Consider the following 961,079-nt stretch of genomic DNA (forward strand, 5'->3'; position numbering starts at 1 on the left):
TGTACGGTCATAAGAAATTTCTGGAATAAGGTGATTCATTATTTAGAGACATTGGGAGGAACGGTAATCCGGATGTCACCGGGGGGCATTCTTTTAGATAGATATGAGGACTTTGGGGTGCGAGATAGGCATTTTAAGCTACTGATCCGTAAAGCAGGAATGTTGGGCAAACGTACTATCTTGGGAGTATGGGTCAGCGATCAAGCACCCTCTTATTGGCAATGGAGGAGTAAATTACATAATCTGATGTTAATGGAGCAGCAATATGCACACTCCTCGTACAAACGAAAGCAAATGTTCTTGGCCACTTGGGATAAATATCTCCAATCTTTGCCCCATAGAGCCTGCAGTCTAGTCTTGAACTCCTTTTAACTGATAGAGGGACTATATATATGGAGGGGTAAAGAAGATGGGGAGGTCTAGGGGTTAGGGAGGAGGACCGGATCGTATGGAACCTATGAAGACAGGTTGTGATTGGGACGCTTTAAAACTGGGTTTTTCATTTTTTTTTCTTTCTTTCTGTTCTCTCTTCATCATGGGAGGGGCACAGAGTCGAGAAGGTGGGAGGGTTGGGTGGGAGACGAAGGGGTGCACGATGGGAAGGGAGGTGGATGATTCTTTATCCTACCATCTGTCCTTGACAAGTAACCGGTAATGTCATCAGAGTTAAGACATCCCTTAGAAGATATGTCAAGGTATGTATTGCCGGGGATAGATGGAAATGTCTTCTAGTTGGGCACATCAAAGAAGGCAACTTGGAGCTATATGGGTCTCAGTAATATAAGGAGGGGGATAGATTGGGATGGGATTTTGGGTTTTTTGGACAATAAATAGGATAGAAGAGGATGTTTTGGTTAAAGTTTTATTAGAGTGATAGTTTTTCTCTGTGTACAATGAAGAAGGGGAGGGATTACATGAGAGGAGGAAATAAAAAAGACACTATTGACGCATACAAATGTCAGTTGAATGTTCTGACATCATGGTTTATTTTATGTACATATCGATAATGGTTGTGTTGATATTATCGTCAGTAAAACAGATTTAAACACAAAAATGGAATAAAAGTTTTAAAAAATGAGAAAACAGATGGCAAAAATAAAGAATGGAAAAACATTAGGAGGAGAGGTCCCTATAGAACTGTGGTTTGTGGCTTCTGGCCGAGGACTGCAGCTGATATATTCAGGCTGAATGAGGAAGGTGATATGAAAATAGGAGTGAGGAAGGAGGATATAAAAATAGTTGGAAAAAATTGCCTGGGTAGTTGCAAATGGAATGGTCATAGTGACATAGGCCAGTAAGGGCCTAGTTCCAATTGAGCTGGAAGCCCAAAGGAACAAGAGAAAATTGTTGGCAAAGAAAGAGGAAATAATGAAAAAAAAAGTCTGACACACAAGACAAATCTAAATTTATTTTGTTTTGGTAAGTAAAGTTATAAAAATAGGATTATCAGCAAAAGTGCAATAAATATATTAATACACATCTATGTAAGTGTGCAGTTATATTGCTGCAGTGTTTTCCAACTCTAGGGATCTTAAGGTATATGCATAAGTGTATACTTTCCAAAGGAGGAGAAAACTTGTAAATTAACTTGTGTGATTCAGGAAGTGGAGGCGTAGTCTAATGGTTAGAACAGTGGTCTGAGAAATAGAGAAGCCAGCTTTTATATCCTCCTTATTGTACATATGTTCCTTGTGAAATTGGTAAGTCACTCCATTGTCTCAGGTACAGGCTAAGAGCTAGCTTTACTAACCTGTGTTATTGTGTTAATCCATGTTTCTGCTATTTTACTTGTGTTACTGGTAAATAGGTCCCGTCGACAATAAATAATGTGTTATTGTATTAACACTGGTCAGTAAAGCTAGTGGTCAGTATTTCTTTGATCTTGGATCCATTGTTGTGGTCTATAATTTAGGAAAAGTTTTTTTTTCTACTTTTTCAGAGTTCTAATATTGAAAAATTATCCTTTTCCGTATTTCCAATTTTATGTATATGCATAAATGATAATGAAAAATTGATAAATAAAAAATAATTAAAAAAAAAAGCTAGTGGTCAGTAAACCTAGTGCTCAAATTGTAAGCCCATTTAAAATAATCTTTTGTACTTTAATGCAGTTTGCCTTGAGCAAAGGTTTGAAAAAGCAAGCAGGTAATGTCTGTATTGTCTCTCCTGCCCTCTAGGGTAGACATATTTAGGATTTAGTCTTTTCTCATACATCTTCTGGTGCAATCCCTATACCATTTTTGTCGCCCTAAATGAGGCTTCACTATCAGCTTGTACGGGGCATTATCACCGCCTCCCATCAGCTAGTTATGCCTCCCTATATGCTGTCTTGCATCCTTCTGGCTTTCGCCACCACTTTGTCACATTTTTGCCACCTTGAAATCTTCAGACAGTTATCATTGTCACACTGAGATACCTCTCCTAGAGTGGAGGAGTAGCCTAATGGATAGTGAGTGCTGTTGGCTGAAAGCCTGGGGAACTGGGATCAATTCCCAATGTACCTGTACTTTATCTTTTTCACCTGTCATCCCCTTCCTCAAGTTTAACTCCTGTCCACGTAGTTTAGTTTGGTATACCAAATAGAAATAAACCAGCTTTTGTGGCGCAAATATCTAAGTGGTTTACAATAAAATAATTAAAATTGTAATTGGAAAAGAACTACAATATCAAGTAGGAAAAGGTGTCCATTCATACAAACAAGAGGCATAATAGGAAGAACAAAGAGGGACAGAAAAGGTATGAAACAAGCAGGCATCCAACCATCCTATGGCTCTAGTAAAAACAAAAACCCCTCACCTTTTAAAAGGCCAAGTGAAACAGTTGTATCTTAAGAAATTTCTTGAAGTTCTTGATAGACATCTCTGCCCTAAGATGGGAAGGAAGATTCTTGCAATTCATTTAAACCAAAAAGAAAAATGTGCTATGCCTTGTAGATTCCAAATAGACATTGGCAGGTGAGGGCAGAACTACATGGTGATTATTAAAAGATCTTAAACAGGAAGGAGCATAAGCAATAACAGCTGATGTTCTTATGTTCTTGATGCCCAATAAGTGGGAGAACCATCACAAAGAGCCCTAAAAGCTACTAGAATAATCTTAAACTGAACATGAAATGCAACAGTAAGTCAATGAAGTCAAAATTGTAAAGGAGTGACTCGATCAAACCTATAAGCATGGCATAGAAAATGGGCTGCTGTCTGAAAATGCAGTAGTCTAACTGAGAAAAAAGGAATGAGTGTAAAAATGTGCAAGGAGTATTATTGGAAAAATAGCTATGAACTGTGCTGATACAAAATAGGGAATCACAAAAACGTGCAGACAAAAACTGAAATGGAGACCCCCCATGAAAACCAGACTTTTTAATAATACAAAAATAGAAAAGATGTACATTTCCCAAAGCAGAAATATCACAGTCCTTTAAAAGTATTACATAAAATATTTTTTTTTCTTTTCTATCTTTGTCTGGGCATTTTATTTTTCTAATCGGGCTGGGCCCAGTTTCTCTTCCACTCGTATCAGTCTTCTCCCAGAATTTTTTTTCCAAATTGGCTTTTCCATTTTGTCTCGCTTCTCATGTCATGGGAGACTGGGCGTTTAAATGGCAGATGACGTTTAATGTGAGCAAATGCAAAGTGATGCATGTGGGAAAGAGGAACCCAAACTATAGCTATGTCATGCAAGGTTCCACGTTAGGGGTCACGTACCAAGAAAGGGATCTAGGTGTCGTCGTTGATGATACAATGAAACCTTCTGCTCAGTGTGCTGCTGCGGCTAAGGAAGCAAATAGAATGTTAGGTATTATTAGGAAAGGAATGGAAAACAAAAATGAGGATGTTATAATGCCATTGTATCACTCCATGGTGCAACTGCACCACGAATATTGTGTTCAATTCTGGTTGCCGCATCTCAAAAAAGATATAGTGGAATTAGAAAAGGTGCAGAGAAGGGCGACGAAAATGATTAAGAGGATGGGACGACTTCCCTATGAGGAAAGGCTAAAGCAGCTAGGGCTCTTCAGCTTAGAGAAAAGGCAGCTGAGGGGAGATATGATAGAGGTCTATAAAATAATGAGTGGAGTTGAACGGGTAGATGTGAAGCTTCTGTTCACGCTTTCCAAAAATACTAGGACTAAGGGGCATGCGAAGAAGCTACAATGTAGTAAATTTAAAACGAATCGGAGAAAATGTTTCTTCACTCAACGTGTAATTAAACTCTGGAATTCGTTGCCAGAGAATGTGGTAAAGGCGGTTAACTTAGCAGAGTTTTAAAAAGGTTTGAACGGCTTCCTAAAGAAAAGTCCATAGACCGTTATTAAATGGACTTGGGGAAAATCCACTATTTCTGGGATAAGCAGTATAAAATGTTTTGTACAGTTTTGGGATCTTGCCGGGTATCTGTGACCTGAATTGGCGGCCACTGTTGGAAACAGGATGCTGGGGTTTGATGGACCTTTGGTCTTTCCCAGTATGACAATACTTATGTCTCTTTCCTTTCCATCTCTACGTCTGTCTGACACTAATCTCTCAGTGGAGGGGTGGCCTAGTGGTTAGGGTGGTGGACTTTGGTCCTGGGGAACTGAGGAACTGAGTTCGATTCCCGGCACAGGCAGCTCCTTGTGACTCTGGGCAAGTCACTTAACCCTCCATTGCCCGCCACATTAAGCCTGCCATGAGTTGGAAAGCGCGGGGTACAAATGTAACAAAAATAAAATAAAAAATTTTATGTTTTTTTTCATGTACTTTTTTTCTTCTCTACATTTGTATCCGCCTATTTGATTGTACACTCATTTTCTCTCACCCTTAAGTCCAGGGCTCGACAAACCCCAGACGCCATGGTGACTAAAACTTTTTTCTTCTCTACATTTATATCCGCCTATTTGTACACTCATTTTCTCTCATCCTCAAGTCCAGGGCTTGAAAAACCCCAGGCACCAGGTTGCCAAGGTGACTAAAAAATGGGAACTGGTTCTACAGCCCTGCGCAAATGGGCACTTTGCTGGGGCTGGGAGATGGAAAGAAAGCAGTTCCAGTACCTCTAAATCTGCATGTCGACGCAGGTACGCACACATGCAGCCCCACTCCCCACCCCTCTGTGGCACTGATAGGAAATAAAGGAATGAGCAGCTCATGTCAGGTCACAGCTTCCTCCTCTGCCACTTCGGCACTAAATGTAAAATTTAGTTCAAAAGCGGCAGAGGAGGCGGCTGTTACCTGACAATCGTTCTTTCCTTCTGTTTTCAATCAGAGCTGGGGAAGGGCAATTAGCGAGGGATCAAGATGTGAGTGTGCCATGGAGGGAATGTCTGTGCCATGAGATGAATGTCTGTTTGCCGGGGTGGGTGGGGGGGGGGGGGCAGAGGAAAGCAAAAGGTAGGTGTGTGTTTGGGGTGAGGGAGAAGGAGGGAGCACTGGGTGTCTGTTTTTGGGGGAGGGAAGGAGGGAGAGAGTGCTGGCTGTCTGTGCTTTGGGGGAAGGGAGAGAGAGAACGCTGATTGTCTGTGCTCTTTGTGGGGAAGGGGCCCTGAGTGTGTGTGCTTTGGGGTGGGAAGGAGAACTGAATGTCTGTGTGCTTTTGGGGAGGGACAGAAGGTGTATGTGTTGCAGGAGCTGGGGAAGGATGTGCAGAATAGAGAAGAGAAAAATCTGGAGAGAGGTATGGAGAAATTTATTTATAGGGGTGATCATTAGGAGACAGCTATGGGGGTTTGTGGAAGGCAGAGCGAGATACAGAGTGCTACAGGGGAGAGAGAGAGTGCTGTGGGTGTGGCAGAGAGAAGGGAGGGATATCCACCCTGGAAAAGCAGCCTACATGGGCCCTGATGGTCAAAACTCTAGCACTGTATGGAACAGCGCTGGAAAATTACCACCAGAATATCGTGGCAAAAGTACTTCCTATTGCTCAATACTAATTATATGCAAATGTAGGCACATTGTTAGTGTTGAGTATTAGGGAGTTCAGAGGGAGGATTGTGCGTCAAGCACAGCTCTTGTGCACATACCCCATGGGGACTGCTCCCAGGAAGGGGAGATCAGCAGAAAGGAGAGGAAAAGCCACTACCCCTCTATGTACAAGTTTGTGCAGTTACTCTCTATTATGTTTCACATGTAGGTGCTCTGTGCAAGCACTGTGGATTGTTTCAACAAGTTGTAAAATTCCATTCTTCTCCTCATGAATCCAACTTTAACATTAGCTCTGAGCTGGTTTTCAGCTTTAAGGGTGCCCTTGCTGACTGTGCTGTTGTCTGAGCATCGGGGGGGGGGGGGGGGGGGGGGGGTTAGGAAATGGCTGCATTTGCATGGTGTTTGCATTGTTGTCAGGCGAGCTTTCTGTTTTCCACGGTATGGCCTTTTGAGCATTGTGCGCCAGTAAACATGGGATCTAGAATGACGCTAATGGCATCTAGTACCCACATTTACTTTTGAGCATTGGGGTCATGGAGCCTTTTTAATCAGGAGGATATTTGAAGACCTAGCAACTACAGAAGTGGCCCATAAGGGGCGTTGTTACTAAGGAGAAGATACTCCAGCAGCCTTGATGGTATAATCAACTTAAATTTTTAAAGAATTCGTTTTTCTTTTTTAGGGGGGTGGGGAGGGGAAGAGGGATTCAGAGGCTCCTGCTGGGGATACGGATGTGACAAGGCTGCTGCTGGGGTGGCTGGATAAGTGATGGAGAGAGGTTTTAGGTTGTGGTTGCTGGGAGTGGGTGGACTAGGGTTTAAAACTGCAGCTACTTGGGGGCAGGTGGGCAATGGAGAAAGGATAGGGCTGCAGCTTCTGGCAGTAGGTGGGTGGGTGCACAATCACACCCACCTACCCATTAGTAGTTTTAGCTTCTCCCCTATTGCCCCACCAACCACAACGTACAGCATCTCTCTGTTGCCAGATATGCTCTTTTCCTGCTAGTTGTACTCCTGGGGAATTTTGTGCAAAAAGTTTGAAAATTCTGCACACAGTATTTCAAAATTCTACATTAATAGTAGTGTTTTTGCACAGAGTTTCCCTATCCTAAGGCCTGAAATCCCCTCTTGCCTTTTCCCTCCTCAGTCTCTAACCTCCATAGTTCCATTTCTCACTCCAACTCCAGTTCTCTTTTTCTCTAACTCCCTAATGCCCAGCAAAACCCCTAATTCTGTCTGCCCCCAAAGTCTTCTGCATTTAATACCCCAACCTATCGTTCTCACTCTGCCCCTCCCCCAGCATACACCAATGTTTTTAATTAAAATAAGGCTGCTTGTATCACCTCCCAAATTAGTACTCACCAACCACCCGCAATTTAGAGAGAGAGAGAAAAGAGTATGAGGGCCAGCATATGAGAAAGGCAATTATTCTGCTTACCAATTACAAATACATTTCTCAGGAGAGAATCTACAGTAACATAACTGGATGTTATTCTGTTCTCATCTCCCAAAATATTCTAATGCTAAAACAAAGGTAAAAACAAGAGTCCAATCACAGTGAGTTTAATATTGTGTGGTTCCAGACACTGCTGGATCAGTGATATGGCGTTCTAAGTCTGCAGCCGTGGGTCTGTTGGAAGCATCAGGACATTGATAGATGCAAATGTCTTTCAAATGGACCCAGGAAGTATGGTCCTGTAATTTTGCTGCTGTGGCTGACAAGTCCTCCAAGTTTTGTGGGTGTAGTGTTTGCGGTGTACTAGATCTCCTATTTTCAAGGCCTTGGGATTTACTATACCATCCCCCCTTTTGTCTGGCGTTTCCTCTGAAAAGCAAGACAAAATGTGATTAGAAAGTTATAGTGCAGTGCAGAGATTTTGCCATGGGGAGGCTCACACAGGCAGGCATCATGGTGCATCTAGAAGACTTCCATTTAGAGGGCCGCATGGTGTCCAAGAAGGGAAAGTGTCCTTAAGGATGTGCTCAGATTTCATTCTTTACACAGGTCAAGGTATATGTAAAATATAATAAAAATCGTATTATGTAAACAGAAGCATTATCAAACATGAAACAAATCAATTGGTTTAATAATATTAAAACGAATTGTGTTAACATATGAGTTTACACCTAGTAGGCAGAAAGGATTTAGAGTCAAAAGAAGAGAACCAAAGAAAGAAATAATTATAACTCAAAATGTAAGTTAAGTAATGAAAGATTATGCAAAAAGTGTAATATTCCATCAAGTCAAACCAAAAGTTTAAATGCTACATTTTAACAGTTCACCCAATAAATAGAGTATGTCTTTAAAGCACATAAATGAGTCCAACTAAAAGTGCTCTTCCAACAATGCAGCTGTAGGGGTCACTATTTGGATACTATACAATCCTTATACAATTCTGATGATAGGGAATTTAGAATAAAATCAATTTACTTGTCTGGTCTTAACTAAAAGAATATATCATAATTCATATACATACCCCTGTTCAAAAACTTCCGTACATCTTCACTTACACAAACCTTCTGACCATCTTAGTGTACCATCTATATGTACTCCTGCCATGTGACTATTCACAATACATACTGGTAAACAGTTCACACAACTTGCCTATTTTCAGCTCATTACAAATAGACCTTCTCATTTGTCCCAACATTTCTGTAACTTTCTACATAAAATTATTCCAAAACTGATTGAGAAATTGCTTCCAACTTCTGCACAAGGTTTCTCCATTCAATGCAAAATATAATTTTAAATCTTTACCATTGTGGTGTGCTGGGTAATCAGGTCTGCTTACTGACAAACCTGTACTTTAAAATCATTAGACAGACACGTCATTAATAAAAAAAAAAAAAATTAGGGAAAAAGAGGAAAATAGTTTAAAAAGTTGTATGGAAAGGGAAATGGGACTTGATATACCGCCTTTCTGAGTTTTTTGCAACTACATTCAAAGCAGTTTACATATATTCAGGTACTTATTTTGTACCAGGGGCAATGGAGGGTTAAGTGACTTGCTGTCTTTTTGGATTCAGGATTGGACTTAATCTGCAAATAAACACAATGTTATACAAAGTAAAAATTATGTATGGTATCCATGTGGATTACCAGCAGTGTCTTTGAGCTAGAAGTAGTTCATATGTGCACAAATGAAGAACACAGCATAGCCATTCCAGAAGTAGAAAAGCCACAAGCATTACTTTTTAAATGCTCCTTAGAGAGTCTTTTATCTCTGCAGCTGGTAAAAGAGGTTCTTTGGAGCGCATTCAAATAAAATTAAAAGACAGAAAAATTGTTTTATATTAAAATTACCTGGATGGCATGTATGAATGAAACCCTGATTTCATAAAAATCCTAAATTTGTAATTTGAAGTCTGAAAGAGAAAAAAGACACTCAGAAATTAATTCACAAGGTCACATATCTCCACTGTTCTGGTTATTTTATTCTCAAGACACTCATTCACAGATTCCTTCATATTTTCTCTGAGCAAGCAGGGAAAACCACCATTTCTTCCAAAATTGGTATATGAAAAGCAGTATGCAAAATCCCTGTGAACCAGAAATAAAAACAAGCCGCACAAGTCTGGTGACTGAGCAACAAATCATGTAATTGGTTCCCCTTAGTTTTCCCTAAAGTACCTCTATCTGCAGGCAGAAAGTTTTTATCATAGAATACCAGATGGCTCTGAACAAGCAGAGGAAGGTAAACCACAAATAATAAATTGTAACAAGGTAAAGTTACCAGTAAAAGGTACAAACTAGCCTGACAAAGAGGCAACAATAAATACAAAATGAACTGAAAGGCAGCATGAACTTTTCTGGGTCCTAGTTCTGTGGGCATTAATACTTTGTTTTAACATATAAGTGTCAAGGCTTCTTGCTGCTACCCTGTTTCCCCGAAAATAAGACATGGGGAACGGAGCTACCGTAAAAAATTTTTTTAAATGTTTGTAATACGGTAGGGATGATCCTGCGCCCTAAGACCTCTCACAACCTCCTGAGACCCCCCAGCCAGAGCAGCCCGGCCCCACATTCCATTACCTTCCCTAGTTCATACCCCTCCTCCATTCCCAGCCAGGCCAGGGTGGCTCTGTTCTGCTCGAGTCCTGCGGTCACTGTGGGCAGATAGGCGAGCCACAGCCTACTCCTGCAGGATACCGCCCCCCCCCCCCCACTTCAATACTGTTCCCCCTACTACTCCCGAATAAGACATCCCCCGAAAATAAGACCTAGCGCATCTTTGGGAGCAAAAATTAATATAAGACACTGTCTTATTTTCGGGGAAATACGGTATTGGTAGAAATCTACAGAACTCAATTTGTTTTTAGGAAAGCACTGAGTGTCAATTAATTCTTTTATCCTGTTAGTCTAATTTTAAAACTAAAAGCGCCCTATAAAAGGGATGGTGGGGAACTACATATTTTGCTATCAATCTTGTAAAAACAAACTTAATCATGCTGGAATGTGGACCAATTAATTTCTTAATAGCTTAAACACATTCTGAAAGTAACACTTAAGAATTTTTAGCAAGCTTATCATGAAACAAAATTTTATCTAGAAACCGTATACACAAAGGACAAAGTGTCAAGGAAGTGTATCAAATAAAAGCGTAGATAAAAAACAACAAAGCAGTGGAATCAAATGCATTTATTGGAACAATAAATGCATTTGATTCCACTGCTTTGTTGTTTTTTATCTACTGTTTTGTAAGCAGTTGTGTGCCTTTTTGTTTTTTTTGTTCAAATAAAAGCGTTACAACTGGGAATACAAGGGCAAACTGTTGAACTTTTCGGGGGGGGGGGGGGGGGGCAGAGCAAACCCTGGCCCTGTCAGTAATAAAAGAAACTGTTGTATAGGTTTCATTAGCAGTGGCAGTTCAGCTCACTGGCATTCATTAAATTATGTCAGTGTAGAAGAAAAGATAATTTAATCTTATATCAGTATGGCTGAAAGAGGAGCAGAAAATTCACAGACACAGGAAATACAGTGGAAAAGGCAGGGAGAGAAGGCAAGTCAACATTTCCTTTTTGTAAGAGGGACCTGCCTCCGAGACCAGCTCTAGAGGAGTTTGCATGGTTAGAAGTAAACAGAAAAAACACTGGAACATAAGTGGATACAAAAGAAGAAGTTGAAATAAAATGGCAGCCAGTAAAATTAAAACTGAAAAGATTAGGGTAAACTTAGCAAACTGGTTGTCCTGAAAGTAAAACTGTAGAATTCTTTGCAAGCCTACAAAACTGGTCTGTGACTGGGTGTGGGTTTTTTTTTTGTGATGAGGCAAAAATAGTGCCAGACCAGCAATTTTAACTGCTTCAGGCTAAGAACAAAAGGCAAGCCAAGCCTTATCAGCAAGGCAGGATCTCCAGACTGTGAAAGGCTAGTAAACATAACAGAGGCACTTTCTAGCATTGAGTTAAAAACAAAGGGAAAAAAAAGGTGTTTTAGTTACAGGGCTTTTGGAACCATAAAACCAAACAGGAAGGTATCCCATGCCTCATGGTGGATGAGCGGCTACGGGAATGTGGATACCGAGGAATCATGAGAGCATACATGACCGGGCAACAACTAGCACATTTGGACACTAGACATACCGGTAGATGTGTTAAATGCAAATATGCACCCCATACTTTATACCATGCGTTTTGGGGGTGTGCTAAGGTTAAAGGCTTCTGGGGCCGAATACGGAGATATATGTATATAGGGGGTGCAACAGGGGGCACTTGGGATCACTATATCTTAGACACGCAAACCGCTTTTCGAAAACAAGAGAAAGGAACCAGGGTCTGGTGTCGCAAACTTTGCTTAGTGGCTAGGAAAACTATATTACAAACCTGGGTCTCCCTGGACCCGCCAGCCTACTGGCACTGGAGGAACCAAGTGCACTTACTGGCATCTTGGGAGGCCAGGGATACGCGGGGATCCCTAAAGAGGAAAAATAATTTTTTACAAACTTGGAATAAATACATATACAGTCTTAGCCCAAGGGGCCGCAGCTTGCTCCTGAACCTACTATGGCAGGATAGGGGATGACGCGGGAGCTCCGGTAACCTTCCTGAGTAAAGTACTACTGAAACTCCATGAGAGGCAAAAAAAGGGGAGGGGGGGAATGGTTGATGGAAGTTACTTATCCTTCTATTGTTAGGCGGCCTGGTATATCTTTCCATTAGTAAATGTGTGATGTCAAATATATATGCCTGCACCGGTTACCAATCAATAGGAACAATAGAGCATATGTGGGGGTGGGGGTGGGGGGGAGAAAATGATTAAAATAAGTTGATGACGGACGCTATCAGTTAAATATGTTATGAATGTTATGCTGTTGGCATTCTGTTCCTGCCAGATGCTGTATGTTTTTCAGATGCTTTGTCATCAATAAAAATGTTGAAACATAAAACCAAACAGAAAAAAAACAAGAATATAGAAGAGCTTCCTGTGGCCACAGAAAAAGAAAGAAAGAAGAAAAAGAAACATGATTAAGAATAAAGAAAATGCAAAGAATAAAATTTGAACAGAAGTCAAGCTACATAAAAATATATTGAGCAAGAATAATTACAGTAAATATCAGAGTTAGTCGATGTTGGCTCAGGGATATCAAAATTAATTTAAAAGTTAAATTGTGTCAAGTCTCTGCCTAGAAGGTTTACAGGGCACAGTAGGGCAGACAATAAAAAGAACTTATGACTTCTTATCTAGAGAAATGAATTTTAACAAACCCCTTTTGGTAAGATGCTCATGGGATAACTTTAATTATTTTTAGTAATTTCATAGGGGCATTGGCCAAAACTAAACTGTACGAGGCTGAGAATAATTATTATGGGAACTCCCTCGTGTCTGGGGGCCGCTCCTACACTCAGAAGCATAATGACCAACAGTATTACAATTCCAACATTGAATATTGGGTCAGCGGGATGAACTAGGTCATCCAGCTCTGCCACGGCCAGAGAGACCAAAGCCTCTCTGTCTCACACGAAAATTATTTTTAGGTGCTGGCGAAGCTGTAGCTTCAGATGGAGGAGGTGAGAATTTACCGACCAAAACCCATGTATCTCTGCATTCAGAGGCAAAATGTCCAAAGTTGCCACAGTGGTAACACTGAATATTATGGTGACGGGATGGACTGGGTCCATCTGTGCCATACATATAAAAAACAAAATTGTGATCTTTTTCGCCCTCTCCCTTCTTATGTTTTTCATTATAATCAATTAATGCTTTTAAAGATTAAAAGATCCGTGCACTGGCCCACAAAAATCAGTTTGTTTTTGATTCCATTTATGCAATTTAGTACAGGTCTTAGGAAAATCTGTTTTTGCTAGTGGAAAGCATTTAATTAATTTCTCAGAAGACATGGCTGTCTTACACTCAATACTTGTAAAACACTTTTTCTAACACGTAAACCTTCACATAAGGAGTGCAATGGGGCAGTAACCCCCCCCTTCACTCTCAAATTTGAAAGTCTACTTACCACTCTCTGTGTGACACGCACCTGGACGTCCTGTCCACTGCTGGCACTAGTGGTGTAACCGGTCCTCTGTATTGGCATGCTAATGTGGAAGCGCGTTACCACTCCTGTGGAAACGATCGCTGGCCGGTGTAGCCGGTCCTCTGTATTGGCGAGCTAATGTGGAAGCGCGTTACTACTCCTGTGGAAACGATTGCTGGCCGGCCCATCTAATACTCCCTGGATTCAGTCCTTTTCATCTTCCTGAGTCGGCTCAGGCGTCCCTGAATTGATGACTCCTTCTGGAGTGCTCCCAGTATTTCACTTATATATTTCTCCCCTCCTAGGATTATCACTGTCTTTCCACTCTCACTCCAGTGTCCCAAATATCCACTACTCAGTATTGTGGAGTGTTGAAAGACTAGTGGTATTTAGTATTTTTAACACCTCTCTAAACTATAACATATAATCTAACAGCTTTAGAGAGATAAAATACAAGGCTACACTTATGAGAAAGTAATGTTAAAAGATTTATGACTTACCACTGAGAAATCCTGACCTCTCCTTCACAGTCGGAGCGCACCAAATGTTTTTAATTAAAATAAGGCTGCTTGTATCACCTCCCAAATTAGTACTCACCAACCACCTGCAATTTAGAGAGAGATAAAAGACTATGAGGGCCAGCATATGAGAAAGGCAATTCTTTATTATTCTGCTTACCAATTATAAATACATTTCTCAGGAGAGAATCATACAGTAACATAACTGGATGTTATTCTGTTCTCATCTCCCAAAATATTCTTCTGAGAGGATAGTTTAAATACTTGTTTCAGACAATAGTTTCTTCTCTGCAAGACTGTCTTTCTCAGGGCTTATCTGATTTCCAAGGTCTGGCAACATCTTATTGTTTACACTAGTCTCTTCCCAGGCCTGTTTGTAGGAGTACCATAAATTGTAGGGATCTCTGACAGACTCCAGAGTTTACAGACTTTATCAATCTCTAACCTTTTAACCCATTCCACAATGCATAACTTGTGCTCATAATTTCTTCAACCTCTTCTCCTTTCTCCAGCTATCAGTGTATCTCTCTCCCCCCACACCAGTGGCATACTGATTTTTCTCTGCTGCCTCTCCAATCCCCATGGTACACCCTTAGCTTTCTCTGCCCCCTCCCCAAAATCCCAATGGCATACACTTACCTTGCTCTGTTGCTCTTCTCGCACACCCCTCTCCATGGAACACTCACGTTGTTCTGCCACCCCTCCCACCCTCCCCATTGCAAACTGTGACCTTCTGCTTCTTTCCCTGTACAACGCACAGTTGCCTTGCTCTACATCTTCCCGCTCCCCATGGCACATCCCCCTTGGTCTGCCCATCTTCCACCCTATGGCACATTCTCCCTTCTTCTGCCTACTGTCCATCCCCCTTGGTCTGCCCACCTTCCACCCTATGGCACATTCTCCCTTCTTCTGCCTACTGTCCATCCCGTGGTGCACTGTGAGCAGATGATGCTGGTTCTCCCTCTCCCCCACAGAGATCTCATGACAAAAGAGGAAGAGGATGTGAACCGCTATACCTCATGTCACTTCCTTTTCCTCTTCCTCCTGTCATGCGATCTCTGTGGAGTGGGGGGGGGGGGGGGGGAGACCAAATGGTGGCTGCTTTGCAGAATTCTGCACAAATTCTGTGCAGCGTAGTTGCACAAAATTCTCCCAGGAGTATACTTTAATAAATAACTTGCTGTGCATCGCTTGAGTACATTATGAATGTGCAATTTATAAATTTGCATAAATGAAAATTAGTCATTCCAAATCTGGCTTCTAGATCCTAAGAAACTTTGTCAAGTCCTGCTCTAGTCCTTACTCTCCTTTTCACTTCTTATCTACTTACTGACTTTTCCCATGTCCTCCTTATCCCGTTCCAGTACTCCCATTGCCCCCTTAGCCTCTCTTTTTTCCCAGTATCCTATACCCCCTCCCATTTTCACCCACATCCTAGTATCCCATTTCCATCCTCTGTACTCACCCTCATAGCCCTCATCTACCCTCCACTACATCTCATCCCCCTATCACCTGAAATCCATCCCTGTCTCTTGTTCCTTCCCTTGACTCCAGGACATCCTTCTATCTGTTATCCTATACTCATACTCTATTACCTTTCTTTCACCATTTTTAAACCCCATTTCCACCCTCACTCAACCCCTTGAGAGATACATACCATTCCTCTCATATTCCTTTCTAGTACCCCCATCCTTTTTCAATGCCTCTCATCCTCTCCATTCTTCCAGTTCATTTACATTGTCTCAACCTTTCACCACACTTCATCCTCATTCTCTTATCCCTCTTTTCACACCCTCACTCATTTTCCCAAACTATCAGTGTACCCCTAAACATACCCACCAATTGCCAAGTACTCGCTATTCCCTTGAAATTTCTTCTTCATCTCTCCCATTCATAATTCCTTGCTCTACTCCTCAACACACTCCCATTCAGTCACCAAGTCCCAGTCATCTGCTTTGTTCCCCTTCTCTCCCACCTACTGCTAGTCCCATCCATCTATTCTGTTCACCTTCTCCCCTCCCTAGTCACATCCATCTTCTACTTTAATCCTCTTCTCCCCCACCCTCAATGTCCCATCCATCTTCTGCTCTTTCCAGGGCCTCCTGTCTATTTGACAGAATATTTCTCTACTAAGTTTAAACATTCAGATCTAGTTATGGTTATCATGGTTTGGAAAAATGTCTCAAGTTAAAATGCTGATGAGCTCTCATTATTTTGTTGAGAATAGACTGAGGTGTCTGTCAGTTTAGAGACTAGGTGGAAAAGAACTTCACTATTGGAAACCTCTGTTCTAACTTGATTTAAACACCATAGTTTTCTCTTCTTACTAATCTGATTTTTATATTCATTGATAGCCTGTCTCCATTCGTTTCTCAACTTGGGGGCAATTTCATTCAGAGTTTGGCCACTGTAATCAGACCATTCAGTTCCACAATTCTCCCAATGTTCAGCCAGATGCAAATGTTTGAACTGATCCCAGAGTTGATCAGAATCAATTTTGCCCCTCGTCTCCACTTGTACCACAGGCCTAGTGGCATTTTTCGTCTCTCATCTCATCTTAATATGAAATTAAACATATAGTGATCTGACCATATGATTGGATCCTTCCCAAGATAATGAAACAATGTTAAACCTGTATAGCCAGGTTTCCGTGAGAAAGCCACAACCTGGTTGAGATTCAGTTAAGCAATCATATAAGAGGTGAGCCTTGTTGCATACCGAGCGGGCATTGACAAAGAAACATGGGATAGGGAAAGTGTCTCTGTTAATCTGGGTCGGTTTAATCTTCAGCAAGTTCAGTGTCTTCTTAATCTTTAATTTGTTATTTGTTCTCCCTTGTTTTCTGAATTCTGAAACAATTTCTATCTGTTCTATCTGTCTCAGTGATAAATTTGCACTTTTAATAATATTGATGAGACTGACCTCTCTCCCATTGTGGTAGTTTGACAAAGCTTGTATGGGCCCTAACTCTAGACTCTCACATACTTGAGGCTGAAACCAAACTGACCAGCATAAATGGAATAAACACGAGTACAGAGCAATTTTAGTCCCAGCCATTGTGACACAGAACAAAGGTGTGTGCATTGCGTTAAGTGATTTTTCTGAATGGACTAGACCAAGTAGGCCAGAATACTGTGCCAGAGTGCACTAGATGCGCACAATGGAGCTGCGTGAAGCCTCAGGAGTTGGCGTTAATTTAAAGGGCTCTCATGTGATATTAGGTGGTGGCTGCTGCTGCATGCCCTCTCTCCATGCACAGCTGACCTGATGGAAGGTGCAGGCAGTCCATTGGGACACACCTCAAGATGGAGAAGTCTGGCACAAATCTCCCTTCCCCAAATCCAGCATTGCTTGCTACCTTCCTTCCCGCAGGTCCAAGATTGCTGTGTGGGGAATGGATGTGTAGGGTCGCATGTATCCAGAAGCAATGGATGCACGTGCTCAAATCCATCATGCTTAAAGAAGATTCGATGAACAATAGCAGCCATGATAAAAATGAAGGCATTGAGCATATTTGTAGGTATCAATTAGTCGGAGACAATGTTGATAGAAGTAATTTTTCAGATTGCATTATCAGAGATTGAGGGAAGGAACTTTTGTAAGTCTTCAGGGTTGGCGTAATGTTTGGTGGTGGTCTGGTATGTGACACGCATAATGGTAGGGTATAGTAGCCTGTGCTGTGCCCCGATGGGTTGCATGTCTAAAAATAACTTTCTCTTTTGTGCAGTCAGTTTCGAAAAGTCTGGAGCCACATACAGTTTTGAACCAGCATGCAGTAAAGGTGACGTAGTGCGAGCGGCATATAGGATTAACATGGCTTGAGTGTGTGTTAAAAATTTCACAATTATAGGGCGTGGGTAGGATTTCCTTGTCGCTGATCGGGCTGATCCTGTGGGCACGCTCTATGTCAGGAGTTGTATCTGCCAGGAGAGCCAGTAAATTTAAGATGTGGAGGGGCATAATCGAAAGGGATGTCCTCGCTTCAATTTGGACATCCTCACAAAATGTCCCCATCCAGAGGCGGGGAAACTCGTATTTTCGAGACAAGATGGACGTCCATCTTTCATTTCGATAATACGGTCAGGGATGTCCAAATCCTGAAATTTGGTCGTCCTTAAAGATTGTCGTCCCTAGACTTGGTCATTTCTGATTTTAGGCGATAATGGAAACCAAGGACATCCATCTCAGAAACGACCAAATGCAAGCCATTTGGTCGTGAGAGAAGCCAGCATTTGTAGTGCACTGGTCCCCCTGACATGTCAGAACACCAACCAGGCACCCTAGGGGGCACTGCAGTGGACTTCATAAATTGCTCCCAGGTACATAGCTCCTGTACCTTGTGTGCTGAGCCCCCCCCCCCCCCCAAACCTACTACCCACAACTGTACACCATTACAATAGCCCTTATGGATGAAGGGGGGCACCTAGATGTGGGTTTGTGGTGGGTTTTGGAGGGCTCGCTATTTCCTTCACAAACGTAACAGGTAGGGGGGGATGGGCCTGGGTCCACCTGCCTGAAGTGCACTGCACTCACTAAAGCTGCTCCGGGTACCTGCATACTGCTGTAATGGACCTCAGTATGACATCTGAGGCTGGCAATCAATATTTTTAAAGATGTTTTTTGAGAGTGGGAGGGGGTTAGTGACCATTGGGGGAGTAAGGGGAGGTCATCCCCGATTCTCTCCGGTGGTCATCTGGTCATTTCGGTCACCTTTTTTGTGTCTTGGTAGTAAGAAAAACCACGAACAGGTAAATTCATCCAAGTGTTTGTCAGGGACGTCCTTGTTTCTTTTGATTATGGGTGTAGGACATCCTAGTATTAGTCATGCCCAAGTCCCGCCTTCGCTACACCTCCGATACGCCCCCTTGAACTTTGGCCGTCCCTGCGACGAAAAGCAGTAGAGGATGTCCAAATTCGGCTTTCGATTATACCGATTTGGACGACCCTGTGAGAAGGACGTCCATGTTCCGATTTATGTCGAAAGATGGACGTCCTTCTCTTTTGAAAATGAGCCCAATTACGTCTCAAGAAGCTTGCCATGTCTTTGCCTTCAGGTTGTTCAGGGACCCCATTATTCATACATTGTTGTGTCTCATTCTGTTAGAAAGGTCTTCGATTTCATACTGAAGTGCTGAGGTACTGCTCATCATATACAAATATCTGCTCTTCTGATAGCTCTAGTCTTGCACTGAATTGAGTTATTTGTGTCGACATTGATGTCAGATTGTTTTTAATTTCCGAAGTAGTTTGTAAATTGCATTGTATAAGATCATTAAACTACTTAATGCCTTCAACAATTGAATTGAAAGAATCATGCCTTTCTGGTGGTGGCGCCTGGAGGTCTTTTTCCAGTGTGTGAAGTTAATGTTTACTTCACTTGGAAGTGGATTGTATTGAGTAGGAGTCATCATTTTTATTAGATTTGTGAGCCATGGATGTTAGTAGGCAGTATTGTAAAAAAATGAAGAAAAATGTACATGGAAAGGTTCTATATTAATGATTTAGAGAAGTGCTGGTGGGAGATCGAGTCTTACGTATCCATGCTGGATAAGGTCACATGATTTCTCCCTCTCTGATTGATTTTAATTGGGGTTCGAGTGCAAGGAAGCATTTCCTTTGGTGTGTAGTAGTCTTCACCAAATCAGGTACTATTAGCAATTTTTTGCCATTGATGCTCACTCGAAAAGCTGTCAATATCTGTATAGTTCGGAGGGTGAGCAGTAAGCTCTATCGATCTCTAGAGGATGGTCAAATTTAAGCTGTAACAGCTCCGGTAAGAGAGTAGTAAGGTCATTTACCATGATCAATATTTATCCGTTGGATAAATCTATATTTTCTTGAAGTGCTACTGAGATTGAATTTGTATTTGAGAGACTGAGGGCCAGATGCACAAAGCTTAACGAGCCATTAACGAGCAAGTAGTAAACCCTGGCATGCACTAAAGACTTTTTTCCAACGACCATAGCAGCTAACGAAAACGGAATGCAGATGAGCAAATTGTGTAGAAACCCTATTGTAATGAGATGCACTAACCTTTTCCGATTGCCTTAACGCTAGAAAATCTAATGAGAGGTCTGTACCTCTCGTTGGGGCTGCGCGGGATTGAAAAACTGCAACAAAAGTAACAAAAAAAAAAATAGTGCTTCGCTTTAAAAAAAAAGTCAATTTTGGCCGTCATTCCCCCTTGCAATAATAAAAACGTCTTTTTTGGCAGTGCTTCACTCAGCTGAGAGACCAGGAAGTCTCTGCGCCAATCACAGCACGCTTAGCTCGGCTAAATGCGCTGTGATTGGCTCAGGGACTTCCTGGTCTCTCAGCTGAGTGAAGCACTGCCAAAAAAGACGTTTTTATTATTGCAGAGGGGAGTGACGTCCAAACTGGATGTTTTTTTTGGATGGGCGTCCATTTTGGCCGTCATTCCCCCTTGCAATAATAAAAACGTCTTTTTTGGCAGTGCTTCACTCAGCTGAGAGACCAGGAAGTCTCTGCGCCAATCACAGCGCGCTTAGCTCGGCTAAATGCGCTGTGATTGGCTCAGGGACTTCCTGGTCTCTCAGCTGAGTGAAGCACTGCCAAAAAAAGACGTTTTTATTATTGCAGAGGGGAGTGACGTCCAAACTGGATGTTTTTTTTGGATGGGCGTCCATTTTGGCCGTCATTCCCCCCTGCAATAATAAAAACGTCTTTTTTGGCAGTGCTTCACTCAGCTGAGAGACCAGGAAGTCTCTGAGCCAATCACAGCGCATTTAGCTCAGTTGAACACGTTGTGATTGGCTCAGGGACTTCCTGGTCTCTCAGCTGAGTGAAGCACTGCCAAAAAAGACGTTTTTATTATTGCAGGGGGGAATGACGGCCAAAATGGACGTTTTTTTTTGGATGGGCGTCCTCAACTGCACTGTCCTCTGGATCGAGCCGCATCGGAGGGGGTGAGCAGTGCGGCGTCTTCGGGCGGCACAGGGAGGGTATTTAGCATGCGCAGAGCAGCCAGCATAACGCTTGGCTGCTCTGCGCATGCTCGACCGGCCGATTGGCCGACTGTTTAACGATGGAATAGAGAATGCAAGTGAGCTATAACGAGCAGCTCATTTGCATTCCCTTTCCTTAATGCATGCCCATTCCTTACCGATTCGCTAAGGGAATCGGTAATGGAAGGGCTCTAAGGATTGTTTATTGCATCTGCCCCTGAAAAAGAAAGATTTTCCGATTTGGGATTCTAGTGTTTCAAGCCTTGACTGAAATGCTGAAAATGAGGTGTGCAGCACAGCTAGTTAAGCGTTTAGCACACATGTTGTTTCAAAGTGTGTTAGCTGAGCGTTCTGAGGGACTGTAGTTCTTTAGTCATAGCATTGGATATGGACAGAGGGCCTTGTCTTACGGACATCATTTTTTCTAGTGTCAGGGGATTGTATTTTTTCCCTTCTCCCCCTCCCTTCGTAGATATTGTCAAATTTGAATCAGTTTTTGCCATTTTGCTTGATGACATGTTCTCAAAGGAAGTAAATAAGACGAAAATAATTGGAGAAATAAATCAAATAGATGGTATAAAACAGGATTTTCTAAAATACAGGAGAGAGTGAAAGCTCTATGTAGCCATCTTCCTCAGCAGCTCTCTTATCATCCTCAAACTTTTTTTTTAAGCTGCTACATTAACCGTTCCTGCTAGTGTATTTGTTTACCTGAAAAAACTTGCTTTAAATAAACAGTTGGTTCAGTACAATAACCTTGAAATTGCTTGACTTACTGATGGAATGGGAATTAAGGAGAAAGAATAAACCTGCTTATGGCCTCCCGGGAGATTCTGGTTCCAGTCCCTATCTCAACTTAAATATTGTTTAGGTACAGAGATTACTCTGATCCCAGGTACATACTAGGCAGCTGCCTATCAAATCAAACAACCCCCCCTCCCCCCCCCCCCCCGGAATGTAAAAGCGTTTGCTGTGTTTCAGCAGTGCATAGTTTTAGGCATGTATACCCACAAACAATTTTATAAATACCTAATTTTGTGCTTATAACGATATTCTAAAAAAAAAAAAAAAAATAGCTCATAAAATTATCCTCTCGTGTGTTGATAAAAGTACAATATGCATATTTTTACCTGATTTCATCAGAAGGGTTACTAAGGAATTATAACAGCACAGATATTTTTGTATCTTCAAAAGTACACAACATTGTTTTTGTTCAAAAAAGTCTCTGCAGGAAAATAAAAAAGGTGCAAGAGTGCAAATATTCCCCCCCCCCTCACCCCCCCGGTGGCAATTTGTTGCAAAGCCTGTGGGTAAAAACATATTCATGGACTTCATAACTGTGTAGGCAGTACAAAAATTGCACCTTACATATATATTTGAAAAGGTTCTCTGAAAAATAGGCAGTACCTGTTGCTAGGGAAGTTTAACTGTATGGTTGATTTATTAATTGACATGGAATTTATTCTCTGCCGACCCTATGATCTAGCTCTGTTTATTCTATTCAGCTTAGTAACCTTTTCTCAATGAATGGTACAGAATTTGGTTGCTAGATTCAAACACTGAACTACTACATAGTATGACTCAATCTTGGGGTCTGTCCAAGCTTTTGTATTTTTGGTGCCCAAACATGGCCGTGTATATGTCATTAGTCTAATGAATTAATGTTATTAGTTTGAGCAGTTCCCAGTTTTAAGCCATTATTCCCCCCTTTATGAGTTTTGGGAGCAAGTAGTTTTGACATTGAGAAATCATGCCTGGAATGAGGCGTTATTTTGGCTGTGTTTCTGGGAAACATTTTTGCATTCCCAAGAGAAGCTTTTATAAAACAGGCATTGTTCCAGATGTGTCAGTGGGAAGTTAAGATGGTTGGCAGAGAATCCCACATTGGTTCTCAGCTTGATGTACCTACTGTGTGAGACTATAAGCTGCTTCTTAATTTATTGCACTGATGCTATATTTCTTTGGGTTAAGATTTTAACAGCAAATGGAGAAAATAAAAAATCTTCCAGTTATTACCTTGAATTCAAAAAGTTTCTGGAGTTGTGAAGTAAGCAGAAAAGACATATGATACCCTTAGGGGAGTTTTGAACTACTACAGATTGCAGAATTGTACAATTGTTTCCCTGCAAAATTTCGAATTTTTATACAGAATTTGACTGGCTACCATGCCATTGGTGGGTCCTAGTCTAGTACCCTGACAGGAGAGACAGCAAGGGTAGAGGGACAGTGACCACAACATGGACTCATGGGGCTAGAAGTAGACTGTAACATTATTGGCTTATCTAATTTAATGGAGATGGTAGTGAATATGGTTGTAACCCTTGGCAAATAGGGGGAGGGCAGCAAGGACGTTGTCTTACAACAGCAGCATCCTGATGAGGGCCAGGATACCCACCATTTATATAACAGTGGCAACTGTGACTGGAATGATGCAGTTCTTATGATTTGGAGGGAGAAAGGAAAGAGAGGCTAGGGAAGGGGGCAGTGGGAGAAAGCACTGGGGCTGAGAGAAGACGACTGGGGAGAGAATGGGGATGGGGGAGTTGAGAGCAAGTGGCTGTAGGGGAGTAGCACAAAGAGGGTTGGATGGTGGAAGGGAGTTGATGGAGAGACTGCCAAGGAGATTGGAGTAAGAAGCTGAGAATACAAAAAGTTTCTTGGAAGGGGAGAGGTGGAGAGAGAACCTGTGAGGATAGAGGAATAAAATTAGATGGGGACTTATTTGAAGCAAGAATGGTGAGACTATAATAGTACTCTTGGAGGAATTTTTACTAAAAAAGAATCCTGCCACCTTGATTAATGATGGTCTTCTGAATTAGAACGTAAGAACATAAAAATTGCAATACTGGGTCAGACCAAAGGTCCATCAAGCCAGGTATCCTGATCCAAGTATAGCCAATCCAATAGCAGAAAACATATACAGTTAAAATAATTCTTATGTGTTTTCTGTTATAAGATTGAACAATTTTGGAAAACGTTTTTGCAGTAATGGTTTGCGCCTCCCTGAAGAAGCTTGTAAGTGAATCATGGCCCATGTCGGGGGCGCTGATCAATGGGGATTGAGAAGTGAAAATAAATATATTTTTTTCTTTTTTGATATAAGTACTTTTCTATTTTTTTTTATTTAATTATGCTTTTATATAATTACACAAGTAATAAACTTGTTTCATGTGACACAGGAAGCAAAGAAAAAAAGAAACAATAATAATATTATCACTTATGGTTAATTAAGCAAACATCTTTCCCTTTGCCCTCTTCCTTAGACCACAATTAAAGGGGGGAAGGGGTAAAAAATTGGGAAATCACCATAGGAAAAAAAAAGGAATTAACAAAAAGGCATCGCCCTATCCCACATATTCTTAAATCTTGCCGAACTTTTCCCTTACACATTCTACAGATCTATAAATGATCTCAATTGCTCTGGGGTATAAAAAACATTTAACTCCTAAGAATTTCACTATACATTTGCAGGGATATGCTAATAAAAAACTTGCTCCCATTTTCTTCGTTTCATCTTTCATATTCAAGAATTTTTTCCTCCTTTCCTGAGTGATTTTAGTTACATCAGGAAATATCCATAATTTTTGACCACAAAAGTTTTGATATGCATTCTTAAAGTATAGTTTTAATATAGCATTAAAGTCTTGTTCAAATACGAATGAGATCAAAAGTGTGGCCCTATTTTTGACTTCATATAAGGAGTTCTCCAAAATCAAGGAAATGCCTCTTAGGTCATCATCTTGTTTCTCATCATTTTGAATTTGTTCCATCTCGTCAGAAATTCTCGCCTGATCCTTTTTCATAGGAAGAAAATATATCTTGTTTATTGGAGGAATATTATGAGTTGGTATCTTTACGATTTCAACCAGGTATTTCTTAAATAGCTCCAAGGGAAGAATCCCAACTAGCTTTGGAAAATTCAATATTCTCATATTCAAGCGTCTGTTGTAGTTTTCAATTTGTTCTATTTTTCATCGTATATTTGTATTATCTTTCATGACCATCGTGACATTTTCTTTAATATTTAAAATATTATTTTGAAAAGTTTGTACCTTATCTTTCAAGTCATTCTTTAGTCTGTCCATTGATTTAGAGAGCAAGTCCACTGTTGAAACCAAATTAATGATTTCAGATGTTGATTTTTTTTTATAGAGGCATTGATGTTCTCTATAGCCTGCCAGAGGGTGTTGAGCGTTACCACCATGGGGGGATTCAAAGATCCCTTCTTCTCCAAGTTTATATCAATTGCCATTGACTGCTTTGGGGGAGAACCATCTCGATAGGCCCCAACATGCACGACTTCCGTGTTTTCTGAGCCCATTTTCTCCTCCCGAGTCATGGCGGGACATGGTGGAATTTTGGCTTCCGGGGGAGAAAGGGTGGTATCCTGCTCCAAGAGCGTCGGATTCCCTTCTCCAGCGTTCATAGCAGAGCCTCCCCTGGTCTCATCCCGTGGATGTCGGAGAGCGAAGCCGTCTAAGGTCTGCTGTTTTGGGGAAGAAGTCAAGGCTGGAGATGGTACAGTCCTTATTACCCCTTTCCTTTTCGTATGGGGCATAATGTCACTGTAGAAAACTTATATTATAAAGAAAGAAAAGACTCCAGCAAGCTTCCGACGGGTCTCACTCCTTACGGCGTGTCAGCGCCATCTTGGCCACTTCCCCCATGATTCATCATCTGCGCCAATGTATGTTTCTGATCGATATAAGTACTTTTCAAAGGGTGTGATGATCAGATACTAGACAAAGATTTGTCTATATTTATGAAGTATGAGACAAGTCAATTATGGGCTCAATATTTTTAATAAAAATACTTTGATAAGAGTGAAAACATTGATTTTGTTGTGTATTTTATGGTAGAAGGATCTATATATTGTTGATGCACTAATTTTCCTTTGGTGGGAATTTTTTTTTTTTTGTGTACCCCATTTTTTGTGGTGGTTTCATACTTAGGGCCATGTCTCTGGAACTTCCTTGCACTTCACATGCACCTTGAACCTTCTCTTCCCAAATTTAAACAAGCTGTGAAGTTATAGCTTTCCAATCTGGACTACAGGTGAAGTTGCCCTGGTGCAACTTCTAGACCTTCTCTACTCTTCCCTGCCTTTCTTCTTCCCTTCTTCCTCTATCTGCTCTTTTCCCTCTCTCTGCCCTTTCTTAACCCTCTGTCCTTCTCCCATTCCTTTCTCTCTTCTTCATCCTCCAATTTCTCGTATTAAATTTTCTTTTAATTATTGTAAACCAGTATGCTGTGCCATAGTGTTAATGGAAGTATATCAAGTATTTGTAATGTAAATTAAGGGGATGGGATAGAGAGAGATGGAATGATGTGAAATGTAATGGTTGAGATAGGATGAGTGTAAAGGGAAATGGTTGGGGGAAAGGAGGGAGTCAATGTGGGCATGATGGAAAGTACTAAGAAGGACAGACAGGATTACTGTTGGAAGAAGGAGGCCAAGTAATTGATCCAATGCAGAGGAGATGGAGGGGAGGTGAAATGCTTGCACATGGAGAGCTGGAGGTTGAGAAGAAAGAAAGAGGAGGGGAGGAAAAGAAATAAGATTCAGGTATAGAGGGAGGAAAAGAAATAAGATTCAGGTATAGGGGGAATCCAAGATGGCTGCATGCATCTAGGCGTGCTGCGGATCCTTGTTTACTTGTGAGCATAATGCAGAAAAGAAGAGGCAAGGCAGCGGTTTGGGCTCTCCCAACTCCTGCCCCTTTTCCTGCAGGTCCTATGGATCGATATACGAGGACGCCAGGGCAGGGCAGAGTAGTTGGGAGCGGATCCCTAGGAGACGCCGGTACAGTGGAAGATCTCTCGGCGTCTCCGGGAGTGGATACAACGCTGAGCCCCGATGTTAGAGTCCCTCCCCCACAGCCTATGCGAGCAAGCTCTCCCACTGAGGGAACAAGTGCACAGATGCCGGAAGGCGGAACAGGAGCAATCTCGAGAGAAGCCCAGGGAGAACAGACTCAGAGGGAGCTAAGGGGATATTCTTTATCCCCAGAAGATAGCAGCCCGTTGATAGAAGGTGTGGGTCAAGAAACCACAGGTAAAGAAATGAAAACAGAACAATTGAATATATCTTTGATACTGCAGAAACCATCAGAAGTAACCCTGGACTCTTTGTGGGGCCTGGTAGCTCAAATGGTTCAATATCAAATGAAGCAAACTAACGAATTATCTCAAAAAGTTAACAAGATTGAAAAAGCTATTGATAAAAATGAATCTGAAATAAAACTTTGTTCTGAAAAGATTGATACGATAAAAGAAAATGTTTTGAATATGGGAAAAGTTCAAACTGTTATTATGAATGATATCTCTAACTTAAGGAACAAAATGGAAATCTATGATAATTATATGAGAAGATACAATTTAAGATTCATAAATTTTCCTAAAGTTAAAATGATAAGTCCGTTGGTAATGATAAAAAGATATTTTAAAGAAATTCTGGAGATTCCTGAAGAAAGTTTACCACCTTTTATCTCAGGTTTATTGTGTACCCCAAAAAATACAAGAACCAGTATTGTAACAACAAACTTCTTTGGGCATTACAAATCTTCTAGAGACATCAGATACTGAACAAGCCACCTTGGCAACGTTAGTAGCCACAGTGGCTTTATTCCCAGACAAGCAATGGCTGTTTAAAATGTTTTTTAAACATAAGGACAAATTATTTTTGGGCCTAAAGATACTTCTGTTTCCAGACGTTTCAAAGGAAACACACAAGAAACGCAAACAATTTTTGATATTGAAACCTGAAGTATTGCAACTAGGTGCATCATTTTACCTTCGGTTTCCTTGCAAATGCAAAATATTTTATAAAGACAATAGATATGTTTTCATGAATCCATCCCATTTAACAGCATTTGTGGCTTCTAAGAAAGTTGAAAGAACGAAATAATAATAAACCTTGCTAAATTTCTCCTAGATGTTAAATATCCTTAAAATTAATTTTCCTCTAAATCCTCTTGTTTAATGGATATCTCTGCAATGATGATGTGGACTTGAGTGTTTTGATATATCTTGTATGTGTTTTTTAAAAATTTTATTTTAATAATCCTTAAAGTAACACTTTCCGAATCAAGTGTAACTCCTTGAAATAATTGTATATGTAAAAATGTAAATAAATTTAAAAAAAAGATTCAGGTATAAAGGGATGTTTTGAACAAATGGTGAGGGAGAGAAAAATGGAGCAAAATAAGGTTAAACATTTATGCCAGATGTAGACAAGCAATCAATAGAGAGAAGCAATGGAAAATGGAAAAGAAACCTTGGAAAAAGAAAAGACAGTAGGAAAAAATAAAATAGATTGGGTTGATGCAGTTCGAGGGGGGGGGGGGGGGGAGAATACCCAGAGAATAAACTTGCATTTTGAAGTAACTTTTTATGACGTTCCCATAGGCCTTGTGGGTCTGCAGACTGATTTTTCAAAGGGAAGCTCCTCATGCCACATACAAGATTATTTGAGGAGCAGATGCAAAGTAAGTGCATGCCATAAAATAAACATAAATTTACAAATATAATCTAATATGAGTATTTCTATTTCACTTAACCAAAATTAAACTGAAGGTGGATTATGATACAAAGAAAACTGGGCTATAATCCCATAGGACACTGAAAAAAAATATTGAAAATACAGTAAGGTCCATTACATCAGTTTCTAAAAGCATAGTAACAGTCAATTCCTCAGAGTACACGGTAACCTGTTCCATAACTCAGGGCCTCTACCTACGATTGATCGTAGTCTCGTAGTAGTTTTACGACATAAAGAATTTGATGGATTAGTTAAGCGGATTTTCTGACATGAATGTAAAGATTTGAGGAATACAGTCATGCACAAAGATATTCTGGAGCTAGGCCATGTCAGATTTAAAAAACAAATGATAGACTCTTCAGTTTAGTGACCATAGGTAGGGGATATTATTAATAAGGGTAACAATTTTGCAGCATTTAGGGGTCCTTTTACTAAGGTGCGCTGAAAAATGGCCTGTGGTAGTGTAGGCGCGTGTTTTGGGTGCGCGCAGATCCATTTTTCAGCGCGCCAGCAAAAAATGCCTTTTTAAAAATTTTTGCCAAAAATAGACTTGTGGCAAAATCAAAATTGGTGCGCATTCATTTTGGATCTGAGACCTTACCTTCAGCCATTGACCTAGCGGTAAAGTCTCATGTGGTAACCAGGCAGTAATGACCTACGTCCGTCAAATGCCACTTGGCACACATCCAAAAATAAAAATTGTTTTTTGGACGCGTGTATCGTACGTGCACCAAAAATGAAATTACCGCAAGAGCCATGTGGTAGCCAGACAGTAACTCCATTTTAGCACAAGTTGAGCGCACGTAGACACGTGGTTTAGTAAAAGGGCCCCTTAAGTAGTTAAAGATGTATTTTGGGTCTGAGACCTTACCTCCAGCCATTGACCTAGTGGTAAATTCTCACGCGGTAACCGGGCAGTAATGACCTACGTCCATCAAATGCCAGTTGGCTCGCATCTGAAAATAAAAATTATATTTTTGACGCACGCCAAAAATGAAATCGCAAGGGCCACATCGTAGCCGGACGGTATCTCTATTTTTGCGCACGTTGGGCGCGCATAGACACGCAGCTTAGTAAAAGGGCCCCTTAAGTAGTTAACCATGTATTTTGGATTAAGCACCATGTGCTTCCAATGATGTAGGCTTGTTTTTGGTCTATATTTTCTTTCATAGATTTTGCTCTGTGATATGTGATTTCATTGTTTCAGTTTTTTTATTTTTTTGAAGTTCAATAAAAAAGTTTTTTTTTTTTAAACCCAACAAAAACAACAAAAGATAGGAGATCAAACTCAGTTCTTGCTTTTATAGGTAGCCAATGCAGCTTTAAAAGGAATAGGGTAGCATGATCAGTTGATTTAACCTCCACCCCCCCTCCAAACCCCCCCCCAAAAAAACAATTTAGCCACAGCATTCTGCACCATATGAAGTCTGCATAACGGGAGACCTAATAGGACTATGTTACAATAATCCAATTGCATCAGGATATTGGCCTGCAATACTAATTGCAGATAAAATGGATCAAAAACTGGTTTTATCTGATACAATAATTTTAGATTAACAAATGTCTTCATAATAATTCCATGATCGATATTCAGCCTGTGGTGGTCACTGTTTTTTTTTTTTTTTAACTTACTGCCACAAGTAGAATTAGACCCAGATATTCAATGTCTGGCCATGTTCGGCTACCGGCATTGAATATCTGAGCCTAATTCCTGAGATGCTAGCCACCAGAGCTTATGTGGTCCCAACAGGCCGGGACCTGTATAAGAGCATCTGCCCCCATGAGATGTCCTTACCCCCCTCCAGCCTCCAGGAATGGGGATTTGCTGTTCCAGGGAGTGGGAGAGGTAGGTGGAGGAGGGGAATCCGCTGAAGGTCTTGCCTTGGTTCCAGGATGGGTGGGAAGGGGGAGTAGACATGATTGGTGGCCTTTACCATCATTCGGGGGTTGGTGGGAGGGAGGTGTGCCTTACTGTGCTTCTGGGAGTGGGGGTGTGGGGGGTGAAAACAGAATGGCTGCCAGTAATGTCATGTCCTGAAAGCTAACCGGGCACCAGCTGATATTCAGACTGGTGCCTGGTTGACTTTACCACATAAAGCTAGGATTGTGAAATACGAGGGACTGAGACATAGGAATTCTTGTTAAAACTGGTGGGCAGAGTATAAGCTACTTTGGAGAGCTGAGTAGACCGCAGCAGGGGCATGAGGGGGAGTTGGAGAACAGAAAATATTAGGATTGTTGCAGGGAGTTGGGTTCACATCAGAAAATCAAGGTCCAAAGTCTTAATTGGACCTGATTTGGCTCAAGTAACACAAACACAAACTAGAATGATGAATGATTAAGCTCTGGCAAAGGAGACGGATTAGATCTTAGAGAGTGTGTGTGTAATATATAATATAAAATAAAACATCAGAACTGGGTGTGATGTCAAGCAAATGGTTACTAAATAGAAGTGGAAATCATAGAACAGGTAGGAGTGACCAAACCTGCTGCTGGGAGGGCAAAAGTTCAGTTCATCATAAAGTCCTCAACAGTGAACACACTGGGAAGGGGAGGGCGAGGAACTGGAAGAGAGAGTACATCTGCAGGGGTGATGGTGAATTTGTAAAGAGGAACCCTTGAGGATGATGTTGAGACTGAGATACCTTGGCTATCTACATAACAGGGTTGTGGATCTCTATATATCTTTGATAAATAAAAAGCCAGTTAAATGGAGTTTCTGCTTGAAAAGATTGCAGACCCCTGGGCTAGATTGACTTCTACTCATTTATTCAGAAATCAGTCCTGTGTGATGCAAACCTGATGCTATTTAGAGTTATGCTGAAGAGGGTTTCCTGAGCTCAATGTATAGTGAACAGAAAAATAAAGGCCTTACTTGATCTGAACTGTCTTATACTACACTTTGCACAATGGACTTTGCAGAACAAAAACAAGACACTTTGGTTTTGGACAAATTTGATAGAAAGCTTATCAAAGATGGCCAAAGTTTCCATTTCACTAGAAATCATCCCAACTGTCAGCATACTATGTATCAAAAAATGCAGAAAATTATTGAAGAAATATCCACAGGCATTTTATTGTCTGTCACCAGCTTAGAGGAGATGAGAACTATTATGTTTGAGATTCTTGAAATACTGCCTTTCTGTGGTACAGCCAAAGTGGTTTACATATTACATACAGATATGGTAGGTATTACCATCTAGACTGTTCCCTGATGGGTTCACTGCTAGCAAGTCTCATTCAGAACAATATGAACCTTTGTAACACAAACAGATAAACAAGCTCTTACGGACAGGAGTAGTCCATCGCGGTAGGTTATCAGCTGGCAGTAAACACCTCCAGCGTCGCCTGCCGGTTGCCAGACTGCGACCACCCCCTGCATCGCCGGCCACCAACCGCCGGCGGCCTCTGCCTGCGCCGCCGACCACCCCTCCACCAGAGCCCAGCTCCTGCATTGCTGGCCACCTGTTGAGCCCAACCCCAGCATCGCCGACCAGGCAAAGTGCATGGGGTGCTGGCCGACAGGGGAGGGAGCGGAGCGCCGCGCGATTGGTGCTGCGGGTTGGAGAGAGGCGGACGCGAGGAGCGGGTGTTGGAGACGGTCAGTGAGGCGTGAGGTGAGTGATGCGAGGCTTGGAGCGACTCGTAGTCGGACGGCATTGCCCCATGCGACATGTGGACGATGGCAGACGGGAACAGCTCGGCACTCATCCTATCTCAGCATCCTACCTCCAACCACTGCAGCAGCAGCAGATAATATGGCGATTGTGGCTGTGGAACCCCCGAGCGACTTCAGCCTGCCCAACTGCCTAATTACATCTGCAGCACAGTTGTCTCTCCTCAGCTTCCTACCTACAACCACTAATATAGCTCTCAGAACTATGGAGCCTCTGTTCCCTGCAAACTCCAACACAACACTCAGATCTATGGGAAACACATCTGAACAACCAACTGTGAGTAAACTACCTATATTGAATCCATAAATCCACCTCTCCTGTGCATCAACATTACGAAGGACCCAGAGCCACTACTGATCTCAACTGCCCAAAGCCAAGACGAAAATACACAAAACACACAAGACACAAGAACATGGCCTACTAGCAGCACTAAGCGAATTGATACCATAACAAACACCGGCAAACTGCTTCTAACAATCTACTCCTTATCCCTGATCCACCTAACACTAACCACCCCACTCGCTGAAAGCAACATCATACCCGTACTACATAACCATCAAAGTCTGACCAGATACACCACACCTCACCAAACTGACAACAACCAAAGCAAAGGAAGAACACCAACTTGCGGAGAACCTCAATATAAGGGAAAGAAAGGTCATAACAAACCCACACCAACAAAGAAATGACAACTGACAAAAATCCACATAACACCGAACATAGATGACCCTTACCAAAATATTCAAGTGGGTTACATCAATGCCAGATACATAGTAAATGAAGCAGCAATAATAACAGACTGGATCATGTCAGAAAACCTCGACCTGCTTTTCATCAATGAAACCCGGATCCACAATCAAAAAGACCATATAATCCTAAACCTATGCCCCCTGGGATACAAAATCACTCACTGGACCAGAAAGGAAAAGAGAGGCGAGGCATAGCACTAATCCATCGAGCCCACTTCACCACCATAACCACTGCCGAGTCCATAACATCCCAACTTGAATTCGCCTCAATTAGAATCCACCACACTACCCTGCTTGACCACCTAAACTGTGTCTTGTTTTATAGACCACCAGGTAATTGGAACAAATGCCAATCACACTTCATGGACTTTATATCAAACACCTGTGTAACCAACCCCCCAATATACTAGTATTGGGAGACATCAACCTTCACCTAGAAGACCCAAACTCTGCAAATGCACGTGAATGCAAGGCATTCCTCCATTTATGGGACCTTAAATGGCCACACATTCAAACAACCCATATCAAAGGGCACACACTCGACCTTATCTCACACAAACTGTCCACAGACCAGAACCTTAATAATATCAGATATTAAATGGACAAACACACCATGGTCAGACCACTACAAACTAAACTTATCCCTACTCTGGCAGAAAAAGGGTTCACACCATATACAAGAATACACAACCTACACCACAAGAGGCCAAATAGACTCGGAACATTCTGGCAACAGATGTACAATAATGAATGGTCAGCACAAATGGACACTACATACTATCTTTTAGATTGGGATAAAAGATGCAAAAACATATTAGACGAAATAGCACCCTTACAAACAAGTACCTCATGTAGGCATAACTCGATACCATGGTTCAACGAAGAACTGAAAAAAATTAAAAACACAATCCAGGAAACTCGAACGAGCATGGAAAAAAATAAAAGATGCACAAACACTCAACGCATGGAAACAAACTCAAGGAAAATACAAATACGCAATACGACAAGCCAAAAAGCTATACTACAAAACCAAAATAGGGCCTGAATACAAAGACACGAAAAAATTATACCAACTCGTGAACAAACTACTAGACATCAACTTGGTCACCACAACCAACACAGACATCCCATCAGCAGACAAACCTGCCAAATACTTCAACGAAAAATTTGTAAACCTACGCAACACACTACCTTAGAACATCACCGACATCGAAAACTTCATTGAGTGTATGGACCCAATCCTTGGTGAATACCCAACAGACAGATTCTGGACAAGATTCGCTCTCCTCACCACTGAAACAGTCAGCCAAGCGACTAACAGGTTCTCCAAGACTCACTGTAAACTGGATACCTGCCCCAGTTACCTAATAAAATCCGCCCTCCCATCGCTTCATAGCAGACCTCACATCCCACATAAACTACATGCTTCAACATAGTCTCTTCCCTAAGGACAACGGCAACATCCTCACCCCGATACCAAAAGACACCAAGAAAAAAACAAACGATATCACTAACTACCGCCCAGTAGCATTTATCCCACTGGTAGTCAAACTGATGGAAAGCATGGTAACCACACAACTTACTGACTACATAAACAAATTCTCAATACTACACGAATCACAGTCAGGATTTCGCTCCAACCACAGCACCGAAACAGTACTAATTTCTCTCTTAGCCAAATTCAAATAAGAAATTGCAATAGGCAAAAGCGTACTTCTCCTACAATTAGTCATGTCTAGTGCTTTCAACATGGTAAACCACAATATACTACTAAGCATCCTAGAATACTTCGGGATTGGCAGAAGTGTACTTAGTTGGATCAAGGGTTTCATAACTACTAGAACATATCAAGTGACATCAAATTCAAACATATCATCACCATGGAAAGCAGACTGTGGAGTACCCCAAGGATCACCACTATCACTACTCCTTTTCAACCTAATGATGACCCCACTAGCCAAGTCCTTATCCAATCAGCCTTAACCCTTTCATTTACGCAGACAGTGTCATAATATACATCCCTTACAAACATGATCTAGCAGAAATCAATGAAATCAAACTCAGCCTAAACATCATGAACTCATGGGTGAATGCATTTCAACTAAAACTTAACACAGAAAAAACACACTGTCTCATCCTCTCTTCCCAATACAACACGAACAAACCCACCAACATAACCACCCCAGATTACAACCTCCCTATCTCAGACAGCCTGAAAATTCTCAGAGTTACAATTGACCGAAATCTCAAGCTAGAGAGCCAAGTGAAAGCTATTAACAAAGAAAATGTTCCACTCAATGTGGAAGCTCAAACGAGTGAAATCTTTTTTCCCCGAGGGAAATATTTCGCAACTTGGTACAATCCATGGTACTAAGCCATCTAGACTACTGCAGTGGAATCTACGTGGGATGCAAAGATCAAATCATAAAGAAACTCCAAACTGCTCAAAACACAGCAGCCAGGCTTATATTTGGAAAAACGAGATTCGAAAGCGCCAAACCCCTACAAGAAAAACTGCACTGGCTGCCAATCAAAGAACGCATTGCATTCAAAATCTGCACCCTGGTTCATAAAATCATCTACGGAGATGCCCCGGGATACATGACAGACCTCATAGGCCTACCAACCAGAAACACATCAAGATCAACAGGAACATATCTAAATCTCCACCACCCAAGCTGCAAAGGTCTCAAATACAAATCAACCTATTTATTTATTTAACACATTTATACCCCACATTTTGCCCACTAGTTGCAGGCTCAATGTGGCTTACACAATAACAAGGGTATACTACAATAAACAATGTCATAGTAAACAATGTCGTAGTAAAAATTGTGATTGTCAACGTATCGTCTAAAACAACAAGATAATAAAATATAAAAGAAAATTATTAAGGTCCATATATTTGCTGTAACAGATATTAAGTAAACTAAGTAACGTCTAAGTACACAACTATGGAACACATTACCAAGCACCGTGAAAACAACAAACAACCACCTAGAATTCCAGAAATTACTAAAAACTAACCTGTTCAAAAAGGCATACCCTAACGATCCAACTTAAATGCCTTAACCCTGCAACACAACAAAACCAAAGCTCGTACTGGACATAACTCCTTACGATTCCCTAAGGTGTCTGTCAGACATGAACTGTACTCTACCACAACTTCACTCTGTATTTGTTAATACCAGTATTGGCGATCGCCTTTACGGTACTATGAGGCTTATTTTCAAAGCACTTAGCCTCCCAAAGTTCCATAGAAACATATGGAACTTAGCCTCCCAAAGTGCTTTGAAAATATGCCTCTATGTAAGCCACATTGAGCCTGCAAATAGGTGGGAAAATGTGGGATACAAATGTAACAAATAAATAAAAGATTCCCATTATATTCTGTGGGCCAGCTGATTTCTACTGTGAGCTAAAAATGCTATTGCGGCTTAGTAAAAGACCCCCTTAAATTGTTATCCAATTTGAAACCTGATCTAGGGATAAAGTGGGTGATAAATACTTGACGTAACATCAGATTATACCAGGAAAAAGAATTGTACTTTTATCAATTGCACAAACCTCTTGAATGTTTTTGAAGGTTTATAATATTATCAGTGTAATGTTTGAAATTTATCGTACATTTTAAAATGTTTTTTTTTTTTTTATTATTTTTGATCTGGTAGCTTAAGTTTTTATGAATATGAAATTCAGTTACAGCCAGTATTATATAATATGACCTTTTTATAAAATATATTATAAATAATTAAAACAAGCGTTTTTAACATATAATATTAATATATGGAAAAACTTTTTTTGTCCAAAAGTAAGGAATAATATATTGTAGAGGAATATTTTTGAGTTATTCCCCGAGTTTTCCACATCATCACTGTGGTGAGTTACCATTTTTGTTTTGACTAATTATCCATTTATTTTTCAATTGCTATATAATAATATATGAGAATGTTCAAAATATTAAATGCTTTATGTGTTTATATAGGCTTATATATGTATGCTTGATGAGTCTAAATATTAATCTTTGGTTTTATTCATTATATGTTAAAAAATTGTTCTTAAAAATATATTATTTCTGTGTTTTGTATTCTATGTAGACCCCTGAAGCAGGTGCTAGTCACCGAAACATGGCCCGTGTCGGGTCTTTTGTCAAGGCTTATTCATTAAAGAACTGTGTTCCATTTTTAAAGGCCCGTGGTGCTGTTTTTTTGTTTGGACTTTAGTTTGTACTTCGTTCCCTCTCTTTTGCTATATCCACACCAAAACAGAAACCATAACAAAAAATGTCAACAGTTGGTGAGATGATTGCAGTGGTGCCCATAAGCGATCAAATTGCTGTTCCCTTTTATGTTTGATTGCTGTTGATCTTTCTATCAATAACAAGTATCGCAAGTGAGACCTCCATTCTACCAGAGTGGGAGAGTGAGGTGATTTCCACACCTGAGCAATGACACACCTAGCAGCTGATAGTAAAAGAGGACTCTTTTTGATAATTTGTCTAGAGAAGCAGAAGCACAGTTAGAGATACACCTCATGAAGGAACATATTCAGAGGTCTCACCTGTAAATACTGTTGGAATATAAATAAGGGAATAATACACAGAGTAAAACACGAGACATAATTATTGGAGTATAATATAAAAGTTTATTGGTTATAGTTATGCAATTGACTTGTAATTGTACAGGAACACATTCATGAATATTTAAGAAGAAAAGAAGGAAGGAAAAGGGGTGAAAAGATTGGGGGGGGGGAAATTGGATGATAGAAGTTTCAGGTTCATTAATATATGACAGAATTATTTGTTATCTGATTTATATTGATATGGAATTGTCTACCATGTGATCTCATCAATAACAATCGTTGAAACATTAAAAGTTAAACATAGAACACGGTAAAGGGGGGGGGGGGGGATAAAAGTTATAAAAATTTGATGGCTGTACGTAATGCTGTATTTTTGAAGTGTTGCTCCACTGAGCTCTGTAAAATTGCATTGACGCCGCTATGTTAAGGTGGATTTGTATTTTTTGACATCATCAATAAAAACCGTTGAAACATAAAGAGATACACCTCAGGGGTAAAAGATCAGGAGGAAATATGAAAGTTAGAGAGAATCTCCTCTCAAACCGAGGACCAAAATGGGCATTTGGCAATGCACTCCCACCAGACGTGTAGATAAATTCCAGTTACACTGCAATGTCTCCAACACATATTGGGCAAATTACTATTCAAAAGATGCAGGCGGGTAGGAGTGAGAACAGCACATCAGCACTTTATAATTATTTTCTTTAAGCTGTACTGAGATAGACATCTTATAATTATTTTGCAAGGTACTCTCCCACTCTGATAATGTCCAAGTGAAGCTGGCATCATGCTCCCAAGATTCCATATAGCAGAGTTTCCTAAATGTTGAAGGTTGCAGTATATTATACAACTTTGACAATGAACCCTTTGGAAGAATGTGTGCCAAGTTGTTCAATTGGACGCCAGTCTGTAGTAATAGTACGCTTCTAGGCAGGCACCGAAAGACCGTACCTAACCTTTAGGTATAGACTTCAACTTATATTATAGTTGGTTAAAGACCTTCAAGGTCCACCTACCAAACAGTTGAAAAACATTAACCAGATCTTTATGATCCCAACCTTTGAAGCCTACCTGATGCTGCCCTGTCGCACCTCCAAAAATTAAGCTGATAAGTGATAACCAAGAAGTCCAGTTTGGACCCCATAATCAAGATAAATATTTTAGAAACCTACTTTAATATTACAGTCATTATTTTAACTGGTTTAAAGTTAAAGCAGGAAACCACAACACACAATATGTCAAATGCAATTATTGTAATCAACTAAATCATACAACATCAGTGTGGAGTGGCCTAGTGGTTAGGGTGGTGGACTTTGGTCCTGGGGAACTGAGTTCGATTCCCACTTCAGGCACAGGCAGCTCCTTGTGACTCTGGGCAAGTCACTTAACCCTCCAGTGCCCCATGTAAGCCGCATTGAGCCTGCCATGAGTGGGAAAGCGCGGGGTACAAATGTAACAAAAAAAACAACAGCTGACTCAGACACCCTACTCAAAAACAAAACATAACCCTTTCTTAACAAGAAAATATCTCATAAATGTTAAATGCAACACTCATAATTCACTCATTTACACCAGTCCCAATTGGATATGTTAATGCCAGATCTATAATAAACAAAACACAGATAATCATAGAATGGCTAGAAGAAGAACAATTAGACCTCCTATTGATTACTGAAACCTGGTTACATGCGCAAGGCGATCCAAAATTAAATGACCTATGTCCCCCAAGTTACATAATTCTTCACCAAGCTAGAAAAGGGAAAGGAGGCATTGCCATAATATATAAATCCTTTTTGAAAGTAGAACTGATATCTTGTATTAACTCCCCTACTCTAGAAACAATTGCTTGCAAAATCAACAATGACACTTTATGTGATCCTATCTGCATCATCCTTTTTTACCGCCCACCAGGGAGGTGGCAATCAACAGAAAACATCTTCACTGAATTTGTATCTAACGTGCACTAAATTTGATAATGTCCCACTAATAGGGGACATCAATTTACACCTAGATAATCAGAATGACAGTAATACAAAAACTTTACTTGACTTTTTAAACTACTGGCAACTCGCACAACCAATCAGCCATACCTCTCACAATAAAGGTCACTTACTTGACCTATTAGCCTATAAATTTGCAAACAACAAGTTTCATCTAAGTAACCATAATTGGACTCAAGTTTACTGTGATCTCACCAGGGAGTTCGAGTTTTCCCTCTATTGGAGAGAAAATACAAAATCAGTGAAAAATAAAAGTACTATGATTCCTCACAAAACTAGAGGAAAAATAAATACAACGTTCTGGTCTAACATCTTGAATAATCCTGCTCTTCCTCCAGCAGATGACCTATGTGAAAATGTCTTAAATAACATAGCTCCCTTCAAATCTACATCCAAACCAACCCAGAAAATTTCACCTTGGTTTAATCAATAATCTATCCTTCTTTTGAAAGAAAATGTAGAAAACTGGAAAGAAAATGGGGTAAAGACAAATCAAACGAAAACAAATTAACTTGGAAAATTGTCATCAAAACCTATAAAAATTAGATCAAAATTGCAAAAGCTCAATACTATAACAAAATAATTGGTGGTAATTTCCTTAGTACCAGTAAACTTTTCAATCTGATAAAAAGCCTATTATCCACAAAAGAAATAACCACAACCACAGAGTCTCCACCAGCAACAGAGCAACTGGCTACTTTTTTCAAACAAAATAATAGTTAAAATCAGAGAAGGAGTCCTCAAATTAAAAGTCAACCATCTAGATATTTACGAAAAACAGTCAGACACACATATAGGAATAGCCACCAACAGAATCTGGTCTTCCTTCCAACTACCAACCCAAGACACAGTAAAACATTACCTCCTAAAATATTAAAACTCACAATGCATACTAGATCCTTGTCCTAGTTACATTATGAAAGAAGCTCCTAATATATTCATCAATCTATTTCAGCAGCATATCTCCTTCCTACTATTCCACGGCACTTTCCCTGATAATAAAGGTTCTATTATCCTAACACCAATACCAAAAAAACAATTCAATCACCATAACTGATGTAACAAACTACAGACCAGTAGCCTCCATTCCTTTGATTAAAAAGGTGATGGAAGGAATAGTAGCAGCACAAACTATGGACTATCTTTCACATTTCTCCCTACTACACAAATCACAATCAGGTTTCAGACCATGCTATAGCACCGAGACTGTCTTTACTACCCTAGTATCAAATCTCAGAAAAGAAATTAGCATAGGGTCTAAGATCTTTAATAATGCAGTTTGATATGTCTAGCGCATTCGATGTAGTAGATCATAATATCCTATTAAACATACCAGACAACTTTGGTATATGTGGCATAGTCCACAAATGGTTTCAAGGATTTCTGAGATCAAGATCTTACATAGTGAAATGAATGGAACCTTATTCTCTCCTTGGTCACCGGACTGTGGCGTCCCTCAGGGTTCTCCATTACCACCCATTCTGTTTAATGTAATGATGCCACCACTAGGCAACAGACTAGAAAAGCAGGATTCAAAACATTCATCTATGCTAACGATGTTACCATATACATAACCTTCAAAAAGAACATTAAAGACATCTTGCAAAAGGCAAAACTTGGCTTAAATTTGATGGAAACCTGGGCCTCAGAATGCAAGCGAAAGCTAAATAAAGAAAAAAAACTAAATCCATGGTCATTACCAGCCTATTTGACCAAAACAACTACAACAGTTTCACAATTGACAACACTTCATTCCCCATTGACAATAATCTGACAATTCTAAGTATAATTATAGACAAACATTTGATACTCAAGTGTCCAAAGTAATCACAAAATCTTTCATGTCTCTTTGGAAACTAAAAAGGATCAGACCCTATTTCTCATCAGAAATATTCAGACTATTGGTACAATCATTAACATTATCCCAGTTTGATTATTGTAATGCTGGCTGTATGGGGAGTGCCTGTTGAAAAAACTCCAAACAGCTCAAAACACTGCAGCCAGGTTCATATTTAAAATCTCTCGTTTTGAAAGTGCCTCCCCTTTATTAATCAAATTACACTGGCTTCCCATCAAAGCGAGAATCACCTTCAAATGATGTACTTTTATCTTTCAAATACTAAATGGCACAGCTCTAGACTATATGGTACCATTAATAAACTTACCTCAAAGAAACACTAAATATGAGGCAAGAAACTGTCTCAGACTACACGTCCCAAATTGCAAAAAAGTGATCTACAGAACTGTCCATTCTGCAGACTTCACTTACCTAGGAACTCCTTACCACCCAAAATAAGAAATATACAGGAATATACTAGGTTCCGCAAAATCCTCAAATCATTCCTATTCAAACAAACCCTCACAAAGAACGACCATATCTCAAACAATTATTACCTGAATTGGTTATTACTCTATTTACCATTAACTTTCTCTTTGCTTCATGTACAATTTCTCATTCATAATCGATTTTCTAAATGTTAAACTTCCATAGTTATCCCAGTATGTTTATGATATTGTAAAATCGGATTCTTACAACAAATTACTTTATGCATTATTCTTTATGTATACTATACTGTTTATTGTAAGCCAAATTGAACTCAAACTTGTTTGGGATAATGTGGGATATAAATGCCACAAATAAATAAATAAATACCACATGTGCAGGGTGTTCTTAAAATATGGGTTAGCCACCAGTGCTTCAAAGTTAATGACATCCAAGGGAGATGATGTAATGGGATATCAGGAGAAAAGGACTGCTCAATTTGCACATATAGGTTTGGCTGTGTAGACGGCCTTCAGTCCCACAAGTGTTTGAGTTGAGCAGCTACATAGTAATTATATTTATTAGGGACTCCGAGATCGCCCAACTCCCATCTGAGAAGCAGAGTTGAATGTAGTACAGCTGTCTACAGTTCCCCCATATAAAATTAAACAACATTCTTTGCCAACCTCATTAGGGTGATTGAAAGAGATATAAGAATTTGTGTAGCACATTCATTTTGATAATGGCTATTCGGCCCAGCCATGAAAACGTTCCTCGAGACCACTTCTGAAGATTAGATTTAATTTTATTCACCAAGGGAACATAATTCACCTCATATAGGTTTTGAGTGTCCTGAGGAAAGTAATATACACATTTAAAAGAGAATTTTTCTTTTATTCTCTGCCATTCTGTCCTCTGTATTGATATTCATAGCTTCTGTTTTGTCAAGGTTAGCCTTAAATCCAGAAACTTGACCATAAAGGGACATCTCCCTTAGATTAATTGGCAAATAAATATGGTGTTGAATTACAGATAAATAACATCATCCACAAACATGGATATTTTATAGCGGATCCCATTGACCATAATGCCTGCTATATCTGCCACATCTCGTATTCTTTGTGCAAAGGGCTCCATGACCAGGGCAAACAACAATGGGGACATAGGGCACCAATGTTTGGTGCCTCTACCTAACGGAAATGGTGCCGTAAATTCCCCTAGGGTCGGTGCCGTATATTCCCCTAGGGTCGATGTACAGCAATTCCAATTTTTGAAACCTTGGACCTATCCCAATCTTCCTCAACACTACAAACATGCATTGCCAGTGAACACGGTCGAAGGCCTTCTCGGCATCCACTGCTGAAAGCAGAGCCAGTTGAGCCTCCAACCACGCCAACCAAGTGAGATGAAGAACCTGTTTAATATTGCCCATAGTTTGTCTCCCAGGGATAAATCCAGCCTGGTCTGGATGTATAAGATGTGGCAAGATAGGGCTCAAGCGATCAGCTAATATTTTAGATAACATTTTTTAATCAATGTTAATAATATAGGTCAATAAGGAACCATAGGAAGTGGGATCGTGTCCTGGTTTGCACAAAATCGTAATGCCTGCTGTATTCATCCCCAGTGGTGATGATCCACACTCTTTCACAAAATTAAACACCCAAGTCAAAATGAGAGCTAAATATCCCCTAAAGGTTTTGTAAAAAGTATTAATATAGCCATCCAATCTTGGAGCTTTACCTGTTGGAAGATTCTTTATAGTGGATAATAACTCGTCCACTGTAATTTTCTGGTCTAATGCTGACACCCACTCCTCCCACAAAAATGGCAACTGTACCTTAGAAAGATATTGAGAAATGCGGGTGGAGTCGATAGACTCATCTTTAGCATACAATTGCTGGTAAAAATCCAGAAAACACTGTTGTATCAAATGTTTCTGAAATACTAGTTCCCCCTTAGCAGTAAGAATTTTTACAATATGATTATGGGATTGCAGCTTTTTAAATTTAGAGGCTATGAATCTTCCTGCCTTATTTGCCCATTCTTAATGATGCCATTTTCACCTGGTGAGCTATATCTGCCAACCAAATTTCCTGTAAAGTTGTCCTATCTGCTTCTCTCTTATAGGCCCTAGCCTTAGTAGAACTGTACATGTCATCCTTTATATAACGCAGAAGTTTGCTCTTCAGCCATTTTCTCTTTTTTTGGTTCAGGTTCCTCACTTAATATCCCTCTAAGTACAGATTTCAGCCTCTTCCATAGTGTAAGGTTACTAACCTCACCTGTATCATTAAATTCTATATATTCCTTTATATTCTGCTCTATATCTTGTTGCACAAATTATTCATCAACAGAGATTCATTCAGCCTCCAAAACCTCTTGGATGGGCTAGCCCCCTGTGCCAAGAGACCCACCCAAATGGGAGTGTGGTCCGACACGTAATAGGCTCAGTTGAGCTTAGAGGTCAGTTTAGGAAGCCAATATGGATCACCAAAGAACATATCTATTAGCAAGCGAAGGTCATGTACATCAGAGTAAAATGAATAATCCCTGGCACTGGGATATAGCACATGCCACTAATCTGTTAAATTATATTCCTTCAGTAAACTGCCCCACACTTTATAATACTTTTTGTATGAGAGGGCCTAGAGAGGTGATGGCGAACCTATGGCACGCGTGCCAGAGAGGGCATGCAGAGCCCTCTCCCTTGGCACACGCGCCAGTCGCTGGTCCGCTCCGCCCACTCTCCCTCCGAGTACCAGGCCGGCCTCCCTCCCTCCCACCAAGCACCACGCCGCTTGCCCTCGCTTCCTCCCTCTTCCAAACAAGCATCAGCCCGCCCGTCCTCCCTCTCTCCCAGCACCACCCCCCCCTCCTCTTCCTCCTCCTCTGCAATTGAAAAAACGTACCGGGTTAAGGCAGCGTTGGCAGCGACAACAAAAAGCGTAGTCTTCACTCGGCGCGCTTCCCTTCTGTCTCGCTGTCAAGCTCTGGTCCTGCCCTCGGGACCAGAGCTTGAGAGCGAGACAGAAGGGAAGCGCGCCGAGTGAAGACTACGCTTTTCATTGATGCTGCCTTAACCCAATACATTTTTTCAATTGCGGAGGGGGAGGGGGGCCGTGGTGCTGGGAGGGAGGAAGGACGAGCAGGCTGATGCTTGTTTGGAAGAGGGAGGGAGCGAGGGCAAGCGGCGTGATGCTTGGTGGGAAGGAGAGAGGTCGGCCTGGTGCTGGGTGGGAGGGAGGTAGGCCTGACGCTGGGTGCTGCTGGGTGGGTGGGAGGCCTAATGCTTAGTGGAGGGAGGGAGGGAGGGGGGGCCTGGTGGTGAGTGCCGCTGGGTGCTGGGTGGGAGGGAGGGAGGCTTGATGCTGGGTGGTGCTGGGTGGGTGGGTGGTTGGGAGGGAGGCCTGATGCTGGGTGGGTGGGTGGTTGGGAGGGAGGGAGGCCTGATGCTGGGTGCTGCTGAGTGGGTGGGTGGGAGGGAGGCCTGGTGCTGGGTGGGAGGCCTGATGCTGGGTGGGAGGGCTGGCGGCCTGATGCTGGGTACTGGGTGGGAGGGCGGGCAGGGGGGAGAGGAGGGTGGCTGGACATTTGTGGCTGGAGGGGAGAGGAGGGTTGCTGGACATGGATGGAGGGCAAGAAATGAAAAAAGGAGGAAAGTAAATAAATAAATGGAGGCAAGAAATGAAGAAGAAGAAAGGAGGAAAGTAAAGAAATAAATGGAAAGGAAGCCCTGGAAACGGAGTTAAGAAAACAGATAGAGAGCAGCGGAATCAGCGACTAGGACCAATATGGATAGAAAAACAAAATCACCAGACAACAAAGGTAGAAAATATCATTTTATTTTCATCTTAGTGTTTGGAATATGTCCAATTTGAGAATTTACATCTGCTGTCTTATTTTGCACTGGGTATACTGGAGCTGTAACAACTTACAGAAATGATTTATAATGAAAGAAAATCATGTTGTTTTTTTCTCCTATACTAGTATAATATTTTCAATGATGTCTGTTTATATGCGCCATGGCTGGTGTGTGTAGCTATCATAGGGTGGAGTCATATGTGGTGACCCCACCCATAATGAGTACCGGCACTTCGCAATAAATAATTAGATTTTGGGTTGCTGTTTGGGCACTCGGTCTCTGAAAGGTTCGCCATCACTGGCCTAGAGGGTGAGGCATCTATCAGGGGTTACACACTAGATTAAAGTCTCCCCCCCCCCCCCCCCCCCAATAGCAGATGGGCCCTAGCCACGATCCTGAATAAATTGCAATAGTTGTCCTAAAAAAAAACCACCAAATTTTTGTTCGGGGCATAGATTTTTTATTTTTATTTATTTATTGCATTTGTATCCCACATTTTCCCACCTCTTTGCAGGCTCAATGTGGCTTACAATAAATTGTGAATAATGGAAATATTTTAGAAAATAGACATTTAGTGTACAGATGATCTTGGGCAGCATGATAATGATGAGACATAGTAGTAGAATAAACAGCAGATATTGTAAGACATCCTATATAATAATTCTCACCTCCAATGTTCTGTGCCTTGGACCGTAGCTCCCTAGGCTGGAAGTGGTCTAGGCAGACACGCACTGACGTCATGACAGCTGATTCCAAGGCAAGGGGAGGAGTAGGGAAACGCGCAGCGTGTTTCCCTACTCCTCCCCCTGCCTCGGAATCATCTGTCACCCCCCGCACTAGGGCCCCCTCAATCCCCCCCTCCGCGAACCTGTCGCCCCCCCGAACCGCTGAAAACCGCCCCCCGCCGCCGTTATGTACTACCTGTGCTGATGGGGGACCCAAACCCCCGACAGCCGGTGTTGTTGTGCCCTTCGCGTTCCTTCCTCATCTTCTCTGGAAGTTCCTCTCCTTGCGTCTGACGTCAGACGCACGACGCACGCAGAGGAACTTCCAGAGAAGATGAGGAAGGAACGCGAAGGGCATGACAACACTTAGGCTGACGGGGGTTTGGGTCCCCCGTCAGCATAGGTAGTACACAATGGTGGTGGGGGGGCGGTTTTTGGCGTTACGAGGGGGCGACAGTTTCGCCGATGGGGGGGCGAGGGGGCCATGGGGGGGGGGGAGGAATTGCCTGCCTAGGGCCCGTTTCCTTGGCTTCAGAAATGGGCCTTTTTTACTAGTTTTCAATAAAGTGATCTGCACTCCATTGAAGCTCTCCATTAACCAGAAGACATCTACCCCTCCTCATCTTTAGCGCTATTCAAGAATTGCCATGGTAAACTGCTGTGAATTAGAATTGCTACCCCCCCCTTTTCTTTTGGCCCCCCTTGGCAGAACTGAAATACTGAAAACAATAAGGACAGTTCAATAGAGATTCTGACCTAACAGTCAGATGGGATTCCTGTATAAAAGCTATATCCAGGTGTAATCTTTGGAGGTCCCTGTAAAGCAACGTCGTGTAATCTTTGGAGGTCCCTGTAAAGCAACGTCATTTAGTAGGTGAGTTAAAACCCTTTACATTGAGAGAACCCACCCTGGCCCTAGGACCAGGTTTCACAGGCACAATATTGTGACGAACTAGAAACCACCACCACCACTCCCCAAAATCTTTCACATTCTATTAACAGCTTTAATAAAATAATTAAAGAACCCCTCCAGTATAATAAATCCAAACCCCTCAAACCAGACACCTCCCTCTACTACCCTACCCCTCCCTCTCCTTTCCCCCAGAACGGATGCACACAACCCAAAATGTGTGCTGGAGAAAGGACCAATAGGCTTGCTATTGGGACAGGGTCCCTAAAGTAGCTTTAATGAATTTCCCCAGCGATGACTATCGATACAATTCTATGATGTATTAAAGAGTTGAGATAAGGCTCTTCACTTGATATTGTTTTTCATTATATATATTTTTTGATTATATTGTGTGTTGTTATATTCTAGCATGTATTAGCCATTCCCAATCCTATAATTCTAATTTAAACTTTTTCACCTTTATTATTATAGAAAATAGATGTGCAGCAAGTTTGCAAATATTACTAAATTCCTGAAGAAGGCCTAAATGCTCTGTAAATATTGATAAGAGACACATCATATATAAGGGCAGATGACCAAAATAAGCATTACTCTACTATTCTAACATATAAATCCAGCTTGTAGAAGCAGAGTAACATAGTAAATGACGGCAGATAAAGACCTGTATGGTCCATCCAGTCTGCCCAACAAGATAAACTTAATTACATGGTATGTGATACTTTATATGTATACCCGAGTTTGATTTGTCCTTGCCTTTCTCAGGGCAGAGACAGTAGAAGTCTACCCAGCACTGTTCTTGTACAGAGTTCTGGAGCTAACGTCAGAGCCCCTTAAAATTTACACTCCAGCCCATCCTCAGACACCAACACCCCAAGGTCTCTCTCCTGAGTCGAGCTTACTAATCTCTCCCCTCCTATTCGGTATCTCTCTTTTGGGTTTCTGCACCCCAACTGTATCACTCTAAACTTCTTGGCATTAAGTTTTAACTAATAATTCACTCAAGCTAAAGTAATAATTGAAAATGCATTTATTGCATTTGTATCCCACATTTTCCCACCTATTTGCAGGCTCAATGTGGCTTACATTATTCAGTCCTGGCGATCGCCATTTCCGGAGTGAGAGATACACATGGTATTACATTAGAACATGATTGGCATAGTAGATTAAACAGTCAGTTATAAAGAGTTCATTATCGGAATTAGAGATAAGGTGGTATTGCGTTAAAGTTCATTTGTGGTAGAATAGTCTATAGTAGTCCAGTATAGTGAGTTGGGTTTTATCTAGTTCAGGCTTGAGTTTCGTTGACTGGTAGTTAGGCTGTATCATTGTGGTATGCCTTTTTGAACAGGTTGGTCTTCAGTAGTCTCCGAAAGTTAGTTAGGTCATGGATTTTTCTCACGGCTAGTGGTAAGGCATTCCATAGCTGCGTGCTTATGTAGGGGAAGCTGGATGTATGTGCTAATTTATATTTTAGACCTTTGCAGTTAGGATAGTGGAGATTCAGGAATGTGCATGCTGATCTATTAGTGTTCCTGGATGGTAAGTCTATGAGGTCTGACGTGTAGACTGGAGCCTCTCTGTAAATGATTTTATGAACCAGGGTGCAGATTTTGAACATAATACGTTCTTTTATTGGGAGCCAGTGTAATTTTTCTCTTAGGGGTTTGACACTTCCGTATTTTGTTTTTCCAAATATGAGTATGGCTGCTGTGTTTTGGGCTGTTTGGAGCTTCTTGATGATTTGTTCTTTACATCCAGCATATAGTGAATTGCAGTAATCAAGATGATTTAGCACCATTGATTGTACCAGGTTGCGAAATATTTCCCTTGGGAAGAAAGGTTTTAGATAGAGCAGCTTTTAAACTAGAAATGGGGGGAAGGCCGACAGTCGCTCAAAAGCGCATGGTTCGGGATAAGGTTTCTTGCAAAGATACCTCACAAACAGGGAAGATAGGGTTTCTGGATAGTGAGATTGCACAACAGACCGTGGTAGGCCAGGTGCCCTTAAATACAACTAAAGATCAGACAAAAGATGGCAAATCGGTAGTGTCCAGTACTAAGCATCATGCAAATAGGAACAACAAACATACTCTGAAATGTCTATATGTAAATGCTAGGAGACTAAGAAATAAGATGGGAGAGTTGCAATATATTGGACTAAATGAAAAACTGGATATAATAGGCATTACTGAGACCTGGTGGAAGGAGGATAACCAGTGGGACACTGTCATACCGGGGTACAAAGTATATCGTAGTGATAGGGTGGACCGGACTGGTGGAGGGGTAGCATTGTATATTAACGAGAGCCTTGACTCAGATAGATTACAAATTCAGCAGGACACAAATCACACCCTTGAATCATCGTGGGTTGAAATTCCATGTATAAAAGGGAAAAGGACGGTGATAGGAGTGTACTACCGTCCACCTCACCAGGATGAGCAGGTAGACGCAGAAGTGATAAAAGTAATCAGAGACGCAAACAAAATGGGCAATGTGATAATAATGGGTGACTTCAATTATCCAAATATAGACTGGGTAAATGTAACATCGGGACACGGTAGAGAGGTACAATTCCTTGATGAAATCAAGGACAGCTTTATGGAGCAGCTGGTGCAGGAGCCGACGAGAGAAGGAAAAATTCTAGACTTGGTCCTTGGTGGAGCACATGATCTGGTGAGGGACGTTATGGTACTGGGGCCGCTTGATAACAGTGATCATAATATGATCAGTTTTAATATCAACCTTGAAGTAACTATACACAGGAAGTCAAATACAAGTTTAACTTTAAAAAAGGAGACTATGATAAAATGAGAAGAACGGTGGAAAAAAAACTTAGGGGGACAACTGAGAGGGTAAAAACTGTACAACAGGCATGGACGCTGTTCAAAAATACCATCCTGGAGGCCCAGGCCAAACATATTCCTCTAATTAGAAAAGAAAGACGGAACTCCAAAAGACAGCCGGCCTGGTTGAAAAGTGAGGTGAAGGAAGCTATTAGGGCTAAAAGAAATGCCTTCAGAAAATGGAAGAAGGAACCGTCTGAAAATAACAAGAAGGAGTGTCCAAGCAAATGCAAGGCGTAGATAAAGAAGGCCAAGAGGGATTACGAAAAAAAGATAGCATTAGAGGCAAAAAAAACATAGTAAAATTTTTTTCGGTATATTAAAAGTAGCAAGACGGCAAAAGAATCGGTTGGGCCGCTGGATGACCGAGGGGTAAAAGGGGCGATCAAGGAAGACAAAGACGTAGCGAAGAGATTGAATGAATTCTTTGCTTCGGTCTTCACTGAGGAAGATTTGGGTGGGATACCGGTGTCGGAAATGATATTTCAAGCGGACGAGTCAGAGAAACTTACTGACTTCACGGTAAACCTGGAGGACTTAATGGGGCAGTTCAGTAAACTGAAGAGTAGCAAATCTCCTGGACCGGATGGTATTCATCCTAGAGTACTGATAGAACTGAAAAATGAGCTTGCGGAGCTACTGCTAGTGATATGCAATTTATCCTTAAAATCGAGCGTGGTACCGGAAGATTGGAGGGTGGCCAATGTAACGCCCATTTTTTAAAAAAGGTTCCAGGGGAGATCCGGGAAATTATAGACCAGTGAGTCTGACATCGGTGCCGGGGAAAATGGTAGAGGCTATTATTAAAAACAAAATTACAGAGCACATCCAAGGACATGGATTACTGAAACCGAATCAGCACGGCTTTTGTGTGGGGAAATCTTGCCTGACCAATTTACTTCAATTCTTTGAAGGAGTAAACAAACATGTGGACAAAGGGGAGCCGGTTGATATTGTGTATCTGGATTTTCAAAAGGCGTTTGACAAGGTACCTCATGAAAGGCTACAGAGGAAATTGGAGGGTCATGGGATAGGAGGAAAAATCCTATTGTGGATTAAAAACTGGTTGAAGGATAGGAAACAGAGAGTGGGGTTAAATGGGCAGTATTCACAATGGAGAAGGGTAGTTAGTGGGATTCCTCAGGGGTCTGTGGTAGGACCGCTACTTTTTTTGAGAAAAATTACAGAAGGATCTTATGAGACTGGGAGACTGGGCAGCTAGATGGCAGATGACGTTTAATGTGAGCAAGTGCAAGGTGATGCATGTGGGAAAAAAGAACCCGAATTATAGCTATGTCATGCAAGGTTCCACGTTAGGAGTTACAGACCAAGAAAGGGATCTGGGTGTCGTCGTCGTCGATAATACTCTGAAACCTTCTCAGTGTGCTGCTGTGGCTCGGAAAGCAAATAGAATGTTGGGTATTATTAGGAAAGGTATGGAAAACAGGTGTGAGGATGTTATAATGCCGTTATATCGCTCCATGGTGCGACCGCACCTTGAGTATTGTGTTCAGTTCTGGTCGCCGCATCTCAAGAAAGATATAGTGGAATTGGAAAAGGTGCAGCGAAGGGTGACTAAAATTATAGCGGGGATGGGACGACTTCCCTATGAAGAAAGACTAAGGAGGCTAGGGCTTTTCAGCTTAGAGAAGAGACGGCTGAGGGGAGACATGATAGAGGTATATAAAATAATGAGTGGAGTGGAACAGGTGGATGTGAAGTGTCTGTTCACGCTTTCCAAAAATACTAGGACTAGGGTGCATGCGATGAAACTACAGTGTAGTAAATTTAAAACTAATCGGAGAAATGTTTCTTCACCCAACGCGTAATTAAACTCTGGAATTCGTTGCCGGAGAATGTGGTGGAGGCAGTTAGCTTGGCAGAGTTTAAAAAGGGCTTAGATGGTTTCCTAAAGGACAAGTCCATAAACCGCTACTAAATGGACTTGGGAAAAGTCTACAATTTCAGGAATAACATGTATAGAATGTTTGTACGTTTGGGAAGCTTGCCAGGTGCCCTTGGCCTGAATTGGCCGCTGTCGTGGACAGGATGCTGGGCTTGATGGACCCTTGGTCTTTTCTCAGTGTGGCATTATTTATGTACTTATGTACATAGCCGGTGTGAGGTTGTGTTGTGATTTTCTGATATTACCAAGTGATAATGCCTATTCCTATTCCTTGCCTATTCTTGTCTCTCACCATTTTCTCTTATTGGATTGTCATTTTTAATTCTCCTAATAATACCCAACATTCTATTCGCTTTCCGAGCCACAGCAACACAATGAGCAGAAGGTTTCAGAGTATTATCGACGACGACACCCAGATCCCTTTCTTGGTCCATAACTCCTAACGTGGAACCTTGCATGACATAGCTATAATTCGGGTCCTTTTTTCCCACATGCATCACCTTGCACTTGCTCACATTAAACGTCATCTGCCATCTAGCTGCCCAGTCTCCTAGTCTCATAAGGTCCTTCTGTAATTTTTCACATCCACCTATAGAAATACTAGTTAGTCTAATGAGTTTTAATTAGATGGAGAAAAAAGCTTCAGTGTCGCTACCCAGCCAGCCCAACATAGGCTATAAGGCGTAGGCTCGGCGTGCCATCATATAGCTTCAAAAAAAACTCCATCGATTACTATTAATTCAATCCACTCAGAAGATTTATTTTAGCTCTTCTTGCTAACTAGCAATTGTGTGTGCCTACACAATTCTGTAGATCAGTTATTTATATACTGTTGATACACTTATAAAGTTCTATTGAATGAGATCAAACAAGGAACACCGCTAGAAATCACTTAGCTTCATCAGACCGCTGTAGTGTTCTGCTCATTTCGGTGCTTTCCGTTCCTCAACCCAACAGGGAGCCCCCGTTTCGCTAGTGCTGCGTCAGGGGTTTTACTTCTATCTCTTGTTGTATTAACTGCCAGACCCTCAACCATTCTTCTAAGGTTCAGAGATCCCTTCTCATCATTTCTACTCCCTCCAGGGCATCCACTCTATTGGCTATTTTCGTGTCATCCGCAAAAAGGCATACCTTTCCTTCCAACCCTTCAGCAATATCTCCCACAAATATATTAAACAAAATAGGCCCCAGCACCGACCCCTGAGGAATTCCACTGCTTACCTTTCTTTCCTCCGAGCGGATTCCATTTACCACCACCCTCTGCCACCTGTCAGTCAACCAGTTTCTTATCCAGTTCACCACTTTTGGTCCTAAGTTCAACCCTTTCAGCTTATTCACGAATCTTCTGTGGGGGACCGTATCAAAGGCTTTGATGAAGTCCAAGTAGATTACATCTAGCGCACGGAAAAAACTCAAAAAACACTAAGATGGAGTCAGCAGTCCAGCAGCGAGAGGGGTGCTATCCAGTCTTTTGCATTGAGTGTCACATGTATGATTATCTCCCAATTGGTGAGGTGTCATATGTGTGTGCCCGATGCAAAGAGCTCCTAGCTCTCAGAGAACGTGTACGTTCTCTTGAGGCTAGAGTAGCAGACTTGATGGAGCTGAGAGAGACAGAGAGGTACATAGAGGAGACCTACAGGGATGTTGTAGAGAAGTCCCACCTCCAGTCAGGTAGCCCCTGTGCTACCTTGGAGGAGGGAGGTCTCCTAGAAGGAGAGCATCACCCTGGTGAAGTAGGAAGTACTCCTGTAGCCAGGACCTGCCCACCAGGGGATGTATTATCCTTTCGCACCGAGGATATATCTCCAAATGTTGCCCGGGAGGGAAAGGTTAGGACAGCTGTTGTACTGGGTGATTCGATCATTAGGCATATAGATAGCTGGGTGGCTGGTGGACGTGAGGATCGCCTGGTGACTTGCCTGCCTGGTGCGAAGGTGGCGGACCTCACGCGTCACCTAGATAGGATTTTATATAGTGCTGGGGAGGAGACGGCTGTCTTGGTACATGTGGGTACTAATGACATAGGAAAATGTGGGAGAGAGGTTCTGGAAGCAAAATTTAGGCTCTTAGGTAGAAAGCTGAAATCCAGATCCTCCAGGGTAGCATTTTCTGAAATGCTACCTGTGCCACGCGCAGGGCCCAAGAGACAGGCAGAGCTCCAGAGTCTCAATGCATGGATGAGACGATGGTGCAGGGAGGAGGGCTTTAGATTTGTTAGGAACTGGGCAACATTCTGGGGAAGGGGGAGCCTATTCCGAAAGGATGGGCTCCATCTTAACCAGAGTGGGACCAGGCTGCTGGCATCGGCGTTTAAGAAGGAGATAGAGCAGCTTTTAAACTAGAAATGGGGGGAAGGCCGACAGTCGCTCAAAAGAGCATGGTTCGGGATAAGGTATCTTTCAAAGATATCATCATAACAGGGAAGATAGAGTATCCTGATAGTGAGGTTGCAAAAGAGATTGTAATAGATCGGGTATCTTTAAATAACAATAAAAATCAGACAAAAGATTGCCAATTAATACTGTCAAGTACTAAGCATGATGTACTTAGGAACAACAAACATAGTTTGAAATGTCTATATGCGAATGCCAGGAGCCTAAGAAATAAGATGGGGGAGTTGGAATATATTGCACTAAATGAAAAATTAGATATAATAGGCATCTCTGAGACCTGGTGGAAGGAGGATAACCAGTGGGACACTGTCATACCGGGGTACAAATTATATCGTAGTGATAGGGTGAATCGGATTGGTGGAGGGGTAGCATTGTATATTAACGAGAGCCTTGAACCAAATAGATTGAAAATTCTGCAGGAAACAAAACACTCCTTGGAATCACTGTGGATTGAAATTCCATGTGCAAAGGGGAAAAGGATAGTGATAGGAGTGTACTACCGTCCGCCTGGCCAGGACGAACAGACGGATGCGGAAATGTTAAAGGAAATCAGGGACGCAAACAAACTGGGCAACACAATAATAATGGGGGATTTCAATTACCCGCATATAGACTGGGTTAATGTAACATCTGTACACGCAAGGGACATAAGATTTCTTGATGAAATCAAGGACAGCTTCATGGAACAGCTAGTTCAGGAGCCGACAAGAGAAGGAAAAATACTAGACTTAGTCCTTAGTGGTGCTCATGATCTAGTGCAGGGGGTAACGATACGAGGGCCGCTTGATAACAGTGATCATAATATGATCGGTTTTGATATTGGCATTGAAGGAAGTGAAACTAGGAAATCAAGTACGCTAGCGTTTAACTATAGAAAAGGTGATTACGACAAAATGAGAAAAATGGTGAAAAAAAGACTGAAAGGAGCAGCTCGCAGAGTAAAAAACTTGCATCAGGCGTGGATGCTGTTTAAAAACACCATCCTGGAGGTTCAGGACAAATATATTCCACATATTAGAAAAAGGGAAAAAAGACTAAACGTCAGCCGGCGTGGCTAAACAGTAAGATAAAGGAAATCATTAGAGCCAAAAAACAATCCGTCAGAAAGTGGAGAAGAGAACCAACTGAAAGTAACAGGATAGATCATAAGGAATGCCAAGCCAAATGCAAAGCGGAGATAAGGAGGGCAAAAAAGGACTTTGAGAAGAAATTAGCGTTGCAAGCAAAAATACATAGTAAAATTTTTTTAGATACATTAAAAGCAGGAAACCGGCCAAAGAGTCGGTTGGGCCGCTGGACGAAAATGGTGTTAAAGGGGCGATCAAGGAGGACAAAGCCGTAGCGGAGAAATTAAATGAATTCTTTGCTTCGGTCTTCACCGAGGAGGATTTGGGGGGGACACCGGTGCCGGAAAGAATATTTGAAGCGGGGGAGTCGGAGAAACTAAACAAATTCTCTGTAACCTTGGAGGATGTAATGGGTCAGTTCAGCAAGCTGAAGAGTAGTAAATCACCGGGACCTGATGGTATTCATCCCAGAGTATTAATAGAACTAAAAATGAACTTGCGGAGCTACTGTTAGAAATATGCAATCTGTCCCTAAAATCGAGTGTAGTACCGGAAGACTGGAGGGTAGCCAATGTTACTCCGATTTTTAAGAAGGGTTCCAGAGGAGATCCGGGAAATTATAGACCGGTGAGTCTGACGTCGGTGCCGGGCAAGATGGTGGAGGCTATTATTAAGAATAAAATTGCAGAGCATATACAAAAACATGGACTGATGAGACAAAGTCAGCACGGATTTAGTGAAGGGAAGTCTTGCCTCACCAATCTAATGCATTTTTTTGAGGGGGTAAGCAAACATGTGGACAATGGGGAGCCGGTTGATATTGTATATCTGGATTTTCAGAAGGCGTTTGACAAAGTGCCGCACGAAAGACTCCTGAAGAAATTGCAGAGTCATGGAATCGGAGGTAGGGTATTATTATGGATTAAGAACTGGTTGAAAGATAGGAAGCAGAGAGTAGGATTGCGTGGCCAGTATTCTCAGTGGAGGAGGGTAGTTAGTGGGGTCCCGCAGGGGTCTGTGCTGGGTCCGTTGCTTTTTAATGTATTTATAAATGACCTAGAGATGGGAATAACTAGTGAGGTAATTAAATTCGCCGATGACACAAATTATTCAGGGTCGTCAAGTCGCAGGAGGAATGTGAACGATTACAGGAGGACCTTGCGAGACTGGGAGAATGGGCGTGCAAGTGGCAGATGAAGTTCAATGTTGACAAGTGCAAAGTGATGCATGTGGGTAAGAGGAACCCGAATTATAGCTACGTCTTGCAAGGTTCCGCGTTAGGAGTTACGGATCAAGAAAGGGATCTGGGTGTCGTCGTCGATGATACGCTGAAACCTTCTGCTCAGTGTGCTGCTGCGGCTAGGAAAGCGAATAGAATGTTGGGTGTTATAGGAAGGGTATGGAGTCCAGGTGTGCGGATGTTATAATGCCGTTGTATCGCTCCATGGTGCGACCGCACCTGGAGTATTGTGCTCAGTACTGGTCTCCGTATCTCAAAAAAGATATAGTAGAATTGGAAAAGGTACAGCGAAGGGCGACGAAATGATAGTGGGGATGGGACGACTTTCCTATGAAGAGAGGCTGAGAAGGCTAGGGCTTTTCAGCTTGGAGAAGAGACGGCTGAGGGGAGATATGATAGAAGTGTATAAATAATGAGTGGAATGGATCGGGTGGATGTGAAGCGACTGTTCACGCTATCCAAAAATACTAGGACTAGAGGGCATGAGTTGAAGCTACAGTGGGGTAAATTTAAAACGAATCGGAGAAAATTTTTCTTCACCCAACGTGTAATTAGACTCTGGAATTCGTTGCCGGAGAACGTGGTACGGGCGGTTAGCTTGACGGAGTTTAAAAAGGGGTTAGATAGATTCCTAAAGGACAAGTCCATAGACCGCTATTAAATGGACTTGGAAAAATTCCGCATTTTTAGGTATAACTTGTCTGGAATGTTTTTACGTTTGGGGAGCGTGCCAGGTGCCCTTGACCTGGATTGGCCACTGTCGGTGACAGGATGCTGGGCTAGATGGACCTTTGGTCTTTCCCAGTATGGCACTACTTATGTACTTATGTCCTTCATCCAGTTCTTTGGTCACCCAGTCAAAGAAGTCAATAAGATTCATTTGGCAGGATTTTCCTTTGGTAAAGCCATGTTGCCTCGAGTCCTGTAACCCCTAGGCTTCTAGAAAGCTAACTATCCTTTCATTCAGCAGCGACTTCATTGTTTTCCTACCACTGACGTGAGACTTACTGGTCTGTAGTTTCCAGTGCGTTTTTTCTAGCAAAAAAGGTGCCAGTACTCAAATGCAAGGCCACTGTTCAGGGGTGGGTTGGTCACTGAGAGGGACTCATCCCACAATAGCCAGGTCCCCTGCGACCAGTCACAGAATCTATGACAAGGCAGAATTGGTGTGTAGAGCATAAGCTCTTTCATTAAAACTTGGAGTCCAAGGGTCAATTTTAGCAGACAATGGAAAAGGTGCCAGTACTCAGTACCCCCAAGTACCCCCTCAAAAAAAGCACTGGTAGTTTCCCACTTTTTCCCCTGTCTCCACTTTTGTAAAGAGGGACCACACCCGCCCATCTCCAATCTCGCAGAACCTCTCCCGTCTCTAAAGATCTGTTAAATCTTTAAGAGGTCCCCCGCCAGGACCTTCCTGAGCTCCTTCAGTATCCTGGGATGTATCCCATCCGGCCCCATAGCTTTGTCCACCTTCAGATTCTCAAGCTGTTTATAAACTCTTTCTTCCGTAAACAGCGCAGTATCCACTCCATTCCCAGACGTTCCCTCGGAAGCCGTCCGCGGTCCTCCAGGATTTTCCTCCATGAACACTGAAGAGAAATAATTGTTTAGCATGTTCGCTTTATCTTCTTCACTCTCCACATAGCCATTTTCATTATCTTTCAGTCTTACAATTCCATTCCTATCTCTTCTCCCTTCTCCAATATATCTGAAAAAAGTCTTGTCACCTCTCTTTACATCTTTAGCCGTTTTTTTCTTCCACTCGCGCTTTCGCTAGCCGTATTTTCCTCTTCACTTCTTTGAGTTTAATCCAATAATCTTTTCCGTGATCCTCTCGTTGCGTTCTTTCGTGTTTCTTGAACAAAGCCTCTTTTGCTCTTATTTTTTCAGCTAGTTGTTTGGAGAACCATATAACCTTCCTACCTTGTTTTTGTTTACTTTCCTCATAAAAAGATCAGTTGTCATATTTAGAGCAGCCTTTAGCTTGGACTACTGTTTTTCCACATCTTCTGTGCCTTCCCACACCAACAGCTCCTCTTACAGGTATTCCCCCATTTTATCAAAATTAGTATGTTTGAAATCCAGTACTTTGAGTTTTGTGCGTCCGCACTCCGCCTTTGCCCTTATTTCAAACTATACAGTGTGCTGATCACTATTACATAGGTGGGCACCCACCTGGATATTGGAAACACTACCCCCATTCGTGAGCACTAGATCCAGCGTCGACCCTTCCCTCGTGGGTTCCATCACCATTTGTCTGAGCAAGGCACTTTGACAGGCATCCTCAATCTCCCTACTTCTTTCCGATTCCACAGACAGGACGTTCCAATCTATGTTAGACAAATTGAAATCTTCCAACAGTAGCACCGCCCCTTTCATACCAATCTTTTGAATATCTTCTATCAGATCCTTGTCTAACTTCTCCGTTTGCATAGGAGGTCTGTAGAAAACCCCCCTGTGGATACAGGTTCCATTTTCTCTTTCCAGGACGATCCATAAAGCTTCTTCCTTTCCCCAGGTTCCCCGCATTTGAGCCGCTCTGATATAGTCTCTCGCACTAGCCACTCACAATAGCCACTCCTCCATCTCTTCGGCCCTCTCTATCCTTCCTAAAAGGATTATAGCCCGGTATGGTCACATCCCATTCATGGGAATCGTTGAACCATGTCTCCGTAATAGCAACAATATCCAAGTTTTCTTCAAACATCAGGGCTTGCAAGTCTTGAACCTTTTTACTTACACTACGAGTATTTGTGCACATAGCTTTCCATGTGCTTAGTGAGTTTAGGTGGTTTACTATATTTACATGACCTCTCCCTCTGCCATCAAGTTTATTCTGGGGGTGGCTTTCCGAAATCCCTCGTTTCCTTTTGCCACCCCCACCCTGTAGTTTAAATGTCTAGAAACTTATTGTCTGAATTTCTCCCCAATGATCCTTTTTCCCATCACAGAAAGATGTAACCCATCATTACAGTACAGCTTGTTATTTTTCCACTTATTACCCCATCCTTCTTTGTATCTAAAACCTTCTTTTTTACACCAAGACTTAAGCCACTTATTGAATTCCTCTGTTTTGAGTAGTCTTTCCTCTCCCCTCCCCCATGTGGGAATCAAACATATAAATGGCGAGTGACCGAACTCACTTGCAAATGCGCAGTAGAGACTTCCCTCTCTGTCCCGCCCCTGCGTCACTACGTGATGACGGGGGCGGGACAGAGAGGGAAACTGCGCTCCCCCCGAGATCGCCGCTACCCGTACCCCCCCCCCCCCCGAGTCGCCACCGCCACCCCTCTACCCGGCCCGGGCCCTCTGATCGCAATTATTTCCACTTACATCACCGCAGATCAGCTGAGCTCCGGTCGGCCTTCCTTCCCTGCCTGTGTCCTGCCCTTGCCGACGGTACGTCACATGAGGGCGGGACAAAGGCAGAGAAGGAAGGCCAGGCCGACGGGAGCTCAGCTGATCTGCATGCTGTGGCGATGTAAGTTGAATTAATAGCGAACAGAGGGGCCGGGTGGAGGGGTGGCAGCGGCGGCGGCGACTCCGGGGGGGGGGGGGGTACCGGTAGCGGTGACCTCAGGTGGGAGGAGGGGGCAACGGAGACCTCGGGGGGGGGGGGGGCCTTGGAAAACCCCCATTCCAATAGTAGCCCGTTTTAACGGGCTCAATGACTAGTTATTTCAGAAAAGCCACAGTCCGAACCAAAGATTTCAGTCCAACCCCAAGCTTCTGGAATGCTCTCTGTGCTGTAATAGAAAAGAGCAGTAGTGAAACAGTATCCAATACATATGTTGCTCATCTCGCTTCTGCAATGGTGTCCAGCATTTAATGAAGCCCTGCGGTGGTCAGAAAATCGATCTAGTCGGGTTGCACTCCCCTTTCCATGCCAGTCTAAGGAGGATGTAGGTGGTGATAGTTTCCTCTGCAGCTGAGTAACCTTTTCCGGAAGAATCGGCACTTCAGCAGATGATCGTGCTCACCGGGTGTTCCCATTTATCTCAAATACCAATGCGAGAGGATAGGCCCATTTATACTTGATGTTTTCCGTCCTCAGGAATGCAGTGACCACACTTAGTTCTCTGCGCTTCTAGAGAGTCAGAGCAGAGATAGCCTGATAAATTTCCACTGTAAGGTCTTTCCACATAATGAGACTTTGCTTCCGGACTGCAGCCAGGATCTGCTGTTTCATATTAAAGTCTGTAAGGCAAAAGATAGTGTCCCTGGTCAAATTATCCCTACGTGGGCCAGCCTTCTATGAACCCTATCTATTTTTAAGTACACGTGTGGTCAGGAAAATCAGGAGTGGATTGAAGTAGCTGTTAAGCAATTTGCATTACTATGCAGCACAGTCGGAGTGGAGGAGTAGCCTAGTGGTTAGAGCAGTGGACTTTGATCCTGGGGAACTGGGTTCGGTTCCCATTGCAGCTCCTTGTGACTCTGGGCAAGTCACATAACCCTCCATTGCCCCAAGTACAAATAAAGTACCTGTATATACTATGTAAACCACTTTGAATGTAGTTGCAAAAACCACAGAAAGGTGGCATAACAAGTCCCATTCCCTTTCTCTTTCATATGGAGATGCTTCAGGCACTCCTCGTACCTTCAAATTATGGCAATGTGGTCTGTTTTCTAGGTCTTCTGCTTTATCCCAGAGAGCTTGTGAGTCAGTATTATGAGAATTCAGCGAGGAGTGTATATCTATGATGTCACCTTTGCATTGAGCAACCCGAGCTTCACATACTGTTTGGCAGTCTCCCTATGCTTTAATCTCTGTCTTTAAATCTTCCACTGCTCCTCTAATATCCTGGTGAATCAGACATAATTCACTTTTAATATCAGCCAACCAATATAAGGCCTTCACTGAGCAGCCCTCTCGCACTTCCTACTTGGAGCTGAGTTCAATCTTCGAATCCTGCAGCGCCATTTTCTCAGACTGCACGTCAGCACTCAGTTTTTGTGAACTTGATTGGTCTTCGATGGACTCGGACTTCTTAGGCATTCGGTAGTCTAACGATTGATATGACTGAAGAAACAAATAATGCTCTGCAAACTGGGGAATTAGATTATAGTATAAAGCTTTAGTCAGAGGCCTAGCCTGATGCCGCCATCTCTGTTGATGACATCACTTCCTCCTCCCACCTCTTTTTTTTTTTCCCCCTGCTAGCTATTCCTTTTCCTATGCAGAAAACCTTCTCTTGGCTTTTGCTCTACCTTCCTAGATGTTTGGCAACCCTAAGATCATCGGATATTGTCACACACATATCTCCCTCTTTTGTGCTTAAAAAAAAAGTACTTAACTCCCTATACAGAAACTGCCCCTTTGGGGTTTTGCCACCGAAAGGTATGATTTTTGTATTTTTTAAAATTAAATCTGAGCTTCCAAATTGTAGACCATTCTGCAAGCTTCACTAGATCCTTTTTCATGATATTCATACTTTGCATGGTGTCTACCCTGTTATCTTCTTCACAGCCTTTCCAGAACATCATTTACAAAATTGTTGTAAAGAATGGGGCCAAGGACACATCCCACTCATTCAGTCACTATAGAATCCATATCAAAGGCACTGTGTACATCTATAAGTGAGCCTTGGAAAACCTTGCTGAAATCTGAGTACACAATATGTAGCTTCTCCCCTTATCCAGTTGTCACCTATTGAAAGAAATTTATCAGATTTGTCTGATGAGATCTACCTCTAGTAAAATCATGCTGCCTCAGATCCTGTAATCTCTTAGATCCAAAAACCTGCAGTTCTCTGTTTTAGCAGAGTTTTTTTTAATTTACCACAGAAGTCAGACTAACCAGCCTGTGGTGCCTAGCTGCCTTTTTGCTTCTGCTTTTGTGAAGAGGAACTACATGTCGCCAGTGTCCAGTTCTCCAAAACTAGTCTGTGCTCTGATGAGGTGTTGCAAATGTCAGGTAGCAGAACATCCAGAACTTTCCTAAGTTCCTTCAGTACCCTTGGGATATGTCCCATCCAGATCCATTGCTTGGTTTTAATTTAACTAGTTTCTTAAACTGTCTTCTAAAAATGATTTGATATCTATCTCATTTCCATTCCTGTTAATTTTCTCTGGTCCTATTCCCAGTCCTTCATCTGTGAACATAGAATAGAAATATTTGTTGAATAGTTCTGCTTCATTCTTATCAGCCTCTATAAATTTTTTCCTTTCACTTTTGAGTTTGATAATGTTTCCACATTTTGCCGCATTGGCTATATTTTCTTCAATTTGCATTCTTGTTTTCGTGACTACTGTTCCAGCTTCTCTTAGTTTTCCTAGATAATGTTTGTCTTCCTCTTTCTAGACTCTTTTTATAGTTTGTGAATATTAACTTCTTTTTTCCCTTAATTTTTCAGCTACTACTTTCCAATACCATAACTTTATTTCCTTTTTTGTTTTTAATAATTTTACTAATAAGCTTCATAATCCATTAAAATATCTGCTTTTATTTTTGCCCACTAGTTTTCTACTTCCCCTAGATGCCCCCATTAAGCTAATGAAGCCTTGAGATATTCTGCTATATTGACAAAGTTAGTTTTCCTGAAGTCTAGGACCCTTGTTTTTGAATGAACTATCCATACGTGTGGCTTAATAAAAAATACTAAGACTAGGGGTCATGCAATGAAGCTACAAAGTAGTAAATTTAACACAAATCAGAGAAAATGTGTTTTCACTCAACGTGTAATTAAACTCTGGAATTTGTTGCTAGAGAATGTGGTAAAGGCGGTTAGCTTAGCAGAGTTTAAAAAAGGTTTGGATGGCTTCCTAAAGGAAAAGTCCATAGGCCATTATTAAATTGGACTTGGGGAAAATCCACTATTCTTCGAGGACAAGCAGGCTGGACATCATCACGCATGGGTTGTTGTCCGCGACAGCCTAGGAGCTCCGGATTTAAAAATCAAAATTTTAAAACTTCTAGAAGCGACGAGAGCGGGCGCGGGGACAACACACCATGCATGCGCGAGTGACTTCCCTCCCGTGACGCCTGCGCGCTTCCCTCAGTTTTTTTTTCCGCTTCGCGAGTGAGTGTTTTTGTTTTGGCGCTTCTCGTGATTTCGGCCCAGGGGACTTTTTGTTGCGTTTACGCTCTCCGTTTTTTTTTTAAGGTTTCCTTTCTTTTTCGTTGCGGCCGCCTTTAGGCTGCTCGGTCACGTTCCTTTTTTCCCTTTTTGTGCCTTTCTCATTGGCACCATCGAGTCGTTTGACTTTTCGATCGCTATTTTTCCTCCCATGTCCATCGAGGACTCCCAGCGGCTTCAAGCGCTGTTCCCACTGCAACCGGACCATCTCGTCTACCGACCCTCACACTTGGTGTCTCAGTGCCTGGGGCCCAACCATCTGCCAGCTTCCTGTAAGCTGTGTAAATTAATGAAAAAGAGGACCAAGGTGGCTCGAGAGGCTCAGCGTGAGAAACTTTTTTCAGATCGGTCCAGTCCTTCGACGTCAGCATCGACATCGGTACCGAGGTCGGCGGCATCGACATCGAGGGAAGCAGTATCGAGAGGTCAGGTAATGGCTGCCGAGAGACCATTCAGAGCTGGGAGCAGCGAGGCATCGAGTGGGTCTCCACCCGTCTGGACACCTACTGCTATGCAGGCCCCCCGGGACTGCCCTGAGTTGGACCCGGCCCGAGGAGGCGTGAGGATTCCACGTCCTCATCGGTACCGAGGAGTTGTCGATGTCGGGCGAAGGCTAAGAGCTCTGGGGAGCCGAACGGTGTTGGCCCCCGAGAAGCGTCGGCGCTGGAGGACTTCTCACCCTCCATTCAGGAAGTGCCGATGCGTCAGTCGTCTGGCAGCCAGGTACCGGCTCTCGAACCTCCTCAGATTCTGGCACTGACTCCTGCACCGGCCCCACAGCTTTGTTCCGATGGCAGCACTCAATGAGTGTCTCTGGGCCATGCTTCCAGGCCTTCTGGAAGGAATGATGAGTCCATCTGCCTCGGTACCGGAGGTGCTTGCGCCTCGGGTACCCACTGCTGAGACAGCGTCTGGCCTATCTCCTGCGCGGAGGTCTCCTCCCTCGGTGCCGCTTGCGGTGCCTGAGCCGGTTGCCACCCAGATCGACTCTTCCTCGACGTCAGTGGAGGAAGCTTCGCCGGAGTCCAGGCAAGGGTCCCACTTCTCGACGCCCCTCACGAGGACATCGATCCTCGAGGTTGAGGCAGGTTCGGGCTGCTCTTCAGGAGCTCCTGTCCGATACCGAAGAGGAGCACTCATGGGGAGAGGAGGAAGACCCCAGATATTTTTTGGAGGAAGATTCTCAGGGGCTTCCATCTGATCCTACTCCACCTATGAGGTTAGACAATCTTCACCTGAGTGTCTTTCCTTTTCATCTTTTGTGCGGGAAATGTCTAGGGACATTCTATTTCCTATGGAGGTTGTGGATGTAGCCCAGGGCCGAGATGATCGAGGTCCTGGATTATCCTTCTCCACCAAAAGAGGTTGCAACGGCCCCCTTGCACAATACACTCGGGAAGTGATGTTGCGAAATTGATCTTGCCCTCTATCTAATTCAGTTGTGAACAAGAAGTCTGAGTCCCAGTACAGAGTCCACGGTGAGCCTGTGATGGTGAAGGCCCAACTTCCTCACGATTCCATGGTGGTGGACTCTGCACTCAGAAGATCCAAGAGTATAGGGACTATGCGTCGGAGCCCCCGGGCAGAGAGTCTAGGTCTTTGGATTCTTTTGGGATGCGTATCAGGCTGGAATGCTCAGGGGCCAAGATTCAAACATACCAGTGTACACCAGCATTCACTTACGGAACTCGATAAAGCAACTGTTCCAGTTTAGTTGAAGCTCTCCCTCCGGAGATTGCTGAACCTTTTCACCAGGTGGTCAGGCAGCAGAAGGCATGTCGTAAATTCCTGGCCAGAGGAGCTTTGATACTTTTGATGCTGCATTCCAGGTGGCTGCTCAGGGTATCGTGATGCGCAGACTCTCCTGGCTGCGTGTCTCGGACCTGGATCAGAAGACCCAGCACCGAATGGCGGATGTTCCTTGCTGGGGGGATAATCTTTTTGGAGAGAAGGTTGAGGATATGGTTGATTCCCTCAAGAAGCATCATGATGCTATGGATTCTCTCGGCCCGCCGGACGCTTCTGCTACTACCTCCCTCTTCTAGGAGGTTTTTTGGAAGGGAGGAGGAGTGCTCCCTATTCCTCTGGCAGGCGTAGGTACACTCCTGCTTCCCGACAGCCTGTTCGAGCTCTCTCCCAGCAGCTTCGCTCTCGTCAGCGGCGTGCACCACAGGTCCCTCCGGCTCCACAGCAAAAGCAAGGGACGGGCTTTTGACTGGCTCCAGAGCAGCATAGCCGACATCAAAGTGTCTGTACTGGACGATCTACCTGTTGGAGGGAGGCTGATATTTTTCACCAATGGTGGCCTCTTATAACCTCCGACAGGTGGGTTCTTCAAATAGTCCGGTTTGGATACGCTCTCAATCTGGAATCAATACCTCCAAATTGCCCACTGGGAGCTCAATCCTTCAGTTCCCAGCACAAGCAGGTACTTGCAGAGGAACTCTCCGCCCTTCTCACCGCCAATGCGGTTGAGCCCGTTCCACCAGGGCAAGAAGGGCTGGGATTCTATTCCAGGTACTTCCTTGTGCAAAAGAAAACAGGGGGGATGCGTCCCATCCTAGACCTCAGGGGCCTGAACAAATTCCTGGTCCGAGAAAAGTTCAGGATGCTTTCCCTGGGCACCCTTCTTCCCATGATTCAGGAAAACGATTGGCTATGCTTTCTGGACTTATACTCACATCTCAGTGCTTCTAGATCACAGGCAGTACCTTCGATTTCGCCTGGGAACTCAGCATTTTCAGTACTGCGTGTGCTGCCCTTTGGTCTCGCATCTGTGCCCAGAGTGTTCACAAAGTGCTTGGCAGTTGTCGCATCATCGCTACGAAGACTAGGAGTGCATGTGTTCCCTTATCTCGATGATTGGCTGGTGAAGAACACCTCGGAGGCAGGAGTTCTACGATCCATGCAGATTACTATTCAACTGCTCGAGCTACTGGGGTTTGTCATCAATTATCCCATCTGATTCCCGTACAGAAATTGGAATTCATAGGAGCTCTGTTGAACACACGGACATCTCGAGCTTATCTTCCCCAGGCAAGGGCAGACAACCTTCTGGCCCTAGTGTCCTCAGCTCAAGCATCCCAACAGTTCACAGCTCGGCAGATGTTGAGGACTTCTGGGCCACATGGCCTCTACAGTTCATGTGACTCCCATGGCACGTCTACACATGAGATCAGATCAGTGGACTCTAGCTTCCCAGTGGTGTCAGGCTATGGGGATCTAGAGGATGTAATCCATCTCTCCACCGATTTTTACAATTCCCTTCAATGGTGGACCATTTCGTTCCAATCTGACCTTGGGACGACCATTCCAAATTCCTCAGCCGCAAAAAGTGCTGACGACGGATGCATTCCTTCTGGGGTGGGGAGCTCATGTAGATGGGTTCTCTACACTCAAGGAGTTTGGTCCTTCCAGGAAACGCATCTGCAGATCAACCTCTTGGAATTGCGAGCGATTGGAATGCGCTGAAGGCTTTCAGAGATCGGCTGTCCAATCAAATTATCCTAATTTAGACAGACAATCAGGTTGCGATGTATTATACAAACAAGCAGGGGGAACCGGATCTCGCCCTCTGTGTCAGGAAACCATCAGAATGTGGCTTTGGCGCGGCCAGCACGGCATGCTTCGCCAGGCTACATATCGGCAGGCGTAAACAACAGTCTGGCCGACAGGTTGAGCAGGATAATGCAACCTCACGAGTGTGGTCTCTGAACATGGACGTTGTCCGCAAGATCTTCTAGCGTGGGGCACCCCCTCGGATCTTTTTGCCACTCAGCACAATCACAAGGTACCCTCAATTCTGTATATTCTCCGAGATGATGACCAGGTTTGGAAATGAGATGAAGGAGATAGATGAGACCACGTTTTAAAAGCTATTTTGAATTCATTTAGATATATTAAAAATAGAGAAAGAATAAAAGTGGACAAAGGACATATGTTTAAGAATTGAAGAATTTATATTAAAGAGTGTTGTGATAGTAAAATGGATCAAATGAGGAATATCTGCCCACCATAAAAGTGCCTGGCTCACGTTATTAAGCCTGTGTGGTGGTGACAGAGACATCTGAGGGATTTTATACAATATATGAATATCCTTTACTATTGGTGAAAATGTGTTGAATAGTTGTGAGAGCTGGGTATTATATGAGATATATACTTGGAACCCCCTCTATTGAAGAAGTGATATTATATTTATTGGACTGAAGTAAAAAAATTTTCAGTAGAACAGGTCCAATGTATGAATAATATAATAACTCCTGACGAAATTCGATTGGGTATAAAATCTTTAAAGTTGACAAAGGCACCGGGCCCTGATGGGTATGGCCCAGAGTACTATAAAATATTGGTGGAGGAGGTAGCACAACCATTGGCAGATATTGTACAATAGCCTGGCTGGGGAGGGGGGGGGGGCAACTTTACCAAACCTTGCACATATAATCCTCTTGCCCAAACCGTGGAGAGATCCAGAGCAGGTGGGAGTCATACAGAACCAATTTCCCTGCTAAATCAGGACACTTAAGATACTGGCTGCCATTTGGCTAGGCGGATGACTAATTTCTTGCCAGATGTAATACACGAAGACCAGGTAGGATTGGTCCCTGGTAGGTATGCATCTATGAACATAATTAGAGCCCTTGGCCAGCTATACATACGTATAGGGGACAAGGGAGGACTGAAGCCATAATCGGACTAGATATGGAGAAGGCGTTTGATAGTATCTCATGGCAGTACCCTCTTTTGGGTTCTGGAACAATTTGGGGTTCAGGGCAGATTTCTTGAATGGATCGGGGCTCTTTATACGGGACCACAAGCCAGGTTAATAATTAATAATAATCTCACGGGGAGGTTTTCCTTGCAAAGAGGAACAAGGCAAGAATGTCCCATGTCTCCCCTGTTATTTTGCTAGCAATAGAACCACTTGCACTAAAAATAAGACAGGCGCATGGGTTGCGGGGCCTTCAAGGTGGGTGGCAGGGAAATTTGCCTAAATTTATTCGCAGACAGATATATTGCTGTATCTAGCTGATGCGCCAAACATTTGGACAAAGTTTTGTTTTTGGTTCGAGAGTTTGGGGACTGTCCGGGTTCCAAGTTTACTGCAACAAATCGGAGCTTCTCCTTTTATCGGGAGGTACTGCAGGATATGAGAGGCTGGCGATACCACCGGTTCAGAGCCACATGAGATATTTGGGTATTTATCTCAGTACGAATCCGGAAGAGGTATATAGGCGAAATATTCTGGCACAAATCGATAAAATCAAACAGGGTGTGTTCACGGTGGATGATCTCCCACTCTCCCTGTTTGGTCGGGTGGTGTTGACAAAAATGTCTTAGTCCCTAAACTATTATATCAGTTGCAGGTCATGCGTATCTGGATTAAAAGGAAAGAGGAAAGAATGTTCCGGTCGATAATACGAGCTTTTATATGGCGGAAGAAGGGATCAGGACTAGGTCATCCGGTACTTATTCTGCAGAAGGAGCAGGGGGGGTTAAATTTACCTGATATACGCCTATATAATGTGGCGGCATTATTGCGACTGGTATATGAAGGGATTAGTGGGAGGGCTCAGTTTACTACTCTGACTTGGTGGGAGGGTTGGTGTTCCCCTTACAAGTTTATTAATTTAGTCCATACTCCGCCCGGACTGGGAACAAGGTTTAAGAGACCAGCTTTCTTCAACCTTTGAGATTAGCTTGGAAGTGGTGGCGTAGGCATCAGGCTCGCAGCCCTGAGGTGTCTCCCTTCTTGAGACTTGTGGGTAACTCGGCTTTCCCGGCAGGTATGGGGAGATCGTGGTTTCATCAATGGGAACGGGATGGCTCTCTTACAGTGGGTCACCTGCTTAATTTGACTGATGGGGGTTTTATGAACTTGAACAGGTAAAGGAGTGCTGGAGGGGTGCCGAATGTGCAACACTTGCAGTACATGCAGGCAAGACATTATTGGCAACAAATAGGGGCGAAACACGGAGAGCAAGCGACATTTGGCCACCTAGATAAGAAGGTCTTGACTATGCCAGTTGGGGGCAATAGACTGTCGACCTGGTACAGGTTGGTGAAAAGGACTAATAAGGAAAATGGGGTGGAGAGGATAATCTCTCAGTGGAACGAGGATCTAGGTATACAATATGACAGTCTTACCTTCCAGAAATTGTTTAAGACACTGTATGAGTTGGTTAAAGCTACAGATTGGCAAGAAACCCAATTTAAAATTTTACACAGGGGATATATAACAAGGGAGAAGGGGATGTATATGAAGTTATGGGACACAGCCTTTGTCGAAAATGTCAGATGGGAAGCGATAAGTTTTTGCATGCCTTTCTGGAATGCCTCAAATTATCCATATGGAATAAGCCTTCCTGGTGATTAATAGGGTATTGCAGTCAACGGTTCGTAGAACGGACATATCTGGCGCTTTTGCTGGGGTATCAGGTGGATTTAGTTCTACAGGGACTCTCACTGCCCCAGTGGAGATTCTTATATATGTCAACCTTGGCAGTGAAGAAAACCATTCTTCAATTTTGGATGAGTGAAGAAGTGCCAATCTCAGGGTGGTTGTCGAAGATGCAGGAATTAGCTAAATATGGAAGTATGTGTATAAGAGGTCTCTTAAGCTGGATTGTAAACAATATGCGGATATCTGGATACGGTTCCTAGTTGAAAGCCAATCTCATGATGTATAAGGTCCAACAAAATGGGGGGGAGGGGGAGGGAGGTGGAGCTGTTTATGGTTGATTTTGGAGGCAAATGGTGTTTGTAAGGGTATGAATGGTGGTGTGTGAGTGGGGGGGGGGGGGTGTATGGGGGGTAAAACTAAAAAACATGTCAGCTTCTTTCGTCTTGAGTGTCATGGTTCCAAGAGGGGTGACGATATAGTCAGAATGTATAATTGAGGCATTGTAGGTTATAATGGGCTCCTTGTTCACTCATGATGGAGTATGTATTTGTTGAAGTGTTGCTGATGCTAATAAACAGAAAAAAAAATTCAACTCCACCCTCCTAGGCCCATTTCTCTTCTGTTCTGTTCCAGGCTGCACTCTCACTTAGTTGTGTTTGTTTTGAGGTCAATCTCAGTTATGTCCTCACCGTTGCGAGGCCCAATTGACCATGTTTTGAGTGAGCCTGGGTGCTATGGATACCCCATGAGTGATGATGTCCAGCCTGCTTGTCCTCAGAGAAAATGAAAAATACTTACCTGTAGCAGGTATTTTCCGAGGACAGCAGGCTGGACATCATCACAACCCTCCCTCCTCCCCTTTGGATGTTGTTCTTCTCGTTTGCTTTTATATAACTGAGGGAAGTGCGCGGGTGGGAAGTCACTCGCGCATGCGCGGTGCGTTGTCCCCGCGCCCGCTTTCGTCGCTTCTAGAAATTTAAAATTTTGATTTTTAAATCCGGAGCTCCTGGGCCGTCGCGGACGACAACCATGCGTGATGATGTCCAGCCTGCTGTCCTCGGAAGAATACCTGCTACAGGTAAGTATCTTCATTTTTTTTTGGGATAAGCAGCATAAAATGTTTGTACATTTTTGGGATCTTGCCAGGTATTTGTGACCTGGATTGGCCACTGTTGGAAACAGGATGCTGGGCTTGATGGACCTTTGGTCTTTCCCAGTATGGCAATACTTATGTACTTAATGTTAATATTGAAACATATCAAACCAGTAATCGCTGAATGTCGCATGATCACACACTACAACTAAAGCAATGGACAAGAAAGTGAGGACTGTGCAAAGAGGATCTCAGGAAGTCTTTAATATCAACAGCTAAAACATTTTTTAGCTATTGATATTAAAGACTTCCTGAGATCGTCTTTGCGCAAGTCCTCACTTTCTTGTCTATGCTTTTGTTGCACATGAGGGTTTTCCTCCTTTTGTTTTCCACACACTACAACTTCCAGAAAACAAGTCTCCCCATTATAAGCACCAGATCAAGTAATCACCCCCCCCCCCCCCCCTTTCCATTTTGTGTGTGTTTTCGTACCAGTTGTGGAAATAGTTCTCTTTGCAGAAAATCCAGGATCTCTCTACTTCTAGATAATTACCACGAGTGGAAGTTCCTAATCCACATCAGCAAATTGAAATTATCTCTCCAATAGGACTTCCCTTTTGTAGCAATATGTGAATGACTTAATTGAATCTGTTTCTTCTATGATGGAGTTCCTGTATATCACACCAATGTTCTATTTGGAAGAATACTTCAATGGAGTTAGTTGGATGGGAACATCTAAGGAAGTAGAAAAACACTGGGCCAAAACTGAAAGGGGCTTATTTTAGGACAACAATACATATTTGTTAGGATAGTAAATAAAAGTAAGTGGAAATGATGTTTTGGTTCTGAAAAGAATAGCTGAAAAGGTAAGGAAAACAAGGTTATCCGTCATAAACTATAGGTGATTGTAGAAAGAGGAAAGAGCAGTAAACACATCGGGCACAGCTAAGAGAAGCAAGTAAAACAGGAAAGCAAAGATACAGATGATAGAAGAAAAATCAGCGACCATAGTAAAATTGTGGAATAAGACTTTCTTTTTTTTTAAAGATATGTTAGTGATAGGAGAGAGTAACAAAATGGCTTTGTGAGACTTGAGGATTGAAGAGAAGGAATATATAGACGCTGGTAAGGAATTGCTTAACAAATGTTTCTGTTCTGTGTTCACAGATGAAGGATAGGGAGTAGCACTGCAGCAGGACCACCACCAATAGAAATGGAACTGTGTAGACTTTAAAACAATTTTCAGAGGACTGTGTTTGAGGAGCTAGCTAAACTAAAGGTAGACAAAAAGATAGGGCCAGATGGGATACTTCCAAGGTACTGAAAGAACTTAGGGAAGTTCTGGCTGCTCTAATTGTCTGACATTTTCAGTGCTTCTTTAGAGTTGGAAGTGATCCTGGAGGACTGGAAAAGGGCGTATGTGGACCCGTTGCACAAAAATGGAAGTAAGGAGATTGGGAACTATAGTTCGGTTAGTCTGACAGCTGTGGTTGAGTAAATTAATGGAAACACTTCTAAGACAGTGAGATTTCTGGAATCCAATGGATTGCAGAACTTGAGGCAATATGCTTTTAACCTAGAGGTAGATAGTAGCAAGCCAAATCTGATTATTTTGTTTGAGCTGGGCAATTTTGTTCAGATTTTATCTGTTTGCCACGAGTCAGGTGTTAAACGAAGTTTCCCAAAATTTGAGGTCTCTAACTGCAATAGTTGCAGATCTAGACCCCCTTTTCTGAAAGGTCAGTCCATGAGGCGCGCGATATTTACCAAAATGCCATTTTTGGGGTCTAATAAAATCCAAACACATTTATAAGAATGGCTAAAAAATTCAAATCCTGTACAGTTTTTGATGCTAATTTCCGATAAAATACATTTTAACGTTATGGATGCAAAATCCAGTCAAACAAGTTGATTCAAAGTGTGCATTAAAAATTGGTCGTGACTCATCGGAACATATTTGGACCAATATTCAGACCACAACAACTTTCATGCAAACAAAGATACGGACTTGAAATTTTGAACAAGCATTATGCTTGTGCTGGACATAATACTACCAGAGTTGCAACTAACCGCATCTATAACAGCCCTGCAGGATCTCTTCAAAGTTGGCACTGTCAGCGCAAATGGTAAAATGTACCAAAGTTCAAGCCAATTATTAAAAAAAGAGTCTGCCTGAATCAGCTTGTGAACAGTATCATCTGAAAGAGAAAATTGTGCACTACAATACTGATATGTTTTTGTTTTGCAATGCCAACATTAAGTAGCCATTTTCTCAGGTCAAAGTATGTTATATTTAGTACGCTTTGAAGGTCTAATTTTTCTTCATTTCTAGGAACTTGAGTCTTAATAGTCGCTTAAAAGTATTGATATAATTATTTATTCATTCATATTTTATTCGTTGATTGTCCAATCGTTATTGTGCGCTATTATCAGTTTGGTCGTGCCATCTCAGGTGAATATTCCAGCTATTAATAAATTAGTGATGCTGAACAAATAGATAAAGTCACAAATCTTCAGCCTGGGCAGTATATTGCTTGCATTTATGGTGGATTGGAAACGTTTGTGAAACATTCAGTTGAACAGAAAGATGCTTTCATAAGCTTTATGCATCCTCATGGTCCCGCTACTTCATTTTATTGGCGGTAAGACGCGATACTTGCGGATCCCAGAACAACTTATTATTGCTGTTATTCCAGCTCCATCAGTGACATCATCTGGTCGGCAATATAGTGTCCTGAAACCGTTCTCTTGCAGATCATTGATGCTTTCAGAATGATTGAAGTAACTGAAGAAGGCAGGCTTGGGAACCTGCAATGAAGTAACTGAAGAAGGCAGGCTTGGGAACCTGCAGTAAAGAAACACACAATCAGGCTTGGGATCCTGCAGTAAGATACCCACCCGTAGCTGTTACTGCATGGCTATCGGGCGTGGCCCCTATGGCAATGGGGGACTACTGGTTTCAATGTGTAACCAGTAATGGCTCAGCCATCATGGACCACACCATACCGCGCAATGAGAGACAAGGGCATATTCTAACAAGGTCATCTCCACTCTCTTGCAGGCCCGCAAGCATTCCACTTCCATTGCCTATGCTTGGATCTGGCGCCAGTTTGAGGCTTGGTGTTTTTCTAAAGCGATCACACCCATGCGGGTTTCTGTCTCGCGTTACTAGACTTTTTGCAGGATGGTATACAAAAAGGCTTGGCCTATAATTCCATGCGTGTTCAAGTGGCAGCCTTGGCATGTTTTCGGGGGGAAGGTCGCTGGCCTCTCTCTGGCTGCGCACCCGGACATTTGCACGGTTTCTTAGAGGGGTGCTCGGCCTCCGCTCCTCCGTGCGGGCCCCTTCTCGAGCTTCGGAACTGGGGCTAGTATTAAAGGCTCTTTCAAGTGTTCGCCCTTCGAGGCGCTGAGGCGAGGCTTCGGAGAAGGATAGACTATAAAGACAGTCTTTTTGGTGGCCATTACATCGGCGAGACAGGTGTCTGAGCTCCAGGCGCTGTCCTGTCGAGACCGATTTCTGCAATTTTCAGAGTCCGGAGTTACGGTACATACTGTGCTTTCCTTCCTGCCTAAGGTGGTTTCAGTGTTTCACCTAAACCAGCCTATTTTTCTGCCCCCTTTACTAGGGAGTAGTTTCCGGAATCTTTTGGGCAGTTGCACCTTCTGGATATGCACAGGGCTCTGTTGCAGTATCTGCAGATGTCAAATGCTTTCAGGACCTCTGATCACCTTTTTGTATTGTTGTCAGGTCCTCGCAGAGGGTCTCCAGCATCTAAAGTCACTATAGCCCGTTGGCTTAAGGAAGCCATTTTTTTCTGCATATTTGCTATCTGGCCGGCCTCCGCCTGATGCCTTTAAGGCACATTCCACAAGAGCGATTTCCTCCTCTTGGGCTGAGACGGGAGCACTCTCTCTTCAAGAGATATGTAGTGCAGCTACTTGGGCTTATAAGCTCCCTTTTTGCCCATCATACAGGCTGGATGTGACTGCCAGGAGGGACGCGCTTTTTGGAGCCCAAGTGCTTGCGCCGTGGTGTGGCTTGTTCCCGCCCTATCTAAGGATTGCTTTGATACATCCCATTCGTAATGGATCATCTGCTGCTGATGACAAGGAAGGGAAAATTAGGTTCTTACCTTGGTATTTTCTTTCCTTTAGTCAACAGCAGATGAACCATGATCCCTCCCTGATTGACTCTGTTTTTTGTTCAGTTTTCCTGCAGAAATTTTCCTCATGGGAGAATTTGGAAAACAGTCTTAAGGATTTCTGTTCTACTACAGGAGTTGAGTTCGTCCCTCCTTGTGTTATTGCTCCTGTTCTGGGGCGTTCGTTTCACTGTGAGGAAAGTTCATGTTATGCTACTCTTGCGGTTTAACACTGCTTGGGAAGCTTCATAATACTGAGAGGCAGATGGAGCTAGCCGTCCTAGAGGCACTATAGTTTTCAGTGTTCTCTATTTCCCCCTGCTGGTAGGTGGACACAACCCATTCGTAATGGATTCATCTGCTGTGACTAAAGGAAAGAAAATTACCAAGGTAAGAACCTAATTTTTCCCCTTTCCTGGCATGTCCAAAAGCAGCAGCCATTTTAGTAAGAAATACACTGGGATAGTGGCTATGCAAGCTGCCTAAAATGATATCCAATATATCCTTGTGGCCAATATGGTTTGAATAAGGAACGCCCTCCTATCACATAAGCACATAAGCACCGCCGCCGCTGGGAAAAGACCAAAGGTCCATCAAGCCAGCATCTCTGTCCTCCGACAGCGGCCAATCCAGGCCCCAAGAACCTGGCAAAAACCCAAAATTTAATAATGATCAATGGACTTTTTCCTTCAGGAATCCTATCCAGACCCCCTTTAAACTCAGCAAGGCCAGCTGCTTCGTCACTACCCTTCTCCGGCAATGAGTTCCAGAGTCTAACTATGCGCTGAGTAAAGAAAACTTTCTCCGATTTGTTTTAAACCTACCACATTTAATTTCATCTTGTGTCCCCTGGTTCTATTATTGTTAGAAAGTGTAACAAGCGTTTCACATCAGTCCACTCTACCCCACTCATTATTTTGTACACCTCTATCATATCACCCCTCAGCCGCCTTTTCTCTAGGCTAAAGAGTCCTAGCCGTCTAACCTCTCCTCATAGGGGTAGTCATCCCATCCCTTTTATATCATTTTTGTTGCCCTTCTCTGCACCGTCCTCCAATTCCTTTATATCTTTTTTGAGATGAGGCGACCAGAACTGAACACAATACTCCAGGTGCGGTCGCACCATGGAGCGATATAACGGCATTATAACCTCTCATGTTTGTTTTCCATCCCTTTTCTAATAATACTCAACATTCTGTTCGCCTTCTTAGCCGCCGCAGCACATTGAGCTGAAGATTTCAAGTCCTATCCACAATGATTCCCAGATCCCTTTCTTGGTCCGTAACTCCTAAAGGGGAACCTTGCATATCATAGCTGTAATTCGGGTTCCTCCTTCCCACATGCATTCTTTTTATATGGTCTGTATAGCTTTATGGGAATTCATATGCTACCGTGGTACTGTGGGCAAATGTTCAAGCCTAGGGCTTGTACAGAAGCAACCAAACCACAGCTCAAAAGCATCAAAAAGTATTTTAGTATGGTTTGGGTTCAAACACAAAATAAGCCTGTTTTCCTTCTCAGGTTGCCAGTTCAGGTTCAAAATAAAGATTATTCAGTGCAAACACAAAAGAAACCTGCTTCTCTACCAAGTCTACCAGTTCAGTCTCAAAAAGGTTTTGTTTTTAAAACAATTCCTGGCATCATACAAAAGAAGCATGTTCTACCTTGCAGGCTGTAATGTTCAAACTTCCTGGAAGTCCCTGGTTCTGTTCTGGAGTCTCCTTCTGCGTGGACCCCTTGACTTTCCTTAAACATTGGATGATCAGAAAATATGAAACAATTTTGGCCCATAGGCGTCGAAACATTAGGTCTGTTTTGAGGACCTGGGCTCATTTAGATCTTTTTTGTCAGGAGCCACACAGCACTCCTTGACCTTGTGTAACCCTGCAATTTGTCTCCAGGTATTGCCATGGAACTTTGACTTTGATTATGCTTATGATTTTTTTTTTGGGGGGGGGGGAGGGGGGTTAATTTCCGGGGGGGTTTTGTTAGATTTTGTGTTTACTTTTGTATTCTCTGTATGACAAAACCTTTAATAAAAATATAATAAAAAAAAAGCATTGGGTTTTATACTTACTGGTTTAGGACCCTGTCCTGCTGGTTAGGTTTCCCTGTTCTGGCCTGGCGAGGAATGTATTTAACAAATAGGGTTAACTTATACACTCCCTCACAGCCCAGTAGCAGAGCCAAAAGGACAATTTTGGATGGGCCAATGGGTTGTGTGGGTGCGTATGCATTTCCTGTCTCCCCCCCACTTCCCTACCAAATTAAAAAAATTAATGGTTGTTTTGTGTGTTTGCATGTTGAGTGGCGCTTAGATGGTGACTCTGGCTCTGAAGAAATCAAGCTTGTATGGTCTGGGTCCTGTATATGGCAAACCGGTTTAGGGTGGGCTGGAGGGGGCTTCGACAGAAAACTCCAGTAATTAATTTGGACCACAAGGACAGGGCTGGACAGAATTTTATGATCTGTGTCCTGCAAATGGATGGATTTGTATAGGCTGTAGTGGGCTTCGACAGCAACTCAGTAGTTGGACCCTAAGGACAGGGCAGGTTGGACTTCTACGGTCTATGTCCCAGAAATGCCAACAGAGACAATCAAGTAACTTTAGTATTTCATATCATCTTCAATGTTGGCATAACCATGACTTGATAATGAGTGTGGCTGCTGGTCCAACTGAATGGACCGTGGTCTTTATTTGCCATCAATTACTACTAAATACCCTAGCTGATGAGAATCCCAAGCTGTTCCAGCTGAAGACATCTGCAGCTCACAAACTCCTATCAGGAAATTGCAACAGTCAGCAGCAGTGGTCTGAGCCACTGATGCTGACACCCTGGGCATGTTTGGTTCTTGTTGGTGTTGATGGCTTGGAGCACTGCCTCAGTTTTCTGATGGGGTTCAGTGGACTGCAGATGTCTTAGCTGGTGAGGATTAGGGATCCTGCCAGCTACTTGAATGGTGCGCTGCTGCTGGGTGAGCCTGAGACGAAAATGGATGGGCCAAGGTTTTCCCATGCCCACCTGTGTCTACATCCCTGTTATGATCGCATGCAGTTGTTGGTTTTTTTTAAAATAGTTTTTAATTGAATGCTTTTGATTCACGTGGCCCTCTTTTTATTTAAACTCCAATATTATTTGACTGCATCCTTTTTTGACTCCCCTTGCTCTTTTGTATATTTAATTTTAGTTATTAATTTTTATATCCCACATTATCCCAAAGCATGTTTGGTTCAATGTGGCTTACATAGAACACGAATGAATAGTGGCTTTTGTCGAACAGAGTAAATAGTAATAGCATATATAACTTACATTATGACAGTAGGCTAATAGTTAACTAAACAATAACTAGTAACCGTGGATATTACCAACAAAACGTTTTGAGTAGCAATAAAGATTTTGAGTAGCCAAGAACACCATCAGCGGGCAATGTTATTATGAAAAGAGCAGTTGAAACAGGTGAACAAGTTAGTGTCATTCTGAGTGACTAGATTGTCATTTAGTAAGTGTGATCCTGGTAATATGGATTGGTGAGTGATAGGAGTAGCCTGACCCAGTAAAAAGTTGGTGTTATAGATCATGCTCTTGGAATGTGGTGAGGATTCTGTGGATTTGAAGATTTTCTGCCTTCGTGGTGGAGATGTGAGTTGTTTTAAACTGGGTCAGGCCAGAGGTCCATCTAACCCAGTACTAAACAATGGCCGTCCTTAGTTACATTGTACATTGTAGAGTTCCAAAATTACAAGATTCCGGGCTACTTAACTCCAGGGAGAAAGCTATGAAGTTTCCCCTCTTACCTAGCTACAATGGTTTGTGGACATTTTTTCCTTTTCCCCAGGAATTTGTCCAAACCCTTTTTAAACCCAGCTACATAAACTGTTTTTACCAACCACTTGCTCTGGCAGTAAGTTCCAGAGATTATCTATACTTTGAGTGAAAAAATGTTGTCTCATGTTTTGTTTTAAATATGTTACTGTGTAATTTAATGGATTATCCCCTGTCTTTTACTTTCTAAAAGAGTAAACAATTGATTTTATAGACCTCTATCATATCTCCTCTCAGCTGCCTCGTCTCCAAGCTAAAGAGGTCTAACATATTTAGCCTTTCCTCATAGGGGAGTCATTTTATCCCTTAATCATTTTAGTTGCCCTTCTCTGTACCTTTTCTAGCTCCACTAAATAGTAACATAACATAGTAGATGACGGCAGAAAAAGACCTGCACAGTCCATCCAGTCTGCCCAACAAGACAAACATATGTGTAAACCTTACCTTGATTTGTACCTGCCTTATTCAGGGCACAGACCGTACAAGTCTGCGCAGCAGTACTTCCCGCCTCCCAACCACCAGTCCCACCTCCCATTACCGGCTCTGGCACAGACCGTATAAGTCTGCCCTCCACTATCCTCGCCTCCCAACCACCAACCCCTCTTCCCCCTACCTGCTCCGCCACCCAATTTCAGCTAAGCTTCTGAGGATCCATTCCTTCTGCACAGGATTCCTTTATGCATATCCCACGCATGTTTGAATTCCGTTACTGTTTTCATCTCCACCACCTCCCGCGGGAGGGCATTCCAAGTCAGTGTGTAGCTAGACACTGAAGGAGAAGAACATACTACAGGAGGCTCTGTGGTTGGAGGAAGGGAGGGGAGCAAGGCCTAGCTCCCTTCCCAGCCATGAGGCAGGGCTCTGGGGAGCACTCCTCAGGGCAGGGCCCGGCTCGGGAAACGGCCGGGCCCAGCTACCAGGAGAGACGGAGAAGCAGCTCTCAGCCGAGCCTGGCCCCTGGGAGAAGAGAGCGGAGTCCCCTGGACCATGGAGCCTCGAGGTCCAGGGGGGACAGTAGACCCAGCACCCCTCCCATGACCCAGCGGTTACCGGGTAAGGAGCACGAAGAGCATGGGAGGGGGAGGCAGAGGGTGAGGGTCCCGCAGGCCCAGAAAGTGGCAGAACAGAGGATGGAAGAGGGTCAGGAGCTTCAGCCGGTGCTGGACCCGTTGTACAGTGAGGATGAGTGGTCTGAGGAAGAGGAGGAGGAGGGGGTAGGGCAGCTGGGAAGCAGCAGCCCAGATTCTTCAGCCAGAGGTATCGTGGACAGGGTGAGGAGGATTGAAGCCCTGGGGAAGGAGGTGGAAGTGCTGGGGAAAAAACTAAACAGGGCTAGAACCCTGCAGAAGTTGGCCCCAGCAGCACAGAAGAGTCTGTATGGAAAGGAAGAAGCTCGTTTGAGAAAGCAGCTTTGCCTGAAAAGAAAGGTGTTGGACTCCCTGAAGAAGGGCTCTGATAACCCTTTAAGGGAACTCTATATTACCAGGGAAAGATTTCAACCCAGGACAGTGCCAAACCAGAATCAGCCAGAGGAAAACAGGAGAGTTGGTATCTGAGGAGATTGTGTTAACAAAACACCAGGGTGCAGTAGATAATGTGGTGGGGACAAGCAGTCAAGACACGTTAACAATTTATGAAGAATCTAGCAACTCAGAACCCTGTAAACCTTACCTTAGAGGCAGATGCCAGGGAAGAGAGGGAAGGAGTTGAAGAGACCTCAGTGGTGTGCTGCAGAGACTATGGCTGAAAACACAATGGAGTTGGAACGCAGTCAGCCTACACATTCTGCTGTATTGTTGAAACTGAGGACGGTGACTTGGGATTTTGTGTTATTTCACAAAATGTGACTGCACTACCCAACACTGATGCGGCAAACAGTTGACAGGGAAGTGAACACTGGAAGCATACTGACATTGGGAGTGTGGAGACTATGAACAGCAGAGGTCTTAGGGCTGCAGACACAGTGAGCTTAGTTAGCTCCCTGATTGAGGCACCAGGGTTTTCAGCCACAAGTGGTGGATTCAGCAGCACAGCCAGGCTCAGGGAATCCCCGGCACAGAAGGGAAGATGAGATAAACTCTGGCTCTGTAAAAACTGTAAGCAGCCTCACGCAGGACCTGCTAGTGCAGGGAGAACAGAGCTCTCCTCAGAGTGTATCAGCAGTCTCTCTGACAGAAGATATTGCTGGGGGATCGGCAGCCCAGGCAGAGGGAGCTCACTCCCAGGGAAGCATTGTGAAAGTGAAGGACTGTTCAGAACTGGTTATAGATTCCAGGGGGCTCAGTTCTCTGGGCACTGACTGTGGGCAGGGGGGAGGGGGAGGGGGAGGGGATGATGATGATGTTCAGGATATGTTGATTTGTGATGTGAGGGAGGGGGGGAAGGGGCAGAGGGTTTGGGGAACTGTTCTGTTGGTTAAAAGGTTGGTGAACGGGTTGCTGTTCCAGTTTGTGGAAGGGGGGAGGGGGTTGATGGGGAGATGGTAAGGGAAGGTAAAGGGGGTGGGCAGGAAGCAGCAGGGGGGAAGGGATAGGACAGCAAGGAGGGATCTATCAGCAAGTGAAGGGATAGCCTCAGTGAGGAGGGGAAGTAGTGGAGGCAGGGTCACAAGCAGGTGCAGATAGTGGTTAATAGGGAAGGATGAAGAGGGAAGGGGCAAGTTTTCCTTAGTAAGGACACAGATGCGGGGTTCCGGGGGGAGGTAGGGGTTATGGGCAACCGGCCCAAGAGAAGGAATGTGGTCCAAATCAAGGCGGGTGGGGAGGGGGGAATGCCTTCACGTGATACAGTGTTGAAAAACTAGTTTGTGGGGTTAGGGGTTGTCCAGAAGACCTCTAGGACTGTATGCATCCAGTTAATCTCCCAGAATACGATGTCAGTGTTCGGAAACCCAGGAGAGGTAGGAGGTCTTCTGGGAAAGTATGAGGGGGTGAAGGAGGAAGGGTGGGATGGGGAAAGGTGAGAGGGTAGTTCCCATCAGTCGGCCAGATCTGGTGCAGTGACTCTGCTAGTCCGGTAACGAGTCCCTCTCAGGGGCAGACTTTGGCCTTTTGGCTGCACAGGTATGCCGAGTGAGGACTCCATGACCAAGCTCCCGGATCCAAGTAGAAGTCTGGGCGGGCGGGGGGGGGGGGGGGCGGTTGGTTAAACTTCAACAGGTAGGGCAGGTAGTACAACACATTCCTTCAGCGCTTTTATTGGAAGGGACAGAATCCTGTGTTTTTACAAGGGACAGCCAAGACAATGTTTTCGGTGTGGGTCTTTCCGCCCATTTAGCATGTCCTGCCCAGTACAGCAATGTGCTAAGTGCGGATCGAAAGATCATCCCACCGAAGAGTGTTCTTCGATCAGGTGCAATCTTTGTGGTGGTCTGGGGCATGCCTTCCGGGACTGCCCTAGGGCGTCGCATAATGGGGGGAGGGAAGGAGGTGCAGGAGGAGGGGGTGGGGGGGAGGGGGGCTCAGGGTCGGGATCAGGGGGCAAGGGGGGCACAGAGGGAGGTTGTGGAGTTGGGGGTTCCAGAGGCAGCAGCACAGGTGGGGAAACAGGGGCAAGGGCTGGAAGGGGTAGATGAGTGGGCCCAGGTCCCCAAGAAGCAGAGGGGGGTGAAGGGGAAGGGTAGAGGGATTTCAGGGGGGTCAGGAGAGGGGGCTCGGCAAGAGAGGGAGACAGGAAACCGGTTTCAGGTTTTGGCAGAGGAAGAGGAGGTGGTGGAAGAAGAAGGGGTCGGTGGGGTTGTGGGGGGAGGGGAGGAAGGAAAGAGGAAATTAGAGGGGGTGGAGGGAGAGGGGGTAAGCGTAAGAAGAAGGGGGGGAAGGTTAGGAGGATGGAGATTAACGTGGAGGCTGGGGGCGGGTTGGACGGGGAGGGGGGAAGGGGGGGCAGGAGAAGGGGAGAAGCTTAGGAGGCAATCGGATAGAATTCGAGCTCTACAGGGGAAGGATCATGGGAGTGAGAGGGGGAAGGTTCAGGGGGTGAGAGGGGATCAGAGGGGGGAGGGGGAGCAAATAGAGGAAGAAGGGGGGGTTTTGTCTTTGAAGAGGAGGGGGGGGTTGGATGAGTCTAAGAAGAAGAAGGGAGGGGGGAGGGGGTGGGGAAGGAGGGAGGTTTTGAAGCTGGGGTTAGGGATTGGACGGAGGAAGAAGTGGTTGAAGAAGAGGTCTTGGCTCTAGGTAGGGGTGATGTGAAGGAAGCAGTTCGGCAGGAAGAGGTTGGGAGACAGTCATCTTTCCCTACATAATGGCAGGTATTATATTATTATTTGCCACTTTGAATGTGGCGAGTGTGGCCTCCCAGAGGGCGCAATGTTTGGCCTTTGAGGGCCTCTCCATGATCCAGGCAGGACTGGTTTCCTAATCCAGGAGACACGCTTGCAAACTATGGAGGCGATCAGGCGTGCGAGGAGGCCTGGAGATGGGGCCTTCGGTTTGGGGCTTGGCAGGGGACAGGTATGGGGGGGTAGGGATATTATTTAAAACACATAAGGTACAGATTCAAGGGTGATGGAATTAGGAGAGGGAGGTGTTTGGTGGTGGATGTTTTGTGGGACGGGGTGGCTTCCCGGATTATTAATGTTTATGGGCCACAAAGTAAGAGGAAACGTTCACGGTTATTTGGTAAAATTAAACCCTATTTATACATGGCACGTCAGGTGGTTTGGGGGGGGGGGGGGATTTTAACACCATTTTGAGGAAACAGGATAGTGGAGGAAGGGCAGCGCAGGTGAGGTATGATGGGATACGGCTAGCTGGGATAATGAAAGGGGCAGGTTGGTAGATGTGCACCTTGAATTTTCACCAGAGTGGAGGGTTTCACATTTGCACGGGGTACAGTGTAGGAGCAGGATAGACAGATCTTTGGTCTGGAAGGGGCATGCGTTCGGGGGCCCAGGTTGGTGGACGTGGACTTCTCGGACCATAAACTGGTGTTGGTGGAGGTGGGGGGGTTGGGCGGGACATAGGCAGGGGAGGGGGTTATGGCGGCTTAACCTTAAATGGGTTACCGATGAGAAGGTCAAGGAGGAATATCGGGCCTTTTTGGGTGACCAGCTTTCGATCCAGGGTATTTTTCCCTCCATTGGAGAATGGTGGGAGTTAGTGAAGAGGCGGACGAGGTTTTTTTTCACCCGTCAAGCTCGGAGAGAAGGAAGGGAGAGAACTTTGATTCTTTTGAGTAAGGGAAAAGATCCAGAGTCTTTGGCCAACTGGCATCCGATTGCCCTGCTCAATGGTGATCGGAAGATATTCACGCATATGCTTCTGAATAGGATGAAGGAGGTGTTGGTGGGGGGGGGGGGGTGTTGGCAAGTTCACAGGCCTGTGGGATTAAGGGGAGGGGGTTCTGGAGGCAGCGGCTTGGGTAAGGAAAGGTGTGGAACATAGTCGGGGGAAAGGAAGACTAATGGTGGCATTAGATCAGGATAAGGCTTTTGACAGGGTACAGTGGACGTTTCTTTGGCAGGTTTTAGAGCACTATGGGTTTCCTAGGGATTGGGTTGCTCAATTACGTTTATTGTACACGAGGGCACGGTGTTTTCCCCTGGTGAATGGTTGGAAAGGGAATAGATTCGGGGTGCGGCAGGGATGTACTTTAAGCCCGGTTCTTTATGCTTTTGCAATTGATCCCTTTGTTAGGAGGTTAGAGCAGGGAGGGAAGGAGGGGCTTCGGGGGGTGGAGGTGTGTACAGGGTCTCAATTAAGGGTGGTGGCTTACGCTGATGATGTCACGGTGTGGGTGGCGGACACAACAGAGGGGCAGAAATTGAAAGGGGTCATTTCTGGTACTCACAGGCTACAGGGGCTTTGATAAACTTCCAGAAAAGTCAGAGTCTGTGGGTGGGTCCTCCAGGGGGCTCTTTTGATTTGGGAGGGGAGTTTCCGGAGGCCATTAGCAGACTGCGGGTATTAGGGGTATATTTTGAAACAGGGGGATATGCAACCTTTAATTGGCAGCGGTGCATACAGGGAGCTAAGGAAAAGGTTGACAGATGGAAAGGGTGGAGGATGTCCATGACTGACGGGTTCAGTGATAAATCTCACTGGTGCCTATGTTTTTGTTTGTCAGTCTATTTGTTTGTTGCCAGTGCATGTTATACCACCCTATATAGTGTTTTTTTTTTTTCAGATGTTGTGGGGGAATCGGCTGAACCCGGTAAGAGTAACATCAATACTTGGACCGGGAAGAGGGGGGGGGGGGGGGGGGGGTAGGGATGGTAAACCCTGTATTTTCTTTAGCTCCCTGTTATTCAGTTTAACCTGGGACGGGCACTGGACAGAGATCCGCCAGGATGGGCAGGTAGCGTTCTGTCTTGGGGGAGAGATTCTGGCTCCCGTTGGAAGTTGGGAAGGAGGGTGGGGGTGGTAAGGAAGGGGGCTCCGGATCAGGTTGGGTACTATAGGCCCTTAGTTCGGCTGGTACGAGTTTGGGAATTTTGGCAGAGGAAATAAAGACAGGGAGGAGGGAGGTATGGGTGGAACGGGGTGAGGTCCCAAACATTCTCATCGCCCCTGGTACTGAAGGATGCACCTGGTCCAGTGCTGAGGCAGGGCTTGCGGTTGGTGGTCTCACGGAGGATCCCACCGAAATATAGAGACATTGCTTGGCTGTCTTTTCACGGGAAATTGTATGTCAGAGGGAATATTAACTACAGGAATGTGCAGGAACGGGATTGCCCAAGGGGGGAGTGCGTGGGGAGGGAGGAAACGATGGAACATTTTTACGGGAATGCCCTTTTACACGAAATGGTATGTGGCAGGGTAGCAGCATTATTACACATCCCGAGTTTTAATTCATATTCATATGCAGATTGGGTTTACGGGCGGCAGGGGGGAGGTGGGTGGTTAGATCCGGTGACGGAGTTCTTCATCTCGGTGATACTCCGGTTTAGCCTCTGGATGGCTCGGTGTGGGGTCTCCTTGCACCAGGACTACCGATCAGCCGACAGCGTTAGTTGGGAGGTGGTTCGGGCGGTCCAGGGGGTAGCCCAGTGGGAACGGGTGGCGGAGGGGATAGCAAGAACCAATGTTTGTTGGAGGCATGTGCACTTGAAACCTCCATAGAGGGGTTGGACAGTTTATTTTGAATTGGCTTCGAGTTTTATTTGAATTTTATGTTTATTTAATTTAATTTCATTTTAGGATGGGTGGGGGTTGACAGTGTATATAGGTAGATAGGTGGATTTAAGGTGGGGGACTTGTTTGTATATATTTGGTTTGGGGTTATATGTTTCTGTATGGCTTTGCGTTTCTTTTTTAATAAAAGAGTTCTCCAAGCATCCACCACCCTCTCTGTGAAAAAATTACTTCCTGACATCTTTCCTGAGGCTGCCCCCCTTCAACCTCATTTCATGTCCTCTCGTTCTACCGCCTTCCCATCTCTGGAAAAGAGTCGTTTGCGGATTAATACCTTTCAAATATTTGAACGTCTGTATCATATCACCCCTGTTCCTCCTTTCCTCCAGGGTATACATGTTCAGGTCAGCAAGTCTCTCTTCATACGTCTTGGAACGCAAATGCCATACCATTCTCGTAGCTTTTCTTTGCACCGCTTCCATTTTTTTAACATCCTTCGCAAGGTACGGCCTCCAAAACTGAACACAATACTCCAGGTGGGGCATCAACACTTCCTTCTTCTGCTGATCACACCTCTCTCTATACAGCCTAACAACCTTCTCGCTACAGCCACCGCCTTGTCACACTTTTTCGTCGCCTTCAGATCCTCGGATACTATCACACCAAGATCCCTCTCCCCCTCAGTACCTATCAGACTCTCACCGCCTAACACATAAGTCTCTCTTGGGTTTCTACTCCCTAAGTGCATCACTTTGCATTTCTTCGCATTGAATTTTAATTGCCAAACCTTAGACCATTCTTCCAGCTTCCTCAGATCCTTTTTCATGCTTTCCACTCCCTCCGGGTGTCCACTCTGTTGCAAATCTTAGTATCATCCGCAAATAGGCAAACTTTACCTTCTAACCCTACGGCAATGTCACTCACAATATATTGAACAGAATCGGCCCCAGCACCGATCCCTGAGGCACTCCACTACTCACCTTCCCTCCTCCGAGCGAACTCCATTTACCACCACCCTCTGTCGTCTGTCCATCAACCAGTTCCTAATCTAGTTCACCACTTCAGGACCTATCTTCAGCCATCGAGTTTATTTAAGAGCCTCCTGTGGGGAACCGTGTCAAAAGCTTTGCTAAAATCTAAGTAGATTACATCTATAGCATGTCGATGATTTAATTCTCCAGTTACCAATCAAAGAATTCAAGAGATTCGTTTGGCACGATTTCCCTCTGGTAAAACCATGTTGTCTCAGATCTTGCAACTTATTGGCTTCCAGGAAATTCACTACCTTTCCTTCAGCATGACTTCCATTACTTTTCCAATAACTGAAGGAGGCTTACCGGCCTGTAGTTTCCAGCTTCTTCCCTATCACCACTTTTGTGAAGAGGGACCACATCCGCTGTTCTCCAATCCCTCGGAACCTCTCTGTCTCCAAGGATTTATTAAACAAATCTTTAAGAGGACCCGCCAGAACCTCTCTGAGCTCCCTCAATATTCTGGGGTGGATCCCGTCCGGTCCCATGGCTTTAGCTTTCCAAGTTGTTGATACACACTCTCTTCCCGTGAACGGTGCTCTATCCACTCCATTCTCAGGTGTACTTTTGCCAGTCCCTCTCGGTCCTTCTCCAGGATTTTCTTCAGTGAAAACAGAACAAAAGTATCTATTTAGCAAATTGGCTTTTTCGTCATCATTATCTACATAGCGTTTCGCTGTATCTTTTAGTCTCACAATTCCCTTTTTAGTCATTCTCCTTTCACTAATATACCTGAAGAAATTTTTGTCTCCCCTCCTTACATTTCTAGCCATTTGTTCTTCTGCTTGCGCCTTCGCCAGACGTATCTCTCTCTTGGCTTCTTTCAGTTTCACCCTTTGAGATCTTTGAGATGCAGTGACCAGAATTGAACACAGTTCTCAAGGTGCAGTCTCACCATGGAGTGATACAGAGGCACAGTGATTATCTTTGTTTTAGTCTTTCTTTCCTAATTCCTAACATTTATTTGTTTTTTTTGGCCACCGCCACACACTGAGCAGAAAGTGTGAGACAGTGGTGAATTGAAAATTTAGTTTAGTTTATTAGATCTTGATATTTCAGAAAGCAGACAGAGTGGTGTATAATAAAAACATCATAAAATGAAAGGAATGCCATAAAATTTTAAAAGGATAGAACAGAACAAATATCAGTTAGAATTAGAGTGCACCAGCAGGCAGCGCGGCTGGATCCGTTAAGGGTGGGGAAAGGAAAGGGAAAGACTAAATAAACAGTTTTTAAGAAGGGATCAGAAGGGAAGGTAAGACTGTTCGGAGTGAAGATAGACTGGGAGGGAATTCCATAGAGTAGGAGCAGCATAGAAGAAGGCTGAATGATGAGTTGATTCTAATCGAGAACGATGAGGTAGGGGAGGATTCAACCAGGCTGAATGAAGAACCCTGGAATGGGTACAGGGATAAATAAGGGCAGAAAGGTAAGAGGGTTACTAGAGTGTAAAACTTTGTGGGTTAAAGTAAGGCACTTAAATTGTATATGATATGGGAGCCATTGATGATGAGCAAATAAAGGGGTAATGTGATCGGATCTATGGGCATGTGAAAGCAGTCAAATGGTGATATTCTGTATCGTTTGAAGACATTTAAGAGGGATCTTCAGAAGACCAGAGTAGATTTCATCTTGCTCATAGGCAGGAGTGTGCTGGTAAATGTTTAACAACGGGCTCTCTCGCCAGGCATAGCTGGCCTTGAAAATTTTTATTTATTTTTTTTTTTTGGGGGGGGGGGGGGAATACATGCCTCTCTCTCCCCTCCCTTGTGCGGGCACGCTAGGCATACCTTTGCCGAGTCCCACCAGCCAATAAATGGACTGCCACCATTCTCTACTGCTTGTTTTTGGCTCTGAGCAGCATGATGGAACCTTCTTGCGCTTGCATGAAAAGTCCCAGCCTGATGTTCAGAGTCAGAAACAAGGAGCAGGGAGCAGCAGCAGTCTATTTACTTGGCTAGTGGGGCCAACATCACTGCCAGCAAAGTAAAAGAGAATTCAGGAGGTAGCCCAAGCCCACGTTTTGGGAGTCAGTTGTTAAAGTAGCCATGAGGAGGCCTACTTTAACAACCGGTTCCCAAAATTCTTAAAAACTTAACAAGCGGCTCTCGCGAGCCTGTGAGAGCCCGCTCCAGCACACCACTGCTCATAGGTCTTTGCGTTTGGGTTCTCTTTCCTGTCTTGCTTTTGTTACAATCCCCTATAGTCCTGCGTGTATGCTATGGTCTTTAGATTCCCATCATCTGGTCCTTCCATCATCCAAACTTGCCCACTATGAGTCCACTCATCACTCAGCCTATTTCTTCCTTGCACCCTCCCTCATAGGCGTAGACTGAGGGGGGGGGGGGCGAGGGGGGCATTGCCCCCCCCCCCAAACTAGTTCTTACCAGAAGTCACGCCAGTAGTAAAAGCACCAAACAGGCAGCTCGACTCCATCCTTCGCTTCCCTGCCCTCTCAGCGTCCCGCCTTCCTCTGATGTCATTTCCTTTCGGGCGGCAGAACACTAAGGGCAGGGAAGCGAAGGACAGAGTTGATGCTTCCTGTTTGGTGCTTTTACTAAGTACCGCCAGTTAGGAGTTCGCCGCTCTGCTCTTCGCGCCGGTACTAGACGGAAGTTAGTGAGCCAGCCAGTCCACACAAGGAAGGAAGAAGGGAAGGCGCTGCGAAGCCATTTGGTAAATTAAAATCTCTGTTTCCTTTCCACTCCCCCACGCAGCCAGCCGTCGCCATTCACTCAACAGTACTCTGGAATGTGCTATTCAGGCTATAATCTAAAATTGCAATATAAAGCATTCTACCAAATTTGCTAGTTATGTGATTGACAGATGGTTGTGATATTCTTCTTCAAACTCCATGCCTACCAGGGACCCCTAGTAACAACAAGAGGTGGAGTCAAAGGTGTGTGTGGGGGGGGGGGGGGGGGGGGAGTCCTTTTCAAGAGGAGAGAATCAGATGAGGCAATGGAGAGGAGGGGGAATCGGGTGAGTATGGCTGTTGGGAGAGATTCAGATGAGGGTTTGAGGTGTGTTGGGAGGAGATTTGGGGGAGGAATAGGATGTGATTTTAATATGTGGGGGATCAGATGTGGGTTTGATGTGTGTGGAGGGGACGGAAAATGTGGTGGTGCTGTCAAGGTAGGTGTTGGGGAGTGAGCAGTGAGGGCATGGCTGGTGTCAAGAGCAGTGATTTTTTTTTAAACTGCTCCTACATCTAAGTGGGTTAGTGCTATACGTTTTTTCTCACACGTGGCTTTTTTTATTTAACCACTGCTCCAGTGGGACGTTTTTTTTCTCCCTACATGTGGCTTTTTGTTTTTACACTACTCCAGCGGGACATGGAGAGGCATGAATGTGACTCCTGCACTTCCTTGCATATATTCTGCATTTAAAAGAGTTTTTGCAGAAACAGTGGGAATTTGCTAAATACTGATCTGAGCATCTTAATTCCCCTCTCCACATGTCATATTTTGAGGTGCAGTCATCTCATTTTCTAAAGTAGGAATAATCATTGAAAGCCTGTTAGTGATTCCATTTTCTTATTTTGGAAGTTTCCAGAAGTATAGTTCCTTCTATTTGTACAAACATGGAGCTCTGTTTTTTTTTTTGTTTTTTTGTTTTTTTTTTTGAGGGGGGGGGGGCTGTGTAAGTAGGACATGTTCTTTAAATTCAAATTATTGAAGCAATCTGCCAGGACACCCTTTCTGAAGTGCTCTCTTTGGTGTTTAGCTGAGAGACAGCAAGAAAAATATCTCAGACTGCTTCCAGAAAAGAAATTTCTGAAGAAAAAGCTGTTCTCCTCTGCCAATAACTTTTTCAAAGATTAAAAAAAAAGTGTTCCCTTCCTTCCTTCCTTCCTTCCTCCATATTAGCATATTCATTTGCACATGTTTGTTCACCCCTTCAAAGGATGGGGCGGAGCCTATTAGCATATATCATTTGCATATATATATGCAAATGAATATGCTAATATGCTCCGCCCCATCCTTTGCACCCCCCCCCCCCAAATGAAACAGTCTAACTACGCCTATGCCCTCCCTTTGGCATAACTTGCCCCCTTATCTGCAAGCAGAGTTGTCGTTTCCTAGATTTAAGTCTCTTCTTAAAGCACATTTCTTTGAATTGGCTTTTGGTATTCAATTAAATTTGGTTGCAAATGGATGTCATGGTTCTGCAGCATTCTCATAATCAGAAGTGCTGTACTCCTTGGTTTTAATTCTGTTTGAATGCTTTTCTCTCTCCTATAATTTTCTATTGATTTGGATTTTATTAGTTTGTAAACTGCTAAGACCTGTAACAGAATTGGGTTATAAAGTATTAAATAAACATAAACATGATATTGTAGTAATCCAAGCAAGAGGATACTAGTGAACAGAGTAGAATAGCACAGGGAGAATCATCAAGGTAAATGTGGAAAGAATGAATGAATCAAGGGACTAAACAATTTTTTAACTGTGGATGATGATATATGAGAACTTCCAGTGCCAGAATGGTATTCAAAGCTGACGAGTTAGAAGAACTGAATGAAATCTCTATAAACCCTGGAAGATATAATGGTAGAATTTGAAAAATTAAAGAGTAGCAAATCACCTGGACCAGATTGTATTAAGCCAGAGTACAGTTAGAATTGAAAATGAACTTGCAGAACTATTTTTAGTAATATGTAATTTATCTTTAAAATCAAGCATGGTACTGGAAGATTGGAGGGTGGCCAATATAACGCCCAATTAAAAAAAAAAGTTCCAATCCTGGAAATTATAGACCGGTTGAGCCAGGCAAAATGATAGAGAGTATTATAAAAAATAAAAAACAAACTACAGCGCATATTCAAAAGCATGGATTAATGAGACAAACCCAACATGGGTTTAGTGAATGGAAATCTTGCCTCACGAATCTATTACATTTCTTTGAAGGGTGAACAAATGTGGATAGTGAGACGGTCAATATTGTATATCTGGAATTTCAAAAGACATTTGACAAAATACCTCATGAAAGACTCCAGTGGAAATTGGAGAGTCATGGGATAGGAGATGGTGTTCTATTGTGGATTAAAAACTGGTTACAAGATAGAAAACAGAAAGTAGGGTTAAATTGTCAGTATTCTCAATGGGGAAGGGTAGATAGTGGGGTTCTCCAGGGGTCTGTGCTGGGACCGCTGCTTTTTAACATATTTATCAAGAGATGGGAGTAACTAGTGAGGTAATTAAATTTGCTGACAACACAAATTTATTCAAAGTGGTTAAATCTCGAGAGGATTGTGAAAAATTACAAGAGGACCTTACGAGACTGGAAGACTAGGCATCCAAATGGCAGATAACATTTAATGTAAGCAAGTGCAAAGTGATGCATGTGGGAAAGAGGAACCGAAGCTATGTCTTCGTAATGCAAGGTTCCATATTAGGAGTCACTGACCAGGAAAGGGATCTAAGTGTCATCGTTGATACATTGAAATCTTCTTCTCAGTGTACAGCGGCGGCTAATAAAGCAAATAGAATGCTAGGTATTATTAGGAAAGGAATGGAAAACAAAAGTGAGGATGTTATAATGCTTTGTATCGCTCCACGGTGTGACAGCACCTCAAATATTGTGTTCAATTCTGGCCACCGCATCTCAAAAAAGATATAGTGAAATTAGAAAAGGTACAGAGAAGGGTGACGAAAATGATAAAGGGGATGGGACGACTTCCCTATGAGGAAAGGCTGAAGAGTCTAGAGCTCTTCAGCTTGGAGAAAAGACTACTGAGGGGACATATGACAGAGGTCTATAAAATGAGTGGAGTGGAACAGGTCGATGTGAATCGCTTGTTTACTCTTTCCAAAAATAAGTACATAAATTCATAAGTATTGCCACACTGGGACAGACCAAAGGTCCATCAAGCTCAGCATCCTGTTTCCAACAGTGGTCAATCCAGGTCACAAATACCTGGCAAGATCCCCAAAAGCTCAATACATTTTATGCTTCTAATCCCAGAAATAAGCAGTGGATTTTCTCCAAGTCAACTTAATAATGTTTGATGGACTTTTCCTTTAGGAAGCCTTCCAGACCCTTTTAGCTAACAGCCTTTACCAAATTCTCTGGCAATGAATTCCAGAGTTAAATTACACGTTGAGTGAAGAAACATTTTCTCCGATTCGCATTAAATTTACTACTTTGTAGCTTCATCACATGCCCCCTAGTCCTAGTATTTTTGGAAAGAGTAAACAAATGATTCACGTCTACCCGTTCCATTCTACTCATTATTTTATAGACCTCTATCATATCTCAATCAGCTGTCTCTTCTCCAAGCTGAAGAGCCCTAGACGCTTCAGCCTTTCCTCATAGGGAAGTCATCCAATCCCCTTTATCATTTTTGTCGCCCTTCTCTGTACCTTTTCTAATTCCAATATATCTTTTTTGAGACACGGCGACTAGAATTGAACACAATATTCGAGGTGCGGTCACACTATGGACCGATGCAAGGGCATTATAAGTTCCTCACTTTTGTTTTCCATTCTTTTCCTAATAATACCTAACATTCTATTTGCTTTCTTAGCTGCCGCAGCACACTGAGCAAAGGATTTCAACATGTCATCAACAATGACGCCAAGATCCCTTTCTTGGTTGGTGACTCCTAACATGGAACCTTGCATTACGTAGCTATAGTTCAGGTTCATGTTTCCCACATGGTTCACTTTGCACAATCCTCTTGCGATTTCTTTGAATACCTTGTGTCGTCAGCAAATTTAATTTCCTCACTAGTTACTTCCATCTCTAGATCATTTATGTTAAAAAGCAGCAGTCCTAGCACAGACCTATGAGGAACCCCACTATCTACCCTTCTCCATTGAGAATACTGACCATTTAACCCTACTCTCTGTTTTCTATCCTTTAACCAGTTTTTAATCCACTCTACCTCCTATCCCATGACTCTCCAATTTTTTCTGGAGTCTTTCATGAGGTACTTTGTCAAATGTTTTTTGAAAATCCAGATATACAATATTGACCTGCTCGCTTTTATCCACATGTTTGTTCACCCCTTCAAAGAAATGTAATAGATTGGTGAGGCAAGATTTCCCTTCATTAAATCCATGTTGGCTTTCTCTCATAAATCCATACTTTTGAATATGCTGTGTAATTTTGTTATTTATAATAGTCTCTACCATTTTCCCCGGCGCCGACGTCAGGCTCACTGGTCTTTAATTTCCCAGATCCCCTCTGGAACCTTTTTGAAATATCGCGTTACATGGGCTAATCACCAATCTTCCGGTATCATGCTCGATTTTAAAGATAAATTACATATTACTACCAATAGTTCTGCCAGTTCATTTTTCAATTCTATCAGTACTCTAGCTTGAATACCATCTGGTCCAAGAGACTTGCTACTCTTCAATTTATCAAATTGCCCTATTACATCCTCTAGGTTTATAGAGATTTCATTCAGTTTCCTTGACTCGTCATCTTTGAATACCATTTCTGGCACCTCTCCCAAATTTTCCTCGGTGAAGACCAAAGCAAAGAATTAATTTAATCTCTGCTGTGGCTTTGTCTTCCCTGATCACCCCTTCTCCTTCTCTGTCATCTAGCGGTCCAACAGATTCTTTTGCTGGCTTCTTGCTTTTAATATACCTAAAAAAAAAAAAAAATTACTATGTGGTTTTACCTCCAATGCAACCTTTTTTTCAAAGTTCCTCTTTGCCTTCCTTATTAGCACTTTGTATTTGACTTGACATTCCTTATGCTGTTTCTTATTATTTTCAGTCAGTTTCTTCTTCCATTTTCTGAAGGATTTTCTTTTAGCTCTAATAGCTTCCTTCACCTTACTTTTTAACCATGCTGGCTGTCGTTTGGTCTTCTTCCCTCTGTTTTTAATACATGGAATATATTTGGTCTGGGCTTCCAGGATAGTATTTTTGAACAGCATCCATGCCTGATGTAAATTTTTGACCCTCGCAGCTGCTCCTCTAAGTTGTTTTTCATCATTCTTCTCATTTTATCATAGTCTCCTTTTTGAAAGTTAAACACTAATATATTGGATTTCCTGATTATACTTATTCCAAAGCTAATATCAAATCTGATCATATTATGATCACTGTTATCAAGCGACCCCATCACCATTACTTCCCGCACCAGATCATGAGCGCCATTAAGGACTAGGTGTAGAATTTTTCCTTCTCTTGTCAGCTTCTGTACCAGCTGCTCCATAAAGCAATCCCTGATGTTACATTTACCCAGTCAATATCGAGGTAATTGAAATCACTCATTATTATCGTGTTGCCCAGTTTGTTATCCTCCCTAATTTCTGATTTCTACATCCATTTGTTCTTCCTGGCCAGGTGGACAGTAATACAATCTATTTGATTCAAGGCCCTCCTTAACATACAGTGCTACTCCTCCACCAATTCGATCCACCCTGTCACTACGATATAATTTGTACCCCGGTATGACAGTATCCCACTGGTTATCCTCCTTCCACCAGGTCTCAGAGATGCCTGTTATATCTAATTTTTCATTTAGTGCAGTATATTCTAACTCTTCCATCTTATTTCTTAGACTTCTGGCATTCGCATGTAGACATTTCAAACTATGTTTGTTTTTCCTATTTACATCATGATCAGTACTTGATAGTATTAATTTGCAATCTTTTATCTGAATTTTATTTTTATTTAAGGACACCTGATCTACTGCAGTCTCTTTTGCAACCTCACTATCAGGATACCCTATCTTTCCTGTTTTGGTGATATCTTTGAAAGATACCTTATCCTGAACCATGTGCTTTTGTACGACTGTCAGCCTTCCCCCATTCTCTAGTTTAAAAGCTGCTCTATCTCCTTTTTAAATGCCAATGTCTGCAGCCTGGTCCCACCCTTGTTAAAGTGGAGCCCATCCTTTCGGAATAGGCTCCCCCTTCCCCAGAATGTTGCCCAATTCCTAACTAATCTAAAACCCTCCTCCCTGAAATATTGTCTTATCCACGCATTGAGACTATGGAGCTCTGCCTGTCTCTTGGGCCCTTCGCATGGAATGGGTAGCACTATAGAAAACACTACCCTAGAGGTTCTGGATTTCAGCTTTCTACCTAAGAGCCTAAATTTGACTTCCAGAACCTCTCAACCACATTTTCCTATGTCATTGGTACCCACATGTAGCAAGACAGCCAACTACTCCTCAGCACTATCTAAAATCTTATATAGGTGAAGAGTGTGGTTTGCCACCTTTGCACCAGGCAGGCAAGTCACCAGGCGATCCTCACGTCCACCAGCCACACAGCTATCTACATGCCTAATAATCGAATCACCCACTACAACAGCCGTCCTAACCCTTTCCACCTGGGCACTAGCTCCTGGCGATACATCTTCGGTGCAAGAGGATATTTCATGACCAGCACACCAGGGACTGTCTACAGGATTACTTCCAGCCTTACCAGGGTGATGCTCTCCTTTCAGGAGGGCTTCCTCCTCCAAGGCAGCACACGGCTGCCAGATTGGAGGTGGGATTTCTCTACAACGTCCCTGTAGGCCTTCTGTATGTACCTCTCTGTCTCCCTCAGCTCCTCCAAGTCTGCTACTCTGGCCTCAAGAGAACGGATTCATTCCCTGAGAGATAGGAGCTCTTTGCATCGAGCACACACATATGACATCTCACCAAATGGGAGGTAAACATACATCTGACACTAAATGCAAAAGACTGGATAGCACCCCTCTCGCTGCTGGACTACTGTCTGCATTTTAATATCATAGAGTTGTTTAATTCAAGCTTCTTAAGGCACTAGGGATATCAGATGAATATAATGATCTTTTGGACTAGGGGGCACGCAATGAAACTACAAAGTAGTAAATTTAAAACAAATCAGAGAAAATATTTCTTCAGTCAACGTGTAATTAAACTCTAGAATTGTTTGCCAGAGAACGTGGTAAAAGCAGTTAGCTTAGCTTGGTTTAAAAAAGGTTTGGATTGCTTCCTAAAAGAAAAGGCCATAAGCCATTATTAAAGTGGACTTTGGGAAAATCCACTGCTTATTTCTAGGATAAGCAGCATAAAATGTATTGTATTGTTTTGTAATCTTGCCAGGTACTTGTAACATGGATTGGCCACTGTTGGAAACAGGATGCTGGGCTTGATGGACCTTTGGTCTGTCCTAGTATGGCAGTACTTATTTTCTTAACTAAATAACAGTAGGGAGTCTAGTGTGACTCCAAGATATTTAAAAGACTGTGCTAGAATAAGTGGGGTATTCTGCAAAGACGTTGTGATGAAAGGGGAGAAAGTGGCCAGTAATTGAGGTCAATTGATTTAAGAAGGGTTTAAAACCAAATGGTTGATAGAAAGCCAGGAGTCGGTTTTCTTAAGATAGGATTAGAGAGGGGAAAGATCAAAGTTAGCTAGATTTTGGGGGAAGACCAGTACAATATTGTAAAACTTGATAGTAGTCGATTAAACTACACTGGAGAAAGAAGAGAGCCGTGAGGGACTCCACAGCAGAGGGGTGACTGAGACAAATGAGACTGGGGAAGCATTACTGAGAATGTACAATCAGTGAGAAATGAGAACTGGTTAAGAAGAGAGCCAGAGAGTCCCAGGGAGGCTAGCCTTTCCAAAAGAAGAGAATGGCTACCAAGTGAAATGCTACACTTAAGGCTAGAGACACCAGAAGAGTGAAATTTCCACAATCCAGGGAAGCATGCATATCATTAAGAAGAGCAGTCATAATGATACCAGTAGAGTGACCTAATCAGAAGCCTGACTGAGAAGGATGCAGAAAATTATGGGATTCAACATGCTGAGACAATTGTTCTAGGACAACACGTTCTTTTAACTTAGTAAGAAATGGCAAGTTAGAAATCGGTCTGTAGTTAGAGATGAAGACAGTCCAGAGAGGATTTTTTAAGGACAGGCTTGACCATAGCAGTCTTCCAAGAGAAGGAGACTTCGACTGAAGATAAGCTATTAGAGATCATAGATAAGTGGCAGGAGACCATGAGAGTTGATGTTTAACCAAGAGGATGGGATAGGATCTAAAAGATAAGTGGTTTTTCTGCACTGAGGCAAAGAATTTTTCGAAAACAGTAAGAGAAGGAAGATTGAACTGGGACCAGGTGGGAGGGAAGGAGAAGAAGAATCAATAGAAGGTGTAGGAGGGTTAGGTAAGGGAGGAAAAAGGGGAAAAGTACAGTGCAGAATTCTGATCAATTTTGTCAGAGAAGAATTGGGCAAAATCAGATGCTGAAAAGAAGTTAGGCTATTATGGGCATAATCGAAAGAGAAGGGCGCCCATCTATCGACACAAATCGGGAGATGGGCGTCCTTCTCGCAGGGACGCCCAAATCGGCATAATCGAAAGCCGATTTTGGGCGTCCTCAACTGTTTTCTGTCGCAGGGACGACCAAAGTTCATAGGGGCATGTCGGCAGCGTAGCGAAGGCAGGATGGGGGTGTGGTTAAGAGATGGGCATCCTCAACCGATAATGGAAAAAAGAAGGGCGTCCCTGATGAGCATTTGGCCGACTTTACTTGGTCCCTTTTTTTTCACGAGCAAGCCTTGAAAAGGTGCCCGAACTGACCGGATGACCTCCCCTTACTCCCCCAGTGGTCACCAAACCCCTCCCACCCCCCCCACCCCCCAAAATTACAAAACATTTTTTGACAGTCTCTATGCCAGCCTCAAATGTCATACCCAGCTCCATCACAGCAGTATGCAGGTCCCTGGAGCAGTTTTTAGTGGGTGCAGTGCACTTCAGGCAGGCAGACCCAGGCCAACCCTGGATTTTCAGAAGGCGTTTGACAAAGTACCTCATGAAAGACTCCAGAGGAAATTGGAGAGTCATGGGATAGAAGGTAGTGTTCTATTGTGGATTAAAAACTGGTTAAAAGATAGAAAATGTATTTGAGCCATCTATATATTGTATTGTTTCCTCTTGAATTCCTGTAAGCCACATTGTACCTGCTATTGTGGGAAAATGTGGGGTACAAATGCACCAAAATAAAATAAAACAGAGAGTAGGGTTAAATAGTCAGTATTCTTAATGGAGAAGGGTAGTTAGTGGGATTCCCCAGGGGTCTGTGCTGGGACCGCTGCTTTTTAACGTATTTATAAATGACCTAGAGATGGGAGTAACTAGTGAGGTAATTAAATTTGCTGATGACACAAAGTTATTCAAAGTCGTTAAATCGCGGGAGGATTGTGAAAAACTAAAGAGGACCTTACGAGACTGGAAGACTGGGCGTCTAAATGGCAGATGACATTTAATGTGTGCAAGTGCAAAGTGATACATGTGGGAAAGAGGAACCCGAATTATAGCTATGTCATGCAAGGTTCCACGTTAGGAGTCACTGACCAAGAAAGGGATCTAGGTGTCGTCGTTGATGATACGTTGAAACCTTCTGCTCAGTGTGCTGCTGTGGCTAATAAAGCAAATAGAATGTTAGGTGGTATTAGGAAAAGAATGGAAAACAAAAATGAGGATGTTATAATGCCTTTGTATCGCTCCATGGTGTGACCACACCTCGAATATTGTATTCAATTCTGGTCGCCACATCTCAAAAAAGATCTAGAGGGGCATAATTGAATGAAAACGTCTATCTCCATGGGCGTTTATCTCCGAGAACGGGTCCGTGAAGGGACGGACCGAACCGTATTTTCGAAAAAAATAGAAGTCCATGTTTTATTCGCCAATTTGTGAGCTGGGCGTTTTTGTTTTTCAGCGATAATGGAAAATGAAAGTGCCCAGCTCAAAAACGAATAAATCCAAGGCATTTGTTCGTGGGAGGGGCCAGGATTCGTAGTGCACTGTCCCCCCTCACATGCCAGGACATCAACCGGGCACCCTAGGGGGCACTTTTACAAAAACAAAAAAAAAGGTAAAAGAGCTCCCAGGCGCATAGCACCCTTCCTTTGTGTGTTGAGCCCCCCCAAATCCCCCTCAAAACCCACTGCCCACAAGTCTACAACATTACTATAACCCTAAGGGGTGAAGGGGGGCACCTACGTGTGGGTACAGTGGGTTTGGGGGGTTGGACGACTAATAAGCATTAAGCAGCACAATCGTAACAGGTAGGGGAGGGATGGGCCTGGGTCCACCTGCCTGAAGTCCACTGCACCCCCTAATAACTGCTCCAGTGACCTGCATACTGCTGCCAGGGAGGTGGGTATGACATATGAGGGTGAAAATAAACAGTTGTGAAACGGCATATTTTGTGGTGGGAGGGGGTTTGTGACCACTGGGGGAGTCAGGGAAGGTCATCCCCGATTCCCTCCAGTGGTTATCTGGTCATTTAGGGCACTTTTTGGGGCCTTATTCGTGGAAAAACAGGGTCCAGGAAAAGTGCCCTAAATTCTCGCTAAAAACACATATTTTTTTTCCATTATCGGCGAAAGGCGCCCATCTCTGATCGGCTGATAACCACGCCCCAGTTCCGCCTTCACCACGCCTTCGACACGCCCCCGTCAACTTTGTACACTTCCGCGATGGAGTGCAGTTGAAAACGTCCAAGTTCGGCTTTCGATTATACCGTGTTATTCGTTTTTGGGAGATAAACGCCTATCTCCCGATTTAGGTCGCAATATAGGCGTTTTTGTCTTTCGATTATAAGCTGGATAGTGGAATTAGAAAAGGTGCAGAGAAGGGCGATGAAAATGATAAAGGGGATGGGACGACTTCCCTATGAGGAAAAGCTATAGCAGCTAGGGCTCTTCAGCTTGGAGAAAAGGCGGCTGAAGGGAGATATGATAGAGGTCTATAAAATAATGAGTGGAGTTGAATGGGTGGATGTGAAGCGTCTGTTCACGCTTTCCAAAAATCCTAGGACTAGGGGGCATGCGATGAAGCTACAATGTAGTAAATGTAAAACAAATCGGAGAAAATGTTTCTTCACTCAACGTGTAATTAAACTCTGGAATTAATTGCCAGAGAATGTGGTAAAGGCGGTTAGCTTAGCGGAGTTTTAAAAAGGTTTGGACGGCTTCCTGAAGGAAAAGTCCATAGACTGTTATTAAATGGACTAGGTGCCCAGTTGGTGTCCTGTTATGTGAGGGGGACCAGTGTACTACGAATGCTGGCTCCTCCCACGACCAAATGCCTTGGATTTGGTCGTTTTTGAGATGGGCATCCTTGGTTTCCATTATCGGCGAAAACCGAGGTTGCCCATCTCTAAGGTCGACCTAAACGTTGAGATTTGGGCATACGCGACCGTATTATCGAAACAAAAGATGGACGCCGATCTTGTTTCGATAATACGGGATGCCCCGCCAATTCGCAGGGACGACCTCAGAGATGGTCGTCCCTAGAGATGGTCGTCCCCATTCGATTATGCCCCTCTACGTGAATTGTGGGGGTCACTGTTGCCAAATGAGAAACAATATGGAAAAGTTGCTTCAGTCGCTTAGCTACCTCAGAAATAAGAGAAGGTACTGCTGTCAGGAAGCATGAAGTTGAGAACAATAGTAAGTGTGGCCGAGTACTATAGGCGATCGAAAAGGAATGAGTACATGAATACCAGGTATGAATTGAGACATGAGAAGAAACCATAGTGTGTAGAGAAGAATTCCATAGAAGGAACTTGTAATATTTTATTCTGTGCATCTTTTACTGTTTTTCACCCTGTCCAGTTCTTTCATGAATTTTCTGTAAAGGTTTATGGGTCAGAACAAACATCTGGACTAGGCTGCGCATTTTTTTTTTAGAGTGAGAGAAGCAAGCGATCCTAAGCCCAAGGCCTCCTAGCAATTGCTGGTCCTATCCTAAGCCCTGCTGCTTGGTGAGTGTTTAGTGAGCTGTATTCCCTGAAGTGTGTCTCTTTCCAAGGTAGGGGCCCCAGAAGTGGTTGTAGAGACTGTGGAGCTTACACTTAGATAGGAGATGTAGCAAAAAAAAAGGCAAAACATGTAATGGTTTCAGATTGCGGATTTCCTTTGTTAAATAGACTTGCTTGGTTATAAGCTCCATGTTTCTTCTTTCTAGTTTATGTACACGCTGAAAGATGCTATTGCTTTGTCTTCAGGCATATGTTGTCAGTATTTGTGTTTAGAATTGGGTAGAGATGCTGCATGCCATAGTCCTGAGCATGGTAATTTGCTAATTAATGTACATGGGATGGAATGCCTGATATCCTGACAAAGAGCTAATAATCAACTGATCACCATCTCATCTGTTGGTGACTCCATGAGAACCAGTTACCAGCTGTTCATTCTTACTTTTAGTTTAACAGAGCATAATGCTTCAAGGAGGTGAAGCAGCTGAATTCTGAGTGCCAGTAGAGTTATCAGTGCCAAACATTTGCTGGCATTTGTGTTATGGAGAGAATGACTCGGCGTATTGAAAGTTCATTTGTAAAGAGTAAAACTGTCCTTTTGTGCTCAGTGAGAATGAATATATCCTTTATACATGCCTTCTCTTTCATTATTCACTGTTTATCCCAGTCAAATCTCTTATAAAGGCCTTATGTAGCCTGGTGATGGCAGAGGAAAATCTCATTACCTGGTTTCAAAGTAAAGGTGGAGAGGCTACAGAGCCCTGTGAATGTCCGAGCATGTGCATTAGGGGTCTTGTCCAGGAGGGGTGGGTAACTTTGGAAGTCCTCCTTAACCCATAGCTGTGCTGATTCACAATGCATTTGCAAGCATAATCAGCAACCTAGCATCCACAAAGCTGTTTTTCTTGAATTCCAACTGTTTATTCCAAAATAAGTATGAACAGTTTACTTGCAGTTTGCAGACCCTGAAACTGGAAGTCTTTCTGCCCCTTTTCTACTGGATACAGGGGTGTAGCCACGGGCAGGCTCGAGTGGGCCTAGGCCCGCCCAGCAGCAGTGTACCTGGACCCGACTGACAGCGATTCCAGTTGCAGGCTCCGCTCGTAGTCGCAGCGATTCCCACACACTGCTTGCCGGCTGCCGCTCAACACTCTCCCTGCGCTACTAAAGCGCTAACCCGGAAGCATGGGGGAGGGACGACGGGGGACAGCAGCTGCACAGGAGAAAGGGAAGATGGAAAGAAAGATGCTGCACAGGGGGGAGGGAAGATGGAAAGATGAGGCATGGTAGGTGGGTGGGGGGGAGGGAGGGGGAGATGCACGGGGAAGAAGGGAGAGATGCAGCAAAGGGGTGGAGGGGTGAGGAAGGGAGACGTTTTGGCTGTGTATGAGGTGGAGGGGAGGGAGACATGCTGCATAGAGAGGGGATAGGTGATGAGGGGGAGAAATGGTGAGCATAGGGGTGGAGAGGAGGGAGAAATGGTGGGCATAGGGGTGGAGGGAAGGGAGAAATGTTAGACATGATGGTAGAGGGGAGGAAGGGAGAGATGCATTGGAAGGGGAGAGAGATGTTGGATCAGAACACAAGGGAGAGGGAGAGAGAGATGGTGGACAGTGGGAATGAGAGGGGGAGATAGACATGGGGGTGGATGAGAGGGAGGGAGAGGTACATAGTAGGTGGTGAGGGGGGAAAATGGGCCATGGGGGAGAGGACAGGAATGAAGAGGCAGGAAAATATAAGGCTACCAGGGTGGGGTGGGGAGGCGATCAGATGCTGGTTAGAAGGGTGGAGGGAGGAAGACGATGGGAATGGTGGAACCCTGTGGGAGAGGCCAAGAGGGGGAGGAGGGGGTGGGAAGGACATGAATGAGAGATAGTGATTACAGAGAGTAGATATATGGTAATGGGGAGTAGATTATAGATAAAAGAGAAAGTAGGAATGGGGAGGAGTAAGATGGGGAATGGGAGAGCTAGTGGGTAAAAGAAGAAGATGGAAATTTGATAGGTCGTTGAAAAGTAAAAAGGAGACGAAGAAGGGTGAGAGAGAGGCAGAAAAGAGCTAAAAAGGAATGATCAATATGTCAGAGGCAGGAATAGTAAGGGAACAGACAGGAGAGAGGAGAAAAAACAAATGGACTGCAGCCGCTTGAAGAAGAATTAGCAGATGACAGAGAGGAAAGCAGAAAACAGAAATTGGAACCAGCAAGATGGAAAAATAAAACGTCCAGACAACAAAGGTAGAAACAAAACATTTTATTTTGAATGTTTTAAATGGAATATGTTAGCTTTTGGAAATGTGCATAGCAAATGTCTTTGTATTGTGTTCTGTAGAAAAGGAAATGCATCTCTGTTTTATGTCTCCAGTGTTGCAGTAATGCTATGTTTAACTTCTTAGGGTTCCCTTTCAATTTTTGTCTAAATATTTTTATTTCTAATTTGTGATCCCTTGTTCTGTATTTGGTGAGGGTCTGTTGGTGTGATAGTAATGGCAGGTGGGAGATTGGAGGGGAGGCAAAGAGGGGAGGGAATTGGGGAGGGGAGCCCTCCTTTATTTTCTGACCTGGGCCAAGTAGGTCTAACAACAGTCCTAACCTTTGCTGTATAGCTGGTGAGGATTCCCAGGCATCCCCAGCTAAGGACCTCCTCCAAAGGCGGCCAGAACTCCCTTCTACCAAGCTCTGGCAACAGCATCCTTGAGCCATCAACAGCTAAGCATGTGTGGGGTGCTGGCATCAGTGGCTTAGGGTCATTGCTGCTGCCTGCCAAGCTTGGTAAAAGAGAGTTCTGGCCACCTTCAGAGAAAGTCTTCAGCTGACTGAGCTTGAGGATCCTCATTAGCTAAAGTATTTATATTTTGAGGTGGAGGTAGGGCGGAGCAGAGAAAATTTTGTGCCCACCCACTTTGGGCTCAGACCCACCCAAAACTGGCTGTCTGGCTACGCTACTGACTGGATAACCACAATTGCTGACAGGCTGATAGTATTGCAGAGAAGTGGATAGGGAGTGTCTGAAGAATGAGTTGATTTATTGCAGAGATAAAGCCATGTGAGAAATAAACTGAGGAAGTTGAGAAGTTAGGTGTTGAAGGAGTTGGGTGAAACATGTTTGTTGAGCTAAAAAAGGTTTTGGTGAAGAGAATTTGCTTTCTTGGATAGAGGAGCTGAGTAGTGCTGCATGCTTTGAGCCAAGATGGAGAATCTGCCTTGAAGGGAGGATGTGGGTCCTTCTACCAAAGATAGGTGCACTGTGATGCATGTTAAGAATTTAGAAACATAGAAACATGAAGGCAAATAAAGGCCAAATGGCCCTTCAATCTGCCCATCCTCTGTAACCACTAACTCTTCCTTTTCCTAAGGGATCCCACATTCTTGTCCCACGCTTTCTTAAATTCTGACATAGTCTTCGTCTCCACGACCTCCACTGGAAGCTTATTCCATGCTTCCACCACCCTTTCCGTGAATGAATACTTGCTTATATTCCTCCTAAGCCTATTTCCTCTTAACTTCATCATATGCCCCCTCATTCCAGAGTTTTCCTTCATTTGAAAAAGGCTCACTTTCTGTACATTAATCCACCTGAGATTCTTAAACATCTCTATCATATCTCCTCTCTCCCTCATCTCTTCCAGCGTATAAATGTTGAGATTCATATGTCCCTATATATTTTGTGTCCAAGATCGATAATCAATTTTGTAGTGCAGTCTCCAGAATTGCACACAGTACTCTGTGCAATTCATATATTAAGATGGCCGCATTGTAGAGGTCACAAGCAGCTAGCTCCGGTGACCCAGGCTCCATAATCAGCCAAAACCGGGGGTCGATTGGCCCCCGCACTCAGCAGACTCACCTCAAGGGCGAAGTGGGACGCATAGGCGGGCTAGAGCCTCCCGTGGGGGCTTTCCTGAGGTGTGACCACCTTTGAAAGCTGACCGCAACCCCCACCATGCCTAGGGTCGTGGCCACCGCTGATTGATTGGCTGCCGCTGTCCTGAGAGCCGACCAAGGCTTCCCACCGTGCCCGGAGTCACGGCGCCGCCCACGACATCACCCAGCTGGCCGAAGCCGCAAGCTGATCGGCTGCCCGCCCAAGGTGGAGGGTCGAGGAGAAAACCAGGGAGCAGCGCTGCAGACCCAGAGCCAGTGAGGCGGGCAAGGGGAGCCGAAGTCGGAGAGGCCGGTGACTGTGAGGCCAATCTGTGCGGTGCCACACCGCCAACATCGCCGACACGAGGGCTCACCTGTCCATGTAACAGCTTAGACTCGCTGCAGGCGGAACAACGGGAGCAAATGAAATCGGGCACCAAGCAACTTACCGGTTTGTTTTTTTAGATTTGAGTGTTCGGAAATGACGGCAGCGCGGGGGAGTGGAAACAGAGACTAACCAAAGACTAACTGGACTAGGCAAGACTCTCAGTCTTACAGGACTAGACAGGCTCACTTCCACTCCAGTTCACTAAACCACTTGACAGTGATTTGAGTGAATGGCAATGACGACCGCGTGAGGGCATGGAAACAGAGACTGACCAATAATCCACCAGATAGGCTCACTTCCACTCTAATCCACTTCCACTCCAATCCACCTTTTTCCCGTACTTAATCTTTGTACATTACCAATTGTATCTGACATCCTGTAATGACTATGTCATAACAAAACTCTGTTAGCCACATTGAGCCTGCAAATAGGTGGGAAAATGTGGGATACAAATGCAATAAATAAATAAATAAATAAATCTCCCTATAGTGAGGTGAGTGTATGGCAATGACGGCTGCGCGGGGGACTGGAAACAGAGACTAATCAAAAGTACCACAGTGGTAACATAGTAACATAGTAGATGATGGCAGAAAAAGACATGCACGGTCCATACAGTCTGCCCAACAAGATAACTCATATGTGCTACTTTTTGTGTATACCTTACCTTGATTTGTATCTGTCTTTTTCAGGGCACAGACCATAGAAGCCTGCCCAGCACTAGCCCCGCCTCCCAACCACTAGCCCTGCCTCCCACCCAATCTCGGCTAAGCTCCTGAGGATCCATTCCTTCTGAACAGGATTCCTTTATGTTTATCCCACGCATGTTTGAATTCTGTTACCGTGTTCATCTCCACCACCTCCCGCGGGAGGGCATTCCAAGCATCCACCACTCTCTCCGTGAAAAAATACTTCCTGACATTTTTCTTGAGTCTGCCCCCCTTCAATCTCATTTCATGTCCTCTCATTTTACCGCCTTCCCATCTCCCGACAGCCTACCTCTCACCCGCCCCTCTTCCCACCCAGCACAACGGGAGGCGACCGAGCCCCCACAACTGGGACCACACGATCGTGTGTGACCTCGGCCATACGCCTGGACCTGCCAACTAGTAACTCGTCCACCGTTTCGAGAGGGCAGCGGGAGCGTGGCGTTGGACCCAGCACGGCCGCACCGAGAAGCAGAAACAGGAAGGACGCGTGGGTGCTCCTGGGGAGACAGACCTGCCAAGAGCCTACAGATTGCGGCTTACTAGGAGCCAAAACTGATCTATCACCAAAATGAATACCTTCAAATTACTCCTAGTAATTTACTCCTTATCACGGATTCACCTTACACTCACACTAACTATCCCACTTGCAGAAAACAACATCATCCCCATACTACATTATCCCCAAAGACCGACCAGACACACTCTGCCTCATCAAATGGATAACAACCAAAACAAAGGAAGAGCATCAATATGCGGACAACCCCAACAGAAGGGAAAGAACCCCCACAATAAACCCACATTAAAAAACAAACGACAACTAACAAAAATCCACATAACACCAAACATAGCTGACCCATACCAAATGATTCAAATAGGCAACATCAACACCAGATCCGTAGTAAGCAAAACGACACTTGTAACAGACTGGATCACGTCAGAAAACCTTGATCTACTCTTCATCAATGAAACCTGGATCCATGACCAAAAGGACCCCATAATCCTAGATCTCTGCCCCCCAGGATATAAAATTGTTCATTGGACCAGAAAGGAAAAGAGAAACGGAGGCATAGCATTAATCTACCGATCCCAATTTACCATCGAAACCACTGCCAAGTCCATAACCCCCCAACTTGAAATTGCCTCAATCAGAATCCACAGCAAAACCCTGCTTGATCACCTGAACTTTGTCCTATTTTATAGGCCACCAGGAAATTGGAATGAAAGCCAGACTATCTTCACTGACTTCATGTCAAACACATGTGCGACCAACTCCAACATACTAATACTAGGAGACATCAACCTTCACCTAGAAGACCCAATCTCCACCAACGCACGAGAATGTAAGGAATTTCTCCATTCATGGGACCTTATACGGCCACAAATGAAACCAACCCATGTCAAAGGGCATACACTCGACCTCATCTCATAAAACTCCCAACAGATCAGAACATAATAATAACAAATTTCAAATGGACAGAAACACCATGGACTGATCATTATAAACTAAATCTATCACTAAAATGGCAAAAGAAGGGATTACACCGCACACAAGAACACACAACCTACAGCACTAGAGGCCAAATAGACCCGGAAACATTCTGGCTACAGATATACAATAACGAATGGACAGCACAAACGGATTCCACACACTATCTCTCAGAATGGGACAAGAGATGTAGAAGCATACTAGACGAAATAGCGCCCTTACGAACAAGAACCTCATGCAGGCATAACTCCATACATGGAGTGGAGGAGTGGCCTAGTGGTTAGGGTGGTGGACTTTGGTCCTGGGGAACTGAGGAGCTGAGTTCGATTCCCAGCACAGGCAGCTCCTTGTGACTCTGGGCAAGTCACTTAACCCTCCATTGCCCCATGTAAGCCGCATTGAGCCTGCCATGAGTGGGAAAGCGCGGGGTACAAATGTAACAAAACAAAAAAAATACCATGGTTCAACGATGAACTGAAAAAACTAAAAACACAAACCAGGAAACTCGAACGAGTATGGAAAAAAATAAAAGATGAACAATCATTCATTGCATGGAAACAGATACACAGAAAATACAAATACGCAAAAAAACAAACCAAAAGGACATACTATATAACTAAAATAGGGCCTGACCTCAAAGACACGAAGGAACTATACCAACTTGTTAACAATTTACTAGACACTACAGCGGTTACTGCAACCAATACAGACATTCCATCTGCAGACAAACTCGCTAAATACTTCAATGAAAAACACACAAAACACTACCTCAGGACAATACTGATACAGAAAACTTCATTGACAGTATGGATCCAAACCCTGGAGAATACCCAGCTGACCGAACTTGGTCAAACTTCACGCCCCTCACTGCCGAAACAGTTGCCCAGGCGATCAAAAGGTTCTCCAGAACCCACTGCAAACTGGATACCTGCCCTAGCTACTTTCTAAAATTTTCCCCTGACCGCTTCATAATAGACCTCACATCACACCTAAACTACATGCTCCAACAAGGTCTTTTCCCTGAGCAATATGGCAACATCCTACTCACCCCAATCCCAAAAGATACAAAGAAAAAAACAACCGAACTCGCCAACTACCGCCCAGTTGCATCTATCCCACTAACAGTCAAACTGATGGAAAGCATGGTGACCAAACAGATTACTGATTACATGGAAAAGTTCTCATTACTTCATGAATCACAATCAGGATTCCGCCCTCTCCATAGTACCGAAACTGTGCTAATCACTCTCCTGGCCAAATTCAAGCAGGAAATAGCTATAGGCAAGAACATACTTCTTCTCCAATTTGATATGTCGAGCGCCTTCGATATGGTAAACCACAACATACTACTAAGACTCTTAGACTACTTCGGGATTGGTGGAAATATACTTAGCTGGATCAAGGGTTTTCTAACCACCAGAAGTGAAATCAAACTTAAACATATCTCCCCCTTGGAAAGCAGACTGTGGAGTACCTCAAGGATCACCACTATCACCAACACTTACATAATGATGATCCCATTGGCCAAGTCCTTATCAAAGCAAGGCCTCAACCCATTCATCTACGCAGACGATGTCACAATATACATTCCCTTCCGACATGATCTAACAGAAATAACAATGAAATCAAACTCGGTCTGAACACCATGGACTCATGGGCAAATTCTTTTCAACTGAAACTGAACACTGAAAAAATACACTGCCTCATCCTCTCATCTCAACACAACATGTACAAACCCACAACCTTACTCACCCCAGACCACACCCTCCATATCTCAGACAATCTGAAAATACTCGGCGTTACAATCGATCACAATCTCACATTCGAGAGCCAAGTGAACTCCACAACAAAGAAAATGTTCCACTCAATGTGGAATTTAAACGCGTAAAACCTTTCTTCCCGAGGGAAATATATTGCAACCTTGTACAATCAATGGTACTAAGCCATACAGACTATTGCAACGGAATTTGTGCGGGATGCAAAGAACAACTGACAAACTTCAGACCGCTCAAAACACAGCAGCCAGGATGATATTTGGTAAATCACGATTCGAAAGTGCCAAACCCCTCCGGGCAAAACTGCACTGGATTCCAATCAAAGAACGTTTCACCTTCAAAATTTACACCCTGGTCCACAAAATGTTTCTACGGCCAAGTCCCAGGATATATGACAAACCTCATTGACCTACCAATCAGAAACATATCTAGTTGATCTCGAACATACCTAAACCTCCACTAACCAAACTGGAAAGGTCTCAAATACAAAGCAACCTATGCATCCAGTTTCTCCTATATAAGCACACAATGATGGAACGCAGTGCCAAATGCTGTGAAAACAACCTATGACCACCTAAACTTCAGGAAATCACTGAAAACCTACCTATTCAAAAAAGCATACCCCACCGACCCAACATACAGTGGTGGAAATAAGTATTTGATCCCTTGCTGATTTTGTAAGTTTGCCCACTGACAAAGACATGAGCAGCCCATAATTGAAGGGTAGGTTATTGGTAACAGTGAGAGATAGCACATCACAAATTAAATCCGGAAAATCACATTGTGGAAAGTATATGAATTTATTTGCATTCTGCAGAGGGAAATAAGTATTTGATCCCCCACCAACCAGTAAGAGATCTGGCCCCTACAGACCAGGTAGATGCTCCAAATCAACTCGTTACCTGCATGACAGACAGCTGTCGGCAATGGTCACCTGTATGAAAGACACCTGTCCACAGACTCAGTGAATCAGTCAGACTCTAACCTCTACAAAATGGCCAAGAGCAAGGAGCTGTCTAAGGATGTCAGGGACAAGATCATACACCTGCACAAGGCTGGAATGGGCTACAAAACCATCAGTAAGACGCTGGGCGAGAAGGAGACAACTGTTGGTGCCATAGTAAGAAAATGGAAGAAGTACAAAATGACTGTCAATCGACAAAGATCTGGGGCTCCACGCAAAATCTCACCTCGTGGGGTATCCTTGATCATGAGGAAGGTTAGAAATCAGCCTACAACTACAAGGGGGGAACTTGTCAATGATCTCAAGGCAGCTGGGACCACTGTCACCACGAAAACCATTGGTAACACATTACGACATAACGGATTGCAATCCTGCAGTGCCCGCAAGGTCCCCCTGCTCCGGAAGGCACATGTGACGGCCCGTCTGAAGTTTGCCAGTGAACACCTGGATGATGCCGAGAGTGATTGGGAGAAGGTGCTGTGGTCAGATGAGACAAAAATTGAGCTCTTTGGCATGAACTCAACTCGCCGTGTTTGGAGGAAGAGAAATGCTGCCTATGACCCAAAGAACACCGTCCCCACTGTCAAGCATGGAGGTGGAAATGTTATGTTTTGGGGGTGTTTCTCTGCTAAGGGCACAGGACTACTTCACCGCATCAATGGGAGAATGGATGGGGCCATGTACCGTACAATTCTGAGTGACAACCTCCTTCCCTCCGCCAGGGCCTTAAAAATGGGTCGTGGCTGGGTCTTCCAGCACGACAATGACCCAAAACATACAGCCAAGGCAACAAAGGAGTGGCTCAGGAAGAAGCACATTAGGGTCATGGAGTGGCCTAGCCAGTCACCAGACCTTAATCCCATTGAAAACTTATGGAGGGAGCTGAAGCTGCGAGTTGCCAAGCGACAGCCCAGAACTCTTAATGATTTAGAGATGATCTGCAAAGAGGAGTGGACCAAAATTCCTCCTGACATGTGTGCAAACCTCATCATCAACTACAGAAGACGTCTGACCGCTGTGCTTGCCAACAAGGGTTTTGCCACCAAGTATTAGGTCTTGTTTGCCAGAGGGATTAAATACTTATTTCCCTCTGCAGAATGCAAATAAATTCATATACTTTCCACAATGTGATTTTCCGGATTTAATTTGTGATGTGCTATCTCTCACTGTTACCAATAACCTACCCTTCAATTATGGGCTGCTCATGTCTTTGTCAGTGGGCAAACTTACAAAATCAGCAAGGGATCAAATACTTATTTCCACCACTGTAGACACCTACAGTCGGCAACACAGCAAGACCAAAGCTTGTAATGGACACAATATAACCTTTCCTCTCCTCAACCCCCATTATACCTGATACACATGCACCTTTATTCGACCACAATATTACCTTGTATTTGTCTCTTTACCGGACTTGGCGAACGCCATTATTCAACCACACTATCACCTTGTATTTGTTTCTCTACCGGACTAAGCGAAAGCCTTTACGGTACTATGTAAGCTACATCGAGCCTGCAAATAGTTGGGAAAATGTGGGATACAAATGCAAAAAAAAAAAATATATATATATAAGTAAAATGGTGTGGTAGTCGTGTTAGTCCACTTTTAAAGGTAATAAATAGAAATAAATGAAAGCAGAGAAAAGAAAATAAGATACTTTTTTTATTGGATTAACTGAATACATCTTTTGATTAGCTTTCAAAGGTAACCCTTCAGATCAGAAATAAGCAAATGTTGACAAATATCAGAATATATAAGTCAAACACAAAAGCATTGCAATGACAGTCTCACAGGAAGAAGGAGGGGTAGGTTAGGTGAGAAACAGGGTGATCTGGGTGGATAAGAGTCAGGGAGAGATGGATGGTAGATGAGAGGGTGACAAAGCAGCAGAGGCTAGGAAACGCAGATCTTTGTTGAGTCCCAGTTTGGTGGGTGTCAAAATAGTTCATCATTTTGACTTCAAAGGTCTTACATTCCTGGATTGTCTTAAAAATTCCTTTTCGTATTCTTACCATAAGATCATTGATGCAGTGTTCTGGGGATGGGGCAAGAAGAAGGCCCACAAGGCTAGAGGACTTTGCTTCGGTCTTCACCGAGGAAGATTTGGGTGGGATACAGGTGCCAGAAATGGTATTCTAATCCACTATTTCTGGGATAAGCAGTATAAAATATTTTGTACTTTTGGGGGATCTTGCCAGCTATTTGTGACCTGGATTGGCCACTGTTGGAAACAGCATACTGGGATACTTATGTACTTATGACTATAAGAGACCAATAAGGTCAGGGCCTGAGACTAGAGTGCAGTGCATGTCACTTAACAGGCACTGAAGGCAGAATTTGCCAGTATTTGTTATTGGAGGGAGAGGGTCATATGCATCTGCCACTGCTTTAGTGTCTGGAGGGAGAGAGGACAGCTCTGAATGTGGCCATCAGGAGCACAGATTGTAAAGGCAATCAGGAAGTGACAGCAGCATTGAACACACATTAGAAATACAATATGAAAAACAAATGCAGAACATACACACATGACTGTGGGGGCAGAGTAAAAGCAATGCAAAGCAGTTAATGGAACTTCTGTATGTGTTAATTTCCTGTAAAAGCCAGTCTGGGGCATTCAAATACATTAAGTATTAGAACTGATAATTTTGTTCTAGTTTGGTAAATTCTTAATATGTTTTTTTCCTTGTTAAATGTTAATGTGAGAAATGGTTTAAAGCTCATTATATGCTTGTACAACTCATTGAACCCAGTGCCTATTTATACACAGATATCGTATGATAGAATTGCATTTAGGTCATGGAAGGAGTTAATCACCTCTCTCAAAAGAATTGCACTCCCCAGAGCTGTAAGACCTACATTTCTCTATTATATTTGTTTACATAAGTACATAAGTATTGCCATACTGGGACAGACCAAAGGTCCATCAAACCCAGCATCCTGTTTCCAACAGTGGCCAATCCAGGTCACAAATACCTGGCAAGATCCCCCAAAAGTACAAAACTTTCTATACTGCTTATCCCAGAAATAGTGGATTTTCCCCAAGTCCATTTAATAATGGTCTATGGACTTTTTCTTTAGGAAGCCGTCCAAAACTTTTTAAACTCCGCTAAGCTAACCGCCTTTACCACATTCTCTGGCAACGAATTCCAGAGTTTAATTACATGTTGAGTGAAGAAAAAGTTTCTCCGATTCGTTTTAAATGTACTACTTTGTGGCTTCATCGCATGCCCCCTAGTCCTAGTATTTTTGGAAAGCGTAAACAGATGCTGCATGTCTACCCTTTCCACTCCACTCATTATTTTATAGACCTCTATGATATCTCCCCTCAGCCGTCTTTTCTCCAAGCTGAAGAGCCCTAGCCGCTTTAGCCTTTCCTCATAGGGAAGTCATCCCATCCCCTTTATCATTTTTGTCGCCCTTCTCTGCACCTTTTCTAATTCCACTATATCTTTTTTGAGATGCGGCGACCAGAATCGAACACAATATTCGAGGTACGGTCGCACCATGGTGCAATACAAAGGCATTCTAACATCCTCATTTTTTATTTCCATTCCTTTCCTAATAATACCTAACATTCTATTTGCTTTCTTAGCCGCAGCAGCACACTGAGCAGAAGGCTTCAACGTATCATCAACGACGACACCTAGATCCCTTTCTTGGTCCATGACTCCTAACGTGGAGCCTTGCATGACGTAGCTATAATTCGGGTTCCTTTTTCCCACATGCATCACTTTGCACTTGCTCACATTAAACGTCATCTGCCATTTAGACGCCCAGACTGTAAGGTCCTCTTGTAATTTTTCACAATCCTCCCGCGATTGAACGATTTTGAATAACTTTGTGTCATCAGCAAATTTAATTACCTCACTAGTTACTCCCATCTCTAGGTCATTTATAAATATGGTAAAAAGCAGCGGACCCAGTACAGACCCCTGGGGAATCTCACTAACTACCCTTCTCCATTGAGAATACTGACCATTTAACTCTACTGTCTGTTTTCTATCTTTTAACCAGTTTTTAATCCACAGTAGAACACTGTCTCCTATCCCATGACTCTCCAATTTCCTCTGGAGCCTTTCAACCGGATCACCTTTATCCACATGTTTGTTCACCCCTTCAAAGAAATGTAGTAGATTGGTGAGGCAAGATTTTCTTTCACTAAATCTATGTTGACTTTGTCTCATTAATCCATACTTTTGAATATGCTGTGTAATTTTGTTCTTAATAATAGTCTCTACCATTTTGCCCGGCACCGATGTCAGACTCTCACCAGTCTATAATGTCCTGGATCTCCTCTGGAACCTTTTTTAAAAATCGGTGTTACATTGGCCACCTTCCAATCTTCTGGTACCACGCTCGATTTTATGGATAAATTACATATTACTAACAATAACTCCGCAAGTTCATTTTTCAGTTCCATCAGTACTCTGGGATGAATACCATTCGGTCCAGTAGATTTGCTACTCTTCAGTTTGTAGAACTACCCCATTACATCCTCCAGGTTTACAGAGAATTCATTAAGTTTCTCTGACTCGTCAGCTTCGAATACCATTTGTGGCACTGGTATCCCACCCAAATCTTTCTCGGTGAAGACCGAAGCAAAGAATTCATTTAATCTCTCCACTACGGCTTTGTCTTCCCTGATCGCCCCTTTTACTCCTCGGTCATCTAGCGGTCCAACCGATTCTTTTGCCAGCTTCCATGGGCGTAGACTGGGGGGGGGGCGAGGGGGGCAATGCCCCCCCAAACGACGACGAGGCGCCACCGCGCCAGTAGTTAAGAAAAAAAATCAAGGAGGCACGCGCTCCTCTCCATCCGCTTGGCTTCCCTGCCCTCTCTGTCTGCGTCCCGCCTTCCTCTGACATCATTTCCTTTCGGGCAGAACGCAGACAGAGAGGACAGGGAAGCCAAGCGGAGAGGAGCATGTCCGTCTACCCCTCTCTCTTCCTCCCTCCCTCCGGCACAGGCAGCAGTCTTTTTCAGCGTTCCTGGCAGCAGTAGCGATGTACACGCTGCCTTTGGCTCTGCCCCGAAGCCTTCTCTTCAAGTTCCTGTTCCTGCATAGGTGGGAACAGGAAGAGAAGGCTTCCGGGGCAGACCGAAGGCAGCGTGTATATCGCTACTGCTGCCAGGAACGCTGAAAAAGACTGCTGCGTGCGCCGGAGGGAGGGTGGAAGAGAGGGGGGTAGACGGAGTCACGATCTTGGACCTCGCCGGGGGGGGGGGGGCAGCAGAAGGAAGATGGATGGAACTGGGAGGGGTGGGGAGCAGATGGAAGATGGGTGGGGAGCAGAGGGAAGGAGGAAGAGATGGTTGGGACTGGGAGGGGTGGGGAGCAGAGGGAAGGAGCAAGAGATGGATGGGACTGGGAGCGTTGGGAGAAGAGGAAAGGACCAGGAGATGGATGGGACTGGGAGCATTGGGAGCAGAGGGAAGGACCAGGATATGGATTGGACTGGGAGGGGTGGGGAGCAGAGGAAAGGAGCAAGAGATGGATGGGACTGGGAGGGGTGGGGAGCAGAGGGATGGAGCAGGAGATGGATTGGATTGGGAGAGGTCAGGCACAGCAGAGGGAAGGAGCAGAAGATGGATGGGACGGAGGGATGGTGAGCAGAGGGAAGGAACAGAAGATGGATGGGACTGGGAGGGGTGGGGAGCAGAGGGAAGGAGCAAGAGATGGATGGGACTGGGAGGGTGGGGAGCAGAGGGAAGCCTACTGGAAAGAAGACACTGCATAAAACAGAAGACACTGGGACCAAAGCGAATAGAAAAACTAAATGATCAAACAACAAAGGTAGATAAAAGTATTTGCTCCGCCCATCCTTTGCCCCCCCTCCTCAAATGAAACAGTCAAACTACGCCTATGCCAACTTCCTGTTTTTAATATACCTAAAAAAAATTTTACTATTTGTTTTTGCCTCCAACGCAATCTTTTTTTTTTTTTTTTTAAAGTCCCTCTTACCCTTCCTTATCAGCACTTTACATTTGACTTGACATTCCATGCTGTTTCTTATTATTTTCAGTCGGTTCCGTCTTCCATTTTCTGAAGGATTTTCTTTTAGCTCTAATTGCTTCCTTCACCTCACTTTTTAACCATTCCGGCTGTCGTTTGGTCTTTTTTCCTCCTTTTTTAATACGTGGAATATATTTGGCCTGGGCTTCCAGGATGGTGCTTTTGAACAGCATTCACGCCTGATGTTTCTTAATGTTCCACATAAAGCAAAGTTTACAAAACAAAAATAAAGAAATAAAAGCAAGAACTCCATAATTTGGAGTGGAAGAGTGGCCTAGTGGTTCGGGTGGTGGACTTTGGTCCTGGGGAACTGAGGAACTGAGTTCGATTCCCACTTCAGGCACAGGCAGCTCCTTGTGACTCTGGGCAAGTCACTTAACCCTCCATTGCCCCATGTAAGCCGCATTGAGCCTGCCATGACTGGGAAAGCGCGTGGTACAAATGTAACAAAAAAAAAAAAAAAGAGGACAGAATACACAATCGCACAAGAAACAGAAACTTCATATAACTTCTTACACACAAAGTATAGACAACTAATGTGCACAGGAAACCTAACATTTAAACAGTGATTCATTTCCAATATTAAAATGCAAACTGTCAGTTGTACACATCATCCCTTTGGTCAATTGCTCACAGGAAAAATGATACTAGAGAGCTGTTTTTAAAGCAAAGACTGTCACGGTTGGTCACTTGAATATCGGGCACAGACTCTGGAAGTGAGTCCTTATTCTGATCCCAGGGCAGAGAACCAGGCCCGGAGGCGAGCGGTCGATCCTAGAACAGGAAATCAGATAGGCCCAAGGTTTCACCTGCGGTTACTGCCGTTCCCCAGGGGTTGAGCCCTTAGGTTCGGGCTGCTGGCAGGACTTTGATGGAAACTGGGCTGGAAGAGACTACCTGAAAGTACCAGTCTTTGCTATGGGGAGTCATCGGGAATCCTGGCCAACAAGTAGGGGGTGCAGGTCAGGAGCAAGGAGGCAGGCCACAGCCCAGGCAAGGTCAGGTTCAGGCTGAGGTCCCGGTAGGTGGAAATCCAAAGGCAAGGTCAGGTTCAGGCAGAGGTCAAGGCAGGGTCAGTCAGCGAGAAGAAATGCACCAGCACAATCCAACAAGGTTGTAGCCGAGGCAGAGAAACAGTGGAAGAATCCTGGTTTAAAAGCTGAAGGCATCTGACGTTAGAGGAGCTCTGCCCCCACAGAGGCGCACCAGAATGACACGCGCAGGCTGTAGATGCACCAGAATGTACGTGTCCAGTCTGTAGGCACGCCAAAATTGCGTGTCCAGGAGGGAAGAGATCTACACATGTAGCATCTAGGTCAAGAATGTCGTGGGTGCGTACGTCTGACTTCGTACGTTACACTCTGGGTTTGTGACACTTAAGGTTTTTAGGCCAGGGCTACTCAAATGGTGGACCGTAGTCTGCAATCCAGTCTGCTGAGCCTTCCTGTGTAGAGTGCCAGGATGCCACAGTGATTTAAAGAGGTGGCTTCTGGCTGGATCTAGGACCTTCCCTCAGCCGCATCCTGCCTTCTCTGAAACTTCCTGTTTCCGTGCAGGTGGAAATGCGACCAAGGGAAGGCCCAGGATCCAGCCAGAAGTCGCCTGCTTGAATAGCAGCGGCTGCCAACTCCAGCAGACATAGATCCAGGTCCCATCACAGGCGTTACAGATCCCCATCCTGCTGCAGGCACCAACTACATCGCGGACATCATCGATTGCATGACCATCACAGATCCCCGTTCTTTCCTGGGCAGGTCCGGTCCAGGTCTCGGAGTGTATGCAGTGAGCGACGGGGATCCACAGCGTCACCTCGGCGCAGACCCTCAATCACAGCTACTCGACCGGGGGGCCACAACCCCCCATGTGCATTGAGCTGCACGACACCTCAAGATGCTGCAGAGACAGTTCATAGGCGTCACAATGCTCCGGCGGGGACATCCCAGCATCACAGCATCTCCACGCGAGACAGAAGTCTTCACGCTCAAATTCCCGTGGCACCCCAACCCCAAATGAAGAAACATCAGACGGTTAAATGGGGGGAAAAAAGGTAAGAAACATAAGCATCCTGGACGCTGCAGTTCCACATCCTCCTCCGACTCTTCCTTGTCCTCCTTCTCTTCTTCCTCACCCTCTCCTACCAGGGCTCCCAATACACCGCCCTTGGCACTCGCGCCTCCTTTCACCTATGGTGTTCCCCCAGAGCGCCTATGGCAGAGGGTTCCCAGGACCCTGCGGAAAAAGGTACAGCGACAACAGTACTTTGATATATTCAATCTGGCCGAAGGCAGACGCAGACGACATGCTAAGAAACGTGCTAAAAAGGGCGACCTGTTACTGGATTACAGCAGAGTGCTCCCACAGAACCTTGCGTGTTGGGTGATATCCTATGCATGCATGATGAGTATTGTATGCAGGAAGCAACGCAACCAACTCGATCCCATGCTCTGTTACCTTGAAACGGTCATTAGCATCTATCGGGAGCACGAGGGGCACGCCTGGCTGGCTTACAATGAACATTTTAGGGACACAATGGAAGCAAACACTAATATGGCATGGGATATGGATGACAGGAGCTTATGGTTGCAGAATGTCCTCACACGACCCAACATTGCATCAAGACGTTCCTAGCAGCACAGAGCTTCCCCTCCGGGAAAAAGGCAAAGGAGGCCTGCCACGCTTTCCCGGTAAGTATGCTGGAAGCACAATAAAGGCAACTGCACCATCCATGACTGCAAATTCAAGCACCTGTGCACCACATGTGGTGTCCCGCATCCCCTTGCCTTGTGTCCTAGAAAAGCAATGCCAAGACAGGGAGGAACGCCAAAACCTTAACCCATTTACTAGGGCATCCATTCCCATCTGCTTGAACGCTATGAGGCACCCCATCCAGATGTCCTACTCGTTCACTTGGAGGGCAACGCCATTGGGCACACACTTCGTGCTGCCGCCTGATCGCCATGGCAAAGCAGGATCTCCTGGAACTGTCTGCGCTTATGACAGGGACCACTATCCTCTGGTCGGACATCATCCCGCGATGGCACGAATCCGCTGCCAGGTTGTGGTCCAGAGGTGTAACCAAGGTCAATCGCCAGATTGGCCGGTGGGTGGAGCAACTTGGCGAAGCAAAGATCTGGCACCATTGGGCTTCCCCTCTCATTCATGGGTACTTTCTCCCTGATGCTATCCATCTCTCGGAAGTAGCAGATTACCTCCTTCTTAATGACTTTCAGGAGGCGCTTGAGAGACTTTACTGAAAGGACTGGGGAAAGGGGGGGCACAGAGGACCTTGATGTTCAGGACCCCCGGGTTGTGGCAGAAGCACCCGAGCCTGGGAATTCTGGGATGTGCTGGAACAACAGGTGAAAGGAAGATCGGCCGTTTCTGGCAAGGGACAGGGACACTCCCTGGTGGCAGACCAGTCACCTCACTGGCTATACATGGCAGGTGGAGCACTGGTTGGGGAGTGCAGTCCCAAGCAGACGGACGCTCGGCCATGCTGGGGGCGGAGTCATGGCTGGCAAACGCGTGGGGGCGGTGATGCAGGCTCTCTAGCTTGAAAGGCATGGCAGAGGGCAGAAGCATCTGCAACGTCAAGCACAAGGCTCGGGTGCTTCCTAGGGATTGTTTAATGTGTTTTCAATAAAGCTGTGGCCTTTTATTCCCAGAAAGAAAATCTGTCTCTTGCTTGATCTGTGAGTGCAGGGGAAGAGCGAGGGGGAGGGGGCGAGAGGGTGTGCAGCCTGCCTATGTTACTATATGACACCAATGGACAGTGTGATCCTCTGTCCTCTGGGACAGACTTAGACTCCACTGGTTCCCGCTGTTGTACAACATTTTGGCAAGGAGGTAGCCCGTTGAGGGAGCTTTTCCCGTAACCCTGGTAGCACCGATAGAAGCACAACTCTGGAATATGTTGAAGTCATTCTTGGTTCTTTAACCAGAGATACTGGTAAATTTGGATATGATTTGTTATTTTAGACCTAGCAAAAATTATTCTCGCAGTTGTTCAGAATTTAGTAGAGCAAGCAAATTCTTTTGAAAAAAAATTGGGGTAGTGTGAAAATGATTTGGTAGAAATAAAACCTGATTTTGAAAAACTATCTAACAGAACAAGCTTGATCCCAAGTTCAGTCTATTCAGGCAACTGATTGTGTTGATTTGGGGGTGATTGTGTCTGATGATCTTAAGGTGGCCAAACAGAAAAGGCGACGGTCAAAGCCAGAAGAATGCTTGAGTGCATAAGGAGAGGGATGACAAGTAGGGAAAAAAAGTTGATAGTGCCCTTGTATAAGTCTCTGGTGAGGCCCCATTTAGAGTACTGTGTGCAATTCTGGAGACCACACCTACAGAAAGAAATAAACAGGATGGAGTCGTCCAGAGGGCGGCTACAAAGTTGGTAAGTGGTCTCTGTTATAAAACATGTAGGGACAGGCTTATGAACCTCAACATGTATACACTGGAAGAGAGGCGGGAGAGAGGGGTTTAATAACCTCAGTGGCATTAATGTACAGGAGGTGAGCCTTTTTCAAATAAAGGAAAACTCTGGAATGAGAGGGCATAGGATGAAGTTAAGAGGAAATAGGCTTTGGAGGAATCTAAGAAAATACTCTTTCAGGGAAAGGATGGTGGATGCGTGGAATGGTGTTCCCGTGGAGGTCGCGGCAAGGATTGTGTAAGAATTTAAGAAAGTGTGGGACAGGCATGTGGGATCTCTTAGGAAACGGAGGACTTAGTGGTTACGGTGTATGGGCAGACTGGATGGGCCATTTGGCCCTCATCTGCCATCATGTTTCTATGTTTCTAACTCTTTTATAAGAGCTATGACTTGGCTATGTATAAAACTGTAAAATTTGAGACTTTTGCAAAAAGTGTGAATTTGACATTTGTGAAATTTTTTTTCCTGGCTAAAGATTGGATACTACTGTTTCTCAAAGCATACTATCTCCCCTCAAAATTAAAGAGGGAGGTCAGGTAGAGATATTACTACTTACTTTTTCAGAATTAGCTCAGGAAGTGGGAGTTAAGGGGGACATTAGTTTTGACTTTGGGTAACAGTACTGATAGAGATTGGATACTTAAACATTATTTTAAATTCAGAACAACAAACATTTGAGGGATTTAAAGTATTTTTCTCCTGATTTGTATCAAGAGACCCAGAAGTGGCGGAAGAAATTGCTTTTGCTCCGCACTGGGGTATCTCAAAATGGAACTTTATTTCATCTTAAATTCCCTTGTAAATGTATAATCTGCCAATGTGTTAATTTTTTTTGTTGGGGGGGGGGGGGGGGCCCTATGTATTTGTCATCCTTTTTGTCTATCAAAAGGACTGTTCAGTTTACCAAGGGGCATTGAGGAGTCTAACAATGGCTGTCTTACTTCTAGTATAACAGTATGCTTTTCCTTTTTCTGATAATTATAATGTTATTTCCTTAGTTTCTTCTGAATGTTTTTGAATTCATCATCTTATGAACTTGAGCTGGATATAGAATTATAATGATGTAATATAATGAATAAAATTTGTTATAACTTGATTATTTTTTTCCTGTTTTCCAGCTTTTCTGTACGAGTTTATATATTTGCTTGCTTTTTTCTGACAGAATCTTTGAAATCTCCGGTGTTGTGTGCTCTTTTTTAAGAAAGAGAGTCTGGGTTTAAAAAAAGGTTTGGACAAATTCCTGGAGGAAAAGTCTATAGTCTGCTATTGAGGCAGACATGTGAAGCAACTGCTTGCCCTGGGATTTGTAGTATGGAATGTTGCCACAATTTGGGTTTGTGTCAGGTACTTGTGACCTGGCTTGGCCACTGTTTGGAAAACAGGATACTGGGCTAGATGGACCATTGGTCTGAACCAGTATGGCTACTGTGTTCTAAAGGCAAGGCACTAATCTGCCAGCTACACTTCTTCATTGCTGATCTTGTGCATTGTAGGATTAGCAGTCATGACAAAAACCTGATGATCTGTGTGTTTAAAAAGGCTGGTGGTGGCACCTGTACTGTACTGATGGTGGACCTATCCAACTAGCAGCCAAAGAGAACAGGAGGCTGCTGTGCATCTGGTGCTTTCCATCTCACCTAGTGGCCTAAAACATGAGGAATTTTAGATCTGCTACAGTTTGGAGGGGAGAACAATGAATGTGGAATGGATGTGGGGGCGGGGCCAGGTAGAAAGAGAGAGAGGGTATAGAGCTGGTTAGGGAGTGCTGCATAAGGGGGGTGCTAAGGAGAGTGGAGGATTAAGAGAATGTACGTGCTGAGCAGGTGGAAAGAGGGGAGATAGAGAATGTAGTGAATTAGTTGGGGTGGAAAGAATCAAAGTATTGGTTGGTCAAGATGGGGTAGGATGAAAGGATGCTGGACACTGCAAAAAGAAGGCAATGAGTGAAATGTTATTGGCATGCTGGGCAGAGAGTGAAGGGGAGAGAGGAATTTGCTAAGAATGAGGGGATACAGGGCACTGTGGGAAGGGTAGAAAAGAAAGGCGATGTTATGCAGAAGGTAAGGGAAGAGAGTATGGAAGAGGTTACAAATACAAATGCAAATATCAATTTCTATTCTGCAAATTACTAGTATGGTCTGATGCAGATCCCCAAAGAACACTTCTAGAATAGCAACAAATAAACAGCTAAGCTAGGCTAACAAATTTCTTAAATAAAAATGTTTTAAGTTCCTTTGGAACGGTGGTGTAGCCATGGGGGCCTGCACCATCTAACCAGGCCCGCTCTGCTTTCATGGCTAGCGGGGATGCCAAGCCCCACCAGCTAAAGATGTCTCCTGCCCAAGTCACGTCTGTGCTGAACAAGCAGTATTTAATTTAACGGGTATGCTTTGGTCGCTAATGCTGGCTCTCCTGATCATGCGTGGGAGAGCCGGCATTAGCAGCCGAAGCACACCTGCTGAATTAAGTGCTGCTCATTCACTAGAGGCACAACTCAGGCAGGAGATGATTTCAGCTGGCGGGGATTGGCATCTCTGCCAGCAAAGGTAATATTTTATTGCTGCTGCGGGGGTGGTTGGGGGGAAATGGTCATCTCTGGACGTATCTCTGCATCAGAGTAAGGATTTATGAGTTCAAAGGAATTCTCTGTCATTGGAGATGTGTGGTCAGGTTTTAAGAGAAAGTGTGGTCCTGACAACCATGTTGTTTCCACTAGATGAGATACTGGCACAGCTCTGGTGGCACTGTTCCTGTGTTGACTTTCATATACAATCAACTCTGTTACTAATGAACACGTAAAATCTCCTGGTTTGATTGTAGATGTAGCCCAGGACAACTTATTGTCAGTGTAAAAATTGACTGTCTGTTTTAATGTCCATTTTATTTAGTATAACTTCTGCTATCTCTGTTTCTAGCACTGCTCCTCACAATTCTAAGCATGGAAAAGTATGATTGGGTTGTAGTACTAACTTGGCTTTGCCAAAGATGAATTCCACATGAGATAGCCCATCTGTGTTTGTAGTTTTCAAGTAGGCCACTGCAACTATGGCCTTCACAGAAGCATCTGAGAAAATGCAGATTTCTTTGTGAGAGTCAGTACTGAGTGCTGCAGGGATGTAAGTGCATGGGATGTGCAGTTTTAGAGTCTTTAGTGAATCTTTCCATTTCTCCCATTCTTGTCGCATTTCTGGTGGTAGTGGAACATCCCACTCATCAGTACTTTGGTAAAGTTCTCTCAGTAGGGATCTTCCTTGAACGGTGACTGGAGCCACAAACCCTAGTGGGTCATATAAACTATTGACTGTGGACAAGACACCTCTGCATGTATATGGTTTCTCATGGGTGGAGACTTGAAAGATAAAAATGTCTCTCTTCAGATCCAGTGTAATCCAAGGTTTCTCTGAAGTGGAGGGGTGTCTACTCTTAAATCTAGAGCTTTTAAATCTTTGGCATGATCCTCTGCAGGAAATGTTCTCATTACTTCTGAACTGTTACATAGTAACATAGTAACACAGTAAATGACGGCAGAAAAAGACCTGCATGGTCCATCCAGTCTGCCCTACAAGGTAAACTCATATGTGCTACATTTTGTGTATACCTTACCTTGATTTGTACCTGTCCTTTTCAGGGCACAGACCGTGTAAGTCTGCCCAGCACTATCCCCGCCTCCTGCCACCGGCTCTGCCACCCAATCTCGGCTAAGCTCCTTAGGATCCATTCCTTCTGAACAGGATTCCTTTATGTTTATCCCACGCGTGTTTGAATTCTGTTACCTTTTTCATTTCCACCACCTCCCGCGGGAGGGCATTCCAAGCATCCACTACTCTCTCCGTGAAAAAATACTTCCTGACATTTATTTCATGAGTCTGCTCCCCTTCAATCTCATTTCATATCCTCTCGTTCTACCGCCTTCGCACCTCCGGAAAAGGTTCGTTTGCGGATTAATACTTTTCAAATATTTGAACGTCTGTATCATATCACCCCTATTTCTCCTTTCTTCCAGAGTATACATGTTCAGGTCATCAAGTCTCTGCTCATACGTCTTGTAACGCAAATCCCTTACCATTCTCGTAGCTTTTCTTTGCACCACTTCAATTCTTTTTACATCCTTCGCAAGGTACGGCCTCCAAAACTGAACACAATACTCTAGGTGGGGCCTCACCAACGACTTATACAGGGGCATCAACACCTCCTATCTTCTGCTGGTCACACCTCTCTCTATACAGCCTAGCAACCTTCTAGCTATGGCCACTGCCTTGTCACACTGTTTTGTCGCCTTCAGATCTTCAGATACTATCACCCCAAGATCCCTCTCCCCGTCCGTACCTATCAGATTCTCCCCGCCTAACACATACGTCTCCCGAGGATTTCTATTCCCTAAGTGCATCACTTTGCATTTCTTCACATTGAATTTTAATTGCCAAACCTTAGACCATTCTTCTAGCTTCCTCAGATCCTTTTTCATGTTTTCCACTCCCTCCCGGGTGTCCACTCTGTTACAGATCTTAGTATCATCCGCAAATAGGCAAACTTTACCTTCTAACCCTTCGGCAATGTCACTCACAAATATTAGATCCAAAAAACAATCCTTCAGAAAATGGAGAAGGGAACCGACGGAAGACAATAAGATAAAGCATAAGGAATGTCAAGCCAAATGCAAAAAGGAGATAAGGAGGGCTAAGGAGGACTTTGAAAAAAAGTTAGTGATAGAAGCGAAAACACATAGCAAAACTTTTTTTAGGTATATTAAAAGCAGAAAGCCGGCTAAAGAATCGGTAGGGCCGCTGGACAACGGTGGTGTTAAAGGGGCGATCAGGGAAGACAAAGCTGTAGCGGAGAAATTAAATGAATTTTTTGCTTCAGTCTTCAACGAGGAGGATTTGGGAGGGATACTGGTACCGGAAAAGGTATTTGAAGCGGACGAGTCAGAAAGACTAAATGATTTCTCTGTAAACTTGGAGGATGTAATGGGGCAGTTCTGCAAACTAAAAAGTAGTAAATCGCTGGGTCCGGATGGTATTCATCCCAGAGTATTAATAGAGCTGAAAAATGAACTTGTGGAGCTGCTGTTAGTAATATGCAATTTATCCCTAAAATCAGGTGTGGTACCGGAAGATTGGAGGGTGGCCAATGTAACGCCGATTTTTAAAAAGGGTTTCAGAGGAGATCTGGGAAATTATAGACCGGTGAGTCTGACGTCGGTGCCGGGAAAATTGGTGGAGGCTATTATTAAGATTAAAATTACGGAGCACGTACAAAAGCATGGGCTGCTGAGACAAAGTCAGCACGGATTTAGTGAAGGGAAGTCTTGTCTCACAAATCTACTGCATTTTTTCGAGGGGGTGAACAAGCATGTGGACAAAGGGGAGCTGGTGGATATTGTATATCTAGATTTTCAGAAGGCGTTTGACAAAGTGCCTCATGAAAGACTCCAAAGGAAACTGGAGAGTCATGGGATCGGAGGCAGTGTATTATTATGGATTAAGAGCTGGTTAAAAGACAGGAAGCAGAGAGTAGGGTTAAATGGTCAGTATTCTCGATGGAGAAGGGTAGTTAGTGGGGTCCCTCAGGGGTCTGTGCTGGGACCGCTGCTTTTTAACATATTTATAAATGACCTTGAGATGGGAGTAACTAGTGAGGTAATTAAATTCGCAGATGACACACAGTTATCCAGGGTCGTCTTGTCGCGGGAGGAGTGTGAAAGATTACAAGAGGACCTCGTGACACTGGGGGATTGGGTGTCCAAGTGGCAGATGAAGTTCAACGTTGACAAGTGCAAAGTGATGCACGTGGGAAGGAGGAACCCGAATTACGGCTATGTCATGCAAGGTTCCGCTTTAGGAGTTACGGACCGAGAAAGGGATCTGGGAGTCATTGTGGATAGGACGTGCTGCAGCGGCTAAGAAGGCGAACAGAATGTTGAGTATTATTAGAAAAGGGATGGAAAACAAGCATGAGGATGTTATAATGCTGTTATATCGCTCCATGGTGCGACCGCACCTGGAGTATTGTGTTCAGTTCTGGTCGCCTCATCTCAAAAAAGATATAAAGGAATTGGAGAAGGTGCAGAGAAGGGCGACGAAAATGATAAAAGGGATGGGACGACTACCTTATGAGGAGAGGTTAAGACTGCTAGGATTCTTTAGCCTGGAGAAAAGGCGGCTGAGGGGTGATATGATAGAGGTCTACAAAATAACGAGTGGGGTAGAGCGGACAGATGTGAAGCGTTTGTTTACGCTTTCTAACAATAATAGAACTAGGGGACACAAGATGAAATTAGAATGTGGTAGGTTTAAAACAAATTGGAGAAAGTTTTTCTTTACTCAGCGTGTGGTTAGACTCTGGAACTCATTGCCAGAGAAGGTAGTGACGGCAGCTGGCCTTGCTGAGTTTAAAGGGGGTCTGGACAGATTCCTGAAGGAAAAGTCCATTGATCGTTATTAAATTTTGGGTTTTTGCCAGGTTCTTGGGGCCTGGATTGGCCGCTGTCGGAGACAGAGTGCTGGGCTTGATTGACCTTTGATCTTTTCCCAGAGTGGCAGTGCTTATGTACTTATGTACTTATATTGAACAGAATCGGTCCCAGCACTGATCCTTGAGGCACACCACTACTCACCTTTTCCTCCGAGCGAATTCCATTCACCACCACCCTCTGGCTTCTGTCCGTCAACCAGTTCCTAATCCAGTTCACCACTTCGGGTCCTATCTTCAGCCCATCCAGTTTATTTAAGAGCCTCCTGTGGGGAACCATGTCAAAAGCTTTGCTGAAATCTAAGTAGATTACGTCCATAGCTCGTCCCTGATTCAATTCTCCTGCCACCCAATCAAAGAACTCAATGAGATTCGTTTGGCACGATTTCCCTTTGGTAAAACCATGTTGTCTCGGATCTTGCAACTTATTGGCTTCCAGGAAATTCACTATCCTTTCCTTCAGCATTGCTTCCATTACTTTTCCAATAATCGAAGTGAGGCTTACCGGCCTGTAGTTTCCAGCTTCTTCCCTATCACCACTCTTGTGAAGAGGGACCACCTCTGCCGTTCTCCAATCCCTCGGAACCTCTCCCGTCTGCAAGGATATATTAAACAAATCTTTAAGAGGACCCGCCAGAACCTCTCTGAGCTCCCTCAATATCCTGGGGTGGATCCCATCCGGTCCCATGGCTTTGTCCACCTTTAGCTTTTCAAGCTGTTCATACAACACTCTCTTCCGTGAACGGTGCTCTATCCACTTCAATCTCATTTGTACTTTTTGCAGTCCATCGCGGTCCTTCTCCAGGATTTTCTTCTGTGAAAACAGAACAAAAGTATCTATTTAGCAAATTTGCTTTTTCTTCATCATTATCCACATAGCGGTTCACAGTATCTTTTAGTCTCACAATTCCCTTTTTAGCCATTCTCCTTTCACTTATATACCTGAAGAAATTTTTGTCACCCCTCCTTACATTTCTAGCCATTTGTTCTTCCGCTTGCGCTTTCGCCAGACGTATCTCTCTCTTGGCTTCTTTCAGTTTCATCCTGTATTCTTCCTCATGTTCCTTTTCTTGAGTTTTTGTGTATTTCTGGAATGCCAACTCTTTAGCCTTTATTTTCTCAGCCACTTACTTGGAGAACCATATCGGTTTCCTTTTTCTCTTGCTTTTATTTACTTTCCTTACATAAAGGTTCGTGGCCCTATTTGTAGCTTCTATCAGCCTGGACCACTGTCCTTCCACTTCTCGTATTTCCTCCCAGCCCATCATCTCCTTCCTCAGGTATTCCCCCATTTTACTAAAGTCAGCACGCTTGAAATCCAGAACTTTGAGTTTTGAGTGGCCGCTCTCCACTTTAGCTGTAATATTAAACCAAACCGTTTGATGGTCACTGCTGCCCAGATGGGCACCCACTCGGATAGTTGACACGCTATCCCCATTTGTGAGCACCAGATCCAGCGTCGCTCCCTCCCTCGTGGGTTCCATCACCATTTGTCTGAGCAAACCGCTTTGTAAAGCATCCATGATCTCTACTTCTTTCCGATTCCGCAGACGGAACCTTCCAATCTACATCCGGCAGATTGAAATCTCCCAGCAACAGCACCTCTCTCTTGTTTCCCAACTTTTGAATATCTGCGATCAGGTCTTTATCTAATTCCTCCAATTGTTTCGGAGGTCTGTAGACAACACCCACGTGTATAGAGGTTCTATCCTCTTGTTTTAAGGTGATCCATATCGCTTCTTCCTTTCCCCAGGTCCCTGTCATTTCGGTCGCTGTGATATCATTTCTCACATATAGAGCTACTCCTCAACCCTTACGACCCTCTCTATCCTTCCTAAATAGATTATAGCCTGGTATGTTAGCATCCCATACATGGGAACCATTTAGCCACGTCTCCGTGATTGCATCAATGTCTAAGTCTGCCTCCAACATCAGGGCTGTTGGAGGCTATTTTATGAAGTCTCAGATTGGCCTCTTCCAGCATTACTTGTGCTCTCTCTTTAGTAAGTCAATGTCCTGTCCTGCAGTAGGTAAGGATTTCAAACCACCATCAACGTAAAAGTCTGGCATCTGTGTATTTGTTTACACCGGAGTCTGCAATCGCATCTCTGGCACTATGTAAGCCACATTGAGCCTGCAAATAGGTGGGAAAATGTGGAATACAAATGCAATAAATAAATAAATATTCTCTTTCACCTTCTTGGGCTGTCCTTTTAAATGTGTAGGTTGCTACTGCAAGGGGTGGACTGTTACCAAAGACAATTTCCTGGTTGAAGTCATTGTCATGGTACCACAGGAATCTCAAGTAGTTTCTGAAGTTTGGGTGTATGATGAAGCAATTGAACATCTGCTGGATATCTGCTGTTTTGGTGATAGGGTCTTTTCTGAAGTGAATCAAGACTCCTATTATGCTGTCATGCCCAGAAACCAGCATTTTGTTGAGTGAGATTCCTTGAAATTGAGCACTGGAATTTAACACAATCCTGATCTGGCCTGGTTTTTGTGGATGATACACCCCAAAGGTAGGCATGTAACAATATTCTTCATTGTCTTTTAACGGTGGAGCTGGCTTTTCATGTCCATTATCCATCATGTTCTGCATGAATATTGTAAAGTGCTGTTTTCTCTCTGGTTTCCTTCTCAGAGTCTGTTGCAATGAAGTGAGACGAGAGAGAGAGCTTGTTCTCTGTTAGGTATTCGTATTCAGGGTGTCCGGAATGGTAGTGGAGTCACCCAGCTATTGAACTCATCCTTGCAGAATTCCTTATCCATAATTCTCAAGAACTCTGTCATCTGCTGAAAGAGTTGGTTTGTGTTCCAAGTCACCAATGATGATGACAGAGTACCCCAGATATGTTCTCCTAAATCTGGTTGAAAAGTGTCCTGACGAATGGTTGAGCTGGGGTCTGTTTCTACACAACTGTAAACCTCCTTCACGTGCAGATGGTTATGACAAGGCTTGAACAAGTCGGTGCACCCATTTTCCAAGATGCACATTTTGTGAACATCTACACTTGGTCTTCTCAGTCTGTTAAGGCAGACGTCACCTACTATCACCCATCCCAGGGCAAGTCGGTAGGCGAATGGGGCATTGGGTGGACCTGCACATGACCCACAAACTCTGATCTATGTTTGTGCATCTATTCCCAACAATAGCAAAATTTTGGCCTTTGGGTCCAAAGGCTTCAGATACTCCACTATAGGTTGGAGATGACAATGGTGTTGCACAACCTCTGATGTAGGAATTTCTTTTTAGTTATCAGGTATCTGATTACATTCAGTAAGAGTTGGTAGATGGGTGTTGTTGCTACCATCCATTGCTTCTATCACTTATCCATTTGCTCTTCTCCCTGTCTTCTTTCTCATCCCTGAACAGGTCTTGAGGTTGTAGGGATAGTGAGCTCCTTAGATGTCAAATAGGTTAAAGAACTCGGTCCTTGCAGAGACTGGTTACTCTGCTCATCTAAGATGACAAACATCTTTACTACCTTTTCTGGTTGCTCTTTTGGATATACTTTAGCTACTCATATCTTGGTGCATGACTGCCTACTGGAGCCTCTTCTTCATATTTGTTTGCAGTTTGGAGTATCGTTTGGTGGTGACTCTTGCTCTACCTCCTTCTACCTACCATGGATTGACTCTGGGGCTGGGGTTCCTGTAGAAGTAGACTTAACTGTTGTCAGGATGTATGGTGCAGCAGACATGCTGGTCACTTCTTCACTCTACACACTTGATGGCTGATTTACAATCTTTGGCTACGTGTTTATATGAAGAGCAACATTTATAGCATAGTCTGTACTTTTTAACAGATCTTTACGATCTCTTCGGGGTTTCTCCCTAAACTCTCTACAGTTTTTGAGAGAATGAGGTTTCTTGTGTGTAGGACACTGTCGGGATCATCTACTTTCTCCGAGGACAAGCAGGCTGATATTCTCACATGTGGGTGACATCACGTCGGCCCTGGAGGATTTTCTAGCAAAATTGGCAAAAGTCTCTTCCAGAGCGTTCCGTTGCACGAGAGGATCACACCGCGCATGCGTGCGCACTATTTCCCGCTCGCCACGCGGACACGCTCCTCAGTTGTTTCCTTTCCGCGTCTGAGGAGACACGGAGTTTCGCTTCGCGTTTCTTCGAGTCCCGGAGTGAAAGTTTCTTCGACGAGTGAATTTCGCTTGTATTTAAAAAAAAACAAAACAATTTCCCTTATTTTCTTTATTTTTCTTAGTTAAAGTTTCCTTTCTTTTTCGTTGCGACCGTTCTTAGGTTGCTTGGTTGGGTTTTTTTCCCCCTTTTTGTGTCCTTCTTTTCTGACACCATTGCGTCCTTTGATTTTGCGGAGGCCATTTTTCCCACGATGTCATCAAAGACACCCAGCGGCTTCAAGCCTTGCGCCCGCTGCAACCGGACCATCTCTGGCACTGATCCGCACTCCTGGTGCCTTCAGTGCCTTGGGCCCGACCATCTGCAGGAAAGCTTTAAGTTGTGCCTAAAAATGAAAAAGCGCACTCAGCTTTCTAGAGAGGCCCAAAGAGAAAAGCTTTTTGGGTCTGGCACGTCGGCGTCGACGGTACTCGGCGTCAACATCGGTGACGTCGAGGGCAGCGTTGGCATCGGGAGACCAGGCACAGGCTGCCAAGAGACCGATGCACGCTGGGAGCAGTGATGCATCGAGCGGGTCTCCACCTGCCTCGGCGCCTCCTGCTTTGCAGGCCCCCCGGGCCTGACCTCTATCGGACCCAGCCCCGAGGAAGCGTGTGGATTCCACGTCTTCCTCATCGGTACTGAGGAGTCTCGATGACGGGTGTCAGGTGAAGGCCAAGAAGCACTGTCATCGTTCTCCTTCTCGACACGGTACCGCGAGCTCCGGGTCATCGAGGCATTCGGTACCCGAGAAGTGTCGATGCCGAGAGGATCGCTCTCCCTCTTTTATGGAGGTATCGACGCGCAGGTCGTCTGGCAGCCCGGTACCGGCTCCCCAGCCTCTGCAGGTTCTACCTCTGATGCCCACACCGGCACCGCAGCCTTCCCCGACAGCTTCTGTGCATGAGTGCATCAAGGCTATTTTTCCAGATTTCATGGAAGCGGTGCTGCATCATTTGCACCTGGCACCGGAGGTACCGGTACCGACGGTGCCGGATGCTCCTGCGGCACCGTGCCTTTTGCCGGTGGTGAGGTCTCCTTCTCCGGTACCGCTTCCGGTATCGGGTTGGTTGCCTGCTGGGTCAACTCTCCATTGCCTTCAGTGGAGGAAGCTTCACCGGACTCTCCTGGGGAGTCGACTTCTCGACATCGTCATCAAGGTCACCGCACCTCTATGTCGAGACGGGTTCGGATCCGGGCTGCTCTTTCTGAGTTGTTAGCCCCATCCGATGATGGCTCATCTGATGAAGATGGGGGTCATTGAGTTTTCTCTGCCGAGGATTCTCTAGGTCTTCCCTCTGATTCGACCCCCTCACCTCAGAGACAGCTCTCCCCTCCGGAGAGTTTGTCTTTTTTATCTTTTGTGCGAGAAATGTCAGAGGCCATTCCCTTCCCTGTGGAGACTGTGGATGAGCCCAGGGCCAAGATACTCGAGGTCCTGGATTATCCATCTCCACCTAAGTCTTCTACCACAGCTCCTTTTCATGATACACTCAGGGAAGTGCTGATGAGGAACTGGGAGCAGCCTCTTTCTTGTCCAACTATTCCCAAAAAGGCTGAATCCCAGTATCGGATCCACGGGGAACCCAGTTTCGTCCAGCCTCAGTTGCCTTATGACTCTGCGGTGGTGGATTCCGCTCTCAGAAGAGCTAAGAGTTCTAGGAACTTTGCCTCGTCACCCCCGGGGTGAGAGCATAGAACCTTAGATTCTTTTGGGAGGAAGGCGTATCAGGCTGGCATGCTCGCTTCCAAAATTCAGTCGTACCAGCTCTTCATGAGCATTCATTTGCGAATCTCAGTGCGGCAGCTTGAGAGCTTGGTTGATGCACTCCAACTGGAGCAGGCCGAGCCTTTTCGCCAAGTGGTGAGGCAGCAGAAGGCGTGTCGAAGGTTCCTGTCCTGGGGCATTTACGATACTTGCGATGTGACATCCAGGTTTTCTGCTATGGGTATAGTGATGCGCAGACTCTCATGGCTGCGTGCCTCTAACCTGGAGGAACGGACTCAGCAGAAAATTGCGGATATCCCTTGCCGGGGGGATCATCTTTTCGGTGAGAAGGTCGAAGAGTTGATTGATCATCTCTATCAGCGTGATAACGCTATGGACTCTCTCTCCCGCCAGGCGCCTTCTGCATCCGCTTCCTCATCCAGGAAGTTATTTAAAGGGAAGAGAAGTGCGTGTTACGCCTCTAGGGGCCGTAAGTACACTCCTACTTCTTGACAGCCGGTTCAGGCTCTGCCATAGCATGCTCGTTCTCAACAGCGTGCGCCCAAGCAGGCCCCTGCAGGTCCCCAGCAAAAACCAGGGACGGATTTTTGACTGGCTCCGGTTGAGCATAGCCACCATAAATGTGTCCGTGCCGGACGATCTGCCGGTCAGGGGGAGGTTAAACTTTTTTCACCAAAGGTGGCCTCTGATAACCTCCGACTGGTGGGTTCTTCAAATAGTCCGGTTAGGATACACCTTCAATCTGGAAACCAAACCTCCAAATTGCCCACCGGGAGCTCAGTCCTTCAGCTCCCAGCACAAGCAGGTACTCGCAGAGGAACTCTCCGCCCTTCTCAGTGCCAATGCGGTCGAGCCCGTTCCACCAGGGCAAGAAGGGCTGGGATTCTATTCCAGGTACTTCCTTGTGGAAAAGAAGACGGGGGATGCGTCCCATCCTAGACCTAAGGGGCCTGAACAAATATCTGGTTCGAGAAAAGTCCAGGATGCTTTCCCCGGGCACCCTTCTTCCCATGATTCAGGAAAACGATTGGCTATGCTCTCTGGACTTAAAGGATGCTTATACCCACATCTCGATACTTCCAGCTCATAGGAAGTATCTGTGGTTTCGGCTGGGAACGCAGCATTTTCAGTACTGTGTGCTGCCTTTTGGCTTGGCGTCTGTGCCCAGAGTCTTTACCAAGTGCCCTACAGTTGTTGCAGCGTCTCTACGCAGACTGGGAGTGCATGTGTTCCCTTATCTGGACGATTGGCTGGTGAAGAGCACCTCCCACGACAGGGCTTTACAGTCCATGCGAATGACTATTCAAGTGCTGGAGCTACTAGGTTTTGTCATCAATTACCCAAAGTCCCATCTCAACCCAGTTCAAAAATTGGAATTCATTGGGGCCCTGTTGTGCACGAAGACAGCTTTTGCCTATCTTCCCGAGCCAAGAGCGGACAACCTTCTGTCTCTTGTCTCCAAGGTTCAAGCGTCTCAAGAGATCACAGCTCGGCAGATGTTGAGACTTCTAGGCCACATGGCTTCCACAGTTCATGTAACTCCCATGGCACGTCTTCACATGAGATCCGCTCAGTGGAACCTAGCTTCCCAGTGGTTTCAAGCTACAGGGAATCTAGAGGATGTGATCCAGCTGTCCATCGATTTTCGGAATTCACTTCAGTGGTGGACAATTCAATCCAATCTGGTTTTGGGGCACCCATTCCAAATTCACAAAAAGTGCTGACGACGGATGCATCCCTCCTAGGCTGGGGAGCGCATGTAGGTGGGCTTCACACTCAAGGAGCTTGGTCCTTTCAGGAAAAGCGTCTTCAGATCAACCTCCTGGAGTTGTGAGCGATCTGGAACGCTCTAAAGGCTTTCAGACATCGGCTATTCAACCAAATTATTCTGATTCAAACAGACAATCAGGTTGCGATGTACTACACAAACAAGCAAGGGGGCACCGGATGTTGCCCTCTTTGTCAGGAAGCTGTGCAGATGTGACTTTGGGCTCGCCAACACGGCATGTTTCAACAAGCCATTTATCTGGCTGGCGTAAACAACAGTCTGGCCGACAGGTTGAGCAGGATAATGCAACCTCACGAGTGGTCACTGAGCATGGCTGTCGCCAGAAAGATCTTCCGAGCGTGGGGCACCCCCTCGGTGGATCTTTTTGCCACTCAATTCAATCACAAGGTCCCTCAGTTCTGTTCCAGACTACAGGCCCATGGCAGGCTAGCGTCGGATGCCTTTCTCCTTCATTGGGGAACAGGCCTTCTGTACGCGTATCCTCCCATACATCTGGTTGGGAAGACTTTGCTGAAACTCAAGGAAGACCGCAAAACCATGATTCTGATTGCACCTTTCTGGCCACGTCAGTCTGGTTCCCTCTTCTTCTGGACTTGTCCTCCGAAGAACCGTGGAGATTGGAGTGTTTTCCAACTCTCATTACTCAGAACGAGGGGGCGCTTCTACATCCCAACCTCCAGTCTCTGGCTTTCACGGCCTGGAGGTTGAGAGCATAGACTTTGCCTCTTTGGGTCTTTCTGAGGGTGTCTCCCGAGTCTTGCTTGCTTCCAGGAAAGATTCCACTAAAAGATGTTACTCTTTTAAATGGGTTTGCCGTCTGGTGTGACAGCAGGGCCCTAGATCTCTTTTCTTGTCCTACACAGACCTTGCTTGAGTACCTTCTGCATTTATCAGAGTCTGGTCTCAAGACCAACTCCGTAAGAGTTCATCTTAGTGCAATTAGTGCTTACCATCAATGTGTAGAAGGTCAGCCTACCTCTGGACAGCCTTTAGTTGTTCGCTTCATGAGAGGTTTGCTTTTGTCAAAGCCCCCTGTCAAACCTCCTCCTGTGTCATGGGATCTCAATGTCGTTCTCACCCAGCTGATGAAACCCCCTTTCGAGCCACTGAATTCCTGCCATCTGAAGTACTTGACTTGGAAGGTCATTTTCTTGGTGACGGTTACTTCAGCTCGTAGGGTCATTGAGCTTCAGGCTCTAGTAGTTCATGCTCCTTACCTTAAATTTCATCATAACAGAGTAGTCCTCCGCACGCACCCTAAGTTCCTGCCAAAGGTGGTGTCGGAGTTCCATCTGAACCAGTCAATTGTCTTGCCAACATTTTTCCCCGTCCTCATACCCGTCCTTGCGAAAGCAAGCTGCACACTCTGGACTGCAAAAGAGCATTGGCCTTTTACGTGGAGCAGACAAGCCCCCACAGACAGTCCACCCAGTTGTTTATTTCTTTTAATCCCAACAAGAGGGGAGTTGCCGTCGGGAAATCGCACCATATCTAATTGGCTAGCAGATTGCATTTCCTTCACTTACGCCCAAGCTGGGCTGACTTTAGAGGGCCATGTCACGGCTCATAATGTTAGAGCCATGGCTGTGTCAGTGGCTCATTTGAGGTCAGCCACTATTGAAGAGATCTGCAAGGCTGCGACGTGGTCATCAGTCCACACATTCACATCTCACTACTGCCTTCAGCAGAATAGCCGACGCGACAGTCGGTGCTGCAGAATCTGTTTGGGGTTTAGAATCCAACTCCAACCCTCCTAGGCCCACTTTTATTCTGTTCCAGGCTGCACTCTCAGTTAGATGTTTCTTGTTTCAGGTCAATTTTTGTTATGTCCTCGCCGTTGCGAGGCCCAATTGACCACTGTTTGTTGTGTTGAGTGAGCCTGGGGGCTAGGGATACCCCACATGTGAGAATATCAGCCTGCTTGTCCTCGGAGAAAGCGAAGTTTCTTACCTGAAGCAGGTATTCTCAGAGGACAGCAGGCTGCATATTCTCACAAACCCTCCCACCTCCCCTTTGGAGTTGCTTTTCTTTCATCTTTTGGATTCAACTGAGGAGCGTATCCGCAGGGCGAGCGGGAAATCGTGCACACGCATGCGCGATGTGATCCTCTCGCACGATGGAACGCTCTGGAAGAGACTTTTGCCAATTTTGCTAGAAAATCCTCCGGGCCCGACGTGACGTCACCCACATGTGAGAATATGCAGCCTGCTGTCCTCGGAGAATACCTGCTTCAGGTAAGACACTTCGCTTTCTCTGTAGTAGGAGGATGATAAGGCAGTGGGGTTGCTGTGGGTGACACATCTGTCATGTGAAATTAAACATGACCAAAACCGAGCTTCTCATTTTTCCCAAACCCACCTCCCCACTCCCCCCGTTTTCTATTTCTGTTGATGGCTCTCTCATTCTCCCTGTCTCCTCAGATCAAAACCTTGGGGTCATCTTTGACTCTTCTCTCTCCTTCTCTGCTCATATCCAGCAGATCGCCAAGACCTGTCGTTTCTTTCTTTACAACATTCGTAAAATCCGCCCCTTTCTTTCCGAGCACTGTACCAAAACCCGCATCTACACCCTTGTCACCTCTCGTTTAGACTACTGCAATCTGCTTCTTGCTGGTCTCCCACTTAGTCACCTCTCCCCTCTCCAATCGGTTCAAAACTCTGCTGCCCGTCTCGTCTTCCGCCAGGGTCGCTTTACTCATACTACCCCTCTCCTCAAGACCCTTCACTGGCTCCCTATCCGTTTTCGCATCCTGTTCAAACTTCTTCTACTAACCTATAAATGTACTCACTCTGCTGCTCCCCAGTATCTCTCCACACTCGTCCTTCCCTACACCCCTTCCCGTGCACTCCGCTCCATGGATAAATCCTTCTTATCTGTTCCCTTCTCCACTACTGCCAACTCTAGACTTCGCGCCTTCTGTCTCGCTGCACCCTACGCCTGGAATAAACTTCCTGAGCCCCTACGTCTTGCCCCATCCTTGGCCACCTTTAAATCTAGACTGAAAGCCCACCTCTTTAACATTGCTTTTGACTCGTAACCACTTGTAACCACTTGCCTCCACCTACCCTCCTCTCCTCCTTCCTGTACACATTAATTGATTTGATTTGCTTACTTTTTTTTGTCTATTAGATTGTAAGCTCTTTGAGCAGGGACTGTCTTTTTTCTATGTTTGTGCAGCGCTGCGTACGCCTTGTAGCGGTATAGAAATTCTAAATAGTAGTAGTAGTAGTGTGTACAGCTACAGGTTTGCTGGTATTGCAGTATTAGCCTGGCCTTTCACTCGGGAAGTAGCCTGCCTTGACTGCTTCAGGACATCAAACATGAAGCTGGGATCATTTCTCCTTTTTGCCAGATCCCGGATGAACTTTACAAAGACAGTGAAGGGAGGAAACCTCTCTTGGTGGTTGTCCTTATACTTGGCACTCACTGCAGCTGGGATATTAATATCATTTATGCCCCAAGCTGTGTCCAAGTAGTACAGGCCAGGAAGGTTCAATTCAGCTTTGAGTTCTTCTAATCCCTGTAATTTGTTATTATCTTTATTGGTGATCTTTGGGACACTCCTTGTTTTTTTTCATCAGTGCCTGTTGAGTAGCTTCCGGGCTGCCATAGCACTGGTCAGATCTCTGCCACATTTCTTTCAGTCCTCTGGAAGGGTCGTGCAGATATGCATCTTGTATTCCTTGCACACACTCAACTGACTCTGTTCCCAGCCATTTTATTATCAGGTTCATTTCTTGGTTCGAGGTATGCTTCTTGAATGTCATGGCCTCCTTAAAGTTAGATTTCCATCTTCTATACTTTTCAGGGCAGTCATTAAACTGAATGAGGTCCATGTTTACCACCTTTTTGCGATCCATGTATGTTGCTAGATCCTCTCTCTTTGAATTTTCTGTCATGCTGGCAGTAGATGCCGGTGGCTGGTTGTCTGCTGTGTTTGGTTTGAAGTCAGGCATGAAGTGTGGCTGGTCAGGTGGCTCTTGCTTAATCATAGAGAGTCTTGCTCGGTGTAACTGCCCAACTTTTATCTGAGCCCAGTTCCTGGGTAGTTCCAGAATCTGTTGTTGGAATTAAGTGTGTCCTTTGGTTTGCTTTCCTGAGTGAGAGCTGACGCTAGTGCATCTGTTTGTGTACAGGCGAGTGGATCACTGTGATGGTGGCTCGCCTCCATGGTATGCTTTACTTTAGGCTTGCTTCTGCCCGTCAACCAGTTCCTAATCCAGTTCACCACTTCGGGTCCTATCTTCAGCCCATCTAGTTTATTTAAGAGCCTCCTGTGGGGAACCGTGTCGAAAGCTTTGCTGAAATCTAAATAGATTACGTCCATAGCACGTCCTTGATTTAATTCTCCCGTCACCCAGTCAAAGAATTCAATGAGATTCGTTTGGCACGATTTCCCTTTGGTGAAACCATGTTGTCTCAGATCTTGCAACTTATTTGCTTCCAGGAAATTCACTTTCCTTTTCTTCAGCATCGCTTCCATTCCTTTTCCAATAACCGAAGTGAGGCTTACCGGCCTGTAGTTTCCAGCTTCTTCCCTATCACCACTTTTGTGAAGAGGGACTACGTCCATCGTTCTCCAATCCCATGGAACCTCTCCCATCTCCAAGGATTTATTAAACAAATCTTTAAGAGGACCCGCCAGAACCTCTAGTGGTTAGAAGGAGCATTGATACATAAACTGCAGGGTGGGGTTGGACACATGTGTGAGGATTTTGCCTAGAGCGCTAAACATGACATAATTGTGAGTACACTGAAAAACATGTATGCATATATTGGACCCATGGTGATAGACACAAAAAGGGGTAAATTATCAGAACTTTTAAATTTTTGAGCAGCAGCACCAATCGTCAGTTTAAGTTCACCCAATTTTAGGTTGCAAAGAAGAATGTACTACTATTCAGAACTGGATCAGGGCTACTGATGAGGTAAGGTACATGCAAATGTGCATTCACGAAGATTTTAATGCCTTCCATGCTCTAACCCTGGAGTGCATTAAAGGGATAATGTTATAGAGTAATTTTCTCTTGTTTGTTGCCTCTTATATGACACTTGCCAGCATAAAAGTAGGTGTGATACATGGTGATGTGTACTTTGCAGGTAGGCATGTACAAGGGTGGAGCATGGGTGGAATTCTCAAGTACCTGCATAAATTATTAAATGCACTAATCTACATGTGCAATTTAATAATCTAGGGAAGGACACTTTATACCAGCTGAAGAGCAGGCCTGCAAGGTAGGTGTGATTTCTGCCACTTGTGTTAGTAAGACAAATAGGTTTCTGTGCCTAAATAGGCACCTAACAGTCTTGTTAAACCAGACATCCTGTTACAAAATTACCCTCCAGAGGGCCGGTTTTCAGACAGCACCTGAGCTCCTAAAATGGCTTGCTAAAATATGCCGCCTGATAGATTAAGGCTGAAAATGAAGCTAGACCGAAGCAGATTAGATATAGGGTGTTGTCATTGTAGCTGGTTCAATCCTCCTAATCTAAGCAATGCCTCTTGAACTAGGCCCTTTTACATCTGCTAGATTTTGCCACTATGCCACTGCATCTAACTGGCTCCTAAGTCTCCCCAGGGTTTTATCCACTAATCTGTTCTATAAGGAAAGGAAAATACTGAGGACCATAGAACCACAAGGAGGCTGGAGTGAACACCAAGGGAAGCAGAGCACAGAAGAACTGTTGCCACATTACAGAGAGGGAAAGGTTAAATAACTATGCTTAACCCTTGCCTAAAGGATTGCACCAACTGTTAAGGAAGCAGTACCAGATTTAGGCATTAGTTAAACAAGCTACGGCTTGGGGCCTCACGATCCGCAGGGCCTCACAAAATTTTCGGGGGCTTTTTTTTGGGGGGGGGGGGGCCTTTTAGAATTTTATGTGGCTTCTTATGTGTACTGTAGTTTTTAAAATCTCGTGTAGCAGGACTTCCGGTGACGTCATGACCGCGAGGGGTTGAAGAAAAAAGATCTCTCCGGCTTCAATCCCCCCTCCGCACGATCAGCTCACAAACCGCGACTTAAAATAGAATTTCGCCGCAGCCTGAAACGCTGGAGCGGCCGGCAGGGAACATTTTAAAAGTACTGGCGGCGCGATGGCGGCTAAAAATCAGCATAAAGATAAGCTCCGTGGTAGAGGAGCAGAAGACAAGATGGCGCCGCCCGCAAGCCCGCCGGGCCCGACAGTATCATCGGCCTGGATCGCCGAAATAACGTCAGAAATGTCCTCAGTGTTAGAGGATATGTTGGATCGCCGGCTCTCCCCCATAAATACTAACCTGGAAAAGGTAAAAGAACAGCTCACGGATCTCTCTCGAGACTGTGCAGGCTTTCAAGCACGTGTGAGTGAAATTGAGGACAGAGTAACGGAGGTGGAGACAGTACAGGAGATAACTCAAAAAAAGCTGCAGGCGATGGAGGAAAAGATTGAAGACCTGGAAAACAGGTCCAGGAGAAATAATATCCGTGTGGTGGGCCTGCCAGAAACGATACCTGAACGGGGCTTGGAGGTTTTTTTGGCACGCTGGTTTACTAATGAACTACAATTCCCAGAAGCCTCGGGGCCAATACAGATAAAACGGGCTCACCGCATAGGGATGAAAATGACTGGTACTAATAAACCAAGAGTGGTAATTCTGCGATTTTTGAACTATGCGCAAAAACAAGAGGTGATGCAGCTGCTTAGAACCGGAAAAGCATTGGAATATGATGGAGTCCCAGTAAGATGCTTCCAAGATTATTCAGCAGGGGTAGCAGCACGAAGGCGACAGTTTTCGGAGGTTTGCTCAACGCTATTCCAAAAGAAAATAAGATTTGCACTACAATATCCTGCCAAACTGCGGATTACGCATAATGGCATCACCAAGACATATGAGACGGCAGGGGCGGCTAAAGAATTTTTACAGCAGATGGGAACAACATCTTCAGATGCAAGCTGAATAGAATAAAGAAGCGAACACTCTGAGAGCAGTGAGTACTGTTATAAGGAGGGGTCAGAGGAAACCTGACTGGTCAATATATGACAATACAGCAAACTCCCAGCCAAGTACAAAGATGGACCAATTACCGTTGCAGAAAGGCTTGGCAAGATGGCTGCAGTTGGAAGGTTAAGGTTTTATGGTTTGTGAGTTAGACTTTCCCTTTGAATTTTCTTGCTGTTGAATAAGACACTGTATAGAAGACATGGCCAATGGGTGAAACGGTTCGAACCCCTGGTAAGAGGGGTGAGACCCTGTAAGTGTCTGACCAGTTTGACAATGAATGTTATGTTTAATGTAACACGGTTTAATGCGGAGGGGGGAGGGAGAGACGTAAGGAAGTCATGGTCCTAATTGGTGGACCTGAGAATAAGGGGAACAGGATTTGGGGGGCGGGGGAGGGGCGGGAGGAGGGGGTGGGGGGAGGGAGGAGGGATGCAAGCAGGGTACAAGCACTAAATAGAAAACGGGCTCTGATGGAAGCGTGGGCAGAACATAATAGTGATGCTGATAAAGGGGAGATGCAAGTTATGGGGGGGGGGCAGAGGCTGGGATGTCCCCCTCGATTACAAAAGTGGACATCTACAGATATAGTCATACACTTCCAAATCCAAGAATAGTAAGAATAATAACATGGAATGTAGGCGGAGTTAATTCGCCAATAAAACGCTCTAAGATTTTACAACAATTAAACAGGCAAAAAGCAGACATAGCACTTTTACAGGAGACGCATCTGAACCAGAGTGAACATGCCAAGCTCAGCACCTGGTGGGTTGGGGATTGTATAGCAGCAAATGCACAAGGCAAAAAGGGAGGAGTAGCGATACTAATTAGAAAAGGCATAGCCTCTATAATTAATCCACTTCTGATTGATACTGAAGGTCGCTATGTTATATTGGAAGTGGTAGTTGGGCGACAGAGGCTGCTAATCTGTAATGTTTATGCTCCAAATAGATATGATCGGAAGTTTTACCAAACTTTGATTAATTTTCTGCTCAGGCAACCACATGCAGCTATAGTGATGGGGGGCGATTTTAATGCAGCTTGGGACCCCTCTCTGGACAGATCAGCTCCGGAGACGACCTCTTCATGTTATAATAATAGAGGCCTCTTGCAATTGAGCCAGATGTTGGGCCTGGTTGATGTGTGGCGGGTGCTGCACCCAGGTGAGAAAGACTACACACATCTGTCACGGGCCCACTCAACTCAGTCGAGAATTGACTATATTCTGACATCGCGCCAGATGTTTGGGGAAGTGACAATAGCGGAGATAGGACCGTATATGGTGTCGGACCATGCCTGGGTTAAGATAGAATGGATACCAAGCGGTACGACCCAACAGGAACATAAATGGCAATTTCCCCTGGAGTTTAGCTCAGATCCAGTGCTTAAAGGCCGATTACAAGCTAGCTGGGCGGAGTACAGCACTCATAATCAAGTGCATATAGAGGATCCAGTTTTGTTTTGGGAAGCGGCTAAGGCGGTTCTTAGAGGCGAAGTTATAAGTCACACACACTTTGTGAGGAAGGCGCGAGACAGAAAGATCTTGCGTTTAAGTAACCAACTTTGTAAGGCACGGAAGAGATATGGGGAGACACATGCGATAGGTGATAAACAACAAGTGTTAGAGCTTCAAACCGCCTTAAATGAACTTTTGCAAGAGAGGGCACATAAGTCACAGCTTTACTATCGATATATGCTTTATAAACATGGTAATAAAACAGGCAAATTGATGTCAAAAATAATTACCCCCCGGGGAGGGACTAAGAACATTCTGGCACTGAGGCAAAGGGGGGGAGGGCTCCACACATCAGACAAAGCAATCTGTGAGACTTTTCGGACCTTTTATCAAGGGCTGTACGCTTCCCCAGAGGAAGATGGCCTATTAAATCAGATGTACTTAGAAAATTTAGTTTTACCAAAGCTTACAATACAAGAGTTGGACAGTCTTAACCAATTAATCACTGAGGACGAAGTTAGTATGGTTATAGCCCGCAGCCCACGATTGAAAGCCCCGGGACCTGATGGTTTAAGAGGAGAATTTTATAAATTGATGGAAGGAGGAGTTATACCCGCAATTACTAGATTCTTGAACCAGCTGATAGAGAGACAGAGGTTACCCCCTGATTTGAATAGGGCTCAAATAATAGTCTTGTTGAAGCCGGGGAGGGACCCTCTGGAGCCGACATCGTACCGGCCTATTTCCCTATTAAATTATGATACCAAGCTGTTGGCAAAAATCTTGGCTAATAGATTGGCGAGGTTGCTCCCTCGGTTGATTCACGAAAGTCAGGTGGGCTTTGTGGGAGGTAGAGCAGTGAGTAAAAACTTGAGAGCAATATTGACATCACTAGAGCACAGCTCGCAGGCGAAGGTAGCATCGTTGTTGATCAGCTTCGATGCGGAAAAGGCCTTTGATAAGGTTCACTGGAAGTTCCTTTTTGATACGCTGGAACATTATGGATTTTCAGGGAGATTTGTTGAGGCAATTCACGCTTTATATGCCAACCCATGTGCCACCTTGAGAGTGAACGGGATAGAATCGGAAAGCTTCTGTATCAGAAGAGGCACAAGGCAGGGGTGCCCCTTGTCCCCTCTCCTCTTTGTTTTAGTTTTAGATCCCCTTATCAGAGATATCATGGCAAACCCTTTGATCCGGGGTGTCGGTTTAGGGACCCACATGTTTAAGATCGCAGCATTTGCGGATGACATTTTAGTACATCTCACAAACCCAAGGGAATCCTTAGACATGTTATTGGAAACCTTTCGTGAATATGGAGACTACTCAGGTTTTCGAATCAATCTAGATAAGTCAGAAGCTCTGGCTTCGCCAGAGGTGAACCAGAGGGACTGGGATCCTGAATTTCCATTGAGATGGGCTAGAGAGTCTTTTAAATATCTAGGAATCCGACTCACAATGAATACTTCAGACTTATATCAGTTGAATGTTAAAATCTTACTGGAACATACTAAAGCTAAATTGGACTCTTGGATGAGTCTTCCACTGTCACTAATGGGACGGATACATTTAGTCCAAATGGTGCTGTTTCCGCGCTGGTTGTATGTCCTTCAAACCTTACCCATACGCCTAACACGGACTGATTTGAAATGGATGATGCGTCTTTTTAGTCGATTTTGCTGGGCAGGCAAAAAGCCCAAAGTTAGCCAAAATATGTTAATAGGGAGCTGGAGACAGGGCGGAATGGGTGTCCCGGATGTGTTCCTATATAATCAGGCGTGTTTGTTGCGTCACCTAGGAGATCTGGTGAACACCACGCAGTATTATACACCTATGGACTTGGAGGAAGCCTTTTTTGCTCCATATGATATATTAGCATTGCTCCATTTACCTCGCAGTCGGCTCCCTTCTAAATTAAAAAAAAGTATAATACTACAGCCCCTTCGGGAGGCGTGGCAGTGGTGGATGCGGCAAATGGGGGGCCAACCACAAGTTCCAGATCAAATCCCAATCGTAGGTAACCCTGTTTTTGAAGCAGGGATAGACAACCCGACATTTGGCAGATGGCAAGGGCTGGGCATCACAAGATTGGAACACCTGTTATTGGAAAATGGGGAAATGATAACATTTGACGCGCTTCAAGACAAAGTGGGTTCGGCTTGGGGCAATAGATTTGCTTATGCACAGGTCCGACACTATATGAAATCTTTGAGCCAGGTACCCCTGAGGGGGCGGATGGGGGAACTGCTAAGGGTCTTCTTTGAGGAGTTGCAGATGGAGAAGCAATCTGTATCAGCATTGTATGGGGCACTGGTTAGGCGTAGGTCCCAGAGGCAATATGTAGATCTTAAGCGTAAATGGGAACAAGATCTTGGGACCTCACTGGCAACATGGGATGTGTCAGCTACCTTGAAAGGCATCCGGGCATTGGTGACAGATGAGAGGCTGAGGAAGTGTGGTTATAGAGTGGTCCTTCGGGGGTATATGTCTAAAGCACAACTGGCTCATATGTTGGGGCCGGACAACTCGGGGTGCTCTAAATGTGGAGGGGGTCCCAGCTCATTATATCATGCATTATGGCAATGCCCCAAGGTGCGTATGTTCTGGCAGAGGGTAAGAGGGTTTTTGATTCGATTAGGGAATAGAATTCAAGGAACGGAGAGGCAGCTTCTGTTGGACCAACCAAGAGCGTTTGCTCCATTAGGTGCCCCAGCTATAATGTTATGTAGGAAGCTGAGCTTGGTAGCTCGGAAATGCATTATGCAGTACTGGGTCTCATCGGAAGGGCCAGTTTATTGGCATTGGCGCAATCAGGTGCATCTCCTGGCCTCTTGGGAGGCTAGGGACTCAAAACAATCGCCTAAGCGCAGAGTACGCTTTCTACAGATCTGGACACCATACCTGCAAATTCTCAGTCCAAGGGGACGTAGTCTGCTTGTTAATGTCTGATAAATAGTGGAATAATGGAGAGTATGGGTAGCCTGGAGTGGTAAATTTAGTTCAGAGGGGAATCCTGCTTGCAAGGGGGGGAGGTATTGGGTGGGGGGTTGAAGGGGTTGAGTGAGATGTATACGGCTAAAGCTTGGCAGTGCTCTAGAGCTTGGATGTTTAGTTTTCTGATATTTTGTGATAAGCACTATTGCACCTAACGAGGTACTTAAAGTGTATGATATTGGGAATAGAAGCCATTTAACATCTAATATTAGCACTTGACAAGTAATTGTTCAGAGGGGAGGGGGGAGAAAAATGGGGAAGAAAAGTGTTTGGCGATGTTGAATAAGCTGTAAGAATGCTGTTTTGTATATCAAGCAATGTTATATGAATGTTCTAAGTTAATCTGTATTGTGATAATCGTCAATAAAACAGTTTAAACATAAAATCTCGTGTAGCAAATTTTTATGTGTAGTTTTAAAATGGCTTAATATGTAATTAATTTAATAATATTTTAAGCCCAAATTCGTGTCAACCCAAGGACCTGTTTTGGTACACACCTTTGTGAGACCTGATGTAACTTTTTAACAAGGGGCCACCAAGTTTTATACAGTTTAAGGCCTCACTAATGGGTATGTTTACTAAGGCGCGTTAGCGTTTTTGACGCACCTGTAAATTTAAGGCTCGTTAAACACTAACGTGCCTATACATTTCTATGGCTGCATTAGCGTTTAACACGCGTAAACCATTTACGCGCATTAAAAATGCTAACGTGCCCATATCGCCGCTTAGTAAACATAGGCGTAAGTCTAAATCTAGCTCTGTAACAGAGATAGAGAGCTGCTAATTAACATCAAGGAGGAAAAAGGTATCACGCAAAGAGTGAGAATATCAAAAAATATGCAGCAGGTGAATGAGTATAAAAGATGCAACATGCTTTTCAGAGGGGAGACAGAATTTCCAATCCAGCTGTTTGATTCCTTTTGTAACTATTTAACTTTATGTTTATAGACTAGAGTAGAGGAGTAGCCTAGTGGTTAGTGCAGCGGGACTTTGATCCTGGGGAACTGGGTTCAATTCCCACTGCAGCTCCTTGTGACTCTGGGCAAGTCACTTAACCCTCCATTGTCCCAGGTACAAATAAGTACCTGTATATAATGTAAACCGCTTTGAATGTAGTTGGAAAAACCACAGAAAGGCGGTATATTAAGTCCCATTCCCTTTCCCTTATTTCTTGATTTGTTTATATCTCTTCTTTTGTATATATTTGTGCATTGAGAGACCATTAAAAGGGAATTTTATTATAAGTTAAAGGTCTCCCAGTTACTTTTTTTTTTTAAATCTACTGTACATAATTATTAACAGCTAGCCTTGTCAGCTGTCAGGATACCCTTAGAGGTTTGTAGGTCTGGGGCAGAAGTTTGAGTAGAGTCGTATAATTTTGGCAGAGACTGTACAACTGATGTTAATCATCACCTCTGAGAGATCTCTTAGCCCTACCAGTCTGAGAGGTTTCCTACACTTGTTTTATTGAAGTAATAATTTTACCAATGTTTATCACATTTATTTAGTTACATCTGAAGCCTGCAGTTAAAAGTCAAAAGTGGAAGCGAGCTGAAAATAACAATTCCTTGATAAATCAAACAAAACAGCAAGACCTGGAACAGGATTTTGCTGCTGCAAACCTCATCACATTTACAACAGTGGATCATCTCATCTAAATTTTGCAGCAGAGTTGCCTGTATTTTGCTGGAGACCAGTAACTAGTTCAACAAAACAGAACAGTGATGAGTCACTTTGAAGCAGATATGAAGTTAAGCTGCTGGTTACAATTTTTGGTGAACAGATATATGTCTCATCTACAACAGACTGCTTTTCATCCCATAGATAATTGTAAATTGGGGTGGGTGTTCAATGGATTGATAGTTTTAGAGAGGAAGTCTCCTTGTCTGATTGAAGGGTTTGCACACATTGATGTTTTTGCATCGGTTCTCAAAGACATTCATATGGAATTTACCATCTGATGAAAAATGTAGTACAATAAACAATGATTTCAACTTTGTGAAAGCCTTCTCTGTAATTGGAAATGATGATGATGATGCCAGTGGCGTAGCCAGACCTGACATTTTGGGTGGGCCCAGAGCTAATATGGGTGGGCACTATATATATAGGTATGAGTAGTATTTCTTGGGATAATACTAAATAATAACCTCCCTCTAGCCCAGCATCAGCCCTGCCCTTCCCTCCACCCTCCATCTCTCCCTCTAGTCTGGCATCAGCCCTTCCTTACCTCCACATCCTTCCCTCTAGCCCGGGATCAGCTCTGCCCAATCCTAACCCCCACATCCCTCCTTTTAGCATGGCATCAGCCTTGCCCTTCACAATCCCCCATCCCCACCCAGGTGCCCAACAAAAGGGTTTTTTTTTGCCTGAGCACTGCAGAGCCCACCCCCACCCAGAAGCCCACTACCATTTTATAATATATATAATTTTACCTGGGCACTGCAGAGAAAGTTTCCTGCCCCTGAAGGCATCCAGTCCAGGATGGCATAGAAGGTTTTGTTGAGAGGATTTCCTGTCACTTTTAAATTCAACTGCCGGTTTTGTCATGTTTTGTAAGTAAGAGGAAACCCTTCCAGGTTTAATCATGCTGTCGGCGCTGCTGTTACACCTCACAATCTCCCGCCCCCGCGGCGGCGCTTACACTTCACTATGGCGCTGCCTGACAGCAACTCTACAGATGCGGCACTGACAGACGTCTTGCTCCAGGGCCTTCCGCGTCCCGCCTCCGTAAACAGGAAGTTACATCATCGCGGCAGAGGGAAGGCCCCGGAGCAGGACGTCCGTCAGTGCCACATCTGTAGAGTTGCTGTCAGGCAGCGCCATAGTGAAGTGTAAGCGCCGCCGCGGGGGTGGGAGATTGTGAGGTGCAACAGCAGCGCCGACAGCATTAAATGAAGCGCTGCGGGCTGCGGCAGTGGTGGGAGAGGGTAGACACGGACTCTGCCTCTGGGTGGGCGGGCCTGAAGCTAAACTGGGTGGGCCTGGGCCCATCCAGGCCCACCCGTAGCTACGCCCCTGGATGATGCAAGTGGTGAATTAGACAATACTAATTCTAATGGATTTGATATGATAAATCATTCTTTGCTATAAGGAATTCACATGTTTCAGAGAGATTCCCTTGATCAATACCTTCAGACAGTAGTAGTATTGCAGCATAGTCTAATTTGAAGGAACTCTTTATCAGGCTGAATACGCCGCTTCTGCCAGTACAGTCATTGACCAAGGCAGAATAGTTCTACTGGATATGTGTCTCTCTGCAGCCTAGCATCCTTCTGGTTATAGCCACCGCCTTGTCACATTGTTTTGCTGCCTTAAGATCCTTCGACACTATCACCCCAAGGTCCCTCTCCCGGCCTGTGCTTATCAGCCTCTTTCCTCCTAGTTTCTACACCCCATGTGGATCACTCTACACTTCTTCGCAGTAAATTTTAACTGCAAATCCTTTCCTTCAGCAACCCTTCCATAATTTTTCCTATTACCAAAGTGAGTCATACTGTCCTCTTGCTTCTAATATACCTTAAAAAAGGTTTTGTTATGTGTGTGTTGCCTCCAATGCAATCTTCTTTTCAAAGTCTCTTTGCCTTCCTTATCAGCGCTGTGCATTTGACTTCCCATTCTTTATGCTGTTTCCTATTATTTTTCAGTCTGATGCTTCTTCCATTTTCTGAAGGATTTTCTTTTAGCTCTAATAGCTTCTTTCACTACATTTTTTTAAACCATGCTTACTGTTTGGTCTTCTTCCTCCTTTTTTAATACATGAAATATATCTGGTCTGGGCTTCCAGGAGAGACATTTTTGAATAGCATCAACACCTGATGTAAATTTTTGACCTTTGCAGCTGCTTCTCTAAGCTTTTGTTTTCTTTTTGACCATTCTCATTTTATCATAGTTTCTTCTTAGAAAGTTAAATGTTAACATATTGTATTTCCTCTGTGTACTTACTCCAAAGATTATATCAAATCTGATCATGTGGAGTGGAGGAGTGGCCTTGTGGTTAGAGCACTGGTCTTGACATCCAGAGGTGGCTGGTTCAAAGCCCACTGCTGCTCCTTGTGATCTTGGGCAAGTCACTTAACCCTCCATTACCTCAGGTACAAACTTAAGATTGTGAGCCCTCCTCACAATACCCAGAGAAATACCCAGTGTACCTGAATGTAACTCATCTTGAGCTACTACTGAAAAAGATGTGAGCTAAATCTAAATAAATAAATGTTATGGTCACTGTTATCAAGTGGCCCCAGCACCATTACCTCCTGCACTAGGTCATGTGCTCCACTAAGGACTAGGTCTAGAATTGTTCCCCCTCTTGTTGCTTCCTGAACCAGCTGCTCCATAAAGCAGTTTTTGATTTCATCAAGGAATTTTACCTCCATAGCATGCCCTGATACATTTACCCAGTCAATATCAAGGTAATTGAATTCACCCATTATTATTGTGTTCCCCAGTTTGTTAGCCTCCTAAATTTCTGATAACATTTTTGAATCTGTCAGTTCATTCTGGCCTAGTGGATAGTAGTATACGCCTATCTTTTACCCCTTTACACATGGAATTTCTATTCATAGGGATTCCAAGATGTGATTTTTGCCCTTCAAATTTTAGTCTACTCAATTCAAGGCCCTCCTTAGTGTATAATGCTATCCCCTTCACCAATTCGGTCCACCCTATCACTGTGATATAATTTGTACCCTGGTATGACAATGTCCCATTGGTTATCTTCCTTCCACTGGGTCTCAGAGATGCTAATTGTATTTTTTCTTTTAGTGCAATATATTCTAACTCTCCCATCTTATATAGACATTTCAAACAATGTTTGATGTTCCTACCTGCTCAGCAGTTGACTACTACTACTATTTAGCATTTCTATAGCGCTACAAGGCGTACGCAGCGCTGCACAAACATAGAAGAAAGACAGTTGACAGTGATAATTTGCAATCTGTAAGATCTGTCTGCTCTGTATTTGATGACACATGGTCTAATGTGGTCTCTACTGCAACCTCGCTATTGGGATGTCCTATCTTCCCTGTTTTGGTGATATCTTTTAAAGATACCTTGTTCCGAACTAAGAGCCTACATTTAGCTTCCATAACCTCCTTCCCACATTTTCCTATGTCATTGTTACCCACATGTACTAAGACAAGAGACGCCTCCCCAGAAATGTCTAAAACCTTATCTAGGTGCCGTGTGAGGTCCACCACCTTGCACAGGCGGACAAGTCCACCAACCATCCAGCTAGCTACATGCTTAATAATTAAATCTCCAGCTATAATAAAATGTGATTTTTTTCCTCTTACAGTATGTCAAATGTTCTGTTCTGTAGTTTTGGCACTTCCCTTTCTTTGATATTTGCTTCTTGTGCTGTAGTCCTTTTATCTCCTTTTTTTTTTTTCTTGTCTCTCCTTGTGCTATCCTATCGCCCTTTCATTTATTATGTTATGTAAAGTCTTTACATCTCATGTTAAGGTACTGTAGAGAGGAATTTAATTCTTAATCTCCTAGTTTATATGATTTCAGAGATGCAATTAAATCTGAATTCAGGCAGTAAAGCATTAAGTGTGCATGAGAGGGCTCGAATGAAATAAAACTAGCAGACTACTGATACAGGTTTTTGGCAGCATTCCCTTGCTTGCTCTGAAGTTGTAAAGGTTTAGCTTTGAAGTTTGGAAAGATACAAAAACTTCCAGGTATGTGATAGTGTCTCACATTTATAGTCTTGTCTATAGTTGAGAACATAAGCAGCGAAGACTTTACTCCCTCAACTTTCTGTGTGCAGCATGACTGAGGGGCTGGGAGCTGCAAAGGAGGTTAGGTTTTGGGTTGATCTAGCCACACCTCCCTGAGTTTTTCAGTAATCAGCGTAGAGCAGGGCTTGCAAACCACAGAGGACAAATGAATGTTAACTATCGGAGATATTCTTCAACCACACTCTGATCCTATAGCAGCTTCTGATGGCTGCAGCTGGGAGATTTGTGACCCTGCTGCTACTCTTTGTCTGCATTGATTCTTCACATCCACAGTTTTTTGACTGGTTTTGGGGTGGAAAGCAGCCAGCAATACCTTCCCATTCCACAGTGAGCACGACATGGAGGACTACAGACCAGTCTTCAGCTGCTGAGACAAATAAAATACTGGATACTACAGAACAGTCTTCAATTTCGGTGTCAAATATCACAGTATCGGGGACCACAGAGCAAACTTCCAGCCCTTTACAAAGTACAAGCAGAACTGCTCAAAGTACAATAGAGCAGCATGAAAGGATATGGGATATTTTTCAGCTGAGAAGGCCAGAATTAGATGCAGTCCTTACCACAGCACCAGCTACAAATTTACATCCTCAGTCAAAAGAAAACAAAGAGAATATTGCTGGAGTAGGTGCTGAGATTTTAAATGTTGCTGATGGAATCAGGAGCATGGTTCAGTGGTGGGATAACAGAACTAAGAAAAGTTCAACAGTGGGACCCACAGCTGCTACTCATATTGTTATACCGCCTGCTACTCCTGAGTCAAACAGCATTAGTGATCCTCTTAGTGACTCTAATGGATCGGGTGACTCTGAAGAATCAGCAAATAGATTGGTGAAATCAGACAATGATAAAGAACTTCACATTAATTCTACAGATTTTTGGAAGGGTTTATATCCAGAATCTGTTCTTCCTTTCATTCAGAATCATACTTCAAGTCTCTTAGAACCATATGAGACTCATCGGCCAGGTAGTACTTCCTTACCTGCTTCCTTGGGTGGTGTCATTGAGTCTGGTGATAACACAGGGTCAGTTTATCAGTTTCCTCCAGGATGGAGCCAGGAAAGAGTCAGTAGTCTGGGAAAAGTAAAAGAATTTGGTGATTTCCAAAGAAAAAGCTTGGAAAGTGAAGGTATTTTCCAGAAACCAAGAATTCTGGACTTGCAGGACCCACAGAATAATCACCCCCAAAACACATTTGATGGTAGTCCCTCCCATGTGGTCCCTGCTTTTAAAAATAGCCTTTACAATTATGTCAAAGGTTTGAACCAGTCATCTTATGATAGCAGTGCTTATCACCTTAATAACAGCAATCGGTTTCCTCAGAGCACTGATCTCGCTAAGCACTCTGGGATATTGCTGAGCAGGACCAGTAATAATTCCATTTCTAATAGTGATGCAACTAATTTAGTTGGATTGCTTTCTACTGATCAGTCTGAATCTCTTGATTTTGGTTTAGTAACCAACATTAAAAAATCCAATCCAAATGTTAGAGAGAGTGCCACAAGAAGTGTTTTCTTTTTGCCTGGATTGATTCCAGCAGCTACTCGCTGCTTCTCAACACCAACCAATTTGCCATTTTGCCACAGCTTGGGAATAAAGAGCTTCATGCTGCCTAATTATTTGAATCATAGCACTGTAGCAGAGGTCCGAGCTGCTTTTCATGATTGGGAGGGGCTTCTGAAATCTCAGTGCCACCGTTACTTGGAATGGTTTTTTTGCTTGCTGCTAATGCCATGGTGTAACTCATCCATATTGGTAACACAACCCCCATGTCGAAGGTTCTGTGAAACCTTAAAAGATGATTGTTGGAATCATTTGGAAGGGGACCAACCCCTGGTACCTTGTGAATCTCTTCCTGAGGAGGAAGCAGAGTATTCTTGTATGTTTGTTAATGGCTCTGCAGGTAATGAGAACGATGAATAATGGAATATAAATGTTCTTTTCTTACTGTTAAAGGTAAGCAGAACATATTAGGGAAGTTGGGGGTAGTTTTATAAAGCTTTTTCCATGTGTTGAACCTATTTTACACACAGAAAATGGCTTTTATAAAATTGCACAGCCACATAAGTGTGTATAAAAGCACATATCAAGAATTTGGGCAGAAAAGAGGCAGTGATATTGATGTATGTATTAAACCACTCTCCAAAGGCAACAGGTAAATGCCCTGTTTCTCTTCCAGTAGGTGGCTGTAAACAATCCCCCTGGTGCTGAAAAATGTGTGCTGAAATTTGTGCATGGATTGAAGATGCACGGGGAAATTAATTAGCTAATGAGCCATAAATTGGTTTGTTTATTTAGATTTTGCTTACACCTTTTTCAGTAGTAGCTCAAGGTGAGTTACATTCAGGTACACTGGATATTTGTCTGTCCCAGAAGGGCTCACAATCTAAGTTTGTACCTGAGGCAATGGAGGGTTAAGTGACTTGCCCAAGATCACAAGGAGCAGCAGTAGTATTTGAAATTTGTTAATTATTGCAGGTAGTTGTCAGTAATTGGAATTTGCGTATGCATCTTCCTGCACACTATTCTATAACACTGGGCACTCTAATTCACTAGTGTGCAACTCAGATGAGGGCGTGGGCAGGGGTGTTCCAGAAAATTGCATACATTGTTATAGAATAGCACCATTTCTGCGCTCAAATGCCAAGAGTTAGGCACCAGCATTTACACCAGGTTTCAAATGGTTTAAATACCGATGCCCATCTTTAGGTGTGGGAATCGGGTCTTAGTGCTATTCTATAAATGATGTTGAACTTGAAACTCTGTTTATAGAATAGTACTCAGTAACGGGGGTTTTTTTTTCTGGCGCTGATTTTTTAGCTCCGTTTATAGAATTTACCATATAGCAACCAGCAACATGGTTCAGTCACTAGATAGCAAACATTAAGAAACATGGTTTATCACTAGATTTATCAGTTGAATTAACAACAAAGAAAATGAAATACATATCTGAATCACCAGGGGTCAGCCTAGCAGAGATATTAGGGTGGCGGCAGAAAGATGAGATGCATTATTGCCAACCTCTCAGTATGTGTCTATGGGTGTATTTGTGTCTGTGTGCTTGTTTATGAGATATGTTTGTATCTGTATCACGCTCTGTGACTGTAAGAAGAGGAGAGTTTTGAAAGGTAACTGCAGTGATGTTTCCGTGCTGTAGTTGCTCTCATACAAATGTATTGGGGCAGTTTTCGGGGGACTTTGTGTCTGGAATCTCTGGCCCGCTTTAAACTCGGGTGTGTCTTTATCAGTTTTTTCCTCCATGCCAAATTTGGTTCCATTCTGATACATTTTCAGAGTTGATTTGCTCCCAGGCAGATAGACTGATGGACTCAGAGATTCTTAACTCCTTATCTATCATTTCTTTCCAACATTTCATTGTGGTAGGAAGAATTAAAAGGATTTGGCCTCTTGAGGAGGGGAAGGAAGTGAGGGGGGAGTCATTGCTTTAGAGTGACATCTAGGGACCCACTTTGTGGCCTATTATTCCAGGGTTCTGGTAGAAGCCCCTCTTTGCATATGTTCCCTGGTCTAGGGCTATCACTATAGTGACCAGAATAGGTCTATTGGTTGGAGGGGTGATTCTATAATATAAAGACAAATATTCTATGATAGTTCTGAATGAAGGCTTGTGGGATGGGTCTCATCCCTGGATATATTTGAGCTCAAAGTACAGCAGAATGAGAAGAATTTGCTGGGCCACCTTCCTTCTCTCAAACCTCACCACAAAACAAAGAGAAATTGTTCTGTGCTGTCTCAGTAGCATTATTTTCCTTAATTCAGGAATTATTTTGGGAGGAAAGGGGATGGGGCAGAGGATCTCCAGGTTATACAAGTTAAAGTATCTCAATAACTTTCTTACATGTCTCCTCCATGGTGAATATAGTGTAGACCAGTATTATAAACTGTGTCCTTTTGACTTTGTTTTCCTATTTCAATATGTTTGTAGATCATTAATGAAAAAGTCCTTGTGTAGTGAGAGATGTTTTGTTGTTTCCCCTACATACTGACATAAATGCCTATTAAAAGACCCTTTACCCTGGAGCCAGCCTAGTAGAAATTACCACTAAACTGCTATGTGAAAGACCTTGGTTCAGTTACTGGGCAAGTTATCTGCTCTCTGGGCCGAATGGAAATACTGCAGAGGGACTCCAGTCTTTGCTATACCATTTTTAGTGTTCAGACTTAAGGTCCGCAATTGCAGGGTTCTAGAAGGAGCCCTGGTTTGTGATCCTGTATACAGTTTGTTACTGCAGTGGTTGAGCTAAGTGAATTAAGAGGGCACAAACACCACAGAGGAGGGAAAAAACTATCTGATTGAGGGCACATAGCCTGGCTGACTGGTTTTGAGTGAGCTCAAAGTAATTATTGGGCTGAAAGAAAAACAACCATGATAGTTATAGCATACATATTTATCTTAGGCATTTATATGTTATAAGCTGTTCATTAAGAATGTATTCTAAAGACCACCACATAGTGAGCATGCATTAAACACCCCCCCCCCCCCCATTTTACTCTTAATGCAGTGAACTAATAGTATGCAGAATGGATTATAGGAGTGTTAAAAAGTGCATGAGTTACAGTAATGTGTGTGTGTGTGCAGTCTTGTGCATCAGGCTCTATGTGCACAAATCAGAACTTTTGCATGACAAAAATAATTATTCCAGGAAATGTTTTGTGAGTGTAAAATTTGTGATTTGTATGCAAAATTATTATTTTATGCACTTAAACATGTGCTGCAATAGCCATTATTTTCTGCTTGCAGAATTTTAGGTTCGTATGCATATACATAACTTTACATTATGTGTGCTTAACATGCTTTATTACATTACAAAAAAGTTTTAAAGGCACTGAATCATGTTGTGTGATCTCTGGAGCCAAGGGTGCCCAATTTTTCTCTCTCCTCCTCCATTCTATTTCATAGTCTTTCTTTCATCAAATTCCAGCCCTTGCCTAGGGATAAGAATAATCATGCTGGCACTAACACTAAATGCCAATCCACCTCAGACCAAGAGTTAAATTCCAAATGTTCAAAGAAAAATAAAAAGTATGCACTGAGCCTGTTGGGCTGTATTGAGGAATAATAGCCTATGACTTCATTAGTATAGAGTGTAAATGGCAGTGCACTAATGTGTGTGAACATTTTTGCATAAAAAAGTCCTGCAGCTGGCCCTGCACTTTGCACGCAAAAATGTGTGCACAACAATGCTGTTATGTTGTGAGCAAAATGCTTATTACACTGGCTCCTTACAGAACAAGTATTCACTAACATTCTCCCTTTTGCTGCAAGACCCTTGCTCTGCTAACCAGTGATTCTGCATTCTCAGATCATTCAGATAGTGAGTGTGTATAGTTGAGGAGGATTGAAGTGGAAGCTCAGATAAGTGTAAGAACTGCATTTGAGGGAGGGAAAGATGGAGCTCAGTAGCACAAGAGGGCTGATGCAGACAAAAAATTCTTGCACGTAAAATTTTTACAAGGCTAATATTTATGCACCGAAGAACATTCTGGTTCGTGCACAGATTTGTACTGGCACTTTTTATTTTAATGTGTGTACAATGCTATTAACTCCTTTTCTGTCTTTTAAAGTTGCAGGCAAAAAAATGAAGAATGAGGCATTTAAATGTTGTCAGCCAAACCACATACACTGTCCTGGACCTGGCAGAAGTTTTCTCACATATAAAAAATCTCCGTTTACCTATGTGTATTGCAGAGGAATACCTTATGTCCTCATTGCAATTCATTAAAAAAAACTTTTTATAGCAAATATTGAATACTAGTAAAAGAGGCCCGTTTCAGAGCAAATGAAACGGGCGCTAGCAAGGTTTTCGTTGCCAACACCCCCCCTCCCTCCCTGGCCAACCCCTTCGTTGTTCTGCCATTGCTCCGCCCCCAACATCATGACGTTTGACGCAAGGGCGGGGCCCCTGATATGCCTCCTTCAAAAAAAAAAACAAACAAACCCTGTGTTAGTCAGTTTTTCCTGTGTTGTGTTCATTAGTGCTAAACATAGCCTAGTAATAAACACGTTTATTCAAAAGGAAATAATAAAGTAAAGCAAAATAAGCTCAACTCCACACTATTGAGGACAGAGTGTTTGAAAAAATGAAGAAAATGTGCTTGATAAAGAAAATAAACAGCACAATGTTGAAAAAGAATCTTAGGGGCCCTTTTACTAACTGTGCTAAAAGGGGCCATGTGCTGTGATTAGCATGTGGGCTTCCCCATGCACTGAGGCCACTTTTAGTGCGACTGTTAAATTTTTCTTTTTTTCTATTAATGGCCAGGTGCTAATTTCCCACTTAGTGTGTGGCCATTAGCCAGTGGCGTTCCTAGGGGGGCTGACACCCGGGGTGGAACGCCGATGCGCCCTGCCTCCCGGGTGCAGCGCCCCCTCCGGATGCATCGTGACCCTCCCCCAGCGAAAGGACCCCCCTGTGAAAGACCCCCCCCCCCCCCGGGTGCACGCCGCTGGGGGGGGGGGTGCCGCACGCGCCTGTCCTTCGCTCGTTCCATGCTCCCTCTGTCCCGGAACAGGAAGTAACCTGTTCTGGGGCAGAGGGAACATGGAATGAACGAAGGACAGGCGCGCGCGGCACCCCCCCCCCCCCCCAGCGGCGTGCACCTGGGGCAGACCACACCCACCGCCCCCCCCCCCCAGGAACGCCACTGCCATTAGCATATATACATAAGTATTGCCATTCTGAGACAGACCAAAGATCCATCAAGCCCAGCATCCTATTTCCAATAGTGGCCAATCCAGGTCACAAATACCTGTCAAGATCCCAAAAAAGTACAAAGCATTTTATGTTGCTTATCTCAGAAATGAGCAGTGGATTTTCCCCAAGTCCATTTTAATAATATCTCTATGGTATTGTGTAAACCACATTGAGCCTGCAACTAAGTGGGGAAATGTGGGGTATAATTGTGTTAAATAAATAAATAATGGTCTATGGACTTTTCCTTTAGGAAGCCATCAAAACCTTTTTTTAAACCTCGCTAAGCTAACCACCTTTACCACATTCTCTGGCAACGAATTCCAGAGTTTAATTACACGTGGAAAGGGTAAACAGACGTTTCACGTCTACCCGTTTCGCTCCACTCAGTATTTTATAGACCTCTATCATATCTCCCCTCAGCAATCTTTTCTCCAAGCTGAAGAGCCCTAGCCGCTTTAGCCTTTCCTCATAGGGATGTTTTCCCATCCCCTTTATAATTTTCGTCACCCTTCCCTACACCTTTTCTAATTCCACTATATCTTTTTTGAGAAGCGGTGACCAGAGTTGAACACAATATTCAAGGTGCGGTCGCACCATGGAGCGATACAAAGGCATTATAACGTCCTCAGTTTTGTTTTCCATTCCTTTCCTAATAATATCTAACATTCTATTTGCTTTCTTAGCCGCCACAGCACACTGAGCAGAAGGTTTCAACGTATCATCAACGACGACACCTAGATCCCTTTCTTGGTCAGTGACTCCTAACGTGGAACCTTGCATTACATAGCTATAATTCGGGTTCCTCTTTCTCACATGCATCAATTTGCACTTGCTCACATTAAACGTCATCTGCCATTTAGAAGCCCAGTCTCGTAAGTTCCTCTTGTAATTTTTCACAATCCTCTTGTGATTTAACAACTTTGAATAACTTTGTGTCGTCAGCAAATTTAATTACCTCAGTACTTACTCTCATCTCTAGGCCATTTATAAATATGTTAAAAAGCAGCAGTTCCTGCACAGACCGCTGGGGAACCCCACTAACTACCCTTCTCCATTGAGAATACTGACCATTTAACCCCACTCTCTGTTTTCTATCTTTTAACCAGTTTTTAATCCACAGTAGGACACTACCTCCTATCCCATGTCTCTCCAATTTTCTCTGGAGTCTTTCATGAGGTACTTTGTCAAATGCCTTTTGAAAATCCTGATACACAATATCAACCGGCTCCCCTTTATCTACATGTTTGTTCACCCCTTCAAAGAACTGTAATAGATTGGTGAGGCAAGATTTTCCTTTAATTAATCCATATTGGCTTTTTCTCATTAATCCTTGGTTTTGAATATTCTCTGTAATTTTGTTCTTTTTAATAGTCTCTACCATTTTGCTCAGCACCGACGTCAGGCTCACTGGTTTATAATTTCCTGGATCATCTCTGGGACTTTTGTAAAAAATCGGCATTACATTGGCCACCTTCCAATCTTCCGGTACCATGCTCGATTTTAAAGATAAATTGCAGAACTATTGTTAGTAATATGTAAGTTAAATTTCAATTATATCAGTATTCTGGCCCAGAAAATTTGCTACTCTTCAATTTGTCAAATTGCCACATTACAGACTCCAGGTTTATATAGATTTCATTCAGTTTCTACAACAAGTTTTGAATACCATTTCTGGCACTGGTATCTCTCCCAAATCTTCCTCGGTGAAGACCGAAGCAAAGAATTCATTTAATCTCTCTGCTATGGCTTTGTTTTCCCTGATTGTCCATTTAGCCCCTCGATCATCTAGCTGTCCAACCGATTCTTTTGCCGGCTTCCTGCTTTTAATATACCTAAAAAAAAATTTTACTATGTGTTTTTGCCTCCAACGCAATTTTTTTTTTTCAAAGTCCCTCTTTGCCTTCCTTATCAGCATTTTGCATTTGAGTTGACATTCTTATGCTGTTTCTTATTATTTTTAGTCGGTTCCTTCTTCCATTTTTTGGAGGATTTTCTTTTAGCTCTAAGAGATTCCTATTGCTAGCCTACAATTCCTCCTTTAAACCCCAATCTTTAAGTTCCCAAAGCACAAAGTGCGTGAGTCCATACAGACGCATATCTAGTATGCCCAAAGGGCTCACGCGCTAACTGGTTTGTATGCGGCAGTGCTGCTGCGCTAACCGATTAGCACTGGGTACACCTACTCTCTGCCTCCCCAAATGCCCCCGGTGCTAAAAAAAAAAAAAAAAAACCTAAACTAAAAATAAAGTATTTTTTAGTGCTAGGAAAATGTGCGCAGATGCCTACCGCCACTTAGTAAAAGGACTCCTTAATATTTTAATTGAGATTAATCACCCACATCAGTGCCAGTTATAGGAGATGGGGGCTGACACTAGAGATCTCTTGGAGGCTAAGAAGCTGGTCATATGAGTTAGGCCAAAAAATATATAATGCACAGATTGATATGTAATTACACATTTCAAAGAAAATCTTAAAGAAAAATAATGCATCCAATTGTCTTAACCCTGGTCTCAACAAGAGAAATTGTTTCCTTCTTGTTTGAGTATCTTTAGAAATATCCTAGAAAATATTGATCTTTAAATTAAGAGGCAAATTATTCTGATGTCTTAAAAAACATCCAGTGTCCAATCCTTATCAGACATCAAGGCAAATATAAGCAGCATAGTTGAAGAGATTACTGTATCAGAAACAGAATGTTCCAGAATATCTGAAACATCCAGTGGATCCATCTCAACTGGAAAATCCCCTTAGACTTGCAGACTGTATATCACATCTGAAGAAACTTCCAGAACTTCAGTCAAATATCTTTTCAACATTTCACATGGAGACATGGCAGCTTAAGCTCAAGAATCTATGATTAGCTGCTCTAGAAGGATTCTCAAAGTTCTCCACCTTCATCCTCATATTAGTATTACTTCTAATCAAAGTTTCCTTAACTTTCTGTGTATTACAAGAAACAGCAAGGCAAATGATCCACAAGATCCAAGATGGCAGCAACAATAAGCAGATCAGAAAGAAAATAGTCATCAAGAAACAGCAGTGTACATCACCAGACGTTTATTCAGCACATTAGTATCAACATACTAAACAGCCTGATATGTCCATGTTTTGCTGTCCTTAGGGCTGTGTCAGGAGCAAATAACGAATGTTAATAAATACATAAAACATAGTGTTAATAAAATCATAGTAGAAAAATCAAAATAACAATTAAAATGACAGTGACAACACAATAAATAATTAAAGTCCATAGTCTGCTGTTGAGACAGACATGGGGAAGCCACTACTGTTCTGAGATTGGTAGTATGGTATGTTGTATTATTTGGATTTCTGCCAGGTACTTGTGACCTGGATTGGCTACTGTTGGAAACAGGATACTGGGCTAGATGGACCATTGGTCTGACCCAATGTGGGTATTTTTGTGTTCTTAAATTGTACCAAAGAATCCGCAGCCAAGCGGAGAACTCGAACTCCCCACGGGAAAACACAAGTGTAAGTGAGAGTGGGATGTTTGACCACGGAAATTCAAATCCTGGAGAAGAAGAATCTTAAAAAGCTTTTTAAGATTCTTCTTCTCCAGGATTTGAATTTCCGTGGTCAAACATCCCATTCTCACTTACACTTAAATTGTACCCACATGCCACTCGCATGCAAATCTTTCATAACATACTTAACTAAAATCATATTGATCCTGTCACATAATACATATGTAAAATTGTAATAACATGCATGATTAAAATAATATTGACTTAAAACATACATATGCAATCGTAAAATGAGGTGGAATAGAAAGCCAACATACCCAAGATGTGTTTCTCAAAGGTGTGACCTACTTAGTCAAAAAACTTAAAAAAAAAAAAAAGCAATAAATAAAGTGAACCACTCAAAAAAAATGCTCAGGCAATGCAAGAGCCAGTAAAATGTTCTTACACCAGATAACAAAAAAATTAAAATCAAAGTAAAAACAGAATAAAAGTTAATTACCTGCTCTCAATACATGTAGCACACGACTTGCAGTTGTGGTGAATCTGCACATGCTCAATTGCACATAAAAATAGTACTTAGCATGTGTAGGTTTGCCACAACTGCATGCTGTGTGCTGTATTGAGAGCTGGTAAGTAACGTTTATCCTGTTTTCACTTTGTTTTTAATTTTTTTTGTAACCTTTTAATGGCTCTTGTATCGCCCGAGTATTTTTATGAATAGCTCACATGCCTTACTTATTTTTTTAAGCTTTTTTTTGTGCATATTATTACAATTGTAAATATGCATGACATGACAGGATCAATATGCTTGTAGTTAAGTATGTTATGAGAGATTTACATATGAGTTGTATTTTAACTGTTGTTTTGACTTTTCTTCTATGATTTTACTAACATGTTTTATGTATTAACAGTCACTATTTGCTCCTGACACAGCATACATGGCTGTGTTGGGGTTTTTAGTGTGGTGAATAAACTTCTGGTAATGAGCATTCTTCATTGTTCTGCTGTTTCTTGGTGACGGAATTCCCTTACTGATCTGCTTTTTGTTGCTGCCTTCTGAATATTTTTCAGCTCTCAGAGATTCCCCCCTCTGGAAGTTACTTGAGACAATTCCTGAACAGTCTTGTCTACCTCTGTCCTCCACCCACTGAATTTCTTGAGTTAATCATTTATCTGTGAACTTAGTCTTTTACCATTCATTTTAATATAGTGTGCTCCCATGTCTGCCACGTGAGTTAGCCACCATTTTGAACCTCTTTCTGCATCATGCGGCCAGTAATGTACATGCCAAGAGTGTAGCCAGACCTCGGATTTTTGGGAGGGGGACCAGAGCCCAAAGTGGGAGGTCTAAACCTTTGTCCCACCCCCTGCAACTCTCTTCCCCACTCACTGTGACCCCACATACCTGAGCTGGCGGGGGTCCTTAAGCCCTTTGAGCAGAAGCCTTCCTCCGTCTGAAGCCTGGCTGTTAGTGTTGCTTTTCCTGGGCTGCTGATACGCCGGCAGCTCCCCCTGCACATGCTCAGTTTCACAAAAGCCAAGCATACAAAGGGGTGGGAGGCACACAGTACAATAGTCCTGAGATAAAAAACATTCTCCGAGGACAAGCAGGCTGCTTGTTCTCATATGTGGGTCGACGTCCACGGCGGCCCAGGAATCAGCAAAAAATTTTGCAAGCAAAATAAAAACAAAGTCTTTCCAGAGAGTTCCGTCGCGCGGGCAGTGCGAACGACTTCCCGCCTGCCCGCCGTGCGAGCGTGCCTCTTTAGTTCTTTTTTTTCTCCACTGTTAGGTGCGGCAGTGTTTTCTCTGTGCTCCATCAGGCCCAGGAAGAGAACTACTCTTCGCGACTGACTTTCGCTTTATTTTCGTTTTTATTTTCTTTTTTAAAAGAATACAAAAAAAAAGAAGTTTTCCTGTAGTTTTCTTATTTTTTGTTCACCTTTAACGTTTCCTTTATTTTTCAACATGACCGGCCTTTGGGCCGCGCGGTCGGGTTTTTCCATTTTTTGTGCTTTTTCTTGGCACAATCACGTCCTTTGATTTCGCCGAAGCTGTTTTTTCTTCCATGTCATCGAAGACACCCAGCGGCTTCAAACGTTGTACTCGATGCAACCGGACCATCTCAGGTACAGATACCCACGCCTGGTGTATCCAGTGCCTTGGGCCCGACCTTAGCCCAACCGCTTGTAGTCTGTGTATTCGTATGAAGAAATGGACCCAAGCATCTTGAGAGGCCCAACGAGAGAAACTTTTTGAGGCTCAGTCCGGTCCTTCGACGTCGACTTCGGTACTGAGGTCGGCAGCGTCCACATCGACAGGAGCATCGACGTCGAGGAGAGAGGTAATGGCTGCTGAGAGACCAACTCACGCTGGGAGCAGTGAGGCGTCGAGTGGGTCTCCACCTGCCTCGAGGCCTCCTGTTATGCAGGCCCCTGGACCCGGGCCTGAGGAGATGTGAGGATTCCATGTCCTCCTCATTGGTACCGAGGAGTCTCGATGACGGGCATCAAGCGAAGGCTAAGAAGCACCGTCATCGTTCTCCTTCGATGCACGGTACCGGGAGCTCTGGGGCGTTGAGAGACAGCACTCGAGAAGCGTTGGCGCCGAGAGGACCGCTCCCCCTCGGTACAGGAGGTGCTAATGCGTTGGTCTCTTGGCAGCCCAGTACCTGCTCCCGAGCCTCCACGGATTCTGCTACCGCCTGTTCCACTGGCCCCATAGCCTTCTCCGATGGTGGCTCTCGACGAGCGTATCCGGGTCTTGTTTCCAGAACAGAGAGTAGGATTAAAAGGTCAATATTCTGGGGTCCCTCAGGGATCTGTGCTGGGACCTCTGCTTTTTAACATATTCATAAATGATCTTGAGATGGGGGTAACTAGTGAGGTAATCAAATTTGCCGATGACACAAAGTTATTCAAAGTCGTCAAATCTCAGGAAGATTGTGAAAAACTACAAGAGGACCTTACGAGACTGGCAGACTGGGCGTCTAAATGGCAGATGACGTTTAATGTGAACAAGTGCAAAGTGATGCATGTGGGAAAGAGGAACCCAAACTATAACTATGTTATGCAAGGTTCAGCATTGGGAGTCATGGACCAAGAAAGGGATCTAGGTGTCATCATTGATGATACGTTGAAAACTTCTGCTCAATGTGCTGCTGCGGCTAGGAAAGCAAATAGAATGTTGGGTATCATTAGGAAAGGGATTGAAAACAAAAATAAGGATATTATTCTGCCATTGTATCACTCCATGGTGCCACCGCATCTCGAGTATTGTGTTCAGTTCTGGTCGCCGCACCTCAAAAAAGATATAGTGGAATTGGAAAAGGTGCAGAGAAGGGTGACAAAGATGATACAGGGGATGGGACGGCTTCCCTATGAGGAAAGGCTGAAGAGGCTGGGGCTCTTCAGCTTGGAGAAGAGGCGGCTGAGGGGAGATATGATAGAGGTCTATAAGATAATGAGTGGAATGGAACGGGTCGATGTGGAGCATCTGTTTACGCTTTCCAAAAATACTAGGACAAGGGAGCACACAATGAAGCTGCAGTGTGGTAAATTTAAAACAAATCGGAGGAAATTTTTCTTCACTCAACGCGTAGTTAAACTCTGGAATTTGCTGCCAGAAAAAGTGGTTAAGGCGGTTGGCTTAGCGGACTTCAAAAAAAGGTTGGACGGCTTCCTGGGGGAAAAGGCCATAGAATGTTATTGAATGGACGAGGGAATAATACACTATTTCTAGGAGGGGTGGGACAAATAGCTTGTTCTTTTGGCCGCTTTCGGTGACAGGGTGCTGGGCTTGATGACCCTTGGTCTGGTCCAGCATGGCGATGCTTATGTACTTTAGGCTTACTGCGAGAACCAGCTTTGGTGTCAGGGGTTCTTGCGCCTTCCATGCCATCTGCTGCAGTGGTGCCTGGCCCTTCTCCTGTGGTGAGGTCTCACTGCAGTGCCGCCGTCAGATCGGGTGTCGACTTCTCGACATCGCCACAGAGGACATTGTTCCTCGGCGTCGAGGCAAGTCCAGTGTCAGAGTACCTTGACACAGGTTGTATCCGACACTGAGCAGGAGTGCTTGTGGGAATCAGAGGAAGATCCCAGGTACTTCTGATGAGTCCTTTGGGATTCCTTCTGACCCTTCCCCTCCACTGGAAAGAAGACTATCTCTACCCGAGAGTCTGTCTTTTTCCTCCTTTGTCTGGGAAATGGCTACATCTATTCCCTTCCCTGTGGAGGTTGAGGATGAGCCCAGGACTGAGATGCTCGAGGTCCTGGATTATTCTTCTCCACCTAAAGAGGCTGTGACAGTCCCTCTGCCTAAGGTACTGAAGGAAGTCCTTATGCGAAACTGGTCCACCCCTCTGTCTGGCCCTGTGGTTCCCCAAAAAGCTGAGTCCCAATACCAAATCCACGGTGAGCTGGATTGATGAGGTCCCAATTACCCCACAATTCCATGGTGGTGGATTCCGCTCTCAAGAGAGCTAGGAGTACTAGAGACTATACTTCGGCGCCTCCAGGCAGAGAAACTAGGACTCTTGACTCTTTTGGGAGGAAGACGTATCAGGCCGCTATGCTTGCTGCCTAGATCCAGTCATACCAGCTCTTCATGAGCGTACACTTGCGGGACTTGATACGTCAACTGTCCAGCTTGGTTGAGACACTCCCTACGAAGCTGGCCGAGCCTTTTCGCCAGATGGTCAGGCAGCAGAAGGCATGTCACAAGTTCCTGGCCAGGGGTACTTTTGACATGACATCCAGAATCACTGTTCATGGTATAGTGATGCGCAGACTCTCATGGCTGCGTGTCTCTGACCTGGATCATTCTGTCCAGCAGCGGATGGCGGATGTTCCTTGCCGGGGGGACAATCTTTTTGGAGAAAAAGTAGAGGATCTAGTTGATCAAATCAAGAAGCATAATGATGCTATGGATTCTCTTTCCCACCGGGCACCTTCTGCTACAGCCTCCTCATCTAGGAGGTTTTTTGGAGGGAAGAGGTATGCCCCCTAAACCTACTCTAGGTTTAGGTACACTCCTGCTTCTCGGCAGCCTGCCCAGGCTCAACCCCAGTGTGCTCGTTCTCGTCAACAGCGTGCGACTAAGGCCCATTCTGCTCCCCAGCAAAAGTAAGGGACGGACTTTTGACTGGCTCCAGTTCAGCATAGCCTCTCTAAAAGTGTCTGTACCAGATGACTTGCTGGTAAGGGGGGGAGGGTTGATGTTTTTTCACCAAAGGTGGCCTCTCATAACCTCCGACCGGTGGGTTCTTCAAATAGTCTGGTTAGGATACACCCTCTATCTGGAATCCAAACCTCCAAATTGCCCACCAGGAGCTCATTCTTACAGCTCCCAGCACAGACAGGTACTTGCAGAGGAACTCTCCACCCTTCTAAAGGCCAGTGCGGTTGAACCCGTTCCACCAGGGGAAGAAGGGCTAGGATTCTATTCCAGGTACTTCCTTGTGCAAAAGAAAATGGGGAATGCGTCCCATCCTAGACTTAAGGGGCCTGAACAAATATCTGGTTCGAGATAAGTTCAGGATGGTTTCCCTGGGCATCCTTCTTCCCATGATTCAAGAGAACGATTGGCTATGCTCTCTGGACTTAAAGGATGCCTACACACACATTTCGATACTCCCAGCTCACAGGAAGTATCTTTGATTTCGGCTGGGAACTCATCACTTTCAGTACTGTGTACTGCCCTTTGGTCTGGCATCTGCGCCCAGAGTGTTCACAAAGTGCCTAGCGGTAGTCGCAGCGTCACTGCGCAGACTGGGAGTGTATGTGTTCCCTTATCTCGACGATTGGCTGGTGAAGAGCACCTCGGAGGCAGGCGCTATACAGTCCATGCAAATGACTATTCAGGTGCTAGAACTACTGGGGTTCGTGATCAATTACTCCCAAGTCCCATCTCACCCCAGTTCAAAAATTGGAATTCATTGGAGCACTGTTGAACACAAAGACATCTCGAGCTTATCTTCCTGAGGCAAGGGCAGACAACCTCCTGTCCTTAGTGTCCATGGTTCGAGCGTCTCCACAGATCACAGCTCGGCAGATGTTGAGTCTTCTGTGGCACATGGTCTCCACGGTTCATGTGACTCCCATGACATGCCTACACATGAGATCAGTTCAATGGACACTAGCTTCCCAGTGGTATCAAACTGCAGGAAGTCTAGAGGATGTGAGCCAACTGTCCACCGATTTTCGGAATTCCTTGCAGTGGTGGACAATTTGACCTTGGGACGTCCATTCCAAATTCCTCAGCCAGAAAAAAAGTGCTGATAACGGATGCATCCCTCCTGGGGTGGGGAGCTCATGTAGACGGACTTCACACTCAAGGAGCTTGGTCCTTTCAGGAAAAAGGTCTTCAGATCAATCTCCTGGAATTGTGAGCGATCTGGAACGCTCTAAAGGCTTTCAGAGACCGGCTGTCCAACCAAGTCATATTGATTCAGACAGAAAATCAGGTTGCCATGTATTATACCAACAAGCAGGGGGCACCAGATTTCGCCCTCTGTGTCAGGAAGCTGTCCAGATGTGGCTTTGGGCACGCCGTCACGGCATGTTTCTCCAAGCCACTTATCTGGCAGGTGTAAACAACAGTTTGGCCATCAGACTGAGCAGGGTAATGCAACCTCACGAGTGGTCACTGAACATGGGTGTAGTCTGCAAGATCTTCTGAGCGTGGGGCACCCCCTCGGTGGATCTTTTTCCACTCAGATCAATCACAAGGTCCCTCAGTTCTGTTCCAGGCTTCAGGCCCACAACAGACTAGTTTCAGATGCCTTTCTCCTGCATTGGGGAACAGGCCTTCTGTATGCGTATCCTCCCATAACTTTAATAGGGAAGACTTTGCTGAAACTCAAACAAGACTGCGGAACCATGATTCTGATAGCTCCTTTCTGGCCTTGTCAGATTTGGTTCCCTCTTGGTGGAATCTTTTCTGGAAGCAAGCAAGACTCGAGAGACACCCTCTGAAAGACCCAAGGAGGTGAATTCTAAGCTCTCAACATCCAGGCCGTGAGAGCCAGAGACTGGAGGTTGGGATGTAGAAGCAACCCCTCGTTCTGGGTGATGAGGGTTGGAAAACATTCCAATCTCCATGGCTCCTCAGAGGACATCTCCAGAAGAAGAGGGGAGTTGTCCTCTGAGGGGCCATGGAGATTGGAATGTTTTCCAACCCTCATCACCCAGAACGAGGGGTTGCTTCTACATCCCAACCTCCAGTCTCTGGCTCTCATGGCCTGGATGTTGAGAGCTTAGAATTCGCCTCCTTGGGTCTTTCAGAGGGTGTCTCTCGAGTCTTGCTTGCTTCCAGAAAAGATTCCACCAAGAATTGTTACTCTTTCAAATGGAGGAGGTTTGCCATCTGGTGTGACAGCAGGGCCCTAGATCCTCTTTCTTTTCCTACACAGACTCTGCTTGAATACCGTCTACACTTGTCAGAGTCTGGTCTCTAGACCAACTCCGTAAGAGTTCACCTTAGTGCAATTAGTGCTTATCATCGCCATGTAGAGGGTAAGCCTATCTCTGGTCAGCCTTTAGTTTGCTTCATGATGGGTTTGCTTTTGTCAAAGCCCCCAGTTAAACCTCCACCAGTGTCATGGGATCTCAATGTCGTACTCACCCAGCTGATGAAAGCTCCTTTTGAGCCACTGAATTTGTGCCATCTGAAGTACTTGACCTGGAAGGTCATTTTCTTGGTGGCTGTTACTTCAGCTCGTAAGGTCAGTGAGCTTCAGGCCTTGATGGTCCATGCACCTTATATCAAGTTCCATCATAATAGAGTAGTCCTCCGCACACACCCTAAGTTTCTGCCTAAGGTGGTGTCGGAGTTCCATCTGAACCAGTCAATTGTCTTGCCAACATTTTTTTCCCTGTCCTCATACCTGCCCTGGCGAAAGCAGTTTGCATACCTTGGACTGCAAGAGAGCATTGGCTTTTTACATGGAGCGGACACAGCCCTTCAGACAGTCTGCCCAGTTGTTTGTTTCTTTCGATCCCAACAGGAGGGGAGTTGCCATTGCAAAACGCACAATCTCCAGTTGGCTAGCAAATTGTATTTCCTTCACTTATGCCCAAGCTGGGCTGACTCTACAGGGTCATGTCACAGCTCATAATGTTAGAGCCATGGCTGCGTCAGTGGGCCACTTAAAGTTGGCCTCCATTGAAGAGATTTGCAAAGCTGGAACGTGGTTATCAGTCCATACATTTATATCTCACTACTGCCTTCAGTAGCATACCCGATGCAACATTCGGTTTGAGCAGGCAGTGCTGCAGAATCTGTTCTGGGTTTAGAATCCAATTTCACCCCCCTAGACCCATTTTGATTCTGTTCAAGGCTGCACTCTCAGTTAGTTGATTTTGGTTTCAGGTCAATCTATGTTATGTCCTCGCCGTTACGAGGCCCAATTGACCAATGTTCATTGTTTTGAGTTAGCCTGGTTGCTAGGGATACCCCACATGTGAGAACAAGTAGCCTGCCTGTCCTCGGAGAAAGCAAAGATACATACCTGTAGCAGGTATTGTCCGAGGACAGCAGGCTGATTGTTCTTACAAACCTGCCCTCCTCCCCTTTGGAATTGTTGTTTATTTGTTTTTTTTTTTTTGCTTTTTGATTAAATTAAAGAGGCACGCTCGCGTGGCCCGCGGGAAGTCATTCGCGCATGCGCGGTTTGCGCTGCCCACGCGACGGAACTCTTTGGAAAGACTCTGTTTATTTTGATTGCAAAATTTTTTGACGATTCCTGGGCCGCTGCGAACACGTGAGAACAATCAGCTTGCTGTCCTCAGAGAATACCTGCTACAGGTATGTATCTTCGCTTTTCAGAGATAAGGTTTATGGTTTGGTTTATTAAAATTTGCTATGCTGCTTGAGTTATACAGATCACAGTGGTTCACGATAAAAAACAGCTATAAATACACAGCAACAGGACAGGAAAGATCCTGTTATTCAAGCGACATATATATAGCAATCCATAACTTAAAAAGTGACATTCCACAGGTATGTATTTACTGGTGCATGGAAAGATGTCAACCTGCTGAGAAAAGTGATGCAGCTTTACTTTGCAAGTGTGATTTTCATTGAATGTGCAATCTTGTTCCATGTACTGGATTCTATGAGCCAAAATAGTTAGAAAAAATTTAGTGTTGCTATTTCTTAAGCAATCTGTGTGAGAATAACCTCCCTGAATCAATTTATGTCCTGTAGGAATTTCTCTCTCATTGAGATTCTTAATATGTTCCACTACCATGGCTAGTTAACATCCAGATGTTTAAATCACACAAGAAAATGCTTTCTTTGCTTGCTGGAAGAATGCAGCTATTTTATGCATCTCTTGGGATCTTTTATGCACAGATGATGGCACAACAGATTGCTGTTTAATTCATTTCACTGCACTGTGACTTGGGCTGTTTGGCATTCACACTGCATCTTTTTTTTACTGTCAGCTGCCAGAGGCCACACAATACAGTACTGTAGTCTACAAACCAACCCATTTCTGGGCTGAGGCTGGAAGGCAGACCCACCCTTGTGAGAGAAAATCTGATGATGATGATCTGTCTCACTTTGAATTAGAAAAAGATTTTAATGGGCCTATTAAATTTAATGGTACCTTTTCATGCTTGTTTCTTCCTGCTACTTTGGATTCCAGCAAAATTGTAACTGGCATTCATTAATTCATGGTGCCATGAACCTTCATTCACAACTTCCTGGGAATTCAGTGTCATAAATTGAGTAATTTTTTAAAAAATAAATAGTACTTTAAATTACTTATTTCTAAGAAAATTGTGCTACTTTGACAAAAATGTAGAATTTTCAAATATCTTATTTATTACTTTTATTTATTACATTTCTACCCCACATTATCCCACCTATTTGCAGGCTCAATGTGGCTTACAGAGTGTTATTATGACATATTCATGAGGGAATAATAGATATAGTCGGTGGTAGGACGAAGATATTTAAAGAAAGAGAAGAGGGTGTTAAGTAGGGTGATGTGGGAGGTGTAGTTGGTTGTGCGGGTGATTTGTGTCTTTAGAGGTTCTTTTTATAGGCTCTGTTGAAGAGGTGTGTCTTCAAGGATTTGCGAAAGTTGCTTAGATTATCCATGGTTTTTAAGGTTGGGGGTAGCGCATTCCATAGCTGTGTGCTTCTATATGAGAAGGTGGTGGCGTTTGCTTGCTTGTATTTAAGCCCTTTACAGCTGGGGAAGTTCAAGTTGAGGAATTTGCGGGCTGATCTCTTGGTGTTTCTGGGCGGTAGGTCCACTAGGTTGGACATGTAAAGAGGGGCATCTGCGTGAATGATCTTGTATACGATCGTGCATATCTTGAATTCGATGCGTTCTTTGAGTGGTAGCCAGTGAAGGTTCTCTCTTAAGGGTGTCGCACTTTCGTATTTGGTTTTACCAAATATGAGTCTGGCTGCGGTATTTTAGGCAGTCTGGAGTTTCTTAATAGTCTGTTCTTTGCAGCCGGCGTACAGAGCGTTGCAGTAGTCCAAGTGACTTAGTACCTTAGACTGTACCAGGGTACGGAAAATGCTTCTCGGGAAGTAAGGCTTGACTCTTTTGAGTTTCCACATCAAATAGAACATCTTTTTTGTCGTGTTCTTCACGTGGGTATCGAGAGTGAGGTTTCAGTCTATGGTAACTCCGAGAATCTTCAGGTTTTCTGAGATAGGAAGGGTGCAGTATGGTGTGGTAATAGTGGAGTAGTTGTTTGTGTTATATTGAGAAGTGAGTACTAGGCATTGAGTTTTTTCAGCGTTGAGTTTTAGACGGAATGAGTCTGCCCAGGTGTGCATAATTCTGAGGCCTTGGTTGATCTCGTTGGTGATTTCAGTTATATTGTGTTTGAACGGGATGTTGATTGTGGCATCATCTGCATATATGAAAGGGTTAAGGTTGTGATTGGCTAATAGTTTGGCTAGTGGTATCATCATTAAGTTGAAGATGGTAGGTGATAAGGGGGATCCTTGAGGAACTCCACATTCCGGTGTCCATGGAGGTGATCTTTCGGCATCTGTTATTACTTGGTAGGATCTGGTGGTGAGGAATCCTTCAAACCACTTGAGGACCGGGCCTCCAACTCCGAAGTATTCTAGAATATGAAGTAGTATTCCATGATCAACCATGTCGAAGGCGCTTGACATGTCAAATTGCAGTACTAGTATGTTCTTGCCAGTTGCAATTGTTTTTTTGAACGAGTTCATTGCCGCCACTAGTAAAGTTTCAGTGCTGTGATTTGATCGAAATCCTGATTGTGACTCATGTAGAATTGAGTGTTTATTTAGGTATTCAGTGAGTTGTTTCGTAACTATACCCTCCATTATTTTAGTAATGAGCGGTATAGACGCAACTGGTCGATAGTTAGTTAAGTCCATTGTGCTTTTTTTAGCGTCTTTTGGCAGAGGTGTGAGTAGGATGTTTCCTTTATTCGTGGGGAATAGGCCGTTTTGGAGTCTGTGGTTGATTTGGTCCGTAAGGTCTTTCTTGAATTGTTTTGGAGCGGCTCTTATTAGGCTAACAGGGCAAATGTCTAATTTGCATTGAGACTTGCTATATTTTTTAAGCCATTGTGAGAGTTCATCTGCTGAGATTTCGTTGAAGTTGGTCCACGAACGATCAGCTGGGTATTCCCCAGGTTTTGGATCTAAGCAATCAAGGATTTTTGTGTAGTCGGTGGTGTTGTTTGGTATCATGCGCTGGAGTTTTATGATTTTTTCGTTAAAATAATTTGCTATGTTGGTAGCGGATGGGGTGTCTGTGTTGTTAGAAGTAACCGGTGTAGTGTTTAGGAGTTTGTTCACAAGTGAGAAGAGCTTATGTGCATCTTTGTAGCTTGGTCCTAGTATGGTTTTGTAGTACATTCTTTTAGTTTGTTTGATTTTGTATTTGTATTTTCTTTGCAGCTGTTTCCAGTCATTAAGATTGATTTCGTCTTTTCTTTTGCTCCATATTCTTTCCAGTCTTCTGACCTGTGTTTTTAAGTCTTTCAATTCTTCATTGAATCATGGTATGAGTTTTTTCTTTTTGAAGATCTAGTTTGGAGTGGTGCTATGCTGTCTAGTATTGCTGTACATTTGTTGTCCCATTCTTGTAGAAATTGGGGTGAGTCTGTGGGAGTTGCCCATTCGTCAGTGTAAAGTTCTTGCCAGAATGTTAGTGGGTCTATTTTGCCTCTTGTGGTATAGGTTCTTTTTTCCTGTTTTCGTTGTGACCCTTTTGTTTTCCATGAGAGGGAGGTATTAGCTTTGTAGTGATCTGACCATGGTGCAGCTGTCCATTTTGTATCTGTGATAGTGAAGATGGGCTCTGATGAGAGTTTGTGAGTTATTATGTCTAGTGTGTGTCCTTTTTTGTGGGTGGGTTGCATATTAGGCCAGTGGAACTCCCATAGTTGGATGAATTCCTTGCATTCGTTTACGTTATTTATGTTTGTGTCTTCAAGGTGTAGGTTGATGTCCCCTGCTATGAGGATGTTCTGGGAGGACACGCAAGTGTTTGATATGAAGTCCATAAAATGTGTTTGTGAATCTTTCCAGTTGCCCGGGGGCCTGTAGAGAATGATTAGGTTTAATTGATCAAGTAACTCGGGGTGGTTAATTCTGACTGAGGCTATTTCAAGTTGGGGTAGGATGGATTCTGCTGTTGTAGTAACTGTGAATTGTGATTTATAGATTATTGCTATGCCTCCTCCTCTTTTTCCTTCTCTTGTCCAATGGGTAATTTTGTATCCTGGTGGACATATTTCTAGGATTATAGGGTCTTTGGAGTCATGGATCCAAGTTTCGCTGATGAGTAGGAAATCAAGGTGGTCTTCCATAACAGTCGGTCAATGTTGTGGTTTTTTGGATTACTGATCTGGCATTAGTGTAACCTATTTGTACTCGTTGGTATTCTTCTTTTGGTTTCGGGTTCGTGGTAATATTTATTAGGTGTCTTTCTCCTTGATGTGATGGATTAGAGCGTTATTTCTTTCCTGTTCTATGATAGGGTTCGTGGATGGTAGGTTTTACATGTTCTACTTTGTCTTTTTGGGTGTGCATGTTGTGTTCGAGAATTGTTTGTGGATTGTGAAGTATGAGGCTGTTATTGTCTGAGTCTGGGGTAGTAGGTGTGTGTAGTAGTAGGGTGAGGCAGTAAATGGTTAGAAGTACTTTACTGGTGTTCATGTCAGTGTTAGTGTGCACGTTAGTTTGTGTGTTTAGAGTGTTAGGGTTTTGGCAGTCATGTGGGCAGGATCTAGATCAGTGTTATCATTATGTTCAGGACAGAGCGAGCAAAGTTTAGATCATTGCAGACAGTGGCATTTGGGTTAAAGTAGGCAAAAGCATTAGAGGTCTTACAGTCTTTTACATCGCATGTAGAGCGTTTAAACTGGTAAGGTGCCTAGCATGAAAACGGTGATTGATTGTCTAGGCAGCCTGGCGTCTAAACAGTGTTTACAGCATTTAAAGGGAGTTTTAGAGCATTTGGAGAGAATTTTTTTTCTCCCAATCTGCTACAATGTTATAAGTGGGTATAGCATTTAAATCAAACTGTTACAATATTATTAAGCAAGCGCAACATTTAAATCAGATTGCTACAGTATTGTTAAGCATGCATTTAAATCAGATTGCTACAGTATTTTAAGCTAACACAGCATTTAGATTATTTTCAGGAGCGTTCAATGTGCTATAGTATTAGTAGGCTACACAGTTTTAAAATCTATTACAGGAGCAATTAAAGTAGGCATTTACATTATTACTGAGCGAGTGCAGCATTCAGATCTTGTAGCAGCGTTAAGGAGGACTTTATCAGTGTTGCTGAGCAGGTAAGGCAGCCTTTGAATTGTTTAGGAGCGCTTGGGGAAGTCTATCGTTGTGTACAGTTTTATGAATCATGTGCAAGAAGTCATTGCATACTGTGGTGTTGATAGGTAGTGCTTTTATTCATTCAAAGGCAATATTTACCGGAGACAGCACAGATGTATTTTCGCCTGTTGAAGCGTTATCGATTAAGTGGGGTGTTTCTTTCTTTCCGAGGGAGCGTCTATCGGTAGGCCTTGGATGTAGCCAGCAGCTCTGGTTTTGCTGTCGGGTTTGGTACCAGGACTCTTGTCGGTGGGACATGTTGCTGGGGTTGAGCGTCTGTGAGGCAGCTAGGTTGTTTAACTGCAGTTGCGTGTTCCGTTCGACTGCGGCGGCTGCTTTATCGGATGTTAGCGGGGGGCCCGGTCGGTCGCCCGATTCGGTCCTACCTCGCAACCAGTCCGACGGGTTCGGCGAATTCCTCGCCTGTAGCCGCACTGTCTTGACCTTCTCGATTTATAGTGGTGATGCAGGGCTAGTACCACATGCTTCTCTGTTGTAGCTGTGTGGTCCTTCTCCGTCTGCCAAGCGACCGCGTGGTTGGATTCACCGCTGTCTCGTGACTTGGTCAGGCGGGTCGTTCTCGCCACTGATGTGGTTGCTCGGGGCTGCGGATTGCAATTTAAACTATGCACTACTATCTTTGCGCCGTGAGTTGTTCGGAGCGGTCCTCAGGACGCAGTCCGTGGAACTGGCTTGTTTCTCAGTGACCTGTTGGCCGGGTCCCCAGCGGTCTGTAAGTCCACGTGGGTTGCAGTTTTCGCTGTCCGATATCTCCCCTTAGAGTTTGGATCTCTGGGGATGCTTCAGATCAGCTTCAATCCGTTCCGGTTTGTCTCCGGTCCGTTCCAGACCGTTTTGTTCCATTCGAGGATGATCCAGGTAGGTCTAATTGTTTGGGACCTCTGGAGCTCATTAACAGCTCCTTACCTGTCTGCCATCTTAAATGAGAGGATGAGGCATAGAACAGATTTTTAGGTGCAGAATTCCCTCAGAAGTAGATTGTATGATCTCTCAGCAACCAATATTATAAATTAATTATTTTGCTCACAATCATAATTTATAAGCAAATTATTTGATCCAGTCATAGCACAGTTTCATTTTTCAGGGATTGATTTTCAGTGGAGAGACCTTATTTTGGAGACATAATAGGCAATGCTAGATAACGGTGTTGTAGGATAGGATTAAGTCTCCTCTTGGGGGTAATTTTCAAGGAATGCTAGATGGATATGAAGTTGGCATCCTTTTACATCTGTATTGGCATGCAGTAAGGTTGATTCGTATTGGTGAATTTCTGATCTTTTTTGTGGATGTTTTTTTTCTTTAATATTATTTTCTAAAATTTTCAGATTTTTTTATGTATGTGTATCTATATAGATAATTTATGTATTTATTTATTTCAGAGTACATATTCAAATTAACCAGACAGGAGAGGCTCCTGCCTAGTTAAATTACACTCAGTGGGCCAGCCACTGATTTTCCGAGGCACTTAACCGGACAGTGACACTGAATATTGGCTTTGATCATCTTGGTGCTGTCTGGTGCAGAATTGAGGCAGTCCTGGAAGTTATGCAGGCACCAGTGACATTCAGTGCCAGTGCCCATGTAGCTAACCAGGCAGGTAGAGCCATGCAAATAGCAGCCCTTAACTTGCCTGGTTAGCTACATAGATATAGCACTGAATATCTGGTGCATCCACATATCTTCCGGGTATTGCTACTTACCCAAGTATTAAGTGCCAATGCTAGGACACAGCCCAGCATTGAATATCTGGATCTAAAATGGCAGGTGGTAGTGAGCCTTTTATAAAACATTCTCTGTCACTAGCTGAATATTGACCAGTTCATTTATAACATATTAGAATAACTGTTTTTACTGATGGTGTGTGCATATGATGTTTCAAACCTTCCATCAATTTGTTGTCATGTTGTACATCTGCACAGTTTTTGTTTTTGCAACTTTGACTCTCTGCTTGGTTGCAGCACCCTGACTTATGAATATTTCTGCAAGGGTGGCTGCTGTCTTCCAATAAAAGTCCTTATATCAGTGATTCCCAAACCTGTCCTGGGGGAATCCTAGCCAGTCAGGATAGCCACCATGGATATGCATGAGTTTGATTTGCATATACTACATTCTCTGTGTGCAAATCATTCTTTTGAATATTCATTGTGGATATCCTGAAAAGCTGACTGGCAGGGGTTCCCCCAGGACAGGTATGGGAATCACTGCCTTATATGGAGTTATCTTAATAATACAATGTCTTTGTAAAAGAGTTCTGTAATGCAGCAAGTCCTAGAATATATTTTTGAGGTTTTAATAGGTCACTATGGTTCACCAAGAAGTTAGAGAAAAAGCTGCAAAAAAACCTTCAGAAAATTAGGACAGATCATACTACAAGGTGAATCAAGCTGTGGGAGGGCAGTTAAATTGGCAAAGGCTTAAATGGAGGTGCATATAAAATATTCAAATTAAATAATCAGAGAAAGCATGTGGAGTATAACTTCATAGAATTCTGTCCAACCTCTGTGTGCATGTAGGAGAGAGGGGCCGTAACAGCTGGAATGGTGTGTAACCCAAACGTTGGTTTACAAATAATAATGTAATTAAAGTGTCAAAATTGACAATACAAATCACAAAAAAACAGAGAGGATATGATAGAAGTTTATAAAATCATGAATGGGAATAGTTGTTTAAAGGGTGCCCTATGAAGCTCATGACCAGAAAATTAAAAACAAATCATTGAAAGTTATTTTTTTTCATGCAGTGTGTAATTAAGCTGTGGAATTTGTTGCTGGTGGATGTGGTCATGGCAACCACTGTAGCAAGATCCAAAAGAAGTTTGGACGAGTTCATGGAAGAAAATTCTATAAAAAATATCATTAGCCAGGTAGACTTGTGAGAGCTATTGCTTATTCCTTGAAATGCACTGTGAGAAATAGATCTACATTTCAGGATTTACCAGGTCTTTGTGACCCAAACTGGCCAATGTCCAGTGACAGGATGCTAGACTTGAAAAATCTTGTCTTTTCTTATATTGTAATGTAATGTAATATTTATACCCCGCGCTTTCCCACTTATTCTGTGTTCCAAACATTTTTAGTATAAAACAAATCAAGGGATCAATTGTAAAAAGTTCGTATAGAAGAGAAAAACGCAAATAGCATTCCTTAACTTGCCTGGTTAGCTACTTAGATATAGCACTGAATATCTGGTGCATCCACATATCTTCCGGGTATTGCTGCTTACCCAAGTATCAAGTGCCAATGCTAGGACATAGCCCAGCATTGAATATTTGGATCTAATATGGCAGGTGGTAGTGAGCCTTTTATAAAACATTTTCTGTCACTAGCTGAATATTGACCAGTTCATTTATAACATATTAGAATAATGCTGTCCTTCGCAGTAGCAGAAAGCTTCAGAAGAACAGTGAATTTTACACTGATACATAAGCATGTGTTTTAAAGTCACAGACCTCTGATATAGGCAACATATGCCAAAGCATGGCCATGTCAGGTCAGTGTGATTTTTATTTCAATAAATTGTGATGACATTGAGTTGAACTCCATGGTCACTTCGCCTTTTCCATTTGCTGGTCATCGCTGTCCTTCTGCTGTTGGTGCCTTTAGCAGAGACCTTTTTCTTGTTGGTTCTTTAAAATAATTCCATATACTTTTGGGTCCTTATATTGAACTGCAATAAAAAGTACCCTTAGTACACCCCTATGCATTTTGTTTCCTGTGCTAAGGCCATTTTTACCACAGCTGCAACGTCCTCTGTTTTTGTCCCCCTTCCACCTCCCCCATTTCCTTTATTTATTTATAAACTTTGAAACAAGATACACAAGCAAAGCACTTGTTTAAAGGCAACGCAAAACATATAAAATGATATAGGAGAAAAAGACCATTTGCTTTATTTATTTATTTATAAGCTTTGAAACAAGATACATGAGCAAAGCACTTGTTCAAGGCAACCCAGAACATATAAACTGATAGAAGAAAAAGAAGTGAAACAATCCTGAGCAGCTTTCACTTCATCTTTAGTTTCTTGTTTCTGTACAGTAAAATCCATCTGAACCGCCTCCACATTGTTTGATAAAGCATCACTCTTAAGTGATGATAATTCAGCTGTAGTCTTAGTACGTAAGTATTGCCATACTGGGACAGACCAAAGTGATGCATGTGGGAAAGAGGAACCCGAATTATAGCTACGTAATGCAAGGTTCCACGTTGGTAGTCACCGAACAAGAAAGGGATCTAGGTGTCATTGTTGATGATACGTTTGAAACCGTCTGCTCAGTTTACTTCGCTGGCTAAGAAAGCAAATAGGTACTATTAGGAAAGGAGTGGAAAACAAAAATGAGGACATTATAATACCTTTGTATCACTCCATGGTGCGACTGCACCAGTGGCGTAGCCAGACTGCCAATTTTGGATGGGCCTGAACCTAAAGTGGGTGGGCACAAAATTTTCTCTCTACCCCCCTTCCCCAGCAAAATTTAGTCACAGTTATCAGACGCATTTGTCACACAGGGGTAAAGTGCTGCTTTTCAGTGCATCAGGTTTCAGAAAATAATTTATTTCATAGCCTAACACCCTTTTCAATGAGCTTTCAGAGACCAAAACCTCCTGCCTCGGGTCAGTATAATGCTGTTATGGTATTCTCTCCTGACCTAAGGAAGGAAGTATTGGTCTCTGAACCTTTATTAACACAGGTACCATATTACTTTATCCTAAATTAAAAATAAAATTATTTTCTTTACCTTTGTTGTATGGCCATTTACTTTTCTCATTGTGTTGCTCCCAGTCTCTAGATTCTGCTTTCCTTCGTCTTTCTCTTGCCAGGGTTTCCTGTCCGTTCATCACCTATGGCTTTTCATCTTTTCCTCACCCTTGTTCTCCACATGCCCCTTCCTCTTATTCTCCAGTCTTTCCCTACTCTGTCCTTCCCCTCTTTCCATCCAGCAGCTCCCCTCTTTCTCTCCCCATCCTTCTAGTGTCTCCCCTCTTTCTTTTGCATCCAGCGTCTCCTTTTTCTCCCTACCCTTCCATCCAGTGTCTTCCCTCTTTCTCTCCTGATCCTTCCATCCATCTACCCTCTCTCCTGATCCTTCCATCTAGTGTCTCTATCTCCCCTCTCCTTCTATCCAGTGTCTCTCTATCTCTCTACCCTTTTCTGTTCAGTCTCCCCTCTCTCTCCACATCCTTCCAGTCTCTCCCCTTTCTCTCTGCATCCTTTCATCCATCTCCCCTCTTTTTCTCCCTATCCTCCCATGTCCAGCAGCTCTCTCCCCTCCAGTCCCTTCTTCCTTTCTCCCTTGTCCAGCAGCTCTCTCCTTTCCATCCAATCCCGTCCTCCTCTCCATCCCATGTCCAGCAGCTCTCTCCCTTCCCTCTAGTCCCTTCTTCCTCTTCCTCCCGTCCAGCAGCTCTCCAGCCCCTTCCTCCTCTCCCTCCCATGTCCAGTAGCTCTCTCCCTTCCCTCCAGTCCCTTCTTCCTCTCCCTCCCATGTCCCAGCAGCTTCTCCCTTCCCTCCAGCCCCTTCCTCCTCTCCCTCCCATGTCCAGTAGCTCTCTCCCTTCCCTCCAGTCCCTTCTTCCCCTCCCTCCCATGTCCCAGCAGCTTCTCCCTTCCCTCCAGTCCCTTCTTCCTCTCCCTCCCATGTCCCAGTAGCTCTCTCCCTTCCCTCCAGTAACTTCTTCGTCTCCCTCCCATGTCCCAGTAGCTCTCTCCCTTCCCTCCAGTCCCTTCTTCCTCTCCCTCCCATGTCCCAGTAGCTTTCTCCCTTCCCTCCAGTCCCTTCTTCCTCTCCCTCCCATGTCCCAGCAGCTCTCTCCCTTCCCTCCAGTCCCTTCTTCCTCTCCTTCCCATGTCCCAGCAGCTTCTCCCTTCCCTCCAGTCCCTTCTTCCTCTCCCTCCCATGTCCCAGTAGCTCTCTCTTCCTTCCCTCAAGTCCCTTCCTCCTCTCCCTCCTATGTCCCAGCAGCTCAGCCACTTTCCCCCCAGGCCCGCGAATCCATATCCTTCCCGCGCTGTCGCAACCCTTTTGTCCCGCGGAGGCAGCTTTCAGCGTTTCCTTCCTGCTGCCCTGTCTTCTCCCCAGGCTCCGCTGCATCGTCCCTGTAAGTGGAATCGTTTTCCTTTTCGGCTGTCGCGCTGCGCTGCCATACACATAGGCAGCTTCGCTCCTCCCCCACCACGTTCATCCGGCCCTAACAGGAAGTGCATCAGAGAGGGCCAGAGTGGACGCGGCGGGGGAAGAGCGAAGCTGCCTGTGTGTATGGCAGCGCAGCGCGACTGACGAAAAGGAAAATGATTCCACTTGCAGGGATGATGCAGCGGAGCCTGGGGAGAAGACAGGGCAGGAAGGAAACGCTGAACGCAGCTCCGCGAGACAAAAGGGCAGCGACAGCGCACGAAGGTTGTGGATGGGCGGGCCTGGAGGGAAAATGGGTGGGCCTGGGCCCGTCCAGGCCCACCCGTGGCTACGCCCCTGGACTGCACCTCAAATATTCTGCTCACCGCCCAGCATTCTGTTTCCAACAGTGGCCAATCCAGGTCACAAATACCTGGTAAAATCCCAAAAAAGTACAAAACATTTTATGCCGCTTATCCCAGAAATAACCAGTGGGTTTTCCCCAAGTCCTTTTTAATAATGGTCTATGGACTTTTCCTTTAGGTAGCCATCCAAACCTTTTTTTTTAACTCCATTAAGCTAACCACTTTTACCACGTTCTCTGGCATCGAATTCCAGAGTTTAATTACACGTTGAGTGAAGAAAATTTTCTCCGATTCATTTTAAATTTACTACTTTGTAGCTTCATTGAATGCCCCCTATTCCTAGTATTTTTGGAAAGAGTAAACAGACGCTTCATGTCTACCCTTTCCACTCCACTCATTATTTTATAGACCTCTATCATATCTCTCCTCAGCTGTCTTTTCTCCAAGCTGAAGAGCCCTAGCCACTTTAGCCTTTCCTCATAGGGAAGTCGTCCCATCCCCTATATCATTTTCGTTGCCCTTCTTCACCCTTTCTAATTCCACTATATCTTTTTTGAGATGCGGTGATCAGAAGGTGCGGTCTCACCATGGAGTGATACAAAGGCATTATGACGTCCTCATTTTTGTTTTCCATTCCTTTCCTAATAGTATTTAGCATTTTATTTGCTTTCTTAGCCGCAGCAGCACACTGAGCAGAAGGTTTCAATGTATCATCAACGATGACAGCTAGATCCCTTTCTTGGTTGGTGACTCCTAACGTGGAACCTTGCATTACATAGCTATAATCCGGGTTCCTCTTTCCCACATGCATCACTTTGCACTTGCTCACATTAAATGTTGTCTGCCATTTGGAAGCCCAGTCTCCCAGTCTCATAAGGTCCTCTTGTAATTTTTCACAATCCTCTTGTGATTTAACAACTTTGAATAACTTTGTCATCAGCAAATTTAATTACCTCACTAGTTACTACCATCTCTAGGTCATTTATAAATATGTTAAAAAGCTGCATCTGCCATACGCGCTCAAGCGTCACTTCACTCAGTTCTGTAGGTGTCTCAGTGCCTCCAACAAGTGGGCCTTCAGCAGTGTTGACAGTCCAAAGAGGGGCTCCTTCTGATGTCAACTTGACAACGCCACCTGTAGTTGACACCACCATAGCCTTTCCTTTCACTTTTGCCAGTCGGGGTGGTTTGCAGACTGGAGGAGACAAAGGTATGCCCATGCCTAGGTATCGTATGGTCTGTTCAATAAAACATACAGGTGAAGGAGCTAAAGATATCCTCCTTAAACATTCATCTATCTAGGTACCATAAGATGGAAACTTCTATAGTGTTAGTCCACTTTTAAAGGTTATCAATAGAAATCAAACAAAACATGGAAAAGAAAATAAGATGATACCTTTTTTATTGGACATAACTTAATACATTTCTTGATTAGCTTTCGAAGGTTGCCCTTCTTCGTCAGATCGGAAATAAGCAAATGTGGTAGCAGACAGTATATATAAGTGAAACATCCAAGCATTACTTTGACAGTCTGACAGGGTGGGAGGGTGGGAGTGGGTAGGAGGTATGCATGGGGACATCAAAGCATTTCATTGATAGTCTAACAGGATGGGTGTGGACAGGTGTGAGGAGGGTGATAAACAGAGAAATACAACTTTATGGCTTATAATGGGTTAGAAAACCCAGGTCCTTGTTAAGTCCTGTCTGTTGGGTGTCAAAATATTCAATCATTCTGACTTCAAAGGTCTTACGTTCCTGTATTGTTTTAAAGTTACCTTTCAGGATTCTTACTATGAAATCACTGGTACAGTTTACTTCTGATTAGCTTGTGTTTTAAGTTGGGTGGTTGTCGGAAGGCCAGCACTGGTGGGGATGGGAATATCTCTTTCAGTAATTCATCCTTTTGGAGTAGCGGCTGTAGATCTCTTATGATTTTCCTCAGTTTTTCCAGCTCTGGATTGTATGTCACTACAAGGGGGATTCTGTCTGTGGCTTTTTTTTCTTTGTACTGTAGCAGATTTTCCCTGGATGTTTTGAGGGAGGAGGCAATATTCTTGGAGATTATTTTGGGGTTGTAGCCTTTCTGTTTGAAGGATGCAGTCAGGATTTCAAGGTGTCTGTCTCTATCCCCTGGGTCCGAGCAGATACGGTGGTATCTTGTGGCTTGGCTGTAAATAATGGATCTTTTTGTATGTATGTAAACTCCCAACACAGACTGAAAAAGAAGAGAAGGGCACATTTCCCTGTAATATATCCAGCTGCAAGTTATGCCAAAACATTTCACAGGACCCCACAGTCATTCACGAAGGAAAAATATTCAACATAAAGGAATCTTTCACATGCTCATCTTCCAATGTGGTATATATCATTCAGTGTAAAAAATGTAATGAAGGATGCTCTATTGGAGAAACAGGCCAGATGCTTAAGACAAGATTTAATCTACATAGACATCACATGAAGAAAGCCGGTGCCAGTCAGGTTCCCACCACTGTACCAGTGATTTCATAGTAAGAATCCTGAAAGGTAACTTTAAAACAATACAGGAACGTAAGACCTTTGAAGTCAGAATGATTGAATATTTTGACACCCAACAGACAGGACTTAACAAGGACCTGGGTTTTCTAGCCCATTATAAGCCATAAAGTTGTATTTCTCTGTTTATCACCCTCCTCACACCTGCCCACACCCATCCTGTTAGACTATCAATGAAATGCTTTGATGTCCCCATGCATACCTCCTACCCACCCCTACCCTCCCACCCTGTCAGACTGTCAAAGTAATGCTTGGATGTTTCACTTATATATACTGTCTGCTACCACATTTGCTTATTTCCGATCTGACGAAGAAGGGCAACCTTCGAAAGCTAATCAAGAAATGTATTAAGTTATGTCCAATAAAAAAGGTATCATCTTATTTTCTTTTCCATGTTTTATTTTGTTTGATTTCTATTGATAATCTATAGAATAAAAAAAACCTCAAGCATGAGGGGTCATCATATGAAGCTGAAGTGGAGATAGTATTTTCTCACATTCCTTATAAATATATTTCCCTGAGAAAATGGTGACCACCTGGATCAGACGTCCAGCAAACATGGAAGAGGCAAATATTGACAACATTCAAGCATGTATGGAACAGACGTTCAGGGATTTTAGAGAGATGTGGGGAAGGAGGCAGCACAGTTGGCAGGCATAAATGGACATATTGTCTGCATCAAGTGGCATTGATCAGCTGCTATATTCTATGATTTTCTCATGACCTTATTTCTAGGGAGGTTAAAGGGTCAAAGATTTGATATACCACCTTTCTGTGGTACTAACAAAGTGGTTTGTATTTATTATGTACAGGTACTTTGTCTGTAGTGGACTCACCATCTAAATTTTGTACCTGGGGCAACAGAAAGTGAAGGGAGGAATTCATCAAGCAGCATTAATGAATGTACGTGTGCATTAGGGCCTTAATGCATGTTAAGGGAGTTAATATGCGTTAAATGCCAAGAAGCCCATTTTATACCTCTGGGCTTCTTAGCATTTAGCGCATATTAATTTCCTTAAAATTCATGAAGCTCCCTAAAGCTGCTTGATTAATTTCTCCCTTAATGACTAGCCCAGAGTCATAAAGACCTGCAGTGGGAATTGAGCCTGGTTTCCCAACTTCTCAGCACTAGCCATTAGGCTACTCCTCCACACCTTGTTTTTTAAAGCACTTCTAAATGACATGTAGTTAAGTACTTGCATATTCTCTCTTTGCTGATGTTTTAAAGTGGATAGTTTATGGTTCAACAATTTTTATTGATGATTCAACATGTTGATACATTCATCATATTTAAACTTAACGTTTGGATACCGAACATATGGAGACAAATGCAGCATGACTATTATCATCAATGTTTTACATTTTCTCCCGCCCTCTCCCTCCCATTCCCTCAGACCAAAAACAGAATCATTTTTGTTAAGGACCAACTAGTGTCAACATATACGATGCTGCTGTCACCAATTCAGTAAATGAAACATAGCAAGTTATTAGCACACCACAAAGTCTGGCATCTGTCTTAATGTATATTCTCTGTATTGAAATCCGTGAAATTAAATGATGCACAGTAAACAAATTTCTTCCCTGTACAGTTTAACCTTTCATGCTATCGGTGCGCATTCTAAATTCGATTCTGTTACCACGTGTCAATTCTCTGATATGTGCACAGTCTACCCTCCACAATCTCCCCCCCCTACCCACCCTTACCCTCCTCCTTGTAATTCCTTCTCCAGTGTCTCTCAGGAGTTCGTGTGTAGCCTCTAGTCTCATTTAATCCTCCACACCAATGCCTTCTTACATGTCCTGTATGCCACGATCCCTCATCATTGATTTATCTCTTGTTTAAGTATCACTGCCTCACTGTAGTCTGCACTCCAGATAATGGGCCACGTCCATTCCCACTAGAAGTTCAGTAGGAGGCTTCTCCCTCCAGGGGGCAGAGTATCCCACAAGGGTTCCCATTGAGCCTGGAACTTCCGACCTGGCAGACTCTCAAAATCACCAATCCTGCATCTATCTACCCTCATTTGTTTTATTAACTGTGATCTCCATACTTGTAGTGGTGGTTCTACTTCCGTTCTCCAATATTGTAAAATAGTGGTAATCCCAAAATAGATTGCAAGTCTAGTGAAAGCTTTAAATCCTTCTGGAGGGTCTATTAAAGAGCATCAGAGGATTTCAGGTGATAGTACAATGCCACATCCCCTCCATCCCTCCTATTACCCTGCGCCAGAACCTCTCTATAAACCTACAGTGCCAGAACATATGCCCCAGGTTAGCTGAGTCTTGTTTGCATTTCAGGCATTCTCCACACTCTGCAAACCCTGACCTTTGCGCTCTGTGTGGGGGTATATGCGTCCGTAGTATCCATCTATACAATCTCTCTCTCTGTGGAATGGAGAGTCTCCATCTATACAATGACTTCATAAACTCATTACAGATGTCAGCGGCAACCTCACATCTAAGATCCTCAGACCAATTTAGCCACATCAATCTCCACTGTCATATCTTTTAGCTGTCGATGGTGGAATTTGAGTGGCACTGGTGATTGAGCCCCTAGGGTATAGTCCTCTGAGAGGACGTCCACCACATCTTCTGTTAAATCTGTCCATTCTAATGAAGCTACATAATGCTTTAATTGATAATACGTGAAATAGTGGTCTGGCGGAATCCTATATTTCATTTGTAGCTCCGGGTATGAATACATCTTGCCCTCTTCATTCACTACATGTGCTAGGTATACTATTCCCTTCTTTGCCCACTGAGTGAATACACTCTTGTCTTGACCTGGTGGGAATGCTGGATTATTACATATTGACATCCATGGGGACACCCTTGCTGAAAAGTGATGTTTCCTACACAGCCAACGCCAAGTCTCCCTGAGTGCCTGCAATAATGGGTGTAACTTGAAGGCATCCCTCGGCAGGGCCCCTCCAGTGTGCAATAAATGGCTACAATGTATTTCAGGAAACCTGGAGACCTCTATCTCTGTTAAGGAGAACTCAGAGGACCCCCTATACCAGTCATTAATGTGCCTCATGGAACAGGCGACCGCCAGTTGTTTAACGTTTAGTAGGCCCATGCCTCCTCCCTCCCTGGGGGATGCCACTAGTCTATACGGGATCCTGGGCTTCTTACCTTGCCATAGAAATGTTTGTATTAGTCTTTGCAGCCTATTCTCATCTTTACGTTTTAGAAATAGCGGTAATTGTTGAAATACATAAAGCCATCTCGGCGCTATCACCATATTAAATAGTGCTATTCTACACCACACCGTGAGAGGAAGTTCCCTCCACATCGTTAATTTACTACTGGTCACATCCAGCAATGGGTCAATATTGTCCCGGTACAGGGACATCCCAGTTTTAGACAGGTATACCCCCAAATATTTCATTTTGGAATCTATCCATTGAATGGGAAAATCCCCTTTCCAATGTGCTTGGGTGCCATCATCTATTGGTAGCGCCCCTAACGTGCTGTAATTAAGGGTAAACCCCGATAGCTGGCCGTAATCTTTAATGATCTTCAGGGCCGCCGGGAGTGACCTTTGTGGTGTTGTAAGAAGCAAGAGAATGTCATCTGCGTATGCTAAGGCTCGTATCTCCTGGTCACCAATCAATATCCCACTAATCTCCAATGTTAAATTCAGTAACCTCACCAGCGGCTCCAACGTCAGGTCAAACAGCAGGGGAGATAGGGGGCAACCCTGCCTTGTACCTCGACCTATTTGGAAGCTCTGAGATATTCCACCATTGACCGCTATGTGTGCAAACATGTTAGTGTAAAGGGCTTCTAAAGCCTGACTGATCCCACTAGGGATTCCCACCCAATTTATGACTTCAAATAGGAAGTCCCAACCTACCCTGTCAAAAGCCTTAGCGGCATCTAAACTTACTACTACCCCAGGGATTCGCTTATATCGGCAATGGGCCATCGCCAGCAAAGCCCTCCGCACATGTAGTACCGAGTGTCATTTTGGGATAAAGCCTACCTGTGCCGGGCTAATCACGGTCGGCAGGCTCTTCGCTAAGCGTATTGCTAATATTTTTGCTAGCAGTTTAATATCTACATTGATAAGGGATATGGGTCTATATGACTCTGGTTCCACCGCTGCCTTCCCTGGTTTTAACAACAGTGAGATACTTGCAGTATGTTCATGATATGAGATTTGTCCCTCTTGGATAATAGCTTGATGATAGGCAAACAACGGGCCCAATAAGGCTGTTTGCATAAGCTTATAGAATTCTCCTGTATAACCATCTATTCCCGGTGCTGAGAAGGACTTAAGATTTTTTATCGCTTCTTGCAGTTCTCGGGGTTGTATGGGGGTCTCAAGAGAAGAAATCTCTGCTGCTCCCAGCTTGGGCATGCCTGCCTGGTGCAGGAATTCCCGAATTTCTACCCTTTCCCTAGGTGGGTCTGCGGTATAAAGATCTTTAAATTGGTCTTGGAGTAACTGCATTATCTTATCCGGAGCATTTGTAACTGTTCCCTGCTTGTCTTTTAATGCTGGGATCGTCCTATTTCCCCCTTTTCTCAGAATTAATCGTGATAGCAGCTCCCCTGCCCTTTTCCCAAATCTATGAAACCGATACTTTTGATATATCTGGTTTCTCTGCATTTGCTCATGTAATAGTGAATTAATTGCTGCCTGGATTGCTAAGTACTGTTCTCTGTTAGCCGCTGTCGCCTGCGCCGCGCATCGGCGCTTGGCCTTCTGCAGCTGTTTTTCAAGAACTACAAGGCTCCTAGCGTTTCTCTTCCGCCTAGCTGATACGTAGGCTATCAGATCACCCCTTAGTACTGCTTTTCCCGCGCACCAGAATAACTGGGGGTCATCCACATGTTCTTGATTATTTGATACATAACCTTCCCATTTTGCAATTAAGAACTTTTGAAAAGATTTTTCTTTCGCTAAGTACCTAGGGAATCTCCATCGCTTAGTCCCTTGATAGCCCCCCGGAGGTCCTAAATCCACCCACACCGGGGCATGGTCTGAGATCTCTATTTCCGCAATTTGTGTCTTTTGATCATTGGTGAAGAGGTCTTTTGTCAAGAAGACATAGTCTAATCTGCTCCATGTGCCATGGGCCCTGGACCTGTGTGTATAATCCCGAGCCTCGAGGTGTAAGACCCTCCAAGTAAAGTGGATAGTTTAAATAGTTGTGTTTTATTAATAGACACAAATCCAAAGCAGTTTTCCTTAGAAAGGTTGTGGCTTGAAGGTGGCAGTTTGAGGAGCTGTGCTTCATAAAGTCTCTGTCTTCCTGGTGTCCTTATGGGCCCTATTTGTTTTATTTTTCTTGAAGCTGGGAGGAGCACTCTCTGGGGAATTGCAGGAGCTGAAGGTTTGCCGCTTTCTCCACTTAGTAGCATGTTATTGAGCCTGATGGCGAAAGTTCTAGCATGCCCTACTGTAGTACACTTGGGCCTTGCAGTGCTGGGGCTAGAACCGGGTGAAGCTGTGAGTGCCATTTCAATCATGGGGTCAGTTATGTGGATTATCTGGCTGCAGTTCCCCTGTGTACGGGTGGAGAAAAATGTCAAAGCAAGATCAGCTTGACCTGGAGTGTTAGTACAAATGAGTGCTGTTGTCTGTGTGCCACTTGGAAAACGTGAGTCATTCCTTCAGGCAAGGGGGTGCCTGGGTGTCACTTCTGTGGGTGCCTGAGCACCCTCAATATTTTTCCCTGTAAGCTCCATGTTGCAGAGCTACAGGAAAACACAGGAAGGAAATGCTTATGTATCCTAGTTACTGCTCCCACTTCCCCCAGCAGCCTGTCCAGTAGACTATTGGGGGGGGGGGGGAGTTGCTGTAAGCTGCCAGTGGGGAAGGGAAATGTGACAGACAGATACTGAGAAAAGGAAGAGACAGATTCAGATAACTTTATTGGCATGTCAATTTTACCTATGCTGCCAAAGTAATACATATAACAGTTAAGGTAGAAAAGATAGAGAAGTACTGGAAAAGGAATGTAAAGGTTTTTTTGTGTTTTTTTTTTTGCTGGGAGAGATGAATGTTGAAAGAGGCAGAAAGGAGCTGTAAAGGGAAGAGAGACTGGCATTCTGGCAACAGATGTACAATAATGATTGGACGGCACAGATTCCAAACATCTATTAAATTGGGACGACAGATGTAAGAACACATTAGACATAATTGCACCACTACAACAAAGAACTACACGTAGACAGAACTCAATACCTTGGTTCAATGAAGAACTGAAATCACTAAAAACACATACTAGGAGACTCGAACGAGCATGGAAAAAAATGAAAGACGAATATACACTTAACGCATGGAAACAAATGCAAAGAAAATACAAATACTCAATAAGACAAACCAAAAGAGCATACTACAAAACCAAAATAGGGCCAGACTACAAAGACACACATAAACTCTACCAACTTGTGAACAAATTAATAGACATCACACCGGTGACCACAACTAGCACAGACATCCCATCAGCAGATAACATTGCCAAATACTTCAATGAGAAAATCATAAAATTACGAACCACGCTACCACTCAATACCTCTGATCACGAAAAATTCATGGAATGCTTGGACCCAACTACCGGTGAATACCCAGCAGATCGAACCTGGACAAACTTCGATCTGTTAACCGAAGAAACCATCACTCAAGCAATTAACAAATTCTCCAAAACCCACTCCAAACTGGATATCTGTCCCAGCAACCTAATAAGGCTTGCCCCCCAACGCTTCATAACAGACCTTACATCACACATGAGTTACATGTTACAACACGGACTATTCCCCAAGGACAAAGGAAATATACTTCTTACCCCTATACCCAAAGACTTAAAGAGAAAACTAAACGACACAACCAACTATCGACCAGTAGCATCAATCCCCCTGGTAGTCAAACTAATGGAAAGTATGGTAACCAAACAACTCACTAACTACCTAAACAAATTCACCATACTACATGAATCACAGTCAGGATTTCGATCCAACCATAGCACTGAAACAGTGCTAACCACTCTCATAACCAAATTTAAACAATTAATTGCAACTGGAAACAATGTGCTCCTCCTACAATTTGACATGTCCAGCGCGTTCGACATGGTCAGCCACCAAATACTCTCAAACATCCTGGACTACTTCGGGATTGGAGGAAACGTACTTAGATGGTTCGAGGGCTTCTTAATGGCAAGAACCTACCAAGTGATATCAAACTCAAAAACGTCAACACCATGGAAACCTGAATGCGGAGTACCACAAGGATCACCGCTGTCGCCGACTCTTTTTAACTTAATGATGACACCATTAGCCAAATCGCTATCCAACCAAGGACTCAACCCGTACATCTATGCAGATGATGTCACGATATACATTCCGTTCAAACAAGATATAACCGAAATCACAAACGAAATCACACACAGCCTCCAAATAATGAACTCATGGGCGGATGCATTCCAACTAAAGCTAAACGCAGTAAAAACACAATGTCTCATCCTATCATCACAATACAATACAAACAAACCCAGTATCATAAATACCCCGGACTACACCCTTCCGATCTCAGCTTGAAAATATTGGGAGTCACAATTGATAGAAATCTCACACTAGAAGATCACGCGAAAAATACAGCAAAGAAAATGTTCTACTCAATGTGGAAACTTAAAAGGATCAAACCTTTCTTCCCAAGGTAAGTATTCCGCAGCCTAGTACAATCAACGGTACTAAGCCATCTAGACTACTGCAATGCCATCTATGCAGGATGCAAAGATCAAATCATTAAGAAACTTCAAACCGCTCAAAATACAGCAGCTAGACTCATATTTGGGAAAGCGAAATACAAAAGTGCCAAACCCCTAAGAGAGAAATTAAACTGGCTCCCACTAAAAGAACGAATTGCGTTCAAAGTTTGCACCCTGGTCCACAAAATCGTTCATGGGGAAGCCCTGGCCTATATGTCAGACCTTATAGACTTGCCTACCAGGAACGCAAAAAGATCAGCACGCACATTCCTCAATCTCCACTACCCTAATTGCAAAGGGCTAAAATATAAATCCACATACGCGACCAATTTCTCATACATTTGCATGCAGCTATGGAACGCACTACCGAAGGCCATAAAAACAACACAAGACCTAACTAACTTCCAAAGGCTACTGAAAACAGATCTGTTCAAGAAGGCATACCATAAACATCCATCTTAAATATTAAATAATAAGACTTTACACGACCTAGACATAACTGAAATCTTTCACTGAACCTACTAACCTCTTTGCCATTAATGAACAAGCACTACCACTTTAATCTTTATGTAGAATAAGATCTCTTCATAGTCGATGACCCAATGTATGTTACAATCTAATCTATTACTCAGGAACCTTCGTGCATTACCATAATATATTCTTCCTTACCATGTATACATGCACATGATATATATCTATACCATGATCTGTTCCATGTATGTTATGTTCCATGCGTGTTACCATGTATGTATGCACCTTAATACAATACTATTTGTAATTCTGTTACCCGGAAATGGCAACTGCCATTACGGCAAATGTAAGCCACATTGAGCCTGCAAATTGGTGGGAAAATGTGGGATACAAATGCTACAAATAAATAAAATAATGGGGAAGGGATGTTCTGCTGCAATCACCACTAATAAAATAATAGTGGAGCTGTGGGAGAGTAGACACAGTCGGTGAGAGGAACTCAGGGAGAGCATGGGCTGTATGGGGTAAGGGAGTTGGGGAAAGGAGACATTATTTGGGAGAGAGGAAGAAGAGCAGGCAGAGGGGACACAAGCTGCAAACAAAAGATTTGCTGAGATGGAGAGTAGCTGTGTGGGACAGGGAAAAGGGTGGCTGAGGGAAAGAAGGGTCATGGTGGAGAGAACAGACATGAAGTTGAGAAGTGAAGGAGGGAGTAAGACTGTAAGAAAGTGAGATGAAAGAAACTGTGGACAGACAAATATACATGGAGGAAAGATAAATTGTGATGCCAGGGGAGGAAGACTGGAAATGAATCATTAAAAAGAACGAACTTGAGGACAGAGAGAAAACCAAGATCAAGTAGAGGCAGAGGTCTGAATTTAAACTGCAGAAACAAAGGTTGGAAAATTAATTTTTTAGTAAAGATTTCTATGCCAGCTGGGCTGGATCAAGCTTGGGCAATAGCTATATTTTGCCCTTCTCCTTCAGCCCTGTAGTCACCAGAATTAATATGTTATTTTACTGGAAGGAAATGGGGGAGCAGAAGGGGATTGTGCCAGTATTTGATGCCATAGTCTGTATCTTTAAAATTGCTTCTATTTGCCAGCCCTGAAATGCAGAGGCCTATGATTGAGCTCAGATTGAAAGGGGAATAGAGAGCAACATATCTCCCTTTTATCACAAAAATAAGTAATTCACTTGTTACGTCTTATGGGAGAGAGTGGTTTTGGACTAAGCGGGCTCATTATGCTGTATCAGCCCAAAGAAATAGAATGGCAGCAGCAGGAGGAAGAAGTTACAGAAGAGATGGGTGGAGTTTGGAAGGGGGTAAAGAGGTTCTTGGTTTGCTTGTCCTCTTGGCTTAGCTACTAAGGGCAAGATGCACTAAAAAATCGTTAAAGCCCTTCCCTTACCGATTCCCTTAGCGAATCGGTAAGGAAGGGCATGCATCAAGGAATAGGGGGAGCGGCGGCGGCGACCTCGGGAGGGGGGCAGCGGCGTCGGAAGGGAAAAAATAAAGCCAAGTGCTCATCAGGGACGTCCTTGAAGGACGTCCATGTTAGGCAAGGACGTCCCTGATGAGCACTTGGGACACGCAGCTTGTTCTTTTTTTTTTTTTTTTACATGGGTGTTAGGCGCTTTTCCCACTGGTCTCCATGGGTCCATTCACAGCAGCCCCAGCCTAACGAGAGGTGCAGACCTCACGTTAGGTTTTCCGTGGTAAGGGGAATCGGTAAACGTTAGTGCATCTCATTATAATAGCCTTGCAACGGTAGTGCAGCTCATTATAATCATCTGCATTCCGTTTTTGTTAGCTGCTACCTTGAAAGGAAAATGGCCTTTAGTACATGCCAGGGTTTACTACTTGCTCGTTAATGGCTCGTTAAGCTTAGTGCATCTGGCCCTAAGTCCTGGCTTTCCATTCTCACTCCCACAATAGCTCTGCTACAGGATAGCTTTTGGGATGTGTGACCTGTATTGCTGTGCAGGCACCATGAATGATGGGGTACTGCTATAGTGGTGTGCCACCCCCATATCCTTCTACATCATGTGAGCCATGGAAAGATAGAAGTTAGGAAATAATTGTGCTGGGAACATAATGGAGAAAGAAGGGAATGTTTGGTAAAATGAGAGAGTAAAAAGGATGTTCTGCTGCAATCACCACTAATAAAGGAGGGGCACTGTGCCAAAGTTATCATCACCAAATGAAGTGCCAATTTCAATTTTTGCAGAAGGCTCTAGTTAGTTCTAACTCATCTTCCCAAACCGCTAGAACTTTAGCAGGCGGGCTGGCACACAGTGAGTTCATTGATTTTCTGCTCAGCATGTGATCTTTAGAGTTTTCAACCAAAGGGCTGGATGCACCATATGCAAATGTGGCCCTGAGGACTGTGGAACAACTGATGGCTGAGCTTCCAAGATTTGTGCATTTCTGGATGTGAAACCACAATTGTATTTCTAGATAAGAGTGGTGTCTGGTACTCGGGGAAAGGGGGGGTAGGAATATCCTTGCCAGGAAGGGTGGGGATAAAAAAATTGAAATGTGCGATGAATCTGCTTAGGAGGTATGAGGGATGGGTGAGTCTAGTCTGTAGGAGAGAGGCATTGATCAAGGTAGAGTGAGAGGGAACCTAATGGGGGTAAAAATTAGTACGGGGCAAGTCAGGTCAAGAGGAAGTAGAGGTCAGAGAAGTATGGGGTTGGGGGTATTAAGCATCTTACCCCAAAACAGTAGTTAAACTGTGTTGGGAGAAAAGTGAGGGGAAAAACAGAATAAAATGATGATAGGAGGAAGAAGACATCAAGGCGGGGAGGGACCATGAAAGAAGAGAAGTGTATGGTGTGCACAGGTTAGGGAAGAGGGACTGGCTGGGAGGGGGAGAATGTGGGTTGTATAGCTGGGCCAGGGTGGACTAGAAGGCATAGTGTTAGTGTGGTGTAGAGGGGCTGGAAATAGGATGGGTAAGCTGTGGCAATGAGTTTTGGTTAAGTACATAAGTAATGCCATATTGGGAAAAGACCAAGGGTCCATCGAGCCCAGCATCTTGTCCATGACAGCGGCCAATCCAGGCCAAGGGCACCTGGCAAGCTTCCCAAACGTACAAACATTCTATACATGTTATTCCTGGGATTTTGGATTTTTCCAAGTCCATTTAGTAGCGGTTTATGGACTTGTCCTTTAGGAAACCGTCCAACCCCTTTTTAAACTCTGCTAAGCTTTTACCACATTTTCCGGCAATGAATTCCAGAGTTTAATTACACGTTGGGTGAAGAAAAATTTTCTCCGATTTGTTTTAAATTTACTACACTGTAGTTTCATCGCATGCCCCCTAGTCCTAGTATTTTTGGAAAGTGTGAACAGACGCTTCACATCCACCTGTTCCACTCCACTCATTATTTTATATACCTCTATCAGAGCCTTTCGGGGAATTGGGTATTGGCGAAGATGGATTGGCCAGGCACTTGGAAGTAAGTCTACATGAACAGGAGGAATATTTCGGACCAACCCTGGGGGATTATCTTCTGCCCATACCCCATTGACCTGGAAACTGTCGGCCAGGGGTAGGTCAACTTGGCCATGCGACTGATGCAGCCGCCATTCTTCTTCTAGGGGGCAGCAGAAACTCAATATGCCCTTAGGGCTGGATGTCGGGGGCCGAAAGGAGACTGAAGTCTGGCCATCTGAGTCAAAGGAAATTTGGGCCCTCAGCTTGGACAGCAGGTCCCGGCCTAACAAAGGGATTGGACAGTCTGGCATATACAGGAATTCATGAGTGACTGTGTGTGAGCCTAATTGGCATCTACGGGTCGTCAGGAAGGGCCTCCGGTTCTGCACCCCCGTGGCTCCCACCACTCGGACAGTTTTTCCAGACACAGGCGCTAATCGCTCCGTCACAACAGAGTGTTCAGCTCCTGTATCAATCATGAATGGAATTGAGCGGCTCCCTATGGTTAGCTTGACCATGGGTTCCTGGGAGCCCAGTTTGTAGGAACCCGGTCTGTCCTATTCATCCCATTCTGCCATCTTGGCTATCCCAATGATGTCAGATTCAGAAGGCTCATACCTTCCCTCTCGAACTCGGCCTCAGCTTCCTCGATCTCCTGGTCCCCTTCTCAGTCCCTGGCGCCTCTGGGGGCATTCATCTTTCCAGTGCCCTCTTTCCTTGCAGTAGGCGCACTGATCCCTCTCCAATCGTGGTCTGGGATTCTCCCCTCGTAGCCGGGATTGATTGAAGGAATCTCGAGGCCTGGCTGGCGGTCCGGGGTCCCACTTTGGCTTCCCATTAGCTAGAGGTCGACCTCGGTTAAGGGTGGAATTAGTAATGGCTGCCGCCAAAAGGTCGGCCTTCTTCTGCATCTTCCGGTCAGCCTCTCGGCACATCTCCTGATTCCTATTAACGAAAACCTTTGTTGCGATCTCAATTAGCTGGGTGGTATTCATCCCTGCGAATCCCTCCTGAGGCTGCAGCTTCTTCCGGATATCTGGCATACTCTGGGCCACCAATGCACTATTCACCATTCTCTGGTTTTCTAGTGCCTCAGGGTCGAATGGGGTGTATGTTCTGTAGGCTTCAATTAGTCGCTCTAAAAAGGCCCCAGGGGATTCAGTTGCCCCTTGGAGAATTTCAGAGACCTTTGCCAGATTAATGGGCCTCTTTATGCCTTTCTTCATACCTTCCAGCAAGTCCCGGCAATAGCCAGACAACAGTTCATAGTGCTGCCCATTATTTGGATCCCAAGCTGGAGCTGTGCGAGGGAACCGAGTTCTAACCCATTCCTCTGGGTCCTGTGTCCCCTCAGGGGCACGTGCTCGTGTGATGGCCTCAGCATTTTGTAAAATCTTCCGCCTTTCCTCAGTTGTGAAGAGGGTCAGGAGAAGTTGTTGACAATCAGTCCAGGTTGGGTTATGAGTGGCCATAATACTAGCCACTAGGTCCACCACTGCCTGAGGCTTTTCAGTATAAGAGGGGTAATGCGTCTTCCAATTCAGGAGATCGGTGGTTGTGAAGGGTACATACTGGTAGGCCTGTGCCTGTATAACCTGACCCTGATTATTAGGATCCGGTCGAGTGGTGGTTACCTGGCGGAGGGGCAGAGCTCTCGAGGAGGTGGGAATGGAACCTGAGGTAGAGCTAGGAGCTACCCCCTTATCATGCTCAAAGGTGATTGCAACGGGTCTAACCCATTCAGGGGAGGCGTGTTGAACCCCTGAGGGATGGGGAGGGGTACTCATAGACTGAGAGGTGGTCACAGGTGATTCAGTCCATTGAAAGGGATGCTGGGCCCCTGATGAGTGGGGAGGGGTACTAGAGGGAGAGGCTGGGCTGTCGGGAGTTGAGGAGTCAGGGAGTGGAGCCCAAAGCGGGTCATGGGAGGTTAGCAGGGAAGGATGTGGCAGAGAAGGGTAGATGCTGGGTGAAAAGTCCAACCTAGGATGTGGCGGGGTTTGCACAGAAGGGGAGGAACTATCCGGAGAAGCCTGTGCTGGAGAGGCTTGGGCTGGACGCCGTGGATCTCTGGGGGTGGATCGGAACCCCAACAATGGACCATAAGGTGGTGGCTCAAGATCTGAGGGGTCATCAGAGAGTATGGGTTTCTCGGACAGGGTAGGGGCGGAAGCCACCGATTGGGTGGTAGGCTTCCTGGGGCTCTTTCCCTCCTCCAGTTTAGATTTTCTAATAATCTTTCTTTGAACGCGGCCCAGCATGAACTTTACTGGGGATCCCATATAAGTTTTCAACATAGAGGGAGGGTCAGTAACAAGGCTGTCCCAGGAATCTATATAGGGGAGTTGTTCAGAATATTCTGGTTCTCCTACAACTATGCTGTAGACCTTCCGGATTACGTCAATATCTAAGCTGCCACTAGGGGGCCACCCCACTCCCATAGATGGCCAATCAACTTCACACAAAGTTCTTAGAGTACTTAAGCTTAAAGTCTGTCCATAATCATTAACTAAAAATCCTTTCTTAAAATTCTTAAGCATACAATCTAGGGGAGTACTAGTTTGTCTAGATGATGTCCCTCCCATAATGCTTACAGTTACAACACACAGAAAGGAAGGGAAATTTTTGGAAGTGTGGTAAGGGGTCCACACTCCCGAGACAAAAGGTAAACAAACAACAATCGCTTCCTTCCGTCGCTGGCCAGTTGAACTCGCGTTAACTGGAACCGCAGCTATAAGAAGTCCACACTCATTTAACATTCATTCATCACACACATACTGTACAAAAAATCCCACCCAACAATTTCAGATTTCTCAGATACAGGTAAGCTCTGGCGGTTTCCCTACTAGTCCCCACTAGACTAGAAGGTACTAAGGCCTTCGCTGAGAGTTGATCAGACTCCCCTTCCCTCAACTTTTGAGGGGCTGGTTTACAGTTTCCTAGCTAGGATTACAATACAGAATACATACCTGGCCAATGTTCCTCAGTCAGTTGGGTGCCAGAAATTGATGCAGGGTCCGGGATCCCACTTCTGACACCAAGAATTGTTGCAGGAATTACCACTATTGTTAGCAGAATCTGTGGTACTTCAGGAGTCAAACACCACACACCAGAATGAGAGAGAAATCTTCTTTATTTGCCAGCAAACAAAGTAGGACATCAGCACTAGGTCTCTTCTTCTCTTTCTCAGCTCTCTGGATCCTGCGTCTCCTGTCTGTCCTCTCTCGTCTCAGCTCCTTCTTCTAATGTAAGCTGCTTCTGCTCCCAGTTATATAGGGTCCTACACCTCTCTAGCCCCCCTTTCTCACCAGATGGTAAAGAATAGATTGATTACCCTGTCTTGAACTAATTATCTCTACACATTTACTCCAAAATATCAGTTACATAGGTTTGAGATATTTCCTAAACTGACCTATGACCTGGGGCCTCTCAAACTAGACAATGTGGCACCTATCTCTTGCATTTTATTATTATTTCTCATATTCTCAGTCATAGCTTAAACTGCTAACTGGACTCTGGCATTCATTAAGGGGTCAAGGGGCCAATCTTGCTTAATGGCACACATACATGATTTGTTATCACTTTCAGAATACCAGTCCTTCATTTAGCTATTCATCAAGGAGAAGACTTTTCCTGACCTCTTTCACCTATTAGTTTCATACACAAAACTAGCTAGGACTGTGGATAATTCAAACCAGATGATGACCTCTTAAACTGCAGACAATCTCACTTGAAAAGTCAGTCAAAGATGTAACACTGAATTGAAAAGATATTCTACATAGAAATAGAACTTATTAATTACACAGAATAAAACATATTCTAAAATAAGCAGAAATCAGAATTCCTTATAAGACAAAATCTAAATCATCTATATCTAAACTATCTTCTTCTAAACAGCATTAGCCTAATCCTTTAATCTGCCTGCGAAACTGTCCAGTATGCCTTGCTTATAATGGCCTCCAGATGTGGTAAATAATACCTAGCCTTAATAATCCATCACTCAAAAAGGGACAAAGAAAGTTTCATTTCTCTCTGACCTTTCTAACCTCTAGTCTAGCAAAAGCTAGACTTCTGAGCAAATTAAACCCAGATGGCATTCCTCCACTTTACAGGACTGAAAAGTTAAAACCCCAAATTAATATGATTTCTTTGCCCAGGCTGCCTCAGCATGACGTAGCTATAATTCGGGTTCTTTTTTCCCACATGCATCACCTTGCACTTGCTCACATTAAACGTCATCTGCCATTTAGCCGCCCAGTCTCCCAGTCTCGTAAGGTCCTCTTGTAATTTTTCACAATCCTGTCGCGAGTTAACGACTTTGAATAACTTTGTGTCATCAGCAAATTTAATTACCTCGCTAGTTACTCCCATCTCTAAATCATTTATAAATATATTAAAAAGCAGCGGTCCTAGCACAGACCCCTGAGGAACCCCACTAACTACCCTTCTCCATTGTGAACACTGACCATTTAACCCCACTCTCTGTTTGGGGAGGAAGAGAGTCCGGTGGGACTTGCATTGGTACCCCTGATATTACTTTTACTCACAGGTTCTCTCTGTGTGTGAACCATCTGCTGTGCTCTTCATTTAAAGACAGCCTGACCAGTTGTGTTCACAACCCACCATGCTTTAATTTCCTTTATATGGATTTGGTAATTTGTGCTGTGTTGAGCACCCCCAATCATTTTTAAAAAATGACTACTATGAGGGGGTGTTCAAAAATGTTTTTACTTTGGAGAAGCCTGCAGTCTTCACCCTTGAGTCTATCTGTGAAGCAATGATGAGCTGGGCACAGCCTTATAGGGCCAAATATATTGGGAACACCTAATTAATTTTATCACCTTTTTGAAAAAATTCATACAAGGCAGTGTATAGCAAGATTTTTAAGTGCTGTTTATTGCAGGTTTTGAAGGTTTATCCACAAGCAGTACCTCCTTTAATAAAGATTTATTGTCTTTTCCCATGTAAAGAACGTGATTCAGCTGAGGCTGATGGACTACCATAGGAAGCTTCTGTGGAATTGGAAGATATCACAAATTTAACAATTTTTCTATAGATTTCTGATTAAAAGCTTGCTGCATCTTCTTCACTGTTGCTATTCTTAGCTCTGGAACCAGACAGAGATTGATTAAAATATTTTTCATACAGTGAGAAAAGAAGTTCTGAGGCTTGCCTGTCTGAATTTTTCCAGATATTTAGAAACACAGAAACATTACAGCAGATAAAGGCCAAATGGCCCGTCCAGTCTGCCCATCCTCAGTAACCACTAACTCTTCCTTTCCTGTCCCATGCTTGCTTAAATTCTGACATGGTCCTAAGCTCCACAGCCTCCACCGGGAGACCATTCCATGCTTCCACCACCCTTTCGGTGAAAGAGTATTTTTTTAGATTCCTCCTCAGTCTATTTTCTCTTAACTTGATCTTATGCCCCCTCATTCCAGAATTTTCCTTCATTTGAAAAAAGCTTGCCTCCTGTATATTGACACCACTGAGGTATTTAAAAGTATGTATCATATCCCCTCTCTCTCGCTTCTCGTCCAGCGTAGATATGTTGAGGTTCCTAAGCCTGTCCCTATTTGTTTGATCTAAAACTCAAATAGAGCAATATGAAGGATAATGTATAGTACTATCGAATCCCACAATCAAGTCCTTCCCACTTTCAATAACGTGTTAAGAGTGTTGAAGTCTTAATTGAAATTGGAGGAAAAGCCTCACGTAGCGTGAAGTAACTCCTTAATTCACAGTATCTACTGTCATATATCAAAGGAGTACTTACTTGCATCATGGCATAAAAACCTCCAATCAATTAGAATGTGCACTTTATTATGTAAATATTCTCAATCCATTTTAAGTCTCGCTTGATTATTCAAACTCTGTGGGATTTAACTTTTGAAGTTCTACAGCCCGATTCCTTTCTACGGCCAACTGTGGCCAGAGTTTTGGGTCCTGCTTCAGGGTCCGTGGTCGCGGCTGTCTACAACAGATATAAAAATCAGAGCTGGATACCTAATCTTCACACTTCTTGCTCACGTTTTCTATATACAGATCTTAGCTAAACCTCACTTCTTAGCGGTAAACTTTCCTGCTTCTAGTCCCGGTGTTACCGGTTAACATGGCACTGCTTCTTATATGGTGATGACAGACGCCTTTTGTCTGCGACCACCAATGAATGGTCTCACTTCAGTCGATGGAGCTCCACCCTACAGGATCTTAATCCCTTTTTTAAAAATTATTAGAAAAAATGGTGCCATACAATTTTTACGTTCAGCCCTCCTGGGTGTACTGTATTTAGTCTGTGGATCCATTTTTGTTCTTGTTGGAGGAGCACAAGTTTTATGTACCCTCCCTTTATATTAAATTTCACTTGTTGTAGAACCACACATTTAAGATCTTCAAAGTCATGATTCTCTTTAATGCAATGTGCTGCCAGTGGTGCGGTGGTCTTTTGAATGTATATATTACTCTTGTGCTCTGTTAAACGGGTAACCAATTTTCTTGACGTTTGTCCTATATAAAGCTTATTACAAGGGCAGATCATACAGTATATCACAAAATCTGAAATACAGGTTGTCCTTGATCTTAGAATAAATTTCTTGCCCGATTGAGGGTCTGTCAACTCCCGTGTATCTAGCATTATGTTGCACTTTCTACAAGAACCGCATTTGCTGTGTCCAATTTCTATACCTTCATAGGCACCTGGTATAAGAGGCTTGGGGAGGCTAAGCCTTCCCAGCCTCAGGATCAGGTCAGCTGTAGTTTCATGCGACGACGCCGACACTGACGCCAGCTATCAGCCCAGTTCCGCCCGCCTGGGGCTCTCCGCTCGGCCCGGATCATGATCATCTGTTTCGGACCGACGCGACCACAACACCCGACAGACACACCATCCCATTCAGCCAGCCCAGTTGAGTTCCAGCCGCCGGGGGCTCGCCGCTCGGGCTCTGCTCTCACACCGGCATGCCGCGCGGTCCTGCTGTGCCTCTCTGCAGTGCTTCTTCTTTCTTCACCGCCCTCGCCCTCAGGCAGCCAGTCAGCCTTCGCTACGAGCGCTTGCTCCCGTCCCGTCATTCATCATGTACTCCTGTTCTCCATAGGCGGGAGGGGTGGGGCCATACGTAGGGAAGGCTGGTTATTGGTTAAGAAGAAAAAAAGAGAGTGTCTCATGTTCCCTTCCACTTCTTTCCAGAAATTGGCACGTAGGGGCAGCGCACGTATGTTGGAGTTCAGGAGACACTGAGGTGTATGTGCTGACTGACTCTGAAGCAGGTTTTAAAACAACAAGTAAACAAGTAAAGTCAAAATAAAAATAAATATTTTGTTTCAGGTAGATCTCTTTTGTTTAAAACATAACTAAATGGGCTATAAGCCAAGCTCCTAATGCTTTTGGTTTTTTCTATATTGTTTGTGATGATGTCGATGATGACTTAGACTGTCATCTATTAGGCTTAGGCAGAAAGGTGCTGACTGACTTTGAAGGTTGTTGCAGCACCCCCCCCCCCCCCCCCCCCCAGGAGCGCGTGTGTTGTCAGACAATTCTGGATGTAAGCCCTGCCCCTAACCCTACCCTGACCCCGCCTCTAACCCCTGACCCCGCCCCTAGCCCCACCCCCTTTAGCCTCCCCAAACAGTTGGGCCACCGACCGCCTATGTATACCTTTCTCTAGCTTTTGAGGTCTTAGAGTTGCTGGGGCCACTTTTAGGTCTCTACCTCTACTGTAAGTTGGTCTCACTCGAATACTTGCAAATGCTGGAAGTGTTTAAATGATGTGCTAATGCCGTTTGATCGCTGCAGCCACTTTTAAGGCCATTGTTGAATATCTTAAGACACAAGTGATTACCTCATCTTCCTCCTTGTCAATTGTTTCCCTTTGTAATAATAGGTAATCTCTGTTATTGTATTTTGCCCTTCTATAGGCTTTCTGGACTATGGATCTGGGATACCCTCTCTGTCTTAATCTGTTGATTAAAATTAGTGATTTTTGTTTGAAATCATCCTCTTCTGAGCAGATCCTTCTCATTTGTAAAAGTTGGGAGAAGGGTAGGCTCGTGCATTTTTGAAAAGTGTTCCTGTCTATTTCCTTCCGGAACACGCTCGTCTCGAGTCTGCCTTCTTTTTTATAACTAGGACATCTAAGAATGAGATCCTATGTTGACTGCACTGCATTGTGAATTTCAGTGTGGGATGAGTTATTCAAATAAGTGATGAATGTCTATATAGTTTTTCTTCTTCAAATCTCTCCACAAATAAGTTGGCTACTGATGGTGCCATGGCAATGCCCATGGCTATACCCGATCTCTGTCTAAAAAGTCTTCCTTCAAATTGAAAGAAATTTTCTTTCATGGCCAACATGGCTAGAGACATGATAAAGGCTGTTGGAACTTGCTGCTCTTCTCTTTTATCTAAGGATGTCTAGAGCTTCTGTTTGAGGTATTATTGTGTATAAACTGACGATATCCATTGTGACGAGCCACCAATCTGAGTTCATTCCTTCTATATTGTTCAGATGGTTTAGGAAATCTGTAGTATCTTTAATATAAGATTTACCCTTCTGTACCCTGGGTTGAAGGAACATGTCAACTTAAATAGAAAGGGGTTCCAGTAAGGACCCCCTGCTTGAAACTATGGGACGTCCAGGGGGGTTAATAAGTAATTTATGTATTTTCAGAAGAGTGTAAAAAATGGGTATGTGGGGTTGTTTTTTGTTCAAAAAATAAACTTCTTTTTGTGTCAAAAGACTTCTAGCGTATTCCTTACCAGTAGTCAAAAAAATTGCTTTCTGTAAATCTTCCGTAGGATCCAGTTGTAATTCTTCATAATCAAGTGGGTTCAACAATTGTCTCCAAATATACCTCTCATAATCGGCTCTTTCCTGTACAACAACTGATCCTCCTTTGTCTGCTCTTCTGATGACGATCTGGTGATTATTCCTTAAGGTTTCAATTTCCTGTTTTTCTGCCCTTGAACAGTTATCAAACTGTCTCTGTTTCATCTACTCAATCTGGGTAAGTTCCTTATTCACAAGTTGTTTAAAGATCATCAGGGCTGGATCGGGGGGGTTGGTGGTATCCATTTAGACTTCAGTTTTACCAGAGAGGTATCTTGCCTTCCTTCTGTGAAATCACTAAAAAATGTTTTAATGTGCAAAATTCTCATGAATTTCTCCAAATCAATCCTACTTTGGAATAAATCAAAATTTACTGTTGGCACAAACGTCAAACCTTTGGCCAATAAATCATGTTCAGTAGGGGATAAGGAACATGTGGATAGGTTTATTACTACTAAATCACTTATTGCTGTGACCATGAATATGGTCGTTCTGTCCTGTCCAGACCATAATTTCGATCTTGTCTTGGTCCTCGTCTCTATTCTTCCTCTCCCTCTGGTTCTGCCTCTTGATCCTCTGCCTCCTTCTAAAAAATTGGAACTTCTGGCTGAACCTGAAGAATCAGTATCACTCGAGCCGCCTCCTTCGAATGCTGGTTTTGCAGTTGTTGTTCCCTATTAAGCCATATATAAATTGATTTGTTTTATGACAGAGACCACTTACAAATTTTGTAGCCACTGTCTTGACTGACTCCATCCTGTTTATATCTTTATTTCCTTATTTCTAAGGCAACACAGAAGAAGAGGGATTTTGATTAGGGTATTGCAACTGATGGTCTCTTTCCTACAGTATAGAGAGAATCCACAAACAGTGGAGAACTCAAAAGATCCCACGAGGCGTGAAGCAAAAAATAAAAAAGGTGGGAGAATAAGCCAGGCTATCCAAAGTTAGGAACCAAATTTTTAGAAAAACAAAGTTTATTAATCTTTAAACAAATAATGATAAAACAATAATACATTAAAATTGACTCGACACAACGTACCGTCTTCGCGCCTTTTTGGCTATTTAAATTGGTATGCAGCCACACACTTTTCTTTATCATTTTCTCTGGAACTACCGCTACAGACGGTACATTTAGCAGAACGGTCTTTTTTAAGACCATTTTTAAGATCTTATTGCAGATCTTCTGTATCTTTTATCTACACCTCGAGATTATTTGGATTTGTCATATTAATCTCAATTTGACAATTAAGACTCCTGATGTAGGCCTTTCGGCCGAAACACAACGTTGTGTCGAGTCAATTTTAATGTATTATTGTTTTATCATTATTTGTTTAAAGATTAATAAACTTTGTTTTTCTAAAAATTTGGTTCCTAACTTTGGATAGCCTGGCTTATTCTCCCACCTTTTTTATTTTTTTCTCTTTCCTACAGTATCCATGCAAATGTTTGGTCATATATAAACTTGTTTCTTATATTTTCTTTGAACCTTCACAGTTGACTTTTGTTTTGTGAAAAATAATCCAGGAGGTTCTCTTTCCCAAACTGACAATGGAAACTCTTTTTGCTTTTTCTTGTTAAGTTTGTGTAGGTAAGTTTTCCTATGGATTTGATATTTCTGTGCACCATTATTGTGGACTTGAATAGATAAAATGATGGAGTGGGTGCCCTTTCTTCAAATATTTATTTCTTTTTTCTTCACTTCTTAGTGAGCAACTTCACCTTCTCGTATGTAATATACATGCATTTTAAAAGTTGGTTTCCTTAAACGTCTTTTGGAAATTGATTAACAACAAAATAAAATGTTTCTGGGTCTCCAGCATACAACTTACAACATAAGAACTTTTGCACTCATTGGCTAATTGGAATGATTTTATTTTGATTTTTTTTGTAATGGTCCTTTGCAATTTAGGTTGAGGGCTGAAATTTCAGAACTTGCTATACCACTTGGACTAACAAGTAGTGCTAAGCGGTTTACAGACTAAAAATTAAATAGAGAAAAGAACTCCATTAATCATAGGATAGGACAGAAAGTTGATCTACATTCTAAAACTAACATGAAATGACATCTAACCCAGGCCTTGACAAATGTTCATTAAATCTAGGAGCCAGCCCAAAATCTTAGGAGCCAGCATCTAACACCTTTCTCACTTCTCCTTTCCCACCCAAAATTGTCCCCAGTGAAATTTGGGGGAAAGGGGGGTTGGAATCCTCTCCCAGATTAACAATAGCTCCTTTAGAACTTGGCATTTCCCCCCCCCCCCCCCCCCCCCCCTATTTTGTGCCTGTGGGCAAAGACACTTTAGTAAATCAGTTCATTAAGGTGCCTCTGCTAATCAACTGCAAAGTGAAGTCTCCCTTCCCAAAGCATGCTGTCAGCTGTCACCCTCTATATAGGTGAAGCAAAGAGGCAATTTCCTCTGTTTCACCTATCACCATAGCCTGGGTCCCCATCAGTTTCTCCCTCATACCCTCTTCACACAGTCTGTCCGCCTCTCTCTCATACCCCTCAACAGCCTTCACCCCGTCTGTCTCATTCCCCTCCCCAATGCACAGCCTTCACCCAGACTGTCTGTCTTTCTCTCTCATAGGGCGCTCTTCCCCCTCCCAGCCTTCACACAGTCTGTGTGTGTCTCTCACTCTCTAATACCTCCCCCCACAGCTTTCACTCAGGTTCTCTCTCTCTCTCTCTCTCTCTCTCTCACTCATACCCCCCCCCCCCCCCCCCATATCTGTCTTTCTCTTGCTCCTCTCCAACCTTGCCCCAGTCTCTTGGACCTGTATATACATGAGCTCTTCAAAGCAGGAAGTTGGGGAAGTCTCGCAGTTGCAAGTGTGGAGGAGTGGCCTAGTGGTTAGAGCACCGGTCTTGACTTCCATAGTTGGCCGGTTCAAATCCCACTGCTGCTTCTTGTGATCTTGGGCAAGTCACTTAACCCTCCATTGCCTCAGGTACAAGTTTAGATTGTGAGCCCTCCTGGGACAGAGAAATATCCAGTGCACCTAAATGTAACTCACATTGAGCTACTACTGAAAAGGTTGTGAGCAAAATCCAAATAAATAAATAAAAATGAAAAAATACAAGCCCTGCAAGACTTCCTGAAACGCCTGCACTGCATGACTCAAGTATATGCAGAGCCTGATCGCAGTGCAGGGCCAAGAGAAGCAGTTTGAGACAGCACTGAGGAAGGAAAAAAAATATCCAAGGTATGAAATCCCGGGCGCGAGGATGAAATTTCTAGGAGATCTAGCAGCTGGGATTTGTCGAGCCCTGATCTAAACTAAGAATAATCACTTTCAGTATCTACTGGTTTATAAAGACTTTGTTCTTTTCCTTGATCTTGAAAATTCATAGAGGAGGGAGGCAATTACTCCAACTTTAAATACAGTTGCTCTTTAATCTTTTTCTGTAATGAAACAGCTAGCTACTTTACTGATATTGTACTGTGTATCAGACCAGTCCTCCCTCCTATAATGCAGCTGAAGTTCAGTGGAGTAGTTTATTACTCAGTTACAGCATGAAAAGTTCTAGGGGTGTGCATTTATTAGCACACTTTCGATTTGTTTGGGCATATAAAATATTTTTGCACGCACAAATTGCTTGTACACCCATGTACCTATGAATTAATATGTATACAGTTGATTTGTTTATTACTTGTTTAAAAACGCTTTAGTTGACCTCAAGCCTGACCAAACCCATCCTGTGCTTGTTCTCTTAGGCTTCTGTGGCTGGCATAATGATGGTTGTCCAGGGCTTTCCATGTCTGAGAGAGTGGAATTGACATTTCAGCCATCATGCTGTGGTTTTCTTCAGGGTGTGCTTTCAGATCTGCAGATTGTCTTTGTATAGTAAGTTCTCAAACCTGATAACTGGGGTTTGAGGTGGATGGTTACATTGTAACAGTTTTATTCCGGAATGCAGGAAAATTCACTGGTACAATTTAAACTGAGGAAGGCAGTTGGTTACAAATTTGATTTTTAAACTGAGGAAGGCATGGTTAGGAGGGGGGAGATTTAGTATGACCAGTGCTTTTTTTGTAGAAAAAAAGGTGCCGGTACTCATTATGGGCGGGGTCACCACATATGGCTCCACCCCTATGATAGCCACACCCACATTAACCACACCCCCTATACCAGCCATGGCGCATATAAACAGACATCATTGAAAATATTATAGTACTATAGGAGAAAAAAATAACGTGATTTTTTTTCATGATAAATAATCTCTGTAAGCTCTTACAGCTCCAGTATACCCAGTGCAAAATAAGACAGCCAATGTAAATTCTCAAATTGGACATATTACAAACACTAAAATGAAGATAAAATGATTTTTTTCTACCTTTGTTGTCTGGTGACTGTTTTTCTTTCCATATTGGTCCCAGTCTGTGATTCTGCTTTCCTTTGTTTTCGCTTAACTCTTCTGTGCCATTTGTCATTTTTGTCTCCTTTTTCTTTGCTTTCTTCAATATTTTTCAGGCTCTCTCTCTGTCCAGATTTAATTCATTCTTACTATCCATTCTTTAATTTCCTTCATCTACCTGTGGCTTTTCATCTTTTCCTCACCCTTGTTCTCCCCATGCCCCTTCCTCTTATTCTCCAGTCTTTCTCTAGTCCCCTTTTCCATCCAGCAGCTCTGCTTTCTCTCCCCATCCTTCCAGTGTCTCCCCTATTTCTTTCTGCATTCTTCCATCCAGCGTCTTCCCTCTTTCTCTCCCCATCCTTCCGTTTTCCCTCTCTCTCTCCCCATCCTTCCATCTGTTTTTCCCCCTCTCTCTCCCCATCCTTCCATCTGTTTTTCCCCCTCTCTCTCCCCATCCTTCCATCTGTTTTCCCTCTCTCTCCCCATCCTTCCATCTGTTTTTCCCCCTCTCTCTCCCCATCCTTCCATCTGTTTTTCCCCCTCTCTCTCCCCATCCTGCCATCTGTTTTCCCTCTCTCTCCCCATCCTTCCATCTGTTTTTCCCTCTCTCCCCAATCCTTCCATCTGTGTTTTCCCTCTCTCTCCCCATCCTTCCATCTGTTTTTCCCTCTCTCTCCCCATCCTTCCATCTGTTTTTCCCCTCTCTCCCCATCCTTCCATCTGTTTTTCCCCTCTCTCCCCATCCTTCCATCTGTTTTTCCCTCTCTCTCCCCATCCTTCCATCTGTTTTTCCCCTCTCTCCCCATCCTTCCATCTGTTTTTCCCCTCTCTCCCCATCCTTCCATCTGTTTTTCCCCTCTCTCCCCAATCCTTCCATCTGTTTTTCCCTCTCTCCCCATCCTTCCGTTGGTTTCCCTCTCTCTCCCCAATCCTTCCCTCTGTGGGTTTCCCTCTCTCCCCAATCCTTCCCTCTGTTGGTTTCCCTCTTTCCCTCTTTCCCTCTCTCCCCAATCCTTCCCTCTGTTGGTTTCCCTCTTTCCCTCTCTCCCCAATCCTTCCCTCTGTTGTTTTCCCTCTTTCTCTCTCTCCCCAATCCTTCCCTCTGTTGGTTTCCCTCTTTCCCTCTCTCCCCAATCCTTCCCTCTGTTGGTTTCCCTCTTTCTCTCTCTCCCCAATCCTTCCCTCTGTTGTTTTCCCTCTTTCTCTCTCTCCCCAATCCTTCCCTCTGTTGGTTTCCCTCTTTCTCTCTCTCCCCAATCTTTCCCTCTGTTGTTTTCCCTCTTTCTCTCTCTCCCCAATCCTTCCCTCTGTTGGTTTCCCTCTTTCTCTCTCTCCCCAATCCTTCCCTCTGTTGGTTTCCCTCTTTCACTCTCTCCCCAATCCTTCCCTCTGTTGTTTTCCCTCTTTCTCTCTCTCCCCAATCCTTCCCTCTGTTGTTTTCCCTCTTTCCCTCTCTCCCCAATCCTTCCCTCTGTTGGTTTCCCTCTTTCTCTCTCTCCCCAATCCTTCCCTCTGTTGTTTTCCCTCTTTCTCTCTCTCCCCAATCCTTCCCTCTGTTGTTTCCCTCTTTCCCTCTCTCCCCAATCCTTCCCTCTGTTGTTTTCCCTCTTTCTCTCTCTCCCCAATCCTTCCCTCTGTTGTTTTCCCTCTCTCCCCAATCCTTCCCTCTGTTGTTTTCCCTCTTTCCCTCTCTCCCCAATCCTTCCCTCTTGTTGGTTTCCCTCTTTCTCTCCCCATTCGTCCCCCCCCCCCCCCCCCCCCGCGACACTCCGGGCGAGTCCTGCACTTAGTTTTTTTTTTTTAAGACTCAGAACGTGCGAATGATGCAGCTGGCAGCGATTGAAAGAGGCTGTCTGGGCTGGCATCTGCGTCGGAGCTTCCCTCACCCTCTGCGAGTCCCGCGAAACAGGAAGTTGTAACAACGAAGGTGAACTTTTCCACCTCAATTTTCTGCCAAATTCTTCTTCCTTCCAGAGTTTAAATTGTACCAATGAATTGTCCTGTCTTCTAGAATAAAAGAAACTGCTCCAGTGTAACCATTCATCTCAAACCCCAGCAATCAGGTTTGAGAATCTACTATATAAAGACAAACTGCAGACCTGACAGCACACCCTGAAGAAAGCCACAGCACAATAGCTAAAGAGTTGGTTCCACTTACTAGGATGCAGTAAGACCCAGGCAGCTCCAACAACCATCCTATGCAGTTTCCAGAATAACATACATATTATTTTGGCCATGCACATCCCTGAAATCGTCAAATAGTCCACTGATGCAGTTTGCTGAATCTGCAGGGTCATTAACATGTCTTTCTCCCCTCTTTTCCAGCTAATTCGAATGCAGATGTTGGCCTCTTACAGCTGATTGGAGATCCACCACCAGACCAAATTACAAAAATCTTTGGTCCTGACAACAGTCCTGGATATGTCTTTGGACCTGATGCTAACACGGGGCAGGTGGCACGATACCATCTACCAAGCCCTTTTTTCAGAGACTTCTCACTGCTCTTCCATGTGCAGCCCACTACCAATAATTCAGGCATGCTCTTTGCTATCACAGATGCATCACAGTCCATTGTGTACATTGGTGTAAAGCTTTCTGAAGCCAAGAGTGGAAAACAGCAGATAATCTTTTACTATACAGAACCAGGCTCTCAAGTCTCTTATGCAGCAGCAACTTTTAATGTGCCGTCACTGGTGAATCGCTGGACGCGCTTTGCAATTGGTGTAGAGGATGAGGAGGTGGTGCTGTACATGGACTGTGAAGAGTTCGATAGGGTGCGCTTTGAACGTTCACCTGATGAGATGGAACTGGAAGATGGTTCTGGGCTTTTTGTTGCCCAGGCTGGAGGTGCTGACCCAGATAAATACCAGGTACATGTTTCACATCTAGAAATACTTTTTACAGTTAGTTAATGTGAAATATATAATTGTATGGTTCTGTGTAATATGCAAAGAAATAATAAGTTAAAACATGTAAATGGCCTTAAAGTGATTAAGTGGGTGCAGTAGGGAAAAAGTATCTTCTTCCACTGAGACTTTCTTTACAGCGCCACCTCTTCCCACTCTTTCTGGATGCTTGCTTTATATTTAATTAGCCATTGAGCCCGTAAAAACGGGCTGGTATTGGGGTTTTCCTTCCCCCCCATCCCTCCTCCCCCCCCCATCCCCGGAGTTGCCGCCATCCCTCCACCCGGCCCGGGCCTTCTCTCCGCTACTAAACTTACACATCCATTCGCCGGAACGCAGCACGCACATCAGCTGAGCTGCCGTCGGCCCTTCCTTCTCTGCCTGTGTCCTGCCCTCCTGTGACGTAACGTCAGCGAGGGCGGGACACAGGCAGGGAAGGAAGGCCGACGGCAGCTCAGCTGATGTGCGTGCTGTGTTCCGGAGAATGGTTGTGTAAGTTTAGTAGCGGAGAGAGGGGGGGGGGGGGAACGGTAGTGGCGACCTCGGGCGGGCGGGGGGGGGGAAGCGGTATCAACCTCGGTGGTGCAGTTTCCCTCTCTGTCCCGCCCTCGTCATCACGTATTGACGCGGGGGCGGGACAGAGAGGGAAGTCTCTACTGCGCATTTGCGAGTGAGTCGGTCACTCGCCATTTATATGTTTGATTCTCTTCACCAGGTTGTGCCCTCTCTCCTTCTTACTCTAAACTGGATTATGCACTCTACAATTTGGGAAATGCTACAGTAATGACAGTATTAGAGAATCAGGGGTGGGTTGTATAGTACAAGCAGAAAGCTGCAGTAATCCTGTGGCTTAGACATTAAAGAAGCTAATGATTGGTGTAAGGAATGAATGGAGAAGGAATGATGGGGACAGTGTTTTATTTTTTAAATTTAACTTGTCAGGTTAAACTCAATATTGATGAGGTTGAGTTTTCCTCATTTTATCTGTAGTCAATTCGGTGTTATGTCTATCCATTAATTCCTTTTATATGTGCAAATTATCAAGATTTCCCTTTGTAGATGTTTACCAGTATTACAGTATAGAAGCAGTTAAATAGAATTCCCATTCTTCCACTTTGAAGTCCGAGGTGGTAATTGCAGACTGAACAATGTCTTTTCCTCTTAAGAAGAATGAACATTATTAATACATATATTATGATGTTTGTCAATACTTTCATATAGTTACCTTGAAATATCAGGACCAAAGTTCATTATAAAGGCACAAAAAAGTTGCCAGATATTTTTTTCCTGCTGTTGCTGTTCCCTTCCCCTTTTCACTGCCTTCATACCATTTTCTCTTTGCATATCAACTTACTCACCCATTTATGACATTAAATTATCTCTCGCACTTTGATCATGCTTCCCTCATCCATAAGTGGACTATATTTTTCTATACAGAAGCTGGTGGAACATTACTCGTTTAGGCCCTTCCCCAGATACTGTTTGTCTCATTTTTTGCTTAAAATGCAGTCATTTTGTTCATTTCTACATATATTATAACCAAAAGTCACAACATTATTTTATTTGCACCTTTGCCATTCCTTGTTAAGAGTAGACTTCCTGGTCATTAATAAGGCACGCCTACTAAATTACCTATGATATCTATTCAGTTTAAACATTTGTTTACTTACAGCATCAAAAATGACTAATATTTCTATATTTAAGAGAGTGGTGTGGTAGCCGTGTTAATCCACTTTTAAAGGTAATAAATAGAAATAAATCAAAATATTAAAAAGAAAATAAGATGATACCTTTATTGGACTAACTTAATACATCTTTTGATTAGCTTTCAAACATAACACTTTTTCAGACTGGAAATAAGTAAATGTTGACAAATATCAGAATATGTAAGTGAAACACAAAAGCATTACTATTACTACTAATCATTTCTATAGCGCTACTAGACATATGCAGCACTGTACATATTATATGCAGGTACTTTCTCTGTCCCTAGAGGGCTCACAATCTACGTTTTTGTACCTGGGGAAATGGAGGGTTAAGTGACTTCCTCAGGGTCACAAGGAGCTGCAGTGGGAATCGAACCCAGGTTGCCAGGATCAAAGCCTACTCCAGGATGATGAATTACAGTGCTGGCCTTCCAACAGCCACTTAATTTGAAACAGAAATTAGTAAAAAGCACTCCCAATACAAGCTCCAAAAGAAGAGAATGGCACATGTCCTTCAATATGCCTAGCTGCAAACTGTGCCAACAAAACTCACAGGAGCCTGCAATCACTCACATGGGAAAAACATCTATATATATAAAAGGCACTTTGAAGCCTCAAGCCGGAAACTTGAGGCGCCCGAGATATCTGGTTTGGCCTGCAGGCTCCAGTCACTGTAGCTCCGCCCTCGCATCAAAACGCGATGACGTTGAGGGCGGGGCGGCCCTCGCAACCACGTCACTGAGGGACGAAGGGACGAAGAGGAGAGGTGTGCAACTCGGAACGGAGGCACGGGGGGGGGGGGTGTCTGCAACTCGGGAGGGAGGGAGGACGGGGGGGGGGGGGGATTACCCTGCTAGCGCCCGTTTCATTTTTGCCAGAAACGGGCATTTCTTACTAGTTAAGCATAAAGGAATCCTTTACATGCTGATCATCAAATGTAGTATATATCATTCAATGCAAAAAGTGTGAAGAAGGGTGCTATATTGGAGAAACAATCCAGATGCTAAAGACGAGGCTCAATTTACATAAATACATTTCAGTGCCAACCAAGATGCCACCTCTGTGGGACAGCACTTCACAAAACCAGAACACTGTATCCATGATATTATGGTAAGAATACTAAAAGGAAATTTTAAGACAATCCAGGAACGTAAGACCTTTGAAGTCAAAATGATGAAATATTTTGACACCCACCAGACAAGACTCAACAGAGATCTGGGTTTCATAGCCCATTATAAACCATAAAATTTGACTGTTTTGTCACCCTCTTATCTGCCATCCATCTCTCCCTGACTCTCATCCACCCAGTTCTACCTGTTTCTCACCTAATCTACCCCTCCCTCTTCCTGTAAGACTGTCATTGGAATGCTTTTTTGTTTCACTTATATATTCTGATATTTGTCAACATTTGCTTATTTCCAATCTGAAGAAGGGTTACCTTTGAAAGCTAATCCAAAGATGTATTAAGTTAGTCCAATAAAAAAGGTATAATCTTATTTTCTTTTCTCTGTTTTGATTTATTTCTATTTATTATATTTAAGATCAATTGGTGATTACATCGAACAAAAGATATGCCACATTGGGTGAGACCAAAGGGTCATTGAGCTCAGCATCCTGCCTTCATGAGTGGTCTGTCCTGGTACAAATAGCTGGCAGGATCGATAATCGGTGTCCTTCCCATCTCTTATAATGAATTATAGGCTTGGTGTCCAAGAACTTCTCTGAATCCTGTTTAAACCTAGTTATGCTAATTGACATAACCACATCCTATGGCAACAAAATTCCACTGCTTAATTGTATATTGAGTGAAAAATGCTTTTGTCTGACTTGTTTTAAATTTGCTACTAGATCTTTTCTTGGGATCCAAAATAACATTTACAAAGGATGAAAGTGGAAGGGTAATGCATTTGATGTAGTAACTTGGATAATAAGACTATCTTAACTAAAGCACACCTACCATAAAATGATAACTATAACAGGTCAAGTAACAGCTGGCAGTCCTGTAATCACCTTATCTATATTAAGTTTAGATATTTCTCTTATGTTTCAGGAGAAAAATAAACCCACTTGTGTGGAAGCCTTCACAAGTCTCTTCTGTTTTAAAATCCAAAAATAATGCTTCTGATTTCTCAAAGTTTATCTTAAGTATGAATATTTTACCAGGTAAACCAATCTGGTGTCTGCCTAGTTTCATTAGACTTTCAGCTGAGCAGCTTGCATTAGTGTTAGTGGTGTTTATGAAGCAATGCAAGAGAAGTTCCATTCTATTCTCTCTGAACCTACTATCCTCTTTGTTGGTCCCATGGATATGTTCATTAGCCATCCACCATTGTCCACTATTACTGTTGTGAATGTAGCATCTCACCCAGATGGTGAAGTAATCTCAGTCTGATGCTGAAGTATCACTTGGAATGAGTTAATTATCCAGGCATTTCCTCACATCAATAATATCAAGCACAGATTCTGTACTACCTCCCATATGTGAATCTAATCTATTAGTCTTCCAATAAAGTGTAGTGAGTTGCAAGTTTCAAAGTTTTTTTTCTACAACTTTGGCGAAAGAATATTGGAAACTGGCTGGCAACTTACTAGAGTGTGGAAAGATTCTTAGACTTTTTGGTGCAGGACTCTGGTGTGGGAGCCTCAGACTTTGACTTCCTTGGTGCAGGTTACAGGAAGCTCTGCTTATAGGAAGCTTATAGGAAGCTCAGGCCTGGGGGCAGTGGTGTGCTGGAGCCGGCTCGCACCGGCTCGCAAGAGCTGGTTGTTAAATTTTTAAAGCTCTTGTGAGCCGGTTGTTCTGGCAGGCGAGCTGGCTCCTAGGGGCGGCGCAACCCGGCGGTAAGTGAGGTAAGCGTGGCAGGAGGGCGCCACAAGCCATGCTTACCTCACCTCCCGCCACTCTGGGAGGTTTAAATCTTTGATATACCTCTGGCACAGCAGCTGCAGTGAAAGCCCATCTCTAGTCTTCCCTTCGTTCCCGTCAGTGTCCCGCCTTCTTCTGATGTCATTTTCTCTTTCTGCGAGGGTGGGACACTGACAGGAAACAAAGGGAAGGCTAGAGACGGGCTTTCACTGTGGCTGCTGCGACAGAGGTAAATCAAAGATTTTAAATCCCCCAGGGCGGCAGGAGCAAAAAGAGGGATGTTGGGTGAGAAGAGGGCGGGCAAGTGGACATGGGAGCGGGAGGGCAGGGGGGAGAGAGGAGCATCGAAGCCATTGATGGATATGGATGGGAAGGCAGGGCCCAGGGAGAGAGGAGAAATTGCTGGACATGCATGGGAGGGCAGGGGAGAGAGGAGAGCTGCTGGATATGGAGGGGGTCAGGGGAGAGAGAATTGCTGGATATGGATGGATAGATGGATGGAGGGCAGGGGAGAGGACAGTTGCTGGACATGGGTGAATGGAAGCGAGGGGAGAGGAGAGTTGCTGGACATGGGTGGATGGAGGGGAGGGCAGGGGAAAGAGCAGAGTTGCTGGACATGGGTGGAGGGAGGGCAGGGGAGAGAGGAGGGTTGCTGGACATGGGTAGATGGAGGGGAGGGCAGGGGAGAGGAGGGTTGCTGGGGATGGATGGAGGGTAGGGGAGAGTTTCAGGACATGAATGGAGGGGAGGGCATGGGAGAGGAAAGTTGCTGGGCATGGGTGAATGGAAGCGAGGGGAGAGGAGAGTTGCTGGACATGGGTGGATGGAGGGGGAGGGCAGGGGAAAGAGCAGAGTTGCTGGACATGGGTGGAGGGAGGGCAGGGGGGAGAGGAGGGTTGCTGGACATGGGTAGATGGAGGGGAGGGCAGGGGAGAGGAGGGTTGCTGGACATGGATGGATGGAGGGCAGGGGAGAGTTTCAGGACATGGATGGAGGGGAGGGCATGGGAGAGGAAAGTTGCTGGGCATGGGTGAATGGAAGCGAGGGGAGAGGAGAGTTGCTGGACATTGGTGGAGGGAGGGCAGGGGAGAGAGGAGGGTTGCTGGACATGGGTAGATGGAGGGGAGGGCAGGGGAGAGGAGGGTTGCTGGACATGGATGGATGGAGGGGAGGGCAGGGGAGAGTTTCAGGACATGGATGGAGGGAAGGGCAGGAGAAATTCTGTACATGGATGGAGGGCAGAGAAGACAGGAAGGAGATGCACATGGATGGAGGGGAAGGGAGAGAGAGAAGAAATGCTGGACATTGATGGAGGGGAGGGAAGAGAGAGGAAGTGAGATGAACATGAATGGAGGGGAGAAAGGAGAAATGCTGGACATGGATGGAGGAGAGGGAAGGGAGAGAAAAGAAATGCTGGACATGGAGGGAAGAGAGAGGAAGGAGAGATGAGATGAGGGAAAAGGAAGAGAGGAGAAAAACTGCACATGGATGGAGAAAATAGGAAGAAGCTGGATCCACTGGACAGTCAAGTCTGCGGAGGACCAGAAATGAAGAAGAAAGGAGGAAAGAAAAGAAATAAATGGAAAGGAAGCCCTGGAAACGGAGTCAAGGGAACAGATAGAGAGCAGCAGAATCAGATACTGGGCCAGCATGATCAGAAAAACAAAGACAACAGACAACAAAGGTAGAAAAAATTATTTTAATTTTAGTGTTTGGAATATGTCCACTTTGTGAATTTACATCTGCTATCATATTTTGCAGTGTATAGCAACTTGTTTCTTTCTGTTTTTCTGGTATTGTGCTTCTTAGAATTTCAGGTTAATTTTTGAAGAATTTGAATAGGGGCTATCTCTGTTCTGCATGTATGACTGCAAGGCCAAGTGTCTGAATAGGGATGTGTTTGTTAGGTTCTGAGATTTTGATAACATTTCAGAGTTGGCAAGACTGTCTGTTCTCCTAATTCCTGGTCAGTATGCTAATTTGGTTTGTGTCATTTTGGGTATACTGCAGAGATTTTTTTTTCCTGGTAAAGGGCTTCTAAAACAGACATCATGTTATGAGAATCAGGTTCTCAACGTTAAAAGTTTATATTTATTTACTTATTTATGGCATTTTATCCCACATTAAACATGAATTAGATTGGAACCTGGGAGCGTTTAATTTTTTTTTCCTGGAGAGAATAATGCATTTCCGCTCTCTCCCCGGCTATAGCCAGCTGTGCAATTTGGGGGGGGGGGGGGGGGGCGCAGAGGTGGACCGGGGAGAGAGCCTGTTGTTAAACATTTACCAGCACACCACTGGCTGGGAGCCTCCACACCAGAGTTCCAGACATAATTAGTTTATTTTATATAGCAAATCATCCAGTTTTGGTATAAATATGTTATAACTATTGGCTTATATTCCTGTTGGGGAATATTGTAAATTGTATGGGCCAAGGGCATTCGATCAATCTCAGGGAATTGAGTTTATTTTAATTTAATTTAAAAGTGTAGAAATAACCTTAAGACCAAATCAAAATGATGTACAGAAATAGAAACATAAAATAACAAACTACAACCAAGTAGACAAAATCGAATAGTAGGCAGACCAAATGACGATTCTGAAAGCGTAAAAATTTTGTAACAATTGGGGAAAGCATGCGGAACCCTCCATGTGTGTGCCTTGGACTTAGAGGGGAGAGGGAGACTTTCTTCTGGGGAGGGTAGAGGTTTGGGAAGGGGGTCTCCATAGAAATGCATTGTTTATGTTTATAAAAACTGGGGCATTTGTGAGAAGGGACCTCATTTCTCTAGAACACTTGCTTCAGTCTGGTTTATTTCAAACCTTGTGTCTCTTCACTGATTTTTTTCCCCATGCCAAGTTTAATCCTATTCTGTTAAATTGTTGAAGAGTTATTTTGCCCATAGACAGACAGGCAGATGTTGTCAACCCCTTTTGTATAATTCTTTCCAACTTCTGTTGGAGTGGAATGAATAAAAAGGCCTGTAAAACTACTTCTGAAATGTATAAAGGTAGTCCAATAAAATAGTGTCACTTTTCTGCATATATAGGTAGATTAATACAGCATCCACACTACTTTTTATTCAAAGTTGATGCTTGCTTGTAACTTGTCATATAAAGCTTTGGTGACCCAGGCCGCATTTTTGCGTGAGGGCTGCTACCTTATTGGCTATGTGTTAGCAGCTTCTTGGAACGCACAGTGTCAATACCCATGGGTGTTTCGCTGTTCTGGCTTCCACTTGTGATGTTCCTGTGCAGGGCATGTGGCCTCTGTACAATAACCATTATGTATGGGTTAGTTTCAGGTGATTGTATGGGCCAAGCTGTCACAATATTTGCTTCTGCTGTGCAGTGGATAGCAGTGATTGTGCAATGTAGGAGTTTTACCTGCAGGTAATGCACTATTCTGGTTGTTACATCTGCTCGACAGTGTCCATGACTTTACATTTTGTGCCTGGGTACCACCCACTGGTGAGACATGGGCATTGGCCAAGGCTTTCCACTCGGTGGTAGGCATGGCACTATAATATCAGCCACATGCCTTGCCAAATTGCGACACCTGCAGGCTTGGCTGTATGGCGTTAGCCTCAGCCAATATGCCGTGCTTGCAACCTCTGGCTTTGCCTGCGTCCTATGGTCGTTATTTCTGCGCAACCGTGTCTTGGCCTAGTGTCCCCATCTTTCCTCTCCACTTTGTTAGCAATCCTTTTGCTGCTCTCTGCTGGATTTGGAGTTATATCCTGGGTCCAACAGCCTTCATACTATGATATAAGTACATAAGTATTGCCATACTGGGACAGACCGAAGGTCCATCAAGCCCAGCATCCTGTTTCCAACAGTGGCCAATCCAGGCCACAAATACCTGGCAAGATCCCCCAAAAATACAAAACATTTTATGCTGCTTATCCCAGAAATAAGCAGTGGATTTCCCCCAGTCCATTTTAATAATAGTCTATAGATTTTTCCTTTAGGAAGCCGTCCAAACATTTTTTTTAAACCCCGCTAAGCTAATTGCCTTTACAGCATTCTCTGGCAACGAATTCCAGAGTTTAATTACACGTTGAGTGAAGAAACTTTTATCTGATTCATTTTAAATTTACTACTTTGTAGCTTCATTGAATGCCCCCTAGTCCTAGTATTTTTGGAAAGTGTAAACAGACGCTTCACCTCTACCCTTTCCACTCAATTCATTATTTTATAGACTTCTATCATATCTCCCCTCAGCCATCTTTTCTCCAAGCTGAAGAGCCCTAGCTGCTTTAGCCTTTCCTCATAGGGAAGTCATCCCATCCCCTTTATCATTTTTATCGCCCTTCTCTGCACCTTTTCTAATTCCACTATATCTTTTTTGAGATGTGGTGACCAGAATTGAACACAATATTTGAGGTGCGGTCGCACCATGGAGCGATACAAAGGCATTATAACATCCTCATTTTTGTTTTCCATTCCTTTCCTAATAATACCTAACATTCTATTTGCTTCTTACCCGCAGCAGCACACTGAGCAGACATTTTCAACTTATCATCAACGACGACACCTAGATCCCTTTCTTTGTCCGTGACTCTTAACGTGGAACCTTGTATGACGTAGCTATAATTTGGGTTCCTCTTTCCCATATGCATCACTTTGCACTTGCTCACATTAAATGTCATCTGCCATTAGACGCCCAGTCTCCCAGTCTCGTAAGGTCCTCTTATCATTTTTCACAATCCTTCCCCGATTTAACTACTTTGAATAACTTTGTGACATCAGCAAATTTAAACACCTCACTAGTTACTCCCATCTCTAGGTCATTTATGAATATGTTAAAAAGCAGCAGTCCCAGCACAGACCCTTGGGGAACCCCCACTAACTACCCTTCTCCATTGAGAATACTGACCATTTAACCCTACTCTCTGTTTTCTATCTTTTAACCAGTTTTTAATCCACAATAGAACTCTACCTCCTATCCCATGACTCTCCAATTTCCTCTGGAGTCTTTCATGAGGTACTTTGTTAAACGCCTTCTGAAAATCCAGATACACAATATCAACCGGCTCACCTTTATCCACATGTTTGTTCACCCCTTCAAAGAAATGTAGTAGATTGGTGAGGCAAGATTTCCCTTCACTAAATCCATGTTGACTTTGTCTCATTAATCCATGCTTTTGAATATGCTCTGACCGATGTCAGACTCACCGGTCTATAAATTACCGGATCTCCTCGGGAACCTTTTTTAAAAATCGGCATTACATTGGCCACCATCCAATCTTCCAGTACCACGCTCGATTTTAAAGATAAATTACATATTACTAACATGATCTTGTTCTGTCCTCAGACAGCCTTGCACTAGTTTATAACGTGATCCTAAAATGTGTGTAATGCTTTTACTGTTATACTCAGTTCTAAGGACTATCATTGCTGCAGTTTCTCACTGCAAAGATACATGAGTAATGCACTGTGAGTAATGTAGTTCACAGGCAGTGCAACCACACTTGCTTGGCTGTGTAAGAACTGTTACCACTGGTTGTGAGGCTGCACAGACCTCCTCTCTCTCTCTCTCTCTCTCTCTCTCTCTCTCTGCCAAGCTTGGCTCTTTCATCTTCCTGCTATCATTTCCTGGTCATTCTCACTATCTCTGTCCTGGGAGGTCAGCCAGGTATGACCTTTCCCTCCAAATCGAGAGCCTCCTCTAGGACCACCCCTTGCTACCCTATGGCAGGCTTTGTCCCCATTGGTCTCTATCTGTTCCTCCCTGAACCCGTGTGAAGTCTCAACACCTCTTTTTCCCTTCAGCCATGAGGCATTCCCACCACCTAGCCAGAGACATGGAGCATGCACCATCTTATTCCAGACAGCTCTGTCCTGCTGAAACTCCCTGTAACGAACCTGTTTTTTTTACCTGGAAAATATCTCCTCCCTAATGAGATAATGCACATTCCAGTCACCCAGCTTTGAATCATTTCTACCTGTTCAACTATTCTTCCCCCCCTGCAATATAGCTACCTCTCCTCAGATCTCCACCCCCAACAGCTCTCAGATTAAGGAGTCTCTGTGTCCTGGAGCAGCACCTCTGAACATCTATCTGTGAGTAAATTATCTGTGATTTATTCAATAAAAGAGACTTCATAAAAATAATAGAGACTTCAAGTGATTGTTGTGCCAAGGTTATACTCCAAGATATTGAGGCTTCTCAAGTTATCAAGCCTCAAGAGTCTTGGCAGATCTTCCGTCTCTCTCCCAGAACCCCCAATTACTTGAATGTGTTCCTGTTCTGATCTGGCAGGACTCAAGGAATAACACTTATGAAATCAAGTAAGGCATAACTGTACTTTCCTCTTCATCCATGCCAGATCAATGAGATGTACAAAAGGCTCTTCATCTGGGCAGGAGTAATCCACTTCGGTCAGCAGGACTGCTGTTCCAAAGATGACTTGCTTTCTGGCCCTCAAGTCTAATAGGAAGTGAGCCTGGGCACTTTCAGCTTTTATCTTACCCTCTGACTCCACCCTGTGATGTGGCAGCACCTGATTGCTTCCTCCTAAGATCCTCTGGACTAAATGGGCCTTGAAGAAGCCTTCCTCTGATTGGCTCTTTACATGTATATACACTCTATAAATCCCAGTAAACTTTGCCCTCCGAGTTGCCTTATCTGCTGATATTTTTGTTGGTAGCACAGGCTTGCTTGTTTGACTGTGAACCTGTTCTCCTTGTCCTGCATTTGCTTGCTATTTGGATTTTTCTCTCTTCTGGTTTATCTCCTGTCTCTTACCCCGCCTCACATTCAGAGTCCACTCCACTCTGCTGGAACACCCATGCTGTTAGTCCTGGCAGCTTCTGAGTTATCACAGGGTTCAACTTAAAGGGAAAGGAAGTTGTTAGAGGTGAAAACACACCCCTTGATGACTGGTGTTCCCCTAGAGTGGGTATAGCCAAGATAGCTTTCAAGTCCTTTGAAGCTTTGATTATGTGTGAGCCATATGTCACTATGATAGTCTCTCTGTCAACCATCTGGCCAAAGTGCTTTCAAAACTGCTTCACCCTTTCTGGAGACTTCATATAAAAATATGTAAAGTCAGACTGAAGACATGACTTTTTAATCAAGCTTTTTCAAGTTTTAAAATAGTGGGTATATGCTTCTTGGATCTAGCATTTTACATCCTGGCTATAAATTCAGCCACTTTTAGTGACCGGGAACATGTGCAAGCTTTCCTCAGTCCTCCTATTTTTAACCTCAGTTTTTTAATTTATGGTAACTCACTTCTATATGCTACTGTTCCTCAGAGTGATTTCAAGCTTTACAATTTTGTTGAAGTTTGTGTTATGTCTTGAATGCCATACATGCACATTATAATTTGGCTTTTATTATCATTTATAGGCCTTTTATTGGAGGAAGGTTGTTTGACTCGGCAGACTCGTGATCTTACTGTACTGCAGAGTTTTAAAAGGGTTTGGACGGTTTCCTAAAGGACAAGTCTATAGAATGCTATTAAATGGACTTGGGAAAAATCCACAATTTCGGGAATAACATGTATAGAATGTTTGTACGTTTGGGAAGCTTGCCAGGTGCCCTTGACCTGGATTGGCCGCTGTTGGAGACAGGATGCTGGGGTTGATGGGCCTTTGGTCTTTTCCCAGTATGGCATTACTTATGTACTTATGTACTCTGATGCAGGTTGAAGCCGAAATGAGGCAATGTCAGGTGTTTGTGTCTTCAATAAATTGGTCTGCATGCCATACTGCTGCCATCTTTTGTCTAATCCAGCTATTATCCTGGTCTCTCCAGATGAGGGCATAAAGCTCCAAGATCCTCTTAGCCAGTGTAGCCAAGATGGACTTTTTGAGATATCATGCACAGATGCTGCTTTGAGGAGCTCATAGGTAGATTCTCCTAGAACGTTGAGGACCAAATTCAAGCCCCATGATAGCACTACCTATCACAAAAGAGGCCATGCTTGGTCCCTCAAAGGAAATATATCAACTACCTATGTGTTAGCAGGGAAACCCTGCTAATCACTCTCAATAGCTGTAATATAGCGTGGTATACTCTAACAGAAGTAAATGTCCTCGCTTGAACTCAGCCTGCAGAAAATCTAAAATGTTTGGGATCTGGACCCTCCATGGGGAAATATGCTTCTTCCTACACTAGGTGTCTAAAAACCTCCAGATTCTGATATATGCCAAGGAAATATACCTTCTTCCTTGTTTTCAGCATGGTCTCAATCACCGGGAATAAAAACCCCAACCTCCTTAGCCTTGCCTTTTAAAGAGCCAAACTGTATGCCTTTCCATGCTGGAGACAGAGCACATGCTTGACAGGCTATCTGCTGCATGAGTATATATAGTGGAAGAAGCAGGAGTTTGCTCCATCTCCTCCTCCTCCTTCTAGAAGAAGGGGTATATTCCCACTAGTCTGGACTGGTCTGACTTTGGCAAAGAGAATTTACTGTTTATAAGCACCCAAGAATACAATCTCTACTTATAAGATGACAACTTTCAGTATAGCATGCTGGCTTAAATAATAAACTATTACATTAGTTTATTAGAGAAAACCTTTCTGTATATTCAATGTTTATGAGCAGAAGGGTTTTTTAATGTATTTTGCTATTTATTGTTCTCCGAGGACAAGCAGGCTGCTTGTTCTCACGACTGGGGTTGACGTCCACGGCAGCCCTCACCAAATGGAACAAAACTTCGCGGGCAGTCCCGCACGCAGGGCATGCCCACCACGCATGTGCGGCCGTCTTCCCGCCCGTGCGTGACCGTTCCCGCTCAGTCTTTTCTTTTCCGCGCTGGAGAGAGCCGCGTTCGTCTCTCTCTCTGTCAGCCCCGGAAACCGGATCGCGCTTTCGCCGCAAACTTTTTTTCTCTTCGTGTTCTCCGTTTTTCTATTTTTCCTTTGAGTAAAAAAAACAAAAACAAAAAAACGCTGAACTTTGTTTTTCCGTCATCTTTTAGCGGGGGCGTCTTGTTGCAGCCTTGTGGCCGCGCGGTCGATTTATTTTCGAGGTGTGATTTTTACCGCCACCATCGACGACTTTGACTTCGCCGACGCGATTTTTCCGTCGATGTCCTAGAAGGTCCCGAGTGGATTTAAGGAGTGTGGTCGGTGCGGCTGGCATATCTCGCAGACCGACACCCACGCTTGGTGCCTCCAGTGCCTCGGGCCGGAGCACGATACCAAGACGTGCACCTTGTGTCTCGGTCTCCGGAAACGGACACAAGTAGCGAGGCAAGTTCTTCGGGACCGTCTTTTGGAACTTGCGCCGGCCCCTCGACGTCGACGGCATCGGTATCGACGGCCGGATCTTCGGTACCGGTATCGATGTCCACGAAATCGGCACCGACAGCATCGACCCCAGGAGCACAGGTCCCGTCGGCCCACCGGCTCTCCGGAGACGGCAGGGGTGAGAGGCCGCGTGGGCAATCGGCCCCGGTCACTCCCTCTACCCAGGGCCCTCGGGACCGAACCCTGTCAGACCCGATTCCTCGAGGCCGAGGGGGATCCACCTCCTCCTCTTCTGTCCCACCGAGCGCCGATGACGGGCACTGTAAAAAGGCGAAGAAACACCGTCATCGGTCACCCACGACGCATCCGGCTCCCAGCGCCAGGGATGAGTCGATGCCGAGGAAGCGGCAGCGTCGAGAGGAGAGGTCCCCCTCTGTCGTAGAGGTATCAGCGCGTCAGGGTGCCAGCACTTCGGTGCAGTCTCCTGGACCCGAGCAGCTTCTGGCACCGACACTTCTACCGGCCCTTTCGTCTTTCCCGACAGCTGGCCTGGACGAGTGCCTCCGAGCCATCCTTCCGGGGATCCTGGAAGGGCTAATGCGCCAGACTGTGCCGGCGCCGGGGGTGCTTGCGCCCTCGTCGCCGTTGATGGAGGCGCCGGCGTGCTCTAGCCCGGTGCCGAGGCCCTTGACGCCGACGCCGCTTGCGGCGCCGGTCTCGACCGCCATGCAGGTGGAGTCCCCATCGACATTGATGGAGGGAGCTTCATCCCCGCCGGCGCGGGAGTCCACCGCTCGACGACGCCACCGAGGTCTCGGTGCCTCGACGTCGAGCCGGGCCTGGTTGAGGACTGAGCTGCAGGAGCTCATGTCCGACACCGAGGAAGAGGCCTCGTGGGGGGAGGAGGAGGACCCCAGATATTTCTCCTCAGAGGAGTCTGTGGGCCTTCCCTCCGACCCCACTCCTTCACCTGAGAGAAAGCTCTCGCCACCTGAGAGCCTCTCCTTTGCCTCCTTCGTCAGGGATATGTCTATATGCATTCCCTTCCCCGTGGTTTCTGTGGATGAGCCGAGGGCTGAGATGCTCGAGGTCCTCGACTATCCATCACCACCTAGAGAGTCCTCCACGGTGCCGTTGCACAATGTCCTCAAGGAGACACTGCTTCGGAACTGGTTGAGACCGCTATCTAATCCCACCATCCCCAAGAAAGCGGTCCCAATACAGGATCCACTCGGACCCAGAGTTAATGCGGCCCCAATTGCCTCATGACTCGGCGGTCGTGGACTCTGCTCTCAAGAGGGCACGGAGTTCGAGGGATACCGCCTCGGCGCCCCCGGGGCGGGAGTCTCGCACTCTGGACTCGTTTGGGAGGAAGGCCTACCAATCTTCCATGCTCGTGACCCGCATCCAGTCTTACCAGCTCTACACGAGCATCCACATGCGGAATAATGTGAAGCAACTGGCGGACCTGGTCGACAAGCTCCCCCCGGAGCAGTCCAGGCCTTTTCAGGAGGTGGTCAGGCAGCTGAAGGCGTGCAGAAAGTTCCTGTCCATGGGTATATATGACACCTGTGACGTGGCATCTCGTGCTGCGGCCCAAGGTATAGTGATGCGCAGGCTCTCATGGCTGCGTGCCTCTGACCTGGACAACCGCACCCAGCAGACTGGCCGACGTCCCTTGCCGGGGGGATAATATTTTCGGTGAGAAGGTCGAGCAGTTGGTGGACCAACTACATCAGCGGGAAACCGCCCTCGACAAGCTCTCCCACCGGGCGCCTTCAGCATCCACCTCAGCAGGTGGACGTTTTTTCCGGGCCAGGCAGGCTGCGCCCTATGCCTACAACAAGCGTAGGTACACCCGGCCGGCCCGAAGGCCTCATCAGGCACAGGGACAGTCCCAGCGCGCTCGTTCCCGTCAACAGCGTGTGCCTAAGCAGCCCCCCGCGCCTCCACAGCAAAAGCCGGGGACGGGTTTTTGACTGGATCCATGGGAACATAGCCGCCATCAAAGTGTCCGTACCGGACGATCTGCCAGTTGGAGGGAGGTTAAAACTTTTTCACTAAAGGTGGCCTCTTATAACCTCCGACCAGTGGGTTCTCCAAATAGTGCGGTGCGGATACGCCCTGAATTTGGCCTCCCCTCCACCAAATTGTCCTCCGGGAGCTCAGTCCTTCAGCTCCCAGCACAAGCGAGTACTTGCAGAGGAACTCTCCGCCCTTCTCAGCGCCAATGTGGTCGAGCCCGTGCCACCCGGGCAGGAAGGGCAGGGATTCTATTCCAGGTACTTCCTTGTGGAAAAGAAAACAGGGGGGATGCGCCCCATCCTAGACCTGAGAGGCCTGAACAAATTCCTGGTCAAAGAAAAGTTCAGGATGCTTTCCTTGGGCACCCTTCTGCCAATGATTCAGAAAAGCGATTGGCTATGTTCCCTGGATTTAAAGGACGCATACACTCACATCCCGATACTGCCAGCTCACAGACAGTATCTCAGATTCCGTCTGGGCACACGGCACTTTCAGTATTGTGTGCTGCCCTTTGGGCTCGCCTCTGCCCCACGGGTGTTCACCAAGTGCCTCGTGGTGGTTGCGGCGTATCTACGCAAGCTGGGAGTGCACGTGTTCCCATATCTTGACGATTGGCTGGTCAAGAACACCTCGGAGGCAGGAGCTTTCCGGTCCATGCAGTGCATTATTCACTTCCTGGAGCTGCTGGGGTTTGTGATAAATTACCCAAAGTCCCATCTCCAGCCAGTCCAGTCTCTGGAATTCATAGGAGCTCTGCTGAATACTCAGACGGCTCAGGCCTTCCTTCCAGAAGCGAGGGCCAACAACCTCCTGTCCCTCGCTTCCCAGACCAGATCGTCTCAGCAGGTCTCAGCTCGGCAGATGTTGAGACTCCTAGGTCATATGGCCTCTACGGTTCATGTGACTCCCATGGCTCGTCATCACATGAGATCTGCTCAATGGGCCCTAGCTTCCCAGTGGTTTCAAGCCACCGGGAATCTAGAAGATGTCATCCGCCTCTCCACCAGTTGCCGCACTTCACTGCGCTGGTGGACCATTCGGACCAATTTGACTCTGGGACGCCCATTCCAAATTCCTCAGCCCACGAAAGTGCTAACGACGGATGCATCTCGCCTGGGGTGGGGAGCTCATGTCGATGGGCTCCACACCCAGGGTCTGTGGTCCCTCCAGGAACAAGATCTTCAGATCAACCTCTTGGAGCTCCGAGCGGTCTGGAACGCACTGAAGGCTTTCAGAGATCGGCTGTCCTGTCAAATTATCCAAATTCGGACAGACAATCAGGTTGCAATGTATTACATCAACAAGCAGGGGAGCACCGGATCTCGCCCCCTGTGTCAGGAAGCCGTCGGGATGTGGCGTTGGGCCTGCCAGTTCGGCATGCTCCTCCAAGCCACATACCTGGCAGGCTTAAACAACAGTCTGGCCGACAGACTGAGCAGAGTCATGCAACTGCACGAGTGGTCGCTCCATTCCAGAGTGGTACGCAAGATCTTCCGAGAGTGGGGCACCCCCTCGGTGGACCCTTTCGCCTCTCAGACCAACCACAAGCTGCCTCTGTTCTGTTCCAGACTACAGGCACACGGCAGGCTAGCGTCGGATGCCTTTCTCCTCCATTGGGGGACCACGGCACCATGATTCTGATGGCGCCCTTTTGGCCCCGTCAGATCTGGTTCCCTCTTCTTCTGGAGTTGTCCTCCGAAGAACCGTGGAGATTGGAGTGTTTTCTGGCTCTCATTTCGCAGAACGACGGAGCGCTTCTGCACCCCAACCTTCAGTCTCTGGCTCTCATGGCCTGGATGTTGAGGGCGTAGACTTCGCTTCGTTGGGTCTGTCTGAGGGTGTCTCCCGTGTCTTGCTTGCCTCTAGGAAGGATTCCACTAAAAAGAGTTACTTTTTCAAGTGGAGGAGGTTTGTCGTTTGGTGTGAGAGCAAGGCCCTAGAACCTCGTTCTTGTCCTGCACAGAACCTGCTTGAATACCTTCTGCACTTATCAGAGTCTGGCCTCAAGACCAACTCAGTAAGGAATCACCTTAGTGCGATTAATGCTTACCATTATCGTGTGGAGGGTAAAGCCATCTCTGGAGAGCCTTTAGTAGTTTGATTCATGAGAGGCTTGCTTTTGTCAAGGCCCCCTGTCAAGCCTCCAGCAGTGTCATGGGATCTCAACGTCGTCCTCACCCAGCTGATGAAACCTCCTTTTGAGCCACTGAATTCCTGCCATCTGAAGTACTTGACCTGGAAGGTCATTTTCTTGGTGGCAGTTACTTCAGCTCGTAGAATCAGTGAGCTGCAAGCCCTGGTAGCTCATGCTCCGTATACTAAATTTCATCATAACAGAGTAGTGCTCCGTACTCACCCTAAGTTCCTGCCAAAGGTGGTGTCGGAGTTCCATCTTAACCAGTCAATTGTCTTGCCAACATTCTTTCCCAGACCGCATACCCGCTCTGCTGAACGTCAGTTGCACACATTGGACTGCAAAAGAGCATTGGCCTTCTACTTGGAGCGGACACAGCCCCACAGACAGTCCGCCCAATTGTTTGTTTCTTTCGACCCCAATAGGAAAGGGGTCGCTGTCGGGGAAACGCACCATCTCCAATTGGCTAGCAGATTGCATTTCCTTCACTTACGCCCAGGCTGGGCTGACTCTTGAGGGTCATGTCACGGCTCATAGTGTCAGAGCCATGGCAGCGTCAGTGGCTCACTTGAAGTCAGGCACTATTGAAGAGATTTGCAAGGCTGCGATGTGGTCATCTGTCCACACATTCACATCACATTACTGCGTCCAGCAGGATACCCGACGCGACAGTCGGTTTGGGCAGTCGGTGCTGCAGAATCTGTTTGGGTTTAAATCCAACTCCACCCTCCAGGACCCGAATTTATTCTGGTCAGGCTGCACTCTCAGTTAGTTGTTCTTCGTAGGTCAATTTCTGTTATGCCCTCGCCGTTGCGAGGTTCCATTGACCTGGGTTCTTGTTTTGAGTGAGCCTGAGAGCTAGGGATACCCAAGTCATGAGAACAAGCAGCCTGCTTGTCCTCGGAGAAAGCGAATGATACATACCTGTAGCAGGTGTTCTCCGAGGACAGCAGGCTGATTGTTCTCACCTACCCTCCCTCCTCCCCTTTGGAGTTGCATTTTTGATCATTTGCTTGTCATTCAACTGAGCGGGAACGGTCGCGCACAGGTGGGAAGACGGCCGTGCATGCGCGGTGGGCATGCCCTGCGTGCGGAACCGCCCGCGAAGTTTTGTTCCGGTTGGTGGGGGCTGCCATGGACGTCAACCCCAGTCGTGAGAACAATCAGCCTGCTGTCCTCGGAGAACACCTGCTACAGGTATGTATCATTCGCTTAGTTCCTGCAGACAAAGTGGTTCACATAATAAAACAAACAGAACACAGCCAATGAAACAAGAAAACAGCCCACTAACAATTAAACAACAACATAATTAATATAAAATCAAGCTATACAACAAATAAATTTCTGTTCTTCTCTGCTCCTTTTCTTTCTTATATTACCTTTGAACTTTTTTTTTTCTGTTTACTCATTCTCAAACTTAATTCTGACACACAGCATGTATACTAAGCTTATTCTAATGGGATAAACACTTGAACTTACCTGAGGTCCGGGTGCTCCGGGGGGACCAGATCCAGTTGAAGGAAAATACCCTTGGGCTGGTTCACCTTTTTCACCTTTCTGTCCAGCTTCCCCTTTCTCTCCCTATAAGAAAATTGTATTTTAGCAAATAAAACAAAACTTCTAACAATATTTAAGAACAGCAAGACAGGAACACAGACATTGTATCAAAGAGAGCTTCTTTCTTTAGTTCATAAGATACAACATGTATAGGCAACTTATCCAGGTGTGCTTGGAGGTTTAAAAAATGTTTTTAATCAAGCCTATGGTATCCAAAAGTATGGGAAATATTTCTATATATCTTTCTGCCATATTTTCTTAGTCTTGGACTGCATTTCTTGGTACTTGAGAATCTTCCGTCTCTTTCTACGCGATTCACTGAGTAATCGCATGAGACCAGCGCCTCTATAATCAATACTGTTATGGTATTACTCTTTTACACCCAGATGTGTGCCTGACTCAGTGCTTTTGCCAACAGATAAAGCATTGATTCTCAACTGTATCATGTTTTCTGTAGGCAGAAGCAGGGATTGATTAGGTACACAATCCCAACCACCTCCCCAAGAGTTGCAGTTATTTTTCTTGAGCTGTGGAACTAACTGGTGCTCAGGAGATGGCTATGTGCAGGAAGGGAGTGCGCATGCTCAGAACTTTACAGAGTTTCTGAGCTCTGGCAGAGCTGTACTGTCCTGTGGAATGATGCAACCCATTTGAATGAGAAACAATGCTTTTTTAGCAGCTGTTTATTTAGGATCCTTCTGTCACTTTCTGTTGACTCAAGATAGATACAGTAGAGTAAAAAAAATATGTTTTGATTATATATAAAATATTGACTTTATTGATGCTAATTATCTTGACAGTTATATTTAATTTTTATTTGTTAGAACATTCTTTGATTAGAAATTAAATACTGACAGTACAAAAAGGTTAGAAAATCTTCCCACTAATACATTTGGTTTGTCTATCACAGAATGTACAATTTCAGACTTGCTAAAGCAGGCCTTTTTTTAAGAGGGTCATATAAAATGCATAACATAAGATGATGAATGCTATATGCTGTTCAAATAGGGGTTTTGCATCACAGAATGTTCTTTCATTGTAGAACAAAAGAGAACAAATGGGGGAATTTTCCAGAGGATATTAGATAACCTCTGTCTCTCTGATCAGGCTGGAATCTATTCATGCATGTAAGCATTGTGAGTAACATGCTTTACTAATTCAGACATAGCAAACACTCAATTACACTTTTGTTTTACTGCTGCCTCCATTCCATCTTTCTAACGTACATTATTGTCTGGTTGCTGGCACTGGGCCCTGGACTCTGGGAAAGAATGGACACAGAGATAGGAGTTCCAAGCTGTAAATACAAATTATATTCTCCTAGAAACAGCTGTGACGTTTTACTTCATCCTTTGTTCCTTAAGACTCGATTAAAGAAAAGGACTTATTGAGCAGGGACTGTCTTTTTGTGTATGGTGTACAGTGCTGCGTAAGCCTTGTAGCGCTATAGAAATGATTAGTAGTAGTAGTAGTATTTTTTATAGTAAACAAATAAAGAAAGATACCAGATACATAACTCTATTATAGGATGACTGTTTGACTGTAGTAATTAATTTTATATATACAAACCAGTCTTTTGTTGTGATACTTTCATATGTATTTATTTGTTACATTTGTATCCCACATTTTCCCACCTATTTGTAGGCTCAATGTGGCTTACATAGTACCGGAGAGTCGTTAGCAGACTCCGGTGTGAACAAATTCAATTTGATGTTGTGGTAGGATAAAGTTCATGTGGCAGAGCCATATAGGAATAGTAGAGCGGAAGAGTTGTGTTATGTTCATTAAGTGCGTTAGTTTTCTTGTGTAGCCGAGATCAGGCATTTAAATTGGGTCGTTAGGATATGCCTTTTTAAACAGGGTGGTTTTCAGTATTTCACAGAAGTTTAGGTGGGCGTACGTCGTTTTCAAGGCTTTTGGTAACGTGTTCCACAGTTGTGTGCTTATGTAGGAAAAGCTGGATGCGTAGATAGATTTGTATTTAAGTCCTTTACAACTTGGGTAGTATAGATTTAGATATGTTCATGTTAATTTGGATGCGTTTCTGGTAGGTAAGTCAATTAAGTCTGACATGTATCCAGGGGCTTCACTGTAGATGATTTTGTGAACCAGGGTGCAGATTTTGAAGGCAATGCGTTATTTGATTGGGAGCCAGTGTAATTTTTCGCGGAGGGGTTTTGCACTTTCAAATCTTGTTTTTCCAAATATAAGCCTAGCTGCCGTGTTTTGAGTGGTCTGAAGTTTCTTTCTTTCTTTCTTGCATTTGTATCCCACATTTTCCCACCTCTTTGCAGGCTCAATGTGGCTTACAATACATCTGAGTATATGTGGAGGAGATGTGTATATTTACATTGGTTGATCTTTGGGGTATGCTTTGTTAAAGAGATGGGTCTTCAGTAGTTTGCGAAAGTTTGCTAATTCGTAGATCCATAACTGTGTGCTCAAGTAGGTAAAGTTTGACTCGTGCATTAGTTTGTATTTTAGTCCTTTGCAGTTAGGGAAGTTCAGATTGAGGAATGTGCGGGATGATCTTTTAGCGTTCCTGGGGGGTAGGTCTATCAGGTCTGACACGTAGGCTGATGCATCTCCGTGAATGATTTTGTGGACTAGGGAGCATATTTTGAACGTGATGCGTTCTTTGAGTGGGAGCCAGTGTAGTTTTTCTCGTAGGGGTTTAGCACTTTCATATTTAGTTTTACCGAATATGAGTCTAGCTGCAGTGTTCTGGGCTGTCTGAAGTTTCTTAATTATTTGTTCTTTACAGCCAGCGTAGAGTGCGTTGCAGTAGGCTAGATGACTGAGTACCATTGATTGTACCAGGTTGCGGAAAACAGTCCTTGGGAAGAAAGGTCTTACTCTTTTTAGTTTCCACATTGAGTGGAACATCTTCTTGGTTTTGTTTTTTGCATGTCTCTCGAGTGTTAGGTGTCGATCTATGGTCACTCCAAGAATTTTTAGGGTGTCCGAAATTGGAAGGTTCAGATTTGGAGTATTAATGGCGGTGAATTTGTTTTTGTTATGTTCAGAGGTGAGTATTAGGCATTGGGTTTTTTCTGCATTAAGTTTCAGCCGAAATGCATCCGCCCATGAATGCATGATCTGGAGACTTTGGTTGATGTCTTTGGAAATTTCATTTAGATCTTGTTTAAATGGGATGTAGATCGTTACATCGTCTGCGTATATGTATGGGTTTGTTTAAAGTTTGTTCTTTGCATCCTGCGTAGATTCCATTGCAGTAATCTAAGTGGCTTATTACCATTGATTGTACCAGGTTACGAAAAGTTTCCCTTGGGAAGAATTGTTTCATGCGTTTAAATTTCCACATTGAGTGGAACATTTTCTTTGTTGTGGATTTCACTTGGCTCTCCAGTGTTAGGTTGCGGTCCATTATAATGCCGAGGATTTTCAGGCTATCTGAGATAGGGAGGGTGTAGTCTGGGGTGTCGATGCTTGTTGGGTTGTCCATGCTGTGTTGGGATGAGAAGATGAGACAGTGTGTTTTTTCTTTATTGAGTTTTAGTTGCAATGCATTTGCCCATGAGTCCATGATGTTTAGGATTAGCTTGATTTCGTTGATGATTTCTGTCAGTTTAGCTTTTAAGAAATGTATATTATGACATCGTCTGCGTAGATGAAGGGGTTAAGGCCTTGGTTGGATAAGGACTTGGCTAGTGGGGTCATCATTAGGTTAAAGAGGGTCGGTGATAACAGTGATTCTTGTGGTACTCCACAGTCTGCTTTCCATGGTAATATGTTTGAGTTTGATTTGACTTGATATGTTCTTGTGGTTAGGAAACCCTTAATCCAACTGAGTATGTTTCCACCGATCCCGAACTTGTCTAGTAGTCTTATTAGTATATTGTGGTTTACCATGTCGAATGCGCTCGACATGTCGAATTGGAGGAGGAGGATGTTTTTGTCTGTTGCTATTTCTTGCTTGAATTTGGCTAGGAGAGTGAGTAGTACTGTTTTGGTGCTGTGGAGGGGGCGAAATCCTGACTGTGATTCACGTAAAATTGAGAATTTGCTTATATAATCTGTTAGTTGTCTGGTTACCATGCTTTCCATCAGTTTGACTACCTGCTACTGGGCGGTAGTTAGTAATTTCATTTGTTATTTTCCTGGTATCTTTGGTATCGGGGTAAGTAGGATATGGCCATTTTCCTTGGGGAAGAGACCTTGTTGGAGCATGTAATTTATGTGGGATGTGAGGTCTGCTGTGAAGCGATCAGGGGCGGATTTCAATAGGTAGCTGGGACAGGTATCTAGTTTACAGTGAGTGTTGGAGAACTTGCTGATCACCTGGGTAACTGTTTTGACGGTCAGGAGGGCAAAGTTTGACCAGGTTCGGTCCGCCAGGTATTCACCATAGGGTGGGTCCAACTCATTAAAGAAGTTCTCAATGTCGATGTTGTCTTGAGGTACTGTGTTGCGTAGGTTTATAATTTTTTCATTGAAATACTTGGCAAGTTTATCTGCAGATGGGATGTCTGTGTTCATTGTGGTGACCAGGTTGGTAACAAGGAGTTTGTTCACGAGTTGGTATAGTTTTTTCGTGTCTGTGTAATCAGTCCCTCTTTTAGTTTTATATTATAATCTTTTGTTCCGTCTTATTGCGTATTTGTAGTTTCTTTGTGTTTGTTTCCAAGCGTTGTGTGTATGATCATCTTTTGTTTTCCTCCATGCTCGTTCGAGTTTCCTGTATTGTGTTTTAATTTTTTTCAGTTACTCGTTGAACCATGGTAAAGAGTTGTGTTTATGCGAGGTTCTTGTTCGTAAGGGAGTTGTTTCATCTAGTATGCTTTTGCATCTTTTATCCCAATCTATGAGGTAATATGTGGAGTCCGTTTTTGCTGTCCATTCGTTTAGTACATCAGTTGCCAAAATGTTTTCGTGTCTACTTCACCTCTTGTGCTGTAGGATGTGTGTTGTTGTTTTCGTTGTAGACCTTTCTTCCACAAGTGTAGGGATAGGTTTAGTTTGTAGTGATTGGACCAGGGTATTTCTGTCTATTTAATATCAGTTACTATTAACTTCTGGTCTGTTGAAAATTTGTGTGAGATGAGATCGAGTGTGTGCCCTTTGATGTTGGTCGTTTGCATTTGTGGCCAGTTGAGATCCCATAAATGGAAGAATTCCTTGCATTCTCGTGGGTTAATAGTTTGTTTCTTCTAAGTGAATGTTGATGTCTCCTAATACTAGTATGTTGGAGTTGGTTACACATGTGTTTGAGATGAAGTCAATGAAGTTTATCTGGCCTTCGCTCCAATTACCTGGAGGTCTGTAAAACAGGACACAGTTCAGATGATTGTGAAGGGTTTTGTTGTGGATTCTGATTGAGGCAATTTCAAGTTGAGGTATTATGGACTCGGCAGTGGTTTCGGTGATGAAGTGGGATTGATAGATTAGCGTTTTGCCACCACCTCTCTTATCCTTTCTGGTCCAGTGTGTGATTTTATATCCTGGTGGGCACAGGTCTAGAATTATAGGGTCCTTTTGGTCATGGATCCAGGTTTCAGTGATGAAGAGTAGATCAAGGTTTTCTGACATGATCCAGTCTGTTAGTATTGCTGTTTTATTTACAGCAGATCTGGCATTGATGTAGCCTACTTGGATTGTTTGGAATGGGTTTTCTGTGTTTGGTGTTGTGTGGACTTTTATTAGTTGTCGTGTCTTTGTAGAGGCGAGGTTGTTGGGACCCTTCTTTCCTTCCTGTTGTGATTGTTCTACCTTTGGTGTTCTACCTTTATTTAAGCTGTTGTCAGTTTGATGATACGCAGTGTATCTAATTCATCTTTGCTGATTGTGAAGTATTGGTATGATGTTGCTTTCTGATAGTGGGGTGGTTAGCGTTAAGTGGGTCAGTGTTAAGGAGTAGACTGTTAGGAGTAACTTTAAGGTATTCATATTGGTTTCTGCTCACTGTGAGCTACTAGTAAGACCGCATTCTGGTGATTGGGTGCGTGATAGATCTTTGTTCTTTGATGTGACATCTGGTCAGCGTAGAATGCTAGCACTTGAACACTGATATTAAATTTCCACAGATCTTTTCACTTTCATGGATCTCTTCTGATATGCCCACTTCAATAGTCCCAAATATTGCTTTCCTTAGGTAGAAGCCCGCTTGGGTACAGATCAGTTGACTTTCAGATAAATTTAATCGAAGTTACATAATTAACTTTACCTTTCTGGTTTGATTAAGTTATACAGGTCTGCTTATCCACAAGCTTAACTGTTTAGGCTTGATCCAGTGTAGTGCTAAGTCTTTTTTACAGGCATGCTTGTCCTGTTAAATGTGTCTATATCTCTTACTGTGAATGTTTAGTATTTACTTTGTTTTTTACTGTTGGGTCTCTTAAGACTTGTTAATTGTAGAGTGTCTTGAGTTATAATAGATGATTAGGTCACAGTTTGGTGTTCAGGAGTGTTTCCCAGGGCACAGGGACTCCGTAATATATGTCAGATAAAGGATATTTTGCGGTCTCCAAGGTACAAAGGAAAACTGGAAGAAAATATGTTACTGGACATTAGCAGTAAAAAAATATTTTGTAACCTATTCGGGACCACTGCTTAATAGTAACATATATACATACATGGTTTCCTGCAGTATATCCTTTTTTAACACTATGCAGAAAAATCTGAAGACAAGAAGTTTAGTAACTAAACATGGCAAGACTTTGCATGTTATGCAGACAACAAGAAATATTCTCTGTATATTTTAACGAATTATAACCGACTATTCTATGTAAGCAACTGAACATACAGAAGTTGAGTATTGTAGCCAACAAAGTTATAAACCAGAAACTGGGGACTTTGCAGTATTTGAACAAAGTTATAAACCAGAAACTGAGGACTTAGCAGTATTTGGTCATGAGCAGCTTGCCATTGGGTTTGGATCAGAGAAGGCAAGCTCATCCATTGAGAGGTAAAACCCTGTGTGGATGAGGTTCTAGTGGCATCAGTAGATATCCGGTGTCTCCTTATTCTCGGACGCTTTATTCACAGGCAGCCACCAGCGACCTACTCCCAGTTCAATGTTCTTTGGGCACCGGTTCTAATCGCCTTACAGTGGTCGTGGTGCTGAACCCAGCTTGGCGGCCGGCGCGTGGGGCCATCGGCTTGCCATGAGGTTTGGATCAGAGAGGGCGAGCTCATCCATCGAGAGGTAAAATCCTGTATGGATGAGGTCCTGGTGGCATCAGCAGATAATCGATATCTCCTTATTCTTGGACGCTTTATTCACTGGGCAGCAGGGCACCGGTTCGAATCACCTTACAGCGGACGTGGTGCTGATCCCAGCTTGGCGGCCGGTGCGTGGGGTGCAGGACAGCGTGGGCTGGCCGCGTGCTATACAGGTCCCATGCGTCTCGCCTCAAGAGACCCTTCCGAGGTTGTTTCAAGGCCGCTCCGCTCCAAGGTTGCTCCACTCTAATGGTATAATGGTATTTCTGATGTTCCTAACATTGTGGTGGTCTGATTTTTTAAGCAACTTGACTAGACAATGTAATTTTACTTGTGGCATTTGTAAAAATGCTGGGTTTTAAGCTTGTAGAAGTAGATACTTCGAAAACATGGAGGGTAGTTTCATGACAGGGCACATATGTTGATCATGCAGTAGCCCAATTTGAAGAAACCAGGAGGAGTACAAAGGTGCCAAGAGAACAAAGGACACTAGTATGGTACACAAACTTTTATTGAGCAGACCTGACGCAACCCTGCTTTAGCAATGTGTGTATCAGGGGTCCAGTGGGCGTTGATGATGGGAAGTGTGTCCCAGACCATGACTGATAGACTTCAATCTATAAATCTAAAAGTGCAAAACAGATCTCTCTGGCTCGTGTAACGCAAGGGCTACAGGTACCCAAGCTGAAAACCCACCCTCTGGTTCCAGTGTTGCCAAAAGTGGCACTGGAAGATGACCCAAACTACTTCCTGACAAACTTTGAGAGAGCTGTGCACCTGGCTGGCTGGAAGAGTCATGCACTACATACTTGGGGTGCCTACTGATTGGCAGTAGCCATGCTAAATTTCAAGATATTAACCCCAACAGCATAGAAACACAGAAAAATATAGGCAGATAAAGACCATATGACCTATCCAGTCTGCCTGTCCATGTCATCTGCTCTCCCTGTCACTCCCTTAAATATCCTATGTGCTTGTCCCAAGCTCTCTTGAATTCTGATATTGTTTTCTTTTCCACCACTTCCTCCAGGAGGCTGTTCCATGAATTCACCACCCTTTTTGTGAAGAAGTATTTCTTCTGGTTACTTCTTTGTCCCCTATCACCTTCATCCTATGCTCCCTCATTCCACAGCTTCCTTTCTACTGAAAGAGACTCGCCTCCTGTGCATTTATGCTGTATAGGTATTTAAATGTCTCTATCATATCTCCCCTCTCCTGCCCTTCTTCCAAAGTATACATATTGAGATCTCTATATCTTTATGATGAAGACCACTGACTTTAGTCTCCATCTCCATCCTGTTTATATCTTTTTGAAGGTGTGGTTTCCAGAATTGTACACATTTTTCTAAATGAGGTCTCACTAGAGTCTTATATAGGAGCATCATCACCTCCTTTTTCCTACAGGCCATTCCTCTCCCTATGCACCTAGGCATCCTTTTAGCTTTTGCTGTCGACTTTTCTACCTGTTTGGCCACCTTAAGTTCATCACATATGATCACACTCAAGTACCACTCCTCTTTCATGCTTAAAAGTTCTTCACCCCCTAAATTCTACTATTCCCCCAGGATTTTGCAGCTCAAATACATGATTCAGCATTTTAAATGGTTTAAAAGCTATACTGCCAAATTCCTCTACCTTCGCTAAGTCTTTTCTCATGTTATCTACATCATCAGGAATGTCTACCTCATTGCAAATTTTGGTATTATCCGAAAAGAGGCAAACCTTACCAGCAGCCCTTAAGCAATATCGCTTATGTTTGTTTATTGGGAGCTTGATATACCACCTTAGCTAAAAGAAGGTCAAAGCGGTATACAATAAAAATATTAAATCATAAAAGTAGGAAAGGAACTACAACAACAGGAAAGGTATATTTAACACACACAGACTAAATGTATATCAAAAGGGCGGGTAAAGGAGTAGGGGATAGTAGAGGGAGCACAGCATTGTCTCTTAGAGGCTATTCATAGGTGCCAGTGACTAGGTAAGAGGAAATCCAAAGGCAGCCTGGTAGAAAAAATACTCTAACACATGAAAGAACACAAAAATACCTCCTTCATAGGATATTTCAATATTTTAAATTTGGAAATCATACTGCGAAACTGCTGGCGCGGATAGTCCGGATGTGGTCAGGGAACTCGTACATCTCTACGCTAAAAGCCCCAGACGGATCTAGGAAGCATAGGCCCCCAGAGTTATTGAACCTATTCAGAGACCACTTTTCTGGGGTGTTCAGGGCGGAGCAGGAGACAGAGGGAACAGCAATAAGGGACTACCTAGAAGATTCAGGTATTCCAAGCTTAATGAACGAAATGAGAGAACAACTTAATGCCCCACTAGATGCGCAGGAAATACAAAGGGTGATTGGGTCGCTTTTGGAGGGCACGAACCCCGGAGTTGATGGATTTTCAGCAGAATATTACAAACTGCTGTCCCACAGAGTGAGTGTACCCCTGGCAAAGTATTTTGAAGAAGTTGTAGAACAGGAACGGTTCCCCAGGGGAGTGAATGAAGCACTTATAACTTTAATACCAAAACCAGGTAAAGATCCAGAAGAACTAGAGGCAAACAGACCAATCTCCCTCCTAAATGTAGACCTTAAAATACTAGCGAGAATACTAGCAGACCGGCTGGCACAACACCTTCATCACGTAGTGGGGGCCCATCAAGTAGGGTTTGTGTGGGGACGACACCCGGGTCTTAATGTGCGGCAGGCCTTATTAGACCTAGCACATAGTCGGGCTGTGGGGGATCCCCTCTTGCTGGTAAGCCCGGACGCTGAGAAAGCATTTGATAAAGTGCGATGGGGATACCTTTTCGAAGTGCTAAAATACGTAGGGCTGGAGGGGGTGGTATCTTCGAGCAGTATCAGCTTTATATGCAGAGCCACAAGCCCACATAATAGTAAATAAAATGGTGTCCCAGGCTTTTCCAGTACAGAGGGGTACGAGGCAGGGGTGCCCACTGTCTCCACTCCTATTTTTATTATACATAGAACCTTTTCTGCGAACAGTGGGGAATAATGTGGAAATAGCGGGAGTGGCAATTCCCAGTTTACCGACTAAGGTATTAGCTTTTGCCGAAGACATTCTCCTTACACATACACAACCGCAAAAAATTGCTACAAAACTTACTGGAGATGGTAGATGAATTTGGATATCATTCGGGGTTCACCTTAAATAGACAAAAATCAGTTGCCCTACCAAGAACATCACAAATAAAATTACAGTGGCACGGGCCTTTCCCATTGCAATGGAGAGAGGATAAAATAAAATAAAATATCTAGGAATATACCTACCAGCCCAACTAGACCAACTGCAAAAAGTCAATTTGAAGCCACTCTGGGACTCAATAAAAGAAACATTGCAGATGTGGCGGAAGCTGACCCTATCATTATGGGGGAGAATAGCAGTGTACAATATGATAATAGTCCCAAAGTGGACGTATGTAATTCAGGTGCTGTCGCTATTTCTAACCCATAGAGAAGTGTGGTAGCCGTGTTAGTCCACTCTTAAGGTTATCAATAGAAATCAAACAAAATAAAACATGGAAAAGAAAATAAGATGATACCTTTTTTATTGGACAGAACTTAATACATTTCTTGATTAGCTTTCGAAGGTCGCCCTTCTTCCTCAGATTGGAAATAAGCAAATGTGCTAGCTGACAGTGTATATAAGTGAAAACATTCAAGCATTACTATGACAGTCTGACAGGGTGGGAGGATGGGGGTGGGTAGTTTGTCAGACTGTCACCGGATCTAACCACCCACCTCCCCCCTGCCGCCCGTAAACCCAATCTGCATATGAATATGAATTAAAACTCGGGATGTGTAATAATGCTGCTACCCTGCCACATACTATTCGTGTAAAAGGGCATTCCCGTAAAAAATGTTCCATCGTTTCCTCCCTCCCCATGCACTCCCCCCTTGGGCAATCCCGTTCTTGCACATTTCTGTAGTTAATATTCCCTCTGACATACAATTTCCCGTGAAAAGACAGCCAAGCAATGTCTCTATATTTCGGCGGGATCCTCCGTGAGGCCACCAACCGCAAGCCCTGCCTCAGCACTGGACCAGGTGCATCCTTCAGTACCAGGGGCGATGAGAATGTTTGGGACCTCACCCATACCTCCCTCCTCCCTGTCTTTATTTCCTCTGCCAAAATTCCCCAAACTCGTACCAGCCGAACTAAGGGCCTATAGTACCCAACCTGATCCGGAACCCCCTTCATTACCACCCCCACCCTCCTTCCCAACTTCCATGGGAGCCAGAATCTCTCCCACCAAGACAGAACGCTACCTGCCCATCCTGGCGGATCTCTGTCCAGTGCCCGTCCCAGGTTAAACTGAATAAACAGGGAGCTAAAGAAAAGTACAGGGTTTACCATCCCTACCCCCCCCCTCTTCCCGGGCCAAGTATGTGATGTTACGCTTGACCGGGTTCAGCCGATTCCCCCACAACATCTGAAAAAAAAACACTATATAGGGTGGTATAACAATGCACTGGCAACAAACAAATATAACTGACAAACAAAAACATAGGCACCAGGTGAGATTTAATCAGCTGAACCCGGTCAGTCATGGACATCCTCCACCCTTTCCATCTGTCAACCTTTTCCTTAGCTCCCTGTATGCACCGCTGCCAATTAAAGGTTACATAATCCCCCTGTTCAAAATATACCCCTAATACCCGCAGTCTGCTAATGGCCTCCGGAAACTCCCCTCCCAAATCAAAAGAGCCCCCTGGAGGACCCACCCACAGACTCTGACTTTTCTGGAAGTTTATCAAAGCCCCTGTAGCCTGTGAGTACCCAGAAATGACCCCTTTCAATTTCTCCCCCTCTGTTGTGTCCGCCACCCACACCGTGACATCATCAGCATAAGCCACCAACCTTAATTGAGACCCTGTACACACCTCCACCCCCCGAAGTCCCTCCTTCCCTCCCTGCTCTAACCGCCTAACAAAGGGATCAATTGCAAAAGCATAAAGTACCGGGCTTAAAGGACATCCCTGCCGCACCCCTGCTGTCACCCCAAACCTATTCCCTTTCCAACCGTTCACCAGGGGAAAACACCGTGCCCTTGTGTACAATAAACGTAATTGAGCCACCCAATCCCTAGGAAACCCATAGTGCTCTAAAACCTGCCAAAGAAACGTCCACTGTACCCTGTCAAAAGCCTTATCCTGATCTAATGCCACCATTAGTCTTCCTTCCCCCCGACTATGTTCCACACCTTCCCTTACCCAAGCCGCTGCCTCCAGAACCCCTCTCCCCTTAATCCCACAGGCCTGTGAACTTGCCAACACCCCCCCCCACCACCACCTCCTTCATCCTATTCAGAAGCATATGCGCGAATATCTTCCGATCACCATTGAGCAGGGCAATCGGATGCCAGTTGGCCAAGGACTCTGGATCTTTTCCCTTACTCAGAAGAATCAGCGCCGCCTCAGTCAGGGATTGGGGTAAAACCCCCTGCTGACGTGCAGCCTCCCAGACTTGTAGCAGGATTGGGGCCAGAAGGTGCTTAAATGCCTGATTGTACTCTGTTGTGAGTCCATCTGGCCCTGGTGCTGTCTTCCTCCTTAAGGCCCCAATGGCCTCTTCTACCTCCCCCAGCGACCAGGGGCACAACAGGGCCTGAAGAGACGGGCCCCCCCTTCCCACCCCCGGTGTCCCCGCAATATAGTGACCCATCACTTCCTTATCCACTTGCTTATCTGAAAAAAATCATGCAAAGTGCTCTTCCACCACCTTTAGAATCCCCTCCTTCGACACCTGAACTACCCCTCCCATGTCCCTTAAACCCCCCACAATCCTATGCTCCCTCCGCTCCTTGCAACACATAAACGGGTCTGGGCTGACCAATTTCCCAAAGTCCCGTTCATAGACCAAGGAGGCATATCGATCATACTGGACCTTTTCAAGTTGCTCCTGCAAATCCAGAATATCCTCCTTTCTCCCTCCATTGGAGAGTAGATAGTCCCTTCGTTTCTTAATGGCAGTCCCCAGCCGAGTTCTCTCCCTTCCTTCTCTCCGAGCTTGACGGGTGAAAAAAAACCTCGTCCGCCTCTTCACTAACTCCCACCACTCTCCAATGGAGGGAAAAATACCCTGGATCGAAAGCTGGTCACCCAAAAAGGCCCGATATTCCTCCTTGACCTTCTCATCGGTAACCCATTAAGGTTAAGCCGCCATAACCCCCCTCCCCGGCCTATGTCCCGCCCATCCCCCCACCTCCACCAACACCAGTTTATGGTCCGAGAAGTCCACGTCCACCAACCTGGGCCCCCGAACGCATGCCCCTTCCCAGACCAAAAATCTGTCTATCCTGCTCCTACACTGTCCCCGTGCAAATGTGAAACCCTCCACCTCTGGTGAAAATTCAAGGTGCACATCTACCAACCCTGCCCCTTTCATTATCCCAGCTAGCCGTATCCCATCATACCTCACCTGCGCAGCCCTTCCTCCACTATCCTGTTTCCTCAAAATGGTGTTAAAATCCCCCCCTCCCAAACCACCTGACGTGCCGTGTATAAATAGGGTTTAATTTTACCAAATAACCGTGAACGTTCCCTCTTACTTTGTGGCCCATAAACATTAATAATCCGGCAAGCCACCCCGTGCCACAAAACATCCACCACCAAACCTCCTCCCTACTCCTAATTCCATCACCCTTTGAATCTGTACCTTATGTGTTTTAAATAATATCCCTACCCCCCCATACCTGTCCCCTGCCAAGCCGCAAACCGAAGGGCCCCATCTCCAGGCCCTCCTCGCACGCCTGATCGCCTCCCATAGTTTGCAAGCGTGTCTCCTGGATTAGGAAACAGTCTGCCTGGATCGTGGAGAGGCCCTCAAAGGCCAAACATTGCGCCCTCTGGGAGGCCACACTCGCCACATTCAGAGTGGCAAATAATAATATAATACCTGCCATTATGTAGGGAAAGATGACTGTCTCCCAACCTCTTCCTGCCGAACTGCTTCCTTCACATCACCCCTACCTAGAGCCCAGACCCCTTCTTCAACCACTTCTTCCTCCGCCCAATCCCTAACCCCGGCTTCAAAACCTCCCTCCTTCCCCACCCCCTCCCCCCCTCCCTTCTTCCTTCCCTTCTTCTTCTTAGACTCATCCAACCCCCCCTCCTCTTCAGACAAAGACAACCCCCCGCCCTCCTTTCTCTATTTGCCCCCCTCCCCCCTCTGATCCCCTCCCACCCCCTGAACCTTCCCCCTCTCACTCCCGTGATCCTTCCCCTGTAGAGCTCGAATTCTATCCGATCGCCTCATAAGCTTCTCCCCCTCCCCCTCCCCATCCAACCTGCCCCCACCCTCCACACTAATCTCCATCCTCCTAACCTTCCCCTCCTTCTTCTTACGCTTACCCCCCTCTCCCTCCACCCCCTCTAATTTCCTCTTTCCTTCCTCCCCTCCCCCCACAACCCCACCGACCCCTTCCCCTTCTTCTTCCACCACCTCCTCTTCCTCTGCCAAAACCTGAAACCGGTTTCCTGTCTCCCTCTCTTGCCGAGCCCCCTCTCCTGACCCCCCCTCAAATCCCTCTACCCTTCCCCTTCACCCCCCTCTGCTTCTTGGGGACCTGGGCCCACTCATCTAGTCTTTCCAACCCTTGCCCCTGTTTCCCCACCTGTGCTGCTGCCTCTGGAACCCCCACCTCCACGACCTCCCTCTGTGCCCCCTTGCCCCCTGATCCCGACCCTGAACCCCCCCCCCTCCCTCCACCCCCTCCTCCTGCACCTCCTCTTCCCTCCCCCCCTCTTCCCTCCCCCCATTATGTGACGCCCTAGGGCAGTCCCGGAAGGCATGCCCCAGACCACCACAAAGATTGCACCTGATCGAAGAACACTCTTCGGTGGGATGATCTTTCGATCCGCACTTAGCACATTGCTGTACTGGGCAGGACATGCTAAAATGGCGGAAAGACCCACACCGAAAACATTGTCTTGGCTGTCCCTTGTAAAAACACAGGATTCTGTCCCTTCCAATAAAAGCCGCTGAAGGAATGTGTTGTACTACCTGCCCTACCTGGTGAAGTTTAACCAAAGCCCCCCCCCCCCCCCCCCCCCCCCTCCCAGACTCTACTTGGATCCGGGAGCTTGGTCAATGGAGTCCTCAACTTGGCATACCTCTGCAGCCAAAAGGCCAAGTCTGCCCCTGAGATGGACTCGTTACGGACTAGCAGAGTCACCTGCACCAGATCTGGCCGACTGATAGGAACTACCCTATAACATTTCCAATCCCCCCCTTCCTCTTACCCCCTCATACTTTTCCCAGAAGACCTCCATGCCTCTCTGGGTCAGAAAACTGACATCGTATTCTGGGAGATTAACTGGATGAATACAGGCATAGAGGTCTTCTGGGACAAACCCTAACCCCAAAACTAGTTTCAACACTGTATCACGTGAAGGCATTCCCCCCTCCCCCACCCACTTGATTTGGACCACATTCCTTCTCTTGGGCGGTTGCCCATAACCCCTACCTCCCCCGAACCCAGCATCAGTGGCATTACTAAAGGAAAACTGCCCCTTTCCTCTTCCTCCTTCCCTATTAACCACATCTGCAAAGGAGGGCTGACCCTGCCTCCACTGACTTCCCCTCCTCCCTGAGCTTATCCCTTCCTTGCCTGAAGATCCCTCCCCCCCCCCCCCCCTGCTGATCCTGCCCACCCCCTTACCTTCCCTTACCATCTCCCCATCAACCCCCTCCCCCTTCCACAAACTGGAACAGCAACCCGTTCACCAACCTTTTCACCAACAGAACAGTTCCCCAAACCCTCTGCCCCTCCCCCCCTCCCTCACATCACAAATCAACATATCCTGAACATCATCCCCTTCCCCTCCCCCCTGCCCACAGTCAGTGCCCAGAGAACTGAGCCCCCTGGAATCTATAACCAGTTCTGAACAGTCCTTAACTTTCACAATGCTTCCTTGGGAGTGAGCTCCCTCTGCCTGGGCTGCCGATCCCCCAGCAATATCTTCTGTCAGAGAGACTGCTGATACACTCTGAGGAGAGCTCTGTTCTTCCTGCACTAGCAGGTCCCGCGTGAGGCTGCTTACAGTTTTTACAGAGCCAGAGTTTATCTCATCTTCCCTTCTGTGCTGGGGATTCCCTGAGCCTGGCTGTGCTGCTGAATCCACCACTTGTGGCTGAAAACCTGGTGCCTCAATCAGGGAGCTAACTAAGCTCACCTGTGTCTGCAGCCCTAAGACCTGCTGTTCATTAGTCTCCACACTCCCAATGTCAGTATGCTTTCCAGTGTTCACCTTCCCTGTCAAACTGTTGCCTGCATCAGTGTTGGGTAGTGCAGGCACTTTTTGTGAAATAACACAAAACCCCAAGTCACCGTCCTCAGTTTCAAAGACAGCAGAGTGTGTAGGCTGACTGAGTTCCAACTCCATTGTGTTTTCAGCCATAGTCTCTGCAGCAGTGGCGTAGCTAGACAGCCAATTTTGGGTGGGCCTCAGCCCAAAGTGGGTGGGCACAAAATTTTCTCTCAGCCCCGCCCCTTCCTCCCCCTATTCTCCACCTCTCCCCCAGCACCTCCCAACTCAAAATAAAAACAGAAACACTTTAGCTCATGAGGAAAGTGACATCCGCTATGCACATTTCTCAAGCTATCATATTTCAGTTAAGATTCAAAATAAAATAAAATGCCTTTTCTACCTTTGTTGTCTGGTCATTTTCTTTTTCCATCATGTTGATCCAGGTTCTCTTTTGAACTTTCCAATCTTTCTGCTATTTCTCCTTCAAGCAGCTGCTGTCCATTTGTCTTTTTCTCCTCTCTTGTTCCATTCCCTCACTTCACTTGCCTCTGACATATTGACCTTTCCATTTTAGCTCTTTCCTCTTTTTTTTCTTTTCTTTTCTCTGTCCACCCAAATTTTATCCTAACCCCTTTTCCTTTGTTTTACTTTTCAGATATCTGTCAGATTTCCATTTCCTTTCCACACACTAGTTCTCCTATTCCCCATCTCTCTACTTCCCCAGCTATCCATTCCCTTCCATCTTCAATCTATTCCCCATTACCATATTTCTTTCCCCTGTAATCACCATCTTCCTTGCGTTTATTTCCTTGCCACCCCCTTGGCCTCTCCCACATGGTTCCACCTTTCCCAGTGTCTCTCTCCCTCCACCCTTCTAGCCCAGCATCTGCTCCCTCTCTTCTCCCCACCTTCACCCCCTCCCAGCATCTGCCTGTCACTTCTCTCTTTTGTCTTGCCCCCCTCTCCTGTGATCCAGTGTGGCCAGGATTTCCCCCACTCCTTCCCTGATGCCCACACACACATCCAGAACCTGTCCCTTCCCTTCAGCCCGCTCCCCTTTGTCTTCCTCACCTCCCCCCCCACACGTCCAGAACCTCTCCTTTCCCCCACACACGTCCAGAACCTCTCCCTTCCCCCACACACATCCAGAACCTGTCCCTTCCCTTCAGCCCGTTCCCCTTTGTCTCTCTCACCCCCCCACACACGTCCAGAACCTCTCCTTGCCCCCACACACGTCCAGAACCTATCCCTTCCCTTCAGCCCCCTCCCCTTGCAGAGCGAGCAGACCACTGTCTTCCTCACCTTCCCACCCCCGCCGCAGCGCTTGTATTTGACGCTATCGGCGCTGCCTCCTCCACCTCACAGTCGCTCTCCCCCCCCCCCCCCCCCCCCCCCCCCCCCCCCCCCCCCCCCCCCCGGTGGCAGCTCTTACAATTTGCTCCGCTGCCTGACATCACAGACGCGGAGCTGACGACCTGCTCCAGACCAGGACCTTCCCTCTGCCGTGTGCGTTCTTCTGCCCTGCGTAAACAGGAAGTTGAATCAGCGCAGCAGAGGGAAGGCCCCGCCCCTGGAGCAGGACGTTGCACCGCATCTGTCAGCTGTCAGGCAGTGCCGGTAGCAAATCGCAAGCTGCCACGAGAGTGGGAGACGGACTCGGAGACTGTGATGTGGAGGAGGCAGCGCCGATAGCGTAGAAGACAAGCGCTACGGCGGGGTGGGAGAGGGTGAGGAGACACGGTGACATCTGGGTGGGCCTGATCAAAAACTGGGCGGGCCTGGGCCCATCCAGGCCCACCCGTAGCTACGCCCCTGCTCTGCAGCACCAACTGAGGTCTCTTCAACTCCTTCCCTCTCTTCCCTGGCATCTGCCTCTAAGGTAAGGTTTACAGGGTTCTGAGTGTAGATTCTTCATAAATTGTAAAGTGTCTTGACTGCTTGTCCCCACCACATTATCTACTGCAACCTGGTGTTTTGTAAAACAATCCTCAGATACCAACTCTCCTGTTTCCTCTGGCTGATTCTGGTTTGGCACTGTCCTGGGTTGAAATCTTTCCCTGGTAATATAGAGTTCCCTTAAAGGGTTATCAGAGCCCTTCTTCAGGGAGTCCAACACCTTTCTTTTCAGGCAAAGCTGCTTTCTCAAACGAGCTTCTTCCTTTCCATACAGACTCTTCTGTGCTGCTGGGGCCAACTTCTGCAGGGTTCTAGCCCTGTTTAGCTTTTTTCCCAGCACTTCCACCTCCTTCCCCAGGGCCTCAATCCTCCTCACCCTGTCCACGATACCTCTGGCTGAAGAATCTGGGCTGCTGCTTCCCAGCTGCCCTACCCCCTCCTCCTCCTCACCCAGCTGCCTCCCCCTCCCATGCTCTTCGTGCTCCTTACCCGGTAACCGCTGGGTCATGGGAGGGGTGCTGGGTCTACTGTCCCCCCTGGACCTCGAGGCTCCACGGTCTAGGGGACTCCGCTCTCTTCTCCCAGGGGCCAGGCTCGGCTGAGAGCTGCTTCTCCGTCTCTCCTGGTAGCTGGGACCGGCCGTTTCCCGAGCTGGGCCCTGCCCTGAGGAGTGCTCCCCAGAGCCTTGCCTCATGGCTGGGAAGGGAGCTTGGCCTTGCTCCCCTCCCTTCCTCCAACCACAGAGCCTCCTGTAGTATGTCCTTCTCCTTCAGTGTCTAGCTACACACTGACTTGGAATGCCCTCCCGTGGGAGGTGGTGGAGATGAAAACGATAACGGAATTCAAGCATGCGTGGGATAAACACAAAGGAATCCTGTGCAGAAGGAATGGATCCTCAGAAGCTTAGCTGAGATTGGGAGGCGGAGCTGGTGTTTGGGTTGTGGGGCTAGTTCCACCAGCCCCGCCTCCCGATCTTGACTAAGCTCCTGAGGTTCCATTTCTTCTGAACAGGATTCCTTTATGTTTATCTCACGCATGTTTGAATTCCGTTACCGTTTTCCTCTCCACCACCTCCTGCGGGAGGGCATTCCAAGCATCCACCACTCTCTCCGTGAAAAAATACTTCCTGACATTTTTTTTGAGTCTGCCCCCCTTCAATCTCATTTCATGCCCTCTAGTTCTGCCGCCTTCCCATTTCCGGAAAAGGTTCGTTTGCGGATTAATACCTTTCAAATATTTGAACGTCTGTATCATATCACCCCTGTTTCTCCTTTCCTCCAGAGTATACATGTTTAGTTCAGCAAGTCTCTCCTCATACGTCTTGTAACGCAAATCCCATACTATTCTCGTAGCTTTTCTTTGCACTGCTTCAATTCTTTTTACATCCTTAACAAGATACGGCCTCCAAAACTGAACACAATACTCCAGGTGGGGCCTCACGAACGAATTATACAGGGGCATCAACACCCACTTATGATGCTTACATTCACAGTCTTATGAGACAGTGCTCCTCTGGTAAATTCACAGTCCATGCGTGCATTTATCTTTGCTGTGAATTTCCACCAGGTCCTCTCCTGCTGCTATCCATGCCCTTGGCTTCAGGCATTTCACCCAAGAGTAGCAGTTATCCATTCCTGTGCTAGTTCTGGCGTCAGAAAATTCTTCCATCCACTACTCGTCTGTATCCGCAGAGTAGCCGGGTATTGCAATAGAAATCTTTGTTTCTTCTCTACCAGATGGGCACAAACTGGTGTGAAAGCCCTTCTTGATGTTAGTGGCGCTGAGTAATCCTAGAATATTCTTATGGGTCATCCTTCGAACTTAGCTTCCTCTTTGTTAGCTTTATATAGTCGGAGGACCGCAGCTTTCTGAAACTTTGCTATAATCACTGTAGGCCAATTTTCTCGGGGTAACTTTTGGCCTATCCTATGTGCCCTGGCCAGGTATAATTCGCCCCCCTCACTGGCCTCCAGAAAGCGCTCTTTCAGCCATGTCTCAAGGGTCGCCTTAATTTTCCCCTCTGCCAGTGTTTCTGGGAAGCCCACAAACCTTAGGTTTTCCCGTCTTGCTCGATTCTCGAGGTCATCCAGCTTCTCTTGATATTCTTTAGTCAAGCGGTCCAGCCTCTCTGTGCTCACCACCTGCTCAGTCTGGATGTCCTCCACTTCTGATACCCGTGCTTCCAGCTCGCCAGCTCGTCGGGTCAGCTCTGCTGTGACCGCCGTAATCCCAGTGATTTGTTCAAATAGCTGGGTAAAACGGGAGTCCAGTGCACGTACTACGGCCTCTGTGAGCTCCAGTACTAGCGAGTCCGTTGGCGCTTGAGGCTGAGATGCCGGCGGTGTGACAGGCGCCGTTTTGTTTTTGGCTCCACGGAGCCTATCGTCCTTTCGCTTTGCTGGTTTTGCTGCTGTTGACATGGTGTACTGGATCAGAAATTTGTCCATACACACCTACCAGGTTAGCGCTTCTTCCCATGGTGTATTTTGATGTTTGGGGTGTTGCAAAAACGCGGGTTTAAAGCGGGCTCCAGAGCAGACGATGTATCACGCGTCCACCGTCACTCACTGCGTCACGTGACCTCCCTACTCAACCAGTTCCTAACCCAGTCTGTCACTTTAGGGTCCATTATGAGGGCACTCAGTTTATTTATTAGTCATCTATGCAGAACCATGTCAAAGGCTTTGCTAAAATCTAAGTACACCACATCTAGCACTCTGTCTCTCAATCCAACTCTCTGGTCACCCAGTCAAAGAAGTTAATCAGATTTGTTTGACAAAACCTGCCTCCAGTGAAATCATTTTGTCTCTGGTCCTGTAATCCATTGGATTCCCAAAATTTTACTATTTTCTGTTTTAAAAACATTTCCATTAATTTACTTACCATAGAAGTCACACTTACTGGCTTGTAGTTCCCAACCTCTTCCTTACATCCGTTTTTGTGAAGAGGGACTACATCAGCTCTTCTCCAGTCCTCTGGGATCACTCCCAACTCTAGAGAAGCATTAAAAATGTCAGTCACCAGAGCCACTAGAATTTTCCTCAGTACCCTCGGATGTATGCCATCCAGCCCTATCGCTTTGTCCACCTTTAGCCAGGTCTTCACAAACCCTGTCCTTTGAAAATTGTTCAGGGATTACCACTGCTCCATCCCTATTTGTGCTTGTCTTCTGCTATCCTGCTTCTGGAACTTCAACTGTGAACACAGAACAGAAATATTTGTTAAGCAATTCCGCCTTATATTTATCAGCTTCTAAATATTCCTCCCCTTCATATTTGAGTCTCACATGCCACTTTTGTACTTCCTCTTATCATTAACATATCTAAAAACCGTCTTGTCTCCCCATTTTACTGTATTGGCTATTTTTTCTTCCATTTGCATCTTTGCTTTCCTAGCTACTCTACCAGCTTCTCTTAGCTTTTCCAGATATTGTTGCATGTGTTCCTTTTTCTGCGATCTCTTATTTTCTTACCTTTTCAGCTGATACTTTTGAGAATGAAAGTGGCCTCCTTTTCCTCTTTTATTTACTTTTCTTACAAAAAAGTTTGTTTGCCCTTACAGTAGCTCCTTTCAGTTTTGTCCACCTATGCAAAATTTAAGGCCACCACTCTGGAGCGAGTGGGATGTACACAAGAAGCCTATTGGCAATGATTCAGAAAGGGGTCTCTATAAGCAAATGAGAGTCCCCAGAGGGGTTTTTTTTTTTTTTACAGGCTTAAGGAAGAAGTCTGGAGGTGGCTATAACTGGAGAGCAAGTCTGGTATAAAGATATTGAAGGGCGTCCTCCTTGAATAGTTCCTTCATGGCCTGTCCCTGCCTATGAAATAATGAGCAAGGCAACACCTGAAATTTACACAGGAGATCACCTTGAAAGGGATGGAGGTCTTCTATCAAATGCAACCAGAAGCTGACCATTCCAAAGACAGAAAGCGAGCTGTGAGTCCCTGAAGGTGAGGGGAGAAGGCAGTGGCCAAGAATTCTAAAGACTGGAGGAGTGTTGGGGTAATGGAGACCCTCTTCACCAAGAACTCAATGCCCTACTGTGACCCAACTTCCCTATTTGCTGCAGATTTGGGGAGAAAAGACATATAGCATAGGACTGCCATGGGTTAAGTGAAAAGGCTATGGATGTGAATTTGTAATTTTGTGGCAGCTTTCCACCCCAAAAGCAGGAACTTTGTGCTGAAAGTCAAGTTGGACGGAAGCCCTTATAATGCATTAATAGACTCCAGCAGTGAACTGTGAGCAGACAGCGACAGTTGTTTGTACAATTGTTTGTTTGTACAATTGTTCAAGTCTCAGTCAAAACCCCGGTGGGGCAAACACAGTTGGAAAGTGGGGGCCTTGCCTTGACTTTCCTAACCAGTTGTCCTGTGCCAGGACTTTCTAAAGTTTATTACCACCTGGGCCTAGCTAACCACTGACTCAGAGAAGGAGGCGTCTTTCCTGAGATTTTCCCCTTAGACGATCTACATTTGTTCATAGAAAATCCAAAATTTCTGATACCTCGCTGACAGCATTGCCTAGAAAAGTTGTGTTGCTCTCTGAATTTAGGGGCTGCAGTTGGTGGGGACCTGGGTACAGGGGAAGATATACAGGACACCACAGACCCCTTAGACAGCTTGCCTGAGTGGAACAGAGAGGGAAATCCAAGGGATTTTAAGAGGGCTCAGGTAGAGGGTGAGACTTTTAGAAAGGCATGAGCCAAGGTACTAGCAGTGGATGGGAAACCAATGGGCAATCAGGACTCCTCTAAGGCAACTCTCCAATATTTTATATTGAAAAATGACTTGCTATATAGGGTGGCCAAAGGGACCCTTGCGTTAGAAGAGATGGAGCAGCTGTTGGTTCCTTACTCTTACTACAGACAGTCATGCATTTAGCACAAAGTCATCTAAGAGAAAACTCAGGAGCGTATACTGGCACAGTTTTTCCCAGGTTTGTATAAACAAATAGTGCTGTACTATAAATCCTGCCTGATCTGCTAGTTAAACAGTTCTGCAAGGGTTCTACCTGCACACCTCTTGTCCATACCCTTCATCGACATCCTATTTGACAGAGTGGACATGGACTTCATGGGCCCACCAAAATGAACCACACAGGGCAACAAATATATCCTGGTCATCTTGGATTATGGAACTTGCTACCCAGAGGCTGTCGCACTGCACAATATCAAGGTCACCACAGTAGCTGATATTCTAAAGGAAGTCTTCTGCATGGGAAGTCTTCTGCATCTAGATTTCAGAAGGCGTTTGACAAAGTGCCTCATGAAAGACTCCAAAGGAAACTGGAGAGTCATGGGATCGGAGGCAGTGTATTATTATGGATTAAGAGCTGGTTAAAAGATAGGAAGCAGAGAGTAGGGTTGAATGGTCAGTATTCTCGATGGAGAAGGGTAGTTAGTGGGGTCCCTCAGGGGTCTGTGCTGGGACCGCTGCTTTTTAACATATTTATAAATGACCTTGAGATGGGAGTAACTAGTGAGGTAATTAAATTCGCAGATGACACAAAGTTATCCAGAGTCGTCTCGTCGCGGGAGGAGTGTGAAAGATTGCAAGAGGACCTCTTGAGACTGGGGGATTGGGCATCCAAATGGCAGATGAAGTTCAACGTTGACAAGTGCAAAGTGATGCACGTGGGAAGGAGGAACCCGAATTACGGCTATGTCATGCAAGGTTCCGCTTTAGGAGTTACGGACCGAGAAAGGGATCTGGGAGTCATCGTGGATAGGACATTGAAATCTTCCGCTCAATGTGCTGCAGCGGCTAAGAATGCGAACAGAATGTTGAGTATTATTAGAAAAGCGATGGAAAACAAAAATGAGGATGTTATAATGCCGTTATATCGCTCCATGGTGCGACCGCACCTGAAGTATTGTGTTCAGCTCTGGTCGCCTCAACTCAAAAAAGATATAAAGGAATTGGAGAAGGTGCAGAGAAGGGCGACGAAAATGATAAAAGGGATGGGACGACTACCTTATGAGGAGAGGTTAAGAAGGTTAGGACTCTTTAGCCTGGAGAAAAGGCGGCTGAGGGGTGATATGACAGAGGTCTACAAAATAATGAGTGGGGTAGAGCGGACAGATGTGAAGCGTTTGTTTACGCTTTCTAACAATAATAGAACCAGGGGACACAAGATGAAATTAGAATGTGGTAGGTTTAAAACAAATTGGAGAAAGTTTTTCTTTACTCAGCGCGTGGTTAGACTCTGGAACTCATTGCCGGAGAAGGTAGTGACAGCAGCTGGCCTTGCTGAGTTTAAAGGGGGTCTGGACAGATTCCTGAAGGAAAAGTCCATTGATCGTTATTAAATTTGGGGGTTTTGCCAGGTTCTTGGGGCCTGGATTGGCCGCTGTCAGAGACGGAGTGCTGGGCTTGATGGACCTTTGGTCTTTTCCCAGCGTGGCAGTGCTTAGGTACTTATGGGAATTCCCACAGAGATCCTTACTGACCAGGGGATGATCTTTGTCTCAAGTGATGAAGCAAGCCGTATGCCTTACTGAAGGTGAAGACCTTGCTGAACATCGTGTACCATCCTCTGACAGATGGTCTGATGGAACATTTTAACAAAACACTCAAACAAACATTGAGAAAATTTGACGAAGATGAGAGAAACTGGGACACCCTGCTCCTGTACATACTGCTGTCTGGGAAGTACTTCAGAGTTTGATGGGATTCTCTCTTTTCAAATTATTGTATGGATGGAGATCTGGAGAAATCCTGGATGTCATCCGAGAAGCCTGGGAAGAGGAATCTAGCCCAAGGGAGAACCCAGTAGATTCTGTGCTCAATACATAAGTACATAAGTAATGCCACACTGGGAAAAGACCAAGGGTCCATCGAGCCCAACATCCTGTCCACGACAGCAGCCAATCCAGGCCAAGGGCACCTGGCAAGCTTCCCAAATGTACAAACATTCTATACATGTTATTCCCGGAATTGTGGATTTTTTCCAAGTCCATTTAGTAGCGGTTTATGGACTTGTCCTTTAGGAAACCGTCTAACCCCCTTTTAAACTCTGCCAAGCTAACCGCCTTCACCACGTTCTCCGGCAACGAATTCCAGAGTTTAATTACGCGTTGGGTGAAGAAAAATTTTCTCCGATTAGTTTTAAATTTACTACACTGTAGTTTCATCGCATGCCCCCTAATTGAGCACAATACTCAAGGTGTGGTAGCACCATGGAGCGATATAACGGCATTATAACATCCTCACTTTCTGAGCCGCAGCAGCACAGTGAGCAGAAGGCTTCAGTGTATTATCGACGACGACACCCAGATCCCTTTCTTGGTCCGTAACTCCTAACGTGGAACCTTGCATGACGTAGCTATAATTCGGGTTCTTTTTTCCCACATGCATCACCTTGCACTTGCTCACATTAAACATCATGTGCCATTTAGCCGCCCAGTCTCCCAGTCTCGTAAGGTCCTTCTGTAATTTTTCACAATCCTGTCGCGAGTTAACGACTTTGAATAACTTTGTGTCATCAGCAAATTTAATTACCTCGCTAGTTACTCCCATCTCTAAATCATTTATAAATATATTAAAAAGCAGCGGTCCTAGCACAGACCCCTGAGGAACCCCACTAACTACCCTTCTCCATTGTGAATACTGCCCATTTAACCCCTCTCTCTGTTTCCTATCCTTCAACCAGTTTTTAATCCACAATCCAGTACAATATACAGGAAAGACTAAAGAATGCAAGGGAGGCTGCAAAACTCTGCTTGGAGAAGGCTCAGGTGGGACAAGCTGGAGCTTAAAATCAGAAAGCTGTCCAGAGATCCTTCCAGCTGGGGGACAGAATTCTAGTACTTCTGTCCTCATCAGAGAGTATACTGCTATGTAAGTGGTAAGGGCCTTATTAAACCCTGTAAAAGATAGGATCTGTCAACTACAACTGGACAAGAGGAACAAAGCAAAGATCTTCCATGTCAATATACTAAAGAAATAGATTCCATTGACTATAGCACTGGTCCAAAAGGATGACTTTGAACTGGAGGTCCTGATGCATCCAGACCCACTTCAAGTCCCATTTGGAGATCAGCTTTCAGCCCACACAGAAAACTGACTTGGAGCAGTTAGTCCACCAGAGTGGGGATATATTTTTTAGTACACTAGGCCGAAGCCATCTCACATCATCACAGATCCAGGAGTGGTGGTCTGACGATGTCCGTACCAAATTTCAGATGCCCCATCAGCAGGCTGTGGCAAAGGAGATCACTGACATGTTGAAATGGAGGTTATTGAGGAATCCACCAGTAACTTGTTGGCCCCTATTGTGCTGTGGTTTTGTGTGTGTGTGTGTGTGTATGTGCAAGTGTGTATTTATGTGGGTGGGTGTGAAATTGTGATTTGGGGTGTTTGTGTGTATTTGTGGTTTGGTGATCTTCATTTGTCTATCTGGTTTGCTGTTGCTATTCTCAGCGCCTCCATGATTCCGCTGCCTAATGAGGGGATACCTCCAGTGTCTGTTCCTCGGTTCTGATCCTCTTCCCCTTCTGTGGTGAGGGTTTGTGAGGTCTGTTGGGTTCGTTCGTTGGTGGTGTCGAGTTGCTCCTCCTTGTGGTGTCCTGCTCTGATGGGGCTTCCCTTTCTCTTCCCTTGGTTTATGGGTCTGTCACCCCAACCTCCCATGCTCAAGCTTCTCCCAGAATTTGCATACTGGCCTTTCTCTAGTCTTGGCATCAGGGGGTAGCAGAACCATCTGTGGTTTTGGTGCCCACTCACAGGTACTGGCCATGTTTTGCTACATTGTCAGCTGTGATGCCGAGGTCCCATCAGGGGATGGCAGCCGCGGGGCACAATGCTCTGTGTTGTCAGCTGCGACAGTGGTGTCCCAGCAGGAGATGGCAGCCGTCAGGTGGGTGAAATCCTCTTGGGAGGTGGACCCTTACAATGCAGATGCTCAACCAGGCAGGGTTAAGCTGAGGAGGGGAAAGTATGTGAGGGAGTGTATAGGTAGCTGCCACTTCCCCTTAATGATACTCCCTCACAGTTGCAGAGCTCCTTAAACTTCAAACTCCTGCCCAGGAAAGATGGAACTGGCAGGGTGTGGCCCAGAAAGTATAAAAGCTCAGGGCACAGCTAGGTTGAGGAGGCCCAGAGGGAAGAATTGGAGCCCTATTTCCTATATCTCCACCACCCACAAGTGACTCCCAGATGCTTACAGATGCTACGTTTAGGTAGGTCACATTCATGTTGGAGACTTGCAGAACTGTGTATGAAAACCTGACCGGCGACCAGTTGGTGATTAATTGTTATCTGGCAGGAGATAGAACTTTATCTCTGGGTCCCAGGCCCGAGACAAGTTGGATATACTGTTTTTGTTGAGAGACAATAGAGCACTCCATGGCCCTGCCAAAGCAGGCCATAGGAGGACGATTCGTAAGACTCTGTTTGTGCCTATTTACGCCTTCCTGTGAATTGAACAGGATTCTCCCCAACCCGAGCACATTAATAAAGTGATTTATGTTCATCTTTAACCCACTGTCTTGCTTTATTTATCAGAGCTCTGGGCCTTCTCTCATGCATACCTTCTCACAGGAGACATGTCTGAGGATGCTATTTTGGAGGTTTAGGTTTCAACTTTCTATGCAAAAGTTTAAATTTGGCTTCCAGAACCTCTCTTGCACATTCCTATGCCATTGGTACCCATATCTACCATGATAGCCCCCTACTCTCCAGCACTGCCTAAAGTCCTATCTATAGTAGGTGATGCTGATGCATGATACATTTGCTCCAGTAAACAAATTACTAAACAATGCTCACATCCACCAGCCACTTGCCTATCTACATTCTTATTGACTGGATCACAAACTACAACGGATGTTGTAACCCTTCCATGGAAGCTATATCATTGGTGTGAGAAGATACTACATTTCCTTGAGGACAGGTTGTGTGGAGTGGAGGAGTGGCCTAGTGGTTAGGGTGGTGGACTTTGGTCCTGGGGAACTGAGTTTGATTCCCACTTCAGGCACAGGCAGCTCCTTGTGACTCTGGGCAAGTCACTTAACCCTCCATTGCTCCATGTAAGCCGCATTGAGCCTGCCATGAGTGGGAAAGCGCAGGGTACAAATGTAACAACAACAACAAAATAAGTGTATTGCCTCATGAAGATGAGGCTCTCTGAATGACCTTTTTCCTTATATAGGTAGTACAGGGACTACCAGGGTGGATATGGAACAGCCCTACAATGTCCATGAGGGATCAGTGATGATCAAACTAATCGCAAATAATTTTAGTATTTTGTTTTATTTTATGTTTGGCTGTCAAAGGATCTGTTGATAAGGATTTGGCTGCCCACTTGCAGATGCTTATATCTTATTTTGAAGTAGTTACCTGTTCTCAAATCTGATGTTGTAAATTTACAGCATGGGGGGGGGGGGGGGGGGTGTCATGCACCTCTAGTCTTCTGCTGTTGGAAACAGGATGCAGCGTCCAGTGCTGTGTGAAGCCTAGACTAGTGGTTCTTAAATCTGTTACCAGTGAGGAACTCCAGTGATACAGCTGAATATCAAGTTGAAATAGTGTATTATAATTAACCCACCCAAATAATCAAGTAAATATCCCACAAAAATCAATATTCCAATTGTTCCAGTATGCACTCAATCAATGCATAAATTATATCTATCTCATCATATATATATATATATATATATATATATATATTTATATATATATATATCTCAATCATCATCTATATAAATAATTCTCACCTTGAACATTCTGAAGCTCATTCTGTGGCAGGGACACACTGAAGCCCTACAGTGTTGGTAGGCTAGGCTGTCAGCACCACTCACCTCATGCACCACTCACTCTCAGTCAGAGACCCACCCACAGCCACGCCCCTTCCGGACATAATTCGCAACCTCAACGTTCTAAATGAAGCTGCAACTTCCTCTTGCATGGTGGTGTAGATCGAAATTTGTATTTTTTACCCAGCACTGTCTGCCCTGCCCTCGCGTCACGACAGAGCAGAGCTATGACAATCGACGAATCGCATCGCACAGCAGCCCCGTCCTCGCATCTAGACATCATGACATCGAAGGCGGGTCATGAAAAAACAAACCACAATATGACTACTGCGCTCTGCAATGCCTGCCCCACGCCGTCCTTCCATGCTCCAGCCTGCCACCCATGGAACGACGACACAGAGACACAATGGAAGCGACGCCCCTTCCAGGCTCTGAAACGCTCTGCACGTGCCCCCCCCCCCCCCCCCACAGCAACATCAACCCCCTCACCACCCTTCCCTCGCTGTCCGGCCACTGCTGCAAAAAAAAAAACCAAAAAACGGACACAACCTAAAGGTGAGAGGGAGGGAGGCAAGCAGGCAGGCAGGCAGGCAGCCTGAATGTCTGAGGGAGGGAGGGAGGGAGGGAGCGAAGCAACCAAACAACCAGCCAGGCTCAATGTGGGTGGAACGGAGGGAGGGAGCCATCTTGATCATGGCAGTGCCAGGGATGAAAACCTTGCTAGCGCCCGTTTCATTACTCTCAGAAACGGGCCTTTCTTACTAGTAATAATAATAATAGGGTGATGTCCAATTTCCACCTTAGTCTTTCAGCATTTTGTCCTAGTTCACATTGCCATAAAGGTGAACAGGCCTTTCACTCACTGAGTTTACTTGGTAGGGCATAAACACAAACACTGTCTTTATGCTGCTGCTGCTACCTTTATAGAGATGTGGTTCAATGGGCCCCATCACTGGGATACAATCATGTCAGGCAGAGATCTGTACAGGAAAGCAGGAAGGATTGCCCATCATCTTTCCCTATTTCCTTCTCCTCCCACCTCATGTTCAACATCTTCTCCTCTCTTCCCTTCCCTCTTCCTTGCCCGACCTCTGATGCAAATTTCCTGGGCCACTGGTGTTGAATGCACATAGGAGCTCAAAGATTTGCTGCCACACTGACAGCGGCATTTAAGTGTATAAGTGCTGCTGTTAGTGCAGGGTGTTTTGGCAGGTGCATACTGCATGAAAAAAGCCCTAATATTTAGGCAACAGCTGAAGTCATAGTTTTTCTGTTATGTCTTTATGGTGACTTTTTGTGTGTTCTCGGCTGTGGAAAATCAGACGTTGCTGTCTTCTTCATCACATGTTAATTTGGTAGGGTAAGCTAGAAGGAAGTGGTATTTAAATTGACTCAGAATTACAATACTGTGCTGTTCCCACAGCAGTAGAGGGCCACTTTCCCCTAGCTTCTATCTAGTTTAATCATTTTGGTAGGTGGTAAGGGGCCCACGACCCTTAGTTCCCGGGGGCCAGATCACTGTCAGTCTGCTCTTGGTGTGGTTGCTCCCTTCCTGTGGATCGCCTTACCTCTATATTGTATCTGGAATCCTCATTTGTGATGCACCTGAAAACCTATTTTTACGATTAAATATACTGTCATCAGATGCAGGATGACCTGGGAGTGATTGGAGTGTGCAGCTGGAATGAACAGCGGGATGCCCTTTTGACCCACCCTTTTTTATTTATTTACATTGTGAACCCTCCTCCCCTTCCTCCCTGTTTTTTTTCCTTTTATTTATTTTTTAATATAATTTGACATTGTAAATTGCTTAGCTGGCCTGACGATAGGTGACATATCAAAAATAAAAGTGAACTTGAAGTTAACTGAGAGTGCATAGCTAACACTTCTTGTCTCTTAATTTTGAAATCATGAGAAAGCAGATGTTGGTCATGTCAAGTCAGATGCAAAGTGCTGATAAGAAAGGCAAAGAGGGATTTTGAAAGAAAGATAGCGTTAGAGGAGAAAACTGATAGTAAAAGTTTTTTTTTGATACATTAAAAGCAGGAAGCCGGCAAAAGAATCGGTTGGCCCGCTGGATGACTGGGGTGTAAAAGGGGCGATCAGGGAAGACAAAGAAATAGCAGAAAAATTAAATGAGTTCTTTGCTTTGGTCTTCACCGAGGAAGATTTGGTTGGGATACCGGTGCCGGACAAGGTATTCGAGGCTGACGAGTCGGAGAAACTTAATGAAATATCTGTAAACCTTGAAGATGTAATGGAGCAGTTCGGCAAACTGAAGAGTAGCAAATCTCCTGGACCGGATGGTATTCATCCAAGGGTACTGATAGAACTAAAAAATGAGCTGGCGGAGCTACTGTTAGAGATATGTAATTTATTTTTAAAATCAAGCATGGTACAGGAAGATTGGAGGGTGGCCAATGTAACGCCGATATTTTAAAAAGGTTCCAAAGAAGATCCAGGAAATTATAGACTGGTGAGTCTGACGTCAGAGCCGGGCAAAATGGTAGAGACTATTATAAAGAACAAAATTACAGAGCACGTTCAAAAGCATGGACTAATGGGACAAAGTCAACATGGATTTAGTGAAGGGAAGTCTTGCCTCACCAATCTACTACATTTCTTTGAAGGGGTGAACAAACGTGGATAAAGGGGAGCCGGTTGATATTGTGTATCTGGATTTTCAGAAGGCGTTTGACAAAGTACCTCATGAAAGACTCCAGAGGAAATTGGAGAGTCATGGGATAGGAGGTAGGGTTCTATTGTGGATTAAAAATTGGTTAAAAGATAGAAAACAGAGAGTAGGGTTAAATGGTCAGTATTCTCAATGGAGAAGGGTAGTTAATGGGGTTCCCCAGGAGTCTGTGCTGGGACTGCTGCTTTTTAACATATTTATAAATGACCTAGAGATGGGAGTAACTAGTGAGGTAATTAAATTTGCTGATGACACAAAGTTATTCAAAGTCGTTAAATCGCGGGAGGATTGTGAAAAATTACAAGAGGACTGGGCGTCTAGATGGCAGATGACGTTTGATGTGAGCAAGTGCAAAGTGATACATGTGGGAAAGAGGAACCGAAACTATAACTACGTCATGCAAGGTGTTCCGCGTTAGGAGTCACAGACCAAGAAAGGGATCTAGGTGTCATCATTGATGTTACGTTGAAATCTTTCGCTTAATGTGCTGCTGCGTCTAGGAAAGCAAATAGAATGTTGGGTATTATTAGGAAAGGGATGGAAAACAAAAATGAGGATATTATTATGCCATTGTATCGCTCCATGGTGCGACCGCACCTCAAGTATTGTGTTCAATTCTGGTCGCCGCACCTCAAAAAAGATATAGTGGAATTGGAAAAGGTGCAGAGAAGGGCGACAAAGATGATTCAGAGGATGGGCCGATTTCCCTATGAGGAAAGGCTGAAGAGGCTGGGCTCTTCAGTTTGGAGAAAAGGCGGCTGAGGGAAGATATGATAGATGTCTATAAGATAATGAGTGGAATGGAATGGGTTGATGTGGAGTGTCTGTTTAAGCTTTCCAAAAATACTAGGATAAGGGGGCATGTGATGAAGCTGCAGTGTAGTAAATTTAAAACGAATTGGAGGAAGTTTTTCTTCACTCAACACGTGATTAGACTCTGTAATTAGTTGCTGGATATGTTGGTTGGGGCGGTTGGCTTAGCGGAGTTTAAAAAAAGGTTAGACGGCTTCCTGGAAGAAAAGGACATAGAATGTTAGTGAATGGACGTAGGAATAATCTACTATTTCTGGGATGGGTGGGATGAAATGCTTGTTCTTTTGGCCGCTGTCGGAGACAGGGTGCTGGGCTCGATGGACCCTTGGTCTGTCCCAGCATGGCGATTCTTATGTCTTATGAGGTTTCAAGGTATTTGCAGAAACTAAGTAGTAGACTGCCATCCAGGCTCTTGCTGGTTCACTTCTACATCTGAGGTATAATATGCCTTTGCTCATTGGCCCAGTTACTGATTGCACCATTAGAGCTACTGCCACTTGCCTCTCAAGTCATGTTGGGTGGGAATTCCAGAGCAGAAGACTTCAGCCCTAATGTGGGAAGTCTGCAGTCACCTTTTCTTTTCTTCCCTTCTTTTCTCCTCCTCTTCCCCAGAATAATCATCTTGCCATCCCTCTCCCCCAAGCCTCATTAAGCATTCATTTTATGTTCCTTCCCACCCCCAGGTTAGTCATCTGTCCCTTCTCACATTCCACCTACCCCAGGGCATAGCTACCATTGAGCGAGCCTGGCAGAGGAAAGGCTCCACTGACCAGAGAGAGGCAGCTTTATACCTCTCTCTCTGCTGTGACCTGCAGCAGTCTTTGGAGGACTGGTGGGCGGGTGAGTGAAGAGCTGCAGAGATGCCCACCCGGGCACAGGGGGAGGGGCAGAGAGAGCTAGATCAAAGGAGAGGTGGAAGAGAAGGGGCATAAGCTGCACTGGGGAGACATACACACACAAAAGAAGGAAGGAGGAGGAGAGAAAGAGAGAGACACCCTGGACCAAGACGGGAGAGAAGATATGCCCGACCATGGTGGAAGAAGGGGGGATCATGGGTTCTGGGGTGCACAAAGAAGGGAAGAGGAAAGAAAATGGACACGGGGAGACACAAAGAGACAGAGAAGAGATGGAGGGAGCATAGAGATAGGCAGTGGTGTAGCTAGGGTAATTGACACCCGGGGCCGGTCATTTTTTAACACCCCCCCCCCCCCCCCCCGAAATCCAGTACTAGGCATACCGAGAATACAAAACACTCAGGACCTATACAGCAATTCTACCATACCATAAGCAGTAATTTGTACGAGTCACACAAGGAAAAGGAAAGCATCTTAAACACTACAGTGAGCACTAGAACATCAATTCACCTATTTTAAAACGAAAACAGACAGATTAGTACAGATCGTCGATCCTGCACAGTCAATGCCAACCGAAAGCCATGTCTTTTTCACAAATACAGATACACCCTAATCCACTATAGAATAAGTAATCATAAACTTTCTATTTAGACAAAAATTAAACTGAACCCCCGATGCCAGACTCTGCATACAATGCAACACCACAGAAACAGAAAATGTCCTCTAGTACTGTGCAAAATATAAAGACAGCAGATGTAAATTTGAAAAAAAAACTAACAAATACCAATCACCACAAATTAACAAATAGAAATAAAACAAATAATATCATTTTATTGGACTAATACATTTAGCTTTCAGAGGCCAAAACCTCCTTCCTCAGGTCAATTCAGTATAGTACTGTTACAGTGTCCTATCCTGACCTGAGGAAGGGGGTTTTGTTCTCCGAAAGTAAAATGTATTAAAATTAGTCCAATAAAAAGATTACCTTATTTACATGTTCTATTATAAACATTTATTAACACAGCTATAATACTACTTTATCCTAAAGCAAAAAAATAAAAATATATATTTACAGTTCGTTGTCTCTGGTTTCTGCTTTCCTCAACTTTTCACTGTCTTCCTTCTATCCAGCATCTGTCTTCGCTCTCTCTCTGCCATCCAGTGTCTGCCCTCTCTCCCTTCCATCCACTTCTGCCCTTTTCATGCACCATCTGCCCCAGTCTGCCATCTCTTTCTCCCCCTTCCATCAACATCTGCCCTCTATCTCTGCCCCTTCCATCCACCATTTGCCCCAGTCTGCCCTCTTTCTCTCTCCCCTTCCACCCACCATCTGCCCTTTCTCTCTGCCCCTTCAATCCATCTGCCCTCCCTCTACCATCCATCCAGGGTCTGCCCTCCCTCACGCTCCCCCCTTCTAGTCCCTCTCTCTCTCTGCCCCTAGTTCCAGCCCCAGCCCACATCTCCCACCTGCCCCCCTTTTCAGCCCCACTATCCCACCAGTCCCCAGCCCTTTTCTCCCATCAGTCCCGAGCTTCAGCCCCAGCCACTTCTCCCTGTCCTCTTTTCAGCCTCTAGTTTCAACCCCAGCCCTTTTCTGTCAACAGTCCCGAGCTTCAGCCCCAGCCAGTTCTCCCTGTCCCCTTTAAAGCCCCTAGTTCCCACAGTTTCAGCCCCCTTCATCCACCCTTGCATCCCCCCTTTTCAGCCCCAGACCCATTCTCCCACCTGCCCCAGGCATGGACCCATTTTCCCTCCTGCCCCCTTGTCAGACCCCAGTTCCAGCTTCAGACCCCTTCTCCCATCTGAGCACTCCCCTCCCCCCTCTCTGAGCACCCATCTGAGCTCTTCCACCCTCCCTAATCCCCTTTAAGCACCCGAGCTCCCCCACCCTTCCCCAATCCCCTTCTCCCCTCTCTGAGCTCCCCCACCCTCCCTAATCCCCTTTAAGCACCCCTCTGAGCTCCCCCACCCCTCCCCAATCCCCATCTCCCCTCCTTGATGCTCTCCCACCCTCCCTAATCCCCTTCAAGCACCTCTCTGAGCTCCCCCACCCCTCCCCAATCCCCTTCTCCCCTCCTTGATGCTCTCCCACCCTCCCTAATCCCCTTTAAGCACCCCTCTGAGCTCCCCCACCCTTCCCCAATCTCTTTCTCCCCTCTCTGAGCTCCCCCACCCTCCCTAATCCCCTTTAAGCACCCCTCTGAGCTCCCCCACCCTTCCCCAATCCCCTTCTCCCCTCTCTGAGCTCCCCCACCCTCCCTAATCTCCTTTAAGCACCCCTCTGAGCTCCCCCACCCCTCCCCAATCCCCTTCTACCCTCTGAGTCCCCCCCCCCCGACCCGACAGCTGAAATCCGTTCTCCTGCTGCTCCTACCCTGTCCTGCCTTAAAAAAAAATTTTTCGACGCGCCGGAGAGTGACAGGCAGCGCGCCTCGCATCTGCCCTGCTAGTAAAGAAGATCTCATCGACGTCATTGTCATTCCCACACTGAGTCCCGCCCGCCCTCACGGTAATAGGAAGTTGCCTCAGAGGGGGGCGGGACTCAATGTGGGGAGGGCGACGACGTCAGCAAGATCTTCTTTACTAGCAGGGCAGACGTGAGGCGCGCTGCCTGCCACTCTCCGGCGCTTCGAAAAAAATGTTTTAAAGGCAGAGCAGCGGGAGCGGAGCACCCCCCCACCCGATGACACCCGGGGCGGACCGCCCCCATCGTCCCGCCCTTGCTACGCCACTGGAGATAGGGGATACAGTGGGAAGGATAGTAACACAGAGGGCTGCTGGACAGGGTAAGATGTGGACATAGAAATACTGAACATTGGGGGGAGAATAAGGACTCAAATACAAATCAACCTATGCATCCAGCTTTTTTTTACATAAGCACACAACTATGGAACACATTACCAAAAGCCGTGAAAACAACTTATGATCGCCTAAACTTCCGGAAATAATTAAAAAACTAGCCTGTTCAAAAAGGCATACCCTACCTACCCAACTTAAATGCCTGTTCCCTGCAACACAACAAAACCAAAGCTCGTAATGGACAAATAATAACTCTTCCTCTTTACGATTCTCTTCCTCTCTACGATTCCCTAATGTGTCTGTACACCCGAACCTTATTCTACCACAACATTACTGTATTTGTTCATACCGGAATTGGCGAACGCCTTTACGTACTATGTAAGCCACATTGAGCCTGCAAATAGGTGGGAAAATGTGGGATACAAATGTAACACATAAAAAAAAATTTTTAAAGCCCAGAGAAAAGTAGGAGACACTGGGGCCAAAGCAATGCTCAGACATCAAAGGGTATATTTTGTTTCTGAATTTATTAATTGTAATATGTCAGCTTTGGAAAATGCTCACCTCTGATACCATAGATTTCAATTTCTATTTCTGTGACAGGGGTTTTTTTTTTTGTTTTTTTTTTAAATATAGGTGTGGAATCTGTTTGCTTTTTGCAGGGTTTGTTTACTGGAGCTCTGAAAAGGTTCTCCCATCCCCCCCTCCCCGCCCCCATTGGGAGAGATAGGGGATAAGGAGGCCCATTCCGTCTTAGCTACATGACTGCCCTACCCCAAGACATTCATCTACTTTTGTGCCTTCCCTCACCACTCTGGCGCAGTTTTATGCCCTTCCTTTGCTGGTGCTTTTTCCTCTGCTTCTCTGTCAGAACTGTACAGGATCCCTAAGCCTTGCATGATGCCAACTGCAAGGGGAAAGCCAGCAGTGGAAGAAGAAATGGCACTAGCAGTTATTTGTAGCTCACCATCTCCCTCTACTGGCTTGAAGAGATCCTGCAGGCTAGGAAGTGTGGAGGGGGAGATGGAGCAAAAACTGATGTTGCTGGTAGTGACCTTGTTTTACCTCAACTCTTCTCCCTACCAGTGACTGTGACTGATGGGTGGAAAACTTTCACAGCTGATCTAAGGTTATAATATGGCTACTCTCTCATGAGCAAGATGTATTTATATAATGATCAACGATCAGAATAAGAATCCTGTGGGCCTCTTTCTGATGTAGATAAAAAGGACATTATTTACTGCTTATCTGAGACTTGTCTCTTTCAAAATATCTTAATTGGTATAAGTTGAAGGAGCTTGTAGCATCACATATCTAAATCTTTCTCTTTACTTTCCATTTTCAGGGTGTGATAGCAGATTTAAAGGTGAAATCAGGTACACGACTGGCAGAACTGCAGTGCGAAGAAGAGGATGATGATGTGGAAGGGGTAACTTTCCAATGCATGTTCCCCTTGCATAACCCTTTAGCACTTGGAGATTGGGGGGGGGGGGGTGAGGACTATGTCCAATTACACCGGGCATCTTGGGGCAGGTGAGGGGTGTCCATCCCATACTTAATGATTGTAACTAGGACCTTAGGTGTTTCTAGCACCTCGAGATAATTCTTCCATCCTTCTTACTCAGAGAGCAGGAGAGCTCTGGAAATAAAAGGTTTGGAGTTGACCATGTGTCATCCTCATGCTTTAGGCTAAGCGAGAGACCTGTATCCCTCTGACTGTGAAATATTTTCTACTTTCTTGTCTTGTAATAGGTATCTGGAGATTTTGGAAGTGGCCAGAAAGTAAAGGAAGAGCATGACAGAAATGTGGTAAGCATAACCTGTGTCTCTTAACCCCATTCTACACAAATTTATTGCATTTATGCTCTTCTGTACACATGCATCCAGCTCTAAAGTTGGACTCTATTCTTCTGTACACATTCACTCTAGTACCTCCTCTCACATCTTGACATACCTTTTCTCTGAATAGAGGTAGAGCAATTGTTTTATGCCCAGGGTCAGAGGTGCAGAGGAGGATGTGTTGAGATACAATAGGTCAGTGATGCCCAAACATGTTGCTATGGCGGAACCCCTAAAATATTTTTTTTTGTACATAAGAAACCCTCAATTTATGTAAATGTATATATGTTCATATGTACTCTCTGAAGAGAGTTTGAAGAACCCAGTTTGGGAATCATTGCAGTAGGTGTTTCTGGAAGCAGAATTTTGAATAAGACAGTGTGCAGAGTTTCGGCGAGGAGTACAGAAGTGTGTATATTATGATGTGAGGGTGGGTGTAGAGGTCGAACTGTGCAGAGACAGGGAGGGGGATGAGGTTATAGCAGTGTTAAGCCACTCCTGAAGTACTCCATTGCTGGTCTTGTTTTCAGGATATCCATAATGAATATGCATAAGGTAATTTACATGCCATAGAGGCAATGCATACAGTTCTTTTCTCATGTATATTAATTATAGAAATCCTGAAACCCTGACTAGCAATGGAGTACTCCAGGAGTGGCTTGAGAAACACTGGATGCAAGCATCAAGCTTTTTTTTTTTTCTAGGAATGTAGGTGCTGGCATGTAAAGACATGAGTGCATGTGGGTGTGTTTGGAAGTATACAAATGTGTGTTGTAGTAGGGATATAAAGCAGGAATGTGTCTGAAATTCTTATTCCATTAATGTGATTGTCATTGTAAAACATTGTAAGCCACATTGAGCCTGCAAATAGGTGGGAAAATGTGGGATACAAATGCAGCAAATAATAATATTAGTGTAGAGCAGGCATGACCAGTTCTAAGGTGTAAGGAGTGTGGGTTAAATGTTTAGGACCTGTAGTCCTTGTCTAGACTGAAAGCAAACTCCTATTAATGCCAATGGGAAAATATAGAGAAAGCCGGAGATTTTCAACAGTTGAGTAGCCAAAAATTTAGCAGTTCACCAACGCTGAGAAAACCCAATGCCTAGTACTCACCTCGCAATACAAAACGAACAAATTCACCACCATTGACACACCAAAACTGAATCTTCCAATCTCGGACACCCTAAAAATTCTCAGAGTTACCATTGACCGACACCTAACACTTGAGGATCACGCGAAAAATACAACCAAGAAGATGTTCCACTCAATGTGGAAATTAAAAAGAGTAAGACCTTTCTTCCCAAGAACCGTCTTCCGCAACCTGGTACAATCAATGGTACTTAGTCATCTAGATTACTGCAACGCACTATACGCCGGCTGCAGAAAACAAATAATCAAAAAACTTCAGACAGCTCAGAATACTGCAGCCAGACTCATATTCGGAAAAACAAAATACGAAAGCGCTATACCCCTACGAGAAAAGCTGCACTGGCTCCCACTCAAAGAACGTATCACGTTCAAAACATGCACCCTAGTTCATAAAATTATTCACGGAGACGCACCAGCCTACATGTCAGACCTAATAGACTTACCACCCAGGAATGCTAAAAAATCATCCTGTACATTCCTCAATCTTCACTTCCCAAATTGTAAAGGTCTCAAATACAAACTAACGCATGCGTCAACCTTTTCCTACCCGAGTACACAATTCTGGAATGCGTTGCTGCGAAACCTAAAAACGACTTATGAACAAGCCAACTTCCGAAGTCTATTGAAGACCCATCTCTTCAACAAGGCATATTTTGTAAATTTAGGGGTTCAAAGACCCCCAAGAAGGCTGAAGTGACCTTAAATCTGACTCCATCTCTAAATAGCACTAGTACTGGGGTAATCAAGGAGTTGTGAAGTTCTAAAAGGAATTGCCACTAAGAGAGACGTTAGGTCTAAGGAAAAGATACCAGCCTTATGACAAACTGGATTTAGATTACAAGTTATACAATGCAGCGAAAGATAGCCTGATACAGCAAAAGCATTTATACTTACAGCCTTTCATCATTAAGTGAAGCCCACAAATCATCATTTGGAATGAGGAGTTTATTTGCCAAGGTACAAGTCAAATCAGTGATTGACAACAGGCACGTACAATCAATTAATTATAGGAATATAATAATCCAGCTGCAAACAGGTGTTAATTAGTTCCTAATCTTTTATAATTTCTTTTACCAATTAAAGGTTTTACAAGGGAAAGCAATTAGGTGATTTGTCAATTCTGCTGGACACATTGGTTTCCCTTGTAGAGAGAGAGTGGCAACCCTTCTCTCTCTCACGTAAACCAGGAAATACCCTGATTTTTATAGGTGCCCTCAGGATATGGATAATATGACAGTAGATATACCTGATTGGATCTATGCTAATGTCATGGTTGTCACTGATTGGCTCATGCTAATGAGTAGCTTCTATCTTGCTAGCATGGTTTTGTCTCTAGCTCGCTTGACCACAAATCTTAAGCAAGACCCTGCATCCAGCTACACCTTTCCTTTCTCACACCATGGCTGACCACAATCCTGCTCACAGGAAAGTCTCATTTCTCAACTTGTTTTTCTAACTTACATTAGAGAAAATTCCACTTTGTAACAGATACGGCTTCCATTTTGTGCTGAAATCCTCCATTTTGTTTCCATATCTATTGACCTAACTTTTCCTAATTTAGCTTATTTAGGCCTCAATCCGGGCTACAAACTAGGCCATACTTTTCCAGTAAGCTCCCAGTTATGTCAGCCATCAGATTTCTGACTCAGCCAAGGTCTGTAATGGCCTGAGCTCTATGACTGGGCCCGCCACCATTCCAGTGGGGGGGTCTCTGGCTGTACCATAATTATACATTCCCCACTTGTCACCCCATCTGGGGAGGGGTGACACAAAGCTCGTCAAGCTTGTCATCATCCATTCCAGAAGGTGGCAAGCTATCAAACGAGAGGGCGAGTTTTGGTCTTACAAATTGCTAGAAGGTATGGTGCAAGATAGGAAACGTCATTCTCAGGTGATATATTATTTGGGGCGTATGGAATTCCCGTTATATTACCCAACCCCTTGGGCCTCAATCATGATGTCACCCCTCTTGAGACTTGCTCATACCTGTAGTGAGAAAGGTTTTATGAATGGGACAAATCCATGAGTTCATCTACAAAATCTCATGAAGTATCGGTATGTGGGTAATAGCAATTTCAGGTGGATCATGCTAATAAACACTTTCAGGTCTTTCTATGGCTTCTATTGTATCTGTAGCATAGTGCATGGGGAGATAATCTAATGTATCTGTCTCAGTGGTCCTCGGAAGGAATAGTGGTTTTGATTAAGCACTGTTTTGGGCTCAACAAATATATGGTTAGTACTCTGATTGCAGGCTGTTTTAGGTTGTAGGTATTCAGAATCCTTAAACAGGTCGGAATTCCTGGACCTTACTATTACTCATCATTGGCATCCAATCATGAGAACTAAAAAGTGGATAGCAAGTATGAGGTTGCCTCATACAGCAAAAATGGTCAATCCTAGGAAAATTTATATTAACAAAGGTCATGCATGGATCTTGACATATGCATAATGACCTGGAAGTATGGGAAGCATTTTATATATTCGTTACCCCACTTGGAGCCTAGTCAAACCTACAGAAAGATATGCAGCTTAAGTAAGCCTACACCAAAGTTAAACAAATGCATAACTGGTTGATACTAACAGGGTTTACACCTACATTATGACATCTTAGCCAGTATTAGGGTTTGATGTTACCCTTGTATCTGAGCAATATCAACTTCAATTTAAATTACATAAACAGAAATAACGGGGAAACTCTTAGAAAAACAATAAGAACAATAAAGGAAATAATAGGAAAATAAAAATAAAACCTTTTCAATATATAGACAGGATTACTGCTAAACTGAAAATAAAACAAAATATGAATCTATAATGTCCATAAACAGCAACAGTAAATCTCAAATTACGTATCAGTTGGTTCTGAATTCTCTTTCCTCGATCATGGTTGAGGTGGTGGAAGCACTGAAGAATCTGGACGGAGATCTGGAAGATCTAACAGGGCTGGATTTTCACAGCGACTTGGGCAAGGAATCAGTAGAAGTGACAGTCTTAATACTAGGAATTGGGATTTGCAGAATGTATCCCCACTTCTGGCTTGCATAATGTGCAAGACAGATTGGTAATTACTAGTAAGAGATGATCAAATAACAATAGTTAAGTATATGGAACAAAAGAAAAGGGTACCAAAAAAACAATAAAAATTAAAATTTTGAGATGATGTTGATTGTTCAAGTTATTGATGTATGGAGGGTCAGGAATATGGTGCACAAAAATAGTCAAAAGGCACGGGCAATGCATTGCAATCTATCGCCAGTAGGTATGGAATCTTCACCTGCGATGATTACCATTCACCAAGGGTTGGGCCCTCAGCTGCAGGAGGCCAGCAGGACTTACGAGTTAGATGATTCAGAAAGAAGGGTAGCTTAGGAAATAGTCATAGTCAAAGCAGAAGACTAATGTGCAGAAATTTAAAACTCATAACTAGTCCAGGTGATGGAAGTATCTTCTGGAATCACGGTCGCTGTCTGTTGTAACAGAGAGCTCATACGTAAAGTGCCATGTAGGTTCTGGAAAAGATGAGCAGCCTGCAAAAATATTTAATACAATAGAATATTTAAGAGTATAACCAAGAAGGTCTAAATTAATGACATCATTTGGACAAAAGAAAATTCTCATTGGAGAAGTTGGCGCTTCTTTTTCTTGCCAGAGGTCAGTTGTAGCTGAAGTACCAAACTGGAATGGAGGCGGTAGATCAGGAATTGGATTAATAGTCTTCAATCAACCTACAGTACTTAATAAATAGAGCTGATATACAAATAATGCCTAGTAGTCAAATCTTAGCACAGGATCAGTAGGAAAAACAGTTATAGAATGCCTTGTTAGTTCCTTGGGGCACCAGTAGGTGGAGCTTAGTCTCAATATATAAAAACACAAGTTACAAGTAGAAAACAATTTTTTTCTCTGTAGATAAGATTTTGCTGGCACAGGAAGTCAGCAGAGTCTGAGAAAACATTGTGGTCAGAGACTGCTCCAGGAAAATACAGCTTTTAATATGATATTTAGAGAGATAGAGAAAAGCCAATATCAGAAAAGAAAGATGTAAAAACTATATATTTCTATGAGGCCTCCTCACGCGACCTTTACAAGGTTTAAATAGGTCAAATGAGAAGGACAATAACCTATAGTCCTCTGTAATAGTTCAGAGCCAATTTGGAAAATGAAAATTATATTAAATTCTAAACTGATCATTTCTATGCTTTCACAATTTGGGCCCTAAATTATGATAGCATATCAAGATTCACATTCAGAGGGATAGCTAAAAATAAGCTTATATATTCCCAGGAATCAATTTACAATTTAGAGTATATTTTAAATTACAGAGGAGGAGCAGCTTTATAAGCAGGAGACAAGTAGAAGAATTTCTTAAAACATTATAGTAAAATTCAAAAATCAAGAATATAATAACAATTTTTATTAATGCAATAAATGCACAAATTGACCAGTAGGATATGTTCATATAGACCAGTATGATAAATGGAACAACTTGTAAGCCTACATTGTAAATTGAATTCTAAACAAAGAGTAGCAAGGATAACACAGAATCATAGAATAACCCATCTAGTTATTAAAAATCTGAAACACGAAATGAATTCCTGTATCATATACTGAGTTCAAAGCTTTTGTAAAAATGAACTTTAGAGAAAATAAGAACTACAAGGGTTAATCTCTGTCATTCGGTCCTAAGGAAATCACGAAATAACCGTGCTTCCTGTGTCTAATTTGAGTTTACTGCTCACTGCAAGCATTGGATATTATGGTGACTGAAAATAGGACTATACATCAAATAAAAACTGTAAGTTTAAGTTTTCGTATTAAAACTTCATGCTGGTGTAATTAGTCTTCAAAGAATTAATACTTCAGGAGAGGAACAGAGGAGAAGGTTATTACTTTATCTGTTTCCCAGAGGTACGGTTCTCAATAAAAAGGAAGTTGGCAATTTTAGCTAGTACTGCGGCTTCTGTAATGCAAAAAAAAGTCTTATCTGAACATTGCTCTGAAATAATAGCAACCTGAATTTCTTTAGCTTTGGTTTACCACTTAGTTATGTTATGCAAGGGTTAATCTCTATTTGCCAGACCGAAGGGTCCTGGTCGCTTTAACCTAACACATTCAAATTCTAAACCCTATTGCAGAGGTAATACGGCAGGCACTGTAGTATCATGGAATCCGGAAATGAAATTTAACTGCGCCATTTGGGGTTTGAGAACAAAAAATGCTGGAACTCTATACATAATATATCTCAAAACTATAAATCTTTGAGAGGTAGGGAAGGAAGTTTGAAAGTAGTAGATAAGACGTGAAAAGGAAAATTAAAACAGTTAATTCATTATTACGGAACACATCCCCAATAGAGAGCCAGGAAGTGAACATCAGCACTAGTTATTTTAAACAACGTCAGAAATAAACAATGTTTTAGATTGCATATAATATAGAACCTTTCATAGTAAATATCCGGAATAATTATGCAATTTTCAAAGAACATATACACGGACGCACACCTATAAAATTAAAACTGTAAGTGGATCTCTTTTACTAAGAAGTCTGTCATATGATACCTGAATAAGAATGACAAGTATGTCCGGTATCTCTGTCTTATCCAGATTTAGAATCCGGATGTGAGTACCGGAGCTAACAAAGATAAATTATCGAAAACCCTTAATCTATTTATAGCTACTAGAACTAAAAAGTGCTTGCATTTCTAGTGAAAGCAATTTACCGGAAGTAAATAACAACAATCTATTTAATATCATGTCACAAATTAAACAAACATTGCTTAAATGAAATAATATACAATCCTGGAAAAAAGACACTCCTTTGAGATTTACTACCACTGCCGTTGATAGGTAATCTCGCAGGGAAACCTTAGAGCACTAATTTAAAACCAAAGAAATGATTCCTTAATAACTAGCTGGTTTAGTTTATGCCATTTACCACAGGACACACATGAACATATAGACATAAAATTAAAACAGTAACCTAACCCTGATAAGTAGAAAACTTAAAGCTCAGAAGAGGAAGCCAGATATTTCTAAATGTAGTTCAAAACCAATCATTGGAATTGTGCACGGTTAAGGAATTGTTTAGGGTTTCAAAACAAAAAACATAAAAATAAATATTCCAGTAGCCAATCACAAGTCACAGCACACAGACAGAAAAGGAAAACCACACTCATACACATACACAGTTATTGTCCCACATACAGAGGTGTCCCTGTGTATTGAGGACAAAATCTTAATCCTAAATTTGGTAAAATAAAACATTTAAATTAGAGCTAATCCAACAGGCCATGAAAGTATACAAAGGCAAGCTTAATAGTAACACATACAATAAATGAAAATATACTCACGATTCGTGCAATGTAATCTCCAGCGCCGAAAGTCAATTGAGAAAGAAAACAGTAGGCCCTTTCGAACTCTCGGTGGCGTAGGGGGATCAACCACAAAATAGAAAGGTCTGTTTCACAAAGTCCTTACCAGAGATCTGAATAGATGTCAGATCACCAGTATCTGGCGTTGGGTGCGGAGAAGAAGATATGATATAATGGGTAGAGAACAACATCACCCAATATGTATAACAACGGGACCTAGTGAGCAAGTGGTCTACAAATAAGCTTCAGACCTGTAATTTGCTATAGAAAAATGAACTAGAGTAATAATATATATATTGACCAGACCTAGAACCTGGTACAAGGTCAGTGGTTCAAAAGGCAGCTTCAGGGATAGCAGGGAGACCTAGAAATGATAATGTGCTAACAGTTTACAAAAACATGCAATGATTATCCTGATAGTAAAACATGCAGAGACATAACACAATCATACTCACGCATCTGCTAATGTACTCCAACATAGGGACCCAAAATAAAAATTACCAATTGGCGGAAAGCTCCACGCTTTGACCGCAAGTGACATTAACAGAGAAACAAAAGGTACGGCACAGAGATTTGTAGTCGAAAAATCAGTGAGAAAATATATTCAGTGTCAGCTAGTATATGTATTCTACTCTATCCAAAATAATTGTCCCCCAGGGTAGGCTTCTAAGGACAGGAGCATACAGCAGCTTCTACAGTCCACCAAGAGCGTTCAGCAGCTTCTATTGGCCACGAGCATTTCAGCACTCAAATGATAGAACCCCTAAAGTGGGGGTTGCTACTACCCCTAAAAGAATACAGGAAACGCGGAAGAAAGTCTCCCATAGTCGGGGGACAACGGTCCAATGGGTCTCCGCTGGTTAGGAGTCTTCAGCATCTACAACTAACCCCCAATTGATCCACCCCTGGTTAGGAGTCTTCAACATCTACAACTAACCTTTCAAAAGTTTAGATAACCTGGTTAGGAGTCTTCAGCGTCTACAACTAACTTTCCTAAAATTTAGAATGCCCTAGTCAACTAGTCCACAATGGCAACTTAAGGATTTAGACGTCTTTGTATTTCCCCAGCGCACATCTGTACTAGGTAACTCTGATGTGGGCAATAATCCAGAATAGTGGAAGCAGGCCATTCCGAAAATGGAATGGAATATCTGCTCAAAATCTAATAATTGAGATACTGTCATCCAACTAAGGGTCACTGACCCTTTGATGGGTGTAAGCCCCAGGCATCGATATCAAAGCCAATGGTTATAGCGTGACACTGGTACAAGAGAAAATAAGAAAGGTATATCATATCCCAGGGAAAAGCCCTGAAACAGACTTCAGAGGTGGTAAAATAAAAGAGGTTAAAAAAAAAGAATTATTTTGAAGCAAAACAAAACACATGTAAGCTCATGGGGGGGAAGGTACAACCATAAGGGAGCCATTAGTCAGAAGAAAAAAATGTGAAAAATTCCACATTCATCATTCACTAGACAATATATTTTCCACTCAACAAACCACGAGAGGGAAACTAAAAAAGCATTAGAACGGAACAACTGACAATAAGGAAGCCTGCAATGCGAGGGCAAGCACTACAAATAAATTCATTCATGCGGTTATACCTATAGTAAAAGAAGAAAACTATTTAGGATAAATAAGGAAAGAAAAAAAGTTTTGCAGCTTGGCAACACATCTAAATACAAAAGTGAGTACTGCTATTCTAGCATTGAAGTCTCAAAGAAAAATGACACACTGTAAAATAGGAAGTGGGCGGGATATAAAAGTAGACAGACAACCATAGTGAACCAATGAGTAAGCAGTTGTATAAGGCTGAGCTAAACTTAACGATGGGTAAAAAGCTGGCAGATAGCTCAGAGAAATGGATTTTAACATACCAATCAATAAGTAGTCCATGAGAGACACAAAAAATTTGAAAGCCCTGTAACAGCATGTTGAGCAAGTCTTATTTAAGCTGAATTAAGGGATAGCAAGGGAAAAAAAAAGTGTAAAACCACTAGAGTGGGAGTTGTGAGACAGAGCAACCATCAAGGAAGGGAGGGGCAGTGCCGGAGGAGAGTAAGTAAGAGAAGAAAGTTTTAATATGAAGGATGGCTTATCAGGACTTATTTGAAGAGTCATTTTAGCTAGAGCCCATAGCGGAAAGAGCTTGAGGTAAATCTTGTGACTGAAACACTATAATATATCCGGGCTAGCCACCTGCTGGGAAAAAGCTGCTAAAACAATCGCCAGCTAAGGGTTAAATGTTAAAAGCAATCAAATTGTTTATGCAATCCCGAACATGCAGAAACCATAAAATACATACAGCAATGGCAGGGGCTCTACCCACTTGAAAAATAGAATGTAAGGGACGTAGGAGAAAGCCCCAGGTTGAAACAAATTAAAATCTCTAATCTTAAGAAACAACTTCAGAAGTTCAGGCTGACAGACTGCCAATAGATTCAGTGAAACAGGAAACAAGTAGCGGAAACTGTTGCCAAGCAATAATGAGCATCTTAGAAACAGTTTCTACAGGAGTGCAACAAAAAAAGTTTAGAAATTAAGTTAGGCAACATAGGGCTGCAAAAAAGACACTAAAAGGAAACCAATTTTAATTACAGGCAATGAACAGTGTAAACCCCCCCCCCCCCCCCCAAAAAAAAGTCACGGAGATGCCTACTAGATATGGGGAGGGAAACGCCCAAGCCAGAAAAGGGGAAGTGAAAAAAAAACATGACGCAGTAAGAAAAACCTTGTAGCAACAGAGAAAGTGTTCTCAGGAAGTATAAAAAAAAAAAAAGGACTACGCAGCAGAAATAGAGATAAGATTTAGTATTGAGAACTCCTCTATTAAGGGAAAAGAACTTTTTTTAAAAACTTTATAACCACATTGTGGAACACGATAAGATCTACCAGGCTGTCTCTTGCAGCATAAGAAAATCTGTCTCTGAGTTTTAACGAGTTTTAACGAAACCGGGCAACAGATTAGATTGCCAAATATAGCATCTTAATTCTGAAAGTCTCAGAAACAGTTTTAGAAAGAGACTAGAAAGCAAAAATAAAACAGCAGTTTATAAATTCAGCCAAAAATTATGCTAGTAAGGGCAACAATCAATTGGAAGATAAAACAACAGAATTTTAGTCAAGAGCTTTAAGTAACCCCCACTTTGACAAAATGTCTGGTGGCGTGTTTAAATCTAACGCGGGGGTCACCAATGTTGTAAATTTAGGGGTTCAGAGACCCCCAAGAAGGCTGAAGTGACCTTAAATCTGACTCCATCTCTAAATAGCACTAGTACTGGGGTAATCAAGGAGTTGTGAAGTTCTAAAAGGAATTGCCACTAAGAGAGACGTTAGGTCTAAGGAAAAGATACCAGCCTTATGACAAATTGGATTTAGATTACAAGTTATACAATGCAGCGAAAGATAGCCTGATACAGCAAAAGCATTTATACTTACAGCCTTTCATCATTAAGTGAAGCCCACAAATCATCATTTGGAATGAGGAGTTTATTTGCCAAGGTACAAGTCAAATCAGTGATTGACAACAGGCACGTACAATCAATTAATTATAGGAATATAATAATCCAGCTGCAAACAGGTGTTAATTAGTTCCTAATCTTTTATAATTTCTTTTACCAATTAAAGGTTTTACAAGGGAAAGCAATTAGGTGATTTGTCAATTCTGCTGGACACATTGGTTTCCCTTGTAGAGAGAGAGTGGCAACCCTTCTCTCTCTCACGTAAACCAGGAAATACCCTGATTTTTATAGGTGCCCTCAGGATATGGATAATATGACAGTAGATATACCTGATTGGATCTATGCTAATGTCATGGTTGTCACTGATTGGCTCATGCTAATGAGTAGCTTCTATCTTGCTAACATGGTTTTGTCTCTAGCTCGCTTGACCACAAATCTTAAGCAAGACCCTGCATCCAGTTACACCTTTCCTTTCTCACACCATGGCTGACCACAATCCTGCTCACAGGAAAGTCTCATTTCTCAACTTGTTTTTCTAACTTACATTAGAGAAAATTCCACTTTGTAACAGATACGGCTTCCATTTTGTGCTGAATTCCTCCATTTTGTTTCCATATCTATTGACCTAACTTTTCCTAATTTAGCTTATTTAGGCCTCAATCTGGGCTACAAACTAGGCCATACTTTTCCAGTAAGCTCCAAGTTATGTCAGCCATCAGATTTCTGACTCAGCCAAGGTCTGTAATGGCCTGAGCTCTATGACTGGGCCCGCCACCATTCCAGTGGGGGGGTCTCTGGCTGTACCATAATTATACACATACAACAAGGATCAACAAATATGAACTCCTGTACACATACCCAGAACTGCCCTTACAATATCTCACTGCCAAACCACTATCATGTTTTTTTCACCAAACCACTATCATGTTTTTTTCACTATTACTAAATGCACATTTTCTATATAATTCTTATACAATTCTTAAATAATTCTTACTATGATTGCTGATGTACTATCATGTTCTACCATTCATGTTACCCAAAATCCTTCTGTTATACTAAATGTATACTTTCTAATGTATTCTCACTATTCATGATGTATTGTAAGCCACATTGAGCCTGCAAAGAGGTGGGATAATGTGGGATACAAATGCAACAAATAAAAAATAATAACAGACTGTAGTACAGGAAGGTAAACAAGGGTTAGAAACTTTATTCTCTTGAAGAAAGCAGGGCAGAGTTAGAAAAAAATATATATATTTTTACTAGATGTCCAGCAAACTTCACAATAACTAAGTAATACAGATAAAATCTAAAAGCAAGAACCACAGCCAAACAGTGAAATAGAGAAAAAAAATAGCCAGAGATTACTTAGCAGTTTTGCAGATCAGGTTTTGCCATGTAGCATATCCTGAAGATATAGGTATTTCAAAATGAAATCCCCACATCTGCTTTCCCTGCAGACTTTCTACAGGGTCTGAAAATATCTCCTTCCTTCTGGCCTGAGCTGGATCAGAGTGCCCCTTCTTCCTCTGGTATGGTTGGCCTCCCTCCTTCTGTTTTGCTTTCTATCAAGGAAGAAACACTAAAAAGGAGTAATAGGAGAAAAGGATATTTAGGAAAGAAGCCAGGTGTTAGAACTGGAAAAAAAAAGGATACCGATAAGGAGGATAATTAAATAAAACACACACACACATACTTTCATTTTTTGTAGTAGTTTAATTGTCGGGTTCTCGAGGAAGAACCAGAATTCATGAGCCCTTGGACCACTGCCGAGGAGCGGCAGAAGCAGGCAAGACCACCCTGGAACTGGATACAAGGAAGAGCAGGACTGGAACTCTGGACTGGAGTAGAACTGAGGCAGGCAACTAGAACAAGCAGAACAGGAACAGCTTCACCTGCGCTTGACCACCGTTCCTCAGAAGTTGAGCTCCCAAGTGCGGGTGGCCGGTAGGACTTGCAAGACAGGGCAGGAACTGAAGACCCAGAGGACCCACCCTGGGTCTAGGATACACGAGGGAAGCTAGGCTAGAAACTAGACTAGGACTGAAAGCTGCTACGCAGCCACTAAGCAAGAAACACAAGACAGACTGAGCAGACGGGATGTGCACAAAGACTAGGCAGGAGCAGGGGCTAGGATATACATACAAGCTTGGCAAAGCAGAGGCTAGGAGGCACATACAGGCCTGGCAGAGGCAGGGGTCAGGAAACACATACAAGCTTGGCAGAAACGGGGTTCAGGATATACTCTAGCTAGGCAGAAGCAGGATACAGGATATACACTCAGGATATACATTAGCTAGGCAGAGGCAGGATACAAGGTATACACATAAGCTGGGCAGAAGCACACAGAGAGTATCAGGGTTCAGACTATAGTCAGAGACAGGCAGCAGGCAGAGAATATCCGGGTTCAGGCTGTAGTCAGAGACGGGCAGCAAGCAGAGAGTATCCGGGTTCAGACAATAGTCAGAAACAGGCAGCAAGCAGAGAATATCCGGGTTCAGGCAATAGTCAAAAACAGGCAGCAAGCAGAGAATATCCGGGTTCAGGCAATAGTCAGAGACAGGCAGCAAGCAGAGAATATCAGGGTTCAGGCAATAGTCAGAGACAGGCAGCAGGCAGAGAATAAACCAGGCACTAGCAGAGGTCAGGGCAATGGCTGAAGCTTCAGTATCTAACAACCACCTACAGAGAACAAACAAAGGCTGGAAGCCAAATAGCTCCAAACACAGACAGGGATCAAACAAAGGCTGAAGCTTCAGCAGCTCCCAACACAGACAGGGAACCCACAAAGGCTGAAGATTCAGTGGCTCCAAACACAGAGTGGAGCACCAGAAGGACTAGCAGTCCACAGACACACCAGCAGAAGGGCAGGAGCCCACACAGAAGGACTAGCAGTCCACAGACACAACATAGTAACATAGTAACATAGTAGATGACAGCAGAAAAAGACCTGCATGGTCCATCCAGTCTGTCCACAAGATAAATTGATATGTATATACCTTACCTTGATTTGTACCTGTCTTTCAGGGCACAGACAGTATAAGTCTGCCCAGCAGGATTCCCCGCCTCCCAACCACCAGTCCCGCCTCCCATCACCGGCTCTGGCACAGACCGTATAAGTCTGCCCTCCACTATCCTCGCCTTCCAACCACCAACACCTCCCCCCCACCTGCTCCGCCACCCAATTTCGGCTAAGCTTCTGAGGATCCATTCCTTCTGCACAGGATTCCTTTATATATATCCCACGCATGTTTGAATTCTGTTACCGTTTTCATCTCCACCACCTCCTGCGGGAGGGCATTCTAAGCATCCACCACCCTCTCTGTGAAAAAATACTTCCTGACATCTTTCCTGAGTCTGCCCCCCTTCAATCTCATTTCATGTCCTCTCGTTCTACCGCCTTCCCATGTCTGGAAAAGATTTGTTTGCGGATTAATACCTTTCAAATATTTGAACGTCTGTATCATATCACCCCTGTTCCTCCTTTCCTCCAGAGTATAAATGTTCAGGTCAGCAAGTCTCTCTTCATACGTCTTGGAACGCAAATGCCATACCATTCTTGTAGCTTTTCTTTGCACCGCTTCCATTTTTTTAACATCCTTTGCAAGGTACGGCCTCCAAAACTGAACAGAATACTCCAGGTGGGGCCTCACCATCGACTTGTACAGGGGCATCAACACTTCCTTTCTTTTGCTGATCACACCTCTCTCTATAACAGCCTAACAACCTTCTCGCTACGGCCATCGCCTTGTCACACTGTTTCATCGCCTTCAGATCCTCGGATACTATCACCCCAAGATCCCTCTCCCCCTCAGTACCTATCAGACTCTCACCGCCTAACACATAAGTCTCTCGTGGATTTATACTCCCTAAGTGCATCACTTTGCATTTTTTCGCATTGAATTTTAATTGCCAAACCTTAGACCATTCTTCTAGCTTCCTCAGATCCTTTTTTATGCTTTCCACTCCCTCCCGGGTGTCCACTCTGTTGCAAATCTTAGTATCATCTGCAAATAGGCAAACTTTACCTTCTAACCCTTCGGCAATGTCACTCACAAATATATTGAACAGAATCGGCCCCAGCACCGATCCCTGAGGCACTCCACTACTCACCTTTCCCTCCTCTGAGCGAACTCCATTTACCACCACCCTCTGTCGTCTGTCCGTCAACCAGTTCCTAATCCAGTTCACCACTTCGGGACCTATCTTCAGCCCATCAAGTTTATTTAAGAGCCTCCTGTGGGGAACCGTGTCAAAAGCTTTGCTAAAATCTAAGTAGATTACGTCTATAGCACGTCGATGATTCAATTCTCCAGTTACCCAATCAAAGAATTCAATGAGATTCGTTTGGCACGATTTCCCTCTGGTAAAACCATGTTGTCTCGGATCTTGCAACTTATTGGCTTCCAGGAAATTCACTATCCTTTCCTTCAGCATCGCTTCCATTACTTTTCCAATAACTGAAGTAAGGCTTACCGGCCTGTAGTTTCCAGCTTCTTCCCTATCCCCACTTTTGTGAAGAGGGACCACCTCCGCCGTTCTCCAATCTCTCAGAACCTCTCCCGTCTCCAAGGATTTATTAAACAAATCTTTAAGAGGACCCGCCAGAACCTCTCTGAGCTCCCTCAATATTCTGGGGTGAATCCCGTCCGGTCCCATGGCTTTGTCCACCTTTACCTTTCCAAGTTGTTGATACACACTCTCTTCCATGAACAGTGCTCTATCCACTCCATTCTCAGGTGTACTTTTGCAGGTCCCTTGTGGTCCTTCTCCAGGATTTTCTTCAGTGAAAACAGAACAAAAGTATCTATTTAGCAAATTGGCTTTTTCTTCATCATTATCTACATAGCGTTTCGCTGTATCTTTTAGTCTCACAATTCCCTTTTTAGTCATTCTCCTTTCACTAATATACCTGAAGAAATTTTTGTCGCCCCTCCTTACATTTCTAGCCATTTGTTCTTCCGCTTGCGCCTTCGCCAGACGTATCTCTCTCTTGGCTTCTTTCAGTTTCATCCGGTATTCCTCTCCGTGTTCCTCTTCTTGAGTTTTTCTATATTTCTGGAACGCCAACTCTTTAGCCTTTATTTTCTCAGCCACTTGCTTGGAGGACCATATCGGTTTCCTTTTTCTCTTGCTTTTATATACTTTCCTTACATAAAGGTCTGTGGCCCTATTTATTACTTTTTTCAGCCTGGACCACTGTCCTTCCACTTCTTGTACGTCCTCCCAGCCCATCATCTCCTTCCTCAGGTATTCCCCCATTTTACTAAAGTCAGCACGCTTGAAATCCAGGACTTTGAGTATAGAGTGGCTGCCCTCCAAACCAAACCATTTGATGGTCGCTGCTTCCCAGGTGTGCACCCACTCGAACATTTGACACGCTATCCCCATTTGTGAGCACCAGATCCAGCGTCGCTCCCTCCCTCGTGGGTTCCGTTACAATTTGTCTGAGCAGAGCACTTTGGAAAGCATCCACGATCTCTCTACTTCTTACCGATTTCACAGATGGAACCTTCCAATCTACATCCGGCAGATTGAAATCTCCCATTAACAGAACCTCTTTTTTCTTTCCTAATTTTTGAATATCTGCGATCAGATCTTTATCTAGTTCCTCTAATTGTGTCGGGGGTCTGTAAACAACACCCACGTGGACAGAGGTTCTATCATCTCTTTTTAAGGTGATCCATATCGCTTCTTCCTTTCCCCAGGTCCCTGTCATTTCAGTCGCCATGATATCATTCCTCACATACAGAGCTACTCCTCCACCTTTATGACCCTCTCTATCCTTCCTAAATAGATTATAGCCTGGAATGTTTGCATCCCATTCATAGGAACCATTGAGCCATGTCTCCGTGATTGCAACAACATCTAAGTCTGCCTCCAACATCAGGGCTTGAAGGTCATGAACTTCATTGCTTAGACTACGAGCATTTGTGGCCATCGCTTTCCATCTATATTTCCTGTTATGTGTTTCAACATTAGTGATTTGGGGGTGTCTATTCACTTCGGGTACCTTCATATCTTTTTGTTCCACAAAGCAGATGGGCAAGAGCCCCAGAGACAGGCCATGTGGCAGCGCAACAGTACACTCACTAACCTGACGTCCTTTTGGCATAACACATGCAAAGGCCTTGAATGCAAGCACAGCACTTTCTTATGAAGGCTCTCACTGATGATGTCACCTACTGCAGGACAGGAGCAGGGAACACACTCAAACCAAAGAGAGGCTTGGAACACATAGGAAGGACAGGCAGGAGCCATCTTGGAAGCTGGAACAGAACAGGCGGAAGCCATCTTAGATGCTGGCTCCCCAGAGAGGCATAGCCCACACAGGTGAGGTCTAGTGAGGTAATCAGCACACAGAGACAGAGACAAAACTAACACAGAAATAGACAGAAGCCATCACAGATGCTGACCCCCAGAAATAAGGTAAGTCTGAGGGTGGTCACGGCCACAGACGTGACATTAACATGTGTTATGGGAGTAAAATGTGCAGCAGCTATTGCTATGCAAAATAATTATTTTGGCAAAGCTATTAGTATAAAACAACTTATGAAATAAAATATTTACTTGCAGTAAAGCAGTAGGAGAGGGTTTACTAGGGATGGTGATATGGGGGTCCTCTGTACTGTGTATCAGGCTTCTTGCAGGTTGTTAGGGGTGCTTAGTACATTTTTTTTCTAGGATAAAGGTACCAGTACTCATACAGGGCAAACTTAGTGGGCGAGGTGAATATCCATAGCTACTCCACTACAGTAGCAATACCACCACAGTAGGCAGCATGTCCTTGTCATCAGGCATTCAACATATCAAAAGATGGCATTGCAAATATACTAGTCCCTAGAATATTAACATATCTCTTATTGGCAGGCATAATTTATTCTGGAATGGGGTGATGGCGTTCCAGCACTTTTTTTGCAGCCTGAAGTACCTGGCAGAATCTCAAATAGCAAGATCCCATGGCAAGCAGTGGCTTCCCCCATGTCTGTCTCAATAGCAGGCTGTAGACTTTTTCTTTAGGAATTTGTCCAAACCTTTTTTTAAACCCAGATGTGCTAACCGCTGTAATCACATCCTCGGCAACGAGTTCCAGAGCTTAACTATTCATTGAGTGAAAAAATATTTCCTTCTATTCGGTATTACCATGTAACATCATTGAGTGTCCCCTAGTCTTTCTACTATTTCAAAGAGTAATAAATCGATTCACTTCTACAGCACTCAGGATTTTGTAGACCTCTGTAATATTCCCCCTCAACCATCTCTCTTCCAAGTTGAAGAGCCCTAACCTCTTTAACCTTTCCTCATATGAGAGGAGTTCCATCCCCTTTATCATTTTGGTTGCACTCTTTTGAACATTTTCTAATTATTCTATATCTTTTTTTGAGATACGGTGGCCAGAAGTGCACGTAATACCTGACATCAAAATCCCTTTTGGGAAGTACAAACTCCCCCTCAAATGACAAGTCAGGAACTTTGAAATACAGTTAGATTCCACACTTACTCTGATTCCCCAAATCCAAGCAACTTTCAAGAGCTGCTTCTACTATTTGCGACAGCTATGCTGCGTCTCTCCTTACATCGATAAGGTAAATCTTATCCCAGTTGTGCACATCAAGACTGGATTAGTTCAATGCACTTTACAATGGTCTGACTACAAAGGGCCTGCTCCAGTTGATTCAGAATACAGCAGCAAGACTCATAGAAGGTTGCAAGCGATGTGACCACATTACACCATTTTTGCAAAACCTTCATTGGCTACCAGTACAATACAGGGCTAAATTTAAAACTCTATGTCTGATCTTCAAGGCCCTCAAAGGAAATGACCCTGATTACCTGAAGATGTTCCTCTATACGCCACCAAGGACACTAAGGTCCTCTTAAGGACTATCACTAACCACACCGTCTCCAAACGACATTACACAATGTGATACCTGCAAACGAGCCTTCTCTGGAGTAGCACCATTGTTGCAGGAATTGATGCATGAATTACCCCTATTGTTAGCAGAACTTGTGGTACTTCAGGAGTCAAACAGCACACACCAGAGTGAGAGAGAAATCTTCTTTATTTGCCAGCAAACAAAGTAGGACATCAGCATTAAGTCTCTTCTTCTCTTTCTCAGCTCTCTGTGTCTTTGTGGCTTCTGTCTCAGCTCCTTCTCTTCTGCTGTCTCTCCCTCTTCTGTCTGTTCCTTCAGCTCTCCTTCTTCTGTCTGCTCCTTCTGACGTAAGCTGCTTCTACTCCCACTTATATACCGTTCTATCTCCCTCCTAGCCCCCCTTACTCTCCAGATGGTAAAGAATAGATTAATTACCTTGTCTCAACCAATCATCTCTATACATATGTTCCAAATATCAGTTACATAGGTTTCAGACATTTCTCAAACTGACCTATGACCTGGGGCCCCTCAAACCAGACAATATGGCACCAGTCTCTTACATTTTCATTATGATTAATTTCTCAGCTATAGCTTAAACTGAGTTCATTTAGGGGCTAAGGGACATTCTCATATTCCTAGTCAACTTCATACTAACTGCTAACTGAACTCTGGCATTCATTAAGGGGTCAAGGGCCAGTCTTACTTAATAGCATACAGCTATAGTTTGTTATTACTTTCAGGACCATTCCTATACTTAGCTAATCAATCAAGGAGAAGAGAGTTGACTTCTCTGACCTCTTAGCTTCATACACTGAACCAGCCAGAACTATACATAAGTCAAACCAGATGCTTGACCTTTTCACTGCAGTCCTACTCAGAACGTAAGGCAAAGAGTTGAACAAACATTAGATTTAAAAAGGTATTCTACATATTAACTACACAGAATAAACATATTCTAAAATAAGCATCCTTATAAGACATATTCTAAAATACACAGAATCAGTATTCCTTATAACAAAATCTACATATCAAGAATATCTAGAATTATTTAACCAGCTTTAAACTACAGTATGTCTGGCTCATGCCTTGTTCATAATAGTATACAGATGTATGTGCTAGCATTAGCAATCCATCACCCACAAGGTGTCAAAGAAAGTTTCTGTCTCTGACCTTTCTAAGTAATTAAATCCAGCTGGCATTCCTTCACTTGCAGAGTGAAAAGTTGAATTCAAACTCCAAACTTTTAAACCCCAGATTTTTAAACAGAATTAACACTTAATATAATTTCTTATATATGTATAATTATGCCCATGCTGTCTCACCATACTCTGAAATGCTAAAAGACTCCACTTCACACAGTCTACTTCAGGAAGCAGGTGAAAGCTTGGCTCTTCAACCATGCCTTTAATGGAAGAAGTAACTAACTTGTTAGTCTCACTGACTAACACAAGAAGTGACTCGGACTGCACATAGTGCAGCAGGACATGTTCATCCACTCCTACCCTAGCTAAGATAATATTTAACTTTCTTTAAATCAGTCACCTTACTTTCTAACTCTTCTTACTCTCTTACCTATCTACATGTTACATCTTTGCTTTACCCTTCACTATCAGTTAAAATGTTCTATTACGTGTTGTGTTGACATTGTAAGTAGTATACTTTGTATTGTTATTTGAATATTTTTACTGCTCTAATTGCCTATTGCTCATGTTTGATCTATTCTTACTGTATACCGCCTTGAGTGAATTCCTTCAAAAAGGCGGTAAATAAATTCTAATAAATAAATAGATACTCAATGTAATGTCGCATCATGCAGTGATACAGAAACATTATAATATTTTTCTTCTTATTTTCCATCCCTTTCCTAATTTCTAGCATCCTGTTAGTTTTTTGGATGCTGTGGCACACTAGGTAGAAGATTTCACTGTATTGTCTACGATGTCGGCGATTCATATATGCTGTTCGTGCTGACCTCTGAGCCTTCTCTCTGATGCACTTCCTGTTTCCACAAAGGCAGGAAGCATCAGATACAAGGCTCTGTGGAATCAATGTACACTGCTGGTGGCCTCTGGCAGTGAAAGCAAGTTCTGAAAGGTACAATTGGGGGGAGGGAAGATGCTGGATTGCCAGCTGGGGAGGGAGGAGAAAGTGAAATTCTGGTCCATGAAGGAGAGGAGGAGAAACTCTGGTCTGAGAAGGGGAGAAATGCTGGCCCATGCAGGGGAAAAGAAAAAGAAGAAAGGTGGAGCAGGTTGGGGGGGGGGGGGGGGGTTGGTGGTGAGGAAGAGAATGGCTTGGCCATAGAAGGGGGCAGGGGGAGGAGAAAGACATCGGGATGCTAGATATGAAGTGGGAAAGAGTGAGGAGTTGCTGAATATGAGGGGGAAGAGAGAGGAAAGATGCCAAACATGATGAAATTATGTATGTTATGTTACCTGCCTTGGATAAGGGCAGGCAATAAATGAAATAAACATGTGTGAGAAGCTGTGGAGGGGGGGCAGAAAATGAGGGAAAGGGATTGGGATTTGATATGCTGCCTTTCTGTGATTATAATCAAAGTGGTTTACATATCATTTACAGGTACAGTGCATGTCGGATAAGCGCATGCTCTGTTTAACTGCATGCCGCACTTCTGTCTCGTTTTTGGCGCCATCAGTTTGTATGGGGACAAACCTGTTTAGCGCACCACTGATGAGTGCAAGATTCACTTATATGCATGGTTTAAGACCGCTCCTCTGCAGGAAAGACTCCGCATAAGCGCGCGCATGGAATATGGAAGCCGATTGGTGCGTGACAAAGGGGCAGTAAATTTGAAATCTCGTTGGTTAACTGCCACAGGCAGAATAAATGAAAAAATGTTGTTAGAGTGTACACTGGAGTCATCGTCGTTGTGCAACTGTAAGACTTTATCACTGGCCGAATGAATAGAAGTTCTTAAAAAATTAGAAAACAAACTAAGTCAAGTATCTATTGCTAAAGAATATGATGTCAATCCCAGTTAAATTTCATGTATTGTGAAGCAGAAAGCCCAGCTTTTGGAAGACTGGCAAAACAATACAAATCCACACCGGAAATGAAAACGGGCGGGAAAAGCTGAGGAGGTAGAAGATGCTCTTCTTCAGTGGTTTTCTCAAGTCAGGAGCAGACAGTTTCCTGTCAGTGGTCCACTGCTTATGGAGAAAGCTAATCAGCTAGCTGAAAGTCTTGAACTAACTGAATTCAAAGCCACTGTTGGATGGTTGGAAAGATGGAAGGAGAGGAACAACATAAAATTCAGGAAACAGCATGGTGAAAAACAAGACGCTGATGACTTTGGTGCTGAAAATTGGGTTGTTTCAGTTCTTCCTACCATCTTGAACGAGTTTGCACCTCGTGACATTTTCAATGCTGATGAAAACGGACTCTACTGGCGAGTAATTCCTTATGGAACAGTTGCATTCAAACAAGCCGAAACTACAGGAAGTAAAACATCAAAGGACCGACAGACGATCCTCCTTTGTTGCAATATGGATGGGAGTGAGAAGTTGGAACCACTCGTCATTGGAAAGAGCAAACAGCCCCGTTGCTTCAAGAATGTTAAGCGACTTCCTGTGTCATACGAGGCTAACGCAAATTCATGGATGACGGGAAATGTGGAAGCAGTGGCTAAAGAAGTTAGACACTAGAATGCGGGCACAAAAGCGTCAGATTTTGTTGCTTTGTGATAATTTTGCTGCACACAGTGATGATGTCAGGCTGTCTAACGTCAAGGTGGTCTTCCTGCCACCAAACACTACCTCTGATCCAACCTATGGATCAGGGCATAATAGCCAATTTCAAACAACATTATCGGGCTCTTGTGCTACATCGTCTGATGAACGTCATGGATGACCAGACTGGCAAGGATAAATGTGCTGTTGAACTGGCTCGTAATCTATCACTGTTGGATTCCCTACATATGCAGAAAGAAGCCTGGAATCATGTTACACAGGCAACCATTGTGAACTTCTACAAACGGGCAAGCTTTGTTAGGGATGTGGAGAGGGACGAAACAGATGCAGCTGTTGCAAACGCGTCAGATGAACAGGCTGTTGACATCCCAGCCGGTGTTACTGAAGAGGAGTTTCATCACTACGTAGCTGTTGATTACGATCTACAAACAGCTGATGACAGCACTGATTTCGAGATATGCGCTTATACGCAGGCAACGGCTGATGTTGAAACAGATGAAGAAATGAGCAGCAAGGCACATGCTGATGAAATTCAACAACCTCCTGTCACTTTTGCAAGAGCGCTGGAGAGTCTCAACACCATGCGGGCCTATCTGGAAGCCACTGGATGTCAGTGCTATGACAGTTTTTACCTGGAACTCACAGACACAAGAGTGTACAGAGGACTATGACTGATTACTTCAAGTAAGCCTAACGTCAGTTAACGGAGACTGTATACTGTACTTATAATAAACAGTACTGTAGATATGTTTATCAGATGTCAAGTTTCTTTTTTGTGTCACAACGGTTAAGTGCATGCTCCAGTTAACTGCGTGTATTTCTTTGGCCCCAGACCCTTGCACTTAAGCGGATTGCACTGTACTTATTTTGTACCTCTGGCAATGGAGAGTGAGAACAGAGGGTAAAAATGTGGTAATGAAGAGTGGATTACAGAAGGGAATAGGAGACTGGGAAAGGAGTGAGAGCTGAAATGGGAGAGTTAGGGACTCTGGGGGAGGAGATGCACAAAGCTTAGCGTTAATGCAATGTTTGCTTTAAATTGGTTGTAGCCATCTAAAGCAAACATTTACCTTCTGATACACAGAGGGGTTTTGCATGGGTTAACCATGCACTGTAGCAGCTACTGATAATCCAATGCAAATGCATTACAATGAGCTCATAATTAAAATGGGCATTCCATGCTATGCACAGAAAGGAGCGCCTACCTTTAAAGTGCAAACTTTTCTGATAGATCAGGATCTGTCAGAGAACAGCCCTCCACTGCTGGGGAACTCAGGGGCTGACTCCATGTCTAGTTCCCTTCTCCCTTCAGCCTCTGTCTCATGATCACCCCCTATCCCCTGGCCTGGTGGAGGGAGCCCCCCTCCTTTCGGCACTCAGTTACCTGCATTGCAGCTATCCCCACATCTCCGGTCACCAGCAAAGTGAAAGAGTGACTATAGAAAGTGGCTCTCCTTCTTTACCATTGCCCTCCAGTCCTCCTCTATCCCCTGGTCTGACCTTTTACAACTTGTGGGTGCCCGTGCAGTAAAGCGCAGCTCTCTACCCCCAGCTCCAAGGAATCAAACCCCCTGTCTCTTACCATCCCATCCCCTCTGTGAATCAAATCCCCTATCTATTACCAGCCTGACCCATACACACCTATTTGTTTTGGAAATAATTTTAAAACAAATAGGAGGAAATATTTTTTCACTAAAAGAATAGTTAAGCTCTGGAACTTGCTGCTGGAGGATGTGGTAACAGCAGTGTATCTAGTTTTAAAAAAGGTTTAGACATGTTTCTGGATAAAATGTCCATAGCCTGTTATCTGCTTGCCCCAGGATTGGTAGCATGGAATGTTGCTACTAATTGTGTTTCTGCCAGGTATTTGTGACCTGGATTGGCCACTGTTGGAAGCAGGATACTGGGCTAGATGTACCGTTGGTCTGACCCAGTATGGCTATTCTTATGTTCTTACAGCAGAGAGACCTTGATCTTGTTCTGTGCATGTGCTAGATGCTTGCCCTTGTGGAATTTCCGTTCATCTCATTTGCATTGCATCCCCTTTGTGTATCTGTCGCTGTCTGCGAATCAGTAAGTTCACCTGCGGCTGCTGTATTTAATGGTGGCCTTTGTGCATTGGCCCCTGAGAAAAGGAAATGGAAAGTTGATTAGTAAATGAAAAGTAAAAAGAAGGAGGTGGAGAAAGAGGATGAAATTTGAGTGGACAAAATCAGAAAAGAAAAGGAGGAAAGAGCTACAAGGGATAGATTTTTTTTTTTATACCACCATTAACTAACTTGCAGATATAGCGGTGTACAGGAAACTTACCAAGAGAAATAGGTAAACAGAAAGAGGAAAAGGAACTACAATTTCAATGATAGAAAAGTGAGCATACATCCAAACTTAAATCATCATGGAAAATAACTGGCATGGAGACAGGGACAAAGTAAATTGAGATATAGGGTCAAGGGTGAAAAGAAAAAACACAAAATCAGAGGGGAGCAATGATATTACCCAAACAGCCACTTTAAGTGGAGTCAGATGCTTGATGAAAAAGCCAAGTTTTCAAGGCAGATTTGAATGATTTAAAAGATAGGTCTGCACAGAGTTTCAGAAGCAGGGGGCAATGAAATAAAAAACAAAATGCCTGGTGGATTCCAGTTGAGCAAATCTAGGGCTGGGAAGACAAAGCTGGTGATCATTGAGGGACCGGAGGAGTCTTGTTAGGGTGTAGGAAATGTTTAGAGTGGATAAGTAGGGTGGAAGGCCCATGCTAAAAACCTTAAATGTAAGGGTAAGAGTTTTAAAAAATTAACCATTTCTCTATTGGTAGCCAGCGGTGCTGATATAGTAGGGAAGGGACATGGTCAAATTTGCATGTGTGACAAAGGAGTTTGATCGGTGTATTTTGAAGGGATTGCAAGTTCTTAAGATTAGACTTGCTACATCCCAGGTAGACTATATTGAGCCTGCAAATAGGTGGGAAAATGTGGGATACAAATGCAATAAATAAATAAATAGTTTAATCTAGTAATGAGAAGTGACAGAATAAGTTCAATCTGATACCTTCATATCTTATTATAATACTAGTAAAAATGGCCCGTTTCTGGCGGCGATGAAACGGGCGCTAGCGGGCAGGGGACTCCCTTCCCCTCCCCTTACGCGTGTCTCCCTGGTGGTCTAGAGGTACCTGTTCGGTGGGGGCAGGAAAGAAAGAGCCCACTCTTTCCTGCCCGTAGCGGTGGTGGTAGCATCCTTGCTATATCGTGTGGGAGTCCGGCTCTCGGCGTTTCAAAATGGCCGCCGAGAGTTGAAGTGTCGCGATGCAGCTTGAACTCTTGGTGGCCATTTTGAAATGCTGAGAGCCGGATTCCCACACGATGTAGCAAGGGTGCTACCACCACCGCTACGGGCAGGAAAGAGGGGGCTTTTTCTTTCCTGCCTCCACCGAACAGGTACCTCTAGACCACCAGGGAGACAGGTGGAAGGGAAGGGGAGGGGAGGTGACAGGGGTGGAGGGACGTTGCTGAGGGTGAGTGTGGTACCGTGGGCGGGGCGGTGCGGTAACTTCTAAGGGGCGGGGCTATGTGGGGAAAGGGGCCGGGTTGATGTGGACGTCCTGAGCGTTGTTTTTGTGTTGCGCCCTCGACGTCATCACGTGTGACACGAGGGCGGGGCATGAAGATGTTGTGTGGCTTCACCACCATGAAACCACGAACCGGTGTGTGAGTGACTTCAGTGACGTCAGTGTCCTCAGACCGTTGAGGCTGCGTTTTATTATTTTAGATGAATCTGTCCTTACCTGAATACCTAATTCATTCTATCGCCTCTATTCTTGACTATGTATTTCTCTTTTCCGGAACTGGTAATCACCATTATGGAATAATGTAAGCCACATTGAACCTGCAAATAGGTGGGAAAATGTGGGATACAAATGCTACAAATAAATAAATAAATGGAAGGTATCGTGATCAAAGTATCTTCTAACTGATCGAAGTTGACGTAGAGTATGGAAACCATTTTTACACATGGAGGAAATTTGGGGGGGAGAAAGAAAAGTTCAGAGTCAAATATGATGCCTAAATAATGGAAAGTGTCAACAGAGGAGATTGAGAGGTTTTGTAGGAATAGCAACATCCCTGAGAAAACCAATGGGCCACAGTTTTTTCCTTTTTTAAAACTAGTTTATGGTCACAGAACCAGTTTGATACTGATGTAAGACATGGTTGTAGAGGGCCAATGGATCAATATGTCAGAGACCGATAATGGGGGAATAGAAGAAGACAGACAGGAAAGCAGAAAAGAGAAATGATGTGGAGCGTCTGTTTACGCTTTCCAAAAATACTAGGACAAGGGGGCATGTGATGAAGCTGCAGTGTGGTAAATTTAAAACGAATCGGAGGAAATGTTTCTTCACTCAATGAGTAATTAAACTCTGGAATTCGCTGCCAGAAAAGGTGGTTAAGGCGGTTAACTTAGCGGACTTCAAAAAAGGGTTGGATGGCTTCCTGGAGGAAAAGGCCATAAAATGTTATTGAATGGACGAGGGAATAATACAGTATTTCTAGGATGGGCGGGACAAATTGCTTGTTCTTTTGGCTCCTGTCGGTGACAGGGTGCTGGGTTCGATGGACCCTTAGGGGCTTATTTTCAAAGCTCTTAGCGAAAATACGCGTATTGGTCTGTCCCAGCATGGCGATGCTTATGTACTTACTAGTAAAAGAGGCCCGTTTCAGAGCAAATGAAACAGACGCTAGCAAGGTTTTCGTCGCCAACACCCCCTCTCCCTCCCTGGCCAACCCCTTCGTTGTTCTGCCATTGCTCTGCCCCCAACGTCATGACGTTTGATGTGAGGGCGGGGCCCGGAGCGATTTCCCCCCCCCCCCCCACACCTCCCTGCCTCCCTCCCTGCCAACCCCTTCGTTGTTCTGCCATTGCCCGGAGCGATTTTGGTGGCTTCACCACCACGAACCTTCAAACCTTTTTAAAGGAAGTCAGGGCTTGGCTTCACTGATGTCAGTGTCCTCAGAACGTTGAGGGTGAGTTTTATTATAGTAGATGTACTAGAACCAAAATGATTGGAAAAATAAAATACTCAAATGACAAAGGTAGAAAAAAAGTGTTTTTATTCTGAATTTATCAACTGGAAAGTTTTGGGAAATGTGCATTGTGGATGTCTTTGTGTTAAATGCAAGAGGAAATGAATTTGTTTTTCTTCATTGTTGTAGTACATTCTGAGTTTGATTTCTTGGCGTTACTAGTTCAGTTTTTGTTTTCATAGTCTATTTCTGAATTGTATTCTGTATTTGGTGAGGGGCTATCTGTGCAGAAGAGCCAGCGTTTCAAAATGATTGGAGGTGCCAGACATAATAAAGATAACCCCTCCCTGGAAATTATATTGAGGGTGCTCATCACCCACTGGATCCACAGAGCTGGCTCCTATCAAACATATAAACGGCGAGTGACCGTACTCACTGCAAATGCGCAGTAGAGACTTCCCTCTCTGTCCCGCCCCCGCGTCAATAAGTGATGATGGGGGGGGGCGGGACAGAGAGGGAAACTGCGCCGCCGACGTTGCTACCGCTCCCCCCCCCACTCGGAGTCGCCGCCGCCACCCCTCCACCCGGCCCGGGCCCTCTCTTCCCTTCTGAACTTACAGATCCATTCGCCGAACGCAGCAACGCACATCAGCTGAGCTGCAGTGAGCCCTTCCTTCTTTGCCTGTGGCCCCGCCCTCCTGTGACGTAACGTCAGCGAGGGCGGGACACACACAGGCAGAGAAGGAAGGGGCAGCTCAGCTGATGTGCGTTGCTGCGTTCGGCGAATGGATCTGTAAGTTCAGAAGTGAAGAGAGGGCCCGGACCAGGTGGAGGGGTGGCGGCGACGACTTCGAGGGGGGGGGGAGCGGTGGCGACTTCGCGGGGGGGAGGGGAGCAGTGGTGACCGCGGGGGGAGGAAAACCTCTATACCAGCCCGTTTCTACGGGCTCAACGGCTAGTGTAGTTATATTTTGGCATTGATCAGTGTGCAGTATTCTGTTCTTATGTAGTTTGTGTAGAAATCTATAGCATTCCCACTTGTTTTCTTTGACCAGTTGAAAGTGTATTGGTGTTGGGTACAGTGTAATACCTGTAGTGTTGGCTATTCATTGGTAGGGTTCCTGCTATTTGAATTATAGTAATTAGTGCTACTATTGTATGACAGGTTTGATATATGTATGTTGAGTTGGGATTTTTATATTTTGTATTTCATGGTGTGCCTGGTAGTGGAGAGATTTATATTGCGATTGCTCAGATGACATGAGAATCAGAATAATTTTTGTATGGTGACTTCCAAGGAGAAATATTTTACCTGTTGTTTGGGGGGGGGGGGGGGGGGATTTTTGTGGATGCAGAGCATACTTACACTTAGTTCATAAGAACTGCTATACTGTGTCAAACCAAAGGTCCTTCAAAAATTTGTTATGCTTACATTATTAATTATCCCCTTTGTGTGTGTGTGTGTGTGTGTGTGTGTGTGTATATATATATATATATATATATATATACACTAGTAAAAAAGCCCCGTTTCTGATGCAAATGAAACGGGGGCTAGCAAGGTTTTGTGCATGTGGGAGTGTGTGTGTCCCTGCCCTCTGCCCTCTCTCCCTTCCCCTCTGCTCTCTGTCCCCTCCCCCCTCGGAGTCGAGTCCTTCAGTGTTGTTTCCTGCTGTGTTTGTGTTACAGAGATAGTGAGGGCTTCTGCCCTCTCTCCCCTCCCCCCTCTGAGTCCTTCACTATTACAGAGAGAGCGATTTGATTTCGTGCTTTCCTTCACTGTTTGTGTTACAGAGAGAGCGAGGGCGGGGCAGACACTCATGGGGAAACCGGATATCTCCCCCTTCACACTTCCGGCTGGAGGCTTCATTTAGAACGTTGGTGGTGCCTTTTATATAGAGAGATATATGTGTGTATATATATATATAATTTTTTTTTCTTTTTAATCACAAGTTGTGCTGTTTAGCAGGGTGCCATTTTATACAATGAACCCTATGCTAAAATTTCACAATTTGTAGTAATAATAACCTATCTTAATGGCAGCCACATTGATAACTTCCCCCCCTTAATCAGCGAGCCTTCTCTGGATTAGCCACCACTCTCTGGAATTCACTCTCTGAAAGGCTTTGCTTAACACAAGACTATCTTTATTTCAGGAAGCAGGTGAAAGCTTCGCTCTTCACCCAGGCCTTTAATTGAACAAGTAATTAACCAGCTAGTCACATACACAAGGTGCAACCCCAGCTGTGCTTACTGAAGCGGGATTTGCTTATCTACTCCTATCCAAGCTGAGATTATATTCATGTACCTTTCTGACTGTGTGCAACTTTCTTTAAATTAGTCCCCTTATTTTCTAACTCCTGTTACTCTATCATCTTTGCTTACACCCTAGGCTGTCTGTTAAAATGTTTTATTGCATAATGTGTCAACATTGTAATGTAGCATATTATGCCATACCTTGTATTGTTTGAATATTTTTGCTGCTGCAGTTGTCTATTGCAGGGGTGCCCAACCTCAGCCCTCAGGTTTTCAGAATTTCCACATTGAATATTCATGAGATCTATTTGCATACAGTGGAGGCAGTGCATACAAATATATCCCATGCATATTCATTGGGGAAATCCTGAAAACCTGATTGGACTGCGGCCCTTGAAGACTGAGGTTGGACACCCCTTGTCTATTGTCTATGTTTTGCTTGTTCTTGCTGTACACCACCTTGAGTGAATGCCTTCAAAAAGGCAGTAAATGCTAATAAATATTAAATTACACAACTTTTGCCCAGTATTATGCATTTACTATAAATATCTACTTGTTTGCAGAGACTGAGCAGTTACATTTATAAACAACAGAAAATGTTATAATACTGTGCAGTATCCCTCCATCCCCATCCAGCTAGTCTTTCATGCCACTAGTCTCCCCAAAATTTCTGGAGTGAACACTGTGGTATCAAATGTGTAAATGTAAAAAAAACCACTAATTAGTCCTAGATTTTATTCATAATGTTGAAATTTTTGCTACTGTTGGTGGTATTCTTTAAAATTATTTTATTAAATATGAATTTTCCAAGTACATGTACATATCAGCTTCCTTTTTATCCATAAATGGAGTATTGTGTGTAAAAGCATAAGTTCACTTCCAACCCTGGCCTCACCGCCAGTTCCACTTCCTTTGTCTACAAAATAAGCCCTGCTTATTGGGAAAACAGAACAAACATGATTTTCTACATGGAAACATATATCAGCAACATTTCTCACCATGGTCACATATACACAGAACATGGATTTTACACTGCCTTAAAACACCAATATACACTGGAAATAAAATCACAAGAAGTGTCACTTGCTGCTACAACCTGGCAAATTGCACAGCTGGGGTAGAATTAATGCTGTATAAAGCAAATCTTCCTGATGGATCCATGTCATTGAGTGGTAGACTGAGCCAGTCCTGGTTTTACCTTTGACACTTGCTGTGAGAATACAACCAGGAACTGGTTCAGATTGCTCCTTATGGTCTGGAGCTGTCTGGTAGCTCATAAGACTTTCATATTCAAACTATAGGAGCAGCTACATTTGAAAACAAGCAAATTAAGGGCAGCAGGGTTGTCTAGTCCAAACATGACTGACCAACATTCCAGTGGCACAGCTTGCATTTATAGCTTATATGTTATGGGAATGGAAGGTGAGCTCTTGGGACTCTCTCGGGTCTCCAACCCTGAGGCCAAGGGCCCCGGCAGACGAGTCACTCTGGAGAAGGGTGGAAGGTTGAGCTGAAGACCAGTACAGGGGAGCAGCAGACTGACTAGGCAGGGACAGGAGTCAGGTACTGGAGACAAGTCAGATTTGGCTGGAACTGGAGCAGGAACTAAAGACAGACACACTTGGCTGGAACTGGAACAGGAATTAAAGACAGGTGGACTTGACTGGAACTGGAGCAGGAGCTAAGGACAAGCAGACTTGACTGAAACTGGAGACAAGACTCAGAGGCCAGGCTAGATGCTGAGGGAGCAGCTGGACCCTCAAAGGCGCATGGAGACTGGCTGCCAAAATGGCTCCTCGCACGTGGGGAGCATGAGTGCACACTGGAGCTGCCATGAGATATGCGGCATGAAGAGCTTGACTGTGTTCTGAAGCAGCCGCATGATCTGCCCATGGTTCCTGTTGTTGGGTAAGTGTTTGTGTGTGTGTGGGAGGTACCTCCCCCTTAAGGCCTCCGTCTGGTGTGGGTTTCCATGGAAAGCTTCAGTGAAATCGGCGGAGAAGAGCCAGGGCTTGGACCTGGTCTGCTGGCTCTCAACAAATTTCCTCCGGTCTGTAGCTTTTTCAGGTGATAAGATATTGCAATCTCCCTCATACCCTCTGGGAATCCAGTATATTCCAGACCTCATATCCTTGATCAGAGTCAGCATCTTCCTCAGAACAAGTGGAAGGTGGGGGGCAGCTTCAGCTGGTATATCACTGGGCCCACCTGATGGATAACAGGATATGGACCGATCAACCGGGGAGCAATCTGGACAGAAGGAATCTTGAGGCATAGATTCTGCGTGGAAAGCTAGACTAGGTCTCCCGCCTGGATGTCTCTGTCAGTCTGCCGCTTGTACCGCTGGGCAGCCTGGGTCAAGACGTTCTGTGTTGTCTCCCAAATCTGGGAGAGAGATTTGATTGTGTCTTCGACAGCAGGAACCTCCAGAGTAAGGGGCATTGGGATAGGCACTCAAGGATGTAGGCCAAACGCTATCCAAAAGGAGTACGCTCCAGTAGACTCGCTTACATGATTATTGTTGCAGAATTCTGCTCAGGGTAGCAGCCAGGCCCAGTCATTGTGTAGAGCGGAGACATAGGTACACAAGAAGGTTTTCAGAATTCTCTCCATCTGCCATTGGCTTGTGGTTGATAACCGGATGAGAAGTCCAACTAAATCTGTAAAGAACTTGTTGAACCTCCACCAAAATCTGGAGGTAAACTGGACTCCTCGATCAGAGACGATGGATTCAGGCAGCTCGTGAAGGAGGAAGATTTTTTTTTAAGGAAATGCAGGGCTGATGGTAATCTGGGCAGAGGTATAAAAGTGAGTCATCATGGCTCTGGTTGCAGTAAATGGAACAAGAGATACAGCAGGTGGAGGAGCTAAGGCTGGTGGTGTGCCAGTGTTCTGGAGGTGGTCCATTCATTGGGTCAAGTCCTGAATGGCCCCAGAAAGTTGTCGGAGCTGAATGGCCAGGTGCTGCAATAATTGCAAGGCTGGTGACGCCATCAAGCTCATGGCTTTCGCAATCTGTTACGGGACTGAAAGGTGAGACAGATGAGCCCCTCGAGAGAAGGGTGGAAGGTTGAGCTGAAGTCCAGTACAGGGGAGCAGGCAGGGACAGGAGTCAGATACTAGAGACAAGGCGAACTTGGCTGGAACTGGAACTGAAGACAAGCAGACTTGGCTGGAACTGGAGACAAGACTGGCGGAGGCCATCAGCACATGGCTAGACCAGGCTGGCAAACCTTGCGAAGGCACCATGAAGACAGGCTGGCCACCTTAAATGGTAGGAGTACTGATGTCATTGATATGCGCTGGGAGCAGCTGGGCCCTAGAAAAAGCACACTGAGACACGTGCATCTAGGGGAACGGCTGCCAAGATGTCTCCTCACTCCATGGGAAGCCCAAGGGCACACTGGAGCTACCATGAGACGTGCAACACAGAGAGCCTGACCACGTTCCAGAGTGGCCGCATGGTCTGCTCGCGGTCCCTGCTGAGGATTAAGTGGGGGGTGGGCCAAGGCACAGCGATGGCCATGACACTATCAAGTGGAACTGGTAAGTGCTACTTAAAAAAAAGAAAAGACCTATACCATTTTAAAGAATTGTAGTTTATCTGGAAGGTTGCTGCCTTTCCACCTGAAGATTATAGTTTCAAGGCTGGTTTATTTGTCTAAAAAATTTGTAGACCATACTATCTTACAATTCTAGGCAGTTTCCAAACTATATACACAAAAATTTAACAAAGAACACAGTTTTCTTCAAACATTTAGACAAAACATAACACTAAATGCTGAAAAATAAAACATGCTTCAGTCTTTAAATAGTAGCAAATGCTTGTGCAAACATCCGAGCCTTTAAACCTTCCTAAATTGTACATCAGAGCAAGTTTTAACACAGGACCTCAGAAAGAGCATTCCAGAGGACTGATCCTTTAACATAAAGTATGGGGGGGGGGGGGGGGGGGGGGAACATCCTGAGAGACTTTGTGAGATATCTGATGGTGAGTAGGATATTTTTTGAAGGCAGGAAAGGTGCCAGTGGCTGAAAGAAAAAGCCCTGGGGTATGCTCTCTGTGTCAACTATATATTTTCATCAGCTTTTTCAATAGGATGCACTTCATTTTTTATCTCTTCCTATTCAGGTGACTTCTGTGGTTTCGAGACTTGCAGAGCAGCCACCTGTTACCAGCCCTCCTACAACTATGAAGCCTGTGATAACTGAGGACAGGCTAAATGTTGGTTTTAGGCCAGGCACAGAGAAAGTGCCATTTCCAAGCTCTCCAGGTAATCATTGTTCTCCGCTTTTACGTTCTCAACTGTGTAGAAGCAGAAAAGTATGCCAGCAAGATCAGCATATTTGATTTTCATTTAAGTGTTAGTATTGGATGACTTTTTCCAAAGCTAGTTTCAGTAGAATTTTACTCTTTTACTAAAGCTTAGCATGCTCTAAATGCTAAGAAGCCCATTTTATACCTATGGGTTACCTAAGTAGTACGTGCTAAGCTTTAGTAAAAGGGCACCTAAATGATTAAGACCCAGATCTTTGACCATATTAAGAAGTGTAATATGTTACTTCTAATGTACTGGTGAATCAGTTTAATTTATCCATGAATTGAATACAAGTATCATTCGTTTACTTTTATTGTTTGTCCTGATGAGCTTCTGCTATACAGAACAATGTAAAGTTGTAATCCACTTTGAGGTTTAAAATGTGTTAAAACAAAATTAAATAAATTTAATCTCTTCCATTGATAAGCAGGACATAATCTGGCACACAAGCAGGTGAATTTATTGCCTGACACTAGGCCAGAAGAATTATGCCAGAGTTCAGAATTAACTGTAAATTTCCAAGCATGCATGACCCTTTTTGTGCACAGCAGTCTCCTTAGCTCCCCAGTTTTGTTTTTTAAAAATAGATGCAAAAATAGCTCTCCCATCAATGAAGAGGTTTCTCCACATATTTGTCTTCCATTTTCTATCATTTCATAGTTTTTCTTTTAATTTGTTTTTATTTTTCCTGTGGAAAATGTCACAGATTATGTTGGGGTTCTAATCCTCCCTTCAGTGTGGTAGAAAGATTCAGAAACTCAAATCACACTCCAAATGCCTTATCTATGTGGGGGCAGATCAAACCAGTCTCAGTGTAACCACTGTGGAAGGATGTTTCCTCAAGTTTAAAAGTATCAACTTTGCAGTCAATACAAGGCAGTAAAAGGCCCCTATTTGCACAGGAGGAGAGAAGCTCACCTGTAGAGAGATCACTTGATTCTGTACAATTTAGTAGTCTCTTTGTGGATGTTCCCTCCGTTTTCATGTGCAGTGGCTTCTTAAGAGTCCAGCCACAAAAAGGAGCAGTACCAGGATCTTCTAAGCAGAATACGTCTCAACTGAGACTTCCAGGCCTAAAGCATAGTCATCTTCAACATACTCACATAAGCATGAATCTAAGGCAACTTCAAAACTACCCTCTAAAGCACTTGAAAAGTACTAGCACTGCAAAACAGATGTTCTTCAGAGTATAGTTTCTAATTACAAGCCAGCACAGTTATTTCTTGTGCTGTCTGCACAATATAAAATGCTTCAACAAGGCCATAATGCTGATCTAGTCTCCTGCCTTCTGCACAGAGACATCAGCTGCCTCCCAGTACTGCTCCTGACAGTTTTTTATGTTCAAATTATTGTTAAGATTTTTCAGGTAAACGGTACAAGAGAAAAAACAGTTGGCAATGATACTATGCAGATAATGAAATATTCTGATCTTGGCTAAGGAGATAAGCAATGAAGATCATTAGAGCCTATGCAAGCAAAATTGATCAATAGGTTTCCAGAAAGAAAATTAGCAATGTTATTCGATTTTTCAGCAATCTTAGCTTCATTTTTATAGATGAAACATACAATATTCCACCAAAAGGAAAAAAAAAAAAACTTTAGAGTTATCCTTCCATTCCGATAAAATTGTTTTAATAGCTATAGCTAACAAAATATCTAACAGTTTATTTTGAGTTGGAGACAAATCTAATTGACAAGCAAGAGGTCTGAATACAATCAATCTAAATTCCAATTTAAACTGAATATGGAGTATTGGGGATATTATGTCCCAAACTTCATTTCAAAATAGTTGTAAGTTTGGACAATAAAATAGCATGTGGTCAAGTGTACCTATTGTAGAATTACAAGACCAACATAAATTGGTATTGCTTAGTACTACTACTACTACTACTTAACATTTCTAGAGCGCTACTAGGGTTACGTAGCGCTATACAAATGAACAAAGAAGGACGGTCCCTGCTCAAAGGAGCTTACAATCTAAAGGACGAAATGTCAAGTTGGGGTAGTCTAGATTTCCTTAGTCTAGTTAAGCGGACTGGAGTCCAGGCAATTCTGTGCATAAAAAAATATAATGATTGCAAAATGGGTGCTGAGGCTAGAGACCTGTTAACCTTTGTCCAAAAATCAGACTATTGTTGATCGGTCAGGGAAATAGAAAGGGTATCAGACCAATATTGTTGTAAAGAGGTGATGTTATGGTCATTTAGAGACAAAAAATAAGAATAATAGTTAGAAGCAGTATTACCTTTAAGTATTCCTTCAGAGAAAATAGTATAAATAACCGGATAGATCATTAGAACACTAAAAGGTACCCAAGGTCGATCTGGGTTGCTAATAGTGATAAAAGCCTGTTTTAAGGATAGAAAATTTGGTATACACTGAATACCAGATGATATCCAGGAGTTCCAAAAAATGGGTGAATTGTCAATTTTAATTTTAGAATTTTTCCAAATAGAAACAGATTTAGACTGAAAAATAGATTGTTTTTGAATAGAATCTAATTTTGTAGTAGTAGTAATAGTGTCGTCAATTAGATTTGTATCAGAGGAGACATATCCAGAGGGAGAAGTACTCCTTCTTTTTTCAAAGGTAATGGAAAGGAAAGCTGTTGTTCAATTGTGAGCCATAGAGGAGAATTGTCATCAGGAGTGTCCACCTTCCACCAAGCAGCTCCTCTTAAAAGAAAGGCTTGGTTATATGCTTCAGTCAGGGAATTTAACGTCCCCTTTAGTCTTATCTTCTTTTAATTTTTTAAGTACTGTTTGGGGAGGCTTGTGTTTCCAAAGAAAAGCAGATAATAATTTCTCAATATGATTTAAAAAAGACTTGGAAAATTGTACTGGAAGCATATTTAGTAAGTGGAAAAGTAAAGGTGAGAGCATCATTTTTATAGTGGCCAGTCTTCCCCACCATGTGAGAAAAAGTGGGGACCATTTATGGAGAGAAGATTTTATTAGATTGCTCACTCTTGCTGTATTTTCAGTTATTGTATCCTAAATAGATGATTTAAAGATTAATCCTAAATATTTTATCTCAATAGAACACCAGCAAATAAGGATAGAAGGGAAATTTATATTTTGACACAATAAATATTTAGAGGAAAAATTTCAGTTGTGGTCCAATTTATTGTGTACCTTGAGAGATAACCCAAAGCTTTTATTTAAATTGAAAACATAGGGATTGAGATATTTGGTGATGTGATATAAAGTAAGACATAATCTGCATAAGCAGAAAGTTTAATTGTTAAGTCCGTAACTGTAATGCCATGTATTGATGCTGAGGCTCAAATGGCCATCAACAATGGTTCGAGAGCTATGATTGAGTATAGGTGATAAGGGACATCCTTGTCGTGTTCCACGTGTAAGAGAAAATTGACTAGTGAGGGACCTGTTGATGAAGAGTCTAGAAGAGGGGTTTAGTGTATAGAATTTTGACCATGTTTATAAAGTTTTCACCTAGGTTGAGCCAATATAATACTGAAAACAGACATTTTCATTCAATATAATTGAAAGCTTTCTCTGCATCTAGAGATATTACACATGCAGGTGTTGACATTTTTTGTGCCACAGACATGACACGTGAGAATTGCCTTGTGTTGTCAGAGGCCAATTTGTTTTTGACAAAACCAGTCTGAGAAGGGTGTATAAGTGTATAAATGACTTTAGATGATCTTTCAGCCAATATTTTAGCATATATTTTACAATTGTAATTTAAAAGTGAGATTGGTCTATAGTTTTTAGCTAACAAAGGATCTTAGCCAGGTTTTTCAAGAATAATTATATTAGCCTCTGTGAAAGATCTTTTGCTCTCTTTCATAATCTGCAATATGAGTATTTTTCCTTTTTTCTTTTAAGTAATGGGCAAGTATTTAACCTGCCTTGTTTGATCTATGGTAATAAGACCCTAGCTGCAAGAAAAGAACAATGCCTGCAGATTGACTCATTTTTTGATTAAAACAGAATTTACGTTTTTGTAATTCAGTTAACAGTGTTGCAGTAGGGCGTTTTATGTATTCATGTTGTAAACTTTTCCTTTTCCAAAGAAACAAGTTCTGCTTTTCTGGTTTTACTAAGATAGGAATTATACTTAATAATTTCACCCCTGAGGTAAGCTTTATATGCATCCCCTTTAAACACATAATCCACATCATCAGTCATATTTGTGGAAAAGTAACTATTAGACCATTTTGTGATATTTTCTCAAAAGACTGTATCTTGTAGTAAAATTGAGTTGAATTTCCAACTGCGTTGTGAAGAGGGGATAGAAGATAAATTCAAGGAGAGTGTACTACAAGCATGATCAGATATGTGGATTGGTTCAATAGTAGTTTTCTGAATGTCATGTACCAGTGATTTAGAGACAAAACAAATAGTCTAATCTAGAATATGAGTCATGAGGCGTGGAGTAAAAGATATAGTCCAGATCTATGGGATGTTGCAGTCTCCAAGAGTCAATGAGATTCCAAGTAGGCAATAGGTTGCATAGAGATTCTGTGGGCTGTGTTTCACTTTGGATTTGCGGGCTAGTAAAGGGTCAAGAGGTAGATTCATGTCACCACCACAGATTATATGATCCACATTTATTAGTGCTAATTGAGAAGATACATTGTCAAAAAAAAGGATTATCCACATTAGGTGTGTTCATGTTCAGGAAAGCAATTTCAAGGTGCGCTATTTGGAGAACAGCTAATATCCACCGGCCTTCTGTATCACATAGATGAGACAATACTGTGTATTGAAAAGATTTTGCGAGAAGTATAGCGACTCCATTCTTCTTGCCTAAAGCAGGTGAAAAGTAACAGGCTTGTTTGAACTTTTTAACCTCAGTAGTAGAGAGGTGAGTTTCCTGTAGGAAAACTACAGCAGGGTGAAGATTTTTAAAGTACAGTAATCATTTTTTACATTTTATTGGGTGTGGCACTCCCTTAACATTCAGTGACGACATTAATATCTATCATCATGTCAAATGAAGTATGATGATGTGACAATATAAATCATATGGTGAAATACGAGAGTACATCCTGTGAAGCCTGTGATGACCGGTAAAATATCAGAAGCGTAAGCAATAGAGACACATATTGGTAGAAGCCACATAAATGCCAAAACAGAACAAAAAATGCAAACATCAGGTTATAAAGGAACTAGCCCCTCAGCTGAAGTAGAAAAAGGGGCCGGGAGCAGAGGTGGAGGGAGGTGCGAGGCCACAGAAGTCTCCATAATTTCCAGTAATGCTGTGATCCAGGTACAAATAACATAACATGAACAAGTTGCAGACATACCCTGAGATTGATGTTCATCCAAAAATCTTTCTAACATAGCTGGATCTGAGAAAGATTTTGTCAAGTTGCAATATGTAATTTTCATGGTAGCTGGTGAAAAAAGTTCATATTTCGTATTTGTTTCAACAATTTTTATTGATGATGCAACAGATTAAACTGCCAATAAATTCAAGTTAAAGGAAATTGAATGCAAAAACATCTGAATAAGAGCAAAGTAATAATCTTATCATCAAAGTTTTAACATTTTTCTCCTTACCCTCCCTAATCCCATAACCCCCCCCCCCCCCCCCCCCACTTCAAGATTTGATGTTCATGTCCAATTACTGGGAACACTTTCCTTGAGCAAACATAAGGTTGGGCGATCCAAGTAACTGATACTATACAAGAAAAAGCATTAGAATCCCATAACATGCCCCCCCCCCCCAATACCAGCAAATAATCTTACTGGTGTAGACCTCCCTCCCCTATATTATGTTTCAACAATTTTTTATTGAAGACAATTAATGCGAGTATACATAGTAGTATTTATATCCAATACGTACCTACAATATAAACCAAATGATCATCAGACAAGGATCATCGTCATAAATTTTTGTTTAACCGTATCTCCAATACCCATTTTTCCTTTTTTTCCCTCCCCCTCCCCTCCTACACTAAATGTATGCTTACCAGAAAATATACCAAACAATCCTATATAAACAAACCTTCTCCCCCAAGCCCTCCCCCCTTCTCTTCCCCCATCCCCTTCCTTGAACCCCTCTCCCCCATCCTTCCTATAACCCCAATCCTATCTACCGCATCCCCTCTACCCTCCCTCTCCCCTCTTCGGCTCTGCAGCATTCACTGATCCCGAGTGTTGTTAAGTTGTTCCAAGTTTTTCACAGATCAGGTCACCCGATCCCTATTGTCTTCCATTACCCTCCTTTACGTGAATACCCCTTTGTTAAAACGAATTTAACACAAGACTACGGGCTCTGTGGGACAAGGATTGGATATATTTATCCCAAATTGATAGACACAATTTCCGCCGTTTAAATGTGAGACGAGCATATTGTTGTTCCAGCAATGTCAAGGCATGTAGTTTATTCTGCCACTGCCAATATGAAGGAGCTTGGTCACTGGTCCACTCTCCCAGCAGAGTTCTTTTACCCAACATACCTCCTGATGAACAACTGAAAGTATTTATCTTGGGGGCCAAAATCTTTATACAGTATTTATCCAGCAAAAATCCTGCCATTGATTTCCTAATTGATCTTCCCCCCAGGCTCTCTAGATAGGATATCATTGATCTCCAGAAAGTCTGAACCCGTACACAGTCCCACATCCCGTGCATAAACGAATTAACCGTTGTCTGACATTTCCTACATATTGGAGAATCTATTCCTCCGGCCTTGAAAAAAACGTTCCTGTGTAAAATAAGCTCTATGTAATACTCGAAAGTTACTTTCGCGGAGCTCAGCACTGATCAACCCCAATTGACTCCGTCTCGCTAGTTGATCTAGATTTTGCAAGGTATCCGAGATACCCAAATCTCTACTCCACCGTTGCTGTATCTCCACCTTTCTTTGCTTTTTCTGTATCATCTCCAACGCTTTCTTGAAGGTAGATACCGATGTCCCCCTGTCTTGAACTGGTTCAAAAAATTCTAGTAATCGCTGTCTAAAGAAGAATCGCTTATCTTGCAGATCGAGACTCTGAATGTAGTGCTATATCTGCCTATATGCAAACATATCCCGTGATTCCATTTTCCCTAAATTTAGCAATTTCTCTCAAGTCATTAGTTGCCCTGCCTCATCCAAAAGATCCTTTATATATTGTAAAGAATATGTGGAGAATAGTAGAGAGCAGGAAGAAAAGGGGGGGGAACGACCCTGCAAACCCCAAAAAGCCCCAGAGGAGTCTCGCCCTTACAGGCAGATTTTCCCCAGGAGAAGACTTCAAATTAGAAACTACAACTCCCAGCATCCACCTTGGGTACAAGGGAGACAAACCAGGGCGTACTCCCATGAGGCGCCAGAAGGGGGCTGCCAGGGAAGGAGAAATACTAATTCTACAACCTGGGGGAGGGGGAGGTGGAACAGGTGGGAAAAGGTTAATGAGGAAAAGGAGGAGCAGCTGGGAGAAAAAGGGTGGGGCGAAGAGAGCATGGACTGGGCTCCTGAGAAGGAGGAGAGGGAAGGGGGGCCTTGGGAGATGGAGGTAACCGCCCAGGAGCAGGCCCTGGAGGAGCCCATGGACATTTCTGCCCTGGCCCAGAGGAGCGCATAGAAGTAAGAAGGGCCCTAGAAAAGAGAGGATCCGGGCCAAAGAAAGAGGGGTCAAAGCGGGAGGAGGTCAGGTGAGAAAGAGAGACTGACCAAGAGGGCGGGACCCCAAGTTTTGAGAGCTTGGCTACATGAACTGTGGATTTAAAAGCCAAGTTATATTGAACTGTTTTGAGAGCTTGGCTACCTGAACTGTGGATTTAAAAGCCAAGTTATATTGAACTGTTTTGAGAGCTTGGCTACATGAACTGTGGATTTAAAAGCCAAGTTATATTGCACTGTTTTGAGAGCTTGGCTACATGAACTGTGGATTTAAAAGCCAAGTTATATTGAACTGTTTTGAGAGCTTGGCTACATGAACTGTGGATTTAAAAGCCAAAGTATATTGAACTGTTTTGAGAGCTTGGTTACAGGAACTGTGGATTTAAAGCCAAGTTATATTGAGCTGTTTTGGGCCAGCCGTACTTGCCGGAACTAGGCTTAGGGGAACCCGGCTGTAGGGGGGGCAGGGTTCTGATAAACCTGACCGGCCCGAAAAGGGTTTCTTGACGGGTCCGCTGCTTCTCCCAAGACTAAGGGGGAAGAGGGGAATCAGCGGCGGAAGCCCGGGCTGTGTTCTACCAAGCTGAAGGATAAAAATAAAAGGAAAAAGTTATTGTTTGATCCTGTGGTTTTCCTGTTTTTTTTGGAGAAGAAGTGTATGATAGAGGAGGCTGAGAAAGGCGAATAGTCCCAGAGGCGGAGAGACGCTCAGCACCTTTACAATATCTAACCCCCTTGTTTTCCCATCGTCGGAAACTGACATTATCATTGCTGGGCGCAAAATCAATGTTCCCCACCAAAGTTAGTTGATCTGACCTCAGCGGATCCCCCCCAGCAATGGTATCAGATATTTCCATGTTTCTCGAATCGATTTTAACAGGAGGCTGTTACATAACTCCTCTGGGATTTTGTGTGTAGGACAGTGAACCAGGGAAAAGATGCTCCAGGGATTATAGGTTGCTTGTTCTAGTTGCCTAGGTGTATATTCCTGACTTTCTAAAACCCAGTCTCCGAAATATCGTAGTAGACAAACCCAATTATAACTCTTCAAATCCGGTATTCCTAAACCCCCCTGTCGTCCCGGTCCTATCAGGTGTCGAAATGGGGTCCTTGGTTTTTTCCCCTGCCAGCAAAAGGTCGAGATCATTCTATACAGAGCATTTATTTCTCTCTTAGTAAGTTTGAGCGGCAATACTTGTAACATGTATAGCCACTTGGGGAAAAGAATCATATGAAACAGTTGAATATGTCCATACAACGATATAGGCAACGCGCTCCACTGCGATAGCATTTGCTTAGTTTGTTCCAATAGCTGAGATACGTTCAGATCTTGTATCATAGATATCCTATACGGGAGTTTAATACCTAAATATTTGAAACATTTAACTGCCCACTTCAAGGGGAAGGGTCCCTCCCATTGATCTTTTACCGAACTCTGAGTTGGCAGGGCTAAGGATTTATCTAAATTTAAATCCTGAAAAATCTCCAAATTCAGCAAAGCTGTCCATCAAAGCTGATAGGGATTTCCGAGGATTAGTTACTACTACTACTACTACTACTATTTAGCATTTCTATAGCGCTACAAGGCATACGCAGCGCTGTACAAACATAGAAGAAAGACAGTCCCTGCTCAAAGAGCTTACAATCTAATAGACAAAAATAGTTAGATGTACTAAAAGGTCATCAGCAAATGCTGATACTTTAAATTCTTGACTTCCCATTGTAACTCATTGAATATCTGGGTTCAACAGTATTTCCCTAATTAGCGGTTCTATACTTAAATTAAACAATAACGGCGACAACGGACATCCTTGCCTTGTCCCGCGCTGTATGTAGATAGACTTTGATGAAATTCCATTCACCCACACTACCGCCCGTGGCACCTTATATAGTGCTTGTACTGCCCTAACCCACCGTTCTTCGAACCCATAGGCCTCCAAGGCCGTAAACAAAAAATTCCAACTCACTCTGTCGAACACCTTCTCCACATCAAAACTGATAAGCAGAGAAGGCGTCTCCTTCCTCTCCACCCATTCCATCAAAGCCAAAACCTTCCGCATATTCTTGGCTATGGTCCGTCCCCTCACAAATCCTACTTGGCTGTCCTCTACCAGAGAAGGTAGTATCACTGCTAACCGATTAGTATTTTAGCGAATATCTTGGCCTCTGCATTTAGCAGGGATATTGGTCTATAAGATGATGGTTGTTCAGGGTCCCGGCCTAGCTTCAATAACACCACCTTCTGAACTTCATTCAACGAATCTGACATACTCCCAGTCTCAATAAAGTTATTGTACATAGCCGTCATGGGCGACACTATTTGATGACCCAATATTTTGTAAAATTCATACCTGAACCCATCAGGGCCTGGTGCTTTAAACAGGGCCCCCTGCCGTATTGCTCTATGCACCTCCTCCTCAGTGATCGGTTAGTTTAATCTAGTTCTCTGCGAGTCCCGTAAGTATGGCAATGCCCTCTCCTCTAAATATATCTTGCTCTCCAGATCAACATCTCTTGGGCACATATACAGCTTTTGGTAGTACTGCCGAAAAATGTCTGCTATTTTTTCATTCGATCTCATCAACTCACCTTTAGTATTATGAATTTGTAGTATTTTTTGGCGTCCTGATTTCCGCCGTATCAGTCCCGCCAGCATTTCCCCCTGCTTATTACCATGAAGATATACTGATACTTATAATATTGCAAAGATTTAACCACCCTTGAATGCAGAAGACTATTGAGGGAAGCCTGCAGAGCCGGATTATGGCTTTATCTCTCATCTTTCTTTTATAACTCACATATGCTATAGTAACCCCTCTAAGGACAGCCTTAGCTGTTTCCCAAAATAATATTGGATCTGCTCGGTGGGCCGTGTTATTTGATTGATAATCCACCCACTGTTTTGCTATATATTCTCGATATTCATTATCATTCATTAAATATGAGGAAAATTGCCAACTAAATTCTTGACCCTTTCCTGTTGATATCCAAAGATCCCACCAGACATAAGCATGGTCTGAAACCCCGTACGGCCCTATTCCCGCCTCTTGTACCATTGAAAACAGAGTCCTAGACACCAGCCAGTAATCAATTCGTGACTGTGTTGAGTGGGCCCTCGACAGGTGCATATAATGTCTGTCAACTGGATGTAAGAGTCGCCAAACATCCACCAAATCGAGGGCCGCACAAAGCAGAGGAATACCTCGTGCGCTTGCCCCCTTTTCCGCCCTTTGGCCCTTCGAGGTGCCCAGAGTGGGATCATGCACTGTATTCATGTCCCCTCTCATAATCACCGGTATATCATCATTTTTGGCTATGGTGTGGATCAGTGACTTTAAAAAACTATGATTATAGACATTAGGTGCATATACATTTGCTAGTAAAAATGCTTGTTTATTAATCAGTACTTTAGCTGTCACATATCTACCATCCTGTCCCCGCCAGCAGCCCTGTGTTTGTACATCCAGCGACTTCCTAAACAGTATCAGCACCCCAGCTTTGCGGTCTTGTGCTGGAGCTTCTAATAGGTGTCCCACCCACCATTTCTTAAATTTGGCGTGTTCCATGGAAGATAGATGTGTCTCCTGTAGGAATGCTATATCTGCCTTCTGCCGATTCAAGATCTGTAAAATTTTTTGACGTTTAATCGGAGAGGCTATACCATTCACATTCCATGATATTAATCTAAGTGGTCTCATCCCAGCTTCTTCGTCTTCCCCCATGGCAAGTATTACATCTCTTCTGTAAAAGAGGGAGTCGGCCCAGCCTCCAACCCCCCCCCCCCTTGTCTACAAACCTCCGAATGACCTGATCTTTCCACCTTGAACATGTCCACCTTCCCTATGCTTTGAAACCTACAGAGCCGAAACCCCCCTTCCCCATACCTAACCTGCCCCCCTTCCCCTAACCCCCCTAAAATCTTCCCTTCCCTCACAGATTCCTCTGTTTTGTCCCTCCCTTTCATCCCTTATGCCCCTACAACAGCTCTCCCAAGGTTTGTTCAGCCACAACATAGTTGCGTTGAACAGAAATCCTATAGGTCACTTCGAGAGTGAGCCCCCCCTCCACCCCTACGAGCAACCGACCCCCCTTTCAACAATTTGTCTCTTGATTCTCTTCTTCCCCAGAACTTGTGAACATGGCAGCCCAACCTCCCGTAATCCATAGGTCATATAAACCATCTTTGCTTCTGCTTTATATGTAGCCCCGTTTCACGGGAGAAAGAGAGAAAAGGAAAAAAAAAAAAAAAACCTCTGAGCTTTCTTGATTTGATTTAATTCATCCAGGTTTGAGCTGATATCACCGTGGGTCTGCATCACTTCAAGCGCACATTTGTCCCATTTATATTTAATAAAGTTCTTTACCGTCCCCCTTCGTATACCTATTCCCAACCAGTCTTATACCTTCCCTTACTTCCCGCTCAAACCTGCGTTAATGTCATTGCTGTATGCATATTTTAAACTATGAGGTTACCCATATTCAAATCTGACAGTTCGTGTATTTCATCCGTTCTGGGGATATATTGTATACTTGCAGAGTATATCAGGGCTTCACCCTGCCTTGTAGTCATATATACTGTCCGGCTCCACATCTCGATAATCCACGCTCAGTTTCACTGATTAACTATGTCCTCTCTTACCGTTTCACATCCGCACCAAGGGTAATCCAACTACTGCTTCTCTCCATCCAACAATGTCTTGCCAAATATTTTTGGAGGCAGTCCGCTCCCTCCTCTCCGAACCAGGCATCCTCCAACGCTGAAGGGGACTCAGATTTTCGGCCGGTTCTGATCCACTCCCCCTTTCTTTGTATTCATTGCGTTGTAGCCCGTGAAGTTGACTCTTGCTGGTTCAGGAACCCATGAGCTGCCTCAGGCGTATCAAAAAAAAGTAGCTTTCCCGTCAGACAATATTTTGAGCCGAGGTGGATATAACAGTGCAAACTGCACTTGCCTCTGATGTAATGCGGAGCAAATTGGTGAGTACGCTCTTCTGAGCTGCGAAACTTTCGCTGAGAAGTCTTGAAAGCAAAGTACCGGTTTATTTTCATATTTCAAGGGACCTTTTGCCCTAATCGCTCTCAAGATCTCCATTTTGTGCACATAGTTTAATAGTTTAAAGATAACTATTCTCGGCCTTGCTTCTCCTTGTCATTTAGGCCCCAATCTATGTGCTCTTTCTATTCTGAGCGGGCCAGCTGTGGATTGTAGTTGAAGTTAGTTAGTAAGCCAGTCCTCCAAAAAAGACCGCAACTCAATGTCCGATACAGTGGGGGAAATAAGTATTTGATCCCTTGCTGATTTTGTAAGTTTGCCCACTGACAAAGACATGAGCAGCCCATAATTGAAGGGTAGGTTATTGGTAACAGTGAGAGATAGCACATCACAAATTAAATCCGGAAAATCACATTGTGGAAAGTATATGAATTTATTTGCATTCTGCAGAGGGAAATAAGTATTTAATCCCTCTGGCAAACAAGACCTAATACTTGGTGGCAAAACCCTTGTTGGCAAGCACAGCGGTCAGACGTCTTCTGTAGTTGATGATGAGGTTTGCACACATGTCAGGAGGAATTTTGGTCCACTCCTCTTTGCAGATCATCTCTAAATCATTAAGAGTTCTGGGCTGTCGCTTGGCAACTCGCAGCTTCAGCTCCCTCCATAAGTTTTCAATGGGATTAAGGTCTGGTGACTGGCTAGGCCACTCCATGACCCTAATGTGCTTCTTCCTGAGCCACTCCTTTGTTGCCTTGGCTGTATGTTTTGGGTCATTGTCGTGCTGGAAGACCCAGCCACGACCCATTTTTAAGGCCCTGGCGGAGGGAAGGAGGTTGTCACTCAGAATTGTACGGTACATGGCCCCATCCATTCTCCCATTGATGCGGTGAAGTAGTCCTGTGCCCTTAGCAGAGAAACACCCCCAAAACATAACATTTCCACCTCCATGCTTGACAGTGGGGACGGTGTTCTTTGGGTCATAGGCAGCATTTCTCTTCCTCCAAACACGGCGAGTTGAGTTCATGCCAAAGAGCTCAATTTTTGTCTCATCTGACCACAGCACCTTCTCCCAATCACTCTCGGCATCATCCAGGTGTTCACTGGCAAACTTCAGACGGGCCGTCACATGTGCCTTCCGGAGCAGGGGGACCTTGCGGGCACTGCAGGATTGCAATCCATTATGTCGTAATGTGTTACCAATGGTTTTCGTGGTGACAGTGGTCCCAGCTGCCTTGAGATCATTGACAAGTTCCCCCCTTGTAGTTGTAGGCTGATTTCTAACCTTCCTCATGATCAAGGATACCCCACGAGGTGAGATTTTGCGTGGAGCCCCAGATCTTTGTCGATTGACAGTCATTTTGTACTTCTTCCATTTTCTTACTATGGCACCAACAGTTGTCTCCTTCTCGCCCAGCGTCTTACTGATGGTTTTGTAGCCCATTCCAGCCTTGTGCAGGTGTATGATCTTGTCCCTGACATCCTTAGACAGCTCTTTGCTCTTGGCCATTTTGTAGAGGTTAGAGTCTGACTGATTCACTGAGTCTGTGGACAGGTGTCTTTCATACAGGTGACCATTGCCGACAGCTGTCTGTCATGCAGGTAACGAGTTGATTTGGAGCATCTACCTGGTCTGTAGGGGCCAGATCTCTTACTGGTTGGTGGGGGATCAAATACTTATTTCCCTCTGCAGAATGCAAATAAATTCATATACTTTCCACAATGTGATTTTCCGGATTTAATTTGTGATGTGCTATCTCTCACTGTTACCAATAACCTACCCTTCAATTATGGGCTGCTCATGTCTTTGTCAGTGGGCAAACTTACAAAATCAGCAAGGGATCAAATACTTATTTCCCCCACTGTATGGCTTCTGGTAGGTCCACCAACTGCAAATTCCCTCTACGGGACCTGTTTTCGATGTCATCAATTTTGTCTTCCAACTCTGTTACCTTCGCTTGTAGTGTTTCTTTTTCCATAGTTATTTGCTGTACCTGGTCTTCCAGGTCGGAGAGTCTCTGACACGAGGCTGTAAATTCGCCTTTTATTTCCTCTATTTTTCCGTCCAGCGTTTCCAGCTTATCTGCGATCTTTTGTAATTTTTGATCCAGAGACAAATTGAATGCCTGGGTTACTTCCATCACTATTTCAGCTACCCACATGGAACTCACTGATAGCGGGCCTCCCCCTTCTGTCTCCGCCATTTTGTAGGGCTCTGAAGTCTTAGCTTTATCTCTTTGTTTCCGCAATGCTTTAGACGCCATCGAGGCCCGAGTCGTTCCCGCCGACAACTTGCCTCCGCCCTGACCAGTCTGCTGTACTCCGAGTCTATTTATTTCCACTGGCGCAACTGGTTAGGGGTCGGTTGCTCGGTCGGGGTCCGGGAGCTCTCTTCTCCCACGTCTGCTATTCAGGGTGTGTTATGATCCTGTTGTGACTTGAGCAGTGAGCTCTTGTGCCCTGACTGAGCACGGTGGGTAGAGTCGCGCCGCGCTCGGTCAGGCAGCCGGACAACCCCTAGCTTCACCTGGGAAGTGACCACCGTTCCCCAGGGGTTGAGCCCCCAGGTGCAGGTGGCCACCAGGACTTCGGGACCCAGATGGGGTTGGGCCGCCCAGACCAGGCGAGAAGCAAGGTGGGCGAACACTCAAAGGGTGAGCTGGTACAGTCCAGGGATCAGGGCAGGCAGCAGAGCAACAAGGATCAGGTGCAATCCGAAGGTCAGGGCAGGCAGCAAAGCAATAAGTATCGGATTCAGTCCAAAGGTCAGGGCAGGCAGCAGAGCAACGAGTATCAGGTCCGGTCCAAGGGTCAGGTAACGGTAGGCAAGTAAAGCAAGGAGCCCGCGGGATGAGCACCAAACCCCTAGTAGCATAGAAGCCGAAGCAAGGTGTGCAAGGAACTGCCGGCCTTAAGTAGTCCTCGCATCAGCAGTAACCGCGGGCAACTGCCGCGAACACTCCAGATTGGTGCCTGCAAGGGAAGAGGTGGAACCGCGAGAAAGGCGCCCAATCCCTTGAACCAGACCATGCGAGCTACCCGCACCGGAAACCGGCGTGGCTTCCGGAACGCCGCCAGATCGCATGGCCGTCCAAACAGTCAGCTGGACCCATGCCTACGGCCGGAGCGACATAGCTGGCCATTGGAGCCGGGCCCCAGAAGACTGCCGCCGACAGCCCGTATGGCCGGCTATCGCCACCGGGACGAGACAGCGGTGAATCGGCCGCGCGGACTGCAAGTCAGGTGAGGGACGTAACAGCATGGCATCACGTGACCTCCCATATTTCGTATTTAAAGATTTGAGTTTTGGACAAAGCGCCAAAAGACACTTACGTTTATCAGCAGTACATTTAGTGAAATCTCCAGTAATTGTGATCTTGTGGCCATTCCATAAAAGTGGTTGTTTGGTCTTAGCAGCAGTAAAAATATCCACCACTTGGGGAAAATTAAGAATTTTGCAAACAATAGGCCTTGGATATTTTTAATTAGGAGTAACCCACAAGGGCACACAGTGAGGTTTTTCGTTTTCAAATGCATGTGTGAAATGCAAAGATAAGAGAGATGGTAGAAATGTTTCCAGCAAACTCACCATGTCCTCATGCTCAGATGTTTGTGGGACTCCAAGTATGCAAATATTATTCCTCCTGTTTTGATTGCTTGCATATTCCATTGCATTTTGTAAGTCCAGAACAGATTTTTGAAGTTTTTTTTTAGTTTTAATGCCGTTGTTTTCAAGTACACTGATCTTGTTTTCAGTTTCCGCGATACGATTCTCCAGCGACGTAAATCTTAGGTTAAACTGGCTCATTTGTTTTTAAGTTCTCTGATTGATGAGGTATTTTCTGAAAGTAAAGTGATGATTTCTTGTAATTTCGAATTACCCCGGTGTCAGAACCGTTGCCATCTTTGTTTTTTCTTTCTTTCTGTGGCGAAGGTCCAAGAAAGCACAAAGGCAGACGGTCTGCAAGCTCCAAGATGGAAAATGCACAAAGCAGATTGTTAAGAACGTAATTTATTAACACAATTCAGATAAAAATTATATATACAGTGGGGGAAATAAGTATTTGATCCCTTGCTGATTTTGTAAGTTTGCCCACTGACAAAGACATGAGCAGCCCATAATTGAAGGGTAGGTTATTGGTAACAGTGAGAGATAGCACATCACAAATTAAATCCGGAAAATCACATTGTGGAAAGTATATGAATTTATTTGCATTCTGCAGAGGGAAATAAGTATTTAATCCCTCTGGCAAACAAGACCTAATACTTGGTGGCAAAACCCTTGTTGGCAAGCACAGCGGTCAGACGTCTTCTGTAGTTGATGATGAGGTTTGCACACATGTCAGGAGGAATTTTGGTCCACTCCTCTTTGCAGATCATCTCTAAATCATTAAGAGTTCTGGGCTGTCGCTTGGCAACTCGCAGCTTCAGCTCCCTCCATAAGTTTTCAATGGGATTAAGGTCTGGTGACTGGCTAGGCCACTCCATGACCCTAATGTGCTTCTTCCTGAGCCACTCCTTTGTTGCCTTGGCTGTATGTTTTGGGTCATTGTCGTGCTGGAAGACCCAGCCACGACCCATTTTTAAGGCCCTGGCGGAGGGAAGGAGGTTGTCACTCAGAATTGTACGGTACATGGCCCCATCCATTCTCCCATTGATGCGGTGAAGTAGTCCTGTGCCCTTAGCAGAGAAACACCCCCAAAACATAACATTTCCACCTCCATGCTTGACAGTGGGGACGGTGTTCTTTGGGTCATAGGCAGCATTTCTCTTCCTCCAAACACGGCGAGTTGAGTTCATGCCAAAGAGCTCAATTTTTGTCTCATCTGACCACAGCACCTTCTCCCAATCACTCTCGGCATCATCCAGGTGTTCACTGGCAAACTTCAGACGGGCCGTCACATGTGCCTTCCGGAGCAGGGGGACCTTGCGGGCACTGCAGGATTGCAATCCGTTATGTCGTAATGTGTTACCAATGGTTTTCGTGGTGACAGTGGTCCCAGCTGCCTTGAGATCATTGACAAGTTCCCCCCTTGTAGTTGTAGGCTGATTTCTAACCTTCCTCATGATCAAGGATACCCCACGAGGTGAGATTTTGCGTGGAGCCCCAGATCTTTGTCGATTGACAGTCATTTTGTACTTCTTCCATTTTCTTACTATGGCACCAACAGTTGTCTCCTTCTCGCCCAGCGTCTTACTGATGGTTTTGTAGCCCATTCCAGCCTTGTGCAGGTGTATGATCTTGTCCCTGACATCCTTAGACAGCTCCTTGCTCTTGGCCATTTTGTAGAGGTTAGAGTCTGACTGATTCACTGAGTCTGTGGACAGGTGTCTTTCATACAGGTGACCATTGCCGACAGCTGTCTGTCATGCAGGTAACGAGTTGATTTGGAGCATCTACCTGGTCTGTAGGGGCCAGATCTCTTACTGGTTGGTGGGGGATCAAATACTTATTTCCCTCTGCAGAATGCAAATAAATTCATATACTTTCCACAATGTGATTTTCCGGATTTAATTTGTGATGTGCTATCTCTCACTGTTACCAATAACCTACCCTTCAATTATGGGCTGCTCATGTCTTTGTCAGTGGGCAAACTTACAAAATCAGCAAGGGATCAAATACTTATTTCCCCCACTGTATATATACACATATAAATAGCCCGACACAGGCCGTGTTTCGCCCAGCAGGGCTGCTTCAGGGGCTACAAGAAATAATAACACAAATATAATTATACATATACTCTTCTAAAATCATATTTAAATTATGTGTATACACAGTTAAAAAAAACACTCATAAAATGAAATACATGCAAAAAAATATATACTTAATTGCGTTGATTGGGAAATAATAAATATATAACACCAATATCCCACACTGAGAAGGACATGCATATAGACATGTGTACAGCCACACGAATAAACATTTGAAAAGCATATTAAAATATATTTGAGAAAATATATGTATATTTAAATAAATAGACAATCAGTAACCCGATGCACATACTTGACATGACCCATATCATACGGAAAAAACATTAACCATAAATATATTCCACCAATATTTACATAAATAACATTTTTAGAACTTATATATGTATATATTTAAATCAGTCCATAAAAATAATAAAAACAATAATAAAAACATAAATATCGACAGGTAAAGTTAAAAACGGTTAATTCAATTTAAATTTAAAAACACCCACCTACACAAAAATCCTCTATTATCACATATGAAAAATTGTATTGGATAATTTCAGAATTATACTGTAAGGAAAAAGAAAAAAGGACAGGACAACATGAGATTCAAAAGATAACAAGAGAATCAAAAAATCAAAAATAAATAATAAATAAAAACCTAAACAGGAACTCACATATGCAAACGATCACCGTTGGAAAAAACAGCTCTCCAAGAGGGGCCAAAAGGACATGACCTAAATATAATCGTATCAATAATTACTCCTAACAATGATATACATACATATATAATGAAATGTATCTGCATAGTGTCTGCTATCTTCTTGTGGCCATAATGCATAAGATAAAAACCTATGAATCTGACGACATCCATCATAAAGAGGCCTAAAAGCTCTTAGCGTCAAACAATATATATGAAAAATAGCATACTATACCATCATTTCTAACCCATAGTTTCAAAAAGTACTAACAGCCTCATGACTTTAAATTACGTGTCTGGTTGCTTAAAACTCCAATGATCATATAAACAGTGGATCGATCCGTACTCACCAAACAATGTGTTATAAAAGTGGTTCTACAGTGTCGCGCCCCTGCTACCGTGAATGAAATACACCCAAAAAGCCATTACTCACATTCCGTCTATCTAGCGTCTCTTGTCTCTGGAAAAGCTGAAAAACGCGCGAAAGTAAGTGCAGGAAGTTAAATACCGGAACTCAAGGTCAAAGTTCAAAGTGCAGTTACTAAAATATCTTCTTAAAATATGCAGGTGGTGAGCTAACAAATAAGGGGAGAAAAAAGTGGGAAAGGAGAAATAGTAATAATCATAAGTCATAAGTAGAAAAACCCATAAGGTGAATCGACTATGTGTATGAATGACGTCACTACAGAACCGAGCGCACCCAAAGGAAAAATTGCTCACGGAGGATCACTAAGTCCCGTTCTTACAAAGCGGCAATAGATTAGATCCATAAAATACAAAAGAATCAAACCAGAAAGAAGAAAAAAAGAAAAAAGGAAGAGGACCATTTAAAAAAATCATACGTTTAAAAGTCTCCTTATATTTAAATAAGTATGTGTTTGTGCATAAAAAATATATATTGGACATATGCATCTTATATCCGAAAACCTTGTATTTAATTCAAAAAATAAAAAGATAGAAGGATAAAAGTAATAGCGAACTAATAAAAAAGGGGGGGTTTGAAGATGAGTAATGAAATAGTAGTAAAAATGTTGATAGAGAATGTGAATAAAAATAAAAATAAAAATACTACTTATAGGATTTCTGTGTGGTGGATGTCAATTGTATCTTAATAGAACAACAGTACTAAATGTCCAAATACAAACATATTATAACGTAGTAATCAAAGGTCATAGAAACACCGAAAGGTCTGTCTCAGAATTCAGACCATGTGGACGGAGAGTGTTTAAATCATATATAAATTCTTGTTCCTTGCGTAGCAAGTGAATATCAATTGGCCCCCCTCTCGATCTGTTCTTATGTACATAAATCACACAAAACTTATACTCTTCAAACCTATGACCTAGATTAATTGAGTGCTGTACTAATGGTTTTTCCAAAGACTTTCTTTTAAGTGCACTTCTATGTTCTATGATCCTAGTGTTCAATTTCCTTTTTGTTTTTCCTATATAAGCAAGATTACATGGGCATATAGCAGTATATATAACTTGACTCGTTTGACAATTTGTGAATTGTTGGAGCTTGATTTCTTTATTTGCTGACTGTATGAAAAGGCTTCTAGTTTTAACATTAACATTACATACTGAGCATTTGCTACATGGGAAGTGGCCACTAGGTCGATTATTTAATGGTGCATCAATGTCAGGTAGTGTGGACGGTACTAAGAGATCTCTGAGATTCCTCTCTCTTTTAAATGCAACAATCAACTTCTTTAGGCCAACTTTGGAGGAAAAAATCTACAACTGGAGCCTCTACCTCAGAATATCCTAGAGGATATTCATCGTATTGAGGAAGGGGTCGTGGCAGAGGAAGAGGTGGTTTCTCTCTAAATAAATATGGACAGGAAAACACAAGCAGGTATTAAGTACAGTATATAATATTTCAGGGAGAAAATTAACCAATATTGAAGAAAGTGTCCTAAGTAAAAAGGATTATCATTTATACCAACACCAAAATACAATGCATTTAAAACTCGAGTAGAATTCTTTAAGTTTATACGGAAATTGAAAATAATGGAATTTTTTTCAAAAAAATCCGTCGGATCATATTGATCATTCAATAGTGAAGAACAATAGTAAATGGCTCCCGCCCGGTAATGTTCATTATTTAATACAAACTTACGAAACTGTAGTACTTAATGAAATAACAGCATTAGAGAAACAAGGTAAGCGAAGGGCCTTTTACAATTTGACCAAAGAAGAGAAGGCTGCAGTTAAGGCTCTACAAAAAGATCGTAACATTATTATAAAACATGCAGATAAAGGTGAAGCCATAGTCGTAATGAACAGGGATGACTACATTTACGACATCCAAAGACAACTGAATTATTCGACCTTTTATAAAATTTTAAAGAAAGATCCGACAAAAGATATTCAGAATGAAATTTCCTCATTAGTGGAATTAGGTATAAAAGCACAGTATTTGACAGAGAAGGAGGCAAACTTCTTAGTTGTTAAACAACCAACTACACCAACTATATATATTCTACCAAAGATACAGAAATCCCTGTCCAGACCCCCAGGCAGACCAATTGTATCTGCTTGTGGTTCATTGTTAGAACCATTATCCATCTTCGTTGATAAATTCTTACGTCCTCTAGTTCATAAAATTCCATCGTATACACGGGACTCAGTTGATATGATTAATACGCTTGATACAATCACTCCAAGTAAAGATATGATTCTAGTCACTCTTGATGTAGAAAGTCTGTACACCAATATCCCACAAGAGGAATCTATAGATATCATACAAGAAGAATTGCTCAAATTCAATACACACCCTAGGATTCCAGTACAATTTGTTATTGAGCTTGCCACTCTAGCATTGACTAAGAATTTCTTTTCATTTGATGGTAAGTTCTACCAACAGATAAAAGGCACAGCTATGGGTGCTACATTCGCACCATCCATTGCCAACCTATATGTAGCACACTTTGAAGAGAAATTTATATCTAGAAATAAATATATAGATAAGATACATCTGTGGAAAAGGTACATAGATGATATCTTTTTGATCTGGAAAGGGAGCTGAAGGATTTTCACAATTGTTTAAATACTATGGATGTCAATTTGAAATTTCAAATGAACTACAGCAACAAGAACATCCCTTTTCTAGATATTAAGATTAGCATCCTACAAAACAAATTTCTTACAGATATTTACCGCAAACCAACAGATGTTAATAAATGTCTACACTATGAGAGTTGCCATAGTAACAGTCTTAAAACAAATTTACCTTATAGTCAATTTTTAAGGTTGAGACGGCTATGTTCAGATACTAGAATGTATACATTAAGATCCAAAGATATGTCTAAACGTTTTGTAGAGAAAGGGTATCCATTAAAATGCATACGAGAAGGCTTACAGAAAGCCTCCAGTATTTCAAGAGAGACGTTATTGAATCCAATCCATAAAGTTGGCAATGATAAGATCGTTTGTACATTACCATTCACAAATATGTCTAAATCTATTGTCAATATTATTAAAAAGCATTGGCATTTGCTTGCCAATCTTGAGGTCTTTGATCAAAAGAAGTTGATTGTTGCATTTAAAAGAGAGAGGAATCTCAGAGATCTCTTAGTACCGTCCACACTACCTGACATTGATGCACCATTAAATAATCGACCTAGTGGCCACTTCCCATGTGGCAAATGCTCAGTATGTAATGTTAATGTTAAAACTAGAAGCCTTTTCATACAGTCAGCAAATAAAGAAATCAAGCTCCAACAATTCACAAATTGTCAAACGAGTCAAGTTATATATACTGCTATATGCCCATGTAATCTTGCTTATATAGGAAAAACAAAAAGGAAATTGAACACTAGGATCATAGAACATAGAAGTGCACTTAAAAGAAAGTCTTTGGAAAAACCATTAGTACAGCACTCAATTAATCTAGGTCATAGGTTTGAAGAGTATAAGTTTTGTGTGATTTATGTACATAAGAACAGATCGAGAGGGGGGCCAATTGATATTCACTTGCTACGCAAGGAACAAGAATTTATATATGATTTAAACACTCTCCGTCCACATGGTCTGAATTCTGAGACAGACCTTTCGGTGTTTCTATGACCTTTGATTACTACGTTATAATATGTTTGTATTTGGACATTTAGTACTGTTGTTCTATTAAGATACAATTGACATCCACCACACAGAAATCCTATAAGTAGTATTTTTATTTTTATTCACATTCTCTATCAACATTTTTACTACTATTTCATTACTCATCTTCAAACCCCCCCTTTTTTATTAGTTCGCTATTACTTTTATCCTTCTATCTTTTTATTTTTTGAATTAAATACAAGGTTTTCGGATATAAGATGCATATGTCCAATATATATTTTTTATGCACAAACACATACTTATTTAAATATAAGGAGACTTTTAAACGTATGATTTTTTAAATGGTCCTCTTCCTTTTTTCTTTTTTTTCTTCTTTCTGGTTTGATTCTTTTGTATTTTATGGATCTAATCTATTGCCGCTTTGTAAGAACGGGACTTAGTGATCCTCCGTGAGCAATTTTTCCTTTGGGTGCGCTCGGTTCTGTAGTGACGTCATTCATACACATAGTCGATTCACCTTATGGGTTTTTCTACTTATGACTTATGATTATTACTATTTCTCCTTTCCCACTTTTTTCTCCCCTTATTTGTTAGCTCACCACCTGCATATTTTAAGAAGATATTTTAGTAACTGCACTTTGAACTTTGACCTTGAGTTCCGGTATTTAACTTCCTGCACTTACTTTCGTGCGTTTTTCAGCTTTTCCAGAGACAAGAGACACTAGATAGACGGAATGTGAGTAATGGCTTTTTGGGTGTATTTCATTCACGGTAGCAGGGGCGCGACACTGTAGAACCACTTTTATAACACATTGTTTGGTGAGTACGGATCGATCCACTGTTTATATGATCATTGGAGTTTTAAGCAACCAGACACGTAATTTAAAGTCATGAGGCTGTTAGTACTTTTTGAAACTATGGGTTAGAAATGATGGTATAGTATGCTATTTTTCATATATATTGTTTGACGCTAAGAGCTTTTAGGCCTCTTTATGATGGATGTCGTCAGATTCATAGGTTTTTATCTTATGCATTATGGCCACAAGAAGATAGCAGACACTATGCAGATACATTTCATTATATATGTATGTATATCATTGTTAGGAGTAATTATTGATACGATTATATTTAGGTCATGTCCTTTTGACCCCTCTTGGAGAGCTGTTTTTTCCAACGGTGATCGTTTGCATATGTGAGTTCCTGTTTAGGTTTTTATTTATTATTTATTTTTGATTTTTTGATTCTCTTGTTATCTTTTGAATCTCATGTTGTCCTGTCCTTTTTTCTTTTTCCTTACAGTATAATTCTGAAATTATCCAATACAATTTTTCATATGTGATAATAGAGGATTTTTGTGTAGGTGGGTGTTTTTAAATTTAAATTGAATTAACCGTTTTTAACTTTACCTGTCGATATTTATGTTTTTATTATTGTTTTTATTATTTTTATGGACTGATTTAAATATATACATATATAAGTTCTAAAAATGTTATTTATGTAAATATTGGTGGAATATATTTATGGTTAATGTTTTTTCCGTATGATATGGGTCATGTCAAGTATGTGCATCGGGTTACTGATTGTCTATTTATTTAAATATACATATATTTTCTCAAATATATTTTAATATGCTTTTCAAATGTTTATTCGTGTGGCTGTACACATGTCTATATGCATGTCCTTCTCAGTGTGGGATATTGGTGTTATATATTTATTATTTCCCAATCAACGCAATTAAGTATATATTTTTTTGCATGTATTTCATTTTATGAGTGTTTTTTTTTAACTTTGTATACACATAATTTAAATATGATTTTAGAAGAGTATATGTATAATTATATTTGTGTTATTATTTCTTGTAGCCCCTGAAGCAGCCCTGCTGGGCGAAACACGGCCTGTGTCGGGCTATTTATATGTTTCTGTGGCGAAGGAAATAGATCTTGTTTCGCTCTTTTTGTAGCGGAACTTACAGCAAAAGCCTGCTTGAGTTTGATCTGCCGATGAGAACCCATAAGGAGTAACTTTATACTTAATCTGGATCTGGAAATGGTAATTGAGAAGGAGAAATCTGCGGAGTTCACAGCTCACACATTCAGCCACATGTAGCGCTCGAGTGCCCCCCTGCTTCTGACTGTTTTAGTACAGCATAAAATTATTGTGTACCAATATGTCTATCATCGAACTAGTGCAGATGTTATATAGTCATAGCATAGACATCCAGACTGTCATTTTCTGGCACTGATCATCAGTCCAGCATGTGCTATCATCCACTCTGGTTCTGGTCACAGTAGCTGATGAGTTTTCTCTGTCAATTTTGTTGTCACTACCAGAGCAGATGCAATATTATTTACAAAGATGCTTAATGATTTTGTCAAGGGGTGCTGTGAACATATTACCTCAGTTCATAATTGGGGAAAAGTCACAGAGCAATCCATGTTCAGAGAGATGCTCATTCATCTCAAGGTACTGTTGAATCTCTGCTGTCTACTTGTGATTCCAAATTGCAAGGAGGGTACTCTTTACCTTGTTCTTCATTACTTTTGAAAATTCTCAGTGTGGACTGGAGTATTACCCAAATCCCTATTTCACTCTATTGGATTTTCTTTAGAGAGAGGTGAAAATTCTACAGGAAATCGCTCCAACCCATCCACTCCTCCTCACAATGAATCTCTCTATAAAGGTATTATATTTTAGGTTGGTCACAAATGTTCAGAGAGGTTCCTTTTCTGTTACAACAGAACTTAAAGTTCATCTGATCTTGGTCTCTTAAAGTTCATAGAGATGCCAAAGGCCACAATGATCATTACAGTAGTAGCTTCTTACATGAACAGCAACTTTTGTTGTAGGAGATGCCACTACCAATTCTTCCTGAATCTGAAGAAATGGACTTGAAAATTAAAGCACAGCTAATATCTTGGTTAAAGATGAGCTTTCTTATTCTTTAATAGTAGATGCATCAGCAGTGGAGGTGAAATGCAGTGAATTTTCTAATGCATCATCTGGTAAACTATTAGGCAATTTTGGCAAAGACATATTTCAGGGCTCAGCATTATCTATACGGATTTCAACCTTTCAATTTTGCATGGTTCAGTACATGCATGACATCTTCCAATGTATCTGATGCTTTTTCTTCCTGCTTATCTTCCCAGTTGCCGTCTGAACTGACAGCAATTCTTGCAGATGTAGATGAGTGTGGGACGTCTTTTACACTCAGCGTATAATAGGTGTTTTCCTTGTCATCAAGCAGATGAAGCCATTACGTATGGGTTGTGTCCATCAACCAGCAGGGGGAGATAGAGAGCACTCAACTTTTCTCAGTGCCTCATGGCCAGCTAGCTCCACTGCCTCTTCAGTATTCTCTATCTCCCCAAGCAGGGTGGCTGCAGCTTCTTCGAGCTCCATCAAAATCTGCCTGGGGGGTGGCTCCTGGCTTGCCAGTTGTTAGCAGGGGTCTTAGAGGCTATAGCAGCTTCACTTTGAAGGCACATAGGTCAGCCCTTTCCCTGCCTTACCCATGCCCCCGTGGATGTGGACATATTAGCTTGCATTTCCCTGTCCTTTCCCACTCAGTGGATGCAGGCACATTGGTTCGCCTTTCCCTGCCTTTCCCACTTATCTGAGCCTCCGGAGTGTTTTTATTTACCTCTTTTGCCTCTGCTTTCCTCACAGCGTTTAAAAAAAAATAATTAAAGTCGTGTCGTGCTTTAGCGCAGTGATCTTGGAAAAGAGGTTTTTTTTTCTTGAGATTCTTCTGCAGGACCGGAGCTGTGATACTTGGTCCAGTGAGGTAAGAGTGTTTTCTGACTCCTCCGGGGTGGGCCCGCAATCGGGACGTTTTTGGCGCGAATGCCATTTTTGAATTTTACCGCCATTTTCGATGATGGCTGCGGAGACTGTAAAGCGCTGCTTTAAATGTGGCAAGCGCAAATCAGCAGCGGGGCTCTGTAATTCGTGCTGTACAGACGGTAGAGCTGGCCCAAGCATGGCGAGCGGCGCTCTGAGCTGGCAGTGGACACCATTTTGGATTTTCCAAATGGCGCGGCCTCCGTTGCGACGGAGAGCCCTGAATCCGGGGGGGGGGGGGGGTCCTTTGAGTGAGGCTAATAATAGAGCTGATAGCCCTGGGCAGGATCCGGGCGGTCAGGGAGCGGTTTTCTCCCCTGATTTTGTTTTAATGCTGCATAGGGCATTCATGCTTAAAAGAGCTCTTCCACAGGGATCTTCGGACCCTCTGCCTGCTCCCCCGGTAGATCCTGGCCTTTTGGAGTTGGCTTTGCCTGTTTCTTATCCTCCTGATAAACGCAGAAGGGCTAATTCCCCTTCTGAGTGTGGCGCACCCCCCTTCCCCCCCCCCCCCCTTGGTCGGGCTATGAGGATTCTGAGGGGTCTGGCAGAACTTCTTGGGCTGAGGAGCCAGAGTCGGGTGCAGAATTGCCACAGGAGCTTGATGATCCATCTGTGGTGAGGATTTTCCACCGCGAGGAGCTGCCAGCGCTTATTTCAGATGCCTTACAAGCCCTCTCGATTGAAGATCCTGGGAGTGGCACAGCCTCCTCGGTTAATCCAAGGATGGCTAGTACCAGAAAGCCTGCTCGAGCCTTTCCTTTGCATGACTCCATCCAAGAGATTATTTTGGCTCAATGGGCTGACCCCGAGGGACCTTTGAAGGTTGCCAGGGCTATGGGGCAATTATACCCTCTGAGTGAGGAACATTTGGCTCACTTTGCAATGCCTAAAGTGGATGCCCTGGTCACGTTTGTGACAAAGAGAACTACCCTCCCTGTTGAAGGAGGTGTTGCCCTGAAGGATATTCAAGACCGCAGGCTGGATTCAGCTCTGAAGCGGTCCTTTGATTTGGCAGGTCTCACTGTTCGGGCGTCTGCATACAGTTGTTATGCTGCTAGAGCCTGCCTGGCTTGGTTACAGCAGGCAGTGGAACAGCCCGGTGATGGAGCGGAGACCTTATCTGAAGTGGCTCCGTGGATGGAGTCGGCCTTGTCCTTTTTGGCTGGCGCCCTTTATGATATCGTCAGAGCTTCGGCTAAGCAAATGGCTGTAGCAGTGGCGGCTCGCCGCACTCTTTGGCTATGACATTGGGCGGCGGACATGGCCTCTAAGCAAAGGTTGGTGAAGTTGCCCTTTCAAGGCCTTCTCCTGTTTGGTGAGGAGCTGGAAAACATTGTTAAAGGCCTGGGGGATTCCAAACCTCAGCGCTTGCCCGAAGATAGGCGGAAGCCTTCCTCTAAGGGTCAGGCAGTCCGCTCCTCTTACAGACCTCACTTCCGTGAAGCTAGAAGGTACCGCCCGGGGCGTGCTGCTGGGTTCACTTTGCATGCCCGCTTTCAGCAGAGAAACTCCTTTCGCTCGGACAGACATTCCGCAGCTGCCGATTCAAGGCCTGGAGTTCAGGGGCGACCCTCTCAATGATGGTGCGCCGGCCCTCTCCTCGTTCCCTGTCATCGGAGGAAGACGTTCCCTCTTTTTCGAGGAGTGGGCCAAAATCTCCGCAGATCAGTGGGTCTTGGACCTGATCAGAGACGGATACCGAATAGAATTCGATGCCCCGGTGAGAGACGTGTTTGTGGAGTCCCGATTCGGTTCTGCCGCCAAACGGGCGGCGGTAGAGGAGACTGTGCACAGTCTGTACCAGATAGGGGCTGTGATCCCGCCGCCTCCCACCGAACAAGGTCTAGGACGCTACTCCATTTACTTTGTGGTGCCACGAAAAGGCGGGTCTTTTCGCCCGATCCTGGACTTAAAAGAGCTAAACAAGTCCTTAAGAGTGCGGCATTTTCACATGGAAACCCTGCGCTCTGACATTGCGGCGGTACAGCCAGGAGAGTTTCTCACATCTCTGGACCTGAAAGAAGCTTACTTGCACATATCAATTTGGCCCCCGCACCAGAAGTTTCTGCGGTTTGCGGTGTTGGGAAAACATTTCCAGTTTCGGGCCTTGCGTTTTGGCCTTGCCACAGCTCTCCGAACCTTCTCCAAGGTAATGGTGGTAGTAGCTGCCTTGCTCAGGCGAGAGGGTATCCGGGTTCACCCGTACCTAGACAACTGGCTCATCAGAGCAGACTCAGAAAAAGAGAGTCATCTAGCTACAGCCAGAGTGGTTTCAGTGGAGTGGAGGAGTGGCCTAGTGGTTAGGGTGGTGGACTTTGGTCCTGGGGAACTGAGGAACTGAGTTCGATTCCCGGCACAGGCAGCTCCTTGTGACTCTGGGCAAGTCACTTAACCCTCTATTGCCCCATGTAAGCCGCATTGAGCCTGCCATGAGTGGGAAAGTGCGGGGTACAAATGTAACAAAAAAAAAAACCAAAAAAAAATCTGTGGGCTGGGTCGTCAATATGGCCAAGAGTTACCTGACCCCCTCGCCAGGTTCGACACAGCCTCGGGCTATGTGTTTCTTCCCGAACAAAGGCGGTGCAAGCTTCAGAATCAGGTCCGTCTGCTCCTGAGGATGCCCCGCCCGTGAGCTTGGGACATTGTCCAGCTGTTGGGATCGATGACGGCCACCTTGGAAGTGGTGCCATGGACGAGAGCGCACCAGAGACCTCTACAGTATTCTCTACTTCAACGATGGTCTCCAGTATCTCAGGATTATCAGTGCAGACTTTCTTGGCTCCCTGCGGCCCGCCTCAGTATGGAGTGGTGGCTCTCAGACAGCATGTTGTGGCGGGGAATGCTGCTGGCGCTCCCCAATTGGTGTCTAGTGGTGACAGATGCCAGCCTGAAAGGCTGGGGCGCACATTGCCAGGGGAAGCTTGCCCAGGGTCTGTGGACGCCCGACGAGTCGGAATGGTCTATCAACCGCCTGGCGTTGAAAGCGGTGTTTCTGGCTCTTCTGGCCTTTCAAGTGACCCTGGAAGGATTGGCTGTCCGAGTGATGTCAGACAACACGACACCAGTGGCCTACATAAATCAACAAGGCGGCACTCAGTGCAGAGCTCTAGCCGCGCAGGCCGAACAAATTTGCCACTGGGCCGAGCTGCATCTACAGTCCCTGTCAGCAGCTCACATTGCATGTCAGAGCAACGTGCAAGCCGACTATCTAAGCAGGCATCAGATCGATCCAGCGGAGTGGGAACTAGCAGACGATGTATTCCTGCAGATATGTACCAAATGGGGCAAGCCAGTGATGGATCTTATGGCGACCAGTTCCAATGCCAAAGTCCCGTGCTTCTTCAGCAGATGGAGGGATCCTCGCGCTGCCGGGTTGGATGCCTTGGCTCAACCCTGGCCCCTGGGCTTGCTGTATGTCTTTCCTCCGTGGCCCTTGATAAGGGCGAGTGCTCCTGCGGATTCGGCTGCATCCAGGAGAAGTGGTGCTCATCACCCCGGATTGGCCCAGGAGGCCTTGGTATGCGGACCTCCGACAGACGCTGTTGGAGGCTCCCGTTCCGTTACCTCTGGTTCCGCACCTGTTGTCACAGGGTCCGGTGGCCATGGAGGACGCCTGCCGCTTTGGCGATTGAGAGGGCGCAATTGAGAGATAAAGGCTACTCAAGGTAATTTCCACTCTCCTGCAGGCCCGTAAGCACTCCACTTTCGTGGCTTATGCCAGGATTTGGCGCCAGTTTGAACTCTGGTGTGTTTCAAGAGCGCTTTCTCCGTTGCGGGCTCCTGTCTCGCCGATTCTGGACTTTTTGCAGGATGGTGTACAAAAAGGCTTGGCCTATAATTCCCTGCGGGTGCAAGTGGCAGCATTGGCCTCCCTGCGTGGCAAGGTTAAAGGCGTGTCCTTAGCTGCTCATCCAGATGTGGCACGGTTTCTTAGAGGGGTGCTTCGGCTCCGTCCTCCCGTGCGGGCACCTTGTCCAGCTTGGAACCTGGCGTTAGTATTGTTTATTTACACCTTATATGTGTGTAAACAAAGAAACTGACACCTATTATAAAGAAGAATAATCAATAATTTTTATTTTTTCAACTGTCCTCCCTTGGACAGAGGCAGTATGAGAACATCATACTGGAAGCAAAGTATACTCACAATATATGATCAGCAGTAATACAGAGATATATGTTTGCTCAGCAGTAATACAGAGATATATGTTTGCTTTGCTTTTCTTTGCTTTGCTTAGGTTACATATATTTTCCTCAGTTTATATACACTTACATTCGTGCTGCACCCAATGCCTGCACGTCAGCAACCCTTTTCTTTGAAGCCTGTTCTTTCTTATCTACAAATGTCAGCAACATTCTTTCTGCCTCCTTGCACAGACTTTCTCTGCTTCACACAAGGCTACCCAGCTCAAGGCTGATTCTATGACTCCCTTATTATTTTCACAGGTTTGTGACTCATATCTCTTTTGCCTTAATACTTGCATTCCACTGACCATAGGAACTTTCTTTTTTCCTCATTATATTTAACAGTATTGAAGGCCCTTCAGGGGGCTCCCTTTGAACCGCTTTGGCGTGCTTCAGAGAGAGATTTTTTTTTTAACTTTAGAATGTTTTATTGCATTTTGTCATATATTTACATTCATAACCATGTACCATTGAATAAACATCAATTGTTATAACTATCTCACAAATGTGCCTCTATATACACACTAGTCAGCTATTTTGGCTTGCTTCTTTTCCCTTCAGTAACATTTGCAATCAACAACCCGTAACATACTCCCCTCTTCATATCTTTGTATCTTAACTTTGTTGCAACAGGCAGACTATCTCTTAGCTACTATATATCACCACATGTTCAACTCTGTAGTCCCCCCCTCCCAGCCCCTTATACCATTCCTCCTCCGTTAATGCCCCCTATGTGTTCCCCCCACTAATTATGCAAATATCCTTTACTAGTATATGGTTTTCCCCCCTCCCCTTCTAAATGTTACCCCCTACTCCCCCCTCCCCCTTCCCTGGAATGCTTGTTCAACCCCTTTAGAGGTGCTCTATCATGTGTTGTACCCTTGCCCATCCCTTCTTGCGTTTGAGTTCACCCTCCCTTCTATAGACCGTCAACCTCTCCATGTACCACAATTGCCTTACTTGGACTTTCCATTCCACTATATCTGGGGGGTCCACTGACTTCCAACAGCGCGCGATGAGACACTTTGCCGCTGCCAGTCCCCAGTGCATCATTTTACTCTCCTCCCACACCTCTCGTTCATTGTGCATTCCCAGTAAGCAAGCCTGCGGATTACACACCAGGGATACCCCCATAATCCGGACCAGCACTTTCATCACTGCTTGCCAGAATGGCACCACCCCCGGGCAAGTCCACCACACATGGAGAAATGTGCCTATCTGTGTCTTGCATCTCCAACACTCATCAGTTGTCCTTGGATACATTTTTTTCACCCTCTCTGGTATGTAGTACCACCGCGTGAAGACTTTATATGCATTCTCTTGTATCAATACACAAACTGAAGCCTTCTGTACTTCCCCACATATGTGTTCCCATTCCCGCTCTGTAAAGTGATAGTGCAGGTCCCTCTCCCACGCTCCCTGAAATGGGTATGCCCGCTCTTCCTCCCCCTGGAGGTAGCGGTACACCACAGAGATGGACTTTGGGACCTTTCTCAACATGTTCCACAGGTTTTCCAACCATTCTCCCTCCCGTGGTATTCCCCCCCTCCATCCCTGCTTCCCCATGAAATGTATTAATTGTGTATGTGCAAATCTGTCTCCCTCAGGAATCCCATACCTATCACTCATCTCCTCAAAGGTCCACATTCCACTCCCATGCATCCCATCTCTAAATTTCTCCATGCCCCTCAGCTCCCATCTAGCAAACGTGGCATTCTTCTTGCCCGCTATGAATTTAGGCTCCCACCTAAGGTGAGCCATTGATGACACCTCTGCTAGGTGCCCCCTTCGTCTCCTCAACACTCCCCACACCTCCAGCAGATGTCTTAGGAATGGATTACACTTCCCTCTATGTCCTCTCCCCAGACTCTCAGAAGTCCACAGCAATGACTTCAACTTTCTCTGTGGCCAATAAGCTTGTTAGACTTGGATGGCAGGCTTCTCCATACCCTCGTTCCCAATCCAAAAGCATCTTCAATTGAGAACCCTAATAATACCACTCCAAGTTGGGGACCGCTCTCCCTCCCCTCTCCTTTCCCCCCCACAATACCCTTTGTGCCAGCCGCGGTCTCTTATTACCCCATATGAATTTCAATGTGGAACTCTGCAACCTCTTAAGAAATGGTTTCGGCACCGCGATTGGCAGTGTCTAGAAGAGGAACAATAAGCGTGGTAGCACGTTCATTTTAATCACAGCCATCCTCCCGCACCATGATAACCATTTGTTTTTCCATCTCAACATGTCATTTTGTATCTGCTCTTGCAAGCGTCCATAGTTAAGTGAGAATAACCTCTCTAGATCCCCTGGCAACTGAATTTCTAGGTACCTAATTCTTTGTCTTGCCCACTTGAACTCAAACCGGTCTCTTACCTCTGCCTCCTCCTCCTCCATTAAGGAAACTCCCAAAATCTCACTTTTGTCCCTATTTATTTTGAGCCCTGCATATTTCTCATACTCCTCAAATATCCCCAAGATAATCGGCAGTGTGTCTCCCGGGACTTTCACATAGAGTAGCATGTCATCGGCAAACAGCGCTATGCGGTGTTCCCGGTCACCAATCCTCATCCCCCTTACCCCCGGGTGGTCTCTGATCGCCACGGCCAATGGTGCCACATAAAGGGCAAAAAGCAGTGGGGACAGCGGACACCCCAGTCTGGTGCCTCTACCAATTGAGAAAAAGGACGAATAACCCCCATTGATATGCAGGCACGCTTTTGGGTTCTTATACAGTGCCTCCACCCAGAGACTAAAATTCCCTCCCAAGCCCATTCTCTGAAGCACTGCCCACAGGAAACCCCAATTCACCCTGTCGAAGGCCTTTTCGGCATCTATTGACAGTATAGCTACCCCAGTTCTTGTGTGCTGGGCCTCCCACATCAGGTGCAATGTTCTTCTGATATTGTCTCCTACTTGCCTCCCCGGTATAAAACCGGCTTGGTCCGAATCTATTAATGTAGGTAACAATCTACCCAGTCTGTTGGCCAACACCTTAGCTATGATTTTAGCATCCATATTTAGCAATGAGATGGGTCTATAGGACCCGCACTCCGTCGGGTCTTTCCCCGGTTTAGGTATGACAGTCACTCCTGCCTCCATCATTGATCTCGGGAGCTCCCCTCCCTCCAGTACCCTGTTACCCACCCTCACCAACAACGGACTTACCAGGCCCTCGAATTGTTTGTAAAATCTTGCTGTAAAGCCATCGAGCCCGGGGGCCTTGCCATTGGGGAGTTTTAGAATGACCCCCCTGATCTCCCCCTGTCTCATTGGTTCCTCCATCTTTTGACGCCCCTCTTCACTCAAGCTCTGCAGATGGAGCGAGTCTAAGTATCCAGCAACAGTCTCAGGCGACTCTCCCTCTGGAGCTCTATTCAAGTCTGTATAATAGCTTAGGAATCCCTTCTCTATATCGGGATCTGTATACAACTACCCTCCTTTACCGTCTTTGATTTTTTGTATCTTAGATTTTACCCGTTTCGCTCTCAGATATCTGGCCAGCATGGCACTAGATTTATTAGCAAACTCGAAGAACTGCTGCCGGAGTCTCGTCCTCATGTATTCCACCTCCACCATCTGCCCTTGTTCTAGCTCCCCCCTAATTTTCCGGAGCTCCTCCCACACCCGGGGGGACGGGTTTCTCTGGTGGGTTCGTTCGAGTTTGCTTAATCTTTGTCGTAACTCCATCATCTTCTGTCCCCGCTCCCTCTTTTTTCTTGCTCCCCATTTAATCAGTATATCCCTCACCACTGCCTTCATTGCGTCCCACAGTATCCCATCCCCCACTTCCCCTGTATCATTTGTTCTCCAGTACTCCTGTATACTAGTCTTCACCTCCTCCCTCACTTGGTCCTCTCCCAGGAGTGACTCATTTAGTTTCCACCTGGTGTTCTTCCTCCTGGAGCCCCATCCCTGTAGTCTAATCCATATCATAGCATGATCAGAGATGTGAATTGGTTCTATTTCTGTCTTCACTATTGTTGGCGCCCAGTTGCGATGTACCCACAACCCGTCTATCCTGGTGTAGGAGTTAGCTGCATAGGAGTAAAACGTGTATCCCCTTTGTGTGCCCCTTACTATCCTCCAGCTGTCCACCAACTCCATGTTAGCCAAGAATTTTCGTAGTGCCTTTCTCCCCGGCCCTGACTGATACCCCCCTCCTCCCGAGTGATCTAATCGCGCGTCCGGAGCAATATTGAAATCTCCTCCCAAAATTACCTGCCCTCCTATAAACCCTTGAATCTCTTCCCATAGTGTGCGAAAAAAGTCCCCTTGCCCTGTATTTGGGGCATATAGATTGACCAGCGTCACTTCCTTCCCCTGTATCAGCCCCCGGATGGCCACACACCTCCCCGTTGTGTCTTTGAATTCCTTCATGTTAGTCATTCCACAGGTCTGTCTAAGCATTATAGCCACGCCCCCTACCTTCCTCCCCCCTGTCCCCTGGTGTACAATCACCTCGTTATACGCTCTAGAACATAACAAATGCCCATATCTGGGTCTCAAATGTGTCTCTTGCAAGAATATCACATCACATCGCACCCTATTGATCTCTTTCATTACCCTCGCTCTCTTCCCGGGGTTATTGAGACCATTCACATTCCAGGAACCTACCTTCAAATCACCCCCCTCCCCCTGATCCCCCTTCCCCCCCCCCCCCCCCCCCCGTCCCTCCCTCCCTCTCCCCCTTCCCTGTATCCCTCCCCTACCCGACATGCCTACTGCTGTCAGGCAAAAAGGAGGTTCCGCGTCCCCCCCCAGGCCCCCAGTTCCCCAGGCCCCTCCTCTCCCCCTCCTCCTCTACCTGTTATTATACCATTTGGGGTCCCCCCCACCGCCCTTACCTCCCTTTATTATCCTTCCATCCCCTTCATCCCTCATACTCTTTGTTGACATCATTAAGCAAATTTGACACTGAACTCCCTCCCTTCGATCTTACTCCTCTTATCTCCCAGCTTCTGATGTCCCACAGCAGCCCACCACCCCCTCCCCAGGCCAGCTTTCCCCTCAGCATGAGAGCAGTCAATTTCCTGAACATGTCCTTCATACTCATCCTGGTACTGTCTCTCTTAGGCTTCAGGAAGTAGTTCTGTCGCCCTTCTTTCCTCGTCTCACTGCCACCTGCCATGCCGAGTCCGGGCGTGGATCCTCTGCCCTTTGTGACTGCTGCTCTTGGACTGGAACTCCCTCGCAGCCCAGTGCTCTAAGCGCTGCCCATGCTTCCTCCGGCGTTTTCACTTTCTTCGACTTTCCCTTCACTGTAAGCCACACTGCAAAAGGGAACAGCCATCTGTACCGGATCCCTTTGTTTCGCATGAACCCTGTCATGTCTCGCATTGTCCTTCTTTTTTGTAGGGTTACGCCAGCCAGGTCTTGATATACTCCTATCTTGTAGGTTTTCTATGTTATCACCTTCTGTTGCCTGGCTTTAGCCAAAATCCGTTCTTTGGTGGGAAAGTCTAAGAAGCAGGCGATAATATCTCTAGGTGCCAAATCTCGCTGTGGCCCCGTGCTTCGGTGCACTCTTTGTAGGCGGATCTCCTGCTGCGCACCCTCCTCTTCTGGATTCAGGATAAACTGACACAGTTCCTTTATCACGGCCTCCGAGTTAGTAAAAATGTCTAGCTCTGGGATTCCTTTGAACCACAGGTTATTGCGGCGGGATCTATTTTCCAGATCTTCCACCTGGTCTTTTAATTGTTGGATCTCCGCTGTGTTGACATACGTCTCCATCTTTTTTTCCTTTGCTTCCACCTGCACACGTTCAAGTTGTTCCTCCACCTCCTCCACTCGTGTTCCCAAGTCTTGGATCTCCGCCCGCATCTCCCTGAGCGTATTTTGGACATCTGTTCGGTATCCCGCCAGCTCCAACTTCAGTTCTTTAAACCAGCCCACCACCTCAGCTTTCAAAATCTCTTCAGTGTTTTCCCCCTCTTCTCTGTGAGTCTCCTCTTCTGAGTCCGATGGGTTATCACTCAGCTTCTCCGCTCCTTGGCTATTACCTGCTGTCTCTGGTTTCCCCTTACCAGCAGGGTCCGCCGTGTATCTAAATTTTTCGAGGCTCTTTCTCGGTGGCATCTTGGAGCGCTGCTCTCTTTGTTCCCCCTCCTCCTCCTCCCGACTTCTTTGGGCTGCAACTGTTTGCTTTGCACTCGTCTCCTTTTTTAGCACTAGTCAGTACTTTCAAGGATATCCCTAATGTAGCTGCTTCACTTGATCTGGTGTCCCGCAGCTACCTCACCGGCAGTGGACTCTGCTCTGTGCCCAATGCTATGACTCCAAGGGCGAGCCACTCCCTACCGCGGGGCCCCTCTGCTGCTATGACTGGTGGACTACTCAAGCTGCTATCTGGCCAGTCTCTCCTGAGGCTACTGCCTCCTTGTCTCAGCTGGTCCCGGGGTTCTCTTCCTCTCACTGGAGCACTCCCCTTCTCCTCTCTACTGTCCTCACCTCCCCCGCTTCTGTTGCTCGTATCTCTCCCTGCATATGCACCACGAGTCGGGGGGGAGGGGAAGAAGGGATGCATCCCAAGCTTCAATTTATTCCGGTCCCGCCAATCTCCACTCTTCGGCACTCTCTCCCACTAGTGCCTCTGCTGCAGGCTACCCGCTGAGGTGGGGAGGGAGAGCGCAATCCGTCTCAACTACAGCGCCGCTCTCCCGCTCCGGCCGCCATCTTGTCCTGTGTCGGCTGAGCTTCAGGAGGGTTCCCCGGGTCTCCCAATGTTGCTCGCCACTGTCGCGCCTCTCCCCCATCGTTCCCCTACTCCGTCCTGAACTGCACTCTTGTTTGGGGGGGGGTCCAGCGACCTCGATCCCGGGGGCCTCGCCAGGGGTCTCGCGGAGCTCACTCCTCGGCGGCCATCTTGGATCACGGCTCCACTGGAAGTCCCTTCAGAGAAAGATTTGACACTGAAGGCCGTCTTTTTAGTGGCCATTACCTCGGCGAGACAGGTGTCAGAGCTCCAGGCAGTGTTCTGTAGAGGCCCTTTTCTGCAATTCTCAGAGTCAGGGGTCACGGTTCGGACCGTGCCTTCCTTCATGCCTAAGGTGGTTTCAGCATTTCACCTAAACCAGCCTGTTTTTCTTCCCTCCTTTGTTGAGGAGCAGTTTCCAGGTTCATTTGGGCAGTTGCACCTTTTGGATGTGCGCAGGACTCTGTTGCAGTATCTGTGAATTACAAATTCTTTCAGGACCTCTGATCATCTTTTTGTGCTGTTTGCAGGTCCTCGCAGAGGGTCTTCAGCGTCTAAAGCCACTATTGCCCATTGGCTCAAAGAAGCTATCTTTTCAGCATATCTGCTGTCTGGCCGGGCTCCGCCTGAAGCCTTTAAGGCACATTCCACAAGAGTGATTTCCTCTTCCTGGGCGGAAACTGGAGCACTATCTCTTCATGAGATTTGCAGTGCTGCAACCTGGCTTCTAAGCTCTCTTTCGCCCGACATTACAGGCTGGATGTGGCTGCCAGGAGGGATGCGCGTTTTGGAGCACAGGTGCTAGCGCGTGGTGTGGCTTGTTCCCACCCTATTTAGGGATTGCTTTGTTACATCCCATACGTAATGGCTTCATCTGCTTGATGACAAGGAAGGGAAAATTAGGTTCTTACCCTGATAATTTTCTTTCCTTTAGTCATAGCAGATGAAGCCATGAGCCCTCCCTGTATGATTGTCTGTATTGCAGTGATTCTGATTTTAGGTGCTGTTCTTGTGTCCTGAAGTTATATTCCTTCCTTGGGGAGTCGGAAAACAGTCTTCAGGATTCTTGTTATAGTTATAGGAGGATGAGTTCATTCCCTCCAGTTCATGTTTTGGGAGGATGAGTTTATTCCCTCTAGGAGGATGCAAGTATTCCCTCCGTTTATACAAAGTGGAGGACGAGTTTATTCCCTCCAGGAGGATGAGTTCATTCCCTCCTTTTTTGAGTTCATGCCCTTGTTAAGGGGCATCGTTCGCTGTGAGGAAAGTTCATGTTATTCCCATTGCGGTTTGCCATACTGCTTTGGAAGCTTCAAATACTGAAGAGGCAGTGGAGCTAGCTGGCCATGAGGCACTGAGAAAAGTTGAGTGCTCTCTATCTCCCCCTGCTGGTTGATGGACACAACCCATACGTAATGGCTTCATCTGCTATGACTAAAGGAAAGAAAATTATCATGGTAAGAACCTAATTTTCCCATAATTAATATTTCTTTGGAATCTCAACTTTTGTCATTTCTGCTTGATGACTTTCATGTCTTTGTGCCTCAAGCTTACCAGAGGATGTTAATTTTAGATTAGCAGATGCACTATGAATTGGTGATTCCATTTTTGGCTATTGTTTGATCACTGTTATGTTTTAGTTTACAGCAGCAGTAGCTCCACTGTATTCCTCATCTTCTGGATGAACAAACACCTGTTATTGCTAAATCTTCTACTGAAAGAGGATTTTTATTCTCTTCTCCAGACAACCACAGTAAGCTCAGTGAGAAAGAGGGCAACTGAAGTAGGTTTCCTCTTTTTTTGAGTGGTGTCTCTCTCTAGCCTTCCCTTTCCTCTCAGTGTCCCGCCCTCGCGGAAAGAGAACATTGCGTCAGAAGAAGGCGGGACATTGAGAAGGAAGGGAAGGCTAGAGATGAGCCTGCTCCTTTCACTGCCATCGGCACCACTGTGACTTGAGGTAAAATAAAAGATTTAAACCTGTCAGGGCGGCAGGAATGAAAGGAGGGCTGTCGGTGAGCTGAGGGCAGGCAGGTGGGTTGCGACAATTGCCTGCAGGTGAGCCGCCCGGGAGGCGGTAAGCATGGCTTGTGGCGCCCTCCAGAGGTTGGCACCCCCCTGCCATGCTTGCCTCGCTTACCAGGTTCCGCTGGCCCTGCTGAAGCCCTGTTCCTGAGTTTTGCTCCTGAAACCTAGTTCCTGTGTTCCTGACTCCTGCTGTAGCCAAACTCTGCTCCTGGCTCCTCCTGTAGCCAAACTCTGCTCCTGGCTCCTCCTGTAGCCAAACCCTGCTCCTGGCTTTTCCTGTAGCCAAACCCTGCTCCTGGCTTTTCCTGTAGCCAAACCCTGCTCCTGGCTCCTCCTGTAGCCAAACCTGACTCCTGCCTTGTCTTTAGTTTTGCTTCTGTTTGTTCCTTTTGCCTAGCTCCAGCCCTGCTTTGTCTGCCGTGTCTTGTGCCTTATCATGTTTTGCTCTTTGCCGTGTCTGGATCCAGTTCTCGCCCTGCCTAGTCTTTCCTTGTCTTAACCCAGTTTTAGCCTTGTTTCCTTGTCTTGCCTTGTTTCTGTCTGGGTTCAGTTCTAGCCCTGTAGCCTTGCTGTCTTTGTCTCATCTGGATCCAGCTCCTGTCTTGCCTGTCTGCTTTGTCTAGTTGTGCCTAGCCTTGCCTTGCCTTGTCCTCTCTGGATCCAGTCCTTGCCTTGCCCTTGTCTTGGCCTGTCTGGACTCAGTTTTAACCAAGTTCCATGTCTTGCCTTATTCTGCCTGGGTTCCAGTTCTAGCCCTTTGCCTTGCATTCCTCGTTTCATCTGAATCCGGACCTTGTCTTGTTTGTTGTACTTTACTTCTGTCTTACCTTGTTTATTCTTGCCTAGTCACGCCTGGTTTATTCTAGCCTTGTCTTGTCTTGCCCAGTCCTGTCTTGGTTCTTGCTCTGACTCGTGCCCAGCCCAGGGAACTTGTCTGCCGCAGCTCCAGCTGTGGTCCAAGGGCTCACCATCCCTGAATCCGTGACACAGATGCTTGAAACTTAATACATTTATGTCCAGATGTTTCAGTGCTCTCCAGCAGTCACATTCAGAAGGTTCGTAAATAATGAAAATCCAATAGGATCATTGCACCAAGCCTCTATCTAACAGTTCATCTGTTGTCTTCACTTTGGACCGTGTTTACAGTGATGGATGTCTGAACTCAATGTAAACATTAAGGAGGGCCGTGAATTGAATAGACTAAATATTTTGCAAGACACAAAATACATCTTGGAATCCTTATAGATAGAAATTTATATGTAAAGGGAAAAGGTTAATAATGTGTACTAATGCCAACCTGACCAGGATGAACAGAAAGGTAAAGAAATGTTGTTATCAGAAATTAGGGAGGCTAACAAACTGGAGAACACAATAATAATGGGTGATTTCAGTTACCTTGTTATTGACTGGGTAAATGTAACATCAGTGCATGCTAGGGAGGTAAAATTCTTTGATGTAATCAAGGACTTCTTTATGGAGCAGCTGGCTCAGGAACCAACAAGGACCTCTTAAAGACTTATTTATTAGATCTATAGAGATGGGAGAGGTTCCGCGGGATTGGAGATGAGAGGATGTGGTCCCTCTTCACAAAAGTGGAGACAGGGAAGAAGTGGGAAACTACAGACCGGTAAGTCTCACATTGGTGGTAGGAAAAATAATGGAGTTGCTGCTGAAAGAAAGGATAGTTAACTTTCTAGAAGCCAGTGGGTTACAGGACCCGAGGCAACATGCTTTTCCAAAGGAAAATCCTGCCTAACGAATCTTATTGACTTTTTGACTGGGTAGCCAAAGAACTGGATGAAGGACGTGCGCTAGATGTAATCTACTTTGATACGGTCCCCCACAGAAGACTCATGAATAAGCTGAAAGTGTTGAAATTAGGACTGGAAGTGGTGAACTGGCTAGGAAACTGGTTGACCGACAGTTAGCAGAGGGTGGTGGTAAATGGAATCCGCTCAGACTCAGTGGAGTTCTTCAGGGGTCGGTGCTGGGGCTTATTCTGTTTAATATATTTGTGGGAGATATTGCTGGAGTGTTGGAACGAAAGTTGTGCCTTTTTGTGGTTGACACGAAAATAGCCAATAGACTGGATACTCTGGAGGGAGTAGAAATGATGAGAAGGGATCTCCGAATCTTAGAAGTATGGTCGAGGGTCTAGAAGTTAAAATTTAATGCGAAGAGGTGTAGAATGATGCACTTGGGGTGCAGAAACCCAAAAGAGAGATACCGGATAGGAGGGGAGAGATTAGTAAGCTCGACTCAGGAGAGAGACCTTGGGGTGTTGGTGTCTGAGGATCTAAAGGTGAAGAAACAATGCGACAAGGCGACGGCCGTGGCCAGAAGGATGCTAGGCTGTATAGAGAGGGGCATAACCAGCAGAAGAGAGGATGTGTTGATGCCCCTCTACAAGTCGTTGGTGAGGCCCCACTTGGAATATTGTGTTCAGTTTTGGAGGCCGTATCTTGCTAAAGATGTAAAAAGACTGGAAGCGGTGCAAAGAAATGCTACAAAAATGGTATGGGATTTGCGTTGCAAACTGTACGAGGAGAGACATGCTGACCTGAACATGTATACCTTGGAGGAAAGGAAAAACAGGTCTGACATGATACAGACATTCAAATATTTGAAAGGTATTAATCTGCAAATGAACCTTTTTTGGAGACTGGAAGGAGGTAGAACTAGAGGACATGAATTGAGGTTGAAGGGGGGCAGACTCAGGACTAATGTCAGGAAGCATTTTTTCACAGAGAGGGTGGTGGATATATGGAATGCCCTCCCGCGGGAAGTGGTGGAAATGAAAACAGTAATGAAATTCAAACATGCGTGGGATAAACAGAAAGGAATCCTGTTTAGAAGGAACGGATCCACGGAATCTTAGCGGAGATTAGGTGGCGACACCGGTAATTGGGAAACAAAACCACTGCTGGGCAGACTTCTACAGTCTATGCCCTGATCATGGCTGAATAGATAGGGATGGGCTGGAGTGTAAATTTTAAGGGGCTTCGACGTTAGCTTCAGAACTTAGTACAAGAAGAGTGCTGGGCAGACTTCTACGGTCTGTGCCCTGTGAATGGCAAGGACAAATCAAACTTGGGTTTACATATAAAGTATCACATACCATGTAAAATGAGTTTATCTTGTTGGGCAGTCTGGATGGACTGTAAAGGTCTTTATCTGCCGTCATTTAGTATGTTGCTTTGTAAGATGGGGGCAATTTTAGATGTAGTCCTTAGTGGAGCACATGATCTGGTGCAGGAGGTGGTGGTACTTGGGGCCATTGAATAAGTGATCATAATATGATCCGATTTGATATAATGTCTACAGTAAGTACTTTTGATTTTGACTGAATAGATTTAACACTTCACAGCAGGATGATCATTTAGAATTCCTTTATTCAGAATAAAATGTATTGCTAGCAATGAAGAAGCCTCATAGAAAAGACTATTGGCAAATTAGTCATCTTTCATGAACTTCTTACTTTCCAGAGGCAATATACAGTTTTTTTATGAGCAATTTTTGTACAAACAACTTAAATCAGAAGGTCTGCTAACAATCAGTCTTAAAAGATTTAAAGGTCAACAAGAATACATACAAATAAAATATAAATTGATAGGTGGGATACAGATGGTCAGTTTCAGAACTATGAAATATAGTGTTTTCTTAACTATAAACAAATCAGTCTGAAAATTGGGACTTAGGAAAAAGAAACATCTCTTATTTAATCTTATCTTCTAGGTATGCAGCTGGTGCCTGGGGTCTTCGAAATCCCAAAGAGCAATCAATCTACATAGATTGGGTCCTTCCTGAGGTCAGGTGAAGTCAGAGAAGAGAAAATTAATCTTAGCATTTTCTACTACCAAATGAGGATTATTTTTCCTTTAATTTTTAGGCTTAAAAATTAACTATTCATTCACCAAATCCACACTACAAACACAGGAAATCCAATATGTTAGCTTATAACTTTAAAAAAGGAGACTATGAGTAGTATAGTAAAAAAAAAAAAAAAAACTTAGAGAAGTAACTGCAAAGGTCAAAAATTTACATCAGATGTGGATTCTATTCAAAAATACCAATTCATAGAAGCCTAGACCAGATATATTCCATGTATTAAAGAAGGAAGGAAGGCAGAAGGCCAAACGATAGCCAGCATGATTAAAAAGTGAGGTGAACGAAGCTATTAGAGCTAAGAGAAAATCCTTTAGAAAATGGAAGAAGGATCCAACTGAAAATAGTAGGAAACAGCATAAGGACTAGCAAGTCAAATGCAAAGTTCTGATAAGGAAGACAAAGATAGACTTTGAAAAGAAGATTGCATTGGAGTAAAAGAACACATAGTGAAAGCTGGTAAAAGAATCAGTTGGACCGCTAGATGACCAAGGGGTAAAAGAGGCACTTGGGGAAGACAAGGCCATAGCAGAGAGATTGCATTGGAGTAAAAGAACTCATAGTGAAAGCTGGTAAAAGAATCAGTTGGACCGCTAGATGACCAAGGGGTAAAAGAGGCACTTGGGGAAGACAAGGCCATAGCAGAGAGATTAAATGAATTTTTTGCCTCATGGCAACTTGTGTCTCTCCTAGATCTTCACCGAGGAAGATGCAGGAGAGATACCAGCACCAGAAATAGTATTCAGTGCTGATGAGTCAGAGAAACTGAAACAACCTGGGAGATGGGCAAATTTACAAATTGAAGATCACCAGGACTGGATGGTATATATCCCATAGTACTGATAGAATTGAAAAATTAACATGCAAGCTATTGTTGGTAATATGTAATTTATCTTTAAAATAACAGTGGTACTGGAAGATTGGAGGGTGGCCAATGTAACTCCAATTTTTTAAAAGGGTTTGTTTGTTTATTAGGTACTTACTATACTGCCTTTCAGTGCAGGAATCAAAGCGGTGTACGATATTAAATAAGAAATTATAGACCGGTAAGCATGACATTGGTGCTAGGGAAAATGGTAGAGTATTATAAAGGTCATTATAGAGGATATACAGAAGCATTGATTTAATGAGACGTGGAGGGGCATAATGGAACGGCGCCGGCCATCTATTTGGCCGGCACCACAAAGAGCAGTCGCGAACCATATTATCGAAAAAGATGGCCGGCCATCTTTCATTTCGATGATAAGGTTCAGGCCGGCCAAATGTCAGAGATGGCTGGGTTTGAGATGGCCGGCATCGTTTTTCGCCGATAATGGAAACCAAGGCCGGCCATCTCAAACCCGGCCAAATCCAAGGCATTTGGTCATGGGAGGGGCCAGCATTTGTAGTGCACTGGTTCCCCTCACATGCCAGGACACCAACCGGGCACCCTAGGGGGCACTGCATTGGCCCAGATGGTCATGGGAGGGGCCAGCATTTGTAGTGCACTGATCCCCCTCACATGCCAGGACACCAACCGGGCACCCTAGGGGCCACTGCATTGCTCCCAGATGCATACCTCCCTTACCTTGGGTGCTGAACCCCCCAAATCCCCCCCCAAAACACTTCCCACAATTGTACACCATTACCATAGCCCATATGGGTGAAGGGGAGCACCTACATATGGGTACAGTGGGTTTTGGGGGGTTTTGGAGGGCTTAACATTTACCACCACAAGTGTAACAGGTAGGGGGGGATGGACCTGGGTCCACCTGCCTGAAGTGCACTGCACCCACTAAATACTGCTCCAGGGACCTGCATACTGCTGTCAGGGAGCTGGGTATGACATTTCAGGCTGGCAAAAAAATATTAAAACATTTTTTTTTTGGGGGGGGGGGGGGGGGTGGGGTTGGTGACCACTGGGGGAGTAAGGGGAAGTGATCAAGGACTAGATTCTATATGGCATGCCAAAAACTTTGGTGCTGAAATGAAATTTGCCTACGGTCAGTCTATAAAGTATGCCTTAACTTAGGCGTATTTTTAAAAATAAGCCTAATTTCCACGTGGTTTATAGAATACGCTGAACGCCTGTCCATGTGACTAAATTTAGTCGCGGGCAGTTCTGCCAAGTAAAACTTGGTGTAAATGCTGATGCCTAAATTAGGCGTGGACTGGGTGTATTCTATAACAGTGCACATAGATTTTAGAAATGCCCATGACTTGCCCGTTCCATGCCCAGGGCTACATCCCTTTTGAACTGTGTGACTTAGAATTTACGCACAGCACATTATATGTCTAGACAGTTCTTTGTGTAAATTCTAATAGTGCCAATTAGTGTCAGTTGCCTGTTAATTGGAAATTATCAACTCTGATTGGCTTGTTAACCAATTAGGTGTCACGTCTGTGGCCGTGATCACCCTCAGCCTTACCTTGTTTCTGAGGGTCAGCCTCTGTGCTGGCTTCTGTCTGTCTCTGTGTTAGTTTTGTCTCTGGCTCTGTGTGCTGATTACCTCACTAGACCTCACCTGTGTGGGCTATGCCTCTCTGGGGAGCCAGCATCTAAGATGGCTGCCGCCTACTCTGTGCCAGCTTCCAAGATGGCTCTTGCTTGTCTTTCCTGTCACTTCCTATGTGTTCCCAGCCTCCCCTTGGGGTGAGTGTGTTTCCTGCTCCTGTCCTGCGCAGGTGACATCATCAGTGAGGACCTTCATAAGGAAGTGCTGTGCTAGCATTCAGGGCCTTTGCATGGTGTTATGCCTTTAGGTCAGGTTAGTTAGTGTTCTGCTGCACTACTGCTTAGCCTTTCTCTGGGTTCTGGCCTAGCTTCTCTTTGTGTCTGTGGACTGCTAGTCCTTCTGTGTGGGCTCTGCCCTTCTGTTTGTGTCTGTGGACTGCTAGTCCTTCCGTGGGGGGCTCTGCTCTGCTACTCTGTGTCTGTGGACTGCTAGTCCTTCCATGGGGGGCTCTGCCCTGCTACTCTGTGTCTGTGGACTGCTTGTCCTTCTACTCCCCTGCTCTGGGTTTGGAGTCTGAAGCCTTCAGCCACTCTCCCTCGGTTGGTGGTGGGAGTCTGTAGCTTCAGCCTGACTCTGCTAGTTCCTGGTGTATTCTATTGTCTGCTGCCTGTCTCTGACTATTGCCTGAACCCCGATACTCTCTGCTTGCTGCCTGTCTCTGACTATTGCCTGAACCCCGATATACTCTTCACCTGCTGCCAGCCCTGTTAGTTCCTGGTTACTCCTTCTGTTTGCCTGACGAGTTTGACTCCTTCTTGTTCCTGACTTTCCTCGCTTGCTGCCAGCCCTGATCTCTGCCGGTTCCTGTCAAACCCTGCTTCTGCCTAGCTTGGGCGTTTACCCTGAGGGTTTATCCTGAACCCTGCCTCTGCTTACCTAGGGCGTTTACCCTGAGTGCGTATCCTGAACCCTGCTTGTATATCCTGAGGGTATATCCTGAACCCTGCTTCTGCCTAGCTAGGGCATTTACCCTGAGGGTTATCCTGAACCCTGCTTGTATATCCTGAGTGTACATCCTGAATCCTGTCTCTGTCTAGCTAGTGTGTATTTCCTGGGTGTTTATCCTGTATCCTGCCTCTGCCTAGCTAGTGAGTTTACCCTGCGGGTATTCCCTGAACCCCGTTCTGCCTAGCTTGCTGTGTGCCCTAGTCCTTCCTCCTGTTATGCTTTGTTCATTTTCTCTCCTTGGTCTGTCTTGTGTTCTTTGCTAGTGGCAGCACAGCAGCCTTCAGTCTGAGTCTAGTAGTTAGTCTAGCTTCCTCGTGTTCCCTGACCCAGGGTGGGTCCTCTGGATCTCCAGTTCCGGCCTCGTCGTGCAAGTCCTGCTGGCTACCCGCACGCTGGAGCTCAACTCCAGGGGAACGGTGGTCAGGTGCAGGTGAAGCTGTTCCTGTGCTGCCGGTTCCAGTTGCCTGCCTCAGTCCCAGTTGCCTGCCTCAGTCCCAACTCCAGTCCAGAGGTCCAGCCCTGTCCTTCCATGTATCCATTTCCAGGGTGGTCTTGCCTGCCGCTGCCGCTCCTCGGCAGTGGTCCAAGGGCTCACGTATTCCGGTTCTGCCTCAAGGACCTGACAGAATGCAAAGGCCCTCGAGAACCCGACATTAGGTTATTCGCATTGTTGTGGAATATGCTTCAATTTCTGTGAGGAAATCTTAGCACTTTATATAAAATCTGGCAGCAAGTGTTTTTCAGTTTGATTTAGCACAGTAGAGCCCTGGATTCGTGTTTGAAAAAATCACTATTCGACTGAATATGAATAATGTATTTGGGGCCAAATTGAATCTAATACGAATATTTGGTACAGTCCCAATGGGTACAATTTCAAAAAGTAGAAAACTCCATGGCAAGGGAAATAATATAAATGATGTATAAGGAAGGACTCCCACCAAAATAGTGAGAAAGAGACCCTTAGATGGGGCCAACAGCCAAATATGTTGGCTTCTTTCATTAGTGTTTCACAATTTGAATTATCAGCCCCCATCAATAAACAAGGGTCATTATCTCATGTGAACAAAAATAATGAACAATATATATGCTTTTCAAGTGTATCATAAGCATACAAGAAAATAAAATTCCAAAATATTTCATGCCGCCACTGCTGCTGCTTACTTAATACCAACATGTAAAAATAAATCTGTCATTTATTGGCTATTCTGCTATGAAAAGCTCTTTCCAATCCTACATGGTATAAGGTTTTATATTCAGCTGCTTCACGGACCAGCATTCAAGCTCAGCTTTCTATCACAGGCATCAGCACAATAACATGGATATACCTTAAATCATACAGCACAGGTTCAATGACGTTAATATGACCCTCTGTGCAGGCTGTATTTAAAGGTACAGCAGGATATAGCAGAAGAACGTAAGAGTAGCCATACTAGGTCAGACCAGTGGTCCATCTAGCCCAGTATCCTGTTTCCAACAGTGGCCAAGCCAGGTCATAAGTACCTGGTAGAAACCCAAATCGTGGCAACATTCCATTTTAAACCCAGGTATGCTAGCTGCTGTTACCACATCCTCTGGCAAAGAGTTCCAGAACTTAACTATTCATTGAGTGAAAAATATTTCCTCCTATTTGTTTTAAAAGCATTTCCATGTAACTTTCTTGAGTGTCCCCTAGTCCTTGTACTTTTGGAATGAGTAAAAGGTTGATTTACTTCTACTCATTCTACACCACTCATCCATCTCTTTTCCAAGCTGAAGAGCCCTAACCTCTTTAGCCTTTCCTCATACGAGAAGAGTTCCATCCCCTTTATCATTTTAGTCGCTCTTCTTTGAACCTTTTCTAATTCCGCTATATCTTTTTTGAGATATGGTAATCAGAACTGAACGCAATTCTCAAGGTGCATCATGGAGTGATACAGAGTCATTACAGTATTTTCGGTCTTATTCACCATCCCTTTCCTAATAATTCCCAGCTTCCTATTTGCTTTTTTTGACCACTGCTGCACACTCAGCAGAAGATTTCAGCATATTATCTACAAAGGCACGTAGATCATTTTCTTGATTGCTGACCCCCAAGGTGTGATTCAGATTATTCTTTTCAATGTGCATCACCTTGTATTTGTCCACATTAAATTTAATCTGCCATTTGGATGCTCAGTCTTCCAATTTCCTAAGATCTTCCTGTGATATTTCATAGTCTGCACGTGTTTTAACAACCTTGAATAGTTTTGTGTCATATGCAAATTTAATCGCCTCACTCTGTCTTTCCGATTTCCATATCGTTTATAAATATGTTCAATAGCACCAGTCTCAGTACTGATCCCTATGGCACTCCACCCTCCTCCATTGAGAAAAACGACCATTTAACCCTACCCTCTGTTTACTGTCCAATAATCCTGTAAGAATAACTCAAGACAAACTTTTAAAATAATTTAAGGTTATTTACAAATTTGCTAGATTGCCATTCACAATAAAGTGGTGTACAGTAGTAAAAAAAAAAAAAAGTTTATTAATTGAACAATAATAAAATTGAAAAAAAAATACACACCAGAACACTGCCTTCTATCCCATGACTCTAATTTTCTCAGGAGTCTCTCATGAGGTACTTGATATCACTTAAGTATTTTCTGCTCTAAGAAAGTTTGCTTCTGCAACAAAATACTTTATTTTCTGCATCATAATAGATACAAATGCCTGTGTCTCAGATTAGGTGAGAAAGCAAACCAGAGAAACAGCTTTTCATTGAAACAAATATTAGATTAGTCAGTATATAACAGCAGAGAAGCCAGTGAATTTGAGAAAAACAGGATTTGTTTTTTTTTTTGGTATTTCAGATGTAAATAATTTTTTGCATTATAAAAATTCCAGGTGTTACTATTAATGTATTATAGTATAGTGTTCAAATATGGCAGCTACAGATGACTGACTAGCCTAGTCTTGTATGTATGTATATATATCATTTGGTTTGGCCAAAGGGATGAGTTCCCCAAGGATCCCCTCTATCACCAACTCTCTTCAACCTAATGATGTTACCTTTAGCCAAACTTCTAGCCAATCAAAACCTTAACCCCCACATATACACAGAGGATGTTACGATTTACATTCCATTCAAACATGATCTAAACGAAATAACCAACGAGATCAACCAAAGCCTCCAAATCATGCACTCCTGGGCGGATGCATTCCAGCTAAAACTCAACGCAGAAAAAACACAATGTCTTGTACTCACCTCACAACATAACAAAAACAACTACTCCATCATAACCACACCATACTGTTCTCTCCCTGTCGCACAAAATCTAAAAATTCTTGGAGTTACCATTGACCGAAATTTCACACCCAATGCTCACGTGAAGAACACAACAAAAAAGATGTTCCACTCCATGTGGAAACTCAGAGCGGCTGCCTCAAAGGACGAGATATATCTTCCGTACCCTGGTACAGTCAATGGTAATAAGTCATCTGGACTACTGTAACGCATTGTATGCTGGCTGCAAAGAACAGACTATCAAAAAACTCCAAACAACCCAGAATACCGCCACCAGACTCATATTTGGAAAAACTAAATATGAAAGTGCTAAACCCCTAAGAGAGAAACTCCACTGGCTCCCACTCAAGGTCTGCATGATTATACACAAACTCATTCACGCAGACGCCCCAATCTACATGCTAAACCTTGTGGACTTGCCTCCCAGAAACGCCAAAAGGTCATCCCGCAAATTTCTCAATCTGCACTTCCCAAGCTGTAAAGGACTGAAATACAAGCTGATACATGCCACCACCTTTTCTTACATGAGCACGCAGTTGTGGAATGCATTACCTATAGCCCTGAAAGCGATAGATGAAATAACTAACTTCCGCAAATCTTTGAAGACACATCTCCAACAAGGCCTACAAAGAGAACCCGTAGCCTTACACAACTACCTCACCAATCCACCCAATCACTAAAGTCCATCTTCTATCCTCCCTAACACCTTCCCTCTCTCTTCCCTTACTCAATCTTTGTACATCACTAATTGTATCTGATATGATGGAATGATTGTCATAACCAAACTCTGTAAGCCGCATTGAACCTGCAAATAGGTGGGAAAATGTGGATACAAATGTAATAAATAAATAAATAAAGCTAATTTTACTCTGATTGTAAAGTTTGTGCATTTTTTGTTTCAATTTTATTATCGTTCACTTACTTAAAGTTGCATTTTTATTTTACTATAGTACACCAATTTATTGTCAATGGTATATCAAATCTGTAAATAAACCTACATTATTTTAAAGTTTGTCTTTATGTATTCTTACATTGAATTTATTTATTGGGATCTATTATCCAGCTTTATGAAAAGATTCACCCAAGGTGATGTACAGCTTGACGTGAAACTTGCAATTCTGTTAACATCATAACAACAGTAAAATGACCAAATATAGGCATAAATACAATTAATGAAGTAAATTAGGAGATAACAAATTGAATCATAGTGATGATATGTTTTTCTGAACAGCAATTTATCCTTTAAATTTTCAGTTTTAGTCAAAGAGAAAGGGGGGCTTGATCCCACTGGTCCTAAAGGAGACAGCGGAGTTGGTGTGAATCCTGGTGCAAGAGGCGATAAAGGTGATAAGGTAAGAAATATATAAAGAGCAAATTCTCTTTACATCTAGATGTGTGAAAGGAAAAATGCTGAGTGTACTGAATCAATTCTTATCTTAGATTCTGACACTTCAAATATATCAAAATATGTCATGTGTACATCATAACTGCTTACTTGCATATCTGACTTTGCCTATGCCACTTCTTCTTGATGGCTGTTAGTCTATAGTTTAATCGATTTTAGAATATGTGTCTTGAACACATAGAGAGCAATTCCGTCAGGAGGGCGCCAACATTTAATTACCAAAATACCAATATATATGCATTTGTGTGTTTACATATTTGCATAACTGCCAATAATCCAGGATCTATTTTCCCTAATGTTTAACCTACTACTACTACTATTTAGCATTTCTATAGCGCTACAAGGCATACGCAGCGCTGCACAAACATAGAAGAAAGACAGTCCCTGCTCAAAGAGCTTACAATCTAATAGACAAAAAATAAATAAAGTAAGCAAATCAAATCAATTAATGTGAATGGGAAGGAAGAGAGGAGGGTAGGTGGAGGCGAGTGGTTACAAGTGGTTACGAGTCAAAAGCAATGTTAAAGAGGTGGGCTTTCAGTCTAGATTTAAAGGTGGCCAAGGATGGGGCAAGACGTAGGGGCTCAGGAAGTTTATTCCAGGCGTAGGGTGCAGCGAGACAGAAGGCGCGAAGTCTGGAGTTGGCAGTAGTGGAGAAGGGAACAGATAAGAAGGATTTATCCATGGAGCGGAGTGCACGGGAAGGGGTGTAGGGAAGGACGAGTGTGGAGAGATACTGGGGAGCAGCAGAGTGAGTACATTCATAGGTTAGTAGAAGAAGTTTGAACAGGATGCGAAAACGGATAGGGAGCCAGTGAAGGGTCTTGAGGAGAGGGGTAGTATGAGTAAAGCGACCCTGGCAGAAGACGAGACGGGCAGCAGAGTTTTGAACCAACTGGAGAGGGGAAAGGTGACTAAGTGGGAGGCCAGCAAGAAGCAGATTGCAGTAGTCTAAACGAGAGGTGACAAGGGTGTGGATGAGGGTTTTGGTAGAGTGTTCGGAAAGAAAGGGGCAGATTTTACGGATGTTGTAAAGAAAGAAACGACAGGTCTTGGCGGTCTGCTGGATATGAGCAGAGAAGGAGAGAGAAGAGTCAAAGATGACCCCAAGGTTTCGAGCTGAGGAGACAGGGAGAATGAGAGAGCCATCAACAGAAATAGAAAACGGGGGGAGCGGGGAGGTGGGTTTGGGGGGAAAATGAGAAGCTCGGTTTTGGTCATATTTAATTTCAGGTGGCGTTGAGACATCCAGGCAGCAATGTCAGACAAGCACGCTGAAACTTTGGTTTGGATGCAAGGTGAGATATCAGGGGTAGAAAGGTAGATTTGGGAGTCATCAGCATAGAGATGGTAGGAAAAGCCATGGGATGAGTTTAATGAACCAAGGGAAGAAGTGTAGATAGAAAAGAGGAGGGGACCAAGAACAGAACCCTGAGGTACGCCGACAGGCAGAGGGATAGAAGTAGAAGAGGATCCACCATCCATTTATCTAGCTATTATAATGATAGTAGTTGGTCAGTGGCCACAGAGAAGAGCACTCTCTAGAATCTGATGTGTGTACATGCTGAATCTGACCAATAGTCACTGTTGTATGATGACTGTCAGGCTTATTTTCAAAAGAGAAGGGCACCCATCTTCTGACACAAATCGGGAGATGGGCATCCTTCTCTCAGGGTCGCCCAAATCGGCATAATCGAAAGCCAATTTTGGGTGGCTTCAACTGCAGTCCGTCATGGGGACAACCAAAGTTCCCTATCATCAAGCCGATCAATCCATAGACTGGTGGGTTGTGTCCATCTACCAGCAGGTGGAGATAGAGAACAATCTTTTGCCTCCCTATATGTGGTCATGTGCTGCCGGAAATTCCCCAGTATGTTCTCTATCTCAGCAGGTGTGTGGTCACACAGCAGCAGCTCTGGCTAGGTCTCCAAGCCTAATTGTTTAGGTTTTGTTGAGTATCTGGGGTTGAGGGCTCTTCGTGAGCAAGTGCAAATCTGGTGGTGCCAGGTCCCTCCTTTTCTCCCCCCTCCCGCTGGCTCCGTTAAACAAAAAAAAAAAAATTTTTTTTAAACGTTCAAAAAGGACGTCCATTTGCAGCTGCTCACTGGAACAAGTCGTCGCTGCTCGGAGCAAGAAGCAGGTAATTTTTACCTTTTACTAGCGGGCAGGGGGTTCCCCGAACGGTCTCCATGTGGCTATGGCCTCGGATGGCAAGGGCGTGAAAAGACGCTCCCCGGAACGCGTTCGCGCGCCTAGCGGGGAAGCGGGGGGATCGAAGGTAGAGTCGCCCTTTCGGAACCGGGAGAGCTCACCGGTTTTTCCTCCGGCGCGGCGGCCTTTCCCGCCTTAGGCGCCCATCCCCCACTGGCCGCCCTCCCGGTCGTGACCGGCCATGCGGCTCGGACGGCTTCTTCTTGGGCCGCCCTCAAGATGGGAGACGTTAACAGCTTGGTCGCCCTTGAATCGGGCGACAGTAAGAAGTTGGCGAAATTAAACGCCCTTCTTCCCGCGCGGCTCCTTCTTGGAGTTTGGCGCCGGACGCCATTTTGGATGCGCAACACTCCTCTCCCCCGCTATTGGGAGCGCAGATGGAGGGCGCCTCTAGGGCCACGGCACAGGCTGCAGAAATGCACAGACTGGGGGGTTTTTCCCCTGAGTTCATTTTGCTGCTGCATCAAGCCTTTCTTATGCAGAACACTGCCCCTGCCCACCTCTCTGATCGGGGTGATGAGACTTCTATGCTTAAGCGCCCTCGGGTGGATCTTCCACCCTCGGGGGACTCGGTCTCCTCTGATGTGGATGACGGCAGCGTGTCTGAGTTCTCCCAGAGATCCTTAGCGGAATCGATGGAAGAGACTGATCCTCGCTCGGATGGAGCGGACGACCCCTCTGCACTGCGGCTTTTTCGCTCAGAGGATTTGCCCAACCTACTTGTGCAGGCCATGAGCATTTTGAAGGTTGCCTCTCCGGAGGAAGGCTCTCTCTCAGCCTCTACTGGCTCCGCCATTATGCTGGGAACGAAGCGCCCGCCTAGAACCTTCCACGTTCATGAAGCCATGCAGACCTTAATTTCAGCGCAGTGGGATGCCCCTGAGGCGAGCCTGAAAGTAGCCAGGGCTATGTCCCGTCTGTACCCCTTTCCTGAGGAGGAACGGGAAGCCTTTGTCTGGCCCACGGTAGATTCCTTAATCATTGCCGTGACTAAGAAAACGGCGCTGCCGGTGGAAGGTGGCACTGCCCTGAAGGACGCCCAAGACAGGAGAATGGAGGCGGCCTTAAAGTCGTCCTTTGAGGTGGCCGCTCTGAGTTTGCAAGCCTCGGTTTGCGGCTCCTACGTGGCTAGGGCGTGCCTGACTGTTTTGCAGCGGGCTTCCCCCTCGGACCCTTCCTGGAGGGCGGAATGGCCGACCCTGGAGTTGGGTTTGGCCTACTTGGCAGACTTGCTGTATGATGTTTTGAGAGCCTCGGCCAAGGGCATGGCTCGGACAGTCTCTGCGCGGCGGTGGCTCTGGCTTAAGCACTGGTCTGCTGACCATGCCTCTAAATCTCGCCTAGCCAAGTTGCCTTTTAAAGGCAAGCTACTCTTTGGGGACGAGCTAGACAAGATCGTGACGGAGCTCGGCACGTCCAAGAGCAAGAGGTTGCCGGAGGTCAGGACTCGGACCGGCAGTGCCCGTCCTGGTTCCTCTAAGGGCCGATTCCAGGAAGCCCGTCGGTATTGCCCGGGCAAGTCGGCCTCCTCTGCCTCCGCTTCCTTCAAACGGAACTTCTCCCCCAAGCAGCATTCCTTTCATAGGGACCGCCGTCCCGGAGGTTCGTCCTCCGGACCGCCCCCAGGGTCGTGTACCCAATGACGGGGACCTGGTCCATGGCCCAGTGCAGATAGGAGGAAGGTTGTCCTCGTTTCTGGGCAAGTGGACCAGGGTAACTTCAGACGCTTGGGTTCTGGAAGTCATCAGAGACGGCTACAAGCTAGAGTTCTGCCGACCCCTAAGAAACGGGTTTGTAAACTCTCCTTGCAAGTCTCAGGTCAAAGCAGCTGCCGTGCAGCAGACTTTGAGCAACCTGATCCGCTTGGGCGCGGTGGTCCCGGTGCCAGTAGATCAGCTTGGCAAGGGGCGCTACAACCATTTACTTTGTGGTGCCAAAGAAAGAAGGATCTGCTTGGCCTATTCTCGACCTCAAGGGAGTCAATCAGGCCTTGGAAGTTCGGCACTTCCGGATGGAGACCCTCCGCTCTGTAATAGCTGCGGTGAAAAAGGGAGAATTCCTGGCCTCCCTGGACATCAAGGAAGCTTACCTACATACATATTCCCATCTGGCCGCCTCATCAGTGCTTTCTGCGCTTTGCAGTGCTTTCTGCGCTTTGCAGTGCTGGGCCGACACTTCCAGTTCAGAGCCGTTCGGGTTGGCTACGGCTCAGCGGACCTTCTCCAAAGTAATGGTGGTCATCGCGGCCTTCCTCCGCAAGGAGGGAGTGCAAGTCCATCCCTATCTGGACGACTGGCTGATCCGAGCCCCTTCCTATGCGGAGTGCGGGAGAGCTACAGACAGGGTCATTGTTCTTCTGAGCTCCCTGGGATGGATCATCAACTGGGAGAAAAGCCAGCTGCGCCCGACTCAGTCCCTGGAGTATCTGGGAGTTCGATTCGACAGCCAAGTGGGCAGAGTGTTCCTGCCGGAGAACCGGAGCGTCAAGCTTCAGACCCAGGTGGGCCAGTTCCTAGCCTCCTCTACTCTTCAGGCTTGGGACTATGTGCAGCTGTTGGGCTCCAGGACGGCCACGATGGAGGTAGTGCCCTGGGCCAGGGCTCATATGAGACCACTACAGCACTCTCTTCTGCGGCAGTGGACTCCAGTCTCGGAGGATTATGCCGTACGCCTTCCTTTGGATCCAGTGGTGCGAAAAGGCGCTGAGCTGGTGGCTGAGGCCAGGCAAGCTGTCCGCAGGAATGCCTCTTACGACCCTGGAGTGGGTTGTCGTCACGACGGATGCCTGCTTGATGGGCTGGGGAGCCCACTGCCTGGGACGGACAGCACAGGGGCTCTGGTCTCCTGCAGAGACGAAATGGTCCATCAACCTCCTGGAGCTCCGAGCCATTCAGTTGGCGTTTCTAGAGTTTCTCCCAGTACTGGTGCTGAGGCCTGTACGGGTCCTGTCGGACGATGCCACGGCTGTGGCCTATGTCAATCGCCAGGGAGGTACCAGGAGCGCCCCTCTAGCCAAGGAGGCCATGAAGCTATGCCTGTGGCGGAAGCGAATCTGGAACAGCTGTCGGCGGCCCACATTGCGGGAGTCATGAATGTCAAGGCGGACTTTCTCAGTCGCCATAACTTGGATCCTGGAGAGTAGCAACTGTCTGCTTGGGCGTTCTTGGACATCACGAAACGCTGGGGCTCTCCGAGCCTGGATCTGATGGCGTCCTCGGCCAATTGCCAAGTTCCATGTTTTTTCAGCAGAGGACGGGACCCTCGATCTCTGGGAGTCGATGCTCTTCTCCAGCAGTGGCCAGCACAGGAGCTTCTCTAGGTGTTCCCGCCCTGGCCCATGATGGGCAGGGTGCTAGGCCGGGTGGCAAAGCATCTGGGCCGGGTGATCCTGGTGGGTCCAGATTGGCCCAGACGTCCCTGGTATGCAGACTTGGTCAGACTCTCGGTGGACGGCCCTCTGCGGGTGCCAGCGGAGCAGGGCCTCTTACATCAGGGTCCCGTGGTGATGGAGGATCCTTCCCCCTTTGGTCTTACGGCCTGGCTATTGAGCGGAAGCGGCTGAGGAAGAAGGGCTTCTCAGACAAGGTCATCGCCACTATGCTGAGAGCAAGGAAGCGCTTCACTTCCACCACTTACGCCAGGGTTTGGTGTACCTTTGCGTCGTGGTGCGAGGCAGGCTCTATATCGCCCTTCACTGCTCCAGTATCTTCAGTGTTGTCGTTCCTGCAAGAGGGGCTGGAGAAAGGCCTGTCGCTCAGTTCGCTGAAAGTCCAGGTGGCGGCTCTAGCTTGCGTCAGGGGTCGTCTGAAGGGGGCTTCCCTGGCTTCACAGCCGGATGTGGTATGCTTTCTCAAAGGAGTTAATCACCTGCGCCCCCCTCTGCACTCGATAGTGCCTACGTGGAATCTCAATCTGGTACTACGGGCCTTGCAGAAGCCACCCTTCGAGCCCTTGCCAAGGGCATCGCTGAAGGACCTGACGCTGAAAGCAGTCTTCCTGGTGGCTATCACATCAGCCAGAAGAGTTTCCGAGCTCCAGGCGCTCTCGTGTAGAGAACCGTTCCTGCGATTCACTGAGGCAGGAGTATCGATTCGCCCAGTGCCTTCCTTCCTGCCCAAGATTGTTTCTCGATTCCATGTGAATCAGCAGCTTTACCTACCTCCTTTCGTAGGGAGGATTACCCAGAGGAGTACCCTGCGCTCAAATACCTGGATTTTAGACGGGTCATCATCAGATACTTGGAAGTGACCTATGATTTCCGGAAGTCGGATCATCTGTTCGTGCTGTTCGCAGGCCCTTGTAAGGGTCTGTAGGCATCTAAGCTTACAGTGGCACGTTGGGTCAAGGAGATGATCGTGTCAGCTTATGTGGCGGCGGGGAAGATTCCGCCTATTCAGCTGAAGGCACACTCTACTAGAGCACAAGCAGCCTCGTTGGCGGAGTCCAGATCTGTCTCCTTGGAAGAGATTTGCAGAGCGGCTACTTGGTCATTGGCTCATACCTTCTCACGACATTACCGCTTGGATGTGGCTGCTCGGGCCGAGGCCCAGTTTGGGGCTTCAGTGTTGCGTTCAGGGATTGCCATGTCCCGCCCTGGGTGAGTACTGCTTCGGTACATCCCACCAGTCTATGGATTGATCAGCTTGATGATAGGGAAGATAAAATTATGTATCATACCTGATAATTTTCTTTCCCTTAATCATAGCCGATCAATCCATAGCCCCTCCCAGATATCTGTATTGTTTGTGTTCTGGTTATATTTCAGGTTCAAGTTCAGTCTTCATTTCCTGTTCACGAGGACTGCGTGTTCAAGTTCTTCCAATTGAAGTCTCTTCGAGTTGAGACGATTTGTGTACAGTGAGCTGCTGCTTCCTCTCCCCCTGTTTCAGCGGTGGCTGGATTGATAACTAAATTATGCCGGCGCTCCCTCCCGCTTCATGCGGCTGTAGGTAGCTTTGTATCCCTCCCGCTTCGGCGGTGTTAGGGTAAGCCAGCTCCTCCCCAGTTGCGGTAGCAGGATAAGCCAGTTCCCCCCGCGTCGGCGGGTGTGGTTTCCCGCCCACCGCCCCGGCAGTGGTGCGCTGGAAATTTCCCCTCCCCCGCTTCGGCGGTGGTGAGCTGGGCAGAGTGTCCTTTGTTGGTGTAATTCTCTAAGTGCTGAGTCCTGCGGATGGAGCTTTGATATCGACCATACTGGGAATTTCCGGCAGCACATGACCACATATAGGGAGGCAAAAGATGCTCTCTATCTCCACCTGCTGGTAGATGGACACAACCACCAGTCTATGGATTGATCGGCTATGATTAAGGGAAAGAAAATTATCAGGTATGATACATAATTTTACCTTCACGGAGGCGTGTCGGGAGGCGTAGTGTAGGCGGGACTGGGGCGTGCTAAGAGATGGGCGTCCTCGGCCGATAATGGAAAAAGAAGGGCGTCCCTGACGGGCATTGGTTCGACTTTACTTTGTCCATTTTTTTTCACGACCAAGCCTAAAAAAGGTGCCCAAATTGACCAGATGACCACCGTAGGGAATCAGGTATGCCCTCCCCTTACTCCCCCAGTGATCACCAACCCCCTCCCACCCTAAAAAAAAAAAGATTAATATATTTTTTTTGCCAGCCTCTATGGCACAGCCTCAAATGTCATACCCAGCTCCATGACAGCAGTGTGCATGTCCCTGGAGCAGTTTTAGTGGGTACTGCAGTGCACTTCAGGCAGGCGGACCCAGGCCCATCCCCCCCCCCCCCACCTGTTACACTTGTGCTGGTAAATGTGAGCCCTTCAAAACCCACCGAAACCCACTGTACCCACATGTAGGTGCCCCCTTCACCCCTTAGGGCTATGGCAGTGGTGCCACAGGTTGTAGGGAGTGGGTTTTTTTGGGGGGTTTGGGGGGCTCAGCACCGAAGGTAAGGGAGCTATGCAACTGGGAGCAATTTGTAAAGTCAACTGCAGTGCCCCCTAGGGTGCCCGGTTGGTGTCCTGGCATGTGAGGGGAACCAGTGTACTACAAATGCTGGCTCCTCCCATGACCAAATGCCTTGGATTTGGTCATTTTTTAGATGTGCGGCCTCGGTTTCCATTATGGCCAAAAACCGGGGACGACCATCTCAACATTTAGGTCGACCATCTCTAAGGTCGACCTAAATGTTGAGGTTTGGGCGTCCCGACCGTATTATCGAAACGAAAGATGGACGCCCATCTTGTTTCGATAATACAGGTTTCCCCACCCCTTCGCCAGGACGTCCTTAGAGATGGGCGCACTTAGAGATGGTCATCCCCGTTCTATTATGCCCCTCTACGTAACCAAATTGATTGAATTAAGTCTCTGGCAATGTAAATTCAACACACAATTCTAAAGAATGCACCTTCAAAACAGACAACAGTGTCACCAGATTCTGTGTAACCAGATTGATTGGATAAGTCACAGGTTTAAAACACTTGGCACAGGTTGAAACACAGTTCCAATGAAAACAGCTTTAAGGCAATTCCAGCATAAAAAGATGAAATCACTAGAACAGATGTTCAAAACACAGTTCTAGAAAATCCCTTTAAGACAATACCAGCATAAAATATAAAATCACAGTGCAATATAGGCAATAGGATGGAGACAGATAAGGAATTTATAGAGATCAGACCCTCTGCAAGAGAAAGGACAGGTTTTTTGTGTGTGTTAATAGGATAGAATAAAAAGGGAGTGAAATAGAATAAAGGAGTCAATAGTTTATCAGGAAGATATTAAGAGATATTAAGGAATATATTAAGAGCAGAACACCGGTAACCTCAGTTATCAATCAAACCAAGTCTGAAAAAAATAATTTTTATATAATTTTTTCCATGTGTTATTTATTGGGATTTATTAATCGCCTCTATGAAGAGATTCACTCAAGGCGGTGTACAGCAGGTTTGGTTTAACATAAAACTTACAATTTTGTTAACAGTATAACAATAGTAAAATGACTAAGGATAAACATAAATACAATAAATTAGGTAAACTTGAAAACAGTAAATTGAAACCTATTAATAGAACTACTGTGAAACAGTATCAATAATAAACACATTTAACAGCACTGGAATTCAAATACCAGAGATACAATACAATGTTAGCATAATACTAATGATACACCTAATAAGCATGCATTAGAACATTCAGCTAACATAGATATGATGCTAATGATTTTCTACAATATGGCTTACCATATAGCTGAGGGACCAAGTGCAGATATATGATGGGAACAAGATGCATGGTACAGAGTTAGTTTGGATAATTAAATGGTTAGCAAAACTCAAGAAAGTTTTTTGTATAGTTAAGCACAAGATAAAGAACTGATCTAAGTTACAGTGTGTGTAGCAAGCTAATCCAGGTGCAGAATGAGTATATAGTCAATCACCCTATGTATTAAAGGCTTGGGAGAAGAGCCAGGCTTTCACCTGCTTCCTGAAGTAGAGGTAGTCTTGATGTATAGCCCCTCTGGGAGTACATTCCAGAGCGTGGGGACTACTCCTTAAAAGGCTTGTTGACGGGTATCACATCGTACAATTTTTTTTGACAAAGGTACAGATAGTAATTATCCTTAGGAGGAGGACCTTAGCGGTCTCAAAGGTATGCAAAGGGCTAACTTATTCATTGAGGAGGTATCTGTAGCAGGTCCCATTTTATTCCTGTGGGCTGTGCTGCAGATAACTCTAGCTAAGCTTTAGTAAAAGACCCCCTAAGTATTCTGGCCTATTTTCTCTGAGTACTTTGAAAATCAAACTTAGAATTTTAATTTAGGCCTATAAGGTAGTGGTAGCCAGTGTAGCTTTTGCAGAAAGAGTATGATGTGGTCACATCATTTGCAGTCTTCTATCCAGTCATACTGCATTAGTACTGTATATTATCGCCATGCCCTCCCCTTCTGAGGGGAAGGTGAGTGGTTAGTCAGCCCTTGGTGGTCCTGAGCTATAACTCCACTCCATCTGCCTTGGTGAACTTCCTTTTATTAACTTGAAATCAGGATCATTAATAAACTCAAATCCCTCACACCTAGTCCCCAGTGCAGTCTTTCCAGGTCCTGAGCATTCAATTGCTACGTTCATATAGGCTCTTGCCTAGGGCAGCTTAGGCAAAAGAGTTCAATTAAGCCTTCTTTGTCTAGTTCGCTCCCCCTTCCAACAAATCAACACAGTCCTTGCAGGTAAATTGTTTGGCATGGAGAGAACGGGCCCATATACCGGCCCCAGGCCCTGATATATTGAAACTAGACCTCCCACACACACACTGGCCCAAGTTCATGCATTCCTTGGATTATAGCTCATACTAGAGACAATTTGTCTCTAGTATGAGACTGCGTAACCCTCTAGTCTCTAGTATGAGCGCTGCGTAACCCTAGTAGCGCTCTAGAAATGTTAAGTAGTAGTAAGTAGTAGTTATATACAACAGTTCCGCTGCTTCCAGCTCAAATCAGAGTTCATTTAGATATATAACAGTTCAGCTCAAATCAGAGTTCATTTAGATATATAACAGTTCCACTGCATCCAGCTCAAATCCTATTATTATTTCACACCCTTACACGAGTAGAGGATGAAGGGACCCTGTCCCTTACTATACCGCACGGGTCAGGTTTAAGGATTTTATTTAGTCCTCCTCCCCTTAAGGGAACAGTTCTTGCCTGGAGCTGACTCCAGCACTACACACTCTAAGGACCTTTGCCTAGGAGTCTTTCCTCCACCCTTTCACGAAGCTTACAGAGTTAGGGATGCTGTATAACCCTTCAGTTTCCCCCCTTATACCTTAGCCAGGGCAGAGATATCCTTGGGCTCTTGCCCAGCAGCTTCCTCTCCTTGGGAAATGCCTTGAACTCCCTCTAATGGCTGCCAGTCCATGGGTTTCTCCCACTGCTCCCCCCCCCCCCCCCCCCCTCCAGATGCTTCCAGTCCCTTTGATTAGCCCTCCTGAAGCAGTCATCATTCTCCCCTCTAGGAGCCTGGGAATCGTAGTACCTACTGTCTTCCTTGGCAGGGTCAGGTGTTCTATCTCGGGGGAGCTGGGAACTGTAGTCTTCCTGGCTCTCAGAGGAAATGGAAGGGCTATTCTCCCAGTGAATGGTGGGTAATCTACCTCGGGGAAGCTGGGGTTTGTAGTCCCTTAAGGGTTCAGGGTAAAACTTGCCCTTCCTGTGTTTCTCCCTAGATACTTTCTTGCCTATTTTCCTGGGCTCTTCACAATATAGTAGCTCCTTTAACTACTGATCAAAATAATTCTTGTGTATAGTTGGGGGTCTGTTCTTACATGGCCCCCTCTGACAACCTAGTATCAGTGAGGGCTGTAATTATGTGGGAATTATTTCTCTTATATATTTCTACTTACCATAGGAAATATATCATTCGGAAATATGGGGCAAATAGGGTTTATACCTCTTACACCCACCCCAAAATACAGTGGACCAGCAATCCCTGAAATATGGGGTGACAGAAAAGACAGAAGCTATTTTCCTTTCAAAGGGATAGTCTTTATTCCAATATCGATAATAACAAAACAATTAGGCAATAAAGCAATTAGGCAAAGTAATCAGACAGGGTAATCAGGCTAAGTAATTGGGCAAAGTAATTGGGTAGAGTAATTAGGTAGATGAGGAATAAGGTAAGGAATTAGGTAAAGTAATTAGGGAATTAGGTAGGGAATTAGGTTAGGTAATTAGGCCATAACAATTAGCAACATTTGTTATGAGAGGAAGAGATATCACTGTGGTAAAGACACACTCACTGTGGATGATCTCTTCCTCTTGTCTAATACAGCACAGCAGTGCCTTTATACAGTGGACTGAGCATCAATCCCCCTCCCATCCAGTCTACAACTTGCAATGTCAGCTACTTTCTGTCTCACCCCATTGGTTACATAGAATGAAACACAGTATCTGAATGTTCTGGAACACAGAACACAATATCTGAATGTTTACAAAACACAGCATCTTAAAATAAGTCCAAAGCTCTTTTACTGATGACTTTTAGTTGCCAATTCGTACAGGAATTTGTCTAGGACCCGGGTCTTATCACTGTGTTATCTAAGTCCTCAACACTTCTTCCCTCCCAAACTGTAAATATATTCTTTAAGTGTCCTTGTCCGAGCCGGCACAAATTCTGCCAGGGGAGGGGGAAGAGCACTCTTTGCTGGTACAGTGTGACCTTGTATGTACAGAAAGACTGTCTGGCTTCCTAAGTTTGAGCCTTTAGACAGAAAGATGCAGCTTTAAGCATAAAGTACAGAAAATGCAGTGCTCAGAAATTTTAAGTCTGAGCTTTTAACTTATGCATTTCATGTCTGTCAGTGGTCAGAAAAAGTGCAAATCAATTCATTCTTTATCTTTTCAGAAATGATTTCAGCTGTTCTGGATCAAAAAATACGAATATAATCACTTGATATTTTATCTTGATGGAAATTAAAGGAAGAGGTTTGCTGTAACGCTGCAGACTTGAGGACATGTAGCTAGATATATTTTACATTTACTCCGAGTCACTTTACATGTATCCTGAAACATCCTACTTTGCTGCTCCTAAAGAGACTATCTTTATTCTGGAAAAGTACTTGTAATATCCAATCCCTATTGGGTTCCAGAATAAAAGTAGAAAAAGTGTTGCATATGTAGTTATTTCCAGGATAGCAGAGCTATTCAGTACATAAGTACATTAAGTAATGCCACACTGGGAAAAGACCAAGGGTCCATCGAGCCCAGCATCCTGTCCACGACAGCGGCCAATCCAGGCCAAGGGCACCTGGCAAGCTTCCCAAACGTACAAACATTCTATACATGTTATTCCTGGAATTGTGGATTTTTTTCCAAGTCCATTTAGTAGCGGTTTATGGACTTGTCCTTTAGGAAACCGTCTAACCCCTTTTTAAACTCTGCCAAGCTAACTGCCTTCACCATGTTCTCTGGCAACGAATTCCAGAGTTTAATTACGCGTTGGGTGAAGAAAACGTTTCTCGGATTTGTTTTAAATTTACTACACTGTAGTTTCATCGCATGCCCCCTAGTCCTAGTATTTTTGGAAAGCGTGAACAGACGTTTCACATCCACCTGTTCCACTCCACTCATTATTTTATATACCTCTATCATGTCTCCCCTCAGCCGTCTCTTCTCCAAGCTGAAAAGCCCTACCCTCCTTAGTCTTTCTTCATAGGGAAGTCGTCCCATCCCCGCTATCATTTTAGTCGCCCTTCGCTGCACCTTTTCCAATTCCGCTATATCTTTCTTGAGATGCGGCAACCAGAATTGAACACAATACTCAAGGTGCGGTCGCACTATGGAGCGATATAACGGCATTATAACACCCTCACATTTGTTTTCCAGACCATCCTGTCCCCTCTCCCTCCACAGTTAACTGTTCAAGGTGGGAGTAAATAAATTCAAGTGATTCTGCTCAGGAGGAAATTTAAGATTTTCCAACATAATTTTTATACATATCCAAAGGTAATTTAGTAGTTGATTTAGGAAAATTCACAAACACACTGCATATTTTTATGCCACTGTTAGTGTATTCCTCGACTTGGAGCCAGTTCAGCACCAAATGCCTGATCATACACTTACTAACAGCTTGCTTGGAGTTCCAGAGATGGACTTTTAAAATACAGGATAATGTTTAAAATATTCTCTTGACTTTTCCTGAATCAGTATGCAACTTCCTTTCTGGGCTTAAATTGGATTACAAATGTTATTTTTTTTTTTCAACCACGGACGTTTTCAGAAAATTTATTACTCCTAAAATTTGCTTTCCTTTTTGCTTTTTCTCCTTTCTTTTTCAATAACTAGATTTCTTTCTGTTCCTGTGGGCTTCCAGCTCAGAGCCAAAGGTGGGGTCTGATGGCAGGAGCCTTCATGTTCAACTTCAAGATTTTTATTCTTATTTTATACTCACTCCCATCATAATTTAATCCACTTATTAGTGGCTGCCTTATCCAGGGCCCATGCACCGTGGCCATTAGGTGGTGTATGTGATCAGCAGACAGAAAATATAGCTCATTAGTTCTGAAAATTCTTCTGGTTGCAGTACAGAAAAGATTTTGGGACAGTGACTTGGCTTGATGTAGCTGAGAACATTACCACTGAGTAATACTCCTTATAAACAAAGGAGGCTGGCTTTAATTGAATGTAAATAAGACTTGTGCCTTTTAAATCACAGGAAGCACTTCACATTTGTTTTAGGTAATCACTAGTTCCAGTACCATTTGTTTCTCTTTCTGGCTGCATGGTATCCCCTATCAGATGGACACTCAGGGTCTGTGGTCACTCTCCCTTTTTACTTTGCCATTTGTAGGAGCAGGGTTATGAAACTAAACAAATCTGGTGATATAGCAGGCCAAAGGGTAGCTATGTTGAGACAGATGGAGTTTTGAATGCAGTTTTGAATGCAGACTGCCCCAATTTGACTGCCCCTATCGGACCGACCATTCACTTGTCTATTAGATTGTAAGCTCTTTGAGCAGGGACTGTCTCTCTTTGTTAAATTGTACAGCGCTGCGTAACCCTAGTAGCGCTCTAGAAATGTTAAGTAGTAGTAGTTTAAAAATTAGAGCAATGACAATTTGCATGAAAAACATATGTTTCCAGTTTGTGGAACAGACTGCAATCCTTCTGATGATACTAACCAATATTTTTCTAAGTTGTTGGAATTATTCATTCTAATGATATTTAGGGGTACTTGAGTGTATAGAAATGTATAGCGTGCCATGTGGGCCAAGAGCTGATCTGAGCTGTGAACCACATGGATAGGACAGGTACCACAGGCAAGAAGAATACATTAGAGAACTCCGGGGCCACTGTGCTGCCAGGTGTGCTCTTCTGCTCTCAAATAGGATTACGAGACTGTTGAGGGGGAGAGTGCAAATGCAAGTGTTGCCTCCTGGGCCCTGGAGATCTTTGGTACAACATTGTTTCCTATAAATACTTTCCATATCCAACACAAGCATGTCCATTACAAGCATTGGCTGCTTCCTTCTCTGCAGATAGGCCATACAGTTTCATATGCCATTTCCAGGGTTATATATGTTTAGATCTATGTCTTTCACTATATTCGTTGATAATGAAGAGCTTACTAGCAAGTCTCTGGACTGGCTCCATCTGGCTTATATCCTTTTGAAGGTGCAATCTCTCCTGAATTGGTCACAGCATTCCAAATGAGGTCTTATCAGAGACTTTTATGTAAGAGGCACTGTGGCCTTCTTTTTCATGCAGGCCGTTCCTCTCCCTATGCGTCAAGCATCCTTCTGATTTTTTATAACAACTTATCTGTTTGCCTGTGTTAAGATAATCAAATGTGATAACCTCCAGATTCATCCTGCTCTTCTTTTTTTGCACAGAGGAACTTCAGCCCCTATACTGTAAATCTTCCTTCGGTTTTTGAGCCCCAAAGCACGACCCAACATTTTTTTTTTAGCATTAAATCTTAGCTATCAGACTCTGGTCTGTTTCTCAAACTTTGCTAGATTCTTTGGCTTGTTTTCTACACTATCTAGGGAGTTAACCCTATTGCAGCTTTTGGTATCATCTGCAAAAAGGCAAACTTCTCTAAACAGTCCCTCTGCAATGCCACTTAAAATATTAAAAAAGAACTGGACTAAGAATTGGTACTCGTTGCACAGTTAAAATGAAAGGAAATTAATTATCATATGGATCTGCATCATACTGTTCTATAACCATGCTTTATGTTCCATTACAATTGTATAATTCTTATACTTACTGTTTATTGAATTTATAATGTATATGACTGTTTCTTTTGTATATAAGCCACATTGAGCCCGAACTTGCTTGGGATAATATGCAGTGCGTGTTTTCTAGCAAAAAAGGTGCCGGTACTCAAATGCCAGGCCACCCTTCGGGGTGGGATGATCACTGAGGGACCAACCCCACAATAGCCAGGCCCCCTGCAACCAGTCACAGAATCTATGAAAAGGCAGAATTGGTTTGTAGAGCCTGAGCTCTTTCATTATAACTTGGGGACCATGGGTCAATTTTAGCAGACAATGGAAAAGGTGCTGGTACTCAGTTCCCCCAAGTATTCCCTCAAAAAAAGCCCTGATGATATGGGATATAAATGTAATAAATAAATAATTTCAAGTCATCGTCCATTCTTCTCTCACCAAGGTACTTATTTATTCCAAGCAAATGCCAAAAACAGTGGGGCCACAGCAAAAACAAAAAAAGTAAATATAATCATCTGCTTGTCAATGGACTCATCTCCCGATAATGTAGCTACAGTACAGTGGTTAACAGGTATGTTGTATAATAAGGCATCCACATTTCATAAAACTCTCATAGCATGTCTACACTTAAAACAACCCAGTGACTCTAAACCATGCATAGACCTCAGGAGAGCATCTGTGTCTTTGAGAGGTCAAAACTACTACTACTACTATTAGCATTTCTATAGCGCTACAAGGCGTACGCAGCACTGCACAAACATAGAAGAAAGACATCCCTGCTCAAAGAGCTTACAATCTAATAGACAAAAAAAATAGTAATCAAATCAATTAATGTGAACGGGAAGGAAGAGAGGAGGGTAGGTGGAGGCGAGTGGTTACAAGTGGTTACGAGTCAAAAGCAATGTTAAAGAGGTGGGCTTTCAGTCTAGATTTAAAGGTGGCCAAGGATGGGGCAAGACGTAGGGGCTCAGGAAGTTTATTCCAGGCGTAGGGTGCAACGAGACAGAAGGCGCGAAGTCTGGAGTTGGCAGTAGTGGAGAAGGGAACAGATAAGAAGGATTTATCCATGGAGCGGAGTGCACGGGAAGGGGTGTAGGGAAGGACGATGTGGAGAGATACTGGGGCAGCAGAGTGAGTACATTCATAGGTTAGTAGAAGAAGTTTGAACAGGATGCGAAAACGGATAGGGAGCCAGTGAAGGGTCTTGAGGAGAGGGTAGTATGAGTAAAGCGACCCTGGCGGAAGACGAGACGGGCAGCAGAGTTTTGAACCGACTGGAGAGGGGAGAGGTGACTAAGTGGGAGGCCAGCAAGAAGCAGATTGCAGTAGTCTAAACGAGAGGTGACAAGGGTGTGGATGAGGGTTTTGGTAGAGTGCTCGGAAAGAAAGGGGTGGATTTTACGGATGTTGTAAAGAAAGAAACGACAGGTCTTGGCAATCTGCTGGATATGAGCAGAGAAGGAGAGAGAAGAGTCAAAGATGACCCCAAGGTTTCGAGCTGAGGAGACAGGGAGAATGAGAGAGCCATCCACAGAAATAGAAAACTGGGGGAGCGGGGAGGTGGGTTTGGGGGGGGGAAAATGAGAAGCTCGGTTTTGGTCATATTTAATTTCAGTTGGCGTTGAGACATCCAGACAGCAATGTCAGACAAGCACGCTGAAACTTTGGTTTGGATGCAAGGTGAGATATCAGGGGTAGAAAGGTAGATTTGGAGTCATCAGTATAGAGATGGTAGGAAAAGCCATGGGATGAGATTAATGAACCAAGGGAAGAAGTGTAGATAGAAAAGAGGAGGGGACCAAGAACAGAACCCTGAGGTACGCCGACAGGCAAGGAGAGAAGTAGAAGAGGATCCACCAGAGTGAACACTGAAGGTGCGGAGGGAGAGGTAGGAAGAGAACCAGGAAAGGACAGAGCCCTGGAATCCTGGAATCCAAGTGAGGACAGGGTATCGAGAAGTATGCTGTGATCGACAGTGTCAAAAGCAGCAGAAAGATCAAGAAGAATGAGGATGGAATATTGACCTCTGGATTTAGCCAGTAATAGGTCATTGGAGACACTACCTGTCTTGATTTTTTTCTTCAGTTCTAATTTGATTTTAGATTTACTCTTTTAAATTTCTCCTACTAAACTGTGCTAAGCACAAATATCTAGTCTTGGGTTGTGGAACTCATCTAGAAAGGCTTCTTATCTGTGTACTCAAGAGGCTTGGTATTTAAGAACTTAAGTATTGCCATATTGGGACAGACTGAAGGTCCATCAAGCTCAGCATCCTGTTTCCAACAGTGTCCAATCCAGGTTACAAGTACCTGGCAAGATCCCAAAACAGCACAATACATTTTATGCTGCTTATCCTAGAAATAAGCAATGGATTTTCCCCAGATCCATTTTAATAATGGCTTATGGACTTTTCTTTTAGGAAGCTATCCAAACCTTTTTTAAACCAAGCTAAGCTAACTGCTTTTACTACATTCTCTGGCATCAAATTCCAGAGTCCTCTCGTGTCAGAATCTCCAGTTTTGGAACTGAACTCTCAATCATAGGATTACCCTAAGATGTGAATATCTGTCATGAAAACATCCTGGCAAACAGACTATTATCTCTTGCTTGGAAGCTAACAACAGAATTTTCTTTAAGTAAGACTTGTGAGGTACATTTGTTCACAACATTCTTGAAGAGAAAAGCACTAATCTTCTGTGTCGGGGTGGGGGGGGGAGTTGTAGATGCCTCTTCTCTTTGTTATGGATTAGTCTTGTTTAGGTGTGTAGTCTCATGTCACTGTTAGTAAAATCCTTAATAAAACTCAGGAGAGATCAGGAAACCATGATCCTCATATATTCCTTTTGACTAAGACATATTTTGATTTTTCATCCTTTGAGAATTGTCTGATGAAATCAGCCAAGTTGGGGAACTTGTCCATCTTTGATAAGGCAGCACTCAAACATGCAGTCTGCGGTTGTCACAGATGTAATGTTAAGGTGGATGTAATGTAATCCTTGGTTTACTGAATGGTTTGTCTTAAATCTTTCTGCTAAAGAAAGGAGTCCATTAGGAGTTCACTTGGATTTTAAATTGAGGAGTTAACCTTAGGTGTGAAGGAAAGATCCTACATCCTTTGTATTGCCCCACACAACATAAGAAATAAAAACCATACTGGGTCAGACCAATGGTCCGTCTAGCCCAGTATCCTGTTTTCAACAGTGGCCAATCGAGGTTACAAGTACCTGGCAGAAAACCAAATAGTAGCAAGATTCCATGCTACCAATCCCAGGGCATGCAGTAGCTTCCCCATGTCTTTCTCAATAGCAGACTATGGACTTTTTTGCCAGGATCTTGTCCAAACCATTTCTAAACCCAGACACGCTAACTTCTGTTTCCACATCCTCTGGCAATGAGTTCCAGAACTTAACTATTAGTTGAGTGAAAAAATATTTCCTCCTATGTGTTTTAAAAGTATTTCCATTTAACTTCATTGAGTGTCCCCCTAGTCTTTGTACCTTTTGAAAGAGTAAAAAGTCGATTTACTTCTACTTGTTCTACACCACTCAGGATTTTGTAGACCTCAATCATATCTCCCCTCAGACTTCTCATTTCCAACTGAAGAGCCCTAACCTCTTTAGCCTTTCGTCATATGAGAGGAGTTCCATCCCTTTTATCATTTTGGTCGCTCTTCTTTGAACCTTTTCTAATTGCGCTATATCTTTTTTGAGATACGGCAACCAGAACTGAACACAATACTCAAGATGAGGTCACACCACAGAGTGATAAAGAGGCATTATATTATTTGGTCTTATTTACCATCCCTTTCCTAATAATTCCTAGCGTCCTGTTCGCGTTTTTGGCAGACACCACACACTAGGCAGAGGGTTTCAGCGTATTGTCTACAACAACAACTAGTTCTTTTTCTTTGGTGCTGATTCCAAAAGTGGACTATGATTTGGGTTATTCTTCCCAAGTGTATCACTTTGCATTTGTCCACATTAAATTTCATCTGCCATTTGAATGCCCAGTCTTCCAATTTCCTAAGGTCTTCCTGCAGTTTTTCACAGTCCGCATGTGTTTTAACAATCTTCAATAGTGTGTGCCATCTGCCAATTTTATCATCTCACTTGTCGATTCAGTTTCTAGGTCATTTATAAATACAGTGAAACCTCGGTTTTCGGCGAAAATTCGTCCGAAAATTATCGACGAAACCGAGGCAACAAGCAATTTTTCTTCTAAATTCTTTTAAATGAATAAAAAGATTAATGTGTAGAATAGATTAATATTTAACATGGCATTTACCTTTCTGAAGACTCTTCTTGATGTATGGAAGATGGAGAAAGAGGAGCAGATACTGTATTATTGTTTGGAAGGGGGATCCCCCTCCATAAGGACACAATCGGGGGGGGGGGGGTCACTACCCTTCTTGTTCTTTTGGCACTAGTACCAGCTTCTGGGGGTCACTTCCCTTCTTGTTCTTTTGGCACTAGGACCAGCTTCTGGGGGGTCACTTCCCTTCTTGTTCTTTTGGCACTAGGACCAGCTACTGGGGGGTCACTTCCATTCGTGTTCTTTTGGCACTAGGACCAGCTTCTGGGGGGGGGGGTCACTTTCCTTCTTGTTCTTTTGGCATTAGGACCAGCTTCTGGGGGGGGGGGTCACTTCCCTTCTTGTTCTTTTGGCACTAGGACCAGCTTCAGAATCTGTGGACCCATGCCGCACAAGAAACCTGTCCAAAGAGGTTTGTTTCTGTCGCCTCTTTAAGAATTGCCTAAAATGGGGCAAGACATTATCATTAAACAAGTTGCAGGCACGGCCTGCAACAGCTTTGTCTGGGTGATGTTTCTCCACAAACACCTGCACTTTACTCCACATGGAGAAGATGTCCTTAATCTCTGAAGAAGGCACATTCTCTCCTGTTTCTTCCTCCTTATCCGAAGCAACTTCTAGTTGAAGGTCTTTCAGCTCTTCAGTGGTGAGTTCTTCACTGTGGTCATCCACCAACTCTTCCACATCTTCACCACTCACCTCCAAACCCATGGATCTACCCAAATGAACAATTGACTGCACAACATGTGTAGGGTCATCAGGTGAAGGATCATTCCTTTCTGAATCTCTCTCATGCACACATCCCGGCCATAATTTCTTCCCCACAGTTTGTCATCCTGGATGTCACTCCCTGCCAAGCCTTATCTATGAGGCTGATGCAGTTGAGAATGCTGAAATGGTTTTTCCAGAACTCTCTTAATGACAATTCTGTATCTGATGTCACCTCAAAGCACCTTTGAAACAATGCTTTTGTGTACAGTTTCTTGAAATTGGAAATGACATTCTGGTCCATGGGCTGGATGAGTGGTGTGGTATTAGGGGCAAGAACTTCACAGTGATAATACTGAACTGCTCCAACAGTGCATCTTCCATACCTGGAGGATGTGCAGGAGCATTGTCCATTAATAGGAGGCACTTAAGGGGCAAATGATTTTCCTGGAGGTATTTTTTCACACTCGGGCCAAACACTTCATTCATCCACTCAATGAAAATTGCCCTCGTGACCCATGCTTTCTTGTTTGCCCTCCACATCACACACAATTTGCTTTTGATCACATTGTTTCTGCTAAACTCTAGGAGTTTCTGAATGGTACACCAGTAACGGCTTCACTTTACAATCACCACTAGCATTGCCACAAACAAAAAGTTAGCCTATCTTTCATACGCTTATGTCCTGGCAGTGCCTTTTCCTCCTGTTTAATGAACATTCTCTTTGGCATTTTCTTCCAAAACAGGCCAGTTTCATCACAATCGAAGACTTGGTGGGGGATGAATCCTTCAGCCTCTACGTAATCTTTGAATTCAGACACAAATTTTTCGGCACCAGACTTGTCCGAACTCGCAGCTTCTCCGTGCCTAGTAACACTGTGTATGCCAGTGCGCCTCTTGAATTTTTTGAACCAGCCTCTGCTGGCCTTAAAATCACTTAGTGCAGTAATACTCGTCCCAGGCATTTTCTTAATGAGATTGGCATACAACAGTCTGGCCTTTTCACATATGATGGCCTCAGAAACAGAATCGTCATCTAACTGTATTTGATTGATCCAAATCAGTAGTAACTGTTCCACATCTTCAATTGTTTGATCTCTGTTTTGTTAGCATTCACACCTTTTGCTACTTTTGCCTCCTTTATCGCTTCCTTTTTCGCCACGATTGAACTTATCGTGGATGGTGACTTCCCGTACATGTGGCCGATTTCAGCAATCTTAATGCCACTCTCGTATTTTTCAATGATTTCCTTCTTTAACTCAATCATGTTCCTGTCCTTCTTCTTTGAAGGACTGCTGGATATAGAAACTTTTTTTGGTCCCATGATGAGAGCAGGCAGTTATGCACGGGCACTTTTTTCATCAAATAGCAGGCAATTTGAGGCAGCAGTGTGATCCCATAACCAGTAGTGTTGGCAAAACAAAGAAATTTTTTGGTCCCATGATGAGAGCAGGCAGTTATGCACAGGCACTTTTTTTCATCAAATAGCAGGCAATTTGAGGCAGCAGTGTGATCCCACAACCAGTGTTGGCAAAACGACATCCTAGAAGAACTCCCCAGAAGAACGACACGTGAGAATGCAAAATTAGCAGTGTCGGCACGCCGACGAATTCCGAGGCAACCAACGAAAACAGAGACAAATTTTTCGCCCTAAAAATTGATGAAAACTGAAACCGACGAATTCCGAAGTCAACGAAAACCGAGGTTTCACTGTATATTAAATAGTACAGGTCCCAGAATAGATCCTACAGCACTCCACTGTTCTCATTCTCCATTGAGAGAAATGGCCATTTGACCCTACCCCCTATTTTCTGTCCAATAACCATTCCTAATTCGCAACAGAACATTGCCTCTTATCCCATGACACTTTAATTTTCTCAGGAGTCTCTCATGAGGATCTTTGTCAAAAGCTTTCTGAAATTCTAGATACACTATCCAGCTTATTTTCGAAAGAGAAAAAAACGCCTATATTTTGACCCAAATCGGTATAATCGAAAGCCAATTTTGGGCGTTTCCAACTGCACTCTGTCGCGGAAATGAATAAAGTTGACGGGGGCGTGTTGGAGATGTGGTGAAGGTGGGACTGGGGCGTGGTTATCAGCCGAGGAGAGATGGGCGTCTTTAGCTGATAATCGAAAAAAAGGCGTTTTTGCCGCGATTTTGGGTCACTTTTTTTGGACCCTTTTTTCACGAACAAGTCCGAAAAAGTGCCCCACTGCCCAGATGACCACTGGAGGGAATCAGGGATGACCTCCCCGGACTCCCCCAGTGGTCAGTAAACCCCTCCCACCAAAAAAAAACCCACTTTAAAAACTTTTTTTCCAGCCTCAATGCCAGCCTCAAATGCCGTACCCACCTCCATGATAGCAGAATGTGTTCTATCCTGTGACAGTCTTTCCCTGGGTCAGATGTGGCTCTCGGCTGCACTACAGGGTCACATCAGCATTGCATTCTGGTGGGTGTAGGGTATTGGGCTCCGTGATTTCATTAGATTGTGTTACAGTCTCACGATGTTGGTAGTTGGTAGGCTCTTCTCCATGGTGCTTTCCCCCCTGCCTACTGGGTCAGAGTGTGTCCAGTTTTGATTCCGGTAGTCCATGAGGTAGTGGCCATTTTTGTAAGCCAGTTTTAGATCCCTTTCATGTGTTAGCCACATTAGAGAACTTAGTTCTTACCTTGAATGTGGCTGAAAGAGGCATTGTACAGCATTTTGCCAGCTCTGACCTAGTGCTAATCATGGCCCCTACCACGACCAAATGGCTCGGATTAGGACGTTTTTGAGCCGGGCGTTTTAGTTTCCATTATCGCTAAAAAAAACAAACGCCCAGCTCAAAACATCCATTTTCTTGAAAATACGCTTTGGCCCTCCCCTTCACAGACTGTTCTCGGAGATAAACGCCCATGGAGATAGGCGTTTCCGTTCGATTATGCCCCTCCAAATCACCCAGCTCACCTTATCCATATGTTTATTCATGCCTTCAAAAATTAAGCAAATTGGTGAGGCCCTTGGCTGAATCCATGCTGACTCTGTTCCATTAAACCATGTTTATCTCTTTGTTCCGTTATTTTATTCTTTATAATAGTTTCCATTTTTTACTTGGCACTGATATCAGGCTTACCGGTCTGTAATTTTCCGAATCACCCCTAGAACCCTTTTAAAAAATTGATGTTACATTGGCCACCCTCCCATCTTCAGGTACTATGGACTATTTGAATGACAGATTACAGATTACTAACAGCAGATTGGCAGTTTCATATTTGAGTTCTTTCAGAACCCTTGGATGCATGCTACCCAGTCCAGGTGATTTGATATTCTTTAATTTGTCAATTTGGCTCAGTATGAGGGGCATAATCGAACGCGAACGCCCATCTCCATGGGCGTCTATGTCCGAGAAAGGGGACGTGAAGGTGTATTTTCGAAAAAAATGGCCTCCCATCTTTTTTTTCCCGATAATACTGTTTTGCCCGGCAAATGCATCGGAGTTGTGCGGATTTGAGCTGGGCAGTTTCGTTTTTCAGCGATAATGGAAACCGAAGGTGCCCAGCTCAAAAACGAACAATCCAAGGCATTTGGTCATGGGAGCCAGGATTCGTAGTGCACTGGTCCCCCTCACATGCCAGGACACCAACCGGCACCCTAGGGGCACTTGTAACAAAAACAAAAAGTCAAATACCTCCCAAGTCCATAGCTCCCTTCCTTTGGGTGCTGAGCCCCTCAAATCCCCCCCCCCCCAAAACCCACTGCCCACAACTCTACACCATTACCATAGCCCTTATGGCTGAAGGGGGGCACCTAGATGTGGGTACAGTGGGTTTTGGGGGCGGTTTGGAGGGCTCCCATTTACCACCACAAGTGTAATAGGTGGGGGGGGGGGGGGGATGAGCCTGGTCCACCTTCCTGAAGGTTACTGCACCCTCTAACAACTGCTCCAGGGACCTGCATACTGCTATGATGGAGCTGGGTATGGCATTTGAGGCTGGCATAGAGGGTGGAAAAAAAAGTTGTTAAAGTTGTTTTTTTTTGTGGGAGGGGTTAGTGACCACTGGGTCAGGGATGGTCATCCCCGATCCCCTCCGGTGGTCATCTTGTCATTTAGGGCACTTTTTTGGGACTTTTTCGTGAAAAAAAGGGTCCAAAAAAAGTGACCTAAAATCGCGCTAAAAACAGGCATTTTTTTTGATTATCGGCCGAAGGCGCCCATCTCTCTCCTGCCGATAAACACGCCCCAGTCCCGCATTCACCACGCCTCCAACACGCCCCTGTCAACTTTGTTCATTTCTGTGATGGAGTGCAGTTGCTGGCGCCTAAAATCGGCTTTCGATTATACTGATTTGGGCGCCTTTTTGAGATGGGCGCCCATCTCCCAATTTGGGTCGAAATCTGGGCCCCACTTTCGAAAATAAGGCTGAATGTCTTCCAGGTTGAACTGCTATGGATTTACAGCCTGCCTCACTGACACAGACTACCCAATAATTACTGTGGATTCTTTTGGATTCGTATCAAGTAAATAAGACCTTTATTAGAGGAGCTAAATTCTACAATGATTAAGAGGAGTGGCCTAGTGGAGGAGTGGCCTAGTGGTTAGGGTGGTGGACTTTGGTCCTGGGGAACTGAGGAACTGAGTTCGATTCCCATTTCAGGCACAGGCAGCTCCTTGTGACACTGGGCAAGTCACTTAACCCTCCATTCTCCATGTAAGCCGCATTGAGCCTGCCATGATGGGAAAGTGCGGGGTACAAATGCAACAAATAAATAAGATATATATACAATGGTTAGCACATATACAATGATTAGCTCTATACACACAATGATTAGCTAAACAATCATTACATCACTGGTCTCTACATCTAAGCAATGCTAAGAGTTCTTAGACCAGGAAAGGAAGCAATAATACAGTATACATACAATCATCACTGGTCCTTACATCCAGACACTTATCATCAGCTGGGGGGGCCTGGTTCACAGCGAGAGGCAAGAGCTTCTTGGACCAGGAGCAGATCCTCTGCACAGATGAGCCCCCCTCTGTGACAAGCCCTCCCTTTTTATTAGGCTCTGATCTCATGTTCAGAGCTAGGGAGAGTTACAGAATGCTTCTAAGGAAAATTACAGAATGCTTCTCTGTTTACGTAAACAAGCCATACTGTGGGAACATGGTCACATGATTTCCAACTCCAGGTGGCCAGGCTGGACCTGGAAACAAGAACCATCCTCTCCTTTGCATACCAAATTAGTTAGAGCTGCGTCTTATCTTCTACATTCCAACTTATTTTTGTATTCACAAGAAAAGTTACTTTCGATCAAAGACAGAGTTGAAAAACAGTCGTTAAATTAATTTCCATTACACAGGTTCACTGAGGTTTCTTTAATTTCCTTCGCATCATCAGCCTTGAAAACCATTTCTGGTACAGGTAGAGATCATCCACCTGATGTAAGAATTCATTCAGTCTCTCTGCTATGAGCTTGCCCTCCCTGAGTGCCCCTTTTGCTCCCTCATGATCTAACGGTCCCAAGGATTCCCTCACAGGCTTTCTGCTGCTGATGTACCTGAAAAAGTTGTTACTGTGAGTTTTTGCCTCTGCGGTAAGTTTCTCTTCATATTCTCTTTTAGCCTTCTTTATCAATGCTTTGCATCTAACTCTCCAGTGCTTATGTTTTCTTATTTTCTTGATTTGGGTCCTTTTTCCATTCTTTAAAGGATGTTCCTTTGGCTTAATAGCAGGGGCGTAGCCACGGGTGGGCCTGGATGGGCCTAGGCCCACCCAGTTTGGGTTCAGGCCCACCCAGCAGCGGAGCGGAGGGAGCAGGCAGCACTGATCCTGCAACTGCCTCCTCTCTGTCGGCAGCGCTTTCCAGACGCTGCCTACCGCCGCCACGATCTACTTCCTCCCTCTGTCTCACTCTCAGTCTCAACAGCAGCGGTAGCATCGCGATTCAAACACGCTGCCTCCTGCTTCAACCCGGAAGTGTCACCTCTGCAGAGGAGACGCTTCCGGGTTAGAAGCAGGAGGCAGCGTGTTTGAATCGCTACCACTGCTGTTGAGAGTGAGACAGAGGGAGGACTCGGAGGTAGATCGTGGCGGCGGTAGGCAGCGTCTGGGAAGCGCTGCCATCAGAGAGGGCGGGCAGATGGAATGGGAGGGAAGGATGCATGGGGGAAGGAGAATCGCTGGACACATGGATGGGAGAGGAGAGTCACGGGATGGAGGTGGGGCTCAGGGGAGAGAGGAGAATTGCTGGGGATGATGGATGGAGGTGGGGGGCAGGGAGAGAGGAGAATTGCTGGGGATGATGGATGAGGTGGGGGGCAAGGGAGAGAGGAGAATTTGAGGATGGATGGATGGATGGAGGTGGGGTCAGGGAGAGAGGAGAATTGCTGGGGATGATGGATGGATGGATGGATGGAGGTGGGGTCAGGGAGAAGGAGAATTGCTGGCGATGGATGGATGGAGGTGGGGGCAGGGAGAGAGGAGAATTGCTGGGATGGATGGATGGAGTGGGGGCAAGGGAAGAGGAGAATTGCTGGGGATGGATAGATGGAGTGGGGGCAGGGGTGAGGAGAATTGCTGGGGATGATGGATGGATGGAGTGGGGGGGGTAGGGAGAGAGGAGAATTGCTGGGGATGGATGGAGGTGGGGGGCAGGGGAGAGAGGAGAATTTCTGGGGATGGATGGATGGATGGAGGTGGGGGGCAGGGGAGAGGAGAATTGCTGGGAATGGATGGAGGGAACAGGGCAAGAACAGAATTGCTGGGATGGATGGATAGGGGCAGGGGAGAGAAGAGAATTGCTGGGGATGGATGGAGGGGATAGGAGAGTTGCTGGACATGGTGGATGGAGGGGGGGAAGAGGAGAGATGAAGGTTGCTGGACATGGGTGGATGGAGGGGAGGGCAGGGGCAGAGGAGGGTTGCTGGACATGGATGGATGGAGGGAAGGGCAGGAGAGAGGAGGCTGCTGGATATATGGAGAGAGGGAAGGGAGAGAGAAGGAATGCTGGACATGGATGGAGGGGAGGGAAGAGTGGAAGGAGATGAGATGAGGGAAAAGGAAGAGAGAAAATTGCACATGGATGAAGAAATAGGCAGAAGCTATCCACTGGACAGTCAAGTCTGCGGAGGACCCAGAGCAAGAAATGAAGAAAAGGCGGAAAGTAAAGAAATAAATGGAAAGGAAGCCCTGGAAACGGAGTAAAGAGGACAGATAGCAGCAGAATCAGATACTGGGCCAGTATGATCAGAAAAACAAAGTCACCAGACAGCAAAGTTAGAAAAAAAATCATTTTATTTTCATTATAATGATCGGAACAGTCCACTTTGAGAATCAGGTGCTCAACATTAAAAGTTTATATTTATTTATTACTTTTTATGGCATTTTATCCCACATTGAACATGAATGAGATTGGAACCTGGGATCATTTAATGTTTTTTTTTCCTGGAGAGAGTAATGCATTGCCTCCCCCACCCCCCAGGCTCTCTCCCCGGCTATAGCCAGCTCTGCAATTTTGAGGGGAGGTGGACGGGGGGGGGGGGGGGGGGGGGGGGGGGGGGGGGGGGGGGGGGGTGGGGGGGGGGGGGGGGGGGGGGCAGAGGTGGACTGGGAGAGAGCCTGTTGTTAAACATTTACCAGCACACCACTGTCTAGTGCCCACCCATCCATTACTCCCTTAAAGTCTCCGAGCAACGGAGAGTTCTTGTGCCTTTTGCACTCAGTTGTTCAATAGAGGAATCAAGTTTGCGTTCCAGTACCCAGCTAATTTGCGGCTGATCCACAATGACCGCACTATGGTTCTCACGTCTGCTGGGTAGCTCCGTGCCTTCATTGAGCAATTGCCACCTTCCTAAATATGTGTTTTTTGTCTAACACACCAGCATGACAACACAGGTGGGTAGCTTTATTACTTGTGCTTCCCTTGGGTTCCTGTTCAAGAAGAAGTTCCGAGGCAAAGCCATGTCAATTTTTGAATGCATATACTGGAACCGCAGTGTTTGGATGTTATGACATATGGTTCATAAGTTCTCTGTTGCAGTCTCACACTGTTTACTGACTTTTAACGTGCTAGATCAAGGGAATCTGCTTCTTAAAGCTGTTAGAAGAGGGGGGGGGGTTCATTGGATATGTGCTTACTTGTTTGTATGGGGAAGATGGGGGAGCTGAGAAGAGCTAAAGAAATACACTGGATGGGAGGGTTTGGGGTACAGTATACGAATGGAGAGTTTAGGAGGGGAGGGGGGGGTTTTTTGTGCTGGGTGGAGTTTTGAATATGGAGGGTGGTTTGGGGGTGTTTGTTGGACTGGAGTTTTTGGGGGCGGTTGTATGGGTTTTGTGTCTGGGAGATGGATGTCTGGGGGGGCTGCTTGGATTTTGTATGTGTCGGGGAAGACAGAGGGGAAGGGTGACAGCTTTTCTGTGCTGGCAAGGGTTTAAGCTGCGGTGTCTTCTGCTGGATGGGATGGATGATTAACCTGGGCTGGGACGGTATGGCTGGGATGCCGTTCTTAGTCCTTAAAAGTTATGAGTTTATTGGTGGATTGAGTCTTTTGCTTCTGTGGTGGATGGGTGATTTACGGGTTGCCATCTTGAATGTAGATAGAGTTCATTCACCTGTGAAGTGCAAAAGGATTTTAAATTATGCCAATGTTTGAGGGTTGATATTTTACTTTTGCAGGAGACTCACCTCACCAACGAGCATGAGAAATTGAGGAAAGATTGGGTTGGAGAACTAGTGTACGCCTCCTATATTGGTAGACAATGGGGAGTGGCAATCCTCATTCAAAAGCAATTAGATTTTTTATGTCATAAAACCATTTCTGACCCAGAGGGGCGGTTTGTAGTGGTTGGGGGAAATTCAAGGGAAGTAGAAAGCTATTAGTTCTGCAGATAGCTATTTTTTTCTGTATACACAGCAAATGTATATTCCCACAAATTCTCTCTAACTTATTAGCCATGCTGGCTTCACTCTCTGAATACTCATTGTTGTTAGGGGGCGACTTCAATATAACAGCAGATCCCTTGTTGGACTGCAACCCTCCAAAAACTAGACATGGACATTTTGAGGCTCGTGGAATTAATTTCCTTCAACGAGAGTTGAACCTTTTGGATATTTGGAATGTACTGAAGAGCGTGATTTCACTTTTTTCTCTCAGGTACATAAAGTTTATGCCCACCTCGACTACATACAGTGGGGGAAATAAGTATTTGATCCCTTGCTGATTTTGTAAGTTTGCCCACTGACAAAGACATGAGCAGCCCATAATTGAAGGGTAGGTTATTGGTAACAGTGAGAGATAGCCATCACAAATTAAATCCGGAAAATCACATTGTGGAAAGTATATGAATTTATTTGCATTCTGCAGAGGGAAATAAGTATTTAATCCCTCTGGCAAACAAGACCTAATACTTGGTGGCAAAACCCTGTTGGCAAGCACAGCGGTCAGACGTCTTCTGTAGTTGATGATGAGGTTTGCACCCATGTCAGGAGGAATTTTGGTCCACTCCTCTTTGCAGATCATCTCTAAATCATTAAGAGTTCTGGGCTGTCGCTTGGCAACTCGCAGCTTCAGCTCCCTCCATAAGTTTTCAATGGGAATTAAGGTCTGGTGACTGGCTAGGCCACTCCATGACCCTAATGTGCTTCTTCCTGAGCCACTCCTTTGTTGCCTTGGCTGTATGTTTTGGGTCATTGTCGTGCTGGAAGACCCAGCCACGACCCATTTTTAAGGCCCTGGCGGAGGGAAGGAGGTTGTCACTCAGAATTGTACGGTACATGGCCCCATCCATTCTCCCATTGATGCGGTGAAGTAGTCCTGTGCCCTTAGCAGAGAAACACCCCCAAAACATAACATTTCCACCTCCATGCTTGACAGTGGGACGGTGTTCTTTGGGTCATAGGCAGCATTTCTCTTGCCTCCAAACACGGCGAGTTGAGTTCATGCCAAGAGCTCAATTTTTGTCTCATCTGACCACAGCACCTTCTCCCAATCACTCTCGGCATCATCCAGGTGTTCACTGGCAAACTTCAGACGGGCCGTCACATGTGCCTTCCGGAGCAGGGGGACCTTGCGGGCACTGCAGGATTGCATCCATTATGTCGTAATGTGTTACCAATGGTTTTCGTGGTGACAGTGGTCCCAGCTGCCTGAGATCATTGACAAGTTCCCCCCCTTGTAGTTGTAGGCTGATTTCTAACCTTCCTCATGATCAAGGATACCCCACGAGGTGAGATTTTGCGTGGAGCCCCAGATCTTTGTCGATTGACAGTCATTTGTACTTCTTCCATTTTCTTACTATGGCACCAACAGTTGTCTCCTTCTCGCCCAGCGTCTTACTGATGGTTTTGTAGCCCATTCCAGCCTTGTGCAGGTGTATGATCTTGTCCGGACATCCTTAGACAGCTCCTTGCTCTTGGCCATTTTGTAGAGGTTAGAGTCTGACTGATTCACTGAGTCTGTGGACAGGTGTCTTTCATACAGGTGACCATTGCCGACAGCTGTCTGTCATGCAGGTAACGAGTTGATTTGGAGCATCTACCTGGTCTGTAGGGGCCAGATCTCTTACTGGTTGGTGGGGGATCAAATACTTATTTCCCTCTGCAGAATGCAAATAAATTCATATACTTTCCACAATGTGATTTTCCGGATTTAATTTGTGATGTGCTATCTCTCACTGTTACCAATAACCTACCCTTCAATTATGGGCTGCTCATGTCTTTGTCAGTGGGCAAACTTACAAAATCAGCAAGGGATCAAATACTTATTTCCCCCACTGTACTATTATCTTCCTCTCTTTGCCAGTAGTTAGGAAGGCTGCTTTGGAAGCTGGAGTGGTATCCGATCATGGTATGGCCTATGTGGAGATGGGTTTTTCCTCTCAGAATCAAAGAAATGGTTGGCGAATGAACCCCTCTCTTTATTTGGATGAGGAATTTAAGCATTTGTTTGATACAGGAGTGGGGACATTTTCTTGGGGACAATGACCCATCAGATGTTGATCCAGTCACCTATTGGGAGGCAGGGAAAGCTACTCTTCGGGGAAAAATAGTGGAGTATAGTGCCCGAAAACGGAAATCACAAGATCAGGAATTGATTACTCTGGCACGCAGACTTCAATCTATCAGAGCACATTTGGTAAGAGGGGGTCAGACAGAGTCCACCAGAATATTTGGACATTAGGCATAGGGTTAATTTTATTCTAACCAATAGAGCCAAACGGGACATCTAGATGTACAAATACAGCTCCATAAATGGGGTAATAAGGCCGGTAAACTTCTAGCTAGCTTGATTCGAAATAGAGCCCCAAAGCAAGTAATTACTAGGATACGGATAGATCTGGGATGTTAATAAGCAAAGAAGAGACCATCCAAAAAGCCTTTGTTGAATTCTATACCACCCTTTACAATAAAGGATGTAGCGATATGGGAAAAGGGATAGTTTTTTTAGTGGGCTGAATCTACCTACCCTGTCTTCGGCTCAATTAGATAACCTCAATGGCCCGATATCAGGTGTAGAGATACAACAAGCGTTGAAGCGTCTCAAATTAGCGAAAGCACTGGGACCAGATGGGCTGGGCCCAGAATTCTATAAATACTAGGTCACCATATTATGGGCCCTTTCCAAGCGTTATGTCAAACTCTATTCCTGCCGGGCAGGGAGTGGGGCAGCTTGCACATGCCACTATTGTAGTTCTCCCCAAGCGTGGCAGAGATAAGGAGCTTCTGGGCTCATACCGCCCTATTTCTCTTTTAAATCGAGACCTTAAGCTTTTTGCCAGTATATTGGCCACTAGGCTGGGGAAGGTGTTGCCCGTACTAGTGCATGCTGATCAAACTGGGTTTGTACCTGGTAGGTATGCATCTACAAACATTCTGAGAGTGTTAAGTGCAATACAGGCAAAGGGGGGGGGGGGCAGTAGATGTTGTTATTGCTAGCTTAGATGCTGAAAAGGCATTTGATAACAATTTTGTGGGATTATTTTTATTTGGGTCTTGCCCCACTTTGGAATTATGGGAGACTTCCTAATTATTATTATTATTTATTGCATTTGTACCCCACATTTTCCCACCTATTTGCAGGCTCAATGTGGCTTACAGAGTATTGTTATGACATAGACATGAGAGGATATTAGATACATTCGGTGGTAAGCCGAAGAAGTACGTGTGTTTCATTCTAGTCCCATGGCGCAAATCTTGGTTAATGGACAGCTTACCCCCTCATTTACATTGGAACAGGGGGTGAGACAGAGATGCCCGTTGTCTCCCATGTTGTTTGCTCTATCCCTTGAACCCCTGGCGTGTAAGATTTGTCAATCCACTGCCCTTCGAGGTATAAAGATAGGGGCTCAGGCATGTAAGATTAATTTGTTCGCAGATGATATGTTGATTTTTGGGGAGCACGCCTCTCAGGATATAGTCGGCCTGGTGGAGCTTATTCAAACGTTTGGTTATTTTTGGGGCTCCGGATTAATTTCGACAAATCGGAGACGATGGCGCTCTCCTCAGATTGTCCCTAGAGAGGCATGTCCAGTTTTCCCCTTGCATGGAATCTGGGCCCACTGAAGTATTTGGGGATGTTCCTTCATTTGGATGCTGGGCTTAAGTACCAAAAGAATGTGTGAGATTGGATAGCTAGTATCTGCTCCTTGTGCAAAATGGAGAGAGTCGCTTTGGTGAGGATGGTAATATTGCCTAAAATACTTTATCTCTTCAGATGATGCCCCTTTGGGTCACTAGGAAAGATGAGGCGATGTATAGGGGAGTAGTGACTTCCTTCATCTCGTCCAATCGCAGGGCATGTATAGGATATTCTAAACTGGTATGCCCTAGAGAGCAGGGAGGCGTAAACTTACCAGATGTGCACCTCTACAATGTAGCAGCTGCGCTTCGCTGGTTGCATGAATTACATACAGAGGAGTCCCGATATGCTCCTGCAGGCCTCTGGGAATATGAGGCTTCCCCCTATACTGTCTTCAACATGCTTCATGCCCAGGGTACGGGGAGCACTTTACCGCCGTTATTAAGGCCACTGTGCAGGGCATGGGACTGGTGGCGTTCGAGGCTAGGGGTGATGTGTGAGCCTTGCCCTTTCTGGAGTTAGTACAGAATCCCGACTTCCCTGCGGGCCATGGTTTTAGTGTCTGGGAATTATGACGACGAGGAGGTTGTAGATATGTGGGGCAGTTCTTGGAATTGGGTGGAATACCATGTTTTGGTGATTGTCAGAAGAAATGGAGGTTACCTGCTCATTTTCTGTTTTCATATCTCCAGCTTCAACATTATGTTTCTACATCTTTGGGGAGGTCGGGAGGCCGTTATCCAGCTTTTACCCAGCTAGACGACATGTTTATGCAGCTTCCTGCCTCTTCAAATAAACTTTTGGTCTGGTATAGATTCGGGAAGGAATGTCGGGGAATTAGCTCTAATGAACAGTTAGCAAGAAAATGGAGTGACAGCTTTGGTTCAGCCTTTCAAGTCACTCCCAATGCGAGGTTGCAGGAGACTCAATTTAAGATTCTGCATGATACTTATATTTCAAAAAACAAGGGATACAGATGTTCGTGATAAATGTGTTGTGGGAAGGGGCACCACGGTGCACCATTTTCTAGAATGCAGTAAATTGCAGCCTTTCTGGACTGATGTTTTGTCTGCAGTAGAAGCGATGGTGGGAATTAAGTGTGAATGGACGTACGCAACCCTTTTATTGGGTCTGGACTCTGTTCTGGATGCTCAGGACTTTTGGAGCATCAACAGCGATTTGTGCTAGTAACATTGTTGCTTGCATGGAAGACAATCCTTCATCATTGGGTAGGAAGGACACCTCGGCCGAGTGGAAAGCCAGTATGATACAGATGGCCTCATGGGAGCTCTTCCGCACACATCATCCTGTAGGTAATATAAATAAGTCGTATAGGAAAACAACTCCTAACAGAATTATTTATGCCAAGGTCCAAGATTACAGAACTTTGCCTAAGCAAATATTCTGGACTCGTGCTAGGGGGAAACAGGACCTTACTCTGGCACCTAACCAAAATTAGCTGAGCTAGAGAGACACAACCAAAACCACAGATAGTATAAATTATTTATTTATAGATAAAGAATTATACAAATATAGAATAGCTCTGCAGCAAGGCTGAGCAAAGTACAAACATATATAACTTGCTGATGATAATAAAACAAATAGATTGCTACCAAATTAAAGATTATACAAAATGATTCTTACTGGAATGCTAGGTAATTACAATCCTGATTATCTGCAATGTGAAACCGATAGTACACTTCTTATGCAAATACAACGGTTAACAGGTTATTCCCTGACCACGAGTTGTGACCTAACCAATCTTTTCTTAGATAAACCCAATCACTAATCCCAGACTAGAAAGTAAATCACTGTTATCACACCACGCTCTCTCTAAGGCAGTCTCACAATGAGGTGGCAGCAGATTTCTTCTTAGACTCTCGCTGTCTCCACAGCGAGTCTCAGTCTCGGATTTAGTGCAAGGTTTCTCTGCAGAAAGCAGGTGTCCGTCACTCAGTGCCATATTCCAGAGCTGATGTAGCTGAACCCGAATGTATTTCCACCAGATATGTAGTTTACAAGGTTAGAACAACACAGTCTCTTGCTCACTCCGAGCCTTCTTAAGTCCTTCTTGTCAGTCCCACTGTCTGATGGTCTCCGAACAACTCCCTTTTCTTTAGTTCCCGCTTTCTTTGTACCTCTCCGTCAGATGATCCTCCGGGACCAATCATAATCCTGTCCGCTAACTCCATGAGCATGAAGAGTTGTTTGTGCCCCTGAAGTGGATACTTTCGGGTCTGCATATCTGTCTCCAACCAGGCTTACTGGAGCCATGGGTCTCACTCCCCTTTCAGCCTCTCAGGGTGATCAGGGTGGTTGTAACACAGAATGTCCTTGGCTGTGGCATGCCTGCCAGTGATTTTCCACAAGCTGAAAAGCTGGATCTTGCTGACACAGATATGTTCAAGTCAGAGAAATCCATCTTGTAACAGCATGTCAGGCTTGTATAAACCAAGACCAGCTCAGGTGAGATCTCAGGTAAATACCTCTACAATCCCATGGGACGTTCACTGTCGCAGTGTATGGACGCTTGGAAATTGGCACAAGATTACTTACAATGGCAAACATCGCCCACCCAAATGAGCACAGAAGCAGGGGGGTGGGGGGTGTGTTCTATAGCAGAAAAGTGAATGGCTCATGTACATGGGCGAGTTTGTTCCTGTTCTTGTATTACTGCTATTTTTGTAGTTTCGCTTGAGCGTCTGTGTGTACTCTGTTATTGGTCACTTGTTATGTGTGCCATTCTCAAATAAAGATATAAAAAAAACAAAAGAAAAGAATGTTAGGTATTATTAGGAAAGGAATGGAAAACAAAAATGAGGACGTTATAATGCCTTTGTATCGCTCCATGGTGCGACTGTAACTCGAATATTGTGTTTAATTCTAGTTGTCGCATCTCAAAAAAGATATAGTGGAATTAGAAAAGGTGCAAAGAAGGGTGATGAAACAAAGAAAGCCGATGAAAATGTTTAAAGGGGATGGGACGACTTCTCTATGAGGAAAGGCTGAAGCGGCTAGGGCTCTTCAGCTTGGAGAAAGGACGGCTGAGGGGGAGATATGATAGAGGTCTACAAAATAATGAGTGGAGTGGAACGGGTAGAGTGAAGCGTCTGTTTACACTTTCCAAAATACTAGGACTAGGTGGCATGCGATGAAACTACAAAGTAGTACATTTAAAACGAATCGGAGAAAATGTTTCTTAACCTCAACGTGTATTAAACTCTGGAATTCGTTGCCAGAGATGGTAAAGGCGGTTAGCTTAGCAGAGTTTTAAAAGGTTTGGACGGCTCTTAAGGAAAAGTCCATAGACCATTATTAAATTGGACTTGGGGAAAATCCACTATTTCTGGGATAAGCCAGCATAAAATGGTTTGTACTTTTTTGGGATCTTGCCAAGTATTTGTGACCTGGATTGGCCACTGTTGGAAACAGGATGCTGGGCTTGATGGACCTTTGGTCTGACCCAGTATGGCAATACTATGTACTTAAAGTACAAATTGGAAAGTAGTTTAAAAAAAACCAAGAATTTTCCATCCCTCTGCTGCTTCCCATCTACAGGCTTTCCAAGTGATGTCAAACACTGCTGTAGCTGATTAGGCCCGAACATTCAGTCCCAAAAACAGCTGAGCTGGGACCAGAAATTCAGACCTAATCAGATACAAGCCAGGTTCTGACATCACCTGGAAATGCTAGACCCCGCCCTTGCACCTGTACAGAGCAGCTGTTGACTGGCTATTATTTTGCTGTTGTCAGGCTTAGCTGCCTCCCCAGCCTGAACCACACCTTCACTGCATGCAGGGCCCACTCTCTCTCCCCTCCCATCCACCATGGCCCTACAGCATAGTCTTGCTCCCCCTTCTCGTTGCACCTCTGCTGGGCTCGCACTAGTAAACTATCATGGGAGACGCACAGGACCTGGCTCTCTGCAGCGCCGCTAGTGCTTCTGGGACTGGTGCAGGAAGTACTAGTGGTGCTGCAGAGAGCTGGTCCCACTGTCTCCTATAGTAGTTATCTGTGTGGGTCTGGCTAAGGTGCATGGAGGGGGAGGAAGAGAGACTCTGCTGCAGGGCCACAGTGGATGGGGATGGGAGAGAGAAATTAGACAACACTGGGTAGGTGGGAGGGAGAGAGAGAGATGGCACTATACTGGATAAAAGGGGGGAGAGACAGAGGCATTTTCAAGAAGCGGTGACAGTGAGGTCAGCGGCAGCAGGCAGGCAAGAATGGGGTTCTTTCCTGCTTGAAGAGGCCACTAGACCACCAGGGCTGCAAGATAGGCCTGGGAGGGGAGGGATAAGCTGCTGATGGATGGGAGGGAAAGAAAGGAGAGGAGAGGGGGAAATGCGCACATGGAGAGAAGGAGATGGAGAGAAGCGGGAGACATGCTGCCCATGAATGGGAGTGAAAGAAAAGGGGAACATGCTCATGGATGTTTTTCTTTTTTTGGAAATGTACATCTTTCTAATTTTGTATTTAGACTATGGAGGAAAATGCATTTCTATTACTTTTACCAGTTTCAGTGCTTATAGAATCTGGCTTCCTTGGGGGATCAAGGTGACTGTGCGGCAGGGGCGGGGTGGCATTTTAATGTTTTTGCGTCCTTTTTTTTTCTCTGCAAATATGGTAACCCTATGTATGGGGGGAATCACTTACACAACAAATGTATTGATTTAGCACTAGAACCGGGACCCACAGATACCGGGAAGTTATAAGCAGGTTCCACAGATGCTGCACTCTCCACACAGTTGTAATCTTCTGTTATTCTTATTCTTATTCTTTTGGTCCGGTTCACTTTCCAGAGGCTATGGGGTTTATGGCAAATAATACTATAAACAAGTGCTCGGGAAAAAGACATTCATATGAAATAAGCATATTACAAATGTTCAGCACTTGGAACAGAAAGTTACTACAAAGCTGCTTCTGTCTGTGTGTCTGCCTGTGCCTGACCTCTGATTTTGTGTGTGTAGACAGTGCTTTTTTGTGCCGGTGCGCGCTGGTACAGCATACCGGCACCTTTTTTTTTAGGTCCGGCAGCTCCCGACATTTCTGCCCTTTAAGTTATTTACCAAAATCGTAGTGTAGTTGAACTGGTGGGCAGCGCTAGTAGAAGCAGGCAGGCTCGACTCCGTCCTTCGTCCCTGCTATCTCTGCATCTCGCCTTCCTCTGATGTCATTTCCTTTCTGTGAGGGCGGGTGGGACGCTGAGAGGGCAGGGAAGTGAAGGACGGAGTTGAGCCTGCCTGCTTTTACTAGCACCGCCGCCAGTTCACTGCTGCGACTTTGGTAGAGAGTGGAGTGGAAGTGGGAGAGGGGAGGGGAGGACGGGGAGAGAGGGGAATCGCTGGACATGGGACATGGGAGAGGGGAGAGGAGGGCAAGGGAGAGAGGAGAATCGCTGGATATAGGAGGGGGAAGGGCAGGGAGGAGAGAGGAGAATCGCTGGATATGGGAGAGGGGAGGGCAGGGGAGAGAGGATAATCGCTGGATATGGGAGAGGGGAGGGCAAGGGAGAGAGGGAAATCGCTGGACATCGATGGGAGGGCAGGGGAGAGGAGAATTGCTGGACATGGATGGGAGGGGTGGGCAGGGAAGAGAGAATTGCTGGACATGGATGGAAGGAGAGGGCAGGGAAGAGAAGAATCGCTGGATGTGGATTGGAGGGGAGGGAAGAGAGAATTGCTAGACATGGAGGGGAGGGCAGGGAGAGAGAGACAATCGCTGGACGGATGGGAGGGGAGGGCAGAGAGAGAGAGAATTGCTGGACATGGTGGGGAGGGGGGAGAGAGAAGAATCGCTGGTCATGGATGGCAGGGGAGGACAGGGGGCAGAGAAGAATCACTGGACATGGATGGCTGGGGAGGACAGGAGGCAGAGAAGAATTGCTGGGCATGGATGGCTGGGGAGGACAGGGGACAGAGAAGAATCACTGGACATGGATGGCAGGGGAGGACAGGGGGCAGAGAAGAATCACTGGACATGGATGGTAGGAGAGGACAGGGAAGAGAGGAGAATCGTTGGACATGGATGAGAGAGACATGGATGAGAGGGGAGGGAAAGGAGAGAGAGGAGACATGCTGGACATGGATGGAGGAGGGGAAGAGAGGAGGAGATGCACATGGATAGGAGGGCAGGGAAGAGGAGAAATGCTGGAAATGGATGGAGAGGAGAGCAGGAGATAGAGGAGAATTGCTGGACATGGATGGATGGAGGGGTTGGCGGAGAGAGAGAGGAGAAATGCCGGACTTGGATGGAGGAGAGGGAGAGAGAATTATTGCTTTATATGGATACAGGGGAGGGAAGAGAGGAGACGTGCTGGACATGGATGGAGGGGAGGAAAGAAAAAGAAGAAGATGCACATGGATGGAGATGAGGGAAAGGGAAGATAGGAGAAAAACTGCACATGGATGGAGAAAATAGGCAAAAGCTAGATCCCACGATAACCTCCTCCAGTCAATTCCATGGGGGAGGACCCAGCTTTTACTTATGGATGTAGGGCAAGAAATGAAGAAGAAAGGAGGAAAGTAAAGAAATAAATGGAAAGGAAGCCCTGGAAACAGAGTTTAGAGAACAGATAGAGAGCAGCAGAATCAGACTGGGACCAATATGGATAGAAAACGTCACCAAACAACAAAGGTAGAAAAAATCATTTTATTTTCATTTTAGTGTTTGAAATATGTCTAATTTGAGAATTTACATCTGCTGTCTTATTTTGCACTGGGTGTACTGGAGCTGTAACAGCTTACAGAATTATTTATAATGAAAAAAAAATCACGTTATTTTTTTTCTCCTATGCTAGTATAATATTTTCAATGATGTCTGTTTATATGCGCCATGGCTGGTATAAGGAGTGTGGCTAATGTGGTGTGGCTATCATAGGGGTGGAGCCATATGGCACCTTTTTTCTACAAAAAAAGCACTGGGTGTAGATATGAATGTCTGGGTATGTGGATGCGAAATATGAGTGTGTGGAGGTATGGAATGTCTGTCTCTGTTTATGTACCTGAATTCTTTTTCCAGCACTTTCCTGTTCCACAATTTGGTCTGTTTTTTTCATCTAATGTCTCCTTGCCAAGGAGGTGCGAATATTTTGAAGGTCCATTTCTCTGGAGACTGCCTGTCTGGTTTGTTGTTGGTTCTGAGCACTGGCCCTGTAAAATGCAAACTAAGCCTAAAAGTAGGGAGACAACCAGTCTACTCACAGGAGGTGGCCCTCTGGGTGCTTGAGTACCTCCAATATTAAGCAAATTCCTTAAGGGTGGAAGTCAGTGGTGTGCTGGTAAATGTTTAACAACAGGCTCTCTCCCCAGTCCACCTCTGTGCCCCCCCCCCCCCGTCCACCTCTGCGTCCCTCCCCCCAAATTGCAGAGCTGACTATAGCCAGAGAGTGAGGTTGGGGGGGGGGGGGCAATGCATTACTCCAGGAAAAAAAATTTAAAATGATCCCAGGTTCCAAACTAATTCATGTTTAAGTGGGATAAAATGCCATAAATAAGTAAATAAATATAAACTTTTAATGTTGAGCACCTGATTCTCAAAGTGGACATATTCCAAACACTGTAATAAAAATAAAATGATTTTTTTCTACATTTGTTGTCTGGTGACTTTGTTTTTCTGATCATGCTGGCCCAGTATCCGATTCTGCTGCTATCTGTCTTTTAACTTCATTTCCAGAGCTTCCTTTCCATTTTTTCTTTACTTTCCGCTTTTCTTCTTTATTTCTTGCCCTACATCCATAAGTAAAAGCTGGGTCCTCCGCAGACTTGACTGTCCAGTGGATCCAGCTTCTGCTATTTTCTTCATCCATGTGCAGTTTTTCTCCTCTCTTCCTTTTCCCTCATCTCATCTTCCTCACTCTTCCCTCTCCTCCATCCATGTCCAGCATTTCTTCTCTCTCCTCTATTCATGTCCAGCAACCCTCCTCTCCCCCCTGCCCTCCCCTCCATCCACCCATGTCCAGCAACCCTCCTCTCCCCCTACCCTCCCCTCCCCTCCATCCACCCATGTCCAGCACCCTCCTCTCCCCTCCCCTCCATCCACCCATGTCCAGCAACCCTCCTCTCGCCTGCCCTCCCTCCATTCACCATGTCCAGCAACCCTCCCCGCCATTCACCTATTCCAGCAACCCTCTTCTCCCCCTGCCCTCCCCTCCATCCACCCATGTTAACCATCTCCTTCCAGCCTCCTCCCCCAGCAGCCCATGTCAACCATCTCCCTTCTAGCCCGTCCCCTACTCAACGCCAGACATTTCCTGCCTTCTTCCAGCCCCCCCCACCCCGCTCCCCAGGTCGTCCATCATCTCCTGTCTGCCCTTAGCTCCCCGATAGCCCTCGTTCGTTCCTGCCACCGCCATGGCCTTTAAATATTGTATTGTTCATCAAGTCACGGCACCGGCATTGAAAGCAGCAGGCTCGGCTCGGCTCCAGCCTTACCCTCGCATGGTTACGCCCTCTTCTGATGTATTTCCTGTTTCCGCAAGGGCGGAACCATGTGAGGGAAGGCTGGAGCCGAGCCTGCTGCTTTCAATGCTGGTGCTGTGACTCGAGGAAAAATACAATATTTAAAGGCAGGGCGGCGGCAGGAAGGAAACGAGGGCTATCGGGGATCTGAGGGCAGACAGGAGATAATGGACGACCTGCGGAGTGGGGGAGCCTGCAGCTCGCGGGGTGGGGGAGGAGAGGCAAGCCGGCTCGCAACAACCGGCACGCAGGATGCCAATAAATTTATCAACCGGCTCTTGCGAGCCGGCTCCAGCACACCACTGGGTGAAGTCCATTGAGCATGGCACCCCCAGTCATTTTGAAAAGTTACTTAAACTGACATCACCAGGAATCAGAACAAGTTCAGAGCTGCCTGCAATCCATTGCCAGGCCAAATCTCTAGGTTATCTGGATGGCATTGTGCAGTGCTGACATCTGTCAGTAAGGAAGACCACTCCAAGACTGATGTTGTGAACCAATGGTTTAGTCTCTTCAGTATATAAATTGGGACAATAACAGTTGCAGAGGCAATAAGTAGGCAGAGGCAGATGTAAGCAGTACTTACAAAGTCTCTTATTGTCCTTCTCAACCTTTCTCCTCACTATAATATGTGCCTGTTCGCTCCTTAGTCTTCTTTAAATAACAATGGGACTGATAATGAAAGGTTTATGCTCTTAACTTTGAGAGTTATCCTCATAAATTGGCATCTTTGAAAATTTACTAGGGCTGAATGCATGAATTTTTAACCCAAAATTTCACTAAACTCTTAAATTTAGGAGCATAAAAAAGTGGGTGGCAACAGGGATGGATTTAGGACAGGGAAAAGAAGTTAGGAGTTTAGCACTGATTTTTCCTAAAGCAAACTCCAGAAATCTATCATCCAATAAAACCTAGTCCAGTGTCATTAAAAAGCCAGCTAGATTGACCTATTAATTTGCCTACCTTCATTATTCTCAATGACACAATGCAGTAACAGAGCTAAAGTGAAAATTAAACACTAAAATGAAAGAAAATAGCCTCGGAGTCCCACCTCCCACAGTAAAAGTTTAGCGAGGCTTTATAGGTATTTACTTCGTAGGCATACCTACCCCCCCTCCCCCGGTTAATGATTCACACTCAGGCACGATGCTTAGAAAACAAATGCAAGTGCTTGGAGGGCTCTAGCATGGGAACAACAAAGCACGCCAAAGGATAGCACAAAAGGCATGCAAATCTAGGCAAATGAAGTAATTTCATATTCCCTCCCAATGCTCAGAAGAACAGCTCACAAACCTAAAGCTGCCTTACTGCCGCAGAACTAACGTCAGCTTGAAGCAAACGTTAGGATGCTTCTGCCAAGCCAGAGCTTGGCGGCGTCAGTCAAGTATCAACTCATTCCTTACTGCTGCTGGCCCCTCTCCCTACAGAAGGGAGGTGGTGATAGAGCCTGAAGATCCATATATACCTGCCGAAGGAAAGATGAAAGTCACTGCCTAGGGCTGGTAGCTGGCAAGAATGTGAGATGGTCACCACTGGATGTATCTCCCCCCCCACCCCCCCCCCATCAAGATCTCAAGACTGCTGGTGAGAGAGAGAGCAGGAGCTTAGTAGAGTTAAGGGCTTCAGAAGCCTGTCTGAGGAATATGGTAGAGGTAAAGCAGCTCTCTTGTGCCGGCACCCCTTCTCCTTCCTCCTCCCCCCTCTGGCATTCTGGTCATCTACTTGTGCGTAACGCACAACTTTTGAGCACATGCGCCAGACTCAACCTCCTGCCGAACTCCCTAATGCTCAGTGCTGTGAGCGTGCCTAAATTTGCATCTCATTAGAGTTCAGTATTAGGGATTTCCTTCTTGGCGCTGATCTGGTGGTATTTTTCCGGTGCTGTTCGAAACAGTTCCAGAATTTGAGCATCTGTGTCTCAGTTCTGTGCAATGAAAAATTTACAGTGAAAAAATCGTTAGAAGCAGCAACATAACTTATCTGCTTTACTGAAAACTCAGTCCCACCAACAGCGGCCAGCATTTTGCTAAATTGCTAATTCAGGGATTATAGGGACCAATTTTAGCTTGCATATTGCAAACGCTTCAAATGGTTCAGCTTAAAGCATCTGTGTTAAGTTTCTTTCTGATGAGGTTCTTTCAATGTAATTTTTGCATGCACAGAGCTGAGTGTGAATCATTCATGGGGGGTTTTATGCATGTGAAGTAATTGTCCATAAAACCTCGCTAAAATTTCTCCGAGGCATATATTCTCACATGTGGGTGACATCATCCATGGAGCCCAGTGTGGATACTGCCATAGTGCACTGTCTAGCATTTTCCATGGAGCAGAGAGGTTAGTTTTCTGATCTCTCAGTGCGTACAACTTGTGCCTTTTAGTGCCTTCACTTTTCTGGGATATTTTTTTCTTCATATTCTTTTTTTTTTTTTTTTTTTACTAATTTTGTTCAATTCATTTTTTCTAAATTTTTTCATTTTCTTCATTTGCGGTCTTTCAGGCATCTGAGTCCTTTTGCCTGGGATACATTGACTATTTTCGGGTACACAAATACTCAAGCTCCCTGGGCCTTTCGATCATCTTGTGTCTGCTGTTTTTCCCTCCATGTCAGGGAGGGTGCCGAGTGGCTTTAAGAAGTGTACTTGATGCAAAAGGACAATCTCAGTCATAGAGCTCTGTAACTGGTGTGTTCAGTGCTTGGGTACAGAGCACCAAAGCATACGGTGTGGCCCCTGTTTGTGCATGCAAGCGAGGACACTTAATGGCCGCAGAGTCCAGCATGAAAACCTTTCTGGTTCTGCTTTGACATCAGCATCCTTATCATGCATGGCAAGAGATTTGGTACTCAACGCAAAACCTGTGCCAGCATCGACACCAGGTGCACTGAAGCAACATTGAGATGGTCTTACCACAACCACGTAAGGACTCTATATCCTTTTTGTCAGTGTTGCATGCATCAAAGGACCTGCAGCATAAAAAAATCCTAAGAATCGTCATCATCATTCTCCTTCCAGGCACTTTGCTAATGCTCTCCTAATTTCTCATCACGGTCTTCCAGATCTCCTACACCTGCTATACTCAGCTGGGTCCACACCACTTTCGCAGCAGTACCAATGCTACTCTACAGGAGGAAATCCAGGCTATGCTCAGAGGTAGGGTTACCATAATTTGTCCCCCCAAAAGGAGGACACATGTCTCGCCTCCTTTCATACCCCACCCCACCCCTTCACGCCCATCGCTCAGCCCCCTGTCACATTTTCCCCTCCCCCGTCACACACCCCGTCACCCCCCCTCCCCGTCACCCCCCTCCCTTACCTTACTACTGCCCTGGTGTTCTAGTGACCTCTTCGGGGCAGGAATGAGCCTCCTCTTTCCTGCCCGGAGCGCTGCCCTGCATGCATCCTTCCTGTTGCTGATCTCAGCACTGATCAAAATGGGCCGCCGAGAGTTGAAGTCTCGCGAGGTCACTATCAACTCTTGAGGCCATTTTGAATCGGCGCCGAGATCAGCAACAGGAAGAATGCATGCAGGGCAGCGCTCGGAAGGAAGGAGGGGGCTCTTTCCTGCCCCAAAGGCGAAGAGGTCACTAGACCACCAGGGCAGTAGTAAGTTAGGGGAGGGGAGGCTAGCAATCTGCCCATTTGTCCGCCCACCAGCCTGCCCGTTGTCCAGAAATCCGGGCAGATTGGCAAAACCCACCCGGTTGCCCGGACATGTCCTCAAAAAGAGGACATGTCCGGTTAAATCCGGATATATGGTAACCCTACTCAGAGGAGCACTCGGAGGACAAGGCCATAGCAGAAAGAGTGAATGATTTATTTGCTTTGGTCTTTTCAGAAGAAGATGTAAGAGATCTATTTGTACCAGAAATGGTTTTTAAGGGTGATGATGTAGAAGAACTGAAAGAAATCTCGTGAACCTGGAAGACAAACTGAGCCAAGCCGACAAGTTTAAAAACCTGGACCAGGTGGTATACACCCCAGGGTACTGAAATGAAATTGCATATTTTCTATTGGTGATCTGTAACCTGTCAAAATCAACCATAGTACCTAAAGATTGGAAGGTGCCAATATAATAATTTTAAAAAGGGTTTCAGGGTGATCTGGGAAATTACAGACCATTAAGCCTTTAACAACGGGCCAAAATAGTGGTAACTATTATAAAGAATAAAATTACAGAACACATGTACAAACATGGTTTAATGGGACAGAATCAGCATGGGTTCAGCCATCATCAGTCTTGCATCACCAATTTGCTTCATTTCTTTGAAGGCGTGATATACACATGTGGATAAAGGTGAACCGGTTGATGTAATGTATCTAGAATTTCAGAAAGCTTTTGACTCCTGAAATTTAAAAGTCAGGGGATAGAAGGAAATGACCTTTTGTGGCTTAGGAATTGGTATTGGACCATTTTTCTCAGTGGAGGGAGGGTTATAGTTTCTAGCTACTTACTATACTGCTTTAGCTGACTAGGCAGAGCAAAGCAGTGTATAAACTAAAAATTGCAGAAAAAGAAAGGAACTCTATTTTTTGATAGGAAAAGTAATGCATTCACACAGAAAGAAAAAAGGCAGAAGAGCTAAAGGAAGGAAGGGGAGAAGACAGGTGAGAGACGTTAAACTGTTCATGAGCCCTTGTGCCCAGGCCGAGGCTTAGGAAGGACCTTGGTCAAGGCCTAGGGTGGACTAAAAAGGCGCTAAGCAATAAAGTTGGAACAAAAGGATATGAAGGTACCCAAAGAGAAAATATATCCCCAAATCACAAATGTTGAAGCACATACCAGGAAATGTAGATGGAAAGCGATGACCACAAATGCTCGCAGTCTAAGCAATAAAGTTCATGACCTTCAAGCCCTGATGTTGGAGGCAGACTTAGACGTTGTTGCAATCACAGAGACGTGGCTCAATGATTCCCATGAATGGGATGCAAACATACCAGGCTATAATCTATTTAGGAAGGATAGGGAGGGTCGTAAGGGTGGAGGAGTAGCTCTATATGTGAGAAATGATATCACAGCGACTGAAATGACAGGGACCTGGGGAAAGGAAGAAGCGATATGGATCACCTTAAAAAGAGATAATAGAACCTCTGTCCATGTGGGTGTTGTCTACAGACCTCTGACACAATTGGAAGAATTAGATAAAGACCTGATCGCAGATATTCAAAAATTGGGAAAGAAGAGAGAGGTGCTGTTGCTGGGAGATTTCAATCTGCCGGATGTAGATTGGAAGGTTCCATCTGCGGAATCGGAAAGAAGTAGAGAGATCGTGGATGCTTTCAAAGTGCTCTGCTCAGACAAATGGTGACGGAACCCACAAGGGAGGGAGCGACGCTGGATCTGGTGCTCACAAATGGGGATAGCGTGTCAAATATCTGAGTGGGTTCCCACCTCGGCAGCAGTGACCATCAAACGGTTTGGTTTGATATGACGGCTGAAGTGGAGGGCGGCCACTCAAAACCCAAAGTCCTGGACTTCAAGCGTGCTGACTTTAGTAAAATGGGGGAATACCTAAGAAAGGAGCTGATGAGCTGGGAGGACATACAAGAAGGACAGTGGTCCAGGCTGAAAGAAGCTATAAATAGGGCCACAAATCGTTATGTAAGGAAAGTAATTAATAGCAAGAGAAAAAAAAAACTCAAGAAGAAGAAGAACACGGGGATGAATACCGGATGAAACTGAAAGAAGCCAAGAGAGAGATACGTCTGGTGAAAGCGCAAGCGGAAGAACAAATGGCTAGAAATGTAAGGAGGGTGACAAAAATTTCTTCAGGTATATTAGTGAAAGGAGAATGACTAAAAAGGGAATTGTGAGACTAAAAGAAACTGCAAACTGCTATGTGGAGAATGATGAAAAAAAAGCAAATTTGCTAAATAGATACTTTTGTTCTGTTTTCACAGAAGAAAATCCTGGAGAAGGACCGCGATTGACTGGCAAAAGTACAATGAGAATGGAGTGGATATAGCATCGTTCACGGAAGAGAGTGTGTATAAACAGCTTCAAAATCTAAAGGTGGACAAAGCCATGGGACCGGACAGGATCCACCCCAGGATATTGAGGGAGCTTAGAGAGGTTCTGGCGGGTCCTCTTAAAGATTGTTTAATAAATCCTTGCAGACGGGAAAGGTTCCGAGGGATTGGAGAACGGCAGATGTGGTCCCTCTTCACAAAAGTGGCGATAGGGAAGAAGCTGGAAACTACAGGCCGGTAAGTCTCACCTCGGTTATTGGAAAAGTAATGGAAGCGATGCTGAAGGAAAGGATAGTGAATTTCCTGGAAACCAATAAGTTGCAAGATCCAAGACAACATGGTTTTACCAAAGGGAAATCGTGCCAACGAATCTCATTGAGTTCTTTGATTGGGTGACCAGAGAACTGAATCAGGGACGAGCTATAGACGTAATCTACTTAGATTTCAGCAAAGCTTTTTTGACACAGTTCCCCACAGGAGGCTCTTAAATAAACTGGACGGGCTGAAGATAGGACCCGAAGTGGTGAACTGGTTGACGGACAGACGCCAGAGGGTGGTGGTTATGGAATTTGCTCGGACGAGGAAGATTTGGGTGGGATACCGGTGTCGGAAATGATATTTCAAGCGGACGAGTCGGAGAAACTTACTGACCACGGTAAACCTGGAGGACGTAATGGGGCAGTTCAGCAAACTGAAGAGTAGCAAATCTCCTGGACCGGATGGTATTCATCCTAGAGTACTGATAGAACTGAAAAATGAGCTTGCGGAGCTACTGCTAGTGATATACAATTTATCCTTAAAATCGAGCGTGGTACCGGAAGATTGGAGGGTGGCCAATGTAACGCCCATTTTAATAAAAGGTTCCAGGGGAGATCCGGGAAATTATAGACCGGTGAATCTGACGTTGGTGCCGTGGAAAATGGTAGAGGCTATTATTAAAAACAAAATTACAGAGCACATCCGAGGACATGGATTACTGAGACCGAGTCAGCACGGCTTTTGTGTGGGGAAATCTTGCCTGACCACTTTACTTCAATTCTTTGAAGGAGTAAACAAACATGTGGACAAAGGGGAGCCAGATGATATTGTGTATCTGGATTTTTAAAAGGCGTTTGACAAGGTACCTCATGAAAGACTACAGAGGAAATTGGAGGGTCATGGGATAGGAGGAAAAGTCCTATTGTGGATTAAAAACTGGTTGAAGGATAGGAAACAGAGAGTGGGGTTAAATGGGCAGTATTCACAATGGAGAAGGGTAGTTAGTGGGGTTCCTCAGGGGTCTGTGCTAGGACCGCTGCGTTTTAATATATTTATAAATGATTTAGAAATGGGAGTAACTAGCAAGGTAATTAAATTTGCTGATGACACAAAGTTATTGAAAGTCATTAACTCGCGACAGGATTGTGAAAAATTACAGAATGACCTTACGAGACTGGGAGACTGGGCGGCTAAATGGCAGATGACGTTTAATGTGAGCAAGTGCAAGGTGATGCATGTGGGAAAAAAGAACCCGAATTATAGCTACGTCATGCAAGGTTCCACGTTAGGAGTTTCGGACCAAGAAAGGGATCTGGGTATCGTCGTCGATAATACACTGAAACCTTCTGCTCAGTGTGCTGCTGCGGCTAGGAAAGCGACTAGGATGTTGGGTATTATTAGGAAAGGTATGGAAAACAGGTGTGAGGATGTTATAATGCCGTTATATCGCTCCATGGTGCGTCCACACTTTAGGTATTGTGTTCAATTCTGGTCGCTGCATCTCAAGAAAGATATAATGAAATTGGAAAAGGTGCAGTGAAGGGCGACTAAAATGTTAGCGGGGATGGGACGACTTCCCTATGAAGAAAGACTAAGGAGTCTAGGGCTTTTCAGCTTGGAGAAGAGATGGCTGAGGGGAGACATGATACAGGTATATAAAATAATGAGTGGAGTGGAACACATGGATGTGAAGCGTCTGTTCACGCTTTCCAAAAATACTAGGACTAGGGGGCATGCGATGAAACTACAGTGTAGTAAATTGAAAACAAATCGGATAAACTTTTTCTTCACCCAACGCATAATTAAACTCTGGAATTCGTTGCCGGAGAACGTGGTGAAGGCGGTTAGCTTGGCAGATTTTAAAAATGGGTTAGACGGTTTCCTAAAGGACAAGTCCATAAACCGCTACTAAATGGACTTGGGAAAAATTCACAATTCCGGGAATAACATGTGTAGAATGTTTGTACGTTTGGGAAGCTTGCCAGTTGCCCTTGGCCTCTATTGGCCACTGTTGTGGACAGGATGCTGGGCTCGATGGACCCTTGGTCTTTTCCCAGTGTGGCATTACTTATGTACTTATGGAAAGGTGAGTAGTGGAATGCCTCAGGGATCGGTGCTGGGGCCGATTCTGTTGAATATATTTGTGAGTGACATTGCTGAAGGGTTAGAAGGTAAAGTTTGCCTATTTGTGGATGATACTAAGATCTGTAACAGAGTGGACACCCAGGAGGGAATGGAAAACATGAAAAAGGATCTCAGGAAGCTAGCAGAGTGGTCTAAGGTTTGGCAATTAAAATTCAATGCGAAGAAATGCAAAGTGATGCACTTCTACTACTACTACTATTTAGCATTTCTATAGCGCTACAAGGTGTACGCAGCGCTGCACAAACATAGAAGAAAGACAGTCCATGCTCAAAGAGCTTACAATTAAAATTCAATGCGAAAAAAATGCAAAGTGATGCACTTAGGGAGTAGAAATCCTCGGGAGACGTATGTGTTAGGCAGTGAGAGTCTCATAGGTACGGACGGGGAGAGGGATCTTGGGGTGATAGTATCTGAGGATCTGAAGGCGACGAAACAGTGTGACAAGGCGGTGGCCGTAACTAGAAGGTTGGTAGGCTGTATAGAGAGAGTGTGACCAGCAGAAAAAAAGAGGTTTTAATGCCCCTGTATAAGTCGTTGGTGAGGCCCCACCTGGAGTATTGTGTTCATTTTTGGAGGCCGTATCTTGCTAAGGATGTTAAAAGAATTGAAGCAGTGCAAAGAAAAGCTACGAGAATGGTATGGGATTTGCGTTACAAGACATATGAGGAGAGACTTGCGACCTGAACATGTATACCCTGGAGGAAAGGAGAAACAGGGGTGATACGATACAGACGTTCAAATATTTGAAAGGTATTAATCCGCAAACTAACCTTTTCCGGAGATGGGAAGGTGGTAGAACTAGAGGACATGAAATGAGATTGAAGGGGGGCAGACTCAAGAAAAATGTCAGGAAGTATTTTTTCACGGAGAGAGTGGTGGATGCTTGGAATGCCCTCCTGCGGGAGGTGGTGGAGATGAAAACGGTAACGGAATTCAAACATGCGTGGGATAAACATAAAGGAATCCTGTTCGGAAGGAAGGGATCCTCAGGAGCTTAGGCGGAGATTGGATGGCAGAGGCGGGGCTGGTGGTTGGGAGGCAGGGTTAGTGCTGGGCAGACTTATACGGTCTGTGCCCTGAAAAAGACTGACCAAAAAAACAAAAAGGCACACAATTGCTTACAAAACAGTAGATAAAAAACAACAAAGCAGTGGAATCAGTTCAGTTGGAAGTAGCAGAAAGTGGAACTAGATTTTGGAATAACTGTTCTCATCTCACTACTAGTGTATATGATATACTTATATACATTTTTGATAGTTTGTACCCCTGACACAGCCTGAGGGCGAAACGTGGCCATGCTGGGTATTATTCCAAATAAATGCATTTCATTCCACTGCTTTGCTGAAAAAGACAGATACAAATCAAGGGGCTGGTGGTTAGGAGGCGGGGCTAGTGATGGGCAGACTTATACGGTCTGTGCCCTGAAAAAGACAAATACAAATCAAAGTAAGGTATACACAAAAAGTAGCACATATGAGTTATCTTGTTGGGCAGACTGGATGGACCGTGCAGGTCTTTTTCTGCCGTCATCTACTATGTTACTAAGCAAAAGCCCGGCAACAAAACCCTGCACACTCAGGACAAACAACTGGCACCACCAGAAAAGTAAGATAGATCACTCAGGCGGGCCTCACGGCCGAACAGGAACCCACTCATACAGAGTCCAAGCGTGTGGGCCTCAAGGCCGATCTGGAACCGAGTTACACACTGGGGAAGGGAAAAAGAACAACGAGGGGTCCCAAAAGGGACTGGAGCACATTTAATGCACAGAGTACTAGCTAGTGACACAAGGGAAGGGTGACAGACAAGAAGCTGGCAGGTACAAGCTATGACCAGGGTAAGAGAAAGTCAAGGACAGAATGGGACACAGACTCTATAAAAGCGAAGCTCTTCAAGAATACTCTAGGGTGTAGCATACAGCACACAAATACACTTGGCTATGCCACACATCACCCAAAGGAAAAGGGAAGTTTCATAAAGGAATACACAAGGCTGTGCTACACAGCACTCAAGGAGAAGGGAGAGATAGTGGAGTGCCACAGGGATCTGTACTGGGACCGGTGCTAGTTAACATATTTATAAACTATCTGTAAATGGAGCAAGTGAGGTGTTTAAATTTGCAGATTACACAAAACTATTCAGAATTGTCAAAACACATGCGGATTGTGAAAATTTGTAGGAAGACCTTAGGAAACTGGAATATTGGGCATCCAAATGGCAGATGAAATTTAATGTGAACAAATGCAAAGTGATGTACATTGGGAAGAATAATGTAAATTATAGTTACCTGATGCTAGGGTCCACCTTAGGAGTCAGCACTCAAGAAAAAGGTCTAAGTATCTTTTTAGATAATACACTGAAATCTTCTGCCCAGTGTGTGGTGGCAGCCAAAAAAGCAAACAGGATGCTTGGAATTATTAAGAAAGGGATGGTAAATAAGACCAAGAATATTATAATGCCTCTTTATTGGTCCATGGGTGACCTCACCTTGAGTATGAACCCTGATGTAGTATTTTCTAGTCTCCTTCTGCCTCCTATTTTCCTCTTTTCTGACTATAGCAACATTTACTATAAGTATAGGTATACCAGTTAAGATATTTTATTGTAAAGCAGTTTGAACAGTTTAAAATAGATTGATTCAGATCCCTCTGTTGTCAGTCATAGAAAAGTTTATAATATCCTTTCAGCTGCTTTAATTTTTTCTAAACAGACTTTGGTGTGCATTATTAAAGGAAGAACCTGTTTTACATATTCATTTTCCTAGTCGTCATTCTATGTAGGAATTTATACTTGTTAGTTGCTCTGATGTGACTGCATATTTAATTTATGTATATATATTTGTTTATTTTACAGGGAGAGAGAGGTGAACCTGGCATCAAGGTGAGTCATGTTAAGTGGTCCAAACTAGTGTTGAAATGTTAGTTTATATGTTTGATATTTGGATGTCTTCCCTTCCCCGTGGTGCTTGGGCATTAGCTGTTCTCTCAGTATTTGTATGCCAACTGATGCCAATTAATTTATTTGATGATTGTGTTTCAGCTGATTTACCCAGTGCTTTTACATAAACTGATACCCTTATAGAAGATTCTTGGCAGTACAGTGTTTGAGAAGAGATTTTGTTCTTCAGGTGTTGCTGACTAGAAACCCTGCAATTATGGGGAGAGGTGTATTTTAGGTTGCTGATTGGGAACTGTACAGTATAGTGAAGCACAATCATTATACGTGATTGTGGCTGTTGATAAATGTTTGGTGAGAGGAACTCATTGTAAGGGTTCCTGGCTCATGACTGTAAAACCCTTTCTCCGAGGACAAGCAGGCTGCTTGTTCTCACATGTGGGTCGACGTCCGCTTCAGCTCAGGATTCGGATGGCATTTTGCAAGCAAAATATTTAAAAAACTTTTGCCAGAGTCTTCTGGCGCGTGAACCGCATGCGCGGATGACTTCCCGCTCGTGATGTGAGCATGCTTCTTCAGTTTTTCTTTCTCCGCGTTGAAGTGCGGCAGCTTTCGTTTCTGCTCCTCTTCAGGCCCAGGAAGAGTCTTCACTGTCTGCGTTTTGTTCGCTAACATTTATTATTTTATTCTTTAAAGATTTTAAAAAAAAAAAAAGAAGTAGGTTCCCGTAGTTTCCTTTTACTTTTTTTCCCCTACTTTTTCTTTCTTTTTCGTCGCGGCCGGCCTTTAGGCCGCGTGGTCGGGTACTCTCATTTTCCTTTTGTGCCTTTTTCTGTATTTTAGGCACAAACGCGTTTTTTGATTTCGCCGATGCCGTTTTTCCTTCCATGTCATCGAAGACACCCAGCGGCTTCAAGTGTTGTACTCGGTGCAACCGGACGATCTGAGGTACCGATACCCACGCTTGGTGTATCCAGTGCCTTGGGCCCGACCATAGCCCAGCCGCTTGTAATCTGTGTCTTCATATGAAGAAACGGACCCAAGTGTCTCGAGAAGCCCAATGAGAAAAACTTTTTGGGGCTCAGTCCGGTCCTTCGGCATCGGTACTAAGGTCGGCGATGTCGATATCGAAGGGACCATCTACATCGGGAACAGAGATAATGGCTACTGTGAGGCCAACTTGCGCTGGAAGCAGTGAGGCGTTGAGTGGGTTTCCACCTGCCTTGAGGCCTCCTGTTATGCTGTCCCGGCCCCGAGGAGATGTGAGGATTCCATGTCCTTTTCATCGGTACCATGGAGTCTTGATGATGGGCGTCGGGCAAAGGCAAAGAAGCACTGTCATCGTTCTCCTTCAACGCACAGTACCGGGAGCTCCAGGGCGTCGAGAGAGTCAACCCGAGAAGCGTCGGCACCGAGAGGATCGCTCACCCTCGATATAGGAGGTGCCGATGCGTCGGTCTCCCAGTAGCCCGATACCTGCTACTTGCGCCTCCATGGATTCTGACACTGCCTGTCCCACCGACTCCGCAGCCTTCTCTGATGGCAGCTCTCGACGAGTGCATCCGGGCCTTGTTTCCAGAACTTCTGGAGGAACTGCTATTTTAAACATTCCTACTTTCCTGGTTAGCTATACAAGCACTGAATATCGCCAGTGCCACAGGACCCCCCCCCCCCCCACCCCTGTGGTTGGTTTATTGAGAATAAGGAGAGAGAAGAAATCCTGGTAAACTGTTCAAAGCCCCCTGTCAAACCTCCACCAGTGTCATGGGATCTCAACGTCATTTTCACCCAGCTGATGAAAGCTCCTTTTGAGCCACTGAATTCCTGCCATCTGAAGTACTTGACCTGGAAGACTGTTTTCTTGGTGGCTGTTACTTCAGCTCGTAGGGTCAATGATCTTCAGGCCCTAGTAGTGGATGCACCTTATACGAAGTTTCATCACAACAGAGTAGTCCTCCGCACGCACCCTAAGTTCCTGCTGAAGGTGTGTTGGAGTTCCATCTGAACCAGTTAATTGTCTTGCCAACATTTTTTTCCCCGTCCCCATGCCCACACTGGCGAATGCAGCTTGCACACCTTGGACTGCAGTAGAGCATTGGCCTTTTCCATGGCACAGACGAAGCCCTTCAGACAATCCGCCCAGTTGTTTGTCTCTTTTGATCCCAACAGGAGGGGAGTCACCATCGGTAAACACACCATTTCCAATTGACTAGCAGATTGCATTTCCTTCACTTATGCCCGAGCTGGGCTGACTCTAGAGGGTCATGTCACCGCTCATAATGTCAGAGCCATGGCTGCGTCGGTGGCTCACTTAAAGCCAGCCTCCATTGAATAGATTTGCAAAGCTGCAACATGGTCTTCAGTCCACACATTCACATCTCACTATTGCCTTGAGCAGGATACCCGATGCGACAGTCAGTTTGGGCAATCGGTGTTCCAGAATCTGTTTTGTTAATCTGGTTGTGAGGGTTTGACAAAGTCCTAGGGTAGACCAAAAAGGCCCTACACACCACCCCAGCCACCAAGCCCCGCAGCCCCGCACACATACAACAACAACCAACTAGCACCACCAGAAAATGGGAGATAGAGCATTCAGGTGGGCCTCATGGCCTATCATGAACCCACTTGCACAGAGTCCAAGTGTGCGGGCCTCACGGCTAACAGGATCTGAGTCATACACTGGGAAGGGGAGAAAGAACAACAAGGAGTCCCCAAAGGGACAGGAGCACCAGCAACGCCACAGTGCTAGCTAAGAACACAAGGGAAAAGGGACTGACAGACGTTCCTATATGAAACACACAGGGCTGTGCCACCAGCAGTCAAGGATAAAGGATGTCACACAAGAGAACACTCTAGGCTGTACCATACAGCACACAAGGGAAAGGGAAAGTCACCTAAAAATACACAATGCTAACCTCACAACATATAGGGATAAAAGGAACTGCTATATAGGAATAAACAAGGCTGTGCCACACAGCACTCAAAGGTAAAGAGAATCCACACACAAGAATGCACAAGGCTGGCCTCACAACACACAGGGATAAAGGGAACAGCTATATAGGAATAAACAAGGCTGTGCCACAGGGCACTCAAAGGTAAGGGAGAGGTAAGCAAACAGAGAACATTGCCTTAACACACACAGATCAGATAAGGAGCAGCGCTCACCAGAAACAGGAGACAGACACAGCAAAGAATGAATAAAAGCAGGCAAAAGGAAAAGACTGCTTCAAAACACAACCTATCAGAAGCAGGGCTTACGCTGTAGAGAAAGGGTTAACAGGGAGGAAAGGGAAACATAAACAAACAAACGGGAACAATACAAGGGACAATCTTACCACAAACAATACAACACCAGCCAAGCAGAGAATAGACCCAGGTGCAGTGTCGTGAGGCAATCAAGCACAAGCTGGGAACACCCATCACTCACACAGAAACTAGGAGCTACCAGGAGAGAAAGCAAATCTCCATGTAAACACAGTGCACAAGCACAAACAGAGAGAGGGAAGTTGGGTTGCAGGGAAAGGTAGGCTTAAGTAGATCAGGCTTCTGATCAGCCTCAGACATCAGCTCAACCCCTGACAAGCCAATCAGGAGTGAGTCCCAAACATTCCCCTGTCTATCTAGCAGAATCATAACACTGTTTGGGGTTTAGAATCCAACTCCACCCTCCTAGGTCCATTTTGTGCTGTTTCAGGCTGCTCTCTGAGCTATTTTGCATATAGTTTCAGGTTAATCTTTGTTACGTCCTCACCGTTGCGAGGCCCAATTGACCAGTTTTTGTTGTTTTGGGTGAGCCTGGATTCTAGGGTTTCCCCACTTGTATGATATATATATATATATATATATATATATATATATATATATATATATATATATATTTGTTTATTTTACAGGGAGAGAGAGGTGAACTTGCTTGTCCTAGGAGAAAGCGAAGATACTTACCTATAGCAAGTATTCTCTGAGGACAGCAGGCTGACCATTCGCACAATCCTGCTCACTTCCCCTTGGAGTTTTTTGGGGTTTTTTTCATTTATGCTTTTGGATTAAACTGAGGAGCGCAGTCACATGGCAGCATAGGCGATCGGTGTCCCAACTGTTTGGGGAGGCTAAAGGGGGCGGGGTTAGGGGTGGTGCCAGGGGAGGGGCTTATATCCATAATTGTCTGACAACACACAGGGAAAAAAAATAGTAACAATTAGTACCTTTTATTAACTTTAGATATTAGATATGTATCATATGTCAAAGAAAAAAGTGGTTGCTCAAAGCATATATTAACCAATGTATACTATTCAAAAATATTATCAATTATTAAACACTGCTATTTCCATCCATGGGAAATTCCAAAATGAAATGGTCACATTAGTGAAGTAAGATCCGGTGACTAGACTTTGCATCATAAGTGAGGTGTCAATGATCTGCTCAGGGTTAATATCTCCAACAAGATCCCTTTCAATGTTCAGTAAACATAAAGCTGTCAGTTTTTCCTGACCTATTGTGGATCTCAGCCAGTTTAGTACAAATTTCATGTCAGAAAATCATCTCTCATAGGTAGCTGTGCCAACAGGAACAGTAAGTGCCAATTTCAAAAGCTTTGTAAAATTTGGATAAAAAGTTGTTGAAGCTGCTGCTTTCAGAGTTTCAAGCACTTACCAACACTAAATCACATACACATCTATGGAACAATTCAACATCAGATCTTCCAAAATATTCTAAAACCATGTCTGATGTTATGAAAAACTAAAATTAATTTAAAGTGTTGATGTCACCTCAATAAGGCCAACACACAATCTCTCCACTGCAAAACACTATACACAAACTTGTGCAAAAACCCAATCCTAACCTTACCAAACCATAACAGCACTAATTCCAAGGACAGGACGAGCTACAACCTTATGCGTGGAAAGGCAGCACTGTAATTACACCGGGCTCTAAAACACCAGTACACTACCTAGTGAAAAAAACAAAAAGGGCTGCAAATACTACACACTAGCAGAATACTGCACCTTGATCACACATGAAAAACACATGACACAACAGATATGACACAAGGAACTAGAAATCAAAAGATATGAAAACAAAATAATGAACTGGAAACCTCAAGAAGTCAGACTTGGCATGCAGCAATACTAGAGAAATTAAAACTTATATGCAAAATATCACAGATGCACATTTCCAAAAGCTGGCATTTTCCAATTAATAAATCCTGAATAAAATACTTTTTTCTACCTTTGTTGTCTGAGTATTTAGTTTTTCTGTTTGCTTTGGTTCCAGTGTCTTCTGTTTTATGCAGTGTCTTCTTTCCATTTGATATTTTTTCTCTCACCATGTCCACCATCCTCCTGTGTCCTTATGCGTCCTGTCTACCATTTGTAGCCCTGTCCCTATTCTACCTCCAGTTTCAGCATCTGCCCTCAAAGTTCTGATCCAGCCCTTAAATTCATCAGTTTCCCCTCCATCCATATTCAGCATTTCTCCTCACTCCCCTCCCCTCTATCCATGTGCATCTTCTTCTTCTGTCTTCCCTTCCCTCCATCCATGTCCAGCATTTCTCCTCTCTCCCTTCCCCTCCATCCGTGTGCATCTCCTTTCTTTGTCTTTCCTTCCCTCCATCCCTGTTCAACATTTCTCCTCTCTTCCCTGCCGTCCACTCCATCGATGTCCAGATTTCTCCTCTCTTCCCTCCCCTCCATCCATGTGCATCTCCTTCCTGTCTTCCCTCCCTCCCCTCCATCCATCCATGTCCAGCAACTCCCCTCTCTCCCCTGTCCTTCCCCATCCATCTATGTCCAACAACTCTCCATCCATATCTAGCAAATCTCCACTCTCCCCTGCCCCCTCCATCCATCCATATCCAGCAATTCTCCTCTCTCCCCTGCCCTCCCATCCATGTCCAGCGATTCTCCTCTGCCCCTCCGTCCAGCGATTCTCTTCTGCCCCTGCCCTCCGTTCCATGTCCAGTGATTTCTCCTCTCTCCCCTGCCCTCCCCTTCCATCCATGTCCAGCAATTCTCCTCTGCCCTCCCATCCCATCCATGTCCAATAATTTTCCTTTGTCCCCTGTCCTCCCCTCCCATCCATGTCGTAACCTGCCCCAGCCCCCTTTTCAAACCCTGAGTTCGAGGTCTAACCCAGCCCCACCTGCCCACCCTAAGCTCCCCGACAGCCTTCCTTTTCCGTTCCTGCCATGGCTGCCCAGCATTTAAATCTTTTTATTTTAAGTTGCAGTGACGGCTCACCTCCGGCCTTTCCCTTCTTGCTCAATGCCCCGCCTTCCTCTGATGAGGTATTTCCTGTTTCCATGAGGGCGGGACACTGAGAGAGAAGGGAAAGGCTGGAGGTGAGCCGTCGCTGCTACTTAAAATAAAAAGGTGCCACACACCCTCCTCCTCCGCTTACACAACAACTCCTTGAGCTCTTACCTGGTCAACGAGCAGCAGGAGCTCCACGCTCAGCAACTGCCAAAGGAAGAAGCCGGTTACGGGACGCGGCAGTCAGTCCACTCTATACTCCTCACAGACATGCACCCAAGGCGCTTCCCCACGTCGCAGGCTGAATAGTCACAGTGCAAAAGTGAGGGAGAAGAGACAGTAAAGTCTCCGTGCTAGCAATAGCGCCTCGTGCGCGCGCGCACACAGAACCCCATAGACGTGCACACGCATACGTCTGAGTGTGTGTTTGTGTATGTAAAGGGCGGAGTAACGAATAGAGACACTGCTCCAGCCTGGCCCCGCCCCACACAGCTCGATTGTAGAATGCCTGCCCGTCTATTGGCTGTCCGTGTAACGTATGCTCATTGGCTCAACTAGGCGAAATTGGGTGTGGAGGAAACTATGTGGGGGAAGATACATAAACGCTGGGCAGCCGTGGCAAGAACGGAAAGGAGGGCTGTTGGGGAGCTGTGGGCGGGCTCAGCAGGGGGTGGGCAGCAGCGGTGGCGGCGGAGATAAATTTTGAGGCAGGCAGGGAAGGTCACAGCTGGGCTGGAGAGGCTTGCCTTCCCAAGCCTCTTATATGGGGCGCCTATGCACGGCAGGCGGGAAGGCACTCTGCACATGCGCAGTGCGGTGCTACACATGCGCCAGAAGGCTCTAGCAAACTTTTTCATTTTGCTATTCAGTATGCTGGTTCCCGGGCCGACACGGATCGTTGACCCACTTGTGAGAATGATCAGCCTGCTGTCCTCAGAGAATACCTGCTACTGGTAATTATCTTCGCTTTTCACATATTGCTAGACCCATTTAGCCCAGTGCCCCAACTTCAATTTGAACACTGCCTTTTTTTCTGGTTAAAAGCTGAGGAGCTTAATTTGGCTTTGATTCTTAAAGTCCAAGAAGGCCCCCAGTGGCTTCAAAAGGTGCACCCAATGTAGTTTGAGTGATTTCTGTGACAAACCTGCACAGCTGGTGCATCGAGTGCCTTGGATTTGGCCATGAGCCTAACTCTTGTTCTCTCTGTTTACAAATGCATAAGTACATAATATTGCCGTACTGGGAAAGACCAAATGTCCATCGAGCCCAGCATCCTGTTTCCAACAGTGGCCAATCCAGGTTACAAATACCTGGCAAGATCCCAAAAATGTACAAAACATTTTATACTGCTTATCCCAGAAATAGTGGATTTTCCCCAAGTTCATTTAATAACGGTCTATGGACTTTTCATTTAGGAAGCCGTCCAAACCTTTTTTTAAACTCCGCTAAGCTAACCACCTTAACCACATTCTCTGGCAACAAATTCCAGAGTTTAATTACATGTTGAGTGAAGAAAAATGTTCTCCTATTCGTTTTAAATTTACTACATTGTAGCTTCATCGCATGCCCCCTAGTCCTAGTATTTTTGGAAAGCGTGAATAGACGCTTCACATCTACCCGTTCAACTCCACTCATTATTTTATAGACCTCTATCATATCTCCTCTCAGCCACCTTTTCTTCAAGCTGAAGAGCCCTAGCCGCTTTAGCCTTTCCTTATAGGGAAGTCGTCATATCCCCTTTATCATTTTTGTCGTCCTTCTCTGCACCTTTTCTAATTCCACTATATCTTTTTTGAGATGCGGCGACCAGAATTGAACACAATATTTGGGGTGCAGTCGCACCATGGAGCGATACAAAGGCATTATAACATCCTCATTTTTGTTTTCCATTCCTTTCCTAATAATACCTAACATTCTATTTGCTTTCTTAGCCGCAGCAGCACACTGAGCAGAAGGTTTCAACGTATCATCAATGATGCAGATGAGAACATAGAGGGTGCGGCAGGTACAACAGCATTTTTGGCTCCTCAAAGGCCGATACATCGACATCAATATAAAATGTATTCTTGTTTACTGCAAAACTCCCCTTTTCAGGGTTTAGTGCGGTTTACAGAAAATTAAGCCAGAAGCTTACAATGACAATTAAAATACATATAGGCATATTTTCAAAGCACTTACACTTACAAATTTCCATAGTAACCTATGGAACTTTATAAGTCTAAATGCTTTGAAAATAAGCCCCATAGTATAACAATACATCACCATAAAACATTAGAAACAAAAATCATCACATATTAAAATCTAACTGTCAAATCCTCAAGAAAGAAATAGGTTTTTAGCTTCTTTCTAAACATAAGATATTTTTCTTCCATTCTAATAAAAGATGGAAAGAATTCCATAACACCACTTTAACTAAAAATATGGCATTACCCATGTTAGAAAATCGCACATCCTTAATAAAAGGAGGACTTAACCCTAACTGATTTTGTAAACTAGATGACAGCCCAAATAAAGATACAGAAACCATGTTAACCAGTAAATCAGATGTGAGATCATACAAAATCTGATAAAAACAGGCCAATTTAAATATTCTTTCATTGATGGGAAGCCAATGCAGTTTATGAATAAATTCAGAAGCACTTCTGTATTTACTGAGTTTAAAAATTACTTTCTCAGCAGTGCTCTGAATGAGTAGTAACTTTTTGGTATATTTAGAACATAGACCCAAAAATAGAATGTTACATTAGTCTGAGGCATAATCAACATTTGAACCTTCATTGCAAAAGCCTGTTGATTAAAAAAAATGTCTAATTAGTCATAACTGCCGTAGTTTAACAAAAGTCTTCTGCCATAATTGATTCAGATAAGGACTGAAAGACAAAGAAGAATCAAGTACATAAGAAATAAAGGTATGTCCAGAATTACAAAAACATAGAATTTAATTTTAATTTATTAACCTATGCCCAGTTCTGAATCTTCTTAATCCCAGCTTCCGCTAGATGAATCAAATCCTGATGTAGGTCTGGGACAGATATTAACAAAAAGATATCATCAGCATATGATGACAACTGCTCTCCCAGACCTATTTCTATTTTACTAACTGTGGACATAAAAAAATTAAAAAGGATCGGGGAAAGTGGGGAGCCCTGAGGCACCCCGCAACCTGGAGACCAAAACATAGGTGATCATTTTGCCGCACTGCATAATTATGATTGGACAAAAATTCTTGAAACTACTCATAAACTGATCTAGATATCTCAATCTCGCTTAAATACTTTAATAATATCAACTGCATCAAGCACAGCCGATATGTTAACCTCGATGGCTGCCAAGACTTCAGGATCCACTGGAAGTGCACCGGCATTGAGGAGGTCTTCATCTCTCTAGTGCTCAAGTCTCCTGTCAGCCAGATCCCCGCTACCGGTCTGACATGGACAACTTGGGTTGTCTCTCTTCTAGCTCCCTTGCCTTTTCTAATGCCTTCCTTTGTTGAGTGATTCTGAGACATGCTCAGGGAGGAGCTGGTGCAGATTCTGTAGTTGCAAACCATTCAGGCATCAAGGGCGATTGCACCAACTGTGGATCAGCTCCAGATTCTTCCTGATGCTCCTTCCATGCCGCTTCAGAGATCCTCAATGCATAAAGTACTGCTCTCAACGTCGGGGGAGGAAGCTTCCCCGGAGTCAGAGTGTAGGGCTGTACCTTAGCGCTCTTCAGGGTGTGTACATGGATCCACTGAGTCAAGGCAGGCATAGACTCCTTCAGTACAACCTGAGAATGGTGTGAAGAGTCTCTAAATGGGACTGCTCATGGGATTCAGAGGAGGACCCACATTACTTCTCAGAGAAGTAGTCTTATGGGATACTTTGTGATCCCTCCCCACGTAAAGAGAGATGTAAATCTCCACCCGAGGGTCTCTGTTTCACTTTTTTTATTAGGGAGATGGCTTCTGCCATCCTTTTAAAGTTAGAAACAGAAGAAGAGCCCAAGGCAGAGATTTTGACTGGCTGAACTACGAGTTTCCTAAGGAAGGAGTCACTGTTGGATCCCCCCCTCCCCCCGCAGTGCAGGTTGCACCTAAGAACGTGGATACGCAGTACTGCATCCAAAAGGCTCCCGGACTTGAGAAAGCTCAACTGCCACACCATTCTCTGGTGATTGAATCCACTCTCAAATGAGCTAGGAGCTCCAGGACTCATTCCTCATCGCCCCCAGGTAGAGAGGCCAGGACATTAGACTTGTTTGGGAAGAAAGCTTTTCAGGCCTCAATGCTTGTTGCCCATATCCAGTCCTACCAGCTGTAGACAAGTCTTTACTTGCAGGCTTTGGTCCGCAGTACACTAAGGGGTCCTTTTACTAAAGTGTACAGAAAAATGGCCTGTGCTGGTGTAGACGTGTGTATTGAAAGTGTGCAGGGCCATTTTCAGCACACCTGCAAAAAAGGCCTCTTTTATTTTTGGGGGGGGGGGGGGGGCAAAAATGGACGTGCAGCAAAATGAAAATTGGCACACGTCCATTTTGGGCCTGAGACCTTACTGCCACCCATTGACTTAGCAGTAAAGTCTCACGCGTTAAGCGGCGGTAATCATCAGTGCGCATACAATGCCGATTACCCCTGGTTAGCGCCTCATGCCAGAAGATTTTTCTGGCGTGCATAGTGGGCCATGTAAAAAATGAAATTATCGCCCGGGTCACGCAGTAGTTCAAAATTGACATACGTACGCACCTACACAGCTTAGTAAAAGGGCCCCTAAGTCTTGCAGATACTCTCCCACAGGAGCAGGCCACAGAGTTTCACCAATTGGCCAGTATGCAGCTGGAGTGTAGGAAATATCTGGCTAGGGGCGCGTATGACTCTTTTCATATAACAGAAGAATCTGCAACCAAGCGGAGAACTCGAACGCCCCACGGGAAAACACAAGTATAAGTGAGAGTGGGATGTTTGATCACGGGAATACAAATCCTGAAGACAAGAATCTTAAAAAGTTTGTTTATTGATGAAAAGACTCGACACAACTGTTGTGTTTCGGCCGTCAGGCCTGCATCAGGAGTCTTGCTCAATAACGTGTCGTTTATTGAGTCTCAGACCCCGGAAGAACAGCTGATATGTGCAGTAGGTAGCACGTGATGTGTTGTACGGGTCTTTAGAAAGACCTTTGGTGATGAGCTTGCTCATAGACAAATCGAGTGTCGTAAAAAGCTTTCATGAATGATCAGCTGTTCAAGTTTCTGTGCATGTGTCTGACATCAGACGCACGCACAGAAACTTCAACAGATGATCATTCAGCAAGCAACATGCCGGCACAGACGAAAACAGAACTTCGGCTGTCGGGGTCCCTGGTCAGCACAGGTACGTGACGGCGGCGGGGGAGTGTTTTCGTCGGGAGGGGGGGGGGGTCGAGGGGGTCACGGCAGGGGGAGTCCAGGGGTCCATAACGCAGAGGGGGGTGTTGAAATCGGAGGGAGGGGGAGTCTGGAACTCGGTGGGAGGGACGTGAGGGGGCCTTGAAATGGGTGGGTGGGAGGCTGGGAGGCCTGTGTGGGTGGGTGGGAGGGAGGGGGGCCTTGAACTGGGAGGGAGGCCTTGAACTGGGGCGGAGGGGGTGTTGAAATTGGAGGGAGGGGGAGTCTGGAACTCGGTGGGAGGGGCGTGAGGGGGCCTTGAAATGGGTGGGTGGGAGACTGGGAGGCCTGTGTGGGTGGGAGGGAGGGGGGGCCTTGAACTGGGAGGGAGGCCTTGAACTGGGGCGGAGGGGGTGTTGAAATTGGAGGGAGGGGGGAGTCTGGAACTCGGTGGGAGGGGCGTGAGGGGGCCTTGAAATGGGTGGGTTGGAGGCTGGGAGGCCTGTGTGGGAGGGAGGGGGGCCTTGGAGGGAGGGAGGCAGGCCAGCCTTGAACTGGGAGGGAGGTCTTGAACTGGGAGGGAGGGAGAAAGGCAGGGAGGGAGGGTGGCCTTGAACTGGGAAGGAGAGTGGCTTTGAACTGGGAGGGAGGGTGGGAGGGGGGTCTGGAACTCGGAGGGGGCAGAGCGAGACAGCGAGGGAGGGTGGGGGATTGCCTTGCTAGCGCCCGTTTCATTTCATAACAAAATGGGCCTTTTTTACTAGTTTTTAAATAAAGGTTCCAGAGGTGATCCGGGAAATTATAGATGGGTGAGCCTGATCGGTGCCAAGCAAAATAGTGAAGATTATTATAAAGAACAAAATTACAGAGTATATTCAAAAGCATGGATTAATGAGACAAAGCCAAGGATTTAGTGAAGGGAAATCTTGCCTCACAATCTATTACATTTCTTTGAAGGGGATGAACAAACATGTGGATAAAGGTGAGCCAGTTGATATTGTGTATCTGGATTTTCAAAAGGCATTTTACAAAGTACCTCATGATAGACTCCAGAGGAAATTGGAAAGTTATGGGATAGAAGGTAGTGTTCTATTGTGGACTAAAAACTGGTTAGAAGATAGAAAACAGAGAGTAGGATTAAATGGTCAGTATTCTCAATGGAGAAGGATAGATAGTGGGGTTCCCCTGGGGTCTGTGCTGGAACCAGTGGCGTTCCTAGGGGGGGCGGTGGGTGCAGTCCGCCCCGGGTGCACGCCGCTGAGGGGGGGGGGGGGGGGGGTGCCGCGCGCGCGCGCCTGTCCTCCGTTGTTCCATACTTTTTCTCTGCCCCGGAACAGGTTACTTCCTGTTCCGGGGCAGAGAAGAAGCATGGAACAACGGAGGACAGGCGCGCGCGGCACCCCCCCCCTACGGCGTGCCCCCGGGGGGGGTTTCCTTCGCGGGGGTGTCCTTTCGCCGGGGGGGGGGGGTCCTCGCTGCATCGGGGGCGGGGCGCATCGGCGATCCACCCCAGGTGCCAGCCCCCCCCCAGGAACGCCACTGGCTGGAACTGCTGCTTTTTAACATATTTATAAATGAGCTAGAAATGGGAGTAACTAGTGAGGTAATTAAATTTGCTGACAACACAAAGTTATTCAAAGTTGTTAAACTGCAAGATGATTGTGAAAAAAATTATAAGAGGACCTTACGAGACCGGGAGACTGGGCATCCAAATGTCAGATGACATATGTGAGCAAGTGCAAAGTGATGCATGTGTGAAACAGGAACCTGAACTATAATTATTTGATGCAAGGTTCCACATTAGGAATCGCTGACCAGGAAAGGGATTTAGGTGTCATCATTGGTGATACATAGAAACCCTTTGCTCAGTGTACGGCGGCAGCGGCTAAGAAAGCAAATAGAATGTTAGGTATTAATAGGAAATGAATGGAAAACAAAAATGAGGACTTTATTATATCTTTGTATTGCTTCATGGTGCGACCGCACCTCGAATACTGTGTGCAATTCTGGTCACCACGTCTCAAAAAAGATATAGTGGAATTAGAAAAGGTACAGAGAAGGGCAACAAAATGATAACAGGGGATGAAACGACTTCCCTATGAGGAAAGGCTAAAGCGGCCAGGGTTCTTCAGCTTGTAGAAAAGTCGGCTGAGGGGAGATATGATAGAGGTCTATAAAATAATGAGTGGAGTGGAACGGGTGGACATGAATCACTTGTTTACTCTTTCCAAAAATACTAGGACTTGGCAGCACGCAATGAAGCTACAAAATAGTAAATTTAAAACAAATCGGAGAAAATACTTCGTCACTGAACATGTAATTAAACTCTGGAATTTATTGCCAGAGAATATAGTAAAAGCAGTTAGCCTAGTGGGGTTTAAGAAAGGTTTGGATAGCTTCCTAAAAAAGAAGTCCATAAGCCAAGATGGACTTGGGGAAAATCCATGGCTTATTTCTAGGATAATCAGCATAAAATGTACTGTTTTGGGATCATGCCCGGTACTTGTAACTTGGATTGACCACTGTTGTAAACAGAATTCTAAGCTTGATGGACCTTTGGTCTGTCCCAGTATGGCAACACTTATGTTCTTATGCTGATATTCAAATGTGGTATATATCATTCAGTGTAAAAAAGTGTGATGAAGGGTGCTATGTCAACATTTGCTAATTTCTGATCTGAAGAAGGCTTACCTTCGAAAGCTAATCAAAAACTGTATTTTAGTCCAATAAAAAAGTATCATCTTATTTTCTATGTTATATTTTATTTCTGTTTGTTACCAAGTGGACTAACACAGCTACCACCTCATGTTACTTTGAGATAGAAGTAAGATTCTTTGTAATTTGAAATTGAGGTGGGGATTGAGGGGATATGGTGTGGATCTTCCAATCACCCTCATGAAATGCTTTGTTCTGGGAGGGAAGGAGGAACTCCTAGGCATTATGGCACCTCCCCTTGCGTGGTTTCCTCTGGTGTAGGAAGGGAGGGAGATCCCAGAGACTGGTGGGCCAGCACTGCATGAGATTAGTTTTTCATTTACAGGGAGGAGAGTGATTTGTAGAATCCTACGAAATGCTGTTAGCCACCCAGATCCTCCATGCCATGGGACTGTTGGTACCCTGTCCAACTGTTTATTTTAGTTGGTATCAAAGGATCTTTAGTAAAGAATTTTGGCATTAGCTGGCAAACTACAGCCAGGTAACCTATCTGAACTGAATTTAGCCAGTCAAAATTTGACCAAGTAGATTTATAAGAACATTCAGCTGGAAACCTAGCCAGTTAGATTCAACTTATTATTTACCTAAAGATAACTTATCAATCTTTCTGTGGCTCCGATCCCATTCATGCAGCCACAGAAAGCACGTAACCTCCCAGAGGTGCAGACCAATGACATCTCATGAAGGGCCCACCAAATTTCACAACCTCAAACATGGGTTTTGGGGTCATGACCCACAGTTTGGGAAGCCCTGTGCTAAAGTTGGCTGGTAAACAAATCTTTGAATATTGATATCTTCGTGTTTATGGGATTGGAGGCTGTTGATTGTACAATATTAAGGAGAAGTGTTCCTGAGGTACTGGGTGCTTATTGTGTAACGTTTATCGGGAGAGCAATATTTTATGGGGCATTAATTGCTACTATAGCTTGTGTTTGTCAGGAATATTCTTCAGTGATTTGATAAGTGTGGGAAGGAATTTTACCTAACAAGAGGTGTTGGCATATGACCTCTTTTGACTACTGTTTTTTTTTTTTTACTGGTTATTCAATTTTTTTCTCTTTTTTTTTTTAAACTTGCACTTTTTTAAAAATTCCATTATCATAACACTGTGAACCAGATTGAGATCTCATTGATTTTTAGGTTTGATGTGGGGTAATGTAAAAAGAAAACATGATCATAGTCAGATTTTTTTTCTTCTAATAGAAGAAAACTACCTGTCTTCATGTCACCACTTTGACGTTCAATAAATGAATTTGTTATGTACATGCTAGCCCACTATCTTTTTTCAAAGCAGGGCTCCTAAAATTGTCCCCTCCACCATTTTCAAATGCAGGCTGTTAATTTGGGGTGGTTTTTTTAGCAGAAATTTTTAGATAGTTTTAAGTTAGGCTGCTAAATTTAGGCCTGCTATAAATTTGTGAGTCTAATTTAGGTGCTTAGTACTGCAGATCAGAGCACCTAAGTTTTTTTTCCCTCTGCCCTAAATTACTCTATTTCCATCCACTTTTAGGATCTAAATTTAGAAGTCCAGGGAAACTTTGAGCATATATATGTCTTCAGCCCTAGTAAATTTTCAAAGGGTCCAATTTAGGAGACTATTTTCAAAGGAGCATAAAACCCTTTGAATGTTGGCATTTTTGTGTTTTTGCATGCCAGGCTTATCAATTTAAGTAATCTTTCATAGTTATTCTATTATATTTAAGTACTTTGCATTTGGAATATTTAGGGAAGTGCAGGATTTGGATATCCAGGACCTAAAGGACAAAAGGGAGAACATGGTGCTCAGGGACCTACAGGTCCTGCTGGTCCCCCAGGATTACCTGCTGCTGTTCTGCACCGTGAAGATGGTTCCTTAGTAAAGGAGATAGCTGGACCACAAGGACCACCAGGCCCTCCTGGTCTTCCTGGAAATCCAGGTGTTCCAGGCAAAGATGGAGAATCGGTGAGTAAAATCTTTATTCCTCAAACTCTAAAATGTTATTTGGGAATTAAAAAGTTTGGCACATGATTTGGGGAAAAGAAGTGAATAGGAATAAAGTAGAATTAAGATGATAGGACTTGAAGGGGGACAGATCAGAGCAGAATAGAAGGGTCAGGATCAATAGGACCTAACACCAAAAGAATTAAACTACTTGATATGGAACTGAAAGAGCATTGGGCATTGGAGGTAAGGCTAGAAGGCATTAGAATGTCAGTTAAGACTGTTAGGTGTTAGAATGTTTGAAGCAGGATAGATCAAATTGGCTGTCCCTGTGTAAGTTCTTCTATCTGCTCCTTGTGATTTAAGAACTGAACTTGTTTGAGATTCACTGTCCAGCTTTAGAAATTGGATAAAGACAAGGAAGGTTTGCGGCTGCCCTGAAACATCTCCTATTTTGACATCTATTCCATAGATACATTTGTTCATTGAGCTGTTCTAATCCAGATAGGCCTCTCCATGCTTCAGCTCAATTATCTGTTGATGCACCTTTCTTGCTTCAACATTCTTTCTTTATAGCTGTCAGTTTTTAAGTGTTTGAGGTATGTTTTTACACACTCAAAACAAGTGCATTTTTTGTAGAAAAAAAGGTGCCAGTACTCATTATGGGCGGGGTCACCATATATGACTCCACCCATATTATAGCCACACCCACATTGGTCACACACCGTATACCAGCCATGGCGCATATAAAGAGACATCATTGAAAATATACTAGAATAAGAAAAAAAATAATGTGATTTTTTTTTCATTATAAATAATTTCTGTAAGCTGTTACAGCTCCAGTATACCCAGTGCAAAATAAGACAACAGATGTAAATTCTCAAATTGGACATATTCTAAACACTAAAATGAAAATAAAATGATTTTTTCTACCTTTGTTGTCTGGTGACTTTGTTTTTCTATCCATTTTGGTCCCAGTCTCTGATTCTGCTGCTCTCTATCTGTTCTCTTAACTCCATTTCCAGAGCTTCCTTTCCATTTATTTCTTTACTTTCCTCCTTTCTTCTTCATTTCTTGCCCTACATCCATAAGTAAAAGCTGGGTCCCCCTCCATGGAATTGACTGGAGATGGTATAACGTGGATCCAACTTTTGCCTATTTTCTCCATCCATGTGCAATTTTTCTGCTCTCTTCTCTTTCCCTCATCTCCATCCATGTGCATCTTCTTCTTTTTTCTTTCCTCCCCTCCATCCATGTCCAGCACTTCTCCTCTCTCCTCCCCTCCATCCATGTCCAGTACTTCTCCTTTTTCTTCCCTCCCCTGTATCCATATAAATCAATAATTCTCTCTCCCCTCTCCTCCATCCAAGTCCAGCATTTCTCCTCTATATTCTGCTCTCCTCTCCATCCATTTCCATCATTTCTCCTCTTTCCCCTGCCCTTCCTTTCCCTCCATGTGCATCCCCTTCCTGTCTTCCCTCCCCTCCATCCATGTCCAGCATGTCTCCTCTCTCCCCTGCTCTCCCGTCCAATGTCTAGCGATTCTCCTCTATCCCCTGTCCTCCCCTGCCATCCATGTCCAGCGATTCTCCTCTCCCCAGCCCTCCCCTCCCATCCATGTCAAGTATGTCTCCTCTCTCCCCTGCCTTCCCCTCTCATCCATGTGCAGCGATTCTCCTCTGCCCCCTGTCTTCCCCTGCCATCCATGTCCAGCGATTCTCCTCTCCCCTGCCCTCCCCTCCCATCCATGTCCAGCGATTCTCCTCTCTCCCCAGCCCTCCCCTCCCATCCATGTCCAGCAATTCTCTCTTCCTTGCCCTCTCCTCCTATCCATGTCCAGCAGTTCTCTCTTCCCTTCCCTCCCCTCCCATCCATGTCCAGCAAACCTCTCTCTCCCTTTCCCTCCCCTCTCATCCATGTCCAGTGATTCTCCTCTGCTTCCTGTCCTCCCCTGCCATCCATGTCCAGCGATTCTCCTCTCCCCTGGCCTTCCCTCCCATCCATGTCCAGCGATTCTCCTCTCTCCCCTGCCCTCCCCTCTCATTCATGTCCAGCGATTCTCCTCTGCCCCTGTCCTCCCCTCCCCTCCTATCCATGTCCAGCAGACCTCTCTCTCCCTTTCCCTCCTCTCTCCTCTCATCCATGTCCAGCGATTCTCCTCTCCCCTGTCCTCCCCTCCCATCCATGTCCAGCGATTCTCCTCTCTCCCCTGCCCTCCCCTCCCATCTATGTCCAGCAATTCTCTCTTCCCTCCCCTGCCATCCATGTCCAGCATGTCTCCTCTCACCCCTGACCTCCCCTCTCATCCATGTGTAGCAATTCTTCTCTGCCTCCTGTCCTCCCCTGCCATCCGTGTCCAGCGATTCTCCTCTCCCCTGCCCTCCCCTCCCATCCATGTCCAGCGATTCTCCTCTCCCCTGCCCTCCCCTCCCATCCATGTCCAGCAATTCTCTCTTCCGTGCCATCCCCTCCCATCCATGTCCAGCAATTCTCTCTTCGCTGCCATCCCCTCCCATCCATGTACAGCATGTCTCCTCTCTCCTCTGCCCTCCCCTCAAATCCATGTCCAGCGATTCTCCTTTCTCCCCTGCCCTCCATGTCCAGGAATTTGTTCAAACCCCAGCCCACCCCCCCCCCCCCCGCCCTCCCTCAGCTCCCCGACTTTCCTTGAAATCTTTAATTTACCCGAAGTCACGGCGAACTGGCTGTAAAAACAGCAGGTAAGCAGGCAGGCTTGCCTCCTCGTTACTTCCCTTCCCTCTCAGCACGTCCCCAGAAAGGAAATTACATCAGAGGAAGGCGGGACGCGCTGAGAGATAAGGGAAGCGACGAGGAGGCAAGCCTGCCTGCCAGCTGTTTTTACTGCTAGTTCGCCGCGACTTTGGGTAAATTAAAGATTTCAAAGGAAAGTCGGGGAGCTGAGGGAGGGATGGTGGGGGGGGGGGAGCACGGGTGCATGAATGAAAGGAGCGGGCAGGTGAGCCGGACCTCACAAAAAAGGTACTGGTACTCCGTACCGGCGCGTACTGGCACAAAAAAGGACTGCTCGAAACTGAAATGGAGTCTTCCTTTCAGACTGCACAAATTGATCTTTAAAAGACTGACTAGCATAGCACAACTGTGCTTAATTACTTCAATTATGGTATCCATTTGTTCTTGCCTATACCTTATTTTATACCTTGTGTACGTATCCTGTTTATTAACAAACGTAGTTTATCACATATATTTAGCATGTTATATCTCATTGAGCTCTTATGTTGGAAAAGCAAATAGTAAATGAAGATATGTAATATTCCTAAATCACGAGATTGACTGGATGGGCCACATTGATCTTTATCTACTACTAGTAAAAAAGCCCCGTTTCTGATGCAAATGAAACGGGGGCTAGCAAGGTTTTCTTCAGAGTGTGCATGTGGGAGTGTCCCTGCCCTCTGCCCTCTCTCCCTCCCCCTCCCCCCTCCCCCCTTGGAGTCCAGTCCTTCAGTTAAGTTTCCTGCTGTACTGTGTTTGTGTTACAGAGAGAGTGAGGGCGTCTCTCTCCCCTCCCCCCTCTGAGTCCTTCACTGTTACAGAGAGAGGGATTTCGTGCTGTGCTGTTTTCCTTCACTCATGGGGAAACCGGATATCTATGGCGCTTCACACTTCCGGCTGGAGGCTTCATAGAACGTTGGGGTTGCCTTTTATATATATAGATAATTTTACTAAATTACTGGATATGTATATAATTATAGCCCAATTACAGGATTTTGCCACCAGAGGACAGCCTTAACCTTTCTATAATGATTTTGCACACCTTGGTTTAAAATTAGTGATCTGTAATAATGCCAGTGCTGTATGATCATACACACCAAAAATTACAGAAAGTTACAGTAGCTATGTTTAAGAATGTTATTTTTTTGTAACAGGTTTTAGATTTGAATACTTCTCATAATTCACCTGCAGTATGGTTTTGGTATATTCAGGTACAGTAGGTGTTTCCATGCCCATGAGGGCTTATAGACTTTTGTAGCTGGAGCAATGTGTGAGTGAGTGAGTGAGGGGAGGGGAAGGAGGGGAGTTTGTGTTGCTTTTTTATTTTTGTTACATTTGTACCCCGCGCTTTCCCACTCATAGCAGGTTCAATGCGGCTTACATATTATATACAGGTACTTATTTGTACCTGGGGCAATGGAGGCTTAAGTGACTCAGAGATATTACCTGTCTATGGAAAGACAAAGCAGGACAGCTTCAATATGTGGCTCAAAATGATGAACATAATGTGGTTTTAGATACATTACTGGTTGGGGCAATTTATGGAAAAACAAGACTATATTGTAATGGTGGCCTATATCTTTCTGTGGCATGAAGAAACATTCTAACTGAGAAGTTCAGGCAGTATGTTGCCAAGTGTTTTAAACTAGACAGTATCACGTGGAAGTCACCCCTAGCAAAAACATGGTGACAATGGTAAAAGTAGCGGACACCCTCTCATTAATCGCTCATCTGCTACAATGTAAAGGAGAAAACCAGGCACAAGGCTAATCAGAATATAAGCAAGATTATTATTATTATTTATAGCATTTATTTTATTTTATTTTTGTTACATTTGTACCCCGCGCTTTCCCACTCATGGCAGGCTCAATGCGGCAGGCAATGGAGGGTTAAGTGACTTGCCCAGAGTCACAAGGAGCTGCCTATGCCGGGAATCGAACTCAGTTCCCCAGGACCAAAGTCCACCACCCTAACCACTAGGCCACTCCTCCACTCTTTCCCGCTCGATAGCAGGTTCAGTGCGGCTTACAAGGTATGGTACAAAGTATCACAGAGATAATACAAAGTATGGTACAAAGTATCAAGAAGATAACCCAGTTATAGAGAGTAGGACAATAGGAAGAGATGTGGGAGAGAGGATTGGAGTATGGATAGTGTTAGTGGTGTGGATTAGGTTCAAGAATTAAGTTGGGTTGTTTGGGTATGCTTGTTTGAAGAGGTAACTTTTCAGCAGGTTTCGAAAGGGTTAGATGTTCATTGGTTGTTCGGATGTGTCGAGGTATTGCGTTCCAGAGTTTGCTGCCTATAACGGAGAAGTTGGATGCGTGGTAGGTTTTGTATTTGAGGCCTTTGCAATTGGGAAGATGGAGATTGAGATATGTTCGAGAAGATTTGGACCCATTCCTGGCTGGTAGATCAATCAAGTCGGTCATGTAGCTTGGAGATTCGCCATGAAGGATCTTGCGGATCATTGTGTTGGCTTATGCATTCCTTGATAGGGAGCCAGTGAAGTTTTTTACGTAGTGGTGTTGCACTTTCGAATCGTGATTTGCCAAAAATGAGTCTGGCTTCTGTGTTTTGGGCGGTTTGGAGATTTTTCATGATTTGGGCTTTGCAACCAATGAAGATGCTGTTGCAGTAGTCGGCATGGGTGAGTACTGTGGATTGTACTAGATAGCTGGAAAGCAATGAATATGACACTTGCAGTCGAAGTAACAAAATTCCCTATCTGTGAGCTCTAATGTTTTGAGGACTTAAATATTATCACCTATTAATAGCGATATGGTTTAATGATTCACATGAATGGGATACGGTCATATCAGGCTATGATTTTCTTCAGAGGAATAGAGATGACCAAAAAGAGGAAGAGAAGCACTTTTGTCGAGAACATCAAAGTGACTGAAATGCAGGGGGTATGGGTTAAGGAGGAAGCACTGTGGACAGTCCTGGAAAGAAATGATGGCATGTAAATTCACACAGTGTTGTCTATAGACCTCCATCTCAAATAAAGAACTAGACAGAAATCTGATCTTAGGTATCCAAAAGCTGAGAAGAAAGGAGAAGTTCTGTTGCTAGCAGATTTCAGCCTTCTGGGTGTGGACTGGAGTACCCCATATGTAGATTCAGAAAGAAGTTGGGAGATCATGTTTCCTTTTAAGGAGCTCTAAACAAGCAAAAAGAAGAGGCAACATTGGATCTAGTTTCAAATTTATTTTAAATTTGCTATACCACCCAGTTAGCAAACTTTCTGAGAGGTTTTACAATGTGCACTAAAATGACATAGAAAATAAAAGAAACTGCAATATCAGCAGCAAGAATGAGGGAGCAAGAAGCAGACAAGAGTTATGTTGCAGAAATTCAGCAACCTTCCTTTTAGTGACTTGAAAGACGGTGGAACAAAGAACTGGGGAGCATGTATAAATTATATTACAAATGCGTCCCGAAACAGAAATGTTTTAAGGTCAGTCTTGAATATCCTCAAGCTGCTTTCTAGTCTTAGACTAGAGGAAAGTGTGTTCCATAGTGTGTAATTCCAGTAACCTTAAAGATATGAGTCTATTGTATCTAAACAGATGTGCCTAAAAGAGGGGATCAACAGACAGTTGTGTTGAGAGGAACATATTGTTTTAAAGTGCGAGTATGGGATAAATGAGATAGGTATAGCAGTTCACCTGAGTGGTGTACCTTATGTGCCAACCAAAGAATTTTAAATGTTATTTATTCTGTGTTGCATGGGTAACCAGTGTTATTCTCGCAACAAAGGAGTGACACAGTCAAATTTCCTTGACCCTGTAAGAAGTCTTATGACCATTTTTTGGACAATCTGTAATTTGTGGATGTCAGAACTTCTGAGGCCATTCAAAAGAGAATTGCAGTAATCCAGTCAGCTTCAGATTCTGACTGAAGAGGCAGTGGGTATGGCATAGCCTAACAATTGAAGAGGAGTAAAAAGTGTTGGGCATCTTTCCAAGAGACAATCATCGTTCTGAATTTCTCTGAGTTTAATTGCAATTTATGACGCTTTAACCAGCTAACAATTTTATCAGATTTGTTATTTGAGTAGTAAACAGAGGGAATTTGGCAGGGGTTAAGATAGTCATGGCTCTCTGAGCTCCACTGTTCCTCCTTGGATTAACTGTCTCCGGCAACCTAAAGAGCCCCATTTCACCTCCTGGAGCAGCTGGCAATAAGTCCCTCATATGTGCCCTACTGAGTCCCAAGCTCACCTCATCCGTGGGATAGTTGGATGCTGCGGACCCAACCTCGTGGCTGGCCAAGCTGAACTGGAAGTGACGGTGAGGCAATGTCTGGGCAGTGGGAGTGAGGATTTCCCTTGAGTGCTGGGATGGAATGGAGCGTGGCAAAATGAGGTGGCAAAACACTGAAGCACTGACGAGGTGAAGCAGCGCACAGCAGAGCCAGCAGCATATACATCTATAATCCTGATGAGTGGCCTTTAGCTCCTGTAGTTTCACCAGGGCTGCATGAGATCAGGACCTAGAGGAAGTGTGGCACCACAGGCCCTTTGAGTGCTGGGATGGAGCGGAGCGTGGCACAGTGAGGTGGCGGAACACGGAGCCACTGATGGGGTGGAGCAGTGCACAGCAGAGCCAGCAGCATATATAGTGCTGATCCAGGTGAGTGACCTTGAGCTCCTGCAGCAGCACTGGGGCTGCATGAGATCGGGACCTGGAGGAAGAGTGGTGCCAAAGCCCATCCCCCCAAGAGCCAAGTGACCCACTGCTAGATCTGATCACACAGTGTGGACAAAGGAATCGAGGCAGCTCCCCTTTCTGATATGAGAAGAACTGGGTAGTAAAAGGTCAGAGTGGCAAATAATTTAAAACAGACATACAAAGGTAGGGGGATACAATCATATACACAACTAAAAAAAAATCATAATACAAAATTAAAAAAATAAATAAATAAAGGAAAAAATAAAAACACAAACACAGGAGGCAAAGTAAGATGCATGGACAATATACCCACACATATACTATACCTTACCACCAAATACTGCCTCCACAAAACGAGCCTAAAAGCAAAAAATACTATCAATTACTATTAAACAAAACACCAGGCAACATAGGACCAAGAAAACCACCAACGTGCACACAAGAGTTCCACATAGGAATCGGATCTCATCGACATCACCACAAAATAAACAAACACATCTATGAGCAAACCAAAAAATGACCAATATGGGATCACAATAGCCAACCAAAAGCACCATGGCCTCAATCAAAATCATAATACTTCTACTCCTCGCAATTAGCACCCACTCATTTCTACACAGGGACGAGAAGACAATCCTTATAATCACACATACCAGAAGGAAACTGGAAAACACATAGAAGATGAGACAGTACACATGAAACATAGCCCATCTAACTTCACCAGAAGAAACAACCCTTCAGAGAATCACTGTAATAGGGGAAACAGGAGATACCGGAACAAACACAAAGACTACACCCAAAGACTACTGACTAAGATAATATTGGAACCCTTACGAGAGGAAAGCTATTTTCCCATCCCCATAGGATACATTAATGCACATTCGGTAATAAACAAGACAGAAATTGTTAAAGACTGGATTGAAGATGAAAAACTAGGACTAATCTTTATTACGGAAGCGTGGCTGTGTTCCAAAGAGGACCCAATACTAAATGAGTTATGTCCCCAGGATACAAAATACTACATCATACCAGAGATAAGAAAAGGGGTGGAGGAATAGCACTAGTATACAAATCTTTTTTCAAAACAGAAATGATTTCAGAACTTATAGCTCCACGCCTAGAAATAACTGCTCTCAAAATAACAAATGAATCACTTACGGGCGATCTCTGCATTATCCTAATCTACATACCACCAGGCAATTGGCAGGAGTCCGAACAGGACTTCATGGACTTTATCTCAAATACATGCATGACATTTTCCAATACAATACTCATAGGGGACATCAACCTATACTTGGACGACAGGGAAGATGAAAACCCCAAAGAATGCAGTGCAATACTAAAAATATGGGATTTCACTCATCAACAGTAACCAAGACTCATGAAAAAGGACATGCACTTGACTTATTAGCCTACAGAGAGGAGACATGCTGGACATGGAGGGGAGGGCAGGGGAGCGAGGAGAATCACTGGACATGGATGGGAGGGGAGGGCAGGGGGCAGAGGTGAATCACTGGACATGGATGAGAGGGGAGGGCAGGTGAGAGAGAGACATGCTGGACATGGATGGGAGGGGAGGGCAGGGAAGAGAGAATTGCTGGACATGGATAGGAGGGGAGGACAGGGGAGAGAGGAGAATCGTTGGACATGGATGAGAGGGGAGGGAAGGGGAGAGAGGAGAATCGCTGGACATGGATGGCAGGGGAGGACAGGATAGAGGTGAATCGCTGGACATGGGAGGGGAGGGCAGGGGAGAGAGGAGACATGCTGGACATGGAGGGAAGGGAAGCCAGGAAGGAGATGTACATGAATGGGAGGGGAGGGCAGGGGAGAGAGGAGAAATGCTGGAAATGGATAGAGAGGAGAGCAGGAGATAGAGGAGAATTGCTGGACATGGACGGATGGAGGAGTTGGCGGGGAGAGAGGAGAAATGCTGGACTTGGATGGAGGAGAGGGGGGAGAGAATCGGATACAGGGGAGGGAAGAGAGAAATGCTGGACATGGATGGAGGGGAGGAGAGAGGAGAAGTGCTGGACATGGATGGAGGGGAGGAAAGGAAAAAGAAGAAGATGCACATGGATGGAGATGAGGGAAAGGGAAGAGAGGAGAAAAACTGCACATGGATGGAGAAAATAGGCAAAAGCTGGAACCACGTTATACCTCCTCCAGTCAATTCCACAGAGGAGGACACAGCTTTTACTTATGGATGTAGGGCAAGAAATGAAGAAGGAAGGAGGAAAGTAAGGAAATAAATGGAAAGGAAGCCCTGGAAACTGAGTTAAGAGAACAGATAGAGAGCAGCAGAATCAGAGACTGGGACCAATATGGATAGAAAAAACAAAGTCACCAGACAACAAAGGTAGAAAAAAATCGTTTTATTTTCATTTTAGTATTTGGAATATGTCCAATTTGAGAATGTACATTTGTTGTCTTATTTTGCACTGGGTATACTGGAGCTGTAACAGCTTACAGAAATTATTTATAATGAAAACAAATCACGTTATTTTTTTCTCCTATACTAGTATAATATTTTCAGTGATGTCTGTTTATACGTGCCAAGGCTGGTATAAGGGGTATGGCTAATGTGGGTGTGCCTATAAAAGGGGTGGAGTCATATATGGTGACCCGCCCATAATGAGTACAGACACCTTTTTTTCTACAGAAAAAGCACTGCTTATAACGCTACTAGCCAACTTTAAAAGAGAGATCAACATATTCAGTAAAATCTTACTGCTACAATTAGACCTATCTAGCACCTTTGACATGGTCGATCACATGATCCTGAGAAGAATTATGGATAAAATTGGTATTGGTAGAGAAGTACTAAAATGATCAAAGGATTCTTGACTTACAGATCCTACCAAGTAAAAATGTGCACCTTACGCACCCTCCCGTGGATGGCAGAGTACGCAGTCCCGCTAGGATCACTGATCTCCCCTATACTCTTCAACATGATCATGACCCCACTAGCCAACACACTAGCAAAGAATGGCTTCAATCCTTTCATCTACACGGATATTGTATCGATCTATATCCCTTTTGACTAGGACACAAATGAAATCAAAACCAAAATAAACCAAGGAGTGAATATTCTAGAATCCTGGGCATCTGCATTCAAATTAAAAATTAAATAGAGAAAAAACTCAATTCCTAATCCTCACATCCACCTACCTCAAGGACACTTTCTCTAGCTTTATTCTAAATGGGTTTACCCACCCAATGTCTGACAGCTTGAAAGTACTGGCCCTTAAAGACTGAGACAACAGGAGTATTTTATTAATAAAGGACCCGACACGGGCCGTGTTTCGGCATTAAGCAACGCCTGCCTCAGGGGTCTGACAATAAAACATATAAAGACATATAAATCATCTGCTAAAATGTATCAAATTGAAAAACATACATTTAATAAAACAATGTGATACTAAAAACATTTATAAAATAGATTATAAAACATAATATAGAATATCATAGGAAGGCATCACTATAGGTTGCATATATATATATATATATATATATATATATATATATATATATATATATATATTATGTCTGTCTATAGAGTGTCATAGTGACTTTATCTAGACAGTCTACAATAGGGAGAACACTTTTGTGTATAAAAATCATATAATGACAAATCATAAAATCTATATGGAAAAGATACATGTATATCAGAACACATTCAATAATAAACATTCATGTGTAAATACAAAAAAATGATAATAAATATGCTTTTTGGATGTGTCCACTTTTGTGTATAAAATTCACATGATAAATCATAAAATCTATATAGAATTACGGATATAAATAATGAAGAAATGGTGAGTAAAACGTTCTTTCTGATGGAAAATTACAAATAATAATAATAACAAAATAAAGAATAATAAATGATTCAGTTTACTGGGAATAAAGTCTCAGTGTGTATGAATACACACTGAGACTTTATTCCCAGTAAACTCAATCATTTATTTATTATTCTTTAATTTGTTATTATTATTATTTATTATTTTTTATTTGTAATTTTCCATCAGTAAGAACCTTTTCAAACTTAATAATTGTCATTCAAACAATCACCTTGGAAACATTAATATTGTATCATATTGTTTTATTAAATGTATGTTTTTCAATTTGATACATTTTTACAGATGATTTATATGTTTTTATATGTTTAATTGTCAGACCCCTGAGGCAGGCGTTGCTTAACGCCGAAACACGGCCCGTGTCGGGTCCTTTATTAATAAAATACTCCTGTTGTCTCAGTCTTGAAGGCCCAGTGTTGCTTTTTTTTGTCTGTGTAATTTTTATGTATGCTGGTTACCCTCTCTGTTTGGCTTGTACCTACCAGTGAAAACACGAATAACTTTCAAGCTTTGTACACTAGCATACAGAATTATTTTTGGTCTAGCCCCTGGTTACATGGCAGATCTTCTAACCCTACCACTACACAACATCAACAAGAATCAAGGAACTACCTAACGCTCCACTTTCCCAATTGCAAATGTCTACGCTACTTATCAGCTCACAAGTCAAGCTTTACATATATATGTATGCAAAACTGGAACACACTCCCAAAGACCTTAAGAAATATAAACAACTACCTGATTTTCCGTAAACAGCTACCGCTTTAAAAAAATTCTTCTATGAAGAATCTGGGGATCATGTGGAGGGGCATAATTGAACGGGGCGCCCAAGTTTTCCTGAGGGTGTCCTCGCAGAATGTCCCTGTGAAGGGGCGGGGAAACCCGTATTATCGAAACAAGATGGGCGGCTATCTTTCGTTTTGATAATACAGTCGGGGACGCCCAAATCTCAACATTTAGGTCGACCTTAGAGATGGTCGACATAAATGTTGAGATGGTCGACCTTAGAGATGGTCATCCCCGGTTTTCGGCGATAATGGAAACCGAGAACGCCCATCTCAAAAACGACCAAATCCAACTCATTTGTTCGTGGGAGGAGCCAGCATTCATAGTGCACTGGTCCCCCTGACATGCCAGGACACCAACCGAGCACCCTAGGGGGCCCTGCAGTTGATTAATTGATGCACTAACTGAACGGAAAAAGCCCTTCCCTTACCGATCCCTTAGCGATTCGGAAAGGAACGGGCATGCATGAAGAAAATCGCATGCAAATGAGCTGCTCGCTGTTAGCTCATTTGCACAGGATTTCCTTCCTAAGGAGGGGAAGCCAGTACAGAGCAGCCAAGCGTTATGCGTGGCAGTTCTGCGCATGCCAAAGGCAGCTTCATACATGCAGACAAGCTGCATGTATAATACCTGTCTACAACCTTAAAAAAAAACACAAGTCCAGGTGAAAACGTCCAAGTTCTCATCAGGGACGTCTTTTTTTTTTTTTTTTTAATATGGGTGAAGGATGTCCAAGTGTTAGGCACCTTCGCTATGCCTCCGACACCCCCTTTATTTATTTATTTGTCTTTTGGATCACAAGTAGCAGCAGTGGGATTTGAACCGGCCACCTCTGGATTGTATGACTAGTGCGCTAACTACTAGGCCACTCCTCCACTCCACTTCTCCCTTGAAATTTGGCCATCCCTGTGGGGGGGGGGCAGTTCAGGACATCCAAAATGTTTGAAAGAAGGACGTCCACGCCTTCAATGTGCCTCCGCTGATACACACACACCTCCCCCCCCCCCCCCCCCCCCAGGGACCTGCATACTGCTGCAATAGACCTGAGTATGATATTTGAGGCTGGCAAAAACAGTTTTTTAAGTTGTTTTTTTCAGGGTGGGAGGGGGTTAGTCACCACTGGGGGACTCAGGCGAGGTCATCTGGTCAGTTTGGGCACCATTTTGAATCTTGGTGATAAGAAAAAATGGACCAAGTAAAGTCGACCAAGTGCTTGTCAGGGACACCCTTCTTTTTTCCATTATCGCTCGAGGACGCCCATCTGTTAGACACACCCCAGTCCCGCCTTCGCTACGCCTCCAACACTCCCCCGGGAACTTTGGTCGTCCCCGCGACAGGAAGCAGTTGGGGACGCCCAAAATCGGCTTTCGATTATGCCGATTTGGGCGACCCTGAGAGAAGGATGCCCATCTCCCGATTTGTGTCAAAAGATGGGCGCCCTTCTCTTTCGAAAATAAGCCTACAAATCAGACACATCAACCAGAATGTAACCTGCTAATCTGACTCTCACTACTAACACAAACTCTCTTTCCCTCTAACAATCTTTATCGTTAATAATCATTTTGCATCTCTACCTCATCAACAGATAATTTCATTGAATGTAACAATTCTGTTTGACTGTAAGCCACATTGAATCAATGTAAATTGGAAAATGTGGGATATGAATGCCAAAATAAAGAATGGATATAGCGCATGAGCTTTCACAGTTAAGGGTGCTGAGTATCTGGATATCATCTGCATAGACAAAAGCAACCAGATTTCGGGTCTGAATGAGTTCTAAAAGTGGTGAAATAAATATGTTGAAAAGAATAGGAGCCAACACAGACGCTTGAGGTGCACCACAATGAGAAGGGTATTTGCCTGAATGATTGTCTTGCCAAAAGATATTATTATTACGGTTTGTTAAAACCTGAGCCATGACTTGAATGCCTATCTCATGAAGTTTAAGAAGGTGTATGTGATCCACAAAGTCTGAGGCTACTGAAATGAGGGCAACAGTGTTGTCATGGTCAAAATTGCAGTAGATATAGTGGTTTGTAGCTAATAGGGCAATCTCTGTGCTATGTGTTTACTAAAAGCTGTCTAATTTGGCTTCAAAGTCTTTATCACACGATCTTCAGATTGATCTAACACAAAGTGCTGTGTGACTTTTGAGACAAAAGGAACACCATTTTGTAATTAGAGAGTCTCCTAATTGAGGAGTCTTCAGTTGTGGGTGAATATAGGGTAACCTCCGTATTGAAGGGACCATCCCCCTTGTGAGAATGTTGGTGATCATAGACTGAAGAAATGTAGCTACAGAGTTTGAAAAACATTTCACAGTGTAAGACGGCAATGGATTTTGAGGTGCCTTAATGGGGATATTAAAAGATGAGTACTACCAAATGTAAAAGAATCTGTTAATGAAGGAATTGTAGAGTCTGTTATTAAGGAAGTAACAAGACAAGGAGACAATACAGTTGATATTGCAGAATCCATAGAATTGCACAGCATCCTAATGCTATCATTGAAGTGCTTAGCGATAGTAAAAGCAGTTCATTTGTAGTAGTTTGAAGTTTTAGGATGAGTAGTAAGTGAACAAAGAATGCCATACAGTTTCGCCAAATGAGGTGCTTTTATAATTTGTCTAAAATAGTATCTACACTTTGCTTCTGTGATGGCTGTTTTATAAGAGTAGGTAAAGCACTTAATTTCATCAAGACTGATTGTGGTACGCAGTTTTCTCCACAACATTTTTATGTTTAATTGGCGTTTTTGTAAGAAAAGAGAATTATCAATCCGAGGATCCTTGTGACGTCTGGATGGTGCTTTAGGCCGATCCATAGGCAGCGCTAGGGAGTTATAAACAGTGGATATGGTCTTATTCCATACTTGAGCCTGATCCTCCATGGAGGACATGGAAAATTAATTCTCAGGCAAGGATAGGTTCTTAGAAAAACTCTCTTCTGCTAGTTTACTGGTCTACCTGCACCTGCCGCTTGTGCTCTACACTAGCATCCACCGACTGTGTCACAACCGCTTCTGGGTGAGTCTCCCATTCTCAAATTATCCCCAGTGATTTCTAGGTTACTGGGGCCACAATCCCAGTGGTCCAACAGTTCTCAGAAAGCACTCACAGACCCAACACACAAACCACTAGGATTCTTTATCAGTCCAGACAGAGAGGCAATAAACTAAATATTGTTTATTGTCTTTTAAAAATTGAACAGTGGAATAAAATAGTTCGAATAGCAAACAGGTGACTGAAATATGGATCAATTATAACATTAACTAGACATCTGTATACTGTATCAGCAGTACCTGAGAAGATCAGGATATATAATGGTTCACAGAGTCTTAGCAAAATAGGAGAAATAACACTTTAGAACATAATCAATGCAGGAAAATATCCAATACATTTTACAGGCTTTAAACACACTGTTTCTTCACATATGAATACTGATAAGGGATTATAATAACTGATAGGAAGACATGTTTAGAGAAGGAGGACAATAAAGCAGAAGGCAATCCAATGGCATTGGAAGCATTAGTCTGAAAGTAAGTGATTCAATTGGTGGTGTCAGCTGTGTGGGTAACATTAGAACATCCAATTCTTGAGTGAAAATAACAGCTAGGCCTCTCCCCCTAGGTTTTCTTTTATAAACTGCTTGTGCACTGCTTGTAGGGGAGGAAGACTGGTGGAGATAAGCTATATCAGAGTCTTGTATCCAAGTCTCTCTAAGGCATAAGATATTGAGCGAGTGTGCATCTTTAATAAAATATTGTTTTGATGGAGCACGCGTTTAAAATGCCTAACCAAATGGTGGTTATCTGTTGTATAGTGGAGACTGGACATGGCGTAGTCAATGTTATGTTATATTTTATGTAATACTCTTACCTGAGAGCTTCTACCATTAAGTAGACGTGGAGGTCTATTTCCCCACAGAACTAGAATTGTAAAAGGACTGTCTGTAATGATATGTAGAATGGAAGGGCACAAATGGAGATGGTAGAGGCAATTCTATAACTGACCGCCACAGTGTAAGTGCCTCAATGCTTTGTACTGAACGCTAATTTTATAACAGTGTCTGGGTGCTAAGATGCTGTTATAGAGTACTAATGTAAGCTGGCATTGGAACACCTACACTTTGGCATGTCCTCTTACACCATATCAATGGCAAGACTAAATGGGCATGTCTAAGTGAGACAAGTTTCGCACATAACTTACAGTGTTCTGTGTTATATGCTTAAGTCAGACACGCCTATGCCCCTCCCGTGCTTTGCCTAATACTAAACATGATTGATAAGAAACAGTATATAGAAGAATATCAGAAAAAAATAAATAATAAAATGCAATGTAAAAAAAGAACATACCAATTTGAGTTGATATTGACCAGCATATGCTCCAAAAATTGTTGACAAAGATACCATCTGTCAGCATTCGTTGTCTAGGGATGGTCCCGGGTCCAGTTCACAGAGGCAGTGGGTTCCCAAAGAATACACAATCCACATGGGTTTGGATATATATAGAAAGTATATTGTATTTACATATATAGGCTCGGTAAATATTACAATGCTGTATCTGTGTGTGTGGGCTTAGATGGGAATCAGTAAAGGAAAGGTAAGAATGGGAGGGGGGGTGCAGAGAAAGAGAGAAGCCTTGAGGTAGGGCTAAAGGTATATATGTGCAGAGAAAGAGAAAGAGCCTAAGAAAGCAGAGCCATGTGCTCTGAGTAGAGTTGAAGGAGAAATGGGGGGGGGGGGGGCAGTGCCTGGGGCTGTGGTGGCAGAAGATGTGTGTGTGTAGAGAAAGAAAGAAGAAGCCGAGCAGAGCCATGTGCTCCTGCTTTTTATACCTCAGGAACAGAAAGGGATCAAATAACCTCTTTCCTTCCCAGCCAAACTCCAGTTTAATTTCCTTGATGCAAGGAAGGTGACCATTTTCACAGGTTCTACTCTTTGAAGTCCCTAGTTTTGGAGCCTATCTGTCTGGCTTTCTTTGTTCTCACAGAGAGCCCTGCTCCCAGATGCCCAGAGAGGACAAAAGGTATGTTAATTGAGAAACAAAAGGGCTAGCAGGCAGCTAGGCAGCATTTGATCCATTTGCCATCCTCGGTGATTCCTGAAGGAGGGGGGAGTTATTAGGAGTTCGTTTCATCAATCCTGACAGCCAGCCATCCTGACACCATCTATTACAGAAAAGTCAAATTATAACCTGGAATATAGCTTTTGGTTATGTAAATTTGCAAATAAATATGAACTGAAACACATAAATGAATGGTTAAAACAATAGTATCCAAATGTGCAAATTGATTAAGATGAAATTAGACATGTGAGTAAATGATAAATTAATGAAGAGCTAAAAAAAATAAAAAAAAATTGAAACATGACCTGTTGTAGAAGACTCAAACTATAACCTTGAATACAGCTTTTGAATGTACAAATTTGCAAGCAAATATGAACTGAAACATATAAATGATTGGTTAAAACAATTGTATCCAAATGTGCAGGTAGATTTATTAAGATGCATTTAGACATAAATAAATGGTTGAATCAATAAATAATCAAATAAATAAAACTACAAACTGAAACACAACTCATGGCATGGAAACCATGGAAATATGAAACAAGCACAATCCATGCAAAAGTACAACAAGGAAGAAACATGCGTAGGCACAGAGCAAGTACTAACCAAAGAGCAGTGCAAATCCCAATGTTAACACCATATTTATCACTATATTTAAAAACATATATGGGTCGAAGTGTAAAAAATTGCCAACTTCGGTGATTAAAACTTACCCAAGGTGATTCAAAAAGGAGTGCAAACCACAACGTGGTAAACTTAAAAAAAACATGAAGGAATGTAAAAATATATGTGGGAGGAGTATGTAAAAAAAAAATAGCCAACCTTGGTGATAAATCTAACCAAAGGTGTTTCTATATGTAATTTACCTGAGCAGCCAGTCTGTACTTGATGAAAGTAAAGCAAGTGTAGTAACCGTGTTAGTCCACTTTTAAAGGTAATAAATAGAAATAAATCAAAACATAGAAAAGAAAATAAGATGATACCTTTTTTATTGGACTAACTTAACACATCTTTTGAAGGTAACACTTTTCTTCAGATTGGAAATATGCAAATGTTGGCAAATATCAGAATATAAAGTGAAACAGAGGCATTCCAATGAGAGTCTCACAGGAAAAGGGAGGGGTAGGTTAGGTGAGAAACAGGGAGAGCTGGGTCGATGAGAGTTAGGGAGAGAGTCTCCCTTTTCCTGTTAGACTGTCATTGGAATGCCTCTGTGTTTCAGTTTATTTTCTGATATTTGTCAACATTTGCTTATTTCCAATCTGAAGAAGGGTTACCTTTGAAAGCTAATCAAAAGTCCAAGGACTATCATCTTATTTTCTTTTCTTTTCTGTGTTTTGATTTATTTCTATTACTTGCTGAAAGAAACTGCACAAAACAATAGTTAAGCACAAAAGCAGTGCAAAAAAAACCTGCATAAGGTCCCAATAGACAAAAAGCAAAACAACTCAGCACAGTGGACTGAAAAAGCCAGACGCTGAAAGAACTCTTTGCGAAGAGTAACAAACCTCACACACTACAGCTAACACAGAGCAAAAATGAATAGTTTGATAGTTTACAATATTTAATATACCACTCTTCTTATCGTCCAGAGTAGTGTACAATATAAAACAAAGGGTGAAAAAGAACTCCAAAAGAATATAGCAAAGATTCATATATTATATTCACACAGAACTAACATGTTCAGACCTAATTCAGTAGATAAACACTCACCATCAGGTCACCAAAGTTACCTCAGCTCCCTGACATGTGGTTTAAAAACTACTGAAAAGCAATCAGATTGCGCAGTTACAGCCTTGTTCTTAGGAGCTACTTAAAGCCTCGTTTGAAGAGCAGAAAACGTGTCAGTGTGAATAAAGTGCAGTTTGACATGAAAAATATAATCTGTAGATAAGTGTTGTGCTTGTTACAATGTGTGTTCAAAAAATAAAAAAAGAAGACTGTTATTGTACAAAATGTGGACCAAAAAAAGAATAGACAGTGCTATATAATCTAATATAATAATTTGCTCCTCCAACGTTCCAATGAGGTTACCTGCGTTCGTAACCATCTCCTGACGTTACTCTCCCGCAGTAGAAGCCTGCTTGCGGTTACGAATGCAGTGAGAGACATTGGAACGTTGCAGGAGTAGCTTCAGCCCTTCCTCCACAAGCACCAACATCTCCACTCAGGGCCGCCGAGAGACTGGGCCGGGCCCAGGGCCCCACCCCTGCCGCCCTCACCACCACGCCCCCCGAGGTCGCTGCCACTCACCCCTCCACCACCCCCCCCCCCAGGTCACCACCGCTCACCCCTCCACCCCCCCCAGGTCGCCACCGCTCTCCCCTCCACCCCCCCCCAGGTTGCCACCGCTCTCCCCCTCCACCCACCTCAAGGTCGCCGCCGCTCCCCACCTCTGTCTGCTACCGGGCCGAGCCCCCTGCAGGGACGTAGCCACGGGCGGGCCTGGACGGGCCCAGGCCCAGCCACTTTCCCTCCAGGCCCACCCACCCAACACAGACCTGCCAAGTCTCCCACGAAACACGCAGCACCAGCTCCCATTTCCGGCCACTGCTGCTGCTTCTGTTGAGCAGCAGCGGCCGCTATAAAAACAAAAAAAGCTAATTAAACAACCCAAAATGCTTTTAAAAACCAAGCGCTGTACCACAGGCAGCCATCAGGCATTGGCATTGGCGGGATAGGCGTGCCGGATATGTACGCATTAATTTTGATTATACACACAATTCCTAAACGTCTCCAGCTGAGGTAGCAATTTGGGGCGCGTGATTACGATTATGGGTAGATACGTATGGGCGTCCCCACCTGCCTTCCCGTTCTTGATTGCCATTTAAACCGCGAGTTTCTGTGCTGAGACTTTTGCGGTTTTGATTAACATTAGTTCACAGTGTTTTACCCTCACTTAAATTAACCTTTGTGTTTGGCAATGAATGCTTCGGTACACCTGTGTATTTTGGGCGGTTGTTATTTGTGGTTGCCCTCAGCCAACAATGCTTCCGTTTCCAGTCTACCACATCCTTTGAGCCTCCCTTACTGTCTCCCATTCTCTCTGCCTGGTTGTAGCAGGCAGTCTGTGGGAGCGAAGAGATTGGTAGAATGCCACCAAATCAAGCACCCATCGGTAAGGGTCATTTCACTGAGGCAGACATTGAGCTAATGGTCCAGAAGATAGAAGCCGCACTACACATTCTTGAAACACAAGTTCATGGTAAGCTCATACGTCTCAGCCACCTCTTCTCTTTCTGCTCATGATCAAGGATTGTCCATTCACTGTATGTACTCTGCATTCAACTCTTACCTCTATTTTCACCAGGTTCCTGTGCACTAGTTGGAGCCCATCAACGCTGTACTGTGTGGTTTTGCCATAGGTCGGCTATGCTGTGGGGCACCTCTTGGAGCTGCTGTATTGCTGCCCGGTAGGTTCCATCCTTCTTTATGTATTGAACCCCAGTCCCCATTTATGAAGTGCCCACCCATTCTCAAATTTGCTGGGAGGGGGAGGTGGAATAATATATGCAATGATTGTCTTCACCACATTATCAAACACAGTCGTACAATCCTCCATAGTTATGCAACAAGAACATTTCTAACATGTAGGCTGCAAACTAGTTTCAGAGTGGCCACAGGTACAGCCTACTGAGCCCTGAAGTCATGGTGAGGGGGAGGGTTTGTGGTTACAGGTCCCAACCCACATTACTTACAGGTGGCTACAACCTGGTGGCTGCAGTGGCCTAGTGGTTAGAGCACCAGCCTTGTAAAATAAAGGTTGCTGGTTCAATTCCCACTGCTGCTCCTTGTGATCTTGGCCAAGACACTTAACCCTCCATTGCTTCAGGTAGAAACTTAGAGTTATCCTGGGACAGAGAAATATCCAGAATACTTGAATGTAACTCACCGTGAGCTACTACAGAAAAGAGTGTGAGCAAAATCCAAATAATTAAACACATATTTATGTCCCCTAGCCTGTGCCCTTCTGTAACTCTTGTATTATATTGCAATTGTGATGCAGTAAGCATCCATCTAATGGTTTTCCCATTGTTTTGCCTTTTCTACTCAGCACTATATACCATTGCTGATGCATGGAATGTGAAAAGATGAGCCAGCTGTTTGTATCTCCTTCGTGTGCCCCCACCAAGTTGCTATGGTTGTGGGTAAGGGTGTGTGGTGATCACAGAGCAAACATCGTGTATGCGCTACCTAGGGTTATGTGCAAGTTTCTACTTGGCAGATCACAAGTGCTAGACAACAAATCTATTATTGACACCACTCTGTGCTGTGGTGCTGTATGGTAAGGGGGAGGGAGAGTGGCTGGATGGCCATTGGTGTTCCTCAACAGTAATGGCCATACAGGCTCCCCAGCCCCCCCCCCTTCACATACGGCCACATAGGTTGGAAGGAACAGGTGGCCTTCTGTATGGCCACAATTCTCACAGACACACATCACATTTGTCATTCACACTTCACATTCCATGCAATGCATATTGCTGCCTCCTCTCACATCAACACCAGCATTTGGTAGGCTGTAATGCCCAAGGTACAAACACACACACCCTGTTATATGAAATGTAAAAAAATATATTTTTGAACAAATCCCCACACATTCCCCCCCCTACAAATCCCCCCCCCCAACCCCATAAATCCCCAACAACCCTACAAATCCCCCCCCAACAAATCCCCACCACCCCTACAAATCCCCCCCCCCAACCCCCAGAGTCTCTCAAGGGTGGCCACGCCCTCTTACTAAAGCCCTCTGTAGCAGGGTAATGAGCAACAACAGCAGGACCCTCAGTGGGCCGTGGAGCTGCTCATTACCCTGCCTTATGGCTCTTAGCTCCTGCAGCACCTGGTTCTGCCCATCTACCAGCTGCTGCAGAAGGCGCAGGGCTGGAGCTGGGCCATGGGTGGAGCTGGCTCAGGGGATCGAGCTGGCTCAGGGGATCGAGCTGGCTCAGGGGCTGGAGATGGGCCACGGCCTGGAAATGGCCCAGGGGATGGAGATGGGCCAGGGGATGGAGATGGGCCAGGGGATGGAGATGGCTCAGGCGATGGAGCTGCAGGTGGGGAGGGGTCCTCCATAATGTCCTCATCGATGATGAGGACCCCCTTCTCCTCGTCCTCTTCCTCCTCCTCGTGGCCCTCCTCGGCTGCCTCCTCCTCCTCCTCCTCCAGCTGCCCCTCCTCGTCCGCCTCCTCCTCCTGCTGTTGGTGGAGCCCTGTGTATGTAAAAGGATTGTGGTTGAGATCAGCACATGCAACATGGCTTGCATAGTGCAGTAGCTGGGTGGCCTGAGGCGGGGGATGGAGAAAGGTGTGGTGAGGCGTGGCCTATACCCATGGGGACTGAGATGCGTCAGATGACATGACAGGGAACCCTGGAAGCTGCTCTGACACAGAACACACAGGACGTGTTGGCAGACCGCACTCATCGGTGGCCAGCATGTTTGCATTCTGATATGTGACCACGGTTTGCTGACCTGTTTTTGTTCTTTGTATTGTTGGGGGGGGGGGGGGGTTTAGCACATAACTTTTATATGAGGCAATGATATCCACTTAAAGTAGGAGCTCAGGCAGGACTACCAGGAAACAGTATCCAGCCACCCCAGAAAGGGGGATACTAAAGTGAGGCATGTCATCTCATTCATCTCGGGGGGAGGGTCGTTGGAAGTTGCAGCCACACTCATGGGAGGGCACCTGCAACCTGAGGCCTTGATCTGGGACATAGGTGTTATGACTTACTAGTTGCCTATTATGCACATGGAACCTGATATTGTACAGTACATTTGTATTATCCAATAAATACATATACAAATGAGTACAGGTGTCCTGTTTGTAATACTTACGTCAAGCCCTCAGGTGCCGTTGCACTGCCCTGATGATGTCAGGGCTCTTGCGGCGTACGTGCCTGAATCTCCTGCGAAGGGACTTGAGGTCCCTGTGAATCCCGAACCATCTGTAAGATATAAGGTTGTACAGCAGGAGTCAGGGGATGGTCCTTCTTGCCTTCTGCACACACATTCATTTGTAAATCAAATAGCAGAGAGGCTCAACACTGTTGGGGGGGGGGGTGAACATTCCATTGGTACAGATGATCATAGGAGCCACCTTTTTTACATTTTTGGGGGTGCTAACCCCTGTGGAAATGACCCCTCCCTGGACACATACAAGGAATTTTATCAATATTGGGGGTGCTCAAGCACCCACAGAGTCGGCTCCTATGCAACTGATGTCATAGAGGTGGCCATGAGGCCAGGAAGTACCGTTCGTATGCATTATGGTAGGGTTGTGGGAATGGATTTCCTTTGTTGTACATACATTTTATTACTGGTTGTACATGTACCCATATTACTCATTATCCTTGCATGCACACTCCAGTTACTGCTGACAATGATGACGAACCTGTTATATGTGTAGGTACAGGAGGGGGACCTGATGGGGGGGGGGGGGGACAAACACTTACCTTTCCAGCCTGTTTCTGATGCGGGACCAGGCTCTCATTGCCTGTATACTGGGGGGCAGATGGTGTTGGTGAATAAATAGCTGGTGCTGGTGCCTCAGACACAGCCGCACCAGCAGCAGGCTCTCGGCCTCAGTAAAATTGGGCTCTCGTCGGAGGTGCTCCATATTTCTCAGTGAATACGCGTTGGAAAACAAGCGCCTTATATGGACGCCCTTGCATGACGGACGTCGTTTTGTGCACAGCTCCATATATGGATTACCATCCCATATATGACCCTATCAGCACGTGGACGCCGTCGTTATCATAGGCGTCCCTGACATGCATGAATGGTTGTTATGTGTGCGGACCCTTGATATGTGCGTAACTTGCCTGATATAGATGAGTATGAAGCATGCAAACCTTTTCACATATACACAATATGCATACTGCATGTTTCGTAGGTACAGTGCATGCAGTTCCGGACATCTAGATACAGCACATATGAGGACATTTCAGTGGAGCAGCATGTTCCTCCTCTATTTTACGCTTATGAACGTTCCTCATATTTTCCGTACCTGGATGTCCAGAGCAGCATGCACTGTTCTTGCGGAACAACTATGTACATTCTTTTACTATACTTTCTGATTTGGTCATTTTCACCTGCGATAATCGAATGTGTAATGGCGCCCTGTTTACTAACCTTTCTGCGCCCTTCATTTGGTCGTTTATCGAAAAACGTCCATAGTCTTTTTCGATTATACCTGCCTGATTTTGGACGATTTTGTAAGGACATTCTAATTCGTACTTGGACGACCTTTCGATTAAGCCCCTCTATGTCAACACCAATTAGAATAAAACATCTTAATATACAGCATAGGCTGTAAGTGGATGTGGAACACATAGACAGATAAGGTAGAGTAACAGGAGTTAGAAAATGTCTATATATATTAAAAAGAAAATAGTAATTGGGGGAGGGGCTTATTTCAAGATTATATTTTTACTTTTCTTTAACCAATTTTCTGTAATTTATAATAATTGAAGATTTTTCTGTAACATTTTCATTTCATTTGCTTGAATTTGTATCCCACAAACATCTGGATATCAAATCTGGTTCTATGTGGCTTACATAAGTTATATACTGCCAAACAGATACAATTCTTAAAGATGCAAGGAGAAGATACTGTCCCAGTATGGCAATACTTATGTACTTATGAGTATAGAACAATTGATAAATGGGGACAAAAAATCAGCTTAAGTCAAGACATTTCTATCAGTAAGTATTTTTTAAATAAAAAAAGTTTTTAGTTTTGTGCAAAATCTTTCATAGGACAACTCACACCAAATGTCCTTAGAACATTCCGTCTTTTAGTTGAGTTGAGTTAAATTGAAAGCCGGCAGCATGTACAGACTTGTACACCACTCTTTTGCAACTAGGCAGTAGGATAACAAGGTAGTCCCGCACCTGCAAAATGGCATTTCGCATTGGAAACTCCACCAAGGACATGATATAATGTGGAAACAATCCATAAAAAATCTGATAGACAAAAACACAAGCATTAAAAACCATTCTGGCTCTAATTGGCAGCCAGTGTAGAGGCTTCAGCAGAGTAGTTAGTTACATGATCATATCGTGATGCTCCACATATTAGATGTGGCCATTGGAGCCGACTCTGTGGGTGCTATGGGTGCTTGAGCACCCCCAATATTGAGAAAATTCCTTGTATGTGTCCAAGGAGGGGTTATTTTCATTGGGCTTAGCACCCCCAATAATTTTGAAAAGTTGGCTCCTATGGATGTGGCACATTATTCTGTGCTGTTTGTAATTTTTTGATGACATTATCCCTGCTTCCAATACAGACGGCATTGCAATAGTCTATTTGAGGCATCACAAAACTCTGGACCACAATACAAAACACAGAGTTTCAGAAAAAAAGATCTCAATCTCCATAACTACCAGAGTGATCTAAATACTTTTGACATGAAAGCAGATACTTGTGTCTCTGTTGATCATGGAACTGAAGTGATTTTGACTTCAGAGTGAACATTCAAAAGCCCTATAATACAAAATGTCTGTGCAGTAGACTGAGTCTATATTACAACTAGACTGCAATGTGGAAGAAATAGGTGTAGAAATAACAACAGTTGATTTGTTTTCATAAGTAACTAACTAGTTCTGAAACATAGTAACATAGTAGATGACGGCAGAAAAAGACCTGCACGGTCCATCCAGTCTGCCCAACAAGATAAACTCATATGTGCTACTTTTTGTGTATACCTTACCTTGATTTGTATCTGTCATTTTCAGGGCACAGACCGTATAAGTCTGCCCAGCACTATCCCTGCCTCCCAACCACCGGCTCTGGCACAGACCATATAAGTCTGCCCAGCACTATCCCCGCCTCCCAACCACCAGCCCCGCCTCCCACCACCGGCTCTGCCACCCAGTCCACACGTGTTTTAACAACCTTTAATAGTTTTGTGTCATCTGCAAATTTAATCACATCACTTGTCGTTCTGATTTCCATATCATTTATAAATAAGTTAAATAGCACCGGTCCCAGTACTGATCCCTGCGGTGTTATAAGAAATGATTTATTTTGGGGGAAAGAGCTCTAAAGCACTCACTACTGTTTATAATTTAAGAGCAGGTGCTGTATTTATAAGTTTTAGGATATTAATTTCTCCACCAATCACCAAAGGTGATAATTGCAATAAATTAAATAAATTAAGTAAGTATATATCTCTGTTGAAATGCAGTATTCTGTACTGAAAGATTTGAAAGCATGTACTCAGAGCACAAAGAGACTATACTTTTAGCATCAGAAAAGGTTTATTTTAAAATACAATTGCATACGAGAGATAGGTTTTTTAAGAGATCTTTACAGATAATCTGTACTTAAGTAAAGTAAAGTAGCAGGTCTAGATCAAAAGTTATGTTACTTACAAGTCCTTGTTACATAGTGTGAACAGCATAAGGTAAGCACATGTTTGCAGAAGAAGTCCTCATAGCAGGTAGGTGGGCTACAGGTCCCAGGAAGAGAGAATCTGTAGAGAAGAATCTGTGTTGCAGTTGAAGGGAAGCATCTTTTGCTTTTATATCTTGCAAGCTGCAGGAGGATATGATCACAGAGACCCAGCACCTGCTTCCTGGTTTGCACTGGATAACTTGCAAGGCATTATGGTTATTGTAGTCTGTTATAAGTCTTTCCTTTCTGCAGATGTCCTGGCATCCATTTGTCTGATAGATGATGGGAGGGGGCAGGTATACCTCTGATGACAGGCAACTGTTTTGTTTATGGTTTTCCTCTGAGTTCTTTGTTGTCAGTGGGTTCTCCAGACTTTCTGTCTCTTGGGTCTTTGGTTTTCGGAGATGTCTTGGTGAGCTTTCAGGTATCCACCTAGTCATGCTTTGTTTCAGATGGGAGGAGAAGAAACCTACCTTTTGTCTCTGTTAAGTTGTTTGTAATTGCTTAGCCTTGCTATCAGAAGTTCCCAGAAAAAGGGATGGGGAAAGAGGGGCTTGAAATGAAACTATTTTCTCTGCTGTAGTTTAATACTGTATTTTTAAAGCTGTATTTTTGTATTGCTATATATGATCCAGCAAAATATCATGCTACATATTTCAATAATAAACTGATACCATTACACTGGCACTCTACTCCATTGAGAGAATTGACCATTCAACCCTACCCTCTGTTTTCTGTCCAATAACCAATCCACACAAGAATATTGCCTCCTATCCCATTACTCTAATTTTCTCAGGAGTCTATCATGAGGAACTTTATCAAATGCTTTCTGAAAATCTAGACACACTAGAACTGGCTCACTTTCATCCACATGTTTATTCACACCTTCAAAGAAACTAAGCAAATTGGTGAGGCAAAACTTCCCTTGCCTGAACCCATGCTGTCTCTGTACCATTAAACCATGTTTGTCTATCCAGCTTATTTTCGAAAGAGAAAGATGCCCATGTTTCGACCCAAATCGGGAGATGGGCACCTTTCTCTCATGGGCGCCCAAATCAGTATAATCGAAAGCCGATTTTGGGCACCTCCAACTGCAGTCTGTCGCGGGAACGAACAAAGTTGACGGGGGCGTGTCGGAGGCGTGGTGAAGGTGGGACTGGGGCGTGTTTATTGGCCAAGGAGTGTTGGGCGCGCTCGGCCGATAATGGAAAAAAGAAGGGCAGCAGAAGCGAGAATTTGGGCCGCTTTTTTTGGACCCTTTTTTTTTCACGAACAGGTCCCCAAAATGTGTCCCAACTGCCCAGATGACCACCGGAGGGAATCGGGGATGACCTCTCCTGACTCCCCCAGTGGTCACTAACACCCTCCCACCAAAAAAAATAACTAAAAACTTTTTTTTTCCAGCCTGTATGCCAGCCTCAAATGCCATACCCAGCTCCATCACAGCAGTATGCAGGTCCCTGGAGCAGTTGTTAGTGGGTGCAGTGGACTTCAGGCAGGTGGACCCAGGCCCATCCCCCCCTACCTGTTACACTTGTGGTGGTAAATGGGAGCCCTCCAATCCGCCCCCAAAACCCACTGTACCCACATCTAGGTGCCCCCCTTCACCCATAAGGGCTATGGTAATGGTGTAGAGTTGTGGGGAGTGGGTTTTGGAGGGGATTTGGGGGGCTCAGCACCCAAGGTAAGGGAGCTATGGACTTGGGAGGTATTTTAATTTTTTTGTTACTTTTTACAAGTGCCCCCCTAGGGTGCCTGGTTGGTGTCCTGCCATGTGAGGGGGACCAGTGCACTATGAATCCTGCCCCTTCCCACGACCAAATGCCTTGGAGTTGTTCGTTTTTGAGCTGGGCGCCTTCGGTTTCCATTATCGCTGAAAAACGATACCACCCAGCTCAAATCCGCACAAATCCGATGCATTTGCCTGGCACCAACCGTATTATCGAAACAAAAGATGGACGCCCATCTTTTTCAAAAATACAGTCTGTCCCACCCCTTCGCGGACCCATCCTCGGAGATAGGCATTCAGAGACTGACAACCATATTTACCTTGAACCTTCAACCCTACTCGAAATAGATAAATATAGTAAAGTGGAGGGGCATAATCGAATGGTGCCGGCGAAATAGATCGCCGGTGCAACAGCTGGCCAACTGTATTATCGAAAAAGATGGTCAGCCATCTTTTCTTTCAATAATACGGTTTGACCTGGCCAAATGCCAGAGTTTGCCAGGTTTGAGATCGCCGGTTTTGTTTTTCAGCGATAATGGAAAAAAATGCCGGCCATCTCAAACCTGGCGAAATCCAAGGCATTTGGTCATGGGAGGAGCCAGCATTTGTAGTGCCCTGGTCCCCCTGACATGCCAGGACACCTAGGGGGCACTTCTAAAAAATTTTTAAAAATACACAAATAGCTCCCAGGTGCATAGCTCCCTTACCTTGGGTGCTGAGCACCCCCAAATCCCCCCCAAACCCACTCCCCACAACTCTACACCATTACCATAGCCCTTATGGGTGAAGGGGGGCACCTACATGTGGGTACAATGGGTTTGGGGGGGTTTGGAGGGCTCAACACTTAGCACCACAAGTGTAACAGGTGTGGGGGGGGGGGGGGGTTGGGGGGTTGGACCTGGGTCTGCCTGCTTGAAGTGCACTGCACCCATTAAAAACTGCTCCAGGGACTTGCATACTGCTGTCAGGGAGCTGGGTATGATTTGAGGCTGGTGAAAAAAGGTTTTGATTTTTATTTTTTTAGTGTGGGGAGGGAGTTGGTGACCACTGGGGGAGTATGGGAAGGTCATCCCCCATTCCCTCCGGTGCTCATCTGGTCAGTTGGGGCACCTTTTTGAGTCTTGGTTGTGAAAATAAAAGGACCAAGTAAACCCAGCGAAATACTGATTAACGCCGCTTTTTTTTCCATTATCTGCGAAAGCCGGCCATCTGGTAGCCACGCCCATGCCCGCCCATGTCCCGCCTTCGGTACGCCGCCAACACACCCCCTTGAACTTTCGCCAGCTCGGCAATGGGAAAGTGGCGAAGGTGTCAAAAAAGCACCTTTCGATTATACCGATTTCGCTGCTTTTGAGAGATTGCTGGCCATCTCCCGATTTATGTCGGAAAATGGCCGGCGATCACTTTCGAAAATAAGCCTGATAGTAACATAGTAGAGGACGGCAGAAAAAGACCTGCACGGTCCATCCAGTCTGCCCATCAAGATAAACTCATATGTGCTACTTTTTGTGTATACCTTACCTTGGTTTGTATCCATGGGCGTAGACTGGGGGGGCCAGGGGGGGCATTGCCCCCCCCACACTTTTCTTACCGTAAGTCGCGGGTGCGCCAGTAATAAAAGCACCAAACAGGCAGCTCCGACTCCGTCCTTCGCTTCCCTGCCCTCAGCGTTTCACCCCAAAGGAAATGACATCAAAGGAAGGCGGGACGCTGAGAGGGCAGGGAAGCCATGGACGGAGTCGGTGCTTGCTCCTGTTTGGTGCTTTTACTACCGCGCCAGGAGTTCGCATTCGCCGCTCTGCTCTTCGCACCAGTGAGCGCCAGGCCAGCCAGTGTGCACACAACAAGGAAGGAAGAAGGGGAAGGCGCCGGCACCGCAAAGCCATCTTCTGGACTGGTAAATCAGTGTTTCCTTTCCACTCCTCCCCCGCGCAGCCAGCCTTTTCTGGATCCCTATCCCTACTCTTTTCCCTTCTCTTCATCTTCCCTCTTTTTTTTCTCTAGGTGATTGCAATGGGAATATGGGCTTGTAGATTCTGATACATTTATTTTATATATATACGCCAGTCATTATTTAGCTGGTGGTGGTGAACATTGTTTCAAACACTTACAACCGCTGGCTGCATTACTGCTCTGTGCAGTGGTAAAGTACATTCTAACAAGTATATATCTGTACACAGAGGACAAGGAGAAAGGTATCAGGGGAAGGAAGAGGGTAAATATAGAACCAGGAAGGGGGAGGCAAGAGAGTGGGGGTTCTCATGTGGCAGCCAGCTTTCTCTGGGTTTGCTTCAGGGAACAGCAAATTCTAAGGCAAATGCCAGATTTGGTCACAGCTGTAATTGCTGCCACAGGATTGCTGTGGCTATAGCTATATGTATTTTATTAGACTAAATCTGTGTTATTGTATTGCTTTTCAAATTGCTTTGCAAATTTTTGAAATATTATAAAACCAATCTATATTGGAAGAACTGCGCAAGAATGAGTGGGCTAATTGATCTTTTCCTGCCATCACTTTCTACGTATCTTTTTTTTTTTTTTTTAAATATCTGCACACACACGTACACACACCCATGTTATACTTTGGACTCTTTGGACACAAACCTCCTAATTCTATAAAAGTTGCTAAAAATTGTGTGTGCAAATTTGGGTATGCGCCCAATTTGCATGCACAATTTAACTGAACAAGCTAATGCCAATTGGCTTGTTAACAACCAATTATTGGCACTAATTAGATTTAATTGAAATATATGTGCATGAATTTAGGAGCGAGTTAAAAAAGGGACACAGGAATGGGACGGTCATGGGTTGAACGGGGCTTTCCTAACATTTACACACGTTGTTATAGAATGGGGATATGCACCAAACTTAGGTGTGTGTATTTGCACCATGTCTCAGTTGGTACAAATGGCCACACCTAAAGTTAGTGGTGATTCCTGGGTGTACACACTATTCTATAAATTGTACCTAATTTTAAGCAAAGGTAGAAAAAGTATTTTTTTCAGAATGTATTAATTGGAATATGTTAGCATTTGGAAATGTGCATCTGTGATATTTTGCATGTAAGTTTCAATTTTTCTAGTATTGCTGCATGCTGAGTCTGACTTCTTGAGGTAACTTTCCAGTTTAGTATTTTACCTTCATATCTGTTGTCATGTGTTTTTCATGTGTGATCAAGGTGCAGTATTCTGTTAGTGTGTAGTATTTGCAGCCCTTTTTGTTGTTGTTTTTTTCATTAGGTAGTGTACTGGTGTTTTAGAGACCGGTGTAATTACAGTGCTGCCTTTCCACGCATAAGGTTGTAGCTCGTCCTGTCCTTGGAATTAGTGCTGTTATGATTTGGTAAGGTTATGAGTGGGTTTTTGAACAAATTTGTGTATAGTGTTTTGCAGTGGAGAGATTGTGTGTTGGCCTTACGAAGGTGGCACCAAAACATCAGAAAGGGTGTAGAGCCTAAATCATGACACACTACATATGGTTGTTAATAAAAGGAGCTCATTATGAACACTATCCACCCTAACTTCTTGAGTTAACTTTCCAGTTCAGTATTTTGCCTTCATACATATTCATTATGGTTATTCCCCAAAAAAGCCAGCTCTTTTCCCCTTCCTTCCTCCATATTAGCATATTCATTTGCATATATATATGCAAATGAATATGCTAATATGCTCTGCCCCATCCTTTGCCCCCCCAAATGAAACAGTCATGTTTGTATCTGTCATTTTCAGGGCACAGACCGTAGAAGTCTGCCCAGCACTAGCCCCGCCTCCCAACCACCGGCTCCATCACCCAATCTCGGCTAAGCTTCTGAGGATCCATTCCTTATGAACAGAATTCCTTTGTGTTTATCCCACGCAAGGAACAAATCAGAAGAAACAACAAAGTTGTTACACAAGTAAAATATGAAGAAGAAATGAATCCTCTGCCCTAAGGAGCAAACGCTTTATGTATGTCTACAGTTCATGCCTGTGGCAATACATTGCAACTACGTAAGAACATAAGTGTTGCCATACTGGGACAGACTGAACATCCATTGAGCCCAGCATTCTGTTGACAATAGTGGAATCCAGGTCACAAGTACCTAGCAAGATCCCAAAGAGTAAAACAAATTTTATGCTTATCCTAGAAATAAGCAGTTTATTTATTTATTGTGAACATTTATATCCCACATAATCCCACTAAGGCAGGCTCTATGTGGCTTACAACAGTTGGTGAAAAGAACAACATAATAATTGTAGTACAAATCAGAAAATAAAGGTAGATGAGGGGAAGGGAGGGAAACAGCAGGAGGAGGATTGTGGGATTGCAGGTAATCAAGCAGCAGAGGAGTAAGATCAATCACATAGGTAGGTCTTTAGGGTCTTCTTGAACAGACTATGATCGGCTGTCTCTCTTAACGGTGATGGTAGGGCATTCCAGTAGTGGGGACACATAAAGCGAAAAGAGGAGGCAAAGAGTAGTTTGTATCTTAAGTTTCTGCAGTTAGGAAAGTGGAGATTGAGATAGGTGCGGGACGACTTCTCGGAGTTTCTGGGAGGGAGGTCGATCAGGTTGTACATATAAGCAGGAGCGTCCCCGTATACAATCTTGTTGGTAAGAGCACAGATTTTGAATTCGATATGTTCTTTAATGGGGAGCCAGTGGATCTTCTCACGTAGGGGTTTTGCCGCCTCAAACCGAGACTTGCTACATAGTAGCCTCGCCGCAGTGTTCTGTGCTGTCTGGAGTTTCTTAAGGGTGTGTTCTTTGCAGCCAGTGTAAATTCCATTGCAGTAGTCAAAATGGCTCATGACAAGGGAGTGGATTAAAGTCCTGAATAGGTCAAACGGTAGGAACTGCTTGATACGCTTGAGGGACCTCATGGAAAGGAACATGCGCTTTGTTATTGTCAAAACTTGAAGGTCGAGAGTCAAGTGGGAATCCAGAGTGACCCCAAGTAGCTTCAAGCTAGCTGCAATAGGGATGGAGAAGTCCAGCGCAGCAACCGTGCCCGGTATAGACTTTTTGAACTGGGAGGAGAGAATGAGGCAATGCGTTTTTTCCTTGTTAAGCTTAAACCTTAAATATGTTAGCCCAATTGACCATGATGGCGAGACAGTTCTGAATTTCTGCTGAGATTTTGGATAAGGAAGATCAGAAGGGGGATGTAAATAGTCACATCATCAGGGTAGATGTAGGGATTCAGGCCATGGTTGAAAAGGGCCATTGCCAGCGGAGTCGTCATGATGTTGAATAGGGTAGGCGATAAGGGGGAGCCTTGAGGAACTCCACAGTGAGATCTTCAAGATGGCAAAATGACTGGACTTTGACCAGATAGGATCGGCAAGACAGAAATTCCCTAAACCAATCCAAGACAGTACCTCTAACACCATATTCAGCTAATAATGTAAGGAGGAGTTTGTGGTCAACCATGTCGAACGCGCTCGACTTATCAAATTGAAGAAGAAGGATGTTATTCCCAAAAGACAGTTCCTTCCTAAAGTTTGACAGGAGAGTAACCAGTACTGTCTCGGTACTGTGGTGAGACAGGAATCCAGAATGGGAGGCATGGAGAATCGAAAATGTATCCAAATAATCAGCGAGTTGAGAATTTTACCAAGCTTTCCATAGTCTTAACAAACAATGGGATTGTAGCAACAGGGCGGTAGTTGGAAATAATACTAGGCTCAAACTTCGGGCCCTTTGGGATTGGTGTCAGGAGAATGTGACCGAGATCAATGGGGAAGCACCCGTGCTGGAACATGTAGTTTAGATAGGATGTAAAGTCAACAACAAAACATTCCAGTGCCGATTGCAGCAGGTAGTTAGGACAGCTATCCAGCTTGCAGTGCGTTCGAGAAAACCTGCGAAAGGCTATAGCAACCTTCTCAGCGGTGACCAGTTCAAAGGAGGACCAATAACGGTGAGCTGGGCAAGGGCCAAGTGGGGGTGCAAGGCCAATAAGGAAGTCAGCGACTATAGTGGAGCATTGGGAAGCAAGTTCCGAAGTAGAAGGATTTTTTCTCTGAAATGGTTGGCCAACTGAATCGCTGATGGCATGCCATCACTTGGTGAAGTAACAGGGGTGGTGTCAAGTAGAGAATTCAGCTGACGGTAGAGCTTCCGCGCATCCAACATAACCGCTTGAATTCTTTTCTTGAAGAAAGATTTTTTGGCTTGTTTGATTGCATATTTGTAAGTGCAATGGAAGAGCTTCCAAGCTGATAAGCCATGGTCGCTTTTAGACTTAAACCAAGCTCTTTCCAGCCTTCTAGTTTGTTGTTTTAGCGCTTTAAGGTCATGAGTAAACCAGGCTTTAGATTTGTGATGGAAGGAGGATTTAAGTTGCAAAGGTGCAAGACCGTCTAAGATGAACTGACACCTGTTCTTCCAGTGGGTGAGGTAATCAAAGGAGTCTGCGTTTACTTGCCTGTCACATCCATAAATTTGTTCCCAAAATGATCTCAGGTCAACTTCCCCTCTTGTACAGTAAGTAGTAGGTTCCTTGGGGAGTGGATGGCTAGTCTTCCGCCAGCGGAGGGCAAACCTTAACTGGTAGTGATCTGTCCAAGGGACAGCAGACCATGCAGTATTGGCTACAGAGAGGACAGAGTCATTGAGGAACTTGTAAGCAAAAAGATCAAGGGTGTGACCTTTTAAGTGCGTCGGATGCAGATCAGGATAATGGAGATCCAGGAGTTTGAGGAAACTCAGGCTTTGACAAGCGTTGGGAGAGTGTTGATTTTCTAAGTGGAGGTTCAAGTCGCCAAGAATAAGGAGGTTGGAATAATTGGTGCAGGAAGTAGAGATAAAGTCCATGAAATCGGCTTGACTGGCAACCCAATTGTTTGGTGGTCTGTGGAACAGAATACAACATAGACAGTCTTGAAGAGATCTGCTGTGGACCTTGATTGAAGCGATTTCGAGACTGGGCGATATGGATTCAGCTAGGGAGTCAACCAGGAGGCCCGAGTGATAATTCACAGCAATGCCCCCACCTCTTTTCCCCGGCCTGGTCCAGTGCATGATTTTGAAGCCAGAGGGGCAGAGGTCTAGGAGAATAGGGTCCTTAGAGTCACGTATCCACATTTCAGAGATAAAAAGAAGGTCGAGTTTATCAGTGGTGAACCAGTCCGAGATTGTTTCAGTTTTCTTAACCACAGGCCTTGCATTGATGTAGCCCACTTTGACGGTTAGGCATGGATCCTTCCGAGCAGGAGATATACTTAAGGTGATTTTGCTTGGGGGTGCAACTGCAGTGCGTAGCAGGCCGATGGAAAGCGTTGGCATGGTGGCCAAAAAGAGCATCCGTAGAGTGATGATTGGAGGGTCTAAATGCTCTCCGAGCGGTGACAAGGACAGGAACGGTACTGCAGTCAGATATGAGTGAAGTGAGAGAGGCGTGGATGAAAGTGATAAAATAGAGAATGGAGAGGAACTTGGAGGTGAGCATGGCAGGGTCTGCACTACTTAAACAATACAGAGTCCAAAGTCAAGCAAGCTTATGTGCAGGCAACAGGTGACAGCAGAGGTGAAGTGCTAGAACTGTTCAGATCCAGCTTAGGTAGAGCAGAGGCTAATTTGCGAGCCTTGAACGAGAGACCTCGGATGATGGCAGTTGACTTTCCCAAGTCCATCTTAATAATGGCTTATGGACTTTTAGACAAAAAGGAGTAGCATGATCAACAGGACTCTTACCAAAATTCCTGATGAATTTAAAGCCCGAAATCAAATTGCAGCTGGATTTGAATTCTTTTGTTGGTCTACTATTAATAAGAATGTATACTGGATCAATTACATATACTATAATCAGCAGAGATTTGTCAACTGCACTAGAGATGCAGTTCAAGGTATAGCAGCCCAATTAGATGCCACCAGCAGAATGACCCTGGAGAACCGGATGGTTCTTGATATGATGCTAGCGTCGCAGGGTGTGGTTTGTAAGTAATTGGGTACTCAATGCTGTACTTTTATCCCCAACAATACCGCTCCAGATGGATCAATTACCAGAGCTTTGAAAGGCCTAACTTTGCTTTCTGAGGAACTGGCTGATAACTCTGGAGTTGATACTTCCTGGACAGGATGGTTAGATAGAACCTTTGGTAAATGGAAAACCTTCATTCTTTCAGCTGCAACCATTGTTATTGTTTGTGTTGCGATCTTTGTACTCATAGGATGCTGTATTATCCCATGTACCAGAGGATTAAATGAATGGTTAATTGAAACCGCCATTAGCTCCAAAATCTCCAATCATTTCAGTATTGGAAATGTTGAAAAAGTATCTCAAAGAAGTGTTGGATATTCTATCTGAAGCGTTTCCACCAATTATTAAGGCTTTATATATCACAGGAACTAAGAGAATATCTGATCCTCCACAACCAGATTTAAATCTTACAGACTTTCTCGAGAATTCTATGGAAGTTATAACAAGATAAGACTGCCGCCGAATAACAGACTCCAAACCCGTCGGCTCCCACAAACGTCGACACAAGTAGCAGATATTAGGCAGTGACCTGGCCTGATTTCAGGCGAAATCGCAGCGCACAGCTTTCCCCAGTGCAATTCCACATTTGACTCAGTTTGCCATGCATCGGAGCAGCAGCGGGAGCGGCCAGCTGCCTTACCTGGGCCCGTCTCTGGATGAACCGCCCAGTCGTGTCAATAGTTGACCCCGCACCGCAGCCGTTGAAAGCAACTTGCAGATATTAGGCAGCATCCTGACCCAATTCTGACCGAAATCGCAACAAGCAACTTTGCCAGCGTTTGATAATACCTTTCCGGCCAGAGATTTAGTAACGCCGCTCCTACAGCTTCAGCTTCATTTACGTGGCAGAGGTGGAGTTTTGGGCAGGATCACAAGCTCATCTGTTTGCTAGGCACTCCTACCCTGATCGGGACACCCTCCTTCGAGCCTCGCCTCTTAAAGAGGCAGTTCTACAAGCGTCCCAGTTGTAACAGCACCTTAGAGGATTCTTCTACTGCACTTTGCTGCCTACAGACAGGCTCCTCCGCCGATCGCTGCTCTGACCCGCTGTATTCTTCAGTGCAACAGCAACGTCCACCACTCGTCCTGCTGTATTCATTGAATGGTTCTTCTAGCAGCTTCCCAGCACTGCGGACATCTGCTCTGTACCCGGATTACAAGCCTGGATTATAAACTCCTTATACCTACTTTGTATTTATTCTTTTGTCCATTGACTATAGCCCTCTCTTTTCACTTCATTATGTACTTACCCAATCTTCACTTTGTGTCTTGTTTTCTTTCTCTCATCTACCTCATACCTATAACCTCTACTGCAGGTCCCTCTCCTATCCCCATCATACATAGCAGTAACAGGCTGCCACGTCATCCCTCTTCCCGTCTCAACAACTACAATGCTTTCAAACCACCTACTTCACGTCAACATCAAGGGCGTCAGCTCAGACCTATTTCGCTATCTCGTGGCCTGAGTGCCTCCTATCAAAATATCCATGTGTGCTACGCTAATGCAAGATCAGTTGTTAACAAAACTGAGCTTATCGCAGACTGGGTCACATCCATTAACCTTGACCTCCTTTTCCTTACAGAGACTTGGATTCATGATCAAACAGACCCGATTTTACTGGACATATGTCCCCCAGGATATAAAATTTCCCACTGGGCACGGAAAGGGAAGCGAGGTGGAGGAATTGCTCTCCATTTCATTGTAGAAGAAATTGCCAAGTCCAATTCGCCGAATCTAGAAATTGCTTCATTTCGGATCCATGAAAAAGCATTATACGGTCATCTTACCTGCATCTTGCTCTACAGACCACCAAGCAATTGGAAGGACGTTCAGCAAACCTTCACAGATTTCATTTCCTGTACATGCCTGTCCAGTCCTAATGTCCTCATTGTAGGGGACATCAATCTGCACCTGGACAACCACTCATCCCACGATACCTGCAACTGTTTAGACTTCCTCCACGTGTTGGTCTCAGCAAGCAACCCACGCAAAGGGACATGCGCTAGACCTGCTCTCGCATAAATCGGCGGATCCCCTCAACATGCAACTGTCTGGCATTAATTGGACAGCGGTTCCCTGGTCTGATCACTTTAAGTTGAATTGCTCCCTTTCTTGGCTGGTGAAAGGCACAGTGCAGGCCCGGGCTCCACAGACCTTCCAAACAAGGGGTAAGATAGACCCAAAAGAATTTTGGAAATTAATCTATGAAACGGATTGGTCTGAGCACGCAGACTCAGAAGAATTCTTTTTGTGCTGGGAGGAAAAATGCAAGGGTGTGCTAGACGCAGTGGCACCAATTCAAACACGCACGTCTAGGCGGCAAAAGGTGCCACCGTGGTTTTCTGAGGACCTCAAAGAGCTCAAAATTGTTTCTAGGTGGTGTGAAAGAGCATGGAGAAAGCGGAAGGAAGACCTTACCCTCATTGCCTGGAAAAATTCTCAGCGCGCATACAAATATGCAATCAGAAAATCTAAGCATCTATATAATAAAACTCACCCTCAACGTTCTGAAGACACTGACGTCACTGAAGCCAAGCCACTGAAATCACTTCCTTCATGAAGGGTTCGTGGTGGTGAAGCCACCGAAATCACCAAGTCTGTTGGCCCCGCCCTCACGTCAAAGTGATGACGTCGAGGGCGGAGCAATGGTGTCACACATCGAGGTTGGAGCAATGGCGTCAGTGGCTTCACAACGAAGAAGGTGATGAATGTGCATTGACGAGGTGCGGAGCAATGGCGTCAGTGGCTTCACAACGACGAAGGGGTAGGGAGTAGGGGGGGGTTGAGGAGGAAAACCTTGCTAGCGCCTGTTTCATTTGCTCCAGAAAAGGGCCTTTTTACTAGTTGTACTATAAAACAAAGATAGGGCCTGAATACAAGGACATCAGAAAACTTTACTTCTATGTCATCAAACTACTAGATTCCACAGCGCTGACCTCCTCATCAACTGTCATACCATCTGCTGATAAGCTTGCTACATTTTTTAAAGATAAAATACTTAATCTCCGGAGATCAATACCACAGCGCTGTTCCGGAATTGATCAGTTCTTCAATGACCTAGCTCCAGACCCAGAAGGGTGCCCAGTAGATAGAACACTTTTGCGCTTTTCTACAATTACTGTCGACTCCGTTGCACAAGAGATCAGCAGATTTTCCAGTAAGTTTTGCTACTTGGACGCCTGCCCAAACTATTTATTTACAAGTGCACCTGCATGCTTCATCGCAAATCTAACACTGCATCTGAACTTCATGCTAGGCAACGACTCTTCCCTGACACCCGTGGGAACATACTACTCACCCCAATTCCTAAAGATGCCAAAAAAGATAGTAAAGATCTAACTTAACTACCGCCCCATTGCATCAATCCCATTATTTGTAAAGCTAATGGAGAGCATGGTGAACAAACAGCTCACTGAGTATCTGGACAAGTTCTCCATATTCAATGAATCGCAGTCTGGATTTTGTACCCTTCACAGCACTGAAACTGTGCTGGTGCGCTTCTATCAAGCTTCAAGCAAGAAATAGCATTAGGGAGAAGCATTCTTTTACTGCAATTTGACTTGTCAAGTGTTTTTGACATGGTGGACCACGCCATCCTGTTAAGACTTTTCGACTACTTTGGAGTTGGTGGGCATGTCCTAGCCTGGCTAGCCAGTTTCTTAACCACCAGGACCTACCAAGTGAAGTCCAACTCCCGGTTATCCTCTCCGTGGCACCAGGCCTGCAGAGTGCCCCAATGCTCGCCGCTTTCCCCTACTCTCTTCAACGTGATGCTGATTCCCCTGGCCGCAGCCCTTTCAAAGCTTGGACTTCACCCATATATCTATGCAGACTATGTTACTATTTACATCCCTTTTCAGACAAACTTCGCCGAAATCACTAATGAAGTCAGCCTTGGAATACATACCATGCTCACCTGGGCCAACTCCTTTAAATTAAAGCTTAACACTGAAAAAACTCATTGCCTAATTCTTACATCTCCCTTTAATAAATTCAGACCCTCTACCTTAAACGTACTAGGCTTTACTTTGCCTATCTCTGAGAGCCTGCGTATACTAGGTGTTATTGTGGACCTGAATCTCACGCTGTTGGATCATACCATCTTAACCACCAAGAAAGCATTCTCCTCTCTCTGGAAGCTAAAACGATTGAAACCTTATTTCCCAAGAGGAGTGTTTTGTAACTTAGTCAGATCGTTAGTCTTGAGCAGACTTGATTACTGCAACGGCATATACGCAGGGTGCACAGGCATGCTCCTAAAAAAAAGCTACAAACCGTCCAAAACATAGCAGCTCGACTTATCTATGGAGCGTCAAAGTTCACCTGTTCCAGCCCACTTCGTGAGAAGCTCCACTGGCTTCCAGTACAGGAGCGCATAACTTTCAAAATCTGTACCCTAGTCCATAAGATTCTCTAAGGAGCAGCCCCAGCATATATGGATGCCCTTGTCAACCTGCCACCGAGAAATTCACTCAGAACTGCCCGCTTTTACTTAAACCTTCATTACCCTGCGTGCTCTAGACTGAAATATAAAACCACATATGCTTCCACCTTCTCCTATGCCAGTACTCACCTGTGGAATGCACTACCCAAATCGGTGAAAACGGTCCAGGATCATCTGACTTTCAGGAAGTCACTCAAGACCTGCCTATTTGGGCAAGCTTACCCTAAAGATACTGTCCTATCTCATTGACCCCAGGACACTAACCCCTCTAGTACCCTTATGAACTCGCCTATTTCTTCTCTTTACCTCTCCACCCCATTTTTCCCCCTCAATCTATTGTACTCGCCTATTTGTTATTTAACTGTTGGAAGCCACATTGAGCCTGCCAGTGGTGGGAAATTGTGGGGTATAAATGCTGTAAAATAAATAAAAAAAAATTTTAAAAAAGAAACCGCCATTAGCAAGAAAGAACCTGCAGGACAATATGTCCTGTACGAACGACTCATGACAAAACTTATTGAGGAAACAGAACAAGCTGATTATCTGCCTCTGTACTCCTCAAAACGCTTAGAGGGACCTGCTACAATTTAGCAGTACTGTTTTCCTTGCTATAGCTCATTTAATGATATTTAATCACAAAGGTTTAATAGGAATAAATTTTATGTTACGATGATCATATGTTATTAATCATATGTAATCAAGATTTTTGGCTTGTACGGATTTAACCGCTTGCAATGTTCACCTTTCAGGTTTGGCAAAGTCCCAAGAGGGGTGATTGTAGTATTTGGCCTACTTGGGTTGGTTAGCTTAAGGGAAAATTCCGAACCTTATACAGGCACCCATGCCTTTGTATGATAACTCTTATTGTGGCATTCTTACCTAACATGACAGCAGAAACCAGCCTTCCTTGTAGACCATATCCCCCATCACAACACTCTGGGTGCCCTCCAGAATGGATGGCCTCATACTAGAGGTCCTATAGGCAGTGCCGTAGCGAGGGCGGGTGACACCCGGGGCGGTTCGCCGCTGCACCCCCCGCCCCGGGTGAAGCACGGCGCACCCCCTCGGCACGCACGCACACCCCCGGAGCACATTCTTACCAAAGAGGGTGGGCGGGAGGGCCGCTCCGATTGCACGTCGCTGGGAGCTGCGTCGGCTCCGCTGGTTCCTTGCTCTCTGTGCCCCGGAACAGGAAGTAACCTGTTCCGGGGCAGAGAAAGCAGTGAACCAGCGGAGCCGACACCCCCCCCCCCCCAGCGGCGTGCACCCGGGGCGGACCGCCCCACCGCCCCCCCTTCCTATGCCACTGCCTATAGGTGCTGGTCCTATCAATAGGTCCAGCAAGAGGGGAAATGTAGAAAACTGATATTGCCTTCCTTTGGGAAAAACAGGTCAAGGCCTTAATAAAAGCCTTAATAAAAATAAAAAAAGGCCTATCTAACTCAAAAGGTTGCAACTGATGGCAGTAACACAGTTGTTTGTGAGCCTGACAGAGTTACAGGTCCTGATGAAAGAATTGCCCAAGGAGGTGCAAGAGCAACTGAAACTTAATAATGATGAAAGGATTGCTAAAGAAGGTGCAAGACACCAGGTGGACAGGCCAGAGTGAGAAGTTGTGGTTAGTAATGACATACAAAGGGATGGATGACAGTAGGCCAGGTGTTAAAAAACAGAGCTTAGGAGGGGATTGAGCGAGACTGTGGTCAATGTTGCAATAACGAGTAAAACTGAGAAATGCAGACATATTTGACTAATAATTGAAGTTAATAGTTAACCATGTATTAAAAAGAGTATTTAAGATTGACAGCTGAACAGTAGATGAAGACTTCTGTACACGTGAGACAGGCTTGTTTCGCGGTCGGATCTTCTTCCCTATGAGAAATACTGATTTGCTTGTGCTGATATTAATCCTCTGACTTAATCTGCATTATCTGCTTTTTGGTGAGTAATAAACGAGATACTATTTCTCATATTAATCATTATATCCTGTTTGAAGTCTTCTTATTTCTTTAGAGTAAGTGCACTGCTCCGGGGAAAACCAAGAGGTCTAATATAGCAGGTGAAGGGTAATCCATTCAGTTTCAAGGGAACGTGGCTGGTCCACTGCTTGGAAGAATGGAACTACCCTAAAATAATTAACAAGACGTAACGCAGAAATAAGGCCTTTATTCAGTACTAAAATAGGACTCGAGATGGCACCATGTTTCGGCAAAGTACCTGCATCAGGAGTCTGTATATGGTGGTGATTGGAATGAAAAAAGTGAAAATATGCAAATGAGAAATGGACAGGATCGAGGCCCAGATGCACTAACTACACACTAAAAGCCCTTCCCTTACCAATCTCCGGTTGCTGCTTACTGATTTGGAAAACAGCAGCATACATGAAGGAAATCTCATGCAAATGAGCTGCTTGCTGTTAGCACATTTGCATTCGATTTCCTTCCAGCCAGTCGGTCGGCTGAGCATGCGCAGAGCAGCCAAGTGTTAAGCGTGACTGCTCTGTGCATGCCACAGATGGCTTCATACACGCAGACAAGCTGTGTGTATAATAGCCGTCTACAGTCTTTGAACCTGCCTGCCTCCTGCCTCGAAGTGCCTGCCCGCCAGCCAATTACAGTGCGTTACTGTGATTGGCTGTGAGAGACCAGCTGGAATGGCTGGAGCAGGGAGCTCCAGGGGTGTCTGGTTGGTCCAAGCTGCAGTCATTTTGTTCATATTTCGAGCTCACTTTAGCTTGCTGCCTCCTGGAGCAGTAGTTATCCTTAAATTAACCCACCGTCAGTAGCGCTGCAACCATTTTAAAAGACTACATTTCCCATGTGGATCCTCTGTACAGTTCTGCAACCCTCCACATCCAGCTTTTGGGAGATATTAGAAACACCAGAAATGAGGCGGAAGAGGGTCATGGTAGCCTCCGGTTTCTGCTTCTCGTTCTTCATGGGCACTTCACTGAATTTATTATTCATTCCATGGTTTTATCATCACCAGCAGCGAGGGCAGCAGCAAAATGGGGTCAGTCCTTGATGGATCCCTTTGTACTTGAAAGAGGAGACACCTGTCAATTTCCAGCAGCTTCAGGAGAGGTACAAAGAGGTGATCCACTACTTAGAGCATCAAGCAAGCTGCAAAGAGGCATTAATGAGAGCTACAGACCTCCTGTTAGATTTTCCATGGTAAAGGTAGGGACTCCTTTTCATGGTGTTGGAAAACGGCTGTGTATCACCTTACATTCACATTATAATAGTAATTAGCTCATTATAATAGCTTTGCATTCTGTTTTTGTTATCTGCTACCGTGACAGGAAAATGGCTCGGAGAACCCTTTTGTGCATGTCTCGTTTTACTACTTGCTCGCTAAACTGGCTAGAACTTGTTTAAAAACCACGTTGCTGGCTCGTTAGGTTTAGTGCATCTGTGCCCGAGTCTTTAAAAAGACTTACGATGCTGGTGAACAATTAAAAGTTGAATCAGCAGTGAAGGAAAAAAACCTTTCCTATCCAAGGAGAAATGTTTTTATTCATGAATCGGTATCTCTCAGCACCCACGCACACTCCTGTTTTTCTTTTATTTGTCTCTTCAAATATGATAACCGTAACCCTAACCCTGCCCAGCTTATTGAAGAGATTGGATGAGTACTGTGGGCTTTATCTGCTATCATCTACTATGTTACTATGTTTATTCCCTGGGATACTTTCTAGTACTTCCCATTGGATAGAGAACCTCTGAGTTATCTAAATCAATTTCTTCATAGAATTTTCTGCAGAGGGTAGTTGAGATGCCACTGACCTCATTTGCAGCAGGGTACCTTGATCTTATAACCTCTCGTGAGATTTACGTAAGACTAGATTGTCATCTGACTGCTGTCTCTTCCAGTTTCTCTCCAATTGCCTTCCCTGGTGCTTTTAAGAGTTTTAGATTTTCATTAAACCAGGGGAAAGCATGACAGTTAAACTTCTGGTGCACTTGGAAAGGGGGAGCCAGATGGTCTCTCTCTCCACTGCAACTGTCCCGGACACCTTCAAGCATGCTGTAGTCACACCACTCCTCAAAAAACCATCACTTGACCCTACCTGTCCCTCCAACTACCGCCCCATTTCCCTCCTACCCTTCCTCTCCAAGATACTTGAACGCGCCGTTCACAGCCGCTGCCTTGATTTTCTCTCCTCTCATGCCACCCTCGATCCGCTTCAATCCAGCTTTTGCCCCCTACACTCGACGGAAACGGCACTATATAAAGTCTGCAATGACCTGCTCCTCGCCAAATCCAAAGGTCACTACTTCATTCTCATCCTCCTCGACCTATCCGCCGTTTTTGACACTGTCAATCACAACTTACTTCTTGACACATTGTCCTCTTTTGGGTTCCAGGGCTCTGTCCTCTCCTGCTTCTCCTCTTATCTCTCCCATCGTACCTTCAGAGTACACTCTCATAGTTCGTCCACCACCCCTATCCCTTTCTCTGTTGGAGTTCCTCAGGGATCTGTTCTTGGACCCCTTCTTTTTTCAATCTACACCTCTTCCCTGGGCTCCCTGATCTCATCTCATGGTTTCTACTATCATCTTTATGCTGACGACACCCAGCTTTATCTCTCCACACCAGACATCACTGCGGAAACCCAGGCCAAAGTATCGGCCTACTTATCCGACATTGCTGCCTGGATGTCCAACCGCCACCTGAAACTGAACATGGCCAAGACCAAACTTATTGTCTTCCCACCCAAGCCCACTTCTCCTCTCCCTTCACTCTCTATCTCAGTTGATAACACCCTCATCGTCCCCGTCTCATCTGCCCGCAACCTCGGTGTCATCTTCGACTCCTCCCTCTCCTTCTCTGCGCATATCCAGCAGATAGACAAGACCTGTCGCTTCTTCCTCTATAACATTAGCCAAATTTGCCCCTTCCTCTCTGAGCACACCACCCGAACTCTCATCCACTCTCTCATTACCTCTCGCCTTGACTATTGCAACCTACTCCTCACTGGCCTCCCACTTAGCCATCTATCCCCCCTTCAGTCCGTTCAGAACTCTGCTGCACGTCTTATCTTCCGCCTTGACCGATATACTCATATCACCCCTCTCCTCAAGTCACTTCACTGGCTTCCGATCAGATACCGCATACAGTTCAAGCTTCTCCTACTAACCTACAAATGCACTCGATCTGCAGCCCCTCCTTACCTCTCTACCCTCATCTCCCCTTATGTTCCTACCCGTAACCTCCGCTCTCAAGACAAATCCCTCCTTTCAGTACCCTTCTCCACCACCGCCAACTCCAGGCTCCGCCCTTTCTGCCTTGCCTCACCTCATGCTTGGAACAAACTCCCTGAGCCCATACTCCAGGCCCCCCTCCCTGCCCATCTTCAAATCATTGCTCAAAGCCCACCTTTTCAAGGTCGCCTTCGGCACCTAACCACTACACCTCTACTCAGGAAATCTAGACTACCCCAACTTGACATTTCGTCCTTTTTTTTTGTTACATTTGTACCCCGCGCTTTCCCACTCATGGCAGGCTCAATGCGGCTTACATGGGGCAATGGAGGGTTAAGTGACTTGCCCAGAGTCACAAGGAGCTGCCTGTGCCTGAAGTGGGAATCGAACTCAGTTCCTCAGTTCCCCAGGACCAAAGTCCACCACCCTAACCACTAGGCCACTCCTAAACTTTAGATTGTAAGCTCCTTTGAGCAGGGACCGTCCTTCTTTGTTAATTTGTACAGCGCTGCTTAACCCTAGTAGCGCTCTAGAAATGTTAAGTAGTAGTAGTAGTCATTCATCAGCATGCTTGGAAGGCAACATCTCCAAGCTCATTGATCATGGAAGCTCAAGTTAATCTAAAACATTTTCTGCTGTTATCAGTTTTCCTATGTGGGGTGGGAAGAATATATAGATATATGATATAACTATTAGGTAAATCATATACACAGTAGCATACAAGGGCAGGGTGGTGGGGGCAGTCCTCCCCAGGTGCAAGCAGCATGAAGGTGCATGGAGCAGTCGTGCAGCTGTCAGCTCTGCCGGTCTTCTGCCACCTGCCCCCTCTGACGTTACTTCATGTTCCGGGGCAGGGGACTGGAAGAGCCACAAGCCGCGTGACTGCTCCATGAACCCCCATGCTAGGAGGAAGGGGGGTGATGCGGGGGGGGGGGGGGGGGAGTGCAGTGGTAGCCAAGCTAGGTACACCACTGCATATACGTGTATATATTTTCTCCCTACACCATTCCACCAACTTTCCATATCAAACAAAACTATACTGCAAAAACAACCTCCTAAAATTCAAAAGAGGGAAACTTCCCAAAAAGCCTTTTAAACCAGTAAATGGACTATTTGAAAACTGCCCACCCTCCCCTGCAGCTAAAAGTATATTCTGATGGATCTTTCAGTTTGTGTTGTTTTCAGGACTTATTGTTTTACTTTTCTGTTGTTCTTTGCTGCCCTTGAGAAGCTGACTGCCTGCCTGTTTTTTCTAATGGTTATGCCAGCCCTGAAAGTGGGCTGTAGGTCATGGAAGGTGAAGATAGAATAATGGCCTTTGACCAGAGCCATATTGAAATTACTGACGACTTTGGAAAGAGCAATTTCTGTGGAATATAGAGGGCAAAATCCAAACTGGAGCATATCTAGAACAGTTTGAGATGAGTCATCAAATAAAGTATTATACAACCAATTTAGGCTTGGCATCCTGTGTTCCACTGAAGCCAGGGCAGATTCTAGTCCTCACCAAAAGCTAGTTCAAAGATGTAAGCCTTAAAAGCAGCCTTACAACCTAGGCAATTAGGTCTCCAAATGGAAATATTTGGGAAGAGCATTCCACAAAAGAGGAAACAGAATGTAGAAAGCTGAACCCGGGTTGAAGTAAGTTGAGCTTGAGAAGGAGGAATGGTAAGTAGGCTGTCATGTGGGAATGCAGAAGTCTTGAAGAAACAAAGGGGATGAGCACATTGAGTAGGGGTGAGGACAGGGCTTCCTTTATAGCCTTAAAAGCAGTAACAAGTATCTTAAACTTGATTGTGTTAACTGACAACCAGTGATATCCTGAAAAAAAAAGTAACAATCATTAAAATGCACAGCATGAAGAAGTTGAATGGAAACTACTAGCTGTAGTTTCCATTAAAGAGCATTGCGGGGGGGGGGGGGGGGGGGGGCAACATCTGTTGTGAAAGCAGGTTGCTGAGCTCTTTATCTGGTTCAGCACAAGGGAAGCCTCATGTATACCCACCTGAGTCTGGAGCAGCCCTTGCCTTGGTACAGCAGACTTTCACAGGCTTTGTGATTCCTGAGACTAGTGGTAATGATGGGGATGAGAAGCACTTGAAGGAAGACTCTATGCATATTATCTTTGACATGACTTTTAGAGTCATGAGACTACCTCTTCCCCTTCCCCTTCCCCTACCCCAGACCTGGAAGTGATAAGGCTTTGCTGGTGCGAGTAGTATAGACAGCAGTGGCATAGCTACGGGTGGGCCTGGGTGAGCACATGCCCACCCACTCTTTGCTCAGGCCCACCTTGTCTGGCCTCCAAAATAGTTCAGCAGTGGCTGCCTCTCTCCTCTCTCTCCCTCTCCTCCAGCCCCGGATCTGGCATTTGCTTCCCGCTTGCAACTCCACAGCACCTGCCTTCTCTGCTCTACCTCAGCACCTTCCTCAGCAGCAGCTGCGATGTATGTCTCTGTCACATTTAGATGCTTTCTTTTGCCCTGCCCTCACTTCCTACCTGGCAGGACGCGGCAGAGGGAAGCCTGCGGGGCTGGCCAGGCAGTGGATGTACATTGCTGTTGTCGAAAGTACTGAGGTAGGAGGGTAGGTTCAGAGAGGGGGGAGATGCTGGGCCTCGGGGAGGGGGGAATGCAGGATCTGGGAGTGGAGGAGAGGGAGAAAGATGCAGGACAATGGAGGGGGAATTTTGGAAGGTCCACCCATCCAAAGTCTGGGCCCACCCAAAATGAAAGGTCTGGTTACGCCCCTGATAGACAGATGCCAAGTGACTGGCCCTGTGCAGTTTGCTGGTGAAGTAATGGCATTCACAAATGCAGTCAAAGAGAGCTCTGACCTTAGTGGTACCTGCAATGAGATCACAGGAGCAGCAGTGAGTGGAGGTGCATACTTGGGTGAGTGAAACTAATTGGCAAGCAGAAGTAGTCAAGGTCTGCAGGGAGTGGGGGGAAGAAACCTTCGATATTAACTTTAGAGGAAGTTTGGGAAGTTGAAATAAACTTTGTCTATGAAATATGATACATTTGTGGAAGGACTGGACTCACTCCAGTCTCAGGCAACTCATTGTGGGGACCAGTTTCTCCTATACTAGTTGCAGGTTCATCAGTTATGATTGTCTCTACTTTAAAAAGTCTAGATGTAATATTGGACAATGAGTTGACCTTTAATTCACATGTTTTCATGTATCTCCAAGAAATGTTACTATAAAATGAGACTGATACATTCATTCAAATCTTTATTCTCTGAAAATTCACTCAGAACATTAATACTTTTGCTGGTTATCAGTAACTCTTTATTATTTGTCAGTTCTGCAGTGTATCCAAAATACTGCAGCTAAATTTATTAAGGGAGAGAAGAAATGGGACCACATAACTCCACTGTTGAAAAGTGAACATTGGCTTCCTGTTGCACACAAGATTACTTCTAAGACTTTGATCTTGGACTTTAAAAAGCTCACAGGCTTACCACTTTTTTTTAGTATGCCTACTGATACTTTGCATTGTCCTCTAGGGCTCTCCGCTCAGCACACCAAAATCTTTTGGTGATTCCATCCTTCCGACAGATTTATTAAGATAAAATTAAAGATTGTCTTTTTAGTGTCACTGGTCCAGCACCCTGGAACAAACTTCCAAATATACTGAGAATTGAATCCTCATTTTCAATGTTTAAAAAAAAAAAAAAATCTTAAAATATGTCTCCTCTTTGGTGCATTTGATGCAACTTAAGACTTAATTGTATCTGATGGACATGGGGATGAGGGCAGTTTGGCCTATGCACTACTTTGATCTATCTGTTTTTCCTGTAAAAGATGACGTAGTTCTTTTCTTGCTAATTTAATTTTCTGTTCTATTGCATATATTGTAAACCACTATGACAACATACCAAGTAGCAGTATATCAAGTTCTGAATAAATTGAGTAAACTGTAAACCTTTTAAAACAACAGGAAAGTAAAGATCATAAGAACATAGGAACATAAGCACTGCCATACTGGGAAAAGACCAATGGTCCATGAAGCCCAGCATCCTGTCTCCAACAGCGGCCAATCCAGGCTTCAAGAACCCGGCAACACCCCCCCCCCCCCCCCCCCCCCCCCCCCCCCAAAAAAAAAAAAATGTTATAATATTCAATGGACTTTCCTCTCAGGATCTGTCCAAACCCCCTTTAAACTCCATAAGGCCAGCTGCTTGTCAACTACATTCTCCAGCAACGAGTTCCAGAGTCCAACTACACGCTGAGTAAAGAAAACTTTCTCCTGTTTGTTTTAAATCTACCATATTCTAGCTTCATCTTGTGTCCCCTGGTTCTATTGTTGTTTGAAAGTGTAAACAAATGTTTCACATCTGTCCGCTCTACTCTGCTCATTATCTTGTAGACTTCTATCATATCACCCCTCAGCCGCCTTTTCTCCAAGCTGAAGAGCACTAACTTTCTCACCCTTTCCTCATAGGGAAGTCGTTCCATCCCTTTTATCATTTTCATCGCCCTTCTCTGCACCTTCTCCAATTTCTTTATATCTTTTTTGAGATGCAACGACCAGAATTGGACACAATATTTGAGGTGCGGTCGCACCATGGAGCGATACAATGGCATTATAACATCCTTGTGTTTGTTTTCCATCCCTTGCCTAATAATACCCAACATTCTGTGTGCTTTCTTAACTACGGCAGCACACTGAGCAGAAGTTTTTAACGTCTTATCCACATTGACTCCCAGAGCCCTTTCTAGGTCTGTGACTCCTAACGCAGAACCTTGCATGACATAGCTGTAATTCGGGTTCCTCACCCACATGCATCATCTGCCACTTGGACGCCCAATCCCCCAGTCTCGCGATGCCCTCCTGTAATCTTTCACACTCCTCCTGCGACTTGACCCTGAATAATTTTGTGTCATCTGCAAATTTAATTACCTCACTAGTTACTCCCATCTCTAGGTCATTTATAAATATGTTAAAAAGCAGTGGTCCCAGCACAGACCCCTGTGGGACCCCACTAACTACCCTTCTCCATTGAGAATAGTGACCATTCAATCCTACTTTCTGCTTCCTATCTTTCAACCAGTTCTTAATCCATGGTAATACCCTACCTCCGATCCCATGACTCTCCAGTTTCCTCTGGAGTCTTTCATGAGGCACTTTGTCAAACGCCTTTTGAAAATCCAGATACACAATAGCCACCGGCTCCCCATTGTCCACATGTTTGTTCACCCCCTCAAAAAAATGCAGTAGATTGGTGAGGCAAGACTTCCCTTCACTAAATCCGTGTTGACTTGGTCTCATCAGCCCATGTTTTTGTATGTGCTCTGTAATTTTATTCTTAATAATAGCCTCTACCATTTTGTCCGGTACCGACGTCAGACTCACTGGTCTATAAATTCCCGGATCTCCTCTGGACCCCTTTTTAAAAAATCGGCGTAACGTCCACTTTCCTGAGCAGCTCTGGCCGGAAACCACGGTTCCAGGCAGCCTCAGAACGTTGGAGGACTTCCGGCGGAGCTGCTGGCCAAGATGTCCGCCACGAGCTGAACTCCGCAACGTCGCGATCGGGGATCCTCGATTCATCCCCCTTCCCCCCCCCCCCAAAAAAAATACAGCATAACCCGGGTGCCTCAAGATCAAGGCAAGCGCTGGAAGTAGATCCGCTTAGTGGACAAGGGAGTGCGGCGAAGCTGAGGGCGTGAAAAGCTGAAGCAGAGAACCGCCCTTCCCCCGCATCACGGCGCGCTACTACCGGCCGGAGAAGTAAGAGGGTCGGAGCCCGCACATGGTTTGGAGGGTGACACAGCAGCAGAATTAACTGCGCCCTGCACAAGGAATTATTACAAGTGCAGGAGCGATTCAGTAAAAGACGACACACAGGCAGCCGCGGGAAGAAGGGGCAAGGGAGCTGGAGTCGCTGCAGGCAAGCAGGAAGAAGGCGGTTTACAGGCCTAAATACTGAGGCACTAAGCAGCGCAAGTTCTCCACAGACAGCCAGCAGACTCAGTATCGGGTAAGCTGTTTTAAAGTGGCAAAAGATACTAACTGTACACAATAGTGCATAATGTAAAGACGCCAGAAGCCAGCAGCATTAAAAGGCAGAAAAGTTTTTTGAAAAAAGCGGCTCTTGACCCCAGCAGCATATGAGAAGGACAGCAAAGCTCTCCCTACTCTAAGACACTAAACTATAAAAGATACGGACGACTGTCTAGAGCAAAACGGACTAAAACACACTGAAAATAGGAACGGAGATCCAAAAGACCTCTGGAAACAGAGCATAGCCCATCTCTGTGTATGGCTACCCGAAGCTCCAAAAAAGAGCCGGAAAAACCCAGGGGGGGAGGCACAAAGATGGCGGAGAAAAGCTCCCCCACATCTCCCTCAGTGAGCTCGGTTTGGGCCTCGGAAATAGTAACAGAGGTCAAAATGGCAGTAGAGGAAACAATGAGCCAACAACTTCAACAGATATTAGATAAACTGGATGGAATGGATCAGCGGTTTACGACCTTCACGAAAGATTTTCAAGCGGTCCAGCAACGTTTGGGGGAAGTAGAAACATCGACGCAGGACTCATCAATGGCCATACAGCATCTCCAAAAAACAGTAGCGGTCCTGGAAGAAAAAGTAGATGATCTAGAGAACCGCTCTAGAAGAAACAACCTAAGACTGGTAGGAATACCTGAATCAATAAAGACGGAGAGCTCAGGGAATTTCTGGAAACCTGGCTGGTGAAGATTTTCCACAACCAAAGCACGGCAGGGCCGCTCAAGATTGAGCGGGCACATCGGCTAGGGCCCAGAAAAGCCCCCACAGATAGACCTAGAGTGGTCATACTGAAACTGCTCCATTATCAACACAAGATGGACATATTAACAGCTCTTAGGAAAGGAGAAAAGCTTGAGATAGAGGGACATAAGGTACTGTGCTTTCAAGACTATTCTACTAAAGTCTCTTTACAGCGTAAGCAATATTCGCAGGTATGTGGACGCCTGCACAAATTACAAATACGTTTCAGCCTATTATATCCGGCAAAATTGTGAATCCAGCACAATGGCGCAGTGAAATTTTGTGACACAGTGGAAGCGGCACAAGCGTTTGTTGATCAACTGGAAAGAGACAGACCGAGCCCCTCCAAAAATAGTCTCAGCCGGAATGACCAGAGGCGAGTGAAGACGAGAGGGACGGAAGACACAGTGTAAACCTGTTGTGGTAATTTAGTTGGGCTGTTTGAGAGGGGTGATGTTGCAAATCAGGAAATATTGTATAACAAAAAGGGGACAAGTAACACAAAGATGAGAATTATTTGTCAGCGGGGATCCTTGATCGCTGACACGGAGGTCGAGCACCATAGGTGCAATCAGGAGTAAGGGGAGGGGGATAAGTCAGGGGAAGGGTAGGGATGGGAAGAAGGAGGCTCATACTAAGTAACTGGAACTTCATGGTACAACAGGAGGAACAACATATAGGTAGTAACCTAAAACTAGCAATTGGAGAATTAAAATCCAGAGTGATAGGTAAAGTTAAGCGAGGGGGGTACAGGCTGGGATGCCTCCTTCGCCCATTAAGAGGAAGGAGGATATCACGTAATGGCACTTAAAATAGTAACGAGGAATGTGGGTGGTATCTCCTCACCGATTAAACGACAGAAGATATTACAAGCACTCCATAAACAAAAGGTTTCTATAGCCTTATTGCAGGAAACACACTTGAATGCTAAGAAACATGAGAAACTCCATAGGTGGTGGGTGGGATCCTACTATGAATCCCCAGCGCAGGCCAAAAAAGCAGGAGTCATAATATTGATCAGGAAGGGGATCCGTGTTCTGACTCATAAAGTTATAACAGATACAGAGGGAAGATTTGTGATAGCACATTTAACAATAGAGCGTCAACCAGTAGTACTGTGTAATCTGTATGCCCCTAATACATACAACAAGACTTTGTATAAGAAACTTCTACGACACTTGACGGGGTTTGATGGGCTCCCACTATTGGTAGGAGGTGATTTCAATGTAGTGGATGACCCTAGTATAGATAGGTCGCATGGAGAGAAGAGGGGGATGGGGCGGATTCACGGGGAATCAGAACACTTAGTGAGGTGCTGGACATGGTGGATGTGTGGCGGACTATGCACCCATTGGAACGAGACTATACTCATTTATCTCGGGCGCACGACACCATGTCCTGCATAGATTACATCTTCATATCTCGGGATCTGTTTACAAGGATTCAAGAGACTGAAATAGGTCCCATAAAAATTTCAGACCACGCGATGGTAGCCATCACTTTGGGGCCCTTGAGCTTAGACCCAAGCCATTTCCAATGGAAATTTCCAACTAGATTATACAGGGATAAAACATTCCTAGAATATATACTACAAAAATACAAACAGTTCCAGGAAACCAATCAGGAACATAGGTCCACCCCAATATTGTTCTGGGATGCAGCTAAAGCTGTACTACGGGGGGAGATAATAGCATACACAAGCCATCAAAAAAGAACAAGGGACAAGGAGATGCAGAGGCTGGAAAAAGAGGTAACGAGGTTGAGGAGAGCATACGGCTGAAGGCATACCATACAGTTAAAAGCTCAACTCCTAGAACTGCAACAGACTTTAAACGAAAAGATTCAGCAACAGGCCCAGAAAAATTATGTATATTATAGATATCAACTATATAAATATGCCAATAAAAATAGCAGGATGTTAGCACGACTGGCAAAACCAAGACAAGGTCCTTCTAAAATAGCTGCTTTATATTCCTCAGATGGCACGTTAGTGAACGAGGATGCCCAAATAAATAAAGTACTGCTAGGGTTTTATAAACATCTATAGTCAGCCCCAGATCCGCCCCCCGCTGGACAGCGAGCTGTATTCAGTAGCCAAGAGGTAGTGCGCGTAGACCAGAGGAGCTTGGATATGTTAAATGCTCCCATTACGGAAGGAGAAGTGTCCTGGGCAATACAGCAGAGTCCCTTGGGAAAGGCCCCGGGCCCTGACGGTTACAGAGGGGAATTTTATAAAATGTTGAGAGAGGAGGTGGTACCGTCTTTGACAGATATGTTCAATGCTATAATGAAGGAGCAACAAATGCCCGCATCGCTCCGTCTGGCGCAGATCATAGTATTACCAAAGCCAGGGAGAGATGCAATGAAACCAGAGGCATATAGACCGATCTCGTTGCTCAGTTATGAAGGTAAGCTCTATGCCAAGGTTCTAGCAAACCGCCTCTCTAGGATATTGCCAGATATTATAGAGGAGTCCCAAGTAGGCTTTGTACAGGGTAGAAATAGTACGAAAAATGTACGAAAGATACAACATTAGAAGCAGTGTCAAATCAAACTATACCATCTGTGTTAGTCAGTTTTGATGCCGAGAAGGCTTTTGATAGGGTGGTCTGGGATTTTTTATTTGGGACATTAGAAGCCTATGGGATAAGCGGATTTTTTCAAGAGGCGATAAGGGCGCTCTACTATTTACCACAAGCCCAGATATGGGCCAATGGTATACTGTCTACCCCTTTCTCTATATGCCGGGGCACCAGGCAGGGATGCCCATTATCGCCTTTATTATTCGTCCTAACATTAGACCCCCTAATCAGAGATATCCAGCGGACACCAGACATACAAGGGGTTACAATTGGCGCTAACACCTTCAAAATTGCAGCCTTCGCCGATGATTTGCTAGTTCATGTAACCCACCCCAACACCTCACTGCTGGCCCTTTTAGAATGTATGGTAGAGTACGGAGATTTTTCTGGCTTCAGACTAAATTTAGAGAAGTCGGAAGCATTAAACGGACAGGAGCTACCAGAAGGGAATTGACAAGAAAGGGTTCCATTAAAGTGGGCAGAAGAATCTTTTTGTTACTTAGGAGTGAGACTATCCATGGATGTTTCAAAATTATACCATCTGAATGTAGAGAAGTTGTTACAGGACACAGGCCGCTCCTTGGAGCAGTGGAATCACCTGCCTTTATCACTGATGGGCAGAATAAACTTATTTAAAATGATTATATTCCCAAGATGGCTATATATCCTACAAGTCATGCCACTACACTTATTACGTAAAGACATACGAAAATTGAATAGGATATGTAGGAAGTTTCTCTGGGGGGGGGGGGATCTAAGATGCGTATAGAGTACCTATATGATAAATGGGAACAGGGAGGATTGGGATTACCCAATCTCCGACGGTATAACCAAGCATATCTCCTGCGGCACCTTCGGGACTCGATATTAGATACGGAACAATTTACCCCGCTAAGCTGGGAACATGCATTATATACACCTTGGCACATAAATTTTTTGTTACAGGCCCAAACCAAAGAGCTACCACCAATGTGTAAGAAAAGTATATTATTACAACCCTTAAGACAGATCTGGCGTTTTCTTATGACAGCTTGGAATCAGCACCCAAACGTTAGCGATCAGCTTCCACTCCGGGGAAATGGAGGTTTTCCACCTGTATTAGAAGCTCGGCTATTCAAGAGATGGTCAGACATGGGAATCACCCTAATTGAACATATAGCAAACGAAGAGGGAAGATTATACACATTTCCAGACCTGCAGCAGAGGCTGTCTTTAACCAACACAGACTACTATACATATAGACAATTACATCATTATTGGCATAGCTTAGACCAAGAGGCTTTGGGCTCAAAATTGGGACAAAAACTTCGAGACTTCTTAAAGGGGACGCACAAGGTCAGGTGTCTATATCCAGTTTGCATCGGGCTCTGCTGTTGCTCTGCCCGCCCCGAAATTATAGAGCACTAACAGAGGCATGGAGCAAAGATCTGGAGTATGAACTGAAGGGGGTAAATTTTGCAAAATTGATAAAAGATATCTCCAGACAAGTGGGCGGGGCGGAACTGCAGGAGAGTCAGTACAGGATAATACACAGGGGATACATAGCACAAACACAAGCAGCAAGAGCCGGTTGGGCACCGGAGGCTCAGTGTGTAAAATGCAGACGAGGGAGAAACACATTTTTGCACGCATTTTGGAGTTGTGACAAAGTGAAAATCTTTTGGAAAAGGCTCCATAATTATTTGGAGACTCTCGTAGGTTACAGGTTAATTCCCTCTTAGAGAGGGGTGGTATTAAATAAAAGGAGGGCCTACGAACTTTCAGACAAGAGCATGGATCTCCTACTGGGCAAGGCATACGCAGTGGGGAAAAAATGTATATTGAGGCATTGGATGCAAGAGGAACCACCCACCATCTGGCTTTGGAGGAATAAATTTCATGAGTTGATGTTATGGAAGGCTAGAGCAGCACGAGGCACCCCAAGAAAAGAAAAGCATTCATTTCCATTTGGAACAGATACTTGCAAAATATTTCTCATAAAGCACGAAGTGCAGTGCTCAATAATCTGACCGAGCCATGAGAAGGAAGGAGGGAGAGGCTAAATATTTTAGGAGTGGGAGTGGTTAGTGGAGTATGCATAGTTAGAGAAGTCCACCTCAGAAAATGGTGTAAAGTGCCAGGGGAAACTGGACACGTTAACCTACACTCTGATAATTATACTGAGGGGAGAGGTAGAGGGACGCCATGAAGTAAAAAGTTGGTTTAAGAGGATAGAGGGGAGGGGGGAAGGGGGATATAGTTTTGGAAAAGGTAATATTGTATGTAAATTGAAGAGTTGCATGTAATAATAGCTTGGAGAAGTTTCCTTTGAAGAAAAATATTCAGAAGTCTCGTCTGTAAACATTGCTGGGATTTAAACGAGGTAATAATACAAAGAGCAAAACACGAGACACAATTATTGGAGTTTAATATAGAAGTTTATGGGTTATGATAGAATTATTTGTTATCAGACTTTATTGTTTAATAAGGAATTGCTAGTAATGCGTTTTCATCCCATAACAATAGTTAATAAATAAATGTTAAATACAGAACACAATTGGGGGGGAGGGAGGGAGGGATAAGTGCTATATTACAAAATTTGATGGCTGTACGTAACGTTGCATGCTTGAAGTGTTGTTCCATTGAGCTCTGTACAATTGTTTTGATGCTGCTATGTTAAGGTGGATTTGTACTTTTGGAGTTGTCATCAATAAAAACTGTTGAAATATAAGAATTGGTGTAACATTGGCTACCCTCCAGTCTTCCAGTACCACACCTGATTTTAGTGATAGATTGCATATACTAATAGTAGCTCTACAAGTTCATTTTTCAGTTCTATTCCATCAAAGGATGGAAAATGAGCTCAAGGCTTTAAAAGAGGTCATGGTTTCTTGGCTAAGGATAAGTTAACATATCAAAAGCTGGAAGAAAATTATAAGCATCATTTGAATCTACACTTCCTAAACTTTCTGAAATCTCCAGGTTTTTTTCATCTATGCATTTGCCAAAGAAATATTTGATGGAGGTACTGCAAGTTCACAGGGAGTCTCTGTCACTGATTGTAAGAGCTATGTGGACTGTCAAGGGTTATACCAACAGGAAGCAACAAAAAAAAAACAAAGCACAAACCAGAGAGTTTTGCTCAGTTTTACTCTTTCTGGTTTTCTGGAAGGGTCAGGTCTAAGGCTACCAAGATTGCTTCTTTTGCTTTAGGTCCAGATTGCAGCTGGACTCTGAGACACTATCATAAGGATATAAATTTTCTTGGACAAAAGGTCTTTGTATTTCCTGACCCCTGCAGGGTGACTCGGCTTAGACGGAAAACCTTTTTCACTTTTAAGTCTCATCATCTAGCTATCGGTGGATCATTTTCCCTTCAACTTCCCTGTAAATGTTTTGTAAAATTTGAGACTAAAACTTGTTTTTCTTGACGTGGACCAATTGAAAACTTTTTTTGAAGCACAGAAACCTCCAACTCCTGTAATAGTATCTTCTCCAACCTCTCATCCAGTTTGATGTGTCTCATTTATTTTAAAAATTTATAGACTGCTCTATCTCACAATTCTAGGTAGTTTCCAAAAAAGCATACACACTAAAATGAACATATTAACCACAAATATGAAAAATACAAGCAGCAGCCAAACAAAGTTTTTCATCACAGCAGTTTCATTAAAAATAAATTCTGTCTAATAATCAGCAAATAAAACATGTATGCCTTCACTTGCTTCCTAAATTGCACAGTAGGACAGGTTTTAAACAGTAAGGTGCATTCTATAAGACAGCCCCTTCTATATAAAAAATAGAATGATGATATACAATCAAACATGTCAAAAGGACAGGTCATCGAGTAACAGTTTGTCCTCAGATTTCAAAGACCTGGTTGGCCTATGTTTAATTCCCTGGATTTGTCTTTAAGAAATTGCTACTTTTGATATTTATTAGTATTGAACTTTATCTGTCTCCTTGATTTACTTGATTTTCATTTGGATTCCCCTCTCACCCCTACACACATCTTTTCCTTATTTTTTGTGTTTGGGTGAAGATTTAATATTAATGATTTTTCCTGATTTAGATTTGCTTTTATTTTGTACTGTTTTTTATTTGGGTAATTATTGCAGGGATAAAGAGAGTTATCTTGACTTGAAGTTGTAAAAATTAATAAATTTTAAATTTAGAAAAAGAGCATCAGTAGTTTTACAAAACAAGTGAGTTTGAATGTCAAGTTCAAGCAGTTTGGATACAAAAGGGAGGAGGGAGATGGAACAATAGCAGGCCTGGTAGTGTTCAGTGAAGTGTTTTGAGTGATAAGCAGTCAAGTGAGAAATGCGACAGATAGCGATCACTAAAGTGGAAATAGAACTGAGGAGTTAGATGGGAATGGGGTAAGAGGAACAAGTTGTGATGTTAGAAGAGGAGAGAAGATGAGCAGTTTCCTCCTCTGTGATTCAGAAAAGCACAGACATGTAGTAGGGGGCCAAAGGAAGGAAAGGTGAATGAAGTGGGGGAGGAAATAGCTGTGGCCTGCTAGTGAATTCCTGATTCATCTTGTGAAACTTGTGGAAAAAGTCAGCCAAATTGTGGCTGGGAGGCAGAGTCATTGTGAAGAGGGATGTGAATGTGATAAACAGCCAATGGAAGTTGGAGGCAAGAGTGTTTTCAGGTAGACATCATAATTTTGCTGGAGAATGTAGTAGCTGATTGAAAAGAGATAACTATAAAGCCAATGTGACCCTGCAGGAAAGGTGCAGAAATGAACCCTGAGGTGAGCTAAGGATGGGGTTTGGCACGCCTTACATGATGAGGGATGGTTGGGGCTGGAGTGTCCAAAGCAGAAGAAATTATATTGTTATAAAAAATAAACTGCCTCATCAACAGACAGTGTTGGAGAGAAGAGGAAAGAGACTGTACTGGAAAGGGTGCAAGATTTGCCACCAGAGCTACCCTCAACTCCTAGTGAGAGGTAAAGCTTCATATATAAAATCAAGCAGTCCCATAGGTATTTGGGATTAGGATGGCTAATCAGAAATGCGTTTAAAAATGTATCACCTACTGTGTGTGTGTGTGTGTGTTTGTTTGTTTATTTTTAAAAACAGTAATAAAATCATAATAGATATAGAAAAGTGTGGTTTCTGTAACAACTTCTTTGGCTGTGCTCCAACTATAGTATTATGTTGAAGGCATACGAGTGCCCTACCCTGTTACCATCTGCATTGAATAATCCACAGAATGGTGAAAATTCTCTTTTATATCTGGAGTTGTCATAAAAACAACTGACATTTTTGTTATTGGTACATCAGTGGTTTACTTCTCCAAAAGTGTGTCTAGTTTCCTATTCCAAAATCTGTGGTCCCTATGCTAGTGGTTTAAGTTTGATATACCACATCTACTGTAAAATCATATCAGTTATATGGTTGCCAACTGTTTTGGAGCTTTAGAGTTCTGAATAACATGTTGTGATGTTTGGCATTTTGGAAATTGTTTATGGTACATAGAGGGGCATTTTCGAAAGAAACGTCTAAGTTGGGATCTGGAAGTCTTTGTAAAATGTCCAAATCCAGAGGCGGGGAAAAGGTCATTTTCGAAAAAAGATGGACATCATCTTTCGTTTCGAAAATACCAAGGATGTCCTTAGATTTGGACATGTTTGAGTTTCGGCGATTTTTGAAACCAAAGACGTCCAAGTCAAAAACGTCCAAATGCAAGACATGTGGACGTGGGAGGAGCCAACATTTCTAGGTCACTGGTCCCCCTGACATGCCAGGACAGCAATTGGGCACCCTAGGGGGCGCTGCAGTGGACTTCATAAAATGCTCCAAGTTACATAGCTCCCCTACCTTGTGTGCTGAGCCCCCCAAACCCTACTACCCCCAACTGTACACCACTACCATAGCCTTTACGGGTGAAGGTGGGCACTGTAGGTAGTCTAAATAAGTCTTATAGGAAACCAACTCCCAACAGATTATTTATGCCAAGGTTCTATGGGTCAGAACTCTGCCTAAGCAAATATTCTGGACTTGTGCTAGGGGAAATAGGACCTCCCTTTGGCACCTAACCAAATTGGCTGTTACAGAAAATGAAACCAAAGCCACAGATGTAATATATTATTTATTCATAGCTAAAGAAAAAATATATATAGAATGGATCAGCAGCAAGGCTTAGCAAAATACAATATATAACTTGCTGATAATAATAAAAACAAATAGATTGCTACCAAAATAAAGACTGTGCAAAATGATTCTTACTGGAATACTACGTGATTACACAAACCTGATTTTGTAATCATGAAAACTTATACTACACTTCCTATGCAAAATACAACTGTTAGCAGCTTATTCCCTGACCACGAGTCATGACCTAACCAATCTTATCACAGACAAACACCAATCACTAATCCCTGACTATAGGCAGTAAATCCTGTTATCTCACCATGCTGTCTCTGAGGAAGTCTCCCAATGAGGTTGGCACAGATTTCTCCTTAGACTCCAGCTGTATCCACAGCGAGTCTCAGTCTCGGATTCAGACCAGGTCTATCTTCTGAAAGCAGTTGTCATAATCATTCAGTGTCGCGTCTCAGAGCGGATGTAGCTGAGCCAATCTGTATTTCCACCAGATATGTAGTTCACAAGGTTAGCACAACACAGTCTCTTGCTCTCACCGAGCCTTCTAACCTTGATGGGTTTCTCAGGTCTCTTTCTTCCTCTTGCCAGTCCCAACTGTCTTCTTTCTCCAGTTCCCGCTTCTTAGTACCTCTCGGTCAGATGATACCACAGGACCAATCATGATCCTGTCCAGCTAACTCCATGAGCATGAAGAGTCCTTTATTCGTGACCCTGAAGTTGTTACTTTATGGTCTGCATATCTGTCTTCAACCATGCTTTCTGGAGCCATGGGTCTCACTCCCCTTTCAGCTTCTCAGGGAGATAAAGGGGTGGTTGCAACACAGAATGTCCTTGGATGCGGTATGCCTGCCAGTGATTTTCCAAAAGCTGAAAAGCTGGTTCTTGCTGACGCAGATGTGTTCAGGTCAGAGGTTGTAGAATCCATCTTGTTGTAACAGGATGTCAGGCTTGTATGAGCCAAGACCAGCTCAGGTGAGATCTCAGGTGAATACCCTACACACCTATATGTGGGTACAGAGGGTTTCTGATGGGTTTTGGAGGGCTCGCTGTTTCCTCCACAAATGTAACAGGTAGGGGGGGGTATGGACCTGGGTCCAATTGTCTGAAGTGCACTGCAACCACTAAAACTGCTCCAGGGACCTGCATGCGTTGTCATAGACCTGAGTATGACATCTGAGGCTGGCAAGTAATATTTTTAATAATGTTTATTGAGGGTGGGAGGGGGTTAGTGATCACTGGAGGAGTAAGGGGAGGTCATCCATGATTCCCTCCAGTGGTCATCTAGTCATTCCGGGAACCTTTTTGTGCCTTATTCATAAATAAAAACAGGTCCGGTTGAAAACGTCCAAGTTGTAGTCATGGACGTCTCTGCTTTTTTCGATTATGGATCAAAGCCGTCCAAGTCTTAGGAATGCCCAAGTCCTGCCTTCACCATGCCTCAGATACGCCCCCTTGAAATTTGGACGTCCTTGCGATGGACTTCAGTTAGAGTTGTCCAAAATCGGGTTTCGATTATACCGATTTGGACATCTCTGAGAGATGGACGTCCAAGTGTCGATTTATGTCACTATTTGGATGTCCATCCCTTTCAAAAATGAGCCTGTCAGTCTGTGATTGATTTTGTAATGCTGCAGTTTAGGGGCCCTTTTACTAAAGCTTACAATGTGCTAATGGATATTATCACGTGTTATATGCTGCATGTTCTATTGTATACCTATGGGCCATATGTGACTTAGTGCACGCTAATGTCTATTAGCCTACTCTCAGCTTTCGTAAAAGGGCCCTTTAATGAATATTTTTAACCCACTTAGAATGGAGAATGTGCAATGTATTAGTAATTTAGAAAATAAATAGAATTTACTGGATCTGTGCCAAGACCTTCATACCCCATTAATTTCTTTGGTACTATGGTTATGCCGTTTACGAGTTTCCATTATTTAAGGGTTATTCTAGATTCTTCATTGTCCTTCTTGCTTCAGATTTCTCATGTATCTAAAACATGTTTTTTTGTGTGTGTTTTGACAATTGCAAGTTATTAGACATACCTTTTTGATCACTGTAATTTCATGCTCTCATCCTTTCATTTTTTTTGTTTCAAGACTGGACTACTGTAACATTATTTTTGCCAGCTTGACACGGGCAGCTCTAAAGAAACTGCAGACCCTTCAGAACTTAGTTATCAGTTTTTAAATCTGCACCTGTGGTGCTTGTCTTGCTTTATTTTAACTGTTGTAGTTTGTTTTTAAGTGTTCCCTCTCTTTTATGTTTTCTTTTTAGCTCTTAGTTGTCACTATATGATTGATAATGTAGTTCCTATTCCCTTAAAAAAGCCAAACAGCGAAGATGATTAACAAAAACAAAAATAATCCAAAATTTAAAAAAAGATCAAATTTGTATTTAAAAATACAAATACATAAAAGAATTAAAAAATGTAAAAGACGACACTTGTTTATAAAAAAATTAAAACACTTTATTAATTAAAGGATAGCAGGGAGAAAGGGACTCGACACAGCTGTGTTTCGGCCGTGCAGGCCTGCGTCAGGAGTCTTCTCACCATGTGTTGATATTTTAATTCTATCCAATTATAAAGAAAATATGTGTGTCTCTTTTTAAAGCCGTAGCGTTAAATGATCCTTGTAACAAAGTGAGGCAAAAAGCATCAGAGCAACGTCTCCTCTCTGTTTTTTTTGATTTCACAGAGAGGAGACGTTGCTCTGATGCTTTTTGCCTCACTTTGTTACAAGGATCATTTAACGCTACAGCTTTAAAAAGAGACACACATATTTTCTTTATAATTGGATAGAATAAAAAATCAACACACGGTGAGAAGACTCCTGACGCAGGCCTGCATGGCCGAAACACAGCTGTGTCGAGTCCCTTTCTCCCTGCTATCCTTTAATTAATAAAGTGTTTTAATTTTTTTATAAACAAGTGTCGTCTTTTTCATTTTTTAATTCTTTTATGTATTTGTATTTTTAAATACAAATTTGATCTTTTTTTAAATTTTGGATTATTTTTGTTTTTGTTAGTCATCTTCGCTGTTTGGCTTTTTTGGTGTTTTTTGCGAAGACTGGTTTCTTCTGTTTTTTGTACTCCTCTCCTCTTTTGTAGTTAGGCTGAACATTGCTCTGTTCTGCCTGTTGGTTAGGGGCCTTTTACTAATCGCTAAGCCTATAGTGGGCTTACTGCGTGCCAATCTGGAATTATCCACCGGTCTACCGCAGGAGTCCGGCGACAGTTCCCACCCCTAGCACGCGCCATTTCTGATGATACAAAAAAATGTCCTATTTTTGTAGCGCCAAAACTTAACCAGCGGTATTCGCTTCTCAATTACCGCCAGGGTAGCTCGGGAGCCCTTACAGACATCTCAGTGGGTGACGGTAAAGGTTCCCTACGGAAATGGTTATGTGGTAAGTGATTTACTTACCGCACTACCATTTATTTTCCCCCAAAATGGACAGCCTTTTACCTGCTGCAGTAAAAGGGGACTTCAGTGCATGTCAAAAACATGCACTGGTGCTAGCACAGACACCCTTTTATTGTAGCTTAGTAAAAGGACCCCTTAAAGCAGTATAGCAAAAATTTTAATGAGCTATAATTATTCTGCAATATTCTACTTAAACTTTTATTCCACTGTTCTAACCCTGAATTCAAGTTTATTTTTATTTGATGTACTGTCTATATTACAAAAATCTAAGCAGCTTACACCTTTTTTCTAATGTGGGGACTAAAAATACAGAAAGAATAATGCTACTTGATACATAAGAGAAGAAAGGAGAAGGTAAGATTACAGTGTTTTACAAGAGGAAAGCATAAAAGTCACGAAAGGAAGGTAAAAAGTCTTATTCTTCAGTTGCAGGTCCAGCCTCAAAGTAGTTTAAATGTGAAATCAATATAACTCATCATATTTCCATCAGTAAAACAAAGTAAATCAAAGTTGCAAAATCTATCACAATATGAATGGAAATTCAATGTTCTCTATTATGCTTCTTTTTTTCTCTGTTTTCTTTTTTCCTATTGTGCTTTTTCAGATTCTTTCTTTCTTCCTTCTCTCTGTCTTTGCTTTCCTCTCTAAATGATACTTCACCTCTGCTGTTTTTATATTTCTTTGCAGGGTGATCCAGGAGAAGATGGTAAACCAGTAAGTTTATATTTAATTTGCTTCTTAAAGTATGCTTTTTCTCCACAATGTCTCCTTTTCTCAAAACAACCATATAAAGTGGATTGTAAGTCCTTTGATGGTAAGTTTATAACTGCAACCGAGAGCTGTGCCTAGAAGTTTGCTGACATGGAACTGTTTCATGTCTCAAGCAGGACAATTCCATGCTGCAGACTTTGAAACATGGGCATGTTTGATTTCTTGCCCTGCTAAAGGAAAGTAAAAGATACATGTACAAGAAAACTTTTAAAACTGAAACTTTTTTTTAGTACATGTTTTTGGGTTTTAAGTGATTTAGTTGTTGGACTTTACACACTGATTTATGTTTTTACATGTTGCACATGTATTCAAAAATCTTTCAAAAATAAATAAAGCGATGGGGGAATGGAAGCCAGTGATGAAATGTGGGAGGCATGGGTAATTACCTTGAGAAGGTATGTTTACCTCTTTAAGGCTTTTTCTTCTATTTCAACCATGTTTTAATGATATTTTTTTGGGTTTTAATATATATTTTAAAGATAATATACTATTTTCTTTGGTAAATTATTGTGGTAGAATTAGAGGATTAATATTTGGTTTCCTATCCATACCAAATTTACAGGACATGTTGGGGGAAAGTGAATGAGGACTCTGACAGGTTTTTTTAAATTTCTTTCTTAGATTCATGTATTTTCATGAACTGCAAGAGTGCAAATGTGTGCATTCCAGAAAGTAGGCTTTTTAGTTGTAGGTGGAACAACTTGTAAGCAAGCATATCCCAGCTTGCTTACAGTGTGAAAACATTCGCAGCCCACTATCCTCTGCCCCGATCTTAAGTAGGTTTCCATTTTTCATAGGTGATGTGTGTGTTTGTGTGATATGTGAATCTATATTTGCATCTACATCTTCATACATCTGTATCTGTATCTATATGGCTTACAATTCTAAAAAGAGGAGAAGTAGTAATAGGGAGAAAAGAAATAATGGGAGGGAGAAACTGATCTACGATAAATGATAGGAAAAGAGGGTATCAGAAGGGATAGGGGAAGGAATGATATGTCTGAGCTGGTTGGCAGGCCCATCACCAAGGCAATCTATGTAAGTATAAAGGCATCCTCTAAGAGGAATGTTTTAAAGACTATTTTAAATTTTCCTAGAAATATAGGGGCCCTTTTACTAGTCTGAAGTAAAAAGTGGGTGTGTGAAATTGTCATGCGCTGGGTCATTTTTTTTACCACGACAGGTAAAAAGGTGTTTATTTTAAAAAATGGGGCGGCTATTTACTGCCTGAGCCCTTACCACCACCTGTTTGCTTGGTGGTAAGGGCTCACGCGGTAATCAGGCAGCACGTGGCAATGTGGCCACACTGTCAATTACTACTACTACTATTTATCATTTCTGTAGTGCTACTAGACTATTTCCAAAAACGGCCCCCATGGTAGAAAATAGAAAATAATTTTCTACCACGGGAAATAACTTCGGAATTACCGCTGGGCACCAGTGCTACCCCGGCAGTAGTGTCCATTTTGCGCAGACTACCCGTGTGTTAGCCCTACCACAGTTTAGTAAAAGGGCACCATAGATAGGTATAAAAATATAAATGTTTATTTTTGTTACATTTGTACCCCGCACTTTCCCACTCATGGCAGGCTCAATGCGGCTTACATGGGGCAATGGAGGGTTAAGTGACTTGCCCAGAGTCACAAGAAGCTGCCTGTGCCTGAAGTGGGAATCAAACTCAGTTCCCCAGGATCAAAGTCCACCACCCTAACCACTAGGCCACTCCTCCACCAATTTACTCTGTATTATAACATCTATAGTACATTGTATATTGATTTGGTAGATTAAACAGACTTATAATTACAATAACTGTCAATATGAAAATGATGGCCCATCCATTTTTGCTTCCTCCTCTTAGAGGTCCAGTCATTATGTTCTTGATTGGATACAAGCAGGCTTTACTCAGGCACAGACAAACTAGACATGTGCCTAGGGCCAAAATGTTTAAAGGGGGGGGTGTGTGGCTTGTTAGATGTACTCAGGGCTCAGGAGCTTAGAATTGCCAATTGTCTTGATATTTTAAAGTCTAGCTCTATACAGCTTTCCAGTCATCCCCCCCCCTTCTAGTGTGCTAGGTATACAGCTCTCGAATCCCTCCCTCCTTTCTAGTGTGCTAGTATTTAGCTAATGGAACGTGTTCTAGTCACAGGAAAGGAGAAGCTGGGCTGTGGGGGAATCTGAAGATTGCATAGGGCCTTGGAGAGAGCAGGTGGAACAAACGAGCATTTTCTTTTTTTTTGGGGGGGGGTGAATGGGGTTGTTGAAAAGAGCTAGAAATGTAAGAGGGATTAGGTGAAGTATGAAGGGGCAGTTGCAAGCTGAGAAATATGACCGGCAACAAATGCAAGAACATTACATGATGGTGAGCAGGACTAATTGGGAGGAAAGGGGGTTACAGACTGAATGAGAACATGAGCAGGCAAACAGCACAGCACCAGTAGAGTGCCTGCCTTGCCTGTCTGTGTGAAAAGTGAAAGAATGCTTGCATATGTGCATATGTTTACCTGATTTGTGTGTGTGTGTGTGTGTGGGGGGGGGGGGGCGGGATGAATATGTGTGTGACTGAAGTGCAATAGAGTGCATGTGTGTGTTTACGTTTCTGTATCTCTGGTGAGGACAGTCTCAAATAAATAGAGCTTCCTTTTGAAAATTTGGTCTGGGAGAAGTTTGCTGCTACAAATGTACTTATGTGCATACTAAGTGAAGCTATTAGCTACCTAGGCAAATTCCTTTGAAAACTGACCTAATATGGTCTCCGCTCTGCTTATATCCTTGAGAAACAAAGCTAAATATATTAGTTTGCTTCTTCCATTTGTGAAGCTTTTTCACACATAAAACTTTGTAAATGTATAACTCAGACAACATTGGCTGTAAATCTCATTCTTTGGGGCAACCCACCCTTGGCATCTCTGGTTTGTACTAGAGGCAGTGGAGGGAGAAAACTTGCCCAACTACCCTGGTGCTCAGCCCATTACTGCAGAACTGCCAAATTACCCAGTTCCAGGAAGAAGACCTTTTAGTCAGTCTACCCTTCTCAATGGAGAAGGGTAGATAGTGGGGTTCTCCAGGGGACTGTGCTAGGACCGCTGATTTTTAACATATTTATAAATGATTTAGGGATGGGAATAACTAGTGATGTAATTAAATTTGCTGACAACACAAAGTTATTCAAAGTTGTTAAATCGCAAGAGGATTGTGAAAAATTATAAGAGAATCTTACGAGACTGGTAGACTGGGCGGTGGCTAAGAAAGCAAATAGAGTGTTAGGTATTACTAGGAAAGGAATGGAGAACAAAAATGAGAACGTCATAATGTCTTTGTATCGCGCCATGGTGCAACTGAACCTCGAATACTGTGTGCAATTCTGGTCACCGCATCTCAAAAAAGATATAGTGGATTTAGAAAAGGTACAGAGAATGGTGACGAAAATGATAAACAGGATGGGATGACTTGCCTATGAGGAAAGACTAAAGTGGCTAGGGCTCTTCAGCTTGGAGAAAAGACGACTAAGGGGAGATATGATAGAGGTCTATAAAATATTAAGTGGAGAGGAATGGGTAGATATTTATTTATTTTTGGTACATTTATACCCCACATTTTCCCACTACTGTGAGCTCAATGTGGCTTAAAATATTACAATAGGTTACAATGCATGGACGGTAATGATACAAAAGTCAGAAGGACGAGAAAGGACATAAGGATAGTACATGTTGGTTAAACGGGTATAGGCAATGTGAGGAAGGGAGAGACTGAGCATTATTTGGGGGGGGGGGGGGTGGTAAGCTTTCTCGAACAAAAATGTTTTTAAGGATTTCTTGAATAGCTGGGTGGTCGTCAATCATTTTTAGATGCCTTGGTAGAATGTTCCAAGACTTTGGGCTGACGTAGGAGAAGGAAAATGAAAAGAGCCGTTTGTATTTTACAGACTTGCAGCTTGAGTAATTAAGGTAGGATCGTGCAGTATCTGAAGCATTTCTTGATGGCAGATCTATCAAATCTAGCATATACATAAGTACATAAGTAATGCCATACTGGGAAAAGACCAAAGGTCCATCGAGCCCAGCATCCTGTCCCCAATAGCGGCCAATCCAGGTCAAGGGCACCTGGCAAGCTACCATAAGTACATACATAAGTACATAAGTAATGCCTTACTGGGAAAAGACCAAGGGTCCATCGAGCCCAGCATCCTGTCCACGACAGCGGCCAATCCAGGCCAAGGGCACCTGGCAAGCTTCCCAAACGCACAAACATTCTATACATGTTATTCCTCGAATTGTGGATTTTTCCCAAGTCCATTTAGAAGCGATTTATGGACTTGTCCTTTAGGAAACCGTCCACCCCTTTTTAAACTCTGCTAAGCTAACCGCCTTCACCACTTTCTCCGGCAACGAATTCCAGAGTTTAATTATATATACCTGTTCCACTCCACTCATTATTTTATATACCTCTATCATGTCTCCCCTCTGCCGTCTCTTCTCCAAGCTGAATAGCCCTAGCCTCCTTAATCTTTCTTCTTAGGGAAGTCGTCCCATCCCCGCTATCATTTTAGTCGCCCTTTCGCTGCACCTTTTCCAATTCTACTATATCTTTCTGAGATGCGGGTGACCAGAATTGAACACAATACTCAAGGTACGGTCGCACCATGGAGCGATACAACGGCATTATAACATCCTCACACCTGTTTTCCATACCTTTCCTAATAATACCCAACATTCTATTCGCTTTCCTAGCCGCAGCAGCATCACACTGAGCAGAAGGTTTCAGTGTATTATCGACGACGACACCCAGATTCCTTTCTTGGTCCCTAACTCCTAACGTGGAACCTTGCATGACGTAGCTATAATTCGGGTTCTTTTTTCCCACATGCATCACCTTGCACTTGCTTACATTAAACGTCATCTGCCATTTAGCCGCCCAGTCTCCCGGTCTCATAAGGTCCTTCTGTAATTTTTCACAATCCTGTTGCGAGTTAACGACTTTGAATAACTTTGTGTGATCAGCAAATTTAATTACCTCGCTAGTTACTCCCATCTGTAAATCATTTATAAATATATTAAAAAGCAGCGGTCCTAGCACAGACCCCTGAGGAACCCCACTAACTACCCTTCTCCCATTGTGAATACTGCCCATTTAACCCCACTCTCTGTTTCCTATCCTTCAACAGTTTTTAATCCAAATAGACCTTTCCTCCTATCCCATGACCCTCCAATTTCCTCTGTAGCCTTTCAATGAAGGTAACCTTGTCAAACGCCTTTTGAAAATCCAGATACACAATATCAACCGGCTCCTCTTTGTCCACATGTTTGTTTACTCCTTCAAGGAATTGAAGTAAATTGGTCAGGCAAGATTTCCCCACACAAAAGCCGTGCTGACTTGGGCGCCGTTGCACTAAACGTTTTTCATCGTTAAATGAGCCCTCAAGGAACAATTTCCTATCCTTTCCATGCACTAAAGCCTATTTTCCGACGACAGTAGCAGCTAACGAAAACTGAATGCAGATGAGCAATTCTTCTACAAATCCCATTGAAATGACATGCACTAACCTTTTCCGATTCGTTTAATGCAGGAGAACACCGTGAAATCTAACGAGAGTCTGTACCTCTCGTTAGGGCTGTCTGTCTGCTAGAACTTAACAAAATCCAATAAAAAAAATAACTGGGGGGGGGGCGAAAACGCGTCAGGGGAGTCCTTTATTGACGCCACAGGTCGCCGCTGCTCCCCTCTCCCTCAGCACCAAAAAAGAAAAAAAAAGGATCGGGAGGGGGCAAAGGCACTCGTCATGAGCGTCCCGTATGGATGCCTTGCCCCCCCCCCCCCCCCGACGAAAAAATCTCCAATTTTAGCAGCCCCGGGCCGGCCCTCCTCCCTTCCTGTATTCTCCCACACTAGCTCCGCCTCCTGCCATTCTCCGGTCCCGTGCCCCGCCCCCGCCACCCCCCCTGTGGTCGTGGCTGCCGCTCCCCCCTGTCACCTCTGCTGCACGGGCAAGAACAGCTGATTGGCGAGTCAGAAGGCCTCCTCATACGTCCCTTCTTTCTTCCTGGGCCCGCCCTCCTCTGACGTAGGCCCAGGAAGAAAGAAGGGACGTCTGAGGAGACCTTCTGACTCGCCGATCAGCTGTTCTTGCCCGTGCAGCAGAGGTGACAGGCGCTGCACGGGCCGGTAAGGCAAAGGGGGGGTCGTTGGACGGGGGGAAGCGGCAGCCACGACCAAAGGGGTGGCGGCGGGGGCGGGCACGGGACCGGAGCATGGCAGGAGGCGGAGCTAGTGTGGAGAATACAGTAAGGGAGGAGGGCCGGCCCGGGGCTGCTAAAATGGAGATTTGATCGTGCGGGGGGGGGGGGGAGCGGGGAGGCAGGCGGGGGGGGGGGAAGGCGTCCATACGGGACGCTCATGACGAGTGCCTTTGCCCCCTCCCGAAACATACGTGTTTGTGGGGTTTTTTTTTTGTTTTGATAGCTGGGCCTTTGTGGCATACGCAGAGCAGCCAGCATAACACTTGGGCTGCTCTGCGCATGCTTTAGGCGCTGATTAACGACGGGTTTAACGATTCTGTGATACATCCTACTTTGCAATACCGATCCGAACATTTCTGGAGTGTTTTTGTAGTGCATGCCTCGTTTTTTAAAAATCATTAAGCACTTTACGATTCTTATTTTTTAACGTTTGGTTGATGCATCTGGGCCTTGGTCTCATTAATCCATGTCCTTGGATGTGCTCTGTAATTTGTTTTTGATAATAGCCTACCATTTTTCCCCGGCACCGACGTCAGACTCACCGGTCTATAATTTCCCGGATCTCCCCTGGAACCTTTTTTTAAAAATCGGCGTTACATGGCCACCCTCCAATCTTCCGGTACCATGCTCGATTTTAAGGATAAATTGCATATCACTAACAGTAGCTCCGCAATGCTCCATTTTTTCAGTTCTAAGATGAAAACCATCCGGTCCAGGAGATTTGCTACTCTTCAGTTTGCTGAACTGCCCCATTATGTCCTCCAGGTTTACCGTGAAGTCAGTAAGTTTCTCCGACTCGTCCGCTTGAAATACCATTTCCGACTCCGTTATCCCACCCAAATCTTCCTTGGTGAAGACCGAAGCAAAGAATTCATTCAATCTCTCCGCTACATCTTTATCTTCCTTGATCGCCCCTTTACCCCTCTGTCATCCAGTGGCCCAACCGATTCTTTTACCGGCTTCCTGCTTTTAATATACCGAAAAAAAGTTTTGCTATATTTTTTTGCCTCTAATGCTATCTTTTTTTTGTAATCCCTCTTGGCCTTCTTTATCTGCGCCTTGCATTTGCTTTGACACTCCTTATGCTGCTTCTTGTTATTTTCAGACGGTTCCTTCTTCCATTTTCTGAAGGCGTTTCTTTTAGCCCTAATAGCTTCCTTCACCTCACTTTTCAACCACGCCGGCTGTCTTTTGGACTTCCGTCTTTCTTTTCTAATTTGCGGAATATGTTTGGCCTGGGCCTACAGAATGGTATTTTTGAACAGCGTCCATGCCTGTTGTACAGTTTTTACCCTCTCAGTTGCCCCCTTTTTTTTTTAATCGTTCTTCTCATTTTATCATAGTCTCCTTTTTTAAAGTTAAAGGCTAACGTATTTGACTTCCTGTGTATAGTTACTTCAAGGTTGATATCAAAACTGATCATACTGTGATCACTGTTATCAAGCGGCCCCAGTACCATAATGCCCCTCACCAGATCATGCGCTCCACTAAGGATCAAGTCCGATGAAAATGATAAAGGGGATGGGACGACTTCCCAAGGAGGAAAGGCTAAAGAAGCTAGGGCTCTTCAGCTTGGAGAAAAGGCGGCTAAGGGGAGATATGATAGAGGTCTATAAAATAATGAATGGAGTGGAAAGGGTAGACGTGAAGCATCTGTTTACGCTTTCCAAAAATACTAGGACTAGGGTGCATTCAATGAAGCTACAAAGTAGTAAATTTAAAACGAATTGGAGAAACGTTTTCTTCGCCCAATGTGTAATTAAACTCTGGAATTCGTTGCCAGAGAATTTGGTAAAGGTGGTTAGCTTAGCGGGGTTTTAAAAAGTTTTGGACAGCATCCTAAAGGAAAAGTCTATAGACCATTATTAAAATGGACTTGGGGAAAATCCACTGCTTATTTCTGGGATAAGCAGCATAAAATGTTTTGTACTTTTTGAGATCTTGCCAGGTATCTGTGACCTGGATCAACCACTGTTGGAAATGGATACTGGGCTTGATGGACCTTTGGTCTGTCCCAGTATGGCAGAACTTATGTACTTATGCCTCCTCACCCCTATTTTTACTCTCCAGAAGCTAATAGCTTGGGAGTGAGCATGGAGACTAGGTAAGCACATGTTTCGAGTGGAGTGGCTTAATGATTAGAGCTGGAGAGCTGCCAAGTTATCCAGTTCCAGGAAGAAATTTTAGGCCAGTCCTAGATTTCTGACAACTATCTTGGTGCATTGTAAGACCTTAAATGCTGATTTCAGTGGGTTGAATCAGGGACTAAATTAGCATACTGAATTGGAATGTCAGTTACACAAGTAAATAAGTGTTGCCATACTGGACAGACCGAAGGTCCATCAAGCCCCAAATCCTGTTTCCAACAGTAGCCAATTCAGGTTACAAGTATCTGGCAAGATCCCAAAACAGTACAATACATTTTACGCTGCTTACCCTAGAATAAGCAGAGGATTTTCCCCAAGTCCAAATTTTTCTTTAGGAAGTTATCCAAACCTTTTTAAACCGCACTAACGTAAACTGCTTTTACCACATTCTCAGGCAACAAATTCTAGAGTTTAATTACACGTTGAGTGAAAAAAATATTTTCTCTGATTTGTTTTAAATGTACTACTTTGTAGCTTCATTGCGTGCTGCCTAGTCATAGTATTTTTGGAACAGAGTAACAAGCGATTCAATTCCTCACAAGGGAGCTCTTCCGAACCCTTACTCACTGGTTGGTCCTATCACATATGACTACTGCAGTGGAATTTATGCTGGTTGCCGAAATTTCATTCTGAAAAAACTCCAGACTGCTCAAACACAGCTGCAAGGCTAATCTTAGGCAAAACACGCTTTGATCTGCTCAACCTCTCTGTTTTAATCTGCACTGTCTCCTCATTATAGACCGTATTACCTACAAAATCTGCTCACTGACTCAGAAGATAATATATGGGGAAGCCCCAGCCTATTGTGGATTAAAAACTGGTTGAAGGATAGGAAACAGAGAGTGGGGTTAAATGGGCAGTATTCACAATGGAGAAGGGTAGTTAGTGGGGTTCCTCAGGGGTCAGTGCTAGGACAGCTGCTTTTTAATATATTTATAAATGATTTAGAGATGGGAGTAACCAGCGAGGTAATTAAATTTGCTGATGACACAAAGTTATTCAAAGTTGTTAACTCACGAGAGGATTGTGAAAAATTACAGAAGGACCTTACGAGACCGGGAGACTGGGCGGCTAAATGGCAGATGACATTTAATGTGAACAAGTGCAAGGTGATGCATGTGGGAAAAAAGAACCCGAATTATAGCTACGTCATGCAAGGTTCCACGTTAGGAGTTAGGGACCAAGAAAGGAATCTGGGTGTCGTCGTTGATAAGACACTGAAACCTTCTGCTCAGTGTGCTGCTGCAGCTAGGAAAGCAAATAGAATGTTGGGTATTATTAGGAAAGGTATGGAGAACAGATGTGAGGATGTTATAATGCCATTGTATCGCTCTATGGTGCGACTGCATCCTGAGTACTGTGTTCAATTCTTAGCTTAGCAGAGTTAAAAAGGAGTTAGAGAGTTTCCTAAGGAACACGTCCATAAACCACTACTAAATAGACTTGGGAAAAATCCACAAGTCCAGGAATAACATGTATAGAATGTTTGTACGTTTGGGAAGCTCGCCAGGTGCCCTTGGCCTGGATTGGCCGCTGTTGTGGACAGGATGCTGGCGCGATGGACCCTTGGTCTTTTCCCCAGTGTGGCATTACTTATGTACTTATGTCCTTCTCTGCACCTTTTCTAATTCCACTATATCTTTTTTGAGATGCGGCACACAGAATTGAACACAATATTCAAGGTGCAGTTGCACCATGGAGTGACAAAAGCATTATAACGTCCTCATTTTCCATTCCTTTCCTAATAATACCATAACATTCTATTGCTTTGCATAAGAACATAAGAATAGCCATACTGGATTAGACCAATGGTCCATCTAGCCCAGTATCCTGCTTCCATCTGAGGCCAATCCAGGTCACAAATACCTGGCAGAAACCCAGTTAGTAGCACCATTACATGCTACCAATCCTAGGACAAGAAGTGGCTTCCCCCATGGCCATCTCAATAACAGACTATGGACTTTTCCTCCAGAAACTTTTCCAAACCTTGTTTAAATCCAGATATGCTAACCGTGATTACCCCATCCTCAGGCAATGAGTTTCCAGAGCTTAACTATTCTTTGATTGAAAAAATATTTCCTTCTATTGTTTAAAAGTATTTCCATGCAATTTCATTGAGTGTCCCCTAGTCTTTATACTTTTTTAAAGAGTGCAAAATCACCTCCACCCCTTCCACACCACTCAGGATTTTGTAGACCTCAATCATATCCCCACTCAGCTGTCTCTTTTTCAAGCTTGAAGGGCCCTAACCTCTGTAGCCTTTCCTCATATGGGAGAAGTTCCATGCCTTCTATCATTTTGGTCGCTCTTCTTTTTTTAACCATTTTCCTCATTTTATCATAGTCACCCTTTTTAAAATCAAAAGCTGCTATAGTAGATTTTCTTAGTGACTTCACTCCAGTTATCAGCTCAAATTTGATCATGTTATGATCACTGTTTCCCAGTGGATCCAACACCTTTACCTCTTGTACTAAACCCCGCATTCCACTAAATATTAGATTCAAAATAGCTCCCCCTCTCCTTGGTTCCTAGACCAGTTGCTCCAAGAAGCAATCAATTGTTACATCTAGAAATTTTACCTCCCTAAGCACTCCCTGATGTTAAATTTATCCAGTCAATCACTCATTATTATAACGTTGCCCAATTTGCCAGCTTTCCTAATTCTTTAAACATATTTTCACCTGTCTGTTCTTTCCTGGTGGACAGTAGTACAGCCCTACCAGTATACTTCTTCTGTTTACATGTGGAATTTATAATCACAATGATTCCACTCTGCTGTTTCATGTAGAATGTTTATTTTGTTTGACTTTAATTCCCTCTAACATATAGCGCAACCTTCCCGCCCTTCTCTAATTTGAGCCACTCTATTATTATGTTATAATTTGTACCCTGCTTACACAGTGTCCCATTGATTGTTCTCCTTTCACCAGGAGGGGCATGTTCAAAGGAAACATCTAAGTTGGGATTTGGACGTCTTTGTAAAACGTCCAAATCCAGAGGCGGGGAAAAGCTCATTTTAGAAAAAAGATGGACGTCCATCTTTCGTTTTGAAAATACCAAGGACATCCTTAGATTTGGACATCTTTGAGTTTCGTCAATTTTCGAAACCAAAGACGTCCAAGTTAAAAATGTCCAAATGCAAGCCATTTGGAGGTGGAGGAGCCAGCATTTCTAGGTCACTGGTCCCCCTGACATGCCAGGACAGCAATTGGGCACCCTAGGGGGCACTGCAGTGGACTTCATGAAATGCTCCAAGGTACATAGCTCCCTTACCTTGTGTGCTGAGCCCCCCAACCCCCCCCCCCCCAAAGCTCACTACCCCCAACTGTACACCACTACCATAACTTTTACAGGTGAATGTGGGCACCTATATGTGGGTACAGAGGTTTTCTGGTGGGTTTTGGCGGGCTCGCTGTTTCCTCCACAAACGTAACAGGTAGGGGGGGTATGGGCCTGGGTCCACCTGTCTGAAGTGCACTGCACCCACTAAAACTGCTCCATGGACCTGCATGCGCTGTCATAGACCTGAGTATGACATCTGGGGCTGGCAAGTAATATTTTTAATAATGTTTTTTGAGGGTGGGAGGGGGTTAGTGACCACTGGGGGAATAAGGGGAGGTCATCCATGATTCCCTCCAGTGGACATTTGGTCATTCCAGGAACCTTTTTGTGCCTTATTCGTAAATAAAAACAGGTCCGGGTGAAAACGTCCAAGTTGTAGTCATGGACGTCTCTGCTTTTTTCGATTATGGATCAAAGCCGTCCAAGTCTTAGGAATACCTAAGTCCCACCTTCACCATGCATCCGATAAGCCCCCTTGAAATTTGGACGTCCTTGCGACGGACTTCAGTTAGTCATCCAAAGTCGGGTTTCGATTATACCGATTTGGACGTCTCTGAGACATGGACATCCAAGTACCAATTTATGTCGGAAGATGGACGTCCATCTCTTTCAAAAATGAGCCTGCAGGTCTCTGAAATACCTATTATATCTACCTCTTCATTTAGTGCTATATACTCAGTGGTGTGCTGGAGCCGGCTCTCACCGGTTCTGCAGAGCTGGTTGTTAATTTTTGAACAATTTAGAGAGCCGGTTGTTCTGCTTTCAGCTGCGACTTGAATGGGGTTTTTTTCCCCACAAATTGCACCCTGCCTCCTCGTGCTGCACTGCAGGCAAGAGGTTCGTGTGCATCGTCCGTCCGAGTTCCTGATTCTCTCTCCCCTGCTGCTGTCCTTCCCACTGCCCCATGCACTGAACTTTGTTTCTTCCCTCCGTATCTGCTCCCTCTCCCTCCCTGCCTCCCTCCTTCAACCTTCCCCCCCCATCCCCCCGCCGCAGTTCGACCGGATCGTTACTTACTTGCAGGCAGGCAAAGGACACTGTCGGGACCAAGGAGGCAGCCGATCTACTCCAGGGTAAGAAAGGAAACCAATTTGTTTAATTTTTGTTTTCACTCCCCCCCACAGCTGTCCTCTAGTGAACCAAACAAAGTAATCAAACCTACGATCTGCTGCATCCACATTCTCGGTTTTTTTTTAAATTCTTGGTCCATCTAAAGCTGTTTCAATTGGATAGGCAGTGCCTTAAAAGGTGGAGGACAAAAGTTTTTGTTTCGTTTTTTTTTTTTTTTTCTTATTGGACAGATTTTTTATTTCTCCGAGGACAAGCAGGCTGCTTGTTCTCACTGATGGGTGACGTCCACGGCAGCCCCTCCAATCAGAAACTTCACTAGCAAAGGCCTTTGCTAGCTCTCGCGCGACCATGCGCGGCCGTCTTCCCGCCCGAACCGGCTCGTGTTCATCAGTCCATGTCATCGAAGTCTCCCAGCGGCTTCAAGAAGTGCACCCAGTGCGCCCGGGTAATCTCGCTCACTGATAGGCACGCTTCGTGTCTTCAGTATCTGGGGGCTGGGCACCGCCCGCAGGCCTGCAGTCTTTGTGCTCTTTTACAAAAGAGGACTCAGGTAGCAAGATTGGCCCAGTGGAATGTGTTGTTCTCGGGCTCTTCATCGACAACAGCACAGGACACATCGAGTGCATCGATGTCGACAGCATTGAAGTCTTAGACCTCGGCATCGATGGCATCGAGGCTTCGACCCTCTGCATCGTCGGTACCGAGACATCGGCAGGCTGCGTCGACGTCGGTGGTGTCTGGGACCTCCGCTGTTGCTGATGTCGTCGGACGGTGGTGCTTCGACTGGAGTGCAGGTGAGGGCTGTCCATTCCCCTGCTGGTGGCGGTGAGCCTTTGGGTGTGTCTCCTCCTGCCCTGAGGGCTCCTGCGGTACAGCCCCCCCCCCCCCCGAGACCGACCTTCTTCGGCCTTGGCCCCGAGGAAGAGACGGTTGGATTCTACGTCCTCCTCGTCGGTACCGGGAAGCTCCGGTGACATGCTTCGTTTGAAGAAATCAAAGAAGCATCGACACCGGTCTCCTTCCCGCCTCGGTACCGAGAGCTCTGGGTCGCCGAGGGAGTCGGCACCCAGTAGGCATCGACACCGGGAGGATCGCTCACCCTCTGTTCAGGAGGTGTCGATGCGCTCCACCTTGGACAGCCCGGAACCGCCTCCATGCCCGGAACAGACTCTGACCTCGACGCCTGCATCGGCTTCCCAGTCTTTCTCCACAGCCGCTCTGCACGAGAGTCTCCAGGCCATTCTTCCAGAGATTCTGGGAGAGCTGTTGCGCCCTTCTCCTCTGGTACCGGGGGTGCTTGCGCCACCGGTACCGTCGAGCGAGGTGCCGGCTGGCCCTTTGCCCGGGGTGAGGTCTCCGACATCGGTACCGCTTGCGATACCGGCTGCAGCCACGTCCCAGGAAGACTCCCCAACGACGTCGGTGGAGGGAGCTTCGCCGGTGCTGGCGAGGGAGTCTACCTCTCGGCGCTCCCACCGTGGCTGTGTTTCCACGGAGTCGAGTCGGGCACGGCTTCAGACGCAGGTTCATGAACTTGTGTCTGATACCGATGGTGAGGCCTCGTGGGAGGAGGAGGAGGACATCAGATATTTCTCTGACGAGGAGTCTGATGGCCTTCCTTCTGATCCCACTCCCTCCCCTGAAAGGCAGCTTTCTCCTCCCGAGAGTCTGTCTTTCGCGGCCTTTGTCCGGGAGATGTCTACGGCCATCCCCTTCCCGGTGGTCCTGGAGGATGAGCCCATGGCTGAGATTTTTGAGCTCTTGGACTATCCTTCTCCACCTAAGGAAGCATCCACAGTACCCATGCATCATGTCCTAAAAAGACATTGCTGGCGAACTGGACCAAGCCTCTAACTAATCCCCACATTCCCAAGAAGATCGAATCCCGGTACCGGATCCATGGGGACCCAGAGCTGATGCGCACTCAGTTGCCTCACGACTCTGGTGTTGTGGATCTGGCCCTAAAGAAGGCTAAGAGTTCTAGGGAGCATGCTTCGGCGCCCCCGGGCAAGGACTCTAGAACCTTAGACTCCTTTGGGAGGAAGGCCTACCATTCTTCTATGCTCGTGGCCAAGATTCAGTCCTACCAGCTCTACACGAGCATCCACATGCGGAACAATGTGCGGCTGTTGGCGGGCTTGGTGGACAAGATCCCTTCTGAGCAAGCCAAGCCGTTTCAGGAGGTGGTCAGGCAGCTGAAGGCATGCAGAAAATTCCTGGCCAGAGGGGTATATGATAACTTTGATGTTGCGTCCAGGGCCGCTGCTCAAGGTGTGGTGATGCGCAGACTCTCATGGCTGCATGCCTCCGACCTGGAGAATAGAATCCAGCAGCGGATTGCGGACTCCCCTTGCCGAGCGGACAACATTTTTGGAGAAAAAGTCGAACAGGTGATAGAACAGCTCCACCAGCAGGATAACGCTTTCGACAAATTCTCCTGCCGGCAGCCTTCAGCATCTACCTCTTCAGGTAGACGTTTTTATGGGGGAAGGAGGGCTGTTCCCTACTCTTCTGGTAAGCGTAGGTACAATCCTCCCTCTCGACAGCCTGCGGCCCAGGCTAAGCCCCAGCGCGCTCGCTCTCATCAGCAGCGTGCGCCTCAGCAAGGCCCCACAGCTCCCCAGCAAAAGCAGGGGGCGAGCTTTTGACTGGCTCCAGAAGAGCATAGCCGATGTCAAGGTGTCCGTGCCGGGCGATCTGCCGGTCGGGGGGAGGTTGAAAGTTTTTCACCAAAGGTGGCCTCTCATAACCTCTGACCAGTGGGTTCTCCAAATAGTCCGACAAGGATACACCCTCAATTTGGCCTCCATGCCTCCAAATTGCCCACCGGGAGCTCAGTCCTTCAGCTTCCAGCACAAGCAGGTACTTGCAGAGGAACTCTCCGCCCTTCTCAGCGCCAATGCGGTCGAGTCCGTGCCACCCGGGCAAGAAGGGCTGGGATTCTATTCCAGGTACTTCCTTGTGGAAAAGAAAACAGGGGGGATGCCTCCCATCCTAGACCTAAGGGCCCTGAACAAATATCTGGTCAAGGAAAAGTTCAGGATGCTTTCGCTGGGCACCCTTCTTCCCATGATTCAGCAAAACGATTGGCTATGCTCTCTGGACTTAAAGGATGCTTATACACACATCCCGATACTGCCAGCTCACAGACAGTATCTTCGATTTCGTCTGGAATCACGTCACTTCCAGTACTGTGTGCTACCCTTTGGACTCGCCTCTGCGCCCAGAGTGTTCACGAAGTGCCTAGCTGTGGTAGCAGCAGCGCTTCGCAGGCTCGGAGTGCACGTGTTCCCTTATCTCGACGATTGGCTGGTGAAGAACACTTCCGAGGCAGGAGCTCTACAGTCCATGCAGATGACTATTCGACTCCTGGAGCTACTAGGGTTTGTGATAAATTACCCAAAGTCCCACCTTCTCCCAGTACAGAGACTCGAATTCATAGGAGCTCTGCTGGATTCTCAGACAGCTCGTGCCTATCTCCCGGAGACGAGGGCCAACAATCTGCTGTCCCTCGTCTCCCGGGTACGAGCGTCCCAGCAGATCACAGCTCGGCAGATGTTGAGATTGCTTGGTCACATGGCCTCCACAGTCCATGTGACTCCCATGGCTCGTCTTCACATGCGATCTGCTCAATGGACCCTAGCTTCCCAGTGGTTTCAGGCTGCTGGGGATCTAGAGGACGTGATCCACCTGTCCACGAGTTTTCTCAAATCCCTGTACTGGTGGACGATTTGGGCCAATTTGACTCTGGGATGCCCCTTCCAAATTCCTCAGCCACAAAAGGTGCTGACTACGGATGCGTCTCTCCTGGGTGGGGAGCTCATGTCGATGGACTTCACACCCAAGGAAGCTGGTCCCTCCAGGAACGCGATCTGCAGATCAATCTCCTGGAGTTACGAGCGGTCTGGAATGCTCTGAAGGCTTTCAGAGATCGGCTGTCCCATCAAATTATCCAAATTCAGACAGACAACCAGGTTGCCATGTATTACATCAACAAGCAGGGGGGCACCGGATCTCGCCCCCTGTGTCAGGAAGCTGTCAGCATGTGGCTCTGGGCTCGCCGTTACGGCATGTGGCTCTAAGCCACATATCTGGCAGGTGTAAACAACAGTCTGGCCGACAGGTTGAGTAGGATTATGCAACTTCACGAGTGGTCGCTCAATTCCAGGTTAGTGCGCCAGATCTTCCAAGTGTGGGGCACCCCATTGGTAGATCTCTTCGCATCTCGAGCCAACCACAAGGTCCCTCAGTTCTGTTCCAGACTTCAGGCCCACGGTCGACTGGCATCGGATGCCTTCCTCCTGGATTGGGGAGAAGGTCTGCTGTATGCTTATCCTCCCATACCTCTGGTGGGGAAGACTTTGTTGAAACTCAAGCAAGACCGAGGCACCATGATTCTGATTGCTCCATTTTGGCCGCGTCAGATCTGGTTCCCTCTTCTTCTGGAGTTGTCCTCCGAAGAACCGTGGAGATTGGAGTGTTTTCCGACCCTCATCACACAGGACGAAGGGGCGCTTCTGCATCCCAACCTCCAGTCTCTGGCTCTCACGGCCTGGATGTTGAGAGCGTAGACTTTGCTTCTTTGGGTCTGTCAGAGGGTGTCTCCCGTGTCTTGCTTGCTTCCAGAAAAGATTCCACTAAGAGGAGTTACTTCTTTTTATGGAGGAGGTTTGCTGTCTGGTGTGACAGCAAGGCCTTAGATCCTCGCTCTTGTCCTACACAGACCCTGCTTGACTACCTTCTGCACTTGTCTGAGTCTGGTCTCAAGACCAACTCTGTAAGGGTTCACCTTAGCGCAATCAGTGCATACCATTACCGTGTGGAAGGTAAGCCGATCTCAGGACAGCCTTTAGTTGTTCGTTTCGTGAGAGCTTTGCTTTTGTCAAAGCCCCCCGTCAAACCTCCTACAGTGTCATGGGATCTCAATGTCGTTCTCACCCAGCTGATGAAACCTCCCTTTGAGCCACTGGATTCCTGCCATCTGAAGTACTTGACCTGGAAGGTCATTTTCTTGGTGGCAGTTACTTCAGCTCGTAGAGTCAGTGAGCTTCAGGCCCTGGTAGCCCAGGCCCCTTACACTAAATTTCATCATAACAGAGTAGTCCTCCGCACTCACCCTAAGTTCTTGCCAAAGGTTGTGTCGGAGTTCCATCTGAACCAGTCAATTGTCTTGCCAACATTCTTTCCCCATCCTCATTCCTGCCCTGCTGAACGTCAGCTGCACACATTGGACTGCAAGAGAGCATTGGCCTTCTACCTGGAGCGGACACAGCCCAACAGACAGTCCGCCCAATTGTTTGTTTCTTTTGATCCCAACAGGAGGGGAGTGGCTGTGGGGAAACGCACCATATCCAATTGGCTAGCAGATTGCATTTCCTTCACTTACGCCCAGGCTGGGCTGGCTCTTGAGGGTCATGTCACGGCTCACAATGTCAGAGCCATGGCTGCGTCAGTGGCCCACTTGAAGTCAGCCACTATTGAAGAGATCTGCAAAGCTGCGACGTGGTCATCTGTCCACACATTCACATCTCATTACTGCCTGCAGCAGGATACCCGACGCGACAGTCCGTCCGGGCAGTCAGTGCTTCAGAATCTGTTCGGGGTTTAGAATCCAACTCCACCCCCCTAGGCCCATGTTTTATTCTGTTCCAGGCTACACTCTCTGTTAGTTGGATAAGTTTTTAGGTCAATCTCAGTTATGTCCTCGCCGTTGCGAGGCCCAATTGACCATGTTTGTTGTTTTGAGTGAGCCTGGGGGCTAGGGATACCCCATCAGTGAGAACAAGCAGCCTGCTTGTCCTCGGAGAAAGCGAATGCCACATACCTGTAGAAGGTATTCTCCAAGGACAGCAGGCTGATTGTTCTCACAAACCCGCCCGCCTCCCCTTTGGAGTTGTGTCTTCCCTTGTCTTTGTCTTGCTACTTACGGGACTGACTAACACGAGCCGGTTCGGGCGGGAAAACGGCCGCGCATGCGCGGTGCACATGGGCGCACGAGGACTAGCAAAGGCCTTTGCTAGTGAAGTTTCCGATTGGAGGGGCTGTCGTGGACGTCACCCATCAGTGAGAACAATCAGCCTGCTGTCCTCGGAGAATACCTTCTACAGGTATGTAGCATTCGCTTTATTTGAAAGCTTTCCATATAATATAAATATCATGAAATAACAATTGAATATCACTAAAACATCTTTAAAAATTATTATAGCTGGTAGAAATAGCAATCTTAAACTTTGTATTTTGTGCTCATTTTTCTACACTAAAAAAAAAAAATAATAATAAATACACTGTCTGTATACAATACAGATGGCCAAATTTCAGTGAGGATATCCTGTTTCCTGATGGGTTCATCTTAACTGTTGTTGTACTCTACCTTGGAAAGCCTTGTGTTATAAAGATGATGATGGAATATATTGAAATTAAATGGAAGTAGAATTAAACTCTCCTTTCATTGGGGCACATGGAATCAGATCTTAATCTGTTTTGTAGTAGTTTACCTTTTAGATACACAAATGGATTATTCTGTTTTGAACATGTTTCAGGGGCAAGTGGTTTTATTAGTCAAAATAAAAATATTTTGTTTCTTGCAGATTTCTTTTGTTTAAACATAAATGGGCCATAAGCCCCTAATGCAGCCCATTGGTTTTCTTATATTTTGTTCTTGTGATAAATTATTCTGTGTCAAAACTGAAAACTCTTGTCTGTATCTGGTCGATAATAAAAGGAGCTCATTGTGAACACTATTCACCCTAAAAGGTTGTTTTGTGGCTGTACATGAAGAATTATGATATTGGCTAAATACCTGTATGTGTGTGTCCCTAGTCCTGCATCCTAAGTTTATATAATCCTTTCAAGAAATCCAGTTAATCTTTTAACTTATTAGTGGAGCATAACCGCAGAGTCATCGTATGGTCGCATCTTCAATATCATAATACTAGTGCCCATCTAAGGAACAGCCAGGTTATTTTGAGTTAGTATTCACTTGCTTTCCTTGTGCCATCACTATCCAGCAGGTAGGCAGTGTCTTAAAAGATGGAGGATAAAGGATTTTTTTTTACATTAAAAGAATGTAAATTTGGATGTAAGGATTGTTTGAAAGCACGCTCCCTCCCTGGGTATAGCCAGCTCTGCAAATGTTTTTTTTTTTGGTGGGGGCGCAGAGGTGGACGGGGGGGGGGGGGGGGGCATAGAGGTGGGGGGGGGGGGCGCAGAGGTGGACCAGGGAGAGAGCCTGTTGTTAATAATTTACCAGCACACCACTGTATATACTCCAATTCTCCTATCTTATTTTTAAGGTTTCTAGCATTTGTACATAGACACTTCAAATTGTCTTTTTTCCCCCTTGCTTCTACAGGCTGCTTTGAAGTGTACAGGGATAATTTGCATCCTTTACTCTGTTCTGCCATTGCATACTCCTGGCGTTCTTTCACCATTATTGTAACCTCTCAATCGGGATTCCCTACAGATCCTGTTTCAGTAGTATCCTTCAAGGATACTCCACACCAAACCATGTGCTCCTAGGTGAATTTTGGCTCCCCCCCCCCCCCCCCCCCATTTTAGTTTAAACGCTGCTGTATCTCCTTTTTAAATGTTAGCAGCAGCCTGGTTCCATCCTGGTTAAGGTGGAGCACATCCTTTTGGAACAGGCTCCCCCTTCCCCAGAATATTGGCCAGTTCCTAACAAATCTAAATCCCTCATCCCTGCACCATCGTCTCAACCACACATTGAGACTTCAGAGCTCTGCCTTCCTCTTGAGTCCTACATGTGGAAAGGGGAGCATTTCTGAAATTGTTATCCTGGAGGATATGGATTTCAGCTTTCTACCTAGGAGCCTAAATTTGGCTTCCAGAACCTCCCTCCAAATTTTGCTATGTCATTGGTATTCACATGTACCAAGACAGCCGGTTCCTCCCCAGCACTATCTAAAATATTATCTAGGAAGGGGCATAGTGGGGGAGGGGCATCAAATGTATGCTTACCTAGGGTCCAATATAGTGCTAATCTAGACATTCTCACATTTATCTGTTAGGAGCACTAGTCCATCTTTATGGTCATTGGTTGAACTAGTCCAGTGTGATCAGTTTTCTGTTTAGGAGAGGGTGTTATACTTTCAAAGTCCACTGCCATGATGCTTCAATCCATGACAATACAGAGCCACGTCCATCCTTTCAGCTCTCCCTAGCTTGTGGAAAAGACGACCTGTGCTGATTTTCATTAAATGCCTCCTCCCACCCCCATTGCTCATTGCCCCATCTAAGGGTCTCTCCATAGCAATGTTCATGTGCATCTCGAATGGATTGATAGTCCCATGCTGTTATGGCAGTAGAGTGTGAAAATATGACACCCTCTCTCCTTCATGAGTGCTATGATATTTTCTCCAGTGGGTTCTTAGATCTCTTTTCCAAGCTCAGAAGAAAGAGGAATGACTACCATGTACTGTCCTCTGAAAGCTTACAAAATAAAAAGGGAAAATGCAGTAGGAGGGGAGAGAGGGGATCAAAGTGAGTGAAAGCCCTTGAGCTCCACATCTGCTATATCTGTGAGCCGAGCCAACCCAACCAGTAGCATGAGTAGGCAGCTTTTTTTCGGGGGGGGGGGGGGGCTACAAAGAGCAGCTGCAATCCAAGTAAAATAAGAGGTCCTGACAACCACTCAAACTAAAAGAAAAAAAACCGGAGATACTTTTACCTGTAAGGAGGGTGGGCAGTTTTCAAAGATAGGAGAAGTTTTTAACATGAACACATGACAGAAGTCAGAAAAGAATTGTCAAACATAGTCGGTTAACAGTTAAAGGAAATGTGACACTTTTGCCACAGTGATGTAGCTAGTGAATTCTTCTAGGGTGTATTTATCCCTCCCAATATGGTGGTCCACCCACCAATACCTAGGAAGAAATAAATCACCCAAGGCTGCATCAGTTAGGAGTTTATTTAGATAACCTTATTTCTTATCAATTATGTGTACAATTAGCAGATCAGTGATATTTCACAGGGACTCCAAAGAATATACATACAACATGTACAATCAGTTGTTTATGGGAATACAGTACCACAGCTACACATAGGTGGTCTCTGTGTCTGAGTCTCTAATGTTTTATTTACCAGCCAAAGCCAATTAATGGATATTGAAGACTCAAGGCTACTTATGAGAAAGCAATAGGATTATTTGCCAAATCAGATTCAATTGATTGTTTTCTCATGAGAGTTCAGCCCTGCTTGCACAAAGGTGCTGGCTGTGACTGTCTCACTCCAAAGAAATAGGAAGTACACTCATTTTTTATATGCCCATTTAGGATACAGACAAAATGACAGTAACACACCTTATTGGATATAATATATTGTATTCACCATCTTAGTGACCATATATGGTATCATTTACCATACGTGCTTGGCTTTTTTTAGCATTGCTCAGAAAGCTTGGTCATCTTCTTGTGAGACCACTCAGATCTACATTTCTGACCATGTTTTCCTGGGTTTAACTGACTGTGCCCTGTTGGTAGACCGCACCATCCTGTTATTGAGGTTTTTGTACCCTAGCCCCTTCCTTATTTTGCTGCATGGTATGTCCCAACAGCTCAGGAGCTTTACTGGAACTTCCAGGGTTCAAATTACAGTTACAGGCCTGTAAGCTTTTCTGCCATTTTTAGATCCTGAACCAAAGTCAGGCTTTTCCAAAGCTCTTAGTTATAATAATAATAATAATATTATACATATCCTCCCTTGAAGGGCTTAAGACCTTCACCAAATATGGGAATTGCTAGCACTCTTTGTAAGTAACCTAGTCCTTCCCCTAGGTGTTTGCTTTCACCTCAAAATCAAATTTTTGAGCTAGTTCTGTATTACCATAAACTCAAAAAGGATATGGTTAGTACTCTGTCTGTAGGCTGTCTTAGGTTGCAGGCATCCTAAAATCCCTAAGCAGGTTGGGATTTCCAAGCCTTACTTTACCCGTCATGGCCACCCAATCATGAGTACTAAGAGGTGGATATAACATAAGAGAGACACTAGTTGGGGAGGAAACCCATGTGAGCAAGGTATATCAAAGACATGGTCCAAAAAGAGGGCAACAGGATGGCATGGTATCAAAGTGACAGGTTAATATTATGGTCGCTGAGAGATTCCAAAGAAGAATGAAAACTATTTACAGGGTACAAAATAAAACATTCTCTAAAAAGAGTCTTCAATAGGGAGATCAGTGGGAGAGGAATGCGTGTTAACATATAGGGTACCATCTACTGGGATAGGTTGCATGTGTGCATACATGGTATCATAAGCATTATGTACATCAGCTTGTAATGGGTCATACAGTGCATAGGCAGCCCCTGTAGGATTTCTTTCAGTTAAAGCAGTTTCAATCAAACGTTGAACCAGACCTCTAACACGGGATTATGTAGCATTCCACAAGTACAAATACGGCAATCACTATGGTAATAGTAGTTGCCGTAGAGACAAAGAAATTTTTCCATTTTCCAAAGGCACTATCTAACAATCCTGTCCAGGAGGTATCAACTCCAGAATTCTCTGCAAGTTCATCAGCTAAAGTGGAAAGGCCTTTTAAAATGTTAGTAATTGTACCGTCTGGAGCGGTGTTGCTAGGAATGAATGTACAGCATTGGGTTCCCAGCAACACACAGACTCCGCCTTCTTTTGCAAGAGTTCAGTCAAGAGCCATGTGGTTTTCCCAAGCCATCCGGCTTGTGGCATCTAATTGTTCAGCAATACCTACAACAGCATCTCTAGTATAATTTATGAACCGCTGTTGGTTGTAATAAATGTAATTAATCCAGTCAACATTCTTGTTGATGGTAGACCACCAAAAGATTGTGGACTCAAAGCCAGCAGCAATCTGATTGCGCATTTTAAACTCATCTGGCACCCCCCTAGGAACTCCAATAGAGTCAATATAGATTCTGTCATCAAAAGAACCTTGAACTTTTCGCTTCTTCCTGGAGGGGGCAGGAGAGTTAGCATGCTGGACTGCTATGGTGATGGGAATAACTGATTGGTCTAAGGCACATTGTCCTTGCCAGTATGAGGGTAAGGTTGGATACAGGGTCTCAGTGCCACAAGGATTATAAGCAAAAATGGATTGTGATGTGTCCTAAACACACTTATACTTGCATAATACTGCTGCCATTCTACATTACCACATGTGACAGTACAGACATCAAATTGGAGTATCACTGGTTTGGAGCTTAGAGCTAACCTAAAGGTGTGGACAATTGGGTAAGTGCCAGTGGTACAATACATATCATCAGGGTCGGTGATCTCAAAATCTCGTGTGTGAGTGAGGCCCATTATGGTGATAAGGCCAAGGGCGAAGAAATGGGTAATATACATATTTGTTAGTATGGCAGTTCAAAATTTTGTTAGCAATTAATCAACAGATAGTTCAATCAATGCATACAGGAATGAGATGGTTATGGCTCCTATGATAGAGTTAATTTTTAAGTTCTGTGGTGTCAATCACACCAGTGGAAGTGACAGGGCAATTTCCTGTCCTGTGTTTGCTGTGTTTGATCTGAGATTCCTTCAGAGGTGTCTGATGTGAGCATCAGGATGCCTGGAAAATACAATGTTACCTCTAAAATTAAAAAAAAAGATAAGTATAAATGCTTATCTAATATTTATGCAAGTGTAATTAGTGGATATAGAATTAATAATTAAATTCTTAGAGGTTATGTGGAAAGAAAAGAGGAAGTTAAATGCTTCGTTAAAGTACTTAGAGAAAGAGGAGTTGAATAGAAAAAGACTGAAGTATTCTATTTTTATGTAAAACAACGTATGCAAAATAAAATCAAAACTAAAAGTTCATGTATAACAATTAGAGCGCTATATTTCCTAGCAGAAAATAGGGTGTGTTGAATTACTTAAGTGCTTAATTGTTTGCTGTAGAAGTACTTAGAAAAAAAGGAAGTTATTTTCAAGTGCGTATGTGAAACAGACCTTATACTAAACTAACTTATCCTATAATGTTTCAACAGAATACATGCAATGACTTTATAAGTCCATGATTCCTATAAGCAGACCTGTAATGAAAATAAGGCAATAAATAAAGTCCAAGCAGTTTTATAGAAAGTATTCTTAATGCTGAATTTATCTGTTTCATGCTTCTGTGGAACACTTCTGGATTCGGGCGTATCTCCAGTGCCAGCTTTCACTTCCTCATTTTGGTAGTGCAGCTTCAGTAATGTAAAAAGAAAAGTCTTTTTTTTTCTGTAGCATATAGGTAACAGTTAAATTAATTGTCCTCTGGCCAACGTACATTGTCTGTAAAGTAAGAGTCACATCTAAAAGCAATCAGAATGGCTGTGGTTCTGGCGTGTCACTAGTTTCTGAAGAGTCCTGGTCGCTTCCGGATTCAGCTTCTGAGGAGTTTTGGGCATTTCCTGATTCATCTTTATGTCTCAGCTCCTGGCTTTCTGAAAAGAGTCTAATGTCTTTTAAGTGTACCCAGACAGTGTGATGTTGTTACTTAACTGCAGTTGCGGTCACTGTTTCAACTCTGAAGGGACCGACTTAAATTGGGTCTTTCCAAATCTTGTGTGTTTTGTAGTATTTTCTATGGAACAGGTCTCCTGCTTGCAGAGCTTTGGGGTTTCTGGTCTCTGGTTACCCCTTCAATACTATCCCCCCTTTCTGGCTTGTGAATTCTGAGGGAAGCAAGACAAAAATGTTACTGCAGATTATAAATTGGCCCAGTACAATTGGATGGGAGACCACAGGATAGCATCAGAAAACCTAGTAGAAAAGTAGAAAAATAAAGTCCATGTAACAGATGAATTAACAGCGGCCAGCATTTGTTTTGCAGCATCTTCTCTTTTCTGGAAAGATGTAGTTGTCACAAAGTTGTCACATATGAAATGGTATGCAGCCGCTGGAAGGCGCCAACGTGGAGTAGATAAGAATAGGGTGAATCTGTAACATGACTCAAAGGAATAAAATAAGTAAAGAAGGCAAAATAAATGTCTCAATTTAGGCCTCAGGTCATACAAAATAAAAATTCACTTAATGTGTACCCAATTCCCTAACAAAATAACATTAGCACAATATTGTTCTCAGATTTTTATGTCTTATACAATTCTAGTTATTGTTAGTTCAGAATAAAATCAATTGCTATTCTAGCCTATAGCCAAATAGTATATAATAAGTCACATACATATCCCAGTTCAAACACTTCCACATATATTCACTTACACAAATCTTTCAACCAACTTACAGTGTATTGCCTAGACATGCTGCGTATTCTAGCATGTATTCCAACCATGTGACTATTCTCAAGAGGTTCTGTTAAACAGTGCACATGGGCAGATAATAAGTACATAAGTAATGCCATACTGGGGAAAAAACCAAAGGTCCATCGAGCCCAGCATCCTGTCCCCGACAGCGACCAACCCAGGTCAAGGGCACCTAGCAAGCTACCCAAATGTACAAACATTTTATACAAGTTACTCCCGAAATTGTGGATTTTTCCCCAAGTCCATTTAGTAGCGGTCTATGGACTTGTCCTTTAGGAAACCGTCCAATCCCTTTTTAAACTCTGCCAAGCTAACCACCTTCACTACGTTCTCCGGCAACGAATTACAGAGTTTAATTACACGTTGGGTGAAGAAACATTTTCTCCTATTTGTTTTAAATTTACTGCACTGTAGTTTCATCGCATGCCCCATAGTCCTAGTATTTTTGGAAAGCGTGAACAGAAGCTTCACATCCACCTGTTACTCCACTCATTATTTTATACCTCTATCATGTCTTCCCTCAGCCGTCTCTTCTCCAAGCTGAAAAGCCGTAGCCTCCTTAGTCTTTCTTCATAGGGAAGTCGTCCCATCCCCGCTATCATTTTAGTCGCCCTTCGCTGCACCTTTTCCAGTTTTACTATATCTTTCTTGAGATGCGGCGACCAGAATTGAACACAATACTCGAGGTGCTGTCACACCATGGAGCGATACAACGGCATTATAACATCCTCACATCTGTTCTCCATACTTTTCCTAATAATACCCAAAATTCTATTCGCTTTCCTAGCCGCAGCAGCACACTGAGCAGAAGGTTTCAGTGTATTATCGACGACGACACCCAGATCCCTTTCTTGGTCCTTAACTCCTAACGTGGAACCTTGCATGACATAGCTATAATTTGGGTTCTTTTTTCCCACATGCATCACCTTGCACTTGTTCACATTAAATGTCATCTGCCATTTAGCTGCCCAGTCTCGTAAGGTCCTTCTGTAATTTTTCACAATCCTCTCGCGAGTTAACGACTTTGAATAACTTTGTGTCATCAGCAAATTTAATTACCTCGCTGGTTACTCCCATCTCTAAATCATTTATAAATATATTAAAAAGCAGCGGTCTTAGCACTGACCCCTGAGGAACCCCACTAACTACCCTTCTCCATTGTGAATACTGCCCATTTAACCCCACTCTCTGTTTCCTATCCTTCAACCAGTTTTTAATCCACAGTAGGACATTTCCTCCTATCCCATGACCCTCCATTTTCCTCTGTAGCCTTTCATGAGGTATCTTATCAAACGCCTTTTGAAAATTCAGATACACTATCAGCCGGCTCCCCTTTGTCCACATGTTTGTTTACTCCTTTAAAGAATTGAAGTGAATTGGTCAGGCAAGATTTCCCCACACTAAAGCCGTGCTGACTTGGTCTCAGTAATCCATGTCCTTGGATGTGCTCTGTAATTATCTATTTGAGCATCTCTATAACCTTTCACATACAATTTCTCCCTGGCAATTCAAAACATAAATTTAAAATCTTTATCATGGTAGTTTTCTCTTCTTTGGGTAACTAGAGGTAAGCCTTTGCTTAAAATCATCAGGTAGGCACATTTCAATTATGGAAAAACGAAGTAGAAAAAAAATAAAATTACATCAGTATCCAATTGCTAACTGTAGAAATTAAGGAAAATAAAGTTGTAAACTTGTCCTAAGAAAACTAATTAATAGCTTGCATAATAGATAAAAATAGTGCACCAAGAGGCATATTTTCAAAGCACTTAGCCTTCCAAAGTTCCATAGGTTTCTATGGAACTTTGGAAGGCTAAGTGCTTTGAAAATATGCCTCCAAGTAACCAGGGAGGTACATCTGTACCCTGTTTATATAAAACGTGGCTGAAAAGACACAGAAAGCAAGAGAAAAGGGTAACATTCTAGCTGTTTACAATGAGTATCTAAATTTCAGATATGTGATTTAAAACATCCCTCTTATTGTTGAGATAAGGAAGCAAACAATTTTGGGTGGGCCTGAGCCAAGTGAGTTGGCATGAAAGTTTTGCTTCCCCTCCTCCCCCCCCCCCCCCTTTCCTGCAGTCCCATCTTCCTTCCTCTCTTCTCACCCCACCCCACCCGCAAATCAGCATGTCTCTGTCTCCCCTCTTTTGCTCTCTGCCAAGGATCCAGCATCTTCTATAGTCTTCAACCCCCCCCCCCCCCCCCCCCCCACCAATGTATCTTTCAAAACTTCCCTTAGGTTGCGAGCAGCTATTTACACACGCTCATACTGGCTCAGAGCCTTCCCTCTGATGTGGTCCTGTCTATACAGAAAAAGGAAGATGGGTCAGAAGGAAGGCTCTGGGCCAGTGCAAGTAGTAGTGTGTGTGATTTGCTGCTCACTGCCATTGACCTCTGGAAAGGAAGAGAAATGTTTAGGTTTTGTGGTTAAACAGTTTTTATTAATTTTTTGTACATTGTAACAAAGCAGATAGCCAACAGGAGAACATAAGAAAATCATGAGGAACAACATTGGCACAACACGGAGAGAGCTTGGTTTCTTCTGACTTTCTACCATGAAAATACATATACCAAGATACAATATATCTTATCCCCACAGTCCTATCCTCCCCCCTTCCATTCCCTCCCCACCCACCAGGTCAAATTGTTGGTATCCAAACATATACAGTTGTACGGATGGTAACCAAAATTTCAGTTCGTTAAGAATAAGACTACATAATTGGGGTGGTAAGTATTGAATATATGGGCCCCAAATTGCCCCAAAGCATTTTTTTAAACATTTGATTGTGAAACAAGCATCACAGGATTCCATCACCATTATTTTGTGAAAAAGACTTTTCTATTGCCTGAAAGTTGGCAAGCAGTCCAATGTTGTAGGATTCATTTCTTGCCAACAACAGTAGCTTAATAAAACAATAAAAGCTCCCATCTTGTAAGTGGGCCACAGTGTTCCAATTTACCGAACATGGTCGCCAGTGGCGATGGTACAATGGTCTTCCCCAAAAGGCGTTCCAGAAATTAAGAATTAAGAAACCAAAAGGTCCTACTACAAAACCAAATTAGGACCGGACTACAAAGATATGAAGAAACTATTCCAACTCATAAATAAGTTATTAGACACCACCCCTATCACCACAACCAACACAGACATCCCACCCGCAGACAAACTTGCTAACTAACGAAAAAATAATAAAACTACGCAGCATACTTCCTCATCACAATACTGACATCAAAATCTTCTTCAGTGATCTGGACCCATCCTCCGAAGGATACCCAGCTGACCGCATTTGGACAACATTTAATCTCCTCAGTACAGAATCAGTTACACAAGCGACTCACAGGTTCACCAAGACCCACTGCAAACTGGATACATGTCCCAGTCATCTACTCAAGTCTGCCCCAGACCGCTTCATAGCAGACCTTACATCCCATCTAAACTTCATGTTACAACAAGGTCTCTTCCCTGAGGAACATGGCAACATCCTACTCACCCCAATACCAAAAGACGCCAAGAAAAGCACAAACGATATCACCAATTACCGCCCAGTTGCATCTATCCCATTAGTAGTAAAAATGATGGAGAGCTTCGTGACTAAACAGCTGACAGAATACCTGGACAAGTTCTCAATACTACATAATTCACAATCAGGATTCCGATCCCACCATAGCACTGAAACTGTCCTAGTCACCCTCCTGGCCAAATTCAAGCAGGAGATTGCCACAGGCAAAAGCATACTCCTCCAGTTCGACACGTTGAGCGCATTCGACATGGTAAACCACAACATACTACTAAGAATACTAGGCCACTTCGGGATTGAAGGAAACGTACTTAACTGGATCAAAGGTTTTCTAACCACCAGAACTTATCAAGTAAAACCAAAGTCAAACATATCACCACCATGGAAAGCAGTCTGCGGAGTACCTCAAGGATCACCATTATTACCAATACTCTTCAACATGATGATGATTCCACTGGCACAGTCCTTATCCAACCGAGGCCTTAACCCATTCATTTACGCAGATGATGTTACAATACACATCCCCTTCAGACATGATCTGACAGAAATAACCAACAAAATCAACGATAGTCTGAACATCATGGACTTCTGGGCAAACTCATTCCAACTGAAACCGAACACCGAAAAAACACATTGCCTCATCCTCTCCTCTCCATATAACAAATACAAACCCATAACCACAAATACTCCAGGACATAACCTTCCTACCTCAGACAGTTTGAAAATATTCGGTGTCACAATCGCAACCTTACCCTCGAGAGCCAAGTAAACTCTGTAACAAAGAAAATGTTCTATTCAATGTGGAAGCTCAAACGATTAAAACCTTTCTTCCCAAGAGCAACTTTTCAATACCTAATACAGTGATGGCGAACCTTTTAGAGACCGAGTGCCCAAACAGCAACCCAAAATCGAATTATTTATCGCAAAGTGTCGGTACTCATTATGGGCGGGGTCACCACATATGACTCCACCCCTGTGATAGCCACACCCCTTACACCAGCCATGTTGCATATAAACAGACATCATTGAAAATATTATACTAGTATAGGAGAAAAAATAACATGATTTTCTTCCATTATAAATCATTTCTGTAAGCTGTTACAGCTCCAGTATACCCAGTGCAAAATAAGACAGCAGATGTAAATTCTCCAATTCGACATATTCCAAACACTAAAATGAAAATAAAATGATTTTTCCTACCTTTGTTGTCTGGGGATTTTGTTTTTCTATCCATATTGGTTCTAGTCGCTGATTCTACTGCTCTCTATCTGTTCTCTTAACTCCGTTTCCAGGGCTTCCTTTCCATTGATTTCTTTACTTTTCTCCTTTCTTCATTTCTTGCCCTCCATCCATGTCCAGCAACCATCCTCTCCCCTCCAGCCACAAATGTCCAGCAACCCTCCTCTCCCCTCCAGCCACAAATGTCCAGCCACCATCCTCTCCCCCCTGCCCTCCCTCCTAGCACCTGGCAGCACCCAGCACCACGCCTCCCTCCCACCCAGCACCCAACACCAGGCCTCCCTCCCACCCAGCACTCACTATCAGGCCTCCCTCCCACCCAGCACCCACCATCAGGCTTCCTTCTCACCCAGCACCCACCATCAGGCCTCCCTCCCACCCAGCACCCACCATCAGGCCTCCCTCTCACCCAGCACCCACCATCAGGCTTCCCTCCCACCCAGCACCCACCATCAGGCCTCCCTTCCACCCAGCACCCATCCTTCAGGCAGGCCTCCCTCCCTCCCACCCAGCACCCACCATCAGGCCTCCCTTCCACCCAGCACCCATCCTTCAGGCAGGCCTCCCTTCCACCCAGCACCCACCATCAGGCTTCTCTCCCACCCAGCACTCACCATCAGGCCTCCCTTCCACCCAGCACCCACCATCAGGCAGGCCTCCCTCCCTCCCTCCCACCCAGCACCCACCATCAGGCCTCCCTCCCACCCAGCACCCACCATCAGGCCTCCCTTCCACCCAGCACCCATCCTTCAGGCAGGCCTCCTTCCCTCCCTCCCTCCCACCCAGCACCCACCATCAGGCCTCCCTTCCACCCAGCACCCATCCTTCAGGCAGGCCTCCCTCCCACCCAGCACCCACCATCAGGCCTCCCTCCCACCCAGCACCCAACACCAGGCCTCCCTCCCACCCAGCACTCACTATCAGGCCTCCCTCCCACCCAGCACCCACCATCAGGCTTCCTTCTCACCCAGCACCCACCATCAGGCCTCCCTCCCACCCAGCACCCATCCTTCAGGCAGGCCTCCCTCCCACCCAGCACCCACCATCAGGCCTCCCTCCCACCCAGCACCCAACACCAGGCCTCCCTCCCACCCAGCACTCACTATCAGGCCTCCCTCCCACCCAGCACCCACCATCAGGCTTCCTTCTCACCCAGCACCCACCATCAGGCCTCCCTCCCACCCAGCACCCACCATCAGGCCTCCCTCCCACCCAGCACCCACCATCAGGCCTCCCTTCCACCCAGCACCCATCCTTCAGGCAGGCCTCCCTCCCTCCCTCCCACCCAGCACCCACCATCAGGCCTCCCTTCCACCCAGCACCCATCCTTCAGGCAGGCCTCCCTCCCACCCAGCACCCACCATCAGGCCTCCCTCCCACCCAGCACCCAACACCAGGCCTCCCTCCCACCCAGCACTCACTATCAGGCCTCCCTCCCACCCAGCACCCACCATCAGGCTTCCTTCTCACCCAGCACCCACCATCAGGCCTCCCTCCCACCCAGCACCCACCATCAGGCCTCCCTTCCACCCAGCACCCATCCTTCAGGCAGGCCTCCCTCCCTCCCTCCCACCCAGCACCCACCATCAGGCCTCCCTTCCACCCAGCACCCATCCTTCAGGCAGGCCTCCCTCCCACCCAGCACCCACCATCAGGCCTCCCTCCCACCCAGCACCCACCATCAGGCTTCTCTCCCACCCAGCACTCACCATCAGGCCTCCCTTCCACCCAGCACCCACCATCAGGCAGGCCTCCCTCCCTCCCACCCAGCACCCACCATCAGGCCTCCCTTCCACCCAGCACCCATCCTTCAGGCAGGCCTCCCTCCCACCCAGCACCCACCATCAGGCCTCCCTCCCACCCAGCACCCACCATCAGGCTTCTCTCCCACCCAGCACTCACCATCAGGCCTCCCTTCCACCCAGCACCCACCATCAGGCAGGCCTCCCTCCCTCCCTCCTACCCAGCACCCACCATCAGGCCTCCCTCCCACCCAGCACCCACCATCAGGCTTCCCTCTCACCCAGCACCCACCATCAGGCCTCCCTCCCACCCAGCACCCACCATCAGGCTTCCCTCCCACCCAGCACTCACCATCAGGCCTCCCACCCAGCACCCACCATCAGGCAGGCCTCCCTCCCTCCCTCCCACCCAGCACCCAACACCAGGCCTCCCTCCCACCCAGCACCCACCATCAGGCAGGCCTCCCTCCCAGCACCAGGAACCCCCCTCGTCCTAAAATTTAAAAAGCGTACCTCCTCGGAGTCTGAGTTAAGGCGGCGTGCGTCCGTAGCGGCAGCAAAGCGCGTGTGCTTCGCTTGATGCGCCTTCGGCCTTCCCTATCTCTCAAGCTAGAGCTTGAGAGACAGGGAAAGCCGAAGGTGCGTTGAGCGAAGCACACGCGCTTCACTGCCGCTACAGACGCACGCCGCCTAAACCCCGACTCCGAGCCGAGGAGGTACACTTTTTAAATTTTAGGAGGAGGGGGGTTCCTGGTGCTGGGAGGGAGGGAGGACGGGCGGCCTGTTGCTCATTGGGTTGGAGGGAGGGTGGGAGGAAGGCCAAACTGGGAGGGAGATTGGGCGGACCAGTGATGGCGACGGCGCGCGTGCCATAGGTTCGCCATCACTGACCTAATACAATCAATGGTCCTAAGCCATGCAGATTATTGCAATGGAATGTACGCGAGCTGCAAAGAACAACTCATTAAAAAACTCCAGACCAAACCCCTCCGAGAAAAGTTGCATTGGCTCCCAATCAAAGAACAGATCATCTTCAAAATCTGCACCTTAGTCCACAAAATCATGTACGGCATAGTCCCAGGATACATGACAGACCTTATAAACTTACCAATAAGAAACAAAGTCAGATCGTCAAGATCCTTCCTAAACCTACACTACCCAAATTGCAAAGGACTGAAATACAAAACAACTTACGCAGCCAGCTTCTCCTACATAAGCGCACAACTATGGAATTGGCTCCCAAAAGTTGTGAAAACAATCCACGACCACTTGAACTTCAGGAAATAACTAAAAACCAACCTCTTCAAAAAGGCCTACCCCAATGACCCCACGTAACCCTCTTCACCTACCAACACAGCATGACTGTGATCGAACAGGACATCACGCAATCTTCATCCATTTTGACCCTCCACTTATACCTCATACGATCTTTGTATGAGGTATAGCTTTGTATTTGTTATCCACCGACTGGGCAAACGCCTTTGACGGTACTATGTAAGCCACATTGAGCCTGCAAATAGGTGGGAAAATGTGGGGTACAAATGCAACAAATAAATAAATAAGAGTTTGTTCCATAATCTTCGTGCCAATGAGCAATGGCAAAATGCATGAGACAGAGTATTATCAGAAACACCACACTTTAAAAAGAGTGGAGAAGTTACACAACCAGCATAAAATGCTTGTTTGTGAGAAAAATAGCCTCTAGTAAGTATGTGAAATTGGCATTACCGGTAAGTGACAGTGTGAATCCTGGTAGGAGTTTGAGTTATGGCAACATGCAGATCCACCCCTTTTAGTTGCTATTCTGTTTGGCTGCAATAAGATCATAGTGCTGTGGAAGGGCTACTTTCTCAAATAACTTGTAGAGGTGTGATACCTGCAGGTTTCCAGAAGGAGCAAAAAACCTATCGAGCTTATCCAAAAGCCCCCTAGAGTGAACTGCCCTGACCTATCTGTTCAGGTAGGGCGGTATAACAAATTTTAATAAACGTAAACAAAAGGGCCTTAATGTAGTGGGAAACTTGTAAATGAAGGGTAGGAAGGAATTTGAGAGTAGCCCCAGTCTCTATGAAATCAGTGACAGATACTAAATCCTGAGTTTTAAAAGGTTTTAAGAGACTGTGAGAGATACTGAATCTTTGGAAGGGGGCAGGAGAGGGGAGAGAGAGATACTAGGAGACTTTCAGCTGGCAGGGCTTGGGGATACATGCCAGCCAGCCAGCCATAGAAATAGCAGACATCTGAAATCAATTGCATCAGATTCTTCATGTTTGTGTTAGCTCAGTAGACAAACAGAATGGTTAAATTAACTACAAGATATTCTACTCTTATTTTTGTTAAGCCAAACTACTACCATCACCCTTCTTCTCCTACCCAAGGTGGGAGCATAAAAAATTAAGTCTATCAGTGGAAGGAGAAGAAGCAGCAGCAACTTTCTACTGGAATGACTGAAAAGGGATGGAGAACAATTAGACCTTTGTATATTTCCCTGGTATGTCCAAATCTTGAATACTGTGTAGTTCTGGTTGCCCATCTCAGAAATGTACTAAAAGAGTTCAGGAAATGGTGATTAAAATGATAAAGGACATGGAATACCTCCCTTGTGAAGAGGTTAAACATTTTAGAACTTTTCAGCTTGGGATGTGGTAAGTTTATAAATTGAGTAAGGTGGAATGGTTATATAGGGAATGGTTGCTTAACCTGTTAAGTAACAAAAATGAGAGATCACTCCATGAAATTGATGAGTAACTGAACTCAAAAACGAATTGGACAAATTCTTAGAGAAAAAGTCCATAAATTATTAGCCTGCTAGACTTGGAAAAAATAATCTTTTCTTTTTCAGTTTATTCCTGGAAAAACTATGGGAACTAGTTCTACTTTTTAGTATCTGCCAGGTAATTGCACCTGGACTGATCACTGTCAGAGGCAGGTTGTTGGGCTTGATGGATCTTAGTCTGACTCAACATGGCTTTTGTTATGTTATCTACCAGTAGAACTGAAAATAGAGGAATAAATCAAAATATAAATACCAGAACCATAAACTGTAACTAAAAAAATTTTGTTACTGATAATACATTTATAGAATGTGCAAAACTTTTATCCATACTGCTATAAACAATTGCACTAAAATCCACTATCAAAGTAAGGAGATGAAATGAGGGAATCTGATGCACTTAAAGATAATTTCATATATCAATCTCTTAAGACCTAACCAAAGTCTATAACATCGTGTTTTGGCCATTAAGATTGATCTGGCTGGGTTCTCTACTTTGTCTCAGGTGAACTCTGTTCCTCCCGAGGAAGCCAGGAAATATGGATCTACATTGAGAACAGACTTTAATCTGAAGATTTTATTTCTGATAACTAAAGATTTGGTGAATCTTTTATTCTTGGAGCTTGAAAGAGGAGGGGGTGATATCCCTCATAGGATTTTTCATATAGCCCTGATTAAGGAGGTTTGTTTTTGGACATCCCTGAACAAATGATAAATGTTTGGCTTGTTTCAACCTACTTAAAGATACTGAATTTGGAAGCATTAACAGTTTGATCTTCACTGATTTGGGAACATTTTTATGCACTGCGACATTGCTGTTATAGACTGTGGTTAGGTCTTAAGAGATCAATTTATGAGATTATCTTTAGTGTATCAGATTCCTTATCAGTAACAAAAAAAAGGTTTTGAGTTATATTCTTGAGTCAAGATTCTGTTATACAAAACGTATCTGAATTTTATCTACATTCAGATCATAAAGCGTAACTGGAGTGAACTGCTCTAGCATTAATCAAATGAAAATTCAAAATTGTAAGCTCCTTCTGCCACAGCTTATGGAAATAGAGATTATTTTGCTTATAGCCCAAGTAAAGAACATTACATCTTCTACCTACAATTGTTTTCCTACTGACCCAGGTTCCAACTGTTGTCGATAAAAACTCATAAACACTCTCCCACCCACCTAGACCACCATTATTTAGCAAGCAATGAATACAAGTGCATAAGTGTTGGCAGGCAGGCAAGGAAGCACCTACCTCTCAAGACCCAGTCACTGTCCCAAAGAGGACCTGCTTTTGGAACTGCTTTATATAGGTAGGCTTGTTATCAGCCTGTTGATGTTGGCAATGTCATGGGCATAGGCGTAGTTTGACTGTTTCATTTGGGGGGGGGGGGGGCAAAAGATGGGGCGGAGCATATTAGCATATCCATTTGCATATATACATATGCAAATGAATATGCTAATATGGAGGAAGGAAGGGAAAAAGAGCTGGCTTTTTGGGGGAATAACCATAATGAATATGTATGAGATATCAAGCCAGCTCTTTCTCCCTTCCTTCCTTCCTTCCTTCTTTCCTCCTTACCCAGCACTCCCTCTTCATCTCCAGTAGTATTTCCCCACCCCCTTTCCCATACCATACCAGTGTTGACCTTAGAAATGCATAGGCTCTATATGTAGATCCTTCAAGAGGTAGTGTGTCATGATTTAGGCTCTACACCCTTTCTGATGTTTTGGTGCCACCTCAGTAAGGCCAACACACAATCTCTCCACTGCAAAATGCTATACACAAACTTGTGCAAAAACACACTCATATCCTTACTAAACCATAACAGCACTAATTCCAAGGACAGGACGAGCTACAACCTTATGCGTGAAAAGGTAGAACTGTAATTACACCAGGCTCTAAAACACCAATACACTACCTCGTGAAAAAAAAGCAAAACAAAAAGGGCTGCAAATACTACACGCTAGCAGAATACTGCACCTTGATCACACATGAAAAACACATGACACAACAGACATGACACACAGAACTAGAAATCAAAAAATATGAATGCAAAATACTGAACTGGAAAGTTAACTCAAGAAGTCAGACTCAGCATGCAGCAATACCAGAAAAATTGAAACTTAAATGCAAAATATCACAGATGCACATTTCCAAAAGCTGACATATTCCAATTAATAAATTCTGAATAAAATACTTTTTTCTACCTTTGTTGCCTGATCATTTAGTTTTTCTATTCGTTTTGGTCCCAGTGTCTTCTGTTTTATGCAGTGTCTTCTTTCCATTTGATATTTTTTCTCTCACTATGTCCACCATCCTCCTATGTCCTTAAGTGTCCTGTCTACCATCTATAGCCCTGTCCCTATCCTTCCTCGAGTTTCAGTATCTGCCCTCAATGTGTTCCAAACCAGCCCTTAAACTCAGCAGTTTTCCCTCCATCCATATCCAGCATTTCTCCTCACTCCCCTCCGTCCATGTGCATCTACTTCCTCTGTCTTCCCTCCCCTCCATCCATGTCCTGCATTTCTCCTCTCTCCCTTCCCCTCCATCCATGTGCATCTCCTTCCTGACTTCTATCCCCTCCCTCCATCCATCCATCCAGCAACTCTCCATTCTCCTCTGCCCTCTCCTCCATCCATCCATATCCAGCAAATTTCCTCTCTCCCCTTCCCCTCCATCCATCCATGCCCAGCAATTCTCCTCCTTCCCCTGCCCTCCGCTCCATGTCCAGCGATTTCTATTCTCTCCCCTGCCTTCCTCTCCATCCATCCATCCATGTCCAGCAACTCTCCATTTTCCCCTGCCTTCTCCTCCATCTACAGCAAATTTCCTCTCTCCCCTGTCCCCTCCATCAATCCCTGTTGTCCAGCAATTCTCCTTTCTCCCCTGCCCATCCTGTTTCTACTTCCTTAACTTTCTTTACAAGATCTCCAGTCCATATCCTATTTTTTCTCTCCCTTCCTGTCTTCTTCACCCATTTCCAGCATCTCCCCTGTCTTTTTACTCACCCTATGTCCAGCATCTTCCAATATCCCTTTTTCCCTTCCAGCATTGTCCCTATGTGTCCTTATCCCTTCTCTGTCCAGCATTGTCCCTTTGTGTCCCTGTCTCTATGCTCCCTCACTGACCAGAATCTTGCTTCTCTGTCTCCCTGACACTCTCTTTTCTCTTCCCTTCCTCTTACCATCCATTCACAGTCCAGTGTCTCTCCTCCTTTCCCCAAGTCCAGTCTCCCTTCTTCCCTCCTACCAGCTAATCCACATCCACAGCAGTGACTCTTGGGATTTGCTCACCCCGACCGGCTCCGTTCTATCCAGGCTCAGCCTCCTTCCTGCACAACAGCCGAACACCCCGCGACTTTTCTGTCTGCCTTGTTTGTAGTCCGGTGGTGACACGTGGCCAGGTGAACTGCAGTGCAACTTTCGTAGAGAACGCAGGGGACTTCGCGCTATGTCTGAGAGTTTGCTGGTGGCTGACGGTCCTTCGCTTCTACCAGGGGCCTCTACCAGTGCAAGCAGTGAGGGCAATGTTGTTGGCGGTAGCTTGACGGAGTTTAAAAAGGGGTTAGATAGATTCCTAAAGGACAAGTCCATAGACCGCTATTAAATGGACTTGGAAAAATTCCGCATTTTTAGGTATAACTTGTCTGGAATGTTTTTACGTTTGGGGAGCGTGCCAGGTGCCCTTGACTTGGATTGGCCACTGTCGGTGACAGGATGCTGGGCTAGATGGACCTTTGGTCTTTCCCAGTATGGCACTACTTATGTACTTATGTACTTATGTACTTATGTAGTGGCGCCTCCGGGAACCCGGCGCCACTCTCCCGGAAGCTGCACAAGATCAGGCAGCAGGCTCGCTCAAGCAGGCTGCTCGTGACGTCACTTACTTCGTCAAATGTCTTCTCTCTCCCAGTCTCCGGCGGGGGCGGGGCGCGGCTGCTGCAGACATTTAAGAGAAGCCTGCAGCCCGCCTCTGCGGGGCTTCTATTGGTCCAAATTGCCTGCAAATTGGCAGCAAATTGGACCAATAGAAGCCCCGCGGAGGCGGGCTGAAGAGGGGAGGGTAATGCTGGGCTTGTCGTCGGACCTGCTTAGTGCTTGCTGCTTTTACTATTGGAGTGGCGCCCCGCCTGCCAGTTCGCCGCTGCGGATTGTCGTCGTTTGGGGGGGCAATGCCCCCCTCGCCCCCACAGCCTACGCCCATGGTCATGGGTGGAATCAAGGCAAACCTAGAGCAGGCAGTTCCTTCAGGATACAGGCCTCTATTGACTAGAAACAATAGATGGCCATAAAATGAGCCCTCCGGGTATATGTCTCTGACTGAAGAAGCAATGTATGGTCATTAGAAGAGCATAGCTGGCAATAGCCACCTCTGGGACCATTATTTTAATAGGTAGGCTCATCTATTTAGCCTTTGATAGTCACAAGGGAGCTGTTCTGTCCCTTTTATCATATTTTTCTTTCTTTATTTATAAATTTGTAAACATTACATCAAATCAAAATTTTTGAATAGTAATAAGTGTACCAAAAGAAACTTTTTCAAGGCAATCTCGCAATCATATCACATATTTACTACTTAGGACACTAATTAGAACTGAAATAAATCCTTATTGAAGAAGATTCAAGATCGAAAAGGAGGAAAACAAATAACCAGGAAACTCCATAGAGAAAACTAAAGGAAAATGCCGGTCTTATCCCATTTTTAAATAAAAGTCCAAATTCATTTATAAAATACCTCTATGGGGATATATCAGCAGTCTACTAGAACCCCCATTTATGCCTCCACTGCCAAGAAAAATTATTTCTTATTCTCCAAAAAAAAGTCTGAAGTTGTGAAAATTCAAAAAAGACATACCTATGTGCATCACATTTTACAATACGGTTACAAGGAAATTCAACAAACACTTCAATCCCAAGAGAATTTTCTGAGAAGTTCTGAGAGAAGAGGAGGAGTGGCCTAGTGGTTAGGGTGGTGGACTTTGGTCCTGGGGAGCTGAGGAACTGAGTTCGATTCCCACTTCAGGCACAGGCAGCTCCTTGTGACTCTGGGCAAGTCACTTAACCCTCCATTGCCCCAGGTATAAATAAGTGCCTGTATACAATATGTAAGCCGCATTGAGCCTGCCATGAGTGGGAAAGCGTGGGGTACAAACGTAATAAAAATCTCTGTGGGTAAGTGACATTATTTTATTCTGAGCTTGGTAACTTAAAGATTAGGGTTTAAAAGAGGAATTGTAGGATATTGATAAACACAGAATTTTAAAATAAAAAAACAAAAACAAGCAAACTTTATTAGCTAGTCTCCATACCCTTTCCCCATAGTTTTAAAACTTGAAGTTTCTGCCACAACATTAACAGATTAGTCTCTAGAAGGCACAGAAGGGCCCTGTTCAGTCTTAAAAAGAAAATAAAAATAAAAGATAGGGAAGCAAGTATTATTAACTAGTATCCATAGTGTGCAATCCCTTTTCCCTATAGTTTTAAACTGAAACTTTCTCTAGAGGTAGAAACATAACAGCCAAGATTATAAAAAGGATAGTCACAAGGCTTGAACTGTCTTAAAATAAAGTTATTTTCTGTTCTTGCCTGCTGGAGAGGTAGCACTGCAGTTGACCTGAATTAGGTATTAATTAAGGTATGAGGAAGTAGAATAGTTGCTAAGGACAATTTGATTACTGGCTAGCTTCAAAGGATTTCTTTGAAATAGTCTCTTTAGAATCCAAACTATATAGAGAGGAAAGGTCCCACTTAACTTTCTTTCTGAGAAGTTCTGAGAGAAGAGGACATCTCTGTGGGTAAGTGACATTATTTTATTCTGAACTTGGTAACTTAAAGATTAGGGTTTAAAAGAAGTATTGTAGGATATTGATAAACACAGTTCAAATTTTTAAATTAAAAAAAGCAAGTAAACTTTCCCCATAGTTTTAAAATTTGAAGTTTCTGCCACAGCATTAACAGATAGTCTCTAGAAGGCACAGAAGGGCCCTGTTCAGTCCTCATCCCCACCCACCCTCCACAACTCTTCATTTATAGTCAATTATTCTAATTAAGAATTTTCATTAGAGTTTTAATTACATTTAATTAGTTTCTTAGATGCAAACCCTAAATAAATTACAAATTACACCAGTCTTAAGGCTCATTATATTCATCTGATATCCCTAGTACCTTAAGAAGTTTTAATTAAGCAACTCTATAATACTAAGATGCAGACAGTAGTCCAGCAGCGAGAGGGGTGCTATCCAGTCTTTTGCATTGAGTGTCACATGTATGATTATCTCCCATTTGGAGAGTTGTCATTTGTATGTACTTGAAGCAAAGAGTTCCTTGCTCTCAGAGAATGAGTCTGTTCTCTTCAGGCTAGACTTGGAGGAGCTGAGGGAGACAGAGAGGTACATAGAGGAGGCCTACAGGGTCATTGTAGAGAAGTCCCAACTCCAATCTGGCAACACCTGTGCTGTCTTGGAGGAGGGAAGCCTTCTAAAAGGAGAGCATCACCCTGGTGCAGCTGGAAGTAATCCTATATCCAGGCCAGCACACCAGGGAATGCAATTTCCTCTCGCACTTAGGATGTGTCTCCAGGATCTGTTGCCCATGTGGGAAGGGTTAGGACAGCTGTTGTAGTTGGTGATTTGATTACTAGGCATGTAGATAGCTGGTGGCTGCTGGATGTGAGGATCGCCTGCTCACTTGCCTGTCTGGTGCAAAGATGGAGGACCTCACGTGTCACCTAGAAAGGATTTTAGATAGTGCTGGGGAGGAGCTGGCTGTCTTGGTACATGTGGGTACCAATGACATTGGCAAATGTGGGAGAGAGGTTCTGGAAACCAAATTTAGGCTCTTAGGTAGAAAGGTCAAATCCAGAACCTCTAGGGTAACATTTTCTGAACTGCTACCCGTTCCATGTGCAGGGCCCAAGAGACAGGCAGAGCTCTGGAGTCTCAATAAATGGATGCGATGATGGTGCAGGGAGGCGGGTTTTAGATTTGTTAGGAACTGGGCAACATTCTGGGGAAGTAGGAGCCTATTTCAAAAGGATGGGCTCCACCTTAACCAGGTTGGGACCAGGTTGCTGGCATCAGCGTTTAAAAAGGAGATAGAGCAGCTTTTCAAGTAGAAACTGGGGGAAGGCCGACAGTCGCTCAAAAGCGCATGGTTTGGAATAAGGTGTCTTTTAAAGATATCACCAAAACAGGGAAGATAGGGTATTCAGATAGTGAGGTTACAAAAGAGACCATAGTAGATCAGGTGTCCTTAAATAAAAATCAGACAAAAGATTGCAAATTAATAGTGTCAAGTACTGAGCATGATGATGTAAATAGGAACAACAAACACAGTTTGAAATGTCTATATGCAAATGCCAGAAGCCTAAGAAATAAGATAGAGGAGTTAGAATATATTGCAGTAAATGAAAAATTAGATACAGTATAGTAGGCATCTCTGAGACCTGGTGGAAGGAGAATAACAAGTGGAACACTGTCATACCGGGGTATAAATTATTTCGTAGTGATACGGTGGATTGAATTGGTGGAGCGGTAGCATTGTTTGTTAAGGAGGGCCTTGAATCAAATAGATTGAAAATTCTGCAGGAAACAAAAACACATCTTGAAATTCCTATGGATTGAAATTCCATTTGAAAAGGGGAAAAGGATTGTAATAGGCGTGTACTACCGTCCACCTGGCCAGGATGAACAGATGGATGTAGAAATGTTATCAGAAATTAGGGAGGCTAACAAAATGGGCAACACAATAATAATGGGTGATTTCAATTACCCCGATATTGACTGGGTAAATGTAACATCAGGGCATGCTAGGGAGATAAAATTCCTTGATGAACTCAAGGACTGCTTTATGGAGCAGCTTGTACAGGAGCTGACAAGAGAAGGAAAAATTCTAGACCTAGTCTTTAGCTGAGCACATGATCTGGTGTGTGAGGTAATGGTGCTGGGGCAGCTTGATAACAGTGATCATAATATAATCAGATTTGATATTAGGTTTGGAGTAAGTATACACAGGAAATCCAATACATTAGCGTTTAACTTTCAAAAAGTAGACTTTGATAAAATGAGAAGAACGATGAAAAAAAAATTAGAGGAGCAACTGCGAGGATCAAAAATTTACATCAGGCGTAGATGCTGTTCAAAAATACCATCCTGGAAGCCCAGGCCAAATATATTCCACAAATTTAAAAAGGAAGAAGGAAGACCAAACGACAGCCGGTGTGGTTAAAAAGTGAGGTGAAGGAAGCTATTAGAGCTAAAGGAAAATCCTTCAGAAAATAGAAGAAGGAACTGAGTGAAAGTAATAAGAAACCATAAGGAATGGCAAGTCGAATGCAAAGTGCTGATAAGGAAGGCAAAGAGAGACTTTGAAAAAAAGATTGCGTTGGAGGCAAAAACACATAGAGGGACATAATTGAAAGGGATGTCCAAGTTTTGTTGAGGACGTCCTCGCAAAATGTCCTGATGGAGGGGCGAGGAAACCCGTATTATCGAAACAAGATGGACGTCCATCTTTCGTTTCGATAATACGGTCAAGGACGTCCAACTCTTGAAATTTAGGTCATCCCTAGGCTTGATCGTTTTTTGATTTTCGGCGTTAATGGAAACCAAGGACATCCATCTCAGAAACGACCAAATGCAAGCCCTTTGGTCATGGGAGGAGCCAGCATTTGTAGTGCACTGGGGCCCCCTGACATGCCAGGACACCAACCGGGCACCCTAGGGGGCACTGCAGTGGACTTCATAAATTGCTCCCAGGTACATAGCTCCCTTACCTTGTGTGCTGAGCCCCCCAAAACCCACTCCTCACAACTGTACACCACTACCATAGCCCTAAGGGTGAAAGGGGGCACCTTGATGTGGGTACAGTAGGTTTGTGGTGGGTTTTGGAGGGCTCACTGTTTCCTCCACAAATGTAACAGGTAGAGGGGGTGGGCCTAGGTCCACCTGTCTGAAGTGCACTGCACCCACTAAAACTGCTCCAGGGACCTGCATACTGCTGTCACAGACCTGAGTATAACATCTGAGGCTGGCATAGAGGCTGTCAAAAAATATTTTGAAATATATTTTTTGAGGGTGAGAGGGGGTTAGTGACCACTTGGGGAGTAAGGGGAGGTCATCCCCGTTTCTCTGTGGTAGTCATCTGGTCATTTCAGGCACCTTTTTGTGCCTTGGTTGTAAGAAAAACATGACCAGGTAAAGTTGTCCAAGTGCTCATCAGGAACACCCTTTTTTTCCATTATGGGTCGAGGACGTGCTAGTGTTAGGCACACCAAAGTCCCGCCTTTGCTACGCCTCTGATACACCCCCTTGAATTTTGGTTGTCCTTGTGACAGAAAGCAGTTGGGGACGTTCAAAATCGGCTTTCGATTATACTCATTTGGATGACCCTGTGAGAAGGACGCCCATCTTCCAATTTATGTTGAAAGATGGGCGTCTTTCTCTTTAGAAAATGAGCCCAATAGTAAAAAAACATTTTTACGTATATTAAAAGCAAGAAGCCAGCAAAAGAATCAGTTGAACCGCTAGATGACCGAGGGGTAAATGAGGCAATCAGGGAACACAAAGCCATAGCGGAGAGATTAAATGAATTCTTTGCTTTGGTCTTCACCGAGGAAGATTTGGGAGAGATACCGGTGCCAGAAATGGTATTCAAAGTTGACGAATCATAGAAACTGAATGAGATCTCTGTAAACCTGGAGGATGTAATGGGGCAATTTGACAAATTGAAGAGTATCAAATCTCCTGGACCGAATGGTATTCATCCCCGAGTACCGATAGAACTGGAAAATGAACTTGTGGAGTTATTGTTAGTAATATGTAATTTATCCTTAAAATCGAGCATGGTACCGGAAGATTGGAGGATGGCCAATGTAACGCCGATTTTTAAAAAAGGTTCCAGAGGAGATCCGGGAAATTATAGACCAGTGAGCCTGATGTCGGTGCTGGGCTAGATGATAGAGACTGTTATGAAGACATGGATTAAGTGAAGGGAAATCTTGTCTCACCAATCTATTACATTTCTTTGAAGGGGTGAACAAACGTGTAGGTAAAGGCGAGCCAGTTGATATTGAATATAAAGGCGTTTGACAAAGTACCTCATGAAAGACTCCAGTGGAAATTGGAGAGTCATTGGATAGGAAGGTAGTGTCCTATTGTGGATTAAAAACTGGTTAAAAGATAGAAAACAGAGAGTAGGGTTAATTGGTCAGTATTCTCAGTGGAGAAGGGTAGTTAATGGGGTTCCCCAGGGGTCTGTGCTGGGACCGCTGCTTTTTAACATATTTATAAATGATCTAGAGATGGAAGTAACTAGTGAGGTAATTAAATTTGCTGACGACACAAAGTTATTCAAAGTTGTTAAATTGCGAGAGGATTGTGAAAAATTACAAGAGGACCTTACGAGACTGGGAGACTGGGCGTTTAAATAACAGATGACATTTAATGTGAACAAGTGCAAAGTGATGCATGCGGGAAAGAGGAACCCGAATTATAGCTACGTAATGCAAGGTTCCACTTTAGGAGTCAGCGACCAAGAAAGGGATCTAGTAGTCGTCTTTGATGATATGTTGAAACCTTCTGCTCAGTGTGCTGCGTTGGCTAATAAAGCAAATAGAATGTTAGGTATTAGAAAAGGAATTGGAAACAAAAATAAGGACGTTATAATGTCTTTGTATCGCTCCATGGTGCGATGGCACCTCGAATATTGTGTTCAGTTCTGGTCACCGCATCTCAAAAAAGATATGGAGGGGCATAATTTATTTATTTATTTATTTGTTGCATTTGTATCCCACATTTTCCCACCTCTTTGCAGGCTCAATGTGGCTTACAATAACATCATGAATAGTGGAAATACATTAGAAAATATGCATTTAGTAATAACAACAGGGTCTTTGGTAACATGATGATGATAAGGCATGATAGTAATTTAACAAGCAGATATAATAAGAATTATTTAAGAAATATATAAGAAAATCTACATTTAGTAATGGCAGAAGGATCTTGGGTAACATGCTAACGAAAAACATGATAGAAGTTAGGAAGCAAATATTGTCAATGCAGTTCTGGACATGTGTACAAGAGTTCATATTTGTTAATCCTGGTTGTATGCTTTGTTAAAGAGATGGGTCTTCAGTAGAATTCGGAAGTTAGCTAGTTCATGCATCATTTTTAAGTTGCGTGGCAGCGCATTCCAGAATTGTGTGCTCAGGTAGGAAAAGGTTGACGCATGTTTAGTTTGTATTTAAGACCTTTACAGTTTGGGAAGAGAAGATTAAAGAATGTACGGGATGATTTTTTAGCATTCCTGAGTGGTAAGTCTATCAGGTCTGACATGTAGGCTGGTGCGTCTCCGTGAATAATTTTATGAATTAGGGTGCATATTTTGAACGTGATATGTTCTATGAGTGGGAGCCAGTGTAGTTTTTCTCATAGGGGTTTAGCGCTTTCATATTTTCTTTTACCGAATATGAGTCTAGCTGCAGTGTTCTGAGCTGTCTGAAGTTTCTTGATTATTTGCTCTTTGCATCCAGCGTAGAGTGCATTGTAATAATCTGGATGACTGAGTACCATTGATTGTACCAGGTTGTGGAAGACGGTTCTTGGGAAGAAAGGTCTTACTCTTTTTAATTTCCACATTGAGTGGAACATCTTCTTGGTTGTGTTTTTTGCATGACTCTCAAGTGTTAGGTGTCGGTCAATGGTAACTCCAAGAATTTTTAGGGTGTCCGAGATCGGGAGATTCAGTTTTGGTGTGTCAATGGTGGTGAATTTGTCCGTGTTGTGTTGCGAGGTGAGTATTAGGCATTGGGTTTTTTCTGCATTGAGTTTTAGCTTAAATGCATCCGCCCATGTGTGCATGATATGTAGGCTTTGGTTGATGTCCTTGGCAATTTCCTTAAGATCTTGTTTGAATGGGATGTAGATCGTTACATCATCTGCGTATATGTATGGGTTAAGGTTTTGGTTTGATAGTAGTTTCGCCAAGGGTATCATCATTAGGTTGAATAGAATCGGTGAGAGGGGAGATCCTTGCGGAACTCCACATTCAGGTATCCATGTAGCTGATGTAGTCGAATTAGATGTCACTTGGTATGATCGTGTGGTTAGGAATCCCTTGAACCAATTGAGGACATTTCCTCCAATTCCAAAATACTCGAGGATATGTAATAGTATTCCGTGATCAACCATATCGAAGGCGCTGGACATATCAAATTGTAGCAGTAGTATGTTGTTGCCATTTGCAATCATTTGTTTGAATTTATTCATGAGAGTAACTAGTACTGTTTCCGTGTTGTTGTTAGACCGAAATCCTGACTGGGAGTCGTGTAGTATTGAGAATTTATGTAAATAGTTTGTGAGTTGTTTGGTTACCATCCCTTCCATTAATTTGGTTATTAAGGGTATGGATGCTACTGGCCTGTAGTTGGTTAGTTCACTGGCACTCTTCTTTGCGTCTTTTGGTATAGGAGTAAGTAGAATGTTTCCTTTCTCCTTCGGGAAGAGTCCAATTTGTAGCATATAGTTTACGTGATTCGTGAGGTCTGTTATAAATTGATGAGGGGCAAATGTCATAAGGTTGTTTGGGCATATGTCTAATTTGCAGTGAGATTTGGCAAATCTTTTAAGCGTTTGGGAGATAAGATCCTCCAATAATATCTCGAATTTGGTCCAGGTTCTGTCTGCTGGGTATACACCAGGGTCTGGATCTAGATAGTCAAGGAGTTCGGCGTATTCGGTGGTGCTAACTGGTATTTTAAGTCGCAGTTGTACGATTTTCTCATTGAAGTATCTCGTGAGATTGTCTGCTCCTGGTGTGTCTTTGTTGTTGGTTTTGATTGGTGTGGTATCTAGTAGTTTATTCACGAGTTGGAAGAGTTTGTGTGTGTCTTTGTAGTTTGGTCCGATTTCATTTTTATAAAATAGTCTTTTAGTTTGCTTTATGGTATATTTATATTTTCTTGGAAGTTGTTTCCAGGCATTAAGTGTTGGGTTGTCTTTCTTTTTATTCCATGCACGTTCTAACCTTCTAAGTTGTGTTTTGAGTTTTTTCAGTTCTTCAGTGAACCATGGTGTTGAGTTCTTCCTGTGTGAGGTTCTGGTCTGTGTTGGGGCAACGTTGTCTAATATTGTTCTGCATCTATCATCCCATTCTAGGAGGAATTGGTTTGTGTCTGCTTTTGTTGTCCATCCATTGTGGTAGATCTGTTGCCAGAATATTACTGGGTCTATTTTTCCTCTCGTGGTGTAGGTTTTTCGTTCTTGTTTATTAATTGTGTCTTTTGTTCGCCATTGGAGGGAGATGTATGCTTTATAATGGTCTGACCACTGTGCGGGTGTCCATCTTTTATCTGTTAGTAGAAGGTTTGAGTCTGTATCAAATTTGTGTGTGATGATGTCTAGTGTGTGTCCTTTTATGTGTGTTGGTTGTGTATTTGGTGCATGAAGATCCCATAGTTGTAGGAACTCTTTGCATTCTTGAGTGCTTGTTAAGGTAAGATCTTCAAGGTGCAGATTGATATCTCCTATTATGATAAGGTTTGAAGTAGAAACACAAGTCCATAAAGTGTGTTTGGGAGTCTTGCCAATTGCCTGGCGGGCTGTAGAGTAGGATTGCGTTGAGATGTTCCTGTAAGTTAGGGTGATTGATTCTTACCAAGGCGAGTTCAAGTTGTGGTAGAATGGATTCAGCTGTGGTTGTGATGATGAATTCGAATTTGTATATTATGGCTATTCCACCTCCTCTTTTACTGTTTCTTGTCCAGTGGATAATTTTGTATCCTGGTGGGCATAGATCTAATATTATGGGGTCTTTAAGGTCATGGATCCAGGTTTCAGTGATGAATAAGAGGTCAAGATTGTCTGTAGTTATCCAGTCTGTTATAGTCTCTGTTTTATTTTATTAATCGAACGGGGGCGCCCAAGTTTTCCTGAAGGCATCCTTGCAGGATGTCCTCGTGAAGGGGCGGGGATACCCGTATTATCAAAGCAACCAGTATTATCGAAGCAACATTTAGGTCAACCTTATCGATGGTCATCCTTAGACATGGTCGTCCCCGGTTTTCGGCGATAATGAAAACCGAGGACGCCCATCTCAGAAATGACCAAACCCAAGCCATTTGGTCATGGGAGGAGCCAGCATTTGTAGTGCACTGGTCCCCCTGACATGGTAGGACACCAACCAGGCACCCTAGGGGGCACTGCAGTGGACTTTACAAATTGCTCCCAGGTGTGTAGCTCCCTTACCTTGGGTGCTAAGCCCCCCCCCCAAAAAAAAACCCACTCCCCACAACTGTACACCACTACCATAGCCCTTAGGTATGAAGGGGGGCACCTACATATGGGTACAGTGGGTTTCGGGTGGATTTTGAAGGGCTCACATTTACCACCACAAATGTAACAGGTGGGGGGGGGGGATGGGCCTGGTTCCACCTGCCTGAAGTGCACTGCACCCACTAAAACTGCAGGGACCCACATACTGCTGTCAGGGAGCTGGGTATGACATTTGAGGCTGGCAAAAAATATTTTAAAAGGTTTTTTTTTTTTGAGGGTGGGAGGGGGTTAGTGACCACTGGGGAAGTAAGGGGAGGTAATCCCGGATTCCCTCCGGTGGTCATCTGGTCAGTTTGGACACCTTTTTGAGGCTTGGTCGCAATAAAAAATGGACCAAGTAAAGTCGGCCAAGTGTTCGTCAGGGACGCCCTTCTTTTTTCCATTATTGGCGAGGATGCCCATGTGTTAAGCACGCCCCAGTCCCGCTTTCGCTAAGCTTCCGACACACCCCCATGAACTTTGGTCATCCCTGCGACGGAAAGCAGTTGAGGACGCCCAAAATTGGCTTTTGATTATGCCGATTTGGGCGACCCTGGGAGAAGTACGCCCATCTTCTGATTTGTGTCGAATGATGGGTGCCCTTCTCCTTCGAAAATAAGCCTGATAGTGCAATTAGAAAAGGTGCAGAGAAGGGCGATAAAAATGATAAAGGGGATAGGACGACTTCCCTATGAGGAAAGACTGAAGTGGCTACAACTCTTCAGGTCGGAGAAAAGACGGTGGAGGGGAGATATGATAGAAGTCTATAACGAGTAAAGTGGAATGGGTAGACGTGAATCGTCTGTTTTCTCTTTCCAAAAATACTAGGATTAGGTGGCATGCGATGAAGCTACAAAGCAGTAAATTTAAAACGAATCAGAGAAAATGTGTCTTCACTCAACGTATCATTAAACTCTAGCATTTGTTGCCAGAGAATGTGGTAAAGGCGGTTCCTTAGCGATGTTTAAAGAAAAATTTAGACGGCTTCCTAAAGAAAAAGTCCATAGACCATTATTAAAATGAACTTGGGGAAAATCCACTGCTTGTTTCTGGGATAAGCAACATAAAATGTGTTGTACTGTTTTGGGATCTTTTCAGGTATTTGTGACCTGGATTGGCCACTTTTGGAAACAGGATGCTGGGCTTGATGGACCTTTGATCTGTCCTAGTATGGCATAACTTAAGTACTTATGTAAGAGTATGAGTCTCCTGGACTACGTGAAGGAATTTCTTTCTTCTATCCTGTGTTGATTTACATAAATCAGGAAAAACCCACAATTTCTGTCCCAAGATTAAAGCTGAATGGTAATGGCAGTACAGAGGAAAAAGACGTTCTTTATCTTGCTCAGATACACAAAGGCCACTAATAGGGTGGCCCTATTAGTTTCCTCATCCACTGATCTTTCTAGGATGACTGAAGCGTCCCAGTTGCTGTTGGATATATTAGTTCTCATATTGCTACCTTGGCCAGGTTTTAAAGGGAAAAAGTAGCATTTTGCAACATGTGGATGAAGATCAGATGGAATCTTAAGAATTTCTGTGAAATACTTTTCAATGTGTTGCAAGTGAGTTCTAAAGGGACCTTAGGGAAGTTGACAAACCTCAAATTCAAAAATTTTAATTTATTTTCTGTCACTTCTAACCTTCGATGTACCATCATCTTGTACTAAAGTATGAATTACAGTACCTCCTTTTTCCAGGGGTTGCTCTGTCTTATCCAACCTCCCTTCAAAAGAATTGAGTTTTTCCTCCTGTTGCTGCTTATCCAGTTTGCAGCCTGTGAGATATTCCAGCAAGTTTCTTGGAATTCTTAGTAACTTAAGCTTCCAATCTTATCAGAGCTAATCAAATGGAGTCCAGTGTGACCACCAAAGGTTTTACCGGGAGAGTGCGTGTACGCTTCTCTAACCCTGCAGTGTTAGACCCTTGGGTCAAAAAGTGTGGGTTGGTAAATTCAGAATCCCTTGCTGCTCAAACTCCACAGAAGATATCTCTGCACCTTGACCCCAAACTACAAAGCTGGATCACCCGGAAGTTCCTTCACAAGTTCACATCCAGTGGGTTAGAATTTCCACCACCCGCTGCTCCAAGCGATGAGGACTGATTCTGCAGTTTGGCAGTCGATTCTGCATCCTGATATTTCTCCAGATTGTAGTTAGGTGGAGCAGGAGGAAGACAAGTTCGCGTGTTAGGGCTTAACGAGCACTCCAGCTGATGTTGGGCAACGTCTCTGTTATGATTCTGTTTGAACTCTGCTACTCTGACAGGGAAATGCTTGGAATCGTTCCTGATTGGCCCACCTGGGCTGAGCTGACGTCAGTCTGAGCTACTTAAGCTTCCCCTTCTCGACAACACTTGCTTTGGCATATTCCTTTTCTGCTTAAGCTTTTCTGCGTTCTGTCTGAGCTATTGCTCTGTGTTATAGTGGAGTTTGGTTACTCCTACTTTCTTCAGCCCTCTGTGTCTGGCTACGTCTGCCGGGTGCTTTCAGCTTGTGTCTAATTACCTTTTTCTCCGCACCTGGGTTTCTCTCTCTCTAGGGCTGTGGGCTGAGTGGTGAGTTCTGCCTGGTCCGGTCTCTGTTGTTTGGCTTCCCTTCCCTTGGAGTTACCCTTTTGTTCTGTGTTTGTTTTTCCTCTGGTGTGTCCTGCCCTTGTAGCTGACTCCAGGACCCTTTGTTTGTCTCCGTGGGGGTTTTCTTTCTCTGTGCTTACGTTAACCCTTGATGCAGTGTACATACAAGCTGTGTGTAGCTTTATTTTTCAAAACTTTCTTCCACAGCTCCTTAATAAATGTTCCCCTGCCACACTGCAGAAAGGCCCTTCACCTTGCAGATGACACTATGGGGGCGGCATAATCCTAGAGCCAGCGGGAAGGGGGAGAGCGACGGGCACTGCCGGCAGTCGGGAGGAACAAAAGGCAAAGGGAGAGCTGGAGCGGGAGGGGGGGGGGAGGCAGAGAGGAGAAAGTGGTCCTGTGCAGGACTCCCTTGCAGGAGCTCAAGAAGAACAGAGGAAGAGAGATGGGCACTGCTGCCAGGATTCCATCACAGTAGCCAGGAGTGAAAATTAGAGTGGTAGCGGCCAGGGGCACAGAGGACCTGGATCACAGTCACAGGCGAGCGGGAAAGGGAAAGAAGATAGGTAGAGAGCCAGAAAGCAGTGCCCACAGCGGAGGGGGGTAGGGGGATGGGAAGAGGCACAGACAGGGCCGGTGCTAGGGTTTCTGGCACCCTCCTGTAGCCTATTAATTGGCACCCCCTACCCATTCAGGGGTGGGATCACTATCAGGTGAATTTTAGAAAGAGGACAACGCCCATCTTCCAACACAAATCGGGAGATGGGCTTCCTTCTCTCAGGGTCGCCCAACTCGGCATAATGGAAAGCCGATTTTGGGCGTCCTCCATTGCTTTCCGTCATAGGGATGACCAAAATTCACAGGGGCGTGTCGTCACCGTACCAAAGGCGGGGATGGGATGTGATTTAGAGATGGGCGTCCTTGGCCGATAATGGAAAAAAGAAGGGTGTCCCTGACGAGCATTTGGACGACTTTACTTGATCCATTTTTTTTCACGACCAAGCCTCAAAAAGGTGCCTGAACTGACCAGATGACCACCGGAGGGAATCTGGGATGACCTCCCCTTACTCCCCCAGTGGTCACCAACCCCCTCCCAGCCAAAAAAATAATTTTTAAACCTTTTTTGACAGCTTCTATGCCAGGTCCCTGGAGCAGTTTCTAGTGAGTGCAGTGCACTTCAGGCAGGCAGACCCAGTCCCATCCCCCCACCTGTTACACTTGTGGTAGTAAATGTTGAGCCCTCCAAACCCCCCCCCCCAAAACCCACTGTACCCACATGTAGGTGCCCCCTTCACCCCTTAAGGCTATGGTAGTTGTGTACAGTTGTGGGGAGTGGGATTTGGGGGGCTCAGCACAGAAGGTAAGGGAGCTATGCACCTTGGAGCAATTTGTGAAGTCCACTGCAGTGCCCCCTTGGATGCCCGGTTGGTGTCCTTGCATGTGAGGAGGACCAGTGCAGTATGAATGCTAGCTCCTCCCACGACCAAATACCTTGGATTTGGTCATTTTTGAGATGGGCATCATCGGTTTCCATTATCACCGAAAACCGAGGACGCTCATCTCAAAAACGACCTAAGGACGACCATCTCTAAGGTCGACCTAAATTTTATGATTTGGGTGTCCCCTACCGTATTATCGAAACGAAAGATGAACGCCCATCTTGTTTCGATAATACGGGTTGCCTCGCCCCTTTACGAGGCCCTCCTGCGAGGCCGCCCTCATGACAACTTGGGTGCCCCGTTCGATTATGCCTCTCTATGGCTCTGTCCCTACAGTAGTCACACCCCTTTTACCAGCCTTGGCGCATATAACCAGTAATCATTGAAAATGTTACACCAGTACAGGAGAAGAAAAATAACTAGTTTTTTTTGTCATTATAAATAATGTCTGTAAGCTGTTACAGTTCCAGTATACCCAAAATGACAAAAACCAAATTAGCATGCAGACTCTGCATGCAGCACAATACCAGAAAAACAGAAAGAAACACATTGCTATACATTGCAAAGTAAGACAGCAGATGTAAATTCTCAAATTGAACATATTCCAAACAATATAAAATGAAAATAAAATGATTTTTTCTTTTTTTGTTGTCTGGTGACATTGTTTTTCTGATCATGTTGGTCCCAGTCTCTGATTCTACTGCTCTCTATCTGTTCCCTTAGCTCCGTTTCCAGGGCTTCTTTTCCATTTATTTCTTTACTTTCCTCCTTTCTTCTTCGTTTCTTGCCCTATATCCTTAGGTAAAAGCTGGGTCCTCCACAAACTTGACTGGAGGAGGTATAGAGTGAATCCAGCTTTTGCCTATTTTCTCCATCCATGTGCAGTTTTTCTCCTCTTTTCCCTTTCCCTCATCTCCATCCATATGTATCTCCTTCCTCTCTTTTCCCTCTCCTCCATCCATGTCCAGCGTTTCTCTTCTCTCTCCTCCCCTCCATCCATGTTCATCTCACTTCCTGTCTCTTCCCTCCTCTCCATCCATGTCCAACATTTCAACTCTCTTCCTTCCCCTCCATCCATGTCCAGAATTTCTCTTCTCTCTCTCTCCCCCCCTAAATCCATGTGCTTCTCCTCTGTCTTCCCTGCCCTCCATCCATGTCCAGCATTTCTCCTCTCCATCCATGTTCATCTCCCTTCCTCTCTCTTCCCTCCCTTCCATCCATGTCCAGCATTTCAACTCTCTCCCCTCCATCCATGTGCCTCTCCAGTCTGTCTACCTTCCCCTCTATCCGTGTCCAGAATTTCTCCTCTCTCCTCTAAATCCATGTGCATTTCATCCTGTCTTCCCTCCCCTCCATCCATGTCCAGCGTTTCCCCTGCCCTCCCCTCCATCCATCCATCCATTCATGTTCAGCAGCTCTCCTCTCCCCTGCCTTCTCCTCACATCCATGCCCAAAGATTCTCCTCTGCCCTCCCCTCCCATCAATGTCCAGCGATTCTCCTCTCTCCCCTGCCCTCCCCTCACCATCCATGTCCAGTGATTTCTCCTCTGCCCTCCCCTCACCATCTATGTCCAGTGATTTCTCCTCTGCCCTCCCCTCACTATCCATGTCCAGCGATTTCTCCTCTCTCCCCTGCCCTCCCCTTCCATATATGTCCAGCGATTCTCCTCTGCCCTCCCCTCACCATCCATGACCAGCGATTTCTCCTCTGCCCTCCCCTCTCCATTCATGTCCAGCGATTTCTTTTCTCTCCCCTCCCCTTCCATACATGTCCAGCGATTCTCCTCTGCCCTCCCCTCCCATCCATGTCCAGTGACAATCGCCCCAGCCCCCACCTGCTCCCCTTTTCAGCTCCCGAATTCCAGTTCCAACCCCAGCCCCACCTGCCCACCCTCTTCTCCCACAACATCCCCCTTTTCGTTCCTGCCACCCTGCGTTTAAATCTTTTATTCTTTACTTCAAGTCGCAGCGGCAGTGAAATCAGCAGGCTCGCCTCCAGCCTTCCCTTCCCTCTCAGTGTTCCGCCTTCTTCTGATGTAATTTCCTGTTTCCACAAGGCAGGACAGAGAGGGAATGGAAAGCTGGGGGCGAACCTGCTGTTTTCACTGCCGCCGCTATCGCAGCAACTTGAGGTAAAATAAAAGATTTAAATGCAGGATAGCTGGAAGGAAAGGAGGGCTGTCGGGAAGCAGAGGGCGGGCAGGTGAGGACCGAGAGCTGCCTGCATTTGGGGCTGGAACTGTGAGCTGCCTGGCGGCGGTAAGCATGGCTTGTGGCACCCTCCAGAGGTCGGCACCTCTCTGCCATGCTTGCTGAGTTGCGCCGGACCTGGGCACAGCAGCGGTCCTGGACAGGATTCCCTCACAGGAGCCTGCAAAAGAGAGAGGGTGGCTGACAGCTCCAGGAACACTTCAGAGACAATTCAAGAGTCCAGAGGCAAGATCCAAAGCCACTACTGACAGCTCCTGACCACCTGTTAAAATTCCTTCTGACAAGATAGGCTTTCCTTTTTCTGCATCAGTCGAATTCATCCCTTGGAATGCACGTTTGAATACTGATTAGCTCATTTAAATGCATTAGCATACCATTTCTGTTGTTTGCTGCTGTGAATGGAAAACAGCCCACAGAACCCCTTTGTGCATCTCCCGCTGAATAATGTGCTCACTAAACCATCTGAAACTGGTCAAAAAAGCATGTTGCTGGCCCGGTAAGTTTTGTGCATTAGGCCCTGAGTCAGTGAGTGTCCTTAGGAGAGGGCATATGTGCCGAGAAGGGCTACAAATGGAGAAAGAGGTGGGGGGGTGCTTCAGAGTGAGGATCAGAGCTGTTACTGCTGGAACTTTACATGATGATGAACAGAGCTGAGCAGCAAACATGTCTTTATTTGATGGGGCCACTATCATTAATAGCATTTCCATTTGAACATTTGACTTCAAGTGCACTTCCGTAAATATAGTTATATGCTTTCTAAGTGGAAGGAACTTTTCAGGCTGAAGAATTAATTAGCTGGCCAAATTATTGCCTCCATTCTATGTTCTTTCAGTGGCACCAAAGAAAGCTAAATGTAACTTTCAGTTTCTTACATTTGTGAAGCTTTTTGGGCATGTACATTTTTCTACATTTATACCTCGGACGCATCACCTATAAATATCACTCTTTGGCCTTGGCTTTTATCACACTTGGGGTGGCCTACCCTTGGCCTTTCTGGTTTGTACCAAAGGTAGTGCGGATAAAAATTACTTTTTCAGTTTTCCTGGTTGTAACCAGGGGTGGTAATCAAGGGGGGAGAGGCTGGGCCTTGGCCTTCCTAATTTGTGTTACTCCACCTCAAGATATTCCAAGGGTTGCCCATCCAAGCGAGTGAGATTGAAGGCCAATGAGTAAGGTTTTACTTGTGGTGCATTTGGAGTATAAATATGGCATGGTGGTAAAGGGACAGAGATCTGAAGAAGGACTACTCTTATTGACATGCAGTGTTTTCATGTGTAGCTAAAAATGGATTTCTGTATCATATTAACATATTTTAAACTCAATTATTTCAAGCACTTATCAGCACTAAACTACATTTATGGATTATAATTCAGCTGTATTTAAAGATCCCTCAAAAGGCAGTGTCTTATCATTTAAACCTGATCAGACATAAGTCTGCTGTAGAGACAACCATCAAATTCAGGTATACATATAAAGTATCACATACCATGTAAAATGAGTTTATTGTGTTGGGCAGACTGGATGGGCCATACAGGCCTTTATCTTACGTCGTTTACTATGTTACTACATATCAGATCTGCAAAATGTTCTAAAACCCTGTTTGATGTTATGATAAACTAAAATTGTATTAAAGTTCTGGTGTCACCTCAGGCCAACACACAATCCCTCCATTACAAAACACTAGTGGTGTATTTAGAGTAGGTGTGTTGTATGCACCCCCTTTCAGACCTGCCCCCCCCCCCCTTAAAATCCTCTCGGCATCTTCACCTGGCAGTGGCACTCATAATCTGCCTGCGCAACAAGCTTACCCGTGAAAAACTAGCACTAAATATTACACCAGGCCCTAAAACACCAATACTACATCTTGGTCACATACACAAACCACAGATAGACCCTTAATAAACAAGAAACATGGGATCACAGATCAGTAATAGAGATATGAATGGAAAAAAACTGAACTGGAAACCTCAAGAAGTCAGACTCTGCATATATAACGATACTGGAAAAATAGAAACTGAAGTACAAGATATCAGAGATGTGCATTTCTAGAAGCTGAAATATTCCCATTAATACAATCAATATAAAATACTTTTGTATCTTTGTTGTCTGAGCATTTTATTTTTCATTCACTTTGGTGCCAATTACTTTTTTTTCTGCTTTTGTGTATTTTTTCCCTGTCTTTGTGGGATCCTCTGTCCATTTATCATTTTTTTTCTCCATGTCCACTGTCCCTCTTTATTCTGCATCTCTGTCGGTCCTCTACAGCAGCTCACCTGTGCAGAGCTGCCAAGGGGGCCAATCCACTCATCGGGAGATTTTGGGTATGCCCCCAGCCTACCTCAGCTCCACCTTGCTCCACCCAACTCCACTCACTTCTCCGCCCCAGCACAGCTGATTCACGGCCAGCAGCTACAGGAATGGTCTCCCCGTTCAGTGGCAGCAGGAAACGCCTTCATAAAATGTCATCTGCTGCCGTGGGGCATGGCATCAGCGGTAGTAGGAGATGGTGCTTTATGAAGGTGCTTCCTGCTGTCACTGGACAGGAGGCCACTCAGCGGGAGATCCCGATTTCTTGGCGGGAAATGACCTGCCGCTGAAAGCGGGAGACTTGGCAGATCTGCCTGTGTTCCCATGTCTCTATTTTCCCCTGTATGTAAAGCATCTGCCCACTCTGTGTCCCTGTACTCCCCTCCATGTTCAGCGCCTGTCCTTTCTGTCTCTTTATCCCCCCCCCCCCTATGTCCAGCATTGCCCCTTTCTGCCCCATCCCATTCTTTCCCCTCTCTCTTTCCTTCCTTCTTCCTTCCTCCTCAACTTTCCTCCCCGCCCACAGTTCCAAACTCCACACCAGCAGTGTCTCTTCCTTTCCTTTTCTCTTGGTGCCTCTAGCCCTCAACACCCAGCAGGACCAGCACATCCTGCACTGGAGTAGCCCTGCTTGTATAAAAATTAATTTAAATTTTATTCTCATTTACTCCCCTCCCCCTGCTGACCTGCTGTGGCCCTTAATTGCCTTTGATGTGCCCTGTCTGTAGCTGGCAGCAATTAAGACAGGCTGCCCCCAGCCAACCATGGGGCTTTCCCTCTGCTGCGTCCTGCCTACACAGAAACAGGAAGTATCAGAACAGGCATGATTTAGCAGAGAGAGAAGGCTCCATGGCTGGCTGGAGGCAGCCTGTCTTAATTAATATTCGCAGCCCAGCAACCAAAGTGAAGGCAAGTTTAGAGGACTACCGGGAGGGAAGAAGGGAGAAGGAGAGATGCTGGACCCACATGGAGGAGGAGAGGCCTGACTGTGACTGATGCCGGCAGGCTGGAATTGAGCTGTGGACCGGGCAGTTGAAGTCAGTGACCAAAAAATGGATTTTCTAGTACTTTTTTTTAAATTTTTTAAATTGATCTTTATTGGAGTTCTCATCCAAAAGAACACAACGAAAAAAATGTTTCAATCGATGTGGAAACTCAAAAGAATTAAACCTTTTTTCCCAGTCACTAGTTATAAGCCACCTGGACTACTGCAATGCCCTGTATGCAGGATGTAAAGAAAAGACCATTAAAAAACTCCAGACAACCCAAAACACGGCAGCCAGACTCATCTTTGGAAAACCTAAATATGAAAGCGCGAAGCCCCTAAGAGAGAAACTACATTGGCTTCCGCTCAAGGAACGAATTGAGTTCAAGATCTGCACAACCGTGCACAAAATCATTCACGCAGATGCCCCACTCTACATGCTAAACCTATTGGACCTACCGCCCAGAAACGCCAAAAGATCAGCCCGCAAATTCCTTAATCTGAATTTCCCCAGCTGCAAAGGAGTGAAATACAAACAGGCTTATGCTACGACCTTTGCATACAAAATCACACAGCTCTGGAATGCGCTACCCAAAACCCTGAAAACCATGAACAATCTAACCAGCTTCCGCAAAGCTCTGAAAACACACCTCTAACAGAGCCTACAAAAGTCACCCTCAATGATACAATTCACCTAAAACACTTTGCACACAATTCATTCCCCAAAACATCCGAACAAACCTAAAATACCCGCACACAACCTACCCAACATCCGCCCATCTATTACCTCTTTTACATCAGCTTAGGATCAACTGTATTTAAATCATGTATTGATTTTATCATAACCTTTTACATTAGCCTATGACCAATTGTATTTAAAACATGTATTGATTTTAACATAATCTCACTCTAAACCACATTGAGCCTGCAAAAAGGTGGGATAATGTGGGGTACAAATGCAATAAATAAAATAAATAAATAAAATAACATCTTTACAGAAGTGATAGTGCTTCAACATTCAGCACAAGGAAACCAATGTGTAACTACCATATTACATGGCATATAAGACATCCTTTACATAAAATGGATACACACATCAGCATATGAGATCCAACTGCCTTCTAGCAAACTCCAGCATCAATTTTCTAATCCCCCCCCCCCCCCAACACCTCCCTCCCTCCCTTGGTGGGACCATTCAAACCACCCACACTCCACTATTCTTTTTCCTTGACCTTTCCTTCACCCACAACAAGACCATCCTATGGTGACGACTTCTTCTTTTGTACCACATTATTACTGCACGGCCACGTCACTCTTGATAGTAATATTTAGTATACTTAATATGCGTATCTCTGAATGAAGCTACAAATTACTCACTAGTAACTGTTTAACATTTTAAAATATGTTTCTTTATTAATAGATCAATACAATTTTCCTAAAATAAAATCCATTCCCTTAACCCATAGTTATTAACCAATCCATACACCAATACATTTAAAACCAAACAATTCTCCACAATACTCTTTCAATACACATTCAAATAGCATATATCTGGCAATCTTTTACATCAATGTGTGATCATAGCTCTTTAGTCATGTGTCAACCCACTGCTCCAGAGTCTCCCACAAGATTCAGCCTTGCTTCAAATCAGACTCATTGAATCACCAACTTGTAAAGTAGTTCTGTCCTTTTTTTTCAACAAACCGTTGTAACGTTAGTGATAAATCTTGAACAACCATTGATGATGTCAGTCAGCAACATCCAAAACTGTCCATTTTCATTATTGGCAGTATCATGTGTTCCAGATATATATATTTTTTGAAAATGTTGTTACATTTGTATTAGAGTTTCAATCTCTCCTGTTCTTATAGTATTCCACCATACGACCAGGACCCAACATGCTCATGTTTCGCTATAAAAGCGTCATCAGGGGTCTTAAATTCTAAACACAATAACAGTGGGTTAACTATAATTCTACTTAATATATATCATTGTTAAAAACTCTCAAAATTAAACATTAACATGCTATCATAGATACACTTACTTGGCTCATCCAGGTGGTGGGGTAGTCAAATACCAGCGATGCGGTGGTGAGCTAGAACTGCTCTCCCAAACGCATAGATGGTTACCAGCTAACACAGAGGTTAAATATTCTAGAGGTTTAACCACTCAATCTCTTTATTGAGTCCAGCTGGAGCTACCGTGTTCCATTGAAATATATAACGTTGCTCCTTCCTAAGTAGTGCCTGAGGCATGTTACCACCCCTCTCTAACTTAACACAATCAAGGACAACAAACCGAAACTCCTCTAAATTGTGCTGCATTTCCAACCAGTGGGCTACAATAGGAGCTTCCAAACGAGCTGTACGTATATTACTTAAATGCTGTGAAATACGCAATTTAATCCTCCGAGAAGTCAAGCCAATATACCACAAACCACAAGGGCAAATCACCCCATATATACAATTTATAGTATTGCAATTTGTGTTCTCATAAAGGTAATGTATTTTCTCTGAATGAGGAATTTGAATTTGAGTAACTTCCATAGCATACTGACAATATGTACAGTGATTGCATCTATGGTGGCCACTATTTCCCACTGAATTATCACGGTTACATCTTTTCTTAGCCAATTGTTCACCTAGATTCATACCCCTAGAAAAAGCAAACCGGGGTGTGACCTTAAATGCAGGATGAATATTTAACATGGGCCAATATCGACGAATGATGTTTATAATATCATTAGATGCTCTAGTGAAAGGTAAAACACACGTTAAAGGTTTACATTCATTAACCCTATTCACCTTCCGTTCCCATTCAGGATGATAATTAAATACTCGCATAGCAGCATTTTTCAAAACTTTATGGGGATAGCCTCGAACCCGAAACCTACTGATCATCTGTTCTGCCTGAGTGAAGCTACAGAGACACTATCCCTCTTAATTTTATGAGCTATCCGGATTGGCCTCACGCATTAAGGAGCAAACTGTGCTCCCTAGGCAGAAGACAAAGCCAGTATGGTTCCCAAATGTCTTGAAAGCAGTTCCACTGTGCTTCCGCCCTCTTGTCCACTTCTTGCCTCTCAAAGAGCGCTAATTCAAACAAAAACGTTCTCCACATACTTATTTGGGGAACTCGTTGCATACGCCAATGCACCAGTATTACCTTTTTTGCTAACATAAGTGCCTTTGCCAAAAACAGATGCTGTGCCATAGACTCTATCCGCAACTCAGCCTTATCATAGAACAGCAGACCCACTGGGTGATTCGGCACCTGCCTGTCTAGACAATATGATAAAAAGCCCCTAACCCCTTCCCAAAACACCTGCGTCCTTTCACAGGCCCAGTACATATGCCCCAGCGTATAGCGTCCAACCCACACTTAGGGCAATTTCCAGAATCTGCAAATCCAGCTCGAAAGGCTCTTCTGGGGGCTATGTGCATTCTAAATAGAAATTTATACTCCTGCTCTCTGTGCAACTCATTAATAGAGGTCCACACAATATTGGCCAGAAACTCCTGAAGAACCCCCACATCTACATCACCCTGTAATTCAACCGCCCAAGCCTCCGCCACACTTTGTAGGGAAACCTCCGGCTTTACCTCACAAAGCAACCGTATATAAGTAGATAACCTAGGGTGTATTTTATCCTCCAACCTCAGACCCTCCATTACCTTCTGAGCAAAAACTGCTTCAAGCTGAGCCCTGGGCAGCGAGGATACATAGTGTCACACTTGTAAAAACTTAAATATCTCTGAGCCTCCCCATCCATATCTCTCACTCAAGGTCTGAAAAGGGAGCATATTTCCTGCCGCACCTAGCAGATCTCCTACCCACCTGATGTCCACCTCCCCCCCTCCCCCGACCATAAATCTACCACACCCGACCCCAGGGGAAAAATCTAAATTACCTATCAGTGGCAAAAAAGGGGACCCCTCACACACACCCCCAAACAATCGGCAAAGGGCCTTCCACACTGATCTCGTATATCTCCACACCACATTTTGCTTATACTTCTCCTGCAGTTTGTCTGCCCTGGCATGCAGCAAATAAGGTCCCGACAAGGGATACATACAACTAGCCTCTGCCTCAAATGGCGTAAAACCTGATGTACCAAGGAGCCAATCTCGAATGTGTCTCATACCACAACTCAAGTTATATTGCCTCAAATCCAAGAGCCCCATCCCTCCTTTAGACCTGGGGTTCATAAGAATAGACAGAGTTATCCTAGCTCTCCTACCCTTCCACAAAAAAGCGCTCAGTACCTTATATAGTTTTCTCAGGTCTGTCTGTCGCAACCATATGGGCAAGGTCTGCAGCACATAAAACCACCTGGGCACAATAATCATATTGTATAAAAAGATTCTTCCTGCCAACCCTAAGGGCAGCCCCGTCCACATACGTAAACAATCTTCTGTTCTCTTTAACAGTGGACCCACGTTTAACTCATATAGTTTACTAGTGTCTGCAGCAACATGTGCACCAAGGTACTTCAAGGATCCCTCTGCTGCCTTTAGTGGAAAATCCATCCCCAACTCCTCTAACCGCACATTAACTGGTAACGCTTCTGACTTGGACACATTAAGTTTAAACCCAGACAGTGACCCAAACTCCCCAAACAAGTGCAATACCTGCTTCCACGCCTTGCTGGGCTCTGTCACCACCAGCATAATATCGTTAGCAAAAGCCATACACTTTAATGGAGTGCAACCCTGTGCTAATGTTATCCCTGGTATATGCTCAGCAGCCCTCAACCTCATCAACAGTGGTTCCAGAAATAGTATATACAGCAAGGGTGATAGGGGGCACCCCTGCCGGGTACCTCTCCCCAGCGGGAAAAACTCTGATTGAGCCCCATTGATCAGAATGGCAGCCGTAGGGTTGACATATAATGTACGTATGGCCTGCAAAAAGAAACCCTCAATTCCATAAAAGCCTAGCAAAGTAAACAGAAAAGACCATTCCACTCTGTCGAAGGCTTTTTCAGAATCAAAGCTAATAGCAAATGCTGGGATATTCAACTGCACACACCTCTCGAGGCCTACTATTAGTTTGCGCACATTTACTCCGGCATGCCTCCCTTTCACAAACCCCACTTGGTCGCCTTCGACCAATTTCGGGATCACCCGCGCTAGTCTTTCAGCTAAAACCCTCGCAAACCGATTAAGATCAACATTTATAAGCAAAATGGGCCGGTAGGATCCCGGTTGCATGGGATCCTTCCCAGGCTTAGGAAGAACTGTAATCAGTGCTTGATTAGCACCTCTGGAGAAAATCCCTCTCTTCACAGCTGCTTCAAAATGATCACCAAGGATTCCCAGGACCTGCGCATTCAGTAATTTATAAAACTCCCAGCCATAGCCATCTGGCCCCGGAGATTTATGCAATTTAAGATTTTTAATAGCGTTTTGTAACTCGACCTCTGAAAAGGGCTCGTTTAACAGTGCCCTCTCTTCCTCTGACACTTGTGGCAAGTTACACCCTCTGAGAAATTCCCCCATTACAGCCTGTTGACCTCCCCCCTCCGTCGCATACAAGGAGCTGTAAAACTGCACAAAGATCTGCTCCAACTTCTTCTGATCTGTTTCTACCCGCCCCTGGGAGTCATATAATGCAGATATCACAGACATGCCCGACCACTTTTTGGTTAAATCTGCCAGCAATTTGCCCAGCTTATTCCCATGTTTAAAGAGTTTAAATCTATAATAAAAGGCATTCTTCCTGTTCCTGTAAGAGGCTATTAAGAGTCCCCTGCAGCCACTCCAAAGCATGTCTACCCACTGCTGTGGGGTGGGTAGTCATCCGTCTCTTAAGTATTCTAATCTGTCTCTCCAACTCCACCAGCTTATTAGCCTGTTGCCTCTTTCTTTTTATGACAAATGCTCTGATGTCCCCCCTGATGACTGCCTTCCCTGCTTCCCATAGTAGGGTGGGGTTTGCAATGTGCTCTTTGTTATGCTGCAAGTATCCCTCCCATTTAAGGCTGAGGTAATTTCTAAAGGCCCTATCTGTGTATAAGTGCGCTGGGAACTTCCACCTCCCCCTCATACCTCCTAGCTCAGCAGTGATATATACCGGGGTGTGATCAGAGATCACCATGGGCCCAATGTCAGCCCTCTGGACCTGGTGAAAAATGTCTCTAGAAATAAAAATGTAATCTATTCTGGATTTCGTGGCATGAGCCCTTGAAACATGTATAAAATCCCTCTCCAAGGGATGCAGCGTCCTCCAAGTATCCACCAGATCTAAGCTTTGCAATAGGACCCCCAACCCCTCTGATGTTCGAGGCCTAGACCTCTGTGGGCTAGTTGTAGTATCCACAGTAGGATCCAGGACTGTGTTGAAATCACCCAAGATCATTTTTGGCCCCGTAATCCCTGACAATTTTGCAACTAACTTCTTGAAAAAGGACCTTTGAGCACTATTGGGCGCATACACAGAAACCAATGTGAGCCATGACTGATACAGAGTCGCCTCCACAATCACATATCTCCCTGCTACATCAGCTGTAACCTTGTGTTTCACAAAGGGGACTTGTTTGCTTATTAAAATGGCTACACCAGCTATACTCTTCGATGCAGACGCCCAATAGCATTGAGTCACCCAGGAACACTTTAACTTCTGGTGTTCTATATCATTAAGTTTGGTCTCTTGTAGCCCTGCAATACCAACATGATGTGCATTAAGATACTGCAGAATCTTAGCTCGTTTTATAGGTGAATTAACACCTGACACATTACACGAGGTACATGCTACCCCCTTAGGTAACCCCATAGCCAAGTAAAAAACCTTGGCATGATCTCTCCAACCAATTGCCATATTTTCCCCACCTTGGGGCCTAGCCTCCCCCGCAGTGGGCTACCACTTTGTTCCACGTCACCATAGTCATACATTCCCTCAAGCATTCACTCTTCACTTCCTTATGTCCCGTCCACCCTATGTCCCCCCCTGCACCCCCATCCCGTTCTCCCCTTCCCTTCCAACACCCTTCCTTCCCCCACCCCTTTGCCCCCCTGCCCCTTACTGCCCCTCCACAGCTTTCAGAGGTCATTACCCTGACACATCCCAGCCCTCTCCCTTCCCATTACATATACCTTCCCCCCACTCTCCACAAGCCTAACTCACACTCTACCTCTTGACATTACCCCAAAGCAGACCCCGTACCCTAAATGCAATAAAATTCAAATATCAACCAATAACTAGCAATGATGTAGTTCACACTGTCCCATCACTCCATTACTTCAATGCAGGGTATCCTTCTTCTCGCACAAAATGCATTCAGAGTAGTCAAATTGGAAACCACTGCTGCACCTGCTTTTTGGCTTCATCACTGCTCTCAAAAACATGTATGCTCCCATCTTTGGTCACTCTGAGCCATGCTGGAAACTGCAGGGTGAATCGGACTTGCTTCTCCACCAATTCCTTGCAAACTTCAGAATATCCTTTCCGCAGCTGGGCTACTGACAGAGAATAGTCTTGGAACAATAAGATCTTAGCGTTTTGGAACTTTAAATCCTGCGTGGCTCGGCACTTCCTCATGATATTTTTCTTCTACGCACAATTTAAGAATCTCACCACCGCCACTCTCGGCCTGTTCGCATCCTCCAGCCGCCGGCCCACGTGGTGTGCGCGCTCTATCAAGATGGTTCCCACCTCCGGCTCAGCCGCCATTAGCTCCGTAAACCATTTTTCCAGGACTCCTTTCAAATCTCGCTCGCCCAGCTTCTCAGGCAGACCCACTAATCTCACATTATTTCGTCAGGACCTTTTTCTTCAGGTCATCCAGCTTGGAATTACAGCCCACCATTTCTCTTTTCAGATTTGCCAGCTCTTCCAACACGCCGTTTAGGCCATCCTACTACTACTACTACTACTTAGCATTTCTATAGCGCTGCCAGGGTTACGCAGCGCTGTACAAGTTTAAACATGGGGAAGGACAGTCCCTGCTCAAGAGAGCTTACAATCTAAAGGTAACAAACTATGTAGTCAGTGTAGGTATCATGAATGGGGAAGGTGGTTAGGCGCCAAAAGCAAGGGAGAAGAGATGGGCTTTGAGTAAGGACTTGAAAATGGGCAGGGAGGGCGCATGGCGTATGGGCTCGGGAAGTCTGTTCCAGGCATAAGGTGATGCGAGGCAGAAGGGGCGGAGTCTGGAGTTAGCGATGGTGGAGAAGGGTACAGATAGGAGTGATTTGTCCTGAGAGCGGAGGTTACGGGTGAGAACATACGGGGAGAGGAGGGTAGAGAGGTAATGGGGGGCTGCAGATTGAGTGCACTTGAAGGTCAATAGGAGAAGCTTGAACTGTATACGGTAGCGGATCGGGAGCCAGTGAAGCGACTTGAGGAGAGGGGTGATATGAGAGTATCGGTTCACGCGGTAGATAAGACGTGCGGCGGAATTTTGGACAGATTGAAGGGGGGATAGGTGGCTAAGCGGGAGGCCAGTGAGGAGAAGGTTGCAATAGAAGACGAGAGGTAACGAGCGAGTGGACGAGGGTTCGGGTGGTCTGTTCAGAGAGGAATGGGCGAATTTTGCTAATATTATAGAGGAAGAAGCGACAGGTCTTAGCTGTCTGCTGGATATGGGCAGAGAAGGAGAGGGAGGAGTTGAAAATGACTCCGAGATTGCGGGCTGAAGAGATGGGGAGGATGAGGGCATTGTCAACAGAGACGGAAAGTGGGGGAAGAGGAGAAGAGGGTTTGGGTAGAAAGACAAGGAGCTCAGTCTTTGCCATGTTCAGTTTCAGATGCCGGTTGGACATCCAGGCAGCGATGTCTGAAAGGCAGGCCGAAACTTTGGCCTGGGTTTCAACTGTGATGTCGGGAGTGGAGAGGTAAAGCTGGGTGTCATCAGCATAGAGATGGTACTGGAAACCATGTGATGAGATCAGCGAGCCCAGGGAAGAGGTGTATATCGAGAAAAGAAGCGGTCCAAGGACAGATCCTTGAGGAACCCCAACAGAGAGCGGGACGGGGGTGGAAGAAGAGCCATTAGAAAGTACTCTGAAGGTGCGTTGGGAAAGATACAAAGAGAACCAGGAGAGGACGGAGCCCTGGGACCCGAATGAGGACAGTGTGTCAAGAAGTAAATTATGATTGACGGTGTCAAAGGCGGCAGATAGGTCGAGGAGGATGAGGATGGAATAGTGACCTTTGGATTTGGCAAGGAACAGGTCATTGCAGACTTTAGAGAGTGCTGTTTCTGTCGAGTGTAGTGGGCGAAAGCCGGATTGAAGCGGATCGAGGACAGCCTGAGAGGAGAGGAAATCAAGGCAGCGGCTGTGGACAGCGCGTTCAAGTAATTTGGAGAGGAAGGGTAGAAGAGAGATGGGGCGGTAGTTGGAGAGACAGGTGGAGTCAAATGATGGTTTTTTGAGAAGTGGTGTGACTATAGCGTGCTTGAAGGTGTCAGGGACAGTAGCAGTGGAGAGAGAGAGGTTGAGGATGTGACAGATTGAGGGGTTAACTGTAGGAGAGATGTTGGTAAGCAGATTGGTGGGAATGGGATCAGAGGAACAGGTGGTGCACTTAGAGGAAGAAAGAAGGCGAGCAGTTTCCTCTTCGGTGATCTCAGGGAAGGAGGAGAAGGAGGCCAGGTTAGGTTGGTTGAGGGTTCCTCCGCAGCCCTGATGCGTACTTCCAACTCGGACACTCTGAGATTAAAATCGGTGACTGCCTGAGTAAGTCCTTGCACACTGGCTTGAATGCCATCTAGCCGGGTGCCCAGTGCGGTACTTACTGCCGATGATATCTTTCCAATTAACTCCTCTGACACCGCCACATTTTCCCCAGCGTCTTCCGCTATCTTACTTTCCACCTGCGCTCCCAGGTGCGTTTTAGCATTGTCTTTTTTAGTACACTTAGTAGCCATATCCGCCCCTGGTTTCAACAAAAATCTGTCCATAGGCAATAGGGCTTTAGTTTGCTGCTTACATGGAAGTACTAAGCAACCGGGAAGATATCTCAAAGCTTCTTGTTAACAGAGAGGGCCGAGGAGCTCAGAGAGATCGCTGCCTCGTAGCTCAGGCGCATCACGTGACCCCTTCTAGTACTTTTTAAGGCTCTGCCAACAACCAGCTTGGCCATTGAAAAACTGGCTAGGCCGGCTGAAAAACTGGCTAGGCCAGCTGAAAACTGGCCATTTGGTAACCCTAGCCTGGGTGCACCATCTCTGTGCAGACACCAGAATAGCAATGATGTTCTGCTTCAGTCTCTCCCTTTCAGTCAGTCTGCAGGGAAAGAGAAGAAGTAGAGAGGGGTGAGCTTGGAGCAGAGCAATCATTCTGCTCTCTAATCCAATCTCTCTTCTGTTGCTCCTGCCTCTGTCCCTCCCCAACCACACCCACCACTTCCACAGCTCTACATTATTTTTGCTTTTAGATTAAGCCTTGAGTGGATCCAAAAATCAACCTTCATTAATGGAATTTGAAATGGATTTTGTCAGATCATTGTATTGTTAACATGTCTTTATTATCTTCCTGTTCCCTTTTATGATTGCCACGCTATTCTCTCATTTTCCTTTCACTGTATTATCATTCTGGGCCCTCTTCCCATAGACATGCATTTTTGTCTCTTCTGTTTGGCCATACATCATTACCAGTTATATTTATTTAATATTAATTGCTCTGTGTTTGAGGAGTTGTATACCAGAATTACTTCCTTGTGTTCTTTTAGGAGCTTGTTTTATCGTTTTGAAGTTATATTTCAGCGTTATTGATGATTTTCTGCTTTTGTTTGCAGGGTGATGTTGGACCCCAGGGATTTCCCGGAACACCTGGTGATGTTGGCCCAAAGGGAGAGAAGGTGAGTATATGAACTTTGTTACTCGTAAGATGTTTTTTTTCCTGGTTAATTTTCTTGATTTAATTGCTAGATTATTTTAAGATTAACTTGAAAAAGCTTGCTTGGATGTACTTTTAATTTTCCTACCTGTGGAATACATAAATGTTGGTCTTGTAGAGGTCAGTTTTATAACAGGTTGTCTGTTTACAATTACCCCAGTATTTTACAAAAGGCTCTGCTAAACATTAAGCCTTTTGTAAAATACTGTGGGTATAAGGACTTCAACGAATATACATGGTTGGGGTTTTTTTTGTTGTTGTTGGAAATATGTTTATTGGTGATCCTTCAACTGCAAATAACACAGTCCAACACAATTGTCCAACTGATCATCAATATATGTTAGACAAGTAATAATTATCCAAAAGACAATATTTTCCAAACAAAGCTAGGATATTATCCAGTAGTTGAAACCCTCCCCCCTAGTGGAGAAGGATTAGACAGAATCTTTATATATAATTCTCACCTCCAACGTTCTATGAAGCCTCCACAAGAGCTGCATGGTGGTGAAACCCAAATTTGCCCATACCTGTTTGCTCCGCCCCCACGTCAAACGCGATGACGTCGAGGGCGGAGCAATCACACTCAACCAATCGTATCCCCGCTCATAGCCCTACCTCCCTCCCGGGACCGATCTCTGTCTTCTTCCTTGGCAGCTCTGTGTGCGTCCACAAAACCTTACAAACCAGGCAACAAGCATTGCAACACCGCCTCTCTCCAGAAGGAAACCCGGCTCTCACTCTCTTTGTCAAACGTTCATTCCCTCCCATAAACATAGCAATTCCCAAACCCAACAACCGGCCCACAGCTGAGGCTTCAAAACTGAAGGAAGGGAAGCGACAGAAATGCTGGCCTGTGAAACAAAAACAATGCCCTCTAGGCCTCTGCTTCTGTGCTTGCGTATTGGACAAAAAAAAAAAAAAAACCTCTTCTCCTACAACAGCTGTGCTCTCTCTGGGGAAACAGGTACAATTAGCAACACTTTTCAAGCACATCTTTTTTCCCACAGAGATGCAAAGCTTTCTTTTTTTTTTTTTTTTTTTTTACCTATTATGCATACGGGGGGGGGGGGGGGGGGGTTGACACCTGAGAGCAGGAGCACCAGAAGGGGGGGAGGGGTCCTGCGAACCTCTTCTCCTACAACAATGCTTTGCTCTCTCTGGGGAAACAGGTACAATTAGCAACACTTTTCAAGCACATCTTTTTTCCCATGGAGATGCAAAGCTTTCTTTTTCTTTATTTTTTTTTTCCTATTATGCATACAGAGGAAAGGGGGGGGGCCTGACACCTGACAGCAGGGGCACCAGAAGGGGTGGAGGGGTCCTGCGAACACACAGAGGGAGGAGGGGTGGTTTCTCTCACATACACACAGTGTCTCTCTCACTCTCACACACTCTCCACCGCACACTCTGTCTCTCACTGTGTCACATTCACACACTCACACACACACACTCTCTCACAGACACACTCGCACCCACACTCTCTCTCTCTCTCTAACACACATACACTCGCACATTCACTCTCTCTCACACACACTCTCTCAAACATACACACACCGAGGAAAACCTTGCTAGCGCCCATTTCATTTCTCTCAGAAACGGGCCTTTTTTCTAGTGTTGTAACAGGATTATCAGCTAGTAAATCAGGAGACAAGAGGCAACTGGTTCCAAAGGCAAGACAGCTTTTATTGCTAGCAATGTACATCACTGAGTTCAGTCTCAGGATACTGTGTGTCAGAAATCAGCTGACACTCACATTTATACCTCCCCTATGGGCCTGCGCATTAGGCCCCTTATACATCACAGTTGGCATGCGCAGTAAACATTTGTAGTTTTGTAGTTCTTACAGTACATACACACGTCATAACACTGAAATGATACTGGCAAAGAAAACGAAACTTATCGCCCTGTTTTAGCACACACACACATAATCACACAATGCTTCTTTCACAGAGTTGATAAGGCTCAATGGAGCTTAAGGCTCAGAGATGCAGGGTGGGGGTGGCTACACTCCCAGACTATCTTTTAGTCATGTAGCGTCTACGTGCAGGCTGGTTTTGTGTGCAAGCCTTGGCTACTAATTGTTACAAGCGGTTATCTACTGCACCTGCATCCTGTCTCAAACAGTTATTCCAGCAACTTTGGTATCTTGCAAGCAGGAGCTGACAGTTTGCAGTTAAGGCACAGTACAAGAGAATGTAAAGGTTCTGTAAAAGTTCAGGTCTGGAATGTGGTATAAAGAAGCCAAAGTCCTTGATTAAATATGCACAGGCCTTGAGGTAGTCCTGTCAGTTCTGATCCGGCCGCCACTCCTACAGTGTCAGTATAAACCCTGCATGTTCAGTTGTGTATTCCCATTTATACATAGTGACTGTGAGCATTTTTATTTTGGGTGCCAAGAACCTGCTTTCTAATAAGGCCAGACACTTTGCAAAATAACACAAATACCCTGCATAAAGACATTCAGAACCTATACCTTTGATACATCACTGTTCTCTATCTGTCAGGTAATTTAGGATGGTATTAATATTCTCTCTAGTTGGGCAACCACTTTTAAATTGAAACTTAATAGTGACAAAACCAAATTTGTAGTACTGGGGAATTCCTACAAACTGTTTTCAGAAACTTGTATTACTATTCAAGGTATTTCTTACCAACTAGAAAAACAGCTAAAAATTCTGGGTGTTATCTTTGATGAGAAATTAACACTTGAACCTGAAACTAATTCACTGATAATAAAAGGTTTTAATAGTGGAAATTAAGAAGGATCAGATCCTTTTTTTCAATTAGTGAGCATATAGGCTACTGGTACAGTCTTTAGTTTTGCTTTTTTGAACCACTGTAACGTTCTGTATGTGGGATTAAGTGAGGGTCTTCAACTTCAAACACTACAGAACACTGCAGCATGCCTAATTTATCGATCTAGGTTTGTGTCCGCTTTTCCACTCTTGGGAAATTTTTCCTGACTTCCAGTAAGGTCTCGTATATTGTTCAAATTCTGTTCTATGAATCTGTAAATAATTTATGGTTATTCTCCTTTATATCTAAGGAACTTTAATCCATCTTTCAGTCAGACACTCATCACCATATTACAATGCCCTAGTCCAAATACGAAACCCTGTTTAATAGCACGTTCTTTTATCAATTTCCAAACTGGTGGAATTTATTGCCACTGAATATTCGACAAATTTCTCAATATTCAGCATTTTAAAAAGTTATTAAAACTCCAAGGACAGGCAGTCTTGCTTATTCTCACAAGTGGGTAGATGCCATCCTGCATTGCCTGGCAGATTTGCCATAGAAAAAACTAGAGCTTTAAGGAGCACAAGCCGCGTTCCAGCGCAAGTGCCTTCCCGCCCGCTGCACGAACGTGCCTGCCTTAGTTTTGCTTTTTCCACGTGAGGAACAGCTGCTTTTTGTGGTGGCTCCTCACACGCCCGTTTTAGAGTGTTTCTTTGTTTTTTGAGTGTCTTTTGCGGTTTTCTACCCACTCCCTTTTTGCCTTTTAAAAAAAAAAATAAATAAGTCCTTTATTTTTTAGTTTTTGCCCAGCGTATAAATTTCCTTTATTTTTCGATGCGGGCCATTTTTAGGTCTGCCCAGTTGGGTTTCTTTTGTGCCTTTTCCCCCTTTTTCAGGCATCATCACGTCTTTTGATTTGGCTGGTGTGGTTTTTCCTTCCATGTCCATGAAGATTCCCAGTGGCTTCAAGCATTGTACTCTTTGCAACCGGACCATCTCGGGGAAGGACATCCATTCTTGGTGTCTTTTGAGCCTTGGGCCCGACCATAGCCCTGCCAACTGTGTCATCTGCCTTCGTATGAAAATGAGGTCCCAGGTTTCCCGAGAGGTTCAATATGCAAAGATTTTTGGAGCCAGGTCCAGTTCCTCAATGTTGACATCAACATTGAGTGTTGCCCCTTCATCGGGAGTCCAGGTAGGGATGGCTGCTTCGAGACCCCGTGACACTGGGAGCAGTGAGGCATTGAGTGGGTCTCCACCCATCTCAAGGCCTTCTGCTATGCAGGCCCCCCAGGACCGTCCATTGTTGGACCCGACCCCCGAGGCGACGGGAGGATTTGACGTCATCCTCGTCGGCACTGAGGAGCATGGGTGACATACATCGGGCGAAGGCCAAAAAGCACCGTCACCGATCTCCCTCGATACATGGTGCTGGGGCCTCTGGGATGCCAAGGGATTCGGCACCCAAGAAGCATCGCTGCCAGGAGGACTGCTCCCTCTCTATCCAAGAGGTGCTGACGCATGTGTCTCCAAGCAGCTGAGATCCTGCTGCTGCACCGGACCCAGCAATTCTGCAGGCTGCACCTCAGCCGACGCCACAGTCTTTCCCGATGGCGGCCCTCGATGAGTGCATCCTGGCCTTTCTCTCTGAGCTTCTGGATGGCCTTATGCAGCAATGTGTATCAGTATCCGGGGTGCTTGCGCCTATCATACCTCCTGCGCAGCCTCACCTGTCCCTCAAGGCCCCCAACACTGGTGCTGCTTGCGACAGTGGTGTCAACAGTTACCCAGGCTGGAACTCCCTTGACGTCGGTGGAGGAAGCTTCACCAGAGTTAAGGCAGGAGCCAGTTTCTTGACGCCGCTCTCAAGGACATGGGTCCTCGGCATCGAGGCGGACCAGGTCTCAGACATTGCTTAGGGAAGTGCTATCTGACACCAAAGAGGAGCATTTATGGGAATCAGAAGAGGATACCAGGTACGTTTCCTCCGATGAGGCCTATGGGATTCCTACTGAGCCCTCCCCTCCACCTGAGAGGAGACTTGTCTCCACCTGAGAGCCTCTCTTTCACCTCTTTTGTACGGAAAATGGCTGAGACCTTTCCATTCCCTGTAGAAGTGGAGGATGAGCCCAGGGCCAAGATACCAGAGGTCCTGGACTACACCTCCCCTCCTAAGGAGGCAATGACGGCTCCTCTCCATGAGGTACTCAAGGCAGTCCTTGTACGGAACTGGGCATCCCTTCTGTCTGTCCCTGTGGTCCCCAAGAAAATTGACACCCAGTATAGGATTCACAGTGAACCTAGGTTTGTGAGGTCCCAGTTACTAGAGAATGACACAGGGATGGGGACGGGGACAGAGCTTGCAGGGATGAGGATGGGGTGGGGATGGAGACAGATTCCATGAGGATGGAGCAGGAATGGAGACAGAGCCCATGGGGTTGGGGACAATCTTTGTCCCTGTGTCATTTTCTACTTTGAAGCCTGTTAATGAACTGGACTGTTATTTATTTTTGAGTGATGCAGACAACAGTATTTTGATTTTTTTGAAAAACATGCTGGCCACAGCTAGCAAAATTTGTATGGGGGATCCTGTACATCATGCTACCAGCACATCTTCTGAGAAGATGCGACCGCACCTTGAGTATTGTGTTCAATTCTGGTCGCCGCATCTCAAGAAAGATATAGTAGAATTGGAAAAGGTGCAGCGAAGGGCGACTAAAATGATAGCGGGGATGGGACGACTTCCCTATGAAGAAAGACTAAGGAGGCTAGGGCTATACAGCTTGGAGAAGAGACGGCTGAGGGGAGACATGATAGAGGTATATAAAATAATGAGTGGAGTGGAACAGGTGGATGTGAAGCGTCTGTTCACGCTTTCCAAAAATACTAGGACTAGGGGGCATGCGATGAAACTACAATGTAGTAAATTTAAAACAAATCGGAGAAAATATTTCTTCACCCAACGTGTAATTAAACTCTGGAATTCGTTGCCGGAGAAAGTGGTGAAGGCGGTTAGCTTAGCAGAGTTTAAAAAGGGGTTGGACGGTTTCCTAAAGGACAAGTCCATAAACCGCTACTAAACGGACTTGGAAAAATCCAAAATTCCAGGAATAACATGTATAGAATGTTTGTACGTTTGGGAAGCTTGCCAGGTGCCCTTGGCCTGGATTGGCCGCTGTCGTGGACAGGATGCTGGGCTCGATGGACCCTTGGTCTTTTCCCAGTATGGCATTACTTATGTACTTATGTACTTAAGACATCTTCTAATGCAGAAAGGGACTCTGGAAGACAGGAGAGCTAGACTGAATCCTGAGATTGTTGATGAGTTCTTATTTATCCACAGATTAAAAAGTCATAACAATGCTTCATAAGGCATATTTCTCCCCTCTAGGGCATTCAGAACGGATTGTATTTTGTACCCCTGGACATTTTAACATGGTGGATTAGGATTCCTTAGGGTAGTAGAAATGAGCTATTGTTGGGGCTGGAACGGTAGAGGGTGGTGGTGAGGAAGGTTATTATAGCTGCTCACTGTTATGATTGTTTTCTATTTGTAATTTATACACTACAGTTGCACAGCATATTCCTTTTTATACTTTAATAAAAATATTTAAATATAAAATCATAATTGTTCGTGGCTTCTGCAGATGAGGACAGAACCCATAGGGGCGGGGATGGGGACAGAACCTGCAGGAATGGGATGGGGACTGGGCCTGCGTGGGTGGGGATTTAGATGGGGTCTGCGTGGGCGGGGATGGAGATGGGGCCTGCGGGGATGACAGAACCCTGCAGAGGTGGGGTCGGGGACAAACTTTGTCCCCGTGTCATTCTCAAGAGAGCCAGGAGTATTAAGGACTATGCTTCGGCTTTCCCTGCCAGAGAAGCTAGAACCCTGGACTGTTTTTGGAGAAAGATGTATCAGGCTATGCTCATCGCCTATATTCAGTCATACTAGCTCTTCACGAGTTTGTACTTGCGGAACTCGGTGAGGCATCTGTCAGACTTGGTCGATGCGCTCCCTCCGGAGCAGGCCGAGCCGTTTCATCAGTTTGTCAAGCTGCAGAAGACGTGTCACAAGTTCTTGACCAGGTGCACTTACGACACTTTTGATGTGGCATCCAGGATCTCTGCCCAGGGTATAGCGATATGCAGACTCTCATGGCTACGTGTTTCTGACCTGGAACATTCTATTCAGCAAAGATTGGCAGATGCCCCTTGCCGGGGGATAACCTCCTTGGAGAGAATGTTGAGGTCGGAGGTCGCTGACTAAATGAAGAAGTATACAGATACCATATCTTCTCTCTCATGCCGGGTGTCTTCTGCTCTGCCTGCTCATCCAGAGGATATTTTGTTAAGTCACAGACCGTTCCCTATTACTATTCTAGGCCAAGGTACACTCCTGCGGCTCGCCAGCCTGCTCAGGCTCGTCCCAGTGCACTTGTTCTTATCAACAGTGTGCGCCTAAGGCCCTTGGTGCTCCCCAGCAAACGTAATGGCCAAGCTTTTGACTGGCTCCAGCAGAGCATAGCTGCGGTCAAAGTGTCCGTCCCGGATGACTTGCTGGTAGGGAGGAGGTTAAAATATTACACTGGGCCCTAAAGCACCAATATAGCTGCTGCTGAGAAACGAGAAGCTAAAAGGATCGACTGCAAATGTTAGAAGTTAGATGCAAAGCATTAGGTGTTTAAATCGAGTATGGACATTGTTTAAAAATGTATCTTGGAACCCCAGACCAGATGCATTCCACGTATTTCCAAAGGTGGGAAGAAGAACAAACAGCCAGCATGGTTAAAGTGAAGTGAAAGAAACTATTAAGAGCCAAAAAAACCCAAAAACAAGCTAGACCGTTACAGATTCCTACACAGACACTATATGCTAGCAGAATCCTTCACCCCAGTCACACATACACATATAGAACTAGCACCACCCATACTCCAATCCTCTCCCCCACGTCTCGTCCTACTGTCCTACTCTCTATAACTGTGATATCTTTGTGACACTCTGTACCACACTTTGTATTATCTCTGTGATACTTTGTACCATACCTTGTAAGCCGCACTGAACCTGCTATCAAGCGGGAAAGAGCGGGGTATAAATGCTATAAATAAATAAATAAACATGGGCAGACTCAGGGGCCTAGCACCATTGAGTAAGCCTGACAAAATACGCATGCCACCTAATGGTAGGGGCCACCTGAAATTGCATTTTTTTCTTCCTCTCTTCTTCCCTCTCCCCCCCAAACCGGGTATAGTTCCAGCATCTCTCCACTTCCCCCCTCCACTCCTTTAAATGCTTTGGCTGGTCACGGCAGAGGCAGTGCCAAAAGCTGCTCTCTAACTGGTGGAGTCTTTCCTCTATCACATCCCGTCCACAGGAAGTTACATCAGAGAGACAGGATGCCAGTCAAGGAGCAGCATTTGGTGCTTCCTCTGCTGTGACCCACCACAGTGTTTAAAGGAGTGGCAGGGGGAGAGACTGAGGTGGAACACAGATCCCTGACATGGGTAGGGGGATATGCTAGACAGATGTCAGACCTGGGGGCACGGGAAGCGAGGAAGAGACACTGGACTTGGGGAACGGGATAGAGAGAGAGAGAGCAAGAGAGACCTGGACCAAAGGGGAGATGGAAGAGAGGGGGCAGATACTGGACTAAGGGGGGCAGAGGAGCGGAGGGAAGTGGGGGGGATAGACTGGACTGGGGGAGAGACGCTGGACCAATGGAGGGAAAGAGACACCAGTCCATATGGGGGGAGGGGCTTGGGGGTTCAGGAGGAAGGGAAGAGAGGGGAGAGAAGCTATATATGGGGACAGGGACACAAAAGAGATGCTAGCTCTGGAGGGAGCAATAAAGACAGGGACACAGAGAGGAGATGCTAGACAGATGGATGGTAGACATAAAGAAGAAATGTCTAAAAGGAGACCCTGGAGAGAGTTAAGAAAAACAAAAAGTAGATGAGGGGCACTAGGAACAAAGCCAGGCTCAGACAAAAAAAGATAGGAAAAAAAGATATTTTTTCTGACTTTATTGTAATATGTCAGCTTTGGGAAATATGCATCCCTGACTCCCATCCTCAACCCCTTGGGAGCAATGGTGTTATAGGGGGGATGTATCTGAATTTTTCCACCAGGGTCCATTCCATCCTAGCTACACCACTGTCCTCACAAAATAGAGGTCCACAAAAAAATATGTACACAAAATCAGAAATGGCGTTCCCCTCCCTCTCCTTCACCTAAGAAAGCCAGACTCTATAAGTAGTGCAATATGGTAAAGAGAAACAAAAATACATTTTCTTCTGTATTTTGCAAAATACAAAAAAAAAAGGTACATTTCCCAAACCAGATGCACCTCAATCTTTAAAAAGTATTAAATATTTTTTTTCTTTGTTGTATGGACATTTTGTTTCTTCCTTATTGAGCTGATCCCAGTCTCCTTTTCACTTTCCTTGAGTCAGTCTTTACAATGTTTGCCTTTCCATTCTTTCTCTCTCTCCTCTTGTCCTCCTTCCTTTCCTTCTTTACATCTGTTTGCCACTGATTTTTTTTCTCTCCACTTTTCTCTGTGTTTGTGTCTGCCCATTAGATTTTACCCTTATTCTTTCTTTCTCTTACCCTCTAGTTGTTGGTCCCTTTTTCACCTTCATCTACCTACCAGCTTTTCCATCTCCCTCTCTCTCTCTCTCTCTCCACTCTCCAGGTCTCCAAGTTTATTAAGGGTTTATACCCCACCTATCAAATATTGTCTGAGCGGCTTACAATATCAAAATGAAAGAGAGAGGATAGAAGTGTAGAGGTAACTGCCAGTGATGGAAGAGAGGAAGAAATGCAATAATTAAAGAAAAGCTGGGGTGAAGCACAAAGGGGGGTGGGGGAATTTCAATATCCATGATGCTTCCAGAAATTTAGAAAATCTCAAGAGGAGGAACACGGGGAGGAATACCGGATGAAACTGAAAGAAGCCAAGAGAGAGGTACGTCTGGGGAAGGCGCAAGCGGAAGAACAAATGGCTAGAAATGTAAGGAGGGGAGACAAAAACTTCTTCAGGTATATTAGTGAAAGGAGAAAGACTATAAAGGGAATTGTGAGACTAAAAGATACAACAAAACGCTATGTAGAAAATGATGAAGAAAAAGCCAATTTGCTAAATAGATACTTTTGTTCTGTTTTCACTGAAGAAAACCCTGGGGAAGGACCGAGAGGGACTGGCAAAAGTATACCTGAGAATGAGGTGGATAAAGCGCCATTCACAGAATAGAGTGTGTACCAACAACTTGGAAAGCTAAAGGTGGACAAAGCCATGGGGCCGGACGGGATCCACCCCAGAATACTGAGGGAGCTCAGAGAGGTTCTGGCGGGTCCTCTTAAAGTTTAATAAATCCTTGGAGACGGGAGAGGTTCCGAGGGATTGGAGAACAGCGGAGGTGGTCCCTCTTCACAAAAGTGGTGATAGGGAAGAAGCTGGAAACTACAGGCCGGTAAGCCTCACTTCGGTTATTGGAAAAGTAATGGAAGCGATGCTGAAGGAAAGGATAGTGAATTTCCTGGAAGCCAATAAGTTGCAAGGTCCGAGACAACATGGTTTCACCAAAGGGAAATCATGCCAAACAAATCTCATTGAATTCTTTGACTGGGTGACAGGAGAATTAAATCAAGGACGTGCTATGGACGTCATCTACTTAGATTTCAGCAAGGCTTTTGACACGGTTCCCCACAGGAGGCTCTTGAATAAACTAGACAGCCTGAAGATAGGACCCGAAGTGGTGAACTGGATTAGGAACTGGTTGATGGACAGACGTCAGAGGGTGGTGGTAAATGGAGTTCGCTCGAAGGAGGGAAAGGTGAGTAGGTGAGTGCCTCAGGGATCGGTGCTGGGGCCGATTCTGTTCAATATATTTGTGAGTGACATTGCCGAAGGGTTAGAAGGTAAAGTTTGCCTTTTTGCGGATGACACCAAGATTTCCAACAGAGTGGACACCCCGGAGGGAGTGGAAAACATGAAAAAATATCTGAAGAAGCTAGAAGAATGGTCTAACGTTTGGCAATTAAAATTCAATGCGAAGAAATGCAAAGTGATGCACTTAGGGAGTAGGAATCCAAGGGAGATGTATGTGTTAGGCGGGGAGAGTCTGATAGGCACGGACGGGGAGAGGGATCTTGGGGTGATAGTATCTGAGGACCTGAAGGCGACGAAACAGTGCGACAAGGCGGTGGCCGTAGCTAGAAGATTGCTAGGCTGTATAGAGAGAGGAGTGACCAGCAGAAGAAAGGAGGTTTTAATGCCCCTGTATAAGACGTTGGTGAGGCCCCACCTGGAGTATTGTGTTCAGTTTTGGAGGCCGTACCTTGCGAAGGATGTTAGAAAAATGGAAGCGGCGCAAAGGAGGGCTACGAGGGTGGTATGGGATTTGCGTTCCAGGACGTATGAGGAGAGGCTTGCTGACCTGAACATGTACACCCTGGAGGAAAGGAGGAACAGGGGTGATATGATACAGACGTTCAAATATTTGAAAGGTATTAATCCGCAAACAAATCTTTTCCAGAGACGGGAAGGCGGTAGAACGAGAGGACATGAAATGAGATTGAAGGGGGGCAGACTCAGGAAAGATGTCAGGAAGTATTTTTTCACGGAGAGGGTGGTGGACGCTTGGAATGCCCTCCCGCGGGAGGTGGTGGAGATGAAAACGGTAACGGAGTTCAAACATGCGTGGGATATGCATAGAGGAATCCTGTGCAGAAGGAATGGATCCTCAGAAGCTTAGCTGAAATTGGGTGGCGGAGCAGGTGGAGGGAAGAGGGGGTGGTGATTGGGAGGAGAGGATAGGGGAGGGCAGACTTGTACGGTCTGTACCAGAACCGGTGATGGGAGGCGGGACTGGTGGTTGGGAGGCGGGAAATACTGCTGGGCAGACTTATATGGTCTGTGCCCTGAAAAGGACAGGTACAAATTCAAGGTAAGGTATACACATATGAGTTTGTCTTGGGCAGACTGGATGGACCATGCAGGTCTTTTTCTGCCGTCATCTACTATGTTACTATGTTTTTCTATTCTGATAGTTCATGAATTACTAGCTATACGCATCAGTGAATAAAAAGGTTTTCAGGTCTACCTTGAATTTCTGTAGGGATGATGATAGACGTAAATGGTCTGACAATTTATTCCAGAGCTCAGGGCCCTGAACTGAGACAATAGATGCTCTGGTGGTGTCGTATCTGATTTTGAAGAAAAGAGGGGATTACGAGTTGGTTTTGTTGGGCAGATCTAAGTGTACGGGACAGACGATACGGAATGAGAAAGCAAGACAGATATGCTGGCTCTCCTGATGAATTTTGTAGAAAGAAGGAGCAGTTTGTAGGTTATATGATATGTTATTGGAAGCCAGTTCGCTGCTTTGAGTAAAGGGGTGACATGATCACATTTTTTGTGACCAGTGATGTGTTTGATGGCAGTGTTTTGAACCAATTGTAAATGTTAAAGGTCTACCCACAGTGCTGAGTAAACTGTCTTCCTGCCTTAATGCAACTCAGAAACGGGCAAACAACAACAAACTCTGCCTGAACCCAAGCAAAACAGAGATTCTTTGGGTACCAAATACAAGTGGACAAATACCCGACTTCAAAATACCTTTTGGGAAGTATGAACTCCCCCCCCCCCCTTAAAATCACAGGTCAGGAATCTTGGGATACTGCTAGACTCATCACTCACTCTGATCCCACAAATTCAAACAACCTTCAAAAATTGTCACTATTACCTACGGCAACTACAAAATCAAAATCTCTCTCCATATATTGAAAAGATGAGTCTGACCACAGTCCATGCCATGATAACATCACGACTAGACAACTGTAATGCCCTATACACTGAGTGCAGGAGTGGCCTAGTGGTTGGGGTGGTGGACTTTGGTCCTGGGGAACCGAGGAACCGAGTTCAATTCCCACTTCAGGCACAGGCAGCTCCTTGTGACTCTGGGCAAGTCACTTAACCCTCCATTGCCCCATGTAAGCTGCAATTAGCCTGCCATGAGTGGGAAAAGCGCGGGATACAAATATAACAAAAAAAAGTTTGTTTTAGCTCTAATTAATTCAGAATGCTACCGCACGACTGATAGAAGGCTGCAAGTGTCATGACCACATCTCACCCTTCCTACAAAAGCTACACTGGCTACCAGTACCTTACAGGGATAAATTTAAAACTCTGTGTTTAATTTTCAAGGTCCTCAGACAAAATGGGCCAGAGTAGTTAAAGAACAAGTTAGCCCTTTACACATCTTTAAGACCTCTATGGTCCTCTCAATGGTCATCACTATCTGTACCTTCGTCAAAATAAATTGTATGATGTAATACTCACCAGTGAGCCTTCTCAGGAGTAGCCCCCGTGCTCTGGAATTTAGTCCCAGAGGAGCTACGTATAACTCGAGACTACCTCTTCTTCAGGAAGCAGGTGAAATCCTGGCTATTCTCCCAAGGTTTTAATATATAGGGTTACTGACTATACACTCATTCTGCACATTCATTGCTACACACAGTGTAACGTAGATCAGTTCCTTATCTCTTGCTTAACTATACAACGAACTTGCCTCAAGTTTAGCTAACCATCAAATTATCCCAGCTGACTCTGTACCAAGCATCTTGTTTCCATCATATATCTGCTCTTGGTCCCTTAGCTATATGGTAAGCCGTATTGTAGAAAATCTCTAGCATCATATCTGTTAGTTGAATGTTCTAAATAATTCTTATTAGGTATATCATTAGTATTATGCTAACATTGTATTACAGTGGGGGAAATAAGTATTTGATCCCTTGCTGATTTTGTAAGTTTGCCCACTGACAAAGACATGAGCAGCCCATAATTGAAGGGTAGGTTATTGGTAACAGTGAGAGATAGCACATCACAAATTAAATCCGGAAAATCACATTGTGGAAAGTATATGAATTTATTTGCATTCTGCAGAGGGAAATAAGTATTTGATCCCCCACCAACCAGTAAGAGATCTGGCCCCTACAGACCAGGTAGATGCTCCAAATCAACTCGTTACCTGCATGACAGACAGCTGTCGGCAATGGTCACCTGTTGAAAGACACCTGTCCACAGACTCAGTGAATCAGTCAGACTCTAACCTCTACAAAATGGCCAAGAGCAAGGAGCTGTCTAAGGATGTCAGGGGCAAGATCATACACCTGCACAAGGCTGGAATGGGCTACAAAACCATCAGTAAGACGCTGGGCGAGAAGGAGACAGCTATTGGTGCCATAGTAAGAAAATGGAAGAAGTACAAAATGACTGTCAATCGACAAGATCTGGGGCTCCACGCAAAATCTCACCTCGTGGGGTATCCTTGATCATGAGGAAGGTTAGAAATCAGCCTACAACTACAAGGGGGGAACTTGTCAATGATCTCAAGGCAGCTGGGACCACTGTCACCACGAAAACCATTGGTAACACATTACGACATAATGGATTGCAATCCTGCAGTGCCCGCAAGGTCCCCCTGCTCCGGAAGGCAGATGTGACGGCCCGTCTGAAGTTTGCCAGTGAACACCTGGATGATGCCGAGAGTGATTGGGAGAAGGTGCTGTGGTCAGATGAGACAAAAATTGAGCTCTTTGGCATGAACTCAACTCGCCGTGTTTGGAGGAAGAGAAATGCTGCCTATGACCCAAAGAACACCGTCCCCACTGTCAAGCATGGAGGTGGAAATGTTATGTTTTGGGGTGTTTCTCTGCTAAGGGCACAGGACTACTTCACCGCATCAATGGGAGAATGGATGGGGCCATGTACCGTACAATTCTGAGTGACAACCTCCTTCCCTCCGCCAGGGCCTTAAAAATGGGTCGTGGCTGGGTCTTCCAGCATGACAATGACCCAAAACATACAGCCAAGGCAACAAAGGAGTGGCTCAGGAAGAAGCACATTAGGGTCATGGAGTGGCCTAGCCAGTCACCAGACCTTAATCCCATTGAAAACTTATGGAGGGAGCTGAAGCTGCGAGTTGCCAAGCGACAGCCCAGAACTCTTAATGATTTAGAGATGATCTGCAAAGAGGAGTGGACCAAAATTCCTCCTGACATGTGTGCAAACCTCATCATCAACTACAGAAGATTCTGACCGCTGTGCTTGCCAACAAGGGTTTTGCCACCAAGTATTAGGTCTTGTTTGCCAGAGGGATTAAATACTTATTTCCCTCTGCAGAATGCAAATAAATTCATATACTTTCCACAATGTGATTTTCTGGATTTAATTTGTGATGTGCTATCTCTCACTGTTACCAATAACCTACCCTTCAATTATGGGCTGCTCATGTCTTTGTCAGTGGGCAAACTTACAAAATCAGCAAGGGATCAAATACTTATTTCCCCCACTGTATATCTCTGGTATTTGAATTCCAGTGCTGTTAAATGTGTATTTTTTATATTGTTTCATAGTAGTTCTATTATTAGGTTTCAGTTTACTGTTTTCAAGTTCACTTCTTTTATTGCATTTGTTTATTCTCGGTTATTTTACTTTTGTTATGCTGTTAACAAAATTGTAAATTTGATGTTAAACTGTACCTGCTGTATACCATCTTGGGTGAATCTCTTCATAAAGGTGGTTAATAAATCCCAAGAAATAAAATACATAATTAAATAAAAACATGTGCAGAATGTTACTTTGGCTTTCTCCCTTCCATGTGTAGCTTCTTGCACCCCCATTGACACCTCAGATACAGGGCCGTGCCTAGGGTCTCTGGCGCCCCCCTGCAGACTATCAGTTGGCGCCCCCCCCCCCCCCCCGTGAAAATGATCGCTCACCACTTGCCACACTGAAAGGAATTGTCAGCAATATTCTTAGAAACAAATTGCTATACATTGCAAAATAAGATAGCAGATGTAAATTCTCAAAGTGGACATATTCTAAACGCTAAAATGAAAATAAAATAATTTTTTTCTACCTTTGTTGTCTGGTGACTTTCTTTTTTCAATCATGCTGGTCCAGTATCTGATTCTGCTGCTATATGTCCTCTTAACTCCATTTCCAGGGCTTCCTTTCCATTTATTTCTTTACTTTTCTCCTTTCTTCTTCATTTCTTGCTCTATATCCATTTCCAGCAATTTCTCCTCTCTCCCTGGGTCCTGCCCTCCCATCCATGTCCATTCTTGTCCCTCTCTGCCCTTCCCTCCTCCATCCATAGCCAGCAATCCTCCTCTCTCCCCTCCCCTCCATTTCCAGCAATTTGTCCTCTCCCTGGGCCCCCATGTCCATCCTTGTCCCTCTCTGCCCTTCCCTCCTCCATCCATAGCCAGCAATCCTCTCTCCCCTCCCCTTCCCTTCCAGCAATTTGTCCTCTCCCTGGGCCCTGCCCTCCCATCCATGCCTCTCTGCCCTTCCCTCCGCACCCTGGGGCCTTTAAATCTTTTACTTCCAGTCGCAGCAGCGTCAGTGAAAGCGGAGCGCTGCCGACGTCTCCCTTCCTTTGCGCTCTTGGTTCCCTCAGTGTCCGCCTTCTTCTGACGTCAGAAGAAGGCGGGACACTGAGGGAACCAACGAGTGCAAGGGAAGGGAGACGTCGGCAGCAGTGGCGTAGCTAGGGTAGTTGACACCCGGGGCCGGTCATTGTTTAACACCCCCCCCCCCCAAATCCAGTACTAGGCATACCGAGAATACAAAACACTCACGACCTATAGAGCAATTTTACCATACCATAAGCAGTCGTTTCTACGAGTCACACAAGGAAAAGGAAAGCATCTTAAACACTACAGTCAGCACTAGAACATCAATTCACCTATTGTAAAACGAAACCAGACAGAATAGTACAGATCGTAGATCCTGCACAGTCAATGCCAACTGAAAGCCATGTCTTTTTCAAACACAGATACACCCTAATCCACTATAGGATAAGTAATCATAAACTTTCTATTTAGACAAAAATTAAACTGAACCCCCGATGCCAGACTCTGCATACAATGCAACACCACAGAAACAGAAAATGTCCCCTAGTACTGTGCAAAATATAAAGACAGCAGATGTAAATTTGAAAAAACTAACAAATACCAATCACCACTTTACAAATTAACAAATAGAAATAAAACAAATACAGAAAATAAAATAATACCATTTTATTGGACTAATACATTTAGCTTCCAGAGGCCAAAATCTCCTTCCTCAGGTCAATACAGTATAGTGCTGTTACAGTATGCTATCCTGATCTGAGGAAGGGGGTTTTGTTCTCTGAAAGTTAAGTCAAAATGTATTAAAATTAGTCCAATAAAAAGATTACCTTATTTACATGTTCTATTTATAAACATTTATTAACACAGCTAAAATACTATATCCTAAAGCAAAATAATAAAAATATATATTTACAGTTTGTCTTTGGTTTCTGCTTTCCTTATCTTCTTTTCACCGTCTTCCTTCCATCCAGCATCTGTCTTCGCTCTCTCTCTGCTCTCCAGTGTCTGCCCTCTCTAATGTCCCTTCCATCCACATCTGCCCTCTATTTCTGCTCCTTCCATCCACCATCTGCCCCAGTCTGCCATCTCTCTCTCCCCCTTCCATCCACCATCTGCCCTCTCTCTCTCCTTTCCCTCTAGCATTTGCCCTCTATCTCTGCCCCCTTCCATCCACTGTCTGCTCTTTCACTCCCTTCTATCTACTGTCTGCCCTTTCTCTCTGCTCCTTCGATTCACCATGAGCCCTCTCTCTTTCCCCCTCCCATCCATTCAGGGTCTGCCCTCCCTCTCACTCCCCATTCCATCCAGGATCTATCCCCCCTCTCTCACTGCCCCCTCTTTTCGGCTCCCAGTTCCCACCTGCGGCTGCCCCTAGTTCCAGATCCATTGATTCTCCCATCCACCCCTGCCCCAGGCATGACCCCATTCTCCCTCCTGCTCACTTTTCAGACCCCAGTTCCAGCTCCATGCCCCTTCTCCCATCTGTCTCCCACCCAGTCCCTTCTGCCCATCCGAGTCCCCCTCACCCCATCTGTCTCCCACCCAGTCCCTTCTGCTATCCAAGTGCCCCCACCCTCACCCCATCATCTGTCTCCCACCGTCCCTTCTGCCCATCCGAGTCCCCCTCACCCCATCTGTCTCCCACCCAGTCCCTTCTGCTATCCAAGTGCCCCGCACCCTCACCCCATCATATGTCTCCCACCCAGTCCCTTCTGCCCATCCGAGTCCCCCTCACCCCATCTGTCTCCCACCTAGTCCCTTCTGCTATCCAAGTGCCCCCCACCCTCACCCCATCTGTCTCCCACCCAGTCCCTTCTGCCCATCCGAGTCCCCCTCACCCCATCTGGCTCCCACCCAGTCCCTTCTGCTATCCAAGTGCCCCTCACTCTCACCCCATCTGTCTCCCACCCAGTCCCTTCTGCCCATCCGAGTCCCCCTCACCCCATCTGTGTCCCACCCAGTCCCTTCTGCTATCCAAGTGCCCCCACCCTCACCCTATCATCTGTCTCCCACCCAGTCCCTTCTGCCCATCCGAGTCCCCCTCACCCCATCTGTCTCCCACCCAGTCCCTTCTGCTATCCAAGTGCCCCACACCCTCACCCCATCATATGTCTCCCACCCAGTCCCTTCTGCCCATCCGAGTCCCCCTCACCCCATCTGTCTCCCACCCAGTCCCTTCTGCCCATCTGAGTCCCCCTCACCCCATCTGGCTCCCACCCAGTCCCTTCTGCTATCCAAGTGCCCCTCACTCTCACCCCCATCTGTCTCCCACCCAGTCCCTTCTGCCCATCCGAGTCCCCCTCACCCCATCTGTGTCCCACCCAGTCCCTTCTGCTATCCAAGTGCCCCCACCCTCACCCTATCATCTGTCTCCCACCCAGTCCCTTCTGCCCATCCGAGTCCCCCTCACCCCATCTGTCTCCCACCCAGTCCCTTCTGCTATCCAAGTGCCCCACACCCTCACCCCATCATATGTCTCCCACCCAGTCCCTTCTGCCCATCCGAGTCCCCCTCACCCCATCTGGCTCCCACCCAGTCCCTTCTGCTATCCAAGTGCCCCTCACTCTCACCCCATCTGTCTCCCACCCAGTCCCTTCTGCCCATCCGAGTCCCCCTCACCCCATCTGGCTCCCACCCAGTCCCTTCTGCTATCCAAGTGCCCCTCACTCTCACCCCATCTGTCTCCCACCCAGTCCCTTCTGCCCATCCGAGTCCCCCTCACCCCATCTGGCTCCCACCCAGTCCCTTCTGCTATCCAAGTACATAAGTACATAAGTACATAAGTAGTGCCATACTGGGAAAGACCAAAGGTCCATCTAGCCCAGCATCCTGTCACCGACAGTGGCCAATCCAGGTCAAGGGCACCTGGCACGCTCCCCAAACGTAAAAACATTCCAGACAAGTTATACCTAAAAATGAGGAATTTTTCCAGTCCATTTAATAGCGGTCTATGGACTTGTCCTTTAGGAATCTATCTAACCCCTTTTTAAACTCCGTCAAGCTAACCGCCCGTACCACGTTCTCCGGCAATGAATTCCAGAGTCTAATTACACGTTGGGTGAAGAAAAATTTTCTCCGATTCGTTTTAAATTTACCACACTGTAGCTTCAACTCATGCCCTCTAGTCCTAGTATTTTTGGATAGCGTGAACAGTCGCTTCACATCCACCCGATCCATTCCACTCATTATTTTATACACTTCTATCATATCTCCCCTCAGCCGTCTCTTCTCCAAGCTGAAAAGCCCTAGCCTTCTCAGCCTCTCTTCATAGGAAAGTCGTCCCATCCCCACTATCATTTTCGTCGCCCTTCGCTGTACCTTTTCCAATTCTACTATATCTTTTTTGAGATACGGAGACCAGTACTGAACACAATACTCCAGGTGCGGTCGCACCATGGAGCGATACAACGGCATTATAACATCCGCACACCTGGACTCCATACCCTTCTTAATAACACCCAACATTCTATTCGCTTTCCTAGCCGCAGCAGCACACTGAGCAGAAGGTTTCAGCGTATCATCGACGACGACACCCACTCTCACCCCATCTGTCTCCCACCCAGTCCCTTCTGCCCATCCGAGTCCCCCTCACCCCATCTGTGTCCCACCCAGTCCCTTCTGCTATCCAAGTGCCCCCACCCTCACCCTATCATCTGTCTCCCACCCAGTCCCTTCTGCCCATCCGAGTCCCCCTCACCCCATCTGTCTCCCACCCAGTCCCTTCTGCTATCCAAGTGCCCCACACCCTCACCCCATCATATGTCTCCCACCCAGTCCCTTCTGCCCATCCGAGTCCCCCTCACCCCATCTGTCTCCCACCCAGTCCCTTCTGCCCATCCGAGTCCCCCTCACCCCATCTGGCTCCCACCCAGTCCCTTCTGCTATCCAAGTGCCCCTCACTCTCACCCCATCTGTCTCCCACCCAGTCCCTTCTGCCCATCCGAGTCCCCCTCACCCCATCTGTCTCCCACCCAGTCCCTTCTGCCCATCCGAGTCCCCCTCACCCCATCTGGCTCCCACCCAGTCCCTTCTGCTATCCAAGTGCCCCCCACCCTCACCCCATCTGTCTCCCACCCAGTCCCTTCTGCCCATCCGAGTCCCCCTCACCCCATCTGGCTCCCACCCAGTCCCTTCTGCCCATCCGAGTCCCCCTCACCTCATCTGTCCCCCACCCTCGCCCTGCCTCGTCTTCTCCCTGCCACCCGTCTTTAAAAAGAAATTGCCGACGCGATAGCGAGCACAGCACCTCGTGTGCAAGTAAAAGAAGCGAATCCGATCATCTCATTGGGCCTTCCTTCACTGTCCCGCCCTAGAGGAAATAGGAAGTTGCGTCAGAGGAGGGCGGGACAGTGAGGGAAGGCCCAATGAGATGATCGGATCCGCTTCCTTTACTTCCACACGAGGTGCTGCGCTCGCTATCGCGTCGGCAAATAAATTTAAAGGGCTGGTGCGGGGGGGGGGTGCCAGGATGAAGAGCAGCGGGAGCGGCGGCACCCCCCTTTCTGGTGACACCCGGGGCGACCAAAAGATTTAAAGGCCTCGGCGGGCGAGGGTAAGCACCGCGGCGGCGCCCTCCAGAGGTGGGCGCCCCCCTGCGGCGCTTACCTCGCTTACCGCATCGGCACGGCCCTGCTCAGATACTTTTGTCTGGAGATGCCACTGGTAAGAGCCATGTTCTACTTGTATATATAAGGAGTAAAGCTCCAACAAGTAAATTTTTACATTTTGAAGGATGAACACAGTGCCTTGGGGGTCTTAGCATAATTAGCTCCTCAGTCAGTCCTTTCAAGCTGTAGTGAAAATGAGCACTTTGCAGAAGCATATGCATACCTCGAGGTGCAAAAGATTATAGGAAAATATTTTTAACTACATCTATTCCCATTGTAAAATGGGAAATAACACATTTTTTGGCGCACCCAAAATGTGCCACCTTTTAATCTATGCATTTCTATATGTAAATAGTGGCATTCTGAAATTGCCATTTACATGTGCACACAGTCTACACATGCCATACATACCTACCTATGTATCTGTATATAATAGCCTCACAAAGCCTATCAGAATCATAGCTAAAGTGTAGCTGTATACATTTTCCTCTGTAAACGTAAGGGGTGAAGTTTATTTTATAAGCTACATATATATGTCATGACTCTGCCTATGCTCCACCAGTACGACCCCCCCCCCCCCCCAAACACACTTACTTGTGGGTCACATAAAAGTACGCACCATCTTGAGACCAAATATACTTTTCACTCACAATCCATAGGGTTTTATGCACATAAAAGAGGGTTTACACATGAAACACCCCATAAATTGCTATATGGCTAAAATTTATCTTTCCTTAATGGAGCAAGCTTAGAGTTGTTCTGGAGGTGGTGGTTGAAGTTATATAGACAGTGCTAAATTTTGGCCACTCTTAGCATAACCCTTTCTGTGTGATGTTATATGTGCATATTCAGCAGCTAGACTTTTTCATTCACCGTTGTCTTGTATGGATAAATTGTTTGTGCTGAAAATTGATATCATGGTATATGATAACTAATGCAGTTCTTATTTTTAGGGTGATCCAGGAGTTGGAGTGAGGGGGCCTCCAGGTCTACCCGGACCCCCAGGGCCTCCTAGACCTACCTCTAAACATGACAAATTGGTAAGTTCATGTAATAGAAGTAATAGACCTGCATAGTTGCTACATAAACCAGAAGTCTGATACATGCTATGACTCACCATGGGTCTCATAATCCCTGCTACCAGACTAATCTCTCTCCACTATTACAGCTTTATGTACTACAAATTAAGGACATTTTTCCAGTAGACATGTGGAGGTTATTTCTATAAAGGAATGCTTATTTTTAGGCATATAGAATGCACCTGTTTGGAGACTATCCTATAAAGAAAACTAGTTGCCTACTTTTCATTATAGAATACTATTGTATTAGGTCAAAAATATGCCTGTATTTTATGTATGATCATTTACCGTGATAGTTATAGATAGATCATTGGCCGTGGATAGTTACACGAGACTGAACAGCTGCAGAGATAAGTTTGAATTCTACATTAAAAGTCTGGTGAAGTCTAGCAAAGTAAAATCAAGGTTTAAGAGGAGGTTTTTATGCCCGTGATGAGTGAGGGGGCTCCTTAAGGTTGACTTAGCTTGAAAGCAGTTAACAATGGAGTGACCCAATACCTTTCGAGGCTTTTCCTCCTGATATCTTTTGAGGCTTTTCCTCCATATTTTGTGAGTATCACCACATTGAAAAATAGTTAATGGATCATATTATGCTGATGTGTTAGGATAATAGTGTGATCCTTTTCCAGCTCTGTGTGTATATATTGATCATTTACATCAGCCATAGAGCTGGTGTAAATGCTTGCACTTAGATTCATAAAGAACATATATACATTATGAGGGGCATTTTCGATATGACATCGAAATTCAATTTTGGCTGTTTTGCAGAAAAGTCCAAAAATCCAGTAGTGAACTTGGCCATTTTCAAAATAGAAAAACATCCAACTTTGTTTTGAAAATGGCCATTTGCTAGACGTTTTTGTAACTAGGGGTTAAAAAAAATATTTTTTTTCTATTGGTTTCTCTGTAAAAACAGTAATTAAAATGGAGAGTAAGTTGTGCTGGCCAACATTCCATTGGTTAGCAGTGTAATTTGGAATGAAAAAGGCTGGGGAGTGCTCGGAATGGCAAGCCAAGGCTGGGTTTCCTAGGAAACGGGTGTTAGTGGCATTTTAGAGATGAGCTTGCTGCTTTGAAGGAGAAGGATGTTGTGTGAGTGAGCTCTGAGTGGGAATTAAGAATTGTAGTATAATTGAGAGGGAAAATAGGATTGTCAGGATTGAAATGTGGGAATGAGTATGAAAAAATAGGGTAGTAGAGGAAGAGTGTAAAGGAAGTCTGAAGTAAAGTGAAGCTGTTTGATGATTGATAAAGGTTAAAGCCTAAGGGTGAAGGGGATTGAATGAGGAAAAGGGGAGAGTTACTATAGGTTAGAAGTGAAAAAGGGGGGAAAACATTTCTTTTAGGATTCAAAAAAGAGGAAAATGAGTCTATTGGAGTTTCTCTTATCCTAAGCATCAAAAAAGATATGGATAGAATGTTTACTTTCTGGGTGGAGAGAAAGAATCGAGCAGAGTGAGTGACAGCAAAGCACTGCAGCGCTTAGAATAGGGAACTGCAATACAGAATAGGTGTGTAGAAGGGAATATTCAATTAATTTTATTTTAATTAGAAAAGTTGGTCACAGTATTGATACCCTGATTAATATCTCATGAAGGTTGCTGAAAATTTATAGGAAGACAGGGTTTTGTCTCCAGTTATTTTTTGTTAAGTGTGAGGTGTAGCAAGAAGACTGCACGGCTGAGAAGAACAACTATTTCGGAGAAAAGAAGGGCCCCATCGCAAGAAAGATTCCGTGGACCCTACAGCTAAGTACCACTGCAATAGAAAGAGGAGTGAAGGAGTGCATTAAAAATAAAACTGTATAGGAATATACTTACCTAGAGTCTCCCGGGAGTGAAGATCTTGGAAATACCTGCAAAGAGAAAGGGAAACAACGAATCAAATTCTTGATAGTAACATTGATACAGATTCAAAGTGACAAGTTGAAGAATGAGAGAGAACTAAGAAATAATACTTATTTGATCGCTGTTGGGTTTGCTGATTGCAGAGGGATGTCCTGTAAAAGAAAAGAATGATAATATGTTAAAAAGTTATTCTTTTGTTAAGGTGATTAAAGAGTGAAGGGAACGGGTACAAGAGACCAAAGTTTACTCATTATTGTTGATTAGTGGGGTTTAAATTTAGAATTATATTGTCATAACACAAATTCAAATGATATATAATTGTTAGTTGTGTTTCCTAAATAAGATACAAACAAAAAGATTATTTACATCACAACTGAAGAAATGTTTTAAATAAATGTTTCTTAATTATACATAGACTCTAAGTAATTCTTGTGGTCATGTTTGTTATCCTAAACAGGGTAAAATCCTAAAAATTAGTTTACTTTTCCTCACCTATCCTTCGAGGGTAGGTAACGTGGTTAGTTTCTGTAGCTTGCCCTTCATTCCTGTGTGGTGGGTCCAAGGAGTTGCCACGGCTACTAACATCTGGCTACTTGGAACCCTGTTCCTGATTACATCTCACACAGGTGTGAGTGGGTACCTGCTACATTTTTATGCTCAGTGCATCTATTTTTTAGGACCATTTTGGGGGGAAAAACAGTCCAAAGGAAAAACGTACAAAAACAAGCCGTTTGGAAGACTAGCCATACAAACATCTCAGCAGAGCAGTGGGGCACCCCAGGGGACACTCCAGTGGACTTCACATAAAAGGTCCTAGGTACACATCTTACTGTTACCCCCTTATATTATATGAGTACTCCAAAACTCATCAAAAATCTACTGTACACCAATAATTAAGGTGTGAGGAAGTAGATTACTTGCAAAGGTTATTAAGAACAATCTGATTACTGCATTAGCTTGAAAAGTGTCTGTTTGAAGCAGTCCCCTTAGATTCAAAACTATATAGAGAGGAAAGGTCCCACTTAACTTTCAGGCAGAATGAAAAAAAAGCTAACTTTATCAACTAGTCTCCATACCCCTTTCCCCTTAGTTTTAAAATTTGAACTTTGTACCACAGCATTAACAGCCTCTAGCAGGCATAGCATGGCCTAGTTCAGTCTTAGGGAAAAAAAAAAGTAAAAAAGAGAGAAACAAGCATTATTAATTAGTTTCCATAGTGGACAACCCTTTTCCTATAGTTTTAAACTGAAACTTTCTCTAGCAGTAGACCCTTTTTCCATAGTTTTAAAATGAACCCTTTTCTAGAGGTGGAAACGTAACAGCCAACGGACATTAAAAAGGATAGTAGTAAAACTCAAGTTTTGTTCTAAAAGACAGTTATTTTCTTTGGCTGTTGAAGAGGTAGCACTGCTACCGACCTGAATTAGATAGTAATTAAGGTGTGAGGAAGTAGAATATTTGCAAAGGTTATTAAGGGCAATCTGATTTCTAAGTTAGCTTGAACTTTCTAACACAACTACAACATTAACAGATAGCCTTTAGAAGACACAGCAGGACCTAGTTTAGTCTTCAGTCCCACCCACCCTAGCATAACTCTTCATTTATAGTCAGTTATTTTAATTAGTATAGCAAGGGAATGAGAAGGGTGCTATCCAGTCTTTTGCATTGAATGTCACATGTATGATTATCCCCTGTTGGTGCGCAGTGTATGTGCCCGATGAAAAGAGCTTCAGCATATGGGTCCGTTCTCTTGAGGCTAGAGTAGGAGACTTGGTGGAGGTGAGGGAGACAGAGAGGTACATAGGAGACCTACAAGGATGTTGTAGAGAAGTTCCACCTCCAGTTTGGCAGCCCCTGTGCTGCCTTGGAGGAGGGAGGACTTCTGGAAGGAGAACATCACCCTGGTGAAGTAGGAAGTACTCCTGTAGCCAGGACCTGCCCTCCAGGGGATGCACTATCGTCTCACACTGAGGATATGTCTCCATGAACTTCTGCCCAGGCAAGAAGGGTTAGGACATCCGATGTAATTGGTGATTTGATCATTAGGTGTGCAGATAGCTGTGTGGCTGGTGGACATGAGGATCGCCTGGTCACTTACCTGCGTGATGCGAAGGTGGCGGACCTCACATGTCACCCAGACAGGATCTTAGATAGTTCTGGGAAGGAGCCTGCTGTCTTGTTACACGTGGTTACCAATGACATAGGAAAATGTGGGAGGGAGGTTCTGGAAGACAAATTTAGTTTCTTAGGTAGAAAGCTGGTCCAGATCCTCCAGGGTAGCATTTTCAGATATGCTCCTCTTTCCATGTGCAGGACCTAAAAGGCAGGCAGAGCTCCGAAGTCTCAAAGCGTGGTTGAGACGATGGTGCAGGGTGAGGGATTTAGATTTGTTAGGAACTGGGTGACATTCTGGGAAAGGGGGAGACTGTTCCGAAACAATGGACTCCACCATAACTGGGATGGAACCAGGCTACTGGCACTAACTTTTAAAAAGGAGATAGAACAGCTTTTAAACTAGAATTGGAGGGAAAGCTGACAGTCGCCCAGGAGCGTATGGTTCGGTGTGGAGTATCCTTGAAGGCTACTATTGAAACAGTAGTATAACAGAGAGAGGGAGCAAAGCACAACAAAAGCCAACAAACACAACAAAAAGCACCAAGGGCCTCCAAAGAAAAGGGATCAAGTCTTTAATGGTATACATTGATGAAACAATACTTAAATGGGACAATTTAAGTATTGTTTCATCAACGTATACCATTAAAGACTTGATCCCTTTTCTTTGGAGGCCCTTGGTGCTTTTTGTTGTGTTTGTTTACTATTGAAACAGGACATTTAGGGAATCTCAGTAGAGACATTTCAACAATGCTGAAAGTAAGCCAGGTGCACTTAATGAGACAGCAGGATAAAGGATGCACATTTTCCCCTTCAACTTTTAGATCCAAGGGAAAACACAATTTGAAGTGCCTGTTTACAAATGCTAGAAGCCCAAAAAATTCAATTCTATTCAATTTAGGTCTTATATACTGCTAATGTCTCATGTTGAGGGTTCAGTGTGGTTTATAGAATTAGTGGGACAGCAGTTACAGATTTATAAGTAACATACTGGATGAATATATTCTTATTGATTAGATATAGTGTTATAAAGTGTTATATGGTATGATTATAGTTTGAATTAAATGTTTCTAAGCTTCATAGGGGATCGGTGAGTATTATATTTCAGTAGGTTTTTAGCTTCTTCTGGAAGCTGAGGTAGTTGTTCTCTGCTCTCGTAGTCAGAGGGAGTGAGTTCCATAATGGAATCCCTGGCACTGAGAAGAGCAAATTAAAAATCTTCTGAGATCAGACTCCCTTGTGAAATGGAGGGGCTAGGCTTAATTGTTCTTTTAGTCTGTTGAAGTGAACAATACAAATAGTTGAGATGTTGATTAGGCATGTAGGTTGATATAGGGTATGAATGATAGGGAGGAGTCAAGGATGACTCCAAGCACTCTGGCTTTTGATTCAATTGGGAAGGTGGTAGTTGGTAGTGTTATTGAAGCTGGGACCTCAGCTCCTTGATTCCGGAACCAGAGAATCTTCGTCTTTTGAGTATTCCACCAGTTTATTTACGCAGATGACATAACCATCTATATCCCTTTTAGAAAGGACTTAAGCGAAATTGGCAAGGAAATCAGACTTGGTCTACATACCGTACTTGCTTGGGCTAGCTCATTTAAATTAAAACTCAACACTGAGAAAACTCATTGTCTTATTCTCTCCTCTCTTTATAAGTTCAAGCCAACAACCTTAGTCACTCCTGAACTTTCTCTACCAATCTCAGAGATTCTACGACTTTTAGGTGTAATTGTCGATAGAAACTTAACGTTGGAGCAGCAAACAAACTCAATCACTAAGAAAGTATTCTTCTCACTTTGGAAACTGAAAAGCATTTAACCATATTTCCCAAGAGATGTATTCTGCAATTTAGTTTGCTCATTAGTCTTAAGTCACCTTGATTACTGCAATGGTATATACGCAGGGTGCGAAGCTCTGCTTCATACCAAACTTCAAACCGCCCAGAACACAGCTGCCAGACTGATTTATGGTAAATCGAGGTTTGAAAGTTCAAGACCACTGCATGAGAAACTGCATTGGCTTCCTATCAAGGACCGGATAACTTTTAAAGTTTGCATCCTGGTGCATAAAATTCTCTACGGTGAAACTCCAGCATATATGGATGCCCTTATCAGCTTACCACCTAGGAACTCTTCCAGATCGTTGCGCATGTACTTGAATCTTCACTATCCAGCCTGTTGTGGCATCAAGTATAAAACCGCCTACGCATCCACCTTTCCTTATGTTAGTGCTCACTTGTGGAATGGATTACCAAAACCTGTCAAATCTATTCAAGATCATTTGGCATTCCGAAAATCTCTAAAGACCCTAATTATTTGGGAAAGCTTACGCTGCAGACCCGCCTAGCATCTCTAACTTCTGAACTGCTGCAGACGTTACAACATATTGAATTCTATTACACTTTCTCCTTTTTCACTCCTTTGCTGTTACTTGCTTCTCTTTACTTCATTGATTTTGATTGTTAGGTACATTGATGTATGTTTTTTTGCAGACTGATGTAAGCCACATTGAGCCTGCCCATGGGTGGGAAAATGTAGGATATAAATGCTATAAATAAATAAATAAATATTCAGTTTCAGCTTGTTTTCCAGAGCCCAGGTCTGAATGGTGTGCATTCTGTTTGTTACCAGTCTGCTTTAATCTTGATGTGATGTCATCAGCATATGATAGTAATAGTTCTCCTGAATCCAAGTGTATGGAGCTAAGGGAAGACATGAAGTTGAACAAGATAGGGGAGCGTGTGGGCCCTTGAGGAATCCCACATTTTGGAACCCAGTATTTGGAAAGCTTTTGTTTTGTTTCACTGAGTAGCTTTGGTTTGAAAGGAATTTGTTGAACCATTTGAGGACTGGTCTAGTTATTCCAATCCTGTTCAGACATTCCAGTAGCATTACGTGATCCACTGCATTGAACGCTACTGAGATATCAAACTGAAGTAGTAGAACCTGATCCCCTTTGCCTAGGTGGTGTTTGATGTATGTTGTTAGTACTAAGAGAGGGGTTTCAGTGCTGTGTGTGGCTCTGAATCTGAATTGAGACTGATGTAATGTGGAGAGCGTGTCCAGATATTTGGAGAATTGTTTACTAACATATGATTCAAGCATTTTTGTAAAGAATGGTATAATCGCCACCGAGTGATAATTTGCTGCAGAAGCTGTGTCTAACCCTGACCCCTTTAATAGTGTTGCGAGGATGATTTTGCCCATGTCTGAGGGAAGAGAGCTAGAATTTAGTAGTCCGTTAAGGCATTGTGTTAGTCATTGAGCCACCTCTGATGGGGTGGTTTGGAACAAGAATTCTGTACAGTGGTCTAGGAAGCAATGTGAGAATGAGCATTTTAGTAGTAGTGATTTTACATTTTTAGTTGATAGTGGTTGGAAGGATTCCCATAGTTGATTTGCTTTAATTCCCTGGCTAGAATCTAGGGTGGAGTAGGCTCCTAAGTCATAGTCTTTTAAGTTTGTTTCTTTTGGATTGCATTTGGCTAGGTCAACTCTAATTTGATTGACCTTGCTTTTAAAAGTAGTCAGCTAAATCTTGAGCGGAGGGACATGTTTGTTGCTCTTGTCAGGAGAGTGGATAGAGGTTAGGGTTCTAACTAGGGTGAATATTTTTTTATTGTCAAGGATATCCTGGCCCACTAGGGTGCTGTAGTATTTGTGCTTGGAGTCAGTTACTTTATGTTTGTAGTGGTGAAAGGAGAGTTTCCATTTGGATCTGTCATCCGTAGCTTTGCTTTTTCTCCATTTCTTTTCAAGGTTTCTACAGTTTTGTTTTAGTTGTGATAGCTCTTTCGAGAACCAGGGTGATTTTCGGGTTTCTTTGACCTTTTTGGTAGTAGCTGATGCTATTTTATCCAATGCTGTTTTGACTTTGGTGTCCTAGTCCAGTTTTTATAGATTCTTCCATGGGGCTTTCAAGGGTAAGGGAGTTTTTTTTTTCAGCTCATTCCAGAAGCTGTATTCATGGTTTTTCCCTTTGTTGGTTATTAGCTTAACAGGGTGATGGTTGGGGTGGTTTGTTAGGCAGATATTGATGGTAAAGTCCAGTTGGAAATGTTCGGACCATGGTATAGGCTTCCATGTGGATGATCCAATTGGAAAATAAGATGGGAGAGTTAAAATCTATAGCACTAAATGATGAGGTAGATATAATAGGCATCTCACAGACTTGGTGGGAAGAGGACAATCAATGGGACACTGTGTGAACAGGGTATAAATTGTATCACAATGATAGAGAGGATCAAATGGGGGGGGGGGGGGTTATATTATTTGTTAAAGAGGAAATTGAGTCAAATAAACATCCCAAATGAAACAGATAGCAATGTGGACTCCTATTATAGATAGAAATTCCATGTGTGAAGGGAAGGAGTATTCTTGTAGGGCTGTGCTATTGTCCGCCGGGACAGAATGAACAGAGAAATGAAGAAATGTTTACAGAGATTAAGATAGCTGGCAAATTGGGCAACATTTCAATTACCCCAATACTGACTGGATAAATGTTACATCAAGGAGTGCCAGGGAGATACAATTTCTAGATGTAATAAGCGACTGTTTCTTTCAGCAACTGGTCCAGGAACCGACGAGGGGAAACCATTTTGGATCTTGTCCTTGGTGGCGTGCAGGGCATAGTGTGAGAGGTGGTGGTGTTGGGTCCCCTGGGAAACAGCGATCATAACATGATCACATTTGAGCTACTATCTGGAATGAACCCACAAAGGAAATCTACTGTAGCTGCATTTAATTTTTGAAAGGGCGACTATTAATAAAATGAGGAAAATGGTTAAAAAGAAGCTAAAAGGATCAGCTGCAAAGGTTAGGACAATAAATCAGGTGTGGACGTATTACAAAAATACCATTTTGGAATCCCAGACCAGATGCATTCCACGTATTTGCAAAGGTGGAAAGAAGAGGAAATGACAGCTAGCGTGGTTAAAAGGTGAAGTAAAAGAGGCTATTACAGTGAATAGATTGTCTTTTAAAGAATGGGAAAAGGACCCAAATGAATAAAATAAGAAGCATTATAAGCACTTGCATGTCATATGCAAAGCATTAATAAAGAAGGCTAAAAGATAATATAAAAAGAAACTTGCCACAGAGGCTAAAACTCACAGTAATAACTTTTTCAGGTACATCAGAAGCAGAAAGCCTGCAAGGGAATCCGTGGGACCGTTAGATCATGAGGGAGCAAGAGGGGCATGCAGAGAAGACAAGGCTATAGCAATCTTTACGGAAGAAGATGAAAGACATCTCCTTGTACCGGAAATGGTTTTCAAGGGTGATGATGCAGAGGAAACTCAAAGAAATCTCAGTGAACCTGGAAGAGGTACTGAGCCAAATTGACAAATTAAAGAGTAGTAAATCACCTGGACCAGATGGCATACATTTTAGGGTACTCAAAGAAGTCAAGCATGAAATTGCTGATCTGCTGTACTGTCTTTAAAATCGTCCATAGTACTTGAAGATTGGAGGGTGGCCAATGTGATGCTAATGTTTAAAAAGGGTTCAAGGGGTAATCTGGGAAATTACAGACTGGTAAGCCTGACCTCGGTGCCGGGCAAAATAGTGGAAACTATTATAAAGATTAAAATTACAGAACACGTAGACAAACGTGGTTTATTGGGACAGAGTCAGCCAAGGGAAGTCTTGCCTCTCTAATTTGCTTCATTTCTTTGAAGGTGCGAATAAATATGTAGATAAAGGTGAGCCATCTGATGTAGTGTATCTAGATTCTTTTGTTCCTCATGAGAGACTCCTGAGAAAATTAAAGAGTCATGGGATAGGAGGCAAGGTTCTGGTGTGAATTAGGAATTGGTTATTGGACAGAAAACAAAGGATAGTGCTAAATGGTCATTTCTCTCAGTGGAGGAGGGTGAACAGTAGAGTGTCGCAGGGATCAGTACTTGGACCGATGCTATGTATTATATTTATAAATGATATGGAAATCTAAACAGCAAGTGAGATGATTACATTTTCAGATGGCACAAAACTATTCAAGGTTGTTAAAACACATGCAGACTGTGAAATATTGCAGGAAGATCTTAGGAAATTGGACGAATGGACATACAAATGGTAGATGAAATTTAATGTAGAGAAATGCGAGTTGATGCACATTGGAAAGAATAATCTGAATCATAGTTACCTGATTCAAGAGTCCACCTTGGGGGTCAGCACTCAAGAAGAAGATCTAGGTATTGTTGTAGATAATATGCTGAAATCTTCTGCTCAATGTGCGACAGCAGCGGCCAAAAAGGAATTATTAGGAAAGGGATGGTGAATAAGACCAAAAATACAATAATGCCTCTGTATCACTCCATGATGCAACCTCACTTTGAGTATTGTATTCAGTTCTGGTCGCCGTATCTCAAAAAAGATATAGCGGAATTTGAAAAGGTTCAAAGAAGAGTGACCAAATGATAAAGGGGATAGAACTCCTCTCATATGAGGAAAGGCTAAAGAGGTTAGGGCTCTTCAGCTTGGAAAAGAGATGAATGAGGGGAGATATGATTGTGGTCTACAAAATCCTGAGTGGTGTAGAACGCGTAGAAGGGAATCGATTTTTTTTACTCATTCCAAAAGTACAAAGACAGGGGGACACTAATGACTTTACATGGAAATGCTTTTTAAAAAGATTTTTCACTCAACGAATAGTTAAGCTCTGGAATTCTTTTCTTGAGGATTTGGTAACAGTGGTTAGCTTGTCTTGGTTTAAAAAAAGGTTTGAACAAGTTCCTGGATGAAAAGTCCATAGTCTGCTATTGAGACAGACATGGAAAGCAACTGCTTGCCCTGGGATTTGTAGCATGGAATGTTGCCACAATTTGGTTTCTGCTAGGTACTTGTGACCTGGCTTGGCCACTGTTGGAAGTAGGATACTGGGTAGATGGACCATTGATCTTACCCAGTATGGCTACTCTTTTGTTATGTTCACTACAGTAGCCCTTCAGTCTGCAGGTGACACCTATATGTAGATATAGTAGGTTTTTGGTGGGTTTTCAAGGGCTTACACATTCCACCACAAGTGTACCAGTTATTGAGATATGGGACTGGGTCCCCTTCTCTACAGTGCACTGCACCGACCATTAAGCTACTCCAGGGACCTGCTTGCTTCTCTAATAGGACTGGCCATAGCATCTGAATCTGTCTTAGGGCCTGATATGTAGTGTTTTTCACATCTTTGGAGGTTGGGAGGGGATCAGTGACCACTGGGGGGAGTAAGTGGAGGGTCATGCCTTAATTTCTCCTGTGGTCATCTGGTCTTTAGGGCACCTTTTTTGTGACTTGGTCGTGATTGAAACAGGTCTAGACCAAAACATCTAACTTTTAACCCTGGACATTTTTGCTTTGTTCCAGTAAGGCAGTAAAACATCTGAGTTATGGGAACACCCAAATTCCACCTCCCCAACTCTCGCCCCCTTGTGATTTGCACACATTGCAGGGGAAAATGTCTCAAATCAGAGTTTTGAAAATCTGATTTGAAAATTGGGTCAAAGTAAAAATCTGCTTGGACAGTATTTAGGGGATTGAAATATTAACAACAAATGGCTTGAAGTTTGAACAGTCAGCCAGACATACCCTTTCAATATTTACCCTGAGCTTTTGTCCTCCATAGAAAAAGAAAGGGAGAAAATCTTTTATGCCATTTTTGACACATTTTTCTCTTTTGAAAATATGCATCCACCTGCAAAGTATATGCCATTGAATATTAGTGTATAGTTATACAATAGTGTATAAAAAGGTCACTTGCACACATATATGTCAGCATACACCTGTATATGACTAAAATATGTGCATTTACCCATGTTCTTGCCACCTAAGTCTAGGTGACTCCTTATGGAATTACCCCCAAAGGGCTATCTGTTAAAGATTTTCTTCCTTTATTTTTCAATGGAGAGAAAAAAGGTCGGGGTAAATATTGTAAGGGTATGTCTGGATTTTTTGGAATCAAGAAGGCGACAAGAGTGGAAGTTGGGTCCTGCAGCTCCTGAACTTCTCACAAGCGCCTTGACGAAGGATTAATTTCTCTGACCTAGCGATGGGGAAGAGAAAAGGGAAAACAGCAGTTCCTACCTCCGTGGTTCCGCAGTCAACTCCCACCTCACGCCAGACGATTTTGGAAAGTTTTCAAGTCGGGGCCCCTGGAGAACGGACACCCACTTCGAATGACTCAGCCCTTCCGAGGACCGAGTGCAGCATTGAGGGAATGACTTTGAGTCCTCCCTCCCATACTGCACCTCCGCGACCCGGAGGCGATTTGCTACTTGCGGGGTCACAACGTATGGAGGCCTTGGAATCTCCCAGACCCTCAGCGTCTTTTGAAGGAGGACTCACAAGTACTTCTACCCCGGGCAAAGGGACAGCGATGCAGGACTCTGTTCGAGAACCTGCTTTAATTGCGCAGGAGATCGGAACCGTGAGTACCGGAGGGTTAAAGAGACCTGCAGTAGTTACTATGAATGCGTTATGGGACGCCATCCAGGGGGTGAATAACACTTTGCTTTTGATGAATACCTCAGTTAAAGACGAAATAACTGATTTTAAAAAATCTAATCAGATATTTTCTGAACAAATTCAAGAGCAGAATGTTAAGACTTTAAAAATCGAAGGAGAAATTGAGAAATTACAAAATCTTATAGAGGCTTTAATTAAAGAAAGAGAGGTCCAGGACAGAAAGTTAGAATATCTTGAAAATAATGGACGAAGAAACAACTTGAGATTTTTAAATTTTCCGAAATCTCCCTTGGATATGCTTAAAAAATATTTCAAGGATGTATTGGGGATTCCGGGGGAGGCTTACCCCCCCCCCCCCCCATAACGAGAACCCAATGCATTACAGGAATAACTGGATTACCTAAAGATAAATCACAGGCAGCTCCTTCCAATGAATTGAATTTGACAGAGTTCTTGGAAACTTCTCTTGATCTTATTTCCGAAAGGACAACACTATTGGTAACATTCGCACTTGAGCCTGATCGTAATAATATTCTACGGTCATATTTCAGGCATATATATGACTTATTTATGGGACATAAGATACAAGTTTTCCCTGATTTGGCGAATTTTTGATGTATAAATCTAGGGTTTTAAAGTTAGGTGGTACCTTTATTTTGAAATTTCCTTGTAGGTGTTGTATTACCTTTGATCTGGTTAACTACCTTTTTTTTTTACCCTAAGAAATTGCTAGATTTTATTGAGTCAAAGGGAAAAAGTGTTGCGCCTTTGGAGTCGAACCCGTAATTAAGAGAATGCTGTTAAAAATCGGCTGTGGATGCACGTATCTCCCGCCCGCTGATTAGTTTATAATTATAAATATTTTTCCTATGTTATGATTTCTTAGTTCTTGATTCACAACGTTGTGGACAAATGTTATGAAAATTTTTCCTTTAAAGAAGTATGGGTATTATGTACTACCTAACAGTGCTTAATTCTGAAATTGCCGCTACATTTATCTTTTATAGATATAAATGTAAAATTTAATAAATAAAGATTATTAAAAAAAGAAAGGGTATGTCTGGCTAACTTCAAACTTCAAAACATTTGTAGTTAATATTTCAATCCCTTTTACTCCCTGTTGACCAGCTAAATATTGTCCAAGCAGATTTTTACTTTGACCTAATTTACTTGGAGAAATATAATGTGGATGAGAGGGTTCCTGGAATATATTCAACATTTATTTGTTTGTTTAGTTTGGTTTACCCTTCGGGCCAAAGGTTCAACAAAAAGTGGTTTGCAATATGGTTTTGTCTGCATGATCCTGGAGTACTGTGTCAAAATCACCTATGAAAATGACTGTTATTGTCTGACACAGAAGCTCTCTGGACAAAGTAAAGTTTCCAGATGATTTAACCAGCTTAGGCATCCATCAGGTACATCAGAAGCAGAAAGCCTGTGAGGGAATCTGTGGGACTGTTAGATCCTGAAGGAGCAAAAGGAAGGACAAGGCCATAGCGGCAGGGCTGCTGAGAGACTGAGTGGGGCCTGGGGCAAGGGCACCTCCACCCCCAAGGATTGCCCCTGCCTTCCCCCAATTGCTACCGCTGTTACCTCCCTCTCCTGATCTCAGGCCACCGGCACCGCAGTCCCCAGTCTCCACCTACCTACCCTCAGCTCCCTTCTGTCTGTCATCCGACCACCTTCATTTAAAAAAAAAAAAAAAATCTAAAAATCGGCAGCGCAATGCCTTCTTCGTGAAAGTGGCAGATCGCCTCAGGTGGGCTTTCCCTCACTGTGTCCTGCTCTCCTCTTATATAAACTTCCTATTTCCTCGATGATGGGACACAGTAAGGGAAGGCCCGCCCGAGGCGATCTGCCACTTTCACTCAGAAGGCGCTACGCTGTCAATTTCGAGATTTTTTATTTTAAATTAAGGCAGTCGGATGGCAGACAGAAGGGAGCTGAGGGTAGGTAGGTGGAGACGGGACTGCGGTGCCAGCGGCCTGGGAGCAGGAGAAGGGCGAGAGACGCCGGGCCCTCCTTGGAGTCCCGGGGCCGGGGAATTTTGCTCCCCACCCCCCACCCCCTCGGCAGCCCTGCATAGTGGAGCTATCCTTTAGCATAGTGATTTTCTTAAGATTTTCTTGTGTTAATCTTATTCCTAATTCATTAAGAATTTCTGTCATATTGCTTCCCACATTTACAAATATCTTCTTCGTAAATCCAGCACTAAATGTACTGGATTGCGACGGTGCTGGGAGGAAGACTTGCAGTGACCTATTTCTGGCAAGCTGTGGGAATTGCTTTGGAAGTCCCTTTTCAGGTGCTCTAACTCTTCTACCACCCCGTAGTCTATGTATTTCTTTATGCATAGATCCCTTTGGACGCCGTATAAGTTGCATGTTATTGATTCCTCTAGTCCAGATGTCTGTTGGTCTTGCCACTCCCAAACGGGTACTCTCAGGCATCTTATATTTGATTGTGTGTGCCTTCGCAAGTTCTGGTCAGAAGTCTGGTCACAGCTGGTAGCCATTTTTCCCCTCCCTGGCTCCATTTCTTATCCATTTGTGATTCTTCGGGAGCAGTTCTTTGGGGGTCTGCTGACTCCTAGTGAAGGGGCTCTTGTTAGTGCCATGGTCTCTTTGGCATTGAAGGTGATCTTCTCCCACTGGAAGTCCTTGCACCAGGCCACTTATCAGGAATGGTGGAACTTATTGCTCCAAATGTACAAATTCGAATTACATCTGGCGAAGAAATCTTCTCGCTTCGCTTCCTACAGGGAAAAATGGCTGCCACTGGTATCTTATTTTGCTTCGGTATAGAGATAAGCACTGAGTTTGATGTATTTTGTGGCCTATGCATGCTCTATGTCTGGATTTATATCCTCCAGCCCCCCCCCCTTCCCTTTTTTTTCTTTCTTCTTCTCCACCTCCTCTTTCTTCCCCTTTTCTTAATGTGATTCTAGTTGTGAATAGTTGCTTCTTGAATGTGAGCTCCAGTTTTGTCATGATTTGTAAATGTTGCTTGTTGTACTGTGGTGAGCTCCTGCTTCTTAAACTTGAAAAAAAAAATTTTCTAGCATGGAAAAATCAGTGGTAAAACCACTGTGCTTTAAAGGGTTGTGCAGTGAGCATTTAAAATACTGACAAATTCCTCCTGTATAAAAACAAAAGAAAAACACACTAAATCTTTATGCCAACTCAGAGCTGGTGTCAAGATGCATTGTGAGAAGAAAAGGGTATTGAGAGGTGTCCAATTATTCGCTCTCCCCCTTCTTCCCAGCTATCCCTGACATTCCCTAACCCAACCCACAAAATTTTCCTGATGGCCCAGTGAGCCTGGCTATCTGGTTCAGAGCATCCCTGGACCAGTGAACCTCTAATGCTTGTAGAACTACCCCCTCCACCAAATCTTGGAACATTGTACTTATATTTACTTGGTCCAAGGAGTTATCCAATGTCTTCTTTCCATTCCTGCCACCATCTTGGGAAATAGTAGTGTCTAACCCTTTGCGAAGCATCAGGGTGCACCTCTAGTAGATCTGCCAAGTATGGCAATTCCTTCCTTGTTGCTGTCTTCCAGGACCAAGTATATATAATTGATTTGGGGGCTGTGGTTTACCACTGTGGAGGGTCTCTGGTCAAGGACCTTCCTGTGGCAGTTGCTTACCAGCCACCAAAAGCTTTTGTGGTATGGGTCCAGGGAGTCCATCCAGCTTTTCTTTTTGTTTTGTTTTATTGTTGCTCTAACTGTCTAATTGCCAGTGCAGAGTCAATTCCTGTTCATATACTCATGATATGACAAATAGCTGCATATTACCACAGCAGTATGGAAATTACCCCTCCCTGGACACAGAGTTTGCTCAATATTGGGGGTGCTTAAGCACCCACAGAGCTGACATCTGTGTTGTCAGTAATGTTATTTTTTTAGCACATGTGTTAGAACATTACGATGAAGCTTAGCAAAGCATTCTAATTAAATGTAATGTTTACTTTATTAAGGATTCATATGGGTATGTAATGAAAACAGTCTTCTCCCCTAACACACAGTTTCTCCCTAACATAATCTCTCTTTCCTGCCTCTTCCCACCCATACCCCCTTTTCCCAATACACAACTTTCCTCACTTTCTTCTTACCTTGTCAGGAGGCCAGCTGCTAGTGCTCCTTTCAGAACAATTGTTATTCTTATGATTTTTTTGCAAGTCACTTAACCCTCTATTGCTTTAGATACAAACTTAGGGCCCTGTTTACAAAGGCATGCTATCATTTTTAGTGCGCACTAACAATTAGTGCGTTCTAACCGTGTAGACGCCTATAGGAATATTATGGATATACTCAGTGCACACTAATTTTTAGCCTGTGCTAAAACAGCCAGCGTGCCTTTATAAACAGGGCCCTTAGATTGTAAGCCCTCTAGGGACAGAAAAATGCCTACTGTACCTGAATGTAATTTGCCTTGAGCAACAACTGAAGGCAGCTCCTTGTGACTCTGGGCAAATCACTTAACCCTCCATTGCCCCATGTAAGCCGCATTGAGCCTGCCATGAGTGGGAAAGCACGGGGTACAAATGTAACAAAAAAAAAAAAAGACAGGATCTGTCCCGTCTGTGGCCGTGACAACCCTCAGACTTACCCTGTTTCTGGGAGTCAGTGTCTGTGCTGGCTTCTGCTTTTCTCTGTGTCTGTGTCTGTCTTAGGTTCTCTCTGGCTCTGTGTGCTGATTGCCCTACTGAACCTCACCTGTGTGGGCTTTGCCTCTTCCAAGATGGCTGCCGCCTCCTCCTCTTTGCCAGTATCCAAGATGGCTTCCGCTGTTCCTTCCTATGGGCTGACTGCTCTGTGTGTCAAACCTCTGTTTGGTTGCAAGGTGATTGCTGCAGCTGTGGCTCTGGTGTTGAGGGGCTTTATTAATCACTTAGAGACTACAGTCGTGGCCTTTGCATCTCATCTAAAGGTCCTGGTGTATAGAGTGCTCTGTACACAGTTTCAGTGTTTGCTCTGTGTGAGTTTCTATGTTTGACTAGCTAGCTTAGGCACCGTGTGGCTTGTAGCCTGTGCATAGCTCTGCTAGTTCTCTGTGTTTGTTTCCAGTGCATGACTAGTTAGCTTAGGCACCGTCTGGCTTGTAGCCTGTGCATAGCTCTGCTAGTTCTCTGTGTTTGTTCCTAGTGTTAGACTAGCCGCCCTTGCTAGCCACTATCCCAAGACTGTGTTTGTTCCTAGTGTTAGACTAGCCGCCCTTGCTAGCCACTATCCCAAGACTGTGTTTGTTCCTAGTGTTAGACTAGCCGCCCTTGCTAGCCACTATTCCAAGACTGTGATTGTTCCTAGTGTAGACTAGCTAGCTTAGGCACCGTCTGGCTTGTAGCCTGTGCATAGCTCTGCTAGTTCTCTGTGTTTGTTCCTAGTATTAGACTAGCCGCCCTTGCTAGCCACTATCCCGAGTCTGTATTTGTTCCTAGTGTTAGACTAGCCGCCCTTGCTAGCCACTATCCCAAGACTGTGATTGTTCCTAGTGTAGACTAGCCAGCTTAGGCACCGTCTGGCTTGTAGCCTGTGCATAGCTCTGCTAGTTCTCTGTGTTTGTTCCTGGTGTAGACTAGCCAGCTTAGGCACCGTCTGGCTTGTAGCCTGTGCATAGCTCTGCTAGTTCTCTGTGTTTGTTCCTGGTGTAGACTAGCCAGCTTAGGTACCGTCTGGCTTGTAGCCTGTGCATAGCTCTGCTAGTTCTCTGTGTTGGTTCCTAGTGATAGACTAGCCAGCTTAGGCACCGTCTGGCTTGTAGCCTGTGTATAGCTTTGCTAGTTCTCTGGGTTTGTTCCTATTACTTGACTAGCCAGCTTAGGCACCGTGTGGCTTGTAGCCTGTGTAAAGCTTTGCTAGTGTTCTGCGTTTGTTTCCAGTGCATGACTTGTTAGCTTGGGCACAGCTTAGTTGTTAGCTGGTGTATAGCCTTCCAAGTCTCCTGAGTTTGCTCTGTGTATGTTCCTGTGTATGACTGGTTTGCCTGGGTATAGTGTTCCTATTAGCCTGGGTACAGTTTACTAGTCATTGTGTTGAATCCTGCTGACTGCCAGAACCCGGACAGTCCCTGCTTGTCTGCCTTGCCTTCGCCTAGGTGCCAGGGGGCACTCCTGGATCTTCATTCCTGCTGTTCCTGTAAGTCCTACCGGCTGCCAGAACCTGAGGGCTCAACCCTCGGGGAAAGGCAGTCAAGTGTAGGTGAAGCCTAGGTCCAGGGTGTTCCAGTTCCGTGGGTTCCGCTCCAGTGTGTTCCAGTCTAGCGGGTTTCACTCCTGTATGTTCCAGTCCAGTGGGGCCACTCCAGTGTGTCCAGTCCAGCGGGCCCCACTCCAGTGCGCACCCGTCCGGTGCGTTCCAGTTCCGAGTGTTCCGGTGTAGAACTCCAGTCCGGGGTTCCGGTCCAGTCTTGTTTCATCTCTACCTGGAGGGTGATCTTGCCTGCCACTGCCGCTCCACGGTAGTGGCCTATGGACTCACAAACCCCGTGCTCCCGAGGAAGAAGCCTGAAAGTATGCCAAGGTCCTCGAGAGCGCGGCAAGCGCGAGAGACGCGACAGGATCTAAATTCAGAATCCCTTCTCTTTCCTTTTAGCGCTGCATAGCACTCAGTGAATGTGAGTTGTATGGTGACATAACTCCTACGTCAGTCTTGTGAAAATAGTATAGAAGTTTAGGAACTATGTGGCACAAAATCACTGAAAGCTGCTCAATTTAGATAGTAACAGAATAACTGGAAGCGCCATCAACAGCAAGCCTCCAAAGAAAACAGGATGGGCATACGTATCAAGGGTAGAGATAAGGAGCTGCACTTAGTCTGAATTAATAAAATGTGAGTTAAAATATGCACACAATTTATATAACTCATGTTAAGACATTTTTTTAAACACCTGATGGACTTAGCTAATGAAATGCTTAGTGTTTCAGGATTTAAAAAGATCTTCATTAAGTAAATATGTGTGCTAAACACAAGTTAAAATGTGTTAACTTTGCATATATTTATCCACCTACTCACCTAATTATCCCTTGCCCAACTTTCCTTAATGGTCCCTACATACTTATCAATGAAAATGAGAGCTGCCACCCGCTGTTCTTTGTATGCTCCTGGCATAGGTGCCAACTCTGTGGATGCTTGAGCACCCCCAATAATGAGCTAATTTCTTCATTGTATCCAATAAGGGCTAAATTGTTAAGCACTTCCAATCATTTTGAAAAGTTGGCTCCTATGGATCCTTGCTGCCACACAGGAGACTCGGGAAAGGAGAGACGGTGGGGGGTGGAAGATCTAAAGTGGGTAGAAATGGGTAGAGGGGTCATGGTTTCATGTCAGGAGGTCTCTTGCTTGGGATTCTCAGGTCATAAGATCTGTAGCTTGGGGCTCCCAGATCAGAAGCTCTCTAGCTTGTGGTTCCAAGGGCAAGGTGTCTTGTTTCTTACCACTTCTTTTTTTTTGCAGTTCATTAGGCATTGATAGGTGTTTATTGGCTTCCCTTGGGCAGTTGAGGTTTCACATTATTTCATTTTTTCAATCTAGCCAGCAAGGTGATTTCCCACTGACAGGTATTGGCAAAAATTGTTATCGTTATTAGAGACTTGATATTTTGCCCCCCCCCCCCTTTTTCATTATAAATAATCTTATGCTCAGTGTGCCTGAATGTAACTCGTCTTGAGCTACTACTGAAAAAGGTGTGAACAAAAATCCAAATAAATAAAATTAAAAATAATTTTATAATAGCCTATTTATGTGCATAAATCAGTGTTTTACATGCAAAAATTGTTTATAAAATTACCCTCCACATGCCCGGTTCATAAAGGCAAATGTATACATATACTCTTGGTTTGTTTTTTGTTTTGTTGTTTTATAAAATACACACATCACACCTCTGCCCTTGCTCTGCCCAAACTACCGCCCTTCTCCCCTAGCCATACAATTTTATAAAAGCCATTTTCCATGTGTAAAACATGCTTTAAAATGCATGCAACTTTTAAAAATTACTCCCATTCTGTAGCTCTTTCAATTCCTTTGCTTTTTGTCTTTCAAAGTCTTGTGTTGTATTAAACATACTGCTACTGCACATACGCAGGGAATGATATGCTGTTGGATATCAGATAATATTCCTCGTAATTATGGATGCATTTGTCTGACATCAAGCCTGTCATTTCTTTCAGACCTTTATTGACATGGAAGGTTCTGGTGGTGACTTGGAAAGCATACGGGTTAGTATTTCATTATTTAAAAAAATTATATTTAAAAAGTATTTTCTGTGGTACTGAGGATTCTCCATGGCCCGCTTATTTGAGAGTATAAACATAAAATATTGAAATAAAAATTCACTATGATTTTCTGACTGGGCTATGCTCTGCTAAAATGCCTTTTTTTCTCCAGGATGGGGCTGATGATACTACCACTTGAGATTCTCTTGGGAATGATACTGGTTTGTTTTTGGCCTTGTTTCCAGTTCTAGGGCTGGGTGTGCTGAATCCAGGGTCTGTCGCTATTTGAAATGGAGCGGGCTATACTTAGGATTTTTTTCCTATCAGGACCAAGGCTGGCTGTACTCTGTGTCCTGGGTCTTTCAGTCTCAAATTTGGAGCTAACATAGCTATCTTTGGGTTAGTGATGCTGAAGTATGGTGAGACACCACCCGTCCACCCCACCCTATACCTTTGGAATATATGCGGAATACGAAATGGTAATGGAACGGAGCGAAATACATCTTAATGGATAGAGTCCCCATGAGATGTATGCATCTTCTGACTGTCTTGATAACAAGCTAATGAATAATTTTAATTATCTTTAGGGTCCACCAGGTTTACCTGGTCCTCCCGGGCCCCCAGGTGTTCCAGGATTACCAGGAGAACCAGGAAGATTTGGAATGAACAGTACAGATATTTTGGGACTTCCAGAACTACTTAGCAGAGAGAGTGTTCATGGACTTCAAGGACCCCCAGTAGGTATCTTAGTCACATAAAAAGTGTTTGTGTAGCATGCTTATTAAATATGAGTTAGGGACGTAGCTGTTGGCAACGTTCCCTCTAAGCCAGGTATGCAGATGTTCAAGTTATGATGTTTTGTGAGCAGCAATTAGGTTGGTCTTAGGCATCGCTTGGCAGGGGAGATGTGGGGGGCAGTGAGCAATTTTCAAAAATGTATTAAAAAAATAATTGATACGTTAAAACAGTTCGTGTGTTAGAGAAGCTGGAATTTTAATCTGTGTGATTTTCCTGTCAGTACTTGATGTCGTGTTTGTGAAACAGAGCAGGCTGTCAGTGCATACATACATAAGTACATAAGTATTGCCGTACTGGGAAAGACCAAAAGTCCATCAAGCCTAGCATCCTGTTTCCAACACTGGCCAATCCAGGTCACAATATACCTGGCAAGATCCCCAAAAAGTACAAAACATTTTATACTGCTTATCCCAGAAATAGTGGATTTTCCCCAAGTCCATTTAATAACGGTCTATGGACTTTTCCTTTAGGAAGCCATCCAAACATTTTTTAAACTCCGCTAAGCCTTTACCACATTCTCTGGCAACAAATTCCAGAGTTTAATTACACGTTGAGTGAAGAAAAATTTGCTCCGATTCGTTTTAAATTTACTACATTGTAGCTTCATCGCATGCCCCCCTAGTCCTAGTATTTTTGGAAAGCGTAAACAGACGCTTCACATCTACCCGTTCAACTACACTCATTATTTTATAGACCTCTATAATATCTCCCCTCAGCCACCTTTTCTCCAAGCTGAAGAGCCCTAGCTGCTTTAGCCTTTCCTCATAGGGAAGTTGCCCATCCCCTTTATCATTTTCGTCACCCTTCTCTGCACCTTTTCTAATTCCACTATATCTTTTTTGAGATGCGGCGACCAGAATTGAACACAGTATTCGAGGTGCAGTCGCACCATGGAGTGATACAAAGGCATTATAACATCCTCATTTTTGTTTTCCATTGCTTTCCTAATAATACCTAACATTCTATTTGCTTTCTTAGCCGCAGCAGCACACTGAGCAGAAGGTTTCAACGTATCAACAACGATGACACCTAGATCCCTTCCCTAACGTGGAACGTTGCATGGTAATTCGGGTTCCTCTTTCCCACATGCATCACTTTGCACTTGCTCAAATTAAATGTCATCATCCATTTAGACGCCCAGTCTCCCAGTCTCATAAGGACCTCTTGTAATTTTTCACAATATTCCTGCAATTTAACGACTTTGAATAACTTTGTGTCATCAGCAAATTTAATTATCTCACTAGTTACTCCCATCTCTAGGTCATTTATTAATATGTTAAAAAGCAGCGGTCTGAGCACAGACCCCTGGGGAACCCCACTAACTACCCTTCTCCATTGAGAATACTGACCATTTAACCCTACTCTCTGTTCTATCTTTTAACCAGTTTTTAATCCACAATAGAACACTACCTCATATCCCATGACTCTCCAATTTCCTCTGGAGTCTTTCATGAGGTACTTTGTCAAACGCCTTCTGAAAAATCCAGATACATAATATCAACCGGCTCACCTTTGTCAGTAAATGTGTGGATTTGCCTTCTGCATGGCAACTAAGGCTGTGAGGAATGGGGAGGAGTTTCTGAGGAGGGAAGTATCAGTAGGTGTTTCTTTGGCTTAGGAGGGAGTGCTATGATTTCTGTCAGTTTGAATAGATCACAGATGATAGGGGTATGAAGCTTTGAGATAATTTTGGGAAGCTGTGAGAGATTTGAGAGTTGAATTTACTGAGAATTTTGTAGTAGTTCCTGAGGGAAATGGAAGGGATTCCACCCTTTAAATACCCTTTCTCCTTGGGCGGAGGCACCAAGGTGCCAGATATATCTATATATAAGGATTGGGGTGGGGGAGAGAACTGGTAGGGGCATCTGTCAGGCAAGCCCCCCCCCCTCGTCCCCCACTGAATCTAGGGAACAATCTATAGGGGGTGTTAGAAGGTATAAATGTGTACTTATTCATTCAGAATTTGATGCACTGCTGTGTCACAAACATTTTGAAGCAGTTTATACATGTATTCTGTGTGTAACTGCATATTTTTTAAAGTATGCATTATTCAACTTTTTAAGAATATCCACAAAATTTCTTTCCCCATTTAAGTCAACAGAGGAAAAGCAGTGGGTTATCAAATACAAGAATGCCAATAAATTCAAGAAAATAAATAGCAAACTACTGCGGTACATCGCAATTCCATCTGTTCTGCTCACCTGGAAACACCTATGAGTGATGTGTATAATTTTGTTGGTGTGCATACTTCAATGAATCTATTTAGCCACACAGTTCTGTAAGGGACATTTTCAACATGTTAGACATGGTTGATGCATAGAACATGTTTTATAAAATTAGCCCAGTGTGAGCAACTTGAAAATTGCCTACTGGAGCTGTAGATCTTCTTTGCATGGTAAGCAGGAGACAAGTGAACTGGTTATGGTTTTCCAAAATTTTATAAATAAGTTTTGTCCAAATAGCAAATAGCTTGCTTATTTAATAGAAAGGAAGAGTTGACACATCAAGGTTGCTTCCAGAAGGGATAGTTTTGTAACAGCCTGCCTAACGTGTGTAGCCAATATGTGCATAAGTTAACTCAGTTTTCAAATAACTCAACAGCTCACCAGTAATAAAATGCAGATAGCAGTCTCGCAGTAAGATGAGGGCTGTCCAGCAGTGGCGTTCCTAGGGAGGGCTGACACCCGGGGCGGATCGCCGATTGGCCCCGCCCCCCGGGTGCAGTGCGACCCCCCCCCCCCCGGTGAAAGAACCCCCGGGTGCACACCGCTGGGGGGGGGGGGGGGGGTGCCGCGCGCCTGTCCGCTTCGTTCGTTTCCATGCTCCCTCTGCCCCGGAACAGGAAGTAACCTGTTCCGGGGTAGAGGGAGCACAGAACGAACGTAGTGGACAGGCACGCGACACCCCCCCCAGCGGCGTGCATCCGGGGCAGACCGCCCCCCCCCCCCCCCTTGGTATGCCACTGCTGTCTAGTCTTTTTCACTGAGTGCCACATGTATGGTTATCTCTCAGTTAGTGAGAGGTCCTATGTCTGCATTTGAGAGCTCCTGGCTGTTAGAAAATGAACCCAGACTTAGAGGAGCTGATGTCTAGAGAGGGATCTAGATGGAGACCTTCAGGGACATAGTGTAGCTGTCCCACTTCCTGTCTGGCAGTCTCTGTGTTGCTGTGGAGGACAAAGATCACCTGATAGGAGAATGACCTTAGTAAGAAAGGAAGTGACCCTGTAGCCGGGACCCGTTCTTTGAGTAATGCAGTATCTTCTGGCATTGAGGGTATGTCTCTTGAGCATTGGTTCTCAACCCAGTCCTTTGGGCACACCCAGCCAGTGAGGCTTTCAGGATATCCATAATGAATATGCATATGAGAGATTTGCATTCACTGGCTTCTTTATATGCAAATGCATATTCATTGTAGACATTCTGAAAACCTCACTAAACCGACTGTAGGTGTGCTCCTAGAACTGGGTTGAGGAACACTGCTCTATAGGTTTGTGCCCATGAGGGAAGGGTTAGAACTATGCTAAATATTTGCCAAATAGTTGCTTTTATGACAGTTGCTAGTTGGAAAAATTCAAGTATTTGCTTGTATTTGGGTTTGTTTGTTTTTTTGTAGAAGTCTCAATAGTTTTTGATGAACTTTCACAGACAGTAGAGTTATGTATTCCATCCTATGTTTTTTTAAGTGTGGTGTGGTAAACATAAATATATCTATCTTTTTTTTTTTTAAGGGACCTCCAGGTCTCCCTGGACAGATTGGGATACCAGGAAAACCAGGAGTAAGGGTATGGATTCAGAGCTCTTAAACAGTTTTCATTTTATCTTATGTACATACTACTGATAAAGGGTTTTTAGGGCTTGGACAGGGTGGTCAATTCTGGATCTGACATCTTATCACTGAAAAGCTAATAGGGAGGATAATTTTGTAATAGACTATTTTGTGCAGCCAGTTCATGCATAAGTTACCCCAGATCTCTATAGCTTTCAGTATAGCTCAGCAGAGTGCAAGTACACACACATTTACACCTGTTACTTGGCACACACACATTTCCCGTTTTATTCTGTGCACATTGTCTAAATATTAGATGTATGTGCACAAGTTGTTCATTTATTTTGCACACTTAAAATGCTGTTTTACCTGCAGAAAGACTTTTAAAAAAGATCCCCTAAAGGTTTATTTTATAACTAACTACATGCATGCATAATATGCTCATACTTCCTTTATGCAGGCTAATGGCTCTTGGATAGCTTTAGAAACTCTAGATGTTTTAATAGACCTCTATGCAGATATAAGGAGTAGCCTAATTGTTAGTACAGTAGACTGAGAAACAAGGGACCCAGATTCAAATATTTATTTATTTATTTATTGCATTTGTATCCCACATTTTCCCACCTATTTGCAGGCTCTTTGGTTTTTATCTTTTTTTTTTTTTTAATTAAATTGTGAATCTTCCAGGGGCAGAAAATACCTACTGAATGTATAAGAAATCTGCAAGCCTGAAGGCTGTTGAAGTTGTGTACATTCAGGTGCAGTGGGTATTTTCTGTTTCTGGAGGGCTAAAAAAAAAATCATAGACAGGCAGAGTGGGATTTGAACTTAGGCTCCCTGGTTCTCAGCCTGATGCTCTAATCATTAGGCTACCCCTCTGCTCTGCATGGATATTTATGTGCCCATTTTGTAACATGGTGTTCTGACCTGGTTTTACAGCCTGCTTTACTGACACAGACTACTCAGTAATTACTGTGGATTCTTTTGGATTCGTAGTAGGTAAATGAGACTTTTATTACAGGTTCTAAAATACACAATGATTAAGATATATACACAATGATTATAACTGAAAAGAAACAATACCTATAAGCAATCATTACATCACTGGTCCCTACATCCAAGCAATGCTAAGAGTGTCTAGACCAGGAAAAGCAATAATACACTATAATATACATATGTCCATCACTGATCATTACATCATCCAGGCTGTTATCAGCTTGGGGGGGGGGGGCTGTTCACAGCGAAAGCCAGGAGTTTCTTTGACTAGGAAATATGGTGCTGTCACGATTGTGACTGTTTTTCTTGGCTGTGCTCACCTCGCCCTCTGGTGGCCAGAACCGGTGGCTGCCATAGACTGTCTTTCTGTCTCCCTACACATTCCAGACTTTCATTCCAGTCCGGTCCAGATATTCTAGCCCTCCAGACTTGGTTTGAAGTTTGGCAGCTAGCCTCACCCTTAGCTGCCTTGAGATTCCTGTAGCTGAGCCTCAGCTGCTGATGGACTTTATTAACCACCTGGAAACTTTCTACTTTGCCTTTGCAACGCCAAAGGTTGAGGTTTGTGTCTTTTTGCACTTCTGCCTTGTCTTGCTTTGCCTTGTTTCTTGTCAGTATTCCTAGTCTTAGTCTGTGTTCCTAGCTTGTTTGAGTCTCCTGAATCCTGTCCTGTCTGCTCCTTCCCTGTCTGCTTTTGGCTTCCTTCCCTTTCTGGTTGTGAACCTTGTATCTTGTCTGTTTGAGACCCTGTATCTTGAATCCTGTTCTAGCCAAGCTTGTGTCTGTATTCTTGTCTGTTTGAGACCCTGTATCTTGAACCCTGTCTAGTCTAGCTTGTTTCTCTCCACTTGGTCCATTAAGTCCTGCCAGCTGCCCACACCTATGGGCTGTACCCCTAGGGAATGGCGGTCAAGCGCAGGTGAAGTCCTATTCCATTCACGCTAGTTCCTGAATCCTGCTTGTGTTTCCTGATTCTGGTCCCTGCCAAGCCAAGTCCATTCCAGTTCTGCTTATTCATGCCTCGCCTGCCTACAGCTTCTAGTCCAGTCCTGGTTGGAGGGTTTTGCCTGCTGCTGCCACTCCTCGTCAGCAACCCAAGGGCTCACGATTCCAGACTATCCTTGAGAACCTGACAGGTTCTCTGCGCAGTACGTAAATTACTCACAGATGAGCTCCCAATTTCACTGACAGAAACTCCCTTTTTATTAGGCTTAGCACTCATGTTCAGAGCTAAGGAAAATTACAGAATGTTTGAGAATTTCTCTGTTTTGGTAAACAAGCCATACTGTGGGAATGTGGTCACATGTTTCTTAGTCCAGGTGGCCAGTCTGAACTCGAAACAGGCTCCACCTCTTCCTTCACATACCAAATTATTTAGAGCTGTGTCTTATCTTCTTCTACATTCCAAATCATTTTCATACAAACAGAATTACTTCTAATCAAAAATACAGACCCCAAGTGCACTTGTTGGTCAAGGCAGAGTTGAAAAACAATCTTTAAAATTCACTTCTATTACACATGGAAATCTCTATTCTGCCATTCGTAATTTGGATGTTTCAGTTTGTAAAATGGATGTTCATGCTGGACATCTCCAGGACATGGACGTCCATTTCTCATGTATTTTAGAACAAGCTGTATGTCAGCAGATCCTATTCTAAAATACATGAGAAATGGATGACGATATGTGACATGCAGACTTGGATGTCCATATTTTGAGTTGGACGTCCTTTCTAAAATGCTTCTCAAAATGTCTTGGAGTGATGTTGGGACAAATATGGTATAGGTTAGGAATAAATCAATTATATGGCCAGGAGTGCTGTGTTTAAATTAAAATTGATAAAGTCAATTTGATTACAGTTATATTTATATTCCACAATTACCTCCTGGTTCAGTGCGGATTACACTAAAAGCAACCAGTCCATTTGAACTGGGAATTTACAAAAATAAAACAACTAGCAAAGTACAAGATACTCTGAATTTAGTTACCCAATTAACATGTAAATATGCTTTCAATTTCTTCCTAAATTTTATGTAATTTGTTTCTAATCTGGAATATGCTTTGATTTCCTTGCAATATATAGAATCTCGGGATATATAGCCTCTTTAATATGGATTTTTTACTTACAAGTATTTTGTTTTTATATGGAAGAAAAAGGCCCCAGCAGTCAAATGTTTTAAGCTGTAGCAATCAATTGCTATGTTTTTCACAGCAACAGCACCATATGACTAAGACCAATCACTGGCCAAAATACCTTCAAAAATTTTAGATAAACTTTTTAATTTCTCTATCACATGCATTCTTTACTTTAAAAAAACAAAAAGAAATCAAAATTTGCCACTTAAAAGTAGTCATGCAACAGGAAAAGCAGAAGCGCCGATTGGCTTGTTAACCAATTAGGTTATGCATATTATGAAATACTAGTAAAAAAAAGGCCCGTTTCTGGAACAAATGAAACGGGCGCTAGCAAGGTTTTCCTGGGAGTGTGTATGTTTGAGAAAGTGTGTGTGAGTGTGATTGTGTGAGAGAGAGAGCAAGAGTGAACGTGCGGGTGTGTGACATAGAGTGAGACTGTCTGTGTGACTGTGTGTGTGTGAGAATGACAGTGTGCGGCAGGGCCCCCCTCCCCCTCCCTCTCCCCTGTTCCTTACGCCCCTCACCCCCTTTCCTCCTCCATCTTTCTTCCCCTCCTTTTCCTCCTCCTTCCCACACTTTGGCTTCCTTAAGTCTTTTAAAACTCTATCTACCCCCGTGGCCCTAATGCCCAGTATCCGGATACCCCACCGCTTTCCTGCTCACCCCTCTTCCAAAATGTAACACTTTCACTTCCTTTATTCTTTTAAATCTCTCCTATCCAATGTACCCGGGCATTCAGATTGTCTTCCTCTGCCAAATTTTCATTTGTTTCATTCGTTCACAACTCCCCCCTCCCCCCCCCCCCCCCCCCCCCCCCGGTGTACCACTTTAGCTTCCTTCAGTCTTTTAAAGTTGTCTCCTATGTACCCCCGTGTCCGTACTCCTCCTCCAGGACTCACCTGCTGGTTCCGCTCCACCAGCGCATTGTCGCAGCACAGGCGTAAGACCATCAGGCTCCGGAGCAGCTCCCAGGCGTTTTTACTCCGATAGGCTTCCCAGGGGTCTCGGAAGCGGATGGTGAGCTCAGGGGAGAGAGTGGAGGAAGGGCTTCGAGTCACGTCCTGTGGCTGCTGCATGTGCTCCACTTTTGTCCGCAGCGAGCACCGCTTCAGCGACCCAGGTACGGGCTCCGAGTCGGTTGAGCGCCGCGGCTGGGAGGCAACGGAAGACTGCAGGCGACGAGGGACCGGGACACCGGGGAGAAGCTCCTGCTGGCCATGGAGCCTTGGAGGCACTGCAGAGCAAGAGACGTTAACCGGCTGTGAAAAGAATCAGCGGTTTTGTTTTGTTGTGCGCGGAACTCGGTGGATTGGATTCCTACCTCCCATTGGACACTCGCCACATCCGATTCGCTGCTCCCTGCATCATGGCTCCTCCCCTCTCCCTGACGTCACTATTATCTGCTCCACCACCTCCGGCCGGAAGCCACGGTTCCAGGCAGCCTCAGAACGTTGGAGGTGAGAATTATTATATAAGATGCTTTGATTTCTGTGTGGAAAGCTCAGTGCAGTATATAGAATCCGGGGGTATATGTCCCAACAGGGACCCATTTCACCATAGGCTTTTTCAGGGGAATTCTTCAAAATTTATAACTGTTCCTCAGAGTCTGTACCCTGCACATTCAGGCAGAAATCTTTGACTGTTGAGGCCTTTTTCCTCCATATAAAAACAAAAAACATATGTAAAAAATCCATATTAAAGAGGACATATACCCCCGGATTCTATATAGTGCACTGAGCATATTTCATAATATGCATAACCTAATTGGTTAACAAGCCAATCGGCGCTGATAATTGCCAATTAACAAGCAATTATTGACACTAATTGGCATTAGAATTTATACACAGAACTGTCTAAGCATATTCTATAATGTGCTGTGCTTAAATTTTAAGTCGCATATTTGAAAAGGGGATGTGGCCGTGGACATGGAATGGTTTCTTGAATATATGCATGTTGTTATAGAATATACCCAGTCCCGCATCTGATTTAGACATCGGCATTTACACCAGGTTTTACTTGGCGTAACTCCCCACAACTAAATTTAGTCGTACAGACTGGTGCTGAGAGTATTCTAGAAACTGTGCAGAAATTTAGGCTTATTCTACAAAGTACGCCTACATTAAGGCATACTTTATAGAATGCACTTAGGTAAATTTCATTTTGGTGCCAAATTTTTAGGTGTGATTATATAGGATCTAGTCCATAGTGAGTTTGTGAGTTTACCTTTCCACATCTGGCATTTTGAACAGTAGAGAGTTGGTTCCTTTTGGTGATTAGCATAAGGCATATGTTTATTGTAATCCAATTTGAATACATTTTTAACATAATGGTATAAAAAATTATAAAATAAATCCTCCTACAGAAGGGAGCCTCTTTTTGCCCCATTTTGGATCTCAGGAGGGTCAATGCCTCCTTACAAGTTCTCCACCAACATGGAGATCTTGTGTTCAATTGCGTTGGTCAGACTAGATGAGTTTCTTACTTCACTGGATCTGATGAAAATTTACCTTTATATCCCTATTCAGCATCACCACAATTGCTTCCTGCAGTTTTGTTTACTGGGCAACTATTTTCAATTAAGGGCCTTGCATTTTATGCTGGCAAATGTCCCATGTACATTATCCAAGGTAATAATGGTGTCATCAACTCCTCACAAGCAGGGGATCAGAGTCTACCATTATTAAGATGATTGGCTGATACAGGCAGATTTGGAAGTAGCCTCCAGGACACTACTCTCAGGGTGATTGCCTTACTTGGAGTACATCAGCTGGGTAGTGAATATGGCCAGGAGTCTGCTAGATCTGTTGCAAGTCAGTTGAGTACCTTGGGGTACAGTTCAACACCCTGAGGGGGATGTTGTTTTTTTCCCCTCAAAGGTGTGGATGCAGAAAAATTGCAATCCCAGCTGTTGGCCTTTTGCACATTGGCCATCCTGAAAGCATTGTTTCCTACAGCTTCTGAGGTTGATGGCAACAACATTCAAGGTGCTGCCCTGGGTGAGGGCTCACGTGAGTCTGTTGCAGAGGATGCTGCAGTCCAGGTGGGCCCCCTTCACTCAAGATTTCAAGGTTTGACTCCTGCTTCTTGTGAGGAATTTGGCTTGGTGGGGTCAATCATTTCCTCTGCTGTAGGGGGTTTGATTGGACCCACTCAAGTGGAGGTGCGGGACAGGTGGCTGGCCCTGGAGGCATCCTGGTCCATCAGGAGTCGAGAACCATCTGACTGGCTCTCTAGTACTTCTGCTTCCAACTGGCTGGAAAGGCTGTTCAAGTGATGTTGAAGAACATCACTTTTTGCTTACATCAACAAACAAGGAGGCATCAGGAGTTTGGCAGTGCTGCAGGATCAACCAACCTGTGCAGGTGGGCAGAGCACCAAGACAGCTTTCTCAGCTGTGCACATAGCCAAGAACAACAACATTCAAGTGGACTTCTTAAGCCAGAATTCACTGGATCCGGGGGGAATGGGAGCAGAGCCTGGATGGTGTTTCAGAAGATTGTGGACCAGTGGAGTTTCACCTGCTTTGACTTCATAGCCCCAAGACAAAATGCAAGTTGTGCTCACTTCTGCAGCCAGGGTAGAGAACCGGACTTGGAGGGCATTGGTTCACTGGTGCAACTCTGGCCAAGTCAAGAACCACTTTGTGTTTCCTCTGTGGCCTTTGGTCAACAGAGTCCTCCATCAGATATTCAGTCATCTGTCTCTGGTGAATTTGGAAACTCAAGACTAGCCTTGCATCCATAATATGCCAACCTGATTTGCCTGTTGGCAGGCCCTTCATTTCCTCTTTTGCAGGTGAGGATGCACCTTCATCAGGGCCCAGTCCTGATAGAAAATCCGGATCCCTTCCGGCTGATGTCATGGCACTTGAGAGGCAAGATTTGAGGTCTAAGGGGTACACCTCTCAGGTTGTTTCCACCCTACTGCAGGCCTGTTGGAGGTCCATGTCCCTGGTGAATGTGAGGGTTTAGAGACATAAGTACATAAGTATTGCCATACTGGGACAGACCGAAGGTCCATCAAACCCTGCATCCTGTTTCCAACAGTGGCCAATCCAGGTTATAAAGTACTTGGAAAGATGGTGTATGGCCAGTTTGGCTGACATTCTGGCCCTTCTTTCAAGGAGGCATAGAGTAGGGTTTAATTCTTAATTCCCAAAAGTGCAGGTGGTGGCCTTCGCCTGCTGCTAAGGAAAGTTTCAAGGGATCTCCTTGGCCATCTACCCACATATATCAAGGTTCTTGCAGGAGTTCAAGCACATTCATCCCCCATGCTGGGTGGTTCTGCGCCAGTGAGACCTTTAATTTTCTAAGGGTCCCCACGAGATGGGATTTATGTCCTGGCTGCAGGTGCAAGCACACTTTGCATTTTGTTTTGAGGTTATGAGGTCAAAGCAGATGAGACCCCAGTGCTCTACTACCTTCTGAATTGCCTCCAAGCTTAGCTCCCATTCCCCTGGATCCAGAGAATTCTGTCAGAAGAAGTTTGCTTGGATGATGATGGTCCCACCTATGTGCACAGCTGACAGAGCTGTCAGGTGGTACTCTACCCACCTGCACAGGTTGGTTGCCTCCCTAAAGTCAGTTTTTCTAGTGGTCAGCTGGAAGAGTTTCTGAGCTCCCGGCCTTGAACTGCAGAGATCCATACTTGGCTTTTTTGGAGAACACAGTTTCAATTATAATGGTTTCATCCTTCCTGCCTAAAGTGATTTCTCCCTTTCACCTCAACCAGGTGGTGATCCTCCTGCTTGTTTGGGGAGACGGTATTCTGGAATGGCAAAGAAGGACCACAAGTTGAATGTTAGGAGAGTCGTCCTCTGATATCTGGAGGTTACCAGTTCCTTTCTCAAGTCTGATAGATGACTTGTCCTCTTTCAGGGGTGACGTAAGGGAGAAGCTGCCTCCAAATCTTTGTTAGTATGAAGGATCAAATCAGCTATTGAATCAACTTACATTATTCATGTCAAAGTGGTCCATAAAGCACTTCAGGTGCATTCCATGCAAGCCCAGGCAACTTCCTGGTTAGAGGCTCAGGTTGTTTTGCCAGAAGATATCTACAGGGCTGCAACATGATTGTCCCTCCACTCATTCATGAAACATTAAAGACTGCATGTTCTGTCTAAGTAAGACTCTGCGTTTGGCTGTATTGTCATTCAGGTAGCGTCTTCCCTCAAGAAACTGCTCTTGTATAGCCCGTTGGTTCAGACTGATGTAGCAGAATGATAAGGAAGGTTGCATTTATTTATAAGTGTCAATTTTTTCTCCTTGAATCTTACTAGACCAGTCCAGGTCCTGCCCTGGAAGAAAGGGTATGGGATTTGATGTATATCACCTTTCTGTGGTTTCAATCAAAACAATTTACATATTGTATACAGGTACTTATTTTTGTACCTGGGTCAATGGAGGCTTAGGTGACTTGCCCAGAGTTACAAAGAACTGCAGTGGAAATCGAACCCAGTTCCCCAGGTTCTCAGGCCACTGCACTAACAATTAGGCTACTCCTCCAGACTGCAGCATTGGAATACAGGTCCTCAGTCTGTTCCCATGGTTTGACTGGGGGTTGTTTAATTTTGTTTTGTTTATATTGTTTTGTTCTTGGCTCTCCTATTACTTGCTAAAATCAAAAGCAAAAAATAAATTTAAAAAATACTCAACTTATTACCTATCCTGCCATGACATTTGCATACTGAAGGACTCCGTCCTGCTCCAGCCCACTTATATTAGTGATTTTATTGTCACTGGAAGAATTCAGTATCTCAACCTCCAACTTCTGGTCAGGAAGGAACACAACCCATTGATTTGGACTAGTCTAGTAGGACTCAAAGAAAGGAAATTAACAGGTATGATTAAATTTCACCTTATTACAATTGAGATGTCGTTGTGGAACACTTCAACTCCTGAATCTTGAACACAGCAATCTGCCTCCCATTTAAATACAAACTTGTAAATTTATCCAACTACTTCCTAAACCCATATACCCTTAACTAATCCATTTCTTAACCCATCCATTGGATTAAATATGTCAGTATTAGAATTTAAACCTAGATGCATCAATTTGCATGTGATAGGTGGTATATCAAATACTTGTAAATAACTAAGGGGTCCTTTTACAAAGGTGCAGTAGTACTTTTAGCACGTGCTAAAAATAAGCACATTCTAAATGTTGAGACGCCCATGTATTTCTGTGGGCGTTGCTAACGTTTAGTTCCTAATGATTAGCGTGTCTTTGTAAAAGACCCCCTAAATAAATAAACTGTTTAACTGAATAATCAATCTATATTTCAAAAATGTTATTCTGTCACCCTCCCAGTTGTTAGAGGTACATGATCAATAATACAGTCACTAAACAGTATTTTAATTAGAATGCCTACACAGGAAGGGCACATAGTTGCATATATTGCACCTATTTTATAAAAGCAATATATGTGTGCCTTTACCAAATAAGTACATAAGTAGTGCCATACTGGGAAAGACCAAAGGTCCATCTAGCCCAGCATCCTGTCACCGACAGTGGCCAATCCAGGTCAAGGGCACCTGGCACGCTCCCCAAACGTAAAAACATTCCAGACAAGTTATACCTAAAAATGCGGAATTTTTCCAAGTCCATTTAATAGCGGTCTATGGACTTGTCCTTTAGGAATCTATCTAACCCCTTTTTAAACTCCGTCAAGCTAACCGCCCGTACCACGTTCTCCGGCAACGAATTCCAGAGTCTAATTACCCAAAATCTGCTGAACAAAGTTAAACATGCTCTGAGGCAGGTGTAAGTTTATGCATGTGTGATGAAACGCCAGAGGGTCTATATCCCCAACACAGTTCAGGTCCGCCTGCACCTGCTGCTTGTGCTCTATAGTAGCACCCTCCTCCCAACTGGGTCATAACCATCTCTGGGTGAATCTCCTGCTCTCCAGTTATCCCCAGTGATTTCTAGGTTACTGGAGCCACGCTTCCAGTGGTCTGACAGTTCCCAGAAAGCACTCACAGACTTAACACACAAACCACCAAGATTCTTTTTCAGTCCAGACAGGCAGAACGAACAAACAATTGTGTTTATTCCCAGAACTTGGAACAGTGGACAAAATGTGCAATTACTACTACTACTACTACTATTAAACATTTCTATAGCGCTACTAGACTTACGCAGCGCTGTACAAATTAACATGAAAAGACAGTCCCTGCTCAACAGAGCTTACAATCTAAATTGGACAGACGAACAGACAGCTAGGGGTGGGGAAATTGCAGTGGTAGGGGTGATAAGTGAGGGTGTTGAGTAATTGGCAAACAATAACAGGTAACTGAAATATGGATCAATTATAATACTAACTAAACAGCTATATACTGTCTAAACAGTACCTGGGAAGATCAGGACATATAATTGTTCACAGAGCCTTTCCAAAGAGATCTGTATCCTTCTTCTTCCAGACCAAGGCTGAAGCAACAGCCAACAACAATTGCTGGGTAATTTCAAACTCCAGGCCAATCACAGCCCAGTCAACAAGATTTCAAATATATATTGCATCTTGCTTCCTGTTTGTGTCAAACTAAAGAAAAAAAAAACCACTCAGTTCTCTGTAACAGCTTTACAGCAAAGAAACACCACCTGCTGTCCAAATAGAAGATACTTCAGGACATAATTAAAACAGGAAAATATCCAATACATTTTACAGGCTTAAAACAGTCTGTTTCTTCGTAGCACATATGTGCCTTTAGGAATTTAGTTCATATGCAAGTATTTTATTAAATACATGCATAAGCGCCAATCTCTTCCCTATAAACACCTATGGATATATGCATAAAAGTAGGGTCATTCTTTGGCTCCAGTTTGAATGTGTAAAATGCTGTTCCACAAACTTAAGTTGTTTATAAAGTTACTCCCTCTGAGGACAATTTGCAAAGATCTAGTCAGTACCTAAGGACTGACCTGGAGCGGTTACCTCAGGTTAAAAAAATTATTCCTTTTTGAGTAGCTAAATACAGCATCATTTTTTTTTAACTGGTGAGATTGGTGTAAAGGTGGACACTGAGATGTTATAAAAACAAACATGCAGATTTTGATTTGAAACGGAGACAGCATTAGCAGAGGGAGTGGGCCATAGCTGCAGATACAGTAGAGATACTAAGATGTGTTCGAGAGTAAAGGGAAAAGGGCTGGGTTCTATTTGGGAGTGGCATGAGTGGAGCAACCCTGTAAGGCATATCTAAGGTACAAGATTGCACAGCGGGATATGTCAAATGAGATAAAACTGCTTTAGCCGCCTATGTAAGTTTTTTTTTTTTTTTTTTTTTTTTGTCCTGGAGGCACCCCTGGGGTACTGTATGGGAAACTGGGAGAGGTGGTAAGTCATACATTTTTGATACAGTTTATCTTGAGATTTAACTTTCTTTCCATTGTAGGGTGAACGAGGTGATCTTGGCCTTCCTGGAGCACCAGGTCCAAAGGTACGGTATAGTTCAGTTCCAAAATAGTTCCCTTTCCTGCTGGTTTCTCCTACTAATGCAGTTTTAATAGGATGAAGGTTATTTTTAATTGTTTTAAAAGGCAAGTTCAAAGGTCATTTACAGGGTAATTCTATACCTGCCCACGTAAAAAGTACATGCATTTTTTTCTCTGTGAGGACTTACCCAGACTTATGCATGTACTTCTGCTTTGAAAACTACCTCATGAAAACTGTGTATTTAAAAAAAGTGTGCTTTTGTGTTATACAAGTTTTCAATGTAAAATTATGCATATATGCTTGAATTTTGAAAAGTATTCATATAATTGCAAATTTTACCCCAACCCCGCATTTGGGAGCATGTCTTCAAATAGCTGGGAAACATCTGCCTATATTCTGTAAAACTTAAATGTAATCACATATTGGGGTAAGCAATTTTGTAGCAGGAATTTCTCCATATAAAGCACTGCTTTCAGTGCAGAAATACTTTTGAAAATTATCCTATCAGAGGACAATTTCTGCACTGTCCATGAACTTTTTGCTAATTTTCAAACTGTTAATATGCATACTTTGACTTTGAAAACTGCCTAAGAAAAGTACCCAGAGACTTTTTATGCCTCTGGGCATTTATGTAGACCAAAACAATATGAGTACTTTTGAAAATACAAAAGTATGTATGGTGTTGCAATTCTTGCCCTAACCCTGACCCCTGGTACACCTCAACTAAATGCAGTTAGAAGTACTGGTATATGTATTGCTGAAAGATTTGCATACTTTTTTACCCACTTACAGCATTGGCAATTATCAGTCAATATACATGGGTCACATGTAAATGGCTTTGGAAATAAAGGGGCCCTTTTACTAAAGCTTAGTGTGTGCTAAGTGCCACATGGCCCATAACGCACACTCACTCATGTCCTTTAACTTGGCTAAGCTTTAGTAAAAGGGCTCCAAAATTGGCTTATATGAGGGATGCTACATGTATATGTGTACATGTACATGCACACTATGATCCACAAGATTCTCAATGGCGAATCTCCAAGCTACATGTCCAACCTGATCAATCTTCCAGCCAGGAACCGGTCCATCTCTTCTCGAACATATCTCAATCTTCATCTTCCCAACTGTAAAGGCCTCAAATACAAAACCTACTACGCATCCAACTTCTCTGTCATAGGCAGCCAACTCTGGAACGCCTTATCTCGACATATCCGAAAAACCAGTGAACACCTACCCTTATGAAAGCTGCTGAAGACTTACCTATTCAAACAAGCCTACCCAAACGACCCTACAATGTCTCGTACCTAACCCACACCACAACCAATACCCACACTCCAATTCCTTTCCCCAAATCTCATACTATTGTCCACTCTTTTTAACTGTTATCTCCATGATACTTTGTACCATACTTCATATTATCTCTATGATACTATGCACCATACTTTGTATTATCTCTGTGATACTATGCACCATACTTTGTATTATCTCTGTGATACTATGTACCATACTTTGTAAGCCGCACTGAACCTGCTATTGAGCGGGAAAGAGCGGGGTATAAATGCCACAAATAAATAAATAAATATATTTGTTGTTTAAAGCATTGTCCTCACAAGAGGTAATGCATTTAACACCTACAGATGCGAAGCAACATTTTTAAAAAGCTGTCTTCTGAACACCACACTTTTTATTTTTAAATTTCATGTGTAATTTTATAAAAGTAACAGCATGGGACAGTGGTTTCCAAACCTGGTTCTGGAGACACCTCAGCCAGTCAGGTGTTCAGTGTACCAGCAATATTCATGAGATAGATTTGCGTGCAGTGGAGGCAGTGCATACAAATCTGACATGAATATTCATTGTGGGTATCCTGAACACCTGACTGGCAGGAGTGCCTCCAGGACCAGGTTTGGGAACCGCTGGCATAGGTCAAACAGCTGAATCTAACAGTTCACACACAGGAAATGCGTTCAAAAGGGAAATGGAGGAAAAGATACTACAAGTGGGCCATTTTCAGCAGGATGAGTTTTGAAGGTTCATGGGTGCTGATCAGCCTCTGTTTGCAAATTATACACAGTGTTGTGTTTAATTGATTTTTAAATCCATTTACTCTTGTTACTTTGCTTTTGTTTGTTTATTTCTTTGTTACATTTGTATCCCACATTTTCCCACCTATTTGCAGGCTCAATGTGGCTTATATAGTACCGTATCGACGTTCACCAATTCCATACAAGGTGATGTTGTGGTAGAATAAGGTTCATGTGTGACAGATACATTAGGGGATCTTAGAGAGGAAGAGTTATGTTATGTCCATTACGAGCTTTGGTTTCGTTGTGTTGCAGATATTCAGGCTTTTATGTTGGGTCAGTGGGGTATGCTGTTTTGAACAGGTTTGTTTTTAGTGATTTCCGGAAATTTAGGTGGTCATACGTTGTTTTTACGACATTTGGCAGTGCGTTCCATAGTTGTGTGCTTAAATAGGAAAAGCTGGATGCATAAGTTGATTTGTATTTGATTCCTTTGCAGCTTGGGTAGAGGAGATTTAGGTATGTTTGAGCTGATCCTATTGTGTTTCTGGTTGGCAGGTCTATGAGGTCTGTCATGTATTCCGGGGCTTCACCATAAATAATTTTATGAATCAGAGTACAGATTTTGAAAGCAATACGTTCTTTGATTGGGAGCCAGTGCAGTTTTTCTCGGAGGGGTTTGGCGCTTTCAAACCGCGTTTTTCCCAATATAAGCCTGGCTGCTGTGTTTTGAGCGGTCTGAAGTTTCTTTATGATTTGTTCTTTGCATCCCGCATAAATTCCATTGCAGTAGTCTGCGTGGCTTAGTACCATTGATTGTATCAAGTTGCGGAATATTTCCCTCGGGAAGAATGGTTTCACGCGTTTGAGTTTCCACATTGAGTGAAACATTTTCTTTATTGTGGATTTCACTTGCTTCTCTAGTGAGAAGCTCCGGTCGATTGTAACGCCGAGAATTTTCAGGCTGTCTGAGATAGGAAGGGTGTATCCTGGGGTGTTTATGTTTGTGGGTTTATGCGTGTTGTATTGGGATGAGATGGTGAGACTGTGTTTTTTCTGTGTTGAGTTCTAGTTGGAATGCATTTGCCCATCAGTCCATGATGTTCAAGCTGAGCTTGATTTCGTTGGTGATTTCTGCCAGATCGTGTTTGTAAGGGATGTATATTGTGACGTCGTCCGCGTAGATGAATGGGTTAAGGACTTGGCTAGGGGTCATCATAAGGTTGAAAAGGATCCTTGTGGTACTCCATAGTCTGCTTTCCACGGTGATGATATGTTTGAGCTTGATTTCACTTGATATGTTCTAGTGGCTAGGAAACCTTTGATCCATTTAAGTGTGTTTCCACCAATCCCGAAGTACTCGAGGAGTCTCAGTAGTATTTTATGGTTGACCATGTCAAATGCACTAGACATGTCGAATTGGAGGAGAAATATTCTTTTACCTGTTGCTATTTCCTGCTTGAATTTAGTTAGGAGAGTAATTAATACTGTATCGGTGCTATGTAGGGGGTGAAATCCTGATTGTGATTCATGTAGTATTGTGAATTTGTTTATGTAATCATTAAGTTGTTTGGTTACCATGCTTTCCATTAATTTGACTACCAGTGGGATAGATGCTACTGGGCGGTAGTTGGTGATGTCATTTGTTTTTTTCTTGGTGTCTTTTGGGATAGGGGCATGCAGGGCCGTAGCTATGGGTGGGCCTGAGTGGGCCCAGGCCCACCCAGTTTAGCCTCAGGCCCACCCAAAAGAAGATCCTTACCCTCTCCCACCCCTGCCGCAGCGCTTCTTTTAATGCTGTCGGCGCTGCTGTGCACTGTCTCCCACCACCGCGGCGGCGCTTACATTTCGCTATGGCGCTGCCTGCCAGCAACTCTACAGATGCATCTCCGACGTCCTGCTCCGGGGCCTTCCGCATCCAGCCTCCATAAACAGGAAGTTACATCAGCGTGGCAGAGGGAAGGTCCCTGAGCAGGACGTCGGTGACGCATCTGTAGAGTTGCTGGCAGGCAGGCATCGCCATAGGGAAGTGTAAGCGCCGCCGCGGGGGTGGGAGACTGTGCACAGCAGCGGACAGTATTAAAAGAAGCGCTGCAGGGGTGGGAGAGGGTGAGGAAGTCAGGGTGCTGGCCCAGGAAGGGGAGGGGAGGGAACAGAAGGGTGAAGGGTGCTGGACTTGCCAGGGGCAGAGGGTTGGAGGGAAGGGAGAGAGGTTTGGGATTTAAAGAGGGGAGGTTGGAGGGAAGGGGAGAGGGTTGGGATTTGCAGAGGGGAGGTTGGAAGGAAGGGGAGAGGGTTGGGATTTGCAGAGGGGAGGTTGGAGGGAAGGGGAGAGGTTTTGGATTTGCAGGGGGTGTTGGAGGGAAGGGGAGAGGTGCTGGATAAGCAGGGGAGGTGGAGGGAAAGGGGAGATGTGCTGGATACGCAGTGGGTTGAAGTGAAGGGGAGAGGTGCTGGACATGTAGGGGGGCTGGATGAAAGGGAAAGAGGTGCTGAACACGTAGGGGGGGCTGGATGAAAGGGAGAGATATGCTGGATATGTGGGGGGGGGCTGAAGGAGAGGTGCTGGATATGCAGATGATGGCTGAAAGGAAAGCAGACAGATGTGGACCTGCAAGGAGGGCTGGAGCGAAGGGAGAAAGGTGCTGGACCTATGGGAGGGGTTAGAGGGAAGGGAGAGAGGTGCAGGGAGAAAGAGCCAGATGCATAAGGGGAAGGAAAGAGAGGAAGAGAAGCTGGTTGGGGGGTGGGATCAGAGAGGAGAGGGACACATTGGTGTGGAGGAGGGAGAAAGGGGACATAGGGAAGTATACAGATACAGAAGGGAGATGATGGGCATTAGGTGGGAGCATGGGGACAGGGACACAAATGTGAGATGCTGTATGGGGATGGCACATAGGCACAGAGGGGTAATACCTGACAAGGGGGGGATATGGAATAGAGATAAAATGCTGGACACTGGAGAGGGGGGTATATGGGCACAGAGTGGGGGAGAGATACCAGACAAGGGGGAGAATAGGAACACAGAAGGGATATGCTGGGCATGGGGTGCATAGGTGCACAGAGGAATGATGATGGATGAGGGGATATGAACACAGGGGAGATACTGGACAAGGAAATATAGGAAAACAGAGATGGGAGATGGATGATGGACATGAAGAAAGAAGAAATGTCAAATAGGAGACACTGGCAAGTGAGTTAAGAGAAGACAGAGGGAAGTAGAAACCAGAGCCTGGGACCAATATGATTTGAGAAAAAATGACCAGACAACAAAAAGGTATAAAAAATATTTTATTTTCAATGTTGTGAATATAACATGTTGGATTTGAAATGTACATCTTGCCAAAGTTGATGTTAAACATGGCTGGGATCCAGGACAGAAATCTAGGAAAGGACCCCAAAGTCCATTACCAGGCTGCGCCTTCAGCTTACAGCATGCAGGCTTTCTCTGGCCAAGGAACCAAGCACAATTGCCCTAGTTCCATCCCCTAACACCATTCCTGGCATGTGCCATCTTTATATTTTGCACAGGAGCAAATGCCTGTCTGTCTTGTTTCTCTGGTGTTGTACTACATGCAGGGTCTAGTTTCTTGGGGTTTCCTTTTAATTTATATTTCTAGAGTTTGTGTTCACTTATTCTGTATTTGGCATTTGTGTCTTGTGTGTGTGACTGAGGTATTCTGTTAGCATGAAGTTTCCATGTAGCATTCTGTAGTAATTTGGCTTGTTCAGCTTTCCTGATAAATGTATTTGTATTTTAGGGCCCTACTATAATATTTAAGGCACTTCTTTTTCATAGTTAGGATCTTTGTTTTTGGAAGTTAGTGTTAGCATGGTAGATTTGCTCTAGGTTCTGAGTGACTTTTGTTTTATAGATTTTTTTAAAGTTAATTTATAATATGTCTGTAGTTAAGATTACACTAGAAAACAACATTTCTTTGTATGATTAGTTTTATGGAGAATTGTCCTTGCTGTGCTCTGTATCCATTGTTGGTGGAGAGCCAGGAGGTTCTCTGGATGCAGAATGTGTGGCTCAATGGGGCTGAATAGTGCAGTCTATTGTACTTCCCTTAGCTCTCAATTGGCCTGCAGCCACTGAAGCCTGCACTGCAACCCTCATTGAAGTTATGGGGAGTGGGGTAGGGACAGAGCATGGGTGCATCAGGTTGCTGTTTTTTTCTCTTTCAAAAAAGTTGGCAACTCTAGTGCCCACCCATCCAACCTGTTGGCCCACCCAAAAATTGTCTTCTGGCTACTCCACTGGGGGCGTGTAGGATGTTGCCTTTTTCCTTAGGGAAGAGACCTTGTTGAAGCATGTAGTTTAAGTGGGATGTGAGGTCATAAGTACATAAGTATTGCCATACTGGGAAAGACCAAAGGTCCATCAAGCCCAGCATCCTGTTTCCAACAGTGGCCAATCCAGGTCACAAATACTTGGCAAGATCCGAAAAATGTACAAAACATTTTATACTGCTTATCCCAGAAATAGTGGATTTTCCCCAAGTCCATTTAATAACGGTCTATGGACTTTTCCTTTAGGAAGCCGTCCAAACATGTTTTAATTCTGCTAAGCTAACCGCTTTTACCACATTATCTGGCAACGAATTCCAGAGTTTAATTACAAGTTGAGTGAAGAAACATTTTCTCTGATTCGTTTTAAATTTACTACGTTGTAGCTTCATTGCATGCCCCCTAGTCCTAGTATTTTTGGAAAGCGTGAACAGATGCTTCACATCTACCCGTTCAACTCCACTCATTTTATAGACCTCTATCATATCTCCCCTCAGCCGCCTTTTCTCCAAGCTGAAGAGCCCTAGCCGCTTTAGCCTTTCCTCATAGGGAAGTCGTCCCATCCCCTTTATCATTTTCGTCACCCTTCTCTGCACCTTTTCTAATTCCACTATATCTTTTTTGAGATGCAGCGACCAGAATTGAACACAATATTCGAGGTGCAGTCGCACCATGGAGCGATACAAAGGCATTATAACATCCTCATTTTTGTTTTCCATTCCTTTCCTAATAATAACCTAACATTTTATTTGCTTTCTTAGCCGCAGCAGCACACTGAGCAGAAGGTTTCAACATATCATCAACGACGACACCTAGATCCCTTTCTTGGTCCGTGACTCCTAACGTGGAACCTTGCATGACGTAGCTATAATTCGGGTTCCTCTTTCCCACATGCATCACTTTGCACTTGCTCACATTAAACGTCATTTGCCACTTAGACGCCCATTCTCCCAGTCTCGTAAGGTCCACTTATAATTTTTCACAATCCTCCCGCGATTTAACGACTTTGAATAACTTTGTGTCATCAGCAAATTTAATTACCTCACTAGTTACTCCCATCTCTAGGTCATTTATAAATATGTTAAAAAGCAGCGGTCCCAGCACAGAGCCCTGGGGAACCCCACTAACTACCCTTCTCCATTGAGAATACTGACCATTTAACCCTACTCTCTGTTTTCTATCTTTTAACCGTTTTTAATCCACAATAGAACACTGCCTCCTATCCCATGACTCTCCAATTTCCTCTGAAGTCTTTCATGAGGTACTTTGTCAAACGCCTTCTGAAAATCCAGATACACAATATCAACTGGCTCCCCTTTATCCACATGTTTGTTCACCCCTTCAAAGAAATGTAGTAGATTGGTGAGGCAAGATTTCCCTTCACTAAATCCATGTTAACTTTGTCTGAGTAATCCATGCTTTTGAATATGCTCTGTAATTTTTTTCTTATGTTTAAATCTGTTTTTATTAGTTGGAGCCACAAAGTCCATGGAATATACACATGTCACATTCAAACTGTATAACAAAGCATCTACATTTCCATACATTTCAACTAGGTATTTCTTTTGTTTTCCCCCTCCCTTCCCTCGCTTTTCGTATTGAATCCCTTATACTGAACAGACAACCATATAGGAATGATCTTGGTTCCCAACTTCTTTTATTTTGTCCCCCCCCCCCCCCCGGCCCTCCCCCTACCCTCCCAAACCTAATCTCTCTTTCCTTTTTCCTACCACATCATACAAAGCAGTGGGTTTAAGAATTCAACAAGTGGCTTCTTGCCGCAGCAGTCATAGAGGCTTATTTTCAAAGCACTTAGCCTCCCAAAGTTCCATAGAAACCTATGGAACTTAGCCTCCCAAAGTGCTTTGAAAATATGCCTCATAGTGTCCCAAAATGGTGACCATCTTTGCTGGAATCTCTCGCCCATCTTAGAGTCAAAGTTTTTTTATAGCCATGCGTTCCAAGCGCAACAGAGATACCATACGAGCACGCCATTGCTGCCATGTGGGGTATTGGTATGACAACCATTCAGTCAGGATTACCTGCTTGCCAACAATTATGGCCCTTAAAACAAATGCAGTATATCCCTTTCTGGGCGTCATCCCTAAGTTGGGGCAACCAAAAAGTAAGGATGAGTTATATTGCCATGATTGTCCCCACAGTTTGGCAACATAGGCTATAATCAGTTTCCAAAACTTCTGAATACCCACACATATGGCCCAATGTTGCTCCTGCACTGCCACACTTTGCACACTCTCCCCATGGTGAGAGTCCCATATGAAACGCTCTCTTCCATATCATCATGCTGATCAATCCATAGACTGGTGGGTTGTGTCCATCTACCAGCAGGTGGAGATAGAGAGCAATCCTTTTGCCTCCCTATATGTGGTCATGTGCTGCCGGAAACTCCTCAGTATGTTCTCTATCTCAGCAGGTGGTGGTCACACACAGCAGCAGCTCTGGCTAGGCCTCCAAGCCTAATTTTTAGGTTTTGTTGAGTGCCTGGGGTTGAGGGCTCTTCTTGAGCAAGTGCAAACCTGGTGGCGCCAGGTCCCTCCTTTTCTCCCCCCTCCCGCTGGCTCCGTTAAAAAAAAAAAAAAATTTGGACGCCCTTAAAGGCGTTTATTTCGACGTTTATTTAAACGTTTATTGCAGCTACTCACTGCGACACCAGGTCGTTACAGCTCGGAGCGAGAAGCAGGTAATTTTTACCTTTTTTATAGCGGGCAGGGGGTTCCCCGATTGATCTCCACGTGGCCTATGGCGTCGGAGGGCGAGGGCGCGAAGAATCGCTCCCCGGACCGCGTGTGCGCTCCTAGCGGGGATGCGGGGGTATTAAGTCTGATTCGCCCTTGTTGGGTGTCAGTTCGGAGGCCGGTCAGTGTCCCGGGTCTTCCTCCGGTGCGGCGGTTTTTCCCGCCATAAACGCCCATCCCCCGCTGCTCGCCTCCACCATCTTGGCCGACCACTCTGCTCGGACGGCTTCTTCTTGGGCCGCCCTTGAGCTGGGAGACGTTCATGCCATGGCCGCCCTTGATTTGGGCGATGGCAAAAAAGCGGCTAAAGTTAAGCGCCGTTCTTCCCGCGCGGCTCCTTCGCGGAGTGTCGCGCCGGACGCCATCTTGGATGCGCAGCATGTTTCTCCCCCGCTCTTGCGAGCGCCGGTTGAGGGTGCGTCTAGGGCTGTGGCCCAGGCTGCTGAAGTGCACAGTCTGGGGGGTTTCTCCCCCGAGTTTATTTTGCTGCTGCATCAGGCCTTCCTTATGCAAAACGCTGCCCCTTCTCCCTTGTCCGATAAAGGGGTTGAGGCCCCCGGAAGTAAACGCCCTCGGGTGGATTCCCAGGCCTTAGAGGACTCTGTTTCCTCTGATGTAGATGAGGGCAGCGTATCTGAGTTCTCCCAACGGTCCTTTGGGGATTCCTTGGAGGAGACGGATTCCCGCTCGGATGGAGCGGATGACCCCTCTGCAGCGCGGATCTTTCGCTCAGAGGATTTGCCCAACCTGTTAGTGCAGGCCATGAGCATTTTGAAGATTTCCTCTCCGGAGGACGTCTCTCCCTCAGCCCCTGTTGGCTCCGCCATTATGCTGGGGACGAAGCGCCCGCCTAGAACCTTCCACGTGCATAATGCCATGCACACCTTAATTTTGGCTCAATGGGATGTCCCGGAAGCGAGCCTCAAAGTGGCTAGGGCTATGTCCCGCCTCTATCCTTTGCCTGAAAGTGAACGGGAGGCCTTTCTTTGGCCTACCATGGATTCTTTAATCACTGCGGTGACTAAGAAAACGGCGTTGCCGGTGGAAGGTGGCACGGCCCTAAAGGACGCCCAAGACAGAAGATTGGAAGCGGCCTTAAGGTCGTCCTTCGAGGCGGCTGCCTTAAGTTTGCAGGCCTCAGTTTGTGGCTCCTACGTGGCCAGGGCGTGCCTGACGATTGTGCAGCGGGCTTCCCCCTCGGATCCTTCCTTGAGGGCTGATTGGCCGGCCCTGGAATCGGGCTTGGCTTATTTGGCAGACTTACTGTATGATGTCTTGAGAGCCTTGGCTAAAGGTATGGCTCAGACAGTCTCTGAGCGGCGGTGGCTTTGGCTGAAACATTGGTCTGCGGACCACGCCTCTAAGTCCCGCCTGGCTAAGTTGCCTTTTAAAGGCAAGCTGCTCTTTGGGGTCGAGCTGGACAAAATTGTGACCGATCTCGGCACGTCTAAGAGCAAGAGGTTACCAGAGGTCAGGGCTCGGCCCAGTGCTCGCCCCGGTATCTCCAGAGGACGGTTTCAGGAAGCCCGTCGGTACCGCCCAGGCAAGTCGGGCTCCTCTGCCCCCTCTTCCTTCAAGAGGAACTTCTCCCCCAAGCAGCATTCCTTTCGCAGAGACCGCCGTCCCGGAGGTGTGCCCTCCGGTCCTCCCCCAGGGTCTCGTACCCAATGACGGGGTCCTGGTCCATGGCCCAGTGCAAATTGGAGGACGCCTGTCCTCGTTTCTGGGCGAGTGGACCAGGGTAACTTCAGACGCTTGGGTGCTGGAAGTCATCAGAGATGGCTACAAGCTAGAGTTCTGCCGACCCTTAAGAGACGGGTTTGTACTCTCTCCCTGCAAGTCTCCGGTCAAAGCTGTGGCAGTGCAGCAGACCTTGGACAATCTGATCCGCCTGGGTGCGGTCGTTCCGGTGCCAGAAAATCAGCTTGGCAAGGGACGTTACTCCATTTACTTTGTGGTACCAAAGAAAGGAGGTTCTGTACGGCCTATCCTCGACCTCAAAGGGGTCAATCGGGCCTTGAAAGTTCGGCACTTTCGCATGGAGACTCTCCGCTCTGTTATAGCGGCAGTGAAGGCAGGGGAGTTCCTGGCATCCTTGGACATCAAGGAAGCGTACTTGCATATTCCCATCTGGCCTCCTCATCAACGCTTTCTGCGTTTTGCAGTCCTGGGCCGACACTTCCAGTTCAGAGCCCTCCCGTTCGGGTTGGCTACTGCTCCGCAGACCTTCTCCAAAGTAATGGTGGTCATCGCGGCCTTCCTGAGAAAGGAAGGAGTACAAGTCCATCCTTATCTGGACGACTGGTTGATCCGAGCCCCCTCTTATGCAGAGTGCGGCAAAGCTGTGGACCGGGTGATTGCTCTTTTGAGCTCCCTGGGGTGGATCATCAACTGGGAGAAAAGCCAGCTGCGCCCGACTCAGTCCCTGGAGTATCTGGGAGTTCGATTCGACACCCAAGTAGGCAGAGTGTTCCTGCCGGACAATCGGATTGTCAAACTTCAGGCTCAGGTGGACCAGTTCCTAGTAGCCTCTCCGCTCCGGGCTTGGGACTATGTGCAGCTGTTGGGCTCTATGACAGCCATGATGGAAGTAGTGCCCTGGGCCAGGGCTCATATGAGACCACTACAACACTCTCTGCTGCAGCGCTGGACTCCGGTGTCGGAGGATTATGCTGTGCTCCTTCCCTTGGACCCAGCAGTGCGCAAGGCGCTGAGCTGGTGGCTGCAGACAGACAAGTTGTCTGCAGAGATGCCTCTTGTGACCCCGGAGTGGATTGTCGTCACGACGGACGCCTCTTTGACGGGCTGGGGAGCCCACTGCTTGGGAAGGACAGCGCAGGGGCTCTGGTCTCCTGCAGAGGCAAAGTGGTCTATCAACCTCCTGGAACTCAGAGCCATTCGGTTGGCGCTTTTGGAGTTCCTCCCGGTACTGGCGTTGAAGCCAGTACGGGTCCTGTCGGACAATGCCACGGCTGTGGCCTATGTCAACCGCCAGGGAGGTACCAAGAGCGCCCCTCTAGCCAAGGAGGCCATGAATCTATGCCAGTGGGCGGAAGCGAACCTGGAACAGCTGTCAGCGGCCCACATTGCCGGAGTCATGAATATCAAGGCGGACTTTCTCAGTCGCCATACCTTGTATCCCGGAGAGTGGCAGCTATCTGCTCAGGCGTTCTTGGGCATCACGAAGCGCTGGGGCCAGCCGAGCCTAGATCTGATGGCGTCATCGGCCAATTGCCAAGTGCCGCGCTTTTTCAGCAGAGGACGGGACCCTCGATCCCTGGGGGTAGATGCTCTTCTCCAACAGTGGCCGACACAGGAGCTTCTCTATGTGTTCCCGCCCTGGCCCATGTTGGGCAGGGTGGTAGACCGGGTGGCAAAGCATCCAGGCCGGATAATCCTGGTGGGTCCGGACTGGCCCAGACGTCCCTGGTATGCGGACTTGATCAGGCTCTCAGTGGATGATCCTCTGCGGCTGCCAGTGGAGCAGGGCCTGTTGCATCAGGGTCCCGTGGTGATGGAGGATCCCTCCCCCTTTGGTCTTACGGCCTGGCTATTGAGCAGCAGCGTCTGAGAAAGAAGGGCTTCTCAGACAAGGTCATCGCCACTATGCTAAGAGCGAGGAAGCGCTCTACTTCTACTGCTTACGCCAGGGTTTGGCGTACCTTTGCAGCATGGTGTGAAGCAGGCTCACTTTCTCCCTTCACTGCTCCAATTTCTTCAGTGTTGGCGTTCCTGCAAGAAGGTCTGGAGAAAGGCCTGTCGCTCAGTTCCCTTAAAGTCCAGGTAGCAGCTCTGGCTTGCTTCAGGGGCCGCCTGAAGGGTGCTTCCCTGGCTTCGCAGCCGGATGTGGTGCCCTTTCTCAAGGGAGTTAATCACCTGCGCCCTCCTCTGCACTCAGTGGTGCCTGCGTGGAATCTCAACCTGGTGCTAAGAGCCTTCCAAAAGCCGCCTTTTGAACCCTTGTCAAGGGCATCTCTGAAAGACCTGACGTTGAAAGCAGTCTTTTTGGTGGCTATCACTTCAGCCAGAAGAGTTTCCGAGCTCCAGGCACTCTCATGTCGAGAGCCCTTTCTGCAGTTCACTGAGGCAGGAGTGTCTATTCGCACAGTGCCTTCCTTCCTGCCCAAGGTTGTTTCTCGCTTCCATGTGAATCAGCAGCTCTGTCTCCCTTCCTTTCGTAGGGAGGACTACCCAGAGGAATACTCTGCTCTCAAATATCTGGATGTGAGACGAGTCATCATCAGATACTTGGAAGTGACCAATGATTTCCGGAAGTCAGATCATCTGTTTGTCCTGTTTGCAGGTCCTCGTAAGGGTCTGCAGGCTGCTAAGCCTACAGTGGCAAGATATGGGTCAAGGAAGCCATTGCAGCGGCTTAGGTGGCCGCGGGGAAGGTGCCGCCTATCCAGCTGAAGGCTCACTCCACTAGAGCTCAGGCGGCCTCGATGGCAGAGGCCGGGTCCATCTCCTTGGAAGAGATTCGCAAGGCGGCAACTTGGGCATCGGCCCATACCTTCTCCAGGCATTACCGCTTGACTGTGGCTGCTCGGGCGGAGGCCCAGTTTGGAGCTTCAGTGTTGCGGTCAGGGATTTCTATGTCCCGCCCTGGGTGAGTACTGCTTCGGTACATCCCACCAGTCTATGGATTGATCAGCATGATGATATGGAAGGTAAAATTATGTATCATACCTGATAATTTTCTTTCCATTAATCATAGCTGATCAATCCATAGCCCCTCCCAGATATCTGTATTGTTTATATTCTGGTTGCATTTCAGGTTCAAGTTTAGTCTTCAGTTCCTGTTCAGGAGGACTTCGTGTTCAAGTTTTTCAATGGGTTCTTCAAGAGTTGAGACGAATTTGTGTTACAGGGAGCTGCTGCATTCCTCTCCCCTCCGTTTTACGGGGCTGGATTGAGACTTAAATTCTGCCGGCGCTCCCTCCCGCTTCGTGCGACAGTAGGGCAGCTTTGTACCCCTCCCGCTTCGGCGGTGTTAGGGTCAGTCAGCTCCTCCCGCGGTTGCGGTTGCAGGATAAGCCAGATCCCCCCGCATCGGCGGGTGTGGTGTCCCTCCCCCGCTCCGCGGGGATGAGCTGGACGGATTCCCCTCCCCCACTTGTGTGGGGATGAGCTGGGTTAATTCCCCTCCCCCGTTTCGGCGGTGGTGAGCTGGGCAGAGTGTCCCTTTGTGGGTGTAATTCTCTAAGTGCTGAGTCCTGCGGATGGAGCTTGGATATCGACATACTGAGGAGTTTCCGGCAGCACATGACCACATATAGGGAGGCAAAAGGATTGCTCTCTATCTCCACCTGCTGGTAGATGGACACAACCCACCAGTCTATGGATTGATCAGCTATGATTAATGGAAAGAAAATTATCAGGTATGATACATAATTTTACCTTTGGAGGTATATGCAATCGCAAAACCATTTTGTATTGTAACTCCCAGTGTGTGGCCCAGGTCGTAACTCTTCTTATCTGTAAAATGTTGGTCTTCAATTGCTGTGTTGTGACTGGCACTTGCAAATCTGCCTCCCATAATTGTGCCAATTTATGGTATTCCACCTCTGGAGCTGTGTCTCGTATGTGTCTATGATGGTATGTCATGGGTACTTTCTGTTGTGATTCCAGCGAAAAGGCTGATGAAAGTTCTTCCTGTACATCTTCAGTTAGCGATGTCCAAGGTAGAGAAGCAATATAGTGACTCAGTTGCCTATAGTAGAAAATATCACTGTCTAGCAGTCCAAATTCTTTTTTTCAATTCTGAAAACTCTCGAATGCGGCCCTCTCTGGTTAATACATGTAATAAGTATACAATACCTTTGCTTTTCCAGTTCCTAAATACAGAATACATCTGACCTGGAGGAAAAGCATGATTGTCACTAATGTGCAGGAATGGGGTTACCTTTGCAGAAAATTGGTGTAAGCGGTAACTTGTAATAAACCACTTCTTCTGTTACCCTCCTGTTCTATTTTTTTGTCTTTTTTGATTAACTCAATTTTGTATCAATTAGCAGTTTTTGTATGTTAAGTTCATATAGCTTCGACATGTCTGCCGATATACGGACTCCTAAGTATCTAATAAAATGCATTTCCCAAGTTAGGGGGAATTTAGATTTCCAATCATGTTGGGCTCCCTGGACTATCTCCAGGGCGGACGATTTAGACAGATTTAGTTTAAAACCAGAAATTCGTCTGTATCTATCTGTTTTTTGCAGTAGTATGTCCATAGACCTTGGTGGGTCTGTCACAGTTAACAGCAAATCATCGGCAAAAGCCAGTACTTTTACTTGGTGAGCAGCCACTAATATACCTGTAATATCCTTATGAGTCATAAGCGTGCGCAGAAATGGCTCCAGTGAAATTACAAATAGAGCTGGGGACAATGGGCAGCCTTGCCGAGTCCCCCTTTTAATCTGGAACTCATTCCGCCGCACACCGTTAACCAAAACCTGTGCTGCCGGATCACAATAGAGAGCCTGGACCGCCTGCAAAAACCATCCTGAGATCCCCATGGCCTGCATCGTATGAAATAGGTATCCCCAATTCACCCTATCAAATGCCTTTTCGGCGTCTAAACTCACCACTATAGAGGGGTCCTCTTTTTCTTGGCAATACGCCATTGCAAGCAGGAGGCGCCGGACATTGTATGTGGCTTGTCGATTACGAACAAATCCTACCTGCTCAGCGTTTATCAATTTAGGTAAGTATTGCGCGAGCCTCTCGGCCAGTATCCCCGCCAATAGCTTAATGTCAACGTTCAACAGTGATATGGCCGGAAGTCCTCTGCTCTATTTAACTGCTTTCCAGGCTTTGGCAACAATGTAATAAGCGCGGTATTAGCATAAAGGGGGAAACTACCTTTACTGACCACCTCATCAAAATGTTCCAAAAGCGTTACTTGTGCCTCTAAAGGTAACATCTTGTAATACTCCCCGGAATACCCATCTGGTCCCGGGGCAGTACGTAGCTTTAATCGTTTAATTGCCTGTTGTAGTTCACCTATATTCAGGGGCACATTAAGTATTGCCAACTCATCACATGACAACTTGGTAAGCCCTGCCTTATCTAAGTAATCCTGAATCAAGGGCACATTGGGCGCCTCACCAGAGGAATAGAGTGAGGCAAAATATTTAGTAAAGATGCTTCCAATTTCTTGTTGCGAGGAAGTGGTCTTATTTCGTTCATCTTGCAGTGTGGTCACCACCCTAGGCCCTCCCCAGTTCTTAACTACTCTAGCTAGTAACCGTCCCGTTTTATTACTAAATTGCTGTAATTTAAATTTATAATAAATCGCCGATCTGGTTTCGTTTTGGTGTATTAAGGTGTTTAGAGTAATTTGTATTGTTTTCAGCACTTCTAAGGTCTTAGGTGAAGGTCTTCGCGCATGTACGCGCTTAGCTCTGAGGAACTGTTTTTCTAATTGTAAAATATTTACTGCTCTGCGCTTTTTCCTTGCAGTACAATAGGCTATAATATCTCCTCTCAAAACTGCCTTCAAGGCCGCCCAAAACAGCATGGGATCCACCTGTGCATGTTCCTTATTATGAAATGCATAGTCTCCCCCATTTACTCATCAGATATTTTTGAAAAGAGGGCTCCGTATACAAGTATGCTGGAAATCTCCATCCTGCCCCCACAACTCTATCCCCGGGTGCCTCAAGATCCAACCACCCCCATAGCGTGATCTGATATTTCTTCCGGTCCAATATGAGTTGCCTGTACTTGGGAAAACATGGACCTCTCTACCAAAATATAATCTAACCGCGCTAGGGTACCATGGGCGCGTGATCTATGTGTGTAATCTTTTTCTCCTGGGTGCAGTGCCCTCCATGCGTCTACTAAATTTAATGTTTTTGCAAGCATTTTCAGTTCTCCCGCCCTCTGTCCAGCATAATGTGCCGAAGTCGGATTTGAAGAGTCCTCCCTCGGGTCAAAAACTAAATTAAAGTCACCCATAACTAGTAACTTATCCATTCCCTGTTGAAGACAGCGGCTTCCCAAGGACTGGTAAAATTCCTTATCGCAGTCATTGGGACCATATACTCCAACCAACAAGAAACTAAAGCCCTGTACCCACACCCGCAATGTAATGGTTCTACCATGCCCTCCTTTCTCCACCACCGTTACTTTACAGGCTAACCCTTTACGAAAAAGGACTGCTATACCGCCCCTGCGCCCCTTAGAGTCCACGGCACAACACTCCCCCACCCAAGATCTCTGCAACTTAGCATGTTACGCTGCACTAAGGCGTGTTTCCTGTAAGCAAGCTATATTAGCCTTATGCCTTTTAAGGGCAGTCAATATTTTATTCCTCTTTATTGGGGAAGTTATACCCCCCACATTCCAAGATGTTAGTCTAATAGGCTTATCTCTTTATTGTTATGGGTATTCCCACTGCCCCTGCTCTCTATACAAGTCAGGCATATGATTCTACAAGTGCCTAGTCCCAGCAAGACCTTCACCTTCCACATGTTTGTATGTTCCACCTGCAGAAACACCCGCGCGCTCCTAATGCTAAGAGTTAGGAAAGAGTCTCCCCTCCCTCCCCCCCACCCCCCTCCCGTTCCTTAACCTCCCCTACCATTAAGGTACTCTGCTTCATTCACCTGATCTAGTCAGACGTTGAAGCTAAGACCCCAGTGCACACTAGAGACCCCGAACTCCATATTACAATGAAACATTATATATCATACATACATTTTACTCATATAACTTTGAAGGGGATGTGGTCCCCACTGAACGCTCCTCCCCTTTATCATTAAGTTCAATGTCAGACATCATCAAGAATTTTACTTTCTATTAAGCATTGTTTTGCGGACTCCGGCGTGGTCAAGGTCTGCCATGTATTGTGTACATGAACTCTCAGCTGAGCAGGGTATTGGAGCGCAAAACGAACGTTCTTTTGTACCAGCTTTGAACACAGCGCATGGTATTGCTTTCTCTTTTCCTGTATCAGTGTAGAAAAATCTTGGAAAATCAAGATGTTCCTATTATTGTATTTCAGCGAGTCGCGCTTAAGTTTAAATCCTTGGAGAATTTCAACCTTATGGCGATAATTTAAGATTTTTGCGATGACCACACGTGGGCGGGTATGATCTTCTGGTCGGCGGCCCACGCGGTGCGCCCGTTCAATCACTACGGGGCCCATCGTGTCTGTAAGTGCCAGTTCTTTAGACAACCAATTTTCTAGCCAGGTTTCTAGATTCCTTTCAGGTAGCGCTTCATCCAGACCCACAATCCGTATGTTATTCCTGCGCGCTCTGTTTTCATAATCATCAAGTAGATTCCTCTGTTCTTTTAGTTGGCAGCGCATAGTAGCAATATCTGGTCCAAATCCGCGTGAGTCATCCTTCACCGCCGAGACTCGCGTCTCCAGGTCTCCTACGCGGATTCCCATTCCATCCAAAGCTGTCTGATAAGACTCTAATTTGCTGGTGAGCGCTACCCACCTGGGTTCCCATGCTTTCTCAACCACCAAAGTCAGTTGTGCTAGCTGGGTTTCTGTAAATGCGGGTCCGGTAGCCCCGGCCTCTTCCGCCATTTTAATTTCTCCGCTACTCGCTTTACTCCTGTCTTTCTTCACCGACTTTTGAGCCATATCTGCCGGTAGTGTTGTTAAGTATTTTTCCATATAATGGAGCGATTCCGTCAGTTCCACCACGATATTTATCACTTGTTTTAATTTCCCCCTCTAGTACCTCTTTCTGACTCCAGATCACACGGGGGACTAAAGATACCTATTTCACATAACAGGTTCTGTATGGTTTCTCCAACCTCCATTGTCACCCAATCACAAGGAGGTCTGCTCTGGGTTTGCATTAGGGGCTGTAATCGAAATCTAATTCCCATAACTACTGCTTTCTGTCTTCCTGGATCTAGGTATACTCTGGGCCATTTATGTTCCCAGATAATGCCTATTAAAAAACTGTCTAAGTTTCTCCAGAGACTGAGTGTATGTGATGTGCCTTGTAAGCTAAATGTAAGGTAAAGAGAAGATAGAATAAAGACAGAGATAGGTTTAAATAGATAGATACATTTTATTTCTTACCCAAAGACAAGTCTTCAAATTGGTACAAATACAGACATCAGACTTTAATCAGGTACATTCAGCAGACAGATTCTGGGTACGACCGGACAGAGCCCTGCCGTCTGACAGAAGCGTTGGGGAGGATTCCAAAGCTATGGCAATTTGTCCCCTCTTTTATACACAAATCTCTCCATAGAAGTCTATGGTGAGATACCTAGCTCTCAATTTCTGAGATGATACTTTCCCACACAGTCTTATCAGCATGTTTTGGGAAGCGTTGAGATAACAGTTCCACATCTGTCTGTGTCGCAATACTTTTCACACCATCTTAAGAACTCTGTATAACCTCTGTAGCCTTTTATACAAAACTAATAGACTCCATTTTGTTCATCTGATTTAAAGTGACAGTTGTACCAGTTTGTGTCAGGACTCATTGTTCAGACCTGCTTTTTACAGATTCTGAAATATTAAATCATGTACCTGTTATTTGGCCTAGTCAGTACTTCTTCAGTTATTTTAGCTGTTAAAGGTATGTAAATTGACCCATCACCATTCCAGTGGATGGATCCCAAGCGGGGACACATATTAACTTACAGGAAAAGCAAGTCCTTGCGCAGCCAGTCATAGATTTTTAAACCTAGCTGGTATTTTTACAGCCTGAGTCCTAAAATCTGGCCTTCCCACCCTTCCGGTGGATCCAGTGAGGGTCTCTTGCTGTACTATAATTATACACACTTTAATGGAGATTGGGGTCTCAGAGCTTCGGTAGCACGCTGCTCCCTAGCTCATGACGTCACCGGAAGTCCGTAATTTTTTTTTTTTTCTTAATAATAGTCTCTACCATTTTGCCCGGCACCAACGTCAGATTCACCGGTCTATAATTTCCCGGATCTCCTCTGGAACCTTTTTTAAAAATCGGCGTTACATTGGCCACCCTCCAATCTTCCGGTACCACGCTCGATTTTAAGGATAAATTACATATTTCTAACAATAGCTCCGCTAGCTCATTTTTCAGTTCTATCAGTACTCTGGGATGAATACCATCCAGTCCAGGAGATTTGCTACTCTTCAGTTTGTAGAACTGCCCCATTACATCCTCCAGGTTTACAGAGAATTCATTAAGTTTCTCAAACTCGTCAGCAAAGAATTCATTTAATCTCTCTGCTACGGCTTTGTCTTCCCTGATTGCCCCATTTACTCCTCGGTCATCTAGCGGTCCAACCGATTCTTTTGCCGGCTTCCTGCTTTTAATATACCTAAAAAAATTTTACTATGTGTTTTTTGCCTCCAACGCAGTCTTTTTTTCAAGTCCCTCTTAGCTTTCCTTATCAGCGCTTTGCATTTGACTTGACATTCCTTATGCCGTTTCTTATTATTTTCAGTCGGTTCCTTCTTCCATTTTCTGAAGGATTTTCTTTTAGCTCTAATAGATTCCTTCACCTCACTATTTAACCAGTGCCGGCTGTTGTTTGGTCTTCCGTCGTCCTTTTTTAATACGCGCAATATATTTGGCTTGGGCTTCCAGGATGGTGTGTTTGAACAGCATCCACGCCTGATGTAAATTTTTGACCCTCACAGTCGCTCCTCTAAGTTTTCTTTTCACCATTCTTCTCATTTTATCATAGTCTTCTTTATTAAAGTTAAACATTAACGTATTTGATTTCCTATGTATACTTACTTCAAAGCTAATATCAAATCCGATCACATTATGATCACTGTTATAAAGCGGCCCTAGCACCATTACCTCCCGCACCAGATCATGTGCTCCACTAAGGACTAGGTCTAGAATTTTTCCTGTACCACCTACTCCATAAAGCTGTCCTTGATTTCATCAAGGAATTTTACCTCCCTAGCGTATCCTGATGTTACATTTACCCAGTCAATATCGGGGTAATTGAAATCACCCATTATTATTGTGTTGCCCAGTTTGTTTGCATCCCTAATTTCCTTTAACATTTCTGCATCTGTCTGTTCATCCTGGCCAGGCGGACGGTAGTACACTCTTATCATTATCCTTTTCCCCTTTCCACATGGAATTTCAATCCACAGTGTCACGTATACTCCGCAAGTAACTGGGGTTGTGAGCCCTTGGGCCACTGCTGAGGAGTGGCAGAGGCAGGAGAATCACCCAGACACAGGACAAGGCAGACCGGAACTCGAACACAGTGGATTGGGGCAAGGCTTCACCTACACTTAGCCACCCTTCACCCAGAGTTAAGCTTCGGGCTGCAGGCGGCCGGCAGGACTTACTGGACAGGACAGGAAGGCCGGACTGTAGGACACAGCAGCAGGCAGACAGACAGCAGGAAACACTAGAAAGATGCTGGGTTCCAGGGAAACAGCAGGCAAACGAATAGTCCAGAAACAAGCCGGGTCAGGCAGGTGGCAAGCAGAAGAATAGTCCAGTAACAATCCGGGTCTAGGCAGGCGGCAGGCAGAAGAATAGTCCAGTTACAATTCGGGTCTAGGCAGGCGGCAGGCAGAAGAATAGTCTTGTAACAATCCGGGTCTAGGCAGGCGGCAGGCAGAAGAAAAGTCCAGTAGCCAAGCAGAGTCAAAGTCACAAAAGAGTAAAAGCACAAAGGCACTGCAACAACTCACACCAAAGGAACACCTCTGAAGAACACTGTTGCAAGGCAACTAGGAACCTTCCCAGGTGGTTAATAAAGGCAGTCCACAAGGGAGTTCACCAGGTACGGGTACTACTTAGTTCCAAAAAACTCCCAAAACAATCTGGTGGGCTGGAAGATCCGGACCGGACCGGACCAGCATATCTTCTGGCACATGGGAAACGGTAAACCATCAATTCACCGCATTCCCCAGGTCTAACCACCGGGGATCGCGGTGACTGTGAGCCAGGAACCTGGGCACAACCGTGACAGTGTCCCTCCCTTAAGGCCTCCCCGGGCTTCTCGGGAGGTTTGGATCTCCCTTGATCTTCTTGGTGAAATCGGCTGACATGATTGGACGGTTCTCCCACGTCCATATTCCTAGGCGCCGGACGAGAGCTGGCCGGTTGATGGCGGAACTGGGATTTATTTACCGAGCGGGGTGGAGTGCCTGAGCTACGGGCCATGGCTTGCGGCGAGCTAGCCTTCCGATTCGTAGATCTCCGGCTCTCGGGATTGTCCTGAAGCTTAGGTCCGGGTGTCGGCTTCTTGCGTAAGATGCGGGACCACTGGCCTCAAGGAGTCGCCTTAGAAGTCCTATTGGCCAGACCTTGGGGCCTAGGCACGTTACCGGATTCCACTTGGTACTGGCTAATCGGGGGTAAGGCACATGCACAGTTCATTCCCCTCGTAAAAGTCTTAGCGTCCTGGGAGTCACTAATATCCGTCCAGGCATCTGAATCTTGGTCCCACTGTTCACCGACCACACTATCGGTGTCAGGGATCAAACACAGTTTCTGGCACGACTCGCCCCAGTCCACGATCTCCCCCTTTCCCCAGTCCATGACCGGATTGTGTCTCTGTAGCCAGGGAAGACCCAGCACAATGGGCTGCATCGCGGAGGGAAGGACATATAGAGAAATGTCCTCCCGGTGATTGTCAATCTGTAAGCTCACGGGAACCGTTTCAGTGTTTACATATCCTTGAATACTTCCATACACTGAAAAGAGCGGAATGGTCTTAGGTAGTTCCTGTGTTGGACCAGAGATGCGGTTATAAAGCTTCCACCCGCCCCGGAGTCCAGAAAGACCTCAGTATGCTTCTGCCGGTGACCTAGGTCGAGCACTGCGGGCATTAAGAACTGGGTACGCAGAAGGTTAGAAGATTGGCTTATTACCTTGCCTGCAGTCAGACCTGGCCCCAAGGATCCAGGTTTCTGTGGACAGTTGACCGTGTAGTGTCCCGTCTCTCCACAATACTGGCAGAGGTTGAGGGTCCGACGTCTCTGTTTCTTTTGAATCGTGAGAGGGGTATGGCCTAATTGCATGGGTTCTGCTGGTGGTTGAGGTGGGACCTCCCGCGGACGAGGAGTCTGTGGTAAGACTGGGTGGCTAGTGGTCTTAATACCTGTGTTTTCTATGGAATGCCGTTCTCGGCCCTGCTCCTGGAATTGAACGTCAATCATCGTACAGATTTTGATTAGCTCATCCAACCTGGTGGTACGTTCACGTCCAGCCAGTTCATCCTTAATCTGCGGTGCCAATCCCTGCCAAAAGGTCGCGACAAGACTGTCATTGTTCCAAGTTAACTCAGAAGCCAGGGTGCGGAACCTGATCGCATAGTCCCCCAGGGTCTGTGTACCTTGCTTGAGTCTCAAAAGGGCAACAGTTGCAGAAGTAACCTTCCCCGGTTCTTCAAAAACTCGTCTAAATTGCTCCAGAAACCCCTGGAAATCATGAAGCACCGCATCGTTCCTCTCCCAAAGAGGCGACACCCAAGCTAATGCTTGACCGGACAACAGAGACATAATATAAGCTATTCGAGTTCTCTCCATGGGGAAATCTTGGGCCTGGAGCTCAAAAATGATTTTGCACTGATTGAGAAACCCCCTACAGTCTCTGGAATTACTGTCATATCTTGGGGGTGACTTAAGACGGATACCTGACGTGCCAGGAACCATAGCAGGCGGCCGGCAGGACTTACCGGACAGGACAGGAAGGCCGGACTGCAGGACACAGCAGCAGGCAGCAGGCAAACGAATAGTCCAGAAACAAGCCGGGTCAGGTAGGTGGCAAGCAGGCAGAATAGTCCAGTAACAATCCGGGTCGCGGCAGGCAGAAGAAAAGTCCAGTAGCCAAGCAGAGTCAAAGTCACAAAAGAGTAAAAGCACAAAGGCACTGCAACAACTCACACCAAAGGAACACCTCTGAAGAACACTGTTGCAAGACAACTAGGAACCTTCCCAGGTGGTTAATAAAGGCAGCCCACAAGGGAGTTCACCGGGTACGGGTACTACTTAGTTCCAAAAAACTCCCAAAACAATCTGGCGGGCTGGAAGATCCGGACCGGATCAGCATATCTTCTGGCACATGGGAAATGGTAAACCATCAATTCACCGCATTCCCCAGGTCTAACCACCGGGGATCGCGGTGACTGTGAGCAAGGAACCTGGGCACAACCGTGACACACAGTGATTCCAAGAAGTTTTTTGTTTCCTGCAGAATTTTCAATCTATTTGATTCAAGGCTCTCGTTAATATACAATGCTACCCCTCCACCAATTCGATCCACCCTATCACTACGATATACTTTGTACCCCGGTATGACAGTGTCCCACTGGTTATCCTCCTTCCACCAGGTCTCAGAGATGCCTATTATATCTAATTTTTAATTTAGTGCAATATATTCTAACTCTCCCATCTTATTTCTTAGGCTCCTGGCATTCACATATAGACATTTCAAAGTATGTTTGTTGCTCCTATTTACATGATGCTTAGTACTTGACAGTACTAATTTGCAATCTTTTGTCTGATTTTTATTTTTATTTAGGAACACCTGATCTACTACGGTCTCTTTTGCAACCTCACTATCAGGATACCCTATCTTCCCTGTTTTGGTGATATCTTTAAAAGATACCTTATCCCAAACCATGCACTTTTGAGCGACTGTCGGCCTTCCCCCCATTTCTAGTTTAAAAGCTGCTCTATCTCCTTTTTAAATGCCGATTCCAGCAGCCTGGTCCCACCCTGGTTAAGGTGAAGCTCATCCTTTCAGAATAGGCTCCCCCTTCCCCAGAATGTTGCCCAGTTCCTAACAAATCTAAAATCCTCCTCCCTGCACCATCGTCTCATCCACGCATTGAGACTCCGGAGCTCTGCCTGTCTCTTGGGCCCTGCGCGTGGAACAGGTAGCATTTCAGAAAATGCTACCCTAGAGGATCTGGATTTGAGCTTTCTACCTAAGAGCCTAAATTTGGCTTCCAGAACCTCTCTCCCACATTTTCCTATGTCATTGGTACCCACATGTACCAAGACAGCCGACTCCTCCCCAGCACTATCTAAAATCCTATCTAGATGATGCGTGAAGTCCACCACCTTCGCACCAGGCAGGCAAGTCACCAGGCAATCCTCACGTCCACCAGCCACCCAGCTATCTATATGCCTAATGATCGAATCACCAACTACAACAGCTGTCCTAACCTTTCCCTCCCGGGCAGCACTTGGAGACATATCTTCGGTGCGAGAGGATAGTACATCCCCTGGTGGGCAGGTCCTGACTACAGGTCTGCTATGAAGCGGTGGGGGGCGGATTTTATTAGGTAACTGGGGCAGGTATCCAATTGACAGTGAGTGTTGGAGAACCTGTTAATCGTCTGGGTAACTGTATGAGCAGTGAAGAGAGCAGTTTGACCAGGTTCGGTCCGCTGGGTATTCACCAGGGGTTGGGTCCAAACCATTGATGAAGTTTTCGGTATCCGTGTTGTTCTAAGGTAGAGTTTTGCGTAGGTTTGCAATGTTTTTGTTGAAGTATTTAGCAAGATTGTCTGCAGATGGGATGTCAGTATTGGTTTTGTAGCTCTTTGAGCAGGGACTGTCCTTTTATGTTTGAATTGTACAGCGCTGCGTGACCTTAGTAGCGCTATAGAAATGGTTGTTGTTGTTGTTTTGGTGGCCAGAGTAATGTCTAGTAGTTTGTTCACGAGTTGGTATAGTTTCTTCATGTCCTTGTTCTTGTGTCTGTCGGTGCTGCTCTTTTCTGTGATCCAATAAGTCAGACCAGGCTAGAATTTTAGTTTCAAACTAAAAGGTGTACTTAACTTGGATGTTGCAGGCATCAACATTGAACAACTACAGCATAAACTATATACAGGCACAAGTAAAGGGGGAAAATAGTTCAATTACTTACCATCTCTGTTAAGGTTTTCTCAGAAACATTCTAGGCTGCAGGAGGTTCCTACTATACTACTACTATAAATCACTTCTATAGCGCTACCAGTCGTACGCAGCGCTTTACAATTGAACTTGAAGAAGACAGTCCCTGCTCAAAAGAGCTTACAATCTAAATCAGGACAAACAGACAGGACCAAAAAGGAGAAGGGAAGGACAGACAGAAGGACACATAAGAATAAGATAAAAGTTACAAGTCAGGAGTCGAAAGCAGCATCAATCAGGTAGGCCTTTAGCCCAGATTTGAAGGCAGCCAGGGATGGAGCTAGACGTAATGGCTCAGGAAGCCAATTCCAGGCATAAGGTGCGGCGAGATAGAAGGAGCGGAGTCTGGAGTTAGCGATGGAGGAGAAGGGTGCAATTAGGAGAGAGTTGTCTAGTGATCGGAGTTCTAGGGAAGGAGTGTAGGGAGAGATGAGGGTGGAGAGGTAGTGAGGGGCTGCAGAGTGAATGCACTTATAGGTCAACAAGAGGAGCTTGAATTGTATACAGAAACGGATAGGGAGCCAGTGAAGTGATTTCAGGAGAGGGCTGATATGGGCATAACGACTTTGGCGAAATATTATTCGTGCGGCAGAGTTTTGAACAGATTGAAGAGGAGAGAGATGGCTGAGTGGAAGACCTGAGAGAAGCAAGTTGCTGTAGTCTAAGCGAGAGGTGATGGGAGTTTGGATGAGGGTTCTGATAGCGTGTTCAGAAAGGAAAGGGCGAATTCTGGCGATGTTATAAAGGAAGAAACAACAGGTTTTAGCAATCTGTTGAATATGGACAGAGAAGGAGAGGGAGGAGTCGAAGATGACCCCAAGGTTGTGAGCAGACGAGACAGGAAGAATGAGCGTGTTGTCGACAGAAATAGAGAATGGGGGAAGGGGACAGGTCGGTCTAGGAGGGAAGATAAGGAGTTCAGTTTTGGACATATTGAGTTTCAGGTGGAGGTGAAACATCCAGGTAGTAATGTCAGAGAGGCAGGTAGATACCTTGGACTGGATTTCTGCCGAGATTACTGGTGTGGAGAGGTAGGTCTGGGAGTCATCAGCATAAAGGTGATACTGAAAGCCTTGTGATGAGATCAAAGCACCAAGGGAGGAAGTATAGATGGAGAAAAGGAGAGGTCCTAGAACAGATCCTTGAGGTACACCCACTGACAGCGGGATAGAGGAAGAGGAGGAACCACCAGAGTATACACTAAAAGTACACTGTGAGAGATAAGAAGAGAACCAGGAGAGAGCAGAATTCCAAAATCCACGTGAGGACAGCGTGTCAAGGAGTAGGCTGTGATCAACAGTATCAAAGGCAGCAGAAAGATCGAGAAGGAGGAGGATAGAATAGAGCCCTTTGGATTTAGCTAGGAATAGATCATTGGAGACTTTAGTAAGTGCTGTTTCAATTGAATGAAGGGGATGAAAGCCAGATTGGAGTGGATCAAGAATAGGTTGAGAAGAAAGAAAGTTGAGGCAACGACGGTGGACAGCACAGTCTACATGCTAGACTTACAGAGCGTGTAAAGGAATGGGCTCCCAGACAGAACACCATTTTCCCAACTGTTGTTTACGCTCAGCCACTAGTCTCTCCATTTCACGCACATACCTTAACTTATTGAGCCATTTAGCTAATGAGGGTACCCCCTCCGTCCGCCACTGCGAAGCTACAACTACCCTCGCTGTGCCAACCGCATGTTTAACCAGGGTCTGCTGACATGACAGTAGGCCTGCAATCCTAGCTGAAAACAGGAGCACCTCGGGAGCCCATGGCACAACACACCCCAACCAAGTCTGTAACCTGAAATGTACCGCCTACCAAAATGCAAGAATTTTGACACAGCTTCACCATATGTGCCCCATTGTACCTTTGTGACCACACCTTCTCCAGCACCTGTCCGAAGAGGTAGGGAAGATCCGCTGCAATCAGGCTGGTGTAAGGTACCATCGATATAATACTTTCACAGCATTCTCTTGCAAAGGAACATGAGTTGATACCCCCATCACTGTTTTTTCTATTCTCTCCCACTCGGATTCTCCCAAATTCACACCTAATTCCCGCTCCCAGCCACTCCTATGCGTCCCGCAACTGGGCGACTGCTTACTTATGGTGTGATACAAGGAACCTATCAAGCCCCGAGACGAGTCAAACTTCTCGCATATCTCCTCCAGGTCAAGTTTCTTACGCTGCATCACCTCTCGCACCGCCTTACTCTTGAGAAGGAATGCCAACTGGCAATAGGCAAATTCATCTCCCTCCACCCCTGGATATCTATCCCGCACTGCATTAAAGGGCAACAGGGAATCAGCGTCAAACAGTTGGCCCCAGGTTCTCACACCTAACTCATGCCATTTGGTGAAAATCCCCTTTACTGTACCTGGCAAGAATAAGGGATTAAAAGCAATTGGAGTACACCGGGTCAATACACATTGTCTCTTAGGAAACAAACTATCCCAGTAATGAAGTGTAACAGCTATGGAGGGGCAGGCTAGTTCAGCCAGGTTTCTAAAAGACCGTGGTAGCCACATTATGGCACTCAGTGGATGATCACCTATTGAATGTTGTTCAATATGCACCCATTGGCAATCTGGGTAGTCTTGGTACCATTCAAGTGCTGCTTTCCCTTGTGCTGCCTTATAATACCAGATGAGATTGGGTACCCCCAACCCGCCCCTCTTCCTCTCCTAGCCGTGGTCTTTTTTCTGCCCAGACGAATCTCACCAGTTTGTCTTGCAGAGTAGCTAAGAATTGCCTGGGCATTATCACAGGCAGTGTCTGAAAGAGGTACAACAATCTGGGCAATATATTCATTTTAAGAATGGCTATTCTACCGAACCACGAGGTTCCCAGGTCTCCCCATCACTTCAAATCCTCCATAATAGTTTTACCCAGTCCCCTGTAATTTGCATTAAAGAGTTCCAAAAGTTCACTAGTTAGAGTCACCCCCAAGTACCTAATCTGTTTGGGAGCCCAACAAAAAAGGGATGAAATCTTTAAGGACTCCACCACATCTTCTGTGAGTGTTACGTTCAGAGCCTCAGAATTTGCCATATTGACCCTGAATCCTGATACTGCAGAATACTCTCTTATCAACTGTTCAAGATGTGGGAAAGTGGACTGAGGTCAAGTAACAAACAGCAACACATCGTCTGCAAAGAGAGCCATTTTATGAGTTCTATCTGCTATTTTGGATCCCGAGATATTAGGATCTAACCGCACATGGGCCGCAAAGGGCTCCATCACCATTGCAAACAGCAAAGGCGACAGAGGACAGCCCTGCCTGAGTGGCCTAGTGGTTAGGGTGGTGGACTTTGGTCCTGGGGAACTGAGGAACTGAGTTCGATTCCCGGCACAGGCAGCTCCTTGTGACTCTGGGCAAGTCACTTAACCCTCCATTGCCTGCCGCATTGAGCCTGCCATGAGTGGGAAAGCGCGGAGTACAAAATGTAACAAAAATAAATAAAATAAAAATAGTCCCTCTATGCAGCGTGAATAACTCTGAATTTCCGCCGTTGACCCGGACACAGGCCCTTGGGGACTCATAAAAAGCCTGAATCCACCTACAAAACTGCGTTCCAAACCCCATATTCTCCATTACCCTGTACATGAAGGGCCAGTGAACCCGGTCAAAGGCTTTTTCCGCGTCAAGGCTTAAAAGACAAAGTGGCTTCTGGTTTAGTTTTGCCAAATACATGATATCTACCACCCTTCTAATATTATCCATCGCTTTGTGGTAAGATACAAAGCCCACTTGGTCTGGGTGTATAAGGACTGGAAGCATTGGGGCCAAGCGATTGGCCAAAACCTTGGCCAGAATTTTGACATCAGCATTTAACACCGAGATGGGTCTATAAGATCCACATTCAGAATGATCTTTGCCTGGTTTGGGTAGCACCGCTATCCACGCCTCCATCATTGACTGAGGTAATGACCTCCCACTCCCTACCTGATTAAACAAGTCTGCTAAGAGCGGAGCTAACTCAGGGGCAAACTTCCTGTAGAACTCATTAGGCAACCCATCCAACCCGGGCGATTTACTCGATGGCAAGCTGCTGATCGCCTCCTGAATTTCCTTAGGAGTGACCGGCTCATCTAGCAGTGCCTGCTGTTGGTGACTCAGGGAGGATAGTTCACTGTCCCGTATATATTGGAAGTTCCGGGGAAGGACTAATCCCCTGGGCGTACAAATCCTGATAGAATTCCCCAAATCTTTTTCGTATTTGCTCAGAAGTACCTAGGTCACCCCCTCCAGAGTCCCGTATCTTTAAGATAGCCCGATCAACTTTTTGTCTGCGCAACCTTATAGCAAGGAGATGCCCTATCTTACTGGCATGCTCATAGGAGTTCACCCTGTTCTTAGCTTGTAGCATACTAAGTTGCTCTGAGTATACAGAGTCAAGCCACAGTCTCTGATCGCTAAGCTCTCTCAAAACCTGCACAGACCCAGTTGCCTTATGCTGATCCTCCAGCTGACGAATACTCTCCATGCATTTTGCTATCTGCGCCTTGCGGGCCTTTGAGTTTTTACTAGCCACTTGCAAAAAATAGCCCCAGGACACCGCCTTCATGACATCCCACACCGTATTGAGTGAGAATCCTGATTCCAAATTAAACTCAAGATACTCTTTCAGCATTTGTTTATATCCTTCCGCCACTTCCCCCTCCTGCAGGAGACCCACATTCAATGTCCATCTTTTATCTTTGTTCTCAGCTCTTATAGTTGGCAAGGTGACCCATATTGGAGCATGATCCGACAGGGTTGCACTGCCTATCCCCGCGTCAGGTCCCCGCTCCACTAAAGTAGCATCTAGGAGTAGGTAGTCAATGCGGGAGTAGGTTTTATGCACTGCGGAATAGAATGTATAGTCTCGCACCCTCTGATGTTTTACCCTCCACATATCCACCGTACCCAAGGAGCTTGCTAAAGATCTTAAAGCCAGGGAGTCCCTTTGACCTTCATTTCTAGTGGGGCCTGATCGGTCAAGTCCCGGATTCATCACTGTGTTAAAATCCCCTCCTATTACAAATCCCCTCCTATTACAAGAGAACCCTGTGCAAAAGTGGCCAAAGAATTTTTAACTCTCTCTATGAAGCCCGCCTGTCTGGTGTTAGGTGCATATATAGAAGCTAATGTGAGATCTACTTGATCAATTTTATATGCATAAAAATATAACGTCCTCCCATGTCCCTCTTTACCTTAATCACCTGCGCACCCACTGTAGCATGAATTAGGATCGCTACTCCAGCCTTCTTTGACCCTGCTGCAGAGGCAAAATGCGCCACCGGATACTCCGAGTGAGAGAGAAGTCTTTAATATCTACCCACCAGATGTGTCTCTTGAAGAAGAGCCACATGGGGTCTGAGCTGCTTCAACTCTTTATAGAACTTCTGTCATTTCTGAGGCATGTTCAGGCCTTTAACATTATTGGAAAGAATCTTTAGGTCAGTACCCATCCTAGAATAAGGTGACAAAGCTTATCAGGCACAGCCCTTCGTGACGACTCTGTATAATGCCATACTACTTTATACCCTTCGTTTCCATCAGTGTCCTGCTCCCTCCTCCTATTATAGCCAACCCCACTCCCTCCCATCCCAACCCTCTTCCCCACAAATCCCCACAAATCCCCATAAACCCCGCCACATGCATTTCACCCACCATACAGAACCCTTAGGTCCTGGGTGGGAGGACCCCCCAAAGTGCCCCAACAAACACCAAATGATTCCCCAAACCTTCACAACACTCCGTCACCCCCCCCCCCTACTGCTTGTACAGTCATCCAATCCCAAATCTGCCACCCTCCCTCCTGAATTCAACCCAGTCTCATACCAACTCAGCTTCCAAATGCTGCTTAAATCAATGGTAGAGATATTGCATGGAAACAAGGTTATCTGCACTTAAGTCAATACCAGCAACACAGAGTCCTGTCAGTCAGGTTCGCAACTTAGCGTCTTGCTTCTTAGATTTTTGAGGTGCTGTCTTCCACTGCTGCAATTTTTCTCGAGTTGAAGGAGCCATGTCCCCTGTGGGTACCGCCAGTGTGGTCAAACCTGCTTCATGCAGGAACTTCCACACATCCACCAGCCGGCGAAACCGGTGCTGCTTGCCTTTAAACTCCACGCTCAGGGCAAAAGGGAAGTTTCATCTGTAGGAGATCTTTTCCTTCTGCAAGATTTCCAGCGCGGGTCTCATCGCTCGTCTCTGCATTAAAGTAAACAGTGATAGATCCTGGTAGACGGAGACCCTTGCCTCGTTATATTCCACTGGCGGATTTGGCGCGCTTTTTGCCACACTTTTTCTTTAAGCACGTATGATGAAAATCTCACAACTATATCTCTAGGTCTATTGTCTTTAGGTTTCCCAAGAGCTCTATGAGCCTGATCGAATAAGAGTTCCGCTGACTCCAGTTGTTCACCCAGTAACTTCTCACAGATCGATCGCACAAGCGTGGGCACATCTTCCATGTTGCTATTTTCGGGGGCTCCACAAAATCTAAGATTTTGATGTCTCCCACGGTTTTCCAAGTCATCAAGTTTATATTGCAGTTCTTCAGACTGTTCATTCAGCTGTGTAAAACAGGTCTCTGCCACTTCTGTTCTCTCAGCTTGTTCGTCCATGCGCTCCTCCAACGTCTCGACCCTGCCCCCCAACTCGCGGAGATCGAGGCTAATGGCGTCCACGTGGTCAAGGATTTCTTGTTTGGAGGCCTTGATCTCTGCCCTGATCTCCTTCAGACATTTGGCCAGCTCTTTAGGTATTACAGCGCTCAGGGCAGCTCTGCGCACATCATTGCTGGAAGCAGCTGACTCTGATCCCGACGAATTCCCCGGGTCCGGCGACATGCGCTTCAAGCGGCTCTTTGCCACCTGCCTCGACGAACTCCGCTCACCCTCTCGTGGCTGGGATGCTGGCGTTTTACTCATAGTGTTCCCGGGACCGCCACACGTTTCCAGAAACTTTTTCCACCACTAATGCAGGACTGGATGACCGCAATTGAAGCGATTTTTAAGCAGGCAAGTGAGGAGCTATGGGCTCAGGCAACCATTCAGGTTCGTGACGTCACCGGAAGTCGGGTTGCAGGCAGCTTTATTAAGAGAGTGGTGGAAAGCTGTAGGAGGTAGATGAAAACACTGGGGAAGCTGTCTCTGGAAAAGGTGACAGCTGGAGAAGGAAAGTAGATGTTTGTTTTTGACTGTTTGAGTTTGAGGAACTGTCTTAAGTTTGAGAAGGGTTTAAGTAGCAGGCTCTGAGTAAAGTGCCTGTTTGTTATGTTTGACTTGAAGAAATGTTTATGTTAAAGAAGAAATAAGCCATGAGGAGTATGTTAAATGGCCATTAATAAAACCCTTAATTATAAGGTCCTACTCCCAGGGGCCAGGTGTGAAGCCATGGCAGCGAACAGTGGAGGTACTGGGTGTCAGGGTTAATGCACTGTTAAATTCAGGAGCGGACCAGACTATGCTTTCTCGGTCCCTGTAGGAGAGAATAATGAAAAGAGGGAGATGGAGAGATAATAATAGGGGCCGGAAGGTTAGTATTCAGTGTATTCACTGGGCTTCCACCACATATCCCCTACAGAAGGTTCAGATAAAAGGGCCCTTAGGTACACACTGGGTGTGGGTGGCTGTATTACCTAGACTGCCACACAAGTTAATTCTGGGCAGGGATTGGCCTGCATTTCCCCGCTGTGTAAGAGGGAATGCGGGGCTGGTAGATGTTCAGGAAGAGGGGCTGCTAAGAGAAAGAAACCCGGGAGAACATCAGGCAAAGAAGGGGGTACATCCAGCAGATGTTGGGTCTCAGATTGCTACCCCATTGAAGAAAGGAATAAAAATTAAACGGACTAGCAATTGTTTGGCCAGGGGGGTATGTGAGGAGGCAGGGAACTACAAGGTCCAGAATGCATTGCAGCAGCAAGGGAATCGGAGTCAGTGGGAGGACCCTAGGCAGGAGAGTGAGAAGCCAGCAGTTGATTGGGAAATTGAACCAGGTGTGAGAGGGTTGCAGGAAGCTTTATTAAGAGAGTGGTGGAAAGCTGTAGGAGGTAGATGGAAACACTGGGGAAGCTCTCTCTGGAAAAGGTGACAGCTGGAGAAGGAAAGTAGATGTTTGTTTTTGACTGTTTGAGTTTGAGGAACTGTCTTAAGTTTGAGAAGGGTTTAAGTAGCAGGCTCTGAGTAAAGTGCCTGTTTGTTATGTTTGACTTGAAGAAATGTTTATGTTAAAGAAGAAATAAGCCATGAGGAGTATGTTAAATGGCCATTAATAAAACCCTTAATTATAAGGTCCTACTCCCAGGGGCCAGGTGTGAAGCCATGGCAGCGAACAGTGGAGGTACTGGGTGTCAGGGTTAATGCACTGTTAGATTCAGGAGCGGACCAGACTATGCTTTCTCGGTCCCTGTAGGAGAGAATAATGAAAAGAGGGAGATGGAGAGATAATAATAGGGGCCGGAAGGTTAGTATTCAGTGTATTCACGGGGCTTCCACCACATATCCCCTACAGAAGGTTCAGATAAAAGGGCCCTTAGGTACACACTGGGTGTGGGTGGCTGTATTACCTAGACTGCCACACAAGTTAATTCTGGGCAGGGATTGGCCTGCATTTCCCCGCTGTGTAAGAGGGAATGCGGGGCTGGTAGATGTTCAGGAAGAGGGGCTGCTAAGAGAAAGAAACCCGGGAGAACATCAGGCAAAGAAGGGGGTACATCCAGCAGATGTTGGGTCTCAGATTGCTACCCCATTGAAGAAAGGAATAAAAATTAAACGGACTAGCAATTGTTTGGCCAGGGGGGTATGTGAGGAGGCAGGGAACTACAAGGTCCAGAATGCATTGCAGCAGCAAGGGAATCGGAGTCAGTGGGAGGACCCTAGGCAGGAGAGTGAGAAGCCAGCAGTTGATTGGGAAATTGAACCAGGTGTGAGAGGGTTGCAGGAAGCTTTATTAAGAGAGTGGTGGAAAGCTGTGGGAGGTAGATGGAAACACTGGGGAAGCTCTCTCTGGAAAAGGTGACAGCTGGAGAAGGAAAGTAGATGCTTGTTTTTGACTGTTTGAGTTTGAGGAACTGTCTTAAGTTTGAGAAGGGTTTAAGTAGCAGGCTCTGAGTAAAGTGCCTGTTTGTTATGTTTGACTTGAAGAAATGTTTATGTTAAAGAAGAAGAAATGTTGATGTTAAAGAAGAAATAAGCTATGAGGAGTATGTTAAATGGCCATTAATAAAACCCTTAATTAATGTGAAGGGAGAAGAGGAGGCAGAAAGCTCCCCAGTGTTTGAGACAGAATCCTGTGAGTTACCAAGAAGGCTAGTGCCCAGCAGTGACCTTGTGTGTGGAGGAAGCTAAGCAGGGTCAGCCCTGGCCGGAGTCTGGAAGGGTGACCAGCATAGAGGAGAGAGTTAAGCGTGGCAAATAGACATTTAGGGTTTGAACCAATAGAGTTAGTCAATTGGATGTAGTAGTCCTGCATGGCAAGTTGGAGAGCAGACTGGAAGGAGGTCAGCAACAACTTGAAGTGTATGAAGTCAGCATGGGCACTAGATTTAAGCCAGAGGCGTTCAGCAGAGCGGGCACAAGAGCATAGGTGATGTATTGTAGGGGTCAGCCAAGGTTGAGGTTTGGTACGTTTAACAGGACGAGACACGGGAGGAGCAAGCGTGTCCAGAGCAGATGACAGAATAGTATTATAGGAAGAGACAGCCTCATTGACGGACTTGGTTGACATAGCAGTAGAGAAGAGATTTGAGATGTTGGAGGACAGGGTAGAAGGGTTAATAGCCTGTAGATTCCTAAATGTGTTGGTTAGAATAGGACGGGACTGGGGAGGAGGGTGTTGAAGTGTGAAAGTTATAAGATGATGGTCAGAAAGGGGGAGAGTTGAGGCAAGGAAATTGGATGGTGAGCAGTTGGAGAAGAGTACGAGATCAAGACAGTGGCCATTCTGGTGAGTGGGGGCAGTGGAGCACAGTTGAAGATTGAAGGAAGATGTTAAGGCAAGGAATTGGGAAGCTGAAGAATTAGAGGAATCATCAGCGTGGATGTTGAAGTCACCAAGAATGAGGGACGGAGATGAAGGTTCAAGAAAAACTGAGAGCCAGGCATCGAAGTCAGTGAGGAAAGAAGAAAGGGACATCGGGAGGTCGGTAAATAACTGCAACTTGGAGTGGCAGCGGGTTGAATAAGCGGATGGAATGGACTTCAAAGGATGAGAAGGAGTGAGACTGAGGTATGAGAAGGGGCTGAAATCTGCAAGAGGGTGAAAGTAGGAACCCAACACCACCTCCGCGGCCAACCGGGCGAGGAGTGTGAGAAAAGAGGTAGCCTCCATGGCATAGGGCAGCGACTGAGGTAGAGTCATCAGGTGGGAGCCAGGTTTCAGTTAGGGCGAGGAGTTGGAGAGAACGGGAGATGAAGAGGTCATGGGTAAAGGAGAGTTTGTTGCAGACAGATCGGGCATTCCTTAGGGCGCACGAGAAGGGGAGAGGAGGGGAATAGAAATGAGGTTGGAGACATTCCAGAGTGGTCTGTATAGATAGGATTAGGATTGGTGTGGGGGACCCGGATTGGGATTGATGTCCCCTGCGGATAGCAGGAGAAGGAGTAAGAGAATACGAAGAAGGGTAGGGGGGAGGTAGGGCGACGAAGGCGGGATGTGCATAGGAGGAATGGAGATGGGTCTACAGCAGGAAAGAAATGTTGAAGGTTGAGGGCTAAGGAGAAGGAAGGGGAAAGGAGAGAAGGTGAGGTGATGAGGGTAAGGGGAGTGTAAAGTGTAGCAGCAGTGTAAAGTGTTTTGGGGTTAAGAAGTAGGTTGGGAAGAGACAGCAACTCCAGACTTCGCTCCTTCTGTCTTGCTGCGCCCTATGCCTGGAATAGACTTCCTGAGCCCCTACGTCTTGACCCATCCTTGACCATCTTTAAATCTAGATTGAAAGCCCACCTCTTTAACATTGCTTTTGACTCGTAACCACTTGTATCCACTCGCCTCCACCTACCCTCCTCTCCTCTTTTCTCTACACATTAATTGATTTGTTTGCTTTATTTTTTGTCTACTAGATTGTAAGCTTTTTGAGCAGGGACTGTCTTTCTTCTATGTTTGTGCAGCGCTGCGTACGCTTTGTAACACTATAGAAATGCTAAATAGTAGCAATATTAATATCAATATTTGAAAGGTATTAATCTGCAAACGAACCTTTTCTGGAGATGCGAAGGCGGTAGAACAAGAGGACATGAAATGAGATTAAAGGGGGGCAGACTCAAGAAAAATGTCAGGAAGTATTTTTTCACGGAGAGAGTAGTGGATGCTTGGAATGCCCTCCCGTGGGAGGTGGTGGAAACGAAAACAGTAACGGAATTCAAACATGCGTGGGATAAACATAAAGGAATCCTGTTCAGAAGGAATGGATCCTAAGGAGCTTAGTCGAGATTGGGTGGCAGAACCGGTGGCAGGAGGCGGGGATGGTGCTGGGCAGACTTATACGGTTTGTGCCAGAGCCGGTGGTGGGAGGTGGGACTGGTGGTTGGGAGGCGGGGATAGCTCTGGGCAGACTTATACGGTCTGTGCCCTGAAAAGGACAGGTACAAATCAAGGTAAGGTATACACAAAAAGTAGCACATGTGAGTTTATCTTGTTGGGCAGACTGGATGGACCGTGCAGGTCTTTTTCTGCCGTCATCTACTATGTTACTATGTTACTAGTAGTAGTGTGTACAGGGGCCATGGTCATGCAGAATTGGATTGCTGGAACACTGGAATGTTGGAATGGGTGAAACTGGTACGCTGGGCTACTGGGGGAAGGTGATGAATTAGGAAAGATGTAATTGGAAGAGGTCAGTAGTGATAATTTGGCTGTTAGGGAGGCTATTTAAGAAATGTCACTCTAGGGGTGGGTGGGTAGAGGTTCCTGCTGAAAGTTCATCCATAGCTTTACTCTCTCTGGACCCCTTCTGCAGAGGTGAGCTGCCATGTATGTCTCTTTGGTTAAGTAGGACTCTCTGAGCCTTTAGGCACAATCCCCATAATTCTATAACTTTAACATGTAAATATAAGCACATTTGTGTACTACCCCTCTCCGATATTCAACCAGCAACAGTCAGTGTTTTTTTTTCAACACTGACTGTTGCCGGTTAATTAGCCCCTAATATTCAATGCCGGGCCATGTCCAGGCACCAGCACTGAATATTTGGGGGCTGATTGTTGGCAGGTTGGGCACAGGAGCATATGTGGGCCTGGTCCATATAAGAGAGTTATGCAGCTCCTGGCTGAATATTGGGACAAGACACACATAACTTTTTTAAAACAAATTTGTGCCCCCATGAGCCTCCTCCCATCCTCACCTCCCAATTACAAAGTCTCCTCCACCAACCCACGTCCAGGAACTAATTCTTCCTCCCCCCCATAACACCCCCAGCCATCCAGGTAGCACACTCCCCCGGGACTACCTTTATCCATGGTGATCCAGTGGGGTTCATTGGGGGCAGGAGCACAGTCCCCTCACTCCAGCCCCTTGCAGCTGCCTTCCAGAATAACTGTTGTAACCTCTCACTGCAGCTCGCTGTACTTCAAACAGGCATGAGCGAGGGGACTACACTCCTGCCCCCAGTGATCCTCACTGGACCACTAGGGAATTGAGTTAGGCCTAGGGGGGCCTACCTGGATGGGTAGGAGGTCGGGGGCTGCTTCCTGGCCGCGGGCAGGGAGGTCCAACCTTTTGTTAAAAAAAAAAGTTATGCAGGAGCCTGGCCAGATTTCAGTGCCAGTACCTGCATTGCTCAGCGGCCTAATTTAAGACAGCTTTTGAGGTGTCCTGAATTAGGCTGCTGAGTGATGCAGGTGCTGGCATTGAAATTTACCGGCATCCACATAACCCCATGCTCCTCCCTAATGGCATCCCCCATACCACCCCGACCTGCCCATTTTTTTTGGTGACAGTCAGAGGCGATATTCCACAGCACTGCCCACTTTAGTGCTTCTGAATATCAGGGGTTAGGCAGTGACAGGGGATTTATGCCATTACCTCCCTTAAGATTTACTGCTTAATCTCCTTATACAAGGTTATAATTTTATAATCCAATCGATGTAAACCACACTGAGCCCTGGAAAGGGGATATTAGCGGTATATAAGACCTGAATTGAGGCAGGAGCCTCTCCTGCCCACTTAAATCACTATCATCCTTATTTTCAAAAGTGATGGGCGCCCACATTTCGACCCAAATCGGGAGATGGGCGCCCATCTCGCAAAGGCACCCAAATCGGTATAATCGAAAGCCGATTTTGGGCGTCTTCAACTGCAATCTGTTGCGGAAACGGGCAAAGTTGACAGGGGCGTGTCGGAGGCGTGAAGGCAGGACTGGGGCATGTTTATCAGCCGAGGAGAGATGGGCGCCTTCGGCCGATAATCGAAAAAAGAAAGGCGTTTTTAGCGTGAATTTGGGTAATTTTTTGGACCCTTTTTTTCCACGAATAAGTCCCAAAAAAAGAGCCCTAAATGACCAGATGACCACTGGAGGGAATCGGGGATGACCACCCCTGACTCCCCCAGTGGTCACTAACCCCCTCCCACCTTAAAAAAAAACAACTTTACCAACTTTTTTTTCCAGCCTGTATGCCAGCCTCAAATGCCATACCCACCAGCTCCATCACAGCAGTATGCAGGTCCATGGAGCAGTTGTTAGTGGGTGCAGTGGCCTTCAGCCAGGTGGACCTAGGCCCCCCCCCCCCTCTACCTGGTACACTTGTGGTGGTAAATGGGAGCCCTCCCAACCGCCCCCAGAACCCACTGTACCCACATGTAGGTGCCCCCTTTCAGCTATAAGGGCTATGATAATGGTGTAGAGTTGTGGGCAGTGGGTTTTGAGAGGGATTTGAGGGGCTCAGCACCCAAGGGATGGGAGCTATGGACTTGGGAGCTAGGGTGCTCGGTTGGTGTCCTGGCATGTGAGGGGGACCAGTGCACTACGAATCGTGGCCCCTCCCACGACCCAATGCCTTGGATTTGTTCATTTTTGAGCTGGGCGCCTTCATTTTCCATTATTGCTGAAAAACGAAACCGCCCAGCTCAAATCCGCACAAATCCAATGCATTTGCCGGGCACAAACCGTATTATCGAAAAAAAAAGATGGGCGCCCATTTTTTTCGAAAATATGGTCTGTCCCGCCCCTTCACGTACCCATTCTTGGACATAGACGCCCATGGAGATGGGCGTTCACGTTCGATTATGCCCCTCTTTGTATATCGGTCCATAAGATTTTAGAATACTAGCAATTGCGCATGTGAATGTGACTATGAGCATGCACAGAAAAGTCTATAATATAAATGTGCAAGTTGTACAGCACATAACTGCAAGGGGGCATTCATAGGAGGAGTTGCATGGGGGTATCAAACAGTTACACACTTACTGTCATTATGTGTGTGCATTTAGGCATATGTTGGCATGTAAATACTGACAGGCTAAATTAATGCTCAGCATTCTGTATTTTGGCATTTAACTTTTGGCACCCTTTATAGCAGTGGTGCCCAAACCTGGTGCTGGAGGCACGCCAGCCAGTCAGGTTTCAGGATTTCTGCAATGAATATTCATATGAGAGATTTACATGCAGTGGAGGCAGTGCAGATATCCTGAAAACCTGACTGGCTGTGGTGCCTCCCAGGACCAGGTCTGGGAACCATTCTGGGAATCTTCTGTGGTTCTCTCCTGTTCCTTAAGCCTTGTTCTTGTTACTTCTCTTCTCCTCAGGACTGGGTTGAAAGATTGGTTCTCAGTTTCAGCTTTCTCCTAGCGCAAGTGCAGTAGCTGTATCAGCTTTGGTGCTTGCTTTTCCCACTTCTTTTCCTTCCAGGTACAATGGCTGTGTTAGCTAGAGGCCCCTCTTCTCTTACTACTGATGTGCATTAGTTACGGAGGCAAAAGCCAAGCCTCTTTCCCTTACTGTAATGGTGGCAGTAGCCAGGGAAGTTGAAACCAAAGAATCTCTCCCTGGACTTGGTATTCATACAAGCACAGTTCTCCTCCAAGAAGGGTCTTCTGCCATTGTCAATCATAGGAGAATCAACCCCTGTGGGAATATTCTAAAGTTAAGAAGCATTTCACTAATTTATGTTTGTTAATATTTGATAACTCGCTAAAATTCCAAAGAAATTGGGTCTAAGCAGTGTCACAAATTCTAAAAGCAAACAAAGCATAAGAAAGAACGCCAATCAACAACAAACTATAAAACAAAATAGAGACAAGATTAAAACAAAAAAGGTTGATTCTCATTGCCACATAGTGGGTAGTAGAATTACTGCCAAACAACGCAGCTGAACTCTACTTAATATAGTAATAGCAACAAAAGAAAAGAAGTAGAGTGCTAAGGGAGAAGCCAATGGTGGAGATTGCAGGCAAGGTCTCATAAACAAGCAGCAATACTTTCAAACTTCTTTTGTGCTGCTTTCGTTGTAATCATAGACTCGTGCCTGCCCTCCTACCATAATTAGAGCTATCAACCACGCTAATTTTCTAACTTTTTATATCTTTTTTTTCTTGTATAGTTTATATCATTTTATCAGGCGTGCTCTTCAGCTCTCACAATATATACTTGCTAGAGATGACTTAAGTATTTTAAGACTTATCTGCATGCTGATAGACAAGCACTCCCCAACAGGAGCCTGTTTCACCCTCTTGGCTTTCTCAAGGGGAACTTATCGTGCAGTCTCTGTAGAAAAATGGCAAACAGATACATAAGCACTTATCTTCACTCGCTCCCATACATAGCTATTAGTATGCATATAGATCCAGGACTCACCAGGCTGTCAGATTTTCTTCGTCTACCATCTGTCAATGATTAAATATGGCGACGGCGTCTTTTTAACTCCTATCTAACCGGAAACAGCTGATCAGTCCAGTTGTGTTCACATAAAGCAGGTCAACTGAATATACATATTCAGACCACTAGGTCCAGCGTATTTAGATGATAAATCCAGTAAGTCTCACGTTGTAGTAAATGTCTGTTATGGTCACCTCCTCTAGAAGCAGGGTTGACATGGTCAATATCCATAACTCTTAAAGTCTCTGCAAGATGATTAAATTGCATACAATGCTGCACTAGATGAGGGCCTTGTACTTGTGCTACAATGCGGGAACAGTGTTCAATCATGCGTTCATGTAAGGATCTACTGTTTTGCCTATATACATTTTCTCACATGGGCATATTATACAGTAAATAACACCTTGAGTGTGACAGGTGGCATGATGTTTTAGATTGTATCTTTTTCCTTCATGCACAAAAAATTGTGTTTCTTCCATGATGTCCACAGGTCTTGCAATTCTTCTTCTTACATTTAAAATGCCCTACGGGCTCACTCTGACTGTCAGTAACTTGTTCAACAAGTTCCGCTGGACTAAGCAATTCTTTGAGGTTTCTACCTCTTGAAAACGCTGTGTGCAGATCACATTGTGTGAAAATGGGATGGGTTTTAATTATATCCCAATGCTGTCTGATTATCTTCGCAACTACTTCACCACCCAGTACATATTTTCATGATGCATGTAATCATATCGTCACCATCTTCTTTTCGGGTTTTAGTTTGTAACAACAGCTCCCGATTATTATGTTTTGGCCCAACGGAATGCTCGCTTTAAGGTTTTATCCGGATAATTCCGTGACTTCATCTTATTATAAAACGATTCAGATGCCAGCATAAAATCAACATCTTTTGAGCATAATCCTTCGGAACCGAAGGAACTGGGAAAAACGTAAACTATCTCACAGCCTATGGGGGATGGCAACTATGATATTCTAGGATTGTATTCCTGTCTGTTGGCTTTGTGTATACACAGGTGGTAAACATATGTCACATAATTCTACCGCTACGTCCAAGAAGTGTACACTCGTCCTAGAACTAGTTATCGTAAACTGTATCTCCGAATGGCGAGCCATGTGTAAAATTTGTTCAATTCGCCTTCATCTCCAGTCCATATCAGGAAGACTTCTTCTATATATCTCACATAAAGATGTTAGAGTGGAATGGAGAATCTGACAACCATTGATCTTCATAGGCAGCCATAAAAATATTTGCTAAGGATGGGAGCAAACGTGGCGGCACATAGTGGGTAGTAAGCAGGTCAGCTGGGTTCAGGTAATTTAGAACCAAATGCCAGCTCAAAAAAAAAAAGAACTTTTTGGAGTGATTTAAATTTGACAAAAGAGATTCCATATGAAGAAAAGGGGACAAATTATTCTAAAGAACCAAGAAAAAAATACGCTAAGTGACAAGTAGTCTCATAGTTTGCAGGTTTTGGTAAAGGATGAACTAATCTATTAGAATCTAAAGAATAGAATTAGAATCTAGAGAATGAAGAGACCACGAAGCAGTATAAGGAATTGTAACAGTCGAAAGATAAAGAGGGTAACCTTGATGAAAGGCCCTGTGAGCTATACAGAGAACCTTAAACCAACATCTAAATTTAACTGGAAGCCAATATAATTGAATAAAGAGAGGAATAATGTTTGAAACTCTTCACATGACTTAAGAAACAAGTAGCTGAATTATGTAAAGATTGCAACCGGCAAAGAATAAAAGAAGGAACCCCGCAAAACACAAAATTACAGTAATCAATATATGTAGTGACAAACGCATGAACCCCTGTGGGAATATTCTAAAGTCAAGAAGCAGAGAAATCTAGAGAGCGGCTAATAGATGGCATCTGAAGGAGCCAATAAAAATCTTTTTTTAAAACTATTTGAGAGATGTAGACTTGGAAAGATAGTTTAGAGTCAAAAAATAACACCTAAATAACGGAATGAAATTACAGGCATGACCAATGTATAAAACAAATTGAGTGGGATAGAAGGAATAGACAGAGAACCAAAAATCAAACATGTTACCATTTTAGAAGGATTGAGGACCATTCTGTGCTGCAAAAGCTACTGAGAAATGACCGAGAGACAGGATTGTAACTGGGAGATACCGGGAATTGAAGATGTAACTGGAAAAAATCAGCAGAACGTCGTCTGCATACATGAAAAATGTTATGTTGTTGAATAAGAAGAGCCAAAGGACTAAGAAAAATGTTAAAAGGGGGGGAGAGAACAGAAACCTGAGTGACACCACATTGCAGTGGACTTGAAGGAGATATTGATGATGATGTAGAAACCCTAAAATTCCTGTCCGAGAGGAAAGAAGAAAACCATTGAAACACTACCTACAATGCCAATAGACTTAAGATGAGAGAGAAGGAAAGAATGATCTACTAGGTCAAAAACTTCGGAAACGTCTAAAGAAACCAGAAGAACAACCATTCCCAAATCAAGGTAGGCATGTAATTAGCTGTTAAGTGCTGTTACAGTAGTTTCAGTGCTCTGAAGTACATGGAACCCTGTCTATCTAGGATGAAGGATGAAATAGTAACATAGTAGATGACGGCAGAAAAAAGACCAGCACGGTCCATCCAGTCTGCCCAACAAGACAAACTCATATGTGCCATTTTCTGTGTATACCCTACCCGACCTGTACCTGTCCTCTTCATGGCACAGACCGTACAAGTCTGCCCAGCACTATCCCCACCTCCCACCACTGGCTCTGGCACAGACCGTATAAGTCTGCCCAGCACTATCCCCGCCTCCCAACCACCAGCCCCACCTCCCACCACTGGCTCTGCCACCCAATCTCGGCTAAGTAAATTGAAGCAACTGCTGAAAGATTTCTTTCTCCATAATTTTTGAAAGTGCACCAGATGAGAACGGGTCTATAATTCTTAGGACACGCAAGGTCCAGAGATGCTTTCTTAAGTATGGGACCGTACTACCACTGATTTCCACAATGTGGGAACTTGTCCAGTTCACAAGCTAAGATTAACCAGATGCAAATTAGAGGAAGGAGTCCATGTCTTCTAATTCAGGATTAAGGTAAAAGATCAAGTTGAGAGGTGGTCAAGTGCATGGTGTTTGTTATTGTTGATAACTGGGTAAGTGAGGAAAGAGTGAATGAATCTCAAACATCTGCCAAAACAGCAGCGGAGTACAGGTAGAAGAATCCAGCAAAATATCAGATGAGGTTGAACAAATGGATGTGGTATGGGGACATGTAAGGGCTTAAAGGTTGGCAACCTTTTCAGAAAAATAAGAGGCTAAAAGAGTCGCCTCTGGGAAGGGGGATGAATCAGCTGGAGAGCCTGAGTTGGTAAGAGAAGAAACAATAGCATATAATGACTTTGCACAATTATGTATCTAGCTAGTTGGTTGAATAATAGGATTCTTTGTCAAGTTTACCTGTTGAGAATAGTAATGGCTAGCCTTGTTATAACTCCTAAGAGAGGAAGCATCCCTCAACCTATGCCAAATGTGCTTTGCTTTACATACTTGCCCCATAAGAGAAATAAACCCTTGTGAAACCAGGGATTGTGAGCTGAATGAGAAGGAGGCGGCTTTCGAGGAGGCAGATTTCAAAGAAGTAGAAAAGGTCAAGTTCCAGAAAAGAGCTGCACTATTGAGTTCAAGATCCAGAAGTTATCTGGAAGTAGGGAAAAAATAGGAGGGGGTGTAGTTGGATCAGACTTAATAAAACCAGTAAGATTGGGATGAGGATGGAAGAGACACCAGGCTATCATTAGCTAGAAGAGAGGAAAACTGCAAAACTATAGAGAAGAAAATGGTCTGTCCAGGGAAGGGGCAGAGGACTGAAGACCAAAAATAGAAAGTGAGGGTAACGTGATAGAGGATAGCAGTGTGGAATCTTTTGTGGATAGAAATTCCATGTTTGATGGGAAAAGAGCATGCTAATAAGGCTGTACTACCGTCTGCCAGACCAAAACGAACAGACAGATAAAAAAATGTTTACAGAAACTAGGAAAGCTGGCAAATTGGGCAACATTAATAATAATGGATGATTTCAATTACCCCAATATTGACGGATAAATGCTACATCAGGGAGCTATAGGGAGTAATATTCTTAGATGGAATAAATGACTACTTCTTGGAGCAAGTTGTCCAAGAACCGACAAGAGGGGGGGCAATTTTCGATCTAGTCCTTAGTTGAATGTAGGGCATGGTATGAGAAGTAACAGTGTTTGATCCACTGGGAACAGTGATCATAACATGATCAAATTTGAGCTGATATCTGGAATTAAGCCACTAAAGAAATTTACTGTAGCGGCATTCAATTTTTGAAAGGGTCAAAATGACAAAATAAGGGAAATGGTTAAAACGAAGCTGAAAGGGTTGGCTGCAAAGCTCAGAACTTTAAATCAGACACGGACATGTTTAAAAATACCATTGCGGAAGCCAAGACCAGATGTATTCCATGTATTAACAAAGGTGGAAGAAAAGCAACGACAAGCCTGTGTGGTTAAAGGTGAGTGAAAGAGGTTATTAGAGCAAAAAGAGAGCACACTTCAAAGAATGGAAAAAGGATCAGAATAAGCAAATAAGAAGCAACATTAGTGTCAAGCTAGATGCAAAGCACTGATACAGAAAGCTTAAAAGAGAATATGAAAAAACACAGAGGTGAATGAACACAACAAATCGCCATTGATATCCCTCTTGAGAAAGCCGGTGGGCGAAACGGGTCCCCGCCGGGAGTATCGGCACTGGGTGTTCAACAGCCTGACAAGTTTAATTTTCTGAAAAAGTTTTGAATTAGCAAGTGGATAAAATCAAAAATTTTTGTTGCTTTATAAAAATTAAAATGCATAGGGACGGAGGAGGTTTGGGCCAGTGATGAATAGAAGTCCGGAGAGTGCTTTGAACATATTGGGCATGGAGTAAGTCCCAGCACCCGGATGGTTTGAGGTCCTTTTCCTCCTCTTAGTTCCTTTTCGTTCCTCTCAGTTTTGGAATGTATCAGTAAAGTGTGTCTACAGTCCATGATCGATTAGGTATAGATATAACATAGGTATGTGTGTGTGTGTGTGTGTGTGTGTGTGTGTGTGTGTGTGTATGTATATATATTATATATATTATATATATATATATATATATATATATACAGTGGTGTGCTGGAGCCGGCTCCATTGCAGGAGGTAAGCATGGCAGGAGGGCGCCATGCTTACCTCCCCTCCCGTTCCCAATATGCCCAGCGATTGCCCTTCGCCCCCACCGTGCCCTCCCGCTCCCATCCATCTTTTTTAAATACCTCCTCGCCTTTGAAGCGCCGCATAAAGCCCTGCTGCTGCTGCCCAAGCTTTTCCTCCGTTTGCTGTAGTTCGCGTGAACTTCGTGCCCTTAGTCCCGCCTTCTGCGTATGACGTCATACATCAGAAGGCGGGGACTAAGGGCATGAAGTTCACGCGAACTGCAGCAAACAGGGAGGGAAAGCTAGAGACGGGCCAGCAGTACTTAACGCGGCGCTTTCAACGGCGAGGAGGTATTTAAAAAGATGGATGGGAGCGGGAGGGGACGGTGGGGGAGCGAAGGGCAATCGCTGGGCATGTTTGGAGCGGGAGGGGAGGGCAGGGGAGGAGGAGAATCGCTGGACATGAGATGGGAGCGGGAGGGGAGGGAGGAGAATCACTGGACATGAGATGGGAGTGGAGGGGAGGGCAGTGGGTGGTGGGAGACAAAATCATTGGACATGGATGGGAGCGGAGGGAGGAAAATCGCTGGACTTGAAGATGGGAGCGGGAGGGAAGGGCAGAGGAGGGAGGAGAATCGCTGGACATGGATGGGGGCAGGGGAGGGAGGAGAATCGCTGGACATGGATGGGGGCAGGGGAGGGAGGAGAATCGCTGGACATGGATGGGAGCGGGAGGGAAGGGCAGGGGAGGGAGGAGAATCGCTTGGGCATGGGTGGGTAGAGGGGGGCAGGGGAGAGAAACAATTGCTGGGCATGGATGGATAGAGGGGGGCCAGAGGAGAGAAGACCATTTGCTGGGCATGGATGGGTAGGGGGGCAAGGGGAGAGAAGAGAATTGCTGGGTATGGATGGGGAGAGAGGAGCAGTTTCAGGACATGGATGGAGGGAAGGGAGAGAGAAGAAATGCTGGACATGGAGGGAAGATAGAGGAAGGAGATTAGATGAGGGAAAAGGAAGTGAGGAGAGAAACTGCACATGGATGGAGAAAATAGACAGAAGCTGGATCCACTGTACAGTCAAGTGTGCGGAGGACCAGAAATGAAGAAGAAAGGAGGAAAGAAAAGAAATAATGGAAAGGAAGCCCTGGAACGGAGTCAAGGGAACAGATAGAGAGCAGCAGAATCAGATACGGGACCAGCATGATCAGAGAAACAAAGTCACCAGACAACAAAGGTAGAAAAAAATAATTTTATTTTCATTATAGTGTTTGGAATATGTCCACTTTGAGAATCAGGTGCTGAACATTAAAAGTTTATATTATTTTACTTATTTATGGCATTTTATCCCATATTAAACATGAATTAGATTGGAACTTGGGATCATTTAAATTTTTTTTTTCCTGGAGAGAGTAATGCATTGACCCCCCCCCCCCCCCCCCCCGGCTATAGCCAGGTCGGCAATTTTTGGGGGGGGGGGGCGCAGAGGTGGATGGGGGGGCGCAGAGGTGGATTGGGCTGGCGGGGGTGCCAGTGGTGGACGGGGGCGCCGAGGTGGACCCGGGGAGAGAGCCTGTTGTTAAAATTTTACCAGCACACCACTGTATATATATATATATAAATTATATATATATATATATATATATATATAATACACACACACACACACACTCTTATAGATGGATATAGACAGTGGTGTGCTGGTAAAATTTTAACAAACAGGCTCTCTCCCCGGTCCACCTCGGCGCCCCCCGTACACCACTGCACCCCCCCCAAATCCACCTCTGCGCTCCCCCCCATCCACTCTGCGCCCCCCCCCAAAAAAAAAAAAATTTGCAGAGCTGGCTATAGCCGGGGGGGGGGGGGGGGGGGGAATGCATTACTCTCTCCAGGAAAAAAAAAATTAAATGATCCCAGGTTCCAATCTAATTCATATTTAATATGGGATAAAATGCCATAAATAAGTAAATAATATAAACTTTAATGTTCAGCACCTGATTCTCAAAGTGGACATATTCCAACACTATAATGAAAATAAATTATTTTTTTCTACCATTGTTGTCTGGTGACTTTGTTTCTCTGATCATGCTGGTCCAGTAATCTGATTCTGCTGCTCTCTATCTGTTCCCTTGACTCCATTTCCAGGGCTTCCTTCTCATTTATTTCTTTTCTTTCCTCCTTTTCTTCTTCATTTCTGGTCCTCTGCAACACTTGACTGTACAGTGGATCCAGCTTCTGCCTATTTTCTCACATCCATGTGCAGTTTCTCTCCTCACTTCCTTTTCCCTCATCTAATCTCCTTCCTCTATCTTCCCTCCATGTCCAGCATTTCTTCTCTCTCCCTTCCCTCCCTCGATCCATGTCCTGAAACTCTCCTCTCTCCCCTGTCCTCCTCTATCCATCCATACCCAGCAATTCTCTTCTCTCCCCTGCCCCCCTACCCATCCATGCACAGCAATTGTCTTCTCTCCTCTGCCCCCCTCTATCCATCCATGCCCAGCAATTGTCTTCTCTCCCCTGCCCGCCCTCTATCCATCCATGCCCAGCGATTCTCCTCCCTCCCCTGCCCTTCCCTCCCGCTCCATCCATGTCCAGCGATTCTCCTCCTCCCCTTCCCTCCTGCTCCCATCAATGTCCAGCGATTCTCCTCCCTCCCCTGCCCTCCCGCTCCATCCATGTCCAGCGATTCTCCTCCCTCCCCTGCCCTTCCCTCCTGCTCCCAGCCATGTCCAGCGATTCTCCTCCCTCCCCTGCCCTTCCCTCCTGCTCCCATCCATGTCCAGCAATTCTCCTCCCTCCCCTGCCCCCATCCATGTCCAGCGATTCTCCTCCCTCCTCTGCCCTTCCCTCCCGCTCCCATCTCAAGTCCAGCGATTCTCCTCCCTCCCATGCCCTCCCTATCCATGTCCAATGATTTTCCTCCCTCCCCTCCCGCTCCCATCTCATGTCCAGCGATTCTCTTCCCTCCCTCCCGCTCCCAAACATGCCCAGAGATTGCCCTTCGCCCCACCGTGCCCTCCCGCTCCCATCCATCTTTTTAAATACCTCCTCGCCGTTGAAGCGCCGCGTTAAGTCCTGCTGCCCGTCTCTAGCTTTCCCTCCGTTTGCTGCAGTTTCGCGAGAACTTCGTGCCCCTTGGTCCCGCCTTCTGACGTATGACGTCATACATCAGAAGGCGGGACTAAGGGCACGAAGTTCACCCGAAGAACTACAGCAAACGGAGGAAAGCTTGGGCAGCAGCAGCAGGGCTTTAATGCGGCGCTTCAACGGCGAGGAGGGTATTTAAAAAAGATGGATGGGAGCGGGAGGGCACGGTGGGGGCGAAGGGCAATCGCTGGGCATGTTTGGGGAGCGGGAGGGGAGGTAAGCATGGCGCCCTCCTGCCATGCTTACCTCTGCATGGAGCCGGCTCGCCCCGAACAACAACCGGCTCGCAAGAGCTGTCAAAATTTAACAAGCGGCTCTTGCGAGCCGGAGTGAGCCGGCTCCAGCACACCACTGGATATAGATATACACTTAATATATGTAGCAAATACACAAAGTATTTGGTTGGTGCTGTGTTTTTTACGATGTCACTGGATGATTTAGCAAAGGTGGCTTTCCAGCTAAAAGATTGCACAACAGAAAATATACCATAAAAAAGTTCAGTCTTAAACCGTTTCCAGGGAGGTTTGAGACCTCAGGTGTTGTGGAAGCCGATTCCAGAGCTCTGGGCCTGAACAGAAAAAACGGCATTTCGGATTCTAGCATGAACAATATCTTGAAAGGTAGGGACAGTCATCCGGCGCTGAGTGAACGAACGTAGTGATTGAGCTGGGACATAGCAAACACACGAGGAACGAAGGGTCTCCAGTGGGACTGTATTTTGAATACCAGAAGCAAAATTTTGTATGTACGTGAAAGGAAACCAGAAGCCAGTGAGATGACTGTAATAAATGTGTCTATCACACCAGGGGAATAACCCTTATAAACAGAGTACCAAAAGTTACATACATACAAATCTGTACTCTGAGGTTCATAAAAATAGCTCATTAATTTAAAGTACATGATCATGTAACAATACAATTCAACCCCTAGGGTTAACCAGAGTCCCTCCCACCTTTCCACAGCACACCAGCTCCCGCTCACATTCACCCTTTAATTCATTCACCGTCTGCATGCCCCTACTTAATGATATTGCTAAATAAAAGCACATAACAGCTTGTTCCACTCCATGGAATCAAACAATAGTCTACCTCTGTTAACAGATCACCATTAGACTTTATCTTCACAGCGATTAGCAACGCTGTTATGTGCACTCAAAATAATTGTCCTCACAGTACCCCTTCCGGGTTATCCAGATTTTCAAACCAGGGGTACAGAGAGAGAGATGAGTGGAAAGATGGAGAGAGAAGAGGGGACATGGAAAAGGGCAGGGGAGAGACAAGCTGTTGGGGAGAAGGAAAGGGAGCAAGGGGGAGACCCTGGCTTGTTAGATTGAGAGAGAAAGAGGAGAAATGCTGGATGAAAGGAGGGAGAGAGAGGAAAAGTGCTAGAAGGAGGGGGCAGGAAAGAGGGAAAATGCTGGATGGAAGAGGGATGGGGTACAGAGAGATGAGTGAAAGATGGGGAGAGAAAGAAGGGACATGGAAAAGGGCAGGAGAGAGAATCTGCTGGGGAGAAACATAGGGAGAAACTGGGGAGACCCTAGCTGGTCAGGCGGATAAATGCTGGATGAAGGAGGGAAAGAGAGGGAACATGCTGGAAGGAGGGGGACAGAAAGAGGGAAGATGCTGGATGGAAGGGTAGGATAGAAAGAGGAAAGACACTGGAAGGATGGGGAGAGAGAGGAGGACCTTCTGAATGCAAAAGGGTAGAGAGAGAACTGTCTGGAAGGAAGGAGTGATAGAAGGAGACAATGGAAGGAAGGATTGGGAGAGGGTAGATGGTTGGAAGGATGGGGAGAGAAAGAGGAATGACACTGGATGGAAGGGTAGGAGAGACAGAGGGAAGGTGCTGGATGGAAGGATAGGGAGAGAAAGAGGCAGGGTTTTTTTTGTGTGCCGGTATGCCGCTGTTGCTTCTCTCAATGAACAGCAGCAGCAGCCAAAGCAATCAATAGCAGTCCTCCCTCTTCCTGGTGAGTCCTGCATCTGGCCCGCTCCCTTCCTCTTGCTCCCCTCTTCCCCGTGACCCTCCTTACTTTTCTTTAGTGACTGGGCAACCCAGTGCAGCGATTAAGAGGGCTGCCGGCATCGGGGCCTTCCCTCTGTGAGTCCTGCCTATGCAGAAATAGGAAGTTGAAACAAAGTAGGCGGGACTCGTAGAGGGACGGCCCTGACATTGGCAGCCTCTCTTAATCGCTGTACTGCACTGCCAAGTCGCTAAAGAATAGTAGGAGGGTTGCAGGGAAGAGGGGAGCGAGAGGAAGGGTGCGGGCCAGCTGCAGGACTTCCCAGGAAGCAGGGGAAGAAAGGTAAAGAGTGAGGTACAGAGTAGAGGTGTACATGCCGTACCGGGGGGGGGGGGGGGGTTACAGAGGAGGGAAAGATCATTGATGCTATACTTGGAAGAGAGCACAGAGAGAGAAAGATGCCATAGCAGGGGGGGGAGTACAAAGGAGGGAAAGATGCCATACCAGGAGGGGGGGGCAGAGCTCAGAGGAGGGAAAGATTCCATATGGGGGGGTGTGGAAAGATGCTGGCTATAGGGTGCGGGAACAAGGGAAGAGAGGGGATAAACAACACGGGATAAACAGTAACACAGAGAAGGGCAGGCAGAAACTATAAGGATAGGGATGCAGAGGGGCAATGTTGAAAGGGGGGTAGATGGGGACACAGAGGACAATGTTGAAAGGGGGGTAGATAGGGACACGAGAGAGCAATGTTGAAAGGGGAGTAGATAGGGGCACATGAGCATGCTGAATGGGGGTAGATAGGCACATAGAGGGGGGCAATGCTGAAAGGGTGTAGATAGGGAGATGGGGGGCATGCTGAAGAGGGGTAGAGAGGCAGACAAAGGGGCAATCCTGAAAAAGGAGAGGGGAGATAGGGACACAGAGGGGTCAATGCTGAATGAGAAGTAGATTGGCACACAGAGGGAAATGCTGAAAAAAGGGAAGGGGTGATAGGGACATGGGGCAATGCTGAAAGGAGGTATTGCTGCTCTCTAGCTCCTACCTGGATAGGTGCTTCTCATCAGGTCTACATCTGGATTTTCAGTGGAATTATCTGGATGATGCCATTGAAAATCCAGGACAGACTGCCTCGTGGTGCAGGGGCAGAACATGGTGTGGAGTTTCAGTTAACAGATTAGCAGTAAGTTTCCTGAGTAAAGTTGACAGCAGAGAGATTGTCCTGACATTATCCGAGTAGTTATTCAGGTTCCAGTCTGAGTAGTGCTAGTATCTGGATAACTGCTTGTGGTCAACTTATACCCAGATATTTAGAGCTAGTATCCAGGTACAGCTCTGTGCAGAATTTCCGGGTATAAACTTTTCAACATCATGGTCAGCATTCAAATTCAGTGCTGACTGCAGTGTATAAATATAGTTGTTGTTTTGTTTTTTTTTTAAGAGGGAGGATTTTTTTTTGGCTAATGTGGCGTGGCTGTATGTTGCCCTGTGTTTCCTACAGTTGAGTATGTCCTTGTCTAGGTGAGATTTATGCTGTTTCCTTTCTAGTTCTTATTTCCTCGACTCTTAAGAGGAGCATTTGTGTGTAAGATATGGACCATGTATTCCGAGATTCAGCCTGCTCTAAGGTGGAAGTGCTAAAGTGGCCCTGCTAAAGAGAACACGGACTTGCTTATGCTTCTACATTGCACAGCACTGTTTTTTCCAAACGGTTTTCTTGGCCCAAGGCAGGGGCAATAGCCACGGGTGGGCCTGGATGGGCCGGCCCACCCACTTTGGGCTCAGGCCCGCCCAGCAATGGTGCACCTCAAAGAAGCCCAAACTGCGACTTTGTCCCTTCCTGCTGCTCACTTCAGCGTTCCCTCCTCCCAGCCACCCGCCGGCACGCCTCAGGTTTTGTTCCCTCCCTGCTCCCTCCCCGTCATCCCCGTCCGGCAGCGTGTTAGCTCCGCTGCTTCAGCAGAGCAGCGCGGCACCAGGGCCGCCGCACGCTGGCCCCACCTCTTCAGAAAGAGTATCGGAGAAAATTGAAGAAGCTGGCCGAAGGAAGCAGTCGCATAGTGGCAGCATGCTGACGGACGCGGCACCGTGCGGCTCCGCTGCAGACGTGCAGAGCTAGACCGCGGCACCGCCCGACGGAGATGGAAGGGGAGGGAGGGGAAGAAGGCCTGCAGCGCGCCAGCGGGTGGCTGGGAGGTGGGAGAGAACAAAAACTGCAGCGAGTGGCTGGGGGAGGGGGGAGAGAAAAAAAACCTACAGCATGCTAGCAGGTTGCTTGAGGGGTCCAAGGAGAGAGGGACAGGAGCACTGTTGGGATGAGGGAGTGAGACAGGGTAGTGCTAGGTGGGGTGGAGGAATAATTGTTCGATGTGGGGGGAGGGATGGAGAGATGCTGCAATGGGAAAGAGAGGGAGAATTGTTGGATATGGGTGGGATGGGATGGGGAGAGGGAGGGAAAGGCTGCATAGGAGTGGTAAAGGACCAGAGAGAAAAAAAAAAGTGTTTGGACATGGAAGTGGAAGAAAAGGAGGGAGAGATGAGAGGGGAAATGTTCGACATGGCATTGAAGTGAGGGGAAGGAAGGATGGAGAGATGCTGTGTGGCGGGGGTGGGGAGAGAGTGAGATGTTAGACCAGGGGCTCAGATAGGGAGAGGAGAAAAGTTGGACATGAAGGTGGAGGAGAGGAGAGGAAAGGAGAGATGCACAAGCGGGGGAGGGGAGAAAGAGGGAAGATGTATCCAGGGAGATAAAATGGACAGTGGATGGTAGGGAGAGAAAGGGAAAATGCTGAACAACAGGGAAGGGGAGAGATGCTGATGGTTAGGGTACCATATGGCTCCAGAAAAAGGAGGACACACTGATTCAGTCCGGGTTTGCTTCCATTGAAAGCAATGGAAGTAAACCCAGACTGGCTCAATATGTCCTCCTTTTTCTGGAGCCATATGGTAACCCTACTGGTGATGGGAGGTAAAAGGGATAGGGAGATATCAGGCTATGAGGGTAAGGATGGGAGAAAGAGGGAACTGATGCTCGGCTGGAAGGGTGGAGGGAAGGAGACACTGGGAATGGTGGAAAGTATGGGGGAGAGGCCTAGGGAGTGGAGATGACAAGGAAACAAATGAGAAAACAGTGATTACAGGGGTAGAAATATGATAATGATGCGTAGATTGAAGTTGGAAAGGAATGATAGGCAGGGAAGGAGAGAGATGGGGAATGGGAGAGCTAGTGGGTGAAGGAAATGGAAATGTCATAGATATCTGAAAAGTAAAAAGAAGGAAAAGATTTAGAAAGAAGATGAAATTTGAGTGTATAGAGGCAGAAAAGAAAAAAGAAAGAAAGGAAGAAAAAGAGGTAAAATGGAAAGATCAATATTTCAGAGGCAGGTGTAGTGAGGAAATGAAATGACAGGAGAAAAAAGACAAATGGACAGCCACTTGAAGAATTAGCAGAAGACAGACAGGAAAGTGGGAAAGAGAAATTGGAACCAACATGATGGAAAAATAAATGTCCAGACAATAAAGGTAGAAAAATCATTTTATTTTGAATGTTTTAAATGGAATATGTTAGCTTTAGGAAATGTGCATAGTGGATGTCCTTTATTGTGTTAAGTAGAAAAGGAAATGCGCTTTTGTTTTTGTTTTTTTTCTCCAGTGTTGCAGTGCATGCTGAGGTTCCCAGTTCAATTTTGTCTACATATTTTTATTTCTAATTTGTGATCCCTTGTTCTGTAATTTGGGAGGGTCTGTCAGTGTGACTGTAACTGCAGATGAAGAGATTGGAGAGGAGAGGGAATTGGGGGATGGGCTTATTTATTTTCTGCCCTGGTCACCAGCATGGTTAACAGCAACCCTGACCCTTGCTGTAGCTAGTGGGGATCCCCAAGCCCTACCAGCTGGGGATCTCTTCTGAAGCTGGCCAGAGCTGCCTTCCACCGAGCTTGGCAGATGAGGGCAGCATCCTGGAGCCACTGACAACTAAGCATGTATGGGGTGCTGGTATCAGTGGCTCGAGGAGCTGCTGCTGCCTGCTGGGCTTGGCGGAGAGGAGCTCTGGCCATCTCTAGTGGAGGTCCCCAGCTGACATTGGGGATCCTCATCAGCTAAAGACTACACAAAGAAAAACTCAATACCATGGTTCAATGAAGAACTAAAAAAACTAGAAACACAGGCCAGAAGACTTGAACGGATGTGGAAGAAAAGGAAAGACGAACAGACACTTAATGAATGGAAACACATCAAAGAAAATACAAATACGCAATAAGGCAAACCAAAAGAGCATACTATAGAACCAAAATAGGGCCTAACTACAAGACACACACAATCTATACCAAATCGTAAATAAACTAATAGACACTATACCAATTACTACAACCAGCACAGACATCCCAATGGCAGACGACCTTGCCAAGTACTTCAATGAGAAATCATAACACCACTTAACACCACTGACCACGAAAAATTTATGGACTGCATAGACCCAACCCCTGGGGAATACCCAGCGGATCGAATTTGGAACAGCTTCGATTTATTAACCGAAAACACTATTTCTCAAGCAATCAACAAATTTTCCAAAACCCACTCCAAATTGGACACCTGTCCCAGTTATCTAGTAAGGTCCGCCCCTAAACGCTTCATAACAGAACTTACGACATACCTGAACTACATGCTACACACGGACTCATCCCCAAAGACAAAGGAAACATATTACTCACACTGATACCCAAAGACCTAAAGAAAAAAGTAAACGACACGACCAACTATCGACCAGTGGCATCCATCCCCCTGATTGTCAAAACAATGGAAAGTATGGTAACACAACAACTTACCAACTACTTAGACAAATTCACAATACTGCATGAATCACAGTCGGGATTCAGATCCAACCATAGTACAGAAACAGTGATAACCACCCTCATAACTAAATTCAACAACTAATAGCAACAGGACACAGTGTGCTACTCCTCCAATTCGACATGTCCAGCGCATTTGACATGGTTAGCCACCAAATACTCTCGAACATCTTAGACTACTTCGGGATTGGAGGAAACGTACTAAAGTGGTTCCAAGGATTCCTAAAAGCTAGAACCTACCAATTGATCTCAAAAGCAAAACGTCAGTACCATGGACACCAGAATGTGGTGTTCCACAAGGATCACCGTTGTCACCAACCTTATTCAACCTAATGATGACACCTCTAGCTAAATCGCTATCCAACCAAGGTCTCAATCCGTATATCTATGCAGATGATGTCACGATATACATCCCGTTCAAGCATGACCTAACAGAAATTGCAAAAGAAATCCAACATAGCCTCCAAATAATGAATTCATGGGCGGATGCATTTCAACTGAAACTAAACGCAGAAAAGACACAGTGTCTCATCCTATTCTCGCAATACAACTCAAACAAAACAACACTATATACACCCCAGACTACACTCTTACGGTCTCCGATAGCTTGAAAATCCTGGGAGTAACGATTGATCGAAACCTCACACTAGAAGACCATGCGAAAAATCATAGGCGTAGTTTGACTGTTTCATTTGGGGGGGCAAAGGATGGGCGGAGCATATTAGCATATTCATTCGCATATATACATATGCAAATGAATATGCTAATATGGAGGAAGGAATTGAAATTTACAGGCAAAATATCACAGATGCACATTTCAAAAAGCTGACATTTCAATTAATAAATTCTGAATAAAATACTTTTAACTACCTTTGTTGTCTGATCATTTAGTTTTTCTATTCGCTTTGGTCCCAGTGTCTTCTGTTTTATGCAGTGTCTTCTTTCCAGTAGGCTTCCCTCTGCTCCCCACCCTCCGAGTCCCATCCATCTCTTGCTCCTTCCCTCTGCTCCCCACCCCTCCCAGTCCCATCCATCTTCTGTTCCTTACCTCTGCTCACCATCCCTCCGTCCCATCCATCTTCTGCTCCTTCCCTCTGCTGTGCCTGACCTGTCCCAATCCCATCCAACCCTGGTCCATCCCTCTGCTCCCCACCCCTCCCAGTCCCATCCATCTCTTGCTCCTTCCCTCTGCTCCCAACGCTCCCAGTCCCATCCATCTCCTGGTCCTTCCCTCTGCTCCCAACGCTCCCAGTCCCATCCATCTCTTGCTCCTTCCCTCTGCTCCCCACCCCTCCCAGTCCCATCCATCTCCTGCTCCTTCCCTCTGCTCCCCACCCCTCCCAGTCCCATCCATCTCCTGGTCCATCCCTCTGCTCCCCACCCCTCCCAGTCCCATCCATCTCCTGGTCCATCCCTCTGCTCCCCACCCCTCCCAGTCCCATCCATCTTCCCTCTGCTCCCTACCCCTCCCAGTCCCATCCATCTCCTGGTCCATCCCTCTGCTCCCCACCCCTCCCAGTCCCATCCATCTTCCATCTGCTGCCCCCCCCCCCCCGCGAGGTCCAAGATCGTGACTCCGTCTACCCTCCTCTCTTCCTCCCTCCGGTGCAGGCAGCAGTCTTTTCCAGCATTCCTGGCAGCGGTGGCGATGTACACGCTGCCTTCGGTCTATGCGGGAATAGGAACTTGAAGAGAAGGCTTCGGGGCAGAGCCGAAGGCAGCGTGTACAACGCTACCGCTGCCAGGAACGCTGGAAAAGACTGCTGCCTGCGCCAGAGGGAGGGAGGTAGAGAGAGGGGTAGACGGACACGCTCCTCTCCGTCTGCTTGGCTTCCCTGCCCTCTCTGTCTGCGTCCAGCCCGAAAGGAAATGACGTCAGAGAAAGGCAGGACGCAGACAAAGAGGGCAGGGAAGCCAAGCGGACAGAGAGGAGCGCGTGCCTGCTTGTTTTTTTTTTTTAACTACTGGCGCGGCGGCGCCTCGTCGTCGTTTGGTGGGGGCATTGCCCCCCCCTCACCCCCCCAGTCTAGCCCATGCGAAAAATACAACAAAGAAAATGTTCTACGCCATGTGGAAACTTAAAAGAATCAAACCCTACTTCCCAAGAGACACATTCCGCAGCCTAGTACAGTCAATGGTGTTAAGCCACCTAGACTACTGCAACGCAACATACGCGGGTTGTAAGGAACAAGTCATCAAGAAGCTTCAGACAGCCCAAAATATGGCAGCCAGACTTATATTCGGGAAAGCAAAATACGAAAGCGCCAAACTGCTAAGAGAGAAACTACACTGGTTTCCACTAAAGGAACGAATTGCGTTCAAAGTATGCACCATGGTCCATAAAATTATACATGGAGAAGCTCCAGCCTACATGTCAGACCTCATAGACCTACCTGCTAGGAATGCTAAAAGGTCAGCACGTACATTCCTTAACCTCCATTACCCCAACTGCAAAGGATTAAAATATAAGTACACCCACGCAACCAGCTTCTCCTACATTTGCACACAGCTATGGAACGCGCTCCCGAAGACCATAAAGACAACACAATATCTAACCATCTTTCGTAAACTACTGAAAACGGATCTATTCAAAAAAGCATACAACAAACAATCGTCCTAACAACAACAACGAAGAATAAGACCGAAACGACATAACCACTGCCCAATACTATTACTCTCACCATAATACCATCACCTGAGCAACTACATAAAGCCGACACCTACACAAGACCACAATGTATTCTTCTACCACATATATACGCACTTGATTGCAAAACCACGTGTTAACAAGTACGCAAGCACACAATGCATTCTTCTACCATGTATGTACGCACTTGATTGCAAAATCATGTGTTTTAAAGTCCGGAAATGGCAATCACCATAACGGCAAATGTAAGCCACATTGAGCCTGAAAATAGATGGGAAAATGTGGGATACAAATGCTACAAATAAATAAATACATTTATATTTTGAGTTGGGAAGTGCTGGGGGAGAGGGAGGAGAGAGAAAATTTTGTGCCCACCCAAAATTGGTTGTCAGGCTACGCCACTGCCACAAGGATGCCCCTCCTGCCTGAAGACTACTCTCACAAAAAAACAGGCCTCTAGATCCTCAATCCTCCCTCAAATAAAAATCAGTCTGTTCTAGATCGTCCCCATCTCAAAGACGAACATGAGTCTCTAGTATATAGGCCCCATATGTGCTAAAGATATTCTATACTGTTGCATTTACATATTTCTCCACATTCAACACTACTACAACAAAACCTTGGACTGACTAGTCTCTACTATAATAAAAGGCACCTTCAACGTTCTGAAGCTGACTCCGTGGCTTCAAGTGAAGGGTTCGTAGGATCGTTAGGTTCGTCGCTCTGTCACCATCTCAGCCCCGCCCTTGCGCCTCTGATAGGTCCGCCGCCCTCGACGTCATCACGTTTTGACGTTGAGGGCGGCGGACCTATCAGAGGCATGAGGGCGGGGCCGACAGAGATGGTTACAGAGTGACGAACATGAAGAAAAAAAAAACCCTTCACTTCAGCCACGGAGTCAGCTTCACCACGTTGCAGGTGGGTGGCTGGAGGGGAGGGAAAGAGAGGGGGCAACTACCCTGGAACAGGGAGAGAGGGGGGGCAACGATGCTGGAACTAACTTGGAGGGGGGTCAGACGGACACAGAAACTGGGATGGAGGGAGGGGGGACCCTGAATCTGGGAGGAAGGGGGAGGGGGGAAACGACCCTGGAACAGGGTGTGGGTGGGTGGGAGGGAGGGACAGTGGACACTGGAACTTGCAGGGGGGGCGGGCCCTGAAACTGGGAGGGAGGGGGACCCTGGCACACACTCTCATTCTCACACACACACACTCTCGCGCAGAATCTCACTCTCTCTGTCACACACACTCACATATTCACTCTTGCTCTGTCACACACACTCACACATTCACTCTTTCTGTATCACACACTCACTGTCACACACACTCTGTAAAACACACACACTCTGAGGAAAACCTTGCTAGCGCCTGTTTCATTTCTGTCAGAAACGTGCCTTTTTTCCTAGTTTTTTAATAAAAGAAGTGGTATGCTTTCATCCATAGCAGATATACTTTGGATGCATTAACTTTTTGCATCAGACAGTCCTATCATGCTACACAGTTGGAAGTTCCTTGTAGTTTGACATTTCACTATTCTGCCCTGTGGGATAATGACAAATCCATAGGCTGACTATGGATAACAGGTGAGTTATTGTAGCCAGCCCAGACAAAATTCTAATGTCTGTCTTCTTTTCTCTGAGGACAAGCAGGCCTATGTATTCTCACACGTGCCCAGCCCGGAGCTTATAACAAGCTGGTAAGAGCTTTGTGGAGTGCAAGATATGCTCCACTGCGCATGTGCGAGTGCCTTCCTGCCCGCCGTGAGAGTGCATTTACCGCAGTTTTTCTTTTACCATAATGAGGAGTGGTTGTGTTCTTCTTCTGCTCCACACGTCTCTGTCCAAAGAGTTTTTTTGGAGTGCCTTTTTGGCGGTTTTTTTTGTTGTTGTGCCTTTGAGTACCCGAGTTTAGGTTATCCCTGTTTACTTTTCCCTTATTATTTTAGTTCTTTTTTTCCCCCTGCTTTTAAGTTTCCTTTAATTTCTGCGTTATTTGGCTACATTTAGGCCTTGACTTCGGTCGGGTTCTCCCGTTTTTGTTTTCTCTGGTGCTTTGCCCCTTTTTTGGCACCATCGTGTTGTTTGATTTAGCCATGGAAGTTTTTCCGTTCATGTCCATGAGAGTTCCCGGTGGCTTTAAGTTCTGTACCCGGTGCAGTAGGACCATCTCTGGCATGCACACCCATTCTTTGTGTCTTCAGTGTTTGGGGCCTAACCATAGCCCTTCCAACTTTGTTCTGTATCTTTACATGAAAAAAAAAGGACCCAGTTGGCCAGAGAAGCTCAGCGTGAAAAGACTTTTGGAGCCTGGTCCAAATCCTCAACATTGGTGCCCAACACCAGCCTCAGCTGTGCCAGCATTGGCGTCTGGTGTTGGATCAGTATGTATGGCTGTTCAAGTGGGTCTCCACCTGCCTCAGCGCCAACTGCTGCGCAGGCCCCTGGGATCGGCCTGGGTTGGACCTGACGCTGAGGCGACGTGAGGATTCACGTCATCCTTGTCAGCACTGAGGAGCCTCAGTGACCAGTTTTGGGCGAAGGCCAAGAAGTATCAGCATTGATCCCCCTTGACTTAAGGTGCCCTGAGCACCCCAGAAGCATCAGCACTGGGAGGACTGCTTCCCCTCCATGCAAGAGGTGCTGATGTGCTGGTCTTCCTGCAACCAGGACCAACCTCCCATCTCGACCCCAGCAGCTCCACAGACTGTTTCTAAGCCAATGCCCAGCCTTTCCAGGAATCAGCACTTGATGAGCACATCTGGGTCTTCCATCGGCATTTGGAGTGCTTCCGCCTGCCATGCCTCTTGTTGTGGCCTCGCTTGGCGCTCAGCCTTTGGTATGGCCTCCAGCGCCGACAGCCACCCAAGCCGGCAGTCCCTCAACTTTGGTGGAGGAAGCTTCGCTGGAGTCGAGGCGGGAGCCGACACCTTGACGCCCCTCTCAAGGACATGGCACCTCTAAGTCAACGCAGGCTTGGTCTCAGCTCTCCCATGCAGGGTTTTTGACTGACACTGATGAGGAGCACTCCTGGGAGTCTGAGGAGGAACTACGATACTTCTCGGAGGAGGAGTTCTATGGTATCCCTTCTGACCCCTCCCCTCCACAGTAAAGGAGAAAGTCTCCTCTAGAGAGCCTTTCCTTTCCATCGTTTGTCAAGGAAATGGCGGCTGCCATTCTGTTTCCTTTAGAGGTGGAGGTTGAGCCCAGGGCCAAGAGGCTCAAGGTCCTGGATTACAAGTCTCCTAGAGAGGCTGTGACTGTCCCGCTTCACAAGATTTTGCAGGCTATTTTTTTTGTGGCATTGGGAGACCCCTCTGTCTGTCCCAGTACTTCCAAAAAGATTTGACAACATGTACTGGATTCAGATTATCCCTGGGTTTGATAGGCCTCAGCTGCCTCATCATTCCCTGGTGGTTGAATCTGCACTCAAAAGGGCCAAGAGTTCTAGAGACTATGCTTTGGCACCCGCAGGGAAGCTAGAACCTTGGACACTTTTGGGTGGAAGATGTTTCAGGTCTCTATGCTCATGCCCTGTATTCAATCACTAACGTGTACTTGCGGGACTCAGTGCGTATGCTGCTGGATTTGGCAGACTCCCACCGGAGCACGTCTAATCGCTTCGCCAGTTGGCCAAGCAGCAGAAGGTGTGTTGTAAGTGCTTGGCCAGGGAGCCCACGACACTCTTGATGTGGCTTCCAGGATATCTGCCCAAAGTATAGCGATGTGCAGCCTTTTATGGCTACGTGTTTCTGACTTGAAACAAGTGGTTCAGCAGAGATTGGCGGATGCCCCATTCCGGTGGGGGGGGGGGGGGGGGGGGGGCAATAACCTTTTTGGTGAGAAAGTAGAGGAGGTTGCTGATTAAATAAAAAAACACAGATTCCATCTTTCTCCTGCTTGCATACCTTCTGCATCTGCCTCCTCATCTAGGAGGTATTTTGGCAAGTCGAGAAGGGATGCCTACTAGAGTTTACGTGGACAGAAATCTGAACCATCCCCACTGGAACCTTACCCATCCCCACCTGTCCCTGCTGGAATCTTGCCCATCCCCATATTAATTTAAAGATACCTAAAAAAGAAAATCCAATCAGCTCTCTCGGCATAGGCACCCCGTATAAGAGGCTTGGGGGAGGCTAAGCCTCCCCAGCCCAATCGTGGACTTCCCTTGGCTACTCTTTAAAAGAGATGGCGCCTAAGCGCCAAAATGCTGCAGTGACCGGTGGTCTCTGCCTCTTCCCCCCTCCCGCGTGAGTCTTGCACCTCCCCGCTCTCACCCATCCATCCGCGTGGTCACTCCGTCTCCGGCCTGAGGCGTTCTCCCTCCGATGCAGGCGAATCAGCGACGGCGATGCACATAGCCAGCCTTAATCTGCCTGCGTCGGAGCCTCTCCCTCAGACGCGTCCCGCCTCCTCTAATTCAACTTCCTGTCTTACGCAGACACGGGACGCGTCTGAGGGAGAGGCTCCAACGCAGGCAGATTAAGGCTGGCTATGTGCATAGCCGTCGCCGATTCGCCGGCGTCAGAAGGAGAACGCCTCAGGCCGGAGACGGAGTGACCACGCGGATGGATGGGTGAGAGTGGGATTATGGCTGGCTATGTGAATCGTTGCGTCGGAGGGAGAACGCCTCAGGCTTTAATAACGAGCAAAACATACTGGGCAAGGACTGGAGGAAAGTGGAAATGGGAGATCAGAGTGAGACATTCTGGATACAGAGGAAGGTGGGAGGAAAGTTTGGGAAAAAGGAAGAAGGAAATGGAAATTGGAGGAGCATGCTGGATATTGTGGAAGGGGAGTTTGAGGGCATGTTCTCCGAGGACAAGCAGGCTGCTTGTTCTCACTGATGGGTGACGTCCACGGCAGCCCCTCCAATCGGAAACTTCACTAGCAAAGGCCTTTGCTAGCCCTCGCGCGCCGATGCGCACCGCGCATGCGCGGCCGTCTTCCTGCCCGAAACCGGCTTGTGCCGGCCAGTCTTCTTTTCTCCGCGCTCGGTACAGTTGTGTTTTACCGTTCGTGCCCCGAAAAGTCGACCTCGCGCGTCGTTTTCGACTCGTTTCTGTGAGAAACTCCAAAAAATTGTTTGGATTAACCTCTTTTGGTTTTTTCCTTCCTCTACTTCGAGTTTTTTCGCCCCGTTAAGTTTTCTTTCGTCGTCGGGGTAGGCCTTACTTAGGCCCCGGTCGAAATTTCCTTTTTTCTGTGCCAAATTTCGCCATTTCGTCTTTCGATTTCACCGGCGTGATTTTTCCGCCCATGACATCGAAGCCTTCCAGCGGCTTCAAGAAGTGCACCCAGTGCGCCCGGGTAATCTCGCTCACTGACAGGCACGCGTCGTGTCTTCAGTGTCTGGGGGCTGGGCACCGCCCTCAGGCCTGTAGTCTGTGTTCCCTTCTGCAAAGGCGGACTCAGGTAGCGAGGTTAGCCCAGTGGAACATTTTGTTCTCGGGCTCTTCGTCGGCATCGGCACCGGGGGTATCGAGTGCATCGACGTCTTCAGCGTCCAGACCTTCATCCTCGGCGACCAGTGCATCGAGGCATTGGCCCTCTGCATCGGCGCCGAGACATCGGACAGCTGCATCGACGTCGGTGGTACCGGGACCTCGTCTGCTGATGTCGTCGGACGGTGGTGCTTCGTCTGGAGTGCAGGTGAGGGCTGTCCATTCCCCTGCTGGTGGCGGTGAGCCTTTGGGTGGGTCTCCCCCTACCCTGAGGGCTCCTGCGGTACAGCCCCCCCGAGACCGACCTTCTTCGGTCTCGGCCCCGAGGAAGCGACGGCTGGATTCTACGTCCTACTCGTCGGTGCCGGGAAGCTCCGGTGACATGCTTCGTCCCAAGAAGTCGAAGAAGCATCGTCACCGGTCCCCTTCCCATGTCGGTACCGAGAGCTCTGGGTCGCCGAAGGAGTCGGCACCCAGCAGGCATCAGCGCCGAGAGGACCGCTCACCCTCTGTTCAGGAGGTGTCGATGCGCTCCACTCTGGACAGCCCGGAACAGCCTCCACGCCCGGAACAGGTTCTGACGTCGACGCCTGCATCGACCTCCATGCCTTTCTCTGCAGCCGCTCTGAACGAGAGCCTCCGGGCCGTTCTCCCAGAGATTCTGGGAGAGCTGTTGCGCCCTACCCCTCTGGTACCGGCGGTGCTTGCGCCACCGGTACCGTCGAGCGTGGCGCCGGCTGGCCCATCGCCCGAGGTGAGGTCTCCGGCGTCGGTGCCGCGTGCAGTGCCGGCTGCCGTCGCCTCCCAGGAAGGCTCCCCGACTACGTCGCCGGAGGGAGCTTCGCCGATGCGGGCGAGGGAGTCTACCTCTCGACGCCCCCATCGTGGACGTGGCTCCACGGAGTCGAGTCGGACACGGTTGCAGACACAGGTCCGGGAACTTGTGTCTGACACCGAGGGTGAGGCCTCGTGGGAAGAGGAAGAAGACCCCAGATATTTCTCTGACGAGGAGTCTGAGGGTCTTCCTTCCGATCCCACTCCCTCTCCTGAAAGACAGCTTTCTCCTCCTGAGAGTCTGTCTTTTGCTTCCTTTGTCCGGGAGATGTCTACGGCCATCCCCTTCCCAGTGGTTGTGGAGGACGAGCCCAGGGCTGAAATGTTTGAGCTCCTGGACTATCCTTCTCCACCTAAGGAAGCGTCCACTGTACCCATGCACCATGTCCTGAAAAAGACATTGCTGGCGAACTGGACCAAGCCTTTAACTAATCCCCACATCCCCAAGAAGATCGAGTCCCAGTACCGGATCCATGGGGACCCAGATCTGATGCGCACTCAGTTGCCTCATGATTCTGGAGTTGTGGATCTGGCCCTAAAGAAGGCTAAGAGTTCTAGGGAGCATGCTTCGGCGCCCCCGGGCAAGGACTCTAGAACCTTAGACTCCTTTGGGAGGAAGACCTACCATTCTTCTATGCTCGTGGCCAAAATTCAGTCTTACCAGCTCTACACGAGCATACACATGCGGAACAATGTGCGGCAGTTGGCGGGCTTGGTTGATGCGCTCCCCCCTGAGCAAGCCAAGCCTTTTCAGGAGGTGGTCAGGCAGCTGAAGGCGTGCAGAAAATTCCTGGCCAGAGGGGTGTATGACACCTTTGATGTTGCGTCCAGGGCCGCTGCTCAAGGTGTGGTGATGCGCAGGCTCTCATGGCTGCGTGCCTCCGACCTGGAGAATAGAATCCAGCAGCGGATTGCGGACTCGCCTTGCCGTGCGGATAACATTTTTGGAGAGAAAGTCGAACAGGTGGTAGAGCAGCTCCACCAGCGGGACACCGCATTCGACAAGTTCTCCCGCCGGCAGCCTTCAGCCTCTACCTCTACAGGTAGACGATTTTTTGGGGGAAGGAACACTGTTCCCTACTCTTCTGGCAAGCGTAGGTACAATCCTCCTTCTCGACAGCCTGCGGCCCAGGCTAAGCCCCAGCGCGCTCGCTCTCGTCAGCAGCGTGCGCCTCAGCAAGGCCCCTCGGCTCCCCAGCAAAAGCAAGGGACGAGCTTTTGACTGGCTCCAGCAGAGCATAGCCGACATCCAAGTGTCAGTGCCGGGCGACCTGCCAGTCGGAGGGAGGTTGAAAGCTTTTCACCAAAGGTGGCCTCTCATAACCTCCGATCAGTGGGTTCTACAAATAGTCCGGCAAGGATACACCCTCAATTTGGCCTCAAAACCTCCAAATTGCCCACCGGGAGCTCAGTCTTACAGCTTCCAGCACAAGCAGGTACTTGCAGAGGAACTCTCCGCCCTTCTCAGTGCCAATGCGGTCGAGCCCGTGCCATCCGGGCAAGAAGGGCTGGGATTCTATTCCAGGTACTTCCTTGTGGAAAAGAAAACAGGGGGGATGCGTCCCATCCTAGACCTAAGGGCCCTGAATAAATATCTGGTCAAAGAAAAGTTCAGGATGCTTTCCCTGGGCACCCTCCTTCCCATGATTCAGGAAAACGATTGGCTATGCTCTATGGACTTGAAGGATGCCTATACACACATCCCGATACTGCCAGCTCACAGACAGTATCTGCGATTTCAGCTGGGCACACGTCACTTCCAGTACTGTGTGCTACCCTTTGGGCTCGCCTCTGCGCCCAGGGTGTTCACAAAGTGCTTGGCTGTAGTAGCAGCAGCACTTCGCAGGCTGGGGGTGCATGTGTTCCCATATCTCGACGATTGGCTGGTGAAGAACACATCCGAGGCAGGAGCCCTGCAGTCCATGCAGATGACTATTCGCCTCCTGGAGCTACTGGGGTTTGTGATAAATTACCCAAAGTCCCATCTTCTCCCAGTGCAGAGACTCGAATTCATAGGAGCTCTGCTGGATTCTCGGACGGCTCGCGCCTATCTCCCAGAGACGAGAGCCAACAACTTGTTGTCCCTCGTCTCGCGGGTGCGAGCGTCCCAGCAGATCACAGCTCGGCAGATGTTGAGATTGCTGGGCCACATGGCCTCCACAGTTCATGTGACTCCCATGGCCCGCCTTCACATGAGATCTGCTCAATGGACCCTAGCTTCCCAGTGGTTTCAGGCTGCTGGGGATCTAGAAGACGTGATCCACCTGTCCACGAGTTTTCTCGAATCCCTGTATTGGTGGACGATTTGGTCCAATTTGACTCTGGGACGTCCTTTCCAAATTCCTCAGCCACAAAAAGTGCTAACCACGGATGCGTCTCCCCTGGGATGGGGAGCTCATGTCGATGGGCTTCACACCCAAGGAAGCTGGTCCCTCCAGGAACGCGATCTACAGATCAATCTTCTGGAGTTACGAGCGATCTGGAACGCTCTGAAGGCTTTCAGAGATCGGCTGTCCCACCAAATTATCCAAATTCAGACAGACAACCAGGTTGCCATGTATTACGTCAACAAGCAGGGGGGCACCGGATCTCGCCCCCTGTGTCAGGAAGCCGTCAGCATGTGGCTCTGGGCTCGCCGTCACGGCATGGTGCTCCAAGCCACATATCTGGCAGGCGTAAACAACAGTCTGGCCGACAGACTGAGCAGGATTATGCAACCTCACGAGTGGTCGCTCAACTCCCGAGTGGTGCGCCAGATCTTCCAAGCGTGGGGCACCCCCTTGGTGGATCTCTTCGCATCTCGAGCCAACCACAAAGTCCCTCAGTTCTGTTCCAGGCTTCAGGCCCACGGCAGACTGGCATCGGATGCCTTCCTCCTGGATTGGGGGGAGGGTCTGCTGTATGCTTATCCTCCCATACCTCTGGTGGGGAAGACTTTGTTGAAACTCAAGCAAGACCGAGGCACCATGATTCTGATTGCTCCTTTTTGGCCGCGTCAGATCTGGTTCCCTCTTCTTCTGGAGTTGTCCTCCGAAGAACCGTGGAGATTGGAGTGTTTTCCGACCCTCATCACACAGGACGAAGGGGCGCTTCTGCATCCCAGCCTCCGGTCCCTGGCTCTCACAGCCTGGATGTTGAGAGCGTAGACTTTGCCTCTTTGGGTCTGTCAGAGGGTGTCTCCCGCGTCTTGCTTGCTTCCAGGAAAGATTCCACTAAGAGGAGTTACTTCTTTCTATGGAGGAGGTTTGCCGTCTGGTGTGACAGCAAGGCCCTAGATCCTCGCTCTTGTCCTACACAGACCCTGCTTGAATACCTTCTGCACTTGTCTGAGTCTGGTCTCAAGACCAACTCTGTAAGGGTTCACCTTAGTGCAATCAGTGCATACCATTACCGTGTGGAAGGTAAGCCGATCTCAGGATAGCCTTTAGTTGTTCGATTCATGAGAGGTTTGCTTTTGTCAAAGCCCCCTGTCAAGCCTCCTACAGTGTCATGGGATCTCAATGTCATTCTCACCCAGCTGATGAAACCTCCCTTTGAGCCACTGGATTCCTGCCATCTGAAGTACTTGACCTGGAAGGTCATTTTCTTGGTGGCAGTTACTTCAGCTCGTAGAGTCAGTGAGCTTCAGGCCCTGGTAGCCCAGGCCCCTTACACTAAATTTCATCATAACAGAGTAGTCCTCCGCACTCACCCTAAGTTCTTGCCAAAGGTTGTGTCGGAGTTCCATCTGAACCAGTCAATTGTCTTGCCAACATTCTTTCCCCATCCTCATTCCTGCCCTGCTGAACGTCAGCTGCACACATTGGACTGCAAGAGAGCATTGGCCTTCTACCTGGAGCGGACACAGCCCAACAGACAGTCCGCCCAATTGTTTGTTTCTTTTGATCCCAATAGGAGGGGAGTGGCTGTGGGGAAACGCACCATATCCAATTGGCTAGCAGATTGCATTTCCTTCACTTACGCCCAGGCTGGGCTGACTCTTGAGGGTCATGTCACGGCTCATAATGTTAGAGCCATGGCAGCATCGGTAACCCACTTGAAGTCAGCCTCTATTGAAGAAATTTGCAAAGCTGCAACGTGGTCATCTGTCCACACATTCACATCTCATTACTGCCTGCAGCAGGATACCCGACGCGACAGTCGGTTCGGGCAGTCTGTTCTTCAGAACCTGTTTGGGCTTTAGGATCCAACTCCACCCCCCGAGGGCCCTGTTTGTTCTGTTCCAGGCTCCACTCTCAGTTAGTTGGTAAATTTTTTAGGTCAATCTCAGTTATGTCCTCGCCGTTGCGAGGCCCAATTGACCATGGTTATTGTTTTGAGTGAGCCTGGGGGCTAGGGATACCCCATCAGTGAGAACAAGCAGCCTGCTTGTCCTCGGAGAAAGCGAATGCTACATACCTGTAGAAGGTATTCTCCGAGGACAGCAGGCTGATTGTTCTCACAAACCCGCCCGCCTCCCCTTTGGAGTTGTGTCTTCCCTTGTCTTTGTCTTGCTACATATGAGACTGGCCGGCACAAGCCGGTTTCGGGCGGGAAGACGGCCGCGCGAGGGCTAGCAAAGGCCTTTGCTAGTGAAGATTCCGATTGGAGGGGCTGCCGTGGACGTCACCCATCAGTGAGAACAATCAGCCTGCTGTCCTCGGAGAATACCTTCTACAGGTATGTAGCATTCGCTTTGTGCACAGAGGAATGGGGGAGGAGAGATTGGGGAACATTCTGGGCATGGACAGTGGAAAGGAAGATCGGGGAACATGGTGGAAGGGGAGATTGTGGGACATGCTGGGCATGGAGAAATGTGAGAAAGGAAATGGGGGGTTCATGCTGGGCATGGAGGAGGGTAGAAAAAGGGCGATTAGGGTGACATGCTGGGCACAGAGGAGTGAAGGTGGGAGGAAAGATCAGGGGGTGGTGCTGGAGAGGAGGGAAGATGGAAAGAGAAATCAGGGAGATGCTGGTTAGGAAGGAAGGTGGAAGAGAAAACCAGGAAGAGATGCTGGGCAAGAAGAAAGGGGGAAGAGAAAACCAGGAAGAGATGCTGGTCAAGAAGGGAGGGAAGAAAGGAGAGATGCTTGGCATCAATGGAAAGGAAAGAGGAGAGAGGGGAGATGTTAGAAATGGGTGGGGAAAGAGATGCAGAGCTAGATAGAAGCAGTACAAAGAGGGAGCTGGAAGACTGGAGGATGAGAAAGAGGGATAAAGTTTGAGAGGCAAAAAATGTATTGGGGGAAGATGAGCATGAAAAAAAATCAATGTCTGAGTGGAAGAAATTGAGAAAATATAACATGGCAAATGAGCAGGAGGCCCTGGACAGTGATCTAAGGGATACAGAGAGAGAATGAGACTACTATGCTTAGAAAAATAGCATTACCAGGCATAAAGGTAGAAAAATAATTTTATTTTCCATTTATTGATTGAAATTTGTCAGCTTTGGGAATTAAAATCTGCTATCTGTATATTTTGCACTGTACATAAGGAAGGTTGCTGGACATGGGTGGATGGAGGGGAGAGAAGGGTTGCTGTACATGGATGGAGGGGGAGGGAAGAGTGAGGAAGGAGATGAGATGAGGGAAAAGGAAGAGAGAAAAACTGCACGTGGAGGAAGAAAATAGGCAGAAGCTGGATCCACTGGACAGTCAAGTCTGTGGAGGACCCAGCTTTTACTTACGGATGTAGGGCAAGAAATGAAGAAGAAAGGCGGAAAGTAAAAAAAATAAATGGAAAGGAAGCCCTGGAAATGGAGTTAAGAGGACAGATAGCAGCAGAATTGGATACTGGACCAGCATGATCAGAAAAACAAAGTCACCAGACAACAAAGGTAGAAAAGATCATTTTATTTTCATTATAGTGTTTGGAATATGTCCACTTTGAGAATTAGGTGCTCAACATTAAAAGTTTATATTTATTTACTTATTTATGGCATTTTATCCCACTTTAAACATGAATTAGGGTGTTTTGTGGCTCTACATATATCATGATATTATGATCCCTTGTTTCATATTGTTGACGGTCTGCATTTTCCATATGGGTGGTATATTGGTGTATTAGGTTCTGCCCAGTGTGATATTTATGGTACAGTAAGGTTCTGAGTGTGTTTTTCCACAAAGTTGTGCATAGTGTTTTGCAGTTGAGCAATTGTGGTTAGTATATGCTTTGAGCAACCACTTTATTCTTTGACATATGATACATAGCTAATATCTAAATTTAATAAAAGGTATTAATTGTGACTTTTATTTTTATTTATTTTTTTTCTGTGTGTTATCAGACAATTATGGAGTTAAGCTCCACCCCTGGCCCCATCCCATAACCCCGCCCCCTTTAGCCTCCCCAAACAGTTGGGCCACCGACTGCCTATGTCTCTCGGTCCCTGGGTTCAAGCCGTAGCACTGCAGGCAAGGAAGAAATGGAAGTTGGAACACTGTGGTGTGCACATGTAAGGCTCATCTCTGATTCACTGGCACTGTGTGCAGAAAGATCACCACATGCACGCATCAATAGGTCTGTGCATCATCCCAGGAGCAGAGAGGGTTAATAGAAAAATTCTACATCTGCGCTGTTAAGGCAAAGAGGAGCAGAAGGAGATGGTACTCAAATAACTTGGTACTTGGTAGGTGAGAGGCTGGCACATGTGCACCATACACTTCCATGGGAACCCTGCAGAGCTGCTTCCCTCCATGCAGGAACCCCACAGCCCTGGAGGGGAATCCTGTGAGATTCCCGCAGATTCCACAGAATTCCTTGAACCCCGTTCCCGTGCAGGTCTCTAGTTCCTACTTCTCACAGACGTCGGTACACCTCCTCTCACCCGCCTCAGCAAGCACAATCCCAGTGTGCTCGTTCATGTCACCAGTGTGTTCCTAAAGCCCCTGCTGCTCCCCAGTCAAATCAGGGGATGAGCTTTTGATGGGCTCCAGCAGGTAGTCTGAAGTTTTTCCACGAAAGGTGGCCCCACGTAAGCTCTGATCAGTGGGTTCTTCAAATAGTCTGTCTTGGGTACGCCATGAATTGGCCTGAAAAACTCAGCTCTCCTCATGAGCAGGTACTTGCAGAGGGATTCTCAGCCCTTTTGAAGGCCTATGCGATCGATCCTGTACCACCAGGGGAGGAAGGGTAGGGATTCTATTCCAGGTACTTTCTTGTGCAAACGAGGTCAGGGGAGATGCGTCCCATCCTAGACCTAAGGGCCCTGAATAAATTTCTGGTCAAAGAGAATTTCAGGATGGTTTCCCTGGGCACGCTTCTTCCCATGATTCAGGAAATCAATTGGCTATGCTCTCTGGACTTAAAGGATGCTTACACGCACATCCTGATACTTCCAGCTCTCCAGAAGTATCTCCAATTTTGGCTGGGAATATAGCACTTCTGAAGGCAATGAAACAGTGTGACAAGGCGTTGGCCATAGCTAGAAGGTTACTAGGCTGTATAGAGAGAGGTGTGACCAGCAGAAGAAAAGAGGTGTCGATGCCCCTGTACAAGTCGTTGGTGAGGCCCCACCTGGAGTATTGTGTTCAGTTTTGGAGGCCGTATCTTGCTAAGGATGTAAAAAGAATTGAAGCGGTGCAAAGAAAAGCTACGAGGATGGTATGGGATTTGCGTTACAAGACGTATGAGGAGAGACTTGCTGACCTGAACATGTATACTCTGGAGGAAAGGAGAAACAGGGGTGATATGATACAGACGTTCAAATATTTGAAAGGTATTAATCCGTAAACAAACCTTTTCCGGAGATGGGAAGGCGGTAGAACGAGAGGGCATGAAATGAGATTGAAGGGGGGCAGACTCAAGAAGAATGTCAGGAAGTATTTTTTCATGGAGAGGGTGGTGGATGCTTGGAATGCCCTCCCGTGGCAGGTGGTGGAGATGAAAATGGTAACGGAATTCAAACATGCGTGGGATAAACATAAAGGAATCCTGTGCAGAAGGAAGGGATCCTCAGGAGCTTAGCCTAGAATGGGTGGCAGAGCTGATGGTTGGGAGGCGGGGCTAGTGCTGGGCAGACTTATACGGTCTGTGCCGGGGCTGGTGGTTGGGAGGCGGGACTAGTGCTGGGCAGACTTATACGGTCTGTGCCGGGGCTGGTGGTTGGGCGGCGGGGATAGTGCTGGGCAGACTTATACGGTCTGTGCCAGAGCCAGTGGTGGGAGGCAGGGATAGTGCTGGGCAGACTTATACGGTCTGTACCAGAGCTGATGGTGGGAGGCAGGACTGGTAGTTGGGAGGCGAGGATAGTGCTGGGCAGACTTATACGGTCTGTGCCAGAGCTGGTGGTGGGAGGCGGGGATAGGGCTGGACAGACTTATACGGTCTGTGCCCTGAAGAGGACAGTACAAATAAAGTAGCACATGAATTTATCTTCTTGGGCAGACTGGATGGACCGTCCAGGTCTTTTTCTGCCGTCATCTACTATGTTACTATGTTACTTTGTAATACCACTTGTTGCCCTTGGCATCATGTCAGCTCCCAAGGTGTTTACCAAATGTCTAGTGGTAGTCTCAACATTGCTACGCAGTCTGTGAGTCCAAGTGTTCCCTTATCTCGACAATTGGCTGGTGAAGAGCATGTCAGAGGACGGTTCTTGGGAGTCCATGCGGCGGATTATTCGGCTGCTCAAGCTACTGGGGTTCGTTTTAAACTACCCCAAGGCCCATCTCCACCCTGTCCAGCAATTGGAATTCATTGAAGCCCTGCTCGATACACAGAAGGTTCTAGCTTTTCTCCTGGGGCCATGGGTGGACATTTTAGTTGCACCTACTTCTTTGGTTCACACCTCTCAGCAGGTCACAGCTCGACAGATGCCCATGACACGTCTTCATTTGAGAACTGCCCAATGGACCCTAGCTTCTCAGTGGTGCCAAGGGAACCTAGAAGATGTCATCCGATTGTTCCCAGATCTTGCTTGCTCCTTGTTGTGGTGGACTATTCGATCCAATTTGACTCTGGGACTTCCATTACAAATTCCTCAGCCGCAAAAAATGCTGACAATGGATGCATGTCACCTTGGTTGAGGAGCCTGTGTAGACGAGCTTCACACTCAGGGTGCTTGGTCTGCCCAGGAAACAGATCTCCAGATCAATCTCATGGAGCTTCGGGCTGTTTGAAACTCTCTAAAGGCTTTCAGAGATCAGCTGTCTCACCAAATTGTGCTAATTCAAATGGACAATCAGGTCGCAATGTACTACACCAACAAGCAAGGGGGCACCAGATCATGCCCTCTGTGTCAAGAGGCCATTTGGATGTGGTGTTGGGCTCTCTAGCATGGTATGCTCTTTCGTGCCACTTATCTGGCGGGCTAAAACAACAGCCTGGCCAACAGACTGAGCAGGGTCATGCAACCGCACAAGTGGTCTTTCAACATGGGAGTTATCCGGGAGATCTTATTTGCATGGGGCACTCCCTTGGTGGATCTTTTTGCCGCTCACATCAATGACAAAGTCCCTCAGTTCTGTTCCAGGCTACAGGCCCATGACATACTAGTGTCGGATGCGTACCTCCTCAATTGGGGGACAGGTCTTCTGTATGTGTATCTTCTCATACCTCTTGTGGGGAAGCCTTTGTTGAAACTCGAGCAAGGCTGCAGGACCATGATTCTGATTGCTCTTTACTGGCCCCAATAGATCTGGTTCCCTCTTCTTCTGGAGTTATCCTCTGAAGAACCATGGAGATTGGAGTGTTTTCCAACCCTCATCACGCAGAATGAGGGGTCTGTTCTCCATCCCAGTCTCCAGTCTCTGGCCCTCAAGGCATGGATGTTGAGAGCCTAGAATTTGCTTCCTTGGGTCTTCCAGAGGGTGTCTCCTGGGTCTTGCTGTCTTCCAGGAAAGATTCCACTAGGAGGTATCACTCATTTAAATGGAGGAGGTTTGCTGTCTGGTGTGAGGGCAAAGCCCCTAGATCCCCTTGCTTGCCCTACACGGAACCTGCTTGAATACCTTCTACATATTTCCGAGTCTGGTCTTAAGACCAACTCCATAAGGGTTCACCTCAGTGCGATTAGTGTAGAGGGTAAGCCCATCTCTGGACAGCCTCTAGTCGTTCGCTTCATGAGAGGTTTGCTTTTTTCAAAGCCCCCTTTCAAACCTCCTCCAGTGTCATGGGACCTCAACGTCGTTCTCACCCAGCTGATGAAAGCTCCTTTTGAGCCACTGGATTTCTGTCATCTGAAGTACTTGACCTGGAAGGTCATTCTCTTGATGGCTTACTACAGCTTGTATAGTTAGTGAGCTTCAAGCCTTGGTAGTGAATGCACCTTATACTAGGCTTCATCATAACAGAGTAGTCTTCTGCACGCACCCTAAGTTCTTACCTAATGTGATGTCAGAGTTCCATGTGAACCAGTCAGTTGTCTTGCCAACATTCTTTCCCTGACCTTATGCCCATCCTGGTTAGAGTGCTTTGCACACCTTGGACTGCAAATGAGCATTGACCTATTACATGGAGCGGACTAAGCCCCACAGACAGTCTGCTCAACTTTTTCTTACTTTTAAACCCAACAGAATGGGGTTCACCATCAGGGAAACACACAATTTCTAATTTTTTTTGTTTTGTTTTGTTGCATTTGTACCCCGCGCTTTCCCACACATGGGGCTTACATGGGCAATGGAGGGTTAAGTGACTTGCCCAGAGTCACAAGGGGCTGCCTGTGCCTGAAGTGGGAATCAAACTCAGTTCCTCAGTTCCCCAGGACCAAAGTCCACCACCCTAACCATTAGGCCACTCCTCCACTGGCTGAAAGATTGCATTTCTGGAGGGTCATGTCAAGTTTCATAAAGTCAGAGCCATGACTATGTCAGTAGCCCACTTGCGGTCTGCCTCCATTGAAGAGATTTGCAGGGCTGCAATGTGGTCTTCAGTCCACACATTCACATCTCACTGCTGCCTTGAGCAGGATGCCCAGTGCAACAGTCGATTCAGGCAGATAGTTCTGTGGAATCTGTTTGGGGTCTAGAATCCAACTCCACCCCCTTAGGCTCATTTTGTTCTGTTCCAGGCTGCACTCTCGCTTAGTTTGTATACTGTGTTCTGTCCTTGTTGTTGCGAGTCCTAATTGACCACTGATTATTTTCAGTGAGCCTGGTTGCTAGGGATTCCCCATGTGTGAGAATGCATAGGCCTGCTTATCCTCAGAGAAAGCGAAGATACTTACCTATAACAGGTATTCTCCAAGGACAGCAGGCCTTATATTCTCAGGCCTATCAAACCTAGGGATCCTACCTCCCCTTGGAGTTGTCTACTTTTTCTGTTTTTCTTTGCTGTAATATTGTACTGCGGTAACTGTGCTGTCAAGGCGAGCGGGAAGACATTCATGCATGTGCAGTGGAGTGTGTCTAGCACTCCACAAAACTCTTATTAGCTTGCTAGAAGCTCTGGACCAGGCAACGCAGGATCGCATTACCCATATAAGGCCTGTGGTCCTCGGAGAATACCTGCTATAAGTATCTTCATATTGCATATTTCTTTTGATTTTACTGTTACTGTTCCTAAGTTAAGAGAAACCCTAGAATGCCAGGTGTAATCATTATATTGTTTTGTTTTTTCATTGTAGGGTGATAGGGGAGATGCTGGAGTAAAAGGAATTCCTGGTGAGATGGGCTTGGCTGGTCTTCCAGGACCTGTGGGACCTCGAGGGCTCCAAGGACCCCCTGGACCTCCTGGACCAGTTACACAAGATGGATTTGTAAGTATCTAACCAAATGTCTAGTTATTTGAAACTCTATTATTCATATACCTGTTCTAAGAAAATATTTTATAGTCATTGTTTCTGGCTATCTTTTCATGTAAAATACTCCTTTTTTTAAATCAAAGTTTCATCAGTCATCATGCATAATCTTTTTCCTTTCTTTATCCTGTTCTGTTAATAACTTTTTGGCTGTTTGCTCTCTTAGCTCTTTCCTTTGCTACAGGAAAAATGATACATCTTTTGCTGTTGGCAAGGTGGTTGCAGATGTTCAAAACTTGCAGGATTGGTTTCTTGTGAATTGGTTGGTGTTGAACATAGCAAATTGGGTCAGAGTAAACGGGATAGGGCTAGTTTATTGATCAGGTTACTGAGAGAGATTGTGGTACAGCAGGAAGTTTGAAATTTAGGAATTTTGGTGGATGGTCATCTGACTTGTTGCAGTGGTAGCATGAGCTGCTTTATTTAAAATCGGGTGGATATGAAGACTTAAATCTTTGATCTCCTTTGAAGATCCCAGATCAGTGATGCAATAAGTTTGGATTACTGTAACGATTTGCTTTTGCGGATGCCACAAAAGTATTTTTGGATGTTGCAGCCGGTACAAAATGTGGCTGTTTGGCTATCAGTTTGTTGCTGATGAGAAAAAATATTCTTCCACATACATGTTTAAACCCCAGGTGTCACATACTGTTAGATGCTGCTTCTACAAACTGAAACAGATCTTATTATTCAACTGAACTACTGCAATTATTTACTTCACTTTATTAAACAACATGGCATTCACCATCTTCCTCTCATTCAGCTCTGTGCCTCTAATGATGCTCACAAGGGCCGCTGCTCCTTGCTTGTCTTCAGTAGAGCATCTAAGAGGTACTCTGCTGGGGTTCAGAATTGCCAGCCCTTAACAGGGCTGTGTAACCACCAGTAACAGGGTTTCCCCTCTAGATGGCTGTCTCCCATCTTAGCCAGACCATACAGAAACAAACCCCACGTTGAATGCCACCAATCCCCCCCTTCCTTTAAACTCGTGGGGAGCAGGTTTTTTAAAATTCCCTTATTCTAATCCAGCTCTCTCCATTTGTGTGTGCTCATCATTGATCCCACAAGCTTTTTTCCCTTCAGTGAATTAATCCAGTCATAATGTGTAAAAGAGCTTCCAGCATTCTGCCTGTTGGTTTCCATTTACATGCAGGCAGAGCTGTAGGATCCACCCCCCTCTAGCAAATTAACTGTTCAAACAGCCACATTCCTATGCCACACTACTAAGGCAAGCAAACTGACAGTTATGAACTGAGAAAGAATAAACCTGTTTGTGTTTTAAAGCATCTTACCAGGATTTCTTCTATCTCCTTATTCTCAATAAAACCCATCCACAAGGTGGGGTGGAAGGGGGTGGATTCAAGTGTATAAATAATTTCCACGGCTAGGCTGAAAACACACTGATTGTTTTGGCTCCTTGCCAATTAGAGTGAACAACTTGATTATTGGTTCCATAGAAAGATGGCAAAAATGTTACGTATGTGTTAGGCGGTGAGAGTCTGCTAGGTACGGATGGGGAGAGGGATCTTGGGGTGATAGTATCTGAGGATCTGAAGGCGATGAAACAGTGTGATAAGGCGGTGGCCGTAGCTAGAAGGTTACTAGGCTGTATAGAGAGAGGTGTGACCAGCAGAAGAAAAGAGGTGTCGATGCCCCTGTACAAGTCGTTGGTGAGGCCCCACCTGGAGTATTGTGTTCAGTTTTGGAGGCCGTATCTTGCTAAGGATGTAAAAAGAATTGAAGCGGTGCAAAGAAAAGCTACGAGGATGGTATGAGATTTGCATTACAAGACGTATGAGGAGAGACTTGCTGACCTGAACATGTATACCCTGGAGGAAAGGAGGAACAGGGGTGATATGATACCTTTCAAATATTTGAACGTCTGTATTAATCCGCAAACGAACCTTTTCCGGAGATGGGAAGGCGGTAGAACGAGAGGGCATGAAATGAGATTGAAGGGGGGCAGACTCAAGAAGAATGTCAGGAAGTATTTTTTCATGGAGAGGGTGGTGGATGCTTGGAATGCCCTCCCGCGGGAGGTGGTGGAGATGAAAACAGTAACGGAATTCAAACATGTGTGGGATAAACATAAAGGAATCCTGTGCAGAAGGAAGGGATCCTCAGGAGCTTAGCCTAGAATGGGTGGCAGAGCTGATGGTTGGGAGGCGGGGCTAGTGCTGGGCAGACTTATACGGTCTGTGCCGGGGCTGGTGGTTGGGAGGCGGGACTAGTGTTGGGCAGACTTATACAGTCTGTGCCAGAGCTGGTGGTTTGGAGGCAGGGATAGGGCTGGACAGCCTTATACGGTCTGTGCCCTGAAGAGGACAGTACAAATAAAAAAGTAGCACATATGAATTTATCTTCTTGGGCAGACTGAATGGACCGTTCAGGTCTTTTTCTGCCGTCATCTACTATGTTACTATGTTACTTCCTTTATGGAAAAGTCTTGTGGACAATATTTTATAGGTGTTTTTCTCATGTGTCACTGTTCATCTAATAAAATTATAGTAGACAGCATATGTTTTTTTAGCATAATATGAGCTAAATAGACAAAAAGCATCTAATTGTTATGTAGATTGAATAACAGTGCTTGCACTTAACTTTACAGTCTACATTATTCATGGAAAGAATTTTTTTTCCTATAGGTCTTTTAAGGGGCTCCCAGGACTGTCAGACCACGTTAGTGATCCAGTGCTCTTAAGGGCCCTTTTACTAAGCTCTGTGAGGCACTAACATGCACCTAATGCAACTTAAAATGGTGTACCATGGGTCACGCTCATGTGTCCTGCAGTAATTCTGAAAATGTATTTATTTATTTATTTATTTATTTTAGGGACGTGTCCTGTGTTAATCAGTTAGCGCAGGATTACCACCTACAAAATGGGTAGCAGTAAGTACTTACGCAGTAATATTTTTTAATGGCAACATTCACACATAGGCATTAATAAAAAACATATGAAAAGCCATTTTTATAGCTACAAAATGACCTTAGTGTGTGGGAAAAACCCATGTAAGAGTGCATTAAGGCCACTTTTTGCCACAGTTTAGTAAAAGGACCCCTTAGGGAAGAAAGTTATCACAAGTTTAAAGATTTAATAATCTCTCCCACCCCCCAACACCACACAGAATAAAACCCTAAATCCTCCCCTCAGCCCCCCCCCCCCAAGCACCTACTGAGAATTTCCATGGTGTTCAATGGCTGAGCAGGAGTAATCTACAGTCACTCCTGCCTTGACGAGTACCTGGGTTCAAAAGGAAATTCAAGACATGAAAATCTGACTGCTGATCACTTCCTAGAGGCCTTGTCCAACCCTCATGTGAATGAAAAGATGGTGACTCTGTCAGAACAGGTTGATATATGGCGTGTATACTTAACAATTAGAAACTCAATTGACAAAGCTTCGCTATATACCCTAGCATATGCATGTATTATAACACGCTTGGATTACTGCAATACCATCTATGCGGGATTTGCCAAGACTAATATAAAACGGTTACAAATGATACAGAATACTGCGGCTCGTATTATCTGTAGGGCTTCAAAATATGATAGGATTACACCACTTCTATATCAGCTTCACTGGCTTCCAGTTACAACTACTACTATTTAGCATTTCTATAGCGCTACAAGGCGTATGCAGCGCTGCACAAACATAGAAGAAAGACAGTCCCTGCTCAAAGAGCCTACAATCTAATAGACAAAAAATAAAGTAAGCAAATCAAATCAATTAATGTGTACAGGAAGGAGGAGAGGAGGGTAGGTGAAGGCGAGTGGTTACAAGTGGTTACGAGTCAAAAGCAATGTTAAAGAGGTGGGCTTTCAGTCTAGATTTAAAGGTGGCCAAGGATGGGGCTCAGGAAGTTTATTCCAGGCGTAGGGTGCAGCGAGACAGAAGGCGCGAAGTCTGGAGTTGGCAGTAGTGGAGAAGGGAACAGATAAGAAGGATTTATCCATGGAGCGGAGTGCATGGGAAGGGGTGTAGGGAAGGACGAGTGTGGAGAGATACTGGGGAGCAGCAGAGTGAGTACATTTATAGGTTAGTAGAAGAAGTTTGAACAGGATGCGAAAACGGATAGGGAGCCAGTGAAGGGTCTTGAGGAGAGGGGTAGTATGAGTAAAGCGACCCTGGCGGAAGACGAGACGGGCAGCAGAGTTTTGAACCGATTGGAGAGGGGAGAGGTGACTAAGTGGGAGGCCAGCAAGAAGCAGATTGCAGTAGTCTAAACGAGAGGTGACAAGGGTGTGGATGAGGGTTTTGGTAGAGTGCTCGGAAAGAAAGGGGCGGATTTTACGGATGTTGTAAAGAAAGAAACGACAGGTCTTGGCAATCTGCTGGATATGAGCAGAGAAGGAGAGAGAAGAGTCAAAGATGACCCCAAGGTTTCGAGCTGAGGAGACAGGGAGAATGAGAGAGCCATCAACAGAAATAGAAAACGGGGGGAGTGGGGAGGTGGGTTTGGGGGGAAAAATGAGAAGCTCGGTTTTGGTCATGTTTAATTTCAGGTGGCGTTGAGACATCCAGATAGCAATGTCAGACAAGCACGCTGAAACTTTGGTTTGGATGCAAGGGTAGAAAGGGTAGAAAGGTAGATTTGGGAGTCATCAGCATAGAGATGGTAGGAAAAGCCATGGGATGAGATTAATGAACTAAGGGATGAAGTGTAGATAGAAAAGAGGAGGGGACCAAGAACAGAATCCTGAGGTATGCCGACAGGCAGAGGGATAGAAGTAGAAGAGGATCCACCAGAGTGAACACTGAAGGTGCGGAGGGAGAGGTAGGAAGAGAACTAGGAAAGGACAGAGCCCTGGAATCCAAGTGAGGACAGGATATCGAAGAGTATGCTGTGATCGACATTGTCAAAAGCAGTGAAAAGATCAAGAAGAATGAGGATGGAATAGAGACCTCTGGATTTAGCCAGTAACAGGTCATTGGAGACTTTAGTAAGTGCAGTTTCGGTTGAGTGGAGAGGGTGAAAACCAGATTGTAGTGGGTCAAGAATAGCATGTGAGGAGAAAATCAAGGCAGCGGTGGTGAACAGCACGCTCAAGTAATTTGGAGAGAAAAGGTTGGAGGGCAGACTTATACGGTCTGTGTCAGAGCCGGTGGTGGGAGACAGGGATAGTGCTGGGCAGACTTATACGGTCAGTGCCAGAGCCAGTGGTGGGAGGCGGGGATAGTGCTGGGCAGACTTATACGGTCTGTGCCAGAGCCGGTGGTTGGGAGGCGGGGCTGGTGGTTGGGAGGCGGGGATAGTGCTGGGCAGACTTATACGGTCTGTGCCCTGAAGAGCATAGGTACAAATCAAAGTAGGGTATACACAAAAAGTAGCACACATGAGTTGTCTTGTTGGGCAGACTGGATGGACCGTACAGGTCTTTTTCTGCCGTCATCTACTATGTTACTATCCCGCTTATAATCGAAAGACAAAAACGCCTATATTGCGACCTAAATCGGGAGATAGGCGTTTATCTCCCAAAAACGAATAACGCGGTATAATCGAAAGCCGAACTTGGACGTTTTCAACTGCACTCCATCGCAGAAGCGTACAAAGTTGATGGGGGCGTGTCGAAGGCGGAACTGGGGCGTGGTTATCGGCCGATCAGAGATGGGCGCCTTTCGCCGATAATGGGAAAAAAATATGCGTTTTTAGCGAGAATTTAGGGCACTTTTCCTGGACCCTGTTTTTCCACGAATAAGGCCCCAAAAAGTGCCCTAAATGACCAGATAACCACTGGAGGGAATCGGGGATGACCTCCCCTGACTCCCCCAGTGGTCACAAACCCCCTCCCACCACAAAATATGCCGTTTCACAACTGTTTATTTTCACCCTCAAATGTCATACCCACCTCCCTGGCAGCAGTATGCAGGTCACTGGAGCAGTTATTAGGGGGTGCAGTGGACTTCAGGCAGGTGGACCCAGGCCCATCCCTCCCCTACCTGTTACAATTGTGCTGCTTAATGCTTATTAGTCGTCCAACCCCCCAAACCCACTGTACCCACATGTAGGTGCCCCCCTTCACCCCTTAGGGCTATAGTAATGGTGTAGACTTGTGGGCAGTGGGTTTTGAGGGGGATTTGGGGGGCTCAACACACAAGGGAAGGGTGCTATGCACCTGGGAGCACTTTTACCTTTTTTTTTATTTTTGTAAAAGTGTCCCCTAGGGTGCCCGGTTGGTGTCCTGGCATGTGAGGGGGACCAGTGCACTATGAATCCTGGCCCCTCCCACGAACAAATGCCTTGGATTTATTCGTTTTTGAGCTGGGCGCTTTCATTTTCTATTATCGCTGAAAAACAAAAACGCCCAGCTCACAAATTGTCGAATAAAACATGGACGTCTATTTTTTTCGAAAATATGGTTCGGTCCACCCCTTCACGGACCCGTTCTCAGAGATAAACACCCATGGAGATAGACGTTTTTGTTCAATTATGCCCCTCCACGTATGTTACTATGTATGTAGATGGGTCGGTAATTAGAGGAACAAGTAGGGTCGAGTGAAGGCTTCTTAAGGAGAGGTGTGACCACAGCATGCTTAAAGGCAGTAGGGACAGTTGCAGTGGAAAGTGAGAGGTTGAGAATGTGACAGATAAAAGAAATAAGAGCAGGTGAGATGGCATTAAGAAGGTGGGTGGGAATGGGATCAGAGGAACAGGTGGTACATTTTGAGGAAGAAAGGAGAAGTGTAGTTTCCTCTATAGTAACTTCAAGAAAGGAGGAAAAGGAATGAGGGGAAGGAGAGAGAGGGGAACGGACTAGTGGAGGGAGAGGTGGTGAGGTAGAGAATTCAAGGTTTATCTTTTGAACCTTGTCGTGAAAGAATTCAGCAAGGGTCTGAGGAGATAATGAAGGGGGAGTTGGGGGAGGGGGCACCTTGAGGAGAGAGTTCAATGTGGTGAAGAGAAGTCGAGGGTTAGAGCCAAGAGAGTTGGTCAGTTGGATATAATAATCCTGTTTGGCGCGTAAAAGAGCAAATTGGAAGGAGGTCAGCATGAACTTAAAGTGTAAGAAATCAGCAAGGGCCCGAGATTTCCGCCAGAGGCGTTCGGCGGAGCAGGTACAGGAACGTAGGTAGCGGATATTAGAAGTCAGCCAAGGTTGTGGTTTTGTATGCCTTATAGGGCAGGTCATCAAAGGTACGAGTGTCTAAGGCAGAGGATAGAGTATTGTTGTAAGAAGAAACAGCCTCGTTGACAGATGTGGATGGTGCAACAGTAGAGAGGAGGTTTGAAACATGGGAGGATAAGATGAAGGGTCAATATCGTGAAGATTCCTAGATAAATTAGATAAGATAGGACGGGACTGGGAGGGAGGAGATTTAAGTGTGAAAGTTATAAGATGGTGATCAGAGAGGGGACGATCAGAGGCAAGGAAACTAGAGGGTGAACAGTTGGAGGAGAAGATGAGATCAAGACAGTGACCATTTTGATGAGTGGGGGAGGTGGAGCATAGTTGGAGATTAAAGGAGGATGTTAAAGCGAGTAACTTGGAAATATAAGAGTTGGAAGGATCATTAGCAGGAATATTAAAGTCACCAAGGATGAGAGAGGGGGAGGAAGGATCATGGAAGAAGGCAAGCCAAGCAACAAAGTCACTGAGAAAAGATGAAAGGGACTTATCAGGGGGACGATAAATGACCGCTATTCGAAGAGGCAGAGGAGAGAAAAGGCGGATAGAGTGGACTTCAAAGGAGGATTGAGGTGGAAGGAGGTGTTGAAATCTGGAGGAGGGAGAGAGTAGTAGTCCAACACCGCCCCCGCGACCAGCAGGGCGAGGAGTATGTGAAAAAAGATAACTGCCATGGCAGAGGGCTGCGACTGAAGCAGAGTCATCAGGGCAGAGCCAGGTTTCTGTTATGGCGAGCAGATGGAGGTGACGCGAGATAAAGAGGTCCTGGATATAGGGAAGTTTGTTACAGATAGAGCAGGCATTCCTTAGGGCGCAAGAGAAGGGCAGAGAAGAGGAGGGGAGTAGAGGAATAGAGATGAGGTTAGAGAGGTCGCGGTGAGATCTGTAGAGTTGGGATAATAGTTGGTGAGGAGGGCCAGGATTGGGATTGATGTCACCGGCTGAGAGTAAGAGAAGGAGTAAAAGAGAGTGGAGGAGAGTAGGAGAGGTGTGGCCACGAAGGCGTAGAAGGCGAGAGGTATTTAGGTGGAATGGGGAAGGCAAAATGGAGGGAAGAAAGAGACAGAGATTAAAAGCCAAGAGGGAGGAAGAGGGTAGGAGAGAAGGTGAGGTGATGAAGTCGATGGATGGGCAGTGAGTTCCTGTAGCGGAGAGAGGTAGGGGGTGAGGGAAAAGATTAGGAAGGGACAGGGCTAGGAAGAGAATGTGAATAGGGGCCATAAATGACTGAGGTACTTTAGCAACTGGGAAGAAGTTTAGATGTAAAGAGAAAAATGCCTGGCACGCGGCACCTAGAGCGGAGGCCCTGAGTGGATCGGAGTGGACCTGGGTGCCACCCCGGAGAAGGCTGTAAGGATATGCAGATGAGCTGCAAGTCCTCCACAGCACCTGAAAGGCAACCGGTGGTAGAGCTGGGCACCTCTCAGCTGAGGAAAGGCTTACCAGGGGTTAGGCCGAAGCCAGCATTCCTCCCCCTGAGGGTCGCCTGATCCAGTTGAAGCCAGAATAAAATTTAAAATTCTTACGCTGACACATAAAGCCTTATATTTATTGACTCCATCATATTTAGCTAATCTTACCCTAGAAAGCACGAAGGCAGACGGTCTGCAAACTCCAAGATGGAAAACAAAAAAAGCAGATCGTGTAGAAATGAAATGCAATTTATTTAAACAATACAACAATATATGCTAATCTTACCCTGCCATACTCACCTATACGAATACTTCGATCACTTATTTATTTATTTATTTATTGCATTTGTATCCCACATTTTCCCACCTCTTTGCAGGCTCAATGTGGCTTACAATACATCATGAATGATGGAAATATATTAGAAAATAGACATTTAGTATTACATAAGGATCTTGGATAACATGATAGTAGTGTGACAAGCAATATCCTATATAATAAAACGCACCTCCAACATTCTGAAGCTGATTGCATGGCTGAGGCATTCCTGCTCTCTGTATCCATCTCCTGAATTGACATCACGTACTTCCGGGTTCGTCACAAGCAGAAGTGACCAACCACATGAGGTTTCTCGGCTTCAGAATGTTGGAGGTGCATTCTATTAAATAGGATTGGTCAGTTCCTTGAAGCACAGCCAGAGCTCAGCGTCCTGCACATACGCTCAGACCACCAGAGAGAGAGAGAGGGGGGGCCTGACACCAGAGAGAGGGGGAGGGCTGACACCAGAGAGGGGGGGGAGGTATCTTTGTCACACACACACTCAATGTCTTTCTCACTCTCACACACTCTATGTCTCACACTGTATCACATTCATTCTCTATGTGTCACACAGTCACTCACACACTCTCTCAGTGGCGTTCCTAGCCTGGATGACACCCGGGGCGGATCGCCGATGTGCCCCCCCCCTAGGTGCAGCGCACACCCCCCCCCCTGCGAAATGACACCTCCCCCCCCTCCCGGCGAAATGACACCCCCCCCCAGTTGCACGCCACTGGGGGGGGGGTGCCGCAGCGCGCACCTGTCGGCTCCGAGTTCACTAACTTCGCTCGTTCGCTGCAGCTCCGTCTGTCCCGGAACAGGAAGTAACCTGTTCCAGGGCAGAAGGAGCTGCAGCGAACGAGCGAAGTTAGCGAACTCGGAGCCGACAGGCGCGCGCCACGGCATCCCCCAGCGGCGTGCACCCGGGGTGGACCGTCCCCCCCCCCCCCTTGGTACGCCACTGCACTCTCTTGGTCTCATACACTCAGTCTCACAGAGAGTCTGTGTCTCACACACACTCTCTCTCTCACACACTGTATCTGTGTGAAACACACCCTCTCTCTCTCACACTGTGTCTCACATACGCACTTGCACACACTCTCATTCTCACACACACACTCTCTCTCTCACCGACACACTTGCACCCAGACTCACTCTCTCTCTCTCTCTCTCTCTCTCTCACTCACACACACACACACTCGCACATTCACTCTCTCTCTCACACATAGTCACTCTCACATACACTCTCTCAAACATACACACTCTGATGAAAACCTTGCTAGCGCCCGTTTCATTTGTGTCAGAAACGGGCCTTTTTTACTAGTTACAGATAATAGATTAGTAATTCCACCACCACAAAAGGCTAGATGGGAATCTACTAGGAACTCAGCTTTTTTCTTTCTAGCTCCCTCTCATTGGAATTGTCTTCCTAAAATTATTAGATTGGAAGAGTCCTGTGTCCAGTTTCGTAAACTTTTGAAAACATATCTGTTTCAAAATACTTTCGATAATAATCTGGGATAAAAAAGGGGACAAATAGGCAGAATGAATACTCAGTAAAAATAATATGTTTGCTTATATAGTATGTTATGAATGGTTGTCCATTGTCTACTGGTGTTAGTATCTTTTAGAATGGTTGTTTTAGTTTTTGCTGTGCTTTTCTATCAAATCAATGGATTTCTTATATGTTTTTAAAAATGATATTTTATTTTAAGATGTAGACCATTCTGTTTTGTGAATGCAATTAGAAACAGTATAGTACCCTAATGCTCTCTTGCTATATTGTTCCATTGCCCTATCATTTCCCCATCGATACACTGCATTGTTCTATCCACAAATGATATTTTGTCCATTGATACATTCCACTGTTCTACTTCCAAAATTACATTTTATCGCCCTATCATTTCCCCATTGATACATTCCACTGGTCTATTTTCCCAAATGATATTTTGATTTTCACTTTGCCTTCACATAACTCCTCACTATGTAACCATAACAGTACTGTAACAAATTGTATTTCCATCATTAACAATGTATTGTAAGCCACACTGAGCCCGCAAAGAGGTGGGAAAATGTGGGATACAAATGCAATAAAATAAATAAAATAAATAAATAGTAAATAAATAAACGATAAACAATAGCATTAGAAAAATGGCCCCTCTAAAGGAGGTCCTATAATATATGCACAAACATTCCTTGTGGTTCTCCCCAGAACTACGGGTCCTTAAACATCAAGGATTCCAACTTGAAAGAAGATGGTGAAAATATCACCTAGAGGTACACGTTAAACCCACCTACTGCTAACACCACAATAGAAACAGCCTTCCCAGGCACAACTAACCAGCATCGATTTTGCTACATACTTAGCCACTAAAATTAACTCTCCTCTTGTGGAAGGGCAGCTGCCAACAACAGAGAAGTGTATGGCTGAACCCCTGCTATTACTGTTACTGTACTATAGAGGAGTCTGAAGCCAGACTGCATGGGATTTAGCAGTTGATGACGGTCCAGGTGTTCTTGGAATTAGACAGCAACTACTACTTCCATGGTTTCCGTTAATGTTGTATGCTAGCCATCTGGTTCTTGTTTTGGCCACTAGAATAGCTCAAGTCAGGTGAGACCAGGGGCGTAGCCACGGGTGGGCCCGGGCCCAGCCACTTTTGCTCCAGGCCCACCCACCCTAACTAGTCCCAACCCAACCAGTGGCCAACCCAACCAGTGGCGTAGCTCTCCCAAGCAAGGCAGTCTTTTTCTGCCTCTTCTGCCCGCTCTCCCTGTCCGCGTAGTCTGCTCACTTTTACTGCCCTGAAGCACCATTCTCCCTCCAGCACCGGCGATTCCCATAGCCAGCCTTCCGCCAGCGTGCGTCATCGGGGCCTCTCTTTAGGCGCATCCCGCCTACTCTGCAACTTCCTGTTTTCCACAAAGGTGGGATCCGTGCCTGAGGAGAGGCCCCGACAATGCACACAGGCAGAAGGCTGACTATGGGAATCGCCAGTGCTGGAGAGATAACAGCGCTTCAGGACAGTAAAAATGACCAGACCACGCGGACGGGGAGAGCGGGCAGAAGAGAGGGAGAAATGCAAAACTCGGGAGGGGATGGAGAAGGGAGAAAGCGCTGCCCAAGACCAGAGTGGAAGTGAATCTATCTAGTCCACTATGAGCAAGGTAAGAAAGTCAATTTGTAATCTGTTTCCACTTTCCACCCCCTCCTCCCCCGCGCAGCCGTCATTTCAGTTCACTCAAAACAAAGCAAGCAAACTTTTGAGGTGCTGCATCCACCTTGTCATTCTTTATTGTTGCTCCATCTTAAAAGGTGGAGGAGAAAAGAAGTAACAATTGAATATCACTAAAACAGCTTCAAAAATTATTGTAGCTGGTAGAAACTGCAATTATAAAATCTATAGTTTGTGCTCATTTTTTTTTTCACCGTTCTTATATATAGTAGTCCAGATTTCAGTGAGGCTATCCTGTTTCCTGATGGGTGCATCTTAACTGTAATTATAATCTGCCTTCGGAAGCCTGGTGTTGTAAAGTTGATAGAATATACTGAAATTAAATGGTAGAATATACTGAAATTAAATGGATGTAGAATTAAACTCTCCTTTCTTTGGGGCACATGGAATCACATCTTCATCTGTTTTTTAGACCTTTACCTTTTAGATACACAAAGGGAATATTCTGTTTTGAACGTGTTTCAGGGGAAGTAGTTTTATAAGTCAAAATAAAAATATTTTGTTTCATGCAGATCTCTTTTGTTTAAACATAAATGGGCTATAAGCCCCTAATTCAGTCCACTGGTTTTCTTATATTTTGTTCTTGTGATGACTTATATTATGCCAAAACTGAAAACTCTTATCTCTATCTGGTCGATAATAAAAGGAGCACTATCTGCCCTAAAACGTTTTGTGGCTCTACATGAGGAATTGTGATATTAAATAAATAAGTGTATGTTTGTGCCCCTAGTCATGCATCCTATGTTTATATAATCCTTTCAAAAAATCCAGTTAATTGTTTAACATTTGTGGAACATAGCTACAGAGGCATGGTATGGTTGCATTTTTAAGATGGTAATACTAGGGCCTAGCTAAGAAACAGGTTATTTTGAGTTAGTCTTTACTGGACCAAACTTGTGCCATCACTATCCAGCAGGATAGGCAGTGTCTTAAAAGGTGGAGGATAAAGGATTTTCTTTTTTTTAAACAATAAGGAGTGACAACGTGGATGTAGCAGCTCATAGGTTTGCTTGCTTTGTTTTGAGAGCACAGCAATGACAGCTGCGTGGGGCAGGGGAAAGTGAGATTGGCCTGTCTATTAAACCTCCTTGGAGCTGCCAGAGGACCGTGGGAGCAGGCCAGGGAGATATGTGGCCCCAAGGATGGGGAGCGCTGAAAGAGACGGGGAAGAAGGCTAACGGGGAGAGAGAAGGGTAAATGCTGGACAGGGAGGGAGAAGGACACATAGTCAATACTGGACAGGGAGAGGAGAGGGACATTGGAACACAAAGAGGCAGTGCTGGAAAATGAAGAAATGGGGACACAGGGGCACTACTGAAAAGGGGGGAAGATAGGGGCTCTACTTGAAAGGAGGGGGATAGGAACACAGAGGGGCACTACTGAAAAGGGGAGGAGGAGATAGGGACACAGAAGGGGGAATGGAGATATGGGGACAATGGTGAAAAAGGGGAGAGATGGGGACACCTGGACGGCAGATGCTAGAAAAGGGGGAAATGAGGAGACCAGGTAGGCTTGTGCTAAAAAAGGGGGGAGATGGGGACACAGAAATGGCAGATGCTGAACTTGGGGGTAGGATAGGGACAAGGGACACAGAACGGAGATGCTGGACAGGACAAATAGTGGTGCAGAGGAAAGAAGGTTGGTGCACTTGGAGACAGAAGAAATCAGATGGGCAAAAGATCCTGTAAAGGCAGAAGAAACAGAGAAAAACAGAAAATAGACAGCAGGACCAAAGCAAATGAGAAAATAAATGGTTTAAACAACAGTAGAGGGGTCCGAGTGCATTTTCTTAAGTCATTTTGGATGTACTGCAGCACAGATTTTGATGGGTAGAATCAGGGACTGCAAATCCCATATGAATTTGGGATGTGAGTTCACGCTAGGACTGGTTGAAAAGTCTCTCTTTTCGAACTGGATCATGTGGCAGCTCTATACACAGATATTTGATGACGGGGACGTAAAATGCAAGATCAGTGCCAAACAGATGTAGAGAAGGAAAGGAAGAAGATGAGACGAGAGAAGAAATGGAAAGGCCAACCTGGAAAAGAATTTGTAAGGCTGACTCATGGAACATGGAAAAAAAGACTGGGATCTGTCGCGTTCCGCGCCCCTACCTGCTCTCCCGCGGCGGGGAGCGGGAGCCAGCGGCCTCCGCGGCACGAGAAGACAGCCGGGGGGGTCCCGCGTAGGGGCCGGCGCTGCCGCGGGACTGGCGGGTAAGGCCGGGACCGGCGGCTGGCGATGGCAAACGCCAGCCTCTTGGGGGAAGGAGGTCAGGACGAGGTTTGCGCCACCCAAAATGGCGGCGCTGGTACGCGAGAGCCGATGTCTTCTTCACTCCAGAGCCAGGGGGCTCTGGAGCTCCGCCTACCTAGCACCGGATTGGAGGACCAGGGTGATGACTCCGCCTGGAGATCGGGCAGAGCCAATCCAAGGGGCTCTGCCGACTCCCAGGGCTGGATTGGTGGGTTTCTTCCCCGAGGGCGGAGTGGCGCGATATTTAAACACAGAACCTAGCTGACATCCTTGCTTCAGGTTCTGTTCCCGAAGCCTGCGCAGCGGTTCCATGTTGCATCTTCTTGGACCTGCCCAGAGACTGCTTGAGCCGCTATCCAGAGACTGTGTTATTCTTGACCACGGATTGCTAGCCTCTGTCCAGAGACTGTGTTATATTTGACCACAGAGTGCTAGCCGCTTATCCAGAGACTGTGCTATACTTGACCACAGATTGCTAGCCGCTTATCCAGAGACTGTGTTATTCTTGACCACGGATTGCTAGCCGCTATCCAGAGACTGTGTTTATTCTTGACCACGGATTGCTAGCCTCTGTCCAGAGACTGTGTTATATTTGACCACAGAGTGCTAGCCGCTTATCCAGAGACTGTGTTATTCTTGACCACGGATTGCTAGCCGCTTATCCAGAGACTGGGTTACTTGACCACAGATTGCTAGCCGCCTGCCTAGAGAGCTGTCCTGCGCCTGACGGCTGTTTACTGCTTGCCCGCTACTCCCGACTCTAGCCAGGTCAGCCGTTTACCCCGCGGTTCCAGCAGTCCTGCTGACCGCCTGCAGCTGGGGGCTCAACCTCTGGTGAACGGCGGTCGCCGCGGGTGAAGATTGGGGTTGCACGGCTGTCCTCTGAGGTCTTTTGGGCCTTGCGGGACCTAAGGGCTCACTGACGTTGAAGACAAGACAGGATCAGCCAAATTCCCAGACAACAAAGGTAGAAAATGTTATTTAATACTTTGTAAGGACTGAGATGTACCTGCTTTGTAAAATGTACAGGAGAAAATGCATTTTTGTCTCTTTTCTACCAGTATTGCACTATTTATAAAAGAGTCTGGCTTCCTTGGACAGAGAGTGAGGGGGGGGGGGGGGGGTCTGTATTTCAATTTTGTTGTTGCTGGGTTTTTTTTTTTTTTTTGGTGGCTCCCTATTCTGTATTAGATTGGTAAAATGGAATGTTGTCACAATTTGGGTTTCTGCCAGGTGCTTGTGACCTGGGTTGGCCACTGTTGGAAACAGGATACTGGGTCTGACCCAGTATGGCTAATCTTATGTTTATATAGATGAGAGTCTGTCCATATTCTGCATGTGTGACTGAGGTGAAGGATTCTGCTAGCATGTAATGTCTGTGTAGGAATGTGTAACAGTGCAGTTTGTTCCAGTTTCCCAATAGTAGGTATATTAGTGCTCCGCAGTCCAGTGTAATATATATAGCACTGTCTTCTGATAGGTTGGTTAGGGCTGTTATGGTGTGGTAAGGTTTGTGTTCTAGGGCAGTCCTGGAGTACCCCCTTGCCAGTCACCACACAAACAAAAGCCCATCTGATTTAAATAAGTTGTCTAGCAGTGGAAGGGATGTGTGTGCTATTCCTGAATATTTTTACTTTGTAGTTAAGAAGACAGGTTGCCTTTTCTCCTGCGGGTCCAGCCGTCCAGGAACGTTGCCTGCCTGAAATTCTTCTCCTCCCCACCACTGCCTCGGTCCCTGCAGCATTCTTTTTTTCACCCGTCGCCTGCAGCGCTGCGATTCACACAGGCAGCTCCGCTCCCCCCTGCTGCATCCATCTGGCCCTACGTAAACAGGAAGTGCATCAGAGAGGGCCGGATGGACGCAGCAAGGGGGAGTGGAGCAGCCTGTTTGAATCGCAGCGCTACCGACGATGGGCGAAAAAAAGAATGCTGCAGGGACCGAGCAGTGGAAGATGCTGAAGCAGAAGTTCTTCAGGGAGGGAGACATGCTGCATGGAGAGGGGATAGGTGGTGAGAAAGGGAGAAATGTTGAATAAAGGGGAGGAGAGGAGGGAGAAATGGTACATGAGGAGGGAGGGAGAAATGTGGTGGAGGGCAGGGAGACATGATGGTAGAGGGGAGGAGAGAGATGTTGGACCCAGAACACAAGGGAGGGGGAGAGACAGATGGTGGACAGTGGGAATGAGAGGGGGAGATGTTGAACATGGGGGTGGATGAGAGGGAGGGAGAGGTACATAGGAGGTGGAGAGGGGAGAAAAAGAGAAAAAAGCTTGACTATGGGGGAGAGGGCAGGAGGGAAGATAGAAAGGACAGAGAAATGTCAGGCTATGAGGGTTGGGTGGGGAGGGGAGGAAGAGGGATCAGATGCTGGGCTAGACGGACGGATGGAGGAAGATGATGGGAATGGTAGAACCCTGTGGAAGAGGCCAGGAGGGGGTGGCAAGGAAATGAATGAGAGGATAGTGTGGCACGGAAATGAATGAGAGGATAGTGATTACAGAGGGTAGAAATATGGTAATGGGTAGTAGATTAAAGATGAAAGGGAATGTAGGGCTGTGGAAGGAGTGAGATGGGGAATGGAAGAGCTAACGGGTGAAAGAAGAAGATGGAAATTTGATAGGTAGTTGAAAAGAAAAAGGAGGAAAAGAAGAGTGAGAAAGAGGCAGAAAAGAGCTAAAAAGGAATGATTAATTTGTCAGAGGCAGGTGTAGTGAGGGAAAAGACAGGAGAGAGGAGAAAAAACATGGACTGCAGCCACTTGAAGAAGAATTAGCAGACAGACAGGAAAGCAGAGAAGAGAAATTGGAACCAGCAAGATGGAAAAATAAAATGTCCAGACAACAAAAGTAGAAACAAAGCATTTTATTTTGAATGTTTTAAATGGAATGTGTTAGCTTTTGGATATGTGCCTAGCAAATGTCTTTGTATTGTGTTCAGTAGAAAAGGAAATGCATTTCTGTTTTATGTCTCCAGTGTTGCATTAATGCCAAGTTTAACTTCTTGGGGTTCCCATTCAAGTCTTGTCTAAAAATTGTTATTTCTAATTTGTGATCCCTTGTTCTGTATTTGGTGAGGGTCTGTTGGTGTGATAGTAATGGCAGGTGGGAAATTAGAGTGGAGGCAGAGAGGAGGAGGGAATTGAGGAGGGGGGCCCTCTTTTATTTTCTGATCTGGGCTCAAGCAGGTCTACACCAGTCCTGACCCTTGTTGTATAGCTGATGAGGATCCCCAAGCATCCCCAGCTAAGGACCTCCTCCAAAGACAGCCAGAACTCTCTTCTACCAAGCTCTGCAGTTGGCAACAGCATCCTTGAACCATCGACAACTAAGCATGTGTGGGGTACAGGCATCAGTGGCTTAGGGTCATTGCTGCTGTCTGCCACGCTTGGTAAAAGAGAGTTCTGGCCACCTTCAGAGAAAGTCTTGAGCTGACAGAGCTTGGAGATCCTTGTTAGCTAAAGTATATATATTTTAAGGTGGGAGTAGTGACGTCCCTAGACGTGGACGTTCTGTACTGCAAGATTAACCTTAACAGATACCATATACTCAGAACACAAAGAGACTATATTTTTAGCTTCAAAATGGTTCATTTAATATACAAATAATATTGCAAACGAGAGATAGCTTTTAAAAGGATCTTAGAACAGAGAATTTGTGCATAAAATAGAACAAAGTAACAGGTAGGTTAACTTACAGTCCTTGTTACAAGCATGCTGTGGTCCAGCTGATTGATGAGCACATGGTGGGAGTAGGGCGGGGCAGAGAAATTTTGTGCCTACCTGTTTTGGGCTCAGGCCCATCCAAAACTAGCTGTCTGGCTACGCCACTGGGTGAGACCTGTAGTTCCTGGATGCACCGGAGTGACCTGTGGCCTGAACCTCTCCTGTTGGCCACTTCAGAAGCCAGTTGGTGTGAAATGCAGTAGACTGGATAGTGTGGTCCTTATCCCTCCTTTCCCCCTCTTCACAGGGGACTATATATTCTATTGTTGGTGCCTGGGAATTGTGACCAGGGATAGGGTAACCATGGTCAAGCCCACAATATATAAGGGTGATACAGTTCACAAACTCGAGGAAAACATAAAAAACTTAGCAGAAGAAAAAAAACAGCTTGACTCGTGTTTAAAATGCCATTTTTACTGATTGACATTGAACATTTTGAAGCTCCATATAATCAGTCAATTTCCTGCCTTTGTTTTTTTTTTCTATAGTGAAGTCTTTAATTTTTAATGATGTACTTGCTACACAGAAATGTATTAACACACCATATTATGTACAAATTTCTGACGAAAGTGAAATACAAAGGGTTAAATTGTTACAAGTATAAAGCATGCATGAAATACTTCAATCATCATATCTTCAGCCCTAGCTAGTGCCCATTCATGTATCTTTCTTTCATTCAGAATTCAATAAACTTAAAAACATTTTTCAAAATCTATGAAATATGAAAGTAAAATATACCTTTTCTTAGTGCTTTTTTTGTGCCGATACAGCGTACCAGCACCCTTTTTTACCTAGGGCCAGCTCACCTGCCCGCCCTTAGCTCCCCAACAGCCTTGCTTTCTGTTCCTGCCGCCCCGTGACACGTTTAAATCTTTTATTTTTTTTACCTGAAGTCGCAGCGGCGTTAGTGAAAGAACCAGGCTCGCCTCCTTAGCCTTCCCTTCATTCCCTCTCAGTGTCCCGCCTTCCTCTGATGTTGTTTCCCATTTCCGCGAGGGCGGGACACTGAGAGGGAACGAAGGGAATGATGGAGGAGGCGAGCCTGGTCCTTTTACTAACGCAGGCGCTACAACTTCAGGTAAAAAAAAAAAAGATTTAAATGCGTTGCGGGGCGGCAGGAACTGAAAGCAGAGGTGTCGGAGAGCTAAGGGCGGGCAGGTAGGGCTGGGATTGGTACTGAAATTCGAAGGGGGCAGGTGGAGGCTGGGGCGATTTACTGGACATGGAGGGGAGGATGGGGGGGCAAAGGAGAATGGCTGGACATGGAGGGGAGGGCAGAGGAGAATCACTGGACATGGAGGGGAGGGCAGGGGAGAGAGAAAAATCGCTGTACATGTTTGGAAGGGGAGGACAGGGGCAAAGGAGAATCGCTGGACATAGATGGGAGGGGAGGGCAGAGGAGGATCCACTCTATACCTCCTCCTGTCAAGTCCGCGGAGGACCCAGCTTTTACCTATGGATGTAGGGCAAGAAATGAAGAAGAAAGGAGGAAAGTAAAGAAATAAATGGAAAGGAAGCCCTGGAAACGGAGTTAAGGGAACTGATAGAGAGCAGCAGAATCAGAGACTGGGACCAACATGATCAGAAAAACAAAGAGGGGCATTTTCGAAAGGGACATACAAGTTGCAATTTGGACATCCTTGCAAAACAGCAAAATCCAGGGGTGGGAAAACCCCTATTTTGGAAAAAAGAGAGACGTCCATCTTTTGTTTCGAAAATACCGTCAGAGACGTCCAAATCCTTAAATTTGGACGTCCCTAGACATGGACGTTTTTGACTTTCGGCGATTTTCGAAACCAAAGACGTCCATGTCAAAACGTCCTAATGCAAGCCATTTGGGCGTGGGAGGAGCCAGCATTTGTAGTGCACTGGTCCCCTGACGTGCCAAGACACCAACCGGGCACCCTAGGGGGCACTGCAGTGAACTTCATAAATTGCTCCCAGGTACATAGCTCCCTTATCTTGTGTGCTGAGCCCCCCAACCCCCCCAAACCCACTACCCACAACTGTGCAGCACTACCATAGCCCTTACGGGTGAAGGGGGGGGCACCTATATGTGGGTACAGTGGGTTTCTGGTGGGTTTTGGAGGGCTTACTGTTTCCTTCACAAATGTAACAGGTAGGGGGGGTATGGGCCTGGGTTCTTCTGTCTGAAGTGCACTGCAGTACCTACTATAACTGCTTCTGGGACCTGCATGCACTGTCATAGACCTGAGAATGACATCTGAGGCTGGCAATCAATATTTTTAAAGATGTTTTTTGAGGGTGGGAGGGGGCTTGTGACCATTGGGGGAATAACGGGAGGTCATCCCCGATTCTCTCCGGTGGTCATCTGGTCATTTTGGGCACCTTTTTGTGCCTTAGTCATAATAAAAACACGTCCAGGTGAAAATGTCCAAGTGTTCGTCAGGGACGTCCTTGTTTTTTTCGATTATAGGTCAAGGATGTCCAAGTGTTAGGCACGCCCAAGTCCCGCCTTCCCTATGCCTCTGACATGCCCCCTTGAAAGTTGGACGTCCTTGCGACGGACCGCAGTTGGAGTCGTCCAATATCGGCTTTCAATTATACCAATTTGGATGTTTCTGGGAGAAGGACATCCATCTTCCGATTTATGTCGAAAGATGGGCGTCCTTCTCTTTCGAAAATGAGCCCAACGGGCATCTCTAGTGTTTAACGTACGCTTATTTTTGCGAGCTAAAAATGCTAGTGTGCCTTTGTAAAAGGCCCACTTAACCAACTATGGCCGGTTAATTCCTGGATATCATCACGTAACTGCCAAGTGCTTATTCTACCCCTGGAATGCCCCCCTCCCAAAAAACGGTTTCCACTTAGGCACTAACCACTAATTTTCAATGGTGATAACCAATTAAGTGCCACTGAAAATTAGCAGATCGTCCCGAACAAGCGATTTAACCAGTCAATTGCCATTTCTTGTTGATTAAATCAAGTTGAATATTTGGTAATTTAATAAAACATTTTCTGTATGAAAAACATGTTATAGATGAGAAAATAGTGATTCTAATATTGTACAGCTATATGTTAGTACAAGTATACACGCAGAAAACAGCAAATTAGTAGAAATTGCCCCCACAATGAGGTTCATTCATCAAGGCTTTATCTCTTACCTTTGTTTTACATTAGCATTAAGTTACCTAGTTGTAGTCTTTGGGAATTCAAAATCAGAGCATCCCACTTTTTTTTTTCAATATCTTTTTTTTTTTTTTTGATCCAGTGATGAAGTGAGTGAAGGTAAAGATTCATTTTCCTTAGATTTTAAAAATATTTTTGAGGTAACTGAATTAAGAAAATGTAGGAAAATGGATAGTATCTAGGGGTTGATGTGATGCACCTTCATACAGCTACGGAACTTCATATTGTGTCACACTTTGTGCCTATATATATGGTCACTGGAATATTGAATGATTATAAATGGATATTTTCATATGACATACCTACAAGTAGCTAATAGCATGCTGCACACCTGTATCCAGACACTGTCAGTGTCCCATACATATTCATTCATCTATTGCTATGCTACATGGCTACATAGTTGTTGTACTACTGTTGTGCTAATATTAAACCACTGCACTGAAGCCCATAACTATAACTGGTACAATACTACATGACCACATAGACATTTCTGCTGCATAGTTATTTCTGTGCTGTATGGCACCAAATAAAGTTTTGTAGTATGGTAGTACTAGTTTTATTTAAATATGTAGAGCAGTTACAGCAGCTAAATATATTCTGGAACATAGCACTGGCTGTATGTAGGTATGTGGTATAGCATGAGTAGATCAGTAGAAGAAATTATGCAATGTTAATTCTTTTCATTTTTTTTTTCTCATTGGATTCTGTCATGGCTTATGCATTCTGTATTTTTTCCTCTAGGGTAAACAAGGAGAAGCTGGTTTCCCGGTGCGTACTTGTCTCTGGTGCTAATCGTTTGAAATTCACAGGCATCAGTAGCAGAACCTATCATTCTGTGAAGAGTGCTCTGTATTTATCTGAAATTTTGTTATTGAATCAAATTGAGTGATTTCTCTGTTGATAAGCAGAATCAGTCAGCCATATAAGCAGGTGATGCTGTCTAGAGGCACTGAGGCAGAGCATGAATTGCCAACAGTGGCCATTCCAGGTCACAAATACCTGGCAAGATCCCCCAAAAAAGAAAACAAAACAGCAGATACAAAACGGAAGAATGTTAAAAAATTTATTGATGATGTCAAATACCAGATTTTTTTCCGTTTCGTATCTGCTGTTTTGTTTTCTATGTTAGAGTTTGCAGATCATTTGCCTTGTTGTTTTTTAAGATCCCAAAAAAGTACAAAACATTTTATACTGCTTATCCCAGAAATAGTGGGTTTTCCCCAAGTACATTTAATAATGGTCTATGGACTTTTTATTTAGGAAGCCGTCCAAACCTTTTTTAAACTCCGCTAAGCTAACCACCTTTACCACATTCTCTGGCAACGAATTCCAGAGTTTAATTACATGTTGAGTGAAGAAAAATGTTCTCCGATTTGTTTTAAATTTACTACATTGTAGCTTCATCGCAAGCCCCCTAGTCCTTGTATTTTTGGAAAGCGTAAACAGACGCTTCACATCTACCCGTTCAACTCCACTCATTATTTTATAGACCTCTATCATATCTCCCCTCAGCCGCCTTTTCTCCAAGCTGAAGAGCCCTAGCCATTTTAGCCTTTCCTTATAGGGAAGTCATTCCATCCCCATTATCATTTTCGTCGCCCTTCTCTGCACCTTTTCTAATTCCACTATATCTTTTTTGAGATGCGGCGACCAGAATTGAACACAATATTCAAGGTGCGGTCGCACCATGGAGCGATACAAAGGCATTATAACATCCTCATTCTTGTTTTCCATTCCTTTCCTAATAATACCTAACAATCTATTTGCTTTCTTAGCTGCAGCAGTACACTGAGCAGAAGGTTTCAACGTATCATCAACGACGACACCTGGATCCCTTTCTTTGTCCGTGACTCTTAACGTGGAACCTTGCATGACGTAGCTATAATTCAGGTTCCGCTTTCCCACATGCATCACTTTGCACTTGCTCTTATTAAACATCATCTGCCATTTAGACGCCCAGTCTCGTAAGGTCCTCTTGTAATTTTTCACAATCCTCCCGCGATTTAACTACTTTGAATAACTTTGTGTCATCAACAAATTTAATTACCTCACTAGTTACTCCCATCTCTAGGTCATTTATAAATATATTAAAAAGCAGCAGTCTGAGCACAGACCCCTGGGGAACCCCACTACTACCCTTCTCCATTGAGAATACTGATCATTTAACCCTACTCTCTGTTTTCTGTCTTTTAACCTTAGGAAGTTGGAAGACTGGCATCTAAATGGTAAATTAAATTTAATGTGGACAAATAGGGGATGGGACTTGATATACTGCCTTCCTGTGGTTATGATCAAAGTGGTTTATATATTATATACAGGTACCTGGGGCAATGGAGGATTAAGTGAGTTGCCCAGAGTCAAAAGGAGCTGCACTTGAATCAAACCCAGGTCATTAAGATCAAAACCCACTGCACTAACCACAAGGCTATTCCTCCACTCAAATGCAAAGTGATGCATATCGGGAAGAATAATCCAAATCATAGTTACTTGATGCTAAGATCCACCTTAGGAGTCAGCACCCAAGAAAAGGATCTCGGTGTCATCTTATACAATACGCTGAAATCTTCTGCCCAGTATGTGGCAACGGCCGGAAAAGCAAACAGAATGCTAGGACTTATCAGGAAAGGGATAGAAAATAAGACAAAGCATATTATTATGCCTCTGTATTGCTCCATGATGTGACTGCTTCTTGAGTATTGTGTTCAGTTCTGGTCACCATATCTTAAAAAAGATATATCAGAATTAGAAAAGGTTCAAAGAAGGGCGACCAAAATGATTAAGGGGATGGAACTCCTCTCGTATAAGGATAGGCTTAAGAGGTTACAACTCTTCAGCTTGGAAACTAGTTGGCTGAAGGGGGGGATATGATAGAGGTCTACAAAATATTTAGTAGTGTAGAACAGGTAAACGTAAATCGTTTTTTTACTCTTTTAAAAAGGTGCAAAGACCAGGGGACAGTCAAGGAAGTTAGATGGTACTACTTTTAAAACAAACAGGTGGAAATATTTTTTCAGTCAATGAATAGTTAAACTCTGGAACTAGTTGCCAGAGTATGTTGTATCAGTAGCTAGCATATCTAAGTTTTAAAAAGGTTTGAACAAGTTCCTGGAGGAAATGTTCATAGACTGCTATTGAGGTAAACATGGGAAAAGCCACTGCTTGTCCCTGAGATCAGTTTCATGAATCTTGCTACTGTTTAGGATTCTGTCAGATACTTGTTGTATGGCTTCTTATGTTCTTATAAAATGTCAGTGCAGTAGTGGGCAAATGGTGGCTTTTGGGAGCTTCCAGTTTAGCTTATGGTAATGACATGGCTCCTGGTCCACAGCAGTAAGAACATACCACTTCCACGACTTCTATAGTCTGGAATTTATAACACTGTAGGCTTCTTAGATCTCTGCTTTTCAGTAGGTTGGAATGCTGCAGGAATTACCATTTGCCACTGCTCAGACCATCTGGACCCTCATTGCTACCCACCGCTCTCCTAGCTAAACCAAGTCTAAGTATGGTCCCAGGCCCAAATAATTCCCTAACCCTGCCTTAAAGGTTTACATAGAGATTGGATTCATCTCAGTCTAAGATGTAGACTTCATTTTCTTAAGAGGAGGAAATATTTTACATTGCTGATGGTACTGCTGTGGAATATGCTTCCTAAGAAAGTTGTTCTGGCTACATTTATGAACTTGTTAAAGAAGTGAGGCGAGCTGAAGGGGTAGTGTTTTAGTGGAAGAAACCTTCAGTAGTATCTTATAAGTATTTGTAGTAGGGGAGGGGCCTACAGGAGTTTGCCACAACAGTGAGATGCCTTCTAAAGAGTTGGGGAGCAGAAGGACCTACAGTAAGGATGTCACAATTATGTACTCATGAGCCTGCCACAACATTAGGATCTGTGGCAGTTTGTCACACTGGAAAGGCTGGCAGTGAGACTATCATGGAGAGGAAACCTGCAAGAAGTATTTGAGAAGAGGAAGCGTGCAGGTGCTGTAGTAGGTCATCTGAGCCAGCTATTGTTTTGAAGCTTTCATTCCCTATTCCTAGTGAGTAGTACTGTATGTGATGTGATATCTGTGGGAAATACTTACATTTTCATTATTCTTTAGGGCCCAAGAGGACCTAAAGGAGATACCGGGTTAGCAGGATTGCCAGGAAGAAAGGTACTGTCTATTCAACATTTAGAAGCTGCTCATAATATTTTATGGTACTTTTACTATTGCTCTCACCTGCTATAGAGTAGGCATATCAGTAGCATTACTCTTACATTCTAAATTCCACTGTAGCTGCTGAAAATCAGAAAATGTTGCATGTATGTCAAAGGGAGATGCAAGGATAAGTATAAAATACTCTTGGAGTTCAGCATTAGTGTATTGGGCATCAGGGCTGCCGAGATGGGAGGGCAGGGGGGACAAAATTCCCCGGGCTTGGGCCTCCAAAGGGGGCCTGGCACCACAGTCCCCGGTCTCACCCACCCACCCTTGCCCCGGGCCCGGCCCGGCCCAGTCTCTCGGCGGCCCTGTTGGGCATGCCCCTTGATATTAGAAAAGAATTGATTCTTTCATCAGTACAGCAGAAAAGTAACAGAAGATACTTAATGGCAGCAAACACAGGACCATATTCTGATGAACTGAGACTTCAAACATGCGTGGGATATACATAAAGGAATCCTGTGCAGAAGGAATGGATCCTCCGAAGCTTAGCCGAAATTGGGTGGTGAAGCAGGTGGGGGGAAGAGGAGTTGGTGGTTGGGAGGCGAGGATAGTGGAGGGCAGACTTATACGGTCTGTGCCGGAGGCGGGACTGGTGGTTGGGAGGCGGGGAATCCTGCAGGGCTGACTTATACAGTCTGCGCCCTGAAAAAGACAGGTACAAATCAAGGTAAGGTATACACATATGAATTTATCTTGTTGGGCAGACTGGATGGACCATGCAGGTCTTTTTCTGCCGTCATCTACTATGTTACTATGTAAAACAAGTACCTGCTGGCCCTTTTAAAACTCTCTATTTCAAGCCTTACGATCATACCAGGTCTTTTGCTTATTCTGGGCTTCCTGCAACTTATCTGTGGCAAAGCCCACAAGGTCTTCTAATTTCTGCCACTTATTAACTACATATTCAGTTACAGGGGTATCAGCGTTCTCTTATTAGGTCAAGGGGCCCTCTCACCCTCCAGCCATAAAGCAGCTCAAATGGGGAGAACCCTGTAGACTCCTAAAGTACTTCTCTATATGCATACAGTAGGTAGGGCAAGTACTTTTCCCAATCTCGTCTCGTTTCTCCACGAATGTGTTTAACATATGCTTTAATGTCCCATTAAATCTCTCCACCAACCCATTAGTTTCAGGGTGATATGGGGTGGTATGTACAGATTTCACTCCACAGTGTGCCCACAGATTTTGGATCAGCTCAGACATAAACTGTGTCCCTTGGTCTGAGAGCATTTCTCATGGATATCCTACCCAGGAAAATATTTCTAGCAGGACAGTGACAATTATCTCTGCTTTTAATGAGGATAAGGCTACCGCTTCAGGATACCTGGTAGCAAAGTCCACCACTGTCAACATATACAATACAATTGATTACTCAAGCCTCCTTGACTGTCTAGACCCAATACATGGGGAATATCCAGCAGATCGATTATGGATCAACTTCGACCCATTATCGACCGAAAACATCTCTCAACTACTCAAAAGATATGCCAAATCGCAATGCAAACTTGACAGCTGTCCCAGTACTCTTATAAGATGTGCCCCTCAACAATTCATAATGGACCTAACGCGATACCTAAACTTAATGCTACAAAATGGTCTTTTCCCAAAGGATAAAGGAAATATACTACTCACTCCTTTACCAAAAGACGCAAAGAGAAGTACAAATGACTTAACCAACTATCGCCCAGTAGCATCTATCCCGCTAATAACCAAACTTATGGAAGGCTCAGTGACGAAACAACTTACTAACCACCTAAATAAACATTCAATCTTACATGAAGCTCAATCAGGATTTTGATCGAATTACAGCACTGAAACAGTACTAATCACTCTAATGAACAAATTTAAACAAACAATTGTGACCGGGAATAGCATACTTCTACAATTTGATATGTCCAGTGCCTTCGACATGGACAACCATGGAATATTACTACGCGTCCTGGAATACTTCGGAGTTGGAGGTAATGTTATTAACTGGTTTAGAGGTTTCCTAACAACAAGATCATACCAAGTAACACCTAACGCAGAGACATCAGCCCCATGGCTACCTGAATGCGGTGTTCCCCAAGGATCCCCTCTATCACCAACACTATTTAACCTAATGATGACACCCCTAGCCAAGTTATTAGACAATCAAAAGCTCAACCCATACATATACGCAGATGATGTTACGATCTACATTCCATTCAAACATGAGCTAAAGGAAATCACCAACGAAATCAACCAAAGCTTCCAAATCATGCACTCCTGGGCGGACGCATTTCAACTAAAATTCAACGCTGAAAAAACACAATGCCTCATAATAACCTCACAACACAATACAAATAAATTCACTACCATAACCACCCCAAACTTTTCTAGGAGTCACCATTGATCGAAACCTCACTCTCGAAACTCACGTGAAAAACACAACTAAGAAAATGTTCCTCCATGTGGAAACTCAAAAGAGTTAAACCTTACTTCCCAAGGGCTATTTTTCAGAACCTGGTACAGTCAATGGTACTAAACCACCTTGACTATTGCAACTCACTTTACGCCAGCTGCAAAAAACTTCAAACAGCCCAAAATACCGCAGCCAGACTCATATTTGGGAAAACAAAATATGAAAGTGCAAAACCCCTAAGAAAGAATTTACACTGGCTACCACTTAAAGAACGTACCACATTCAAGATTTGCACGTTTGTTCATAAAATCATTTACGGAGATGCCCCGACCTACATGCTAGACCTCATTGACCTACCACCAAGAAATGTTAAGAAATCATCCCGCACCTATCTCAACCTACACTTCCCCAGCTGCACAGGTCTAAAATACAAATTAACTCACTCGACCAGCTTCTCCTACTTGAGCACGCAGCTATAATTCACTACCTCAAACCCAACTGAACACCAACAAATACAAATAGGATACATCAATGCCAGATCGGCAGTTAATAAAACCACAACACTAACCGACTGGATTACAGCGGACCATCTTGACTTCCTACTTATCAGCGAAACTTGGATCCATGACTCCAAAGACCCTATAATTCTAGAGCTCTGTCCTCCGGGATACAAAATTACCCACTGGACAAGAAAAGGAAAAAGAGGAGGAGGCATAGCAATAATCTATAAATCCAAGTTCACAGTCACAACAACAGCAGAATCTATTCTTCCCCAACTCGAAATAGCATCAGTCAGAATCAACCACTCCAACCTACGCAACCACCTAAACCTGATCTTATTCTACAGACCCCCGGGCAACTGGCAAGAGTCACAATCGCACTTTCTGGATTTCATATTGAATACTTGTGTTTCCACCCAGAACCTTCTCATAGCAGGAGACATCAATCTTCATCTTGAAGACACTAACTCAAGCAATGTACGCGAATGCAAGGACTTACTTCAACTATGGGAGCTCCACTGGCCAAATACACAACCCACTCACAGCAAAGGACATACACTAGATATCATTTCCCACAAATTCTCATCAGAACCAAACATCAAACTAATAGACACAAAATGGACAGCCAAGCCATGGTCCGACCACTACAGTGCAAACCTTTCCCTTCACTGGAAAACAAAAAAAAACACAACAAAAACAACAAACATATACTACGAGAGGCAAAACAGACCCACTAACATTCTGGCAACAATTCTACACTGACGAAGGGATAATACCTGCAGACTCACCCCAGTTTCTCCAAGACTGTGATAACAGATGCAGAACAGTACTAGACAATATAGCACCACTTCAAACCAGAACCTCACACAGAAAAAACTCAATACCATGGTTTAACGAAGAATTGAAAGAACTAAAAGAACAGGTCAGAAGACTAGAAAGAGCATGGAGCTAGAAAAAAGACGAAAGCGCACACAAAGACTGGAAACAACTACAAAGAAAATACAAATACACTATCAGACAAACTAAAAGGACCTATTACAAAACCAAAATAGGTCCAAAATACAAGGATGCACACAAACTCTTCTCACTCGTAAACAATCTTCTAAATACCACCAAGGTCACCTCCAACAACTCAGACACCCCATCAGCAACCAGCCTGGCAAACTACTTCAATGAAAAAAATCATAAAGCTCCGACTCATGATACCCACCAACATAATGGACTATACAAATATCCTTGAATGTCTAGACCCAAAACCCGGAGAATGCCCAGCAAGACCGATCATGGACCGACTTTGACACGCTCTCACCAAAGGAAATCTCACATTGGCTCGGAAAATACGCCAAATTGCAATGCAAATTAGACATCTGCCCTAACAGCTTAATAAGATCAGCACCCAAATAATTCAAAACAGACCTCCTGAACCACATAAACTACAGACTCCAAAATGGACTCTTTCCCACGGACAAAGGAAATATCCTATTCACCCCGCTACCGAAAGATGCTAAAAAAAAGCACAATGGACCTAACCAACTATCGACCAGTAGCATTGATTCCACTCATGACCAAACTCATGGAAGGCATAGTGACGAAACAACTTAATGAATACCTAAATGAACACTCAATTCTGCATGAGTCTCAATCAGGATTTCGGTTGAATCACAGCACCGAAACTGTACTAGTGTCCACAATGAATTCATTCAAACAGACAATTGTGACTGGCAACAACATTCTCCTCCTCCAATTTGACATGTCCAGTGCCTTTGACATGGTTAACCATGATATACTAATACACATACTAGAATACTTCGGAGTTGGAGGCATAGTTCTCAAGTGGTTCAAAGGATTCCTGACCACAAGATCATATCAAGTAGCAACGAATGTGGACTGATCACCCCCATGGAAACCTGAGTGTGGAGTTCCTCAAGGATCCCCTCTCTCACCAACATTATTCAACCTAATGATGACACCTCTAGCCAAACTACTAGCCAATCAAAACCTCAACCCTTACATTTATGCAGATGACATCACAATTTACATCCCATTCAAACATGATTTAAACGAAATCACCAACGAGATTAACCAAAGCTTCCAAATCATGCATACTTGGGCAGATGCATTCCAGTTAAAACTTAACTCAGAAAACACAATGTACTCACCTCACAACATAACACAAAAAACTTCATCACCATCACCACACCATACTGCTCCCTCCCTGTCTCACAAAACTTGAAAATTCTTGGAGTCACCCTTGATCGAAACCTCACTCTTGACACCCATGTGAAAAATATGACAAAAAAGATGTTCTACACCATGTGGAAACTCAAAAGAGTAAAACCTTACTTCCCAAGATACATCTTCCGTACCCTGGTACAGTCAATGGTAATAAGTCATCTGGACTACTGTAATGCACTGTATGTTGGGTGCAAACAACAGACAATCAAAAAACTCCAAACTGCCCAGAATACGGCCGCCAGATTCATATTTGGGAAAACCAAATATGAAAGTGCAAAACCTCTAAGAGAGAAACTTCACTGGCTTCCACTTAAGGAACGCATTGCGTTCAAGATCTGCACGATCATACACAAAATCATCCACGCAGACGCACCAATCTACATGCTAAACCTCGTAGACCTACCTCCCAGAAACGCCACAAGATCATCCCGCAAATTTCTCAACTTGCACTACCCCAGCTGCAAAGATCTTAAATACAAGCTGATGCACGCCTCTACCTTCTCTTACATGAGCATGCAGTTATGGAATGCATTACCAACAGACCTGAAAGCAATCAACGAAACCATCTTTCAGAAATCTCTGAAGACATTCTTCTTCAACAAGGCCTACAATGAGAACCGACAACCCCACTAAGTCACTCCACCAACCCACTCAATTATGAACACTGACCTTCTTTAACTTCCCTATTCACTCTACTCCCTCTTCTTCTTTTCCCCTCCTAATCACTACACATTACTAACTGAACCTGATCTGTTATCCGAACTGACAATGTTATTAATCTATGTAAGCCACATTGAGCCTGCAAATAGGTGAGGGAATGTGGGATACAAATGCAATAAAATAAATTCACTCCCAATTCACCTGAGAAAGATTAACAAACTAACTAACTTCCGCAAAGCCTTGAAGACTTACCTCTTTAACAAAGCCTACCACTAGAACCCTTAACTAGTTATAATACAACACCTATCCAACTATAATATAACACCTTTACAACTTTACTCAGAATATACTTTCCTACTAATGCTTGAACAAATCCTTTTGCCTTCTTTAACTTCTTGTAACACCAATTGTATGATGTAACCTGACATGGCTATGCCATGACAGTGCTCTGTAAGCCACATTGAGCCTGCAAATAGGTGGGAAAATGTGGGATACAAGTGCAATAAATAAATAAAATAAATAAATATATCTTTTTCCCAGTCAGGCTAGGGACAGCTAGAGGCCCCGCTATATCTACAGCTATTCTCTCAAAGGGCTCACTAATAATGGGTAAATGTTTCAGGGGAGCTCTGGGGTAGGGGAAAGGTTTCAGGGGAGCTCTGGGGTGATCTTGGTTCTTACTTACTCTTTTGACATTCATCACAGGTCGACAATAGTCAGCTATGGCTCAAGATACTCCCAAGTCCTATCTTATTTAAATCCTAACAGTCAACTGAGCAAATAATGTGTATTGAATTGGAGAAAAAGTCTCAACAGACTCCTACTTTCTGGCTATACCGCTCTTTTAGTTAAAGGAGTTCTCACTGTCATCATAGGCACAAAAACCTCCATTGTTATCAGTTTTTTAATCCAAAAAGTCTTAAGTAATCAACACTTATCTCTGTGTTTGAACCGTCTTCAAACTGCCATCGCTGAGTCTCCTTCCCACGGCCGACATTGGCCAAGGTTTCGGTACTTCTCTCCCGACCTGCTTCAGGGTCCGTGGTAATGACAATTCTCAATGGGTGATTCTGTATAAAACAGCAACTGCGTTACAATAATAACCACTCTCATACAAATAAAGTATGCTTAATCTCTTCTGCGTTCCTCAATTCACTGCAGTCTGGTCTCCACTATGGAAGAAACTTCCCACTTCCTGTCTGTTTTTTATTTACGTAGACATCTGACGTCATCGACCCTACTCTTCACTTGGTAGGTTTAACTATTGACAGATCATGCTAGCATTCTTATTAGAAAAAGTGGACCCATTCAATTCTAATAAGAATGCTAGCATGATCTGTCAATAGTGCTGTGCTAGATGTCACCAAATCTCCCAGAAGGGCCTGGGAGTCCTTTCTCTGTAGGTTGCCGTACATCCTGGTGGGACCTTGTGGACAATTTTGGCATTCACTGGGAGTCTCTTTCTGCGGGTATGTTGGCTATAGAACATCAGAGAGCAAGCCAAAGCAGAAGCTAACACATAATATAATGTATATAGCAGTGAAAAATCTCTGAGACAGCAGTGGCTTCTAGACAGAAATATTTGGGGTGGCAACAGGGGGCAAGCTAAATAACATTTCCACGCATCATGCCCACCACCACCACCACATCACAAACACTCCCCCTCAAAACATCTTTTTAAAACTAGCGATATAAGACACCACAGTCTTCTATTGTATTCCGTTCTACTGGAATCTTATATACCACCTATTTTTCAAGAAAGGATTCAAGGTGGTTTATGTTTGAAGAGAACTCTACCATAGAGAGAGAAAACATCACAGAAAAAAACTTTTCAAAATAAACAAACAATAATTAACATATTCCAATCATTGATCAAAAAGATACATTTTTAAACCTTTCCTACAAGAAAAATAATTGAGTATATGTCTTAAAACAGATGGTACAATGGAAACCACAGGAGTGGAAAGAACACTGATATCCCACGAGGAGTCGCACAATGAAAGCAAGGAGTGGGATTGGAGTCAGGCTCTTCAAAGCAGACCAGAGACACTGGATGAAGATAGAAAAATTTAAATGGATAATGACTCAACAAGGTACCATGTGCCTTCTTCAGGAGTCTTCTCAAATACAAACGTGGAGGGGCATAATCGAATGGAAACGCCTATCTCCATGGGCGTTTATCTCCGAGAACGGGTCCGTGAAGGGGCGGGCCGAACTGTATTTTCGAAAAAAATGGACGTTTTCGAGCTGGGCGTTTGTTTTTTTTAGCGATAATGGAAACTAAAAACGCCCAGCTCAAAAACGTCCTAATCTGAGCCATTTGGTCATGGGAGGGGCCACGATTCGTAGTACACTCGCCCCCCTGATATGCCAGGACACCAACTGGGCACCCTAGGTCAGTGCGGTGGACTTCAGAAAAAGCTCCCACATGCATAGCTCCCTTACCACGGGTGCTGAGCTCCCAACCCCCCTCCCCCAAAACCCACTACCCACAAATGTACAACACTACCATAGCTCTTAGTGGTGAAGGGGCACCTACATGTGGGTACAGTGGGTTTTGGAGGCCTCCCATTTACCAGCACAAGTGTTACAGGTAGGGGGGGATGGGCCTGGGGCCACCTGGCTGAAGTGCACTGCAGTACCCACTAAAAGTGCTCCAGGGACCTGCATACACGCAGGCCTCTAGGACTTGTTACTGCTGTATAACATTGGCACACCAGTTTACACCTGAAGACTAATCTCTCCGAAAACGTCCTTTATTGGAATAAGCACATTTACTCACAGTTAACTGCAGATCAGAGGTTGTGCCCCACCATTTGCAACAAGTCTCCCTGGTAGTGAGATTAGCAGGTCAGAGCTGGCAGAATGCTGTACAATGCCCTCTTTCAGCCACATTCAAGGTAAGAACTAAGTTCTCTAACGTGGCTAACACATGGAAGGGATCTAAAACTGGCTAACAAAAATGGCCACTACCTCATGGACTACCGGAAACACAACAGGGCACACTCTGACCCAGTAGGCAGGGGGAAAAGCACCATGGGAGAAGAGCCTACCAACTACCAACATCATGAGACTGTAACACAAGCTAATGAAATCATGGAGCCCAATACCCTACACCCACCACAATGCAATGCTGATGTGACCCTGTAGTGCACCCGAGAGCCACATCTGACCCAGGGAAAGGCTGTGAGAGGATCGAACATATTCTGCTGTCATGGAGGTAGGTACGGCATTTGAGGGTGGCATAAAGGCTGGAAAAAAAGTTTGTTAAGTGGGGTTTTTTTGGTGGGAGGGGGTTAGTGACCATTGGGGGAGTCCGGGGAGGTCATCCTCGATTCCCTCCAGTGGTCATCTAGTCAGTTGGGGCACTTTTTTGGGACTTGTTCGTGAAAAAAAAGGGTCCAAAAAAGTGACCCAAAATCGCGGTAAAAACACCTTTTTTTCAATTATCAGCTAAAGACGCCCATCTCTCCTCGGCTGCTAACCACGCCCCAGTCCCGCCTCCGACACGCCCCCGTCAACTTTATTCATTTCCGCGATGGAGTGCAGTTGGAAACGCCCAAAATCGGTTTTCGATTATACCGATTTGGGCACCTTTGCCAGAAAAACGCCCATCTCCCGATTTCGGTCGCAATATAGGTGTTTTTCTCTTTCGATTATAAGCAGGATAGTCTCTTGGTTTCACATAACAAACACATTTGCCATTGCTTTCATGTTTGTATGGTGACTCTACAGGATGTGGAGACCAACAATCTTGAGCATTTTGGGTGCCAAGGGCCTGCTTTTAAATAGGACCAAATACTTTCATGATAAAAGAAAACCATAGAAAAAGACATTTAAAACCACATAACAAACTTAACAAACCATAATAGCCCTAACCCACCTATGGAATGACACTACAATAAATATTATAATGGGCCCCAGAGTACCCACTACTGGGAAACTGGAACAAACTGTACTGTTACAGATTCCTACACAGATACTACATGCAGACATGGACAGACCCTCACCTGATACAAAATAGGGGACCACGTCAAAAACTGAAATGGAGACTCTCCACCCAAGATAGCCAGGCTCTCAGTACTGGTACTCTACAAAATACAAAAGTAGAAAAGATGTACGTTTTCCAAAGTGGACACATCCTAATCCTTAAAAAGAATTCAGTATTTTTCTTTTCTACTGTTATGGTCTGGGAATTTTAGGGTCAATATCCAGCCATTGACGGTGAGTGTTGTGGTCACGCTGATGGCGTTATTCCCAGATATTCAAAGCCAGGACCTGTGCAGGCTTCAGCTTGGTTATTTTTAAGCCGGTTAACACATTGCCGCTTAAGTCAATATTCATCACTTAAGCGACCATGGGTTACAACATAAAGATAGGACAGACATTTGTGTGGTCCCATTTATGCACTAACCCTGGCCGCTTAAGTGGCCAAATGGTGACTTCTCTTCCAGAACACCCCCAAAATAGCCAACTTTGTGTTCAGTGCTAACTGCAATATTCAGTAGCACTTAACCAGTTAAGTGCCACTGAATATTAGCGGCTAGTCCAAACTAAGCAATTTAACCGGTCAGTGGCTAGCTAAATTGTTTTGAATATCAGGAAGTTTCATTCTAATTGGTCAGGTCCAAGTATATTTTCACATTCTTGTGTCCGTCCTCTCATAAATTATTTTCAGCTTTGTCTTTCCATTTCTTTTCTCTTGTTTTCTTTTCCTTCTCTACACCGGTTTGCTACTGGTCTTTTTTTGTTTTGTTTTTTTCCTATTTTTATCTTCTCTGCATGTATATCCACCTGTTCCATTTTATTCTAATTCTCCCTTTCTCTTACCCTCTTCCTCTTCTTAGTCTCCTCATCTACCTACCAGCTTTTCCCATCTCCCTCTTATCACCTCTTCTGCACCCCATTGCTCCCTCCTTTCTTAGTCTCTTCTACCCCAGTCTCTTACCCCCATCTTTCACCCTATTTCCTAGTCCCCTATTTCCATCCTCTGTACTTACTCTTTCAGCCCTTGCCTACTCCCTATTGCCTCTCATCCTCTCACCAGTCCTAGCCCCAGCTCCAGCTCTATTCTTGTCACCTTTCTTCCCTTTCCTCCAGGCTATTCTTCTATCTCTTACCCTCTACCTGTCTCCTATTGTTTGTCTTTCACCATTTTAACTCCATTTCCACTATTACTCAACCCCTTCAGAGACCCATCCCCCTTCCTCCCATAATCTCTCCTGAGTATCCTTCATCTCTTCCCTTTTCAATGCTTCCAATCTTCTTTCCAGTCTTCCATGTTATTTCACATTATGTCTCAACCTTTTCCCACAGTTCATCCCCTTTCTCTTACCCTTCATTTCAAACTCCTACTCATCTCCCAACCCGTCAACACCCCCCAGCTCATACCTACCAATTATCAGATCCTTGCTGTCCCCTTGAAATTCCCTCTCCGTTTCTCTCATCCATAGTTGCCTGCTGTGTCCCCTAAAGTTCTCCCACTCAATCACCAAGTCCCAGTCATCTTCTGCTCTGTTGCTGTACCCCCTCCCTGAGTCCCTTCTGCTCTGATCTCCCACCTCTAAGTAACTTCCATCTTATGGTCTTTTGAGGCTCTCCAGTCCATTTGGCATGTCTTCTCTTTCCATGTCCACTATCTTTCCATTTGTCCTGTCTAGCACTTTCCTTTGGTGTCCTTGTCCTCCTCCCCCCCCCCCCACCCATGTTCAGGACCTGCCCTATGGTTCCCCATTCCTTCCCCTGTGTAGAGTATTACTCCTCTGCACCCCTGTTCCATCTGTTGTCCAGGTTTTCCACCTCTCTTCCCTTTTTCCTGCACCCTCCCCCCAATTCTAGGGACAGCATCCTTCCCTCTGTCTCCCATGTCCCTCCCCCCCACAGTCCAGTATCTTTCTCTTTATCCTTTCCTCCATCTTTGTGTCTAGCAACTCTCCCACTCTTTCCCCCCTTCTAGTCTCTCTTTTTTTCTCTGATCACCTCCCCCCACTCCCATCCCAGCATCTCTTTCTGTCTTTCTCCCCTTCTCTCTGTGACTTCATCACCTCTCTTCTTCTACAACCTCCTATCAGATCTCTCTCCAATCTACCTCTCGATCCAGCATCTTTCTCCCTCCCCTCCACTACCATGGTCCGGCATCTCTTTCCCTGCTTTGTGAAAGCTCCAGCCTGAACTTATCGGTGTCGGATTGGTGTAACAGAGAAAAGCCCTCAGAAACCGCTGGCAAAATGCCTGCGGTTTAGTGCATGGTTATATAATGCTCAAATTATAACTCACACAGCGTTTCTATCACTGGGCAAAAAACTCTGTCACCTTTGGGCTAAATTATTTAAAAGCCTCAACTATACGGAGATCACCGTTTCACCTAAGACCACGGCTTCATCAGGAACGGAGTGCTGATTGTATGCTGAAATCTGAAACAAACAGTGCATATAGTTGTAAATTGCTGTCAGAAAACGAATATTAATGAGAATACAAAACACAAAAAGAGTCACACCACGAGCAGACATACTGAATTGAAGGCATGAACTTTTTCAAAATGGCGCCTCAGCGTTCACGTTCAAACAGCTGATTGAAATACTGCCGTCAACATGACGTATTGAACGCTAATAAAAATTGAACCAATCAATTGAACTGTTCAGCCCATTGGGCTCTAAAGTGTCCCATTCAAAAATCCACTTAGCTTCTTTCCTTGCTAGTGTAAGTTTACGGTTACCGCCCCGAGGAGACGGTTTTATCCAGTCAATTGCAACACATCGTAGATCTTCAAATTTATGTTTGTGTTCAATACAATGTTCAACAATGGGTTCCTTGATCGCTAACCTCCTAAGATTAGATCTGTGTTCCAGTATTCTGACCTTTAAAGGTCTCGTAGTCATCCCTATATATTTTTTATTACAGGGACACGTCAGACAATACACAACATGGTCAGAAAGACAGTTAGTGAAATGCAATAATCCGTATATTTTTTTGGTCTTGGGATTGATAATTTGTTTGGTTTGTGTGGTGATGTTGCAAATTTGGCAATGGCCACATTTAAAATGCCCACAAATTTTAGTTGAATTTCTATTGATCGATGGTCTGATGTCTGCAGGACTGAGAATCTCTTTAACATTTCTTGTCCTAGAGAAGGCGATACGTAAGTCAATATTTTCAAAGGTGTGTGTGGTCTTCATAATTTCCCATCTCTTCTTGATCATGGTTGCAAGGTATTCACTGTGTTCACTATGTTGCATTACCATTGTAAATTTGTTGTCATCATCTTGATGTCTCAGATACTTGGAGAGAAGTAAACTCCTGTTGTTGTATTTGGCCCTCCGATATGCTCTCTTCAAAATGGATTTGCTATAGCCTCTGTCAAGTAAATTAGACATGAGGTTATCAGCTTGAATCTTGAAAGTGGAAAGATCAGAGCAGATACGCCTTATCCTGAGCATTTGTGAGAAAGGAAGGCTCTCTTTCAAATGTGTAGGGTGACAGCTAGAGCTGTGTAGAAACGTGTTCCTATCTGTCTCTTTTTTGTATACTTTAGTGACAAATCCATCTGATGTAATGTTCACTTCTACATCTAAATAATGGATACATTTAAATGAGTGTTGCTCAGTGAACTGAATATTCTCATCACAGCTGTTAAGCCATGTCATAAATTTGTGTAGGTCTGTCACTGAGCCTGTCCATATCATGAAGATATCATCGATATATCTCCACCACTGTGCAATGACCTCATGAAAAGGAGATTGCGCAATCCATGTTGACTCAAACTGGGACATGTATAAGTTGGCGATGGACGGGGCAAATGTAGCCCCCATCGCCACCCCACTCGTTTGTAGGTAAAATTTATCTAGAAAAAGAAAATAATTCTCTTTCATCGCTATTCTCGCGAGTGTTAGAAGAAAGTCCGTAGGTATATGGTGTGGTCTTATTCTATTTTCAAGTATGCTCTTTATGTTGTTCAAAGCTTCGTCCTGAGGAATGGACGTTTATAATGAACACACGTCCAGCGTAACCATTAGAGCATTCTTGTATTTGAACTCAATTTCCAAAATTTTTTCAAGAAAATGGGTAGTGTCCCTGATGTATGATGGATATTTTGACACCCCCGACAGTTCTCCAGCAACAGGAAGTTGCATCAGAGAAGACAGGATGTGACAGAGGGAGGCCTTTGGAGGCTGGCATGTGGCAGCTTGCATTTATCACTGATACTGCTGGTGACCCATGGAAACATTAGAGGATGGCTGGGGGAAGGAGGAAAGAAATAGAGAAATGCTAGTCCATGCTAGGTTGTGGGGGAGAGGAAGAAGATATGATGGACCTTAGGGTTGGAGGGGTGAAGTATTGGTCATGAAGTGAGGCACCCTGTAATAGTAATGCTTCTTCCCCCCCCTCCCCCCCACGAACTGTATGCCTTGGGTGGCAAACCATTTGCGGTGGGGATGGCATGGCACTTTGTCACTGAAGAGGCTTTGTCATTGTTATTCCACTTGTAAAAATTCAGTTTAGCTACAGTGGTGGAAATAAGTATTTGATCCCTTGCTGATTTTGTAAGTTTGCCCACTGACAAAGACATGAGCAGCCCATAATTGAAGGGTAGGTTATTGGTAACAATGAGAGATAGCACATCACAAATTAAATCCGGAAAATCACATTGTGGAAAGTATATGAATTTATTTGCATTCTGCAGAGGGAAATAAGTATTTGATCCCCCACCAACCAGTAAGAGATCTGGCCCCTACAGACCAGGTAGATGCTCCAAATCAACTCGTTACCTGCATGACAGACAGCTGTCGGCAATGGTCACCTGTATGAAAGACACCTGTCCACAGACTCAGTGAATCAGTCAGACTCTAACCTCTACAAAATGGCCAAGAGCAAGGAGCTGTCTAAGGATGTCAGGGACAAGATCATACACCTGCACAAGGCTGGAATGGGCTAAAAACCATCAGTAAGACGCTGGGCGAGAAGGAGACAACTGTTGGTGCCATAGTAAGAAAATGGAAGAAGTACAAAATGACTGTCAATCGACAAAGATCTGGGGCTCCACGCAAAATCTCACCTCGTGGGGTATCCTTGATCATGAGGAAGGTTAGAAATCAGCCTACAACTACAAGGGGGGAACTTGTCAATGATCTCAAGGCAGCTGGGACCACTGTCACCACGAAAACCATTGGTAACACATTACGACATAACGGATTGCAATCCTGCAGTGCCCGCAAGGTCCCCCTGCTCCGGAAGGCACATGTGACGGCCCGTCTGAAGTTTGCCAGTGAACACCTGGATGATGCCGAGAGTGATTGGGAGAAGGTGCTGTGGTCAGATGAGACAAAAATTGAGCTCTTTGGCATGAACTCAACTCGCCGTGTTTGGAGGAAGAGAAATGCTGCCTATGACCCAAAGAACACCGTCCCCACTGTCAAGCATGGAGGTGGAAATGTTATGTTTTGGGGGTGTTTCTCTGCTAAGGGCACAGGACTACTTCACCGCATCAATGGGAGAATGGATGGGGCCATGTACCGTACAATTCTGAGTGACAACCTCCTTCCCTCCGCCAGGGCCTTAAAAATGGGTCGTGGCTGGGTCTTCCAGCACGACAATGACCCAAAACATACAGCCAAGGCAACAAAGGAGTGGCTCAGGAAGAAGCACATTAGGGTCATGGAGTGGCCTAGCCAGTCACCAGACCTTAATCCCATTGAAAACTTATGGAGGGAGCTGAAGCTGCGAGTTGCCAAGCGACAGCCCAGAACTCTTAATGATTTAGAGATGATCTGCAAAGAGGAGTGGACCAAAATTCCTCCTGACATGTGTGCAAACCTCATCATCAACTACAGAAGACGTCTGACCGCTGTGCTTGCCAACAAGGGTTTTGCCACCAAGTATTAGGTCTTGTTTGCCAGAGGGATTAAATACTTATTTCCCTCTGCAGAATGCAAATAAATTCATATACTTTCCACAATGTGATTTTCCGGATTTAATTTGTGATGTGCTATCTCTCACTGTTACCAATAACCTACCCTTCAATTATGGGCTGCTCATGTCTTTGTCAGTGGGCAAACTTACAAAATCAGCAAGGGATCAAATACTTATTTCCACCACTGTATGTAATTATTTTATCCTAGAGATAGTGGTGCAGATTTTTATTTTTTTTTTTACTGGATTGGTTGATGACAAAGTAAAATATTTGAAAGTTATTTTTTCTTTTTTCTTTTTTTTTTTTTTTTTTATTTTCAAATTTTAATAACAATATTCAATAAATCTTGAATAAAATACACGAAATATGCAACATCATCATAGGGAAACAATAATACAAAGAGAAATAGAAAAACAAAACTCTTATCGACCACAATTTAGGAATTGATCCAAGAAAAAGAAATTAAATTATAAGCTAATATTACAAAGCCTATTCTCTAATTGTTAAACCAAAGACTGCACCATGCTCTGTTGACTTAATCCAAGCTACTATACAGTGTTACATTCAGGATTAAATTTTCACAATTACACTCTCTTTGCTTAATAAAAAAAATCCTCTAACTGCTTAGGTTCAAAAAATTGATATTGCTTTGTTTGATACAGTATCCTACAAACACAAGGAAATTTCAATTGAAAATTTGCTCCTAAAGCTACTACCCTAGGACGCTGTAAAAGAAATAAGTTTCTTCTCTTTTGGGTTTCCCTGGATAAATCCGGGAAAACCCTTACTTTTGAACCTAAAAATAAAAAATTCAAATGTCTCAAGGACAGTCTGAGTACAGCATCTCTATCTAATTCTAATGCAAATGTCACTAACAAAGTACCGTATTTTTCGGACTATAATACGCACCGGACCATAAAATGCACCTAGGTTTTAGAGGAGGGAAATAGGAAAAAAAATTTTTTCCTTTTTCCCTGCTCTAAAACCCAGGTGCTCCGGTGCGTCTTGTCCGAATCCCTCCCTCCAAGTTCGGGATCGCCGTCAGGGTTACCTCCTCCCCCCCCCCCCCCCCGGCCCTGTCACCACCTCTCCCCTTACGCGATCTTCCCTGGTGGTCTAGTGACGTCGGGGCAGGAAAGAGCCCCCTCTTTCCTGCCCAGCGCGCTGCTCTCCATCCTCCTGTATGCATTGCTGCCTGACGGTCTCGGCGAGATTCAAAATGGCCGCCGAGAATTGAAGTCTCGGCGGCCATTTTGAATCTCGCCGAGACCGTCAGGCTGCATACAGGAGGATGGAGAGCAGCGCGCTGGGCAGGAAAGAGGGGGCTCTTTCCTGCCCCAATGTCACTAGACCACCAGGGAAGATCGCGTGAGTAAGGGGAGAAGTGGTGACAGGGCCGGGGGGGGGGGGAGGAGGTAACCCTGACGGCGATCCCGAACTCGGAGGGCGGGCGGCCTGCCAGCCAGCCAAATCTACCTTCGGACTATAAGACGCATCCCCCATTTTCCTCCAAATTTTGGGGGAAAAAAGTGCGTCTTATAGTCCGAAAAATACGGTAGTTCTTTGTGTGACAACCTCCAGAGATGATTCCAGGAACTCAGTCAAGTTCATTACACCTTGAGGGTTTAAATTATCTGGGTTTTTCCCAGTAATTTGCAAATAGTATGCCCTTGTAATAGGTGGTAAAGAATTTTCAAGTAGTCCCAGGATTTCTACTAAATATTTCTTAACCATTTGTACTGGTGACACAAGTGGAGATTTAGGAAAATTAATAATTCTTAGGTTAAGTCTCTTTGATTGATTCTCCAAATATTCCAAGCGTTTAGAGGCAAAATTCCTTTCTTTAATCAAAGACTGCTCCACGATTTCCATTTTTTCAAGTTTACCAGAGAGGGTTTTTACCTCTGCTGCTTGGAGATCATTAATTTGTAATTGTTTCAATGTAGATCCAGCCAAAACCTTGATAGTTTCAGAATTCTTTACTATCATAGTTTGTAAAGCAGAGAGAGTTGTGGAATTTAAATCCCAAAGTGACTCTAATGTCACTTCAGCAGGTCTTTCCAACTTCCCCTCAAAAACCAGTGGAGGTGCTTTAGCAACTTGTTCCAGGATACTCACAGTCACAGCAGGAGTAGAGCTTTCCTCTGGAATATTGAAGCTTACAGCGTTTGTTCCAGCTTGGAGCAAGTTCCCTCCCTGAATGCTCCTTTCACCTGACAGGATTGAAGCAACAGGACTCGCCACAAAACTCTCTCTTCCTGGTTGGGGTGGTGCTATACGTGGGACAGGGCTCAAAGAAGCCCCGTCGACACTGTCGGTTGGCTCCGAGGGGCAGACTCCAGCAGCAGGAGTAGAGGTCATACCTGAGCCAGACGCAATTCCAAAGTGTTCGAGCGTCGGCTGTTGGAGTGGGGGTTTATTGCCTGGGGCAGAGGGAATCTCCCTGACTTTCCCTTGTCTCTTACCCAACTGAAACAGCAGGTAAGAGGCTCTTTCCAGAGTCAGCTTGAGCACTATTCAGAACGTGTCTGTCAGTGCAAGTCACACCGTCGCCATCTTGGATCTCCGAAAGTTATTTTTTCTAGTTTTCTAAAACTGATTTTGCTGCTATTTGTTTTACTATTGTTTAAGAGAATTAGGGAAGTTTAATTGTGTAAGCATATGCTTGAAAATAGCCTTGATTTACAAAAAGATATTTCTGTACATTTTGTTTAATAAAACTACAGGTGACAGTTTAATTATTTGTAGCTCACCAATTGGTCGGGTTCTGAAACAGCGTTTGCCATTTGGAGCCTCACCTACCCCAATTCCTGTTTTTCTTAGATTGTTTTCAAAATTAAAGGTCAACTCTTTAAAGGAAACCTACAGGGTTAAAATAATGCTCCTTTATATCACATAATGATCTAAAGTTGTAAGCTTATGTAACTAGATGGATAAGAAGCTGTATCTTGAAAATGTTGGCATTTTATGGATAGCAGGTTGTGCATATATCCTTATCAGTGTGGAGAGAAAAAATTGGGCAGATTGTATGAGCCAATTTGTTTCTTTCTGCGATTGTCTACTATGTTTGTATATTGAGGGGTTAATATAAGACTTTGTTTTTTCTGTTGTGTATAGGGTGAGCAAGGCATGGCAGGACCAGAGGTAAGTTATGTAAATGGTTTGATTTTATTGAATATAATTAATATTACCACCTAACCTGAACTCAGATTTTGTATTCTGAGTCTCTGAATTTAGATTCTAAGGTAGTCTCTCTTGCTGGTATGATAATCCCCTATTGGCAGCACTGGAGGACTTGTAGTAAAGACCAGTGCTATGGCATATAGGCTAAGGGATCATCTTTCACTCCTTGTTTAACACAATGGTACATAGACTGAGGAAGGCCCTATCTCTTTCTGCTTCCCTACCTGGCTCAATAGCACAAATTAAAGAAACCTTCCTGACACTGGAACTGAAGAAAAATTTGCTAGGGTGCTACCATGCAGATGGTGTAGCATATGGCTGTGCAGTGACATTAATTTATGCTTCTGTTCTATTTTAGGGTCCACGTGGACAGAAAGGAGAGATTGGTTTTCCTGGAAGACCTGTAAGAATTATTTTCTGTATTTCAAATTCCTTTGTATATTTCCAGTATTTGACCTTTCAATACCCTCTGCACTTCTAGAAAGCGCTGCTCTTCCCACTGTTTCCTCTGCCTTTTCTATTGCTGTAACCATCGAGTGCTTAATTAGTATGCAAAGTGGAGGTGAAACTGTGGAGTCAGGGTTGGGGACAGGAGCAACAGGAAAAGAGTGGCTGTTGGTGTCGGGATCAAAGTGTGTGTGCTCTTCTCTAGACTCATCCCCTACATTCCTGTTCCCTGTAGGTTTCCTGGAAGGGATGGGCTAGAGTAAAACACTCCTGCTACTCAGGGGTCTGAAGAGAAGTGACCAGAACTGCATTCCAGACCTTTCCCCCAGAAATTAAGCCTTGAAGCTATCTGTGGCTAGCATGCTTAACCCATGGTCCTTATTTTGACCATTCCTATATTATATTATAGCATAAGAGTTAAGGTCCTCCATTCTTTCTAATATATATTTCTATATCTTACATTAAGATTATGTAGTTGAGAAACTACTAATTTAGAAATTGGAGGGGGGCAGAGTTTAAGCACAAGGTCAGAAAATAATTGGGAATCCAAGTAGCTGAAAAAACTAAAGGGCTATAGAATCTCAACAGGTTGATATTACACACACTGAAATTCCTGGGGTGCCTGAAAAGAGTGATACGCATCTGGAAAGGGAGGAAACATTTATTAAAGCATTACAAAGGTGTCTTTAGAACTTAAGATTCAATTATGCACCTAAATTGGTCTGTTTGAAAATGTATTCTGACAAGAGTGTGTTCTACTCTCTCTGTCTCCTGATAGTCTCTCTCTACTCAGGAGATTAGCATGCAGATAAAACATCACTGTGAAAACTCGGAACTCTTGAACCAAAATGTTCTTTAATGAAAAGTCAAACAAAAGGAAATAACTTACAGTTAGATGTGCTTGCAGAACTGAGAGTCTGTTCTCTGTCAGCTCACCCTGTATACAAGAGGAGCCAGGGGATCTCAGCACCAAGCTGAGAGAGTAGATTCTGTGAATACTTTTAAACTGCTAAAAACCTGGTTAGTTTATAATAGCTCGAAGGGGGAGTATGCACAACGTCAGCTTACAATTCTTAGAAAACCATGCTGTAGAGAAACTCTCAGCCCCAAAAGGAGAGAGAGAGGATGGGCTAGAGTAGCACACTCCTGCTGCTCAGGGGTCTGAAGAGAAGTGACCAGCATATTCAGGGACAAGGGCCAGCCAATAGGAAAAGTCCCATAAGGCTCAGGAAACTGGGACCTGTGCTCAAGAAAGCCTATTACAGGGCACTGTGGGAGCTAACATTTATTAAAGCATTACAAAGGTGTTTTTAGAACTTAAGATTCAATTATGCTCCTAAATTAGTCTGTTTGAAAATGTATTCTGACAGAGTGTGTTCTACTCTCTCTGTCTCCTGATAGTCTCTCTCTACTCAGGAGATTATCATGCAGATAAAACATCACTGTGAAGCAGGGCCGTGCCTAGGGTCTCCGACGCCCCCCTGCAGTTGCCCCCCCCCCCCCCCCGAAAACGATCGCTACACTACCCGCCCTCTTCTCCCCAGATCCTTTTCCTTTTTTGTTTAAATTTACCTCTGTCCGGCGGCAGCGTAACGTTAGTGAGAAGGAGGCGGCGCTCCCCCGCCCCGACGTGTCAGTCTTCCCTTCGCTCAGTGTCCCGCCTTCTTCTGACGTCATTTCTCACTTGGAAAGGTTTTGGTGATGATCCCCAATGACCAACTGTTGCTCTGTGCTTGGCTGTCTTTCAGCAATACAAGGTCACCACCTTGTAGGTTAAACTGGTTATTCTGCCACTTATTTCGATACTGTAGAGTAGGAAGGTATTCTCTCTTCCAGCGTTTCCCAAAGATGTCTGAGAGGTATTGAACCTGCGTCCATTGATGCTTGTAGAAGTTACTGTGTTTGAAATCTCCAGGTAGAGTAGGAATGGCATTAGTCTTTCACATCAAAAGCATAGCTGGTGTTAAAATCAATGGTGACTCTGGATCTGATGACCCTGGTACCAGGGGTCTTGAGTTTATGATAGCCATGACCTTGATCTGCATCCAAGAGCATGGCATCAAGGATACAACAAGCTATTCCAATCATTCACTCCCATGCTCCTCCCATACAGTACATTCATAAAGCATATGCATTAAAGTTCCTATAGAAGCATTACAATGCCAACATTTATTGCTCTTAGATAAGCCAGCATTATAGAGTCTATTTGGAGTCCAAGTAGACCTCTGATATAAAAAATGGAGCGATTGCTTGTTGATACTGAGGCTAGAGGTCTCATAGTAGTTAACCAAAAGGAATTCCAGGTTTTTCCAGATAGTGCACGACCAACACCTGCTTCCCATAAAGTGTGAAGAGTCACATTAGTTGGCAAAACAGTAGAGAGTAATAGGCATAGCTTACGGCACCATACCCGTTTTCCTTTACAAATGAGATCATTTTTAAAGAGTTTATAGAATTTAATTGGTATCCCTTCAGGTCCTGGGCTTTTACAGTACTAGGATTAATGTCTTTTATAGCTTGTAAAATTTCTGTATCTGTAATGGGTTCGTGCAACGAATCGTGATCTGAAATTGATATATGAGGGCCCTTTAAAGATGACAAAAATTGTTGTATATGGACTACAGGATTGGGGGCTTCAGATTGATATAGCTTAGAATAAAAATGTGAAATGCTTCTGAAATCTCTTGTAAGGAAAAGTGGATAATACAAGATTGCAATTTAATAGCATGTATCTGAACTTTGGTTTTCTTTCTCTTTAAATAATACGCAAGTGAGTGACTATTCTTATTTCGTTCAGAATAATGTCTGGAATGATATTCAATAAGTTCCTAACCTGCTTTAACACTTAATAATTATTTAGCTCTAATTTGGATTTATATAGATTGTTCAGTATCAGGGGGTCATTGGAAGCAAAATAATCACTTTCAAATTCTTTCATTTTTTCTTTCCAGAGAAATAATTTGAGCATTATCTGCTTTGTTCTTATGGGCATATGCAGAAATCATTTCTCCTCTTAGAGCAGCTTTGTATGCTTCCCAAATTGTCGGTAAAGGAATATCCGGGGAATTATTCAAATGAAAAAATTATTGAGTACATTTTTGAAGACGAGTTTTTATGGTATCATCTGCTAAGAGATAACAGGGCAATCGCCATTAAGGAGATCTAATAAGTGAGGGAGTTTCCCAATTTAAGGAAATGGAAACAGGAGCATGGTCCGAAACTACAATAGGAGAAATATTGGTGTGAGACAATGATGACAACAGAGATTGCAAGATTAAAAAATGATCTATTCTAGAAAAGCTATTATGGGTTGATGAGAAAAAGGTGTATTCCTATAATGGGATGTTGTAATCTCCATGGGTCCTGCAAGTGAAATTGGGAAACAAGGGAATATAAAGTAGTAGAGGCTTTAGCTGGTGAGATTTTGGTTCTAGAGTGTCTATCTAACCAGATATCTAAAGGTAAATTAAAATCACCTGCCATAATGATAGGCAGTGAATCATAAGTTTGCAATTTTTGACAAAGATGACAAAAAAAATCAGGAGAATCTGTATTAGGTGCATGTATGTTCACTAAAATCATAGAAGACTGATATAGAGAAACTTTTAATATTAACCATATACCATTAGGGTCAGCCTTCTGTTATAGCACCTCTAAAGAAATATCTTTATGAACCAAAATAGAAACTCCATGTCTTCTTCCCTCTGATGGAGCATCATAAGAATTAGCAATCCAGTTAGCTCCTTTAATAAACAAAGTAGTACTAGAAACATGAGTTTCCTGTAGAAATATAATTTGTGAATGTAGTTATTTTAAATATAGGAGAATCTTTATAAATCTTAATTGGATGGCGTAGACCATTGACATTCCAAGAAATTATATTTATAATAGTGTTAAGTGACATCAAAAGTGTTGTTCACACTGTAAAATCTTATGAAAAAAAATATAAAGTGATAATGTATAAGGTACAATATGTTTGAAAGCAGTAGAAATCTAACGACATAAAGAACTTGAACAGTTTAACCATCAACTAATCAGAAATAGGGCTGCAAATGAGAGCAAGAAGTCACCCAAATTATCACTCCTAAGTACAGCAAATTATAGTGTCTAAGCATTTATAGGTAACTAGTAAAAAAAAAGGCTCATTTCTCACACAATTGAAATGGGCGCTTGCAAGGTTATCATGTAATGGCAATTATGTTTTGAAGAGAACCATTAGGAAAAATGTTCTGTCATGATAAGTAATAATTGGGAGGGGTGTATAATGAGTAATATGCTCCAGGGGTATGAGATACGGATTGTTTTATCTATGTTTTTTTTTAATCTTTATTTTTTTGTGATTTTTATTTATAATATTTTTTAAAAGATAAAAAGTACACAGACTCCATCCATGTCCAGCATTTCTCCTCTCTTCCCTCCCCTCAATCCATGTCCAGCATTTCTCCTGTCTTCCCTCCCCTCCATCCATGTGCATCTCCTTCCTGACTTCCCTCCCCTCCATCCATTCATCCATGTCCAGCAACTCTCCATTCTCCCCTGCCCTCTCCTCCATCTACCTATATCCAGCAAATTTCCTCTCTCCCCCCTGCCCCCTCCATTCATCCATCTATGTTCAGCAATTCTCCTCTCTCCCCCCCCTCCCCTCCATCCAGGTCCAGCCATTCTCCCCTGCCCTCTCCTCCATCCACCCATAACCAGCAAATTTCCTCTCTCCCCTGCCCCCATTCATCCGTCCATGTCCAGCAATTCTCCTCTCTCCCTTACCCTCCACTCCATCCATCCATGTCCAGCAACTCTCCATTCTCCCCTGCCCTCTCCTCCATCCATCCATGTCCAGCAACTCTCCATTCTCCCATGCCCTCTCCTCCATCCATCCATGTCCAGCAACTCTCCATTCTCCCCTGCCCTCTCCACCATCCATCCATGTCCAGCAACTCTCCATTCTCCCATGCCCTCTCCTCCATCCATCCATATTCAGCAAACTTGCTCTCTCCCCTGCCCCCTCCATCCATCCATGTCTAGCAATTCTTCTCTCTCCCCTGCCCTCCTGTCCTGTCCAGCGATCTCTTCTCTCCCCCTGCCCTGCCCTCCTGTCCAGTGATCTCTTCTCTCCCCTTGCCCTACCGTCCTCTCCTGTCCAGCGATCTCTTCTCTCCCCCTCCCTCCCATCCATGTCCAGCGATTATCCCTGTCCTCCTTCAGCTCCCTGACAGCCCTGCTCTCTATTTCTTCCTCCCCCCCCCCCCCCCCCCCCCACCGCGCGTTTAACCCTTTTACTTTCAGGCGCAGCGATGGCAGTGAAGAGGACAACACAGCTTCTCCCTTCCCTCAGACAGTGCCTCCCCCCCTCGTGGAAACAGGAAATGTGATGGAAGGGAGAAGCTGGAGGTGAGCCCACTGTGTTGTCCTCTTCACTGCCGTCGCAGCGCCTGAAAGTAAAAGGGTTAAACGCGCAAAGGGGGAGGAACGGAGAGGAGGGCTGTCGATCGGGGAGCTGAGGGTGGGAAGGAGCGGAAGGACTGTCTGAGAGCTGCCTGGCTGCAGCGCTGCTGCGCCAGGCAGCCCTGCGTTTGGGGGGGCAGCAGCCAGGGGAAGGTCACAGTTGGACTGGGGAGGCTTAGCCTCCCCAAGCCTCTTATATGGGGCGCCTATGACTGTCCTCCCATCCTGTCCATGTCCATCAATTCTCCCCTGCCCTCCCCTTCCCTTCCTCCCTCCCTCCCCTCAATGTCCCGCGATTCCTCCTGACATCATCTCGCCTCCAGCGTTCCCTTCCCCCTGATTGTTCCGCCCTCTGACGTAATTACGTTTTGACGCGAGGGCGGGGCAATGAGTGGGAATGGATGTTACGAACCCAGGCATCCAGATGTAGAATGTTGGAGGTGCATATTATTATATAGGATTATGAGAAATCTGCAGACCTACATCTGGAAATTACTGCGAAAACATTAAATAATTAACTGACATATAATATGATATATGTAATATGCAACTGATAATAGTGTATGTCTCGTAACCCATACTGCTGTGTCATTTGGTAAGGCAGCCTCAGTCAGAAAGCAAAAATTGAAGGTCATGTCGCCATTCCTTGTGACTGATATTGATCCAAGTAGTTTTGTAATTGCTCAGGAGCATCAAAAGATCTTGTAGAATTATTGAAGGTAATTGTCATATGTGCAGGATATTGCAGACCATATTTGGCACCCATAGATTTCAAGCGTGCACGCATTTCCAAGAAAGATTTGTGCTTCCTTGCCGTTGTTTTTGCTAGGTCTGGCACAATTATAAGTGTCTTTCCCCTCAAATTGCAAATCTTTAGCAGCACAGGCACTAGTTAGAATGTGCAATGCCTGTGGAAATCTTAGTAATTTTGCAACTACGGGCCTAGGATGTAGGAGGCCTACCTTCAGCTTTGAGAGAGTGTGGTGAGCGCTTTCAAATTGCAAGGGAGGATCTTTAGGTATGCGCAGAATGTTCGGGAGCCATGCCTGTAGAAAACTGATCATGTCTGGGCCTTCCACTCCTTCTTTTAAACCCAGAATACGAATGTTGTTCTGTCGATGTCTGTTTGAAAGATCCTCTAGCTCTTGCTCTAATTTTTTCAAGTATTTCTGCGTTTGCGCATGTTGGTGCGCCACATGAAGATCCATTCGGGTACTTCTGGTCTCAAGTTTTTCAACTCAAATTTGAAAACTGCCAAGGAGTTGGTAAGATTTTGAAAATCCGCTTTAAACTCTCATGTAGTTTCATAATGTTTTGAGGTAAGTTCACGCAGAGCACGGAGCTCTTCCATAAAGACTTCCGAGGATGAAATGGAACTTTTTCCCGTCGCCATCTTGATTGGGGACGGAGGATCCTGCTTGGTATGTTTAGCACCTGATGGAATCAGATTTAAAGCTTCTATTTTCTCTGGTTTGTTCGTTGACATTGTAGAAGGAAGCTTAGGATCAATATATAATACTCGGAGCAAAAATCAGTTGCAAACAAAAGCGCTAAGATTTATTTTCAGTTTGAAGAAAGGAGCAGATAATTCAGGCAGCCATCTCGCTGTTCTGTTTCCCAACTTGAAAAATTAGAGAAACGATGTGCTCCCAAGTTGCTTTCAGGCATAACTTTAGTAGCAAAAACAGTTGTCTCTTGACAAATCTCTGCGTCAGAGTCAAGGATCTATAAGTTCAAAGGAGTTCTCTGTCACTGGAGATGTGTGGTCAGGTTTTAGAAGAAAGTCTGGTCCTGATAACCATGTGGTTTCCACTAGAGTTGCTGGCACAGCTCTGATGACATAATCTGCTGGATTTTGGTCAGTTGGCATGTAATGCCACTGTTCTGATCGTGTTGACGTTCATATGAGTTCAACTCTGTTGCTGATGTATACGTAAAATCTCCTGATTTGGTTATAAATGTAGCCCAGGATGACTTTACTGTCAGTTTAAAAATCGATAGACATGGGAAGCAACTGCTTGCCCTGGGATATGTAGTATGAAATATTGCCACAATTTGGGTTTCTGCCTGGTACTTGTGACCTGGCTTGGCCACTGTTTGGAAAACAGGATACTGGGCTAGATGGACCATTGGTCTGACCCAGTATGGCTACTCTTATGTTCTTATGCCCATTTTATTGAGTATCATTTCTGTTATTTCTACTGCTAGCACTACTCCACACAATTCTAAGCATGGAATGGTATGATTGGGTTGTGGTGCTAGCTTGGCTTTTCTAAAGATGAATCCCAGATGACACAGCCCATCTGTGTCTGTAGCTTTCAAGTAGGCCATTGCTGCTATTTTCAGAAGAGTCTGAGAAGATTGTTCAGCGCTGCATGCATCTGATAGCGCTATATAAATGCTAATAGTAGTAGTAGTAGTAGAAGATGCAAATTTCTTTGTGAGAGGCAGTACTGAGGGCTGCAGGGATGTAAGTGTGTGGAATGTTCAGTTGTTAAAGAATCTTTAGAGAATCTTTCCATTTTTCCCTTTCTTGTTGCATTTCTGGTGGCAATGGAACATCTCACTTATGGGAAAGTTCTCTCAATAGGGATCTTCCTTGAATGGTGACAGGAGCCACAAACCACAGTGGGTCGTACAAACTATTGACTGTGGACAAATACACCTCTGCGTGTATATGGCTTCTCTTGGGCAGAGGCTTGAAAGGTAAATATATCTCTTTTTAGATCCCAATACAATCCAAGGCTTCTCTGAAGTGGAGGGGTGTCTACTTTTAGATCTAGATCTTTTAAATCACCTTTAAAGTATGCACCTTAGTTCACAAAATCATTCACGGTGAAGCCCCTGCATACATGTCTGATTTAATAGATCTGCCACCCAGAAACACCAAAAGATCATCCCGAACTTTCCTCAATCTCCACTTCCTTAAGTGCAAAGGCATAAAATACAAAGTACTGCTTGCATCAACCTTCTCCTATATGAGCATGCAATACTGGAATGCACTACCACGCAACCTGAAAACAATCTACGAATTAACCGACTTCCACAAACGATTGAAGACTCATCTCTTTGAGAAAATTTACTGCAAGGATCAAAACACATGAACTCCATGCACACCAATAGAAATGCATCAATACACTCTTTTCTGAATTCTCTTCCCCCGTATTTTCTCCACACTTAAAAATCTACCCACAGATAAAATTGTTATACCCTAACGCTCTCTTGCTATTGTTCGATCGCCCTATCATTTCCCCACTGTTACATCCCATAGTTTCTATGCCCCTAATGATGTTTTGACTTGACTTTGTCTTCCCATAATTCTTCACAGTGTAACCCATAATCGTACTGCAAGAAATTGTATTTCCATCATTCACAATGTAAGCCACACTGAGCCCGCAAATAGGTGGGAAAATGTGGGATACAAATGCAATAAATAAATAAATGATCTTCTGCAGGAAATGCTCTCGTTATTTCTGAACTGTTAGAGGCAGGGACGTAGGCAGACCTGCCATTTTGGGTGGGCCCAGAGTTAATCTGGGTGGGCCCTTCCCACCCCCACCCCTGGACATACATACAATATAGTGGGTTTTTTTTTTTTTTAAATGACCCAACATCTGTCCTTTTCTCTCTGAACCCCACCCCTGATCCTACCTCAGAGCTATTGCCCATTGCAATTCATAGTAACATAGTAGATGACGGCAGAAAAAGACCTGCGCGGTCCATCCAGTCTGCCCAACAAGATAAACTCACATGTGCTACTTTTTGTGTATACCTTACCTTGATTTGTACCTTTCCTTTTCCGGGCACAGACCGTATAAGTCTGCCCAGCACTATCCCCGCCTCCCAACCACCAGCCCCGCCTCCCACCACCAGTTCTGGCACAGACTGTATAAGTCTGCCCAGCACTATCTCCGCCTCCAAACCACCAGTCCTGCCTCCCACCATCGGCTCTGGCACAAACCGTATAAGTCTGCCCAGCACCATCTCCGTCTCCTGCCACCGGCTTTGCCACCCAATCTCGTCTAAGCTCTTTAGGATCCATTCCTATAGGCAAACTATGCCGGCCCTGCAGGCTTCTCTCTACCACTTTCCCGCCAAAGAAGCAAGAAGTGACATCATTGAGAGGACATGATAGAGAGAAGCCTGCAGGACTGGCGCAGGCTGCCTATAGGAATTGCCGCCGGCAGTAGCTCTGAGGTAGACCAAGAGGGGGGTTCCAGAGAGAGACAGGCAGGTGCCAGGCCACGAGTGGAGAAGAGGGAGAGAGAGAGTAGTGAGGTGCCACTACTGAAGAGTTTTGGTGGCCTCATGGGTTGCTGACTGGGTGGGCCTGAGGCAAGACTGGGTGGGCCTGTGCCCTCCCAAGCCCACCCTTAGCTACGCCACTGGTTAGAGGTGATTTTATGAAGTCTCAGATTGGCCTCTGCCTGCATTGCTTGTATTCTTCTCAGCAAGTTAGTGGTTTCTTCTGCAATAGGTAAAGGTTTCAAACCATCGTCTACATAAGTCTCTCAATGAAGTGTCTGGCATCCGTGCCATATTCTCTTCCACCTTCTTGGGCTGTCCTCGTAAGCCCGTAGGTTGCTACTGCAGTTGATGGACTGTTATCAAAGAAATTAACTCTCATTCTGTGTTCCACAATTTCCTGGTTGATGTCATTGTCATGGTACCACAGGAATCTCTAGTAGTTTCTGTATTCTTTGTGTACAACAAAGCAATAGAACATCAGCTGGATAGCTGCCGTTATGGCGATAGGGTCCTTTCTAAAGCGAATCAAGACTCCTATTAGGCTGTAGGTTATGTCAGGCCCAGAAAGCAGCACATTGCTGAGTGAGATTCCTTGAAACTGAGCACTGGAATCAAACACTATCCTGATCTGGCCTGGTTTTTGTAGATGATATACCCCAAAGGTAGGTAAATACCAACATTCTTCATTGTCTTTTAATAGTGGAGCTGAGCCTTTGAGACAAATCTGGAGGGTGTTACTAGGCCACTGGGGACAGGACCCGGAGACTAATGTGCTACTGTCGATAACTGGCAATGTAGAGTTCCCAGCGGGAAGAGAGAATCGAGTTTTTAGGAACCTGGAGAGACAGGGGGTGACACTTTTGGAGAATTTCCTCCAAGCGGATGGATCACTGTTGTCCTATGAGGAATTCGAAAGGAGATGTGCGGGAGGACCTCTGACAAGGCTGGCTTATTTACAGCTGGCACATTACCATAGGGGATTACCCCAGTCCGCGTTCACATTGGAGTTTGGCGGGAGGGTTCAGGACTTCCTAAGGGGAGATGCAGTGGGGCAAACCTCCATATCTTGGTTTCATAAGGCACTGGGAGAATTCAAACCTAACAGAGATATTGGTGAAGTAGTGAGGAGATGGGAGCAAGAGGTGGGGGGCACAATAGCAGAAGGGAAGGTGATGGCTGTGCTCAAAGGGCTAACAGGGGTAGTACATAGTGCAGAACTGCAGGAGTGCCATTTTCGATCAATACATAGGGCATATTTCTCAGGCAAGCAAGCATGGCATGCAGGGGTGGAGGGGGCAGATAGATGCCGAAAGTGTGGAGTGGGCATGCCCTCATTGGCACATGGGATGTGGCAGTGTCAACCCATTTAGAGGTTCTGGACAGCTCTCGCCCGGTTTGTTTCGGGGACTTTGGGTTATAGGATACAGTTCACATTTGAACAGATAATGTTTAGCTCATCACTGGTGTGGGCGGTAGGGACGAGGGAAGAGAAGTTGTTCCTAAGTAAATCCTGCATTCTGGGGAAAAAATGCATATTGAATCACTGGCTGATGGACGTATACCGCCCTCATATTGATATTGGATGAATAAACTGCATGTGCTTATGCTTTGGGAGGCAAAAGGTGCTCGATATACACCAAAACGGAGGCAACAATTCATTAAAACATGGAAGGCATATTTAAATGTTATAGCTCCTAAAGTTAGAAGCCAGGTGATGAATGAATTGGGATGACTGTGGAATGAATGGAGGGGATGGGGGGGGGGGGGATAGTGTTCAAGGGGTACGGGGGGGGGGAGACTGCGGTGGAGTATCACTAGATATATTATAAGTAGAGATAATAAGGAACTCAAATTGTGGTCTCACGATTACTTACATGATGCTAAGAGAGGGAGTGAGGACAGGCGGAGACATAGCACAAGCTGTTAGCAGAACCTCGTATAAGCAGGTATCTGTGAGCTGCTCATTTTCTCCTATTGTTCTCTTTATTATCAAGAATGTACTGCTGTTTAGGCAAAGGGGTGGAATGGAGGGGAGGATAGGGTAAGGGGATAATATTGTTAAAAGTTTGAGGGTTATAGTCATCATTCAGCAATTGCTGTGTTTGTATAGGTATACCTACAGTTAAAAAGTGCACTGTTGGAGATGTTTGTCTTGATTACCTGTGCATCACTTGGTTGAAAAACAATTGGATCCTGCGGGGGCTTTCAGAGTTCCGGCTCCTATGGGGAACATGGCAACAGAGCCGGTTTGATGTTAGTGGGGGGTATACTGAGGGGGGCATAGTTGGGGGATAGTGATAAATGACACATATATATGAAAAGTATTGATGATGACTGTCTGCACATGACTGTAATTAGTTATATCTGATGTAACTATCTCTGATGATTATCAATGTGTCTGTTATATTAGAGTGTCATCAATAAAAAAATTGTTGAAACTAATAGTGGAGCTGACTATATAAGGACGTTATCCAGCATGCTCTGCATGAATGTTGTAAAATGCTATTTTCTCTCTGGTTTCCTTCTCAGAGTCTGTTCAATTAAGTGAAATAAGAGAGTCATGTTCTGGGTGTCTGGAATGGTAGTGGAGCCACCCAGCTGTTGGACTCATCTTCATAGAAATCCTTATCCATAATTCTCAAGAACTCTGTCATCTACTGAAAGAGTTGGTTTGTCATCATCCTTGGTGACTTGGAACACCTTATTCCCCAGATGTTCTTCTAAATCTGGTGGAGAAGTGTCCTGAGCTATGGTTGAGCTGAGGTCTGTGAACCTCCTTCACGTGCAGATAGTTACGACAAGTCTTGAACAAGGTGCTGCACCCATTTTCCAAAATGCAAGTTTTGTAGATATTTACACTTGGTCTCGATTGTCTGTTAAGGCAGACGTAACCTCACCCACCCCAGGGCAAGTCGGTAGGCATATGGATTATCGGGTGGACCTGCACGTGACCCATGATCTCTGATCAAGGTTGGTGAATCTCTTCCCAACAAGAGTAAGGTCTTGGCATTTGGGTCCAAAGACTGCAGATACTCCACTATAGGTTGGAAATTATTACGGTGTTGTGCAACCTCTTGTGTGGGAATTTCTTCTTGGTTATCAGGTATCTGATTACATTCAATAAGAGTTAGATGGGTCTTGTTTCTACCATCCATCACTTCTATCACATATCCACTTACTCTTCTCCCTGTCCTTTTTCTCATCCCTATGCAGGTCTTGAGGTTGTAGGGATATTGAGCTCCTTGGATGTCAAATACGTCAAAGAACTCTGTCCATGCCAGGGAGTACTCTGCTCATCTATGGTGGCATACATCTTTACTGCCTTTTCTGGTTGCTCTTTTGGATATATTTTAGCTACACATTTCTTTGTGCATGACCGTCCACTGCGGCCTCCTCTGCATACCTATGTACAGTTTGGAGAAATGTTTTGGTGGTGACACTTGCCTCTACCTTCTCCTCCCTGCCACGACTTGACACTGGGGCAAGGGTTCCTATAGTCATAGACATATTCTTGAAAGGTGGTAAGGCTGTTCACTTTTCTACTCCATACACTTAATGGCTGCTTTACAGTCTTTAGCCATGTAATTGGATGAAGATCAACATTTGTAGCAGGTTCTGTACTTTTTCAACAGATCTTTACGTTCTCTTAAGGGTTTCTCCCTAAACCCTCTACATTTCTTGAGAGAATGAGATTACTTATGTAGAGGACACTGTCTTTATGGATTCTCTACTTTCCCTGTAGTATGAGAACGATCAGTTGGTCAAGTTGCTGTGGGTGGCACATCTGTCATATTGTACAGCTACAGGTTTCCTGGCATTACTGTACTTCTTGACTGGCCTTTCACTTGGGAAGTAGCCTGTCTTGACTGCTTCATGTTCTAAATATTAAAGCTTCCACCTAATACAAAATTACAATGGTGTATGGGGAAAAGCCTCAAAGAGCTCCCAGATCCAATATCAATCTGTCGGAGCTAAAATAGACCATCAGGTCTTCTCTTCATCATAGGCAAAAAAAAAACCCTTTTAGGTGGCCCTCGATGAATTTCTATAGGCAAAAACCCCTTATGGGGAAAAGCCTCAAAGAGCTCCCAGATCCAATATCAATCTGTCGGAGCTAAAATAGACCATCAGGTCTTCTCTTCATCATAGGCAAAAAAAACCCTTTTAGGTGGCCCTCGATGAATTTCTATAGGCAAAAACCCCTTATGAGCAGCCCTAAGTAAATTTCTACTGGGACCGCAGTAATTTATTCAAAATTTTTTGTTTTTCAAGAATAAGAATTTTTTAAGGAAAAAAACATATTGTGTTGCAATGCACTTAGCTTTATTGCTTGAGATTCAATGCTACTCCTGCTTCATGCTGTGTTGTTCCTTGTTGAGTTACCCCGAGCCGACGTTGGCCAGCGTTTCGCTGCTTTTTCAAGGTCTCGGGTACTTACTGCAGGATACAAACACAAGAGTTAATATATTGCAACTTAAACTATTTGACAAAAATTCTTACTATGAAGCCATCAGCACAGTACTTGGAACTCTTTGCACGGCGTTTCAAATGTAGCTAGTCTGACCTAGAGAGACATCACTCAACTGATATAAGTAAAATATCTGACGTCAGACGCTGACTACTCATTGTCCAATCAGGAATTTAGAGAAATACTACAATTGGATATTCTAAAAGAAATAACACCAATCCAATCGAGAGTTTAGACCTCGCGGTTCTAAAGAGTGTAGTTTAAAGATCCAACGTTGTTCAGCTTGTAATAATTGTCTTTGATGATCGCCTCCTCGCGGGGATTTTAAAAGTTCTTGTAGGACAAAACATTTCAAATCTTTAAATTCATGTCTTAGATCAGTACAGTGTTTGCCTATGATGAAGAGAAGACCTGATGGTCTATTTTAGCTCCGACAGATTGATATTGGATCTGGGAGCTCTTTGAGATTTTGACTGCTTCATGCACATCAAACACGAAGCTGTGGTAATTTCTCCTGTTTGCCAGATCCCAGATGAACTTCACAAAGACAGTGAACGGAGGAAACCTTTCTTGGTGGTGGTCTTTATACTTGGTGCCTACTGATGACCATTTTTCTTTTATGTCACGTGGCAGCATTGATATAATCTCATTTATGCCCCAAGCTGTGTCCAAGTAGTACAGGCCAGGAAGGTTTGATTCAGGTTTGAGTTCTTCCAGTTCCTGGATGAGGTTTCCTATTCCCTGTAATTTGTTGTTATCTTTATTGGTGATCTTTGAGAAATTCCTTATTTTTTTCCATCAGTGCCTGCTGAATAGCTTCTGGGCTGCCATTGCACTGTTCAAGTCTCTCCTATATGTTGTTCCATTTTATTATCATGTTCATTTCTTGGTTTGGGATAGGCTTCATTATTGTCATGGCCTTCTTAAAGTTAGATTTCCATCTTCTATACTTTTCAGGGCAGTCATTGAAATGGTAAAGCCCCACATTCACCATCTTTTTGCACCATCTTGTTGCTAGATCTTCTGTCTCTGAAATTTCTAACATGCTGGCAGTGGGTGCCTGTGGCTGGCTGTGTGCTGGGCTTGGTCTGAAGTCATGCGTGAAGTGTGGCTGGTGGGTGGCTCTTTCTTAATTACAGGTAGTTTTGCTGGGCGTAACTGCTCAACTTTTACCTGTGCCCAGTTCCTGGGTAGCGCCAGAGTCTGTGGTTGAAATGAAGTGTTTCCCTTGGTGTGCTATCCTGGAACGAAAGCCAGGGCTAGTGCATCCGTTTGCATACAAGTGAGTAGATCACTGTGGTGTCAGCTGGCCTCCACGCCGTGTTTTACTGTGTGGAGGAACATGCTTGCTCAGAATCTGATGACTCTTCTGAGTCAGACAGTGACTGTGCACTGATGTGAGCCTTCACATATTCTGCTGTTCGCTGGGCAGAACCTTCTGCAGTGATATGGCTGAGCTGACTCTCCCCACCATCCTGCCTTGAGGATGGTTGCTTCTTTCTCTAGGCTGATGTCTAACTCAGCCTCCTTGTGTTCAGAGGCGGCAACAGCAGTGGCAGCATCAGCCATAGACGCCGACTCCATGGGTTCTGTGGGTGCTCGAGCACCCCCAATAATTTCCATCCCGCCGTTGGAAGTTCCAGTTCCAACCGAAGCCCGACCTTCCCGCCCTCTTCTCCCACAACAGTCCTCCGTCCTCGCCTTCCTTCCACCCAGAATTTAAAACTTATTTTACCTCAGGTCCTGGCAGCAGTGAAAGGCAAGCAGGCTCACCTTCAGCCTTGCCTTCTCTCTCATCTCTGGTCCCGCCCTCATTTCCTGTTTCCGTGAAGGCGGGACCAGACCTGAGAGAAGGGAAGGCTGAAGGCAAGCCTGCTTGCCTTTCACTGCTGCCGGGACCTGAAGTAAAATGAGTTTTAAATTCTGGGCAGCAGGAAGGCGAGGACGGAGGGCTGTTGTGGGAGAAGAGGGCTGGGGTTGGGACTGGAACTCAGGAGGGGGTGCTGAAAAGGGGCAGGTGGTGACGTTTGGGGTGAGTTACTGGACATGGAGGGGAGGGGAGAGGAGAAATTGCTGGACATGGAGGGGAGGGCAGGGGAGAGATAAGAAATCGCTGAACATGGAGGGGAGGGCAGGGGAGAGAGGAGAATTGCTGGATATGGATGGCGGAGAGGGCATGGAGAGGAGAGTTGCTGGACATGGATGGATGGAGAGGAGGGGAGGGCAGGGGAGAGAGGAGAGTTGCTGTACATGGATGGAGGGGAAGGCAGGAGAAATGCTGGACATGTATGGAGGAGAGGGAAGTCGGGAAGGAGATGCACATGGATGGAGGGCAGGGGAGAAAGAAGACATGCTGGACTGGACATGGAGTGGAGAAAGACAGAGGAAGTAGATGCACATGGAGGGGAGAGGAGAAATGCTGGACATGGGTGGAGGGGAGGGAAGACAGAGGAGGAGATGTATATGGATGGAGGGGGAGAGGAGAAATGCTGGACATGGATGGAGGGGAGGGAAGACAGAGGAAGTGAGGTGAACATGGATGGAGGGGCGGAGAGAGAGGAGAAATGCTGGACATGGATGGAGGGGGGTAGAGGAAAAATGCTGGACATGGATGGAATGGACGGGAAGAAAGAGGAAGAAGATGACTGAGATGAGGGCAAGGGAAAAGAAGAGAAAATAGACGCTGGATGGAAAGGGGGAATTTCCAGAGTGCTGAGAATGATTTTCTCCTGCTAGGTCTGTGTGAGGTTCTAAGTCTCGCGTTGCCTCCGCCACCCTAGACTGGCATATAAAGTATATGGCCTCTTGTCTCTCTCTTTGCACCAGACTATCTGCTGTATTTTGCCTTCATAGAAATTGACAGTACTCTAGTGACTTTTGCTGATACGGCTTATAGGTTGTTTGCAATTGGTCTACGTGGAGGGGCATAATCGAACGCGAACATCCAACTCCATGGGCGTATCTCCGAGAACGGGTACGTGAAGGGGCGGGACAAACCGTATTTTCAGAAAAAAATGGGCGTCCACCTTTTTTCCGATAATACGGTTTGTGCCAGCCAAATGCATTGGATTTGTACGGATTTGAGCTGGGCAGTTTCGTTTTTCATCGATAATAGAAGCTGAAGACGTCCAGCTCAAAAACGACCAAATCCAGGATTTGAAGTGCACTGGCCCCCCTCACATGCCAGGACACCAACCGGGCACCCTAGGGGGCACTTGTAACAATTAAAAAAAAAAAAACGTTAACTACCTCTGAAGTCCATAGCTCCCTTCCCTTGGGTGCTGAGACTCAAATCCCCCCCCCCCCCCCCAAACCCACTGCCCACAACTCTACACCATTACCATAGCATTTATGGCTGAAGGGGGGCACCTAGATGTGGGTACAGTGGGTTTTGGGGGCGGTTTGGAGGGCTCCCATTTACCACCACAAGTGTAACAGGTGGGAGGGGGGGTGGGCCTGGGTCCACCTGGCTGAAGTCCACTGCACCCACTAACAACTGCTCCAGGAACCTGCATACTGCTGTGATGGAGCTGGGTATGACATTTGAGGCTGGCATACAGGCTGGAAAAAAAAGTTTTTTAAGTTGTTTTTTTTGGGTGGGAGGGGGTTAGTGACCACTGGGGGAGCCAGGGGTGGTCATCCCCGATTCCCTCTGGTGGTCATCTGGTCATTTAGGGCACTTTTTTGGGACTTGTTCGTGAAAAAAAAGGGTAAAAAAAGTGACCCAAATTCGCGCTAAAAACGCCTTTCTTTTTTCGATTATCGGCTGAGGATGCCCATCTCTACTCGGCTGATAAACATGCCCCAGTCCCGCCTTCACCACGCCTCCAACACGCCCCCGTCAACTTTGGCCATTTCTGCGACAGATTGCAGTTGAAGACGCCCAAAATCGGCTTTTCATTATACCGATTTGGGCGCCCACGGGAGAAAGACGCCCATCTCCCCATTTGGGTCGAAATATGGGCATCTTTCTCTTTTGAAAATAAGGGGGATAGTGGCTCTCAGTCTGGTCTCTTTCTGATACCTCACTTATTTTCTGCACTACTTTGAGTCAGAGTCTGTCCAGGCCGAAGAGATACTTATGCACTTCTGTTTTTTATTGCTCTCTGGCTTTCTCTGTAGGCCTGTGTATTCTTTTGGATTCTTCAGAGCTTTTCTCATTACTATGGCTGGTTTGTGCTGCATCTAAATTGCCCTGTAATTTCTGTTTGCAAGCAGTGAGTGCACCTTGGAGAGGGTTGTGCCCCAAATAGATACTTTTTGCTAGACTGAAAGAAGCTAAATATCTTGCAGGCAGTGTGTCTTAGGTTTGTGCCCAACTTGATACTTTATTTATCTCTATAGCAACAGTGGGAGGTTTTGCTGCACAAATGGATACTTCACTGTGCTAGCTAATTAATTAGGCATCCTGGGCAGCAGTGTTGCCAAGTGGGCGGTTTCGCGACCCGCCACGGGAAATTTTTGCCCGCGGCGGGTTGCGGTTTTTTTTGCTTCTTTTTTGTATTTTGGGCGGTTTTTAGGCGGGTTTTTCGGCCGCGGGGGGCGGGGTTAGTGACGTTTTGGACGGGGTTAGTGACGTTCTGGGCGGGGCCGATGACGGGGGAGGCGGGGCCGATGATGGCAGGGGCGGGGTTGATGACGGCGGGGGCGGGGGGTGATGACGCGGGGGTGGGGGTATCAGGGGCGGGGTTTGAGTTTGGGCAGGTTTTGGGCTGGATTTAGGCTGGTTTGAGTGGGAAAAAAATTTTCCACCTGGCAACCCTGCTGGGCAGCAGTTTATTCACAGATACTTCTATTTGCTTAGCTGGCCAGCAACAGTCCCATACGTTTCTGCTTTCTTCTTATGGTGATATTTGTAATATTCTGCAATCACCTTGCACTTAAAACTGAAACATCCTCTGCTATCCACACATGGACTACTTTGAGAATGTCCAACAAGCCTTTTCACTGCCCCCTGATATTTTGCTGTAGTACTCAAGTTTGTTACTGCACCCTTACAGTGTTCATCAAGTTTTCAGTGCGCCTGAGATGGCTACTGCAGTGTATAAGCTTTTACTGCCAAGATTTTACTGTTCTGCTCTCTCTCCTGATAGGCTCTCTCTACTCAGGAGATTAGCTTTCAGATAACCAGGGTATAAAACATCACTGTGAAGATTCAGAACTCTTGAGCCAAAATCATCTTTAATGCAAATTCAGACAAAAGGAAATAACTTACAGTTAGATGTGCCTTGCAGAACTGGTAGTCTATTCTCTACCAGCTCACCCTGTAAACAAGGGGAGCCAGGAGAAATTTCACCCCCTCCTTTGCCCTTAGAACATTTCTGTTTATCCAAAGCATACGTGGTTGCTTGTTATTCCACAAAAATGCTGCTAATTTATACTCCAACAATCTGTACATTTTATCAGAAAATAAATGGGGTTGGGAGGTCACGGCAGCCATTTTGACTGCAGAGCCAGCAAGAGCAATTCTGAGTATGGGGGCTCATTGATTTTTGTTCTACTACTGTGGAAAGTATTTCTGAATGGGTTCAGTTGGAGGAAAAAAATCCTTTGCCCCATTCCTCTATAGATTAGCCCGGGATTACTAGTTTTAGTAAGTTTACTTGTTATCCTGTGCTTCATGCTACTCTTGTAACTTTTGGAGCCTAGCAAAAGTTTTGAATAGGGAGTCTTGTGAGAATTTCCTGTCCATTGGTCATTCTGCTTCATGATTCTATCAGCTGCTTGCTGATGGTAAGCGATGTTTGAAGTCTGAAAAGTATTAAGAGGAGGATGTGGGAATTAAGTTGACCTTGGAACAATGAGATAACTTTTGGGTCTCAGACTCGTACTGTTATTCAGCTTATGTTACTAAGGGGGGAAGTTATCAAGCAGCATTAGAACTTTAATGTACTTTACTTGGCCCTTAACATGATTTAAAGGGCCCCAAACACCACTTGACTTAATTTACTGTGGCAATATTTAAGTTGCCATGGGCAAAGATTACGCGAGTGTGGCTATCGGACAATCATGCGTGCATATATGTCAGGGCAACAGTTGTCACCAGGGCCGTGCCTAGGGTCTCTGGCGCCCCCCTGCAGCCTATCAGTTGGCGCCCCCCCCCCCCTGCAGACTATCAGTTGGTGGTGGTGGTGGTGGCGGCGGTGGAGGTGGCGGCGGTGGCGCCCCCCCCCCCCTGAAAATGATCGCTCACCACTTGCCCCACTGACAGGAATTGTCAGCAATATTCTTAGAAAGAAATTGCTATACATTGCAAAATAAGATAGCAGATGTAAATTCTCAAAGTGGACATATTCCAAACACTAAAATGAAAATAAAATGATTTTTTTTCTACCTTTGTTGTCTGGTGACTTTCTTTTTCTGATCATGCTGGCCCCGTATCTGATTCTGCTGCTATCTGTCCTCTTAACTCCGTTTCCAGGGCTTCCTTTCCATGTATTTCTTTCCTTTCCTCCTTTCTTCTTCATTTCTGGTCCTCAGCTTCTGCCTATTTGCTTCATCCATGTGCAGTTTTTCTCCTCTCTTCCTTTTCCCCTCATTTCATCTCCTTCATCTCTCTTCCCTCCCCTCTTTGTCCAGCAATTTCTCCTCTCTCCCTGAGCCCTGCCCTCCCATCCATGCTCCTCTGTCCCCTGCCCCCTCCATTCATCCTTTTCCAGCAATTCCCCTCTCTCCCTGAGCCCTGCCCTCCCAATCCATGCCCATCCATGCTCCTCTGTCACCTGCCCCCTCCATTCATCCCTATCCAGCAATTCCCCTCTCTCCCTGAGCCCTGCCCTGCAATCCATATCCATCCATGCCCATCTGTCCCCTCCATTCATCCCTATCCAGCAATTCCCCTCTCTCCCTGAGCCCTGCCCTCCCAATCCATGCTCCTCTGTCCCCTGCCCTCTCCATTCATCCTTTTCCAGCAATCCCCCTCTCTCCCTGAGCCCTGCCCTCCCAATCCATGCTCCTCTGTCCCCTGCCCCCTCCATTCATCCTTTCCAGCAATTCCCCTCTCTCCCTGAGCCCTGCCCTCCCAATCCATGCCCATCCATGCTCCTCTGTCCCCTGCCCCCTCCATTCATCCCTATCCAGCAATTCCCCTCTCTCCCTGAGCCCTGCCCTCCCAATCCATGCCCATCCATGCTCCTCTGTCCCCTGCCCCCTCCATTCATCCTTTTCCAGCAAGTCCCCTCTCTCCCTTCCATGACCCCCCCTCGCATCCATGCTCCTCTCTCTCCCATGTCCCAGCCTGGCCCGCCGTCTTCTCCCCCCCCCCTTCGCATTCATGCTATCGTTTCTCCCCTGCCCTCCCGCTCCCATTGTTCAACTGCCCACCCTCTTCGCTCCCCCCAACTTCCCTTTTCTTTTTTTTTTTTTTTAAATTTACCTCCGTGGCGGTTCCGGCAGCGCAGCGTCAGGGAAGGAGGCGGCGCTCCCAATGTCTAGCCTTCACTTCGCTGTGTTCCGCCTTCTTCTGACGTCATCCTTGACGTCAGAAGTAGGCGGAACACAGCAAAGGGAAGGCTAGAGACGTCGGGAGCACCGCCTCCTTCCCTGACACTGCGCTGCCGGAACCGCCACCACAGATGGTAAATTTAAAAAGAAAAAAAAATAAAAGGAATGTTGCGGGAGGACGAGCGAGGTGAGCATGGTGCGGCGGCGCCCCCCAGAGGGAAGCGCCCCCCTGCCATGCTTACCTTGCTTACCGGGTCAGCACGGCCCTGGTTATCACATATAGGCCTCCCGCAAGGAGTGAGTTGCATTAAATGCAGTCAAACCCCACATACATTGTTCCATGCATTTTGGGCATGTCCAGGGGTAAGGGCTTTCTGGACACGGGTTGAGAGATTCTTGTCCCGGATATTAGGATCATTAGTAACGGGAACTTGGGATCACTTTGTATTGGACACGAAAAGGGCCTTCAGGACACATTCAGCGGGGGCACGCACCTTATGCCGTAAGCTGAGCTTGGTGGCGCGGAAGACTGTTCTGCAGTATTGGACGGCTCCGGAGCCGCCGGCTTACTGGCACTGGAGAAATCAGGTACACCTTTTGGCAACACGGGAAGCATGGGAGGCAAGGGGCTTCCCGATGAGATATGTACATTTTAAACAGATATGGGGCCCTTATCTGGAGGCATTAAGCCCTAGAGGGCGCAGTTTACTACTTAATTGGCATAATGCGACACCCTAACTTGAAGGTTAAAGATAGCCCTGATCACACATAAATTTCGTAGTTAACAGCAGGGGGAGGGGGAAGGGGGGAGGGATCTCTCCTGGCTATCAGAACACAAGCCAGGAGGGAGATCGGGGAGGGAGGGATAGGGGGAGGAAGGGGTGAAGGGTAAAACAATCGGATGGTATCACTGGAAAGAAGAGGGGAGGAGGGGTGGGGGGGGGAGGAGGGTAAAAGGGGGGAAAATAATGTTAGATTATGATAATGATCACAGACGACAATTGCTTTTGTAGATTCATGTGTACAAACTTTAATTCTGTATTGGTTGGTCAATAAAAATGTTGAAACATAAGTTGCCATGGGCTAAATAGTAATTAGATGCAAAGCTTGTAAATATATATTATGCATCTCATTACTATGTAAATACCATAACACGACTTTACTATGAAAATGCCATAAGGCGACTTGACACTTCAAGTCATATTGTGCGCAGCAAATCACGGTAAAATAATCCCAGCCAAAAGCTGAGGTTAATTTACTATGCCGCGAGCATCAGGACTCAAGCCACAGTCCAATGCTCCTGACTGGAGCTTAAAGAGGCCACAGTGCAGATTCAGACCTCCCACCCCAGTGCAATCCCCCATTCCGATCAAGCCCCCAGTGCAAGTCTCTGTCCACTAATGAAAGCTCCCGATCCATCCATTACTATGTAAGTACTATAACACGATTTGCGGTGATACACTGCAATTCCCTTTATGGGTAGCAAATGACAGTAAAATAACCCCAGTCAAAAGCTTAGGTTCTTTTACCATGCTGGGAGCATTAGGACTCAAACCCGCAGTATCGATGCTCCCGGCTGGAGTTTAAAGGAGCCTCAGTGGCAGTGCAGATTCTGGATCTCCCTCCCCCCCCCCCCCACTTCAATGCAAGCTCACTACCCTCCAATCAGGCCCCTCATCCTCTATGGAAGCCCACTGATGAAGCCCCCAAGCCCCATAGTTCCCCACATCACCCACATGCTCCATACTTGTCTGGACCTGGTGGTCTAGTGGTCCCAGGCAGGAGCGATCCCCAGTCGCTCCTGCCCTCCTTAGCACCACCTGTCAAAATGGCATTCCTAAAGCTAGTCTCACAGTACTAACCCTAAGGAATCATGTTCCTATATAAGGTATAAGTTCCCATGCAAGTTTTTTTTAACTAAAAGAAGTACAGTTTTTCCACTGAGATGTACAAATTGCTTTGATAGTGTACTTTTTCTTCTGTTATTGCTAAAGAGCTGCCAGAAGGACAGTCGAAGAAATATTATTAATGATAAAACTTTTGATCTCCTTTCTTTCTAATTTACTGTGCTGCTACGAGCATTATTCAGATTTATGTTTCATCATTTGGATCTCACAGCACGGGAGATTTTTTTTTTCAGTTTGGGTATCATTTGCAATTAGAGGTATATTAGAAGACATTCTAAATTATATCTATTTTTAAATTTACTAGGGGCGTCCAGGTATGAATGGTTTAAAGGGGGAGAAAGGTGAACCTACAGATCCAAGTATAGGACACCACTTCAGAGTAAGTAGCTATTTATATTTCTATTCAGTTCTGTTTGCAACTAAAGGTTAAGAAGAAAAACTGTAAAAAAAAAAACATTTCAGAAAAGCATCTAAGATGTATATATCAAAATTCTGTATTGCAAATACTTCTTTGTGGTTCACAGAGTCATAAAAACCAGTCAAGTCTGTCAGAAAATTAACCCTAATTTGCATTTAGACCTGTGTACTGAATCTCCATCAAGGATTTATAATTCATAATAGCATCTATAAAAAGGCTTTCCTAATTTCTCCTGCCAGTGTGAGAAGGATCCCAGGTATGGCAGCCCTTAATCAGTATTCTCTCCCACTTAAAAATTAATCCATTCACACTTTGTTACTGTTACATTGGTTCTACATTTCATCCACAAAACCACTCAGTAAAAATCAGTGCATTTTAATTGTATTATTGAAACCAAAATATGTCAAGCGATTCTGTTCTTTTTAACATAGAGGGGCATTTTCAAAAGAACGTCCAAGTGAGAATTGTAATGTCCCACTCATAACATCCAAAAAGCCTCCATCTGTCTCACAGCCATTTTTGAACAAGAAAAATGTTGGGGGTTTCTTGTTTGAAAATACACGAGAACATCCAAGTACCAATTAAACATTAAAATAAAATGTCCAAATTATGAATGCCAAAAAACCAGGAACAAGGACGTCTGACAGCATTTGTACAAAAAATAGCCACACAAATGTCCCTGCAGAGCAGAGGGGCAACCTATCAATCATATTCCACTGCAACTGTTATTTTAAATGGTGAACCCTCCAGGAACAGGGAAATGCTTACTGTACCTGACTGTACACCACCTTAATAGTCCTAAGGTTTGCAGGTACCTTTAATAATTAGGTACAATAGGTATATCTCTGTTTCTGGAAGGCTCACAATTAAAATAAATAAATAAAGAGTTGAAAGATGGGATTTAAACCTGGGCCCCCTGGTTTACAGTTCACTGAACTAACCACTAAGCTACACTTCAAACCTGCTTGCCGCTGTATTTAGAATGCCCATAATACCTGATTTTTCAGAGAGCCTAGTTTCCCTTTCCGGTGTCACTTTCAGGGGAAGGGACAGGGACAGTAACCACTGGGGGATTAGGGGAGGGGGGTCATGACTTAATCTCTCCGGTGGTCAGCTACTCATTCAGGGCACCTTTTTAATACCCTGGTTGCCCTTCTTTTTTGACTTGGATTTTCTTCCAATTTGATTATTGCTGTTGGATGTCCTAAATTTGGGGCCTACCTAGTCCTGTCCTAAACACGCCTCTTTGCTATTTGAATAAACTGCAGTGTAGGATGTCCAAATTCTGTCTTTTGAAAATCACAATTTAGACACTTTTGGCAGCTGGACTGGATTTTGGGTATTTTTAGATGTCTATGTGCTTTGAAAATGAGCGTCATAATGTTTCTTCCAGATCAGACATAGACCACAGTACCAGATGGCACTGACATTGATACCCTATCCTCCTAGATTAAGAACATAAGAATAGCTATACTTGGTCAGACCAATGGTCCATCTAGCCCAGTATCTTGCTTCCAATAGTGGCCAATCTAGGTCACAAGTACCTGGCAGAAATCCAGTTAGTAGTAACATTCTTTCCTTAGCCTACGTAGCAGATGAATCCAAGAACTGGTGGGTTGTGTCCATCTACCAGCAGGTGGAGATAGAGATTACAAAGCTGAAGGCAGTGGTACCAGATGGCCAGCTCCTCCACTCAGTATTTATCTCCAGCAGGTGGTAGACGGCATCTCAGCAGCTCCTGGATTTGTCTGCTGGGTCTGCTCCTTGGCCTGTCCGGCCAGTTGAGATGGGGGGGGGGGGGGGGGGGGGGGGGGGTTGGACTTTGTACCACCTTTAGAGGCATACTTGGTGACCTGGGTCTCTGCCTTACTCCATGGACCCCTTTCTCCCTGTGTGTGAGCTATTGTTGGGTCTGTAGACTTCCTCTCCTTAAAAAACAAAACTGTGCATCTGTTCTTGAAAAAAAAAGACTGAAAAAGAGAGACGCAGCTCTTTTTGGGAGATAGAATCTGCAGCTGTTTGCAGTCTGAGTCTGTTCATTCACCAGCAGCCTTCCCTGAGTGCAGCATGCTATTGGTGAGTAATTTGTGGCTTAGTTGGGGGAAGCACTATAATGGCTATGGAGACTGTCAAACAGTGCTCGCAGTGCGGGGCACGCCGATCAACTAAGTGGCTGTGTGTGGCTGGATACTTGGAGATTCTGTCTAGCTCCAGCGATGGGCTTTCTCCTGAGCAGTCTGATTCCTGCTCTGTTTTGGGAGCATGTGCCATTTTCGTAGCGCCCGCAAACGTGGTTCCCGCCTTGCAGCCTTTTGCTGCAGTAGATGCTTCGGGGTCTGCCTCAGCCTTGCATGTAGCGCCTCTGAGGGGGTCCTTCCCCAGCTGTAGAGTCATCTGCTTAGGCTGCTGCAGCTTCTGACTAGGGGGAATTTTTTTTTCCCTGGAGTTTGTCCTCCTGCTTCATGCTTTGCCCCACCCCTGCATTTCCTTTTTGTTTTTTTTTTTTACAAGATTATTCTCATCTAGAAATACAGCCAAAATAACATTTTAAGATTTAGCCAAAATTACATACAAACTTGTATAAAAAGAAAAAGGATAAAGGAAAAAAAAAGAAAGAAGTAATAAATGTTAGCTAATATAATTTTTCAAAATGAATTGCTACGCTTTCTCAGACCACATTAATAATGGGGGGGGGGAGGTGAATAGAGAAGATTACTTAAACATTCATTTACAACAAAGGAATTAAGCTGCAGTACCTCCTCTTTAAATAAATGTAAGCAATTCTTACAATTGCTTCATATCTAGAAATGATCGTAACTGATCTGGTGAATAGAAAACATATTTGGTGTTACCTAATTTAACAATACACTTACAGGGGTATGCTAGGAAAAACGTTCCTCCAATTTCAATTGTCCTTTTTTTTTTCAAAGCTAGAAAAGCTTTTCTTTTCTGTTGTGTTTGTTTTGTGACATCTGGATATATCCACACTTTTTCTCCTCCAAAGAGGGAATTCATGTTCTTGAAGTATAGTTTAATTATGTGATTAAGATCTTGTTTGAATACAAATTACACTAATAGTGTAGTTCTTTCAGTTGTATCCAAAGTTTGCTCCAAAAGGGCTGTTAAATTATCCAGATCCATATTAGATTTTTCTGCTTCTCCCTTTTTTCCCTGTTCCCTGTTGGGATTTGCAATATAATATATTTTATTAATCGGAGGAATAACGTCGAATACCCCTGCATTTTCCTATGGCCCCTCCTCTGGATGTCCCTTCTCTGGATTGTGATGTGGCCTTGCAGCATTCCGAAGAGGATTTTGTTTTAAGGAAGCGGTGTCTGGGTGCCACTTCGGAGGTGGGATCGTTGGGGCATCTCTCTGGCCCTCCGTCCTTATGTCCTCGGGTGGATGAGTTGGAAGATGGCGAGGTTCCCCTGGAAAAATCTGATGATCCTTCTGCTGTCCGGCTTTTTTTTATTGGGATAAGCTTCCTTTGCCCATCTGTCACTCCTTGGAGGCTTTAAACATTGAAGATCTTGAAGCACAAGTTGCGGCTATGGTTAGTTCCAAACTGGCGACCACGAGGAAGCCGTCTAAGACCTTCCCGGTACATGCTGCCATTCATGAGTTTATTTCGACCTAGTGGTCCGATCCTGAGGGGAGTTTGAAGGTGGCTAAGGCTATGTCTCGTCTGTATCTAATCACCCTGTGTAACACAGATAAGCTGATTCTTCCTAAGGTGGACACCTTAGTCATGGCTGTTACTAAGAAGACCACTCTTCTGGTTGAAGGGGGAGTGGCCTTGAAAGACATGCAGGATTGGTGTCTGGAGGCTTCCCTTAAGCGTGCTTTTGAAGTGTCTTTGCTGGCCTTCCAGGCCTCTATCTGTAGTTCTTACGCCACCAGTACATGTCTTAACCGGTCGTAGCAGGCTCTGGAGCAGGACCAGGGGTCAGCTCCAGCCTTTGGGGGTTCCTTAGTCAATGGAGTCAGACTTGGCTTAATTGGCAGACTCCCCTGTATGATCTAGTGTGGGCTACAACCAAACAGGTGGCCTTGGTGGTCTTCTCTTGACGTTTGTTGTGGCTTCGTCATTGGGCAGCAGATTTGGCTTTGAAGCAGAAACTTATGCAACTCCCCTTTTGGGTCAACATCTTTTCGGATTGTTAAAGATTTGGGCAATTCAAAGTCTGAGACTTCCTGAAGGTAAGCCCAAGCCTGCCTCGTGGTGAGGCTAGGCGTTATTCTCCGGGCCGCACATCGGGGGCATTCCGGTGTCCTCGCTTTCAGCAGCATTTTTCCTTTTGAGATGATGTGACCCTCAGGCATTGCAGTGTGGCAGGGGTCTGGCCCTAATGCATCCCAACCATGGGGCGCCAGTCTGCTCCTCGGGGCTAAGGATAGGGGGTCGGCTGACTCTCTTCAACGAGGAGTGGGCCAAAATCACTTTAGACCAGTGGGTCTTAGACATCATTAGAGAAGGTTACAGAATAGAATTCTCTTCGTCCATCAGCAAAGTGTTCCTGGAGTTCAGGTGCACCACTACTTCCAAGCGAGCAGTGTTCAAGGCCATGCTGCAGTTGCTACTGGATCTGGGGCAGTGGTGCCGGTGCCCCCCTCTGAGATCCATTCTGGAAGCTATTCGATCTATTTTATGGTGCCTTGCAAAGGGGGCTCCTTCTGCCCAATTCTAGATCTGTGGAAGCTGAACCAGTGTCTCACGGTCCAGCATTTCTGCATGGAGACCATGCAGTCCGTGGTGGCAGCTTTGCAACTGAAAGAGTTTGTCATTTCTGTAGACCTCAGGAACATTCCTGCACATTCCTATTTGGCATTCTTATCGGCAGTTTCTCCGCTTTACCATTCTGGGTCAACATGTCCAATTTTGGGCTTTGGCCTTGCTACTGCTCCCCCACACCTTTTCCAAGTTCATGGTAGTCATGACATTGTATCTCCAGAAAGAGGGCATCAGAGTGCACCCCTATCTCGACGACTGGCTGATCCAAGCAGATTCAGCGGAGGACAGTCACAAGATTGCTTCTTGGGTCATCTCGCTCCTGGAATCCTTGAGCTGGGTGGTCAGCCTTCAAAAGAATCACTTCATCCTGTCCCAGTTACTGGATTACCTGGGTGTTTGATTCGATACATCTCTGAGTCGGATGCTCTTGCCCGAGGACAGGAGAGTCAGGCTCAGGTACGTGGGCTGCTGGGGTTGCTGAGCTTTCGATCCTGGGACTACATTCAGGTGCTGGGCTCTATGACGTCTACCTTGGTGGTAGTGCCATAGATGAGGGCACACGTGACCACTGCAGCTCTCACTTCTGTGCCAGTGGTCTGCGGTATCCCAGGAGTATCTGCGGCGTCTTCCATGGCTGCCCAAGGCTCAACAGAGCAAGAGCTGGTGGCTTTGCAACTCTGCCCTGCATAAAGGGATGCCCCTTGCGCCCCCATATTGGGTAGTGGTGGTCAAGGACAGCTGAGGAAACGGCATCGCCAGTCAACCGTCTAGAGCTCCAGGCGGTGCTGAATGCCTTACGAATTTTTCAGGAATTGTTGAGAAACAAGGTGGTCCAAGTTCTGTCGAACAACACAACGGCAGTGATGTACATCAACTGCTAGGACGGTACTCGTAGTCGGGCCCTGGCAGTCGAGGTGAGGCAACTTATAGAGTGGGCCGAGCTTCACGCCCTTGGTCTGTCAGCTGCTCACATCACGGGTCATTGCAACGTGCAAACAGACTTTCTCAGTCGTCATCTCCTGGACTCTGCAGAATGGGAGCTTTGGCAGTATTTCACCAGATTTGTCTCAAGTAGGGAACTATGGAGGTGATTCTCATGGCATACTGTCTGAACTCCAAAGTTCTTCAGTCGTTGGAGAGAGGACAGCTTTGCAGGGCTGGATGTTCTGCTGCAATCTTGGCCGGAGGCGGTCCTTCTGTACATCTTTCCTCCCTGGCCACTGATCGGCCGGGTGCTCTTCAGAATCACACGCCACAGGGGCCGGGTCATTCTGGTTGCTCTGGATTGGCCACAGTGTCCCTGGTATGAGGACCTGAGGGCACCTCCATTTCACCTACTGGTCAGTCCTTGTCTCCTCCACCAGGGTTCGGTGCAGATGGAGGATCCCTCCCGCTTTGCTCTTATGGCTTGGCACTTGAGTGGTCGTGCTTATAATTTGTTTCAAGTGCAGGTGGCTGCTTTGGCATGCTACCAGGGGAAAGTGTTGGGCTCTACTCTGGCTTTGCACCTCCGTTTATTGAGGAGAGTCCTCCACCTTCATTCTCTGTTTCGGTGTCCTTGTCCATCCTGAAACCTCAATCTTGATCCCCATGCCTTTCAGAGGGTGTCTTTTGAGCCGCTGCGAGCAGCTTCTGACAAGGACCTTACCCTTAAAGTAGTGTTTTTGGTAGCCATCTCTTCCACGCCCAAGGTGTCTGAAATTCAGGCACTGTCATGCCAGGATCCTTTCCTGCAGTTCTCTGAGTCGGGCGTGACTTTGTGTACAGTTTCTTCCTTTCTGCCGAAAGTGGTTTCGGTTTTTCATCTCAATCAACTCCTTTCGGAAGGAGGATTATCCGGCTGAGTTTGCAGCTCTGGATTTTGGATGTTTGGAGGGTTTTCCTCTGTTATTTGCAGACGTCGAATGATTTCTGGCGTTCGGATCATCTTTGTCCTGCTCACTTGTCCTTGGCGGGGAGTCGTAGCATCTAAGGCAACAATCTCCAGGTGGATTAAGGAGGTGATTTCTTCCGTGTATATCTTGCAGGGCCGCACCTCTCTTGAGGCGTTGAAGGCACATTCCACGAGGTTACAGTCAACTTTGTGGAATGAAACTGGTGTTTTTTCTCTGAATGACATTTGTAAAGTGGGTACTTGGGCCTTTGTGTATACCTTTAGGGAGTGCTTTGGTATGTCCCTCCAGTTCTTGGATTCATCTGCTATGACTAAAGGAAAGCAAATTATCAGCAGGTAAGGCATAATTTTACCATGCTACCCATCCTGGGGCAAGCAGTGGCTTCCCCCATGTCCATCTCAAAAACAGACTATGGACTTTTCCTCCAGGAACTTGTCCAAACCTTTTAAAAATCCTGATTCACTAACCGCTGTTACCACATCCTCCGGCAATGAGTTCCAGAGCTTAACCTTTCTTTGAGTGAAAAAATATTTCCTCCTGTTTGTTTTAAAAGTATTTTTTGAAAGAGTGAAAAATCAATTCAATTTTATCTGCTCTACACCATTCAGGATTTTGTAGATCTCAATCATATCCCCTCTCAGCCCTAACCTCTTTAGCCTTTCCTCGTATGGGAGGAGTTTCATCCCCTTTATCATTGTGGTCGCTCTTCTTTGAACTTTTCCTAATTCCACTATATATTTTTTGAGATACGGTGACCAGAATTGAACACAATACTGAAGGTAAGGTCGCACCATGGAGCGACACCAAGGCATTATAGTATCTTGGTCTCATTTTGTATCCCTTTCCTAATAATTCCTAGCATCCTGTTTGCATTTTTGTCTGCCGCCACACTGGGCAGAAAATTTAAATGTATTGTCTAGAATGACACTTAGATCTTTTTCTTGAGTGCTGACACCTGAGGTGGACCCTAGCATCAGGTAGCAATGATTTGGATTATTCTTCTCAATATGCATCACTTTGCATTTGTGCACATTAAATTTCATCTGCCATTTGGATGCCCAGTCTTCCAGTTTCGTATGGTCTTCCTGCAATTTTTCACAATCCACATGCGTTTTGACAACTTTGAATACTTTTGTATCATCTGCACATTAATCACCTTGCTCATTGTCCTGTTTTTCAGATTTTTTATAAATATATTAAATAGCACCGGTCCCAGTACAGATCCCTGAGGCACTCCACTGTTCACCCTCCTCCATTGAGAACAGTGGCCATTTAACCCTACTCCTCTGTTTTCTGTCCAGTAACCAATTTGTAATTCACAGAAGGACATTGCCTCCTGTCTCGTGATTTTTTAATTTTCTCAGAAACCTCTCATGAAGAACTTCATCAAAAGCTTTCTGAAAATCTAGATATACCATTTAAACCAGCTCACCTTTATCCACGTGTTTGTTTATACCTTAAAAAATTAAGCAAATTGGGAGGCAATTTCCTTGACACTGAGAGTGCACCCTTAGGGGGTAAAGTTACAACACACATGTTGTGCCTGTTTTATATAGACAGCATATAATGCTTATGTGCCTTTGCTTAAATCTGTTTATTGAATCAGTGAAGACAACTTAGAAAATAGATCATGGCCATACAATGTACATAGTTTGACTGCCCTTCTTAGTTATTTTTGATGTAATATATTTTAGGAGGTAAACAATGAGAGGAATAAACAAACCCCTCCCCCCATAACCCAGCCTAAACTCATTTCTGACAACCAGGAGCAATCATTAATGCAGATGTTTTATATTACTGTGGTAATATGATCTCCACAATCAATCAATGCTTATCTTTACTATAAATTATTACTTATTGTTTTGTAAAGGATCCAACTGCAAGACACAATAGTAAAGGAGTTCCAGAAAGGTTCTTGTATCGCTTGCATAGTTAATAGTAGTAAAGAAAGCTGTGAAAACAACAACAATTTTAGCGAATAATTTCTTACCAACACAACAGGAAGTGAGACCAAACAAAGAAAAAAAAAAACGAATTAGAAGATGAAACTGCCACTGAAATGTAGCTGGAAAGCAATGACCACAAATGCTTGCAGTCTAAGCGACAGAGTTCATGTTCTGCAAGCCCTGATGTTAGAGGCAGACTTAGACATTGTTGCTATCGCAGAGTCATGGTTTAATGATTCCCATGAATGGGATGCAAACATACCAGGCTACAATCTATCTAGGAAGGATAGAGATGGTCGTAAAGGTGGAGGAATACCTTTGAATGTGAGTAACGATATCACAGCGACTGAAATGACAGGGGCCTGGGGAAAGGAAAAAGCGATATGGATCACTTTGAAAAGAGATGATGGAACCTTTGTCTACAGACCTTCAACACAATCAGAGGAACTAGATAAAGATCTGATTACAGATATCCAAAAGTTGGGAAAGAAAAGAGAGGTGCTGTAGCTGGGAGATTTCAACCTGCCAGATGCGGATTGGAAAGTTTCATCTGCAGAATCTGAAAGAAGTAGAGAGATCATGGATGTGTTTCAAAGTGCTCTGCTCAGACAAATGATGACAGAACCCACAAGGGAGGGAGTGATGGTGGATCTGATGCTCACAAAAGGGGAAGGTGTGTTTAATGTCTAAGTGGGTGCCCACCTGGGCAACAGTGATAATCAAACTGTTGGTTTGATATAACAGCCAATGTGGAGGGCAGCTACTCAAAACTCAGCCCTGGATTTCAAACATGCTGACTTTAGTAAAATGGGGGAATTCCTGAAGAAAGAGCTGATGGGCTAGGAGGATATATTTGTAAGTGATATTGCTGAACGGTTAGAAAAAAGGTTTGCCTTTTTGCAAATGATACCAAGATTTGTAACGAGTGGACACCCCGGAGGGAGTTTAAAGCATGAGCCTACAAATAGGTGTGAAAATGTGGGGTACAGATGTAACAAATAAATAAAAAGGATCTGTAAAAGTTAGAAGAATGGTCTAATGTTTGGCAATTAAAATTCAATGCAAAGAACTGCAGAATGATGCACTTAGGGAGTAGAAATCCAAGGGAGCTGTATGTGTTAGGTGGTGAGAGGCTGATATGCACAGATAGGGAGAGGGACCTTGGGGTGATAATAACTGAGGATCTGAAGGTGACAAAACAGTGTGACAAGGCGGTGGCTGTAGCCAGAAAGATGCTAGATTGTATAGAGAGAGGTGTAACCAGCAGAAGAAAGGAGTTATTGATGCCTCTATACAAGTCATTGGTGAGGCCCCACCTGGAGTATTGTGTTCAGTTTTGGAGGCCGTATCTTGCTAAAAGTGTAAGAAGACTTGAAGCGGTCCTGAGTACGGTGGCAAAAATGGGGATTGCGCCAAAAGACACATGAGAAGAGACTGAAGACCTGAATATTTATACCCTAGAGGAGAGGAGAGACAGGGAAGATATAAACGTTTAAATACTTGAAAGGTATTAATATAGAAACAGATATTTTCCAGAGAAGGGAAAATAGTAAAACTAGAGGACATAAATTGAGGAGGGAGGTGGTAGAGAAAAAAAGTATGGCGGAATTCAAAATGGCATGGAATTAACACAGAGGATCTCGAATTAGTAATTGGAACATAAGGACAGAGCCTGGTGGACGTCTATAGTCTATGGCCCAGAAACAACAAAGAACGACCATGATCAAGTATATAATATCACGTTCATTGTTCATTTAATCTAGAATTGAGAATGAATGTGACTGTTGGGCAAACTTTATAGACCAGTCACTTACTATGTTACTATTAATTGAGAGCACCACTGTGCAACAGAGGGCAGTTCATCTGACAACCAGTTCTGTAAGATACATCTACAGATCATCAAGGTGGCTCTAGATAAGAATCCTTCGCACCCTTCTTATAGCTAATATTGCCATTCTCAAAACAGTCAAAGATTACTAGCTGTCTCTAAAGTAATACTCAAATGTATAGATGTATGATGAAAAATTGATCTCCAAAAGAGCTGTTTAATGTGCTTTGCCTTGTTGACATTTGAGGCAACATCTCTACTTGCATGGAGGTTCTATATGCCCAATAGGTAGACACATAGAATCTCAAAAGAAATTTATAGTGCATCTCCCATAAAATCAGGTTAGTAGGTATAACCCCCCTACCTTGCAAGCTCAGCTTTCTTGCCCCTGCGCAGCACATTGTAGTTCTCTACTCCATGCAATCGCTAGCTTAACAAAATCAAATTCTACTGTTTGAGATAATAAATATTGTGATGAAACCCTCAGAGGGACTGCTGAGTGAGCTTCTAAGCAGAATGCATCATGCAGGTTTTCATAAATCTCTTTGTTAGCAAGGAAGATTTCAACCCTTTTGCATAGTGTCGTATTTGCAAATAAAGTAATCTTTCTTTTCCACTTGGTATTCTTGCTCCAACTGTCCAAAATCTTTCATTTGATCTTCAGTTATCATTTTATTTATTTAGTTATGTATCATGAACTTTCTATACTGCTTTAGTTGACTTGTGGGTCAAAGCGGTGTACAATCTAATTAAAATACATACAAAGAGAAAGAAGCTACAAGAAAAGATACCAAGGAAAAAACACAGGCTCAGTACTTATACAAAGCAAGAAACTTATCTATATCTAACCCAAGTCCAATACTAAATGCTTATCCAAAAACCCATGCATTAATTGCAGATCTAAAGTTTTTCAAATATAGTTCACTACAAAATGATAGCAGAAAAGAGTTCCAGAGGGCTGGAGCAGTGAAGTAGAATGCATATATCTAGTGGTCTTTAATTGATCCGCCTGAGTGCCCAGTAGGGACCATACAGTGGTCATTTAAAGATCTAAGGACCTACACTAGGGTATAGAGGATAGTTAAAGTAGATAAATATGGAGGGGCACCCATACGAAATGCCTTCACAACGAGAAGTGGAGTTTTAAATTTCACAGTAGCTAGTGGTGACTTTTTAGCAAAGGAGTAATATGTTCTGATTTACGAGCATGGCTATACAGATTGCTATATTTTGCAGTGTTTGCAATTTCTCAAAAAGTGATTGAGAAACAACTAGATAGATGTTACAATCGAGTCTGGTCATAAAAAGAGCAAATAAAGAATGAAAGGAATCATGATGAAAAAAATGAGCTTATGAAATGTATTTGATGCAAAATGATGATATGTGCAGGACAAAGGAAAGTTGGGAGTCCAGAATAATTCCAATATAGCAAAAACTAGTCACGAGTGGCCTAGTGGTTAGGGTGGTGGACTTTGGTACTGGGGAACTGAGGAACTGAGTTCGATTCCCGCTTCAGGCACAGGCAGCTCCTTGTGACTCTGGGCAAGTCACTTAACCCTCCATTGCCCTATGTAAGCCGCATTGAGCCTGCCATGAGTGGGAAAGCGCGGGGTACAAATGTAACAAAAAAAACAAAAAAAAAACTTAGTATCCAACAAATTAAGTTGGTTGCTTAAAGTGACCTGAGAAACAACAGGCCATGGTCTTTTCCCAGTTCAGGACCAAATGGTGATCAGCAAACCACTGGGCTATGGAGTCGAGGCAACACTGAAACAGTAAAACGTCCAAGTGTTCCACATCTGTATGATGAAGAAGAAGAAGAAGAATATCATCTGCATAGAAGTAAAAAGAAATACCAAAGTCCTGAATAAGGGTTTCCAAAGGGCTTAAGAAAAGATTGAATAGAATGGGAGAGCGAATAGACACCTGTGGAATGTATGGGCCATTAAAAATGAGCAGAACCAATTCAGAACAGTTCTAGTCAGACATAGTAACATAGTAACATAGTAGATGACGGCAGAAAAAGACCTGCATGGTCCATCCAGTCTGCCCAACAAGATAAACTCATGTGTATACCTTTACCTTGATTTGTACTTGCCTTTTTCAGGGCACAGACCGTACAAGTCTGCCCAAGCAAGTATTTCCCGCCTCCCAACCACCAGTCCCGCCTCCCATCACCGGCTCTGGCACGGACCGTATAAGTCTGCCCTCCACTATCCTCGCCTCCCAACCACCAACCTCTCTTCCCCCAGCTGCTCCGCCACCCAATTTCGGCTAAGCTTCTGAGGATCCATTCCTGCTGCACAGGATTCCTTTATACACATCCCACGCATGTTTGAATTCCGTTACCGTTTTCATCTCCACCACCTCCCGCGGGAGGGCATTCCAAGCATCCACCACCCTCTCCGTGAAAAAATACTTCCTGACATTTCAAGTCCTCTCGTTCTACCGCCTTCCCATCTCCGGAAAATATTTTTTTGCGGATTAATACCTTTCAAGTATTTGAACGTCTGTATCATATCACCCCTGTTCCTCCTTTCCTCCAGGGTATACATGTTCAGGTCAGCAAGTCTCTGCTCATACGTCTTGGACGCAAATCCCATACCATTCTCGTAGCTTTTCTTTGCACCGCTTCCATTTTTTTAACATCCTTCGCAAGGTACGGCCTCCAAAACTGAACACAATACTCCAGGTGGGGCCTCACCAACGACTTGTACAGGGGCATCAACACTTCCTTTCTTCTGCTGATCGCACCTCTCTCTATACAGCCTAGCAACCTTCTCGCTACGGCCACCGCCTTGTCACACTGTTTCGTCGCCTTCAAATCCTCGGATACTATCACCCCAAGATCCCTCTCCCCCTCAGTACCTATCAGACTCTCACCGCCTAACACATACGTCTCTCGTGGGTTTCTACTCCCTAAGTGCATCACTTTGCATTTCTTCGCATTGAATTTTAATTGCCAAACCTTAGACCATTCTTCTAGCTTCCTCAAATCCCTTTTCATGCTTTCCACTCCCTCCCGGGTGTCCACTCTGTTGCAAATCTTAGTATCATCCGCAAATAGGCAAACTTTACCTTTTAACCCTTCGGCAATGTCACTCACAAATATATTGAACAGAATCGGCCCCAGCACCGATCCCTGAGGCACTCCGCTACTCACCTTTCCCTCCTCTGAGCGAACTCCATTTACCACCACCCTCTGTCGTCTGTCCGTCAACCAGTTCCTAAGTCAGTTCACCACTTCGGGACCTATCTTCAGCCCATCTAGTTTATTTAAGAGCCTCCTGTGAGGAACCGTGTCAAAAGCTTTGCTAAAATCTAAGTAGATTACATCTATAGCACGTCGATGATTCAATTCTCCAGTTACCCAATCAAAGAATTCAATGAGATTCGTGTGGCACGATTTCCCTCTGGTAAAACCATGTTGTCTCGGATCTTGCAGCTTGTTGGCTTCTAGGAAATTCACTATCCTTTCCTTCAGCATTGCTTCCATTACTTTTCTAATAACCGAAGTGAGGCTTACCGGCCTGTAGTTTCCAGCTTCTTCCCTATCACCACTTTTGTGAAGAGGTACCACCTCCGCCGTTCTCTAGTCCCTCGGAACCTCTCCCGTCTCCAAGGATTTATTAAACAAATCTTTAAGAGGACCCCACCAGGACCTCTCTGAGCTCCCTCAATATTCTGGGGTGGATCCCGTCCGGTCCCATGGCTTTGTCCGCCTTTAGCTTTCCAAGTTGTTGATACACACTCTCTTCCGTGAACGGTGCTATATCCATTCCATTCTCAGGTGTACTTTTGCCAGTCCCTCGCGGTCCTTCTCCAGGATTTTCTTCAGTGAAACCGAACAAAGTATCTATTTAGCAAATTGGCTTTTTCTTCATCATTATCTACATAGCGGTTCACTGTATCTTTTAGTCTCACAATTCCCTTTTTAGTCATTCTTCTTTCACTAATATACCTGAAGAAATGTTTGTCGCCCCCCCTTATATTTCTAGCCATTTGTTCTTCCGCTTGCGCCTTCGCCAGACGTACCTCTCTCTTGGCTTCTTTCAGTTTCATCCGGTATTCCTCCCCGTGTTCCTCTTCTTGAGATTTTCTATATTTCTGGAACGCCAACTCTTTAGCCTTTATTTTCTCAGCTACTTGCTTGGAGAACCGTATCGGTTTCCTTTTCCTCTTGCTTTTATTTACTCTCCTTACATAAAGGTCTGTGGCCCTATTTATTGTTTCTTTCAGCCTGGACCACAGACCTTCCACTTCATGTTCATCCTCCCAGCCCATCATCTCCTTCCAGACGTTCCAGAAAGTAATGTCCTTCACTTAGGACAGAGGTCAGTATAATCTCTGTACTATAACTTGGCTGACTGGCAGGGATGGAGAGCCAAAACATTTTTTTTTAATTGCTGTAGCTGAATAAAGACCACTTTCCCCACAATCTTAGATAAATAACAGAAGTTTAACACTGGGCAGTAGTTCCCAGAGACAGAAGGATCCAAGAAGGGCTTTTTAAAGGATTTAGTGAAGGGAAATCTTGCCCCACCAATCTATTACATTTCTTTGAAGGGATGAACAAACGTGGATAAAGGTGAGTCAGTTGTTATTGTGTATCTGCATTTTCAAAGGGCATTTGACAAAATACCTCATTAAAGACTCCAGAGGACATTGGAGAGTCATGGGATAGGAGGTAGTGTTCTATTGTGGATTAAAACTGGTTAAAAGATAGAACACAGAGTGTAGGATTAAATGGTCAGTATTCTCAATGGAGAAGGGTAGATAGTGGGGTTCCCCAGGGGTCTGTGCTGTGACTGCTGCTTTTAACCTTATTTATAAATGATTTAGAGATTGCAGTAACTAGTGAGGTAATTAAATTTGCTGAAGACACAAAGTTATTAAAAGTTGTTAAATTGTGAGAGGATTGTGAAAAATTGCAAGAGGACCTTACAAGACTGGGTGACTGGGCATCCAAATAGCAGATGAAGTTTATGTGAGCAAGTGCAAAGTGATGCATGTGGGAAAAAGGAACCCAAACTATAGTTATGTGACGCAAGTTTCCACATTAGGAGTCACTGACCAGGAAAGGGATCTAGGTATCATCATTGATGATTACTACTACTACTACTACTATTTAGCATTTCTATAGCGCTACAAGGCATACGCAGCGCTGTACAAACATAGAAGAAAGACAGTCCCTGCTCAAAGAGCTTACAATCTAATAGACAAAAAATAAATAAAGTAAGCAAATCAAATCAATTAATGTGAACGGGAAGGAAGAGAGGAGGGTTGAAACCCCCTGCTCAGTGTGCGGCAGTGGCTAAGAAAGCAAATAGAATGTTAGGTATTATTAGGAAAGGAATGGAAACAAAAATGAGGACGTTATAATGCCTTTGTATCACCCCATGGTGCAACCGCACCTCAAATATTGTGTGCAGTTTTTGGTCACCACATCTGAAAAATATATAGTGGAATTAGAAAAGGTAAAGAGAAGTGCGACGAAGATAAAGGGGATGAGATGACATTCCTATGAGGAAAGACTAAAGCAGCTAGGGCTCTTCAGCATGGAGAAAAGACAGCTGAGGGGAGATATGATAGAGGTCTATAAAATAATGAGTGGTGTGGAACAGGTGGACATGAATCGCTTATTTACTGTTTCCAAAAACACTAGGACTAGGGGGCACACAATAAAGCTACAAAGTAGGCCAAATATATTCCGCATATTAAAAAAGGAGGACGGAAGACCAAACGACAATTGGCGTGGTTAAATAGTGAGGTGAAGGAAGCTATTAGAGCTAAAGAAAATCCTTCAGAAAATGGAAGAAGGAACCAACTGAAAATAATAAGGAAATGGCATAAGGAATGTCAAGTCAAATGCAAAGCGCTGATAAGGAAAGCTAAGAGGGACTTAAAAAAAAAGATTGCGTTGGGGGCAAAAACACATAGTAAAAATTTTTTTTAGGTATATTAAAAGCAGGAAGCTGGCAAAAGAATCAGTTGGACCGCTAGATGACCGAGGAGTAAAAGGGGCGATCAGGGAAGACAAAGCCATAGCGGAGAGATTAAATTAATTCTTTGCTTCGGTCTTCACCGAGGAAGATTTGATTGGGATACTGGTGCCAGAAATGGTATTCGAAGCTGACGAGTTGGAGAAACTTAATGAATTCTCTGTAAACCTGGAGGATGTAATGGGGCAGTTCTACAAACTGAAGAGTAGCAAATCTCCTGGACCGGATGGTATTCATCCCAGAGTACTGATAGAACTGAAAAATGAGCTTGCGGAGCTATTGTTAGAAATATGTAATTTATCCTTAAAATCAAGCGTGGTACCGGAAGATTGGAGGGTGGTCAATGTAACGCTTATTTTTAAAAAAGGTTCCAGAGGCAATCTGGGAAATTATAGACTGGCGAGTCTGACGTCGGTGCCGGGCAAAATGGTAGAGACTATTATTAAGAACAAAATTACAGAGCATATTCAAAAGCATGGATTAATGAGACAAATTCAACATGGATTTAGTGAAGGGAAATCTTGCCTCACCAATCTACTACATTTCTTTGAAGGGGTGAACAAACATTTGGATAAAGGTGAGCTGGTTGATATTGTGTATCTGGATTTTCAGAAGGCGTTTGACAAAATACCTCATGAAAGACTCCAGAGGAAATTGGAGAGTCATGGGATAGGAGGTAGTGTTCTATTGTGGATGAAAAACTGGTTAAAAGATAGAAAACAGAGGGGAAAATTAGGTTCTTACCTTGGTAATTTTCTTTCCTTTAGTCACAGCAGATTAATCCATTACGAATGGGTTGTGTCCACCTACCAGCAAGGGGAGATAGAGAACACTGAAAATCATAGTGCCTCTAGGACGGCTAGCTCCATCTGCCTCTCAGTATTTTGAAGCTTCCAAAGCAGTGTTAAACCGCAAAGTAGCATAACATGAACTTTCCTCACAGTGAACGAACGCCCCAGAACAGAAGCAGTAACACAAAGGAGGGACGATCTCAACCTCCTGTAGTAGAACAGAAATCCTGAAGACTGTTTTCCAACTTCTTCCAATGAGGGAACATGTCTGCAGGAAAAACTGAACACAAAATAGAATCAATCTGGGATTCATCTGCTGTGACTAAAGGAAAGAAAATTACCAAGGTAAGAACCTAATTTTCCCTTTCTTGTCATCAGCAGCAGATGAATCCATTACGAATGGGATGTATCAAAGCAATCCATAGATAGAGCGGGAACAAGCCACACTACGCGTAAGCACTTGTGCTCCAAAAAGCACGTCCCTCCTGGCAGCCACATCCAGCCTGTAATGATGGGCAAAAGAGATCTTAGAAGCCCAAGTAGCTGCACTACATATCTCTTGAAGAGAGAGTGCTCCCGTCTCAGCCCAAGAGGAAGAAATCGCTCTTGTGGAATGTGCCTTAAAGGCGTCAGGCGGAGGCCGGCCAGATAGCAGCAGATATGCAGAAAAAATGGCTTCCTTAAGCCAACGGGCTATAGTGGCTTTAGACGCTGGAGACCCTCTGCAAGGACCTGACAACAATACAAAAAGGTGATCAGAGGTCCTGAAAGCATTAGACATCTGCAGATACTGCAACAGAGCCCTGCACACGTCCAGAAGGTGCAACTGCCCAAAAGATTCCGGAAATCCTCCCTAGTAAAGGAGGGCAGATAAATAGGCTGGTTTAGGTGAAACGCTGAAACCACCTTAGGCATGAAGGAAGGCACAGTACGTACCGTTACTCTGGACTCTGAGAATTGCAGAAAAGGGTCTCGACAGGACAGCGCCTGGAGCTCAGATACCCGTCTCGCCAATGTAATGGCCACCAAAAAGACTGTCTTTAGAGTCACATCCTTCTCCGAAGCTCGCCTCAGCAGCTCAAAGGGTGAACACTTAAGAGCTTTTAATACCAGCCCCAGGTTCCAAGCTGGACAAGGGGCCCGCACGGGAGGCTGGAGCCAAAACACCCCTCTAAGAAACCGTGCAATGTCCAGATGTGCAACCAGGGAGAGGCCAGCGACCTTCCCCAAAAAACATGCCAAGGCTGCCACTTGAACACGCAGGGAATTATAGGCCAAGCCTTTTTTTATACCATCCTGTAAAAAGTCAAGTATCGGCGAGACAGAAGCCCGCATGGGTGTGATCGCTTTAGAAACACACCAAGTCTCAAACTGGCACCAGATCCAAGCATAGGCAATGGAAGTGGAACGCTTGCGGGCTTGCAAGAGAGCAGAGATGACCTTGTTAGAATAGCCCTTGTCTCTCAATTGCGCCCTCTCAATAGCCATGCTGTAAGACCAAAGCGGCAGGGATCCTCCATGGTCACCGGACCCTGCGTCAACAGGTTCGGTACCAGAGGCAAAGGAAGGGGAGCCTCCACCAGCATCCGCCGGAGATCCGCATACCATGGCCGCCTGGGCCAATCGGGGCAATGAGGATCACCTTGATGCAGCCGAATTTTCAGGAGGAGTCGCCTTTTTAAGGGCCAAGGAGGGAAATATACAGGAGGCCCGGGGGCCAGGGTTGAGCCAAGGCATCCAACCCTGCCGAGCGAGGATCTCTCCGTCTGCTGAAAAAGGACGGGACTTTGGCATTTGTGCTTGAGGCCATAAGATCTGCTACGGGCATTCCCCATTTGGCACAGATCTGAAGGAACACTTCGTCTGCCAGTTCCCACTCCGCAGGGTCGATTTGATACCTGCTTAGAAAGTCGGCTTGCACGTTGCTCTGACCTGCTATGTGAGCTGCTGACAGAAGCTGCAGATGTAGCTCGGCCCAGTGGCATATCTGAGCAGCCTCTGCGGCCAGTGTTTGACACTGAGTGCCGTCTTGTCAATTTATGTAGGCCACTGCTGTCGTGTTGTCTGACAGAACTCTGACAGCCAGTCCCTCCAGAGTCAAGTGAAAGGCCAGAAGAGCCTGGAATATCGCTCTCAGTTCCAAGCGATTGATGGACCACCCCGTTTCCTCGGGTGTCCACAGACCCTGGGCATAGCTTCCCTGGCAATGTGCTCCCCAGCCCTTCAGGCTGGCATCCGTTTCCACCAGGCACCAATCGGGAAGCGCTAGCGGCATTCCTCGCCACAGCATGCGGTCTGAGAGCCACCACTCCATACTGAGTCGGGCCGCAGGGAGCCATGTGAATCTGTGTTGATAATCCTGGGACATAGGAGACCATCATTGAAGCAGGGCAATCTGCAGAGGGTCTCATGTGCGCTCTCGCCCATGGCCCACTTCCAAGGTGGCCGTCATCGACCCCAACAGCTGGACAAAGTCCCAAGCTCGCAGGGCGAGCATCCTGAGGAGCAGACAGACCTGCTCTGAAGCTTGCACGCCTTTGGTGGGTAGAGAAGATAAAACCCCGAGGCCATGTCGAACCAGGACCCCCAACATATTCTAGAGATTGAGAGGGGGGTCAGGTGACTTTGGGTATATTGATGACCCAGCCCAGAGATTGCAGTACTGAGACCACTCTGACTGTTACATGACGACTCTCTTCTGCAGAGTCCGCTCTGATGAGCCAGTCGTTGAGGTATGGGTGAACCGGATACCCTCTGGCCTGAGACAAGCAGCTACTACCACCATTACCTTGGAAAAGGTTCGGGGAGCTGTTGCGAGGCCAAAAGGCAAGGCCCAAAACTGGAAATGATTTCCCAACACCGCAAACTGGAGGAACCATTGGTGTGGGGGTAATATAGGAATGTGCAAGTAAGACTTCTTTTAGGTCCAGAGAGGTGAAGAATTTCCTGGCTGTACCGCCGCAATGATGGAGCGCCAGGGTTTCCATGTGAAAATGGCCGCACTCTTAGTGACTCGTTGACTTTATTTAAGTAGAGAATGGGCCGAAACACCCACCTTTTCGCGGCACCACAAAATAAATGGAGTAACGACCGCAGCCGTGTTCGGGGAGGCACAGGGATCACCGCTCAAGGTGCAACAAGGACTTGTACGGTCTCCTCTCTACCGCCGCCCGTTTGACGGCAGTACCGCATTGGGTCTCCACAAACACATCTCTCAGACGGGGCACCGAATTCCAATCGGTAACCTTCTCTGATCAGGTCCCGACCCACTGACTGAGTAATCTTGGTCCACTTCCTTGAGAAAGAGGGAAAGGCGTCCTCCTACAAGCTGTAAAGGAGGAGTGGACCGACGTCCCATCATCGTGGAGGACGGCCGTGGAACTCCTGCCTGAGCCTAGCTGCTGCGGAGCGTTTGTTGAGCAAAAGGAGTTCCTCTGCTGAAAGTGGGCGCACGTTGAGTAAATCCAGGCAGAGCGTCCCAGGTGATACCTTCTAGCTTCATGGAACGCGAGGTCTGGAGGAGGAGGGAACCACTGACCCTTGGAAGAAGACCGCGGCCTATCCTCAGGTACCGCAGGGGTTTAGCATCCCCCAAGTCTTTAACAATCTTCTCAACTCTTCTCTAACTAACAGAAGGCACCGAAAGGGGCAACTTCACCAGCCTTTGCTTAGAGGCCATGTCAGCCGCCCAAATGCTGTAGCATAGAAGGCGGCAAGCGGACACCGCCACAGACATCTGTTTAGCCAAAGCTCTGACCTGATCATAGAGGGCGTCAGCTAAAATGACAAGGCCGACTCCATGCGCGGTGCAACCTCAGCGGGCTGTTCCACTGCCTGTTGTAACCAAGAGAGGCAGGCTCGATCAGCATAAGAACTGCAAACAGACGCCCTTACGGCTAGGCACGAAATCTCAAGGACTGTTTTAGCGCTGATTCCAGCCGCCGAGCGACCCCTCCCTCTACAGGGAGGGTGGTCTTTTTTGTCACCGCCGTGACTTCCACTTTAGGCATCCCAAAACGGGCCAAGTGCTCCTCACTCAGAGGGTAAAGATGCCCCATCGCCCTGGCCACTTTCAAGGGCCCCTCGGGGTCAGCCCATTGAGCAGAAATAAGCTCTTGGATGGAGTCATGCAAAGGAAAGGCACGAGCAGGCTTCTTAGTACTCGCCATCTCGGATTGCCAGAGGAGGCCTCGCCTTGAACAGGATCATCAATAGAGAGGGCCTGTAAGGAATCAGAGATAAGCGCTGGCAGCTCATCGCGGTGGAAAATCCGAACCGCAGTGGGATCATCCAGATCAGTGGCAAACCGGCTCCTTCCTCTGGCTCTTCAGACCACAAAGGCCTGCCAGATCCACTCAGAGTCCCCACAGCCCGACCACGGGGGGGGGGGGGGGGGGAGAGCGCCACTCTCCGACGGGGAATTTACCCCGTCTATGCTTAGCATGCACCCAACGCTCAGGGGCATCCACGTCAGGCATCAGCCCCGGGCCATCATCAGTCGGAGGGAACCAGGTAGCAACGCAGTACAGACCACCTGCGCAGAGCTCTTTTCAGCATGAAGGCTTTACAGTGGGGGAAATAAGTATTTGATCCCTTGCTGATTTTGTAAGTTTGCCCACTGACAAAGACATGAGCAGCCCATAATTGAAGGGTAGGTTATTGGTAACAGTGAGAGATAGCACATCACAATTAAACCGGAAAATCACATTGTGGAAAGTATATGAATTTATTTGCATTCTGCAGAGGGAAATAAGTATTTAATCCCCTCTGGCAAACAAGACATAATACTTGGTGGCAAAAACCCTTGTGGCAAGCACAGCGGTCAGACGTTCTTCTGTAGTTGATGATGAGGTTTGCACACATGTCAGGAGGAATTTTGGTCCTCCTCTTTGCAGATCATCTCTAAATCATTAAGAGTTCTGGCTGTTGCTTGGCCAAACGCAGCTTCAGCTCCCTCCATAAGTTTTCATGGGATTAAGGTCTGGTGACTGGCTAGGCCACTCCATGACACTAATGTGCTTCTTCCTGAGCCACTCCTTTGTTGCCTTGGCTGTATGTTTGGGTCATTGTCGTGCTGGAAGACCCAGCCACGACCCATTTTTAAGGCCCTGGCGGAGGGAAGGGGTTGTCACTCAGAATTGTACGGTACATGGCCCCTCCATTCTCCCATTGATGCGGTGAAGTAGTCCTTGCCCTTAGCAGAGAAAACACCCCCAAAACATAACATTTCCACCCTCCATGCTTGACAGTGGGGACGGTGTTCTTTGGGTCATAGGCAAGCATTTCTCTTCCTCCAAACACGGCGAGTTGAGTTCATGCCAAAGAGCTCAATTTTGTCTCATCTGACCACAGCACCTTCTCCCAATCACTCTCGGCATCATCCAGGGTTCACTGGCAAACTTCAGACGGGCCGTCACATGTGCCTTCCGAGGCAGGGGGAACTTGCGGGCACTGCAGGCTTGCAATCCGTTATGTCGTAATGTGTTACCAATGGTTTTCGTGGTGACAGTGGTCCCAGCTGCCTTGAGATCATTGACAAGTTACCCCCTTGTAGTTGTAGGCTGATTTCTAACCTTCCTCATGATCAAGGATACCCCACGAGGTGAGATTTTGCGTGGAGCCCCAGATCTTTGTTGATTGACAGTCATTTTGTACTTCTTCCATTTTCCTTACTATGGCACCAACAGTTGTCTCCTCTCGCCCAGCGTCTTACTGATGGTTTTGTAGCCCATTCCAGCCTTGGGCAGGTGTATGATCTTGTCCTGACATCCTTAGACAGCTCCTTGCTCTTGGCCATTTTGTACAGGTTAGAGTCTGACTGATTCACTGAGTCTGTGGACAGGTGTCTTTCTACAGGTGACCATTGCCGACAGCTGTCTGTCATGCAGGTAACGAGTTGATTTGGAGCATCTACCTGGTCTGTAGGGGCCAGATCTCTTACTGGTTGTTAGGGGATCAATACTTATTCCCTCTGCAGAATGCCAAATAAATTCATATACTTTCCACAATGTGATTTTCCTGATTTAATTTGTGATGTGCTTATCTCTCACTGTTACCATAACCTACCCTTCAATTATGGGTGCTCATGTCTTTGTCAGCGGGCAAACTTACAAATCAGCAAGGGATCAAATACTTATTTCCCCCACTGTATGTAAATAAGCAAACTCGGGGGAGAAAAACTCACCCTGGCCTCCCGTCTCCGAATTAGGAGCCACGGGGAATGGAAACTCTTCTGGTAGCCTCGGGCCGAGGCGCCCCTATGCTCTCAGACTCCTCCCCAACCGCGGGGGTCGAGCTATGCGGCGCTTCCAAGATGGCGCCCGCTGCCAGCTCCATCAGCGGGAAGAATCATCACTCACCCTGCTCGTACTGGCTCTACCGCCTAAACAGAGCCCCGCTGCTGATCTGCACTTGCCACAACAGGAACAGCGCTTAACTCCCTCAGCAGCCATCGACGAAAAACGGCGGAATAAAATTCAACATGGTGGCTTCGCGCCAAAATCACCCCGCTCGGAACGCCATCCGCCGGCCCTCCCCTGAGGAGCTGAGTACCACTCTTACCTCAAAGGACGGAGTCCACGAGCTCCGGTCATGCTGCACAGTCAGAAAAGCCTCAGAAATAGCAGCGCTGAAAAAACGCATTTTTTTTAACGCTGTGAGGAAAGTTGGAGGCAAACAGCTACAGAGGTACGCCGGAGGCAGAAGAGGGTGGAAAGGCAGGGAAAGGGCGAACCTATATGCCTGCATCCACACAGGGGGAAGGGTAAGGCAACGAAAGGGTGAACCTAGTGCCTTTAAAGTGGGCTCCACTTAGCCACAACACCCCTGCGACAACTGGCAAAAGCACAGGAAGCCACCCCAGGCAGAATCTTCAGACCTGAACAAGCTGCATCCAAACCCTGCTGGAGATAGAGAAAATACTGAGAGGCAGATGGAGCTAGCCGTCCTAGAGGAACTATGGTTTTCGGTGTTCTCTATTTCCCCTGCTGGTAGGTGGACACAACCAATGCGTAATGGATTCATCTGCTGCTAATGCAGGAAGTAGGGTTAAATGGTCAGTATTCTCAATGGAGAAGGGTAGTTAATGGGGTTCCCCAGGGCTCTGTGCTGGGACCGCTGCTTTTTACATATTTATAATGACCTAGAGATGGGAGTGACTAGTGAGGTAATAAATTTGCTGATGACCAAAGTTATTCAAAGTCGTTAAATCGCGGGAGGATTGTGAAAAATTACAAGCGACCTTACGAGACTGGGCGTCTAAATGGCAGATGACGTTTAATGTGAGCAAGTGCAAAGTGATGCATGTGGAAAAGAGGAACCCAAATTATAGCTATGTCATGGAAGGTTCCAGGTTAGGAGTCACGGACCAAGAAAGGGATCTAGGTATCGTAGTTGATGATACGTTGAAACCTTGTGCTCAGTGTGCTGCTGCGGCTAAGAAAGCAAATAGAATGTTAGGTATTATTAGGAAAGGAATGGAAAACAAAAATGAGGATGTTATAATGCCTTTGTATCGCTCCATGGTGCAACTGCACCTCGAATACTGTGTTCAATTCTGGTCGCCATATCTCAAAAAAGATATAGTGGAATTAGAAAAGGTGCAGAGAAGGGCGACGAACATGATAAAGGGGATGGGACGACTTCCCTATGAGGAAGGCTAAAGCGCTAGGGCTCTTCAGCTTAGAGAAAAGGCGGCTGAGGGGAGATATGATACAGGTCTATAAAATAATGAGTGGAGTTGAACGGGTAGATGTGAAGCGTCTGTTTACACTTTCCAAAAATACTAGGACTAGGGGGCATGTGATGAAGCTACAAGGTAGTAAATTTAAAATGAATCGGAGAAAATGTTTCTTCACTCAACGTGTAATTAAAGTCTGGAATTCGTTGCCAGAGAATGTGGTAAAGGCGGTTAGCTTAGCAGAGTTTAAAAAAGGTTTGGACAACTTCTAAAGGAAAAGTCCATAGACTGTTATTAAATGGACTTGGGGAAAATCCACTATTTCTGGGATAAGCAGTATAAAATGTTTTGTACATTTCTGGGATCTTGCCAGGTATCTGTGACCTGGATTGGCCACTGTTGGAAACAGGATCCTGGGCTCGATGGACCTTTGGTCTTTCCCAGTATGGCAATACTTATGTACTTATGAATTTGTTGCCAGAGAATGTGATAAAAGCAACTTAGGTTAGCAGGGTTGGTTTGGATAGCTTCCTAAAAGAAAAATCCATAAGCCATTATTAAAATGGTCTTGGGAAAACCACTACTTATTTCTGGGATAAGCAGCATAAATCTATTGTACTGTTTTGAGATCTTGCCAGGTACTTGTGACTTGGATTGGCCACTGGTGGAGAGAGGATACTGGGCTTGTGGACCTTCGGTCTGGTCCCCGTATGGCAACACTTATGTACTTAAAACGTGTAATTAAACTCTGAATTCTTTGCCAGAGAATGTAATAAAAGCAGTTGGCTAAGCAGGGTTTAAAAAGGTTTGGATAGCTTCCTGAAAGAAAGTTCATAAGCCATTATTAAAATGGACTTGGGGGAAAAATCCACGGCTTATTTTCTAGGATATATAACAACCAACAAGTGGTAGATTGTGAAACATACCAGATGGTCCTCAACAACGTTGTAGTGGGGAAGTCTCATATAAATTCTCACTGAGGCTACTTTATGCACCATCAGGTGTGCCTCTTGCGTGATAGTTTAATCATAGACAGCCCCCAACTGTCCAAACTTAATGTAGTGCAAGTAAAAATCTTTTTTTATTTATTTTTTTTCCTTATGATATACTGCACGAATATGCCCGAGTTAATATGACCATTCTGCGTTTCCAGAAATATTTTTCTCATGGAGACACGTAATGTAACTATCGGTGACTTATCTGTTATAAGCTCCTGCAATCCCGTCAGGTGCCTGTTTTGCTCATCGCTTTGTCAAGGGAAAGTCCTACGAGAGCACAAACAGAACAAATTAGCCAAATGCTGTATGTATGTTGTCCTCCTACTGATATAAGGTAGTTCCTCGGCTTACGGTCTGTCTCCTTCTGCATATGGCTCCTACCCAGGAACCCTAACATGGTGGCAACGTTCTTTAATGTGTCTGATACCGGAAGTATCTAACTCTCTGGAATGCTTCCGGATGTCAACTAATCAACATTACATGAAACAACCCCATTGGTTGTACGGATTTAATTCATTGGGTTCAGTGGTATCAAGGGATAAATCCAAAATGTTTCGCGTTATAATAGTCTTCTAGTCTGGTCACCCCCCCTAAGGCTGGGAGTGACATAGTCTATCACCATGCAGCGTAACGATTCAATTGTATGTTTATTTTTCAGACAATGTTGAACAAGCGGAGCTCCTAATTCTGCGCTGTTATCCGTGATCTATGTTCAGTCATCCTGGCATTAAGAAACCTATTGGATGACTGAACATAGGTCACGGATACAGCGCAGAACTTAGGAGCTCCACTTGTTCAACATTGTCTGAAAAATAAACATACAATTGAATCGTTACCTCATTGATCACCATACAACGTGCTTTATTTATTTATTTATTGCATTGTATCCCACATTTTCCACCTATTGCAGGCATCAATTATTTTTTTGTCGACTGAGACCTATTTTATTGATCACCACACCAAGCAAGCGCTTCTAACGCTTATATTATCCTCTCTCAGTCGACTGAGACCTATTTTACTGATCATCACACCAAGCGCTTCTAAACGCTTATATTATCCTCTCTCCGTTGACTGAGACTCCTGATGCAGGCCTAACGGCCGAAACACAACGTTTGTGTCGAGTCTTTTTTCATCAATAAACAACCGTTTTTAAGAATTCATTTGTCCAGTCTTTGGTTTTCCATGGTCAAACATCCCACTTTTCTTTTATACGTGTATTTTCTCGTGGGTGTTTGAGTTCTCCGCCTGCGGCGGATTATCTGGATTGTGTATTTTTGACAGGTTTGGTATTGATGTAATTAAGATGCAGTAGCATCCCTAACTGCACTGAACCTGATGTTGAATTTAGCGGTATATAAGCCCTTAGTTTGATTTGATTTAGATAATGTACCTTGTTCCACAACCTTATTATAAGAGGCCTCCATTGGCCACATAATTTAATCTGAAGTTATGTATAAAGCTCAAGCATTGTACCCTTCAGGTCCTGGGGTCTTATGAAGCACCAGCCCCTTTATTAGGTTTTTTATATTTTTTCCCACTGTGTTGGGTACCTTAAGCACTGTATGAATTGGTTTTGTCAAAATTTGCCTTAGTAATATAGTCATGGATAACTGATACAGGGGGGAGTGATATGATAGAGGTCTACAAAATAATGAGTGGGGTAGAGCGGACAGATGTGAAGCATTTGTTTTACCGCTTTCTAACAATAATAGAACCAGGGGACACAAGATGAAATTAGAATGTGGTAGTTTTAAAAACAATCGGAGAAAGTTTTTCTTTACTCAGAGCGTGGTTAGACTCTGGAACTCATTGCCGGAGAAGGTAGTGACGGCAGCTGGCCTTGCTGAGTGTTAAAGGGGGTCTGGACAGATTCCTGAAGGAAAGTCCATTGATCGTTATTATATTTTGGGTTTTTGCCAGGTTCTTGGGGCCTGGATTGGCCGCTGTCGGAGACAGAGTGCTGGAAACAAGATGCTGGGTTTGATGGACCTTTGGTCTGTCCCAGTATGGCAGTACTTATGTACTTATGACTTTCTTCCCTAGCATTAAAGAATCTGGAAAAATTCCTGAAAGATGAAAGTGATTTCTGGGCTCTGATCACCAGTAGTTGGAGTCCCATTTTTATTCTTGACTAGTGAGACATAATGTATGCCTGCTTATGATTTAGATAACTCTGTTAACAGCTTGTCTGGCTTATTCCCAAATTCATATAAATAAAATTTTCAATACAACATTCATCTAGCTTTTTCATGTGTGAAAGAGTTAAGAGTGGCTTAGGGCTAAGTTGCTGTTACTCCATAGAGTTGATGAGTTAATAAAGGTCTCCGTGGCCTTCCTCATTTGGATCTCTAATCTCACAAACTCTGCTAGCATCAAGCATGCCTAGTTCTCTGGAGGTCGTCTGAAATTATAAGCAGTTCTCCACATAGTATTCCTAGTTAATGTAATGGATATAGGGTATTCCTAACAGCAAGATTAGCATGGCAAACTATACAGATTCTCAGCAGTTATCTACTCTGAACTTCATGTGTAGCACAACTTTCATAAGCACAGTCCAACTTTCTATTCCCCTAAATCCTTACCAGAAAGTTTATGTTCCCAGTTTAAAACAACTTGTTCCAGTAATGCAAACATTTCTAGCACAAATAAACCAGTCTATGGTCTTAAAACTAGACTTTGCACAATCGCTTTCTCTCTTAAAGCTTTCCTATGTAGTCTATGGGATTCAGTAATCAGGTTTCTTTATTTCTCACACCATGAACAGTGAAAATAAACTTCATAGCCCTGCACATTCCTGCTTATTACAAAATGGGGGTTTCTCTGGCTCCTCAGTCTGCATTCTTTCTTTCTTATGGCTCTCCTGGCTGGAAGGTAGCTCTCTTAGGCTGGGAAAAATCTCTCCCTCTTTGGCTGAAGGCACAAATCCGTTTCATAGGGAAAAAAAAAAAACATAATTTTAGCTTGAAACCTGCAGAAAAGTTATGGTCTGCCTCTTAGCTATCACCATGATATAGTATGTAAAAGTGGTTTAAACCACCTGTCTGGTCTAAGTGGGCATTTTCAAGTGGCACTTAACTAGATAGAAACCACTGAAATGCCTATTAGCCCCCAAGCCAGTTAAGTGCCACTGAAAATGCCCAGTTAGCCCCAGATATGACCCAGCATTGAATTTCTGGGTACAATACTGGTGGCAGTCAGGAAAACACTGATCACCGCTGGCTGAATATTGGGTCTATAGTATAACACCCAGTCATCGCAAACTCCATGATACGTTCCTTGGAAACAAGGACGATAGTGGAAAGAAAGATCACTTGGTCTATCCGGTCTGCTCATCCAAACTGGCAGCCCAGTCTCTACAATCCCTTTCTGTGAGAGATTCTTAGTACTTTGGCCCATACTTGTTTGAATTCCAGTACTGTTCTTGTCTGCAACTCCTCCACTGGCAGCCTGTTCCAGGAGTGGAGGTCCAAATGGCACAAGGTGGACCAGAATATGCAGATAGGCTACAAGACCTCCCCAGCATGTGTAGATGGCCGGTAGGAGCACTAGGTAGCAGGAGCGAAGGCCTAAATGGATCAAAGTGAACAGAGAGTCACCCCAGAGAATGCTGAGAGAAACGTGCAAGACCTCCCCAGCACCAGAATGCTGGAAGGGACAAGCAGATGGTTTGTTTGACATTGGCACTGTTCCCTATTTTCACTTTTTTGTTTAAAGACAGCCTCCTGCATGATGTTGGAGAATACAAAATTGCTTACCCATAATATATATTCTCTGAGGTCCTCATGGAGCCACCCATCTCCATAAGGAATTAATATTTTAATAATTGCTAGAGATAGAACTGAGAGGCTCCAAGGAGGAAGTGACGTCACGCTCCGCAATGGCAGCCTGAAAGCGGAGCTCCCGGTCTCCAGCCCAAATTAGAGAGATATTTAACAGTGGTCTGCGCCCTCGGGCAGATTGTGGAAGCGCTAATGGGAAAAGAGAAGAACGCGCTCCCAGGGATGTCAAATTTGAGACCTAAAGTGACTGATTTAACAACGTTCGCCTTCCGACAACGGGAGCCGGTGCCAGATATGCAGGCTGGAGAGAAGGGCATGAGTGACACGCGGCTGCGGTCGCTAGAGAATTATAGAGAGAAAAGAGGTGAGGGGGAGAGCGAAGTGCAGTCGGATAAAATGGAGCAGCTCCGAATGTGGTTTCCAGGACATTAAAACCGACATTAAGGAGATGCGCCGTGAATTTGCCCAGTTGGGAGCCGATCTGAGAGGGGAAATAACGGAACTGGGGAACCGAGTGAATGAGACAGAAGCCGGACTGGAGGAGCATGCAGAATCTTTAAACGCTATTGAGAGACAACTGCTGGCGCAACAAACGGATCTGCGGTTCCTCACCGACAAGGTGAAAGACCTTGAAAATAGGAGTCGGCAATCCAACATCAGGATCCGGGGACTTCCGGAGCTGCCGGAAATTCAATAAATGCAAACTGGTGGTACAGGCTCTGGCTGCCCATCTCCTCTCTACACCAGAACATGCAATCGCCCCTGATACTATCCGGATAGAGTGAGCACATCTGGCATTGGGATCGCTAAAGGCTAACATGCCCAAAGATATTGTGGCCTGTTGTCGCGTTCTCGAGGACCTTGGCATTCTGTCAGGCTTCTTCCCCGGAAGCACTGGGTTTGTGAGCCCTTGGACCACTACCGTGGAGCGGCAGTGGCAGGCAAGGTCACCTTCAAAGCAGAGGCAAGGCTGGACTGGAACCCCGGACTGGAATTCTGCACAGGGATACACAGGACTGGAACGCACCAGATGGGTGCGCACTGGACTGGAACCCACTGGACTGGTACACACTGGAGTGGAGCCCACTGGACTGGAACATACTGGAGTGGAGGACGGGAACCCAAGGGACCGGAACCCGCTGGACAGGAACACACTGAACCTAGGCTTCACCTACGCTTAGCCACCGTTCCCCGAGGGTTGAGCCCTCAGGTTCGGGCCGCTGGCAGGGCTTACAGGAAAACCGGAACTAGAACTAGCAGGCGGGAACAACAGGAATCAGGATACAGAAGTGCCCCCAGGCACCTAGGCAAAAGCAAGGCAGACAGGCAGGGAATGTCCGGGTTCCGGCAATAGTCAGGTCTGGCCGCAGGCAGGGAATATCCGGGTTCAGCAGTAGTTGGGGCAGGCAGCAGGCAGAGAATATCTGGGTACAGGCAGTAGTCAGGTCCAGACAGCGGGCAGAGAGTAGTCAGATTCAGGCAATGGTCAGGTCAAGGAGCAAGCAGAGAATATCTGGGTACAGGCAGTAGTCAAGTCAGACAGCGGGCAGAGAGTAGTCAGATTCAGGCAATGGTCATGTCAAGGAGCAAGACTATGGCTGGAGCTCCAGTAGCAAGGAGTACTGGCAGCGGACAGGACTAGGGCTGAAGCTCCAGAAGCAAAGGAAAACACACACGGGGAAAATCAGAAAGCTAAACACAAGAAGACTAGAAAAGCTGTACACAAGCTAACAGGGAAGCTATGCCCAAGCTAACCAGTCACAAGCTAGAAACTCACACTAAGCAAACACAGGAGAACTAGGAAAGCTGTACACAAGCTAACAAGCAAAGCTGTGCCCAAGCTAACTAGTCACACGCTAGGAACTCACACAACACAACACAACACAACACACATGAGAACTAGTAAAGCTGTACACAAACCAACAAGAAAGGCTATGCCCAAGCTACTAGTAACAAGCTAGAAACTCACACTGAACTGGACAAGGTAGCAGTGCACAGAGCACTCTAACATACCAGGGACCTTAGACGATGCAAAGGCTGCAGTCTCTAAGTGCTTAATAAAGCCCTTCAACACCAGAGGCGCAGCTGCAGCAATCTCTAAGTAACTACGGAGGCTGTTCAGGCACAAACCAAGGAGCAGGCAGAAAGCACAGTGAAACACAGAGAGGCTTCCCACACCCAGGTGTAGTCTAGTGAAGCAATTAGAGTCATGCTGGAAGCAGCCAGCACAGAGAGAGAGAGAGATAACCCAGGCAACACCCACAGGTGCAGTATAGTGAAGCAATTAGTGTCATGCTGCTGGATGCAGCCAGCACAGGGAGCCAGAGCTAGCTCAGAAAGGACAGAACAGAAGAAACAGGAGCCAGCTAGGAAGCTGACCCCCAGGAATAAGGTAAGTCTGAGGGTGGTCATGGCCGCAGACGTGACACCTGCTTCTCTGAATTTAAAATCAAAGAGGAAGTCATGCATAAAGCGAGGGCAGCCAGCCCTATTACCTGAGAGACCTTCCCCATTGAGATCTTTCAAGACTTATCAGCCACAACTTTGAAGCGCCGAGGGGCATTGCGCCCGCTGACCGAGCGGCTCCGAGCAGATGGCATCAAATATAAATGGCAGCACCCGTTCGCACTGGTATTTTATAAGGAGGGCAAGCAACGTCGGGTGGTCTCGATGGATGAGGCCTAGGAGTATATGGGTCAGGAGGCGTCAGTGGAATCATCTCAGCTGCAACACTCAACAGGTCCCCCAAAGATTAGCAAGTCGAAGTGGCAGCGAGTATCGCATGGGCAAGGACGCCTGAGAAGACAAATATCAGGACACACACAGCGGCAGCTGGCAAGGGCTCGTGAACTAGCGCTCCTCCCTGGATTACAAAAAGTTTGTTTCCTTCTGTTTGTTTGAGAGAGTGGTCTCTGGTGGTCTCGCTCAACATCAGATAGAGGGCCAGACGTATTCAGCAGGCTGGTAATGCAATCGGGTACTTAAGTCACTCTTCCAAAAGACATGCCCCCTCTGGAGAAGGGGCATGTCGTTCTTGGTTTATGGGGAGGGGGGAAGGGGAGGGGGGTGTTGGGGTCTGATGGTGGATTATTTATTATTATTTATTGCATTTGCATCCCACCTTTTTCCCACCTATTTGCAGGCTCAAAGTGGCTTACATAGTTTTGTTAACACAATTGTTGTTGGATGTCAGGTACAATTATTGTTGTACAGAGATTAGTTAAGGGAAGAAGTAGATAGTAGAAGGGAGGCATTTATTAGGTATAGTGAACGGTAGGTTCTCAGCAGTGGATTAGTAAGGTTCTAGGTTTCATTGTATGATTTGTTGAAGAGATATGTCTTGAGGGATTTATGAAAGATAGTTGTTTCGTTGATTGTTTTCAGGTTTCTATGTAATGCGTTCCACAACTTTGTGCCCATGTACGAGAAGGTAGTATCATGCATCAGCTTGTATTTTAGTCCTTTGCAGCTGGGGAAGTGCAGGTCAAGAAATTTTCGGGATGATTTTGTGGCGTTTCTGGGAGGTAGATCCACAAGGTTTGACATGTAAGTTGGGGCGTCTGCGTGGATGATTTTGTGTACCAGTGTGCAGATCTTAAATGTAATACGTTCCTTAAATGGGAGCCAGTGGAGTTTCTCTCTTAAGGGTTTTGCACTTTCATATTTAGGTTTTTCAAATATGAGTCTGGCTGCAGTATTCTGGGCAGTTTGGAGTTTCTTGATGTTCTCCTCTTTGCAGCCTGCGTACAGTGCATTGCAGTAATCAATAATGACTTATTACCATTGACTGTACCAGGGTACGGAATACGTATCTCGGGAAGAAAGGTTTTACTCGTTGAGTTTCCACATGGAGTGGAACATCTTTTTCGTCGTGTTTTTCACGTGGTCGTCGAGAGTAAGGTTTCGATCAATGGTGACTCCTAGAATCTTTAAGTTTTGGGAGACAGGCAGAGAACAGTATGTTTTTGTTTTTGTTACATTTGTACCCCGCGCTTTCCCACTCATGGCAGGCTCAATGCAGCTTACATGGGGCAATGGAGGGTTAAGTGACTTGCCCAGAGTCACAAGGAGCTGCCTGTGCCTGAAGTGGGAATCGAACTCAGTTCCTCAGTTTCCCAGGACCAAAGTCCACCACCCTAACCACTAGGCCACTCCTCCACCCCATATGGTGTGGTTATGGTGGAGACGTTTTTTGTGTTATGTTTTGAGGTGAGAACAAAACATTGTGTTTTTTCTGCGTTTAGTTTCAGCTGGAATGCATCTGCCCAGGAGTGCATTATTTGGAGGCTTTGGTTGATCTCATTGGTGATTTCCTTTAAGTCATGTCTGAACGGGATCGAAATCGTGACATCATCTGCATATATGTAGGGGTTGAGGTTTTGATTTGCTAGTAGTTTAGCCAAAGGTATCATCATCAAGTTGAATAAAGTTAGTGAGAGGGGGGATCGTTGGGGTACTCCGCATTCCGGTGTCCATGGGGGTGATCTGTCCGCGTTTATTGTTACTTGGTACGATCTTGTGGTTAGGAATCCTTTGAACCATTTGAGAACTGTGCCTCCTATTCTGAAGTATTCTAGTATATGTAATAGTATTTCATGGTATACCATGTCAAAGGCGCTGGACATATCGAATTGTAAGAGGAGTACGTTGTTGCCCGTTGCAATTGCTTGTTTAAATGAGTTCATTGCAGACACTAGAACAGTTTCGGTGCTGTGATTTGATCGAAATCCTGATTGAGATTCGTGGAGAATTGAGTGTTTATTTAGGTATTCATTAAGTTGTTTTGTTACTATGCCTTTCATGAGTTTGGTTATGAGTGGGATAGATGCTACTGGTCAATAGTTGGTTAAGTCCATTGTGCTTTTTTTAGCATCTTTCGGTAACGGAATAAGTAGGATGTTTCCTCTGTCCGTGAGAAAGAGTCCATTTTGAAGTCTGTGATTTACGTGATTCGTAATGTCTTTTTTGAATTGCTTGGGTGCTGATCTTATTAAGCTGCTAGGGCAAATGTCTAATTTACATTGCAATTTGGCGTATTTTCCAAGCCAATGTTAGATTTCATTTGATGAGAGTGTGTCGAAGTCGGTCCATGATCGATCTGCTGGGTATTCCCCTGGTTTTGGGTCTAGACATTCAAGGATATTTGTGTAGTTTGTCTTATTGGTGGGTATCATGAGTCGAAGCTTTATGATTTTTTCCTTGAAGTAGTTTGCAAGGTTAGTTGCTGATGGGGGTGTCTGTGTTGTTAGAGGTGACCATAGTAGTATTTAGGAGGTGGTTTACAAGTGTAAATAGTTTGTGTGTGTCCTTATAGTTGGGCCCTATTTTGGTTTTGTAATACATCCTTTTGGTTTGTCTGATAGTATATTTGTATTTCCTTTGTAGTTGTTTCCAGTCTTTGAGTGCATTTTCGTCTTTTTTCTTGTTCCTTGCTCTTTCTAATCTTCTGACCTGTGTTTTTAATTCTTTTAGTTCTTTGTTGAACCATGGAATTGAGTTCTTTCTATGTGAGATTCTGGTTTGAAGCGGTGCTATGTTGTCTAATATTGTTCTGCATCTGTTATCCCATTCTTGGAGGAATTGGGGTGAGTCAGTGGGTATTGTCTATTCATCGGTATATAGTTGTTGCCAAAATATTAGTGGGTCTATTTTGCCTCTCGTAGTGTAGGTTTGTTGTTTTTGCTTTTGTTGTATCTTTTTTGTTCTCCAGTGAAGGGAAAGGTTTGCACTGTAGTGGTTGGACCATGGCTTGGGTGTCCATTTTGTGTCAATTAGTGTGAGGTTTGATTCTGATGAGAATTTGTGAGTGATGATGTCTAGTGTATGTCCTTTTTTATGTGTGGGTTGTGTATTTGGCCAGTGTAGTTCCCATAGTTGGAGGAAGTCTTTGCATTCACATACATTGTTTGAATTAGTGTCTTCAAGGTGAAGGTTGATGTCTCCTGCTATAAGAAGGTTCTGGGCGGACACACAAGTATTCGATATGAAGTCCAGGAAGTGCGATTGTGAGTCTTGCCAATTACCCAGGGGTCTGTAAAATAGGATTAGGTTCAAATTATCATGTAAATTGGGGTGATTAATTCTGACTGAGGCTATCTCAAGTTCGGAAAGAATAGATTCTGCTATTGTTGTGACTGTGAATTGAGATTTATAGATTATTGCTATGCCTCCTCCTCTTTTTCCTTCTCTTGTCTAGTGAGTAATTTTGTAACCAGGAGGACAGAGATCTAAAATAATTGGATCTTTGGGATCATTTATCCAGGTTTCGTTAGTAAGTAGGAGGTCAAGATTGTCAGTTGTAATCCAGTCCAGTCGTGTCCAGTCGTGGTTTTGCTGACTGCCGATTTGGTGTTGATGTATCCTATTTGTATCTTTTGGTGGTGTTCAGTTAAGTTTGAGGTGGTGTTAATTTTTTATTTTTTTTTTATTTATAAAACGTTTTTATTAACACTTCAAAGTAACAAAATCTTGGAGAATGAATCTCCCCTTACCCTCTAATACAATAGTAATCCTACTGTATCTGAATATCAAACATTTGGAGATCCATTCCCCCATAACTATCTAATACAACAATAATCCTGCTATGTCCAACATCTTTTTTTTTTTTTTTTTTCCCCCCTTCCCCCTTTTCAACCCCCCCTCCTCCCCCCCCCCCCTCCCATCATCCTCCCTTTGCATCAGTATGGCTTTTCCCTCTTCTCTCTTTCCCCCAGCATTCATTTCATTAATCACTATTTTCACTTCTCCCCCTCTTTCCCCTTCATCAGTTCTAATAAATGTACCCATTCCTCCGCATTCGGGTTATACTTCCCCTTACGTTTGTCAGTCAACTTTTCCATTCCCATCAAAATAGTTAGCTTATTAATCCACTCTTGCTGTGTAGGGCCTATCCTATGCTTCCATTTTACTGCTATCATTGTTTTAGCTGCCGCCAAGCATATCCGTTTAACTCTAGTTTGCCAATGTTTTCCCCTTTTATTCCCATACCCCAACAGGCACCACTTTGGATCACACAGAAATTGACTTCCTATGGCTCGCGTTATTAATGCCGTTATCTGCCCCCAGAATTCCTGTATTACTGGGCACCCCCACCAAATATGAAAATATGTTCCCTTCTCCTCTCCACACCTCCAACAGATATCTGTGGCATTAGGGTACATTCTCTTTATTTTATCTGGCGTATAGTACCAACGACTCAGAACCTTATATGCGTTTTCCTTAACCAGTACACAAATTGATGTCTTTTTGGCCTCAAGACAAATATTCATCCAATCTCCTCTACTGAGCTCTTGCTGTATATCTTGTTCCCAAGCTTTCATATATGGTAACTTCACAAGGTCAGTGCCTCTAATATGATCATATATCTTGGAGATCCCCTTCCCCCCTACCTTTATTGCCCCCCACAAGTTTTCGAATTTTTCGCTTTCTAGCCAATTACCTTTATGCCATTTTGCTGCCATCATGTAATTCTTGACCTGAAGGTAAGCGTAATGGTCCGTCTCAGGTAAATCATATTCTTGCCTGAGCTCTTCAAAGCTTTTTATGTTTCCCTCTCTCGTGAATTCCCTAAACCTGATCAATCCCTTATCTATCCAAGATATCATTGTCTTGTTCCCTGTCCCTCCAGAAAATCCCGGTTCCTGAGTTAACCAAGCATAAGTTGATCTGTTCTGGGAACCTCGGAGCTTCATTTTAAGACCCCCCCCAGAGGGTAAGTAGGTGTGAGATGAAAGGATTGAGGGTTAGAGTTTTGTATGTATGTTTCGAAAACGATCCCCATAGTAATGCATCTAGTCTACCTTTCTGCACAAAGATCTGTTCTAGTCGAGTTACCGGCGAGAGGTCCACCCCACTCCAAACTTCAATTTGCCTCAGTTGCGCTGCCCAGTAATACCAAGTGATGTTAGGGACTCCCTTTCCTCCCTGTTCTACCTTACCCCACATTATTTTCCTGGACAGTCTGGCCTGCCGCCCTCCCCAGATAAATTCCCCTAGTTCCGTCTGTATTTTCTGCAGTTCCCTTTTCGAGACCCTAATTGGTAATGTATGAAATAAAAATAACAGTCGGGGTAGTATATTCATTTTAACCGCCGCTATTCGGCCCCACCATGACAACCAACCCTCCCGCCAATTGCGAAGGTCCCTTCTAATTGCCACAATGAGTGGAACATAATTTAACCGGTATAAGTCATCTAGGTCTCGTGATATCTGTATACCTAAATATCTAAAGCTTCTGTCCGTCCAGCGAAAGTTATATCTCAAACCTAATTGTTCTATTTCGCGATTATCGACTGTTATCCCTATGAGTTCAGATTTGTCAAAATTTACTCGGAAACCAGATAATTTTCCAAATTCTTTTAATTCTCTTATTAGCACCGGAAGCGTATCTAGTGGGGATCCGATGTAGAATAAAATATCATCTGCAAATAGGGCTATTTTATGTGTCTTCCCACCCATTTGAACCCCCTGAATGTCTTTTAAGGCCAGAATACGTTGAGCTAGAGGTTCAATTGATATGGCGAATAATAAGGGTGAGAGGGGACATCCCTGCCGTGTCCCTCGCTGAATATTGAATGGGGTCGTCCACCCTCCATTGACTTTAATCCTTGCCCTCGGCTTCTCATACATCCCCTTGACCCACCCTACAAATGGTCTGCCCAACCCCATTTCCAGCATAACCTCCCATAGGTAGTCCCATTCGACCTTATCAAATGCCTTTTCAGCATCCACAGTTAATAATGTCATGGAGTCTCCTCTCCTCTGTGCTCCCCAGGCTAGATTCAGGGTTCTTCTTATGTTATCTGCTACCTGTCTATGCCTAATGAATCCGGATTGATCTTCATGAATCAGGGAGGGTAGAATCCCACTTAACCTGTCAGCCATTACTTTGGCTAATATTTTAACGTCAACATTCAGCAGGGATATCGGTCTATAAGACCCACAAAGTGTGGGATCTCTCCCAGGTTTCAACAATACCGATATCCCCGCTTCCTGCATACTATCCGGAAGGCTATGCCCCGCAAAACATGCATTACCTAGCCGCACCAATAGTGGCCCCAATTCTTGTTGAAATAATTTATAATACTTGGCTGTAAATCCATCCACCCCTGGGGATTTCCCTCCCTTTAACCCTCTAATAACCCCAATCACTTCTTTTAACGTAACTGTAGCCTCTATCTCCCATCTCTGTTGGGCTGTCACTCTCTGTAGGCCTAAACTCTGTAGGTAGGTCCTGATATCTTCTGCCGTCACTGAGGTTTCCTTTTTATATAAAGTTTCATAAAAGATCCTAAATTGCTTCCTAATTTCCTCATCTTGATACAATATAGAGTCTTTGGGACCCTTTATTTTATTGATCGTATTCTGTACCCTTCTGTTCCTCAAACCCCTTGCTAGTAAGGTCCCTGCTTTGTTACTGAACTCAAAGAATCTCTGTTGCATTAATTGTCGATGGAATTCCATCGTTTTCAGTTGGATCTTTTGCAATTCTGTTCTCCATTTTTTTAATTCCTGGAGATGCTTTACTCCCCCCTCCCTTTGATGTAGCGCTTCTAGCCTTGTCAATTGCTTACGCACTTCCAGTTCCCTCGCTATCTTCAGTTTCTTCTTATATGCCCCTTTTTTAATTAACACCCCCCGTATTACCGCCTTCAGGGCATCCCATAATATTCCCTCCGAAACTTCTCCCGTATCATTTAACACCAAATAATCCTTAATAGCCTTCCTAATATCTTGGCAGTCTCTCTCCCCATCAAGTAATGATTCATTTAGCCTCCACATGCATCCCTTCCCTTCTTGCTCCACCCTTTCTATAGTGACCCACACCGCTGCATGATCAGAGGCATGTATACTCTCAATTTCTGCTGCTTTTACTTCACCCCATACGCTCCGGCTACCCCAGAGTGCGTCGATTCTAGCATATGTTCCTTGTACATGGGCATAGTGTGTATATTGTCTCTGTCCTGGATGTTTCAAGCGCCATATATCAACTAAATCTAGCTCCCTCATCATCGTGCGAATTTGCCGTTCCACGTAGCTTCTCCCCCTCTCCTGTTTGCTGGAATGGTCAAGTTTTCCCACTGGGTAATTGAAATCTCCCCCCATTATCACCATCCCTTCCGCAAAGGTGGCAAGATCTGCCCTGATAGATTCAATGTATTGCCCCTGTCCCGTGTTTGGTGCATAAAGATTTATGAATGTAGTTTTACGATTGTTGACCCTTCCCTTTATTGCAAGGCATCGTCCCTCTTTATCTTTGTATATGGATTCCTTAACAAACTGCAAATGCTCCTTCACATAAATCACCAACCCTCCCGTTCTATTCCCTCTGGAATCAGCTAATGCATATCCCACCCCTAGACCTTTATTCAATAAGAGTGATTCATCTTTTTTCCTCATATGAGTTTCCTGTAGCATTATTATGTCACATTTCAGTCTACGCAATTCTCGTAAGATTATACTCCTCTTACCCGGATTGTTAAGGCCATTAACATTCCATGATACAATCTTCATTTCTCCCTTCCCCCTCCCACCAGCAGTTAACCCCATCCCTTCCCCCCCCCCCCCCACCCTATTCCCCCCTCCTCCCCCCTGCAACTGGCATCCTTCGCTACGTGCCAGTGTTTCCCCCTTAGGAATTGCGCCCTCTTCAGAGCCTGGCGCCTAATCAATGAACCTTTTAAGCATCCCCCCCTATTTCCCTTTGTATTCACATCTGTAAATAACCCCTCTATCATGTTTTCATTACTCTTTTTACCTTTAATAGCTAAAAATCAAAAAGGAAAAAGAAAACTAAAGTTAAATTCTCATTCTGTCCAGATGATGCTCAGGTACCATCCTCAGTGCCTGCCAACTCCTTGTCTCCTCGTGACGATCGCGGTGACTTTCCGCCTTCGACCCGCTGCCATCCCGACTGATTCTTTCTCTCAGAACTTCGTTGGGTTGGTTGCTTTGCATCATCCTTTCTAGGAATGTCTGTGCATCCCATCTCCTTTAAAGTTTTCCATGCTCCTTGAAGTGTTTGAAGTCGTCGCGTCACATTTCCCACAGCTACTTGCAAATCGAACGGGAACAGCCATCTATAGCGGAGTCCAGACTTTTGCAGATAGCTGGTTATATCCTTAAAGTCTCTTCTGTGTTGTAACGTTTTTCTGGCTAAGTCCTGAAAAATCCGGATTTTAGCTGACTTCCAGGTTATGTCTCCCACTTCACGGGCCCTTCTCCACACCTTTTCTTTAACTGGAAAACGCAGGAAGCAGGCAACTATGTCTCTAGGTACTCCATTTCTCGGAGATCCCAGACTTCTATGTGCACGTTCCAGTTCCACTAATTCACTAGCTTCACTTTCACCCTCATTATTTGTCTGATTTAGCAGTTGAGCACAAATTTCTCTTACCACTTTTTCAGAGTCCTTGAACTGATCTTCCTCAGGAATGCCCCGGAACCTCAAATTGCACCTTCTAGTCCGATTTTCCAAATCTTCTAGCAAGGTATCCATCTCTGCCCTTGCCTGTTGTTCGACTTTTAGGGCTCCCCGAAGCTCCTGCACCTCTGCCGTCATTGCTTCTATTTTTTCCTCGTTCTCTCCTAGCCGGTTACCAATCTCTTTGACTTCTCCACGTAACTCTGCCACTGCAGTTTGTATACTGCGTCTTGTAGTTACCATCTCTGCTTTCAATTCTTTGAACCAGCGGATGAACTCACTTTTGTCAATCTCTTCTCCATTTTCGATCTGCTCTTCGGGATCCAGGTCCGATTCGCTTTCTTCGGTCGCCATCTTGGCGCCTCGTGACCGGGACCCTGCTCCCGTTTTAGCGCTTGGAGCTGTCTCCGTAAATTTAAATTTCGCTAGCTTCTTTTTTGCTGCCATCGCTCCGAAGCGTTTTAGCTAGCGATAGAGGGTATTTTCGCCGATTCAGCACGAGGGAAGCTTTGTTTTCGCTCTAAAGATAGCGGAGCTCAATAATCAAGCTGCCATCTCCTTCAGCTGACGTCACTTCCTCCGTAGTGTTAATTTTTATCAGCTGTCTGTCTTCTTGCTGAGTGAGTTTGTAGTTTCTTTTCGTTCCTTTCTGTTGGTAGTGTCCATGGGTGGTAGTTTTCTCGTGCCATTGTTTAGTTTTTTGGTTGGGCATGTTGTGTATATGTTGTGTGGATGGTTTGATAATTGTAGAATTGGTGTTGCCTATGTCAAGGTTTGTGGGTGCGTGGAGGGTTAAGGAAAGATAGTAGGTGATTACGTGTATTAGTTTGTTGGGGTTCATATCAGTATTAGTTGATTAGGGAAGTTTAGGAAGCTTAGAATTTAAGATGCAGTATGAGATTATGAGATGCTTATTACACCAACATTTGAGTTACCAGATTATATGCAAAATTGGGTTGTACACTGCTTCTATGCATTTAAACAGTTTAGTACATTGTACTAGGACTAAGTCAGCGAGTATGCAAATTTAAGCTGATACCTCATTATAGTGCATATAGAATGAGAGAAAAAAAAACTCACACAGAAAGAAACAACGGGATACAGCAGAGCAAAAGCAAGCAGGCAAAGTTATAGGCAGCCTAGCAGCAGCAGCTCATACAGAAAGAAACAACAGGATACAGCAGAGCAAAAGCAAGCAGGCAAAGTTACAGGCAGCCTAGCAGCAGCAGCTCATATCAGGTCTCCAGTGCATTTATATGAAGCAAAACAAAACAGTGAGGTACGAAGAGCAGGCAGAATCGCAGGCTGCTTAATGGCTAGGGTTCTCATCGGATTTCAGGTTCAGTGGTATGGGCTGGTCCTAGTTGGGAGTTCGTTCATCCGAATTCGCTCACCCGAATTCGCTCAGCTCTACGTGTAGCAGATCACCTTTGTGTGGGTCCCCAGCATCCTCTGGGTTCTGATGTCCCCTCCGGTTCTTCCGGTCCCAGACTATTGGGTCCTCGGCTCGAGCATCTCCTGCACTAGAAGGCTGTGTTCGACAAGCCCCTTGGTGGTTTCAGTCTACCTAGGGACTTGTAATCCGGAGTGCGGTCGACCAGGCAGCTTTCCATCCACCTCGGATCAGTCTGGCGTCTCCTCGCTTGGTACACCTCTCGGGCGCACAAGAGGCTCAGAGGTTTCTCCACAACACTCCAACTCGGACCCAGGGAGGGTAGGACTTGTAGCGGTCTTCCGCGAATGTCGTTAATCGGCGAGGTTAGCTTACCCAGCACAGCTGGGGCTCATCCGGTCAGGACCTGTCGTAGTCACGCTGCAGACCGATGGCCGTGGCCTATCCCGAGTCGCTCGCTGGCTCACGCTGGAGCACAGCATTGGAGCTCGCGCTGGAGCTCAACAAGATCCTTCTGGTCCTCCAGTATGTCACCCGTCGGCTTCTACTTCGCTCCGGTCCATTCCGGTCCCGGGTGATCCAGGATGGCTTAGGTCCGTTTCCTCGGGGCCTCGGAGCTCGGTCGCCAGAGCTCCTTACCTGTCGGCCATCTTGATTCATTGTTGGAAATGGGGGATAAAGTGTTAAGTGTGTAACATTGAATGTGCGGGGCCTCAACTCACCTATGAAGCGTAAGCTAACATTTAAAGATATGGGTGCGCTTAAAGGCAGATGTTGTTCTCTTACAAGAGACATCTAAAAAAATGCCATGAGAAATTTGTAAGTCATAAGCGTTATCCCATAATTTTTTTTCTCATCCTGTACAGCCAATTCAAAAAAGAGAGGGGTCTTAATAGCGCTCTCGGATGCACGCCCATGGCATGTTCTTAAAACTGTTTATGATAAAGAGGGTAGATTTTTGTTAGTGCTGGTCTCCATGTTTAATGTTCAGTACACTATTATTAATATATATGCACCAAACCATATAGAACAGCAATTGCAGCGATATCAGCAAGGCCATCTGTTATTGGGGGGAGACTTTAATGTCACCATCCACCCGGCTCTGGATAACTCCACGGGCCAAGCGTTATATGCTAAAGCAGATAGAAAAGTGATTAAGGGGTTTTTGGCCCGATGGGGATTGATGGATTTGTGGTGGGTTAATCATGGGTCCGAGAAAGATTATACATATTAATCATCTAAATATAATTCCTATTCCAGAATAGATGGCTAGATGGGGGAGGTGACAGTAGCAAATAAAGTTCAGGAGATATATATTAAGCCGCACACATGGTCCGACCACTCCCCAGTGGTGTTGGTGGTACGGACTGGAATTAAACCGGTGGGCTCGAGATACTGGCGGCTAGATGAGGCAATCCTGCATGATTTAAAGAATATTCCAGTGATAGAGAAATACATTCTTGACTATCTAGAATTTAATGCTGTGGGAGAGGTCCATCCTGCCAATTTGTGGGAGGGCCTCAAAGCTGTTATCTGAGGGCAATTAATTGCATTACGTACCCACATAATTAAGACTCGTGCAGCGCAGGAAATAGCATTAGAGAGGAACTCCTGAAGCTGGAGCAACAGCATAAGGAGGACCCCGTTGATACTAGGGGGTTGGATAAATTGCATCAGCTGAGATTACAGCTAAATGAGCTTCAACTGGCAGAATTGGCTACCCAATTACAATATGCACAACAAGAGCATTTCGAATTTGGAGATAAGGCGGATAGACTGTTAGTCTGCAAGCTTAAAAAACAGGCTCAATGTAACCATATTGGGGGCATTCAGACACTTGTGGGAAAGTATGTTTTAACGATAGAACAAATACAGGAGACATTTCTTGAGTATTATAGCTCATTGTATGAGCCAGAACAGATACCATCCTCTCCCGCAATTGAGAACTACCTGTGGGAGATTGATATCCCTCAGCTGACATGGGGGGAATCGGAACATTTGTCGATCCCCATAACGCTCGAGGATATCAATTGGGCGATAGCGAATCTCCCGAATGGTAAAGCACCGGGCCCTGATGGGTACCCCACGAGATTCTATAAATTGTTTGCTAAGCACTTGGTGCCAGTTCTGTTGCAGTTATTTAATGCACTAGAGGACGCCCAAGAGCTTCCTTATTCTTGGAGGCTGGCAGCGGTTACCCTATTATTAAAACCAGGGAAAGATCCCCAGCTATGTGGCTCGTACAGGCCAATTTCACTACTTAACGTGGACTATAAGATCTTTACCAAAATTTTGGCCTGCAGGCTACAGGAACGATTGCAGGGTATAATACATGAGGATCAAGCGGGATTTATAACAGGACGCCAGACATTTGATAATATTCGATGCTTGATGCATATTATTCAGCAAGTGAGGGATGAACAGATACCGGCGGTGCTACTCTCGATAGAAGCAGAAAAAGCATTTGACCGTAAAAAAGCATCAGTAAAACAGGTAAAAGAGTTTTTGACGCAGTATGGTCAGTTATCAGGATTTAAACCTAACTTAGCTAAATCAGTGTTTCTCAATCTTACGGTACCTTCTAGTGAAATGCCGGGTCTTCGGGCAGCATTTCCTTTTGTCTGGGCAAATAGATCTGTCAGATACCTGGGTATACAGATAACCCCCGAAGCTGGAGGGCCTTTTTTCAGCCAATTTTCCCCCCAAAACAGAGGAATTATTTAGGGAACTTGATAGATGGGAAGGGCTTAATATATCATGGAAGGGTTGTATTCATGCCATCAAGATGATGCTGCTTCCTAAATTACGTTATCTTTTTTTGCACTGCCTATCCCGATTCCATCTAGCTTTTTTGCAAAACTTAGCCGTAAAGTATTTGCGTACATATGGAGGAAGCGCCCACCGCGGGTGAGATGTGCCATGATGTACCAACCATGCGAGCGGGGAGGTATGGGAGTCCCCAATTTTTACCTGTACTACCAGGCAGTGCAACTGCGAGTCCTGGCAGAGTGGACCCCAGGGGCGTCTAAGAAGTGGATACACTGGGAGCGGGCATGGTTAGGTAGGCGTGAGATAGAGGACATCTTGTGGGTGACAGGTGGGGAGCTGGCGTCTATAATCAAGAGGCTGCCACTGGGGTTGAAACAGCCACTCTCGACGTGGTATCAAATTCTGAGGCGTATGTTCCCGGAGAGGAGTTACTACCGACAAACAGCAATAAGGTGGGTGGTGGGATTTCCATTTGGGGGATCGGAAAGGGCATTTAACATCTGGGCTCAGGCGGGATTATGCACATTAGGACAAGTATGGAGTAATGGGGAGATGATCAGCTTCACAGATCTTCAGGAAGAATATGGTCTGATGGAGAGGGACTTAGTGTTCTATTGTTGTCTACGAAGTTTCCTTATGCGGTGGGCGTGTGATGAGCTAGAGCTAGCAGAGACGGCCCTGGAATTAGCGATGCATGGAGGAGGAGATAAGGGAAGTATTTCACTTATTTACTTGGCTCTGTTGGGACGCACTGATCCTCAGGTATTATATCATGCAAAGTGGGAGGATGTACTACAGATCACATATACCAAAGCAGTGTGGATAAGGAACTATAAGTATCTACTCAAACCATCTTTAGCACAATCTGTTAATGAGAATGGATTTAAAATGTTATATTGGTGGTACTACACACCTGATCGGCTACAAAAATTGTACCCAGGATCCTCGGGGCAGTGCTGGCGGGAATGTGGTCACAGGGGTACGTTCTTCCACATTTGGTGGGAATGTGTGAAAGCAAAAACCTATTGGGATACTGTTCTGGAATTGGTCAACAAAGTGCTTCAACAGATGTACCCCTTTGGGGCGGAATATTGCCTTCTCCATTTCAGACCTGCATCAATCCCCAGTTGGCATCATAGACTGGCGATTAAATATTTTGTAGCAGCAAAAATAGCATTGGCACGTGCTTGGAGGCAATTGGAACTACTGGACTTACGTGTGGTAACTCAGAAGGTGGACTACCTCTACCAGATGTCGAAGTTAATGGCTATGCGGAGAGGCTCCATGATGGGTTTCACGAAAATTTGGCAGTTATATGAACAGTTTCATGATCAAGGTCATTCACCACCGGGATGGGAGGGTGGGGGGGGAATTTGGGGGAAAGCTGTTATAACTCTTTATGAAGCTATATGTAAAAGTTATGATGTGGCTGTAATTTGACTTGTTCTCAATAAAAACTTCTAATTAAAAAAAAAAAGAACTGAGAGGCTCCACGTGTAATCACAATGGTACAGAAAATCCCACATATGCTTATTAGTACAAGCTATGAAATTAACCTTCCTTCCAATGACTGCATCATATGTGATGACAAGTATCCACGGGGAACACCCATTACAGGTAAGCAATTTTGTTTTATTACACTGTTAATGCATTTCTTGATTAGCTTTTGAAAACAAACATTTCCTTTTTCAGTTTAAAACAGAATGAGTAGGTCAGAGCAAAAGATGACCTTGCCTGGACATAAAGGGACATACATTTTATCATAGGCTGCCAACTTGAAATATCCATAAACATACCTGTTTTTATAAAACATAAAAGCACATAGGTGCCTACTTTGCTAATATAGTTGTACAGTGACCCCCTAATAGTGCAGTTTCTCGCACAGATATACAATTGCTCTGAAGAAAGTTTAAATGTGTGTATATATTGTATGTTCATATAAAAATATTTTATAAAATGTGAGAACTTTGAAATTCCACTCCTGTTCTGCCCAAACTATGTCCCCAGGAATCTATATAAATAAAATCCCCCTCAGACATTCTGAATCCCCCTCAGACGTTCTGAAGCTCACCTCTCTCCAACTGTGGCTCCTGACCTAGGCTATTCGGACTCCCGCACTCAGCCACGCCCATCTGTGCCCTAGGCCACGCCCCATCTGGACATAAAAAGCACTCTCAACGTTCCATTGACCACTGACATCAATGAAGCCAGTTCGTTTGTTCGAAGCTCTGTAGCAGCAGATGTGGGCCCCGCCCTCGCGTCAAACGTAATGACGTTGAGGGCGGAGCACATTCAAGGAGCCAATCAGTAGCCGAAAGCAGGAGAGGCCAGGTTCACACTCTCGCACAGGACGAAGAGGGAGGGCGGCAACACGGCGAGCAAATGGCTGCGGCGAGTGTCCAATGTGGAGGAGGCGGGTGAGGGCTCGGGGTCGAGGACCACTGGCGACTCGGAAGCGAGCGGGGGGGGGGGGAGGAAACACCACTGGCTACGACTCCAGCGCAGCCGTCATCCCATTCACTAAAAACAAAAGAAGCAAACCTATGACATGCTTCAGGACGTTTAATACACAGGAGTGGAAGTGACCCAAGCAAGTGTACGGTAAGCAAGGAAGCCCATTGGTTAATCTCTGTTTCAACTCCCCCACGCAGCCGTCATTGCTATACACTCACAAACAAGCAAACCTAGGAGCTGCTGCTTCACATTGTCGTTTTTAAATTGAGGACAAAAGGAGAGGGGACACAGACAGACCCTGCAACTGGGAGGGGGGACCCTGCAGCTGGGAGAAAGGGACGGGGGGAACCCCCCTGGAACTGGGAGGGGGGGAATCCCCCCTGCAACTGCAACTGGGAGACAGACCGGGGGGGGGGGGGAGACCCTGGCACATACTCTCATTCTCACACACACACTCGCACCCAGTCTCACTCTCCCTCTGTCACACACACGCGCGCACATTCACTCTCTCTCACACACTCACTCTCTCAAACATACACACTCCGAGGAAAACTTTGCTAGCGCCCGTTTTATTTCTGTACGAAACGGGCCTTTTTTACTAGTGTCTGTATAACGATCATATAAAAAGTGCAGTCTTGTATTGTACCTAGTTTTATGTATGTTGTGATATCCCCCTTCTCGCTCAGGGTGACCTGGTTCCCACTAAGCAAATTAAACAGGTCTCGCCAGCTGCATATTTCTCAGGCAACTCTTTATTCCAGCCCCTGGGCACACTTCTTCTAGCTTAATACTTTATGCTTTCATAGGTCTTCACACTGAGCCTCCCCACACAGATACATGGGCTCAGTACCAGCTTCAATACTTTGGGGACTCCCAACCCCAGGCTTTGCAGCCTGCTTCTCTCAGTACTTTGGACACACAGACCTGGGCACACAGTCCTCCCTTTGAACACACAGTTCTTTACCAGTACTTGGGACACACAGTTCTGGGCACATAGTCCTTCCTTTGAACACACAGTTCTTTACAAGTACTGAGGACACACAGTCCTTCCTCCTTTGAACCCACAGTTCTATAAGTACTGAGGACACACAGTCCAACACTAATGCTTTAGGGACTTCTTACCCCAGGATTTTCAGCCTGCTTGTCTCCTTTGGACACCCAGTCCACCACAAGTCCATAAGGTTAGCCAGTATCTTCCAAGGGGATCTCTCTTCTTCTGCTGCCAGCTCACTTCTCTTCCTTTCACAACTCAGGTGGGGTATAAAGTGGTTAATCGCTAAACAGGCCCTAGCCCATAACCGGCTACAGCTGTTGCCACCCCCAGGACTCTCCCCGGTCCTAGCAACCTCTTACTTCTCACAATGTATATCCATGTGCAATTTTATAGCAGCCAGTTACCGCATGTAAAACATTCTGTATACCTAAGAACATAAGAGTAGCCATACTGGGTCAGACCGATGGTCCATCTAACCCAGTATCCTGCTTCGAACAGTAGCAAATCAAGTCACAATTACTTGGCAAAATCCCAAAGAGCAGCAAGAAAATGCTTTTTAAAAATTATCTCCAGAATTAATTATAGTCTAGGTGGCAATAATGTTGTGAATGTACAGAGGAAACTAAGAGATAAGGAAGGAGTTCATGTATTTGAATTATAAGACGGGGAGATGCTGGACCTGCAGGAGGGAGCAAAGGGAGAGGGGGGAGAAACTGCATATGGGAAGGGAACAGAAGGGGGGAATGTTAAGAAGATGAAAGAGAGAAAAATATTATGCTTTTACAAGCTAACATTTCAATGAGATGTTAAAAGTAAATATTCAGTAAGCTAGTGAGCAGGAAAGTGAGACATAGATAGGTTTGCTGCTGAACATCTCCAAACCAAAGCATGAGCATAATTTTATTCTCCTAACTTTAGAACAGCCTTCCACCCTGACAATATTTATATTCTTAAATTCATACAATCAGCACTGAGTTTATAAAGATTTACCATGCCTTGGGAATATCTCCAGCTCTGCCCCTTCCTATGAAGATACATTTTTTTGTTGCATAAGTTACACACAGAAAAGTTACCCACTATACGGAATATTGTCTGGCTAACTTAGTTTGCTGGACAATCTTTTGAATATTGATCCCTTAACCTAAAGTTTTTGTGAGAGCTCTTTGTGCTTAGCCAGTATGGGGATCTATTCTTGCATACCTAACTTTGCAAATTAAATTTTAGCCAGCAAAGTTTAGGCAGGTTATTGGCCACCACCTAGCTCAGTTTAGATGGGCTGAAATGTTTGACAAAGTTTAACTTAGTTGGCTAAAATCTGACTGGCTAGAACAGGTGGTGAAGTTGTGTTTCCTTTTTATTTTTTAGTAAACTAATGAATGACTATAAAGGATTTATTTACTTATTAAATTAGAATAAATAGATCACCATGGCACCCAATGTATATAACAAAAACCTGTCTACAGTTTCCCCGAGCTCTGCTGTCTTGGGTCCCACTGCACATGTCTGGCCTGAGTTCTATCACCCTTACCCCAATGTACAATGATGCTACAAGGCATCTCTGTGCTCTGGCCAGCAGTAGTGAGATTCATGCCAACATCAACTAGAAGATTCAAACACCAAGGCAACAGTACTGTTACTAAGAAGTTTAAATATAATCAGTTAGCTGTCTGCAATAAAGTTATGCAATTGGGAAGTAAAAAATAAATGAGAAATTAATAGTATGACAACAAAGGTATTTCTGAATAAATCTAAGAAAAGTAGCTATAATTGTTCTTTTAAGAATCTGCTGATGTAAATTTCCATATCTTGCAAGCTAATCTCTAAATAATTCTGATGATTCTTTTTTTTCCTCAGGGTCCCCCGGGTCCCCCGGGTCTCCCAGGTCCTCCAGGTCCCTCTGCGCCTAAAGTATTCCCATATGGTGGTAATGTAAGTATCCGGAGTGAAAGAAAGAGGAGGATGCTCATTGGACTGCTGCAACTACTGTTTTTCTTCTTGTTTTTAGTTTTCCATGTATTTTTAAACTGCTTTTAGTCAGATTTTCTTCTTTTTCTGAAGACACATTCACTATATTTCAAAAGTGGGCCTCTGTAAACATGGAAGATTTAGTGGAACAATTTGACAAATTGACGAGTAGCAAATCGCCAGGACCAGATGGTATACATCCCAGAGTATACCATCTCTGGGACTGCTGCTTTTTAACATATTTATAAATGACCTAGAGATGGGAGTAATGTAAGCATGTATAAATAAATAACTCTTAGGGGAAAAGCTACCCAATGAGTAATTCCAAGGTTCCCGTTTACAGAAGTCTGGCTAAACAACTTCTTAGCTCTGCCTAGGGGTATTATTCTACAGGAACCTGCCTCTTCTGGTGCCTACACCAGAACTTTCCTTCCGTTGTAGAGAACTGTGATAAAGAAAAGTCACAGCTGATATATATTAGAATTTATTATAAAGATAAGAAAATATAAATGATACACTCTGCAATAAGGCTTAGGTACAAATATAAAGACCTTATGCTGATAAGAAAACTATAGAATGTATTGTCTAACTAAAATACTGTTATCACTGGTTACTAGGTTATACACAATCCCGATTTGTAACTGACTAGGTCATGAAGTAATACAGTTAGCAGCACATCTTCCTGACCACAGTTCTGAACTAACCCACCTTTGCTGAGGTAAGAACCCACTCACTTATCCCAGACTAATCGGAAATAAATCCCTGTAATTCTCACCGAGCTGACTCTTGGGTGGTCTCTCAGATGAGGTTGGCACAGGTTTTCGCCCTTTGACTCAAACTGTCTTCCACAGCGAGTCAGTCTTAGAGAATAGCCCAGGCCCTCTGCAGCAAGCAGGATTACAGTCGCTCTGGCCGGTACAGCTGGACCAACAGGTATTTTCTTCAGATAGACAGGTCACAAGGTTGTGGACCACTTCAGGTCTCGCTGGTCTTCTCTCCAGCTCCCCAGACCAGCTCCTCGTCTTCCAGGCGAACCCCACAACAACTGCCAGACCCTTTTCTTAACCTCTCGTTCCTGCTCTTCCAGTCCCCGATTCTCAGGTGACCAGACAGCAACCAATCATGATCTTGTCCAGCTCCTTCCCTGAGCAAGAAACGACCTTTTCTTGACCTTCAAATTGTTACATTGTGATGGGCATTCCTGTCTCTCATCAGGCTTGCTGGCGCCATGGTCTGCCTCCCTTTTCCTTATCAGGGAGGTAAAAGGGGGGGAAGGTAGCCCACTGCATGTCCTTGAGTTTTTCCAGGCCTGCCAGTGATTTACCACAAGCAGAGAGCTGACACAAACAGAAAGTTGAATCTGCTTGCTGACTGAAATACAGGGTCATAGTTCACAGACCCCATCTTGATATAGTTGTATTCATAGGCTGAGACCAGCAGAGTGAGACTCACAGGGAAATAGCCCTACAGTAACTAGTGAGGTAATTAAATTTGCTGATGACACAAAGTTATTCAAAGTCATTAAATCGCGGGAGGATTGTGAAAAAGTACAAGAGGACCTTACGAGACTGGGAGACTGGGCTCTAAATGGCAGATGACGTTTAATGTGAGCAAGTGCAAAGTGATGCATGTGGGAAAGAGGAAGCCAAATTATAGCTACGTCATGCAAGGTTCCACGTTAAGAGTCTCGGACCAAGAAAGGGATCTAGGTGTCGTCGTTGATACGTTGAAACCATCTGCTCAGTGTGCTGCTGCAGCTAAGAAAGCAAATAGAATATTAGGTATTATTAGGAAAGGAATGGAAAACAAAAATGAGGATGTTATAATGCCTTTCTATCACTCCATGGTGCGACCGCACCTCGAATATTGTGTTCAATTCTGGTCGCCATATCTCAAAAAAGATATAGTGGAATTAGAAAAGGTGCAGAGAAGGGCGACGAAAATGATAAAGGGGATGGGATGACTTCCCTATGAGGAAAGGCTAAAGTGGCTAGGGCTCTTCAACTTGGAGAAAAAGCGGCTGAGGGGAGATATGATACAGGTCTATAAAATAATGAGTGGAGTTGAACGGGTAGATGTGAAGCGTCTGTTCACACTTGCTACAATGTAGTAAATTTAAAACAAATCGGAGAAAATATTTCTTCACTCAACGTGTAATTAAACTCTGGAATTTGTTGCCAGAGAATGTGGTAAAGGCGGTTAGCTTAGCGGAGTTCAAAAAAGGTTTGGACGGCTTCCTAAAGGAAAAGTCCATAGACCGTTATTAAATGGACTTGGGGCAAAATCCACTATTTCTGGGATAAGCAGTATAAAATGTTTTGTATTTTTGGGGGATCTTGCCAGGTATTTGTGATCTGGATTGTCCACTGTTGGAAACAGGATGCTGGGCTTGATGGACCTTTGGTCTTTCCCAGTATGGCAATACTTATGTACTTATGTACTAATAGAATTGAAAAATGAACTTTTAAAGCTATTGTTAGTAATATTTAATTTATCTTTAAAATCAAGCATGGTACTGGAAGATTGGAGTGTGGCCAATATAACGTTGATTTTTAAAAAGGGTTCCAGAGATGATCCCGGAAATATAGACCAGTGAGCTTGACATCGGTGCTGAGCAAAATAGTAGAGATTATTATAAATAACAAAATTACAGGGCATATACATAAGCATCGATTAATGAGACAAAGCCAAAATGGATTTAGTCCAGGGAACCTCACCAATCCACAACCTTGTGAACTGTCTACATTTCTTTGAAGGAGTGAACAAACGTGTATAAAGGTAAGCCGGTTGATATTGTGTATCTGGATTTTCAAAAGGCATTTGACAAACTATCTCATGAAAGACTCTTGGATATTAGTAAGTCATAGGATAGGAGGCAATGTTCTATTGTGGAGTTAAAAGATAGAAAACAGAAAGTAGGGTTAAATGATGGGGTTCTCCAGGGGTCTATCCTGGGACCGCTTCTTTTTAACATAAGTGATCTAGAGATAGGAATAACTAGGCAGGTAATTAAATTTGCTGATGACACAGAGTTATTCAAAGTTGTTAAATCACAAGAGGATTGTAAAAAATTGTAAGTGGACCTTACGAGACTGGGAGACTGGCAAATGACTTTTAATGTGAGCAAGTACAAAGTGATGCATGTGGAAAGAGGAACCCAAACCATAGTTACGTGATGTAAGGTTCCATATTAGGAGTCACCACCCAGGAAAAGGATCTAGATGTCATCGTTGATGATACGTTGAAACCCTCTACTCAATGTGCAGCGGCGGCGGCTAAGAAAGCAAATAGAATGTTAGGAATTGTTAGGAAAGAAATGGAAAACAAAACTGATAATATTATAATGCCTTTGTATTGCTCCACGGTACAACCGCTTCTCGAATACTATGTGCAGTTCTGGTCACCGCATCTCAAAACAAATATAGTGGAATTAAAAAATGTACAGAGAAGGGCGACAAAAATGATAAAGGGGATGGGACTGCTTCCCTGTGAGGAAAGGCTGAAGTAACTAGGGCTCTTCAGCTTGGAGAAAAGACAGCAGAGGGGAGATATGATAGATGTACATAAAATAATGAGTGAAGTGGAACGGATAGATATGAATCACTTGTTTACTCTTTCCAAAAATACTGGGACTAGGGGGTACACACAAAAGCTGCTAAGTAGTAAATTTAAAATGAATCGGAGATAATATATCTTCACTCAACGTGTAATTAAACTTTGGACTTTGTTGCCAGAGCATGTGGCAAGAGCAGTTAGCTTAGCAGAGTCTAAAAAAGGTTTGGATAATTTCCTAAAAGAAAAGGTCATAAGCCATTATTAAGATGGACATGGGAAAGTCCACTGCATATTCTGGGATAAGCAGCATAAAATTTGTTTTGCTGTTCTGGGATCTTGCCAGGTACTTGTGACCTGGCTTGGCCGCTGTTGGAAACAGGATACTGGGCTTGATGGACCTTCGGTCTGTCCCAGTATAGCAGTTCTTATGTTCTTAAGGCACTGAGAATAATGGATTTCCTGAGCTTTCTGTAAAATGGTACAATTTGTTTCTACATATACATAGTACTTCTACACTTCTGTGCCTATGCAGTTTCTCTGTGTTTCCTTTTTTCCACTGGACCAGTTAAATGTGTTTCTGTAGACTCCAAAGTTTGCCGTTCAGTGTTTTTTGTTTTTAGGCCTGCCGTCAATCAGTAATTTTCTCATTTTATCCACTGAATTTCCTAATCAGTTTTTACTCTCTTATTTTATTTTATTTTTATTTATCTTCTGAATTACTTTTTCTTGCCTTCCCTTTGTATCCTTGCCCTAATATTTTTGAGCAGGAAACAAGGTATTGAATAGGTCTCCATTTTTGTTTCTCTTGCGAAGTCTCTCTATGAAGACAGAGGTAGGCAGCTTTCATTCCCCGTTTGCATCAGTCACTTGAGCTTTCATTCTACTACTACTACTACTTATCATTTCTAAAGCGCTACTAGATGTACGTAGTGCTATACACTTGAACATGAAGAGACAGTCCCTGCTCGACAGAGCTTACAATCTAATTAGGACAGACAACAGGACAAACAAGAGATAAGGGAATATTAAAGTGAGGATCATAAAATAAGGGTTCTGAACACGTGAATAAGGGTTAGGAGTTAAAAGCAGCATCAAAAAGGTGGGCTTTTAGCTTAGATTTGAAGACGGCCAGAGATGGAGCGTGATGTACTGGCTCAGGAAGTCTATTCTAGGCATATGGTGCAGCAAGATAAAAGGAACAGAGTCTGGAGTTAACGGTGGAGGAGAAGGGTGCAGATAAGAGAGATTTACCCAGTGAATGGAGTTCCCGGGGAGAAATGTAGGGAGAGATGAGAGTGGAAAGGTACTGAGGAGCTGCAGAGTAAATGCACTTATAGGTCAATAAGAGGAGTTTGAACTGTATGCGGAAATGGATAGGAAGTGACTTGAGTAGAGGGCTAATATGAGCATAACGACACTGGCAGAATATTAGTCGTGCAGCAGAAGTTTGAACAGATTGAAGAGGAGAGAGATGGCTAAGTGGGAGACCTGTGAGAAGCAAGTTGCAATAGTCTAAGCGAGAGGTGATAAGAGTGTGGATGAGGGTTCTGGTAGTGTGCTCAGAAAGGAAAGGGCGAATTTTGGTGATATTATAGAAAAAGAAATAACAGGTTTTAGCAGTCTGCTGAATATGTGCAGAGAAGAAGAGGGAGGAGTCGAAAATGACCCCAAGGTTACGAGCTGATGAGACAGGAAGGATGAGAGTGTTATCTACAGAAATAGAGAATGGGGGAGGAGGAGAGGTTGGTTTAGGAGGAAAGATAAGAAGCTCAGTCATCAGCGTAAAGATGATACTGAAAACCATGAGATGATACTGAAACCAAGGGACGAAGTATGATGGAGAAATAAGAGGTCCCAGGACAGATCCCTGAGGTACACCAACTGACAGTGGAATAGGAGTGATCACTAGAGTATACACTAAAGGTACGCTGGGAGAGATGAGAAGAAAACCAGGATAGAACAGAGACCTGAAATCCAAGTGAGGACAGCATATCAAGGAGTAGGCTGTGATCAACAATGTCAAAAGCAGCAGATAGATCGAGAAGGATGAGGATAGAATTAGAGACCTTTGGATCTGGCCAGGAACAGATCATTTGGAGACTTTAGCAAGCGCTGTTTCAGTTGAATGAAGGGGGGCGAAGGCCAGATTGAAGTGAATCAAGAATAGCTTGAGTTGAAAGAAAGTCGAGGCAACGGCAGTGAACAGCACGTTCAAGTATCTTGGATAGGAAAGGGTGGAGGGGAGATGGGGCGATAGTTGGAAGGACAGTAGGGTCCAATGAAGGTTTTTTAAGGAGTGGTGTGACTATGGCATGTTTGAAGGCATCAGGAACAGTCGCAGCGGAAAGTGAAAGATTGAGGACATGACAGATAAAAGGGATGACAGTTGGAGAGAGAGTGTTAAGTAGGATGGGTAGGAATAGGGTCAGAGGAGCAAGTAGTTAGTTTCGAGGAGGAAAGAAGATGTGTAGTTTCCTCTTCAGTGATTTCAGAAAAGGAGGCAGGGGTTGGAGGGTTGAAAGAATGGACTAAGGGAAGGAGAGGTGGAGGTGACCTGGTTGAGAATTCAAGTTTAATCCTGTGAACCTATCATGAAAGTACTCAGCCAGAGTCTGGGGGGAAAGTGAAGGGGGAGTTGGACGTTGAAGGCACTTTGAGGAGAGAGTTCAGTGTGGGCAAAGAGATGTCGAGGGTCTGAGCCAACGAGGAATTTCTCATCTGGATGTAAAGTTCTGTTTGGCAAGGTAAAACAGCAGACTGGAAAGAGGTTCATCAGGAATTTGAAATGTATGAAGTCAGCTATGGGCACGGGATTTCAGCCAAAAGCGTTCGGCCAGAGCGGGCACAGGAATGTAGGTAGCGGATTCTAGAGGTCAGCCAAGGCTGGGGTTTGGTATGTTTTACAGAACGGGGAATGGGAGGAGTGGGGAGTATCCAGAGCAGAGGAGAGAATAGTATATAGGAAGAGACAGCCTCATTGACAGACTTGATAACATAGTAGTAGAGAAGAGATTTGAAACACTGGAAGACAGAGTAGAAGGGTTCAATAGCCTGAAGATTCCTAAAAGTATTGGTTTAAGATTGGATGGGACTGGGGAGAAGGGTGTTTAAGTGTGAAAGTTATCAGATGATGGTCATAGAGGGGAAGAGTTGAGGCACAGCAACTGGAGAGTGAGCAGTTTGAGAAGAGGATAAGATCAAGACGGTGGCCATTCTGGTAATGCAAGGCAGGGAGCAACAGTTGAAGATTGAAAGAGGATGTTAAAGCAAGAAACTGAGAAGCATAAGAGTCAGAGGGATCATTAGCATGAATGTTAAAATCCCACGAAGAGGGAAGGAGATGAAGGTTCAAGAAAGAAGGAAAGCCAGGCATCAAAGTCAGTGAGAACGGCAAGAAAGGGACTTATCAGGGGGTCGATAAATGACTGCTACTCGGAGAGGCAGAGGAGCACATGGACGGATGGAGTGGACTTCGAAGGAAGAAAAACAGTGAGACTGAGGTGGAAGATGAGGTTGAAATCTACAAGAGGGTGAAAGTAGTAGCCTGACACCACCTCTGCGGCCAACTAGGCGAGGAGTATGGGAGAAAAGATAATCTCCATTGCATAGGACCACGACTGAAGCAGAGTCTTCAGGGTAAAGCCAAGTTTCAGTTAGGGCAAGCAGATGGAGAGTACGAGAGATAAAAAGGTCATGGATGTAGCCCCACCAAATACGCATGAAAGTGATTTGCATGGGGTATCCTGAAAACCTAAGCAGTTTGAGACCTACAGGGACTGGAAGTTGCATACTGCTGTATGGAGAACAATTTTTATTCTTCTAATTTCATGTTACCAGAATTCTTTTCGATCTTTACCAAACTCTGAAACAGTGTGATAGTTGGGCAAAAACGTTTGCCTTACACTGTCACTATTTGTCTCTGGGAAATATGGTACTCTACTATCTCTTATACATGCAGATATGATGATCTAGGAAAAGTGGTTGCTTGTCATATAAATAAATATGTATAAATTTAACATTGTGAATCACCCCATCTTCCTAAGAACTCAGAGCAAAATATAAAATGAGAAATATACTAATAACAAATGTAATAACACCAGACAATCACAAACAGCATAAATGCATAAAAATATGTTGAAATCTCAAAGCAGTAGATTAATATTGCGGTAAAGTATATAGCAAATAGAAAATCTATAAATTAATAGCTTATGAGTTGATATTCAGCTGGCAGCAGTCAGCATTTTTTTTTAAACCTTACCTTTTAGGCTTCATGCCAGTTGATACTGGCCCATGATGAGCAGAGACATTTTTAAAAGCTGTCTTCTACAGTCAGAATTAGACCTGGATATTCAATGTTTTTTTGTTGTTTTTTATTTTGCTTTTTGTTTTTTTTTTCAGTTCTAGTCTCTTTATTAGAATTTTCACATAAGCGAACATAAAAAAAGACAAAACTAAACACGGAAAGCAATGACGCCAAAGTATCTAGCAATAACAGAAATTATTGAGAAGAGTTATAGGTATCCAACCTAGTCCAGTATTTTTTTGAAATGTATTGGGGCATGGGTGAAGGGGCAGCTATAGTTCTTTACCATCCTCCATTACATGCAGAAACTTTACTTGTACAGCACAGCTTCCCCCCACTGGAAGCAAACAGGGCAGGCTCACTCACAAGAAGTAAAGGGGGTGGGGGGAGGACTAGAGAATGGCAGATATCAGAATTACAGTGAGAAAAATGTCCACACACATTAGCCATCTTTTTACCTTCTGGACATTATTGCAAAAATCTGTTGAATCTTGAAAAAATCCAGATAGTTAGTAGTCCTAACCCGAGTCCTGAGCATATCACAATCTTATAAGGCACCTCTAAACATTTGGACCTAAAGTATGTGTGTATTTTACCAATGCCTTAAATCTGACCCTGTCCGAGGCAACAGATATAAATTGTTAGTATACGTGGAGGGGCATTTTCGAAAGAAACGTCAAAGTTGCGATTTAGACATCCTTGCAAAACGTCCAAATCCAGGAGCGGGGAAAACCGTATTTTTGAAAAAAGGTGGACGTCCATCTTTCGTTTTGAAAATACCATCAGAGACGTCCAAATTCTTAAATATGGATGTTTCTGACTTTCGGTGACTTTTGAAACCAAAGACGTCCATGTCAAAAACGTCCAAATGGAAGCCATTTGGAGGTGGGAGGAGCCAGCATTTATTTGGAGGTGAGAGGAGACAGCACTTGTAGTGCAATGGTCCCCCTGACATGCCAGGACACCAACCCGGCACCCTAGGGGGCACTGCAGTGGACTTCATAAAATGCTCCCAGGAACATAGCTCCCCTTACCTTGTGTGCTGAGCCCCCCCAAAAACCCACTACCCACAACTGTACACCACTACCATAGCCCTTATGGGTGAAGGGGGGCACTGTGGGTTTGTGGTGGGTTTTGGAGAGCTCGCTGTTTCCTCCACAAATGTAACAGGTAGGGGGTATGGACCTGGGTCCGCCTGTCTGAAGTGCACTGCAATACCCACTAAAACTGCTCCAAGGACCTTCATGCGCTGTCATGGACCTCAGTATGACATCTGAGGCTGGCACGACATATTTTTAAAGATGTTTTTTGAGAGTGGGAGGGGGTTAGTGACCACTGGAGGAGTAATGGGAGGTCATCCCCGATTCTCTCCGGTGGTCATCTGGTCATTTCGGGCACCTTTTTGTGCCTTTTTCGTAATAAAAACACGTCCGGGTGAAAAAGTCCAAGTGTTCGTCAGGGACGTCCTTGCTTTTTTCGATTATGGGTCAAAGACGTCCAAGTGTAGAGCACGCCCAAGTATCCGCCTTCTGCTACGCCTATGACATGCCCCCTTGAAATTTTACGTCCTTGCGACGGACTGCGTGGAGACGTCCAAAATCGGGTTTCGTTATACCGATTTGGATGTCTCTGGAGAAGACGCCATCTTCCAATTTATGTTGAAAGATGGATGTCCTTCTCTTTTGAAAATGAGAGGTGCTGAATATGAAAGGAAGATAGGGACACTGAAAGGGCAAAGGCTAAACATGGGGAAGGATAGCGACAGGAACACATAAGGGAGTCACTGGACAGAATGCATAGGGATGCAGAGTAAGGATGGATAATGGAAATAGAGAAGAAATGTCAAAAGAACAAGAGAACTTGGAAAGAGAGTTGGAAAAGCAGAACAGAAACACTGGGACCCCAAGCAATGCTAATTTAGAACAGCAGGGACTCCTGCTAAACACCTTGTGGGTTCTTTTGTATTTTCAAATGACAAATATGCATAAAACTACAGAGTCGTACATATTCACCCCGGAACTAAATACGATAAATACCTTTAATATGATACCAGCAGAGTATACAGCTACAAAGCTTCTGGTTACAGGTAGAAAGTATTCTTGGCAGTTACTTGCTTCACATGCATGGAGAAGGGGGTATGAAGGGTCTGGACTGTAGAGACTTGCAACTAAACCCATATAGTTCACAGAGATTTAACAATGGAGCAAAAAAACATAGAAAGAAAGAAAAGGAAAAAAAGCGCCTAGAAAAGACTCCAAACGTACTAGAGCATAGTGCAATTCCACTCTTTCTGTGCCTGGCCCCAGCAGGACAAGCCAGGATGACCAGTCAGAACATGTTTTCCCTAACTGATAAGGGAGGTGAAGGCTCCTTAGTGAAGCCTTTTAGAAAGAGGGATTCAATATTAAAGTAGTGTACATAGGACATACCAGATAAGAAAAACAGACAAAGGCCAAAGGTAAAAGATTAAATGAAGGCCTTGTATACTCAGAAATCCTTCAAGTGAGATGGCCATAAAAGGGGGCTGATCTTAATTTTTCCACAGAGTCCATAAAGTCCTAGGTATACCACTGCTGTTGTGTACCCTAAGTATCAACTGTGAGGCTCAGTTAGTTCAAAATACCACTGTTTGCCTAATATCTGGAACAAAAAAGTGAACATATTTTTCGAATTTTGAAGGCCTTCCATTGGATTTCAGTAGCTCAAAAGACAGAATTCAAGATCATTTTTCTTTTCTATAAAGTTATGAATAATTTAGCACTGGCTATCATCTTACCCTGTGTATGTCCTCCTATACCAGAACACAGTTTGCATTCATCTCACCTACTCTAGTACCTAAATAGGATAAAGTTGCTGGAAACTAAGGGGTCCTTTTACCAAGCTGCGCTAAAAAGTGGCCGGCGCTGGTGTCAGTGTGTGGGTTTTCCACTTGCTGCAGCCACGTTTAGTGCAGCAGTAAAATGGCCACCTTGCCATACTTTTTTGTAATGGCCACACACTAATTTCTCCATTGCCGTGTGGCCATTACCATGGGAGCCCTTACCACCACCTATTTAGGAAGTGTAAGGGCTCCCACACTACTAATTGGGGTAGTGTGCGGTAATGTGCCCATGCTACCTGATTAGCGCAGGTACACCTACTCTCTGCCATGGCACGCCTCCCATGCTGGAAAGATAAAAAGAATATTTTCCAGTGTGTGACTAGTGTGCAAGAGTAGGAACTTATGTGGGATTGCCTCAGCGCATCCAGCGTACTGTCCTTTTAGAAATGTGGTAGCCCTATATTAGGCTACTGCGCCTTAGTAAACAGGGCCTCTAAGTGAACCGCATTGCCCTGCGTGGTCCTTTTTCATTAGAGTGATATCTCTTTGCAGTTAATATTAATAATTTTCTTAACATTCTTGAGAGAGCTATGCAAGGCATGAGTTTTTTCTTAGGCATTCTTATGGATTTTGAGAAAGGATGGAAACATTAGTAAATTTTGTGTGTTTCATTTTTGTTGCATTTTTTTTTTGTAATGTTTATTATATTGTAAATTTGATTTGGGAGGGGTAGTGTATACAATGGAAAACCAATGCATCTCATTTCTCTGTGTCTGTGTTCCTGTCTTGCTGTTCTTAAATATTGTTAGAAGTTTTGTTTTATTTGCTAAAATACAATTTTCTTATAGGGAGAGAAAGGGGAAGCTGGACCAGAAAGTGAAAAAGGTGAACCAGCCCAAGGGGTATTATTCCTTCAGCTGGATCGGTCCCCCGGAGCACCCGGACCTCAGGTAAGTTCAAGTGTTTATCCCATTAGAATAAGCTTAGTATACATGCTGTGTGTCGAATTAAGTTTGAGAATGAGTTAAACAGGAAAAAAAAGTTCAAAGGTAATATAAGAAAGAAAGGAGCAGAGAAGAACAGAAATTTATTTGTTGTTTAGCTTGATTTTTATTAATTATGTTGTTGTTTAATTGTTAGTGAGCTGTTTTCCTGTTTCATTGGCTGTGTTCTGTTTGTTTTATTATGTGAACTACTTTGTTTGCAGGAACTACAATAAATAGCAAAATACATTAAAAAAAAACCTTATATGCATAAACATTGAATATACAGAAAGGTTTTCTCTAATAAACTAATGTAATAGTTTATTATTTAAGCCAGCATGCTATACTGAAAGTTGTCATCTTATAAGTAGAGATTGTATTCTTGGGTGCTTATAAACAGTAAATTCTCTTTGCCAAAGTCAGACTAGTCCAGACTAGTGGGAATATACCCTTCTTCTAGAAGGAGGAGATGGAGCAAACTCCTGCTTCTTCCACTATATATACCCATGCAGCAGATAGCCTGTCAAGCATTGCTCTGCTCAGCATGGAAAGGCATACAGTTTGGCTCTTTAAAAGGCAAGGCTAAGGAGGTTGGGGTTTTTATTGCCTGTGATTGAGACCATGCTGAAAACAAGGAAGAAGGTATATTTCCTTGGCATATATCAGAATCTGGAGGTTTTTAGACACCTAGTGTAGGAAGAAGCATATTTCCCCATGGAGGGTCCAGATCCCAAACATTTTAGATTTTCTGCAGGCTGGGTTCAAGCGAGGCCTGACATTTACTTCTGTTAGAATATACCACGCTATTGAGAGTGATTAGCATGGTTTCCCTGCTAACACATAGGTAGTTGATATATTTCCTTTGAGGGACCAAGCATATCGGGCCTCTTTTGTGGATAGGTAGTGCCACCAGGGGCTTGAAATTTGGTCCTCAACGTTCTAGGAGAATCTACATATGAGCTCCTCAAAGCAGCATCTGTGCATGATATCTCAAAAAGTCCATCTTGGCTACACTGGCTAAGAGGATCTTGGAGCTTTAGACCCTTATCTGGAGAGACCAGGATAATAGCTGGATTAGACAAAAGATGGCAGCAGTATGGCATGCAGACCAATTTATTGAAGACACAAACACCTGACATTGCCTCATTTTGGCTTCAACCTGCATCAGAGGTACAGTAAGATCACGAGTCTGCTGAGTCAAACAACCTTCCTCCAATAAAAAGCCTATAAATGATAATAAAAGCCAAATTATAATGTGCATGTATGGCATTCAAGACATAACACAAACTTCAACAAAATTGTAAAGCTTGAAATCACTCTGAGGAACAGTAGCATATAGAAGTGAGTTACCATAAATTAAAAAACTGAGGTTAAAAATAGGAGGACTGAGGAAAGCTTGCACATGTTCCCGGTCACTAAAAGTGGCTGAATTTATAGCCAGGATGTAAAATGCTAGATCCAAGAAGCATATACCCACTATTTTAAAACTTGAAAAAGCTTGATTAAAAAGTCATGTCTTCAGTCTGACTTTACATATTTTTATATGAAGTCTCCAGAAAGGGTGAAGCAGTTTTGAAAGCACTTTGGCCAGATGGTTGACAGAGAGACTATCATAGTGACATATGGCTCACACAGAATCAAAGCTTCAAAGGACTTGAAAGCTATCTTGGCTATACCCACTCTAGGGGAACACCAGTCATCAAGGGGTGTGTTTTCACCTCTAACAACTTCCTTTCCCTTTAAGTTGAACCCTGTGATAACTCAGAAGCTGCCAGGACTAACAGCATGGGTGTTCCAGCAGAGTGGAGTGGACTCTGAATGTGAGGCGGGGTAAGAGACAGGAGATAAACCAGAAGAGAGAAAAATCCAAATAGCAAGCAAATGCAGGACAAGGAGAAAAGGTTCACAGTCAAACAAGCAGGCCTGTGCTACAAACAAAAATATCAACAGATAAGGCACTCGGAGGGCAAAGTTTACTGGAAGTTATAGGGTGTATATACATGTAAAGAGCCAATCAGAGGAAGGCTTCTTCAAGGCCCATTTGGTCCAGAGGATCTTAGGAGGAAGCAATCAGGTGCAGCCACATCACAGGGTGGAGTCAGAGGGTAAGATAAAAGCTGAAAGGCTCACTTCCTATTGGAATTGAGGGCCAGAAAGCAAGTCATCTTTGGAACAGCAGTCCTGCTGACTGAAGTGGATTCCTCCTGCCCAGATGAAGAGCCTTTTGTACATCACATTGATATGGCATGGATGAAGAGGAAAGTATAGTTATGCCTTACTTGATTTCATAAGTGTTATTCCTTGAGTCCTGCCAGATCAGAACAGGAACACATTCAAGTAATTGGGGGTTCTGGAAGAGAGGGGGGAGAGAGGGAAGATCATGTTAGTAATATGTAATTTATCTTTAAAATCGAAATTGGTACCGGCAGATTGGAGGGTGGCCAATGGAACGCCGATTTTTAAAAAAGGTTCCAGAGGAGATCCAGGAAATTATAGACCGGTGCTGGGCAAAATGGTAGATATTATTAAGAACAAAATTACAGAGCATATTCAAAAGCATGGATTAATGAGACAAAGTCAACATGGATTTAGTGAAGGGAAATCTTGCCTCCCCGATCTACTACTTCTTTGAAGGAGTGAACAAGCATGTGGCTAAAGGTGAGCCGGTTGATATTGTGTATCTGGATTTTCAGAAGGCGTTTGACAAAGTACCACATGAAAGACTCCAGAGGAAATTGGAGAGTCATGGGATAGGAGGTAGTGTTCTATTGTGGATTAAAAACTGGTTAAAAGATAGAAAACAGAGAGTAGGGTCAGTATTCTCAATGGAGAAGGGTAGTTAGTGGAGGTTCCCCAGGGGTCTGTGCTGGGACTGCTGCTTTTTAACATATTTATAAATGACCTAGAGATGGGAGTAACTAGTGAGGTAATTAAATTTGCTGATGACACAAAGTTATTCAAAGTCGTTAAATCGCGGGAGGATTGTGAAAAATTACAAGAGAACCTTACGAGACTGGGAGACTGGGTGTCTAAATGGCAGATGATGTTTAATGTGAGCAAGTGCAAAGTGATGCAAGTGGGAAAGAGGAACCCGAATTATAGCTACGTCATACAAGGTTCCACGTTAGGAGTCACTGACCAAGAAAGGGATCTAGGTGTCGTCGTTGATGATACGGTGAAACCTTCTGCTCAATGTGCTGCTGCTGCGGCTAAGAAAGCAAATAGAATGTTAGGTATTATTAGGAAAGGAATGGAAAACAAAAATGAGGATGTTATAATGCCTTTGTATCGCTCCAAGGTGCGACCGCACCTCAAATATTGTGTTCAATTCTGGTCGCCGCATCTCAAAAAAGATATAGTGGAATTAGAAAAGGTGCAGAGAAGGGCGACGAAAATGATTAAGGGGACGGGACAACTTCCCTATGAGAAAAGGCTAAAGCAGCTAGGGCTCTTCAGCTTGGAGAAAAGGCGGCTGAGGGGAGATATAATAGAGGTCTATAAAATAATGAGTGGAGTTGAACGGGTAGATGTGAAGCGTCTGTTTATGCTTTCCAAAAATACTACTACTACTACTATTTGACATTTCTAAAGCGCTGCTAGGGTTACGCAGCGCTGTACAATTTAACATAGAAAGACAATCCCTGCTCAAAGAGCTTACAATCTAAAGGACAAATGAACAGTCAGTCCGATAGGGGCCGTCAAATTGGGCAGTCTGGATTTCCTGAAAGGTAAGAGTTAGGTGCCGAAAGCAGCACTGAAGAGGTGGGCTTTCAGCAAAGACTTGAATATGGGTAAGGAGGGGGCTTGGCGTAAGGGCTCAGGAAGGTTGTTCCAAGCATAGGGTGAGGCGAGGTAGAATGAGCGGAGCCTGGAGTTGGTGGTGGTGGAGTAGGGCACTGAGAGGAGGGATTTGTCTTGTGAGTGGAGGTTTCGGGCGGGAACATAAGGGGAGATGAGGGTAGAGAGGTAGCGAGGGGCAGCAGACTGAGTGCATTTGTAGGTAAGAAGGAGGAGCTTGAACTGAATGCGGTATCTGATTGGAAGCCAGTGAAGTGACCTGAGGAGGTGGGTGATATGAGTATAACGGTTCTGGCGGAATATAAGACGTGCGGCAGAGTTCTGAACAGATTGAAGGGGGGATAGATGGCTAAGTGGGAGGCCGGTGAGGAGTAAGTTGCAGTAGTCAAGGTGAGAGGTAATGAGAGCGTGGACGAGAGTTCGGGTGGTGTGTTCAGAGAGGAGAGGGCGAATTTTGCTGATGTTAAAGAGGAAGAAGCGACAGGTCTTGGCTATCTGCTAGATATGCGCAGAGAAGGAGAGGGAGGAGTCGAAGATGACTCCGAGGTTGTGGGCAGATGAGACGGGGAGGATGAGGGTGTTATCAACGGAGATAGAAAGTGGGGGAAGAGGAGAAGTGGGTTTTGGTGGAAAGACGATGAGCTCGGTCTTGGACATGTTCAGTGGCGGTTGGACATCCAGGCAGCAATGTCGGATAAGCAGGCCGATACCTTTGCCTGGGTCTCTGCGGTGATATCAGGTGTGGAGAGATACAGCTGGGTGTCATCAGCATAGAGATGATACTGGAAGCCATGAGATGAGATGAGATCAGGGAGCCCAGGGAAGAGGTGTAGATTGAGAAGAGAAGGGGTCCAAGGACAGATCCCTGGGGAACGCCAACAGATAGGGGGATGGGTGTGGAGGAAGATCCAAGAGAGTGAACTCTGAAGGTGCGGTGGGAGAGATAGGAGGAGAACCAGGAGAGGACAGAGCCCTGGAACCCAAATGAGGACAGTGTGGCAAGAAGTAAATCATGATTGACAGTGTCAAAAGCGGCAGATAGATCGAGGAGGATGAGGATGGAGTAGTGGCCTCTGGATTTGGCAAGGAACAGGTCATTACAGACTTTAGAGAGTGCTGTTTCTGTCGAGTGTAGAGGGCGAAAACCGGATTGAAGTGGATCGAGGATGGCATGAGAGGAGAGAAAATCAAGGCAGCGGCTGTGGACGGTACGCTCAAGTATTTTGGAGAGGAAGGGTAGTAGGGAGATGGGTCGGTAGTTGGAGGGACAGGTAGGGTCAAGTGATGGTTTTTTGAGGAGAGGTGTGACTACAGCGTGCTTGAAGGTGTCAGGGACAGTTGCAGTGGAGAGAGAGAGGTTGAGGATATGACAGATGGCGGGGGTGACAGTATGAGAGATGGTGTTAAGTAAGTTGGTGGGGATGGGGTCAGAGGAACAGGTGGTGCATTTCGAGGAGGAAAGAAGGCGAGCAGTTTCCTCTTCGGTGATGTCAGGAAAGGAGGAGAAGGAGGCCTGGGTTGGTTGGTTGGAGAGGGTTGAAGGGTGAAGAGGAGGAGGAGATGGCTTGGCAGTGAACTCAAGGTTGATCTTTTGCACCTTGTCGCGGAAGTAATCGGCCAGTGATTGAGGAGAGAGCGAGGGGGGTGGGAGCGGAGGGCACTTTGAGGAGGGAGTTAAGGGTGGCGAAGAGACGACGGGGGTTGGAGCTGAGAGAATTGGTCAATTGAGTGTAATAGTCCTGTTTTGCAAGGAATAGGGAGGAGTGGAAGGAGGATAGCATGAATTTGTAGTGAAGGAAATCTGAGTGGGTGCGAGATTTCCTCCAGAGGCGTTCAGCAGATCGGGCGCAGGAGCGAAGGTAACGGATGCAAGGGGTCAGCCAAGGCTGGGGATTAGTACGCTTTGTGGGATGGGAGGGGGATGGTGCGAGGGTGTCCAGAGCAGAGGAGAGAGTGGCATTGTAAGTGGAGACAGCCTTGTCGACAGACTCGGAGGACACGATGGAGGGGAGGAGATTAGAAATACTAGAGGATAAGGTGAGGGGGTCAATAGCCTGGATATTTCTGGAAGTAGTGGTTAAAGTTGGACGGGGCTGAGGGGGGGTGACGAAGTGTGAAGGTGATCAGGTGATGATCGGAGAGAGGAAGAGCTGAAGCGTGGAAATTGGAGGGAGAGCCGGTAGAGAAGAGGACGAGGTCAAGACAATGGCCGTCTCGGTGAGTAGGGGTGATGGAGCATAGCTGGAGGTTGAAGGAGGATGTTAGAGTGAGGAACTGGGAAGCGTGAGGGTCGGATTGGTCATCAACGTGTATGTTAAAGTCTCCGAGAATGAGGGACGGAGATGAGGGTTCAAGAAAAACGGAAAGCCAGGCATCGAAGTCAGTGAGGAAGGAAGGGAGGGATTTATTGGGGGGGCGGTAAATGACTGCCACTCTGAGTGGCAATGGGTAGAATAGCCGGATGGAGTGTGCTTCAAAGGATTAGAAGCAGTGAGACTGCGGTAGGAGGAGGGGTTGGAAACTACAGGAGGGCGAGAGTAGTAGCCCGACGCCTCCACCGCGGCCAACTGGGTGGGGAGTGTGGGAGAAGAGAGAACCTCCATGGCAAAGGGCAGTGACTGAGGCAGAGTCGTCTGGGGAGAGCCAGGTTTCAGTTAGGGCGAGCAGTTGAAGGGAATGAGAGATGAAGAGATCGTGGGTGAAGGACAGTTTGTTGCAGACCGAGTGGGCATTCCACAGGGCACATGAGAAGGGGAGGGACGAGGGGGGAAGGAGGGGAATAGAGACGAGATTGGAGACATCACGGAATCATTTGCATGGATAGGAGGAGGACGTGTGTGGGGGGCCTGGATTGGGATTGATGTCTCCAGCAGAGAGTAGGAGGAGGAGCAAGAGAGTGCGGAGGAGGGCGGGGGAGGTAGGGCGACGAAGGCGACAAACGGGATGAGCTTACTAGGAATGGGGATGGGCTAATGGCAGGGAGGGAGTGTTGAATGTAGAGAGCTAGGAGGGAGGGGGAGGATAGGAGAGATGGTGGGATGATGAGGGATGGGGGTGGGTAGGGTAATGCAGTAGTGAGCAGAATCGGAGAGGACATGGATGGGCAGTGAGATCCTACGGTAGACAGCGGTGGGGGGAGGGGGAAAAGATTAGGCAGGGACAGGGCGATGAAGAGAATGTGTAAAGGGGCCGTGGTCAGGGAGGCAGGCAGGTGATGGGTGAGGTGGTAGACAGGTGGGTTAATGGGCTGGTAAGCAGGGAGGCAGTCAGGTAGTTGTGCAGACTTGAAGGCAGGCGGGAGGCAGTTAGGTGGTTGAGCAGGCTAGATGGCAGGGAGGTAGTTAGTGGGTTGATAAGCAGGCAAGTTGATGGACAAGCAGGCAGGTTGGTTGCTGGTAGGTAGGTTGGTTGCTGATAGGCAGGCAAGTTGATGGACTGACAAGCAGAGCACACTGAAACAAACGGACTGGAACAAGCTGGAGCAGAAGGACGGGAACAAGCTGGAATGGGCGGACTGGAGCACGCTGGAACAAGCCGGAAGAAGCTGGAACAGGCGGACTGGAGGAAGCTGGAACAAGCCTGAAGAAGCTGGAACAGGTGGACTGGAGGAAGCTGGAACAAGCCGGAAGAAGCTGGAACAGGCGGACTGGAGGAAGCTGGAAAAAGCCGGAAGAAGTTGGAGCAGACGGACTGGAGGAAGCTGGAACAAGCCGGAAGAAGCCGGAACAGATGGACTAGATGAAGCTGGTACAGATGGATTGGAACAAGCAGGTGCAGATGGACTGGAACAAGTAGAAACAGACGGACTTGACTTGCTGGGACGGATGGACTGGAACAAGCCGGAACAGACGGACTAGATGAAGCTGGTACGGATGGACTGGAACAAGCCGGAACAGACGGACTAGATGAAGCTGGTACAGACGGATTGAAACAAGCAGGTGCAGATGGACAAAAATACTAGGACTAGGGGGCATGCGATGAAGCTACAATGTACTAAATTTAAAACAAATCGGAGAAAATATTTCTTCACTCAACGTGTAATTAAACTCTGGAATTCGTTCCCAGAGAATGTGGTAAAGGCGGTTAGCTTAGCGGAGTTTAAAAAAGGTTTGGACGGCTTCCTAAAGGAAAAGTCCATAGACCATTATTAAATGGACTAGGGGAAAATCCACTATTTCTGGGATAAGCAGTATAAAATGTTTTTTACTTTTTTGGGATCTTGCCAGGTATTTGTGACCTGGATTGGCCACTGTTGGAAACAGGATGCTGGGCTTGATGGACCTTTGGTCTTTCCCGGTATGGCAATACTTATGTACTTATGGGTTGCATGCCTTGTGAGAAAAATGTGTGGGTATATGTGTGAATATTGAGTTTTAGGTAATAAGATCTAAGGGCTCAGCTTTGGAGACAGCTTGCTAAAAGAATACTGACAAGCTACCTGCAGCACCAGCATATATGGTGAATGAAGCAGAGATTTGCTCTGTCTTCTCCTGCTGGAGGGGAGGGTATGTTTCCACTGGTCTGACAGGAATAAAGGAACAACAGTTATCAGCTAAGGAATAACTGTATTTATAGGTGTTTATTTTTCAACTAAGTAAGAGTTCTGTAAGAGTACAAGATATCATATTTTTCCAGTTAAATCAAATAAGTAGGTAAGAGACAGGCTCAGAAACTGAGCAGAAGATACAACACATGCCACAAGATGGGAAAGAGTGCTAGGGGAAGTGTTTTTATCGCTTATTATTCTTACTATACTGTTATAATTGCAAAGCAAGCCAGAATGGTTTACATTACATAGTATAAAACATTAAGATAACTAAAAGAACTCCATAAAATTATAGGAAAGTAAACAAACTCCATGTGAACAAGAATCACTAATCCATTCATACAAAATTAATTTCACAAAAGCTAAAATTTATCATTAAACATCCCTTATATTTCCCCATTGCAGGTACCTGCCCAAGTAAATGAGTGAGAAATCACTGAGGGCCAAAACCAGTTGAAAAAAAAATGTGTTTTCAAAGTATTGCAAAAGAGCGGGTAGCACTTCTCCAGCCTAATAGATTGAGGTAATGAATTCCATAGCGCTAGGGAAAGAAAGAAGGCAGCCGAAGCACGAGTAGACTCCCATCTAGCCTTAGAAAGTGGTGGAAGAATCAATCTATTATCAGTAAGAGATTGTACAGTATGGTATGATCAAAGTGGCTAAATAGGAAGGAGTAGCCATGTAAAAGGTTTTGTGTGCCAGGATAATGATTTTAAATTTAATTCTATATTCTGTAGGAAGTCAGTGTAAACGTTGTAAGAGGGGATTGGTCCTGTCATATTTGGAAGCTCAACAGATAATGCGAGCTGTGGTGTTCTGAAGAGTTTGTGATCTTTTTAAATTTTTCTTTGTGATACCTGCATAGACGATATTACAGTAATCATATTGAATACTAATGTATACATATGATAAGGTACACAAAGATTCCAAATCAACCAGATTCCTGATAGATCAAAGTTGTTGAAGAAAGAAAAAGCATGTCTTTAGTACTGACAGTACTGAAGAAACCTGAGGGCCAAAAGAGAGGGCATAATCAATTATAATCCCCAAATATTTGAAAGAGGCTACTGGAATATTTGTCCATCAAATAAAGCTAGATTTAAGGAGGGTGCTGGCAAAGAACCTGCAGTCCAGATCAGGGGTGTAGCCAGACACCCAATTTTGGGTGGGCCTGGGCCCAAGATGGGTGGGCAGAAGAACCTTGCCCCGTCCCACAGGTGATTTGGTCTCTCCTTCTCTCGCCTGCATGCCATATGGTCTCTCAAACATCCCCCCTCTCCCGTATACCTTTTAAATAGCAGATTTTCACCAGCAGCGATAGGCAACTAATACACACTGCTCATGTTGGCCCTACACCCTTCCCTCTGATGCAGCTTCCTGTTTCCGCCTAGGCAGAAGTACATCAGAGGGAAGGCTGTGGGGCCGGTGTGAGCAGTATGTATGTCACTGCTCACTGCAGGCGAAGATCTGCTACTTACAAGGTATGCAGGAGGGACACTTGTTGGGAGTTTTCGGCTGGTGGGGCTTGGGGATCCCTGCCAGCCACATCATAGGTATGCTGCTACTGGGTGGGCCTGAACCCAAAGTGGGTGGGCCTGGGCCCACCCAAGCCCACCCTTGGCTACGCCACTGGTCCAGATACCATAGTAACATAGTAACATAGTAAATGACGGCAGAAAAAGACCTGCATGGTCCATCCAGTCTGCCCAACAAGACAAACTCATATGTGCTACTTTTTGTGTATACCCTACTTTGATTTGTACCTGTCCTCTTCAGGGCACAGACCGTATAAGTCTGTCCAGCACTATCCCCGCCTCCCAACCACCAGCCCCGCCTCCCACCACAGGCTCTGGCACAGACCGTATAAGTCTGCCCAGCACTATCCTCGCCTCCCACCACCGGCTGGCTCTGCCACCCAATCTCGGCTAAGCTCCTTAGGATCCATTCCTTCTGAATAGGATTCCTTTATGTTTATCCCACGCGTGTTTGAATTCTGTTACTGTTTTCATTTCCACCACCTCCCGCGGGAGGGCATTCCAAGCATCCACTACTCTCTCCGTGAAAAAATACTTCCTGACATTTTTCTTGAGTCTGCCCCCCTTCAATCTCATTTCATGTCCTCTCGTTCTACTGCCTTCGCACCTCCGGAAAAGGTTCGTTTGCGGATTAATACTTTTCAAATATTTGAACGTCTGTATCATATCACCCCTGTTTCTCCTTTCTTCCAGAGTATACATGTTCAGGTCATCAAGTCTCTCCTCATACGTCTTGTAACGCAAATCCCTTACCATTCTCGTAGCTTTTCTTTGCACCGCTTCAATTCTTTTTACATCCTTCGCAAGGTACGGCCTCCAAAACTGAACACAATACTCTAGGTGGGGCCTCACCAACGACTTATACAGGGGCATCAACACCTCCTATCTTCTGCTGGTCACACCTCTCTCTATACAGCCTAACAACCTTCTAGCTACGGCCACCGCCTTGTCACACTGTTTCGTTGCCTTCAGATCCTCAGATACTATCACCCCAAGATCCCTCTCCCCGTCCGAACCTATCAGATTCTCCCCGCCTAACACATACATCTCCCGAGGGTTTCTATTCCCTAAGTGCATCACTTTGCATTTCTTCGCATTGAATTTTAATTGCCAAACCTTAGACCATTCTTCTAGCTTCCTCAGATCCTTTTTCATGTTTTCCACTCCCTCCCAGGTGTCCACTCTGTTGCAGATCTTAGTATCATCTGCAAATAGGCAAACTTTACCTTCTAACACTTCGGCAATGTCACTCACAAATATATTGAACAGAATCGGTCCCAGCACCCATCCCTGAGGCACACCACTACTCACATTTCCCTCCTCCGAGCGAATTCCATTCACCACCACCCTCTGGCTTCTGTCCGTCAACCAGTTCCTAATCCAGTTCACCACTTCGGGTCCTAACTTCAGCCCTTCCAGTTTATTTAAGAGCCTCCTGTGGGGAACCGTGTCAAAAGCTTTGCTGAAATCTAAGTAGACTACTTCCATAGCTCGTCCCTGATTCAATTCTCCTGTCACCCAATCAAAGAACTCAATGAGATTCATTTGGCTCGATTTCCCTTTGGTAAAACCATGTTGTCTCGGATCTTGCAACTTATTGGCTTCCAGGAAATTCACTATCCTTTCCTTCAGCATCGCTTCCATTATTTTTCCAATAATTGAAGTGAGGCTTACCGGCCTGTAGTTTCCAGCTTCTTCCCTATCACCACTCTTGTGAAGAGGAACCACCTCCGCCGTTCTCCAATCCTTCGGAACCTCGCCCGTCTGCAAGGATATGTTAAACAAATCTTTAAGTGGACCCGCCAGAACCTCTCTGAGCTCCCTCAATATCCCTGGGGTGGATCCCATCCGGTCCCATGGCTTTATCCACCTTTAGCTTTTCAAGCTGTTCATACACACTCTCTTCCGTGAACGGTGCTCTATCCACTTCAATCTCACTTATACTTTTTGCAGTCCATCGCGGTCCTTCTCCAGGATTTTCTTCTGTGAAAACAGAACAAAAGTATCTATTTAGCAAATTTGCTTTTTCTTCATCATTATCCACATTGCGGTTCGCAGTATCTTTTAGTCTCACAATTCCCTTTTTAGTCATTCTCCTTTCACTTATATACCTGAAGAAATTTTTGTCACCCCTCCTTACATTTCTAGCCATTTGTTCTTCCAGATACCAGTTGTTTTATATGAATTAAGGACAAGGCGATGGACATTATGCCACCTGGCAATGTCATGGAGACACTGTTGAATTGGTTTTAAGTTAATTTGATATGGATTTATATAATAAAAAAAGTAGAAAATCATCTGCATAGGAATAAGAGTGAATTCCAAAAGATTGAATAAGGAATGGTAGAGGACTAACATACAGATTAAATAATATAGGGGACAATATTGAACCATGTGGAACACCACAAAAAGGAGAGTGAGATGATGAAGTGGAAATGGATTGAGAAGCCCTAAATGAGTGATCTTTATAAAAGAAAACCATTTAAAGACTGTACCCATTATACCGAGAGTGTAATCGCTGAAGTAAAAGACCATGATCTATCAGATCGAATGCTACTGATAGATCAAGAGATGCGATAAGTGCAATCTGACCCTGTTTCAAACGAGAATGAAGTTCACTCAAAAGAGCTGTAATAACCATCTCCGTGCTGTATCCTTACTGAAAACCTGATTGGCATGGGTGAAGAGGATATAATAGATTCAGAGTAAGCAGGGAGCTGAGAAAAAAAACAACTGTTTCCAATACTTTTGCCAAAATTAGAAGATTGGAGACTTGGCAATAGTTACTAGGTAAAAGGGGATCCAATGTAGATTTCTTTAGAATGGGCTTAACCAAATCTGGTAAAAGGGGATCCAATGTAGATTTCTTTAGAATGGGCTTAACCAAATCTTCCTTCAGAATTGCAGGAAAAACAACCTCATTCAAACTATTTATCATAGAGAAAAGAAAGGCAGTAGTCCCAGAGATAGTATTTTCAATCAGTTCAAGGGAAAAGGATCCAAAGGACAATATGTCACATGCCAATGTGACAATGTATCCTGGAATGAAGCAAAAGATGGAAGATTAAAAGATGCCCAAGAAGCTGATAGAGTTAGGGAATCAGAAGAAAGAATAACCAAGGGCAAACCAGAAGGGGGAGGGGAAAAATGCTTCCTTAAGTTTCTCAGTTTTTGAAACGAAGAAACCGGCTAAGACATTAGAAGTTGTATGTTAAGGTGCGCTATCACCTGGCTTAGTTGTTAGTGTTTTTAGAATAGAAAAAAAAGTCGTTTTGAAGAATTAGAGGTAAGTTGAATTTGAGTTTAGAAATAGGACTTCTTTACTAATCTAAGTGGTGTCAAATAATGTTGGTTTTGTCTGCATTTTCGCAGCAAATCCGCAGTTCTTAATTTATGCCATTGACGCTCCACTTTACGCGCCTGCTGCTGACATAATTTTAGACCAGGATGAAACCAAGGATGGCTTTTCATCAGTTGCACAGAAGCAAACCTTAAAGGAGCAAATGTTATCCAGGGCCCTATGAAAGAGTCATTCCAAGCAGAAACCTGGTCTACAGGCTGCTCTGAAATTATGTGAAAGAGAGGGAAGAGAAAGAGGATCAATCTGCCTAAGGCCATGGGTCTGTTTAATAGTGTAAATATTAATCTGCTTAAGTATAGATAATTTGAAATGCAGAAAAAAATGATCAGACCATGAAACTGGAATAGCTTGAAAAGCAGAAAGCTTGAAAACAAGTTGATGAATTGAACATGACTAAGTCAAGCGATATCATTTCCAAAAAATGAGAAGAATGGGGGAGGGGTTAGATCATCCAAGTGAATATTGAAATCTCCTAAAACCAAGAGATTGGAGATTTGGATATTTCATTGCAGCATCTGCTAAAGATTGGTAAACCAGTTCCCAGTCTTCATTTTTCAATGATGGGGCAAAATAAAAAAGAAGAATGTGGAAGCAGACAGAGGGAAGTGATCTCTATCAAAAGGAGTTCCAGATAAGGAAGTCCAGGGCTACAATCTATTTGACTGAGAAAGTAAAAGAATATATAAATGCTAAACCTCCCCCCACGTCTACCTATTCGAGAAGAGTAGCCAACTTGAATACCCAGAAGGCAAACATTGAAACACATAAGACTCCTCACCTGGCAGAAACCAAGTTTCTGTTAAGGCGAAAAAGTCATGATGATATGACCTCAGAAAATCCTGAATAAATGCATGTTTCTGTTTTACTAACCTGCAATTCAGCAACACCATCAAAAGGGTTGAGTTAAACTACGGGGATTGGAAAGTACGCACACAGGGCACCAAATATCTAGATCTATAAGAATTTGAGAAGTTCGATAAAGGATGCCGACTCCATATCACTGGTATCTGTGACACCTGTGGTGCCATCAGAGCAGGATTGGAGACCGAAGGGAAAAATATAAAAAATAAAGCAGTGTTATTAATGAAAGTGCCTCCAAAAACATGACAGAAAACAAAGAAAAATCCAGAGGGATTGGGAAAGATCACTGTCAGGGGCATAATCGAAAGAGAAGGGCGCCCATATTTCGACACAAATCGGGGAGATGGGCGTCCTTCTCTCAGGGTCGCCCAAATCTGCATAATCGAAAGCCAATTTTGGGCGTCCTCAACTGCTTTCCGTTGCGGGGATGACCAAAGTTCATGGGGGCGTGTCGGCAGCGAAGCTAGGACGGGGCGTGGTTAAGAGATGGGCGTCCTCGGTTGATAATGGAAAAAAAAAGGGCATCCCTGACCAGCATTTGGTCGACTTTACTTGGTCCCTTTTTTTTCACGACCAACCTCAAAAAGGTGCCCAAACTCACCAGATGACCACCGGAGGGAATCGGGGATGACCTCCCCTTACTCCCCCAGTGGTCACCAACCCCCTCCTACCCAAAATAATTAAAAAAAAACAAAACATTTTTTGCCAGCCTCAAATGTCATACCCAGCTCCATCACAGCAATATGCAGGTCCCTGGAGCACTTTTTAGTGGGTGCAGTGCACTTCAGACAAGCGGACCCAGGCCCATCCCCCCCCCCCCACCTGTTACAATTGTGGTGGTAAATTTGAGCCCTCCAAAACCCACCCGAAACCCACTATACCCACATGTAGGTGCCCCCCTTCATCCCTAAGGTCTATGGTAGTGGTGTACAGTTGTGGGGAGTGGGTTTTGGGGGTCTCAGCACCGAAGGTAAGGGAGCTATGCACCTGGGAGCAATTTGTGAAGTCCACTGCAGTGCCACCTAGGGTGGTTGGTGTCCTGGCATGTGAGGGGGACCAGTGCACTACGAATGCTGGCTCCTCCCATGACCAAATGCCTTGGATTTGGTCGTTTTTGAGATGGGCCATTATCGGCGAAAACCAAGGTCGCCTATCTCTAAGGACGACCATCTCAACATTTAGGTCGACCATCTCTAAGGTCGACCTAAATGTTGAGATTTGGGCATCCCCGACCGTATTATTGAAACGAAAGATATTTATTTCCTATTTTTGTTCTTTCTTAGGGTCCTCAGGGAGAAAGTGTAAGAGGACTACCGGGCCCTCCAGGACCACAAGGTCCACCAGGGATTGGATATGAAGGAAGACCAGGTTCTCCAGGACCTCCTGGTCCACCAGGACCTCCCTCATTTCCTGGACCTCACAGACAGAGTAAATATGGATTTAGAAAATAAACTTGCATTGGACTAGTTGCTGAAGACTTTGAAAAATCTGAATCCAAGTCTGCTGTATCATTTGTTAAATCTGATTTTTTTTTCTAGCTATCAGTATTCCGGGGCCACCTGGGCCACCAGGTCCTCCTGGAACTCCAGGATCATCTTCAGGGGTAAGAACTCAATTTAGTAGATTACACAAGAGGCAAGCATCATGATTGTGTATACTCTATTCTTAACTCCTGGCAATTCACACTGTCTCTTCTGTAAAGGTGTTCACACTGTCTCTGATTGAGGCCCTGTCTGATTGCCTTGCTTTATAGACCCCTGACAAAGACTTTGAGCCGAAACACGGCCCATGTAGGGTCTTTGTATCAGTCTTTTTTGGCAAATATACTCTTGTACGCTCTTACTCCTTATTTGCCTTGGTCATTTGGATCTCTCCTCACTTCCACCCCCATTGGTGTTGCTCAACCTATGTTAGGGGCACCCTGTTCCTCTGGCAAAGCACACTTTTCCAGAAAGTTGCCTCTTCATGAATACAAATAGGAACAATTCTTCATGCTTGTGGCTCACATGACCTGCCTTAAATTCAGTGATCAGCAAACACTTCCAGGACTTTTTACGAAAGCTTTGAGCATTTGTGGAAGGCTTGCCATGTGCTGCTGGACACACTCAATGTCAGTCTGCATTATCATTGAGGAGGATGCTTGATGGACCAGTTGAACTACTATTTTTTCTGACTTGTTGATTCTCAGGTAAATTCAGTCTGAATTCGTTTTATTTTTCTCTTGTAGTATACTTGGTTAGGCTTTTTCACCTTATTTCAAGTTGCCCATGTTTTGAAATTACTGTTTCATTTAGCACAGACTTTGCAGCTTTGGCTGTGCTGAATCACATGTGCTTGCAGCTCAATTGCAGGTGTTTTCTTCTTTATATCTCAATTTTACAAACATATTTCTTCTTTAAAGGGATTTAAAGCTGAGTTCAAATGAAACAGAAGGTCTGGCAGCACATTAGCCTCCAAAGCATTCTTCAATTAACACATATAACATGGCTCACAAATATTCCATTTTGTCTTAATTCTATCAGAGGATGAGAATTACAATGAAGTATACTGGTTTGTGTGTTGCAATTAACTTCTTCATCTTGTTATTCTTATGTTGCTTGCGTATTATTTCTGGACAGGTCACAGTTTTGCAATCCTTCCAGACTATGTTAAGCCTGAGCCGCAGACTGCAGGAGGGTTCCCTTATTTTGGTGCTGGAAAGGACAGAGCTCTATGTGCGTGTACGAGATGGATTTCGAAAAATCCTGGTGAGTATGAAGTCTGGGAAGAATCTAAAATATATTAGGGTCGAACCTGATAAGACCAAGAAAAGTGTCACTTATATGTCCAAAAATGCTGATACAGTTTATCTTGGTAAATTAAGAGAATTTTAAACTGTCCCCTTTCATACAAAGCCTGTGGATAATTTTTTCTTGGATTTTGCAATAAATGTCAAAAGTAAAAAACTTATGCTTTCCCTTGGAAAATTGGTAGAATTTTTATGGAAACTAAGAAATATGTTTTTTTTGTTTTTTGTGGGTTTTTGTTTTTGGTTATTCAAGCATTTGATATACCGCCTGCCAGAATCTGATCATAGTGGTTTACAATTACATAAAAAGCATTATTCACCTTAGAAAAAGAACACCATTACTCAGGTAAGACAGTTAACACAGTCACTCAGGAGGGGGTAAGTAAAAGGTTTAAAACAGGTATAGAGAGAAAGAGAACTGACAAGCAGTGCACTTTCTATTCATTCAGCCCCAACAACTCAAAAGAGAATTCAAGACTTTACCAGTCCATAAGCCAGTTCAAAAAGGTACGTTTTTAAGCAGGTTTTAAAATTGAAAAAAGAAGGTTCTGATCTAATATATTCTGGTAACTCATTCCACAATCTTGGAGCCAGGCTCGAGGGCTTTCATAATGGGCCTTTAACGGGGGAAGAATACATTGATGATCATCCACAGATCACAAAATCACATTGGAGTATAGATTTATAAAATACAAACCACGTGCATTAGTACATAAGCACCACCATACTGGGAAAGACCAAGGGTCCATCAAGCCCAGCATCCTGTCTCCAACAACGGCCAATCCAGGCTTCAAAAACCCGGCAACCCCCCCCCCCCCCCAAAAAAAAAAAATGTTCAATGGACTTTTCCCTCAGGAATCTGTCCAAACCTCCTTTAAATTCCGTAAGGCCAGCTGCTGTCACTACATTCTCTGGCAACGAGTTCGTCTAACTACACGCTGAGTAAAGAAAAAAATTCTCCTATTTGTTTTAAATCTACCATATTCTAGCTTCATCTTGTGTCCCCTGGTTTTGTTGTTGTTTGAAAGTGTAAACAATCGCTTCACATCTGTCCGCTCTACTCCGCTCATTATCTTGTAGACTTCTATCATATCACCCCTCAGCCGCCTTTTCTCCAAGCTGAAGAGCCCTAATCTTCTCAGCCTTTCCTCATAGGGAAGACGTTTCATTCCCTTTATCATTCTCGTCGCCCTTCTCTGCACCTTTTCTAATTCCTTTATATCTTTTTTGAGATTTGGTGACCAGAGTTGGACACAATACTCGAGGTGCGGTCGCACCATGGAGCGATACAACGGCATTATAACATCCTCGTGTTTGTTTTCCATCCCTTTCCTCCTTCCTGAGTGACTGTGTTAACTGTCTTATCTGAGTAATGGTGTTCTTTTTCTAAGCTGAATAATGCTTTTTATGTAATTATTTTCTAATGCTTCCAAAATATAGCTGGGGAATGCATGTAATGAAGGTCCTACCTTCAAAAGTCATTTGAAAATTGTGCACATTTGATCCAGCTAAAAGTAAGTTCCAGATTCCATGGCATTATATACTTTTAGCTGGGTTAATAAATAGCATTCCTAGGGTCATGTTTTTTGACTCTATTAGGAAACAGCATGTGTACATTGAATTTTCAAATGTATGCACGGTATTTCAAAAACAAATTTATAACACACAAAAAGCAGGTGCAGAGACATAGCCAGATGTACCCATGGGTGATTTTCAAATGGAAAATTACCTATTGGCTTTCAAAATCTTCATAAAGTAAGTGGGTGCAGAGAAACAGAGAAAATGATAGCAGATAAAGACCATATAGGTGGCAGATGCATGCAATAGCATCCCAGTGGAGGTGGTGGAGACAAAGTCTGAGTCTGAATTCAAGAAAGCGTGGGACAGGCATTGAGGATCTCTTAGGGAGAGGAAGAGATTGTGTGTGCTGTGGATGGGCAGACTGGATGTGCCATTTGGCCTTTATCTGCTATCTGTTTCTATGTTTTTCTACGTCTTCAATCCCCTCCCTTAGAGATCCTCGTGCATCTCTCATTCTTTCTTGAATTCAGATACAGTTCTCATCTCCACTACCATCTCTGGGAAGCTGTTCCATGCATCCGCCATCCTCTCTATAAAGAAATATTTCTTTAATTTACTCCTGAGTTTATCCCCTTTTACCTTTATTCCCCCTTGTTCCTGAGCTTCTTTTCAACTGAAAGAAGCCTACCTCCTGTATATTTATTCCAGTGAGGTATTTAAATGTCTCTATCATATCTCCCTTCTCCTGCTTTTATTCCAAAATATACATATTGAAATCTTTGTCTGTCCCCATTTACTTTATGATGAAGACCATTGACCTTTCTCTGAACCCGACTCTTTCTTGTTTATATCTTTTTGAAGGTTTGGTCTGTAGAATTGTGTGCAGGCTTTGCACTTGTTGGGGGGGGGGGGGGGGGGGGTTTGAGGACTCTATTGAAAATGATCCCTTCACTGTTTACCAGACCTAGAGGCAGTGTGTTTTTTCTAGCAAAAAAGGTGCCGGTACTCAAATGCTAGTCCACCCTTCAAGAGTGGGGTGATCACGGAGGGACCCACCCCATAATAGCCAGGCCCCCTCCAACCAGTCACAGAATCTATGATGAGACAGAATTGGTGTGTAGACCCTGAGGTCTATCATTAAAACTTGGATTCCATGGGTCAGTTTTAGCAGACAATGGAAAAGGTGCTGGTACTCAGTACCCCCTCAAAAAAAGCCCTGCCTAGAGGTAACATTATAGGCACTGTCAGTGTAATGAATTTAGTCCAGGCTTGTAATACTCAGTGCATTTTTTCTAGCGAAAAAGGTGCTGGTACTCAAATGCCAGGCCACCCTTCAGGGGTGAGGTGATCACTGAGGGACCCACCCCACAATAGCTAGGCCCCCTGCAACCAGTTATATAATCTATGACAAGACAGTATTTGTATTTAGAGCATGAGCTCTTTCATTAAATATGAGGACCACAGGTCAATTTTAGCAGACAATGGAAAAGGTGCCAGTACTCAGTACCCCCAAGTACCCCCTCAAAAAAAGCCCTGGTAATACTTATTAAACACCTTTCCAAGTACTGCACAAGGTGATATGCATCACAGACACAAATAATTCAAGAAGACATAAAATCAAAATAATCTGAAAACCAACATCAAAAATGAAACAACCATGATAAAATATACCTAATCAATTACCAGCACCAATATGCAAACATATTTCATTTATTACACACAGCCCTAAAAAGTCATTACACTTTTTAGAGTCCAAAATATTCTCAGTGTACGGTATAATTTTATACTAATAGGACTAAAAATAGTTAATTCTGGAATATCTGTCCAAACAGCCAAGCCTTAAGGCTCAAACATATACATCAATAAAGACATAGATCGCTCTGGGATTATATGTTTTAGACAGTCTGATGACTTCCAGTGAGTTAAGTACCAGGGGTTCTCATGTATAAATGTAAATATTTGGACAAGGATGTGTATTCTTTTGCCCTATAGGGGATTTTTCTGCTAACTTACCTTTGCTGGTCTGAGGCCTGGTTAGGCCTCAACCATCTTTACTGAACCAATATGAATTTTGCAGCTTGAGGCCTCAATACAACATGAACCAGCTTTTCTACCAAGGAAACAACTTCTTCTTTTTTTTTAATTTGTAAAACTTTTTATTAATGCTTCAACAAAAGAGAGTAATGGAGAACAATTCTCCTACATATATCAATAACATCAACATTCAAGCAGTGTCAACATTCATTTTTTTCCCTCCCCTTTATTCCCCCCCCCCCCCACACCACCCTCTTCCCCCCTCATTACCCCCTTCAATTGTAACCATTCCTCTGCACTAGACTTATATTTTCCCCTGCGTCTGTCTGTCATTTTTTCCATTCCCATCAGTAAGTATAGTTTGTCTTTCCAGTCTCGTCTCGTAGGGCCTGTTCTTGGTTTCCATTTCAATGCTATAGTTGTTTTAGCTGCTGCCAGGCACATACGCTTTATTCTGGTTTGCCATGCCTTCCCCCCCCCCCCTTATTCCCATAGCCCAACAAGCACCATTTGGGATTACAAGGAAACTGAGCCCCTATTGCTAGTGTGATTAATCCCGTGACCGTTTCCCAAAAATCCTGTATAATCGAGCATTCCCACCAGATATGAAAGTATGTTCCTTTCCCCTCCCCACACCTCCAGCATATATCGGAGGCATTTGGGTACATTGTTTTTATTCTATCTGGTGTATAGTACCAGCGACTCATGACTTTATATGCATTTTCCTTGACCAGCACACATACAGAAGCCTTTTTAACCTCCACGCACATTTTCTTCCATTCTCACCTACTAAATTCCTGTTTAAGATCATGTTCCCAAGCTTTCATATAGGATAGCTTTTCAAAGGTATTTCCTCTAATATGTTCATACAATAGGAAACAACTTCATATCACAGCTGTGACTTCATCCAAGGACATGTTTACATGAAACTAGACTTCCAGTCATAGGAGCCAACCTTTCAAAATTATTGAGGGTACTAAGCCCAATGGAAATAACCCCTCCCTGGACATATACAAGGAATTTTCTCAATATTGGGGGGTGCTCAAGTACCCACAGAGTTGGCTTCTATGCTTCCAGTTATCTCCTGGGAAGGTGTGTAGGAGTGTGCCTCACAGAGACAGTGTCTCCAGGAACATCTTTGAACCATAGGCAGGTCACTTCAAGATGTGACAGTAGAAAAGAAAGCAATGAAAACAACAATCTTAGCAAATCACTTCTTACCAACACAGCAGGAAGCGAGACTAAATTAAAAACTAAACAGAAGACAAAAATGCCACTGAAATGTAGATGGAAAACGATGACCACAAATGCTCACAGTCTAAGCAACAAAGTTCATGATCTGCATGCCCTGATGTTAGAGGCAGTCTTAGACATTGCTGCAATCACAGAGACATGGCTCAATGATTCCCATGAATGGGATGCAAACATACCAGGCTGTAATCTATTTAGGAAGGATAGAGATGGTCGTAAAGGTGGAGGAGTATCTCTGTATGTGAGAAATGATATTGCGGCAACTGAAATGACAGGGGCCTTGGGAAAGGAAGAAGCGATATGGATCACCTTAAAAAGAGGTGATGGAACCTCTGTCCACATGGGTGTTGTCTACAGACCTCTGACACAATCGGAGGCACTAGATAAAGATCTGATTACAGATATCCAAAAGTTGGGAAAGAAAAGAGAGGTGCTATTGCTGGGAGATTTCAATCTGCCGGATGCATATTGGAAAGTTCCATCTGCGGAATCAGAAAGAAGTAGAGAGATCGTGGATGCTTGTCAAAGTGCTCTGCTCAGACAAATGGTGACGGAGCCCATGAGGGAGGGAGCGACACTGGATCTGGTGCTCACAAATGGGGAAAGTGTGTCAAATGTCCAAGTGGGTGCCCACCTGGGCAGCAGTGACCATCAAACAGCTTGATTTGATATAACAGCCGAAGTGGAGGGCAGGCACTCAAAAGTCAAAATGGAGGAATTTCTGCAGAAGGAACTGATAGGCTGGGAGGACATACGAAAGCACAAGCGGAAGAACAAATGGCTAGAAATGTAAGGAGGGGCGACAAAATCTTTTTCAGGTATATTAGTGAAAGGAGGAAGACCTTACGAGACTGGTAGACAGGGCATCTAAACGGCAGATGACATTTAATGTGAGCAAGTGCAAAGTGATGCATGTGGGAAAGAGGAACCTGAATTATAGCTACATAATGCAAGGTTTCACATTAGGAGTCACCGACCAAGACAGGGATCTAGGCATCGTCGTTGATGATATGTTGAAACCCTCTGCTCAGTGTGCTGCTGCGGCTAAGAATGCAAATAGAATGTTAGGTATTATTAGGAAAAGAATGGAAAACAAAAATGAGGACGTTATAATGCCCTTCTATTGCTCCCTGGTGCGACCGCACCTTGAATATTGTGTTCCATTCTGGTCGCCACATCTCAAAAAAGATATAGAGGAATTAGAAAAGGTACAGAGAAGGGCAACGAAAATGATAAAGGGGATGGGACGCCTTCCCTATGAGGAAAGGCTGAAGCGGCTAGGGCTCTTCAGCTTGGAGAAAAGACGGCTGAGGGGAGATATGATAGAGGTTTATAAAATAATGAGTGGAATGGGTAGACGTGAATCGCTTGTTTACTCTTTCCAAAAATACTAGGACTAGGGGGCACACAATGAAGCTACAAAGCAGTAAATTTAAAACAAATCAGAGAAAGTATTTCTTCACTCAACATATAATTAAACTTTGGAATTCGTTGCCAGAGAATGTGGTAAAAGTGATTAGCTTAGCAGAGTTTAAAAAGATTTTGATATCTTCCTAAAAAAAAAAAGTCCATAAGCCATTATTAAGATGGACTTGGGAAAATCCACTTCAAGTTTTTCAAGGACAAGCAGCATAAAATGTATTGTACTGTTATGGGATCTTGCCAGGTACTTGTGACCTGGATTGACCATGGAAACAGGATGCTGGACTTGATGAACCTTTGGTCTGTCCAAGTATGGCAATACTTATGTACTTATGTACTAAAAATGGAATTGTGAGACTGAAAGTTGCTATGAGCCACTATGTGGAAAATGATGAAGAAAAAGCAAATTTGCTAAACAAATACCTCTGTTCTCTTTTCACAGAAGAAATTCCTGTACAAGGGCCATAATTGACTTGCAAAGTACATATGAGAATGGAGCCGATATAGCACCGTTCACAGAAAAGAGTGTTTATGAACAACTTGAAAATCTAAAGGTGGATAAAACTATGGGACCAAACGGGATCCATCCCAGGATATTGAGAGAGCTCAGGGAGGTTCTTGCGCGTCCTCTTAAAGATTTGTTTAATAACTCCTTCGAGACGGGGGAGGTTCCATGGGATTGGAGAAGAGCTGATGTGGTCCCTCTTCAGAAAAATGGTGACACAGAAGAAGCTGGAAACTACAGGCTGGTAAGCCTCACCTCGGTTTTTGGAAAAGTAATGGAAGCGATGCTGACGGAAAGGATAGCGAATTTCTTGGAATCCAATAAGTTGCAAGATCCGAGACAACATGGTTTTACCAAAGGTAAATCGTGCCAAACAAATCTCATTGAATTTTTTGACTGGGTAACCAGAGAATTGAATGAAGGACGTGTGATAGATGTAATCTATTTAGATTTCAGCAAAGCCTTTGACAGAGTTCCTCACAGGACGCTCTTGAATAAACTTGACAGGCTGAAGATAGGATCCAATGTGGTGAACTGGATTAGGAACTGGTTGACAAACGCTAGAAGGTGGTGGTTAATGGAATTCACTCGGAGGAGGGAAAGGTGAGTAGTGGAGTGCCTCAAGGATTGGTGACATTGCCAAAGGGTTAGAAGGTCAAGTTTGCCTTTTTGCGGCTGATACCAAGATTTGTAAGAGAGTGGACACCCCGGAGGCAGTGGAAAACATGAAAAAGGATCTGCAGAAGCTAGAAGAATTGCAAAAATTCAATGCAAAGATTTGCAAAGTGATGCACTTAGGGAGTAGAAATTCAAGGGAGACATATATGTTAGGTGGTGAGAGTCTGATATGCACAGACAGGGAGAGAGATCTTGGGGTGATAGTATGTGGGATCTGAAGGTGACGAAACAATGTGACAAGGCGGTGGACATAATCAGAAGGATGCTAGTCTGTATAGAGAAAAGTGTGACCAGCAGAAGAAAGGAGGTGTTGATGCCCCTGTACAAGTTGTTGGTGAGGCCCCACCTGGAATATTGTGTTCAGTTTTGGAGGCCATATCTTGCTAAGGATGTAAAAAGACTTGAAACGGTTCAAAGTCAAGCTACAAAAATGGTATGGGATTTGTGTTACAAGACGTATGAGGAGAGACTTGCTGACCTGAACATGTATACCCTGGAGGAAAGGAGAAACAGTGGTAATATGATACAGATGTTCAAATATTTGAAAGGTATTAATCTGCAAACAAACCTTTTCCAGAGACAGGAAGGTGGTAGAACTAGAGGACATGAATTGAGGATGAAGGGGGGCAGACCCAGGAAAAATTTCAGGAAGTATTTTTTCATGGAGAGAGTGGTGGATACTTGGAATGCCCTCCCGCGGGAGGTGGTGGAAATGAAAACGGTAACAGAATTCAAATAAGCATGGGATAAACACAAAGGAATCCTGTTCAGAAGGAATGGATCCACAGAAGCTTAGCCGAGATTGGGTGGCAGAGCCGGTAATTGGGAAGCAAAACTAGTGCTGGGCAGACTTCTACGGTCTGTGCTCTGAAAATGGCAAGGACAAATCAAGGTCAGGTATACATATAAAGTAGCACATACAAGTTTATCTTGTTGGGCAGACTAGATGGACTGTACAGGTCTTTATCTGCTGTCATCTACTATGTTACATAGAGGGGAGTTTGGTGCTGGCTAATAAGCTGTTCTTGCTGGATGCCCACAAGACCCCTCATTGTTATGATCTGGACAGATAGTGCATGATTGGTCCATGATGGTCATCTGTGGACTCAAAGGGCAGTGCCAAAACTGGGCACGAGAGCTCAGTCAGAAAACTAGTGCCCAACCCTGAAAATTTTTATAAATGTGGAGCCTTTCCTAAATCCTAGCCTTTCCTAATCATCGCCAAAGATGCATGTGTATTTATTGCCACTGGGAACAGTTATTTAAAAAAAAAAAAAAAAAGAAACAATTTCAAAATAAGAGTGGCATCCCTAGAGGATATGCATGCATAAGTGCCAATTTTGTATGTGAAAGTTTCTGATTGTAAGCTCCAAGGGGCAGGGAATTGGCTATGTCTTAGGTGTCTCTGTAAAGCACTATACAGTGATGATAATGATAACTAGTTGACCCAGTTTTTTTGGTAGACTATCATACTCTTTCTGGTCCTCTTTTCTCTAGGGGAGTTGGAATATATTGCACTAAATGAAAAATTAGATATAATAGGCATCTCTGAGACCTGGTGGAAGGAGGATAACCAGTGGGACACTGTCATACCGGGGTACAAATTATATCGTAGTGATAGGGTGAATCGGATTGGTGGAGGGGTAGCATTGTATATTAACGAGAGCCTTGAATCAAATAGATTGAAAATTCTGCAGGAAACAAAACACTCCTTGGAATCACTGTGGATTGAAATTCCATGTGCAAAGGGGAAAAGGATAGTGATAGGAGTGTACTACCGTCCGCCTGGCCAGGACGAACAGACGGATGCGGAAATGTTAAAGGAAATCAGGGACGCAAACAAACTGGGCAACACAATAATAATGGGGGATTTCAATTACCCGCATATAGACTGGGTTAATGTAACATCTGTACACGCAAGGGACATAAGATTTCTTGATGAAATCAAGGACAGCTTCATGGAACAGCTAGTTCAGGAGCCGACAAGAGAAGGAAAAATACTAGACTTAGTCCTTAGTGGTGCTCATGATCTAGTGCAGGGGGTAACGATACGAGGGCCGCTTGATAACAGTGATCATAATATGATCGGTTTTGATATTGGCATTGAAGGAAGTGAAACTAGGAAATCAAGTACGCTAGCGTTTAACTATAGAAAAGGTGATTACGACAAAATGAGAAAAATGGTGAAAAAAAGACTGAAAGGAGCAGCTCGCAGAGTAAAAAACTTGCATCAGGCGTGGATGCTGTTTAAAAACACCATCCTGGAGGTTCAGGACAAATATATTCCAAGTATTAGGAAAAAGGGAAAAAAGACTAAACGTCAGCCGGCGTGGCTAAACAGTAAGATAAAGGAAATCATTAGAGCCAAAAAACAATCCTTCAGAAAGTGGAGAAGAGAACCAACTGAAAGTAACAGGATAGATCATAAGGAATGCCAAGCCAAATGCAAAGCGGAGATAAGGAGGGCAAAAAAGGACTTTGAGAAGAAATTAGCGTTGGAAGCAAAAATACATAGTAAAAATTTTTTTAGATACATTAAAAGCAGGAAACCGGCCAAAGAGTCGGTTGGGCCGCTGGACGAAAATGGTGTTAAAGGGGCGATCAAGGAGGACAAAGCCGTAGCGGAGAAATTAAATGAATTCTTTGCTTCGGTCTTCACCGAGGAGGATTTGGGGGGGACACCGGTGCCGGAAAGAATATTTGAAGCGGGGGAGTCGGAGAAACTAAACAAATTCTCTGTAACCTTGGAGGATGTAATGGGTCAGTTCAGCAAGCTGAAGAGTAGTAAATCACCGGGACCTGATGGTATTCATCCCAGAGTATTAATAGAACTAAAAAATGAACTTGCGGAGCTACTGTTAGAAATATGCAATCTGTCCCTAAAATCGAGTGTAGTACCGGAAGACTGGGGGGTAGCCAATGTTACTCCGATTTTTAAGAAGGGTTCCAGAGGAGATCCGGGAAATTATAGATCGGTGAGTCTGACGTCGGTGCCGGGCAAGATGGTGGAGGCTATTATTAAGAATAAAATTGCAGAGCATATACAAAAACATGGACTGATGAGACAAAGTCAGCACGGATTTAGTGAAGGGAAGTCTTGCCTCACCAATCTAATGCATTTTTTTGAGGGGGTAAGCAAACATGTGGACAATGGGGAGCCGTTGATATTGTATATCTGGATTTTCAGAAGGCGTTTGACAAAGTGCCGCACGAAAGACTCCTGAAGAAATTGCAGAGTCATGGAATCGGAGGTAGGGTATTATTATGGATTAAGAACTGGTTGAAAGATAGGAAGCAGAGAGTAGGATTGCGTGGCCAGTATTCTCAGTGGAGGAGGGTAGTTAGTGGGGTCCCGCAGGGGTCTGTGCTGGGTCCGTTGCTTTTTAATGTATTTATAAATGACCTAGAGATGGGAATAACTAGTGAGGTAATTAAATTCGCCGATGACACAAAATTATTCAGGGTCGTCAAGTCGCAGGAGGAATGTGAACGATTACAGGAGGACCTTGCGAGACTGGGAGAATGGGCGTGCAAGTGGCAGATGAAGTTCAATGTTGACAAGTGCAAAGTGATGCATGTGGGTAAGAGGAACCCGAATTATAGCTACGTCTTGCAAGGTTCCGCGTTAGGAGTTACGGATCAAGAAAGGGATCTGGGTGTTGTCGTCGATGATACGCTGAAACCTTCTGCTCAGTGTGCTGCTGCGGCTAGGAAAGCGAATAGAATGTTGGGTGTTATTAGGAAGGGTATGGAGTCCAGGTGTGCGGATGTTATAATGCCGTTGTATCGCTCCATGGTGCGACCGCACCTGGAGTATTGTGTTCAGTACTGGTCTCCGTATCTCAAAAAAGATATAGTAGAATTGGAAAAGGTACAGCGAAGGGCGACGAAAATGATAGTGGGGATGGGACGACTTTCCTACGAAGAGAGGCTGAGAAGGCTAGGGCTTTTCAGCTTGGAGAAGAGACGGCTGAGGGGAGATATGATAGAAGTGTATAAAATGAGTGGAATGGATCGGGTGGATGTGAAGCGACTGTTCACGCTATCCAAAAATACTAGGACTAGAGGGCATGAGTTGAAGCTACAGTGTGGTAAATTTAAAACGAATCGGAGAAAATTTTTCTTCACCCAACGTGTAATTAGACTCTGGAATTCGTTGCCGGAGAACGTGGTACGGGCGGTTAGCTTGACGGAGTTTAAAAAGGGGTTAGATAGATTCCTAAAGGACAAGTCCATAGACCGCTATTAAATGGACTTGGAAAAATTCCGCATTTTTAGGTATAACTTGTCTGGAATGTTTTTACGTTTGGGGAGCGTGCCAGGTGCCCTTGACCTGGATTGGCCACTGTCGGTGACAGGATGCTGGGCTAGATGGACCTTTGGTCTTTCCCAGTATGGCACTACTTATGTACTTATGTAGGTTTTCTAAGAAATTCTTTATAATTTTTAGAGTTCCTGTTTTCTTCTGCTCATCTCCCTTTGCATTCAGAGTCCTGCGCCATAACTCATTTTCTACGAATGATTCTTATTAACTGTATTATCTCATCTACCTAAGGGCTCCATGTCAGACAGTTCTTGCAAAAACTATCTGCTTAAAGTGGCAGGGAAAGTAAACATTTTCATCTCAACAATATGGTCTGTTTTGTCCATGTCTTCCTGAAAAAAAAAAGTGTGGCTTGTGAGTCTTGAAAGCTCCTGGTTTTTGTTTTTCCCTGGCTCCATGTCTTTACCTTCAATTCCTTTCTCAGTGTGTCCCATAGATATACAGCTTTCTTCCACCCTATAAATAGAGTTTTGGACTGCTGCAATCCAGTTTACCCCCTCTTTTCTGGTTTGGCTTTCCTCCGGGGTCTACTAGCTCCAGAGCCGTAGCGAGGGGAGCTGACACCCGGGGCGGGTTGCCGCTGCGGACCCCCCCCCCCCCGGGTGCAGCACGGCGCACCCTCCTCCCGCTGGGGCGCACCCCCCCCCCCCCCCCCCGGAGCGCATACCTCCCCCCCCCCCCCGGAGCCCATACCTGCGGCGAGGGACGGGCGGGAGGGCCGATCCGCCCCGACTGCACGTTGCTGGGGTGTGTCGGCTCCGCGCTGGTTCACTGCTCTCTCTGTCCCGGAACAGGAAGTAACCTATTCCGGGGCAGAGAGAGTGAATGATACATACCTGTAGCAGGTGTTCTTCGAGGACAGCAGGCTGATTGTTCTCACGACTGGGTGACGTCCGCGGCAGCCCCCACCAACCGGAAGAAGCTTCGCGGGCGGTCCGCACGCGGGGCACGCCCACTGCGCATGCGCGGCCGTCTTCCCGCTCGTGCGTGACCGTTCCCGCCAGTTGAATGACAAGCAAGAAAACAACATGAAAACGCAACTCCAAAGGGGAGGAGGGAGGGTAGGTGAGAACAATCAGCCTGCTGTCCTCGGAGAACACCTGCTACAGGTATGTATCATTCACTTTCTCCGAGGACAAGCAGGCTGCTTGTTCTCACGACTGGGGTATCCCTAGCTCTCAGGCTCACTCAAAACAAGAACCCAGGTCAATTGAACCTCGCAACGGCGAGGGTATAACAGAAATTGACCTACGAAGAACAACTAACTGAGAGTGCAGCCTGACCAGAATAAATTCGGGTCCTGGAGGGTGGAGTTGGATTTACACCCCAAACAGATTCTGCAGCACCGACTGCCCGAACCGACTGTCGCGTCGGGTATCCTGCTGGAGGCAGTAATGTGATGTGAATGTGTGGACAGATGACCACGTCGCAGCTTTGCAAATTTCTTCAATAGTGGCTGACTTCAAGTGGGCCACCGATGCTGCCATGGCTCTAACACTATGAGCCGTGACATGACCCTCAAGAGCCAGCCCAGCCTGGGCGTAAGTGAAGGAAATGCAATCTGCTAGCCAATTGGAGATGGTGCGTTTCCCGACAGCGACCCCTAGCCTGTTAGGGTCAAAAGAAATAAACAATTGGGCGGACTGTCTGTGGGGCTGCGTCCGCTCCAAGTAGAAGGCCAATGCTCTCTTGCAGTCCAATGTGTGCAACTGACGTTCAGCAGGGCGGGTATGCGGCCTGGGGAAGAATGTTGGCAAGACAATTGACTGGTTAAGATGGAACTCCGACACCACCTTTGGCAGGAACTTTGGGTGGGTGCGGAGGACTACTCTGTTGTGATGAAATTTGGTATATGGAGCATGAGCTACCAGGGCTTGAAGCTCACTGACCCTACGAGCTGAAGTAACTGCCACCAAGAAAATGACCTTCCAGGTCAAGTACTTCAGATGGCAGGTATTCAGTGGCTCAAAAGGAGGTTTCATCAGCTGGGTGAGGACGACGTTGAGATCCCATGACACAGTAGGAGGCTTGATAGGGGGCTTTGACAAAAGCAAACCTCTCATGAATCGAACGACTAAAGGCTCTCCAGAGATGGCTTTACCTTCCACACGATAATGGTAAGCACTAATCGCACTAAGGTGATTCCTTACTGAGTTGGTCTTGAGGCCAGACTCTGATAAGTGCAGAAGGTATTCAAGCAGGTTCTGTGCAGGGCAAGAACGAGGTTCTAGGGCCTTGCTCTCACACCAAACGACAAACCTCCTCCACTTGAAAAAGTAACTCTTTTTAGTGGAATCCTTCCTAGAGGCAAGCAAGACCCGGGAGACACCCTCAGACAGACCCAACGCAGCGAAGTCTACGCCCTCAACATCCAGGCCGTGAGAGCCAGGGATTGAAGGTTGGGGTGCAGCAACGCTCCGTCGTTCTGCGAAATGAGAGTCGGAAAACACTCCAATCTCCACGGTTCTTCGGAGGACAACTCCAGAAGAAGAGGGAACCAGATCTGACGGGGCCAAAAGGGCGCTATCAGAATCATGGTGCCGTGGTCTTGCTTGAGCTTCAGTAAGGTCTTCCCCACCAAGGGTATGGGAGGATAAGCATACAGGAGGCCGGTCCCCCAATAGAGGAGAAAGGCATCCGACGCCAGTCTGCCGTGGGCCTGTAGTCTGGAATAGAACAGAGGCAGCTTGTGGTTCGTCTGAGAGGCGAAAAGGTCCACCGAGGGGGTGCCCCACTCTCGGAAGATCTTGCGTACCACTCTGGAATGAAGCGACCACTCGTGCGGTTGCATGACTCTGCTCAGTCTGTCGGCCAGACTGTTGTTTACACCTGCCAGGTATGTGGCTTGGAGGAGCATGCCGAACTGGCAAGCCCACCGCCACATGCCGACGGCTTCCTGACACAAGGGGCGAGATCCGGTGCCCCCCTGCTTGTTGGTGTAATACATTGCAACCTGATTGTCTGTCCGAATTTGAATAATTTGGTAGGACAGCCGGTCTCTGAAAGCCTTCAGTGCGTTCCAGATCGCTCGGAGCTCCAGGAGGTTGATCTGCAGATCCTTTTCCTGGAGGGACCACAGACCCTGGGTGTGAAGCCCATCGACATGAGCTCCCCACCCCAGGCGAGATGCATCCGTCGTCAGCACCTTCGTGGGCTGCGGAATTTGGAATGGACGTCCCAGGGTCAAATTGGTTCGGATGGTCCACCAGAGCAGTGAAGTGCGGCAACTGGTGGAGAGGCAGATGACATCTTCTAGATTCCCGGTGGCTTGAACCCACTGGGAAGCTAGGGTCCATTGAGCAGATCTCATGTGAAGACGAGCCATGGGAGTCACATGGACTGTGGAGGCCATATGACCCAGAAGTCTCAACATCTGCCGAGCTGTGACCTGCTGAGACGCTCTGGTCTGCGAAGCCAGGGACAAGAGGTTGTTGGCCCTTGCTTCGGGAAGGAAGGCCTGAGCCGTCTGGGTATTCAGCAGAGCTCCTATGAATTCCAGAGACTGGGTTGGCTGGAGATGGGACTTTGGGTAATTTATCACAAACCCCAGCAGCTCCAGGAGTTGAATAGTGCACTGCATGGACCGGAGGGCTCCTGCCTCCGAGGTGTTCTTGACCAGCCAATCGTCGAGATACGGGAACACGTGCACTCCCAGCTTGCGATGGTACGCCGCTACCACCACGAGGCACTTTGTAAACACTCGTGGGGCAGAGGCGAGCCCAAAGGGTAGCACACAATACTGAAAGTGCCGTGCGCACAGGCGGAATCTGAGATACTGTCTGTGAGCCGGCAGTATCGGGATGTGAGTGTATGCGTCCTTCAAATCCAGGGAACATAGCCAATCGTTTTTCTGAATCATTGGCAGAAGGGTGCCCAAGGAAAGCATCCTGAACTTTTCTTTGACCAGGAATTTGTTCAGGCCTCTCAGGTCTAGGATGGGACGCATCCCCCCTGTTTTCTTTTCCACAAGGAAGTACCTGGAATAGAATCCCTGCCCTTCTTGCCCGGGTGGTACGGGCTCGACCGCATTGGCGCTGAGAAGGGCGGAGAGTTCCTCTGCAAGTACCTGCTTGTGATGGGAGCTGAAGGATTGAGCTCCCGGAGGACAATTTGGTGGCAGGGAGGCCAAATTCAGGGCGTATCCGCACCGCACTATTTGGAGAACCCACTGATCGGAGGTTATGAGAGGCCACCTTTGGTGAAAAACTTTTAACCTCCCTCCGACCGGCAGATCGTCCGGTACGGACACTTTGAGGGCGGCTATGTTCCCATGGATCCAGTCAAAAGCCCGTCCCCGGCTTTTGCTGTGGAGGCGCAGGGGGCTGCTTAGGCGCACGCTGTTGATGAGAACGAGCACGCTGGGGCTGTCCCTGTGCCTGACGAGGCCTTCGGGCCGGCTGGGTGTACCTACGCCTTGCAAAGGAATAGGGCACAGCCTGCCGGGCCCGGGAAAAACGTCCACCTGCTGAGGTGGATGCTGAAGGCGCCCGGTGGGAGAGCTTGTCGAGGGCGGTTTCCCGCTGATGCAGTTGGTCCACCAGCTGCTCGACCTTCTCACCAAAAATGTTATCCCCCCGGCAAGGGACATCGGCCAATCTCTGCTTGGTGCGGTTGTCCAGGTCAGAGGCGCGCAACCATGAGAGCCTGCGCATCACTATACCTTGGGCCGCAGCACGAGATGCCACGTCACAGGTGTCATAGATACCCCTGGACAGGAACTTTCTGCACGCCTTCAGCTGCCTGACCACCTCCTGATAAGGCCTGGACTGCTCCGGCGGGAGCTTATCGACCAGGTCCGCCAGCTGCTTCACATTGTTCCGCATGTGGATGCTCGTATAGAGCTGGTATGACTGGATGCGGGTCACGAGCATGGAGGATTGGTAGGCCTTCCTCCCAAACGAGTCCAGAGTGCGAGACTCCCGCCCCGGGGGCGCCGAGGCGGTATCCCTCGAACTCCGTGCCCTCTTGAGAGCAGAATCCACGACCGCCGAGTCATGGGGCAATTGTGGCCGCATTAACTCTGGGTCCGAGTGGATCCTGTACTGGGACTCTGCTTTCTTGGGGATGGTGGGATTAGATAATGGTCGCATCCAGTTCCGAAGCAGTGTCTCCTTGAGGACATTGTGCAGCGGCACTGTGGTGGACTCTCTAGGTGGTGATGGATAGTCGAGGACCTCGAGCATCTCAGCCCTCGGCTCATCCACAGAGACCACGGGAAAGGGAATGCAAATAGACATATCCCGCACAAAGGAGGCAAAAGAGAGACTCTCAGGAGGTGAGAGCTTCCTCTCTGGTGAAGGCGTGGGGTCCGAGGGAAGACCCGCAGACTCCTCGGAGGAGAAATATCTGGGGTCCTCCTCTTCCCCCCACGAGGCCTCTTCCTCGGTATCGGACATAAGCTCATGTAGCTGAGTCCTGAACCGGGCCCGGCTCGACGTCGAGGCACCGAGGCCTCGATGTCGTCGAGCGGTGGACTCCCGCGCCGACGGGGACGAAGCTCCCTCCATCGACGTTGACGGGGACTCCACCTGCATGGCGGTCGAGACCGGCGCCGCAAGCGGCGTCGACGGCCTCGGCACCGGGCTAGAGCTCGCTGGCGCCACAGTCATCGGCGCCGAGGGCACAAGCACCCCCGGCACCGGCACAGCCTGGCGCATCAGCCCTTCCAGGATCCCCGGAAGGATGGCTCGGAGGCACTCGTCCAGGCCCGCTGTCGGGAAAGACGTGGGGGCCGGTAGAGACATCGGTGCCGGAAGCTGCTCGGGTCCAGGAGACTGCACCGAAGTGCTGGGACCCTGACGTGGCGGTACCTCCACCACTGAGGGGGACCTCTCCTCTCGACGCGGATGCTTCGGCGTCGACTCCTCTCCGGTACCGAGAGCCGGATGCGTCGAGGGCGACCGGTGACGGTGCTTCTTTGCCTTCTTACGGTGCCCGTCACCGGTGCCGGGTGGTATGGAGGAGGAGGAGGTCGATCCCTCTCGGTCCCGAGGAACCGGGTCAGACAGGGTTCGGTCCCGAGGGCCACGGGCTGAAGGAGTGACCAGGGCCGACTGCCCACGCGGTCTCTCACCTCTACCCTTACCGGAGGACCGGCGGGCCGACGGGACCTGTTCTCCTGGGGTCGATGCCATCGATGCCGATTTTTCGGGCATCGATACCGGTACCGAAGGACCGGGCGTCGATACCGATGCCGTCGAAGTCGACGTCGAGGGGCCGGCGCAAGTTCCAAAAAGACGGTCCCGCAGAACTTGCCTCGCAACCTGAGTCCGTTTCCGGAGACCGAGACACAGAGAACACGACTTGATATTGTGCTGCGGCCCAAGGCACTGGAGGCACCAAGCGTGGGTGTCGGTCTGCGAGATCGGCCGGCCGCACCGACCACACTTCTTAAATCCACTCGGGACCTTCGAGGACATCGACGGAAAAATCGCGTCGGCGAAGTTAAAGTCGTCGATGGTGGCGGAAATCACACCTCGAAAAAATAAATCGATCGCGCGGCCACAAGGCCGCAACGCGACGCCCTCACTAGAAACGAGGGAAAAAGGAGCGCGTGCTCTTTTTTTTTTTTTTGAAGAAAAGAAAAACTGGAGCGCGCGGCAACCGAATAAAATGAAAATTAAACAAAATCGCGTAAATGCGACGGTCTTTCCGGGGCTGCGAAGGGAGAGCGGCAACGGCACGACTCTCCCCAGGCGCGGAAAAGAAAAGACTGGCGGGAACGGTCACGCACGAGCGGGAAGACGGCCGCGCATGCGCGGTGGGCGTGCCCCGCGTGCGGACCGCCCGCGAAGCTTCTTCCGGTTGGTGGGGGCTGCCGCGGACGTCACCCAGTCGTGAGAACAAGCAGCCTGCTTGTCCTCGGAGAAGGCAGTGCACCAGCGCGGAGCCGACACCCTCCAGCGGCGTGCACCTGGGGCGGACCGCCCCCCCCCCTTCCTACGCCACTGACTAGCTCCCTTTCAGCCTATTTCAGAACAAGAAGTAAAACCATTTCTCATCAGACTTTCTTCTTCTGTTTGTTCCCTAGATAGCTTCCCTTCTTTTTTACTGAAAGATCCCCCCTTTTTTTTTAAATTATTTCTTGGGTAGCTATTTTTGGGAACTGTATATTAAGTTCAGATTGCCTTCCAATATCAGTGGGCTATATTGTCTTTAAACCTTTTCAAAAAGCTGCTGGTCTTGATCTGTCACTATTTCTAATTATAGGCCAATTTTAAACATCCCGTTTTTTTTTTTACTAAATTGGTCAACCTAATTGTTGACTAAAACTAAATATTTGGATTACATAAGTACATAAGCATAAGTACATAAGCACTGCCACGCTGGGAAAAGACCAAAGGTCCATCAAGCCCAACACTCTATCTCCGACAGCGGCCAATCCAGGCCCCAAGAACCTGGCAAAAACGATCAATGGACTTTTCCTTCAGGAATCTGTCCAGACCCCGTTTAAACTCAGCAAGGCCAGCTGCCGTCACTACCTTCTCCGGCAATGAGTTCCAGAGTCTAACCATGTGCTGAGTAAAGAAAAACTTTCTCTGATTTGTTTTAAACCTACCACATTCTAATTTCATCTTGTGTCCCCTGGTTCTATTATTGTTAGAAAGTGTAAACAAACGCTTCACATCTGTCCACTCTACCCCACTCATTATTTTGTAGACCTCTATCATATCACCCCTCATCCGCCTTATCTCCAGGCCAAAGAGTCCTAGCCGTCTCATAAGGTAGTCATCCCATCCCTTTTATCATTTTCGTTGCCCTTCTCTGCACCTTCTCCAATTCCTTTATATCTTTTTTGAGATGAGGCGACCAGAACTAAGCACAGTACTCCAGGTGCGGTCGCACCATGGAGTGATATAACGGCATTATAACATCCTCATGCTTGTTTTCCATCCCTTTTCTAATAATACTCAATATTCTGTTCACCTTCTTAGCCGCTGCAGCACATTGAGCTGAAGATTTCAACGTCCTATCCACGATGACTCCCAGATGTTTTAAGACCTATGAACTCTTTATCTTTATTCTTAAAGAACATTTTCATAATCCATACTCTATCCAAAGTTAGCACAACAGTTGCCAATAAAGTAGAAGGGACTGCCAAATCAGAGTCAGAAGACTCTAGAATAGCTGAATCATCCAAAGGGGGTTCAGCCTGATAAGTGGACAATTGTGTTTCTGTTGTCTTACTTGGTAAATAATATACCTGAGAGAAAGGGGGAATAGCATCTTCCTTAACACCAAAAATTTCCTTTAAATATCTGTTCAACATTTCCCTAGGTGTAATTGATGGCACCCTGGGAAAATTCAAAAATCTTAAATTATTAGATCTCAGGGAAGTTTCCAAGGACTCAATTTTCCTCTGCATATTCACTTTATCTTCTATCAAGGTTATTTGAGTTTCTTAAAATTTTGCAATGTCTTTCTCCTGAGTCTCAATTTTCGCTGTAATTTTCTTCACTTCAGTGTTTACTATTTCCACTTCCTCTTCTATTTTTTTTTGCCCTGGTTTCAAGAACCTGGGTTTGAGGGCATAAAACCTTATCCAGGTTTACAATTAAGGCCCAAAGATTTTCCAGAGTAACTTCAGCTGGCTTTTCTTCTAAGAAATGTGGAAAATTTAAAGTCTGTACCTTGTTAGTAGAAGGATTAACTTCAGCAGTCTCTTCACCTGTATTCAAACGATTACCTGCAGTTTTCTCCATGGCATGTTAAAAATTAGAGGAGTTTAACACTCCTTTGTTCTCCAGTTGTTCTTCCCGAACCCCTAGTCTCTCCTCTTCAGCTTCACGTCCCGGCCGCCGAGCAAGAGACTCCAGCACTGGGGAACTAGCACACTGGGGCTGCAGGGGAGGAGCTCTTTGAATGGGGCTCAGAGTAACATCGAGCACGGGCGACGTCGGGTCTCCACACATCCCGGTCGTCACTAGCGTGCCACCTCCCGATCTCTCTAACACCTCAGGCCTCCGCAAAAAAAAACTCAATTGGACCCGGCATTGAAACAGGAGGCCGGCTAGGGGTCCCCGCAGCAGCCGACCTTCCTCTTTGCTTCAGCATCTCGAAGAAAAAGTAAGAACATGGAGTACCGCAACAGGTTCGGTCCGCCATCTTGGATCGAAAGTAAGTTTAAACAGGCTCTTGAAGCTGACTCAGCAACCTATGCAAGTATTCTACTTCCCCACACCTTAATTAACACTTAATTGAGGTCACTGGATGAGCTACCTCTCCAGCAGCCAAGGAACAGAAAATAACTGCCTTTTAGAACAAGAGTTTTGGGGCTGTTTAGTTTCTACTTCTAGAAAAGGTTTCAGTTTAAAACGATGGGGAAAATGCCTATTTCTAGAGAAAATTTCAGTTTAAAACTGTGGAAAAATGGTTTGTACACTATGAGGCTCATTTTCAAAGCACTTAGCCTCCCAAAGTTCCATAGAAACCTATGGAATTTAGCCTCCCAAAGTGCTTTGAAAATATGCCTCTATGACAACTAGTTAATGATGCTTGCTTTTCTCTGTCTCTCTCTTTTTTATTCCCCCCTTAATACTAAACTAGGTCCTGCTTGCTTTTCCCTCCCTTTCTCTCTTGTTATTCCCCCTAATAATAAATTAGATCCTGCAGTGCCTGCTAGATTCTATCTGTTAATGCTGTGGTACAAAGTTCCTCTCAATTTGTCGCACCGAGAATCAGTAGCGTGGCTTTGTAAAAGAGGCCCCTAGTGCACAGCAGCCTTATATGGCAAAGTCCTAATTTACCTCTCTATCTCCACTGCTGTTAAATGGGCCACAAACCCATAAGTATGGATTAATCCTTTGGGACTAAAGGAAAAAAACACTATAGGTAAGAACAAATTTTTCCATTTTTCAAATGGCAATAAAAGACATTCTCTATTGTACCTTTGCATCTCAGGTAGCCTCAGGTTCCTCACTTTCAAGTTATCATATAATTTCTCCAAATGCATCCTAACTTTTTCCTTCCCCAGAGAACTTAGCCAATATCCTCTGCAGCACTCCTAATTCTCTTTTTGATAATTGTAATGGTAATAACTGTAAAACACACAATCATTTGGGGAATGTCATCTTGTACAGGCATATTTTCCCACCTAAAGGAAATGGCACAGAGCGTCAGTTACACAACTTCACTTAAGTTATCTCCATAAGTGCCTCTACGTTATAATGATTTTTTCTTAAGGACCACTGTTAGCTGGATCTCTAGGTACCAAAAAGACTCGGTACCTCATTTTAACAGAAAAGATGGGCCCCCAACATTCGCTTAGTAGTTCCTCCACTAACATTAAGGCCTCAGATTTGGATAAATACAGCTTGAAACCAGAACTCTCTAAATCTTTCCATTACATGTGATAGATCTGTTTCACACTTTAATGGACAAAAAGATAATGTGCATATGCTGAGAGCTTAAATTCATGTTGTCCAAATCTATCCCTTGTATGTCTGAGTCAGATTGTGTTACTGATACAATCAGATCTATATACTGGTAACAGGGCACCCCTGTCGGGTGTTGCTCTGCATCTCAAAGCTATCTGACAAAATTCAGTTTACCTAAACATCTACTTTAGTGTCCAAGTAAAGGGTCTTCACTGCACCCTAGAAGAGTCCAGTAATCCCATAGCCCTTTAGGGTGGCAAATAGATACCCCAGTTAATTCTTTTTTTTTTTTGTAAATATTTTTATTGTTCCATGGATTCAGTTACAGACATCAAGAACAATAACAATGCAAAACAAAACATGTCCTCACAACTTTTGCCACCAGTCTACTGACTTCCATGTTTTATTCTTTTATTTTATTACTTCCCTCCCCCAGCAGAAATCCCTCCCCCTACCTTCCCCCCTCCCTCCCTCCCTCCTCCCCCTCTGCTTCTTGTTGCTTAGTCAGCACACAATCTAGTTAGTCAGGTTCTTATTCAGGCACCGTGAGTAAGGCGCAAGTTCTCCTCCATAAATCACGGTACTGGCGAGCACCCAGGGAGGTCACAGATTTGTATCTCATAGACACCCAGTTAGCCATCTCCATCATACTGTTCTTCCATGCTGCTAGGACCGGGGGCTCTCTATGCACCCACTGCTTCAACACACATCTTTTAAGCAGGACCATGGCTAATAATACAAATTTGCAATGTGAGGCTGTAAGCCCCTGCTCCTTAACAGCCTGTCCACAACCCATTAACGTAATTGAATAATGCCACGCCACTGATCTCTGTAAGATCTCTTCCATGGTTTCTGTCGTCCCAGACCACAGTTCCTGCAGGGTTGGGCATTCCATAAAAGAGTGCAGAAAAGTGCCCACCGCTCCCCCACACTTGTCATACGTGTCACTATCCCACATCCCCAGGGTTTTCCCCCTAGCTTTAGTGATATGTACCCTGTAAAGAACTCTACTGCGTATCTTGCAAGGATGCATTCGGAGTGAGTCTCCGCAGGCCTTGGAAGATTGCACTCAGTCTCTCCACCGATACCTCTTCTACAACATCTTTACTCCATGCTGCTGCTAGTGATGTTAAATGAGGTGCCCGCAATTGCTCCCTGATCAGTTGACACCAGCCAGTCAACCTGTTATGAGGCGGGGTCATCTGCAAAAAGGTATGATCAAGCTTTGTGAATCGATCTATAGGCCTGGTCCGGCGCTCTACACTCAATATATAATCTCTTGCCTGTAGGTATGCAAAGAACTGAGAGCCAGGGATCTGTAACTCACTGCTCACCGTAGCAAACGTGGGAAAAGCATCCTCCCCCTCCCTCCAGAACTGGCCTATGAATCTGCAGCCTTTATCCCTCCATTTACAAAAGACTGACACCCCCACCCCCGCTGGGAACGCCATATTTCCAACCAACGGCAGAAACGGGCTAGCCCCTGCGTTAACTCCCGCTTGCCCTCTCCACCATCTCCAAGCCATTTGAAGAGCTGCTACATAGGGGTTGTCCTCTTTCTTTCTTGCCCCCTGCACTGCCCAGGACTCTAAAACCGTAAAGGGGTCATTCGGCCCTGCACCAGCTTTCCCAGAAATCCGAGGGAGCAAAAATCCCTTCTCCGTGATCAATTCGTGGATCCACCTCATTAATGCGCAATATTATAAATTCGCAGATCTGGGAGGTCGAAGTCCCACCTGCCTGTTGTTCTTAATCAACTTCGCAAACGCTATCCGCAGGCATTTAGCGTGCCAAATAAGGGTACTTACAATACTTTTATACAAACGCTCCTCCGAGGCTCTCACCCACAGGGGGAGCATCTGTAGCGGATAGAGTAGCTTGGGCAGCAGTACCATCTTAACCAGCGCTATTCGCCCTAGAAAATTCACTGGCAGATCCTTCCACTTCTGGCATATGTGTTTTACTTCCGCTATTCGGTCTAGCACATTTTTTTTGTATACCCACGCTGGATTTGCACTGATGTAGATCCCCAGGTACTTAATACCCTCTGTAGCCCAGCGTAGTGGGAAGGAGTGTGAGGTTCTACTCACACATGGGTCACTCACCGGCAATGCCTCGGACTTGTCAAAGTTTATGCTGAGACCTGAAAATACCCCAAATGCCCGAATAATTGTCATAGCCAACGGTAGTGTGCGAGTTGCCTCATCCAACAACAGCAGCATATCATCTGCAAATAAATTGATTATGTATTCCTCTCCACCCACCTTCAATCCCTTCAGCGTGGCCTCCTGCCGCAACTTTACTGCCTGGGCTTCTAAAGTAAGAAGAAATAGTAGCGGTGAGAGGGGGCAGCCCTGCCTAGTCCCCCCTCCCAGGATAAATGTGTCCGTCAGGGAATCATTGGCAAGAAGCTGCGCCGTCGGGTTACAGTATAACGCTCGGACCCAACTCAGAAAATCTCCGTGGATGCCAAAGCGTCCCAGAATCCAAAACAAATATGACCAGACTACCTTGTCAAAAGCCTTTTCTGCATCAAGGCTTGCCACTATGGCATCTCCCGCTCTGCACTACCTCCAATAGTATTCGGCTCACTTTCAGTATGTTGGCTGATGCAACCTCCCCTTAACAAAGCCCACCTGATCCGGATGGACCAGGTCAGGAACCACCTTTCCCAGTCTGTCTGCCAATACCACTGCCAGGATCTTATGTACTACTACTACTATTTAGCATTTTCTATAGCACTACAAGGCATACGCAGCGCTGCACAAACATAGAAGAAAGACAGTTCCTGCTCAAAGAGCTTACAATCTAATAGACAAAAATAAATAAAGTAAGCAAATCAAATCAATTAATGTGAACGGGAAGGAAGAGAGGAGGGTAGGTGGAGGCGAGTGGTTACAAGTGGTTACAAGTCAAAGCAATGTTAAAGAGGTGGGCTTTCAGTCTAGATTTAAAGGTGGCCAAGGATGGGGCAAGATGTAGGGGCTCAGGAAGTTTATTCCAGGCGTAGGGTGCAGCGAGACAGAAGGCGCGAAGTCTGGAGTTGGCAGTAGTGGAGAAGGGAACAGATAAGAGGATTATCCATGGAGCGGAGTGCACGGGAAGGGGTGTAGGGAAGGACGAGTGTGGAGAGATACTGGGGAGCAGCAGAGTGAGTACATTTATAGGTTAGTAGAAGAAGTTTGAACAGGATGCGAAAACGGATAGGGAGCCAGTGAAGGGTCTTGAGGAGAGGGGTGGTATGAGTAAAGCGACCCTGGCAGAAGATGAGACGGGCAGCAGAGTTTTGAACCGACTGGAGAGGGGAGAGGTGACTAAGTGGGAGGCCAGCAAGAAGCAGATTGCAGTAGTCTAAATGAGAGGTGGCAAGGGTGTGGATGAGGGTTTTGGTAGAGTGCTCGGAAAGAAAGGGGTGGATTTTACGGATGTTGTAAAGAAAGAAACGACAGGTCTTGGCAATCTGCTGGATATGAGCAGAGAAGGAGAGAGAAGAGTCAAAGATGACCCCAAGGTTCGAGCTGAGGAAACAGGGAGAATGAGAGAGCCATCAACAGAAATAGAAAACGGGGGGAGCGGGGAGGTGGGTTTGGGGGGGAAAATGAGAAGCTCGGTTTTGGTCATATTTAATTTCAGGTGGCGTTGAGACATCCAGACAGCAATGTCAGACAAGCACGCTGAAACTTTGGTTTGGATGCAAGGTGAGATATCAGGGGTAGAAAGGTAGATTTGGGAGTCATCAGCATAGAGATGGTAGGAAAAGCCATGGGATGAGATTAATGAACCGAGGGAAGAAGTGTAGATAGAAAAGAGGAGGGGACCAAGAACAGAACCCTGAGGTATGCCGACAGGCAGAGGGATAGAAGTAGAAGAGGATCCACGAGAGTGAACACTAAAGGTGCGGAGGGAGAGGTAGGAAGAGAACTAGGAAAGGACAGAGCCCTGGAATCCAAGTGAGGACAGGGTATCGAGAAGCATGCTGTGATCAACAGTGTCAAAAGCAGCAGAAAGATCAAGAAGAATGAGGATGGAATATTGACCTCTGGTTTTAGCCAGTAAATAGGTCATTGGAGACTTTAGTAAGCACAGTTTCGGTGAGTGGAAGAGGGCGAAAACCAGATTGTAGTGGGTCAAGAATAGCATGTGAGGAGAGAAAATCAAGGCAGCGGCGGTGAACAGCACGCTCAAGTAATTTGGAGAGAAAAGGAAGGAGGGAGATGGGTCTGTAATTAGAGGGACAAGTAGGGTCGAGTGAAGGCTTCTTAAGGAGAGGTGTGACCACAGCATGTTTAAAGGCAGCAGGGACAGTCGCAGTGGAAAGTGAGAGGTTGAGAATGTGACAGATAAAAGGAATAAGAGCAGGAGAGATGGCATTAAGAAGGTGGGTGGGGATGGGATCAGAGGAACAGGTGGTACATTTTGAGGAAGAAAGGAGAAGTGTAGTTTCCTCAATAGTAACTTCAGGAAAGGAGGAAAGGGAATGAGGGGAAGGGGAGAGAGGGGAACGGACTAGTGGAGGGAGAGGTGGTGAGGTAGAGAAAGCAAGGTTTATCTTTTGAACCTTGTTGTGAAAGAATTCAGCAAGGGTCTGAGGAGATAAGGGGGAGTTGGGGGAGGGGGCACCTTGAGGAGAGAGTTCAATGTGGTGAAGAGAAGTTGAGGATTAGAGCCAAGAGAGTTGGTCAGTTGGATATAATAATCCTGTTTGGCACGTAAAAGAGCAGATTGGAAGGAGGTCAGCATGAACTTAAAGTGTAAGAAATCAGCAAGGGCCCGAGATTTCCGCCAGAGGCGTTCGGCAGAGCGGGTACAGGAACGTAGGTAGCGGATATTAGAAGTCAGCCAAGGTTGGGGTTTTGTACGCCTTACAGGGTGGGTCATCAAAGGTGCAAGAGTGTCTAAGGCAGGCCCCCTCCCTACCCATCTACAAATCATTGCTCAAAACCCACCTCTTCAATGTCGCCTTCGGCACCTAATCACTACACCTCTTCCCAGGAATCCGTAACTGCCCCAACTTGACATTTCGTCCTTTAGATTGTAAGCTCTCCTGAGCAGGGACCATCCTGATTTGTTAATTTGTACAGCGCTGCGTAACCCTAGTAGCGCTCTAAAAATGTTAAGTAGTAGTAGTAGTAATAGTAGTAGGATAGAGTATTGTTGTAAGAAGAAACAGCCTCATTGACAGACGTGGATGGTGCCACAGTAGAGAGGAGGTTTGAAACATGGGAGGATAGAGATGAAGGGTCAATATCGTGAAGATTCCTAGATAAATTAGATAAGATAGGACGGGATTGGGAGGGAGGAGATTTAAGTGTGAAAGTTATAAGATGGTGATCAGAGGCAAGGAAACTAGAGGGTGAACAGTTGGAGGAGAAGATGAGATCAAGACAATGACCATTTTGATGAGTAGGGGAGGTGGAGCATAGTCCCCCTCATGTCCTGGTTAACAGCGATAAGGGCCTATAAGAACCCACTAGTTCTTCATCTTTCCCTGGTTTAGGGATCAACACAATAAGCGCATGGTTTAATACCGCCCCCATCTCACCCTTTTCCTTGGTCTCTTCACACATAGCTATAAAAGGTGCCACCATTACATCTTGCAAGATTTTATAATACTCCGCTCCTAGCCCGTCTGGGCCCGGTGCCTTGGCCAGCTTAAGACGCTTAACCACTTGTTGCACTTCCTTACCCTGAATGGGTGCGTTCAACCCCCTCTGCTGTTCCTCAGAAATTAGGGGCATCCCTATCCCTTCAAAGAATTCCAAACATTTTTCCTCTGAGAACTCTCCTGCCTGATATAACTGTGAGTAATACTGAACAAATTCTTTTTTAATGTCAGACAACTGGGTTTTAACTTCACCTTCCCTGTTCCGTATTTTAATTATAAACCTTTTTGCCGTTTTTTTGCTTCACTAGGGACGCTAGCAATTTGCCCGTCTTATTACCCCATTGAAGTAATTTGTATTTATATAATTTAATATTATAAAGTGCACTTTCCTCCAACACTTCCTGCACCTCCTTTCTACATTCCATGTATGCCTTCCTAGTAAGATCAGAAGGATGCCCAATGAACGCTCGTCGAGCATCTCTCAATTTTATAGTAAGGGCCCTTATTTTCTCCCCTCGCTTTTTATTCAGGGAGGCCATGTACGAAATGATCTTCCCTCGCAATACTGCCTTTGAGGCCTCCCAGAATACTCGTGGGGTCACGTCTTGTACATCATTCTCTATCATATAATCTATCCAGCTCTTTCTCAGATAGGTATGGAACTCCCTGCTTTGGTATAATGCCGGGTTTATGCGCCACCGGTCGGCCCCCTCACTCCCTCCCCCATGCCACACCATCCACTCCGGCGAGTGGTCAGATACCTCTGGCTCTCCAATTCCCGATTGATGCACCCTCAAGGCCATCGAGTAGGGCACTAGCAGATAGTCAAGGTGAGAGTGCGTCCCAAGTGGATGCGTGAAAAAAGTGAAATCAGCCTCATTAAGATGTTGATGGCACCATATGTCCACTAGGTCTAGCTCTTTCATCAGGAAATTAACCCCTTTGTCTTCCTGATCTTTGCCCACCCTTCTTGGGGGCTTGCAATCTATGGAGGGGTCGCTGGTGACATTAAAGTCCCCCCCTATTATTAGCTGATATTGATTAAATGTTACCAGTTTAGCAGTCAGCAACGTAAAAAAGCTGTGAGAGTATACATTGGGCACATACACACTACACAACCCCACCCTTCTGCCCTGCATTTCTCCTGCTACTATGACAAATCCCCCTTCAGGGTCTTGGTACATTCTGTGCAGATCAAAAGTAATAGTTTTCTTAAGTAGTATAGCTACCCCTCTTTGCCTCCCATTGTAGGATGCGAAAAATACATCTCATACCCAATCCCTTTTTAACTTTAAATGCTCCAGCTTGCTTAAGTGGGTCTCTTGCAGCAGAGCTATGTCAGCCTTCTGCCTCCTGAGTGCCTGCAGTATTTTCGTGCATTTTATTGGGGAGTGCACTCCATCAACATTCATTGTCACAATCTTTAAACTAGCCATGCAACTTCAGCTCAGCGTCTCCACTTGCGCATAACTCATTTACTGAGTCCAAGGACCTCCCAGCTGAGCCCTCGGACAACTCATTCACTCCTGCATCTCCCCAGATTCTACATTGCCCACGCACTATATCTCTGAACCTCCAACCCTTGTCGACTGTTTCCGTGCTGTCCCATTGGTTGTTCACAGAACCCCGCGCTTCACTCTCTCCCTGTTCTCTCTGCTCCCGCCTCCTAGCCCGCCCCTCCCCCCTTCTCTTCCCCATTCCCACCCTTCCCCTATTCCATTTTACCCGCTTCCTAATAGGGCCCATTCTATCCTCTCCACTGTCTTTCAGTTCACAACACACTCACCCCTCTTATACACCACCAACTCTCCCGGCCTCCCCTGCCCCACTCCTTTCCCTTCCTCCCCCCCCCCCCCCCTCCCCGACTCCCAAACATATTTTAAGTTTCAACATGCAGCAACTAACACATGGCAATCTATAACAAAACCTGCCATTAACTCATAATACCAGAAGGTGTCCAACAGTGAGCTCTTTCAATTATGCAGTTCTGATAGCTGACATGATTCCAAGTAAGAGCTCGGAGTATCGGCTGCCCAGACCATCAGGGGTTGCCACTTTCGCTGACTGCAACTTCCACTGGGGTAATTCTGCTCCCCTCTGATGGTCATTAGAGTCTCCGTCCCCCTCATGCAGCTCTCATTCTTCCATGCCAGCCACCTCCTTGCCCAAATGCCAACATGTAACAAGCCTCAATCTCCTGCTATCAGTCTCATTATACTACACCATTCACAATCATGGCGCGCTACAACTCCTACTTCATTTCAAGTTGGTCACAAACGATTCCAGCGCCGCCGACTCAGTGAAAAACAGGGTCTTCTTCTCGTGCAGCACTCTGACTTTCGCTGGGTATAGTAAGGAAAAGCGGACTCCCTTCTCGTACAGTCTTTTGCATTGCCGGCCCATAATTCTCCGTTGCTCAGCGACTATCGCTGAATAATCCTGGAAAAGCATGATTTTGGTGCCATTGTACTCTAGTCCTGGCTTGCGTCAGTGTGCCTGCAAAATGCCTTCCTTGTCTGCATAGTTCAACAACTTTGCCAGCACCTGTCGGGGCCTGCTCTCAGCCGCCCGCTCTGCCCCCACTCTGTGCACTCATTCCACGTGCAGCGTGTTCCCGCTCACATCCAGGCCCAATTGTGTAGGGAGCCATTTTTCCACAAAGTCCCGGAGCTCCGATGCTTTTACTGCTTCAGGAAGGCCCACAATCCTGAGATTATTTCGCCTGCTGCGATTCTCTAAGTCATCCGCCTTCTGTTCTAATTGCTCGCATTTGCGCTCCAGCGCTGCTATCCTGCCACTCACATCCACAGCTGCGTCCTCACACTGTGAGACCCGGTCCTCGACATGCTGTAAGCGAGCACCCTGGCGTTCTAGTGTTTCCCATATCTGATCTACTGAGGATTGCAGTTTAGAGAGTTTCTCCTCCAACACCACCGATATCTGTTGCGCCAGGTCTCTTACCAGTTCAGGCGGTAACGGGCTTGTCATTGGAGCTTCAGAGACCGCCGCCATTTTCTTTTGTTCAGCGCCAACACTTTTCTTCACTCGCGGGGCCTTGGCGGGCATACCCTGCCGACTTTCGGGTTTCGGGAACTCTCAAGCCTTCCGGCGCTCTCCTCTCACTTGCGCGTTCTTGTCTGCCGCGTTTGGGAGTCGGTACGGGGGGAATTCTCGGGTTATATCGCTGTTTTTACTACAAGCAGGTTGGAGCCGATGTTTCAGGCATCCATTCAGCTACGCGCCATCACGTGACCCCCTATACCCCAGTTAATTCTATCAAAGGCCTTCTCCACATCAAAGCTAATTAATGGAGAGGCCAGTCCTTTTTCTCTGACATATTCCAAATAGGTTACCAATTGCTCACAAATCTTGTTTAAACATGCAGAATTAGGTCAGGTATTATCTGTACTGATTTATTGGCCAATATATTAGCAAACAGTTTCACCTCATAATTTAGCAAAGATGATATACTATGAGACGATAATGAATCTGATTTGGGGATGATGGTAACATAAGCCACTTTTAAGGTCTCTAGGAGCTCCTTTTGAATTATGGCTTGATTGAACATTCTCTTCAATTAGCCCCCATCAGTTCTTTTAGAAGTTTATAAAATTCGCCTCTGTACCCTGCACATTCCACTTTCTCTACCATTATAGGTTCATTGAGAAAGTCTCTACCCTCTTCACCTACTTTATTTTATTTATTTTTTAAAAAATTATTCCGCTTGTTCTGTAGTTCTCAGCGAATTATACATAGAGGGTCATTTTCGATCGGTGACGCCCATCTCCGAGGACGGCGCCACGAAGGGGTGGGGCCAACCGTATTTTTGAAACGAGATGGGCGTCCATCTTTCGTTTCGAAAATACAGTTGGGGGCGCCCAAATCTCAACATTGGGGTCAAATGCTGAGATCGCCGGCTGTAGAGATGGGTGCCCTCAGTTTTCAGCCATAATGGAAACCGAGGGCGCCCATCTCAAAAATGAACAACTCCAAGGCATTTGGTTGTGGGAGGGGCCAGGATTCGTAGTGCACTGGTCCCCCTCACATGCCAGGACACCAACCGGGCACCGTAGGGGGCACTGCAGTGGACTTCACAAATTGCTCCCAGGTACATAGCTCCCTTACCTTTGGTGCTGAGCCCCGCAAAACCCCCCGAAAACCCACTCCCCACAACTATACACCACTACCATAGCCCTAAGGGGTGAAGGGGGCACCCACATGTGGGTACGGTGGGTTTCTGGTGGGTTTTGAAGGGCTCCCATTTTCCATCACAAGTGTAACAGGTAGGGGGGGATGGGCCTAGGTCCGCCTGCCTGAGGTGTACTGCACCCACTAAAATTCCAGGGACCTGCATACTGCTGCGATGGACCGGAGTATGACATTTGAGGGTGGCATAGAGGCTGGCAAAAAAAAGTTTTAAAGTTGTTTTTTTAAGGGTGGGAGGGGGTTAGTGACCACTGGGGGGAGTCAGGGGAGGTTATCCCCGATTCCCTCCGGTGGTCATCTGGGCAATTCGGGCACTTTTTTGTGACTTGGACCTAAAAAGAAAGGGACCAAATAAAGCAGACCAAATTCTCGCCAGGGACGCCCTTCTTTTTTCCATTATTGGCCGAAGCTGGCCATCTCTTAACCACGCCCCTGTCCTGTCCTCGGTACCCTGCCAACACGCCCCCTTGAACTTTCACCAGCTCTGCAACGGAAAGCAGTTGAAGCCGGCCAAAATCGGCTTTCGATTATACCGATTTGGCTGGCTTCAGGAGATGGCCGGCCATCTCCCGATTTGTGTCGGAAGATGGCCGGCGATCTCTTTCAAAAATAAGCTGGATAATCACATATGTTATTTTAAAAAACAAACTAGACATACGAACAACAACACAAATTATCTCAGGAATCAAAAAATCCTAATGGTAAAATTATGTATCATACCTGATAATTTTCTTTCCATTAATCTTAGCAGATCAATCCATAGACTGGTGGGTTGTGTCTATCTACCAGCAGGTGGAGATAGAGAGCAATCTTTTGCCTCTCTATATGTGGTCATGTGCTAGCAGGAAATCCTCAGTATAGTCGATATCAAAGCTCCATCCGCAGGAATCACCAAACATAGAGAATTACACCCACAACGGGACACTCCGCCACCCAACCACCACCGAAGCGGGGGGGGGGGGCACCCACACCTACCAACGCGGGGGTAATTGGCATGTCCTGCTACCGCAACCGCGGGAGGAGCTGGCTTAACCCGTCACCGCCAAAGCGAGAGGGAGCACTGGCATAATTTAGTTATGAATCCAACCACCGTCGAAACGGGGGGAAAGAAGCAGCAGCTCACTGTAACACAAAGTCGTCCCAACTCCAGGGAAATCCAAGTGGAAGAACTTGAACTCGAAGTCCTCCTGGACAGGAACTGAAGTCTAAACTTGAACCTGAAATATAACTGAACTAGAACAAATAGTACAGATATCTGGGAGGGACTATGGATTGATCTGCTATGATTAATGGAAAGAAAATTATCAGGTATGATACATAATTTTACCTTCCATATCATGAAGCAGATCAATCCATAGACTGGTGGGATGTACCCAAGCAGTACTCACCCAGGGCAGGACATGGAAATCTCAGAACACAACACTGAAGCTCCAAACTGGGCCTCGGCCCATGCTGCCACGTCCAAGCGATAATGCCGTGAGAAGGTATGAGCCGACGCCCAAGTCTGAGAAGCCCTTCTTCTTCAGCCGCTTCCGCTCAAGAGCCAGGTCGTAAGACCAAAGGGGGAGGGATCCTCCATCACCACGGGACCCTGATGTAAGAGGCCCCGCTCCACTGGAATCCGGATCAGATCCGCATACCAAGGGCATCTGGGCCAGTCCGGCCTGTTTGTGCACCTCTGCAACATGAGCCACAGCTCTAGAGGAACTCCTAACCTCCACTCCATAAAGCGGGGGAGAGTCGCGCTGTGCATCCAAAATGGCGTCTGGCGCATCACTCCGCGAAGGAGCCGCGTGGGAAGTATGGCGCTTAAACTTCGCCATCTTCTTACCGCCGCCCAACTCAAAGGCGGCCATACCAGAGGCCGTCCGAGCTGCATAGGCGGCCGACATCGGAAGGGCGGACATCGAGGGATGGGCGACTAAGGCGGGAAAGGCCGCCGACGCCCCAGCGGAGGAAAAACCGGCTAAATCAGCAAAGTCCGGAAGGGCGCCCAAAAAAGGCTTTTCTGCTTTCAATCCCCGCGCCTCCCCACTAGCCGCGCAATCGCGGTCCGGGGAGCGCTTTTTCGCGCCCTTACCATTCGACGCCATGATCTACGAGGGAAACGTTCGGGGAACCCCCTGCCCGCTAGGAAAAGGTAAAATTACCTGCTTCTTGCTCCGAGCTGCAACGAATTGTGTCCCAGTGAGCAGCTGCAAGTAAGATCTTTTCTGCTTCAAGATTGTTATGTTTTTTTTTTTTTAACGGAGCCAGCGGGAGGGGGGAGAAAAGGAGGGACCTTGCACCACCAGGTTTGCACTTGCTCACGAAGAGCCCTCAACCCCAGGTACTCAACAAAGTCTAAGTAAATAGGCGTGGAGACCAAGCCAGAGCTGCTGCGTGTGACCACACACATGCTAGATAGAGAGAATACTGAGGATTTCCTGGTAGCACATGACCACATATAGAGAGGCAAAGATTGCTCTCTATCTCCACCTGCTGGTAGATGGACACAACCCACCAGTCTATGGATTGATCTGCTTGATGATATGGAAACAGATGTTAAATCATCATCGATCACCCAACCTGTATGCCTGCATAAATAACAATGTTTTAAGCTCTTTTTTGAATTCCTTGAAATCCATAATAATCCTTATTCGCAATGGTAACTTATTCCAATAAGCTGGACCAGCAATATAAAAAATCTTACTGCTATACTTATCATAGCATATGACATGATGAGATGGGATATCCAGTAATTTCTGAGTTACTGATATCAATTCTCGATTTGGCTGATATATATGGAGCCTCGTTGCTAATATCTCTGATACTTGTCATGTTACAATCTTAAAAATCAAACAAGCAACTTTAAATTGGACCCTATACTTAATAGCTAGCCAGTACAATCTTTTGAATAGTGGCGTAATATGCTCAAACCTAGTAATACCAGTCAAAACCTTGGCCACTGAGTTCTGTGTTGTTTGCATAGCTTTAATCTGAGTCCTGTGAAGCCCCCAGTAACAGTACATTTGCATAGTCAATGCATGGGATAATTAAACTCTGTATAACCATTCTAAAATTTTGTGGTTTCAATAAATTCTTCAATCTTCTTACCAGTCGTAATTTAAAATAGACATCTCTAATAATCTTAAGTACATGTATTTTCATTGTCAAACCATCATCAAACATCTCACCTAGATCTGTCACTTTTCAAACAATAGGAATTGATTCATTACCATACTGTTGGATTGTTAATAACAGAATCTGAGGCTAGTTAATATTTAATTTCAGACTATTTGCAGACATCCAACAGTTAATAGATTGCATTATTAACTTTAATCTGGCCAATGTGTCTCCGACACTTTTTTTCCAATGGAATCACAAATTGTATATCGTCTGCATATAGTCTGAATTGTACACCAAAACAATTAAGCAACCGGCAAAGAGGTATTAAAAAAAATATTTAAAACAGCAGAAAGATAGGATCCTTGTGGGACACCTGTTACTAATGACCTATACTCAGACACATCCTTACCCTGAATAACACAAAAATCTCTATGTCCTGAAAAAGATTCAAACCATTTCAGTATTGTACCACGTATTCCAGTAGCTTGCAATCTGTTTATCAAAATAGCATGATTTAATGGTATTGAATGCAGCTGAAACATCCAAAATAACCAATAGAAAGCATTGATTATTCCTAAAACCTGTACATATCACATCAAACTGAGACTTTGTTGTTGTCAATGTATCATGAAATGAACAAAAACCAAACTGTTTAGGATCCAGAATGTTATGTAAATCCAAAAAATACACTAATTGCTCATACACTGGTCTCTCCATTAACGTCACCATAACTGGCAAGGAGGAGATAAGTCTATAATTCTCCACAGAGGTCAAGTTAACATTCTTATTCTTCAACAATGGTCTCGCATCAGCTTTTTTTTTTAAAATCTGGTACTATTCCTACTTCTAAGCACATCTTAATAATTTTGGTAAACACAGGGATAGTAATCTCCTTAAGTCCTTTTAGCACAGATGGCTGACAAATATTTTTACAAAAACTATTGTTTACCTTAGGAAAGGCACACTCAATCATTTCTTGGGAGACCCAGTTTTTGTAAATAATTCACTCATTCTTCCTCTTATAGTACTCCCAGAAATTGTTACATGTCTGTATCCTCATGTACCAGCTGATCTGTTGAGCATTTAAGCATGCTACTCTGCAATGCCCTGCCTATCATGTAGCCACATAGTTTCCCACTATTGTTACTAAGTCTATATAACTGGTATTTATAATAAACATAAAAGGCAATTCTGTAAGTGGGCCAGTGCGGATATGTGTTATTTTATAAGACATCATGTAAGTGCCAAGCTGCATAATGGCAAGAGGGCGTACACATGAGCAGAGCATGTGAGGGGCATGGACATGTCTCTAAAATACACACACAACTTATAAAAGAAGTTAACACACATTGCAGGATGTATTTAGGTATGCCCATTTATGCCTGCCATTGACCAGGCATAAATGGTCATGCTTAAATTTAGGCATGCCAGTGTGGGTTTATGCTAATATTCTATAACAGAATTTGGGTGCCCACATGCAGTTTCAGAATAGGCACTCCCTGCACATCATTGGGTGCCTAAATGGAGGAACCCTGTTAAAGAATTGCCCCATAGACATTTGCATCCTCTGATGAAGGAACATGTTTTAATGCTGCTTGTGTGGGCAACAGCTGAGTCCTGGACTCCTTTGTAGAATGCTTCTCATACTGTTCTTTCTCTCCTAATCTGTCTTTCCAGTCTCACAAGGCTGCCACGGGAGGTCCCACTGGCCATTTTGGAATTAGAACCAGCACAACCAGGAGCAATCTCCAGTCGTTCCTGCTTATGCTTGTTCCAATCCCAAAATGGCTACCGGGACCTCCTACGGCAGTTTCACAAGGTTGCTGTGAGGAGTCCTGGCATCCATTTTGGCTGAGGAACCAATGGGGGAAGAGCAACTGGAAATCACTCTTACCTGTAAGAGACCACTAGACCACCAGGAGATTTAAAACATAGGCCCGTGCGGCCTGAGGGGGGGGTGCCACTAGACCACTTGCACATTTAAAAGTAGGCCTGGGGGGGGGGGGGGTTTAGGTGGTGGAAGGGCACAGGGACTGTGACAAGGATGGTGGTTGTTTCATTTTCGGATGAAACTGAACTGCAAATTTCAGCTGCTGATTTGGTTTCGGTCAAAACCGAGAACCCCGGTTTAGGTCAGCCTCTGCTTTTATTATATCCAATCTTGCTTGGCCACCCATAGGATCGAAGTTTTTCTGTATACTGTAAAATACCTTAAAACCTCTGATCATAATCATTGGGAGCATGTTACAAATAAGCAATAGCTTTTCCTCTAACATCCCGTGAACCATGGTGTCCCTTGAGATCAACAGTTGTCTTTTAGAGAATCTATTCCTCTCTGAAATAATATAGCCAGCCTCAGTTTTTTTTTTAGTCCCTGACAACACCCCTACTACTTATGCCCACTATCTTTTCAATTTTGCATGCTCTTTGTTACTTAGTTGGGTTTCCTGGAGCATGGTTATGCCTTTAGACCCCTTTTAATATCTTTTGGCACTTAATTGGAGGTGATATGTCCACAGCATTCCAAAATGTACATCAAATGACTTTCATTAGGTTGGTGTCATGGATGCTGACCTCCAACTTAATATTTGTATTTTATCATTCCTTCCATCCAGCATCTGTCTTCGTTCTTTCTCTGCCATCCAGTGTCTGCCCTCTCTGCTGTCCCCTCCATCCAATGTCTGCCCTCTCTCCCTGCCCCTTCCATGCACATCTGCCCTCTATCTCTGCCCCTTCCATCCACCATCTGCCCCTGTCTGACTCCCAGCTCTTATTAGGACTGAAAATTAAGTATTATATCTCTGTAAAGAAATATAAAGTCCTCCTCTGCGGGTGGGGAAAGACATTTTGGGTGATTCCAGGCACTTGCTGCACTGTGGAACAGTGGAATCCATCCATGGAAAAGGGCAATTAAGCAGCGAACCACTGTGAACTTCCTCACAAAGGGAAATAAATGCTAAATATAAGCAAATTTTACAGTTCACATACAATTATGCTGTATTAGAGGAAAACAAAAAGGACTAACAAGCAGCCATTCAGACCAGTGGATCCGTTGAAACAAACTCTGCACCTACCTAGGACCCAAGCCCATTACGAAAGAGTAAGATTAACTGAATGCACCAACCTAATGTTTAGCTTTACAGATCAAGAGGGTGCTAATTGCTTGTATGTATTTTTCTGAAGGGTTTGGAGAGCCACAGGCTTGAGTTTTGTTTTTGCTCCGGTTACCGATTTCAACTGCACAGTGCAAAACTATTCTTTTACCCAGCTGCTCTTAAACAGGCGGCTCAGACCCTCGAAACAGCACAGCGGCTGTTTGTTTACCTGACCTTTACACAGCGGCAGCTCTTTCACATCAGCGACCCCTTTTAGAATAACAGTTAATATATGGTGGTTAATTAAAGCAGTACAAACACTGCTTTAGATCTGTCCCTGCCTGGAAGCCCTTCTCTCTCCTACAACTTTCCACCTACACAGGAACAAGAAGTTGAAGGAGAAAGAAAGGCTTCTCAGGCAGGTCTAAAGCAGCGTGTGTAGTGCTTTCTCGCTGACACTATCGGCGGATCGGGGGATTGGAAGGCTGGGGGGGCCGATACCTGGTGGTTGGTGCTGCGATGCTGGAAGGAGAGAAGAGCTGCTCTTTCCTGTCCACTGCAGTGCTAAAGGCTGGCTGTGCACTGATTGGAGGAGCAGGGAAAACTGGGTGGGCCCAAGCTGAGATTGGGTGGGCCTGGGCCCACCCAGGCCCACCCGTAGCTACGCCCCTGGATCAGATCATACCTTGAAAGTTTACTTCTAAGCTCTGTAATTGATTGAGGGAATTAAGTGAGGCTGCAGTTGCACAGGAGGGTCCGCACATGTTCAGAAAACCCTTCTAGGTCTGAGAAAGCGGTTTTGTGTTGGCACAGTCAGTATCACCCACTTGCATGTCTCATTTATCCTGCTGCCTACAGAAATCTCCCATGACAGGTATGCATCTTCACTTTTCAGGAGTACACCACTCCTTTATATACTAGCAGTCTACTTGTTCCCAGTTACGTTACCAGAATATGGTTGAAAATGCCACAACAGGTGGGAAACTCCCACATATGTGCTGTATAGGCCTTTTCAGAAAGCTCTAGAATGACTGAACTACTGTCTTATTTTGCCCCAGGGACAAAATAAGTACCTATATTATATGTAAACCACTTTGATTGTAACCACAGAAAGGTTGGTATATCAATCCATCCCTCTTCCTTTCCATTTCTACAGAGAACACCTGTTACAGGTAGGCAACTTTACTTTGTCTTAGGAGTGAACTTGAGCTATTGCAATATTTTGTTTTCTTCTCATAACATTCTTTGCTTCATTTCAGCTTGGAGAATATATTCCAGTTTCTGGGGAGGGGCTGGTAAGAAAAAATTATTTTCTTTGAGTTACGTTTATCTCTACTTCTAAATTAAATCTATTGTAATTTCAGATTAAAGATCAGTTGGCCTGTTTCTTAGCACTCTTTCGTCCTCTTAAGTCTTATTCCTAGATCTCTTTTACTTTTGTTCCAATATACTGTAGTTAAATTCTTTTATAGAGCTAAAGGTATGTACCTGGTTTGGATAAGCCCTTTAAAACACCATCCAAGCCCACTGTTCAGCATGTAATCAGTGATGTTTGCAGAAAGCCATGATAATGCTGTATTTCTTGACTCTTCATGGTCTGTTCATAATTTGTCTGAATATTTAATGCCTGCCTAGGATTTTGATGCACATCCACTCTTCAGCTGTGCATACTATGTTTTACATGCTTCTCTACTTGCATGGTGATTTCATTCTTAGATTCCTATTTGTAGGTTGAACTTTCAAAATTGTTACACTGTTTCCTCGAAATTCTATAAATGGTGCTCAAAGTTAGGCATGTAATTGGGTGTTCAGTTCTAGAATTGGGCCAGTTACATGTATAACATAATTAACTAATTGGCACTAAAATGATAATAAATACTGGCACTAATTGGCACTAATTTAATGTTGCACAAATAAGTACATAAGTAATGCCATACTGGGAAAAGACCAAAGGTCCATCGAGCCCAGCATCCTGTCCCCGACAGCAGCCAATCCAGGTCAAGGGCTCCAGGTCAGGAGCACCTGGCAAGCTACCCAAACGTACAAACATTTTATACAAGTTATTCCGGAAATTGTGGATTTTTCCCAAGTCCGTTTAGTAGCGGTCTATGGACTTGTCCTTTAGAAAAACATCCAACCCCTTTTTAATCTCTGCCAAGCTAACCGCCTTCACTATGTTCTCCGGCAACGAATTCCAGAGTTTAATTATGCGTTGGGTGAAGAAGCATTTTCTCCTATTTGTTTTAAATTTACTACACTATAGTTGCATCGCATACCCCCTAGTCCTATTATTTTTAGAAAGCATGAACAGACGCTTCACATCCACCTGTTCCACTCCACTCATTATTTTATATACCTCTATCATGTCTCCCCTCAGCCATCTCTTCTCCAAGCTGAAAAGCTCTAGCCTCCTTAGTCTTTCCTCATAGGGAAGTCATCCCATCCACGCTATCATTTTTGTCGCTCTTCGCTGCACCTTTTCCAGTTCTACTATATCTTTCTTGAGATGCGGCGACCAGAATTGAACACAATACTCAAGGTGCGGTCGCACCATGGAGCGATACAACAGCATTATAACATCCTCACATCTGTTCTCCATACCTTTCCTAATAATACCCAACATTCTATTCGCTTTCCTAGCCACAGCAGCACACTGAGCAGAAGGTTTCAGTGTATTATCAACCACGACACCCAGATCCCTTTCTTGCTCCGTAACTCCTAACGTAGAACCTTGCATGACGTAGCTATAATTTGGGTTCTTTTTTCCCACATGCATCACCTTGCACTTGTTCACATTAAACGCCATCTGCCATTTAGCCGCCCAGTCTCCCAGTCTCGTAAGGTCCTTCTGTAATTTTTCACAATCCTCTCGCTAGTTAACAACTTTGAATAACTTTGTGTCATCAGCAAATTTAATTACCTCGCTGGTTACTCCCATCTCTAAATCATTTATAAATATATTAAAAAGTAGCAGTCCTAGCACTGACCCATGAGGAACCCCACTAACTACCCTTCTCCATTGTGAATACTGCCCATGTAACCCCACTCTGTTTCCTATCCTTCAACCAGTTTTTAATCCACAATAGGACATTTCCTCCTATCCCATGACCCTTCAATATTCTCTGTAGCCTTTCTTGAGGTACCTTATCAAACGCCTTTTGAAAATCCAGATACACAATATCAGCCGGCTCCCCTTTGTCCACATGTTTGTTTACTCCTTCAAAGAATTGAAGTAAATTGGTCAGGCAAGATTTCCCCACACTAAAGCCGTGCTGACTTGGTCTCAGTAATCCATGTCCTTGGATGTGCTCTGTAATTTTGTTTTTAATAATAGCCTCTACCATTTTCCCCGGCACCGACGTCAGACTCACCGGTCTATAATTTCCTGGATCTCCCCTGGAACCTTTTTTAAAAATCAGCGTTACATTGACCACCCTCCAATCTTCCAGTACCATGCCTGATTTTAAGGATAAATTGCATATCACTAACAGAAGCTCCGCAAGCTCATTTTTCAGTTCTATCAGTACTCTAGGATGTATACCATCCGATCCAGGAGATTTGCTACTCTTCAGTTTGCCGAACTGCCCCATTACGTCCTCCAGGTTTACTGTGAATTCAGTAAGTTTCTCTGACTCGTCCGCTTGAAATACCATTTCCGACACCGGTATCCCACCCAAATCTTCCTCGGTGAAGACTGAAGCAAAGAAATTCATTCAATCTCTCTGCTACGTCTTTGTCATCCTTGATCGCCCCTTTTACCCCTCAGTCGTCCAGCGGCCCAACTGATTCTCTTGCCGGCTTCCTGCTTTTAATATACCGAAAAAAAATTTTCGTAATTCCTCTTGGCATTCTTTATCTGTATTCTGTAAACAGTGTGCCTAACTTCTTACAAATGCAAAGGAGGCATTAACATGAGAGGTGAGTCAGGGTCATTTCAACTATTCTTGCATGCACTTTATAGAATAGTAGCATTTTCATGGCCAACTGCCACATTTAGGCGCCATCATTTATTCCAGCCATAGACATGGCATAATTGCCTAAAGCTTGGCATGTAACTGCAGACCTATGCTAGTATTCTACAACAGATTTACCATGCAACTCTGCTGTTACAGCTTAGCACTGTTTTTTTGTGCCTGACTTTTAAAAAGCTATATTGAATTTACGCCTTATTGTCTTAGGAATGATATAAATCAGAATGAAAGTAAAATCTAAATGATTTTTGTTTTATTTTGTCGACTGAATTTTTAAGACTTCCCAGTAAATTATCTGTTCTCATTTTGCATCACAAGGGTAATGAAGTGGCAGTGGAACAGCCTCCAATTATTCAGTTTCCTGGCAGCTCATCTAGCGATATCCAGTCTGCACAAGAGAGCTTTAAAGCCTCTCATCAAGAGTATACAAACAGTTACTCCACATCTCAACCATGGCAGGAAGACCACTATCGGTTTCAACCTGAGCAGACACATTCAAGGTCTGAAAATTCTCCTGGGAAACAGGGGAACCTCCCCTCTGCCATTCACATTCACCAAGAATTCCAGCCTGCGGTGAGCACAATGATCTTTTACCTGTGCATGTTGTTCAGATTTAGGGCTAGGTTTACTAAAAGGCATTACAGCATGCTAGCATATATTAATACACATTACTTACTGTAATGGGAACTATTTACTATTAATGCGTGTTAATGATATTAATACATGTCAACCCAACATACAATGATCCCAGCAGAAATGCACTTTATAAATAATATTGTCACTATATCTCCTGAAATGCACGTGTACTTTTTTTTCTGTAAAGTTTTTTTGGACCATCAATATATATATTTATTTATTTGTTACATTTGTATCCCACATTTTCCCACCTATTTGCAGGTTCAATGTGGCTTACATAGTACCGGAGAGGCGTTCGCCGACTTCGGTATGAACAAATACAAAGTGATGTTGTGGTAGAATAAGATTCATGTGAAACAGACACATAGGGAATCATAGAGCGGAAGAGTTATGTTATGCCATTACGTGCTTTGGTTTCGTTGTGTTGCAGAGTTCAGGCATTTAAGTTGGTTCGGTAGGGTATGCCTTTTTAAACAGGTTAGTTTTTAGTGATTTCCAGAAGTTTAGGTGGTTGTACGTTGTTTTCACGCCTTTTGGTAATGCATTCCACAGTTGTGTGCTCAAGTGGGAAAAACTGGATGCATAAGTTGAATTGTATTTAAGTCCTTTGCAGCTTGGGTAGTGGAGATTTAGGTATGTTCGTGTTGATCCGGATGTGTTTCTGGTTGGTAGGTCTATGAGGTCTGTCATGTATCCCGGGGCTTCGCTGTAGATAATTTTGTGAACCATGGTGTAGATTTTGAAAGCAATATGTTCTTTGATTGGGAACCAGTGCAGTTTTTCATGTAGGGGTCTTGCGCTTTCAAATCGCGTTTTGCCAACTATAAGCCTGGCTGCCATGTTTTGAGCGGTCTGAAGTTTCTTTAAGATCTGTTCTTTACATCCCGCAGTAATCTACGTGGCTTAGTACCATTGATTGTATCAAGTTGTGAAATTTTTCCCTGGGCAAAATTATTTTCATCCATAGCACCTACTCTGTTTAATTCATACACCTGTTAAGCTTCCAATAAGTGTAAAATATACTATTCTTCGCCCTTTGCATGATACCTAGCAGGGCTTTTAACATGTTATTTGAAGGCTTCCTCTAAGGTATCAGATCTTCTCCCTATTAGTGGTAATGCGGACCAGGGTTAGATAATAAAGTCTTCCATCGCTTTTTGGAATTCATCAGTTATGATGTGACAGAAGTTTGTGTTGGGAGCAGATGGCTGTTTGAAACCTCTGAATCATTTAGGTGACAGAAAAGTGTGTCTAATTCAATATACTTATGCATATAGGCTGCGTACTTATTATGGGCCCTGAGAATTTTATAATCTGTTTGAAATTTCAGAGAGGATCGATTATCAATTTTTACATTGCACAAACGTATTACAATTACTCCCTCAACAAGGCTTGTCAACAACTGTTAAGATGGCGTGAAGATTTACATCGGTCATCAGCTACAGTGAAATGATTTCCAATGCTTACTAAATTCCCACACACTTACTATAAATGCAGACTATAGGGAGCGTCAATTTCATATCATATAGTAGGGCTTTCCGCTATGGCAATCAGAATGCATGTCCCAGAAAACAACAAGACAGGCGATCCGCAAATTCCAATGTGGAAATAAAAAGAGCAAATCAATGGTAGGTACACATAAACTTTATTCATTGAGTAACAAACAGTGTATTGCCCGACACAGGCCGTGTTTCACCCACAAAGGCTGCGTCAGGGGCTATACTGTGGCATGACTGGCAGAAAAACCAGTGTGAGAGAACCAGCATAAACGCTATAATGATGATAAAGTCAGTAGTCCGTCTCATGGAGCAACAACAGCACGCAAGCGCACACCTCAATAACGCGTTTTCTCACACTGGTGCCGATGACACTCGTCTTCTGATTGCACCTTGTACTGAGGAAAAGCTTACGCACCATTTTGTTTGGTTTTTCTGCCCGTGAAGCCCACAGTATAGCCCCTGACTCAGCCCTTTTGGGTGAAACACAGCCTGTGTCGGGCAATACACTGTTTGTTACTCAACAAATAAAGTTTATGTGTACCTACCATTGATCTGCTCTTTTTATTTCCAAATCAGAATGCATGTTCCATTTCTTCAGTGCAATCTATGCCCATTCGTCATCGGTCCTGATAATTTTCTTCAAACAATTTTCTACATTTCTTTACTGTATTCAGAATCATGAAAACTTAAGTTTCTTCACAATAATACTTAGCTTTTGCTGCAAACAATCCTGATCAGTTGCCGACATGTCCAAGTTTCGCATACTTCTTCAGGGTAGTGGTCCAATTAGCATTCCTCCAGCATAACATGTCATAGATGCTTCATGAGCATTCCCAGGATTTCATCACGGAGTTATAGAATACTTCCATTTCTGCGCCTGACAGTAGTTAGGTGCATCTAATTAAATGGACAATGTTCTTCTCTGCAGGGATCAAAATCCAATAACATCAAATGATCCCAGCAAAAATGTACTTAATATAAATCTTATTGTCACTATACCTCCTGAAATATATATATACTACTTCAGGGTAGTGGTCCGATTAGCCTTGGCTGCTGTGATGTTATGCTGGAGGAATGCTAATCGTACCACTACCCTCAAGGAGTATATATACATTTCAGGAGAAATAGTAACAATAAGATATTAAGTACATTTTTGCAGGCATCATTTGATGATATTGGATTTTTATCTCTGCAGAGAAAAGCACTGTCCATTTAATTAGATGCACCTAACTACTATCAGGTACGTAAATGGAAGAATTCTGTAACTCTGCATCTAAATCCTGGGAATGCCCATGAAGCATGTATGACCAGCCAAAGCTGCTGTGATGTTATGCTGGAGGAGGAATGCTAATCGGACCACTATCCTGAAAAAGTATGCGAAACTTGGCCATTTTGGTAGCTGGTCCGGATTGTTAGCACCAAAAGCAAATTATTATTGTGAAGACTTAAGCTTTCATAATTTTGAATACAGTAAAGAAATGCAGAAAATTGAAGAAAATTATCAAGACTGATGAGGAATTGACATAGATTGTATTGAAGAAATGGAACATGCTTTCTAATTGCCATATCGATTGATGGTGCAAAAAAACATACAAAAAAAAGTATATATGCATTTCAAGAGATATAGTGACGATAATATTTATAAAGTGCATTTCTGCTGGGATCATTTCATGTTAGTAGTTAACTACTGTCAGGCGCAGAAATGGAAGTATTCTATAACTTCACGCCTAAATTCTGAGAATGCCCATGAACTCTCCCTTGTCCACACTCCCTTTGGAGTTGCATGCAAGATGAATTGGGTGTACAGGTTATAGAATAGGGGTGCAGAGCAGATGCATAACAAGTAATTAGTGCCAGTTAGCACTTGTTATGGCCAATTATTGAAATAGCCAATTTAGCCAATTACTTTATGTGCTTATTTGCAATCCACACTAAAATTGTAAACCTAACTTTGGGCAACCTATATAGAATTTGGAGATATGTGTATAAGTACATGTCATCTTGTTACCATAAATGTTTATATGTGTGTATTTGGCCATACAGCTAAGTAAGACCCATTTTCCACTTCTTAAGCATGCTTTATACATGGAAATGATTTGTAAAATTACCCTTTAATAGTCCAACCCCCCCCCCCCCCCCCCCCCCCCGCCAATTTATAAAATTTAAAACAGGCATAAATTATGATCCTTATCAAAATAGAAAGGAAAGGTCCCCAAGGGATAATTTGGAGAAAGGCATAGAAAGTGCAACCTATATCCCTCCCTGATGAGTCTAGGGATCAATTTTCGATCTAACCTGCCATGAAGAGGGTTGGCTTCCCTCTCACTGAATCCTGGATGGCTGTCACACTTCTCTATTAGGAGTCAAAATATTTATTTTGACTGTGATATAAAATTTTATATTTCATTATTCCCCAATAAAATTGGTTCGATGCAGATGACAATCCAAAACGCTAGAACAAAACCCTAGGAAAATACAATAATTTAAATGATAACAAATCAAGGGCTCCTTTTACAAAGCTATGCTACCAATTCTGGCACGGCAAATGTGACGAAGCCCCATAGGAATTGAATAGGCTTCATCTCATTTGACACACCGGAATCGCTAGTGCGGTTTTATAAAAGATTTGTTGATCTCAGTCTCTCTTGTTGACATGGGTGAGATTATGACTGAGAAGCATCTTGTTTTATGATAACAGAATCTACTAGGTAGATGGATGGAAGCTCCTTCATTGCAGTGGATATTGTCAGTTGTGTGAAGCGGTGATCCTCGATGTATATAGTTTCCTTTACCTTGCTGCCAAAAAAAGCATCAACCAGCCTGTCATTTACATCTTCTCTTAGACCTGAAACCCTAAGCTAAGCCATTCTTTGGCTTGAAAGCTGTAGTTTATATTCGTAATTGGAAAAAAAATTAATTTCTATAATTAGCATGATGATGATGTAAAAATTTGATTTTATTTGTGATGTAATTGGAGTTCTAAAAGAGGTGGTCATATTGTTTTTGGGTGGCCATCCTCCACATTTTCTGGCTTTTGTTGATTCATGTAAAAATCGTGCTACACAAAAATTAATTTTTGTAAGTGAATTAAAATACTGTCTCCAAAGATGTACCGATAAGTATCCTTTACCTATCTCTATTATAAACATAAAACTTTTCTCACTATGTTATATCTGATTCCTCCTACAGCTGCACCTCATTGCTCTAAATACCCCTCTTAATGGCAGTATGCACTCCATTCGTGGTGTGGACTTCCAATGTTTTGAGCAGGCCAGAAGAGCTGGCCTGAAGGGCACTTTCCGAGCTTTTCTATCATCCCGGCTACAGGATCTTTATAGTATTGTTCGTCGAGCAGACAGAAATTCTGTGCCCATTGTGAACCTCAGGGTACGTTTCATGTACTTTACTATTGTCTTTGTATATTTATCATGTATTCTAGTATATCTCTTATAGCTTATTGTTCTGTTGTACAGTGTTTATCATATATCAGCTCAAGCAATTAGAAAAACCTTAAGAAAGTAGAAAGAAGAAGGGATAGAAATGTTTTTTATATGGGGTATATAAAGCAGGCCTATTTTGTTCAAGAATTTAATTTTGGAAGGTTCTCCCCCCGTGATATAGCTAGGAGTGAATAAGTCCTAGGCATAGAAGTTAAGATCCCCCCCCCCCCCCCCAGTCCTGGAAGCATATCAGTATTTAATGCTGTCGATCTCCCTGAGATCAATGCTGATTGGACAGGACACTGTAAGGAGTCAAATCTGTTTCTTTTTGTGCCTTTTGATCTGTAAATATGGTGATTATCTTTTGAATATCCAGTTTTCTAACATGCTTATTGTCATTTTGAAGGATGGGCAGGCCAACTTAGGTGCTCCTGTGACATGGTGCTCCTCAGGTAGTTTTTTCTGGAGGTCTTCTCTGTCACTTCCATTGTTACAGCTGTAGTCAAAAATAAACAGACATTCAATTAAATCTCAGTAAAACCTGACCTGCGGACAGGGCGCAGTTTGCTATGATAAATTTGGCTTTTCAAGCAGGTCTTTAAATCATTCTCTTGTAATGGGGGTTTACCAGGGGCTTTCTGTCCTACTTTGTTAGATAAATTTGTTCCTCCTTTGGTTTCCTATATTCCAGTTTCCTTATAGATCCTGTTACTTGTATGTGTTTTGGTTCAGTATATCTAGGTTTTACTTTGTCGTGCTATACTTCCCCTCCTTTTATTGCCTTTATGTCTTTGCATTGTATTCCATTTGACCTTCTGATATTTTGTAAACCACCTTAATATCTCTCGAGGATTTGGCAGTGTACAAATGTTCAAATAAGTAAAATACGATGATCTCCTGTTTCGATGATTGTTTTTTCATTAGTGATCTGAATGAGATTAATTGTCCTGAAAGAGTGTCTTAACTGGTCACTATCACATATTCCTTTACTAGAATTTCTCGAGCTGAAATCAGTTGCTAATTTCAGGGTTGATGGCTGCAGAGCATTAATTGTATAAACTACCGCTTTCATTCCAGTAAATGTATGCTTGATTTCAGAGATTGCTATGTCCAGTACTGCAAAGAACACATTCACTCTGAATTGGTACTCTGCCAATGTTCTGCTTTGATCTTTACATAGGTCATCTGGAAACCTCTTCACCTTTGTTAAACACTGGTCTTGAAATTCTTGTAATACATCCCAAGACTGGGCCATTTCTACAGCACTATAATGCATGTTGTTGTATTGGTTTCTCATCTCTTAAAATTATTATAAAAGGTCTCAAGAAGCACTAACTTCTGTAACAGTAAGGGAAAATGTACAGTATATGGCTGTATATATTTTTCCCCTTGCTGTTCCTAACAGTGTATCAGTGTTTGTATCTAGCTGGCGGCTGGCAGTCTTCTTTTCTGCCAGCTAATAAGAGTAATTGGTTGGTGGCTTTGTTTTGGGGAGGGGGTTAGCCATCTGCAGACCTAGAATATCTAGGCTGCACTTCTGACGTACTGTTGCACTTGTTCTAGTGCATGAGGTACTCAGATCTTCTGACACCAGATCTTGCTAGAGGATTAGAGCAGTTTCTGGTAGTTTCTGTAAGGGAGCCTAGAAGCAGGGAGGAGTTGGAACTTCTGAAGGGGTATTGCTAGTGACAGTAGTATACTTCCCTGAAGATTTAGACTCTGACTTTGCCACCAAAATTTGTCTTTGGAACCTTTTTCTACACATACCAATATTTTATTTATTTATTTTTTTTGTTACATTTGTACCCCGCACTTTCCCACTCATGGCAGGCTCAATGCGGTAGGCAATGGAGGGTTAAGTGACTTGCTCAGAGTCACAAGGAGCTGCCTGTGCCGGGAATCGAACTCAGTTCCTCAGTTCCCCAGGACCAAAGTCCACCACCCTAACCACTAGGCCACTCCTCCACTTCAATACCTGCAGCTGGCCCTGATGAGAGAGAAAAGAGAGAATCAGCCTGTCTATACCCAACCAGTTAGACATTAGCAGCACATGCAAGAGCAATAATTCAGAGGCTGGGGCAAGTTACAGGTCCAAAATCTGGCCCCGGCTTGCTATAGTGAGGTGTGGGGACCCTTCTTACCCCATAGAATTTCAAGTGAAAGGAATAAGGGGGATCTCGGGACATTCAGCCTTACCACCCAGGTGGTAATGTTCTAGTTTATTTTAAGTTACTTCATAGTGTAGTCTGATGCCTTGCTGCCCAACCCTCCAGTCTTAAGGTTGGCCCTGGCCCTGGTTCCACCAAATAAATTCTTTATGTGCTCCTTCTCTCACCATCTTGGGCAGTGACTAGGCAGCTGCCTAACTCACATATACAACAAGTGGCTTACAGTTTGCTTAGGTTAGTTTGTGGTCATTGCAGCAAATCTGCAATTAATTTTAAATTAATGAAAATGCTTTTAAAACAGAGAATAGTAAAGTTTTTAGAATCCAATGGATTACAGGACCCACGGCAATATGGTTTCAGTAGATGCAGGTCTTGTCAGACAAATCTGATTAATTTCTTTGACTGGGTGATCAGAGAGTTGGATTGAGGAAGAGTGCTTAGATATGGTATATTTAGTTTTTTGCAAAGCCTGTGACACTGTTACACATAGACGACTAATAAACTGAGTGCTCTCGGTATGGCCCTGAAGTGACTGTGGGTTGGGAGCTCATTGAGTGGAAGGTGACAGAGGGTATGGGTTGGGAGCTGGTTGAGTAGAAGGCAACAGAGGGTAGTGGTAAATGGAGCTCATTCTGAGGAAAAGGATATTACCAGTGGTGTGCTGCAAGGTTCAGTTCTTGGGCTGATTCTTTTTAACATTTTTGTAAGCGATATTGCTGAATGGCTGTCTGGTAAGGTATGGCTCTTTGCAGATGATACCAAAATCTGCAATAGGATAGACACTCCTGATGGTGTGGATAACATGAAGAAGGACTTAGTGAAGCTAGAGGAATGGTCTGGAATTTGACAGCTAAGATTTAATGCTAAAAAAAAAACGCAGGGTCATGCATTTGGGCTGCAAAAACCTGATGGAATGGTACAGTTTTAGGGGTGAAGAACTTGTGCATAAAAGAGGAGTGGGACTTGGTTGTGATTGTGTGTAGTAATCTTAAGGTGGCCAAACAGAAAAGGTGATGATGAAAGCAAGAAGGATGCTTGGGTGCATAGGGAGAGGAATGGCCAGTAGGGAAAAGGAGGTGATGATGCCCTTGTATAAGACCTCATTTAGAATATTATGTACAGTTCCGGAGATCGCACCTTTAAAAAGATGTAAACAGGATAGAGTTGGTCCAGAAGGTGGCTACTAAAATGGTCAGTGGTCTTTGTTATAAAGTATATGTGGACAGACTTAAAAATCTCAATATGTATACTTTGGAAGAAAGGCGGGAGTGGGAGATATGATAGATGCATTTAAATACCTATGCAACATAAATGCACAGGAGATGAGTCTCTTTCAGTTGAAAGGAAGCTCTGGAACAAGGGAGCAGAGGATGAAGGTGAAAGAGAATAAATTCAGAAGTAACCTGAGGAAATACTTCTTCATTAGAAAGGGTGGTGAATTTGTGAAACAGCCTCCCAGTGGAAGTGGTGGAGAAGAAAATAGTATCTGAATTCAAGAGACTTAGACCCTAGAAAACAGCAAGGCAGATGATCCACAAAATCCAGAACGAAAGCAGATCAGTAGAAGATATATCACCAAAAAGCAGTAGGGCACAGAAAATTGTCCATCACCAAAAGCATTTATTCACCACAGAAACAGAACACATTAAAAGCCTAATTTGGCCATGTTTCGCCCACTTCTGGGTTGCGTCAGGGACTAGTTAATAACTGTTAATAAATTAGTAAAATTATAAAAACATACAAATAATTCAAACTAATGACAGTAGCACTTAAGAGACTTCCTTACATATATATACAGAATGTTAAAAACTATATATCCATTGTGGTCTGGTAGGAACTGCCTGTAGACTGAGAAGGTGTGAGTTCAAAGTCTTAGCCCAAGAGGACTAAGGACAGCCAACAAACTCCGGGCATTGAGCCCCCAGGTGCAGGCGGCCAGTGGGACTTGTCTACCACCAGGGAAGGAAAGTCAAGTAGAGACATACAGGTCGGACAGATCACCAGAGGGCAGGCCAGAAAGAGAAAGGCGCGAAGCACAGCACGCAAGAACTCGGTCACAGAAGTAGGAACTCACAATAGAGAAGCTCCAGTCACAGAAGCAGGAACTCACAGTAGAGAAGCTCCAGTCACAGAAGCAGGAACTCACAGTAGAGAAGCTCCAGTCTCAGAAGCAGGAACTCACAGTAGAGAAGCTCCAGTCTCAGAAGCAGGCACTCACAGTAGAGAAGCTCCGGCCTCAGAAGCAGGCACTCACAGTAGGTAGGCTCCGGCCTCAGAAGCAGGCACTCACAGTAGAGAGGCTCCAGCCTCAGAAGCAGGCACTCACAGTAGAGAGGCTCAGGTCTCAGAAGCAGGAAGTCACAGTAGAGAGGCTCCGGTCTCAGAAGCAGGAACACTGGAACAGCTCAGCAGGAGAACAAACGGGGTATTATCTGATTGTCTTGAAAGGCTACGGACCCGAGGACAATTCATGAGAGCCAGGTAATTTGGTCCATGCGCCAATTCTACTTTGCGAATTTCACACACATTTCCCTAGGAAACCTGGACCCCAACGCTGACTCCGGAAAAGAGTCTTTAGGAGGGGGATACTGTCGCGCCCCTCACCTGGAAGCACTTCGGGGGGGGGGGGGCGTCCGGCGGTGGATGGAAACTTCGTGTTCCCACGCCTAGAGGTGTGATGTGGTACAACTCCCGCGGCGCGTCTCGGGGGTGGGCCTCCGCCTTTCGTGCATCCTGATGTTGGTGCCGTTCCCCACACCCGCGCTTCCTGATGTTTCAGTGTGTCCCTTTAATTTCTGGTTGCTCGGAGCACTTGAGGCTTTGGCAACGCTCCGCATTTAGGAGGATTGTGTCTTTCCATTGACTTTTGTCAGTGTTCTCCTGCTGAGCTGTTCCAGTGTTCCTGCTTCTGAGACCAGAGCCTCTCTACTGTGACTTCCTGCTTCTGAGACCAGAGCCTCTCTACTGTGACTTCCTGCTTCTGAGACCGGAGCCTCTCTACTGTCTACTGTCATTGGTTTTAATTATTATTGTATGTTTTTATGGTTTTAGTAATTTGTGTTTATGTATTTATTAACAGTTATTAACTAGCCCCTGACATAGCCCAGAAGTGGGCGAAACAGGGCTGACAGTCTTTTAATGTGTTCTATTTATGTGGTGAATAAATGCTTCTGGTGATGGACAATTTTCTGTGCCCTGCTGCTTTTAGGTGATAGATATCTTCTACTTTCATTCAAGAGTGCTCTGGACAAGTACACAAGATCTCTAAGGGTGTGATAGGGGGAGTAGATGGCATGGATGGGCAGATTGCATAGGTCATATGATCTTTATCTGCCTACATTTTTCTATGTTTGTTTCTATGAAATGCTGTTGATAGGCTCCAACATTTTCATGAACAGTACAACCAGAAAGGCAAAGTGGAGCTTTTTCATTTGAGATTTCAGAGCTCTAGTTTCTGGTATCTCATCCTTCTTGCCTAGGAGAGTTATTGCAGTGAGCACCTTATAGATATCTCTGAAGCAGAAGCAAATGGACACAAGATACTCATATCGTGATGAACATCTTGTTACACACAATGCCTTCAGCATAATTTTGGACTGAGATGTCATACATAGGGAGAGTAAATGCCATTGTTTAATACTGTGTGCAAAGAAGTTGTAGAAATGTTCTACAACCCCAAAGACATTTTTCACTTCTCAGACAGATGATAAAGCAACTTGCAGGACTAAATTGAGATTGTGGGCAGCTCAATATACATATATAGCTCTGGTTGTTGGTTTACAATTCTAGCTTGGACACCAGTATACAAGCCAGTCATATTTTGTGGTTTTGAGGTGTCCAGTCTATTACTTTCAATAGTGTTCACAGTGTTGTGCATTAAACCAGCAGTGGACTAATCTTCCACTTGCAGAAAGCCCAAAAAGGACACATTGAGCTTTATGCTCAGATACTCACCCATTGATATCAGTCTCAGCAGATACATAGCAGACCACTTGATTGAGTTGATCCTTCTTATTAATATCTGAATGTGGGTCCCTTTTTAGTGCAGAAAAATCTTAAGAGGCAGAGGTAATATTTTGTGAATTTTTTTTGTTCGTGGTCTTGTTCCTAATCACCCTCCTGATTACTGTCTCCTTACAGTGTTTCTGAAAAAAAAATGTTCTGGAGTTTTGCAGCCTTTACTTCCTGCTCTCTTCTTATATTTTGCTTCTATGCCCCTCTAAAGTTTTGACTTCAAGTGACCAGATGGATTTGTCATTTTAAACTGCATGACTGGCTCTTCTCAGTTCAGATATTTGAACTTTACCTCTGAACAGGAAGTATATACCCAAATCTCGACCAGGCCAGGGGCAAAAAGATGTTCTTCTGTAGCTCCACAGAACAGGAGAATACATATTCAAAACCCTACTATCAGGATCTGGGCAGAGATTTTTCTTTTCTGCAAATCCACAGAACGGGGTACATATTCAAGCCCCTACCACCAGGATTAGGGTAAAGGAAATTTTTTTCTAAGGACCTATAAAACAGAAACACCACTGTACTCTGTTTTAGAAGTATTTACATCAATTTACTTGCCACAGAGGTCAGACTAACCAGCCTGTAGGTCCCAGTCTGCTCCTTACTTATGCTTTTATGGTGAGAGACCACATCCACCCTTCTCTAGATCTCCGGGATTACTTCAGAATCTTAAAAAGCATTGAAAAGGTCAAAAGAGCCACCAAAACTCTCCTAATGTCCTTCAATACTTACAGATGTAGCCCATCCAGCCCCATTGCTTTGTCTACCTTTAGTTTGTGCAGCGCTGCGTACGCTTTGTAGCGCTATAGAAATGCTAAATAGTAGTAGTAGTAGTAGTTTATCTAGCTCCTCATAAACAGTCTTCTGAAATCATTCAAAATCTATCACACTTCTGTTTCTATTTACATTTGTGTTGTGCAGTCGTACTCCCAACTCTTCCTCTGTGATCGCAGATCAGAAATACTTGTTAATCAATTCTGCTTTATCCTTATCACTTCTACATATTCCTCCCTTCACCCTTTAGCCTTACAATGCCATTTCTGCACTTCCTCCTAATTACTATCATATCTCTAAAAGTCTTATTCCTCTATTTTACCGTATTGGCTATTTTTCCTTCCATTTTCAATTTTGCTTTCCTTACTACTTTACTAGTTTTTCTTGGCCTTTCTAGGTATTGTTTCCTGTCTTCCTCTTTCTACAATCTCTTGTATTTTATGAAGGCTAATCTCTTTTTTCCTTCCTTTTCAGCTGCTTCTTTTGAGAACTAAAACAAACTTCTTTTCTTCTTACTTTTATTTACTTTTCTAACAGAGCCCGCGAAACTGGACAGACCACTGATATAGGGAGGTAAAAAGACTCACTTTCACTCCTATCCAGCAAACCCAGGCAACAGCCATAGGCTTATACACTTTATATGATAGAATTGGATGACGGCTGCTGAGGAGTGGAGGTAGAGGATAACCAAGTTGGCTTCACAGCCAACAATGACCAGATAGACTCACTTCCACTTGGACGACTTTACCTGGTCGTGTTTTTCTTTTATTTATTTTATTTATTTATTGCATTTGTATCCCACATTATCCCACCTATTTGCAGGCTCAATGTGGCTTACATAGTTTTGTTAACACAGTTAATCCTGGATGTCAGGTACAGTTATTATTGTGCAGAGATTAATTAAGGGAAGAAAGTAGAGAGAAGAAGGAAGGAATTTATTAGGTATAGTAGAAGGTGGGTTTTCAGAAGTGGATTAGTGAGGTTCTGGGTTTTCATTGTAGGCTTTGTTGAAGAAATATGTCTTGAGGGATTTGCGAAAGATAGTTGTTTCGTTGATTGTTTTCAGGTTTCTAGGTAGTACGTTCCATAACTTCGTGCTCATGTAAGAGAAGGTGGTAGCATGCATCAGCTTGTATTTTAGTCCTTTGCAGCTGGGGAAGTGCAGGTTGAGAAATTTGCGAGATGATTTTGTGGCATTTCTGGGAGGTAGGTCCATGAGGTTTAGCATGTAGATTGGGGCATCTGCGTGGATGATTTTGTGTACCATCGTACAGATCTTGAATGCAATATGTTACTTAAGTGGGAGCCAGTGAAGTTTCTCTCTTAAGGGTTTTGCATTTTCATATTTAGTTTTTCCAAATATGAGTCTGGCAGCAGTATTCTGGGCAGTTTGGAGTTTCTTGATGTTCTGCTCTTTGCAGCCTGCGTACAGTGCATTGCAGTAATCAAGATGACTTATTACCATTGACTGTACCAGGGTACGGAATATGTATCTTGGGAAGAAAGGTTTTACTCTTTTGAGTTTCCACATGGAATGGAACATCTTTTTCGTCATGTTTTTCACGTGGGTATCGAGAGTAAGGTTTCGATCAATGGTGACTCCTAGGATTTTCAAGTTTTGAGAAACAGGCAGAGAACAGTATGGTGTGGTTATGGTGGAGAAGTTTTTTGTGTTATGTTGTGAGGTGAGAACAAGACATTGTGTTTTTTCTGCATTAAGTTTCAGCTGGAATGCATCTGCCCAGGTGTGCATTATTTGGAGGCTTTGGTTGATCTCGTTGGTGATTTCATTTAGATCGTGTCTGAATGGGATGTAGATCGTGACGTCATCTGCATATATGTAGGGGTTGAGGTTTTGATTGGCTAGAAGTTTAGCCAAAGGTATCATCATCAGGTTGAATAAGGTTGGTGAGAGGAGGGATCCTTGGGGTACTCCACATTCAGGTGTCCATGGGGGTGATCTGTCCACGTTCGTTGTTACTTGATATGATCTCGTGGTCAGGCATCCTTTGAACCATTTGAGAACTGTGCCTCCTATTCCGAAGTATTCTAGTATATGTAATAGTATTTCATGGTCAACCATGTCAAAGGCACTGGACATGTCGAATTGTAAGAGGAGTATGTTGTTGCCCTTTGCTTGTTTAAATGAATTCATTGCAGACACTAGAACAATTTCGGTGCTGTGATTTGACCGAAATCCTGATTGAGACTCATGGAGAATTGAATGTTTATTTAGGTATTCAGTAAGTTGTTTCGTTACTATGCCTTCCATGAGTTTGGTTATGAGTGGGATAGATGCTACTGGTCGATAGTTGGTAGGTCCATTGTGCTTTTTTTAGCATCTTTCGGTAGCGGAGTAAGTAGGATATTTCCTTTGTCTGTGGGAAAGAGCCCATTTTGAAGTCTGTGATTTACGTGGTTCATGATGTCTATTTTGAATTGTTTGGGTGCTGATCTTATTAGACTGTTAGGGCAGATGTCTAATTGACATTGCGATTTGGCATATTTTCCGAGCCAATGTGAGATTTCATTTGATGAAAGTGTGTCGAAGTTGGTCCATGATCGATCTGCTGGGTATTCCCCGGGTTTTGGGTCAAGGATATTTGTGTAATTTGTTTTATTGGTGGGTATCATGAGTCGGAGCTTTATAATTTTTTCCTTGAAGTAATTTGCAAGATTGGTTGCTGGTGGGGTATCTGTGTTGTAAGAGGTGACCATAGTAGTATTTAGGAGGTGGTTTACAAGTGTGATGAGTTTGTGTGTGTCCTTGTAGTTTGGCCCTATTTTGGTTTTGTAATATGTCATTTTAGTTTGTCTGATAGTGTATTTGTATTTTCTTTGTAGTTGTTTCCAGTCTTTAGTGCGTTTTCGTTTTTTTCTTGTTCCATGCTCTTTCTAATCTTCTGACCTGTGTTTTTAATTCTTTCAATTCTTCGTTAAACCATGGAATTGAGTTCTTTCTGTGTGAGATTCTGGTTTGAAGTGGTGCTATATTGTCTAATATTGTTCTGCATCTGTTCTCCCATTCTTGAAGAAATTGGGGTGAGTCTGTAGGTGTTGTCCATTCGTCGGTATATAGTTGTTGCCAGAATATTAGTGGGTCTATTTTGCCTCTCGTAGTGTAGGTTTGTTGTTTTTGTTTTTGTTGTATCTTTTTTGTTCTCCAGTGAAGGGAAAGGTTTGTACTGTAATGGTCGGACCATGGCTTGGCTGTCCATTTTGTGTCTATTAGTGTGAGGTTTGATTCTGATGAGAATTTGTGGGTGATGATGTCTAGTATATGTCCTTTGTTATGGGTGGGTTGTGTGTTTGGCCAGTGGAGCTCCCATAGTTGGAAGAAGTCTTTGCATTCGTGTACATTGCTTGAATTAGTATCTTCAAGGTGGAGGTTGATGTCTCCTGTTATGAGAAGGTTCTGGGCGGAAACACAAGTATTCGATATGAAATCCACGAAGTGCGATTGTGAATCTTGCCAATTGCCCGGGGGTCTGTAAAATAAGATTAGGTTCAGGTGATCACGTAAGTTGGAGTGGTTGATTCTGATTGAGGCTGTTTCGAGTTGGGGAAGAATAGATTCTGCTATTGTGACTGTGAATTGAGATTTATAGATTATTGCTATGCCTTCTCTTGTCCAGTGGGTAATTTTGTATCCTGGAGGACAGAGTTCTAAAATTATTGGATCTTTAGGTTCATGGATCCAGGTTTCGCTAATACGTAGGAGGTCGAGGTGGTCAGTTGTAATCCAGTCGGTCAGTGTCATGGTTTTATTGACTGCCGATCTGGCATTGATGTATCCTATTTATATATGTTGGTGGTGTTAAGTTTGAGGTACTGTTAATTTTTATCAGCTGTCTGTCTTCTTGATGTGTGAGTTTGTTGTGTCCTTTCGTTCCTTTCTGTTGGTGGTGACCATGGCTGATAGATTTTTCGTGCCATTGTTTAATTTTTTGGATAGGCATGTTTGTGTGTATGTTGTGTGCATGGTTTGAGAGTTGTAGGATTAGTATTGCCTATGTTAGGGTTTTTGGTTGCATAGTGGGTTAGGGAAAGATAGTAGGTAATTAGGTATATTAATTTGCTGGGGTTCATATCAGTGTTAGTTGTTTAGGGAGGGTTTGGAAGATTAGAGTTCAAGATGCAGTATAAGACTATGAGATGCTTACTAACCAATTAGAAGGTATTTAGCATGTTATAGTATTTAGTCATGTTATAGTATTATGAGATGCTTAATAAGCAGTTTAAGGCATTACAATCTTGCTTCAATAAAATGCTATGGAAAAACCTAATAAACATTTAAAGGCATTTAAATACAAGTTTATATGCAAAATTATGTTGTGAAATGCTTATTATGTAGTTAAACAGTTCAGTTCACTGTAGGCAGGGAAGCCATTCGGCTTGTTTTAGTTTCCCTTATCCTGCGCCGTCGTCATCCGGTACACACAAACAAAGTATGCAAGCCTATGATCTGCTGCAGGGTTTTATAGCCAAGAGTGGAAGTGAGTCTATCTGGTCATTGTTGGCTGTGAAACCAACTTGGTTATCCTCTACCTCCACTCCTCAGCAGCCATCATCCAATTCTATCATATAAAGTGTATAAGCCTATGGCTATTGCCTGGGTTTGCTGGATAGGAGTGAAAGTGAGTCTTTTTACCTCCCTATATCAGTGGTCTGTCCAGTTTTGCGGCCTCTGTTAGCGGGAAGCGGGATATAACTCCGCGCCAGTCACTCACCGTCCACTCTCTATTCGTCCGCAGAGGTTCTGGTGTGGTTCCCATTGGGGAGTCTCAGCTGGCAGAGCTGGGTGCCTGTGCTCTGTCGTCTCTCGCAGCCTTCCGCTGCTTTCGGTCGGCGCACTGGTTCTGCTGTCAAGCTGGGCAGTAAGTCTTGGTCTCCTCTGGACTAGGGTAGTTCCCGTTCCGGGTTCTACTGCCTCGTGGCCCTAGAGCCCCAGTGTTCGCCCAGCTTGGTCCGTCGTCAGTCTCTGGTCCTCTCGCTCATTCGCCCTGGAGCGCTGTGGTTTGACCTGGTCTGTGGAGTCGTCGGTCGGCTCCGGTTTAACACCTCTCCGGTTCCAGCTCGGCCCGGGTAGTTCGGATTGATCCAGGCAGGTTTTGTTGTGCCCAGGTGGACCTGGTCAGCCAGTCAGGGAGCGTTGTGGCCTCGTGGCGAACAAGAGACTGGTCACCTCGGTTTAGTTCACCCATGTTGGCGGGGGCTCAGTCCGTGGTCCTGCAGTTCCTCGAATGGCGTCAGATCGGCCTCGGTTCAGCTCCGGTCCGGTTGTGAACGATTGTGTGGACCTGGTCGGCCAGCCGGGGTGCGTTGTGGCCTTGTGGCGAACAGGAGACTGGTCACCTCGGTTTAGTTCATCCGTGTTGGGGCTCAGTTCGTGGTCCTGCAGCTCCCCGATTGGCGTCGGACCGGCCCCAGTTCAGCTCCAGTCCATTCCAGTCTGGTTGTGAACGATTGTGAACGGCGTTGGATGGTCCAGGTAGATCTTTTCCTTTAGACCTCGGGAGCTCTTTACCTGAGCTCCTTACCTGTCGGCCATCTTGCATGTCGGCCAAGGCAGAAAAAGGTGCCCAAACTGACCAAATGACCACCGGAGAGAATCGGAGATGACCTCCCATTACTCCCCCAGTGGTCACTAAGCCCCTCCCATCCTCAAAAAACATCTTTCAAAGTATTGATTGCCAGCCTCAGGTCTCTGGGGCAGTAGTGGGTGCAGTACACTTCAGGCAGGCGTACCCAACCCCATCCCCTCCCCCACCTGTAACATTTATGGAGGAAACAGCGAGCCCACCACAAACCCACTGTACTCACATCAAGGTGCCCCCCTTCACCCGTAAGGGCTATGTTAGCGGTGTACATTTGTGGGCAGTGGGTTTTAGGGGGGATTTGGGGAGGCTCAGCACACACAGAAAGGGAGCTACGTACCTGGGAGCAATTTATGAAGTCCACTGCAGTGCCCCCTAGGGTGCCCGGTTGGTGTCCTGGCATGTCAGGGGGACCAGTGCACTAAAAATGCTGGCTCCTCCAATGACCAAATGGCTTGCATTTGATCGTTTCTGAGATGGATGTCCTCGGTTTCGATTATCGCTGAAAATCAGAAACAACCAAATCTAGGGACGAGCAAATTTAAGGATTTGGATGTCCCTGACCGTATTATCGAAACAAAAGATGAACGTCCATCTTGTTTCGAAAATACGGGGCCCCTGGATCAGGACGTTCTGCGAGGACGTCCATTTCGATTATGCCCCTCATAGTACTCTAAGCTACAGTACAGGGCTATATTTTACTAGAGGTTAATATCGTCCCCCTGGAGGACAGGTTCAGGAGTTGGAGGTGTGGCCTTATTTATTTTTTTATTTTATTTTTATTACATTTGTACCCCGTGCTTTCCCACTCATGGCAGGCTCAGTGCGGCGGGCAATGGAGGGTTAAGTGACTTGCCCAGATTCACAAGGAGCTGCCTGTGCCGGGAATCGAACTCAGCCTTATGGTTAGTGCAGTGGGTTGCGGATCTGGGGAACCAGGTACAGTTCCCTCTGCAGTTCCATGTGACCCTGGACAAGTCAGTTAGCCCTCCATTGCCCCAGGTACAATATACTTAGATAGTGAGCCCATTAGGGACAGTTCCAGTACATGTAATGAAATTTTAAACTGCTTAGGTCTAGGTGGCATATAAATACTTAAATAAAGAAATAAACTAACTATTAGCTATTAAACTACTTGGGGAATGCCATCTCTTACTGCCAGTAGCTTCAAATAAATTGTAGAGGATTGATCTTGGCATTGGGATCTGTCTGGGTATTTCTCCAAAGCAACCCATATTGGCAACAGTGGAAAACTGGATGCTGAGCTCAGTGGACTATTGTTTTGACTAAGTATGGTATTATATTTTTATGATTTTCTAGAGGATCATTTATTTTGTAGATGAATTGATTTGAAACCAATTTTCAAATTCATTGTTTAGAAAAGTGAAATGAGATATGCTTTTCAAGAAATAAAATAAAGCTCAATTCAGACATGGTTCAGTAGTTCTCTCAGTGAACCAACATGGATTCTGTTAGATACTGAGGGCCCCTTTTACAAAGGCACGCTAGCATTTTTAGCACATGCTAAATGTTAGAGATGCCCATATATTCCTATGGGCGTCTGTAGCGTTTAGTGCGCACTAAAGAAACTAGTGTGCCTTTGTAAAAGACCCCCTCAGGGGGAGTTACCAGAATGGCTCACTGCCATACTGGGACAGACTGAAGGTCCATTAAGCCCAGCATGCTGTTTCCAACAGTGGCCAATCCAGGTCACAAGTACCAAACAGTACAATACATTTTATGCTGCTTATCCAAGAAATAAGCAGTACATTTTCCCCAAATCCATTTTAATAATGGCTTATGGACTTTTCTTTTAGGAAGCTATCCAAACCTTTTTTAAATCCCACTAAGCTAACTGCTTTTACTACATTCTCTGGCAACAAATTCCAAAGTTTAATTACACGTTGAGTGAAGAAATGTTTTCTCCAATTCATTTTAAATGTACTACTGTGTAGCTTCATTGTAGCTTTTTATTGCTCTTGCAATATTTTTGTGGTAGCAACATTAATTGAGCTTTTTTGCTGGAAGTTGAATGTCACTGGTGGATTTGAATGTCTTTGTTTCCAGGATGTATCTTATAAAAAAAAAATAAAAATATACATCTATTATGTATATCAGGGTGTCTTTCATATTCCTTTCTATCCCTTTTGATTGTTTTGTATGTCTCAGTTTAAAATTCTAAATCCTTAGTATCCTGTCTCTTATCCTACTTTTTTCCTTATTATGACTATAAAATAATTCTTGCGCCCTATTTGAATCAGCTGGGTTTTTCCAAAGGATTCACTCTGGCAACTGTCAGAAACAGAATGCTGGGCTGGTTTGACTTCTAGTCTGAATATAGACATATAGGTCTGTGGTTCTGGAACAGATATGGAAATCTTACTGCTGGAGATTAAGAGTCAGAAATAAAAATTCTAGGTCTAATTTGTCTTGTTTTCTTTTTAGGATGAGATTCTTTTTGATAACTGGGAATCTCTGTTCTCAAATTCTGAAAGTCAGCTCAGGGCTGGGATACGAATCTACTCATTTGATGGAAGAGATGTCTTGAGAGATGCAGCTTGGTAGGTTATATATTGTTAAGTACAAGTATCAGTGCAAAAGTGAACACACAGATAAGTTTATAAACAGTGGCCTGAATTTTACAACAGGTATGATTACACTAATTTTAAAATTTAGCCCTCAGAAAATACATATAGAAATTTATACCAGCTCTAAGATATACACAAATTTGTAATTTTGATGCGTTCATGTTTATATTTTATAAAATAATAGAACAACAGGGCTATATGGAGCAATAATGAAGGCAACACCAACTAAAAAATACGATGGGGTAGCACAAAGATGGACCACTGAACTGGGAACGGTGATTAGAGATGAAGATATCCTAGCATACATAAAAGAAATTAAAGATAACATACATAGTGCTAGACATAGAGAAACCCAGTATAGAATAATCACAAGAGCATATTTTACACCTAAACAAGCATTTTATGCGGGGCGGATATCAATAAGTAAATGCCCTAAATGTGAACATACAGAACCGACTTTGATACATATGCAGTGGGAATGTACACATGTGAGGAAGTTTTGGACTAGGATACAAAGATACTGTGAACTTATAATGAATAAGCCAGTTCATTTGACACCTCTGCACTGCTTACTAGGTAATAGAGGAAGTAGGAGTAATCTTAACGTCTGGAACGCCAATTTATGTATAAAGCATGTATAATAGGGAAACAGTGTATAATGCAATACTAGATACAAAAAGAAAGGCCATCATATTGGCACTGGCGCAATAGTTTGCATTTATTAGTAACGTGGGAGGCTAAAGATGCCAGAGGAACTTTAAACCGGAAAAAAGAATTCAGGGCAATATGGGAGCCCTATGTTCAAGCCTTAAGTAGTAGGGCTTGTAGTTTAGTAATGAACACCTTACAAGAGTAGTGTAATATTATGATAGTATTGAGAGTGAAGAGCAATATATTAATATGAACATAACAGGAACAGGATGTATAACAGTATGAGGGGAGGGTAAGCTGTAGAACATTAAGGAGATGAGGGGGGGGAAGGGGGGAAAGAGATTAAAGTTGATGAATAATTCTAAGTATGCAACTATATGATAAGCTAGATTGTGTAATATATATAATCAAAATATGTTGGCATCTCATGTACCACTGTTGATACCAATGTTGAGCTCAATGGGGAGGGGGGGAAAGGATAAATGGTTAAAGTTTAATGACAAACTACAATCTCTAATTAATCAAGAGGTCATGACATTTTGAACATCAATGTATTTAGGTTAATGGAAATACCTCTTGGAAGTGTCATCAATAAATGTTGGAACTAATAGGTGAAGGGGGGAGGGGTTAAATGTTAAAGTTTGATGACTATCAATAAGGATGGGTATCTGTGGAGTTCATGTCAAACAAGCTATTAATGTGTTATAGTAAAGTTGTATTTTCTGATTTGTCATCAATAAAAACTGTTGAAACATAAAATAATAGAACAAAACAGAGGCAGCAATCTGAGATAGTCCAGACAAAACAGAGCAGACCACTGTCTTGTAGAAAACGATTGATTGATCAGAAGTGCCCAGTGTGGCTATGTAACAGCAGCAGTGTCGCAGTAAAACAGGCAGCAGTAACAAATCTCTGACTCACAAAGCTCCTTCCTCAATCAGCATTCAGAAAAATGCAATAATTTTGGCATCTGCATGCGCTTGGGGCAGAGAGGAGTCCTGTACTGCATTAATGGGTTAGCGCAGCTATATCACTGCATGCTAACCAGTTAGCAAATGAGCTCTAACTGCCTACAAGGTGACGGTAGGGGCTCAAGCATCAATGGGAAAATTAGCGTATGACCATAAACTCAAAAAAATAGAAAATGGCCTTAGTGCATGGGAATGACCTGCATAAGCATTCACTAAGGCCACAGTTTGGTAAAAGGGCCCCTAAGTGACTTATTTAGCAAAGCAATCCTAATATATAATAACTAGTAAAAAAAGGCCCGTTTCAGACACAAATGAAACGGGCGCTAGCAAGGTTTTCCTCAGAGTGTGTTTGTTTGAGAGAGTGTGTGTGATAGTCACTGTGTGAGGGAGAGTGAATGTGCGAGTGTGTGTGTGTGTGTGTGAGAGAGAGTGAGATTGGGTACGAGTGTGTCTGTGAGAGAGAGAGTGTGTGTGTGTGAGAATGTGTCCCAGGGCCCCCTCTCTCTCCCTCCCTCCCTGTTCCAGGATTGTCGTCCCCCCTCCCTCTGTTTGAGTGCCATGGTCATCCCCTCCCTCCCTCTGACTTTCAGGGTCTCCTCCGTCCGAGTTTCAGGGTCTCCCCCCCTCCCTCCCTCCAGGGTATTGGGGGACGGGAGAGCCCTTGAGACAGCTGAGTGGGGGTAGCGGGGCGCTTGTGCAGTACTCATCCGACTTGGAAAATGGCAGGAGGCACTGACAGATTGTGCTCCATCCGGCACCGCAGTTGGAACTCAACGGGAGGGAGAGGTGTGCGTCTTATGTCGAGTCCTGCAGTCGAGAGAGTAGTGCATGACGCTTGCAGCCCCGCAATGCCTCTCAGGGGCCCAGGCTGCGGCCGGTATCGCGCTGCCTAGAGGGATGTGTGGGCGCCAAGCCGGGGACCCTGGGCTGCACCCTGTGATATGGAAGCGCGGGGTAGTAGCAGCGGCGACGGCCATTGGCGCATGAAGGGTTCAAGGCGGCACAGGAGAGAGCGACTCGTGAGCCAGGGAGTCTTCCTCTGCTCCCTCCTGCTCAGTGTTTGCTGCACTGCCGGCATCCTGTAGCAGCCCGCTGAGCTCCGCGCACGCTGGAACCTGCTTTTTGTGCGTGTGCTCGTGAGGGTTTGGAGGCAGCGCTGCTGTTCAGGTGGCCTGCGGGAGGTCAAGCAAGCAAAGCTCTTTTAATCTGCTTTTCTTGGGGGGGGGGGGGGGGGTTGGTTTTTGTCCTTTCTTTTTCTTAGCTTTTATTTTTCATGAACGTTCAATGAAGCTGCCTGGGCCCGCTCTGCTGTTGCTTGGGCTCTCTGGATGACGTCATCTGATGCTTCAGTCCCAGGCACAGCCAATCAGAATGGAGGCACGGGCCCAGGCAGCTTCATGGAACGTTCATGGTGCAAATTATTATATAGGAAATTCATGGGCCCTGTTTACTAAACCAAGAATATGTCCATTTGGATCCTGTTCTATGAAGAAAAGTAGGCATTTACATTTCTTTGCAGAATGATAGTATAGTAGCTGAAATATGCACCTATATTTTAGGTACAAGCATTTAACCAGCCATAGAGCTTGTATAAATGATTGTGCCCAGATTGTGAAAGCATATGCAAAGATTAAAGTAGTTTATAATGTATGTGTGTAAACGTCTGCCCTGCCTGTGTGAATGTCACCTGCAAAAGTACACACCATTGAATATTAACACAAACTTACAGAATAACACAGAGCTGTAAATTGCTATTTATGTGCATATGTGTTCATATACAGTTGTAACTGATTAGAACGCCAGCATTTACACACATAGAATTATAGAATTACCTCAAGGGGCAATTCTATAACAGACCTCAATTAAGTGTTAATTGTTCTAAAAGGCAGTTATTTTCTGTTCCTTGGCTGCTGGAAAGGTAGCTCATCCAGCGACCTCAATTAAGTGTTAATTAAGGTGTGGGGAAGTAGAATACTTGCATAGGTTGCTGAGTCAGCTTCAAAGAGCTTGTTTAAAAGAGGCCCCTTAGATTCAAAACTATATAAAGAGGAAAGGTCCCACTGAATTTTCTTTCTTAGAAGTTCTGAGAGAAGAGGACATTTCTCTGGTAAGTGAACGCTACTTTGCTTTGTTCTTTGGGAACTTAAAGATTGGGGTTTAAAGGAGGAATTGTAGGTTAGTGTTAGGCAAAATAAAAATATAAAAAGCACATTTTAACAACTAATCTCCATAATCTTTTCCACTTAGTTTTAAAAGCTTTGTACCACAGCATTAACAGATAGAATCTAACAGGCACTGCAGGATCTAGTTTAGTCTTCCACCCACCCCTAGGCCAACTCTTCATTTATAGTCAGTTATTGTAATTAGGGTAACAAGCAAGGAGTGCTCTTACAGAGTTTTAAATACATTTCATTACCATCTAAGAAGGAAACACTAAATAAATCATACAATATACTATAAAAACTAAAAGACACTTTATATTAGGCTAATATCCTTAATACTGTAGCAAGTTTTAAATTATTGAAAAACTCAAAAACACTAAGATGGAGTCAGCAATCCAGCTGCGAGAGGGGTGCTATCCAGTCTTTTGCGTTGAGTGTCACATGTATGATTATCTCCCAGTTGGTGAGATGTCATATGTGTGTGCCCGATGCAAAGAGCTCCTAGCTCTTAGAGAACTTGTTCTCTTGAGGCTAGAGTAGCAGACTTGGTGGAGCTGAGGGAGACAGAGATATACATTGTAAAAGGGCCCGCTGTTCCAGTATGTGAGGGGAGGAAGCCGCCTCCCCCGACTAGACAGATCTCCACAAATTGCCACCAGTGGATACTTTAAAATATTCTTTTATTTTCCAAGTTAATGACAAACACTTCAGTCCAGAGCCCTGGGCTAGGGCTTTCCCGGCAGGGCTGTTCTGCCTCTCTTAGGGTACAAGCCAGCAAACACAGAGTCTCTGCCCCTTTCTTGAAGGGCTGCAATAGTCCTTTGAAAATCCCTCCTTTTCAAAGTCAGTAGCAAAATCAGTACTTGCCTCCAAGCAGGGTTTCCCCCTCCTGCCCAAACAAGTCTTTCAGATTCCACATAGTCCTTCCAAAATAATCAGGGTGCAGCTTGGGGGGAACCAGGCTTGTAACTCTTCCAGCAACCTCCCCCAACAGTCAGGGTTTCCCCACAGCAAACCAGTCTCCCAAAAGAAAACAGGCTTCATTCTTTAAGCAGGGTTTAACTCAAAATACCTTCCAAAACAATATAGTTTCAAACCTTCAGGTGCTGCTCTCCCCAGGCTCTCAAGCTCTCATTCCCTTCTCGTTTCTTCTCCTTGCTCAGCCTGATTAACCCCCCTTTTCCATCCAATCCCTCCAATCCTCCTCCTGCTTCTCACCCCACCCCTCCTATTACAGGTGGGCAGCATGATATACTGATTGTGGGTCCAGGGGAACTGGGCTCCTTCATTCTCCCTCCCTCTTGTGGTGAGAGACGGTATAGGGCCAGCTTGCCTATCCCCTGGGATCTCACTGCTGGGACTGGAAATGCATTCTGGGAGATGTAGTTCAGGGTTTTGCTACTTTATTTTTATACATCTGGGATGTAGCCTTGTCACAACATAGAGGAGACCTACAGGGATGTTATAGAGAAGTCCCACCTTCAGTCTGGTAGCCATTGTGCTACCTTGGAGGAGGGAGGTCTCCTAGAAGGAGAGCATCACCCTGGTGAAGTAGGAAGTACAAGTACTCCTGTAGCCAGGACCTGCCCACCAGGGGATGTACTATCCTCTCGCACTGAGGATATGTCTCCAAGTGCTGCTCGGGAGGGAAAGGTTAGGACAGCCGTTGTAGGTGATTCGATCATTAGGCATATAGATAGCTGGGTGGCTGGTGGACGTGAGGATCGCCTGGTGACTTGCCTGCCTGGTGCGAAGGTGGCGGACCTCACGCGTCACCTAGATAGGATTTTAGATAGTGCTGGGGAGGAGTCGGCTGTCTTGGTACATGTGGGTACCAATGACATAGGAAAATGTGGGAGAGAGGTTCTGGAAACCAAATTTAGGCTCTTAGGTAGAAAGCTCAAATCCAGATCCTCTAGGGTAGCATTTTCTGAAATGCTACCTGTTCCACGCACAGGGCCCAAGAGACAGGCAGAGCTTCGGAGTCTCAATGCGTGGATGAGACGATGGTGCAGGGAGGAGGGTTTTAGATTTGTTAGGAACTGGGCAACATTCTGGGAAAGGGGGAGCCTATTCCGAAAGGATGGGCTCCACCTTAACCAGGGTGGGACCAGGCTGCTGGCGTCGCCATTTAAAAAGGAGATAGAGCAGCTTTTAAACTAGAAATGGGGGGAAGGCCGACAGTTGCTCAAAAGTGCATGATTCAGGATAAGGTATCTTGCAAGGATATCTCACAAACAGGGAAGATAGGGTTTCTGGATAGTGAGGTTGCACAACAGACCGTGGTAGGCCAGGTGCCCTTAAATACAACTAAAAATCAGACAAAAGATGGCAAATCAATAGTGTCAAGTACTAAGCATCATGCAAATAGGAACAACAAATATACTCTGAAATGTCTATATGCAAATGCTAGGAGTCTAAGAAATAAGATGGGAGAGTTAGAATATATTGCACTAAATGAAAAATTGGATATAATAGGCATCTCTGAGACCTGGTGGAAGGAGGATAACCAGTGGGACACTGTCATACCGGGGTACAAAGTATATCGTAGTGATAGGGTGGACCGGACTGGTGGAGGGGTAGCATTGTATATTAACGAGAGTCTTGACTCAGATAGATTACACATTCAGCAGGACATAAATCACACCTTTGAATCATTGTGGGTTGAAATTCCATGTATAAAAGGGAAAAGGACGGTGATAGGAGTGCACTACTGTCTGCCTCGCCAGGATGAGCAGTTGGACACAGACATGATAAAAGAAATCAGAGACGCAAACAAAATGGGCAATGTGATAATAATGGGTGACTTCAATTATCCAAATATAGACTGGGTAAATGTAACATCGGGACACGCTAAAGAGGTACAATTCCTTGATGAAATCAAGGACAGCTTTATGGAGCAGCTGGTGCAGGAGCCGACGAGAGAAGGAAAAATTCTAGACTTCGTCCTTAGTGGAGTGCATGATCTGGTGAGGGACGTTATGGTACTGGGGCCGCTTGATAACAGTGATCATAATATGATCAGTTTTGATATCAACCTTGAAGTAACTATACACAGGAAGTCAAATACGTTAGCGTTTAACTTTAAAAAAGGAGACTATGATAAAATGAGAACAGTTAAAAAAAAACTTAGGGGGGGCAACTGAGAGGGTAAAAACTGTACAACAGGCATGGCTGCTGTTCAAAAATACCATCCTGGAGGCCCAGGCTAAACATATTCCACGAATTAGAAAAGAAAGACGGAAGTCCAAAAGACAGCCGGCATGGTTGAAAAGTGAGGTGAAGGAAGCTATTAGGGCTAAAAGAAATGCCTTCAGAAAATGGAAGAAGGAACCGTCTGAAAATAACAAGAAGCAGCATAAGGAGTGTCAAAGCAAATGCAAGGCGCAGATAAAGAAGGCCAAGAGGGATTACAAAAATAAGATAGCATTAGAGGCAAAAAAAATATAGCAAAAATGTTTTCGGTATATTAAAAGCAGGAAGCCGGCAAAAGAATCGGTTGGGCCGCTGGATGACTGAGGGGTAAAAGGGGCGATCAAGGAAGATAAAGACGTAGCGGAGAGATTGAATGAATTCTTTGCTTCGGTCTTCACAGAGGAAGATTTGGGTGAGATACCGGTGTCGGAAATGGTATTTCAAGCGCACGAGTCGGAGAAACTTACTGACTTCACGGTAAACCTGGAGGACGTAATGGGACAGTTCAGCAAACTGAAGAGTAGCAAATCTCCTGGACCGCATGGTATTCATCCTAGAGTACTGATAGAACTGAAAAATGAGCTTGCGGAGCTACTATTAGTGATATGCAATTTATCCTTAAAATCGAGCGTGGTACCGGAAGATTGGAGGGTGGCCAATGTAACGCCGATTTTTAAAAAAGGTTCCAGGGGAGATCTGGTAGAGGCCATTATCAAAAACAAAATTACAGAGCACATCCAAGGACATGGCTTACTGAGACCAAGTCAGCACGGCTTTTGTGTGGGGAAATCTTGCCTGACCAATTTACTTCAATTCCTTGAAGGAGTAAACAAATATGTTGGCAAAGGGGAGCGCGTTGATATTGTGTATCTGGATTTTCAAAAGGCATTTGACAAGGTACCTCATGAAAGGCTAGAAAGGAAATTGGAGGGTCATGGGATAGGAGGAAAAGTCCTATTGTGGATTAAAAACTGGTTGAAGGATAGGAAACGGAGAGTGGGGTTAAATGGGCAATATTCACAATGGAGAAGGGTGGTTAGTGGGGTTCCTCAGGGGTCAGGTAGTTAGTGGGGTTCCTCAGGGGTCAGTGCTAGGACCGCTGCTTTTTAATATATTTATAAATGATTTAGAGATTGGAGTAACTAGCGAGGTAATTACATTTGCTGATGACACAAATTTATTCAAGGTCGTTAACTCGGGAGAGGATTGTGAAAAATTACAGAAGGACCTTACGAGACTGGGCGACTAAATGGCAGATGACGTTTAATGTGAGCAAGTGCAAGGTGATACATGTGGGGAAAAAGAACCTGAATTATAGCTACGTCATGCAAGGTTCCACATTAGGAATTACGGACCAAAAAAGGAATCTGGGTGTCGTCGTTGATAATACACTGAAACCTTCTGCTCAGTGTGCTGCTATGGCTAGGAAAGCGAATAGAATGTTGGGTATTATTAGGAAAGGTATGGAAAACAGGTGTGAGGATGTTATAATGCCATTGTATCACTCCATGGTGCGACCACACCTTGAGTATTGTGTTCAATTCTCGTCGCCGCATCTCAAGAAAGATATAGTAGAATTGGAAAAGGTGCAGCGAAGGGTGACAAAAATGATAGCGGGGATGGGACGACTTCCCTATGAAGAAAGACTAAGGAGGCTAGGGCTTTTCAGCTTGGAGAAGAGACGGCTGAGGGGAGGAGACATGATAGAGGTATATAAAATAATGAGTGGAGTGGAACAGGTGGATGTGAAGCGTCTGTTCACACTTTCCAAAAATACTAGGACTAGGGGGCATGCGATGAAACTACAGTGTAGTAAATTTAAAACAAATCTGAGAAAATGTTTCTTCACCCAACACATAATTAAACTCTGAAATTTGTTGCCGGAGAACGTGGTGAAGGCAGTTAGCTTAGCAGAGTTTAAAAGGGGGTTAGACGGTTTCCTAAAGGACAAGTCCATAAACCACTACTAAATGGACTTGGGAAAAATCCACAATTCCAGGAATAACATGTATAGAATGTTTGTACGTTTGGGAAGCTTGCCAGGTGCTCTTGGCCTGGATTGGCCGCTGTCGTGGACAGGATGCTGGGCTCGCTGGACCCTTGGTCTTTTCCCAGTGTGGCATTACTTATGTACTTAGTGCCTACAATTAGGTACCTGGAGGGTGCCTGAAACAGTCCTAATCTATAAAGCAAGGGTTCTCAACCCAGTCCTCAGGACACACCTAGCCAGTCAGGTTTTTAGGATACCCATAATGAATATGCATGAGAGAGATTTGCACGCCCTACCTCCATGGTATGGAAATTTATCTCATGCATATTCATTGTAGGTATCCTGGAAACCTGATTGGCTAGGTGTGTCCCAAGAAACAGGGTTGAGTACCCTTGCTATAAAGGAATGTAGGCACCTACTTTCCTTTACAGAATACTAGCCTGACTAGGTATATACGTGCCTAACATTTAAGCACAAGCATTTATGCTAGCCATAGAGCTGGTGTAAGTGTGAGCACCTAAGTGTGTGGCAGGTCCTATGTAACATTCAGTATTCTGTAAGTTTTATGTAAAACTGAACACAATACTTGAGTATTGTGTTCAGTTTTGGAGGCCGTATCTTGCTAAAAATGTAAAAAGAGTGGAAGCGGTGCAAAGAAAAGCTACAAAAATGGTATGGGATTTGCGTTGCAAACCATACGAGAAGAGACTTGCCGACCTGAACATGTATACCTTGGAGGAAAGGAGAAACAGGGGTGACATGATACAGATGTTCAAATATTTGAAAGATATTAATCCGCAAACTAGCCTTTTCCGGAGACAGGAAGGCAGTAGAACTAGAGGACATGAATTGAGGTTGAAGTGGGGCAGACTCAGGAGTAATGTCAGGAAAGCGAAGATACTTACCTGTAGCAGGCTGATTATTCTCACAACTGGGTCGATGTCCGTGTCGGCCCAGGAACCGGCATTTGCCATAGCAATTTAAAAAAAACTTTGTTAGAGCCTTCTGGCGCACGTGCAGCACGCACTGACTTCCTCTCTGCAGTGCAAGCACATACCTTAGTTAAGTCTAGAAGTATAAACAAATAAACAACTCCAAGGGGAGGTGGGTGGGATTGTGAGAATAATCAGCATGCTGTCCTCAGAGATACCTGCTACAGGTAAGTATCTTCGCTTTCTCCGAGGACAAGCAGGCTGGATCATACTCGCAACTTATCCCTAACATCCAGGCTCACCCAAAACAATAAATATTGGTGAATTGGGCCTCGCAACGGCGAGGACATAACGTAGATTAACCTGAAACTATATACAACTAGCTGAGAGTGCAGCCTGGAACAGAATAAAACAGGCCTAGGTGGGTGGAGTTGGATTCTAAACCCCAAACAGATTCTGCAGCACCGACTGCCCAAACCGACTGTCGCGTCGGGTATCCTGCTCAAGGCTGTAGTGTGATGTGAATATGTGGACTGAAGACCACATTGCAGCCTTGCAAATCACTTCAATGGAGGCTGAATTTAAGTGAGCCACCGACGCAGCCATGGCTGTGACATTATGAGCCGTGACATGGCCCCCAAGAGTCAGCCCAGCTTGGGCATGTGAAGGATATGCAATCTGGTAGCCAATTGGATATTGTGCGTTTTCCAATGGTGACTCCCCTCCTGTTGGGTTCAAAAGCAATAAACAACTGGGCGGACTGTCAGAAGGGCTTCGTCCGCTCCATGTAAAAGGCCAGTGCTCTTTTGCAATCCAAGATGTGAAAGCTGCTGAGTGGGCATGTGGACGGGGAAAGAATGTTGGCAAGACAATTGACTGGTTCAAATGGAACTCAAATACCACCTTTGGCAAGAACTTAGGGTGCGTGCGGAGGACTACTCTGTTGTGATGAAACTTAGCATAAGGTGCATCCACTACTAGGGCCCGAAGCTCACTGACCCTACGAGCTGAAGTAACAGCCACCAAGAAAATTACCTTCCAGGTCAAGTACATCAGATGGCAGGAATTCAGTGGCTCAAAAGGAGCTTTCATCAGCTGGGTGAGAACGATGTTGAGATCCCATGACACTGGAGGAGGTTTGACAGGGAGCTTTGACAAAAGCAAACTTCTCATGAAGCAAACAACTAAAGGCTGTCCAGAGATAGGCTTACCCTCAACACGCTGATGATAAGCATTAATTGCACTGAGGTGAATCCTTACGGAGTCGGTCTTAATACCAGACTCTGTCAAGTGTAGAAGGTATTCAAGCAGGGTCTATGTAGGACAAGAGAGAGGACCTAGGGCCCTGCTGTCACACCAAATGGCAAACCTCCTCCATTTAAAAGAGTAACACCTCTTCATGGAATCTTTCCTGGAAGCAAGCAAGACCCGGGAGACACCCTCTGAAAGATCCAAGGAGGTGAATTCTAAGTTCTCAACATCCAGGCCATGAGAGCCAGAGGTTGGGATGCAGAAGCGACCCCTCATTCTGAGTGTTGGAAAACACTCCAATCTCCACGGTTCTTCGGAGGACAACTCCAGAAGAAGAGGGAACCAAATCTGACACGGCCAGTAGGGTGCAATCAGGATCATGGTTCTGTGGTCTTGCTTGAGTTTCAGCAAAGTCTTCCCTACTAGAGGTATGGGAGGATACGCATACAGAAGGCCTATTCCCCAATGTAGGAGAAAGGCAACTGACGCTAGTCTGTCATGGGCCTGAAGCCTGGAACAGAACTGAGGGACCTTGTGATTGATTTGAGTGGGAAAAAGATCCATCGAGGGGGTGCTTCACACTCGGAAGATCTTGCAGGCGACGCCCATATTCAGCAACCAGTCGTGAGTTTGCAAAATACCCTGCAAAATACCCTGCTCAGCCTGTCAGCTAGACTGTTACTTATGCCTGCCAGATAAATGGCTTGGAGAAACATGCCATAATGGCATGGCCAAAGCCACATCTGGATGGCTTCCTGACACAGAGGGCGAGATCCGGTCCCCCCCCCCCCCCCCCCTTATTGGTGTAGTACATTGCAACCTAATTGTTTGTTTGAATCAAGATAATTTGGTTGGACAGCTGATCTCTGAAAGCCTTCAGACCGTTCCAGATCACTCGTAGCTCCAGGAGGTTGATCTGAAGACCCGTTTCCTGGTAGGACCAGGCTCCCTGAGTGTGAAGCCCATCTACATGAGCTCCCCACCCCAGGAGAGATGCATCCATCATCAGCACGTTCTGCTGCTGAGGAATTTGGAATGTTTGTCCCATGGTCAAATTGGGCCAGATTGTCCACCACTGAAGAGAGTTGCAAATGTCTGTGGACAGTTGGATAACATTCTACAAATTCCCCGCAGCTTGATACCATTGGGAATCTAGGGTCCATTGATCTGATCTCATATGTAGACGTGCCATGGGTGTTACATGAACTGTGGAGGCCATGTGCCCCAAGAGTCTCAACATCTGCTGAGCTGTGACCTGCTGAGACGAGCGAACTTCGGACACCAGGGACAGGAGGTTGTCTGCCCGTGTCTTGGAGAGATAAACCCGAGCTGTTTTCATGTCCAGTAGTGCTCCAATGAACTCCAATTTTTGAACAGGAGTGAGATGGGACTAGAAATTCATGGTAGCAGTTAGCTCCGTAGACCCAGGTCAGAATCGGCCGACTACTGGGATAATCCAACGGATCTACGGCCATGGTCACGGAGAACAGCAACCCAACAACCGGGTGCTGCAGGCTCCGACCCGAGGAACCCAACAGACAAACGTAAAACGATGACGCAGACAAGCCCAGGACATCCTGGGCCATTCCTGTGAGCCATCCCGCACCCTCACGCGACCACCAGCCAGCACCGTGGTCCCAACCCGACCACATCACCCACACTCACCCAGCCTCGTCGATCGGGCAGCGACGCCCATGGTGACCGAGTAAGTCGCGCCTGGGTTCGGAGTAGCCTTCGGTGGAGGCGGCTGCCGGCCGAACAGGTCCAAATGGAGGTCAAGTGGAGGCGTCAAACGAGGACGTCGATACCCCGGTGAAGGGAGAGGCACTTGAACATCTCCCACGAGGGACCATGTAAAGCCTGCGCGGCACTGTCCAAGCGTCCAAATCTACCCAGCCTCGTAGAACGGCGTTAGGCGCGGGCTGCTGAAGTAACCTCACCAGAGAAAGACACTGGACTTCCAGTTAATCTACTCACCCCCAACACACTAGGTGAGAGCTGCTGGAGAAACCTCACATGAGAAAGGTGCTGGACTTCCTATTCATCCACTCGCTCCCAACGCATGTTCATCCCTCACAGTTGGACAAGGAAACGGACAGCTGGAGACCAGCAGAGTTAAATGAACATGACGAGAGAGCTGGTCGGGAGGATCGAGAGGCCCGATCTGGCCTACCCCACATGGTTGTGTCCTGCCCGCGTGGCGCTGTCTGAATCGCCAAAGCACAGGACCGAAGCGAATCAACATAAGAAAGTAGTGCTAAGTGCACTCACCTTGTACTTGCTCTGGATCCGGATGAATGATTCCCCCGCCAACCCCAGCTCCACACGTTTGAATCCCGGACGCTAGATGGGAACATTCATCAACCTTCTGCCGTCGGACTAGTAAGACGGAACAACAGGAGACAAGTCTGCACAAGCTCCTTTCTCATATATCCGTATTTTTATATATATTCTGATCTCAGACTTTAATTTAGCATACTCTGAACTAGATTGTTGATTTCGACCCTCGATTCTGATTCTGTCTCTGATTTCGATTTGGATTTTGATCTTTCGATTTTCTTAGGTCACATCTATGAGACTTACCCCCACCGAAACTATGGATCTGTAAAAGTAACATTTTATCTCAGTTCCATCTTGATCTCTGATGAATGTTTATATCTTGACACCGAAGCTATGGATCTGTAAAGGTAACATTTTTATCCCAGTTCCATCTTGATCTCTGATGAGTGTTTATATCTTGACATGATCCCTAGATCTGAATCCCAATCCTGATGATTGTGTATATTTTGATACTATATATTGTATATTTTGATGCTATATACATCTTGATGCCATATATTGTACTATAGCTTGGCGCGGTCTCAAGCTCCGAACCCCATTTTCACAGAATGTATACATTAGATGCAACTCTTGTTAATCCCGCCATTTAACCTATTTCCTCTACTGCCATCCCGTTTTCCTCTAATCCACACATCCGAACAACCAAAATATCTCATCAACATGTTCCTCCTAAACATACTCATCATCATCCACTCACTCACGTCCATCCACACAACATTCAATGCCCCCCCCCCCCCCCATCGGAACTCAATGTTATACCAGTTCTCCACCACCACAAAAGAACAACCAAACTAATTACTCCCCCCACGAACCGACAACAACCAAACAAACCCACCATCACGCAGACAACCATCACTAAAAACAATCTCACCTAAACCCAAGACAGCTATAACAAGGCAGCTCACCAATATCCACCCATCAATCCCAATTGATGAACCTACCGAACCATCCGAGTGGGTTACATCAATGCAAGATCAGCAGTCAACAAAACTGAAATCCTCACAGACTGGATCAAGTCAGACAATCTTGACCTCTTATTCATCACAGAAACCTGGGTTCGTGACACAAAAGACACCATCATACTCTATCTATGCCCCCCCTGGTTATAAAATCCTACACTGGACCAGAAAAGAAAAAAGAGGTGGAGGCATAGCGCTCATCTACAGATCAAGCTTCTCTGCTGAACCCATTTCTGAAACCATTACACCACAACTTGAAATTGCTTCAATCAGACTTCACAGCCCCACACTCTGTGACCATCTAACCTGTATCCTATTCTACAGACCTCCCACTAACTGGAACAACAACTAATCCACCTTCATGGACTTCATATCAAACGCATGCATCAACAATCCCAATGTACTATTAATTGGGGACTTAAACCTACATTTAGAGGATCCCAACTCTGCCTACACCCGCGAATATAAGGATCTCCTTCACCTTTGGAACCTCGACCTCCCTCCTATACAACCTACCCACAGCAAAGGTCACTTGCTCGACATCATCTCTTTCAAATTCTCTACAGACCAAAACATCTACATATCCGATATCAACTGGTCTGCCACCCCCTGGTCGGATCATCATAAATCGACACTATCCCTACACTGGCGAAAAAAAGGCCAGCCTAAAACACAAGACCCTGTAAAAATCATCACTAGAGGACGGATTGACAAAGAAAGGTTCTGGCAACAAATCTACAACAACAACTGGTCTACACAGCCAAACTCAAATTACTTCCTCACAGAATGGGACAAGAGGTGCAAACTTATAGTGGACGAAATAGCCCCACTGCGCACTAACATTCTACGTAGGTGCAACCCGTCACCATGGTTTAACGACCTACTAAAAACCTAAAATCACAAACCAGGAAACTAGAAAAAACATGGAGTAAATCAAAAAATAACATCACCTACAACACAGGAATTACAAAAATGCCATTAAATGAGCCAAAAGATCCTACTACACACAAACAATTACAACCAGCGGCACAGACATAAAAAAACAATATCAACTCATAAAGAATCTTCTTAGCACCAACCCAATCACATCCTCCCCCTCAAACTACCCATCTGCTAACCAACTGGCCAAATACTTCAATGACAAAATTACCAATCTTTGCAACACAATTCCCCAGGACTGTGCAAATATCAATACCTTTCTTGATGAACTGGACCCATACATAGATGAAATTCCAGCCAACCGCTCATGGACAAATTTCACCCTCCTCACCACTAAAGAAGTTTCTATGGTGGTCACCAAGCTCTCCAAATCTCACTGCCACCTTGACCCATGTCCCAACTACCTAATGAAATATGCCCCAGAACGCTTTATTATAGATCTCACCTCCCACCTAAACTTCCTGCTACAGCAAGGTTCATTCCCTACTGGACATGGCAACATACTACTCACACCAATACCTAAAACCCCAAGAAACCAGCGAGTGGTGTCACCAACTACCGCCCTGTCGCCTCCATCCCTTTGCTAATTAAATTGATAGAAAACAGGGTGACCTCTCAAATCAACGACTATATACAAAGATTCTCCATTCTACATGAATCGCAATCGGGTTTCCATCCAGCCCACAGTACAGAAACCGTCTTACTCACTCTAATATCCAAATTCAAACAGGAAATCTCATTTGGAAACAACATCCTCCTTTTACACCTCCACTGCATAACTAAAGGCTTGACCAAACCAGACGTGGTCTTCACATACATTCTTCACTTTCATATGGTCTCAACACCAGCCGTGTTTCAATCTCTTCATCAGGAGACCCTTCACAAAACATTTACAATGACAATCCATACTAATACAAATATAATTTTATCATATCCAAAACATCATATTACCCATACCTTATACAGCCTTTCAAAATTGCCTGGAACGCCAAGGAGTTCCCCCACTATGGATTGGATTATACTTGTGAGATTTCGAGAGCGTGAATTTTATTCACGTTCAAAATTTATGGTGAAAGTAAAGATCACATTCAACAGGAGTTGTATAAAGTTGGAAATTTGTGGACTTTATCTCCTACATAACGGACTTATTTTATGGGACTTGATGTGGGATTTGATGGTGATGTGTAATGTTTTTGGTAATAAAGAACAATGTATTTTTGATTTAGGTATAAGATTTGTAGTAGTCTAATTGAAGCAGGTCAACGAAGTAAGATCTACTAACATTTATTATAACCCTTGTATTGTGTAAGCTGCATATTCATTGTGGATATCCTGAAAACCTGACCTGCCTGCGGTTCTCGAGGGCCGGAGTTGCCTACCCCTGTTGGCCTAGCCAAAGCTCTATCCAGGCAAGGTCTCAACCCTTTCATTTACACTGACGACGTCACCATATTCATTCCCTTCAAATCTAATCTAACAGAAATCTGTGACAAAGTATCCTTGGGCATGAACATCTTAGCCTCTTGGGCCAATGCCTTTATGATGAAAATGAACAAAGAGAAAACACAATGCCTAATCCTCTCATCTCAACACTCCGTGCTCCTCCCAACTAATCTTAACACCTCTGACATCACAATCCCCATATCTGACAACCTAAAAATCCTTGGAGTGACATTAGACAACCATCTCTCGCTCGAAAATCACGCAAAATCCACTACAAAGAAAATGTTCAACATGATGTGGATACTGAGACGCGTAAAACCATATCACCCCCTGAAAACATTCCAGAACTTGGTACAATCTACGGTACTTACCCACGCCGACTACTGTAATACATATAGTAACATAGTAGATGACGGCAGAAAAAGACCTGCACGGTCCATCTAGTCTGCCCACGATAAACTCATATGTGTATACCTTACCTTGATTTGTACCTGTCTTTTTCAGGGCACAGACCGTATAAGTCTGTGCAGCCGTATTTCCCGCCTCCCAACCACCAGTCCCGCCTCCCATCACCGGCTCCGGCACAGACCCCGTATAAGTCTGCCCTCCCCCATCCTAGCCTCTCAACCACCAACCCCTCTTCCCCCCCCCCCCCCCCCCCCCACAACCCAATTTCAGCTAAGCTTCTGTGGATCCATTCCTTCTGCACAGGATTCTTTTATGCCTGTCCCACGCATGCTTGAATTCCGTTACTGTTTTCATCTCCACCACCTCCCGCGGGAGGGCATTCCAAGCGTTCACCACCCTCTCCGTGAAGAAATACTTCCTGACATCTTTCCTGAGTCTGCCCCCCTTCAATCTCATTTCATGTCCTCTCGTTCTAGTATCTTCTTAGGCTGCAAGACCCATATTCTGAAAAAACTTCAGACTGCCCAAAATACAGCAGCAAGACTCATTTTTGGTAAACCACGATTTGACTGTGCAACACCTCTTCGCCAAAAACTTCACTGGCTCCCTATCCGAGAACGAATCAACTTCAAGGTCCACACATTAATCCACAAGATTAATCACAGTGAATCTCCCGGCTATATGCTCAATCTGATTGACCTTCCCACCAGAAACATGTCTGAAACTTCATGAACTTACCTCAATTACCCCAGTTGCAAAGGTCTGAAGTACAAAACCTATTATGGATCCAACTTCTCCTTCTTAGGCAACCAACTCTGGAATGCCCTCCCCAGACCCATCCGTTCAATCAGTGAATATCTTCCCTTCCGGAAATCACTAAAAACCCATCTGTTCAAGCAAGCCTACCCAAATGACCCAAACTAACCCTAAGAACCGATCTTCCCAACACATATCCAGGAGACAATGACCCAGATTACATCTCCCACCAAAATTCACTATGCTTATCCTGTATCCCTTCCCCCCTCTCTTTTATTATTCTAATATACTTAACTTATATTTTCTCTAGCAACACTCTGTAACCCCTCTTACTATGTAAGCCGCATTGAACCAGCTTTGAGTGGGAAAGCGCGGGGTACAAATGTAATAAATAAATATTACGAACCCTAGAAGCTCTAGCATCTGAATAGTCATCCACGTGGACTCAAGAGCACTGTCCTCTGAGGTGCTCTTCACCGAGCCAGTTGTCGAGATAAGGGAACACATGCACTCCCAGCCTGCGCAGTGACGCTGCGAGTCCTTCTAGGCACTTTGTAAACACTCTGGGGCGCAGATGCCAGGCCAAAGGGCAGTACGCGGTACTGAAAGTGCTGTGTTCCCAGCCAAAATCAAAGATACTTCCTCTGAGCTGGAAGTATCAAGGTGTGTGTGTAAGTCCAGAGAGCATAGCCAATCCTGTTCCTAAATCATGGGAAGAAGGGTGCCCAGGGAAACCATCCTGAACTTTTCTCGGATTAGGAATTTGTTCAGAGCCCTTAGGTCTAGGATGGGACGCAGCCCTTCTTTCCCTTGTGGAACGGGTTCGACCACATGGGCCTTTAGATGGGTGGAGAGTTCCTCTGCAAGTACCTGCCTGTGCTGGTGGGCAATTTGGAGGTCTGGATTCCAGATTGAGTGTGTATCCTAACCAGACTATTTGAAGAACTTACCGGTCGGAGGTGGTCGGAGGCCACCTTTGGTGAAAAAATATTAACCTCCCCCCAACCGGCAAGTCGTCTGGTACGGACACTTTTACTGTGGCTATGCTTTGCTGGAGCCAGTCAAAAATCCATCCCTTGCTTTTCCTGGGGAGCAGCAGGGGCCTTAGGCGCACACTGTTGACAAGAACGAGCACGCTGGGGCTGAGCCTGAATAGGGAGTGTACCTATGCCTAGCATAGGAATAGGGAGCACTCCGCGTCCCCCATAAAAACCTCCTGGTTGAGGCTGTAGCAGAAGGTGCCCGGCGGGTGAGAGAAGCCATAGCATCATTGTGCTTTTTGATCTGGTCGACCAGGTCTTCCACCTTCTCTCCGAAAAGATTATCCCCCCCGGCAAGGTACATCCGCCATCCTCTGCTGGACCGAATGGTCTAGGTCAGAGACACACAGCCATGAGAGGGTGGTGGATACATGGGATGCCCTCCCGCGGGAGGTGGTGAAGATGAAAACGGTAATGGAATTCAAACATGCATGGGATAAACACAAAGAAATCCTGTTTAAAAGGAATGGATCCACGGAATCTTAGTGGAGATTGGGTGGCAACGCCGGTGATTGGGAAGCAAAACCCGTGCTGGGCAGACTTCTACGGTCTATACCCTGATCATGACTGAATAGATATGGATGGGCTTGAGTGTACATTTTAAGGGGCTTCGACTTTAGCTTCAAAACTTATAGTTTTTTTTCTTCTCTCCCTGTTCCTTCTATCCTCTCAATTTTAATTGTAACCGTTTCACCACTGGTCTGGCGCTAGCCTAATCAGTACATTGTAAGCCACTTTGAGCCTGCTAACATGTGGGAAAATGTGGGATATAAATGTGCTAAAATAAATCAATAAATAGTACAAGAAGAATGCTGGGCAGACTTCTACACTCTGTGCCCTGAGAATGGCAAGGACAAATCAAACTTGGGTGTATACATATAAAGTATCGCATACCATGTAAAATGAGTTTATCTTGTTGGGCAGACTGGATGGACCATACAGGTTTTTATCTGCTGTCATTTACTATGTTACTTTCAGGGGCATTTTCGAAAGAGAAGGGCGCCCATCTTCCGACACATCTGGAGATGGGCGTCCTTCTCTCAGGGTTGCCCAAATCGGCATAATTGAAAGCTGATTTTGGGCGTCCTCAACTGCTTTCCGTCATGGAGACAACCAAAGTTCCCAGGGGCGTGTCAGCAGTGTACTGAAGGCGGGACGGGGCGTGCCTAACACATGGGCATCCTTGGCCAATAATGGAAAAAAGAAGGGCGTCCCTGACGAACATTTGGCCGACTTTACTTGGTCCTTTTTTTTTTGCACGACCAAGTCTCGAAAAGGTGCCCAAACTGACCAGATGACCACCGGAGGGGATGACCTCCCCTTACTCCCCCAGTGGTCACTAACCCCCTCCCACCCAAAAAAAATTTAAAAAACATTTTTCCAGCTTCTATGCCAGCCTCAAATGTTATACCCAGCTCCATCACAGCAGTATGCAGGTCCCTGGAGCAGTTTTTAATGGGTGCAGTGCACTTCAGGCAGGCAGACCCAGGCCCATCCCCCCCCCCCCATTACATTTGTTGTGGTAAATGTGAGCCCTCCAAAACCCACCCAAAACTCACTGTACCCACATGTAGGTGCCCCCCTTCATCCCTAACGATTATGGTAGTGGTGTACAGTTGTGGGGAGTGGGTTTTGGGGGGGGTTGGGGGGCTCAGCACCCAAGGTAAGGGAGCTATGCACCTGGGAGCAATTTGTGAAGTCCATTGCAGTGCCCCCTAGGGTGCCCGGTTGGTGTCCTGGCATGTAAGGAGGACCAGTGCACTATGAATGCTGGCTCCTCCCACGACCAAATGCCTTGGATTTGGTCGTTTTTGAGATGGGCGTCCTTGGTTTCCATTATCGACGAAAACTGAGGTCGCCCATCTCTAAGGCCCACCATCTAAGATTTGGACGTCCCCGACCGTATTATCGAAACGAAAGATGGATGCCTACATGAGCACGAAGTTATGGAATGCACTACCTAGAGACCTGAAAACAATCAACGAAACAACTATCTTTCGCAAATCCCTCAAGACATATTTCTTCAACAAAACCTACAATGAAAACCCAGAACTGTACTAATCCACCTCTGAAAACCCATCGTCTAAGAAAACCCATCATTTAATATACCTACTAAATTCCTTCCGTCTTCTCTCTACTTCTCCTCCTAATTAATCTCTGCACAACAATAATTATAACTGACATCCAGGATTAACTGTGTGTAACAAAACTATGTAAGCCACTTTGAGCCTGCAAATAGGTGGGATACAAATGCAATAAATAAATAAATGCCCATCTTTTTTCGATAATATGGGATGCCCCGCCCCTTCACACTATGTAAGTTATATGGGTATTTATAGAATAACAAGTGGAATTTTGGCAGTCATGTGTATGTGCACACAACTCAATATAAATTCCATTCTAAATATTTACACATGTGAGTGCTGTAAATATTAGCACCTGTGTTACAGAATTGCTCCCTTAGTACATAGGGCTGTTTATCTTGTTACAGCCTGAGACAAGAAATGAGTAAAGTCTCTTGAGAAAAGGAACAATAAGAGCAGATGCTGAACAAAAAGCAACTAACATAGAATACTAAGGAGAGGCAATAAGAGAAAACAGTGCTACCTTACAGTAGGTTCGCAGGCTTTAAGTTACAGCTCTTGTTTATTTGAATGGTATTTCACTATGTGGTGTATAGGGGTAAGAAGCAACATATAATTTAATTTTAGGTTTTTTTTTAATTTATATAATGTATTACAACATAAAATTTGAAATATCTTTTTTTTTTTAAGAAAATGATCTTTGATTGAATTTTGATTGCACAAAGAAAGTCCTGTCTTGTGATAGATGTAAGTTAAATGGAATGAACAGGGTGCAGTTTTAGAATTACTACTACTACTACTACTACTATTTAGCATTTCTATAGCGCTACAAGGCGTACGCAGCGCTGCACAAACATAGAAGAAAGACAGTCCCTGCTCAAAGAGCTTACAATCTAATAGACAAAAAATAAATAAAGTAATCAAATCAATGTGAACGGGAAGGAAGAGAGGAGGGTAGGTGGAGGCAAGTGGTTACAAGTGGTTACGAGTCAAAAGCAATGTTAAAGAGGTGGGCTTTCAGTCTAGATTTAAAGGTGGCCAAGGATGGGGCAAGACGTAGGGGCTCAGGAAGTTTATTCCAGGTGTAGGGTGCAGCGAGACAGAAGGCGCGAAGTCTGGAGTTGGCAGTAGTGGAGAAGGGAACAGATAAGAAGGATTTATCCATGGAGCGGAGTGCACGGGAAGGGGTGTAGGGAAGGATGAGTGTGGAGAGATACTGGGGAGCAGCAGAGTGAGTAGATTTATAGGTTAGTAGAAGAAGTTTGAACAGGATGCAAAAACGGATAGGGAGCCAGTGAAGGGTCTTGAGGAGAGGGGTAGTATGAGTAAAGCGACCCTGGCGGAAGACGAGACGGGCAGCAGAGTTTTGAACCGACTGGAGAGGTGACTAAGTGGGAGGCCAGCAAGAAGCAGATTGCAGTAGTCTAAACGAGAGGTGACAAGGGTGTGGATGAGGGTTTTGGTAGAGTGCTCGGAAAGAAAGGTGCGGATTTTACTGATGTTGTAAAGAAAGAAATGACAAGTCTTGGCAATCTGTTGGATATGAGCAGAGAAGGAGAGAGAAGAGTCAAAGATGACCCCAAGGTTTCGAGCTGAGGAGACAGGGAGAATTAGAGAGCCATCAACAGAAATAGAAAACGGGGGGAGCGGGGAGGTGGGTTTGGGGGGGAAAATGAGAAGCTCGGTTTTGGTCATATTTAATTTCAGGTGGCGTTGAGACATCCAGACAGCAATGTCAGACAAGCACGCTGAAACTTTGGTTTGGATGCAAGGTGAGATATCAGGGGTAGAAAGGTAGATTTGGGAGTCATCAGCATAGAGATGGTATGAAAAGCCATGGGATGAGATTAATGAACCAAGGGAAGAAGGGTAGATAGAAAAGAGGAGGGGACCAAGAACAGAACCCTGAGGTACGCCGACAGGCAGAGGGATAGAAGTAGAAGAGGATCCACCAGAGTGAACACTAAAGGTGCGGAGGGAGAGGTAGGAAGAGAACCAGGAAAGGACAGAGCCCTGGAATCAAAGTGAGGACAGGGTATCGAGAAGCATGCTGTGATCGACAGTGTCAAAAGCAGCGGAAAGATCAAGAAGAATGAGTTACCAGCAACTCTTTAGACAGCAATATGTAGTAACCACGGGAATCTTTCAGTTGGAGCATGACCCTTTAAACAGTGATATGCATGTACCGGTTTTCATCTTAATACTTTTTTTTTTTTGTTGATTCAGACTTGTTTTATACATTCATTTAGATGCTTCACTGCCTGTACCACAACATGCAGTAACAGTTCTTACTGTAAGGTTCTGAAACATATCACAAAATGGTGCACAAGAACTTGCATCTATAATTGGCAAGAGAAGATGGGGTTTGTGACAGTAGCCACTCCCAAAGGTGGCCATTTCCAGGAGTGTTCAGTTTCTGTTAGCCTACGTAATATAATGTGAAAATACCTGTCTATATTGAAAGTGCACTGTCAGGTAGCTCCTTAACTATTTTCATGCTTAGTGTTGTACCATGTACTGCTTTTCTGGCAACATGGTATAGAGAGAAAGCAAATCCATAGGCTTGCTTATTTTATTTTCTTGGATTTGGAAGGCTGAATATTCAGATATGGAATGGTAAGAAAAGAAGCGCCATATCTTCCATGGAACTGACTGCAGAACAGTCCTTGGAAGGATGCACTTTATTCTAAATTCTCTTTTCTTCTTTAGGCCCCAGAAGATGATCTGGCATGGCTCAGATACAAAAGGCCGTCGGCTGACAGAAAGTTACTGTGAAACATGGAGGACAGATGATAGTGTGGCTATGGGACAGGCTTCTTCATTGCTGAGTGGTAGACTTCTAGAGCAAAGAGCCCAGAACTGCAACAAATCCTTCATCGTTCTCTGTATAGAAAACAGTTTTATGACTTCAGCCCAGAAATAAATCAACAAAAGCACACTTCTCTGAAGAAATTGAAAGGAAGGGGATATGCATCTGGCTCTTCTCCAAAGCCTTCTTGTGCCTAACATTCATTTAAAAAATCTAACATAAACCAAAGACTGTTTCTGTTAGACAATAAAAAGTAATATGGTGCTGAGAATTTTAATTACTTGTGATTTTATTCAGGTGGTTCTGAGATGGTATCTGTCATTATTTAGGTAGGCAAATAGTTAGAATATTACCTGTACAGATGCCAGAAAAGATGTATGCTGTGATATAAAATTGACAGAGGGAGGTGTCACACTATAGACTACTGAATCATGAGCTTTTGAGGACCATCTGACAAAGTGGACTCTGGTGCTAGAAAGCTCATGCCTCAATAAATTAGTTAGTTTATAAGGTGACACCTGCCTCTGTTAGTTTTGTTACACCAGACTAATAGAGCTCCCCTTTTAATGTACTTTGATATATAGTGTGTTTGTACAGGAAACCATTAGTAGTTTTATATTATTGCAGTATTTAGACAATTTTAGTTTTTTGTATTCACTTGTGTATGTACATATTAACACATACTTATTTGCATTTATCTCTTTTTCAATACCCTTCCATGTTTGTTGTTCATTGTAATATATTTGTTATTAGAGGAGACTTAGATGGGAGAGGGGGGGGGCTTTTAATATCTTCAGTATTTATTTTATTAGAAGTACTAGACTGGAACAGCTCTGAGGTCAGCAGCAGGATCCTGTGATTGAAAATAGATCTCTTTTGAGTTTCTGTGATAGCAGTCGGGTATCTGAGATCAACATCATACTCATTTTTGTGTATGTATGTTTTACAAAGGGAGAGATCTCTCGCCAACACCAACATTGAGCTGTGAACATAAGAAGAGCTAGCTGGGATCAGCTTCTGTGAATAGGGAGACGTCTCTACTCGGGTTAATGCCTGAGCAGGATTAAGGCACAGGCAAACTAGGCATATGTCTAGGGCCTAAATGTTTAAGAGGGGCCATTTCACACTATAACTCAATGACATCCAAAGCCATTGGAGCTGACTCTGTGGGTGCTGTGGGTGCTTGAGCACCCCCAATATTGAGAAAATTCCTTGTATGTGTCCAGGGAGGGGTAATTTCCATTGGGCTTAGGAGCCCCGATAATTTTGAAAAGTTGGCTCCTATTTCCAAAGCAGATTTTTACCCTGGTAACTCAGCTGCTGGCAGAAAGAAAAGTATGTGTGGGAGGGGAACCACAGCCACTGCTGTCTACAGACATGTCTATTCTTTCCAACCCCTGAGCACTGTCTTCAATTTGGCAGGAGGAGTAGGTGAGCAGTACTTTTTACCTACTGCTTCCTCCTCTGCAGTTAGAACCATGCAGGGCCCTGCTTTTGGGAGATTTAAAATGTATTTATATTATAATGGGGGGGGGGGGGGGGGGGGGGAGTCCAAAGTACTGTTTGCCTAGAGTTCACCAAAAGGTTAATCCTGCCATGTTTAAAGCAAGGCTATGTTCTGATCTTGCCAGCGAAAGTAAAGAAGTTGTCTTTCAAGGAAAGTTATGATGTACAATTCATATTTTGATAATCCCACAGTAAGTGGAAAATCATCACAGCTAATCTTTGCTGAGAGAACTCTGATCCTGATGCCTATTGCTTTTATTATTTTTCAGTTCAGAAAAATATTTTCAGATTTTGAAGGCCTCAGTATTTTGCATGTGCATGACACTTAAAAATCTAGAATCCCATACTCCGGATCCACCATTTTTTACGAGGGTTGAAACTACAGTTTAAAGGTTTTCCTATTGTGGGATATTGATACCTAAACAAAATGTACAAAAGATGCATTGGAACTTCTTTGGCTCGGATTCTCTCCTGGTCTCCCACATTCTCTTCAAGTGTTGCTTTCAAGCTGCTTCCAATGGTGCATAGTTTGAGACACTCATTAATATCAGCAAAAATCTCTGACTTGTCTTTGCTGTGCACCGGTTGTCTGACTCGCCATCTATTCCTATGGCATATAAGTCTGACTTTGATATCAATGCCATTAGTATGCAGTTTGAGTCTCTGCCATTTATATACTGTGTCTTTCCTATAAGTACATGATCTAAACTATCAACTTTCCCACTATTATTCTCATTCCATTCAATCCTGTGGAGATTGTTTAATTAGTGTGTTGTAGACTATTTTAACAACACTAAATAAAGGACATTTTTACATTATGTGCATTGATTTGTATTTTTAGTAGGCTAACATGGTGATTATTTGTATTTTTTTTTTTTACTTTACTAGATCACCACTGTAATAGAAGAAATGCAGGTCAATATTTAGCCAGCAGTGGTGAGTGTTTTTTCTAAGTGCTGACTACTGCTAGCTAATTTAGGACTGGATATTTAAGGCTGGACCATATCTGGGGACCAGCACTGAATATTCAAGTTTTCTGCAAACCAAGAAGTTATGCAGATGTCAGCTGATATTCACCACCAGTACCTGCATACCTAACTGGGCAAAAGTAGGACTCATTATGGTCCTATCTGCCAAGTTAGGTATGCAGGCACCATTACTGAATATTGTCAGTGTGCTCGCATATCTCCTGGCTGTGCTCTGGCTCCACCCCCAGACCATCTTGGTACTGCCCCAGTTGTGCTAGAGAGGTAAGAGCCAATATTCATTGGCACTACCCAGTCACGTTTCACTGAATACAGGTAGACAGCCAGCTGACTGCAATTTAGCCGGTGGTTAAATCCTTTTTTTTGATTATTTGGGCATTAATTGTAATAACACTAACGGGTTAATTCTGAAAAGGTCACCTAAAGTTGGATGTGGGGATGTTGCGCACAAACCCCTAATTCTGTAAAAGTCGCCAAACGTTACGTGCACAAATTTGGGTATACACCCAATTTGCAAGTGTTATTTAATTAAGCTAATTAGCACCAATAATTGGCTTTTTAACAAGCAATTGTCACTAATTAAATTTAATTGAATTTTACATGCATAAATTTAGGCACCAAAGATGATGCAGAAATGAAAGGGTCATGGGCGGAATGGGGGTGTTCCTAAACTTAACACGTTATAGAATAACGGGGATACACACCTAATACAGGCACATACTTTTGCACCAATCATCATGCCTAAAGTTAGGGGCGATTCCTGGGTGCAAGCGCTATTCTATAAACTGTGCCTAACTTTAAGCAGAGCTCATAGAATAGAAATTGCTTTGGTGCCATATATAGAATCTAGCCCTAAGTGCGAATTCTATAATAGCAATTGCACATGTAGTCACTGTAATAGAATAGTAGAATAAGTCCAGATCTGCTCATTTAACTTTAGGTACAAGCACTTATGTTAGCAAAATGGCTAGTGTAAGCGTGTGCACCTATCTTCAGGTATTCTATAATTCACATGCCAACTGGCAGACATGCTCCTGACCTGCCCATGCCCCTCCCAGGTCCACACATCCTTGCAGTTGCGTAATCTGGAATTTCCGCATGCAGTTTCTAGAATACTGACTAGGAACAATTATGCATATAATATGCAAAATGATAATTGCTAATTTGTGCCAGTTAACACCAATTATAGCCAATAATTGGTCATTAACACAGCTTGTTAGCTAATTAAGTTACATGCACACACTTTTAAAGAATTAGGGGTAAATGTTATAACTTGGGTTAGTGGCAGCGCAGTGCAATGCCAGAATGGAAGACCTGACTTTGATTCCCAGCTCACAATTTCTGCTCCCCGGGTCAACTAGGGATGCTGTAGAGGTCATGGCTACAGCTCATGCAGTGAGAGTCCCTTATTGCACAAAGGCGACATCTAGTGGCTATATTTAGAGCGCATGATTGCAGGATTTCAGAAGGATCCCTGGGACGACTTCTGACCAAGCACTGTTATTGCAATGACTGAATGACTGAACTAAGGTCAGTTGGATGGAAATGTAAAATAGGAGGAAAATCTCAGGTAGTTTAGGGTGAAAGCTCATGGTGGCATATTTAGGCCCTGGTTCTGATTGAGCTTGAAGGCCAAAGGTTGGATAAATAAACTGCTGTGTCAAAAAGGGGGATTTTATACAGATGTCATTATTGGTGAAGAACAAAGACTGATATGATTTGTGACTCGCTTATGAAAGTCAAATAAAAAATAGCTAACAGTATCATTTTTTCTTGAGAAAATGAAAAACTGAATGTGGATAAAACTACTCAGTCATTTTCATTAATTTCAGGTTGGTTGTTAGATGTGTGTTCAAAAATGCTTGCATTTTGCATACTATATGCCAAATGCCAATGGTTGCTGGAGCAGCTTTCATTAAGCATGATTCAAGCAATTGTTAAGATGTTTTAGTAACTAGCTTCAGAATAATTAAAGTGACTGATCAACTGACCTACATTCAGTATCCAACTCTCTATAGAGAGAACAATTGTGGCAATTTTCAAAATGATGCACAGCTTGGTGACATCTACAAATATACACCTCATTATACGGCCACAGAAGATTATAAAATGAGGAAGAATATGCTTAATTATGAAATTAAAATGCAAAAATCTAAGGGCCAAATACCTTTTTAGAGGTGAAGATCAAGCAGTCACTTAACAGGAGTGAGATCTGGGAATGATGATCTCAAAATAGCCAACAGAGGACTTAAATTACTTCTTTAACAATTGCTCTCTTGTTATATGAGTAAAGTTATGTGCAAATGCTCATAATGGGAGTAATTCTATAACAGGATGGCAACTGAAGGCACTGGATATGGTGCTTATTTCAAACCTAGTCTGAAAGTTGGCACCTACTTTTCGTTATACAATATACTTCATAAGTATTCCCATACTGGGGCAGACCGAAGGTCCATCAAGCCCAGCATCCTGTTTCCAACAGTGGCCAATCCAAGTCACAAGTGCCTGGCAAGATCCCAAAACAGTACATTTTATGCTGTGTATCCTAGAAATAAGAAGTGGTTTTTCCCCCAAGTCATTTTAATAATCGCTTATGGACTTTTCTTTAGGAAGTCATCCAAACCTTTTTTAAACCCCACTAAGCTAACTGCTTTTACTACATTCTCTGGCAACGAATTCCAGAGTTTAATTTTATGTTGAGTGAAGAAATATTTTCTCTGATATGTTTTAAATTTACTACTTTATTTCATTGCGTGCCTCCTAGTAGTTTTGGAAAGAGTAAACAAGCGATTCACATCTACCCATTCCATTTCACTCATTATTTTATAGACCTTTATCATATCTCCCCTCAGTTGTCTCTTCTTCAAGCTGAAGAGCTCTAGCCGCTTTAGCCTTTTCTCATAGGGACATTCTCTGGCAACGAATTCCAGAGTTTAATTTTACGTTGAGTGAAGAAATATTTTCTCTGATATGTTTTAAATTTACTACTTTATTTCATTGCGTGCCTCCTAGTAGTTTTGGAAAGAGTAAACAAGCGATTCACATCTACCCATTCCATTTCACTCATTATTTTATAGACCTTTATCATATCTCCCCTCAGTTGTCTCTTCTTCAAGCTGAAGAGCTCTAGCCGCTTTAGCCTTTTCTCATAGGGAAGTCGTCCCCATCCCCATTATCATTTTTGTCGCCCTTCTCTGTACCTTTTCTAATTCCACTATATCTTTTTTTGAGATGCGGTGACCAGAATTGAACACAATATTCATGATGTGATCGCACCATGGAACGTTACAAAAGCATTATAATGTCCTCATTTTTGTTTTCCATTCCTTTCCTAATGATACCTAACATTCTATTTGCTTTCTTTGTCGCCGCACACTGAGTAGAGGGTTTCAACGTATCATCAATGATGACACCTAGATTCCTTTCCTGGTCGGTGACTCCTAATGTGGAACCTTTCATCGTGTAGCTATAGGTCGGGTTGCTCTTTCCCACATGCATCACTTTGTACTTGCTCACATTAAACATCATCTGCCATTTGGACACCCAGTCTCATAAGATCGTCTTGTAATTTTTCACAATCTTCTTATAGTTTAACAACTTTGAATAACTTTGTGTCATCAGCACATTTAATTACCTCACTAGTTACTGCTATCTCTAGATCAGACACAGTCCCAGCACAGACACCTGGGGAACTCCACTATCTACCTACCTTTCTCCATTGAGAATACTGACCATTTAACCCTACTCTCTGTTTTCTTTTAACCAGTTTTTAATCCACAATAGTACACTACCTCCTATCCCATGACACTGCAATTGTCTCTGGAATCTTTCATGAGGTTTTTTTTTTTTGTTACATTTGTACCCCGCGCTTTCCCACTCATGGCAGGCTCAATGCGGCTTACATGGGGCAATGGAGGGTTAAGTGACTTGCCCAGAGTCACAAGGAGCTGCCTGTGCCTGAAGTGGGAATCGAACTCAGTTCCTCAGTTCCCCAGGACCAAAGTCCACCACCCTAACCACTAGGCCATTTCGTTCTTTAGATTGTGGGCTCATCTGAGCAGGGACCGTCCTTCTTTGTTTATTTTGTACAGCGCTGCGTAACCCTAGTAGTGCTCTAGAAATGTTAAGTAGTAGTAGTAGTAGGCCACTCATCCACATGCCTTTTGAAAATCCAGACACACAATATCAACTGGCTCACCTTTATCCACATGTTTGTTCAGCTCTTCAAGGGCAAGTGGACAAAAATGTGCTTATATTTAAGGCGTGAGCACCTGCACCAGCCCAATAACTGATGTAAATGCCTATCAGGCTTATTTTCAAAAGAGAAGGACGCCCATCTTTCGACACAAATCGGAAGATGAGCGCCTTCTCACAGGGTCGACCAAATCAGCATAATCGAAAGCCAATTTTGGGCATCCCCAACTGCTTTCCGTCGCGGGGATGACCAAAGTTCCATGGGGCGTGTCTGAGGCGTAGCGAAGGCAGGACATGGGCATCCTCGAACCATAATGGGAAAAAAAGGGCGTCCTTGATGAGCATTTAGACGACTTTACCTGGTCCAGTTTTTCTTACGACCAAGGCACAAAAAGGTGCCCAAACTGACCAGATGACCAGGGAATCACCTCCCCTTACTCCCCCAGTGGTCACTAACCCCCTCCCACCCTCAAAAAAGAACTTTCAAAATATGTTGTGCCAGCCTCAAAAGTCATACTCAGGTCCATCGCAGCAGTATGCAGGTCCCTGGAGCAGTTTTAGTGGGTGCAGTGCACTTCAGGCAGGTGGACCCAGGCCCATCCCCCCTACCTGTTACACTTGTGGTGGTAAATGTGAGCCCTCCAAAACCCACTGAACCCACATTTAGGTGTCCCCCCTTCACCCATAAGGGCAATGGTAGTGGTGTACATTTGTGGGTAGTGGGTTTTGGGGGGTGTCTCAGCACACAAGGTAAGGCAGCTATGTACCTGGGAGCTTTTTCTGAAGTCCACTGCAGTGCCCCCTAGGGTGCCCAGCTGGTGTCCTGGCATGTCAGAGGGACCCACCAGTGCACTACGAATGCTGGCTCATCCCACGACCAAAGGGCTTGCATGTGGTCGTTTCTGAGATGGGAGTTCTTAGTTTTCATTATCGCCGAAAATCAAAAACAACCAAGTCTAGGGACGACCTAAATGTCAAGATTTGGGCGTCCCCGACCATATTATCGAAACGAAAGATGGACGCCCATCTTGTTTCGATAATACGGGTTTCCCTGCCCCTTCGCCGGGACGTCCTGCGAGGACATCCTCAGGAAAACTTGGGCACCCCTTTTGATTATGTCCCTCCACGTCTCCTTTTGTGCTGGAATGTGCATAAATTATAACTTACAGAATAGGCTTGAAATAGCCTTTAGTAGCCATCCTGTTATAGAACTCCTTTCTTGGCATAACTTCTAGAACAAACAGTCTGTATTCAACTTTAACAACTGGCTAATGGAAAATAATTGGCTAGACCCAATCTGGCTTCAGATCTGGGTACGGAACAGACAGTTCTTGTGTCCCTTGTTGATGATCTGCACAGAAACCGTGACACAGGCTCTGCCTGTATACTAGTGTTACTGGATTTCTCAGCAGCCTTCAATACTGTGGATCATAATATTATGCTTACAAAGCTGGTAGAAACAGGTCTCAGTGACACAGTGTTTATATGGTTCAAATCCTTTTTGTCAGATGACAACAATCAGTTCTGTTCAACAACAGCACATCATTACCTTAGGCACTGAACTGTGGGGTGTCACAGTAATCCATACTGTTTTCCATTTTATTTAATATCTACCTCAAGCTTCTGGCTGAGCTGCTTTCGGTCAATGGACACAAAATTCTGTATCTATGCTGATGATGTGCAACTACTCATTCCTGTTGAGCCAGACCTACCCACAGCATTGAGTAAACTGACTGCATGTCTAACCACAACTCAGGAATGGCCAAACAGCAGCAAACTCTGCCTGAAGTTGAATCCAAGCAAAGCACAGATTCTTTGGGTACCTAACACACGTGAACAAAACCTGACGTCAAAATACTTTTTGGAAAGTATCACAGGTCAGGAATCTTGGATACTGCTAGACTCATCACTCATCCTAATCCCACAAATTTAAACAACCTTTAAAAATTGTCTCTAGCTGTTAGTAGAGGGTGGGTGGGGGGGAGGGTTGGGGTATTGCTTTTTGGATATATACTTTTGTTTCTTTACTGATGTGTGCTTCTTTTTGTTATATACTGAATAAAGATGATTAAAAAAAAAGTCTCATCACCTGTAGCAGCTATGAATCTCTCTCCATATATTGATAAGACAAGTCTGCATCAGCTCCAACTAATTCAGAATGCTGCAGCACGACTGACAGAAGGCTGGAAGCGGTGTGACCTTATCACATCCTTCCTGCAAATACTACACTGGCTACCAGTACCTTACAGGGTTAAATTTAAAACTCTGATTTTCAAGGTCCTCAGACAAAATGGGCCAGAGTACTTAAAGAATAAATTAGCCATTTTACATACCTGTGATACTCAAAGGTCCTCTCAAACAGCATCACTACCTGTACCCTCATCAAAAGAAACTGTATGATGTGATAGCCAGCAGCGAGCCTTCTCAGGGGTAGCCCCAAGCTCTGGAATTTACTCCCAGAGGGGCTATGTCTAACTCAAGACTACCTCTACTTCAGGAAGCAGGTGAAAGCCTGGCTCTTCTCCCAAACCTTTAATACACCTGTTAATTATACAGCACTCTGCACCTGGACTTGCTTGCTACACACACACACTCATAGGCGGTCGGTGGCCCAACTATTTGGGGAGGCTAAAGGGGGTGGGGGTTAGGGGTGGAGCTTACATCCATAATTGTCTAACAGAAAAAAAATAAGTAAAAATAAAAGTCAATTAATATCATTTATTAAATGTAGATATTAGATATCTATCATATGACAAAGAATTAAAGTGGTTGCGCAAAGCATATATTAACCACAATCGCTCAACTGCAAAACACTATGCACAAATTTGTGCAAAAACACACTCAGAACCTTACTGTACGGAGTTCCAAGATGGCCGCTGACTGAGACAGATGTGTTTTAGAGCTCCTCCAGGTTTTACTGTTACTTTCTAATTGCTTTGTAATGCTGAAGAGAAGGGGCAGAGCTGCTGCTACTGCAGCCCAGCAGCAAAGACCTTTGATATCTTCTGGCTTGATTGAATCTTATCTGCAACGAGCTCAGGTTTCATCAGCAGCGTCGGTGAGCAGTTCGCTGGAACAGCCCAGGATAGGAGACCAGGAGCTGAACCTTGAACTGGAAGTTTCTTTGAGCCCCGACGCAAGGGCCCCTCCTCCCCAGCCTGTGGGAAGTAGTTCTCCGGTGGCGGCGTCCTTAGCCCTGAATACCGAAGTGTTACAGGGTGGAACTGGAAGGGAGGCAGTGTTAGCCTTAACGGAGAACGTGGGAGATTTGTCAGCTTCTTCCCTGTTATCTCACACTGCCGGAAAAACACAGGAGGAGTTGCGAGGGACATTGGAAGGTGAGAAACATGTTTCACAGGAAGAGAGTGAGAGCATTGCATTTGCTAAACTTTTTCAGAAACCAGATGAAGTGACATTGGACAATTTATGGCAGTTGATTGCAGAAATGGGGAAGTTTTTGTGCCCCCAGATGAGGAAAATAAGAAATGAAGTTGTGATATTAGATGGGAAGGTAACAGAAATTGAGAATGAGGTGAAAATAGTTAAAGCAGATTTGGCTAAACAGGAAAAGGATGTTTTAGAGTTGAAATCACAGCAAACAACAATGCTTAAAGACTTGGTTAATTTAAGGAGAAAATCGGAAATGCTGGAAAATACTTCAAAATCTAATAATCTGCGTTTTATAAATTTTCCGCGACAACCACTTATCTCCCCTCGGGAGATGCTAAAAAATTACCTCAGAGAAATTCTAGAGATAGAAGATAAGATATGCCACCCTTTTCACAGGTTTTTTATATACCTGTGAAGGGTTTGGATCCTTTACAAAGGAATAATATTCGAATGCGCAACCATTGATGTTTCTGCCCTTCTTGAAATGTCGGATTCAGAACAGATAACACCAACTACTATGTTGGCCACAGTCGCGTTACCTTCGGACAAGATCTGGATTTTAAAGAAGTTTTTTCAGAATAAAGAAAAAACCTTTCGTGGTTTGCAAACTCGTGTTTTTCCAGATCTAGCGAGGGAAACGCAAAGACGACGACAAAAGTTTTACAGATGAGACAGGAGACACTCTCAACTGGGTGCACTTTTTACCTTAAATAATCCTTGCAAATGTTTAATCTCCTATCAAGCCGTGAAATATATTTATTTTGATCCTGACCAATTGTCATCTTTTTTAACATCTAAGAGAGCTCCCAGTTAAGTAAAGTTGAATAGAAACTCGTCTGTATCTCAAAATTTGATTTATAAAGTTTATTACCTGTTTTCTCCTATTTAGGAATCTTGGACTCCTGTTGTGGACTTTAAATGAAGCTATAATATTTAATTTGTGTTATGAATAATATCTTTAGATTTAATTGTAATAGTGGATTTTTCTTTACAAGTTTATACTTGTTTACTATGTATAAAAACGATTAAAAAAAAAGAACCTTACTGTACCATAAATATTACACTGGGCAGACTCTAACACACCAATATACCACCCATACAGATAACATCACAGACCATCAACAATATGAAACAAGGGATCATATCACAATTCTCATGTACAGCCACAAAACATCCTTTTATGGTGGATAGTATTCACAATGAGCTCCTTTTATTAACGACCAGATAGAGAAGAATTTTCAAATTTCAATTTTGGCACAGTATGTCATCACAAAAAAAAATATAAGAAAACCAATGGACTGCATTAGGGGCTTATAGCCCATTTAGTTATGTTTAAACAAAAGAGATCTGCATGAAACAAAATATTTATTTTTTATTTTGACTTATAATCTAAAACCTGTCTCAGAGTCAGCACTCTTCTGAAATCCAACGTGCGGCGTGCCACGATTTCCTTTTGAATTTGATAGTAAGTCTGGAAACACTAGTATTCAAGCTCAGACAGTCACTGGGTGGATAGTATTCAAAAATGAGCTTCTTTTAATAACGACCACAGAGATAAGAGTTTTCAAATTTCAATTTTGGCACAGTATAAGTCATCACAAACAAAATATAAGAAAACCAATGGACTGCATTAGGGGCTTACAGCCCATTTAACTATGTTTAAACAAAAGAGATCTGCATGAAAGAAAATATTTCTTTTTTATTTTGACTAATAATTTAAAACTAAACCTGCCTCAGAGTCAGCACCTCTCCTCCTGAAATCCAACGTACGTGCGGCGTGCCCTCAGAATAAGAACTGTAACCATCGGAGCCAACTTTTCAAAATTTTGGGGGGTGCTAAGCCCAGTGGAAATAATCCTTTCTTGGACACATACAAGGAATATTCTCAATATTGGGGGTGCTCAAGCTCCTATGACTGTAACTCATGCAAACTCAGTAATAAAGATTTTAGTAAGCTTAGTCACTATCAAAAAGGTTTTATTTGGGTTGCAGGAAGGAAGGCTGATCAGAATACATCTAAAATTCAATTACATAGATAATTTCATTGGACTGCAGGCTGGATTAGAGAAACAGCTTCCCTGTGTTATCCAGACCCGAGGCTATTTCCCCACCATGCAATTTACAGGTAACTTAAGTTTTGTAGTTTCTTGCTAGACCAAAGCAACTTTTCAAGCAGTCTACAACATCCTCGTTTTACTGGGGAAAAATGAAGGAACAGGAATTTTAAAATAATTTGTTACCTATCCCCCCCCACACACACACACATACACACTCGCTCTCTCTCTTTTTTGTTTTTTTAATCCGCCTTCCATGGACGTCCCATGGCCAGTTAACTCTGAACTATGGCTAGCATTAGGGACTGGAGGGAACCGTTTATTCCAAACATCTTTGTTCTGATTTCCTTTGGATTCTGTGGGTGCGCCTCCTGTTAGATACTAGGAATTATGTCTGTAAATTGTTAGTGAACACCCTGACCACAGTTTGAAAGGCAGTGGAATTGAGGCTTGGCTAAAAATACCATTAATTGGAAATATGATAAATTTTATTTAATTTAAGCTGATTGTTCTTTCATGGCCTCTGCATTGCAGCTTATATTCTGGTATTTGACTTCCTGGAACCTTGTCTAAAAAAATACAAATAATTGAATTTTTAAGAAATGGATTTCTATGACATTTGAATTGGTTCTGTTATTTACAAAAAGCATTTACTAGAGCATTTTTTTTTTTGTTCAACAACTTACTGAAGGGTCCCATTGACAGAGCAAATCTGTTACTTGACTTGCTGAAACAAGGCTTCGCCACAATTTCCTTCTGGTCTGGGAAGTATTACAGGCAGCCACTCTTAGCCAGAGCCCAGCCTTCCCTGACGGTGCCGTGACGGGTTCCGCCCGTGCGTTCCCAGTGCTTTTGCTGAACAGGAAGTTGCATGATGCAATGACAAGTGCCCTGGTAGGGAAGGCTGAGGCGCAGGCACCGAAGCAGATGAGATTGCTATCTAATCGATCACTACAGTACCGCTACTGGTAGCGTAGCGATCAAGGGAGCAGGGGAGCACTCAGCAGGACTCGATGCCAGCCCGGAAGTGAGTCATGCAGCGGGGGAGGGAGAGAGTGAGGAGAACCACAGGACGCTGCAAAAAAGCGAGCGGACTGGCTGGGGAGGCTTAGCCTCCCCAAGTCTCTTATACCTGGTGCCTATGCACACACTGTAACTTTCTACAGTTAAACAAGATATAAGGAACTGGTCTAAGAACTTGCCTAGAGTTTAGTCACCCATCTATTTATCCAACTGACTCGGTAACCACCACTCTTGCCCCTCTATATATCTGCATTTGGCCCACTGGCTAATTGGTAAGTTGGGTTGTAGAAAACATTAGTATCATATCCATGTTTGAATGTTCTAATGTGTGCTTATTAGATGTTTCATTAACATTATGTGACATCAGATTATATGCAAGATCAGTGGTAAATAAAAGTGAAATCATCATAGACTGGATCACCTCAAAAAAAACCTAGATCTACTTTTCATCACAGAAACCTGGATCCATCAACCAGAAGATCTTATCATTAACAAACTATGTCCTCCGGGCTACAAACTATCACACTGGCCTAGGAAAGATAAAAGAGGAGGAGGAATTGCACTCATCTACAGATCATACTTCTCCGCAGAACCCACCTCAGAGTCCATCTCAACTCAACTTGAAATTGCCTCTATAAAACTATACAGCCCCATGCTATACAAACATTTAACCTGTATACTGTTCTACAGACCTCCCAATAACTGGAACCATAACCAAACCACATTCATGGACTTTGTATCAAATGCATGCATCAACAACTCCAATATACTATTACAAGGGGACCTAAACCTCCATCTAGAAGACTCCAACTCTGCCCACACCCGGGATTGTATAGACTTCCTCCAACTATGTGATTTCAACCTCCCTCCAATAGTACCAACCCACAATAAAGGCCATTCACTCGACATCATGTTCAAGCTGACTCACTGGCAGGAAGTCACTGCACAGCAGGAGGTGGGTTGGGCTCTGGATAGAGATTGAGATATGTTCGAGAAGATTTGGATCGATCAAGTTGGTCATGTAGCTTGGAGATTCGCCATGGAGGATCTTGTGGATCAATGTGTGGGCTTTGAAGTTTATGCGTTCCTTGATAGGGAGCCAGTGAAGTTTTTCTCAAAGTGGTGTAGCAGTTTCAAATCGTGATTTGCCGAAAATGATTCTGGCTGCTGTATTTTGGGCGGTTTGGAGTTTTTTCATGATTTGGGCTTTGCAACCGATGAAGATGCTGTTGCACTAGTCGGCATGGGTGAGTACAGTGGATTGTACTAGACTGCGGAAAGTTTTCTGTGGGAGTAATGGTTTTACTCTTTTCAGTACCCACATCATGTTGAACATCTTCTTCGTCGTGGCTTTTGCATGAGTTTCCAAAGTTAGGTGGTTGTCTAATGTTACTCCTAGGATTTTTAGATTGTTAGATATTGGGATTGTAACGTTGGGGGTGATCAGGGTGGTTGGGAGCAGAGTAGCATGTTGTGATGAAAGGATTAAGCATTGAGTTTTTTCTTGTTCATTTTCATCTTGAAGCATTGGCCCAGGATGTTAGGATGTTCATGGCAGAGATAATTTTCTCTGAGATTTCTGTAAGGTGGATTGGAAAGGGATGAATATTGTGACATCATCAGCATAGATGAAGGGGTTAAGGCCGGAATTTTGGATAGGGATTTGGCCAGAGGAATCATCATAAGGTTGAGAGGATCGGAGATAGAGGTGAGCCTGGGGGACTCCGCATTTGATGACCACGTAGGCGATATTGATGAGGTTGATTTGACCTGATATGATCTGGTGGTGATAAAACTTTTTATCCACTTAATGATGTTTCCGCCGATCCCTAGTTTGTCCAGTAGTTTTGTGAGAATATTGTGGTCTACCATGTCAAATACACTGGATAGGTCGAACTGCAGAAGTATTTTGTTGCCAATTGAAATTTCCTGTTTGAACCTGGATATCAGGGTGAGCAGTACTGTTTCTGTGCTGTGTGCAGGTCGAAAACCCGATTCTGATTCATGTAGAGATCACTCTATTTTCCATCAGTTTGGTTAGAAGAGGGATGGATGCCACAGGTCGATAATTAGTGATGTCATTTGCTGGTTTCTTGGGGTTTTTCGGTATTGGTGTAAGTAGAATATTGCCATGTTCGGAGGGGAAGAAGCCTTGTTGAAGTAGGAAATTTAAGTGGGTGGTGAGTTCTGTAATGAATCGTTCTAGGGCATTTTTCATAAGATAATTGGGGCATGGGTCCAGGTGGCAGTGAGACTTGGAGAGTTTGGATAGTGCTGAGGAGATTTCCTTAGTACTGAGGGGGGTGAAATTTGTCCAGTAGCGATCTGCTGGGATGTCTTCAGAATCGGGGTCCAGTTCGTCAAGGAAAGTGTCAATATTGCTATCATCAGGGGGAATTGTGTTGCACAGATTAGTAATTTTATCGTTGAAGTATTTGGCCAGCTGTTCGGCAGATGGACAATTTGAGGGTGAAGTTGTTACTGGGTTCGTGTTAAGTTAAGAAGATTCTTTATGATTTTGTATTGTTTTTTTATGTCTGTCCGGTGGTTGTGATTTGTTTTGTGTAGTATGTTATTTTGGCTTGTGTCATGTTTACTAGCCTTGTCTTCGGTTAAATGATAAACTGATTTTCCCAGTCTGGCTGTCTTTGTGTGAGCTTTGAGATCCCACCTTGCTGATAAGGCTTGGCTTGCCTTTTGTTCTTCGCCTGAAGCGGTTAGCTGCTGGCCTGGCTAGGGTTACCATATTTTGTCCTCTGAAAAAGAGGACACATGTCGCGCCCCCTGCCCCGCCCACACCATGCCCCTTTCACATCCTCACCCTGCTCTCTCACCGGCCCCTGTCACATATTCTCCTCCCCCCCAAGTCACATATTCCCCTTACCTTCCCCCCCCCCCCCATCACCTCCCCTCCCCTTACTATCTATTGCCCTGGTGGTCTCGCGAGGCCGCGTCAACTCTTGGCGGCCATTTTGAATCCCGAGACAGTCACACAGCAACAGGATGCAGGGCAAGGGCAGCGCTCCGGGCAGGAAAGAGGGGGCTCTTTCCTGTCCTGAAGAGGTCACTAGACCACCAGGGCAGTAGATAGTAAGTAAAGGAAGGGGAGGGGAGGCTAGGATAGATCCGCCGCCTGCCACGCCCGTTGTCCAGAAATCCGGACAAACGGGCGGACTGGCAAAACCCGCCCGGACGCTCAGACATGTCCTCAAAAAGAGGACATGTCCGGGTAAATCCGGACGTATGGTAACCCTAGGCCTGGCACTATTTTTGCCTCATCAGAGACAAAACCACACCCAGTCACAGACCAGTTTTTTTCCCCCCAGTTTTATTTCTTTTAGCTTTTATCTCATTAATGTTTTCTTTTGCATAACTTTATGGTATTTTTCTCCTGCTTCTTTTTATGAAACATGTACATGTAAAAAAAATAACATAGCTAGATCAGTGGAATATAAAGAAATATATTTTTATTATTATTTGTAAGTACTCCTCTGAGACTTTCTTTATTACCTGCAGAAATAAAGAAACTCCTCGGAGTACTGCATTTCGATAGTGTGCTCTCATTTTATTTATTAGGATTTATTTACCGCCTTTTTGAAGGAATTTACTCAAGGCTGCAACCTTTTATCTATCTGTCTTGCCTTTTCCCAGGAAAATGCCAGACAGACAAGGGGATGGTAGTAAATGTATTAGTTACAGCTAAAATGTAATGTTTTCACATTCCATACAGACTTACGGTCTCTTTTTCTTTAAGAATACACTTTTCCTTAAAGGTGACTTTATTTTGAAGCCCCATCTTGATTATGTAACACTTTGTAAAGGTATTTTCTGCTATTTCTACATGCTTTATTGTTCACATATGTTTACATTCTTGTGTCCCTGAGCAATCGGCTGTACTTTACAAGTGAGATTCATCAACACAGGATTTACAACAATCCTGCTTAAGTAGAGGAGTGTGGTAGCCGTGTTAGTCCACTCTTAAGGTTATCAATAGAAATCAAACAAAATAAAACATGGAAAAGAAAATAAGATGATACCTTTTTTATTGGACATAACTTAATACAGTTCTTGATTAGCTTTCGAAGGTCGCCCTTCTTCCTCAGATCGGAAATAAGCAAATGTGCTAGCTGACAGTGTATATAAGTGAAAACATTCAAGCATTACTATGACAGTCTGACAGGGTGGGAGGATGGGGGTGGGTAGGAGGTATGTTATGGGAAGTTATGTCCAATAAAAAAGGTATCATCTTATTTTCTTTTCCATGTTTTATTTTGTTTGATTTCTATTGATAACCAACAATCCTGCTGAAATTTTTGTTTTGCTAATAATGCAAGGCAACATTTGTATCCAGTTTTACTTAATGTGTTTTAGTTCATTAATATCTGTGTTACTTTACCTCAGCTAACTGAGATTCTAGAGAAATTACCCCACAGGAAAAGTAAATCTAGATGAATGTTTAGATTAAGAGGTTGGGCTAGTTTGTGTACCTTGAGAGAGGGTGTTTTGTACTGCCCCAGAAAATTGGTTTAAATTGCTTTCTCTTTCACCATATTATTTCAGAAACAAGAGGGATGCTGTATTTTTATTTTTCTCTAATTTATTTTTTTTATTAATGACATGATTTTAAAGTAGAGGTTTGTTTGTAAGCAGACCTGATTACTCAGAAAACCACAATGGTAAAGATTTAAAATTATGTTTTGATATATTCTTTTAGTTAAAACCAACATAGCAATTGATTTTATTCTAAATTAATTATAGCTAGAATTGCATAAGGTATAAACCTGAAAACAGCATTGAGCAGATGGCATTTTGTTAAGGAACTGGATATTGAGTACGTTGCTCCAACTATGAAGTTTTCATTGCTCTACTCTGTTTAATTGTTTTCATTCACAGCACCTTTATTTACTCTAAAGTTGACACCTTTTTAGAAGCATCATGTCACCCTGTTTACAAATATCAGCCTGACCAGCTGGAATAAAAGAAGAATTTCACCCATAAAACGTGGCAAGACACAATATATACGGGACTGTCTTGTAACCAAACAGTGACACCTATAGCTGCATAGTTGGAAGGAGACTTTTAGTTGGATTCATTTATGTGATTTAAAGATCTATTCCATTTATTGGGTGAACTGTTGAACTCCAGCATTTAAACTGTTGGTTTGACTTGACGGAATATTACTCTTTTTTGTATAATCTTTCATTAATTAAGTTACATTTTATGCTGATTTCTTTCTTTGGTTCTCTTCATCTTACTCTAAATCCTTTCTGCTTACTATGTGTAAACTCATATGTTAACACAATTAGTTTTAATATTATTAAAACAATTGATTGTTTTATGTTTCATAATGCTTCTGTTCACATAAAGCGAAGATACTTGCCTATAGCAGGTATTCTCTGAGGACAGCAGGCTGATTGTTCTCACATGTGGGTCGGCGTCCACGGCGGCCCCAGGAACGGAGATTTTCCAGCAAAATCTTTAAAAACTTTGCGACAGCCAGTAGGGCGCGGGATGGACGCACCACGCATGTGTGGCCATCTTCCCGCCCACGCGCATCCGTTCCCGCCTCAGTTAAATGAAAAGCAAAGAAAGAATAACACAACAACTCCAAAGGGGAGGAGGGTGGGTTTGTGAGAACAATCAGCCTGCTGTCCTCAGAGAATACCTGCTACAGGTAAGTATCTTGGCTTTCTCCGAGGCAAGCAGACTGCTTGTTCTTACATGTGGGGTAACCCTAGCCCCCAGGCTCACTCAAAACAAGAAAGAAGGCCAATTGAGCCTTGCAACAGCGAGGACATAACAAAGATTGACCTTTGAAGAAACAGCTGAGAGTGCAGCCTGGAACAGAATAAAAATGGGCCTAGGGGGGTGGAGTTGGATTCTACACCCCGAACAGATTCTGCAGCACCGACTGCCCGAACCGACTGTTGCGTTGGGAATCCTGCTGAAGGCAGTAATGAGAGGTGAATGTGTGGACGGATGACCACGTCGCAGCCTTGCAAATTTCTTCAATAGTGGCTGACTTCAAGTGGGCCACTGACACTGCCATGGCTCTATCACTATGAGCCGTGACATGCCCCGCAAGAGTCAGCCCAGCCTGGGCGTAAGTGAAGGAAATGCAATCTGCTAGTCAATTAAAAATGGTACGTTTCCCGACAGCAACTACCCTTCTGTTGGGATCAAAAGAAACAAACATTTGGGCGGACTGTCTGAAGGGGCTTGTCCGCTCCACATAGAAGGCCAATGCTCTCTTGCAGTCCAACGTATGAAACTGACGATCAGCAGGGCGGGTATGATGACGGCGAAAGAATGTTGGCAAGACAATTGACTGGTTAAGATGGAACTCCGACACCACCTTCGGCGAGAACTTAGGGTGCATACGGAGGACTACTCTGTTATGATGAAATTTAGTATAAGGAGCATGGGCTACCAAGTCTTGAAGCTCATTGACTCTACGAGCTGATAGACAAGGACGGATAGACAAGGAAACTTTCTGGCAACAAATCTACGACGACGACTGGTCAATAGATCCAAACTCAAACAACTTTCTTAACAAGGATCTGGGTTTTCTAGTCCATTATAAATCATAAAGTTGTATTTCTCTGTTTATCACCCTCCTCTCACCTACCCACACCCATCCTGTTAGACTATCAATGAAATGCTTTGATGTCCCCATGCATACCTCATACCCACCCCCCACCCTGCTAGACTGTCAATGAAATGCTTGGATGTTTCATTTATATATACTATCATCAACTACTACATTTGCTTATTTCTGATCTGACGAAGAAGGGCAACCTTCGAAAGCTAATCAAGAAATGTATTAAGTTATGTCCAATAAAAAAGGTATCATCTTATTTTCTTTTCCATGATTTATTTTGTTTGATTTCTATTGATAACCTTTAAGAGTGGACTAACACGGCTACCACACCTCTCTACTTCACAGAAAGGGATAACAGATGCAAACTTATTCTGGATGACATCGCTCCAATACACTCCAAAACTCTACTCAGACGGAACCCATCACCATGGTTTAACTACGCAAACCAGGAAACTAGAAAAAGCTTGGAGCAAATCAAAAAAACAATCTCACTCAATGCATGAAAACAGACACAAAAGAACTACAAGAATGCCATCAAACAAGCCAAAAGATCCTATTATACAAAACAAATTACAACCACCGGGACATTAAAAAACAGTATCAACTTATAAAAAAAATCTTCTCAACACTGATCCAGTCACAACGTCATCCTCAAACTGCCATCTGCCGACCAGCTGGCCATATACTTTTTTTTTAATTATTTTATTTATTCATTTATATTACATTTATGTCCAATACATAAATGGGGAAAAAAGAGAAAATATCAATTAAAACAAACATTAAGGAAAAATATCATCTTTGTTAGTCCCACATTATTGTCCACAATTGGGGGATCCAAGATCAGGAAAACAATCTCAAAGAAAATAAGAAAAACAGGGAATGGTAATCTTACAATTCATATTTTCTGAGGGAGGAAGGTTAATCGGTAATTGCAGCCACTACAGTGATAACTTAAAGGAAGTTGCTGCAGAGGGTTCTTCATCTGTTCTTTTAACTGCACAAACTCTTATAATTTCCTGGGTTCAACAAATAAGTAATCAGGAAATAAAACACTTACAAGGGAATCGCTCTAGGAAGGTCCCACCTAGGGCAATGATTCTTGGCTTAAAAGCCAAGAGTTCGCACCTCCTAGTCTGCGATTCTCTTGATATGTCAGGAAATATATTTATCTTTGAACCCAAAAAAACTATCAGCCAGTGGCGTTCCTAGGGGGGCTGACACCCGGGGCGGATCGCCGATGCGCCCCGCCCCCCGGGTGCAGCACCCCCCCAGATGCAGCGCGGACCCCCCCCCCCGGCGAAAGGACACCCCCCCCCCGCGAAGGAACCACCCCCCAGTGCACGCCGTGCGCGCGCCTGTCCTCCGTTGTTCCATGCTTCTTCTCTGCCCCGGAACAGGAAGTAACCTGTTCTGGGGCAGAGAAGAAGCATGGAACAACGGAGGACAGGTGCGCGCGGCACCCCCCCCCCCCCAGCGGCGTGCACCAGGGGCGGACCGCACCTACCGCTCCCCCCCCTAGGAACGCCACTGCTATCAGCCATATGTCGGAAATACAATTTCAAAACATTGTTCCTATCTAAATCAAAGCTGGCCATATACTTTAACGACAAAATTATCAATCTGTGTAACACAATTCCCCAAGACGATGCCAACATCGACAGTTTCCTTGACGAACTGGACCCCAACATGGACGAAATCCCGGCAGACCGCTGCAGGACAAACTTCATCCCCCTCACCACTGAGGAAATTCTCAGTGGGTCTTTTTCTGCTGTCATCTACTATGTTACTATCCAAACTCTCCAAGTCACACTGCCACCTGGACCCCTGCCCCAACTACCAAATGAAAAATGCGCCTGCAAGATTCATCACAGACCTTACCACTCACTTAAACTTCCTACTTCTGCATGGCTCCTTCCCCACCGAGCATGGTAACATACTGCTCACACCAATACCAAAAAAACCGCAAGAAACAAGCAAACGACATTACCAATTACCGCCCTGTGGCCTCCATCCCTCTACTGATCAAACTAATGGAAAACAGAGTAATCTCCCAACTCAACGAATTTATACAAAAATTCTCCATACTGCATGAGTCGCAATTGGGCTTTCGGCCTGCACACACCACAGAAACGACACTACTCACATTAATATCCAAGTTCAAACAAGAAATATCATTCGGAAACAACATACTTCTTCTGCAGTTCAACTTATCAAGCGCATGTGACATGGTAAATCATGACATTCTTACAAAACTACTGGACAAACTAGGGATTGGCAGAAACATCATTAAATGGATAAAAAGTTTCATCACCACAAGATCCTACCAAATCAAATCAACCACAACAATCTTGTCTGCGTGGTCATCAAAATGCGGAGTTCCCCAAGGATCACCTCTATCCCCGATCCTCTTCAATCTTATGATGATCCCCCTGGCCAAGTCCCTATCCAAATATGGACTAAACCCCTTCATTTACGCAGATGACGTTACCATATTCATCCCTTTCCAATCAAACCTAGCAGAAATCTCTGATAAAATAACCACTGGCATGAACATCTTAGCTTCCTGGGCTAATGCTTTTAAGATGAAAATGAATAAAGAGAAAACACAATGCCTAATAGTAACATAGTAAATGACAGCAGAAAAAGACCTGCATGGTCCATCCAGTCTGCCCAACAAGACAAACTCATATGTGCTACTTTTTGTGTATACCCTACTTTGATTTGTACCTGTCCTCTTCAGGGCACAGACAGTATAAGTCTGTCCAGCACTATCCCCGCCTCCCAACCACCAGCCCCGCCTCCCACCACTGGCTCTGGCACAGACCGTATAAGTCTGCCCAGCACTATCCTCGCCTCCCACCACCGGCTGGCTCTGCCACCCAATCTCGGCTAAGCTCCTTAGGATCCATTCCTTCTGAATAGGATTCCTTTATGTTTATACCACGCGTGTTTGAATTCTGTTACTGTTTTCATTTCCACCACCTCCCGCGGGAGGGCATTCCAAGCATCCACTACTCTTTCCGTGAAAAAATACTTCCTGACATTTTTCTTGAGTCTCATCCCAATACTCTACACTCCACCCAACTACCCTGATCACTCCTGATGTCACAATTCCCAAATCCAACAATCTAAAAATCCTAGGAGTAACATTAGACAACCACCTAACTCTAGAAACTCACGCAAAAGCCATGACAAAGAAGATGTTCAACAAGATGTGGGTGCTGAAACGAGTGAAACCTTATCTCCCCCTAAAAACTTCCCGAAACGTGGTACAATCAACTGTCCTTACCCATGCTGATTACTGCAATAGCATTTTCATTGGCTGTAAGGCCCAAATCAAGAAAAAACTCCAGACCGCCCAAAACACAGCAGCCAGACTCATTTTTGGTAAATCACGATTTGAAAGCACAACACCTCTCCGTGAAAAACTCCACTGGCTCCCTATCAATAAATGAATAAACTTCAAAGTCCTAACATTGATTCACAAGATTATCTACGGAGAATCTCCAAGCTACATGAACAACCTTATAGACCTACCAACTAGAAACGGATCAAAATCTTCTCAAACATATCTCAACCTACATCTTCCCAACTGCAAAGGTCTCAAGTACAAAACCTACTATGCATCCAACTTCTCCGTCATAGGCAGCCAAATCTGGAATGCCCTACCCAGACCCATTCGAACAATCGGTGACCATCTACCCTTCTGGAAGTTGCTAAAAACTTACCTCTTCAAGCAAGCCTACCCAAATGACCCGACTTAATCTATGAGACCATCCCATACCACCCCCATTTAACTTATCTCAACCTATTCTAAGCAACCACATCTTACCTCTACCATTCTACAGCTGTGTTCTTTCTATGATACTTTGTAACCCCTACTATGTAAGCCGCACTGAACCTGCTATCGAGCGGGAAAGAGCGGGGTATAAATGTAACAAACAAACAAATAAATAAATAAATAAAAATAAATAACAGCCACCAAGAAAATGACCTTCCAGGTCAAGTACTTCAGATGGCAGGAATCCAGTGGCTCAAAAGGAGCTTTCATCAGCTGGGTGAGGACGACGTTGAGATCCCATGACACTGGTGGAGGTTTGACAGGGGGCTTTGACAAAAGCAAACCTCTCATGAAGCGAACAACTAAAGGCTGTCCAGAGATAGGCTTACTATCTATACAATAATGGAAAGCACTAATTGCACTAAGAGAACTCTTACAGAGTTGGTCTTGAGACCAGACTCTGACAAGTGTAGAAGGTATTCAAGCAGGGTCTGTGTAGGACAAGAGCGAGGATCTAGGGCCTTGCTGTCACACCAGATGGTAAACCTCCTCCATTTAAAAGAATAGCACCTCTTTGTGGAATCTTTCCTGGAAGCAAGCAAGACTCAGAAGACACCTTCAGAAAGACCTAAGGAGGCGAAGTCTACGCTCTCAACATCCAGGCCGTGAGAGCCAGAGACTGGAGGCTGGGATGCAGAAGCGCCCCTTCGTTCTGAGTGATGATGGTTGGAAAACACTCCAATCTCCACGGTTCTTCGGAGGACAACGCCAGAAGAAGAGGGAACCAAATCTGATGCGGCCAAAAGGGCGCAATCAGAATCATGGTTCCGAGGTCTTGCTGCACTTTCAGCAAAGTCTTCCCCACCAGAGGTATCGGAAGATATGCATACAGAAGGCCCTTCCCCTAATGGAGAAAGGCATCTGACACTAGTCTGTCGTGGGCCTGAGGTCTGGAACAGAACTGAGGGACCTTGTGATTGATTTGAGTGGCAAAAAGATCCACCGAGGGGGGTGCCCCATTCTCGGATGATCTTGCGTACCATGCCCAAGTTGAGCGACCACTCGTAAGGTTGTATAATCCTGCTCAACCAGTCGGCCAGACTGTTTACGTCTGCCAGATATGTGGCTTAGAGAAACATGCCGTGATGGCGAGCCCAAAACCACATCTGGACAGCTTCCCAACACAGGGGGCGAGATCCGGTGCCCCCTGCTTGTTGATGTATTGCATGGCAACCTGGTTGTCTGTCTGAATATGAATAATTTGATTTGACAGTCGATCTCTAAAAGCCTTTAGCGCATTCCAGATCGCTCGCAACTCCAGTAGATTGATCTGAAGACCTGATTCCTGGAGGGACCAAGCTCCTGCCTCTGAGGTGTTCTTCATCAGCCAATCGTCGAGATAAGGGAACACATGCACTCCCAGTCTGCGTAGCGATGCTGCAATAACTGCCAGGCATTTTGTAAAGACCCTGGGCGCAGACGCGAGACCAAAGGGTAGCACACAATATTGAAAGTGCTGTTTTCCCAGACGGAGTCGAAAATACTGCCTGTGAGCTGGAAGTATCGGGATATGTGTGTAAGTCCAGAGAGCATAGCCAATCGTTTTTCTGAATCATGGGAAGAAGGGTGCCCAGGGAAACCATCCTGAACTTTTCTCAGACCAGATATTTGTTCAGGGCCCTTAGGTCTAGGATGGGATGCATCCCCCATTTTCTTTTGCACAAGGAAGTACCTGGAATAGAATCCTAGCCCTTCTTGCCCTAGTGGTACGGGGTCAACCGCACTGGCGCTGAGAATGGCGGAGAGTTTCTCTGCAAGTACCTGCCTATGCTGGAAGCTGAAGGACTGAGCTCCCGGTGGACAATTTGGAGGTCTGGAGATCAAATTGAGGGAGTACCCTAACCGGACTATTTGAAGAACCCACTGGTCGGAGGTGAAAAAATTTTAACCTCACTTGACGGCGGTAGTAAATAACTTTGTTTCAGATATCATCTTATTGGAGAGTTACATGGACAATTTGACTGAACCCTTTGAGAGTGAAAAATTGATATAATAAATGAGTTCTACACAAGCTAGAAGTGGTTATGATCCTGAAAATAATAATGGACCAGAAACCTTTTGAATGATAAGGTGGATGTTATTGTGGATGATTAATGTCGAGATTATTGTTTTTCCCCCGAGTTCCAGGTATGAGTCCTAAAGTTTTCCTCAGAAATATTTCCTTATTACTTCGAAAGCCTGTGAAAGCCTGTGAAGCCTGTGAAAACTGGGATTGCTTTAATCAGTGGGATTTGAATTAGAAACTTAAGTATATGTATTGTTAAATAATTTCTGGTTTTTAAAAGAGAGAGAGTGTAATCAGATGTATTATTTCTAACTAAAATCTGGACAATAAGTATGTTCTCAATGAAATGAATTGACTATACACCGTATTTGGTCTTGAAGAAGCCAACCAGATGATCAATGCGGAATAATGAATTAGATGAGTAATATCTGGGGATAATCAGGTTAATACCATGCTTTTTTTTTTTCTGTTTACTGTTTAATTGATCTCATTGTCTTATCTCACTCTCCCTATTTTTCTTCACTTTGTGGTCTAAGAAAGAGAAAGATTGTATATAATCCATATATCTAGTTGGGACTGTTTTCTTCTTATCTTGTATTAATGTGCAGTCATCTCTGTATTACTGTTTGCAAGTAATCCTTGTAAAATGAAAAATTATAAATAAATGATTTTAAAAAAATGTTAACCTCCCTCCGACCGGCAGATTGTCCGGCACAGGTACGTTTATGGCGGCTATGCTCAACTGCAGCCAGTCAAAAGCCCGTCCCTTGCTTTTGCTGGGGAGCTGCAGGGGCCTGTCTGGGCGCACGCTGTTGAAACGGGCGCGCTGGGGTTGAGCCTGGGAAGGTTGTCAGGAAGGTGGAGTGTACCTAAGCTTATTGTAAGCATAGGGAGCATTCCTCCTTCCCCTGAAAAAAAGTCTACCTGTTGAGGTAGATGCTGAAGGTGCCCGGTGGGAGAGTTTGTCAAGGGCAGTTTCACGCTGCTGGAGCTGCTCTACCACCTGTTTGACCTTCTTGACAAAAATATTATCCCCCACGACAAGGAACATCCGCAAGCCGCTGCTGGGTCCGATTGTCCAGGTCAGAGGCCTTGAGCAGCAAATCTGGATACAACATCAAAGAGTCGTAAGCACCCCTGGACAGAAATTTACGACACGTCTTCAGCTGCCTGACCACCTCCTGAAAAGGCCTGGCGTGCTCCGGAGGGAATTTATCCACCAAGTTCACCAGTTGCTTAACATTGTTCCGCATGTGAATACTTGTGTAGAGCTGGTAGGACATGGTAGGAATTTTGGACATGAGCATAGAGGACTGGTAGGCCTTCCTCCCAAAAGAGTCTAAAAGTCCTAGCTTCTTGCTCCGGGGGCACCAAGGTGAAATCTCTAGTACTTCTGGCCATAGGCGGTCGGTGGCCCAACTGTTTGGGGAGGCTAAAGGGGGCGGGGTTAGGGGTGTGGCCAGGGGTGGAGCTTAATCCATAATTGTCTGATAACACACAGAAAAAAAAATAAATAAAAATAAAAGTCACAATTAATACCTTTTATTAAATTTAGATATTAGATATTGTGATAAGTATGAGGCTGTCCTATCCGGGGTAGGCCACTAGAGGGCGCTAGGAGAATAGGTGGAGGTCGCTAGGACTGGGGAGAGCCCTGGGAGGTCCACAGGTGTGGGAGGTTATGGGCTGGGTCCTGTGTAGCTAATTAACCACTTTATACCCCACCTGAGAGGTGAAAGGGAGAGAAGTGAGCTGGCAGCAGAAGAAGAGAGATCCCCCTGAAAGATACTGGCTAACCCTATGGACTTGTGGTGGACGGTGTGTCCAAAGGACAAGCAGGCTGAAAATCCTGGGGTAAGAAGTCCCTAAAGCATTAGTGTTGGACTGTGTGTCCAAAGAAGGAAGGACTGTGTGACCCAGTACTGAAAGAAGCAGGCTGCAAAGCCTGGGGTTAAAAGTCCCCAAAGTATTGAAGTTAGTACTGAGCCCATGTGTCTGTGTGGGGAGGCTCAGTGTGAAGACCTATGAAAGTATAAAGTATTAAGCTAGAAGAAGTGTGCCCAGGGGCTGGAATAAAGAGTTGCCTGAGAAATATGCAGTTGGTAAGACCTGTTTAATTTGCTTAGTGGGAACCAGGTCACCCTGAGCGAGAAGGGGTAGCACACTAATTTGCATATGATCTACATATTGAGAACCAGGTCACCCTGAGTGAGAAGGGGGATATCACAATATGTATCATATGTCAAAGAACAAAGTGGTTGCTCAAAGCATATTCTAACCACAATCGCTCAACTGCAAAACATTATGTACAACTTTGTGCAAAAACACACTCAGAACCTTACTGTACCATAAATATTACACTGGGCAGAACCTAATACACCAATATACCACCCATATGGAAAATGCAGACCATCAACAATATGAAACAAGGGATCATATCATCACAATTCTCATGTAGACCCACAAAACACCCTAATTCATGTTTAATGTGGGATAAAATGCCATAAATAAGTAAATATAAACTTTAATGTTGAGCACCTGATTCTCAAAGCGGACATATTCCAAACACTATAAGCACAGTAAACATAGTAGATGACGGCAGAAA

General features: G+C 44.7%; 1 protein-coding gene across 1 annotated transcript; it reads left to right on the forward strand.

Annotated features, from left to right (window-relative positions):
- Positions 1 to 153,028: 153,028 nt before the first annotated feature.
- On the forward strand, positions 153,029 to 935,198 carry COL18A1 (collagen type XVIII alpha 1 chain). Its single transcript, XM_030210084.1, has 31 exons — positions 153,029 to 154,813; positions 213,135 to 213,679; positions 270,826 to 270,909; positions 271,233 to 271,289; positions 305,294 to 305,435; positions 357,108 to 357,205; positions 410,415 to 410,441; positions 426,489 to 426,704; positions 492,114 to 492,140; positions 562,073 to 562,135; positions 583,895 to 583,981; positions 604,604 to 604,651; positions 605,236 to 605,385; positions 609,177 to 609,230; positions 620,738 to 620,782; positions 698,093 to 698,224; positions 720,225 to 720,251; positions 723,584 to 723,637; positions 742,491 to 742,517; positions 742,915 to 742,959; positions 766,816 to 766,890; positions 817,468 to 817,542; positions 829,106 to 829,207; positions 844,625 to 844,769; positions 844,880 to 844,944; positions 845,960 to 846,088; positions 885,514 to 885,549; positions 888,544 to 888,798; positions 893,550 to 893,747; positions 908,802 to 908,917; positions 932,775 to 935,198. Exons 1-31 carry the CDS (start codon positions 153,115 to 153,117, stop codon positions 932,986 to 932,988), a joined length of 5,037 nt encoding a protein of 1,678 aa, XP_030065944.1. The 5' UTR covers positions 153,029 to 153,114; the 3' UTR covers positions 932,989 to 935,198.
- The last annotated feature ends 25,881 nt before the right edge of the window (positions 935,199 to 961,079 follow it).

This window comes from Microcaecilia unicolor, chromosome 7, assembly GCF_901765095.1.
Source record: "Microcaecilia unicolor chromosome 7, aMicUni1.1, whole genome shotgun sequence".
Taxonomy (NCBI): domain Eukaryota; kingdom Metazoa; phylum Chordata; class Amphibia; order Gymnophiona; family Siphonopidae; genus Microcaecilia; species Microcaecilia unicolor.

Coding starts and splice junctions, on each gene's coding strand:
- COL18A1 (XM_030210084.1), top strand. CDS start 153,115: ATGGCTGCAGCTGGGAGATTTGTGACCCTGCTGCTACTCTTTGTCTGC. Junction 271,290..305,293: donor AAGAGCATGACAGAAATGTG/GTAAGCATAACC, acceptor CTTCCTATTCAG/GTGACTTCTGTGGTTTCGAG. Junction 305,436..357,107: donor GCCATTTCCAAGCTCTCCAG/GTAATCATTGTT, acceptor TTAAATTTTCAG/TTTTAGTCAAAGAGAAAGGG.